This window comes from Podarcis pityusensis (assembly GCF_964106645.2).
Source record: "Podarcis pityusensis genome assembly, chromosome: 3".
Lineage (NCBI taxonomy): Eukaryota > Metazoa > Chordata > Lepidosauria > Squamata > Lacertidae > Podarcis > Podarcis pityusensis.
The window spans coordinates 36,803,497-37,697,601 of NC_138026.1; the positions used below are offsets into that span (position 1 = coordinate 36,803,497).

The 894,105-nt window shown below is 41.7% G+C and overlaps 7 protein-coding genes and 9 long non-coding RNA genes across 98 annotated transcripts; 5 read left to right on the forward strand and 11 right to left on the reverse strand.

Annotated features, from left to right (window-relative positions):
- Positions 1-5,212: 5,212 nt before the first annotated feature.
- COL9A1 (collagen type IX alpha 1 chain) lies at positions 5,213-100,426 on the reverse strand. 6 transcript variants are annotated; one of them, XM_080997998.1, is made up of 38 exons: positions 100,295-100,426; positions 67,759-67,832; positions 65,815-65,892; positions 65,352-65,484; positions 59,393-59,789; positions 53,213-53,296; positions 52,462-52,482; positions 50,166-50,240; positions 49,708-49,743; positions 49,542-49,604; positions 47,322-47,375; positions 46,962-46,997; positions 43,578-43,601; positions 43,325-43,378; positions 42,646-42,699; positions 41,461-41,493; positions 41,304-41,360; positions 40,915-40,968; positions 40,414-40,467; positions 39,905-39,958; positions 38,693-38,746; positions 36,638-36,691; positions 35,463-35,516; positions 35,286-35,339; positions 33,990-34,043; positions 32,918-32,962; positions 32,745-32,798; positions 32,589-32,642; positions 23,974-24,027; positions 23,121-23,192; positions 16,739-16,774; positions 16,589-16,633; positions 15,630-15,662; positions 13,424-13,570; positions 13,193-13,247; positions 10,860-11,048; positions 7,753-7,830; positions 5,213-6,158 (listed from the first exon to the last, which is right to left on the reverse strand). In XM_080997998.1, the coding sequence occupies exons 1-38, from the start codon at positions 100,390-100,392 to the stop codon at positions 5,977-5,979; spliced, it is 2,847 nt and encodes a 948-aa protein (XP_080854124.1). In that variant the 5' UTR covers positions 100,393-100,426; the 3' UTR covers positions 5,213-5,976. The 6 variants fall into 6 exon arrangements, with proteins under 6 accessions (XP_080854124.1, XP_080854119.1, XP_080854121.1 ...); XM_080997993.1 differs by lacking the exons at positions 65,815-65,892; positions 67,759-67,832; positions 100,295-100,426 and having other exon boundaries at positions 65,352-65,480; XM_080997995.1 differs by lacking the exons at positions 59,393-59,789; positions 65,352-65,484; positions 65,815-65,892; positions 67,759-67,832; positions 100,295-100,426 and adding an exon at positions 58,467-58,605.
- LOC308472851 lies at positions 50,920-58,630 on the forward strand. The gene is made up of 3 exons (XR_013983774.1): positions 50,920-51,515; positions 57,671-57,794; positions 58,525-58,630. It is a non-coding gene; the product is annotated as an uncharacterized lncRNA (long non-coding RNA).
- A 135-nt stretch (positions 100,427-100,561) lies between the features above and the next one.
- On the forward strand, positions 100,562-156,134 carry FAM135A (family with sequence similarity 135 member A). Of its 5 annotated transcripts, none has more exons than XM_080997954.1 (23): positions 100,562-100,699; positions 108,377-108,463; positions 110,145-110,269; positions 115,620-115,699; positions 116,731-116,870; positions 118,394-118,464; positions 119,151-119,324; positions 120,760-120,849; positions 122,559-122,685; positions 123,254-123,407; positions 126,726-126,803; positions 131,646-131,695; positions 132,694-132,849; positions 134,356-134,429; positions 140,512-140,666; positions 141,447-143,706; positions 145,194-145,354; positions 147,479-147,570; positions 148,382-148,479; positions 150,881-151,032; positions 152,126-152,236; positions 152,656-152,769; positions 153,915-156,134. In XM_080997954.1, the coding sequence occupies exons 3-23, from the start codon at positions 110,193-110,195 to the stop codon at positions 154,118-154,120; spliced, it is 4,620 nt and encodes a 1,539-aa protein (XP_080854080.1). In that variant the 5' UTR covers positions 100,562-100,699; positions 108,377-108,463; positions 110,145-110,192; the 3' UTR covers positions 154,121-156,134. The 5 variants fall into 5 exon arrangements, with proteins under 5 accessions (XP_080854080.1, XP_080854079.1, XP_080854081.1 ...); XM_080997953.1 differs by lacking the exon at positions 100,562-100,699 and adding an exon at positions 100,922-101,634; XM_080997955.1 differs by lacking the exons at positions 100,562-100,699; positions 126,726-126,803 and adding an exon at positions 100,922-101,634.
- On the reverse strand, positions 155,896-170,984 carry LOC308472873. The gene is made up of 2 exons (XR_013983796.1): positions 170,623-170,984; positions 155,896-157,254 (listed from the first exon to the last, which is right to left on the reverse strand). It is a non-coding gene; the product is annotated as an uncharacterized lncRNA (long non-coding RNA).
- Positions 162,840-169,686, reverse strand: LOC308472841. The gene is made up of 3 exons (XR_013983764.1): positions 164,111-169,686; positions 163,414-164,064; positions 162,840-163,169 (listed from the first exon to the last, which is right to left on the reverse strand). It is a non-coding gene; the product is annotated as an uncharacterized lncRNA (long non-coding RNA).
- Positions 170,985-171,135: 151 nt separating the features above from the next.
- On the forward strand, positions 171,136-239,270 carry SMAP1 (small ArfGAP 1). Of its 3 annotated transcripts, none has more exons than XM_080998020.1 (11): positions 171,136-171,275; positions 199,249-199,382; positions 201,156-201,241; positions 202,355-202,430; positions 206,947-207,024; positions 208,206-208,286; positions 223,946-224,030; positions 230,113-230,243; positions 234,400-234,565; positions 236,145-236,479; positions 238,302-239,270. In XM_080998020.1, exons 3-11 carry the CDS (start codon positions 201,159-201,161, stop codon positions 238,437-238,439), a joined length of 1,173 nt encoding a protein of 390 aa, XP_080854146.1. In that variant the 5' UTR covers positions 171,136-171,275; positions 199,249-199,382; positions 201,156-201,158; the 3' UTR covers positions 238,440-239,270. The 3 variants fall into 3 exon arrangements, with proteins under 3 accessions (XP_080854146.1, XP_080854144.1, XP_080854145.1); XM_080998018.1 differs by lacking the exon at positions 171,136-171,275 and adding an exon at positions 179,673-180,005; XM_080998019.1 differs by lacking the exons at positions 171,136-171,275; positions 206,947-207,024 and adding an exon at positions 179,674-180,005.
- Positions 239,144-287,197, reverse strand: B3GAT2 (beta-1,3-glucuronyltransferase 2). Of its 3 annotated transcripts, none has more exons than XM_080998053.1 (4): positions 287,084-287,197; positions 247,144-247,288; positions 239,848-239,996; positions 239,144-239,763 (listed from the first exon to the last, which is right to left on the reverse strand). In XM_080998053.1, the coding sequence occupies exons 2-4, from the start codon at positions 247,286-247,288 to the stop codon at positions 239,677-239,679; spliced, it is 381 nt and encodes a 126-aa protein (XP_080854179.1). In that variant the 5' UTR covers positions 287,084-287,197; the 3' UTR covers positions 239,144-239,676. The 3 variants fall into 3 exon arrangements, with proteins under 3 accessions (XP_080854179.1, XP_080854178.1, XP_080854180.1); XM_080998052.1 differs by lacking the exon at positions 287,084-287,197 and adding an exon at positions 261,469-262,415; XM_080998054.1 differs by lacking the exon at positions 287,084-287,197 and adding an exon at positions 261,211-261,229.
- Positions 254,070-464,865, reverse strand: LOC308472830. 14 transcript variants are annotated; one of them, XR_013983742.1, is made up of 6 exons: positions 463,467-464,377; positions 455,502-455,569; positions 434,618-434,686; positions 402,227-402,397; positions 400,804-400,864; positions 355,726-356,068 (listed from the first exon to the last, which is right to left on the reverse strand). It is a non-coding gene; the product is annotated as an uncharacterized lncRNA (long non-coding RNA). The 14 variants fall into 14 exon arrangements; XR_013983741.1 differs by lacking the exons at positions 355,726-356,068; positions 434,618-434,686; positions 463,467-464,377 and adding exons at positions 254,070-254,084; positions 464,633-464,860; XR_013983743.1 differs by having other exon boundaries at positions 355,964-356,068; positions 400,804-402,397; positions 463,467-464,372.
- On the forward strand, positions 388,823-404,032 carry OGFRL1 (opioid growth factor receptor like 1). Its single transcript, XM_080998011.1, is given in 9 exon segments — positions 388,823-389,558; positions 389,879-390,001; positions 390,004-390,042; positions 394,108-394,194; positions 395,955-396,036; positions 397,454-397,532; positions 397,634-397,700; positions 397,813-397,958; positions 399,216-404,032. Coding segments are annotated over 9 exon segments (1,767 nt in total). The 5' UTR covers positions 388,823-389,171; the 3' UTR covers positions 399,973-404,032.
- On the reverse strand, positions 418,740-423,346 carry LOC308472862. Its single transcript, XR_013983786.1, has 2 exons — positions 423,178-423,346; positions 418,740-421,889 (listed from the first exon to the last, which is right to left on the reverse strand). It is a non-coding gene; the product is annotated as an uncharacterized lncRNA (long non-coding RNA).
- On the reverse strand, positions 431,948-433,677 carry LOC308472861. Its single transcript, XR_013983785.1, has 2 exons — positions 433,486-433,677; positions 431,948-432,405 (listed from the first exon to the last, which is right to left on the reverse strand). It is a non-coding gene; the product is annotated as an uncharacterized lncRNA (long non-coding RNA).
- LOC308473937 lies at positions 449,177-454,368 on the reverse strand. Its single transcript, XR_013984422.1, has 2 exons — positions 452,180-454,368; positions 449,177-451,935 (listed from the first exon to the last, which is right to left on the reverse strand). It is a non-coding gene; the product is annotated as an uncharacterized lncRNA (long non-coding RNA).
- A 2,344-nt stretch (positions 464,866-467,209) lies between the features above and the next one.
- LOC308472844 lies at positions 467,210-470,978 on the reverse strand. The gene is made up of 3 exons (XR_013983768.1): positions 470,250-470,978; positions 469,444-469,554; positions 467,210-467,459 (listed from the first exon to the last, which is right to left on the reverse strand). It is a non-coding gene; the product is annotated as an uncharacterized lncRNA (long non-coding RNA).
- A 5,290-nt stretch (positions 470,979-476,268) lies between these two features.
- ASRGL1 (asparaginase and isoaspartyl peptidase 1) lies at positions 476,269-551,673 on the reverse strand. 8 transcript variants are annotated; one of them, XM_080998041.1, is made up of 8 exons: positions 551,565-551,673; positions 541,446-541,585; positions 498,307-498,501; positions 494,368-494,510; positions 487,460-487,614; positions 486,126-486,244; positions 481,668-481,778; positions 476,269-478,188 (listed from the first exon to the last, which is right to left on the reverse strand). In XM_080998041.1, the coding sequence occupies exons 2-8, from the start codon at positions 541,546-541,548 to the stop codon at positions 477,959-477,961; spliced, it is 1,056 nt and encodes a 351-aa protein (XP_080854167.1). In that variant the 5' UTR covers positions 541,549-541,585; positions 551,565-551,673; the 3' UTR covers positions 476,269-477,958. The 8 variants fall into 8 exon arrangements, with proteins under 8 accessions (XP_080854167.1, XP_080854169.1, XP_080854172.1 ...); XM_080998043.1 differs by lacking the exons at positions 541,446-541,585; positions 551,565-551,673 and adding exons at positions 502,358-502,452; positions 517,114-517,123; XM_080998048.1 differs by lacking the exon at positions 476,269-478,188 and adding an exon at positions 480,654-480,738.
- Positions 551,674-551,812: 139 nt separating this feature from the next.
- Positions 551,813-793,178, forward strand: RIMS1 (regulating synaptic membrane exocytosis 1). 50 transcript variants are annotated; one of them, XM_080997895.1, is made up of 37 exons: positions 551,815-552,479; positions 637,279-637,492; positions 638,474-638,485; positions 665,511-665,851; positions 671,863-672,740; positions 680,495-680,551; positions 684,242-684,309; positions 684,764-684,874; positions 685,952-686,051; positions 688,202-688,325; positions 691,615-691,661; positions 693,164-693,276; positions 694,783-694,913; positions 696,030-696,201; positions 696,310-696,466; positions 698,546-698,617; positions 701,270-701,426; positions 703,743-703,868; positions 706,972-707,034; positions 708,739-708,816; positions 709,251-709,364; positions 709,892-709,981; positions 716,314-716,397; positions 718,452-718,529; positions 720,710-720,781; positions 727,212-727,394; positions 728,964-729,076; positions 733,941-733,970; positions 745,252-745,364; positions 749,593-749,759; positions 754,905-755,048; positions 764,639-764,874; positions 783,272-783,413; positions 783,999-784,111; positions 786,725-786,826; positions 789,508-789,647; positions 790,832-793,178. In XM_080997895.1, the coding sequence occupies exons 1-37, from the start codon at positions 552,307-552,309 to the stop codon at positions 791,048-791,050; spliced, it is 5,334 nt and encodes a 1,777-aa protein (XP_080854021.1). In that variant the 5' UTR covers positions 551,815-552,306; the 3' UTR covers positions 791,051-793,178. The 50 variants fall into 50 exon arrangements, with proteins under 50 accessions (XP_080854056.1, XP_080854055.1, XP_080854059.1 ...); XM_080997928.1 differs by lacking the exon at positions 709,251-709,364; XM_080997917.1 differs by lacking the exon at positions 680,495-680,551.
- Positions 767,376-794,070, reverse strand: LOC308472853. Its single transcript, XR_013983777.1, has 2 exons — positions 793,998-794,070; positions 767,376-767,462 (listed from the first exon to the last, which is right to left on the reverse strand). It is a non-coding gene; the product is annotated as an uncharacterized lncRNA (long non-coding RNA).
- Positions 794,071-894,105: the final 100,035 nt, after the last annotated feature.

An 894,105-nucleotide genomic window follows, 5' to 3' on the forward strand; every position in this document is an offset into this window, starting at 1 on the left:
AAAGCACATGCAAGCTGTGGCCAGGACTGGGGCGCTTTATAGGCAGTGCCAAGCCTAATGGTGGCCAGGTACTAGAAGCAAAATTAGGTGGGCTCACTTTTCTCTATTGGCCACCCCCTTTCTCTCCACGCCTCATGCCAAAACCTCCCCCCTTCTGTTTTACAAGAAATTATACTGATGATTTGGTGAAATTAGACACCACGTGCGGCTCTAAGCCCTGCTCTTTGGTTGTGAAGACTTTCTCCTCTCCCTCTGCCCCTCCCCACCGCCAATGTCCTGCCATTGGCTGGATACAAGCACTGGACAGTGGGTCCACCCAGTACCTGCCATTGAAGGTCACCCATATGGGCCACTCTCTTGTGTAGATCCAGTCAGCTTGCTGCCTTCCAGGGCTGTAAATGCAATCTACTCCTCTCACATGACCCTGAAGAAAAATGGTGTGCGATGGAAGGATGGATTGGCTCCCAAGTTTTTACATATATATTTTCTGCCCCACCCCCTTTTATTTAAAAAAATAGAGATTAAGACAGCTGAAGTGTGGAAGATGTGCTCAAAATTATTAAATTCCCTGGAATTAAAATTTGGTCTAAACTGAGCTTCAGCAAGCCTGCTTTAAAAGAATGCAGTCACATCAACACTATTTTGATAGGGGGAACTGGGTTTATCCTGTTTGTTTTCAGTATGGTTGCATGTACTGCAGGACAGATATATTGTTTGGCAGGGGCATTTTTCATATTCGGGTTGTCACTCCTGTCTTCTATGAACTTCTCCAGCGATTCCAAACTTTGCTGAAAAAGTCTCAGTATTTTGAATTTAGAATTTCTTTTAGACTTTGCTTTAAAAAATAACGAAAATATCGAGTTGTATTTAATTAGATTAAGTAGAAAGGTTCCGATTTGGAAAAATAATCAGAGCAGCTCAGTTGATATATTGTTTGGTGCTGTGTGTATATTTTGGGTTTTAGCTAGTTGAACTAAAATTTTGATAAGGTACCTGGCAGTATTATTTAAAGGTTACTTTACTTGAATTTGTCAGGAACATTTATATATTTTGGGGGAAAATACTGTAAATTCACATTGTTTATAGTTTTGTTTGTGTCTAAGTACTTGGAAAAAGCTTTCCAACATGTTAATGATTTTAATAGTTAATTTGGATCATTCAGATCACTTTGAATCATTTTTCTTTTCTTTAATGCTTTCCTTTTTTGAAAAGCATTAACAAAACTTTTTTTGGTATATGAAATAGTGTATTTTGTTCTTCTAGTGTCTTCACTCAGTTTTTAAGATGTGGAGCATATTCTGTATTTATAGCTAAATGCAACAAATCAGGAATAACTCTGTAGCTGTTCTGTTTTAATCGAGGCCGCATGGTGTCTTGAAATGAGCACTCCGTGGTTTTTTCCTGTTTTATCTTGTGTGTGCCAGAAACCAAACATTTGCAACTTCTGTTTGTCATTTTAAGTTAAACTCTTATTTCCGTATTCCTGTTCTAATATTTTCTCTAACAATTTTATATATGAATATCAGCAAACTTAAACAGCAGATACAACATACAAACACACAAACAAACCAATCAAATAACACAGTAAGAAAATTATCTTGCTCCTGGAACTATTGAATACAATGAGTAACCAAAAGAGAATGGAACACTGTCAGCCAAATCCCGCAAATGGAATCCATGTTCAGCAACAAGTTTATGCTTGCAAGTCCTTCCCTATTGGTTATGAAAGTGGTTTTTAAAACTGAGAAACACTTTGCACAGTACTCCCACTCCATGCAAACACTAGCTAATAAAAATCAGCCTGGTCATCCACTCTGATGGAGCTGAACATCACAGCACTGTCAGACGTTGTACTGTAGAGCGGGAGACTGCATTCAGTGTCCCCTTTTCTTCCCCCACCTCTAACATCTAATCATCTGTTTACTATTTACACAAGAATATCTCTGGAGAAGGAATGCTATGTGCAGACCTGAAGGCTACTGCATGTATTATTTCAATGGTGCGTGTTCCCATCATGGTGCCTTGCACAATCCTATTATCTATCTGTAAGAGAAGATCCTTTGCTCATGCAAAACTTCTTTCTGGCTACCAGTACTGTCCGATGAAGGAGAAGCAAGCAAGCAAGTAAGCAAGCAACAATTGAGTCAACCCAATTGTGCCTTATTGGATCAGGTGTATAGTTGCAATCTAGTGATTTAAAATGGATTACCTGGGGATGAGGGTTCTAGGCGTTCCATAATATTTTGCCTTTCTTCTGAGCCCATTGATGAACGTGGCCAAAACGTTTTGCGCAAAGCCCATAATGATTTGCCTCCCACCTGTATCTTTGTTCCTGCTTTACGTTAAACTGTTGGTCATGACCCAGGTTTGGTGGCATAGCTTAGTGCATAGCCTTGCACAATTTTTCTGAACAGTTACACGGTCTTGTCTCTAGAAAAAGCTCTCAAAATGGTAGGAATGTTAGAGAAGCTACAATAAAGTATTTTGGTTTAGTGGTATAAGTAATATGTAGAATACAATGAGATGTGTTTTTATTCCTCGCATCAGATTATTTTAAAAGTTCCACTGACGCAAAATTAATTAGGATTGCTTCCAAATTCTCTTTAACAAATGCTGTGTTTAGAAGTATTTGAGTTTGTAAAGCTACTGTAGGTTAGTTAATGTTAAAATTTTGCAGAGTTCTTCAGGGTCTGTGCTATACCTCTAAAGTCCACTTGGTGGCATGAAGTACATTTTTGTTTGTGCATTTCACTTAAATAAGGATTGAATTCTACAAATGTATATAAGGCAGGAAATGGTGAAAAGTTTATTTCTATATAGTGCACTAAGTTTCCATTTTTGTGTCCTTAAGTTTAATAGATTTCTTTTTCTTTATTGGTCTTAAAAAATATATTTTATTTTATTTGATGAATACAGGGAACAATTCAGGCAAAGTTTCCCCACCCACCACCACCACCACTTTGAAGTCCCACTGTTTTTCAGCATTGGAATTCATGGGGCTTGACTGTGCTTAACTTTGGCTGGATAATTCTCAGTTGCATTGCTTCTTCTTCCACCAAAGACTGTGACATAATCACAATTTATGATTCAACTTCTTTATAATGTAGCTTGTAGGTAATGAAACCACAGGTAGCCCATATCAGGCCCGCAACTTGGTGCAAGCTGGAGGGGATCCTCGCAGGGATCGTGCTGAACTGCTCTTCTTCCCTCCCACACTGTGTCACATGTCATTAGGGAAGAAGTAAGTCTCTTTCCTTTTTGCAGAAATAAACATGCTTTGTAAATTATGTGGAAGGTGTAGCCTATTTATCTTTGATATTAACATTTTAATATCAGTATTTTTGTATAAAAAGTGTATTTGGTTTCAGGGATTAATAAGAGGACATTTTATTCCCTTCTCCCTTTGTCCTAAATCTTCCTTTTATTTAAGGTATGCAAATGTTTTCTAGATAGTCAAAGCTAGTTTTCAGCACATCTGATCGCCATTAACAGAACTTCAAGTCATTATGATAATGGTGCAGATTTCCAGATTAGCTGAAAAGCCTTGCAAGGAAAGATGTTATATATAAATAGACCAAATCCATGTACACAATCTAGGAGAACGAACATGAACGCCACATTCTAACAGAGTTAAGTATACCCAAAAAAATATTTTAGTGGGCGTAAGCCCACTTCTGTCGTAGAATGTAAGCTCTGTTCGTTGTCAGATTTATCTAATGAAAAGCAAATGCATTTAAATGGTTTTCTGAATTTTTCTTTGTCAATACTTTTTTTCAACTATTTCAATTGTGGAAGTTTATGTTTTATTGTTCATTTCTGAATAACTAAGCACTAGTCTTCAAAACCTGTCTATAAGGTTCTGTTGGCATCTTGCCCACAAATGGAAAGTACAGCTGTTTGCACATGCTAAGCAGATTATTTTATCTACTTGGTCCCTTCAGTCTTAAATGAATTTTGAATTGAAGTGAGCCTGATACTATCAGGTATGTTTCTTGTGTATCTATAATTGTAAACAGGTAGTTACGTTTTTATTTAAAACCACATTATAAACGTGTGGATTTCCTCTTCCCAGAATTTTAACCAAATTCTGTTTTATGCATTTTTGATGGACTTTGCATTTTCCTCCTTGTAAATTTGTTTTATGTTACTGGATTTGTAAAAACAGTTTTATTTCTCTTGTCAGATAATTTCATTGTTTATTTCTGCGCTATTGCTATGGTTAAAATAAAACTTAATTGATCTAAGCATGACGTTAGGGTTGCTTTTCTTCCTATTTTCATCTTGAACCTGACATGCCATCAAAATGGAAATAAAGTAAATTGGTCTGAATAGCACTTGGAAGTAACAATGCATAGGAATACAGTCTAAGCATTCTCTCCCATGGACTATTGCTGCCAAATTTAATTTATGCTTCTTTACATGTAAGTAGCAACTTGATGATGAAAGGAAGCAACAGTCTTTCATGTGAACAGCTTTCAAATCATTGTCTGTCTTGAAGCAACACTTCATCTTTTTCCTTTTTTTAAAAGTGCTCTTTTGTGCAAATCTGGTAGATCGAAAATTGTAATTTTAACTTGTGTTGAAATTTTAACTTGAAAAGCTGCACACATGCAGTAATAAACAAATACTGTGCCTGCGTGCACAGCTACAACGGTCCTCAGGTTTCTGGTACTACTTGTGGGTAGGAAAGTACTAACTGAAGGGAGGTGACAACACCACACAGTGTGAATACATCCCACCAAACACTGCCCACTAGTGCGGATGGAAAACACAGTGAAAACATAAATGCGCACATGGAAATAGTGACCCACATGGACATTAATGTCCTAGTGTGGATATAGCCACCATTTCCTAAGACGGGAGAAATGGATTAAAAATGGGATTGGAAGAACAGTATGTTTCTGGCGGCAACTGCATTAAACCTGGTTCCCTGAAAAGAAGTTCTCCTTTTCTGAAAAATTCTAAGTGCAAAATAGAGAAGGGGAAGTAATGAAGATTAAAATAAGGGCACTTTTATTTTTGTCTTTCAAGATGACAGATCAAAGAATATATATATAAATTGTAAAACGAATTTACACAGTAGACTGATTCATACAATGCACTTTGTTTCCTTGAGAAATGAAATGTTATCCAAACATATAATGGGACTTTTCTAAGAAAGCTTACCTTTTATTTGTGTTTACCATTCATACAAAAAAAAAATGCAAAGGGGTTAAAAAACATTATTTATTTCAACTTTTATACAACCAGAGATGTGACTTCAGATCATTTAAAATAAATAAATTTGGCTATGAATCTTCGCTGTTTCCAAAGATTTAGATTCCTTTACCAGTGACTTTTTGGCCTCTTTGTTTAATTTCAGACACGTGCTGGAGTTGGCAACAGTGTTGCTTTGAACAGAATTCAATACATGTTGGAACAGAAAATTAAAATTTCTATATGTAGCAGTTTCTTCACATGATATATTATGGGTAACGTGGCATTCACCCCCTTACAGAAGCTTCTCAGTGTGCAAAAGCATTTCACATGTTTTTGCATGGCGGCCATGTCTGTGTATTTGAAATTAGAGGAAGCTACTAGAGGAATGCAAACAACCACAATTTTACAGTTGCCTTGGATAAAGTCAACTGAATTACATCATTCTCTCTGATGCTGTAATACAGTACAATACAAAGAGGAGAAAGAAATAACAATAGTATTTGGGGAAGGTGTCTTAAAAAAGACACAGCGGCCTTTCACCATGATAAAAAAGAAAAGCCATCAGGTATCACTTTAAAAAAATAGTTGCCATGTACCTGTTTGTACAGGTTGAAGAGGGGACAACCAGTGCATGCAAAGTCTTGTCAAGCCTTGGATAGAGGAATTCTCTTACGTTTTTACTGTATGCATCTCTTCTGCTGTTTTCTCTCTGTTGTCAAATATACGTGCAGATAGTACATTGTTGCCAAACACTCACGTTGCAAACTTTTGCACTTTTCACGGCCCTTTCACATTGTCCGCTCGTAGTCCTGCTTGCACAGTGCAGGCTGATGGCTCACAGTAACCAGGAGGACCAGGGGGCCCCGGAGGCCCAGGTATGCCCGGTAGGCCACCTGCTCCAGGTGGGCCTCTGTCGCCATCTCGCCCATCGGTTCCATAGCTGGGTTTGCCTGGTTCTCCTGCGGAGGGAGATGCCACACATGGATCAGGGGAGTTCAGTGTGCATGTCTATATTCACCAGCCTGAACCACGTGTCTCATGGAATATTGGCTTCCAATACAGTACAAAACAGAAACTCCTCATCCAAAGGAGAAGACCCTAATCTGGCATTCAAGTTTCCCCTTCTTTGGTTCACAAAAGGATAAAACAATAGAATTATTCATTAAAAGCAAACGAAACAACTATTAGAAACGTTAAAAAATAAAAATAAACCAGCAATATACTGAAAACACATTGGCATTAGATATCTGAGGTAAGTTTGTCAGAACAAACATAAGGAACTGCTTTATGCTGACAGTGACTTTTTTCTTGGGAAGAGATTTTTCCTAGTTCTAGTAATGCTGGGGATTTGAATGGGGAACTTATGTGTTCAAGGCATGTTCAAGGGGGGGGGGCTATGGCCCCTGAATAAAAAAATTGTTTCCAAAATTGCCTTCAAGTAAACTAGGTCATCTACTTCAACCATGTTCAATCTGATGGGCAGAGATTGCGTTTGCAAAAATCACAGGGTCTTGCCCTTCCTTGGCAGAGCATTAAGGCCGAATTTCCCTCGAGCTGCCTGCTTTTGAGACTGCATAGTATTATTGGAAAGAAATCTTGTTCATGGAAAACGTAATATTGTGGAAGAGGGATGAGATTGTTAAGAAATCAAGGCAACTTGAAAAGTTTTGCGTATCACGAATAGAAATAGTTTGAATGTATTTATAGAAGTATGGCAAATTATTTGTGTCATAGTTACCTCTAGTTACCACTAGAGGGCACTTGTGTTGCATTTATAAGCAAGGGTTTCTCATTCTGCAGTGCTTCATATTGGTACAGTAATACAGCAAGCTACATTTTAAAGAGTCCTGCAACCAAAATCAGATCGAAAGGATTTGCAAATCCTTAAGCATGCCATATATTCTGGAAGCCAACTTGCTATTTTTAACTTAATCATTGTGTTCTCAATCCCGACCTTGTACTATTTTACCACACCCTGCAATGTTGGCAGTATTAGGCCTATGGAACTTGATTCTAAAATTTTATTCTGTGGCTTTCTGAGTTGCAGGCTGGCTTTTATTAATGAGTCAATTGAGAGCTTTCCATACAGTTTTGAAGATGTAACAAACAGTGGCACAGAAGACCATTTGAGAAGAGCTACCAGCCATAATTTGGAAGCTGAGCTGCTAGTTTCAAGGGGATGCACTGCCTGCCTTGATCATGGAGATCACAGCATTACCAAAAAAGAAGGGTGAAAGGAATTGAGACATGGGGGGGGGGGGGACAGTTGTATGCATATCCTAGTAATTAAGCATTCACTCCCTTGCAGACAGACACCCACATTTCCAGGGTTGTTAAATATAGCATTTCATGCACAGCTGCACAAACACTTCTTGAATTTCCTAGAGCACAGGTGGGGGTGGGGAATCTGTAGCTGCTGGGTGTCACTGGGCTCCAACTCCCCTCATACTTGACCGCTGGCTGGGGCTGACAGGAGATGGAGTCCAACAGTATCTGGGGAGGGGGGGCTGTTGGTTCCCCACCCCTATCCTAGAAGCAAAATTCAGTATTTACCTGGGAGTCCTGTTGTGCCTGGTAAGCCTTTGGGTCCTCGACCTGGGAATCCTCTCTCCCCCTTTTCACCTGTTTCACCTAAAACGTATTAATGGAACATTATGTGCAATCTGCATGAAGAAACGTTCTGCACACACAGAGACACTTAAAATCAGTGGACAGGACAAATGATCCGCAGCTCAAGCAATAACAGAGATTTAGAGCAGAGCAGATTCAGTTAAACTAAATACGTATGTCCTTAAGGGTAGCTTCCCACTACTAAATCCCCCCCACAGTTAGAACTGACTGCTATCTCTATAACCACACATTACAGATCCAATTTCCAAGCAGGGACTTTGCCTTTCTATAGCTGTTTTTTCGTTCCCACTAATCTTGCCCCACCCCCACCCCCTTCTTCCCTTTCTGCATCACATCACTACACAAGAGTGGATCACATGGCTGGATGTAAAATTTGGGTTGTTAAGCATTTAAAAAAACAAACAGGAATAGTTACACTGTAAACAGTAGGCTTCTTCTGAAATGACTAACTTGAAAGATCACCTGCACTATGCAATGCTGGCAACCAGAGACCAGTTTGCCACCCTAGGGAGTTTTCTGTCTGGCGTGTTCACCTTGGTGGCAAATAAAGTGGAGGCCTCTTTGCTGTGCACCTTCTCTGAGGTCATCACAATTTATTTCTACCTCAGGTTTTCCCCTTTTCATGGCCCGATTCTGGGGAACTGCCCAGAGTTTGACATTTTGTAATAGCTATTGGCAGTAATGTTGATGGGACACCATTGTATCATATTTTGTTATAGGCATCACAACTTGCTGCATCCTAATGTGTGCTGGCTCTGGAAACCAGATTGCGGGGAAGCTTTGCCTTCTCCCCCTTTTATGCAGCATAATTAGCAGCTTTTAGCATTCCGTTCTTATTCATTCTGCAGAGTCATCCCCTGTTCCACCACATTTAGATGTATGGGGGTTCTTCCAGGTGCTGATTACTGTGTCCCAAAGTAATTATTAGGTTGCCAGAGATCAAGTTATTTTCATCTAAGCTTTGTTAATTTCACTTCCTTTGTCCTCTTTCAGCCACCTCTGCTCTTGGAATGCAAAGACCAAGGCACACGGTTACTGTGCTCAAACAGATCTTTGTTCCTGTTGAGCCAGCAGCCTGAATTGTTATTTCCAGGTACAGTTATCCACAATCTGGCATTCCAGTGCTCTAATCACTTTAGAAAAGTTCACAGTGGCAGGCCAAATTGAACTCGGTGCTGGTTCTAGACCGTTGGCTACCCATGAGCACAGTCTTATCAGCACTCAATAAACTATGGCTCATCGTTCTACAAAGGCACTGCTGCACACCTAAAACTGGTTCTGTAGCGGTTTATTTGTCATGTCTTTCCTGAAAGGTGAGTTGCTCTGTTCAAAACCCCTAGCCTACCTCACAAAACTACAGTAGCCAGGTTTGCCTATGGAGCAGTTTACTGTCTATAACTGGATAAAAGCACGCAAAAAGCAGTTGAGGGTGGGGGGGGGTGCTTTCAAGACAAGATGCTTTCAGTCAAAGAAGAACAAAGATGAAACATTAAATTAGCAGATCTCCAGTTTAACTACAGTATTGAAAAGTGTGGTTTTCTTCCATAGTGGTCCCTCTGCAATTTGTGATTCTGAGCGAAGTTCAATATAGGGAACTAAGCCAAAGGGCTTCTCAAAACACATTTTTAAAAGAGCTCTCCCAACACCTTTTGCTCTATTCAGAGGTTTGCAAATGTGCCCTTTAGTGACAAAAGCCCTAGGGCTAATGGCATCACTAGAGTAGGTGATGTTCCCAGACACCTTAGATCCATGGTAACAATATGCTTAAGTGTCAACTTAGCAGTGGGCCAGAGAATGCATGCAAACCTTGCTAAAATGCCACACTGGTGTAATCCCAACCCTGTCTAGCCTGATGTCATATTGAGGCTTAGCAAGAAGTTTCAGATGAGAAACTTTACATTCAAAGGATGAATGTGCTCTATGTTTTTAATGGGAAACGAGCACAAACAGCCGGGCCTGGGAAGAGAAGCGAAATAAAATTCTGCATAAAGGGACTGGAGAGTGTTCTGAATGCAACAATGAAAGGTGAGGGGGAGATCTGTTTCTATCGCCAAGGCTGCAAAGCCTGTGCACACTTAATGGAATAAATGCCAATGAACTCAGCATTGCTCTCTTCCAGGTGAATGTGCAGAGGATTATGGTGCATATAGCCTATGTGATCTCAGTTCTTTCTTTGCCACTGTGGAAAAAAAAGTAGTAAATATATATCTCCCTAGTCAGGTTATTCATCTCAGAAACAGGAAGCTAAAACGATCATGGCTGCAGCTAGTTACACAACTGTACGGCCCATTTATTTTAATGGGAATTGATGTAAGCGAGCATCGTGTGTCGCAAGACCTGAGGCAACGATTGCCCTGATCTGGTTCCAGCAGAAATCTGCCACAACTTCCACCTGCCTCACACAATATCCAACTTTGCCTCTCTTGCATGATGCTCCAGCAGGCCCAGGTACCCTTCTGCAGCAGGACTCTGGCATAGATAGAGGCAATACCTTCTGCCTATTTCAGTTACTCATGGGACTCTCAACTGGTTCATAAGAGATAGTAAGTAGTACAAGGGCATCTGGTAGAATTGGACTGACCAAGAAAAAGAAGAGCAGAGAATGAAATCTCAAGAAGGAGAGTGTGCAGACAAAAGTCACAGAGGAAACACAGAAATTAAGAACACAGTGTGTTAGGGGTGCTTGCTGTGTTACATACTGAGGTCAATAATGGGAAAGAGAAGAAGAAATTTGCTTGTACTCTTTCCTGGAACAAAAATGAGAAAGGAACAACAATTTCTGGCATCAAAGCCAAGAACATGAACAAAGCTGAATCGATATGTATCAGTTGTATGTGACGGATCCATTATGGTAGACAAACTTCCATTAAACTGCATGCAGTGATGATCACACCACAGCAAATAGCTTCGGTGTGTTTTATATGAAATCCTAGCACTGAGCAGCCCTCTCTTATACATGTTTCCTTGTGGCTGAGTCCTGTTGACTTCAAGGAGTGATGCTCCCAGGTAAGCATGCATTGGTCTCTTACCTTTGGGGCCTTTCAGCCCAATGTCTCCAGGAGGACCCTTAAGGCCAGGCAGTCCCCGAAGCCCAAGCTGCCCTGGGAAGCCATTGTCTCCAGGTGGTCCAGGGGAACCCGGTGGCCCAGGGCGGCCTGGGAGGCCTGGAGCACCGAACTCCGGCCTCCGAAGACTGGCAGCCAGTTGAGCCAGTTGCTCTGTTAAGTGGGGGAGAAATGAAGATAAATTACAAACTAAGTTTAATCATTTGTAGTATTCAACTGCAAAGATATTAATCTGGATTTCTTGGTGGTTGATTTTTTTTTTTACTCATCACCCTTTTAATAAAAAGCAACATTTTCAAACCCATGCAACCATGAGGACTAGATGCCTATTGGCTTTTTTATGAATAAATAAAGAGTTGGTTCTTACAATTCTGATGAGACCCAATAGACTTCAAATAAGTTTCTGGTACAGTAGTACCTCGGGTTAAGAACTTAATTCGTTCTGGAGGTCCGTTCTTAACCTGAAACTGTTCTTAACCTGAGGTACCACTTTAGTTAATGGGCCTCCCGCTGCCACCACTGTGCGATTTCTGTTCTCATCCTGAAGCAAAGTTCTTAACCCGAGGTACTACTTCCGGGTTAGCAGAGTCTGTAACCTGAAGCGTCTGTAACCTGAAGCGTCTGTAACCTGAGGTACCACTGTATTAGGTTTTATATTAGATGTGGCAATTCCTTGGTTTAAATACTTCCTAAAAACTGGGAGTAGAAGATTTCCATGACAAGGAGATGGAAGGGGGGCATTTACCATGCATCTGCCACAAATATGCAGGTAGAAAGGTTATGAGTGGTGAGCAGAAAGGAAACTGAATCCCTTGCATGATAATTTGTTTTAATTCCCCATCTGAAAAGTTCTGTGATAACGTATCGGCCACACACTGACACTGTGAAAGATGAATTTTTTAATTTATTTTTTGCTTGGGATATGGCATGATGTTTCCAGTAGTTCCCCCCTTTTGCTGCAAATGCAACACTTCAACTGCTGGTGCCATTCAAATCCACCACAATTGGCCTCACATAACCTAATGTTCACAGAACAGGGAAAGCTGCCTATACCAAGTCAGAGCATTATTTCGCCTAGCTTAGCATTGTCTACACTACACTGACCGACAGCTGCTCAAATCTTTCCAGCCCTACTGGAAATGCCAGGGATTGAATCTTCTTCATGCAAGACATGTGTTCTTACCACTAAGCTGCAGCCCTTTCCTATAGGGACATTCTAAACTTGATAAAAGGAGATGGGAACATTTATCTTCATAGCGAAGCTAAATCTGAAGTGGAAACTAATAATATACCCTGTTGGGCAGTTTTAAAAAATAGCAGTTGTGCTGAGAAGGCCTCAAATTAAATCACAGAGTGCAATAATGCCTCTTAAACTGCTGAAATACAGCACTGAAACATCCCAGAGGACCTCGGCAGCAGCCACTGTCGGCAGGGCACAGATTTCCTCCGCCCCGACACAGACGCAATAAATTCAAAGCTACAAATATAGCAAATTATAAAACAAGAATAAAATCAATGCTATTGCAATGTTTACACGCACAGATGACTGACAGAACACAGTTCTCATTAGCTGCCCATACTTTAGCATGTTTTATCCTATGACAAAGTTTGCAATTCGGGAGCTGAGTTCTACCGCAGTCTATTTGACACATCATACTTCGGACACTTACAACCTTATTTTAAGGCTTTACAAAAGCAACTTCTTGAGCACCACAAAATGCAACCATATGATCTTGCTTAAACTGCTGATGATCCATGTTAATTATAGCAATAGCACTGAAATGGCAGCTGCAGTAGCAGGGGCTGGTAGGAGTTATCATCTGGAGGGCTTTGGGTTGGCAAAGGCTGCCTTTGATGGCTTTGCTTGTGGCCGAAACAGCCTTCGTGTTAAAGGAGAAAATTGTCGTGGAGAATGCAGGAGCTTCTCCCCCCCCCCCGGCCTCTTTTTGACTGGGTGCTGTGCCTTCCTGTCCTGCTGCCCAGAATCATGCCAACAGCTACATCTAAACGTTTATTCCCTATAAAAAGTTGGCGCCGATCCATTGACTTGGAACACTGTTCTTTATGAATGGGAATCTTCAATAAGAACAAAAACCACCACCACCACCACACTAGACAACCCGCCACCCAAAAACTTCCAATGTCAGTTGTTTTCCACCCCAAATCAGCAGAGGTTCCAGCCAGCCAGCCACCAAAGAATGTGCTGCTAGGAGAAAAGCAGGTGACACACACAGTAAATGCAAGCTCTTGGAAAAACTCATATTCAGAGTTCACAAACAGAAACGTGGTTTATTTACCTTGCAGAACTCTCATGCAAACCTGCTTAATGTGTGCATCAGTTGGCTCTCTGCCCTGAAACAAATAAGAATTCTGTAAACAGTGGGCAGAATTGCGTCCAGCAAAAAATTTAGATGGTCCCAACAGATTGCAGGGATCTGCAATAGATTGCCACCTGCAATTTTGATTGCAAGCCCGTTCATAATTCTTGCAGTGACAGAAATAGCCATGCAAAAGGATATCTTACTTACAGCTGGGCCCTGGCTGCCAGGCAGGCCTGTTGCACCTTGTTGGCCTTGCAAACCACGAGGTCCGGGGGGCCCACGTAATCCTTCAATCCCGGGCAAACCGCGGCTTCCTTCAGGCCCACGTGACCCAGGTTCACCAGGATTCCCAACCTAAAGATGGCAGGAAGTGAACAGATTTCTTTCTTTCTTTTTTTGCAGAGTGAGCTACTCTTCCACATTGTTCCAGGTATTTCAATACAGCAGTAAACTGCTGCATGTACTTCCTCAGGCTCCCACAACATTCATAGTGGAAAAGTAGGAGTTGACGTTTGCAGATTTGTACTTTGTGGAATGATGGCACAGTGCTTGGGAAGGCTGCTCAGTAAAATGAAGATGGTTATAGATCTTTCTTTTCTTTTGTTTTTTAACATGGCTGCCATGGCACCCTGACATTCTGAACAAGGTCCCCTGCTAGATTTGGCAATTTCAACTGAAGAGGAAAGACTTGACAAGCCTTATGTGGGACCGTGGTTTTGAGTTTGCCTTTATTTTTGGTGGCAGAGCCTGATCTCTTTTAGAGGAGGACCGTTTTTATGCAGTGCAGTAAATAAACACATAGGGAAGAGTCTGCTGCATAGCAAGTGGCATTTGCTTTCTCTTTTCCCCACAGGCACCTCCACTGTGATACATTACTTAAGCAATATGAATCCCTGAAGCAATTCTAAACTTTTGCCTTTGCACAAATCCTATGAATATATTAAATATTTAAAAAACAGCTTAACTACCAAGGAGGCCATAAACTACAAGTGCTTTTAAGATGTCTCCCCCCCCCCATTTTTGTATTCTATAAATATAACTGCAGAGCAAATAAATATTAGATAAGCTAGAAATTGGTAACACAAGTGTTTGCAAACGGCTGCCTCTAAACCACTGCAGGGGAAAACTAATCGCAACTACTTCTCTTCTCAGACAAACAGAAAACTATGGCGCCAATGTTACTAGTTGCAGAACTTTTTATCCCTGGGATGATAACAAAAGTGGTAAGGATCTTGCAATGATCTATTGGGTGGATATGGAAACTGAAGAAGTTGGGGATGAACTTTAATTTGCAAGATTTCAGTGCACCCTATATATTCTTCAATCAATGCATTCCAAACTTTACATAAGACCCCCATTAGCATAGTGTGGGCTGGCAGACTCCTTGTTATAGTATTCTGTATTACTTCATTGAGGAATCACTGAGACAGTGGGATAATCACGCAATCATTTTGAAATAAAACCTATTTAAAAGTAAGCACGTTTATGTTCATGTCCAAGGTCCGCACAGCCCACCAATAGCCAAAGCTGCATCTTTTCAGATAGCAACAGAGATTCTGGGCAAGCTGCCCTGTGACCATAGGTGCATCGTTAACTGACATCACCCAGGTGCTTCACTCCTCCCTTTGGGGAGGTAAGCAAGTCAGGATGTCTCCAGTTCAGTACTGTTTACGATTTAAGTCTGAACCAGAAAATGGCTTCCAAACAAGGCAGGTTATTGGGACATCATTAAGATATCCCTGGCTTGTCTGGAAGACATTAAATAGGATTTCTCAGTTCAGATGTAACACTATGGTTAACTGAAGACTTCCTTGTTTTGCAGCTTATGTGGAAGGAGAAGCAAAGTGGCTACATTAAGTGCACAGGGTTCACCTTTGTGGCATGGCTTAGGAAACCAAGATAGGATTGTTCGAACATGGCCTCTGCCAATCTTTGTCTCAGCATGGACGAAAGCTATGGAATTACTTCTGGTAAAAGGAGGGGGGATTTAGATACTAAGCTGCCAAATTCTACATCCAGACTGAATGTCTTTTTTCTGTGTGAGATGCATAGAAGATATTGAACTCTGGATTATGACCTGTATAAAAATTTAAGTTCACAAGGATTGCTCTACTCAACCACTGGGAAGTTCCGCACTGACTCATTCATTTGCCCCTCTTTGCAGAAACACACAAACTCCTCCATCTCCACACACTGAGAGGTGAAATTTGTCACTCTAAGAAACCCTCTAGTAATCCACAGCATTAGAATAAAAACGATGAGTGATGGATCACATTTGCCTTAACTTCCTTGCTTGGGGAACTAAATATTGAAGCTCCATTTGCGAAGCTAAATAACCACCCCCTTGTTTGAAATATTCTGCTGATTTATTAAGGTTTTGATTTTCTGTAACAATGCAGTTCATCATACTTACAGATCCTTTAGGGCCTGGCAAACCCATGTCGCCCTAACAAAACAAGATGAATTGTGTCAGGATGGCATACGCGCAAGCCGTTTTAAATAAAATGAATATGGTACTATTTTCTAAATATTTTAAGAAATGATATCACTCTAAAAGGGAATGGAAACCTCATGGTGTACTTAAAACGTAGACTTACAGAAGCAGTGTAAAAGGCTGAAAAGGGTTTTTTGTTGTTTTTTTTAAAAGGCTTCTTTTAAAAAATGAGGGGTTTTGTTCATGAAAGTGGTACTATCTGTAGTTGAACATTTTGATGCCTCATTCAAGATTCAGTATGTTCTGGAGTGGAGATGGCGAACCTGTTACCCTCCAAATGTTGTTGGATCACAACTCCCATCATCCCTGACAAAAGGCCATCCTGGCTGGGTCTGCTAGGAGCTGGAGTCCAGCAACATCTGCAGGGCCACACATTGTGCTACTCTAAAACTGCCTCTGAACTGTAACTACATCGCTAATGACTGTGCCCTGCCTCTGATATGGCACAACAATGTCAAGTTGCATGGGGGTAGGAAGAGCTGAGAACACAAGTGGGTAATGTTCTCAGAGGCTTATCTGCCTCACTAGACTGATCCAAAGTAGTCAGATGTGGCGGCATTTGCTCTGTGAATGTCCAATGTTGAACAATAGGCAAAGCAATCAGATCACATTTTGTATTCCTCTAATGTGCAATCCTATGAGTTTCTACTCAGGAATAAGCCCTGTTGAGTTCAGTGGAACTTAATTTCCTAGAGAGTGTATATAGGAATGCAATAATATTACCCAAATGTCTATAGAGCTATTTTTTTTCGTTCATGTGGAATGTGCAGCTTCTTCAACAGCAAGTTGCATGACCCATTTGTCTGTGTTATATATGAAACAACACCTGCCAGTTTTAAAGCTGAGTGTGTGGAATGAATGAGGTGAAAAGATCTTACAAGATCGCCTCTTTGTCCAGGCTCCCCTTCTCCACCAGCAGCTCCCTATATTATAACAAGAAGCATATTATTTATAAATAAGGATAAGGCATTTTCCATAATTTCAACCTTGCTGGAAGCATACGAGACAATGTGAATTTGTGTACTCACTTGATCTCCTTTAGGTCCTGGCTCACCAACCAAACCCTATACGCAAAATAAAAATAACATGATTTTAAAAAGCAAACTTAAAATTAGCTACTGTAGACACAGTTTAAAAATGCCCTAAAGAGTGAGGCATTGATTTGCGTTTAACAAACAAGCTGTCCATGATTTGATAATTTTATTTTATAAAATATATATATATAAATGTACTCATGGGAATAAGTAAGTTTAAAATTCCCTTGCCTAGATCCAGGGATTCATATGTCTATGTTCTGCTGCACATAAAGAGCTCCCTTTGGAAGGAAATTCCCCATTTGATTAAATGGATGAGGCAATATGGGTCTCTTTATGCATCTGGAGCTATCCTCTCTACTGAAGTGAAATGGGAAGCCTTTATGATAGGGGCAGAAAGGTAAGATGCATTTTGGAACTCCTGCATCTTGCTGAACTTCCAAAGCTTAGGGGAGGAACTTTTCAGCAGCCATTTTAAGTGTGTGTTTTTTCTGATCTTATGGTTAACTTTAACTGGTTTTATGATGTACGATATATCCTTATTGTACACCACATAGAAACTACAGTATTAAATAGTATCTAAATTATTAAATTAAGTACAGTGGAAGCTCGGTTTTCAAGCGTCTCGGAAGCCGAATGTTTTGGAACCCGAATGCCAAAAACCCGCAAGTGAATGCTTCCATTTTCAAACGCGCCTCGAAATTCAAACAGCTTTTGAGGCACATTTCTCCATTTTCTCAATGGAATTTGCCAGCCGCCCATTGCACCTTGGTTGTCGAACATTTCAGAAGTCAAACAGTCTTCCGGGACGGATTACGTTCGACAACTGAAGTACCGCTGTACATAATGGCAACATCATAATCTATTTGATTCATGTGTTCTTTGAGCTAGCTGCAATATGACTGCACTGCAAGTGGTTTACTCCATATATGTATAACAGTTTATTCCATGAATATTTTCCAAAATATTCTAAAAAAACAATTTTTTTAACATGAAGGAAAGAAAACCAAAACAGCAATAAAAATTACAGCAATGGAGCAATGTCTGAGGCTTGAGGAAATCCAGTGTTTCGGTCAGGGTTGGTAGTGAGACAGACTTTAAATAACACTATTCCTGCTTTCCTTTTTTTCTGATAACACTAGTTAATAACCAGACAATTTCAACTCTTCCTCTTTGCAGTCAGCATGACAAACAGAGTTCAATTTAAGTGTGGGCCTAAGTGGCGTTATGGGGACAGCCAAGGTGGGTGATTAATGCTCTCAGAAATCTCTTGTGGCCATTCCTTCTTCTCCCGTAGTTGACAAGTGAACCACATGGCTTGCGCCTGGGAATTCAGGGCTCAGGAAAATTGTGCTAAATGGGGTCTGGGCAACAGGTTCACAGCCTTGGCTGGTCATCTACTTGGTATATCATGGTTCATGCACTTGATGGAAATTGCTTTACAAAACATGGCACCAAACAAGGCTAATGCCAAACCGTGTTTGACCTGAAATAATAATAAAAAGAGTCATTTCCTCTTTTTCCCCTGCAAGGGGTGGTTTCCCCAGTTTTAGGAAGTTGGAAACCCCTAACTCCAAGGCATTTGGGGGTATTTAGACCTTTGAAAAACCTAACTGATAGGTTGCATCACTGTCGGGGCAGTTAATTATTCCACATTGAATGATATGATCTTGTGTACTGATGAGTTTTCCTGCCCCTTCAATGCAAATTTTAACTCTCACTCTCAATTCCATCTTTTACATTTTTCATTTGCACATCAAGGCTGCCTCTCCTTCCCTCCCTCTTCCTCTCATATTCAGAATTCCTTGCCAGGAGACATGTTCATTGACTTATTTACTTAACAAACCACTTCTCAAGCTATCGCTAATGAAACTTGGTATTGTTGATTGCCACCTTTCTTCTTCTAGGGGCCCCAGTACATTAAATAGCTGCACAGTGGACAGTATTTTAATATATTTTTTGGAAGCTGCCCAGAGTGGCTGGGGAAGCCCAGCCAGATGGGCGGGGTATAAATAAATAAATAAATAAATAATAATAATAATAATAATAATAATAATAATAATAATAATAAATTCAGCTGGTGAAGATGCTCCATCTTTACTGTGGGACAAGCTTCTCTTGTTGAATTTCTGCCAAGCCTTTCTTCCTGCACAATACCTATTTCCGGAAGACAGATCAGGATGTTCTTGATTTCTTATTTTTTTTAGAAAAACAGCTTTCATTTTAAAAACACCTAGGGACTTCCATTAAACCCAACAATAGATAGAATATTAAATTAGAATTTTAATTGAGACTGCTCTTCTAAGCAGACTTTCATCCAAGATTGTAAATATGATGGAAACAGCATAACTTAATTCCGAACAAATGTTTTGCAAATCCTTTGCTCCTTTGAAACATAGAGATGTTTCTTTATGGGAAGGCTTAATATATGAGACAGAGTTTGCCCCCTCACAATCTGGTACTACTGCTGCCGAGTATGTGGGGTGTGTGTTTGAATTCACCAAAGATTTTGGAGATATTTATATGGAACACACACACAATACTCTTTCATCTACACTTCTTATTTCTCTTGGCTTTCATACATTGCATCATGCCTGCTGAGCAGCATGAAGGCACAAAGATGAGAGGAAAAGAAGAACAGAAGCAAACTAGATACAGTGGTGCCCCGCAAGACGAATGCCTCGCAAGACAGAAAACCCGCTAGACGAAAGGGTTTTCCGTTTCTGAGTTGCTTCGCAGGACGAATTTCCCTATGGGCTTGCTTCGCAAGATGAAAATGTCTTGCGAGTCTTGAGATTTTTTTTCGCTCCCCCCCCCTTTTCTAAGCCGCTAAGCCGCTAATAGCCTTTTAGCAGCTAAGCCGCTAAGCTGCTAAGCCTTTAATAGCCGCTAAACTGCTAATAGCGCTAATCCGCTAAGCCGCTAATAGGGTTGCTTCGCAAGACGAAAAAACCGCTAGACGAAGAGACTCGCGGAACGGATTAATTTCGTCTTGCGAGGCACCACTGTACAAATATTCAGCACTCCCTCCTACAGAATGTATACAAGGTACATTTGTATTATTGCAATTTAAGAATAAAATAATAGTGGCAGTGCTTTTATACAACACCGCTGTGCATAACCAAAAGAATAAGTATGTGGCAAGAATGTGGACATGAGTACCATTGCAACAGTAGGCTACCCTGAGACTTCCAAGTCAGAATACCTGGCCAGGCACTGTTCCCGGCTCTGCATGCCGGGATATCACAACATCCTGCAGTGCTAGGAGGGAAACAGTGTGTTGTGCCTGTTTTTGCCCATTTCAGGATGCAGCAGAAATACACCCCCCAGATATGGCTACCATTCAGTGGTGTAGCATGGGTTGCCAGTATCCGGGGCCGCACAGAGGAGGGGGGAGGGAGAGAGAGAAATAGACAGAGTACACATGCACATTCAGTGTCTGAGTCACCCAGGAGATTGTGGAAATAAGAGTCATTTCTTTGTTTTGAGAGGTCACTTCCTGGTTTGTACGGAGAAGCCATTTTCAATGGAGCCCAGCAAAAGAAGCATGCAACTGTATTGAGGCAGCACCAGACATTGAAATTTTGCACCCCTAACAATTCTGCGCCTGAGGAAACCTCCCCTGTGCCACCACCCCGCTATGCCACTGCTACCATCTACCCTCTGTGTAACTAATATTCTATCAGTCACATCCAGTATGTTTCCTATTGCATGTAGTTACACCCACCCCACACATTTACAGCAGTGCCAATCACCTGACCTCCCTCACTCCGAATTGTTGCTGTATACCAGAACAGAGGTGGCAGCAGCCAGCTCAGTGCAGTGCAAATACACTGGCAGAGCCAATCTGGCTCTCCTGCTCCTGGGTTTGAATTGTGCCAACTTACCACCTCCATGCCCCCTCATAGAAAATATCATTCTACAACAAAAGCAAAAATAAAAAAAATTGAACTAGATGGAACGTTGCCCTAGCTTAGTATAACACCGCTTCTTGTATTCCTTCAAGTTTCACTTCTGTCTGCCCTAATAGTTTGGACCCGTTTTCATGAATAACTGAATATATTACCATGACAGATGGAGCCATCTGAGTTGATGACAAGGTATAAGCCTCACGTCAAACATCTGCATTTTTGGCCATCTTCATGTGAGAACGTGAGTACCTGTGCCTACTTGTGTGTTTAAAGGATGGATTCCGACAGTACCATCAAACACTGCTTCCTTGTGGTCACTAATCCATGCATGAGTGTTTGTATCCCCTTCCTAGGTGGTTCTGGCAAACCACACAACAAGCACCCACTCTGGAATTCCTCTTGGATCCAAGTGGGAAGTAGATTCAGAAATCCCCACAGCAGCATGCATGGATCCTTGGGTCACATGGACAGGGCAGCAACTGTACAACCGAGGGAAAGTTGGAAGGTTGAGAAGGCATGTTTGAAACAGACCTTAGTGGGGAAAGGACACTATATTCACCTCTCATGGAGACAGACACCTGCAGGATGCCCCAAAGGTGTCTATTAGAACTTCACCCTCCCCACTAAGCCACCTCTGGGCATGCATGCCACTACCATGGTGAATGACCTTGGGCACGCTGCAGAAATACACTCAACCATTCACAATGTATGGAGGACCTAAGGTGCCACATTCTTCTTCCACCCACTAGTGTACAGACTACCACTACTAATAGGACTGGAAGTAACCAATGTCCTGAGGGCTTAGAAAAGAGCAGGCTATTGGACTCCCCAAGGTGAAGTGCATGGGGTGATGATGGCCTTGGAACAGTATTTACTCCAATGGCCTGAGGTGTGGTGCTCTCTGTGAGTGAAAGGGATTGTGTCCTTCATTTTATCCGGGAACATATTTTCATTCAGTGCAATAAGCACTGCAGCTAAGGGATACTCGGAAAAACTCTAAGGCTGATGTTGAGTTCTAGAATGCAGCAGGAATGGTTTTTGTTAATGGTAGCTATTAGTGTTTTGGACCACCAAATAATCCACCAGTAGACACTTCAAGGACTGGAGCAAAAATTATATATATATATATATTCCATTTTAAATACAGAGAAGATCACATGAGGTCTGGGGAAGGCTACAGTGAAGAGCTCTAGGCATCAGTAGCAACTGGTAAAGACTACCTATAATTAGACTTCCCTTGAGAATAAACCCTTTCCGAGTTAATTCCTCGGAACTGATGGCTCTGGAATTCTATAGCACTCTGCCAACTAAGCTAATGCCATAATGATGAATGCTCATTGACAGAACATCAAATATCCCCTAGCACAGGCAAGGCAAAGAATTTCAAGAAAGCAGCAGCTGAAGTTAAGAAGCCTTTTCCCACAGAGAGAGAGAGAGAGAGAGAGAGAGAATGATCTTCTTCACAATCAAGTCAGAGCTAAGATTTTTCCTTAATTTGCTAACTAAGCAACCAGCGACTTTGAATGTGAAAGCTAAAATTACCCAGGGGTGCAAAAGGAAAAGACTGGAGGCTTGAGTGGGAAAGGGCAGGGGAGAGACCTCTAATGAGCAGAAGAAAAACACAACCTCAGAAATAATCTGGAAAACCCTTAGCAACAATCAAAGGGGTACAGAGGCACCGAGTTCCACCCAAAATTGCAGTGGCCATCTTGTGCATCGAGCGCTGCACTTCAGGAGGAGGCCTAGTGAGGCCTGCCGCTGCCCGAGAGGACCAGCGAGGACCACTGCCACCCAAGCAAGGCCCAGCAAGACCTGCCCCTACCCAAGCGAGGACCAGTGCTGCAAGGTTGGGGAGGGGGCTCAGTCCTGTCCCCACAGACTTGGGGGACGGGGCAGGCTGAAGACACCTCAGCCCTATAGAATTGGCACCTATGAAGCAGCAGCAGCATAGGGTGGAACTGGGGTTCTAATAAGGTGAACAGTTTCCCTTCTTAGGCTCAATTTTACGTCGGTCATAGCATGACTGGAAGTGGGGGCCTTAATTAAAGTAAGGATTTCAATTAAGATAGTTGCAGTAATATCAGGAGGAATTTTTAGTGGACATCAGCAAAGGTGGGGTGAAGGGTAAAAAAAACACACCAAGGTGTGTGTGCTGGTAGTGGTGAGGAACTTGTTGGCTACACACCACAACAGTTTTCACAGGCCTGAGGGCAGAAACCTATACATAACAATTCAGGGCAGGGATACCTTTGGCCCTCTAGATTTTGGACAACAACCTGTCATCCCTGACCGTGAGCCATGTTGGATGGGTTTGAGTTAAGAGTCCAACAACATCGAGAAGGCTCCCAGATTCCCCACCCCTGCAATATTGGTAGTTCTTAATTCCTCCCCTCTTTAAGTGGCTTCAGAAAATAATTAGACCAAGAGTAGCTGCAGCAATTCCTTATGGCAAATCGTATGCTTACCCTGTCACCTTTAGCACCAGGCAATCCTGGAGGCCCAGGTAAACCTGGGAGGCCTATGTCACCTTCGCCACCCTGTGGAAACAAAGATGGCAGATTCTTAGGTTAATTTTTAGACTAAACAAAAGACCCATTGATAAAGAGACCCAGCCTCTGAGAAGCACATTACACTTTCCCTATGGAGAGTAATAAGAACAGCCGGCTGTGTGCTTTCTTTCTGAACCATAGACTCTGCTAAATTGTTGCTGACAGTTTGCTATAATCTACTGCAGCCAGAAAACATCAGTTCCTAGACTTTTAATACATCTGCTAAAATATTTGTGCCTTTATGGAGGAGGATGCTGTAATTCCTCAACCCTTCCTCTCTAACAGGGAGCTCTTTCAGTTCCCAAATAGCCAGGCTGCCCTTCGAGCAGAAACCATGCAAATGAAGATTGAGTCATTTCAAAGAAGGCATTCACGCTCAGTAGTCATTAATGCCAGATAGCTGCTAGCAGGAAAGGAAAAAGAAAAAACTGGCCTTTCATTATTCCTGCTCCTTTTTAAATTAATAACACAAGCGACAGCTAACTTCACCATCTTAAGGCAATACACAAAGAGAGATATCCACTTTTCTTCCTCACAGTACTGCATTAAAAATGATGTGTTCCCAGTAGAATTTTACAGAATTCAAATAAGAAAATGTGGGTCTTAGTAGAGTCACAAGCTGGGAAGAGGGAAAGCAACAATGATTGTATTCATGTTTCATCTTCAGCTTCTTGCATAAACTGCTAGGTTGCTACGGATCCTAAGGGGAAACCATAAGCTCTTGGAAAAATAAAAATGAATTTGATGGGAGTAGACACTGGCTGCTTACCATTTTACCTGGCGGACCTGGAGGGCCAGCAGGACCCAGCTCACCTCTGCTACCCTTTGAGAAAACAAGGAGGCATTGTTAAAGCATTTTCTGGCAGCAAAATGAAGAATCGTTTCATTAATGCTTACTTAATATATATATATTTTTTATAGTCAGCTAAAAAGCAAAATATCGACTTAGAAGAAGGTAGCTTCTAATACTACCATTTCATTCTGCATCATAAACACACATGTATCTCCTCTGGAAGGACAAGCACACACTCATATGTTCATGTGTGATTCTTCAGGTATGAGCAGCCTAATATCTCTTCATAGAGGATACTCGGTTCCCATGGTTAAATACCAGTTGCTGGAAACTGTGGGTGGTAAGAGTGCTTTTCTGCCCATGTTCTGCTTGCAAGTTTCCTTGAGGAATCGCCTTGGCCACTGTGAGAACAGGATGCTGGACGAGATGGCCCACTGACTTGATCCAGCAGGCTCTTATTACTTTCTTACTGTATCACTTTTAAAGATAAGTTTATCAACCAGTTAGATGAGTGTGTGCATAATCTGACAACAGTGATACATCATCGGAACTGACTTAACATGAAACACTGTGGGTAGGTGTAATTCTAGCTTTCATGTTAATATTCTGGTAAGGAAACTGTAACACAACAGGTTGCGGAGCAATTAAAAGATGAAGCTACATATGAAATACATGTTATGCCACATCTCAAAATTGCATGAAATGGCTTTTCAAGCAAAGCAAAGCAGGGAAACTTACTGGAAAATAATTAAGTATCCTGGAGGGATCAAAAGAACTCAGAACTGGGTAAGTTTCCAGTCACTGCTTCTATAAAATTCTTATGGCATTAACATGAGAAGCTTTTAGAAAGGCTTGGAAAAAACCTTCAGGTGACCCAGAAAGTTAATTAATCTTCTCCACAAATTTAGCTCCATTTAGTTACTTTTGTAACATGATTATTGAACATGCCTCTAGATGCAGATTCACGTGAACATAATTAAAATTAGAACAAATTGAAAACCACTTCTTCTGTTTATCACCATAAGATATGCAATTGAAAAAACTAATATTTTTGGTAGGGAAAATTAGGGTGCTCAGGCTAGCAGTTACAGTTTAATGTGCTTTTTAAAAAAATCTATTATATGCTCACATCTTTTCGTGTTTCAGTTAGGAAAATCTCATTTTGTAATGCTGCACATCGTGTGAACTTGTTTCAGGTTGACAATTCACATGAATGTGAACCCGTGGTGTGAGGGTCTAAGTACAGTTGGCTACTAGAAGCCTTGGGCTTCTATGCTCTCTCCTTCAATTTAATACAAACCAGAGAGATCACCGTGCTCAAGATGAGGAGAGATCATATGAGTGTGTTCCATGTTCATTCGCATAGCACCAAACCATGTTGTGGCATCAAATCTGAACATCTGTTCTTCAGGTGTCAAAAGTCTACACCTAGCTGCCCTACTGAAGAGGGCCAGGTTCTTTTTCTTGCACAACCAATAAGGAGGTAATGCACATCTAGATATGCATCTGCATCACAATGCTTGTCTTGGGATCTTTAGGGAAAGGTTTGAAAACAAAACTGCCATTTTCGTAACGGCATTGTAGACATCTATGGTGCAACCCTAATTCTGGTCACCTCACTTCAGGAATGGTTACAACATTTGGAGCTTTTCAGTTTAGAGGGAAGGTGCTCTGAGAACATCCCAGGAAGGATGAACATGCAGGATAGCAAGCATGCATGTAGAAGAGTTTGGATTTGATATCCTGCCTTTCACTCCCCTTCAGGAGTCTCAAAGTGGCTGACATTCTCCTTTCCCTTCCTCCCCCACAACAAACACTCTGTGAGGTGAGTGGGGCTGAGAGACTTCAAAGAAGTGTGACTGGCCCAAGGTCACCCAGCAGCTGCATGTGGAGGAGCGGAGACGCGAACCCAGTTCCCCAGATTACGAGTCCACCGCTCTTAACCACTATACCACATGTAGTCTTTCCAGTTATTGTTTACAGGTGGGAAAGGAATACTGAGCATAACTTTTAGGCCACTGGACTCTTGACTGCAAAGTAGCAGCTTCTTGCCACATTTGTCCCTGGCATATCGTGGGCTATATATGTTTATCTCCCTCTCCTCAGCCCCCATTTTCTGGGCACAATTTGATGTGCCTTTTGTTTTTTAAATACATTTTTTAAATTGAAGCAAGAGCACTCAGTCCATCACTGTGGTACCTTCCAACTGTGAGAGGGTACTCAGAGAGGTGCTCTTGGTAGCTGTCCCACTATGGTGATGCCCCGTTCCTGTGAAGCCTCATCAAAGTCCAAACTGAAGTACTGTATTGTCTAAAAGCCCCTTCATCGCCTTGTCGTGGTGAAGGGGCTTGAATAACTCCAAGAAGCTATGAGCTATGCCGTGCAGGGCCACCCAAGATGGACAGGTCATAACTGAGAGTTTAGACTAAATGTGATCCACCTGGAGAAGGAACTGGCAAACAACTCCAGTATTTTGCCAAGAAAACTCCATGGACATAAAAAAGGAGAAGCTTTTTCATGCTCTGTTTCATGGGGTCACGGAGAGTTGAACACGACTAAGACAACTAAACAACAACATCATTGTCCATAAGAACTGTAAAATATCTCCATTTTAACAGCATAGCCATCTTGCTTTTGGGGGAAGGTGCACATCTGATCCATATATAGCATCTCTGCTAAATAACAGAGTGGAAACAATGGAGGAAAAGAACTGGCAAAGACTAGCAGAGTGAGGCCAAGAATGGGCCATTGTGCCCAACTGAGCACAAATAATCTGCTTATACCACTACTGCTGCTGATTCTTTTTTTTTTTTCCTTTTTTTTTAAAGCATTATCACTGATTATGTCTGACACTTTAAAGTTTAAAAACTGATACTCTGGAGCAATTTAGCATAAAAGGAAAGCTTTCAAAGATTTTAACCAGAAATGAAGTGTGATAATCATATAGACCAATTTCCATAATGTGTGTGCGAAGCAAAGCTTCAAGTCAACTGGTAAAAGGAACAATGAAATACATGTTTTATTAATACGTTTTGATCTATAGCATTAAGATATAGGAAGTTTGGCTCTAAGATTGCAGTACCCTGATTTGTGCCATTACAGTGATTCAAAGGCTTGATCTTATCCGTGTTCTTTTCCCCTTGTGCAGCAGATCATAACAATTGGGAAGATAGTTCTAATGCTCCGAAGGAAGCTATATCAAATTAAGTGAAAGTATAGTGGTTCAAGCGGTTGGCCAATCATGTTACCATGAACCAGGTACCAATCAAGTACTTGGTAAAAGTTGATTGTTCTGTTGATCAGGTTGTTGAGGAGATGCACGCAGACTAGGAGTCAAACTGCACTTTTTATAAGAATTTTGGGTTCAGAGGTACCAAGAGAACAAAGGAAATTATTTTTGTATGCTACCACAGCAGCTAGAATGATACAGTGGTACAGTGGTGCCTCGCAAGACGAAAAGAATCCGTTCCGCGAGTCTCTTCGTCTTGCGGATTTTTTCGTCTTGCGAAGCAAGCCCATTAGCGGTTTAGCGGATTAGCGCTACAGTATTAGCGGGCTTAGCGGATCAGCTGATAAGCGGCTTAGCGATCAGCTGTTAAGCGGCTTAAAGATCAGCTGATAAGCGGCTTAACGATCAGCTGATAAGCGGCTTAGCGATCAGCTGATAAGCGGCTTAGCGATCAGCTGTTAAGCGGCTTAGCCATCAGCTGATAAGCGGTTTAGCGGCTTGGGGAAAAGGGGGGGGGAAGGAAAAAAACCCCGCAGGAACTCGCAAGACATTTTCGTCTTGCGAAGCAAGCACATAGGAAATTCGTTTTGCGAAGCACCTCCAAAACGGAAAACCCTTTCGTCTAGCGGGTTTTCCGTCTTGCGCGGCATTCGTCTTGCGGGGCACCACTGTACCTTGGGCTACAAACACCTCGGGTTACAGACTCCACTAACCCGGAAGTAGTACCTTGGGTTAAGAACTTTACCTCAGGATGAGAACAGAAATTGCGCGGTGGCGGTGCGGCAGCAGCAGAAGGCCCCCATTAGCTAAAGTGGTACCTCAGGTTAAGAATGGTTTCAAGTTAAGAATGGACCTCTGGAACGAATTAAGTTCATAACCAGAGGTACCACTGTATATGCCCAGGGATGGGATGGAAAGAAGCAGCAATTCCAACTAAAGAAGATTGGCAACTAAAATTAATGAAAAAGGCAGAAATGGTGAAACTTACTGGAAGAATAAGAAATCAAGAAGGACGATTTTTTAACATAGAATGTGAACTTTTTACTAAACTTTGTAACTACACTGAGTTTGGAGATGCTGGGAAAAGAAACACCTACCTTCCCTGCATGCTACACTTTTGAGAACTACTGGGGGGGGGGGTTGCAGCTGCAATTAATTTAAGAAAAGCAAGAGGAAATAACAGCCTGTCATGCATTAAGCATGATGTGCAGTTTGACCCTAAGGCTGCAATCCTAGGCGCTCTTCTCTGGGAGTAAGAAGCTCCATTGACCATAATGGGACTTGCTTCTAAGTTAACCATACTAGGCTGAATGGCTGTAAACTTATAGTAGTTTAGTTACTTGTGAGTGGGCCCCATTGAAATGAAGTCTAGCTTCCAAGTAAGTACAGTGGTACCTTGGGTTAAGAACTTAATTCGTTCCGGAGGTCCGTTCTTAACCTGAAACTGTTCTTAACCTGAGGTACCACTTTAGCTAATGGGGCCTCCCACTGCCGCCATGCCACCGGAGCATGATTTCTGTTCTCATCCTGAAGCAAAGTCCTTAACCCGAGGTACTATTTCGGGTTAGGGGAGTCTGTAACCTGAAGCATCTGTAACCTGAGGTAGCACTGTATGGTTAAGAATGATTTGTAAATTTATAGATATAACGAAACAATCGGTGTAAATTAATGTGTAAAGCAGTGTTTCCCCCACGTTTCTCATTGAAAGCATGATTTATAGAATGTTTTGCACATCTATCAGCTTATGCAAACCATTATTAGTTTACAGAAATCTAGCAGATGTCATGCTGGTCACTAGAACTAGAACTTTCAGAGTCTAATCTGAACTGCTTCCAGAGCTTGCAGTGGGGATGGTTAATAATTAACACAGTATGATAGCTCCGGTTTCTACGCACTGCTGATTTTATAAACCCTTAGTTGCATTTTACAGGATTAAAAACATAGTTTAGAAGATTATCTTGCATTATCCGGTTAAGGAACTACCCTGTTCTTTATTAACCAAGAGCTGTCCAAAAACATTCAGACCGGCATCAGTTTAGAGAAAGGAATTTGGGAAATAGCCAAGTACCGTAATTTTCGCTCCAAAACACGCACTTTTTTGCTCCTAGAAAGTAAGGGGAAATGCCTGTGCACTCGACCGGAGCCATGGCTGCCATCAGTCAAGCAAAGCGGGAGCCGCTTGCAGGGCTTCTGTCCCGCTTTGCGTGGCTCTAGCTTTGCTTGCTTTACAGCCAGGAGAAGGGGGAGGAGCCGGGGAGGAGGGAGGGAAGGAGAGCCATGGCAGCAAAGTGGGCAGCAACCGCTTACACGGAAGGAGGGACAGACGGGAGCCATAGCGAGCCGGGAAAAGCGCCGCGTAGCCAGCAACAGCTGCTGCAGCCTCAGCCAGCAAAGGTCCGTGCGCTCTCTTAATGGAGCAATGAGGCTGCAGAGGGACGGCAGGGCACAGGAGGGCTCTGAGCCACGAGCGCAGTGAAAACCAGTAAAAAAGTTTTTTAAAAGGCTGCTGGGGACAGGAGGGCACGGGATGAGGGAGAGGGGGAAATTACAATTCTCCCAGCGTCTCAGCTGATCCGCTGAGCAGGTCTTGGGTTGCAGGGAATTCGCCATTAGCTGCGTAAAGCAGCAAAGAGGGAGAGAAGGAGCAAAGCGGGAGAGGAAAGGAGCTGCTTACACTGCTGTAAGTGGCTGCTGTCCGGTTGGCTCCTTTAAAGCAACAGTGCTCTTTCCCTCCCCCCTCCCCGGAAAAGCTCCTTTTCCACACACCCCATGCATGTTCCTTCTCCCCATAGACCCCTCGCCTGCATTATTAGCCGCATCCTTCTCCACACACCCCACGCGTGTTCCTTCTCCCCTTAAACCCCTCTCCTGCATCATTAGCAGCATCCTTCTCTACACACCCCATGCGTGTTCCTTCTCCCCTTAAACCCCCCTTCTGCATTATTAGCAGCATCCTTCTCTACACAGCCCATGCATGTTCCTTAAACCCCTCACCTGCATTATTAGCAGCATCCTTCTCCACACACCCCACGTGTGTTCCTTCTCCCCTTAAACCCCTCTTCTGCATTATTAGCAGCATCCTTCTCTACACAGCCCATGCGTGTTCCTTCTCCCCTTAAACCCCTCGCCTGCATTATTAGCAGCATCCTTCTCCACACACCCCACGCGTGTTCCTTCTTCCCTTAAACCCCTCTCCTGCATTATTAGCAGCATCCTTCTCCACACCCCCCATGCGTGCTCCTTGTCCCTTGAGTGCTTTTCCTTCCCTCCCCACTTAAAACGTGGTTACAAAGCACGGATCCACATGGATCCTCAGGATCTTTGCACTGGGTCACCCCAAGTTCACCATCAGATCACATAGCATATCCATGGCTACAGCCTGCACCAAAAAACACACACGCACCCACTGTTTCATGGGGCTGCAATGGCGCAAAAACGTGGTTACAAAGCATGGATCCACATGGATCCTCAGGATTTTTGCATTGGGCTACCCCAAACTCACCGTCAGATCACGTCTGTGGCCACAGCATGAACCACAAAAATCATTCACCCACTGTTTCGTTTAGAATATTTTTTTCTTGTTTTCCTCCTCTAAAAACTATGTGCATGTTATGGTCAGGTGCGTGTTATAGAGCGAAAAATATCTAAACAAGTTCTGCTCAAAGTCACCAAGAGTTTGCAATTTTTGCAAATAAAGTGTTTTTCGGGGGGGGGGGGGGATATGAAGTTATTGTGTCACTAGCCAGAGCTGAAAGATAAAGCAAAGGAATAATCCCTTGACTTTGGTAGTTATTACTCTATGCAACTCAGTTTTGCATGGAGCACAACGGTTTTCAGAAAGATGGCAAGCAGTATTCCCCAAATCCATTGCCACATTTTCAGTGTTCTGTGTTCAGGAATAGTGCACTGTCTCCTTATGTATACTTCACTTTTGATCCCCCATCGCCTTTCTTCATTTGGGTAAGAAGAATCCCTGCTGCAAGCATGTATTAACAGTCCCAGCAGGGAGGATTATATAACACCATTTAGTGAACCTGTGATGTTACTAGCACGTATTCCAGAAAGTGGGTTTCATTAGAACAACACTTGCATACTAGGTTTGAAAATGTGCCTGTGTATTGGTCTATGTGGATTCCAAAGAAATGTATCTCACCCTTTGTGTTTAGTGTAGATCAAGTATCTTCAACCTTTTCAGGCCCAGAACCCACTTTTAACCCAAACATGCATTTGAGGACCCATTTCTTAATCTTGTACCATACATTTGCATGGTAGAGGTGCTCCTGTTTTGACCTACCTTGGATCAAGCCATGGCCCACAAGTATGGACGTGATACTAGAGGGGGAGGGCCTTATATACAGGGGCTGATGATTCTCGTGTGATATGCTAGATTGATAAATAACCAGGTGTAAAATGCACTTCCACGTTGATGAGAGATATTTCAGGTAATGTCTGAATGTAAGATTATGGATGGTATTGATTAATGGATATTCATGAGTGTTTACAATAATGCATGAGATAGACATAACGTTCTTAAATTAGATAAATGAGCTAATAATGCATATTTAATAGTCGTATGGTATATAATATTATGTACAATAAACAGTTATGTATTATGTAAAATTATAGGTACTAGTATATTCAAGGATATTCATGGGGTAAACGATTAATGTATAATTAAACATATATTTATTATGTCCAATATATAGGATAATGTCTATATTATTATTCCATGAGGTAATAAAATATAAAAGGGGCACCCTACTTCTCTGTCTAACACAGTAGGTGGCAGCACCAAACATTTTGAATGAAGTCTGGACACAGTGGTGTAGCTGAGAGGTTGACTCTTAGTTGACTCTTAGGTTGACCCAGGGACAGGTTCTTGAGAGGGTTCCAAGAAATGTCAGGCTTCCATTATGTCATAAACAATGGCTAAGACCTCATGCAGTGCAGCTGAAATTCATCCTCAGTTCACAACAGAAGAACCAAAAAGAACCCCACGACTTGTGGCATAGTGTGCAAGGGTCTTCAGTCCCTCTAGGGACCATGAAAGCTCTGCATGATGTGGATCTGTAGACTAGTGTTCAGCTTATCATATATAATTCTACTTACATGTTTCATGGTTTTGGCTGGAGTGTTTAACTCACTAAGGAATATCGAGCTGAGTTTATTTGTATTATGACTTGGCAAATGTGAGGCAAATGTGCACAACTAATTTGGGACTGGAAGAAATTGATGTGAGAGCTAAAAGAGTTTACGTCACAGGCAAATAACACAAGCAGCTTTTGTGCAGACCTTGTCTCCTGCATCATTGGCCTATAACTGAAATCTCAGAACCTGAAGATAGAGCAGAACAAGTACTTACCGATGGGCCTCTGGGTCCGATGGGCCCCTTTTCTCCCTGTGGCCCCTGTTCTCCCTGTTGAACACAAGAATAGAACATGCTTTAAAACTGATTCTGCACATAATGCGCAAGTGTTAGTAAAAAATAAAATGAAACTGGAGAAAGAAAGGAGCTTACAGGTTTACCCGAATTCCCCATCAAGCCAGGTATCCCGGGAGGACCTGCATTACCCTGTTGGGAGACAAGGAGAATTAGCCACGTCACAATAGGTGCCACTATCTTGGAGAAAGAGTGGAATAATAATTAAAAATACACCTGGAGTCTTTCCCAGATTGTCTAGAATACTTTACCTGTGGTCCAGCAACACCTTTCGCTCCGGGAGACCCTGGTAAACCCTAAAACAAAACAAAGAAAACACATTGCCTTAAAATGTTTGTAATGTTCTATGTACTTAAAAGGTGCAACTATTCCTTGCTCCCTTGGGCAATTATAGTCTGTATTGGAGGAGTGTCTCCCGTAGTGTTGGGAACTGTTTCTTTTTGCCAAGCTATGTCACCAAGTGAATTATATTGGACTTTTTACAAGCATGTCTCAACAGAGCCAAAATCCATTTAAAAAAACACCCCAAACTAGTGCCAACATAATTAACCTTCTCCCTCTAAAGGACATGGGATACTCTTTAAGCACATGCTTAAGTTGGTTCCTAAAAGCATGCTATGAAAACACATTGATTTTCATACCAGAACCCAGTTTTCAGCAACAGCGACTATCTGATTTGATTGATCTATTGGTTTTCTTATGGTTTCATCCCACCTTAGGAATATAGTGAGGCACAAGGAATTGGAATGAGAGCGAGAGATTGTGGTAAAGTGGTCTTCTGAATAAGGAAAATAATAAATTTTGATAGTAGTACATGCAACTAATCTATGAATCTATGCTATACATTACAAAAGATGTAGGAAAACTTCAGGAGCCAAACAGTCTTTGACATACACTTCAGCACAGCCATAATATGCTTACAAGAATGATGTCATCATGTTGCATAGATGCACTAGAATTAGTTGTCTCTGGGTGGAGCAGTGGGAGACAGCATGGCGGGGCTGCACCTTGGTGAAATGCTGAGGAAGTGGGCGTGTTCTATTCTCTTAAAGAGAGACATCAACATTTTTATCTAGCTTCCTAGTTTGGGTGCCCTCTAAAGCTTCCATGACAATCCTGGAACTTACACTTTCCGTATGCAAGTAACACAAACAGGATCATCCCAGTAAAATTGAATCACCCTAATTTTTAAAGGCTCCACTCCTCATGGTTTCCCCCAGACTCTCACTATTCCTGTCATTACAGAAAATGAAGGCTTAATAAGCTTCAGTCTGGCTTGGAAATTTAACTATGTTTTACATTTAAAGTGCACAGAATACTTACTGGCAGTCCCTGAACTCCTATATCACCTGGAGGGCCTGGTTTTCCTGGTTCACCCTGGAAGGAAATGTTTGCATCAATCAAATGAAAACCGTTGTAGTACAAACTGTCTGCTTGTTTGCTATTCAGAAAAAAGCCCAAACGAACAAGTTAGTATCCTTTTCCAAACTGCTAACTTATGGGAATGTAATATCACTGTTGTTCACAACTTGATAGTACTTGGGAGTTAACCAAAAGACTCAGCCGGCCAGTATGGGTGCACAAAAGGGGCAAATAAGGTTTGCTCTCTGCTTACACCCACAGACAATGCTAGGTGCAACTTGAGTGAATGTCGTGTTCTTCATGAAGATGCAGTAGGAGCAGAAGCAGACTGGCTCACCATTGACAAAAGTGGCTCATTCATATCATTTAACTAGTACACTTCTGCTTTCTGCATGTCCCACCTCTTTAAGTGGAGATCTGACTGGTTTGGCATCTTGCACAGCATCAACATCTGGGGCTCACTAAGGACATGGCTCCCCATGAGGCAGCCCTGCGTGCAAACCCCAAAGACTGGAGAGCTGCCATGTCCAATCAAGGGGAGAAAATTGGGCATTTCAATATGAAGGGAAATGAATGTTAGCAATGAATTACCTTAATTAAATGGGAAATAAATGGGGGGGGGGTTTAATTGGTGGAGGCATATATGTGAAGGATTCCTTTCATGAATGTGTGACACAAGTGGTAATTTGGCATTTGACTGCTCCATTAGAACATAAGGAGGTAGCTGCTGGTTAGACCAAAGTGCCAGAACAAAGGACACTCCCTTAAACTTGGTGGTCCTAGCTGAGCACAGTCTGCAGTACAGCTCTCATCTTCCCTGGCCAATGGCTATGTCTGCTAGGTCTGATGGGAGTTAGCAGTTCACCAACAATGGTAGGGCCAAAGGTTCGTCACACCTCTCACAGAAGTTCCACTTAGCTATCATCATGGCGCCCACTGGCATGGGAGGAGGGGCTTCCATTGGCAGAGCTGGTATAGGGAAGGTGGGAGGAGTTGTGGGCGGGATCAAGAGACACCGTATTAGGAGCAACTTGATGGGGCAGACTCTTATTCTTTGGAGACACCAGTCACCGTTATTGCCTCTGAATATGCAGGATCCATAGAGATAATATCGCTAATCATAACTAATAGTTCTGTTCTCTATCAGTTCAGCTAATCTGCACTGATTCTCTGTGATTTTCACTCCTAATCCACACAATATGGAAGTGAGCAGTTCGTTTCAAAAATATAAATTAAACAGCACGATGAATTAAGTACCTTTGCACCTGGCATGGCAGGGATCCCTTCACGGCCATCAACTCCCGGTAAGCCCTTGAGAAAGAAGTAACATCTTCTGTAACACGTTGCCATTATGTAAATCACACTTGTTTCATAATACATGATAGCAATGTAAATTACAAACACTACGATTAATAATAATCACACTATACGTACACTTTCTCCTTTAGGCCCAGGAAGACCACTAATTCCTCTAACACCTTCAGGACCCTAAGAAAAAGGAAGAAAATTAAAGCATATTGAACATTATAGTCATATTAAGGGACACACACTTGAATGAAGCACACACTTGAACGAATGCCTCATCTCGAATAACTTAAGTCAAGTGTATTAGTATTAAACTACCTTATTCCCATTTTATTTTGATGTTCGTGCACACAATGGGGCAATTCACATGTAATGCTACGTTGTCAAGGGCACCCCTTCCTCTCTCCACTTGGAAGAGGAATACATTTGTGCTTGGAGATAGCTCAGTCAGTAGAGCACAAGAGTCTTTATCCCAGAGTCATGGGTTCAAGCCCAACATTGGGCAAATGATTCCAGCATTGCAGGCAATTGGAACAGATGATCCTTCTGGTCCCTTCCAACTCTACAATTTTATTGTTCCCTTTCCATGATTCCAAGCTTGTTGCTACATATAAAACAGAAACGGTGGTTGAAAATAAATTCTACTTTATTAAAACAAACTCATTTCTTAACCCATGGCTTGAAGCTGAGTTGTTTTGCAACCGAGTTCATTTTACACCACAATTTCTGCTTCACATCTAACAAGCCAGAAATCATAAAAGTGAAACTGAATCGCAGTTTATACCTCTTTCCAGTGGCATGGGAGGAGGGGAGAATGGGAAGTGTTCGAGCCAAAGGCCCAAGGTCAGGCTCGCATTGTATGGAAACAAGGCCCTTAGTTATCTAGTCATCACCCGCTTGGACTACTGCAATGCACTCTATGTGGGGCTACCTTTGAAGGTGACCCGGAAACTGCAATTAATCCAGAATGCGGCAGCTAAGACTGGTGACTGGGAGTGGCTGCCAAGACCATATAACACAGGTCCTGAAAAATCTACATTGTCTCACAGTATGTTTCCGAGCACAATTCAAAGTGTTGGTGCTGACCTTTACATCCCTAAAAAGCCTCAGCCCAGTATATCTGAAGGAGCATCTCCACCCCCATCCTTCAGCCTGGACACTGAGGTCCAGCTCTGATGGCCTTCTGGCAGTTCCCTCACTGCAAGAAGTGAGGTTACAGGGAACCAGGCAGAGGGCCTGGTAGTTTTGTGGTATCAATGGTACATTATTACTTAGTCATCCACTGGAACTCAATAAGAACTCACTCTTTCGCCTTTGGGGCCTGCCTCTCCCAATGAACCTCTTTGTCCTTGATCGCCCTGCAAAGAAATGTTAAGCACATTAACTGGCAATTCCTTGTCATAATTAAATAAAAGTTATGTGAACGATGATGGCTAAAGGCAAGGTAAATTCCCATGTTTCTAAAGAGTTACTGTAACTGCATATTATGATGTAAGCCTCAAGATAACAGGTCAAGAAGGGCAATTTCTTAGACAAGGGTGAATTGATTGTGTGTCATTGTCCCTCATTCTTGGACGACGGGGAAATATCAAAGCCAAGCCAATCTTTAGCTTACTGTAAATCCCAAAAGCTTATAAATGCATACGGGGGAAGCACATCTATATATATAAAAGACTTCCTCAGGGAAACTTGCCAGCCACTAACCTTTTGTTCTTTGGGAGCCAAACAAATATGTTTTCCTTTTTATTTGAGTAGCTATTTCAGCATGTTTGATAACTGTTTCTGGTTTTATGGCACTCTACTAGATTTTATTAGTTTTTATGGCTGTAGTTTCTGTGCTTATATATTTGTTTTGTACACTATTTTACTGTTACTTTTTAAATTATTGATTGCATACCGCCGTGGGAGTTTTACACTGAAAGACAGCCTAGAAATCATTCAGACAGACAGAAAGTAGGGCTTTGGAATTCTGGTCTTCTTTAGCTATGTGTCAATTGCTTCAGGAGTTTTACTGCACCCTCAGTAAGGATTTCCTAGGTGAAATAGGGCTCATAATTTAAAACACAACTGAAACAATAAGCCGGTCATGAAATGGTTACGTTTACATGTGAAGACATAAAAGACAATGTTATCTTATTTTATACAAAATATCCATCATCATTTTATACTTATGCATCACAAACATAAACACCTCATTTAAGGTACTCCTAATGTCTCATACTACTGAAAACTCATTCTTGCTATCTTCTTGAAGAACAGAGAAAATTGAATTTGATGTTTCCACATGGACTGTATGAAAATCCCAGGTGGGAATAACTAACTTTATAAAAGATGGCCCCAATTTAAGATCATGAGGGGCTCTGGCTGACCTCACTTCTCCCACTCTGTTTCTGTGTGAGACACTATTCTGAGAGTACCTCTGGACTGGAAGGAGGTGAGACAAGTATAATGACATGCAGAGGTACAGCAGGCGATCCTCCTCTGGGAGTGGGAAATTCTGTTTTATCTCTGCATCAACCCAGGAATGTAGGCAGCTTCCTTATACAGTGGTACCTCTGTTTTCGAATGCAATCCATTCCGGAAAACCGTTTTGAGTTCTGGAACGTTCAAAAACCGAAAACCCAAAAGCCGACAGCTAGGCCTCAGGATCTTGCACTAAGTGGAAGCCGTGAGGCATTTTCAACTTCTGAGGCGCATTCAAAAACCGAAGCATTTACTTCTGGGTTTACGGTGTTTGAAAACCCGAAATGTCTGTCAAAGGAGACGTTCGGAAATGAGGTACCACTGTACTGAGTCGGACAATTGGTCCATCCAGCTCACCACTGCGACAGTGATGAGGAGCAACTCTCCTCATCACTCAGGCAGTGAGTCGACCCAAGCCCTACCTGGAAATGCCAGGGTTTGAACCTGGAACTCCCTGCATACAAAGCATGTGATCTACCAATGTGCCACAATCCCTCCCATCAGGAATAACTGAATGATCCAGTTAGCTATACTGAACAGTCAGCACAACAACAGCTCATTCCCAGCAGAGGCTGGTAGCAAAGAGGAAAAGAAAAAAGCAATGAATCGTGCAGCGACAGAGTATGCAGCCACATCTGTGGGCGAGTAATACTTTGGTATCCTGACAATCTTTACATTATTTAATATATTTATTATTACAGGCCAGCCAATTCCCCCACACACGCCAAACTCATGTGCCTGAGAACAAGAGATTGAGATTTACTGTATGTAGGTTTTTTTAAAAGAATGAAAACTGAGATAGGCACTCCTGAAATGTGAATGCCAGAGTAGCCGCCCTAATGTGCTTAATTGTGAATCCTCCTTTGAGGTCTTGCTGATAAGACAAAGAAACTTACTGGGGGCCCAGGAAGACCCCGGGGACCAGGATCACCATCAAGACCCCGAGCACCCTACAGTAAAAACAAACAAACAAAGGATTATTAAGATATAAAAGCTTTTAAAATATTCTGCACACACATGTATTTTCTATTGAGGCTAAGGGGGCAGACAGCAGCTTCACACTTGCCATTATTTCGTTCCAACCCTCAATTCTTTACACCTGAGGTCAAGAGCTGGAATGACCACCAAGGATTTGTTATGCAGTTGTTACTGTGGAACTATACTCCACTGGTCTTTATAAAGAGGTTCCACAACATATGGGTCTTCCTTCATGCTGTGATCCATCGCATGAAAGCTTGTTATGATGCCAGCGATCTACCTCCATCAGATCTAGCAACATATGTGATTTCAAAATTCAGAGATTACCAATGCAACCTGGGAGTTAACCACGGAAAAGTGGTAATCATGCTGCAAAATAAAGTCGGCATCAAAATCACACTGAACCTTTGTGCCTCTGTTGGATCATGCTGGGCAGCAATTGATCCGTTCCTCTGAATATATTCCACTGCAGGTCATTTCGCTCTTCAACTATTTCTCAATGCCCTGCACGTAACATATGAGTGTGCTATTCTACAGAATTATAGTGAATTGAACCAAAATAGGTTGTCCTTTATGGAACTGCTGCAAGAATGCTTTACAGATGAGACAATTGCAAGCAAAAAGAAACAGCAATAGTAGAAGAGAATATGTAATGTAATCAAGAAGCGGTACCTTGGAAAAAGCCTTTATATACACATTTAATCTGATGTAGCAACATGAGTAAATGGGAAGGGTAATAGTAAATAGCAATTCTGGTGAGTCAATAAAATAAGTACGCTGGCTATAATAATAGTGTTTCATTCTTGGTCAATAAAAGATTCAAAGTATTCAAGGTGAGCCTTGATGAACACCTCTGAAAATCAGAAAGGTAAATATGGTTTTCTGAAAATGAGATCCACGTGTGCCAGAGAGTTGACAGGCTAAAGAGGAGCACCACATATGGACAATAAGCTATTCTGCTTTCCATTTCTAAAGATAGATTCTTGGTCCACCTAGTTTACTGGGGGTTGACAGGAGTCTTCTCCCACAGTACCAGGCAGTAGCAGACAGAGTTGTGGGGTAGCACCCCTGTGCTTTAAAATGATAAAGTTATCGTTTAAAATGATAAAGGTATCGTTGCTATTACTTACCTTGTCACCTTTGGGTCCCATTATGCCAGTTATACCTCTTAACCCTTGAGGTCCCTGAAATGCAAAATTTATTATAAGTATGCAGTTTTGCGCAGCTGAGTTATCCTGCATATGCAAATTTTCATACCATATTTCCTTGGATAATATACTTCTTCTTTTTTTAAAAGACCTTTTCAGATCTTGATTATAAGAAGTGCTTCTCATTTTAGGCACGTAGATTTTAAAGATAGTTTACTTTTAATAAAATCAAGAATTAAAAAGCGCTAGCTACTGAACATTACGTAACAAAAACAGACGGGAAAGATCTAAACATATAATTTTTAAAAAAGGACAACATAGCTGTGATTTGCGTCATCTCAGTGTGTCAGTTCACACCTGGTTTGAACAGCTGGAAATGAATCTTTTGCAGGTGGATTAAAGGAATAAATAGTACAATTTCTCACACCTGTACATAGCCATTAGAGATAACAGAATGTGAATAAAAAGCTAATTAAAAGGAAATACTTTACTGGTGGGCCTTGAGTGCCAACATCACCTACTCCTCCTTGTTCACCTTCCTCACCCTAAATAAGTACAAATAATAACAAATTAGTTTATAGAACATTCTAACACCTAATCATGTACTCAGATGTAAGTCGAACTGAATTCAATTGGGCTTACTCCCATGTAAATGAGGTCAGGATTGTGGCCTCAGCCTGTAAGAGAGGGTGTGCACTATTTATTAACGTTATTGATCAATGTGTTCTTGCAACTCATATGGCCTACGTGCAGTACACAAAACATATTTTACACAGAAGGGAAGTCCATGCAGAAACTGCCTTATTGGAGAAGACATCAAAGCTGTTAGGGATTAAAACAGAAAAAAGTGCTGTGGCAATAGTGGGTAAATAAATCTAAGAGGAAAGCTACTGTTCTTTTCGTTTGTTAAAAGCATAACAAAATTAAACATGATTCCTCTTTCAACCATTGGCTTTCCAAATCATTTTAACCTAGTATTCTATTTCATTTACCTTATGGCCTTGTTTTCCTGGTTCACCAGCCTCTCCTTTTACTCCTTTGTGACCCTAAAGCATAAGAGCAAAGCCCTGTTTAAATAGTAGGTTTAAACAATCACTATCTTTTAAAATTCTGATATGTACCAGGCTCCCACAAGATCCCTTCTCCTGACTTTGGGTGATTTCCTCTTCCCGCTACAGCCCCATGTATAGCAAAGCCTATGGTGGTCAGCAGGTCCCCCCCAATCTTCTGAAGGTCTTTTCAGGGGGTACATGGGGGGCTTCAGAATGAGAGGAGGGGGAAAGAAAGATGGCTTCTGTGTGCTGCCTTCCATTTCTGCAACTCAATGTATTCAATATGCATCCACAATTACAACATATTCAATTACAACATATTCTCTTACCTTCATGCCCATTAGCCCAGCATATCCTGACCGGCCAGGTGGACAAGAATTGGGACACTGGGAGTGGGGGAGAGAAAACCCAAAAGCTGAGTTAAGGATGAGAAACTATGACAGAAAAGCATTTTTTTAATCCAAAAAGGTAAAATAAATATCTTACCAGTGGATCTCCATCACGAAGTCCAACTGTTCCCTGAAGGAGATTTAATAGAACAGTTTTTGTTTTTTTGTTTTTTGTTTTTAAAGGCATAGCATAACAGGAAAATGAACAAAAGGCAGATTCAACACAGTCCCCAACTTTCTGATTTCAGCAATCCACATTGTTCCCCGCCCCCAAAAGCCATCTGTATTTTCTGCTAAAGATGTGAAGAAGAGTAATAGATGGGTGGGTGGGTGGGTGGGTGGCTAGGTAGACAGACATTTGTACACATTCATACACAATCTCTCTTTTTAAAAGCAATGGGTTGTATGCCAAAATGCACCATATTTCAGCAAGGTGGGTCCTCACTGGGTGTTTAATTCGTGCATTTGTTAAGGGACATTCTGCAACCTCTTTCTCAAAGGAGAATATGCACTTGGAATGCAACCTTGTAAAAGAGCTCAACCTATCTATTTAGCTATTTACTTTGCCTTGCCGTGTAGATGGGTAACCAAACATAAAGGTGAACTGATTAAAAGGAATGGATTTCATATGGACTGTTACCTGACTGAGATTGCAAGCAGACCTGTCAATCTACCCTGTTACCTGTACAAAGAGCATAGTACAGGCAACGTCAGATTTACGCACGTTCAACTGATGTGCAACCATGTATCACAGTGACCTGGAATTGGCTGGGAAAGGGACAGAGCGGGACGGAACGAGCTTATGCATGCTCCGCTGATGTGCGGGGTGGGGGTGGGGAGATCAGGAACATAACCCCCGCACAAATAGGCTGTTATCTGTATATCCTCCAACACTGCTAGAGAACAAATCACAACTTAGAAGGGGGCCGGGTGGATGTTGAGACCTCCCTAAAATCTTGTGAAATGGCTCATCAAACTCTAAGGGTGTATTCTCTGGTGAAGCAGGGCATCTTCTGTACCAGAAACAGTGCATGATCCCAGACCTCGCCACCTGCTTCCACCAGCATAAATAGAAACACATATGAAAAGAAGTCTCTTGTACTCCTTTACTCAGAAGGCTTTGAAATTCAGTACCGTACCAGGTCAACTGTGGCCACTGGAGGGAATGTCACAACAAAGTAATGCTACTTCTAACCCACAGAATCATCCCTCTACACTTCGAAAGAGTTGGGGAAACAGACATTTTAATAAATCTATAATAAAATGAGTATCTCGAACTTACCATGGGGCCGGGGGGGCCTGGCACTCCAGGAGGGCCTCTCTTTCCAGGATCACCCTAAATAGTTTGAAGGTGGCACAAGTGTATATCAGTGAGCTGCATAACTGATATTTGTTCTGGCCTTATTTGTAAATAAGGCTGTAGAATCGCAGAGGAGACCATTTACACTGTTGTTAAGTTCAGAGTTCTAGAACACTCGTAGGTGCACAGAATATAAAAGTAGTTTTACATGACAGGAGGAACAGAGGCTACAGTAATCTATATCCCTTGTTTCGTCCATAAAAGAAATACATCGCAAAGATATGGGATTGTAATTTCTATTACTGAAGTGCTCAGAGATGATAGCAGCTATTAAATAACTAAAGATGCCTCATGCTCCATTCACCATCACTAAAGCCCCTATTACATACAAAACCACTCAGAATCTTGAAAAGTAACCACCATGCAGTTAAACCTCTGCATGGAAATCCATTTGCATGCCCAGTCGCATACACCATCTGGGACGTTTTTCACCATGCTATCCAGCCCTTATTTCAAGGTAAACGTGGTTAGCCTTCATGTGCTAGACATTGTTGGGAAACATCGTTCCTAAACATGCATAATTAGTATGGGGAATTTAATTAGTTAACATGAAAATTTAGACCAGTGATTTTAAAAAAAATATGCAGTGATATATACTCACAGGTGGCCCAACTCTGCCCACTTCACCAGGAAGTCCTGCAATACCGGGAGGACCCTACATTTGAAAAAACATTGATTTGATTAAACTTTATAAACAGCCACCCTTATCTAAGGGATAAATGGCTTTCTAAACAGAAGTACCAACTCAACCTTAAGAGGTTATTTTTAAAAAAATATTACCAATAGACCTATTGCACTGAAGATAAAATGTATTATTTTATTATGCTACTGATAGTTGGTGAATATCTACTTACTAGAGATCCAGGAATACCTTTACCCTGAAAGGGAAAAAATATAGCACATTTTAGTTTTTTAGTATATTCAGACTTCATAGCACTCCAACAATAAAATGAGAGAACAAATAACAAGATGGATTCCCCCCCCCCCAAAAAAAACTGTTGAATAATGAAAGCATTATTTTTAGCTCTCTGGGTATTTGGGATGGATAGCAATTTCATGAAGTTTTACGCTTACTACTTTTGTGGTAGGTGCTCCCTGTAATAGGTCAATCATTATTTAGAGAACCTTTTTTATTAAAAGAGCAACTCAAGCCATTTTCTTTATAGATTAATCTAGGCTTAAAGGTACAACTTAACATTTCTAAAGCTCAATGCCGCTGCCATAACGATGCCAGGAAACAGAAGTGCACATGTTTTTCAAAGGGGCAAGTAATGTTCTGTTCAAGTTTGCGGACATGCATGGTTTCAAGAAGCTGGGTGAGGGAACCTATAGCACCTTTCTGCCGGCAGCAGGGAAGTGGCCCGGGGAAAGGAGCCCTGTGGTTGGCCTCGCCTCAAAGCACAAAGACGGGTGGTAGCAGGGCAACAGCCATGACAGGCAATGGTAGGGAGGTGGCAGTGCTGGAAACAACACAGCTCCAGTCACCCAGTACTCATTCAGCCTGGAGCTAGGAAGAGAAGCACTAGGTGAGGCAGCTGCAATTGTCACTGCCTTCATTATCTTCTGGGGACTCGGGGCCCTGTCCTGATGCTGGGGAGGATACATAGTGTTGGGTTGCATAGGCACTGGAGATAATTAAGTTGGTGTCCGTGGAAGTCATCAGGCCCTAACTGAGTGCCAGTGTACATCAGAACATTTTAAATGAGAAATCTCTCCTTTGGGTGACTGACAGTGAGGCCTACCTGGTGGAAGTGCAGGATATGCTAACATCACCCCCAAAGATCCCTAGGCTTGGATCTTTCCTAAAATGTCTCAGTGTTATATTGCATTTCCACTGGTTTCTCTTTTTGTTATTCTGATTCCCCAAGTAATGAAATGCAGGATGACTTTCTTCTATTCAGTCTGCTTAAATTAGCAGCTATCACAAGCTATTCCGTGCAATCATTCGCCACATGCTCTGCTAAATCGTTCCACTAGGAAACCGGCATCTGTAGGAACCTTCTCATCAGCCACCTTTAATTTTGCCTTCTATCAAACAACAGTAATTTGCTTTCATTATGAACAAACAGTATTGCACTCATGTTACTGCTGTCGGTAACATTTCTCTCACAGCAGTAGCATGCTTTCCTATTTATCCACAGCTCCATGTATCATTTATTTTGTTTAAAACAAACAAACAAACAAACAAAGGCTTGTAAGGAATGCAGCAACGCCACCCTGAACACTTTTGAGCAAGTGTTCTTAGTGAATGTTCTCCTAACACTCACTAAGGTTATTTCGGTCCCTTTACCTTCTTTAAATACATACAATTCCCTTGTTTCATTCTATTGTTTTAATATTTGTTGGAAGCCACAGTGATTTTTTAGGCATATATATTTTAATTAGGGAGTAATCTGTTATGTAAATGGTATTAAATAGAACAGGGGGGGAAAGTGGTGGAGGAAGGGGCGGGGCGCACTGCAGGGCCTCCAGAGTCTGCCTGCCTCCTCCCACTGTAGTCACCCTACAGCTGGGGGGGAGGCAGGGGGTGGACCGTGTGGGCAGAGCGGAGCCTGCGCGTGCCCAAACCCCCATGTCTCTCCTTGGAGAGACACAGTGGCTTGGGCACGCTACAGGCCCTGCAGTGAGTGCCGCCTGGCATTTTGTCACCCCCCTCAGAGGTGACACCGGGGGTGGCCCACAGCCACCGCACCCCCCTTCCTCCACCCCTGGAAAGAAACAGAAGTCATAAGAAGTTACAGGGTTCTGGATTCAATTTTTGCAGTTTCTGAAGGCCAAAATAAACATGATGTTTCAGTGTGTTATTGTTAATGCAGTGTCTGCACCTATTGTTATGCAAATAGTTGCTGCATGGGACCCCAAGCAGGATCAGTACTGTGCCACGTAGGGAAGTTGACTTTAACCTTTCCTTTGCCGCAATTCCAAAGAAAGACGAACATATTTGAAATGGGAGGAACACTCCCATTGGTTTGCACAATATAGGAAGGCCTTTTTATTGGTGGCTCTTCAGTTCTGCAGTTTAAGAAGTGTTGTTTACACAGGAGTTCACATCCTATAAATGTTTTGATTGATCTTTTATTAGTTTTCATATATTGTAAACTAGTGCTTGATGTACACTTAATTTGTTTCTGTATATTTTGTTACCCGTTCCTAGCCCTCCTGAATATGCTAGTCTATGACTTGAAAATGGGTGGGGCAGGGGAATATAAAGGGTGAGTTGTTTTTTAACTCTGCACCAAGGCCATTTTTGTTCAGCTCCTTTCTCCTTGTGCACAGAAACACTTTCCACTCACACAAAGAACTGTTTGGATTCCTGTCTCTCTAATATGTGTGTGTACAGTTCAAATATAAAGGCAAGGTAAAGCCCACATGAGCACCCATGTGGCGCAGTTAAGGAGTTGGATTAGGAGATGGAAGGCCCTAGTTCAACTCCTCACTCAGCCATTAGTTCACTGGGTGATATTTGGCTTGCCACATTCTCTCAGACTTGCCTACCTCACAGGGTTGTGGTGAATACAGAATTGAAGGAAGGAGTTTAACACTGAGCTCCTTGGTGAAGACTATGACAGAAGTATAACATCCTGCCCAGAGTGGCTGGGGCAACCCTATCAGTTGGGCATGGTATAAATAAAATAATAAAAATAAAAAACCTCATCATGATAAGGCCAATCTGTAAATAGGACCTGACAATAGCTTAATAGCTCCTGTTTCTATGAGCAGAATGGCTGCCAGTTTTCCTTTCCAAGCACAGCTTTTCATGCTGATAATACTTCTTTTCTGGGGGAGTCCATACCAACTTCCAATGATCAGGGTCTTTTTTAATAGTCTGAGGGGCAGAAGTAGGAAGGGGCTTTTAAAAAGCCCCATCCCAGAACTCTGGACGAGGTCCTTCAGATCCTCATCAGAAAATCCCCTGATCTTGTCAGCACAAGCAATTTCGACCATCAAATACTACAGAGGTTGTTTTTAAAGGCCAGTTTCTGAAGGCTGGCATATAAAGGCTAAGGAGGCGAAGAAATTAAATCTGCTCTCTACTGATTTCAAGATAGAAGTTCTACTTTCTATGCTCTTGTGTTATTTTAGTCTGACTGGAAACTCCCTCAGGGATTATGAGAGGGTTGGTTCTCCCCTCCCCCACTCTGCTTTCCTCTTGCCTTTGTTTTACTATTCTAAAGCTGAAAAGAAATTCATAGTATTGATTTTTTAAAATAGATACTATATAAAAATCTATTACGTACAGGCAGTCCACGGCCTCCAGGCAACCCGGGTTCACCCTGCAAAAAATAAAATGTATATTATCTGGGAGGGTCTAAAACCAGTTATATAGTGAGCAGAATAATAAGTTTTCATGTTGGAGGTAGGGGGACATAGTGGGGAACTTTCCATAATATTCCATAATATTAAAATCACTAATCAACAGCTAGTAAGTATCTTTAGATATTTGTGACTGTGTTGTTGAGTTGTTGTTGTTTATATACCGCCCTATACCAGGAGGTCTCAGGGCAGTTCACAGAACAAAATCAAAATACAAAAGTCCTGTTAAAAAGTCCTGAGGCCAAAAAACTGAAAGAAAACTTAATAATGGATTTTAAACTTACCTTTTGTCCTTTTGGACCAGCACGGCCTGGGGATCCATCAGGGCCTGTCAGTCCCTTGTGGAACGAAGCATATACTTTTATTACAGTAACAATTACCTTTCAGTTCACAAGAAGGAACTGTTTATAAAATGTGCCAAGTTCCAAACAAGATAATCAGCTCAGTATAACATGTATGTGTGTACATGTATTCATGTGTCTGCACGTGAGTGTTGCAGCTGGATCCAAAAGTTGCCTTCCTCTAGTAGTGGTAGGATTCATTTCCCATCAGAGGAAGGAAGCTTTTTGGAAACAACCCCAAGAGAAAGCAGTGTGAAAACAGTCCCAGAAAAAGTTCCAAAATATGATGCTATCCAGATTCAAACTGGCCTGAGCCTGAGGCTGCAATTGTAAACACACTGACCTAGGAAGGAAGCCCCATTGAAGATGGTGGGACTTACTTCTTAGTAAATAGACACAGGATTGTGCTTGCGGGGAACTTGGCAGTTTGCCCAAGGTCTGTATTTGGGCAAACTGCCAAAATACAGTTTGTGTCTTTTCACCACAGACTAGGCTACAACCCAACAACTAAAATATGCTGAAACCCACTGAAACAAATGGACTTAAGCACACCCAACTTGTGTTGTACTGCAGCCTCCTCAGTCATTATTTAGAATTAACAACAATTAATGAAAAGGCTTTAAAAGGTTCTGGATATCTTGCCAAACACCTATACTACAGCAGTCCTATATATTTCATTTTGATTACTCTGGAGAAAGAGGTTTGAAGATGGTGGCCCAAAAGAAATAACCTCTGCTGAACAACCTTGCATGCACTTGAGGGCATTTCTGCATGCTTACAAAGCGCTGTATGCAGAACATCAGAGAAATGCAGAGTTGGAAGGGACCACAAGAGTCATCTAGTCCAAACTCCTGGAAATGCAGGATCTTTTGTCCAAAGTGGGGCTCAAGACCACAACCCTGAGAGAGTCTCATTCATGCTCTTCCGACTCAGCTATCCTCCCATGTAACTTGGAGTCTTTATACGGGCATAGTTCCAGAGCCGTCTTTCCCATAGGGTTTAGTGGTGCGTCACGCCAGGGCGCCGGCTTCTCAGGGGCACCCCAGCAAGTGGGGGAGCTGCGCAGCTTTGCCGGTGGCCTCCCCTTTCCCTGCACGCCCGCCAGCTGCGCCCCGCCAACCATAAGGCTGGCAGGCGTGCAGCTTCCCTCCCAAGCCTCTGCGGGGATCACTCTCCCGCAGCGACATGGAGGAGAGTTGCGCCCCCAATGGCTGGCAGTGCGCAGCTACGGCCACCCCAACACTATCTGTGGTAATTTGGGGGTGCTGGGCAGATATTTGCACCCTGGTGCCGTATCTGCTAAAGACGACCCTGCATAGTTCACAAGCATGTCCTACAAATTGCCATTAAAAGAAAAAAATCATGTGTAGAATATGACCTGTGCCACATAGGTTTCTACACAGTAGAGGGAGGGAGGGCACCACATATGACAAGCTCAAAGCTCACTCTCATGAGCTCACAATAACCAGGTGTACAATTAATTAATCAGACCTGTATCTCTGCCATTGTTTTGGAAGAAATTATTCATCTGCTAATGTTCCTTCCAAAAAAATCAGAAACCCCATTTGAAATGTGGGAATGTAAAATGGGGAACAAACCTCAGGAATATTATCTTGCTTTCTCAGACAAAATATTATGAGGTATAGGAACATACAAAACCTGGCTTTGGGGCCTTGTTAGGTGCAATACATCTCCTAATTTATCCATAGTCCTAGCACCTCTCAGAAATCTGTCCTAACAAGTTGCAAAACTGTCATTGGGCAGGGGAAAGATGGATCAGAGCCAGGTGCTGATTCAACCCAAGCAACCTCTGGATCCCTGCCTTGCATTCCCTTTCCTACTGCTATGCCCTGCCCTAAGCAAGGAGGGCCGCTGCAGCACGTAGTACTTTTCCTGTTTGAATTCAAAGGAATTCTGGGAGGAATGAATCCTCTCCCAGAAGCTTAGTGCATCAGCTGCTTTGCCTATTCCCCCGCCACTCCCCTAGAAACGCCCAGCCCCTGTATGCCTCTGCTCCAGAAGGGACCGTCTCTCAACTTGGAAATATCCCGCTCAGGATAAATGCCCTGGCTTGCTATTACAACCAGAGGCCTTTCAGGTTGGTAGCAACATCTCACAGAAAGAGGTTCTGCCTAGCCCCAAAGAAGAAGAAAATCTACTCACATCAGCCCCAGGTATTCCTGGCAATCCAGGGACACCTGGTCTACCTGGTTCACCATCTGGGCCCTGCAGGAATGCATTGGAGATGGAGGAAAATTAAGGCATTAGAAGAGAGGAGATACCTATGAATTCTTTGATAAAAGCATGGCAAGAGCTATCAGCCACTTACCGCAGGGCCCACGGGCCCATTAGGACCTCTGTCCCCCTAGAGGAATAGAAGAGGAAAACGGCAAAGTAAGGATACTTTTTAAACCTGTCACATTTCCATATGCAAAAGCTTTATTCAGATATTCTTAGAAGAAATCCCTGATGGCTAGGACTGCAGAATCGCTGTTATAAATACTAATCGAACACAGCCCCTAATGCAATTTAAAAGAAACACATTATATATGCCAATTTACTTCAAGCCACTAGCACACCCCTCGTGAAATGAGTCTTGGAATGCACATTTAGATTCTTGGCACAAAATCCCAGGAACTAATTCCTTCCGCCGGCTAGCAGTGGGTTACAGAGAGTTGACGTACTCAAGTGTCACATGCTCAATACTGTATACTCAGAGGGACAGCTACAGGGAGGAATTCCTCGAGCAGGGATGACAGTCCAGCTTTATGCACAAAATAAACTTACGTCGATGCCGTCGATGCCAGGAACTCCTGGGGGGCCTGGCGGGCCAGGGGGGCCTTGTGGACCTGGGGGGCCTCTCTGGAAAGAAATAAAAGAGCACTTAAGACAGTGGAGCAGGGAGGCATAGAAATCATACCAGAAATAGGGGGAAGGAGTAGAAGTTGAGAGCCAGCAGTTAAGGGCCACCACAGATTCATAGAATCATAGAGTTGGAAGGGACCCCGAGGGTCATCTAGTCCAACCCCCTGCAATGCAGGAGTCTCAGGATCCGTGACCAGAGTTCAGCTTCCCTGTCCCGGTGCCCAGATAACTTTAACTGTGCCACTGAATTGTGTTCCGTTTTTCATTAGGACTCTTTAAATCCCAACACTTTGACCACACTCTCCTATGTTAATCTACAATTCAAGACGGATGCAGTCACATGCTGTAAATCTGGGACTTAGAGATTAAAATGTATCATTCTGCCCATCACTGTGTTTAGTGGTTTTGTGTGGGGTTTTTTCCAGAGATCCCTAGGAGGTATGTGTGCAAATAGCATACTTTGCTTTTCTTTCCCCCATACATTCTGAAGAGAAAAGTTGACTTCCCAACCATGACTACACCAGTGATAAAATGTAATAAAACAGTGCTCTTTGGATCAGATGTCCAACAATTTCCTTCCTTTGTAAATAATAATAATAATAATAATAATAATATATTAAAAAAATTGAGAGGAAATAAACTGATCTCTGCAAGTAACCCCCAGGATACACTATGCTTTATCTTACCAAGAGAGATCACCATTATTCCTAAAGATCCATATTCATATTCTAAAAGGCATGTATAATGAAGGTTTCAAAAACCTCCCATCGTGGTCCTGTGTATAACATGTTTTCTTCTTTAAGAGTTTTCTTCTAAAAATAGAACCTACCTCCCCCACTTTTAAAAAAACAAACACAAAAAACCTTCCTAAATCCCTTTCAGATATGCTGCTTTCTATGTGAAACTTCAGTGTGCGCCTCATATTCCCCCAAAATAGTTTTGGGGAGGGCCCTCAGGTTCTACAACATACTCCACGGTTTCCTTTTTATGACTAAATTCCAACTGCCAGGCAACGTTAATTTCACAATAGGTGCTTTGTGAAGCAAACCTTTAAGCAGGCCCCTTTCGCTCCCCTCACACCTCTTGCAGAGAAGGTGAACTACTGACACTAAAAGCAGGGGCACCGATTTGCCAGGCAGTTTCAGGCTGTGAGAATGCCAGTTCTAGACATAATTCTTATGTTTCCTGCCTTCTCAGACGGCATTTTAAAAAAAGGCTGCTTTTCCTCAGAAAGACTGCCGAAAAGTAGCTTATCCTTGCTATGCTAAACCAGTGAGTTTCTTGGGCACCAATGACCCTTTTCATTTTCTCTGCAAAGGTGTTCATAAATAATAGATAAAACATGGCTAAGATCTGTAAAACCATAATCTTTAAAATGTTGTACCACTTTATGTAGAATCATCCAAAATAACTACCACCTCTGCTTGGTTCCATACTCACAATGGCTGACACAGATTGGAATCCCTACTTCATATATATAACACAGATAAAAGATCCTACATTTGCCACTCTTTTAATGATGCTGATTCTTGTTTTAAAGAAGATTGCTTAAAGACGGGGAAACGTATCCATATTAATTCCTCATGGGCATCCATAATCACCTATTGAGTTGGATCCAGAACAGGTTTGATGAACTTGGGTCACAATGAAATCTACGGGATTAAATGGTGACTAACTTGTTCCACTGATTTCCATGGAACCTCCTTTCACATACCTTATTCCTGACCTGACCCACTGCACTGAATTAAAACTATTCGACTGAGCTAAAAATTATATTCAAGGGGCAAGGGTGCCAGATTTCAACATGGAATGAGGGGTGGACTGTTCAATCACTGCACAGGCCAAAGGAAGAGGTACTACTGAAGCCAGAACTTACAGAAATTGTGTTCTGCTTAAATGGTACCTCTGCAAAGCAGTCTGATCTAGGGTAAAGGAAATAAGTACTGCCTTGTAGAACCAAACCTTCATCTATTCAAGCATCATGTTTCTTAAAAGCGGCCAGCCAAATAAATGATGCAGGGAAGTTCACCAGCAGGTCACAACAATTTCTGCATATTTTCCAACATAATAGCATAATTACAGAAATGAATATTAGCAGTTCGTTTGATTGCCAAAGAGGGAAGGGGGGGTGAAGCAGAGTGCTGATAGATCAGAACAGGGAGCATATAGAAGCACTTTATCCTCTGCACTGGGCAAGCATCCTGCCTTTAAAACTTACCTTGACGGCTGTCTGGCTTATCTGAAAAGAACAAGAAAAAGTCAGGCAAAACTTACTTGAGAAAGGCAAAGGCAAATGACTCGCAGGAAAACCCCAAGGAGGCAGGAAAACCTCTTGCCTGGAACACTGAGAGCCATGGACTTGTCTCTGATTGCCTCAGATGGATTTTAGGATGTTAAAAAATCACCCCCAGAAGGACCCCTCCAGAACACCTAAAAAGGCACAGTCTGCAATACGCACAGTTATTCTGCTAATGAATGGCTGTGGAGGAGGGTAACAGAGATTGGAGGAAACCTGATGGCTAGAAAGGAGGGATTGAATGACACTGGCTTTTTAACCCTTTGCCCTGCAGCCAGCAGCCTGCATCTTCCAGCAACTTTTGGCTTGATCTATGCTTTGAGCAGGATAAGGCAAATATTATTGCCATTATTTCCCCCAGCCTGTTATAATATATCGCTAGAAAGGAAATGCATGAAGGCACTTTGAATCCCCCAATCTTCTAAAACTAAGGCTGTGTACAAACTCCCATTTACTCTGCAATCAGTGCACACCCACTTGTTTGGGAAGCAGTGTACACGTGAAATACACAGTCTATAATCTAGCCTGTCGTTTTTTTTGTGAAACACTGTGTTCTTATGCATTTCCCCCCCAAACCAGCTCTGATCCAAGTTGAGAAAAAGAATGACCTAGCTGCATTTTAAGATGCTGGTGTGTACACAGCCCAAGCACAGACCTTACACTACAATCTTACCGAACTCCGAGCTGTAAGTTCACCGCAAGTTTCTCTCTGGGGTCGTTGAGGGTCACAATGAATCATCATCCACTGGATCTCAAACTAGGACAGAAACAGGGAAGGTGGTTTACCTTTTCATAGTGGTTTAGCAACAGCACCATTCTAACTCACTAACCTTTAACATCCTTTTAAGTGTTGGATGATTATTTCATTGATTTCCAAGCCTTCCCTTTCCTGAAGGCTGGATACAGATAGCAGCATTGCCTCATCCCTTTGATCCTCTCAAACTTGTGAGGTAGGTAGTAATTGCCTCCATTCTGTGGGTGGAAATGGAGGCTGGCAGAGCGATTACTCAAAGACAGCTTGATGGATAAGCAAACTGTCCCCAGATATTTGAAGGCAAAAAGTCTCTGCATCACACCAGTTTAGAGCCGTGGATTACCATGCTAAAAAAAGAATGACGCCAAAATGTGACCAGAATGCATTCCTTCCAAATGGCCACAGGAATGTGCAAAACTTCTGAATGGCCTCTAGAATGCATTAAACCAAGGGTTTATTTATGCAGTTGTCTTTAGGGACCCGATCAAAATGGCCAAACAAAAAAGTACTGCATATAGAAGTTACTCTTACTGGATGTATTAGCATATGAATAAACAGATGGGCAAAAGGGTACTAGCAAAGTATATTTATATCCTGTGAAGACATCCCAAGAGAACCCTGCTGTGTGTGAACTGCATTCATATAACTAATTCTGATGAATTAAATCCTTAAATTGCTTTCTCATACCTGTGTTTCTTAGTATGTTTAATAGAGGAACAAATTACAGATATAGTCTTTTCTATAAGGAATGCATCATTTAACTAATCTGTGTCCGTTAGTATGTTTAATGAAGGGATAAAACAGAAATGTATAGTCCTTTATGAAAGGAAATTTGTAACTTTACCATTCTACATCTGTTCAAGAGGTAAAAGGCTTTTGTGTGCGTCAGGTGACTGGAACAACATGTCTATTCTGAATAGACCCCTCCAAAATGTTTTACATTACTTTTCTTGGACAGAAAGGATTTGAACTCAGATCTTTATAAAGAGACCCTCATTGGTTCTCAGTCAAATTCCAGTTGTGCTGCTCAGATTAAGAAAAAGGTAATATTTGGTTTTGCTTTTAAATTAACATTTGTTGGTTCTTTTTCTTCCAAAAGTTTGAATTTAAGGGGGGTGGTCCTAGTGAGGTAAAAGAACAGACTGCAAAGGAATACAGAATCAGGTAGACTTGACTCCTGTGTACACTACAATGCTCTTAAAACATTTTTTTTGCAATGTTCCTATGAAATGGCCAAGATATCAAACACTTCTCTCTGTGAGGTTTACAAATGGTACATTTGAATGTTTGCATATTAGTGGGGGGAAATATTTACAGAATGAAAAACAGAGTCAACCGCTGAACCAAAGCCCAGAGGGGTCATTTCCACCTATTAACAGGTTCACCTATTAATGTAATTTTCTGCATGGTACATCAGTTATATGGTGCTATCTACTCAGAAGAATATTCCAATGCAAACTCAAGGAAAGGGCCTTTCTGTTGCTAAATCACCCTTTTTCTGATTCTACAAGATCTTTTGAAAATATTGTGTTAGATTAGGTCACAACACTAGGAAAGGCTGAGAATCACAGACCTATTTTTCTTGAATGCTTTGGGGACAAAGTATAAGCCTGCAGCACCCATGATTTCCTTGTTTTGACCCGTGTTTTTCCAATATAGATCATTTTGTTGCTATTATCTATGTTCCTAAAATCTTTCTATGCACAGCCTTCCATAACTTCTTGACTTCCTCTTCTGTACATCATGTCATCTCATTTCCTATATTCAAACCTGCCTGTTGCTGAGCTAATGCCCTTACCCATTTAAGAATCATAGTATTTTGCCATATTCTCTAACTAGTACAAACTTATTTCTGCATTATTCATACAATCAATGAGACTTTTAAGTCTGAACTCCTCTAAGATAATATGCAAAATCACCTTTATTCCCAAATATGCTTTTGCATTTCTCTGGGGCATTTCACAAATTATCTCCTGCCTCTTATAATCATTATAAGTGATTATGGTTTCATTTTCTCTCCCTCTTCTGGAGTTTCTAGGTTTCCAGCATTTAGAGTACATTTGCTTTCCTAGTGTTATCATCTCTCTTACATCCTTACTGCACATTTCAAATGCATAACTGATTGCAAATTACTTGGACCTGCCACTGAAGTGAACAGAAACTTCCAAGTGTGTTTCAGATCAGGGTTTTAGTTTACATCTAGCTGTTACTTTTATATCATTAAATCTACCAAGAAACTCTCTTTGTTCTCAGAAATCACCAGACAGGCAAACAATCAAGGGAATGTGTGCCCTGACTTTCCATGCTGGTATTATAAGATTATAACGATGTGATACAAGCAATTTAGCATGAATTTATTAATGATCCCTAGGATCTGCTTAATTCCATTATTTTTATAATCATCTGCAAACCAAGCTACCTTTAACTACTATTTTTAATTACTCTTGACACCTATGCTTTTGATAAGCTGGTTTGCATAATATGGTGGGCCAGTGTATAAAGAATACAACCCATCTCTTAACTATGGTGGAAGGTTCAAGTACAGGGTGCGAAACTGTGTGCTCCTTCTCCCCAGCCCCTCCCCTCTCAGGCATGAATCTTCTGTTTGATTCAGCAATGTCAACAACACTAACCAGGGTTTACACCCTTAACCAACGTCTGCAAACCAACGTTTCTAACCTAGTTAGAAACAGCAAGTCTTGATTAGCATTAATCGTAGCTAAGTGTCAATGTAAATCTTAACAGAAGTTAATAGAATTGTGGGAATTAATGCCAGCAAGCCCAGGTACTGGGTGAAGGATATATGAAGTTCATCAGCTAAGTAACGTGTATTTAAAAAATGCACATGATATGGCAATGTGTGTATACAAATGCAGATATATTACTGAAATACATTACAGAAAAGACCACAATGTACAGAAATACTGATTTGCACCTCCCCCACCCCACCCCATCCCTAATGCTTAGAACCTGAAAATTAAACTTTTTCAACCATCATTTGAATTCCCTATGCAGGTAATCAACTTGTAGGCATCACTGGTTATATTGCCATCTAGTGGGTGGTTTGGCTGAATCCAAGGGTGTCCACAGTTCTTATGCTACTGTCAATAAGCAAAAGATGCAGCCACCTGGTAGTTTCCTTTATGAAAATAAGACTTGTGGTCAGTGTAATGGAGGTCAGTGTTTTCAAGTGGAGTAGTCGGTGCATTTCATGAAACAGGATGTGATGTCTGCAGCTCTCAACCTATTTATCCTGGAGTGAATATCCCCTTGTTACAAACCTCAAAGAATGAATAAGGACAGCTATACAGAGACGAATGCTTCCAAAAAGGCAGAGGGGATATAACAAAAGGCTGTCAGCCAGCAGTGAGCAAAGCCTTTGGAAGCATGTGGGAAGAATAATTGCTGCAGCCAACAAATCATTTAAGCCAAAGTCCTCGGCTACGTGCCAGTTTAGGCCCATTATGGTCAATTCATGTAGGAGTCTAATCAAAATGCAATAACACAAGAGCAATTTCCTTCATCTGCAGACAGGTAATAAGAATATTAATGGAGCAAATAAGTTTAGACAGGATGGGCAGCCCAATTCTAAGTGGGTGCTGTAAGCTACAGCAGCAGAACTGTGCCCTAGTACATCTAAAATGGAATTCAATTGAGACAGAACCATGTGGCTCTGTTTTGCCTTGTGATTTTTCAACAGCTAAAAGAGGCCTTCAGCAGCAGATACTGTACTCCTCAGCATTCTGACACGACACTCTGAAAGCTCTTTGGATCACTTCGTGCTCCCCGCCCCCAATCTCACCTCTCAGCACAGTTTAGCTGAGTCATGGGCAAACACCACAAAACAGGCAGTTCAACACATACAGTGGTACCTCAGGTTACAAACACCTTGGGTTACAGACTCCACTAACCCGGAAGTAGTACCTCAGGTTAAGAACTTTACCTCAGGATGAGAACAGAAATCGTGCAACAGCGGCATGACGGCAGCAGGAGGCCCCATTAGCTAAAGTGGTACCTCAGGTTAAGAACAGTTTCAGGTTAAGAACGGACCCCCGGAACTAATTAAGTTCGCAACCAGAGGTACCACTGGATAGCTAAAAATTACCTGATTGCTTCTGCTTGGTGAACAGCTCTGCCTCAGCTACAGTATCAAACAGAGATTAGCCCTGTTGCATCTAAAGTGGAATTCAATTGAGACCAGTGAAGTAAAATGCCTGGCTGTTGTTTCATTAACGTGACGTTAGTGAAATAAAGGACCATTGCTTTGCCTATTCATTGATCAACATAACCACAGTCATCTGCATTAAACTTGATATTGATATTTGTTTGTTCTTAAACAATTTATTCAAATGTGGGCCAACTTCCACTTCCTTTCAGACATGAACACAGTGGACCATTTTAAGATTTTATTTTGCTCCTTCAAGGGAACAGAAAATTACTACCACTTGTAGTGCCACCGCAAGTTATTTGTTGACTACCTACGGACGTGATCAGACCAAAGGTAGGAAGTTGAGCAGTCTTTCCTCTGTTTGCTCTTCTTGCTTCCCATTAAAAACAGCAACAACAGTGGGATAGAGGGGAAAGAACAATTGCACAATTGCATGTTCATGCACAGTTGATCCCTGATGAATCCACCTAGCTCCTAGTAAGGCATTGTTGTACATAGGATGTGACCCAACTGCAATTACAGTGGTACCTCTGGTTACGTACTTAATTCGTTCCGGAGGTCCGTTCTTAACCTGAAACTGTTCTTAACCTGAAGCACCACTTTAGCTAATGGGGCCTCCTGCTGCTGCCGCGCTGCCGGAGCACGATTTCTGTTCTCATCCTGAAGCAAAGTTCTTAACCCAAGGTACTATTTCTGCGTTAGCGGAGTCTGTAACCTGAAGCAAATGTAACCTGAAGCGTATGTAACCTGAGGTACCACTGTACTAGAAACAAGATAGAAAATATCATTAATCCAAATTTAGTAAAATAGGGGTGAATTAGTAAATAAAAAAGGCCTTACATGTGTGCATTCTTTTAATGCCTCTATTTGCTTTCTATGGAACAAAACACCTTTTTTAAAAAAATAAAAGTGCAGCATGACTCATTATCCAAAAGAAGTATTTCCACATCTTCATGGTACAAATTATTTTCTATCTGTCAAAGACGGTAGGTACTTCACACTTACATACATACTTCACACCAATCGCAATTCCTCTCTGAAAATAAATATGCTCATTAAACAGTGTCACAGCTGAGCTTCCTGAATACCAACTTTCTTGGCAGAGGAACAGAGAAGAAAGGACTTCAAAAATTACTATGATCAGAATAATTTAGTAACAGTTTTCTCATGCAAAGCAATTATTGCTTCTGCATTGTGATGTCACAAGCAAGGAGGTCTGACTACGTCTGAAGATTCCGAACCTCTGGCCCTACTGCGGTTACAGGATTTCAAAACCAAGTAGTGATTTTATTCCATGAAATGTTATCTTGTGAGATTGTGGGTGGGTGGGTGGTCATGTTCCGTGGTGACCATTGCAGAAAGAAGGCCAAGATAATGTCATTTCTATCCTGAGTTTTTGAAATTAACAGGACTATAGCTCAAATATATATAATCAATTGAACTTTTAATGTCACCGAGAACACAATTAATTCTTATAAGCTGCTTAATCATAATAAAGTTTAAAGATGGTCACGTTCACTGCAAATGTGTAAAGGTTTGGTAGCTTTTAATTATGTTTTGTAATGAGCTGAGGTAAGTCTTGTACTTAATTCTTTGGCAGAACATTAAATCCACAATCCATTATAATCTGGTTTATTAAATTATCTATTTTTTTCAGAATTCCCCCCCCCCTCCTTCCCCAGTATCTACAGGGTTCTTAAAGGATCAGTACAAGCAACTTTCCAGATATATAAGGTTTTCTAATTTAAAGCTTGTTAAAAGATAATGCTTCCCTATATCATCAAAATCACAGAGCCATATCTTCCTGCTCCATTTGAAAAATATACATTGTGATGCCAACCTACATCTATCCCCCCACCCTGCCACATGAAAAAGTCAAAGGAAAGCTAAAGGAAGTGCTTTTTTTGTAAATGTAAATGTTTAAAACTTACCGGAACTGAAATTTGAGGATTATCTTTCAGTTTTCCCAGTGTGGTAAAGCCATCAACGTTGATCTTCCCTCTTGGTTTTATGGCTAAAGTCTGGATCTGAGTACAGTCAACATAAAGAGTGACAGCACTCCTTTCTATGCCAACCATAACCTTATGCCACTGGGAATCAAAGAGATACGGCAAATCCAGAAACGTTGCTGTTTGGAGATTTCCATCAATCCCTTTATATGAGTACTCAAGAGACTTGGCTTGCCCATTAAACTTCAATCCAACTTGCTCTCTTCCAGAAGAGTCTAGAACCTGCCAAACGCTCCAATACTTCTGAAGAGTAGTTCCAGCCATTCGAAAAGTCGTTAGAATGGAATATTCATTAGGTAATCCATTAGGATACAAAGACCTGTATAGGATCAAAGTAAAGCAGGCTTGTTGTTGTTTATTTGCTCATCTGATTTAGCACTTGGGATGAACTGTCAAAATGGAAAGATGACTCATTCAGTAGAGCATGAGACCCGTAATCTCAGGGTTCGAGCCCCACATTGGACAACAAATTCCTGCATTGCAAAGGGTTGGATGAGATGACCCTCATGGTACCTTCCAACTCTACAATTCTATGATTTTATAAGAGTTGACCACCTCAGGGCAGCATCCTCCCACTAGTAGTTTTGTCCCAGTCTGAGTCATCGGCTCTTTACTGCTGGTCAAAGGAATTGTGACTCAAAAATATTAGCTCTTCCTATGTCACAAACAACTCAAGACAAGGCATCATGCTTACGACCTTTTAGCCAGTAACAGTGAGGTGACCTAAACCAAATCAATCCAGATCAACAGCAAGCCTATTTAGGCAACGGTGACCACATTTAAAACTTTCTATGCATTTGCTGCCAGTAAAGTTACGTTACTGAATTCATGGACACATGATTAAAGCCATAATAATAATAATAATAATAATAATAATAATAATAATTTATTTATACCCCACCCATCTGGCTGGGTTTCCCCAGCCACTCTGGGCGGGTTCCAACAAAACACTAAAATACAATAACCTATTAAACATTAAAAGCTTCCCTAAACAGGGCTGCCTTCAGATGTCTTCTAAAAGTTTGGTAGTTATTTTTCTCTTTGACATCTGGTGGGAGGGCGTTCCACAGGGCAGGTGCCACTACCGAGAAGTGTTCCTGCCTGACTATATTTGAGACCTGCTCCTGCAGTCTTAGCTTTGCTGGGTGGATCTGCACGCAGGCTCCACTCGCTGTTTGAATATTTGACCATAATGTGTTATGTCAGCAGGCAACAAATGGTGCCTACTATAGTTGCATAAACAGCATATATTTAAAGCGTTGTTTTCCCCACCTCAAACTATCCTGGGAATTGCATGTTGTTAAGGGTGCTGGGAACTGTGGGGCTGTGAGGGGTAAATTACAGTTGCCAGGATTCTTGGGGTGTGTGTGTATTCTGAATGTGCTTTAAATATACAGAGCCTATGGCAGAGCTGTCAAGTGAAGAACTGACTGTTTTCTCATATTGTTCTTCCTTCCTCACCTTTAAAAACTGATTGAAGCCTATTATTATTATTATTATTATTATTTATAGTAAAAAAAAACTCCAGATGCTTTTACAGCTTTCCCTACTGGTTCCTTTTCTGTTCATTTCCACTTCCTGTTCCCTTCTTACCTGTTTTAATTAATTTAATTTAATTTAATTATATGTGTTTATGCTATTACTCAAAGGACGGACATAAGCTAAATGATGGTGATGCTAAACAACAGCAATTATTTTTATTTACAACCATGATGATAGACCTATTAAATCCACCATAAATATTCCCCAGTTTCAAAGCAACAATTAAGGCCAGTTTATTACATGGTTGAAATGTTATCTGAGTGTGCTTGGGTCAAGTGCCATCAATGCTGAAAGGATCATGTGACTGACTTGTCATAAATTGTATACGTTTGCTGCCTATAAAGTCTCCAGAACCATTATCAATGGCTTTAAAGCCTCAAAAAAATTGAATCCTCAATCTACCTGTACAATGCTGGCTCTCAGATCACTTTAATTAGCATTGTGGTAGTGTGGCAAATGTGAGCTGATAAACTCTGGTACAACACTGTTACATTTACAACCCATCTTCCTTGCAAGAGTAGTGCACATTATCCCACTACTCTATTCCTCACAATTATCCTGTGATATAGGTAGCTTAGTGTCTGGCCTAAACCTACATAGGGAACTTAACAACAGAGGAAGGATATGAACTGAGGTCTCTTGAGCAGTAGCTATTATAACACAGTGCCCAAAATGAAGCAATCCAACAATGAAACAGGACAATCAGCTTACGCTCCTTGGGGAGGGGAGGGTTAAATAAATAATAAACATAGGATAAATAATAATAAAATATTGATGGTAAATAATTGCAATTCAAAGTGAACATTGAATTGCTGGGGGAAAAGAGAAACAGTGATAAAGAATTCACTTTGCGCCATTCACTGAGAAGAGGAAAAATTGCTGAAACAAAACTGATAATCCTTTCGTTTTTATTCTTACATTAGTTTCCAAGGTTTCCTTGGAGATATGCAAATAGGAACCACTGAAATTTCCTTCGTCCCTTAAAGGAGCCTTGCCAAACAATATAGAATTTGCATGCTCGGGGTGGAGGAAATAGCTTAGCTGGTGCTGCAGTCGCAGACACATTTTTAAAATATTTGCTAGAATATTTCTAATATTCCATCTAAATGATATACATAAGAGGGGATATTTAATTCATTAACCATGGAGGCACATGAGGGGTATGATCTACTTTTATGAACAACACCCCCCCCCAAAAAATAAGGTCCACTTTGACACATTGAATCCTTTTGTCCTATTTTTGTTTTTTTATCCATCTCCACTAAAGTCACACTTGGGGTGGGGGAACCTAACATGCTCAGTAATCCTAATATGGTAGAGGCTGCTGGATCTGTTATAGAGGTGGTAGAGAAGTGAGGTGGCATTTCAACAGTTTTAAATATGCATCTTGAAAATCCAGACCCAGTGATGCCTCAGCAGTTTTCCGAAGTCTGGAAACAGGTGTTTCTTGAACTTATGTGTTCTTAAATTGTTAATTGCTTGCAATAATGCCATGAGGCAGCAAAAAGACATGCTGACAGAGGAACCAGCGGATGCATCCCTATTGCTGTTGCACAATCAGCTATTCAACATCTGGCACTGCCTTTCCACCCTGGGAGGAAATATCTACCGACAGCCAAGACCTCAAGTACTAAATAATTTGAGCAACATCACTCTGCTCTTGCTGTCTGTACATTCAGAGGATAAGCAGAGCTCCTTTAGCTTTTCCTTTTATACTTAAAAACTCATAGCATAAAACCCAAACCAAGATAGTATTGTTATATATGGCTCTCTGGGTTTGAGAGATGCAGCCTCTTCATTGCACAGCAGGGAATATATTACTATATGCTTACACAGCCCAGTCCTACAAATCATCACCCAGTGATTTCAGTCTTTACTACCAGGTTAAGTATGCATAGGATTTCAGCCTTAATGCTTTTTATCTTTGTATCTAATGCAATGTTCCTTATTGTGAACATGATTACAAAGAAAGGATCTCAGCCACTGACTCAAAAAAGATGAAAAGCATCCAAATTTGTTATGAGTATTTGGTGTTGATTTTAGCAATAAATGAAAAGTAACACCAGGGTTGACAACATGGTGTCCTCCCAGCTACTGCTGAGCTACATGTGCTTCTCTGAACTCATTAAATACACACACACACACACACACACACACACACACACTTCGGTCTTCCTCCTAGCAAAAGAAGAGGAAGTGATGTCAAGGGGAAATGATGTCACTGGGCTTGAATAGATGCATAGTTCAACCACTCTGACCTCCACTGCACTGACAGCACCCGCGGTCCTCTTTTAACTCAGCAGATCACCTCCAATCCTGCTTTACCTGTTGAGAGACTATGGCAAATCTAAAAAATGGGGTGGGGTGTAGATGGAAATCCCATACACCCATCACAGATATAAAACAAAAGGACTTACGTATTAATGCAGGGTTGCCAACCAGTAAAATAGAAGGTACTTATAGAAACAAAATATGTCATAGCTTCTTAGGTAGGTATAGCTTCATAAAGTGATCCTTTTATGACAAAACACTTGTAAATAGTCTAGTACTCCATCTGATATGTTTGAGGCAAAGCTGTCACACCTGCTTTGCTCTGTGGCACCCTTGAGTTTAGACTTTTAGTTCATGATATCCAATTCCCAATGTAATACCAACAATGAGTTTGAACTTTTTTGGGGGAGTGGGTGGGTAGGACTAACAGCACTGAAGGACTGTGACCCCTGCCCATAACAACAAAGCTAAGAATGGATAGCATATATAGAGGAATGCACTGCAAAACCAATGTGCTTCATCCTATACGCAAATCTGTAACAGAAGAATAACCCTGAGTGGCTCTTTCAGCACCGGTTTTGGTGAACAGCACCGCTGCAACTGCTCGAAGCCACCAGGTGGCACGCGATTCAATCCCTGCTTTAAACTGCTGCATTCTTTAAGGAAAGACAGTGAGTCCTTTCAACCATACCCAGACAAATTACAGGAAAGCTAGCCCATTTCCTGCATAATAGCTGGCTGCTGTTGTGCTCCAGACTAATATTAAAAATAATTACATGCTTCATATATGAATAAACGATAGTGTAGGGCGTTGAGGTGTAACGGCTTTATTAGCAGGATTCTGGAACGGCTGTATTACTCACAGTCAGGCTAGGCAAGTTGCGTAAAATATGCTACAGCCTCATCTAAGGTGGCCTCTGCAATTCGCTCACAGATTAAACACCCACTATTAATTTGGGAACCTGGAATTGATGCCTGTAAATATAATCTTCTGTACTGCACCTTGGTAAGCCACCATGCCACATTCTTTTCCCTAGCTCACAAAAGATTCTAATTGTGGCAGAAATGTTTTAAGATTCTAACATGTTCCACATTGTAAGGTGGGAATATATCTTGCCCTAATAAATTGTTTTATATGCTAACATATCATTTCTCTTTAATTGTTAAAAATTTTTTTTAATGCTGGAAAAACAAGGACAAATGTAGCCGGTTGAGAGTTTGCCAACGTCAGGCTTACTGAAGTCTGTGCAAAACAGTGTTGGGTCTCTTGTTAATTTGTGAATATCGCCGATTTCAACTGACCGGTTCACACAATCACGTGTGTTGGGTACTTGAGAAGCAGTTGCAAATCTGTGCAATATCAATGGTGGGGCTGGAGTGAATTTAGTTTAAGTGCGTAAGTGAAAATGCATATTCAGTAGTCTCTTTTCTTTTGCTGTTTTAATAGCGGTGGAGAAGCTGCAGGGCAATGTAGCTTGGGTGACCCTGTCGGATGTCTGTACAAAAAAAAGTGTAAGATATTCCCCATAAAAGTTAGTACCTTTCTTATGAAATAGTAAGGTACTGTACTCAACATCTCATCACTCAGAGAATTACCACTCAGTTACTTGCAGCTGAATGTGTGAAGCCTCCTTGACTGGGAATTATTGTGCTAGAGGCAGCATGGGGCGATATGACCCTGTCTGTCTGGCCACGAGGGCTATTTCACACATGGAAGTTGGGACTTGATACTGTGGGCTTCAGTTGATGAATATTCATATATGAACTAACTCTCGGTAATCTCTGGAAACAACAGAAAGGCTCAACTGGGAAAGAACGCAGCATGTAGAGTAGCTGCACAAGCACTTCACTCTGAATTCAGATGCTATTTGCATGCATCACAACGCAAACAGCTGGTGTACACAATAAATTTGGGTAGCTTCACCCAGAAGCAAAAGAGGGAATTAATTTGTGGGATGGAGGGCACAATTTATATCTTGCAAGGTACTTTGCCCCACTAAGTAAAGGGAGAGTTGTGCATTTAAACATAGATTTAAAAACAAATAATGAAAGCAACAGTATAGATTACCTAGTTGGGATCCTGAAGTCTACATTTGTGCTTAACTTGTAAGCCACTTGTAAAGCTGTGGAGCCCACCACACGCTGGATGATGCCTCTGGAAGCAGCTTTATCAAGTTGGAACTGTGAAATCAGGTCATATCCTAAAGGAACAAATATGCACATTTAAAAAAATCTTCCATTGAGCAATCATGTAGCTTGAAAACCTAGCCTGAGTTTTCCCTTTGGTCTCTCTTTTGATATGCACTCCCCTGCTGTTTTAACTCATTCTTTAAAAAAAACCTGTTTCAAATTAAATTAAAATGTTTGGTTTTTATGTAGCTTGTTTTTAATAATGTGGTGAGAAATCTTGGACATAACAATTGACACAAGGAAGCAAGATAATAGACAGATAGCTACGTCTGCAAGGATGCAGTTTTCAAAAAGAAGGTCTGAAACAATTTATTTGGAAGACATCATTAGTGTATACTTGCCTGGTAGGTCATCTTGGCGAAACCTAGTTGGTGGGCAGAGGTCAGTCTTTGTGTTGGAATTGAATGTAAGTGGAAATCCTGCAAGAAACACCAGACACGGGCATCTATGTCCATTATTTAATTTATCAGTTTATCAGCCTAACCTTCCTGTGATGGTCCCACTGCAGGTTACATTCCAAAACAACAATTAAAACCCATTAGCTTACAAAACCCAAAACCAACCTTCATGCTGTTGAATAGCCTTGGACATTGAGTCATATCCTTGGATTTTAACTTCATAGAAATTAATAGTATTTACTTCCAAACTTATTTCATTTAGGGTTGGGGTGCAAAAGGCTCCAGAGGAAACATAATTAATGAAAAGTCACAGGAGGAAAAAAGGGCCAAACTGGAGCAATTGAAGCTAATGGTGAGACTGTCTGAGACTGTCATCACATCCACAATGGCCAGATTATGGTAGATAATTGTGTTAGATTTCTTGGGAAATGTATACACCAGAGAGCAGTAGAGGACACCCCTTCCCTTCCCTGCCATTTCTGAAGAGCCTCTGCCTTCTCTGACATGGGTTTGTAATATAAAGAGTTCTACAGTGCAGAGCTATTTGTGGTTTGGACAACCATGAAAAAGTTGTAGCTAGCTAGTTAGCTAAGTCAACACCTATATATAATTCAAAGAAGGCCAGTGCCAACTCTGCTCCAGCAAAACCAGCAGTTGGGAATCCAAGCTCTTGGCTTCCTTCCCTTCCTCTTTGATATTTCAGATGTTCCCACTCTTTCCTCTCCCATGTTTGATCACACAACAAGCCCTGTAAGGTGAGAGCAAGAGCTGGGAGGGAGTTCTGAAGAAGAACTTTAAAAAAAAGCCTCTTGCATGAACAAGTAGCCATTTCACTGTTTGAAACACCCCCTCTCTGTGAGCACACATCCCAGCCCATTCATGCAACACCCTAAACCCCTCCCTAAAGAACCAAAAAGGAAACTTAAACATTGGTTTAAGGTAGCTTTAGGGATTCTACCTATGCAATATTTCAGCCAAGATGGAAAATGTCACTGGAGGCTGGAAGAAAAGCTTACACAGTTTGAAAAGAGACACCTTTCCAGAATACAGAGGGCGTCTGGTCTATTTCAAGAACTGACACTTAGATGTAGATTTCCATTTTCCAAGCCTATAAAATGGAACATGCAAAATCTGTTGCCTCTTCTTCCCCAAAAGCTGAGCTTGCTATTCTTTTAGGGATTTCATTTTGCTAATTAGTATTTATTGTCCATGTCCAACATGTCTTCTTAATGGACAGCTGGAGATATGTTGGTCCCAAGGAATGAAATTTACAAAGGGAAATGTTTGTTAGCCATAATAAAATTTGTTAATCTTTGAGGAGTCACAAGATTCTTTGTCATTATTAACAGGCTTAAGTGTACCTGTTTTATTGAGGTTGCATTTTTTATTGACTCTGCATTGTATGAGTGCTCCTGCTTTTGGGCTATACAGAACTCTTCCTCAAGTTGTTCTGTACAACGCAATCCAATTCACATTCAGAAAATGTGGTTCCAATAAAATTCACCACCATGCTAATTTAGAAATGTGTAATTTTAAGAATATAATAATGTTCACTCTATTTCCTTTACGTTGCATTTTTTAAAATGCTAAATGTAAGAGATAGGTTTAAATGCCAGATATCAAAAGGCACTGTTTTCCAAAAATTCAAGCTGCCTTTCTTTCTCATTTACATACCCACATTTATCACGCACACATAAGAATCTAACCCCGTTCCTAAATTTGTTACAGTGCAATCCTATACATGTCTACTCAAAAGTAATCCCCACTGAATTCAGCGGTACTTGCTTTTGTATAAATAGGTATAGGATTGCAGGAGAAGGCTCTGAGTACGGTAGAACTATTTTCACTGCCAACATCTTTACTACATGTAATAAAATAGACCCTTACTTGTCTGCTGTTGAGCAGTAGCAGATGCCAGAAACCCAAGAAAACAGCACAAATAACAGAAAAGTTGGTATTGCCTGTAAGGAAAGAAAGACAGCTTAAACATGAACATACACGGCCTAATAATGTCACCCACTTTCATCTCACAGTCGTGCATATAAAATGCATAAAAGCACAACTTAAATCTTTGCTAGCACAGATGGCAAGCAAAGCTCCAAAATTTCAGGTTTGTGTCTTTTCCCCCAACAGTACAACAAAACGTTGCCTTAGCATTTGTCTCAGATACTTGTTCTTATACATATAACTGTCAGAAGAAAAAAGGAAGACACAGAGGGCAGCAAAGCTTATTTTAAATGCAATTAATTGTTCTTTCCTCCTCTATCAATGACACCCCTCAGTTAGATATGCAGTACATCACTTACCGGTTGTGCTGCATTTCCCCACCCGGTTTTTGTGCTTAGGCACCTAAGCAGCTGAATTTTCTGCCTATGGTCCCATCAAATTAAGGGTGAGAGGGTCCCAGAGTCAGTGCTCTCTGTCCTCCTGCAAGGGCGTCTGTGTGTGTGAAGAAACACCAACGGTTGGTGCCGTTTTAATAATCTGGATGAGAAGTGGAGGTGGGCACTAAGAAGGCCTACGTGTTCCCGAGGGGACATGCGGGAGGAATTTAGCTGGGATATAAAAAGGGGGGGGAGCAGGAGCGAGGGGTGTGGATATAAGTTGGAATTCCTCAGTTAAACAATGCTGCCCAGTGAGTGAGTTACATGGCAGGAAAGGAAGGGAGGGGAGTAGCTGATGGGAAAGAAACATGAGGTTAGACCCTGGAGGTGACCCAGCAAAGATTATGTATACTTTGGCAATTCCACTAATCAGGGTAAGTTCAAATGCTGCCATGGGTGGGGGGAGGAACTTCTCATTTCTCACTGACTTCCTAATGAGGCAGTCTCTCAGCTCCCAGTCCTCCAGTAGAGGAATTTTGCTGAAACAGAAGCAAGCCATTTATGTAGGGTTCACTGCTTAAGTACAGATCTTGCCAAAGAATACAGATTACCTAGTTATATATTGTGACCCGGCAGGTTAATCAGTCTCTAACCAGTCACTTTAGTTTGGATATATTTTCAAGCACAGAAAACCACACAGGTAGATCTGTCTATGTGGATGGACAGAGGGCAAGAAACCCAGTGGATCATCAGTTCATGATAGTCTGGCGCAGGGGCCGCGGGAGAGGGAGATTGCTTTAATTCCTAGAAGACTTTCAGTAAAAGCTACAAGAGATTATAAGTCAGCACAAACCAAAGAGCTTTAGAAAGGCCTCACTGTAAAAAGCTCCCGAAGTACACAAAGGAGAAGGGCTTCTCTGTTAACGTCCAGACAGAATACAATAAAACATGGTTGGAGCAAACTATTTCCTGACTTGCACGCTCTGTTTCAAAGGGAAAATATCAGGTACTGTAACTTAGAAAAGACAGCATTGTGAAAAACATGGTGCAGATCAGTGAAGGCCAGTGGGTCAAAGATAGTAAGATCTATATTCCATTTCCAACAATACTTGGAGAGAACTGCATGGGCCACCACTGGCGTAAATTGACTATTATTATTTAGAGTAGTGTGAGTGTCTGAGAAAAGGAAAATAGAGCTCTTGACTAAGGCCAGAATCACATTTTTAATAAGTCTGGCTTTGCCTCTCTGTGGTACATCTTGGGGCACATAATTGGAATTGTTTGAACTGAGTTGCAGTTAACTGTACCGCTTTCTGCTACTTTGCATGTATGTGACCATAAGGACAGCCATTATGAAAGACAGCAACTGTTCTGAAGTCTCCCAACAGAAGTCAATGTAAACATTATTACAGAGGAAGCCAGCAAGGTAAGTCAACACAAGGTGCATTCTCTGATCTTCCAGGCTTGTGATTTTCAGCTGTATCACACATAGCACAGCGTTCCCACCCAAAATACTGTTGTTCTTGAAGCATCTAAGTACAAAGCTACTGAAGTGGAAACACAACAGGAACAGGTTTGCAGATGTCAGTCAATATGAACTCAGTGTCAGTCAATATGAACTCAATTCTCAAGTCAAATTGCACAGGCATGTGATGGACAATAAAGTGACATCCTAATTGGATAATCAAATCATTATGGTTGACTCAATATAAATTGCATCTGCAAAAGATGTATGAGTAAATATGTGTCAGACAGGCCCAATCCTACTTCCTGGGAAACCAGTGAGCTATTCATAGTCACTATCAGGTCCACGATGTGTCATATACTTCATGTCTCCTCTTTCTAGTCTACTGAATTGCCCAACAGCTGCCTTGCAACCTCTTGTATTGGCTTTGTCATTCCCAAGTAACCATGTGCTCCTCAGGACCCTTTGGTTTCAATGAGAAAACTGCAAATATTTACTGCACAGACAAATTCTACGTCCTCTGAACAAGTGTTTTCTGGCTCTGGGGGCTTGCGTATTCTGACATTGCAGAAAAACAGATTTTCTGAAGTGTGCATTCTACCCTGCCATACAATGGAAAGTTGCCTAAGAGTATAGAATACACCCCAAAAACCATGAGTGTGATTTTTTTTTTAATTGTCAATTGGATGAATGTTAAGGTGCCCTAGAGTTTTAACCGCAGATGATAAGCAGGGAAGCCACAGCTGGCTATGGCTGTTGTGCAGGTGTTTCTAGTGGAGAAGGAGATTGTGATGGCTCTGAACACATGAATATCTTTTTATGGTGCAGAAAGCTGGGTGAGTGGTAGCAGGGTCTCAAAGATGCCTTCTCTGTTCCCTAAGCCCCTATCAGTCCAATCCAATAAATCCCTTGCAGGAATGAAAGATTCAATGCACATACAGTGCTCCCCCATCCACAAGGACTTTCCTGTTGATTTTAGTGCAGCAGACAGCTCACTGATGGGTGCCAATGCAAGTTTCACCTCACAGCAGATCAGAAAGTATATTATCTGTGCTATTATAGGTGCCAGTAACTGGCAGCTTGCAGACTGAATATAGCTTCCTCAAGGCTGCCATCTGGCTTTCCAGTTGCTCCCCCCACCCCCACCCCGTCCTCTCCTGCAGATTTCCTGGAACAGCTCAGAGGAAGGAAGAAATGGTGCAAAAGGAAGAGGGAAAATTCTCTCCCTGCTTCATTCTGGAGGTGTTACGGCTGAACCATTGCTGTCCAAATCACACACATTCGTTTTGCTGTTGTTCTGTTTCATTATGGTCTCTGCAGGTTTTGCAAGTTTACAAAACAATCTGCAGAATCTGTTTGGCTGGAATGACTAGAGATGATAAAAGGGTAGAAGAAAATAATGGCCCAGTCTTGTTTGGTATCCCTTTGAAAGAAAGAGAAGGGACAGGTGGGAAAGAACATGGTATGTGGAATGGCAGGTGGAAGAGAAAATGCAATCACCAGTTCCTGTTATTATTTCTAAGCAGATGTTGAAGATGCAAAGGGGGGGGGGGACAGAACATAAAGCTATAGTAATGTAAGAATATAATGTTCAGTTAAGAGCTGAAAATGTTTTCTGTGGCTATCTAATCCCATTGAAAGTAATGCTGGCTTTGATGTGATTTCGCTCTTGCTTCTGCTTCCTTATATTCCCATGCAAGCTGTCTCCTCCTTCATTTCTTTGCCTTCCCCTCTGCCCTTGCCTACATTCCTGTATTTCACATGTGGCTGTGTGAAAGAAAACATAAGCAAGATGTTGAGATCTCCCTCTATTTCCCAACATACGGCATTCCTTTTGATGTCACTACATGCTGTGAAGTAATTAAGTTTTGAGTAACACAGATATTAACTGGGAGCTGGATACATTTCCTTCTCTGATTGATGGATACATTGCTTGAATAAATGCTTTGTTGTTTTGTTTTGTTTTGTTTTGGCTTGCTATGCCCTTCCCAGCCCCACCTGCAACATATATTTAAACCCGAGAGAGTTTACTCAGCTATATAACCTTATAATGCATTCCAAATAAATTTGTAGGTCTCCATACAAAAAAATCTGGGTCTAAGTGTTACAACTTACTCTGCCTTACACCTTCAGGGTTGGTGTGTGTGTACGCATACACACACACACACACACACACACACACACACACAATAAAATCTTTTTAAAAAAACATTATTTCAAATGTATCACCGAAATCACCCTTAGCCACAATCTTTAGATTACTGCCAAACAAAAACGGCATTTGAGCACCTTGAAAAGGTGTTCAAACTAAAGCTATGGTGCATGTAGGAAGAAGACAGTTGAGCCTCCAGCTGTTTTTGGACTACAATTCCCATCATCCCTGATTACTGGTATTGCTAGCTAGGGATGATGGGGGTTGTAGTCCAAAATTAGCTGGAAAACCAACTTTAGGAAACACTGACCTAGAACACAGAGGCATGTTTGAACCAGCGTGAAATGCACTCCAATTTGGAATTGGGCTGCTTAAAAAAAAAAAAATGGGGGGAGGAGAGAATGTCTACTGGATAATTTAAAATGATTATTTTTGGCTAAGCCCTATTCAAAATTGGGTTTCTGTCGCATTCCTGCTGCTGATGTCACCAGCAGGCACATGACCCAGGTAGAGGTCTCCGTGCCACCAACCCCACCTTTTCCTCAGGCTGCCCCCTTTCCCCACAAGTACGGTAACTCAGCTGGAAACACTAAAAAGGAAGGGTTGACACAGACCTTTAATATCTTGATGCTGCTAGAGCACGTGGAACATAACCTAGGCAAGCCAGGAAGCATAACAAATATATTTATCTATGACATTTTAATCCCATCATTCCAAGGAGCTGAGGGCAGGGAATGTTGTTCGACCTCACTGCGTCCTTACAACAAGCCTGTGATGTAGGTTAGACTTGTGACCTTCACAGCTTAATGTGGATTGGAGCTTGGGCTTCTCTGCTACTAGTCCAACATTCTAACCTCTATACCACACCCTATGTGCACCAACACATTGGGTACCAACTGAAGTCTCTAAGCAGTTGTCAAGGGCCATCTCAGGTATTATCACTTCTGATCTTAGGGTTAAAGGACCGTCTGAATTAAGGTCCTAAATCATCTGGTAAGAAAGCAGCAGCTAAATACTGAAGTATGTGTGCAAAGTTCAGTACAACAGCTCAGTGTTTAAATTACAATGAAAGAAGAAACAAGAGGAAAAGAAGTGCCCCCCCACACCCTATAATGCAAAATAAATAACATATCCAAATCTGCTATTGTATTCAACACAAATAGTTTAATGTACTATATATAATATCCCTGATACAGTTTACTGGAATATAGCTAAATCATATAGTGTTGTCCAGCTCTTCCCTTGTTGTAAAGATCAGCATACAAATATGGAAATGCAAGACTGTATCCCCACACGGCGGCAGATTCGTTCTTTCATCTACATCCCCTTTACTGAGTACAAAAGCTATTATTGCTCTTTGTGGAAGTATTCTGCATGCTAGGACCCTGGACAGGAATGGGCTACTCCATAGCCTATATTGAACTGGGAAGCTCCTTCTGCCCAACACTGAAGAAAATGGTCAGGCATATGTGTTTGAAACAAAATACACCCATTGCTGAGATCCATTCTCACATACATTATTCTGTGTACTGCTTACATTGAAGCGAGTGCCATTGTGCCCACTAAATTAAGCAATCTCATTAAATCAAGCCAAGTTAAATGTTGTAGCCAATAGTTCTTAATGATCACATCCTTCTAGTCATATACTCAATCTGTTTTTGAAAAAGAAAATATATAAAAATGCCCCATTTTACCTTTAAAAAAATGTAACTAATGATCAACCTCACTGTGATTTCAAACTATTTTTGTGTTCATAGTGGGGTCGCACTGTGTATGTTCGCATTATTTATTTATATCAAAAAATAAAACTCTTTTTTTCAATTTTAAAATTCTCATAAAAGTGGAGTTTAGTAAAACAAAATGCAAACAATAAATAAATCCTAATGAGAGATAAACAAAAAATGAATGGCATGAACTGCAATTCTGGCACCTTCATTCTGTACGGCATGAGATTCTTAATCTCAGGGTTGTGGGTTTGAGCCCCAAGTTGGGCATAAGATTCCTGCACTTCAGGGGGTTGGACTAGAAGACCCTCGTGGTCCCTTCCAACTTCATGATTCCATGAAAGCCTGTCTGAAATAAGCATGCCGAATTGACCCATTCACTTTGATGTGTCATGTCTCTGGACCATCGCTAATAAAAGAAGCAGCTCTGTTGGCTGCTGAAGACATATTGATATGCAACAGAGGCGGCACCCAAAGCAAAATCTCATTACCAAAATCTCATTACCAAAATCAATGAATGGCAAGGAGCATGGAGGAAGTTGCTCTCTCAGGTTGCATAGTGATGTAAAGGTAAGAGGTGAGCAGCATCTAGCTCTAGCAGTAGTTGTCTTATATGCTCCTGCTGCACTCAGCTCCAGCAGAAGTTTCCAAGTTGTCTTCAGTCCTACATATTTCACATTACAGAAGTCTAGTTAAAAAAGTAAAGAGGCCAACAGTCATGGCCAAATTATTGTTGTTGTAAGAAGGAGCACAGCTGGTGTTGAGCCAAAGCTTGCCAAACATGCTTTGGGATACAGAATCGGCCGGAAAATCCAGGAGACCCAGAACCAGGAGCGCCCACAAACTGCAGTCCTGCTATTTCAGGAGGAGGAATGTGAACCATCCAGAACTGGCATTTCTGCTTTTGCGTGTTGTTCTAGGACCAGCCACTGTGAGGAACTCTGTCTTGCCTTAATTATGTCAGGTTATTCACTTCCATTACCATACTTAGGTAATCATTCAAATACAGAACTGCCAAGACTGTTTCAGGAGAGATGAAGGAGAGATGGCAAGAAGAAAACAGAGATGAAAGGTCTGATGACAACCCACTCCAAAACTCTGGACAACATCTCCCGGCTGTTTTATACAGATACTTAAAAATAAATAAATGCCATGTATGTTGAAAAGCTTGAAGGACAGAATAGACCTGTGTGGCACTCCAGAATAGAGATGACTAGTCTATAATTTAAGCCTTTGATAGTTCTCACTGGATGTTCCCTTAAACTTTGTATAATCTCATTGGCCAATTGTCAGAAATAGAAATGTATGCCAGGAATCGTTTTAGCAATGCAGTGAAAGATGGCAGAAGTGCATCTCACAGCCCAAAGATTACATACTGTTGATACTGTGGAAAATAAAATGGTCGAGAAAGTTGTCATTCAAAAATCATGCATTTGTCATGTTTTTAAGAATAATAAAAGGGTTTGAATCAGGGAACTTCCATTAAAAGTAGATGACTCTACTTTTATTTATGTAGGCCACTGCTAGCAAGAAAACAATCCTATTAAATTAGTGGCATGGCTATTTTAGAGTTGGATACATCACTCTTGACTAAACTGGAATAATGCAATGGTGTTGAGCATTCTGAAAGATAGATTTGTCAGAATATAATTCCTGTAAGGATGGGCATGGTGCTGTCCTACATTGGAAAAATGAGGGCATCTAGTAGGTGGTGAATGAGCAAGAGCGTGTATTGGAAGTTTGCCCCAGGTCTAGTTGCTCTTAATTAAAATAAAATGGAAAGTCCAATTAAGATGCAGCTGCTAATTACAGTATGGTTTATTCCTTCTCCCTAAAATCTGAAATAAAGAAATAAGCACTACGCCAACACATCAAACAAAACAAAACGCAGACCAGGAGTCTGGCCCACTTATATTTCAGCGCTTAAATTGAGTACCTCCTGCATGTGAATAAGTAAGTCTTAATCAGAGTGTTTCTTTAAAAAATTCAGCCCATGATACAAATGTTACTGTCATCAAGATGACCTTCCAAGTCACACATATAAAGAAAGGGCGGTCACCTAACTCTGTAAACATTCTGTACTGCCAGTTTTCAATCAAAGACTTGGGAATGGCAATCAGGGAGCTGCCTTCCACTCCTTGGAAGGCCAGGGAAGGGAGCTGCAGCTTTTGAGACCAAACCAGAACTGCTGATACAGTTACGATCAATTCCACCACCACCACCCAGCCTAGTTGCTGATCTCAAAGTAGACAAACTTCATCTTTCTTGATAGTTTATTGCCAGGGGTCTTCATCAGAGATGACAATTTATGATCATTAGATCAAGAACAGGCATGACTCAAAATAGGCATTTAACAGCACAATCATAAAAATGTCTTTGTTGTTGTTTAGTCATTTAGTTGTGTCCGACTCTTCGCGACCCCATGGACCAGAGCACGCCAGGCACTCCTGTCTTCTACTGCCTCCCGCAGTTTGGTCAAACTCATGCTGGTAGCTTCGAGAACACTGTCCAACCATCTCGTCCTCTGTCGTTCCTTTCTCCTTGTGCCCTCAATCTTTCCCAACATCAGGGTCTTTTCCAGGGAGTCTTCTCTTCTCATGAGGTGGCCAAAGTATTGGAGCCTCAGCTTCAGGATCTGTCCTTCCAGTGAGCACTCAGGGCTGATTTCCTTCAGAATGGAGAGGTTTGATCTTCTTGCAGTCCATGGGGCTCTCAAGAGTCTCCTCCAGCACCATAATTCAAAAGCATCAATTCTTCGCCGATCAGCCTTCTTTATGCTCCAGCTCTCACTTCCATACATCACTACCAGGAAAACCATAGCTTTAACTATACGGACCTTTAGAATCATAGAATCATAGAATCATAGAGTTGGAAGAGACCACAAGGGCCATCGAGTCCAACCCCCTGCCAAGCAGGAAACACCATCAGAGCACTCCTGACATATGGTTGTCAAGCCTCTGCTTAAAGACCTCCAAAGAAGGAGACTCCACCACACTCCTTGGCAGCAAATTCCACTGTCGAACAGCTCTCACTGTCAGGAAGTTCTTCCTAATGTTTAGGTGGAATCTTCTTTCTTGTAGTTTGGATCCATTGCTCTGTGTCCGCTTCTCTGGAGAAGCAGAAAACAACCTTTCTCCCTCCTCTATGTGACATCCTTTTATATATTTGAACATGGCTATCATATCACCCCTTAACCTCCTCTTCTCCAGGCTAAACATGCCCAGCTCCCTTAGCCGTTCCTCATAAGGCATCGTTTCCAGGCCTTTGACCATTTTGGTTGCCCTCCTCTGGACACGTTCCAGTTTGTCAGTGTCCTTCATGAACTGTGGTGCCCAGAACTGGACACAGTACTCAGGTGAAGTCTGACCAGAGCAGAATACAGTGGCACTATTACTTCCCTTGATCTAGATGCTATACTCCTATTGATGCAGCCCAGAATTGCATTGGCTTTTTTAGCTGCCGCGTCACACTGTTGGCTCATGTCAAGTTTGTGGTCAACCAAGACTCCTAGATCCTTTTCACATGTACTGCTCTCAAGCCAGGTGTCACCCATATTGTATTTGTGCCTCTCATTTTTTTTGCCCAAGTGCAATACTTTACATTTCTCCCTGTTAAAATTCATCTTGTTTGTTTTGGCCCAGTTCTCTAATCTGTCAAGGTCGTTTTGAAGTGTGATCCTGTCCTCTGGGGTGTTAGCCACCCCTCCCAATTTGGTGTCATCTGCAAATTTGATCAGGATGCCCTTGAGTCCGTCATCCAAGTCGTTGATAAAGATGTTGAATAAGACCGGGCCCAAGACAGAACCCTGTGGCACCCCACTAGTCACTCTTCTCCAGGATGAAGAGGAACCATTGATGAGCACCCTTTGGGTTCGGTCAATCAGCCAGTTACAAATCCACTGAGTGGTAGCATAGTCAAGACCACATTTTACCAGCTTCTTTACAAGAATATCATGAGGCACCTTGTCAAATGCCTTGCTGAAATCAAGGTAGGCTACATCCACTGCGTTCCCTTCATCTACCAGGCTTGTAATTCTGTCAAAAAACGAGATCAGGTTAGTCTGACATGACTTATTTTTCAGAAATCCATGCTGACTATTGGTGATCACAGCATTCCTTTCTAGGTGCTCACAGACTGTTTGCTTAATGATATGCTCCAGAATCTTCCCTGGTATTGATGTCAGACTGACTGGGCGGTAATTATTTGGGTCCTCTCTTTTCCCCTTTTTGAAAATAGGGACAACATTTGCCCTCCTCCAGTCTGCCGGGACTTCGCCTGTTCTCCAGGAATTCTCAAAGATGACTGCCAGTGGTTCTGAGATCACATCTGCCAGTTCTTTTAATACTCTTGGATGCAGTTCATCTGGCCCTGGAGACTTGAATACATCTAAACTAGCCAAGTATTCTTGTACTATCTCCTTAGTTATTCTGGGCTGTGTTTCCTCTACTGAATCATTTGCTCCAAATTCTTCAGGTCGGGCATAAGACTGAGGCAAAGAAGGCATTGAGGAGTTCAGCCCTTTCTGTGTCCCCTGTTTGCATTTCACCATCTTCTCCTCTGAGTGACCCCACTGTTTCTTTGTTCTTCCTTTTGCTACGAACATACCCATAAAAGCCTTTTTTGTTGCTTTTAACCTCTCTAGCAAGCCTGAGTTCATTCTGTGCTTTAGCTTTTCTGACTTTGTGTCTACACGTGCTGGCTATTTGTTTGAATTCCTCTTTGGTGGTTTCCCCCCTTTTCCATTTTTTGTACACATCCTTTTTTAATCTTAACTCAGTTAAAAGTTCTTTAGATAGCCACCCTGGCTTCTTTAGGCACCTTCCATGTTTCCATCTCATTGGTATTGCCTGACGTTGTGCTTTTACTATCTCCCTCTTAACAAACTCCCAGCCATCATGAACTCCCTTTCCTTTTAGTATTACTGTCCATGGGATCTCACCCAGCACTTCCCTAAGTTTTATGAAGTCAGCTTTCTTAAAGTCAAGAAATTGAGTCCTAGTATGCTTGGCTGCTCCTTTCCGCTGTATAGTAAACTTCAGAAGAGCATGATCACTCGCGCCTAATGATCCTTCCACTTCTACCCCACTAACCAGGTCATCAACATTGGTTAGGACCAGATCTAAAATGGCTGTTCCTCTTGTTGCTTCTCCCACTTTCTGGACAATGAAGTTGTCTGCAAGGCCAGTGAGGAATCTGTTTGACAAGGTGATGTCTCTGCTTTACTCAAAAGTGATTCCCACTAAGTTCAATTGAGCTTACTAACAGGAAAGTGGGTACACAGGACTGCAAGCCTAAATCCAGATGCAGGAACTTCTGACAATACCTCACTTGCCTTTATGTTACTTCCGACAAGGCACCAGCAGAAAAGCACTAACTTGGAGGTTGTGCCCCTCTGCACACTTTACTGGGCTGTAAGCCCTGCTTAAGTCAATGGCTGTTGCTCTTTGGGGTGAACTCACACTGTAAATTGGTCAAGGCAGGAAGGAAACCAGGGCAAAGCAACTCAGCTATGCTGAACTAAGAGCCTTGCCTGATGCTTCTCAATCATCAGATGGAAGGCTGCACTCCCTTGTGGCAAGCAGGGGGAACAGAGGGCAGGGAGCAGCGGCTGCACTAGGCAGAGGGCCAAGCTGTTGTGTCCTCACAGGGAGCCCTGTTGTGCTAACCACCAGTGCTGCCAAGTGACTGGGAAGGGGGCTCCATGGGAATGCTGCAACAGCCCATGCCTGGAGGCACACATTTTGCAAGAGTGAGGAGCTACCCTGCATTGTTGGCAGGGGCCAACCTAGCTGAAATATACTCAGAGTCGCAAAGTGATTTCATGCTCTGTGTGTGGCAGTCAGCTCAGCAGGATCCCATCCTCGTCGCCAGTGAAATATACTCAGAGTCGCAAAGTGATTTCATGCTCTTTATTCAGCTCATAGTGGTGAGGCGGAATGAATGAATGTCCCCTCAAAGTATCTGCTTTATATACATTATTTACACAATGGGCTGCACATGATTGGCTAACTCCGGAATTCTACTGTAAGCCAATCAGGTTGTGGATTCACTTCTATCTGGAGCATGATTGGGTGGTTCCTGCCAACCAATCATACTGCTGCATTATTCTAGGACCAATCAGACTGCTGCATTCTGAATCCTATTGTTCTAGGACCAATCAGGCTGCTGCAGTTTGGATCCTATTCAACTCAGTACATAACACTAGCTAACCCCTAGGTAGGTAAAGGTAAAGGGACCACTGACCGTTAGGTCCAGTCGTGACCGACTCTGGGGTTGCTGTGCTCATCTTGCTTTATTGGCCGAGGGAGCCGGCGTACAGCTTCCAGGTCATGTGGCCAGCATGACTAAGCCGTGCATGGAAACGCCGTTTACCTTCCCGCCGGAGCAGTACCTATTTATCTACTTGCACTTTGACGTGCTTTTGAACTGCTAGGTTGGCAGGAGCAGGGACCGAGCAATGGGAGCTCACCCTGTTGCGGGGATTCGAACCGCTGACCTTCTGATCGGCAAGTCCTAGGCTCTGTGGTTTAACCCACAGCGCCACCCACGTCTCTAACCCCTTGGTATGCCCCTGCAATTAGTTCATCCTCCTGTTTGTTCCTATTCAATCATCTTTCCATCCCTTTCTCACTCTGGAAGCCTTCTTGCCAAACAATTCTGATCTTCCCCTCTCCCAGTTATATTTCCCTTGCCACTTTAATATTCTTTCTGTGATGTTCTTTTTCTTTTTTCCTTGCTGCCCTAAAAAATAAACTCACCCTTGACTTTCTGCTTACTATCTTCATAAGTCAATACACTTACTTACAACACTGAGGACCAATCTAGAAAAGATCGCTGCTGGGATCTGCCACCATCTTACCTCATTTTTGACCCTAGATATCCAATTGGTTCCACATGGAGCTGCCAAGATTTCTGCTACATGTTTACATAAACCTGCCTTCCTTTATCTTACATGAAAGAGAAGCCTGACTTAGTGCACAGCTGGGCCATATCACGTGTGATTAGCTTTAGTATTCATTCATACATATTTCATCTTTAGTTAGCATTCCTTTTAATCAACATGTGCATCATTTTTCTTTTCTTTACAAACCATAGTTTGCCAAGCTCACATACTGACTCTTCTTTAAAATAAAGGCTGCATTTTCTTAATTGCTCTTATAACACAGAGAATTCAGCCCACAATTCAGCGCTCTACTTTTACAATACTGTATGCCACAGCAAACAGCAGCAGAGACACTGTTTGGCATAGAAAACAGACTGTTCTAACTAAAATCCTCTAAGGAAGAATTTGGACAGCACTGAATGGCTATTTTCTGATCTAAGGGCACAGAGTGTGCATAGCTTCTATGACAGTGGTCAAGTTTGTTTCTTTCAACAATTACAGCCAATAAATGATTAGAAATTTGGAATGGTTATACAAGAGTTCTGGAAAGGGAACATAAGCCTTCCTCTTTTAAATTCATTAGTCGACTGGGCAGTTTTCAAAGGCATCAACTCTATCATAATTGGAGCAATCTCTATGGCACACGTAATTACTGTTCAGTTTGATGCTGCCCTAGCTGCAAATAGAAGGGCTGATTTTTTATTTATTTTACTTTTCACACAGAACAGTGCGTTTTTATATGCAGAACTATGCTTTATTTGTATTGTATTGATAGTAAAATTCTGTATTGCCTATTCACTGGCTTTACACCAATGCCTTACATTGATTTAATGCCCATTGTGCCACTTACTGAATAACCCTTTCAAACAGGTATGGAAAGATTTCCTTAAATACTTCCTGTTAGCTGTTCATCATTTCCTAGGTAGCCAGTATGACTCGGGTCTCATATCAGCATGATGACTAAGCTTAAATGTAACTGTTATGTGCCAACTGACTGCCAAAAGGTCGCTCTTCATACCTGAGAATTCTCCTATAAATGAAGGCTTTCTTTTGAGGTAGTGCCACCATGGAAGACTGGTGGGGTATGGGCACAAGGTAAACACACTTTAAATGGCTTTTTTTCTCTACCTGAAAAAACAAATGTCTGCCTGGAATGAAATATAAACTCTGCAAAACAATCTAAAAATCAGTCATGTAAGCTTCAATAACTCAAGTAGGTCAATGTAGTCATTAGCACACTATCTTTGAATTTGTTACATTATATGTTTGATTGCATCTCCTCTTCTGTTTTCTCTTAATGAACCTTTTACCCTGCTTTGGAATAGTCATGGTACTTGCTTTGGGTGATTCAGAATTTCCAGACAAACCCATATGTCTTAACCCACGTAAGGATACAGTTGTAAAGGCCCTATTCATGTCACGCCTGACTGTTGAGGAGAGTTGTTTCCACATAAGCCAATTCCATGATGCCCTAATAATGTCAGAAATCACATAGGCCAGACAACTGATTTGCTCACTGCATATGCTGGTCTCCCCCCCAGGCAAAACATCACCTGCTACTGATAAAACCAAAGAGGTTTATTCTTTAGTCCTTTTGCTTTGACCTGCCTTGGAAACTGTGCAGTTAGAGGCCTTGAAAGACTTTTGAGCAATATAAATCTGCCCTTCTGCAAGGAGGCAAATTTGCTTGCTGATCTTGGATTGTGAATCTTTTTGCAAAAGATATGAACCATAAATGATATATGATATAAATCATTGAATACCAACTCAGGGCTACACTTCGGTGGTTTCTGTCTTCATTACCCTATAGCTCTACATCCCCTCTGTAGCATAATCAATAAATCTAGCAGGCTTGTTTACCCTGTCCCTCCTCCCCCCCCAAAAATTATGTTCTTGCATAATCTCCTGGAGTGCTCTCTGTAGTAAAAAAGGAGTGTGGCCATTGGTACTTGAAAGGGTAGAATTATAGACCCCCATATCAATGCCAGCGCCAAAATGCTCAAGGTTTGTGGGTTTTCATAGCCTTGTCACTCTATGAGAAATAAATAATTTAGCAGGTTACTCCATTTCCTGCATTAAATGACCCAAAGGATAGGTGGCATGGAGTCATACTGTTTTTATGAGGCATTTAGTGCATGGGAAAATGTAAAATATGGTAGATCTCATACCTGGACTCTAGCTGCATGTAAGTGTTGAATAACAATTAGCGGTAAACTAAAAAGGGGCTGACAGATGTGTTTGTTTCCCCTCATAAATTGTACTCTTGTTGCTGATAATCTGAATGAAAAGTTGAAGAAAACTTCTTGTTCTTCTCTGCTGAACAGAACTTGCCTCCTCAGCTAAAGGTAGGAGCAGTTTTATTGTAAAACCAAGGCAAACTAGGTTTATTTAAAATGTATCAACTTTATATATATGTGAAATATATATATAAAAAATATAGAATCTTATATATCATAATATCTAATATATAATAAAAATTAAACCAAAAGCACAGTTGGCTTCTTGTTTTGCAATAATATGTGGTTCAAATATATGAAACCAAGGTTCATATGCAGCTTAGCTGGAGGTCATTTGTCATCGTAATACCCAATTCCATTTGTGTTCAATGGGAGTAATGATTACCTACTTTAGTGTTGTATCATAAATATTCAGTGAGATGCACTGTTCATAGCAAGAGAGCTGTCAAATGTATAAATAATACTAATAGTAATCATCAGTGACTCACATATGAATATGGCCCCATCTACACTTTACATTTGAAGCAGTATCATACCAATTTAAACTGCTGTGGCTTCCCCTCAACAATCCTGGGGTCTGTGGTTTCTTAAGGATGCTGAGAGTCATTAGAATGAACCCCTCAATTCCCACACAGAGCTAAGAACAGAATTTGGGGGGGGGGGTTAAGGGCAATTGCCATGAAAAAAATAACACATATGGTAACTGGGAAAAAAAAGAATTTTCTTGCAGTCAACCACTGGAAATAAGATACTAAATACTGACATCATATATTCTTATGAAGTAAGTTTAAAACTATGTGTGATAAATCAAAATCGTATATAATTACAGGTTGAATCCTCCTGCAGATATTGCCTCATACTTTTACCTACCCATCAATTACGCAGTATCTGGAAAGACAAGTTCAGACACAAAGAGGAAAAGTTCCAGAATTCCTGCATAGCTGCCTTGTGGAACTATAGCTTACAGTGCAATCCTGTTCCTACATACTCAGAAGTAAGTCCACAGAGTTCAGTGAAGACTTAGGCTGAGATCCCATACACCAGTGGGAGGGCACCTTTTTCAACCCAAGGTCTGCAAACCTTCCAGGAGTCGTGTAACAGTGGTGAGCAGGACCAGAGGCAAAAGAGGATGGAGAAACCAATGTAAACATCACCTTTGTACAGCAGGCTGGTTTCTACACACACTTGCATACGCCTCTCCATCCTCCATACAGGCAAGGAAAAAGAACGACCAGAGTTCAAGGACAAATTCCTGCCAGGCAAAAACACTCAAGGAAGACCAGCAAGAGGGCGTGGGCTGGATAAAAGTGATGTGCTCTGGAGGGGGTGTGGCCTGGCAGGTGTCAGAGACCAGGCAGAGGACTACTGCTCTGATAAGGAATGGTGGGAGCCTCCCTCTTTCCTTGCTCCTGACCAAGATCCTGAAGCTGCCCAGGAGCAGTGGAGCAGTATAGATTTGGAACAGTGGTTTGCAGAGGGGCATAGTTCTGAAGACAAAAGTTGGGAAGAACTAGGAGGTGAACAGCAAGGTGAAGAGGAACTGGAAGAGAGAGAGCTAACAGACTCTCTCTCTAACTGTAAAGTGTCCATCCTATCAGTCTAAGGTCAAATAGAGCAGATAAGGTGGCTACACAAAAAGCATGGTGGTTGCGAGAGCAGGTTCCAAGATGCGGAAGTGACGGGAGTGACTGAGGGGAAGGGCATGGCAACCTTAATTGGGAGCACCTTCACTCCAAGATGGACTCTTTGTTCTTTTGCTGTGATCATTAAGATCTCTTTAAAAGGTAAGAGACTATTTTTGCTTTGTTCTGCTTATCCATGGCCAAAGGGAGGGAGGAAGCTACTTTCCTAAAGCCTGACAGCAGGGAGACCTAAGAACAAGATGGAGAGACCTAGAGGGGCCCTTAGGCCTGAGGTTCTCCATCCCTGTTATACAAATTTAATTGGGAGTAAGCCATGCATGGGATTGTAGGCGTCTTGGCCCTCAACCAGGGTCTGTGCTCCTTTGGAGACATGACAGAGGCTGTTGTAGCTTTAAGGAATATAATTTATTCACATAATTATGCCTGAATTTAGATGGAGAGAGCCCAGATCTTACAGCATGGTCATCTCAAGAGGGGCTTTGTTCTCCACAACAGTGCAGTAATGGAGTCCAAGGCATCTCTCCCTGCCTGCCTTTCGCTGGCTTGCCAAGATAGTTCTGCCCTTTTCTCAACTATTCCAAGCATCCTGCCAAAGGCCCCAAACTCTTCCTGTGACATCACACCCAGTTACCTTGACAACCTTTCAAATACCCTGTCTCTGTTCACACCTCAGGGTAGCGGGGAAGGACAGTTCTCTTGCATTGCCAATGGCCCTTAGGCTAGCCTAGGAATTCCTCTTGCAGCTTGTATTTTTTCTTCATATCCCAAATAATCAAAATCCTACCATTTATTAATTTCTAGGGTGGGTCAAGCTTTTTTTTTTTAACTGCCAAGGGGTACGATACTGTTAATGAAATCTTGTCTATTTACAGTGTGGTACTGAAATATTTTTCTATGTTGCTATGTTTATTTCAGCAAAAATTACAAATGGGTAAAAGATGTGTGCTTAGGAACACAGGTTCCATAATAAAAAAGGGTGAATTTGAGATCATACTTTATACTCTGAAAGGCCAACAATCCACCTCATGTGTGACTTGTCTTGCTTAGTTCAGAAATGCTGGCTTCTCTTAAGAGTCAAAGCCACCCTGAGGTACAATTTTATGAGGTAACACCTTTCTGGCTAATGTACAGATTATCTGAACCATTCTGGGATACATTTCATGTGTACCACTTGAAACCCAGTTTGCAACCTTTCCAGGTGAGATAATAATAATAATAATAATAATAATAATAATAATAATAATAATTTTATTTGTATCCCACCCTCCCTGGCTGAGGCTGGGCTCAGAGCAGCCAACATCATAAAAACAACACAATATGCATAAAAACAGACACCAATTAATTAAAATTAATTCAGACAAGTTAAAATCTGGGCAGGTGGCAATTATCAGGTTGGAATTGAGAGTGGTTAATACTTGCCAGGACCAACTGTTTCCACTGATCATACAAGGACCTGTGAGCGGGTTGAGGGCCTCCTTCGGGCTTGTCTTATACAAAGGAAGTCAAACTGCACCCTGCCCAAAGGCCTGGCAGAACAGCTCCATCTTGCAGGCCCTGCGGAAAGATGTCAAATCCCACAGGGCCCTGGTCTCTTGTGGGAGAGCATTCCACCAGGCCAGGGCCACAGCCGAAAAGGCCCTGGCTCTAGTTTGTTATCTTAGGGGGATTTTTTTTTTTAATGAGAGAAAATATATATGTTATCTTCTTAATGAGAGGCCCTCGGTGGTCTTTTATACCAGTGGTTCTCTACCTGTCTAACTGCTGTTACCAGTACCTTGAAAGCAATTTACACAAAGGCCTGGTAATGTCACTTTGCTTGGTTAGGCAGCAAAATGTTTAAGAATTTATAGACCAAACTTATAGATCATAGTTCAAAATTTATATCCATTTAATATTTAATAGTCTTACTGAATACATACAAAATGTTACTTTTGTCTTTTTTCTGGCACTGGAATGAAGAAGTGCCAGACTCCATGAGGCTGAATAACAGTGTTTTATGTAGCATCTTGGGTGCCATTTCAGAGGCCCTACCTGAATTGCACTGATACAACAGACTGCCTAGGAATGTTTTAGAATAGGCAGCTTTCATGGAAATTTAATGGCAAGAGCAAAAAAACTGGCTTCAGGGTGTATTTATGTCAACGAAACAAAGGCAAACCCTGATTATCAGGCTGCCAGGTTGCAATCCTGCACAGGTACACGTGCAGAAGTCTTGTAAGTTTGCACAACGTAAGTAAAGTTTTCATTGCTAAAGAGATCTGACGGACTTGTCAGGCAAAATGATGCAATTCTTTGGTGGGGTGATGTGTATCATTAGCTTTATTTTTATCTTAATTGTTGGGAGAGTGATTAAATGTAACTCTTAACAGATAACTCTTACTGTGACTAAGTGTCTGTAACTAGATTAGTTGGAATACCCGCCTCAGTTGGTTTAAAAGTTATTGTTTATATTTTGGAGGGTGGGGAACCAACACCACCAAAAAACCCTCCCCCAACTTTTGCATGAAAGTGTGTTAAATTGCATCTAGTAGTGTAATGGAATGGTATAAATGGTATAATGCCATTATCAAGTAGCTAAAAGAATCCTGTTTTCCCATTGGAACATTTACTGACCTATTTCTGCTGTGTTCTCTTGAGCAAACTGATGGAAAAATTGTGCAGTGTCAGTAACATGGCGAGAGTTTTTTTAAAAAACAAACCCATAGTGATTACATCTAAGCCGAGCAAAAACAGATGCAACTCAGAGGTGATAAATAAAAAAAGCTTGGAGGTATGGGGAAACTTCCCTATGAAGAAAAACTGTTAAGAAAGAGGGTGGGTGTGCAATTAAAGAACTTCCACTTTTCTTCTTCTGATATTCCCCCCGCCCCTTTTAAATGTATGTCTTTCTACAATTTCAGACTGGGTATCTTCACTTACCCAGGACTGGTCTACTGTGCTGCCCCCTCCCTTTTCTGCACCTGCATCATCTTACCACCTCAGGATTTAACAGCTTCCTTGTGCTGCATATGCAGATTAGGCAAGCAGCTTTAATATAAAGGGAGAACTGGGGTTAATGCTTTGTATATATTTAATGGATATTGAAAGTGATGGTTCTGCAGATGCAACATCAAAATGCAGGGAAGGATCTGAGAGGTTTTTTTTTTATTGCTTCTGCTTCTCAAAGAAAGAGAAGCGACCATAACATCGGACAGGTGTGTGTCTGTTTATAACGGTATGTGTTTATATATTATATACTGCAAGGTATCCCACATGATATCTATCCTCCGGATGTTTTGGACTACAACTCCCATCATCCATGGTTGGGACAGATGGAAATTGTAGTCCCAAGCCTTTAGGAGGGTGTGACATTGGCTAGCCCTGCTTTACAGCTAAAGATGTTTCGTGTCAGTCTTTTGTTTCACCGATCCTAGGGTGCCACTGTTTTGGAGCAGCTGCTGTTGGAAGCTCAAGACCATGAAAAGCAAACCAAGTATTTATTCAGAATCTCCCCAGAGCATCCTTCACAAAACATGGAAGCTAGGCCTCAGAGAGTCCATGAGTTGTGGACCATGGCCACTTCTTGACGGGCTTCGCCTTCTCAGCATTCCCACTAGGCCTCTGGCATGTCTGTCACAACCTCATTTACAGCAAATTCCCTTGACTGAAATCTCAAGAGAGTCACATCCAGTTTTTGTATAACTGTACTGATTTTCTTTTTTTACAAAAGGTTTATACTGCAATGAAAATGATCCTTCTTTCTCTGCAAGTAGTTTTTTTTTGGGGGGGGCAGTGATTTTGTTTATGGCAGCAGCCTGATTTGAGAGAAGTTATCAAGTTTGGAGAAACTTGCTGTCACATTATTTTTGGCATAAGGAGAAGAGCTAAACTTATTCTAGATAGGTAATTATGTTTGCCTAGAAATAGCAGAAATTCCAGGAATCAGTGTTTTTGCTGGCCCTGTTCATACACACTATACTCTATGGAGTGAAATACTGGAAAAGAGAATTGCATGAACTTCTGAGAAGAAGAGTAACAGCAGAAAACAATTTCACTACAAACCATTCTCAGGAGTACGGAGTTTGGTTTTAACTGATACAAAATATTACCAATGAGATTTTACTATTCATCTGGGGAAATTATTTAGCACATAATAATCCCTAGATAGCCATAGATATAGATATAGATATAAAACAGTGTTTTATTCTTCCTGCTACATGTGAAAAATACTATAATATACGTTTCAACCAAATCATAGGGGGTTTGTTTTAATAAAAAAGTTACTATATAGATTTGTGCATATGCAATATCTTTCCAGCTGAACGAAAATTGCACTCTTAACTTTCGATAGCGCCATGTAACTGAGAGTGTGCTCCTATACACAAACTATGCTGAGAGGCAGAACAGCCACTGTTTCCTACACCAATTCAGCCTAGAAGGGGAGGGTAAAGCACACTATTGGAACATCCAAAGACAATATTAAAAGAGCAGGCATGCAACAGAGTATGGAAACACTTCCAAAGCCCAGAAATCAGGGGCTGCAACAGAAATGAACAGTGGGGGGCGTTGTTCCTTCCTTTCATGATTCCTAACAGAAAGACCACAGACCTACTTGCTACACTCATATGCAAAACATATACACAACCAAGCGATTAAAAGAATCCATAGTAATTGTAAAACACCAACAAAGATCTACAACCGTTCAAATAGAAGCAAAACTAATAAGCAGATATGACATCACATTATAGAGATAAAATACATTCTTAAAGAATAACCAGACAAGTTTTAACTTGATGAAACTGATATTCTGCTGATGAGTTATACTGACAAGGAGACAGGGATACTCTGGAACCTAAAAACAAATAAAATGCAAGAAAGATATCATTAGGTGCAAGGCACAGAGGAGATTCAGATTTAATTGGAGTAGGCATCTTTCCTACCCGCTGTGGCTTTAGGGCAAAGGATACACCAAACTGAGCAACAAGTTACAAGGCAATGTTTTATACAATATTGTTTCAAGCAGATAATTTACATTCAACTTTTGAGAGCAAAATAAATGTTTTTTTAAAAAGAATATTTTCCTCAGTCTATTTTTAAGATAAATAACACAACTGCATTAAGCAATAGGAAGGAAGCCTTGTCAAATATTGATATTCTTTTTCAGCTAATGAAGTATAATATTTCTGAAACTAGATTTCAGTGTGAAAAAAATGTTCATTTATGTTAAATAGATGGTGTTATAAAAAGCTCAATAAAGGTCCAATTAAACATGAAACCAATTAGTAACAAATGTTCAGCTTAAAGAAAACAAATATTTGAGTCCACATCAAACCTGGAAACTAGGTTGGTTTCCGTCAGTATCAGAACTAAGCCTGCAATTCTATCCATGTCTACCCAGAAGTAAATCCTCCTGAATTCAGCGAGTGGCGCTGTGGGTTAAACCACAGACCCTAGGGCTTGCCGATGGCGGTTCGAATCCCCGCCGATGGGGTCAGCTCCCGTTGCTTCCCGGACCCAGCTCCTGCCAACCTAGCAGTTCGAAAGCATGTCAAAGTGCAAGTAGATAAATAGGTATCGCTCCGGCGGTAAGGTAAACGGCGTTTCCGTGCGCTGCTCTGGTTCACCAGAAAGCAGCTTAGTCATGCTGGCCACATAACCCAGAAGCTGTATGCTGGCTCCCTCAGCCAGTAAAGTGAGATGAGCGCCGCAACCCTAGTCGTCCTCAATTGGACCAACGGTCAGGGGTCCCTTTACCTTTACCTTTACCTGCAGGTAGCTGGCGTTAGGACTGCAGCCTAACTGTCCAATCCTACAATCCACTGTACTAGCAAGTTGGTATTTAGGACTAGGACAAATTGCTGCTCCACCAATACAGTGGTACCTTGGTTCTTGAACGGCTTAATTGATGAACAAATCGGCTCCCAAACGCTGAAAACCCGGAAGTAAGTGTTCTGGTTTTGGAACGTTTTTCGGAAGCTGAATGTCCGACGCAGCTTCCGTTTGAGTGCAGGAAGTTCTTGCAGCCAATCAGAAGCTGCACCTTGGTTTTCAAACGGTTTCGGGGGTCAAATGGACTTCCGGAACGGATTAAGAACCAAGGTTCCACTGTGTACTATTCTTCTTTTGTTACTCTGTTTATTATTTTGCTACTTTTGAAGCTTTTCAGGACCATTGCCTACTGCAGTTGTAAAATTCCAGCAGTGCTGGCAACTTGGTCAACACTGCAGAACTGCATATCCTCACCTGCGTATAGTTTTTAACAAGTGACTCTCCTCTCCACTCCCTAATAATGAGTAACCAAGCAGAACTCTGCATAGCCTGGCCATGGGCACAAGAAGAAAACATACTCTGTTGAGGATTTTGTTGATTTCTTAAATTGACGTTAACTGTACAAAACAAAGGGTAGGAACTGTGTACTGAAATGTACGAAAGTGGTAGAAAGGATATAGACACAAACAGTAGTGGCTGCAGTCAGTGCTGGTCTTGAATGTGCCACAGCCGCCCACTTCAAACCATGAACCTCACTGAGTCACCATCTCGGTCTAAATTCCCTCACACAGCTGGTGTGATACTTACCTGTGTCATTTTACACCTGCCTGCTCAGAAGCAAACCCCATCAAATTAAATGATATTTGTTCCCAGGTAAATGTGTATGGAATCGCAGTCTAAATCAGTGCTCTGAGGTTTGTGGAGGGAAGGTAGCACACAGCTAAAATAAATACATGCATGTTGCATCTAATTGACATGCTAGCCTGACTTCTATGTGTGCTAATTAGATTTGGAATGAATTAGGCTGAGCAGTAAGATGTTTTTCATCTGAAAAAATAATCTGTGAAAATAAGGAGGAAATATGTGGCCAACCTCATGTTCTCCAAGTGTCTTCTAGTTACTGAAAAGAGTGGTTTTATCATTACTGATGCCACCACCATGGTTTCAGTGTTTTGATTGGAATAGATTTAGCAGCCTTAGTACGTGTTTTTGTGGCAACCATTAGACTATCTTAAATCTCTTCTGGTTGATGCAGATAACGTGGAATTTATTGGATTACATCACAAAGTCTGTGTACATTTCTTCTTACAGAAGTGTAAGATTCTCTGCCTCTCAGTGAAAGGCAGGGATACTTTTTAAAAGTAAATATATATTACAAACACCATTCTTAAATGAGTAAATAAATCTGAGGCAGTTATTTCAGAGAAGACCACTTTTAGCATCCTTTATAATAATAAAAAGGTGGCCTGTACACAGAATGTGCACAAATTGGGAATAGTGGATGAGTGGATGGCAGGACACACTGATTCTCTACATCTGAAGCAGAAGGAAAGATGTGTATGCATGACCACTCTAGTGGCACCGATTTTGACCAATGCAATATGGTATCAAAAACTGAGACACATAAGCACACTTGGGAGAAGTGTACAAGAAGTCCATTTGCAGAAATATGGTAGTTACGTTCCTTCATTTTGTGGGATCTCAACCAAAGTGCTATGGTGTTTTCCTATTCCCTTAACAGGAAAGCTTCAAAGATACAGCCAGCAAGGGCCTTTTTAGACTGGAAGTCTGTGAGCCCTTATCACCAATATCTGTAAATCATGGTGAGAGCCATTTTCAGCTGAAGACATGGGCAGCAATGCTAAATCATTTAAAAATCAGGGGTGGCTAACCTGTGGATCTCCCAATATTGTTAAGTCTCCTTAGATATTCTATTAACGATAAAAAAGAAACTCTGAACAGAGGAGTCAGTATGAAATTAGTGTGTCTTGCTTGCTTTGTGCCCAGAAGGTCATCAGACTCTGGCTCTGGTGGTCTGCCAAGGATATTTAACTCCAGATTAAGGGAATGAGGTGTTAGCAGAGAACTCCCTGACAAGCAATGCTCTGCATGACCGTTAGCAGGACTTTCCAGTTGATTCTCAAAATAGGTGAGGAAGTGCTTTCTTTTAGGAACAAATGTGGCCTTTTCTCACATAAAATCTATCTGCTTTTTTAAAGGGGTGTGCACAACTAGTTAAACTGCTCTTTGGATCTAGGCTCATTAGCATATAGATTATTCAAAATCCTACACCACCCTATCTATAGAATTTGTATAAAAGCTGAAGACTAAAAAAAACCCAGTAACATAAAACGGAACAGCAGGAATCCCAAGGCACAAAGCACCCCACATCTACTGGTCGTTTTCTTCAGTTTTGTTAGATATTCCCTTGTTCTAGTATTATAAGGGATGAAAACTTTTCTCTTCTTCTTTCACACAATTTTAATTTTATATCATGTCCCACCTTTACTCGTGGTTCTTCTTTAGTAAAGAACTGCAAATATTGTAACTATTCCTCATAAGGGAGTTGCTCTAGCCTTTTGACCATTTTGGTGTTCTGAACCTTTTCCATTTTCTACAAGATCTTTTCTGAGGTAGCATGCACAGTATTCCAACTCAAACTGCACACTAGTTACAATGGATTATACAAGAATATTTCTTACTTATTAGTGCTCATTTGTGTAAGTATTCAAGCTCACCGAATACATGAACACACATTATAGCCTATTATAGTCCCAATTAATAGCCATTTCAGTACAAAATTAAGTACACCCATGTTCATTGAAATAAAGGTGCTTGGATTTGCCTAACTGCATAAGCGCAGCTGTAAACTGCGTTGAATGTGCCATTCAAAGGCACATTGTATTTACTAATGTGATTTCATTCAAGTCAGTAAAATAGATTTATAGTACAATCCACTCACTTACTTCCAGGTAAACTATGTAATTGGCTGCAGCCATAGTCTGAAATCCTGAATAAACTTACTAGGGAGTAAGCCCCATTGAACACAGCACAACTTACATTCAAGAGAGCAGGATTGCACGGTTGGATTTTAATTCCTGGGTTCTTGCAGTCCCTTTCCTAAAACTGACAAATAGCGTGCAACTTAACTGGCACACCACCTGAATGACCCATTTTAAAAGAAGCTCCGATAGGTCTTTAAATAAACTAGCATAGATTTAAATTATGCCCGAATTGTCTCTGCTAGAGTAAGTCGGTACACCATCTCCCCTGGAAGGAAAATAAAAGCAAGAAGGCAAGGCAGATTTTATTGTAGCATGGGAGAAAATAGTTCACACAATAACTTGACCTACTTCACATTCTCTTTATCAGCTGTTCTTTGTATTGCAATACTGGAGGCTAGAAAACATACTACCCATTTCCCTTCCACTATCCTAATTTTGTTTTACTGCTAAATGCAGAAAGTGCTCTGCCAGGATAGAATCATGAAAGACAGATGAGAAAGGACTCTTGTGGCGAAAAGGCATTGTAGGTTTTTTAGCTGCATGATTCCCAACAGTGAAGTTTGAAAAATTTAAACACAGAAAAATGGAACAACTACAACTCACATCAAAGCTCCCACACAAAATTCACTTTCTTGTTTAGATAAAAAAAACAACTTTATATACAGTATAGACTTTAGAATGATTATCCAATATTGTGATATTTTGTCTAATAGTTCTGATGTTGTAATAGGGAGGAGAAGAGCTATCCAGTAGATTTAAGTGGTATTAACCACGACCAAGCTGAATGAAATCTACTTCTAATAATTCACATTTTCATTTTTTTGACAACTTTATCATTATTTATTGTATTTAATTTATACACAATCATGTCTCAAAGCAACTTACCATGAAATAAAAAAATTCAAATCAAATATAAAAATAGAAATAAGTTAAGACCTAAAGTTCTCCTCCAAAAATATATATAAGTGGAACAAATCCTACCCATCCAGTTGAAAGGATAAACACACACTCACAAAAGGCCACAGACATAATTCATAACCCTCCCAATTAAGTAACAAAATGTTTTTCTATAACCAGGGAGCCACCACTGAAAAGATCTAGTCTTGCGTCTTCATACTCCACACCTCCCTCAAAGCGGGCATATGGGGAAGGGTCTTAGATGATTAACACTGTCTGGGTTGGTTCATGTGGGGAGAGGTGATCGTTGAGGTTCTGGGGTCCTGAGTCGCATCAGGCTTTACAGGTCAAAACCAGCATTGGAATTGAGCCCAGAAACTAACTGTTAGCCAGCGCTGCTCTGCCATGATTGATGTTATATGCCCAGGTCCTGGATGCTGAATTGCACAGCAGGTTGTTCTGGATGCTGAATTGCACAGCAGCTGCAGTTTCCAAACCATTTTCAAAGACAGCCCCGCATATAACACATTGGTAACCATCAGGATAGATTAATGCAAAGTGTAAGCAACAGAAAATATCTTATCCTTGCCCAGAGAGGGGTGCAGCTGTGCAACTGGCTGGAGCTGCTGGAAGGCAGGTCATGCCAGCGAGGCCATTTTTGCCTTAAATGACAATAATGGATCCCCAAGATGTGCTACTTCAGATGCACTGTAACCTCATCCAGAGCAGCCAAACCCCACTCATCTAGTCCAAGGAACCATTCACTAACAGCCCATTAGTCTTATATGAATTAAGCTTCAGTTTAAATTGCTCACCATGCATTACTATTAAGCTATTATTACGGCTGCACCTGCAAATACAAGTGCTTTGTTATCACTAGCACATGGCTGACAATGTGCTTCAAAGCTCCATGTGACCCCACTCAGTAGTTTTATGCAAATGCTGAACAATATCTACCCTAACAACATAGTGGATAAAATTGAGCTCTGTGACATCCCACACTCCACAAGACTAAACGCCCCCCCCCCCAACACCATCATCTGGAGATGCCATCCAAGTAGGACTGGGACCACTACAAAGTGGTACTGCCACTCCTAACCCAGACGGTCACTGCATTGAAGTTAACCTGAAAGCCACTGCTACATTGAAGTTTCTAATAGTAAATACTGTTAGAATATGACATCTGAAGCAGGCTGTGTTGTATTCAGATACAGTAACTACTTTGCTCCTCCTATGGCAAGTGGGGCTAACTCCTAGGATCATAGCCTCACGGTAAAATGATAAAACCAACTTTTAAAAATCAACAGGTTACAGTGGTACCTCGGGTTACATACGCTTCAGGTTACATACGCTTCAGGTTACAGACTCCTCTAACCCAGAAATAGTACCTCAGGTTAAGAACTTTGCTTCAGGATGAGAACAGAAATCATGCTCCAGCGGCGCGGCGGCAGCAGGAGGCCACATTAGCTAAAGTGGTGCTTCAGGTTAAGAACAGTTTCAGGTTAAGAACGGACCTCCGGAACGAATTAAGTACTCAACCCGAGGTACCACTGTATTTAACATTAGGTAAGGTTTTTTTAAATGTGAATAATATATTGAATAGTTTTCCTCTGACTTTTATCCTGGAACAATGTGCGCACACACACAAAGCACAAAGCACTGGCCTCTTGTAAACAAATAGGAAGGAAAAAATAGAGAAGGGAGAGACGTCAATTACAACTGTGCAGGGCCACTATATACGTCACAATTATGAAAAACAGCTCTCCAAATACTGTAGATAGCACGTGCAACGTGCATTAAACACACCATGATGTGAAGTGCAAAAAAATATATAGCCAGTGTTACAAACTGAATATAAATACAATAAGCACACAACTTCTGTGCATTTAACTTGCCTGCCTTCGGCTTTATGCACGTGGCCAAAAAATAAAAATAAATTAAAAAGCACAGAAAGGAGGCATGATTCCTGGAAAAATGACTTTAGCAATCCGCCATTGAACCCAATGTGTTTTGACTATATGCTATCAGTACACATAACTGATCGCTGTTTCATTGCTAAAAAACATTACAGAACATTAACCTACACTGGGTGATATCTAACTTTCACCAATTCCCTCTTTGCACATTTGCCCCTTGGGCCCACCCCCAATCTGTTACAGTATGTTAGGGGGCACTTCAAAACAGCATGGCTTTTGTGTTTATTTGGTAGCTGACAACTGGAGCTAAAGGAACTTACATTTGCAGCTCCCTGTGCTGTAGTGAGTAGAAAGGAGCAGCTACTTTTTAAAAACTTTATTTAAGTATTCAACCATGCTGTGTTGTTGTTTTTTACAGGAGTGAACAAACAAATCAAACCAGAGCAAAATAGCATTACAAGGAATCTACAGTGGTACCTTGGGTTACATACGCTTCAGGTTACATACGCTTCAGGTTATACACTCCGCTAACACAGAAATAGTACCTCGGGTTAAGAACTTTGCTTCAGGATGAGAACAGAAATCGTGCTCCGGCGGCACGGCAGCAGCAGGAGGCCCCATTAGCTAAAGTGATGCTTCAAGTTAAGAACAGTTTCAGGTTAAGAATGGACCTCCAGAACAAATTAAGTACTTAACCCAAGGTACCACTGTACTAAAATATATATATTTCCAATAAATTTAAAAATTGGAGCAACTAAATTTTGATTTGCGAAAGCTTCTTTGGTTTGTATATTAATCTAGATGACACTCACAAATTATTTAATTGATACACACAATTGATGGGCATAATGACTCAGTGGTGTTTCTTCATATTTGAAAACTGGATATGACTTCACAACAGATTGATAGTTTATGATGAGGATTTAATTGAAACACATTTTGCTGCCTATCCATCCTCATATTTAATTATGCATCTTCCTTTTCACTGATGGCATAATTAACAATATGAATCTACAGTTATTCTAAAGCACTTTTTAACCAATGAATCTACTATATCAATTATGAATGTGTATATTCAATTTTAAAACTGGCAATTTGTTTATGTTTTACATCATTCTGCGTTAAATGTTGCATGTACTGTCTATTTTAGGGGCTGAGAACATAAAAGAGTCCTGCTGGATCAGGCCAAAGGTTCATCTAGTCTAGCACTCCATTTTCACAGCAGCCAACCAGATTAATTTGTAACCGTCATTTCTATTATTTATTTATTTTATTTATATCATAAAATGTATACACCGCTTGATTGTAAAAAACCCAAAACTCATGGCAGTTTTCAAAAGGCAAAACAATTTATATTTATTTATTTAGAAAAGTTATAGTTTTATTTGCTTCTTCTGAATTTTTTGGTTTATTGTAACAGATTAAAATATTTTTTTGCACAGAGAATGGTTGTTATTGGACAACTGAAGAATGAAGTGAATGACTAAATTAAAATTATATACTGCTCTGCACAATTCCCAAGGCTGGGAATCAAGTAGGCAGCCTGTTTTAAATGAGATTGCACTCCCTTGGGTACGTACTCCTAAACTCCACATTGTTACTGGAAACCCAGGGGTAAGTCCAGCTGATGTAAATCATGCTCTAGTAATCTCCTGTATAAAACTATTGCAATGTGCTCTGAAGATGGTTCAGAGGTTGCAGGTAGTACAAAAGGCAGTACCTCGGAATCTTGTTGGGTTTTATGCCTAGAGACCAGATAATATTTGGTCCTCAAAGATTGGCACAGTCTTATTATCATTAGCTTTATTATTCCCCACCTTTTCCCCTGAAGGGTACCTCAAAGCGGCTTGCAGATAAAATAGGAACAGCTATTTACTACTGACCTAATTTTGGTTTGGACATACTGTATAAAATCCTAAATGGCTTGGGATATGATTGCCAGAGGGAGCCCCTCTCTCCATACTTGTGCCTTTAGGTCTGCTGGGGAGTTCCAGTGCAAAATGAAGTCTAAGGGCTGATGACCTGTTGAAGGAATGTCTCAGCCCAGTGCACTGGTTGTGGAACACACTTTCTCCAGAGGTTTGGCTGGCAACAACATTGTTTAGCTCTAGGCTCCAGTTGAACAATCACCTCCTTGTTCAGCCCCTTTAAAGGTGAGGTTCAGGCTTGTGTATTAGGAAACTGACAGATTGCTGATGATCTTACTGTGCTTTATGTTCATTGTTTTGGGTTTTTGTTGCTGCCCTAGGGTCTTATGTCAAAGAGCAGCATAGAAATTACAGTGGTACCTCTGGTTGCGAACGGGATCCGTTCGGGAGCCCCGTTCACATCATGAGCAGAACGCAACCCACATCTGCATGTGTCGCGATTCGCCGCTTCTGCATATGCACGTGACCACATTCTGAGCGTCTGCGCATGCGGTGAAACCCAGAAGTAACCCGTTCCATTACTTCCGGGTCGCCGCAGGATGCTACCTGAAAAGACTTAACCTGAACCAAACGTAACAAGAGGTATGACTGTATAGTCTATATACAGTAATTGACCTTTTTATTTATTTATTTATTTATCCTGGAACATCAAGAGTGTCTATTCTATAGTTGCAATATTAAAGGGAGAAATCAAGTGACAGCAACGACTAAACAAACAGCACAGCTATCTTTAAAAACTTTTTAAAGTGGGAACCAAGTCAATTCTTGAACCTTCATGAAATACTTGACTGTCTTCAAATAAAATGTCGTCAAATGACCAGCACTCACACTCAGCTCTGGTTGTTTGCAATAGTTGTGCATCATTCCATGTGAGGGAGGAGGAATGTCCCGCACAGGAAACGGTATGCCAGAAAGCAAACCAATGTATATGTACTGTAATATATACAGCGGAGGATTGCTTCCAACAGCAAGTGAGTGACTCAGCTGTAATACTATGGCTTTGATCCAGAGATGTCTTAGGCGGATGATCAAGCACTTCCACAAGACAGCATCCTGAATTCCTCCCATTCTCTCATCCTGCTGGAGCCCATTGTGCCCCATCCCCCACAGTTCCAGACGGTCCAGCGACCTTCAGGAGCGGCTCTGGGAGGAGGTAGTTGTGGGGGAGGTAGGGATAAAGGAGCCAGGAAAGCCCCACCACATGAGTGGCGTTCCATTCTTTTATAATCTGGATTCAAACCACTAGCATACCTGAGGGGGGCATACTGAACGGCAATTTACTGCAGGGGCAGCACTTACCACAGTGCCTGCAGCGCACCTGAGCCATGTGTCTTACTGTTTGAAAGTGCAATAATGTATTTCACATCACTTCTAGCCCCCCCCCCCGCCATATTAGCTACAACACTATATATACCTAGGCACGATATGCACATATATTTTAGAAAGGAAGAAGCAATTGTCACCACAGTATTCACATGAAACCCAAAGATCAAACACAGCTGGATTGAAAGACAGGGGAAGCTACTGTATTAATATGACAAAACCACAAAATAATCAAAACAATGAGAATCATTCAAAGGCATTCCAAAGTGAATCACTACCATCAAGTCCATAACTTTTACCATCTTTTTTCCCCCAAAATCAACAAAAGACATCCTGTTAAGCTGCTCCCATCCATATTGTTCAGCGTTATTTTTGTTATGTTACTCCAAAAAAATCTATTTATAGTTGAGAATATCTAGCTTTATTTCATACTGGCCATCACAAATATTTTCAACAAAAGGCCTACATGCCACCATAGCTTTTCACACATATTATTTCAGTCTGAGAACAATCCAACTTGGGTTGCTCTTTTTATTCAACCTATTCTTCACAACTCACTCATGCCACAATTCACTAGGGGGTCTCAGACAAACCACTAGCTCTTAGCTTTCATTTTTCCATCTGTAAATACTAAGGGATAATATACAGCTACTTTACACAGTGGGTTCCAGAATTGCTGGAATAGTATACAGTATGTGATATGGTTTGAATACAGTACTCTAAAGTGCAATGTAGCTACCCATATTCTCTATTGTAACTAGTTATATGACTTCTCTTGCATCAGATAAGAATGGGTCTGTACAACAAAACCACCCATGAAGGAAAATTCTGTATTTACAAGCCACCTGTAGGGCTAAGAATATGTATGCTAGAACTTGTTTCTGACAAGGCAGCGCTTAAGCATTCTCATTTGCAAAAATTCTTATGGCGAAACCCTTATCAGCTTCTCAAGTTTTTGCTTGTTTTTTCTGGTGCTACATCTTGATTAGAAGGGAAAGGTAGATTGTTGGTTGCGTGTGGTTTGTTGGGAGAGAACATTCCTAAATCCTTAAAAAAACATCTTACTGGAGAGAACCCTTTCAAGTGTGACTTGGACTCTTGCTCCCGAGATTACTTTCTTGCAGTATCTAATCTGCCTGACTCTTTTGAACATTTAGAGAATATTTTTTAGAATTTACCTTCTCCTTCCTATATCGCGCCTGTGACTCACGCGGTGATCTTGCTGCTTTGCACTGCCCTCCCTTTTTTTTTTTTTTTGCTTTCTGGGAATGTTCATGCCTTGTGCAATTAAAAGTACCGTATCTGCTGAGAAGGCATTTTGCAGAGAGACTTTTCGAGGGCCGGCTTGCGCTGCAAAAGAAGCCAGTAGGTGGTGTGACTTGGCCTAACTGCGCTGCGGCTGCTTGCAAGAACTCTTGAAGCCCTTGCACAGGTTCACTGGTCCTTCCAAGGAAAATTTGCATGCAGGGAAGACCTCCGATGAGAAAAACCCGGGGGCCAGGCAGGTGAAGGGAGGAGGAGGAGAAGAAGGAGGAAGAAGAAGAGGTGATCATCTTTCCGCTTTCTGTTTGGCCGGAGACAAAGCAAGGGAGAACGACAAGGCGACGAGTAGCAGTCGCGGCAATCCCCAAATATGTCTCTCGAGGGCAGCTTGCAATTGCTCTTGTTGTTGTTGTTTTCTCCACCCTCCCACTTCTTTGCTTTTTGTTTGTTTGTTTGTTTGTTTGTTTGCCTGCCGGTGGGGGTGGGGGTGGTGGAGCAGCAGAACAGCAGCAGCCCGCCGATCCACACTGTGTGTAGCCCAGCCGGTGCCTCGCACACAGCAGCAGCAGGGGGAGCTCGAGCTGGGAAGGGAGCAGCCAGCAAGCAAGCAAGCAAGCTAGCAAGCAAGCAGCGGCAGGCGCAGCAGCAGGAGGAGGATCTTAGAGCTAAGATCTCCAGGAAAGCGGGAGCGGCTGTAGGGAATCTCGGAGATCAAGCGCCTCCACAGTCAGAGGGGAGCCCTCTAGGAGGATGCCGCAGTCGCCCTTCCTCCCTGCCTAACTCGGGCGCTCCCTGCCAGCCCTCGCCAGCGGCGGCCGCCTCCTCCTCTCATTGCCCGCGCTGCCTAGCTTGCTTGCGAGTAGGAAGCAGCGGCGGCGGTCGGTCGGGCGGTCGCGGTGTTGGTGTTGGCCGCCGGCGGAATCTACTTGCTCCTAGCCGCTTTTCCCAGGCGAGAGCAATAGCAGCGGCAGGAGGAAGAGGAGGAGGGCGCGCGCGGTCGGAACGCGGGCCGCCCTGCCGGCCGAGTGGGGCGCCGGCGTCGGATGCCTGCGTTACGCCACTCCGGGGCTTCTGTTGAGGCCTGGGCTCCTCTAGAAGCGGCGGCAGCGGATAGGAGCGTCGAGTCGGGAGGAGGAGGTGGTGGTGGTGGTGGCGGCGGCGGCGGCAGTGAGAGGACCGACAGGTAGTCGCCTCTCCCTGGGGGAGGCCGGTGTCCGGTGCTGCTGCTGCTGCTGCTGCTGCTCCTTTCCCTCAGGTGAGTCGGCGGGGCTTGTGAATTAGATGTCTGTGTGGAGAGAAAACCTGCGACGGAGCAGGGCGTCGTTGGAGCTGAGGTGGATGTTTCCTGCGCCTCTTAGAAGGTGAACAGGAAGGGGAGCAGCTGAGAAAGATGTGTGGAGCGTTTAGAAGCCTCATTAAAAATAAATAAATGTAAAAAGCACTTCCTTTTTACTCCAAGCAGAAGTGAGCGTCTCTGTGTGAAAGAGTGAGTGTGTGTGTGTTTTCGTTTTCTCTCCGGAGTCAGTCCGGCCCAATCCAGTCTTATCCCACTCCAATCGAATCCTCTTTAGTTTGGTTGAAAGCCTCAGCTAGAAGGGAGCCAGTAAACCTGGCAATTCGTGTGTTTCGTTTTCCCTTTCTCTTTTTCTGTTTGTGCTCTATTTTTAAACCTCGCGAGAAACCAGGAAACTTGTCCTATTTCTCTAACCGGTTCCCCACGCATGCTGCGTGAATTCTAGGGTACCAAGGTGTTCCTTGGGTGTGTGTGTTTTTTATTGGGGGGGGGGGAGAGAGAGTTGTCCTATTTTAAATAACTTACACATTGTTGTTGTTTAGTAGTTTAGTCGTGTCCGACTCAACTTACACATACCTCTCTATAATTCAGCAGGGCAACCATGACTGAGAACCATTTGTGTCGTTTTATATTAAAAAGCAAACCTTAGTCTTGTTTTTGTTCTGTGATATTACCAAGGCATTTTGACCTTGGATGTACATTTCTTTATTAGTTCATTAATCTAAAGGAGTAGGAGAGGTATGGCCGCTTCATTCATTGTACTGTAGCCAAGTACAACTTTACTAAGTGTTACCGGTGATTATAACACTTCATGCTGTTCTACCACTTTTTCCTCCCTCCAGGGCCCTCAAGTATGTCTTTCTATCAATGCAAATTCCTAACATTCCTAATGTAATATGGTGTCCTCGGTTTAACTCTCGAAGCTACCCGATACCTCATAAAAATAAGTCGAGCTTTTTGCTGGTATATAAAGCTTTTTCGGGGCTGTACATAAGGTCGTACCAAGTCCATATGGACTACATTAGTTAATGGACTGCAAAACCTTCACCTGGGTGTACTTAATAATATTAAGTTGGCCCCCTTGTTTTAACTACTAAAGCATATTCTAGTTTAGAACATGAAGTACATAATGGAATAATCCCATACACAAGAAGCTGTCATAAAGGAAGACGGTGTAAGTTTAAGCCAGTGTAAAGTTACACCAGATCCAAACTCCATTTAGCAATGGAGCTACTGCTAGCTAAGCCAGCCTAAGACTGGCAGAGGGAAAATAAGCCTTGGAAATAGTGTTTGACCTATACTACGTTGCCAGATCTTGCACCAAGCTGAACAGGAATAGGATCCAGCCTCAGTCCTCCTACTTTGGACCCATGCCTGGAAAACCCCTTCTTCTAGGGCTTATGCAGGCTTAAGATATGCCAAGCTTGCCTTGGCTCAGTCACCTGGTTCCTGGCTGAGCCAGGATAAGGGGGATACTCTGGCATAAATATTGCTGAGCAAAGGATGGGGGAGTTGATTTAGTGGGTTAGGATCTAGCGGATCTCTGGCTGAAGTAGGAAGTTCTCAAAGGGCTATGATGATTTGAGAACTTCCTACTTCAGCCAGAGATCTGCTAGATCCTAACCCACTCATCCTGGTAGATCTTGCTTTAGAATTTCTATGTACTGTAGGCAGCTGCTTTGTACTGAGTCAGACCTTTGGTCCTTCCAGGCTGCTTCCAGGCTGTCACTAATTTCAAGTGAGATTCAATTGCATACCAGCAAATCCAGGTTGTACCATTAAAATCCATTTGACACACTTGCTCAACAGACTCACCCCGTCCATTGGTAAGTGGTGGGGAAATGCCCTGGGAAGTGTGGAACAACAATTGCTTGAAGCACTCATATAACCTCCCTGCAAACAAATCAGAATGAATACTCAATAAACAGATCATCTGGAAGCAACCCTAGTTCAGTATTAGCTGTGCTGCCTGGTAGCAGCTCTCCAGGGTTTCAGACAAACATCTTTCCTGGCCCTACCTAGAGATGCTAGGAATTAAACAGGGATCTCCTACATGCAATGTATGTGCTCTACCACTGATCTACTACTGACCCTTTCTCTTTCTTTTTATACATTACCTGTTTTCCTAAAGAGTACACATGTGCCAATTGGATAAGCAATAGTAGCTGTATGTTAATCAAAATCCAACTGTATTTTGGAGTTTTTTATGGCTACCTTTTTTTTATTATTATTGTTTCTTAACCATTGATATATCCGCCCTAGCACATAAGCTGCACAAAATGAATGCTTGTGCAAAGCATTATTTATTTTGTGTGGCCTATGTTAAGGTTACCAGATTGTTTTCAATGAATCCGGGGACACTTTTCAACTTCAATGGATTTTATATGGGGACTGATTTGTAAATCCGGGGACTGTCCCCGGGAAATGGGGACGTCTGGTAACCTTAGCCTATGTGCCATATATAGCACATGGATAAACAAAGATGGGAAGTGCTCAGAGGCTAAGGCTGTAAGCAGGTGACATTTTATTCTAGAACTAGTCCATAAGAACAGAAATCCAGAATCCACTGTTGGACCATAAATTCATTATAACCCACCAAAATGTTATGAAACTGTCAAATTTTTAAGTTCTCTGCATCTCTTCCTCAGGCAAGATATTATGCAAATTGGAGTAGCGAATTGAGGAAAGAAAGAAAAAAGTACAAAAAGTAGTCTGGATGTTGTAGCCATGGGGCCACCTTGTAAACTCAGTTCCCAGATGGAATTGCGGTCTGAAATAAAACCTATAGAGGTGCTACAGATATCAGATCACACACATAGTATTCTGGGATAAAGGAACAATGGCCGTCCAATATTTCTTAGAAGTTAAAGTCTGGTTTGAATTCAGATTGTCCAAAGCATTAAATGAAACACACAAGTTTATGGGTAGGCAGAGTGTGGAAAAATTTTAATTTAGTAAAGGTGGGTATTACTGTATTTTTCACCCCATAGGGTGCACCGGCCCATAGGGCGCACCTAGTTTTTTGGGGGGGGGAATGCTTCGGGATGCAGGCAGCTCTCCGCAAGCCGTGGGAGCCCGGCAGGAACTCCCACGGGCTCCCAAGGCTTGCAGATAGCTTCCTGAAGCCTGGAGAGCGAGAGGGGTCAGTGCGCACCGACCCCTCTCACTCTCCAGGCTTCAGCGAAAGCCTGCATTCGCCCCATACAACGCACACACATTTCCCCTTCGTTTTTGGAGGGGGAAAAGTGCGTCCTATAGGGCGAAAAATACGGTACTTCCGGTTAGTTTGCTTAAGTATATGAAGTGTCTCATGTGTCTCTTGAAAAATAGAATGTGGTTTAAAAGGAAAGTGGAACTCAGTGCAAGCAAACCAAATGCCCATATTTACAAAGATGGTCTGGGAATAAAGCCAAGCTATATTTTTTATGTCTGAACTTGCTGTTTGGTGCACCTGATTTGCAAATTGCCACCAGATTAGTACCTGAAATCATGGCTGATTTGCAAACCATAGTTTGAGCATAGTAAAGTTTGGTGTATTCAAATTTATGTAGTATACTTTAGGGTGTTCTGCTGTCAGAGTTTACTGTTTGGGATAGCATCTGGAATTATTGGGGGAGGAAAGAGGGAAATGACACAAACCATGTTTTGGCTTTGGTCATAATTTACTTTTAAGAGAATATATTTTGATTTAAACCCATAAGTCAAACACGAGTTTCAAAGGCTCCTTTTCTAGGTAAAAGATAAAACTATGGCGATTCTTTTCTTTTTTACATCTATGGTTAAGTATTGTAAATAAAAAAATAAGCTATATATTATAAATGTTTTAGGAATGTATATTTCTCCTTTAACAATTGTATGATTCCATATCAATCATGTACTTGTCTATTTTGATTTTTGAATTTGTTGGTAGTTTTAAAATTGTTTATAGAGATTTTTAACGATCAAGTAATATATATACTTTGATGATGATTAAAAAAAAAGAATTCTTTTGAGTGAGGTGGGACTTGATCTGTACACAACTCCCAACTTGAATATTACTGTAGTATGTACTTAAAGCTTTTTCTGTCCATTTCTAAAAAGTTTTTAAATATAATGTTAAGCTTTAGTTTAGTTGATTTAAGCAATTGGTTTCCAGTTTGTGATTTATGGAATCCTGGGCATTCCATATCAGGGATTCTCCTACAAAACAAAACAAACAAAATCAGCAGTAGACAAGCTGCTCTGCAAAACAATGTGTCCTCCTTTTCCAATATTCCCATTGCAAGGTATAGCTTCTGAAGAGAGCTGGATGTGTTCTGAATTGTGTACTCAGTTTGTGAAGGGGAATGGCAAAACACAATAGGCAGAAACTGAATGTGCTCCCTAAAACATAACACAAAATCCTATTGAGTGCTTTTTAACAATTTATTCATAAGAACATAAGAAAAAGCCCTGCTGGAGGAAGGCCATCTACCCCAGCATCCTGCTTCCTACAGTGACTAACCAGACTCCTATGAGAAACCTGTAAGCAATACATGAGTGCAGTACCCCACTGTTTAATGACAGGTGTGCTTCTATTTTAATAGGTCAGTTTAATCAGCTTCACTGTGCTTCCTATTTAACAAGTCAATTGATATGTGCTTGTATAGGTAGGAAACAGAATCAGTTGGTAGTGACACAACTTGTTTTAGTCTAATTTATTGAGATTTTTAACCTTCACTTTGTTTTTAAAATACAGTTATAAATTTTTAGTGATAATCTTACTGCTTTATCTTTTTTGTAACCCCCTTTGAGGTTTTTTCTACCCTCTCTCTCTCTCTCTCTCTCTCTCTCTAACTAAATAAATGAGGATTTTGAGGGTGTGTGGCTCCCTGCCCCATGTACTATTAGGTCAGAACTGTGTGTTACAGGCAACATGGGAAAACTTTAGCTAACTATGGTCACTTTATCTGCAGATGTCATTTGATGGGGGATAAAGTTGCTTTTATATCCTTTTATATTCCTTCTTTAACTTCTTTGCCTGTTTCGTTAAACCACAACAGAATCTTTGAATGGTCATCGTGCAGAGTCACATTATTTTGTGCAAGAGCTTAATTAAGATAGCCAAGAAGGTTGGAGCTATTTGTGCCATTTCAATGAAACTGAGGATAAATCTGCTTAAACAGCTTTCTTTTCAGATGGTTATTGGAGCATTGTGCAGTCCTCCTGCCTCCTTTATCTTTTATTAATTTGGTCACTTTTAGTGACTAATACTATAGAAAATACCGATTTCCCAATTAGGGTTGATTTTTCAGTACATAGACCTTTATAATCTTAAACAGGCATTATGCTGCAGTCTGAAGAAAGAATGGGCAATATAGTCTGCCTATTTCCCAGAGCCAAGTATTGATATGGAATTTGGAGCCAACATAATCCACTTGGATCAGAAATGCCATCTAAATGCCATTTCAAGATTTTTAAATTACATTTTATTTTCTGCTGAGCTGTATGCTTTCCATGGGACACAGGAAAGGGGATGGAATTATACCTTAGAATAATATGCTGTTTGTAACAAAGCATTTATCAGAGGTCTTGTAGCCATAGCTATAGCTGGAGCTAATAATCCTGTGCCTTCAGGCCAGTTCAGATCCCAAATCTACAGTTAAATAATAGTTTAGCTTGCCAAATTAAGCTGTATTTCCTATATGAGGCCACTGGGAAACACCAGTAAAAACTGCTTGCCACTTTGCAGCAAGTGAAGGTGAGGAGGTAGGAGAACTATATCTGGTTTGTTCAGTGCAGTGTAATACTGCACTGTGATACAGTGTGAGTGTAATACAATTAATAGAAACCGTTAATTTCAAACCAACTTTAAGCCATAGTTTGAAATCTTGGTTTGTGGCTAATCCATAACACATGGTATAGGTATTCAGATAAAAAGCTAACTACAACTAATGAATACATTTAGCTTAAACATGGCATATTATGCATTACAGTATTTGCTGACAAGTAACATATTTGCAACTTTGATGCACACCTTACAAGTGGGGGGTATCCTGTGAAAAGTTAATGGGGAATAGGACACCCCCACCCCTTATCCTTTCAGCAGTAAAAAAAAAAAAAAGCCTTTAATCTCCTGTATATTGGGTGTGCTAGATGCATGTAAACATTGCAGAACCTGAACATTTGTTGTGTATATAATTGCAGTGAATTAACTGGTTGTTTTTTCAAACCATTCCAAAGACATATCAGCTGCTTTCCATATACAGTACAACCCTTTTTATGCTTCCTTTAACTTAGTGAACTTCGTTACCTCAGTGGAACTTCACATTAAACCATAGCTTAAAGCAAACTACAGGTCAACACGAATGAGCAGCATGTTAGTCGCACTTCTCAAAGTTCCAGAGGCTCTCCTTCCCTGCTTCTGCTGTGGAAAAAACAAGCTTGTCATTTTCCTCCAAGCAACCCATGGTTACAATTTCTGGTTTATTTGGGAAAAACAAACCATGAGCCTGGGTTTGAGCAACACAGGCATCTGCACAAGCAGGGAAGCAATGCTTTGGGAACTTTTGAGCAGCGCACATTAACATGCTGCTCATTCATATTAAAACATAGTTTGCTTTAAACTATAGTTTAATGAGATTAGTGAACTGGGTGACTGGGAATTAAAGAAAATAAGAGCACCAATTTCTGTGTAGATGGCTTGCATTCAGGTGTACAATCATCTGATTTCTTTTTCTTGCAGAGCAAGCAGTATGCACTTGACTGCAGAAATTAGGAACTGGAAGACTGCATATTAGCTTTAATCAAAATGGATTATTTATTACTAGAGGTAAAAAAGAATCTTGTGTTTTTTAAAAAATAGTTTAGTGTCCAGTTCTGTAACATGCCTGTATGACTCCCATTACATCTTTAGTATGACATTACAGTATATCAATGAGGAGAGAATATGCCACTTTAAATTTTAAGTTTTCCCTACTGAAATGGCAAACCTATTCAGGAGAAATAATGTTCAGTCTAATGTTAGAAATTTAGGGCTGTATCCAGTGCTGCAACTCAACTGGCACAACAGCCTTCTGTGTCCAGTGGAACTTCCTCTCCGTAGTGGATTTTGAGGTGTATGTGGGGAGGGGAGAGGGAAAGAAAGCTCCATGGCACCAGCAAAGCTAATTTTTATGTTACTTGTGGTGAATGAAATGTAGATGATTGCAATAGAAACTGATAACATGCACTTGATATGTGGGTTATGCAACAGTATGTTGCAATGTATGCCCCTTTCCTATCACCCAGCTTTTCCTAATCTTCTTTTGTTGCTAAGCATTCTGTGGTAACTGAAGGTGACTGAGCACGTTCACTACTCATTGAGCTGGTTGGGGCAGCTGTACCCTTGAGTTGTTGTTTTTTTAAAAAAATATTCTGCATGTATGTTACTTTTAAAAATACAACAACCAACAGACTGCATGTATGGTTGGTTGGTTGGAATTCTTTGACCTAACCTGAATTCCCTGGAGCTTGGATTCAGTGAGGAACTCTGATTAGTTTAAAAATAGAAGCAAATGTTTCCAAACTTCTCACTGCCATTCCAGAGGAAGAAAGGGAGCCCACAGCTCTTTGATGCTCATGCATATCATACTAAACTAGGGGTCAGCAACCTAAGGCCCATGGGCCACAAGTGGCCCACAGGGCTCGTTTAACCAGCCCATGAGCTGCCCCCGAACCAAGCTGCCCACTTGGCGCGTCCCCGTTTGCTGCACTAAACCGGTGTGGTGCAGGGACTCGCTTCCGCGGTGCCGAAAATCGCATCTGCACAGATGCCAGAAATTGCATCTGTGCAGACGCTGGAAATTGCAGGCACGCGCACTCATGCGCATGCACAATCCAGCCCATGGAGGGATCTCCGCTGGAGTGAACCGGCTCAGGCGAGGTAAACCTTGCTGACCCCTGTACTAAACCATAGTTTATTGTTGCTTTTCAAAATGAGCATCTTTTGTTGCTCCATAGTTAAGACACAAAATTAAGGTTTGTGTATTTTTCCACCGATACAAATTGAGGCAGTTTTATTTATCCCTTCCTTACCCAAATATGTATAAGGGGTGCTTTACGGCTCTAAGAGAAATTGAAGAATGAAAATTTGCTTTGCAGCCCAATCCTAAACATATTTTAGTTGGAGGCACTCCCATTGAATTTGATGGGACTTACTTCCTATCAGGTGTGCTTAGGATTTCCACCTTAGGTAAACAAATTTATTTATTTCATTTCCCTTGTATTGTATACAACTAGTTCTGCATTGGAAATGTATTGTTGGTTTTGAAGGTGGAGGTCAAGCTGGAGCATCTGTTTCTGTTGCTATTGTATGGGGAAGCAGATAAGCAAAACAGAAAGGATTATGTAACATTTATTCATTAAGGACATACGTATGAAGCAGGAAACTTGTTCATAGTTCATTCCAGGGTTAGGTCATGGAGAAATCAGCTGTAAGTACATCTCACATATCTTGTGTTCCATCTCTGCAGTAAATAAGGTGCCGACAACAGTTCTTGGACTTCTGCATCTACATAAAAATGAGTGAAGTACAGGCAATGGTAGAATTCTCCGTGGAGCTCCACAAGTTTTATAACGTGGATTTGTTTCAAAGAGGGTAGGTAACATACAACAAATATTACATGTTCTGATGGTGTTAATTCCTGAGACATTTGTATGGAAGATTAATGAATGCCTGCAAATCCTGAGAAAAGGTGTATGTAGCTCTTTGTAACTGGATATATATATATTTTACTTTAAATCGGGTCTTAGAGACGGTCAGGAATCAAAATTCACTAATCTATGTAGCATCAATCATGAATAAAATTATAAGACAACTTAAGCTTGGTTTACATGTTCTCTCGTATGCATGGATAAAAGTTCTCTATTTTCAGGTGGCGTCGGTGGGAGCATTCAGAATACTGAGCTGGGGCAGGATAAGCCTTTTTGTTTATCTATGAAAAATAGGGTGCTCTAGGGGGTGTAAGCAGCTGTGTATTTTTATGAAAATGATTGGTAATCGCCTAAAGATCCTTGCTCGCACGTCTACTTACTCATTTTGTGCTGTGGTCCATTGCCAACTGGAAGATGGAGTGACTGCAATGTAATTACTGTATTTTTCGCCCCATAGGGCGCACCGGCCCATAGGGCACACCTAGTTTTTTTGGGGGGGGGGGAATAAAGAAAAAAAAAATTTCCCCCCCAGACCGAGCTTCCCCCGACTCCAGCCCTCAGAACAGGCTGCTATCCGCAAGCCTAGGGAGCCCGCGGGAAGTCGCGCCGGTCTCCCCAGGCGTGCGGATATCTGCCCAAAGGCTTCGGGATTGTAATGGTTCTAGGGGTTGCTCGTGCGTAAGCCGGTGCTTATCTCCCCGGCTGGGTTGCCTAAGTGAACCTTTTCTGTCCGGACAGCCACTCACCCGTGGCTGACTCAATCGCTGGCAGAATCCGTCAGTGGGGTTTCTTAAACTTCTTCCAGCAAAGAAGCTCTTTGACGCCTAGTCTCCTCCTACTCTCTCTGTGCGAAAGCCTTCTGTGCAAGGAGGGCGTGGGCACCGGAGAACCCCTACTCTCCCCGCTGGTCCCAGGCAAGGAGTCATGGGACCGCCTCGCCACTTCCCCCATCTGCCCCCCTTCTCCACTGGTGCTACGCTGATTCTCTTCCCCAGAAGATGGGCTGCTCCTCCCGATCCCTGGACGCTCTCTAGAATCCCTCTGGCTTTGCTCTCTCCCTCCGGCACTGATGGCAGTTCCCTGACTGGGATGCAGGCATCTCTCTTCGGGATGCAGGCAACTCCGCAAACCAGGTCGGGGAACAGCGGGATGGCGGCGCCTCCCCGCTGTCCCCCGAGCTTGTGGGGCTTCCCGATATTTGCAGGAAGCCTGGGGTGTGCTGTGCAGCGCGCCCCAGGCTTCGGGATGCAGGCTGCTATCCGCAAGCCTTGGGAGCCCAATAGGAACTCCCGCGGAGCTCCCAAGGCTTGCGGATAGCTTCCTGAAGCTGGAGAGCGAGAGGGGTCCGTGCGCACCGACCCCTCTCGCTCTCCAGGCTTCAGCGAAAGCCTGCATTCGCCCCATAGGACACACACACATTTCCCCTTCGTTTTTGGAGGGGGGAAAGTGCGTCCTATAGGGCGAAAAATACGGTACACCCTGATTGTGTTTGTGGTGCTTGAATGGTAACCTTATTTTTATTGGTTGCCACGTATTGAAGACGTATCCAGTGGGCAGTAGTTTGTGTTCAGGTTTGTGTTCAGATGATTGACATGTGCACAGGCCCGCACACCTGTTACATTTAGTCATCTAGGGGTTGGGAGATAAAGATCAGACATGCAAGCCAGAAAAGGTTTCCCAGCCCTGGCCTACTGTGATGTGCAAATGCAGTCATTGTATGACTTAAATTGAGTCAGAAGTGTTTTGCAGCACAATCCTATGCATTATTCAGAAGTAAGTCTCATTGAGGAAAGTAGGGCTAATTGCTGAGTAAGTGTGCATAGAACTGCATTCTATACCTACTCAGAAATTAAAGTATACGTGTGTATAGAATTACAGTCTTAACTACTAGATTCCATCCTTTCAGTATTGTAGAATATTGAGTTAAATAAAATGTCCATATTTGATATTTGTAAAATGACAGCATGTTAATATTGAAGGTGGCCACAATTCATTCAGATAAAATTCTGGTTCCATTGTTTATAATGCAGTTGTCTTCTGTAATCAATATATTGTTTGCTTCCAAATCTGATTCAGATATTTTTCTTTCTACAACAGTCACCCTTTTGGGGTTATGCCCTGGGTATTGGGCTTTCTTTGGGATCATACTTTCTATTCCTTTTTTTTTAAAAAAAAAAGAGGACAGAATTAGACATATGTGCAAATCCCCATTTACACATGATCTATTTGTACATGTCCTCGCACACGCAAAGTGCAAGGAACCCGGAAATGGGAAGTACCCTGGAGAGACCTCCTGGCTTGTGAAAAGAGCCTGTCCCCAGAGCATGAAGAGGACATTCTGTTTCGGCTCCAGGGAGGGTCACCTCATGAGCCGGAGGGACAGTGGGGCTTTCTTGAGGTTTCTCAGCCTCCCTGTCTATCACTGATGCCTGCGGAGGTCTGGAATGTAACCACCACATAAATGGGGAGTTGTCTGTATTTATCATATCTTTCTGTCTTGTTGATTTATTTCCTTGAATTAATTGCATACAAACTATGCATGTCATGTTCTGAATATAAAATGTTTGTTAGATGTTTCAGTTCTGAAAAGCACTGACATTTGCCCATCTATTATGAAAGAGCAGAACATTCTATATCTGCCTTGTTTTTGGTATTTGCCAACTGGTGTCCTCAGCTGCCTTGGCAGTTTCTTTGCTGCTTCAGACAGCTGAGAGATACCCTCTGGCTATTCCTGCAAGCCACCATATGGAATGTTGATATAATAGTATTAAGAGAGCTATCTGGAACTAGTAAGAGCAAATGAAATGCTACCTCTGGAAGGTAGTATAATTTGAGCTGAAAAATTTCCAGCTGAGTGCAAATTCAATATTGCGTTGATAAGTTCTGCAAAGTTTTGCATTGCATGCATAGTAATTGAGGGTGGTATAACAAGTAAATTATTTTAATTGAGGGTTGGAAATACAACACATTAATTTACCTAGTAAAAGATGATTAGGTTAGGCCAGGGGGTGGCCTACTTACCCAAACTGACAGCAAATATTCAAAAAGTGGTTCTAGAGGCAGTTGACTTCAGTATTTCAAAAACAACAGCTATACCCTTCATTGGGGGATATACTATACAATATTCTGCTTGTTGCTTGGTTAAGTCAGGGGAAACTGATGTGGTATACTCCAGATGTTGTAGGCTACAAGTCGTCAGCCTTTTTTTCAGGGGGTACTCAAGGGAACGCACTACCAACACCTCTTTTTGTTGTTAAAAAGTGTGGCACTTACTGTAACAACAGGCACAGGCAAACTCGGCCCTCCAGATGTTTTGAGACTACAATTCCCACCATCCCTGACCACTGGTCCTGTTAGCTAGGGATGATGGGAGTTGTAGTCCCGAAACATCTGGAGGGCCAAGTTTGCCTATCCCTTCTGTAACAGCTTCACAGTGAGTACCGACACCTATTTTTCTAGAAAGAAAGAAAAAGCACTGCTGGCAGGTGCTGATGGGAGTTGTAGTCCACATGTGGAAGGTGTGACATAGGCTATTCGTGCTGTAAACCTTCTGTTGAGAACACATGGTCCCCTGTTTTCTTTCAAACCGCCTCTGAACCCCACTTTGTGAATTTAAGTGTTTAGATACTTTATGGGACTATGAAAGGAAGGGCATAGTGTGTCTGATCGGGAAGAACTCATTTCTTCAACAAATCTACCATTTATTGTTTGAAGAAAGGTCGCTTCTAATGTCTTACAAGTCTTGAATATTTCCTGTTACAGCATATATATATTTTTTTAAAAAAGCAGAATGACTTCAGATGTAGGAGGCCTTAAATCCCATCTGTATCATGATTTGAAAAGTGTTCTTCACAGTGGGCCTCAGTTGAACATTAATTGTCCTAGTTGCTGATTTTTTATCTTGCTAGGAGGAAACTTAATATCTTTAGCCTGAAATCAAAATACCTGCTATCTTTTGGGCAGAAACCAGGAGGGTCTTTTTTAAACTTTAATTTTGACCGAAGTATTAGGGAGCTGGAATATGTGTGCCTCCAGTGTAGTCTCTATTCATTTAAGTACTTCAGTTAAATCAGTCTTATTATGGGATTAAAGCATCAGTTGATTTAACAATTATTTTAATTAATCAATTATATTGATGTTAAAATCCGCATCCCTATCTAAAGCTGTTCTCTTAAAATATTGAAGCATAGTTTAATATACTTTATAACTTGTAGTTAGGCTATTATTGCAGAGGTCAGGATTTGAATTTTGGAGGTCAGGAATTGAATTTTAACCTGTTGGCATACTTTGCCTGAGTTGACCCTGGTGAGATTAACATATTTGGATTAGCAAGTAAATATTTGTTATTGGAAACTATTTTCTATCATAAAGTAGAATCTTCATTGTGTCTGAAGCCACCTGTTTTTGTATTGCTCATGTAGTAAAATGTGGATTATGTTGATCATGTGAGATTTAAGTTTTTTTCCAGAGCTAGGGATTTGTAGTGAAAGAAAAACTGAAAAATAAATGAAGCATTTTCACAACCTAACTTCAGATGCTCACATGCAAACCCACTTAATTAAGTTGTAATAAGAAAAACATTTGTTTGGCTGCATACTAAAGAACCCATTAAGTAAGCAAAATAGATTGGAAATCTGATCAGTAACATCATTGATCAAATACTTCAGCTTGATTTATTGTAATAAGTAGTAATAAACATTTTATGAAAATTTTGTGGTAATAGCATAGAATAACATCATAGAATAGCATATGTTGTCATATGATAACATATGATATATCATAGAATAACATAACAGCATATATAATAATTGTTCCTATTTATAATGGAACCAATAAAAACAAAAACAAAAATTAGTTCTCAATGAGATAATGAAGTGTGACAGAAATCAGAAGTCCTTGTGTGCGATCTCAACATAGAGATTTTCAGAAAAAACCCTGGCCCCAAATTGGATCAGTGGCTTCTCTGCACATCTGAGTAGGAATGTAAGCTGTATAAGAAGCCTACTGTAATTAAGAAATGCAAACCTGGCTAGTGGAGTTATGGTAATATGTTTAACTGGTTTTTACTTTGACCTTATGCTTCTCTTTCTCCTCTGGCTAATTGGTATTGAATTATTTTAATTACGATTAACAGTAGTGTATAAAATGCTTTTGTAACTGATTTCATTAAGTGTTTTTTATGGCCCTCTTGAAGACCACGCTTGATGGGGAAATAGGGTAGAAATATTTAAAATATATACATATCAGGTTATGTTAAAACAGTATTAGTTTGAAAATAATTTTGTTTACTGTAGCTTTTACCAGATTCGTGTATCAATGAAGATTCCTCCAAGAATTCCACACAAAATTGAAGCAAGCCTGTTACGTGCAACCAGTAAGTAAACATCTTTTCATTACTATTTGAATGAATAATTAATTACTATTTAATAAAGGAGAACTCCAAAATTATTAAAGATGTGTTAGTTAATTAATCATATACTTTTTGATTACTTGATTAATTAAGCTTGATAGGTGAAAACACTTGGTTTTAAAGATCTTGGAGAAATGTAAAAGGTCTGTATCTAGTTGTGTCCTTCCCATGATGGAAGACTCTTTGTTCCAGCAAACACTAGGTTAACCGAGGAAGAATACAATTTTTGCTTATTTCACCTTACCTCTGTGGCTCCCATCTGCTCTAGAATATGCTTGGTGGTGGAGAGCTGTCTGCAGGAGAAAAGATGAATTTGCAGGACCACATCCTCTCCCTTTCGCAAAGGGCTGTCCATCAGATAAGCAAAAATTACCAGTTTGCGTCACGTGAATACTTCTGACAGTGGTTGTGAACTTTAGGGCCATTTGTGCATATATTGTTGCCTGTTGGAGGGCTGCTTAAAATGAGTACTTGGGTCTTGACAAAAAACATTACCCTTTGAGAAATCTTAAGAGCCTTCTTTCTCAAACTGGAAATGCTAACAGTGCTGTATTTAACAAAATAATTAAGTGGTTATTGACAATTTAGTGGATCGTTTGAAAAGGGGGAAAAAAAGTTGAAGTGTAAAAGTAGTTTTATACTGTGTTCTAGGTTCTCTTAGATTTACTTTTCATTAACCTGCAGCTTATTCATTACTTCCATCACTGCTTTTATACCTTGCCTGTAAATTTACACTGGCGCTGGGAACTGGTTTGTAAATGTTACTGTTATCTATTAAAGAAACTATGAATGCCCTTCCTTACTTGCTGTCAAACCAGCTTTCAAGTGTTTGAATGGACAGTCTTTTTAGAATATGCTATATGAATGACAAAACTAATTATTACAAATAACCATTTCTTAAAATGAAGCCAAAACATAGTACAGTTGTCATTCTGTAAGTAGACGTAGAATCAGGATATTTTGAGCCTTGATTGCCTCTTATCCATATTCTTTAGGTGCTGATCTTGCCTTTCCAGCTTCAGTCCATGACAATGTAGTCTGCAGTAAAACCTTTCAAATTCTTTATAAAAATGAGGAAGTGTCTGTGGATGATGTTATGATCTTCAAAATTAAAATGCTGTTGGATGAAAGAAAGGTAATAGCATATATTTAACTGTTAAAATAGCTTGATGAATTATCACACAATCAATCCTGTGTGCACTAGGAACGACAACAGTAGATGTAGACATACTCCCGCAGCATCCCTGGGTGCTACAGCATTGCACACCAATATTGCCCATTCAGGGAAGGCAGCCGGTAAACATGCAGCAGCAGAATAATGCCATGACATTCTCCTGCCCATTACAAACACACTCCTTCAACAAGACACAAGAAAACTCCCAGGAATAAATGACAGTACAGTCTCCTATAGCCCCATTGAGTTGGAAGCATGTAGAGCTCTTCATTGATTTCAGTTGGTAGTGCATTAACTTAGCACTTTTAGCACGTTATGCCATTGTTGAAGGTTGGATTGACCCTGAGTCAGGTCAGAATTCTGACTAACTTCCACTTTTCTTTCAGTATGCCCCCAATATGCCCAGTTTTTCCCTTTATCATGGTTCGTCCACTGCAGATTCTTGTTGCCATTCAAAAGGTTATGACAACATGAATTCCCTATTCCAATGTGGTTTTGCCCTCAACCAATACAAGAAGATTTAGCAGTGATTCCCTCTCTGCCTTGCAGACATGGGAGCATAGCATTAAAATAGGACCATTCTACATGATCAGTATCCAGGACAAGATCTAGGATTCTCTTAGTCATCCAGGTGTTTTAAAACTTGATTAGTGTTCACAAATAATAATAATTGCAGTTAACTGTTCTATCTGCTGTTCTTTTGTAAGATCTTTTATTACTATAGTTATACTTATTACGCACCACTCTGGAATTGATGAGAAATTAAGGGTGGTATCTTAATACTTTTTAGTAAATTTTAGTGAATTTGGAATGCATGGCACTGTGTGTGTTTGTTTGTTTGTTTGTTTGTTTACACACACAACTTTATTGCAGTTCATAGACCCAAAATACACAGTACATTTTTATTTATTTACATTGTCGCTGTTGATTTCATTTCATTTTTTGATTATGCCCCTATATTCATGCATGTATATTTGTAGTTACCTTCACACTGATTTGAAGCCACTTTGTGTCCTTCCTAAAAGAGGCTCCTGGGATGCTGGAGGGACATTGCTAGAACAACTCTTGTGTTGGGGCAACTAGCTAAAATGTTTTAAAATATTTTAAATGGTTCTAATTTTGGTTCCTCTCTTCTGTTTTTGTCGGGATGATGTTGGTCAAATGTTTAGTTAGGGTTGGTGGTTATTTTAATTTGGTTATAACAGTAAACCGTTTATTATTGCTATTGTTGTTATCGGTTTCTATTGATTTATTGGATTGTTTGTTGCTCGTATAGGATATTTGGTTTTTTAATGTTTGATGCTTTGTTGTGTTTTTATATATGTTGTAAGCCGCCCAGAGTGACTGGGGAAACCCAGCAAGATGGGTAGGATATAATTAAAAAAAAAAAAAAAGTTACAAAGTCTGGATAGGATTGTATAGTAAAACTATAGTTTGTATTAATAACAATAATATATGATTCTTCTTCTGAAATGCCTGTCTAGATTGAAGAGTCTCTGAATGAAATGAATTTCCTGCTCTCTTTAGATCTACACTTTACAGATACAGATTATTCGTAAGTTTAAAACTAAACATTCATATTCTTGCTATTCCTACTTTTAGAGAAATCGTTTTTGCTCAAAGTTCTTTGTGCATCAAGGAATTCTTTGTTTCAATGTTGGTGGAAACTGAACCACATTTTCATGTAGCGTTCCCCCTAATGTTAAAGTAATGGGAAACTGGGATTGTGAAGTCCATGGATGTACTGAAATTCCTGCAAGCAAAACAGCCCTTGAATTAGGCATGCACTTTCTATAAATTATTGAAGTTGTGGGTGGGTGGGGGACTAATTCTTTGAGAGGTTTTCCAGAGATAGATGCCTCTACTTTATTTATTATATATTATATTTTGTTTCCATCTTAACAGATTTTTCCATCAGATATTTATATTAAAAGTGATAGTCAAATTTGTGCAGTTACACATATGTAGATTATATTGACTTCATTGTGATTTAATCATGGGTAGTTATGTGCAAAATCCTCTGTATACAAAAATATTGAGATGCATAAGGGAGACTTCAGTTATTTCACTGGACAGAGCACCACTATTTCATTGCAGGTCCTGCATATATAAAAAAAAAAGTTAGATCTTGATGGATTTGTTTTATAGTAACTATGGTACAGGAGATTTGAAGCATTGATTTGCATTATTGTAGTATTAAATTTCAAAATGTTGGTTATGATTATACTCTTTTTCTTTTAGGCCAGATGACCTGAGCACATTGCAGCTAATTAGCAGCAGAACACTAAAGTTGCACTTTACCTTAAACCGAGGCCTTCATCACTATGTCAATGTTATGTTTGATTACTTTCACCTTTCTGTCATCTCTGTTATAGTTCATGCCTCTTTAGTAGCGCTTCACCAACCATTAATAAGGTAATTTAATATTGATTTTATACTTGTTTAAATTAATCATTTAATAAAATGAAATAATTAATTGCTTGTTGGTTTGGTCATTAAAGTGATAGTAATTTAGTTGGAGTGGTGATTATTTGAAATGTGTATTATACATACCAGTGACTAGTTCTATGTAAACCCTGAGTATTATAAATATCAGTTCAATTTAATTGAAATTTCTGATTCAGTTTTTTGTTGGAATAGAAAGGAGATGGGAAGCCCAGGAGCTACTGAATGATAAACCACACAACCATAACTGCTAGAAAAACCTCTGCCCTAGTTTTAATCAAGTAATGAAGTGATGCAGTTCATGATTATTTTAATGGAATTTAGATTGGCTGTTTACTTTGGTGGCCTAGGCTATGATAATCTTGCTTTTAGTGCTTTTAGTACAGGAATTGTGGCAGTGTTCTGGTTTATCTCTTTCTCTGGGAAATTCTGTTAGGGGCAGAGTGCTTAGCCACCTTTCTGCCATTCTGTGGGGTGATGTTGGGTTGAATGGAGACATCTCTTTGCCCAGCCATACTTGCCTCCCACCAAACCTGAGAGTAGGTGGAAATGCCACTAGTGGGATCTTTACTGGTAGCAGCATGTAAAAAGCCCCAGAACTGGATGAACTGGCCTCTGCCTCTCTTTCCTTCCCTCCCTTCTCTGATGCCCTCTCACGTTTCTGCCTCCCAAAGGCTCCCAAAGGTTTGTTGCAGCAGCCCTGGCTACAAGCTCCCCAGGCGAATGGTATCTCTGGGCTCGCCAGGAGTTGCTTCCCAGGCCCCTGTGCAGCAGTGTGAGGAAGAACCTCTCTTTGGGGGCGGTGGGGGTGGAGCTACAGCTGCCCAGAGGACTCCCAAGGAGAGGGGAGATGAGAGGAGACTGAGGGAACACTCCACAAGGGAGGCTTCGAAAAGGGGCGAGGGACTGCCAGCTCTGCAGGGAAGGGGTGACATAACTGGGCTCTTGAACCCCACAGGGGTGCCACAGAAAGAATGTGGTTGGTTAAGGTAGCCATGGACCCAAAAAGGTTGAAAACCTCTGCTCTAGGGGGTTAATGTGGGGTGGGGGGTTGGCAAGCAGAGTAAGCAAGGGCATAACCCCTAGTTTAAAACATACATGCTATAACATGCTTCATGTTTAGCGTAATAAAACACCAGCAGTGAAAGAGGCAAAATGAAAATTACTGTAAACACCTTAGCTCAGCCTTCAGCAACCTGACACCCTCCCCAGATGTTTTGGACTATCAACTCTTTATCAGTCTCATCCAGTACAGCACTGGCTGTGGCTGATGGGCATTGTCCAAAATGATTGGAGGGTGACAGCTCAGAGAAGGCTGCGTTAACTCTTCACAAAGGATTTCCCCCTGCCCTTTTAGAATACAGTTTGTGTGTTTCCTTTTGTAACACAGCCATTTGTGCCACAGATTAGTAGGAGAAAGGCATGGTGGATTGCTGGAAGGAGATGAATCTTCTTATCCAGAATTGGAAGCTAGAAGGATTAGCTGTTGGCTATGGTTAGTGGCAAATGGAGATGATGAGTTGCCTTTCCTGGACGGTGTTAGTGCTTTTGCTGTCTATTTCCATTTCTATTCTTGGCAAAGGTCTGTCCATCTGTTGAGGTTCTTCTGTTATGGTGGCAATAATGTCTTCCTCTGATTTTATGGTTTCTTTGGAAGTCGTCCTAACTCAGTTAAAATGTTCTGCTTGCTAAAGGTGGTGGAAGGGAAACAAATAATAGTGATGGTATTCTTCCCTGATCATTCTTCACATATACAGTGCACTTCTCTTACACTGAATGTGTTGATCGAGCATCCCATGAAAGATCTTGCAGTAGAAGGAGTGTGAATTTGGAGTCTAGCAAAGTCACAATCCCACACAGGCAACAAAATGTGTGGCTACTCCTGGGTTAGACTAGTAATGTATGAGTGTAATGGACAAACAGGGAGATGGTGCAGAGAAGTTGATTGGGCTGTATTTGCTGCTACAGCTTGCACATTCTCACTCCACAACTTTCCCTTCAGATCCTAAGCTGGGGGTAAAAGTTTCTTTCACTGACTGTGTGGGAACCTAATGTCCATAGCTGTGCTTGCTTATTGCTACTCTAGCCCATTATGTTAATTTAACTTAGCATATATGGTATAATTGGAGTGCACTGTTGTACCCTTACTGCATTTCTGGTTATCTTCCAATTGTCTTGAAATTGCTTAAGTTCTTGTTTTTGTCTTAACAAAATACAACCAGAAATGGTTGGAACGGTTTGATCTACAAGCAAAAGGAAGGATAAGTGATACTTAATTTCTCTGCAAGTCCTGGATGACACTATATGAGATTCTTTCTGCACAGTGCTTTATTTAGAAACTGTAAATTTTAGACAGTATATGTAAATAAGACTCTGCATCTTCTCACATGTGATGTATTTTTTTAACTAAATCTAAAATTAGACATATATATTTGAGTGTGATTTTTTTTCTTATATGTCTTCCAACAGCCCCTCTCCCCCCAGCAGATGGCTGCTTACCAGGCTCTGGGAAGGTTTCACAAGGGCCCTAGGAAGATGCTGTCTTGCTTACTGGGCTTTGGAAAGGAAGTGTAGGGTTCTGGGAGCATCCCAGGACCTCCCACAACCTTCCCAGAGGCCAATAAACAAGGAAAACCAGCTGGATACATGGGTTATGAGGAAATAAATAAATGGAGAGTAGAGAACAGTGGGTTTTCCCCACTCTTTATTTATTTATTCCTGCCCCCATAAGCGGTTGCGCTCATGTATGTAAAGTGAGCATAAGTTGCAGACCCACTGCTTATATACACATACACCCCTTGCCATATCAAGAACTGCTTTTGAAAGCCACATTAATTTCAAAAGTGGTTTACCTTGTGGTATGGGTGCTGCTGTAACCCCAAGTGATCATCGGTAACCGATATCACTTACATAGGTTTTTAGATTCCAGCCAGTGTTTTCCGTTCGTTCACCTGCCAAATTATACTTGCAAACTTTCTACATTTCTTATCAGAATCTGCCTTCTAGATTCTAGGAGGTACACTGGCACGTACCTCCAGTTGCAGCAGACACCTAAAAGAATATGTTGGGTTATGGCTTAAAATGATGCTGTGTGTTCTTCGCCCATGTGTCTCTAATTCACCTTGCATTTCTATTCTGAATTTTGTTTTCTCTTCTGCCCCTCTCTCAGACATTTTTCTTTCTTTCTTCCCCTTTTTTTTTTAGCTTTCCACGTCCTGTCAAAAATACTTGGCTAAACAGAAATGCACCCGCACAGAACAGGGATTCTGTGATTCCTTCTCTTGAAAGTGTTGTTTTTGGCAGCAATTACACCAAACAATTATCAGCTGATGTAAGATTGTAATCGTTGTTTTTATTTTTATTTTTTAATTGCTGGAAGAAATGATAAATATTTAACAACATTATTTTTAACACACAAAGCATTTGTATCAGTTGCACAAAATGTGTTAGTCAAGAATTGGGCATTTTAGAACATTTCTTGAAGTGTTGACTACTTTTCGGTGATACTGCATAATAAAGACGGTTTTACAGTGTCACAGTATTGTTTTCTTAAATACACTGAGGTTTTTCCTTTAAGTATTTACTCAAAAGTCCTATTGAAAAAGTAGTATGGTACAGGATTGCAGCCTTCAGCCCTGAATGTCCTGTATGTGCATGGAAATGTCATTAGTTTTCTTATTCTTTGTCCAATAACAGTTCCTCATAGCTGCTGCTCTGGAGGTGAAAATGCCCCAGTCTTAGGGAAGCTTCTTGTAGGCGGGCATGGAGGGCTACCACCAGACATGGGGAGCTAAATGCTGTGTTTGGACACACCTTTTTGTGACCTGACCTTAATCTTTAAATGTAATTTTGCTGTAACTGTTAGTGCTGAATTGATAACTTTACAAATCTATTTTTAGGGCTGCAGTTTTATAATAGCAGAGACTTTCTTGAATCATGCTTACAATCTCCACCGTACACTTTGTGCCAGTTTGCTGATTGCATTCAAAGGATTACATAGCTATTTTACCACTTTATCAAAAGAGCTGCCTTCCTGTCTGAAATTAGACGCAGGTATGTGGAACAAATACTTTATTTGCTTCTATATGTATCAGCAAGCACTTTTTATAGTACTAGATGTCTGCAGCATATCTGGTATTAGTTCAGCAGATAGTATAAACATGAACTCTGTTTTCTGCCCTCAGATTTAATATATTGCACAGGTTGTCTTTTATTTTGTTCTTCTTGACTTAAGATTTGCCCTGTTTCTTTTACTTTTAAGAACAAATTACCTAAAGTGCAATGTGCTATAATAAAAGGTTAAAACAGTTGTGTTGAATGGTAGATCTATAGCTGTACTTAGTGGTCTGGTTTGCACATAACACTAAGCCGTGGTTTGTCTGAACATCTGAACTTTGCCCTGCAGACTAACCATTGTTTTCTAGGAACAAACTGTTATGTAAAGCCATGGTTTCTTGTTGATTTGCAAACTGTGGTTTGTTTTAACTATGGTTTGGAGTGATGTAAAAATGCAGCAGCCTTTCTTAACCATGGTTTATTTTGATATTCCACCCTAGATGCTTGTCAGGCTGCAGAAGCACAAGGCAAAAGCAGCTGGAAAACAAGCTTACGTTTTGGAGAAACAATTCATGGTTTGTTGCCTTATCTCTTGAGATGGCTCATGATTTGCTGAAAAAAATCATGATTAAAAGAAACCATGGCTTAGCGTTATGTGTAAACACAACCATTATCTATAATTAATATTAGCTATGCTCACTTATAAAGCACTGTGCTGTCGATACTGGTTTGAGACCACAAGGGTGAATCTTTAGTTGAGAATTACAAGACAAAAAAGAAAAAAACATGCTGGCTGTTCTGTACATATTTATCAAAAATTATGAGTGGTGGAAGTTAAGGCTTTAATACAAACTAAAAGTGGAATTCAACATTGGGCTATGATGAATGTTCTGTCTGTGCAAGCATTGCAGCTTGCCAGATGGAAAAATCCCTCCTCTCTTCCCACCACATGCTGTTCTGAGGGTTCTCCCAAGCCCCCCACCCTGGCCACTGTTGGTGGATTCAGGAGGAAGAGAGGGGTGTAAGCCCTGTTGAGCAAGTGGAAGTCCTTACTCAGGGCTCTGCCAAAGATTCATAAATTTAAAAAGAAGTATGGGTTTTTTTTATACATTGGTTTAAGTCTAAATACTCTCAACTAAAGTATTTATTGGCTAGACCAGTGTTTTTCAAGCTATCTGATATGATGGACTGGCATCTCCCCCCCCCCTTCCTCCTGCAAGTGTCAGGGACTGGTACCATATTTAGTACCTGATGCATCCCACCCAACCAGGGCTGTGATGGAGTTACTGGGACCAATGGCCAAACAGGTCTGTGGATCCGCATTTTGGGTAGCACTGGAATAGATATGACATATGAGAAGCCCAATTTATTTTTGCAGTTTCTTAACACAATAGCTTGTACAACTGTCATTTTGAAAATGGGTTTTGAGAGGACTTGAGGTAAGCCAAGAAGAACATTGCTCCAAAAGTTAACATCTAAACTTTGACCATAAAACATTATTGTATTGCACAAGAATTCCTTCCCCTTTCTCTGCTTTTAGCCACCGCCTACCCTTACCAAACAAGACAAATAGGCTCTGCTTTAAACTTTCAGAAGATGAAAACGTGTCTTGTGGTTCAGTTTGAAAAAAGAGAAACTCATAGGTGTTCTTATAATATTACTTACCTGCACAGAAGTGATGGCTTTATATTGGGTCCTCCTGGTTCTTCAACAACTCAAAATAATTGTAGCTATATCACACACATATCCAGTATGAGCTCAAATACTTTTGGCTTTAATTAAAATAATAATCAAAAGTTTAGTCATTCTTTATCAATATGCTGAAACCTACAAAGTTACATTATAGTCCATGGGAGTTTAATTCCACCATCAAAAGGACATACAGATGCTTCTAAGCCTTATCACTTGATTGAACATACAGCTTCACCCAAGGAATTGATTAAAATAATAATGCAAAATTTAAAAAGACTTTGACTCGAGGGGTGACAAAAGAAATTACAAGATTTTATTGATTATTATATTCCCCACTATTCTTTTAATACATCATCCCTGTTTACACCTGTGCAAACTACGCAGACTGGCCTAATTTCAGGCCAGCTGCTCTAGCGCTGCTGCACATCTCAGAATGCAGTGTTTAGTATGCAAACCAGGATGTCACTTTCTGTGGGGTAATGACCCCTGTTATTCATGTGATACCATATTGGTCTCTGGCTTGTTGCATAGTATGCCAAGTTTCTGTACCTCTTGCACAATAGTGGTTTACATGCCCTGATTGTGCTTGTGAATTGTATCTATATTAGGATTTAGTCTATATTAGACTAAAAAGTGTTTTTCACCAGCAGCAGATATACAAAAAACTATTCAAACAATGCATCTCTGTAAGAATTTAATCAAACCCACATGTTGCATTAGCAAATTGCTCAACTGTTTTGAAAAAGGGAACTTCAAAGTAGAAAGGGAGTAGCTTTCAATGTATGCTTCTATTGCTGACAGTTTCTGTTTTTAAAATTCTATTTGTGAATTTCTGAAATTTTTGTTATTGAATATTTTAATTTGGCCTATGTATTTTACAAAAGTGTTTAATGCCTTAGTTACATGTGCTAATACTACTAATATGATTCAAAGCAAATATGTTTTTAAAGCTATGAAATTGCATCCAGTAATGTTGCATCTGTGTAAGTCTGAATGAAGTCATTGGGGCATACTCACATGCAACTGCACAGCTTTGTAGTCACTAAAAATAATCTTATGAATGACTTTTGCAAGATGATCTAACTATTGCATTTATTAGTTATAAGCTATATAGAATCTTCTCTTGGAAAAAATAGCTTTCAAAATAATGAGATTCAAATGGGATTCTTGGAGCAAATAATCCAGAAAATCTGAAATCCTATTTAAATTTCAGGAAAAAACCTTGCTTTTCTTTTCTTTTGACTTGCCTTATATTCTCTGTCTTTCCTTTTGCCTTCCATTTACTTATTTGATGTACATTTTTATTTCAAAATTGACTTTTTAAATAATTTTTAAATAAAATATGCCTCACACATAACAGAAATTGTTAGCATTTGGGCAATCATGATTTAACAAACGAAAACTCAAACAGGTGATAAGAATCCAATAAATTCATAATGTACATCATCCAGAACTCCTTATCTAGAACTTTCCTAAAGTCTCTTCTTTAATTTTTCTTATCTAATTGCACTAATTACTAGGTGAGTGATAAAACTTTCTTACTAACTTTAAGGATAATAATAATAAAACAGAGATGGAAAAAGGAGTGTAGTAACTAGTCGTGTGTACAATCCTTATAACTAGCCAAGCCCAGCATGCAGGTCCTTTATGAACGCCTCCTCAGAAGAAAATATCTACGAATCCAGGGAGACGCCTATATAGGTATGTTGTTTTATTAAGCGGCTTAACCAATTAGGATTTGTTATAATAAAACATCATAGCTTTTTGTTTGTAAATAATTCCTTATAATTCATGTTTAAACAGGATCAAAGAACCTAAAGATGCCATCCACACCTTGTGTAAAAGGACTCTTAACTTTAATCAAATTAAGGTTGTGTACAGTTCTGTCTGGCCTTTGAGGTGATGATGAAATGAGCTCATTTCACTGGTAGTTTAGTTAGCCTCTTGTTAATAAACCAAAAATGATTGCATAGTGTGATATATTCAGTTGTGTAGTAACATAATAGCATAGATTTAAGTTCTAAGAGCTAATATTTAATACCTGGTTTCTGTTTTGGAAGAAAAATATATTGGGCCTCATATTCTCGCTCCCCCTATCTCTCAGGTAGCCTTTGATGAAAGCTTGTATTTTGCTACCATCTTTATAATTGAACATCATCATGCCTATAAACGCCTTAATTAGCTAGAAGATGTGGTAGCTGCTGTTGATTAGTTAAATCACAAAAAGAAACATATTTTTAGAATTATTTATCGTGGTTTTACAACCTGTGAATATAGTTGTGTTTTAGAGTAATATCTCTCTTCATATGAGTAGAGGCAGGCCCATGTAGGGCAAGGGTAGCCAGGCTTTGGAGGGCTAAACTGGCCAGGGAACCCCACCAGGAACTGGCTGCTTTTTTAGTTTGAGTTTATAACTTTATTCTAACAGGACTCCTGCCCCAGGCCTAAGACAAGCTCTGCAGGGGCCTGAGCAGAGGGATTGTCATGGGGTCTAACAGAATATTCTGTATGTGTTGGCCTTTATCCAGAATGAGAGCCTAGTGTGTGTTCTATTCCCTCTGCCCCCAGTCCTCTCTCTCAATCTAGCAGTGGTCAGGTGTTTAAATGAGTTCAGACCAAATTCTTGGCCAGACCTGAATGAGCAAATGGAAAGCAAACTACCTGACCAATGGAAAGCAAACAGAGCAACCTTTCTGGGTAGTGGATGATGCAATGTGTAAACATAATTTACAAGGACAAGGAGGGCGGTATTGGCCCTTATTGGCAATCCCTCTGCATGGAGCTCCACTCATGCAAACCCAGTTGGTGCCCATGGTGTCTTCTTTGTTTAAATAATAATAATCAAAAGATTCTGCTCAAAGGAACTACCACCAGATGAATTCTATAGCTATGTGGATAGGTAATTGATTTTTTGTTATGATGGGAACTGATCTACCTCAGGAGTATCATGTTTTTATTGTATATTTTTTGAAGAATAATTTTTTTAGCTGGAGGGTGAAATCACTTGCCCATATACTTTGATGTAAAGTATGTCAGGTATAAACATGGAGTGGCTCTAATTGTTTTCTTAATTAACTGAATTTGTATGGCTGGATATGTGCATTTTTTCATTTAGATAAACTACAAAATTCTTTCATAGGTTATATGTACATGGGATTATATTTTAGAAAATATGATTTATTACAAAATCTATACAAATATTTAAAAGCCATGTGTTGTTTTTAAATGAATCAATGCCATGTTAGTAGTATACAGAAGGACCAGATTCTTCATGAACAGTGTTGGGTGGCTTGGATGGCAGTGTTGGGTGGGACCAAAGGCAAAAACTGGTGGAACAGCAGATATAGCTCTTATCTTTGTTTGGAAGGCTAAATTTCTGCCAAGCAAAAGTCAGAGATACCTACATACGCACACAAACACACACTTCTATCCTCCATGCAGGCAAGCAAGAGGCATTGACATTGTTCAAGTCAGGCAAAAGCAGTTGAGAATGGCATGGTGCAGCAGTGGTGAGGAGTGTGACTTACAGAAAGTTCCAAGGGCCAAACAGAGAGATTTGGCCCCCAGACCTGAGGTTCCCCACTTCTGGCCTAAAGGAATGTGTGTGTGCACATAGAAGGGAGTGTACCTGTAGAAGACATAACATCCTTCATGAAAAACCACACATTTGTTTAAGAATATTTAAATTCTGTCTTACTAGTTGAAAACCACCCATAAAGGAAAAAACAACTTTTAAATGCTAAGGAGACTTTGATATGAAATGCTGGTTAGTGCTCTAGAAGAAAAATGGTGCAATTGGGTTGGATCTAAAGGTTCCATTTTGATTGAAGAAGTTTTCCAGTGGAGGGTGGGAGCTTTGGATCCATCCCACTGGGCAGATGCAAGCTCCTAGTTACGCCTAAATTGCTCCTTGTATAATAATAATTATTATTATTTATTAAATTTGTATACCACCCTAGGCCCACACGTCTCAGGCCAGAAGAGCTAAATGTGGCACTTAGGGAAACTGTAGTGTGTGTTTACATTCTGCAGTCCAGACTAGAATCTCACATCAGTCTCATAATGAGAAACTGAGGCCTTTCTCCAGGTTCCCTCCTAAGAGAGGTTAGGTGGGTGGTAACAAGAGAGAGGGTCTTCAGTTGTGGGTCCATATTTATGGAATGCGCTTCCCAGTAAATGTTCCTTTGTTAACATCTTTTTGACACCAGATAAGGGCTTGCCTTTTGATATTGACCAATGTGAAACTTTCTTTGAAATTCTTTTCAGAATATAAGTGTTTCTTATTAAACATTTGTATCCAAAATAGCTTTAGCTAACAGTTACTTTAGCTAAGATTTATTTTTCAGGAGTTTATTTCTAGGTGGAAAAATACTCAGGAAAGAATACTCAGATAGGGAAAGTGGAACAAAAATGATACAATCAATATTGGAATACAAAAATTGAGTGAAAAGCTAAGCTGTCTTTTTTTTTTACTCTCCAACAAAAGAGTAACATTTGACTAGACAGATACGTTTCTCAAAGGATGGTCAGTGTTGTTTGTTCAGTTTTTAAAAATAAATTGAATGGGAGAAATTTGGGCCAGAAGATGGGTGGTGATTTGAAGCTATAGTAAATTAATTTTTAAACAAATAGTACTTAATGCTGTAACTAATCTGCAAAGCTCCTTTTTCATATTTAATTTAACACAGACCACGTTCTTTATTTCATGCCTTTTCATTAATTTAGGGAAAAACCTAGGAAATTCATATTGACTGTGTGCACAGACACTCTGCTATTATTGTGATTATACTGCACTTAAAATCAGAATTATTATTATTGTTTTAAAAATCAGCTTAAATGTAATGTTGTGAATCCTGACTTGCCCTACTGCAAATGGAAGGGACTGATTCAGCAGAAACTCATGTGAGCAGAAGTGGGAGAAGCTGTTTTCACTAATTCCCACTACCTTCCACATTGTTTGAGAAGGTTCCCTAACCTTCTTTGTTCAAGAAGGTTAGGGGACCTTCTCAAACAGTGTGGAAGATTAGTGGGAATTAGTGAAAATTGTTGGTAGGAAGGAAAAATCAGTGTCTCCTCCTTCCCTCCCCCTAGTGGGAGTGTCATGAAAATTGTTCTACTCTTAGGAACGTACAATCCAATCCAAAGTGTAATAATAATGCCTCCACTTGACTTTTCCTAATCACCCTAATCCCAATATTTCAGTATATTTAAATGTAAACCCTTTTTTATTTTAAATGCAATATCTAAATTTTCCAGATCACCCAGTAAATGTAGCTGTATTGATTCAAAAGGAAAAATACAAAAATCAGGGAACCTTTATTGGGTCACCCAAAATGCTACAAAATAGTAAACAACCTTTGGTGTTCTACAGAACTCTTCATCATGTTAGATGTTTTAAAAAAGAGGTGCATGGAGGAAAGAAGGAGGGAGGTTTGGCTGAATTGTTGTTTGGTTCTTTTTCCATCCTTAGATGAAACACCCAGGTTTCTTCTTAGGTAGAAAACAGTCTTAAAGAAACCAGGTAGTCCTTTACATTAATAGGGATATAGATTTATCTCAGCTGGTGTGTGAGATAAAAAGATGGTCAACAGAACAATAGATTTACCAATCTGTTTGAGGGAATGTTTCCTCAGAGAATAAAGCCTTACATTCAGGTATATAAGATCCTCTTCCTCTAGTTTTTGTATGTTTAAATTTGGTGTTTCCCATTTCACACAAAAGGTTTTAGCAGTATTGGCCATTAAGAAAAAATCCATATCATGGCCGTACCTTTATTGTTATAAAATTGGCTGCTTTATTTTCAGAGATGGGGACTCTGCTGTTAGTATTTTTCCTTCCAAGGAAGCTGCAGTGCAATATGATACCTTCATGGCATCTAAAAAGGACCTCATCTGAATGTCTGCTTCCTCTCACACTCCACCTTAAGATTCTTACCAGATGTACTTGAATGGATTGAATACCAACCAGGAAACAATATATTTCTTTCCCTTTTGCCTTGCTTTTTTTTTTACCATTTAACTTGATGAAGGATTCTATAAAACTCAAAATCTTGCATTCTGTATTCTATTTTGTGACTTTTGGGTAGGCCTAATAGAGGTATTGCCCTAATATAGATTATTGGAATTTTTTCAAGTTTGCTTTCTCCAGCAAGATTTTCATGGTAAATTGGAACTGGTCTAAATTTTGTTTGTGCGTTCAGTTTCATTGTGTTGCTTTTTGGAAGTCTTTCTAAAATACACAATCAAAAGAGGTGCAAGTTCATGTACCTTATGCTATGGTCTGGTAACATTTAAAATAGTGTTTGAATAAATGTGGTTATGAGAACTTGCTTGCAAAACCAGAATGATTTTGTTCTTAGCTGAACTCTCAGTTGAGAAATTTACTGGATTTCACATTGGCTATAGTATTTAAGGAACTTCAAGACAACCAAAAAGCTTTGTTTTAAAAATTGAATTGATTTAAATGGGGTCTCCCTCTGCAATTTATAAAATGTAGCTTAAAAATTTAGGAATATTCATTTTCCATACACTCTAATCTTTTCAGAGAATATAGATGTAGAAGCACGCCTGTCAGAACTCTGTGAAGAAATAAAGGTATTTTTTCTCTGATCCATGTAAATCTTAAATCACAGCTTGCTTGCTTGCTTGCTTGCTTGCTTGCTTGCTTGCTTTCATTTCAGGGTTTTTTCAGATGTTAGATACTGTTTTAAATAGCTAACTGTGGTTCTAAAGAATTAATTTTTATTTGCATTATTTCATAGATATGTGGATATGAGTACTCTGGTTGACATACTTTGCCTAATGAGCTTTTGACAGAGTATTTCTACAAAGGCTCCTATGCAAGCTCAGCAGTCATGGGATAAGAAAAGAGGTCTTCTTACAAACAGAACTAGTTAAAAAGGCTAAGAGTAGGAACAAGTAGTTCTTATGGTGGAAGGAAATAAGCACTGTTTGGGGCTTATAGTACTGTGTGTTAGACATGTAAATACTGTAATTCATAAATGATATGGAAGTATGAGGAGTGAGACAGATGACACCAAATTCTGTAGGATAGTGAAAAATCCAAATTGCTACAAAATGCCATGTGAGTAAGCCAGTACAGTATAAACTGATGCACTTTGGGGCAAAAGCTACCTTATGTACGTATATGTACAGTGATAAGATTGAACCTGTGGTGGCTATCCAGGAGACCAAGGGGTAGATTGTAAGCAACTCAATGCAGAAATCAATAGCAGCTATGGAAAAGGCAAATCACATTCTAAGGATTATAAAGAAAATAACTGAAAATAAAAGGGCCAGTATAAACACATTTATATACCAGAGGCTTTGAAGTTCTAAAGTTTGAATACAGACTGTAGTGCCATTTTTAAGCTTAAGGTTGATTACCAATTATTAAACAGTCAATGCCATTACTCAAAGGAAGGCAAACGGATAGATGACTTTGAATCCCTTTCCATTTTTAAAAATTTAAAATGCTTTTAATCTTTAAAGATGCTTTTAAGAAGGAGAAGAATTTTTTTTATGACTTTCTCAAAGTACTAGAGTTTCTACTTCTAAGAATACAAGCTTGTTTGTTTTCTCTGTTGGTGCAGAAAATGGAGAATCCTGATGAACTGGCAGAACTTATAAACATGCATCTTGCACAGCTCTGTTCACTTCTGATGGCTTTATGGGGACAATTTCTCGAAGCCGTTAACTTCCAAGAGGATATCACTGCATTGCTAGCACGAGAGCATCATACAATGCGTGTATGTATTCATTCTGTCGTGATACAACTTTTAAGCACAGGAGTGTGTCATCCACGAAACTAATTTCTAAAACAATGTGGCTGGTTTAGCTCTTAAAACTAGGGGTCTTTCTGTCCAAAAAACAGCTATAGTGTGTGAGATGGAGGGCCGCTGTGCTCCCCTCCCAGCTGTGCTGCTGCTGCTTGCTGGGGCAGGCATCCAATGCCCGCCTCAGCACCTCCTTACTGTGGCCTTTCATGGCAACCAGCTGTGCCACCAGTACTGGGAGGGTGGTGCAGCAGTGGTGCCCCACCTCATGCACCAAACAACCCTGAAGGTTATAACAGTGCAGCTCAGTACATGTCTACTCTGAAGTAAGTCCCACTGAGTTCAGTGAAGCAATAAGTAATTCCTGGGAAGGCAACATTCACGTAGGAAGGAGCAACACCACTGGTCCTGAGAATGTGAGTCTTTCATATTCGTAGATAATAGGTAAACCCTTCATATTTGTATTACCAGAGTGACATGGGAAGAAAGCGCAGGGAGGCACTTGCATGCTGCTTCCAGTAAACGTGAATTGGCTCAGATTTGTAGTACCCAGACAACACTTTCAAGGGTATTATAGGGATGTCTCACTAATTGCTGTGGAAAACTGATTCCTTGGCTTGGAGGACATCCTATTGAGGAAGTAGGAAGCAATCCTTTGGAAAAGAATTGGGTAACGAATGGGATATCCATTAAGTGTGTGGAAGGGCCATCTGAGCATTAGAGACCTAGATACATGAGTTTGTGATAGGTATGACATGTCTGCAACCTTATTCCTCAATATTAGTCCTCTAAATGGGCTGTTAGAATGGGCATAGTGTACACCAATGACACGAGAAAACGTAGTTGAACATTCATGGAAGCCAAATTCATATTAGTAGGTGGAAAGAGTGTGTCATTCAGTTGGACAAGTCTGAGAACCTTTTGAGTTGTTGAAACACTTTGAATGTTCCCTTTTTACTTGTTTCTACATGGGCATAACCTGAGACACAGTGCACAGCATACATTTAAGCACATTATTCCTCCAATAATCCTAGAGACTGTATCTTAAGGGTGCTGAGAATTGTAGCTCTGTGAGAGAGAAACTACAATTCCTAGGATTCTTTGGAGGAAGTAAAGTGCTTTAAATGTATGGTGTGTATGCAACCACAATGTAATTCTGCTTAACTTACTAAATGTTTTCTATAAAAAAAAACCAGATTGCAACATATTTCTCATTAAAATATACAACCACTTAAATGGATTAAAAAATGAGTTATTATTTTGAAAGGTTTGCTGCAATACTTGACCCAGCTTAATTTGCTATTTCATGCCAATGTTTTTTTGTGAATGTGCGTGTTTTAAAGTTTATGGAACATGCACTTTTACTGTGACTTAATAGTATAGATGTGTTATGTGTGTGTGGTTTTTTATAAGAAAAGAGAGTGATGAAAGTTTTATTTCAGTGTGAACTTTTCGTTTTATTACTTTGAAACATTTTAGGTACGTAGGTTTTCTGAAGCTTTTTTTTGCCTTGAACATCCAAGGGAAGCAGCGCTTGCATACCAAGAGCTACAGTAAGTACCTTTAAATTGAAAATATTAAGCCATAGCTCACTAAGCTTATTTTGTTACAAAGTTAATTAAAACTTAATATTGGATATTGTGGGTTGTAGTCAACTAGCTTTCACTCAGAGTAGACCCTCTGAAATTAATGCAACTAAGCTGACCATTAATTTCAGTGCATGTACTGTTGAGTAAAAGCTAGTTGACTACAACCCACAATATCCTACATTAAGTTTATTTCAGTGGAAGTTTTTATGAGCAGAGCAGGCAATTTTTCACCAGTTCATTCTTTCTCCTGTAGCCCCCCTACTCCCCAAAAAGATCCTATTCCAAAGGGTTGTGGGACCTCCAGAATAGTGTAGCAGGTAGTATGCTGGGCTACAGGTGCAAGGAGGAATTGGCAAACAGTTTCTTAGCCCCCCCCCCTTTCATTCAGAGAAATCTTTTCTGGATAAGAGAAGCCTCTATAAATGAAAGAATAGCATTTAGATTGGGAGAAAAGGAAATAACTATTAACCTGCAGTGGAAGAAGAGATCCTCAGGTGTGCTGAGCCTCTTATCAGCTTCCCAGGCCATGGATATACATAACAGAAATCGCATGCCTGCTGGTGAGACAGAGTCTCCCTTCCCTAGTTCCAATCCTACCCAGATCCTATTTACAGGGCATTGGCAGAGCTGTACCAATTTTAGGATTTGGCAACGTCTGCTCTGTTTCCTTTCCTTTTTGTCTGTCTCTGGCTGGAATGGATTTTTTTTTAAGAAAAAAGAAAAAAATCAGTAGGAAGAGAGTGAGATCAGAAGCATCTAGAAGGTTGCTCCTGTAATGTTTCCCAGCAGCAACAGAGAGTCCAGCCTTGCACTCTTCACTGACTCACTGGAGAATTCATTGGAGAAGTCTTCAACCTGGGCTTGGTTAGTAGAGCAAACACTGCCTGTGGCAGTGGCTCTGTCTCTTTGTCAGCACTTGGCCCAGCTTCTGGGCAAGGCCCTGAGTTTAGTGGGAGAGATCCCATCAACCGGGCCATCGCAGAATCTGGCAAGGACAAGTCTGGTGAATATGGGACATAGGACTGCTTGCCACGGGTTGCCTCCTTTTTGCTCATCCCCTTCCCCATCATGGATCCAGTTTTGGCACTGGATTTTTTATTATCTCTTAGTATGCATGAGTTGGTGTTAAGAAGCCCACTAGAAGCAGAAGCTAAAAACAAGGGTAGAGAAGAAAGGGATTAATAATCCAATGTGTTTTGCAAGAATCCAAACCAATGGTGGGAAACTATTTGAGAATGTTGATAGCAGCTCAGCCTTCTGTTCAAACCCTAGACCTGGGGAGGAGAAAAGCTGGGAATCTTCCTGCTTTTCCCTCCCCATGCATGAATCTTGCTCCCATTCTGGCTTCTGAAAAATGATGTTTCAAGCACCAGCAGTCTTGCATGCAATGCAGGGTGCAGAGATCTTCAGGAGATGTTCTATTTTTGTTTGTTTTTATGTTGTACATCGTGTGGATTTTTAAAAAAAGCATTAAGCTATTTATATTTTAAATAATACATTCTTATGGCTGTATGTATTAAAAAAAACTTGCATCTGACACTTTCCCCAAACATGTGAGGTGTGAGATGGCCTTTCATATACATTAGCATGGGGAATCAGTCACCATCAAGATGTTGCCAGACTGAAGCTCCCATTATCCCTAACCATTGACCATACTGGCACTAATGCCCAGGAGGACTCTCCTGTGTGAGTGTCTGAGGGCCCTGCTCCTTCCTGCCACTCACCATCTGGCCCGGGGCGGGGCCTGAGGCCTCATAAGGACTGCTGCATTCTGCTGCCCAGGAGGACTCTCCTGTGTGGGTGTCTGAGGGCCCTGCTCCTTCCTGCCACTCACCATCTGGCCCGGGGCGGGGCCTGAAGGACTCACAGGGACTGCTGCATTTTGCTGCCCAGGAGGACTCTCCTGTGTGGGTGTCTGAGGGCCCTGCTCCTTCCTGCCACTCACCATCTGGCCCAGGGCAGGGCCTGACAGGCCTCACAGGGACGGTTGTTGTCACTGCTGCTGCAGCTTAGGGGGATCCGGAGGGGCGCAGAGTTCTTTTTAAAATGTTTTAAAATGTTCCTTTTCCTTTTCTTTTTATTTTTTGTATATGCGGGGACGGGGATGGGGGTGGGATGGATGTTTAGTTGGGAATTTGTTTGATTTTAATGGATTTGTAATTTTTATAGTTTTTCATTTGTATTGTTTTTTGTTTTCTGGGGTTTTTTATTGTTTTAAGGTCTTATTTTGTTCTTAAGGGGAAGGGTCAGGGCTGCCGGGGAGTGGGTCCCAGCCAACAAAATGGCTGGGGTATGTTCCACAGAGGGGGATGCGCTGGGACAACCGATCTCAGTGATCACGGGTAGGAGGAGGAGTTACGCTAAGACCAGACCATGTCATTACAGAGGAGGCAGGTTTAGTCGTTGTCTGAGGACTATCCCTGCCTCCGGGTCTGGTCCTGTCCGGACGGATACTAGAATTAGCAAGGGATACCCACATAGCCTGAAGGTGCTGCTGTGCAATGCCAGGTCAATGATTCATAAGACCACTGCCATCCATGACTTGATCATGGATGGAGGATTTGACCTGGCTTGTGTAACAGAGACTTGGTTGGGTGAAGCAGATGGGCCTGTTCTTGCCGCTGCTTGTCCACCAGGTTTCTCTTACGCACAGCAACCCAGGCCTTGTGGGCGGGGAGGGGGGGTTGCAGTGATTTTTAGGAAGTCATTAGTTTGCACCAGGCGTCCTATTGGGAAGACCCAGTTCTCTGAGTGCATGTTCTGGAAGTTGGGCAATAGGGGCAGTACAGGATTCCTTTTGGTGTACCGACCTCCCCGCTGCACCAAGGATTCCCTGCCCGAGCTGCTTCAGGTCGTGGCGGATGTTCTCCTGGAGACACCTAGTTTGGTTGTCCTAGGGGATTTTAATATCCATGCTGACACGACCTTACAAGGGGCCGCTCGGGACTTCGTGGAAAGCATGGCCTCCATGGGGCTGTCCCTGAATAAGTTTGGCCCAACCCATAGCCGCGGACATGCCTTGGACCTGGTGTTTACCTCCATGGATGTTGGTGTTCTGACACTAAGTAAAAGCGAAACAAAAGAAGTGCCATGGTCAGACCACTTCCTGGTGCAACTTGACTTCTCCGCGACCCTTCCCCTCTGCAGGGAGGTGGGACCGATTCGGATGGTCCGCCCCCGCCACTTAATGGATCCAAATGGTTTCCAGAGAGTGGTAGGGGATGCTTTATCCCATGTTGATGGCCTTTCAGCTGATTCCCTGGTGGCCCGCTGGAATGTGGAGTTAACCAGGGCTATTGACTGTTTGGCTCCGAAGCGCCCTCTCCGATTGCATGGAGCCCGGACAGCCCCGTGGTTTTCCACGGATCTGAGGGCAATGAAACAATCGTTGAGACGGCTAGAGCGCCGGTGGCGGATGACCCATTCTGAAGCTGACCGGACACAGGTTAGAGCTCAGTGTCGAGCCTACCAAGTGGCGGTAGCGACGGCGAAGAAGGCTTTCTTCGCCGCCTCTATTGCATCTGCAGAAAACAGCAGCAGGAGACTTTTTCAGGTGGTCCGCAATTTAGCGGAACCACCTGCTACATCGGGGCCCAGTACGGGCCACATGATCTCCTGCAATGATTTTGCAAAGTTTTTTGCAGATAAAGTCGCTCAGATTCGGGAAGAGGTAGACGCCACTGTGGGAGCAGGGCCGGGGCGGGAGAGTGCTAGAGTCCTGTCTAGTCAAACTGCGTGGGATCAATTCCAATCTGTTACCTCCGAGGATGTGGACAGGCTGCTTGGACGAGTGAAACCAACCACCTGTCTCCTTGATCCTTGCCCATCCTGGCTTATAAAAGCTAGCCGGGAAGGGCTGGGCGATGGGCTTCGTGGGGTGGTGAATGCTTCCCTCCGTGAGGGAGCCTTCCCAGACCCGCTGAAAGAGGCGGTTATTAAACCGCTTCTTAAAAAACCATCTTTAGATGCGGCCACGATGGCCAACTATCGCCCAGTCTCAAATCTTCCATTCTTGGGCAAGGTGATTGAGCGAGTGGTTGCTGAACAACTCCAGGCACGCCTGGAAGAAGCGGACCATTTGGATCCCTTCCAATCGGGATTCAGGCCTCATCACGGGACTGAAACTGCCTTGGTCGCACTGGTTGATGATCTCCGGCGGGCTAGGGACAAAGGTGAGAGCTGTTTCCTAGTTCTGCTGGATCTCTCAGCGGCGTTTGATACCATCGACCATAACATCCTTCTGGACCGTCTTGAGGGGCTGGGAGCTGGGGGCACTGTCATACAGTGGTTCCGCTCCTTCCTCCTGGGCCGTGTTCAGAAAGTGGTGGTGGGGGATGAGTGTTCAGACCCCTGGGCTCTCACTTGTGGGGTGCCTCAGGGTTCTGTCCTCTCCCCCATGCTTTTCAACATCTACATGCAGCCGCTGGGAGAGATCATCAGGGGGTTTGGGCTGGGTGTTCATCAGTATGCGGATGATACCCAACTCTACCTCTCTTTCAAATCAGAACCAGTGAAGGCGGTGACGGTCCTGTGTGAGTGTCTGGAGGCGGTTGGAGGATGGATGGCGGCAAACAGATTGAGATTGAATCCTGACAAGACAGAAGTACTGTTTCTGGGGGACAGGAGGCGGGCAGGTGTGGGGGATTCCCTGGTCCTGAATGGGGTAACCGTGCCCCTGAAGGACCAGGTGCGCAGCCTGGGAGTCATTTTGGACTCACAGCTGTCCATGGAGGCACAGGTTAAATCCGTGTCCAGGGCAGCTGTGTACCAGCTCCATCTGGTACGTAGGCTGAGACCCTATCTGCCCGCGGACTGCCTTGCCAGAGTGGTGCATGCTCTGGTTATCTCCCGCTTGGACTACTGCAATGCGCTCTACGTGGGGCTACCTTTGAAGGTGACCCGGAAACTACAACTAATCCAGAATGCAGCAGCCAGACTGGTGACTGGGAACGGCCGCCGAGACCATATAACACCGGTCTTGAAAGACCTACATTGGCTCCCAGTACGTTTCCGAGCACAATTCAAAGTGTTGGTGCTGACCTTTAAAGCCCTAAACGGCCTCGGTCCAGTATACCTGAAGGAGCGTCTCCACCTCCATCGTTCTACCCGGACACTGAGGTCCAGCACCGAGGGCCTTCTGGCAGTTCCCTCACTACGAGAAGCCAAGTTACAGGGAACCAGGCAGAGGGCCTTCTCGGTAGTGGCGCCCTCCCTGTGGAACGCCCTCCCACCAGATGTCAAAGAGAACAACAACTACCAGACTTTTAGAAGACATCTGAAGGCAGCCCTGTTTAGGGAAGCTTTTAATGTTTGATGTATCATTGTATTTTAATATTCTTTTGGAAGCCGCCCAGAGTGGCTGGGGAAACCCAGCCAGATGGGCGGGGTATAAATAATAAATTATTATTATTATTATTATTATTATGGGAATTGGAGTCCAAACACTTTCTGGAGTGGGACAGGTTCTTCATTGATATAGGCCAGTTGAATCTTAATGTTGGCCAGTTCTGCCAGTGGAACTATATTCAGACTGTAGCACTGAATGGCTGAGAGGATTTTATTGATTCAGCCTCTAGCACAAAAAAAAAGCCTAAGAATTTGAACTGTTTCCAGATGTAAGAGTGGTCGTTCTTCAGACATGAACAGTTTTCATTGACCAATGTAAAACACTTTTATCCACAAATGTTCTCCTTTTATTATTCCATGGATCCTAGCCCTTTTTACCTACTGTCATGTAACTTCCTATATATCCAATATATCCTTCATTTTTACTACACATTTATAGCCCTGCTTTGCAATTAGAACAGTGCCTGGATGGCACTGGTCCAAACTGCTATCACTTCTGCTGGTAAATACATAAAGGTTTTTCTTTAATCAAATCTAATTTAGGTGTACTGAATGTAATTTGCATTATTAAGACTTGACCTTCCATTAGTGTTCATGTTTTAATTGTACCTTATTAAAATGCAGTTGTATTTTCAGTTACAGCTTATTGTCGATGTTTACTTTTTTTACAAATATTTTAACATAAGATTGTATCTTGCAGTGCTCAAAGTTACCTTCAGATGTGTACTGCCATAAAAAGCACCTCCTTCTGTAGTTCTCTGCCGCCTCTCCCTACTGAATGCAGTGAATTAGATGGTGATCTGAACTCCTTGCCTATAATCTTTGAAGATCGGTATCTAGATTCTGTTACTGAAGGTAAATCATTGGGTTTTGTCTGGAGGGGGGATTGAAATAAAAGTTTAGAAATTTTCTGTCCTGAAAAAAATATGAGCATGTTGCCCTCCAGATGTTGTGTAATTCCAGCTCCCATCAGCCAGCCGGCATGGCCAATGGGCAAGGATGATAGTCCAACAACATATTGATGGCGTCATGTTGGCTACCCTTGCTTTTACACATTGAAACATACTATAGCCAGAATCTTAAGGGTGTGTGCACTGAAGCTTTTGTGGCTTCCATTTCTCGCTGCCAGTCCTTTTGCTGCATTGGGGGCCTAACCTGATATTTGAGAGAATCTTCTTAGGTCGTATATGGTACTACATGGTACGACAGTTACAAGGGAAGTCTCAAAAAAACCTATTGCAAATGTGAAAAGTTCACCACCTTCCCCTAGAACTCAGCATATTTAAATACTAATTAATATTTAAAAATGCATAAATCGTCTGCTTTATTTATTGGTTGATGAGAGTCTGGAGAGTGGCCATAGCTTAGTAGTATAGCACATGTTTTATATGCAAAAGTTCCCAGGGTCAGTCCCTGGTACCTGCAGGTAGAGCTGGGAAATCCCTGCACTACCAGTCAGTGTAGACAATAATGGTCTGATTCAATATAATGTGGTTTCCTATTTATCTAGAGATAAATGAATGCTCTTGAAACACATTCTTCACTTACTCATATTTTAAATCTATAAACTGCAAATTAGTAAAAGTTTCAGGTGTATAATAAGTTACATTGTCTTGCTTTTTTATTTTAAATAAGAGATGGATGTACCCTGGCTGACAGCTCATCAGAAGTCTGACTCCAAGAAGCCAGATAAACCAGATTCTGAAGAAAGTTTTATGGCTAGCCCGGATTTGAAAAACAGACCTTCAGTTGCCTCCCATGCTTGGCACTCAGAAAGTGAAAAACAGTTCACAAAGTCTGCAAAAGTGCAATGTCAAGAGGCAAACAAATCCAAAGTTAAGGTTACTAAATTGATGAAAACAATGAAACCTGAAAATCCCAAAAAATTAGTAAAACAAAACTCTAAGGACTCTGTAGTCCTCGTAGGCTACAAATGCTTGAAAAGTGCAGTACCTGAGGACATCTCAAAGTGCTTTGAAGGTATGCCTTCATTGGACCAGAAAGAAGGGCTGGATTCTGCAGTTGGTGGCCATGCTTCCGATGCGAAGAACTTAATGAGGCAAATCAGCCAGAAAGAGTTTAGAAGTTTACCATGTAGAACTGAACAAAGAACTGCCAAACTGGAAGGGAATGAGGAAAGCCACCCCAGTTCTATCATCTCTCATTGTGCAAATTCAATTCTTTTGGGTAAATCTGATACCCTCCAAGCAGGCATTGGGGGTACTCATGGGGGCAGCAGCTTGACCCCCAGAAGTACTGTTGAAGACTCTTTTGGTTCACCGGGTGTTACAAAAATAGAAGTAAAACCATATTGTAGGAATATTTGTGGAGGAGATAAAGTTTTTGTTCGTATTGGATTACAGACAGAAGGCTCACGTAGAGAGAATTTGCAGGAGCCCACCTTTGAAAGTTCAGAATGCGAAAGAAAACCTAAATCAGAAGAACCACAGCTTGAAAAGGAAGTTGCACAAGAAACAAACTTCCAGCATACTGAGGATTCCTTCACAAGGGTTGGCACCAACCTGCCCATTCAATCTACAAAAGAAACTTCTGTTGCCGTTTTAGGTGGAGACGTACTTAAGTTGCCTGATGTTAGTATTACCTATGCATCATCTAGGTTTTCGGATTCTGGTGTAGAAAGTGAACCTAGTTCTTTTGCAATGCACCCAAGTACGGATGTGGCTCTTGAAACTCCTCAAGGGCAAAGTGCATGCAACAATGAAAGAATATTTCCTCAACTATTGCTTAAACCAGATAATAATATTAAAAACCCAGTAGAGAGTCATTGCACTGAAAGTACGAGTGCTGTTAGTGAAATACAGTCCTCCCTGACATCAATAAACTCTCTGCCTTCTGATGATGATCTGTCCCCTGATGAAAACTCAAAGATATCCGATGTACCTGAATGCCAGTTAAGTGATAGCAAAACTGTTTTAGACCTGGGAGCAGTTGAGTTGACAACATGTGATGACAGTGAAGAAACAAAGGTTTTGCCACAGCAGTATGTAGGGTATTCAGGCAACGAAGCGACATTTCTGCCTTCCTCATCCTCAGATAAAAAATGTCCACTACAACTTGATGAAAGTACATCTGAGGATGTGAACTCTCACAACCTGCAACTGAATATTGGTGCAATTTGTAATGATTCTCAAAGACTTGATAAAAACTTGCACAGTGTGGAAAAAACAAGTGAAATTCCTTCAGGAGTTGTTTATCTGGGCAAGTCCTGTGTTGTTTCAGGTTCAGTGTCTAGTTATCCAGAGGGCAGCGTGAAGCAACCAAGTGAAAGAAAATGTAGTGATTCTTTGGAGCAAAAACAACTGTCTGATCAGTTGTCAGCTGCAAAAGATGAAAATCTCACAAGCACGAACATCGTATCCTCAGAAGGAGGTAATGATATGCTGAAGCAAGGACTTGTGGAAAACTACTTTGGCAATCAAAGCAGTACAGATATTTCCAAAATACATTCTGCTGACAATAGCAGTACAGTTAGCCCTCAAAGGGGAACAATCTGTTCCAATTCAACAGAAGAGGAGGAGGAAGAGGAGGAGCAAGATCAAGACATGGTTGAAAATGGTTATTTTGAGGAAGCAGATGATAGTAATTTGTATGGAGCCACAAATGATGCTGAGGAGGATCTTGACCTAGCATTTGTGGGACCTTTTATAACAGAAATATTGAATAGTGATTTTTTTGAGGAGGCAACAGACGTGGCTCCACTGTGTGCTCCAGGTAGTTTGGCTGCTCCCACTGCATTGAAAGGCTATCCGTGTGGTGTGTTATGGTCTTCGAAAGACAAATCGAATGCCGTTCTCAATCAACCCTGCAGCATGTCCTGCAGTACAGCTGCTTCTGTCTCCTGGTATGAGTATTCTCCCAAGCCACAAAAGCTAGCGTAAGTGCTATGGTTTAAAACAATTGTTTTTAAAACCCAGTTTAAAAGGAAAATATACAAACTTCATTTGCATTTTATTTTTTGGGTTTGGTTGTTGTTTGCTAGTTTTCTTCATTTTGCTACACCTAGAATTCCAGGTTATTTCCACATTAAAATATATGAAAGTTTTGACGTATGTGCATAATGACCAGGACTGTGATCCACCTGTGAAGGGTGAGGAAGATTATTTTGAACAGAGTTGAATTGAGCGGACTTGCTGCTAGAATGAAAGTATAATCCACCTTAGATATGTTCTTGACCTTTGTTTCATCACGAAATTTTAAAAAGAGCTCTTAGAAGACATCTGAAGGCAGCCCTTTTTAGGGAAGCTTTTAATGTTTAATAGGTTTAGTAGGTTGTTGTATTTTAGTGTTTTGTTGGAAGCCGCCCAGAGTGGCTGGGGAAACCCAGCCAGATGGGTGGAGTATAAATAATAAATTATTATTATTATTATTATTATTATTATTATTGCAGCACACTACAGATACACACCGCAGCTTGCAACTTCGTATGGGAGGAAGATCCCCACTAATACCAATAGCAAGTGCAGGGGGTGGTCCAATTCTGGTTGGGACCATTGTAGGGGCAAAAGGTTAAAGTCCCCATCTTGCCATGACACAGATGCAATCCAGCTTCCCTGGTGCTGGCTGTTTTTTTTTTTCTTGCTAAAACCCAACTGTGCAGTGCCAAACCATGTTATAACCTTCAGAACTAGTTTGGCCCCCAGCTTCAGCGTTTTCAGTATGGGGTCCATTTCTGCAGAGATGGTTTGCTGGGTGTTGCTTTTGGTCATGAATTGCATCCTGATTGCTAAATAAGACATGAAGTGGAGCATCAGGAATGACTTTTGAATTCTAAGCAGCTTATTACAGTCTCAATCTCCTGGGTTATTTTGCAAGTGAAATAGTTGTCACAGCATAGCACAATGCCAATACAACATGGTCACATGAAACGCTGCAAACCAAGATGGTTATGCAAAGGTCTGCAGCCTTGTGTAGATATTGATCTTTGCTGAATGTGACAGAGATCTTGCCTGTGCTGCTTCTGGAATAGAAACGGCAGCTAGAGGATTCAAATTGAAGGTGGTATGGAGATTATCACCTTTTTAAAGCATTTTTGCCACGAGGAATTATCTGTCACTAATGCTGTGAACTGCTGCGAGTGGTATGGTGTTGTAACTAATTGATTTTTCAGCATAGCAAATGGGATTGCAGTACCTTGCAAAGGGCTAGGCTGTAGCTATATTGCAAAAGCCATATTTTGGGTGGGGAATGTGTTGGCCTTAAGTAATTTGGTGAGCACATACTCTCAAGGCTTTCTGATCAGAGATACTGGATTTGCAGTGGGCTATAATTTTAAATATAGATGAACGGCAAGTTAAACAAATCAAATGAATGTAATGTACTTGCATTTACCAAACTGAGTTAAATAAAATCTGCTTGTTTTAGATTCCTTCATGCTAAAGAGGAACTGAAACTGCTTCAGCTCCCTGGATTTATGTATAGTGATGTTCCCAGACTGGCATCTTCAGTACCTTATTTCAGCACAGAAGAGGAGGAAAGTTCAGATGATGGCATTCATCTCATAGTTTGTGTGCATGGCCTAGATGGTATGTTCTAGCAGCTGATAATGGATTAGAAAATACTTTAGGTTTCCGATAAAGTTTTGGTTTAGATTGAGAATTTGCACTAAACCAGAAGTAGCCAATGTGATGCCAGCTGTTTTGGGCTACAGCTCGCATCATCCTATATAACCAATGGTCAGGGATGATGGGAGTTGTAGTCCACCACATCTGGAGGGGTACCACATTGGCTACCCCTGCTTTAAATAATACTGAAGAAAAGCAGGTTTATTTAAGCATAGGTATACTACCTGTATCTCCTGGCCTCAGCAGGTAGTATTTATAGCTTTGTAGGCCCGGTGTCAAGAGAACTATGTTCTTAACAAATCTTTGTGAAGGCCACTGTTGCAAGATACCATTAAACCTAGGTGATTTGTACATTTAGGAATAATGAAAACATGCTTTTAAAAGTTATTTTTTAAAAATCCCCTTTATGCCACAGGCTATCAGTGGCAGTCTTTGGGCTCTCACGTTTCAGTGGTGCCCTATGTAATGCTAAAATTTGCTTTCCCACATCTCCCACACACCATTCTACAACATTATTGTAGCTCCCCCTGCACTCAGTGCGACCGCATGGAAAGCATTTAGCACAGCATGTTAAAACTAAAAGATTTTTTCTTAATTGAATTTGATAACATTTTGAGAAGGCTTTTCCTACAACTCTCTGATCAGGCATAATTGAAAATGAGAAATGCAATGGGAAAAAGGAAGGAATGCACTTATTAATAAGAAATCACACAAGAATGATTTCACATGCAATTTAATATGCCTATTAAGTGACTTAATATTTTAAATGGAATAAGTTTAGAACCAGGCTCTGGTGCCTAATGGAGTTGTCAACTTTTCTGGCTTTTGCTGCTTCTCTACCTGTAACAAATGGTTAGTTAACATAAGCAGGGGTCATCTTGTTTCTCAGGCCCCACAATCACACCATCTGATTTCTGCACATGGTATGCTTGTTAAAGGTGAGGGTTTTAAGTGAATTGGCAAGCTTAACCTTTAAAAGTTACAATGGGGCGGGGGAGGAAGGAAATTTAGCAAATAAAGCATAGTCTCACAGTTGCTCCTAAATGTCCCTCCTTTTTCCTGAAAGCTGTCCTGTGCCTTCAAAAGCTGCCCATCAGAAATCCAGCTGCTGTGCACCTTAAAGATATCACCATGACCCAAAAATGCTTTTCAAACAGTTTTGACTTATCTCCTGTCATTCCTTCTTTCAATCTCATTTACACCTAACTTCTAACGTCGTGACATATTTGAAATGTAAACACTGGTCTGTGAGGATCTTGTCTAGTAACAAGAAGGTTCTAAACTCCCAGGGGCTAAGACTGGTCAGAAACTGTTGACTTTTTTTATATAAAAACTAAAAGTATATTGCACAACTCAAGGGTAAAAGCACATACAGTGGTACCTTGGTTTAAGAACAGCTTAGTTTATGAACAACTTGGATTAAGAATGCGGCAAACCTGGAAGTAGGTGTTTTGGTTTGTGAACTTTGCCTTGGAAGCAGAACATGTTCCACTTCTTGTTGAGTGTAAATTGAGTCCCCCGCTGCTATGGGAAAGCACGCCTTGGTTTAAGAATGCTTTGGTTTAAGAAGGGACGTCCGGAACAGATTAAGTTTGTAAACCAAGGTACAACTGTACTAGGCATTCCTGTTAACCTAAAACAAGCAGCAGATTTCCTGAAACATTCAGTACAAATGGCAGAATCTTTCTGGAAAAACAACCCAGTACAGTCAATGGAAGAAAAATGCACAGAACTTGTTAACATGGTGGAATCTCTCCACTTTTAACTTTTAACTCATTCAAAACAATCCATTTCTTACCCTTTTTAACCCAAATTTGGCATGGACCATCCTCACACTGCCAAGATTGAAAGTAATCAGTTGAGCCATTATTCTAATATAACCCATGAAACCTGCTTCCCACTATATTCTATATTTGGAAGCAAAAACAATGTTTATATTGCAGTTAGCAGATCTTTGATTTTAGTGCAGGTCTCAAACCAGAAGAATACAATTGGCACTTGTACAATGTTACGCATAAGCATTTTAACTTAACATTTTTTGAAAGTAGGCATTTCAAACACCTGATCTTCACTTCTTTATTTTAGGTAATAGTGCAGACTTAAGACTAGTAAAGACTTACATTGAACTTGGCCTTCCTGGAAGCCGTATAGATTTTCTGATGTCTGAAAGAAATCAGGTATTTGCAAGTGCTGAAAAGATTTATTGTTATTATTTCTAATTCAACACTCTATGGTTAGTTCATATAGACTGATTTATCTCTAATTACTAATCTCTTCGTAGGTTGCAAAGTTAACCTTGCAGCTGCCGCTACAATCCTGTACCTTTGAGTCCATCTCAATTAACTCAGTGGGACTTACTTATGAGTAGGCATGCATAAGATTGTACCATAGAAATAACTCTGTTTTTACTCTTCACAGAAGAGTGGTGATCTGCTAGAGTTCTCTCACTGTATGCTAATAAATGAAAATTTCATTGTGCTTTAGTGGTTTTGCTGTTAAAAGCTGTAGAACAGGCTTCCTCAACCTCGACCCTCCAGATGTTTTGAGACTACAGTTCCCATCATCCCTGACCACTGGTCCTGCTAGCTAGGGATCATGGGAGTAGTAGGCCAAAAACAAGGTTGAGGAAGCCTGCTGTAGAATTTGGAATTTTATTTTATAATGCTTTCTTTTTCTGTTGCACATAGTCATACTTCTAAGATATTTTGCCTTAGTCTTGAAAACAAAGCCTCTTAAGGAAATAGTATAGTATAGTTTTGCCTTTGTATATAAAACGTGGCTGTTTTGAGACATTTAAAGCAAACTATCCTCTGTGAGAAAACTATCCTTTGTACAAAAAGTAGCTCCCCTCCAAAAAAAAATATTTCTTTCATGGGATTACTCTTTATTATCTTTGATAGTTCTTATCTGTGATGTCAGAGCAAATGACTAAGAATTTGTTTTATCGCGAAATGACTTCATTTAGAACACTGAACTTTCCCCCCACAGAATGACACATTTGCTGATTTTGATTCAATGACAGATCGCCTTCTGGATGAAATAATACAATACATTCAAATTTACAGCCTAACAATTTCAAAAATCAGGTAACTGATCCATTTTGTGTTTTATTAGTTTTTCCGGAAGAGCCAACTGCAACTTGTAGCCATGATCTTGGGTTTTAAGGGAAGCACACATTTTGAAGAAACTACTAAGCTATATCTCCTCACACTTGATTCACGTATTACAGTTTTTTGTACATAAATTTAAGAATCAGAACGTATACTGTTACATTCATGCACATATCTCTTTTATAAATTGGAAAGCTGTGATTGCTCGTTTCCATGAGCAGAACTCTAACTGAAAAAATCTGCTCCAGTGCAGAAAGGCAACTCAGGATCTGAGCCATTGTTTTAAAATGCACCAAAAGCAGGAAACTAGCTGCAGCAGCTCTGGGAGATTTAGATGGCAACGTCCTAAAATAAGTACTGAAGTGAGTCAGTGAAACCCGGGCCATATAATACCATAATGCCATTATATAAATTTATGGTGATGGCATACTGAGAGAGTTCTAGTCACATGTCAAAAAGGATAATACTGCTGAAAAAGGGGCAACTAAAATAAATAGAAGTATTGGAGCACCTATCCTTCAAAGAAAAAGCTTATTGTACTTCAATCTTTGTCAAGGGGTTTAGGATTAAGTGAGATATGTAGTAGAGTTCTGTTGTTACAAGAGGTGATGGAAATTTGAGGGAAATGTCCTGGTCCTTCGACCAATGGAGTCACTTAAGGAAGTTTGTGATAGTGGGTTCAGGAGACAGAATTGCACCTCAAAATACTGAAATTCACTATTGCATGAAATAGGCGTCTAATCTTTTTTAAAAAAAAAGAATTGAGAGAAATTCATTGAAAATAGGTCTCTCACTCTCTTTAATATCAAATTCAAGTTTTGAGTCCTGACAGAAATGGAGCCAAAATGGGGCCACTGAGAAATAAAAGAGAGGTATCAACATGCTTGAGGGAATCAAGAGGTTTGCAGAAGTGCAAAATATTTTTAAAAAAAAATTAAGAGGAGGAAAAACAACAACAAAATGAGAACACGCTCAGCCATCATCATGTAATATTAAGTATCAGAAAATAAACCAAAAACTCAGGTCTGGGCATGGAATGGAAATCATGAGCAATGGTATGGCTGGGACCCTAAACAAGAGCACCCTTGCTTAAAATGTGAGGGTACATGTCAAAATCATTGTTTTATGTCCCATCTGCAAGTGGCTATTAGCCCTGATAGCTAATAATAGTACAGTACAGGCGTTTACTTCTTAGATCGATAGAGGCAAATTACATTATTTCCTAACCTCACTGTATTAACTCTCAAGTTTTCAGGGGAGAAATCACAACAAGGGAAAGCTGAAAAGGGTTCTGAGTACTTTGAAATCTGGGTACAAATTTATGAGGGAATGGGTAACAATAATAGATGAAATTCTGAACAAGAATAAGGAAAACATTTTGCTTAGGAACCAACACAGTCTGTTTGTGTTAACATCCAAGGAAATCATTACAAACTGCTATATCAATGGTATATGACTCCACACGGAATGAGTAAAAATTTCAGTGACCAAAAGTGTTTGAGACACAAACGCTTAAAGGCAGATACGGAACATATCTGGTGGACCTGTTGAATAATTAAAATCTTCTGGAGAGAGGTTATAAAGATAGTATCATTAATAACATTTTACGCTTTGTCATTGGACCCCCTAATAATTTTGTTAAGGTATTTAGATCCACAAATAAACCACAAAGAGTTAAGATAGTAATAGTAGCCTGCTCGAATGGTTGTCGCACAGAAATTGAAAAATAGGTGACACTACCAGCAGTGAAAAAATTGTTTACAAAAACTGGGAAGGTAGCCACAATGAACAAGCTAGTGGAATTGATCAGATTGAGAGAAGGAAGACAAGAAAGATAAATTCAGGATAAATTGAATCCTCTTACTGAATTTATGACAAATAAGTATAGCATAAATGTGGATGAATATAATAGTTTTTCTATGCGGTAAAATATTAAGTATAGCAATTATAATGCAAGTATTTATTATATGTATGTGTTTTTGCTGTCTTATGTTATTAGTGTGTGTGTGTGTGTGTGTATTTATATATTCATGAGATATAATAAAGTTATGGCGACCCATCTTAACTGTTCATCTTAAGATTCCTCTGTATTGCAGCTACAAAGGAATGCGGCCAGATTTCAATGCTGTTTGCATCTGTAATTTTACCTGCCTTCACATGCTGGCTTAGCCAAAATGGCCTTGAGAACCCAAAGGGGAGATGGGCTTAATAAGGCCTGCAGGCTGGATTCTCCTTACCACCGATTTAGAGGCATCTGCAGGAAATGTGTATTATTTGTTGCTGTTTATAGGTCATTGTTTGCACCAGTTTTCATTTGCAAACTTAAAAAATAAATAAATCACCCTCTCCCCCCCCCCCCACTTCCTGTCTTCTACAGTTTTATTGGGCATTCGTTGGGTAACCTAATAATCCGTTCAGTGCTCACAAGACCTAGGTTTAGATTTTACCTCAGCAAACTTTACACCTTCCTGTCTCTGTCTGGACCACATCTTGGTACACTCTACAACAGCAGTGCTCTTGTTAATACAGGTAAAATAGTAAATTTGTTTCATGTTGAAAGTTCAATGGATGTTTGTGTGAATACATATGTTATGCTTGCCTCTCTCTCTCTCTCTCTCTCTCTCTCTCTCTCTCGGAAATGAATGGGGAAGACAGAGTGAAATGCATCTTCTACAAACACCTGGATGTTTGGGATTTTAAAAAAGAGCTTGGCAGATAATTTTCAAAGAAGTTTTAAATTTAAGCTCTTGGTATAAATTTAGCAGTTGGCGTTCAATAGTGATCTACAGGGTATAAGACCAAGAATCTTACTAGATAAGCAGGCATTGTTAATTTCAGAAATTAAATTTCTTAACTGGAGTTCTTTAGCCCAGAGAACTATTTCAGTCCAAAAATGAAATGTTAATAAATTAGTGTTCTGATATGCCAATCAAAATTTCCTTTCTGTAATTGAAATGCCAACTCTACATAAGCAAGACTGTTCAGCGTATATGGGTAGAGAATCTGTATCTAGATACAGCAGCCAGGATTAAACAATGATAGATGGCCTTCCCTTCTTTATATTGATGGAAAGGGTAGATATAAGGCTCCTTGCTTTCTTTTCTTAAAACAGGTCTTCTCATGAATATGAGAAGGGTTGTGCATATATATACACACACACTCCTTTCTCTAAATGATCAGAAGTGTGAATATTTGCATTTTCCATTTTAAACCCTGCATAGTAAATTCTCCTATAGATATGCCTCACATTATAAATATTCTAAAATATTTTTAGAAGTGTTGAACAATAAACAACCCTAAGGTCAACGAACTGAATATTTTGAGATATATAAGGGAACCAAAATAATCCTGCAGGTCCAATGCAGGAATTTTTGTATGTATGTTTCTGTTTATGAAATTCCTTTAACACCTGTCAGCTAATTCTTCCAGTGGACTGCTGTGTACACTGATAACACATTAAAAGGATGTGAATTGTGAAATGCATAGAACATCCTTGTGATGATGTATGGAATGAACATAAATTGGGGGCTAGGTTACCAGTAACATATCACATTAAGTATTTGAGTAAATATTGTTATGATTCTGCTGTATATACTCACATGTACTGTATATAAATATACAGGTCTCTGGTTCATGCAGAAGTGGAAAAAGTCAGGGTCTTTATTGCAGTTGACCTGTCGAGATCATTCAGACCCCCGGCAAACTTTCTTGTACAAACTTAGTAAAAAGGCAGGTAAGCAATATCAAAACCTTTAAGAATATTTTGTTGCTTTTAATTAGTAATGTACTTTGAATTATACATTAGTGTGATAACTTGAAACAACTTGGATAGTCATGACCATAAAAATGCTTTTTTCTTGTACCTATGCAATCACTGATTTTCAATTAAAGCAGGTGTTCTAAAGTTTGCCTATGTCTTCTAATAATGAGGTGTGATACCAGTCCTTTTAATGCAGTAATTTATGGCACTGATAGAAAGCTTGGAATCTCAAGTAGAAGAAAGTTCATTTACATGCAACACCTGTTTTATGTTGTACCCCCCAGGAAGCTCAGTGCTACTTTACATACATTTTGGAATGAAAACTGTATGTGTTAGTTATACTGTATATTGCTTTAGATTTACCTTTTCTTTTCTTTTTTGTCTTCCCCCAGGTCTGCAGTATTTCAAAAACATAGTATTAGTAGGATCTCTACAAGATCGTTATGTCCCTTATCATTCTGCTCGTATTGAGATGTGTAAAACAGCTTTGAAGGATAAACAGACAGGTAATGGCCAGTACATAGACATCTGTGAAGCAATTTGGCGTTTATTCCTTAGACAATATTGAAGAGAATATTCCTCCATGACTCAGTTTGTGTGGTTTGTTCAGCTTAAAAGCCCTGCTGCTTGTCTTTCCATTATACAGTGGTACCTCGGGTTAAGAACTTAATTTGTTCTGGAGGTCTGTTCTTAACCTGAAACTGTTCTTAACCTGAAACACCACTTTAGCTAATGGGGCCTCCCGCTGCTGCCGCGCCATTGCTGCATGATTTCTGTTCTCATCCTGAAGCAAAGTTCTTAACCCGAGGTACTATTTCTGGGTTAGCGGAGTCTGTAACCTGAAGTGTCTGTAACCCGAGGTACCACTGTATAAGCCATTGTGGCGTAATGGTTAGAGTGTTGGACTAGGACCTGGGAGAACAGGGTTTGAATCCCCATTCAGCCATGAAATTTACTGGGTGACCTTGGGCCAGTCACCATCTCTTAGTCTACCCTACCTCACAGGATTGTTGTGTGGATGAAACGGGGGGGGGGGGGGGAGAGAGAACCATGTATACCACCTTGAGATCTTCGGAAGATAGAAGTGGTGTAGAAATGTAATACTGAAGTATGTCAGGTGTAGGCACATGACTTTTTTTAACTGTGGCATCCTTTCCCAGCTGGTCCCTGCCAAATGTTTTGGACGCAAGTCCCATCATCATCAGCCAGCTTGACCAGTGTCCAGGGATGATGGGAAGTCCAAAAACATCTGCAGGAGACTGGATTCGAGTAAAGGCTGCTCTGTGGAATGCCCTCCCTAAAGGGCCAGTTGGCCCATCTGTTGCTCACAATTGTGTAAGATAGCCAAAACTTGGCTTTTTAATCAGGCCTTTGGGCTAAACTCACTGGATTTTTTTTTTGTTCATTTGTTGCATGCATATACTGGCTTTTACAAGGCAGACAAGGTGGTTTAACTAAAATAACACCTGTTGATATGCTGGGAGGAGGGTTTGCTCTGGGTGGCTGAGGTTTTGTGTTCATGGATTGTTTTACGCTGAAGTTTTTTAATTACTGCTGTTAGACATTCTGAGGGTTGTTTGATAGGAAGCAAGAATATGAAGGTTTCAGCAGAATAAATCAATAATGCAACTTTTTATTTTTAAATATACAGGACCAATATATGCTGAAATGATCCAGAATCTGCTTCTGCCTGTTCTTCAAAACAAGGAATGCAATTTGGTTCGTTATAATGTGCATTGTGCATTGCCAAACACAGCCGATTCCCTCATTGGAAGAGCTGCACACATTGCTGTTCTGGACTCGGACATATTTTTAGAAAAGTTTTTTCTTGTTGCTGCCCTAAAATATTTCCAGTAGGAATAAACACATTGTCACAGACTTGGCTATTACCTCATTAACAGATGAATCAAATAATGTGTGATATTAAACTGTAGCTGCTGCTGCATTTTAAGAGATATTTATACTTTTTTATATGGAAGGTAATTTATATCGTCCATGTGAGGAGCTTTTTTAACATCAACTTTACTTTCTAGGTAATGTGGCTGTGCAATATTTTTTTTTAATGTTCATTTCTACTTTTTTCTATTTTTCTTATTTTGGGTACCTAATTATTTCAGAACTGAGATTTAAGCACAGTATGTAAAGTTGGTGGATTTACAGGTTCTTAGACTGCAAAAGGTCAATGTTTTTAGGAGTCTTTGGATGCCAAACAAAGTCCAAATTTTAACAAGTCTAAGAAGGTATTAAATTTGGTTGTCCTGTTTGGGATTGGAGAAAGCTGAACTGGAAAAAGCAATTGTTGGCTGCTAAAATAGCTACAATAACTGTAGGTCTGTTCAAGACCACTCTTGAGTCGCCTGTTTGTTATATCACTACATTCTAACTGTTTTCTACAGAATCATTACTGAACATGCTATGCCTGTAGAAACTACATTTTCTACTGATCTCAATAGCATGATGGTTTACATTTTCACCTTTACTACTGGAACTTTAGTTTTCATAAGCAAGCAGCAATTAAGGATTTTTGAATGTTGAAATGTGAGCTGCCTTCAAATGGAGTTTTGCAAAGTTTAATAAAATTGTTCTTCTGTCGGTTCAGTTCTTCGGTGAACCTTTTACACGGGACTTCCTTGTATGTACATTTTTAAAAAGCAAAGGTTATAAATTTCTGCAATACTTTTGTGAATATAGATTTTTAAATATTAAGTTTTATTGATAACAAACTGCTGTAAACAGAAATCAGTTGCATCTTGAAACAGAACAAGGACTGATAAACTTTAGTGATACTGTTTTTAATATACAGGAATGTTAAAGGTCTATTGAATTTTTATTGGTGCTGAACAGCATTGAGATCAATATTCTTCATTCTTTTTTACCTGTTTCCCATGGTAATGCACTTAAAGGTGAAGAAAAGGGGTGAAATTCAGTAGCGCTGTGCTGCTCACCTAGATCCAGTGGAAGCATCCATTGATGCAATAGGAGGAGGGATAATCCCCCTCCCTGTTGCAGCCCACCACCACCTTCCATGCTGTTCTGTGCAGCGTCTCAACCCTCTGAAACATTTTTCTTGGGGGAGGGGGCATACAGGAGGGTGCAGCAGGAAAGGGAATCCCCGCCCCTTCTTACATCGGCAGATGCCTCCTGTGGATCAAAAGTGATTTCATGAGTAAAATGGCAGCACTGGATTTTACCCAAGGTCTTATGTATTCGCTAACTGTAAGGAACAGATTTTCTGAAATTATAAATTTGTTGTATATCTAGTGCATGTTTATTTTTTAGCATTGTGGTATTGCATCTGGTGTTAATAAATTGAGCAAACTTCTAATAGATGCAGAGAGAAAGCAATGTTTTGCTTTTTTCAAAGTGCTGAGGAATATATATAGTTTCTAGTAAGCAAGGTCACAGTTTGTTGCTTATACTTAACATTGCAAACACTCCACTCAGCTTTTATATACCTTCAACTCTGTTGTTTTTGAATGGCTCTGTTGAAACTTGTTTTTCTGCGTCGTTCAAACATTTGCAAAATGTCCCGCAGTGAATTGTTCCATAGGTGGTATTTGTTTCTAATTTTGTGGACTAATCTACAATTGTTAGCTGCACTTTTTATTTTATTTTTTATTTTTACAAGAGATGTCTTTTTAATAGACATTGCTGCTTGTTCATTTTACCTGTTGCACTAATAACCCAATCTCATGCATATTTCCTCAGAAGTAAATCCCACTGAGTTCAGAAGGAGTTACTCTTGAATTAGTGTGCATAGGAATGCACCATTATCTATTACCAGGTGTGATGGCTATGCGTACTTATGCATATTGATTCACAAAAATATATGGCTCCTTGTATGTGCATTAAATGAATGGTTCTAAGAGTGCATTTTTTCCATTGTTCGCTTCTTGGGAAGTAATGCACCACAATTCTCATGCTAAGTGTAGGCAACTTAGACTTAAGCCTAAGATGATACTTAAGGGTGGGGGATGTCTGCTAGAAGCAGCAGGCTGTACATGAACGTGCTTGTGGATTCTCCATTCCCCTCTTCCACTTTTAGGTTTAATTTCTGCGACTTAATTTTTTCATACTGCTGTGTTCTGCACACGAGAAATCTCTTGAACCTCTGAGGTTGTGTTCAACTAAGACATAATCAGAAGTAGACATCATTGGACTCCGGTTAGTCACAGCTAACTATTAAGTTCATTGATTTCAGTGGATCAGCTCTGAGTATGACCTAGATAGATACAACCCATTATTGGCTGATGCTCAACAACTTAGTACTGCACTGTGAACATTGTTTGTAGCAGCAGCTGCTGACAGGGAACCTGGCCTCCCAGCAGCAGCATTGTGGCTGTATGCCAGAGCAGGATGGTAGCAAGGGCAGTGCAGTGTAGGTGTACCTGTGGGAATGCCAGATTGACTTTGCTGGTGAACCTCATCACTGTCCCAGTATGTGGCAGAAATGCTGCTGCTGAGAGGCTGGGTCTGCATTGGTGCTGCTCCTGGTCTGTGATTGCAAATAGTACATTTACTAGTGCAGTGTGTGCAGCTGTAGTAGAAGATAGGATTCATTGCATGTTTGATCTTTTCAGTCTCTTTGTGATCTCTGTGGTTCGGAGTATTAGCAGGCATACAGCCACAATTTAATGTACAGTGGTACCCCGGGTTACATATGCTTCAGGTTACATACGCTTCAGGTTACAGACTCCGCTAACCCAGAAATAGTGCTTCAGGATAAGAACAGAAATCGGGCTCCGGCAGCGCGGCGGCAGCAGGAGGCCCCATTAGCTAAAGTGGTGCTTCAGGTTAAGAACGGACCTCCGGAACGAATTAAGTACTTAATCCGAGGTACCACTGTATTTGAAAGTAATATGGTGGTACTACTTCAAACGTTTGCATCCACATATATACACTTTTTACTTACCTTCACAACTCTGTAGTTCACTCTTATTCTCATTCTGTATATGGACGACTAAGGCAGAGATTCAACAGCAGGCCTTGGGCTGTGGTAGAAGATACAAGCCCCAACATTTGTTCAGATTGGCCCTGATCAAACTCTAATTGTACATCGTTGTAAACAGATACAATCGGCAGTTTACTGGGGGCTTGATAACATTGTGATCCGAGTATACATTAGTCCTTTGCCTGGATATTTCCCACTGGCTTGAGGCAGCTGCTTTTATTACAGAAGACAGAGTAACATGATCCCATTTTAATACCTTTGCTGAGTTTTAACAATATTGCTTTCTAGGATGCTCAAGCTGAAATTTTCTCCTATAAGAACACCATGCTTGTAAAATTTAGTCTTTTTTTCTTCCTAAAAGCAGTAAATAATAAATAAGCTATCTCCATCACCATTTTGCTACTGATAGCAAAGTTGTTTACTGATACAAGAATACTTGTTTACTGATACTGTTAATTCTGCTTTAGGCTCCTGTTTCCTTTTTCAGTTCATTTAAGAGTACAAAAGATACTACTAATGCATCTGCTGAGAAGGGTAGATTTACTTGACTATAAGGATCACTATCACATAGTTGCATTGTGGTCACAATTTCTGTACGTGTTTAATTGTTCCATCTGTACCTTATCTAGCCCCAGTGTTATAGCTTGTTCTGCAATTCTTCCACTAGAGGTTTGCAGCCTAGCTATTTCCTTTCCAGGTAGTATTATGCAACTGTGTATAGCTAGAACTGGACCAAGGCCAGCAGGAAATAATGAGTTCATTGATTAAGAGTTTTCTGGCTTCTCATTTCACTTAAAAGGCTTGTGTTTCATTCTTTTTTGGCTGTAGCCATTCAAATGATGTACTGGCACCGTAATAACTGTCATTTAGTCTACTTTCTCTTTGGTGCCATTCACTCAAGAGAGAAAGAGCCACTCCTTGCAGTTATTTTCCTAGGACGTTTTTATCTCATTGCCATCCCTTCCATCAATTCCATAATTAATTTCATTCTAATAGTAGGCAAAGTCCTCACTTCTGAGCACTGGTGTTGTTCCACGGTTCTAAGATCACAGTTTGTTGTTATAGTTATCCTTAAATGTGCAAGGGAAATGTTCACCACTTTTACCCTTCCTGAGGATGGCGGTGTGTCTTAAAAAGCAACTGCTTCATGTTGAAGTGGTTTTGAGTATTCCTCAATATTCACAGTATACAGATCCAAAATATTGATTGTAGAGACCAATAAAAGCAAACCTGTGTGCAACTCCACCTTTATACATGTACTCAGACCTACTATTGCAGAAACCTCCTCCTTTCAGCTGTGAGAATGATAGTATGATAGAATGATAGTATTCTTGCTAAATTATTGTCCCCACTATGTATAATTTTATTCCTCTGTTTTATTATGCTATTTCTGTCCCTTGTATGCTCCCTAGTCTGAGGATGATCAGGAATCCCATCTATATTACTACCAAGATAAACAAGGAACATTACCATCTTAAAGTTGCCAACTGAACTGGGGCCAAAGAGAAAGGTCCCTGGCGCTAGGTATGCCTACCTGAGGGGAGCTTTCCACAACCAGTAATCATGATTGAATGCTGAACTTGTAACTGTTACCATAAAGCACCAATGCTGCAGCAAGCAAAGGCTTTAGCAGCTCAGCCAGCTGCTTGTGGCTGGAAAGCCAGACAGGATGTTTGTGACTGTTGCCATGGGAACAAAGGGGCAGTCCATTCTGTACTGAGCACCGGATGTTAGCTCAGTGTGTGTGTGTCATATGACCCGTACTGGATGTACTTGGGAGGAGTTTTCTCCTTGCTGTTGTTGAGTGCAGACATGATTCTCTGTACTGATGTAAGAGGCAGAAATAAATGATGTAAATAGTTTTCTGTCTGCTTCTTTCCCCTCCCTGGGGACACCAAAGGGGAGAGAGGTAGAACGGTGTGTTCCTCTCATACATCTGAGAAGAATCGCCGGACCTCGCCTGCTTATCAGCAGAGGTTGGGAGACGCGGGGAGGTCGACAGGAATATCTGCCGGTGCCTACGCTTGTGGCACATTCCTCTGACCCAGGCAGAATTCCAACAGTGGCAGCCTTCGGATGGTTGCGATTCATCGAACATCTGCATGAGAGGCTGATGGATTGTCCTCCTCTGCTCCAAGGAGGAAGGAAAGCGTCTGAAAGAAGCCAGAGGCTCCACAGACAGCTGATGGAAAGAAGAGGTGTTTTCCAGAGCAACAAAGTTCAAGGTATGCTGCATTTCGGGCTAAAAGTGTGAACGCAGGAAGATTAATTCCCTGGTTCACGGAGCTGCGTTTCAAAGAAAACAAAAGCTCCGGGAGAAGAAGCCTGCATTCCACAAATTTTTGTGGTAGATAAGAAGTCCTATTGAAATGCATTGTTGCTAGGCAACGGAAAGTTGGAAAGTTACTGGCAAAGGGGCTGGACTGTAAGCCTGGGAAAGCGAAACAAAACAAGAGAATGTTTTGGCTACAAGGTTTACGAGCTCTTGGAAGGGACTTTTCAATAGCAGCCTGAGTTTAGCTGCCAGGTGCAAAAAGCACAAACAATTTGCAGTTTGCTGCGTGAGAAAGGAAAAAACGACTGTTGGATTTTACAGTTTGTTTGACATTGTGAGCTGGAGGCTTGGCTTCAAGATGGATGCCAAGAAAGGAGGTTTGCCTTGCCCTCCTTCCTTGACCAATGACAATTATTCATCTTGGTCTGTAAAGATGAAGGCCCTGCTGCAGAATCAGAGGCTTTTTGATGTAATTGAAAACCCCATCCCTGCAGCACCAACCAGAGGTTGGGAGTCACGGAATGTAAGGGCCAGGACTGCTATAATTCTGTGTGTCTCAGATGATCAGTTGGTGCATGTTCAGCATTTAGAAAATGCGAAAGAGGTATGGGACACGCTGCGTACAACGCATCAGAGAGATGCTGGTTCTTCAGCGTTGCTGTATTTTGAGAAATTGACCAATCTGAGACTTGCGCCTGATGGAGATGTTCAAGCGCACCTGACAGAAATGAAGTTTCTGCGTCAACAGATGGTGGAACGCAATTTCCGTCTTCAGGAGGAAGTGTTTTGCTTCATGATGATAAACAGCCTTAGTCGCACCTACAAGGTTGTTGCCAGTCAGCTTGGTTCCCTACCGGCCGCGCAGCTGACCGCGGAGAGAGTTTGTGCTGTGGTCCTGAATGAACACGACAGACTTGCTGCACTGGAAGAAAAAGACAGGGGGAGGGAAGAACAGAGTTCTAATTCCCCCACTGCTGATGCTACTGGAGAGCATGGAGTAGCATTGAGTGCTGTCCGATGCTACAATTGTGGACAGACTGGGCATCTACAGCGAAACTGTAAGAAGCCGCGCCAGTCAAGAGGAGCAAAGAGCAGCTCTACGAAGCCTCAGGCGTCAGGCAAAAGCCGTACCAAGTGCCAGGTGAAACCTGCAAAGGCTATGATGGCGAAAGGAGCCACGCCAGATGTTGGGAACTCGTTCATAATTGACACGGGCGCAACGGTTCATATGTGCCCGCACAGAGGACTGTTTTCGACGTTGAAGAAGCAAAGCTTCACTGTGAAACAGGCCAACGGTCAGGAGTTGGAAGCGACTGGAATTGGGACTGTGTATCTTGAGAGTCTGAACTTGACTATAAGCGATGTTTACCTGGTTCCAGAACTGAGATTTAATCTGCTGAGCGTGTCGCAGATTGCAAAGAAAGGACTGAAACTGTCCTATGATGCTAAAAGCTGCAAGATCTACAAAGATGGAGAACTGTTTCTTACTGCCAAAGAGAAAGATGGACTGTATTTGTTGACTTTTGATCAAAGTGATTACATGAAATGTAATTCTTCTGTTTCTAACGAAATCTCTCTTGCAGGGGTGACCAAGACCAGTGTGAGCACCAGGAAGGTGACTAAGACCAGGAAGGTCGACAGAGCATTTCAGCGGGTGTATGCTGATGTGATTGGTCCTCTAGAACCATCTAGAGGCGGTGCAAAGTATTACCTTTTGTGTGTGGATTGTTTCACTAATTATTCTTGGGTTTATATGATGGAGAAACCGCAAGAAACTTTAGAAAAGTTTCAGGAGTTTTGTGACAAGGTTAAAAATATGCATGATGCTAACATTGATTGTCTTTTCACAGATGAGAAGCCAATTTTTCTGTTACAGAAGTTTCAGAAGTTCCTGGATGGAGAAGGGATAGACCACAAAGTGGCTGTTTCGACCGAAGCATGGAAGAAATGTGTCTGTGTAAAAGTGAACAAAGAATTGCAAAAGGGGATGAATGCGCAATTGCTGAGTTCACATTTACCACATGAATATTGGGCCGAATCGCTAGCGTCCTATCTTCATGTGTGGTTGAGAAAAGTCTCAACAGAGTTGGGATGTTCTCCTTTTGAGAAGCTGTTCAATAGAAAACCTTCTGTTGCCTATTTTAAGGTTTTCGGGTCTCATGTGAGAACAGAAGCTCCAGGTGGTGTAAAGAATGCCAGAGGCATTTTTGTGGGTTATGAAAAGGGTCTCTACAGAGTAATTTTGTCTGAATCTGGTCAGGTGATTCTCACAAAGTTCCTAGAGAGTGCTCCAGAGCGGGAGCGGGTTGTAGAACAAACTTTTCCCACAGGACACGATTCAGATGATGATGATGAGTTTGATCTTATTGAGTTCAGTAGTACTGATGATGACAGCGATAGCTCAGACAGCTCAGTTGTCACAGTCATTGAGAGGAAATCTCACACAATGGATAGACCTTCACAGGTGAAGGAAGAACCACTGATTGCTACTGGTTCTCAACAGAGTCCAAAGGTTGAACCAGTGAGCACAGAGGATCAGAACCTCATACGCAGGTCTGAGAGAGCAACGAAGGGTGTACCACCCAAGAAGTATTCAAAGGAGTTTGCTAACCTTGCATATGTTGCTATTGTAAACGACCAAGGACAGATTGAAGCTGTGTCTGAGTCAGAGACAAAGGCACAACAGAGAGTTGTTAACCGAGGTAATGAGAAGTCACACAACCAGAGAGGTACATTGGTTAAACCAGTGGCGGGTAGTTCCAAGGGTGGAACTGAAACAACAGGGGAATGTTATAAATATAACAACTGTTTGTTTTCTTCTCTGGATGACGCTTTGCTCGCAGCACACATTGATACTTTAGGGGGAGTATGTTACCATAAAGCACCAATGCTGCAGCAAGCAAAGGCTTTAGCAGCTCAGCCAGCTGCTTGTGGCTGGAAAGCCAGACAGGATGTTTGTGACTGTTGCCATGGGAACAAAGGGGCAGTCCATTCTGTACTGAGCACCGGATGTTAGCTCAGTGTGTGTGTGTCATATGACCCGTACTGGATGTACTTGGGAGGAGTTTTCTCCTTGCTGTTGTTGAGTGCAGACATGATTCTCTGTACTGATGTAAGAGGCAGAAATAAATGATGTAAATAGTTTTCTGTCTGCTTCTTTCCCCTCCCTGGGGACACCAAAGGGGAGAGAGGAAGAACGGTGTGTTCCTCTCATACATCTGAGAAGAATCGCCGGACCTCGCCTGCTTATCAGCAGAGGTTGGGAGACGCGGGGAGGTCGACAGGAATATCTGCCGGTGCCTACGCTTGTGGCACATTCCTCTGACCCAGGCAGAATTCCAACAGTAACTGCTCATGTCTTGGTCCCACTCTGTGGTTCTCAGGTGTTCTAGAGGTGGCAAAAGTCACCGCTTTTCTAGTGACCCTGGGGTTCTGCTCGTTCACAAGCTGTAGAGTCGACGGAAGTAAACCGGTAATGTGACTTCTTACTGTGAATGTGAAATGAAAACCTGCAATAGTTTTTAAGTTTCTGACACTTAGGATGTTAAAAAAGGGGTGAGATGTGGTGAGCTTAGGTCAAAATGCTACAGTTTGTTTTTGACGGTCTTGCAAACGTCCAAAGTCACTCCAAAAAAGAAATTCAGAACAGCTGCCACTCTTAGCAGTGTGACTTCTCAGTTCTCAGTACAGTGGTACCTCAGGTTACATACACTTCAGGTTACATACGCTTCAGGTTACACACTCTGCTAACCCAGAAATAGTGCTTCAGGTTAAGAACTTTGCTTCAGGATAAGAACAGAAATCGGGCTCCAGCAGCGCAGTTGCAGCAGGAGGCCCCATTAGCTAAAGTGGTGCTTCAGGTTAAGAACAGTTTCAGATTAAGAACGGAACTCCGGAACGAATTAAGTACTTAACCCGAGGTACCACTGTATCAGATTTGACTGGGTTGTGTTTTTTTAATGATGTAAAGTTTGGTTGTGCAAGTGTTTTCTCCCCAGTTAATATCTGTTGTATCAGGTGATGTAGATAATTACGTGTTGCCCATTCACTTGTACTTAAACCCAACTCTTCTGTGGGCTCATGGAGGAAGCAGAAAGCATTAAGTCAAGAGTCCCGGTCAAACAGGGAGTATAAAAGACCTTGGACAGCTCCAGAGGACCCTGCTAAGGCAGCTACCTGAGATGTTGTCTTTTCAGGGAGCTAGAGCCAACTGAAGCCTATGTAGTCTGATTTGACCTACGATGTCTTAGCTCAGAAGGAGAAGAAACTACCTTGCAAGGTAAGAAGAACTTTAAATCCCTTTGTTTTTACTCCCCATTACAGCACTGAGGTCAGAGGAATGCCTTATTCCCTAGTACCACTGAGGGGAACAGAAATGCCAGAAACAAGACACATACACACACAGCCGGTTTTGTCTGACTGCCTGAGTGTGATCTGCTGAGTGTATTTGTGTCTGTCTTTGTGTATCAGTGTGTGCGGTCTGTGTATACGTGATGTGCCAGTATGCCTACTTTAGGCACGCAGCACTTGGAGGAGTGGCTGTCTGATAGGAGTGAGCCAGCAGTAAATCACACCCTGCACATTAGAGTTAACTCCTTATGAGCAAGAACAGAATCTGCACAGACCTGGCAGAGTGTCAGGCCTAATGAGCACAGGTACCATAGCTGTCAACTTTTCCCTTTTCTTGCGAGGAATCCTATCCAGAATAAGGGAATTTCCCTTTAAAAAAGGGAAATGTTGACAGCTATGACAGGTACTAATCCCCAATAGGTCTTCCCCATGGATCAGTTGTCAAGACTAAAGGACCCCACCTCCCCACAGCCGTCTTATGTCTCCTCTCCAGAATTTCCCCCCAAGCAATTGGAGACTGTCTGCATGCCTGTCTTTGCTCCTCCTGTTTCATGCTTCTTCTGGTTCTGGGAAACCAGTGGGGAGTGGAGCTTGTCGCAGGAGGAGGGGGAGACACCGTTGACTCTTCACCAGCCTGACTCATCTCTGCCTCTTGGCCTCCCTCCCATTCACCTGCTTTAGCTTCTGCCTCTGATTCTGGACCTCTCTCTGTCACAGACTCTCCCAGCTCACTAAGCCCTGTTATACCTTCAGCTTCCAACACCTCTTCCCAGTCTTCTCCTTGTTGACCACTCCTTGTTGTCCCACCACCACTCCCCAGGCTCTAAGCCTTCTTCCCTTGGTTGATTCCCAGCTGGTTCCTCCCACCATTCTTCTGTTTCCAAACAGTCCATGACACTCCTTTATTGTGGCCTTTGGGCTGACAAAAAGCCATTCCAGTACTCCCCCTTTAAATCATTCTATGGACATTTTTCTGACTAATTAAGCTACTATATATTTTGGAAAGTGACTTATCCATCTTTATCTGTTCTGTGTAAGTTTGGATGCCTCTCAGGATAACCATTGCCAAACTTGGCACAAAGGTGGCCAACATTTTCAGTCAAGATGGTATACTGAAATGTGACTTTGGTATGACTGTGCCCTAATTTGGGCATGACTGATCCAAACTACTCCAATTTGGATGCCACTGAAGATACTGTCTCTTTATTTGGCAGGGCATTGCCAAATTTGACGTGATGGGCCCAAGCTGTTTTAGATTTCCCCTATGATTTCCTGTTGTGCCAAGTTTCATTTTTACAGTTTATGAAAAAATTGGGCACATAACTGCAAATAGTCATTAATCTGAACCAAGTAGCTATTGATTTGATGTAATATATTTTTTCTTTTGAAAAAGTTTATGTATTTTTCACAGACTAATAAACTGAAACAAACTAATGGCCCCCTACTCCCTTCTCTGTCTGGAAAATACTCATTAGGTAAGAAGATGGAGAAGTGGGTTCTTGTCTATGCTGTGGTGATGAAGAGCGGAGTGAAGTGCAATAACACTAAGCAAGCCATTTTGTACTTCAGTAACCGTAATTTCTGCAGCTGTTACAAACACTTAAGTATATATGCCATTGAACAAGGAATGAATTTTTGGCCATTAAGTGCTGTCTTTTGCAATGCCAGTGGGATTCCTTTCTATCCTGAACAGCAAACCCCAGTAAATAATGCTTATGACTCAACATATTATATATAGCATCACAGATTGTTCTAGTTTGCCTTTGCTATGGCAATACATTTTATGGCACTAAAAAGCTCCAACGCTTAAGTTTAAGTTAATGAAGCTCATCTGTGTTAAAACTCTATATTCACACTTAACTTGGTGCCAACTGGAGCTTAGGTTGAAAAATCTGAAATTTATTGTTTTAGCTAGTAATAAAAGTTGCTCATTTAAGTGCTGCCGGTCTAACAAACCAAAGAACTGAAAGTTTCTTCAGAAGTGGAATATTTCAGAAAGAAATATATTTGAAATTAGCAGGAGACCTTGAGCTAGTTTCTAATAGTATGTGGCTAGCTCACTCCACTAAAACTGCCTTATTTATTGGCAGTACAAGATTTAATTGCTTACAGAAACAACAGAGGTCAAAGACTGGAGTTATTTGGAAGTCAAACATGAGATAAGGCTCCCTTCTATTTTGAAGAACTAGGAAGGTGAGGTTGTGTCTCTTCAGCTCTCTTATTTGTGGATGAAAGTTTCTATTACGTTATTTTAATGTAACTATGGAAATGAGCATATAATAAAAGCACAAATGAAAATCCATTTGGATCTCTGATTTGTAACTGACAGCCTGCTCCGCAGGAAGATAACACCGTGGCTGTTTAAACGGGGTAATATGTTTGACACGTCGGCTAAATCTGAGTGTTTGGATTTAAGGTTCAGTGGAGTTAGAGAATGTGCAGTATAAATAAGGGGACAAGTGATGGCAACCAGCCAGTAGTCTCCAGGCAACCAAGAGAAATGACTGGTGAAAAGTTGAGGGGAAGGCAGTGTTTTGGTGTGACTGAGGTAACAAGACTGACGAGGAGAGAGGAGGGGCCCTGTGTAAAAGAATGAGGCAAAAGAGAAATGTGTCTGTGTGGGTGGCTGCCAAGAAGGTCCAGGTTTCAAAGAAACAAGCTTTCTTGATATATATTTTTAATATGGATTATTGCTTTTAATTGCTAGTTGCTCTTGAGAGTTCTTTGAGAATGAGGAGGGGAGTATAAATATTTCTTTATTTATTTATTTAACTAACTAACTAACTAACTAACTAACTAACTAACACAAGTGATAAGCATCTTGATAAATTCTGAGGAATCCTTGAGTGCTCTGAGAAAAGAAAATCCCTCCAGGGGTCAGGAGGGAAGGACTGATGGAAGAAGGATTCTGGTTGACCCAAAATAACCCCTCTTGTGGAGGAGCTCTAGAGTGTGTTTGTATAGAGAGAATGTGTCTGTATTAGTGAGCTGTATGAGACTGCAGCCGAGTGGTTTTAAGATTTTAATTTGTAAATTATGATATGAGGGGGATTGGTTTAAACCTTGCTAAGTGTGGGGTTGTTGCTCTTTCCACTCTCTCCCCTGCTGTTCTCTGTGTATTTTTAGTATACTCCGGTTTTTAATTTTGTCTGTATACATCAAGGTTATAGTGAGATTAATATAAGCTCAGAACTACCGCAGAATCATGTTATTCTTGCCAGAATGGGCTGGTTGCATGGGATAAAGGAGCACTATAAAAACTGAACTGTTTCTCAATTTCTTTCACCAAGTGCTAATTATTCACACTTCAGATGTGTAGGGAAGCTCAACATTTTAGGTTGTGCATTGTGTGACCTTTGCAATCCCAAACTGGTGAAAAGAAGAGGGAGAAAGCTAAAAGTAGAACACCACTGAAAGGAAAATATATCAGTATTGTATATTTTTTAAATGTAATTTGAAGATTACAAATCTTTTTTTGCAATTTAGTTGCAAAAGGGAGTTAAAATTAGATGAGCTATTAGATTAAGATATGTAAATCACTGGAAATTATGAACAAAGTACAACATTTTAGTTCAAAACTACAGTCTCTCTTTTTGGGGACTGTATGTTTCTCTCCCCTCCCCCATAAAATACACATTGATGCTTGTTTTGCAGAAGTCAGAATCTTTCCTCAGTGTAGTACGTCCATTGTTGAGACACTCCGTCATTCAACTCTATCCCAAAGTGCAATATCAAAATACTAACTTAAGGAAGTTCACAGAAAGCTTTCTGTCTCTCCCACTGCAATCACCTGTGCCTCTACAAAGGGTCAGGGGACCTCCTGAACAGTGTGGGACAAGATACAAAAGGCTACTGGAAGAAGAGTTGCTCCAAATTGGGTGGAATTTCACCCTATTTGGGGCAACTCATCCCTCCATCAACAGTGCCCCATTAAAATACTAAATCAGATCATTTGAAAACAGGCTTTTTAGTGGGTAGGTGCATGTGGTTGCAGAAGGAAAGCATACAGGAAATGTTCATTTCATTTAAGTTTCTCTGGAAACCAAATCACTGCTTACAATGCGTTTAAAACCTCTGGAATGCAGTTGTGCTATTGGCTCTTCTATCTTGCGGGGATGATCAGTGACATTGGGGAAATTTGCTACCATGGCTAAGCATCTTTTTTTTTAATGGCACACCCTGGCCCACAATTCAGTACATGTGTCTTATTGGTTGCTGTTCCTACTTTTAATTGGAACAATAGCTAACGGTGTGGACATTACAATATGGAAGCACACAACCATTGCTCCTATTAACACCGTGTGTTGTGTGGAAGGAGATTAGAGAAAATTAAGGAAAAGCTGCAGGAGATATACCTAAACACTAAAGTCAACCATGAGTTAGCAAAGGAGATAGCCATGGCGACAACTACAATCAAGTGCCATTGCAAAGTCCATGCAGTGAGATTATTGACTATAAAAGACTCAGGTGTGTCCTCTAGCAGAAACCACTTGTTTTAATAAGTAGGCAGTAAGCAGATCACTGAGCTGCTTTCTGTTTGTGTGTTGTGCTTTTGCATATGATTGAACCAACATTTGTGCAAGATTTGGTGTAAAGGAAATCAGAAGGAATTCTCCTTGTATATCCTCCCTGTTCAAATCAGAATGAAGGCTCAGTAAAGACCCAGCATAATCTAAGATCTGCATAAACTTTGTGCAAGCAAATTAGGGTGAATGCTCAAGGAGAAGGTTAGTGAAATCCTAGGACTGCAAAACAAGGAATGTGTCAGACCATAATACATGGCTGATAAACTGCATTTGATCATTTTCTGCAGGTTGTGTTGAATACTGCACCTACGATCAAACATCTTTAATTCATTTGGGAAATGTACACCACTCTGGTGAAAGGATTATAGATACATACTGTATGTAGTCTAAGAGTTAAAGTTAGAGAAAGAGGGGGGAAATGTTTGTCTGCATTCTGACTTCTAAGATCCTTAGCAGGCATTAGAGCTTTGTTGGTAAAATACATCTCTGATGGCAGCACAAGAGTAAATGAGAGAGAAATTGCTGAGTTTTAGTTATGCCATTTAGATTAATGGTTTTGCAACTCTTGTTGTGACATGACCTGCTAAGTTTATAGCATTTTGTTGCAGTTACTCATTTTAGCAAGCAAATAACAATGCCCTGGTTAATACCGGGCTATTATTAGGAGTGCTGCATTAACAATAAAATGAAAACAGGGCTTCTAATCTAAATGATGGTGACATTTGAAGCATTTTTGTGTCAGCCCGGGAAAGAAAATGCCTTGACAAAACGTTTGTTTCAACACTTTCTGCTTCAGTAGTGTTTTATCTCTGTAAAATATAATCCTGCCATACTGCCTGTCAATTATATTCTCACCACAAAAAGCTTAGTAAATATATAATGCACACAGAATAGCTATAGGCAACTGTATCAGGCAGTAACTTACAGGGGCAAACAAGACAACCCTGTACAGAGTAATCCTATACACGAGAAGCTGGTGTAAAGCAAACTGGTGTAAAGTTACACCACATCCATCTTCTAAGTGTGGAAGAGGGGAAAACAAGCCTTTAAAATAGTGTTTTGAGTTACACCGCCTTTTTTGTGACTTAATTTACAGTGAGTTGCCACGTCACATGACGGAGCTGAATAGGCTTCAGATAGGGTCTACACTAGCTAAAGATCCACCAGGGTCAGATTAGCCAGCTGGGTCATGTCTGAGGTGGGATGGGGAGATAAGCCAGCATATCTCTGGCTAAGCAGAGGATGAAGGAGTTACTGTATTTTTCCATGTATAAGACAATATTTCCTCCCAAATTTTTAAAGTCTAAAATTGGGGGTCGTCTTATACGCAGAATGTTGCAATTAAATATATAAATAAATACATGCCGCCATCCATATTCTCTCCCCCCAGCCTCCCCTCACTACATGTCAAACCCTGGTCTGGTACTCCTCCCTCCCAGCAGCCCCCACTCTGGGCATTGTCCCTTCCACCTGGTTCCCACAGCCGCCCCCTGGCTACCCAAGACCCCCCCACCCCCCCAGCACACTCACTCAGGAAGCTCTGGCAGTCGCAGCTCCTTGATCAGCGTCCACATCTGCCGGCGCTCATGGAGTAAATACGGTACATACCGTAAATACTGAGACGAAAGCGCACCACCCAGGCGGGAGAGCTGGAGCTTGCAGCTACAGTGAAGTTACACTGAGCTGGCAGGAGCAGCTGCCATTACACAGCTTGCCTCGCTGTTTGATGTTTAAATATACGGTACTAAATATACCAGTGTTTTGAATATTTAATAAAATATCAAAGTTGTTTTGCTTGGTGTTTAAAATGTTTATTTCTTAATTTTGAGCTCAAAAAATAGCGGGCGTCTTATATGTGGGGGTGTCTTATACATGGAAAAATACAGTGAACAGGTATTGCCCAGCTCAGCTAGGAACCTCCTGACTCAGCTGGAAATCTGCTGAATCCTAACCTGTTCATCCTGGTGGAGTTTGCTACAGGATCGATCCCAAAGTGAACGGACTTGTTTAATCATGCCTGAACCCTTCTCATCTCAATGAAAACGTTCCCTGGATACCAGGGAAGCGAAGGCACAGTAAAACTCTCACCATGGAGGTGGATGCAACAGATGACCAGCTCCCCATGTAATCGTACACTCAACAAGTTACAAACTTGATAAATTGTTCTGTATACACCCATACTATATGTATATACTATATTATATGTAGCAGGTTATAAAAACTGCTGCAAACTAGCATAGCACACCTAAATAGTTACCTCTGTCATTTTTCACTAGAACTTCTCAATCTGGGGGCCTCTGTTACGCCATCTATGCATTTAAGCAGGATTGGAATTTAAAGGAAAGAGGCATTCTTGGTGACTGCCAGCATCGTAACTTTGGAACCAAATACCTTCACCAAAGCCTGTGCATTTTCTGGAAATAGTGTAAGACCATTCAGATTGCTTTATGGTGGCCAGACATACGAATAAAGATGGTTAGGGCTAAATAATTAGCACATTGCTACTCATCCTGAGCCACTGATATGGATAAATGTATAATTTAATTTTGATTGTGACCCATCCCAGCTTTGCACAGTGCATTTGCTGCTACATATGTCTGATTACTATAGTAGTGACCTCTACTTCTTTGCCACTATGATGTCATCTGCTTGGTCATAATGATTGTGCATCATAATTTAGATTCATTACACTGCCCTTGTTCAAGTAAATATGTAATTTCTTGATCTGCTTTGCCAGCACAGCAGTTTGTAGGATCTGATTGTAGGACAAACATATTTTGTTACCAGAAGTACACACAACTTTACACACTTATTATCTAGCGAGCAAGCAGGCAGAATGCTGGTGTTGGTTATCTAATGCAGGTTGATAACAGACTGAAGTTCCTGTTAGCTCCCAGGGAAGAAGTACAGGTAAGCAGATAAGTGGTGCACAGAATTTTATTCATTTTTAAGTTTATATTGATACCTTGTCTAGCAGAAAGGAGAAAAGGAAAAAAATAAGTACAAAAGGTTGTGTCGGAGCAGTACAGTACATAATTTTTAAACTGAGTGGTATCTAGAAGCAACATACTGCAATCTGGAACCTCTAATTTCAGCTATGTGTACCTATGTGTTACCTAATTGTGAGTCAAAGGGCACTTTTATTTATACATTTTTCAGAGATGTAGAATGATACTGAAAAGATTCCAGGTTGGAGCCTCAATAACCTTGGCTCGGGGTAATATCATGAATATGCATATTTTGCATAGAATAGAGACTCAGATTGCTAAAATGGATCATCTGCTGACACTAATAGCACTGTCCATTACTGTGCAACCTAGCTCAAAAGAAACAAGTCCAATAAATCATGGAAATCGTTAAAATATGGTAAAGATTGTGAGGACCAGGGAATTTTCAGTGCTTAGCTATCAGGGTTGCTAAACATGAGACAAAACATAGGTTTTTACAGCATAGATTTAGCAAAATACCACAGGCAGACTGTTGATGGGAACAGACTGCTGCCGACACATATTTCCAATGCTTAAAAGTTTGCACAGGCTGCCCATACGCTACTGGACCAGATTCATGTTTTTTGTATTTAAAAGGTCGTTAGCAGTTTGGGTCTAGGATAATTTAAAGGATGCCTAATTTCTTATATTCCAGCCTGATCATTCAAGTCTTTGGGGAAGTTAGTGGTTCCCCCGTGGCTTTGGTGCACAGCTCATATCCACCGGGAGCCATGAGTTTAGTACTGTGGGCCAGTTTTATGGAACTTCCATCCATTTGAGATCAGACCATCTCCCGCCTGAATGTATGGCACCTATGGAAGACTTTTTATTCCAGCAGGCATTTTAATTCAAGTTTGATTTCATAGTTTTAACTGACTTCTACTATTTTTGTATTGTGTCCTTGTGAACTGCTTAGAGAAGACCATGGTTAAGTGGTATACAATTTTTGAAATAATAACTAGCTAAATAAATAAATAAATAAATAAATAACAGTTGCAAGTACTTCCTGTTGTGTTAACAGACAGATATTTATTTTTAGCTACAACATGCAAGGATAACTAATGGTGTATTTGGTCAATAGCCTTGTTCTGGTTCCATAAAAACATTCCCACAAGGAAGAATATAGCTCCTGGAAGCAGCTAGATATAACAACCAGCACTTAGACTCTTCCCTACACAAAAAAGACAGACAGATATAGATATACATATATACAGAGTCCCGTGTTCTATATCTGTTTTTCCAGCACTATGCTAATTTAATTGGCCATTGGGGTTGTACATGCAACTTTGTGTAAGATATTATGAATCTGGACATTTTAGGACTTGGAGGCAAATCTCCTGAGGTTCAGGGGTTTTGAATGAATTGCCACTGACCTGGCATACTGCAGTGCAATTCCTGTGCCTCCTTCCTTTCAATATCACCTGCCCTGCCAGGTGCTATCGGGGATGTACTTCATCTTGGATTAAATTTGCTGGTCTTATTTCTACTGTACCATACCATGAAATTTCTGTCTGTACCATACCATAAAATAACAAGGGGGGCACTGAATTTAATTGAACACTGGTTCTGGCAGAGAGGGCTTTAACTCTCTATTGGTAGAGTTGCAGTTTGCCCCCTGGAGAAGAAACGCAGGCACCTGTGTTTCCCACCATAGAGCTAACAGCAGATGCAGGGGGTACTTTAGATCACGAACTTTGAGACCAGAAACAGAACACTCCCTCTCTGGCCTCACTTGCTCAACTAGAATTCCCTGTAGCTGTTTTAAAGTAAATCAGAGCTACCATATAACTTGCAGTTCAGCTCTCTGTGCTCATCTCTACCACCATAATTTTTATATTGCCAAAATCATGCCTGTGTCATCTTGTGAATTGCAAATAAAAGTTTCCATGGTGGTGGCTATGGTAACGCTGACAATTATGACAACAGTGTTAAGAAAGCAATGACCACCCATACAGTGGGAGCAGGGACAACAGATAGGTAGTATATTTTGCAAGCGGGAGAAGAAAAAGATGAGTGAATTGCTAACACAGAATCCATTGCTTCACTGAGAAATTCTAGGTGCTCATTGTTTTGAAAGATAAAGCTGAGTATAAAATGTCAAAAGCAAGCCTTTGAAATATCTACACACCTCTCCATCCATCTGCTCATACTATAGATATCTCGGGGATAACAGCAGAAAATAGGTGCTCAGTCAAGATTTATTTCTAGGCTGCAGTGTTCTCGACAGAATTCAATTGCACTGTTCAATCATTATTGGGCTAAGTTCTAGGAACATTTGAAGCTGTAGGGGCTCTTTTGGTCAGCCAGTCCCAGATGTGGCCCCAAGACATGTGGAGGGGAAAATAATATTGTGGAAAATCCTTGCATATCAGCAGAAGAGACAGGCAGGCAGAGTGCAGAGGGGGAGAAGCTGAGTCATTGAGGCAGGGGAGAGTAGCAAGAAAGACCAATGGGGGATAGAAGCTGTGAAACTAAGATGATGTATAGACTATACTTTTAAAGGACATTCAAAACACAGTCTTCCCCATAAAGAATTCTGGACACTGTAGTTTACTCACAGAGTTACAATTACCAGCAATCCTCAATGAGCCACAATGCACAAAATAATTTGAGGGAAAGAATATGCTTTGAATGTACATTGTGTACACAGCCTTAGGCAAGAGTTACAAAATGGAAATGGCAAGAATGGAGAATAGAAGCAGGAAAGAAACTTTGAAGGAAGAAGACATGGTCATGTGTCTTAGAGGGCAGTAGCAAAAGGGGTAAAGAAAATCAGAACCAATGGGTTATTATAAGAAAGATAACCAATGGGTTATTATAAATCTTGTGGCTAAAGGCAAAATACTGTTGTTGTTTTTTTTAGAAAAGCAAATATTATCTAGAGAAATGTCAGGTCTAAATAAATAAAAAACTGTCACTTTTGGAGTTTGAAAATGCTGAGGGGCTGATGAGATTTTCCAGAGCATTGAATATAAGATGGATTGTGCCCATTTGACAGTGGATAATTAAATCTGGGGGGGGGGGGGGGGGAATGGCACACTTTTCTCCAGACAGCTTATTTTCACAGAGAGCAGAATGACAGGGTTACAATGGAGAACTGGGTGCAAAATTCTTGTTCAGGTGCTCATTTGCTGGCATACAGGAAGTTTTGTTTTGTTTTTGCACTCCCAGTTCCCAACTTCTAGGAGCGGTTAATAAACTAGGAATAGATGCAAATACATTTCATTGAGCTTCAAAGACTGAGTGTGCTAACAGCCTAAATAAAGAAGGGCTGAAGAGATACAGAAACTTATTGCCACCGACTCTTTGCCTTTTGAGCAAGTTCAAAAGCACAAGAACAAATGAAGAGAGCAGGAAATCCATGAGAGTTTGGAGGAGAGAGCAGGTGTCCCACTGGAGCACTGAGCTTCTGTTTTCTTGCTGATTCACCATGCCATATGAAAGGTGGGAGGCTTCAAGAAATCCAGCTTTGGGAAAGCAACTTACACCACCCCCATGCACTGCTGAATAACTTAACAGTGCCTTCCTGGATATCTGCTTACAAATGTAATTGCTAGCTATTCTCTTTCATTTACCTGAAGGGATGGGTTATTATTAATGCCTTGCTGTGGATTTGGTTTCTTCTTTGTGCATATGCAACAGAACTAGGAAGTACCGAGCAACCTGATTGTTTCACACAGTGGCATGGTGAAGTAGTCAGTACTTCCTGTATTGCATACAAGCAGACATGAGAAACCTCAGGTCTAGGGTCTCTCTGGGAATCTTCCCCACTTGATCTTAGCCAAAAGGCCGAGAAGCGATTCTCTGGGAATCTTCCCAGGCCACACACACCCTCACTGGCTCTGCTCCATGCCCCCCACTGGCTGCATTTGGCTGGAATGTGCAAAGCAGGATCACATACTTTGCTCCACCCTGCCCATTTTTGCCTCTGGTCTGAAAAAGGCTGCCCACAAGGGAATGCAGTTTTCAGGCAGATAAAGGGCCCCTACCCATAATATGAAGGGACGTGGATGATCAGACTTGCCGATCAGAAGGTTGCCGATCAGAAGGTTGGCGGTTCGAATCCCCGCAACGGGGTGAGCTCCCGTTGCTCAGTCCCTGCTCCTGCCAACCTAGCAGTTCAAAAGCACGTCAAAGTGCAAGTATATAAATAGGTACCCCTTCGGTGGGAAGGTAAACGACGTTTCCATGCACTGCTCTGGTTCGCCAGAAGCGGCTTAGTCATGCTTGCCACATGACCCGGAAGCTGTACGCCGGCTCCCTTGGGCAATCAAGCGAGATGAGCGCTGCAACCCCAGAGTCGGCCACAACTGGATCTAATGGTCAGGGGTCCCTTTACCTTTACCTTACCCATAATATGAGCTGGGTAGGCAATGATTATGTCATCATTTATTGAAGCTGGTTTTCTTCATCAAGTGCTAGAGCTTGTAAGATCTAGCACTGCAGTCATTAGTGCCCCAAAGATCTTGGCTTTGTTTTACTTCCATTGTTGGAGGCAGTATGTCTCTGAAAGCCAGTTGTCAGGAATCACAAGTGGGGAGAGTGATGTTAGGTCCTGCTTTCAGGCCTCCCATGGGTATCTGGTTGTCTACTGTGAGAACAGGGCGCTGAACTAGATGGTCCATTGGGCTGACCCAGCAGAGCCCTTCTCAGTGATACATTTTTGCCTTCTTTGAACGTAAGCCAACTTAAACAGTAGCTGAATCAAAGCATCCTAGGGCACATTAAATGATAATAGATTTATTACACATTACGGTTTTGGGGACTGAAAGCTGACTTCATCAACTGCATGAAATGAACTTGCATCTGTCAAGTATATATACCAACAAGAGTGTAAAGGAGAAAAATGTAAGGTGGAAGCTGAATGGCAATGAGATGCAAAAAAAAGTGTAGAATAAGCACAGTAATCCTTAATGCAATACATTGTTAGTAATTTACTTAGCATTGCTAAGAAGAATGGAAAAGGCGTTAACGCAACCGTCTTAGCAATGCTGAGATGATTCATCTCCCACCTTATGTGTTTCTCTTCTACACCCCTGTGTGCGTGCATAGCATATACGCTGACTGCAATTTCACTTTAGGCAACTGATGACGTGAGCTTTAATCCACAGAAACATGCGCCATAATGAATTTCTTAGCTTTTAAAGTGCTACATGACTCTTGATTTTGTCTATACGTGGGAAAATAAAAATGGTTTTGTTTTACTAATAGGTGTTTTCTATGAGAAAGGCGAGTGTTTATACAAGCTGTGACTTTTGAGATTGTGTTCTAACTTTAAAAAAAAAATGTTTTCAGCATGATTTATTAATTGCTGTCCTATTTTTTGGTAGAAAAGCCTGAGGAAGACCTGTTTGGGCTGAAACATGTTGGGCGTTAACAAAAGTGCATTACTCTTCAGCATATATGGGTTGTATCCAATGAAGTCATCTGGTTTGTGCACGGACTTCTGCTTACACAATGGAATTTCACCTCTCTTTCCTCCCCCTGCCCCACATCTATTCTGGGTCCCCCCCCCAACCCTCTGGAGCAGATTTTGGGAAGGGGACAGGAGAGGAAGGGGAAGTTCCATTGTGCAAGCAAATGTCCTTGTGCAAGCAGGTTTGTTGGATGCAACCCTGTAAGTTTAACTAGTTAAGATAATTTATGATTTATTATTCTTTATGTTAGTCTTCAGCCTACATGCTTGACAATCTTAGGGTTCTTTTCATATGTTTTATATGAAATCTGGTAAAACCATTGTCATTCTTTCTAAATTTACAGTATAAATGAAGTTTTACACTCTACTGGCGGGGGAACTTGTGTATTAAAGCTTACAGGTTTTTAGCAACTTTTTAATAATAAATACAAGTAAAATAAAACATGCAAAATTCAACTACCGGTACTCTATGGGATATCAAAACATGAAAACTGAAAACTTTCCAATGCCCCATTATCTCACCCAATATGACCCTAGCTTGGGTTAAGATTTCCCCCATGTCATAATTGTCCAGAAAGCTCTATCACTGCTCCCCTCACAGAAAAGAACAGGAAGCTGGAGCGCACACAAAGTTTGGATTATTTCTATTGTTTTTTGAAATTGTTATTTTCATTTTCAATACTGTGGATCTATTATGACCTTGTAATCAGTGGGACTGAGATCTTGGCAAACAGATACTTTACTTCCCCCACAAAGCTTGGGCCACACCTCAATGGAGGGGAATTCCTCAGGTTGGGTACAGAAATCTTTCATCTCCTAACTATAGATACCGATAAGCTAGCAGTGAGAGAGGGGGGCACCATTATTGTTGCATGCCACCCCAATCTCAGAGCAGTGTGAGATTTCAGGGTTTCCAGGTGCTTACCCAGAATTCCACTTCCTCGGAATAAGGGACAGTAGAGAAACACTTGTGTCTTTAGGATATATGGTTTATTTACACATATATGCAACCTGATCTTATGGTGGAGGGGCTCACAGCATTAACACCCAATGTGGTCTTGCCTTTCCCATCGCCACAGCCTTGGATCCCAGTACAGTGGTGCCCCGCAAGACGAATGCCTCGCAAGACGGAAAACCCGCTAGACGAAAGGGTTTTCCGTTTTTGAGTTGCTTCGCAGGACGAATTTCCCTATGGGCTTGCTTCGCAAGACGAAAATGTCTTGCAAGTCTTGAGATTTTTTTTTCGCTTTTCGCCCCCTTTATCTAACCTGCTAAGCCTTTAATAGCCTTTAATAGCCTTTTAGCAGCTAATCCGCTAAGCCTTTAAGCCTTTAATAGCCGCTAAACCGCTAATAGCGCTAATCCGTTAAGCCGCTAATAGGGTTGCTTCGCAAGACGAAAAAACCGCTAGACGAAGACTCTCGCGGAACGGATTAATTTCGTCTTGCGAGGCACCACTGTACATCCCAGGCATGGCTATATATCTCAGCTGCCCAGCCTACTTCTAGCTTCCAGCTCTCTCTCACACAACTCTGGCTTTTGCCTTTCTAACTAAGAGATAGTTGAAGGAAGGGGGCCCACCCATTTGATCTCTGGCACAGAGCCACTTCCTTTGTTCCCTTAACTACCCATACTTTTTTGGGGGGGGGGAGCATTATGACTCTTGCATGGCTAATTCAGCAATTGGATCCTTGTTGGATTTCGGGAATTATGAGGAACTCAGGCATACAGCCTACTAGCTCCCCCCAAAAAGAAAAAAAACACCTTTATCCTTCAGCCTCTAAATGTGGATAAGAGGAACACTTCCCTCAGGTTATACAGAACAACATAGAGAAAGGCTGACAAAGGGTGGGGATTCTAGTTAAGGAAGGAAAACACACAATCACTCCTCCAGCCCGCTGGCCCTTTGAAATAGGAAAATCAAATATAGACATTACACTATGGCTCCACTAGTTACTTCTAGAAACCGATAGTCCTGTGAGCACCCGCAAGTGTCCCAGAAGCAGTTCTGAGAGGTACTGTAATCCTGGAATGTAATCCAGGATGTTATCTTAACGCGTGGTAGGTAAGGTCCACAAACCACAGACTTAATTTTAGAGTGGACACGCACAGGATTGCGCGCCAAGCAAATAAAACCCCAGAGCGCGTGCTCGCTTTTGCAGCTCCCCAAGCAGTTCTCTTTCGGACTTCTTTCCTTTCCAGCCAACACGCAACCTTCCCTTCCTTATCCCAAGTGCGGGAAATCAGTGGCGCGCAAAACCAGAGGAAAGTCCCCGTACAGAAACTTCCCTGGAAAAGGGAAAACAAAAAGCATCCACTGCTGTGTTTGCCTTACTGGCACAGCTGCACAGCGTGGGCGGCTCTGCCTAGGACACGGGGCAGAAGCAATTAAGGACAGGCAGGGCAAAGGCTGCTCCTGACCGCGCCTCTCCCTTCCCGCTCCCCTTTGCAAGGCGGAGGGATTTTTATTTTATTTTCTGAAAGAATTTTCCCGTGGAATGTGACGAGTCACCACTCACGTCAAGCCACGCCGCGGGGGAGGGCTATTTTTACCGCTTAGAACGGGCTGCCAGAAGAAAAGCCCCGCCCCTTGCTCCAAAGTTGAGCCAGGGGGGCTCCCTTTCTAATAGGAAGAAGTGGGGGGAACCCCACCTATTGCCTATCTATAACCCTATCCGTTCTCCCCGCCGCCGCGCCCCCTAACGTGGTACATCCTAGGAACTACTTTGTTCTGAGGAGGTAGAAAGAAAAAAAAGCGAAATAGGAAGGCAGTCGACGACGCGTCACGCGCTTGGAGGGAGGCGGCGCAAGCGTACGAGGGCCGTTTGTAGTTCCGGTTGAGGAAGCCGCCGCCGCTCGTGCGCCTCCGGAGGCTGCTGATTGGCTGATCCGGCGCTCGTCCCTCTTCGCTGTCGGCGTGACGGCAGGCGGAGGAGGAGGAGGAAGAATAGGAAGCTCCTCCGCCGCCGCCGCTGTTGGTTTGCCGGCTTCGGCTGGAGAGTCCTCCTTTCTTTGGTTCCTGAGGCGGTGCGCCCTCCCGCCTCTCTTTTCGCTCCCCTCACGCTCTCCTCGGCCTCCCCTTCCTTCCTTCCTCCCCCTTTGCCCTCCTTGCCTTCGCCATGGCCACCCGCTCGTGCCGGGAGAAGGCGCAGAAGCAGAACGAGCAGCACCAGGCCATCCTGGCCAAGCTCCTGAGGGAGGAGGACAACAAGTACTGCGCCGACTGCGAGGCCAAGGGTACGTCGGCGGGGGGCGGGGAAAAGGACCGGACGTTGGGGTGGGTCGGCGGGGGTCTGAGGCGGCGGCCTTCGCGGTGAGAGGGACAGGTGAACAGCCAGGGGTGGGAATGGTCCTTTGTGCCTCTGTGGGATATCCCTCCCCCCTTTTTTTAACATTTCCTAGGTGGGTGGGGGGCCGAGGGTGCGAAATGGGAAAGTGGTTGTGGGGTGGCGGCAGCAGCAGCTGCAGAAGACCGAACAGCCCTGGCTGTTCTTTTATAATAAATTATAAATATATAATATATTTTATAATATATTATAAAAAAGGCACCTCTGTGGTTTGCTGGCAGGCTTTTTCCTATCACTCGCTGTTGTATCAGCGGTATCGCTGCGGCCACTGCTTCCTGGAACCGGCTTCCTTCCTTTCCTATTATGTCTCTTTCTCTCTCTACTTCTAACAGGACTGACAGTTACTTGTAAGGGTTTTTTTGTGGTTGCTGGGGTGTGGGGGAAATAAAAGGTTTTGTATATGAGATGCACACACACACACACTGGGCAAGAGTTCCTGCATTGCAGGGGGGTTGGGCTCGATGACCTTTGTGGTTCCTTCTGACTCCACAGTTCTGTGATCTCCCGCCCTTCTAAAAGCAGGGTTTGATTTGAGCAGTGCTCTCCTCTGAGGATTTAGCAGGCACAGAGATACACCCTCTTCTAACACTTAGGAGTAGGAGGACTCCCGTCCTGAGTCAGGGATGACGAGGATAAGGGCTAAGTTCCAGAGAGGCTTTTCAGGTTTGTTTGAGAGTTTGGGCATGCCTAGTAGGATTCTTGACATTTTTTTTTTCCTTTCCCAACAGCAAGCTGTAATGCCATACAGCAATTTGGCTTTGGAAGTGTTCCTTAGTTTTGAAAAGAGGCTGCGTGGCATGGAAAGGCTACCTGTTAAAGATGAGCATGCCTGAGGCCCTGTTGGTTCATGGAACCATATTCTTGGGTTTTTTGCCATTATTTGGAATGATACATAGAAGTGAATATTGTATCATTTTAGAAGTTCCCTGATGGAGAGTCTGGTTCAATGTGTTGAGGTTGTAAGGATTTGCACACGCTGTAGGCTCTTCACCACAGTTGCTGGAGTTAAGTAAGTGTTGTTGACATTGACACTGACACATGGAAGTAAGTTCCACAGACCTCAGTAGGATTTATAGAGCTGGTGTTCAAGGGTATGTTGCAAAGGCAGCAGAGTAAAAGAAAAATACCCTTGGTGGCTCAGGATTTTGCATTTTAGAATTGGTTTTGACTCGAGTACAATCTAACTTTTTTTTAGTTATGATAAAATGTGACAACATTGGGCTTTTCAAGACCTATTCAAATGGGAAACAGTATCTGTCTGGAAACTTCTTTGTCATAGCAGATGTGCGCAGGTGATTTTGTTCCTATATTGATGGCTAGTTTCAGGTGGTGGTGATGGGAGACCTTATAGCCCATGTGTTAGTGTTCTGCAAGGCCTATTTTGTTTCCCAAGCTGTTGTAACATCTAAATGACCTCCTGGGTGAGAATATCCAGAGGTCTTGAGTTAGGTGCCATCAGCATGCTAATACCACCCAGCTCTACTTCTCCTGTTCATCAGAATCAGGTGGTGTGATAGGGAGATTGAATCAGTTTCTGGAATCAGTAGTGGACTGTAAGATTGCCAGAAAAACCCTGAAAAGAAGATCAAAGTTAAGATCAAGGTACTGAGAGTAAGACGTTGCTTTATTATTGTTGTTGTTGTTGTTGTTGAGGTGGTGGGCAACTTGTTATGGTTGGGTTGCAGATTGAGGGTGTGTGTTGATTCAACCTGTATTTGGAAGCCAAGGTAGAATCTATGGCAAGAGGTACATTCCACCTCCCAATGCAAGCACCAGCTGTTTCCTCACAGAAAGACCCTGGTCAATTTGAGCACTGTTACAGTAACATCCAGTTTATACTAGGACCAGGTGTTGTACATAGGGCTGCCTTTGAAGATGTTGGAAACTGCTGGTGGTCCAAAAACACAATTTCTAGATTATTCATAAAATTGGCTAGTTATTAACTTGATTGGCCACTGATCTGTTTCCCAACACAGTTCAGAAGTGCTTCTGCTTACCTAGGTTTCAAGTCATACACAGTGGTACCTCGGGTTAAGAATTTAATTCGTTCTTGAGGTCTGTTCTTAACCTGAAGCACCACTTTAGCTAATGGGGCCTGCCGTTGCGCCACCGCTGCACGATTTCTGTTCTCATCCTGAAACAAAGTTCTTAACCCGAGGTAATATTTCTGGGTTAGCGGAGTCTTTAACCTGAAGCGTATGTAATCCGAGGTACCACTGTATAGGCCTTTAGGGTATTTGAAGGAGTGCCTAAACCCATGTGAGTCTTCTCATATGTTAAGGGTATCTTCTTCGGTCCTTTTTGGGTGTCCCTGCCTTCAGAGACGTTGAGTGGAAAAAGGACCTTATCAATTGTGGCTTCCTGTGTGTAGAAAACCAGGAAAGTTTGCCTTGTGCTGGATTTCAAGTCTTCCAGGGTTAGATTAAGATCTCTCTATTTACCTGTGCCTTTTAACTGCATTGTTAGATTGGTTTTTTTCCTGCTGCTTTGTTCTGCTGCACTGTTGTTTTAATTGTATTTTGATTTTCTTGTGTGTGGTTAAATATTTATTCTAAGCCTCCATATTGATATGGAAGTTATCCTATTGAAGGGTGAGGTATTAAATATTTTAAATTAATACCTAGAGCAGCAATTCAGTTCTTACCAAGTATGACGACATTCCTTCCTTAATCTTAACTTCTTTTTCTAAACATACTCCAGAAATAGAAGGTCAGAGCTGAACATTTATTGCAGCAGTTGTCAGGGAGGAGTGGTTTACAGACTTTTAACTATAAGTCTGCCCACAGTCCCTTGAATGAATTAGATCATTGCATTATTTCAAAGTCAGGGAAACAGACTGTGTGGTTTTATGCAATGTTTGACCTAGAATTTCCTTGATGTTTCATTGTGTTGCCCTACCATAATGAGGAAGAGAAGTGAGTCATACCAGTGGGCTAATGCTTGCTTTGCCTGAGCACACATCAGGAACTTGTCTCCCTAACAAATGCTGAATTGCCTATGCTGAATGTTGAAACACAAGATAAAAGAGGGAATCCTAATTTCAAAAGTAAGAATAATTTAATAGGCTGAGGCCTAGAATTGCTGCATGTTACAAGGATTCACTTGGTTAGCAGAACAGCTTTCATTACTTTGTTTTCCAAATTCAGTCAGTTTCCCTGAAGTCATTTTTTCAGATGTTTCAAAGCTTCACATACAAGAAACAAAGTTATCTGTGATCAGCAGTCTGTAAAGTCAAACTTGGGAAAAGTACAGTTGCTTACTGAGTAAAGAGTAGCATTAATACTTAGAATGCTGGGTAGCAAAGTAGCAAAATGAGTAGGGAAATAATCTTGACCAGCAACCTCTCTTTCTCCCCCAAATGAGATCCACCTTTACTGTAGATCTGATGTGGGAACCTCTTTGTAATTCTCCATCTTCCCTTCCTCCCACCTTCTTTTCTACATCCCATCGCCCTCCATATTGTGTGTGTGGGGGGGAAACCCTACCACTCACACCCCTCAAAAATGTTAGTAGCATTATTTCTGTAATAATATCAAGGTAGTAAAATGCTGTGGTACGCTGTCTGGAGAGGGTACTGTGAGGCTAATTATATCTGGTCTTGTATGGCATGGTTTTGTGGGGGTTTTTTGCTGCTGTTATTGCTGTCATTGTGTGCTGAGGTTTGTGCATCAAATAAATAAAACTCCTTTGGGTTGTAATGACCTAGTTTAATTTAATTCAGGATATCTGCCATCTCCACTCCCATACCTGCAGTTGTTGGCACCTTTGAAATTAAAAAACATACAGCACCTAGCATAGTGCATTACAATTGCTACAGCAGGCAGAAAACTCATTAAATGGTCTACTAAGACCCTACCAAGCCCTTCGACAATGTTCAATTGGTCCATGGGAAAAATGGCTTGGGAACCACTACTTTAAACCTAAAGGGGAATTAGTGGTGGGGAATCTCTGGGCAGTGGGCACAATTTATATCTCAGTTTCTGACTTCTTAATACTGCCTTTCCTGCAGAGGGAGGATGTACATGAATCCAGTACCCATGGTAGAACTTTCCTTCATCCCACTAAATATGATACTGTGTTGCATGTGAGCATGGCTAATGAGTGCACTGCAGTAGAAACAAATGGAAACAATCATGTACCAGAACTCCGCCCCATTTACGCATGGTTTATGTCCCAAGGCACTGTACGTATAAGTGAAATCGCTTATATTTGAAACACAACTGAAAAGGCCTGTGAACATCCAATTCCGTCCCTTTTTTGTGATGTTTTTGGGTCACTTCTGGGTTTGGGCGATGCACACATATTGAATGCACCTAAAACAGTCGCTGCCTGTATGCAGGGTGTTGGGGGGGGTGTTAGTTGAAGAAGCAATAAAGATACAGTGGTTATTCAAAATTTATGCAGTATTGTTGTTGGTTTTTGTTTTTTTTAAGTAAAGGGGTCGGAGAGCCTAGCTGGGCTTGTCCGCAGGGGCAGAGAGTCCCGCATACCTCCCTGCAGCAGCGGAGGGTGCGCTGCACTTCCCTGCAGTGGCTGGGGGCTTACCACACCTTCTCCGGGAATTTACAAAGGGGAGGCATATAGTAATAGTAGAGATGAAAAGATATAATGTGTACTTAAACATTTAAACAATAACCTGGATTATTATCTAAGTGCATCAGCGCTAGAATACTGCTGTGGTATGATATGGGGACAATCAACCTAACTGACTAGTCAAGTGTCTAAAAAGAGTCCAGGTTTTTATAGTGAAATAGTTAATTCTATCTACAATTTTATACTTGAGGAAGAAAAAAACAACTCATTTGCTAGGAGATCCAGACGATTGCACCCATGGGACTTCCCTTTTGGAGGAAGAGGGAAGGCAGTTTTCATTTATTTCTCCCTGCAGTCCCGACCATGCTTCCCAAAGAATGTTCTAGACTAGAGGGTTACGGGACCATTTAGAACAATGTGGGTGGCATTGGGGGCAAGATGAGAAATTGCCTCTTTTTCCATCTTCCTCCAACAGGGGCTTCTGCTGGACCTCAGTTCCTTCTGCAGTAGTAGGAGCCTTTCAGTTTGTTTGAGGACAACTGGATACAACCACAGCAGAAAACATCAAAGTGCCTTTGAAAATGTACTGAAAGAAGTTCCCTTAAAAGGAATTTGCTTTAAATGTGGTGTTCCACTAGAATTCCCAGGTCTTGGGAGTGAAATCCATTAAAAAAAAACGCTGCCCCACATCACTGATTGCAGCACAGTTCATTTGAAAGTCATAATTGAGCAACAACAAACCTTCAAAGGACAACTTGAATTTTAAAAATTGCTGATTTATCATCAAGTTATTTGTTATTTGTTTAGTACTAAGTCAAAATGTAAAACTTTTCTCCTGTTGCAAGTGTTAATTTTTAACATAGAAAAGCGAGGCAGAAAGTGTGATTGCTGATTACTGCTATTGTGAAAGATCACCGTCCTTGTCTTGTACACATTTGTCCTTCGTATAGAAATGTCACACACTGTACCTCTTGAATTTCATGGTATTTTGGCCCCCATTGTTTACAGTTTCTTTAAGTATTTGTCAACAGAGAATTGTACTTAATTCATCTGAAGTGCCTGCTAGTCCATGAAGACTTAAGTCACAATAAATCTGTTGGTCTTTAAGGTGCCACTTTACTCTTATTGTTCATTTCAGTTGTATAACTAAGTAGCCTTTTGTTATGACTCCCTGTTACTTGCTGCTTATAAGCCGACATGCTGTTAATAGGATCAGAAAATAAAAGGCAATTTGGAACTATGGCATTACAGTAAGAGGTAATAATTATACTTTATGGAAGTGGGAATAAAACAAGCCATTGTATATTACAAAATAAAGGTCATCCTTTAAAATACAAAATATTGGAAACCCATATGGTAGCTCAGTACTTGTATGTAAGCTGTAGTTTATTACTTTCAGTCATAAATACTGTCACAAGTCAGACCCTCACTCTTAACACCAGCAGGCAGCAGATTTGAGTTTTCCACTCCTTTGCTGTATAGTTTTGTTGTACTATATGACTACTGTGAAGTACTCATTAGCTCATTGCTTGAATCTTACGGAGGATTTCTTTCCTTTTTTTGTCAGTTTTCTATTTGAGCATACAGTGGTACCTCGCAAGACGAATGCCTCGCAAGACAAAAAACTCGCTAGACGAAAGGGTTTTTTGTTTTTTGAGCTGCTTTGCAAGACGATTTTCCCTATGGGCTTGCTTCGCAAGACGGAAACATCTTGCAAGTTTGTTTCCTTTTTCTTAACACCGTTAATACAGTTGCGACTTGACTTCGAGGAGCAACTCATAGAACGCGGTGTGGTAGCCTTTTTTGAGGTTTTTAAAGACTTTGGTGATTTTTGAAGCTTTTCCAAAACTTTCCCGACACTGTGCTTCGCAAGACGAAAAAAATCGCAAGACGACAAAACTCGCGGAACGAATTAATTTCGTCTTGCGAGGCACCACTGTACCAGGACTTAAGATACAGGAGAAATTTTCTGGCTAGTAGTATTAAAATGCACAACAAGTTGAATATATGTTGATTCACTTTAAATTTATAGCAAATTAACTGAATTACTTAAAGTATGCATGCTGTGATTAATTCTCCAAATTTTGTGTAATTGGTTTGTAGACTACAAACACAATAAACATTGATTTAGTGCAGATTTAAAATTTTGTTATTATAGAGTGCATATTCTTGGCTCATTTGAAGAGCATGCCAAGTGTGGTGGCAGTCAAACTTTACATGATTTTTAAAATTGCATTTAAATTGGCTTGTATTTTATCTTGTTTATATGTGGGGTGCTTTGAGGATCCTTTTTATTGACTGAAATATGTCATATAAATTTTACATATTTCTTGAAAGTATTTCTATACCACCATATCAAAATAACAGAGTGGTATACAATGTTAAAACAAAAAACATAATCAAAACAATACAGACCAATCATTAAAATGTCTGACTAATCAAAAAATTAAAAATTAAACAGCTGCAAATGCCTTTGACATAAAAAAGAGACACCTAAAACTTAAAAGCAAGGGTGACTACTGAAACTTCTTCGAAATCTTCCACAGCGTGAGACTAACAACATGAAACTCCTGATTTCTCATTGAGGACAGTTGAGTCTCTGTAACATGGGAGACAACTAGTAGCACTCCTGGTTGATCTCATTTTCTGAATAAATATACATTAAAAACCACGTAGGAGGGGTAAGGATTTGGGCATCTGAAGGAGGTGAAGAAGATAAGAGTCATGTGATCCTGTAGTCAACTCACAACTGAAGCCGAGCATGAATTTGCTTATGAATTGAGGAACAACTGGCTGAACATGTCTGTTACGGTTTAACTTGTGAACCACCCTGAGATCTTTGGATGAAGGGCAGTATATAAATGTAATAAATAATAACAATAATAAAGGGTGGGGAATCACCATCCCACGGGCCTAATTAGTCCCACCCAGTCATTTTGCCCAAGCTTTTCATGTTTTAATAAGACATTCTGTTTTCTGCTGGTTTTAGTATTGCTTTATTCCCCCCCCCCCCCGGTATCTCTTCTGTATTTTAGTGTTACTATATTAATCCTTTGTTACACTTCTTTGATACGTATGGGTCACAAAGAACTGGAAATAAAAATAAATACTTGCATCAATTATTTTTGATGGGATATGCACTCAAATATTGCTCCAGTCCAAGTCCATGCTTCTGTTCTAGCAATTCATGCATGTACTAGTGCTGTGTGTGGCTCTCCTTAGCTGAATCCTGAATCAGGAGAGGAAACATGGGTAGGGAGGAAGGATTAAAAGAGAAAAGCATGAGATCGCTACCCATACAATCCAAGAAATCCATTTCTTTTATTGAAAGGAAGGGCTAACAAAATGATAATGACACTCACCCCTGAACTTCCAGTAGATGTAGAATTGCCAGGGGCTATAATTTATCATATCAAGGATGTGATTATAGGTGAAATAAAAAAATTCCTACCTGTAGCACCTTAAAGACCAACTAAGTTAGTTCTTGGTATAAGCTTTCGTGTGCATGCACACTTCTTCAGATACACTGAAACAGAAGTTACCAGATCCTTCTATATATTGGGAAGGTGGGGAGGGGTATTACTTAGAAGGGTGGTGGGAATCGGAGATTGGCAGATAGCTGAGATGAGCCTGTTGACGACTCTTAACGACTGTAATAGGTCTTACAGGAAAAGGCAAGGGGTGAGAAGGTGAGAAATGGCTTAGTCATGTATAATGAGATAAGAATCCGATGTCTCTGTTCAGACCAGGTTTCTCCATTGTTTTAAGTTTGGTAATGAGTTGTAATTCAGCAGCTTCTCTTTCCAGTCTATTTCTGAAATTCCTTTGTAGTAAAACAGCTACTTTGAGATCTTGTATAGAATGTCCTGGGAGATTGAAGTGTTCTCCTACTGGTTTCTCTGTTTTGTGATTCTTGATGTCAGATTTATGTCCGTTTATTCTTTGGCGTAAAAATAAACGGACATAAATCTGACATCAAGAATCACAAAACAGAGAAACCAGTAGGAGAACACTTCAATCTCCCAGGACATTCTATACAAGATCTCAAAGTAGCTGTTTTACTACAAAGGAATTTCAGAAATAGACTGGAAAGAGAAGCTGCTGAATTACAACTCATTACCAAACTTAAAACAATGGAGAAACCTGGTCTGAACAGAGACATCGGATTCTTATCTCATTGTACATGACTAAGCCATTTCTCACCTTCTCACCCCTTGCCTTTTCCTGTAAGACCTATTACAGTCGTTAAGAGTCGTCAACAGGCTCATCTCAGCTATCTGCCAATCTCCGATTCCCACCACCCTTCTAAGTAATACCCCTCCCCACCTTCCCAATATATAGAAGGATCTGGTAACTTCTGTTTCAGTGTATCTGAAGAAGTGTGCATGCACACGAAAGCTTATACCAAGAACTTAACTTAGTTGGTCTTTAAGGTGCTACAGGTAGGAATTTTTTTATTTCAACTATGGCAGACCAACACGGCTACCCATCTGTAACTGTGATTATAGGTGCTTTAAGTGAAATGCTTCCCTCAGTGGTTTAGGCAGCTACCCCTGGAAAGATACCCCAAAGGGAAGGGATCTTCCTTATCAATAGGTTCTCAAATTGAGCTCACAGAGATAAGGAAAGTTAGAAGGGAGAATATAAGTTTTAAGACAAGTGGTCCTGTTGGGCAGTTGTATCAGAACTGGAAGAAACGCATCCCTGCAGTAGGGACCATCATACAGATGCAGAGCCTCTACTTTAAACAAAGTTCAGTTTGGCTAATCTGCCTGTACCTAATCCATAATGATGTTTCTTGGTGACTGGATTTTAAAAGTAGCTTTAAAAAGTAGCTTTCACAGTGATGCTCATTTAAGCATCATTGTGTTAAAGAAAATGAAATGGCACTTCTCTTATGCCCTCCTCTGGCAAAAAGATCTTCTACATGGAGGAAGAAATTTTCCATCCACATGCCCACAATTGATCCTTTAAAATTAAATAGAAGTGTGTATTTCAACTACATTCAGTTTTGTTTTACAAGTGGCAAGAGAACCGTGGCATAAAATCTAGCACTTCAGTTTCTGTAGACTGTCCCACATGATTTTGTTTCTATACTTTGTGGCTCAGACGAGGATTTATCAGCTGGTCTGTAACTGTCACAGTATAAATCATCTTACTTGGTTTACAAATTGAAAATATTTCTAATTTTGTGCAACATTAAATTCAACATCATTAATATGAAGACATTGGTTGCAAGGCCATTATTTCATTATCATGCCCTGTAAACGCTTGCATCATTCTTCTGCATTCACCCTTTTCAAACGGAAGGTGATCTCAATCAATAGATTTTATTGCATTAGCCGTGTGGCCATAGCATGATATACATTAAAATAACAACATGAAATGGGGGTGGGGAGGTAAAGGTAGATATCTTCCTGGGCGAATACTTAAAAAAAAGAGGGGGGGGAAGGGGGGTTACTAAAGCGACAGGGGATTTAAAACATTGAGCGACAGATAGTACAGAAACAAACAAACAAAAAAAAACTGCTGAAGCTGGAGGAGGACCGTTAAAGGGTCCTTCAGCTCCTCAGATTTATCCTAACTCCATTGTCCTTGTACTATGGAACTTCGTTCGATTGTGCGGCGTATCGACTGCAGCTGTGGTGTTAAGGAAGAAGTTAGTGCCGCTTTCCTCTTCATCACACTAAGCAGGAAGTTAGCTGTCATCTCGGTAATCCAACAATCAGAATCCTGCAAAAGGAGGGACACTATCCAAGGCTGGATTGGGAGATGAAGCTTATTCACGAGGGGAGTTAAAAACCGAGATCTTTCATCTGTCCAGTTGGGACAGAAGAGCATTACATGTTCCATAGTCTCCAGGGCCGTGTCGTTACAGGTGCATGTTCTATTTGCGATGGGAACTCTGGAATAACGACCCGACAGAACTGCTGTAGGAAAACAGTTGAGACGGGCACAGGTAAAGGCCCTTCGCTTAGCCTCCGAAGAAATTGTGAAGCAGTATAGAGGGATCCCTTCAGGGGGTGGAATAGCTAGGGCTAGGCCTGAACACGGCCCTCTTGCATAGGAAGCTGTGTTAGAGAAGTCAAGTTGCTGTAGTTTCTTTTTAATTGGAGGTAGGGCCGCCGGGCTGATACACTCTAAGTTAAGAACAGTTTTACAATTCAAATTGAGAAGAGAGCGGAATTTGAGGTTAATTGTAGTTTTCCAAGGGGAATTATGAATATCTCTTAGGATCAGATTGGAAAAACCACCTCTAATTCGAGCATCCGAAGGAAGGTGATCTCTTTATCTCTTCCTGTTGAATGTTTAATCTGATCTAGCAAGGTAATCTCTGTACAGCTAATCTAGGGTGAGAGGAATAATCTATGGAGTTAGAATAACAGGACTACAGTGGTACCTCGGGTTACAAACACTTCAGGTTATAGACTCCGCTAACCCAGAAGTAGTACCTTGGGTTAAGAACTTTACCTCAGGATGAGAACAGAAATTGCACACCGGCAGCAGCTGGAGGCCCCATTAGCTAAAGTGGTACCTCAGGTGAAGAACGGTTTCAGGTTAAGAATGGACCTCCAGAATGAATTAAGTTCGTAACCAGAGGTAACCCTGTATGCACAGTGGTCATCAAAACTGAGAATAGGATCTTACTTGGAGCTGCCATATGTCCAAAATTTCCTGGACATAGCTGCAATTTGTCCTCCGAAAATAGCGTCCAGGCGCAATTTTTGAAAAGCAGCAAAAATGTCTGGGAAAACCTGGGCATATGGCAGCCCATATTGGAAGTGTTGATTTTTTGGCGACATTCCTAAAAAATAGGTAAGAATTTCATATATATTTTTTGGAGATTTTGCAGGAAAAAAGCTCAACAACTTTGCCCCCCCTCCCAAAAAAGCTCTATTCCAGGACAAGTGTCATAGGTCTTGTCATCCAGGCTTCCCTTAACTCTAAACTTCAGTTACTGATAAGTGTATACTCAAACCCTTGCTCTCAGTTACTGGAATACTGGAGTATAAAAAATTTTCTGGGAGATGACTTGTAGATTATGTGAACAGTCAGCTGATTCTTGCTACAACTGAACAGATGGATTGATGTCAGTTGACTTTTTTTTTCCGTAGGAACAGGTCCCTTTAATTAGAAGAGTTTCCAAAACTGGTCTGTGAGCTTCATTTAGGTGGTCTGTGGATTTTTGGTGGAATACAGTGGTACCTTGGTTCTTGAACTTAATCCGTTCCAGGAGTCCATTTGACTCCCGAAACCATTCGAAAACCAAGGTGCGGCTTCCAGTTGGCTGCAGGAGCTTCCTATACTCAAGCGGAACCTGCGTCGGACGTTTGTTTCCGAAAAACATTTGCGAACTGGAACACTTTCAGGTTTGTGGTGTTCGGGAGCCGATTTGTTCGACAACTAAGCCATTCGAGAACCAAGGTACCACTGTACAAGGAGACGACGTGTCCATTATATTAAATATTAGCTCAGTTGGGGAGCGTGGTGCTTATAACACCAAGGTCACAGGTTTGATCCCTGTATGGGTGCATATTTCTGCACTGCAGGGGGTTGGAGTATATGATCCATGGGGTCCTCTCCAAATCTGATTCTATTCATATTGATTTTTAATTGTATTTTATTGCTTCCTTTATTGCTTTTATTTCTTGTGTTGTATTTTATTACATTAAAATTTTAATTCTGTGGAGAAATAGAAGAAGCAATAAAATACAAGTAAAACCATACAGTATCTAGCACAGATGAGGTATGAGAGAGACTGTTGGCAAGTAGGTAATGGCTTTTCCCACCTGCCTTGCCCCATCCTCCAGCCCAAGGAAACTTCAGAAGGGAGTTCCTCCCACAGGCAGTATGTGTATGCGTATTTTAATGAGCTAAATAGAGAGATTATGAGTCATAAACTTAAACTTAATAGTGCTTAGTTTATTTTTTGGTTGCTATTTTGTTAATGTTAGTATTTTATAAATTGTAAATACTGTATTGATTTGTTAATCATATAATATGACTTTGCTTTTTTAGCTTATTTTTAATTGTTGATTTCTTAACAATGTTTTATAGATTTCAATTGTTTCACTGATCAATTTTTTAATTATTCTATAAGATTTATGCTGTACTTGTGATGTTCTTTTATGTTCTATCTTATTATTATTTATTGTTTGCAAGCTACTTTGGGATTTACTTGGAATGAAAAGTGGCATAGAAATATAATCAATCAAATCAATCAATCAATCAATCAAAACTGTGTTGCATTGCAGTTGCTAAAACAGACATAAGAAACCTTTAACAGTCTGCCAAGACAATCAGCATTTTTCAAGTGGTGCATGAGAAAAAGAGTTTGGAAGCTACTGTATTAGAAGAGCACCTCAGGTTTTGAAAAATTGTGTTGCTTAAGATACTGAGTGCTAGATTAATTTAAGCATTTTACTTTCACTGTTCACCTAATTTGTGTATACATATAGTTGATTCAGGTGTTGAAGAAACTTGCAGCACAACTGGATATAACATTTAGAGATCCATGATCAGAACTCTTACTTTTAAAAATAGTTTAATAACAGCCACAGGGAGAAAAATATTTAACCTTTCATTCCGTGCCATTTTCTTAGTGAAAACTTTTTACCTTCAGCTTCTTTTTAGCCTGTGGGGGGTGGGAATCCCACAGCTATGTGTACATTTCCCCCCATGAGGCAAATAGTTTTGAGTACATAATTTTCATTTGGAAAACAAGAGGGTGAAGAAAAGAATACACCCCTTTTCCCCAGTGACATAGTACTGATGGGATTGCCTTCCTCCTCCACTGTTAATAGTTTAACGAAACGAAAGGAGATATGCTCTCAGACCTCCTGATCTTGCAACTTACTTGACCCTCAACCTGTTTGTCAGTTACTTTGCTCCAATATTAGATCAAGAACTGTGTGTCTGTGTGCACGCATGCAAGTACATGCCTAGTTTTCTGAATAATTTGTTGCCTTTAAATTTTACTTTAGTTCCCTGATTTAATTTTGCAGTTTTCATTTATGCCTGCAGCTATATTAGATTAGCATCAGCAAGTGTATTCTGCCAGGGCTATATCCTCTTTGTTTAAGTAGCAAATATCTCCAGTTTTTGTCATAGTTGTGATTCCTGCCATGTAGAATTCCATAGATGCTCTATCATTACTTCTAGTGTATAATCTGATTTAGCGTATATTTTCATTTGTATCACTGTAGAAAATTATTGTCTTACCTATTGAGCAAGGCAAGAAAATTAAGAAAGGCTCCCGGCAAGAATACATGTAATGGATGTTATACACACATCCCTTCTCTCTATAGAAATGGGTCACACAAGTTATTATGAATGCAAATTGAAGGGGTACCTTTGATATTGTTTAAATCATGTCTGACAATATAATTATTTGTGTGTGTGAATCTGGTTTATTGCTAGACTTACTCATTCGGCAGGTAAATAACCAGGTCTTCATAAAGACAGCAGCTTTTGGAAAATGGTTATAAGAGACCTCATTGTATCCTGCTCCTTTACCCCTGAAAATCAAAATATATCAAAATTGATGCATTTTTTAGCTCTACAAGATTAACATGCAAATGACTAATGGAATTGTTCCATAGGAACTTGATTATTTTGTGCATCTAAAACTGGGCCATTATGTTTAGTCTTTTTCACCAAGAAAGTAAACTGATTATAGGTTTTCCAAGAATTAAGGGCAGGTTTGCTTGTTCTCTGCATGGATAAATTAACAGTGCCACTAGGTGGAGCTGTTAATCCAAACAAGTGAAAATTGTCATTAAGCATTTAGTTTGCTTCCTGTTGAACAGTACTGTATTTTGGAATTATTAGAATACCAGATAAAACTGGCTGTAATGAAGAGCATAAGAGCTATAGGACTCCTGGGATAGGCAAATGCTAAGAAATCTTCTTAACCTGTATCCTTTATTGGGAGAGATATAGTAAGTAGTGACAGAGCATCCATAGCTTATTGGTAGAACACCTGCTTTTTGCATCCCAGATCTGAATACTGGCCTTTCCAGGTAGGACTGGGCATGTCCCCTATCTGAAATGCTGGAGAATTGATGCTCGTCAGTGTAGACAGTACTGATCAATGGCCTGAATTGGTATAAGGCAGCTTTCTATGTTCTTAAGTAGCATACAAAGAAAGATGCATACTGTTACGGATTTCATCTAATGAATAAAACAACCTATTGAAATGTTCCAGCTGAAATAACCCCTCAGTGTTGGAAGGGTGAAGTTTACAACAATAATCAAATAGAAATTTGGTACCGATGTTTATGAAAAAAATCAGGAAGTGTATCAGTTTATATATGTTGGGAGAATCTGAAAAATGAACTTTGTAGACTCTGATTTTCAGCCATACTATAGAAAGTGGACTTGCTGCTTTAAAATAAGGTCAGTATTGTGAAAAATGAGGTTCAAGACATAGAAGCTGTCCTTAATATGTGAAAAACTCAAATATGGCAGAGAGCAGGATTGCCATTTTTTAAGGAAGTGAGTATATCTTATGTTGCATTATTCTCCAGCTGTGTGTCTTTAGAAACATTGACAGATGGTTGGCTGTGGCTTTGTATCAAAATAAGACTAAGCTTTTCCTCTGCCTTCTTAGTTGATGTGCTCCCCATAATTGCATAGATGATTACTGCAAAAAAAGACAAACAGATGTTTGAAGTACTGCTTGTTATGCTGAAGTTGTGAGGAAAGGTAAAAAGTGAGACCCATGGGAGATAGCTGTAGCATCCACTCTTGAAGAGAGGATATTTTCAAAATAGATTAGCATATGTAGACTGGAGCAATGATATCTAAACTCTCAATAGTTTTGATCATATATGCACATACTGAGGAATGGCTGGAATAAATGTCAAAGCCATCTTTGACTTAGTTGTCAAAGATGTTGGGCTGTGCAGTGAAAGCATATTGTTTGTTCTGATGTTATTTCTCCATTAAATAGCTCACTGTAGAAACCACAATGACTTTTGAGAAGTATGATTATAATACCCTCATGCAAATCAGAGTATAATTATTCCTGGGCAACCATATCATGACCCAGAATCCCTTCTCTGAAGCTTTTTTTCAGTATGTCTGATACTTTATGATATAATGATTGAGCTGGTACTTTCTCTTTCATCCAATATGTATAAAACAGATGACCTGGGAAAGTGGCTTCTGTGGCTACCTCTCCCACTTAATAATTATTTCCCCCCTCTCATTAAGCCCATGAACATGCAATTTTGCCACAGATGTGCTCACTATGAGTTTCAGACCTTTTGGTAGGCTTCAGAGGTACTCTAACAGTGCAAATGCAAGTCATTTTATGACAGTCAATGACCAGTATCAGGACAAAAACACCAATTACAAAATTTAAAAGTTGCAAACGATAAAATGATATAAAATTGCATCTTTCTGCCAGTCTCTTGACAAGCAATATTGGTGAACAAAGCTCAAGCTAATCTTAAGCTATTATAAATTGATTCCAACTCATAGCAGAAAAAACAGCTAAAAAAAATCCAACCAGAAACAGAGCAAAATATAGCAGCAGGCAATCCATCAGACTACAACAAAGGGTGAGATGGGAAGCAGGGCCACTTCGTTGTCTTTGATCCAAGACCAGCTATGGCCTGGTTTGCACATTATGGTTTGCAACCATGGCTTAGCATGAATGTGCAGCCTTCTGGAGAGAGATTGCAGCTTCTTTGTTCCTCCCTGGTCATTCTGCTGCTACACTGAGTTAAACCATAGTTTGTCTTAGAATGTCTTCAAACCTAGAGCTCTCCTAGACAAACTACAAGCTGTAAACTGTAGCACAAACCTTGGATACATCTTATGGTTAGTTTGGAGAAAGATAATCACACTCAGCCGAACTTTTTTTCAATCACTGTAAGTGTTTGTTTTTGCTTTTCCTTTCACCGTCGCCATCCCTGTTTTTTTCTTTTGAGTCTTTCAGATTGTGAGCCTGCTGGCAGGAACTATCTCATTGGTTATTGACCGTTTTTAAACTGTTCTGGAAGCATATTAGCTGAAAGCTCGCAGGGAAAACGCTTTAAATCAGTGTACTGGCAGATGTTGCCAACTCTCAACAGTATGACCAGTGGCCAGTGATATTGGGAGTTGCTGTATACACCACATTGGCCACCCCTACTTTAAATAAATGTATAAACTTAAGAGTTCTAAAAACTCCCAAAGTGCATTGGCAGAAATTTTTTTTTTGGGGGGGGAGATTCCATTATGAGTGTTCTATTGCTGTACCAGCACAACAAAAAAGAATATGGCCATTACTTAGGATCTTTTCTAGCCCAAAGGCTGAGACTAAATAAAAGAGAGTGGCCCACCAGCTGTGACAGTCTTTCAAATAAATCACGACTTCTCTGGAAGTAGCTGTGACACAGCAGGCTATAAGTCCTTATGGGGTATAACAAATTTGCTGGGACTTTTCTCCTTCATCTTCCTCTCTCCCCTGCAGTAGCATTTGCACCCTTGGAAAGGAGGAAGCTGGATACTATATCTATCTATGTATACATCCATCCATCTATCTTAGTTTACAAAAATACGTGCATTGTCTCTTTTTTCAAGTTGTGTTTTCTACAGATCAGTTTCATTTGTTGTGAGACATTAGTGTTGCATGTAGTATTAGGTTGGGAAGAAAAGAGGGGGAGGAGGAATGGTGAGTGGGGTGGGCTCAGGTGGTTCTGCTTCTATTCTTCTATTCTTCTACTTAGTGTATGTGTGGGGTTTTGTGTCAGCGTCACTTGTATGGGTTCTCTTACTATTCGCTTGTTGTATTTCCTTGGTGGTGAGAGGGGTTGGGGGGTGGCCTAGGGTGTGGTTGGTTGTGTTTGGTTTGCTGTAGTGAGATTTGTTTTTGTGTGTGTGTGGATTTTTGCATCAGGTTAGCCAGATTGATACATATGCTGTCAACGGATTCTTGTTGTTGACTTGTTGGGCTTTGTATGTGATAAAGGGGAACCATACCGGGCGGTGAAGGCATCTTCTATTTGTGCCCATGTCAGTTTCAGTTTATTGGTTAGTTTTTCTAAAAAGGCTGTTTCCCATACTATTTGATACCATTAGTTCATGCTTACTCCTAACAGGTCTCTCCAATGTTTGGCTATGATGCTAGCTGGATACTTGTAAAGGCATAAGTCACCCTTAAATTTGTTCTTGCCATTTGGGCATTTTCACATGTGGTGCCGATAACATATTTTATCATTGAGTGCATTAGTTGTAAATGTTAAATGAGTTAGAAGGATGTTCTTGTTTTTAAATGAAATGTGTAGTCTAATACACAGGCTTATATTCAAAACATACAGATGGGCAATATAAATAATGATAAAATGCCATGTGAAAACAGTTGGTGTGTGTTATTCTGTCATGAAGTAGCACTGAAAATTTCACTGATCAAGTAAATAAGATCTACCATTTGAATGTGCCTTTTACCTGAGGCAGTTCTACCCAACAAATCTGTTGTTTGGGTTATCATTCCTTTAATTTTCAAAAACATACAAAAATCTTTTGTTAATAAGAGTTCAACTTAACTTTGTTGAGACCATTATGGAATTTAAATCTGTGACGTAACAAAAGGGCCATATGTGCTTGTGTTTTATCATGTGAATCAGTTTCCTATGGCACCCCACAATCATGTCATCTTGGGTCAGTGTAGGTGCAACCATGGGACTATTCCTTATGTTTTGCAGATTGCCTGTTTTCCCTTCTAGCACTAAAATAATTTGGTCAAGCAACCATTCCCATAATTTCCACCTACACATCCTACCACACAGCCATAGGGTACTGTACCACTCACATTTCACACAATTCTCAATACTCCAAGGACCACCTCTTCCCATATGAACCAACCTGGACCCTGCAATCATAATTTGAGCCCTTCGCATGCCCCCTCCGCAAGAGGCCTGGAGGGCAACAACACGAGAACAGGCTTTTTCTGTGGTGGCTCCCCACTTGTGGAATGCTCTTCCCAGGGATGCTCGTCTGGCGCCTTCATTACATATTTTTAGGCAACAGGCCTTTGGCTAATTAAACAATCTATGGCCTTTTAAACTGGGGGCAGGGGGGATTATTGTTTGTGTTTGTTATTATGGTATGTGTTTTTGTGCTTTTATATTGTATATTGTAAACTGCCCTGTGATCCTCCAGTGAAGGGTGGTATAGAAAATGAATGAATGAATGAATGGAACTGCCTATTTTGTCCCAATATCTATCTTTCTAAGAGGGCTAGAGATTTTAAAAAATGAAAGCTCAGAGTCTGGGACACCTGCCAACAAGCACCACTGGAAGCCTTCACAGGTGCCATGGCAACCAAGGGTGCTGGATTGGCAACCACTGAACTATAACTGTAGAAGACTTTGATCCAATGGACTGCTGGATATTATTATCTTCCTAGAGTTGGAAAAGCAATTTGTGATGCTATGCAAATGGGCCACTGCCTGGGAAGTAAAAGCAAAGGCCTACATGCAGTAATATGTGCAAATGGACTGTCTGAATGATAGTCTTAAACTGACAGTTGCATTTATATGCCCGAAATAAAACTTACTTTAAAACATAGCCAGATCTTGCAATATTTTCATATCAGTTATTTCCCATAGGTCCAAGATGGGCTTCCTGGAACACAGGTGTCTTTATTTGTATCAGATGCGCTGGAATTCATCGAAATCTGGGGGTTCATATATCAAGGGTCAAGTCTGTCAACTTGGACCAATGGACACCAGAACAAATACAGGTAAAGAAAACTAAAATTGTAGTGGGGGCGGCAGAAATCTTCTGGAAAGTTTATTTCACAAGCTTAATTGGTAAAATGGATTATTCTTGCCCACCTTTAAAAAAAAAAAAGGACCAACAACTGTTATTTAGTTAGAGGCATTTTCGTTAGGAGGACACTATGTAGCAGCCACTATGTTTGCTTCCCTTGCGGATTTCAGTATTCATATCTACTTAAAATATCAAGACTACATATTGAAGGCTGTTTGAAACTGCTTCCACATGACAGCTGCCATTTTCTGTGTGAAAAGAGTAATGAAATGGATTGACATTCCATGCTAATAATAGCTTGTCTTTCTGCTGCCAAACTTGTATTGTGGCAACTTGCATAGTCTAACAGTATTAAAAGCTTTCTAGCCAATGAAGTGAATGATGCCCTGAAACTTTTGGCCCTCTATTTTGTTCACTTGTTCATAGCCTGATCCATTTTGGCATAGTTTCTCCCATTTTTCTTAGGGCTCTTTCCATATTCAGAACATGATCCCAATCAATCAAGTTGTATATTGCAATTTTTTTTAAAAAAAAAAAGTGGTGATTTTTACTGAAGGCAGAGAGAACCTTCATATTGCCCTCATTAATAATCAGGGTGGTAATAGTATCAGTTTCAGTTTTTCAGGCTGAAGAAAGGGGGAGCATCGTCCCAGTTGTTTTGATAATCAAGATGCACCCTGGCAATTCTCCAAAAGAGAGACCTGCTTTTTGGAGGGTGTCACAAACATGTTTGATAAATCAGTCCTGTTTTGCCTTATCTCAAAATAGCCACTATTTTTTCAATGTTTCTGACGACAGTCTTTAAGGATTTTCAGTTTACAGGAGCATTTCACTTGTGTTACATTATCCAGCTTTTCAACAAAAACATAACTTCACTTAGCCTGATGACCTGTTCCTGTCAACTATCATTTTGTCCATTAATACACTTAAAGTAGAATTCTATAAATTTTTAGAAATGTGACATTTAATTATCAAAAGGCAGTTTAAGCACAATTGTAAAAAAATACAGTACTTGCAACATCAAAAATATAGAAGCAATTTATGTTATGGTATAAAAGCAGTGTGCAGTATATTTTATGGTAGCGGAAACATTTTCAACAGGGATATTACCATTTCCTCAACACTAAAAGTGCCTGATAATATCTCCCTACCAAAAACTTACAATAGAATTTAGCATTACTTAGGCAGTACTATGCAACCTTATCCCAACAAGACAAAACTTGTACAATGCACATGTTATTTATGCTTAAAATAGTTACCTGCTGTCAAAGGAAAAAAGGGGGGAACTGACAAAATGAGCATTCTTTTGCCTGATTTTTTAAAAAAATTCGATTTAGTAATCTTGACTGCTCCTTGTAACAGTGCAGAACTCTGAAATACTTCCACAAGGTTTTGCTACGCGTAGCAAGATATCAGTCAAGAATAATACCTTAAGCTTTTCGTTGTGTTTGAAAGTTTTACCTTGCAGAAAGCATACAAGGCACGTCAGCACTGTTGCTTTTGCAGAATATAATTCCGTGAGAAGATTTCATGAAAAGGCCTAAAGCCAGAATATTATGATACTTGCGAAAAATGACTACAAAAGTAGTTGCTTGAATAGTCGCACATTTACAGGCCACTTCTAACTATAAATACTCAAAAGTCCCATTGATCTTGATAGTAATGACTTTCACGTACAAATGGTTATGACGTTTGCAATAAGAATTAAAATGGTCCATCTTTTTTCTTTTGCTATTGCTTTTAGTGCATGCAGGAGATGGGAAATACCAAGGCAAGGCTACTCTACGAAGCTAATCTACCAGAGAACTTTCGAAGACCACAAACAGATCAGTATCCTTTGTGCACTGCCATACTGGGAGAAGACAATAGTAATTTGAGTATTATTACAATGTACATGATTATATTGTACCGTGCATAGAGTGATTAAATTGAAAAGGAGTAAAAACAAGAAAAAATACTGGATGATTGGTTTTCAGTGAATTGTGAGACAGTTTTTAGTTTATTCCAAATAATAATATATTCAGAGATAACATTTGGTTAAATACTGCTAAATATGTAGAAATATTACGATAAAGAGCTTGGTCTAGTAGACCACTTTTAGTAGTGCAAAAAAAAATTAAAAATCACAAATAAGCATAACCCAGGTGACCTCTACCCCTGTCTTTGGTTGGAAAATCTCTGAGGCATCTCCCATCCCTATGTACCACTTCTGTACTGTGCTAGTGCATGTGAACTAGTGATGGTAACACATTTTGGAAACAGTGTTTGGAAGGTAGTCCACTCAGTTCAGAGCCAGCACTAGCACCCATCCATTCTGACATGATGTAAAATGGCTTTGTGGCACACCTCTAACAGTGTCTTTCCCCGACCTGTCTCCAAGTGTTACCAGAGTTGTGGAGGGGAAGGGAAAATGTCAGACAACAGGACTAGCTAAAACTCAGGGCTTTTAGTTCTAACTTACTGTAATGAAGACTTCTGAACATGCTTGGAACTATAAAAACTGTTTTTGTTTTTTTAAATTACCCCTAGCCCATTGATAGCCAGCAGGGAAGCATTAACTGAACTGTGCATAGCATAGGTGTGACTACATTAGTCAAGAAAGTGCACCTCCCTAACTTTTTCGAGTCTGAACTAGAAAAGTTGGGGGAAATTTAAAGAGCTCTTTTTTTTCTTCTTACTAATGCTGATCATATAGTCACTCCTCACATGCATTTTGAGATGTAGTTCAAAAGATTTTATGCTAGAAGGCTCGATGTATTAAGGTGTGCTTATATGAAATCAAGTATTGAATGAGACCTTGCTAAAATACTAATTAAAATTGAATGTGTGTGCTTCTAGCTTTAAAGATCTTATCTAGGATATAACTGGGAATTAAATGTTTTGTACTGTAAACCCTCTTTAGTTTGGTCTGTGTTCTGTCTTCCTTAAGTTATCTGATCTCAGAGCTGTGGAATTTTTCATCAGGGATAAATACGAGAAGAAGAAATACTATGACAAAAATGCTGTTAATATCAGCAGTGTAAGTAAACGATCGATTTCTTCTGAATTTTGGTTTAACATGTGCATGTTGTAATATAGTTAAATTATGCATACTATGACATATTTTAAGTGATTGCTCCCCACCTCCACAGCCCACTGTGATCCGCCTAACAAAGCTGCTCCTGGCAGTTGATGGATCCCTCTCGCAAGGCATGGGATAGGGCATGGGGCAGCTGTAGCAGGATGGGAAATCAGAGGCATTTTGGGCTACCCTGTGCAAGCCAGGAAGAACTTTCTGACAGTAAGAGCTGTTCAACAGTGGAACAGACTACCTCAGGAGGTGGTGGGCTCTCCTTGCTTGGAATTTTTAAAGTAGAGGTTGGACAACTAGCTGTCATGTATGCTTTAACTGAGATTTCTGCATGGCAGGGAGTTGGACCAGATGACCCCCAGGGTTCCTTCCAACTCTACAATTCTATGATTCTGTGATTCCTCCCCTTCCTGTCACTTCTGCAGTCACTGCAATCCATCACTGTGCATGGATTTTAACAAGTGAACCGGACACTTGCTTACGAATTATGTGGTATCACAACACCATGTGATTTACATGCTGTGCTTGTTCCACCCACCTGTCAAAATTGACCACTAAGGGCAAAAAAAGTTCCCCTGCTGACATATTATAAAAGACCAACCTTGTCAGTACAGAGACAGGAAAAATTATCATTAATCATAAAATTGGTGTTAATGACTTGCATGAAAAATAAAGTACTGTACCATGCCCACAAGCTGAGGAGCTCTTAGGGAGAATGAAGAGGAATGTGATTGAAACCTGCTGTCAAGTATTTGTGACTCTAAACTGATGGGTGGGGTACTGATAGATGTTCCTTCAAGGCTCACGAGAACCTTTGCTACTGAAAAGAACTTGGGCATGTAAACTCATTAACTGTAAAATGGAAATTGCTTTGCTGAATCAGAACAGGGATTCCTCTAGCCAAGCATTGTATCCCCTGACAGTGGCCACCAATTTGCATGGCTGAGCTGGCAATCCTTTGTTATGATCAGAGATATACAGTTTTAACATTCAGCTCTGCTGTTATGGCTAAGTACCATACTTCCAGGAATCCTTCTAGACCTTCTGAGAAGTCATTTGACCTAGTGAGCACTTGCTATTCTCATGGCAATGAACTCCATAAGTTGGTTATGTGTTGCCTTGTTGATCACCTTCATTCACACCAAGCTCCTTTTGGGAGGGGGGTAACTTGAAATGCAAATAACATATATTTTTGCTACCTGTCTGCTTGAAGGTAGGCAGTGTGGCTCTACTTACAGAAGGCATCCCTATATTCTTCTGCCTGAAATCAGTATTGGAATTTTGCTGTGCAGTGATCTATATCAGCCCATTGATCATATTACTACAACTTTTACTTGGCGGACTGACCTTGACCTTTTAAAAATCCTAATACACCATTTTAAAAGATAATATTAATTTGCTTTTGGGATCCAACAGATTCATTATAATCCTAGCTGAAAATAAAGTTGCCTATTCAAAATGACTTTAGTTTAACATTTTTTTTAAAAAAAATCTTACTATTTTCACATTCCAAAAAAAATAGCCCCAATTTGCTTGTAATGCTAAGCCAAGTTATTACTTAGTGAGAACAAGCAAGTGACCTTGAGGAGCAAAGTCACCATGATTCTTGTTCCGGGTACCAACTTGCTTGCTCATTCTTGCTAAGCCATTGTTTGACTTACCCTGTGGCCTTATTCTCGCGTAATGCTAAACCAAAAGCTGTTTGGGTACATTGGACCTCACAGTGTTAATTTAAATGCATCTTAGGTCTAACAAAATGCCTTGGGGGATAAAATGGAATTGTTCATAGGTGAAATGCTGGACTCGGAAGAGAAACCAAAGAAACCAGTGTTGCAAATTTGCCATACGATAAAAACTGCTCCTGGGCTGGGGTCCAGCATAGCCCAGCAGTGTTTTGTAATTTTTTATACATATATACTCACAGGGTTGTGGACATTTAAAAAAAAAATCATTTAGTGCTCTTGAAGTGGAATAATCACAGCAAAATAGAATTTTTCATATAGACAAACTGCTAAGTTATGTTCCTACCCACAACAAATGGTTTGTGAGAGTTAAATATTAAAAATAGTTTGTAGTAATCAAAGAATAGAAAATACAGAGTAACAATTTGAGAGTAGAAATGAAATGAATTTGTTAAAGCATTGTGGTTCCAAGTGTTACAATGAGATGCTGCCAGCAGAATTTTTAACATCACGTGTGGCTTATGGGGCCTCTTAGTAATGTCAAGAGTTGGCCGTTGTTTATTTAGAGAGGCGGTTGCTCAGTGGTGGAGAACATGCTTTGCATGCAGAAAGTCCCAGCTGTGGCGCTGTCTTGCCTGCCTAGTTTCTGGAGATAACTGAAAAGCTTGGGCTGATGGATTTGGCATTTCAAGGCTCCTACACCTCTACTTTGCAGGAGCTCAGAAGTTTATTACTAACAGGTAACAATGGGCTTTCTTAGGCCTTCTGATTGCGACTGCTCTTTGGGAGTTTATGGAAATTTCTGAAAATACTGCAGTAAATTTCAAGGTATAATTGCATCTGCTCATAAACAAGCTGAATAATACTTTGTTGAATGCTGAAAATACCCTGCTGATTACAGGTGTATGTAGAAATTCTCAAAAGACTATACAAACTGCATTATAATACACCCGGCAGTTTATGGTTAGAAGGCTGTTCCTTATTAACGAAGATTTTTTCCTTTACTGTTTTGAAATGGAGTGCTTTATTTGAAAGTTATACATTTAGAGTTCTGAGTTATTTTGCTTCAATCTTTAAATAAATAATTCTGTTAGAATGAGCAAGAACAAAGACGCCTTTGCCTCCTTCCCCTTCCCCATGGGACAGTGTTCATTTTCAGTTTCAGGACATTAATATTTCAACAGTCACACTGGATAAAACTGAACAATGGATGAAATGTAATTATTTTCCCTCGTGCTTGTGATGTGATCTTATCCAAGTTCATTTCTTATTTTATATTCTGGTGAATTCATCCATAAAGCATTCACTATTGATTTTTTTAAAAAAATGCCTTTTGAAAAAGCTGTAGTAAAATTTTACAAAAGATGAAGAGGTAACTGCATGTAATTTGCATGTAATGCTAAGCCCAAACCACGGCTTAGTGCGAAGAAGTGAATGTGGAGGTGCCAGTAGAGGAGATGGCAGCAGCTTTGCTCCTCCTTGGTTGTTTTTCTGCTGTGCCATCCTGAGCTGCAGTTTGACTTAGTGCCATCTGAACCTGGACTCCCTCCAGACAGCGGCAGAGCATATGCCCGTGCCGCCCAGGGCAGGCGCGCTCCCGAGGGGGGCGTGGCGCAGAGGGTGCCCGCCCAGGTGTGGGATAGCTGCTTGGGTGCCCTGCAGCTGGGGGCGGAGTGAGCCGCCCATGGTGGACATTCAGTGTGCCGCCTGCCCGCAGCTCCCAAGCCTCCCTCAATCTGTCAAAATGAAGGTGGAAGGGGGGAATGCCACTGGCAAAGCAGCGCAGCTCCCCCCTCTTACCCCGGTGGCTCGGGGTAGGCTTGGCAGTCATAGGCGGGCGGCACACCAAATGTCACCACCCTCAGTAAGGGCACCTGGGGTGGTCCACCCCACCCCCCTTCTATGCCCCTGCCTCCAGAAAAACCATGAGCTGTAAATCATAGGACAGCTTATGGCCTTTTTTGAGAGAGCTAAACCATGAACCTGTGTTTGGATGATATATTAAACCAAAACATTCCCTAGCTGAGTGCAGCAACAAAATGACGAGGGAGCAAAGCAGCTGCATTCTCTTTTCTAGGAGCTTATTTTGCACTAAGACACTGGTGGCGCTTTGGTCTAAACCACAGAGCCCAGGGCTTGCCGATCAGAAGGTCAGCGGTTTGAATCCCCGCAACGGGGTGAGCTCCCGTTGCTCTGTCCCTGCTCTTGCCAACCTAGCAGTTCAAAAGCATGTCAAAGTGCAAGTAGATAAATAGGTACTGCTCCAGCGGGAAGGTAAACGGCGTTTCCGTATTTTGCTCTGGTTCGCCAGAAGCAGCTTGGTCATGCTGGCCACATGACCCGGAAGCTGTATGCCGGCTCCCTCAGCCAGAAAAGCGAGATGAGCACCACAACCCCAGAGTCATCCGCGATTGGACCTAACGGTCAGGGGTCCCTTCACCTTTACCTGTGCTTTGCAAACCAAGCCAGCATGTACTCTTCTGCACAATTGTTAAATTTTGTGTGCTTTAGTTAAACAGCTAGGTTGGTCTGAGGAAGTATTCTGAATTCTCATTGGTCTTCCTTGAAATGCTTAATGTTTTCAGTAGCGAAGTTAACCAAAACATGTAGTCCTCAACATGCATACGTTTTGTGTCGCTGATTTCATCTCTGTTCTGCCTTGTCTGTATTTCATCTGTATCTTCTGATAAATGAGAAAGAGCAGAGTAAACTGATGGTTATTCTGTAGTCTTAGTGAAATCTGCCTTGGCTCCTTTTTCTCATCTTTCATCTGCTTTGTACAGATGTCTTCCTCTGATGCTTCTCAACCTCTGGCATCTTCTCCTTCTCTGCAAGCTGCTTCTGAGAAAAACAAAATAGAGGTATCTCCTCTTCCTTGTGTGCTTGTTGCATGCAGATGCTTTCTACATTGAATTTGAATAATGTTGAAAAGTATTCTCTAGGCCAATCCCATGATTTGTCTGTAAACATTTTAATTTAAACCACAAGTGTTATTGTACCCCTCCTTTAAGGTAAACTGAAGAGATCCATTCAGCTAAACTTAACTTGCATGTTTGAGAGTTGAGGTGGTGGTTGTGGCAATATCCCACGTGTTTCCTGTTCTTTTACAATAGTATATGGAGTTTGCTCTCGTTGTTTGGTCCCAGCTCCTGCCAACCTAGCAGTTCGAAAGCATGTCAAAGTGCAAGTAGATAAATAGGTACCGCTCCGGCGGGAAGGCAAATGGTGTTTCAGTGCGCTGCTCTGGTTCGCCAGAAGCGACTTAGTCATGCTGGCCACATGACCCGGAAGCTGTACACCGGCTCCCTTGGCCAATAAAGCGAGATGAGCGCCGCAACCCCAGAGTCGGTCATGACTGGACCTAATGGTCAGAGGTCCCTTTACCCTTTACCTTTGTGGAGTTTTGATACCTTTCCACAGTTAGTGCAGGTGTAATGCTACACTGTTTTGAGGCTTGACAAGACAGGGGGTGGTACTGAAACCCAATTTCATTGTCCTCCTAGGGTACTTTAAATTACCCGGGTAAGACCGCTACCATTTATCAGGAATTTGAATTGCTGTGAGACACAGTCAGATTATGACATTGAACTATTACATCTGAAGAAAATATTTGAGAGCTTAGTGTGATCCTGCAATCCTCAGTGAGTGTCTTTTTGAAATCTATGCATTTGTCTCAAGAGCCAGACGTTGTGAAAGACATAAGCAGCAACAAGCAAGTAAAACAAGTCTTGGCCTAAGAGCAACCAATATCTGCCTCTTCAACAGTCAGTTCCAGGCCAGGCAATTCAGCTGCTAAGTGGCCACTGGAACATCAAAGAACAAGGGAGACCACTTAAGTACACTTTTACCCTGTTACAGTAACTATTGTATTATTTATTTTATTGTATTTGCAATACATTTTCCGCCAGTTTCGGAGCTTCAGCTAAAAGGCAAGGTATAAATATGCCTAAGTAAATTAACATTATCTTGGATGAAACTATGGCTGTCAGTGTTTTAAATGATTATCGTATCTAAAACTGATAACAGAACATCTTTCCCACAGAAGGAAAAGGAAAAAAGGAAGGAAGAGAAAAAGAAAGAGAGAGAGCCAGAAAAACCTTTGAAATGCTTAGGAGTTGAAAAAGTAAGCTAATTTTTTCTCTTACTAAAATATATTTTTTGTGTATATTGCTATTTGTAATGTGTGTTTAAAATGCATGAAATAGAAGTCGTTTGAATAATTTTGAAAGCTTAAATATGACACTGCTACCTAGCAGCATGAATTGCATGGAAATCTCAGCTGGAAATACTAATGAGACAAAAAAAGCTCATGACAGCTTCCATCAAATGTCTCCACAAGAGGAAAGAAACTTCCATTCTCTCATTCTCGGATGGCCTTGGGTCTCTTCTTCAGCTGCCTTTTCGTGCTAATAATAGCTGGCACAGGTTATCTGGAAAAAGAGAGTGATTTGCTGTGCCTTTTAATAAGAGGGAGCTTGGCTTGCATAAGATGACAGTATAGCAGGGTTCCAAATCTGTTTTAAATCATCCTGTACAGCCAACTGTTGCCAATTGCTCTTTTAGTTTTCTAAAGCATTGTGAATTCTTCAGGGACAGTTATTGTTTTAACCTTGTACAGAGAAATGTACTAGAAATTAATGGAGGCATGGAAGCTACCCTATTCTTTGATCTGTACATGGGTACTAATTTGATCAAAGCAGTGTGTTTCGTTCAACTTATGGGAATGCAGTGAGTTCTAAGATGCTGTTGTTTTATTGTGAAGCACCCCCTTTTCGCTCCTATTGATGCTATTAATAAATAAAAGGATTATTTTTGTCCAGAAGAAAACCAGAGGAATGAAGAGTGCGGATATTTTTTGTCAAAAGAATTGCTCTTTAAGTTTTGAAATAGAACATGTTTTACTACTGGAAGCGATAGTCTATAGATTCCTGAAGGAGTGATGGCTGATCTTTTATTTTGAGCCTTTGTATCCAAGACCAGACCTCTTTTGATAGCACAGTGGTACCTCATTTAAGAACAGTCCGGTTTAAGAACGATTTGGTTTACAAACTTTGCAAAACTGGAAATAGTGTCTTGGTTTGAGAACTTTTCCTCGGTCTAAGAACAGAATCCGAACAGTGGAAGGCCACCAGCGGCGAGAGGCCTCATTAGGGAAAGCACGCCTTGATTTAAGAATGGTTTTGGTTTAAGAATGGACTTCCAAAACAGATTAAGTTTGTAAACCAAGGTACCACTGTATTGGGAACTTCCTGCCAAACTAGGCAAATAATCTTAACACAGTATTTACAGTTAACCCATGTCACTCCTACTGTAGCTAGGGTTTTGTTTCCTATCTCTCAGTTAACCTACAGTATACAGTCATACCTCGGGTTAAGTACTTAATTCGTTCCGGAAGTCCGTTCTTAACCTGAAACTGTTCTTAACCTGAAGCACCACTTTAGCTAATGGGGCCTCCGGCTTCTGCCGCACCGCCGGAGCACGATTTCTGTTCTCATCCTGAAGCAAAGTTCTTAACCCTAGATACTATTTCTGGGTTGGCGGAGTCTGTAACCTGAAGCGTATGTAACCTGAGGTACCACTGTACAGCCATTTTTTCAACACCCTGTATAAGATTTTTAGCTCAGCTTGTCCTCCTCTCCCATAGATGCTGCAGTCACTAAGCAGTGCTTGATGATACACTGAAGCAGGGCAAGCAACTGCATGAACGACTTGTGTATCTGCTCTTTGTTCTTCTTATGCAGGCCTAAGAACATAGGAAGTTGTCTTATACTGAGTCAGACCATCTATATCAGTGTTGTTTTCTACACTGACTGGCAACAGCTCTCCAGAGTTTCAGACAGAAATCTTTTCCAGACATCTTTACCTACCTGGAGGTGCCAGGGAATTCATGTTCTTTACCACTGAGCTGCAGCCCTTCCACAAATCTTGATTGGGGTCTGTGTACATGTGTCTTTCGTGTTTGCAGCCTCTTGAAGGAATTACACATATTTGCTGTCCATGACCCTTTCCCATATCTTGTTGGGAAAATCATAGGCACTCCCAACCCCATCAGAAAGTGGGAGTAGACTTGGGATACCAAACCCAGTGATACGTGGAACAGTGCAGATGGAGCAGTGTCTGCATTGGAACTCCTTTCCCTAAATTCAGAACTGTGTGCTGGAATGGTCCCAGTTCAGCCATCCATGCTACAGGTTTCTCTTTCCCTTGTTTCCCTTTCACTAGGGTGAATTGCTAGGATAGTGAAGGACTTATATTGTGCTCCTGCTGAACCAAGGAGGCATAAAGTGAGAGAGAGGTGAGATAGAGACAGAAATGGAGCAAACACACATATTTTTTAATGAAAGAAGGAAAGGGTGTGTGAGAGAGTAGGATGAAGAAAGAAAAATGGAAGTAAACAGCAGCTTCAGACTTCAGGTTTGTGAAGATTAGAATGTGGTTAAGATTAGATATGGTAAGACGTCTGGGATGAAGAAAGAGGTGATAGCTGAGAGATGGTGCAGACAAAGATGATTGTGCCTGGGGAGGGGGGGAAAGGGTAGCCTCTATGATCTGGAAAAAGAAAGTGCCGCTAGGAAATGGGGCTGCAAATGTTTCAGTATTAGAAACAGAAAAGGGGAGCGATACAGATGGACATGCAGACTGTGATGGTACAGAAGGAAAAGGCATCCTATTGAGTAAGCAGAGCATGCCAAGAAGTGAAGATGGGAATAAAGAGGCTTAAGAGAAAGATTTCATGGTATGGGTTACAAGGAGGCTGGATTAAACACGAAATTAAAATGACAACAGAAATGCTTTCCAGTGATTATTCAGTTAACATAGAAGTTGCATTCAGAGTGATTAGACTTTCTGCATCCCTTTTCTATAGCTAACAATTGTTTTCTCCTCACAGTGGGATGCAGACAGCATATGCATCTCACTGCAGGGAAGATTGTGGCATGCATGCCCTTCCAATGTTTCACCAGGGATTAAAATCATATGTGCAAGATCACTCATACATTGCCTTTCCCTCCTTCAGCAAAACTTCAAAGCCATTCCTCATTATGTTGAAATTAGCTGTAACAATGTTTGGTGTTTATATATTTTGTTTTATTACAACAAATACATTCGGGTTTTTCTTTTTCTTTTTAAAATTATTGTGTATACATTTTCCATTTTTCTACGTACACACATTTTACCATCATACATAAATTTTGTTCTGATTTCCCAACCTTACCTTCAATGTTATTCTTAACAAACTAGGCTGGAGTAACAAACAGATATGCAGCAAAAGATGTATTTGGGTTTTTCATAGGGAAAAATCCCCCCCCCCCATCTCACCTTTGTAGTGAGGGAGGGCTAAAAAAACATTCATTATCATGATAAAATTTGTGTTCTCTGAATCTTGGTTTGAGTGGCAGTTCTTGTTCACGCAGCAATTATGGATACTAAAAGATTAAGTGACAGCTTAAAGGCAAATAAAATTAATTTATGTGGCCAGTAATCATAGCATCGTAGATTGGCTTCTGGCAGTGAGGGTCAGAACAAGTTACAAGCTTTTTAATAATATGAACTGCAAATCTGCATTCTGATGGAGTGAAACAATTGCTGGTAATTATCATAGTTGAATACATTTACAGAGAACAACAACAGTATATATAGCTTATATAAGGAGATGGGAGAGGGCTGGATTTTTTTTATCACTAAACATGCATGTTCAGTATTCATTCTCTATTCTCCAAAAGAATGTGTAACCAATGAAGGCAAGACAAAAGAATTTCCATGTTTACCAGAGCAGAGGCCCATAAAATATGCTGTCCAGGCTGCTTAATAGTCCATAAAATGTTTTGAACAGCCAGTGTAATCCTAAGAAATCCATGCTTCTAGCCCTTATAGTTTGACAGTGTCTTGGCTGGTGGGGTGGGGAGGGAGAAAGTTCTAATATTTAATCTATATATCAGCCTATACACAAGTCCCCATCTCCACCATTCAAAATATGCAACTGGGTAAATCTCCAGGACCAGACGGCTTGACCTCTAGATACTACAGATCTTTAAAAGAATGGTTAATTCAACCTTTGAAAGAGGTCTGCAATGAAATTATGGAGGGGAAGAGGGCACCAGAGTCGTGGAAAGAAGCATATATTACACTTGTACCAAAAACAGAGACTGAAAAGACACAACTTAAGAACTACCGCCCTATATCATTACTTAATGTGGATTACAAAATTTTTGCAGATATTTTGGCGAAGAGATTTAAAAAAGTGTTGTTGGAAGAGATTCATAAAGACCAAGCGGGCTTTCTCCCAGGAAGACATTTATCTGATAATTTGAGGAATATATTTGATATTTTGGAAAAACTAGAAGTGAATATAAACACTAAAGCAGTGTTGATATTTGTAGACGCGGAGAAAGCCTTTGACAATATTTCTTGGAATTTTATGAAGAAGAATCTTCAGGGTATGGGGGTAGGCCAAGGCTTTGAGAATGGTATAAGTGCAATTTATTCAGAACAAAAGGCTAAACTAATTGTAAATAATGTTGTGACGGAAGAACTTAAAATTGAAAAAGGGACACGACAAGGTTGCCCAATCTCCCCACTTCTTTTTATTTCGGTCCTGGAGGTGTTGCTGAATATGATTAGAAGGGACCAGATGGTTAAAGGTATACAGGTCGGAACTAAACACTATAAATTGAGAGCATTTGCAGATGACTTAGTATTGACGTTACAGGAGCCAGAATCTAGTACAAAAAGGGTTTTAGAACTGATTCAAGAATTTGGTCAAGTGGCAGGATTTAAACTGAACAAGTCAAAAACCAAGGTTTTAGAGAAAAATTTAACATCGTTTGAAAGAGAGAGGTTTCAGAATGAGACAGGTTTAACAGTGGTTAAGAAAGTTAAATACCTGGGGATTAACATGACAGCAAAAAATGGGAATTTATTTAAAGATAACTATGAAAAATGTTGGTCAGAAGTGAAAAAAGATTTAGAAATTTGGTCAAATTTGAAGCTTTCACTGCTAGGCCGTATCGCTGCGATAAAGATGAATGTATTGCCTAGAATGTTGTTTTTGTTTCAAACTTTGCAGATCGTGGACAAAATGGATTGTTTCAAGAGGTGGCAGAAAGATATTTCTAAATTTGTCTGGCAGGGCAAGAAGCCCAGAATAAAATTTAAAATACTAACGGATGCAAAGGAAAGAGGTGGATTTGCCCTGCCAGACCTTAAACTGTACTATGAATCAGCAGCCTTTTGCTGGTTGAAAGAATGGCTACTTCTTGAAAACACTGACATTTTGGATCTAGAAGGTTTTAATAATGTATTTGGATGGCATGCATATTTATGGTATGATAAGGTCAAGGCACATAAAGCATTTAAAAACCACATTGTCAGGAAAGCGCTGTTTAATGTTTGGATAAGATATAAGGATTTGCTAGAAAATAAAACCCCAAGGTGGCTGTCACCAATGGAAGCGAAAGCCTTGAAAAAGGTCAATATGGAGGTCAAATGGCCGAAATATTGGGAAATTTTGGAACAAGACGGAGATAGACTGAAATTGCAGAGTTTTGGAAAATTAAAAAACAAAGTGCGAGACTGGCTTCATTATTATCAAATAATGGAGGTATTTAAATTGGACAGGAAAATTGGCTTCCAGGTGGAAAGATCCAAATTAGAAACAGAATTGTTAGAACCCAATACTAAGAACTTGTCAAGAATGTATAACTTGCTGCTGAAATGGAATACTCAAGATGAAACGGTAAAATCGGCTATGATTAAATGGGCACAGGACGTTGGCCATAACATTATGTTTGCTGACTGGGAACAGTTATGGACCACAGGTATGAAATTTACGGCATGTAATGCCTTAAGAGAGAATATTATGAAAATGATATACAGGTGGTACATAACCCCAGTCAAGCTGGCGAAAATTTATCACTTGCCCGATAACAAATGTTGGAAATGTAAAGAAACTGAAGGTACATTTTTTCACCTTTGGTGGACGTGCCCAAAGATTAAGGCTTTCTGGGAAATGATATATAATGAATTAAAAAAGGTATTTAAGTATACCTTCCCTAAGAAACCAGAGGCCTTTCTCCTGGGCATAGTGGGCCAAATGGTGTTAAAAAAGGATAGAACTTTCTTTATGTATGCAACAACAGCAGCAAGAATACTTATCGCAAAGTATTGGAAGACACAAGAACTTCCCACGCTGGAGGAATGGCAGATGAAACTTATGGACTATATGGAATTGGCGGAAATGACTGGTAGAATCCGTGACCAGGGAGAAGAGTCGATGGAGGAAGACTGGAAGAAATTCAAAGACTATCTTCAGAAACACTGCAAAATTAAGGAATGTTAGAGTGATGTTGGACTGAAAACAAGTGGTTTCCAGCTGTACAGGTTAAAGTTAAGGATAGATTAAGATTAAAGATCAAGATTAAAGATGCTTAAAGAAATGGAAATTTGATAATAAAAGGGAAAAATTTAAAGTTGTATGACATTAAGATCAAGGATTAGGCTTAAAAAAGTTGAAGTTATATATCTTAACGTTTTATTAAATTAAAGATTGGGATTAAAAAAGTGGAAAAGAAACTGCTGGACAAACAATGTAGATTGGAATACAAAAGAGGGAGGTTTGAGGAAGTCCAGAAAATAAGTAATTTAAAATTGGAAATGGAAAAGAGAGTTTGTTTTTAATTGTTATGTTTTGTGTTTTTATTGTTAAGTTTTGTATTGTGTGTGTTGTTTTTCTTTTTTTGTTTGTTTAAAAATTTAATAAAAAATTATTGGGAAAAAAATAAATACACAAGTCCCCATCTCCAAAAGAATCTTTAGTCATCTATCAACAGAAAATTGCCTACCACTCTGGTATGGGGCCAAAGTGCTCTAAGAAAGCCACACAAATACCTGCTGGAACTTTTAAGCATGACATCATTTTCAAGTGGGAAAAAAGTTAAGTTGTCCTCTCATATTTTTTTTGCAGTTCCTCTGCAGCATACGTTGTCTCAATTTCTAGAATAATATGCAGTGTGGAGGGATGAGAGTTGTATGGCTTTATAGACTAATACCTAAAGACCTTCAGCTGCCAATAAGCAGCCTGTCCATCCTTTATTCCTCCAGAAGCTGTGGCTTTTCCAGCAGTGGTGATTTATATGGCTTTCAACTTACCACTGAGACAAGGATCTTGAAAAATTAAGTTAAAGTATTCCTTCATTTTCTCCACTGAGGTTGAAAAATACTTCTTTTTTGTAACCATCTTTTCAGCTTTTATGGAAGTAAATTATGTATTAATTCTACATAATACCATCAAAGGTAGTCCAACTAGAAAGATTTCCTTGCTTATTGATTCTCTTTTTGGTTCTCTGTAGAGTTATTACAGTTTAACTGCATCCATTAGAATATATTTGAAAAGTGTTCATAGTGAAATTCATAGGCTGCATTGCCTAGCTGTTCTGGTGTGTTATTAATACAGTCCAATGAATGCATGACATTTTTCTAACACTTTGCTCCTTAATGTCTGTGGGTCAGAGAAGGCTCTGAAAATGACTTTTGTTATCCAGGATGTGTTGTGAAATCATTAATTCCCATGTTGGACACTGCAAAACAAATAACTGCTCAAGCCTGCTTGGCACATCTTATATTGATCAATTGCCTGCTTTTGTGCTAGCCTAGAAAGAAACAAGGAAAGAAAACTGAATGCTGCTATTTCCTCCTTCTTTTTGATGATTTATAAATAAAATAATGACAGCATAACCATTTATGGATGGAATTAAATGAGCAAGAGGTGATGAAACAACAAAAATGGATTGAGGAATGTTAAGCCTGTAGTTAGGAAAAGTATATGGGTTTACCTTTAAAATCATGCAGACCCAGCTGTGTGGATTTATTTAGATATTTTAAAACATTATTTTAAGCTCTTCACTTAATGGTCTTAATATGGTGGTATTTCCAGAAGTGCATGGATATATTGTGGTTTTGTGGCATATTGCTGTAACTGCATCAGTAATTGAGTCTGTGGGAAAGAATATCAAGAAGGCCAAGACGCTGGTCATTGGAACATAGGTAGAGTTCTATCCCAGCATAGTTCATACAGGTTGCTGGACTGGATGAGATGACAACCATTTAATACATTTTCATTAACTCAAGGGCCACACTGGTTTACATTAACTACCCAGCAGCATCTCCTAGATGGTAGCCCTTCTAGGAGAAGGAAAACTGATCCTAAACCTCTGCTGCTTTGTGGGATATCTTCAGTAGAAGAAAAAAGCAAAGGTGTAAATCCTATACAAATCTGGAGTGGAGCCCCTAAGATGGTTGGATGGTGCATTGTACGCCTCCTTCTACTGCAGCCAAGCTGGTGCCAAACATACTGCTCTGCTTTCCTTTGGATCACATCAGTGGGGTCTTCTCGTCTGGGCATCCAGGGAGATCCATACTCACTGGCTAGGCTTGCATTCTGGGGCGGTCACTTTGATGCTGCTAACACAGCGGTTTGACTTCACCCCGGAGGCACAGTTCATTGTCTCTTAAGACAGACGGATGCCAACATTCTGATATGATGCTTTGAAGATAAATCTGATCATGTGCCCCAGAATTAGTAGATGCTTGCATTGATGGACACTAATGTGTATGTAGCAGATTTATGATTAGATTAATTAATTAATTAAATTGCTAGGCTGAGTCTTTTGCAGGATTCTACTAAAAGATGAGAAAACTCAAATGGTTTTATAAGGGACTGACTTATGTCTTAACATAGATGCATAAATAAGAATGTATGGTGCATAATGTAAGATGAATGTGTTTCCTACTCAAAACAACAGCTTTGGTCACCTAGGGCAAATAGCTATTAGTTTTATTCCAGTGGGTTTTTAAATTCTGCATTTATACTTTTAAGTTATTTTTAGTCTTATTGTATCTCCTGTATACCACTTAGAGATGACTGATTAAGCAGTATACAAATCATCGAAATAAAAAACAAAATAGTTTGTCCCATATGTAAAGACTTCCATTGTAAGTGGACATATGTGATGCCAGTATATTTTAAGATATACCTGAGTTTATATATTGCTGTAATTTGGATATGGGCAAATCACTGGGGTTGTTCATACACAAGTTAGTTTACGTACTTTAACTTTCAGCTCAAGTTTTCATTAAATAGTAGTGTTCTCTGCCTATTTCAATGTATTCTTAATCTGTACAGATAAGAAGCAATAAACTAAGTAAATCAAGGCAAGAAACATGTAAGTGAACAATAGCTAAGTAGAATTTGGAACAAGGAATGTAGCTAATGAAAACTTGGAGAATAGGTGGGTTCAATTCTATAAGGAAAATGTTCCTTTTAAAACACTTTAGCATCCAGTAAATACAGTGGTACCTTGGGTTAAGAACTTCATTCGTTCTAGAGGTCCATTCTTAACCTGAAACTGTTCTTAACCTGAAGCACCACTTTAGCTAATGGGGCCTCCCGCTGCCGCTGCGCTGCCGGAGCACAATTTCTGTTCTCATCCAGAAGCAAAGTTCTTAACCCAAGGTACTATTTCTGGGTTAGCGGAGTCTGTAACCTGAAGCTTATGTAACCCGAGGAACCACTGTCCTTTCCCAAACCTTGGTCAAGGATGGCTTCCTTGAAGAAGAGGAAAATATTTTTCTTCCACAGTGGAGTGGATATTTTCCTCTTTCCTGGTAGGCAGTTTTATATATCACTCGAGAAAACATAGGCTTGTACATAATGCCAAACAAATTATTTTCTTTTTATTGCTAGTTATGTAGAATCTGGGGTAAAACCTCAGCGCCTAGGACTTGCCGATCACATGGTCGGCGGTTCGAATCCCCACGGCGGGGTGAGCTCCCGTCATTCGGTCCCAGCTCCTGCCCACCTAGCAGTTCAAAAGCACCCTTAAGTGCAAGTAGATAAATAGGTACCGCTTTATAGCGGGAAGGTAAACGGCGTTTCCGTGTGCTGCTCTGGTGCCGGTTCGCCAGAGCAGCTTCGTCATGCTGGCCACGTGACCCGGAAGTGTCTGCGGACAGCGCTGGCTCCCGGCCTCTAGAGTGAGATGAGCGCACAACCCTAGAGTCTGTCAAGACTGGCCTGTACAGGCAGGGGTACCTTTACCTATGTAGAACCTAGTCGAGAACCTAGAGCACAAGTTAGATAATGGTTCATGTTTATTGACAGCTGATGCAGTCATTTGTATTTAGGGCTGTTTCTAAAAAGGAACCCAAAGGATTTGTATTGCTTCTTTAAGCAGCATTTATATTCATGAAGGTCACTCACCCAAACACATAATTAGCAATAAAAAGAAGTGCCTGCTCCTTTAGAGAAGAACCCCATCCAGCCACAGCAGGCAATTGGCCAGGTCATGGGAGTGACCTACCCACAAAATCTCAAATCTTCCCAGGATATAATCTCAGTTGATTGGTTCTCGTTTACTCCACCACTGCATTCAAGAACTGCTTCAGTGCTTGCATTGCCTCTCCTGATTCAGATATTATGGAGAAATAAAGAAATGTTAACTGACAAGGTTGCACTAGTACTATACATTTATATATTTTGTTAACAAAAAGGGCTGAAAGGTGTGTTGAACAGCTTTTTCAGATGAGAAGCTTCAGCATGAGTAATAGCTTTTTTTAAATGCATGCTTATTGAAGTAAGTGGTATGAAAAGGGCATATGAGCTGTCAGAGAAAAATATCTGCAGGCCCACTGAAGATTTATAGAAAATTGCTAACATTACTTTCTTGCCTTAAGGGAGTTCTCAAATGTTTAGGCAATCATTTATAAACGTTATTGCCATCAGTGCAATAAAGGGGGAATGAATCCAGTTACTTTTCTATATAAACACAGTTTGTTCTTAATGAGAGTAGAAGAAGCTTTTGTTCAATAATTTGGGAAGCCTTAAATTAGTTCCAAACTTAGTAGAAATCAACCTTAAATATTTTAAAGAAAGCTTTTTGCAGTACCACATTAGAAGACGAACTTATTAGAAGAGTTCTTATTAGAGGCAAAATGTTTAAAGCAAATTAGACATCGAATGAGCATCTAAATTTTGACTTTGAATTTGGTAAACTACATTCTGTCACTTCCTGGCTGTTTCTAAAGTGACTATTATTATTTCTTAAATGCCAGTGAAAAATAATCATAACTTTAAAGGTAAAGGGACCCCTGACCGTTAGGTCCAGTTGTGGACGACTCTGGGGGTGCGGCGCTCATTTCGCTTTACTGGCCGAGGGAGCTGGTGTACAACTTCCGGGTCATGTGGCCAGCATGACTAAGCTGCTTCTGGCAAACCAGAGCAGTGCACTGAAACGCCATTTACCTTCTCACCGGAGCAGTACCTATTTATCTACTTGCACTTTGTGCTTTCAAACTGCTAGGTTTGCAGGAGCTGGGACTGAGCAACGGGAGCTCACTCCGTCGCTGGGATTCAAACCACCAACCTTCTGATCGGCAAGCCCTAGGCTCTGTGGTTTAGACCACAGTGCCACCCGTGTCCTTACTAATCGTAACTTTAGAGAATACTTAATTTGTACTTGGATATGAGAACTTTCAGTACTGGAATGAAGCTTAATCCAGGCAAGGCAAAGGTACTAATGATCAGTAGAAATGCTGCCTTGGCATTGGAAGTAAAACTTGTTCTGGACAGGGTTGTGTCCCAGTGGAGTTTAGACTGGTCTCTTTTGTTTTTTAGGAGTGAGGTTAAGACATGTTCATTTCACCAAACTTTTAGTCTTAATACCTATGGAGTTTTTTGCTTTCTTTTGTTTTAATGGTCTTAGGCTCTTAATGCTCTCCATTTTAAAATATATTGAGATTTTACTGTTAGTAAAAGAGAGTAGGGAACAGTATAATCATATAAGCGGCTTACAGTTACTGAAGCATACCATTTTATGTTACTCAGCCCAGCACTCAAATTGGTTGAAAATCACTGCGATTTCAGCTCAAATTTAGCACCATTTCACCAAGTGAAACCAGCCATTTTATTTGTAGCTCTTTGTAGCACTCCTCCCCCTCCCTCTTTCTCTCGCTGAATATTTAGCGTTAGGTTAGTCTGGAAAATTTTATAAAAGTTTTTTTTTTAATGGCCAGTTTTACTGTTTTGCTTCCACAACAGACTTCTGCTTGCACATTAGAATTTCCCCCTCTCCTCTCCCCAAAGCTTCCCATGTACCATCCACAAGGTTGAGGAACCCTCTGGATAAGTTTTTGGGGCCATGCAGGGAGAGGAGAGGAAGGGTAAATCCAATTGCATGAGCAGAAAGCCACTTGTGCTGTATTGGATACAACCCTTGAGTTCCACACACATTTTTGGGGCTGCCACTGCTGAATAACGCACAGTCGCTCTACCTGCTCTGTACTGTTGTTGATACCAAAGCTAATAAAAGAAAGGTTCTGATAGCCTGAACTTTACTAGAGTTAAAACATTGTAAAATTGATTTTCTGCAGAGGTTTGGGATATAGACTGCCCTATGTGATAGAAGGCCCGGTGGATTACATTCAAGTTGTCTAAAGGTTCATTTGAAATAATCTGGACATTATCTGGTCTTAAGTATAATATTTTTACACCTTAAATCTTACTTTTTCACTGTGAAGGCTGTATTGGATCAATGAACTCTTGCGAGCAGCTTTAAATATCTCCTGTGGTGCTGGCAGCAAGGACATGTTGAACTTAGAAGAGCAATTATCATAGGGAGCAGTATGTGGCTTGACTACATTATGTTGTTCTACTGACGATCGGTATTTTTCGATTCTCTGGAAGAATTGTAATGGCAAGTTCTATAATGCTTTTGTTCTCCAGCTGCCATGATCAGTTCCATATTGTGTGATAATCATATCCTAGTAAATTAATCCTTGGAGTTGTATAAACCCAGCCAAGTATATACAACTATATTAATTGGCAATATTATTATTCTAGGTTTATTAAGGTTCAAACTAAGCAGGGCTCCCTGCCCCCATTTAATTAACATGTTATTATAGTAGGACTTTTTCTTGTTGCAGTAAAATATAATAATAATGTGTGGCATGGCATATATTTTTTTTAAAAAAATACTAAATTTGTAAGCATACCATTTAACAGATTTGCTTTAGACTTTTCATCAAACTAGGTTTTGCACCCTTCTTCCTCTCAACTTGGTTCATTGAATGGGTGCAATGGTTGATCTGTTCAAGCTCCAAATCGATAATTTCATTTACTTAATATAATTTCTTAATTGTCATATTGATGCTTCAGTTGAAGGAGCACTGTGTTTGAGGTGGTTTGAATATTTTCTCTATGATGTTAGATATGTAATGTCCATTCACACATGTAACAACATAGTGCTTGTGATAAATAAAGCCACTTGTCTGTAAGAATATGAAAATTGTCCCAAGCTTCTTTTCAGTATTTTTATCCATTTCCTGTAATCTGACTGGAATGCACTGTAATATCATCAAGTTTAAAATCTTCCTTGGAGGCCCTGTTTCACATGCCCTTTTTCACTGAAGTATGGTTGGTGGTGATATGGTAATGCCTTCTTAAGAGTGCTGCCAAATTTATCAAACCCTTCCCTGTCACTTACGGCAGTTACCCAAGGTGGTGGCATTCGTTTGCTCTTCAAAGTACTATGACTGGCTTAATTTTGCTCCTGCTGTTGATGTTTCAGATGTCTGGAGGTGTTGCTGCCAGTTTTAATTATACTGCCTGGACTGTTGCTTTTAATGTATTATTTTAGCGATTGTTGGGTGCCTTGTAGATTTTTAAATAAAAAGGCAGCACATAAGCATTTTAATAATAGCAGTTGCTTCATCTACAGACACCCCATGCTTCCTAAAGGGTTTGCTTTACAACTGCAGTGTTCAGGCTTTCAGTTTAATATAATGTAGATATGGATTATGGTAAATATTAATTTTCAAAAATATAAATTCTCAAAAATACATAATTTTCTCTGCCCTTTGCAGGAAGTTGTATATCTGTTTTCGACTTCTTGAAACTGATCTCCACTGATTGGTTTAGCTGAATTTACTCTGATTCTAACTTTATTTTTTTTTTAAAAGATGGATTTTTAATTTTTGTTGTAAGTTTTATTGGTTTTATATTGTATACCACCATGTGACATTTGGATGAAGGACACTTTAGAAATAAAGTAATTATAATTAATAATAATATGCTGAAGATGAAGCAAAACTGTCATCATCCACGACCACCCTGGAATTTTTTTAACTGCAGTTTTATGTGCGGTGTTTGAACTACGGTGGCTATGGTGAAGTATCTCTTAATGTTGCAGTCAGCACAAAATGGCAGTGCATATGTGAACCCATAGTAGTTACCTGTTCAATAGGATAGCAGTTGACACATGCAACTTAACAAGGTGGTTTCATTTGCCTTGTACTATATACTTCAGGGCAAGATAGGCAAAGCAATCCCCACCATGTGCTGTCGGACTACAATTCCCATCTGCCCCAGCCAGTATGACTCATAGTTAGGGATGATAGTAGTTCAACAACATCTGGAGAGCAACACATTAGCCAATCCTTTTGTTCTGCCCTGGCTGTGTTGGCGCTTAACCATGTGGTTTCCACAATATAGCATTGTACAAGATAAAACTTATTTAGAGCATTAATCCTCCCCCGCTCAAATCCCTAGATGAATAATAATATGTAAATGAATCTAATATTTTGAAATAGAAACTTAATATAGTTTATAGTAAAATATATTGCTAAGCTATTCAGTTCAAGTTCACATGGGGAACCTTCTTTATATAAAAAGGTCCTGCATAATTCACACAAGGTGCTTTAGCTCTAGACCTCTGGGGAAAGGATATGTTAATTCATTAGGAAACACCGTGAAATGTATTATTTTATGAATTTACACCTCACCTTTCATTGTAAAATCGTTTCCTGGGCAGGTTACAAAAACCACACTATAAAAACAATAAAATCAACAGATAATTTTAACATTATAATAAATAAAGAGAATAATAAAAGGATTAAAACAATTCCATCCAGCTGGAAAGATTTTTAAAATTAAATGGCTGGGGAAATAAACCAAAGTGTCTTTTCCTTGTGCCACAATAAGTAGAATGTTCAATAATAACCATCATTTGTGGTGTTCATCCTGCCTGAGATAACGCATCAGTATGATTTTTCTGTAGATTAATGTGTTATTTATTATTATTACTTTTATATCCCAGTCCTCCTCCAAGTAATTCAGAGCAGTGTTTGTGGTTTCTGTCCCCACATTTTATCTTCACTACAACTTTTTAGCAAAGGCTAGGCTGAGGAATGATAACTATCCCAGGGATAGCTGGTGAGCTTAATGGCAGAGCTGAGTGGGGATTTTAGTCTTTGTCCTTTTTGTCCTAGTTTGACAGTTTAATCTTTACTTCTTTGTTGTATGTGTACAAGTGTAACACGTGACAATAGTTGTTTAGTGGTGAAGTGTGTGAGCTGTGGGCCAGGAGGTCCCCAGTTCAAGTTATGTTTCAGCTGTGAATGTGCTAGGTAGCTTTAGGCAAACAACTCTTCTCAACTCTCCATCTGCATTAGGAGGAGAATAATAGGAAGGCTGTTATAAGGATTGTTGCAATAATGTATGTGTAGTATTTTGATTACTTGGACATGTGCCATTATAACACTAGCTCAAACACTGCAACGAAACATTATATTTTGTCATACGTTTCGCCAAACCACCTCCTGTACATGCTAGTGACACTAATTTTAAAAATAAGAGGTTCAAATGAAATGTGAGACTGGATGAGGTCAGTTATTCATTATATTTTGGTTTCTATAAGAATCTTAATTATCTTTTCCTTTTCTTACAAAATAAAGCTTCCAAAGAAAGAGGATCAACAACTGGAACTTAAAGCAAGTCCTAAGAAAGTTCCAGAATCCACTGTCGATCTCTTGGGACTTGGTAAGTAGTTAATTCTTTGTTTTGCATTGCAGAAAAATGGCAAGACCTATGCTGCAATAATTAAAGGGGTTTCACCCCCACATGCTGGAAAACATTGTTGGTTAATCTGTAAATGGTGTTGTAGTCTGCTAATATACTTAGAGAGAAAAACTGAAGCAGATCTGTGCCGTCTACTAAACTATAAGTAATGAGCTCCTTAGGGAGTGAGACGCTATCAAAGTGATCTTCAAAGGACTGTGAGCTCAAGCTTTTTTTAAAAAAATCTGTTGTTTAAAAATAGTCTTGTTTTATTGAAGTACAAACCTTTCTAATATCCAAGTGAACCTTGTACAAGTTCTGCTGTATGTCCCCATCCTAAATATCCATGCAACTAATTTTGCCTGCCCTTTGTAATTAGATTTTTTAAATGGCAGCTCCCTCCCAATTACGGTGGTACCTCGGGTTACAGATGTTTCAGGTTACAGACACTTCAGGTTACAGACTCCGCTAACCCAGAAATAGTACCTCTGGTTAAGAACTTTGCTTCAGGATGAGAACAGAAATCGTGCGGTGGCGGTGCAGCAGCAGTGGGAGGCCCCATTAGCTAAAGTGGTATCTCAGGTTAAAAACATTTTCAGGTTAAGAACAGACCTCTGGAACGAATTAAGTTCTTAACCCAAGGTACCACTGTATTTTTGAAATTATTGAATTTAAGTAGCTAGTTGTGAAGTGAGATGGCATGTGCTTTTCAGAAAATAATAAAAACAGAATCCCTTGGCAAAATCATGCTTCTAGGAACTTGTGCAAGGTGACAATTTTCTTCTTATGGGATGTCCAGAGTTTCTCCTATCTTACCATATTCAAAACATTTTATAATTAATTCCTTCATGGTAAACTGCTCAAAGTCCCAGGCGTTGGCCAACATTTTCAGAAGTCTAGCTGTAACCTAAATCATACCATTCCCAAGCCAGCTCTTCAGTGTGGAGCCTAATCAGAAACAATTCTGCCTGAGTACTTACTTAATCCAAACCTGTTTACATATTCTTCCTTCACTTTTATTTTGTTTGAATGGTACTCCAGTGCTGCTGTGTATTCAGTCATTTCTGTGCAGGTTTACTGTTGAATTAGGGATTATCCCCTTCTTTCACTACATTTGGGCTTTACTTAAATTTTTACCTTGGAAAAGCAACTGTTTACATGTCAAATGCTTGCTTTTGTTCAAACTAGTCTAGCATTCATGGGATATTATTTTTTAGAGTAGATCAGACCAAGTTTAACCAATCTGAATAACCTCTGTTAGCTTGCCATATCTTAATTGTGTAACTAATGCCTCTTCTAGTGTAGGAGCTTAGAGTCTTGAGTCCTGTGATAGACTGAAGTATGAAATACCACAGGAGAAAGCAAGTGACAATAAATGTGGCTAAGATTGCATATTTTTATTGAGCCAGCACATTGATGGAAATGTACAAAACAAGTTTCAAACATTTCTGGCTGGGCTGCACCAAGAGGATAGGTTAGCCTGTTTCATTTCAACAAGTCTGATGCATTTTAAGTACAGTACAGTCTTACCTTGATTGTCGAACGGAATCCGTTCCGGAAGTCCGTTCGACTTCTGAAAACTTTAGAAAGCCAAGACGCAGCTTCTGATTGGCTGCAGGAGCTTCCTGCACTTAATCGAAAGCCGCAGAACCCGCGTCAAACGTTCAGCTTCCAAAGAACATTCGCAAACTGGAACACTCACTTCTGGGGGGTGTGGCATTCAGGAGCCAAAACAAACGAGTACGACTGTAGTTTGACTCAAGAATCCTGTTCCTCTAAAACACTTGCTGTAAATAAACTTTCAGTTGAACTAATAATATAACATGATTGAATGGCTTCTGCAAACATACAAAGAAATCTTAATAAGTTTATATAATATAGCAGTTTTGGAGGAGAAGTTAGTATCTCAGAAATGTGGCTCTTCTGTCCAAATCCAGTTGATCCAACAGCTTAGGCCCCATCTTTACTACACAATGAAAGCACTATCATACCACTTTAAACAGTCAAGCTTCCATCCAAGGAATCCTAAGAACTGGTGTTTGTTAAGGGGGCTAATTCGCCTCCCAGAGCTTCAGTTTGCAGTTGAGGATTGATCATGGCAGTTATGGAATTTAAACAGCTCCTAATCCCTTAGCAGTTCAGGGAAGCAGTCCTCGCTTGTTGGTTAGGCTTTTCTGCCGTATTCTGAAGAGCAGCAACTTATTCCCCTTGTGCCTGTGCACAGCAAGGGCATCACTTACCTGTTACTGGGACTCTTTGCCATCCTTGCCTGTCTGCATTTCCTCTTCTGCTATAGATCATTACGAGAAATGCATTCATGCATTACAAATATAAAGGTACTCTAGAAGCTGCTGCATTGTTAGAATTTTGGCCTTGTTGCATCAGTATATAAATATCACCCCAGTGGCCGAAGAACCCAGGGGAGTTCTGCTTTATTGCACGGGTGTGAATAGATGGACCATAAACCCCAGGTACAGGTAAATCACATTCTCTTGAGTACTAACGGTCTTACATTCTAAGAGGATAGTTATAAATATAGAATGTTAATCAATGTGTTTCATAGTTAGGTGCTTTGCCAGAATGATTGTGGTGGTCTCTCTGTGCAGAACTACACACCTTGCCAACTGCTAAGTTATGCACCTCAGTGAACGGTGCATTTTGGTTCTTTTCCATCTCAGCATCCTTTTTAAAATATAACTACAGACAAATAATTGTTATTTCATTATGAGTATATAAAAATAAGTGAAATGATAGATCTGTAGTGGTGACCCTCGGGGTCCCTTTCAACTCTACAATTCTATGATTCGAAGAATAGCAGACCTGGGTTTTCCAATTTGCAGATAACTCCATTTCTTTTACTTTCTAAAAATGGCACACCTTATATTGTGAGATGTTTTGCAATGCTGCAGAATGTTTAAGTATTAGCTTTTCCATCATGTTGAAAGGTTGAATTTGCAAAAGAAGCAAAACTCGTTTGCCATTTGATGCATCATTTACCAGTTAGATGTACTACACAAAAAACAAGAGATGAGTATGGATGGTTGCACATGTTGAAGTAACCATCACAGTGTATTAGCATTAAAATGGATAGTCCCAACCTTTCTGTGGGGGCATAAGTAAATTACTATGCTCTTTCACTTCAAATTTATCATAAGAATGATGGAAGATAAGGAAGATGCTTATTGAAAACAAGTGAAATATGTAACCTTATTAACCTTCAATTACAAGAAGAGCAGAAAGCAGTTCAATAGATATTAGAATATGACTGCTAATCAAATAAGCTAGCCAGCCATTTCAGAGGATGCCTATCATGCTTAGTGTCATTTACCCACCTCAGAAACAATACCTTGCCTGGAAGCTTTCTGGATAAGCAATATATCCCTTGAGATTTTTTGGTTCAGCTTATTCTCCTCTGCAATTCTGGGAATGCAGCATTAATAATAAAGAAGTTCTCTGGGCAGTTTACATAGACAGTAAAATACAGAAGACAATTTACAATAAAACCCTTTAAAACTGAATAATAAATCGCAAAGCCCAGGTTTTTTTTAAAAAAAAAAAAAATCAGACAGCTAAAATCAGCATAAAACACAGCAGCTAGAGCTGTATGTAGCAAGGGAAAGTTTGGTGCAAAAACCAAAGCAGCTGCTAGGTTATCTCCAATACCCTGTACTCATAAGGTATAAGTAGGTTCAGGTATCTGTAGATGTGTCGTCCCTGACTTTGTCTCTTGAAACCTTTTTAGGTTTTTCCCCCTCAAACATCTGCCATTACTCATATTGTAGTGAACTGCAAGGTAAAGCCTAGATTACTTTCTCCCTGTAGTAAAATAAAGTGAGGAACAAGTAGTAGATTGTGTATGTCTGTGTGTGTACCCAAGACACACTTGCCGGATTGAGATTTTGACTTCGTATGTAACTTCTGAACGGGCTTCTTGTCAGGTGTACATTTTATAAATTTATAGATTTGCAGCTGTTCAGCAAAAACATGTTTCCCGAATGGCTTACAGAAATTAAAATGGAAAGGGGAAAAAAAACCTTCTACCCGTGTTTACTCATACTCATAGTTGCCCGAACTTGTTTTGAAAACCAGGTTTTGGTTTAGCTTTAATTTTGCCATCTTTAAGTTATTTTCCTAGCTAGAACTAGAAAAGGTTAGGGGTAAGATGAATAGGTATGCTTCTGTATTGTAATGACTATATAAAAATTCATTGCATGATCTTACTATCTTATCTCTTTATCCTTAGCTTTGGCAACTCCAAAATATATAGCATTCTGAGAAATAAATGTGTTTTCATTAAGGATCACCAGTTAGAAATGGATGGTCAAAATGATGATGATGATGATTCTGCTCCAGAACATAAGAAATGGGAAACCAAAAATATATTCAGAGATTATTCTGGAGCTGGCTAGATGCTTGATTTCTACCTTGAGTATCCCTTCGCTAAATATGATTAGCAGCACCTGTGGTCACTTCTTATGCCACTATTCACAGAATGTGACAAAAGGAAGCTGTCAGATCTTGTGCCAACCCAAAAGCTTTATTATCCTCAGAGGAAGCGCTGGGAAGGTAGCTTGTTAGTACTTGATAAAGAATTGCTGTTATTGTGGAGGCTATGCTTGAAATATAAAAAAATACCAGTGTTTAGGAAATTGTTGTGGTTTGTACAGCTGTGATACATTTACCTCCTCCCCTCAAATTCCATGTTATCAGTAGGTGTTAATCTTTATGGGTTAATAAGTATATAAATTGTGGCACATTTACAGTTGCTATGGGAACCAGAACTGATTGCCTGACTTCAGTGTAGAATCCCTAGTGTACAGTTGCAATAGTGCTTTTGCATTTACTTTCATAACAAGAGAAGAATGAAGTGAGCAAAAATACCCCAGTGACTGCTGAAATGTGCTGTTCATTTGCCACTGAAGGGCTTGTTCATTGAGAACGAAAATATATTATAAAGGCTCTACTCTTTATATGTTGAAATACTTGACTCAAATCATGTGGAGATACAAAATAGAATGTGTATAGTATCCTTCTAGGCCACCTATCTAGAAACTGTAGACTTTGTCCTCTATTCTCCATTGTAGACTAGGCATCTGTTAAGCAGTATGTACTTGTGGTTCTTTGGGCACCCTGGATACTATTTTTGGACTTCAGAATAATGGTGTTAATAAAGAGCTGTAATATGTCATATTGCAGCTACACAAATGTAAAAAATTAAGTGCACACACAATGGAAGATACTTTTATCGATTCAGGTGGAGGGCAGGGAAGCCTTTATGGTAGGTCATAAACCTGAGTTAATCAAGAAAAATAGTTTCAGAATGTATCAGACAGTGCTGGTCTGATTTGAAGGAAGATGTTGATAATGTGAAGAAGTTTAAACTTTGTAGTTCTTTTCCCTTTTCAATAAGTATAGCCTTTCCTTTGAAGATACTGGGAATAATGTCGCAAGGAAGAAAGAGATCTTTCTTCCATTGTCGTTAATGAGAGGGAGGCGTGCAAGGAGGTTCTTTGGCTGTAAGAATAGCTAAGCAGTTGAACAATGGCTGAGAGAGACTGCAGGGTCTTTTATCTGTTGCTGCAATGTATTTGTTGGCTTGATTTATAAGCTATGAATCCTGACTCAAGAACTTACAACCTATGTATTTAGTAGTGATCTTTTCCAGACTTAAAATTTATATAGCCAATTATTGCAGTGCTTACGTCCAAAGGGTTTGGTTACTTATGAGAAGGATTTCTATTTTAAAAGTTACAGTGCTGGTAACCAACAGTGCTTTAGGCAGCTTGTAGAAATGTGTAATTCTGTTAAACCAGCTTAGATGCCATTAGGTTGGCCTCAGGCTGTGTTTTAATGCGTTCAAATTTTGCTAATTACGTTGGCATGTTGTAGCTTTTAAATTACGACGAGCTGGCAGAATACTAGAGGAGCCTGGATTCAGTGCTATGAATGCTTGGGTATTTCTACCAACACAGGATACCTTTAAGCAACGGCTTGCTTTGTACATACTTTGCAATTATCAAAAAATTGGTTTAACGTTTTTCCTTTTAAAACACTGTCATTTAAGATGGCCCTGCCGATTCCTCCGTTACAAATGGAAGCATCACAACTCCTGCTGCTGTATTGAATGATGACCTGGATATATTTGGCCCAATGATCTCTAACCCATTGCCAGCCACTTCTATACCTCCTGCTCAGGTAAGCAGCAAAATTTAGCATGCCTAGCCCTTTTTAAAATTTCTTGTTGATTGAGATGTTTACATTAGAAATGACAAGCCTGCCTAAAAATATAAAGATGACTTGTATCAGCTGTCCTGTTAAAATGACTTTCATCTTCTTACTAGAGAGATTGGCAGGCAGTGAAGCTTGCGTTAGTTATAGACACACAATTTATAAGCCCACGCCAGGTGTTAGCATAAGAAAGAAGTTCTTCACATTTGAAACAGCAGTGGGAAAAGAAACTGGCCATAGGAAAGCCAGTGTTATGTAGCCCCTCAATTTAAGAAGAGAGCTCAATTTTACTCATGCATTCCATATTTTATTGCACTTCAGCAGCTGGCCTCATCAATAGCATGCTATTAATATGAGTACCAATACCTTGCGTAATTTCTTTCCAAACATTATAGTATGAGGCATCTTGTAGCTCACTAAGTGCTATAATATCTCTGTGGAGAGGGAAGCTAATATTTAGTCTTAGGGTGTTTTTTTTAAAAAAGGGTTAGATACATTTTCTAGATGTTCGGTCTGTCTGGGCTGTTCAACCATTACAGCTATCATTCATCTTTTATGTTTAGAGATATTATGCTTCAGATTTCCATAGCTCTGGGATGAGCATCATCGATATAAATAACCAACCTTTCATGTTTATGAACATCCCTGGGGGATTTAACAAGGCTTTGCCTGGAGCACAATGCTGAGTGGAGTCCAGTGACCTGATTAGTAATATGCATAATAGTATAAAGGCACAATATATCATCTGTTAAGACTTGGTGTTAACTCTCTCAGTAGCTTCCAGACTAGTGATAACTAGATGGTTTCAACAGAGGCTCACTATTATGAGGCTCATTAAGGTTTAGTGGCACATTTTGGCAATGAAAATTCTTTCCCTTTAAAGTGTGCAGAGGCCTAGTTAGTCCAGCTGATCTCTTAATGATTTATTGATCTATGACTCTGGCATGGTTCTAATGTGCATTTTTAATTGTTTGTGATTAGTGAACTGAAAAGTGGGAGTGGTCAGGTGTGCTGCCCATGTCTCCTTTTTGTTATTTGATTAAGGGTGTTTATTTTCCTTTTGTGATATTATCACATCTTTAGCCCACATTTCCTCCCAAGCATCTCATACATGGTTCTCACACTTCCTATTTTATTCTCACAAGAGCCTTGTGAAGTAGAGATGAGTAGTTTGAGAGACAGTGGCTGGCCCAGGGTCACCCAGGGAGCTGCAAAGATGAGTGGGGATTTGAACCCAGGCCCTAGTCTAGGGGTGCCCAAACTTGGTTCAAAGAGGGCCAGATTTGATGAAGTGAACATGCGTGAGAGCCAACCAAAGTTGTGGAGCTTTTTTTTTTAGGATTTCACCCCAGGACATATACGGCCAAGGGCGCCGGATTAAATCGACTGGCGGGCCAGATTAGGTCCCTAAAACAGACTTTGGACATCCCTGCCCTAGTCCAACACACTAACCATGCATTACTGTTGTTCTGTCTTCTTGATGTTGTCTCATTAAAAACTGAAAGCTCTTCAGGGTAACAGCTTAATTCCTTTTTCCGTGATATTCATGGTCTTCCTGTTCACTGCTTGCTCTTTCTTATGCTAACTCATTTTGTGCATGTAATGCTTTCTGTTACTGTGCTCTGAGGCTTAAGCTCCTTACCTTATCTTTACAAAGAACAGAACAAAACACTTTGAGTGGAATACAGCAAAGTACTAAGATTTTTCCATCAGGCAAGGAGAAATGCTCTTGCTGATGGAACTACCTCCCATCTCCTTGCCCTAGACACTGAGGTTTCTCCTGACCCTCCAAAGTTGAATTTAGGGAGGCAGGGCAAAGGGGGGGGGGAGCCCCATTGCATTAACAGGAGTCCTTCCACTAGCAGAACAAGTTAGTTAAATCCAGCCCCATGACATTTTTTTAAAGTAATTTTTTCCATCAACTACTTTCCATTTTTAGGAAGGTGAAGTGCTATCTAAGTGATATACGACCTTGGCTTGTTCTCTTCTCCTTTTCTGTTCTTCCTGTGCCCCGTTCTCTTGCAGATGGGTAGATTGTAGCCCTTCAAGCATGGACTTCTCTTTCTCCTTTTGCTGTGTAGTGCTCTGGTTATTTTAGATACTCTTACATTTGACAAGTGAAAAATTTGAACTTGTTCCAGTACTAGAGCAGACTCTTGTGGCACATGAAAGGTTAACAACTTTTATTATGGCATAAACTTTTGTGGACTGTAGACTGCTTCCTCAAATATTAATATATACATTATACTAGTCCTGAGTCCACCCATAGCAATAGTCTTTTCCCCTTCCAATGAAACTGGATATGAATAGCTCTTTTCTGTATGAGGGCCCAAATTGGGTAGAGGGTGAGCATTCATCCCACCACCTGTTACCCATGCATGCCACCCATGGCTGTTGTTCCAGGCTTTCTATGTGCTGAGCCCTAGGGGGAAAGCATTTTGGAACTCCATCCCCTCTGTGATATGGTGGGCACCTACTTTTTTAAAGAAAGTGGTAGTTGCCAGCTGATGACCTTGTTATTCGTCCAAACTTTTATTGGAATCTGATCCCAGTATTGAATTTTCAGTTGGCTGGTTCTGACCTGCATACCTTGATTTTAGCAAGTGTATTGTGAATTTGGAACTTACTTAAGCTACAGCTCTGAAATCACTGTATAATGAAAAGTCAGTAAGAAATGTCCAAAAATAAATAGATAAATGAGCAAAGTAGCATACACGATTTCCCCACAGGCTTGGGATAGCAGCTGGGCCAACATCACTAGGAGATTTGAACCTGGGTCTCCTGGGTCCTAGGTTGACACGCTACCTCCTGTTTCTGGTTGATTAGTTACTTGCATTTCTTTTCAGAGGTGCCATTCTTACAGACATACTAAGATTTATGCTTCACTGAGATCATAAAAAATGTGAGAATTTCTAGTTTCTAAAGGTGCAGTTCTTCCTTACAAAGACTACTGAACCATTCAAGCTGTGACCTTTATGCACTGTGCGGAACACGGGGCAATACAAAATTTATCCTTTTGTGGTTCTGCTTTTAAAACACAGTTGAAGCCTTTAAGAATCTAAGCTTCACAAACCACCTGAGATCTTTTTCAAAAATCTTGTTCTTAAGCAGTGACCCTAAAATTAAAACTGGCAGCTTCCAAAACTTACCTTATGCAGTTCTCGTAACCTTGCCTTGAATTAGTTGAAAGTAATAGATCTATGACAGTAGTTCTGCTCAGTATTTCTTATCATATGAAATTACTTCATCTGATCACTACTTTCTTTAGATTACTTGAGAAAAATTATAAGCAAACCAAAATGAAGTTTATCTGATGGTGTTTTCTCCTGGAAAAGTGTTTGCATGTAATGCAGCCAAGCGAATACCTTACTTGCACTTTGTACAATCTTACATGGAAGCAACTAAGAAGTAAAGGAGAATAAACCCACCAAGAATCTGGGACTAGAATAGAGATGATGAACAGTTGTAATGGGTGTATACGTATGCATCACAAGTAGAACAAATTCTGCAAGAGACAATCTTTGTGCTATTTTTTTGTAAGCTTTTTATTTAAAAACAGATGGACAGATAATGAAATCTTCAATACTGTGTTTATGTTGGCATATTTGCTATATATACAGTGGTGCTGCACCGCATAAACTATGAAACAGAAGCATGTATGTGCATCTTCAAACAACTGTGTGTACACATCTGATGATCCTGGGCCAGTCAAGGTTCCCAGATGTGCATATATGCATGTGGAAGACATAAATTTTACATGCTATTCGTAGGTAATAAATTTGCTGTTTAAAAACGTGTAGCTGTTGTACTTTTGTTCATATTGCGTAAACTTCTGGATTATTTGTCATAATATATGTCATTGTAACTTGCACAAAGGAAACATTGGTAAATAATTAGTATTGTGTTATACATATGCAAGCATTTGTTTGTTAGTGGGGTTTTTTGCAACGTTAGGACATTTTCCTTTACAGTACTTACAAATTTTGGAGACGCCTGTAATTGGAAAGTTTGGTTACTAATACAATTAACTAAATGTTTGCATTCTGTTTGAAAACACATGGCCCTTTAGCTAATGTATTTGGTGATAATGGTTTTCAGTAATCTCATTTGACTTTCTTCCCAGACTGCTTCCACTAACACTGCAGCTGCCACCTTATCTGCTGCATCTGGAGATCTTGATCTGTTCACTGAACAAACAAAATCAGAAGAGTCAGCAAAGAAACTGCTCTCCAAAGACTCCATCCTGTCGTTGTATGGCACAGGTACTATTCCGCAGCAAAATGCTCCAGGTAATTGGTTTTCAAATTTATTTCTAAATGTCTTAATTAAAAGTTGGGCCTAGAACACATGGTTGGGGCTCTTGCACTCTCTCCCTGCAGCAAAAAGTGTGTATTAGTGATAAGTGGGATTTATTTCCCCCTTTTTATCATTAAAAAACTAACATCAAGCAGGAGGCCTAAAGAAGGAAATTATTCAAAACCGAGCATTGTAATTTGAAGGCTACAGCTATTCACAGAAAAGGTTAGGAGTCCATTTTGAGAAGAGGAGGCTTCTATTCAGAGGAGGGATCTTCTTGGCGCTGTTCTTCTCGCTGCTTCCTTTGTACTTCTTTGCCCCTGAGTAGCTACTCCTCATGATCTTCAGTATGCTCACAATCATTAATGGTTTTATCAGGGTTACTATTCTTGTTATTACTGTTATAGAAACATATCTGCCAGAGCTGGTTTCTGCTATTGAAAAGGCTCTGGGGCTGCATTCCAGGAAGCTTTAACTGCAATTTAAGGTCTCCTTCCCTGAAATGCTGTTGGAAACGGGGGGGGCGGGGGGGAGGGATGAGTATAAGAAGTAAATAGCTTGAGTAGGAAAGTAAAAGACTGTGGAGGGGTGTGTAAAGTTGGATTTGAGGGCAAAAATAAGAAGGAAAGGTGGAAGAGAAAATGACCCTCTAAACCCAGAGGTGGGGAACCTGATCTGGCCAGGGAGCCAAATTCTTATCCCCCCTTACCCTTGTGGACAGAGCCACCCTCTTGTCCAAGTGATCAGCAGGCTTGGTCACCACCTATTTGTTGATGGGCAGTAACTTCACGCCTGCTTTCTGCACAAGTCAGCCTGCAGACTGGAGTTTCCTCACTCCTGCTGTAATCCTAAATCAGAAACCATAACAAATCCCATAATCCACTTTAGGCTCTTTCCCACGTCTCAGGAGAGTGGCAGTCATCAGATTCTGTCATTGCCCAGTTCTTGGTTTCTCTTTAGGAGCTGCTGTTCATGCGGTAAAGCCACGCAGGTGGAGCGGGAGCAAAGGAGTAGCTTGCCAGTGCCTTGCCTCTGCAGGTAGCCCAGAGTGTTGTGGGGTGAGGGAGCTATCCTAGCTTGTAAGGGAACAGAGAAGGAGCAAACGGTGGCAGCAGCTTCAGGGGAAGCCTGCTTCCTATCTCCTTCAGCGACACAGCCACAAGATCACCAGGCCTAACTTTAGGTACTACTGACAACTAGGTGCTTGGATTTTTGCACCCATGCTTCTTGTTATAAACCCCAGCCACCTTAAATGTCTGACTGTGGGTTTGTCATTAAATAGATTCCTTGCCAACATTCATTGAGCCACATGTAGATCTTAACACTATTTGTACACTGTCTTGAAGGGATAATTGAGCCCTCAAAGGTAGTCTACAAATCAGGAAATGAAATTAAGAATGATTTGAGTAAAGCAGCTACTTCCCACTCCTCTAGATATCAGTTTTGTTTTTTGCCTGATGTAACAGAAGTTTGGTTGGCAAATTTAGCAAAAGCAGGTTTTGTTTTTAGAACTTAAAACTTTGCTGACATAATGGAATTTACTCCTTTCCTCTTCCATTTTGCCTAATACAGGTGTATTCATGGGACCACAACCTATTCCCTTTACTGCACAACCACCAGCTCATTTTCAAGGTTTTCCAGCCATGGGAGTGCCTGTACCTGTATCTGTACCTGCAGCCCCTGCAATGATGGGAACCATGATGGGGCAATCGGTGCCTGTCATAGGACAGAACACAGGCGTGATGGTGGGCATGGGAATACCTAATGGTTTTTCTGTCACTACACAAACTGCTGGTTTGGGACTTCCTCAAAACGTTGGACCCCAAGGACCAATGGTGGGGCACATAGCCCCACCACAGAAATATGGTATACAGCAAAATCAGCAAGCCCAGTGGAACCTTTCTCAGGTGAGAATGAATATACATTTTCTCCTTGTGGGGTGGGGGAGGGTGCTACAGAGGAGCAACTTCTTAGGATTGAAACCTGATTATGCATATAATGTCAATAGAATTTAAAATAATAATAATAGTAAAACCAGTTATGCAGGAGGTGCCGTGATGTTGATTGCTAGGAAGCTATTGCTGCAGTTAGGAGGAATTAATACACCAGCAGGACTGTAAATCCTGCCATATTGTATTTGTTTTCAAGATTGCTTTTTGGTATGATCATCCACTTTAAACTATTTGTTAGAAGGGTGCTAGTACAAGAATGGCTTGGTAATTTTGGTGCATTACTCCTTAATTCAGTATACTAGACACTAGACAACTTTGCGTATCGTGTTCAGCAAAACTATGGGTGTGTTGTGGCTGAGCATGATGGTGCCAATGTGCAGGCTCCCAGGGAGCAGCTCTTGGCTGCTTTGCTCTTGGCTCCACCCTGCTGTTTTTTATTCCCGTTGGATAACTGAACTATCCAAGCTGTAGCTTAGCACAGGCGTGGGGAAATTCTGTGGCCCAACAGGCTAAATCTTTATACCCCATCAGGCCAACTTTGGCAGGTGGGAAGTCTCCCTGCCTGTCAACATTCAAAAGGTACTGTGTTTCCCAACCAGGTGGTGGTTGGGAAATTTGGAAGTACCGGACAAAGGGCTTTTGCAAGCCCTATGCTTACAATTTGAGAAGCGCAACACTTTCCCAATGCCCTGAAAGCTGCAGGCATAGCAGGTCGTCCAGCCCCTGGCTTAGTGCATCATTTGAACCTGCTCTAGCCAAGGTTTCACTGGCGTGTATGAATGAGCCCCTGGTGTCACTGTACTTTGTATGTGTGCATGAATGGTACAATATATTAGCTAACGTTTTAAAAGTACTGTTCTTTCTAAATATCCTGTCAATGACGCAGTATAACCATCTAACCTTTATTCAGGTGTTGGAAATCCTGGGGAAATAAACATGCAGTGAGGAAGGGTGACTAGCTGTCCCCACCTCAGTCTCTTGTCAACTTCCAACTTGAAGAAAGCAACTGTGGGGTCAGAGCTTCCACAGATGCAAAAGGCTTCCCGCTGAAGACAGTAGCCTTCACAAGGTGGAAGAGGGCTGGACAGGGTGGAGCCGTTTCCGGATGCTTCTAATCTCTAAAATTGGAATGTAGATTTGTTGTGAGAATGGTGTGAGAGCAGCTTCTACTCTGGGTAGGGTTGTTTTTCATGCCCATTGCTGCTGTCAGCATGGAAAGTTGCCATGTTAAACTATCCAACCACAGTGCTGCTTTTTGTTTTACTGGACTAACAATGCATCAGGTCAAATAGAAGCAGCTTTCACACCATTCTGGTAACCACTGCAATTGATCTTTATTCTCCTTGATAAGACTTCCTTGTAGAAAATGCACCCTTTAAAATTCTCTACAGCGCTATAACTACTGATTTGCAAATATGCTTCATGTATATTATCTAAAAGTCGGAAACGGTATACTATTTATTTATTTGCCATATCTCTACATTACCGTTCATCCACCAGGCTACCTGGGTGGTTTACAGTATTCATGTTAAAACAGCAATAAGACCAGTCATAGGACAGTGATAAAATAAAACTAAACTTACTGTTGAAAAGGACATATTGAAAGATACCTGTTTATGTAACAGAGGTGCAGGTATACAAATGACCCTCCCTGAGACAAGGTGGTGTCTGCGTTTTCAAATAAAGCTTGAGTCTGAACTTTCAGCATGAAATTTGAGCAAACAAACAGTATCTGAACCCCTGTATACTAACTTAGAACCATGTTTGCATTTCACAGATGAATCAGCAAATGGCTGGAATGAATCTGTCTAGCTCCAGCAATGTGATGGGCTTTGCTGGCCAGCCCCCAAATACAGTGGCAGGATGGACTGGAACTTCCTCAGGCCAGACTCTCAGCACACAACTCTGGAAATGAACACTGCAATAGAAGTTTCATCTAGATCAGAGACTTGACATTCCATGCTCAAATACATCTAGTTTTCTTGGTCTGCCCACATACATTGCCCACCCTCACCCCCTTCAATCGCACAGTTCTTCATATTAAGACATAATCTTAACCAACCGTGTTGTGGTCTGTATTGACTTAAATTTTGATGTAGTGAAAAGCAGGTTGGGAACACCTCTCATTAGCAGCTTTTTCATTCCACAGTACATTTGATTTCATGAATGATAGATTTTCAAAAGAGCTTCGTGACCAACTACATACTCAAATTATTTTATCAGTTCTAGAACCAATGTTTGCATATAAGGGAAATAGATATCATGTAAGTACTATCTCTAATATGTAAACCCCACTCCACAAATTGCCCAGTAATCCTGTAGAAGGTACTGTATGAACAAATGTTAAATCATATAAATAAGTGTACATGTATCACTGAAACTTTTTTCCTTGTGTAAAATTGATTTTGTCCCATTATTCATGCCACTGTGATATTTTACTGCGACGTGCTGAACAGATAAGATGGTTAGTGAAAGAGAGATAAACCTGGATGTCACTGTCGCCTCATCAGTTTTCTTAAGAGTTGCCTGTGACAAAATGAGTAAATTTGGCTTAAAACGTATGTACAGAGGGCTAATCTAAAGTATATTGCACAGCATATATACAGGGTAACTCACTCCTCAATTGTACATTTACTTTTATTTTCTACAGCTGTATCCAGGTTTATGCCAGTAACTGTGTTTACATTTTATGGTGCCTCGTATCAATAAGCTGTTGCTTCCCTCTATTAAAGAAATACATAAACAACATGTGATTTTTTTTCATTCTATAAAGACCTCTTTTATCTACTGTTCTTCAAAAGCAAAGCTGTTTAATTCAGGAACAATAAACTTTGAACATAATAATCTGGAAGCTATTTATAAATGAATTGGAAATTTTGCATTTGTTTAGATCAGTCACTCTTTTAGTGTTCCGCTGCATTTCATTGAACGTCTTGTGTAAGAACAATCTAAGATCTGGATAAAGTACTAAAACAGATTTAAAAAAATCCAAACACATGCAAAACAAGTGAAGACAAATCACAGCCATCTGATGAGTCTTAACTGATACCGGTAAAGTAAGTTGTTGCACAAAAGCAAACTGCTGTTTGAATGTTTAGCTGTTTCAAGGATGCAACCATTAATTTTGTTATGTCCCATTTTATGCTTACGTATCATACTTCAATTTTGACACTGTCCAGGTGATACTTTGGCTCATTAGATAGATTTACCTTTTCAGTTCTCGTGTGCCATACAAGAACCTGAAAAAAAGTTCAGGATCAACAATTAGTTCTGGATAATCCCCTATAGGACAGGTTCCTGTATTAAAACAGCAAAACTAATACCTTTGTGCAGTTGTTGGCTTTTGGTTCCAGCTCTTCCACTGTGGTGATCTGTCTGAGAAAATCAGATTCCTGCATTCCTGGTTGGGATCCATGGCGTCTGAATATCGCTTTAGGGTTGGATAAGATCACCTGAAGGCTCACAGCAAACCCTTCATAAATCAAGATATTGTTAAATCATTAAAACCAAAGTTATAAACATTTCATACCTCTTTCATTTACCTTTAAAAAATATTTTTTCCCTTTTTCTTCTTGCTAACCTGTATTTTGTAAACAACCTAAGGGTGTTACACCGCATCATGTGGCAGGATATAATTTCACTCCTGTGGTTGCATCACAATTTATGCAGCATATATCTCAGGCTATAAGCTGCTTTTTCTCATTTGGAAAAGTAGCTCTGCTTCTCTGTATCTGTTTATACTTTTTCTCTGAATGTGAACAGTGACCTTTAATGCAAGTTATTGGAATTTACAAGTGATGAAAAGCCTGCCTGGTGTGAAAAATGAGATTTAAAAGCAACAGACAGCACATTTGTAACTAGTTGAAAATTAAATTCTGAAGTGAATGTAGTTGTTAACGAGAAGGCAAAATAAAATTGGCTTAGTGAATTTCACATGCAAATTAGTATGTCATTGATACACTCATCATGAATGGATATCACTTCTGGTAGTAACACCTATACTAATGCAGCCATAATCACCATTTTAAAAAAATGATCTGAAGAGAAAGTGGTAGAAAAACAAATCCTTACGTAGTACACTATTTAGCGAACCCTTACTGTGGAGGTGTGGATGTCAAAGGACTGCTATTACTGGTGACATAATTTCTAGCATATAGCAAGACTTCCTAAAACTAGAATACTTGCTGCTGCTTGTATCATTCATTTCTCTCATATATATGAAATTAGGCCAATTGTCACAATTGAGCCCACTGAATGCAGAAACTGGGTGATTCAATTTTCAGTTTAGCTTTTAATTTGCGATACGAAATGGCTATTGCATACGTCTAAATATACTAGTAGGCCTCCTGTGCACTCAACAATTGATTTAAACAGGGTAGCATGGTAATGTACTACCCTTCAGACATTTTCTCCCTATTCCCTCCTCAGAGTACCAAAAATCTGTCAAGAGACTTTAACTGCTACTTATGATCTTAGGAAGTCGTAAAGGCAGCTAGTGTGCCTTCCTGAGTCTTTTGTACACGTGCAGTTCTCATTTTAAAGGGTTAGCCCAGAAGTGCTCTTCCAGAAGTCGAAGATCTTTCCATGTTTGAAAGGGCTTATTCCGGCAGCAAAAAAAAGATCCTTGCACAAGAAAAAGATTCATGAGGGTTTTGCAAATCTGTTGTACAACAAGACGCTTGCCAACATTTTTTTCTGTAAGTTCAATTTGGAATCCACTGCTTTCGTTTAAAGAAGTATTTGATCTACATCATTCCACGGTGCGCAATCAAGATTGGGACAAAAGGCCTTTAGCGGCATTTTTACCCTGAGGCAGGACTTTACAACCTTCTACAGCTCAGCTGTGGGATGCAGGAAGCAACTGCCAAGCAAAGAGTATGTTCAGAGGCCGTTTTCCTTTGCCCCTCTCCTGCATATCTGAAAGTAAGGATTTGGGGAGGAGACCTATCTTCTGCAAAAGCCCTGAGATTTGAATGCCAGGTGCCCCATTGTCTAAAAGGTATTCTGGAACCAAATCAGTTAACTTGCTTAACTCTATCCTAAAGATTTTGAATCAAGCAGTTAGGAATTCAGACCCAAAAATGCAGGGGTAAAGAAGCTGTGGCCCTACATATATTAAGATTCCCATCAGCTCAGCCCATCAGGAATGATGGGAGTTGTAGTCCAACAACATCAGAAGGGCCATAACGTCCTCACTACTGCAGTGAAGAGTAATGTTTTCCATTAGGCCCCCAACAGTGTTCAACTGCCTGTATGATGTATTGGATGGTCTCTTAATAAAACTCTGCAGTGCTGAAAGAAGCACATTTGTGGTTGCTTAATGACCAGGTTTGGTAGCAGAGCCTTTGCAATGCATATTAATAAAACACTTATTTTAACTATACTTCAAAATAACAAGCTGCAGTGAGTAGACTACAGCACTTTGCAATTTTTGTTAGGAGATATAATTCACTCAGCTCAAAGCCAATATATTTTGGAAGATTACATATGTAGGATGCTGCCACAAATACATACTCTGCAAGCTGTTTTAGACTTCCAGACATTTTACTGTGCGGTAAACATTCCCCAGGATTAATATTTTCTAATCAACTGAATATAAAGTTATTATTCTGTAAAAGCTTCTTAAGGAAGGACAGCTGTGATAACAGAGGTGGTGAGAGAAAGCAACTAAGGCTGTCTGCTATTAAGACAAATATCATTTGTAAGGAAAGACAACTGTTAACTGACCCTAGAACAGACATGTCCATGGTGGATCAGGAAATGCTTAAGGAGAAATTAGTATAGCTTCCTGGTATAGGAGAAGTGGGCTGAAGTGGAATGGAGATGGGGGAAAGGGGAAACTAATTTTAGGGGCAGCATTTATAATATTCTGTTGCATCCATCTGATAAATCTTCAAAGTAATGCAGGTCTTATTCTGATCAAGTCAGAGGATGCTACTCAACCTGTTACAATGGGTTACAGCTAAGGTCCAGAGAGGCCAATATTCTTGTGTCTAGCTGAGATCTTAATTTAGATAAAGTAGATGTAATACTGCACTAAATGTCCACATAATGGCAGTTAGCGGGAAATCCACGTTATAACTCAAGCTGTGAGTTGCCACACACCTAATGCACACACACTTCCCTCTTTAGCTACCAAGTCCATTTATTCCTTACTCTCATGGAGATTAAATTACTGTTGACATTCTGAATACAGACAAAGTCACTGTCCCTTTTCCCAGCACACAAGTGGGTGGAATGAAGTCCCAACAAAACATCTTTGGGCTGCCATCAAATCCAGTCTAGTATAACAGATGAGAATTAGTAATTAGGGCTGAGCAGAACAAGGCAATATTCCAGAGGGCAAGTAACTCTGGTTTAATCTTATATCATTGGAGCCTATAGATCAGTTTCCTAATCGGTGTTGCCTGCAGAATCAAGCAAGAGTCAAACTCCTGCCTTATAGATAGGGGGAGCAGCTATAAGCCTTTAAAGTGGTTTCCAAAGGATTCTGCCCAATAGGGTGCCAAAATGCCTAAAGCCATCCATGAGATTGTACAAGACCTCCCAACCATCTTTCCCCTACACTCTTGGTATGGGCAGTCAGGCACGGAACCGTTTGAAGGCTAGTATTTCTTTTTTTTGCAAGGCTGTAAAAGTTTCTCCATTTGGCATTAAGTTTCTTTGAATTCCAGCTATATTCTTCTTTAAAAAGCTGCATCCCTTTTCAAAGTAAAACAATTTGCATACTGGATTAGGCCAACTGCCTATCAAAAAAGGGAGGAAAGGGTGGATTTTTTTAATAGTTGTTGCAAATTCTGAAAACATGGTCAGTAAAAACTTTCCAGTCAGAGCATCTTCCCTATGGATCAAATTCTAGAGTTAAGTAATCTACTAGTGATCATGGCTTGGATCCAAAGTTCACAGTTTGTGCTTGAGGAAGATGATTTTTGATCATTCACCCTACAGCCCCAGCACCACCTGAAAATATGCTGTGGGGGGCAGGGAACCCTCCAGAATAACATGAGGAACAGCACAGAAGGAGACAGAGGGACTCTCCAAAAATTGCCTTCACAAACACACATCCCAACCATTCATCTGGTAGAGAGTTTCTGCTGGATCTCATTCCCTTGCATAAATGGAAGGAGTCCTTCCATTCACAGAATAGATATTCTGGATTCAACTTATTACTTCCACAGTATCTTGTGAAGATATATTTGCCTGCAGAGCATAAAAGAAAACAGCAGAAGGTTCTCTGCATGCAGTGTTTGATTGCACTTATTATTATCTGTGCTTTTGATCCTGGAAATAAACATTAGAATTAGAATGGCAGAATCAGCTAAATAGGCATTGCTGAGCCAATGGGAGTGAAAAGAATACAGATGCCCACCGAAGGCTCTTCTATGAGCTGCTGCCTTGCCGCAGGAATAGTGGACAAGGTTGCCATTGGTGCCACTAAGTCCAAATCCCTGCAATGGTGCAGAATGTTCCTCTTGCTATGTTTGCAGCTGTATTATTTGCAGCTCTGAAAGGGGCCAGCAGAGGAGAGAGCACCTCTGCTAAGTCAGTGCAAGCAGTGAGTTAGATAGACCATTGGTCTGCCTGTGTATAAGGCAACCTCCTACATCCCTAGCTGGGAGTTCAATGGACAGATGTGGAATTTAACCAACATCCTCGACTGAAGTCAACTATCTGTTATAAAAAAACAATGGGAGATGTTCTAAAAATGGACTAATTTAGATTGTTGGCCTTGCTAATTAAAGCTAAAGGTTGCATTGTTTCAGCCCAATGGTGATGATCTTTTGTTAAAGCTCAATGTGCTTTACAAGTTGAAATTACAGAGGAAGAAGACTCCGTGGCCGATCAGCAGTGGTCTCCAACTAAAGTCCAACATATTAACCAGTACACCACCCCTTTGCCTGCTCACTATATACAGTGACCATCTACTGATCCTAATAGCTCAGATATCGCTACATACTCCTGCTCTTTAGTGTGTGTGTGTGTGTGTGTGTGTGTGTGCATGCACACACGCACATGGACACATACACCTGGATCAAAACAGATGCCTATGTGTACTTCAAAATATACTGCTATGCTACTGCTCCTCACCGCCACCCCACTCCCTGTGTTCTCTGAAATACAGAAACTCATGGCTGACAGGAATACAGCTGCCACTATATCAAAAGCAATTCAGCCAGCGCTTGAGATGCATCTAGAATACACCAAAGACTGACCAAGCATGTAGAGCTATGCCGCTAGACAGTGCTATGCAGTCACAAGCTGTACAGTGAAAGATTGATGAGATTAATTTTTGAACCTTCTCTGCCTTCGTGGTTGTTTTGTTGATTTCTCCCTTAAGCAGGGCACTTCAAACTGTATCTACCTATAAGCTATCAAGAGTCCTCACTTTCCGGCGGTTTGTGCGAAATGACTAATTTCATGATGAAGCAGTGCTTTTCACACTTGAACTATCTGATGGGGCTTGTTTTCCTATGCACATGGCAATGTTCATGTAATGAAAGATACTAGCTGCCTGCAGTAATTAATGAAGGCGCAGAGAAGAAATTCAGTGAAGCATTCAAACAGAAATACCATATAAAATTCAAATAAATGAGAAGAGTGTTTTCCTATTATTAAAAAGTAAATTAAATTAGGATACAGCAGCAGGGCTTATAAGAGGGTTAATGATGAGAAGACATGTTATGCAAAAAGTTCTATTAGTTTCACACTTTGCTCTTTTTCAACAATATTCCTAATTACAAATACTGCATGCATTCTAATGGCAGCCATGAATACAATATGAATTTTTAACATGCTCAGTGTGAAGTTTAACAGGGCATGCTTGCCAGGTGTCCTATCAGACAAAATTCCTCACTTTACCACCCTCTGGAGAGAAGTTCTGAATACTATCTTATAGGTGCTTTCATAGTCAACAGCAATAATATACAATATAAATCTAAATTTAAAAAACCCTCAGATCTATCCATAACTTGATAGTGAAGTATCTGAATCCAGTGGCAGTATGTCCTATTACTAGACACTGAATAAAAATGATAAGAAAGTGCTATCTGCATCATGCTTGTTCTGGCTGCCAACATCTTAGGATCTCTGGCTGGCAAGTTGCTCAGACACAGTGCTGAACAAGATGGACTACTGATTAGAGCCATGAAAACAATGATTATGTTCCAAATACCAACTGCAGGTGGAGCAGCACCACATCAGCCAACAAACCCACCCTATGATAGTTTCCTGCTACATCAAGAGTAACCAATATGGTACCATCCAGATTTGTTGGGCTACAACTCCAATCAGCCCTAGCCAAGGGGTGATGGGAGCTGTAGCTTACCATGTCCTGAGAACACCAGGTTGACTAACCCTGTGCTACAACATCAGAACCATGCTATGCTACAACCCTGGGCAAAACCTCTGAAATCAGCAGCTTTAAATGCATTATGCACCTTTCGCTAATGCACTGAAGATTCTCAAGAGCCCATTAAAAGCAGAGATTTGAATGCCAATACGGAGCTGGAAAATTGTAATGTGTAAGAAGCATCACCGAATGAGCCCCATTCCCAACTACTACAACTGGTCTTTGTAGCGAAGGGAAAATAATCCAGAAGGGGGAAGGAGATAGGTATGTACATGCAAAACCTAATATTGGTGCATATTTCTTCCAGACCCTAGGCTCAGTCACGACTTACTCTCAGAGGCATTCCAGTGACCGCGGGATTTAACCAGAATATACTCTCCAAGAAATGCTGGTGCTATTAAAATGGCAGGTTCATCTTCATGCCGAAACCTTCCTATCCAGCACAGGGTAGCCAAGGAGGAAGATTCTGAGTGTTATTATCAAGAGTGCTCCTGATGGTCATATGTAGCCAGAATGATAGCATTAAGCACGCACCACACACACACACACACACACACACACACACATACATACAAAAACCCCCAACTTCATTAATTTCTACAAATTTCTGTCTGAAACTCTTGAGCACCATGAAGTTGTACAGACGACTCAGAACTTGCACAGAACATAGGTCCTGCGGATTGCACACAAAGCCAGAATTGTGTAAAGACGAAGAAACCCAGAAGCACCACCTCATGTCCATCCCTACCGTTTTGGAGTTGGTGCGACAAGCCTTGACCCCATGCAAGGGCTTACCAGGTTCTGGAGGCCTTCATGAGATTTCAGGCGGCTCCACAAGATCTCACTATACCTTCCCAGAGCCCTGTAAGCAGACCTGACAGCTTAAAAGTTCTTTCACACCAGAATAAAATCTGCTGTGAAAAGAGCTTTTAAGTTCTCCACTTTCCACGCTTTTAATTTGCGGGATCGCAGCTGGCCAGCCGCCAAGCACATAAAACTGTGATCACACAAGTTAAATCCGCACAAGTTGAGAGTCAACTGCATTTAAAGAAAAAAAGGAAAGACTGAGATTCTCAGGAGGTGAAGGAACCTAGTAACATTGTTTCTGTGCACCAGAACAAGGCAGAAGACTGGGTTTTTGTATGCCTGCCTACAGCATTCATGCAATATCTAGAACTAGATTGTTTGCAAGTGCAAGTGGGTGATACAATGTCTGCATGCAGGTTCACATGAATATAATCTGTATCTGAGATTCTGTAACTATACTCACCGGCCATATCAATGGGAAAAGGTCTACCTGCCCGCCAGCCAGTGTACCATCCAACAACCTTGCCCTTTTCCACAACTGGGCGCTCATAGCGTCGTCCGCCCGCCAGACCCACAGGCCATACAGACACTTTGTGGGTTGTGCGCATCTGTAAGAAAGGAAGCATAAAATCACTTTCAAACTCGTTTCTTCACCGACTTGCATTGTGCTGTGACTGAGATGCTCAGAAAGTAGTTGGTGTCTCCAGAACTGATCCAAGACACTTTGGCATCTGGGGCAAACCACAAAATGGTGCCCCCAACCATAGAAGAAAAAGGGGAGCAAAAATCTACATCAGGAACAAGAGGGGAAATACAGATCTACATCAGGAACGTGGGTGGGGAGAGTATCAGATCAAACTCACCCAGTGGTTGAAGTGGGAGTCAAACTCCGTTACAGAGGGGAAAGGGCCTCACTCTGAATCACACAGGGGGTTGCAAAGCCTGGGAGACACCAGAGGGCAGCCCCCACCATTTCCTCCCTAGGGGTGGGAGGAGACCAGCAGTGCCTCCTATTTGTCAAGAGGTCCCTGTAGAGGCAGAATTGTGGGGGCTACTGGGGAGGCAGCAGATTTGGCCTCCAAGGAGGGCACAGTGGTGGCAGTGGGCAATGCATTCCTCGGAAGCTGGATCTGCAGCCCCCATGGATTCTGCTGTCCAAGGCAGTCACCTTACTTTGCCTCATGGGTGGGCTGCCCCTGAGTGTCTCTGTCCTTGATCTATGGCCAGATTAAGGCACTCTGAGGCCTTAATCTATGTCAAGTTTAAGATGCCTCGCAGTGTTTAATAAAAGTGCATTAGCCTAACAGAAAGGGCAATAATAACGTTTTATATTCACTCATACATTGGTACACAGGCAAGGATGCAACTAAAAATTACCAAAACCACTAAAACATATTATCCTCTGCTATTTTCTTTAAATTGGTTTCAAGCCCATCCGTCAAAAGAATAAAGGATTCTCTTGGAGAATGGCTTTCATCAGCATCGGGTGCATCAGTATCACTGACTTTTTCTTTATTCACACACTTGCAGTCTACACCAGGCAGGTATTATTTTGCTTTTGAGTTCAATCTCATCAAAACTTTATTAAGTTTCTTTTAAGAAGTGGAGGAGCGATGTGTAAAGCTCTGCACATCTGTACTGAGGGCTATCTTTGAATCCTGTGGGGCCTTGCTAGTTTTGCGGAACTGATCTAATAAATGATTCCAAAAGCTTGAGCCTGAACACAAACACTAAATCCTCCATTTCCCCCGAAGAATAGCATCTTCTCTCCCCGTATCACCTTTTTCATTGTCACTAGTATGAACACAAGCAAGGGCATCAATAATTGAATCGTAACTCTCAGCTATGGCTGAAATAGCCCTTGCATGTGCTAGCATGCTGAGAGATATTTCGGTACTGTGGAATCAGGACCCAAGAATGATCTGAGTACTGCCCAGTGTTTTATACAGTCGGAGTTAGAAACTCAGATATGTAAGCTGGGTGCCAAATGGCGCCTTAAATCTAGGTTAGGTTCGCCAAAACAGAATCTCTATTCACCCGGGGATTGATCCTTGGGATCCCTTCCAATGCTACAATTCCACAATTCTATGATCTCAACTACTTTGCTTGACTAAAGCTTGCTCTTACAACAATTCACTTGTCCCAGTATGCAAGGAGGAGAAACACACACAGTGGAAATTGAAACAGTATGAACTATGGTCTAAGGCAGAGATTTTAAAACTGTGATTGCTAGCCTGGCACCTAAAAATCCCCACGTAGTTGCAATTGGATCCATGTCAGTAGCAAACCAAGCCTAGCACCTAGCTAATTTCTAACACTGATTGGAAAATGTATACTGTAAAAAAAAATGGTTTCAAGGCATCAGCTGGACCCAGACCCATTTAGCTTTGGCAAGTTGGTGACCTCATGTGCCTACAGACCGACAGGTGGAGCACAGAGGTCTTAGGTCAAAGGCTATACGTGGGATGGGGCTTTCAGGGCATAGAGTCAAAGTTTGCCCCCTTACGATTTCAGTCATTGAGAATCCTCCCTATACGACTATACTTACTGCAATTATTTTAGAACAAGAGGCAAACTGCTTTTGATTTCATTCTTGCTGCCATGCTTGTGAAGGAGTGGAGAGCCTATGATCCGAAGGTTGCCCTGGCATGTTCCCACAGTGCTAAACTATGGTTTAGCATTACATCTGAGCACAGCCACTATAGCAGGAATAAATGTTGGTGGTGACTTTTATATAGCTATAGATACCTACAGCAAAGGCCAACGGGGGTAAAATCTGCAACACTTTGCTTCCTGCCTATATATCTAGTATGCTGTAGATAGATTCTCAATTATATGTAGATGAATTTCAACTGAAGCTTTCATCAAAACATATTGAATGTGGGAAGGCAACAGTAACTTCTCATGTTTTTCCCCCCTGCAACAATGACTGTCACGAGATGGTTATCCCATAAATGTTAATTTAGGTGTGTTAAAGATGAACAAATTTTGGCACTGGGTATGCCTTTCCCCTTTATGTTAGGTAATAAAAATAGAATTCCATTTGTGTTGAAATTTGAATTGTAGGCACTGTACACTGTAGAACTATTGTTGCCATGAGGGGCATCATAAAAGATTACAGCATCCTTCACTCTACCTCTTGCACTCAATAAAATGCCAGAATTCAAGCATTCATGCAAACCTCTCTCATATATTATTTAGCTTTCCTCTTAAACTAATCTAGTGCAGTTGCCCTGATATAGCCTGAGAAAACAAAGCCAAAAATTTAGAATACTGAGATAGCTGAAGAACTACCCAAGAGCTGGCATGCCTTGCAAGTCCCCCCCCGCCCCCAAGATCTCTTCAAACAGCAGGCTGTCCTGCCCCATTACAAACAGCTTCTGAAACTACAACCCCCCCCCACACCAATCTTAAAGTGAGTGTGCCATGTGGCATGAAGGTCTGGCGTTTGACAGAAGCTAACCAAAAGCGCTCTTGAGCACATGAAACTATCTGCACAGTTCTTTGGATCCTGGTCTGTAACATTCTAAATAGTCTAGATACATAGAAAAATAATCACATGTGAAACCAACACTGGGCATCATCTCTCCAAAAGGCATACATTTCAATACTGCAAGGGGCAAAAGAAAATTGCCTGTGTCTATAATGCTACCTTTCCCCTTTCCTCTTCATTCTAAGGCAGACAACTCTATCCAGTTGTTTGGCATTACAGCCTTACCATGATTCATAAATACACTGATGCACATGGACTCATTCAGAGAAGAAACAATATAGTATGATATCAACCATGCCTTAATGCAGCTGTGAGGGACCTTTGGCCCTCCAGATGTTGTTGAATTACAAATCCCATCATCTCTGGCCATGCCTGCTGCAGCTGATGCAGGTTGCAGTTCTGCAACATCTAGGCAGTGTTTCCCAAACTTAGGTCTCCAGCTGTATTTTTGGACTCCAACTCCCATCACCCCTAGCTAGCAAGACCAGTGGTCAGGGATGATGGGAATTGTAGTCCGAAAGAAGCTGGAGACCCAAGTTTGGGAAACACTGCTCTAGGGGACTAAAGGTTTCCTGCACCTACATTAATGGGTCTTTATTTGTACTATTGTTATATTTAGAGCCTGCCCTTCATTAGAAGCAGGTTACAACTATATAAAGCACAGCATTTAAAAACAGTTTAAAACAAATGACAACCACAGCCAGAGCTGGTCCTAAAATATATACTGCAAGTATGAAAGGCTAGCGTCAAGAGGTACATTTCCTGCATGTTATAAAAGCAGTACAGTGAACATGCCAGACACGGCTCTGTAGATAAGGTGTGCCACAGAGAATGCCCACTCCTGGGTCACCACTTCCCCAACCTCTGAGGGTGGTGGAACTACAAGAGGGGCCCCCTCTGCTGAGCTGAACCCCCAAGAAAATCTGTTCTGCCACATCATCAGCTCTCTACAGCAAAACTGTGGCCCTCCAGAGGATATTGGAGTCCAACTCTTACCAGGTCCAGCCAGCATGGTCAATGATAATAGCACTTGTAGGCCAACAATATCTGGAGGACCACAGTTCCTCACTTCTGAAGTGTTGCGTGTATGCATGCACACACAGGGTGACACAAAACCTTGAACCAAAAAGCTATCCATCCTTGGCAGCATGCCTTCGCTTAGCAGATCAGTGGACAATGCACCTTCACTGGTCCTTCTGCTGAATCCCTACAACATTCCAAATGGCAGTGTTAGAAGCAACAAAGGTGCATAACATTATATGTTGCCATTTTCTTTTCACCACATTGTCATTAAATAAAGACCTACATCATTAGACCTGAATTCAATGCAGGCCTTCCTCTGCATTGAGTTGTACAGCTTCATCTGCAATGCCATCTGAATCAGGAGAGGCTGTGCTGCTTAGGTGAAGTCATGGACTGGATGAGGGCAAATAAACTGTGAGTGAATCCTCACAAGATTGAGATCCCGTGGATGAATGGTTCCTCATTGCAAGAATAGGTTGTGTACCAACTCTGGATGGGTTGCATACCCTCAGAGTCAGCAAGTGCAAATTTTGGGGCTACTTTTTGATCCATTGCTGTCAGGAGTGGCCCAGATGACTTCATTGACTCAGAGCAACTCTTACCAACTTCAGTTGGAGAGCTAACTACAATAATTCTATGGCCATTCCTGGCCAGGGACAGCCATGCCACAGGCATCCACACACCAATAATCACACAGTTGTCGTAGTCTCGTTACTGAGCAACAATGTGAAGCTCAGTTGGGGGGGGGGGAGCCAGTCAACCAGAAGAGTCTCTGAGGTGTACTTGCCTGGAGGCAGAGTCAGCATCTGAAGTCAGTTTCAGTCCTAGGGTCAGCCAAACAGTAATCCGCATGGTCAGATGGTCCAGGGGTCAGGGAATCCAATGATCATGGGGTTAAGGGTCAAAATGAGCAGGAAGCAGCAAGGCAGACCCAGAAACTACAAGCATTACCAGCATCTGACCGCTGCTGGAAGCTCTGCTTAAGAAGGCTGAAGCCAGCTGGTTCTCATTAGTGCCTTCTCCTCTGTGTACTAGAAAGCTGATCAGCTGCAGGTGGGCTCACTCCACCTTCTCCCTCTTCAGGCTGCTGTTCAGCAGGTGAAGCTGATTCCTGGCCCATGACAGCAGTTAACTAGTGTTATGTGCTCTATGCAGGATGAGTCTCATACCTGGCTGCAGCTAGTGCAGAGTGCAGCTGCTGGGGTGTTTGACAAGACACTCAGTTTTGCACATATTACACAAGAACTGAAATCTTGGCCTATTGTTTATTTGTTTTTGTTTTTTTAACATTTAGATCCCACCTATCCTCCAAGGTGCTCAATGTGGCAGATGAGGTTCTCCCACTCCACATTTTATCCTCACAACAACCCTGCGAGGTAGCTACCTAGGCAAGTTCAGGGTTTTGTTGTAAACAACTCAGGTCCAGGATACCTAGTAAACTACTCTTCCCAAGCTTGTCTGGGTACATGCAAAATCTTCCACCCACATGGCTCATTAGGATGACGCCCTATTTACACACGAAACAGGGATGCTTTGGGAAGTCTGTTATTTCATGGTACATAAACATTAAGCCATGCAGGTAGAGGTCTTTAGATATAGCCAAACTGCCAGGCAAGCAACTGAGGAGGCAATGGTACCCACATGATCAAAGGTACACATGCAGGGGTGGAGATAAGAGGGGCAGAGTATCTTTCCCTCTCTGCCATGCAAGGTTTATGTAGTGCAAGCATGCATACAAATCCACCTGGTATCTTTGCGTGAGCATATATGTTTTATAAAGCCTACTTTTTCCACGTTGGCATTAGCTTCCCAATATTGTAGCGGTCCACACACAGTGACACACACAAATATAAACGACTTCAAAGGACACAAAAGTCTACAGGAAATCCTGAGCCTTCGCAAAACATTTCCCTCCAGATTTCACTAAAAAGCTCTGGAATAGTATTTGGTAATCTGCTGTGCTGTTCACACTCCCATCTGCAGATTGCTTGCAAGGCCTTGTCACTCCAGCCCTGTGGGAGCTGATATTATACACTCTGGCACTGATTCAGAAAAGCACAAGTGCAGCAGAAGGCTTCGTGCCTTCTGCTAGGCTGCTCCAGTTTCCAGCAGAGTTACTGGGGCTGGAGAGCAGAAGGGCCTCTTGATCTTAATCAGCTATCCAGTGGGGCAGGGCAGGGGAGCATTCAAAGCAGGGGAAGGGGAGGCATTCAACCACACACATTTTCTTTTCCGTGTTCCAATGTGATCAACTGATCAACGATGTCACAAAATAGCAGCAGAGAAAGGGCAAAGTCAGACACCCGGTGGTAGCCCAAGGGGCAGAGCTTGCCATCCACTGACGCCCATAAACTCTTTTCAGGGATGACCTTCATATATATGTGCCAATCTACACCTGAGTTAAAAAGATCACCAGAGGTTCTAAGAGCCTGTTTTGAAAGAAGAAAGGAAAAGTCATTTGCTTTTGCTATCAAACTGCTTGGGAGTTTAATGAAATAACCTATTAATGATATACTACAAGTCATCCAAAAGGGACGCGGGTGGGGCTGTGGGTTAAACCACAGAGCCTAGGACTTGCCGATCAGAAGGTCGGCGGTTCGAATCCCCGTGATGGGGTGAGCTCCCGTTGCTCGGTCCCAGCTCCTGCCAACCTAGCAGTTCCAAAGCACATCAAAGTGCATGTAGATAAATAGGTACCGCTCTGGCGGGAAGATAAACGGCGTTTCCGTGTGCTGCTCTGGTTCGCCAGAAGCAGCTTGGTCATGCTGGCCACATGACCCGGAAGCTGTCTGCGGACAAACGACGGCTCCCTTGGCCAATAAAGCAAGATGAGCGCCGCAACCCCAGAGTCGGTCACGGCTGGACCTAATGGTCAGGGGTCCCTTTACCTTTACCTTACAAGTCATCCAATGATCCACCAGGCAATCCAAATCTTCCTATGTCTGAAGCAAACAAAAATATGGACTGAATCCTGCCCCCATCCTCTCTTGCACCACTGCTCCAAGCTCGGGAAGTTTCCTTTCGGTAGTGCGGGGCAGCTGTGCCCCACTGATGTAGATGGAGTCCAACTCTCATTAGTCCCACCTAGCATGGCTAATGGTCTGGGACAATGGAGCATGGAGTGCAAAAACATTGGGAGGGCCACAGGTTCTTCACCCCTGCCTGTGAAGAAGGGGCATAGCTCAGTTGTAGAGCATATCCTTTGTACACAAGAGATCCTAAGCGCAAACCCAGGCATCTTCAGGTAGAGCTGGAAAGAGCCAACCCAAAACCAGAGACCCACTGCTTCTCAGTGTAGACCATGGGTAAGAAACCTAAGGCCCGCCAGATGTTCCTGGACTACAACCCCCATCATTCCTGGCCAGGCTGGCTCGGGCTGATAGGAGCTGGAGCCAAACAGAGTCTGGAGGGCAACAGGTTAGGTACCCTTGGTGTTGACAATACTATTAGCCATCTTCCTGTTAGCAGAGAGCTGCGCCCATGGGACAACAGGACACACCTGCAGGTTCCTGTAACAGCTAACCAGATCAGGCCCCTTCACACCTAAGTTATTTGAGACTCCAGTATTTTAGGTTGTGTAGAATTACTTTTATGTGACATTCTACATAGAGATGGAATTAAAAAGGCATTGCCTTCACTGTTACAAGTTTTCCATTAGGAATTATACAATTGGCAGTCAAAAGGAGTTGTCGACAGCCTCAATATAGCTATCTCCCACTCCAAGCAAAGGGTGAAGAAAATCCAATAGCATGAATGACCTCTTGTTGCACGAAGTAATAAAACAGCCTACAGTAAAAACGAAGGAGAGGTTATAATAGCTCCGTACAGAAACCTCAGTAATGATGATCAAATAAAGAGGGCAGCCTTTGATTCTTCCACTAGTTTGTTCTGAAAATTAACATTTTCTTAAGAAAGTTAACTGATGCTTAAAGGCTGAAGGAAGCGGGAATAATGAAATGGGCATTGCTGGCCTTTACAAAAGCATCAGCAGTTCAATGGTCCATATATGGGAAGAAGAAAAATGGCTAGTTCTTATCTGTATAGCTTAAGAAATGTACATAAATTACACTTTAGTGCTTGATTTAGAAAATAAAAACTGAGAATAAGTTAATAAATATTACCTATCAATTCCAAAAGCTATGAATTGTTGCATGTATTCTGCTGGAATGTTGCTGGAACGTTGCTTTCTAACCTACCTTTAACAATCACTGCCCCGTATGAGAAAAGATTTATCCTGTAGAAACCAAGGGGTTTTTACAGGCTTCCTGGGGGTTCTGTAGTTGCAAACTGCATTTTCCTGGTCCAAATATGTTTTCCCTCATGGGAGTAAAAAGTAGCTGGGGGGATTTTGAGTAGGGAAGTCTTGACGTGAAAGGGTTAAGCAGCCCCCCACTCAGCACTGAAGCATTCCAGTTTGTTTGCTTTTTAAGTTGTGCTAAAGTGAGGACCAACAGCACTTAATATGTAAGTTTTCCCCTTACTGTCTCGTAAAAGATTCTAACTGGAAAACCACCATTTACTACAAAATGGGTGGGTAACAATACACTTTGCTCAACGTCTGAAGTAATAAACCTAAATATAATCCCCATCAATGGACATCTGTGGTTTTGAATTAGAAATAACAGGTTGCCAGTATTTATTTCCAACAACTGGTTCTTTTCTTCTTTTTTTAAAATTAAAACATTATAGTATAATTGCGTAACAATTTGCCATTCCTCTTCTCAAAAAGGCAAATTCAACTTATGCAAGATTATTTACAGATGGAAAGGCAGAGACAGAAAACTCAAACTGGCACTAACCATTACCATGGCAACCATTCAACAGTGGTCCAGAAACTGATTATTAGTATAGCAACCTACAGGGGGTGGAGAGGAGGGAGAATGTGACAAGCAACAGTATTGATTTTGGAGGGATCAGGTATACCCATCTTTGGAACAGCTCTAATAACCACTTTCTCTTTAACCTACACAATATATTTCTATCAACTATATAAGGCATGAGCACATTTGAAAAGCACAAGCTGATAAATCCTACAAACTGGCCTCATAACTTTTTTTTTTAAAGTATAATCATACCACTAGCCCATAGAATTCCATTTCATAACACCTCTACCACAAAGGGGTCTAGGTTTGCTAAACATATATAATATTGTTGTACGAAGGACAGATGATCATCATTGCTAGCAGTTGCTTCAGAGGGTGAGGATTCAGATCATGAAAACTGTGGGGTAAGAGTTTTAACACCTCCTCCCTCCCTGCATGGCCTGAGCAAATTTGTAGCACCTTCCACCCCTCACCTGTATTTGCATTCCCCTCCCCCCCCCCCCAAAATAGCAGATTTGATTTTAGCTCTTTTTAACAGTAGACACTTTAGCCAAAGTTGTTCTGGTGGGAATAAATCAAGGGGACAGGGCCCTCTTTTCATGAGCCCAATTTTTCCTCAGGCTTGAGCTTCCTACTTCCATTTCACCAGCATTTAACAGCTTGCATGTTGCTTCAGGAATAATATGACGATCTGACCAGGATCATAATCTGTTTACATTCAGGAATGTATTCTGACAAACAACACTGTTGCGTGTCAATTGTAACACATCTCCATTGCCCATTTTAATTCACGTAGATTATTAAAGATATTGGACGAATCTCACATAAAATTTAGGGCTATTGGTTCATGTGGAAGGAGATATACCTTAAACTGAACAGCAGGTGTGAGATACTCAGTTATGGGAGCAAACTCTGCTCCCGGCTAGCTTTGATTCTTAACTAAGATACATACAGCCTGCCCACACACTTCAATAAGCTTGGCCCCTTTATTATTGGCTCCCACCACCACCACCACCATCAGGTGTCCAGCATTTTTATCTACTGTAACATTTGTTTGCCACTTTGTCTTCTTTATTCAAGTCTTTAAATTAATATTGAAATCAAAATGGATAGAAAACAAAAGGTGGCTTCCAAATTTATTTATGTCTGTCTTCACCCATTGCTTGCTGTCCAGCATGCAACCTGAACCCTGCCCTGAAGAGAACTTGGCTTTCTGAATATTGCTGTTATCAACCACACACAAAGTTTCCAGCACTCATGATTGCAGACAAAATTTTGAAAATGAGGACTTGGGACACATGGAAGAAATTATACAATATACTAAAATATACAAAACTGTACATGTTAAGGAACGCATTGTGTAAATGGAAGTGGACTGTGCAAAGGTATCGATTTGCACAAGATTCCAGTGCACGAAACTTGTAGCTCTGCATTAAACTTATGAAAATGTGGGCGGCAGCACTGTAAATACACTGGATTCAAAGCGTGTAATAAGACTCTACCTGGGAAAAACAAACTTGCAACGCGCAATACTCTAAATCTAGTTAGTTTTACACAAAATTTAGTGTACAAAGCAGGTTTGCTTGGCAAGAAGTTAATCTTATTCAGTTTGACAACTGTAGCATTTTCCATGCACGGCTACAAAGAAAGGGCAGGACTGGGGTGTTGCAATTTCTTTTAGACATCTCCGACTGGTGTTATAGCCACAAAACCTCCACTTTTGAAATGGTTCTTAAATCAGAGCTCCTTTTGGCTCAGAGAATCAGCAGCCAGATTTGCTAATGGGAGGCGGCCGGAGGGAGGGGCGCAGGACACATTAGGCATCAATTTCCTCTCATCTGCCATTAATCCAGTTCCATGAAAGAAAGTATGTCTGAATTTCTCCTACATATCACAAGCTTGGACTTTTCACACCAAAGGGAAAACCAGTACTGTACAGCTTTTGTAAACTGATCAAGATCTGGCAGAAAGAGAGAAAGGGGTGAATGGAACACTGAAAAGGAAATCATTTTCTGTAGCCAATACAAATTCTGATCAATGGTTGATGTGAAAACAAAAGGCTATCTCTCAACTTCCTCCTACCAGGGATGCAAAATGTGCTTCACCTTCTCAAAGAAATCTACATATTTTTTAAAAAAATTGAAAGATATAAGAACAACATAAGAAAAGATTATCTGTTTGCCTACACCTAACAATATGACAAATTCATTCCATTCTCAGAAAGGGATTATCTCTATCAGTGATAGAGGAGAGATGAATAGTAGTCTCACAAACATTCTCTCTGTCTCCTTCCTTGTAATGTGACTATGCTGAGCTCTTCAGTGCATGCATTTTAAGTGAATAGGAGCCTGTTCAGAGCAAACCTCTCCCTTGTTGCACTGAAGATGTGTGTGTGCTTGTGTGCCCACACACATAAAGAATTTAGCCATCTTGTCAGAAGAGAAGCATCTCAACATCAATTGGCTTATTTTATCTTCTCGCATTTAGCCTTGCAATTTAACTGACAAGCAGCATTGCTGGAGAGGATCTCATTAGTACCTTGATTTTAATAAAAGCCAGTTAAATTGGGGGAGGTAGAGGGAGATGACTAACAAGTAAAATACTAAATGCAGTGTGGGCGCATCTCTTCACCAGAGGGTTACACAGCAGCGACCTCAACTGGAACATTGTGACTCTGTGCCGGTTCTTGCTACAGTCAATTCCTCCCTCTCCTGCGTAATTAGTGCTTTCATTTACAAGAGCCATTTAGGCTTTAAAGAGAACGGAGGTCTGTCTCTCAATAGCCTTTTTTTGCCTCAGCACCGCTTCAGGCAACGGGACAGGATTTCAGACAACACCGCCCCCCAAAGTAAAAAAAGCTCCATGAGCTTTCAGTTCAAAGGGAAAGCACAGTTGAAATAATTACACGCCAAGAAGACGAAAGCCCGAACTTTCTCAGCATTAAAGAGCTATGCGAGGTCCCCCACAATTTAGTGGGAAATAAACCAAAGCAACAGAACTAAAAAATAATAATAATCTCCCTTTTAGACACTTTCAATAAAGGATTTCAATGCAACTAAAGGCCTCCACATAAGGAAAGGAAGCACAGCTCTTCTACTGAATGGGAAGTGCTGGTGGGGAACAGGCGGAACACCTGCCAGCAGTATATTGAAAGAGACCCAAACACATTTGGAAATCTAAACACACGTCAGCAGGGTTGAGCAGCCTTTCTGAAACGGTTCTCTCTTCAGGGACTCGATGTGCTCTGCATCTTTCCGCAGTGCCTTGGCTTTAATCTATTGATTCCTAATGCACCTAGCCTACTTGCAAAGAGAGAGGAATCACCAGTACATTGCAACACACAAGCATGTTTGGCCCCCATCTTGGGTCAGCAAAGGGCTGCAGCGGGGGTGGGGGACGTCAATGGCATTGAGTTCTGTGGAACGGCCCTGGGCATTCTTAGGTGTGGGGGGGGTTATATTCTATTGAGCTTTTATTGAGTGCCTTGTAATACACACACAGCAGCTGGCAAGGCTTCCCATTCTGAATGAGTTATGGTAATTTATATCCCCTCTGCATACTTAGCCCCTCCCTTTTCCCTTGCCAAAATTACACTCTTATTCATCACTATCCTACTTGCACTCCCCCTGATGTCTCCCCCTTAAAAACCTGCCCCTGTTATCTCCCAGCCCTTTTGCAAACACTTGCCAGCAGCCACCACTTAAAAAGAGAGAGAGAGGAAAGCTTGCCTTCAACCAAGACCTCAGAATGAAGTGCAGGAATTACTCATAGACCAGTGACATGTTACAGTGCGTTTAGTCACTATATAAATGAGCTTTTCACTTTTGAAAGAAAGAAACAAGGAGACTCTAAAGACTGAACAATTATGGGAGAATGGATAGATTATTCCGGACGAATTTGCAGCAAGGGAATTGGCAAGGGATTGTGGTGTGTGACGAAGGTTCCTCAGCAAGGCAGGAAAAGAATCAGCTTAGGAATCAAAGACAGCAGAGCTCTCTTAGACCCTTATTAAGGCTGCACTTTGCAGGGAGTAATCTTACCAGAACTCTATGGAGTAGGCATGCACAGGACTGCACTGCAACAAGAGTTGTTAATGTGATTTTATTGCGAGGACTTTCTGGAAGCTACTTTGGGGCTCTAAGGCAAGATACGGTAGTTTGTTTTGAAAACACCCAAATTGTGGTGTTACAGCCAAAGTTGCAGGGGGTACCTTGCAGGAATTACCTTTGACCTGCAAAAAGTTTGCTGGAGTTGTGAGTGGACAGAATAACAGGTCTTGTCACTGAGTAGGTATTTTTGGATAAAATCTAGGGAAGGTTTTACACATAGCTTTTGGTCTTAATGAAGGCATACAGCTAGCCAGAAAGTAAAAACGTAACTGGAAGTCAGACCTTTTATCCAGAAACTCTTCCTCCCAATCCTAAGTAACTGAGAGGTTAGTCACCATTACCTGAGAGTTACTCTGCAACTGTTCAAATACATTCCCTTAATATACCTTATTAATTTATCAACTCCATTTCTATGTGTCTTAGTAATCAAAACATTCTCTGGGTGGTGTACACAAATAATGATTAGCAATAAAAAAAGTTTGAAGGAGGAAGTCCAGACCTAAAAAATTCACAGGCCCCAGTGCTGGCACTACAAACAAATGATTATAAGTTCTGGTTCAAATGAGATCCTGCTTAAAAACAGGAAAACATTTGGTTCACACACGGTGGCGAACCTACAGCAAAACTTGACGGACTCCAGGATACTGCAAGCCTGGGAAAGAGTCGAGGGTGGAGAAAGCCCTCGAAGCAAGTTATGTGAAGGGGGAGCAGGAGCCCCAAGGAGGCTCCCCTTCCAGGCCGGGCTCTTTTTCTTAAGCAAGGCAGGCGTGGAAGCTGAAGGGAAAACCAAACGGGGAAGGAGGTGAGTCGGGGGAGGAGCTATGGTGCCCGCTACCTGCAGGGCTTGGCCCGCCGCCTGGTCAGCGAGGCATGCTTAGCTGAACCTGCTAGGAATAACCCGAAGTCCATTGTTAGGGAAGGGAAACACTGGGCCGCCGGCGACGCTGCAGACTGGAGGGGGGAGAGAGACGCTCAAGAAGAGCCTTTATGGCGAGGCACGCTGACTTGCAAAGTTGCGCCTCGCCGGACAAAGCGGAGCTGATTTTGGAGCAAAACACGCGCGCGCATAGAAACGGGCCTACCTGAGGCTACAACCCTGTCCCTGTATACACTTGCAAAAGGGTTCGAGCCCCACAACTCCATGGGACGCAGAACTGAAGGAGGTCTGCTTTGTTCAAGAAGCACTTAAAAGAGAGAGAGAGCCCGCGGCTCTGTCGCGCGCCACTTTGGCTGGAAAACTCGGCGCCCAAGCGCGCGCGCGCGAAAGGAGGCCCGGCGTCTCCGCGCGTCTCCCTCCCTCCCTCCCCGCTCGGCTGGCCGGACTCCCGCGCGCCCACTACCTCCTGGAAGAGCTCCAGACTGTAGGTGTTGTCGTCGTCGGCGAAGAACACGACGCCCGGCTGCGGGGCAGACAGGCGCTGGTGCCTCTGACGGACCCAAGCCAGGCCGGCGTTGCGCTGCTCGGTGGCTCGGGGTTGCCCGGGCCGCTTGAACCTCCTGGGCGTGAGGGCGTGCAGGTGGGTGCAGGGCGGGCCCCCGCTGCGCAGGAGCCCCGCCACGAAGCGGCTGACCAGCTCGGTGCCCACGGCGGAGTCCTCCACCAGGACCCAGTGCAAGCGCGCCACCTGGCGGAACGTGTTGGCCAGGCGCGTCAGCTCGGCTTTCTGCACCGGGCGGCTGTAGGTCGGCGTGATGGTGTAGATGACGGGCAGCTCGGCCTCCCGGCGCCGCGGCGCCCCCGGATGCTGCGGCTGGGACAGGGGCTGCCGCGATGAGGCGGGTGGCGGACGGGGCGCCCGGTGGCTGCCGCCCGTGTCCAGCATGACGATCACCAGCAGCATCCAGGGCAGCAGCACCAAGAAGCGGCTCAGCAGTAGCGACTTCATGCTGGGGCCCCGGCCGCGGCCGCCCTCCGCCTCGCCGCCCGGGGAGCCCCCGCCGCCGCTGCAGCCCTCACAGCAGTGGCAGCGGCAGCGGGGCATCGCGGAGCCGCCGCCGAGGCTGCTCTTGCCGGCGCCTCCTCCTCCTCCTGCGGAGAGATTCAGCCTGCGCTTCCCTCGCCATGGAGCGGGCGGCAGGGCGCACGGAGGGACGCCGGGCTTCCTGGCACACGGGAGCTCGGCGCTGCGCACCTGGAGCGGAGGAGCCGACGGGACCGCCCGCCTTGGCGCCGACACCTTGGGGGAGATCGCAGGACGGTCGCCCGGCTGCCTCGGAGGCGGCGAGGCCCCGCTTCTTCCCGCCTGGCTCCTGCGCGGAGAGGAGGAGGAGGAGGAGAAGAGGCCACTGACCGGCGGCGGGATGCTGTGGGAGAGGCGCCCCCGGAGCGGGGACCAGCGACCTGCGCCAAACTCTCCGTTCTTTTTTCTGCGCTCCTTCTTCTGTCTCCGGAGAAGCGCTGCAGGGCGTGATGGGGTTGCCCCCCCTCCACAAAGCCGGCGATCCTTCTATTACTATTCTTGTTTATTTATGCCAAAGCTCCCAGTCTTTCTGCCGCTGCTTTCCTTCTTTCTTCCCTTTCAGCATCGCTTTCCTCCCGTCCGCCTCCGAAGCAGCAGCGGGACGACGGAGGGGGTGGTGGTGTTGGGGAAGGAAAGAAAGGGGTGCGCGGACGCGGGAGAGTCCCGAACTCTTCCAGTTTCCTTCTTCCCGAGCCGGGCGGCTTCTGGAAACACTCGGCTGTCCTGGCGGGCGGGCAGGCGCTGGGTGCGCGGCGGGATGTCTGGTGGGGGCGGTGGCGGAGAGAAGGATCCAGCCAGGAGCGAGTCTTCTCGGCGGCAGGCGGCTTCACTGGGCGCTTACGGTGGTGCTCGCGTGTCGGAGAAGAGGGGGAGGGATCCCCTCAGGGCTGATGCGGCGCAGGGGGGTGGGGTGGGAGCCGGTGAGTCTCCCTCTCTCCCTCCCTCCCTCTTTCCGAGTAGCTGCAAGGATTGCTGCCCTTGTTCTCGCTTTGCACTGCAGGGTCTCTCTTTCTCTCTCTGTGAAACATAAGGCAGTGAATAGGTTCACGTGCTGAAAACTCCAGAGACCTGGAAAGGGGGTGGGTTGCGCCGGGGGGGGGGAGAGGGAGAGGGGGCGGGGGCGGGGGCGGAATCGGGGTTGGAGTGGAGATTTAGTCACACCACCGCGAAGCAGAAGATGGGAAAAGGTTGCTGTTTGCAGCCAGCCCGCTAGCCAAACACAGCCGAAGGGAGAAGTTGCTGTGCAGCGGCTGGGTATTGTATTGGAAGAAGTCAGGCGCTGAGCCTTTGGCAGCAGCACCACCAAAGCGGGTGAGGGGAGAGAAGTAGAGGATATTCCTGCTGGCACTTCTTCCCCTTGGAATCTCTCTGAGGGCCACCCTGGTTTTTATTTTTAAAGGGTGGTGGTCGTGTGAAGATGGAAAGCTCAGAGCCGAGAGCATATGCTCCATACTCCGGGATCTTCCTCCTTTCATCAACGCCACCGGAGTCTAAAGAAGCCTTGTGTCAACTCTTACTGTTCCGCAACTGGAGGGGAGACACAAGGCGGGCCCTAAAGCAACGCGTTTTCGCTGTCTTGAAACGGGTGGGGGGTATTTATCGTATATATCGTCGTGGTTTTTATAGTCAGGCAGGGTGGTCCTTTGGGGACCAGAACTAGACACTTGGAAAATGCTAATTTTCTGCATCCATTTCAGCCTGAGTTTGGCAGCGGGATTGCCTTTTCCACCTTGTATGATGACCTTCCTTGGGAGAAAGGTGGGTGGGAGGGTGTGATCCTGTTGATTCACCTAGATCCCTCACCCTGAGCATCTTTTTATACAGTTGAGCATAGTATCCTTCTGGAGCGGCTCCCTCAGCTGGGTCTGGGAAGCAATGCTTTGCAATAGTTCCCAGTCTTATTTGCACAATTGACTCCAGAAAGTGGTGTTCAGGGAGCACCAAACAATGCAGTAGGATCTACAGGGTGGGACTTTGTAGGGTTCAATTTTATCACCACTAGTTAACATGAGACCACTGAGTGGTAATATCTTACGGTCTGGTAACCTTTTGGTTTGATTACCGAACCACAGAATTGTAGTGTTGGAAGGAACCCTGAGGGTCATCTAGTCCAACCCCCTGAAATGCAGGAATCTCAACTAGATCTTAATAGATTCATAGAATTGTAGAACTGCAACACATTGTGTATGTGGGACTGCTTTTGACAAGTGTTTGGAAACTCCTGCTAATGCAGAACTGAGCAGCAGATTCATCTGAGGGTGGTCCCCTCAATTATTATTTTGGGGGGGGGGGCTGAAGGGATCTTGGCCCCTAGGAGTTGGCTGTTATGATTTGCTCTCACAATGAGGAGTTAACAGTTCCTTAGACCCAGACATCTCATCCCTCTTTAATGGAATAGGCCAAGACAAGCAAGGCCCCAGCACACAACCGGTCAGCGAAACCTGTCCAAGCACCTTTGTCAAAATCATCAGGCCCCCAAAACTGATGTCCATTGATCAAATAGGACCCTATTGTCTGGACCCCCCCCCCACCGCTATAGGTACTGCACTAAATGTGGGTTCTTAGGTCAGGATAAGGTAAAGGGACCCCTGACCATTAGGTCCAGTTGCAGATGACTCTGGGTGTTGTGGCGCTCATCTCACTTTACTGGCCGAGGGAGCCGGCATACAGCTTCCGGGTCATGTGGCCAGCATGACTAAGCCACTTCTGGCAAACCAGAGCAGCACAAGGAGACGCCATTTACCTTCCCGCTGGAGTGGTACCTATTTATCTACTTGCACTTTGACGTGCTTTTGAACTGCTAGGTTGGCAGGAGCAGGGACTGAGCAACAGGAGCTCACCCCGTTGCGGGACTTCGAACCGCCGACCTTCTGATTGGCAGGTCCTAGGCTCTGTGGTTTAGACCACAGTGCCACCTGCGTCCGCTTAGGTCAGGCTAGATGCCATCAATTGTATCTTCAAAGCACCTTGTAGGTAATGTCACAGCATGTTACCAAAGGCTGGGTACTGCTGTGGCTAAAGAGTTTGTGTTGAACCTATCTCGCTACATCACTGCTGCTGGTGGTCCTACAGCCCCTCTTGCTGCTCTTTCTTGGAAAAGAATACAGGGGGAGGGCTCCCTGAAGCACATGCCCTGCCTGCTCTGCTTTTGCTCCTGGCATGTGATTCTGCAGAACTCATGTTTATTTTTTGACAGAGTAAGGGATAACGAGAAATGGAAAATGCTTTGGAACTTGGTATGATATGTTTTGGAAAGGCAGACACACTATTTTGGCTGCAGGGTTTTTGCAATGATAGACTTTGCCTTTGAGCAACATACAAAAAGCATGTGTCTTGGACACACAACCCTGTACCTCTGGATGAAAGGTGCCAAGGAAGACCAAACATTCGATAAACTCTGACTGCCTAATCTGCTCTATGTCTGGGTCTCTCTTCATAAGGAACACAGGCAATCAAGGTCCTATCAACAGAAGGTGACTGCCTAGTTAGAGCACAACCAAAGTCCAAGTGTTGGGTATTCAACACAGGGGCAGCCCATCCCATTTTGCCACCTGAGGTTAAAACTTAACCAATATGCAATGTGATACTAAGAATGCTCCCTGAAAAGGAGTCCTACTGAGTTCAGTGATGGTTACATTTCTTCTGATGTGCTTAGAATCACAACCTGACAGGTCAATATTAAAAAAGTAAATCTTTAATTGTGTTCAGCCGTGCTAACGCCCTAGTAAGCATGCTTAGGATTCAATCTTATGCATGCTTGCTTGCTTGAGAGATAGCACTGTGGAACTTAAGTGGCACTTGCTTTTGAGTAGACATGCATAGGCTTGGACTGCATATAGGCACTCGTCATATTGTAATATGTTAATCTGCATTTTGGAAGAGGACAAAGGGGATCCTTTAATTGCAAAATGGAAATATATAATCTTAAAAAGTAAAACCACACAAGTTAAACACAATTGGTTAGTTCAACATTTTATCATTCCTATTGCTGAATCAAAATGCTGGATCATCCCTTTAAATCCTTGTTTTTATTGTTACGGGGGCAGGGCATTGCATATATATACCATTAACTAGAGCAAGCATTATTCTAATTAATGGCATGTTTTGATCTTTGTAAAGCAAGCAACGTTTACTTCATGCTGCCCTTTTCAGGGTAATCACTCTTGCCAAAGCTTGAGATCCTGCATCCATTTAGGCAGCTTAGATCCCATTTGAGTCACTGAGATACAATCAGCACACGTCTGTGCAGAATTGCAACCAAAGGCAATAGATCTTTTCCAAACAGTCCCCATATGGACAAAGCCATCCATTTTATAGAGCCACCTATCTGGGCCACATATGTCTACTTGCTACCCAGAGGGGACATATTAACCCCTGAGGGCTCAGACGCAGAAAAGGCATTAGAGTGATATAATGCAAACTGAAATATATGTGGAAACCAGAGTGACAAATGGCTATGCAGCAAACATCTAAATGAGGAAACATCTGTGCAGTAGAGAGATAATTAGAGTTAGTGTGTTCTGTAGAGAAATGGAAGGCTTGTTATGTGATTAATGAAATAACACAGTAGGGATGCAGCAAATATAAATAGTTCAATACATCCAAATCAGAGCATCTCAGACATGAAATTACAGTGGCCCATTTTGTGCTGATGCAGTTTATCTAAAGGCCAATAACCAAAATAGCATCTCTCAAATAATGGTTGAGCAGCTCACAGTCGTCCCCGCCACATTTACTGTACAATGATTATGTATAAAAATAAGACTTGCATGGGTAATTCAGCATATGAATTAAATATGCAATCAGCAAAAGCTCAAAGCCCCTCACCCACTTGCAAAGGCAAGGGTCATGGAGATGAATTAATTCAACGATGATAACCTTCAAAATACATAAATAGGGGGGAACTAAAGATGCTAAGGTATAATGAATGGGATGGAGTGTGCAGTATTTAGGATTGCAAACTTATAAAGTGGCCCCTTTTCTGTGGTTTTGGCACAGCAACTTGACATCCAGAAAGGAAGAAGGGGACGGATTTCCTATTGTGACCAGGAGAGCATTACCTGCTTTTCTCTATGTTTCAGGCAGCTGTTAAAGCCGAGCAGCAGGATCAGTAAAACAAAAAACCTGCAACATTTCTGGATGCAGATGTGCACACGTTAATATATGATATTTTTAGCATCTACTGCATGCTGCTTTCAGAGGCCATTTGAGAGGCTGCTTTGGGGGCAGAAGAGCATCATATAGCTGTCCAGATAAAAAAGTCACTCAAACCCTTCTGAAATCTGGAAGCTTCAGCCCAAGCAAAACAGTTCCAAGGACAGAAATCAAGAGGTTAAAAGCTGAGGTAGCTGTGGACTTCTGGAAAGTTATTTAGTAGGAAGATACATTTGATGGTATGGAACACTTGGGGAACCTATGGCATTCCAGGTGTTGCTGGACTTCCAGCTCCCATCAGCCAAAGGTCAAGGGTGATGGGAGCTGTCATCCAGCAACATCTGGAGGACCACAAGTTCCCCACACCTGGTATAAAAACTAGTTCCCCCCTCAATTAGTAACAGTGACAACATATTGACACCTCTACTTGGCTTCTTGTTTCCTGTCCCCCACAATTGCAGCAGATAAATTTTATTGGTTAAACTGCTCAGATGACTTGCAATGGAATCTCTTTATCAATATGCTCTTGAGGTTTATACAACGGGCTCATGTACCATTTTACTATTATTCTTGTATATATATATTCCTAGCAAGGTTCCATATTGCCATTCTCCTGCGTGTACCGTTAACAGTGAAGTGCACTTCTTATTCACATGGGGTAATTGTCTTCCAGGCAATGTTTTGAAAGCTATGAAACACTCCTGTTTACCTCACAGGTGGACTACGTGTCAATGATAAAGCTTACATATCTTTTTAGTGTCTCACAGGCAACAGCCGCCACCTTATTCTCACTTCTAAATTTAGACTTGGGGAAAGTGTTAACAACTGGTTTGAAGTGCTTTGAGACTTCGGAGGCTGAGTGTGCAAGCACACTACAAAGAGGTTTGGGATCTTTTACAAGAGTTATAATGTGCTATTCAGAATATTTATGAATATGTGTTTATCCTTACCCTATGCCCACAAGAAGTTCCCACACAAAAGGAATAAAGTAAGCTTGGCTTGTTATGTGAAATTGTAGCGACACAACTCTACAATTCTAAGAGTATATAAATGCTGCTTCAGACAGCAGAACTGCAATGTATCTGGGCATCCCTGCTACACTTTGCCAGCAAACAGGCACATGTTAAAACCCAGCTGCAAGAACAGTCTTCATGTGAGTTTTCACCATGGGGTGCCTTCCCAGAAGCCACCCCTTAGTGACGAGACAGTGATATGGATTGGTAACACTTTCCCTTTCCTCAAGTTTCTGAGTATTAGGATTCCTACTTTCTCACCAATCCTTGGCCTGATAGTATGTGTGTCTGAAATTGCAGTCATAGATAACAGCACTGGGGAGAAGCTATTAAAATTGATTGTCGATGTGAGAAAACTATTTCAGTCTTTCAGGAAACAGAAGCAGCTGGAGAAACATATAAACGTGCCATCATTTTTACTGGTGGATAGAACAGTGAAGAAAATCTAGTGTCTGTTTCAGGTGGCTGTAATTGAATATATTAAGCAACAAATATTAGCTTCAGATTTGCCTGTTGGTTCTTACCATCAGCAGCCCTTCACATTAAAAGGTTGTAAGTGGGGAGGGGGAACTGGTGCATAACACAGTTTAAAGGAGGCAATGCTGATTCACACAACCATTTAATGTCTGCTCCCACAGGTCCAGTGTATCCTAGAGTTCCATAGTTTAACAATGCACTTTGTGAAGAAATATTTTCTTTTGTCTGCATGCCAGTCCACAGACTTTCAAATACAGGCTGCCCTCTATTCTTGGCATACTGAACTAGTCACAAGAGTGAGATAACATGTCCAGGGCTGGCTTAATACATTTTGCTCCCTGATGTGAAACGTAGGGTGACACATCTCTCATTGCTGGTCCAAAAGCTGACCAAACAGACAGTTGAATCCTACTTCTGCATTGGTGAAGGAACAGTATCTTCCTTTACACCCGAGTGCGGCAGGCTAGCTTAGGGGGTGCAGGTCCACTTCCCACCTCTCAGCATCTGCCTACTGAGGCAACCTCCTCACTCGGCCTCATGATAGGGCTGGCCCTGGTCTAATCCATGTTGTCTGAAAAAGTTTAATTCGCGCTGAAAACACTCGATCGGTGTGTGAATCAGCAGCTCTGGGAATATAAAAGAGGGCTCACAGGAAATTCCCAGCAGTAGGGCAAGACAAGCACCAGGTGTGTGCAAACAGCCTATGTATTTTTGCAGGTTCTATGGAATAGTCCACATTTTCCACTTGCTCGCCATCTTAATTTATCTCCCCTGCTTCCCCACCCCCACCCCAAGTCTCTCTCTGCCCTCTCATTAACTTGATTCTTGGAACCCCACCACTAAAATGCCAAATTGGTGTTGCAGCTCCAAAGAGTACCTAGAATTTATATTCTAGACACATGTTTCTCCCCACTTCCTTACTACTGGGCACAAAAATGTCCAGTTATGGCTGCTGCTCCTGCTCATTGCTGCTGAACTCTTGAGTCAGCTCCTCCACCCCTGTGACCTCAGGACCAAGGCCCTCTTGCCCCGTCCTCTCACACAAGCTGCAAGGCAGCATGCTAAGTATACATAACAAGGCAGTGCCCTCCTCTTTGAAGGAGACTGACCTCAGAGAGGCTGCCATGAATCTATTGCTGCTGCTCAGAGAAGCGGGAGTGAAACAAAAGCTTCCTTAGTTCATACTGCTTGCTTTCCCCCCCTTTAAGATCTAGCTGCCTTTTATTACCTAACGTGGACTCTTCGTTCAGTGAAACCATTGAGCTATGTGAAATGCGCTTATGATCTTCGCCTTGTAAACCCGCAAAAATGAAAACTACAGCTGACGTGCCAGTTTAACACAGAGGCACTTAGTATTCTTTGGTGCTGTTTTCCTTTCTCACTTTGTGCCGGCAATCCCCACAGTGAGCCAACTGGTTCGCACACTTCTTAACATTCACCACGTGGGCCCCAAGCAAATAATCTTCCTTGGCATCATCTCTCCTCCTGACTCCTGTGTAACTTTGCCATTGTCCTGAAAGAGAGTGTAACATCTAGGCAACTTAGCATTCATGATCGATGCTCTCAAGCCTGGAGCGCCCCGAACAAGGTTAAGCGGTGGCAAAATCCCATCACAAAATTCAATCATCTGTACTGAAGAGAAATATTTTATGGGGGAGGGGGTAAGATAAAGTTGCAAGGTGATGAATATTTCCTGGGGAAAAGGGTTAAATGTTCTTTGTTTGCCACTAACTTTATGGGCAGATAAGGGCACAAGAAGAGCCCTGCTGGAACAGACCGAAAGCTCATTTAGCCTAGCTTTCAGCATCCCAAATGCCTCTGGGAAACCCAAAAGCAAGACATGTGGGACTTGTGCACACTAGGAATCCTCAACTAGTGTCCCCTGGTGGCAAAAGGTATCCCAGAGGCTGAGACCAAGTAAGGCTATTTCTTCTAAAGTGTTAGCCTGCCCATAGTTACCTATGTGTTGGTAACCTCAAGGCACGATTATGCTCTCCATGGGTTTGTCCAATGAGGCTTATTCCCACGCAAGTAGGTATAGGATTGCAGCTTTAATGTAATAACTGGGAGCACAATTCGGCCACATGTAAAGAGTCATACACCTTTAGCTCCCATTGATTTTGATTAAACACATATTTAAACCTCTCCTTTTAAATTCATGGGACTTGAAAACACTTGCTGAATCATGCCCCTGGTTTGTTACTGAGTGTTTTGTTCTGGTCTCTTCCCCCTGCCCCGCCAAAAAAACTCAGGGCCATATATCTTTTTATCCCCATCACCCTGTGTTAGGTCATCTCAATTTTTTTAAATTGTCTTTGTCCACCTCTGTGAAGCCATTTGGATAGATTAATTTGCACATGCCCCCCCCCCCGAATTCCTGCCCTCTAAATGGAAATTCCAATGAATAACAGCAGAAAGCTCTTCTAAAAAAAGTTCCTGCCCTTTCGGAGCATGATGGCTGGCATTTTAAAGTCCCAGGGTTGTGGACTCTGCTGTATAAATAAAATCAATGCACTCCATATATTTGATCAGTCATGACACTGGAATAGGACACACTGTGCTGCCTTTGGGAGAAAGGAAGGGAAGCAGTTACACCTGTCACAACTTTTCATAAGGAATGCACTGTTGTGTAATTCTTCAGCTCAGGCAATTTAACATAGTTTTAGCTGCTTGTCATAACTTTCCCCCCTAAGTATGAATGAAATGCTACACTATTCTCAAATGGTCTAATTTAACATGCTGTGTTATGGCAGGTCTGTATTAATCTCTGATTAGGTGTTTGTTGGTGGTGCTTTATTTATACAGCACCAGACAATATATAAGATATATTGCACAGGAGTACAGATGGAAATATTTCACTAAACGCATGCCTGTGGCGTCTCCTGTACCTCCCAACTTGATTCAGGTTTGCTCTGGTCACTTCTGAGGATGACGAATGTTGTGGATTGTTCCATGCTGATAGGAAATGAACGTTAAGACTCCAGCCTCTATTCAGACAGTGAACAATGCTTTGAGAATGTGGTGCACAATTTAAAAAGCTTTTTCAGAATCCCAGTGGCTGAACTTTCAGTGCATCTAAGACGAAAAAGAAAGCAGATCCCACTCTTCCAAATAACTCATGCATGTTATTTTGAAGATAGAAAACTGCCTAGGATCAGATCAGGCTCCTTAATGATCTAGCCTAGGGATCAAGAACCCACGGGACTCCAAATATTGCTGGACTTCTGCGGCTGTCATGCCTGACCATGGAATATCATGGCTGAGGCTGATGGGAGCTGGAGTCCAAGATTACCTGGAGGGCAGCAGGTTCCCCACTGCTGACCTAACTGAATGATGCCTACTGTGGAAACGGTTTTCTAGGGTCTCATCAGGCAGGGACACTGTCACTTACTGCCTGGCCATTTAAAGGGAGATGCCAGGTACTGAAACCTGCCTATAAGCCCTTATTTATTAGTCAGCTGTAGCTCCTCCCAATTGATGTATAACTGCTGTTACGTAAAGAGAACATTCAGTGAGGAGAGATGAAGTTATAATGGAGTGATTGAGCACCACTGGATTTGTAATCATTTATCTATTTTATGGTTTCCTAATGGCTATATGCTTCTCAATGTGGGTAGGGCACACATCTAATAATCACCTGGCATCATATGATATCAAGTTCAAACCTCTAGGAGAAGGAACAAGCTTATCTCCTGCAGCCCCACAGTGATAAGTCTAGAGATAAGCTTCTCCCTGTCCTTTAAAAGGTAGCAGCTAGCAGGCCAAGGCTTATCACTGATCTTAGCACTGTGAGACCACAGTGTTAAGATCATAAACCTCTTCTGCTCTCTTTTACCATTAAAAAGCAAGCAGCCACACATAGTGCTCAGATCAGGTGACTGGCAGGTGTGTCTGGTGTGTCGAAAATGGCATCACAGGTGAAATTCAGTAGCCTGGCAGGTTTAAATAGGCATATAGGACAGATGTTCCCATTACTGTGTTAGATGAAAATGATAAATAAATAGAACTGTGTGCTATCAGCAGATTTACAGCCACACACTCTAAATCCAAGGATGATCTTTTCCAGTGGTTGTATTAGATGTTAAATAAAAAGAACACTGATTTGCATAAAATGAAAGTGTGCAAATTGATATGTATAGATGCAAATTTAGGAATAGTAACAGTTAATTTAAACAGAAATACAATCCATCCGGGAAAACTGTGCCCAGGTGATCTGTTCAGTCTGCTAACCAGATGCTGTTGATAGGTAAATTCAAGCCTCCTCTTTCTATCCCTTCTTATGGTCCTTTAAACCAGATTTGGAGCACAAAGCCCTTCAAATAGAGAACTGTTCTTTGTAAAATAGGGCACTTGACTGAAATGAATATCTCAGGAAGCAGTCCTCTAATAAACAGTAATCTAATACCCAATTTTCTGTCTTTGAGTGCCTGAAAGGATACAGCATTTGCAGGTAACAACAGGTCTCTGCATAAATCCATCACTTCCATCTTCTTCCCTATATCTCCACTTCCTTGGGCTGCAAGATAAGCCGTCAGGCAGTATTTCTGAAGCAATTTATAGTTAAGTAATTTAAATTTCACAGCTTTGGAAGCCATAAAGTGAGACTTTTCGCTCATTGCAGCTGCCCCAGTGGGATGGTGAAGTGCTCTAGCAGTTTCAAGGGAAGATTCAGATTTGATCTCAAGATTTGTCTCCAAAACTCCAGGAGAATCCCTCTCAGCATTTTCCATTAGTCCTAGGAATATCTATTAAAACTCCTTTTTACTGTTTTCAGGGGTTTCTATTTCTTAGCAAAGGACTAGATTGCCCTTCATTCAAATTCCCCTTTGAGCCTTTGAGCTATCAAGCTGGGCTTTTTAAGGTACTGATTCTTTCATTGTACTGATTCAGGGGCCTTTTTCCCCCTCTCAAATGTTTTCCATTTTCCCTTCAAGCTTAACTCCCAGTGGGGAAAGTTTCTGTTCTAATGGCATACAGAGTAGAGTTGAAAGGCACCTCTCCTTCTGCAGCATCCAGTCTTCAATATCCTCTTGGATTATCTTTAGAGTTTGCCACCTTGCTCCTATAGAAGCCATTGTTTGCGGGGGGGGGGGGTAAGCAAGCCCTTCCCAAGCCATGCTAACTTCCCTCTGTGTCTATCTCATTCTTTACACAAGAAGATATGGTGCGATAAGAAGCATATTCATGGATTTAAGATTCCTCCTCTGGGCTTATCTTCAAAGTGATATTAAACTACGTTTACAAGGCTGGATCAGATTATACATCTCCTAGATTGGGTCAATAACTCAGCCCCACCACCAGTGTCCCAGATGTACACACAGACATGTAACATTCAGATATGACCCATGAGTGTAAAATCTAAGGTACTTAGGCCCTGGTCATCCAGTTAAAGTGCTGGCGTTTCTACCTAGGGGTAGGGTGGAGGAAAGGATGGAATACTGAGGCAGTCCTGCAGCTAGGCCCAGTGTGAGGAATCCTTGGCTCTCCTAATGTTGCTATTTTGAACTACAACTCCCATCACCCCTGGTTATTGGCCGTGCTTGCTTGGGGTGATGGGAAGTGAACCAACCAGAACCTTGCAATCATCATCTGAGGCCCTTCTTTGTGTGCCTTCTCTACGAAAGGTCCAGAGGGTGGCAACACGAGACTGGGCCTTTTCTTTGGTGGCTCCCCGTTTGTGGAATGCTCTCCCCAGGGAGGCTCGCCTGACATCTTCATTCAATATCTTCAGTCACCCGGCAAAACCATTCCTCTTCTCCCAGGCCTTCAGCCAATTAAAAAAATCCATGGCTGTTTAAACTGTGTTTGTGGCAGGAGGGGGCGGTATTGTTTTTGTTTGTTACTATGTATTTTTGTGTTTTTATATTGCTAATTGCCCTGTGATCCTCGGATGTAAGGGGGTGTAAATAAAGTTAAATAATAATAAAAAAATAGACCTGCAACATCTGTAGAGCCAAAGATTCCCAACATTTGAGCTACACTGTAGAATGGACATGGAAAAAGATTGACCAATTAATGGCGCCTGATTTTTGCATCACCATTGGTTGCCCCCCCCCCAGGGCTTGTCTGTCTGCGCTGACACTCGCCAAGTGTAGTTCAACCGAATTGTGGCTCTTACACTAAACATACTTATTTGTTTAGTTCATTTGTGCATCTCTGCTTTCCCAGTGAGTTCTCCCCCAATTCATCATCAACAGAACTCAGTGAAGTCGGGTCTGTCTGGTGGGTTGTGAGTGACCCAAGTTCACTACAGTGAAATTCATTGAGGAGTAAGGGTTGTCTCCGCTATCCACTGCACTCACTCTGGCTCTGTAATTGGCCAGTCACTGCCAGAATTTTGTGATCAATGTTTACAGAGAACCTTTCAAACATGTTGATCCCTAGGAATTTCGTGGTGGCCTGTGCATTCCCCAAGGAACATGCCTAACCTTGCAATAAAAAGGGTAAGGGAAACCCCAGTGTAGGATCTAGAATAGAGAGACACATTAAGCAAACTATTAAAAATACCTCAAGGGAGTGTTGTTCTGCAATAAGCTGTGATTGCATGATGCTAACCTGAGAGGCGTATAAGCCAATTAATGCATTTATAATAAACCTTTGCAGAGGTTTGTTTGCTTCTTCTTCATTACTCAGCAGCCCTCCTGAAGGATGCGAAGGGTTGTGTTTTTCTGCTGAGATTCAGCCTCCTCCCTACCTCTGTTATCAGATGCAGCCCACATTCTCCTCTCCAGAACAAAAAGGAAATTGTATCCTTTTGTTTTAATGAGCTTCCCCACCCCACCCCCACCCCAAGTGGCTGGCACTCTAATTTGCCTTCAACACTTCACGCCTTCCTGCAACAATGGAAAGTGTTTTCTTTCCTAATTAACAACTTGAGCTTATTATTAATCTGACTACTCCATTTTCCAGAGGTGCCTGGCGTTCTCTGGTCCATGGGGTCACAAAGAGTCGGATACGACTAAACGACTAAACAACAACAACTCCATTTTCAGTGTTATTCTATCGTGTTTGCATCTCAGTCATACCTGAGTTCACCTTGTTCCCTGGTAAAGGGGCATTTCCTGACCAGCAGGGCGGTGATCCATTGATGTTGCTGCCACAAGGGGACCCTGTTCAAATGCTACTTAACTAGCAAGGAGGCACCATTTCACTTCCTGGCAGCTTCTCCTTTGGGTGAACTATCTGGAGGATTCTTCAGAGATTCCATTCCACATACTTGTTCATAAATTGGACTGAGCCTTTTGGTGTATCATCCAGAAACTTAAATCATTGTTTTGCTTCCTGCTTAATCTTCCTGGCTTTTGAAGTCTCCCCCCACCCCCTGCTTCTATGCAGTTTCAAAATTGGAAGAAGCATTATTTTATCTGATACAAAATAAATTGCAGTGGTTGTTGTTGTTGTTGTTGTTGTTGTTGTTGTTGTTGTAAACGTTTTCCTGATTGGGGAAAACACTCTGTCCCAGCTGCTTGAGAACAAATCTATAGTCGTCGTCTTCTTCTTCTTCTTCTTCTTCTTCTTCTTCTTCTTCTTCTTCTTCTCCTTCCTTCCTTCCTTCCTTCCTTCCTTCCTTCCTCTCTCCCTCTCTCCCTCTCTCTCTCTCTCTCTCTGTGTGTGTGTGTCACACTAAAGTCAGAAAGGAAATACTTTCACTTGCTTTCCAGGAAAGTAGCTGCATTAGTCTGATTCTCCAAAAATCAACCAGCAGTTCCCTCTATATTTATTTATATATTCACTGTATTTATATGCCACAGTTCAGCCATGGCACCTAAAGAACTTTACAATTTTTTAAAAACCAAAAACAAATAAATGGCATAACATGCAGAGTCAACAGAGTCCTCATAAGTCCCCTGGGTGCATCCTGGGCTGGGCTTCCTTCCTTCTCTGCAAAATACATTTATTCATGTGTGTATCTCACCTGCAGCATGGACTCTTACCCACTTGCTCATTCCTACAGCTCCCATGACTACACATACTTATATGTTAGTGGAAGCAGTAGCAGTCTCTCTAGCCATCTCGTGGCTTCCATCCTCATGACTCTGCATGAACTCACCCCTCAACTAATGTTAAGGTCTTTGCCTGGCATTTCTGTAGCCCTTCTGCAGGTTTTGTTTGGTCTTTGGGGTGCCTCTCCTTTGGATTATGTGTCCTGGACCCTGACTGCAGCCAGAGTCACGATAACAAGTAACTTTAAATAAAACAGTGCTTTGGTCAGGCTTAAGCATTCAAGTGCATTTACTGCTTTTTCAAACCCTACAGTATTTGGTTTTTATACTCCCCGGTAGACCATAAGCAAGGCACAGAGAAATCCCTGGTGCGTATCACGGAATGTCTCAGCCAAGTAGCTAATCCTAAATCTTAAAGATGTCACACCTAAATGTCTTAATTCTCCCATATTTAAACTGACATGAATGTCTGATATCCACTGAAATGGATAACATCCAAATCTGAAAGCAGTGAGTACGTCAGTCAAGAGGAAAGCCGGGCCCAGCATCCCTGCTTCAACACAAAGGAAAGTCTCCCCATGGGAAGTGAACTTCTGCCCTCACTAAATAAAATAAAAAGACAGAAATAAATCCTTTCGGTAAAGCACAAGAAATGAGGACAGTTTCCTCAACGGGCTCTGGGAGCAAGGGAGCTTTTCATGGTGGCTGAGGAAATGCAGGCGGACTTGACCCGAGAGGCTGAGGGAGCATAGCACATTACGACATGTTTTTCCAGCATGAAATTTGTGTGCACAAAGAGTGTTGTGTGCGAAGTGGCATCTGTTGCAAAGGAAGTACAGTGGTACCTCTGGTTACGTACTTAATTCGTTCCGGAGGTCCGTTCTTAACCTGAAACTGTTCTTAACCTGAAGCACCACTTTAGCTAATGGGGCCTCTCGCTGCTGCCACGCGATTTCTGTTCTCATCCTGAAGCAAAGTTCTTAACCTGAGGTAGTATTTCTGGGTTAGCGGAGTCTCTAACCTGAAGCGTATGTAACCCGAGGTACCACCGTAGAAGGAAGAATTCTTATTTACAGAGATAACATGTGAGAAGAATTTTGGCTGGTGCTAGTGCTAGCTTGCCCTGGCCCTCCCAGCAGCTTTTTCCTCAACCTCTCTTAGCAAGCAGGCACATGGGCAAGAAAAACCTGTTGCATGGTGCTGCCTTTACATACATAAGCTACATGCTCTTGAGACACAGTTGCAGTGGGAAATGCTTCCCAGTGTTTCCAGCGGAAAGACAGGAAAAACTGTTTATCCATTTTTCAGTGCTGTTTTTCATGTCCACTCAAATGTAAGTACCACTCAGTTTAGCCCAGGTAAGCAAGTATAGGATTACAGTCTGTCTGTCCAGTAGAGGCTCAGCGGCATCTGCTTTGCTCACATAAAGTCACAGGTTTAGACCTCAGGATCTCCTGCCTGAAACTCTGAAGAGCTGCTGGCAGCCAGAGTGGGCAATACTAGATGCACCAGTGGTCTGACTCTGTATAAGGCAGCTTCCTATGCTCTTACGTTTTAACACATTACATAAGGGAAGGGCTGGCCAATAGCTACACCCTAGAATGCACACCAACTTTCCCCTTCAATGCAAGTCTATGGATTCATACTCAGAGGAGTCCTATTGAGCCTTACTCCCAGATAAGTGTGTGTAGGATTGCAGTACAAAAAATCAGTCTAACCCTCTGCACAGTGCATTTAATCAGATGGCATAGTCAATAAACCTCCTAAGGGGGGGAAAAACCCACCCCGTGTTTTAAAGCTAATAAAGTCACCTGCTGAGACCATAAATTTTTTAAGCGGCAGGTATAAAGAATTTCTTTCTGCCAAGAAGATTAATTGTTACTTCCTGAATAAATACCTGCATTTAGCTTTTCAACAGAAACAACAGGGGGCTTTGATCCTGTAAACGCAAATGTATGTGTCCTTTACAGCTGGGTGTGCCATAAATGCTTACTGTAATCTTCCGCTAATTTAAACTGATGTTTGGACAAACTGCTACCTGGATGGGTAGAACTGGGAGGGTTAGCAGTGTAATTGCTAATCAGAATATCATCACAGTTGCAGTGCAGCCAGCTCCTTGGTGCTTTCTTGGCTGTTTTTTCTTCTTTCCCCTCCATCCTTGTGCTGAAGGCCTAGAGCACCATCTAGTGAGAAGGAGAGAGCGGATTGCAAAGCAGCCAACTCTGAGATTTTGCAGAAGAGCATACAGAATGGAGGGTTTTTGTTTTTCTATGGAAACTGCTGGCACTTCATTTTCAGCCTGGAAACTTAAGACTATGGGGAACAAAGGAGACTGTGCAGGAGAGTCATTTTTTTGCCTTGTGTTACATTTGAGCCTGTTTACAGCAGGGCTGACACCTCACCCACAACAAATCGACGTGGGCATTTTAGTTGGGTGGAAAATCAGATACTCATCAGCAGATATATATCGATTCTCCTACATAGTGATAACTACAGTACGGTGGTAGCACTCACTGAGCTGGAAAGCCGCCTGCCCTTAGCTATGCCTCCAACTCTAAGGAGCAGATCGAAATATGTCTATATATATATATGGATGAGACATGTTAAGTCATTCAGAGTCAAGTCCTAAATATAAAAACAGCAAACAGCTTCCAGAAGGCATGTATCAAACTAAATGGAGCTATTGCATAAGAACAGAAATGAAGGACATCGGGCAGGGTGGCTAGGTACAAGAACAGGGCGCCTGCTCCTTTGATAGTTGTGGAGGAGAGGGAATATAATCAGCAGAGGGAATCAGTTCACATTCGTCTGACTATTAAACGTGCAGAAGCCCTCTCTTATCCCCCCCCCCCGCTACCACTGCCTTTGCATGGGATCTGTATAGATGGGATTGCAGCTGTGGTGCAAAACACTCAAGTCCCCTGCAACGAAAGGTTGCAGGATTTTGTAGCTTAGAGAGAAGGTGAGCAAGAGGGCACATGGTAGAGGTGCATGAAATCATGCATGGCATAGAGGAAGTGGACAGAGAGATGCTTTTTCTCCCTTTCTCGTTAACGCTAGAACTCATGGACATCCAATGAAGCAGATTGTTGGAGGATTGCAGGGAGATAAAAGAAAGTACTGTATTTTTCGCTCCATAAGACACACCAGACCATAAGACGCACCTAGTTTTTGAAGGAGGAAAACAAGAAAAAAAATATTCTGAATCTCAGAAGCCAGAACAACAAGAGGGATCGCTGTGCAGCCTACATTCACTCCATAAGACGCACACACATTTCCCCTTACTTTTTAGGAGGGAAAAAGTGAGTCTTATAGAGCAAAAAATATGGCACTTCTTCACACAGTGCATACCTAAACTATGGAACTTGCTCCCACAAAAGGCAGTGATGGCCACCCCCCGTGGATGGCTTTAAAATAGAGTCAGATAAATTCATTGAATTAGGGGGAGAACAGGGGAAGACACTCATCACCTGAAAAAAACCATGGTATGCTTACAGGATAATAGTATGGGTTTACCTCTGTAAAAGAAGGAACCACACAAGAGAAATCATATTAACTAGAAGAGTTTGTGAAGTTATATGCATGTTAATTGTTTTGTGCATGATCTTGTGCATGCATTATTTTAATAGCAATTGACTTCAATAAAGTGAATTTTAATAACTAGGCCCCTGACAACCTTCAAAAACCTCCTCCTAACAACCAAGGGAAACGGTAAAGGGACGGTATCCGCAATATACAAAATACTACTCCAAAATCCCACAAACCCCCTAGATGCAATCAAAAAACAATGGGAGAATGACATAGGCTATGAGATTAACCCCACTCAATGGACCAGAATGTGGTCTAAACCCCCCTTTAAATCCATATCAACGAAAAGAAAAGAACTCACACTGAAACTCACCTACAGGTGGTACCTAACACCAAGGAAACTAGCGCTAATACGCCCAGGAACGTCACCAAAATGCTGGAGAGGGTGCACCTCCACAGGCACATACCTCCACATGTGGTGGGAGTGTCCCAAAATCCAACTATTCTGGACAACAGGCATACGAGAAATATGTAAAATAACTAAGCAAGTATTAGATATCACCCCAGAATTGGCCCTACTAAACATCTTCCAAGACAACAATGCCCATTTACACCACAAAGAACTCATAACCCACCTACTTTCAGCAGCCAGAAACACCATAACCAGACACTGGAGAGACCTGTCAGGAGTAAGCATGGACCAATGGTACCAAATAGTATGGGAAACAGCCCTACTAGAAAAATTAACTAATAAACTGAAACTGACACGGGGACAAACAGAAGAAGACGCCTTCACCCCGGTATGGCTCCCCTTTATCACATACACAGCCCAACAAGACAATGACAATAATCCACCAACAGCATACAAATCAATATGGCTAACCTGATCCAAAACACCCACCCACCTCACTCACACACGAAAACAAAGATCACCACAGCCAATCACACCCTAGGCCAACCCCAACCTCTCTCACCACCAAAGGAACACAAGTAACGCTGACACCAAACTCTACATACATTAAGCATAACAGAAACATCGCCACCCGACCCCACCCCCACCCATCTTCCCTCCCCCCACTCCCCCTTTCTTTTTCCTTTCTTTCTTTCTTTTTTTTCTTTCTTCTCCCCCTAATGCCTCAACAAATGAAATGGATTTGTAAAAATGTTACATGGGGGGGAAAAATACGAGGCATTACACTTACTTCTGTAAAACAAGAAAATCCTTAATAAAAAAATAAAAAAAGAAAGTAAAGTGAATTTTAATAGGCTTTTAAGAGCTGTACACCTACTTTTCTACATTCTGCTATTGTGTGGTTTGGTTTTTGAAAAAATACTTTCGGTGATAACTGGCCTTGTTTGGCCTATATAACAAAGAAATAAAACATCACCGAAACAATGAGGCTGTTGAAGTCTTTCTATAGAAAGAGCAGGCTTAAGTAATAGCCTCCCTGTGGTCATAGCTGGATGCCCTCGCTGTTTCTGATTTAGTATGTGGGGAGTCACTAGCTCTCAAACACTATCAGGCCTTTGCTGGCCAATGGGGAAAAGCACACTGAGAAATGGAAGCTTGAGGGATGCGGTGGCGATGGGGGTGGGTGGGATTGAAACCAGCTCAGTCTCCTGAATGTCATGCATACCCTACAATTTTGCTTTGAGGGCAAGTAATAGAGACTTGGGTCTCGGTGTTTTGTTTCTGTACGTTGCTCAACCTTTGTGTGTGTGTGTGTGTGTGTGTGTGTGTGTGTGTGTGTGTTACATCAACAGACTTCGTTCCACCCATTTGTTTGAACTGTTCATACTGTAAGAAAAACACCGGGGCCTCATTTGACCAGTAGACTGTTTGGCGTCTGGTGGGCGGGGCTTGTGTGTTCGGCTCTGGAATCAGCCCCTCCCTTCAATGTGTTCTGTTAAGTTTCAGTTAAGAGGGACCAACTGCCTCTTCTTGTTTTCTCGCCTCAGACTTGCCTCCAGTTTTTTTGTATTTAGTTTCTCTCACTGTGTTATTTTGTTATGGTTTTCTTTATTATTAAAGCTTAGTTTCTGTTTACGGGAGCCACTTATTTTTCTCAAAGAAAAAGAAACTTTGCTGGGGAAAGGTGTAGAACAGGCTTCCTCAACCTCGGCCCTCCAGATGTTTTTGGCCTACAACTCCCATGATCCTTAGCTAGCAGGACCAGTGGTCAAGGATGATGGGAATTGTAGCCTCAAAACATCTGGAGGGCTGAGGTTGAGGAAGGTGTAGAATGTCCTAAACCGCTTGAGGGGATATTCCCAGTTTGCCAGGAGGATTGATTTTGTTAATCATTCCCCTCCCTACCTCCACAACATTTACACCATTCTAAATCTTAAGCATGCTTAGCCAAATTTGATGAGACAAGGGAGGTCTGTTTATTGTCTTAAAAAAAACAACTCAGCAAGGGGCTTGAATTGGGGCCACTATGCTGGCAGAGAGGTGTTGGTAACCCCCTTGCCCCCCCTGCACCATTCTTTTTTTCTGATCTAGATTCGTCCCATCCAATCTGCTATTTGCCCCACTAAGGAAAACTCAATTCCTTTTAAAAAATAAAAAAGGAACAGGATTTACAAAAAAAAACACCCCTATTATATGAGTTGGAAACAGAACAAATATGGATAGGAGAGGTCTTTAACAATGTAATTAATGACAAAATGGATGGCTCAGGCCCAGTAACCACCTGTAGAAAGCAGGGGAGACATTCACTCTACTTTTTAGGAGTATTGGAGGATTTGCAATTAAAGGATTGTTGGAGAAATTATTATCAAAAAAGGAGGGATCGCATACTCTTGATTTTGCCCTTTTCTGGCAGCACCAGAAATTATCAAGAATGTTGCTGTTGTTATTTCTATTTATATACCTCTGAAGTTGAACAGAATCCGTTCCAGAAGTTGGTTCAACTTCCGAAACATTCAACTTCCAACGAATGGCTTCTGATTGGCTGCGGGAAGCCAATCGTTCGATCGTTCAGGAGCTGGAACGTTCGACTCCCAAGGCATTTGGGAGCCGAGGTATGACTCTACTGCCCTTTTTCAAAAGATCTCAAGGTGGTGTATGAAAAAATGTTAGATACTAATCAGAATGGTAGCTGACCAAGGCTAGTAGTACACATGGTTGAGAGAGGATATAAATTTATGGGATGGATCAGTGAATGAATAAACAGTGGTACCTCGAGTTAAGTACTTAATTCATTCCGGAGGTCCGTTCTTAACCTGAAACTGTTCTTAACATGAAGCACCAATTTAGCTAATGGGGCTTCCAGCTGCTGCCGCGCCGTCGGAGCACGATTTCTGTTCTCATCTTAAAGCAAAGTTCTTAACCTGAAGCACTATTTCTGGGTTAGCGGAGTCTGTAACCAGAAGAGTCTGTAAGCCGAGGTACCACTGTATAATTAATAGGCTTTAGGAGGAAATAAAGCATTTTCCCCCCTAATAAAAATTACCCCAGAAAACATTATAGTTTCCAAGACTTTTAAGGCTTATATGAGGGGGTTATTAATGACAGAAATTATTTAGTGAAAAAAGGAAGTAAGATTACTGGGGGAGGGGGAGAAGTGAGATAAGGGGAGAATAGAGAGCTATAAAATTAAGAATCAGCAAGCAAAGGATTAACCAACTCAGAAAGGAGGACTGAAAGAAAATCATATTAGTTATTTGTTAAGTCCATATCCTGCTCTCCCTCCCAACATTGCCTAGGACAGCAAACACATCAGCCTTAAAACAACATAATAAAAATGAAATAAAAGCAATCACATACTCTCACAGCAAATAATTTCAAGGATGCCAGGAACAGAAACTTTCAGCCATCAAATGCTTGGGAAAATAGGAATGTTTTTAAGTTCCTCGTGAAAGTTAATAAAGAGGGAGACAGGGAAGGTTAGAGGCAAAATAAATTAAAATACAGTGGTACCTCGGGTTCAGTATTTAATTCGTTCCGGAGGTCCGTTCTTAACCTGAAACTGTTCTTAACGTGAGGTACCACTTTAGCCAATGGGGCCTCCTGCTGCCGCCGCGCCACCAGAGCACAATTTCTGTTCTCATCCTGAAGCAAAGTTCTTAACCCGAGGTACTATTTCTGGGTTAGCGGAGTCTGTAACCTGAAGCGTCTGTAACCTGAAACGTATGTAACCCAAGGTAACACTGTAATGGTATTATGTGGAAGTTACAATGTTAACAACTTTGGATCCAATAAACTAATTGAAACAAATTAAGAGAGTTATTCGGGAAACAGGATGTAGAATGGAGTTTTGGGGAGGGTTGTCTCAAAATTCAGAAGACATTTGGAAGTCAATGGAAAGCAACACCTTATAACACATAATTTCAAATAATTTTGGGCCACTCATGAAAACAATTCAGAAGAAGTTTGAGATTGAGGAAAAGTTGAATATACCTTAGTTTGGAAGAATTAGGTGAGTGAAGATGTGTATGTTGTTGAAGTTTATTTAGCTCTTCCAAAACCTTGCTCTTTAAATGTCAGTGGCAAAGAACTATACAAAAAAACAAGGAAAGAGGAAATGGAAACTCAGATAAAATGAAAGAAAAAAGAGGGCTTAGGATTCTCCAATATATTAGAAACACAGCTGCAGGGAATGCTTGAATGGCTTGATCCAGAATGGGCCCTAACAAAATATGAACAAAAGTAATTTAAAATACCTCTACTGTGTATGTTATGGAAAAGTAGTGAGAAGAGTAGATGGCAGAAAGTGTTAATGCCAGTAATGAGATTTACATTTGAGGTATGGGATAAAATGAAACAAATTGAATTCTTCAGTGTCCCCGTGAGAGTCATTTTGTACAGAAGTACTGTATTGGCAATGAATTTTGGAAAAGATTGGCAGCAAGGAAGGTTGGTAAGATTAAAGCAATTGATTAAGGAGTATGATATTTGTACCTATCAATAATTGAGAGAAGGGGTAATAAGAAATTTATATTGATATTTCTAATTAAGAAACTTAATTCAAAGTAAATTGAGAGAGAAGGAAATTGCATTTGAAGAATTACTGGTACAAGGAAAACAGAAAGTGACATTGTATGATATATAATATATTGGCAGTTATGGATGATAGGAAGAAGAAATACTAGGTCCACAGATTTAAGTAAAAATACTCAAGAGAAGATATGGGAATCTAGATCTGAACAAAGCAGGGATTGTGCCCAAGTGTACGTTTAGGAGAATTTCCCCGCAAAATAATAGCAAGATTACTTCAGAGAGGGGAAACCTGATGCTTTTAAAGTTTGCATTTTTTTGGCATTTCTTGGGAAATCCAATTGCTTTGGGTCAACTCCTGCCATTGCTGCCAAAATATCCTGTGACATGAAGGAGTGAAGAACATTTAACGAAGCATTCACCTTACAAAGTTGTTGTGAAAGGCCATGTCCAATAATATTAAAAATCTTATGCTGCAGGAAATTATTAAGGCTGTTGTTAAGAAATCCTAAAGTAAACTTGGGCAAAAGTGCAAACTAACCTATGTGTTCCCCCCCCAAATGCAACCCTCCCACCAGTCCCTCCCCCTACCTACCACTCACTCACTCACTCACTCACTCACAAAGCTATCCATTCCAGCTTTTCTCTCACTTGCTGTTTACACTGGGTTGTCACATCAGAATGTAAAGAATCATGGGGGATGCTACAATATTTTAACACTAACAAGTCATAAACTGGAAGGAGAGTATAGGCTGGAGGAGTGTAGGGCTGGATCTAGACATGTCAAAGAAGCAATTCAGTTAAGCACGTTGTAAACTGATACAGGGAAATCCAGTAGGGAAAGAGGGACTGTGCAGCTCCATCTGGTGTCACAGTGTTATATTGTACAGTGGTACCTCAGGTTAAGTACTTAATTCGTTCCAGAGGTCTGTTCTTAAACTGAAACTGTTCTTACCCTGAAGCACCACTTTAGCTAATGGGGCCTCCTGCTGCTGCTGCCGCACCGCAGGAGCATGTTTTCCGTTCTCATCCTGAAGCAAAGTTCTTAACCTGAAGCACTATTTCTGGGTTAGCGGAGTCTGTAACCTGAAGCGTATGTAACCTGAAGCGGATGTAACCCAAGGTACCACTGTATATACAACACATATGAAACACTTTTTCTTTACCATACTAGCTGAGTCATAGGTTTGTGTCCTCACTGTTTATTCCCCTTTTAAAGTTTGCTGAGTACCACTAATCTCTGGTAAAGAATTTAGGTTCCTGCACAGTAAATAAGAATGTTACCGAAGACCTTTAAATTTCATGCAAGTGTGATTTGGGAGTTGTGGTGGAATGTACATTACTTTTAACTTCATTGTGTCTACTGGGAAAAGATACCCTATTAAAAACTTTTGCCAGCCATTTCCCTGTGTTAGTATAATGAGGATTTCCCCCTTGGTGCTTTCTATGCCTTTTTCATGAAAGAAAGAAAGAAAGAAAGAAAGAAAGAAAGAAAGAAAGAAAGAAGCAGTATGTATGTCTCACTTTTCTTTTTTGGAAAGCTTAATAATCTTTCATGCAAAGTTCCCTAGGAAGCAAGCAGTCCCCCCACTTTTCACAGCAAGGCCTACTTAATTAAGGATGTTTTGTTCTGCATAAAATATATGAGGCTGCTGGGACGGTGCCTGACAAATTGGTGAACATCCAGTGCCTATATTTAGCAGTTTCTTCAGGCCTTTAAAGCTGCGGCATGATAAACAAGAGTTGTTGACAAAAAAAATCTCAAGCTACGGGTTACCAGAATGCCCACATTATTACAACTGAACTAGTGGCACGTGAGCCATTGATTCAAAAGCAATGGTTTCATATGGAATAAAATGGCTTTGTCAAAAATCAATAGTGTAACTGCAATTACCACAAGCATTACTTCAAAGATATTAAGAGTCATAAATCAAACGCACCAGCTGGGGAATAATGATGGCAGTATGTACAAACAAGAAGCAGCATTGTTGTTGTCTTCGAGAAAGCAGGTGTCAGTGGTTATTTCCTAATAAAAGACTGCGCTTCCTCCCTCCAGCACAGACATTTTTCACACTGCAAAGAAAACAGGGCAGAGTTTCTATGAGCAGCATGTGAGATCCTTAGCCTCAATCCTCTTCGGAGTTAGGTTGCTTAAATCCCATGGAGGTAAATGGAGCTCTGGTAACTTAGCTGTCCACAGCCCAGCAGCCCTTCTCTCCAGTTATTCATATGCGTGCGTGCCTCTCACAAAGACAGATCATTAGTCCATGTAGCTCAATATTGTCCACATTGACTTGGCAACAGCTCTCCAGAATTTCAACACATCTCTCCCAACTCCACCTGGAGATGCAGGGGATTGAACCTGCAACCTTCTGTATGCTGTGCAGGTGCTCTACCACTGAGTTATGACCAGAACTCTGTAGTTACACACAGGATGGCTACCAGATGCATGTAAAATTCAATGTCCAGGGTCAGTTTGCTTGTGTGACTCAAACACCACTGTCACCCAAAGCTGCCTCAAACCTAGCACTATGTTGATCGTTTCACAATGGCAACCATATCAGCTTGCCAAGCAAAACAAGATCCCCTCTGCTCCGCTCATGGGCAGTTCCAGGGACTCTCCTAACCACCCCGCTGAGCCAATTCTGGGGGCATGTGGGGTAGGAGAGGGAGAAGTATTGTTGCACAAGCGAAAATCCTTTTGCATGGCTTCTGCTGATGATACCGATTGGTTGAATCCCCCTCTGTGGCATTTTTCAATAGAGTTGGTTCACACATTCAGCTGCTGCACATGTGTGGCTGCATGTGTGACTCAGCCATGTATATTAAATAGTATTTCAATTTATTTCAAATAAAAGTTTTGAGGTGGTCACACGGCTTCAGTTCCAATCAGTGCTTTCCCCATAACTTCCTGCTGAAATCTCATGGCTTATTATACCTCAAATGTTCTGGCTTATTTTCCCCCCCTTGCTTTTGTTGTGTCATATCCCCTCCAGACAGCAATAATATGCAGTGGTGGAGCTTCATGCTCTGGCACCGGGGGGGGGGGGGTGGACAGCAGGCGGGGGCAGGGCTGGCGCGCGTCCTGGTGCGTGGCGCGCCGCCTGCAGGGGCGTGGCACCCAGCATGGGGGGGGCAGCCGCAATGGCACCCTACTGGGATTGTGCTGCCGGGGGCGGTGCGCTCCCCCCGCACTCCTCTTCCTCCACCAGTGATAATATGGTAGCATTGGGGAAGCATTGTGTAACAAACTAAAGGAGAATAAAACCATTACTAATGGTCAAGAAGCTGGTGCAGGATACAGCCACAGAAAAGTACCAGAGGGCCTGAGTGAGCTTGGGACAATGGGAGGTGGCAATGTGAGGAAGACCATGGCATTTCTTGGCTACTTATTTGCTCTCTCCCTCACAGAGCCCAGAGGCAGAATGCAAACAAGTGGATGATGACAGCACAGGGGGAGCCAGAAGTTGTTGTTTTTTCACCCTCCCTCCCTCCCTCTATACTGGTTGATGGTTAGCCATAGAGATATAGCTCCTCCTCGAATTTTGCCTAATGCCCTCTTAAAGATGACCTAAGCCAGAGACCACCTCAATGACTTGTGCCAGTGAATTCCACACATTTAATTATTCAGTGTGTGAGGTACCTTCTTTACACAATGAATAATTTAATCTATGGAATTTACTGCCGTAACACAGGCTTCTCCTTCTCCTTGTTATTTAGATTTGCAGGCTGTTATGCACTGAAGCCCATCACACTAAAATATTAAAAAAACAACCACCATTGCTACTCCTTATCATGCACTAAACGTTTCTCCAGCATCACAAGAGAGTTGACAACTGGCATCTGCAGAGCCTGTAATGTTGTTATTACCCAAGTATGGTTCACTTCTTTTCCCTTGCCTCAGCAACTTCACTGGTACTGTATTGTTGTTACCCAAAGCCAAGAAGGGCTAACATTCTGAATCGGTTTGAATGCAAAGCACATCTTAGCTACAGACTTACTGGGTGATCTCGGACAACTTGCTATCTCTCAGCATCTGTTCTTTGTTTGTAAAAATTAAAAATAGGGATGTAAATAACCAGCCTCACAGTGTCGTTGTGAGAGCACAAACAAAATGAAAACTGTAAAACAGCTTGCACATTCAAAGAGAAATTATTAGTGATTGTTCAGATAGCTCTCTCCAAGCTGGGCAATGGGCCAACAGAAGAGCAAAATTATATGCAATTGTGCAACAAAGAAGTAAATATAAACAAAAAAATTAAAATGTACGTACATCTAAGGGGGGCTTTTACCCCAAGGAAAAAGATCTCATGGGAAATTCACCAAAGATAGCAACTGAATGTGTGTGCAAGAGCAGTGAGAAAGAATAATTCAAGCTGAAATCTATGCACACTTAACCTTGGAGGACAGCCCATTGAACTTATGAGAAGCTATGCATAAAATGGTGTTGCAAATTGCTAAGAAAGGGATTGACTGTACAGTGCAATCCTAATCATGCCTACTCAGAAATAAGTCCTGTTGACTTCAATGGGACTCACTTCCACATAAGTGTAGTTAGGACTGCAACCTCAGACAGTTAATACATTTCTGTGATGGAAACCTGTTGTTCCCACTGTGCAGACTACTCTCTGATTGTGGTGCATCAGAAAAGTTGCCACAGGGTAGCAGAGGAAAGCACAGGAAACGGAATATTTTTCTTCAGGGAGTCTAAACAATTGGAGCCTTCTTGCTTAGGAAAACGGAGTGAGAAGAGACAGATTAGAAGTATCATAATTTGCTGTACAGTGGTACCTCGGGTTACATACGCTTCAGGTTACAGACGCTTCAGGTTACAGACTCTGCTAACCCAGAAATAGTACCTCGGGTTAAGAACTTTGCTTCAGGCTGAGAACAGAAATCGCGCGGTGGCAGCGGGAGGCCCCATTAGCTAAAGTGGTACCTCAGGTTAAGAACAGCTTCAGGTTAAGAACGGACCTCTAGAACGAATTAGGTTCTTAACCCGAGGTACCACTGTACTTTTGAGGTGCTCCTTCCTACATCTCTGTAAACAGTAGCACCGACCAGGACAAGCAAAATGAAATGGATCTTCAGGTAGTACACTTTGTCAGTCAGCGTGCTGCAGTGGTTGGAATATTGGGATTAGACCTGGCAGACCAGAGTGAAAATCCTCACTTGGCCCTGAAACTCATGGGTTGGATCTACATCGATCTTTTAAACATTATTAAATATAACGTTCTATAATGTTTAATGTAGTTTCCCGTTGCCAGTGGCTCGCTGCTCTGCAGCGCCCTCTGGTGTCACATTTTAATAACACATTTTTAACATTATAAATCATGAATGTAGATCTGCCCTGGGTGACATTGGGTCAGTCAATGCTTTTCATCTTAACCCAATATTCCCAATATTCACAGGTTTGTTATGGGGATTAAATAAAGAGTGGGAGAACCACATATGTCAGCTTGAGCTGCCTGGAGGCAAAAAAGGCTATAAATGCTGTAAATAAATAAAAAAATAATAATGAAAGAGAGGGCTGGGCTTCTGTACCTGTAGAGGGAATTTCAGCTATTACAGGTACAGAAGCCCTGCTCTCTTTTGCAACTGGACTAGATGGGCACAGTACATATATTGTATTGTCTAATTCCTTCAAAAGGATAGGACAAGCTAATGGAGGATACCAGTGATAGGTTCACCTACCAGATACTGGCAGAAAATAACTGCCATTGCTAGTCTCCATCATGCTGTTTCCAAGTTTTTCTGATGCATGAGGTTAAATGGTCCTCTGGTCTCACCCAGAACAGCAATTAGTATGTTCTTATTTTCCAGAAATGGAGAGGAAGGCAGGGAGGGAGACATTTCACCAGAGGTTATTTAATTCCATCTCACAGCCAGAACACCTCAGTCTTTTTTGTAGGCTTTCCAAATATTGGTAATCTCTCTCTCTCTCCCTCCAAGTCCCGCAGTGCTCACTTTATCCTGTTACATAAAAGCCCAGCATTGCTCAGGAAATAAAGTTGCTGGGTTTGTCTGTGAACTCGTTTGACTTTCTCTATAGGCGCATAAGCAAATGCCCACACACTTAACGTCGATTGTACTTCCTGAATAGGATCTTGGCTGCCCAAGTGCTCGGTGCTCAACTGTAGTGATTCGAAAATACAGTATGCTATAAAATGACGCACATGGAATAGCTGGCTGCTATGTGCCCTTGAGCTGAGATGGTGCTTCTTGCATCTTGCTAGGTTGGAGGGATGGATGAGAGGTATGGGAGTACAGGAAACACTGACTTTTGTGTGGCTGGAATCTAGCCTATTGTACAAATGTAACAGTCACATTCATGGCTCAGTCCTCTTTTAGCTCTGGCCCCCACTCAATACTGGCGTGTGACTTCTGAAGAATGCAACCCTCAAAAGACTCTCTACCTGTACATTAAACAGCCCATGTGTCCAATTAGGTAGCCAAGTCTCTGGTCATTGAACTAATGAGAAAAGGATCAAAGGGTTCAAACAGAGTGTGCAGAGGATTGCAATGTAGGGCTAAACTAGATTATACGTCCAATGTTTTTACTAAGTCTGCCTTTTGTTTTTCGAAATAACAGCTAAGGGGGGGTCAGGATTAGGACTGTGGTGCACGGGAAGTGGGTTGAACCATTTCCACCCATGCTGTAATTCCACATGAAAACTGTACCCCTCTCAAGAAGCTGCAGTCCGTCCCTGGGAGGGAATCATGCCAATGGCAACTTCACCATCTCTGTGTGTGTCAAGAGTGTGGCACCAAGAGAAGGATTAAAATTCCACTCCCTGCATGCCATGGTCCAAATCCTGATTGCACCACAGCTGCTATTTTTAACTAAAAAACATTCACACCCTTGACACATCATTTCGGCCCTTAACAGTTGAAATGTTTTTAGCTGTATAAAAACTGCTGTCCTCTAAAAGCTTCCCAGTATGTTCCTGTTAAGGCTTACCCAGAGCCAAGCAGATTCGAGTTGCTATTTTCTGCGCCTCGGATGCAGCATTTCTGCTAATGCATTCATTCCGAGGTGGCACTTGCCTTTTTGTTTTGTTGGCAATGGCTTTACTTTGCTGACTCAAGCTTGCTCCCTGATTGATTCATTCAAGGTTGCTGACTCTGGTTCCTTCCTGGCAGTGCTACTGCCTAGTGAGTTATCCCCAATTACCCAGCTGTTGTGCTACTGTGATGCTGATGTCAAGATCTCATGCACCACAGTGAGAATTTTTGTAGTACAAGCTCTGAATATGGGCTTGCCATGCTCTTGGCTCTAATCTTTAATATTGTTCACAGTTCCCTTGTACCCAGATAACTCACTTTGGAAAGAGAGAACTTGAGCAACGAAGAAAGCTTTAGAGTATATAATAAACATATCAAGCTGCCTCTTACTCTGTCAGATTGTTGGTTCATGTGGTCCAGAACTGTTTATCCCAATTGGCAGGAAAGGCCACAGCTCAGTGGCAGGGCATCTGCCTTGAATGCATAAGGTCCCAGGTTCAGTCCCCAGCATCTCCAGGTAGGGCTAAGAACACCCCCTCTCTGAAGACCTTGGGAGGTTCTCCAAGTCAGTATAAACAATATTGCCTGATGTAGTGTAAGGCAGGGTATTTGTTCCCTGGTTCTTAGATGAGGCAGGATCAGTCTCAAGACACTTTGGTCTCTTTCATAAGAAATCCAAAACATATTTTTAGATTCTCCTGCTGGGTTTTGCTTGTTTGTTTATTACTGAAGTTATTCGCCACCATTCCCAGGGTGGTGGGCTCAAGTTAAAAAAGCCATTAAATAAAACATCAAGAAAAATGTCAATTAAAAGCCATAATCAAAATATTTAAATTAACATAAAATACAATACAGCAAAAGGTGGGGAGCACACAGTCGATTTATATTCTATATATTGCTCAACTATGATGAAGCCTCAAAGTTTGAGTTCCTGCTCCATCCTGAACTTATGAAAGATAAGTATGGGAGATCATTCTTTCTTTCTTTTTCTCTCTCCATAGTTTCTATAAATACTACTGTTTCATAAAATTAAATGATGGATGTGAATTATCCCCCAATAATGCTGAAATGTGATCTCTGCTGAATGCCAGATGCATCTGAAGCAATGTTGCCCCTTCCATTTTATGGATAGACACAATGCGGCCAAGACACAGAACCCTACCAAAAACCAGTAACCTAGGAAGTGATTACACAGGCCATGAAGCTTCTACATGGAATTCTTTGCAAACAGCTCTTTGGCACCACTCCCACCAATATTCTGAAACTTACTTCCGCATACCTTGCTCCTTTTACATTGGCCCTGCAGCTTTCCCCTGAAAAACCAGTTGTTTACTGCTGAATTGGAACAAACAGCAATATGTGGAAAACCTGATTGCCATTTGGTCCGATTCAGGATTAAACCTCTGGTTTCCCCGGGGGGAAAGCAGGAGAACAAATGGAGGTATGGATGAGCCCTTAGTGCGTTTAATTGGATTTACTCCCAGATGAAGGGTATACAGAATGGCAGTCCTTGGCTGCCAAACAATCTTTACTGGAAGTACAACTGAACGCAGCAGTATTCAATTCTGAGTAGGCATAGGACTGCCCTGTTGTTACGGCTTCTTCTTTATTACTAGAATAGCTTTTATATTAGGATTGTTAATCTGTTACAAGCAAGAGAGTCTCTAGGGAAGGAAGGGGAAATAGGGCTTCATTTGTATTGTTTTTAAAGCCACATATCTATCTTATCTATCTATCTACTTTCATATTTCCAAGGTGGGGAACAATATAATCATCAAGATAACAATACATCAATACAACAATTAAATAAAGAAGAAAGTTAATCAAATAACAATTTCATATTCCTGGGGTGGGGAACAATGCAATAATTAAAGTAACCACCATGCATCAATAAAAGGAATATAATCAAATTAGATTCTCAAACAGGAGTGGCAAGCAGTAATTGCAGTTCTTGCTGGCGTATTCAACAGCCAAAAGCTAATCTGAACAAAAAATAAATACATTTAAAGGTCTGTTTGAACTGACTGAGCTAATGGATCTGGTGAATTTCTTGTGAGATGTGGCTCCATAGTCTTGGGGATATAACAGAAAAAGCCCTTTTGGCCATTACTGATTTTGCAGTACTGGGTATCAGGTGCTACCATTTTTCATTGTGGGCTCGTTTCCATGTCACTTTAAACCACAGTTAGGCTTCACTGTGCACAGGGCTAAAATTGCAGCTGCTTCACTCTTTCCTCATTTCTCCTGCTGCCAGCAGCTAAGCTATGGTTTAGTTTAGCATTATGCCCAAGCCTGACTTCATGGAGTACTGTGAACTCATGGAGTACTGTGTCCAGTTCTGGGCACCACAATTCAAGAAGGACACTGACAAACTGGAACGTGTCCAGAGGAGGGCAACCAAAATGGTCAAAGGCCTGGAAACGATGCCTTATGAGGAACGGCTAAGGGAGCTGGGCATGTTTAGCCTGGAGAAGAGGAGGTTAAGGGGTGATATGATAGCCATGTTCAAATATATAAAGGATGTCACATAGAGGAGGGAGAAAGGTTGTTTTCTGCTGCTCCAGAGAAGCGGACACGGAGCAATGGATCCAAACTACAAGAAAGAAGATTCCACCTAAACATTAGGAAGAACTTCCTGACAGTAAGAGCTGTTCGACAGTGGAATTTGCTGCCAAGGAGTGTGGTGGAGTCTCCTTCTTTGGAGGTCTTTAAGCAGAGGCTTGACAACCATATGTCAGGAGTGCTCTGATGGTGTTTCCTGCTTGGCAGTGGGTTGGACTCGATGGCCCTTGTGGTCTCTTCCAACTCTATGATTCTATGATTCTATGGTTTGTTTTCCTCAAACAAACTACACACAATAAGTCAAGAACAAATCTTGGTTGGAGCTTGTCAGGGAACTGACATTGGAGCCAGAGGCGGAGGCTAGGCTCTCAAGTGATGCTGGAGAAGGGCCCAGCAGGGGGAGAGGCGGCTCACCAGCTGGGGAAGGAAATCGGCGCAACACCAGGGATAAAGGGGGGCAGATGGGGGAATCGGCGAAGGGGCTCCAGGACTCCTCGCCGGAGACCAGCGAGGAGAGCACGGGTCCTCCACTACCCACACCCTCCCTGCGCAGAAGACTTCCACGCAGGAAGAGTAGGAGGACACTTGGGGTCAAACAGCTTTTATGCTGGAAAAGGTTTAAGAAACGCCCACTGACGGATTCTGCTAGCGACTGAACAGCCACAAAGTGAAGGGCTGTCCAGACAGAAAAGGTTTAACAAGGCAACCTAGCCAGGAGTGGCACCAACTTACGCACGAGCAACCCCTACATTTATTACAGAGCTCATGGTTTATCTGGAAAGAGACACAATGCTAACCCAAACCACATTTTAGCTCCGAGCTAAATAATGGGGTTGGCATAAATCACCCATTATTTTAGCCAATGTGCACCAGCACCTTTAAACCATAGTTAAGCTTAATTGTGGTTTGAAGTGGCATACAAAGCAGGCCTATGTGTGTTTGTGGGAATGTCACACACTGGAGAAGAAGACTCTCTGTTATTTATCCCAGTCTAGGGACACACAGCCTATAAAAGGCTTTAAAAATAAGTACCAGCACTTTGAATTCAAACTAGCAACCAATGAAGCCCACAGAACATTGATGTTATATGTCTGATTTTGTCAAGCTCCATATGTTTTGGACTGCAACTCTCATCAACCACAGCCAACATAGCCAGTGGTTAGGGATGGGAATTGTAGTTCAACAACACTTAGAGAGCACCAGGTTTGGGAAAAATGAAATAGGAGTTTTAAGGCATGTGGAATCCAGACCTGGGCATCAGTATTACCAGTGACTGTTTAGTGAATCAAGTATGGCTTTATGAGGTATTGACAACAGATCATACAACATCACAATAGGTCATAATACCTGACTGACTATGATATCTCATATTTAACAAGCTGAAAAGGCAAAGATATGTTCTGAAATATTTGGTGTCATTTGCTTTTTCTTCTGCATCGTTTTTGATGACGTAGTAGTGATAAGTAGTAATTCTAGCAGTTATTATGTGTTCACTGTATATAAGTTAGCCAGTCCATCTGCATTAAAGTGATTTTTCCAATATCTTCCCATCCCCTGGAATCATTGTGACAGTTCATTGTAACCAAAAGCCCACATTTTAACATCCCACATTTTTTTAAAAAATGCTGTTTCCAAAAAAGAAATTAGGAGAGTAGATGGATGATCGAGGAGACTTTTCTTTTCAGTTGCTCTCTATAATATGTGGTACATTATCATGAAGGAATAATGGATAAGATAAGAGCATGAGGATGGAATGGCTCATTCATAAATAAATACCTTGTAATAGCAAGTATGTTACACATAGATAATCAGCGTATATGGTCATAATGGACTCTTTTATTCCTGCAGTGTTGGCCATTGTCAGAACAGTGTGCTCAGGCTATTATATGCCATTGAACAGAAAATGAGAGGAGAAAGTAGCCTTAGCTATAAAGTGGGATGTTTGTGTATGTTGCTGCTATTAAATGTGTATTGGCTTATCAATAAAGGTTTCGAAACATGGAAACAGATTTATGAATGTGGCATCCTTCTCTCAATATAAAACAGTTCTATGATGTAAACACTCGATAAACTTGGATCGTCTTCATCCCATCTCATTTCACTCCATTCACCCTCTCTTGCCTATTGGGCAGACATGGCATAATGCACTTTATGAGTCATACTGTAAATAGATGTGCTATAGGGCCTTTGAGTTACACAGGAGAGGGGAAGGTCCCTGAGAGTGATCTCAGAGAGTAATAATCACATCCAAAGGCGAGCACATCCATCCCAGAGCCACATCTACCAACAACATGTGTCAGTGTGGAACTAAACTGATATTCCCAGAATAGGTAAAGGTAACCCCTGGACGGTTAAGTCCAGTCAAAGGTGACTATGGTGTGTGGAGCAAATCTTGCTTTCACGCCAAGGAAGCGGGCATTTGTCCACAGATAGCTTTCCGGGTCATGTGGCCAGCATGACTAAACCGCTTCTGGAGCAACAGAACACCGTGACGGAAACCAGAGCGCACGGAAACGCCATTTACCTTCTCGCTGGAGTGGTACCTATTTATCTGCTTGCACTGGCATGCTTTCATATTGCTAGGTTGACATAAGCTGGGACAGAGTAATAGGAGCTCACCCCGTCACGGGGATTCCCAGAATATCAATCAGGAAGACAGAGGGAGTGCAGAGCTTTCACAACCAAGATAATAAGCTCTTTTCTTTTATGTTCATTTGGTACTGCAAGATGACAAACTCTTTGCCAATTTCACAACAGCAAGCCTATATTTTATGTTAGCAACACCAATGTTTTATGTTAGAAACAAGAGATACCACCCCTTCTTCTTCCTGTCTCTCTCTCTCTCTCTCTCTCTCTCCATTCTCTTCTTTGACCTGTAATGAATTCACATATTGCTGGCTTGCTCCATCTCAGGCACAAGCCTGATGCTGGTTATATTTACCTGCATCGTTTTACTGCTGCATTTGCTGTGACCCTTGTGATCCAAGTTTTTGTCTGATTCTTTATTGTGAGGTAATAAGGGGAAACTAGCTTATTTTATAAGCTGGAATTGTTCAAAAGGGAAGGCTTTGCAGCCAATTTCCTAGGCATTTATACATTTTGCTGTCAGGTATGAGATTTAAAAACTCTATTTAGAGGGATATTTGGAGGGATAATATATTCTTCTCCTACATTCTAAAACCCATTCCAAATAAAGGTGTCCTTTGAAATATATATATTTTTTCAGTTTGGGATCACCCATGGTCAACAAGGACAAGCACACATTGGATTAAGTCCTTGAAATTTACTTGGTGTGCACACCATCTGTCCATGTACATCCCCAAAGCGTTCATCTGTGGCCTTTGCTGGAAATGTATTGTGCTGCTGGACATGTGGCAAAGCACACCCAACCATTACTTTGTAGATCCAGCCATTCTACCCATCTCCAGAGCTGAGAGGATCGGGTCGATTGCATTTTTATTACTCATCGAGAGTTACAGAAGTGTTCGTTCCTGCATCTTCAATTAATTCACAACGTTCAACCGCCATCACTGAAACATGTTGAAATTAGTATTGTCATTCCATAAGATGGTATCTCGGGTAATTTTGAATGAATCACGAGGCAAAGGTTATCCAGTGATGATAACCATTTGTAAAAATAAATGCGATAAAGGAACAGTTGGCTGCATTATGCCCCTCAGTGGACTTCCTAACAACTCAATTGATTCCTTGGGGGATTCGGAATGATTCAAAAAGCTACTGGCCTGAGTGCTCTTAATTGATCAAAAAGTGAAGCTAATCATTCCATTTCTTTCTTCATGGCAGACACACTTTAATAAATTATTACTTCAACCAACACAACATTGCTAATTATTGACTCCAGGTACATTAGTGAGAGAGAACAGGGATGACCTTCCATCAGGAACCATTTAGAATCCTTATTTATTTATTTATCTTTTTACAAGGCCCACCCAAGGAGGATGTTAGTTAGAAAAATATGTATGTCTATGGCATTTAGTGAGTTGCTGAAGTGCTTTTAAGTACTATATTCATTTGGAGTCTTTGTCCACCCATGTGAAGAAAAGAACATGAAAACACAGGTCTCTACATACAAAGAAGAATATTTTTTTCAAAGCAATGGCCCTTGGTTTGATATTATTCGCTACTATTGTGCTATATTTTGTTTGCACAGTCCTGGATTTCCTGCCAATCATTCTCTAAAAACAACAACCCAAGACAGATTACTACTAATAAAGCTAATTAAAACAACAATAAAAAATGGCAAAGCTATATCAAAACTGAGATTACAGGCTACACATTTTAAATACCCCAGCCCAGTGGATGAAAACTGGAGCATCTCACACCAGAGTCCTGGAAGTTCCCCCCCAAAGAACCACTTCTGTACAGGCTTTTCAGAAGAAAAAAAATGTGTAAGACTCTTCTTTCTAGAAAAGTTTTGATGACCTGCTATAAAGGATACCTTATTATTACTTGGAATACACTGTTTTAAACTGTTATTATGGGATTTATTTTTTATTATAAGGCTGTATTTTAGAATTAGTTCTTGGCACTTTGGTGCCATTTGAAGAAAGGCAGGTGATAAATAAACTGGGGATCCTTTTGAAAGATCATGCCTTTTGAATTATATGTCTGTTCACCCAGGCATAACTCTTCCCTATAACAGATTGATAACTATGCAGCCTTGCTACTTTTTCTTCCACCACTTCAAATGCAGCAGGGTGGGAGGAAGGGGGAAATAGGTTGTTTGCAATGCCTTTCATTCTACCAGGGAAGGAGATCTATTTTAAAACTGAAAGGGCTCTGTGCAACTTAGCCGATGCTTTTTATCCCTCAATATTGGTGTCAATTTGGGTTTTAATCAATACCGGTCTTGAAGGTTTTCTCCCTTGGTTACATTCTCATTACTGCTATTGTAACATAGTTTAGCTGTACATCAATGTTCTATTTACAGGCATATAAGTAGAGCATAAGTGGATGCAAGCACTAGGCACTCTTGCAAGGCAGCGGCTCTGCAACCTCACATTAGGTCCCAAGAGGCAGGCTATGGACCACAAATGCTTTCAGCCTCCAGTCAAATCACAGCTCTCTTCCTCCCCACTTACTCAACTTCATCTCTCCAGTGGCAGACCTACATTTTGGGGGTCCCTTCACAGCCAGCAACGAGGTCTGGGTAACCACTGTTATCTTCTTCAGTGGGGTTGTTTCACAACAGACCACCACATTTTAAAAAACAACAACAAACAACTACTACATCTCAGATTTTGAATAAAATTGCTGTACTGGATTATCTCACATGCCGAGGCACTGATGTGAATAGAAATTTCCTATGCCTTATAATTTTTGAGTTATGGAGGGGATGAAAATAATAATTAATAATAATAATAATAATTGAAACAAATGCATGCATGATGCATCATAGAATGATGAAATAAAACATAGAAAACCACAGTCAATATAATCTTTTATTTTAGACAGCTATACGACATGAAGCACATTTTACAAAATACGATTTTTACTAGTTTTTTCTAGCAACATATTCACATATGGTTTTATCATCTGAGAGCTTCCTTGCAATGTCATTTTCAAGAGACCATATGTATGAAGAACGTAACGGCTCTTCGGTCATAGTAGGCCAAAATGTAGGATAGCTTTGAAAAATTCGTTTCTGCTTCACAGCACGTGATAGGCATTGTCAAGTACAGCTTAAGCACAGTAGTAATATTGAGGAACACTTCAATTAGGTGTTGCTCAAAAATAAGCTGAAGAGCTTCTGCACAATGCATTTTGCACAGTGTGTTTTCTTCTGTGTTCTGGGATTTTCTAAGGTGCAAATATTCTTTGAACTGATCACTTACTGCAACACACCATCTTTGCACTATCTGTGCTACCAAACTTTGAGATAGCCAATATATATATGCAACAAAAAATTAACCAATTTGAGTCATGTGACTCAAATTGGGTCTACTAGACCCCCAAAATTTAAGCAATGTCGACTAAAGTTGCTTTTGAGGACCTGAAGCTTAAGTTTCACAGTAGATCTACCCCTGTCTCGCCCGTGATAGGCATCTGCCACACATGCATTTGCCTTTCCCCCCCTTAGCTAGAGGGTATGTTGAGGATTGGGGAAAATGTGGAAGAATATATTGAGAGCATTCATATCTATCACAATGCTGAAAAACTAAACAAATGTATTTTTTTAACGGAATTTAGCAGAATTTTATAGATTTTGGAGATTTGTTTTTCTTTATTTCCTATTAGGACTCTTTTGATTTCTGAGCATTTTTCTTTATCTTCTTTGAATATCTCATTCACTTGATGATATTGGGACCAGTCCTTAATCCAATGTATTTTTTAAAAAACATTGCTTTCCCTTCTTTAAATTCTATTACTTCTCTATACATTCCCAATTTTTTCCATGTTTATCTCCTTCACTGATACTGCTTCAATAACCAGCATGGAGTCTTTCTTTCTAGAAGGTCCTTATGCCTCGTCTGAACAGAGTGACAGACTCCTCCTTCTTATCACGTAATTTAAAAACCCTCCGTGTTCTTTGACTTTGTCATAACAGAGATAAGGGTTCCAACCGTACCACAGATCAAACCTCTTCAAATCTAGTAGACTGGTATTTTTAGCTCCATCCAATCTTTCAACCAGCATAAGCATGCTGCCTCGTAATAGAGTTTAAGAAATAGTTATATATAATCTACAGTTCAGTGCTAGGTTCTATGTACTGTCCTTATATTATAATAACAGGAAGCTAGAGAGGTGCCCCTCCATGCACAGTAAGAACAGAACGGAATAGCTCAGTCCTTCAAATCTGAGCTGAACGGAAGCGGTAGCTCATAGGATTTCAGAGGGAACAAAACAAATTGGCTACACTCAGCCAAACCTTTGATCCATTTAGCTCAAGATTGTTACACAGCCCTCTAGTACCCAAGCAGCAAGAGATTCCAGGGTTTCCAAGCATTTTACCCAGGGTTCCATTTCAGCTGGAATGAAGGTCAGTGTAAACTGTGTGTCTTTAGGATATAGGGTTTTATTTACACATATATACAACCTACGCTCACAGCATTAACATTCACATATATCATGCTTCCCCTTCAGGTTTCCAGGGGAGCCCCTGGCTGGTAGCACCTCTCCGAGGTCTTTCCCAACCATACACAGAGAAGCCAGGCGTTTAACCTGGGACTTTTCACATTGTTCTGTGACACTGAGCTACATCCCTTCTCCTAAGAAGTGTATGAGTGGGTGTCTGCAAGGTGCTTTAATGCTGGGGCTTGCAGGCAGTGCAGCAGTCATATATGTTGCCAGTGCCACCTAGGTGAAGTCTGATCCCTCCCAGCTGATGACCAGCCTATGTAAACAGCAGGTAGTGATGTTTCTTCACTGTATGAGCACAGACTGCAGGTGCGTTGCCACAGGGACATGCCTCCCCATGAAAGCAAAAACATTTTCACATAGAAAAAGAGGCATCAGGAAGAACAGTTTCAGCCTAGCCTTCTCCTGATTTCCAAGTTTTCTGTGGGCAGGATTATTTATTTATTTTAATATAAGGGAGCATTCAATCATTGTCACATCTGTTGAATGAAGCCGTCTAGCCCAGGAACTGTTTTACCATACAATGTGCTGTTTGTGTAGATTAGCTCTGAGAGTCTGTGATTCTGTATTAGGGTGTGGGAAATGACAGCTATTTATCTTACTTTACCACATCCATAAGGCTGCTTTCTCATAATGTAGCAGTTGTTTCATTTCTTCCATTATAGCTTTCTTTTTTTTTTTAAGGGGGCTTATACATACACATGCAGCTACTTAGCATCAGGCCAGGAATTCTTATTACATAGCTCACTGAGAATGCATTTCTCCATTAAGGTTCTGTTTTCAGTGTCTGCCATAATGGCTACAATGCCAGGATCTGCATGAACTTTGCATACTAACATTTAGGCGATGCGCGAGCCTTTATTGGGGCCGCAGAAGATTTTGAATTTCCATTTTCTCATTATTTCTGCGAAATAACGTTTGACTGTAACAACGAGCGGGATGGATTGCTCGGCGTAATAACTTTGCGGGAAAGGAAACCCTGCCAGCGTGGCAAGGGGTTCACAAATGCGAATGATTAATAAAAGATTTTGCTACTTGTAGAGCTATCATTATCGCTTGGCAGCCCAAGCAAAAGTCAGAATCTTGTCACCTGCTCTTTACGCTGGCTGCCAAAGGGAATTACATTTTTACCCATCCATTCTTAAATTAAAAGCGCAGTGCCGTGGTGCACAAATCACTTCATCACAGCCCAATCCCACACATAGGCAGAGCAGCAAAATGGCACACTGATCGCCTTGCAGAAGAAGCTACATCTGTATCTTGCGCTTGGCTAGCAGGGCAAGAGCTTTTTGACTCTCAGTTTTCTCCTGTGACGAAAGGCTGTTACCCTGAACCTGTCACTGCAGCTGGCTCCAATGCACCTGAAAGGTTTTCTTCATGCTACTTGAAAGAATTTGTTTCCTATAGTTTTACCCTGCCGTTCCTCAAAGGAGTTTGGGAGCAAGCTGTGAGCCAGTGTAATGTGGTGGTTAGAGCAGAGAGTTCCAAGTTCAAATCTCCAACACTTAGCTACAGAGATCATTGGATCAACCAACATCTCAAACTAACCTATGTCACAAGGTTGTTGTGAGGGAAACAATGGGATTGTAAAGAACTACAGTACTTTTCTGTGTATAACATGCCCTGATGTATAAGACACCCCCTATTTTAGGGGACTGAAAATTAAGAAAATTGGGGGAGATTGCCCAGAGTTATTGGGCTTTTTTTTTTTTTTTTTTTTGCAGAGGATTGTGCAGAGTTGTTGGTTTTTTTTGGGGGGGGGGTTGCCAAAAACCACTCACCCACATGGCCAACGCTAACACCCGCACGTGTCACAACAGCCTCCTAACATTTGTCCCCTCACTGGCAGAAACAGCTTATTGCCTGCCCAGTTGACACAGCAACACCCAATCAACACCACCCCTTGCTGCAGACAATCTCCAGCTTGCGGCATCAACCAATCCCATGTCTTCCTTGGGCACTACCCATGTATAAGACAACCCCCTATTTTAAACATAATTTTTCAGTAAACAAAACTTGTCCAGTACATGGAAAAGTATGGTATGTACTCTGTCCTGGACTCCTTGAAGGAAATGCAGGATAAAATGCAATAAATGAAATAAAAATAAGCTGGGTTGAAAGAGATAGCTGTGCAAGGCCACCTAGAGAGCTTTGTGACTTAACCCAGGCTTCTCAATTTCAACCCAAATCTTCCAGCTGCTATTATACCATATATTGCCTCCAGCTCAGTCCGCCCAATTCTGTGTCATCTCTGTCCTTCATATTGTGATCAGGTGCAACAAATTTTGATGGCCATATGGCTATAGCACAGTAGCATCAACACCTGCTGCCATGCCAGTGTAACCTTCTGCATCAACTCTCTACATCACCCCAACGCCACATGGCATTTTCTAGGGAAAGCAGTTCAATATTTGTTTGCTCATTAGCTGGCTTTTGTGGTTGGTGGATGATACTAAAAATGTGCAAGGTTGTCTTTTCTCCCATTAACAGTTCTAACCAGGCTGTAGGAAAGAAACAATATTTGTTTGCTTATTAGCTGGCTTTTGTGGTTGGTGGATGACACTAAAAATGTGCAAGGTTGTCTTTTCTCCCATTAACGGTTCTAATCAGGCTGTAGGAAAGAAACATAGTCACTTTATTGTTTATACTCTGATTAGGAAAGCAAGACCTTTTTTGGGGTGTTGATGCTCTGAACCCATCCATCGCAAGCTCAGGTTGTATATATGTGTGTGTAACTGAACCATATATCATAAAGACACCACACTCTCCACTGTGTCTCATTCCCAAAGGGAAACATGAACCCTAGGTATGTGCCTGGAACCCCTGGAATCTTGTACTGTACAGAGATTGGGATGGCGTGCAACAACACAAAATACCTGCAATTAATCTATCCTAACTATGTAGTTGAAGATGCAGCAGTACAAATATCTTCTTGCCTTCATTCTGCTCTCATTAGGGCAGCAGGACTCTGGGCTCTGTGTAGCAGAGCTAGAGCATGACAGTGCCAAAGCAAGCTGCTGTCTTTGGGCAGGTTCCAGGCTGTATGTTGGTCGTCTGGCATGAGGCGTCCAGTACTAGGACCCTTATGCCAGATTCAGTGCAGTGGCTTATCTGATTTTGGGCTGTTGTTCAAGATTAAATTAAATGAGGGACAATAGTTTTTTGCAAATCAATTCATGCAGGATTTTATAAAGCTGTGCCAAGGAACACAGTTTAGAGGAGTCTTATTAGCGACTTCAGAAGAGTGCTTTATTTCCTTCTCTTTGTACACAGCCACACCATATGTTTAAAGCCTTCTTATAGCAATTTAATCGTCATGGCTTTCCTCAAAGAATACTGGGAATTGTAGTTATGAATCTCCTAGCAACTCTCAGCATCCTTAACTACAGTTCCCATGATCCCTTTTTTTGGGGGGGGGTGGGGGACGGGACCCATGACTGTTGAAGTGCTTTAAATGTATGGTGTGGGTGTGACTGTCTCTGGGTGTGTGGGGTTTTTTGGGGGAAGGTGTACCTCTCTTCATCCTATTGATGAGTTTGTTTTGTCTGCAAAATTTGTCCTAGTTAGACAATCAAGGATACAGATTGGGAAGGGGGTAGGGATCCCAGAAGAAAGAGTTATTTTGCCAAAAGTTGTGAATGTGTAAGCTTTAGGCCAAGAACAAAAAACTTTCCTGCCCCAAAGAATCCACACATATTGTAATAGAGTACTGCCCCCTTCGTTAAAGTGAACAGGGCAGTCTGCACAGGCAGGAGGTTCTTGTGTTCAGCAGAGATATATTCCTGATTTATTGTGTGTCAAAGGTGGCACTCCTCCAAGAACTTGCTCAGGAGTAAGCCCACCAGAGGTATCAACAGAGCAATCCTAGGTAATTTTTCACTATGCCAACTGGATTCAAAGCCTTTGGTAACTTGCCCTACCCCATAACACCCCATTTCAGGGCTTTGCAGTTGCTACCACTGGTGGGGAAACTACCACTTTCATCTGGATGAAGCTGGGGTCTGTTTGGCAGAGCCACCACCACCTGGCGGTGCCCATCTCTGCTAATGGAGGTCAGCAGAGGCAAATAAGCGTCATCCAAAATGGTCCCCAGCATCAACATGTGTGTGTGTGTGTGTGTTAGGATTGCGCTCTTATTGGCCACATGAAAATTAGGTGCAGTAAAAACAAAGCCAATGCCTTGCCTGCTAATTAAACCATAATATGTGCTGGAAGAAATTCCTGTTCTGTATAGTGGCTAACCACCAACAATTCTTTTGTACATTCTTTCCATTAAGAAACAATAGTGGGATTTCTTTTTAAAGTGGATGAAACTTTATTAAAACAAAACAACAACAACAACATTGCTTGCTGTGCAAAACAGATCAAACATATCTTAGCATCCTATCGGAGGCTCAAGGAAATGCTTTACTATGGCTCCATCACTCTTGACTAGTCTAAACCCTTGGGAGGCTTTTCGTGTGCCAAAATAGTTATTTATCTCACAGACAGGGAAAAGCAGACCGACAGCCTCAGCTGGAGATCCTTAACAAATACCAAAGATCCTCTGAATTATCAGCCAAAGTTAAATGGTGGGTGAAATTTATAGCAGTCCCGATATTAAAATGCCCAGACAAGAAAGACAGGGTTTAGCTCAAAGTACCCTCCTCAAAGCATCGTTGAGCTTCCAAATTAGTTTTGCTGCTCGGGATGATGCCAGCATAAGCAAAGCTTGTGTCAGAAATAATATTTTGTGCAGAAGCTCTTAAATATTTTATCACTGACTGCTCAGGAAACTAGTCACATGGCAAGAGAAGAGGACCTGACACAAGCCAAATTGGGAGTCTTCAAGAATGTTGGAGACATGACACAGGAATCATCTTTGGTTAATAAACAGCATTAAATAAATTTCTGATGGGTATAAAACTATATCAAACCTCAGATGACTCTGCCCTTTGTCTTTTGCTGCCCATTGTGCCTCTCAGGAGGACATGCATGTGTGGTGTCATCTGTCTTCCTTCAGATCTTTCAGTGATGCCTTGGGCTTAACCCCTTAGGCCTCATGCCTTACAGTCACCAAGTGTTTCATGTCAGCTAGAAATCTTATAAGAAATACAAGATTGGTAAAAAGTAGTTTAAGTGCTAGATATTACTAGAATGCCCAACTTACGTTTCCCACCACAGCTCCAATATTGGAAACAAGCCTAGACTGATGGATGGGGAGATGTTCTAATCTAGAAGGAGAAGCTGTGGTGAAAAGTAATGAGCTGTCTCCTTCCTTGTCATAGATTCACCCCTTGGAAATGCTTGTTCCTTATATTACTTGTATTACCATTTCCAGTGGCCAGGTAAACATGAGCTTAGGGACAAGCTTCTGCAACAGTAATCTAAGGTGTTGGCTCCAGCCATGGCCTTTGGCTAGAACAATAAACTTATGAACTGAACTGAAAACTGACTCCAGTAATGGGTATAAATTGGCAAAGAATGGCTCCAAGTCAGATTATATATTCAGACTCTGGTGGGACACAAACACAAAAAAACCCATAACAGATTAATCTTTTAAAGGAAAAAAACTAAAGAGCAAACCCCCCAGCCAAACAATAATTTAGACAACTGGCAGGAATCCTAGAATACAGCATTTTTTTGCTGCAACATTCAGTCTTCTCTCTGTTTCCCTGCCAGAGTTCATTGTTTTTATTTGTGGTATCCCATATCAGGATCAACCAAATGTTTTGCACTGAAGTTCTATCCTAGGCATTGAATTAGCATCTAAAAATAGACTTTAAGAAGGGACTATGTCTTGGTTTGCTTGTCAAAGGACTTTGCTCACTTTGGATGGTGCACATGATCAATAAACAGTATTAATCATTCATGCAAAATGAGGCCTTCCTGATTTAGCAGAGGATGCTGTGATGCATCTGTCTAAGCAGCTGTGTTCATACTTCATTATTAAAGACTTTGAGAGGCATTTAGTCATGAGCATTTGAGTTTCTCCATTTGTCGGGTGAAATAAGAGTGTTTTTTTGGCTGGGTTTGCATTCTGGATGTAGCATATCAGTCTGCTAAGATCTGACTTCTTGATTAGAAACTGGGAGCCCACAACATTTAACTGGGTTAAGGACTCTCTTCTTCTACATCCCCACTTGCCCAAGTGTTGACAAGTTCTAGGGTGGTGCTATCAGACTGAGTTTCCTCTGGAGCTGAGAGCCCTGGAGATTTACAGTGTCTTTGTGATATTTATTGTAAGACTTACATCCAGAATGTGTGGTGGAGTGGTTGGAGGGTGGAATAGGACCTGGGAGACCAGGGTTCTAATCCCCACTCCACCATGAACTCACTAGGTGACCAGTCATGGTCACATGAGCCAACGAGCTTCACAGGGTTGCTGCGATGATAAAATGGAGCGGGAGAGAATCATGTGCACCACCTTGACCTCCTTGAAGGAATGGTGAGTTATAAATGTTGTTGTTTACTAGAAGTAAGGCTTGGAAGTGGGCAGCCACTCCTACAAGGCAGCCCTCCAAAGAGTAATATCTTGAAAACCATGCCCCCAGTTCTAGCTAGCCCCATCAAAAGCATCCTTGACTAGTTCTCTGGGGGCTCCATGCCACTGGTGGGACTGGCCACCCACCCACACATTGAGGAACATAGCCCTCCTCATTTGATCAGTGCAGATGAGATGAAGAGCACTGTTATTGCCCCCTCGCCACTCATCCAATGATCATCCTGATTATTAGGGTCTCTTGGGGAGCGGAGGGAAAGAGAAAGTTTCAGTGGAGGTAGGGGAGATATGGTCCCCAAACTGGGGTTTAGCTGCTGCTTCTGTGTACAGTACAGTAAGCTTACTTGGTCTTACCAAACTTGTCAGGCTTCTTTGAACATTTAAAGTTGCCTTATACTGATCCAGGCAATTATTTCACCTAGTCCAGTACTGTGTACACCAGGGGTCGCCAACATGGTGCTCTCCATATATTTTTGGCTTACAACTCCCATCAGTCCTAGCCAGCATGGCCAATGGTCATGGCTGATGGGGGTTGTAATCCACAAAAACCATCTGGAGGGTACCATGTTGATTACTCTTTGCCTACACCATATTGACCAAGATGTGTTGGGAGGGGGAGGTTATTGGGTTGTTTTGGTTTTTATTTTGATTATGTATTTTGTGGTTTTATAGTCTGATTTTATCCTGTTAACCACCTTGAGACCTGTGGGTATAGGGTGGTATATAAATTTAATAATAATAATAATAATAATAATAATAATAATAATACACTGATTGACAGTAACTCTCTAGGATTTCAGACTGAAGTCTTTCCAGCCCTTTCTACCAGTGACTTAGGACTTAGAATCAAGCTGCTAGAGAACGGACATTATTTTGTAAACCTCCTGGAGTAAACCCCATGAGGTTTCCTTGTCGTGCTTCCAACATTGCTCCTATATACAGGCTGTTGTAGTTCCTCAGTTTGGACTGATAACCAGTTAGTGAAGAGCTTTCTGCTTTAGCAAAGGAGGAAAAATGGAGTGCTCCTATTGCCAGAGGTCTTAATTTAATACATCCCTTTCAACAATGTCCTATAATGATTAAATGAGATGAAAAGGGAAACGATGGATTTGCTAGCAATAGGGAAGAATGGGAATATACCTACAGACATAATATGTCTTTTGTTATTTAAAACTATGCTGCTTTAAGCAATGTATCTGAAAAATAAATATATCCCAGATCACACTCTGGCCAAAAAAGGTGATATTTCTATAAATCTGGAGCAGATAGAACATCAGGGGAAGAATAATGATATAGTGGTCTTGAAACCTCTACAAGTATTTTTCTTTCACATAAAATGTGTGCATTGATAAATTTGTATAAAGGATTGCCACTCTTTATCTATATAATATTGTGTGTAGGAAAGAAAGTAAGCTCAATTAAAGGCTGGGATGTAATTATATCTAGAGAGATATATTTAAAATGCATAGATGAACAGGTCATACACCATATAGACTGTCAGGATTAGTGAGAAGAAAGCAGTTTAATAAAATGATTGCCCTATGGTTTATGGTGTAAGTAGACTAATAAGTTTGCACAAAGTGTAAGACTTGTAGCCTTGCTGGCAATTAAATCTTTGAAATGGATGTTTGGCTAAGCCAACTGCAGTATTAATGTACAGAGTCTGGAAATACCAGGGTTTGGAAAACATATAAACATACAGCAAGTTGACTAATATGACCAATGGTTCTGTCATAGGCACATCTATATCACAAATCTGAAACCATGTGATTAGGACTTCTTCATGAGCACCATGTAAAAGTCTAAGTTATAGAATTTCTCTCCCTCAAGAAATGTGAGTAAGAATGACTCAAACAGGGCTGCAACACAAGTGACCATTCCTGCTTCACCCTGGAGGCTATCTATGTGACAGAAGTCCCATGGTGTCTTCAAATAGTAATGAAGCGTATTACAAGAGAACAGAAGCCAAAAAAACAAACACCAAAACTGGCTTGCTTTGAATTAAGTCCTTTGCAGAGCAATCATATTGAAATTAATAAACCTAAGTTAGTCTATTAACTTCAATGTGTCTACTCTGAGTAGAACTAGCATTGATTCTGGATCCACACATCCTTCCACAGTGGGGACATTGGTTTGCAGACGGGAATTGATCACAGTGTGGATTTGCCAAGAGTGCCTTCCTCTCAGCACGTTTCTCCCTTGCATCCTGAGTTCGAGTGTCTTCAAAGCTGATGGCACCTTTGGTAAAGGCTGTTCTCCAACTGGAGCGCTCGCAGGCAAGTGTTTCCCAATTGTTGGTGTTTATACTACATTTTTAAAAATTTGCCTTGAGACAGTCTTTAAACCTCTTTTGTCGATCACCAGCATTACGCTTTCCATTTTCAAGTTCGGAATAGAGTAGTTGCTTTGGAAGACAATAATCAGGCATCCGTACAACATGACCATTCCAACAAAGTTGATATTAAAGAATCATTGCTTCAACCCTGGTGATCTTTGCTTCTTCCAGTACACTGGTATTAGTTTGCCTGTCTTCCCAAGTGATGTGTAAAATTTTTCGGAGACACCTTTGATGGAATCTTTCGAGGAGTTGGAGATGGCGTTTATAAGTGGTCCATGTTTCAGAAGCATACAGTAAGGTTGGCAGTACAATAGCTTTGTAAACAAGCATTTTGGCTTCCCTGCGAATGTCCCAGTCCTCAAACACTCTGCACTTCAATTGGGAGAAAGCTGCACTCACAGAGCTCAGGTGATGCTGGATTTCGGCTTCAATGTTGGCGCTTGTGGAAAGATAACTGCCCAGGTAGGAGAAGTGATTGACATTTTCCAACGTCACTTAAGGACTCATTGTTAAAAACGTGTTTATGGAAGACAATCTTACTCGGCTACGAGGGATCGCCAAAGAAGAAAGAAGAAGACCACCCTTTGATTGCAATTATACTGGAGCAATCAAACTTTCAAGTTCCCATTCTCTTGAATGGAAGCTCTGCACCAGAGTTAGGATTGTGTAGATTTAGTCCCACCCCCTAAGTGCCATGTTAAAACTCTTTAATCACATGATCGCCTAGGCTGTATTTCTGTAGACCTGGGAGTAAGCCCCATCAAGCACAGTTTGACTGACTTCCAAGAAAACATTCATACGGTTTTACTGCAAGAACATATATTTTAAACCAGATTTGTATAATCTCTGAATCTGGAGAACAAAGCACATGGTTTTAAAAATTCTGCTACAGTCAAAAGTGTGGTAAATACTTGACAAAATGACGAAGCTGGAGCCTAAAGTCAAGTTGTGGAAAATAGGGCTATTCGCTATTTGCCTGGTAGGAAATGAAAGTCTAATGGGGTGTGCTATTGTCTGTGGGCAATATGAAAACAATAATGAGTACACGGCTGTTTCATCTGATATGATCATTTCCTTGCTCTGAAGGTTTTGAGTGGGGACCTGGTCCCATTCCAGCTGATGACAAGCACAACTTTGGATTGGAGATGGAATTTAGCTGAGCATCAGTGGGTGGCATAAGCAGAGTCAGAAGCACCCCAGTGTGGCATCCGCTGCACATGCAAACAAACCTTTACAATTCTGCTCTGTCTTTGCATTCTCATTATTAGCAAATAAAGCTGAAGGCTTTAAAGAAGGTCTTTCACTCACTCATTCAACAGAATAAAAAACAACAGGTGAACGACAAAACAGAGATGTACTGAAGGCTATTTAGCTAAACTGCTTTCCTCAATAATACAGCTGGGATTTCAACTGAACACGAAGACACACACACACATGCAAGGAAGAAAATGATTCACTGTAAATTATCCACAAGAGGCTTTTCTTATTCTTCATGGGGAATTGGGCATATAACATATATCTCTAGCAGCAGGGGCTTTGCAGTCAGCATTGTCAAACACTTTGTCGGAGTCCTACAAATACAAACTTTAAATAAAGAGCCAGCAAAGGAGCTATTGTCTAGTCATTTATATTTATAGATGTATGAATATATTGGAAGCTTCTGGTCTTCACCTACAAAATCCTACTGGCAAAGGGTTGGCGACTTACAATATTTGGTGCTGTTCTGAATGGGTGATTAGATAGGGGGAAAGGAGGGACCCACAATCCGTTTTGAAATAGCACCAAAAAGGGAATTTCCAATAATTCTAATTGTTTAAACTTACCACTCCAGTGGGTCCCCTGAAATGATGCCAAAGGGTTATTTGTGCCCCCTCCAATTTTTCATATAGATATATATTCCGTATTTTTTGCTCTACATGACTCACTTTTTCCCTCCTAAAAAGTAAGGGGAAATGTGTGTGCGTCTTATGGAGCGAATGCAGGCTGCGCAGCTATCCCAGAAGCCAGAACAGCAAGAGGGATTGCTGCTTTCACTGCACAGCGATCCCTCTTGCTGTTCTGGCTTCTGAGATTCAGAATATTTTTTTTCTTGTTTTCCTCTTCCAAAAACTAGGTGCGTCTTGTGGTCTGGTGCGTCTTACAGAGTGAAAAATACGTATATACAAACAAACAAACAAACACACTTCACCAGGAGATGGACTATGGACTGAACGTCTTTGCTGGGGAATGAGGTCATATGTCATTCTTTATATATAGAAACTGATGATGAGCTATGTTTTCTGCCCTATTTAATATTTATTTGCCTATGAACTTGCTGTCGAGCATCTCAACAAGATCAGCATATTTCCTACCATGCTGGATTTGGTTTTTACTTGCATATTTTACACACAATGATTCTAGGCTCATTCATTTTTTAACACCCATTCATATGTGCTTGGCTTAAGGGAAACAAGGAATGATATCAAAGAGATATTTCTATATTGTTTGGCAACTAACTCGGCGAAACTTTTCCCCTCCCTGTCCCACCATCAATTTCAGAGAGGTTTACCCTCAATTTGTTTTCTTCTGCTCTGAGGGGGGGTAGGACTTCAACCAATGGCTTCAAGTTACAAGAAAGGAGATTCCGACTAAACATCAGGAAGAACTGTCTGACAGTAAGAGCTGTTCAGCAGTGAAACAGACTCCCTCAGGAGGTAGTGGACTCTCCTTCCTTGGAGCTTTTTAAGCAGAGGTTGGATGGCAATCTACCACGGATTCTTTAGCTGCGATTCTCCATTGCAGGGGGTTGGACTAGATGACCCTTGGGGTCATTTCCAACTCTACGATTTTATGATTTATATGGGCCTGCTATTGTGCTTCTATCATAATAATAATTTATTATTTATACCCCACCCATCTGGCTGGGTTTCCCCAGCCACTCTGGGCGGCTTCCAACAGAATATTAAAATACAATAGTCTATTAAACATTAAAAGCTTCAGATGCCTTCTAAAAGTCTGGTAGTTGTTTTCCTCTTTGACATCTGGTGGGAGGGCATTCCACAGGGTGGGTGCCACTACCGAGAAGGCCCTCTGCCTGGTTCCCTGCAACCTCACTTCTCCCAGCAGCAGAAGACCCTTGCAGCTGGACCTCAGTGTCCGGGCTGAACGATGGGGATGGAGATGCTCCTTCAGGTATACTGGACCAAGGCCGTTTAGGGCTTTAAAGGTCAGCACTAACACTTTGCATTGTGCTCGGAAACGTACTGGGAGCCAGTGTAGGTCTTTCAAGACCACTGTTATGTGGTTATGTGGTAGTTACTGTTTGTGCTTGTTCTCTTCAGCAAAGTGCTTAGGGCCCCTCATCAACCATCAATTTGAGAGCAAGGGACCTCTGCAGATAATGCATTATCAGATTATAAAGCTGGAGGCAGAGGATAGTTTTCAGAGAGTTTAAAATGGTGTGAGGGTGGCTTCAATTATTGTGGAATACACACTTGAGAGTGATTCAGTCAGGGTTCAAATGGACATGGTCCCACTGAAGCTAATAAGGCTTTAGCCAAAAGAGATTGGGCCACCAGATATATAGTGGTACCTCAGGTTAAGAACTTAATTCGTCCTGAAGGTCTGTTCTTAACCTGAAGCACTACTTTAGCTAATGGGGCCTCCTGCTGTTGCTGCACCACCGCTGCTCGATTTCTGTTCTCATCCTGAAGCAAAGTTCTTAACCTGAGGTACTATTTCTGGGTTAGCGGAGTCTGTAACCTGAAGCATCTGTAACCTGAAGTGTCTGTAACCCGGGGTACCACTGTATTGTTTGTGCGCCTCTCTTTCCCAAGCAGTCCCCAGATTTAGTACTCCAAGGTTTAGTTTCCTTTGTGTGTATGTGTTTGCACGTTAGTAACACAAGCAGAGCATACTGGAAGCAAAGAGGCACTCATATTGCAGGCAGCAAAAACTGCTATACCAGCAAGAAGCAAGCCACAAGGTACTTCTCCTTTAACTACCTCCTAACTCTCTGTCAAGCTCAAACTACATATTCCACAGAGTTATGTGTTTCTTTTCTCTGTGTTTTTCTTCTTCTTCTAAATCAAAACCAGCCTGGGTAGGCTGCATTCGGGACTGGAAGAAGGGTAGGTAAAGAGAGTCATTAATGCTTCCTCTCCAGCTCATCACCACTCATCTCCCCATATCTTTCTTTATATAAATGAAGAAGCAGCTTGGGAAGGGTGTTTCTGAGCTGAAAAGCAACTGGAGGAAAATGATCAAGCAACTTCTTTCCGCACTCAACTTACAGCCTATTCAAGCTGATTTTGGTTATTCCACAGAAGGGAAGAAAATAACAGCACACATGGAGTTTGAACCTTTCAGCACAATCTTATGCATGTTTACTCAGATGTGCTCATTTACTCCCAGGCAAGTATGCTCTGTAGCATTTACATCATTCTCTGTAGTGTTTCATAAAAGTCCCACGGATTCAGTGAGACCTATTCCTATGTAAGTGTGTCTAGATTTACAGCCTTAGTCTCTAGTTTCTCTTTGGTCAAAACTGCAGAATTGTTTCCCCGGCCCTTACTCTTCCAAATTATGCTGGGTATTATATTCCAAAAGCTGAAGAGAGATTTGAAACCATTCAGAAATCATCTCCTACCATTAATGTTCATCGATGAATGTGGGAGAAACTCCCTTTGGGGGTTCAACAGGGAGGCTCACACCGGATTCCTAATTAGTCAGACTTTATTCAGTAATGCATTACCGGACAGAGTCCAAAAGAGTCTGTGAGAGCACATCCATTAGCACACACCCAATATCGGAAAAATACATCATCCTGGCTGTTTCATATTCTCCCCAACCGTCTTCTGCCACTTCATCAGCCCACCATCTCTCATCCAACCACAGTCTTTGGAAGCACCAAGGCTTTTTTGTTTCTTTTTTGCTGCATGTGCCAAGTATTCCTTGCATCTTCTCTGTTGTTTTTCACTCTAACATTCAGGTTAGATTACTCCTAAACTGGTTCCTACCATTTTCAGTTCTTAAAATGGTTCTTAACAGTTCTGTGGTCAGGCCACACCCCCACATAAGTGCACTGGTCTCACTGATATTTTGCACAATTCTTACATCTTGATCATCCTGGGTTATTAAATCACCTGGGCTCTGGTTACTTATGAGATACTCTTCTCTGACATGGACATCCTAGTACAATAAGATAGTCCGAGGAAGCCGTAGGCTCAATCCCATCTTTACTGATGGGGACAAGGAACAGGGTATTCTCAGCCATTGCCCCTACACTTTGGCCATACTGTCCTGCAGTATTTTGCAGTGCCAGCTGTATTGCTAGTTTTGGGGAAAGTGTAAATTCAACTTATTTCAGCAATCGTGTAGGTTTTAGATGCAGGTTTTATGGGTATAATCATGGCTGCTTTCAGGTGAGGTGTACCCTTTTTGTCATTTTAAAGGGTGGGTTTTCTGTTTTAATTGAATTTGGTGAGGAATCTCATTTATCATCGTGTAAGCATCCAGTGTGAGGTATAAATTATCTAAGAAACAGTTAATTTCATTGTACACAGATTGTACATTAACAATAAAGGTATTTATTTATTTATTTTTTATATTATTATTATTATTATTATTATTATTATTATTATTATACTAACAAGTCATTGGGGTAACCAAAGCATCTATTATACCAATGTGATAATCACATTCACTAAAAATGATGAATTCTGAGGCAAATTTTCAGTTTAATCTTTGGTTGGTTGGGATTGGTTCTGGGTGACTTGGTTCAAATACTTGTTCGGCCATGTGCTCATTAAGTGGAAGTGAGCAAATTGCCCTTAGCCTCACTATCTGTTTCAGTAAAAAAAAACCAATATGAATAACCTTATCTGTCAGAATTGTTATGCCTATGCATGGCATGAAGCGGGTAGAGAATTTTGCTATACCAACAGGGCTGCCTTACATCCAAGTTTTCCTGGATACATCCTGGAATTGGACTGTCAAAATGGTGTCTGGGCAGTTTTTTGCTGAATCGGCAAAATGTCCATTAACTAGGGCAATTCTTTAAGAAAATAACTTTGTCCGGATTTTCACTTTTGGGAATATGGCAACCCTATACACCAAGGACTGGGTTACTTTAAAAATTACATTCTTCACTAAAGCTTCTGAAAAGCACTTTTCTGTGTTACTGCTCCTTGTAGTGGTCATAAATAATAATAGTAATAACATTGACAATAAACATGGAGGTGTACCACCTACCATGCTGCCTAGATGTAACACATGGGGTCTTAAGTGTGGTACTGAAAACCTCTGAGCTGCTAGTACTGGGGGATTTCAATATCCATGTTGAGACTACCAGATCCAGAGCAGCTCTGGACTTCATTGCCACCATGACAAGCCTAATGTGTGCTCATGATCAAGCCTTCTCAGTGGCAGTGAAGGCTGTGGATATTTTCTCTCTCTTTTTGCTGCATCCATTGCATTACCTATATGCTGTCCTACAGAGATTTCTGTATGGTTTGTGGCCTTTTGCATGCTGGCCCAAATGAGCCTGTGCAACCCTCAGGATCAGCTTCAGTTGGTATGGCTCAAGGACATGGATCGGGTATTTGTACTAGTGCGGGTATCTTGCTCTTTGTGGTTGGTAAAATCTAGCAAGGAGGGGATAACCAATTTTGCCAGGGAGGTGATCAATGTCTCCTTGTGAGAGAGGGTAGTTCCAGGTCACCTGAAAGAGGTGGTAGGAAGACCACTCCTTAAGAAACCTTCCATGGACCTGGAAGATTTGAATAATTATAGACCAAGACCTTCCCGGTCAAGGTTCTTGAAAGTGTGGTTGCTGACCAAATCCAGGCACTATTGGATGAGACCGATTTTCTGAATCAGTTTCAGTCAGGGTTCAGATTTGGTTTTGGCATACAAACCACATTGGTCACCTTTGTCAGGAGAGATACGCTCTTTAATCTCAGGGTTGTGGGTTTGAGCTCCATGCTGGGCAAAAGATTCCTACATTACAGGGGGTTGGATCAGATGATCCTCATGGTCCCCTTCCAACTCTACAATTCCCTGATTCTCTCCCTGCCATGGTGATTCCCTTTGATCTTCCGGTGACCTTAAATACCATCATTTGTGGTATTCTTCTGGAGTGGCTGTCAGAGGTGGGAGTGGGCACTCCAAGAGTGGTTTGAGTCCTGTTTGGATAGCTGGCTCCAGAAGGAGATATTGTTTACCCACATTAACCAACTCTGCTTCTTTTGTGCCCTCCACAACGCAACATCAATGTTTTCCAGCAATGGCACAGTAAGGATGGGGAAAATCAGTGCTACAACAGCACCTATAGCTCCTGGTAAACTGATGATGGAATTCATATCGGATCTTATTCCAAGCCTGCTACTGAAATGCCACAGTGATGTCTAATTGCAAGCACGTCTTTCTAATCAACAATATCTATGCTCATTTTGAAAAAGCTATCTTTTGTCTTGCTTTGTGTGCCTCATCTTTGGATGACAGGCTCTTTGGGAAAAGGAATGTGCCTTATCTGTGCTGGGTGGGGAGGACTTTAGTTTTGCTAAAACTGATAATACTAAATGCAGAAATAGCATGGACATCACAAGCTGTGCAGGTCTTATCTAGCCTCAGCCATTTCCAACACAATAATGATAACAAGAAATATGTCATATCCCCATCAACAATGTCTTTGCAGGTTGTTGGTAACATGGTATCTCAGTATCTGTTTTTAACAGATTTGTGCGCACATCACACACTTTAAATTATTTTACAGAATTCTGAATAAGCAATTAAAAGAGAAACAGAGATTCTGCTGCCTATGTCACTTGACTGTTTCTTGGAATGTCTGATGCTAACTTGATATAATTGCACTTTGCATCTCCCTACTCCTCCTTACGTCATTGGATAGCAGTGGAGGGAGGAGCACAGTGCAATAATGTCATGCATTGTTTGTATTAGATGCTATAAGAAAGAGAACGAAGACATACAGAGCAGTGGCAATTCTGTGTCTCTTGTAACATCTGTCTGGGCCCTGAGGAGTTAAATAAAATAAGAGCTGAAATCTTTGGCAGTACCCTAGCAAGAAATTAGTGAGAAGGTAGAGATGAATACAAGAGCAGAATGCAAAGCCTTATCAGTTTACAACAATGTCGTTTACATAAGTCAGCAGTATACAATACGGTACATCAGGGGGTAGAAATGGTATCTAATCTAGAATCCACAGGAAACTGTATGCTGGAGAAATGTACCTCCTGGCAAATCTTGTTGGGGTGGTGATTAGGAAAGGACAAAGAGATAGGAGAGAGAGAAAGGAAAGTGAAATATGAAATATCTATTACAGACCATATGACTAGAAGCAGACACAATAAGAGTGATGAATTTGCTAAGACATCTAGTGCATTAGCCCTGTTTCTGAGTAATGGGCTAAACCCAGGAAATGATGGGAGAACTGAAAATATAAAGCAGCCACGTTTACAGCTACAATAGTTGAGTTAAAGTAGAAGCTGGATGGTGGGAGGTGGCATTTAGCTTCATGAAACTCTTTCTTCCAGAGGTGGAATAAGAGCTTTTGATTGATGCAGCAGATTCTCTTTGCTTGAAGTGGTAAGCAGACTTTTGTTTCATTGCTTATATGGGGCTGTCTGTAAATGCAAAGGTAAATGTAAAGGACCCCTGGATGGTTAAGTCCAGTCAAAGGTGACTATGGGGTTGTAGCGCTCATCTTGCTTTCAGGCCAAGGGAGCTGGTGTTTGTCCACAGACAGCTTTCCGGGTCATGTGGCCAGCATGACTAAACTGCTTCTGGTGCATGGAGGACCGTGACAAGTGCCAGAGCGTGCAGAAATGCTGTTTACCTTCCCGCTGCAGCACTGGCATGCTTTTGAACTGCTAGGTTGGCAGGAGATGGGACAGAGCAACGGGAGCTCACCCCGTCGTGGAGATTCGAACCGCCAACCTTCTGATCAGCAAGCCCAAGAGGCTCAGTGGTTTAGACCACAGTGCCACCCGCATCCCTAGGGTCTGTCTGTATGTTATATTTTGCCCTCAGCCATCCTCTTTTTCAGATCAAAGTATCACAACATATCAGAACTCTTTGGGGAGAAGAGATCAAAGAGATATTAGTATGCCTTCCACATTTTGAAATGCAGCAATATGGAGGCCCTTGTTTTGCTTTCCAAGTGGCACCTGTGATCTTCATGTGGGTGCAAGCATGGGTGACCGTGGAACTGGATAATCCAGAAGAATCCATAAACCAATGGTTTATGACAAAAGTGGTTAGGCAGTTTGCAAAAGGAGGTAACCTGTGCACAAGCTGGAACTACTAGTTCTTTATAGTCCATCCGCCTGCTCTCACAGTGACCATCCGGATGCCTAGTATAGGAAACAAGCAAGGAGGACAAAAACCCAAGAGTAGTCTCTCCTCCTGTAGTTTCCAGCAACTGGTATTCAGAAGCATTGTTGCCTCCAGCTGTGGAGGCAGCCATCCAGGCTAGTAGGCATTGATAGTCTTATCCTCTATGAAATTGTTCAACCATCATCTAAAGGCACCTAGGTTGGTGGCTATGAGGGCACATTAACTATGCACTTCATGGGGATTAAAATTCTTTCTTTCTTTGTCCTGAATCTTTCAACTCTCAGCTTGGATGTCCATGAGTTCTAGTATTATGAGAGGAGAAAAACTTTTAAATAATTGGCACAGCCAAGTTTCTATACTCAGCCAAGAGTTAAACGGGCCTGGATTCCACTACATGCTTTTAGCACAACAGCAAGCTGGTTTGCACATAATGGTAAGCCAAATCATGCCTTACCACGAACAGACAAGTCTGATAGTTCCAGGAGATTGCAGCTGCTATGCTCCTCTCCTGGTCCTTCTGCTGTGAGCTAAGCCATAGATTCATTTGGCTTAACATGGCATCCAAAATCCTAGTTTGTCTTGCTCCCGATAAACCATGAACGGCAAACCTTGGTTACAGATGGGATATAAATATCAATTTATTTATTTATCTAATGGCACAAACTGTTCCAATAGTTATAATAATAACTGTGTGCATAAGATATTCCCAGAGATGAAACACTGTGAGCAACTGTGTGTCTACATTGCATTTATTGCAAGCAAGTTAACTGAATGCTGAAACAGTCTAATTTGTTGGCAAACCAACCTTTGAGGAAAAGACATTTCTCTAAAATGGATACCAAGTCATTTCACCAATATAAAAAATTAACCAGAATTAGAATAAGGAAAGGGGAAGTATTGACAGTGTGTGGAAATCTAAGTAATCAATGTCTTAAAACACACACACAAAAACACACTATTGGCAAGTCACTTCTGTGCATTTCAGTCCTGTTTTTTTTTAATCAGGTGCAGAGGAATCTGAAGAGACAAGATATCTGTAAACTCAGGATTAAGTTTAAGCCTGCCATATGACAGATTCTCTTTCCATGCATGATTTTTTAGCTTAATATAATCCTGGCTGTTTACCAAGTTGAATAAAAAAAAGCCTGTCTCCTTTCCTTCACTTATTATTATTCTACCAGTGGGACATATGGCTCTTGCAGCCTTATTACAGGAAACAAAATTGTTTCATCTTCAGGAATCCAAGCATTTCAATGCAAGCAACAGGGAGCCTGTATGAAGCTGTAATTTGCAATCTGAATCTAATTTCAAACTTCATCTCACCATAAATGAAAATTAATGTAAGAGGGGACTCCCTGTATCACAAGTACTTTCCTCCCAAAATGTATTTTCCTCTGAGTTCACCCCTGTAATTTAATTTTTTGAACAAATAAAAATTTGAAATTGATGGATGTTTTAACGTCTATTGCATAATTTCATTGTGTACCACACTTTAGCAAATTGCATTTGGTTTAAGATGAAAGTCGTTTCGTGTATTATGTGAAGCAAGATTGCCAGATCAGTGATAGAACTAGATGTTTCTAACATCACTTTCATTCAGAAGAAAACTATTAATAGAACATATGTGTCAGAATGTATAGAAGCACTGGGATAAGAAACATAAATTAAAAATCTGCACGGAATCCTATGTATGGTTAAAGTTAGGTACCTATTGCTCCTCGCTACTTATGGAGCTTGCAGTGTTTTAATGTCTTCTTTTCATCAGGCCTTAATCACAAATGGAGAGGGAGGTCACTTTAACTCCTCTTTGAAAAGTTCCAGTCTGTTTCTTTCCAAACCAGTCCCATAGCCTACTTTTTCTCTCATTAAATACAAACATGGCTACTGCAAGATAGTGCCATTCGTTTTGCACTAGTATCTTCTTGATCTGGATACTAACCAGAAAATTAGATTCTTCCAGCAAGCAGTGAGCTGGGGTGATTTTCTTTCTAAATACAGTGGTACCTCGGGTTACATATGCTTCAGGTTACATACGCTTCAGGTTACAGACTCCGCTAACCCAGAAATAGTACCTCGGGTTAAGAACTTTGCTTCAGGATGAGAACAGAAATCATGCTCCGGCAGCGCGGCAACAGCAGGAGGCCCCATTAACTAAAGTGGTGCTTCAGGTTAAGAACAGTTTCAGGTTAAGAACAGACCTCCGGAACAAATTAACCCGAGGTACCACTGTAAGGCTAGGGGGCTTGATTCGCAATAAAAAGGTGTCACAGTGCTGTGATACTTTCTGCCAACTATGTTCTGGATAGAGACCTGCTTCTTTGAAAGACAACCACACCATAATGGGCTGGTTCAAACCATTGTTTGGCACTACATCAACAAGCCTCACACATGTTGATTACATATTTTAATGATTAGGTTATCAGCAAGCCATAGTTTGCAGTTACATATGAATGAGGTAGACTACAGTGTGTAGAAACCAGTTAGCATGCTAACCAGGATTGCAACCAATGGCTTGAACTGAGTATATAATCCCAATTTGTCTGCAAATTATGGTTTGTGCAAACCATAGTTTGCCCTTTGTCTGGTTCAGTAGTAAATTGGAAGTGAGGGAGATACCTGAGGATGTGTTGGGAGAAGGAAAAGAGAGATGTAAGAAGGGAGCAAATGAGCTCATATAGCATTAAATTATGCTGTGATGTTTATAGCTCCTCTGTGCACAGGGGCATCATGCGACAATAGGGATCCTTCCTCATGTGGAGGAGATCTATGGGTCTACACCTATATGTGGATAGGGTCCCTTCATGCAGCCACTATGCACATAGTGGGGGGTCATTGCCAGTGTTCACTGGCAGTGGGCTGAGCTATATAGTATGACCCCCTCACATGTTCTTTCCATGTATGAGGGAATATGAGGGAACTCCAATACGTCAGGAGCACCTGTGACCTACATGTAGTGAATCGCTAATGACCAATCAATGCATCCCTTATTCTACTTGGAACAGATTAAAAACAAACAAACACAGGTTTCATTCTTTTATTCCTGGCCCAGTTTGGGTGGAGAAAGTGAAGTAGGTAGGGACAAACCCCCAATATATACTAAATATAATCAGACTATTTATTTGACCAATCATGGCTATAGGTTTCCCATACAAGGACTATTACATCTCTGTGGCAGGGACAAAGACAGAGTCCTCTTCAATCACCACATGTGGTATCCCATGAAAGCTGGTGAATAGGTAAAGGGACCCCTGACCTTACGTCCAGTCACGGACGACTCTGGGGTTGCGGCGCTCATCTCGCTTTATTGGCCAAGGGAGCTGGCATACAGCTTCCAGGTCATGTGGCCAGCATGACTAAGCCACTTCTGGCAAACCAGAGCAGCGCACGGAAACGCCGTTTACCTTCCCGCCGGAGCGGTACCTATTTATCTACTTGCACTACTTGCACAACGTGCTTTTGAACTGCTAGGTGGGCAGGAGCTGGGACCGAACAGTGGGAGCTCACCCCATCGCGGGGATTCGAACTGCTGACCTTCTGATCGGCAAGCCCTAGGCTCTGTGGTTTAGACCACAGCGCCAACCGCGTTCCTAAGCTGGTGCATAGATGCCACTAAATAGACACATTTACAAATACACAGCACCACAGACCCAGATCCTGACCCCAAGTACATAATCTTATAATTCTGCAACTTTCTGGATGTCCAAAGCACTTTAAGATGGCGACTGTCCAAATTATTTGGTTTGAATTGGTTGCAGTTGCACCAATCTGAACCTGGAGCAAGCTAGCACATGACATTATTGTCATAGAAAGGAAGGGAGTCAGAGAGAAAGGAAAGAAAAGAGCAACTGTCTTGGATTCAGATCCCTGAGACGACATGGGCAAGTTAACATCTCACAGGGTTGTTATGGAATAAAATGGGATAACCCCTTGCATGCTGCCTTGTGTTCCTTTGTGGAAGGTTAGGATGCAAATATGGCAAATACAAACATGCAGCTGTGAAATGGTAACTGCTGAAACAAAAGGCATTTTGCATCCCAGGCTTCCAGAGCGTTGTTTCTAACTTTCAGTTGTCCTTTGGAGAAAGAGTGTTAGCAAAGCAGATCTGATGTGCAGCTGAACTTTTGAATAGTATCACAACTGTGTTGTAGATCAGCCTCATGTATTTTAATGAACAACCTTTCCTTCCCCTAAGCTGGGCAGTATTTGTTCATCAGCAAGGGAAAAGGGCAACGATGACAACCATTGCATCCCTTTTTGTTTAGGCACATATATTACTGCTCAAATGAATGCTCATTAGCAGCAAAGAGCCCTTTTGATGATTCTTGACATCAGCATAGCTGTTTCTGTAAACATGTAAATTTCTCTATACATATGTATTATGCTATTCCAAGGTTTGCTTTGTCAAGGCAGACAGATTAGTTAATAAACGTGCATATCACCATATGAAGTCAGAGTAACACAAACCTTCCATGCTAACTTTCAAGCTTTCTTTCAATGCAATTTAATAGCAACATATTAAAAAAACACACACACCTCAGACAATATCCCTGAACAACTGAGTTTGCTTAACGATGAAGCTCAGTACATACGGCTGAATCAGAGACTTCTGCTTGATACTGATATAGGTCACACAGAGACCATGGCTACATGTTATTTCTTGCCCCTGGGGGGCAGCAGACTATTACTGTTAAGGGGAGCTTCATGCTGATAAAGAAGGGGGTGGAACCAAAGAGCTTTTTAGAATTTCTGTTCTATGCGTACACATAATTTGCCTGCTATATGTTCAGTACTCCTATAAATAATCAGGAAAGTCACCAGGGGCTAGCAAAAATTCCTCTCCAAAATGTATGTCAACATTAGTAGGATCAACCTTCTTAACAGGATTTGTTTTCTTGATGGTCTATGTGTAAATGTCCAGGTTACTGTAAAACAAATGTCCAGATTACTGTAAAACAAATGTCCAAACCCTGGTTATTCCTCATATGGTAGTAAGGAGGGAAGTATGCCCTTAAATAGAGATCCAGTCTACAGCTTATGAGCTCGCAATACCCCTTTCATTCTGCAATTACAGCCAGTGTGATGTAGTGGATGACAAACAACAAAATGGCATAATTTGCAGCCCTGTGTGATATAGATGTGGCTGGAATATACCATTCTAAAATGCAAATGGGGAATGAAATGTTTGAGCTTAAAGGATTCCCTATTTATAGGAGTCTAGTATGCAAGAGGAGGGTGTTTGTTTTTTTTTAATTTTGTGGGATACCATTTAGATATTTAGTCCCACTGTGCAACAGGGATATTTGTCTATTGCTTTATCCAATAGCTGTTGGATCTAAACATTCTGGGTGTAAGACTCACCTCTTTCTCGGAGGCCTTGGGCAACTCATTCAGTTTCAGCCTCAGCAACCCATCTGTAAAATGGAAACAACAAGCTTTCAGGTAACTACATCCTTTAAATTTGGTCAGACCCAGATTATCTATGAACCTGACACTGGCCACCTCTGCAATTTTTCCTCCTGTATCTTTCCAAGTTTATGCTATTTTTTATTTTATTTTTTTAAAAACTGTATTTCACACCAAACATTTTTCACACCAAATGCTCTAAAATGCATCTATGTTAAAACAGAATCCTCCCACTTACCAGTTCTGTGTCTGTCTGGAGTCCCATATGTTAGATGTAATGCAAAACATGTTTGCCAATTTTGTAGTAATAGCTGCATCTATCTATTTATCTTGCACTCCACGTAGTAAGACACTAGCACTTGAACTGGCATGTTTCTTTGCCAAATGATTTTCAGTTTTGATAGGAGGACATTACTGGTGCTGTAGTGGAACAGGAATGCAGGTGGCGGTGCAGCTCTGAGGCTTTTCTTCTTCTTCTTCAGAGCAGGAGTGATGATGTAATCTGCTGCTGGAGTAACTGTGGGCTCCCCTTGCTCTGGCAGGTGAATGAGGTGATAATGAGGCTTTCAAGTTTCAGTGTTGTTTGTGACAAATTAGCATGGAAGAAGCCATTGAATGACAAAAATATCTAACAGACTTCTTTCATGGAGTTCCTGTTTCATACTATCAGTTTAAAGGGTAACATCCCTTTGCAAATTTGTCTGCATTTCTAATTACAAGCTAAAGGTTGGATTTCAGCTGGCTCAAGATCTGTGCAAGAAGTCAACATTTCTAATTAACACCTTTCTGCAAGATGTCTATATTTCTAATCAAAAGCTAAATGTTGCATTTCAGCCCACTGAATTTCTTTTTATAAAGCTCAAGGTATTTTATAAATAGAACCTATGCAATCAGCAGCAGCATTGAGTGCAGTAGAGCTTACTCCCAGGTAATACATAGAATTACAGTCATGATACATGGTTGTTTAGGGATGTGAAGCCAAAGTCTCCCCAGGATTCCACTATACCACTCTTTGCATGCTCATTATTCTATTATTGTCAGCTAAACCTAATAAACTGGATGTTATGTTATATACTGCTGCTCTTTGGTGTGTATATATATATGTATCAAAACAGATGTCTACATTTTGGGGGTTGACTTGTTGTGCAAGGCTATGGGGGCTACCATGATGAGCTCCTGCACTTTAATATTTGACACAACACCAGAGGAAATTGTCATATCACAAAAGGAGGCTCACTGTTGTTCCAGTGATGTGGATCAACATCTTTAAGAGGCACCAACAGATTTGGAATGAAAATTCATTGATGAAAGGAAGTGGCAGGGTAGAGTCCTGAGCTGCGGCAAGACGGCAAAGGCAGCTAGGGGCAAAGGAAGTGCTCTGGGAAATAGGAGCAACTTATGCTGGCATTCACAGAATCATAGATTTGTAGAGTTGGAAGGGATCTTGAGGGTCATCTAGTCCAACCCCCTGAAATGCAGGAATCTTTTCCCCAATGTTGGGCTCAAACCCACAACCCTGAGATTAAGTCTCATGTTCTCCCAACTGAGCTATCCCAGGTTCAGCTAAGTTTTACTCAGCAGAGACCCACTAAAACTAACAAGTGTGACAAAGTTAGGTATATTTATTTCTGTGGGTCTACTCTGCACAAAACTCAGTTGAATATCACCCTTCATATAGAGGCCCACTAGGCAGGCTTGCTTTGAACATCACAAATCTTTGTTCTAGCAAGGACACTCTAGCAACTGTCTTCACTGATGAATGCAAGAACATCACAAGTTGGTCATAACGTTGCATCTGACCATGAGAATCAAGATATCTAATGGAGCATTTCATTTGGGTCTGTTTGTTCTGTAAACTGGCAAACACACAACTCATTGACGTTAATGGGAGATCATAGAAGGAAAAGAAGCATTTACAAATTAACATTTGTGGTGCAGATCTGAAAGGACAATTTTGCCCCAAGCTTGAATAAAAATGAACTTTAGGGGAGGGTGCATGACTTTGCACCTTAGATGCTACTGATGAAAATATCAAGTTGTGTGAATCACCGCCTGTCAACCATTTGGTTATTCTCTTAATGCCCCCAGTTCAAGATCTCAGAGAAGACAGAAGCAAGTCTACAAATCTGGTAATGCCTAATATTTGGAATTTGAGCAATTGGTATTTAATAGTTGGTAGTCTAAAGAAGCAGAAAGGGAAGCTTGGGTGCTTGTTGGCATGCAGGCCAGGAGAGGTCTATGTGATTGCTCACATCAATCTCCAGCCTGGAGAGTAAACAGTGATAGGAATCTTCCCCAAGGTACAACTGGAAAACAAGGAGATCATTCAAAAATACAAATTGCTGTTCAGTTTACATGTGACAGCCTTCCGGTTAGGAAGATTTCATGACTAATTTAGGAGAAGAGGAAGGAACAAAGCAGAAAGGTTGTGCATTCCTCCCAAAAAAAGGAGCAAAGTTTGTTGTTAAAGCAAAAACCACATGTGTCCAGATGAAGTATGCTCTATCATGCAAAAACTCATGCCACAGATGCAGTTAAATGCTAATTTGCCTGGTTCCCACACCACACTAAGCCAAGGTCTGGTTTTGCACCAAAGTGCAGACTCTCAAACAGGAACTAACATCCACATTCTTCCTTTCTTCCTGGTTTTTTCTGCTGCTGCACCATCTTTCACTAAACCAAAGGTTGACCTTAGTGTTTTCCCAAACCCAGGCTTATAGTATGTCCTCCCTAGACAAACCAAAAGCTTGTCACAATTTATGGTTAGTCTCAAGAGAGCTTACTCTTGAGTCTGGGTTTGGATGGCACACTAAGTCAAATTTGGCTCAGTAAAGCATGGCAGCAAAAGAGGACCAGGGAGGAACAAAGCAGCTGTGAGTTCATCTCTTAGAACTCAGATTTCTCCTAAGCTAAGGCTTAGTGCAACATGTAAGGCAGGCCACAGCTTTTGTTACCAGAGCCTAATGGAAATCCTCTTCTAGAATTCTTCTGTAGAGATTTGCTGCTAAGGAAAACACATTTCAAGTAGTGCTGCTACAAAACTACACATTCTCTTCCTTCCGCTACCTATTTTTGTTACGTCACTTGAAACTTCGTATTATTACATTTATATCCTGCCTGTCCTCCAAGGAACACAAGGTTCTCCCCCATTTTATCATCCTGTGCTAAACTGAGAAACTGAAAATGCTAATTCCTATATTCCAGAAATCTGTGCATTGAGTTATTTATTTATCACATAAACTGTGTTCTTTTACTATTTATACATGTAATGCATTGGCACCTTCCTCTTCCTCTGGGGAGCTCTGAGAAACTTGGGTGGCGCTCCCAGGCACTGTTCAGAAGAAGAACTCCTTAGCTTTATGAGGTGGCAACCCTGAGGTGGTATCCAACTAATGCATCCCATCAGTGCAAGGATGCATCAGTGCGCAACAGGGCTTTCCCCCTCTCCTCTCCTCAAATCTGCTCCAGAGAGTTAAGGGAATCCCTAGAATGGATGGGGGGGAGGAGGAGGAAAGTGGGAGTGCCCCTTGGACTGATGGGAGACATTACTCAGGACTACTTTGGATATAACCATAAGCTTTGAATATTAAGGACTAACCGTTCCAGAACAGGAATGTGGCAGAATCAATGAGTCATGCCTACCAAAAATGGCTTGAAATCCATCGTGTTTTTGCAAATGACATGCAAATCATTTTTCAAATTAGCTCATTAGCTTCCCTCAGTGCTGATAAGGTTGTTCACCATGCTAGATTTCCATAAAATCCAGTTTTAGAGTTGCTTCTGTTCTGCGCCCCAGGGAAAGGTAAATTGATGTTGGAAAGGTATATACCTAATCCAAACCAGGTACTGACTCTCCAGTCTCACTCCATTTCTTTTCCTTTAGTCTCTTTTGCATACACACACACACACACACACACACACACACACAGGTATGTGTAGTATCAGGTGTCAGTAGCCTGTTCTTATAACGGCTGCAAGCCACTCCTTACCTGGCAATATATAGGCTTAATTCCTTTACCTTTCCAAGTGTGTCCTTATGAGTCTAGGTTATCCTACTCTTTTCTGAAATCTTTCTGGCAATCTGGTGCTGTGAGCTGAATTCAGCCTTCCAGGTGCAGTCAGAACAGATTTACAGCATGCAATTGTCACCACCTTGCTTTTCAATGTGATACTTTCACAGCTTCTTTCATTGCATTTCCCCTCCTCTCCCTTGGCATACATTCTTGCCAATGCACTGCTAAGATGAACAATTTTACCTTCTGAATTTTTAATCATTGCCGCTTTCCATCTTTAGTTGTCTGGTTAACTATGGTGTGTTTTAATGTGTATGGGTATTACTGAAGCGAACAGCAGAGAGGGACACGAGCCTCCCCCAGACCAGGGGCTAATGTATCTTAGTCCAGTTAATGTCCCTGATTTAGGGCTAAGTAAAATGTTAGAAATTTCCTATATAGAAAACACCTTGAAGTACCAAGAAGTGGAGGGGGGAGTGCAAGGTGCACATAGATCATCACACAAACTTGTGTTTTTGTGTTCCCATGCAGGCAAGCTATAGCCAATCGTAATGAAATAGGTGCATATGTAGAATTCAGAATTAGTTTAAGCTGGAATTGATGTAAGCCTGGATGCTTGGCTCATGAAAGGAAGAAAGGAAGGAAGGTAGGTTTTATTAAGTGAGATCATTTCTCCACCAGATTTTGTTTCTAAAAAGGAATCTGGGTCTTGAGAAGTCAGAGTTGACAAAGCTACAGCTCCTTTTATCTTGGACTGCTTTTCTGCTCTTGCTAAACGCCACACCATTTAGTCACATCATGTTAATTAACTACCTACCTCAGACTAGATTACCAAATGTTAGCATACTGAAAAGCAGTAGAATAAGTGTATTTGCACACATGCACGCACGCACACAAAACACTAAAGGAAGGAAATCACATTAGAAGTACCTCACTTTTGAGTTAACAATGTAGAAAAAGTATTAAAACAACAAGGCTGTGCTGGTCAACGTTTTGGGCAGCTGGCAGCAAAGATCCAATTGAATGAAATAATATTATTAAATGGTAGAAGATATTTACAAGAGATGAGTGAAGATGTAATTAAGAGATGAGGAACATGTATTTGACCCCAGTTGCCTTTATGGTTTGAACATTGGGAAGATGGAATGGTCTCCACATGTAAACCAGGGCAAAGTGGATACTAACGACAGGAAGATAAAAGATCAAGTGAAATACCAAATATAAGATATAAAACAGAGGTCAGCAAACTATTTCAGCAGGGGGGTGGTCCACTGTCCCTCAGACCTTGTGGGGGGTTAGACTATATTTTGGGGAGGGGGGAACGAACGAATTCCTATGCCCCACAAATAACCCAAAGATGCATTTTAAATAAAAGGACACATTCTACTCATGTAAAAACACGCTGATTCCTGGACCATTTGTGGACCGGATTTAGAAGGCGATTTGGCCGGATTTGGCCACCAGGCCTTAGTTTGCCTACCCATGGTATAAAACTTAGATTTAAAATGCAAGTTGTGGAATGATTAACTTGCACAAGGATGGAGAAGTGGTGATTAAGACCACAGGAAAAGCTGATACTTGCAACCCAGGTTATAAAGTCCTGAAGAAAAGTGGGTGCTTTATATGAGCAGCTTCCTTTATGTTTTCAGGTAGGATTGTGATATCGTTTAGAATGATGAATGCAATTCTAAGGTGTTTCAGTTAAGGTACATGCTTAATTTCATTAAATAAGAAGGAAATTTGTTAGAAAAATTACATTCCTGTGGTTTGATGTGCATTAAAATTCTGTATTTGCCAGTCTTCCTTTCTAGATGCCAATATCAATGCTCACTGAAAAAGAAGATTATAAAACCTGCCTGCTTTATAGTATATGCGATTCTAGATTACGGTACTTCCTTCAGCAAAATGTTCAGAATGAAACATCATAGCTGGGCGGGGAGGTAAAGAAAACCCAATAGTCATATTGATTTAAAGTAAACAAAAAATGTTTAATAGGAAATGCATGAAAAAAGACTGGGGGAAAGGATTATAAATACACATAGCGGAATGGGTGAGATAAAAATATGGGTAAGTGTGCTGGAAGTTGTCTAAATATATATATATATATTCTTCCTATTTCACATAAGGATGATTGGGGAAAATATGTAGGCTCCATTTTAAAATATGGCTATCCTTTCAGGCTTTTGTTAATGTTTACTGCTGATCAAAATCTGTAGTTTAAGAAAGGAATAAACAAAAAGGCTGGTTAAAGCCATGTAGCTGGCTGGAGCAACCAGCTCAGAGCTCTTCATATACTGAATTCACCTGGAGAAGAGAGAATAACAAAGGCTTGGTTACCTATGTCATCCCAAGGTGAGGGGGAGTGACATAGGCAAAGCCTTGCAGGACAGCTTACTCTGTGGTTTTAACCCCTTTATGCATTAATTAGATTCAAACATGCTGGCTATATGAGGCGGGTTACCCTACAGTGTACATATACATCTCTGGAACAAGAGAGAAAGCCAAGGAAAAGCAGCTCTTACACTGCTGGTATCTTACACTGGTATCATGTGATGGGACCCCTTGCTGCTTACAATGTTGAGGGTAAGATCTACTTGGGGGCTCTGAATGCAGGCTCGTTGGGTAGCAAAAGCATCTGACTTAAAGTTAATGGAGTTTTGGAGGTCAAAGTCTTGAGCATGTTCTCAACAGACAAAAGAATCAGTGTTCTTTTTAAACCCTCATTTCAATTGCCAGCAAAGGATGAGATTTGTACTCTTTAACAGTTTGAGTGCTAAATAAATGTTATCCATTTTATGGAAGACATAAAGAGTAGGAGGCTGTGAAGTTCATTAATTATTTTAATCACAGGACCCATTTAACTGGCAACGATGTAAGATACAGGATGATGCATACTCAAGGACATTTTGTTGTAGCGTATGTAGAATTATATTAGCTCAGCCGACCAAGGTTTTAAAAGCTTAAATTATATTGATTCCCCAGTTCTAAGAATATTCATCAACAATATAAACTACAACCAGGAAACTGAGAGCTCTATAAGACGATAGAAATCCGTGGAAGAAATGATGATTTCCTATGAGGATGTATTTGTGTCCTTGCACCCTGACACAGGTTTTCCCTGGCATCGTTTATTGAAGAAAATGGCTCCCAAGTTAGGGCGCCTGTGATGGAGAGTTTTTTGTGTCTTATACAGTCAGATCTGGCTCTGCCATGTGGCTGGGGAAAGGGATGTTGTTGTTTTTTCCAAATAGCGCTATAAGGTGGGAAGAGATGAAGGCAGGAACTGTTATTTAAATACTTGGCCCTATTGGGTGGTGGCATTGGGGCTGGGCTTCAGGTGGCCAAATATGTTAGTCCAGCACTGCCTATAATTCCCTGCGTATACTTTGTGAACTCAGAACTGGAAGAGATCAATAGGACATCTCTAGGGCCACTTCTGAGATTAACCCATTCACAAATGAATCTACACAATTTGGACCATGCTGTGCCACATACAGAGAGGATGTGCAGCGTAAAGGTGGGTGCACAGTTCTCAGAGGGCAAATAGCTTGAGCATCACTAAGGCAAACCATCACTAAGGCAAACTTACATGGGCCCAGAGGCATGCTTGGAAAAATGAAGATGGAGTGCTTCGCAGCATGTGTGGGTGCCCAATATACATGTTTCTTACATAGATTTGAGTCCCATTGTAGCACTCTAACCACTGCATCACTCAGGACTGATTCCATGGCACTTGACCATAGGGCTATAGATGGCCTAATTTCTTCTTGTTTCGGAAGAGCCTCTTACACAGCACTTCTGAGTGCCATGCAATTTTTTTGTAAGGGTTTTTTTTGCCAGCATTTTGATTCCTGCTATCCAATGGGTTTGACTGATGAATGTTGCCACAGGGAGCAAGTAGGTAGATCAAGCCAATGCTATTTTAGAAATTGCCTATTCAGCTGCAGCCACCCAGGGGAATAAGAGCAAGCAGAACATTAAATGTTTCTTTTGAATGGAATATTTCACAGCACTGAAAGCTTCACTTTTGCCGGCCACTTGTTCAGACCAAGTTGAAAAAAGAAGAAGAATGGAAGGTCCATTTGACGATATTATAATGACCCAAGTGACCCACAAACTGGCTGCATTCCTCAGATGGCTTACTCTGGAGTAATGCCATTTTTCAGAGGGCTATTCTAGAATAATTGCTTTCAGGATGCTCTGAATTCTTTCTGCTATCCCTGTTCTTCACTTGCCAGGGTTCTCTTGCACTGCTTAAGGTTTTATTTCATATTATGCCTTATATAGTTTTGCAGCATCTTTAACTGCACACATTAGTCTCCTCTCTGAAAATACATTGAATAATCCTGGTCCTCAGATAAGCACGTGGTGTTAATCTCGATTTGCCACAAAAATTAGCAGATTAGTCGTATTCTCTTTCTGATTAATTGCACAAAAGAATATCCCTTCCAAATGTTGAATACAGATGCTTAGGAGCTTGCATGGCATTCCATTTCCTTCTGCTGCACGAATTCCTTTTTCACATCCCTTACTGTCAGTTGCATTTCTTTTGCCAAAAATTATGTTTCTTTTTGTTCACATTTGGGCAAGATGTCCATTTTTTTGGAGGGAGCCTTCTTGTCTTTGCTAACTTCCTATATAAAAGGCAAGAATATTTGTTTCTGTTGGCATTTTCCCCTTAGAAGATAATTTGGAATGAATGAAGCCTATATATGATTTTTTTAAAAATTGCCTCTCTAATATGCCCAGCCATCTGTTAAAAACAAAAATGCAGGCACTGGGAATAATTTGGGAACAAATGGATTTGTTTGAATCCTTGCAAACTAAAAAAATACAGGACCACCATGAGTAGGATTTTATTCAGTTGCACAATTATCAGTAGATAGAAAAATATGATTTGGGTAAATTGAGTCTATCTTAGAGGCAAGTAATTTTAGAAAGTATTGTACCACACTGCATTTGAAATAAAATGGTAATCACTGGAATCAACTGTGCCTGGCAGGCTGGCATAAAATTCCCCATGAGTCCGGGGTTGAAACAAGTTGCTGGCAAAACCTAACCACTTTTTTTTTGCACAGCTTTAATTTATATAATGCTTTTTTCATTACATAACCATGAACAGTTGTTTCCCCTCCCCCTTAAATTCCAATGTTGATGACCCTGGCTCTGCAAAATCTACCCAACTCCCAGTCCATTTAATCAGAGGTGTACATGCATTTTCACTGGCAGGCCCTAACATTATTTCCCTCTCTAAAACTATGTTATATCTGTCAAGGCGTCATCAAAATGCCAAGAAAAAGCAAGTGGATCATGCATGAAAACCAGGGCGATTGACTTGCTGCTGGAATTTCGTGAGCTGCGAGTTTGAATTAGTGTGTTATGCCATCGCTGTGCTGCAAGCTTGGAGGGGGAAAATGATAGGCAAAGGCTTTCACCTGATAATACGTATTGTGAAACAGAGTGGATCTTGTGCTTGTTATGATCAAACCATATATAGAATAAGAATCTGTGCAGCCTTCTCTCTCCATCTTTCTCTCTTTCTCGCGCACACAGTGTTCCATAAGGTTAAGAGCCCAGTATTCCCCATTTTGCTTCTCAGTGAAGCAGTGCATTCTTGAGTGCTGATGCCAAGCATTCTTCTCTCTCCATGCTGAGAAATGAATCATTTGACATTTCAGCATGCTGATGTGAGAGGCATGGATACATTTTCCCTGTGGTTCTGCATCAAATGTTGGAAGCTGGATTGAACCTGTTGAGAGACGTAGGCAACCTGATTCCTAAGGTGTAGAGAGAAAAGAGCCTCCGGGGAGCTCGATCGTCTTGACTGCACATGTTTTGCTTTGTGACCTTTTCATAAATGGGGGAAAAGCAGCAGCTTATGCAGGCAGTACAGGGTGCCATCTTTTCCCCCTGGTGCCTCTGCCTCCACCCATCATCCTTGGTGCACAACACCTGCTCCATCAAAAAGGTTTTAGGTGACCTTCACTTCAGATGGTATTTGGGCATGATAGGCTGGGGATTGTTCACAATTATCCCTGTTGCCTGTATAAATGTTCATGAGCCTCTCGGGAAGATCAATAATAAGTGAAAGCAGAAATGATTCTTTACTTAATGTACCTCCTTCTCCAGATTCCTCACTGTTACAATACAGCAGCATACACTGTAGCTGAGAACGAAGGAACATTAACACATCTCATGTCCTAATCTTGATCTATATACGGTTGTCCTTTCAAGTGATTTTTAAGAACCCATTTAACTTAAGTTGCCAACAGCTTTGTGTGAAGGCCCTCGTATATATTTTACAAACACGCAGGAAGGTTCCTCCACATAGTAACTCTTCTTCTCTCCTACTTCTACATTGTCCCCCTCTGTACTTTTCAGTCCATCTCCTATGAATTATAGCCAGAGAAAATGTAATGCGTGTACACACTATAGATTGTAATGGGAATTAAACATGCATAACTCTACGTCACAAGATTGCATCTTGGTACTTTGCAAGCTTAGCAGAGAGTCAGTGACCCAGCCACAGCTCTAAAGGCAATGTGTTTTTCTTTTTAAAAAGCAACATCAAATTCGTGTCCAAGAATGCCAGTTGAATCTGGTTCCTCCTTTTCCAGTCCCCAGTCCCTAGAATTAAAAGGCATTCATACTCGCTCTCATTCTGAGTCAAATGAAACTTCTGACATCTATACACTGGTGTTGCAGAATATGCTAATTTGCTTCCACTCCATGGTTCATGCCAATCTGTGCTGTTTGCTACCAATTAAACCTCCCTTGCCCCAAACAGCTTTCACCTTTAACATGTTGGTTTTACTTAGCTTACAAGTCTAGAGGCTTTCCTCAAATATAAGGCTTTGGCCCTGTGTTTTTGTATTTATGCTGCAGGGAGGGAAATCAAAGGAGATTCGCTTGTATGCAAATGAGCATTGCGGCCAATGCAGATTTCACATTCACAATTCAAAAGTGAATAAAGCAACAGCTGCCATTTAGAGTGCTTTCATGTGGGAGTTTATTGTGGAATCAGTGCTGCTCACCGCCAAAACTTTTTCACAGCATCCACACAACATTGTTCTCATCAAAATGCCTCTTTCTTTCTTTCTTTCTTTTTGCATTTTAAGTACTCAATAAAAAAATCTTCTTACCTCCAAAAATCCAATATAAGTAAAAGATAACCCACTATGCACCCATAGACACCACTAGTGTGGAAGCACAGTACATTTTTGTGTGCATGTGAGAGAGATGTTCATCATGTTCATGGCAACATTTGGAGTTGGAAAGCGTATTATCATCATGGAGCTAACTGGTAAAAAGACCCCAATGTCACTACTGCCATTGTTCCAGTTCCTTCAGACATTGCAGGGTTTAATCATTTTGATGCTGGAGCCACACGTCTGTCCTGTTAATTGTCTGCAGGCAGTAAGAAAGAGCCAGTGGTCACTGTTGCCATTAGTGTCAAGCTGAGTAGCAACTCAGCTGGCCTCCATGGGGCAGTTGGGCATGATGACCAATTGGGGGGGGGGTAGGTGGCAGGAAGTCCATTCTACAACCCGGCCAGGTCCAAAATATTCAATCCCCTTTTCATGTAAGGCAGGCCTATTGCCAAGACATAGGCTTGCCAGCTTTGAGAGCCCAATAGCTTGAGGCAAGCATTCCTGCACAGGCCAGCCCACGTTTCACTCAATAAACAGGGGGGCTCTAGCATCTGAGACCATAAGTTTTCCTGACACACACATACAGTGTGGCAATCTACAAAGTGGTGGACATTGAAAAATAGGATATAGATTAGCACCTTGCAGAATCCATTAGGCGGAATGAATGATTGCCCCTCTTTTAACTTCCTTTCTTTGCTATGATGCTCAAGCTTTTATCTTAGTTAATTGCTGCTTGTATTTTAATGAGCAAGAAACAAGGGACAAAGTAAGTCCCTTCAACGAACTCCTCTGGTGTTCAAAGAAAATGTCCTTTTCCTTGATAGTTGATCTCTGCTTGCATTTTGTAGGCAGCGGAAGGATTGTGAAGTGGTATGTGACAGAATAAGGTTGCTTAATTAAATAGAGCAAATCTAATGTTTTAATGCTCGGTGGGATGAATGGTGCTATTTTACTAAACCCTCTTGCCATTTAGAAAATCCCCCTGGATTTTTCTCCCTTTTGAAGATATAGATTATAACATCACAGTACAATGCCTGGCTGTAATCTATCTTGTTAAACTCTAAAGGCAGGTTTGTTCCAATCTTTTTGGAAAGAAGAATTAAGCTGATTAAACTGGTGCCTGAAAGAGAGAGAGAGAGAGAGAGAGAGAGGAGAGCAACACCACACAAGAAAGCAAAAAAGAGACAAGAGGTAAAGTCTCAAACTGGTACTGAAATATGCTATTATCTATTCCGCCAGGCATAGCACATATCACTAATGCTAGGTTATCCACATTCAGACATGGCAGAGCTGGACAATCAGTGCAAGCTGCTGAAAGCTATACTGCACCACCAAGACCATGCATGACTCTAGTGATACTAGCATATTCATGAATACTCCTAAGTTCAGAACCTGAGCAAACCCCTCCATAAATGGTTGAACACCATTGGTCTGAGCCAAGTCACCATCCACTAACAGCACTAGTCTGAATTGAACTTCAGCTTAATAACTCTCGTCCAGTCCATTACTGCAATCAGACACCCACTATCACACCTGATGAAGATGAAAAGGAAAAATAAAGTTGTGTGTCATCTGCGCATTGTTGATAAGATGCTCTAGAACTGCAGATGGCCCCACTCAGTGGTTTCATGTACTGTACATATTAAATAGTATGGGGATGATGACTACCAAACCCGTAACATACATTCCATGAGATCAAATCTACTAGCACCGTCTTCTGAGATGACCATCCAAGTAGGAGTGGAATCACTACAAAGCAGTGCTCCCCACTCCCATCTCAGAAGGATATCATGGTCAATGGTGTCAAAGGCCACTGGGAAGTCCAAGAGAACACAAGAAAGCCACACGCCCCATCTCCCTTCCAACATAGGTAATCTCGCACGGAGACCAAGATGGTTTAAGTACCAAAACCAGGCTGAAACCTAAATTGAAATGGATCCAGAACATCAGTTTAATCCATAGGAGCCAACTCATAGGAGCCGAGGGGGCTTCACCCCCAATAAAAAAATTTGAGGGGGTACCCCCACAAAATTCATGGGCATTGCCATTCAAATGGTGTGCGTGAACCACATCATGTGATCAATTATGCAGAGCATGGCTTCTGCCCCCCCCCCCCATTTTATTCATTTTGGCACCCCTGGTTTAATCTAAGAGGTATAAATCTATAGATATATACTGTAGACATAGATATAAATATAGTGCATCTGTATATAATAAACCAGTATATGAGTGGTTTCCCTCTTTTTCCATGTTTTTGGTGTTGCCAAAAGTAGTCACTACGGGTGGCCCTGACTCAAGACATCATTCTGCACAGCACCTCACAATCAGCACTAGGCAAATGTTTGAGAATTATATTATTATAAATGTACCGGTAATACTCCATGTGCTTATTGAAACTATGCTCGCTATTTGCCTCCCAAAGGTGTTTAACAACCTATTTGGCATACCACGTTGTACATTTATTTAAAAATTAATAGCCCCTACAAAATTGTGATAGGAATATAATTTCTAGGCTATTCACTGCTTTCCTCTTCTAGTGAAATAGTTTAGTAACAAGTGGAAGGAGAAGGGTGAAAATGTGTTTAATTTGCATCAACTTGCAAGCTAAATACTCAGGCAGAAACTACTGGAGCGTTTTCCTCCCTCTGAGTTAATTTCTTTGAAAGGATACTGAGGACCTTATCCTAAAATATCATTTCTAGTTACCCTATGCAATTCCATGCTGAGCCATTTGCTGAGCAAAAACATTATTTTCAATCGCATGGCTAATGAAATGTGCTTTAACATGACAGCAAATTGCCTTAGGATTTGAAAATTACATTGTCTACATATTTCATTTGTGAGAAAAGGTCAAACATTACTAAACTCATAGGAATATATCAACAACTGCTAGCATAATTGTTTCCACACTATGAATAAATCTGAACAAAAAATTGAGTAAAATGGGGAAAAGGTTTAGATTTAATTCTCTTTTAAATCCTTTCCTAATTACACATATTTTGTTCTGTATTCTGTTAAATTGACCCAGAATGTGTTATTCTTTCAGTGCTCCCTAACCAACAATAAGCAAGAAATGTCCTTTATTTTACTGCCAGTTCTTCAGGAGGAATTACTTTAAAATAAGAGTTGGGGTGCTGGTTTTTATTATAGCACTCCACTCAAATTCAAACTGAGTCTAATAACTATATTCTCACTTATGCTTGCTCTATAATGAACAGGGTGGACAGGGTCAATTTGAGGGCAGAAGTGAACATTCCAACATTAGACTGTAGGATCCTGTAGGATCTGTGACTTTGGAGAAGTTAGGCTGGAGATAAGTGAAAGAGGCCAACTTCAAAATGCAGAAGGAGCAGTGGCAGACCTTGGGGTCTTAAATTTCAGGGGCACCCTGGACATAAATAAGTACGTCGCAAGAAAAGGCTTTCTCAAACCTATTTTAAGCTGCAGTCCTAAACACCCTCACTAGAAAGTAACTCCCAGTGAACTCAGTGGGACTTCTGTTGGAGTCAATATGCTTTGGATTGCACTATTAACAAAACGAAAGCTAAGCTCTGAACTCAAGTCTGTGTATTAGAGCAGCAGCATAATCATAAACCTTCAGTGCCAATGATTTGGGAAGAGGGGTTGTCCTGTGAGGCAGAGGCGTGTCACACTGTTAAGTTGTGAGTAAACATATCAGACGACGCAGCGATTCTTCAAACAGCTCTTGTTTATTCACAGACCCAGAACAGAACTGAACTGAAGGGTTCAGCCAGACTGCTTATATAGAGCTCCACTACAACGCAACAGTAACAACTTTCTGTGACTATCCAATCACTGAATGTCACTTTCAATGCCTTATTTGCATATGTGGACCTGAGTGAAAACTATCTACAGTATCCCCCTGCTGGCCCAGGGTGACAACTTCAGTACATCACACACACACAAGAAACTTTAGAGGGAGAAGGGAGGCAGTAGAAAGGAGGCAAATTCTATGGCATGGTCATCCACAGCTCCTAACTCTGCTTCCGTAACAGTCATGGGTAGCTGAGCTTCTCTCAACCATGCATATTTGCAAAAACCCCAAGGAAGTGAAATTTCAAGAAACAAAATCACCCCAGCCCACCCTACCTGCTTTGCGTTCTTAAAAGATTAAGGGCTTGCCTGCCATGCTGCATCTAAAACACTGAACAGGCTTATAGTGTCAATGTTTGTTTGCTTTTGCATGTGAAGGAAGTAATATTACTTTAAAGGATTGCAGGTGCGTTCTGAAGAAAAGATGCCTCACCAGGAGGAGCCTAGGGATATTATGTGGATGTGCTAGGTGAGCATCTATACTTTCTTGCTGCTTAGCAACATCAGTGGAAAGCTGGTCATTGTATGCCTCTGACCAGATAGAATCATAGAATCATAGAATCATAGAATCATAGAGCTGGAAGAGACCACAAGGGCCATCGAGTCCAACCCCCTGCCAAGCAGGAAACACCATCAGAGCACTCCTGACATATGGTTGTCAAGCCTCTGCTTAAAGACCTCCAAAGAAGGAGACTCCACCACACTCCTTGGCAGCAAATTCCACTGTCGAACAGCTCTTACTGTCAGGAAGTTCTTCCTAATGTTTAGGTGGAATCTTCTTTCTTGTAGTTTGGATCCATTGCTCCGTGTCCGCTTCTCTGGAGCAGCAGAAAACAACCTTTCTCCCTCCTCTATGTGACATCCTTTTATATATTTGAACATGGCTATCATATCACCCCTTAACCTCCTCTTCTCCAGGCTAAACATGCCCAGCTCCCTTAGCCGTTCCTCATAAGGCATCGTTTCCAGGCCTTTGACCATTTTGGTTGCCCTCCTCTGGACACGTTCCAGTTTGTCAGTGTCCTTCTTGAACTGTGGTGCCCAGAACTGGACACAGTACTCCAGGTGAGGTCTGACCAGGGCAGAATACAGTGGCACTATTACTTCCCTTGATCTAGATGCTATACTCCTATTGATGCAGCCCAGAATTGCATTGGCTTTTTTAGCTGCCGCGTCACACTGTTGGCTCATGTCAAGTTTGTGGTCAACCAAGACTCCTAGATCCTTTTCACATGTACTGCTCTCAAGCCAGGTGTCACCCATCTTGTATTTGTGCCTCTCATTTTTTTTGCCCAAGTGCAATACTTTACATTTCTCCCTGTTAAAATTCATCTTGTTTGTTTTGGCCCAGTTCTCTAATCTGTCAAGGTCGTTTTGAAGTGTGATCCTGTCCTCTGGGGTGTTAGCCACCCCTCCCAGTTTGGTGTCATCTGCAAATTTGATCAGGATGCCCTTGAGTCCGTCATCCAAGTCGTTGATAAAGATGTTGAATAAGACCGGGCCCAAGACAGAACCCTGTGGCACCCCACTAGTCACCCCACTAGCCAAGGCCCTGAGCTTATGAACCACATGCAAAATCCAATAAAAGCTCCCTCTGCTTCCCAGAAGCTAGTGACTGGTTTATTATTATAGCATAATGCTAACATTGTTTTGCCTTTGTAGCTGGCAAAGAAAAAGCAGGCACCAATTTGGGGAGATAAATATGGTCACAATTTTTATTGACTATTTGCAATCAATAGTTGTTCATCTGAGATCAGGGAATATGGATAGGGGCAAGTTTACCCTATCTTTACTTTCGTCTGCCTGTCTGTCCATGCCGCTAATGTCCCCAATGTACCCTACTCACCTTGGGTGTGAGGTTTCTGCCTATGCTGAAGCTCTGTGTGTGGACCTACAATTAGCTAAAGAGTCATTGGTGTCTCGAGCACTTGCCCATAATCGGCTGGATGTATCCTATCCTACCACACCACACCACACCACAGACTATGGGTGCCTCCCCCAGGTACTTCTGGGGAAGACCCCTTGTTGTGTTAGTGCCTATCCTCACCAGCAAGGGGCCTTATCCTCCCTCCCTCCCCTTCCACCTTCTATGTCATGGTAATTATTTTTTGCATCAACCATGAGCCATTTACATACCTATAAGGCAATATGCCTATTTTTTATTTTTGCTTGTACATATCACACTAAATTGTGGTTTTGTAGGCAGTGCTACCATGACCATGACATGAATGCAAATTTCTCCATCTACGTTACCAATTTCCGCTGGATCATCTGAAAATACTTAAGTATTCTTAACCCTACTAAAAGAGTGGTGTAATTCCCAACCATGAGCGTGTTTTTTGACCATATATAATAGACGTCAAGGAGGATGGTAAAGATGAAGAAGCGGCAGAAAAGCAGCAGGTTGCCTGTCATTCAAAAATGCACTCATATTATTCTCTTTTCTTTTGAAATATATTTCCTGATTTATTGTAGAGCAGTAAAAATGTTACAAGCTGTTTTCAGTGCTATCTGGGATTTTCAATTGGTAGTAAAAAGGAATATTGAGAACAATCTTATAGAGCTGTATAAATACGTACAGGGCAGTCCATTTGAAAACAGATATGCAGGATAGCATAAATGCTACTGTTGTCTCATGCTAGCTTCATTTTACAATGTACTTGCAGTTTATAGACTGTATACAAACTGAATAATGCTAGTATTTCACTGATATATTCTGCATCTCTATCTGTTTCGCTTTCATGATCATCCACAGGGAGCTCTCTGTGGACTCTTTATTAATATAATCACTAATAATAATAATAACAGAAGAAGAAGCATTTATACATGATCCAATAGCAAGGCTCTCTGCGCTGCTTACAAAAACAACAGAATATCAAAATATAAATCAAAACCTTATATCAGAACATAAAATCCAGCATAAAAACCAAACAGTAGAGAATAACATCGATACAGAAAAACCTTCAATACAACAAGGTTCACAACAGCATAAAATATTTTAAACAGATATTTAAAACTTCAGAAAGTATTTTCTTTTTTAAAAAAAAGCTTTAAATTATTTTTAAAAGCTTGAGAAAATAAGGACTTCACTTACATCTGTTGTTAAAAAGACAACAAAATAAGCATAAAATGAGCCTCTCTAGGAAGGACATTCGACTACTAGGCTCTATCACCATTGAAAGGGTCCTTTCTCCAGTAACCACTCACTGCATTTCCTTTGGGGTAAGCATATAGAGAAGAGCTGCAATGTTGAGGTGCAGGTAGATTACATGTGGGCGGTGGCAATTCAGCCTCAGCAGAGGATGATTTAGGGCAGTGTGAGCGGTTCCACCTCACAGGGAGCTGAGCCTAGAGCGTGCTGCAGGGCACCATAATTATGACATAGTGAATTGAACAGAATGGAAGACTAGAGGCAGAGGCACGTGCCACATTTTGGCCTCACACAGGGCACTACTGAAATTTAAAAATCCACCCCTTGCCCCGGGCCGTTTAGGACGTTAACACGAACAGTTTGAATTAAGCCTGGAAATAAACTAGAAGCCTGTGTGGATAATGAAGTACTGGTGTCTATTCACAGTTGTTGTTGTTGTTGTTGTTTAGTCGTTTAGTTGTGTCCGACTCTTCATGACCCCATGGACCAGAGCACGCCAGGCACTTCTGTCTTCCACTGCCTCCTGCAGTTTCGTCAAACTCATGCTGGTAGCTTCGAGAACACTGTCCAACCATCTCGTCGTCCTCTGTCGTCCCCTTCTCCCTGTGCCCTCCATCTTTCCCAACATCAGGGTCTTTTCCAGGGAGTCTTCTCTTCTCATGAAGTGTCCAAAGTATTGGAGCCTCAGCTTCAGGATCTGTCCTTCCAGTGAGCACTCAGGGTTGATTTCCTTCAGAATGGATAGGTTTGATCTTCTTGCAGTCCATGGGACTCTCAAGAGTCTCCTCCAGCACCATAATTCAAAAGCATCAATTCTTTGGCGATCAGCCTTCTTTATGGTCCAGCTCTCACTTCCATACATCACTACTGGCAAAACCATAGCTATACTGACCTTTGTTGGCAAAGTGATGTCTCTGCTTTTTAAGATGCTGTCTAGGTTTGTCATTGCTTTTCTCCCAAGAAGCAGGCGTCTTTTAATTACGTGACTGCTGTCACCATCTGCAGTGATCATGGAGCCCAAGAAAGTAAAATCTCTTACTGCCTCCATTTCTTCCCCTTCTATTTGCCAGGAGGTGATGGGACCAGAGGCCATGATATTGGTTTTTTTGATGACCATATTTTGCGCTCTCCTCTTTTACTCTCATTAAAAGGTTCTTTAATTCCTCCTCTCTTTCTGCCGTTCACAGTAGGGATGGGCAAATCTGTCAATTTTGGTTCTCATTTTTGCTGTCTTAAGTCCAGTTCTCCACATTTTCATATTAGGCATTTAACTTGGATGGTTTATAATTCCAGCTGAAATTATTTTTAGTTGCTGCTTTTAACTGTTTTTTGTTTGTTTGTTTATGTTCTATTGTTCCTGGATATGTAATAAGCCAGACTTGGAATTTATTTTCATGGAAACCTTTTAAACAATAAATAAACACATTGACAGGAACAAAATGGAAACTGCGCATTCAGATAATTTACACTTACGTAGCTACATTTCTAGGAACCATTGGTCAAATTTTAAAACTATCTGTAACTTTAAAAAACAAACACATGTCACCCCTCATGTTAGGAGGAACAATGTATTCTAACTATTCCCTGCAGCATGGAAAGAGCAGCTTCTTGCTAAAAAGTGAGGAAAAAAGTCACCCTTGACAGCTTGACTCCGCATTCTAACCATATACGTTCTGAAATTTAAGTGGAAACAATTCAGTGGAGACTGGAAGCATGTCTTTTTCAGAATGCTGTTCAAAGTGCTGGACATCATACTAGAAGACATATTTCAAGGTTAAAAAAAATAATACTCAGGGCAGCCTTTGCAATAAATACGCAAATTTAATAGCGCTGACAACAGTTGTATTTTAAAATACTTACCAATGTGAGGCATACATCTAATGTTTGAAATATGAAAAATTAAAAACCTGTCCAAGCTGCACAGGAAAAGGAGAAAGAGTGAGGAGAATTGTGACACCTGTCATGTCTATTTGCAGCTCCTTTTTCTTCCTCTCTAAGTCAAACTGACAAGGTTTTGGATCTGGAAAACTGAAAACTCTCAGACGGAAATGCACAGCCAGAGAAAACGAAACACTGTGAAATCTCCTTTTGCACATTCTCACCATCCAAGGGTTATAAAATTAAATTAGTCTAAGGGCTGGAAAGTGTTGATTGGTCTCAGTTCTTAAGCCTGTGTCTCTGGGGCAGGTGGGCCAGCTATGATTAATTGAGCATGTCTGAACAACTTGTCTTTCAGGGAGCCCAAGGGAGGTGTCTGGCTCCAGTTCTTGAGTAGTGTGGTTTAGGAATACCAGTTAACTGTCCAAAGGGAGAAGGGTGAAAGGCAGATGGTGAAGAGCAGAGAAAAGTTAACTGTGCACACTGAGAACAACCTAGCACCTCCCTTCTGCTCCCAGACCCCGGGTCAAAGACAGTGGTCAATGCATCCACCTGACTGGGCCCTGTGCAAATAAAATCCAAGCTAGTAAGAGCAGCTAGTGAGGGCGGATGCCACACCACACAGGGTCTCCTGCTAATGGAGTCACACTTACTAGGAGGGAGAAAGGAAGAAGCATGGCAATCTAGCACTCCTACCAATGTGCCCACACAGTACCAACCTCCCTACTCCCTTCCTCGCCCTGCCAGTAAGCTGCACCACAGCTTCCCCATTGACTGCTCCTGCAAGACAGTAGTCCTAGCTCATCTTTACTGACTCTCTTAATGGTCTAAGTGCCAGCAGTGTTATTATGTAGGCCTGTTCACACATCATGCAGGCCTGCCCAATGGACACATGAAAGGGGAGCAGGATGATGATGGTTGTTTATTGGATTTCTTACCCACCATTCACTATAATGTCCCAGGGTGGGTTACGACAACATAAAAATACAAAATAAGTTTAAGAAACTACAATCAGAAAAATAAAGTGGGCTTTAAAATAAAGATACAGTGGTACCTCAGGTTAAGAATTTAATTAGTTCCGGAGATCTGTTCTTAACCTGAAACTGTTCTTAACCTGAGGTACCACTTTAGTTAATGGGGCCTCCTGCTGCTGCAGCCACGCTGCCGCTAAGCGATTTCTGTTCTCATCCTGAAGCAAAGTTCTTAACCCGAGGTACTATTTCTGGGTTAGCGGAGTCTGTAACCTGAAGCGTCTGTAACCCGAGGTACCACTGTAACTCAGGTGTCAAAGACCAGGGTGCTAAGCCATACCTCATCAGATTAACATGAGCTCTGTGCATATGATCTATGCCTCAAATAAATGACTTATTTGATGGTCAGTCAGAGACACAAAATGACTACTGTTTTGCACAATTCTTGTTCACACACATTTTCTAACGCTAATTTGTGTATCTATCTATCGATCTAATCTATCTATCTGTGGATATGAACAGCAGTACCTACTATGGTTTTCTGAATATTCCTTTTCCATACAAAGATAAAATCTGGCCTATGTGAAACAAATATTTACAATAACCATTAGTATTATTTTGTGTTGCAGCTTAATAATTTGTTCCAGTGATATATAAAGACGACAAGTGTCTCCTCATGGTGACTTTGAATATTAGGTAATATAGCTAGAGATGGCAGCAATCCAAACAAAGGAAGCAAGGGAGGATTTTAAAACACAATTAACATTGTCATCTAACAGTCATTTCCTACAGTCATTAAAAAGATTTCTTCCCAGTTCATAATTCAAACGTGGGCTGGGGGTGGAGGAGGCCAGCCACCCCATTTTTTCTCTCTCACAAATTGCCCAAGGCAAACCTGTAACCTTGTAACATGCATCATTCTCTACCAGATTATTTTGGGATAGATTCGCAACAATAGCTCAGGACTTGCTGAAATCCTGGTCATTTGAAATGCCATTTGTTCATCAGCACCGAAAGAAGCTTAAACAACTTCAATAGAATGCCGCTTTAAAGTGTGTGGCATCTAGACAGACACATTTCAGTCCAAACTGATTTGAAATGGCAGCTTTAAAACCATGACAAAGTGAAGTCTATGTGAGGACGAGAATGCTAATTGACTCTGAATTGAAGTTTCCTTACCATCTTTCACTTTTTTTTATATAACTCCCAAGATTAATATAAGATTGCTATAGATATGCCTTCTTTCAGAAAGGCAAAGTTCATTCTAAGATTCCTAATTCACAACTTTCTACATCTTGAAGTGTTATTTCAGTGGTGCTAAGGATCTCTTTTATCTTTATCAAGCACATCCAACAATAGGGTTGCCATAGTTCAAAAAGAGAGGTTTTTGAGCTGGTTTTAAGGAAAATCAGCAAAACAACACTGCTGACATGGGTTGCCATACGTCTAGCTTTTCCTGGACATTTTGCCAATTTCCAGACACTGCTTCTGACGGCAGTATTCCGGTTACATCCAGGAAATTCTGGACCTATGGCAACCCTAGAAAAGTATCCATCTCTCATTCCCATACATTCATTTTCAACTGCTACTGGGGATGTAGTACTGGAGATTAGAGATTAAATATTCCATGCTCTGCATTAATCTATCAATCAAATGAAATGTATTGCTTGAAGTCATAGGTCCATGGGCAATGTTCATTCATTCATCCCATGTCTGGAATGGAAATCAATCCAGCAAATACGATTAGTATTAATTGTTGTTGTTGCTTTCAATCTGCAAACAATACATATTGATGATATCCCTCCCCCCCCATCTGCATTGCATTTCTTTTGCACTGAATGGGGTGTAACAACATAATGGCAACATAATTAACTTACATGTAATTAATTATGATAAATTACATAATTTCATCACAGTGGACAGTGATAAAAATAATGTAGTTTTTGGTGGAAGGCAAGCTGCAGCAGAATGGAAACAGTGTTGCATGCGACAAATACAGGAGAGGAAATGACGCTTTCTTACATCCTTATCTCAGGCAAGTGGTATAAGGATTGAAGTCTATTTTCAAACTCTTTGGTTTTCCAGTGAACTGGCTGACACTAGCACCTGATAAAGCAGCAGTCATGAGCTTCGGCAGAGGGAGGTGGAAAGCAGGAAGGGAAAAAATTGGTACCCCAGGTGTTAGGATTGAAAAAAACTTGATTAGTTTTTGTTTCTAGAGGAAGACAGATGGTCTGAAACAGGTTTTGCAGTGAGGCAGGCATAGACAGAAGTTGTAGTTTTAAAGAAAGTACTGTTTTTATTCCAATATCGCTGCCTTTATTATTCATTTTCAGAGAGGGGGGATGGATCCTTCCTTCCTTCCTTCCTTCTTTCTTTCCTTCCTTTTTTTTTAAAAAAAAACCCAAAATTGTCCTATCTTAACTCACAGAAGAGCAAAGCTGTCAAAAGAAAACTACAGAATCTTGACTGGCATTTGAGGAGCAACGGATGAAACTAAAATACCGTAAGTTGTTGTTCTTGGCAGGCAGATAATATAGTTCTGTACAGAGTTCCTGGTGTATGGTTCTAGGAAGCTTGCCTTTTCTATATGAAGAATCATAACTGCAATATGGAATTTTGAAATAATGTAGAGCCAGAGATCTGGAGAGATAAATCATAGGTTCTACACACCATATACTCTGTGCCATGAAACACAATTATGCTATCCTATGCTTACTTTTGGGACTTATGGGCTACAGTTGTTCATGACATCTGCCACAAGATTCCCCTGTGGGGTGTGATGTTCACTCAATTATCCTGGGCTTATGGGCTTCCCTATTCTTCTCATTCAGTAATGTGGACCACATCCCCATATTATTTATTACGTCTTCATTATTTCAATTGATATTATGTGTTTCTGTGTATAGTCTGAAAGGTGACCAATGACAGTACCAACAATAAAACAAATTGGAAAAGTCAATAAGAGCATTTCAATTGTCAATTATTTTTTTAAAAAAGAGATACCAAGGACATCAGCTTATGATGGTGATGGTGGGGTGTTATCTATGGTAGGACACTTTCATTACAATGCATTGAGCTGAAGACCTGGTGCTACAAACTCTCCAGTCTCCATTACCCTGTCTTTCTTTCTTTCTTTCTTTCTTTCTTTCTTTCTTTCTTTCTCTCTCTCTCTCTCTCTCTCTCTCTCTCTCTCTCTCTCTCTGCCCCCCCCCACCACATTCCCCTTCTTATAACCTTCACTTAACCTATTCTGGCTGGCAACAAAAGGAAAAATAAATGAGTTCCAAATTAATAACGAAGAAATAATGAATGACGATATGACATTCAGAACTCGTACTGCTCTGTCATCGGTTTCTTTAATATTAATGAATTTAATTAATGAACCACATTCAATTCAATTTTTCATTAGTTACAAAACAAATACACATCCTTACTGGAGATGACCTCACTCGGCTATGCAGGTCAGCCATTGGAAGAGCCAAACCCAGAAGACGGCCCTGGTGGGGCTGTATCCAGGGAGAGCAGAGGCAGCAGGAGAGTCAGGAGAACATCCCCAATGGTAAAGAGATAAAGGAGGCCACAGGCAGCTTGGGGCACCAACTTGCCCTCGCTCAGGAAGACCCAGTACGGGCTGGGCAACTGGAAGGGCCAGGGGCGGGGTCACCTAAAGCTGTAGCTACACAAGAAGGATGTGCTACTAGAAATCTAGAATAGGCAGCCCACTCGTCAGGTAATAAGGTGTGAGGACTGAAAGGAGGGCGCAGAGGAGCATTTATTGAGAAGCACCATGGGACCCATCCTTCAAGTCTTGTGTGGAATTGTACTGTGCATGACTGTCATGAAGCAGCAAACCTTGGAATACTGTTCTTTTTAATGATGGAGTTACTTCAATCTCCAGCAGCTCTTCATCTTGGTACTGACAGCAAGGTCCCACAGTCAACATGCAGGAAGTTTAGGGAAGATGCTCTTGGTTCCACTTAGGAAACAGGGACATTTCCCCAGAAATGGAAATATCCTTCCACTTGTCTTTTCAGAATCCCTAAGCATCGAAGCACCACTGCATGGTGATGATGTCACTGGCACAGGTCAGCAATTATTTATTACATTTCTATCTCACCTTTCCCCCCTTCTGCCTTTATCCCCACAACCACCCTGTAAGGTTTAGAGACTGTGACTGGCCCAAGATCACCCAGGGAGCTTAGTCAGGGATTTGAACTCTGGCCTCCAAGGTTCTGGTCTAACACTCTAACTGTTACTCCACACTGGCTGTATTCTTGTGATGATCAAGACATCCCTGTATGAACATACTAGCTCTCTAGCCTTCACTTCCACCACCTTCAGAAGGATCTAGGAAGGCAACTGGGTAAGTTTATCCCATCTATGGAGGGTTCTGGGTAGGCCACGGGTCACACTTTGAGGTGAATCCAGAACTGTGAATCAGAAGCCACAATACTAAGTCAGTGGTTCCAGACCTATGCAAAAAGTTAAGTCCAGCTTTCAGAAATTTTGAAGCAGCAGCTACTTGAAAGATCCCAGCTGTTTCCTTTAATCCTAACATTTTAAGAACTTAAGCAAAAAAATAATAATACCAAAAGCTGTTGTTGCTGATATTGTGTGTTACATACAGATAATTTGGACTGGGTCAGCATGGCAATCCCTTTCAAGATGAGTTCTGAGGACTTCTGTTAATCTGGTTCTATCCCATCAGTAAGAATGGTTCTATCCCATCAGTAAGAATGATCACATCTATTATCAGTCCAGTTAAAGCCTCTGTTGGAGTAAGGAAATCTGATGAAGGGAAGTGCTGCTTTCTTTTTGAAGTTGCAGGGATTCACAGACAGCTTCAATTCACATCAGATAATGTTTTGTGGAAATATTCATTATTATTATTTTTAAAAGATGCTGCTGAGATTCCTTCTCCAGGATTTTAGAATCAGTTTTCTCCTTGCTGGAAAGATTATCCATCGTTCAGATAAACCATTTTAGCTGAAGTAACCAAAAGGTCAGAACTGTATTTGACTTCTGCTTAAAAAGAAATGGAAAAAAGCTTTATAAGGTAGACATGTTGCAGAAGCTTTACCCCAATGCATGGAACACTTATTTTGAAAGGAAATGTATGGGCCTAGTGTTAATTGCTAATCGGAAAGCTAAGTAAGGAATAAGGCTCACATTGTAAATTATCAGTTTTCAAATGGCTCCTATGTATGTATAATGTATAATTATGCACTTTTAGAAATACCCTGGTAAATGTCAACATTTACCATGAAAGCTATTGCCGAGCCAAGTAAAATAGTACAGGGCTAGGCAGAACAATGCAAAAAGCCCCTTTGCTGGATGGGGTGGATTGGGACATCCATGCCCAATCCCCACTAGCCTCCTACTAGCCACCACTTACGGAGCTCCTCTTCCATCTCCTGAATGGGTGGTTGGAAGTATTGTTAACCAGATGCTTGCCAGTGGATTTATGGAAGTGGGCAGCAGTGTGGCTGAGCTGGCCCAGGACAACTGGATCTTGGCATTGTGTGATGGTATTAGGTCTGATCACTATGCAAGCAAGTTCCAGGCTGTTGCCACAACCTGCCCTTACATTGCAGCCCAGCTGCCATGCACAGCAAAGCTCTGAGCTGTTCCACTGTGGAACAGACTACCTCAGAAGGTGGTGGACTCGCCTTTACTGGAGATTTTTAAACAGAGGTTGGATGGCCATCTGCCAGGCCATTCTTCAGATATGATTGAACTAGATGATCCTCAGGATCCCTTCCAACTCAACAGTTCTACATTTGTATGATCCTGCCGCTCTGTAAAGTCCCATCAGCCAGGGTGGTGGCGGGAGGAATTAGGATTACAGCCTAATTCTCTTATCTTACTTTGATGCAGTCTCTTTATATGTCCACAGTAACCTCAGAAGCATGCCCAATAATATAAACTTTTCTGGAAAAAAAAAAAAATTTCTCTGCAATTCTGGATATCATAGCAAATACCTATGTTTGTCCTAAATGAGATCACATTTTTGAAATCACTTGTTGGGCCTCATGATGTCTCATGTTTTGTTTACTTAAAACATTTTATGCTACCTGTCCAACCATACAAGGAGGCTTTAACATAAAAGCCAAAATAAAATCAGAAAACTAAAACATCCAAAATAGGCAGGCCAAAAACACAATGCATCAACAGCAGTAAAGTATAATTTTATTATGTTAATGTAATGCTATTAAATAATATGCTATTAAAATTCCACAAGCATGATGTCAGGGAACTGACATCGGAGCCAGAGGCGGAGGCTAGGCTCCCAAGTGATGCTGGAGAAGGGCCCAGCAGGGAGAGAGGCGGCTCATCAGCTGGGGAAGGAAATCAGCATAACACCAGGGATAAAGGGGGGCAGATGGGGGAATCGGCGAGGGGGCTCCAGGACTCCTCGCCGGAGACTAGCGGGGAGAGCACGGGTCCTCCACTACCCACACCCTCCCTGTCCCTGCGCAGAAGACTTCCGTGCAGGGAGAGTAGGAGGAGACTTGGCGTCAAACAGCTTTTATGCTGGAAAAGGTTTAAGAGACACCCACTGACGGATTCTGCTAGCGACTGAGACAGCCATGAAGTGAAGGGCTGTCCGGACAGGAAAGGTTTAACCAGGCAACCTAGCAAGGAGTGGCGGCAACTTACGCATGAGCAACCCCTATTCTTATTACACATGTTGTAAAAACTGACCCATAAAGAGCTTCCTGAATGTATTGAGGAGGACATACATTAATCTGCTTCTCTGGCACCCCATTCCAGACCTTTAGGGTGACTGCAGTAAAGGTCCTGCCCCTTTCCACTTAAGACTGGGAAAATGAGAGAAACCGAAATGGACTGTTTCGTTCATGCTTAGTCACTGGCATTCTATGCAACGCACAAGAATACTTTCCATGAGGGAGCATTCCATCACGTGATCTCTCATCTGCAGTCTGAAGTGATACAGCCAAGAAACCTCAATTACCATCTCACCTGCTGGGAACTAGGCCATATACATTGTACAAGCGACAAATTTCAAAGAAGTTGGATCATCTGAAATACTTGTTACACGGAGGTGAATAATGCTGCTAGTTTGTTCTCTCTCTCTCTCTCTGGATTTGACTTCTTACAGTGTGTTCCTTTGTGTCTTTTTTCCCTGCTTCCTGCTGTAAGAGTTAAATACCAACTTTCACTGTGATTTTTCACACTGAGAAACAGGAGGATTAGAATAAAGAAAACCAGGGAGGCTGAATGAGCCAAAATTCTGTCAGTCTTTCATGCTGAGTACAAGTCACCCTGCACAGATACCCCCTTGGAGCGTTTTACAAAAGATTTGAAGCCCATTTAAAAGTAAATGGGATTCATTTAGTGGGGAAAATGGAGGGAATTTTCTGACAGGCTGGGTTCTAATGAAATAAGGAATTACCGCTGTATCATTTACATTAATCCGAGGCAGAAGAGCTTGCTGACATCTTACAGGGAAAATTCCATGGCTACTCAGATTGCTGTAGACTCACTGAAGCAAATTCAACCTACACAAGTGTAAGCAGTGGTTGAGCAGACCACTCTCAATTGTTTTAGTCAGTGCTACAGTATGCAAGTGCTGTTCTAGCCTCTCTTCCTCCTGTTAATAAAAAGACTGATTTCTAAATGTGCTGTGGGAAGCACAAAAAAGACCACAGCCTGATTGTTCTTTCTCTTTCTGTGAGTACATGTCTATGGCCATATTCACACCATGCATTTAAAGCACTATGATACCACGTTAAGCAGTTACGGCTTCCTCCACAGAATTCTTGAGACCTGTAGCTTGTTAAGGGTACTTAAGAGTTGTTAGGAGACACCCCCACCCCCATTTCTCTCACAGAGCTACAGTTTCTAGAGTTCCCCATGAAGGATTGATTGTTAAATCACCATTGGAATTGTAGCTCTGTGAGGGAAACAACGTTCAGCATCCTTCGTTAACTACAGCTCCTAAAATTATTGGGGGGAAGCCATGACTGTTTCAAGTAGTCTCATAGAGTTTTAAATGTATTGTGTGAATGTGGCCTTCACCTTTTTATATTTAAGTCGGCACTAGACATGTAACTTTCCTCAGTGGGAATAATTTTCCTTCCGTGATTGTTTAACATGAGAGGTAGTTGTAGGGAGGAGTAGCTGTATAAACAATGCCAATGTTTATAGCACAAATGCAGTAAATTTATGGTGGCAGAGTACTATGACTTTGGCAATTGTACTCCCATCCTACTCCTCAAAGGTTCATTACTTCATCTCTTAGTCACTTGATTTCCCCCACTGTTTTGTGATTTGGTGCTTTTGAGGTTTCTGAAGGACAGACACAACCTTCCAAGTTTTGGTTGTGGGTGTTTTCTATTATCTCTCTTCTCCTGCGCCTTTTGTTTGCCACATTCTGCTCATTTGCCGAGCAAAGCTTCATGTCTGCGCCTGATTAAACTCTCATGCTGATTTCCTAAGTCATGTGGCTATTAGAATATGCTAATCAAGTTGATGCGTTGTTGTTTTTACACTGTGAGCCCAAGTGCCATCACACACAGCATGACTTTCTATATACAAGTGAGCAGGCTCACTTCCTCCGAGATCTAATGGAAGCCATGCATCAAGGCATCAACAGATTGAAGAGCCTGACCTTTCCCTGTGGGACTACTGAAACATTATTAGCAAAACAACATGACAAATAATACTTGGAGGAAGAAAATGGTTGAAGGAGACAACTCAAGGACCTGATTACATGCAATGCTGGCTAATTGCTTTCCCTCTTGCTCAGGTGATTCTTTTGATGTTTGAATCCAGCCTGAGAGACCTAGGAACTGGCAGATGGCTTGGGATGCTCCAAAAATAGCATGGAGTCTCTCCATTCAAGCAAGAACATTCAGGAAACCACATCCTTCACTGTTTTTCAGAACATCCAATCCATGTCTGGAGTATTTATTTTCAGCAACTCCATGATGGATCATGATCAATCTTTTGCCTCTTTTCTCATCAAATGTACCTCCTGGCTGTGTCTGATGGTTGCTTATTGTAATCAGTTTGCACTGATGTTTAAATCATCTGTCCTTCAAGCACCTAGTGCCAATAATGCCAAAATGAGGAAGATATGCTAGTGGAAGCACGTCATGGGATTTAGTAGACTAAGATGATGGAAATGGCCCTTTACTCATATTTATTTAATAGATTTGTATCCCACCCTTCCTCCAAGGAGGGAAAACACTGTGAGATAGTCAAGATTGTGAGTGACAGGAGTTTAGCCAGCAGTTTTCATAGCTGACTAGAGATTTAAACCCAGGCTCTCCTAGTCCATCAACTATAGCCACTGGTGGCAATTTTTAGCTAACCATTATGTTATGCCAGGGATGCGGGTGGCGCTGTGGGTTAAACCACAGAGCCTAGGGCTTGCCGATCAGAAGGTCAGCAGTTCGAATCCCCGCAACGGGGTGAGCTCCCGTTGCTCGGTCCCTGCTCCTGCCAACCTAGCAGTTCGAAAGCACGTCAAAAGTGCAAGTAGATAAATAGGTACCACTCCGGCAGGAAGGTAAATGGTGTTTCCGTGCACTGCTCTGGTTTGCCAGAAGCGGCTTAGTCATGCTGGCCACATGACCCGGAAGCTGTACGCCGGCTCCCTCGGCCAATAAAGCGAGATGAGTGCCGCAACCCGAGAGTTGGTCACAACTGGACCTAATGGTCAGGAGGCCCTTTACCTTATGTTATGCTAACTGTACAGTTCAGGGAACTATTAGTAGTGCAGGTATGGGTCCTGCATTGAAGCAAGGGAATTGATATGGGAAAGCAAATAAGAAATTTTCTAGTTATATAAAAAGTCCAGAAAAATGTATGCCTGAGCATCCTTACTGATAATAGCTCAGCCTTTCCTTGAGAATCTTCAAGAAAGCTATACAGATAAGAGCCATTTTTAGTTGTCCTTGCCGCTCCCTGGGTAGTCTTCCTTTAACACAAGAACTGTGAAATGGGAAGACATTTTAAGAAGTGAAACATTCTGTATCACTTCACATTCATGTTTGGGAAAGCTTTGCCTGTTGAATGTTTTGCCAGTCACACTGCTGTTAAATGTACAGGAACACGGCCAGGAAAATGAAGCAGGCAACCCTGTCCCCAGGTAGCCAGATAAAAAGGATATTGGTACAGATCAGGCATAATTAAAATACTTAACGGTCCTTTTGAAGTCTCCAGTGTCACAAACCTGGAGGGTAGTAGAAGATCTGTGAGCCCCTTTTCGTAACTCAGAAAACATTGCCTGGCCCAGATGCAAAAGAGGACAGAAAAGCTCCAGTTCCTTGTGTAGAAAAGGGAACTGAAAAAGGAATTTGCTTGCCATTGTATTGCATACTGATGTACACGTTAAAATTCCTTCTGTGAACTGGTAAAGCCACAGGAGCAGCCTTGTCATCCATTGCCTGCAATCACACTGGCTCATATTGAGTCACCACTTCATGTCCTGCTGAGATGAACTTCCAATAGGCATCTGGATGGCCACTGATGAAAAGAAAATGCTGAATTAAGGGGGCCTTGGCCTCATCCGGCAGGGTTCTTCTTAGGCCAGTCTTCTCCAACCTAGTACTCTCCAGATGTTGTTGGACTACAACTTCCATCAGCCCCAGGCAGCATGGTCAAGGATGATGGGACATCTGGAGGGCAGCAGGTTGAGGAATGCTTTCTTGGGTCCATATAAAAGAGTTCATTTCACATAGCAACAACAAAATTGGGCTCTGGTTAGGATTCTTTGTTAGGTGTATTGTTCTTTCCCCTCTCATTATATTGGAACAAGTGTTTGCAGCTGGCGCCTTAGATCCCCACAGGCTCAAGGATTCTGAAAAGTGCTTCCAATTTCTGTTGCAATGGATTAGATAACAGAATTTTCTTTTGTCTGAAAAAGATTCTCCCACCTCCCAGCTTAGAGCCATTTCTGAAAAAGTCCTGTGGGGCTGCATAATAGTATGTCCAACTGTAACAGAATTGTGGCAAGAGGCAGATAACTCTATAGTATTGTATCGTGATGAGTTAAAATTGCTTGGGCCATATGCACCGCTAGTTCTCTGATTGATTGGTACGTGTTTGTGCATGCATCAACTTTTGATAAAAAACCAAATAATTTTGACTGATTGAAAAAATCCTTCCCCTTCCATGTGTGAAAGATGTCAGAACACACACCAGTGAGAACAGAGCACATCCCACATAGAAACATCTAGCATTCCATTTATTGTTCCCATTTTCATCTCCGAAAATGACTACTGCCTGGGAGCAGGTATGTAAAGCTCAGAGGCTAAACAGAAGTTAAACAAACAAAGCAAAACACCCTTTTCACTGCTTGTTTAGAGTTGAATTGTGAAGGTTAAAATGGTGTCATATGTGAGTTAGTTCCTGGAGGGCATGGAGTTGAGGCTTTAGTGTTTGCAAGGGAGATACAAAAGCAAAATGAGATTGATTGATGGTTACAGTGTGTACACATATTATCAACAACAGCCTGTATGCTGTTCTGTGTGATATGTTTCCTAAGGCTGTGTTTACTACTTCTGGAAGTGTTCTCCTTACTGTTAAAGAGTGTTTACATTCCAGTATAAGCAGCTTAGCTTTTAAATCTCATTTTATATTTAGCTACTGGTGACAGATCTGAACAGAAAAGCTAGTCCTGCCATATCACAAGATGTTAAGGGTACAAAACTAAGCAGGGGATTTTCACCTCATAATTTGAAACAAATCATGCCTTAATTATTTTGCTGCTGCAGAGTTGACTGGGCAATACTTTCAAGGTTGCCAGACTGCATGGGCTGAAGGAAGAAAGTAAACCATGAGGGTTGGCACCGGCCAGCACACCCTTGAACAAAGATGTTCTGTTTACGCTGGTATTGCCCCAGACAATGACAGCTCTTATTTTGACACTCTTTAAAAGATGAGGTATTTCAGCCTGTTTCCAGCATTCAGCCATAGAGAGGGGAGGACAAGCCAAAGCAAACACTGTAAGAAGATGTGGCTTCTCACTTGCATTTTGCTGAGAAAGGCTGAGATTTACATAAATGGTTTCAACTCTCCCTTTAATGGCTGCATTGTTTGAATGGGATTGTTCTATAGTATCTTTTAAGTCTGGGTGTTTGTATTTTAATGTCTGTGAAACTGGTTTTATACTTTCTAGACCACTTAATGCCCATTTTGCCATTAAGAAGTACACACACAAACAGGTATTTGAAGGATTGTCAGAGGACTGTCCTTTGTTTGATAAAGAAGCATAAGAAAGGAGAGCAGGTTCTTTGACTTTGCCTATTAGCAGTTAGCAAGGGACGCTGGTGGTGCTGTGAGTTAAACCACAGAGCCTAGAACTTGCCGATCAGAAGGTCGGCGGTTCGAATCCCCGCGATGGGGTGAGCTCCCGTTGTTCAGTCCCTGCTCCTGCCAACCTAGCAGTTTGAAAGCACGTCAAAGTGCAAGTAGATAAATAGGTACCGCTCTGGTGGGAAGGTAAACAGCGTTTCCGTAAGTTGCTCTGGTTCGCCAGAAGCAGCTTAGTCATGCTGGCCACATGACTGGCTCCCTCGGCCAATAAAGCAAGATGAGCACCGCAACCCCAGAGCCAGCCACGACTGGACCTAACGGTCAGGGGTCCCTTTACCTTTTATTAGCAGTTAGCAGCACATGGTCAGCAGACTGACTATTTCTATTTTAAATTATAGTAATTGTTTCTAAACTTGTGTCTATAGATGCAAATCTGTGCTACCTTTTGCCCTCTTTTTTGTTGACGGTCACCCTACTAGAGTACATTTTTATATGCAGCATTGCCATTGTGAAATCTGTACTGGGAATCGAATTCCCCAATACTAGATTTAACTACTGACACAGTCCTCCTATCTGCTAAAGCCAGCAATTTAAAATTTACAGCAATATTTTCCCACTAGTGCATTTTATTCTTCCCTTTGGCATGAAGTGAGTCAATTAATCTCTGCACTATATTTGAAAGAGTTGTCAGATGGGAACCAATGGACTTCTTTATTTATTTCACACTTTTGTCAAACATGGATGGCGAATCATCTTATCTCTGAGCTTTAGATTAGATCAGGTCAGAGAGACAGCAAGTAAGCTCGCACCAGAAGTCAAGCAATTTAAATATAATTGGTTTTTATTGCCTTTACAAGTGCAGCAATGCCCACCAGCTGGTTAGAAATGAACAAAGGGGACAGCAAAACTGAGAATACAGTGCAAAATGCAAGGGCAGGCAAATGGAACTGGCATCAAGGTCAAAAGTATATATTGAATAGCAGGTAACAATATAAGATGTGTCCAGGCATTTGCCTAACATTCAAACCATAGATGGGAGCAGGGTTTGTGCATGCAATGTGTCCAGGCACTTCTCCTTGATTTTTGCATGTTTTATATGAAGCTCTAAAGCAGATATCTCAGCTCATTCTACTGAATGTGCTTAGAAACCTCTCCATAAGCACTTTTCTTCCCCTGGCAGCTGAAAATTGTTCCTTTCCTCCCTGTTATCGAGTAACTGAGATTTGGTTCTCCCTGTATCCTTTTGTGGCAGAAACTTCTTTTTTGGTTAATATTTCATTAATAATTTGAACCTGAGCATTTCAGTTTTAAAATTATTGGGAATATATAGCTGTAATAATGTTAATTTGAAAACATTAAAAAAATAAAAACAATAATTAAAAACTTCTGCACAGCCATGATTTCATGCTCCCAAAACTTTTCTTTGTTACCCTGCCTTCACATTCCTCAGGCAATCATGTGTAGCAAAGTAATAACCTCTTTGATATGTAGATTTACCCTTGGAAGGATTTCCTTCCAAGATGTCTGATACACTTGTAATGACTGCTTCCAATTCCGGGTATGACTGATAACCTGTCTGCTTGTTAGCTTCCACCCAATCAAATTCCTGCTGGCTGCTCTTTCTGTTTTGGGTTATACTGAGAAATCTTTACAGTTGCGTGTGTGATATCTACACACTTGAAAATTGCAAAAGTATCTGCACTAACTACAGGATTGTATCAAACCAAGTTGTTCCTTTCATGCAAGGACTTCCATTTCCAAACTTAGGTTGTATTTTCTTGTTTGTTTCCCCAGATTCCCTGCAGATTTGTGTCTGATGCTAGTAACATCTTGTTCCAATTCATCTCTTCAACATCCTACCAATGACTGTCAAGAATGTAAAATCACATCCAAAGTGGGAGATTGCCATGTCTAGTTCTGCAAAAAGAAGGAAGGGGACTCCTACCATATTTTGTTGGAAATGCCCAAGAGCAGAAAGTATCTGGAATACAGGGCTGGAAGTGATAAATTATGCTTTTTAGTTCCAAGTAAAAATGAACTTATAAACATTTTTATTAAATTGTGTGAAGGATATAGTATCCCAGAAAACTGTCAGGCGCAAGTACTCTGTAAACTCATGACAGCACAGGACAAACATTGGAAAGACAACAGAAAACCAACCAAAATAGAACTGATCAGCAAGAAAGAGACAGAGAGAGAGAGCATGCAGTTGGAGATAATAAAGCTAACAAGGATGAAAATGCAGAAGGAATTTCTTAAACAATCCAGCAGTAAAATCAGCAGCCACTAGGCCCTTGACCACCTTTGAAAACAGTCTCCTGACAGCAGAGGAACACGGCAAAGGGATGGTATTCGCAATAAACAAAATACTGCTCCAAAATCCCACAACCCCGCTTGACGCAATCAAAGAACAATGGGAGGATGACATAGGCTATGAAATTAACCCCACCCAATGGACTAGAATGTGGTCTAGACCTCCCTTTATGTCCATGTCAGACAAAAGAAGGGAAGTCACCCTGAAACTCACCTACAGGTGGTACTTAATACCTCAGAAACTGGAGCTGAAATGCCCAGGAACCTCACCAAGATGTTGGAGAGACTGCATCTCCACATGTGGTGGAAATGCCCTAAAATCCAACCCTTCTGGCAAGCAATCCTACAAGAGTTATGCAAAATAACTAAACAGGTATTAGAACTCACCCCAGAACTAGCTCTACTGAACATCTTCCAAGATCATAATGACTACTCACATTACAAAGAGCTTATAACCCCCCTACTCTCAGCAGCCAGAAGCCTCATAGCCAGTCACTGGAGAGACCTGTCAGGAGTAAACATGGACCAATGGTATCAAATTGTACGGGAAATGGCTTACTAGAAAAGCTAACCAATAAACTGAAACTGACAAAGGGACAAATAGAAGAGGACACCTTCACCCCAGTATGACTCCCCTTTATCGCATACACAGCCCAACAAGACAGCAACAAGAATCCACCAACAGCATACGAATCAATCTGGCTTACGTGATCCAACAAGCCCCCCCCCCCATGCAAACAAACCTCACTGCAGACAACCACAGACAACCAACCACACCCTGCCTCCCAACACCTCTCACTACCAAGGAAATATAATAAACGAATAGAAACGAATAGAAAGAGAACCTACCCAGCTGACACTGATACAAAACCCCACACGTACACTATACAAAATAATATAAGCCTCACCACACCACCCCTCCTCTCCCCACTCTTCTTCCCCAACCTTATACTGTACTCAACACTAATGTACTCAACAAATGTAACTGATTTGTAAGAAAGACAGTACAGTCATACCTCGGGTTAAAGTCGCTTCAGGTTGAGTGTTTTCAGGTTACGCTCCGCGGCAACCCAGACGTAACGGAATGCATTACTTCCGGGCTTTGCCGCTCGCGCATGTGTAGAAGCTCAAAATGACGCCACACACATGCGCAGAAGTGGCAAGTCGCGACCTGCGCACACGCACAGACGCGGGTTGCATTCTGCTCAGGATGCAAACAGGGCTCTGGAACGGATCCCGTTCGCATCCAGAGGTACCACTGTACAACATGAAAAAAGAAGGCACGTACTTTTGTAAACCAAGGAAATCTTTAATAAAAATGCAGAAGGAAATTAAAGAAGCACTGACTGACTGAGAGTCATTAGTTAATTATATTAAACAACAGTTAGGAATTTCAGGAAAGGCGATTGATTACGTGCTCCTGTAAAAATATTATAAGGTAACATGGGAGACCATTAAAACTGAAGTGCCTATGTTGTAATACTTTTTATCTATCATTCAGTCTTTTAATGAAACATGCTCAATTCTTTGAACCCCCCCCCCTTTCCCTGTGTTATTCTTTTGAATATCTCCTATGGTCTCTTTATAATTTTGGGGCATCTATTATACACTTTTTATTTCTTTTGTAACTTTTGCATCTCCTGAAGTGGGGGGGGGGGGGGAAGGTTCTTGATACATGGGTGGTATCAAATGAATATTGTATCATCTACATTAAAAAAGGTTATATTCTAGGTGTGAGGTCATCCAATCTTTTGGTCATAAAAATGGGCCAGGGGTTTATAGTCTGTTTCAGGTGGGAAAAGTAGTTCAATAATAACATCTTGGAACCATTCAGGTGCCCATGTGATTGCTGGCGCATCCTTTTCAATCTAAACATTAATTCCACCGCTGACAATATCCTTGAAACAAAAGCTGTTGGACAAACTGGGCATTGTCTTGACACTGTTGTAATACTCCTCCCAGTTCATAAGATGAGGCAGCTAGTGAAATGATTTGTCTCAGTGCTTGAAATTCTGCCAGAATAGGTGCTGTGGTCAGAGCCTTTCTGATATACTGAAAGGTTTATTTCTGATTTGGACACCAGGCAAACTCCTTGCTAAATCGCAACAGTTCATTGAGTGGGTTTGTAAGATCTGATAGATGACAGACAAGGTAGGAAGTACACCAAAACATCTACCACTCCAGAAATAGGCAGACCTTACACAATGTGTTTTGAGGCTTGAAATTTACCAGCCGCCTTTACTTTCTCAGGGTCAGGGTATACTCTCTTAAACAGTGTTGTGCATAGCAGGGGGTTGGACTAGATGACTTTGAGGGTCCCTTCCAACTCTACGATTCTATGATTCTATGACGCATTCCATAAAGTGTATTCCATTAGTGTACAGTGGTACCTTGGGTTACAAACACCTCTGGTTACAGACTCCACTAAGCCGGAAGTAGTACCTCGGGTTAAGAACTTTACCTCAGGATGAGAACAGAAATCGTGCCACAGCAGCACAGTGGCAGCTGGAGGCCCCATTAGCTAAAGTGGTACCTCAGGTTTCAGAACAGTTTCAGGTTAAGAACGGACCTCGGGAACGAATTAAGTTCTTAACCCGAGGTACCACTGTACACTCCAAATTCACATTTGTGCTTGATGAGTGTGACCTTCAACTCTGTGATTATAGCAGTGTTTATATTGCACACCATCACCTCAATATCCCAAAGTAAATAGCTCATCCTTTTTTTGGAAGTGCTTGGGAGCCGAGGTATTCCCAAAGGGTCGCCTTTTACAACAGTAGCACCCCAAAGGAGTAATGAACATTGCTAGCTTCATTGAGCTTCCTGTCAATGGAATTTGCCATTTTTGGCATCCAATTTAGAGAACACTTTGGGCTCTTTCTAGCTGCCCAAGGGTGTGCTCCACAAGTGGCATGGGATGCAATTCTCTTTCAACATTTTTATCCAGTTGGTTAATGGAGTTCAGTGATCTCCATTTCAATGTTTTATTCCAGCTTTTTCTTCACTCTGTTGAGGAGTAGAATTAGTAGTCACCTGAGAACACTGATGGAGAAAATTTTGATCCTGATCATTTCATCTGGAAGGGTTCAATACAGTGGTACCTTGGGTTACATACACTTCAGGTTACATATGCTTCAGGTTACAGACTCTGCTAACCCAGAAATAGTGCTTCAGGTTAAGAACTTTGCTTCAGGATGAGAACAGAAATCGTGCTCCAGCGGCGCAGCGGCAGCAGGAGGCCCCATTAGCTAAAGTGGTGCTTCAGGTTAAGAACAGTTTCAGGTTAAGTACGGACCTCCAGAACGAATTAAGTACTTAACCCGAGGTACCACTGTATTCAAAATGTTCAGCTAGGGAATACAGGGAGGTGTTCAAGCAAATAGTTACACATAAGGATTAATGTTAGTGCCGTGGGATTTCCTCCCTCTACTCTCCCCCCTTGTGATTCCCATGCCATCCACAAATTTGCTTTGGGGTTTTTTTGGGAAAGCATAGGGCAAGAATAGGGGTAAAATGTTCTGTTGCACAAGGAGAAAATCTTGCACTGATAGAACACTTTGATTAGCGCTAAGCAGAAGACAACCCATAGAGAGATAATAAAATCCACAGGTTCATTTTCCATTTGCACATGTGAGCTAAACTTTGCCTGCTAATCACATTTCACATAAAAATGAAGATTTTTAAAATAATAATAGTAATAATAATAATAATAATAATAATAATAATAATAATATCCATCACTTTATTGCATTTCCTTAACTCTTCCTTCCCTCATCCTGAATGATAGCAGGTTATCATGTGCCTGATCCTGCATTAGATAAGTCAGTGTGTTCCGTGTGTTAATCTGCTTCTCTTCAAGTTTGCTGATTAACCCTGAAGCTATCTAGAGCCTCTCAAATCTGTGCCCCTATTTGGGCCACACACTAAGGGCAGATATGCATGGGTTGGAACGGTGGTGGTGGGTAGACACTAAAAGAGACTGCTGCAATCTTCTCCCTGCCCAACATGTAGAACTCATTTCAACTTTGCTGTTCTTTGAAGCCCAATGTGTCTCTCTTTTAGTATTTTTCAGCCAGGTTGTGGGTGTCATTGGCACCATGTGCAATTAGTTGCCCCTGATTAAGAGATTCCATAACTTATCAAGGCAAATTACTCTTTATTAACTATACTACACTCTCAGCTCTTCCTCAGTCTCCTTCCAAACTTCACCCCCACTAGACCAGGGACCACCTGGGGTGAGTTTGGACTCCACTTTCCCTTTCCTCCTCCTTTGCATGCGAGAGGGGCGGAGTGAAAGCATAAACTTTTCATTAGAAGAAACTTGGGGAAATAGGATTTGTTCTAACAAAGCTCTGGAGCCATTTTGTTCCTAGTTTGTTTAAACTAAATTTGCTTAGAGCAAACCATGATTTCTTGAGTTTGAATGTAACACAGAATTGTAGCTTGTTTTAAAATGACAGTGGGGGGTGGGGTGGGAGAGTACATGAGCTCAAGGCTTGCCGCAGCTCATTCCTGATCATGTAAATCAAAGCAAACTTTTCTGCTGTCCCCCTCAACACCCACCAAATTGGTGGCAGTGGCAAAGAGGGCAGGCGAATTCTGGAGTAGGCAGATTGGTTGAAAGCTCTCCACTCAACCCAGCACCCTGATGAGGATGCAAATTGCCTCCTCCCCTATGGCCATTGGATGAATCTACCGGAGACAAAGTGGTAGTGATTCCTGTGTGTGCGGAAGAGCATGTGGTGATCATACCCACCATTGGCACACAGTACACTAAGGGATGACGAAGGATGAACGTGATTCTTGGGCCATAAAAAGGCTAGCCACTTGTGGCATATGGTTTATGTAATCATCTGAACTGGGCCTGTGGCTTGCTTATAATGGAGCTTCACTCGCATTGTAATTTGTTCAGAATCCAAAACATTTTGCCAGTGATGTTGAAAAGAGCTCTAGCTGCAACAACTGTAACCTTTATTGCATCTTGGCAGCGGCTGCTTTTTACAGCACTTCATTGCCAAAGCAAACTGAGTCAGTGCCAGAGACAGAAGCTAAATTAACTTGGTAAAGTTTTAGCAAAATGACAAGGCTTGTTGCAGTTGAATCCCAATTGCTGATCCCATAGGTTTTTATATGCACTTAATAGCTCCGCGGCAGGATGCATTTAGGCAAGTAGAGCTTTTCCTTTCACTAGAACCTCTGCAAAAGTTTCACATCTCTCAAAAGGAAGAGGTACCATGTGCTGAATAGATTTTGGAAACCCTATCTGCTTATATATAGGAACTGTTATCATGTACTGGCATTGGGCTCGGTCCTTTTCCTTCGATGAAAGAGCACTGGGTATTTATGGTGTCTTTGCAAAGATGCAAGGTGCTGCGCCCCCAGGCACTTCAGTTTCAGCCAACTTGCAGCTTTCCTATCTTGCGTTCCTAATGGAAACTGCAAAAGTGCTCATTCTTTCCATCCCCACAGGTAAATTGCCCTTTCAAGGAAACACCTGTAGTTGTTGAAGTAATGTGATGTTCTTTTGTGAAACCTCAGATTCCCAGCAAGTGTCACTTTAGGCAAAACTCTGCTGATAGTAATCAAGATGACCAAACTCCACACAGCACGCTTTTTTCAAAATAACAAGTTTTAGTCACCATAACAGCTTTCCTTGACTGAAGTGCTAACAGCTATTCTGCCAGGTTGCCCAGAACAATGAAGTGACCACTCTGCATTGCATTTGGACAGCTGGTCTGCTGGCACTTATGCCAAACCCCTGCCAAGGTTCCTCAAACAAAGGCTTTTCGCTTCTGAAAAGTGAATGGATTTCCACTCTCAGCCAACTTTCTTCCAATGTTCCTCAGTGAGTTTAGAGGCAATGGATATAGAATCACATAGTTCCAGATGATGCCTGCTGTGGCTGCCAAACCCTTTTATAGTTTTGTCCTGGTTCCTTTCCTCCACTTCTACTCTTATAAGTTACAGTTACTTCTGTTAAAGTAAGTAGCTATTGCTATTTCTTTAAGAGACATTCCCTGCTTGCTATGCCTGTGACACAGTTGCCAGATGTCTGGGAGTTATATGTTCAAAACTCTGTATGGCATACAAGACATTATCTGAATAGCTCAGTTCAGCATTGATTCCTGTAGTTTACAGGGATTAGATTCACTGAACCAGACGCAACACATAAGGCTTATCCACAGTTACCTTTCCTCTGCTCTTTTCAGGCATGGTCCGTGCAGGGCCGGATTTAGGTTTGATAAGGCCCCAAGTTACTGAAGGTAATGGGGCCCTTTATATGTCCAGCTGTTCTTTGTCAACAACAAATTGTCGCTTTTTGTTGTTGTTGAATATATGCTATATGGTAATTTATGGACCTAATAGGTCTCTAAAGCCATTTGCACAAAACAAAATATGTATTTTATCAAAGTAATTGAACTGAAATACAATTAAGAAAAAGTATATTAATACTGAAATAATTATTAAGCTCTAACTGTATGTAGGTTTTATTTTATTTGTTTTTTATCTTATATTTTGGAAATGTGCATCCACTTTTTTCCTTTAATTTTTTAGGGGGGGCCCAAGAGAGTGGGGCCCTAAGCAATAGTTTATTTAGCTTATACGTAAATCCAGCACTAGGTCCATGATTTAAAGTTCTGTGTCTGAGCCCCCTTTTTTCTTCTTCTCCAGAGCTTTCCTCACAAAAACACACTCTTTAGTGCACAATCGGAGCCAACATCAATCCATAGGACACCTGTATTGTTTGTTCCAACTGAATGCTAAAAAGTGGTGGGTGACACTTGTTCTGAAAAGCATGGTCAAAATTAAAGAGTTCAGGAACTCAGACCAGACCAAATTTCATAAAATCATACACAGACAAAACCCTACAAGAGAGAAAAACTCCAAATAATTACACAGATTAAAATAGCTCAGAAGGTAAGAAAACAACAAACACAAGCTTATCCAGCTAATTAACAAACACGCTTACACTTAAATCTCAGTAGGCTGAGCAATGGAACAAGATGCTGTCAAAAGCCCAAATAGATGCTGACCTCAGCTTGGCAGGCTGGCTACTGAGAGCTCCCACCAATCCAGGGAACTTAGACCAAGGGTGTTCACCTCTTCCACCCAATTACCTTGGGACACCAGCCTTGAAGCCTTAAGGGAGACAGCTGTATGTAAGCTCATTATTTCTGAGGTTCTAACCCATTCCCATGAACCAGTCTTAAAGGGGTGATATCACCACAGGCTTTCATGGGGAAAACTCTGGGGTGAAAAACCTTACACATACTCAAGACACTGAGCTTTTATGTGCAGATCTGTGCCTGGAAAGGGCAGGGCAGAAGAATGTGGGTAAGCCCTTAGATGCACGCACCCTGGATCAACTGTAAATAGTTCCTGCCTATATGATATGCACTATTGAAAGGTGCAAAAACAGTTTCATTTTTCAAAGTGTTATCTTTGGTCACAGTTAAAGAGAACAATTCTGTTGCAGTATGGCTCCTCTCACAACAATATCCGAACTGCCGCCAAGTAGGCTGTTCAACCTCATCATTTTGCATCAATACCATGCAAGTCTCGTTTATTTATTACCATCTATACAATATCACTGATGTGCATTGCACATTACTCATTAGCACATTACTCATCCTTTATGTGCCTTGTATCAACACAACAATGTTCCTGTGGTCCTAGAGTGACTTTATGAGATCACAGGCAGCTGCCTACTGAAGCATGAGGTGGGTAACAAGAAGAGGAGTCACTGGACTGTAATACTTATAAAGTGCAAGTCAAATTGTGAAACAAGCAGGGAGAGAACAATTTCATGTCTCTGTCTCAAGGAATGATCTTGTTCTGATATTATAATAAGGCTAAGAGGTGACCTTGCTGTTACAGCGATGCTGAATATCTAATTTTAATATACGAGTGAATACTTAATAGCTGGAATTGGTATCCTTCCAAAGCCAAATTAGAAACAAATAATGGAGGAAGCATGTAAAGAATGATACAGCCACGTTTTACAAAGCATGCATCTGGATGTTAGTGATAAAACCCAATGCTAATTTATCACTATATAATTAAATACCATTTAGCCAATCATGTTTTGATACTAAATTGGCAACGGTCACTGAGCTTTGTGGAAAGGGAGAACCTGTAGGTAGCAAATCTAATTTTTAGCACAGAATTCCATTGCACTTTACTGCCCTTTTTACATCATTTCAGCATGGGAAAGTGTTTTCCCCTACACAATAACGAATTAATTCAGTTAATTCAATTCTTGTTTCTATTAAGTGTATTCTTCTAATGACTAACGCTGCTGCATAAAAAGCTTGTTTCCTAACATTATTGCAAACTGATGGAATAAAAGTCCAATCACATGATCATCAGGCTGGTGGTGGCTGAAAGTCGATATTATGAGATGGCTGCATGCGGTGGCTTCCTGCCAGCAGTCGTCCGTACGCACAGACATCATTACACTCATATTTTCATTTTTTATATACCATGCCAGGCAGGGTTAGTAGTAGCCTGCTTAAAAAACAAGCCTTCATGTTCTCGCATTTAATACTACATTTAATACAATATGTGGAGATGGCTCGGTTAGAGCATGGTGCTGATAATGCCAAGGTCACAGGTTTGATCCTCGCACGAGACAGCGGCATATTCCTGCATTGCAGGGGGTTGAACTAGATGACTCTCAGGGTCCCTTCCAACTCTGCAGTTCTATTATTATTCTGTGATTTACAAGAGTGGTGAACCATGCGCTTCAGGCGACATGCAAAAGCTAGAGGGTCTCTAGCTGTCGTTGCATTGTAATTTGCTTGTGTGAAAGCAGTCTAATACAGTTTTGGTTGCCCCCTCATATTTCCTGGGGTGTACCTTGCCTTTGATACACAAGAATATGGCCTCCTCCAGCCAGGGCTGTCAGTGGTATTGCTAGGTGATTTTAGAGTCTGGACTTTAAAGGACTCTTTCCTTTACCTGGCCATGTGCATTACCTCACCTGCTCACAATTTGGCAAACCAACACTGCTGCGTTTGGGGGAATCTTCTGCTCATTCTGCTTAATGGAGAACTGGAAGTCTGCCCCCAAGTGCTGCCCTGGTGGACACCATTGTCCGTTGCTTCAATGAGAGGGCCATAATGACACAGTTAGATGCAATCAGATGATGGCTTCCCAGCAGATTCATTGTAAGGAAATGGTAATTTAGCATAAATTGGCTTAAGACCCCCTTCTGACATTACTCTTCTTAGCACAGGTGGTGATGCTACAATGCAGTTCCTCCCCATGTTGTGTGATAATGCTAGAAGTCATACAGGAACAGCTCACACCTTCAGATCCTTCTCAACCCCACATTGCTCTGGGTTCCTATGGGGAGTGACGCTAGCACAGGAACTTGTTCATCCAATGTTACTCAATGCTTTAGGTATGAACCATACTGCACCAGATCTCATGCTGCCAAAGGTCATTTCAAAAAGTAGCCAGGGTCAATGGAGTTGAAAATGTAGCTTAGGAGCAAAGGGGCTGGACCACGTACTTCTTCTCTGATGGCAGACAAAAATATGTTGCCTTATGATTTAAAATATTGGACCTGTATCTGAATGTGCTTTCAAATCTCACCTCATTTACTGGCTCTCTGCCCTCTGAGGCAATTCACACCAATTAATTAATTTGTTTCATCTCACACCTGCACATGCACACCATAGAGTAGTTGTGAGGATGTTGTGAGCATGAGCAAGGTAACAGTGGAAAGCATTCATGGCACAACAGCGGAATGGAGCTTCCGGTGGATTAGCGAAGGGGAGCAAGTCACATTCAGGGAAAGGGAGCTGCCTGTGAAGCGTTTCCTATGGCACATAGATCTGCTACATAAGTGACGATGGCTAAGATTTAGCTGTGGACTAAATATCTTATTGGTGCCTGGGTGGCACTGTGGGTTAAACTACAGAGCCTAGGACCTGCTGATCAGAAGGTCAGCGGTTCAAATCCCCGCGACAGGGTGAGCTCCAGTTGCTTGGTCCCTGCTCCTGCCAACCTAGCAGTTCGAAAGCATGCCAAAGAGCAAGTAGATAAATAGATACCGCTCCTGCGGGAAGGTAAACGGCGTTTCCGTGCGCTGCTCTGGTTCGCCAGAAGTGGCTTAGTCATGATGGCCACATGACCCGGAAGCTGTACACCGGCTCCCTCGGCCAATAAAGCGAGATGAGCGCCGCAACCCCAGAGTCGTCTGCGATTGGACCTTTACCAAATATCTTATTAAAGCAATTCAGAGACACAGTAATAAAGGGGGATGGGGTTCTACTGATCTACTGATCAATCCAGCTTGCCCAGGACAAGCTGAAACTCTTTGAAGAAATAGTAGGACAGCAAGAAGGAGAACATAAGAAGAGTCTTTCCAGGAAGGACGCATCCTGTTCAGCATCCTGTTCTCACTGTGGCCAACCAGATGCCTATGGGAAGCCCACAAGCAAGACCCAAACTGAAAAGCACTCTCCCATTCATGCTCTCTAGCACCTGGTATTCAGAGGTGTACTTCTTCCAACACTGGAACAATGCTTGTTATTTCTTTATTTAGAATAATTTATATGCCTCTTTTTCCAAGCCTGTGTGATCCTTTACAGAGGGAATAAGAGAGGCTAACACCTGCAACACAGCTCAATACAGAGCAATGCACAAAGTGTGCGGGTTTAACCCACTGTAATTTAATAAACTGACACTTAAAACAACAACAAAACTCTTTTGTGCTTTCCCCCCCAGCTTTCTGGTTGATGGAATCAATGGAACTGATAGTCCTGATGATAAGATTGACTTCATGTGACAAATACAATTATTTTTGTCATTTGGATTTGCAATACTCCTGGCTAAAAAACAAATGCATACCCGTTTCCATGGAAACTTTACAAGTATGCAATTATTGTTACAAATAACAAACAAAAAAACCACCCTTAAAAAGAGCTTTAATCAAAACAGAATGTTTGCGAAAATAAACTCAAAAAGCCCAGTGTGTCTGTCAGTTGTTTCTATAAATCTTCACATACAGATGGGCTTCTTTCTTCTCATTATTCTCACCCATGCAGTGAGGCTGAGAAGTGTCATGAAGACAAGTGCTTCCTGGATATACCACAAACATCATCTACAAATGTGCAAAGGGGCAGGTGTTTACTGCCATGAAAGCAGATATATTCATGGTTCAGTAACAACTATATTTGTTCATTGCAGCTGGCATAGGCTGCTACTGCACCCACGGTAGCATGGGCAGACAATAATGCATATTATCCTCTGCCATCCTCAGTGTTTTACATGCAGCCAAGGCAGGGGTACCTTCTAGATCTTGCTGTTGGACTCCAACTTCCATCATCCCCGACCATTGGCCATGACCGAAGTGGTAGGAGTTGAAACCAATAACATTTTGAGGCCATCCCATTGACTACTCCATAGCCTATTAACCAGGGGTCTAAATATGTGGTGTTTGTTACCATCTGGCGTAAATATACAAGGTAGCCTTTTCATGATAGCCAATGACATTAGTCAGATTGGCCATCAATAACGAGTAGCGTTTAATGAAGGAAAAAAGACCCTGAATTACTTTTTTTAAAAAAAATGTAATATCCAGTTTGGGAATATAGATTTCACACCTTTTGCTCAATTTGGGTCCAAGAGGGCTCAAATTGACTGGAAAAGATCAATAATGTATTGAAATGATTTTGGGGAGCTTCACTAAAAAAATGCTTAACAAAAATCTTATTTTTTAGATTTCCCTGACAGATAAAATTCCTGCATGTTATATACTACGATTTACCTTATTTATCTGACACTGAACTGTGATTGATCATATCTGTTGGGTAACAGGCTCCATGAGGGAGGGAGGGGAGCCATGGAACTTGTCTTGCCCAAGGGCCTCTTAAAACCCAGAGCTGGGACCAGCTGTTGTTGTTGTTCTGAACTTTCTGTCTTTGAAGACTGGTGGCTGATCTTTACATTCAGCTAAATCACATGGTACAGCATTTACGGGGACCATGATATTTCAGACTGCAGGCAAGGGAAGTAAAGAAGTTTAAATGCTATTCCCACCTGCTCACAGGAACACAGAAACCTGCCTTATATGGAGTCAGACCATTGGTCCATTAGTTCAGTTTTGTTCATGCTGCCTGGCAAGATTTCAGAAAGCAGTCTCTCCCAGCCCCACCTAGAGATGCCAGGGGTTGTATCTGGGGTGTTCTACATGCAAAGTAGATGACCACCACTCCCAACCACTTGTGGAGGAAGAGGAGTGTGGGGGGAACGCACCGCTCCCGGCAGCACAATCCCGGTGGGGTGCCATCATGGCTGCCTCCCCGCCTGCGCTGGGCGCCATGCCCCACAGGCGGTGTGCCATACCCCCAGGACATGCGCCACACCCCTGCAGGTGGCAGGACTCTCACCATGCCCGCCCCCGCCTGCTCTCCGCCCCCCCCCCCCGGTGCCGGAGCATGAAACTCCGCCACTGCTGGGAACATTCTAGTCAAAAATTTATTAGCAGATCCTGAAGTCTCAGGGGGCTTTTAAAGCAGAGGAAGGTTTGATAACACAATACAAACTGCTAAGTCACTCTGCAATTTAAATTACGTATGTTTTATGCTATTTCTTCTGCATATATTTACAGACCCCAAATCCTTACAGTTTCCTTACTCATATGTACTTGTCCCCGCCTCCCCATTAATGCCTCTTTTCCAACCTGTTGTCTAAAATGGCACAGCAGGGGCTATCGATGTTTTTTTGGGGCCTGGGGGCCCAACTGGAGGAACTGTTGTAGGCACTCCACACACCCTGTAACCACACACAGGCTGCAACCTAGTCCATTGGCTACAACGGTATCCTACTTTCAAGCCTAATTTCCGTGGAAGGGGAAGGGACCTTAGGGGCACCAATGGAGGGGTCTGCAGATCCTCATGTGCTCATGGGCACCACATCGGTGATCCCTGTATACAGTCCCAATAACTCTATGGCCATGCATTTTATTTGCACGTGTAGATTGGCTCTAAGTTTGGTGAGCCTTGGCCCAAATTTTACTTGGCTTTCTAGTCTTCTTATTTCCTTTCCTGATTGAACTGTTCATAATGTATACACTCAGTTTGTAGCACGTGGTTTGATCATTCTGATGCAGCCCTTCAAGTGTGTGATACAGGAATTTTAATGGCTCTTGAAGTCTCCTTTTGGCACAGCTATGGTTCCTTGTTTGTTACCATAGATACTGTACTTTTTGTTTGCATTACCTTACACCTAAGAGATTCCCACAGTTAGAATTATTTGATATAATTATTCACAAATACAAAAATTTATAAAACGAATCTGACATTTTATTTGTTTAAGATAGTTTCTGCCCTTTTTCCTTCTTGAACGGTGAATGCCAACTTCTGTCTTTTCTCCCTTTGTGTAACTGTTATTGATCTGCCTCTATAAATTTAAAATTGCTGAGAATTCTAGTTACATGTTTTGCTCATTGAAAAGGAAGAACTGGTTTATCTGAATCTCACCAACCATATGAAATAAATAGAACACAGTTCACTTCAAAACAAAGCTCTGGGAACACACAAGAACCCACCCTACAAAAGGCACAGGAAACACTTTTTAAAAAATTAAAAGGACTCTGTCAAGAGGTGGCCAGTTCTGTTCTGCAATCCATCAGCTATGATATAGTATGGTGACCTACTTGCTTCTCCAGTCTTTATCATGTTTGCCCCCAAACCACACATGAGATGTAGGTCATCATTATATTATTCCTGTCTAGATGGAGAACTGAAGGTGAGGGAAAGCAACCAGCCCAGGGGCAAATAGTAAGTCTGTGGCAGGGAACCATTAGTTCTATGATGGTGCATCACTATAAATTCCCATCTAAAGACAGGGAAATGAGCCTGAGATAATTGCTACGGATAGCAGAGAAGCAGAAGAAAGGATTTAGAGATTGGGGAAGTAAAGGTGGGGCGGGGGGGGACGAGGGTTGCATGAGAGATGATGGATAAGCTAGAGTATATGGATACCTAATGGTTATTTCAATAGTAGTAATGAGCAGCAAAGTACACAGTTTAAACTATTTTCCAAATTGAATAGGCTAATTCCTCAAAAAGCTATAGTTTCAGGCTCTTCATCTGCCAAAAAAATAGAGAAAGAAAACCCCTTTTGAATCTCTGAGTGTTTTCCCGAGATTCTCCTACATTAAAGAGTCTATTTCCATGTTACTGCAATTATACCCTCAAAGGAGACATACATCACACTTGTGGAAAGTACTCTACTAAGTGGGCCCCCTACTAAGGTGTGCTTTTCACCTGGACCAGAGACATGAAGGTATATCTGTAAAACGTCTTGAAAAGTTAGGAAGTCCGTAATGGCTTTGAACCAGTGCAGGTCCGTTACAGTAGCTCAGCTCCTGAGTCATCTGTCTTTGAATGGAAGGTTCACAGAAGGAATCCCAATGTGACAAAAACTCCTGTGTGTTGTGTGTGTTGTTAGCCGAATTCCTCCTGCAGCCTCCCTGTACAACTTCCCATGTTGTTCTCCACAGCCCTCTAGATGGGATTTTGAGCAAGGGGTGGAGTGGGATAAATGAGCAGGGTGAAACCAGCAAATACCACCTCTCTCCCTTCTGCGAGGGGGAGTATCTCTTGAGGGTTCCTGCTCATGGGAAAGCTGGGAACCAAGTCTATACGACCAAACACTTTCTCCTTTCTTTAACTCTCTATGGGCTGTTTTACATGGTGACCTCCTGCCGGAAAAGAAGTCTCCAACTGACAGTAGCAGTTATCAGCTCTGGTGATGGGGTGGGGTGCAGCCAAAATGGAAGTCCCTGTTTTAGCCTGTTTCTCAGCAGCACTGCTACCCTTTTTCAACTACTGAGCTAGGACTGTCTTGTTTAGGTGAACAGCTGTAATTGGGGTGGGTGGGTTCGCTGCTTCCCCTTCAACAATACTTTCTCAGTCTTCCTCTTTGCAGCCTAAAGAAGACAGGTGCTGCCAGTGAGACCAAGTAGGCAACTGACTGCAGCAGCAGTGGCAATGACAGGGCTGAAACAGGGCTATCTAGTTGGCTGAATGATACAGCTTAGCAAAGGCTTATCTATAAACAGGGGTTGGATTGCAGGCTCCACAGTGAACTGGCCCTAGCCTCACAGTATATATTACTGCAAGAAAATGACAAAGAGGTCCAATGCTGTCATGTGTGGGTTGAATAAGGACAATGTTTTAATGGTGATGATGATGATAATAAATCACACAGTAGGTATTAATTGGCTTACCAATAACAGGATGCCTATGATGTTGTTGTTGCTGCTGCTGTTTTAAGTAACAAATTTAATTTCAAACACATCATTCACCTCTTCATTTAGCATTCTCTGAATCCTTTGACCTCCCTCTGCCCTTCCATGGTTACCATTATCAATCTCCCCCCCCCCCACTGCTTATCTTATGTTCTCTAATTTGTTAAAAGAATAATAATCTATTTTTCCATAGTTTCTCGTACATTACAAGCATTACTCTCATCCTGACAAAGTTTTTAGTTGTTTACAGTGTTCTCTTAAGGAATGGGGAAAAATTATAATGTAATCCAGGATGCCTATGTTAACAACTGTTTCATGAAGAAACACTAGGCATTAAACAATTGTAACTGTCTGTGTATTTTATACATTTCATTGGCTTCTGGCCTGTTTATGCACACACACACACACACACACACACACACACACACAAATACTGCATGCATCTGACAAAGCCCACGAAGGCTTGTGCCATGATAAATTTGTTTAAGGTAACACAAGACTGCTACAGTCATACCTCGGGTTGAATGTGCTTCGGGATGAGTGCGTTTGAGTTGCACTCTGCAGCAACCCGGAAGCAACGGAGCTTCACCGCTTGCGCATGCGCAGGCGCTCAAAATGACGTCACGCGCATGCGCATGCGCAGAAGTGCCAAAACGTGACCTGCGCACGCGCAGACGCGTGGGCACGGGTTATGTTTGCTTCTAGATGCGAACAGGGCTCTGGAACGGATCCTGTTCGCATCTAGAGGTACCACTGTATTTGCTACAGCAGAGCGCTACCCCCTCTGAAAATTGTAAGAAAATGGATAATCTTGTTCTGTGTCCCTAGTTTGTTCAACAATATATGGCCATTCCCTTAACGCTCAGCAGTGATGCAACAGGCTCATTGACTCTCACTGTGCACTTCATGTACAAAAGCAATACCCACTGCTTTCTGCCACTACACACTATTGCTTGCATTATTTTACACAATATGTCACTTCAATGTGCATCTCTTGCATTCTTTGCTGAACAAATGTTCCCCTGGCTGTGATAGCAACTGTAGCTACTACACAGCATCTGCTCTTTTAACTATCTGTTACTCTCTGCCACTTATTGGAACATTTTCCATTCCTTTCTCTGTCTCTCTTTTTTTTCTTAGGTGACCCAGCAAATCACCCATGTCTCCTAAGCCGTATTTTTCTTCTTAATGAGCTCTGACTGACAATGCTATATGGACATCTTTCCATATCAGTATTTTTTACCCTGCCTGTGAATCTTATTGGCAGATTGTAACGACATTACTAGTTACAAACACACTGCTAATGGGTTCTTCCCACCGCCAGTGTCTACCAGTTCTGAATAGCCTGGGTTTGCTTTTTAATTGTGTAGAATCTTTTATCTTTCTTGAACAGCTTAAGGTGCAGGCTGAATTCTGTATTTTCAGAGGCCACTCAATTAAAAGTGCTGACTTTTAAACCCTTAAATCTTAAGCCCTTTGAAGCCCTTAAATCTTTTCACAGAATCATAGAATGGTAGAGTTGGAAGGGACTGCAAGGGTCATCTAGTCCAACCTCCTGCAATGCAGGAATCTTTTGCCGAATATGAGGCTCGAACCCACAAACCTGAGGTTAAGAGTCTCATGCTCTACTGACTGAGCTATTCTGAAGATTTAACCCCATTCCCATGCCTCCTACTACCTCTCTTTTCTCAAACCCCTTTGCACCCCCATCCCTTCCTTGTTGCACACAGACCACCCCCCCATTTCCATGCCTCATCTTTATCCTATCCTGCAGCCCCCTTTGAGCACCCACCCCATGCTCACATATGTTAAACATGAATATAATCTTAAGAGCAAGCCTGGCAGTTAACTTGTTCAACTAAATATTAAGTTCAGACGACAAATGCTGTACATATGTTACTGTCTGCTTTGTAATAAAATATATCTTCTAAGCAACTACAGTGGTACCTTGGTTTATGAACTTAATCTATTCTGGAAGTCCGTTCTTAAACCAAAACCGTTCTTAAACCAAGACGCGCTTTCCCTAATGAGGCCTCCTGCCGCCAGTGCCCTTCCACCGTTCTGTTCTCAGACTGAGGTAAAGTTCTCAAACCAAGACACTATTTCCAGTTTTGTGGAGTTTGTAAACCAAATTGTTCTTAAACTGGACTGTTCTTAAACCGAGGTACCACTGTACACTGAATGCTGAAGACAGCACATGGTAGTAGGAGTGAAACACATTGTGTGAAGGTTCTATGGAATGCTCCTCATCCTTTAACTCTTTTATCTGAGGTGTTGCAGAAAATAATAATTTCATAAAACTGTATTTTGATTATTCCATCTTCTTTTAAGCCTATGGCCTAGCTAAACTGAAAAGGCCTGTCCCTGCCTATCTTTTAGGGTACGGAATTAGCTGCTTTTAGGTACTGTACGTAGCGAATGTCCGTTCCAGAACACTGAAAAGCCACCCAAGGGCCATTTGTTTTTCTGCAGAGCTGGGCCTTGCCATCTTGCTCCCTGAGGCAAAGGACAGGGTGATGCTCCCTACTCATTCCAGATGCTACAAGCTGATCCACAGTGGGACCACAAGCTCCTTTGGTTGGCAGTAGGTTCACCTTCATTACAGGCTTGATGGCCCCCTCTTAGGTTTCCTGTATCAGCAGGGGATCAGACTAGATTTCCTTGAGGTCCCAACCCAGCTTTAGGATTCTAGGAAATGACTGTTCCCCACAACGTAATTTCTGCTGTAGGATCAGGACTATGTCTTTTGACATGTGAACTTTTCTGTTCTTTTATTCCTTGCTAGACGATGGAACCAAATTAAGTTACTGCAGCCTTCGCACATTTTTCGCCCCTGTTGCATTTGAGAGTTTTATCAAGCATGTATTAGTTCTGCATTTGCACATTTTAGTATCTTGTGTGAAGTAATTTACATGATCTTGATTAAATCTCACTCTATAAAGACTCTTCATATATTGAATTTCTTCAATTTGTTCAGAACGTATCGTATTCTGTCCATACCCTCAATGAGATCTGTAACCCTTGCCAGCTTTTTATCACTTTAATATTGGATTAGTGTGATTCTCTGCCTCACCTACCAAAATTGTTAATGAATCAGTGATCCCTGGTATTCCTTTCAGAAGCCCATTTGACATCTCCTCTCAAATAGTCATTGCACAATGCATAATTACACTGTTTAATTTTAATCCCATTTTGTATCCATTTGACAGCAGTTCCATCAAATATGCATTTCATTAGCTTTCCCAAGAGAAATGCTACATCCAGTATTAAGTACACTGCATGTCCTTTATGCTATATAGACTGAACAAAGAACAAAATATTGAGCCTAGCATAATTAATCATTGGCAAAGCCATTCCACCAATTATCCATATTTCTATAGGTAATTGTGAAGTGACAGCTCATTAATAGGACTATAAGTAAACCATATATCTTAAATCAAGACCATTGACTTAGAACAGTTATGATGCAATTCTAATAAAACATTAACAATTGTTTTAATATTCTCCAAGTTCCTCAATATTGTCTCTGTTCAACTGTTATCATTCTAGGATACCAATAATTTTCACCAAAAAAATCAGTTGTTGATTATCATATTACTTCCAACAATTTCTCTCTTTTTCCAATATATATTCTAAGATTTACACTTAAGGGAGAGCTTGGCTAGTTTGAATATTCTGAAATTTATTCTTAAAAACCATGATGGGTGGTCAGCCCTGTATTAAAACTACCATTCTGGCAACAAGAGTAGTATTTTCCACTGCACAAAACAGAAGTATTTTAAGAACCCTTTTGCTCCCCTCGTGCCCTCAGAGATGCAGAATCGCGAAAGTGGCACATACTACGAGTGTTTAATAAACAAGTGAGGTGTAATGAATGTAATTAAAGTGAATAAAATGGTGGCATTTCCAAAACTATTTGATGAATAGGCTAACAGTTGTGGCCCGAAACAGCTACATGCATCCTTAGAGGTTGCAAAATTCTAACGCAAGTGCTTGAAATCTGCAGCTGCCACTTCAGAATCTCAAGTCTTCACACGGCTGTGAGCTGGACTAGTGCCTAACCCCTAATGGGGGCTCCTCCCAAGCCTACAAAATGTTTTTCCCCCAGCCCTGTTCCTGTACTATTTTGAATAGTAATTTGCAAACCTGCTGTTTACACTACCCTCTCTCCTCTTTATATTGTTACGAGTTGAGGGGGTTTTTTTTTGGGTGTCAGTCTTGATCATGGGTCAGCAAACTAAGGGCTGTGGGCCAGATCAGGCCCAACTGCCTTCTGGATCCGGCCCGCGGACGGTCTGGGAATCGCCGCGTGGATTGCCAGCGCATGCGTTCTTTCCCTCTCCCTCCCTCTGCAGGAGCGCAGCCTCCACCTCCTCCCTCCCTCCTCCTGGCTTCTCCCTGCCCTGCCTAGAGGAGGAACGGGGCTGGACTTTGTTGGTGCAAGCAGCAGCAGTGCTCGAGTGGCTGCCATTTTAAGCAGCCCTTTCACACGCTGCTCATCGTCCCTCCACTGCTGCCAGTCGCAAGACACTGGTAAGCAGCCCCTGGGGCTCATGGTGCTCTTGCATCACTCCCCCCCCCAAAAAAAATAGTCCAGCCCCCCACAAGGTCTGAGGGACAGTGGACCGGCCCCCGGCTGAAAAAGTTTGCTGACCCCTGGTCTTGATGATGCCCTGAGTCCCTTCCAGTTCTTGGGATCCTGTATCAGTAGGGTAGAATGAGAAAGAGCAAGCTTGCCAAACTAGTTCCTTTGTCTATGTAATGGCATTAGCTGATTTGTTATGGTTTTGCCATGATAAGCATAACCAAAGCAGTTGCTCTGTGCCGCAGAACTAAAGGGTGGGCCTTCCTCCACCCACTCACCAAAAAGTGTGTTAGGTAGAAGAACAATAGTCAGTGTAGTGTGTGAGAGTTGAGCTGGAAGCTGGAGGCACAGATACATGCTTGCTCTGTGCTGGATCCAAAGCTGCAACTAATTAGGCAGCAAGACTTTTTGGGTGTTAATGCTGCGTGCACCTCCATCCTATGCTCGGATTGTATATATGTGTAAGTAAAACCATATATTCTAAAGGCACTTGTCTTTGCTGACACTCATTCCAAGGAAACTGAGCTCTGGGTGGTACATAGAGGATGCTCCCTAGTTCCCGAATTCTTTTTCACCAAAAGGTCACCAAAGTTATACAGCAAGCAATGCTTTGTTCCTAAATGCTGCCTTTTACATATCTAGCCCTTGGCTGTCAGATAAAGTAGCAACCCTAGTTTTCCCAGTGGTAAATGCCACATAAAAGTATGCACATTTCTCCTAGGTATAGAACTTCAGAAACCACGAAGAAGCTACTGAGAGACGCAAGCCAACTAAAACAACTTCTTTTACTAGTAAGGATAACAGGTAGGTTGCAATGTTGGTCTGCCATAGTCGAAACAAAATAATAATAAAAAATTCCTTCCAGTAGCACCTTAGAGACCAACTAAGTTTCTAATTGGTATGAGATGCCAATAACAAACTTAGTTGGTCTCTAAGGTGCTACTGGAAGGATTTTTTTTTAATTTAGTAAGAATAACGTTACACAATAAAGAACAGATGAGATTGGCTTGCAGTATGCAAAGCCATAGCAAGCAAACAAAGAAAGACATTGTATATAGGATTTTATGCATAGCTGAGGGCAAATCCCCCTGTAAGAACGCACACAAAAAGAGCAAGGAGCATCTCTGTAAATGAGAGTGGCTGGATGGTTCCAAAACACGGGGTTTTGCATGCTTTGAAGCTTTTACAGGAATATCTAATTTATGAGCTAAGTCTAAAACTGCACATTTTAAAAGCACAATTAAAAGATGGATGGAAGCTTTCTAAATCAAAGCAAGATTTGATTTAGATACCCATGGGATATCTGGATACATAAAAACAATACAATAAATTACTGCTATAAGATAAGACACATAGTTGTACACCATGCATCTCTTTGAACATGCTCCTTTCTAACTAGCTTCATGGTTATATTGCTTTATTGTTTTATGGCCACTTAATTGCAGGAATTTTACCTTCCTGCCTTTGTATTTTAAGATGGGAAGCCCAAAGGTTGGTATGTACCATATTTTTCGCTCTATAAGACGCACCAGACCACAAGACGCACCTAGTTTTTGGAGGAGGAAAACAAGGAAGAAAAAAAAATTCTCAGAAGCCAGAACAGCAAGAGGGATCGCTATGCAGTGAAAGCAGCAATCCCTCTTGCTGTTCTGGCTTCTGTGATAGGTGCACAGCCTGCATTCGCTCCATAAGACGCACACACATTTCCCCTTACTTTTTAGGAGGGAAAAAGTGAGTCTTATAGAGCAAAGAATACGGTAAGTCTCTCATGGCTTATCTCTTTGGCAGAGAGCTCCAGTGTAATATTTACTGTATAAATGGGCAGAATTAAGCTGATTGAAATTGTTAATAGGAATATTTTTCATGGGGTTCAGTACATTACTAATTTTGATGCTTTGGACTAGAACTCCCTGCATACCTGACCACTGGCCATGCTGGTTGAGGGAGCTGATAGAAGCTGTAATCCACAGCTTATCTAGAATTTACCCATACAATTGTAAATTCCAAGAAAATACAGGCTTCTGCAGGAAAGCCAGGGCTGCATTTATTTTACCATTGAGGGTGAGATGGCAAGTGGACATACAAAAATAAAATAAAAAACCTGTAACAACGAATGCAGATTGTGTTCTCCTTGTTAATGACAGGCACTTGGGGTGGCCAATGGCCTGCTGATTCAAAGGACTGTCTCAACACGAAAAATGAACATGCAGCCCCCCTAACTTACAACCTCCCTTCTCTATTATTTATAATAATGCTTTGACAAAGTATAACATTTTATCCAATTATAGATACAGATGAGTCACTGGCTTCACTGCTTGTCAAGACTGGATTATTTTATGGCCTCAGGATTTATTTTTTTATTTAAAAAAAACCATTTGCTTCTCATGTAAAAATTAGAAACTGAATTTTTCAACATATCTAGGAGATCTTCTCAACTATATTGTTGACTTGAGTTCTGGCTGTTCTCCTAAGCATACAGATACTAGGAAACCATACATGTTTACTCAGAAGTTCAATTCACACTTCTACTGATCTTCCAAATAAGAGTGCAATTTTTTTTTAGCCTTGAATGAAAGTTCTGCAATTAAAAATACATAACTTGGAAGCAAGGCTGTAATGCAAGTTGCTGAAACTTGTTATCTTAGTTACACCAGTTTGGTTCTAAAGATTTAAATGGTTTAAGGCTCAAGTACTGTGCAGCTTCATTTCATTAAAAAATTGCACAATCCAATCTTCTTCTTCTTCTTGAAAATCAGATGATTGCAGTGATGCAAGAATTATTTGTGTAGGATATAATTATGCATGCTATTATATTGAATTTGGATACTCAACGGGGTTTTGGTGATATCAATTTAATATATTTGTGAATCACACTTTGAAGGTGACAAGAGTGGGAAATGAACCCTGAAGAGCCCAAGGCGTCTTTCTGCCATAGACTTTGTGAGGGGCAGGTAGTGATGAAGGCAGGGGAAGTTGCATTGGGCAGCTTGCCAACAATTCTGGCCTTCTTGAAACTAAACAGATATGTTTCTTTCTCCTTTAGAAACAAAGGAGATGAGGAGATGAGAAGTTCTGCAGGTGTGGTCTTCCCTTGTATTAATAAGGAAAAGGTACGTCTGTTACATCTACTAACTTGTGACTCTTAAACTCACAGAAATGGGATATTATCCAACTATTTAGCTTACACTGGCTCCTCTATGGAGTAAACCAACCTTACGGATAGTAACAGGCGATCCTTACCATGAATCCTCAAAAATAAGTTACATTGAATTCAATGTGTCTTACTCCCAGGTAAGTGGGGTTAGGACTGTGGCCTAAGGTTATCTTCTTTTTTTTGCAGAGGGGAGAATGTTTGGTATCCAAGAATGCAAAGAAACGAAGAGTCAAGGGTGATGGGAGCTGTAGTTCAACAACTTGTGGAGGGCCAAAGGTTCTCCACCCCGGTCTACACAATGAATGATAGCACCATCCCAGTGCATGATAGCTTACCAGTATGAAAAGATAGGTCCCTGCCCCACAGAACTCACAACTGAACATTCAACACAAGTGAGATCTCACAGAGGAAGGGGAAGGAATCAAGCCAGAAGTAGGTAGTCATTCAGTTGCACACACTTAGGTGGCATTGCAATAGAGCATGGTGATTATGGAGTTGTGCAAAAAGTGGATTTTTAGGAAGGAAGGAAGGAAGGAAGGAAGGAAGGTAGGTTGACAGCAATTGCATTAATATGCTGAAATATTTCTCCATTGTGGCACCAACTGTATGGAATGCTTTCCCCATTGAGATCAACAACTGTGGGTTGTTTTTACCAACTGAAGAAATGCCTGCTCCCCTTGACCCTTAATACTATTGATTAGTAGTGATTAGTAATTATTATTAGTTTTGTTATTTTTATTGCATTTTTAAATTATGTGAACTGCTTTGGTATTTCTTTCCATCGATGCAAGGCAGTAGAGAAAACTTGTAATAAAATAAATCTTGTTACGTTTCAGGGCCCATGACTATACGTATTAATTTTTTTAAAAGTGTTCTTGGCAAGTTTTTTTTTTTTTAAAGATGCCCCAGCATCAAGGCTGCATTGTGCAACGCTTATAGAGAAGCAAAGCTGCATTTCCAGGGTGATCTAGAATTGCTATTTGTAATTTATCCTTCAGATTTTTAAACAGCACCATACATTTAGCATTCAGACTAATAGTACAGCTCTGCCTCCCATGACAAAATACATTGTGAAAAATGTACACGGCGCTTAAATTCCCGCGATGCACCATTTTTGTCAGTGTTCTGGATGGCATTGCTCTAACTGCTCTTGTTCATGAGATCATCGATAATGACCAGCAAAATTTTACTAGGAGGGAACTAAATCATCGTCCTTGAGGGGAGATGGTAAGCCTTTGACAAAACAGATAAATGGAAATATAGCTAGCAATTTTTATGCAGTGGCTGTCAACAACTGTAGTACCAGGCAATGTTTTCGAGCATAACAGACAGCACCAGTTCTGCATGCTGCAGTACATTTTTAGAAAAGTAGCTTTTCCTTCAGCTGCTGGGGCCTATGAGAATGACTGAGAAAGGATGGTGCCAGAATTTCTACTTTTCAGCTGTCCCTTACACTGCCATATGTAACTCTGAGGGATTTCACCCATGCAATCTCCTTATCTTCATTCCCCAATAATACACAGAGGGGACAAGTAACAAATCAGATTGGTTAATTTACATATACATTATATTTTTCACAATAGGGCATGGAAAAAATGTAGGTTCTGTGTGAAATCAGTTTTTTTTTTTAATTGGCTTTTTGTCAATTGGTTTTAAGTATGGGACTACACACACACACACACACACACACACACTAAGGAAGGCTGTGGAGTTGGTTACAAAAATTCAAAAACGTGCAGATGCTCAGTTTGAGATATTTCAGCAAAAATCCTAGAATACACATCGTGTACATTCCCCCCCTCCACATAATGTTTTTCACATTGAATTTATATATTCTTTTCCCCAGTGCATGCAAGCAGGGCCAGCCCACTCATGAGACAAGGTGAGGTGACCGCCTCAGGTGGCAGCTGATATGGCCTCCAAGGAATGAATTGCCCACCACGGCTGCCGCAGTGGCAGCAACAACTGCGGAGCACTCCTTAGATGCCAGGTCTGCTGCCATTTCAGCAGGCACCCCCCAATACCATGTCTACAGCCCCCTCTTGGGGAATAGGAGGCACTGCAGGTCTCCTCTAGCACTTGTTCCCAATGTAGATTTTCGCTCTACCTTTCTTCCCTGAGGCGTACTATTTTGTGGTTCGCCCGACACCAAAATGTATTGAGCCAGCCCTGCAAGCAAGAATGCACCCCCCCACACGCAACAAAACTTCACTGTGAGTGTATTCTTACCATGAGCGCACCGACAATCATATCAATCTTTCTACGTTTTTTCACTGGTGTGGCATTGTCTTCTTTCTTGATCTCCAAGGGCAAGGTTTTATTCAACTTGAAATGTGGTCCAGTTCAAAATCCCACAATCCAGGACACAGGCGACTGCCATGCGTAGAATATTTTGCCTGAAAAAATAAATTCAAACCTCTGAGTTGTATGGTATGGACTGTATGATACGCTTGCCCCATAAAAACAAGCTGAGGCATGTGAAGCACATTTCATTAGGGCAGGGCGGTCAAACTTTTCCTGCCAACTGGGCCGTACTAGTACATCGACATGGAACCCACGGACTGCACACTGCCTTGTTGTATGGAGGAGGGGAGAGTGAGTTCAAAAACTGATGCCCCCACCAAGTACTCATGCCACCTTTCCAAAGCCAGATAAGTAAGGTGCTAGATTTAGAGGAGGCCTGAGGGCTCTGACAGGGTCCTAGAGCAGGGGTCAGGTCCACTGTCCCTCAGACTTTGTGGGGGGCTGGACTATATTTTGAAGAAGAAGAAGAAAGAATGAATTCCTATGCCCCACAAATAACCCAGAGGTGCATTTTAAACAAAAGGACACATTCTACTCATGTGAAAACTTGCTGATTCCCGGACCATCCGCGGGCCGGATTTAGAAGGCGATTGGGCCGGATCCGGCCCCCGGGCCTTAGTTTGCCTACCCATGTCCTAGAGCCTTTACATCTCCTTCCCAAAGCCAGGAAAGCATTAACTAAGCTTTGGGAAGGAGACAGGAGGACTCTAGGACCCTGTCAGAGCCAAAGCTCAGCATACCTGGGTAAGGGCTGGGTGTTTGTGTGTGTGTCAAATGTTGCCAAGGACTGCCAAAAAGGGCCTCGAGGGCCATGTGTTGGACCACCTGCATTAGAATGTGCACCCAGTGGTTTTTATTTATTTTTTCATTTCAAAGGAGGAAGGGAAAAGATAGAAATACCTTAAAACAAAATTTGTCATTATATATGTGTGTGTGTGTGTGTGTGTGTGTGTGTGTATATAATACAAACTTTATATAAAATGATATAAGATTTATATCAAAAGGTAAGACCTCTGATAAAAGACATGGAGACTTATGGTGAAAAGGGATTCCCTGTCAACCTGTCGGGTTGATAAATAGTAGTCCTCTCCTCCTTCTGTTGCAGGATAAAAGTAGGATTGCAGGGCTGAGAGAGACCCCTACCTAAAATTCTGCACAGCCTCTTCAGAGTCAGTGTTGACAGTACTGAGCTTGCTGGTTTGAAGATATTCTCAAGGCAAATCTAAAAAAATAATAGTAGTAGTATAAACACTGACAACTGGGAAACACTGGCCTGAGAGAGCTTCATTTGGAGAACAGTGTCTACCAAAGGCATCATGGACTTCGAAGAAGCACAAACTCAGGACGCAAAGGAGAGCTTAGAGGAAGGCACGTTTGGCAAACCCTCACTGTGATCAACTCCCACCTGGAAACTATGTCCCCACTGCGGAAGGATGTGCGGATCCAGAATTGGCCTCCACAGTCACCTACAGACACAGAGTTAAGGCCATATTCATGGAAGGCAATCTTACTCAACTACAAGCGATTGCCAAAGAAAGCTGGGCCAATTGTCAGACTTTGTACAGTTATAACTCGGGTTAAATATGCTTCAGGTTGAGCGTTTTCAGGTTATGCTCCGTGGTGACCCGGAAGTAACGGAACGCGTTACTTCTGGGTTTCGCAGCTCACGCCGCTCAAAATGACGTCACACACATGCGCAGAAGTGGTGAATTGCGACACGCACAGACATGGGTTGCGTTCTACTCTGGATGCGAACAGGGCTCCGGAATGGATCCCTTTCACATCCAGAGGTACCACTGTATAAGGTAGATTCCAATGAAGTGTAGAAAGAAGACCACTTTCTTGTGATTTCATAGCTACACAGCAAGACATCCAACAGGCCAATGATCTCTTTGTTGCATGGATGCACCTGTTCAGTTTCTACTTGAGACGGAAGGTGCAGGTGTTCTGCTAAGCAGAAATGGGCAAACATTAGCCCCCTCCCCCCCCCCCAATCTCCATGTTCTTGCGCGTCTCTCCGCCAAAGCTGAGCTCCCCACATAGGGCCGGGTGCAATCCCTTGCATCTCCAAGTGAGGTGCGGGGTCTGGGCCTGGGGAGCTGCTGCCAGCCAGAACAGACACTAGTGAGGTAAATGGACTCGACATAAGGAAGCTCCCTGTACACTTCTCAGTGTGGCAGAGGTAGGTGCCCATTGCCGCCCGCAAGTCACCTGTACCTAGAGCGGAGGTAACAAAGCCACCACCGTCCGCAAGGGGACTCCTGGGTCCCGGGGCACCGTCTCCCTCGCGCGGTTTTCCTCGCGCCTTGGAATGCTCCCGGATAAAACTAAGCGCGCGCCCGCGCGCGTCTCTATAGGAAGTTCTGGTTGCGTAAGGCGCCCCTTCCCCGCCACGGAGAAGCGCTCCGTCCGCTCCAGGTTCCTCTTTTGCGCGGCAGCTGCGCTCTGCTACTGCCGCCGCCGCCGCTCAGGGGGCGCTGGGCGGGCTCAACTATTTCCTGTGGAAATCCCAAACGCTCGGCTCCTCCTCCCCACGGCGCGTGTTTGTGGGCTGGGGGTGGGTGGGTGGGTGAGAGAGAGAGAGAGACTGGCTGGCTGAGGAGGAGCAGAGCATCGCCTGCTGCCGCTTCAGCCGCTTGCGCCTGCCTCCGTCTTCCTCGTCGTCGTCTTTTTCGCCAGCCTCCTTCGCGTTGCCTGCGGCCTCCCGGCGCTGCCAACCATGCCCCAGCCGCAGCAGCAGCAGCAGAGGTGGTGGCGGCGGCGGCAGCGGCATTCCTAGCCTGCTCGCGGAACCTACCTACGGACCGACCGACCTTCCCCTCTTTCCCCTGGGCGCGCGCTCCCTCCCCCGTCCTCCCCGGGCGGGAGAGAGAGGCTCCTGCGTTGCCTCTCCCAATGGGCAGTTTGCTGAGCGGGGTCAGCTTCAAGGAGCCCACCACGGTGGAGGACTGCGACTCTACCTGGGAGACGGACTCCGAGCCCGAGCTCCAGGACTCCGGAGGGGAAGAAGGGACGCCGCTCGAGGGGCTGGGGGGCGGAGAAGAAGGAGGCGGCGGCGGCGACCCAGCTGAGGACGAGCAGCAGCAGCAGCAGCAGCAGGGGGAACCGCTCCCTGCGGCAAGCTGCCGGCCGGAAGACGCCGAGCCCAGAGAAGGGGTTGCTGAGGAGCCTGAAGAAGAGGAGCTCGAGGAAGACGAGGACGACGAGGAAGAGGAAGAGGAGGAAGGCGAGGATCAAGAGGGAGGGAGGCACGACGAAGCGGAGGCCGCCAGCATCGAGCAGGTAACTCGGGACGCTGCAAACTTCTCCAGGGGGCTATTTGGGGGGCGGTGTCTGGAGCCCTCCCCCCTCAGCGCCATTGCCTCTGCCCCCCTGCCAGTGCTGGTGCCTCTCCAAGGTTGTCCCTCTGTTCAGAGGCAGGTGTGCGCCAGAGTCTCGGAATGCAGCAGCAGGGGACTTTTGGACACCATGGTTGCAAACGCTTGGGGTGCGTGTGCGCGCGCGCGCGCGCGCGTGTGTGAGAGAGACAGAGATAAATATACATTTCTACTTTCAGCTTTCTCCATTTCCCCTTTTTTCCTCCCCCCCCCCCCCGCATGCAGTGTGACTCAGGAGCCAAGCTGTGGCTGCATCATCCTTGTTGTTGTTATTATCATCATCATAATATTCTTAGTAGGGTTAAACAAGAAGAAGCTAAATATGGATTTGAGGTGTGTGGCAATCAAAGGAAAGACGACCAAGGAAGCGAAGCACTCTGGCCTGGCAGGTTTGCTGTATTTTGTTACCAGCTTGCTGATCCAGCCTGATTTTTGTTTTCCTTCCTGTGACATGCGTAGCAAGGAGGAACGGTGGGGTGGGGGATTTATTCATTTTCCCTCAGACAAGCTGTTGAGCAGAGCTTTATATCTTCTCTTTTAGAAAAAGATTCTGGTGGCTTTAAAATGTAGAAGGTCAAAGTAGTTCTAATCTTCTCTGTTTCCTTGGTATAATCACATGCCTGCCTGTTCAGGGGATAGAAATTACAGTAGCACATGTGGTGACAAAATGCAGTTTCAGAACAGGGCTTATTTGACATTCTGGCTGAGTGTAACTACAGCTATGATTGCACGTATTAGACAACACATCACTGTGCAGGACCAAAAGAACTCATAAACCCAAGAAATAAGGAGATTATTCAAAGAAAAGAGAGTTACTTGCCTCCTCCTTATTCAACTCTAGGCTAGATCATATTCTCAGCTTTTTACTTTTTTAAAAAAATACTCTTACCCTGAATGCAACGTGGACTCTATTTTCAATCATTACCTCCATGGAATTATTTTCTGTCTCTTAACAAACATTAAACTGAAGACCACTGTCCTTATGTTTCCACCTCATGCTTTCATCTCTGTAGAGAATTATTATTATTGAAACTGTACCTCCACATATTAGCCTGGCTCATGTGATAAGTGGGGCACTTTTTAGGCAGTTTTGCCATTCAGTATTCCCATATGTATATTTGCACAGTACAAAAGGTATGGATCTGTGTTTTATTTTCTGACTGCATTCCAACAGGGATCTTACATCACAGTCCTATGCACATCTACTCAAAAGTAAATCCTACTGAAATCAGTGGTACAAACAGTGCTTTATTTCCCTAGAAAAATAGGTGCCGGTACTCACCATGAAGTTGTTACAGTAAGTGCTACACTTTTTAACAGCATAAAAAAGGTGCTGGTACTATGTACCCTTGACTACCCCCTGGAAAAAAAAGCACTGGGTAAAGGGACTCCTGACCATTAGGTCCAGTCGTAGCCGACTCTGGGGTTGCAGCGCTCATCTCGCTTTATTGGCCGAGGGAGCCGGCGTACAGCTTTCAGGTCATGTGGCCAGCATGACTAAGCCCCTTCTGGCGAACCAGAGCAGTGCACGGAAACGCCATTTACCTTCCCGCCGGAGCAGTACCTATTTATCTACTTGCACTTTGACGTGCTTTCAAACTGCTAGGTTGGCAGGAGCAGGGACTGAGCAACAGGAGCTCACCCCCTCACGGGGATTCGAACAGCCGACCTTCTGATTGGGAAGCCCAAGAGGCTCAGTGGTTTAATCCACAGTGCCAAAGTACAAACCCCCAAGTAAGCATTAGTATGTTTCTTTAATAAACGTGGAAATGTTGGAAGCAGTATACAGTCTTCAAAATATAATGTAGAGTCTGCATTTGTTTTTGTGGCTTTTGCCAAGAAAAGAAGAGTGGTTTTTTTTTTTTGCTGCTTTGATGTGCGTGAAGTAAAGTCCCCATGCACTGCTGTTGCCATTTGCCTCTTTTCAGTTGCATATTCCCCTTTACCAACACCAGTCCCATTAGAGGTAATGCACCTCCCCACCCCAGCATTATGATAAAGGCTTTGAGTTTGAATAGTCCATCACTGGACACCTGTAAAATGAAAAGTAATGGAAACTATCTAGGATAATTAAGGCTCTGTGGGACTTTGTATTCCACTGTTCCTCAGAGTAAACCCACTGAAATGAATGAACCTAACTTAGTATTAGTAATTAATTTCAATAGGTTTACTCTGAGTAAAAGTTAGTTGAATACAACCCGTTTGGCTCATTCAGTCAAAAGTTACTTCTGACAAATTTGCCACTCCTTCTCTCCCCCCCCCCACCCTGTTCCAGTAAATGTCCTTTATCCATTCATAAAGTAGTGGAATTATGTTGCTTGGATCCATAAGCAGTTCTTAAACATGCAGCACATTGACTAGATGGGATGGGGTCGGTGCAAGTTGTCATTAGTCAGAGATCCTAAGTCAAGAAAAGTTATTAACTCCAGAGAGGCTGTCTCTTACACATAAGAAGAGGGGATAATCCTGTAACTTGAGTTCCAGGTTTTATCCAAATATTAAAAATGAACCATGGAGCAAGTAAAAACATTAGCCCATATCAAATTCTGGTTGGTAACAATGTGAAGATGTATTGTTCTCTTTTTTAAAAGTGTTTTGAAAGATAGAAAAGAACACTAGTAGAAAGCAAATAATGGGTCATTCTAGTGGCTGGGCAGATACAACAATGTTTCTGTTTTTCCTTGGTTATAGGTTTGGCTACAAATCCCCTAAATCTATGGAAAAATATATTTATTATTTGAGTGGAGTTTGTTAAATTATATCTTATGTTAAGATTTAACATATAACAAAACTGTGACCAATGGAATTATCAATGGTTGACACACTGAGGGTGCCTATTATTCTTTAATGTGCAATTTTAAGCCAAACACCAGCTAGAGTGCAAGTCTTATTATTCAGTATAGGAAATAACCATAGATTCTGAAAGTGGTGTACATTTGCATACTCTTTCTTAACCTTTCATAAATGGTTATTTTGGCAATTTGAAATCTTAATGCAAGGTTATTTAATATTTTAAAAATACTCACTCAGAATGTTTTATGGTCTGCAGTACTGAGCTCAGAGCACTTACAAACTAGACAGACTTGTACTTATGCAGATCTTGGTTCAGCAGTCCCTTGAAGTTTTCTGAAAGCTTGAATAATTTATACTTGTAGGCAAAAAATAAAATAAAAATGTCACCATTGCTCCATAGTGTGTATCAAGCCCTCCCTCCAAGATTCTCTGTCTGAAAGGTGGGCAAAATTATGGCCATTGTCACTGGTACCTTCCTTTATCACATTCTGGAATCAGAAGTTCAGATTTCTGAGGAAAGCCCTAATCTGTTTAAGTCCTAATGGTACCCTATTTCTTTCGGGGGTCACTTCCAGCTGGCTAGCCACATGTGCCAGACAACTTTTAGCAAGAAGAGTCAGTCTCTCAAGGTCGTGAGAAAATAAACCTATTTCTTTCTTCTTCTTTATTTTAAACAGCAGGAACCATTCAGTAGAATGCATGAAGGACAATATTCAGCAACCAGAAACCGATCATAAAAAAAACCACTGAGTGTAACCCTAATAGTACCAATAAATTGCTTTGGAATAGGAAATCACATGCATATGTATGTTTGATGTATATTTGTGTGTGCACACATGTGCATGCGTGCAAATGTTTAAACAGTTGAGGTAGTTTGAAATTTCTGTATTTTGTTTTCCAGTCCTTTGTCATGTTGGCTTCTCCGCATTAATCTTTCAGAGTGAGGTTAAGAAACTGTTGAAGGTCACCCAGTGAGCTTCATAGTTGAGTGACACGAATTGGAAATAGACTGATCCATCCATAACTACAGCTTAACACATAGCTGTTTCATTTTCTATAGGAAAAAGTTTTAAGAAGTAGCAGCACCAAAATTAAAGACATGGCAGTTGCATGTATAGCATAGCTTAAACAAATAATCCTTGAAAATGAGAGCAGCCCAGTTACAAGTCAGATACTAACTTTGAATGTCCCCAAAGCAATAGAAATGAGGTCACTATGCTGTGTGAATAGGCCCTTGACTTGCTGCCAGACCTGTGAACAAGCTCCACAGGAAAACAATGTGCTGCTGGCTGTGATGAGAAAGCTTCCATATTGTCTATCTGTACTGCTCAACTTATTCACTTGTGGCAGGCGTGCCTGGATACCGGTCATCAAGCAATGAGCATGCATGTGTGAACTAATACGCAGTGTCATTCCCCTTCCAGCTGCAGCTCGGGGGGGGGGGCCTCCACCAAACTTCAGGAACAGCTTTTTGGGAAGGAATGCAAGGAAATGTGGGAGGGAGGGAATTGAAAAGCATCAGTGTGCACACAAAACAACATGTGTGGCCCTTTGGAATGAATACAGCCCTTTTTTATTTTTTTTAAATGGAATGCCACACTACCAAATATACAGTCAAGTCTAAAAAGATTATGCTCATGGAATATGTCTGCTCTTTGCAGGGGGATGATGCAATTGAAGTGGCAGCTAAACCAAAGAGAAGCTTTTACGCTGCAAGAGATCTGTACAAATATCGGCACCAATATCCAGTAAGAGCATTTTGCAGTATTCAGATCTTCACCAAGATAGAGGCATGGCAAATTTTTTAAGTCCCTAAAGTAATTTTACAGTTCCAGCGGAGTGTTTCAAATCTACAGAACTCCATCACATAAGTCTATGAAAATATATGCAGGTGGGTGGGTGACTAATCCTAGAAACCCCATGGCTGCCACTGTTGGCTGGTTCTACTAGAAGACAAGTATGTTTGATTTCATATACTGTACCTACTGGTAACAGAGACTTTTGCTAGACTAGGCATAGGCAGACTCGGCCCTCCAGCTGTTTTGGGACTACAACTCTCATCATCCCTGACCACTGGTCCTGTTAACTAGGGATGATGGGAGTTGTAGTCCCAAAACATTTGGGACACAATTTCCTAGGTTTTGTACCAGAAAATATTGTCTTGATAGCACATATATCTGCCTTTGCAAATTATTGCCACAAACACTCTCCTATCAGGGCATTCAAGAGAGAGCATAACAAGCGCGGTTCTATACATGTCTACTCAGAAGTATGTCCCACTGTGTTCAATGGAACCTGCTCCCAAGAAAAGATGGAAGCCAAAGGCCATTCTGTAGGCAAAAACTTACCAAGAAATGAACAGAAATTCTCATACATCGATAGAATAAACTTTAGCACCAATTACATGAGATGTGGGACCCTGAGAAGCTGAGCTAGAAAAATGACAGGAAAACAATGGGGAAAATATAAAGTCAGATTGTAAAGCATGTTATAGCATGTTTCGTGAATTAACCCCTCTAATGTGACAATCCTAAATACACTAACTTGAGAGTGTCATTTAACTTGCTGGGATGTACTTCTGCAAAAACTAACAGTGTACTCCTGTACATGTCTACTCGGAAGTAAGTCAAACTGAGTTCAGAGGGGCTTACTCTCAGGTAGGTGGGTATAGAATTGCCACCCAAGTTGCTCACTATATAATTGCCACACTACCCTTCCTTTAGACAGTATTACCGTAGATATTTTAACTGTGTTATATTGTAGTTCAATTTTTGTTGATTAGCAAAGACTTGAAAGCTTATATTTCTATATGGAATAGTTTTACTCTGTCATATATGCTATTATATAATCAATTCATGAACCTGAATTATTAGTGTCTCTCATCCACCTCCTCTTGACCTGCTGATTTCTCTTGACTAAGGTGTTACCTGCCCTTAGCTTAAGGGAAAGATTACACATTACATGTAATTCCAGGGCTGGTTTCCTACAAGTTTTTAAGGAAAGCGGCACGGGTGACTTCAAGTTGCACAGTGGATGGGGCAGGAAGAGTTGCTGGGGACAGATCTTTAACAGACAGATGGCTGGCAAAGAAGGGATTAAACTAGAGTTAACCAATGTGGTGCCCTATAGATGTTGTTGGACTACAACTCACATCATTCCTGACAAGTACCCAAGCTGGCTGCAGCTGATGGAACTTGTAGTCCAAAACATCTGAAGGGCGCCACATTGGATACCCCTGAACAGCTAACCAATCCTTCTCCCCACCCCCACAGGCCATCCATCCCCTTTGCCCAAGCTGAAACCACTTATGGCTACTCTGCATTGAATAAAAAACTGTTTTCCCAATAATAGAATATAGGGACATTTGCCCCGCCACCAAGATCTGGCTTGACTTTCATTTGGTCAGATTCTTATCTGTCCTACTGATGACGGCTTATCTTCAGCCTATTTCCTATAGATATATTTGGCTGATCATGCTTTGTGGTTTTTCCCCTATCTCTCTGCTCAGCAGAACTTTAAAGATCTGCGGTATCAGAATGATTTGTGCAACCTCCGTTTTTACAAGAATAAAATTCCCTTTAAACCTGATGGTAAGTAATCCATGGGCATTGTCACAGTGTTTGTTTCATTCTTTTATATCCAAGGCCTTTGTAAATCAAAAGATCAAAACCAATTCAGTGTCAGGTTTGGCTTCAGCAGTTTTGTAGCCCTATCCTATGCATGTTTACTTGGAAATAAGGCATAATGAGATCAGTGAGGCATTTCCCCAGGAAAGTGTGCATGTGATGGCATTTTAAGGCATGGGATTTCATTTTGGTCAATTAACAGAAGCTCATCTTTGTGAAGTTCAAATATACTACCTCTAACCTGTTTGTGAGCTGCAGCAGCCTGATTTTGGTTTTCGGCTCCAACCTCAAATGGTGCAAAATTTCCACTACGTTTGGTTTACTCCAAGAAAAGCAGATCTCTTGTGGGTTTCCTATTAATCTGGATCACGATGCCTTGAAATTTCCAATTTATTAAGCATAACTTGAAAAGCTCTGGATAAATTATTAGAGGCATCACCATTGTGCTCTTCAAGTGAAACAAACCCCCCAGGTTATGTTATATATGTTGGTGCCAGATTAATAAAACCAGTATTTCTTTGGTGCATTTGAACTTTGGTGTTGTTGTGTTGCACTATTGTGAACAGACTATGTATTTTTTAGGAACCTTGGCTACTGGGTTAAGTGGATCATGTCCATAGCAGTGTGCATTGGTTTTACTTAAGAGTTAGCAATTTATAGAATATTGCCATTCCCCACCACCACCACATTTGTTTGGGGAAGTAGTTTTAAGTCAAGTCACAAGGTTGGTGGGGAGTGGGCTGAGCCACACTACTTATAGCATGGCTGGCTGTTGTGATGGGGAGAGCAAATTGCTCTTGGCAGGCAGATAATTTGTATTAATAACATTGCGGCACTGAGCATAGGTCAAAAAACATAGGCTGGCCTTAGCAGCTAGCCCAAACAGTTCCTTGCCATGGCATTTACCAACTTCCTCTGAGGGAATGGGCAGGATGTTCTAACATTATGCTGAACTTGAAATAAAGAACTGCAGAGGTGAGCGCCTCTCTTTTTCCAGAGTTGAGGAGGTCAGACATTCATTCCCATTGTGCTAAACCTCAGCATCAAGGACAGCTCCGACCTTTCTCATTACAGAGCCCTCACACTCCTCCAGCAAAGGAAGGAAGAGCAAAGGGTTGCCTTGTTGATGTGCTCATGTCAAAGCAAAATATGTACTCCCCAGTAACAAGCTGGCAAGTGCATTTGTAGATCCTTGGCTCTATATAGTGCCTGGTGTCTTCTCTGGGGTTAGAAGGACAATGTTAATATTTTCAAATAGAGACAATATATTTGTCTACAAAATACATTTTTGTGTTCTATGCCACAGCATTTTTAGATGCATGATACATATACAGATTGTTAAATTTGATGTTTGCATTTGCTCATGCATTTGTATTTATAGGTGTTTATATTGAAGAAGTCCTAAATAAGTGGAAAGGAGATTATGAAAAGTTGGAACACAATCACACTTACATACAGTGGTTGGTAATTGTTTTCTTTTCATTGCTTTTATAATACATTTATATAAATTTGTCTAAACTTGCTTAATCCGCAACAAATCTGTGTGTCTTTAATAATATAGGCTTTTTCCATTAAGAGAGCAAGGACTGAATTTCTATGCAAAGGAATTAACAACATATGAAATTGAGGTAAAGCTAATAATTCACAATATAACTTTGCTGCTTGATGATTAAGGGTAAAATTATTCTATATCTCTAATTTTGTTGTTGTTTGTACCTTCTTTTTGAAAATGTGTTGCAGGAATTCAAAAAAACAAAAGAAGCAATTAGAAGATTCCTGTTGGCTTACAAAATGATGCTGGAGTTTTTTGGAATAAAATTAATTGATAAAACTGGAAATGTTGCACGAGCATCTAATTGGCAAGAACGATTCCAGCACTTAAATGAGTAAGTAATGTCTTGCAATAGAGAAAATCCTCTATTTGCGCTACTCCCCACTTTATTTATTTGCAACATTTTATATCCTGCTCTTTGTTGCCAAGCTGTTCCAGGGTGGGTTGCAGCAATAAAAAATACATCATAAATGCACCATAAAGTCTTAACATCATTCAGTCTTCTAACAAGAATGACAATATACAATTCCCATCTCTTTGCAAGAGAAACCAGGTGGTTCTGAATTACATCCACCTCCACCGCAAAAGGCTGGGAGAAAGAGGAAGGCACATGTGGCAATCAAGATTCTCCAACCCCCAGATGTCAATATAAGGGCATAACATTTGAACAGCACTTGCATTAAAGTGCGGTTGATTTCCAGGTTGTAAGTGCACATATGCGGTGCATTGAGATTTTACGTGATCTCAAAGGCAGAACAGGCTCAGCTGGTCGGAAGGAGGTATATGGTTTTCTCCACCATACATAGGGATGAGATTCGGTTCCATGCTGCCTTTGTTCCTGAGAGAAGCATGAATTCTTTGTCAAGAGTTTTTGCATCTGTGTGTCTATCAGCAACTGTTTCTGTTTGCGTATGTCTTTAGCTGTGTCAGTGAATACTGATTTCATTTATTTACTTATTTCATAAATTTTATACACCACTTAATTGTAAAAAAAACCAAACCCACCTCATAGCTGTAGTCATCAGGTGGCGCCCAAGTAGTATCTCTACTCTCATGTTGTTGTTTAGTCGTGTCCGACTCTTCGTGACCCCATGGACCAGAGCACGCCAGGCACTCCTGTCTTCCACTGCCTCCCGCAGTTGGTCAAACTCATGCTGGTAGCTTCAAGAACAATGTCCAACCATCTCATCCTCTGTCGTCCCCTTCTCCTTGTGCCCTCAATCTTTCCCAACATCAGAATACTAGTTGCTGGAAATTGCAGATGAGCAGAATGCTGTTGTGCTTGCAGGCTTCCCATGGTCCACTGGCCTGATCTAGCATATTTATCTTCCTTTTTATGTTCTTATGTAGTATGAAAAGGCAATTCTAGTTTAGCTGGCATTGAAAGACCTTTCACTTGGTAGTTGCCATTCCATCTGAATTGTCTCTGAAAGATCCACATTGGATTGGTAATCCTTTTTGTCAAGGTGTCAGGTGCTGATTATTTTTCCTATCCTCTTCCCCCCGTGCCCCATCCCGCGGCAAAGAAAAATAATGCCCCACTTTGCTTCCTGTCATTTTGAATTCAGATGATTTTTCCCCCTTTTCACAGGTCCCAGCATAACTACTTGAGGATCACCCGTATTCTGAAGAGTCTTGGCGAACTTGGGTACGAGAGTTTCAAACCTCCTCTTGTAAAATTCATTCTTCACGAAGCTCTCGTGGAAGACACCATCTCCAACATTAAGCAAAGCGCTTTGGAATATTTTGTATATACTATTAGAGACCGGAGAGAGAGGAGGAAACTCCTGCGGTTTGCCCAGCAGCACTACACACCCTCTGACCACTTCATATGGGGGCCGCCGAGGAAGCAGAAGTTGGAAGGAAGCAAGCCGAGTAAAAAGCTGGCATCGCCGGTTTCTCTCCGCAGCGGTTATGTTTCTAAACACAAAAGTGGGAGAGAATGCAAGAATGTGCCCGTGGTTTGTAACTCAAGTGGCAAAGCAACCAATGAAAAAAGGGCAGAACATGCTAAAAAGGATGACGATTGTGACCAGAACAGGAAACACGCCAGCCCTGAGGTTGTTAAGCAAAGCATTGGTGAAAAGAATAACAATGCTGATTGTCAGAACTCCATACTGGAAGAAATTGCTAATCCTTCGAACCAGAAGGAGAACGTTTGCCATCTTAAAAAACATAAAGGCAAAAATGATGAAAACCTTAATCAAGACTGCAGAAATGCAGAACTGGTAGAAAAAGATTGTCGTGACTGTAAAAGCGATTCAACTAATATATCAACAGATCTGCAAGACAGTGTAGTTAAGGATAAAAACCCAGGAGGATCGAACAAAGAGGAGACTCGAGCATAGACTAAAGTGTCTCAGTTAACTTGTATGAAATTGGACAAGGAAAATAAGATCTTGATGCTGGGCCCAGTGCTTTGGCCACCAAGGGGTTATGCTCTCTTTCATTTGACTCTTGTTAACTGTTTGCACTTTTCAGAACTGTGTATTAAGCTTAAAAACAACTGCAGAATCCTCAAGCCTAAGAACTCCTATGCTAAGCATTGCTCTCTTTGTGGAAACTATTGATTTCAGTTATCCTCCCCCCCCCCAATCTTATTCTAATATACATTTTTTAATCTTAGTTATTTGGCAGCTAGGGTTCCAAGGACGTCCAAGGAATGTTTTCTTAATGATAATCACTTGGTATGCTGAACTTTGCAATGTTTGCCATTGCTTGAACAACAAAAGCAGGTTCATTTAGGCTGTATATTCAGCATCACCACCATCTGGACATAGAAACTAAACCTCAGAGATCCAGGTTCAAGTCCTACATCTCCCATGACTCTCACATTGACAGCAACCATGTGCCGCTGTGGGTTAAACCACAGAGCCTAGGGCTTGCCGATCAGAAGGTTGGTGGCTCGAATCCCTGTGACGGGGTGAGCTCCCGTTGCTCGGTCCCTACTCTTGCCAACCTAGCAGTTCAAAAGCACGTCAAAGTGCAAGTAGATAAATAGGTACCGCTGCAGCAGGAAGGTAAACGGCGTTTCTGTGCGCTGCTCTGGTTCGCCAGAAGCAGCTTAGTCATGCTGGCCACATGACCCGGAAGCTGTGCGCCAGCTCCCTCGGCCAATAAAGCGAAATGAGCGCTGCAACCTCAGAGTCGTCTGTGACTGGACCTAATGGTCCCTTTACCTTTACCTATGTTCTCTCGGCCTGAGTTCCGCCACTGAGGGTGTATACTTCTCAAGTGTTACTTGCTGAGAAGACGAAAAAAGCTAGCAAATCACCTTTTACATTAAAAACAACTATTAGTAAGATTTGCACACCAGCACCCCTTGTTCCAAAATACTCATATATAGTTTATGAAGGCATCTTCCCTTGGTGCCTCCTCTCTCCCTTCCTTCCTCCCATGTAGCTGCACAAGTCTAAAAATCAGGACACAGCATTTTGCCAATGTTTATTTTGCCTGAGAGACCCACTTCTGCTGATAAAGGAGTATAAGGTCAGAAAAGGCTTAAGCACTGCCGAGACAAAGTTGATGACTGCCCACTCAGCTTCTAAAGCAGAAGCAATATTTTGAGATTGACCTTTTCTTCCTTGAAATTCTGGTGGGATTTGAAAGTCCTCTGTGCAAAAGGGGAGATAGCAGCATTCTTTTCTTTGTTCTTCCCCAAGTTTCCAAAAAATTCATGCCTACATCCTCACTTCTAGCTACTAGGGGTATGCAGGGAACATCCAGGGAAGAAAAAATTCTTTATCGTGCACCTGATCCAGGTAACTCTTTACCTGCTTCTATGCACATGCTTGCTTATTCTCCTCTCCCCAGAAAACTTAAGATTTCTTCCATGGGAAGTGAGGGAGAACTTTGAAGCAGGATGGATTAAGAAGACACTGCCAGAACCAAGGAATATGCTTCTTCAACACACACAGCCTGTTGTAGTAAGGGTTAGTCCATACAAAAGACCAAACTTCTCTTTCACCCCAGATAGCTTGGACATCTTTTACCAAATAGTAAAGAGTATTTTATAGAATGATGGTTGAAGGTGTGTGCTAAAATTGTTGTCTGCGCAGCTTCTCGACCTCCTCAGTGGGTACCAAAAGCCTGTTTTGAAGGAGGGGCTCATAATAGTAAGGGCTTCATTTCCTCCTTTGTTATCCTAAACCAGAGCCTTGATGAATCCAGAGTGAAAAGTGCGCTCACAAATAGCTTTCCAGTGCATTTAAGGCAAACCTTTCCGCGTCTCAGTCCAGTTGGAAAGACATTGACGACAGAGGGCTTTTGTTTTTTAGATTTATATTCTACCCTTCAAATGCCTTTTCAGTTGTTCTAACCAGGTAAGAAGTAGCTTCTTCAGAGCTTTCATGCCTCTGTGCTGGGAGACACTGGCACAGCCTTCCCCATACTGGTTCCTTCCAGATGTTTGGGACAGCTACTATTAGCATCAGCACAGCTTGCTGACTAGGACTGATGGGAGTTGTAGTTCAAAACATCTGAAGGGCACCAGCTTGGGGAAGGCTGCACTAGCATATCTTTGCAGGCCTCCCCCCTCCAAATGTGTGTTTATACAGAAACAAAATATGAGCAGTACCTTTTGGTTTTAGACCTCCCTCTTACCTGTATTAATCTTACAAATGTTTCAGTGACGGCTGTTCAGTGGTACTACTGCAGACTTGGAAATGGGGATAGGACTTGTACTGGAGTGTTGGTGCCGATGCCAGATTTTCTTTCAAAGCCGGTAGCTTCCCATCCACAAAGAGTATAGCTATGAGTTTATTACGGTTTAGCCTGTAAAAAGTGTGTATACAATTCCAGTTTTGTCCTTGGATTTACTGTTCAGCAGATGCCTCCTGGCATACGGAATGAGGGTGAAACTGGCACCAATTCTGTGATGTTGGAGACTGTTATTTGAGGAGGTATTCATGAAATGTGTACCACACCAAGCAACCCCCTTTGAAATTAAAAACAACAACACCCTCTTATTTAAATGTTCTTAGTGTTCCTTCCTGATGCAGGATTCTCTATGTATAAAATAGCATCCCTGACACATCTTATCCACCCTTCAGGTTAATCCTGTGTGAGGTAGTGACTCGCAAAAGAACAAGTGAGCCCATGCTAGAGATACCAGTGCACAGAAGATATTATTCAATAAAGCAGATATATAAGGTTTAGCCAGGAAGTGATGCAATCCTATATTCAACCTGTGCCAAGACCATTTCATCCGGTTGCTTGTTTGTTTCCAGACTTTACCTATTTGTTTCCAATATTTTTCTTAAATCTTTCAAGTTCTATGTGGCCATATACTTGTTACCTTCTCCTGTTTTGTACACACACACCAGGCAAGATTAGATGAGTGCAACTGGCACTGCTCATGGTTCTAGCACTGCAACAGATGGGATCGGGCCCTTTTATAATAATAGGTGTAAACTTTCGGACCTCTTCTCTGAGTATGTTAGGAAATCGCCATCTTTCATTGGGTGTGGTTTTTTTCTCTTCAAAACGAAACAGGGTAAATCCATTTTTCACCAGTGAGCGTTTGGATGGTTTTATTTTATTGGCTAGGTCTGGAGGTTGGGGTGGGGGTTGGGAGTGCAAACTGTTTCCGATTGATATTTAAGTGGCTTTATTATTCTGTTGCTTGTTTGCTGTAAACTGCTTTGATATTATAGAGAAGCAATCTACAAATGTTTTAAATGAAACATGCAAGAGAACCGTGTTTTGTTTATATCAAATTTGCATTAATTGGCTTGAGAGCAAAGAATTCTACACACCAAGATGTGTAGCAGTACAACAGGGGGGCTGGTTCTCCTGTTGTTGCAGTGCCAACAGCAAGATCCAGCTGTGCTGTATAAAAACAGGAAGTGCTTCTGCGTGTCCATTATGTGGAGCAGCCCTTGCACCTCATGAGGTCCCACTCTGATGGGCCATTGGACCCTTGTGGGAGGAGTCAGATATCAGGAAACTCAGCAAAGAATAGTACTCTACAAGGTGCAAGGGCTGCTGCATACCTAGCCACAAAAAAGAACTAAAGAGTCTACAAATGAGATTCAAAGAGCCTTGTGGACCCTCCCCGACCCCGCCATGATGCACTGGGGCTTTTCAATTTCTCCCTGGTGACTATGTGCACACCCAAGTTTCAGTTATTTATTTTTTTGTCTGATGCTTCAGTATATAAATCCTCCCCTGGACCCTTCAGTATGTAATGAATTACCTTAGGACAAAGTGTGTTTATCTTCATACCTTTTCTTTAAAAAACAAAACCTTATGGTATTTGTAAGCATTATATGCTGCTGTTTTAGTGGGAAATGTGTTCTGTTCACATGGTAGAAGTAGGTGGAATGTTTTATTTATTTTTAGTCCAAGAAGTGCTTTAATTTGTAATTCTCATATTGTGTGTGTAAATAAAACTGTTTCACAACTTTAGGAATGCTGCTGCTGCTTCTTCTTCTATAGATTTTTTTTACTCCTGCATCACAGAGCACACCAAAATCGGCAAACATACTCAATACATTTGCAACATTTTGGGCAGTGTTCCTAATCATATAAGAGAGCAAGCCCCATTGAACACAGGGGTAGCAGTGTAAATTGGAGTACAGATACAAATGAGACTGCTGTTAATAGTAAGGAATGCAGGCTATAGGAAGTAACGCATGTACCATCCTTAGGTAGCTCAAAGACTCTTAATTTTGCAAACTAGTAAAATCCAATGTTGTTCATGTTGAACATAATTTAAAACGGCTATGTAATTAATATTCTGCTTGTTTTTCTAATTGAATTTTTACTTTTCTGTACTTTGATTTGTTGGGCTAGTAGTGTGTTAATAACTTATGCAGTACATTCTTTTCTCTTGCGTTCTTACTTACGTATTGATGAACTTGACCTTCCCAATTTAAAAGTGTAATATAATATTGTGTAATAATACATGGCATGATGTTAATGTGACCAGGCCTTCTTTCTGTTTGTATAAACAAAGTGACACCAGAGTTAATTAAGGGGGGTTTTTTTTGCACATTGAGGATAGAGAAGTTGATCGCATCTGATATTTTGCATAGCTTCCTTACACTCCGAATCATTATTCCAAATGCATTTATAAGGGGTTTTATTACACAGCTTTCCAGACTTTGGTTTGATGTCAGTTCCACAGGAGGGTGGTTGAAACTGCACAAAGCATGAAGATACCTTTCTGTACATGCACATTCTAGTGCTGTATTCAACACTGCATCTCTGATTTTCAAAGGATAGAGAAACTGCAGTAAAATTTGCAGAGACAGACTTCCTTCCCTGATCTTGAATTCAACAGTGGGTCAGTATGCAAAGAAGAAAAGTTTGGATTTGATATCCCGCCTTTCACTCCCTTTAAGGAGTCTCAAAGCGGCTAACATTCTCCTTTCCCTTCCTCCCCCACAACAAACACTCTGTGAGGTGAGTGGGGCTGAGAGACTTCAAAGAAGTGTGACTGGCCCAAGGTCACCCAGCAGCTGCATGTGGAGGAGCGGAGACTCAAACCCGGTTCCCCAGATTACAAGACTACCGCTCTTAACCACTACACCACACTGGCTCTCAACTTTTTTTAAGAAGTTCACAACTTCTTAAAAAACCAACACATTTTGCATAATTAGATGCACGTATACCCAGTATAGCATTTAACAAGGCAGCTTGCAATATCTAATTACCCGAGAGAGGAATCTGTATCTGCAGTTTGCAGAAATTTATATACAGACACTTACCGGACTTGGGATTTCATTTTCATGACTGCTGTGATGGAAGTGTCTATAACCTTAAGGGTTCCAGCTATCGGGTATTCCAGCCTTCATGCACTGGGCAGGCTTCTCTTCCACAGACATGACACATACCATGGATAGCCTTGTTCTCTCCATGCAGTGCTAATTGAATGGAGTAATGATGACTGACTGCAGCAGGTAACTTCATGTCTGACAACCAACCTTCATACTACTCATCTTCAGGACATCTCATATTATCACCTACTTAACAACCCATATATATCCAGGGCAAAATAAACACCAATGCCAGTGTTATCTGTGTTAGGTGGCAGTCCCTAAAGTTGAGGAAGCAATTCTTTTTTAAAAAAATGAACAACAACAACAAACATAATGTGTCCCATTACTACAAATTACACTTGTGAAGAAACCTGTGCTTGGAAAATATTTTGAAGAAGATCTAGTAATACATTAGACCTATTTATTAGACACTCATACACTGGCTGTGTTTGCATGTCACAGTAAACTATGGTTTAACATGGTATACATGAGCTGGGCAAACTATGCTTAGTTTTAAATAAACTATCTTCAAATTGGTTTCAGAAGCTTCTGAACATCTCCATCCAACCATGCTCATTCCTGTTCATGTACAACACACTAAATATATATTTTAGTGTGAGAATATATATTTTAGTGTAAGAATTTGATTATAGTGTTTTATAACTCTAAATGTAGTCTGCTTTAAATAATTCTGTCATTTATTACTCTATACTTAGTTACATAGAATCAGAGTTAACATTTTAAGAGTTCCTTCTTAATTGTAAAACATGATCCAGTAAGGTAAGTGTAATAAAGATAAATGGAAAATGGGAACTGTTGAGTAAATGGACAAGTTTTATTTTATTCTTTTGAGTCTGACACTGGTGTTGGTTTGATAAGGAGAAGAAAATAGCCCTGAGTTAGCATTTCTACATTAACATTTAGAATACGTTTGCTTTGTCTATTAATGACAAGTTCTATATTCAGATCTTTGTGATAAAATTGTATGATTTACCCATTTTATAAAAATCACTTTATTTTGTACAAAGTGAAAGCACATCTAATTCTTACTCAGTTTGAAAATATCCAGTAAATTATCTTTCCCCAGATAGAAACTGATAATCTATGTCTTAGAAAGTACCAAAAATGACATTATATAAAGGAAACTACTTCTATTCTATTCTGTTCTGTTCTACTTCTAATGTATCTAAATTAATAATAAAGATTATCACTAAAACGCAAATGTACAAATTAAGGAAGCTGAGCAGAGAACAAAGGTGGTTTCCATCTCAAAACCCCAGTATAGAATTAGTAGTCAGGTGGGTGCAAAACTTGTTTATTTTTCTACTTTAGGGAGAGGAGATTTTAAAGTTAAGAATGTGTTCAGAGCAAAGAGTTAACCTCCATGTACTGTCACTCTGATCCCAAAGAACAAAATTAAATTGAGAATTCCAGTTATAAAACTCCCAGTGCAGAATGGCCCAAAATAGCCTTGTGAATTTTAAAATTAATTTTCTGCAGAATATTTATAAACCACTCTAAAGCAATATCCCCAGAGCAGCTTACAATGACAAGTTTAAAAATACAGGAAAAAGACAGGAAAACATCCATGCAATAAATTAAGTGCTAGTTATGAAACCTCGTCCAACACTTAAAACAGCATAGCAAATGAGGAAGGCCTTTATTTGTCTCACCTTTTATAAGAGAGAATACTAAAATGGAGCCCTTGAGCATTAAAAAAAACTCCTATCCTTTTACCTCTTCCCATAGGATAGTGAGACCTAGAGAAAGGATTTCAAAATAAGTCTTTGGCATTGTCTTCAGAAATACACCAGCTTTTAAGAAGTGGCAAGAAGATATTGTGGCTTTGCATGATAAAAATGGCAAGGCATTTCATCCTGAAAATTGATCGTTTTCTAGTGATTTTCAGCACACTGTAACTAAACTGTGAACTAAGTCTGTGGGGATGTTTTCATAAAACTTTTATCCCAGCAAGTTTCAAGTGGGAAACTACCTGGCAGCAACTTTGGCCTCAAATTGTTCATTCTCCACTCACATCTTGAAACCGCCTTGGCTGTGTTCAGAATGTGTAGAGGGGAGCAGGTATGCCTGAGCCGTTTTGAAGTTTGTGGGCAATACGAGAAGCACCAGTGTGGTACAGCAGCTAGACTAGAGTGTCTGAGTATGGCAACCCAGACTCAAATCCCTACTCAGCCATGAAGCTTAGTGGGCCAGTCACTGTCTCTCAGCCCGACTCACAGACTTGTGCAGATAAAATAGTGAACCCGAAAGAAAGATCCATGCACACAACCTTGAGTGCAGTATATATAAATAAAATATACTGCATTCCTGCTGAATTTGTTTTTACATTTTTATACACTTTAAAGTGCACTGGGTTTACTAAGGGACACATCACTTGTGCAAGCAACACAGTTCACACATTACCGAAGTTTCACTCAAGCCGATGGTACAGGACTGAATCCCACGCCACTTTTGGTAACCTTTGCAAAGAGGAAAAGTTCACAGGAAGGTTCATGACATGGCTCCTTCCCATTCTAAAGTTAGCATTCCCTCCAGTTCCTTTGCTTCCTCCTTGCCCAGTATTTTCCTTTCCTGCCTTTGTGCAATAAATCTCTGTCAGGGTTTGTTTTCTACTCCTGGCAGATTTGTTCCCAATGGTGGGTCACTGTTTCTCCTATATACCTGTCTGGTAAACTTGCATAATGTAAATTGGCGCCGTATTACCTAATCAGTCAATTTGACATGTCATTGCATACTTGCTGAAGCACACAAAAGGTGCAGCCGTGCTGCTGCCAGTATCTTGCTCAACACAGCCCTTTAGCATAAACTGCATTATTTCTGTAAGGCTCTATTTCCCTGAATGAATGAATATGTATGTATGTATGTATACTGTGCAGTAAGATAAATCTATGTCAAGTATGTATGTGTGTTTCTGTATGTATCTTTGAAAAAAAATGAAGAAGTAATCTTAATGCTCTGGGAACTAAATTATTTCTGAACAGTTTTGAATAAGCATAGTAGAAACCATTATTTTGTGTTTCATAACTGAGAGCGCATCTAAAGAAAAATAAATACAAGAAAGCACTAGGAAATTAATTTTAATTACATGGAAGACAGCGGCCCTGCTCTTGCACAGCAGCAAACTGTGCATGTGCTGATTGTGGATGAGGATCACTCTTCCCCTGCCAAACAAATGATTGGCAGCTATCAGAACTGGTGGCACCAATACACACTTCCATTTGTGCCATACCTAGAAAGCATGGCTCCACGGGGTCTTCTGCTTGAGCCACGATTTCTAGGTATGGGTCTGAGTGTTTTTCACCTTGCCCTGCTCCTTTCCAAGGAGAAATCCGCTCTTTAGAGGCAGATCAGAACAAATGGCAGATGAGGGGGAAATGAATTTCTATCTTCTCCAGTTGAACGCTAAAGAGTGTTTTCCCTGAAAGCAGCAGTACAAGAGGAAGTGTGGATAAGCCCTGAGTAGAGAAGCACATGGGTAGGCAGCTTGCATCATGTACAAACCATTAGATAGTCTATTTGGTAGTATGCATGTGGTGCAGGTTTGTTGCACATGTTCTGTCTATTGGATTAAGAGATACCACCACCACCTGGGAACTTGCAGCAGCCTCCTGCATATGTGTGGTGGGCAGACGTAGACAAAGAAATCTGTTCCTGCACACTAATCATTGAGAAACATTTAACCACAAGCAAGTATTTCTATAGTCGCATTTTAGCATCATGTACACTGAGTGTGGTAAAAGGGCAGTGGGACAGTCAAGAGTTTTGTACCACACAAGGCCTCCATGCGTAGAAAAGCACCCCAACAAACCCTTTCACACAAGGAATACTCAAAGAGGGCAGGTATTCTGAAACTTCAGCAACAGATGGGTAGATAAGCCTTGGAAAGAACTAAAGTGTGTTTTTCTTAATCCAATTTTTCTTTAAACATATTTAGTGTAGGGGGACGTTATTTGCAATTTGAAAACATCAGTGTCATGTCAGATGGGTGGGCTGTGCTGAACTTGGTGTTCTTTTGCAATACGAAATGGAAGGATTCTGGGCACGCTTGTTAGAACCATTTACCATATGTACGTGGTGAAAGTTGTAACCAGTTTCTGGATTTGAAAGGTATTGTAAAAGATACGTTTCTATGATTTGCTCTCTGCTGAACGGTGTGAAATTAAACTCAGTTGGAGAATGTGGGTGATCTAAGCTTGAATGAGTTATTTCCTCTTAGTAGGCAATGAAAGACATATATGCCTGGGTGCTTGGTTCAGCACCTAACCTATCAGCTCATGTCAAAGTCCTTCAGCCTGCGACAGTTCTGTAAGTTAAAGAGAGAGCTTGCTCAGTACAGTGGTACCTCAGTACAGTGGTACTTAATTCGTTCCGGAGGTCTGTTCTTAACCTGAAGCACCACTTTAGCTAATGGGGCCTCCTGCTGCTGCTGCGCCGCCAGAGCATGATTTCTGTTCTCAACCTGAAGCAAAGTTCTTAACCCGAGGTACCATTTCTGTAACCTGAAGCGTATTTAACCTGAAAGGTATGTAACCTGAGGTACTACTGTACCGAGAGAGTAAAGGGTGACAGGTAATTGTCTCCTTTTTTCTTTTTCTGCATAAGGAAAAAACCTTTATGCCAAAAAATCTTAATATCTGCTAGTTTTAGAAACCATCAGTAACAGGATACCTGTCAGGGATCAGGCTGGGGAGTACTACTTTGATGAGGAGTGGTGGGCGCCCCCCTCTCCCTCTGCTCAGAACCTGAATCCTGGGGCTCCACAGGAGCAGGAGAGTAGTATTGACCTGGAATGATGGTTTGCTGAGGGACACAGTTCGGAGGACAGGAGTTTGGCAGAACTGGGAGGCGAACAACAAGAAGAGGCAGAACGGGAGTAGAGAGAGTTAACCGAATCTCCCTCACTGGAAGGTATCTTAGGCCCAGGGCTAGGAGATTAGATAAGGTAACTTCACAGAAGGCTAATTGGTTGATAGATCGGGTAAATAGGAGACGGAAAGACGGAAGTAACTAGAGGGAAGTGGGAGAAACTTACCGTATTTTTTGCTCTATAAGACTCACTTTTTCTCTCCTGAAAAGTAAGGGGAAATGTGTGTGCGTCTTATGGAGCAAATGCAGACTGCGCAGCTATCCCAGAAGCCAAAACAGCAAGAGGGATCACTGCTTTCTCTGCGCAGCGATCCCTCTTCTTGTTCTGGCTTCTGAGATTCAGAATATTTTTTTTCTTGTTTTCCTCCTCCAAAAACTAGGTTTGTCTTATGGTCTGGTGCGTCTTATAGAGTGAAAAATACAGTAATTGGGAGCACCTGCACTGTGAGAATGGTGTTTTGTTCTTTTGCTGCGTTCATTAAACATTTCTGTTGCTGGTAAGAGACTGCTTTATCTTGCATTGCTTATCTACGGTCAAAGTGAGAAGGAAGCCGGCCCTGAAGCCTGACGATACCTCTTCGAAAAGGCTGTTTAGCTGTTTATAACATTCTAACTTTGCAGCTGATGCTAACATGAAACATGCAATTTATCTATTGAGTAGATACACTTAGAAGAAATGTTTCCCTTGTAGCCTCTGCCTCACCTCGTAAATATCTACTATTTTAGTGCCATTAATAACATCCTAGAACACAAGAGGGACCCACCAGATGAAGTACAGAAGCTACAAAAGCTCAAGACACAGCAAATCTGATATTAAAAATGTTTTCGTAGAAGGAAGTCCCATTTAGACCTAAAGAGCTTGCTTCCATGTTAAGTTTGCTCAGAATTGCAGCTTTGCTTGTCCTTACACCCAATATATAAGTCCTGTGGCTCAGTGAGCGAGCAACTGCTTTGCACGCACAAGTTCCTGAGTTCAGTTCCCCAGCACATCCAGAGCAGGGATGGGAATGTACCCTATCTGAAACCTTGGAGAGCCATAGCCAGTCAATATAGCCATGACTGAGCCAGGCAGACCAATGTCTGATTTAGTGTAAGGGAGCTTTCCACACAGGATGAGCAGAGCTGAAAGGTTATTAACACACCTTATCTGCAGTGAGATGTGGGCACCACATTCTTTTTCATGGCTGCAACATCACCATCCTACAAACTACTCATGAGGATGCTTAGCCTGAGATCTGCCATTGCCTGCCTCATTTCTCACAGCCAACCTTTTCAAGTAGTTGAGAGAGCTACAAGCTATTGTATAGATCTCAAACTGCCCAACCTTTATATAAGGCTTCTTCTGTGCTTATATATACAGCGCGCGTGCACACACCTCTCAACTGGTTTATAGCTAAAACCACAACATTACAAATATACAATAAAACAATTAATGCAACAGCAAAAATGCAATAAAGCATTGTTAATAAGATAATATGCCCTAGAGAGGTTGACTTCGTTCTCTTGGAATGGCAAGCCTCAAAGGCGAGTCTGTCTGTTGCTCCTCCACATACAATGGTGTTGCAGGGTGATTGCTAATTTCCTCATATTACTTTCTTCCCCATCCACCCACAAAGCAAGGCCCATTGAATGTCGTGAGATATATACTCAAACCTAAGAATACTTGCTCAAAATATCATTACTGCCTCTCCTCTACCCTCAATGTGTGGAAAAATGTCCTTATACTGATGTATACCATCCCACTTCATTCAGGAACTCTTTTCAAGTGTGCTTACTAGGTAGAATCACACACACAGCACTTTTGGGTTGTTTCATTCTTTTAAAGCTAAAATGCTCAATCTGTTGTCTTTGATGACTGCCAGGTTTTAGTAAATATTTTCCTCTACTTAGCATTTGCCAAGTTTACTTGGGAACATTCTAAATATATTTGAAGTCCGGCACAACTTCTGTTTGTTAAAATGATTAAAAGCTGCAGACAAATGTAGGAATGGCTCCTATCAGCACTTCCAGAACAATTCTGCCCACTTCAAAACAGACGGTGGAGATGAATGTTTTAATCAGCAGAATTTCACTCAAAACACAATATAATTAGGGAAAGCAGGTTTTGGCCGACATATTGCAAGGTGTCCAATCAACACATCAGTGAGAGAGTGCTCTCTTCCCACCCCAGTTTCCATGTTTCTCTTTCCCACCTGATCCTAACCCTCACACACTGTTTACCTTTTTCCGCCTTCCTGAGCTTCCACTTCCTTCTACTGGACCTTATCCCAAACATTGTTTCCTTCTCCTTTATACTGTCTTCCACAGGAACACAGGACACTGCCTTATCAGTGTGTCAGACCATTGATCCATCTAACTCTTCAGGCTGGCAGTGGATCTTCAGGGTTTCAGAAAGAAGCCCTTCTCAAAGCCCTACCTGGAGATGCCAGAGATTGAATCTGGAACCTTCTGCATGCAGAGCAAATAGCATGCCACTGAGCTGCAGTCTTTTTCCAATGTCGCAGGGGCAAGGTTTCCGGCCACAAGCATAATACAGCATCAGATGGACTATTTATCTATACATGATAAGCTATTTTTAGCCATCTCACCCCTTGCTTTTTCCCGTTAAGACCAACTGCAGTCGTTAACAGTTGTCAACAGGTTTACCACATCTATCAGCCAATCACCCATTCCCACCACCCTTCTGAGTAATAACCCTCCCCACCCTCTCACTATATATAAGGGTCTGCTGACTTCTGCTTCAGTCTACAGTGGTACCTCGGGTTACAGGTGCTTCAGGTTACAGATGCTTTGGGTTACAGACTCCGCTAACCCAGAAATAGTACCTCGGGTTAAGAACTTTGCTTCAGGATGAGAACAGAAATTGCATGGTGGCAGTGCAGTGGCAGCGGGAGGCCCTGTTAGCTAAAGTGGTACCTCAGGTTAAGAACAGTTTCAGCTTAAGAATGGACCTCCAGAAAGAATTAAGTTCTTAACCCAAAGTGCCACTGTATCTGAAGAAGTGTGCATGCACACGAAAGCTCATACCAATAACAAACTTAGTTGGTCTCTAAGGTGCTACTGGAAGGGATTATTTTATTGTTTCGACTACGGCAGACCAACACAGCTACCTACCTGTAACTAGTTATCTATAAAAGTACATACCACCCTCTCATAATATGTCAGAGCTGTGGACAACAATTTGAGCTCTGGAGGAGAGATGGGATATAAGCATAAATACTCACACGTATTGTCTACAACAGCATAGGATATCAATGAAGCAGGCCTGCAAGGTTAACTCAAGGACATGTAACTTGGCCCTGAGCTGTGTTCAAAGCAGATGCAAAGTGAACATAAAGGACCTCCAGGAAACCAGAAGGAACAGAAGGCATTTCTAACTACTCAACAGCTGGAGGTGCAAGGAAGCATGGATCGGTCACACAGTGCTATGTCTCCTCCGGTGTGCAGGTTTGGTTATTAGGGTTTTCCTCCTGCCCATGCTGTCTTTGGAGTATACAGCTAATGGCACGTGAACATCAAATGGTTAAGCTTTCTATTTTCCATTGTTGTGCACAACACTGTGCCTATTTCCTCTACACTGTCACTCTGTATTTTGGAAAGCCTGTGCGGTTTTATTGGATCACAGGACCATGCCACAGATACCGACAAGCTGCTGGGGTGGAACAGACAACAACTTCAGTTCTAAATTGCAAATATAGGCTTGGGATATAAGCCTCCCCTTTCAAACGTTACGCAATATGCTATCTTATGGAGCAGACGCACTCGGAGGCTACTTGCTCTAGTGCCCAAACATGTCACTTCACAGACAGCTGAGTTGCACAGTCTGTGAAGCTTCCATTAGGAAGACAAAATTTGCTCTGCATTTCAGCTCCTCAGTGTTGCCCACCTCACAGAGAGGTAGCAAAGCAGACCTACCTTAGGCACACTGTGGAATTGGAATAAAATTGCCACCTTAAGTATTATGTATATAATTCAATTAATAATTTGCTGATGGTTTTATTAATACTTTGTCGTAATATAATAATAATTGAATACCATTACTACTACCTTTTATCCATGAACACACACAAAAATCACATTCAGTTGCATTTCTATCACATTTACTACTACCCCCCCAAAAAAGCTTGCTTATGCTTATGAAAATGTTTAGCAGCCAATGCTAAGCAAGAGGGAGTTGAGTAGTATGCTTTTAAACTGCCTGTGTATTTAAATTATATCCTTGATGTGGTTTTCCTGCTAGCATTTGATTTTTTAAGCAATGCCTTGAGCATTAGTTTATAAAGCATATTTTATATTTCTAACAATCAAGAAAATATGAAACTTCAGTTAAATGGCATTGCAGTTCTTTCATGTAATGATGCTTTTTCCCTTTAGACACCAGTTCCCAAGTAAGAGCTCCCATCATTTTCTAAATTAAATTGATTTGGAATCGTCGGAATACCATTACTTGCTGTTTTACAAAGAGTTACTTCAGCAAACAATAACATTTCAACAATTTAGGGAGGAATCCAAACCTAAGATCTGCCAGGATGAGCAGACATTGGAACAGGCAGAGCTCCAGCCTGGGTTCAGGTGGGACTATGTCGACTGAAGTCTGTCATCCCAGCTCAGCTAGAGATACCCTGGCATAAATCCTAGCTCAGATGGGTTAAGTTCCTTTTCAAAAGGAGTATTGTGAGGGAGCGGTGAGGTGGCACAGGGCAGGGGCAGACTTCTCTCTATGTTATGCCAGCATAATGTACCTTGGCGTAAATTATGCTGGCTACACAGTTCTGTTTGCTATGCTTTAATGAGTTGCATTTTAAGGCTCTACATGAAAGTCAGATGTCTACCTCCATGTATTTATTAAATCCACTTTTAAAGCCACCTACGTCAGTGGACAATGCCACATCTGTAACAACACAAGGGCAAGAATGCTGCTATGCTATTTATTGGAGTCATTGCAGTTTTATTCATCCTACCTCCAAGGAGCTCTAGACAGCATATGAGGTTCTTTTCTCTACCCCCGGTTGAGCTCATAATAAACTCTGTGAGGTAGGATTAGGCTGACAGTGGATGGCTCAAGGTGAAATACATTGAGCTTCATAGCTGAAAAAGCATCTTTCAGTTTTTGTCAAACAACTACTATTTCGTCGCCCAACTACTATTTCTCACTAACTAACATGTATTTTTTTGCAGAACACACATACACGCTAATTGTGAATTCCACAGCAGAGGGGGGATGCGACGTGTGACCTTCCAGATGTTAATTGGGACAACTGGGACTAATGTGAGCTGTGGTTCAACAACATCTGGAGAAAACTGGTTTCCCACCCCTGACCTACAAGAGGTTATGTACATTACTGTGAGTTCATGACTAAGGCTGCAGCCATTACTTCTCAAGTGCTTTCTTCCTGACTGCTATATTTATTTGTGACACAGGCTCTGCATACTACAGTGGAACCTCGGGTTGCGGACGTAATCCGTGACAGAGGCACGTCCACAACCCGCAGCATTCGTAACCTGCAGCACCGTGTCTGCACACGCACGTGACGCGATTTAGCGCTTCTGCACATGTGCAAGCGGCGAAACCCAGAAGTAACCCTTTCTGGTACTTCTGGGTTTCCCACAATCCGCAACCTGAAAACGCGTAACCTGAAGCGTCTGTAACCTGAGGTACCACTGTACTTCTATACAGAGGTACCCAGTGCAAAACACTTTTGAGAGCGAGTTTTTGAAAGAAAGTCAGTCTTCCGCAAATAAAATCTACATTTGATAGCCCAACAACTTTCTAGACATTTCTTTGGGGGGGAAAGAGAGAGAGGCCATTTTAAACATCTTGAGCATGGTGGTTGGGGGAGTGTTGTGTAACTCAGAAAACACTATGTGGAAATACTGAGATAGATTTTTCACTATGTGTTCTCAGCTTCCCCTGCACAACAACCTGACTAAATTAATTTTTTTCCTCACTGTGCAACAATAGTATGGGATGAGAGAGGGAAATGAAATAAGAGCTAGAAAAGAAATATTGGGAAAAGAAAATTGAAATGTGTCCTAGCAAAAATATTAAAGTCTTGAGAATTATTATTTTTTAAAGTTCTTATTCCTCCAGCTGAGTATGCTTTATTGGCTATGCTTTATTATGCTAACTAACAATTCAGTAAGAATCCTAAAAGTCTGCATTTCATTTTATATTAGTTCTAATTTATCCTTCCTATAGTTTGAAATATGTATCTTGCCCCATCCCTAGGACTCAGCATGAGTTAAACTGCCAACACAAATGAAAAATGAAAAATCAAAAGGAATGTATTTTAGAATTCTGCTTTTTACTTGGCGGCTTAAATCCAACCTCAGATAAGAGTGCTACTAAAGTGATCATGCAATGCATCTAGTACAACAAACAAACCAAAAAAATAAGCTTGAGTGTGTTTTGAAGGAAAGGATGCTACTTTAGCTGCAGAGGATTCACAAACAATTCCTCTCTGCGTATCCCTGCTCTCTGGGCTTGTCAAAGAGTTGAGATGTTTTCAGCAAATCTAAGAGAATACGACGGGAGAGAGGCAACAGTCGCACACCACATTAAAACCACAGTGAAAATTAAATTATGATTTAAACTGAGCACATAGCAAGCTTAGTATATACGCCGCAACAAGAGAAACCACAGAGCTCTCCACCCAACTCCTCCCTTTGCACTGCAGGAGAAAACAAACAAGGTAGCCTGCAAACTAGCCTATTGTTTGTTTCCTCCTCTGCAGCATAGGAAGAAGCAGGGAGGGAGTGTGTTGGGGACTTCTGATGAGTTCTGGCTAAGCCATAATTTAATTTTAAACAATGGTTTAGCGTTTTGTGCAAATCAGGCCGCTGTGGAGACTGTGCAGATGCTGAAGAACCAATTTAATGTGAGTCACCCCTTTCCAGGGGATTGTTCCTACAGTGCCAGGCGAGTCTTTAAATGTGTCAAGAGCAGTCAATTCAAGCACATAGCAATCTGCTGCACATTTCAGGATGTGTGATGGCTTTATTTCTAGGTCTAGAAGAGAAACAAAAGGTGGGTGTTGGGGGAAAGCACTCGGGGCTATCTCCGCAACCTGCTGTTCCAAGCACAACAGGACTGCATAATCAGTAAAGGCTTAATTTGGTCAATGTTAGCACAAGGACCTGCCAATCATCCTTACATTGGCCTTGTCTACATCCAGGTCCTAAAGTCACATTGTGACTGTGACCAGCAAATGACCTTCATCACTTTCTGTGATCTTCCCGCTAGCAATGATGCAAGAGTAATGCTCACTCTTTACATTGGTGAGCAATATAGACTGAAATTGATCTAAATAGGCAGGAGGAAGTTTAGCCTCTTATACTCCCGTGCTGTGCTGATGAACTAGAACTGACTACAAGTGATTTCTCTCCACAAAAGCAGTTGGCAAATTCATCCCAGCAGGCAGACGACAACTTAACCACACAGGGGAGACAATATTCATTTGACAGTTCAGCTTTCCTGAATGTCACTTTACAGATGTAATGGAAGCTTAGAAAGACAATTGTTTTCTGTTGAAATAAAGCAGTAGAGAATGATGTTTGGGAGCAACTATGGCAATAGCTGTGGCCAGCTTCCTTAGTGTTCCTTGATGAATACTGCCTGTTGTGTCTTTGACTGGTGATTTGCATATGCATTGTATGGATTTGAGCATTAAAGCTTTTGAAAATCATCAGCATCTGAGTTTATGTGTCTCATCCCAGGGAGCCAGGACACCACGCTTCTTTCTGGAGGGACTTTGGAAAATGCCCAACAGTGCGTTTTTAACGTCTGTAACCCAGTGTCTGCCTTAACTGTGTAAACTCCACCCTCTTTCTGTTCATGCGTGTAACTGTTTCTTGTTCTCAAGTTATTATTAAGTGTTATGAGGGGTTTTGTGGGTGGTAGGCTGAATGCCTGGATCTCCCTTCTAATTCCTGGATTCAGCACAGATTCTATTGAATTGCCTGGGAGACGAGCCATTAAGAAAGGGAAGGTAATGACCCCTTAAGAAGGCAACATCTTTGCCAGACAGCAAGTGGGTGGAACCTCTCCCTCTGCTCTGAGTTAATTAGAAGAACAAAAGTCAGTATTCAGAGTTTGGAGTTGGCTGGAATGTGGCTGGGAGGGAAAAGGTGGCAGTCCATTAAAGGCGGCAAGCTGAGGAGAGGGTCAGAGCCATGGCTGATGCAGGTTTGAATCCAGAGCTGTACCTATGGGAGAAGCAAGACCCTACTGGAGTGTTGTTGCTGTGATGCCCTCCATTGCAGGCCAGGTTATATGCATGTCTGTAAAGAAACCATATATCCTAAAGATACCACAGTCTCTGCTGTGCCTCATTTCCAAAAGGAAACATGGATCCTGGGTAAGCATGTCTGGAACACTTGGAATCTTCCACCGCTTGGAGATTGGGATGGCACGCAACATATGTAAAGTGACTACAGATGCATTTTTATTTTGTTTTTTTTAAAAAAACCTAAGCAAAACTTGCTTTTGGTGTACTTGGGATTAGCATCTCCAAGACACTTTGATGTTTTTCTTCACAGGCCTTCCTTCACTCTCAGCGCAGGTTTCGAAGCATAGCATACCCCCCCTCCCAGCTCCCTTCACTTCTGCACAGTTTCTACAAAAACAGATACTCTAACAAGTTGAATCTATTTTGCCACAGACATTGGCATTGATTTGAGCCACCAGCAAACTTTGTCAAGTCTCCGCATGCTTCTATCGCTATTTCTAAAGATGAACGATTAAATCTATCAAAATGTAACAAGTGAGGGACTTGATTTCTCCGTGTACACAAGGTTGCCTGGAGCTAAGTCTCTTCCCCTACTAAGCAAACATTATTTCATTTGTGTGCAGTTATAGGAGCACATGCATTGAACTGAAGCAATTTAGCAGTTTTGATTCTCTGAAAAGTAGTTATTTTCTGAAGAAGAGTACCACCTCCCTAAACTTTGTTTTAATTCAACACCCCCTTAACTTTGCTTTATTAGATACATATGTACTTAAGATCATACTTGTACCATGTATTTCAGGTAAGATTGGCTCCCAGAGTAGCTTACGTACAATAAGTAAAACCCTTCACAAAAATGCAAAAAATGATAGTGCTGCAGGCGTTCTGGGATGGCACCAGTTACCTGTTTCCACACGCAAGACTCCAAGTCACTTTTGAGATACTATTATTGTTAACCTCTGCTCAAGAGAAAAGCTGAGGAGTGGGCATTTGTAATGCAAATGAGCATTCTGGCCAATGCAGATTTACAGCTACTGGAGGAGAGGAAGCAACAGAAAATTTATCACTTGTATGCGAAGATACCCTTACATCACAATCTTCTCATGCATGCTTCCTCAACAGTGACTCCTCCCCACCCCACATGGTGCTCAATCATGAATGAGTGGTCTTACTGTGCACTAGCCTGGTATTTTAATAGCAGAAACATCAGACTTGAAGACAAGATGCCACCTGAAGAGATGGCTGCAAACATCTATGCCTTCTTTCTTATGAATAATCCATATGAAAAGGTTCTGTAGAAAGCTCAGCAATCTTGTGATAGTTATACTGGGGTACAGACTCCAGACAATTTGTTAAAAATCTGGATTAAATAGCCCACAAACAGTTGTGTGTGTATTTAAAATAATATGCTATATTATTTTTTATTATTATTTTTTGCCATGTTAAAATATAAAGGTTGTTGGCAAAGAGGACCAATCTGATGGGTTAGTCCAGAACTCAGCCTAATTTGATAAGAGCCAGCACAAACTTATATCTGCAACACATGCAAACAGAAGCTGAGTGAACAAAATGGGGGAGGGGGAAATAAGTGCCTCATTCTCAGATTTGCATGGGGAAAGTAAATACATTTTCATTTTAGAGTGCTTCAGAATAGCTTGCCATTGAAAGGCTTAAAGGAACATAGCAGGTGGCATTTTGAAAACTTCCCTCATTGAATAAGCAGCGTCACAAATTATTTGGTATTGAAACTTAAGATGGCAACTGCATGTGGCCTATTAATCAGAGCTGAAGCTCTTATACTAAGAATACATAAAATGAGTCTGCCGAATCAATTTAACAAATGTCTCCTCTCCACTCAGGGTAATACATCCCAGCTGTACGTATAAAATAGATAATCCAGTAGTAAAAGTGATCCAATGCCTTCATTAGGATAATTTCATTATGGCAGTAACTGTGTATGCTTACAGGCCACCTTGAAAGAAACAATACCTCCAATCAGTCACCACATTTACACTGCCCTACTCTAAATCAGTACTAATTCCGTCCTACTTTAGCACTGAAGTCTGCACGAATTATGAGAGCCCTTCTGTAGCTGCCTTCCCAGTTGCTACCGCTACCCATAATTCCTCATGCCTTGCTGCTTCACCTTCCCCTCAAAGGCCTAAGGGTCCATGTTGTGTAAGAGTAGACCTCTGAGTGATTCCAGCCTATCACTGGAAGTCTTTTGCAGCCTTTTATTTCTCAAAACACTTGACCAGTGACCAAAAAAACAACAACCAAGCAGTTGAAAGAAGCTTCCTCCCAATGATGCAGCCCACCAAGGTGGCCTGGGCACACTTGCGGGTGGGTGGCAGCGCAGACCAAGGCGGTCTAGGCATGTTTGCAGGCAGGGGGCTGGCAGTGGCGTCAGGCCACAGCACATGCACATTGTTTGGGAGGAAGCTGAGTGCACAGCCCAGCACGGTGCAGCTTCAATGGCTAGGCAGCTCCTTCTCTCTCGCAATCAGCCTCCTCTGACCCCTCAAGATTGGCGCAGGGGCTCGGCCCCCCCGCCAACAAACATTCGACTCAGAGAAGACCCATTAAAATTAATGGACTCATGTTGGTCAACTTTGAGGAGAACTTAAGATACAACCCATAGCTAGCTCCCTCCCAAAACATAAATAGCAAAGATTAAAAATTAATAGACACGGCAGTCAAATACATCTAAGCAGTCAGGTTTTTGCCAAGCTGTGAAAGGTGATTAAGTGGGCCCAGTGAGCTTCTGTATAGGAAGCGTTTCACAAGGAGGGCTCCCATTGCTGAGGGGGAAATATATCAGGGCCCATGGGTAGAGGAAGCATTAATGTCTGGGAATTTGTCTGGAACAGGGAACTCTCATTTATTTTTCCTTAAGAATATTGAAATAAATTACAATTTTATTGAATAGTTCACAAGCTGATGTTTGACCTACTGGCCATATTTTATATTATTATACATGTTCTTAATATTGGGGAATAGAAACCAAATCCCTGCAGTTACCATTACTTAAAAGTATTGCTCAACGCAAGGTGAGAAGAATCAATCTCATTTGACTCAAGGGAGCAAACATTGAGGAAAAGGTATGGTACCTTCATGAATGAAATTGAAGGCTGTATGTGTGTGTGTATTAAAAAAAACTTCAGCAAGATACAAGTATAGTAACGTTTTAAAGCAGTATTTTACTTTGGGATTAACACTAACCCAGACCTTTGGGGAAGAAATTACACCCCAGGTGCATTTTTCATGGCAAAATTTACAGGGAAGTAGACCTATAATGTAGTCGTTCTAGGACATTGTCCTCTGCAAAATAGTAAGTAGGGTCCTCACACTTCAGCCATTTACAATTTTCTTTCGGTAAACAAAAAGCACCTGGATAATACATAGAGAGAGAGAGCACATCCATTTCAGCTCCACTGGGTGGGTAGGTATGGCTACTTAATATGCATTTGAACACCTATGCCTTTTTTCCTCCCTGCACATGTCCCTAGTGAATGAAGGACATTGCGGTTGTGATCTTGGTATATGCCCATCCATGTCATTGAGCAGGTGTGAATACATCTGCCTACATCTGTTTTCATTTGCTTTCTAATGTACACTCTGTAGGGTAACGCAGAATCAATTTGCAATGAGTTTTTATTTTTGGAACGAAACCAGTTTCTCAAGAAGCACTTTTCAGGGGAAAAATAAAAATAAAATAAAATATTAAATGCAATAGATTTAGACTGAGTGTGGACTACACGGGGGGGGGGGGGGACCAAAATACTCAATTTCCATTTATTGTAGAATAATACAGCAAATTATAAGTTTGGCCTTAAATTAAGGCAAGGACAGGTTAATACTAATCTGTATTCTACCTCTAAACCCATCTAATGAAATCAAGGCTGATTGAAAAGGCCTTCACTTGATCACAGCATGTTTGTTTATTCTCGTTTGCTGCATATTAGGCAACCAAATTAAGTCCAGAACTGTTGTGCCCCATCCATAAGGTTTCAACATTGGACCAGTTTTTAAATGGAATTATTCAGTCCAATGAATATAACTCATGTGTAAATAGAGTCACAATACAAACCTATATTGTGAGTCAACCACACTAACTGGAAGGATTGTACATGGTAATTCTTCCCCACATCACAGCGATGTTGGCATGTTAAGAGCAGGGGAAAGTGCTTAGGAATGCAGTTAAGAGATGTAGGGACATTTTGCCTTAAGATTTTCACTACTTCAGGTAATGAATAAATTAGGGGTGATACTTTAAAACCATCTACATAGTCAATGGCTGGGGTGTGCTCTGAGGGAAGGGATCAGCAGGCATTGCCAGCTGTTCCCAAGGAGAGTGTTGGTGTCAGCAGAATGTGTATGGCCTATGCTCAGAAAGTTGGTGTCAGCAGCTATGAACGCCAGCCTGTCAGCATTTCTATCCAATTTTGTACACACACACAAAATGTATATTTCTTAACAATTATGCCGAAAGCAAGGAAGGATCTCATTATACCTCAACCTAAAAATACCACTTTCTTCTAGAAGTGATTCCTGTCAGGCATGGCAGAAACAAGAGCCTCATGAGCAGAACAAAATCTTCCTTCGAAATGCAATTATGCCTCATGGTTACTGCACAAGCGTCTTTCTTTCAAAGACGAGGGGCACACTTGCCTCATACCAGGGATTGTGGCTGAAGGCTCCTCCCGCCACGACAGATTGCTGAAAACTCCTGTTCTTCTGGCTGAACTTGCTTGTCCTACAATCATTTGCCCTCTGTTGGTTTTAAAACTGAAGAAGTTTAGTTCTTTGAGCTCAAATGGCGTTCTACAATAGGCTTATTAATAGCTCAAAACATACCTCAGCAGTTGCTCAAGGCAAGGGTCTTTGCTGAGAAGAGGATGTCTCTCTGTTGATGGAACCTCTCCTCTTGGGCAGCTGTTTTGGGACTACAACTCCCATCATCCCTCGCTAGCAGGACCAGTGGTCAGGGGTGATGGGAATTGTAGAGCTAGAGACACAAGTTTGGGAAACCCTGATCTAGGACAACAGTGGGCCTTTTCGTTGTTCAGCAGTACATTTGGCCTTGTTTGGTTGGTAACTGTTGCTAAGGGTAATTGATTTGGGCTGTCTCTTATTTGCAGCATTCTTAATATGAACTGAATGGATGACTTAGGGTGCATATAATGTGGATGCTGTTGGTATTGGGCATTGTTAACTGACCTACTGCCATGCTTTATACCGGAGTACCCAACATAGTGGCCCACCCCACCCCACAGATATTGTTTTACTACAATTCCCATCATTCCTGATTATTGGCCATGCTGGCTGGGGCTGATGGATGCTATAGTCTAATTCTGGAGGATACCTACTTTGTTATCTACCCGTTTTATACTCATTTAACCATTTTTTGTAATTTGAAATGAATTGGTGTTGAACAGTCAAACATTACACTGTAGAGGTAAAATTATGTATTATGCCTACTGATGTACTTGAATTTTCTAAATTATGTGAAGCACTTCAAGCACAATTTGTGGGAAATGTGGCATGTAAATAAACTTACTTATGCCTGTGTGGGAAATGCCAGGCTGCACATTACATGGTATCTTACCGCACATGTAAATGAATGAATTATTACTATAGGCATTTTACTCAGTTCTTCGCCCACAAAGGCTCCCAGCTTACATTCAGTCAAATAAAATAAGAATGTCCCTGGTCACTTACAATCTAAGTAGTTACAGATGGGTAGCCGTGTTGGTCTGCCATAGTCGAAGTAAAAAATTCTTTCCTGTAGCACCTTAAAGACCAACTAAGTTAGTTCTTGGTATAAGCTTTCGTGTGCATGCACACTTCTTCAGATACACCTGAAGAAGTGTGCATGCACACGAAAGCTTATACCAAGAACTAACTTAGTTGGTCTTTAAGGTGCTACAGGAAAGAATTTTTTACTTCAATCTAAGTAGTTGTGTCACAAGGAAGGAAGGTAGGGTGTAAAAACAAACACAGGCACAAATTATGTTAAATAATTATTCTTATAATTAACAGCTGTTATGGAAACAGTTCGCAAACAAGAAGAGACTAATTCAGTAGATCTGCCGAAGTCAACTACAGTGGTACCTCGAGTTACAAACGCTTCAGGTTACAGACTCCGCTAACCCAGAAATAGTGCTTCAGGTTAAGAACTTTGCTTCAGGATGAGAACAGAAATTGTGCTCCAGCGGCACAGCAGCAGCGGGAGGCCCCATTAACTAAAGTGGTGCTTCAGGTTAAGAACATTTTCAGGTTAAGAACGGACCTCCGGAACGAATTAAGTACGTAACCAGAGGTACCACTGTAATGTGAAATATCTATTGAAATGACATCAAATATTTGCACATCAAGAATATATTCATCTTCATAGTTTGCAGAAAAGAACTTAGGACTGTTCCTGTTCCAGCCTCAAAAAGTGTCAGAAAATTAGACACATGAGAACTAAGGAAGGGGCGGGGCGGGGCAACCTGACCTTTTGTGGCCAACCTTTTTCCGACCTAAAACGTTAGTAAATCAGGAACCAAGGATAAAAACCACAGATGGAATCTACTTTATAAAGCATGACAGCAGAGGAGGGAGTTCATTTTCATGCTATTTACAAATACAAAAAAATGCCTTTTTCTTGCACAATAGGTTCCTCTGTCCTCTTAAGAAGGACTGGCATTAGAGATAACATCCCACCCCACTGCCATTGGCTCTTTTTAGTATTATGGGTTCTCCACTATGGTACTTCAAAGAATGGTATCTTAAGAGAGTTTTCATTTCTAACATTAAAAATAGAGCTGCCAAAGAACTGAAAGTGTTGCTTAGGAGGGGGGTTTTTTGGTTTCTTGCCATTGTGTGGAATCTGTTTCTGGGATTGCTTGTTGGTTGCCGAGGAAACTGCGGATAAGTAAGAACTGAACAGGCGGTGCTGCTGCAGTGTTCAGATTGCTTGGAAGAAGTCAATGCAGTTGATGGGCACAGGTGACGCAAATAATATGAAGATTGACAGTGTCTATTATTTTTCTAAATACAACCCCCCCCCCAAAGTCTGAGCAGTCAAGTGTTCCACATGCATCATCACTTAGAAGAACCAGTTTTACATTTGCTTAATTTATCATACATTTAGCTGCACATGTACCCGATTTGTCAATTTAGGTGTAGGCAAAAAGCGAAGCAGGTTGCAATAATGTGGAATAGGCATACCTTTTCTCCTGCCAAACAGATCAATGTCTTACCCAGGTGTCAAGACAGAGAGATTCCACACCAGTGTCAGGTAGATCCAAATCAAGAGGGGAAAAGGTATTGAAACTTAAGATATGGTTATCACCAAAGCACAGATGAGATGGTAAACTTGTGACCAGGCTGCACTCATTTTTAGAGTGCAAGCAGTTCACAAAAGGCAAGGCTGAGGAACCTGCAGCCTCTCAGCTGTTTCTGGACTCCTATCATGAATGACGGAAGGTCAGGGATAATGGGAGGTATAGTCTTAAACATCTGGAGGGCTACAGGCTCCCTGCATCTTGATTATTTAATTTCTATACCGCTTACTATAATCAAAATATCTCTTGAGCAGCGTACAGAAAACTGAAGCAACAACTTAAGCAAAGCTTTACAAAAATAGTTACAGAAACACATACATGAGAGAGAGATGAAATGCTTTTGCATGGAAACAAAAAAAGGGGTGCGTTTCTGTGTGCAAGGATTATTTATGAATACTATTCTATACAGAGGAGTATTTAAATCCCTCGCCAAAAAACAAAAACAAAAAAATTGCATTGCTTCTCTTTTGGCAGGTTTTAGTTGCATAAGCTTGGGAACAAAACATTTACATATTGTTAATGCTGTTCTAGTATGGTGCAATGCTTTGCTGTGTCAAGTACTAGCACAGCCTTCTCTGGGTCAGTGGTTCAAATATGCACGATAAGCCACTCCAGTCCTGTGGGACTGAAGACATTACGCAAATGATCAGCCACAAGGGAGAAGCAACAACAGAGCAACCATGAAATTTCCCAGATATTCCTGGGAAAAGAACTGCCTTCAGCCTGTGGCAAGATTATCAACCAGTATTTCTAAAACAAGCCATGATATAATTTAAATGAAATATCAACTAGGTTGATAATGCACTATAAAGCAGTTTAGCCCTCCAGATGTTTGTGGATTACAACTTTCATCACCCCTACAACTTCCATCACCCCTAACCATGTGTCATGCTGGTTGGGGCTGATGGGAATTGGAGTCTAACGCGGGTGGCACTGTGGGTTAAACCACAGAGCCTAGGACTTGCCGATCAGAAGGTCGACGGTTCGAATCCCCGCGACGGGGTGAGCTCCCGTTGCTCGGTCCCTGCTCCTGCCAACCTAGCAGTTTGAAAGCACCTCAAAGTGCAAGTAGATAAATAGGTACCGCTCCGGCAGGAAGGTAAACGGCGTTTCTGTGTGCTGCTCTGGTTCGCCAGAAGTGGCTTAGTCATGCTGGCCACATGACCCGGAAGCTGTATGCTGACTTCCTCGGCCAATAAAGCAAGATGAGCGCCGCAACCCCAGAGTCGGTCACGACTGGACCTAATGGTCAGAGGTCCCTTTACCTTTACCTGGAGGACCACAGGTTAGCCACCCCCGTGTGACTTATTTTAAAATAAAAGTGAGTAGCTCTTTAAAATTCTTACATAAATTTTCGGCTTGTGGCCAAGATGACGATCTGCCCATTCAGACTTGAGGGCTGAACATAGATCTGAGGCTGTAGGGTTATTGCTGTGTTTACACAATACACTGGCCTTGATGCTGAGTATCCCCCACTGTCTATCAAGGAAAGTGACATTGTGTACTTCAAGTTTTCCTTTCCCGAAGTCACCTATATGAAGCTCTAGGCCTTACATCCATTTTTAATGCCTGGCTCCTTACCTACGTCTGCGAAATTCCAAGTTCAGCATATAGTTCAAAACTTCACACTTCCATGGGCAAGTCAGATTTGTGTTATCAACTCACGGAATCTTAAACAAGAGACCTTTTTAAGTTTGTGAAAGAACTGCATTGCCCTCTGGTGGCATCCATAAAGCATGCATGAAGCAACCATCTGCAATCATGCAATTGCAAATGCGGGGCCTCTTACCTTAAATTTTCCATTGCTTTTTAACAGACTGGTCATAGAGCAACCAATGATCCCAAACAGTAAACAAGGTTTTCTAAAGAACAAGGTTTTCTAAAGAACGCTGTCAGGCCTCAGATCTTTTTGGCAATGCAATGAGTTTGAAGCACGAGGTCAAAAGCTCTGAACATTGCTCATGCACATATTGAAAATAAATGGACTTATGTGCACCCAATTCTGCATAGGATTGAGACGAATGCGGCTACAAAGACTCCCCACCCCCCGCCACATGTTACATGCTTTGGAGAAATATGCACAGCCACAAAGATCTGAGGCATTCAGAGGGTAAACTATTCCCTTTGGGATATATTAGATTAGAAGATAAAAGAGGCTTCTCAGAAGTGACACATTCCATGGCACTTCTTCCTCACTGGAATTGGCTCTACTTCATCCATGATGGCTTCTTGGCACCAGGGCAAAGAGTAGTTTTATTCCAGAAAGTTTTCAGGTGTATTGGAAGTTTACTGCTGCTTAACTAACTATGGTTGCTGTATTTTTAGCTCCTTAATGTTTCTACAGTTTTACAATAATTGTTTCCCTGTGTTTGTTTTTTTTTAATTTTACATTGGTATCTCAGGTTAAGTACTTAATTCGTTCCGGAGGTCCATACTTAACCTGAAACTGTTCTTAACCTGAAGCACCACTTTTAGCTAATGGGGCCTCCTGCTGCTGCCGCACCGCCGGAGCCCGATTTCTTTTCTTATCCTGAAGCAAAGTTCTTAACCTGAAGCACTATTTCTGGGTTAGCAGTGTGTGTAACCTGAAGCGTATGTAACCTGAAGCGTATGTAACCTGAATACCACTGTATTTTTTCAGACATATCAAAAGGCATAATAGAAAGATTTTGATGAACAAAACGTATGTAACCATTGTTTTCATTTAGAAGGAAGCTTTGTAGCCTGCAGAGTTAAACAAGTTCCGTCCTCGAAAAATCCATAAGATGGATATTATTCCTTCTTTTAGAAGAATGTTTTTTTTTTCCTTTTTACCCAAAGTATGTTCTTATTTCAATTACCCCTTCTCATCTTAATATATGAATCATTATCAAGGTTATGAAATTGTGTGTGACAGATACAAGCTGCATTTAATTATCTGCAAAGCTGAGGTGCATCGTGCTTAGGTTGAAAATACCTGCACAATACACTGGCGGACACTGTGCATGGGAGCAAGGCCTGGAACAACCCAGTTCTGGTGTGCTTGGGAGGCTCGAAAGCAAAAACAAAACTGAAATATGGACAGTGTTCAGGTGGCATCCCTACTCTTTCATAATAACCCTTATTCAAGACAAATTCTGGGCTTTTGATCAGTAACACCATTATACGGAGGAGCACGTTGAGTTGCTGTTAAAGACAGCCTGACAGACCAGACCAGGGAGGTAATGAATGACTTAAGACAAACTTAGGTCTTTTAAAAATAAAATCCCTGTGAGAACAGAGAGTGGGATTAAACATTGCACTCTTCCAATCGTTCTGTCTGCATAACTACTGCAAGCATGTGACTGCACCAGCTCCATTATCAGGGGCAGTATACTTCTGAACACCAGTTGCAGATAATCACAGATAGGAGAGGGGCTGTTATGTTTATGACTTGCTTGCGGGCTGCCCATAGGCATCTGGTTGGCCACTGTGCAAACAGAAAGCCCGAACAGATGGGCCTTTGGCTTGATCCAGCGAAGAGTTTCTTACATTGTTAAAAGAGAAATGAATATACTGACCACCTCTTAACTTGCTATAGTTATGATGCTCAGCATACAAATTACCGCACGTGGTGTGTGCGCCTGTAACTTCAGGTCAATCCCAACCACGTGTTTCTTTACAGAGTAAACATAAGAATGGTGAAAAAGTGACAGACAATGAGGGCGGCACCAAGAAACGAAAACTACACTAAAATTTATTTAGCTGCTGGCAAGTCTGTAAAAGGTCTCTCAACACTAAACACCTGAAAACGTAAGATGGCAGTATAGCGTATCATAAGAATACACACAATGATCCTTCGAGAGGAGGGAATCCAGTGAGACCTGATCTCCTTTCAGTCGTCCCGATTGCTTGGGGAGCAGTCATGTTATTTGGCCTGAGCCCCTCCCCTATCCCCACAACTCTGGACGCAATTACAAATTGTTATGTGTAAAGAGCTGGCTTGGGTTTGGCTTTGAACCATGTCACCAGCTGCTTCAAACAGATCAAAACAATGTCGTGATCAAGCATAGCAAATGCTTCCGAAAGCTCTTATAGAAGCTAGCAAAGAATGGGGTCCGTGTGTGCATGCCCATTCCCTCGATGCCAAGAGGACTGCTTTGCATAAAATGTAACCCAGTTCAACAAAGCTGCATGTGCAACGTTTTAGATTTAAGTACAGCGTTTTGTCAAGGTGGGCCACACACACAGCTGATAAGACATCTGATCACTTTAATTTATTTATATCCCGTATCTCATCCAATGGAGGAAAATATTAATTCCTGCACATGGGAAAATACCTCCACAATTATTATTATTTTAAAAAAACATTACTGTCTTTACAATTAAGGCAATGCATACGCACGAGACACACGCATACTGCTTTTATCCCACCCTTTTGTTCCTCACTGTACTTTTTATCCAGCTAGGAATAGCTCTTTTCAAAGGATTCACAGTCAAAATCCTGTCCTGTGAACTGGACCATTTTCTTCAGCTGCCAAGATTCCTCAGGAACGGAATAATTACTAGTAAGCCAGGAACGAAACTGGACACAAGGATGCAAATCCTTGCTGTTCTCCATTCAGCTTCTTTTTTAAAAAAATTCTTTGTGGGCTTCAACTGAAAAACATTTCATTCAGTCTGTTCAGGAAACTCCAGAGACTGACAAGTCAAGCATCAACTTCAATTTGTCTTTAACATTATTCACTTTTAATCCTCTCTCTTCTCAACCACTTGAAAGGATTTGGCACTTCAAAAAGAAAAGAAAAAATCCTGCCAGATATCCCCCCCCCAACCCCACCCCTAGTGCAGCACAGGGTTATTTTTTAAAAGCAACTTTCCATTTCCTTTCTAACAGAGATGAAGTTATAACAAAGACTCCAGGAAATGTGAGCCCAGGAACCTCCAAGTGACCGTCATCTCAAAACAAAACATTTAGACTGTTTTCCTTCACATGCGTAGAATAATGAGGCATATTAAATACACAGCTCATTGGTCTACAGCTGGGGGCAGGGGAGGTTTGATACCAGAAAGCAATAGGAAATGTTTTTGAATTTGCTCCAGTCTCCCAGTTTCATAAAACATCCAGTTTACCAGATAACAAAAATGAATGTATACACCAGAGGCCAATTTCTCTTGGATGCTTCCTGATTCTACTTCCAATCTAGAATCTGTACCATATGGAAAGTTCTGAGGCAGTTTCAAGTAACCTAAAAAAATGTTAGTTACACATAGCTACAGCATGCAGAGAACGCCTCAAAATCACCATAAAGACTCACACTTAGGACTGTAGGTTATTGGGAATAGTGCTTGCACACAAAATTTGTGAAGCTACTAAATTCACACTGAGGCAGTAGAGAGATTTCGTCTTGAATGGTATACACTACAGACATTGCTGTATCTTCAGAAGACATTATGGTCAACAAGATTGCTATTAGACTTTGCCATGAATTTTCCCATAATGAAAAATGGAACCTCTGTTTTCAAAGGTAGCATATCTACACCTAAGAGATACTGAAGGAAATCATGCTGGGTTAGCCAAAGATAGATAAATGAATCATGTGCTCTAAAGTCAAAAAGATAGGCTGAGGTAATTGCTTCTGCATGTCCTACACACCTACACACACACACACACACACACACACACACACACACACTGCTTTGATGGGTTGTTTTCTTTACAATCAAGTGGTGCATTGATTTTATTAAATAAAAATAAATAAATTTTCATAAGGTCTTGATCCCATCCCTTCATGAATGCAAGTGGGTATGAGCAAACCTTTCATAATCAATCTGGCTGAAGACCTTCAACTTGTAACAAACCAAGAGCAAACTACCTGCTGCACACAAATCCAGCAGCAGCCTGGTAACCCCCCAACACCACTCCCCCCCCCCAAAGAGCAGTTGTTGCAGGCAAGAGAGATGGAGAGCAATGCACTGGAGCAGGGAATTTCATGCTTTCCTGCCTGACTTGATCCAAACCCCATGCAAAGCAGCCCATTCTCCTGTTCCAAAGTCATTTTAAAAAAGGTAAACACGCCATTTAAAACCCTACAGGGGGAAAAGCCATTGGTAAGGCGAATTTGGAGCAGAAACAAAAATGAAAACATTGCCCTCCAAAACAGATTACCATGAAAATTTATTTCCCAACTTTCTGCAATTGAATAAAAATATAAAGTACCAGCTTTTAATCCAACATAGCGCTGCTGAGCAATCATTGCACGTTTGAAGGTAATGTCTAGTTTGGCCCTGTTTTAGACTGAAGGATGACCCACACTTTAGAAGTCTAGTGCCTCAAACTCTTGGAGCTTGTTACTCTATAAATATGGGAACTGCCTGTCTCTGTACGAAAGCCAATCCTGGATTCACAAACCCAGCTCCAGCCCAGTACTACATCTGTAAATTGTTAATAGGAAGGTTGTAACTAACATATAGCTTCTTCCATTAAGGCATGCTCCAGAGATGCCAGAGCTATTTTTTTCCTTTGTAGTGTGTGTGCATGCGCGCCTTGAATCTGCGATAGTAGATGTTCCAATTTTCAAAGCTTCCAATTCATTGATGTTTCAAACCAAAGGGTGCTCATCAATGGTTCCTCTTCATCCTGGAGAAGAGTGACTAGTGGGGTGCCACAGGGTTCTGTCTTGGGCCCGGTCTTATTCAACATCTTTATCAACGACTTGGATGATGGACTCAAGGGCATCCTGATCAAATTTGCAGATGACACCAAACTGGGAGGGGTGGCTAACACCCCAGAGGACAGGATCACACTTCAAAACGACCTTGACAGATTAGAGAACTGGGCCAAAACAAACAAGATGAATTTTAACAGGGAGAAATGTAAAGTATTGCACTTGGGCAAAAAAAATGAGAGGCACAAATACAAGATGGGGGACACCTGGCTTGAGAGCAGTACATGTGAAAAGGATCTAGGAGTCTTGGTTGACCACAAACTTGACATGAGCCAACAGTGTGACGCGGCAGCTAAAAAAGCCAATGCAATTCTGGGCTGCATCAATAGGAGTATAGCATCTAGATCAAGGGAAGTAATAGTGCCACTGTATTCTGCTCTGGTCAGACCTCACCTGAAGTACTGTGTCCAGTTCTGGGCACCACAGTTCAAGGACACTGACAAACTGGAACGTGTCCAGAGGAGGGCAACCAAAATGGTCAAAGGCCTGGAAACAATGCCTTATGAGGAACGGCTAAGGGAGCTGGGCATGTTTAGCCTGGAGAAGAGGAGGTTAAGGGGTGATATGATAGCCATGTTCAAATATATAAAAGGATGTCACATAGAGGAGGGAGAAAGGTTGTTTTCTGCTGCTCCAGAGAAGCGGACACAGAGCAATGGATCCAAACTACAAGAAAGAAGATTCCACCTAAACATTAGGAAGAACTTCCTGACAGTAAGAGCTGTTCGACAGTGGAATTTGCTGCCAAGGAGTGTGGTGGAGTCTCCTTCTTTGGAGGTATTTAAGCAGAGGCTTGACAACCATATGTCAGGAGTGCTCTGATGGTGTTTCCTGCTTGGCAGGGGGTTGGACTCGATGGCCCTTGTGGTCTCTTCCAACTCTATGATTCTATGCGCGCCTTGAATCAGCGATAGTAGATGTTCCAATTTTCAAAGCTTCCAATTCATTGATGTTTCCTTCCAACTATACAATGCTGATCTATCAGAAATGTTGCTGTTCCACACCACAGTCTTAAGTGTGAAGAGAAGAATCAAAATCTCCTGCACATCAACAAGGATCACATGTGATAAAAATACAATTGTACTACACATCACTTCTGCTTAAAAAGTAAGCGCATTGTCAATATAAAAGTAATGGCATCCTTAGTTTTTCGAAACTGTATCCAACATTCTCCATCCCATTCTCCAATATACATATACATTGTCCATCCCATTTTTTCAAACTTCAAGTTTATTGACGATTCAAAAACATTAGGCCCCAGTTTTTTCTTGTCAGATGCACAGGCAATGGTATCCAAACAAAACCAATCTGCCTGGACTATTAAGAACTGCCCCCCTCTCATTTATATCTCTTTAGTGATGTTTAAGTCAATTCTAGTTTATTCCATTTCAGTATGAAAGCTGGCATTTATCCATTACACATTACTTATGGTGATACTATGTTTATTAAGAGAGATATGACCATGGATCGCTAGTGGGAAAGAGTGCTAAGGCCCTCACAACTTGCTTGTGGGCTGTTGTGAGAACACAGTGCTGAACTAGATGGTTCTTCCCATATTATGGAGGTACGTTTTGGGTAGCTTTTCCTCCTTAGTGCCTAATTACACCCCACAATGCTGAAAGTAATTTTAAAAACAAGCATTATACGCTAATTAACTTCTATTTTTAAAATCCTCACCAGGGCTTGTTCAACTTGGCGTCAAAACATACACATGCAAACTGCTACACAGCAAGCTCGAAACAGGGCTTAGGAAAAAAAAAAAACTTGCAAGATCTCCATGTTTTCCTCCTTCAGCTGCTTTCCAAGGCAGAGAGAGTAAACAGCCTTCTCCCAGCTTTCTTCTTTTCCACACAGCTGAGAGTGTAGGATGTTTACACTACCTGTCACTTGGAACTCTCCTGGATCAAATGCAAACCAAGCACTGAAGTTCATAAGCAGATGTAAGGTGGGGGCCCTGGAGAGATCCACTGCATTAGGGAGAGATTAGTTTCTTAGAAATCCAGTGTTTTCTTTGCAGGCAGAAAGTGTGGCGATACAGCTTGGAGGAAATTCTCTCGCAAAAAGTTTCCAACATCTCCATTAACACGTTCAGTATGCTTACGCTAGATCAGTGTCATCAGGATTCAGCCCATTTCAGGTCAAGGTATTCCCGAGTCTCATGATGATGTTCCTATGAATGAAGAAAAATGAGCATTGTAAACCAAAATATTTTTATATTACAAGTAGTATTCATCCCTTCCTCCCCACCCATAACCCCTGGATTGAATCATAGAATCATAGAGTTGGAAGAGACCACAAGGGCCATCGAGTCCAACCCCCTGCCAAGCAGGAAACACCATCAGAGCACTCCTGACATATGGTTGTCAAGCCTCTGCTTAAAGACCTCCAAAGAAGGAGACTCCACCACACTCCTTGGCAGCAAATTCCACTGTCGAACAGCTCTTACTGTCAGGAAGTTCTTCCTAATGTTTAGGTGGAATCTTTTCTTGTAGTTTGGATCCATTGCTCCATGTCCGCTTCTCTGGAGCAGCAGAAAACAACCTTTCTCCCTCCTCTATGCGACATCCTTTTATATTTGAACATGGCTATCATATCACCCCTTAACCTCCTCTTCTCCAGGCTAAACATGCCCAGCTCCCTTAGCCGTTCCTCATAAGGCATCATTTCCAGGCCTTTGACCATTTTGGTTGCCCTCCTCTGGACACGTTCCAGTTTGTCAGTGTCCTTCTTGAATTGTGGTGCCCAGAACTGGACACAGTACTCCAGGTGAGGTCTGACCAGAGCAGAATACAGTGGCACTATTACTTCCCTTGATCTAGATGCTATACTCCTATTGATGCAGCCCAGAATTGCATTGGCTTTTTTAGCTGCCGCGTCACACTGTTGGCTCATGTCAAGTTTGTGGTCAACCAAGACTCCTAGATCCTTTTCACATGTACTGCTCTCAAGCCAGGTGTCCCCCATCTTGTATTTGTGCCTCTCATTTTTTTTGCCCAAGTGCAATACTTTACATTTCTCCCTGTTAAAATTCATCTTGTTTGTTTTGGCCCAGTTCTCTAATCTGTCAAGGTCATTTTGAAGTGTGATCCTGTCCTCTGGGGTGTTAGCCACCCCTCTCAATTTGGTGTCATCTGCAAATTTGATCAGGATGCCCTTGAGTCCATCATGCAAGTCGTTGATAAAGATGTTGAATAAGACCGGGCCCAAGACAGAACCCTGTGGCACCCCACTAGTCACTCTTCTCCAGGATGAAGAGGAACCATTGATGAGCACCCTTTGGGTTCGGTCAGTCAGCCAGTTACAAATCCACTGAGTGGTAGCATAGTCAAGACCGCATTTTACCAGCTTCTTTACAAGAATATCATGGGGCACCTTGTCAAATGCCTTGCTGAAATCAAGGTAGGCTACATCCACTGCGTTCCCTTCATCTACCAGGCTTGTAATTCTGTCAAAAAATGAGATCAGGTTAGTCTGACATGACTTATTTTTCAGAAATCCATGCTGACTATTGGTGATCACAGCATTCCTTTCTAGGTGCTCACAGACTGTTTGCTTAATGATCTGCTCCAGAATCTTCCCTGGTATTGATGTCAGACTGACTGGGCGGTAATTATTTGGGTCCTCTCTTTTCCCCTTTTTGAAAATAGGGACAACATTTGCCCTCCTCCAGTCTGCCGGGACTTCGCCTGTTCTCCAGGAATTCTCAAAGATGACTGCCAGTGGTTCTGAGATCGCATCTGCCAGTTCTTTTAATACTCTTGGATGCAGTTCATCTGGCCCTGGAGACTTGAATACATCTAAACTAGCCAAGTATTCTTGTACTATCTCCTTAGTTATTCTGGGCTGTGCTTCCTTTGATGAATCATTTGCTCCAAATTCTTCAGGTCGGGCATTGTTTTCTTTATCGGAGAAGACTGAGGCAAAGAAGGCATTGAGGAGTTCAGCCCTTTCTGTGTCCCCTGTTTGCATCTCACCATCTTCTCCTCTGAGTGACCCCACTGTTTCTTTGTTCTTCCTTTTGCTACGAACATACCCATAAAAGCCTTTTTTGTTGCTTTTAACCTCTCTAGCAAGCCTGAGTTCATTCTGTGCTTTAGCTTTTCTGACTTTGTGTCTACACGTGCTGGCTATTTGTTTGAATTCCTCTTTGGTGGTTTCCCCCCTTTTCCATTTTTTGTACACATCCTTTTTTAATCTTAACTCAGTTAAAAGTTCTTTAGATAGCCACCCTGGCTTCTTTAGGCACCTTCCATGTTTCCCTCTCATTGGTATTGCCTGACGTTGTGCTTTTACTATCTCCCTCTTAACAAACTCCCAGCCATCATGAACTCCCTTTCCTTTTAGTATTACTGTCCATGGGATCTCACCCAGCACTTACCTAAGTTTTATGAAGTCGGCTTTCTTAAAGTCAAGAAATTGACTTTGTCCTAGTATGCTTGGCTGCTCCTTTCCACTGTATAGTAAACTTCAGAAGAGCATGATCACTCGCGCCTAATGATCCTTCCACTTCTACCCCACTAACCAGGTCATCAACATTGGTTAGGACCAGATCTAAAATGGCTGTTCCTCTTGTTGCTTCTCCCACTTTCTGGACAATGAAGTTGTCTGCAAGGCCAGTGAGGAATCTGTTTGACCTTATGCTCTTGGCTGAGTTTGACATCCAACAAATATCCGGGTAATTGAAGTCCCCCATTACTATTATCTCCCTTCTTTTTGCATGCTTGGCCATCTGTTCCAGGAAGGCATCATCTATGTCCTCCGTTTGGCTTGGGGATCTATAGTAAACTCCCACAATGAGGTCACTGTTATTCTTCTCTCCCTTAATTTTGACCCAAATGCTCTCACTTTGGCTTTGAGGTTCTAAATCTTGGATCTCTTCACAGGTATACACATCCCTGACATATAACGCCAGTCCTCCTCCTTTCTTGTCTGGTCTGTTTCTCTGAAATAGATTGTATCCCCCCATTATTACATTCCAATCGTGGGACTTATCCCACCAGGTTTCAGTGATGCCTATTATGTCATATTTAGTTTGCTGAACCAAGAGCTCAAGCTCATCTTGTTTATTTCCCATGCTTTGCGCATTAGTGTATAGACATTGAAGTCCATTAATCATTCCCCCGTGTCTCTTATTTAAGGATTTTTTCCTCCCACCACTAGGTCTGCGTGCTGTTTGCTCCATTTGGTCTATGACATTTGGATGATCATCTTCATCAATTGATAGACTCCTACCTTCAGGAGCACTGTCTCCCTCCCCCACATTAGTCAGTTTAAAGCCCTCCTGATGAGGTTTCTGAGATTTTTGGCAAAAACATTTCTCCCAACCGTTGTGAGGTGCAGCCCATCGCTTGCCAGAAGTCCATCTTCAAGAAACTGCAGTCTGTGATCTAAGAATCCAAACCATTCCTGTTTACACCATTTGCGAAGCCAGCTGTTCACTTCCACTATTTTCCCCTCTCTCCCTGGGCCACGTCGTTCAACTGGGAGGACAGATGAGATGACAATTTGTGCATTTAATTGCTTCAATTTCCTGCCCAGAGCCTCGTAGTCTCTTTTGATCTTCTGGAGGCTTTTGCTTGCAGTGTCATTGGTTCCCACATGAACCAAGAGGAAGGGGTATTTGTCAGTGGGTTTTATGATTCCTTGCAGTCGTTCAGTTACATCTTGGATCTTAGCCCCGGGGAGACAGCACACTTCCCGAGACATCTTGTCAGGCCCACAGATCACTGCTTCTGTTCCCCTCAGTAGGGAATCCCCTATCACCACTACACGCCTCCTCTTAGGTTTGGTCGGGGTTCTTCCGTGAACTGTCCGTTCCAAGGTCGCCTGCACATTCCCTGAGGACTGACTTTGCTGCTTGTCTTCATATACCTGATCGACTGTAATGAGGGAGAGATCCTCAAATGGAGTCTGCTCTTCGTCTTCCATGCTAGGGGAGAGGACCTCAAAGCGATTGTGTATTTCTAAACAATCAGAGCGAACCCTGGGCCTCCTACTTCTTTGAGTCACGTTTCTCCATATATCTGGCTCCTGTGTTGGTGAACTAGCCTCCTTCTCAGGGGAGTCCCCTGTCTCCTCCTTGGTGGAGACGGTGTGCTCTGTTGCTTCCAAGAAGAGCTCCAGCTCTCTAATTCTTTGGAGCGTAGCTACACGTTCCTCCAGTTGCTGGACTTTGTCTTTTAAGAGGGCAATCAACATGCAATTGCTGCAGGTAAAGCTGCCTGCAACCTTTGGCAAGATGGCAAACATTGCGCAGGAACCGCAGGCGACTGCAGCTGTTCCCTCCCCCTCCATCTTGAGAACGTGTCGTTGGGGGTGGCTACAGCGGTCCTCCATCATAAAAAGCGTGAAGACAGGACAAATAACTCCCCCCACAAAAAAACCTAGGTCTCCCCCAACAAACGTTTGAGACTAGCTCCCCTAAATCTAAAAGATGGATCAAACTGCGCGCCGCCACAAAGAAACACACACACACAAGAAAACCCTTTTTGCTCCTTCTTCAACTGCTGCCCTGCAAGCTCTGATAAGCTCCTCCCACAGCTAATCACCTGCCTCAACATAAACCCTGCCCCCTCTGACCTTTGCACAGGGAGAGCAGCTAATCAGCCACAAAGAAACACACACACAAGAAAACCCTTTTTGCTCCTTCTTCAACTGCTGCCCTGCAAGCTCAGGGTTCTGTACCTCTGTCACAAACTATCTGCAGATTAAGAAGGAAGAGATTAAGAAGTTTATTAAATGTTTTTACACTCTTGGATTTTGTTTATCCTTCCTTTTTTCCTCTGGCAAACAGTCACCAGATTTAGTCTCCATTCTCAGTGATGTTCTGGAGTTTCGTGTTTTCCTTGCTCTGAACTGCATAAATCCTGTCTGAGGCGAGCCAGCTTCTATCATAATGCATTTTAAGACAAGATGCTAAAGGAGAGACAACAAATAGGGAGGCAATGCAATATAAAGCACTAGGTTCGAACCAAATAGTTTGAGTTTTTTATAAAATTAGTTGCAGAGAATGAATTGGTATTATCCTGTACTTGGAAAGCCCTGTAGAAAGAAGGTGCCTATACCTATAGGGTATGCCGCTTGTTTAAACCACAAATTCTCAAATCTCTGTTAATGTAGGAGGTTTTTATTGCATAGTTTTATGTATGACTGTCAACTGCTAATATTTTTATGAATAGCGGTATATAAATGTTTTTTTCTAAATAAACTAGACGCATGAAGGGAGGGCATCCTGCCTGACCATATTAATTAAGAGCATCAACTACAGAAAAAGAAGGCAAAAGTTCTGTTTCAATACAATGGATTTTAGCCATCATGGAAGCAAAAACCAAGGACAGGTTGCTAGAAATTATTTATCAACAAGACAACAAATGAGTGCCCTGAATTTATTACATTTGGAATCATCTTATCTGTCAAACCCATTTAACAGTGTTTTGAACCTTTTGTGTTTTGAAGTATCTCAAAGACTGGCTTTTCTACTGCTGGTAAGACATAGCACAAATAGCCTGGTATCACCAGGTTTAAGGATATTCTGTATGAACATAGTCTCTGCAAGCATACAAAACTGTTGTGTGCCTTTATTTTAAAGACACTTGTTCCACTGTGAATATCCACTAGAAGTGGAAGCGGCATAACCTGTGCCATTCGTAGCCAGATTTTAGCTAGAGAAGCATGTCTGAACATAGTTTCACAAATGGTTGCCTCAGGAGAGATATGGTTTTACGACAAATACTTTTTGTTCACTCACTCATTAACCAAGAACCCTCTGTCCTAGTTCAAAAGGCGTTAAGAATTCAAACGAGATTTGCCAGTAATACTGTACTGATAGCCTAAGGGAAGCCATTCAGTTCCTTAATGTTGCTCAAAACAGATGCTGCAACAATCCACATTGTTATTTTAAAAGTAAAAAGTTCACACAAAAAATGCTAGCATCATTGCTGCATTTTGCAGGAGCAAAACCGTTTAGAAAGAGAAAAATCAGCAGGCCTCCTCCATGCTTTCTGTTCAACTCAATAGCTCTGGTTCAGTGGATTTCACATGCTTACTACTCCTGTTAGGGCATGGGTAGGCAAACTAAGGCCCGGGGGCCGCATCCGGCCCAATCACCTTCTAAATCTGGCCCGTGGACGGTCCGGGGATCAGCATGTTTTTACATGAGTAGAATGTGTGCTTTTGTTTAAAATGCATCTCTGGGTTATTTGTGGGGCTTGCCTGGTGTTTTTACATGAGTAGAATGTGTGCTTTTATTTAAAATGCATCTCTGGGTTATTTGTGGGGCATAGGAATTCGTTCATTTCCCCCCCTTCAAAATATAGTCTGGCCCCCCACAAGGTCTGTGGGACAGTGGACTGGCCCCCTGCTGAAAAAGTTTGCTGACCCCTGTGTTAGGGACTGTGTGGCATTGTTTTGGCATTGTAATCTGGCCAAACCAAAATGGTTGAAACTTAGTAGGCCACATTTCTCAGTGCCTCTGCCCACTTCCAAGTCAATCTTCTATGTCACGGAATGGCATAAATCCTCAGTTTGCAGACTCGAAAGTTGGGTTCTCTCTCTCTTTCTAATGAAAGGGGTGCTCTTGAACTAAATTTACTTTCTCTTAACAAGTTCTGCTTACAAGTTCTTTAACTGTCTGGTAAATTTCCACTATGCTCAGTAGAACAATGACCACCTCACCAGACAGACAAATCTAACTGAAAAGGGAGGGAGTCCTGAATGCACCAGGGTGGGATAGCACCCAGGGAGCCGGAGGCAAATCTGGTTTGAATCTCTTACAAGCCGGAAGTATGCCTTTGGTGAAAATGGGCAAGTCACCACTGTACAGTGGTACCTTGGTTGTCAAACGCCTTGGCTCCTGAACAAATCGGCTCCCGAACACCGCAAACCTGAAAGTGAGTGTTCCGGTTTGCGAATATTTTTCAGAAGTCGAACGTCCGATTCGGCTTCCGATTGAGTGCAGGAGTTCCTGCAGCCAATCGGAAGCCGCACCTTGGTTTTCAAACGGTTCCAGGAGTCGAACACAATCTCAGAATGGATTAAGTTCGATAACCAAGGTACCCACTGTATTTAGTCTCTCAGGACTTTTGCGAGGTATAAAATGAGACAGCTGAGTGCATGCCGCCCTGAATTCCTTCGAAGAATAGAAAAGCAAACAATATATGTGCGGTACTCAGATGAGGTCTAGGAGTCTATTGGACCTTTCTTCTCAAACTAATGCAGGTCATGTTGGTCTTGTCTATGAATTCTCCAGTTGTTTGAACACATCAAAAGGCTATTAAAGAGGTGCTTCTGCACAACATTACTACTCACCTTTCCCAGAACTACTGGCTACAAAAACAGATCACTAGCTTTCCCCAGCTTGGAAGCTCACACCTTATTTTCTGCTGCTGATATATTTATTAATCTGATGTAGTCTTAGCTGTCCAAACAATCAAAACCTTCCAGGGTGGGGGACACTATGTTGTTTTTAGCAAATAATTTCAGCAAGTGAAAAACCTAGCATTCTTCCTACAGCTTGGTTCTGATAGCTCTTGTAAGCCAAAGACAGTACACCTGAAAATGCAACAACCACTAAGAAATCATACCTAACTTCTGAAATCTTTTCACAGAAAAGTTGCTAATCATGTGTCAACATTTATAGCTATTAGGGAATACAGCGTTTTAAATATTGCACCATAAATTTGTGTATCGCTAGTAAAGGTAAAGGGATCCCTGATCATTAGGTCCAGTCACGGACGACTCTGGGGTTGCGGCACGCATTTCGCTTTACTGGCAGAGGAAGCCAGCGTACAGCTTCCAGGTCATGTGGCCAGCATGACTAAGCCGGTTCTGGCGAACCAGAGCAGCGCATGGAAATGCCGTTTACCTTCCCACCGGAGCGGTACCTATTTATCTACTTGCACTTTGACATGCTTTCGAACTGCTAGGTTGGCAGGAGCAGGGACCAAACAACGGGAGCTCACCCTGTTGTGGGGATTCGAACCGCCGACCTTCTGATCGGAAAGTCCTAGGCTCAGTGGTTTAAGACACAGTGCCAGCAGTATCCCATATTGCTAGTAGAAAACTATTAATAGAGCTTTTTCACCCCCTATGGAATGTCTCTGCTGAAACTACAGCAGGCAGTTCTTGCTGAAGAAAGAAGTTGTAAAAACTTTTAACTGTTAACAGTTTTATGGGTGTATGACCAAATAAATCCAGTTCTTCTAAGAGCTCCCTAGCATAAACTATCCAGAGACTGACTAAAGACATGCAATCCTGCATGATCTTTCTTACTTAATATCAGTAATAAGGTGGAAAGGTTAGATCTGGCAGCAGATAGGTCATATTACACAATCAGAGGTGGATAACCTCTAGGCCTTAGACCCCATTTAGCCTGCCAGGCCATTTTGGCCAAGTCACACTTACCTGTCAATCACCTGTCACTATATATGACATCAGGTGTGGAAAGGTAAAAAGATGGATGGACAAAAAGGAGCTTCTGAAGTGCTAATAAGCTGACCAGTGGCATTTTAAAAGCCTTGTGCAGAGTACTTCTGAAGTCCGGGTGATCAGTTGATCTTCGACACTTAAAAGTCCAGCAGAGCCCGCTGCCGTATCGCCTGATGTCACTGTGACATCAGCTGACTGACACATTGGCAGCCCCACCCATCCGTCAAATTTGGTCCACAGGGTAAGGGGGTAATGGAGATAATGTTCTGGACTGCTGGCTGGAGAAGCAGTAAATATGCATGATCAAAATGTATGGGGAGGGGGAGAACACCCACACCAAGATATTGCTCTTAACTCAGGGATAGCCAAAATGGGGCACTTCAGATGTTACTGAATGACAACTCTCATCACCCCCGACAATTGATCATGCTTGCTGGGACTGACAGAAGTTGCAGCCCAACATCATCTTGGAAGGAACTACGGTGACTACCGCTGACCCCGCTGATCCTACACTAGGAAAAGCACATAGCAAAATTTACTCTGCATGGTCACCTTTGACACTGGCAGCTTCCGACATCAGCTGCAGGATAAGAGGATCAGTACAGGGACTCTACGGATATTTGTTGTGTTTTGTGTTCAGGTAGCGTTGAGCGACCGATTGCTAAGCCCAGCCAAATTGGAAGGCAGACACTTACTTCAGAGAAGGGAGCTCCTTTAGGAAACTGGGGTAGGCTTTCCCTAGTTGGGTACTTTTTAGGAATGGGAATAACAGGAACTCTCCACCCGTACATGAAGGAGCAATCAACATGACAGGCTGGGAGGGCAGAGCCGCAACACGGCATTTACATGCCATAAGATGCAAGTCAGATTCTGTTCTTTTAGTTCATACTCTCTTCATGTTAGCTAGCTGCTTATGGATAAAACAGGCAAGCAGCATGTGGCTTCTGCCATTTGCTCAAAACACAATGGGTACGATGTGGCTGGAGTCCAAGTCCTTTGCATGGCAGGAATCCAAGTTCTTTTCCCCTTGCAAAGGATACAGCTTCTCTGGATATGCACAATCTTGTGTCAAGTTCGAATTCATCAATCCATTTCCTCTGCTGGAAGGGAGTTGCTCAGCCAGTTCTCTGAGCAAACAATTAAAGGAGCCAACCACCCATATATTGTTTACAGAGACAGCAATCTCTCCCATGTGACAGCTTCAGAGAAGTGATACTTGAAAGTTAAGTGAGCCATACCAAGAAAAGCAACCATGCCATGCAAAATCAAGGTATTTTGAATGCTATGTAATCAAGCACTTTATCAATTTATTCAGTGCACACACACAAAGATCTCTTTTATGCAATGTTAGAAAAAAGGCAACGCCCCTTTTAGAGGAAGGCTGTTAAAAAATTAATTTTCGTTCCTCATGCATGGGAGAAACTACGCACCTTTGCATTACTGAGCAAGGAAGCCTGTTTCACATTTATGGAGCTTCCAAACAGTTACTAGCATGAGCATTTCACAAGGTTACTAACAGAGTATTTTACAAGGAATTGTTCAGATGAGTTTTTATTCAAGCGGTCTTTCATTTTACTACTGCTGTCAACGATATGGTGTACAGTGTATGGTACAGGAGGTACGAACTGTATATTACAACACTGCCTAAGTCTGGGGGTTGGAGGAGAGAAGAAATTTGCACTGTTTCAAAAGTTAATCAATCAATCAATCAATCAATCAATCAATCAATCACTAAAGGGTGGGACGGAGTGGGGAATAAGATATCAGAAAATAAGGTTTATACCACAGGAGTAGAACAACTATATGACAACAACAAGAGTGAAACTAGTTTCTGGGCACACTGGTTCCAGTGAGCCAAGAGCTGTTCCTCTGTTTGAGAGCAACTCTGAAAATAGTTTCCCTTTACTCCTTGCACATCTCAACCTGCTGAATTGATTAATCCAAGTAAAAGCATCCCAGATCAAGACAAGTCTATCAAGTTGTTTGGAAAGTTTGTAGGCATTTTAATTTGTTTTAGCCTTATTTTACTGTGGTTTCAACCTTCTGTATGTTTTAAATATAGGTTGTTGTTGTTATAGATAATCTTATTGTTTTATCTTTTTTTGTAAATCACTTCGAGGTTTTCCTACAATCAAGCATCTCATTCTCATACACACACACAGTGGTACCTCAGGTTACATACGCTTCAGGTTACAGACTCCGCTAACCCAGAAATAGTACCTCAGGTTAAGAACTTTGCTTCAGGATAAGAACAGAAATTGTGCTCCGGCGGCGCGGCAGCAGCGGGAGGCCCCATTAGCTAAAGTGGTGCTTCAGGTTAAGAACAGTTTCAGGTTAAGAACGGACCTCCGGAACGAATTAAGTACTTAACCCGAGGTACCACTGTCAAGAAGTAGTTATGAAGAATGTAACGCCCACCACTATAGAGTGATCTTTTCCAGAGCTAACAAGAAAATAAAAGTCAAGTTCATATTGCACATAAATAATACGTGTTGCTTTATTAAAAAACCAGGTGCTTTTTGGAAGGATGGATATGTTAGTTCTATACCTAAGCCGGTAGCAAGGCTTATTCTGCAGAAATAGGAAGACTTATGTTCAACAGAGGCTAAGTTGTGTTAGCATAAGTTGTATAATGAAACTTTATTTTTTTGCGGGGGGGGGGGCTCCTACTGATGGGAACTGAGGTTTTGCATACTTCTGTAGAAACTGCACATTTGGGCGTAGCTGGAGGATGTGAAATTGCTTCTTATCAGTGATAGAGAAAGAGGGTTGGATCCACAAAAATGCAGATCCTAAGACTCCTAAGCAGTTTTGCTACATAATACCAAATACGAGCTACCTTTAAACAGCATTTTTGGTAAATTACTGCAATCTGAAATGGGTGGGGAGCATTTTCCAGGATATGATGCATATCATAATTTTTGATACTGGCTCATGTTGCACAACAACTCACAGGACTGGCAATTTTGACAGGCGTGCACTCCAGCGCTGACACACCTTGCAAGTAACTGGAAACTGTTAAGTGCAGCAGTTTCAAAGAAGAGGTAAGTCTGCCTATCTCTCAAGAGGGAAATAGTGACCCTGCTCATTTAAGAACTATTATTGCACCGAACTATATAATCCCATTAACAGCTGGTGAGTCTTAAGGGCAGTAGAAGTAAAGATACTTTACAAAGAGACAGATAACAATCTATTTATGGATTCAAACTAGAAAGTTTGCCTGTTTTACAGCTTTTGGTTTCGGTCAGGGCCGTAGTTAGGGGGTGGCAAAGTGGGCCCCCGCCAGGGGTGGGCGCAAAATTGGTTAAAAATATGTACATAAATATGTCTATAAATAAAAATATCGATTACTGCCTCATAAGAAAAGGTTTTAATTAGAGGGTGAACTGAATGGGTGGAGGGGGGGTTGGAGGAGAGGCGGAAAGAAGAGCTAATTTGTCCATGGCTAGGGGGCGCAATCTGGACAGTTCTGCCAGGGGCGCAAGATCACCTAGCTCTGGTTGGGGTGGTGATGGGGGAGATCACACCTACGCCCAATAACTGTACCCTCGATTCAACGTATTGAACAAGCAATCTACTTTAGAAAAAACAAAGCATCCTTGCCTTTAAGTGTAGAATTTAGTGCAAAAAGACTAAAGTGTCCATAAGTGTGGTAAAGAGAGGAATTTAGTCTTGCAAGTTTCTAAAAACTTCCAGGAGATATATATATATATATATACACACACACACACACACACACACACACACATATATATATATATATATATATATAAGCTTCATCACTTAGTAAACTGTACAGGAATTCAATTGAAGTCACAGATGCTTGGCACTTCAGAGCCTTGCTGCTTGCAGTTCGAAATGGATTCTTTGAAAGATATTGTTAAAAATAGCTGCCTCCAAATTGCTTGCATTCAAACAGCACCAAAAAGAACCCTAAAGGAATTTAGCAGGCAAATCACAGAATTGATAGGGATTCATGGAGAACCAATGTGGCCTGTGAATACCAAGGAACAGATATAGTACCTCCCCTGTAAAATGAGACGAGGAATATGGATGGAGCTTGTGTCAACCACCTTTATTATTATTTTTCATTACGTGGCACATATTTTTTTTTTAATAAATAAAAGGTTGTAGTGTTAAGTTCTTGTATTCTCTTCCTGCCCCATCCTTTAAAAGTCACTCAGAGTTCTGTAGCTACTGAGCATGCTCAACCTCACTGGGCTGTTTCCTCCTTGGATAGATAGATAGATAGATAGATAGATATATTCCCCATTTCTGCAAACCTCGGAGTTCTCCCAAGCCTGCTGGTCCCTGTCTCTTCTGCATAGCTGGCACCGTATTGGCTGCATAAGGACAGGCATTCACATTTAGATATGAAGCGAATGATTTCCACCCCAATGTGAGTGTTGCTGACACGTAAGGAAGGATCATATGTGGTAGAATAACTGTTTTAGTAGGCATGTTAGTATAACTTAAAAGGTTACAATGAACAACAAAGCAAAAAGCCTCAAGGGACCAAAACATGCTTATCTTTCAAGCTAGAAGGGGCAGAGACATTCCACAAATATTTAAACAACGAAAGGAAGAAGGATCACAACTGTTCGTTACGGCTATGGAGTCCGTCTTGATGAACTCCTGCATTAAAAAATTTAATACTACACTGCTGGTCAGGGATTATAGGAGCTGTAATCGAGCAGAATCTGAGGTTCCCCACATGTTCTATAAGCCATGCCTTGTGCACGGAATACCTTGTTTTAACATCAATTGATATGCTGGAGCAGATCAAAGTTATTTTACTCCCATGGTCTGCTTCCCCAGCAATATCCAGACAGAGGAGCTTGGCGTTCACAACTGGAGCCTTTCTCAGCCTTTCCTCATTGATAAGAGAAAATACTCAACATCATCCTCATTTTAATTGATTCCTCGCCGCTGCCCCCCTCCCCCCGTCACTGTACCTCTTCCAGTTCTGCAGAACTGTATACTTTTTGAGATGAGCCAACCAGAACTGTCCTGGATAGTCTCTTCCAACTACAATTCTGTTGCTCAAACAGAGGCTAGAAAATATGGTAGGTCGTTGCAAGCACAATGCTGGACAGGTAACCTTATGAGAACTACAGATAAGTATTTGGTGACACTAGTTAGAATTAGATTAATGTAGGACTAGATAAACTGGTCTAGGTGGGAAAGCAATGGTTCAACTAGTCACAGATGCCTAAAATGGATTTAAAACTTCTGGTTTCTGAACAGCAGATCCCCCCAGCCACACTGCAAACTGACCTGGAAACAGAGGTGTTTCTAAAGCAAAACATAGGACATGACATTCTCCTAATTGTTTCTCCGTTTTAATTAATTTTCGCCGTAGAAAAACAGTGTCCAAAACTCAAGATCGCAAGAAGCACTGTCAGTTGTCAGACTAGATGAACTCTTTTTGGACATTAGGGGTAAACGCAGAAAACAGTAAAAATAGATGCCTGTTCTGCCAGAAATTACATCATGCTTTCCTTCTAGGAATTTACATACAAAACACAATAGCCTCTTTTCACTACGGTTCCCATGTCATATAGCGGGAATAATTTTGTTGTTTTTTAAAAAATAAACGGAAAACGCACACATGCTTTAGCTTTTCAGGATGACAAAGGAACCGATGACATGACAAGACTTTAGGGTGCACAGAGCACTTCACAATGTTAATAATTTATTAACGTGGAACGCATGTCTTGCAGAGCAATCTAAGTCAAGATCCAGGCCGCACTGAGGATGAAAAGGGCAAGGCCGAACTACATGACGGCTAGAGAAAGAATGCAGGTCTCTCAGAGGGGTTTTAACTATGGTACTCACTCACTTTGCTGGACATTTTGTAAAAACTAACTGTGATTCAACACACACACTGCCTTCTTTCTTCTAACCGTTTTAAGACAACCAAGGAACTAGGTAGCAGGGCAGATAGCAGCACACAGGATTCATTTTAGGTTTAACAAGCATGGGCTAAACAAAATGTCACGATGTGTCCTCACCACTCACAGCAGGATTGCTTCCGTTCAGGATTCTAGCTAGGCAACAATGACCTCCTTCAGGATACTGTAAGCTGTAAAGCACTCAAGTGAGGCATTCTACACTGGTCCCCCCCCCAACCCCTCCATCTTTTATTTCCCTACTGACACACACAATTTTGTGGCTACTAAGCACACTGAATCCCCATTAAGCGGTTTTTAGGGGTTCCTTTCTTAAAATTAAAAAATGGCAAAACCCTGGGATTCCCCACCGGTTAAAAAACCTGTGATTTCTCAGTGGCCCCATTTTGATTCCATTTCCATCAGCACACACAACGCACAAGTTCTCTATTAGAGGAAGTGTTTCTGAACCTTCTTCCCAATAAAGCAATAAAGCGCTGCATTACTTATTAAAGCCAATCGCACCAATTAAAGAGTATTTCCCCTATTAAACATCGCACTCATTTACACTGGTGCATTAGAGACCAGGTCATCACGTATCTGAAATTGTAAGACATCTTCAGCGCGATGACTACTTAATCAGATATCTTTATTATGCAGATGTTTCTGCTACTGTGGGGAGAGGGGAGGGAAACTTGCCTAGGCATCATAGACAGAGCAGCAAGGCAAGTTTGTCTACTGTATGTTTAATCTGTAAACTAAGTGGAATTAAGGGGGGTGTATATATTACTGCACTTTAAAAACAAACTAACAGGGCACACCTTGCAAGAACAGTGGTAGGAGAAGGGATGCCTGAGGAATTTGATATTTGCAAATTCCTATACGAACTGGCCTGATCAGCACTTCCTGGACTACAGCGAACGGTTGTGTTTATTCTTTTAAAATTCTTAACTGCCTTGGCAGAAAGGCAGCATATAAATGCAATTAACAAACAACACAGACCTCTCCAAATGTTTGAGTTTTGGCTCGAAAATGCATTAAAAAGGCAAGCATTTTAAAGAGAACACGTATCTAGAAATAACATATTTAAATACGTGGGAATTTGTGGGAATATTTTTGTGCAAAAGAAGGCACATTTAATGCAAAAATGGGGTGGCATTGACTTATGAGTGGCACGGCCTAGAAATAGAATGATCTAGACATCCGTAGGCAGGCATGCCCCAGCTCAATGAAGTGAGCTGGTATTGCAGCACTGGCTACCCAAAAGAGGTGGCCACTGGCCATCATGCCCTTGTGATGACCTGTGAACTGTAGTTTGGTTGTTATGGCAGGTGGGATGCAGTCCCTGAACTGGGAAGACTATAGCCCCATCTGCAATATTCCAAATAAAGCAGCTTTATGCTACTTTAAACAGTCATGGCTTCCTCCAATGAATCCTGGGAACAGCTGCTTGTTAAGGATGTTGAGAGCTGTTAGGAGACACCCATAGCCCTCACATAGCTACTATTTGTTTGTTTGTTTGTTTGTTTGTTTGTTTGTTGTTGTTGATGTTGTTGTTTTGTACCCCACTCATCTGACTGGGTTGCCCCAGCCACTCTGGACAGCTTCCAACATATATAAAAACATAATAAAACATTAAACATTAAACAACTTCTCTATAAAGAGCTGCCTTCAGATGTCCTCTAAAGGTTATACAGTATAGTTACTCATCTCCTTGACATCTGATGGGAGGACGTTCCACAGGGTGGGTGCCACTGCTGCAAAGGCCCTCTGCCTGGTTCCCTGTAGCCTCACTTCTCTCAATGAGGGAACAGCCAAAATGCTCTCGGCGCTAGAGCACAGTGTCCGGGCTGAACCATGGGGGTGGAGATGCTCCTTCAAGTATACAGGGCCATGGCAATTTAGGGCTTTAAAGGTCAGAACCAACACCTTGAATTGTGCTCGGAAACATACTGGGAGCCGGTATAGAGCCTTTAGGACCGGTGTTAGGTGATCCCAACGGCTGCTCCCAGTCACCAGTCTAGCTGCCACATTCTGGATTAGTTCTGGTTTCCGAGCCACCTTCAAAGGTAGCCCTATGTACAGCGCACTGCAGTAGTCCAAGCAGAATTCCCCAAGTTCCCTGGGAAGGATTGTTAATCCACTCTGAGAATTGTAGTTCTGTGAGAGGAATAGGGGTCTCCCAAAAACACTCTGCTCCCTTAAGGCACAGTTCCCCTAAAGATACAGTTCCCAGGATTCCTTTAGGGAAGCCATGACTGTTTAAAGTGATAAAGAACTGCTTTGAATACATAGTGCAGCTGGGGCCAGAGATGTCTTGTGAACAGCGAGGGAGGTGCCTTGATCCAAGGTCTTGCAAAGGCTTTGAGGAAGATGCACACACATTATCAAGCGGTGTATAGAGGGGGAAAGTTCCCATTTGAAAACTGCAGCACTAATATAAATCTAAATTAGTATCCATTCATTATGCCATACAAATAAAATTAGGCGGCTGTAATAAAACTGTTATGACCTTTAGGTGACAAATTCTAGGATGCATGCATATATAATAAATATAAAAGTACAGCTAAGATGAGTTTGGTCGCAATTCTCGGTCCTCTCACTGTCTCCCTTTAAATTTGAACAGTCTAAGAGAAGGTGTTATCAAGTCTTACAATATTTATAAGTATTCCAAAAAACATATTTTCAAAGGTTTACTTAGAAATTATTCGGCTATAACATTTAAACCACATGGTTGCTTTCATAAATTTTCCTCAATTTTAATATTTCAAAATAGGGTGAAGCAGAATCAATAAAGCACACTTTGTGGTTTGAAGCAAGGCAGTAGTCAAGTGTTCCACTGTGTGATTGGGGTCAACAAAAAGGAGGGGGAGGTTAAAAAGCCCTCTTTAGCAACCCCCCCCCCCATGGTAAAACTGTTTCAGAAAAAACTACGGTCCCTAAAACAGCTGCTCCCCCTTTTTGCCACCTGCAAATAGGATGTTCATTTCAAACCACACCTATATTTAATGCAAAAAAATGCACAATTTTCCAAAAAAAATTCCAATTCAAAATTTTCTGCAAAGGCCACATCACTGCCAGTCACTTACTTATACAGTGGTACCTCGGGTTAAGTACCTAATTCGTTCCGGAGGTCCGTTCTTAACCTGAAACTGTTCTTAACCTGAAGCACCACTTTAGCTAATGGGGCCTCCTGCTGCTGCTGCGCCGCTGGAGCACAATTTCTGTTCTCATCCTGAAGCAAAGTTCTTAACCTGAAGCACTATTTCTGGGTTAGCGGAGTCTGTAAGCTGAAGCGTATGTAACATGAAGTGTATGTAACCCGAGGTACCACTGTATTCCATTACCATGACAAGTTATTTACTCTACTCCCCACAATGCATTGTTCTTTGTCAAGTTGCTTTTATAAGGTCTAGAACTTAAGGTAACCTAGAACTTTCTCTTTCTTTTTACAACACGCTAAAAGATTTCTGAATGTTTGACGCCTGTGGCAGCTGGCAGCTGCAAACATCCGACTGAAAGCCCCATCTGCAGCTTCACAGCTTCCAGTCGAGGATGTTTACAGTCGCTCACTGTCAACAGCAATATACATTCCTTAGTTGTTTTGCTTTATCATTAACCTACAACTAGATCCAGGCAAGTTGACTAAGGTGACTGTTCCCAACTCTCCTCCTCCTGCAGGAAGACTGCTGCAAGAGACTGCAAAGCTTTTCTTTTCTATTTTATGAAGATCTGGTAGTAATCAAAGGTTATGTAACAGGCAGGTGCACCCAAATACCTTAGGAGTTATAGATTTAGGGAAGAATTCAATGGCACATTGAACAGCTTGCTAGGCAGAACAACTGTCCCTCTCCTCCCGCTGCGTCATTCTGTGGTTTTCTTGATCCCCCAAGCCTATTTTTTGGGAGGTGGGGGCACACAGAGGGAGGACGGAAACCCCATTGGGCAACTTCTTCCACACAGCTTCCATTAACAGGACTCATTTGGTAAACCCTGCCCTTAATGGTTACTACATGCAGGCAGTTTTCACATTTGTAACCAGCACAAAAGAAGAAGAAAGGCAATATTTGGGCTAATACTGTTTATAGACTGACCTGTAAATCTGTTGCTTCCAACAGAATTAAAAGTTGTAAGAAGAAAAACATTAACGCTGGTCGGAATGATTTTACAGTTACTGCTGCATCACCTCCTGTGGTTTCCTAAGGGCATCTATATGTTTGGTTTTATATAATGCTAGTCCTGAGTGTTCAATGTTCACTCATTAACTTTAGAAGAGGCCTGTGCAATAGGCCTGTGCTCTCTTCATATTACAGACCAAAAGTCAAAAAGTGATCTGTGTAAGGCTACATAACAAGTTCCTAACCAAGGAGACATTTGAACCAGAGATTTCCCAGTTCACATTCTTAACCACCACATCAAGGCAGCCACTGCTATAGCACAAGGGGGCTGGTGACAGCTGTGGTCCAACAACATCTGGAGCTCAGCCATGTCGGTTACCCCTGCTTTAAAACCAAGTGAGTAAAGTCACATTACTCAAGATGACCTGTGTGCTTTTTATTCAACCCTGTTGTTTGCTTTGTCAGAGAAAAGGGAGTTTATAGCATGCTTCATGGAAAGACCTGACCACAAGTCACAGAGGGGAAATATTACAGGATTAAGTTTATCTTAATAAAACTAGTTTCTCAACTCACCTAATCTGCTTTGTTTGCAAAGAAGAATAGAAAACACAGGTGCTGCATGCTACCCGCTTCCAAGCCATGCGAATTCCAGAGTTAATGATGAAGGATTTACTTGCTTTTGCATGACAAAATAGTGGAGACTTATGCATTGTGTTTGGGTGCAATGCTCAGATATGGATTATGTGTATGTCAGATTATCTGCATGGATTATCTGAATGTCCACAGTCAACTAACTCTTCTTTTTTTCTGTAGCCAACAAAGCACAATCTGAAACCATGATTTGTGGATCTCATCTTGCATTAACCATGGTTTCTTGTAACATCTTAACAAATTATCCTACCTTAATCCTAGCTTTTTATAACCGTAAACTCCACTCAGCTGCCCACCTGGCTACAAGGACACAAGGCAAGAACAGTTAGAAAAGAAAACTACTCACACAGCGAAGTGATATTCACTGGTGTTTTTCCAGGCAATTATTGTAAATCAGTTGGTTAAAATGAAGACAGGTCAGTGACCCATACCTAAAATATTCCCAATGAGACTTAAAAGAAACCTGGCTTGTGAGAGCATTATGGTTATTTGGAATGCAGGAACTTGCAGTATTATAACTGATAAATGTGAAGAACTCACACAAATCATTCTTTCAAAAGTACAAGGTTGGGTTATTCCACACGAAGGTTAAGAAAATTCATTTTTCAGACAGCAGGTGAAAACAAGCTAAGATCATATAGGAGTTGGTTCCTTTTATTCACTACTAAAGTTTAAGCTATTAAAACCTCCTAGGGAACCACATTTTCTCAATGGGTCAAGTCACTAAGGGAACAAAGCAAACTTTCAGTGCTGTGCATTCCAGGAATTCTTAGCAGTTGGCATCCCTATACCACTCCAGACAAGGATCAACTTTCCCTCACTCTATCTAGCTTAGAAAAGATTTCAAACATAGCTTTGAATTCATGCCGTAGTGCCCAGTTCAGTGCGCTACAAACAGAATATTTGTGGGCCTACACACTGCAGACAGGTACAAACGTGGCATTCCTACATTAGGTAGTGCTCAAAGAGTAGAAGGGATCAGGTGCAAATACTGAAGTTTCACAAAGCACAAAGAGACAGTGAATATACACACCACATGCTTTGACACTCTGCCCAGGTCAGTCATTGTAGAGGCAAGTTATTTTAGTTTAATTATGCTTTGTCACAAAGTAAAGATTAGCTTCTCATTCTGCAGGTATATTATCTCTCTAATTTGTTGAAAGAATACAAGTTCTTGGTTGTTTGAATTCATTAGATGAAGGACATTGTGTCAACAATACAGCATTTCACTTTCCATATGTATAGCCCCCTCTCAGACATCAAATAGATTGTATCTGTATCAAAGTCAAAGCAAGGTCATATCTAAACTGCTTAGTTTTCACAGTATAATTAGGGGCCCCGTTAATGCAGGACAATGGTATTACAGTGTTCACTATTCTCCTGCATTGCTGTGTGTTTCAAGTTCTTTTTGAATTTGCTAGCTACTAAAATATTTCCTGTTTAGAGAAGTTTTTAATGTTTGATGTTTTATCGCTTTTTATTATTATTATTATTATTATTATTATTATTATTATTATTCTGTTGGAAGCAACTCAGAGTGGCTGGGGAAACCCAGCCAGATAGGCGGGGGTATAAATAATAATAATAATAATAATCACCCTAACCCACTCCCCAAATTAAGTTAATTTCACTATTCAACAGCACTCTTGAAGAGTAATTTTAGGAAATACTGAGTTCAAATATTAACTGATCGGCAGTGCGACCAAGCTATCAAGAATATGGCTGGGGCATCAGTGAATAGTATTGCCTTATCATGGTAACCCAAATGCTTGCAAACTTTGCTCCCGAGAAAGGTACACATGGATTACATTTATCAAAATCCATTCTTTATTATGTGAGCAAAATTAGTTAATCTATTTGAGAAATACTTGGATGCTAGAGGAATAAAAGCTTTACTTACCAGAACCCACGCTTTTCATTTGAATTGCTATCACATGACCACATATCTTTGGAATGCTGCACTTGCTCCTAGAAATTAAGAAAAAGAACAGCAAAATTTTCATTACATATTCAACATTTAATTGAAGACGATCCTGTGACTGGAAGATTTTTTTTTTCTATACCACTGTTGAATCGAGTTTGATAAATGGCAGGAAAGCTCACAAAACTCAGTTAAGCTCTGGTTAAGAAGAGTATTCTAAGCTTAAGATTATATTGCATGACCCACTTCCAATTCTGTCAAGCTGTCAGTCATCTAATACTTCACTTCAGCTCATGGTGGCTAATGCATGCACTATCCAAGACTGCATGTTATATGTAATTATAGGTGATTCAAACAAATTTACAGAAGTACCATTAACACCAAGAAGCAGAGTTAATGGATATTATGCACTTATTATATGACACTTTATTTTGCAACTTTTATTATCAAATAATTAAGCCATAATCAGACCCCTGAGCATCTTGAAACAAGTCTTTACTGCATTTTAAAGCTGTTTAATTTGGATTAGTTTTTAAAATCATATTTCTCTACATTAATCTTTGCAATTATAATGGTCTGCAGTTATAATGTTCAGAATTCTGCACCCCTTAACCCGGCTTTGGTCTTGCATTTCTCGAAGAGCGATCACCACCTCATACAGAAACTTGCTTTTGAAACTCCAGAGAGCCATAAAAGCAGTTTGTGAAATCATGTGCATGTCTGCTGCTCAAAGGAAAAAAACCCAACTTTTATTATGTATATAGTGGCGTTCTATAACCAAGTGAGTGTGTGGACATACCAGCTGTAATCTGCCTTTGAATAAAATTAGTAAACCATGGTTAATATCACCAATGAAAGGAAAGGAAGAAAGACAAGAGAGGCTGGGTCCTTATTTGCAAACCATAGTTCACAAAAAACTCATATTTCATTTGTTCCTGACTTATTTACTGAAATGGGAACCAGAATGCTGCCTCTTTCTGCATAAAACACATTTTCTGAAATTACCAAAGAAACTCCAGAAAAGCACCAATAAACGCCTGCATTAAATAGAACTCCCTTGCAATAAATGTGTTGCACCTGTTCAGCATCAATTCAAATCCTGCATTTAACACTTTTATACCAAATTATCAAATGGGACATGTGTAGATTGCACTTCAGGTTTCTTTGGTGTTTAGCATTATAAAATAGGAGCTCTCTAACTAAGTATGGAAAAATTTAATGGACCACAGCAGTTGCTAGTTTTCTTAAGAGTTCAATCCTGTTCACACTTTGTTGGGAGTAAACCCCATCAAACAGAATGGAACTTACTTCTGAGTAAACTTGAACAGATTTAGGCTATTAAGTCCATTTGAAAGTAATGAATGTTCTGGTGCTCAAGGTTCTTCAGAGTAGATTTCCAATACAAACAAATGCAACAGCTATATAATTTTGACAATATAATAAATCTTCACTGTGGATCACATAACATTTTGTCTGGCAGCAAATCATCAGCTCTTAACATACTGTGCTGACAACTAACTCCTTGGGGATAACTTACTTCAACTGAAGTCCCCAAAATTTAAGAGTTTATTTATTTATTGTACAATGCAATTTAAGGCCCCACATGAGATGTAAGAAAGTTCTTCCCACTTAAAGTATTATATTATAGGATTTTTTTTTTGTTTTTAGAAAACTCAGTAAACTTAAGAGTGTTTCTCTTAACAGGTATAACTCAGTATATTACATGGGATAAGCTATGAGAGGAGCAACAACCTATGGCCAACAAACCTGGACATTCTCATGGTTAATTAACCAAAAATGTGACCTACCAACTGGAACACTGACATTATTATATTCTCAAGGTCATGTACTTCAAGTTCTGTTAATATTATACCTTTTCCTCAGTGCAATTCAGAATTAACTCTTGCTGTATGTTAAATGGAAAAGCATGTTTTAGCCATGCTTAAATATCAACATGCAAAAAACCCCCACAGATGTCCAGCCATAAACATATTTTTGAGTTAAAAAAATGTGTTAGCTGTTGAAATGCATCTACTGCCCAGCAGGATGAATTCCAATATTCTTACACTGTGAAGGAGAAAAGGTTTATCTACCCACTTTTTCTACAGAAGGTATATTAGGCTGCAATCTGATATACATTTACCCAGGAGCAAGTCCCCTTGAACTAAATAAGGCTTATTTCTTAATAGCTGTGTAGGACTGCACTTTTGGAACGCATCCATTGCCACCTCCAGAAACGCAGGACAAGCAAAAGCAGATGGGTTGGCTTGCAATGCCCATTCCTCTATTATACTCCGAGGCAGCAATATAAAAGCTAAAGCAAGATCAGGCAAACAGGGAGGAATGCTAGAAAATGAATACTACCATCCAGGGTTTTTTTGGGGGGGGGGCAGGGGTGCAAGTGTCCGAACATGAACACATCTGATGAAATGGGCTCTTGTCCATGATTGCTTATGCCATAATAAATTCATTAGTCACAAGCCTCTGTGCGTGTTGCAATTACTGGTCTAGAGCATCCCATCTACTATCAGCACAAGAAACTAGGCACAGCTTCTAACAATGTACTGTATTTTTCGCTCCATAAGACACACTTTTTCCCTCTTAAAAACTAAGGGGAAATGTCTGTGCGTCTTATGGAGCGAATATGTGGTCCCTGGGGCTGGGGGGGACGACCCAGGCTTCCCCCGCCAGCCCTGCAAGCTCCGGGAGCGGAGGCAAGGCTGCGCGCAACCTTGCTGCTGCTCCCCGACCTGTTTTGGGGGCTGGGGTCGGGGGAAGCTCGGGCTTCCCCCGCCCCCAGCCCCGCAGCTAAAAAGGAAGCCAAGACAGCGAGCAGGATCCATCCTGCTTGCTAACTTGGCTTCTGCCAAACCCGCACTCAGCCTCTCCCGGCTGGAGAGGTTGCGCACGGCTAAAAACGAAGCCAAGACAGCGAGCAGGATCCATCCTGCTCACTGTCTTGGCTTCTTTGCTCTTTGGGGCTGGGGGGGGGGACCCCGGGCTTCCCCTGACAGCCCCAGAAGCTCTGGGAGAAGCTACTCTTTGGGGCTGGGGGAGAAATAAGATTTCTTTTCTTGATTTCCCCCCCTAAAAACTAGGTGCGCCTTATGGTCCGGTGCGCCTTATGGAGCGAAAAATACGGTGCTCTTATCAATACCCGCATGAGGTTCATGTACCTCTCCATGGAATTATCCATGCCTCCTTAGGAGAGCCAGCCTCACAGCTCAGTATTTGCTGATCTAGATGAACATTGCTTTATAAAAATGTTCCAGCAGGGACTGCAGGTATTACTACAACACAAACTTTCACCAGTTAATTACCCACCCACCCATCCATCCAGGCACAACAGACATTCCTTTGTAACACATCAAAGCACAGAATGATGTGTTTTCACAGTACTCATGTCCCTTGATTTGAATGGAACATGGGAAGATCTAAAGTGGCCACATATGATACATACCCAGATCCAAAGAGAAATAACTGTTAGCTTAAGGCAGATTAAAATTTCAAACTATTTAGTTAAGTAAGCTCTATGTCTCCAGAACTTTACTTGGGCTGAAGAACCTTGTCTGATCTGCGGGTGAGTAGTCTACATGCCACGTTTGACAGCTGGGAGGGACAACCTACCAGTCAACCACCCAACATCCTATGACATCAGATGGCCCAGCCAAAGCAATGCAGCCTGCATTCGGGACCGAATGTAAACAGCACCAACTGAAAACCATGCTAGCAAAATGACAGGACTCCTAATTCTTCTGTTGCAAGCACGGCTTGCATTCAGAGTCATTTGTAATTTGGTGCCATATGCAAGCTGTGCCGTCAGGTTGGCTCCTTTAGGAAGCTCCCATGTGTGACCACTCCAGGCCAAACATCTTGCATTCAGCATCAACTTCAACTTTAAAGGTAAAGGTAAAGGGACCCCGACCATTAGGTCCAGTCGCAGATGACTCTGGGGTTGCGGCGCTCATCTCGCTTTACCGGCCGAGGGAGCCGGCGTACAGCTTCCGGGTCATGTGGCCAGCATGACTAAGACGCTTCTGGCGAACCAGAGCAGCACACGGAAACGCAATTTACCTTCCCACCAGAGTGGTACCTATTTATCTACTTGCACTCTGGTGTGCTTTCGAACTGCTAGGTTGGCAGGAGCAAGGACCAAGCAACGGGAGCTCACCCCGTCGCATGGATTCGAACCGCCAACCTTCTGATCGGCAAGCTCTAGGCTCTGTGGTTTAACCCACAGTGCCACCCACATCCCTAATTACTTCAAGTTTAAGTGGCACCAAATTTAAAGTGTGCCAAATTCAAGCCACATTTGAAAAGAAGCAATAGGGAGAGCATTCTCAAGGCTCCCAACTGTTCCTTAGCAGCTGCAGCTTTACCTATGTCATACCTGATGTCAGATGAGTAGACATGACTTGAGAAAATTGGTTTCATAGGCCATATTAGGAATCCTGGCGTGCCAAATGTGGCCCACGCTATATACAATATAACAAATGAACAGATGATATTTCAAATATATAAAACTCTTGAAAGCTTATTTTTATAGACTTTGAATAATCCAACAGATTTCTTTTCCTGTATTAATGGTAAACCTGCTCCTCAAGTTACAGACAGGAGAAAGCACGTTTTAATGAAAAAAAGGACTGGGCAAGTTCCCTTAGTTAATTATGTATGCTGTACACTATCATCCTGTTCAGCTTACTATTACTCTAACCAGGGAACCTATGACCAATTTTATATTACACCTCAAATCTGGTATTATCTAGCATCCCTAATGCTCAAAACCTCATTGCAGCGATAGCTCCACATCCATGCTGAAGTGGCTGTCAATTGGCATAAGCCCATCCTCATGGATGCAACAATAACTAAACATGGCCGAAACACAATGGTCTTGAAGGAGACAGAATACAAGTATCTGAACAAAAATCCAGGCAAGTACTATTAAAGAATGAGAAGCTGGCCAAGTGGGGGAACTCAATCTCCATTGCAGTGGCAGAACCTACACTTCTAACTGCTGGCGCTGCATGGCTCAGTCAGAGATTGTCCCTCAAACAGGATGTGGAAATCCCTATTTTATGGCTTAAAGTTAGTGCCTTTGAAGCACTGTATGATGTCTGAGGTTGTTATGCATACTTCACTTAAACTACTGATATGAGAGCAAGTTCCGTGCCAACATTAGCAGCCCAGCTAATACTGAAAGGCCCACAAATGTGGACTTCCATAACTGAGACCTAGACCCTTAACCTTCTTGATTACACTAATGACCATCCTATGCATTTATGTGTTGGTGCTTTAAGTTATATGATCAGATGGTAAAGGTATTTCAAAGACATCTATCACCTTGGTACCATAAGCCTGTAACTCTGTATGTACATGTTGACACTAAATTATTACCCTGGGGCCTGGGTAGAGTGCCAGCAACGCCAAACAAATCTACAGTTTGGGAACTGTCTCCAAGCTCGTCTCCACCCTCTATATTTGTGGGTTTGGTTTGTATGAGCAAAATTACTAAGAAATCCAACCTCTCCTTCCCTAAGGTGTTATTAATCTATTCATACAAAACCAGCCTCTTCTGTTTTCAGCTGCACTGGCAAATTAACAAGGAATCATATCTACAAGCGTTATGTCGCTTAATAAACTAGCCACTGACTGGCTAGTATTTTTTTTTTTATAAGATAAATAAAAAGCACACAAAACAGACACATACAGAAAACAAGCTCCATTCTCAAATGAGAAACACACAAACTCCAAAGCAAAGGCTGGCACTTCAGACAAAAGTTCTGCCTCGCTAATACAACTAATGCCAAGTTAACTGCTCAGTAACTGCCCTGCACACAAAAATGATCTATGATTATTAATATGGTTTTTGGCAATTCTTGAGAAAAAGTTGAAGATGCATGTGCTCGGTATGTATTAGTTCTTTAAATATATTTATAGTTTGAACATTTAACATAAACATTCCCCCCCCACCGCATTGTTTTTACTTAGGATGTTAACCTGCTTCAAAAATGTAATACTAAGTGTCCCAGGAAAATAAAATCTGAGAGATTACAGATCATGGGTCATTTTTAGAACACATGCTTCAATTTATGCAAGACAGAGGACATTCAAGTTTTCAAGGTTATCCATCTACCCATTTGCAAACTGCTTCAGGAAGCATAAAAAAGCAGTTTAAGCAGGCAAGAATTTCCATTGCTTTCCTAACTAGAAGCCACACCCTCCAAGTAATGACAGGAAAGCAGTTTGGCATCAGAACTCTACAAGTGCCCTGCCTGAGGCAAAGCAAGCCTCTCTCATTTTCAGAAAAGAAAAGAAACTCTTGCTCAATAAGTAGCAATTATGCTGCAGAATTTATATGCTGAACACGGCTAAATGGAAGAACACCAGATCAGTGGACCATAGCTTTAGTGCTTTGAGTATGATTAACAGAATGAGCCTTCAAAGGTCAATTAAATGTCAACACTTCTGAGGGGGAGGGAAAGTCTTCTGAAGTTTGGTCAGTGTGTAATGGCATCCTCAAACTCTATAATGGTCGTATTACATTAAAGTTCTATGAGCACCAAGTCTGTGTATGCACATGCAGAATAGATAACCACTGTTTTCTGCAAAAGAGTAATTAGTATTTATAAGAATGGCTAGAATGCTGCTAAGCTTTCTTATTAACTGTGCTTAATCAAGTAGACCAAGGCACCCCTTTCTGCTTTGCACCAAGATCACTGGGCATTTGGGGAAACAGTATGTTGATGTGAAGAGGTTTCGACTGCGCAACTTCTGAAGTGTGCCCAACTACATTACCATGTAAAACAATACAACTTATCAGAACTTAAAAACAAACAAACCCTGCTGCCATAAACATATTTTGGTCTCAGTCAAGGTTCTTAGGAAGCACTCAAGTTACTGGAGACTTTTCTAGGAAAAACCATGCATTTCACTGGCCAAAAGTGAAGCACCTTGTTGGTGCAGTAACCAATGGAGCGTGCTCCCCAAATACAAACAATATCTTCATGCTGCTGAATCAAGCAGTGGGTGACAGAGTTGTATCTGTATACCGCAAAAGCCTTCATTAAATAATCTTTAACATAGATGGACTGGAAAAAAGAAATGAGAGTACATTATTTGCTAGAAGATTGTTCTTAGTATTTCCCCCTTTAATGTAGTTTGTGGGCGGGGTGAGCTGTTCTACCATGTCAAGATGGGCAAATGGTTCAAAAGCATATTTCTATGCTTTCCCAAGGGCAGACTGTAAACCCTCTATGTGAATAATGAATTTGAGTGGCCTCTGAGGGCTGAAAACCCATTAGAACTGGCTTCCAAGGTCAACAATGACATGAAGTGGTATTAAAGTTCTCCTTAACGCTAAGAGGGTGTTTTTTTAAAAAGAAAAAGATTCGCCTTGATCTCTGAGGGACTGGGGAGCACAAAACAGCTTAAGCTGCATTTTGAACTTCAGAAACATTTACTCCTCTTTACAAGCATAGCACAGACGCTACACCAAACAACCAAACAACTGCAGCAGTACAATTAAAGTCAAAGGTAATGCTAGAGAGATTTTCCACACACTTCAGCCAACAAGATGGCTTCTTTTTAATACCCTAAAATACAGAATTGCTTGCTTACATACAAAAGAGGCATTTCATATGCACTTGTAGCAGCCCTGTCAGCTCCTCATGCTGCACATAAGCCCACCTGCTGCATTAGCAAACAACCTCTGCTTAGAAAAACTACTGACTTCCCACCACAAGAGTTCAGAAGTTAGTCTCCCACTCAAATTCTCCGTGCACTTATTTTTGGAGTAAACTCTATAGCTAATTCAGTGGGGCATCCCAGTAAACACATAGGATTGGGCTGTAAGCAACTACCAAGCACAGCTGATTAACGTGATTCCGCTCCTATGAACCCCTTTCAAAAAGAGAAAGGTAGCAATTCTCTCCTTTCCCCCAATACCTGTCGCTGCACCTGCACAGCTCACTCCCGTTATGCCACCACTTCCAGAACTTGTAAGTAAGAGCCTGCCATTTCCACCGCTGTAACAACAACAAAACAAACTTGAGGTTAGTCATTTCGAGCCTTCCCGCTTGATCTACTACAGCATTCAGGAAGGGGACATGATGTGTTTCATCCCTTTGCCAATACCTCTCCCTGTTTGCGATCCACAGTTGCTATTTGGGTCCTAAGTTAAGAGCAGTCAGAGAGAAGGGAGGGAAAGCGATGATGTTTCGTCTTCTCTCCAGATCAACCAGAAGTTACAGTTTTCGAAAGAGGAGAGCACCCGAGCTCCGTCTCCCGCCACCCCTCGCAGCCACACAAGCTCCCGGGAAATCTTGTCCCTCACAAAAATGCAGCTCGGGAACGTTGCTCCTTCGCCTTCTGCTCGTAGCAAGGCGCGCGCTGTTCGCCACCCGCGAGCAAGGAAAAAGGCGACCTTCCCCTATTTTTCCAGCCCCTACGGCTTGCAACGCCACGCAGCGAAGCAACAGAAGTCAGGCGACCGGCGACCGGCCTCTTTCCTCCAAAAGCATCTTCCCGGACGGCACAGAGAGGCCTCCCTCGAGGGGAGAAAGGCGGCAGCGGCGGCGGCGGCAGCCTCCCTTCCACCTGCGGCGTAGTTCTTCGCGCTCAACCCCGCTGGTCCCGGCGGGGTAGAAGAGGCGGGGCAGCCCGACGCCGCCACCCGCTCCGCCCCGCCCGACTTTAGGCTCCCGAAGCTCCGGCAGAGTCCCCTTGGCGTGCCAGGTCCACTCCGCCCGCCCGCTCGCCCCACAGCGCTCTTCTTCCCCCACAGCCAGCAGGAGGAGGACGGCTGCAACAAGCCTCTCTTCTCCACAAGGGACGGATCCTGGCGCGCTCCCTCCCACTCTTACTTGCAGTTGTTGCACTTAAGGGGAAATGAAACAAATCGCGCAACTTGAGCGCCAAACGCGTCACGTGTAGCCCCCTCCTCCTCCCGAAACTGCCACAAATAAAACTCGCCCCTGCCCGCTTTTCCTCATCCGGGAGCCCCGCCGGCTTGCCACGGTCCTCCCCTCCGACTGTCCTTCCCTTCTTCTTCTCCCCCCGCCCCGCCGCCCGCCTGCTTCCCAAGGGGCGGGAAGAAACTCGGTTCCCGTCACCTCAGACTCCACCTCTTCTTCGCTTTGCTTGTAATGCCTCGCCATGTTCTTTGTTTCTCTTGCTTCAACTACAGGAGCCCCTCCACCTCCCCTTGACAGCTGCAAACTCCCTCAGTTTCAGCCGCGAATCCCCTTCAGAGGGAGCCCTGCGTAGCAATGCAAGGAAAATGCGGCGCGCTCTCTCCAAACACCCGCGCCCTCCCGGGTGTGCACAGTTGCCTTCACGCAGGCACAGTCCGTCTGTGTGCGCGCGCGCGCCCTGTTAAAAGTCAATCCCAATCCATACATATACATACCCATATATATATACATAACAGACACATATGTATGTGTGTGTGTGTTAGAGGATATGCATATATGTGTATGTGTATATATGTGTTTGTTGCAGGTGACCAGCAGGGCGGGTCAGTTTCTGCTTTGCACCCCGAGCCCTCCACACATACACATATGCACGCCTCGTACCCGGGATTCCATCCTCTCCACGCTCAAGCTCCACCAATTAGCTCCAGGGTGGGGAGAAGAGGAACGTGTTAGCCAATGAAACGTCGGGAGCCCGGAGAGTCCTGCCGCCACGGACCAGTAGGAAAGGGAATAGAATGCTCCCTCTTCCCCTCTCGTTCCATTCGGAACTCTTCCAGCCGCGGTGGTCTAATAGGGTCGAACAGCTGTGGAAGAGGCTGAGAGAAAGGCGGCCGCCGCCGTACTAGTTGCTGGTTGTGGCGGTATTTCTTTGGAAGTGCTTTCGGTGGGCAGAGCGGGTGGGTGCGCGCGCGGGCGAATAAAGGACACGGCTGGAATGTAATACGGCACATGATGGTGAGGAGCTGCAAGAACGTCTGGCTTCAGGCAGAACGTGTGCCTACTGAAACCCGTTTGTGTTGTTACGCGGGTCTTTGATCTTATTATCTTCTTAAGGGTAGAGGAAAGGGTGTTGAATAAGGGTCGAGGAAGAAAGTTAAGAGACGTGCTTAGTTGTGCAAGACAGAAATTAGCCGCTTCCCCTAAATCTGGACTTTGTGTAGTAGGTTGATTAAAGCTGTCCTGAACAGTTGGGAATTTTGTGGCAAATGGAGAATGAGGAATGCATAATAATTCGCTGGGGCCAATTGACAAAATCTGAGTGAGTGTGGGTTTAATTTATTTTTTTTACTTGTGTAATTCAACTTATCTCCTTCCCCACTCCCACCCCTTGAAATTCTAATAAATATTTTTATATTGGGGGATATTGGGTATGCTGTTTTGCAGAATCTGAGTAAACTGCCTTTGTGGCACTGAGTGGTTCACTAAACAATTTAACTAAATATACAGTGGGTATACTTACTAAATCATTCTTTAAAACAAAAAAAAAAACAACCAGATGTTTTCACTGGGCTCTTCACTGTATAGGTAAAACGTGTTGCTTGTTTTTTAAGGGGAGGGCATAACAAATGGCATAATATGGAGTTGTGGGAAGGAGAACGTAGTTGGTATGAACCTTCATATGGTTGTTAAAGGCACCAAGCTTCCGTGCATAAACATTTGACAACATTAGTCTGTACAAATTGCTACTGAATATGGTTCCAAGCATACTGGAGTAGATAGCTAAGACAGATTGAGCCCCTCCTCATGCACCTGGCTGCATAAAACATGCTAACCCATTGACATGGATTGCACATATTGTTAGCAAACCACGGTTTGCACCTCCAAAGCTTGGTTTGCTTTCCAACTACTGTACTCTTGCCTTATGCTTTTGTACCTTGGAAAGCATCTGTGGCTGGCCGGCCAAACAAATAGTTAACAAAGTGTGCCAAAATCACACATAATACCAACCCATAGTTAAACCAACGTTCACAAGCCAGCAGTAAACCATAGCTTCAGGTTGTGGTTGGTTGGCATTAAACATTAAAGAGTTCAGGCAAACCATGGTTTGATAAACCATTGTTTAATAAACATGGTTTGGTGTCTTGTGCAAATCAGGTCATTGTGGTTCTCTCTGTGGCTGTAGTATGTGTGTAGATCCAGCAAATGTGGGCAGTCCAGATCATGTGGGTATTACCCACTGTCCTGATAGGATGTTAATTCGGTGTGGAAAAACCGACATGATTGCAACAGTGATAAACATATCTCAGTTACATGAGAGGGCACTATGGGAAAGTGGCACCCATATGGTTGGAGTTGTGAGTGAAGAGGGTGTTAGTAGTACCTTAATACGTCAAACCAGCAGAGGAAAGTGGAACAATGGTTCATATGGCCAAACTGTCAAACATTTTGAAACCTCTGTTGCCTGAATACACATTATTTGATCTTGACTTCTGTCTTCCAAAGCTATAGGATTTGTTTCCATGATAATAAACCTCAACAACTTGACAGAATCCATGCAAATTTTTGTTCACAGAACCAACAGGTAAAAGCTTGTGTACAACACAAGCTTTTTAAGGTAAAAGCTTGTGTACAACATTCTAAGTACAAGTTAGTATTGAATGTGTTGTTTCCAAAGCTTGTAACCACCATTTCTTATTACAGTTATGTTGCAGAAATTAGAATGATAGAATATTCAGTGGAGTGACCTGTCCTTTAATAAGTCAGACAGCAAGGAACTTTCCATGTCAAAGACGCTTTATTCTTTCCTTAATTAACATGAGTTGTTACTTAATAAAATCTGCTGCCATAAGCTACTTATTTTCTTTGCAGCAATGAGATGAAGAAGTGATTATACATTTGCCACCAAAAGTCACCATGCAAATACAAAGTAGGCAGTAGACTTGAGCTCACATGCATATATACATGATTTGTGAATAGAATTCATCCTCCACTAAGTGTTTCACAGCGATGGTGCAGTGAGGAAAAACTGGAACAAAAGGAAAAGAAGTGGTTAAACAAGACTTTTGAAAAACTAGGCATACAAGTTGCATCAGAGTTACTGCGTAGGAGGCCAGGAAAGGAAATACACTCTTTTTCTGATTCAGTACGCAAGCTTGAATAGATTTAATTAAGACTGCATACATTACACTGCTAATGAGCAAAAGACACTGAATGGTATTTGAAAAGTATCAGTTTCTTCAGTTTTACAGGTTGATCTCCAGAGCACTTGCACTCCCACAATTACCAGCCTCCGCCCCCCCCCCCAATAAATGTTTGCAGAACTGGTGACTACCGGATTATGGTTATTTCCACATTAGAATACCTTAACAAAAACATTATATGTCTGCATCCCTGGATAAATCTGTATGCATTGTTGGAACTCCAAACACTCTTGGGGGTGTGCTTGTATCTATTATGTGTTCATTTGAAGAGGACTAAGTCACACCTGCTTACAGTACACGCTGAAAGTTCTCCAGTAGATATTTGGAATATCTGGCAATATCTGGTATATTGCCAGACAAAATAACTAAGAGGAAACAATGGTCACTGTTTAAAAGAGTGGCTACATAATTAAAATGAAAGCAGAGAGGAAAAATAGTCCACATGGACCCCATTTGGGATAAAACAAGGTTCATAAAGGTGACCTTGGGACTAAGTTCAAAAACATTGCTTGCATATTGTCACTGGTAGTCTTTAACACAAAGCAGTCTCTTTCCTGTCATGTTGGTACTGTTTTGCAAAGTATGTTTGCATATAAATATTAATCAGCAAAGTCACATGCTATATATAGTCTCCCACTTTTCATGGGACTAAAACAGTTGATGCAAGATTTCTGTTTACACAAATACTAACTTTCAGACTTTTGGAAATGAAGCTGTTTTTGTTATGGCTATGAGTTGGACAAGCATAGTTCTGTATTCAAGAAAGCAGCAAAGCAGAGATCTTATGGTCAGGAAAAAATGACTGGACTCCTGCCAGAGATTATACTTCTTGTCAAAATTTTAACAAAACACAAGCATTGTACGTATCAGTACTATGTGCCATTAAAAGGGATAAGTACTACACACAAACATATTTAGTATGTTGACATCATACCAAAGATGACCACTGTTGCATGCCACCCCAATCTCTGAGCAATGTGAGGGTTCAGGGATTCCAGGCATGCTTTCTCAGGGTCCATGTTTCCTTATAGCACAGATGTCCAAACAGGTTGATTGGGATCGACTGGTCGATCCCTGGCAGGTTGCAGTTGATCACTGGCTCATTTTCCTTTGCTTTTGCCTAAGAGCACCTGGCCCCGCCCTCTCTCCCCTGCCTGGTTTTTCTCTTGATCTCGGAAGACGGAGTTATTGCTGTGAGGCAAAATGCTTCCACGACTTTGACCTGAACCCCTAAAAAACAAGGGTAGATCACTGCCAGATTTTGATTTTGAAAGTAGATCGCAGTCTCTCAGGAGTTGGCCACCCCTGCCTTATGGGAATGAGGCACAGCGGAGTTTGTGGTGTCTTCAGGATATATGGTTTCCTTACACATATATACAACCTGAGCCTATGATAGAGGGGTTCACAGCATTAACACCCCAAGCAGCTCTGCTTCCTCCCATAACTTCAGCCTTGGATCCAAACAGACACCAGACATGGATCTGACTCTCTGCAGCTTGCTGACTTTTACAGACTGCTACATTTTCCCTTCAGCTCACATCAAGACCAATACTGAAAAACACTGCTCCACATCAAACCCTGGTCTTTGTCTTTCTAACTAACTCAGATCTGGAAGCCCCTCCTAAAAGGCATCTGGCACAGGGTCTATGATTTGCCAAAGGACCATTATAAAGCATTACCTACATTAATGGTTCTCCATGTTTCCTGCTGGGAAACTGGCCAGCCTTATATTTTAACACTCACTAAACCCTGTGTCTGGCAACCCACTTAAGACCCCAAGTATTGATTAAATTCTAACCCCTACCGTACCAAGGACTTTTGGTGAGTCTAGCACCTCCAAACTCGTAACACCAACTTCTTTCAACAAGCTTTTTCAACTGACAGCTTTCCCCATCTGCATCTGTACTGGAATGGTATTTCCTGTGGGAGGAAGGGTGGGATACAAATTTAATAAATAAAAATAAATAAATTTGCACAATTTTGTCTATTCTGTGTCATCCAAAAGCATAATATGTCTACTGTTGTGCCTTCCTAAATGTATATATTTACCTTTGCAAATCATTGTGAAATATGAAAACTGCATTTAAGAAAACTGAATATCCCTGGTCAACTGCTCCACAAGTGACCCTATATATATATATATATATATATCAGACACTTTAGGAGAGGTGCAAGATATAAAGAGTGCCCCTAAATGCATTCAGTACATTGGACACATTGATATTCAAAGTGGCAATTTGACCTTCAAAGGACCTGTTGTTAAATTAATTACAGTGTTCTGTACATAACACAACAATCAAAGCACTCCAGAATGAAGCACTTTAACAATAGCTCTTTTAAAAGAAACATGACAGGGAAAGAGGCTGCTTTGTGTGAGCTGTTTCTTTAGGTACTAGTAATACAGACTCAGAAGACCGGAGGGTTGCAGGTTTCTCCATTAATAACACAAGTCACATGTTATTAAATTCTACCAGACAATTGATAGATAGATGTGTCATTCTGCACTATCAGCACAAAACCCCCCAACACATTAATGTCATCCTTCACACATACAAGCACGTTCTCAACAACTTTTGTGTCTGGATTTTCACTTTTTGGAATATGACAACCCTTACCTCAGCAGGGTCTTCCTCTGACTCCATCCCACTCTCCGATGCTTCTGTATATCCTAAAGCCTAACCTGAGCCTGGTAGGCTGCCCGCGACAGAGCTCGAACCCAAGCCCAGGCTACTCGCACCAGAGTCTGAATCTGAGCCCCTGTGCATTCACCATCCGTGTATAAGACGACCCCCAATTTTTGACTTTGTTGGGAGGCAAAGAACACTATCTTATACACGGAAAAATACGGTACCTTTTTAAAGTGTAGCACACCTTGCATGTAAAGCAAACAGCTCAGGAGGTGATTACTCCGCTCCTTATTTCATACGCCATTCTCCAGCACAGCTTACTAAATATTACAAAGCCTAGTGGCCTGGGTCTCAACAGCCTTAATGCACCACAGGTCCCAGAATTCTCTGGGGGAAGCCATGCCCATTTAAAGTGGTAGGATACTGCTTTAGATTTCTAGTGCAGTGGGGCCTGAGCTCAAAATATCTATCTAGCAGGGATCTCCAATAAAAGCTTCAAACTACACCCCCACCCCTGTATTTTGTTTCTGTTAATCTGTGAACTGGAGTTGCCTTTTCAAGCAAAGAAGTTAAATTTAAATCGAAGAAGTGCAGTGCAGTGTCCTACCATGAAACCCTTTAACTATTAATGCTATTGTAGGAGGAGAAACGCTGTCCTGAAAGTAGTTATTGTTATTTCTTCAGCAACCAACCGCCTCTTCCCTGTGGAGTATATAAGGTCTGTTACTTACAAGCACAGGGGTCAAAGCGACTGCAGCACCAGCTGTGCTCTATCCACTTCGCAAGGCATGACAAAACAGATTCCACCAGCAGCTTAGTCCTATGTTGACTTTGAATGTTGCGCAGGAGAGGATGGAACACATGCCAAGTGATTGATAAGAAATAGCAGAGGCGCAATCCAGCTAGCAGTTTGGCACTTTTAGGCCCCACGTGCTTGGACATTTCCCACACATATATTTGCATGCTTGGTGCTATTTGATTTCAAAAGAAAATGCGCTTGTGGACCGTGTTAAGAGTCTGGAAGGGTGTAGGAGAGAGAATAAAACTCTAATTTCACAGTAATGAAGGCAGAAATGCTTGGACTACTTGACAAAGCATTGTTTATCAATTCATGAACGCCGTGGGTGCTTGGAATTCATTGCTATTGAACTGGTTGGGGAAAAGGTCACATGAGGAGGAAAGGAAGCTTTGACTTTCACATGCCTGTAATTGCTAAGGAAACTTCTTTTCGGGTGGTCACAAATTCAGTACGCCTTTGGCTCTCAGACAAACAAACGTAGAGCTACTGCATGTAGCAGGGTTTTTGTTTCAGTTTTTTTTAAAATAAAAACAACCAACCACACACACACACTACTGTTTGATCTGTTCATGAAGCAAATGAACAGTCACCATTTTTTACTTTATTTTACACATTGTTCCAATTGAAGCTAGCAAGAAGATGGTCTCAAGCTGTTAAATAAATGGAAATCATAGCTGTTTTGTGACTATTCTTAATTAACAGATGATTACAATGCAATAGCTTCTTCAACAGTTCTGCCACTGTCTATCTTAGTTTGAAATGTAGATGTTTCCAGAGGCTCCTTTTACAAATCCTTTTTTACAAATGCTAATTCAGCATTTATGCATATATTTCATGCAGTCAAATGTCATTCTGAAGGCCCAAGGGAGGAATTTACAAACACACACACTTGAAAATTAGGGCAATGGCAACCATTCCTCTCCCTTTCCCATTGTTTTCTAGTTTGGAGAGACACTGAGAAATAAAAGTTAAAGTTCCTCATTCAAAAGACACATTCTATGTTCCCCATACTATTGAAACAGGTTATTTTGAAGTCAGTATTGTTCACTCAAGGCGAATACATACTGCCATACAGCTTCATCAACTATGAACCTTGAAATCTGGGATCCTCTCCAAACCAACGCCAAAGTTTTGCAGTCCTTTTGCAGTGTTTTGCAGCGCGATCCCCACATTTTGCAGCACCTACCCAAACAGAGTAATTGGTACATTAAACCAGTTAACACCCAGAAATCCAACATTCTCCGATTCACTCCAAACCAGTACCAAAGTTTTGAAATTGTTTTGCAGCGTTTTCATTACTTATCCATTTCATAAACAGAACAAAAGGCAAAATGGCTGCCTGTGTTCCCTATGATTTGTGGACACAATAAAGTTTTGCCCAACCACCCAATATTTCTCATGTTTATTTTGCCCTCAAGACACCTTCATAACATGGCTCAACTTTTCCAGGATGACCATTTGCCATACCTGTCCCTACCATTTGTCTAAATAAATTTATTCTAGTGCTTTTCAGGCCAGGGTTTTCACTACACGTGCTGCCATTAAAAAGTGGCCCATTCAATTCTTTGCAGTTTAGGTCTGCATTAGCCACATCAATGTCAATAACGCTAAGTGGGGTAATATACCTATGGACTGCTTGGGTAATGGTTTCCATTTCTTGAGAACATCGCAACCCAAAATGTTTGCACCTTTTGATAACTCCACCGCATCTCGGCCCAAATCTCGGCAGCCCTTCCAACAGGTTGCTACAGATGTTTTAAAAATGAGTGAGACTCTTCTGAGAGTTAAATACCACTACTATACAAGTGCGAGCATTTGTCTTCTAGTTTGAGTTGATATAGTCCTAAAGGGAGGCTTCGCCCTTTTATTGTCTCAGTCCTGTCATCTATCTGAACCAGCCAATTCCTTCCTATGAAGGTGCTGTGGGATCCAATATGCTCAGAACATCAATATTTGTGGAATCAATCTCAATTTTAAACCTAAATCAATATTACCTATAGATTCTAAAGCAACTTTCCATTGATTGAGTTAAAGGGAACACTGTAACTTCATTAGTTTCTGAGATTCTGAACATTCAGTTTCTACATGTTTGTTGAAAGGTTGCAAGCTACTGTAATGACTTTAGCTTTCTGCAAAGATCCAATTGTTTCCTCTAGCAACATAGGAGATGCTGAGGTACAGATTTGATTTTCATTATTGATTGACTGATTGATTTTATTAGATTTTATTTTTTACCTGCCCTTTACCATAGGGTCCCATGAGAGCAGGCATAGGCAAACTCAGCCCTCCAGATGTTTTGGGACTACAACTCTCACCATCCCTAGCTAACAGGACCAGTGGTCAGCGATTATGGGAGTTGTAGTCCCAAAACATCTGGAGGGCCGAGTTTGCCTATGCCTGCATGAGAGGTTATAACAATAAAACATACAATTATAAAAACAAAAATTACATCTATGAAACAAAACAAAAAATTAAAAACAATTCCGTATATAAAAAGTTTAAAATAGTTCCAATGTAGATGTGGACTGGAATAAATATATCCACTTAAAAGGCATGATGGTAGAGAAAGGTCTATTACGTAACAAGGGAATTCTGACGAGTACATTCTACCACACTAAGGGCAAGATTCCTAGCTGATTTAGCCCAGTAGCTAATTGGCAGCTGGTGGAAATCTGTAGTAGGGGTGGAACACATGGGAGCAATACAGCCTGCCCCAGTGCGCTAGCTACAGCTTCCAGACCAACATCAAGGGCCGCCCCACAGGCAGCACATTGCAGTAATCCAATCTGGAGGTTACCAGTGCATGATTGTCGGTAATCAGGTTATCCCAGTCAAAAAATGGCCGCAGCTGTTTTACCAGTGGAAGCTCATAGCCATTGAGGTCACCTGGGCCTCTAGCAACAGAGTTGGATCTAGGAGCACCCCTAGACTATAAGCCTGATCCTTCAGTGGAAGTATGACCTTGTCCAAAGCAGGCAATTGACCAATGATCCGGACTTGGGAGCCACCCACCCTCAGAGCCTCCATCTTGCCCAGATTCAGACTCACATTTGCTGGCCCTAATCCAGCCCACCACCGAAAATATTAAAACGGCAATAAAATCTGCTGTATACTTTGGGCCATAACCAGATGATGTCATGAATGCACAACAAACACAAAGGCTAAATGATCTATTGCCACCAAGTAATGGAGGATGACCACTGGCTGTGCTTTAGTTCATACACCACACCATAACTATTCCAATTAAACTGGAATTATGCAAAATATACAGCAAGGTCCTCCACACTGGAACAACGGGTTCTGTTGAGGGTCGGTGTTGCTAAGCAGATAGCTTGCTATGTTGCCAGGCATGCATAATGGGCAATGCTCTTTATGTCTGAGTGCACCCAAGTACTTAATGAGCTGCATGCTACAATGCATTACATGGTTTAAACTCTAAGTGAAGCCCTAGAGATAAAGGGTCAGAAGCGTGAGCTCGAGAACTGATGCACACATTTTATTTACAACACAGCAAGGCGCTGATAATTCATTGGTAAGTGCAAAAAAAAATGGGACCTTTGAAGAGAGTGAGTGAAAGAGGGATTTGCAATGCAATCAAATACAGTTTGAATCCAGAAAGTTCAGCAGAAAGGGTAATCCTAGGATGCTTATTGAGTCAAGTCTGTTCCTAATCCTCCTGCCAATAGATTTAGGAACTACAGAACACCAGGGAACTCATTAGGTATGTCCAAAAACACGTATAGGATTTCCCCTCCTCTCCTCTTTTCCTTACCTTTGTACCTGTTGTGATGTTGCGTGAACAGCAGTGCAATCTGAGTCACACCAGGAATTATTTATTAATTAACCACCCACTGAAATTTATGTCATATAAATCAAACAAAAATGAAGTATCTTGCGAATTCACTCATGAACAGGGTTACCAAGTCTTCGATCCCAAAGCCTGAGACTCCAAAGCAAATCATGGTGATATCCTAAGTCTCTTAAGTCTTAAAAGGCAAAAATCTGACAGTAGTACAGAATCCAGCAGCAAAGAGGCAGAGCCAAGACATGTGAAAACTGGGGAGGAAAGGGTGTGTGAGCAGGGCAGAGGGAATCAGAAATACATTTTTCTCCCCTTAATTATTTTGTGAAGATTTCCCTCCATCTATATATTGGCTAGTGGGAAATTTAAGGGAAAAAATCAACCTCTTATGCAATGTTTTATTTTCTAAACCATGAGTGAAATGGCATTCTGCCATGGAACATCGACTAAAGAATGCAGCAAGACACAGCAATATGGAACTCACCCGCCCACACCAGCATGCCAGATCAGAAACTGCTTTTGCAATATTTCCAAGGTTTAAAAGCAAGTTGCTGGGGAAAGGGAGGGAAGGGGAGGGGGCAGATAAAGAAGGAAACAAGGGCAAGAAAAGGCAAGTGTCCCAAGGGAGGGGGCATGCAGATATTTTGTGTACTGTAGTCTGAACTATGTGGATAGACAGGAAGCTGAACTTTTGCAGGGAGGGAATGCATCCCCCCCCCCCCCCGCCCCGGATCAGCAAGTCAAGCCAAGAAGTCACAACAGCAACCATGCTGGATGACTGCCAAGTTAAATGAATGTAAGGAATGGCCTGTCCTAGGAATTCATTAGGCATTGTCACTAGGGAGGATGTGACTGTTTGGGAGATGTGACGCAAGTCTGACAGGGCTGGTTCTTGAAAGGCAGAGGCACATCCCCAATTAGAGGTATCATGTTTATTTGTTCTAGTGAAATTTAGAAGCAGCCCTCCAACTCATATTATGTTAAAATGGTGCCTCTCAAAGCTGAACAAATCCAAAGGCAAGGAAAGGTATGTTCTCCCATTATGAGGATATCTTGTTAAAAGTATGAACTGTTACACCACAGATTCTACAATTAAAATAATTGCCTTAATTTTAAAAATGAATATTTTAATAGAGTGGGAAGGGGGAATTTGCTCCTTAAAGAAATGGCTGTTGATATTTCACAGATAAAAGGAGTACTCCAGCCATGTGCTGTAAATATTCAATTTTTTAAAATCACAGTATTATTTTTGCTTCCGTGAAAGGCTTATCAACAGTAAACTTGAATCTATTCTTGTTGTTCTGCAAGAAAATGCGTGTGTGTGTGTGTGTGTGTGTGTGTGTCATTTAATGGAAATTTGATTAGCTAAAAAATACACTTGAGCCATAAAGCATGCATGAGTAGTCTACTTTTAAAATACACTGTACTAGATTTTATTGGCATTTATTTTCATAAGAACATGTTGTGCATCAACATAGCACTGATTATTTCCCAGATGGAAAACGTGGTATGGGATCAAGGCAATATCTAAATAAGACTTAAATTACTGAATTACATTAGTATGAAAAGAATAAAAGGAAAAGCAAGGGATAAATTACAAATACCTTGTCTAAAAATGAAGCATCTTCCTTGTAAGTATTATCATGAGAAAATACATTTCACTCTGTAAATTTCTATTTCGGTTCTACAAGTACCTCAAAAAACATATTACCATATAAACACTAGTGCAACTTTATGCACAGCAGCTTATTCTTGCAATTAATATACTACTTCAAGAAAGACACCTATCATATTATTTGACTTGGCCTTTGACTTGTCATACAATCAAATGAAAGTCTGCTATCTCAAAACAAAACTTTGAATTCTTTTGCATGTTTCCCTAAACATGAGAATTATTATGTCCCTGCTTTCTTTTCTGTACTGATTATAAGTAGGAAAAAAATGTAAGCAAATTTCTTAATATTTCAGTTACAGCATTTGGGAGTAACCTATGGTTATGATCATCCCAGTTCTTCTCAAAGTTTACATAACAAATGCTCCTGAAATGAACAGAGTGTGGAACTAGATGATCCTCAAGGTCCCTTCCAACTCTAAGATTCTAAGATTTTCCCTCCAGTATATAAAACCATATGGTTGTTATTATGCTGCAGTTTACTTCACCACAGACAGGTGGCACTACAAGCAGCAGGGTGGACAGCCAAGGCAAAGCGAGTAGAAGGGATCCAGAGGATGGAGATGCAGGTCTAGGCGAGGGAATTGGAAGATGGGCAGGATAATGACCTAGGCAAGTGGCCCAGGAAAGGTGGGTAGGAGTAGGAGAGAAGACAACGACTTTGGATTTGACATCTCGCTTTATCACTACCCTAAGGAGTCTCAAAGCGGCTAACAATCTCCTTTCCCTTCCTCCCCCACAACAAACACTCTGTGAGGTGAGTGAGGCTGAGAGACTTCAGAGAAATGTGACAAGCCTAACGTCACCCAGCAGCTGAATGTGGAGGAGCAGGTACGCGAACCCGGTTCACCAGATTATGAGTCTACTGCTCTTAACCACTACACCACACTGGCTCAGGGGAGATCCAGAGGACAGAGACAGAGGCAGGCGAGGTGTGAGTGGGCCCAGGTGAGCAGTTCAAGGGAGGCGTGATGGAGGGATACAGAGGACTGTGACATGGGCACATAAGATAAAAGCAAAAGTGTGATCTGGGACACCAGACTACGTTTGGTCTATCATGGACACTGGTTTCCAAGCATAATCACATTATAGGAGAAGCTGCCTTCAATATAATGGCCATTGTGAAGACTGCATATCTCATCAAATACACCCCACTGAGGATGTGCATAGTGACTTTCTGCAATTAGGTTGTGTGATTAAGAAAGCAAACCTTTGGATAGCTTATATATGCTCACAAAAGCCATCCTTAAGCCCACTATGTCTCCTTCTAGATTTTAGCTTGGCTGCAAAAAGACCAGCACTGTGAATATCTGAACTGAAATTTGGTGAGAAGGTCCTTTCAGAAAGGGGACAACAGATTCAGTTTCCGACAAAGGTCTATAATCTTGATTGTGCTGCGTTACTTCCACTTCCTTCACTTCTGCTTAGCATCCCCGGGAGCCAATAGCTTCTTCGGCAGGTTGTGTGTGCCACTCCCCAGCATGAATGCCATAGTGCAGTTGGTCATCCTTGACTGTAGCCCAGGACATCTCCTGGGTGGAGCATCGTGCAGCCCAGTCTCCTGAATTGCTGATCACAATGACACCACCCAATCCCCCGACTCTAGTTTTCATGCAATCTAGGGCAGAGTCAGCAGCATCTCCTGGTGATTTTCCTGGGGGGGAAAGTTCAAAAACACGTCAGAAATTAAATAATTTTGAGCAAAACCAATTCAGGCTGAAAGGGTAGCCTTGAATCTTTCCAGATTAGCCAATAACAGGCTTTTGCAGCAGCTACAATTCATCCATATAATATCTCTTAAACATGGTGGGCATGATCCCAAAAGTACGTGAGTAGCTCCATGAGTATAAGAGGTCATTAGGTTTGTGGCCTACCAACCTTCTTTTGAAACAAGTGTTTCAAACACAGGTTAAAACTGGGTTGTTGTTTTTTGGTGGTGGTGGTGGGGAATTCTACAGAGATAACCAAATCCCCTTGTGTAAATCTAAGAAACCTTTTAGATCCCAACAGTCAATAAAGAAGTATCAGAGAATTCCTGACCCCTCTCCAACAAGACATTGCAAAACTCTCTTTGCGAATAGTACACCAACTTACCGAATCAAAGCCAGATGGTTTATGGCCCCCTAGTCCAAATTCTAACTATGTTCACTATACCTTGCTATTCGTGAGAGTCATTCCTCCAGCTCTTATTAAATACCTTAAAATGAAGGAGATTCCACAGCCTTTCTACAACTGAGTTCCATTAGTCAGCTGTTCTAATGATAGACAAAATACCATAAATGACTTTCTATTTCTTTCCTTTGCTAAAAAGAAAGGGAAATAAAAGGTGATAAATACAACTGATGGGCCTAATTGTATCATGGAGCACAACAACATAGAAACCATTCTGTGCTTTGTCTGGCCCTCAAATGTGCTCTCTCCTATATATGGATTTGTTTTAAAGGTAAAGGGACCCCTGACCATTAGGTCCAGTCATGGACGACTCTGAGGTTGCGGCGCTCATCTCGCTTTACTGGCCGAGGGAGCCGGCGTACAGCTTCCGGGTCATGTGGCTAGCATGACTAAGCCGCTTCTGGCGAACCAGAGCAGCGCACGGAAACACCATTTACCTTCCTGCCGGATTTGTTTTAGTTGTTGGTAAATTGGCAAGAAAAAAATTCAAAGGACATTGATAATCTTTATCACCAGGATTTATGATATAATTGAATCCGAATACAAACCAAAGTATCATTGTGGGATTATTTTGTCACTGTTGTTTTATATATATCCATATATGTTTTTGGTAGATCCGCAAATCGAGACCTTCAGACATTGTTTAGTTCAAGTGTACAATGTAAGCATGTCATCAGAGACAGCAGCAACATTTAATCAGTTTTAACGATGACATGATGCCCTGTAAACAAAACCCGTTTTGTGTGTATGTGCATAGCAAACAAGCCAAATAAAATTCATGTCGTTATCCACAATTTATTATCTCAGATCCACCAGTGCATTGTATATTATTCGGTCTTAAGTATTACAAATGCATCAGGTGTCATATTGTAACTCAGACAAGCATAACAACTGCTTTAAGATCTTGCCCTTCCTTCTCATAAAAACAAAACCCAGATACCCCAGAATGGAAACTATTCTCATGCTTAGAAACCAAAGCCCAGCCTTTATAAACACTAACAGGAAGGATTATTTTCATCCAGGCAACAGCTGCCATAATAACGCTTAGACATTCCAACTATTGCAAAAAGGATCATTCAGTTTCTACCCTTCAATGGAGCACCTGCTCTTCACTTGTAGTACTGTGCAGCCTGAATTATGTAGCATGGTTAGGAGGGGCTGAAAGCTACTGTGCACATTTCCAAAATCAAGCAAGAGTGCAAGGATGTAATCAACTGTAGATTCCCCTTTCTTCAGTGCCTTCAAGAAAGAGATCATTCTTTATTTTAATAAGACTAAAGGTGGTATGGACAAGTGTGACCTCCATCTACATTTCCAAACGCCAAGGGTACTTTTTCGGTTTTCAAATGTAGCAGACACTGCCTGCTTTGATGCCTATATTTAAAAGCTAAACAACCCACAATGGAGTGAACACTCCAAAAAGTCTCCTCCTTACAGTTCTAGCCTGGAGTTGATCAAATTCAGTGACATAACCAATTTGCCTATGTTATGAAAGAACTGGTGGAGCCAACCACTGCTTTCTTTCCTGCTGAAAAGAGGGCAGGAATCATCTCTGTGGTCAACACACTAAAAATATGCTTCATGTAACTGTTTTGTCTGGCCTGCTCATGCAGTTGTGAAATGTGGCGATTGTGTATAGGCTGCCTAATTAGCAAGTACTGTGGTTGCAAGTTCTGTACGATTTGTTGTTGCAAGTAATTCACAACTCATGATTATTCCCGTTACACTTGTAATGGAGCAATATATTGTTTTATGTTTTTAAACAACTGTGAAGCAATCGGATCCCACATACGATTTTTGTAGATGCTTGTCCTTTATATTATTGGATATTGTTGGCCCTGGTGATTTCTTTGCAACTAGTGTTCAGCTGGAAAAGTGAAGTATCTCAATAAAGACACGATTCCTTACTTGAAAATGGTGTTGGCTTAATGTCTTAATGTCTTGGGGTGCATTTGACCCCAAAACCAGATTCATACAGTAACTCTTTCTATCAGTAGATTAAGTCAGACTGACAAGCCATTTGTTAAGGATGCTGAAATAGAGGTGAAAGATCCCTATGCCATGACATTTACACACCTGAGATTTGCAGATAACCTCCCTGGAACTTATTTTATACAATGCTAATGGAATTTCCACCTTTTCCATTTAAGAGTTCCTCTGCATATATGACTCTAAAATTCTTTGAAGTTTTGTGTCAGAAGTTAAATGACGATCCTAACAATCTGCAGTCTGCAACTACAGCTTAGAATAAAGAAGGTGGTCTGGTCACGCTGGCAACTGTAAGTGTATTCAGGAGAAGTAGGTCAGCTGATTATGTTTACCGGCTGTAATATAAATCGAGAGTTTGGATAACATAGAAGGCATAGCTCTCTAGAGTCATCCATAGCCTGATTATATTACAGCCCCATGAACACCTTGTTGCCAGCTATTTACCATAGTCACACTTTTACTTAATATACACAAATCAATACATAGACCAGCCTACTTATTTTCATTCACATGCCTTCCTTTTTAACATAGAAGTTAGAGAAACTGGTGGTGCTTTAAAGGGTTTTATAAGATTAATCAGCAACAACCCACTCCCTTCAACAGTTAAAAGCCTATTGTTTTTGGTATGCAACCGCTAAGATGCCATAGTTTTTTTGTACTTGAGCTTTTCAAAGCAATCAACACTTTGTTGCAGGCAACTATGAAATAATTTTTGTTTGTTATTCATTGCCCACCAGCACAATATTGCTCCAGTGCCACTGAATCAGGAGTAGCACAAATTGAGCCTTCAGAAGGTTCATTGTTTAAATTATCTGGACACAACCCCCCACCGATCACAACATTTGACTACTATTCAAATAACTTTCTCGGTATGCATCCTCAACTTTTAACTAATGGACCACAACCTACTCCCACCAACGTCTGTCAGGAATACAGTAGCAGTTCTGTGCTCTTTGCAACCTTTGTCGTTACCTTTTTCCATGTGATACAAGATAAGTCTTGCCAAAACCACTTTCATAATGCTCTCTCCGTGGCCTGTAGTAGAAGCGGCACCAACATTGTTATCTGCATAACCTCCACTTCCTGATCAAAGAGCAAAAAGTAAAAAGTCAAGGACTTGCATTTACAGTACTCAACATCTCAAATCAACTACAACGATATATCCAATTGCACATAAGCCTGTTACAAAAGCAACCCCTCTTATGTGAACCAGAAGAACCCAAGTGGCGTACACTTTGTGTCTACAATACATCAGGGGTGGCCAACTCCCAAGAGACTGTGATCTACTCACAGAATTAAAAACTTGCAGGGATCTACCCCTTTTTAAAAAAAGGAAAGCCTAAGCTCAAGGGACAAAGGGGAACAGCCACTCAACAACAGATTGCTGCAGAAACAAACAGCCTCACTAAGTAAACTCCATCTTCCGTTCTGCAAATCGTGCAACAATGGAGGCCAGGGCGAGGGAGCAGGGCTGGAATCTATTTTACCAACGCTAAGTAAAGGGACCCAGCAATCAACTGCGATCTACCAAAACCTCATGGGGATCTACCAGTAGATCGTGATCAACCTGTTGGACATCCCTGGTCTACATCAATGGAATTAATACGGTAATAATATGGAGCAAGGGTTCATTTGCACTCCAATAATACAATGTTATTTTTTTTTTAAATAATCTTTATTAAAATTTCAAAAGGTTACAAAAAACAAAACAGAAAAACAAAAGAAAACACAAAAAACAACAAAAAAGATTCCACCTTTTAGATCTCACTTTCAGTAGCTTCTTTTCATGACTTCCCCACGTCTCCCCTTATTGTATTCCAACTCCAGTTGTTTGTTCAAGCAAGTTTTTATCCTTAATGTCCTAATCATAAATTATTAATTTGCTTAACACTGATTTGTTAATATGATTCTGTAATAAATTTATGCCTTGTCATTATTATCCTTATCCTTAGCTTAGCTTAGCTTATTCAACCATTTTAAAAATATATACCTTAATCATATATGAAGGAAAAAATAAAAAATATAGAAACAAGAAAAAAGATATCTTTCCTAAGGTTGCCCTTAATTCCCATCCACGGATTCCCAATTCTTATCATAATAAAGAACATATAATTTTTACACTGCAAGATGAGAATCAGGCCGCCTTTGGACTTCTAAACCCCACCCTTCTCTCCCCGGTTTCAATCCCAAACCAAAGTCCAGTTAGTCCATCTTTTTAGCCTGGTGACCTTATGTCCGAGGCTTTCAAATCTCTCTCAGTTCCTTTCAGCCGGCTTCTTCGAAAGTCTCTCATGCGAAACATCCAGGGTCAGAAAGGTACCTTCTCAGTATTGACCATGCTTCTTCCAGCCATGCCTACTTGTTTAAAGATGGAGCTCCAACTCTGCTTCTTGAATTTGTATGTCCCAAATGGTCCAACTTTCACCTTAGTCGAATTAGAGTTCATCTTAGCAGGTCTCCGGCTCTGTTTTATCTTCTGTGGCATTTCAGCCACCCCTTCTTTCTGCTCCTCCTGTTCAGCAGGTGTCTTTTCCTCTTCTTCAATTTTTAGTTTCTTTTCTTGTCCAGCTGCCTGTGTTTTGAGCATCAAGTCCCTTTCCAACTCAGTAGGTGTATTTTCTGTTAGCTTCGGTTTTGTGGGGCTTGTAGACAAAACATGGCCTCGCTCACTCGTCTCTCGCAGCTTTCCCACGAGAAAAATAAGCTCTTGCAAATCAGCTCGTATTTCCCGACCTAGTTCCATTCTTGTAATGTCCAAGAATCCCCTCTAGAGGGAATCTGGTTACTTTGTATTTTTTTTCCCCTTCCGATCCAAAAGTCAAATTTATTTGTATCAGCCTTTCCTTACTTTCAATATTTTGTAACAATATAGCCGGTTAAAATTTAAGCTTTCAGTTTTTCCCAACTTTGACAGCTAGTTTGACAGCTGTCAAAAGTTTTCTATAAATCCTCAGCAGGCTCTTTTCACGGGTTACTCCCGGGCTTGAGAAAGGTGGTACTCAAGCAAATAAACTCTTGTCCTCCAGCACACTAAACTTAGTCCTTTAAATCCGTGGAATTTATATTTTTTTATCCAATCACAACAATTCTTCTCGCAACCTTAGATGACAAATCCTTGCTTTAAGCTGTTTACAATAGGAGGGGAGACGGACTTCCTTTTTTTTCACCTCCCCCGCTCGTGCCAAATCCAAAACCGAATTATTTGTAATCCAATTTCCAAATTACTCACGGGTTGTTGCTCTTGATTTTAAGTCCAAATTTTGACAGGAAGAAGTCAGCGCTCTCCGACAAACGGCATGTGGCTACGCTCGGCAGGGGAAGCAGAAGACTCACAGCACCACGCCACTCCCCGGCACCCGTTCCGTAGCCTTTAAAAAGGCTCCTTCACGAGTCGGGAGGACGCTAACGGTGCAAGCCGAGTCACCATGTCCACGGGCTCCGTGCCCGTGGTTTTTTAGGGTCCCCGTGTCGCCGGCACGGCAAGACCCAGCCCCTGTCGAGCCGATTCCCTCCGGAGCTCGGAGGGAATCCGCCATTAGTCGATCGCGCTAACCCGGAAGTCCCCAATAATACAATGTTAATTGGTAAGGATTAAGTGTCAATTACTCCTGAAGTCAAATTACTGCTGGGTAACTTGACCACCAAAAAATCTCTTCCAGATGGTCAAGGTACCACCATAGTTCCACTAGTGTTCAGATGAACTTTCTCTGAGGGCTGAGGGGATAGTGTGGTAAGTACACGTCATCAGTGTGGTACCACCCTGTGGCTAGCAGCACTGGTAAGGTTACTTGCTACACTGATGAGTTAGTTCATGAAAGTAAGCCACAACAGGCATCACTGCAGCCAACTGGAACCTCAACTAAGCAGAACTCATTTTCTCTTTTAACTAAATATCATTTCAGATATAACCACGCTGGAATTGTTGGAACTGGCACACTGATTTGCTGGCCAAGTAGTAGACCTAGTGATGACAAGGCAGAAAAATATGAATAAACTCTTAAGATGTTTCTTGTGGATGGATATCTAGAGAATTGTTTCCTCTCTTGCAATAGCTAATGGAGCTATTAAACATTTGGGGGAATCTTCAAAACATATCAAGAAGGGATGGTGTTTGAAAGATGTTACACCACTCTGTTGAGGGTTGCCTACTTACACTGAACTACCAAGCAAAATCTTCTAACAGGAGAATGCTAATGACTGAACAATGTTAACATGGTGCTCCTAATATCTCAGGAGTGCTGCACTCTGGACAACCATCTGCTTTTTAAATTGTCCTTTCTCCAGACCCAACATATATGCCTCCTTGTTTAAACAAAACGCAGTCTAAACAAAATGAATGAAAATTTACTAAAGTTAAGCAAAGACCTGTTATTTGGTGGTATTGGGGAGAAGTATTTTACACACACATTATTGACTTTCAGCTTGCAAATTGCAAAACTAAAGTTTAGATCAGCTGCATAGTAAACAGATGATATATTTGCTAATAAGCCATCGTTGAAACTGCATGCTAAGTTTACACTGGTTCTGAATCTACAAGTAATTATTGCTGGTGGCCTGAATGTCAGTAGAATTTAAAACAAAAGCAATGTTTTTCCCCCTTCAAAGTCTATGAATTGATAAATAGATTTCTTCCTGGAATTTCAAGTGGAGGCAGGAAGTGAAGGTTCTCAGTGCAAATTTCCTTACGTGTCTATAAATACAGTGGTGCCTCAGGTTAAGAACTTAATTCATTCCAGAGGTCTGTTCTTAACCTGAAACTGTTCTTAACCTGAGGTACCACTTTAGCTAATGGGGCCTCCCACTGCCACCACACAATTTCTGTTCTCATCCTGAAGTAAAGTTCTTAACCCGAGGTACTATTTCTGGGTTAGCGGAGTCTGTAACCTGAAGCGTCTGTAACCCGAGGTACCACTGTATACTCTGGGCTCCTTTTAACACCCCTTGCTGCTTCCTCACCCAAGAACTACTGTAAGCCTGTTTCTACAAGAGAAACACAGTGTATTCAACCAAGCAATCTCCAAATCCTGCTCTTTCCACTTCCTACCCATCTTATATACTGTATAAGTATATTGCACAGGATGTAAAAGTTACACAGTCATCATCTCAGGAAAACATACTGTTCACTAAAGTCGGGTTTGTATGTGCATGCAAGTGTTGAGTGTCACTGCAAGCCCGATACTTTGCTTGCTGTTTCTGCACCAGCACTTCCCACTTTCACTGTTCCTTTTTTAAAAAGTGGCTTGCCTCTTTGGCAGCAGGAATTGCTGCCATAGGAACAGCAAGCCGTCATACTGGTTCTTTAGAACCTTGGTTATCATGCATTTGATAGCCTTGGCTATCATGCATTTGACTGATATCATACATATTATATGAGAAAGAGAGGGAGGGAAGGAAGGGCTGGCTCTTCTTCCATTTATCACACTCCCCTACCTATACACGCTGTATCACCAACGCGGCCGACGCGTTTGTTCGTGAGTCCCCCTGTTGATGTTGCACAAGCAACGTTTCCTGCACTGTCGATAGCAACGGCTCCAACTGTTCCAAGGTCTCTGCCAAAAATAGCATTTCAAACAATTAGCTGAAGACTGGAGAGCATTTGCCAAAAGAACATAGTGTCTCACAGGTAGCATTTCCCCAAGTATTAAGAAAAATCAACGGAAATCTTCAGTCCAAAGAATTCATAAAAATAAAAAACTGTATTGGGAGTTAATGCACTTCTGAGTTTGCACTTAATCTGCTGAAAGACCAGTCTTTTTCAAGTATAAAAGAAAGTGGAGACCATTCAATTGAACAATTGATGTGACCGAATAACCTAAAGCACTTCTGTGCAATTGAAAGAATCCCCCACCCTCAATTAATCAGTAGATCAGGGCTTCAGATGCAGCGCTGCCTCCCCTGCTCCCAGCAAAAAATTAGGACTGCAGGTTGAGTTCAATGAGGCTTTTACTACCAGGTAAGTACGCATAGGATTGTGGCCTACGGGAATACGGGCTGGGCGCAGCAAATCCAGAGAGGCAGTGAACAGCTGGTGGGCATGCATCCTTGGGAAGGCCAAATTTCACAAGCTGCATGTCTACAGGTAAAATCATAATGGATGTTTTGCAGAGGTTTGACCAGCATAGGGGGGTATATTATGAGAACTTTAAGCAGTACTGCTGGATTTGACCAACCCCTTTTCTAGTCCAGTCAGAAGTTTCTGGAAAACTCACGAGCAGGAAATGAGTCCAGTCCCCACGACTGCTCCCCAGCAGCTGGTATCCAGAAGTATCCTGCCTCGGAATCTGAAGATTGCATATTGCCATCTTGAGTACAGACCCTCCAAATGTCTCTATTTTCCAGGGACGTCCCTGATTTACAGAAGCCATCCTGGTTTCTGATTTGATCCTGGAATGTCCCACTTTTCCTTAGGGTGTCCCTATTTTCATTGGAGAAATGTTGGAGGGTATGGTAGGATGTCTCTATTTTCACTGGGAAAATGTAGGAAGGTGTGCAGTTATCTGACACCCAAGCCGTCTGAAGGCAATCCAGTATAGAGAAGGGTTTTTTTAAAAAATGCTTAATGTTTTATTATGTTTTTATATATGTTAGAAGCCGCCCAGTGTGGCTGGGATGAGGTATAAACAGTAAAATTATCATTATGGAATGGGGTGTCCCTATTTTCATTGGAGAAATGTTGGAGGAGAAACGTGAGAAGCCTCATGTTTTAATTTCATTTGTTCATGTGGTCAGGATTTTGCCCCCAACACCCAACATTTTATACTTGCTTTTGAAACTGTTGAGGGTTCGAATCAGCCTCAAGGTTTTTCTTCCATCTCTCCAGTGACCTTTCTGTGATCAGTTTCTCTCCAGGAACCTCAGGAACTCCCATGCCTCTAGCAAAGGCAGAGGCGCCCTGGTCCGTCAACAACATGTGGTCTGTCTGAAGGAGATAAGATATAATAAGAAGCTACTCAACAAAATAGCTGGACAAGCATGTTGCTGCTGTGGACATTTGATGAAATGAGTAGAAGACTATGAGTCATGGGGATGGGGAAAGCATGTGTGTGAATTCGACAGTGCTTAATTTGCTTTGGTTGTTTGTTAATGTTGTTAATGTTGCTTTGTGGATTATGAGTGCTGTAATGCTTTGTGAATTTTATAACGACTTTTTTTGTGGTTGTGCTGTTTACCATATTTTTTAAGTTGTTCTGTTTTATAGTGTTTTACAGAAGGTGGTTGTTTTACTGATGATTTGTTAATTATTTTATATGATTTATGTTGCAATTGTGATGTTCAGTGGTATTATTTATTGTATGAAAGCCACTTTGTGACTCATGCAAGTGAAGAGTGACATAGAAATATAATAAATGAAATGAAATGAAATAACCTCCCCCCCACACACATTGGCTTTTAAATGACTAGAGAAGGTTTGAATGAAGTAAAAGAACAAAGCCAAGGATAAATCTTATGTAATCTTAGCAGTACAGATATATTTTTAGAATATGTATATTGTGTTTTTCAAAGTGTACACTGCCAAGAGGCTAAGGACATAATGAAATGTACATTTTAATAAAGAAACCTACATCCACTGCTCATTTCAGAATAACTATCTTTGCAATTGTGCAAGGCTTCGCATATAGAAGAGACCAGGATCTGACCCCTGAAAGATACTGTCCTTGATGTATTAACAGGGCCAACCCAATCCATTTTTCTGCCTGAGGCAAAGGAGAGGGTGACACCACCACCATTCCACATGCAAGGGCCAACTGAATTGGCGCTTGAATTTTACTTCAGTACTGGCAGGGAGACAACACATTTGACGGCAGTAGGTTTACACAGGGTAGGCTGAGTAACCTAAAAAGCTTTGTCCTCCTGCCGCACATAACCCTTCTCCGCCCCTAAGCATTTGCTACCTGAGGTGGTCACTTCATTCTGCCTAACAATAGGGCTGGAACTGTGTAGCAAAATGATTCTGTCTTCCTTCTTCAGTTCTAGTGGGGGAGGGATGCAAAGGCACAAAAGGGGCAAAGTGTGTTTCTGTGTGATTGTGAGGAAGGAAGAAAAGGAGGTGGAGGGGCCAAGCTAATTGTCAGAGGAAGCTGCCCCCTGGTATCAAGCTACGGTCAATTTCAGGGCATATGCAAGAAGCCACACTTGGATATGAAATAAAACAGCTATTTTTTAGGCACGCAGAAGTGCTGCCTTTCATTTGCTCGGCTTCTGTCACATGGTGTTATATTAATGTGCACCCATGCGCTCCACATGATCCCCTGATGGCAATTTCATAAGGAGATCGCATCAATTGCTACAGGTTGCACCCTAGTTCCTGGTTTTGTTGCGACTAGTGAACCTCTTGACAAAGTAGGCAGGTTGGAGATTTACATACAGAGAACAGTACCATGGAGCCAGCTACATATGTGGATGCATTACTCTGGTACTATAGTTTCCCACATGATGACCAATTCTCTGGTGTCAAATGAGCAAAAGTATCTCCTTATTTCTGAGACAAGAAACACTCAGGAGAATTTTCCTCTCTCGGAAGTATGAACAAGGAAGAGTTTCCAGTCTCCAACAAAGGACAATACAAATAGTCAGGCGATGCATACCTGTGCTTGGATCATATATTATCATTTGCAAAGCAGGACAATGGTGTCAGTTTACTCTTACATGACTGAAATGTTCCAGCTCTTTTCTTTCTTTCTTTTTTTGTTTTGAACATTTGCTTTGTGTAATACTGCCCTCTTCTGCTTTCGTAAAACAAAAAAAAGTACCAACAGTATCTGTAGCTTTTGCATATTTACTCAAAAGTAAACCACACTACGTTCAACAGGACTTACTGTTGAACTCAGGTTAGCGTAAATAGGGTTGCAGTCTTAGATGCAATACATAAAATACCACCACGAAACAGTATCAATAGAGGAGACAATAGATATTATAAACAGGAATATGGCTCTGTGAATGCACTTTGCTACTTATTCTTTAAAAAAAATCATACAAATTCACACACTTTACCTTTTGTGCTAGAATCATGACAATTCTTTTTAAAATCATTTATTTTATTAGTGAAAGTAATTTCGAGAAAATCTAGTCCTATATCTTATTATGCGTACCTAAATCACACTGACTTTAGGTTATATCAGTTTCCCCTTTCCCAAATTTACCACACACACACACACACACCTACCTGAAACTCAACACTAGAAACTTCATAGAGTGGAGATATTTAGCACACAAACAAACCACTGAAAGTGTATTGACAGGAAATGACACATACAGTGGTACCTCGGGTTACAGACGCTTCAGATTACAGATGCTTCAGGTTACAGACTCCGCTAACTCAGAAATAGTACCTCGTGCTAAGAACTTTGCTTCAGGATGAGAACAGAAATTGCGCAGCAGCAGTGCGGCGGCAGTGGGAGGCCCCATTAGCTAAAGTAGTACCTCAGGTTAAGAACAGTTTCAGGTTAAGAATGGACCTTCAGAACGAATTAAGTTCTTAACCTGAGGTACCACTGTAATCTTAGCTCAGAGGGCCAATTCCATAGCTAGAACATAGGAAGATGCCTTACAATGAGTTAGACCATTTGTCCATTTTCTCCAGTATTGTCTGCTCTAGAAATAAGGGAGGTTGTGGGCTTCCAACTCCCATCAGTCCCAGCCAGTGTTCTACGCTAGCAGTGGTTCTCCAGTGTTTCAAACGGGAATATTTCCTGGAGAGAAGATATCAGAATTTGAACATGGAACCATTTAATTGCAACACATGTGCTTTGCCACTGAACTACAGCCCTCTCTCTTCATTCCTGGCTAATATCACAAATGATCTAAAGGTAACCGGTAGTACTATAAAAATAGATATTAAGGGACAATGCTATTTCTTTATGTGTGAATGTTCAGGGTGGCAGGAGAGGATATATTGTTTATTAATATCCTTCCTAACTTGCGCTAGCAAGTTCCTTTACTTAGCAGAGTTTACATTCCCCTTTAACGCAGAAAACTAGCTGCAAACTCGTGTGAGTTTCTTAAGACAATATGCAATTCCATCTGGCTTGTCCAGATTGAAATGTGTTCTAATATTTTCCTGGTAAGACCCCTTGAATCCCTCCTAAAAGAATAAAGACACCACAGTCTTATTCATAAGCAATAAAAAGGAAGTTTACTCACGATCAGGCAGAGCAAAGTGTGATCCCTGAAGGCAGGCTTTAGGTTTAAAGTTACAAGCTTATACTAACAGGTTTATCCCATAAGGGAGATGACCCGGGGGACTGCTTGGCTGGCAGCCAGCAGTTCATTCCAGGAAGTTCAAAGGAAGAAAAGAAGATGGAAAAGAGAGAGTGGCAGCATGCATTGGCCTTTCACCAGGTCTGGAAAGGAAGGTCACGCCCATCCCACTAGTCACATGCAAGGAAGGAGGCTACAGGCCAGGAAGAACAGGAAGTTTCGACTGGCTGGAGGACCAAACATTCCCTTGCATGTCCACTCTAGCAAAACAAGGAATGTTGTATTTGACTGCTCCCAGTGGATTGCACCCCACACTTTAGAGATTTATATCTGGCACTTTTTCAAATGCCTGGAATTGGCTTTTAGAGTAGATAGTGTGAATGTGCCGCTGGAAATCCCTTTTATTTGCTTACCAAACATTCATCCGTAACCACAGTTCATGCTAATTACAGTTCCCGTCGACTTTCAAATGGATACATTACGACCCTCATCTGAAGAAATCATGCATCAACCCATTAAAATTAATGGTACCTAAGTTAATCTTAAGCACCAACTTGTTATATTCATTTCAGTGCAGCCCGAGTACAACAAACCTGTTCTAGATTGGAGCCTTCTAAGAAATTTGCCAAAAAGCTAGAATATCATCTGATGTTCATTGGGGAAGCAATAACTAATTTATTTAGTATAAGGACTAGCAGGCAGCTCAAGACAGGATTGCTTGTTTACCATTCAGATGTCACACACAACTGAATCATATTTTTCCATGGTATTTTCAGTGTTCCATCAATCAATCAATCAAACAAACAAACAAACAAACATTTTTTGTCACTACACCGCCTGTGTGCAGTGAAATTAAACGAGCCCCCTCCCCATACATTCAAGTCTTATTCGTGCTCTGAGGGCTTGTCGGAAGTCAATTGCACTACTATTTTTTTCCATTTAGCAGCCCAACAGCCCACAGATAAAATCTATAAAAATCATAGTCTGTTCTATTTTTTTTAGTTCTCACCTTGTTAATACAGGGCGTAAACTTGTACTGGGAGCTTTTCCTGCATAAACAGCCAATGAAATGGATGTGACCTTAATTTTCAGCCTATACATTCAAAAACTCATTCTTGAATCTGGTAAAAGTGCAATTCTAGGCTTGCCCTGCCTCCGGCGGGAAGTTAAACGGTATTTCCGTGCGCTGCTCCAGTTCACCAGAAGCGGCTTAGTCATGCTGGCCACATGACCCGGAAGCTGTACGCCGGCTCCCTCGGCCAGTGAAGCGAGATGAGTGTTGCAACCCTAGAGTCGTCCATGACTAGACCTAAGGCTCAGGGGTTCCCTTTCCCTTTACCTTATGCTTGCCCTGCCTTTTCAGAAGCAAATTCCAATGTATTCAGTGGGGCTAAATCAAAGATTATCCCAACTGGTTATTGATCAGAATAAATAAATCTACACCAAATATTATGCATATACAGGACTTTGCTGCCCAAATGAACTATTGTTGGTGAAAGCTCATACCTGATAATCTAGCTAGTCTCCAAGATGCCAAAGTGCACTGACTTTTTGTTGCTAAAAGAACTAATCCAGCTACTCTCCTGGGACATATTCTCAAGTAATTATTTCCTCTCCTGCCGCAAATAAGAAAAGTACACCACAAATTTTGGTAAAGCTCCAAAAGCAATCATTTAAGAGATCTGTACTTCTGAGGAATTATTCACTTGTGAAAGGAAATAGTCTGCCCAGCCTAATGAAATGTATCTCAATAGACTATTTAATAGGCTAAGCTCATGGGTGTTGCTAGACAAAATCCAAAGAAACACGCTTTGGCCACCAGATGGAGCCAATATTGTGCCACGGAAAGATAACCAAGTATTTATTTTGCTTGTTCAGAATGGTAAATTTCAAAAGGGCCAAAGAGGACCTGAAACAAAACATTTCCTAACCTGATATTCTTTGATTATATATTTGCATTTAAATTTCTGATTAGTTTCAAGGCTTAAGGAAGTTTCCCTAAGTTTATAAAGAAATGGTCACGCATGGGGAAAATGCATTTTGCCTTACCAGGCTGCATGAAAAGAAATAGCATAATATGTATTCACAATGGGGGTTTGCAACAAAATATTGAAGTTTGGAGTGTTCCTGGCGGGGTGTAAAGTATCTTGTTTTTTTTACCCAGTTCAAACATAAAACAGACCTCCACCACCACCACCAAAACTATAATTATGAGAGGAAGACTTACCTATTCACTTATTCCATACCATGAATAATTTTGTACATTACTATCATGTTGCCTCTTACTTGCCTCTTCATGTGCACCATGGCAAGAAAGATCAGCACTGGCTAATGATGTGTCAGTGATCAAGATACATATCACAGAGAAAGGCAGATTCCCATTTTCTAGTCACAGGTGAGAAACACAACTTCAGCAAAGGAAAGTGTTCTGGCTTCTGAACAAGCAAGGATACAAACCATGGTTTCATAGCCTGGAATTAACCATAGTTTCCTGATGCAGACATAACAGGAAACGTGGGCTCCTGATTTGTTTCCCTGCTCACACACGAAGGGGTGGGTAAAGTGGCTGTGTGCAGGTGCAAAAAGCTCTTTCACATCTGAGCTTCTTAAAGACAGCTTGTGATGAACTGCTGAATGTGGCCAGGACCTTAGATCCCTCAAAATAAATATGAGGGTCATTCAAAATGAGCCTTGGTATGTCAGTCTCTGGGTTTCAATGGTGCTTGCTAAATGCCTGCCTAATCAGTGCCTTTTCAGCTTCTTTCTTCCCTTCCCTGCCACAGAGTAGATCTGCCTCTTCTGCAGCTGTTGACCAACTGGCTCTCTAAAGTGAGGACTAGAAAGCCAAGGATGCAAAAATTAGGAAAATTCTAAAAACGTCCAGCCATGACTATAATCAGAAAACAGGTAAATAAGACCATGAAGTGTTGGGGGGGGGGTTGTTGTCAAAATAGAACATAGTTCGAACTGGGGGATCTCAAGGATTCGAAATTCCCCTGAGAGAACCCTGCAAACACTGTCTTTTTTCTTTTTCACAAAGTGAAACCTTGGTGCAACTTGTCCCTTCTGACATTTTAAAATCAGTAATGCAGTGATATCATTGAACAATGAAGTACTGGAATTAAAACATAAACTGTAGAATGATGTAGCGAATAGGCATGGTGGGTTTAAAAAGGCTTGGTCCACAATTGCTGTTTTTGAGGAGGGAGAAAGGTTGGCAACAGAACACACATTATGGTCTGTCAGAACCTCTTCTCCAAAAAGAAAAAGATTGAAAGGTGATCACACAGTCTGAAGGAGTGTCTGTCGAACCCAGATATTTTCCTATATTAAAAACAAACACACACCACTTTCAATCATTCTTGATGATTGGTCATGCCAGCTGGGGCAGGTGGGAATCCAAAATCCTTTGGAAGGCCTCTGGTTTTCCATCCCTATCATATTTTTCTTTTGTTCAAGTGCACATTCAGCCTACCTTTTCCATGACAAGGCGAGCGAGCTTTATTGGATTGGCTATACATTTCACTGCAGATACTGCTCCGGAGGCTAGATTTTTCCCATCCATGATAATGGCATCCATTTCCACTTCACCCTTCTCATTTAACACAGAGCCACGACCTAACAATCAAACGGGGGGGGGGGGGGAATACATTAAGTATTACTACTATATGAGGGAAACAACTATAAGTGCGTAAGTAGATGGGGAATAATGGAGCACTGTATTGAGTGATAGTTTCTCATGTTCTTACTTTGAGAGCCTCCTCACAGAGATGAATCTGGCACCTTCATTTTGCAGTTTTCATCATAAACTGAAGATGAACCTCTTTACCCTGAGCTTTGACAACTCATATATATTTTAAGACTCACCCAATTCTCTTGACTGTCACTTTATTCTCAACACTAGTTTTTTTTAAAAGGTTGTTGTAACCCACCCTGGGACATCATGGTGAAGGGTGTGTGAGAAATCGAATAACAACAACAATAATTTGGAATCTTTAAATATACAGTCCACAAATTTCTAGCATAGCCTGAACAGTCCTGAAGGTTCAGAACTTCAGTCAAATGAAACGAAGGTGAACAATTGCGGATTCTTAAAACACACTAAAAATGTGGGTTACAATAAAGCAGATTTTTGTTGCCACCTACCTACCAACCATGAATTCTCTCCTACAAGGTGCTAAAATAAATAATGTCACTACATGGTATACATACAGCTATAGCAAAGCCTCACAAATGCAAAACCTTTCCATTTTTGCTTTCTTTAAATCAAGCCATCAGCCTGAGTTCCTAAATTGCAGTGCTAAGTTAGAGTGTGTTTAGTTGCTCAGTAAGCTATATCTCAAATGCAGTAGATGACCCTTAGGGTCCCTTCCAACTCTATGATGCTGTGGTTTAGGATGATTTGGTGCAATGGTGCTGCCCAAGGAAGAAATTCCAAATGATACCCTGTGCCTGCATTTTAAGAAAAGAGGGGTACTTGCTGCCCTTTAATGGCACCTAAAAATCTCCACCTGATGCCAGCGCCCCCCTTTATTTATTTATTTATTTATTTATTTATTTATTTTATTTGCATACTGCCCTTCATCCGTAGATCTTGGGACAATTGACAGCATAAAAATAAAAGATAAAAACACAAAATACATAATAAATAATAAATAAGCAAGACTGGCTCTGTCTTATTGTTTCCTAATTGCCCTGTTTGCAAGTGGGATGAAGAGTGTTTTCTAGAACACTGTGGCTCACTTCCAGGTTTCTAAGGGTAATCAGAAAGGATAACACCCTTTTGGCACATTTTCCAAGAGCAATGGACAAAGTAGCCATTCCTCAACCCCTCCATGCTCTACTAATGTTGTCAATGTGCTCCTGCAACATCACATTCACCCAACATGACAGTAGGGCTGCTTTGCCCTTTATGAAGATAACAGCTGCATGGTATGTTTCAACTCCCATCTTTTTTGCACAGCTCATTTTCTCCATATATTTTATGAGCCTTAATACATGTAGATATGAGTGACTACAGAACTAAATACCTTGTACATCGGGGGTAGCCAAAATTTAATGACCTGGTTGCTTGGCTATCACAACTACAGGCCAACATACTAGCTATTTCCCCCGCAAAAGCACCAGTGGAAATACGAAGTACTTTTACTAACAAGGTACCAAAATACTGAATTTTTCTGAATAAAGAGGAAGTATTCTCAAACAAAAGCTTTGCTAATTTTAGAATGGAAGGATCTTGCAAAAAAATAGAGAGAGAGTCTTACACAAACGCTACATTTTTATAAGCTTGCTAAATGTCAAAGTTGTCATCGACTGATGATAACTCAGATTATCTCAGAAAGGTTATCAGGGATTTGTGATGGCTTAATAGCAGCTCTTCATAGTCAACATCATCCATCCCCCTCTCCTTCAAAAATTGGGGAGAGGGGTTGCTTTTGACTTATGTGCAATAATGACTGCAATCCTAAACCACATAAGTAATTCATCTAGTTCTGGTTCTCAAAGAATAAAGCAGTCTCACTTCAAAATGGCACAATTCGTTCACAAAGTTGAATACATTGGTCTGGACTCTCCCAGCCTTCTTTTTTTACTTCTGTCTTAAGTAACCGAATTGCTCTGGGAAACAGGCCACAGTACAAGTGCCACAGAGCTGGAGGCCGCGCAGACAGTTGAGTGGTCGGTTGTGGTGTCACTCAGCTCTTCCATACCTCCAGCTCTGTGGCACTTGTACTGTGGCCTGGCACTGATCTCTTGTCTGTTGTTGTTGTTTAGTCGTTTAGTTGTGTCCGACTCTTCATGACCCCATGGACCAGAGCACGCCAGGCACTCCTGTCCTCCACTGCCTCCCACAGTTTGGTCAAACTCATGCTGGTAGCTTCAAGAACACTGTCCAACCATCTCATCCTCTGTCGTCCCCTTCTCCTTGTGCCCTCAATCTTTCCCAACATCAGGGTCTTTTCCAGGGAGTCTTCTCTTCTCATGAGGTGGCCAAATTATTGGAGCCTCAGCTTCACAATCTGTCCTTCCAGTGAGCACTCAGGGCTGATTTCCTGAAGAATGGATAGGTTTGATCTTCTTGCAGTCCATAGGACTCTCAAGAGTCACCTCCAGCACCATAATTCAAAAGCATCAATTCTTCGGTGATCAGCCCTCTCTTGTCTGTAACTTTGGTTAATAGGCAGCAGAGAGTGGAAAGGGATACCGACAACAAAAACCCCTTCCCCACAATGAATGAGGCTCTCTAAGCCATGTTTTGAGAATCACTGGCACATAAATACCTTTTCCTCTCATAAAAAGCAAAGGGAGCCACACTGATCCATAAAGAAAATTCCAGTTAGGCTGTTTAATACCATGCTGATGGTTTACCAAGTCAAGCCAGTGGAATTGTCAATGTAAAAATGAGAAGAATCCATAGAGAGGAGTTATCCTGCCAAAATTGTATCTGTTTTATCATGCTGGAGACATTGAATTTAAAATATTTCCTGCTGTTTACCAAACTTCATTCAGGCAGAAAGTAAGAAACGGTATTCTCAACTTGAAATGTGGAACAAGTACAATACATTTCCCTTTAGACCTGATGCTTATTAATTTATTCATTTCCTAAAGCTATTGCATCTTATTGTTATTATTTAATTTATTAATCTCCTTTTACATGTGTCTCAAGGTGATTTGCAACCATACCATGAAAACAGATAAAAATAGTTTTAAAACAGTACCAAAAATTGAAGATGGGTTTAAGTAAGAATACAAAATGTACACCTACGGCAGGGACCTTTTCATCCAGATGAAAAAGATTGTTGAAACAAAAACGTCTTGTTTGCAGAAAGTACACATAGTGAGCAACCTGCTGCACCTCCACAGTGATACTGCCCTTCATGCAAACATATCCCCAAATGGTTCACACTGAGAAATTACAATAAAATACAATTTCATAATTAATCCCCAAGCATACCCTCACAATTAAAATAAAAAAGCACTTTCCAAATTCTCTTCAAAACCAGCCAAATGTGTGACTCACTTCCAGTGTTTAAAATATAACTCCCTCTTCCATCAGATCTAAAAATGTCGTTTTATTTAAAAAGCCAGGGAGAATAAAAATGTCTGGAACTGGCTCCTAAAAGGCAACAATTCCCAGGAGAGGGAATTCCATAACTGATGATAAAGCCCTGCTCCATCACACACAGGCACAACTTCTGTTATTTATATTTAAGACAACCGTTTGCTGCCCTGAGGTGCATGAAGTATAAAATCTGAAACAGATAAACAGCAGAGAAAGGGGAGGCAGTGGAGAAAAGAGAAGCAGTACATGGTTGTTTCAGTTATCTGTGCTAGGGCTTAGTTAGAAGCTGAGTTCCATTGGGATATGGGAACTAGGCCAAAGGCTGTGGGGGCACAGAAAGTTCACAAAAATTACCTGCATTAAAATGTGGATCCTCTTCCATTACTACCACAGCTTCTTCCACTGCATCTAATGCACTCCCTCCATGTTTAAGGATACCGTAACCTTTCAGCGCTGCTCTGGTGACACCAGAACGACATCCGTCTTCTCTATCTTTAAAGATGCGACCAGCTCCACCATGAACCACGATTACTGGCTTCATGTTGTTTCCTGGATAGAAATGCAGAATTGTTACTCGGTCAGAAGAACTAACATTCCTTACAAAACAAAATCAATGCATACTGCCTGCAAGCTTCCTTTAATTTCACGTCTCAACTGTGGAAATGGGATGAGCTATTGCCTAGATCTCATTCACGAAGCGACCACATAGTTCACAGGACATCTCCTGACCCTGAAAATCCTGTCAAGAGTTGTACAATGCTGACATTTTCAGCATGTGAGGAATTCTTTATCTGGAATCTTCCTACCAGCTGAGTGTTCAAAGTGCAGTCTTACTCCTGTTAAGTTTAAATGGACTTTTATTACTGATTAAAAGAGGAAGGGAAACACACAATATTTCATGAGGAGAGAGCATTACACAGGCTTAGCCAACACAGCATGTTTTCCAAGTAAACAAATCACTTCATATGCTGCCTCAATAATTCTAGCTCACATTGTTTTCTTTAAAAGGTCGTCACCTGATTAGAGAAATCTTACAGTGCAAGCCTAACCAAGTCTGCTCAGAGCGAAGTCCTACTGAGGGCAAAAGGGTTTACTCTCAGGTAAGTGAATACAGAATTGCAGTTTTAATATATTAGTTGTGTGCAGTGCTGTTATTTTAGAAAGAGAGGTGCCAGAACTCACCATGAATGCCTCCCTTGTTCTCTTAGAATGGCAATGACACCTACCTGAGAGGTGCCGGAACTGAGTTCCGGTTAGTTTCAGCTGAAAAGAAGCCCTGGCTGTATGAATTTTAACTGATTACATCTGCATATATTTGCATGTACATAAAATATTTATTTTGCAGAGATAAGAAAGCACTCTCTCTTTGTTTTCAGATACCACATAAATCTGTTGTAGCAGACACCATCTTGTTAGAAGCATCTTTTAAAGGAAGGGAACAGACTCATCTATAATGATGCCTGCCATGTGCAGTTATTAAAAAGGAACATTTAATAATTAACATTAAGGGAGAGGAAACATCTGTGTCCTGGTTAGGTGGGCTACATTTTAGTCAATCAAAAGGCCTTTAATCAATAAATCTGATTGATTAATTAATTAATCAGTATCCTAATTATTATTCTCATGGAAAGTATGAGGGAGATGCGTGTGCTCCCAAAACATTCGGGAACATCACGGGGAGTGATGCTCTACCACTGCTGTTTTGCAAATGTCAGCAGTATGACTGGTGACTGGCACCTCTCCTTCACACTAATTTATCATATCAAAGACCCACGGTGAATTAGTATATCTGCAGGCTGCTGTGTGAAGCTCAGAGCAGCTTGTCTATGGATGGGTAAGCTTTCATAACCCTGTGTCTTCATTCTGCAATGTCTGTGCCTATCAAACTCGCATGGCATGAGCAGTTTAGCTCTGCAGAATTACAATACTTGGTGAAAAGAATGGAGACATGTATGTTTCCAGGGTGTAAACCAGGACACATATCATATTATTCTAAATCAGAAGGCTACTTTCAACGGTATGATTTTCATCAGTGCAATTGATGCTGTAACTCTAGTGCTGAAAACTGAAGCTGAATATTTTTACAAAAACATCTACTGAATATCTGGGCATGGGCACAAAAGGGGATGGAGTGCTTTGGTATACCATTGTCTGCCTCAGAAAAAGCTCTTCCTGTGTGAATTTATGTTACAGGAATGAGATACAGGCACACAACCTTGAGGGAAAATCCATAATGAAGTAAGCAGAGTTAAACCAATCCTTTCTTTGGAAGTTGGGGGCGGTATGTGTACTCAAAAAAAAATTATTTAGGCAAATAAGTAAATCTGCATCCATTAAATATTTCCCATCAATTCATATTTAAAATGTTATATTTGATCCTTCAGGGGTATTTTCTTGGCATGGCTGGCTACTGTATATTCCATACCAAGAGAAACAGATCTTATTTCTGAGAAAAGATATTATTTATTTAGACTTTGAAGGGGACTCTGCCACCAGTGCCAATACAAGTCGATTTTAGAATTATGGCCAACATCAGTTTATTTGTAATCTTTGGGAACTTGTCAAAAAATGTGTCACATACAAAATATGTACAGTTGTTTGTTTTTAATGACATGGAATGCATAGGCACATATGACAGGTGTGGATGACCAGGGCTGCCTCCAGATTATCAGTGTTTTGTGTGAGGGAGTCAGTAACATACTGTAAAGCTGAGTTTGTGCAATTGAAGTGGAGCAAAGTGCTCTATTGTTGCAACAACAATACTTTTTGCTGTTAGGAAAGAGATGGGGAAATGCACTAAATGCTGTTGGATAAACAACTGGTTAATGCAAATACGTCAAACCACTGCACAAGCAAATCAGGATGAATGCTCATAGCTCTATAGCCTCCCCACAAGCACACAGTAAAGACTGGTCATAGTATGACATCTGTGTAAGCTTTCTGCCAGCAAATCAGGGTGGATTCTCAATAAACAGATCACATTGAAGAACCCTACACAGCCACAGAACTCATCAGGGAAATGGGCAGTGTAGCAAGCCTTGCTGAAAGCCTTTAAACAACAGGCAATGTAGACCTAAACAGGCCTTTTTAAAAGTGCCCAATGAGTCTTACTCCCTAGTAAGAATGGGATTACAACCAAAGGGTTGAAAAGGTTGTAAGGCCTGCTCACAGCAGACCCACTGACAGGGCTGGCCCAAGACATTTTGGCACCTGACACTAACAACACAATCCTTCACCACATACACACACACACCAGTTGAAATGAGAGGGGAGAGTATAAATCAGCTTTAGGGTGAGAGGGAAAGGTGAAGATTTTATGGGGGAAGTGAAGATTAGCAATGGAATGAGTGGAGGAGGCTGTGGAGGAAGAGGAGGAAGGAACAACAGAGGCCAGCCCTGCCCACTGAAATTAATGAACCTAAATTAATTATGTCTATGAGTGTCAATGGGCCTACTCTGAGTAGAGCTAGCATTGGAAACCACTCATAATAATGGTGTATTTCCCTGTGGAGTCATCACACAGAGGAAAGCGGATATTGCAAGATGTGCATTATTTCCTCCTTAAGCTGCAAGCACAACATGATGCCAAAATCAGAACACCTGAGAAATTTAGGTCAGGCCGGGGCTAGGAAAGAAGCAAAAAAAAAGCTAATACTATTCTAGGCTACATCAACTGAAGTATGGTGCCCTGAACAAGGGAAGTAATAATCCCACTCTATTCTGTGTGCCCTACAATTTAAGAAGGATGTTGACAAGCTAGAACATGCGTAGAGGAGGGTGACCAAGATGATCAGGGGTCTGGAAAACAAGCCTTATGAGGAACAGTTGAGGGAGCGGGGTATTTTAGCCTGGCAGAGGAGATATGATAGCCACCTTCAAATATCTGAAGGGCTGTCAAGTGGAAGATGGAGCAAGCTTCTTTTCTCCTGCTCCAGAAGCGAGGATCTAAACCAATGGCTTCAAGTTACAAGAAAGGAGATTCTGACTAAACACCTGGAAGAACTTTCTGACAGTAAGAGCTGTTCGACAATAGAATGGTCTCCTTTGGGAGGTGGTGCACTCTCCTTCCTTGGAGGTTTTTAAAGCATAGGTCAGACAGCCAGTCTGTCATGGATGATCTAGTTGAAATTCCTGCATTGCAGGGGGTTGGACTGGATGACCCTTGAGGTCCCTTCCAACTCTGCAATTCCTTCAAAGCCCTCCCATTGGCGAAGGGTTTTTGCTAGGCCACCTGTGACGTCTCCCTTATTCACACTTACTGTCTGACTCTGGGAACGTGTGGATTCCCCCGAGTAGCTAGCAAGCTGGAGGGAAGCCAGCAAAGGGAGGAAAGCTCCCACCCATACACTCATTCATCCATTCTCCCGGCCTGTTGCAAGCCGTCCTCTCCCAGAGGTTTACTCACGGGTGGTTGCTTTTCCCGACTGCCCTTCAAAACCATCACCCTAGCATTTAAAATCGTTAAAAGCAGAGCACGGAGGAAGCCAAGAGCGGCTGCAAATAATATTAATCTTACAGTTAAATGTATTTCCAGAGCTCCACGGAGGGTGGGTGGGTAGGTAGGAGGGGTGATCACATGGCGAGGACAACTCCCCTTTCGCACCCTTGCCCTTAGAAAAGAGAGCCGCCTCGTTTTGCCTCCGTTTCAATGGGTTTGAAGCAAGGCTGCCCTCAACTGGAATGGCCGCTGCTGCCTTCAGGTCCGCCCCTCGCGAAAATGGCCGACCCATCCCATCCGATTCAACGTAACTGAAGCAAAATGACCGCCAGCTGTAAAGATGGTCGGTGCGCATCTCTCTATCTCTCTCTGTGCACAGAAGGGAGGTGTTCGCTTTTATCTCGCACTTTGGTTTCTCCCTCCTCCTCCTCCCCTTCCTCCTCCTCTCCACAAAGTGAGAATGCTGAAGCAGCAGGAGGCAGAGGTGGTTAGTTCAAAGCTGACTGCATCTCACTGAACGGGATTTTGGCAGCCCAGGACAGCAAGAAAGAAAACCCAATAGATCCTAGCAGAAATATTCGCAGATCATAGGGAGGATTTTAACATGCAGGCAGCCTGCTTTTGCTCACATAACCAATTTCTGGAGATATTCATGCTCTACCCTATTCACCGCCCCCTATCATATACAGTGGGATGCGGGTGGCGCTGTGGGTTAAACCACAGAGCCTTGGATTTGCTGATCAGAAGGTCGTCGGTTCGAATCCCCGCAACGGGGTGAGTGCCCGTTGCTCGGTCCCAGCTTCTGCCAACCTAGCAGTTCAAAAGCACAAAGTGCAAGTAGATAAATAGGTACCGCTCCGGCGGGAAGGTAAACGGCGTTTCCGTGTGCTGCTCTGGTTTGCCAGAAGCGGCTTAGTCATGCTGGCCACATGACCTGGAAGCTGTACGCCGGCTCCCTCGGCCAATAAAGCGAGATAAGCGCCACAACCCCAGAGTTGGTCACGACTGGACCTAGCGGTCAGGGGTCCCTTTACCTATCATATACAGTATTTTAAAGTGTCGTTACTGTTAGTTACTTTATTTCTTTTTCTGTAGCTATACTACTGTTTCAGGGCTATTTTCAACCCTTAATTTGAAGTAGCAGTTTGACTGCCCAGTTTTAGCCTTTGAACACCTAAGGAATAATTAAGGTGTGTCACTGACCCATGAGGATGTGCACAATGCCTATTCTAAAAATTACCAGCCTAGCCCAGCCCTACCCCACACAGTTGTGAATTTGGCCATGGGTTTCTTTGTGAGAGCAAACTTGGGCATTAATAAATTCCAGATATAATCATGAGATTAGCATGCAATGAATTTACAAGATAACATTTTATTTTATGAGGTTTCAAATGCCAGTGGCATACTGAATCAGCCATCAGTCCTATACTTGCTTATTTGGCAGCAAGTCCCATTGAATTATTCAGGATTTACATCTAAGCAAACACGGGGTGGGGGGTGGGGGGTGGAGGAAGTAAATATTACAAATAACTGAACAAATAGTGAGTAGACTTGGAGTCTGAAGACCTTGTATTCCAGATCTACCACACTGTGCATCTATGGATGAAACCTGTATCCAGGCAGTGTCTTTCCACTCACTGCTTAAACCGGGGGTAGGGAAATTGGATCATAAGAAGAACCTGTTGGATCAGAAGAATAGCCTTTGTAGTCCTATAGCCCCCTGTTCTCACAGTGGCCAGCTAAGTGCTTGCAAAATGCTCCTCACCCCCGAAAACAGGAAGAAAGGTGTGTTTTGGAACTTCAGGATGCATTTGCATTGGGATAAAGGAATGGAGGAGATTTCCTGCAACTCTACCTTTGTTGTAAAATAATAATAATAATAATAATAATAATAATAATAATAATAATTTATTATTTATACCCTGCCCATCCGGCTGGGTTTCCCCAGCCACTCTGGGTGGCTTCCAACAAACCACTAAAATACAATAACCTATTAAACATTAAAAGCTTCCCTAAACAGGCCTGCCTTCAGATGTCTTCTAAAAGTTTGGTAGTTATTTTTCTCTTTGACATCTGGAGGGAGGGCGTTCCACAGGGCAGGTGCCACTACTGAGAAGGCCCTCTGCCTGGTTCCCTGTAACTTGGCTTCTCGCAGCGAAGGAACCGCCAGAAGGCCCTTGGCGCTGGACCTCAGTGTCCGGGCAACTTTCTCCCCCTTACACAATGGGGAAGGAAGAAAAAAATGAGTCTTGCAAGCAAGTGCACCACTCGGGAGAAGTCTCCTTTGTTGCCTTTGCTTGCAAAACGCTCCTTTCTTCCTCCCGTCCATGTCACGGTGTCAATTCCCATGAAAGGATTTTAATAAGTGAGTGGGATACCCATTTGTCAATCATGTGACATCGTAATGAAACCAAGTGATTGAAAGTTGGGTTGACCTGCCTGTCTGCCAAAGTTGTCCCATGAGAAGGGAGAGAAAGTTTCCCACTCCTTTAAAAGGCAGTCCTTGACATCATGCTTTTTGGGAGGTGGAGAAGAAATTGGAGATTAATAGTGCTGTCCTATGCATGTCTAATTAGAAGTAAGCCCCATGTATTCAATGGGACTTTCTCCCAAGTAGACATGCTAAAGAATCAGTGAATTTGTAGAAATAAAGTTTTAATGGGGCAATTTCACAAACCATATCTCCTTGAATTATAGGGTCTGTTCTATAAATTATCGGTTGAATCACTGTTTCTCTCCAGTGATAGTTATAACCATAGGAAGCCCAAGTCTTTTCCATCTGGGAAGTGCAGACACAGTTGCAAAGTTTGGAAGCCTGTCCTTTGCTATCTGGATGGACAGAAGTGTCACACTTTGTCAAAGTTTAATATAATCTAAAAAAAGAGATGTCTTGCCCTCAAAATTTTACAAAAGGAACAGGAAAATAAAGTACAGTGAAGAAGGTGCCCTGAAGATTCCCACCACTCTCCTTACACAAAATGCACCACTACTTGGTGGACCTTTAAAAAAAAGGTCAGAAGAAACACAATACTAAGTGGCACTGACATGTTAGATCCAGGCTGAATGACATGACCCTTTTTCAGAATAAAATGAAACTCTGAATTACAGAACTTTACCAGGAAGGTAACAAAGTCATCATTTTAGAATGACCTAGAAATGTAGACAACGATACAAAAGTAAAAGAGCACGAGAGAGAACCTCAGCTTTATTAGAGTAGATGTAAAAATTTCCCCCTTATTTGAAATAAAAATGTAGCTTTGCTGGGCATCTGTACCATAGTATTTTTAAATGTGCCAATTTGTTGAGAAACATGATTTGCCACTGAGAAAGTTTAAAATGCTATATGAGATATATACAGTCTTTAATGAACTATTTAATGAGTGAAACCTACTTCTTGTATAAGCTCCACCAATTAAGTCCTAAACAAAAGTAGCAAACAGCAAGTAAAAAGCCTATCCAGCAAAACCATCCTAATCTACCCGCATCTCAATGCATGTGCCCCGGAACTAAACAAGAGTTACAAGCCAGAAATGCTATGTGGTATGAGCCATTTTCACCAGTGTTACCACAGAGGAATAACTGTGACTGCCATGGTGGATAATATCAGAGAGGAATGCCCTATTTTAGGAGAGGCTGTTCTGTAGCTGCAACACCTCCCATTTCAGAGTGGGGGGGCACTGTCCTTAGTTGGTACATTGAGGTCACCCTGCCTGCCCCACTGCTGGCCCATGAGGCCACTGTGGTAACTGCCAGTTCCAGAGTCTGGTCTGAGCTTTTGGGTGAGGTGTCTCCTCCTCAAATTTACCATCCCAGGCAACTGCCCAGTTTGCCTTCCTGTAACTACATTGCTGGGTGTGGTAGAGGCATAGCAGCAGGGAGCGTCAGATTGCTTTAGCTGCTCCCCTCTCCCTCTCAGTAACCAGCAGCAACATGCAGTGCTGTTGAGAAGCCAGGTAAGCAACACACTGCTGCCTCATCAACCGCTACTGAAATTTAATCCTTGGAAAGCACAGAGAGGGAAGGAAAGAAGGGGAAGGATTCCTAGGACAATTGCTTGAATAGTGCATTTAATTCCCATGGCTGTAGCTCAATGGAAATCACACACTATGCATGCTTGCCCACCATGGCAACTTTTTTCTTTACAGTACCCCTTGGGCCTTGGGCTTCTGTAGAATACCATACAACAAACACTGGTGTATACTATACAGGGCAGAATGACGTGACTGCCTCAGGCAGAAGATGGGTGAAGAATGGTGGCGAGGTGTGGATGGACAAAGCCATTTCTGACACTTAAGCCTGATGTCTTCAGGTGTCCTGATGCCATTGCTGAAGTAAAATTCAATTTTTATTTTATTTTTTGCATGAGGCAGCAAAATGTTTTGGGCCTGGCTGGTGTCCACAGAAACTGCGCTAATTTAGGCCTCTTGTCATTTTTGTCTTTTTAGTCATGGAGTACAATAGAAATCATATTTATGGGGAATGTTTTTGTTAACTTCCAAAAACTTTTTCATTACCAAAAAAACCCCTCAACCCCCCCCTCACTCAACAACCCTAAAACATTCTGTGTTCCTGAAAATAAAATGATGATACTCAGGACAAAGCAACCGCAGTGAAGCTTGAAAGCTTGGACTACAGGGTCTGTGCGCCTGCTTTCTTAACAGAATATGAGATCAATCTTGTTTTAACAATGAGTAACTTTCTTACCCATTAAAAATAGATCACAGTGTTGTGAGCTCAGGGGAAGAATCTGCTAAAGATTTTGTGTGTGGTGCTGTGCGACTTGCCGCTGTCTTGTTACAATATGTGCCCAAAATTGAATAAGAAATCAGAATTGCATTGCTCCACATAGTCTTTTGAGTTAGAATTTGATTTGCACAATACTCCACTGACCTCTTCAGCATTTTATAATATAAATGAGCTTATCTATTTTCTGTCTCTGGTTTATGAGAAGGGCAAAAAAAATCAGATTGACAGCCACCCCAGATAATAGCACAGCACCCTTTTGTATTTCATACTGCTGCAATATTCTAATTCAGTTTAAGCTCCTTGTTTCTTCTGGAAATAACTTGATTTTGACATGGAAAATAGTGCAAACTCAGCTTGTATTCATTAGGGACAGGCCATTCTATATTCAGTCAGCAAGTTTGGGGGGATTCACAGGCTGCTGATAGACTTGCCTTGTTATAAGAAGAATGTGTAATTAGCACCTTTTGGTCACTGGGCTGAAAGTTAGTAGTGGAAGTTAGTTTATAATCCGGGAATTCAGCTGTGATCAGGTTTGGCACTGCGATAATCAGTGGGGGCAACATAACAGTGTGTGTAATAACACAGCAGCCTTGTAATTATTTTTCAGAGCACCTGATCCATTTTTAAAATTCAATTAAGAAAAAGAAATCACATTGAAGGCAATTGACATTATCTTTCCCACAAGCTCTTTATACCAACTCCTTTTAAGCTATTCATCTTGAAAATATATTCCCACTTGCCTACACATATGATTATCTGAGTAATCTGGATTTCCTTCTTACTCCAAACCATTGGGGGAAGGGAGGCTATGCTGGGTTTTCCCCTTTAAATTGATACTTAAAGGATATAGGTTTGAATTTATGTAGTCAGGGTTCTGCTTAGATATCCAGAGACTTCAAGTAACCCACAATAAAATATTATTTTATGGTATGTGAAATCTTAAGGTGTAAATCACATACTTCATCCACCTCTCTCTTTAAAAGATATTAAATGGAGGCAAAGTTCATAATACTTGAGGTACACCTCAAATATTATGAACTTGGCCTGCATTTAATATTTTTTAGTGTTTCACTCATTTATTTCCCTATAACTGTTATAAGTGGGGCTGTTTGAATCATGGCGGCCCTCACACATATGGATCAGAGGCCTTCTTGTAAAGGTAAGCACTGCATAGTTATGGAATCTTCAGCAAAAAGACACTTCACAAGCCTTCCTACGCAAATACTCATGGGAAGGTGTTAAGGAGGACATAACGTATTTAAGAATAGAACTTGCTGAGCGTGTCTTCATTCTGAACGAAGAATGGGTGGTTCAATTAATTCAGGGTTATGTCTAAAATCAGAATAATTAATGTTATTCTTGGTTTCATAATAACAGTGAATCCTGTATAATATAAACAGTTAACCTGATTCTCAATATGTCCTTGGCTTATTTCACTTTGATATTCATAGTGATGGCTGAGTTTAAGGCACTCCTTCCTAGTCATTCACCTAGAGCAGGGATGGGGAAACCCGTGGGTCTCCAGATGTCATTGAACTGCAACTCCCAGTTGGCCTGCACAATGGTCAGGGGTTTTGGAAGCTGTAGTTCAGCAGCAGAGGAGGGCCACAGGTTTCCCATTTCTGATTCATAGCTTTGTGTGGTCGTATGATATGACTCAATATCATTACCTGCATCAACTTCAGTGTCCTCTCCCCACACTGCTGCTTTATCATTGTCAAGGACCAGGAGTCTGATGCCTCTTCATCAGGTGGTGAAGATAAGGACCTTAAACCTGAAGGGGAAGGCCATGTAGGGCCAAGTGCCAGGGGTGCTTCCCGCCCCTGCCCATCGGCCCGAGGATGTGCCCAAGAATGTGCAGGCATAGGCAAACTTGCCCTCCAGATGTTTTGAGACTACAATTCCCATCATCCCTTACCACTGGTCCTGTTAGCTAGGAATGATGTGAGTTGTATGTCAGCATTTCACTCCTCCGTTGCTGGATGTGTGATTGCTATATCACATGTCTGTGTTTACTTTCCAGGCTTGGAAAGTGTGAGAACGGAAGCCAGTCTTATCTCTTCCGCTTGTACTGTACTTTTGTACTTCTTTACTCTCTCTCTCTTGGAGAAGATGTGAGAGGATGCCATGGTTACTTTGTCCTGTGTATATTGCTTAATAAATCACTTAGAACGCTACACTCAGGCTCCACGATCGTTTCTGCTATACTCTGCTGATAGAGTATGCACATATCTTTTGATATGTGTTGCTACAGCACACCAGGACTGAAGATTGGAGAATGTCCCGGGGCTGCGCTTCATCAGGAAGATGCCCGGAGAGGTCTGTCTCATTCCGGGGGCTGCGTGTGCCCCCCAGGCATGCTCCGACATTGTAGTCCCAAAACATCTGGAGGGCCAAGTTTGCCTATGCCTGCTCTGAGGACTCCACTGTATACAACCCTGGAAGACTCAAACTTCCCCCTGCTCCACTGCAGTGGAAATTACTGGAGAGGGCAGGGCCCCTTTGAGTTAACCAGCATCTTGCAGCACTGCTGGTGCTAACCATCAGGCTGACCTGCTGTTATTACTATATAAAGGCTCGCTTTCAGCTTGGAGCAGTTTCAGAGCTCTGTATTTCTCATAAAACAGCCTTTTTCCTTTCACTTTTGACTCTTGCATTGAGAAGGCTTTTCCACATATATGTTTTGCACATACAGTTTGGAGAGAGCAAAAGTTGTGAGAATGGCAGGATTGTCATCATTTTTCCTGGAAGGGCTCCTGCTCCTTGAAAAGGTTGCATCACAACCTAATCTTCTACAGCTAAACATCCTTCCTGGTATAAAGGTAAAGCACTGGCAGCTGAATCTTTTGTTAGGATATTTCCGTTCCACCTTAAAAGGGAGCAGGCCTTGTGAGTCAGAGTCTGCGTATTTCCTGTTTCCACAGGATGTTTCTGTTGTGTCTTTTGTTTTCGCTCTCTCTGTGTCAGAGACATTGAAGCAGGCAGTCATGTTTTTCTTTGTTCTGATCAACGCTGAATAAAACTTGTAAATAATGCTCTCCTGAGTGCGACTTTGGCTGTGCATTATCTGCTAACAGAGTGTGCATCGGCTCTAGAATGTGGTAGGCTATTTCTGGAGCTCATGTCGCTAATTGCTGATACTGCGTGCCTACGGGAGATCGATGGATCGTCCGGACACGGCTTGGGGCCATGATGGACTTTATGTCCCTGGCAGTATCCCAACATCTTTGCCTGGTCGAGAGATCTCATCTTCAGTGAGACTGGATGGTCATACCCACTTCAGTGGCATACTAAGAGCTTCATCATAAGCACCACAAGGTGTAGGATGTGAAACACAAGAGCAGTCAAGTACAACATCCCTAGAGTGAACATAAAAGGGGATGTCTGGACCAGCCAGTCGGACCTTTCTGTTTCTCCTGTGTGCTGGACCCGGGGGGGGGGGCACGTTACCAAGAGGCGTGGTCAGAGTCCGGTCCTGGGTCGACGGTCTGGAGACTGTCCACCAAGGGCGAAGCAGGGTCCAAAGCAAGAAGCCGGGCATGGTCAGGAACTCCGGAAGAACAGGCCTTGGTGCTGGAAGAACAGGTTTCCAACGACGATGTTGCTCCCGCAACCTGGGACTGTGCTGACTGGCCTTTATCTCCTCTGGGGCCAGGGGCGGTCCCGGCCCACAGGTGACCCGCCTCTCCTGGCCTTAAGGCGAGCACTCCTCCTGAGAGAACTTAGTTCCCTCCGCCTTTCTGCCCCGAGCCTCTGCAGCTCAGGAGAGGCTGGAGGGTTACTGGACCCAGGGGCAGCTTCACCTTCCCCTGACAGGGCTGGGAGAGGCGCACCTGCAGGCAATGGGTCCTCAATCACCTCCGGAGCCAGACTGGATACATCTGGTGTCTGCTCCTGAGGACACGGCACAGGTGCAGGCCCTTCAGATTCAAGCCCCTGCCCCGGCTCAGCCGGCCCTGGAGGCCGGGACTCCTGTGCAGGCTGGGACTCCTCAGATTCAGCTTCTGAATCAGATTCCCAGGCCATCATATCCTGTCTGGGACAGACTTCCTCTACATGTGACCAGAGGTGGACATGGCCTCACCTGTGCAGGTAATGACAAAAGCACAGGACTGGTTGCCATCTCTCTCTCTGACTATATTCGTCGAAGAAGCAACATCTGCTTAGCCAAAGATGCTTCCAGCCAAGAGAGGACAAAGGGACTGTCTCCTTATGAGATAGTTTCCAGGTGTATGTTACTTTTCTAAGCTAAGTTTGCCTTCTGGGATCCAATTGTGAACAGAATGTGTGTGAGTAAACTCTTTTTATACTTTTATAGAGGACTGTGTCGTGTCTTATCTTTTATGAGGGAATAAGGGGAAAATATCAGGACAGTTATTATAGAGGCTTTAGCGAGCCTCAGCAAACCCATCCGCTGTGAGTTTAAAAAGAGGAATGTTACTCTGCTAAAATTGTGGAACTTGTTAACACAAGTTGGAAAGGATATAATCACACAATATATCCTCTCCTGCATCCCTGAACATTCCCACACAAGGTTCCTTCCTACGCTCTGTTGTCCCATTTCACTACATGCAAACATTTCCAGATAAAATTTATTTAGGATTTGGCAGAGACGGTATTTATTCAACGCAATCAAATGTTTTTCGGCATCCTTCTAAGTGGCACAAAGGGGAAGTTTTAAATAAGTAGCTTTGTGAAGAGATTTCAACAGTCTGGTAATTTTAAAAATATGTCAAGAAAGCAACTGCCTTCTCTAAAATGTACTTGATTTCTTTCTCCCCTTTCTTTCTTTTTCTAAAAAAAAATACCTTAATTTTGCTGAACTGAATCCCAAAGGGGCTGCTTAAAAGTGCTGGCAATGATATTGCCTTTTTTAAAAAAACAAACAAACCAACCACAACCCTCTTTGTTGGCTTTCAACTAGCACAGTTCATCTGACTCCACCCCCCAGCCCATCTATTTTAAGGATTGCAGAAATGGCTTTGTTTGCCTAGCAATAGCCATTTAAACTCGGTTTTAGAAACAGTAAATATTAAAATGAAAGGAGCGGGAAATGGCATTCAGCTATGTTTATAAAATGCTATTGGGAAACTGCCATCTGGGAAAGTTATCAATGTAAAGGAATGTTCTATAATTTCCTGTGAATGCATGATAAAAGAAATACCTAAGACATTTTTCTCATTTGGTACATGTGACAGATCGCTCATTTCTCATCAATTTCCTCTTAAGAAGGTCTAACTTTGTAGTCTTATATAATTCTGAAACTCGGTGATTTATCTTCCACTCAACAGTTGATTCTCTGAAACACGTTGGCTGAACAAATGTACATTTCTCGTATTGGCAGCCTGATCTTCCTGAGCCAGGATCACCCCATCAGTGAATCCTGCTGCTGGAGAATTCACAACACACTTTAAGGTTGTGAACTGCCTTGTGATCTTCGGATGAATGATACAAATTTAATAATAAATAAATAAAAATAAACCTGAAATGTTCTGTTTGCTTTCACTGGCTTTTTCATTGAAAGAATAATATGCAATCATCCTACAGAAAGATCTAAGGTACAACATATTTGGTATAGCAGCCTCCATGACAACCAGCTGCACAATGTGTGAGCAAAACAGAACAAGAGTTTTACAGGGCTGTGGATATATTTAAAAAATGAAGAGACAAAGCTTTTGGCAAACTAGTGTTTAGGAAGCAGCCCTGCAACCCTGAAATCCCTTATGTGGTCCCATCAATTAGACAGGAAAAAGAGCAAGGCTAATGGAGAAATAATCTGGAAGTCTACAGCAATTCCCAAATACAGACAGAATATGGTCCTCACTGGATGCCATTGTCAACAAGCGCTATGCTCCTGGAAATGAAATATGGTGCTGAAAATTTCCAGCACTGAATGATCCATGCCTCTTATGAGAAATATTGGCCTTCATTTGTATTTTTCTAAATGATTAATGGAGGGCAGCTTTAATAATAACCGCGAAGTAGCTGACACAACTCTGCATGGCCCTCACATGTTGGTAGAGCACCTGGGTATTCGTGTCTCTCTCTTGTCTCAACACATACCCTCTAACATTTCTCTGATGAAAATAGGGATGTCATATTCCATTATTATTATTATTATTACCACCACCCATCCTTCTGATTGGGTTGTTCCAGCCACTCTGAACGGCTTCCAACATATATAAAAACATAATAAAACATTAAACATTAAAAAAACTTCCCCATAAAGGGCTGCCTTCAGAGGTCTTCAAAAGGTTGTATAGTTACTTATCTCCTTGGCTTGCGGGTCATATAACTCAATACTCTCCAACATTTCTCCAATGAAAATAGGGATGTCCTAAGGAAAAGTGTGATATTCCAGAATCAAATCAGAAACTGACAGCTTCTGTATTTCCAGGACTGATCCTGGAAAATAGGGACAGTAGGAGGGTCTGCAACCAGGGATGCTTCAAAAGTATGCTCGTGTGTGCTAAACTTTTTTTATGGCTGGAAATAAAGAATAGTTTTTTAGGAGCATTGAGAGAGAAATCACTTCCCTTATGGCACACACATTGCCTCTCCTGCCTCTGGCCGAATAGGTTTTTGGAACAATACAAGCCCCACTAAAATCTGTTTGACTAGAGGTGGCACTAGGATGACTGCACATGCCACAAACAGCAATCCCTCTTTCCAAATGCCTTCAGCTAGCTGCAGGGAAACAAACCAAAACCTATTATCTGTAGTCTAATAGAATATTGTGTCCTCCTGTCTCTTTAAGATCGTTCAATCGTGCCTGGGAAGTGATTCCTCTGGCCAAAGGAAGAGCCCAACTTAGGGAATCAGTAATTGTTTCTTGGCTCTCAAAAAAGAAGGTCAAATACCACACTTTCTCCATTCCAACAATCAGATCAGCTGCAAATAAACTGCTCAGAAGAACAATGTAATAAAGGATCAGAGAAGTCCCAAGATATTTGTTTCTTTCCTTTCATGTATTGGCAGAATGAGAGCTTGTGAGAAAAAACAATTGTTATTCATGGTACAAGTTGTTGTGTAGTTGAGCAATTGTGCATGCAATGCACAATAATGATCCAGACCGGCACCAAATGGGGCACAATGTGTAATTAACCCAGATCTCTGCTTTTAAATGGGGAACAATGAGCAATTAAGCAAGATCTCCGTGCCTTTGAATGAGAAATGGTGTGCAATTTTTGCTAGACCTGTGCATTAAACTGGGGCATCATGTAATTTAACCAACTGCATATGTGATGCTGTGTAACAAGGATGCAAAAGATAAACTTGCTATTGCAAGTATCCCAGATCTGCTTTTGCAGATACGCCTTGAACATACGATGCCCATCTTGGGAAGCACAGAAAGATCCACAGAAATAAATAAGATTTTGAATACAAACTACAAGGAAAGGCAAAATACCAATTCACATGTGCCTTTTATATTGTTACAAGTTATAGGGTAGGCTGTATGTCTGAGCCCTCCTTCAATTCCTGGATCCAGCCCAGATTCAATTGCTGGAATAGCCAGGCCAGCCTGGTAATACCCCATTCAGTATGGGTCGTTAAGGGAACAAAGGAAGTGGCTCTGTGACAAAGGACAAATTGGTGGGTCTCCCTTCCAAAAGGGAAAATCTGGACTGAGTTGCGAGCTTTTTTAGGGGGGAAGGGTGGACCAAGCCCTGCCCTGCCTGATTTTGAGAAGGTGGCGTAAGGGCTCCTGCAGCCCTGGCACTGCTTCTCCTCCATTGGGTCTTGCTCCTGCCAGTATCCAGTTGGGTGCCAGTGCTGCCCTGCTTTTGAACAGCTTTTGAGCCACTAAAACACACACACACACACACACACACACACACACACACACTTTTTTCAGTTTTTGAGACATTTTCAGCAAGGAATCGCCCCCGTTGCCATACGTCTGGGTTTCCCCGGACATTTAGCTGATTTCTGGAAATTCCCCCCCGGGCGCCATTTTCATCGTTTGAATTCTGGACTTGTCCAGGAAAATCTGGACATATGGCAACCCTGCTCTCCCTCAGCTGTCTTATTGGTTAGAAAGACAAAAGGCCTGAGTTGAGTTTGTGAGCCAGAAGCTGGAAGAAAAGCTGCAAACAGGAAAGGGAGGGGGAGAGGCATGTTTGATTTCTCTTTGAGTCCAAGGCTACAGCAATGGAAAAAGCAATGCCCTTTTGAGGCTTTAATACTGTGAACCCCCCATCATAGACTTGGGTTATATATCTGTGTAAATAAACCATATTTCATGAAGACACCACAGTCTCTACTGTGCCTCATTTCCAAACGGAAACACAGACCCTGGGTAAGCTCCTGGAACCCCTGGGATCTCAGACTGCTATGTGATTAGGTTGGTGTACAACAATATATATTACTTTTTAAAAATTTGAGTTTATTTATTCAGTTTTGTGACAAAAGGTGCCAGGTGGCTGTAAATCATGTGCTAATTAGTGTTGACAGAAACAAAAATAGTTGTTCTCTTTTTCTTTTCAACACAATACGTTAACATATACAGTGATTCTATTTTAAGTTGGTATCAGGACAGGAGTCAATTCCAGCAGTTCTGTTGTACACAGAGTAATGAGGCTATGCTGCGTATATGTTAGAGACCACAGAGCCCTCAAGTTGGAATCTAACCTTTATCTCCAGGTGAGCTGCACCTTTCTGCTGGGAAACCCCAACAGATTGCATTAATTGCTAGAGAGTTATCATTTGCGCTAAGACTGTTTCCCGGGGACAGTCCCCAGATTTACAAATCAGTCCCCTGACAAAACCCTATCATTCCTACGGAAGTTGAAAAGTGTCCCCGGATTCATTGAAAAAAATCTGGTAACCTTATGGCCTAAGGACCTAGCTTACCCATTTCGCCCAGTTTTATTGCCCGTTACATGAGAATACTTCCTTAAAGCAAACATAAAGGTTATGATAGTGCAATCCAACCCATTCTCTATTGCCCCAGCAATAACCATTGCTGCTAAGAGGTGACGTTCCAGCAACACACATAGGATGCTTCTAGACAGTCTGTGGTGTGGACTTCAATCCCATCCAGCAAATTCAAGCTGCACAGCTAAAGCTGATCTGGGACTATGGCTAAAGAAGCCCACTTCCCACAAAAGATCAGAGTTTTTGTGATGAGGAAAGGGATGAGAAAAGTGTGGGGCAACACATGCTTTGATGCAACATAATCTAATCTCCTTACAAACAAATCGAGACGAATGTTCATTAAACATGTTATCTGGAAGCCATCCAAGACATATCGTTGCCTAGAAGTTCTACTGAAGGTACCCCTCCCCCCCCCCATTGGCTTATTACTTATTTTAATTGCTTATTGGCTGCTGTATTAAGCTGTGGATTTGAGTGATCCCTCAGTCTTCGAGAGTGATTTGCTCAAAGCCATGGTTATGCCGCCTTCCCCTGCTTTGCACTTTTATTTTCTTTCCATCTATTTTATCAAGGTATCGGTTACGCTTCTGTAATTCATTATTTATGCTTTTTTTGTTTTACTTCTTATGCATTTGACTGACACCTGGATCTCTGCTTCTGACATGGGTTACTTTTGCTGCGTTAACTTCCCATTGGTTCTCCTTTTCATTGTCTTTCTTAGGGTGTGTGTGTGTGCGTCTTCTTTCTCCAAGATACTATTTTTCTTCTATTCCTTCCCCCGCCCTCCCCATGTTTGAATCCCATGCTGCATGACTATTTTCCCCAGCAAGCGTTACTCTCGCTCTTATGTACCACCCTCCTGGTTCAATGTCTACTTTTTTGTGTGTGGGGGAGCTGATCTTGAAGTCTGGCTTTAATCTTTTCTGCCGTTTTTGTCTCCTGTTTTACTAGGTGGTGATGTGCACATTGATCAAACAGCTGATTCAGAATCCTTCAGAATCCCCCCCTCTTTATTACTTTGATCTTTCCCTGTTTCCTTCCTCTGCTGCTCACAAGTCTTGATTTAGTCATCACTTCCTCATGCTCACCTGTTGATTTTTCTAATATTCCACATTCCCTTTATGATTATCATTTGATTTTATTTGCTGTGGTATTCAGTTCTGCTGCTTCGCCAAGAGATCATAATTCCGTTCCTGCGACCTGATACTTTCCACATTCAACTAACTCAAATCTGTTTCCTATTTCTGCACCATCTACCACTAGTGCTGGTGTTTTGTAAGTCTGTGGTAGCATCCATTCTTCATTCGTGTGATCCTCATAAGTTTTCATCTTCATCATTCTTGCTCTGCTCAGCCTTGGCTCATTCCTGAATTGTGCTGCCTCCTGCTTGTACATTTGTACTGCTGAACATTCATGGTTCAAATTCCATCTGTTGTCTGATTTTCTCCATTTATAAATTTGTGCTCTTTCCCCCCCCTCCTATTTATTTTGTGAGGTGGTTTTTTGTTTTGCTTTAAAAGTCTTATTTTTCTCACTACTGTTTGCCTCCTGTTTGTATGTAATCCTCTTTGTCACTCTCTTTTATCTCCTAAAGCTTTCTTAGTCAAAGTCACTTCCACTGTTTGTCCCAACCTCTGCCTTCTGTTTTCTTTGAGAGCCACTCCATACCCTCAGACATTTCTACTGTTACAAATCTTATAGTGTGGTGCTCAATCTATCTATATCTAATTTTTGTTTTCGTTTTCATCTCATCTTCCACAGTGCTAACGTTGGTCTTGTTTAGCTTTTTCATCTCATCAAGATTCTTTCTCTTCTTTCTGTTGATAACTGCTTGTTCATTAGTTTGTTCTTTTTACAATTATTTGCTTTTTGGTTGGACTCATCTTAGGCCTCTTGCTCTGGACTTTAGGGGTTGTTTTTGCTCAGCTCTGTCTCTCTGTGTGTATTTGAACATGTAATTCCTTGCTTCTCTTTCTCACCTTATATCCCTTCTGGCGGCAAGAGAGGAAGAGGGCATGCAGAGTTTTCTCCTGCTATCTCTGGGTTCAAGGTTTCGTTCTTAACTTTTCAGTACATGCATTGTCTGTGCCTTTTCATAGTTTACTGGACTTTTCTTGTTTGCTTTCCATTTTTCTTCTACCCCACTGCCCCTGTCCAAGTGGTTTGGGGTTTTTTTGTTACCTTTTCTCTGGCGTGCTTTACTTGTTGAGAGATGCACCCCATTCAATGTAGCCCAGCCTTTAAGAAACATCTTAAAATGCATTTATTTCAGCAGCTTATTTTTTATTTTATATACAAAATTATATGTATGCCAACCCAAGGTGGTTGAATTAATTTCTGCTTGATCCTATTGTCAGGTCTCCTCCTGTTACATCTCTCCCCCCCCCCCCCCCCGACCTTATGTTGTATCATTTAGTAAATTGTAAGGCAAGACCATGATTTATTTTTTAAAAAATGGTAAAGTGTCAAGTTGTCATAAGTTGCCATGTACTGCTGCTGCTGTTACTACCTGCTTCTTAACTGCCACAGTGATGAGCTGGGCAGTTGTTACTCTTTAAAATAAAAATAAAAACGCAAGCAATATTGTGTAATTAGTGGAATGCCCACCAGATGGCAGCTATGAGTGTTGTGATAGCCCGAACCTTGAACAGCAACTAAGGCTTTGACAGGGAGGAGGAACCATCTAGATAAGGAAAACCGGTGGTGTCATCAGTTGTTACCAGAAGCCAAGGATTGGGAGTGGCTCTGAAAGGCAAGAGGACAGCTGAGCCTGGACTGGAGACCATCAGCAGAGAGCTCCTTTGAGCCAGTTTCCCAAACTGGGACCCTCAGAGAGAGCATCACCCCTTGAGACAGATTGCCCTGAGGAAACCAGTCCTCTTTGTGGCAGGGGTCACATGCTCCTTACGACCTCAGTGCTGGCAACATCCAAGGCAGAAGTGGCCTGGAGAATTAGAAGCTGCCTTGAGTGCTGGGCTCCAGGCTAGAGAAGTCCCTCGCCAGGAATTTCGCTTTTCCAGAAGGAGTCAGACCTTGGACTGTTCTGCATGACAGTCTGTGATCCTTTCCACTGTGGTGTGTGTTTAATGGTTAGAACACATATAGGTCTGAAAAGACATGCCATAATGGCTGCTGATTTCACAGAGCAAGGAGAACCAGTGGTTCCTTCCCCGGGCCACTGCTGTTCTTGTGGGGAAGAGACATCGGCAGGTCAGTCTTCCAGGTGGAAAGTTGCAAGTTCTTCACACACCATCCATTACCTCCCCCTACCCCACCACCTCAGTTTGTAGACAGCGTCTTTCCTTTCCTGACTGGAAAAAACAGTTTAGGAGGAGGGGATGAGCAGACAGCTGATAGACTCACAGTGCTGTTGCCATCATTACATAAGATGCTCCAACTACTGAAAGTACAAGTAATTAATAGACGTAAGCTAAATAAATTAAGCTATTGATGTTGGATCTACAAACTTCTTGCAAACTGAAGAGGCACACACCCAGATGCTTATGCTGACTTATTACGGGGTGCAAATATTGTGTTCCAATAATGGAAGTTACATAATTCACCATACGCTTGAAAACAACTCTATTTCAATTAAAACAGTAGAACTGATAACATTCCTTTTTTCTTTTTTTTTTTAGTTTTGGGGAAAGATCCCCAGCTTGTAATTGCATTAATTACAAACACGCGCACAGTTGAAAAAAGTCATTCAGATGTAAATGCCCTTAAATGAGAAGAAAGCAATTGGCAGTATAATTTTTGGTTGTTGCAGTTAATGAAACTATTTGATTTTGTTTTAATTGGACTTTTAATACCACAAAGCACTCTCCCAGTGATGAGATTTCTTCAGGAAGTTACCATCCAGCAGTAACTTCAAGACTTGCAGAGGAAACTCATGCTGTGTGTGTGTGCTTTCATGGCATGCCCCTCAGCAGACTTTGGCGTCTCTCAGATTTTACATTTGCCACTAGATGAAGCAGTGCAGAGAGCGGTGAGGTGTTCACCACAGATTTTAAAAACTCACTTTTCGCTTAACTGTTTATTCCCACTAACACGTATCTAAGCAGGTGTCAGTGGCCTGTGATCCTGTCTTCTCATACAAATCAAGCAGACTTATTGCTGGATCTGGGGTTGAGCATTGCTGTGTGGGAGAGGATAGCTGTACAGTGGTACCTCAGGTTACATATGCTTCAGGTTACATACGCTTCAGGTTACAGACTCCGTTAACCCAGAAATAGTGCTTCAGGTTAAGAACTTTGCTTCAGGATGAGAACCTGAAGTGCTCCAGCGGTGCGGCGGCAGCAGGAGGCCCCATTAGCTAAAGTGGTGCTTCAGGTTAAGAACAGTTTCAGGTTAAGTACGAACCTCCGGAAGGAATTAAATACTTAACCTGAGGTACCACTGTATATCTTGCTTTTAGAAAATACAGACAAATCTCTTTGAAAAGCCTTGGGGGGGGGGAGGATAGTTTTGCAATGGTTGTCACTTTTTAATATTTTTGTTCAAGAGCTAGGCAAGCATTCTGTCACTAGAGCAGAAATGGGGAGCCTCAGGCCAGGGGGGTGAATGTGGCCCTCCATACACCTTTATTGTGCCCTCTAGACACTCCCCAGCCTCGTTCTTTTCTCCTCATGCCATACTCACACCAGCTCTGCTTTGCAAGCTCCTGGAGTGCTATCTCTGGCAAGGTTGTGTCCTTGAACCCTGATAATGCTACTTGCTTATATGGATGGAGGACAGAGACTGAGGTGGAGGATCGGGTAACAATCCAGCATGTGGACCAGATCCTTTCTTCCCTCACCACCATCATCCAGGTCAGTTTTGATAGGTGGGTGGAGCCATTTGAACCTGTGCTCAATGAAGACTGGTACCCAGCTGATTAATGCGGAGAGGCTAGCTTTCAGACAGGATGGGTCTTGGCATCACAAACTGCTTGCTGATAGGCTTCAGAGTGATGGCTCTCAGCACACACCAGCTGTTGGGCACTGAGAGCCATTTTGTTTTGCTTGGGTTTTTTTTTTTTTACATTATTGTAATCTATTTGGGTATGTTATTGTTAGCTGCTTTAGGCTTCCTTTTTGGACAGAAAAGCAGGGTACAAATATATTAAAAAAATGAAAATGAAGTTTCATAACACAAGATGTTTGGAAGACGGGCAGTTTCTCCAGGACAGAGAATCATGGTTCTTTCATGAACACTACTAACAATCCTAAGGGACAGGTACTAATTCGAGCTGGTCCTAATGGAAAGCACTTATATGATCGTATATAAAATAAGATAGAAGGTTATGAGAGAAATTGAATAGAGGCAAAGTCTTTTGTCGAGACAGAGATAGCCCTCACATTGATCTCAAAATGATCGCCCCCATCAACGCCAAAGGAAATTAGGAATGTTAAGTGCAATGTGATCTTTCCTGCAAATTCAAGGGTTAGTCAGCTAAAGCCAACAGGAGCAAGATTCAAATCCCTGTGCATTTAATATACCATTTAGGAAGTATTGATCATCTTCTTTTTTTAAAAAAAAGATGCCTTTTTGGCTACAGTTCAGTGCCAGATATTTGGCACAAAATAAGTAGCCAGTGGTTTGGAAAACAGAGCACAGATAGAAGGATTGTTCAGTTTCTTTCTCAGATATGGTTGGAACCCAGAAATTCTTCCCGCTGAGGAAATGAATCCTTTGAAATACACTTCAGAATGGCACCCCTCCTCCCTTTTAGGCCTGCCACACAGCCTGGGTGTCAACAGGGAAAGAAAACCTTTATGGCCTCTTGGAGATGTCCTCAGCTTCAAATTTAGAGTGAGATGTTTTGAGTGAAATATGGGGTCTTAGACCATGATTTCCTTAGTAGTGCTAGTCTGCAGATGTGGGTGCTTACAAGGGAGAAATCTGTGGGCAGGAGAAAGATGCTTCGCCATTCCCAGCTTAACAATTCTCTTTTGCAGGTACCCCCTTTCTGCTTCAGCAGTTTTACATCACTGACCACAGATCCTGCCCCCACAAACATCTGCAGCCCCTTCATTTTAACCTTCATCTTAAGAGATGGTGGTGGTGAAGATGGTATTGATGACAATGAACCCCAGGACAGTAAAGAACAAAACAATACATTAAAAAGAAAATAAATTTAAACCATTTAAAGCACCTGAAAACATTTCCAAGCAGTCACACATGCTCCCAGCTGCTAAGTTCAAGATTGCCAGGAGCAGGTTGTTCCAGCCATCAAATGCCTTGTTGAACATGAATGTTTTTAAAGATTGCAAGGATGACTTCTAGACAACCTGTTTAATGAGCATTCAGCCTGATTTGTTTGAAGAGAGATTAGACTACGAAGGCTATTTAGTAAACACTGATGCTGATTTGTTTGTGGGGAGATTAGACATTGTTGCGTCAAGCAACACTTTCCCTCACACGCATTTTCCCGCCACTTTTGTTACCTCAGAAAGCCTGGACTTTTGGGAGAAGCTGGTTTGTTTTGCAGGAGCTCCAGGTCAGCTTTACGGTAATTGCTCAGCCTGAATTTGCCAGGATGTGACTGAATCCCACAAGAAATGAGTGACAGTCTGGAAGTTCCCAGGGATGGCTTTCAAATGCCAGGCTTATGCAACACTGCAGGTCTGTGGCTCTGAGGCCTTTACTAAATGCTTTCGTAAACTTCTAAAAATTTATTTTGAGTGAAAATGCCTCAGATAGAAGCAGCTTGCCATTTCTTTCTATGACTGACATGGTAAGCAGCTGTACAACTAGGAATGAGTAGAAAGGCCCTTTTCCTCTTCCACTACTATTCTACTTCTCCTGTATTACATTTATATAATTCTCCAGCTCCTGTTTCTGGATCAAGATTCTTGTTAAGACAAGGATGAGGGGAATGTTGCTCCTGTTAACTGCCATCTTTCTTACTTGGCACAGTAATGTCCAGAGAATGTCATAGGACTTACTTCCAAGTAAACATGCATTGGATCAGGTTGTTACAAAATAAAGCAATATATCTATAGAGGAGAAATAACCTGTATTTTTTTTTTTTAAAAAACTAGTTAAGAGAGAATATTATTAATAGGAACAAAGAACAAGGAAAGATTGTAAGATATGTTAATGAAGCAGATCAGAAGGAGAAGGCCCGAATGAATATTCTGTGGGAACCAGAAATGACAGAAAGGAAAAACTTAAAAGAGCATATATAGTCTTCCCTCATGTTACTTTACCATCCTGTGTGAGAACGGTTCAAAATCCTCATCAGTGTGAGAGGAGAACAGCCTTCCTTTGCCACTTGAAGTACTAGGCCAAAGGGTGTAAGTAGTTCTGAAATGTATACCTTTCTTCTGAAGGGTTTTTCTTACAAGATTAAAGGCAGCAAGGTTTCTTTTAAGTCTGAGAGAACCTTTGACAAAATAGTTTTGTCTTATATGTGGATGAGGAGTATGCTCCTTTGGAGAGAGTGGAGGTTGACTTGTAGTTGAGAAGAAGGAACCAAGGCAAGCACAACTTCTCATTAGTTTTGGGTCATGGAGGTACATGCAGGGAGGCCTCTCGATTCTCTGACCCTCCCATTTCTGAGAAATGGAAAAGCTACTCCAAAGAAAAGATTCAGAAGCTCTCTTTTTTGAGAAAGTATCAGAAGGATGGGCCTGGATTTTTGTCTTCTTATATGGCAGCAAAAGAAACACTCTTCAAATGTATATGGGACCAGATTGTTAAAAAATAAAGTAATAGATGGATGAGGCGATGAATAATTTGTATAACAGTAACTAGTTGGGAACAAATATTATTTAAAATAGGAACAAATAGACTGCAGAGGATCATCATTAATTTGCAGGTTAACTCTACATACGGGGGGGGGGGGGGAGAGATTCCCTGGAATCTCCTCAGGTTTGTTTATTCTGCCTGGGCAGACACATCTAGCCCTTATTGAACCTTTTTTATGATTTCAAAACTAGGTGCAGAGTCCTGGATCCACATCATGGCAGCTTCTAAGTTCTTAGGCATACCTTCTGACCTAGCAAATATCCATGGTTGGCTGTTTGAGCCCAAGTAGCAGTATAGTACAGAAATTAAGATTCACTTCCAGTGAGCTATTTGGAATTGTATCTGCATTTTAGTTGGCCTTCCACCACCACCCCAGTGTGTTTACAGTGATGGAGTAGACAGTGAGAGATAACCAAAGTACTAATGTTACTGCCACTGAGAAACAAATAAGGCAATTAAAACTTCAACTTGCGCAAGCACACACACACCCTGACTGAGAATTTCTGTGCTGTTTGCTGATTAGCCTGGCTTCTATAATTTTTAACTACTCTACCCTCTAGAACTGCAACTACCACTGCCCTATAGAATTCAAAATCTGATTGTCGCACTGTCAGATAAATTTACTTACCAAATAAAGAGAGAGGGTATTACTTTTTCTTATATACTTACTTATTTACTTAATTAATGTTTAACTTTGAAAACTTGTCTTCCATCATTGTTTAATTCCTTCCCTAACAAGACACATTTTTGTAGACTTACTTTTGGCTGGGGGACCGCATTGCAAAACGAAGAGGAGTGCAAATTTCAAACAATAACAGCATTTAGATTTACTTGCTGGTTCAGGAAGTCCAGGCTAAGTAGGCTCACATAAAAATTCAAACTGAAATTCTACCTCATTCTTACTTGTGTCCATTGTCGCCAGTCTTTTCCTCCACTACTAGCAATATGAAATGGACAAACATGCTTCATTATGTTTGCGGGAAGACACACAACAATAAGAGGCTGGAGCAGTAGCACCCTGCCTGTCCTGGTGCCCTCCCTAAGCCTGTGTGCACGCTGTTAAATAACTGACTTTTCATTTATATCATGAAAACATGCTCAATTATTCCATTATTTTTTTTTAAAAAAAGAAATGCTAAGCAATATTACTCTTATTTCAGTAACATTCATTTTTGTAATGAATTTAATTATTCTGTTATTGTACTTAATTATTATGTTGCTGTGTCTGTTGTTAACCCACTGAGTATGCAGTAGTAGCAGAAATGGGGATCTATAAATAAACTTAACTTGACTGACAGCATATTAGCAAGATATGCAATGCACATTTTCTCCTGGCTGCACCTTAAACAGCTGTTGACTTTTTTTCTTAGGGTTTATTCTCTTAGCCTATAGGAAGATGTAAGTCTATGCTGTCTTCATATTACTAATCGCTCATTCATGCAACTGAATTATTAGTACTAATTCATATTACTAACAGCTAATTCATGGTGCATGAAGCCGACTGATAGATTATTTTTTTTGAGGGAGGGGACAAATAGATCTTGGCTAATGGTTCATCAGCCAGCTGAGCTGTTTATTACATGTGCCGATTACTTGTTTGCATGCAGATGCAAAGCTCTCCAAAGTGGTTTAAGCAGCTGGCAGGTTGAATTGTGATCTCCGCTTGTGATGAAAGGTTCACATGATTGGTTTGTTCAAAGCAGATTCCAATTCAGTGATTAAAAAAATTCTCATGTTGGCTCAAGCTCCACAAAGCCAGGAAGCTAAGGCTGATAACTTGACACACCCTGTGATCAGTAATGATGTTGGCTATGGCACCATGTGTGCTTATTTACAACTTACCCTCCATGCCTCCCAACTTTTCCTCAGTCTTTCAGGCCCATATGCAGATGGGGAAGGGGGAATGCCTGGAACCAGCAAAGACATAATCCTGCTTCTGTTTAGCCTTACTGTACTGTATTGCGAGGGAAATCCTCCTGGGCATAGACTCATGTCTCTTTGTTGTTTACATCAGTCTCTGGCAGGCTGGGTTAAACAGTGAGAGATGGGGGTCTCCTGTGATGCAGTAGGTCTGAGAGTGGCACATATATTTCCTAGCACAATTTTGATTGATGATGATGCCAGTAACAATAAATGTCAAAGCAAGTTTTGAAAATAGCTCACCTGTTTTTCATAGATTGCAAAGATGCATAAGGTGGAGGTGGTTCATGTACTGACTTTGAGCAGGACTGGGTTGCTTAATTATTGATATTTCAGTGCATTTTTAGGCCAGCACCTTTTCTTCTCTAAAAGGTTCTCACAGGAATTTACACAGAATATCCTGTTAGGCAATTGAACTCACAAGTCTAAGCCCACATGCCTTTTTTGTTGTGAAGTGGCTTAAGGAGTGTGGGATATGAAGGACTAATAATAATAATAATAATATGTGCTGGAAGAGGTTGCTTAACCTTTCTACTTTTCAGCTGTAGCACCAAACCACCTGTTTTATCCCCACCAAGTATATTAAGATCCAAAGCAAGTCCAGGCACTTATGGAGATAACCAGCCATAAGAGAGCCGCAAGCCATGAAGTCAAAACCAGCATTTTGACCTGAGCCTGGGAAGGGACAAAGCAGCTGCACTGTCTCCAGTTGTAGGTTCATAATGCATTCCCACTTAGCAGCTTCAAAGGCAATCCCATGCGTAACACAAAAGGGGTTCCCTCAGATATAGAATCATAGAATTGTAGAGTTGCAATGCAGGAATCTTTTGCCCAACATGGGGTTCAAATACATGACCCTGAGATTAAGAGTCTCATGTTACACTATGTTGGACCAAAGCCCACGAAACACACCAGGTTGCTAGTGCTTTGATCTGGGGATCGGTGAGGTTTCAAGTCATGATTGTAGTGTGGACTGAACTGGTTTATGTTCCATTTCAAAGTCTATATGGTCCTTCTAATCTCTTCATATCTGGAGAGGATGCCTTATGCTATGCACCATCTTTAAGTGAGATAACATATATTTGATTTAGCAGCAGGCTTGTTCTGTACTGGTCCTTGAGTCCGAGCAGAGATCTAACTGGCTGTTCAGTTTTTATCAGCAGATGGAAATTTTTCTAACCAAAACACCTTCCCTGGATAACGTTAAGGGGCTTCAAAATGTTCCAAGAGTCACTTGGAATTTTGAGTGCAATGGGTACCAGTCACAAAATGGCAGCTGTGGGGGAGTAGTGTAACACAAAATGGTTGCTGTGGGGCATGGCAAAATGGTTGTCCCATCTAAAAGCATAAAAGGAGACAAGACCACAAAATGGTGCAGGCATGTTGCCCACATCAGTAGCGCTATCATGGGTGGAAAAGCACCTTCATTAGCCACCACAGCACTCCCTCACAGAAGGAAGTTCTTTGCATCTCTCCTCTTGTTCAGAGCAGGAGAGAGGAGTGCAATGCAAGAGTGACTGAGTCAGTGCAAACAAGAACTGGGCAGAAAGCGCAGTCTCTTGTGCTTTGTGAATTTTTGAGACATTTACTGACCTCTAGTGTATAGCCACACAAGACATGTGGGGTGAGACTGGCTATTCCTAGAATCCACCTAAACAAGAACACCTTCATTTATTTAAGAACATTAAATATAATTTCTATATAGGAAATAGCCACGCAAGAACAAATGGCAACTTGATAAAGAATAACAAAATTTTACTACTGTAACCTGGCATACCCGTCTCCCAATTTTAAACAGCTGCCTTTTTTTATCTGTTCCTTCTCCCTCCTCATTCCTCCTCCCCTCATCTCCTCTGGCTTTCCCTTCAACTGTCATTCTCCACAGATGCTCAGCTCCTGTCATTCACACCCAGAGTTCCACCAGACCCCCCTGCTGTCAGTCATTTTTCTACTCACTCTTCTGTCACAGGCTTCTATATGGATTTGGGGCTGTATCCAATATTGGCATTCTGGTAGCAGAAAGCACTTCCAATTTTGTGGATCCCCATGCCCCCTTATGCAGGATATAGTGTGGGTGTCTGTAGCAGGAAAGGTGGAAATCAGCTAACACTTCTTACAGACACAAGTGCTAAGCAGGAAACAGGCAAACAAGCAAGCAAGCAAGCAGTTGCTAGCACGAAACCACCAGGAGATACAACCTGGTGTATCTACAATTTCCCAGCAGGTGTTTGTCATGAGCTCCTCAGGTCTGTCAGGACTGGATTTGGATTGGCAGAATCTGATGCAGGAGGAGGAAGAATTGGGGTGGGGGGGCTGAATGGTGAGAACTTGGGTTGGAGGAGGGGGAAGATCTTTTTCTGCTCCAGCTTCAGTCACTCTGGAATAGGGAGGAGGGATGCCAGCTATCCCCACCCCCTCCTCGATCTTCCCGTACAGCAGAGAACCTCAGTGGAGGCTGGGGAGAACCTCAGCAAGGGGGGAGAATGAACAGGAGGCAGCTGGGACTGAAGAGGAGCCTGAATAGACAGGTGCAATCTTGTTACCTAGAACCAGGTGCCACCTTTGGAGATAGGAGCATAGCCACCCATCCCAACAGAGCATGTGTTTGGAATCTGAGTGAGTCTTCAGAAGGAGTATGCCATGTCTGGTCTTTGAAAGCTTGCTGAGCAGGTTGTGGAAACTCTCTGGGCTGTTTTCTGCATCTGTCTAGTTCTGAACCTCCCTGATACTGAACTGTGTCTCCTGAGCCCTTTTGTCAGCTGCTGAGCCAGTACAGTTACTTGCCTCAATAAGTAATTTTATTACTTACAAGTAAGAGCTCCTGCTTGCATGTTTTGGGGCAGAGGACAGAACAGTTTTGATATTTAATTTTGGGCTGTGGTTTCGAGTGGCTGTTTTATTTTTATCATATTCTGATTTGCAATTTCTTTTTTGACTTTTGCCGGCTGCTTTGAATACATTCAGTAGAAAAATATTAAGGAAATAAATATCCGAAGAGAATTTAAAGAAGTAAATCAAACATTTTGTAGATTTACTGACTGACTGAACTGCTTGTTCACAGCTTGTAATCTCCAGTACCAACCCTGCCCCCTACAAAAAGCCAAAGAAAGATTATTCATTTCACCCATTCTGGCATTGTTTTCAACCCAAGTGCTGATGTGTCATCCTGCAGTTAGGCAAAATATATTAAGAGTTTCACTCAACTGGTCCAAATGGATGAATGAACTGCCATATATTTCAGAGGCAGCTGCATCATAATCCAATTGTACAAATCCCACAGAAGAGAAATAGATACATGATTCGTGTAATGTTTTAGAGCCTGTGTTCCTAATTATTCCCATGGTATTTTCAGTCAGAAAAAAGCCTAACAAATCCAGTCCTTACTCATTTTCACAACCTTACTAGCTTGTACTGCTCTCAATAAGGTTCACAGATTGAGAGATGCGTTTGAAATATTGGTGGGTATTTTTCTGGTCCTCCAGTAGGTGTTGGACCACACCTCCCATCATCCCTGATCATTGGCTATGCTGGCTAGAGCTGATGGGAGCTGGAGTCCAGGGACATTTGGAGATCCCTCCCCCCACAATCCCCGGACTAAGCCCAACTAATGCTTATACAGTTGAGCAGATTTTTGAACTCTGGGTTTATAGTAGATGTTTCATTTTATACTAAAACAGGCAAATCCAGAAAGATTAAAGTGTGTATTTGATGCATCTTGCCATTCTGAACAATGGTGATGGCGTGGTTGCCCACCATTTATCGAAAGATACATGTTATTCCAAAGTGTGAATAACAATTGCAAAAAGTTGGAGTACAATTTAAAACCAATAGATAAGCACAGCAAAACACAGCAAGACAAAAACAAACAAACAAACAAACAAACAAACAAACAAAACCCCTCAGAGGATGGAACAGTTATAAGAATAATCTCTGGTCTGAAACACCTGAGCATATCAGAATGTGTCTGCCTGGCAGCAAAAAACTTGTAGTGCCAGGAAAACCTCCTTATGGGGGGCATTTCAAAGTAGGAGAGGCTGGTGCACTGCAGTTCAATGGAGCCACCACCCTGACACCAGCAATGCTGCGATTTACTGGGGTGGTGCCATGGCAAGGCACCAGTAAGGCTGGCAGTGATAGGAGTGCCAGACTAGTTGCATCAGCTATTCCTGTTCCAAAGTCCAGGCACCCCCACAGAAGAGGTCATCTCCTCTGTTGAAGCCGAGCAAAGATATTAAGGTGTGTATGGGTATACAAGAATTAATGAGAAGATGTTATTAAAGTGTCAACATACAAAGAGAAAACAATATGACTTCAATTTTACTGTTTGATTCTTCTTCTTCTTCTTCTGTTTCCTTTTCATTTTTCACAAACCACTTTTGAGATGAAGTGGAATTTCAGAATCATGTATAAAGCCCCCTCTCTCTCCGGGCTCATGTCATTAGTTCCTGTACTGTCCCGGCCAGGAAGAGGCTTCAAACTTAAGTGGGGTCATTTGCTAAGGTCAGAGTCCAAGGATACCAATTTACATTCACAGTTTAGGCTCTGGGGAGCAAAGTCAGATCAAGTATGGGTCATTTTCCAGCAAAGCAAGGCCTGATGAAGCAAAGCACAGGTTCAAATATATAAGGTGAGGCAAACCAGAAGTTAAGACATGGAAGGCAAACTAACAAGGTGGCTAGCACCCTGGACAGCTCCAAGCAGAGCCAAGGCATTCTTGACTGTTGCTCCAACCAGAAACTCCAGACTAAAGCTCTGTACACACCATATACGTACTTAAACCATATACCGCCTCCCCAAAAGGAATCGTGGTAACTGTAGTTTACTCCTAACAGAGCTGCAGCTCTCAGGATTCTTTGGAGGAGATGTCCTTTCAATGTATGGCATATATGCAGTCTAATACTTAAATAGGACCACAGCTCACCCTGGCCTCTTAGAAGCTGTGTTTGTGGGAGAGGGGGTTATTGGTTTGTTTTTGTTTTTATTATGTATTTTGTGTTCTCATCGTGTATTTTAATGTTGTGAACCACCCTGTGATCTTTCAGTGAAGGGTGGTATGCAAATTTAATAAATAATAATAATAATAACAACACGTTTATTTTAACAAAATTTATATCATTCATTTAATTTAATTGCATTAGCATACAGCCATAGCAAAATAAGACAATACAAAAATGTTGGAGACAAGCAACCAAGCAAAATTCAAAGCGATATTGCTGGCGTAATGACATTTAAAATACCCTAAGACAATAATACAGAGATTTAGTTGCCAGCGCCAAAAAAACTAGTATGCGAATATAAATAAAGCATAAAATGGCCCCAAAATAGGCTAAGCACATTGAGTTAAAAAAGGTAATAAAAGAATTAAAACAGGTCCAGGACTAGGACACACTACCCTGTCAGAGTAGCCCTGAGTTTCAGAGCCTGCACTATGAAGATTGCCACCCCACGTGAAATTTGGGGATTTGCGTCCACAAGAAGTGCTTTCAAACAGTCTTCCTTAGATGAAATGGAGGACGGGATCAAGAGGAGGAGCTTAGGTCTTATTGGGTCATAAATAGGGCAGTAGAAAAAGAAATGTATGAAGTCCTCTACTTCATTCATTGTGCATGGACATAGACGCTGAGTAATAGGGGTCTTAGAGTAGATCCCCTGCAGGAAGGCCGTGGGTATAGAATGGAAACGGGCCATTGTAAACGCTCTTCTCAAATTGGGCTCCGTCAGGTCTATCAAGTAGTTGGCAAGTGATCTTACCACTTTCACTTTAGGGAGCCACATGGAGAGGCGAGCTGAGGTGGACTGTGCCCGGTCCATGGCCTCATCTCTTGTAAGAATCCAGGCCCGGATTTTATGTTGGTCCCAAGATGACAGCGTGTCGAGATCTGGGAGGGAGTAGCGTGCAGTAATAGTCTCCATGACCTTGGACCATTTGTTGGAATGAGAACAAGTTAAAAAGGCTTGCCTGGCTAGTAGGGAACCTGGGGCATTGATTAATTTGCAATAAAAACTAATAATTCTAATGTGGGCTCTCGCAACAATGGAGGGGAGGCCCAGTTCTGTTCTTAACTGTGCAGCAACCGAGCCCTTGGGGAGACCCAATATCTTTCGTGCAAAAGAGTTTTGTAGAATCTCCAGCCGTTGTAGTGTTTTTAAATTCCACCCCCAGATTTCAACCCCATACAGTAACATCGGGAGGACTTTGCTGATAAATGCTTTTCTGATTGGTGGAACCAACTGGCCGCCTTTTGCATAGAAGAATTTCTCCAAGGCTTTGATGGTTCTACGGGCAGCCAGGATGGTCATATTTAGGTGAGCTGACCAGCTAAGCCCATGCTGAAAAGTGATTCCCAAATACTTGAATGCTGAGCAATATTCAATAGAGTGGCCCTCAAAATTCCAGAATGACTTCCGAGTTTTCGTGCCAAAAGTAAGAATTTTGGTTTTGGCGAAATTGATTTTGAGGGAATTGGTATCACAATATGTCATGAGCCCTCTGAGCATGTTGTTTAAGCCCTGCTTGGTTAAAGACAGTATCACCATGTCGTCCGCATAGAGTAATATGGGGATCTTGAGCTGTTGTAAAGAGGGGGCAGATTGATTTAGGGCCTGCATAGTTGTAACGATGTCGTTGATATAGAAATTGAATAGAAAAGGGGCCAAGAGGCAGCCCTGTTTGACCCCTTTATTCAGAGGGAAAGAATCAGAAAGAGCTCCCAGAGGGCCGAATTTTACTCTGGCCGATATGTCATTATGAATTTCCATAAGAAGGAGGAGGAGTCTCTTATCTATGTTGGTGTAACTAAGCTTCTGCCATAGCCTATCTCTGGGAATGGAGTCAAAAGCGGAGGTCAGGTCCACAAAAGCCGCGTGTAGTTTGCAGTTGAACCTGTTTAGGTATTTATCAATCAGGGTAAATAGAACAAGACATTGGCCAGATGTGCTGTGACCTTTACGGAAGCCAGCCTGTTCCGGGTGGAATAGCTTTGTTTCTTCTGCCCACTCGATTAATTTCTCTAGCAAGAATCTAGAGTAAACCTTGTATGATATGTCTAGCAGGCTGATAGGTCGATAGTTACGCGGATCTTGTGGGTCCCCCTTTTTATGTATTGGGATGACTATGCTCTGTTTCCAATTAGGCGGGATCTTAAGAGTAGCATTAATAGTGGTAAAGAGAGATGCAAAAATAGGGGCCCACCACGTCTGGTTCAATAAGAATACCTCGGGTGGAATCATATCCTCCCCCGGGGATTTATCCCCTGATAGCATGCTAATTAGTTGTACACATCTCTCTGGGGAGACTGGCTCCCAGGTGGGCAAGGCAGATGCAGGAAGAGTGGAAACTGCGTTTACGTCGGAATCTGGGGCGGAATACAGCTGAGCAAAGTGAGAGTGCCAACTGGCTGCTGTGATGTTATTAACGATGAATGAGGGGGGTCTTAAACCTGCATTAATTAAATTCCAGAATTTCTTGTCGTCACGGGTTTTAATGGCCACTGACAATGCCGTCCAGCGTTCTTTCGCAAAGAGCAATTTCTTATGTTGGAGCAACTTCTTGTAGTAAGAACGGAATTGGGCTAACTCCCTGATTTTGCTCTGGGTGCTGTCTGATTTCATATCAGACTGAAGAAATCTAAGCCTACTTCTGCACTGTTTGCATTCTTGGTCGAACCAAGTTTGATTCTTCCAGGTTAGAATCGCATGGGAGGGTTTCGTAAGTGTTGGGAGCAAGTAGGCTAGAATTTGTTGGAAACTTGAGAAATGATTCACATTCATTGTTACCAGCTGAGCTTTCAGGGCTAGGATCTCAGGGGAATTTAGGAGGACTTTTATGTCTTGCTCCAGATAGATATCCCACTTCTTACGACCGGGGGCTAAGGTCAGTGAATCCTGGAGGTGGGGTGAGCTGGGAAGCCCCAGCTGTGTGTGGTGGAAGGAGATGGCAATAGGAAGGTGGTCACTTTCGGTTCTGTTGAACACATTGAAACAATATGCCTTATCATTAAGTGCCGAGGAGGACCAGATATAATCTATAACGCTTGCCCCTCTAGATCCTAGAAAAGTATAGCATCCCCCGGACCAGTCTTTGGGTGTACCATGCAAGCTGTGCAGCCCGCAGTTAATGGTAAACTCCAGCAGTATGATGCCAGCCCTATTAATGGTCTTGTCATGTGAATTCCACGTAGGAAACCACTCCTCTTCTATGAATAGTTGCGACTTATCGGTGAATGAGCTTATATCTGCTCCGATTCTGGCATTAAAGTCCCCCATTATGAGGATCTCTGACTTTGGGAATTCAGCCACAGATTTATCAAGGATAAATCTTAAATCCTCCCAAAACTGATTTGTATGGGAAGAGGAGTAGGTAGATGGATTGTACAAGTTAACACATATGAAGTCCCCAACCGGGCTGTTAGTGATGTGCAAAGTTTGAATACAATTACTCTCTAACCAAAAGAGAGGAGAGATATTAAGTTGAAGCTCCTGCGAAACAAATGTTACCAGGCCTCCACTAGGGCGCCCATACAAATGTGTTTTGGTCGCAGGAATCACAAAGGCGTCATAGCCCAGTAGGGAAGGGGGGGGTGACGATTCTAAGCACCAGGTCTCTTGTATACCCATAATCTGGAATTTCGCTAAAAACTCTATCATATCCCCGCCATCCTGTTTGGACGTCCATCCCGCCACATTCCAGGATAGCACATTGAAGCAGTTTGAGGAGGGACTATGTGCTAGTCAGTTACTCTGGTTGCTGGTGGAAGAAGCATTGCCAAGGGTCTGAGACAGCGCCAGGCGTGATACAGCCGAAGGTATCGAAGGGGTGGTAATTTGATTGATGTGGCCAGCAGAGTCTTCAATAAAGCCTGAGCTGTCTCTTTGCGCAGTGGCTTCCTTAACGTTTATATATTGGCTTGAAGAGGTTACGGATACATGAGGTTCTACCAAAAGAGGTTGACTGGCAAAGGACGAGGATATACAGTCATCTGCCTGGACCGCACTGGATGAGGACTCCAGGTCAGGCATAGAAGAATAGGACATTGACAGATTACCAGGATGAGGGGTGTTTGGCGTATTGCTCTTTAAGGCGGAGGACGAGGTAGTTGATTGCAGATCTATTAGTAGAGGTGAAGGGGGTCTGCGTTGCGACGGTGTATGAGGAGCTTCCGCCAGGCAGACTGCCATATCATCCGTTATTGGAGTCCCAGTGATTGGCAGGGGTTTCTGGGGTGTTAGCCCCTTCATGACTGCGTTCCTTTGATTTAATAGGTTGCTATGACCAGGTTTTGAGGAGATTTTCTCTTGAAGTACATGTGTAAGTTGCTGCTTGAGTGTATCAAGCCTGTTTATAACTTCCTGCTGTTCTACTAATGGCAACTCGCCATAGGATGAAATAAGGTCCCTCTCCTCTGAGGCAGCCAGATGACTGGGCCCGCTTTGGTCATGCTTCTCTGTTGCTGGGGTAGATAAACCAGGAAGCTTGGGCTGAGATGGAGGGTGAGGTTCCTGGGTGGACAGCTTGAGTTTCAAGACTATGTCGCGCCTGTCTGGCGAGCGGATACCTTTTTGTACGATGCTACGGAAAAGAGGTTTAATCCTGGTGTCATTAAAGACTCTCGTTGGGAAGATGCCCCAGGTGGCCAAAAACGCTTTACGCCTAACCAGTATGGAGGGAATTTTTGGTGACTGGAAGGAGAGCAGTACTTTTTGGAACCGATGGTGGTAGTATAAAAGTTTCACTGTACTGAGATCTATTAGCGGAGGCCAAATCTGAAGGAGTTGCCTTAGATGATCTTTGACCTCTCTCGGATTATTCCACCTTGGGGACCTGGGGTCACTGCTGCGTATAGTTAGACATATTTTGTTTGGTTGTAAGATCAGAGATTGAAAGTCCAGTTGAGTTTTTAAGAGGTGAACACCAGTACCACTTTCATGTCTAACAGGGGAGGTACACCACTGTCCCTTTAAATCCCTCGGAGGCAGAGTGAGGTTGTGCTGCAGCTCCAGCAAATGGGCCTCAAGCTTTTGGTGGAGATTATTCACCTGCATGGAGATCCCATTTATGCTCTTAAAGATGCAGCGCAGGGTCCTGGTTATTAATTGGAAATGATCGAATCCCAAACCATCGCCCAGGGCCAACTCGGACTCCCCCTTCGAGGTGACTCTCACTTCTTTGTCATTATCATTAGCATTATTCGTTGCCTTCGAGTTCACCCCCTCCACTTCTATATCGGGTGCGAGGTCGATTAAAGGATTAAAACGATTGTGAGTTTCAACCGTGTAGCTGTCTTCCTCGTTATTTCTGCTACAGTTAAGAAAGAAAGAATCAATCTTAGACTGTTTGGGCCTCGGGGGAGGCATTGCCTCATCCAGGTCCCTTGGCCGCTTGCCATTGCCCATAGTCGAGATTAGGAGAAATATCCGCAATAATTGGAATTATCTTAATGCACCTTAGAGAGTATTGCAGGAGGCAGGGGAGTGGTGAGCGAAGAAAAAATAAGGTAAAGTTCGTTGCTTACTTACAATTCTCAGTCAATTGTCCGAGTGTCCCCCAGAAGAGAAAATCATTTAGCAATAAGAAACCTTAAACAGGGGAGTTTCTCTTCGTGCCGGCGGTGAAGGTCTGAAGGATCGTTGTTCTATGAAGCACACAAGTTTGGCACCACCCAGATCAATCCAAAGCAATCCTCCTTCGTCAAACTTAATTAAAATCTGGCATCACACCAGTGGAGAGTCCAGCAATTACTTGTCTAGCAAAAGGCAAAACTAAAGTAAATAGCTTACTCCAGCGGTTGTAAAATCCAAGTCAGGAGAAGAGGTCGGAGAGAACTGGAAGGAGGAAACTTACACGGTGGCCATCTTGGATCCAATCCAAAATTTATATACAACATAGCTGTGGTGTAGGCCTTGTCCCACCTGGTCTGGGAGGGCAAGGCCCTGACTGACTCCAGCAACAAAAGCTGAGGCTGCTGAACAAACTCTTTGACTGGGGTATTTTTTTTAGCAGTGTTGTTGTTGGGGGAGGGTTGTTGCTGTTATTGATATTAACTTTTTGTATCTCTGTTATTAGCTCTTATTTTGATTTATATGGAAATTGTTCAATTTGACTGTGCACATTTTGATGTGTTTTATTTATCGTTTAAATTTGTAATTATGGTGTTGTTTTTCATGCTGTAAGCTGCCTTGAGCATGGTTTTAACTATGGAAAGGCAGCAGACGAATGAAATGATGTATGTATATATGTTGATTGTAACAAAACATCTAAAGCAGTTTACAAGAAATATTAAGATTATCAGTAAACACATTTAAAAGCAAGTAATTAAAACATTTTTAAAACGGTTGAAATCAGCAGTAAACTAAAAAGAGATTAAAGTACATCAACTTCTACTTGTCTGGACAGACTTGCCTAAACAAAAAGGTGTTAAGCAGTCACCCAAAAAATACAGTGAAGGAGCCTCCCTGGTATCAATAGGCAGGGAGTTCCAAAGTGTAGGTGCTGCCACACAATAAGATTGATTTCTGACAACTGCAGAACAAGTATTATGTGGTATCTGTAACAGTGCCAGTTCTGCAGATTGAAGTGGGCACATATGGGGTATCATGATCCCACAAATAAACTGGTCCCAAGCTGTTAAGAGCTTTATACACCAATGGTATATATATTTAAATGGAGGGATATTTATATATGCAATTAAATAAAGAATATTTATTTATACTTCTCAAATCTGAATTTTGTAGAGGAGGTTTTTCCTTTAAAGGGTGATGAAGCGTTGTAAGCCAATATAAAACAACAACAGCCCTAATTTCCATATCTAAACAAAAACACTAGAGTGTAGTGATTCTAAACCTATACTTAAAAATTACAATACTGTAAATAACCATTAAGACTACTTGGCCTATATTCAAGTCAATCGTTAATTGCACTTTGTATTTAAAGCTTCTTCTGCCTCTTGTTGTTGCTTTGGTAAATCAAAATATAGTCTTCTGGCCTACTTTCCTGGCTGAAAACTAGGATACAGGAACACACATATAATAGGGATAACATTCAAGGAAATATAATAAGCATCAATTTTTTAAAAAAACAACAACACTATAACAAATATCATAACATTTCAACTCTATGCATACTTACCTCAACTCAATAGGCATATATAGGATTGTATTTCAATTGTCTCAAGGTTTAGAATGTGTGGGGAATTTGTGGCTCATCAGATGTTCCTGGATTACAACTCCCATCACCTTTGGCCATTGGCCATGGTCTGGCTGGGCGGATGGATACTGTAGTCTAGCAACATCAGGACAGCCACAGGTTCCCCACTCATAATTTAAAAGAAAATGAGAGGTCTAGCAGGCTTTCTATATATTTACCCATCCAGGAAACTGCCTTGCTCACTCTTTGCTTCCTGTAACTGGCAGAAGTACATGTCAGGGTGCAGTTCTCAGCTGTGGTACTGGTTGGAATTAAGGGTTCCCCTCCCCCACCAATCTGCTGATGAAACTAATTGATTATTTCTGCCTTAGTTCCAGAGAGCAAGATAGCTTCCTTCAGGTACTGCCAGGATTCAGGCAGAAGGTACCAAAGTGGTGTATCAGCAAAGCAGCTACATCATCTTCATGAACTGCCTAGTGCTTCAGATAAGGGGAGATTTGTGAAGCGTAGATAGATTTGATGCAATGTGGAGAAAAAGTGGAGGGGAAAAGTCTCAGCAGCTAAGCTAGGAGCCTGCTTTTGTCGAACTAAAATTCCAGGAACTGTCACCTCAGCTGCAGCTGCAGGTTGATATTCTCATTGACAAAAATCTCCAGGGTCTCCTGCCTAAAGAGATGAGGTGGCCCCCAGGAAGCGGGCCTTTTCACTGGTGGCACCCTGAGTTTGGATTGCTTTCCCAGTGAGGCATCTACCTTCAGATCTTCAGACCAGTGGGAGATTTTTTTATTCTCCCAGGCTCTTCAGAACACCCATGGAATTATTTTTAGCTGGGTTCTAACTGTTACTGTAGAATGGTTCTGTGCTTCCTGTGCTGTTTCCTCCCCCCCCCCCGCTGCCTTTTTAATGCAGATAATTGTATTGATTTTAGTGTTTTAACTTCTTTATTGTTATATAATTTATTGCCCTCAATTTTGTGTGAACTGCCCAGAGGATGTTTTTGATGGGTGGTCAATAAATGTCAGAATGTGAAAAATAATAACTGTAGAGCACTACCATAATATAGGCTCACAATGTGTAGAAAGAAAATGTAGGACATTTAGATTGTAAAGTTCAAATAAAATAGAGGAGGGGAAGCAGTTTAAGATTCCTTCCTCTGGCTTTAGTGTACTGACATAATAGCCTTCTTTCTAGGCTGAGCTATTCTAGAGGCCATAATATGCTATTTTCTTTTCTTTGTATACCAGGGTTGGGGAAGCCTTTTCAGCCCAACAGTCACATCCCCATGTGAAAAGTGGGAGGACCCCACTCCCCCACAACACATGACACACTCATACATGTCCACACACCAAATCATGCATATACATGCACATACATCCATTCTCACACAGAACACAGGGAACACCAAGTTTTTAATATTACCACTCTTCAATTAAAATCCAGGTACGAGATCAGGCCAGCTGGTGATACGACTAGATTTTCCCCCTCCTTCTGAAATATTTAAACATTTGGAACAAATATAATACATCTATTGCTCTGGCACAAGAAGCTGAAGTTTCTGGAGATTTGCACGTGTAGGTGCTAACAGAGAAGATTTTTTAAAAACCTAGGCAGAACTCTTGTTGCGATGAAGAATCCTCCATCATAATTACATTAATACCTAGAATTGTTTTGGAAAATAACACATGCAAGTTAAAGAAAAATATTATACTTTTTTCCTTTAACATGATTAAACTCCTTTAAAAATGTTTATATTTATATTTGTGTGCTTCAGTAGGAAAATGTAGATGTACCTTAATATTTTGCAAAATTAGATATAAATACCTACATAAAAGCAAAGTTATAAGTGAGACGTAAATGAAGAAACCGAAGGGCATTTGGAGAAAAGGAAGCCAGTTTGTCATCAATACAGTTCGTTCGCTCCTAGGGAATTTAGCCAACACATATGGTTGTCTAACAGGGGGTCTTAGAACAGCGAGTGATCATAAGAACCATATGTGCTAGTGTACCAATGAACAACTTGGCTCAGTGTGTATAACATTTCCTGTATTTTTCAGAACCACCTTGCATTTAAATAGATACACTGTCAACACATTGCTGGCTTGATGCTATATTCATCTACTTGTGTCAGCAGCACCAAAAGCTAGAATACATTTATCACTTGGGGTGTTTTAAAGACTTAAGCAGCCTTGATGTGGACTGAAAATTATTGACCTATAAACAATCTTAACAACCTTGTTTCACAGGGTTTAGCAAGCTGCGTTACTGTATTGAGTCTCACAGATAGGGCTCCAAGGCTGCACAACGTTGGACACAGTGGGGCTTACTTCTGAGTACACACATAAGATTGCACTCTAAAGACGACAGGTTGGTGCAACAGCACCCCATACAAACTTCACTACTTACTGCACCAGTTTTGCACATTGCCATATAGACCAGTGGTTGTGTTGAGTACTCATCCCATGTTCATATCTTAACCTACTTCCCTTCAATCAACATGAGAAAAGGGGAACTGTATGTCACCAAGGATCAAAATGGCTCCAAGGAGAGAGATACAGCATGAGAGCCATAGGTTTAAAAAGCTGGCCTGCAAGCTTTAGATTCATCAACAGAAGCCTTAGTTAAGTTCCCTCACCCCCCAAATTTAAACCACATATTTTGCCTTTCTACCAGTATTGGCTTACAACAAAGCTTAATCAGAGAGAGATGGTTTTAAATTACCGTAATTAACAATATATTAATTTAAAAATTATCTAAGGCCTTCAAATGGGAAAGCTCAGCCGGTAGAGCATGAGACTCTTAATCTTGGGGTCGTGGGTTCAGGCCCCACATTGGGCAAAAGATTCCTGCTTTGCAGGGGGTTGGACTAGATGACACTCATGGTCCCTTCTATGATTCTATGAAAAATCTATATCTTGTGTTTTTGTCACAAATGGGACCCCCAGGACAAGTAACAACCAACATGATGATCTTTCTTTCCAACAATAAGTGGAAGGTTTTGCTTATTATACAGTAAGTTGTGTCACACATCTTTCACTATTCCTAAAAAAGGCATCAACATGGAGGTTTGGGAACTATCCAGATTTATTTACACTCTCTCTATAGATGCACACACACAGTGCTTTTTTCTAAAAAAAAAAAATGTTTAGGAGTACAGTACTCTCATTTTCCTACTCATATTGAAATACTGCCCCTCAATAAGGCTAAAGTTTGATTCACAAAATGTTTAGGAGTATGCGTACCCCTGCACCCCCTCCAGAAAAAAGCACTCTCTCTCTCTGTGTATAATTTTGAAATATTATTTTTTACAATAATAATTCACTCCATGATTAAATACAACATATGGAGCAAAACACACACTCCATATTACAATCCTGTAACACATGTTTAAGATTGCAAATCCCATAACACATGCATGAAATGGAAATGCAAGGATGTAAACACCCAGAGCCTTTAAGTGAAATGAGCAACTGGGAATATTGAAAGAATGACAGCAGACTCAGAACTAGCTGAAATTTGAATGGGCAGATTGATTTTCTGTGCAAATCCATTGCTTGACTCTGGGAAAATACTATTAAAAAGGCAGTTCCATCTGTGGCTTTCCTATAGTCTGAGACATATACTGCTCGAAAAGCTTACTGAGAACAGTGGTCCAGATTTGAAACTGCAGTAGAAGTTCACTGCTCAGAAGCAGTAGTGATGTCGGGTCAGGAGGACTTGGCAGAAGTCCAGTCCACCCCATCAGTGGAAAGACCGGGAAGGTCCTCAAATACACCAGGCTGCAAGTGAGCAAGGTAATACACATTACTCTCTGGTAAGAGCATCCCCATCTAAAACAAACCAATTCCACTACTGCTCAGAAAATATTACCTTTTTTTGGTTACATGTTGTTTCAAGCACTTTGTAATAAAAATTAATACTTAATATAAAAATTAATACGTAAGGCAGGCCAGCCAGCTATATATATTTGTTGTAGCTCATGACTGCTGCCTATAAGCCATACCCCACTTTAAAAAAAACAAAAATCCCTCCTTTGCACAATCCTCAGTGATGCCCTGAAATAGTGTGTGCAGTGTGTGTTTAAAGATTATGCAGAAACTGGGTTTGCAGTGACTGAGTCCTAGGTGCAGAGGCAAGCCTTTCACATCTCATACCCTGCATAGGAACAATTTGGACACCTGTTTCCTCCTTGCTTTCATTTTCCTCCCTGCTGCTGGTATAGCTGCTCTATCTTGGGAATCAGGGGCTTGCTGCCAATTAGGCTTGCTATAACAGAGCTGGATTTTTTTTATTATTTTTGGGGGGAGGAATGTTGACAAGGCTAATTGCTGGCCTATTGGCAGCAGGTTTAGTGCTTTGAGCTGCATGGAAAAGGATTTTAAACCTCAGCTTGCCAGGTGCCATGTTAATGCACTCTATCGCAAGATATAGCACCTATATATGACTTTGCCAGCAAACATCATTTAAAACATTTGATACCTTCCTGCAAGGCAGGAAGCGTTACACTCTGTAAGCATTCCCTGGGACTTTCTTTCTTTCTTTTACTACAGAGCCACACATTCTCTACAAATTGGAGAATTAAGCTGCTGGCGCTATTTCCAAGGAATCCAGCAAGGTTTCCAGTATTTTGAGACTTCACACATATAAAAAAAGAATCTTTGCGCTCTGCAATGGGAGGAAAGACAAAATAAAAATTCAAATGTAGTGAGTGACTACTTCTAAAGTTCTGGAAACAGGAGGGGTTCTAGAGTGGTATCTCTGTGGACATTGTATCCAGCTGTTTCTGAATGAAGAATGGGGACTATTGTTGGAAGAGGAACGCATTTCATTTTCAAAATGAAACCATAGGCTCAGTGTCAATGGTTTTTAAAAATCAAGGTGCAGGGGATCAGCTGTGTATCATAGCCTCTATTTCTGAGGACCATCCCTTGCTACTGAATTTCTGCATGAGGTCAGGAAGACAGGAGAACATTTGTGTAGAGAGGGTGGTTAATAGGAACTGGGCCATACACACAGTGAACCAGCAGCCTGAAACGTGAGCCACAATAACAGAGATTGCTTTGAAGAGGATTTAAACTACACTGCTGCTCTTGGGATGTGTAACAAGATGAGAAGGAGGTGCCACTTCCATTTGAAGAGGTGGACTGATGCTTTTCTGGCATCAGACTGATCACAGGGAAGAAGGATTTTTTTAACCTCTGACAGTTGTCCCAAAGGGAGAGGAGGGCTAGCTCTACCACTAGGCAGAGTAAGGTGTCTGCCTCAAGCAGCTGATTCTGAGTGTCATGAAAAGGCAGCAATTGACAATTATTTGACTTATTGTTGTGGGAAGTTAATTGGACTCGATGCTGCCTATGCATGCTAGGGTGTTTTTTTTTCAACCTCCACATGATGCTGTCCTTATCAAAATGCTGTCCCTTATTATTTTCCCATTTAATCTGAATTTGCCATGTAAAAACAAAAACAATGGAAATGGTAAATATGGATTAAATGGAGGAGGGGGATGGAATGGTATTTAAATGGTATGGGGTTAAATAGGTAGGAATGGCACGCATACAATAAAGTGAAAGTACATATGGGTTTTTAAAAATCATATATTTTGAAAATCTCTATATAGAGTTTGGGACAGATATAAAAACTTACTGCTGCCAAAGACACCTTGGTGGCTGTCACCTTTAGAGGCTTTCTCAGTGAAGAGAAAGAATATGGAATCAAATTGGGCAACTTATAAAGAAATTTTAAAGGAAGAACATAACCAACTCAATTTTTTAAAAAAATTGAAAAAATCAGATATTGGTGGATTGGTTATAATATCATCAATTAAATGAAGTGTTTAAAATAGACAGGAAAATTGGGTTTGAGAAAGAAACATCAAAATTAGAAAAAGAATTACTACAAAACAAAAAGAAAACATTATAAAAAACCTATTGACTCCTGCAGGATTGGGAGGTCAAGGATGAAGAGATCAAATATGTGGTGGTCAATTGGGGAAAAGGTTTTGGGTACTCCATACAGATGGAGGATTGGGAAGGACTATGGCAAAAAGATTTAAAATTCATGGCCTGTTACACAATAAAAGAAAAAATTATGAAAATGCTGTATAGGTGGTACATGACCCCAAGCAAATTGGCCAAAATACAGTATATAAATCAAAGTCAAATCTATGCTGGAGGTGTAATCAAGGGGAAGGAACAATGTACCACATGTGGTGGGATTGTGACAAAATTAAAAAATTCTGGAACACTGTCTACAAGAATTTTTTTTTAAAAAATCATACAAACTTTTGAGAAGAAACCTGAAGCCTTTCTTCTAGGCATTATGACAATTGATAATACAAATGACAAAAAATGGTGTTCCTATATGCTACAACAGCAGCAAGAATGTTAATCACTAGAAATTGGAAGGGGGAGAGGACACCAACAAAGGAAGAATGGCAAACTAAATTGTATGAGTATTTGGAATTAGAAAGAATGACAGAGGCAATTAAGAACCAACCAAACCGAAAACTCAAATAGGAGTGGGAATGTGTAAAAGATTATCTGGGAGAACATTGTTCTCAAATAAAACCCTTGATATGTTTCGACTAAATTTTGCAAAGTAAAGATCAGATAGGGAAGATATATTATGTATTAGAAAGGCAAAAAGGAAAAACAACACAGTTAAAAAGAGAAAGAAGACAGAAGAAGCCGCACTGAGGTGGTGGGAAGTCACTTGTGTAGAAATATTGTTATTGTTTGGTTTTTATATGCGTACAATATATGGTAAGGGACGCGGGTGGCGCTGTGGGTTAAACCACAGAGCCTAGGACTTGCTGATCAGAAGGTTGGCGGTTCGAATCCCTGCGACGGGGTGCGCTCCAGTTGCTCAGTCCCTGCTCCTGCCAACCTAGCAGTTCGAAAGCACGTCAAAGTGCAAGTAGATAAATAGGTACTGCTCCGGCGGGAAGGTAAACGGTGTTTCCGTGCGCTGCTCTGGTTCACCAGAAGCGGCTTAGTCATGCTGGCCACATGACCCGGAAGCTGTCTGCGGACAAAGGCCGGCTCCCTCGGCCCATAGAGTGAGATGAGTGCTGCAACCCCAGAGTCGGTCACGACTGGACCTAATGGTCAGGGATACCTTTACCTTTACTTTTTACAATATATGCTAAAGAGTGAATGGAATACGTATATGCTAAAGAGTGAATGGAATATGTATATGAACAACCAATTTAAAACTCAATAAAAAGCGATTAAAAATAGGTAGGAATGGGATGACACCTTAATAATAATAATAATAATAATAATAATAATAATATTTATACCCTGCCCATCTGGCTGGGTTTCCCCAGCCACTCTGGGCAGTTTCCAACAAAATATTAAAATACAATAGTCTTTCAGATATTAAAAGCTTCTCTAAACAGGGCTGCCTTCAGATGTCTTCTAAAAGTCTGGTAGTTGTTTTTGCCTTTGACATCTGCTGGGAGGGTGTTCCACTGGGTGGGCACCACTACCGAGAAGGCTCTCTGTCTGGTTCCCTGTAACTTCATTTCTCGCAGTGAGGGAACCGCCAGAAGGCCCTCACCGCTGGACCTCAGTGTCTGGGCTGAACGATGGGAGTGGAGACGCTCCTTCAGGTATACTGGGCCGAGGTTGATGTTCTGTAGATGCTGTCAAAAACTTTGAATTCATGAGCAGCACTGAGTCCATATCAAGCTACTGGGCGTGGAAGCACCTAAAGGCATTTGTAGTATTGGCTGCCTCAGATGCCAGAATAACTTGGCCAGCCAAAGGTACTATGAATCCTGATGTAGGGAGGGTGGTGCTGTTTGCTGTTTTGCCTGTGGCAGCAAAATATTATGAGCTGGTTTTGGGGAAGAGAAGTGGTGAATGAAGTTCCAGTCCTTTAGAAAGATGAATACTAACAACATCAGTGAAATACCAAGGAGGGAAAGCTATAGCAAGAACCAAAGTAAACTCAAATACAATGTTAGTAGTACAGTTACAAGTTGCTCTCATATCTTAGGGTTAGTCCTGAAAATACTGATTCTTTGGCATGGTTCATATGTTGTATGAAGATAAACCATGGTTTAATGTAAACATGCAGGCTCCTGCCTGGGGAGAAGATTGCAGCTACCCCATTGCACTCCCACTGCTGGTGTTTGAAGCCATGCATGCATGACATCAGACACAATCTGTATCTACCCTGCAGTTTCTTGAGCAATACTACGGTTTGATGCATTTCCCTTCAAACCAGCTTCCATCCAGTTTGAAAACGTAAGCCACATTCACTTCACCATTAAACGGAGGTGTGTACATTTGAGAGAGCTGTTGCACATGTGCAGATGACAGCTTCAGGAATAGGAGTTTGGAAGGGTTCCAGGTGCAGGAGAACCAAACAGGTAATGAACATTGGGTAAAGACAGCCCCACAGCCACATCTCTGATGTGTAAAGCAACATGCAAGCGTGACTTGAAATGCAGTGCGGGAGATAAGCACCAATTTGCATTTTAAGCCACTAATGTGGATATAGCCAGAGTGTCTCATGGGAATCCAGGTTACTTGTTTAGCTTTCTTTGGATTAACCATGAGCTATGCATAACCAAAGTTTGATCTTGGTTTATGGCTCTAAGTTTGTCTGGAAGAGCTAATCCATGAGCTCAGGTTCAGAAGACACACTAAATTATGGCTTAGCTCAGCTCGGTGCTGCAGCAAAATGACTGGGGGAGGAGTGAAATGGCTGCAATCTCCTCTCCTGGAAGCTAGATGCTCACTCAAGCCATTCTAAGCCATGGTTTGGCACAGCGTGACATGGGAGACAAACTTCTGACTCTAACAGGATATTTTCATGTCATTTTTATACCAAAGCACCCCTGATCTTCACAATCCCTGTTTCCAAGGAAGAGCCTCACTTAAATGCTGTTTTTGTTTCTAATTCATGTGTACTGTGGAGATCACACTGGGGATCTGCATTATACAGGATAGGAGGATCAGAGGCAGCATCTGAATATTCCGCCTCAGACAGCAAAATGTTTTGGGCTAGCCTTGCTGAGGTGGTAGAATTCTGGATTGTACCACTTCACACTGCAGACATAGGGGTGTGAAGTGTTTCTGAATGCTCCCCTCTCCCAGGATAGAAATGCTAAAATAAAATTTATCCCATGCAGCAAACTACACAGCTTAGATAAATATATAGTACAGGTCTCTCCTTGATGTGCTAGTTGGATGTACAGGATTTTAAAGGAGGCATCATTAAAAATAGCTTCCCCTCCATCTGCAGTGGTGCAGTCCAGAATTCTATAACTTCAGTGTATGTTGTGTGATGGGTCACCACTGTAGAACTAGCATCAGTGCTACCTCTTTCCTCCTTGCATGGGGAATGACTTCCAGGTGAGAGGATGTTGCTTCTGTGAAGGCTTGAAAGGCCTTCTAAGAGATGCTACTGTAACTGACCAGAACAACTTGTGACCCACCCAGCCAAATGCAACCCCTGCCCAACACTGTAAAAGCAAGACAAGGGGTTGTCAAGAACAAACAAACAAACACCAACAAAACCGTGGGCCACAGTACATGAACACTGGAATGTGTTTGGCTTGGTGAATCACATTTTGTCCAAGCTGGCTACTTTGCACCCAAGCACATTGTGAGGCGAAAAATAAGTAGGCTTGCCAGGTGAATGGTAGCTAAATATGTGTTGAATCCATAAAAAGGGTAAGGAGATGATGACTGTGTGATGTCTGAAAAATTACAGATATCAGCATCTCATACTATGTTCTACTCAGGAGGAGACAGCTTAGCCATGCTTGATGGTATGAGATGTCACAGTGCCATACTACATGTATATCTGCTCAGGTGTAAGTAAATGAGTATTTACTCCTAGATAAATAGGTACAGGAATACAGTTCTTGTAAACCATACAGGGCACTCAGTAGTGTCTTGTTATACGACCTCAGCAAGAAAAGCATGACTTCACTCACCCACCCATTCCCCCCACCCCCTAATCACCCCACTTTCAATTTTCTGGGGGGAAACAAACAATTGTATATCTTTTAACCCATCTCTACCTGTGACTTCCCATAAAAACTGGTTCCTCCATTGCACTGAGACTTGAAAAGGCCTACTAACAGCAGTGCCGGGAGAGGAAGGGTGAGTAGGGGGTATCACAGCCTAAATAAGGAGGCCTCAGTGGCTGCATCCTGCCACTGGGCTAGCAGTTTCTAATCCTTGCCCTAGCTCAGGGTTTTCCAAACTTGGGTCTCCAGCTGTTTTTGGACTACAGTTCCCATCATCTCTGACCACTGATCCTGCTAGCTAGGGATGGTGGATAACTGGAGACCCAGGCTGGAGACCCAAGTCTGAGAAATGCCATCCTAGCAGCTAACTACAAATTGAATGTAGGGCTTATTCATTTTGTTGTTTAATGTGGATAGTAAGCTTCCTATACCTCTATTCATTCTCCATTGCCCATATGACATTCTGCTCTAAATCACTACCCTCCCACACTTTTCCCTCCCTCAATCCAATCTTTTTTCATACCTTCTCCTTGGTATGAGAAAATATGAATTGAGGAAGGGGAAAGCATGGGAAGGCAGTAATTTGGAAGAGAACATCATGTGAACAGCAGAGAATTACTGCATTTTTTGCTCTATAAGATTCACTTTTTCCCTCCTAAAAAGTAAGGGGAAATGTGTGTGTCTTATGGAGCGAATGCAGGCTGCACAGCTATCCCAGAAGCCAGAACAGCAAGAGGGATTGCTGCTTTCACTGCGTAGCGACCCCTCTTGCTGTTCTGGCTTCTGAGATTCAGAATATTTTTCTTCTTGTTTTCCTCCTCCAAAAACTAGGTGTGTCTTGTGGTCTGGTGCGTCTTATAGAGCGAAAAATGCGGTAATGGAGGTATAGGGTAGATGAGCCCTTATTTATCGCAACCTTGTACACCCATGCTTGTAGTCTTACGGAAACTCTAAGGCAGCTTCCAAAAACATAATGAATTAATAAATAAAACTCATTCAAAATACTGCAGTATAATCAGCTTAAATAAAAAACTGAGAAAACTTCACAGCAAGACACTAAGCTACAAAGCAATTCTTGAAGATCCAAGTTTTCACTGGTCTCCAGAGGACAAGCAACACATGAGCCAGATTGGTCTCCTTTGATAGTTGTGGTGCCTAAAAAGGCTCTGTCTTTTTTTGCCCACCCATTTGAAATAGCAGGGTCTCAGATGCTGACCAGAACACACAAAGTGGGCGAGGTTGCTTTTAAGAAGCCTGGCCCCAGATCATTTATGGCAGCCTTCACCAACTTGGTGCCCTCTAGAGGTGGACTACAATTCCCATCGGCGCCATTCAGCATAGCCATTCTGCCTGGAGTTCATGGGAGTTGTGGTCCAAAATATCTAGAGGGCTGATTTAGGGTCTTAATGGTAAGCACTGGCACCTCAAATTGAGCCTGGAAACAACTGGTAGCCAACAGCATTGAAACAATTTTTGAGTTCTATGCAATACGCGGCAAATTTCTGTTGAGAGTCTGGCTAGGGCATTTTGAGTCTACTGAAGCTTCTAAGCCATCTTCAAGGGTCGCATTAGTGCCACACAGAGTACACTGCTGTAGTTCTACATTTGTGTTTGTTTTCAAGAAAAGAAGCGTTGGGAGAGGGAATTCAGAGTAACCAAGCGGTAGGAAGTAGGGCTGCTTAGCCCTTCTTCTGCTTGCAACATCTCCATTCTATATCAGACACACAGCAGAACAGCTTCACCTCTTTGGGATTCAAAGCTTACTAAACCATATGGAGTGGGGAAGTAGCCGGCGGTGAAAAGGCTAAGCAAACTTTATACCCGTTGCTTCCCTCTTCCCAAAGCTGCTTTTATATAATAATGAAGTGATGTGAACAGGTAGGCCCCACATGAAAAGCACTCCCAGGTCATGATTGATGGCAGCAGCGCCAACTTTGGCTCCAGCCTGTGGGTGCCCAGTGCACGTGCCCCATGCCGTGACATTATGGTGTCACATTGTGATGTCATGGTGGCGCAGTGCAGGGAGTGTGCTCTGGAGCAGTGGTGACAACTGGGCCGGGGCTTGCGCCTCTGCCATGGGGCCTCAGTTGGGGTCTGCTGTGGCTGCGAATGCACCCCAGAAGCACGTCTGCAGCCACTGTGGGCCCCAACAGAGGCCCCACGGCAGTGACTGAGCTGGGGCCTGAGCGCTCCACTGGAGTGCCAGAGGTAAGGCGATGGTTGGCAGTGACAGGGGGCAGAGGCTGGGCAAAAATTTTGTGGGGGCCCAGGCTCCCTGGAGTGGGTGCCACTGTTTGATGGTCTATGCACCAGAAAGCCCTTGTTGACTATGCCTTCTAGATGCTGTGCAAGTGTAATATACAGTATAATGAAGTAAATTCACGTGTCATGTGTATCCATACATCAAAGTGTTTTTCATGGAAGAAATGTATAAGCCTCACTTAAGTATAAAATACAAAAAGGGATTTAATATTGATACAGGGCTACAGGTGGGGATGGTTTTTTTTAAAGAAACTGGAGATATCTTGGGCAAAGAGTACATTCTAAAAGTGAATGAAATGGGGCAAGTTATCCAAATATAAAGTTGCTTGGGGGAGAAAGCTAATTTATATTCTCCCCATTTGAATCCCCCTTGCAATTCGAGTTCTGTAATTTTGCTGAATGTTTACAAAATGTAATGTGTAATGTTTTTCATGACTGAGTTGCGTGGCCCCAGAACAAAGGAGACCCATTTTCTCTGTCCACACATGGTTGTAATAGTGACAACAAATGTACAGATGAGCATATGAGGATGATAATTGTCCAAGGCAAACAAGTCAAAGGCTAACCTAGGATTTGAACAGAAGGTGTTTTCCTCCTTCCAGATAGGATGCTTTAGGCTCCAAGCCTAACCCCACTTATCTGGGAGTAAGCACCATAGAATTCAACAGGAATTTCTTCTGAATAGACTGGGTTAATATTCTAGCTGCAACCAGCTTTTGTATTCTCCCGGTCAGCAATGCGAATGCAAGTTATACACAGTGGCTCTCATTTCCAGAGGGGGATCCATCTTAGTTGATTGCAGCAAAAACAACACAGAGTTTAACACATTTATGATGTGTTAATGCTCTCTCCAAATCATCTGCAGATAATTTCATCACATCTGATGAAATGCACTCTGTTCCCTGAACGTTTATGCCATAATAATTGTGTTCGTTTTTAAGGTGCTACAAGGCTCTTTGTTGCTATCCTTGGCTAGCATGCACATTTGATTTAAAACCGTCTCTTCATTTTTTGGCCCCACATAATCTTCACAGGCACACTGTACATAAAGGTGGTGTGCTACAGAGGTGGGGGGGGGGGGGAGAGAAACAACGCAAAACCCAAGGTTTGATCCCAGGAAGCAATTGTTCTAGATTCCAGTGGGGCCTATCCCATGTTAAGTATGCTTAGGATTGCAGCCTGAGCCCTACACACTTTACATCTGCACCTGAATTCAGTGGGGCTCGCTACCAAGAAAGTGTGCAACCTGATCCTAAGCGTGATCCTTCAAGCCACTCATTTCGCCGGGGGGGGGGGTGATGGGGATGTCGAATCAAGCATGCTTTAGGATTTAGACTTGCTGCCTACTCCTAGTCCTGTTTTTAATCAGAAGAAGAGGGGCTGTTGGATTTCAGCAGGCGGGGGGAGGGGACCGCTTGCTCGCAGGTAAATACATCCGAGTTGGAGAATCGCAGCCTCCAAGAGCGAACAACAACAACAACAAGAACAACAACAACAAAATAGACCACCTTTGCTCCTTTAGATCTAAGTCCAATGCTCCACCGCCTCGGTTGCAAGAAAGGTGCCCAGGAGGGGGGTGCACGCCCTGGAACGAAACGCTGCCCGTATTGTCTGTAAGAGACAGCCCTCAGCATCCCCCAGGAGTGGAGCAGTTTGGACTCCGCCTAACTGACACCGAACTCCCCTCCCTCCCACTCCGCTCCCGTGCTAGCAGCAGCAGCAGCAGCAGCAGTGGAGCATTTTAGCAGAGCAGCAGCAGCAGCAGCAGCATCCGCCCTTCCCCTCCAGCCCTGACAGTGCACAGAGCCTGGGAGCTGTAATCCTGAGCTGGCTGGCTGGCTGGCTTTGCTGCACGGTCCTGCCTGCCTGCTCCTCGCCGTCGGAGAGGATGGGCTGCCCAGGGCTGCGGAGCACCTTCCCCAGCGCTTCCTAGGAAGGGACCAAAACAAAGGCAGCCCCTCCGTGACTAGCCAGCCCGGGCTGGGGTGGATGCGAGCGACCATGAAAGGCTGGGTCTCCTCCTCCTCCTCTCGCTCTCCTGCCGTGGCTGCCTCTGCTGCTGCTTCTCCTGCCGCCGCTTCCCGAGAGCTGCTGGCTGCTGCTGATGATCAGAGGACTCCCGTGTAAAAGGAGGAGGAGGAGGAAGAAGAGGAAGAAGAGGCGGCGGCGGCGGCGGAGGAGGAGGAGGCGAGGCGTGCTCGGGCTGCCGCTGCCCAAAGGTGTCAAGGTGCTGGCGAGGCGAGGGGGGACATGGCTTCTTCTCCGGCTTCGCTGGGTCCCCGCGGCCCTCGCCCACCCACCGTGCCGCCTCCCATGCAGGAGCTGCCCGACCTGAGCCACCTGACGGAAGAGGAGAGGAACATTATTATGGCTGTGATGGACCGGCAGAAGGAAGAGGAAGAGAAGGAAGAGGCCATGCTCAAGTAAGCCAGAGGCCGGGCTGGCAGGCAGTCCTCCACTCCCTCCCTCGCGCACTCCATTCATGCACTCCCTCCTTCGCCGCGGGAGGGAGAGAGGGAGGGAAGGTGGGGGAGCTGGTGCTCCCGACAGGGCGAGGAAGGAGAGGCGCTGAAGCAGAGGCAGACTTTTTTATGAATGGCGCAAGGAGGGAGGGATGGAGAGGGGTGCTTTCATGCTTGCTTGTGGGTCACACTCAGGGTACCTTTCCCTCACTCCTCATAGAACTTCCTATGCTCTTCCCTTGGAAACTCTTCATGCACCTTCTTCCATGGCCTCTCCTAAATAACTGACGTGGAGCGGAGGGGGGGGGGGGAGGCGATGCGTAAACCGGAAGGCAAAGGAAGGCGAGGTCTGTGAATGAATGGGGGGCCAAGCCATGTGTGTGTGCTTCTGAAAGATAGGCTGGACGACAGGCATTCCCATTCAACCTTTGGGAAGAATTCCTCTGCGAATAATAATAATAATAACAACAACTCTGGCTATTTTGGGAGGGTCCGATGGGGTGGGGTTTCCCTAGGCAGAGTCTTTAAAAGTCCGTGCTGCCCCCACCTGGTTGAAACGGAGCCCAGCCCAGCTGCCGTGGGACTTTGTGGTGTGTGTGTGTGCCTTGTTGTTAACATCAACCACCTGCAGGAATTCTCCATTTGGGGTGGGTCTTTCTCTTCCCTCCTGCCTCCCTCCCTTTAAAACAATGGCAGCAACAACATTTTTCACTGGGGTGTGTTGTACCGAAACGGGGAGGAAGAGATGGCCAAGTATGTATTCGAGATACCAAGAGGCATTTTAACGTGATAAATGCAAAGAATTGCATGTCTCGCCACCTCACAAAAACGGTTGTGCATATATATACCTGTTGGTGGAACTGGACAATTGACAGGCTCCATGCCCTAGATCACAAGCTGCAAAAGGGTGTGTGTCTGTGTGTGCTTGTGTGTAAATCAGAGTGTTGGTAGATGCCATATTTGGGTGTTCTCCAGTCCATCCCTTCTCCTTTCCTCAGCCTCGTTTTTTACCCCCATCTGGTGCCTTACATGACTATATTTTCTATTCCTCCTGCAAATAAGTGTATTCGAGTCTAATGTGATCTCCAAATTGATATCTCCTATATAAAAATAGATTTGTAGTTGGGCCTGTAAAGGGGATCAGGCTTTTTCTTTATGCTCGAGGCCTGCTTGCTTTATGGATGGAAAGGGCAGTCTAGATTGCAGAACACAACCCTTCTAGCTCATATTTAAGCCCCCCGTTGGTGTTCAAAACATTCCTTTTCCTCCCAGTGGATTTTCTGCTTCCATGTGTTTATTTGGAAAATGAGGTTTAGTGACTTTCACGAAAGGTGTGTAAGCATATGGGGAAGCTCTTCTCTTTGGGTGGAATCCCAAACAATGACTTCTGAGGTGCAAGTTCTGGTGTTTGTTCCTCTCCTCTCCCCCCTGCTAGCAGTGTCATCTATAATAGATGGGAAATATGGAATCCCTGCAGGCTCTCAACTTCTATGCTGTCTACTGCGAGCGATGGAGCCCGGGGGGGGGGGGGGGGCGACAGCGTCAGTCTCTCATTGTGGTGTTGCCTCTTCCTCCTCTGATCTGCACTGGGGTTTGAATTTCTGCAGTAGTGGTGGCAGTTGCCACCATTAATTGTACAAATGTACACTATGGCCCAGTGATTGGGAACGAAATGGCTCGACTTTGCTGCTGTTTAAGGGTTATGGTGCCGTGAGAACAGAAGGCAGCTGTTTGCAACCCTTGGGGTGTGGTTGATAATCTTGGGAGAGGAGAGGAATAAGAATAGCAGAGTGCATGTCAATGTAACAGTGAAAGTATGTCTTTATAAATAAAGATATGGAAAGATAACGGGAGAGCTGAAATGTTACAGACGTTTGGTCCATTCCCTTAACCCCTGCCTACTATTCACCTATAACTATTTAAACTTTCTGCTGCACCCTTTAACACAGCACCCTACATCAACAGCCCAGCCCTAAACAGTGGCTTTGCTTCCTCGTGGCATGCTTAAGGTGGCATTGTATTGAATAGATTTCTAAAGGAACTCTGCTAGTTTGTATTCTGCCTCCATTGACAAAAAAGGTGTTATTTGTGAGCCTCATGACAGCCTTGCAATATAGGTGAGGCTGGCAGAGGGTGTGAGGCCCAAGGCCATTTAAATAAAATTCTGCACCATGCTCCTGCTGGGAGCACTGGGGCAGGCAACCTGTGCCACACCTGCCGCAAGCAGCATAGCCAGTGGGTTTGGTGGCACACCTGGGCCAAAGCAGGTGTGAGCCTGCCTAGAGCAGAGAGATAGAACTGCCCTCTTGCCTGCTTCTCTGCTGCTGCACTGCTTTCTGGCCAGGTATACTAAAGATACATCCTCACTGAGGCATCATGGAAGAGCTTCTCAGGTCCTGGAGAAGGGCTTTCCCAAGCTCCAGACTTGACTTGTGGCTTGCTTGCTTGAAAAGAAAAGAAAAGAGAAAATTTTGGCCACGGTTGCTCTCTGCTCTGCCATTTTGGCCCTCAGTATTTAAAATCTATTCCAGGAGGTTGTAGTGGGAGCCTTCCAAGCTTTCGTTGAAGGAATTTGTGGACGCCTCTGGAAAGTTAACATCTGAACACAGCTCTTTGAGGATTGCACTTTAAAGCTAGATGAGTTTACGTTGCTCGATCAAGTGTTCAAAAGGGCTGTGGTACCGAAAGGAACTTCTTTCCGTTAGGCTTGTGCGGCCACACATTTTGTTCAAAGGCACCTGAGTAATAATAAAGGTGCTACTGCATCAGGTAGGGGAAAGTGGGCTTTCGGTTGGGCGTTTCCCTTCTGGAATCAAGAGCAATTCAGGAGAAGCTTGGCGCATGGCAAAGGGGATAATGTGCTTTGTGCAGTAGGAAAGAGGGAGAACTTAGAATAGTATGCAAATAGGGCTGACAGCTTCTTACTAGCCCTGTTCCTTTAGCTTCAGGTTGATAAAAGTCCACCTACAAGGTGGTTTTTGTGTGGCATGGCCTGCCCCAAACGTGATGTTATGGTAGGGATGAGGAACCTGGCATGCTGTGGATGCTGTTGGATTCCAACTCCCACCAGCCTCAGCTAGCCAGGGAGATGATGGGAGCCATAGTTCAACAATATCTGGAGGGCCACAAAGTTCTTCTTGGAGAAGTACTACATTATATTATGTTATATTGTAGGAAGCATTGCCTTGTGGTCCTTCAAGGAATAATGGTCCTTAGAGAACACTGAGTCTGGGGGAAAGAATGTTTTACTTGAGCTTTCATGGGCAGTCCCTGTTTTTGTGGAAAAGAGGCTTGGGGAAATGACTATTCTTCTTGGCAGTGTTGGAAAATAGCCAGGTGCCAGGTGCGTTTTGCGACTGCTGTGGGTCCAATTGTGACCACGCGAAGGTTTCTGGTTGCCAGGTTGGCAACTGGGGAAAGCAAAATGTCACTTAGAGAAGGATCTGAAATATTTTCCTTGAAGCTTGAATTTGCTTTATTCTGGATTGTTTTATTTGACAATTTCATGTGTTGTAAACCGCTTTGAGATTTGTTCTTTAAAATATAAAGCTGTATAGAAATGTTGATGATGATAATAATGATAAATCTCATTGGGGTGGGGGGAAAACAGTTTAAAGTGCCATTTGGCGATTAGATTATACATCTGAGTTTCTAATGCTGCTTTTTGTCGCTGAGGTCAATGCTTCATCAAGAAGCAAGTGAAACAATAAACGTAGCTGTCTCGGCCCATAAGAAACTGTTTGAATGGTTTTTATATATGAAATTTGTTTTATGTATCTTGTTGACGTTTTTAATGGTTAAAACACTTCAAGTTGTTTTGTAGGAAGTGGTTCATGAATGGAATGCAAATAAATAAATATATAAATAAAGCAGCACAAATGAGGGGTACAGGCTTTGGAGTTATCCAGAATTCTTCATCAGGCCAAGGGAAGCAAAGTAGGAGGGGAGAGACCATGGCTGGCTGTAGCACCATGAGTCTACATTTGGTAAGATTCTGAAGGCAAAATGTGGAGACATTCAAATGGGGCTTTTCTGCAGAGCACTGAGACCTGCGGGTATAGGGCGGTATATAAATTCAATAAATAATAATAATAATAATAATAATAATAATAATAATAATAAATGAATGTATGCTACTGCTTCCTGCATTGTGCTTTAAGACTCTTACCAGATGTACTCATGGTGCTACCACCAACCAGTTTTTCTCTTTCTCTCCCCCTGTACCTGCCCCTCTTGGTTTGCATGCAATCTATCCTGATGAAGAGCTCTGGGAAACTTGAAAGATTTCACACCAATTTGTGATAACAAAACTAAAACAGGTCGCCAGGCTAAAGATGAAAAGCCACTGATTGAGGCTGCAACCCTATGCCCAGTTTTTGGGAGCAAGTCCCATTGAACTTAGTGGAACTTAAGTTTTGAGTGGAGACATGGTGCTGCGAGCCAGTCTTCCAGTGAGTCAAAAGCCAGTAACAATGCACTCTTGCATTCACTTGTTGGCACCTCTTAGGATGCCCGAAGCTGTTTTCAGTTGCTGCTGCTGTTCTGGATTACAAAAATAAAAATATGTTTAATGTAATCCTGCATGATGCCACATTTGTCCTCATAGCTAGCTAAATTGGAAGTGTTGGTCTGGTTTACTCATGCTGACTTAGGTGGTTTCCCTGGCCTTTGTGATGCTCTCCGGCCATATATCCTACTTGGCCTTTCCACAGAGTCACCCAAATCATATATTTTAGCGAAGGTGTGATTCTCTTACAAGTAACTGTGTCAGTGGCGTAATGCAATATCCCGCCTGCCTGCCCTTAATAGAGAAGGAGTGGCTACGCTTTTGTCTCCCTTAACAATTGTCTAGATATTTATTTCTGTGCAGGTGGCTATACTGCTCCTAAAGAATTAAACAAAACTAAATGAAACTGAAATAGCACAGGCATGGGAGTGTTGTGTCACTCACCAGTAATTTAGGCTGCAATGCTAATTCCATTTATCTAGGAGTAAGCCCCCATTGAATTCAGCAGGTCTTAACTTCTGCACGGACTTGGTTAAGGTTGTGCTGCTAGTCATAGAGAATACTGGATCAAGTTGTTACCAGAGACACCTAGGCAACCACATCTAGTGCATCAGTGCCAAGAGCAATAAAAGCACCTTTGGGGGGAAAACATTATAGTATTTTGTACCTGGGAAAAATGAACTTCAAAATGCGTTGGCCCTCCAATTAAAATGGCACCTTAAGAGGAGGTAGCAGGTTGTGTGCCGCAAATAAGGATAGAAATGCAGTAGGAGAAACAAATGAAATAAACTGGAAAATGTAGAGAGCTGTGCTGGCTTATTGTTAGCAGAGAAAAATCCAAACAGGGTAGCAACTTATTACATATTAATTAATATGCACCAATGTGCATTAATTATTATTAATTTAATAACAATTTATATACCAATTACAACTGTCGCAAAGCAGTGAACTCAATAAATACAATAGAGATACTTTTTTTAAAAAAAAGTCTCCAGTAGGCACTGGAAGTTCAATATTTATTTATTTCATAAAACTTATACACTGCTTGATTGTTTTTTGGGGGCCTATCTGATCTGAGCTGCAAGAAAGTTCTACCACGTTGGCTTGGCTCCTGATGGATGCATGTGTACATAATATATACATAATTTTATTTGTATGCTGTCTTTCCACAATTCAAACCACGCTCAAGGTGGCTTACGACATGAAAAAAATACTTAATGTGCTTTGTAGATTGACCATATATTCAAACCTTCCCCTACTTGTGGACCTCCAGAGGTCTTTGACTTTGGCTTCCAGTGGTCAGGGATGATGGGAGTGGTTGTCCAAAATGCCTGGAGGCCACCAGGAGAAGGTTGATCTAATTATTCTATATTGCATGTTGGCCCTCTTCCCTCCAAGAGAAACCAAAACCTCAGGGGGAAAACAGAAAAGTTTGTGTGTGTGTATATGTATATATATATCTTCAAAGATTTCCAGTGTTTTTCCAGCCAATGGGCACATTTGGATTTTTGAGTGTTGTGGGCAGACACCACCTGATCCCCTCAAGAGATAGAAAGGAAGAGAGAGTGCTTGCACACACATCAATTCCACAAGAGATCTGGGTAGAATTAAGATATTAACCTGAGTCTTGAAAATAATGTAAGAGCCGAAAGGGAAAGTGGGTTAAAGCATCACTCTTCCAACTTCCTCTTTCACCTCTTTCAAAAGAGAAAAAGGTAACAACTCAGCAGCTACAAAGAACTTGGTGCTCTGGCCATTGTCTCAACACGAGTCCCTACTCAGAAGCAGAAAGGAAGGAAGGAATTCCAGATGACAACTACTGCTGGTGTAGCAAAGCAAGCAGCCCCATCCTTGTATTGTGGTGTCTTCTTGTGCCATAGCATCAAAAAACGGGCTAGTAAAAGCTGCATTTTCCTTTGGTGCTGGTTGTCGTCTTAGCAAGGGGATCTCAAATGATGCTGCCGATCTCCACTGAGATATCTGACCTCACAATATGGCTTAAAGATATTCAGAGGCAGTGGGTATATTTATTTTCTGCTGTTAAGTACAAAGCCTACACCAGGAAAATCTGTAAACGCGGCTGTTTTCAGTAGTGTTCAGCGCTTCCTTCAGCTCCTTCCAAGTGAAGTCAGTTGGCGTTTTTACCAAAGGCTGCACTGGGAGCAAAGTTAGGTCAATGCTAAGTGCTCTGGAAAACCCCATCCATTACATTTGGGGACGGTGACTCTAAGGCACTTTTATAACTTGTGATGTTAATTCTTAGTGACTGTAGACGAAGCAATCCTGCATACAAGGGATAAGGGCAAAAATGGTTGATGTATTATGTTTTGAAGATACCCCCTGAATCTTTTGAAATTATTTGCCAAGGTAAATACAGATTAGGATTATAACTATATAAAAAGTTGTTTATATTGTATACCGCTAGAGATTTTAAAATATTAAGTGGGATATAAATGTTAAATAAATAAATGGAAAGGAAAACATGCACGCACACACGATATAGAAGCCAAATGCAAAGAGTAAAGCACAGATAAAATAAAAAAAATCCTTCCAGTAGCACCTTTAAGACCAACTAAGTTAGTTCTTGGTATGAGCTTTCGTGTGCAAGCACACTTCTTCAGATACCCCAGCTTGTCCCAGTGTGTCCCAATCCCTGCTATACCCCTCGCTGGGATCATCTTCCTCCCCCTCCCCATAGTCCTGCCAGTTCATGACACTCCATCATGTTGCCTCTTACATGCATTGTTTTCTAAAGAGCCTCAAATTTTGCAACCTTTCCTCATAGGGGAGTTGCTGCAAACCTTTGTCATTTGGGTTGCCCTTTTCTAAACCTTTGCCAAACTCTGCAATATCCTTTTTGAGGTGAGGCAATCAGAATTGTACAGTTTTCCAAGTGCAGTCGTACCATAGATTTATATGGCATTATGAAATTGACAAGTTTATTTTCAATCCCTGATGATTTATTTTCAATCCCTGATGATTCCTAACATGGAATTCACCCTTTTCACAGTCACTGCACACTGATTTCCCAACCAGTTACTAATTGATGGCAGGACCTCGCCTTTTCTTCCATAACTGCTAAGCTCACTCAGGAGTCTTTGCTGAGAGACTTTGTCAAAAGCTTTTTGAAAGTCAAAATACTCAGTGTCTATTGGATAAGCACCAGTAGTGTTTGCACTTGCAGGCAGGCATCATGAAAAGGACAAGAGAAAATGGCTTAAAGAGAATTGCATTTTTAAAAAAGACTATTTAAGCTGAAAAGCAGCTTGCCTTTTCAGCAGTGGAAACCAAGGGAAGAGAATAAAGTTTCAGAGTGGGACACATGTGACTGAAGAAGTTATTGCTCCTTCTACCAGTTGGAGCCTCATATTTTCTCCTTTGACAGGGTTTGGATTTCCCAATTCCAGGTGGTGGTCTTTCCCAGCCCTGCTATGAATTCTTTTTCATGGCAGATGATGTTCTGGACTTGAAGTGTGTTCTCTGCCATTGCATCACGGTCTATTTCCAGTCTTTGAGTGAGGGGCCAGAAAGTTTCCTGCTGAATGTTTGCAGGACCAGCCTCACCCTGCAGTTTAAAGGTTTATAGCAGTCAGGATCCGAGCACCCAAAAACCCAACCTATCTTAGTGGACCATGATGGCTGTAGGGTTGTTGTTTTTTGTCTTTTTAAAAGACAATATGAACAACACACAGGTATGACACAATGACCTGAACCTCCAGGAGCCCTGTGCTATGCACACAAGGACTTTGCAGATGAATGGGTCCTTTGGAAGCAGCTGCAGTTTGAGGTCCACATAGGTCTGATCAGTGAGGAGAATGAAACTCTTATTTTTGTCTTCTTCGAGACAGCCCGCTCTCGGTCAGTGAGCGCAATGAGCTGAAGACGCTACCCGCAGTAGACCGGAAGCCAAAGACCTCTGTGTCAACTATTTCAATTCTGATGACAACTTCAGAGGCCTGCAGTTCCCTAAAGTGCCATGAAACAGTGGAACTAAATAAATTCTATACAAGGCATTGGCTACAAAGACTCTCCTCCTGGAAGAGAGGGGAGTGGTTGTGGGCGGGAACCCGAGCCCCGCCTCTAGCAGGGGGCGTTAGCCCCCTGCCTCCCACTCACCTGGCTGGCGCCCACGCCCATCGGCAGGCACCCAACCAGGTGCCTCCGAGGGGGCGTGTTCAGCAGCCTAAATGCTGCGGCGCCAGCCCCTCCTCTGCCTCACTCTTCGCCGTCCCGTCGTGATTCACCCACCCTCCACTCCCTTTGAGCTCAGGGTCTTAGTTTTCCTTGGCCTTGCTATGGACCTTAGGTTGGTCGCCCTGGTTGTCCGGGGGGCCTGGTAGGAATTTTTCCATTTGGCATTAGGCTTTTTGGTTTTTACGCCTACCTCGTAGCAATCGTCACAACTTTCGTGGTATTGGTGGGTAGGTTAGGCATTGGAATAATGTGTTGTGGTGTCGAAGGGCTAGGTGTGGCCATCGCCTATGCCTTCAGTTTTTGGGTATTCCGTTAAAGGAATCTGGCGGTCGTGTATTCTGTCCGATGCCTGCTTGGCGGGAGGCCATGGCACGACCCTCGGTGACATCAGGGGAGAGCCTATAGTTGGATTAGCATCAACAGGCTCCACCTACTGGTGAATAAACCCCCTTCGTTTTAGACTCACCCCTCTCTGAGTAATCCAATGCCTAAGCCAATACCTTTTCACTTGCTGTAATCAATAAAGTTGTGTCCTTTTCTTGCCCATTAACCTTATATCACGTGTCCTTGTGTATTAATTCCTCTTTGGGGGGATCGGGTCCTCGAACCACAATATATATTACCACAGTGGTTCCAAATTCTGACGAGGACCCCCTTTTTCACACCAAATAATTTCATGGACACACCCACCCACCCATGCTTATTGTTGTAATTTTAGGCTCCATTAATTGAGAAAATGCATACCAACAACAAACTATTATGAACCTAGTAATGGTTTTAAATGGCTTTGCTTTTTATCAGTCGTAACAACCACCTACATATGTTTGAAAAACAGTACAGTACATATACATCCGATTGAAAAAAAGTTGTGCATATATGTTTGAGACATAATTTATTTTAGTCAGCCTTCAGTGAAAAGATATTGTCCCATCGCATGTGGTTAGAATAATATTCAACTGTCAGTATGTAGTTGGAGTTGGTGCAGCCTAAGGTAGCAAAATGTCTTTCTGGAAGTAGAGTTTTATGGAAAATTACTGTGCTCAGACTTCTTTAATTCTGTGTATTTTGCATCTACCTGGCTCTGGTTGGTAAATCCTGGGGCTCTAGTAAAAAGTAGTATATTTGACAAATCTAAGGTCATCACTTAACCCTTGCACAGCTTATTTTAGAAATTAAACTTGTATGAGGTAATGAGGAAAGACAGGAGCTCTGTATGCCTTTTGCATGAGTATTTCCATAGTACTGTATATGTCCGTCCGTTCCCCGCCCCCCCCCCCCCAGCTATGACTCTTTCGTTCCTAGGGGGCTGCATTGTGCAAAATGTGCATCTTGGTAGATAAGAGAGGTGACCTGGAGTTTGTGTGTGTGTGAAATTTGTGCATAGGGTTAGCTCATAACTCCAGAAAGTGTCAATCTCTATTGATTGTGCTTGTTGCTGGGGAGGAACAGGGTCAAATGACAGAATGTGAACCACTGAGGTTTCACTAAGGGCTCATTCTTTCCCCTTTTTAAAAGCATGTTCTCTCCCACCTTGGCTTCATACAGTTACAATGACTAAGCCTTCGTGCAAGATTTGATGAAACTGAATGCTCTGATCCTAAGCCTTGCTGCAACAGCACAGCACACTTAGGAGGGGATATATTTAGAAGTGTGCTTGCACAATGTCACAAGCTGTGATGTTATTTCGCAAGCAGAGATGCCAACACAAATAACAGAGCATATTAGGTCATTCTTGATTGTAGATTTATTTGTTCCTTTAAAAATACCCTGATTACAGAAATATTCATACTTGAAACCTGCATGGCATTTCAGCATCCGTGATTAGTAGTCAGATGCCTCACCCACTGGAAGGTTCTCTTTTGAATATTGGCTATTCAAATCATCATCGTCGTCGTCATCTCGTTTATATGGCATGTTTGTACATTTCATTGCTTTGTCTTGTGTGGGAAATAAGGCAGCTGAGGTTGGCCTTGTTCAAAACAGAGGATTCTGGAGAGCTCGGCCATATTGTGTCATGGACTGGTTGGACGCAGAGGCATAGTGGGAGGAACCAGCTGCGGAACAGCCAAGGGAAGAAGGCTCAGAGCTGAGGAAGTGGTGGTAGGACAATGATGAGTAGTCAGAGGGAGAAGACTGGGAAGAGGTAACAGGGCTTAGTGAGCTGGGCGAGTCAATGGCAGAGAGAGGTCCAGAAACAGGCAGAAGCTGAAGCAGGCCAGTGGGAAGAGGGAGGCCAAGAGGCAGAGGTGAGTCAGGCAGGTGAAGAGTCATAGGTGTCTCCTCCTGCTGCTCCCCCCCCCCAAGTGACACGCAGAACCAGAAGAGGCTGAAACAGGCAGAACAGTGACAGGCTGCATGCAGGCACAGTCTCTGATTGCTTGGGAAAATCCCTAAAGAAGAGGGGATTTAGACGATCATGGGGAGGTGGGGACTTTCAGTCTCGGCAACTGATTCATGGGGCCAGACCTAGAATCATAGAATAGACTTGGAAGAGACCACAAGGGCCATCGAGTCCAACCCCCTGCCAAGCAGGAAACACCATCAGAGCACTCCTGACATATGGTTGTCAAGCCTCTGCTTAAAGACCTCCAAAGAAGGAGACTCCACCACACTCCTTGGCAGCAAATTCCACTGTCGAACAGCTCTTACTGTCAGGAAGTTCTTCCTAATGTTTAGGTGGAATCTTCTTTCTTGTAGTTTGGATCCATTGCTCCGTGTCCGCTTCTCTGGAGCAGCAGAAAACAACCTTTCTCCCTCCTCTATGTGACATCCTTTTATATATTTGAACATGGCTATCATATCACCCCTTAACCTCCTCTTCTCCAGGCTAAACATGCCCAGCTCCCTTAGCCGTTCCTCATAAGGCATCGTTTCCAGGCCTTTGACCATTTTGGTTGCCCTCCTCTGGACACGTTCCAGTTTGTCAGTGTCCTTCTTGAACTGTGGTGCCCAGAACTGGACACAGTACTCCAGGTGAGGTCTGACCAGAGCAGAATACAGTGGCACTATTACTTCCCTTGATCTAGATGCTATACTCCTATTGATGCAGCCCAGAATTGCATTGGCTTTTTTAGCTGCCGTGTCACACTGTTGGCTCATGTCAAGTTTGTGGTCAACCAAGACTCCTAGATCCTTTTCACATGTACTGCTCTCAAGCCAGGTGTCACCCATCTTGTATTTGTGCCTCTCATTTTTTTTGCCCAAGTGCAATACTTTGACATTTCTCCCTGTTAAAATTCATCTTGTTTGTTTTGGCCCAGTTCTCTAATCTATCAAGGTCGTTTTGAAGTGTGATCCTGTCCTCTGGGGTGTTAGCCACCCCTCCCAGTTTGGTGTCATCTGCAAATTTGATCAGGATGTCCTTGAGTCCATCATGCAAGTCGTTGATAAAGATGTTGAATAAGACCGGGCCCAAGACAGAACCCTGTGGCACCCCACTAGTCACTCTTCTCCAGGATGAAGAGGAACCATTGATGAGCACCCTTTGGGTTCGGTCAGTCAGCCAGTTACAAATCCACTGAGTGGTAGCATATTCAAGACCGCATTTTACCAGCTTCTTTACAAGAATATCATGGGGCACCTTGTCAAATGCCTTGCTGAAATCAAGGTAGGCTACCTCCACTGCATTCCCTTCATCTACCAGGCTTGTAATTCTGTCAAAAAACGAGATCAGGTTAGTCTGACATGACTTATTTTTCAGAAATCCATGCTGACTATTGGTGATCACAGCATTCCTTTCTAGGTGCTCACAGACTGTTTGCTTAATGATCTGCTCCAGAATCTTCCCTGGTATTGATGTCAGACTGACTGGGCGGTAATTATTTGGGTCCTCTCTTTCCCCCTTTTTGAAAATAGGGACAACATTTGCCCTCCTCCAGTCTGCCGGGACTTCGCCTGTTCTCCAGGAATTCTCAAAGATGACTGCCAGTGGTTCTGAGATCACATCTGCCAGTTCTTTTAATACTCTTGGATGCAGTTCATCTGGCCCTGGAGACTTGAATACATCTAAACTAGCCAAGTATTCTTGTACTATCTCCTTAGTTATTCTGGGCTGTGTTTCCTTTGCTGAATCATTTGCTTCAAATTCTTCAGGTCGGGCATTGTTTTCTTTATCGGAGAAGACTGAGGCAAAGAAGGCATTGAGGAGTTCAGCCCTTTCTGTGTCCCCTGTTTGCATTTCACCATCTTCTCCTCTGAGTGACCCCACTGTTTCTTTGTTCTTCCTTTTGCTATGAACATACCCATAAAAGCCTTTTTTGTTGCTTTTAACCTCTCTAGCAAGCCTGAGTTCATTCTGTGCTTTAGAATTTCTGACTTTGTGTCTACACGTGCTGGCTATTTGTTTGAATTCCTCTTTGGTGGTTTCCCCCCTTTTCCATTTTTTGTACACATCCTTTTTTAATCTTAACTCAGTTAAAAGTTCTTTAGATAGCCACCCTGGCTTCTTTAGGCACCTTCCATGTTTCTGTCTCATTGGTATTGCCTGACGTTGTGCTTTTAGTATCTCCCGCTTAACAAACTCCCAGCCATCATGAACTCCCTTTCCTTTTAGTATTACTGTCCATGGGATCTCACCCAGCACTTCCCTAAGTTTTATGAAGTCGGCTTTCTTAAAGTCAAGAAATTGACAAAATAAAAAAATCCTTCCAGTAGCACCTTTAAGACCAACTAAGTTAGTTCTTGGTATGAGCTTTCGTGTGCAAGCACACTTCTTCAGATACACTGAAACAGAAGTTGCCAGTAGAAGTTCCTTCTATTGCCAGATCCTTCTATAGAAGGATCTGGCAACTTCTGTTTTGACTATGGCAGACCAACACGGCTACCTATCTGTATCAAGAAATTGAGTCCTAGTATGCTTGGCTGCTCCTTTCCGCTGTATAGTAAACTTCAGAAGAGCATGATCACTCGCGCCTAATGATCCTTCCACTTCTACCCCACTAACCAGGTCATCAACATTGGTTAGGACCAGATCTAAAATGGCTGTTCCTCTTGTTGCTTCTCCCACTTTCTGGACAATGAAGTTGTCTGCAAGGCCAGTGAGGAGTCTGTTTGACCTTATGCTCTTGGCTGAGTTTCACATGCAACAAATATCCGGGCAATTGAAGTCCCCCATTACTACTATCTCCCTTCCTTTTGCATGCTTGGCCATCTGTTCCAGGAAGGCATCATCTATGTCCTCCGTTTGGCTTGGGGATCTATAGTAAACTCCCACAATGAGGTCACTGTTATTCTTCTCTCCCTTAATTTTGACCCAAATGCTCTTACTTTGGCTTTGAGGTTCTAAATCTTGGATCTCTTCACAGGTATACACATCCCTGACATATAACGCCAGTCCTCCTCCTTTCTTGTCTGGTCTGTTTCTCTGAAATAGATTGTATCCCCCCATTATTACATTCCAATCATGGGACTTATCCCACCAGGTTTCAGTGATGCCTATTATGTCATATTTAGTTTGCTGTACCAAGAGCTCAAGCTCATCTTGTTTATTTCCCATGCTTTGCGCATTAGTGTACAGACATTGAAGTCCATTAATCATTCCCCCGTGTCTCTTATTTAAGGATGTTTTCCTCCCACCACTAGGTCTGTGTGCTGTTTGCTCCATTTGGTCTATGTCATTTGGATGATCATCTTCATCAATTGATAGACTCCTACCTTCAGGAGCACTGTCTCCCTCCCCCACATTAGTCAGTTTAAAGCCCTCCTGATGAGGTTTCTGAGATTTTTGGCAAAAACATTTCTCCCAACCGTTGTGAGGTGCAGCCCATCGCTTGCCAGAAGTCCATCTTCAAGAAACTGCAGTCCGTGATCTAAGAATCCAAACCGTTCCTGTTTACACCATTTGCGAAGCCAGCTGTTCACTTCCACTATTTTTCCCTCTCTCCCTGGGCCACGTCGTTCAACTGGGAGGACAGATGAGATGACAATTTGTGCATTTAATTGCTTCAATTTCCTGCCCAGAGCCTCGTAGTCTCTTTTGATCTTCTGGAGGCTATTGCTTGCAGTGTCATTGGTTCCCACATGAACCAAGAGGAAGGGGTATTTGTCAGTGGGTTTTATGATTCCTTGCAGTCGTTCAGTTACATCTTGGATCTTAGCCCCGGGGAGACAGCACACTTCCCGAGACATCTTGTCAGGCCCACAGATCACTGCTTCTGTTCCCCTCAGTAGGGAATCCCCTATCACCACTACACGCCTCCTCTTAGGTTTGGTCGGGGTTTTTCCGTGAGCTGTCCGTTCCAAGGTCGCCTGCACATTCCCTGAGGACTGACTTTGCTGCTTGTCTTCATATACCTGATCGACTGTAATGAGGGAGAGATCCTCAAATGGAGTCTGCTCTTCGTCTTCCATGCTAGGGGAGAGGACCTCAAAGCGATTGTGTATTTCTAAACAATCAGAGCGAACCCTGGGCCTCCTACTTCTTTGAGTCACGTTTCTCCATATATCTGGCTCCTGTGTTGATGAACTAGCCTCCTTCTCAGAGGAGTCCCCTGTCTCCTCCTTGGTGGAGACGGTGTGCTCTGTTGCTTCCAAGAAGAGCTCCAGCTCTCTAATTCTTTGGAGCGTAGCTACACGTTCCTCCAGTTGCTGGACTTTGTCTTTTAAGAGGGCAATCAACATGCAATTGCTGCAGGTAAAGCTGCCTGCAACCTTTGGCAAGATGGCAAACATTGCGCAGAACCGCAGGCGACTGCAGCTGTTCCCTCCCCCTCCATCTTGAGAACGTGTCGTTGGGGGTGGCTACAGTGGTCCTCCATCATAAAAAGCGTGAAGACAGGACAAATAACTCCCCCCACAAAAAAAACCTAGGTCTCCCCCAACAAACGTTTGAGACTAGCTCCCCTAAATCTAAAAGATGGATCAAACTGCACACAAGAAAACCCTTTTTGCTCCTTCTTCAACTGCTGCCCTGCAAGATGAGCTGCTGTGCTCATTAGCCAAGTCTGTGAAGATGGTGTTTCTGCTAATAAAGAGTTAACTCCAGCTTTAGTGTGATTTACTTCCGGCCAACTCTTTGTCATATTAATACTCTAATGATTTCAGTGGAACTACAATGATATGAAATAAGAAATAACCAGGGAGCTACGTGGCACTGAGTTGAAAGCAGTCCTTTAGAGTGAGAGAAATCTCAGAAAAAAGCAAGGGGCAGCAAATAATTCTAACCCAAACCACGCTGGGGAGATGTTATGAGTGCTGCCCCTTTCTCAGGAGCAAAGTGGGTGTTCAGCGCCACTCTTTCTCTTTGAATGCTTCAGTTCACTTTGATAATGATTTAGTTGCTGACATAATATGGGGCGGGAAGCCTGCATGGGACATGCAGGTGACCCTAGTTGATGTAAGCCCAGCCATTCACCCTATAAAAAGGAATCTGCAGAATTCCGGCTGCTGCTTCTTTTTTTGAGATGCTGTAGGTCTTTCTGCTCTATTTCTCATAGTCTTGCTAAATGTGGAGAAAATATTCCTGGTATCCAAATTAAAAATGCATAGTTTGGGGGCTATGGGGAGTTGTTTATAGTCCCTATTTGGTTATTTAATTCTAAACCACTAACCTTGCCTTTCTGTAATTTACCCAGCATCAGTGAAAATGCTTGCTACAGCTTTCAGGAATACATTGAAAGTGTTAGTTTTCTGTCCTTTTGAAGTCCAGAGCAACTCTGAGAGTAATTTCTGGCTATTTATATGGGCTGCAGGTGCACCTGTGATATGTTGCTAATAATTTAAGACTTGAGTGCCATGAAAAGTTCCAGTTTCGGCTTGTGTTCCTGATTTATTGGAACCTTAGAGGTTGTATTAACTCATTTTTCATTTGAAAACAGCTGTTTTATCAGCAATCGGCACTTAGGAAGGAGGAAGTATTACTTGATCAACAGCATTCCATGATTTATGTTGAATCTATTCGTTTTTCATTTGTCCAGAGAAAGGTCATCGTTGTACTACTAAAGTTTCCCTTTGAGGAAAGGGTGCTGTGCATCATCTCCATTTACATAATTTGAAATGTCCACTTTTTCATTCCAAGATGCACCCTTCCTATTTAATTACGATATAAACAATCTCATCCTTGATATGGCATCCCCATCCTTTTTTGCCCCCCACCCTTGGGAATCGTAAAGTGCCAATTCTGCTCTATGCCAATGATTTAGTTTTGTTATCTCAGAATAAAATCAGACTTTATCTCAGAATAAAATCAGAAGGATGCTGGTTAATTTGGACAGCTGTGTAAAAAAGAGCACCTAAAATTAACTACAATAAAACCAAGGTCATTGTATTTGGCAAGAGGACTATCAAGTCCAGGTGGACTCTAGACGGTCACACCCCTGATCAAGTGCTCAGTTTTAAATATCTAGGATTATTTATCGATGGGAAATCATCATGGAAACCCCATCTGGAAGCAATTAAGCTAATATCTGGCCATTCTACTGGGCAGCTATATAGGTTCTTCCACTCAAAGGGCGGGCAGTTAGTCAGCTATTAAGATATTTGTCTCTAAAATCATCACCCATATGCTCTACAGGGCTGAGTTATGGGGAACTGGTATCAAAACTGAAATAGAGGTCCTGCAAAATAAATTTATGAGGCAGATTTTGGGGCTTCCCTGTGGGACACCGGCAGCCCACCTCAGAGCTGAGTTTGGCCTCCCCTCACTAGCAGCCTGAATTGATCTAGCCTATCTGAGATACTGGCACAGGCTAAATGCCTTTGAGGATCATACTCTTACTAAGATCTGCTGGTTAGAGCAACTAAGGACAGTGGCCAAGATAAGTTTAGGACTTATAATCTTCAAATGGAGAATTATTTAGTTCTTAGGCCGCATGACTTTAGAAATTGGATTTTTGATCAGGATGCCAACCAAGACAGAGCATCCATCATTGCTGCCCGTTACTCTATTTGGTACCCCCAAATTAAGATGGATTACTCAAGGCCCCGTTACGTTGAGACTCTGACCTTCCCACAACTATGCAGGGCCTCTGCAGAACTAAGATTTCAACAGATGCCCTCAGCATATTTAGAGGGGAGATATTGGGGAATTCCCCATATGAATCACATATGTATATATGGATGAAATCAGGTAGAGGATATCACACCATCTGCTGATTTGCCCCCTGTATACAACGCCCAGAGGAAAATTTATATTGCCAGTTCTTAATTGGCTTCCAGTTCGATCCACACAGGAAGTGACAGTTGAACTCCTAGCAGATAACTATCTATATATTACACACCAGGTAGCCAAATTTGCACTGGCAGCCAAGAAGCTCCGTTCCAGCTATGTGAATGCACGCCAATCTTAAGTTTTAATGTTGTAAATTTCTTTTTATGTTGCAAACTGCTACAGGTTGTATGATTTTGGATGAAAGTTTCCTTTCATTCTCTGTCGTCCATGGTAAAGGCCTTTGGCTATATGCAATAAAATTGATTGATTGACATTCCAACTGAAGTGCCTGTACGATCCCCACAGTGAATCTGCCTGTTCCTTTTGTCGTTGCTCTTCTTTAGCAACTGCAACTGTGTTCTAGAACACTTGCTTTAAGGTTGTAGTCCTGTTCCCACTTACCTGGGAGTAAGTTCCATTAAGCTCACTAGGAGTTACTTCTGAGTAGACATGTTTAGGATTTCATTGTCAAGCACACAAGTCATGTGAGTTCACACCTCAGGGGATTTCTGATGGGTTGCCTGCAGATCCCTGCAGTGTGTACTTGAATGGGAAGGCATATACATTTTTTCCTGACAGGATGTGTGAAATGGCCCACCACAGTTGGATAGTCTTTGCCAATTTGCAAGAGTGTCTGCCTTGGCTCTGCTTCTATGCACTTTCTTCAAATGATTGGATTTTGGTGTGACATTTATTGATCGGAAGGTCTTCTGTGCTTGCTTACACAAGGTAAATGTAGAGCTTGGGATATATACTCCTTTAAAGAAATATGTTCCTTATAACTACTCACCTATCATGTCCTGCTCATGATCTGTGCAAATAGTAAGAACACAGAACCCCCTTTCGCATCAGCCACCCCTTCCTAACCCTGTCTCTTATTCTTACTTGTTATCCCCCCCCCTTTCTGTACCTGTCCTTCCTTTGCTGGTTAATGCCAATGAGAGGTAAGCAGTGAATTTTGGCATAATGGTATGCCCTCACTTTTGTTCTACAAAGAGCACACAACATAGCGGGGGAGGGGGGAGGAAGCACTTACCTGACCTCCCAGCAAGTAAGTGGTTGCTACTTAACAGGAGGGGGAAGGGGAGAATTGAGAGGGCGGGGGGGCACAGTGCAAACCCGTGGAGGAAATGCTGTGCTCCTGCCAGTGCTTTCTTCCTCCCTCCACCTCCTTCAACTAAGCAGCTGTGACCCACCTGCTCGGAGGTTAGATAAGCACCTCCATTCATCTACAACTGGAGCATAGCTGTCAACCGTCCCTTATTTAGTGGGAAAGTCCCTTATCCCAGCGCCGTGTCCCGCTGCTGTCCCTTATTGATGATGTCCCTTAAATTTCCCGGGTTTCAAAGGAAGCAGCTCCTCTCCCTCCCTCCCTGCCGGCCAGGGAGGAGGGAGGCTCCAACTGTGTTGCTTGGCTGCGTTACTCACCCAATAAGGAGTCTAAGAACAACTGGGGGGTGGAGCTGCCTTGCATGCCTTGTGCTGATCAAATTGGCCACGTTGCCTGGGGACTCGCCTTTGCTCAGCGCTTCCCAGCGGAGAGGTGATGTGGTTTTCCTTGCTGCATCCCCTTTGCTGGGTTGCTGCGCTGTGGGAACCACCGCTTGAGGCTTCGTTTGGCTGCTGGCTGGGCTTTCTGCCTTTGGTTCGGAGGGGCTCAGAAGTCGAACATACCTGTGCTCTGAAAATCCCTTATTTTGGCTCCTGATCCCTTATTTCCGAGGCTGCTGGTCCCTTATTTTCAAATCTGTAAGTTGACAGCTATGAACTGGAGATGTTCTCTCTCTATATATAGAGAGAGACAGAATAGCTCTGTATAAGAGAGAGTGTGGAAACCACCACAACCCACAAGCAATGCCACAATGACATGTTGCTTGTGAGCATAAAGAGCCATTAAGGATCACCACATTGTCTATGAACCTACCCGTACTTTCAATACCTTCTTTGGAGGCTCTGTGCTTAAACGTATTGCCATTTTAAATGCAGTGTTTGTGTGTGTAGGAGAGGGGTGTAACTAGGAAGAGGACCTTCTCAACGGTGTCACCTTCACTGCTCCAGCACACACATATGCGGGCCCACAAACAAACCTTAGCCACTGATGCTGGTATGGATACTACCCACATGGTTATCATCAACATGTTTCCAGGGACTCATGGCATCCAGCCATGGGAAGCAGCTAGTGGGCTGCTCTGGGAAAGTTTGGATTGAGTAGAAACATCCAGTCTTTTAGCTGTTGGTGCTTATGTCATAAATACTCAGACTGGGATTAGTCCTTCTGAGTATAAAACTGCTCTAAAGCAAAAGAATGCTTTGAGATTGAAGGGGCATTTTGTCATAAAAATGTACTAAGCCGACTAGGTGTTGGGTAAATGCCCCTGAACTTTAGCTCTTTTATCTTCCTTTGAATTTTGAAGCCTGTTTATGCATTGTTAAACCATCATAATGTCAACCAGATTTCTCTCTCCCCTCCCCACATTTTATTTAAATCCTTGAGAACATGTTGTAATAACTAAAAATAATTCAAAGCCGCGTTAGAGGACAGCCTGTTTACAGCAGGGCTTTAAACAAATTTCCACTGCTCGGCTGGTGTATTTCTGGCAAATGCGCTGCCATAGAGGTGGCACTATTCAGCTGAAATTGTGCAGGCACAGGACTGTCCTCCACCAGCATTTTATCACAGTACAGTGGTACCTCGGGTTAAGTACTTAATTCGTTCTGGAGGTCCGTTCTTAACCTGAAACTGTTCTTAACCTGAAGCACCACTTTAGCTAATGGGGCCTCCTGCTGCCGCCGCACCACCGGAGCATGATTTCTGTTCTCATCCTGAAGCAAAGTTCTTAACCTGAAGCACTATTTCTGGGTTAGCGGAGTCTGTAACCTGAAGCGTATGTAACCTGAGGTACCACTGTACTTACTACCTGGCATCCTGAACCTAAGAATATTTGATGGGGAGGAGCCCCATTGACTCACTTCATTCCCCAGTAGCGTGATCCTATAATTCTTATTTATTAATCAAATTCATAGCCTGCTTCTCCTCCAAGGAGCTCCGGTCAGATCGCGTGCCCCATTTTGTCCTAACAGTGGCCCTATGAGGTAAATTAGGCTGAGAGATAGTGACTGAGTGGCCGAGTAGAGATTTGAATGCTGGCCTCTGTAATCCTAACCTGAAACTCGAATCCAGAGGTCATATATGTGGTGCTCTGCACCGCCAACATTGCTGGCCATTGGGTATCTTGGCTGGGGCTGATGGGAATTGTAGTCTGAAACATTTGAAGCGGAACCATGTTAGCCTTCCCTGTGCTATTTGCTACTCTGCAATAAAGGAACTTGATTTTAAAAGCGGCAACATGAACAGCAAAATGGCGTTCTAGGCTTGGCCAGTGGCCTGTTCAGCTTTGTCCCATTTGCTAGAGAGAAGGCTCTAGAATAGTCTTCCCCAACCTGCTTCTGGAATACAATGCCCATCACCCCCACTATTCACCATGAATGAAATCTGCAACATCTGGAGGACACCTGGGCTTCTAACCTAATCCATTTACGTTGTAAAAGTCTAGGTACAGATTGAAACAAACATTTACATTTTTATGACTTACAATACATCAGTCAAGTGTATTGTACGTAGCCAAATACCTTTATGATGTGTATAAAATATAAAGCTTCCAAAGCGATGCATGAATTAAAAGAGAAACTTGTTATGAAAACTTATAATATGAACTTAAGCAAAATATCTTATGTGATACCCCAAATACTACTAAGGATGGGGGACAATTTTGATTCAGTTTGCATTTAAAGCCAAATCTATCAAATGTGCATTTTCCTAGACAATATGAGGCCTGAAACACAGCAATCCTTCAAAGTTTGCGCTAATCTGAGTTTTACAAGGAAGTTCCCTAAGCAAACAGTGTTCATGAAAATGCCAATATTAGTGCAAAGTGTACATTAAAATTTATATATTAGTGAAAATAACAAACAAATACACATTATATTAGAATAAATTACCAGCAGCAGTGTATAGTCAAAACTGCATACAAAATATGTTTTTTAGAACAAATTCATAGAAGAATGCTGAATAGTTGTTCTGAGGATTTTTTCTTCCATCGCTAACGGCTACAGAAATGTGTAGAACCCCATTCAATACTGGAAAAATTGGTAACAGAGAGAACATGAGTTGACAGATCCTTTCATCCCTAGATACCAAATACTCTGCTCTTTGATCTGCCTCTCCCTCTAAATATTTTTGAGCTCCGGTGGAGTGATAGGTCTTATATGGAATGCAGAAATTACTCACACCATGCTAAGAATTACCTCTTGTCCTCAATCTTTATGTTTATAAAGGTTTGTGCACCTCTTAATTAGGGATGCATCCTATACGCACATATCTGGGTACCATTGCACTCAGTAGGGCTTACTTCTGAACAGACGTGTATAAGATGGTGCTGTGTGTCATTGGTATTTTATCAGAACCAAAAACAAATTACACTGTTTCCTTAGCTTTGGTAATTGCCAGCCATCCCACTCAGTCTGTTTTTATAAGCGATTTGGCTTGGATGCGTTATGCAAGATTGGGGAGCATGTGTCTCTCTGTGCATTTCATAATTCAAGATCCACATTATTCCTGTTGGGAAAGTGCACACGACAGGGCCGGTCCACACATGAGGCAAGGTGAGGCAGTCGCCTCAGGCGGCCGGATCCACAAGGGCAGCAGATCCCAATGCAGATTTTTATTTCCCTTGTCGGGATGTAGATTTTCACTCCTGCTTTCCTGGCATGGAGGAGGGCACCATTTTGTGGTTTGCCTCAGGTGCCAAAATGTATTGGGCTGGCCCAGGCATAGGAGGAACACCAGAAACTGCAAGACTTAAAGAGAGGTAACAGCATTACCACGAAAAGGCTGTCTTAATGTAGTGTTTAAATGTTGTTCTTAACAAGCTGTATTCTGTCTCAGTTACTGTATAACTTTAAAACTGTAAATCAAATTGAGATGTAGACAATAACTAATATTTTTACTCCCAGGGAGAGGTGCTTATGGGATTCTCTTCTGTAGGTGCCAAAAGAATGTGGCCAGTTTTGTTAACTCAGCTCCTTGACTTATAGGGCAACTGGGGGGGGGGGGGCTCATTTGCTTTTCTATCTCATCCAGCAAAACACCTTGGACCATCCCTGCCCGCATTACATACCGTATTTTTCCGTGTATAATATGCCCCCGTGTATAAGACGCCCCCTAATTTTGGGGACTCAAAATTTAGAAAATGCAGGGAGATTGCCCAAAGTTGTTGAGCTTTTTTTGGATGGGGATTGCTGAAAATCACTCACCACTCATCTCACCCGATGGAACAATGCTTCCTACTATTGCACGCGACACAGAAGACACCTAACGCACACTAACACCACAGACACCCAACGCACTACCCGTGTATAAGATGAGGCCAATTTTTAAACATAACTTTAACGTAAAAAACAAAACCTAGTCTTATACACGGAAAAGTATGGTACTTAGGCTGGTAATACACACTCTGAAATATTCCCATTATGACTTGGAACAGTACAGAAAAGTTGCTATGGGTTTGATCTTGAGGCTACTTCTCTGTGGTATGGAATGTCTGAAAAGTATCTGGTCTTAACTGTCGACTGAACTAGCTGTTTTGCTATCTAAGATGCATTGGGTGTGCAGAATTTTTGCTTTTCCCTTTTCATTTTTGAAACATGTTTTCTTTGTCAAAAATGTTGCTGCCAACCCTCTAGTAGAGAGAACCTAGAATGTGGGAGTAAAGTGTGAAGACAAAGTGTAGAATTATTCAAGGCAGGGGGAAAAAAACCATTTTGTTAACAACTATTTGCATGCATTAACTTGACCTTGAGCCTGCCTTCTACAATTCTATGAAATTACAGGGGAAGGATCACTTAAGTTTAAGCTGATGATCCAAGTGACTTGGAAAAGCTGTGGCTCATGATGTAAAATTGAGATGAGTTCTCTCTTGCAGGACTAGCAGTTTCCCGAGGAACTAGTTTTGCAATCCAGCAAATATGTAGCTGCTGTATTTAATAAATATGATGACCTTAGAGGGCATAAAAACACCATACTCTGTGCTGGGCTGTGGTGGTAGAATGGTATTTATTATTTTTGAACTTTGGTGTGATTTTGATTAATTGAATTAAAACAACCCCAAACAAATCAGAGTATCAACCCACAGACATTGAAATGGTTTACCCTTTACCATGAAACTGAAAGTATTACTGGAATTGCTCTTACGGTCTGAGCTTTATATGCATGCTTGTTTGGAAGTAGGTCCCATTGAGTTAAATGGAAGTTGTGTCTAAGTGAAGTGTGCTTAAGATCACATATTTTCTTTGCTCAGTGATTCAAGCTCTTATAACACCACTTTGGCCAAAAGTCGGGGTCTGAATCGCTCATCCGTGTGGGACATAATGCCCTTTTCACTGTACAGCTGCCCCCTTCTGGTTTCGGTCTTTGCCATGGATCTCTCTCTCAGCACCTTCATGACATTGCTCCCACTACCCTATTGCTCATGTTCATCACCTTTGGCCCTTTCCTTACTGGTGGCACTTTGTATTGATTACTCTGCTATCCTGTGGCATCTTTAATGATGAGCAGATTTATTGTGGCATGAGCTTTTTCATAGGCTAAAGCACATTTCACCCAATTCTGCATTGTGGGCTAGAGCCGAGTTTATGAAAAGCATCTGAGAAAGTGGCCTGTAGGCTACTAATTGCACAACACAACACATTTGTTGCTATCGTGCATTGTTGTGGTTGTTTGCTATAGCTACCCCCTTCAGAATCTGTTCCTTTCTTCTCCGTATTACATGGCATGGGAGTAAGTGGTGCGGTCTTATGCCTTCTATCTTGACATTAATTCTCCATTCCACGGCTGTGATACCACTGGCCGTTGTGACGTTGGGTGTGGCGATAGGCTGGTACAGTAGTGTCTCACCCAAGCAAGGGACTACTTACACCAGCAAAGTGCCACTTCTGCAGAGTGTCTGGCCACTGGTTACTTGTTAAATTTGCACTGGAGGAGATGTTTTTGTACTGCAGGGAGGGTTGATGTTTTTCTGTGTTGCTGAGCGAATTGCTCATAGCTGCCTGATCACGAGTGCATTGCGTTTGTTTAAATGCACGGAGTTCAGCGTTCAGGGTCCCATACTGTGTTTATGTGGCACCTCTTGTTTCTAAGTGCTTGTTTGCGTTCGACAATGTGGGAACAGGCTCTGTCTGCTGCCTCACTCTCCTTTGGCCATGTGTCTTGTCTGGATCTCTTGTAGAGTAGATCAGGGGTGCCTCTCTATGGAGTGGAACATGAAGTCCTGATAGCATGATGCATGATGCTGTCTGGTTGCCAGAAATTAACTTGGCTAATATAACTACACAGTAGCTACAGGGGAATTATGGGAATCTGAGCTTCCCTTTATATGATGCGCTAGGACCAAAGCATATTTTTAAAGCGTTTTTCAGAGAGGAAGAATGAGAATTCTTCTGGCAAAATCATTTCTCAGACCAGCACAATATGTTCCTTTCTTACCCATGCCATTCTTTTATAATACCTTGTGAATAATGCCGTTATCATTGGCATGCTGTCCAAATTGCATCTATACCTTTGCTAAATTCACCTGACTTTATTTATTTATTTTTTGGTGAAGACTCTTATGACCCATGCCAGCTTTTCAACCGAACGTATCAATATTCTTTGTCTGCTTCCATTAAGCTTGCATTATTTATACAATTTTGTAAGTGGGTAGTTAGAAGAGACGATGGTTTGATATACAACCTCAATAACCCAAAGAAGTGACAATTGTTTGTTATACAGCTTCAAGACCTTGTAAAATATTTCATATTTTCAGATGTTAAATGATCAGAGCTTTCTAATAATCTACCTCCTTTATAACACCTTGTTTGGACACCCAGTTGTGCCTCACTTGCTATAGAAAGATCCTTGTAGACTGGAGTACATTGATTCTTGAAAGAAGTGTCCTAGAGGCTGTGGCATCATGCTGTCTAAAGCATTTTTTTGGGAGGGGGGATCAAGCCATGAGCAGAGAGTCATCCTGGCTTTATCAGCACTAAAATAGATTACCTGACTTGCAGTTTCCTTAAAGAGGGAGGGAGAGAAACAGAGGAGCGGGACTTAACCTCAGCAGTTTCAGAATTCAACACAGCAAAATCTGAAAACAATAAAGGAGAGTATTCTAAACATGCACAGAGTGCCCTCTCCTATTCTCAGTGCTTTGATTTCAGCCTCCACACATGCTCTCCAGTAGCAGGGCAGAGCAGGGCAGTCTCAGCACCGCTGGCTTCTCAGTGCCTGGGTCACTGCCAGTTATCAGGAAGAGGAGGAAGTGTGGCTATGAGGAGGCAAATGCGGTGATGGAGCCAATCTGATGCTCCCGTTGATGCAGCGATAGAGCCAATCCGTTGCTACCATCCCTTTGCCTCTCCCACCATTTCTTAGTAACTGCCAGTGATGGCAGTGTTGGGAAGCCAGGTAAGCGGTCAGGCCCAAAGTCTTGTGGAAAGTCTATGGCTGCTGTTTCTAAAAACCTTTTTAAAGGGCTGGAGAGAGGAACACAAAATATGCACAAGCAGGTGGCGCTGTGGGTTAAACCACAGAGCCTAGGACTTGCTGATCAGAAGGTTGGCAGTTCGAATCCCCACAACAGGATGAGCTCCCGTTGCTTGGTCCCTGCTCCTGCCAACCTAGCAGTTTGAAAGCACGTCAAAGTGCAAGTAGATAAATAGGTACCACTCCAGCGGGAAGGTAAATGGCGTTTCTGTGTGCTGCTCTGGTTCGCCAGAAGCGGCTTAGTCATCTGGCGACATGATCCGGAAGCTGTATGCCGGCTCCCTCCTTCAATAAAGTGAGATGAGCGCCGCAACCCCAGAGTCGGCCACGACTGGACCTAATGGTTAGGGGTCCCTTTACTTTTACCTTTAATTCCTTGTCAAGATGCATGGCATATTAATTATATATTAAGACCATGTTAGTGGGTCCAGTGATACAATCATGACGAGGCTTTGGGGCAGGGAGCAGAATGAGATTCGTGGGGGGGGGGGCAACTGCAGCAGGACTGACTCAGGACAGGATTGGGGGAGATGTCCAGCCCACCCACCCCCAGCAGAATGTCCAGAACACACCAGGTTGGGCATACCACATTTTGAAGTAAGTGAAGTAACTCACGTTAGCATCTAAACAGCACCTCCTCCCCCAATTAAGTACAGAGTCTAAAATTAGCCAAGTGCACTATTGGGTTTGTCACCCCTTCCTTAGTTTTGAGCATGGATTTATAAGTGTGCTCCAACATTGTGGAAAAGGGGGTTGAAATTCAGGGTTTATTCGGTTAAACAACGTTTCGAAAATTCGGGTTTGTGTTGGGTTTTGCTGTTATTAATGCAAAAATACTTGTGTGCTCAGTCCCAAATCTTGTTACTGTTCTACATTTTATTCTTGTTTTATTGCTGTTGACTTGGAATGAAATTAATCAGTTACAGCATTTACTCAGATTTCCTTGCTTTGTGACTTGCTTGGAAGACACGTTCAAGTTTTGTGGCACGAAGCACAACTTAAACCTATAGTTTATACCTTGGTTGAAAGGTATGCAAATTTACTTTATTTATTTAAAATATTTATATGCCCATTTTATATTTTAAAAATCTCTAAAATAATGTGTACAACATAAAAAGGTAAAACACAACAAAGACAAAAGATCAGTATAAAACTGTAAAACAGAAATACATATAGAGTACAATCCAGTCTGATGGTTGGATTGGCAGCATCTAATAAAACTGTGCTTCTAGTTCTCTCTGCCCCCCCCCCATCTCCACCAATGTAATGCTTCTATTTTGGCGGATTATGTGTTTTGAAGGGCAATGTCACGCACACGCTCCTTTTCTAGTTGAAAAACATATGGATTGGACAGCGCACCAAGCTGTCCCTGGTGGGTTTAATTACCATGATGTTGGTACAGAGCTACATGCCTGTGGTGAAGTCCTGGAATGGAAATCAAATTGGCTGAAGGAAACTATGCAGTGCAGTGTTGCCAGATACAGTGTGAACACTCGCATCACTTGATAAACATTGGTTTCCAATATGGTAGAGGACTGTTGACAATAGCTTTTCCATGCCCTGTGAATGCTAAGAGTGCTCATTGTTAGAGAGAGCAGAGGATAAATAACTCTTTGATTTCCAGCCATTATTTGTAAATGGGTGAGGTAAAAACATTATGAGATGATTTGCCATAAATTGAAATGATTAGCAATGGATCTTTCTGTTCTCTTCAATCACGTTTGATTTTAGTTGTTGTTTTTTTAAGCAAACCTTATCTCTGAAGGTCAGGGTGGATAAAAATGAAATATAGGAACATAGGGTTGATTTTAAAAAATAAATCAGTGGGGGATTAAAAAAAAAACTTCTTACCTGCTTGAGCTTCAGATACAATAGAAATTGGCATTATAAGATTTGTGTATGTTTTACCTAAACTTCAATATATTATCCTTCTTGGATGCAACATTGTGCAACCCAGTTTGTCGTAGATCAATGCACAATCAGTGTACTGACTATATGGAATATAAAAGGTTGAGCCCATAAGGAGAGCTCACAAGTTCCAACCACTGACTCAAATTTTGGCCTAGTCACGTCCATGCTGACTGCTTCTTCCGTTTTGAACCTTCTGTTCTGTCACAGAGCAGGACACAATTGTATCAAAGGGTAAGACATAAAGGGTAAGACATAAAATGGAAAAAAAAGAATTGAAAGTTAAATGGCATGCCATTGATAATTTTGTTCCATTTCACATAGGTGCTTATCAATTTTTAATCAATCACAAACATTAATGCTGTATATCACTGCTATTAAAAGAACCATTATGCTCATTCCCAAAAACTAAATGGTTGTTTGGAAGAAAAAATGGCAGCGATGCCAAGTAATACTCTGGGACAGATTTTGTTGGACCTCTAAAAGAAGGATGTCTCAAACCTGGACAGCAGCTACCAAGAATGTGTCTTCATTGAATGTGTGTCTTCACTGTACTAACTTAATATAGCCTTCATTGTAATAGTGGTGGTGGAAGAGAGAAATTAGGTGAGCACAATCCTCTTGTTACCATGTCAAATTACAATAAAACGGGGTGGGGAAATGGCAGTAGGCACCCATGTTCCCATCTCTTCTACCCACCTGTTTCCCCCTCTAATTTATGCCTCCCTCTGACCTTAAACCGACCAGGAAACAAATAGCTGGGGGGAAAGGTTTCCGCCATAGGTGGGGAAAAAGAGTTAGCAGCCCTTCTCTTCCCTTGACTCTTAGGCGTTTGGCAGATCTGTCACCTTCTCATCAAGTTGCCCCTGAGGACCCCATCCAAAGGGCATTTGTGGCATAATGTAAAGCGGGGGTGGCCATTGTGGTGCCTTCCAAATGTTGTTGCCCTCCTATCAGCCCTTATGGTCAGGGGTGGTGAGAATGACAGTTCAGCAACATCTGAATGACACCACCAAGATCGCAAAGAGAAATAGAAGAGGTGGCCCTGGAGGTTCAAGCTGGTTGGTTAAAAATAAAGAACCCAGGGGTTGTTCTTGCTGCAACAAACTAGTTGTCTTTCTTCACAACAAGCACACCACAGCTGTTGCAACAGAGAAGATAAGACTGTGGTATGGGACCCTGAGGGGTGTGTGTCTGGGAAAGTAAGCCGGTCATTGTGGGGCAAAGCTGAAGACCACCTGTGTCCTGTGTAGCAGCGGCGGCAGCAGCTATTTTTATTTATTTGTTTGTTTGCCACCCGTCTAACCAGGTTGCCCCAGCCACTCTGGGTGGCTTTCCACAAATTATAAAACCACAGCAAAGCATCCCTGTGCAGGACTGCCTTCTAAAAGCCAGATAGTGGTTTATTTCCTTGACATCTGATAGGAGGGCATTTCATAGGGCAGGCCCTCTGTCTGTAACCTCACTTTTGTGAGCGCCCACTTCCCCCCGGCAGCTCAAGAGAATTCAAATGATAAGCATTACAAGACTTTTGAACATGATACTGATGCGTTTTGTTCAGATAGCTGAGTGTGTTCCGTCTTTAATCCTTCTCTGGATGGCAATAATGGCAATTAACAATATTAATTTTAGGACAATTTCGCAATAAATACTTCTGAAACACTCCAGTTTATTCAGTCACAGCATGTCTTAACTGTAGAACATTTGGTCAATTGAAAAGAATGTAAATGTTATTCATTAGCAGTGTAATTAGTATTGATTGGTTATATTATGCAGTTCACTGAATTAAAACCCTGTATGTTACTGGGAGATTTCTAATCACTGTAACAAATTTGAAATTGGTAGCTCATATTTTTTTTTGTTTCTTCCTCGCCCTCTGTCACTGGCCAGAATTTGGTTTCAAAGTGCGTGCCCTTTCCCATCATGATGAAATGCAAAAATAAAGATACAGACTTGCTCAACCTGATGACAGATCTGCAGGATTTCATCTAAACATAATGGGAGTTTGGGGTGGAAACTTCAGCTCAGTCAATTCAATTGGAAACCTCCCACTGGTTTTACTAAAAAATCTCTCAAGCATATCCATGGAGTTTTGCAGATCCGGCAGAGCTTTTGCCTTTTTTTCAGCCATAAAGTATGTTGCAAGCTGGGGGTGGGGGGATGTTTTTAAAAGTGCCTAACTTAGACAATAATAGTCATGGGGGCCTTTGCCTTCATTCCAATGCACAAGTATGTGAAGGGCAAGTCAGGTCCTGCTCCAAGTGTTTGCACTGTACAAAGTGAAGTCACTGGCACAGAGTTGTTAGCCTTTTTGCAGAGCAATCCAAACCTCTTTTTGTGGGACTGTTCAGGGATGCAGGAGAGGATATATTGTTTGATTATATCCTTTCCAACTTGTATTAACAAGTTCTATAATTTGGCAGAGTAACATTCCCCTTTTTAAACTTGCATAGCGGATGCGTTTGCTCAGGCTCACTAAAGCCTCTATAATAAGTTTTAAAAATAATTCCCCATTTAGTCCCTCATGGAAAGATAAGAAAGATAAGACATGACACAGTCTTCTATAAAAGTATAAAAAGAGTTTACTCACACATTCTGTTCACAATTGGATCCCAGAAGGCAGACTTTAAGTTACAAAAGTAATATACCTGGAAACTATCCCATAAGGAGACAGCCCCTTTGTCGTCTCTTGGCTGGAAGCTGGAAGCCGGAAGCCAAGAGAGCATCTTAGGCTAAGCAGATGTTGCTCCTTCAACGAATGTGGTCAGAGAGAGATGGCTGACTAGTCCTGCTCTTTTGTTACCTGGGCAGGTGAGGTCACGCCCACCTCTAGTTACATGCAGAGGAAGTCTGTCCCAGCGTAGGAGAAACAGGAAGTTTCAACTGGCTGGTTCAGACATCCCCTCTTATGTCCACTCTAGGGATGTTGTACTTGACTGCTCTTGTGTTTCACATCCCACACTTTTATGCTTGGTTCGGAATTTGGATTGAACAGAAATCTCCCTCTGCCCAGTTCTACCAGCCAGCCTCCCACTGCCTGCTTGGCAGAGTGACACAGGGCTGACATCCCCGTCCATCCATTGGTTATGCATGCAGAAGGCATGGTGGCAGGTTTCTGGCCAGCACAAGGTGTGTCTGGAGGGCAGGACAGGTTCTGAGTCAGCCTGGGGTCTGCTGTGTCCCAAACAGGTCTTACTTATACAGTCAGGGGACAACATCAGTCAGGTGACAACATCAGACCTGATCCGGACCCAGTTGCCATGCCAGCGTGGAGGTTTGGTTCAGGGTTGGATTGCATCCCCAGATTTCCTGAGAAGAGGTGAAACCTGCCTGTTCCAAAAACCTTCTGGCCACAGGATTCTCAGGGTGTTTGAGCTGCTGTTATTGCTATATATTTTAAAGTCCTTGTTTTGTGTGTGGAGTGTCTTTCATGCGGAGTTTCATTGTTCTGCAGGTAGGTATATGTTTGATTTTAAATCTTTGCCAGATGCCATTTTGGGGGAGAGGAATATAAATGTTTTTTTTAAAGTAACAGATATGCTTGAGAAGATGCAAATGTGTTTGAAATGTAACAATGAAATTCATGTTGAGGCTTTTTTCCATTTAGATTGCAATCCCATGGCTCCCTGGGAGGGCATCGGTTGGATCTCTAATATCAGATCCTACTTCCCCATCATATCCTCAGTTGGGCTGGACAAGTGTTTTCCAGTGCTGGTAGGCACTGGAGTGATCCAAGGTGGCCATAGTAGCCCTGGATGCATTGAGGGGCATTGAATAAAAATAAGGAGGTTGTGGAAGCGTAAAGAAATGAGAGAATTTTGAAAAACCTGTTTCATCTGTTGTGTCATGATGTTTACCACCAAGTTGGGTGCCACTGAGGGACGGTGACATTGCCTCCTCTGGATCCAGTGGTTGTGATGGAGGTGAGGGGTTTTCCCAGGCTTGGGTGCAGTGGCAGAGCTTCATGCTCCCACACCAGGGGGTGGAGAGCGTGGCGCGTGTCCTGGGGGGCGTGGCGCCTAGCACTAGCGGGGGGGCACCCCACCGGGATCGCGCTGCCGGGGACGGTGCGCTCCCCCCCACTCCTCTTCCTCCGCCAGTGCTTGAGTGAGCCTTTTTAGGCTTCACCCAGGCCCAGGAAGTGGATCACAGCTTGCCTGCGTATTCAGCCAATGGCAAATGTACTGTTTTGTAGGACGTGCGTAGAAATATAGACACAGACAAGAATGCTAATTTGTCACTGCCTCTTTCTGTTTGTTCACTTAAAGAAGGTAGATTTCCAAGGGGGCTTTGAGTAATTTTTTTCTGAAAAGGGGGACCAATAAGTTTGGGAACCCCTGGGCCAGACCTTTGGATGTTGGATCATCGACATCAGTAGGGCCCTAAAGGGGGAGGTTTGGGGGTGGCCAGAAGAGGACCTGTAAATGCTTTGGTTCCAAAGGATCCAAAGCTGTCCCATTCCCCTGACCCCCATTCAGGGGTGACAAGACCTAAACTTTCTTAGCTTTAGCAAGGTGGTGGCCTCAGATGTTCTCAGATCATACAGGTCCAGATCATATAGGTCCAGCCACCTTTGGCTCTCCCTTCCCTTTCCCCTAGATGCAATTCTGGTGCCAATTACTTGGGAGTAAGTCCCATTGGCTTAAGTAGATGTTGTGATTGCTCTGCTAGTCCATTAAATGGCTACAAGATTGCAGTCTTTTAGCAAACTCAGTGAAACCTATTTATCACACACTTTCAGCAAATTCAAATGCATAAAGAACATTTAAATTAAGCCTACTTTTTTGAATTTTTGATAAGAATTGAGAGCAGCACAAATTTAAGATGGAGACCCATATCAACACTATTCAGCTATGGGAAATAGCTATATTAAAGAGCATGCTACATTTCTGTATTCTTTTTTGGGGTTGAATGTAGTTATTCATGCATAATTAATACAAGTAAGCTGAAGCAGTTGGAAAGTATTTCATTAATAGATTTTAAAGGAGTAAATTAAAAGATTAGTCTATGTATCCTTTTGCTGTTTCCTCACCTTTAATGGCAGAAAGAACATTGTAAAGGACAGTATATTTGCCAGAATTGTAATGCAAATTAATGAATTCAGATACTGTCAAGATACTGTTCAGATTAATTGGACCTATTTAAATGTACTGTAGTTACTGCTAAAATATTAATGACTTTTATATCTTTCTAAAAGGAAATAAGATTTTACCTACTACTGAGTTTGAAATAATTAGGTTTCAAACGCAGCTGAGAAATGTAATGTTGGTACTTACAGTAATATGCAGACACTAAATGTGGCATGTGCCACTATAGTATTGATAGTATTAAAAAAAAATATCTCTCATGGGTGGGATCTTCTGAAAGGGTAGGCTAACCTTTTATATTACCAACCAATAAAATGCTCTGGTTGAATGCACTCTTTGCATGGTCACTATACCAAATACAAGCTTTTATATGTCCACCCATGGCTCCTTTGATTCCTGTTTGCAGAGCCTCACATCGCCCTGCTGTCTTCTCTGCCCTTTCTAATAATGCCTTACATTTTAAACCCTAATCTGTAATCAGTTTCTTCCTATTTCTCTGGTCATCTGCTGCCCCACTTCATATTTTCCAATAGTTCTGTTTTCAGTATTTATTTGTTTTTTCATTAAAATATATATTTAAAAATATGTATCTCAGGGTGGCTTGCAGTCCCAAAACAGAACAGATCATGGAATTAAGGCCCATAAAACTGAAATCACAATAAAAGTCAGATCTCATCACAAATTAAACACACACACACACATACACCGTTAACCTGTGAGAATGAAATGATTTACTCATCTTCAAGAAGGCCAATGGGTAATACGTATCCTCTCCTTGAGAGTCCTAACAGACACCCTGTGATCCAGAGAGTCAGTCTGGACACATGGCCAGCAGCTGAGTTTTTCATATAGCGGAAGGGATGGATGCATATTCCTTCCCTTCCAACATGCACCTGCATTAAGATAATGTCTGAACCAAGGCGCTGATCATCTATGTCAAGGTTGAGGAGCATTCTGTAGGTCACATGTCAGTGGGCCAGAGACGAAGTGGGCGCGGTAATGGTTGTGATTCTTATTGTTGTACAATAGATTGCCTTCCACCCACCCAAAACTCAGAGGGTTCTGTACGCTCAGACATGGGCACATTCACATCCATTCAAGCATTCAAGGGGTATGGCCTGGGGAGAGGAAATGTGGTCTTGGGGAGAGTCCTGAAGGCTGTATAGAGGGGCCACATTTCAACTCCAGGCTTGAGGTTCCTCCTCTGTGATCTATGCACTCAGGTGGTGTTGATTTTCTGGATTTCCCCCAGGAATAACTTTACAGGTGTCCATAGTTAAAAATAAGCTTTGCAGGTTATGGCATGTCGCAGCATATTCATGTGATTTGTGATTGTAAAAAATGGGTGTACCCTTTCGGAATGAGCACCTAGTTCCTTGCAACCAAATGCAGTTATAGCATAGTTTCTAGCATACCAGTGGCATCAGTATTACTTGTTTTTTGGAGGGGGGGAGGGGACTGCTTGTGTGCACTCACTGCGCGATATTTTTACCCATTTTATTTTCATTGACAGGAATGAGAAGGAAATAGGAGTAACACTCTGGTGGCTTTGCACAGGCACTGACAATGCAAATCGGCTGTAAACTGTAGCCTGCAACTTCCATTTAATAAGGTCTTCTTATTTTTTTGTGCTGCTTTGCCCCTAAGGGTTGCAACCTGAAACTGGGTCATCAAAATGCGTGAAGTGGTTGAAAAGACAAAAATGTTTTCTTCAGTAAAGGTTCCGAGTGGCAGGGAGCCATCAAAGTTTATTGATATCCCTTTAGCTCAGGGAAAAAAGGCTGAGAAGCTCTGGCACTTAAACTTCCAGAGTGTATCAGAATATGTGGCCTTAAGCAAGTCTGGTGTGCTTCAGTGCCACTATTGTGTTTCATGTGTTCATAAATAGTTGGCATATGCTTTGAAGCTCTGAGCACCAAAGAATAAGGATTTAATTGCTGGCAAAAATACACAGCTTCTTTACAAATCTATTATTTCCTATAACTTCTACTAGACTACTGTATTAAGGCGCTCCCGTAACCTGCTTTGTCTGTCCTGCCAATTAATTGTTAGCAAGGGCAGTTTATGAAGGGCTAATAATATGATTTGGAGCATCAGTACAGCACAGAAATAAAACCAGAATTGGGTGCATGATATTTTTGAAGATACAATAAATAATTAAAGGTGATAATGAAATATTCATTTTAGGCTTTTTAAAAGCCAGTTTTCTGAATTCAGACTACCAGGACAAATGAACAATCAATAACTTTTTTAGTTTTTGTACCAAACAGGGACATAATTTCGGTAATAATAGTACACCCAGCATTTTCACTAAGGCTAGCAGTTATCCTACTCTGGAATACAGTAGCAGTCATACAAAGCAATCCAGATTATGCAAACCATGGTTGTATTTGTTTAAGTTTTGGTTTAGTGAACCTATTGAAGTTGTTGAATTTCCAAAATGCTTATTCTTTCCAATATTGTTTGCAAACCAACATATGCTGAAGCCAAGAAAGCAAAATACAGGCATTTTTGTTTGATAGCTGTTCCTGCATCGCAGTTGATGCAAAATCCTCAGGACAGTGGAAGTATAGAGCAAATCATCATGGATGCTTGTATGAACAGCTTTGTACATAATAGACTTTGGGTGGTTATAAAGTATCTGGGTCAGAACTACTCGACGTGTCTCTTGCAATGATGATTATATTAGAACCTGGGCCCATCGAATGAAACTGCATGACTGAGTGAGGACAGACAACAGGAAGTGGTAATTCATGCTGCACACAGTTAGACATCGGGATTTGCTTCCACAAGATGTGGTGGCCACATGTGAGAGCCAGTGTGGTGTAGTGGTTAAGAGCGGTGGATTCGTAATCTGGGGAACCGGGTTCGCTTCCCGGCTCCTCCACATGCAGCTGCTGGGTGACCTTGGGCTAGTCACACTTCTCTGAAGTCTCTCAGCCCCACTCACCTCACAGAGTGTTTGTTGTGGGGGAGGAAGGGAAATGAGAATGTTAGCCGCTTTGAGACTCCTTTGGGTAGTGATAAAGCGGGATATCAAATCCAAACTCTTCTTCTTCTTTTAGAGGAGATTAGACAAACTGATGAAGGAGAAGGCTGTCTGTTTCTGCTGGTCATGATGGCTATGACTAGATCCACTGTTGGAGCCAGTATGCCTCTTGTGTACCAGTTGCTGGTGCTACCAGTCCACAAGCTGGGAGAGTGCTGCTGCTTGTGGACTTTCCACAGATACCTAGTAGGTCCCTGTGAGAACATGATGTCAGCTTAGGTGGGCCAGAAGAGCTGCTCTTAGCTTCTTAGGATCCTGGCCATCTTTGTAGTGCCTCAGGATCCAGGGTATGAAAAGAAATGCATTGGAGGTTCCATTGGTTCTTGTGGCTTTAATAGCGTAGGCCACCCTGGAAATATTTACAGTGGTACCTCAGGTTAAGAACTTAATTCGTTCTGGGGGTCCATTCTTAACCTGAAACTGTTCTTAACCTGAAACACCACTTTAGCTAATGGGGCCTCCTGCTGCCGCCACGTCGCCGCTGCACGATTTCTGTTCTCATCCTGAAGCAAGGTTCTTAACCTGAGGTACTATTTCTGGGTTAGCGGAGTCTGTAACCTGAAGCATCTGTAACGTGAAGCGTCTGTAACCCAAGGTACCACTGTATATTGAAAGGTAGGATGTAAATCAGTTAAATAAACATTTGCAAGTTAACTCAGGAGCAGCTGAGAGAGTGCAATCATGGTTGCTGGGCAACCTCTGAGTAGTGTTTACATGCACTTGGCCTACAATTCGTACAGCATCTTGAAGGAAAGGAGGAACCCAGAAATGAGAGCTAGATATGCCCCTACAAAGGAAGGGCTGGCTCAGCCCAGTCACTAAGCTATCTAAGCTACAACTTGGGACAGTGCAGTTCATGGAAGAAAGGAAGGTAGAGGGATTCCACATCCCTACAACTACTGGTTTGTTTTTCAGGTTTCACTGTACCTCCCTCACAAGGCAATTCCTTTTTTTCTCTCTTTTGTCTTAACCTCCTTTCATCCCAGCAACAAAGAATTTCTCATCATCGGAAAAGGCAAGTGGAAGGAAGGATCGTCCATTTGTTGGAAATCTTTTTTCTATGGTGAGGCAGGATACGCCACTGTTGGCTTTCAATTTGCAGCCGCCTTTTTCCTGCAAGAGCGAGGACACTGTGGGTGTGAGCCACACAAAGTAGAGATTGTTTCGCCGGTCAGAGAAGTTGCAAGAAGAGAATCAGTAGGTAAAAGGCTGCAGAGTTTTTAAAAAGAGGCTGCCACACCCACACTCAGCCAATCAATCAGAGGGCGGTGGAGGTGTGGAGGCATTAATAATATAAACTCAAGTCTGCATTGTAAATCACAGAGGCTCTCTAGATTATATTCAGCTGTTACCCATTTGCTGCATAGAATCCAGGAATCCTCCACCGAAGAGAAATTTGAGCACATAAAAGAAGTGTGCTGTAGCTTAAAGTCTTTCTTTTCATTGTTCTCACAACACCAGCCCATTTAACTGATGGTGAATTGCCCAAGGCATGGCTTATGTGGGATTTGAACAGAGGGGGGGTTCAATACCTAGCCCCTGGATCACAATAGTTAGCCTGCATTTGCCATTTAGTGTATCAAACTCCACAGCATACCCGGCACCACCAAATAGTCAAAAATAATTTGGCTGCACCCCAAATAAAAAAGGGGGAGTTAATAACCTTATGCCATTCCTTATCTGTGCTGTCAATCAAATCCCTGTTAGCCAGGAAAGGTTTTTATCTTCTTTCTTTTAAAAATATGTTACAAGCTACATTTAGTAAGTACTAAGTTAAATGAAATGTCGGGTTATTTAATTAAAATGTACAAAGCAGCACCTTATCCAATTACAGGGGAGAAGTGTGTGATCAGGAAGAATGTTGCAAGAAGCATAAGTTAAATGTTTTAAGTAACGCTTTTTAGTGGTCATAGGTTGTTAACTGTTCACTGTTCTTTCATTTTAGGAATGTATGTTTATATATAAAAATTCAATAAACATATGGGGCGGGGAAAGCCAATCACACTTACCCTATCCAAAAATAAGTATGTGTGTGGCTAGTGCCATTATATAGTTTAGTCACTTGGTGGAACTTTGCTTCATTGCATCTGGGGGACAGGAGGAGTTCCCAGTAGTTGTTCTGGTCTGGTCTGAAAGAAACACCATGGGTGGATCTACACACGGGGGGGGGGGGGGAGCTATAAATAAGTCAGAAATTAAACCGTTATAACAAAAGGAAAACAAACGATGGAAAATCACATAGATATTTTTTTTGTGTGGGCTAGTGAATCTCTTCTTCTCCACCCTTTTAAATTAAATTTGTAGACTGTTATTTTAGCATACAAACAGTCCACAGCAGCGGTGGCACATCTTGGTTTGCCGCTTTGGGCGAAACGGTTAAGTGCTGCCTTGCCTTGCCAGCACCATGTGATCTGCTGCACCAATCGCTGACTGAGAAGCTCCACCATGATCGTGCTGATATTGGGTGAGAGTCCCCCACCCCGCCGTGGATGTAATCTCACCCAAAAGTGGTGCTGATGCTGATGTTTCTTACCTGCTGCGGGTACGAAGTCGCCTTTGGGGGCTTCCGCTGCCTTAGGCAGCAGCCTCACTCCATCTAATGGCTAAGCAGTCACGGCATAGATCTTCAGCTTACCTTCATCATATCCTCTCCTTCTGGATTCCTGCAAATGCTCTCAAGGATTTAATAAATAATTTGTATATGTGATTTGGATACAGAATTAGGGCACTGTGAATGATAGCATGCATACTCACACCCAGATTTTTGTAGTACTCTGGCTGATAGTAGGCTATCCTGTTCGGAAATATTGACTGGATTATTTTGCTTATTTTACCCCAACTGGAAATTGTGCTTCTAGAGAGACACACTATTTGGCAGTCATCAGGTAAAAACATTCCGCAGAGTAAGTTTCTCCCGTTGAAGTTTAAATGCAGCTCTGAGTGAATTCTTACTGGACAGAATAGACGTAATTAAGGGTAACTGAACTAACAGTATTTTGTACAGTGCAAACTAATGTGATTTGTTATGTTGAACATGAGCATTGTACGCTGTGCAATATATTTTAACAGTTATGACTCAAACTAAATTAGCATCATCCGTGGAAATAGAATACCTATGATTTAAAATGTCTCTCTGAATGTGAAGGCGAGAAGGATAGCCCAAAAGATGTTGAGGAACACATAAGGAATAATGAGTCTATCGTTAGCTGAAGTCCTACAAATGAATCCTCCCTCAAGCTGAGACATTTTGGATTCTTCTTCTTCTTCTTTGTTCTTTTTCAATCTGCTGATCTTTGAGATCCTGAGGTGTTGTTATTTTTTTTTTTTGTCTTTGGAATGTTAATGCCTCAGTCAGACATGCTTCCAGACATTTACAAAAAGGAAGGGGGGGGGGGAGAGAATGCTTTCTCAGCCTAATCATCCCAGCGTCAGAACATTGACAAATGATAGGTCAAAAGAACTGGAATTACTGACATTTTTACATAATGAATAGAGCTAAGATGAAAAACACAAAGCAATCATTTTGACTATGTTCAAGGAAACAAAAATTATATAAATGTAGAAAATCACGGACACAATCAGCCGTGTGATAGACAGAGCAAAGATGTAAGAAACTTCCTTCTTTCACTACCCTTCCCTCTCCCCCAATGATTAAAAAACTAAAAACCCTCCCCTTAGGGAGTAGATGGCAGGTTGAGGAGGGCTCCAGGGAAGACGGAAGAAGCCAACCTAGCCATACCTCTGGAAGACTGGTGGAAAGTTCTGTTCTGAACATCATTTACTACAAGGGGTGATGGGTTCAGCCCCATATTATCTCCTTGAGGAAAGATGCTTAGGGAGTGCTGTTTTCTGCATAAGGCGAGGCCAGATGGTTCCTTTGGATCATATCTGGAGTTCTCTGCCTGCTATGATTCTCTTGGAGGATTTATTTTCCTTGGAGGGGGAGGGTTGCAAGACAGAGGAGCAGTGGAGGAGGGTTTGGTGGTGGGGTTGAATCAACATGTGCAAGGGGCCCTCTGACTAGCAAATGCTAGAACAGGGTAGGGAACTTCCTTCAGCCTATGGTGCATGAAGCACTGTAGCGGTCGTATTTAAATAGCAAAAATAAATATGAAATAAGGAAAATAATACTTGTAAAAGCAAGAGCTTAACATAGATAATCCTGGGTAAATAAAACAAACATTCTGTTGACACGTTTAAATATAATTTGCCTAACACTGAATATTGGAAAAAGCGTAGTGATGTTAAGTCTATATTTGGATTAGCCAGCAGGACATTGAATTCCTTTCGTTGGTGTTATTGGACATCCTTTCGTTGCAAAATGTACTGAAATCTCATCTGTAGTCATAGTGCAGCATCTTTTTTTGGTAGTATGTGTGCGCAAGGAAAAACTGAGAAGGGGTTGAATGGGCAGTTGGCAGCCATTCATTGTCAATGATTGCTCTTCATTCATAAAAACGGTAGAACAGAGAGGTGGAGCCAGAAGAAGCAGCTTCTGAAAATGAAATGGAAGATCTGTGCTTATTTGCATAATCAGAAGTGGTTTTAGAAGCTGTTCAAATACTGCATGATGATTATAATGAGATGTATGATAAATATGTGAGAATAAATGAAATCTAGCTTGATTCTTCATTCTTCACCCATCCCAATTTTGTGCACAAAACCATTTGCTTAACTTTTGTTTCTCTCTGTCTGATTACAGCTTAAATCAGTACGTAGATTATTTTCTACTTCCAAGAATATAAAGAAAATAACATTCCCATTTTAGTTGTTGAGAAACTGCACTAGAAACTATAATATGGCAAATGGACCATTTTTTAAAAAGCTAGCTTCACTTCTTGGCTCTATTCCAGTTTCCAAGCTCAGTTTCTCTTGTTCTTGCAGCTAATCTTCTTTGCTGTTCTGTTTTTATCAATTCTCTTTTGATTATATCAATCCATTATTCTCTTGCAGACATTGATCATTTTTCAGCCTTCCGATGTGGCACACATCCATTTCTCAACTTCCTTTACTGGGGCGGGGGAGGGGGGGGCAACTTCAGGGTATCAAAGCTAATCTTTTCCCTTTCTTGGTAACCTCAGCACCCACCATTGGGCTTGGATTGCAGTTGCAGCTGATTAGGAACGTGTACTGTGTAGTGTTTCAGGTCAATATGATGGCAAGAGAGTTTGATAATGTATCCTTTCAACGATAGCATCCCACATCTTAAAAGAATCTTTATTGGAAGACACATATAATTGAAACATTGCTGTTGGGGTGTGGTCTGAAGGAACTTAATGCAGACACTCTGCTTAAGCTCAGGTGGTCTGAATTTGGTCAGTAACTGGATGGGAGACTGCTTGGGGACCTCTGACAGGGGTGTCAACTTGAATAAATTGTTGGGAAGGGCAGGTAAGCCCTGTCCTGCATAATTGATCGCAAGAGGCGGTGCATGCACACCGTTTGAATGGCAATGCACATCCACTGGGGGGGGGCAGTCCCTCAAATATTTTATTGGGGGGTGGTGGCTGAAGGGACCTTGGCTCCTATGGGACTGCATGCATGCCACGCCACCCTAGGTTACAAAGCTGGGTTGAGCTTTGTAACATTTCATTTCATTTTTCATTTATTAGACTTATTAGTTGCTTGTTACCCAAAGGTCTCCAAGTGACATACAGCAAAAAAAGAGATATATACAATACATATGGGAGAAAAGTGTGTGTGTGGATTATATAATGCATTAATATTTCATATAACATCTAAAAAAATACCCAAATAATAAACAATGCGATACTCTGACCCACTAATGAACAAATAAGCAAAACCTCAACCTTCTCCTAGTCCAGAAACCATTCACATCGAATCAACCATTTCCCCCCTTTAACCTCCCCATCCCACTCTGAGGTGTGGTCTCAAGGTCAGCTGTTGCAAATCAGTGGTGGGTGGATCCAGTGTCCTCCAGGGATGGTCCGGCAGCATCTCTCCTTTCCCTTCAGGGGGGAAGCAGTAGCACAGCAAAGCAGGACAATGATAACAGAAGTTTTGTCTGCTTTGCAATTGACCTGGCTACTGCTCCTCTCCTGATCAGCACTGGAACTTTCTGACTCAGCTTCTGCTTTTACCCCAGCTGCCACATTCGGTGCTGCCTGCAGACATCCAGCAACATCTAGAGGGCTGTCTGCAGGATCCCAACCCCTACCCCTACCCCTTCCTCTATTATGTTGCCTCATGTTACAGTAGCTTTTCTGCCACTGATTTAAATGCCAGGACGGCACAATTGCTCTTTCGATTAAAGAAATACTAGAAAATATGTTGGCGTCCTACAGTATGTCCTCATTTTAAAGTACACTTTTGTGAGTGACATAGCGGACTGCATATTATTAATTTATTTCATATATTTATGCTCCGCCTTTTAGGGTATAAGATTCACAAGGCAACTTGCGAGAGCTGAGAAATAGATTAAACAGTAAACATGAAAGCATGGCAGTAAATCGGCAACTACAACAGCAGCGGCAAAAAATGTGAAGCCAGTCTTAAGACTACAAATAAATAAAAAATCTGCGTCCTGCCATTATGTCATAATCAAAAGTTTGAGTACAGCCTTATTATTGGGGTGGGTGGGATATGTACACTGTGTAAAAGTGCCCAGATTTGGATGTTCAATGGGTAGAGCTGCCTCATTGGTGGTATATCTACTTCAGGAGTCTCCATAACACTCTTACCCAGCCACACTTCATCTCCCTCACACACATGTTCCTCCTTTCTTTCTGTCCCTCAGCTCTGGCAGCTCCAATGCCCTCTCCGCTATCATAAAATTGTAGAGTTGGAAGGGACCTTGAGGGTCAGCTAGTCCAACCCCTAGCAATACAGGAATCTTTTGCCCAGTGTAGGGCTTGAACCCACGACTCTGAGATTAAGAGTCTCATGCTCTACCAACTGCCCACCATAAAGATTACCAGGGAGTAGTGACAGAAGGCTCCCCTTCCTTCCTTCCTTAAGCACCAAGGCATTCCTTAGTTACTCTACAGGTGAGGTTCCAGAAAGCACCCACCTTCATTTCCTAGAATGCCTCTGGGGAAAGAAAGATGGTGGGTGACCGGAGACAGCTTTAAGGCACCCGACTGTCTCCCATTATAGATAAATAAATGAATGAATGAATGGTGGGAGCAGGGCACCACATTGCAGAAGGTGGGTCTACCGCTTCATGTTTACAAGCACTTAGTAATATACTCTTTTATAATTTATGGGAACATAATAGTAAGCCACGTCTAAAAGCATTAATAAATTCAAGCTACGGTACATACCCATATCTCTTAAACAAACTACCTTGACAAGAAAGACCCTGGGTTGGGTTGGTTTAACTTTTTCTCCTCCCTTACAAACCAGTTGCTTTGTGAACTTTTAGGGAATGAAAGGAGAAAAGAGTGGGAAACTTGGTGGTGGCTTTTTAAATCCATGACGGAAGTGAAATAAGGGTGATGCTTAAGATCACCCAGGAATATTTCCCACTAAGAAAGAGGCAGTGTACCATATGGATGAGCTCAGTTTCACTCAAGAATCCATCTGATATCAGAGGGAGTTTTCTCAGTGAAGATTTTCAACTTAACTTCAATGAATAAATCATTAAGTAGTACATTCCTACCTCCTTGAAGTTTTTTTTAAAGGTCAACAGTTCTTAAAGAAAAATGCATGCACTACGCAGAAGCGCGATTGCATTTGTGACTGCCAATCCCATCTGTTCAAATTTTATGGGTCAGTCCTTCTTTATCAAGGAAAACAAACGTGTTGAATTAAGAAGCACAGAATTTGAAGTGAATGCAGTGTGGCGGTCGTGATTCTTGCACATGTGTTAATTTTTGTCTCATTGCAATGTCAAGGTCATATTTTCACATTTTAGAAAACGACACCTGACAGCCACATATTTCCCAACATGAATTGATTAACTTTGGGTTTCCTAGTTAAGCGGAGGCGATGCTTAATTGTCTTAAGTACTGAAAGTGCACTTAATTCCGGCTGCAGTGCAAGGGCAAGGGCTGTGTAATTAGGTCTGACAGAGAATCGGATGCACTTTTTACCTGTGGGAAGCCACCGGCACAAACCGTGTTTTAGCGCCTTGCCTGCCCCACTTCCTTTCACTTTTCTCAAGTGCCACTAAAGTCACCCAAGAGAAGAAGATGACCACCCAGCACTCTACAGTCAGAGGGAACCATGGCAAGCTGACCTTCTTCAGCATTTAGCAGTCTGCCTCCCAGTGACCCAGTTTACCTTAGTGCATTTTTGTGTCATTACTGTTGTGTTCAGTGTTGCAATAATAACATCAAGAAAAGAAGAGTGTCTTTTTTTAAAAAAAAAAAAAGGCTTGCCTATTCCTTTAATAAAATGTGTGCATGCACTCTGATAAAAGCTTTTCTGATCAGTGAAAAGCATATTGAAGTCAGTGTCAGTTTCTATTTTTAACTTCATATGGTTCCTTCCTTCCCCATCCCACACCCCACCACCAAAAAAAAATCCAATATTGCTGCAACAGGTCAAGCTGTTTGCAGCACAGTGGCCTCTAGTGCTTCATGGAGGAAAGTGCAGGCAGTTTAAGGGGGAATTATTTTTCTCCTCAGTGTGTGAGAGCAATACACGGAACCTGATATTGGCTGCAAAAATACTAGCACCTGGAAACCTCACTATGCGATGATCTGTCTAGCTTCTGAAATTTCATTTCTCTTACAATTTCATGCAAAACCTGATATCTTCCCCACTCCCTGATGGCTTAATTTAAGTCACCCAAAAACCACAGTGAAAAAAGTGGGTTCTGGGTCCTCATTACACAGGGTAAGGATAGTCAAATGAGAGTTGTAGAGCCCAGCTGATAATTTACAGGAAGTACAAGTCTATTTATTTTATTTTAGAATTCCTTTTCATTCTTTATTGCAAAGATCTGCATCACATTCACCAATCCATCACTGGAAATATAATGGTCGCTAATGCAATGAAGGAAGAACCATAAAATTCGTTCTGGAGGGGAGATCTTCCAAGCAATTGAGACAAGCAGCACGAAGTAGGGAGAGGGCTTTGTGGTATGATGTGATTGCTATTTGTTTGGTTACAGCAATGAATATGCTTAGTAATTGCCTAGCACTCTTTCCTGCAGCTGAGAATAAATATGTCGGACGTTTGTCTGCAAAAATAAACATTTTGGGGAGGAAAATGTCCATCATGAAGCCAGGCTTGTAAATAAGCCCATAACATATTAGCCTGATTTTTTTCTCCTTTATTTTAAAAAAGAAGAACTAGCTTTCTATGTTCTTGCAGAGATGGAAAAGATCTCCTCTGCAGCAGCCTGCTGCATTTTTTGTGTGTTGCATGCAGAAGAGGGGACTTCCCTCCCCTGGCACTGCTTGATTCTGTGCTGAAGACAGAGTGCTCCTCCAGGAGTCCAGAAAGGCTCCGCACTGCCCAGACCTGACTTTGATGGCTGAGCTGTCCTAACATCCTCCATAATGGGCCCACAGGTGGCTGTTTTAATGATGGGTAAAGGTATAGGGACCCCTGACCATTAGGTCCAGTCGTGGCCGACTCTGGGGTTGCGGCGCTCATCTCGCTTTATTGGCTGAGGGAGCCGGTGTACAGCTGTCATGTGGCCAGCATGACTAAGCTGCTTCTGGCGAACCAGAGCAGCGCACAGAAACGCCATTTACCTTCCCACCGGAGTAGTACCTATTTATCTACTTGCACTTTGATGTCCTTTCAAACTGCTAGGTTGGCAGGAGCAGGGACCGGGCAACGGGAGCTCACCCCGTCGCGGGGATTCAAACCACCAACCTACTGATCGGCAAGTCCTAGGCTCTGTGGTTAAACCCACAGCGCCACCCACGTCCCTAATGATGGGTTGTGGTTTTTTTTTTAGGGGATGGGATTCAATTCACTTTGCATGTAAAGGGACACCCCCCCCTCAGTTTGCACTTTTCAAAACAATATTCAAACTGGAAAAACAGCTATCCATTGAAATTCACACTTCTCTGAATTTTGCAATGCAGTTATCCATTCAAGTAATGGATACAAACATGCATACAGCAGGGTAAAGTGTGTACAGGCAACCCCCTCCCCATTTACGTGAGGGTTACATTCCAAGGCACCGCATGTATATGTGAAATCGTGCATATTTGAAACACCACTGGAAAAACCTGCAAGCACCCTCAAAGCCTCTGGAAACACTTGAAAAACCCAGTTTAAAAAAACCCAGCAGCACTTACCAGACTCCAAACTCCACCACAATTGCTCTTTCCAAACCACCTCCCCCAAATTCCAACCCTACATAGGCCTCAACGGTCGGTGCAAGGGCTCATGGGATTGCACTTGCAAAGGCTCATGGGATTGTTAGGCACTGTTTTCGCACCTTTTCTGGGCTCTTTTAGGGCCGTTTTTGCCATTTTTGTAGTCACTTCCGGTTCAATGTGATGTGCGTATGCATGGCCATGGACGTATTGAATGCCTGTAAATGGAGGCGGGGTTGCCTGTATATAAAGGCATATGTTGGTAAAAATAACCTACAAAGTTGCATTGTATTAGGGAACACCACGTGTGTGAGTCAAAATTTCATGCAAAAATGTGCATGTGACTAATTTTCACGAGGACTTAAAAAAATATCAAACTGATGTGCATATATATGGAGAACTGGACTTCCGAGTGAAAAATGGAGGAACTGAGACAAACCGAAATTGACAGATTTGCACATCTCTTGGGATGGGCAAGTGTTGATGGTGCTGCTTTTGAACAGGATCCAAGGATTGCTTTGTGCCGATCAGCTATAGCATATATTGAATCTGTGTATCTCCTGATATATCCTCCTCTCCTTAGATTGATGATGCTGTCCCTGCCCACATATCGGGACAGCGGAGATTTGGAAGGCCTGAGGGGGAGCTGGAGGCTGACACATCCAAAATGGTCACTTAATTTTTCAAGGCGTACTCGTGTTTTGAAGCACAACAGTTTAGGAACCATTGATTAGCTTCCCTTTTGGCATGAAAAGCTGTGAAGAAGCAGCATGAGCAGGAAAAGGCAGTGGGAACCTCTCCTCATAATTGTATAGCTCTTTCTGGCTCGGCTGTAGGGGAACGTTTACTGCTGGCGGAGGTTCTCCATGGAATGGAAGACCCTGGAAGATGTGGGTCCTTCGTTGTACAGGGAGCTATGTAAAAAAAGAAAAAGAAAAGAGTTTCCCTGCTGCAGATAGGGACACAGGAAAACCAGAAGATGCTGTGTGATGGGGGGAGCGCTAAATGTGTGACACCCACCCTTTGCAACTCTCCTTCACAGCCTTAACTCCTGAGGAGGACTATTGCTTTCTGTGTTGGTTGAGGGAAAGTGATGTGCAATCTGGGGATTTCACCATTTACTGTTTTTTTGTGTTTTTTTAAAGAACTTGGGTGACAAACACTGTGGTCATAGTCACAGTTACTTTAGATAACACTTCAAAAAGGAAGGGGGGAAACACATGGTAAGGTGAAGAAATGAGAGGGACAGCCAGTACTTGGAGATAAAGATCTATTAATATAAGAAGTGTGATGTTTTCAAGCTCTCTGTAAAAAGATCGCATGACTCAGGCTGCTGACTTGGGGTGCCTTGATGCAGTACAAGGACAGTTACTGGAAACTGGTCAAATGCCGGCATAATTTTTTTTAAGTGTCTAAATGGACCTTCGCAGCATGCAAATATTGCAAGTGTGCATGCATGTATGTCTATAAAGGTTTGACACGCTTTTCTATGTAAGCTGCTTACAAATTCTGAACAGTGTGAAATATAGCCCTTAAGATGGATCCATTCAAACAAAACAGTGGCATCAGATGAATACCAGCAGATCAAGTTCTGCACAAACCCACCATTGAGTGTCAGTGCAAAATATAGGCAGTGGTGGAGCCAGATGCCCTCCCTCCTGGGACAATGTCTTAATGTTGAGAGTGGCACTGTGGAAAAGGGCTGTTTCTCGAGTCTGATGGCAACAGAAGGCATAGCAGAGCTTCGGAAACGACTTCTTCATAGTTTTGTGATTATCAGTAGATGTACAGTGGTACCTTGGGTTAAGTACTTAATTCGTTCTGGAGGTCCTTACTTAACCTGAAACTGTTCTTAACCTGAGGTACCACTTTAGCTTAACCTGAAACTGTTCTTAACCTGAGGTATTACTTTAGCTAATGGGGCCGCCACGCGATTTCTGTTCTCATCCTGAAGCAAAGTTCTTAACCCGAGGTACTATTTCTGGGTTAGTGGAGTCTGTAACCTGAAGCGTATGTAACCCGAGGTACCACTGTATTTATTTTTTAATGAAGTCATTGTTCATATATTATTTTTGTCTCAAATCGTATGTGTTCTATTATGGCAAGCTGGTTCGTGAAGGGATTTCTCTTTAGTGCAGGGGTGGGCTAACCTTTTTCAACCACTCAAGGTGGGCCAACGCTTTGGAGGCCTCATCCTGGTGGTTGTGGCCACCAACCACAGTCACTCTTTTTGCTTGCACATACACAGATTACAAAAGCACGGCAACTACAATACACACAGACATACTGCACATAGAGCACAAGCAAGTCAGACACCTGTCTCTATCACATAACTTCCGTGCACTTCTGCAGGCACATATCGTTCTCTCTTACACACACATGTACCTGCAGGTACACACCATTACGTCTTCCTGTTTCTCTCTCTTCCTCACACACACAGGCACACACACCACGGAAGACAGCAGTGGAGTGGATGGTCTGATTCCTTCCCATCTCTCTGCTGGGTGCAGAGGAGACGTTCTCCTACCTCCAAGCCCAATGCTGTCATCGGAAAGAAGATACACTGGCCCTCTGCCCACCTTGGGAAAAGTGCCTCTTCTTCTGCTTGTGTGTTACTGTCGCTTGCAGGTCAGGCTGCTCAGGAAACAAGAAGGACCTCCTATTTCCAGAGCTCTCCAACCTGCTAGCATTGACAGTGTGCAAGTGGAATGAGAGACACCTTTCCAAGGTAAGGCCAGGGCGCTGGAGGACTACTGACAATAGCTTGGCATATCTGATCCAGTTGGTGGACCTCAAGTTTGCTAACCTGTGTGTGTGTGTGTGTGTGTGTGTGTGTCTGTCTGTCTGTCTGTCTGCCTGCCTGTCTGTTTGAGACACTTGGGATGGTATCCCCTGAAGCTTTGCAAGAGTGGAGGGCAGCTGGCTAGGGCCATCTGCCTTTCAAGTACAGTGGTACCTCGGGATGCGAACGGGATCCATTCTGGAGCCCCATTTGCATCCAGAAGCAAACGTAACTAGCGACAGCATGGCTGCACATGCGCGTGTCGCTTTTCGCCGCTTCTGTGCATGCGCGTGATGTCATTTTGAGCCTTTGCGCGAGCGGCGAAACCCGGAAGTAACACGCTCCATTACTTCCGGGTTGCCGTGGAGCGCAACTCAAACACGCTCAACATGAAGCATATTCAACCCGAGGTATGACTGTATGGTATATAGAGGCTATCCCCCCCCCCGAAGGTGTTTCTCACTCAAAGAAAAAGTACCCCATATAATAAAACAATAGTAGCATTCTGTTGACAGCTACACTTAAAATGCATTTCTTCTGGTTGAGCAGTCTTTTGGTTGTTCTGGCCTATCTTAAAAATGGATAAATACGTTTCCATATATAACAAACAGCACCTATATGTTTTATACTTCATGGTCTAGTGGGAAATGAATGGATGCCTTTGAAAAAAATCAATGCTCACAAAAGAAGGTGGAAGGGATGCATTTAAAACTTAAGTGCTTTTTTCCCATTTTCAATTATAGATCATGCCCCCTCCCCAGGCATTGTAGGGTTGTAGTATAGACTAAGAATAGCCACTAGCAGATGAAATGCAAAATGTGGACTGAAGAGGCCTGGGTTCCAATCCCTGCTTAGTCATAACACTCACTGTGCTGCCTTGGACAAATCAATACCCTCCAGTCTTACAAACAAGGTAGTTGTTCAGATCAAATAGGGTATTATGCTGTATGCTGTCCCTTGAGATCCTTGGCAGATTGGCAGGGTACAAATGTACTAAATTTAAAATAAATGACCAATCAGCAGGAGAACAGCTGCTTGACCCCTGATTCTTTCTTCACAACCGATGGCAATTTGTTAGCAGAAAGAGAAACAGGAATATTATTTACCAAAGCCACAAGCACTTACCATTCCCAAACAAAGCATGAACTCACTCACTCGTGAGGAAATATTTAGTGCATTGTGAATCTTCACAGGTTCAAAGGGGGGGCGGGAGAGATTCCATTAATCCACATTATTAGAGGAAAACATACTTATGGTTGCCTTTTGACTAGGGTTCAAAGAATCGAAGATGGAAGGTCTTCAAATATATACCAAGTTAGACGATTGCATAGATAATGCATGTTTATTTTTAGCAAGCTTGCTTGTGCAGAAACTGTATTGGATGTTTAGTCATTGTTTGTGTTTAATGGATCTATTTCTAATTGTGAAAAATGCTCACTCAGGCTGCGCTCCTGTACACTTCACTGGGAGAAACCAGTGGGACTTACTTCTGAGTAGACATGGGTGGAATTGCACTCTGCCTGAGTGCCCTAACACCCTACAATAATCCTCAAATTACAGGTAATTTGCTAATGTAAAATGAAAGGGAGAGTGTTCTAATGAAGTCAACACAACTTCACAGCTCATTTTCTAGACTCTCTGGAAATATATCTGGGTATAGTATTTCAAGATTTTACTGTAAAATTTCCTGCCTTCCTTCCACTAGGAGACTCAAGGCAGCAAATGCCGCAGAAATATAATCAAGACATCTTCCTATGCAATTTTAAATAGAGCATGTCCTGTATCTTCCAGTCACTTTGAGTCTCCGAACTCTTAACACTTCAGTGAAACTACTAAATACATTGTATTTATAAATGTGTTAATTGGTGTTTTGTCAGAATGGGTAAGTGACTTATCATTTGCCATGAATATACAGCCTGTGCATTGACATAGTGAATGCAAACAGTTACATATGTTTTTGTTTCACTGTAATTTTTCATCAAACTATCTGAACAAATATTTGTCAATTAGAAATTTGTTTATTTGTAGGGTGGGGCATATTTTAGCTAGGATGAAAAAATGAATGGACTAGGGTTTGGCAAATAACTTTTTTTGGTGTATCATTCAACTCATAAGCATTTAGGGTGATATACAACGAAGTCATACTTTGAGTGGGTTACTTATATCCATTGATTTCAGCAGGTCTACTCTGAGTATAACTGTTGGAAGCGCAACTGCAGAGATCATTCATTTTGATTTTGTTATGTACGTCTACTGTGAATGAAGCCCCATAGAGTTTAGTGAGGCTTTCGCCCTGCCTGAATAAATTGTTTAAAGAAATCATTTCTGCTTTCCACGAAACCATAGTTTCGCGAAACAAACATTGCCCTTCAAAGTTCAAGAGGCTTCTAATGTAACTGTCGTTGTTGTGATGGAAATTTTTAGGGAACCAAAATGATCATTGGGGCAGTTGTATTCTAAGGTACTGGGAATAGGAGACCCAGTTCATGTATTAGCTCAGCTGGCTCTCTCTCATGCCCTTATTAGCACACCATTCACACCTCCAGGACTAATGTGTGGATCAGAATGTAATTATCTGTTGGATTTCACACATCTTTGAATTTTGCAATGTTCTTCTCAACTCCAAGAAATGTTGCAAAATACGATTTAAAATGTGTGTTTCAGAAATGCATACACGCATCAGGATAAATATGTATTTAAAATGTGATTTTATGTTGTGAACCGTCCTGAGATCTATGGGTATAGGGCAGTATGCAGATTTAATAAATAATAAATAGTAATAAAATATATAAATTTGGGGGAAACTGAGGTTGTTCTAAAACTGGAATACCTCATCAAAACCTTTTTCTACTTTAGGAACAAGAGCTATATTTTTAAATTGCATTTGCATTGATTTTCAGGATAGCAACAACAATAAGAGGAGAAACAAATTTGTAAAAACCCTGGAAACATACAGAGGGAATAATAAAATAACAAAGGCAACAGTGAGAGTGCAAGTACAACAATTGCGCTTCTGAACCAAATACCTGCCTTGTTCTGTATTCCTGCAACAATGGAAAGTTACTTTCACAACACTGAGTCCTGAGCGTGTTTGCTTATGACTTCATCAAACACAATAGTGTTGCTACCCTCACTAACGTCGGGGGTAGCTGGCAGAAGCTGGTATTGTTGGGCACCTGACGAGGCCCATATCTTGGCAGAGGTCCACTGCAAACCTCCAGGGGGCCCTGGCATTGCTGCCTAAGCAAGCAATCAGTGATAGAAGCAAGGAGAAAAAGTAGCATCTACACCGACTTCGCTGCCTTCTCTCTCCGGATGGATTGGACTCAGAAGGAAGAGGAGAAGTGAATGGGCAGCAGTGGCAGCAAGAAAAAGCTTACAAGGATCTGCACAGGGTATCTGGCTCAAGCCCCCCCCCCAAAAAAAAATATTGGAGCTGGCACTAACTAATATTGCTAGCACTGCATCTGTGAGTGAATACATTTTTTTCCAGCTGCATGAAGTTGCTGCAAATATATTCCTTTTTAAGCAAAGTGTGAAGGAAGTAACTCACTCAGCATTCAGACAAACACACACACACACACACAGAGAGAGAGAGAGAGAGAGAGAGAGAGAGAGAGAGAGAAATATCATTCCACCTCCTGCAGCATTTCCCAGTTTTACCAATTCAGGGTTTATATTAGGAAGGAGGGCAGAAAGTCATATGACGGTGTTTCCTCCCTTTCTTTTAAATTGTTGTTGTTACAATGGTTGTTATTTCTGAGATTCTGCATCTCTAGTATGGATTTCCATTTCTCGAGAACTGGATACCAGAGGAAACTAAAGGCCTGAATTATTATTTGACAAAGGCAAATGGAAGCTAGATCCTGTCAGACAGGAAGCTTCATTTACCAGCACACGTTCAAAAATGAAATGTTCTGTAAATGCATTTAATGAGCTATAAAACAGACTTCTGTGCTTTAAAAATTGCTTCCTCCCAACACGATGTTCTGAATCTGTAAATACAATACAATTGTACAAATTTAGAACAATTACCAAAGCAAATTAGCAGATTGGGCAGTGAAGTGATGTGAAGGAGGTGTTGCTGCGTGAGAACTGCAAATACAGAAATAAATGTGTTTTTTAACATGTTGCAGAAATTCAAGGTTTCCCCCTCATGCTCAGGCCCTCCTACATTCCACTCCTCCTCTCTCAAGAGCAAGTTGTTGTTGTTGTTGTTTGCCAGCATACAAAAGATGAGGTAGAACATGACTTGCTGAACTTTCACCTGTTTCAAAGGTTAACAGCCTTGTGTTCAGAAGTAAAATGGTGATGTTATGGGTACTTTGGCTCTCCCAGTCTTCCAGGCATAGCTTTTTGATAGTGTCTGAAGCAGAGAAGAGATATAAAGAAGAAAGAAAAGTGGATGAGCCGCTTACAGAGAAGGTGACATTAAAAAAAAGAAAAAAGAGTATTGGCAAAATTAATACATGGCAAATAAAGTTCGGCTTTCACATGTTCTGAACAGGTTCATTTTACATTGTGTACCACTGAAATGATAAAACAGAATTTTTGTAATGCAGCTTTCAGTAACCTGGTTCTTTTCAGATGTTTTGGGCAGTGGACTACAACTCCCATGAGCACTAGTACTTGCTGGAACTGATAGGAGATGCTGTCAAAAGAATCCAGAGGGCAGTAGGTTACTGAAGGCTGCTATAATGTGTATGTAGGGGGAATTATAATATGTCGAAAGGATCCTTCTTAGAGTTGGGGGGGGGGGAGAATATCACAGTAGTGTGAAAAGATGATTGGACAAAGGCCAGACTCTGAAACGTTTCCCCAGATCATACAGGGAGGCCCATCTCTGAGAACATGGCTTCCTGGAAGATTTTGGCCTTAGTATCTCTCTATAGAACTGGATTGGGGGCTAACTATCTTTCTTCTGGATTGTTATTACCCTTTAGGTTCATCACCTTTAAAAAACTTGCCTCTTGTATTTATTTATTTTTAATCATCTGAATGCTACCATTTTTTTTTTTGCAATAAATCTACTTGAGTACCGAATTGAAACTTGTTGAAAGAAATAATGGAGACATGCAGCTGAAACTGGTGAGACATTTGACTTCCTCCGGAACAAAGGGGACCTTTCACATGGAAGTTAACCTTATCTTCAAATAGTTGGGACATTCGTTTCGTAAGCATGGTAGAAAGACTGGTAATAGTTTGCAGCACATACAACATTTTACAGCAATAAGTCGTTTGTAGTTTGTTAGATTTTTACATGTAGCCAGTTTATCCACCTGACTTTGTATTCAAAAGTAGCTGGTCCTTCTAGGGATGCAAAGGTGTACCTGAAATGGAGACAGATGTAGCTAATGTTCTATCTGGCCAGGTTGTTATGGAAACCTTTCAGACTGTGCAGCCTGAGGACATAGAGGGACTGCTTGAGGATTGAGAAACGTCGTCTGTACCCTTGACCTTTGCCCTCCCAGCTAATTACATCTGTCAGATCTGTCCTGCATATTTTGGGTTTCAGAGGTGTGGATGTATGCAACTTATTTGAATGGGGTTGCGCTTGTATTTAACTGAGTACAGTGGTACCTCGGGTTAAGAACTTATTTCGTTCTGGAGGTCTGTTTTTAACCTGAAACTGGTCATAACTTGAGATACCACTTTAGCTAATGGGGCCCCCTGCTGCTGCCACGCCGCTGCTGGGCGATTTCTGTTCTCATCCTGAAGCAAAGTTCTTAACCCAAGGTACTATTTCTGGGTTAGCGGAGTCTGTAACCTGAAGCGTCTGTAATCCGAGGTGCCACTGTACATCTTTGACGCACGTCATCTTGTGCATCTGAAAAGTTTTCCATTGGTCTTGTTCTTGTACAAATCTAGAAAATTCTGAGCCTTGGTTGTGTCCAAGGATATGGAAGAACTGCAGCAGAGCTCTGAAGTAGTGCTTTGTAGACTAGATTTTGGTCATGAGAAGCAAATGATGTCACTTCTATGGTATGGGTCATATCCTCGAAGCATAAAACACTATTTTAATTGCTGCATTTGCAAGCTGCTGATTATCAAGTTGCTAATACATCCAAAATCAAATGTTAATTTCACTTGGAGCAAATTTAATTTTAATGAGATTTTGTGTATATGATGTTGGGTAGAATTTCTTATTAATGGTTGGTGGTAATAAATTTGAGGGTCAGTAGTCTGAACAGCGGGGACGCGGGTGGCGCTGTGGGTAAAAGCCTCAGCGCCTAGGGCTTACCGATCGAAAGGTCGGTGGTTCGAATCCCCGCGGCGGGGTGCGCTCCCGTTGCTCGGTCCCAGCGCCTGCCAACCTAGCAGTTCGAAAGCACCCCCGGGTGCAAGTAGATAAATAGGGACCGCTTACTGGCGGGAAGGTAAACGGCGTTCCGTGTGCTGCGCTGGCTCGCCAGATGCAGCTTTGTCACGCTGGCCACGTGACCCGGAAGTGTCTCCGGACAGCGCTGGCCCCCGGCCTCTTAAGTGAGATGGGAACACAACCCTAGAGTCTGTCAAGACTGGCCCGTACGGGCAGGGGTACCTTTACCTTTTAGTCTGAACAGAATACAAAAGAGATGCGAAGAAAACAGCCAAAAATGTATTTCATATGGCAGAACTATTTGCTCCAATCCAAGTTAGCAACTTGTTCCTTAAAAATACACACAGTTGTTCAATTCACATTCTCCTCTAAACCAGTGTTGCCCAGACTTAGAATAATCACATAGCTCAGTTGGTAGAGCATGAGACTCTTAATCCCAGGGTTGTAGGTTTGAGCCCTACATTGGATGAAAGATTCCTGCACTGCAGGGGGTTGGGCTAGATGAACCTAGTGGCCCCTTCCAACTCTACAGTTCTATGATTTTATGACTAATTGAGAGTTTAGTCTTACCGGTGTCCCCCTTCCTTTGGTCAGCTGCCGCTTGAGCCTAATCTTACCATGGCTGTCTTTCGAAGTCGGGGGGAGGGGGCCCTTTTAGTATGTTCTTATATACTGTCTTCTCTCTACTGAGTGTCCCAAGAGCTAGAGCAGGGTTCGTTCAGAATACTCTAATAGACCCTGCCAGCCTTTTCTTTGCATTCCTGTACTCAGCATCAAGTGGGATGCAGGTGGCGCTGTGGGTTAAACCACAGAGCCTATAACTTGCCGATCAGAAGATCAGCGGTTCAGATCCCTGCGATGGGATGGGGTGAGCTCTCGTTGCTCGGTCCCTGCTCCTGCCAACCTAGCAGTTTGAAAGCACATCAAAGTGCAAGTAGATAAATAGGTACCGCTTTGGCAGGAAGGTAAATGGCATTTCTGTGCGCTGCTCTGGTTCGCCAGAAGCGGCTTAGCCATGCTGGCCACATGACCCGGAAGCTGTACGCCGGCTCCCTCGGCCAATAAAGCGAGATGAGTGCCGCAACCCCAGAGTCGGCCATGACTAGACCTAATGGTCAGGGGTCCCTTTACCTTTACTCAGCATCAAACCAGTGTCACTGTTCTACCAGAGATTTTTTTTTTTTGGTTCTTTGGTGTTAATCAAGTAGGGTTTGATGCTTTTATTTGTTGGTAAATCTCCACCTGGTTGGACGAGTTGCTTTCAAAGGATTTGCGCAGACACTTGCGCAGACATTTGCACAGACATTTGCACAGACGCTAGGATGTTGCCACTTAGTCTCAATGACCATTTTAGTCTTTTTGCACCTACAAGCTCTCCAGAAGCAGTCATTGGCCCTGGCAAGGGGAGACATTCCAAAAAGGAATTGTTACTAATAAAGGAAAATGATATGTACCCCTTATCAGGTGAAGATAATTTGGGAAGTAGTTTTAATAATACTATTTTTATCTTTGAATTGTTTTCTACAGCTAAAAAAGATGCAATAAAGTAATATAAAAAATTCTGCCGAATACCCTTTGAAACTCTTTCATCGTGCTTTAGGAAACACTGCTCTAAACCATTGGTCTTCAGCTGATGAACCACTAGTGGATCACAGCCTGATCTAAGATGAGTCACAACAGCAGTTCGTTCACCAAACAGATATATGGTTTTAAAAAAAGGAAAATAAATGACTCACCAAATGCATGCCTGGGTTAAAGAGGAATCCTGGGTCTGAAAATGTTGAAGGCTACTGCTTTAAACTATGGTGCACTTTCCTCCTCCCCCCTCTCACAACATGCAGGCTATTTTATCAGTTTCTGAGTTGTTGCAACCATAGTTGCCTGAATCACACAACTAAAGTTAGCAGTAACCTCCAAATCCTGAATGGCAAACTCACTTCAAGCCATAGCTTCAAACAATGTTTGCAGGTTAGTGCAGATAGCTTGCCTGTTTAGGCATCATGGTGACCTATAGCTACAGGAAAGGGAGAAGGGACTTAGTTTATGAGAGGGAAGGAAGATGTTTCTCACATGTGTATTTGGTGAAGAGCAGGTGCTGAGGGCAGAGGGAGCATAACAATTTGTTTCCATTATACTGGCTCACTGCAACAGAGCTTTGTAGAGAAGGCATTATTTGAAAGGATAACTCAGGGACTAGGAACCTGTAGCACTCCAGATGTTGTTGGACTCCAATCTCCAGAATCATTGACCATGGTGGCCAAAGCTGTTGAAGTCTCAACAACATCTGGAAGGCTGCTTTCCAGGGATATCTGAAAAATCAAAGCCCTGCAAATTGATAATAATTGGGGGAGGGGACATAAGACTATCTTGGTGATTGCTGGAAGAAGTCCATGCCACTACTTGACATGTACTGAGGTCATTTTATGCGTGTAATTTTATGCTTCAACTGAGGGTTTTTGCTATTTTAGACATTGTTCTAATATGGATGAACAGATGGAACAAGTGGAGGTGGAGGCATCTTGGGGGAAAAGAGATTACGAAATGATAAGCCTCCATGCTTCTGGAAGAAGGAAAGAGCAGCATTTTTTTTTTTAAATAAAAAAACAGATTTTTAGAATAGTGGACTACAATAATCTACAGTTATAATTAGCAGAGAGAGAGGAACTGAAACAACAAAAAAAGGAGTTCAAGAGGGCTACCAGTTGCTAGAAGCATAATTATAAACCATTCCCATACAAAAGAAAATGGGAAGCCCCATTGCAGAGCTCTGGCACGGCTTCAAAGAAATCTTTGCACTGATCTCAAAAACCAAAAGGGAACTCTATCAGAAATGGAAGGAAGGTGAAGTCTCCAGTTAATTAGTATAGCACAGGCATACATGAGTAAAATCGGAAAAGCAAGGCATAAAATGAGTTGCGGCAGCCAAGGGACAAATGGAGCTCTGTAGAACAAAATGTGACTGTGTGTGTAGCGCTAAATTTCACCAGTGAAGGTGTTTGGGGGTGGGGAGATGGTGTAATTGGCTTCGGAGGAAGAAGAGCCTGCAAGGCCAATCCATGCACATCTGTAATCTGTTCAAATGCGAAGGAGAGTCTCCTCCCTGATGGTGGTAGTGGAGCTTGGACAGGGTGATGTCCTCTAAGCCCAATTCTGTCCCCTCTTTAGACTCCAGGTTGAAGGATAATCAAGCATGCTCCCCTTCAAGTTTGCCTCCCAGCTGCAACAGCTGCCCAAAGCCTTGTGCCCAAATATTCATCAGCTGTATGCCATAATCATCACAATTATAACAAATAAAGGCTTGACATATCTCGCTTTGCATGTCATGAGTCTATCTCATATATTAGTTTCAGCTTTTAAGTTGAATTACTGAAATAAATGAACTTTTCCACGATACTCTAATTTTTCGAGTTTCACCTGTAGATATGTAATGTCTGGGAACTTCCAGACTGCCCAGAGGGATTGAAGTGCCTACTGGGAAATTAAAATTTACACAGTTAAAGTGGATTAAACTGCTCTGCAAAAAATAATTCCACTTTTGAAAAAAGTGCACTTTTGCAGCTGGGAAAGTGATGGGCCGACCCACTCATTAGGCAGGCAGAAGCAGCCGCCTTGGGTGGTGAAATCCTGTGGGGTGGTGCCCCACCCACCCCTGCTACCACCGGGGTTACGCAGCTGCAGTGGCTTCCTGTGAGATCTCTCTGGAAGCCACCGCACAACCTTGGGATAAGTGAAACTTCAGAAGGGTGCAGTGGTGGCACCTTCCTGTTTTGCCTCAGGTGGCAAAATAGGATGGGCTGCTCCTGGTGATGGGGAATTGCCTTGAAAAGTGTGGAACAAACTGATGATTAATTGGAAGATGTACAAACACCCTGCCAGCAAATGCAGGAAGAATGCAGAATGCTCAATAAACACACTGGCTGTAGTCTAACCTCTGTGCAAACTTGGTGCTAACAAGTCTGGATGAATGCTCAATAAATTGGCTGTTTGAAAGAGCCCTCAATGGAAGCATAATCTGGGAAGTTCTTTGAAATATGAATTGTTCCCTGGGCAAAACAAAGCCTGGAATATAAGAAAAAAATGCATTTTTTTAAAAATCGCCTGTTCTCTTGTACACTTACAGAAAAGAATTGCATTAGTGTGAACAGAACTGTTTGTCAAATGGCTAGCCTGACTAAGAGAAGCTGCAGAATTAGTAAATTGTACACATAATGGGAGAAGTGCTGGATGATGCTAGATAATGCCAGAGCTAAGCAACAAAACCATCCCTGTTTAGCCAACAAGCGCATGGCACAATGAGGGCATCTCCTGATGCGCCGTGTTTTATAGGATCCTCATGGGAATGGAGTGTAGGCAGCTGTGATGTGGGCCATGCTGGGATTTCTCAAAAATGACTATAATGAGGTGTTTTCCCATTAGCTTAAAGCTTGCTCGGCTACTGGCTGTTCTCCTGCATCAATTACTCCTCTGTTATTGTTCTCCATGTGCAAAGATTTTCGTTTTGTGACTCATAAGTGGTTTCCAGAAGACATGACTACTTTGTGAGATATTTAAAATAGATTTTAAAGGAAATACAAGTCTATCTATCAGATGATCTGTATTACAAAAAAAAGTGAGCAGGCTTTTAGTATTCTCTCCACAGTTTGGTGTGTGAAACCATCCTAAGTTTTGTTCAGCATTTTCTGGGGGGGAAAAGAGAGGAAAACCTGTACATATGAGCTGAATAGCATTCCAGTTGCAGGGCTGCACAGTTCTTGTCGGGACTAAAAACTATTGAAGTAACCATGGGTTGTATCCAACTAAGTTATACTCGGAGAAGACCCACTGAAATTAATGGACATGAACTAACTTCAGTTCACTAATTTAAGTGTGTTTTGCTCCAGTAGTGTAGCAATTTCAGAAGTACAGTGCCCCTTCATGATAGTCTGTACCACATACCATCACAGGCACCCTCCTCATTTGCACGCCCATCCAGTGCAACCTCACCTCTCTCACTGCCCTAAATCCGCCCTCTCTGGAATTGCCCTCTCTGGAAGTCTTGAAGTAGAGGTTGCCTGGAGCTCTATGGGTTGGTTGCTCTAGCTCTGGAATTCTTGCACTCAGCAAGGCTGCTGGGTTGAATTAGGTGGCCTCTCTAGGACCCTTCCAGCTCTATGGTTCAAGGAACCAGGCTTAACACTGACTTGCCAAACTGGATGGTAGGAGTAATTATACATGCAACCCAATCCTCTTCCCTCTGAAGTACTTCCAACATTGTTTAGTGGAACTCGGTTCTTGGCAACTGTTCATGGGATTGCATTCTTTATTCCCCCTTTCAATGCTACTTCGTCCACCTGTCATTCTGCTCACTAATACGCACCCTGTGGTGTTCATTTGCTTACGACTGCAGCTTAGAGATGATTTGAATATAGTCAACATACGCCTGCTACTTAACCGGAACTTTGTTTCTTTCAAACAACCTTGGTGATGCTCAAGGATTTTAAATTGAAACAGGAATTGTGCCTTTGTGTCTGGCAGTGTCCGGGGAAATATTGCAGTGGGGAGGGATAAAAAAACCCTGTATCGTTGAAGTGATTCCGCAAACCATTCCTGCATTAGGAAATCCCCAAACTGTACTTTGTATTAAAATGTTTTAATAAGCTGATTTAGCCAGTGCATTAATCTATCAAACAAATGCATGGGAATGCACCAAGAATCCCAAGGTAGTGGATGAGGGAAAGCATTGCATAGCTGAGATTCTGCCTATGTTAGGATGTAGGTGGGACATTCATCATAGAAGGCCTTGCCAAACTTTTTAGGCCCCTGGGGAACATTTTCAAACCAGAGAACATGTTGTGTGCTCCCCAGCCAAGCACACTCAAATGCTTATTTTAAGCTGAACAGTGGGAGAGGGGCACACTGGATTCCAAGGAAGGCCTCTGTGGGTCCCGACCTATACAGTCTCTGAGATTTTCCATTCTCAAGTGGCAGTGTCAAAATTTAAGAGCCAAACTAGAAGTGATGCAATCCCCGCTTGTCCACCACTGTAATGATAGCTTATAATTTTTTTTAGAGATGTACTGTTATTTGGAATGCCTGCCACCCATTTCTTATAAACTGCTTGCAGGACCATGTATTGGACTTCCCATCCCTGACCCATATAATGAGAGACCAAAGAGACTGGGTTTGGGTCAAAACAGGCCACAACTTTATTGAATACAGATGAAAGAGGTTTGGCTTGGGCATGGGGCAATCAAAATTTGCCCCATAGTCAATCCAGGTGGGGGTTCCTAAGACTTACATCTAATAGGGTGACCCCCACAGGGACGGAAGTCTGGGGGAGTGCCTTTGGCCCTTGCCCTACTAGGGCACATGGACATGGCCATTCCCCCCGAATCCCTTTAACTGGATACCCAGCCTTTGGAGGGGCACGCAGAGACTACAACCTCCCCTCCATTCAAAACAAAGGATTGCCCCAATGCCCAACCGCCAATCGAGCAAATGCTTGCCGCCAAACGACTCACATCTGTACCCATGCCTGTTGTTGCAATGGAGGAAGGCTGGACTTCCTTCTCTGACCATGGGCTTCCCTCTCCAACTATGGGCAGGCTGTTCTGCAACATCCTGTGGCTCCTTAGGTACCTTCCCTGTGAGTTTAGGATTGCTCCCTTAGTTGGAAACATATATCAAGCTCAACTGCATATTAAGCAAGGGTATTTTGAATTAGGAAATAATAACTCTCCTAGAGTGATGGTATGAAGATATCTGAAAAAGCAACAAAAACATAATTACATTTTAAGTCCTAGGGGAGATAAATACTCATAATTGATATGTCCAGGAGCCATTACAAAATTCTTTTCAGAATAAGATAAAAAAAGAACAACAATAATCCCATCTAAAGAGAGTCTTCTTTGTTATTTAAAATAAATAATGACGACCAAATTATCACAAGGGCATAGACTGGAAGAATCCAGTACTTTTGGAGAAGTTACACAAAAGTTATTAAAAACATTAAGAATGGAGCACCTTGGGAATGTAATTTGCTATCGCCCTGATTAATTTTTTAAAAAATTGAGAAACAGATAAAAATCAGTTTTGAAAGGAGGAAAACTTTCTGATTTATAAAAATGGCTTGCATAATTGCATTTGTAAAAGACGATAAAGATGCCATTCAATTAAAATCCTATCAGCCAATATTATTGTTAACTTCTTTAACTAGTAGAATAGCTCAGTTCATTGGGGTAGATCAAGCAAGACTTCTTCCAGATAAATATATTGTGGACAATGTAAGGGAAATACTGAATCTGATGTTTAAAAGTCAAAATAAAAATATCGCACCATTGGCCCTATTTGTTGACATGGCCTTTGGCAGATTAAAGCCACTATCTTTGGGAGGGAAAATACTGTTCTATAAGAGGCAAGTGGGTAAGGAAATGGATTTCTTGTGAATTTGCTTTGTTATTACATTGAATGGAATCCATGCAACTAGTTTTGTGTACTCAAATGGGCTTGGTATGTCTTGTATCAACATTCTTTAATGCATGGCAATACCCATCTGAAATGGGTGTTTCACCAGCAATTTGTCATGACATGAGGGTCTGCTATTTAAAAGAGGAAAGTTATAAAAATCCAAGCGAGTGTGCCCAAGCTGTTGGGGACACAAAAGTAAATATTTGGATCCCAGCATTTATTATATATTTTTAAAAAAACACACAAATTTTCAGGGAATTAGGGTGTGGGGGAGAGAGAAACAAGGCTCCAATGCATAAAACACATTTCTATGAAGTCCTATTAGACACAATGAAATTTGCCCCTGAGAAAGTATGCACAGGGGTTTTGTACCCAAACAGGATATTTATTTATTTTCAACTGACCTTTAATTTATATTTGAAGGGGGACTACTTGTGCCTTTCTAAAATAAAGAAGTTCAGAGATAACGGTATGTGTCAGAAATTTGAGCCAATGTAAGATGAGAGGGAAGCAGTAAGGAAAGTCAAAAGAAAACAAGATGGGGAGAGAACGGTTTGAACACAGGGGTCATGCAAGGGTATAAAGCAGTCATGTGAAAATGACAATGACACAAAACCAATAACCAAGGAAAAGAGAGAGAGAGAGGGAGGGAGGCAAAGCTACATTTATATTTCAGAGTATCTGAGCTCCGAGACAAGCAGAGAGAAATGGATAAATAAATAAATAATAAATTCCTGCTCTACAAAGGTGTCCCGAGGAATTGCCTGTATTCTAAAGGAGACTATTTCATACTAGCACAGGAGGATTTATCAAGGCCACTAAATGGTCTGTGCTAAAAAAAGGTGCTGTTAATTTATTTAGGTTGATCCAACGCAGAAACATGCAGTATTTGTGCGACCCACCAAGCTTAACACAGCCAAGCAGCCATGTACTGTGCCCAGTGCGATTTTTCTAGAAAAAAGAGGTGCTGGAACTCACCATGAACGCCTCCCTTGTTCTCTTATAATGACAATGACACTCACCTGAGAGGTGCCAGAACTGGGTTCCGGCAAGTTCCGGCTGGGAAAAAAAAGCCCTGATCATGTCCTATCAGGGCCTAGAACCCCTGTGAGGAATGGTTACAACATCTGAGGCTTTTTATTTTAGAAAAAAGAGAAGTCCCCCCCCTCACATGAAACTAAAATTGGGGGCCATCCAGGGAAGCCAAATGTTGTAAGATTAAAAGGTAAAGGGACCCCTGACCGTTAGGTCCAGTTGTGGACGACTCTGGGGTTGAGGCGCTCATCTTGCTTTACTGGCCGAGGGAGCCGGCATTTGTCATGTGGCCAGCATGACAAACCCACTTCTGGCGAACCAGAGCAGCGCACGGAAATGCCGTTTACCTTCCCACTGGAGTGGTACCTATTTATCTACTTGCACTTTGACGTGCTTTTGAACTGCTAAGTTGGCAGGAGCTGGGACTGAGCAACGGGAGCTCACCCCGTCGCGGGGATTCGAACCGCCGACCTTCTGATCGGCAAGTCCTAGATAGTCAAAAAGCTATTCTTCACATAGAGCATAGTTAAACTATGGAATTTTCTCCCATAAGATGGGTCGTTAAACTGTGGAAGTTATTGGTAGTTAACTATGGAATTTGCTCCCACGTGATTGCACAAGATATTGTGATGGCCACCAACTTGGAAAGCTTTAAAGGAGAATTAGATTCATTTTAGGAGAAGATTGTCTGTGGTCTCTAGCTACAATGGCTGTGTTCTTTCCCCTCTGTTGGAGGCAGCATCCCTCTGCATACCAGTTGCTAGCAATCACAAGTTGCGAGAGCACTGTTACATCCAGATCTCATTTGCCAACTTTCCATAGGCATCTGGTTGGCTATTGTGAGGACAGAACACAAGGCTAAATGGTCCTTCAGCCTGATCAAGCAGAGCTCTTCTTGTGGTTTTGTGATATAACCTGTGTTTTTGCTTTCTGCCTTGGACTGCAAAAATGTGGATCTGATCAGTGGCTGTATTTGGTTTGGTGGGTGGGCTGTTACAATCCAAGAAAACATTTAGGGTGCAAATTCAGATAATGATGGGCACATTTTAAATCATCGGGAGAAGTAGCTTGTTCAGCAACATATTTTTTCAGTGGAATGCATGTTCAGAATTGAAATCGGAAGTCCACAATTCAGAGTTAAAATCCTATTAATTCCAGTAATACTTTCTTTATCTGCACTTAGCTTCATCACATCTTTCCTCTCTCCTGTTCCCTGACCCATGTTATTCTAACTCACTGCAAATTTTCTGACTATTCCTCTTCCATAACTTGATTTATGTGACACCCACATGATAAGAAGTTGAAAACCCTCTTACAGATTAATTTAATTTGTTACAAATAATGGTGCATTGTCGAGAAAGTTCAGGTCCTATTGATTTCTTTGGGTTTAATTTTTCATGTGTTCTTAAATGAATGCACACCCCAATCAGGAATTTAGAATAAAGCATAAAGTTTCCTGTTTTCTTCTAAGTCTAACTCTATGGTGTCAGGTGTTGGCTGTTGTTGGGATGCAGAATATGGGACCAGATGGCCCATTGGTCTGACCTACAGATTATAGTTGCAGTAGCATAGTCCTTTGAAATCTCTAATTCTTCTAGATATTTTCCATCTATTTGCTTTTATTACCTGTAAAATGTTCTGCCCCCCCCATGCCTAGGTTCTTGTCATTCTGGCATGGTATGACTCTCTATTGGCTTAATGCAAATCATATCCTTACCAGAACTAGACACTTATCGTGTTGAAATCAGAACAAATACTTGAAGGTTAAAACTGTGATTTATGGGGTAAGCAGAGGGAGATATGTGTCTGTGTGGGAATTTAACTGAAGGAACCACTGCATTTTCAGCCGTTGGGAGTTTGAACAAAAACATATGCCAAAATTTCAGCTCCCCAAAAGTCTTCTCTTAATTAGAGTTGAGTTTACACAGAACAACAATTACATTGATCCAATTACCATCTGCAACATGCTTCAATGTGAGGCACAAGGCTGAAGGAGAACTGAAGTCTATTTGCATCTAAAGTACAATTGTCATAAATCTATCCTACATTCTGCTTTTAAAGGAAGAAAAGTGAATATGAGGATGCTGCGGAATGATGTGTGACATCATTCACAATAACAAGTACTCTATTTGTGTCAAGAATTCTAAAGCCTTTTCATGTTCCTAATTAAAGAACCCTCTTTTTTTGACAGTGGGAGATGCTAATTGGCAGTTTTTTTAAAAAGGGGGGAAATGATGCTCTGTAGAAATTTGGTGTTGCAAACAGCTTGCTTTACTAACCTGCCAGCATCTGAAATGTATAAATAAGAAGCACAATCCTGAAAACATGTTATCTGGTCTGTTTGTAGTTTTCCCAAAACAGATTTGTAGATTATTGCATGTGGATATCAGGGTACTACGTTGCTTTACTAAATTCTGTAAGGAATTTCCTGTTGGCTGTGGTGAGGGGGAAAGGTGAGATTAATCTCAAAGCCTTGTTAAGATACGTTGGATGTGAAAATTAGATTAAGAGATTGCGAAGGGTGTGGATTTATACTGGAAGCCTGTCATTGGTTGTCATTTTATGTTTTTGGTTCATAAGAGTCATTTGAAGTTCACATACTGCAGTGGACATTTTGTAGGCTGATTTCAGCAAGCAAATAACTCATGCATTTGATTTCTGGGCAATGGCAGCTGGTGTAAACAGTAAATGCCTGCTTCTGCTGAGTAGTAATTGACAGGTAAGGAAGCCAGGTGCTTTTACTGGTGACTGCCTGGTTGGAGGCAAGGAGGAGCCTTCACAGCACTGTGGAGGTGTGTTGTTGAATGAACAGAGTGTCCCGTGCAGGTGTGGGATAATGACACTCGTGATTCACCATCAGTGTCCCTGTCTCTGCACCACTTCTTCTCTGCCTCCACTGTCTCCAGTCAGATGTTTGCCAGCAATAGACTGTATCTCAGTGCTTATAGAACTACTTTGTATACGGAAGGACTCAGCTTCCATCCCTGGTGTCTCCAACTAGGGCTGAGGCAGACACCCTGTCTTAAACCCTGGAGAACCCCTGCCAGCCAATATAAAACAATATTGAACTAGAATCAGGGATGAGGAACCTGTTGCCCTCCAGGTGTTGCTGGGGACTGCAACTCCCATTATTCCTGACCATTGTCCATTGGGGCTGGTGCCGATGGGGGTTTTGAGCCGAACAACGTATAGGGGGCCATATTTTCCCCAGTGCTGAGCTAGCTCAGGGTTTCCCAAACCTGGGTATTCAGCTGTTTTTGGATTATAGTTCCCATCATCTCTGACCACTGGTCCTGCTAGCTAGGAAGGATGGGAGTTGTATTTCAACAGCAACTTGGAGAAACCCTGAGCTAGATGGATCAATGGTCTGGGAGCAACATAATGGGAAGGTTGTTTCTAGCTCCCTAGCCCTCTTACCCTTGGAAGTCATATAAGAAGCTGCTGCAGGAGTGAGTCTGTGAGCAACAGCATGGGAGAGGTATTTCTAGGACTAAGGTGAAACTCTGAAACTCTACTGTTATTTCTGCTGTTAGGTGTTGCCTGCTGTTTATGGAATCTTGTTATATTTATAGTTTTGAAATGTGCTTTTTATGCTATTATGTTACTGTTTTGCTGTGTTATTTTTTTAACTGTTTATTTGAAATGCACCCCTGTTCTCTTTGAGTATTTTTGTGTGTGTGGAAAAGCGGCATACAAATAAAAGGAATGAATGAATGAATGGCAGAGGAAAAGCTGCATACAAATAAAAGGAATGAATGAATGAATGAATGAATGAATGGCAGAGGGCAGCCTCTTCAGTTCTCTCTTGGTCGCTGCTCAGCATTCAGTGATCTGCTGTGTCGTAGCCTCTTTTCAACAACCAAGAAAGTGAAGCCATTGTTCTGGAAGGGACTTGTTCCTGCTCTTATTTTTGTTTGTTTGTAGGATATCAAATGGCAGTTGTTACAAGCAGCAGTTTCTTTGAGTCCCATTGTCCTTTGCGTCACCAAACAGCCTCAGTGTCAAAATGGATGAACTAACTGAAAAGTAACCATTAAGCCCAGGATGGGTCAAAAAGGAGTGAAGCCAAAAATATTTTTAATAGTAATGTCAGCAGCTAGCCAGCCGAGACAGTAGCAGCTTTAAGACTGGGTGGGACATGATATGACCCCTCAGGCTGCAGAGACTATTTTACATGCCTGAATACAGCCCTAGAACAAATGCAATAAGCATTTGATGAAAGGGATCCCGGTAAATATCTTATTGTGCTTCCCTTTTCTAGTCCAAATGCAAAATATCTTCAGGATGTAGCATAGTGTAAATTTACCCATTACCTTAAAGGGGAAAAACCCCCTGTAATTACCACTAATGCATGTGGGACCAACACCCAGAACTCAATGGATTTTGTTTCTTCCATTCCTTTCTTTCAAGATGGCTGTGCTCTGCCTCCTTGGCAGTAATGCTTCTGAATACTAGTTGCTGGAAACCACAGGAGGGGAGAGGGGTCTTGGGTTCGGGTCCCACTTGCAAGTTTCCCACAGGTTTTTGGTGAGAATAGGATGCTGAAGTAGATGGACTCTGCTCAGACCCTCCAACTGTCCCTATTTTCCAGGATTTTCCAGGATTTACAGAAGCCCAGTCTCTGATTTGATCCCAGAATGTCTTTTTTCCCCTTAGGACATCCCTATTTTCATTGGAGAAATGTTGGTGGGTATGGAGTTATCTGCTCCCTGAGCCATCTGAAGGCAGCCCTGTATAGGGAAGTTTTAAAATGTTTAATGTTTTATTATGTTTTTATATATGTTGGAATCTGCCCAGAGTGGCTTGAGCCACTCAGTTAGATGGGCAGGCTATAAGTAGAATAATAATAATAATAATAATAATAATAATAATAGTAGTAGTAGTAGTAGTAGTAGCAGTAGCGGTAGTAGTAGTAAAGATGATGATGGAATAGGACATCCCTATTTTCATTTGAGAAATGTTGGAAAGTATGTCTTAGGTTCTTTTCCTCTTTTTTATCATGTTGAATACCACTAAAGGGGAGAGCTGCTCGTCAGTGGTGGACCTCATGAAAGGTCTCAGGTTCAATTCCTGACCTCTTCTGGTAGGGCTGAGAAGGACCCTACTCTGAAACCATGAGGCTTCATTGTCAGTTGATGTAGATCAGGGATAGGGAGGTTTTTCCCCCTCTGAGGACTGGACTGTAGTCCCTTCTGGTCAACCTTTCAGTGGAAACATACCACTAGTGGGCAGCACCAGAGGCAAAAGCGAGTGGAGTGACGAATGTAAATTTTACCTTTGTGCTGTAGGCTAGCTTCTACACAAACTTACGCAGTTCTTTCTATCCTCCAGGCAGCCAAGAGGCATTATTAGAGATCAGTGGCACATTCCAGCCAACATTTAAGGGGAGGGGTAGGTGTGACCAGGTGAGAGGCTACATTTGACCTCCTGGTTCTCCACCTGATGTTCTCCACCTCTTATGTAGACAGTACTCAGCTAGGAGGACTGCTGTCCTGCCCATTTGTATGAGGCAGATTGCTGTGACCTGAGAGCACCTTTCATTCTGCAGCGTAGTCTTCTGCCTTCGGAGTGCTAGAGTACTCCACACGGGCCTCCAAAGAATACAGCGACTGCTGTTTCAAGTCCGCATTTAGAGCGAAGAAAGTAAATGCTCTTGGCTTGCAATGTGCTAAACAGATGATGGGTATCAGATGGTAAGACAAGGTGAGCAGCAAAGATATGGCAAAGCACAGTGGCCTGTAAAGCAGAGCAAAGCTACAGAAATTGTAACAACCATATGGTGGTTATAATCAGGACATGTGCAAAGCAGGAAAAGATTTCGCACCAGGAGGTGTGATGGGGCCAGGAAGAGACAGAGTCAAAAAGAGCAAAGAGGTATGCCTTGGTGCTGCAGGTAAAACAAACAGCATTAGCGTTTTATGTTTCTAGTCACAAAGACCTGGTGTTTACCATATGCCTTGTGCCAAAAATGTAGATTTACACAGGCTGGGTGGAAGCGCTTTGAATTTATCACCTAGTTTCACCTTCTTTTCATTTAATCTTTGTCAGTGCCAAGTGTGTGTGTGTGTGTGTGTGTGTGTGTGTGTGTGTGTTTAACCAGAATGAAAAGACTCTTTTTTATTTCAGAAAACACAAAGAGCATGGATGTGAGATAGTGTTTCATCTCACTTTCATATGTGGCTCTCCAGGCACTTGGATGCCAAGTAAAAACTGAGGAGTGAAAATATAGAGCATTATAATGGACAGGAAGAAATAATGTTGACTGCATGCTCTCTTTGACAAAGGATTTACAAGATGTTTGAGTTGATTCTCTGTATGCTATCTGCACCTTGGTTTCTACAGAGAGATCACCTTTTGCCCTCTGTTCCATTACCAACTGGAGTTGTGATATACTGACATTAGTGATTTTTTGGACCTTATTGAACCCATGTGCAAAATTTCACCAGTATACCTTTGAATGCCAGTTGTTGGGGATTATGATTGGGAGAGGGCTATTGTGCTCAGAACCTGCTTTTGGGCTTCCCATAGGCATCTGGTTGGCCACTGTGAGAACACAATGCTGGATAAGATGTGCCTTTGATCTGATCTAGAAGGGCTCTTCTTAACATTCCTAAGGTGGATGTTACTGTAAATGTGTGGTTGCCATCAGATAAAGCAGGAACACATCTTGTAACTAGTTCCTTCCTTCCACCACGTAGCATCTCTGGTCCATTTAGGGAGGCAGCTGCAGAACTCCCTCCAGTGTTTTGATTAAGCCCAATCTCAAGTATCTTCTGTCAGTGATGCAACACCTTATTTGCAAGTATTCAGTAGTCGGGGGTAAGCTTGTGGGGTGTGTGTGTTTGTGTTTCCTTTAAAATCACAGCTGCTTCATTATTTGGAAGCCGATTCTCCTCACATTAATAGAGTTTTACATTTTTATTGTGGATGCGATAAAGCATTAAAGAAAATCCCACTATTTGCACATCTGCAGATCTGAAAAATGTAGTGTAACCCATGACTATGAGATAATGTCGGTATCAGAGTGGCTAGAAATAATTGTTTTTGCCACAGTTAAAAGCTACCAAGCTGGGACTGAGGGCAGCAAGGCCTGACTCTAGACGTGAAGGGTACCTTCTGTAGAATTCGTCCTGAGCACAGTGGCTTTAGCTGGAAGATGCAGAGTTCAGCAAGCACAAGGGATTGCCCTGTTAGTCATGTAAAGGCAGGAGTCTTAGTGCTTCTAGCAAGGGGAAGTTTTTTCATCATTTTTGTTGGGTGGAGCCAAAGGCAAATAGGCAGAGCAACAAATGTGAATGTTGCTTTTGTACAGCAGGCTAGTCTTTTTACACTCACGCCTCTATCCTCTGTGTAGAAAATATGGAGGCCTGGAAGCCTACATTTAGCCCTCAAGCAGAAGCTTTTCATCCCTGATCTAGAGGTTCAGATTGTGTATCCACTTTCACTAGATTCATCCTACTTTTTCAATTCAAGATCCACAGAGTTCCCAACTCGTATTATTATGATACGAGTTTTCTTCTGTCATAACACTGAAACTGTATACTTGAATAAAAGTGTTGTGGATACGGTTACAGATTGGGGATAGAGCACACACGTTATAGAGATGGGTTTTTAAATATTAGTTTTAATAAATCTGTGTGGCATGTGGCTAGAGTATTGACGAATCTGCTGAGGAGGCCAAATCAATAGCTATAAAGGGGACATGAATCACTGTTTCATTCAGTAAGTCAGCTAGTGGATTTTTTTAAAGAGTGATTATTTGTACAGGTACTTGGATAAAAAATTGGAGAAACTTGGAGCCCTGAAATATGACCGGGTAGCTTTTGTTATCTGTATCACCCTGATGAGTGCTAAGGACTTTGCCACATGTCAGATGCAGAGATGTGGTCGAATGCGTGTTAAAACAGTTGCCTGTATGGCTTCTGTTTCTATTAAACTTTACATTTACTAAGTTATTACAGGTATGGCATAATTCCCTTTATCCCCAGGGTTCAGAGGGTACAAGGGAGAGGTATCTCCAAAGATCTGCAGAAATAAAACAAACAAACAAAAACTTTAGGGGGGGAACCCTAATGCAGAGGAGGGAACACTCCCAAAACATCCCCAGTGTTCAGTGCTCATAGAATTTTGACTTACTGTTGGGAGAAGGATGGAAAACTAGCAAGAGGGATGGGAATGGAGTGTTTGTTAGAAGGGTATGGCTGATTCAACAGAACACTGAGCAAGAGTACTACAACATTTTGTTGTACTTCTGTTAATGATCCATTTACATGGAACTCAAGGTAGCATAAAGAGATTCCACAGGTGGTTTCCTGTCCAAATACTGATCAGACCCAAACTTGTTTATCTTGGCAAAGCCGCAATACTATGTGCCTTCAATCCATAGGCTTAGGGGACTTACAGCAACTATGAAATATTTGGAGCATTGTGTCTGGAATTGTGTCAGCAGAGTTGCATGTTACACAGAGGTTGCACTCTGAATCCAGCGGGTAAGGTGAAAATCGCCTATAGTTGAAATTGCCGCACATCGCCCATAAAGTACAGTATGCTTCCAAGAGGCCTGTAGTTGGGCTCTCACTCTCCTGTTTCTGTCTGGTGCTGCTGCTTGATTGTGTGGTGGCTGTGCCACACGCTTTTCTTGCCTCGGTCTCAGTGCCTTCCTGAGGCCAGAAAGCAGGAGCTGGATGAAACAGTGGAGAAGGAGGAGGAGGAGGAGGAGGAGGAGGAGGAGGAGGAGGACGACAACAACAACAACAACAACAACAACAACAGAGAAGGCTTTCCCACGGACAGTGGGGCCATGGTAAGCACTGCCTGGCAAGTGGCCATCCTCATCTCTCCACTGCATGTGTGAGCCTGGAGGGCTCCACCCCAACTGGTGGAAAGCGCTTTCCCCCAAGGGGGAAGAATCTAGAAAAGGGTAGAAAACAAGGGAGGAGGCAGGCAAAGGTGGGAAAATCCTGGCGAGGCAGCGGGAAATATCTGGAATGGATCCCGAAACTGGCGGGTGGGATCTTAGTAGAAGGAAGGAACTTTTGCAGAAGCTGCAGTGGCAGATGTCCTGTGGTGGAGTGCTTTCGGAAGGGGGGAGTGTGGCTGGGGACGCCCAGCCACATGGCTGGGATAAAAGTAATAATAATAATAATAATAATAATAATAATAATAATTAGTGTGTTTAGTTGAATTCATGTATGCTAGATGCACTCATGATGTGACTGCACTGTACACACAACCACATCCCAAAGGTATGTTTATGTCAGCTTAGAGACTTTGCAAACCACAGTGAGCCTTGACAGAGGCAAAAGCACTAGGTATGTGATGAGAGACACCCTTAGAGGAGGGGGAAAGCAGCCACCGATGTGTTAATAATGGCAAATTCCTTCACTGGTTATGGCAGCAGAGTGCAAAGTCCCATTCATAATTATTTTGCAAGGGAAAGAAACAAAAATATCAAAAACGAGCCGGGGGGGGGGGAGAGGAGGTTATCTGGGATCAAGTGGTTCGATTGCTATGACTATTTTTAAATGAAGCCCACGCTGCTGGTGTTTATGTTCATTCTTTCCACACTTGTTTGCAGCTGTTAGTTGACTATGGCTCGGTACCAGCAACAAAATGTTCACTGAGTGGTTTTGTACTCATTCTCTATATTACAAATCACTGCCTCCTCGCAAGCTAATCAGTGCTCTTGATTCCCAAACATTCTGAAGCACTCTTATTTTGCTAACACTGTTGTCTCATATTGCATGGGGGTGGGGGGTGAGGGAAGACTGAGAATTCAACATTGATTGGCTGGTGGAGACAATAATGTTTTTCCTTCTAAATCCTGATAAATCTTCTGTGAAGGAAATTTCCAACAGATGTTTTCCCCCCCCTTTCTTTTAGACGGGTTTTATGGACAGTGCTTGTTGCAAAAAAAGGAAATTAGCGGCCTATATTTGGCTGTGGCTGTTTTAATTTTAAATTGTTCATAGCTGCTTTTCTACATCTAAATGAACGCTAACTCCCAGCTCAATGATATTTTAACATAAAATGATAAGTCAGTAATGCACCTCCTCAAAATTCTAATTTAGATGTGCATCTGTAAAAAAAATAAAAAAAATAAAAAATCTATTGGCTGGTTTGAGTTCCAATACAATCAGGTTTCTGCATGCCAATAAATGGGGGAGGGGGCATCAGAGATTGCATGCAGAAGAGTTTCTGCAGCCAAACAATTGAATTAGGTCAACTGGTTTTCAAATAATGGTGAATTGGTGTATGATGCATACCTGAATTCTTCCACAGACACAGATTTAAGTTATATTATTTGATAACAAAACATACACGCATTTTAAAATATATTTATTTTACTTCATTGTCACATTCTGTTTACATTTCTTCCCATATTGTAATATATTTCCCTGATCCGTTAATATATGTTGATATACCTGGATGCGGGTTCCCCTTTTTTCCCCCTTTAGGTGCTGCCATGCCCAAAACTGTAATCCATTTTACCTGCTTACCAAACACTTGCCTGAGAAATAGGTTTCATATTACTTTGGCATTTCTTGCTAACCACCACTGTCTCGTCGTTTCCTTCATGTTTCCAGTTATGTTTGGAAGTTGTAATATTCTCCAGGAAAAGAATCATGGGTCATACTTGTGGTTATTTGTTATGAAATGAATTGGTTCTGAATGGGCATATCTCCCGCTCTCTCTCTCTCTCTCTCTCTCTCTCACACACACACACACACACACACACACATTTTTTAAAGTTTTAATGGAGTGTCTGTGAATCTGTCCCCCTGTTCATACGTTCCCCCCTTACTGGGGGATTCTTTCACAGAGTCAGGCTGTTGGTCCATCTAGCACAGTATTGCACACTCTGGCTGGCAGCAGCTCTCTGGAGTCTTCCTCAGCCCTGTCTGCAGATACCAGAGACTGAATGGGAGACCCTTTCCATGAGGAGTATATGCTCTGCCCCTGAGCTTATAGCCCCTCTCAAGTAACAGCTTTACATAAGCTTTAGCTGTTACTGTGACTGGGAAGGGGGAAAGGAGTTTCAGACAAGGGCTAATCAAACAAGCTCAACATATTCATTTATTGTGCAGGAGCTCTCTGGAACACCGGAAACCAACCAAAATATTTTCTAAGGGCAGTTAACTTGGGCCATTATGCAGTCTATTAAATTGTCCTCAGCAGGTAGGATAATAAAAGCATTAAACAGATGCAAATTTCAAGATGCATAATAAAAAGTCTTATAACCCCTCTTGGACTTTAAATTAGCTATTGCGTTGCTGTTGCTTGAAGTGCTAATAGCTTATTATTTATGTCCATTAATATGACCCAACCTTCCTCTTTTTCCCATTCAAGCATTAGCTTTTAAACTGAGATGAATCCAGTTATCAAGAGTATTGCCTGTTTTATTCTGATGGTTCAATGTAGAGTTTTTGGGGAGAATGGTCAGGAGTTGCTTGGTTAGCATTGGAGCCTAACTTCAGCCAAGTTGAAACAAACAATTAAGTATCTCCTTCTGGAGGGGCATAGCAGGTGGCCTTTTGCCTCTGCAGTCCATTTCCAATGGCAATATTTGGAATTTAGGATGGTTTGACGCTCTGATATGATGATAATGGGTAGATCACATGCTAAAGGTTTAAATCCTAGACGTCATTTAAAAGGCTCAAGTAGCAGGTGACGTGAAAGACCTCTGCCTGAAACCTTGGAAAGATGTTACTGCCAGTGCCCATGAAAGTAAACAATATTGAGTTAGATGGGCAAATACTCCGATCTGGTACAGTGGTACTTCAGGTTACATACGCTTCAGGTTACATACGCTTCAGGTTACAGACTCCGCTAACCCAGAAATAGTGCTTCAGGTTAAGAACTTTGCTTCAGGATGAGAACAGAAATTGTGCTCCGGCGGCGCAGCAGCAGCAGGAGGCCCCATTAGCTAAAGTGGTGCTTCAGGTTAAGAACAGTTTCAGGTTAAGTACGGACCTCCGGAACGAAATAAGTACCGTATTTTTCATTGTATAAGACGCACCAGACCACAAGACGCACCTAGTTTTTGGAGGAGGAAAACAAGAAAAAGAATATTATGAATCTCAGAAGCCAGAACAGCAAGAGGGATCGCTGTGCAGTGAAAGCAGTGATCCCTCTTGCTGTTCTGGCTTCTGGGATAGCTGCACAGCCTGCATTCGCTCCATAAGACGCACACACATTTCCCCTTAATTTTTACGAGGGAAACAGTGAGTCTTATAGAGCAAAAAATACGGTACTTAACCCAAGGTACCACTGTATAAGGATATTGCTGCATTCACATCACTGCTGCACACAGTACCTAGGTGGGGGGAGGTGGAGGGGGTACATTGGGTTTGAAGGTGTCCCACCACAGCAGTGGGACCTGCTTGGGATGCAGCCCTGCCCCTAGAAGGCCTGGCAGACGGTGGGGAGTCCTACCAGTAGCACTTCTTCCCACTTTGTACATTCAGTGGACAGAAGAGGAATGGGAAGACCAATGGAGGGACACACAAACACACCATCGGGGTGCAAATGAGGGTTGGAATAATAAAATCTTAGAGTTGGAAGGGATGCAAGGGTCATCTAGTCCAATCCCCTGCAATGCAGGAATCTCAGCTAAAGCATCCATGACAGATGGCCATCCAGCCTCTCCAAGGAAGGAGAGTCCACCTGGAGTCCTCTGCCAGTCCTGTGTGCTTAGCGCTGGGTCCCTCTGCTCTCAGCAAATGCTTCAGCACGCAGCTAAAAACCTAGAAAGCGGGACCAGGAAAGTGGTGGGCAGCCTGTAGACCACTGAGTACCTCCTAATGACCCCAAAACCAACTATTCTGTGCAGAAACTGACCTGTCCTTCAACCCTAGTAGGTTGATGGTTTGTTCTCTGTGGGTTGTCAGGATTATATGGTCCTAATTTATCAAGACTCTAGAAGATTTTCTAAAGGCTGATACGGATTCACGTAGGAAGTAAGTTCCACGGAGCGCAGTGAGAGGTTCGCTTTTGACCAAATGTGCATAAGATGGTTAGGTTAGTGGGGGTTTTTATATGACTGCTGACTTCTTCAGACTTCTAAAAAATATTAATCGGAATCATTATTTTAAGCACAGACTAGAAACTTGGATATATACCAGCAGGGACTAGAAGGCTATCCAGGCTCTTGCTGTGACTGGTAAACAATTCCATTTTTATCCTACAGTACAGAAAATTATTGCTTATTTCTCTCATAAAACTTGTTCTCGTATTTTGCTAGGAATCAAGTCTCCCCGAATGGAATAATAACTCCAAAGGCTTTGTATGATTTAGACCAGGGTGGTCCAATGTGGGGCCCTTGGGCTACATTTCATGTCATGTCCCTTTGCTACCTTCCCAAAGCCATGTAAGCGAGGGGCTGGGCTTTGGGAAGGAGGTGGGAAGACTCTGACAGCGTCCTAGAGTCCTTCTGCCTTCTTCCCAAAGTCCAGTTAGTGCTCACCCAGCTTTAAAAAGGAGGTGGGAGGGTTTAGGATCCTGCCAGAGCCTTGTGCCTCCTTCCCAAAGCCCAATGCCTCACTTAGCTGGCTTTGGGAAGGCAGAATGAAGGTGTGGGGTGTGTTTGTCAAATTTTGGCCTTGCTCTCCCCCCTCCAAGTGACAAGGTAGTGTGCAGCCTGCAGGTTCCACATCAAAGTCCTCTTGCGGCCAGAGCTTTCCAAACTGTGTGTTGTGACACGTTAGTGTGTTGGCCGCAGTGTGTAGGTGTGTCGTGTGAATGCTCCCTGTGCTCCTCCTGGGGCTGGAAAGGGGTTAGTTTAGCCTCCAGTTTGCTAGTAAAACTGAATTACTGTGTTGAGAAATGATGCACGTCTAAAAAGTGCGTCACCAACATGAATAGTTTGGAAAGCTCTGCTTGCGGCCCACTTGGTGTGAAAAGTTGAGCTGCCCTGATGTGTGACTTTAACTCCCCTTTCTCCTTGATTACTTGTTCAAAACCTGGCAACTATGTGATGGGAAATGAGCAATATAGAAATAGTTGCTCGTTGGCTCAATCTTTTTCTCCCCCAGGGCAGGTGAATGGAATAGAGTGTCCTGGAAAACAGGTGTGGTTGGCTGGCTAGAACCCTTAACAAGAGCACTCTGAATTGCAACATCACCTATCAGGTCTCCCTTCCTAAGAGCTACAAAACATTTCTGGTTCCCCACACTAGATGCTGGCAGTCAGCTGCAGTATGGGATAGCAATGAGCTGAGTGTAGATGCTGAAGCAGGTCCTTCTAATGGTCTTGCACAACCAAGGAGGTTCTCTATGCACAGACAACCCAGTTTCAAGCCTCTTAGGTTCTTGTAGAGTTGCCGTTTCCCCTGTGGCAATGTCTTTCCTCTGCCAGCTATTTTTAATCAAATTCTGATTCTTTATGTAAGGAAGAAATCCCATTGAACTCGGAAGTTGAGACTTCTAAGGAGTGAGTGGCTGGAATCAATAGTGAAATGTGGGCAGTCTCTGGGCCTGGGAAAAAGAAACCACATGCAATGGAACTTTCAGAAATGTTTCATCAGCTTTGAGATATAAAAGCTTCAAGCTGAACAAGAATGGCTGTAATAGTTCCTGCTGGCTTGGTCAGAGAGAAGCTTCCTGGTTGAACAGCTGCATGCGATCATTTCGGGAATAATAGTGGGAAGCTTGCATATTTAGCTTGCTTTATTTTAGCTATCATAAATCACTGACTCATAATCGTCCAGTTGTGCCTCTTGAGTCACCAGGGTTTTGAAGCGCCTTTTTCTTTCAATAGGTATGTTCGCTTGCAGCTTTTGAGATGATGTACAAAAATGAAATTCAACAGTAACCCACTTTGCTGTAAACCTGTTGTGTACCTCCTATGGCTGATCCTTTCCATATCTTGTTAAATAATTGTGAGAAGTGGACCTTTTGGAATTATGCCAAGTCCCTCTCACAATGCCATAGCAGGGCCAGCAGCAGTGTAGTTGCAGTGAACAGGTGCCACCATTTTGCTCTTGAGATGAATACAATTCAAGCTCAACCAATAGCTGCAGTCCCTAAGCACATTTGGAAATATTGTTATTGTTCTTCTTTCCTTCTTTAGCCCTTTCAGAGCACTTTAAGAGTGTCATCTTTCTCTTAGCAATGTAAGGCAGGTAAGGCAGAGAGAGAGAGAGAGAGAGAGAGAGAGAGAGAGAGAGAGACTTCTACAAGGCCTCCTAGGGACCTTTATAGTTTCCTCGCATCATATCAGTTGTTAAATTGTGGGTGAACATATCAGACAACACAGCGATTCTTCAAACAGCTCTTGTTTATTCACAGGCCAGAACAGAACTGAACTGAAGGGTTCAGTCAGCCTGCTTATATAGAGCTCCAGTACAATGTAACTGTAACAATTTTCTAAAACTATCCAATCACTGAACGTCACTTTCGATCCCTTATTTGCATAACTATCTACAGTATCCCCCTGCTGGCCCAGGGTGAGAACTTCAGTACATAACATCAGTTGTCCTGAATGCACTGGAAATTAATGGGACTAAAACCATCTTCAGGTGTTCTGGTGCCCTGCTTAATAAAACATGTGAGAGAGGGCCATTCACCATTCTTATTATTTTATTTATTAATTTATATACCAACCTTATCTTCCAGTGATCTCAGAGTGGTGCACATGGTTCTCCTCCTCCGCATTGCATCTGCACAACAAACCTGTGAGGTAGGTCAGGCTAAGAGATGATGGCCGGCCCAAGGTAACCCAGTGAGCATCGTGGCTGAATGGGGATTCAAACCCTGTTCTCCCAGGTCCTAGTCCAACACTCTAACCATTACACCACATTGGTTCTCTTGCTGCCCTCCCTAAGCCAGAGTGCAATGTGTTAAGAGAACACCTGAAGAGGGCTTTTATTTTCAAGCAAAACATGTTTTAGGAGCAAGGTGCCCTTAAGGGTGCTTTGTCATTCCAGCTGAATAGTCACCAGCAGGGCTCAAAATCTTTCCATGGACGGACAGGGAAATTGACTTGGTGGCTTCTGCAACAGTTAGTGTCAAATGCATATATATTCATCCCATCTTACTCCAAGGAAGTGCTGAGGGAATGTAGATGGTTCTCTCTGCTCCCCCCCCCCACAACAACCCTGTGAGGTAGGTTAGCCTGGGAGATGGTGACTGGCTCAGTGGCAATTTGAACCTGAGTCTCATCAGTTCAGTTGGCTCTAACCATTACACCAAACTAGGTATTTTTAAGCATTTGCAGATCTGTCAGCCTTTGTGTGTGGACTGTTTACTCACTATGTAAACAAGTCCCACAAAACATCAGTGGGCTTAATATGAACTATTGTTATATGCAAAGAGACTCACAAAAAATTGTAGAAGTTGTGCTCTTCATCTGCTCCCTGTGTTTCGTTCTGCTCAAGAACTATAAAAATACTTTCCCCACAAAAACCGGGTATCTCATTCAGTCTTTCTTCCTCCTATAGAAACTCTTACACCAGGCTGGACTTATATTGAAAAGCTGGTTTTGACGTAAAATTAGAAATGGAAAACAAATGCTAGGGATGGTTCCTTCTGTGTACACCAGTGGAATGCACCAGATACTAGATCTTAGGGCCTGGTTGTGGCTATCTGATTTCCTTGTGAATATCCAAACATGATGGTGGTTACCTGACTGATTCGTTGTGAACAGAAGCTGTCGTTTTGCACACTCCTGTCACAAGCTGAGCGGACAAATGAACAGGCAAATACTCATTTCATGCACACAAATATTCTTACATTTATAAAGAGAGATTTTTAACAGAAGATAAGGCCGTTGTTACCACAAAATTAAAGGCACTTGCTTCTAGGAAACCTCAGTTCTTTAAAACTGAACAGATGATGGCTATGTGAAATTGCAATCTCTGGTGCCATCTGCTGGGCGACTGTTTTAATCAAAAAGAAAGCCTCTCAAAAATAAGGCAGGCACTTCTGCATACATACACGGGGGATGCCCTACCTAGGTGTACAGAAGTGCAAAAGTTTGTGAATTAAAGGAAGTGACTTAAAAAAACAAAACCTGCCTGATAGATGATGACAACAGGGCAAATGGATTGAGAGAGAAGATGTAAATAAAGCGGAGGGATAGCTTTCCCATCTTCAGAATATTATTTATAACAGGCAGAGGCAAACGCGGCCCTCCAGATGTTTTGGTACTACAACTCCCATCATCCCTAGCTAACAGAACCAGTGGTCAGGGATGATGGGAGTTGTAGTACCAAAGCATCTGGAGGGCTGAGTTTGCCTATGCCTGATTTATAATTTCAAATTGCCGAGATTTGGTTCTATCAATCCTGTATAACTGTGCAGCACAACAAGGAAAGCCTGGGGTAGGGAAAAAAGGTGCCCTTTATACCTTCCCCATTCTTGAAACTCACCACCACTCACCACCCTGAGATCTGAACCACACTGCAAGGCTCTTGTAGGCTGGCTGGAGCTGTGAGAAGGGCAGAGACACACTGCATCGCTTTGTTGTTTTTTTTAAAATAATATTTATTACTTTTATAGATTACAAAAAGAGAAAGAAAACAAGAAAGAAAAAACAGGGAAAAAAAAGAGAAAAGCAAAAAGAAAAAAACAATACAATACAATATATAGACAATACAAAACACACCCTAAACTCAAAACTAAACACATTAAACTAACCTGAACAAACCCCACTCCCTAGCCTTAACCCTAAATGAAACAAAACAAAAACAATTTAAAAACATACATCATCTCTTTTCCATACTCTATCTTTCATTCTCTTGTTTCCTCGACCTCCTCTCACCTCCCTTTTTGTATTCCACTTCTATTAATTGTTTCAGCAAATCCTTTCCATCTTTCTCCATTTTCTGTAATATTGTAAATAACGTATTTTTTAACCTTGTTTTCCATTAAAACTAAAATACTTATATATGCTTAACTCCTTATAACATTTCTACTAAGCCCATAAAAAATAAAAAATACAAAAAATCATTCCACCATTTTTCTATCACTCATTAGTTTTACCATAAGTCTATATATAAACTTTAAATTTTCCAATCTCCTTCCACCATCTCCCAGGTTTCGGATTCTGCCAGTCCTTTCCGTCAGCTCCATAAAGTCCATCAACCTGGTGATCTTATGTCCGAGGCTCTTAACTCTTTTCCAAGTCCCTTCTGCAGGTCTTCTTCATTTTCTTTAATGCTAAAGAGCAAATCTTGGGGAAACTCCAACCTGTCAATCCTTTTCTTCCTTCTGAACAGATCAGCTAAATTTCCATAGTTAAAGCTACAGTCCATAAAGTATTTCAGGGCATATTTCAGGATTCCTCCAAGTCCAAAGGCCCCCAAAACTTCAATCTCCTCCAGGCCCGAGTCCATGTCCCAAAAGTCAGTTAATCCCTGCATAGAGGGCTCTTTCCAACTTTCCTTCTTTAATCCAAACCAGGATCCATTCCTCAGAGTCTGACTTTTCCTAGATTCAATCATAAAAGGCCTCAACTTATAGTCCTCAATTTGCTTCTGTAAAGCCACAGATCTCACTTGTATTATTTTATGTTCAACAACAGCAGCATTCTCCTTCTCCTCCTTCTCCTCCACCATTTGTCCTGCCAAAATGGATTCCTGTACCAAGTCCTGAATTATTTCTGTTTTGGTGTTCGCTTTTTGACTCAAATTGGTCACTTTCTGTTCCAAATTATCAACTTTAAAAGTCATGTCATCCATCTTCTTGTGAAGTTGTCCCAGCGAACAGCTTATCTTACATAAAACAGTCACAATGGCCTCTCCTGTCAACATTTTTAAATGGTCCAAGGTCGCTCTCTGGTTCTCAGAATCCTTATCTGCAGCTGGGAATCCCCCAGTTACGCTCCTGTTACAGTTTCAAAAGCTCCCTCTAGAGGGAAACAGTCTCCACTTGTATCAGTTCTTTCAGGCACAACTCAAGCATTAAAGATAAATTTTAAGTTACTTTTCCTCTTTTTTAAGCGCAGAAAAGGACAATGGAAACAGTATCTTACTCTTATTTAGCTAGCTGTCAAATCCGTTCTGTCAAATGCACTCTCTCCAAACGTCATCTGGCAGCCCGTTCCCAGGTTCAGAGCAGTGGTAATTTGATTTTTCACTCTCTCCTGCAGGCTCACTAGTTCCAAAATTTCCCCCTCTTCTCCTGCTTCCAAGGGGGGTTTTGTATTTTAAACCGGTGGAAATTTAATCCTTTGCCAAAAGCTTTCAAAGGCTTTAACTTGTAGCGTCTTTGCTTCAGTCTATTTACAAAAACAGGAGGCGGACTTCCTGTTTACAACCTTCCCGTTCAATGCCAAATTAAAGTATTTAAAAATCCAATTTTCCGTTTTACTCCCGCGTAGTTGTTTAAAATCCAATTGTCCACAGGAAAAAGTCAGCGCTCTCCGGCAACAGCAATGCGGCTTCACTCCGTGAAAGAAGCAGTCGATTCAAAGCACCGCGCCACTCACCCCACGTTGCTCCGGACCCCCAAAACAGGGTTTCCCCGCGAGTAGGGAAGGCGCAAAAGTTGCCAGCCGAATCCCAGGTTCACAAGCTTCTCCCGCTTGTGATTTCAATGGGTCTCCACCTTCGCCGTGGCGGTCAGACCCTGTTTTTCACGGAGCAAGTTCCTCCCGAACGGAGGAGCTCCGCCATTGCCGGAGGCGCCAACCCGGAAGTCCTGCATCGCTTTGTTTTAAGAGCCACTTGTACTTAAATATTTTCACCGACAGTTGCACATATGATAGTGCTTCTTCCAGAACTTTTGGACAGCTTGCAATTTGCAGCTTATGATTGGTTTCAGCCATAACAGCAGTTAATGGGTTAAATCGAAAAGTGTATTATTCTGCTATACATTTTTAAAATTTTGTTTGACATAGTGGCGAGTGAGACTGGTGGTGCGTGTGACAGCTTTCACTTTGAAAATGTTATGGATGAAATGATAACAGAGCGCTTATGAAAATCTTTAAGGAGAGAGAACCTACGTTTTATTAAATTGAAAGTAATAATCAGTTTGGACAATGACTTCAGGTAAATTTACCTAAGAAGAGGAAGGGTTTTTCTTTGTATGGCATTTGCTATTATCAAATAACTTTTTTGAGGTTTCTACGTCCTGGCAAAAACACAGACATCTGTGTTGGTCGTACACAGTATTGGGACTCTTCTGAAATCTATAAGTGACCTTTATTTGTTTTGGAAATAGGAGATTTTATTGGTAATTGTTTGCATTAAAAGCAGCTTGCTTGGCTTATGTTAAAGAAACCAATATGAGCAGTTAAAAGTTGCTTTAAATTGCTGGTGCCTCAGGGTGAAGTGTGCATAATAAATAGATAAATAATCCCGCTGTTTGTTTTTCCTTTCAAATAATCAAGAGTGGCACTTGTATTCATGCTTCTGTTTAGCAAACATAGTGAAGACACACATAGTGTGGATTAGTGCTAGGCACTTGATGGGTGAGCTTGTCTTGGTGCTTTTGCTATATAAAAAACCCCTTCTTTTCCTTACAGAAGATTGCACCAACAATTTGAAAGTTACAAAGAGCAAGTCCGAAAAATAGGTGAGGAATCCCGCCGTTACCACGGAGAGCACAAGGATGATGCACCAACATGTGGAATCTGTCACAAAACTAAGTTTGCCGATGGTTGTGGCCATTTATGCTCCTACTGCCGGACAAAGTTTTGTGCCAGATGTGGAGGACGTGTTTCTCTGCGATCAAACAATGTAAGTTTTCTACTGCATGCAAAACAAAGCAATGTTGATTTCCATCGCTAGAACATCCTACCTGTGCAGATTTTTTTTTTTTTTTGGCATTGGTTTCCTTTTCTTATTTCCACACCCCAACTCCTTGAACTTCATTGTTTTGCTCACTCTATATATTTGTTTTCAGAATTCCTCGCTCCATGTTTTGTTTGTGCAAAATCAATTTCAGAAATAAATAAAAGAGGGGACCTATTTTTTTTCCTCACTTGAAAATGATTGTGACAGACACAGTGACAAGCTATAATAATGCTTTTCTCATGGAATTCTGCATTAGTATTGTAGAAAAGCTACTTTGATTTATATACCCTGAAAATTGTATATGCTCTTGTGCAGTTGCCAATGACATTTATAGAAAGTAGTGTCACATGCTTATATACACAACTAAGTAGTATTTTGAGCAGACCTTTTGGAATTAATGGACCTAAGTTGGTGGTGTTCATTCATTTCAATGGATGTACACTGAGTAGGACGACACTGGAGACCACCCACTGTACTTTACACGTTGCAGAGTCCAAAGGGGGAGCCATACTGCTTCTAGTAGGGACGAAACAATCCAAATTTCTTATGTGTGAGGCGAAAGTGCATCCATTTCTGCCCTGTGGATTTCCAATTTCTCCTACCAGTAGTACATGGTCTCTTGCTCACAGCCTTTTGGATCTCAGCTATTCCATCAAAACTGGAGTATTGAATCCTGATGCATCCATTTCACTATTATTTATTTTATTTTCTGCTAAAATCCTTCAGGTATCTGCCCGTATGTGTGTGGTGCTATAGATATTTTTATTTAAACGTGCTGTGTTTCATTTTTGGTAAATCTTATGCTTACAGGAACACAAGAATTGCCTTGTTTATATCTGCCTATTAATGTTTTCCTCCTTTTTCTTTTCTCTCTTTCTTTTATATTTTTCTCCTTTTTCTGCTTCCCTGGATGCTTTCCCAAAGGAGGACAAAGTGGTTAGAATCCATATTTCTTCATATATTATTACAGTGTTCTTTATGTGAAACCAATTAATGCAAATTATTTTGACTAAATGTTCGGTTGTAAAATCCAGATACTAAACTGAGGATATATATATATATATATATATATATATATATATTTGCAAAATTTTAAGCACAGTAGCTAAACAGCTTTTCCTATTATAAATTTGTATTTTTCATAGCAGTAGAACATGCAGGTAATGCTTTGGGAGGAAGAAATATTATTTATTACAACCTCTTTTTACATTACATAGGAAATCAATATATCAAATTCATAATTTGACAGGGAATAGTAGTAAAGTTATTTCTTTGTGAAATTGAAAGGTATCTAATTCTGGTTTTTAACTTTGTTGCTGTAAATGACTTTAATTGTCAAATCACATATATAGATATTCAAACCATTACACTGTGAACGTTATTTTTTTAAGGTAGATTTTCTGGGAAATCTAACCAATAATATTTTATTATTATTTTTTTAAAAAGAAAAGTCCAATATGTACTTCTAAACATCTACTCTCTCTGCAAATCATATGGCATGTAATATGAATGTTTAAAAATCACCTTTCTTATTTCCTCAATATGCCTGTTGGTGTGGGGAAAATAAAATTTAAAAGGTTAATGAAGATGCCTCATGAAAATTGAGTGCACACTGTAGAACCAAGATGGAGAATCTGCAAATCTCTAAGTGTTTTTGAACTAAAACTCCCATCAGCCCCATCCCCATTCTAGCCACTACGGCAGGCAACTCGTCTTTTGAGAGCTCCTGGGAAGCTTCTAAAGAATTCAGGTTCTATTGACGCAATGTGAATAGCAGTTTGTGCGGGAGGACTAATATCCCCTTTTAAGGTTCAGGGAGTGGTTGGACTTTCAGAAGATGGGCATTTCATTTTAGTCAGTTTATTCATTCTAAATTAGTAGCCAAATTTCTTAGCTATATGTGTTGGCCAAACGCAGAAAATGGTTACCATGGAAGACCATTGCTGTGTAACATGGCATCTTGGAAGTTGAAAATATACACTGTTTAGGGATTAACCAGGAGCAGATTAATTCCCCCCTCTTAAATTTGGGACATAAAAAAGTACGAATGTATATACCTTGAGCTATAAACCTAAGTATACTTCTCAGAAAGCAATACCTGTTGAGCTTTGTGGAACTTAATCCTTGAAGAAAACATATTTAGGATTGGGCTGCCAGTTTAACTGAAATGAACTGAGATCTCTGAGATCACAGCCGAATAACTAGAATGAGGACCCACTGAAACACTGGTGCATCTGGGCCTTTCTTTATGCAAGTACGCATAAGACAACACCAAAACTTGAGGCAGCTTCAGATGCTCTCTTCAACACACATATTGTTGGCAGTCGTGGCGGATGGAACAGGATCACTTAGCATACACGTGAAAGGCACTGAAGGGGTTCTTTGGATCCCAACCTACATACGTTGATCTTTGCAAGGAGTTAATAACTACTGGTATTAAAATAATTTGGATATATACTGCGCATTAAATCACCTTCACTTTGGACAAGTGCTTGGAGCTGTTTCTGCTAACCAGAATCTGCCTAGACACCTTTTTTTTTAGATCTCCACCAGTTTCCTTCGTTTACATGTAGCAATCCTACATCTTCAGTACATATGCGGACATCATTGCCTTAAGACAGGGGTTGTTAACCTGGTCCCTACCGCCCACTAGTGGGCATTTCAAGATTCTAGGTGGGCTATGGGGGGGGGCGTTTCTATGGCACAAGCTGAATCCTCCGTCCATCAAGCCCTGGTGGGTGGTAAGGAAATTTTACCATCAAGAAAGATGCATTAGTGGGCGGTAGGTATAAAAAGGTTGACTACCCCTGCCTTAAGACATCCTCTTGTCAAGCCAGACCTGTTCAGCTGAACGTATTAATTGATGCTATTCAGTAAAGCGCATCTGAAAATGTTCTGCTTTGTTTTGCTGTCTTAAGCAGAGTGGTTTACAATTAATAATTTGTAGGCCACAGTATTCTGAGATGCTAACATAGTCACTGTATTTACAAAAGTGTCCCGAGAGAGGAAAAGGCACAAATCCAAATGCCATCATCTAATCAGTGCCCAGATGGTCAAGGCTTTAGTCTCAAAACCAGCGGCAAATCTTGGCTATTGATCCATTCGTGGCTCTAGAAATGTGAACTCTGGTGGTGAGAAGCCTCACTTTAAAAGGGAGCTTGCACATGGATCACCTCTTGGGGTTTGATAAGTATCGCCCAGGTTTCCAAACGTGTTTAGCTTTCAAGGATAATACAATGTACAATGTGGTCAATTGTGACACCAGGCTGGGGACCCAACCATGCTGTTTAAGGGGCATGAAACAAACAATTGAGTTGGACTACTTATTTGAAGCATCGTGACTTCTGTTTGCTCACTACTAGGGCATGTATGCAATCATTGCTGGCCAAAGGGCAGCCTCCTTTTTTGGTTAATGTGAAAGTCTGGGCTTCATAATTAGAAGTTAGCAAGAAGTGCTAAGGATCATCAGTTTGATCAGTAGTGAAATGGCTGTACTTTGTGCAGATAGCAATGCTGTAGCAAGATGAGATCAAAGACATTCTGTGTTGGATATGGCTAGCAAATATCATTTTATTTCTTCTGTCTGTGGAGTAGGAGCACCACTTTAATCATCTGGAGAGAAAAAAACGTGGCCACTTCTAATTTACATGAATGTGCATTTTCTCATGTCATTTGCCATTATAAGATTACAGTGACTGTAATCCTATGCATGTTTACTCAGAAGTAAATCCCATTAGCTTCAATGGGGCTTAATCCCAGGCCACTGTAAACAGCCATACTTACCTGGGAATAAGCCCCACTGAATTGAATTGGATGTATATTTGAGTAGACATGGCTATGATTCCACTGCTAGTTTGATAAATGAGTAGACTTTTCAATATTCACTACTGGCTAAATTTATTTGCAGTTTTTGTATATTAAGGAGAACCTGTATAATACTGTAGCAGAATAATTTCCTGAAAACAACATGATTATTAGAGATGGATGTAATCTGTTCTTTCTCTCTCTTTTTTGTTATAAAGAACTTTAATCCTCATCTAGGATTAAAACTGTGTATTTTTAGTACTGCTGTGTCCTAGATAAAATATATTTCCCCTGTATGTGTTATACATGCCTTATAGTATTTGGAAAATACTTGCTTTGTGCAGTATTTTTCTGCTGATCCATATATTAGTGTTGCATTCAACTAAACCATATTATTATTATTATTATTATTATTATTATTATTATTATTATTTCCAGCTTCTACAGATAGTCAAACAAATGCTAAGAGAGGCTATAGGGATAGTGTTGCTGCTTTCAAAGTTTTGCATTTTTTAAATGTGTTGAATTCAGAGATAGACTTTGGAAATTGTGGGTTGTATGCAACAATTTGATTAGTTCAAAGACTTGTGCTTGTGAAATAGAACTTTCCTCTTCTCCTCCCCTGTGTGCCCCTGCCAAGTTTGTATTTGTTTTCCACTGAATCCTCTGGAGCAGATTTTGGGGAAGTGCAAGGAGAGGGAGGGCCGGTGCAGTCATTAGGTGGGGTGAGGCAGCTGCCTCGGGCATCAGAAGCCCCTGAGGTGTCGCCTGCCCATTTCCACCAGGATCTTTCCAAAATCACATGAGATATTGTGGAGGGTGCAAGATCTTATTTGAAATAGACGTGATCATTTCATGTGCATCCTTTTGTAGTGAATTTCCCACTTAACTTTGATTGTTTCTATCAACTAGGAGGTCCTAACAAACTCAGCTCTTTTGTTTTGAATGATAGAAACCCATGGCAATAACAGTATTACCTTATATAACATTTTGGGGAAGTAGTAAACCAGAAATGGGAAACTGTCACGCTAGGTGGGTTGAGCTGTATCCAGGTTGAGTCAGGAGTTTCTTGTACCTGTTCCTCTATAAGTTCTTGTCTCACTTCCTGGGTAGTGTGCCCTAAACTCCCCATAACAAATGATTGAATGTGGCGATTTCAAACATAGGGGGTACATTGTCAGCCAGCTTTGCAAGTGCTGCTCCTCTTGTTGGATCTTAGCAGTAAATTTAGTCTTCTGTCCAGTTAGCTTTTTGTCCCGCCTTCTTCTCTTAAATAACCTGTCAGAAATGACACTGCAAATAGTCTGTGAGAACTACTATCTCTTTTGGTTATCTAGGGGTTACTTAGACTTAGTGAGCTATCAGTTATTTAGATTACGTAGCAATGACTTATGCTGATGTGACAAACTCCAAAGGAATAGAGTTTGTTCAAAAATAATAGCCATGTGTCCTACTTTACCGAAGAGGGTCCTCTATTAAACTAGTCCAACTATGGGTTATTGATAAATAACTTTCAGAACGCAGAGCAGACACCTTGAACAATTAACTTGAACAGTAGACTGAGCAGGCATGCAAATAATCTCATTAGCCTACTGCACTATGCTGAGAAATATTGTGTTTCTATTTATAGTAATCGTTATTTCTAAATTTGATTTTTTAACCTATAATTTAGCGTATGATAAATGTTTGTGAACCTGTGCCCTCTTTTGTCCTCTCCCTTGGTAATATGTGGCTATCCTAGCTAAAAAATTTTATTGTGGCATACGTTTTTGTGGTTTCATAAGATTATACAGTGGTACCTTGGTTCTCGAACTTAATCTGTTCAGGAGTCCGTTCGACTCCTGAAATGGTTCAAAAACCAAGGCACAGCTTCCGATTGGCTACAGGAGCTTCCTGTACTGAATCAGAAGCCGCGGAAACCACGTCGGATGTTCAGCTTCTGAAAAACGTTTGCAAACTGGAACACTCAAACTTCCGCGTTTGCGCTGTTCGGGAGCCAAAACGTCTGAGTACCAAGGTGTTCGAGAACCAAGGTACGACTGTATAGGGTAAAAACTCACCACCCTCCCTGGTTTTACAGTGATGCCAAAAGATAGAGCAATAGTTCCCAACTCTTCCCCACTACAGACCACCTTAAAGATTACTCAGGGTTTTGGCACATTACTTAAATATTTATCTGCCTGCTATAGCAATTGTAATGTGCTGTGCTAGATGTTGTATACTTTTTAATGGTATTTTCTTTCTTTCTTCTTTGATTTCTTGTGTTTTATTTTATCACCATTTGAATTCCATAGAATTTAAACCACAATACAATAAAACACAATGTAAAAAATAAAAGAAGCAATAGATAAAAATCCAAATGCATATTTAATATGGACATGCCACAGACCAGCTGAATAAACCTCATGGACCACTGGTGGTCCGTAGACCGCAGTTCGGAAATCCCTGGACTAGAGCAACAATTGTAATAACTGAATCCAAGATACATAATTTTAATCAAGATGCAAGTAGAGTGGGTTTTACTCATCCTCATCTCTTGGTCACTTGTATTAATTTAGCATAGTAGGGAAGAAAGTTAGTATAGATGCCTGAAGTGGGAAAACTACTTTCAATATTGAGAGAACCATTCCCAATGCTTGCTGAGCCCAAGTTTTTCAATATCAAATGAGGAACAGTACTACTTTAACTGCTTCACATCAGAGCATCCTATTGGAAACTTGCATTGCAACTCTAAGGACAGTAACAGAAAGTCGTGAGAGATTTAAAGACTACTGATTTCAAAACAAATGCACCTTTAGATAGATAGATAGATAATACTTTATTCGGCTATAAGCCCACAAGGTAAAACAAATCAATAGATAAAAATCAATAGATAAAATCAACAGCATTTTACAATCTAAAATATCAACTAAAATATTTCAACGCATAATCTCTAAATGTACCGTGTTATGGCCTTGAAGATAAAGATGGTGCATAGAGTTTACTGAATTTTTAATAGTCATGCAGCATTCCATGAAGTCTTTTATATGACAGAACTGAGATCAGGAATCTAGCAACCTGTAAAGTTCTATAAGAGTCAATGTCCTGGAGTAGATAAGCTAGATGTAATTCAGGTGGTTTAGCAGCAATTTCCAGAATGATTGAACTCAGGATCCTTGATCGGGGAACATTGTATAAGGGGCAATTAAACAAGATATGATAAAGGGATTCTATCGATTTGTTGTCACATGTGCACAAAACAGAGATTTTACCGTTAGAAAATCTATTGCTCAGCACATTTGAGGGGAACACATTAAATCTGGCTCTAACAAATGCGAATCTATGCGACGCAGCCGATAAAGTAGACAGATATCGAGGTATCTGGGACATAGATGTAATGCCCTGATATATCGGGGAACATGTACCTCCACCTGTGGTAAGATTTTGTTGTAAATCTACCTCCTCCAGTCTTTGTTTGATGACCTTTTTAGCTGTAATTAGATCTAAATTAAGTATATCGGAAGGAGAGATTCCATAAGACAACAGTTTGGAATGGATTTTTGTTGCCCATGGGCTGGTGAATTCATCTCTCCAAAGGCACTGAATAAGATGGTAGTTTGGCAATTTATGCCAAAGGGACAGCCAATAATTAAAGGCATGTCTCCACATCAGAATCTCAAGGGAGGGGGTCTTAAGTTCTAAGCGAATGGCAGAGTTGCTTACACAGGAGGGTAGTTTCAAAAGGCGTCTTAGAAAAAGATTTTGCAATGTCACCAGAGGCAAGAGGTTTACAAAGGCGCCCCATAAAGGGACCGCATAGGCCATAGTTGCAACCACTTTTGCACTATAAACTTTTAAGGCGGATGGAACATGCATAGCCCCCTCAGTAAAGAAGAAGCGTAGTAGAGCGTAGATAAGGGCTTTCATCTTGTTTTGTAAATATGTGATATGCGCTTTCCATCCCATATTATACTGGAAGTAAATTCCTAGATATTGAAATTTGTAAACTTGTTCAATTGGCTTCCCCTCAAGTTCCCATCTATACAGTTTACGACTCCTGGAAAAAATTAGGACTTTAGATTTGGAATGGTTAATAGTAAGTAAATTTGTTTGGCAATATGATGCAAAAATCTTAAGGGCCCTCCTCAAACCGATTCGAGAATAAGAGAGGATCACCGCATCGTCAGCGTACAATAATAAGGGGCAGCGATAGTCTGCAAGCCTGGGTGCATGAATGGAGGTTTGGGCCTCAGCTAGGGGCGTCCTCATGTCACTAATATAAAGGTTAAAAAGATAGGGGGCAAGGATACACCCTTGTCGTACCCCCTTGTTTATTGGAACTGAGTTTGTGAGATCGCCCTCAGGTGTTAACCTCACCCTAGCGGCCGTCCCTTCATGTAATTTAATCAATAGCCACAACAGCCTTTTTTCTATGCCCCACTTTGCCAGTTTTTCCCATAACAGCTCTCTAGAGATACTGTCAAAAGCCGCCTTCAGGTCTATAAAAGCGGCACATAGAAGACCATGAGTAGGGGAAGAATACTTCCGCGCCAAATGATATAGAATTATAGCATGGTCAATAGAAGCGCGATTTGGTCTAAACCCGACCTGTTCATGGCCTATCAGATTGGAATCTTCGGCCCATTGGGTTAGTCTGGTTAGCAAGAAGCGAGTGTAGATTTTTCCGATGATTGATAATAAACTGATATTACGATAGTTTCCTGGGTCCTCTGGTGGTCCTTTTTTATATATAGGAATTTTGATGGACTCCTTCCATGATGTAGGTATCTGGCCCGTGGCATTGATTGCATCAAAGATTTTTGCAAGAATTTTAGCCCACCATATTGGGTGTTGTTTAATAGCTTCCGCCGGGATCAGATCGGGCCCTGGGGCTTTATCAGTTTTCAGTTTAGCAATTAAATCTACTATTTCCTCCGGGTCAGTATCTGGCCATATGGGCAAGTGACTTGAGAGAGTATCAGATTGGATGTTAGAGATGTCTGTCTGGGAGAAATATTTTCTTAGAAATTGTTCCCATGTCGGGGCTGGGATAACCGTCAATGGGTATTTCCTCGATCTTTTGTTGATTAAATTCCAAAAACCGCGAGAGCTGCGAAGCTTAGAGGCAGCAATCAGCGCTTGCCAACGTCTTAGCTGCCACTCGTGCTTGGCTGACTTCTGTGCCTGTTTGTAAGCAATTTTGGCCTGCAAGTACTCTGGGGGGAGAGTTTCAGCTCCAGAGGCTTTATATCTGTTGTAGATACAACAGAGAGAGAGTCTAGCTTGCTTACATTTGGCATCAAACCAAGGTGCACCGAACCTGGGTTGATCTCGGTTAGCCAGGTGAGCCGGCATCGTAAAGAAGCTAGTTAAATCTGCAGAGAAGTGGAAGAACCACTCCAGTATCCTATTTGGTTCAGACAGCTCCGCCAATGAAACAATAAGGGATTCGGAGCTATTCCTCTGGAAGAATTCTGCATATTTTTGGGCCTGTTTCATGGACCATTTAATGCCTCTTACTTGAGCTGTGGCATTTAAACCTACATGAATTGGGTGTGTTCCGCTAACCGGGTGCCAGTCAAGCGTTAGCTTGGCCGCTAGAGGTAGGTGATCACTGGATTGTACATTATCTACTTTGAGATAAAAGAAGTTTGAAAATAGGTCTTCTGAGACTAGAAGATAATCTAGGACACTATTTGATGTTGTGCCCAAATGAGTGAATTCACCTGGCACGTCCGGAGGGCAGTTGCCATTTAGAATGTTCAAATTCATACGAATGGCCAATTGATAAAGAAGGACTCCCGCCTCATTCACTCTGTTGTCCTTAGATCTTCTTGATTAAATCAGATTTTGGGTAGGGGGGAGATACCCACCACTTGGCCTTAATTATCCCATTCCAGTTGGCAGCTGTACGTGCATTGAAGTCACCACCCATTATCGATGGAATATTAGGGTACTTAACATAGCATGCCAATAAATGATCTTCCAGAGAATCCCATCTATAATGAAGGTCTGATATCAGACCACCTGGAGGAAGATAAACATTGGTGATTAATAGTGCGAATTTTTCACTTGAAATCAGACCAGTAAAAGCAAAAGGAGGAAAGGTATGAACTAGCGAGAGTTTAGCTCTCATTTTAAGCGATATGGCGATTGCAAGACCGCCTCTGGACCGGCCACCTTTCTGGGAGGGGATAGCTGGAAGTGATATCAGTTCAAAGCCATTTATATCTATTTTATCTTCTTCCCATGTTTCTTGCAAAAGGATTATGTGGAAAGAGTTTATATAGGACAGAAATTCGGGATCTAATCTTTTCCTTTTCCAGCCAGCAATGTTCCAACTTAGGACTGCTAGCTGGGGACTTCTATGTTGTTCTTTTAACAGTCAAAACGGAGGGGGGGCAGACTCTCTGTTAAAGACAGAAGATGTAACAAAAAAGTCAGTTATTTTACTTTGGGAAGATGGTAACTGTGAGGCGCCCTGCAAATTAAAGTTTTTAACAATTTGGTTCGACTGTTGGCACACCGTGGATGATCCACTGAAAGTAGATCTCTGAACAGGAAGTCTCTTCATTTCGAAATTCTTGGTACAACTTGACAGAGAAATACCCAGGTAGGGGGAAATTGAGTCCGTCGGGGTAAACCCTCTCGCAGATTTATCATCCGACATTCGGATTATTTTATTGATGCGTCCCAACGGGTCTTCAATCGTTTCTGACGGCGGGTCCCGAGGTGTAACATTCGCAGTTTCCTTTGAAGGAGGTAATTGAGGGGGCATCACGGGGGTGGAAATTGCGGAAGACTCTCTCAGGGGCATCACTTGTGGACTACTTCTATATCTGGACGAAACTGGCGAAGATTCTAGCTCTGGCATAGATGAGTGAGTTAAAGAGGGATTTGAGTCAAGCAGGGAAATCAGAATTTCGTCCTTAGGTATGTTGGTTGATGAATATAGATGAAGGTTCAGTGAGGATGGCAGAGCCTGGTCGTCTCGTGATGTAGCGCACGCTGCAGAAGCAACTTGAAGATTTGAGTCTTGTCGGATGGTTTTTGAATTCAGAGTGGGGCTGAGCTGAAGAAGGTCAACCACTTCTGTCCGGTGAGCCCAAGTGGGATTATTTGAGACATCGTTAGTATCTTCCCCTCTATGTTGGACTTGCAAAAGCTGAGATTTAAGCGTGTCAAATCTTTGCATCATCACCGACTGTTCTTTCGGAGGGAGGGCTCTGAATGAATCAATAAGTTCCCTTTCGTCGAGGGCAGTCTGCAGATTATCATCCTCATATATAGCAGTTTGAGAGGGTATCGAGTTTGGTCGCGGATGGCACGCTGCAGAGTCATCGCGGTTGGGCCTGACAGTATTTTGAAGTAAGGCAGAGTCTCTTGTCCTAATGTCCTCACCGCCAGGGCACCTATTTAGAAGGGGTATGATCTTGCTGTCTGTAAAAACCCTCGTTGCTACAATGTCGGCCATGGACAAAAGCGTTTTCCTCCTAACAATAATAGATGGTATCTTTTCAGAGTGGAACGCAAGTATCACCTTCAATAAGTTGGTCTGCCGGGGAAGGGGCATCACAGCATATAGGTCAATCTGATGTTTCTTAATTTTTAAAAGTTTGCTTAAGCAGTCTTTAGCTCCTTCTAGCGTTGACCATCTTCCTATTTCCGACCTGACAGAAAGGCAACTTTTCTTGGGTTGCAAAGTTAATATCTGATTGTTCAATTGGGAATTTAAGACATATTTAGTTTTAGTCTCCAGTATTTTATCTGAATGGGGGTGAGGCAATAAGTTTTTGACCTCACAAACTGAAGATTGTGTTGTTGATTCAAGTTTTCCGATTTTCAGCAGGATATTGGATAATTGTGAAGATACCTCGTCCAGCCTTTTAAAAATACAGTGAAGGGTCTTAATTACTAAGTGTAACTGCTCACAACTGGGGAACTCCCCCATAACAGATGCCAAACCATCTTCCTGCGATGAGAGTTTTTCTTTCGTATTCTCCTTTACAGGCTTTACATTTGAAACATTTTGAGTCATCGGAATCGGAGTAGCTTCTAAATCAATTAGAGGTTGGAAGCGATTTTGGGTTTCCACTGCAAAGCATTGCTCGGCATGGTCACTCCCTCCTCCATTCCGGTGTGGCACCAACCTTGATAGTTTTGGTTTAGGGGATGACAGGGGCTCGTCAAAGTCTCTCAAGCGTTTTTTCTGACCCATGCTTTCCTCAGGCCAGAGATTATACGATTCTTAAAATAACATAACACTTGACACGCAATTAAGATAATGGCGTTCTCAACTCCTTTAGCAGCTAAAGCCAGCCTGCTGATACGAGAGAAACAAAGAGCAGCTTGCAGCAGTCTGGAGCAGGGCCAAATCTCTCAAAGAGTTTCCATAGTATGCGGCTGCAGCAATTATAAAATACTTCAAAAACTGACTGAGTCAGTTGAGATAAAAGTATAAAAGATTAAAAGAAGATTAAAAGAAGTCCGAAGAGCACCGGTAAGCGCGTCTTACCTCGGCGCCATGTTGGCTCCTCCCACCCAAATGCACCTTTGAAGGATATGATTACGCTTTTGCTTCTCTGTTTTCTGATCAGTAGCAGCTTGTTACCGTTAGGAGTCTTTTTAAAAGCGCGCACACACACATTTCAGTCTACTTTTACTACTTCAGATTATTATTATTGTCTAGTGATTTACATAAATGCCACTCTAGCTCTTACTTCAAAGTATTTTTGTAATTCATCCTTGTCTGCATCACCCACATTTACTCCTTCCAACTCTCTTCATTTGTTCTTTTCCCCAGTTGTGTACGTTAGATTATAATCTATCTATCATCTTTGTTTATGAGACACTACTTGATTCCATGTAAATCAGTGATGCTTTATAATTTATATATAGGCATCTTAAGAATTTAGGGTGACATAGTTTGGGATTCCTCTATGCCATCTTTACAACTGTATGGTATAGATTAAACTGAAAGGGAGTGGTTGGCCAAGGTGACAATTATCCTTTATGGCTGATCTGAAATTTTCAGGCTGGCTACAGATAGGGACACGGGTGGTGCTGTGGACTAAACCACTGAACCTAAGGCTTGCTGATTGGAAGGTCGGTAGTTCGAATCCCCACAACGGGGTGAGCTCCCGTTGCTTGGTCCCTGCTCCTGCCAACCTAGCAGTTCGAAAGCATGTCAAAGTGCAAGTAAATAAATAGGTACCACTCTGGCAGGAAGGTAAACGGTGTTTCCATTCGCTGCTCTGGTTCGCCAGAAGCGGCTTAGTCATGCTGGCCACGTGACCCGGAAAAACTGTCTGTGGACAAACGTCAGCTCCCTCGGCCAGTAAAGCGAGATGAGCGCCATAACGCCAGAGTCAGTCATGACTGGACTTAACTGTCAAGGGGTCCTTTACCTTTACCTTTTTTTACAGATCCATTGTTTTAGAGACTTGAATTCAGTAATGACAGAGTTGGTGATACATACTTGTTCGCTTTTTTTCTGGCCAACTTTGGTCACTGGTTAAAAATAATGCATATATTTTAGTAGAGCTTCAATAACCTGCAAAACTTATTTATAGTATTTCCTGCTTATTCAAGTGACCAGCAATTCTTCCTTTCCCTTCTCTCTCACACTAGAGCTGATGCAGTCTCTCCTTTCTTCATAATGTGGAACTTTCCAGATCTTGGCTGTCCTGGGTGTGATTGGCTCTTCAGTCAGATTATTTGTATGCAGTACTGCTCTGAAGTCTAGAGAAGGAAAAGCAAAGGAATAAACTTAATCTTGCATGCAGTTATCAGCTATCACCAAACATAGTTATCAGCTATGGCAGGGATGGGGAACCAGGGACCTTCCAGGTGTTTTTGGGTGCCAGCTCCCACCAGCCCCAGCTTGCGTGATCAGAGATGATGGGAGTTGTTGTCCAGCAACATCTCAAGGGGGAATGTTCTCTACCTCTGCTTTATTCTAATGGTGAAGTCAAAACCAACTTTGAATGAGCTGCTGGCTCTTCTCAAGCTGCTATAGGGATATGAGCGAGTTGTCAAATGAAAGCACATCTTTCTGAAATTGGGTGGTGCTAAATTTGACAACCTTTGTGAAAGCACCACAGGAACTTGGATAATGAAAAGGTAGAAGAAGGCTATGACCTTTGAGATGTCCCAGCCATTGCATGAGCCGCTGGGTCACAGACACCCCAGAGGTCAGAGAAATGAGAACCTACAGCTATTGGTTTAGCTGTTGTGGTGCCATGAATATTAAGATATTAAACTACCAGCACTAGGGGAATAAGGAGTCATGATCTTTTAGCAGAAAGGAGTATGAGGAAGTGAAGAGACAGTACTGATGCACTTGTGTTCAGTTAAGCTGAGTATGTGAAAGGGGTGCATGAGTGATTCTGTATATGAATAGGGTGAACAGCAGGTGTATGAATGCAGTGAATGAGAGTGCAAGATCTGAATGAGGTAAATGGTGAATGTAAGTGTAGCATGGGCAATGACATAGAAGTACAAACAATATATATCTATCAGTGAATTTTCACGGCTCTACTGGTTGAAATGTAATTAGAAAACAAATCCCATACATGAGAATAAGACAGGTTATATGTAAAAAGTAAGGGCTAACTAAATTTAAGGTTTCTTGGAGGGTTCCTGCTTTACCTTGCTTTTTGTTATTAAGTACAAATCAGTTGTTTTTAGATCAACAATGGCTGCAATGCACATTTAGATGACTGGGTGATGCTTGGGGAACATTGGAGATGCAAAAAATTTTCCAGAAAATGGAAAGCAGGGAAATAAAAGCAAAGCAAACTTTCCTTAAATCTTCACACTTCCGGTTGATCTCCCACATATTTCCCAAGTTCTGTTACTTTTTCTGAAAAAAGCGTGAATATTATCTCTTGTTCTCATTTAAGCCTCTGCTGTGGGATCAGGCCTTCCCCCTCTCATCTTCTGCTAGAGCTGTGCACTAAAACACTTTGAAACCTGGAGTAACTGTCTTCTGATCTCCACAAGAATTAGTTGTGCCATTTTGTCTTCTTGTACTTTTGTGAGAAAGTGTCCAGGTTCCCCCAATATAGACAGTCCTAATTTTCCCTTTGTCAGAAAGTCCTCAGATGTGCTTCTCTTTGGTCTCTGCTCTTAGCTATTGTGGGCTGTTACTTTTCATATCTCAGTGCTTAGATTTCTTATTCCCAGTCAGCCAATTGTTTAATTCAGCCTATGGAACGGATTTGACAAACCTTGCTGTTGCAAGTATTTATTATTAAATGTGAATCAAAGGTTTTTAACGAATGATGATCATCGTGTACGGTTTTGCTGAATTGCATTGTTTAAGATGGCTGGCTGATTGGCAGGCTTTTACTGAGCTTTGCAAACTCATAAGCCACAAGTACCTTATTTCTAGTAGGTCTTTTGCTATTCCTCTTTTCCTTCAACGATTTCTTTATATCAACATGGAAATTAATCTCTACTAGGGATTGATATTCCCTTGTGTTCCTAAGCGTTGCCATGCATCGGCTTTCTTAAATGATTTAATCTTTCACTACTGTGTGACACCACTGCCATTTTTAACAAAGTCATTTTTATCCAGAGAATGCCTGCCTTCTCTAGGCCTTTTCCATGAAATGTGGATCTCTAGCCTCTGAACATAGGGTTACCTTTTACCCCTAAATTGAGGCACCTGCAAATCCCGACCTCCTGGAGAGAGCATTCTATATCCACTTGGTGTCAACAAGACTCCATGAACAAAATCTTGATTATCATATTTGAAAATGGTGGTGACGTTTTTAGTGATATGGAGTGATCACTCACGTCTTCCCTCCAGCCTAGAACATACATTCATGTTTTGGATGGCAGCTCATTATATGCCTCCCATTGTGTGAGTTTTGTGCTTGTTTTTGGTAATGCCCAGCCACATTAATACAGGTAAGTGCCAGAGATCTGAATGGATTGCTAATACTTAAAGCAAAATTCTAATCTCACTTAAACTTAGTATCATAGAAATAGCTATTTTGAACCATAGACTCTCATTACCATCTAACTTTTCCAGATCTCATTCTTCTGCACTTCTTTTCCTTTCCTTTCCCCCCTTGCCTAACCAGAAGTCCTTTCCTTCTTCCATGTTTGACCTGCCAGTGTAATAACTTAAGATCACGGTTTCTCTTAAATTGTTGCAAACGACAATTTACAGACTGGTTGTCAAAGGTATTTTTTGATGCATCATAAAATATTTTTGATATCCCTATACTGGCGCAAAACACACCACAGCATTTTCCTGTCCTGATCTCCTTCTTTCTCAACGTCCAAGTTTTCCATGTTAATCTCACGATGCTCTACCCTTTTCCTAGCCCTCCCCAACAAATTTAACTAACCAAAACCCTTACATCCCCTTTTCTTCCCCAAAGTACATTGCTTCTCCTCCAGCTTTCTTTTTTGAAATCGTAAGATATCCACTCAGATTTATTGTAGAGCACTGATACTTTCTCTCCCCCTTCCTCAAATCTTCCACCCCAGATTTACTGAGTTGCCCTTGTGCTCGGTAGCACAGATAGCACAGACTTAATCAACTTAGCCTCAGACCTTTGCATCTGGAACAAGAGGTGGGAGAGAATTATGAAAAGACCATGGACACCCCAGAAGGTAGGAGCAACAAAGGTGAAAGTTGGGGAGGGGGGAGCCCTTTGTTGTCCCTTTGCAGTAATGTTTGTTAACAGATTAATGCAGCATTCACATATCAGTCCAGTTTTCCTGCCTTGATTTATTTTTAAACCCTCCCCCCACCCCCCACCCCAGAATTTCAATTGCTGTTCTGAATATTGGTTTTCAAATGCAGGAGCTACATTTATACAAGGGTCTTACATCTTAAGACCCTTAGCAGTAGCAGAGCTGACAGTGAAGCCCAGAATGCAGATTGCTTCACATCTTCCTATAACCATATTCAGCTCTCTCAGAAATGCTTTCAGATGCAGGTGGCTGTAACGTCTGTAAATGACTCACCATTGCTCAATAAACAGGTCCTATCCTGCCCAAATTAATCCAGGTGAGGCAGCAGGTCAGGGTGGATAATTTCATCTCACCAGCAGGCAAGGTCCTTTCCTCTTCCACTCCATGGACTGCCCATTTGTTTGTCACCTGATGGCAGGTGACCACTTCAAAGCTGTGGAGTAAATATCACCCCCAGGCTAGACTGACTTGAACAGGCTTAAATAGTGTAGGTTTGGTAAATCTAAAATGTACATCTCTCGTGTGACGGTTGTTTTCCATTGATGGCTCTAAAGGGAAGGAAGATTCTCCTTGGCTGGCAAAATGTTTCCAGAGGTGCCAATGTATTCTGTATGTTTACTGCCTTTTGCTCTGTGAGGGCTTGTTTTAGATCATGAATTTTCATGTAGGACCTTCTCCAGTCCAGCATCTTTTTCTACTCGGTGCTTGCACACCTTTTGTTTACAAAATAGTATTTCTTTGCATGTGTGACTAGTTATAATGGATTTGATTAAAAAAGAAGCATGAGTGGAAGGGAAATCACTATTAGCACTGTTTTGCATATACTTGTCCAAGTTCAAGCACTGAATTTAAATAGTGCTGAAAGTAGGTGCTGAAGCAGTTTGCATGCTTCTGCTGGATTTAGATGCATCGTTCTCATGTAAAACTTGAGATGGGAATAAGACACTTCGAATCTTGTGATATTTACTTCCAAATAAATGTGAATAGGTTTGTACTGCTAGAATTTTAAAAATTATGCAGTCGCTTAATAATTTCACATAAAAAAGAGAAGCTTTCCCCTTTAACATTATGATAAACACAGATGTTTTAAAAATAAAAGGAAGCTTCGCATGATATTCTAGTGTTTGCATATCTGCAATGGATGGTAGTCTTTCTGTTCTGTTTAGTACACCTGACTTTATGTAGCATTATTGATGTGCTGTTCACTGCAAAGGGGGGGGGGGACCTAATATAACCTCTGGGGATAACTGGCCATGGTTTGAACTGCTATTAACCAGGAAAAATGATTATCTTATGTAAGATTTTCCCCCCTCTTCTACAAAGCAAATTCTGTTGGCAGTGACATAAGATTAAATTTTGAAGTAATAAATGCAGCTTTAGTGAATAACAAGGGAATGAAGAGAGAAAAAGCAATCATGCTCCTCTTCTTCTCCTGCAATCTCTCCCTACCCACCTGCGCGTAGTAAGTCCCCCAAAGCATTATAAGGCTCTTGTTTTAAGCTGGCTTGTCTCCTGAACCTGTTAGTGACTGGGGATATACTTCAACACTTTGCTGCAGGTTCCCACTTGTTCCTTCTGAGGACAAACCTTCTAATGTTCTGTACCTATTAGTTTGGCTGCAAAATGGGATTACTCACAGACAAGGTAGAGGTTTGTGTATAGTTACAGGACTTGCCACCCATGTAGGAAAACAAAGTATAATAAACCCCAGAACATGGCCTCCAGGAGGCAGAAACTTTTGCAGCAACTACAAGGGAGGAGGAGGAACAGGGTGGTAAAAATGACTGCATTGAACCATGGCTAGCGTCTTATAGTATCCTGGGGGAGGATTAGGGTTTAGGGAAAGTGTGTTGTGTGATGTTCATTTCCCAATACTCACTTCCCTCCCCTAAAATCCTGGGGGGATACTACACGTTTAAAGGGCTGTAGGATTCAACAGTATCTGTCCCTTATTGTACTGCTTGGGTCATGGGCTAGATGAGTTGCTTCTTACTCACTTATTCTCAAACATCAGCAGTTATTATTATAGACCAAGTGCACTATTGGACTAGCCTGAGCGCTCAGGCACCTTGTGCTATTGTACTACGGGAGGAGGGATATCCCAGTTGTACACACACACACACACACACACACACACACACACACACAAAATTCATTACATGTCTCTGACTTGTCTATTTTTCAGCCCATGTATATGAAAATGCCAGTATCCAACTACATACTATACTTAATGCTTGTTTTTATTTCATTATAGCCATTGAACCCCATATTGCTTTGGGGATCACAGTGCATAAGTTACCCCTTCTCTTCCCAACTGTATCAGCCCTGAAAATCACCTCCTCCCTCTAGGATGGCTAAGAACCTCACTTTAAATTGACACTATAGCACCTTCTTTCTAATTCTTATAGCCATGCTGAGCAGGATTTTGCAGAAGGGATTGCAACTTGGAAGGGAAGGGATAAATCTATCCTTCCTGCATACAGTGATCCTGATAACAATTGTGTGTCCCCACCCCTGGCTACTGTAATTAATTTAAGAAAAACAGATATAGCTGTATGCTACCACATGAAACACGATGTGCAGTTTGACCCTGAGAATTTATGAGAGGAATATGATAGCTCAGATAGACCAGTGATGAAAATGAAATAAGAGCCCGAATAGAATGGAAACATAAAAATTGAGTGCCACATAAAACTGGCATGTGAATTAGGTTGCATATCACTGTATGTGCAAGATGCTAGAGAGGGAAAACATCTTAATAGTTTATGAATCTAACCGAGCTCTATATCTTCTGTATTATTATTTTTTTCAAGCAAATGAGGGCAGTGCTTTGCAGGCACATCTGTAAACCGCAGAAGTTAGAGTACTTGAGTTTAAGCCAGCTTTACTCTCATTGATTTCACTGAGCCTAGATTGGCTCACATTCAGATTTTCTGATTTTACTAATTTGTTGATCAGACTAACCTGCCATAGGCAGGAGCCTGAACCAGAGTGAAGCTGTGCCAGAGTTTAGCACCATAATTATGTGAAGCATACATCAGTGGCAGGCGAAGCATTCTTTGTTTCATGTGCATTAAAAAAAAAAAGTAATGAAGGGAAGGGAAATTGCTGTTTTGGCTAGACTTTATGTAAACAGGGCAGAATCTATCCTCGTCCATATGTCTGATATTAAGGCGTACCTGTTTTTGTGGCCTCAGGTTCAATAAATAGTATTGCAGCTTATACTTTGATCACCTTTTTCCCCCCTGTTCTGAAATTGTGTCAGCTATATAAATTAAGCAGTCAAGGCAAAAACCCTAGTTTTTTTATCTCCACGAGCCTAAAGTAGGCAGGTAAAAATAAGTAGGGATGAAATTTGAGCCATACAGGCCTACAATCACAGATTTCTAATGGAAGAGACACCAAAGCAGTATCTTCATCCCCTGAAGAATTTTAAAATCAATTGAAAATTCCTTGTATATTTGTTAGTCAAGCAATATTTAGAGAAGAATGGACATTTGAATAAATTTGACTGGGTTCCACTCTTTGTTTATTTAGTTTATTGTATGCTATCCTTCATTCATCAATCTCAGGGTTGTTCACAGCACTCTTCCCTATTTAGGGAAGATAACAGAACATTAGCAACCAGATCTGGACCATGTTCCAAAAACAAAGGCTTTAATACTAATATGAAAGAGTCTCGGGGTGAAGAATCTTTGCTGTGTGCATCTGTATGCTCGCCCCACTGGCCTACTGAGAGATGTGCCATGAGGCTTGATGCAACTGATTATATTTAGATTACTGCCTGTTGTAAATTATAATAGTTGACATTTTGATGTTAGTGGGGGAAATGGTTTAATCTAATTAGTAGACAGAATACATTCCCCTATGCTGTTTTTGTTTTTAGGAACACCGTCCTCCTGAACAAATATAACCAATAATGTTGTCATCAAAACATAATGTTCTAACAGAATCTGCTTGGTGTGCCTGACAGCATGATACGTCCTGCAATTCTTAGCTACGTTGTCAACATCTTGAGCCTCGCCAGAGTGCTGGAGAGGCTATGGAAAGCCGTGTAAATCTGTCCCTTTTCCAAATCCTATATGGAAAGGCAGACTATATAAACTACTTAAAATGAAGACAAGCACTTCTTTGATGTGGATGATACGTTTTTATTTGTTCTTATCCGTAGTGATGATTTATTTGTTTTGGTCACTGGCTGCGGTGAAGGGAAACTAAGGCAAAGTAAAAGCTAAAAGCAGTGAAGGAAACAAAAACCAGAGCAGCCTCAAAATGCACATAGCATAAAGCTACTTTGAATCAATAGCCAACATTCAAATTCAAACTCCATAAAACGTGACTTAAAGTAGATTTGCTATTGCTTTGCAGAGCTATAGTGGTAAGTTCAGTGCTTAACGGTGTTATATAACACCTGGTCTTAAATGTAGCTGTAGATGCTGGATGAACTTGCACACTCTCTGGCCAAAGATTGTGTGCTGAGGGAACCATAACATTTAGAACATGTTGATTTTTATGTTCCTGACGGTAGGCTGTGTGAACCAGCCTTTTCTGTTCCACAATAATAGAAAATTGCTTAAGAGATAATGCATTTTTACTCCATGTTTGCGCAGGGAGCAGTTAAAAATTCGAAAATGTAAGTGCCAAGTTATGCAATGTGTGGTGCGTTTGCAATTTCATTGCAAGGATTTTCATGTTTTGCTTTCATGTTGTGTTAGTACAGGAATAATGTCTCTGCTGGCCACAGACTGCAGTGGGAAGGGCCAGAGACAGTAAGTGTGAGGCTTATATGTGGTTATGAATAAAACACTCCAGACTGTTCACATGAACACAAGCATGCAGTCCTTTTACTTCTCTGAAGCATGTTTCCACCACAGTGATGTTTTCACATGGATCTGTGTGTGAATCCTGGACTCATCATTTTGAGATTAATCCTGTGTGTGCTTGACTCTTTATTATTATTGGCATAAGTGTTGCCACACAAGGGGGTCAGTGAGACTTACATGTGATAAGGTAACACATGGGAAGATTTCCACATAGTATGAAAATGAATACTTTCACCAGATCCACACATAAAGATATGCTAGAATTTCTGGTTTATCGTGGCTTCCCAGGAGCAAATCATATTGCCTAATTGCTCCTGCTTCATTCCTCCCCTGGCATGACCATGATAAACAAACATAAAGCCCTTGCCTTCCTGTTAAGTCCAAACCAGGGATAATTGTTGTTGTTTTTTGCCACATAATAAGCCACAATCTAAAAGCCAGGAACAAATGCTGAAGACATGCCTTATGGTTCCTTGGTCGTTGATATTTAAGGTTTTTGTTGAATCTATATTTTTCTGTCCCATTTGGAAGAGTTTTCTGTGTTCTGAAACAGTAATTATGTTTTTTATGACTGTACATTTTATTGTTGTAACCTACCATGAAATCTTACGGTGGAGAGTGGTTAAGAAATCTTATAATGAATTAAACGATGGCTCCAGGCTGGCTAGTGAAACCTGGGTTGTAATGGAATTGCAAGCCATTATCCTGGGGTCAGATGAAATGGAAGCCAAGACTTCTTGGTTGGTTTATCCCACTCACACCTGAGGAGGAGTGAAGCAGAGTGCTCTGGCAGCGTTGCTGCTTCAGCATGCTCCTCAGCGCTGATAAATCACGATAAGCCAGAAACCCAGGCTCAGTATTCCGTGCAAATGCAGAATGTCGAACACAGACTGGTCCATTTTTAACAGTGGCAGCAGTTTGCCTCTCAAAGCTTCACACATGCAAACATGCATGTGCTTTATGTAGGTACACAGTAACCGCATTGATGATTTGCCGAAATGCTGCATCAGGACGCACCCAAGAACAAGAAATGAACTGCAAATTTATTTCTTAGCAATCTATTCCAATTCCACGTTAGAAGCAGTTAGAAATACATGCAGATTCTAACTCTCTCTAACACAGAATCCTCCTTAGAGTTCCTGGTGCATTGCATGGAGGTCCAGAAGCCACATTAAAGGACTGTAATCCTTCATCAGTGTGTTTGTTTGGTTGCCTAACATCTGTGGATTGTTAAGATAAGTTATTACACAGACCTGCTTTAGTTTAGATTAGTTTGGACCATGGCCCAGTATTTTCAATCAGGATATAATTCCTGCATGCTGCTAGATTGCTTGCTCCACATACTTCCCTACACAATATTTTTTCACTAAGCGGCTTTCTCACTGAAACTGTTATATCACCTCAAGTTTGTCCCCCTCCCTCTTTGGAAGAAGGACTTTTGTCTCTACCCGCCCCCCCCCTCTGGACCTACTGTAGCTCAAGGCCAGCGGCCAAATTGCATGTATTAACTAAGCTCTGGAGCGACTGCTAAACAGAGATGGTAGTGTAGTCTCTATGTGAGTATAATACAGATTTTGTTCATGTGTAATTTGTGGCGTGTGTTGTTGTATGTGTGTATGACAAAATGTTTCAGTTTTTAACTCTAAATGATTGGTGTGTGTGTGTATGACAAAATGTTTCAATTTTTAAGTGGTTGGTTGTTGTAGGCACAGCATTTTCACATATATAGGTGTTGTTGTTTTTTTAAAAAGTTTGTGTTTCTGTGTGTGGATAGGTGGTTGGGGTGGATACACATGTATATTTGTGCCATGGCTAGTTAGTTATTTAGGACACATAGTTTCATCCAAAATAAATAATCACAGTATGAAGCTGTGCAAGTGCATCAGTATAAATTGATATTCAGGAATGTTTCTTTTGGAGAAGTGTGTGTTTCACATATGTTGCATTAGTATCCAGAAACATCTGTCAGTGTTATATGGAAAATTTATGTTATGGATGCATTGCAGAGGGATAAAGACTACAGCCCTATGCACATTGAACCCAATGGTGCCTACTTCTGAGTAGACATGTGTGGGATTTTTGTGATCAATCTTATTACATATCGATAGTTTATAATTATACTGTGTTGGGTTTTGGCTTAGACAACTTTTTGAGGGCCCCCCCTCAATACAGCACATGGGCTCTATAAATAGCTCCACTAATGAACATTTGTTTCAATTTGCTAGTTTTGATCGGAAACACAACAGGGTGCATGTTTCGGTAGTAGTGAACTTGGGGACTTTTGAACATCTGTATCTAGGCTATGGAGTTCAACCCACAGAAGTCACTGGCAAAGCTCCCAGCTATTTTAACAGAGCTGAATGATGCCCTTATTTTTCCATCTTTCCATGAGCATCAGATGTGTTATGTTTAATTAAAATATTGGATTTTTGCTCAGATCTATTTTGACACATGCTATGCACACACAAGAAGAATCTTACGACTGCTTGCTAACAGGCAAGTGTAGTAGTGTTAACTGGTATTTTCATTTGTTTCTTTTGCAAATGTTCACTTTATCTGGATTTGGAAGTGTTTTTTCTTCTTCCTGTTTATTGTTGAAGTTGCCTCTATTATTTCACTGCAGCTATATTTTTGTTTGTTTTTGTTAAACCAAAACTGATTGGTCTACTGCAGGTTTTAAGTTTTTGATGAGATTTTAAAAAATATTTTAACACATGAATGTTTTTTTCTTATAAAACCATTTTCTCTTGTGTGAAAAGGGAATGTGCTTTGTAATAAACACTTTTCATTTTTATTCCTTATACCCACAACTTAAATATTTAAACTACAAAAGTTTAACTTTAGTAAGGTCCAATCCAGCATTTAACCAAAAAATACACAATGAATCTTGGGATTATGTTAATAATACTTAGATATTATATGAACTCAGATATTTCATTTGCTTATTTTCTTTGCAGTATCTAAAGATAATTTGATATTTGCATGCATGCCAAATGTTTCTTCATTCCTTGACAAAGGAAGAACTCTTTTTGGCTTCTTGCAATTACTATTGCAAGATTATTCATTTCCATTGTTACTGAAACATTTTGAAATTTTGGGGGATGGTGGTGGTACTGGTAGGCACCTTATTACGATTGGATATCAATCGCTTAGATAGTGTTCATTTTCTTTTTGCATTTCCTCCTTATTTGATTTATTACTCAATATGCAGTGTACTTCAGTTTTGTGCTTTGCATTGATGCACAGCTATACAATGTTGTTTCTTTTCTAATGTTATGAAACATTTCTGTAAAATATTTAATTTAGAATTCTTTCTTAGAAAACTCCGTTGGTTGGTTGGATCCATACGTAGTCATGCTTAGAGTAGACCCAGTGAATCAATGGGCCCTGAAAGTATTAACAAAATAATTCTATCCATGTCTATTAAAAAAACAAACCCATTGAGTTCAGTGGGTCTACTCTAGGTATGACTAACGCTGCATAATAACCCCCCTTCCTGAGAGTAAATTCCATTAAATTCAATGACACTAACATCTGAGTAGACATGGTTAGGATTGCAGCCAATTCCTGGATCCAACTCCTAATATTTCTGTTCATTTCCATGTTATTTTTCTAACAACCTGATCCTAATTACATTTAGGGGGAGGGGCAAGTGCCCATTATTATTAATATTAATTGGACTTACTTCCAACTAAGTGTGCATAGATTTGCTATTTGACTCTTCCCATCCCCCTCCTCCCCCCCCCCCTTTTGCTCTTTTATCGTGTACAGTGCATGACTGCCTTGATCCCTGCATAATCCTTAGAGCCAGCATCTGGCCTTAATGTGCTGCTGTTCTTGACAAAAATATAAATTTAAAAATCTAGCGGTAGTGGCCCAGAAATAGAATGTGTGCTTGATTTCATACCTTCCTGGGAGAGGATAGAACCTTTCTTGTGCTATGAATAATATTTTATCTTCTTAAACATTTGTCTCTTAAGGCAAGGCTTTTGTTTCTTTTCCTCAAAATGAAATTTCAAGAGTAATCATTTCACTATTATATTTGGACCATTGTGTCATGAGAGAGCTTAGCCCTAGGGTAAGGGTACCAGATTTTTTTCAATGAATCCAGGGACACTTTCCAACCTCAATGGATTTTGTACGGGGACTGATTTGTAAATCCGGGGACTGTCCCGGGAAATGGGGACGTCTGGTAACCTTACCCTAGGGAGCATTTGAGAGTGATGAAACCATACTCAAGAGTAATGATTGATTGATTTTTGGATATGTGTCATTGGATGTTTGATTGGAAGGATAACAAAACATTCAGCAGCATTTGCTTACTTCTTCGTTAAGGAGAGGGGGTTAGGGTATATCTGGTGGCCAAAATACTGTAACTCACCTCATATGTGAAGTGAACTTGGTTTGTGGAGACCCAATGTGGTGTAGTGGTTAAGAGCGGTGGATTCGTAATCTGGGGAACCGGGTTCGTGTCTCTGCTCCTCCACATGCAGCTGCTGGTTGACCTTGGGCTAGTCACACTTCTCTGAAGTCTCTCAGCCCCACTCACCTCACAGAGTGTTTGTTGTGGGGGAGGAAGGGAAAGGAGAATGTTAGCTGCTTTGAGACTCCTTCGGGTAGTGATAAAGCGGGATATCAAATCCAAACTCCTCTTCTTCTTATTAAGAACGGTTCAAAAACACAAATAGTCCCTTATGCTCAAGGAAGGAATTGGGATCCACTGGAAGCTCCCACTGGAATACGGTGTGTGTGTGTGTGTGATTTTTGCTATTCCTCATGCAGCCACCTCTCATGCTGTTCTGGAGGCTCCCCTAAACTTCAAGAGCAAATTTTTGACAGACAAAGAGGTAGAGGGGGGGAGATCGGTGAAAAATGCCTCCCTTCCTCTCGTGGGGTGTATCAGTAGGGACAGGGAATATTTGATTCAGCATTTAAAGCCGATTCTACCCGATTCACGCTTTATAAAAATGCATACATTAGGGCAGGCTTCCTCAACCTCGGCCCTCCAGATGTTTTGAGACTACAATTCTCATCATCCCTGACCACTGGTCCTGCTAGCTAGGGATCATGGGAGTTGTAGGCCAAAAACATCCGGAGAGCTGAGGTTGAGGAAGCCTGCATTAGGGAGTGGAATGTGAAATGAAATGATTATATTCATGAGAATAACATACAAAAATGCATTATGTTAGGGGGAAATGCTTGCAAAAACGTGCACATTATCAAAACAACTGCATACAAGGTTGTGTTTACTGGGGAGAAGACTGCACTGAAAATGCTGGCAAATTTTCACGAGGGTTAAAGAAGTAAATCCACATATTGTTGCAGAAGTGTGAAGAATGGAATTTGAAATGAGGAACTAAGGGAACCCAAACTGATGGGTCCTTACATCTCTACCCATTAGTGGAACTTCATGAATAGGAGACTCCCACCAGTTTTATTTTATGTGCTACAATTTTTTATGCTGACCTTCTTCTAAGGCACTTAGGGAAACCTAGGAAGATGCTTTATACCAGGTCAGATAATTTGCCCATCTAGCCCAGCATTTTCTGCTCTGATCTGCAGCAGCTCTCCTGGGTTTCTTCATTTTCCATTACCTGCTAGCCGATGCTTTAAACTGGAGATGGCAGGGATGGAACCTGGGACATCCTTCATTCAAAGATGTGCTCTAACACTGAGTTTTGGTCCCTGCTCTCCTGCCCACCTCATCTTCACAACAAGCCTGTGGAAAAGGCTGGGCTGAGAAACTGTGCCCTGCCCGGTGCCCTTCGTTTCTTAGTGTGTGGGGATTTGATACTGGGCCTCCTAGTTTGTAGTCTAGTCACTACACCATACTGACTCTTCGAGTCCTATTTGTATGTTCAACACATGCAATAATCATCATCACCACCATCATCACAATAATTTTTTTTTTATTTTTATCCCGCCCATCTGACTGGGTTGCCCCAGCCACGCTGGGTGGCTTCCAGCATATACAAAAACATAACAAAACATTAAACATTAAAAACTTCCACATGTGGGGCTACCTTCAGATGTCTTCTAAAGCTTGGATAGCTCCTTGACATGTGCTGGGAGGGTGTTCCACAGGGTGGGACCAGGAAGGCCTTCTGCCTAGGCCTTCATTTGAGGCAGGGGAGCAGGTCCATGCTTGCTCGCTCCATTACCCATGCCCCATTGCGGCCCTTCCCTAATGCTGACCGCGTGTTTAAGAGCATGCTTGCAGTGAGGCAGCGTGCCAGTGTGTGTATAGGCTGTTGTCTTAGTTCCACCTCATGGGGATAGCCTGCTTGTATTGCAGACATCCTCCAAAATGCCCGACAGCATTGGGGAGGGGCCAGTGCAGGTTGTGCGAGTGTGGTCCTGCTCTCCTGCCTCCCGTGATTATCATCACATGCTTTGAACACCCAGACGGTGCTTCAGAGTACTGATGGAACATAAATGTTTGGTGCAGCCCAAGCGAAACACGCAATTGCAATATGTTTGGCTGCAGCTAATCAAGAGTGGTCCACTCCACAAGCATGTCCTGAGCATGAGCAACAGCACAAACGTCACGGGAGGGAGGTTTTATTCTTCTTGAATGTTTAGACAACCGAGCCTTTCAGCAACTGAAGAGTACTTAGACTGTTATTTTTCTTTGTAACTAGGTTATGTGGGTATGCAACTTATGCCGAAAGCAACAAGAGATCCTAACAAAATCTGGAGCGTGGTTTTTTGGAAGTGGTCCTCAACAGCCACCCAGTCAGGACGGAGCACTGAGTGATACAGCTACTGGTGGCAGTTCAGATGCACCTAGAGAAAAGAAAGCGAGGCTTCAAGAACGGTCAAGATCTCAAACACCCCTAAGCACAGCAGTCACCTCCTCACAAGAAATACCTTCTAGTGTGCAAACTGACAGGAGGAAAGGCACAGAGGTATCCCAGCAAGCTATGGGCCTGGAACAGAAGCAGACTTCATCAAGGTCTAGAAGTGAACCCCCGAGAGAGAGGTAACACTGATGCCAATGGGCCTTGCCCATATGGGAAGAATTGCAGCTATAATGTTAAGCAGTGGAGAGTGGCATTATAAATATATAAAATCTCAGTGCACTCTGGCCACACTTTAGTGGTGTGCAGAGGGGCACGTTGTCAATGGCTTTGCATATACGCAATATGGGAAACCTTCCCCAAAATTTGCCCACCCCATACAGTGTCAACAGGACCAGTACTGAGAGGGATACACTAGGTTAATTGGAGTATCTACACGTCCTACAAAGTTGTATTGAAGGACAGAAAGGAAAACAGAGGAAGAGGAAGTCAATTGCAAGAGTAGGAGTTTCACAAAATACACATATTCACCAAACTGACATTAATTTGGAATATAGAATTACATGCATGTATGTTGGACTTTTTAAAGGCACAGATCCCAGCTTCTGTATATGTGCACAATTAAAGTTAGTATTAGAAAACAAATTGTCCTAAACTGAAAATAATTTGATAATATTAATCTGTAAATGACACAAGATGAACGAAAACAACACTACATGAGTATGCCAAATATACCTCTTCCGCTGAGGTAGGTTTTTTTTTTGGGGGGGGGGGACGGGACACGGCGGTGGTCTGTCACCTGAATATTGTTGAGCTGAGTTGACTTGATTCATTGATGAAATAATTGTGAAATAGCTTGTGAAAGATGCAAACCTATGCACGATTATGTGGGAGTAAATGTCATTGGATGCAATAGGGCTTCAGCATACATTTGCACGTGAGACTACAGTTCTAAAGGAGGGAAGAGTATTCTTTGTGTATGGCTTACCTTATTTGTATGCTACTTGTCCATGGTGGACAATGTTCAAAGAAGCTCTCTCTCTTTTTTTTTAAATGATATTTATTGAAAATTTTTAGAATTACAAAAAAGAACAAAGCAGAAAAAGAGAAAGAAAAAACAAAGAAAAAACAAACCACATCAAACAATACAAATTCAAAAAACACAAATACAAACACTCAAAAACAAATCCATCATTCTCAAATCCTCAACTGTCATTACCTTCTTTCTTTGACCTCCTCCTCCTCCCTTTTTTGTATCCTAGTTGTTAATTGTCGCAGCAAATCCTTTCCATATTTCATAATATTCTGTCATTACATTACCTTAGTCTATTTTAATCTTATCTTACTATAAAGAACCTTAAAGCTTAAAACTTAAATCTTATTTTTACCAACTTCTCATAACCATAATATTCTTACATAATTCTTTAAACATTTTTGCTAAAGCCAAGTAATTTCGTTCCAACATTTTTCTAACATTCATCAATTTTATAAAACAATACTAGTAGTAAAAAAAAGAAATAAAAACATCCAATCTTCATCCAGCGTCCCTTCCTCCTGGTCCCGGGTTTTGTCAGTCCTTATTATCCCATCGATCTAGCGCATTAACCTGGTAACCTTGTATCCGAGGCCCTTAGGTCTCTTCCATGTCCCTTCCGCAGCTCTTCTTCATATTTATAACTGTATTTTCCTTTGTCTCCTGCTCCTTTCACTCATGGGAACTCCAGCTTAACAATGTTTTTGACCCTTCTCAACAAATCATCCCCTTTTCCATAGTCCACACTAAACTCCATGTGGTATTTAAGAACATGTTTCAAAATCCCTCCAAAATTAAGAGCCCCCACAACCCCAAACATCTCACGGCCCATTGCCAGACTTGAAAGGTCCAAACATCCCTGCATAGGGGGGGTCTATCCAACCCCCCATTTCCAAACCAAACCAAACTTTATCTTTCCAAATCTGGCTTTTTCCAAGTTCATTTGTCAAGTCCAAAAGCTCATGTTCCTGCTGGGCCACAGCTCCCTTCATCTCTGGCGCCCAAGATTCAGTAACATCCTCTTCCCTCATCTGTTCTGTCAGGGCACACTCCTGATTTAATTCCTGGGTGGGCTCCATATAATTTCCCACTGCCTGTTCAAAATTTCTGATCGCATCAGTCATCAAATCCGTCTTCTCATGTAGCTGTTCCAGTAGGGCATTTGTTTTACAGAAAGCACGCAACAGAGCTTCTGAATACATTGTCCTGCAAGGTCAGAAGTCTATTCCCATGATTATAATCTGTAACAGCTGCAAGCTCCCGGAGTTGGTTACAGTTTCACAGTCTCCCTCTACGGGGAAAACTTCTATTTGTTCTTTATTTTAAAGACAAGTCTAACAACAAAGTTTCCTTTTTCAGATATTTTGTCAATATTTGTTCCTTTAAAATGCAAAGGGGAACAATGGAATCAATGTTTCTCTTCTTATAGCTATCTGTCAAAAATGTTTGTCTCTGGTCAATGAGCTTCAAAAAACGTCGGTCCTGACACCCCGCTCCAGGATCAGGACGGTGGAAAGTTACTTTACTTTACACTCACTTCTGCAGGTTTAAACAGTCCAAAAAAATCCCCCCTCTTCTCCTGCTTCCGAAGGGGGGGTTCAACAATTTTAAATGATGAAAGTTAATCTTTTACAAGCGATTTTCTGAGCTCTAGTTTGCCATGTCTTTGCTTTAATCTATCTACAAAGAAACGGAAGGCTGACTTCCTGTTTAGACCTTCCCGTTTCAGTGCCAAATTGAGGTAAACTTTTAAGTCCAATTTTCCTTTCTGCTCGCAAGTCCTTATTTAAAGTCCAGTTGTCCGAAATTTAAGTACTCACGGGTGATTATTTTAGAAGCCAAATTGTCCCAGGAAAAAGGCAGCGCTCTCCGGCAACGGCTGTGCGGCTTCGCTCCACAGAAGAAGCAGTTGACTCTCAGCACCGCGCTACTTCCCCCTCTTCGCTCCGGAGCCCGTTAGTGGGTTCTTTTGCGGGTTGGGGGGGCGCTAAAGGTGCCCGCCAGGTCCCATGGTCACAGGCTTCATCCGCCTGTGATTTTTGAAAGGGTCCCCGCTTCGCCATAGCGGAAAAGACCCGTTTCGCGTGGAGCTAGTCCCTCCAGATCAGAGGGAGTCCGCCATTGCCGATGGCGCCACCCCGGAAGCTCTCAACAAATTTCATCAGATTCTCAATACAGCATCAAATTTAAATAGGACAGAGCCAACTTAAAGTTCAACATTACAACAAAATTAACATTTGCACTTAGTTAAAATGTACTAAAAACAGAACTAGGTGGGGGGTGGGAAACCCCAAAACTAAATAACTGACTCTACACACACTGCTAGTGCTGGCCTACTCTGAGGTGTAACGGCAGCCATTTTTAAATAGTTTGGGATCTTGAGGGCAGGGTTTTCTCCTGAAGCTGGCTGGTTCCAGCTGGCTTCTTTGTCTCTTCAAGGCTGATGCACATGTGTACCACAGGTATCCTTAGAACGGAAGTATCCCCCTTTTATTTCGCACTGGAGGGGAATTGCACCTGCAATTTTAATGGGTACTTTTATTTTAAAAGATTTTTAAAAAACCAATTAAAATCTGCTTATCAGGTTCATCTTTTTAGTTTTATCAAGGCATTTTAAAATAGAGTACACAAACCAGCTAATCATCTGATCATTGCAGCCCTACTTTACACACCCTCACCCACCCACCCTCTGGCTTGGATCCCAAGAAGGGCCATGCATACTGGATGACCATGCATGTGTTGGGAATACTCTGTTCTCCCTTTTTGCCCAAAAAGCTTCTTTTTGAAATGACAGCAGTTTCTCTAGGCACATTTAGTTGGATTCAACCAAAGGCCCATCTAGTCCAGCATTCTGTTCTCACAGTGACCACCCAGATGCCTGTGGGAAGCCCACAAGCAGTGTAATTGCCCTATTCCACTTGCAATCTCTAGTATTCAGTGACATAACTGCCTCTGCTACTGGAGACAGCATACAGCCTTATCTTCCATTAATTTGTCTAATCCCCTATTAAAGTTAACCAGGTTGGTGGTGGCAAACTCCATTACCTATGCACCGTGTGAAGCAGGGGTGCCAACTTGAATTAAATGCTTGGCTGGGGGCAGATAAACCCTGCCCCACATAACTGATCACATGCCGTGGTGCGCACACACACTATTTGAATGACAGTGCCCATTGACTTGGGGGGAAGCCCCCTCAAATATTTTATTGAGAGGGCTGAAGGGACCTCAGCCCCTAGGAGCTGGCTCCCGTGTTGTGAAGTAATGGAAACTGTATGGGTGACAGCAGAAACAAAGGTTTGGCTGAATGGACTGTTAGTGTCTAGCATGCTCGCATGGCTTCTTTGGAAGGTGGTACTGGGTGGCACTATGGGTTAAACCACTGAGCCTAGGACTTGCTGATCAGAAGGTCAGTGGTTCGAATCCCCACAATGGGGTGAGCTCCCGTTGCTCGGTCCCTGCTCCTGCCAACCTAGCAGTTCAAAAGCACGTCAAAGTGCAAGTAGATAAATAGGTACCGCTCCGGCGGGAAGGTAAACGGCGTTTCCGTGCGCTGCTCTAGTTCTCCAGAAACGACTTAGTCATGCTGGCCACATGACCCGGAAGCTGTACACCGGCTCCCTCGACCAACAAAGCGAGATGAGCGCCGCAACCCCAGAGTCGGCCACGACTGGACCTAATGGTCAGGGGTCCCTTTACCTTTACCTTGCTGTAAAATAGGCAGGAACTTGATGCTCCATACTTGCAGGGAAGTTAATGGAATGCTTTGAATACTCTGTTATTGGTCAACAGGATTGGGAAAAATAACAGCAGCAACAACAACTATTATTATTTATCACCTGCCCTTCACCAGCAGGTCCAGGGTGGATGAAACAATTTCAAATTTAGAATTAAAAACAAAGCAAATTACAGTCACAGGACTAAGGTGGGTCCTGAGAACACAAATCTCATGTGCCATAGACTAAAGAGGTGCATCTTCAGCAATCACTGAAAACTTCATAGTGAAGAAGCCAGGTGCACCTTTTAATTCCGCAATTCATGGATTAAGGTGAAGTTTTTAGATCCATTCTCTTGCTTTATGGGTAATTACACTTAGTGATACTGGTTTCTGATCAACTTTGGGCTTTCTTGCTCCAGGCTTTCAAAATAACACATACTAGCTGCAAGCAAATAAAAACTTTCAGAAGGGCTCTATGACTTCTTTCAACACATGCTTTCAGATTTGAGTCTGAATTTCATTTGTCCAGATCCATATTCATGCAATTAAGATGCAAGCATTTTGAAATGTGAGAGTCACTGTATAAATACTTTTTTTTGCTCTGCTGAGTGTTGCTGGGAGAGGATTCAGGGATTCCTTTGCTTACATGGAGAGACACTTACTGGCACAAATATTTAGACTCATGATGCCTTGGTCCTAAATGGAGGTTTTTTTTAAAATGACTTTTATACATTCTTCTTTACCTATTCCCAAATGGAAATTATTTTTTAAAAAAACAACTTGGGGATTACTGAAAATAGATTTCATTATTTTTCTTTTAGCACCTGCCTTTCTGACATGACAATAATGATGCAGGCGATAATTAAGTTCAAAGGCTTTGTATAATCTTCTCTTTAATTAATGGGGAAGAGCCGTACCTCACATGCTTTGCATGCAAAAGTTCTGAGGGCCAATTCCTGGCACCTCAAGGCCAGGTTGGGAAAAACTCCAGTCTTAAACGCTGACAGTCAATGTAGATTATACTTAAGGAAGTGGACCATTGGTCTGGCACGATGTAATGAAGCTTTTTTAAATTTTTACTTATTGCAATGTAGCTTGCACAAAATTGTGCTCGGGCACATGCCATTGGTTTGTGTGTGATTTGTCCCCTTCGTTCTCCTCCAGTGAGAAAGAAGAGAGCCAGTGTGGTGTAGTGGTTAAGAGTGGTAGACTCGTAATCTGGGGAACCGGGTTCGCGTCCCCGCTCCTCCACATGCAGCTGCTGGGTGACCTTGGGCTAGTCACACTTCTCTGAAGTCTCTCAGCCTCACTCACCTCACAGAGTGTTTGTTGTGGGGGAGGAAGGGAAAGGAGATTGTTAGCCGCTTTGAGACTCCTTAGGGTAGTGATAAAGCGGGATATCAAATCCAAACTCTTCTTCTTCTTCTTCCACCCCTTCCCATCAGGAAGAAGACACCTGCAGGGTCTGAACAGAATGGGAAAGGAGGTGTAAAAGGTGAGCGCAAACGAGTGCCAAAATCCTCACTCCAGCAGGGTGAAGGACAAAGAGATGAGAGGGAATTTAAAGAAAGACGTGATGGTAGAAGATTAGAGAAAGGGAGGTCTCAGGACTATTCAGACTTCCCACACGATTTTGAGGAAGGCAAAGCTATAGATGGAGAGAAGCAAAGGAAAGAAGATGACTATCACACTCGATACAGGAGTGATCCAAACCTGGCAAGGTATCCCGTAAAGCCGCATCCCGACGAGGAGCAGATGCGCATGCATGCAAAAGTTTCAAAAGCACGGCATGAAAGAAGACACAGTGACGTTGCCTTGCCACACACAGAAGTTGAGGAGCCCGAGGTACCTGAGAATAAACTAGGAAAGCACTCACAGTTGCAAGGAACTCAGGACATAAAGTCTCGCCCGGATACTCAGAGGGCGTATGCAATAGAAAGAACAGGTGATGTAAGGATTTCTGTTTCTAAACAATTAGCTAACCATAGCCCACCAACTCCCAGGCATAGCGTGGTTCCTACAGAGCACTTAGAATCCAAAAATCACGACCCCTTTAAAACACAGAGTCGCCTAGATCCTAGCTCTGCTATTCTCAGTCGGAAAGCAAAGCGGGAGAAAATGGAGACCATGCTAAGGAATGATTCCCTTAGTTCTGACCAGTCAGAATCAGTGCGGCCGTCTCCACCAAAGCCCCATAGATCGAAACGGGGTGGAAAGAAAAGACAAATGTCAGTCAGCAGCTCTGAGGAAGAAGGAGCATCAACACCTGAATATACCAGTTGTGATGACGTGGAAATAGAAAGTGAAAGTGTCAGTGAAAAAGGTAAGATAAAGATTTAAATATATATTATGTGTGTGGGGGAAGTTGATCTAAACGTGCCTTTCCTGTCATAATTTACTGAAATTTTGTAAAAACAAAGGAGGTCGCGTTCTCATTATAGCTTTTCCTATCATATGGTTTCCAACCATAGTGCTTTACTCTGAGTTGTAACTAAAGAACAAAATATGCCCTCTGCTACAGAAAGCATCCTCTTCCCTGCCCTGATGAGTTTCTTCTGTGGGTTTCTGTGGTTCCTCAAAAGGGCTCTGCTATGTAGATAGAATGCTTCAGAATGAAAACAACAGCTAGAGACTAGCAACCCATAGTGATGTTTGCGCCCCATCTAATATAAATCACATTCTACAGCTATTCAAAGGAGAGCTTGTTAGATATTAAGCAGACTGCAATAAACTGAGTATCTGAAATGTGGACATACAGTACCAGAATGGTCTTATCTACACACATTCCTTAGATGTCCCCACTGATTTCCCCACAATAGCCATGATCCAGCAACAAGAAAAAGAAGAACATGTGCCCAGATAGGGGATATAAGCATTTCTGCTTTGTTTATTTGGAATGGGGTTAGTTTAAGATATGTGTTTTTCCGACAGAACCAAAGGTCCTGTTAGGCAAGGTGAGGTGGCCTCCGCAAGCAGAAAAAAATTCAGCATTTTATGTTTTGTGCATTGGCATGTCTTGGTGCATCTTTGCTCTCAAATTCAAATTCTGGTTTGACTATTTTAGAGTAGTCAACCTTTTCTCTATCATATGGTAAACTGCAGCTGCAATCTCATACATACTTACTAGGAAGTAATATCTATTTAATAATGGGATTTGCTTCTTAGTAACTATGCGTAAATGCACTGTGTGTTTTACCCAGTGCTATGGATTGCTTTTCTTATGGTGTGAATAGTGATGGCAAGCCCATGGCATTGAAATAGAACTTCCCTTTAGGAAATTTCTAAAAATGGTTGGATGAGTTGATGTGATGTCATGGAATGTTCACAACAGTTCCATCTGACAAGGGAATTAAGTTGTTCTGATGTCCACAGTCCAGCATCTGTGAGAGAAGGGAAGGTGTCAGTTTGCCAAGGATTGAAAACTCACACAAGGTATGTAGATTAGCCTTGTAGGGCCAGTTGAGGACTGGACAGAGACCTAAGAGGTGGGGAAGCTAAGCTGAAGGGAATAGGGAGAGTAGCAGGGATGAAATGCCATGGTAGGGACCATTAGGAAAATGTTGCCCTTATACAAATCTTTAGTGTGATGATGGCTGGAGTGCCGGTAGAGTTCTGGTTGCCACACTTCAAAAATGATTTCCTAGAAATGGAAAAGGTTCAGAAAAGGGCCAAACCAAAATGATCAAGGGGTTGAAGCAACTCCGCTGGTAAAGGAAAGTTTACACTATCTGGAACTTTCTAGTTTAGAAATAAGTAAAGGAGGACATGAGAGAGGTGCGTAAGATTATGCATGTTGTAGACACAGAGTTATATTTTTTACTCCTCTCATCATACTGGAACCCAAGGCCATCCACTGAAGCCAAATGTTGGAAGGTTCAAGGCACTGGGTGGGGGGCACGTCACATAGCGTACGGTTAAACTGTAGAACTTGCTAGAGATGTCCACTAACGTTGCAGTGTCCACCGACCTGGATGACTATGAAAGATTAGACAGTTTTGCAGGGGATTTTTTTTTTGTCAGTGGCTATAAGCCATGATAGTTATGTTCTACCTCCACTGTTGGAGGCAGTGTCTCTGTGGCTGGGAATCCCAGATGGGGAGAGTACTGGTGCACTTGGATCCTGTTTGCATGCTTCTCATGGGTTGGCCACAGTGAGAACAGAATGTTGGGCTCGATGGTCCTTCAGCCTCATCCAGTGGGAATGTTCTTAACCTGAAGGCTAGTAGAGAATGCAGAAGCTGTGTAGAAGGGAGAGGGGGAGAACCACGTTGCTCTCCTGGGAGAAAAGGTGGAATATAAACATAATAATAACAGGAGTGGTTGGTGAGGAGGGGCATTCCAGAATGTGGCAGGATATTTTTAGAGTTAGTTTTTCAGGTATAAAACATCTCCAGGTGATAGGTGTTTTATGCATGCTTGTTTCTTTACATTTTTTTCTTGCCCTTGTAAACCAGGGTCATGTATTATATCAAACATAGCATACAGGGGTAGGATAGGCAAAATTAGGCAAGAAGCGTTGCCCCATCATGTGAGGTGAACCTGAAGCTTCTCATTTTTAGCCATTTCTGGACCCGTTTTCTTCGTTTCAATAAGCACTTGAAATAACTAGTTAGTAAAAGCACATTAATTGTCTGATTTCTCCCAAATCATTGCTGCGTCATTGCCTTTTGTGAAAAACTTCCCACCCTCTGGTTTGCTGTAGGAGGGACTAGAAAAATGTCTTCACCCGTGTGATTGGAGCATGCCATGGTTCATTATGAGGAAAAGCCAATCAGAACCTTGATAAGTTATCAGTAATTCTTGAACTGAAGAAAGTAGAAAATCAGAATGTTGTGAAATGTTTTTCATGCTTAGAATGATTTAATAAGCTATAAAAAGAGGTATATTTTTTTCCTGCAGCTCAGGAATTGTTTTCTTTTAATTGCATCAGTACTACATAGAATTGTGGAGCTGGAATATGTAGGAATGCAAACAGAATCAGGGCAAAGACCAGATTTTATTGGATATTTTTTATGTGATATATGAAGTCCTTTTTGGAGTTGGTGTTAGAAATAAGTAAATTAATATAAGTATGTAATTTTACAAGCACAATAGGAATGAATTGGTTCAAATTAATCCTCTAGTTTTGCTAAACCTTATGCTAAATTGGCCACTAGATGGAGTCTGTGCAATTTAAGTTTCATCTGTCATTTCCCATAAATATTTTCTTAAGTTAGCTACTGAATATTTTATCTACAGTTCCAGAAACATCTGCTAATTCATTGCCAAATTTCATAAAAGCTTTATCGTACCAGAGACGTTTCTGATATGCAATTTCCAACAGCAGTTTTAAAGTCTTCTGACTCTGTACTTATATGGAAATAGAGTGTAGTTTTATTCACCAGTATGAATTTGAAAAATTCGCTGTAAGGGAGTCATATAGGGAGAATACCTCAACTCTCTTATCATTCATGCTATTAAGAAAGGGCTTGTTTTATATATCTCGTGGATGATAAAGCTTTGTGAGTTAAATGTTTTTCCTGAACCAAGAACTCTGGCTGGAATATGCATTTGCAATGTTTCACAAAGTTGGCCTAATTTTAGAGTAGTATTCATGGCATGTGGGGGGTTATAACCCGTTTTTGGCCCCTGGGCATATTTGACAACCAGAAAAAAAGAATAGGGACCCTGCAGCTTTCTCCTCCCCAGCTGCAATCTACCTTAAATTCACCCCTCACTACAATTAGGCTTGAAAAAACCTCCTCTGTTAGCTAAAGGAGGTTTCTTTCCACTAAGGGAGTGTGGAGGTATGGTGTCCCATTGGCAACCAATGTGTTAGCTGATATTCCAATGCTTTGAGTAGCTGTATCAGGAACTGTGTATAGTAATAGTTGCAGGTAAGTAGCTGTGTTGGTCTGCCGTACTCGAAACAAAATAAAAAAAAATTTCCTTCCAGTAGCACCTTAGAAGCCAATTAAGTTTGTTATTGGTATGAGCTTTCCTGTGCATGCACACTACTTCAGAGACACTGAAACAGAAGTCAGCAGACCCTTATATATAGTGAGAGGGTGGGGAGGGGTATTACTCAGAAGGGTGGTGGGAATGGGTGATTGGCTGATAGGTGTGGTAAACCTGTTGACGACTGTTAACGACTGCAATTGGTCTTACAGGAAAAAACAAGGGGTGAGATGGCTAAAGATAGCTTTATCATGTATAATGAGATAAGAATCCAATGTCTCTATTCAGACCAGGTCTCTCAATGGTTTTAAGTTTGGTAATAAGTTGCAATTCAGCAACTTCTGCTTTGTCACTATGATGCCACAATTTAGGTTTCGCTCACAGACCTGAAATGGGGCACCAGTGAAGCAATGTGTTGTCAAATCTACCGCACCAACAGTACCGAAATCATATTGAAATACCCTTGACAGACTGGAACAGAACTGTAGCCATATCTCTATGAGTTCTTACTGACAGCCAGTGCTAGACCTTTGTTCTTGAACTTTGCTGGATAATACTTAAAGAGAAACAAAAACCTTAATCAAGCACATTTTAAAAGTTACGCTAGTGATGGCTTGCTTTGTTATCAACTTCTGCCCTTTGTCACACATTTATCCTTGAGCAGCCAATAGGAAGCATTGGTTGAGATAGGAAAAGAGATACCTCTGAGACCCACCTTGTGCCTTCCCAGTACCACCGTGTAATCCCTATATTCCTAGACCTGGGAAAAGGAAGTTGTGCCTAGTCCTTCCAAAGCTCAGCACAGTACAGGATGTATCCTCTAAAACCAATGAGGGCCGTAAGGTGGCGGTGAGAGACAGGATGTTAGGGAAGCAGCGGTTTAGACCTGCGAACACAAACTTATTTGCATTTAGGTGCTTGGGGGAACTGTCACAAAGCAGAAACTGTTGATGGAGCCATATTTTTGCAGTGAAACACAATGTGCCTTTTATTAATCGCCTCAGCCTTAGAACCACAGACTTGGAAGGAACCCCACTACTGTGGCAATCCCAAATGGGTGGAATTCCAGCTTCAGCTTAAAAACTTCCAACAAAGGAGGGTCCACCACCACCCGGGGCAATCCGTTCCACCGTCAAACAGTTTGCACCATCCAGGAGTGTTTCCTGATGTTTACTCTTTTATTGTTTAGTCGTTTAGTCGTGTCCGACTCTAAATATTGTTTATTCTACTTAGAACCCATTGGGTGAGGTTGAACCTTCCAGAGCAGGCGTGGCCAAGGGGGTGTCCTGCAGATGTTACTGATGGGAACTCCCATTATCCCTGGTTACTGGCTGTGCTGGTTAGACTGACTGAAATTGTAGTCTGTAACATCTGGGGGGCACCATGTCAGCTACTTCCTGCTCTGGAGCAACAGAAAATTAATGTGGTCCATCACCTCTCTCAAAACTATGTAACCACACTTCCAGTAATGAGGATATGGGTGGTATGTTCAGAACCTTTGCTCTGCTTGCTTTATGAGAAGAAATGAAAACATTAACCCGTATTGTCCAGATTTCCTTTATCTGTGTCATCACAATCCTAATCGTAGCTTGGCCTAGAAAATTGTGATGAGGATTAGGATGTGTTGCTTGTGGCAACATTAGAGAAGTATTAAATATTATATAAAATCTGCCATTTGTCTTCTATAGGGGCAAATCAGGTCAAAAGAAGAATAAAAGCACTTCTGTGGAATGAAATTTGACCTAGTGCAGTCAGCTTACTCTCTGCCCTTCTCCTGTCTCTATGACCCCCCAGGTCAGAGTGTGAATCATTTGGAGTTAGGTAAAATACATAGAAAAATACAAACTACTACTACTACTACTAATAATAATATTAATAATAATAATACCCTTGATTATATTTTTCAGGGTATCTGGTTTATTAAATTTTCTTTTTAATTAACATTAATACTACAATGTTCCTAACAGACATGCAGAACCCAAAATATATTATGTTCCATGTCCACCCTGATTGCAGTATTTTCATTCAGGCATCAATTAAACTGCTTTAGCCATTCAGTTGTTAGGAGTTTACGATGGGCTGATTTGAGGGTGTTGATAATGATTTGTGTTTCAAATGCTCCATGGTTTCTGGTAGATTTTGTAGCAATTTCACTGTGCTGCTGGCTCAGATGTCTACCCGTAAGTCAGTGGAAGTCATGGCCTTGGGCTGGGGCTCTCCATATAGTTTTGCAGCCCCTTCCTGTACCTGGTCCTGCTTTGCACAAGTAGTACATTAAAATATTTGTAGTGTCAACTAACCGCTACCATTGTGTTAGTACAGTGCTGACCTATAGTACAGTATATCACTGAGAAATCTGTAAGATGTTATAAAAGGTAAAAGTAAAGGACCCCTGACAGTTAAGTCCAGTCGCAAACAGCTCTGGGGTTGCGTGGTCATCTCACTTTCCTGGCCGAGGGAGCCAACGTTTGTCCGCAGACAGTTTTTCCGGGTCATGTGGCCAGCATGACTAAGCCGCTTCTGGCGAACCAGAGCAGCGCACGGAAACGCCGCTTACCTTCCCACCGGAGTGGTACCCATTTATCTACTTGCACTTTGACGTGCTTTCGAACTGCTACATTCAACTGCTTTATTCAACTACAAATATTATTTTGTCTCTCCCTGCCCCATCTGCATGGGAGACAAAACTGCTGCAAAGGGAAGAGACCTGTGCCAGCGCTAAGAAAATCTCCATCTGCCTCTTTCGACTCACTTTCTCTCTGCCCATGGAAATGCCCCCAGTTTCCGGAAGAAGTGGTCCATGTTCTGTGAGTGCGCCTTGGCAGTTGCCCAAGGCTTGTCTCGGTCAGCAGGTGAGAGCAGCATCCAGTGAACATATGCCTTCTGGCCCAGCTTTAGCTGCTTTTGCCTTTGGATCAGGCAACCTGAAGAACAACTTCGCCAGGTGGTGGGCTTCTCTTCTTTCTAACCCAACTCACACATTTCTGTGGTGGCCTCCTATCTGTGAATTAAGGGTGGGTGGGTCGGGTTTAATTTGTGTTGTGCCCGTGTTTAAATTGCACAGCAAAAACTCAGTCTAAACGTACTAAAGAGGAAGAACGGCTGCCGCATTGTTACTGATTGCATTGATACTTGTGCTTCGAATAGCATTTGTCTGTGTCAAGTACTGGCAGATAAAACATTTATTTTCCCACCTCTGTGGGCAGGGAGCAGTGTTTTGTTTGGGGGGTTTCCCCTCACTCCCCCCCCCCCCCGTCAGACTGTCTCGTGGAGTCTCCTAAAATCATTAAGGATTCTCCGTAGCCAGAGAGGCTCTTTAGCATTGCACTGAGCATGTATAGATTAATGCAGTAATCAATGCTCTCTCCACACTGCAGAGATTTGTATTGATGGCTGTGGCTCTTGTGGCCTTGTTTGGTGTCACTGTTGTAGAGTGTTTGACATTGCAGAATAATTTGGCATTGGCTCAGGAGACAAGGACTACAGGGACTTGTCTTATAGACCTGGCTTTGTACTGATTTGTTTTTTGGAGGGGGGTTTCCTCTCTCCCCCCCCCTCCACCCGTTGCGGTTACGGCTTTGCTACAGTCGCAGGCTGGAATTCAGCAACCTGCTTGAAGTCGGTTCTGCTTGTTTAGGTGCTCTGAGCTGAAGCTGCTATGTTTGCTGGTTTCCTTCAGTTTCTTCTCCATACGGTGTATTCGGGGACAGGTAATCTAATAGTACTGTCAGAATGGGAGGCTGTAGATGACTGTAAAATATTATTGCCAATCAGTCTGAGTTTTGAAAAGGTTTCTTCTGGTGGTGAAGTACAAGCATAAGGGTGGGGGGGGGGAGAGATAAAAAGAGCCATTTTTCTTGCTCTTTCGGGGGCGGGCGGGTTCCTTTATCTTTCATAATACCCATTCCTGATTTTTAAGTATATAACTGTGTTTTTAAAATATAAGCTGACTTTTTCAACCATAAATATGTGTTTAGATTTTTTAAAATTTTATTTTAAAATAACCTGTCTGTAAATGTAATTCTGGACAGGGTAAATCTCATTTAGCCATAAACAATATTGCACGTTTGAGAAAGTAATCAGATTTCAGAGGTTTTGATGGTCAGGGAACATATAATCATTCAGATATATTATTTTTAGCTAATCTGTTTGGCAGAAGAGAGTTGGTGTGCCCTGCGTCTCCTGAGTCGTGTTGTGGTTAGTAAATTTCATAGCCTTCAAATTGCAATAATGCAGCCTGTGTATTATCATATAGTATGCTTTTGGATTTATTTATTTTTAAATTCAATGTTCCCAGTTGAAAGCATTGCATTTCAGTTTTAGGTATTCATGACTCTAATCTTGAATGTACCGTATTCATTTTTTGGCACTTTATATAGCAAACTGAACACAGGGAAGCTAAGGAGAGAAAGCAATCAACAAATTCTAGCCCAACCAACTTTGGTTAGCAATATCATGTTTGCCATAAAAATAATGTTGTGAAAGATAAAGCGTCTGAGCATGTTTGTGAGAGAGAAATTGTATAATAGAGTACACATTCTTGAATGCTGCTGTTAAAGTATCATTGTCATTAAGAATTAGGGACTCCATTTAATATGTCTGAAGTGAAATGGCACAAATAACAATGAGAGAAGGTATATTGTTTGCTCTTCAGAGGGAGAAATCTGTGCCTGAATGTGAATTTGTGCCAGTGCTCCTTCTTGTATGTTGCTTCCTGTCAGTTGCAACCATACTCTTGCTCCCTATATATTCAGGCTTCATCCTTTGAGGCAAGGTTGACAACATATTTGAGTGGGCTGTCAGCTGATGCCTCTCCCTCATTGGCAACATGGAGGCGCTAACTGGTGATGCCTACAGTTGGGGGGAATGCAGGGCAGGATTCATGTGGTGAGCTCTACCACAACATGTGCCCAAGTATGCCAGTTTATGGCACCAGATTTGCTTTGATGAGTATGCTGGCTTTGCACAACTACATACTTGCACACACCTCCTTCCATATTCACATGCCCTTGCACTAAGTTCAGAGGGGGAGGACCTGCCCATTATCCCACTGTTAGCCGAAGTTTGTAGGGTGGGGTGCATGAGACGGCCTTCTCTGTGGTGGCTCCCTACTTCTAGAATCCTTTGAGGTGTGTCTGGTACTGATACTACACTAACATTTTCATGACAAGTGAAAATGCAGCTCTTTGCACAGCCCTTTGGGAGGGGATGAGAAGTGTGATGAGTCACTTGGCCATGATAGTATCTAGCTTGTTTCAGTATTTTTTTTCTGATTCTTTTAATTATAATTTTAAAAGTAATTGTATATATAATATGGTTTGTTGTTTTTTAATTTTATTTACTGTACTTCGTTTGAATGAAGGTGTGGTTTTGTTCTGCCCTGGGACTATCTGGTGAAGAACAGATGATAAATGTTAAAACTAAATAAATATGCATAGCCTTAATTTGATCTAGCATGTCAAAAAGGGGAGGAACTTTAGGAAAGATTCTGCAAGTTCAGCAACAACCCTAGCAAGAAAGCTCCCTAAACTATGGCTAATGTTAACTGTGGTTTGATTAAGAACATAAGAAGAGCTTGCAGCATGATGCCAATGGCCCATCTGGACCAGCATCTTGTTCTCAGCTGGCAACTGGATGCCTTGGATTATTAGTTTCATAATGCATTGTTTGGAGTTGGCTTGTTTCAAGCAAACCATAGTTAAAATTAAAATGGCCAATCTATGATGACATAGGAAACCGTGGTTAATCTAAAAATTAAAGCAGGTGCATCCAAAGCAGATTGGGGAAGGGTAGGCTTACTCTTGTAATATTAAACTTTGGTTTAACATAAGGGTTGGCTATGTACTTGTACTGAGCTTTTGATATCAACCATGATATATATATATATATATATATATATAGCCCAATGACAAATAAATGGGCCATTGATGCTGATGCTGCTGGTTGTTGTTGTTATTATCCTCTTCATCATCTGTATTACAGCTCCGTAAAGTAGTTTGACATTATTAGCCCCCTATTACAGGTTTGGGTGGGGCTGGGGATAAGAGATAATGAATGAGCTGCTTTACACTAACTAATGAATTCATGGCAGAGGTAAAGCAGAGTCTGCACAGTTTGTATTAGTTGATAATCAACAATAGCAGAGTGGCTAACAGTGCAATCCTGTGCATGTTTACTCAGAAGTAAGTTCTGCTAATTTCAATTAGACTTATTAGGTAAGTGTGCAGAGAATTGTGCTCCAGCTTGTCTTTACAAGGAAGCATCTTCTTGTACAGAATCCTGATCGGTATTCTAAACTGCAATCTCTGCGAATTGATTATTATAATCCATTTGTTGGTCATCATTGCATAACACAGAAGCTTATACACCTCTCTCCATCACTTCACATCATGTAATTCATTCATCTTTTCTGTCTACCCCTTTTACTTGTGTGTCATCTCAAGTACATTTCCAGTTTTGCCTCCATTATTCAAATTAATATTGTGTATATATACTACTACATACCACACAAAATTATTTTAACTACTATCAATTGCTTACTAGCACAGCTATGTGTATGTCACTTGTTGTAGCTTTGGTTGCTTCTGTCTCCCCCAAATAGTGAGATGTTGAGAGCAGTTTTACTGGAAATTGATTATGATGGTGTGATATTTCTGAGTTGGATCCAGCTGAAGTTAGCTGAACACGAGTTCCATTGAAATCAGTAACACAAGTTAGCCATCATTTAAGTGCTATTGATTTAAATAGGAACTATCTGCAGCTAACTTTAGCCTGAAGTACAGTCCTATGTATTTGCAAATGTACACAAGTAGGCCATATGGGAACCTGGAGCAAGCAAGCAGCTGCTCAAAATTTACTGCAGTTGGAAATTGTGGGGTTGACACAATCAAGCTTGTGTTTATAGCATGCAAATAGAGTGTGTTGTTTTATATGTAGAGGGGTCCAAGGTTCAACCCTAGGAACCTCCATTGAAATCATCTCAGGTTACAGGAAATATGGTACCTGAAATCCAGAAGAAATACTATCAGAATGGAGCTAGATAGGCCAGAATAAATAGCCCAGTTCTGCTTGATGAAATGAGTTATATTGGGTCATGGGCTCATCTTTCTCTTTCTCTGATATGACTATGAGGAAGATTTTGGTTTCACTTAACTGTAGCTTAAACCCAACAAACTGGTTAATCGTAAGCATGGATTGTTTGAAACAAGCCAGCTTCAAAGCATGGATTATGAAGCTGGCTTGTTTTATCAAACCACAGTTAACATTAATCATAGTTTAGGATTTGGATGACCCACTAAACTCTGGTTAATCTGAAAGTGTAGCAGAAGCTTCTGATTTCCTCCTTGTGCCTGTGCTGAAGGAGAGAATGAGAGCATCCACCCCTGGGTAGGAAGACTTGACTCAGTCTGGTATTGCTAAACTATGATTTAGCACACGTATGGGGAAGCTATAGTCTTCTATATGTTGTTGAGCTACAACTCCCATTGTTCCTGACCATGGGCCATGCCAGCTGGGTCTGATGAGAGTGATGAGAGAAGTCCAACAACACCTAGAGAGCCATAGGTTCCTCGGACTTGATTTAGGATGTCATCTGAATGTGGCCAATCTGAAGTATCTCCTTGTATTTTTATATGCTAGCAACATCAGCATCTTGAAACACTGTAATATAGAAACAGTCTTAACAAATTATAAATTCAGCCAAAAGATAAACTCAATCATCATGCAAGATCTGCAGTTGAATAGGGAATTGTATATTATTATTATTATTATTATTATTATTATTATTATTTCTAAATTCAAACACTAAATTCAGTTCAACTCATAATACAGTTAATGCATTTCCTTCAGAATACATATTTCATTTCTTTCCTTTCCTATATATTCCAGGTGATTTGGATTATTACTGGCTTGATCCTGCCACGTGGCACAGTAGGGAGACATCTCCTATTAGCTCGGTAAGAAATATGCCAAATTGGTCTATTGGATTAAATTAAAATAAACGATTATTTTTTTTATTATCATTATGGTGTTGGTTGGTTCTTAACATGATGATATGAAAAAAGACTGTGAGTTGTTTTTATGAATAATCACAAAACATCTTTAATAGGTAGGATATTTTTGTAGAAAATCTACTCCTTCATCCAATGAATAAACTTAATAGAAAAATGGTATGTTAAACCATAAGTTGTGTACTTTGTCTTGGATCATAAGTGTGCCTACCATTCTAAGTACTATGCTGGAGACAGCAAACAGTTTAAATAACCAGCATAGGCAACATGCGGTCCATTGATAACTATAAAAATAGATGCCCAACACCTTTATTACATCGGGGGAAAGAGTGTGGCTTACAGACTTGATTTGTATGCATAAACAGGAATTTGCTTCTCCTTGTTTGCTTATTTTTAATAGCATCCTGTAACCTGGCAACCATCTAAAGAAGGAGATCGCCTAATTGGTCGTGTTATTCTCAACAAGAGAACAACTATGCCAAAAGAGTCAGGTGCATTGCTGGGACTCAAAGTAAGTACTGTGGAGGTTAGGCTGTAAATTCATTCCAATATATTTTAAAGGTTGGCTGTGGCCTCAGCGAGAGAACTAAGTGATGGGTGGTGTCTCCTCCTCAGGGTCCTAATCTTATCTTTGGTTTTTGGACCTTGTGGTAGGAAAAGAGGAAAAGGATGCTGTGAGCCAGTCCGCACCTTCCCAAGTATGAAAATAGAATCATGTGCCATAGAAATATATTTGGCATTTCTGCTCCTTTAATGTCTGAGGCAGGGGCCTGACATAGATATAATTTGCAGATAAGCATACATTAGCTCAGCAGCCTTTTCTGACCTTTCTCTTCCTCCCTGTGAATTCCTAATATAGACAGATGAATTCCAAACTCCTTTCCAAATAGGGGAACATCTCCCTTCATTAAGAACAGTGAATGCATATTAGGTTGCCAGTTCAAATAGCCATGGACTGAGCAGGTTCAAGCTGGCCATAACCTTTAATTAGAGTTTAATGGGAAGTGGAAAATAATAATCATAAGATTATCATCCTACTAGATCAGACGGAAGGGCACATTAGTCCTGCATTCTGTTCCCACAGGGGCCCAATCAGGAACGTATGTGATTCCCACAAGCAGGACACAGTTGGAAGTAGCAATGTTTCTGAATACCAGTTGCTGGAAACCACAGGAGGGGAGAAGGTTCCTGTGCTCGAATCCTGCTTGCTGTTTTCTCACAGGCATCTGTTTGGCCACTGTGAGAACAGGATGGTGGACTAGCATGAGCCATTGGCCTGGTCCAGCAGGCTTTCCTAACATTCATAATCCGTGTTTTGACCTAGAATCTGTTTAAGTATTAATATGAATATGAGAACTTATAGAAATATAGTTTTGCATGTATAAGGCCTCTGAACATTACATAAAATATCACTTCAGCAAGGACTGTTTTAACTTTGAACTTGTGTGGCCTGTGTGTAAACATTCTGGTCAGCAAGTCATGATAGGTAACTTGCAGCTGTCTATTGGATTAAATAGTTTTTCATTGCATTCCTTCAAATGTAATCCACTGTATTCTGAAAACTGACACTTTCCCCCCACTCACTCAGGTTGTAGGAGGAAAAATGACTGATTTAGGACGACTTGGTGCCTTCATTACCAAAGTAAAGAAAGGTAGCTTGGCTGATGTGGTGGGACATCTAAGAGCAGGTAACTCAAGCCACTGAATTATTTTTTTTGATGTTGAGAAAACAGCACTACTGTTGTGTTTTGTTCTGCATTTACAGCAGGAACGCAGAACTTTTTCAGGACCACATTTCCCCATAAACCTTCTGGGGGCCAGAGCTGGGTGGGGGCAGAGGCCAAAGCAGGCAGAGCATCAGATTTGACCCTTACATACTATGTACAGTGGGCTACCTTCCAGTCATGCAAAAGTCAGAGGTTCTTACATCTACAGACAACACACACCACTCCCCAACCTTCATCTAGGCATTATGATAGTTAGAGGACATGTTTCAGCCAAGCAGCAGCTCTCATGGGGAGTGTGGAGTGGGCATGGTGTGAGGACAGGGCTTGAGTCCTGGGGAGGGAGCAGGGCATAGGGAGAGTCCCAAGGCCCAGACGGAGAGGCCTAGAGTGCTGCATTTCATCTCCAGACATGAGGTTCCCTATCCCAATTTAAAGTTTGCAATAAAACATTTCAGAATAATGTGATGGTAGCAATATATTGACAATCACTATCTTTACTGTCTGTAATAGTGTGCAGGTTGCCCTTAGAAGCAGCTATTTATATATGGTGAAAATTAAAAAAGCATTATATTTATATAAAGAATTGGAAGGACTTCCTTATGTATGCATTAAACATTTAATAGCATGTTTAATTTTTAAAATAGCATTTAAATATTAAGTGTTGACATTATTATCAAATTGCTTACGTGAGCAAAAATGGGCCCTAAATGAATCCACCCAGTTGAGTGCACTGATCCCCATGAGAAGAAGCACCTTTAGATTGCATGCTTGACGCCCTCTGCTTAAGTGAACATGGAAGTCTGAAAATAAATGGATACATGCAGTGCTTCTGCAGAACTGCTTGGGGGCCAGAGCTGTGCCAGTGCCTGGACTCCCCATTCTGTGTTAGGCGGACAGAAACTTCGCAATACAGAAGGAAATCATCTTCGGTGCAGTAAAGGACTCCTTATAGAAAATGACGGGAAGTGATGAAAATTGGGGGCTTTGCAAATTTTTTGGATCTGTGGATTTTATTTTCATATAGATAGCTCAGTTGGTAGCAGATGAGACTCTTAATCTCAGGGTTCGAGCCCCAGGTTGGGTGAAAGATTCCTGCACTGCAAGAAGTTGGACTAGGTGATCCTCAAGGTCCCTTCCAACTCTACATTTCTGTGTTTCTGCGATTGTGTTTGTATTCAAGGTGTTAGCAGAGTACACTGTATACAAAATGAACTGAACTAAGCTTTGACGTGAGGATCGTCAAACAGCAGTCTGCTTGGCATGAAAAAGAGCCAGGACTCTTTGAGCAGCCTCTTTGAACATTGAAACCCCTGAAGAAAGTGTTGGTGTTTGATTGGCCACTTGGAGGAGCTTACTTCTGTCTACATGCATTGGCCAGGAGGGTGCTTCTCATAGAATCATGGAATTGTAGAGTCAGAAAAAACCCCAAAGGTCATTTAATCCAACCCCCTGCAATGCAGGAATCTCCTGTCTGGCCGGCATACAAAGAGGTCACTAGCATACACAGAAGATGGATTCTGTCACAAATTTAGTTTTGCACAATACAAATGGATTAAAGTGCTCTGGCACAACAAACGCACTTAATAAAGAGCCAGGCATTTTATGATAGGGAAAGTGATGAGAAAATGCACTAGAAAAAATGAGATAATGTTCAATTGATGGGAAGTCATATAATCTTATTGCAACTAAACAGGATGAATGCTCAATAAATAGTGGGTGTTGATTAATAATAATAATAATAATAATAATAATAATAATAATATATTATTTATACCCCTTCCATCTGGCTGGGTTTCCCCAGCCACTCTGGGCAGCTTCCAACAAAAGATTAAAAATACATTAAAACATCAGTCATTAAAAACTTCCCTAAACAGGGCTGCCTTCATATGTATAGACTGTGGATAAACAAACCAGAATGGATGCTAAATAAAGAGCAGGCACTGTATAACTTCTACACAAGCTTTCTGCAAATTTATCAGGATGAATATTCAATAAACTGGCCATCTGTAAGCCTGGAAAAGAAAGCTATCTCTTTTTTTTGTAATGGTGTGTGTTTGTGCAAAGTGATATGAAAGGCAGGAGAGGAAACCTCCCTTGTGTTTACATTCAAGGTGATGAAGTTCTAGAATGGAATGGCAAACCGCTTCCCGGAGCTACAAACGAAGAAGTTTACAACATTATTTTAGAATCAAAATCAGAACCTCAAGTTGAAATTATTGTTTCAAGGCCTATTTGGTAAGGTTCAAATCACTCATTTTGTAAATACACAATGTTACATGTGGAATCTTGCCTCCGCCACACACACCCCGGTCATAACTATGTAAGCATTTCTCTGTGTGACTCAGTCTATGCACACACACACATACATTCCCCCTCTCAATCCTCTCTCTCTCTCTCTCTCTCTCTCTCTCACACACACACACACTTTTCAGACATTTCTCAGTAGAAAGTAAAGGAGATGGGTTAACTTGGAGGGCTCCCCCAACCCAGGGGTGAAGAAAGGCGTTGTGACACCACGATGCATGCGCCGTACGTAGCGAGGTCACACATGCGCTGTGTAGCGGTTTGCAGCTGGTGCCGCTCAACCACCGTACAGATGGTGCCGGGATCCCTCCGTCGCCGCTGCAGCCATCCGGCAAACCGCTACGTACAGCACATGCATGTGACGTCACACATGCGCTGTACTTAGTGGTTTGCCACCGGCGCCAGGATCCTATGCTTGTGGCTACAGCCGCGAACAGAGGATTCTCCACATGCGGCTGCAGCGGCACGATGGCTGCTCGCACTGCCGAGAGCCCCCGCGGGGTGACTTCTTGTCACCCCCGCAGACATGGAACATGGGGTGTACCACCCCCACCCCCGCTGCGACGCCACTGCCCCAAACCATGTCACCATTTCAATCTCCTTTTAGTTTGTGGAAGGCAAATGTTTGCTAGAGGAGCCTTTTGTATTCATGAACTCCCATCCCCCAACACTCATTTTAGAATCCTGATTTTCATGAATGCATAAGGCTTCATTTTGCAGCTTGTCTGCTTTCACGAGCTGGAAGGTGATGAGATTAGTGACGGAAGAGGGGCACAGCTTGCATGCTTATCCTCACCGGATGTCTACTTTCCTCTACATTAGGAATGCCGGAAGAGGGCTATTGTTGCCATAATATATGCACATAGTTATTTTAAGAATAAATAAAATGGAAAAGGACTGAAGGGGTGCAACCACTGTTAAGTGGATTGACCTCTTGAGAAAACCACATTGCTCTGTATAGAGGTTGGGCAGGGATGTGCGTCGTTTTAGGAGTTGTAGCTAAAACTATAAATATAAGGGGGAGGGATAGGGTTTGGGATTTTTAATAATTATTGGACACAGCTTCCACAGGTGTCACAGCATTTTCCTTCAGATTTTGCTAAATCCGTGTAATCACACAAATATTGCAGCCACAAGGTCAGTCATGGCAAAAAAAAATTACCGTTTCCCACACTACTTTGGATTAATTTCTTCTTACATGTTACATTTATTTATGTGTCATGTTTATTTATATAAAAGTGGAGGGTTGGGTTTCTGTGGCATTACTGTGGCACAGACAACAGTTCCCTGGATTCTGTGCAACCCACAATGCTTCTTTGTTTCTGTGTGAGAATAATCAAGGCAGAAAGTGGCTTGCCCATATCATGCAGCTTAAAGCTATTGAACAAGTCTCTATGCACCATATCTCGATATCATCCACACATGCTATGCCTAAGACCCCTGGCAAGGACTAGCAAAATCTCATGCTGCCAGGGGCTTTATAGATTCTGGTGAATCCCCAGCATAAAATTATGGTAAATCCCCACCCAAATGTAAAACTAAAATTTGTGGATGAAGGTAAACATTCTTGTGATATACAATCAAAACTGCTCAAGGGCAAACAAAATCTCTTTGGACTGAGAGCCACTAATAGGAAGCATGTTTTGCTGTTTCAGTGGCTAATGTATAAGAACTGCATGTAAATCTGTAACATGATGCTATACATCAGATGTGGGAAACCTTTGGCCCTCCAGATACTGCTGAACTACAGCTCCCATCATCGCTTACCATTGGTTAGGCTTCCTGAGGCAGATAGGAGTTGTAGTTCAGCAACATCTAGAGGGCTAAATGTTCTCCACATCTGCTGTACAATGCCCATTCAAAAGTAAATCCTACTGAGTTCAAGGGTGTTCAGAATTGCAGCCCTATTTAGGGATATATCAGTTTTCATGTGTATTGTATTTCCATGTGTTATTATTCCATGTATTATTATTCCATGTATTATTTTTACCTTTATTATTATTTTTTACCTTTTCCATATTTTCTTGGTTTTTTTTCTTTGTTATTGTAAGTTTTTTTCATAGGCTTCATTCAGCAAACTCCTTGAGACGCGTGTATAAAAACTTCTAGTGAGTTACACAATTTGTGTCATTTTCAAAAAGGGGGGAGTCAGAATCACTAGCTGTAGATAGCTGTCACCCTTCTGTTCTCCAACATGTTTCCCTTTGTTGTGTGATTTTACAAATATTGTGGAACATCCAACTGCAATAGTAACCTGATAGTGTGTTCATATTGAAGTTGTTGCCTGTGTTGTAATCATTGTCAAAACCAAATGTACATTAGTGCTGTGTCCCTTAGGATCATCAAGTTCTATTGTAAATCCCAGCTTTACTAATGGGAAAAAAGGAATCGCGTTTGGAAATTAGGAAGGAGGAGGGAAAAGTTTCATGAATGGGGTGCGGGATTTTGTTATACTTACCTTACTTTTGAGGTGGCCAAAGTTTTCTGTGAATGTCCTTTCATTCTACAAATCATCTCTCTGGTGCTGGAATTTTCAGCCTTCCTAGGTGTCTGTAACGTAAGAAAATCTCAGCTGGGTTTTCCTGCAAGAGACTGCATACATTGCTCCTGATATATTGTTGTTTTTGTTGTTAAATGTGATCTTTTCACTTTTAAATATATTAGTGCAGGGAGGTTGTTGTTTTTAATGGATTTTTTTGCTGAAACAAAATCAGCAAGTGCTCCAATCCCAGGGATTTCCCACTCTTCAGCTAAAGCCTAGATGATGGTGTCATAAAGTATCACTCCATGTAGGGCTTTCTCAGATCAGGAAATACAGGCACCCAGGGAGGCTGCAGGCTACTAGAGAAATGTGTAATGGAAAGAAACACACACAGTGCCCTCATCTCTCTCAGCCCTGTGCCATCAAATTCTAAAGAAAATTAAAAGACATTCTAAAGCTTCCTGGAAATGAAGAAGGAAGATAAAGCCTCTTTTGCAAAAAAGCAGAGGATAGGTTTCGGCATAGCACTATGAGAGAAAAATTAAAGTAAAAACAACAATATATCTAACAAAGATGTATCAAAGACCTGTAAGTGGGGGATTTTTCAGGGCCATGAGTGAAAATCTGGGGGTAATTATTGTTGAAAATTAAGTAATTACCTCCCTCTAAAATTAGTCCATGTATTTGTTTTGTAGAGAAGTTGTTCAGGTTTTTCTAATTTTTCTATACCTCTTTTAGTGACATTCCAAGGATTCCCGAGACTTCTCATCCTCCACTAGAATCTAGTGAGTATTTCCTTTGTTCTTGCTTATGCTTCGAATGAAATAAAATAATTTAGAAGAATATATGCAGCATTATGCAGTCTGTAAGCACAATCTTTGTCTAAAACTACTTTTGATACCACTGGGTTCAGTCCACAAAACGTTGGTGCTGATATGCCTACACTTTCAATGGTGAGAACTCTCAAATGTCACCACCTGAACGGATGGTTTGAATTCACTTCCAGTTTAGACAAGAAACTAGCTAGATCATTTCTTCTGTGGTGTGGTAAAATTCCACATAAAAATGAAGCTTTGACAAAAAAAAAGTTTTTCCGTGAGAAAACGTAACTTAGGGTCTTCCTGCGCCATCATTTCCCTGAACTGCAAATGTGTATTAACTTTCCCTCTAGGTTGTGGTTCAGTTGCAAAAACTGAAGAACATTCAGCATCTGTTGTGTGGTATATAGTTGCACAATCATATTGCACATGAATATTTGTGAAATTTAGGGTGATATCCAATGTTAGTTCTCATCCCATCAAGTTCAGTAAGTTTGCTCAGAGTACAACTTAGCTGAATATCACTCTTATTGATATTATTCTTTGAACACCTTTAGCATTCCACTGCCAACTTTATTTCTGATTAACAAATGGTGACAACAGTACTCCCTCCCACATCTTATTTATTTATAAAATTATTTATGAGGCAAATTTTGGCCGAAAAAAATGACCCCCAAGGCAACTTACATTTTGAAAACCTTTTATTTTAAAATTTATTTTAAAATGAATTTAAATTTATTTTAAAATGAATTTAAATTTATTTTAAAATGAATTTAAATTTATTTTAAAATGAATTTAAATTTATTTTAAAATCTGACGCCTATATTACTCTCCAAGTTTTAGCAAAGAATGTCTTGCCCATTCTTACTCTTTTTTTATTACTATACTGTACCGAGTATATTCTCCCCTGTAGCGAGATTATCTGTCCCCTTGATATTGGATGGAATATTGACATTGAAAATAGCCTCATTATTATTACTTGACTGATCAAGTGGAAAGGTTATCAGTTTTCTTATTTTGTTTTTGCATCTACTCAAAATCAAATGTTTTGTTGAAAGTCCATCATTCAATGACATTTATCAGAATTTTCATTTTCCCCCCCTTCCCTTTCCTGCTCCTCAATTTTTCTATCATTTTCCTTTCTATAAAGATTTGAAAATAAATAAATGTGCAGCTATGGAAAATGGGCTACAAAGGGAAGGTACTTTGTTTCTTTTACCATCACCATCATTGCTGTTGTTATTTTGGCGAAGACCCTTTTGTCACCCTCCCCTCATTTATTTTGAAAGAGAATCTTCTTTCTCATGTAGAATAGTCAACCCATTGGTTTCGGCATCTCAGAGTAGTTGGTTCAGTGTGTGCAATGCTACATGTTAAAAGCAGCAGCAGTAATGAAATAGTTTTTGGTGTATCTTACATTAAACTGTTGTCTCTTTCCCCTCACATTCTCCCCCCCACAATCCTTACAGGTTCTAGTTCATTTGAATCTCAAAAAATGGAACGGCCGTCAATTTCTGTTATTTCCCCTACTAGTCCTGGAGCCCTAAAAGATGCTCCACAGGTCCTGCCTGGGCAGCTCTCTGTAAGTACAAAATGGTGTTCACCGGCAGCACATTTCGTTTGCTGTTTTTGTTCAGGTATAGGTTACAAAACTGAGCAGATTAGGAGGAAAATGTCAGTGAAAATTTTAGCCTTTCCTTTTTGTTTTTTATTTGATGTCTGTGCAGCCTAAAATGTATGCAGAAAATGTTTTTATTGACATTTTGGAAGCAATACTTTTGTATGAACGTTCATCACTAGATCATCCAGTGATGACTTAGATGTATGCATAAGCTATCCCAGATATAACACCACACATACAACTTCCACATTACCTCCTGTCCTCCTGATTTCTCCACACTTGATTGCTGCGCAGTCAGATGTGTGAACTGACTCAATGAAAACACCTCCATGTATAGCAGGGCTGGTTCTACAATGCAGCAAGTTGTAGAAGGGTAGATGAAGGTGAGAACTGGTGTGGCAAGACTTTGGCCCTAGTAGTAGGTGGGGGAATCATTTTGGGCAGCAAAATGTACTAATCTGGGGTAGCTTATTTACACATGCAAGTCATCCCTTGATATAACAGTCATCAAGTGATAAACATGCATTAATAAGAACATAATAAGAGTTCTCCAGGATCAAACGAAAGGTCCGCTTAAGTTTGACATCCTGTTTCCCACATTGGTCAAGCAGATGCCTTTGGACAGCTGGCAAGTAGAGGCTGAAGACAACCGCCCTCTCCTGTTGTTGCTCCTCAGCAGCTACTGGTCAGTCGCTTCCAGGTTACCTGAAAGATCTCCTCGTTTTATCCTCTTTAGAGGTCTTGTGCTTCAATCAACCACTTAGGCTGGCAGAATTTGCATTACAACAGATGCCACATAATACCCATTCTGCTTTTGTAAGAATTGAAACTCCCTTCCTATTGATATCAAGCAGGCCCTTTCAATGTGCTCTATTTCACGCTGAGTAAAAACATTGTTGTATAGACAAGCCTACCCAGATGTTTAGAAAGTTCACACATGCTTTTCAATTGTATTTTAAATCTGCAAACTCTCTATACTGTTACAAGGGGTGGGGAATTGCTGTCTGTTTTAGCTTTTCATTGATCTTAATTACTGTGTTTTATATCATACCTGCCCTGTAAACTGTCCAGGGAAATTCACCATTAACTATTCACCATTAACAGGCTCATCCTCCATGTGTAACCCTCTTTAAGGCATCTGAGCTTGTGACCATCACTAGTTTCCTTTGGTATTGAATTCCATAAATTAATTAAATGCAATGGAAAGAAATACTTTTGTCTGTCCTGAATCTACTGCCCATCAGTTTCAGTGGATCATGCCCAAGATCTTATCAATTAATCAAGTATATTGTGGTTAGGCTTAAGGAAGGAGTGGATATTTAAATTTACAATACTGTATTTTACTTTTGCCATTTTAAAATGAGCATATATTTACCCCAGCTCAAGTCTCAAGGATCTGATTGGATATGAATCCAAATGAATGCATTTTCTGGACTGATAACTTACAATTATTTTATAACATTTTAGGTAAAGCTTTGGTATGATAAAGTTGGGCATCAGTTAATAGTGAATGTTCTTCAAGCAACAGACCTGCCACCCAGAATAGATGGACGCCCGAGAAATCCTTATGTAAAAATGTATTTCCTTCCGGACAGAAGGTAGCTCTTTAAATTAAAAACATGCTGAAAAAATAGTTTGAAAGAATATACTGTATTGCTATATGTTTATATGCTTCTCTAAAATAGCCATGAAAAATCAATCTATGGATGGCTCTATATTTAGAGTAATTTACTCCAGTCTCCTCATGGAGATTCCTCATGTTCTAAGGGCCATCTTTGAATAAGGGTTAATACCGTGAACTGTATATTTTATTGGGGGAGCAGTTAGAATCCTTTTTGATGGAAGGGATTTCCATTTCCACAATGGAAAGTTATCCTGGCCCAAGAAAAGAATATTCACCACACCACATCTTCCCTTCCAATGTTATCCCCCCTTCCCCTCTTCAACCTTATGGGTGGAGCTGATTTTTCCATTTATCTGTCCCTTTCCCATTAAATGTGTGTGTGTGTGTGTGTGTGTGTGTGTGTGTTGATAGATAGATAGATAGATAGATAGGTGATAGGTAGGTAGGTAGGTAGGTAGGTAGATAGATAGAAAATACAGTAAAAGTATTTTTGTCCAATCCTTGGTCTTTTATTTTGAGTGCAACTTTTGTATCAAACACTCAACCCCTGGCTTGTGTTACTGATAATTCATTCACTAAATGGACTTGGGGTGATGGATAACTCTCATAATGGCTTGGTTCATTTGCCTGCCCCTTATTCCTTCCACTCACTTAGGGGCTGAAACTCAGTGGTACAGCATCTACTTTGATTACAGAAGGCCCCAGATCCAATCCTTGGTATTTCCAGGTAGGATTAGGGGAGAACCCTGCCTGATGATCTGCAGAGAAGCTGCCAGTCAATGTATACAAGGCTGAGGTAAACGGAACAGTGGTCTGACTCAGTTTAAGGCAGCTTCCTATGTTATAGTTTCTGGACAGCCTGAATGTCCCCTTTCAGCCCTTTTGACTGCTGAGTGTTCTTGGCCTGGCAGCACTGCTCTGTGGCTGAGAAACAAGGCCACCAGTCAGCTGAGTAGTGCTCCCTTACCTCACTTTGCAGCTACCAGGGGTAGCCCAGCAGAATAAGTATGGTAGTAGTAGGGGGTGAGTCAGAGGCCTTGCTTCCTGCATTGTGATTTACAACGTTTTGTTTTTTGTTTGTTTGTTTCAGTGATAAGAGTAAGAGGAGGACCAAAACGGTAAAGAAAAGCTTAGAACCAAAATGGAACCAAACTTTTCTCTATTCGCACGTGCACCGTAGAGATTTTAGAGAACGGATGTTGGAGATCACGGTTTGGGATCAGCCCAGAGTGCAAGAAGAAGAAAGTGACTTTCTTGGGGAGGTGAATGCACATACGTTGGCACTGCAAACTAGTTCTGTTTTAGACATGTGACAGGATCTCCAGAGCGTTTTGTTTTCTGTTGATGAAGCTTGCTCCCTTCCCCCACAGATCCTTATAGAGCTGGAGACAGCACTTTTAGATGATGAACCACATTGGTATACGCTGCAGACGCATGATGAATCCTCACTACCTCTGCCTCAGCCATCACCTTTCATGCCAAGGAGACATGCCCATGGTGGAGAAAGCTCTAGCAAAAAATTACAAAGTAGGTCCATGACTCCTTTTTCTTTTGGGCTAGTTTGTTATGATAACAAAGGTGTACTAACACGTGTTAGAACATGTAAGCAGCTGCCTTCTTTAAAAGGTTCCGGAGTTTTACTTGAATAAGAATGGGTGTGAAAATTTCAGCTTGGATCCTAAGATAAGTTTAGGACGTTCACAGAAGAAAGGTTTTCTCACCGCTGCAGCCCTCTGCATCTAGGGGTGGGGAAGAAATTGAGTTCGGTTCACATTTAAAGACTAATCTACGTTTATTACCACTTTCTGAAACAATATGCTTTAGCTAAGATTCCAGCATTGCAGGGGGTTGGACTAGATGACCTTTGGGATGCCTTCAAACTCTACCATTCTATGATTCTGTGATTCTATGCAAACCGAAACATCACTGTGCTTTGAAATTTGCTCTTCTCTGAATTCTGCAGTAAAGTTCTCCAGCCAAGAAACGTGTACAAAAATGCATCTGCAGGCGATGACCATTTTAAGTGCGTCCAACTGAAACACGGTCGCCGACTCGTGATCACAAGTCCTTATCTTAGCTTAAGAATGAAAAAGCAAGAAACTGAGAGAAACCAATTGACAGATTCACTGATCCCGTTTTGCGACCTACCAAAAGCCTCTCCTGAACTATGTGGGATGTATACAGGGAGCTGCTGGAGGAGACCCTCTAGAGCAGCCTTTTCAACCTTGTGTCTCCAGATGTTGTTGAACTACAACTCCCATCATCCCTGACCCCTGGTTCTGTTAGCTAGGGATGATGGGAGTTGTAGTCCAACAACCCCTGGAGACACAAGGCAGAAAAGGGCTTCTCTGGAGTGTCTTTTTGGATGTTCACAGGTGGCTACACAGTGAGGGGAAGAAACTCCCCACCCCCAGCAAAAGTTCTCTTAACTTAGGATCCAAGCATTGATAAGCAACAGCGCTGAGCAGCATACACTCCCTCAGTGACCTTTACTGTTTCCATATTAATTCACTTAGCTTATGCCAACTTCGTTGTTGCTAACACAATGTGGCTGTCATCTTCAGTCCAATTTATTTCTAAAGCAATTTCACTGTATTCAGCAAGTGGGGTCCTGTAAATGTCACTGGAAGATTATGACATTTGATTCTTGGCTGTTGGCACTAATATTCAATGTATAGCTCTGGCTACTGCATTTGCGGCAATGTATTTGAAACTCTGTACTAAGTTTCAAAGTCCAACGAAAGGTCCAAGTTCCTTTGACTTTTAAACAACTTTCAGGACCATGACTGTTCTCTAGCCCAGAAAATGTGTACATTTAATGGGAGTGGGGAACTCAGCAGAGTCCAAGAAAAGAAGTCCATGTACAGCTGAACTTTCAAGCCCTACATGGTTCTTTAGCAGCTAGAAACACTGGATTTCAGGCATGGAATGTAACTTTAGGCTAGGTTGGGTATGGGTTATGAGAGGCCCCTACCAGTCACATGGGCCAGGGGAAGGCGGGCTTACATACAAGTTTCTGGAAACTACAAGAGCAGAGTGCTTCTTGTGATTGGTTCCTGCTTGCAGGCTCCTTGTAGGCATCTGATTGGCCACTGTGAGAAAGGGATGCTCGACTAGATGGGCCTGATCCAGCATGCTGTTCTTACATTATTAACAGCCTCTGACACAATATGGTGATTGATGCTGGATAATATGAACCCACAACCTTATGGATCATTTTAGTAAGACAATGTTGCACTGGTATGTGAGGCAGAGCAGTCAAGTTCTGCCCCTCATGGCAGGCATTTAATTTCACTTTTCCACAGCTATGCAAGTTACTGTTTGCACTGCTGTAGATAATTTCAGCCAGGCTGGCACAATTTTTTTTATTTCAACAGAACTTGCAGTAAGTATACTTGGGACTGGTGCCATTACCCAGGTACTATGTCTCCTTTCTGCACCATTTTACAATAGTTTTTTTAAATATATATATATAATCTTGTTTTTAAATATGAATGCATCCCATATTTGACTCTCCGTAATGACAAGAATCTTTACTTAAACTTATTTCTGCCCTTTACAAAAGAACCAAGTATACAGGTATCTATTTGCCTTACTGTTGCACAGGATCTCAGCGAATCAGTGATAGTGACATCTCAGATTATGATGTTGATGATGGTATTGGAGTAGTTCCTTCAGGTGCGTGGGTGAAGAGCATGGTCCTACATCCTTTACTTTTGCTTCCCCCTTCCCCCTTCCAGTTTGGTTTTCTAGAGTTTTCAAAGATGATGAATTGGGAGATTATGTTTTCTAGAAAGTAGTTTGGTTCTTTATTCCATGGTGAACCTTTTTAAAAAATCTGTATTGTGTGTTAATTGCATTTATGTATTATGCATTAATAAGAAATGTTTATAGCTTGCCTTTCTACTGCATCAGGGTTCCTTACAGCAGTTTAAAACACAATAAAATCTAACAAAAATCAATCGGACAAACAATAATAAAAAGCAACAGCAACAGTGGCATGGCAATCTTGATATTTCTGTTTATACAGCTAATAAAATTGTGGATATTCCAAGGGTAGAGGCTGCTTTTCGAAGCTATTTTTCTGTGCATAAGAAAAAATGCAAATAAATAAAGAAATGTAATTAAAATGTCTAACTGAAACATATTGTCCATTTGATGCATTTGCTCTTGCTTATATCTTAGACAGGTTCACCATGGAATATATTGAAAATGCATGACTGTATATTAAGTGCATGAAGCATGGCTATATCTTTTATAATTCTCATAAGCACTCACAAGTTATCATTATCCAAAATGTGTACATAGAGGGAGACTCTCAGTTGTTACACATAGACAAAGATAAAAATTGCTCAACAGTGCTGCAGGTTCTGAGAATATTTCTTCTGCTGCCAATCACCTGCCTGAACAAGAAAAGCAGCTTGAATTGTTAAAATATTTTGGTGATCAGCTGCAGAACTAATTTTCAAAAGCCTTCCATCTTTACTATGGTTGTCTAGGATTGTGGCCAATTTAATCTTGACTAGTATATATATATATATACTTCTTTGAACATGACATGTCTAGTATGATGTAGTTTGTCTATGTCTACAAACTCATTTTAATATTACTTAGAAGAGTTGCTAATCACATTAAAGATGGCAGTGAAGTTCTCTTTAACTAGAGATTCAAGAAGGATGGCAAAAATAGTAACTTAGGCCATTTTTGACATTTTTTCTGGAACAGTACTTGAGCACAACTGCATAAATTACCCCATTAGCTTCAACAGCGGGACCTGAAAAATTTGAACGTTGTTTTATATTTTACTGACTAACTGAGTACCAATGCCCCTAGGGAGTTTAATAGTGACTTTTAATGAAAGAAACATACAGTTTCCTTTTTCTGTACTTAGGTTTTCTATGTATGTGTGTGAATCCCTGGTTTTCTCCAAGATAAGAATGCGGTTCAATTAACGTCAGAGTAATTGAAACTGTGGGAGGGTACCCCTCCCGTCCTGGTCATTCTCAGCAAGTTTTCTACACACAACGCACTGCATCTTCCATTCCACATAGCTGTCACACAAAAATTACAAGAGAGGTGCATGCCATATGCTTTGAATGTATACATCTTCAGAACGGTTCCCTGTAATCTCCCTTGTTTCCTGCCTCAAATCCGAAGTCCCCTACGGATCCTTCATGTAGCTTTTCTTCTAACTAAAGGGGGCTAATTTAAAGAGCTTGAGCTGCTGCTTTCTTGCCATGCTATCAACTTGGTCTGAGGGACTTCATTTAATACAGGGGTAATCCATGTGCCCCCCCCCCCAGATACTGCTAACCTCTAACACCCATCATCACTGCCTTTTGGTCAAGCTGTGAGGGGCTGATGGGAGCCATAGTTAAATAACCTCTGGAGGGCACCACATTGCTAATCCCTGATTTAAAATAACTGGCCTTTTTTCTCTTGGGGAAGTTTGACTATTGAATGGGGGCCTTTTCATCTTCTGGAAGAAGAGGGTTTTCTGTGCAGTTCAGTGGTGTGTATCCCCCAACCCCCCACCCCACTACAGAAAGACAAAATGTTACTTCCAATATTAAACTATGGGTGGGTTTTACTACCTAAATAGAAAGCATAATCTGTGTTTGCCTTCGGCTCTTAGCTAATAAAATAGTATTTTAACTTGATGGCATATGGGTACCTTTCTCTTAGACTTGGTTCTTTTTGCCTATCCAGCTTTGTTCTGTGGTGTTAGGCCTCTGGCTAACAATAATTAATAGTGACATCTTTATGTTTCCTTGAATGTAAAGCAAGTTCTGTGGATCATTTTATATGAAGCAACGTTGGGTCAAATGACTTGTGTACCATACTCATGTCAGCAGATAATTTAAATGAAACTGAAACAGAGGCTTCAATTCTAAAACAATTTACTCATAAGCAATTCCATAGACTGGATGAATTGAATAAATTAGTTTGTTTCAGTATTGCAGCCACAGATGCATAGATTTCATTTAAAAAGACTGAAGAGCTGAAAAAGTGACGCTTGTGGCAAATAATACCTAACCCAGTAGGTATTATTTCTGCTCCTATTCACTTTCTCACCTTTGGGAATTTTGCAGTCTTGCACGTAAATTCTCCTGTATGTATGTCTGTACCTTTCCCCCCATATTCGCATTACATTTAACTATAATGCTAATTGTTAGCCCTGATTGCATGACATTTCAGGATTTTCACAAGTTGCACAACTCTGAAAATCTTGTAATCAATAAAGAGATGTTTTCCTGAAAAGACTAGTCCAGATATGAACACTTGCCATTTCTGACCTGAACTAACTTCATTTTGTTGCACTTCTACCAGTAGGCTATAGGTCTAGCACTAGAGAAAGTAAATCTACAACGTTAACTGTGCCAGAACAGCAAAGAACAACCCATCATCGTTCACGATCTGTATCTCCTCACCGTGGTGACGATCAGGGCAGGACCCGTTCTCGTTTACCAAATGTGCCATTACAGAGGTAGGCTTCAAAATATAGCTGCTTTCATCATCAACACACATTGGGCAGACTCCAGCCAAAGCCGAGCACTTTTTAGTTCCATTTATTACAGTTGGGAGAGTTGTTAACATATGTGCTTAAGACTCCCCCGCTCAAATCGAGAGAACTTTGAAAAGGGCTTAACTTTGGCCAGATTGTCTCCATTGTGATTAAAGAAATGTGAAGGTGATGTTTTCCTTGGGCAGCTGCACATGAAACCCCTGCATGGTCACTGCCACACTATGACAACTGCCTCTAGGATGAGCCATGTGCCAAGAGGCTCCTTGCTTAATTGTGCAGCTGTCTTAAGGAAATACTAAATGTTGAGTTTTCCTTAGTGAGTTTGTGGAGAATGTGAAAGCATAACAGAAAGAAAAGCAGCTCTTCAGTCTAAAAAGATGATTATATTAAGAGATAAATGGGCATTTCACTTTAAGCTACCAATGATATTTTCCCCATTTTCATGGAACAAAGGAGATCTCTAGGGTAGCCAGACAAAGAAGATCCTGTGCTCTGCCCTGTAGTTTTGAAAAGAAAATGGATAAGGAAGAATGGAAAGAAGTGAGCTGCTGAGGAGGGGAGATGTTTAGGTATGTTTTCATACCCTGGTGAAAATGAGAGGGAATAGTTTGGTACAGATGGCAGAGGGAGCCAACCTCTAGATGTTGGTGCCCTCTAGATGTTGGACTATAACTCTTACAAACTATAGTTGGCATGGCCATTGGTCAGGGATTATGGAAGTTATAGTCCAACAACATTTGAAAGACACAATGTTGACTATCCCTTGTACAGAAGAGGAGGGAGAGATCATGTCACAACAAAAGGAAGTAGGAAATAACTTAGCAAAATTCCAGTGAAGTTGGATATTATGTAAGACAAATACTTAAAGGAAAAGGGTGTGGGTGACAGAAGAGAACTGGACTCTGATATTTACCAGCATATTGGGGAGCTAAGGAGAGAAACTGATAGACCGGACAACAATAGATTATAAATCAGATAAATAAGTTATCAGAAAGTTCTGCTGCCTATCAGTTTCTTTTAGGGCAAAAGCTATTTAGTATTGTAGATTACTCTCTTTTTTTAGAATATAATTCAGTGTGAGCTTCTATAGTCTTCTAGCAACTAAAAGAAAAATCCACAAAACCATCACATTTAGCTGGATTTGTGTTGTAGCGTACCTAATACTAGGTTTCCAAACACAACAGGTTTCTCCAGACAGCTCACCACCGTGAAGCAATCCTGTATTGCACAAATCAAAGAAACGACTGCACAAGGGGATGTTTTGTACAGCTCACTATGCTCTGTATTAATATTAACTGTGAATTACTACTAATTACTCTTAAGTGACAGCTTAGTATTTGCAAGATATAGGCTTAATTTTTCCCCTCTCACCTTTCCTAAAAACATCTTTAAGAAGTCAGTTGTCACAACTTCCATCCTTTCTCCTCCTTGTCTCCCACCTTGTTTACTCATAAGTCACAAACATTGCAGACAGATAGTCTGTGTCACTATGAAAAGCAAGGGCATACACCAGCCACCATGTACATGGTGTATGGGTGTTGATGTTTTTATGCATGCATCCACGGAGGCCAGTTTGGTGTAGTGGATAGTGTGTTGGACTTAGACTGAGAATTCCCTCTTAGCTGTCAAAGCTCTTTGGATGGCCTTGCATCATTCCCTGTCTGTCAGCCTAACCTGTGCCACAGGATTGTGGAAAGTAAACTGGGCAACTTAGTGGGGCAGGAAGAATAAATACCTCCTCAACTCTTGGGGGGAAGCACAGAATAAAAAGGAAATAAATATATTCTAACGGGCTGGTTCTCACAGGAACAGGAACAAATACATTGTTATTGCCTGTAATACCTGGCATATAAGGCTAACCATAGCATAAAATGAGGCTTTGTATAGTTCTTTTGGTATAGTAACTGAAAGGGATTTATAGTTTCTTGATACAGATGATTAGGCTGTCCAGAAACAGCAGCTCAGTTATTTTCTTAACGGCATAGAACACAGTAGATAATAAAAATTGATAACCAGAAAGGAATATAATTTCCTGCTCATGGTTCTTTCTATCCTCAAAAGCAGGCAGAGCTATAATTTCCCTCTCACAGTTCTTTCTGGCAATGTGGATTTTTTGCATCGCTTTTTGGGTATTCCTCCATTGGTGTTGGGGTGAGGAGGACTTGCTTCCAATTCATCAGCCTTGACCATTCCTGTTAAATGTCTGGGAAACCTTGATTAAACAGTGATAAGAAAAAACATGGTCAAACACATGTGTGCTTCTATGAACATTTCCAGGAGTTTAGATGAAATTCATCAAATGAGAAGATCACGTTCTCCAACTAGACACCATGATGCCTCCCGAAGCCCAGTTGACCGCAGGTCCAGAGATATGGATAGTCAGTATTTGTCAGATCAAGAAAGGTATGTTTGCCACTTTAAGAGTGTGAATCTGTAGTAATATATATATATCTGTGCATTTTAAAATATATATTTTTGCTGGTGTTGAAATGTGCTTTATACTGTCTAGAACTATGAGCTTTATATTGTGTGGACTACGAGGTGGGAAATAGTCTGACAGTAATCAAATAAGAAGCGAAGCATTATTCTAATCAGTAGTGGAGTTTCATAAAAAATAATTGATTTTATGTTCACAGTGCAAATATGGTGAGTAGCATTTTTTTTAAAAAGACAAAACTGGAATCTTGCTTCATTTAGTAAGAGCTTTGTTCTTGTGACTTTGCACTTGCAAAAGTAAATTTTGATTCTGTGGTGGTTAATGTTGTTGAACCATTTTAATTCTGTGAGGACAAAGATGTTATTGCAGATATAGAAAGATCACACTTTTCTATAATGCAATAAGTTGCTTCTATTTGAGGTGCTGGGCCTTCCTATGCCAACCATATCTACTAGTCAAATAGCGTACTGTATGTCCCAATTATTCCTTTCATTCTTCAGTGATACAGAGCATAGCGTAGCTATACATTCTGCTCTGACCATTCAGAACTAGAAGCTGTCAACTTTGAGGATTTAGACAGCTGTGTTAATTGTCTCCCACCCGTGGTGGAATTTGGGATGGGGAAGATGCCTCGCTTACCTAGTTATTTTAAAGCAAGGGCAGTATCTACCCATTTACTTGTGCTAGATTGCCAGAATTTAACTTTTCACTTGTGTTAACAAATAAGTATTTTGAAAATTATCTTGCAGGTTTTTTAAACTTTATTTTAATCAAAAGATTACATGGACACAGACCCACACCCTGGCTATAGTAGACCTCAGAATGATCCAGTTTAGAAGTGGGAACAGAGGGCTGAATGTTGACTTGCGAGGAATTCGACACAATGTGTTGGGTGCCTCGTATCATTCGTGGCGGCCAACACTCGTCTTGAGTTAGAATTTAACCCTTGGCTATCACTGAAATTAGACAAATGCTTTCATTCTGTTTCCACTCATCCAAATTTGGATCTTGGTTCTTCTTCAGTATAGCTTGCTTCTCCTTTATTGCTGGTAATTCTGTAGAATGTTTTCTATTGTCTCCACCCTCTCTTATTTGTATGTTAGGGTGGTCCAGATTTATAGTTCTGTGGACATAGTGTGGTATATGCTGGCACATTTGTAGTTAATCAGGCAGGACACGGAGGCTCAGTCCGTCATAAAGACTACCAGACACTTCAAACACACCTCAGCTTCCTACTCTCACATTCACAGTTGTTCCCTCACTATCTCACTCTTCCTTTCATGTTTCCTATGAAAACATACAGCACCCATGATATCCACGTACAGTCCTAACTTTCCCTTCTAAACCGGAGACAGTGCTTTCTCATTCACCTCTCCTGGGTGAGATGACAAATGCTGCTGCAGCATAAAAAAAAAAGTCATTCAGATCAAAGTCCTACTGGCAGCATAAGATTCTTCAAAGGAGGGGGTTCAGGAAGTGTGAGCCCCTGACATCTTCACATTCATGGGTGAAGCAAATTAATAACACTGGTGAATAATCTCTAATTTCTAAGAAGCTTTCTTGAGCTAGTACCATTGAATTCAATGGTTCATTAGTTTACAAAGTATTCCATTATTCTTTAACCTGCCCTGTTGAATTCCAGTTTTGCATGTGGGATGTTAGGCCTCTTTTGTGTGTGGTATGTTGCACCAGAATCCTATAATGTTAGTAGGACTCTGTTAGGCAACATTCCACCAGATAGTTAAGGCTTATTAATACTGGATTATTTCTTATGACGTTACTGATCAATCCCCAATGAAATGTATGCTATTGTGACAATAGGACAACACATGGCTCACACATTGACCAGTTTGGATCCTGCTTTTTTCTGGGGGACGCAGGAGTCACATACCCCTAAACATTTTGTGAATCTAAGTATGGCCTCCTTGAGGGGCAGTATTTCAATATGAGTAGGAAAATGAGTACCACTAAACATTTTTTAAGGGAAAAAAAGCACTGGTTTAAACCATAGTATTTCATATGACTATTTGGTTCTTTTGAAATGGTACACCTTCCTGAGCAGCAAATATACTTTACTCTGGTGAACCTTGGAAATTTATCTCAGTGATTTGTGTTTGGGCAGAATGCAAGTACACAGTGATATGGTTCATTAGTTTTACTTAATCGACTTAATGGTCTTACAGACATCCCCCTCATCACTTCAAAACATGACATGCCAACCTTGCTTCATTTGGGGGTCCTCCTGGTCTCTCTCCTGGGTGGCGCTGTTGACTTCTGCCTGAAAGTCCTGTCCTAGTGGTCCCACAGCATGTACACGTCTTGTTAAAACTCGTGCTACTTGCTGCGCCTTTCTCTTTGCAGTTGTTTCACTGTTGCCTGTAATGTATAGCTCCTTACAGTGGAGAGCCACAGGTCTGAATTAGAATGCTATAATGTACATTGAGGACATATTCAGGATGTGTGGTGACAAAATAATAATAACAACAATAATGATAATAAGTATTTGTGTTTTAAAAACAAATGTGCAAAGGCATCATGACGCCTATGAATAGATTAGAGGAAGCTTGTAGTGTTGCTATGGCTTGAGCTTCCACAGTTTTTTTATTTGGAAGATAAAACTCGTTTTCTTCAATATTTCCTTACTATAAGCATATTGCCTTACGTTCATGAACAGTTTATTTTAGTTGCTTGTATTTAGAAATGCAGAATAACAGGGAAGCTGGTCAGCTGTGAATTAAGAAACGTTCCAGATATTAAAAGACTGCAGAGTTAAACTGCTTTAAAATCTGTTGCAGTGAATACATGTTAATCAGCCAAACTAAAGGATTGTAGCCTTTATTTTAGAATACTGGCCCAGACAGTCATATATATATATATATATATATATATATATATATATATATATATATGGAGTGTGCTAATATGTCTTTAACTTCTGTTAAGGTAACTATCTCAGTTCAAGCTTTCTGGTTTATTTTATGTTTTCATTTGCATACCATGGCATAATTCATGCCATTTAATGCTTCATATTTATATCTGTTTCATTCATCATCCATCCTGTCTGTGCAGTGAGCTTCTAATGCTGCCCAGGGCAAAACGAGGAAGAAGTGCAGAGTGCCTACATACCACCAGGTAAATACAGGCATTTGGTAACCAAATTTGGATAGTTCTGGTGTGTGTGTGTTTTCTTTTCTTTTACAAGTCACTTTTGTTTCTGTCAGTCCTCTGCTGTAATATTCCTGTATTAGCAATACTGTATTGAAGTAAAAGGCTATGGTCTAGCAGCTTGATTATTTTTAAACATTTGTTGATATATGTTTATCCTATCTTTCAGTGGATAGGATTATAGTGAGCCCAATGTACCCAGACCTGTGGCTTTTTATACATATTTTATATATTCATATGCCCTGCAGTGTCTGGATCATAGAGATTAAGTTACTGAGAAGTTTAATGTTTAGAAGTTGAACATTCATACACACCAACTGGTGTCCCTCTGCTGATGAAGACAGAAAAGGGAGGGTGGGAATGCATTCTGGATTTTGTGGGGTGCAGAGAGGTGGAGGAATCACCAAAAATTGCATCTATCCTCATTACACTGATGTAGGCCTTCCATCAGTGATGGGACATCAGTTGGATACCATCCATTGAATGGAATTATTCAAGAAATGTTGCAAAAGGTCTTCCAGTGTATGGCAGTGGTATTATGTTTATTAATTTTTCCTTTCTAAACATTTGTGTTTTCATAATTGGTTTTGTGTCTTTCGCATACTGATCACATTAAGTACTTATAATTAAACACCCTCACTTGCTAAGAGTCTTTGAGGGCATGGCAATACATATACAGAACTCCTTCAAGGGCCTCCCCTCTCATTTTAGCAAAGGGAACAAGCAAATATACATGACACTTCTCTGTCTGTGAAAGTGGTCTGGGGAGGCTGCTATTGCAGAAACTCAGTATGAGTCCACACAGGGCTGTAGATTAGAGCACCTAGCTTCCAACACACTTTAAGCTGTGATGAAATCTGTTAAACGTTAAAGCACCGTCCATAAGATAATTCCATTATTAGCCAGCACATACTTCCAAAAGTAGTTTGTGATATAGCATAGGACTCTGCTTTTCAAAGAAAAGAAAGTTAAAAATCTCCCTTTGCTAGCCATGCTTAAAGTGGCTCCTTAAATCCTTACCAAAGTGCTGTCTGAGAGGGACCACAAGTTACCTTCCCCGCCTCCTCAGAAGTAAAGGAGCAAGCATAGTACCGAAGGCTGTTCCAGTTATTTTGGCACCAGACACATAAAATCCCGCAAGCACTTCTCCCTGGGAGTAAAAATACAATGCTAAATTCCTTAACAATTTGCTACCCTTTCGCGACGTACAAAATCAGCTGCCTGAGCTGCCTCATTCTGCCTAATGGTACGACCAGCACTAGATCGTTCACAAAATAGGTGATACTAGCTTTAGTGTTATACTAGTACAAGAATGTTCTGGTAATGAGAGAGAGAGAGAGAGAGAGAGACAGAGAGAGAGAGAAAAGACCCTCCTGAAGAAGTTGTAGAGTTCGGTTGTCTGTAGACTGCTGCTTTACAACCTCTTGTTTCAGCACACCTTACATAGATTCTTAACATTATAACATTACTAAAATTATCCTTAATAGTAGTGGCAATTGTTAACCACACAGCAAATACTGCATAAGAATTGTTACTATTTTTACCATTCATTAAGTACTACTTCATCTGTATTTGCATTTATTTATTTATTTATTTGTTTGTTTGTTTGTTTGTTTGTTTTGTTTTGTTTCTTGCATGGATACTCTCCATTTCTTTTCTTTCACACTCAAGAAATTCTGTTAGGCATTATAAAACACTACCTCCCAAGATGCCTTTATTAGAGAATGGCACTTACTGGAATATTTACAGGTAAGAAATCTGTTAAAAGTTCCCATTAAAGTTCTCACATACATTTCTGAAAATATGCATTCAAGAAAAATATTGGAGCTGCTTCTTACTAAGCATATACTGTATTATACAATAAACCTCTCCCAACCAAAACACCGAAAATGCAGCTTGATTGCATTATCATCATAATATCTGGTGCAAAGCAAATGTTCCCAATTTATCTAAGAAATGAAAGGAGGCTAAAGTTGCAGACCTAAACATGTTCACACCCCCACTGAACACAATAGTTGCTACAGCCTTATCTCCCGAATCCCTGCTCCTTAAACCCCACTTAAAAAATCAGTATTTTTATTTAAATTCACTACATATTTTATTTCTTTTTTAAACGTGTGGTTTGCATCCTGTGTGAAACTTACTTTTTTTTCTTTTTTATGAATTATGTTTACTTTGTGAAGCTCAACCCTGCCTGCATGTGTTAAGGCCAAATCAGTGCTTAGTCAGGATATTTCACTTCTTCGTAATTGCCTTAACTCACGAATACCAAGATTTACTGATGGTCTATTGGTTAGGTAAGGTCTCAGTCAAAGTATCCTTTCCTATTCCTGTTAGTTTAGTCCAGTAGATCAACCTCATTGTGAAGTTCGAGACAACTGTGCTCCATCATTTTGTGTTATAGAACTTTTAAGATGAAATAAGTTACAGAGATAATTTTTCAGTGTTTCCTTACCATTTTTCCCATTGGTTGATATTTGGCAAGTCTCATTTTTCCACTGCTGAGGTGCAGTCTTGCCTATTTAATCCATCTTGACTTGACTTCATGGAATCTCTTAATGGCCACCTTTGATTCCTTTGTTCTTTTATGCAACCAAATTCAGGCATTATCTTTTTAATTTTATTTTAAAGCAAATCTTGGCTCTCGCTCTCTCTCTTTTTCATCCAGCCAGTTCCATTGTATCTTTATTGGACCATTGTTAGTTGACATCTTATGTAAATAGAACATTACTTTATGATTTGATATCTAACATTGTATTCCTTTCTTTGTTTTCTTTTTGTTTTTCTCCTCCTCCTTCCATTGGATGCAATGCACTGGCACTAGTGAACTGCAGCCCTCGCTTGACAGGGCTAGGAGTGCTAGTACCAACTGCTTGAGGCCTGATACTAGTTTGCATTCACCAGAACAAGAAAGGTATAAAATAAAGACTTCTCAATTTCTTGTCATTTGTGCTGGTGGTCCTTATCAGTTTGTTATTTTCCCCCATATCAGTTTTCTATTCATATCCACCTGTTATTATTCATATCTGCTTTGATATTTGTAGACACTTTTGCTCCAATATCCATGCTTATTGTAGGTTGATGTTGCTTATAGCAGCTTTTGGCTTCTTTGGTTCTCTGTCTGTCTCTCTGTCTCTGTCTCACTTTAAAGTCCAAGCTAATGCCATTGTTTGCAGAAGTCCTCAGTATGCTGATAACAACATTTCAGTGTTAATTGAGATACGTAGTTTAACTGAGCACCACTTTTATTGTTTCTTCATCTGAACATGTGGGCTCTATCACATGGGAGCTTTTGTCACAATAAATTTGTTCATCTTCAAGGAGCTGCAAGACTCTGTTGTTTTCACTTGGTTATCAACATCCATGAACCATACCAGATGTAATATTTCACTTGCAATTCCTTCTTATTCAGCAAATTTTCCCTTTAAAGGAGGCTGGAATCTTGCTGATTCAGGAGGGTGAGTGTGGTTAGCAGAGCGTGGGTTGGCACGCTTTTCGTTTCCTTTCTACCCATGTGCCACTCCAGTTGCTGGGTTCAAACACTGTGGGATTGGATTCATTGTGTTTCACGTTGTTTTTCCTTAAAAAAAAAAATAGAACTGAGTTTGAAATGTTTGAAAACATTCCCCACCCCCAAAAACAGTTTAAAGATACTTTTTGTAATCAAACACTATTGGTCAGAATCATTGTCAGATGTGATTGTGGCTCTGTATGGAAGTGTTTGAATTCAACAGTATTTCTTCATAACTAGATATAGATATAGATATAGATAGTGTGCCTTGTGTTATTTGTCCTACAAACACTGAGTGTAGAAGAAAGCAGGTGTTGTCATGGAATTCTCAATAGGCCAACACGCATGTGATTAAAGAATGGTCTGAAGGCACCTGAAGTGGTTCCTGTCTAGATGAGATACTTCCTGGGAACCATCTGTAAGCCGCTCTTGGGTTCATTAGAGGAAGAGTTTGAATATGAATGCAATCTTTTCTTTTTCCTAGCCATAGAATAAGGACACCAGTAAAATTAAAAACCCCATCACCTAGATTTATTGAGCACAAGCAAAGATGCTGTTTTTCCTTGCCAGGGGTATGCTGAAACTGGGAAGGCAGTAAGATGCTTGTGCAAGTGAATAATGAAGAGTGGCATTCAGCCAGCCTTTGCTCTTTGAAGATCTGTTTTTTTGCAGTGTCAGCATCTACCAGAGCCACTGGCAAGAATTCAATAGGTGCTTAAAAACAAGAGCAACAAGAGAGCACTGATGATCAAACACTGGCAAGCCACCCACATTTATGCCAAGACCTGGAAAATACCATTTTATTTCATGTGTGTGCACACTCGCAAAAAGCATTTTTGAAGATTCAGTTGTACTAAACTTCTCATGCTGATTTGTGTCCATGGATGAGAGCTAGTGTGCTGTAGTGGTTTGGAGCAGGGGTGATCTGACCTAACTAATTTTTGCTTCCTGCCATTCTGGTCCCAGATCTCACTGCTTTTTATGACAGCAGCAGGGGGGGAAAGAAAGCTACACTCCTGGTTTGGGGGTATAAGTTGCAAACATTATCCCACTTGAACTGATTCACATTTCAGCTACAAAGCCACTGCATAAGGATCCCCTCGCACAACACCCATTTTTTTCCTGGTGACCAATGTAAGAACTAAACTCAGGAAAAGGGAGAACCTATAAAACTTGCCCTGATTGTTCATCTCATACCAATTTTTTGAAGGCAACAAAGGATCCCCCTGATAAGTTTGGTATTAGGTTTTCCTTCTACTCTTGTTCTGCTTTGGGTGCCTCTTCATTTCACACACTGAAAAAGGAGAAAGAGAATTCTTGATATATAGCGGTAGCCTGCACTGGTGACATGTGGAAGAGTAGACTCAGTATGTACCTCAACTGGCAAATGTGAGAAAACATGCCCTTACTCAAAATAAGGCTACAATACCTGAATGCCCTGTTCCCGGCATTGGAAGTCTTTGGAGGGAACAAAGGCAGGGTATAGTGGGCAGGATTTAACAAAGTCCTGTCAGCAGAAGCCAAACATATTGAGGGCAACATGTTGGTTACTGCATCCCTAATGGGTATATCCTCACTATTTAGGTTTTTGAATGTGACTGTAAAATTATGGAATTCCTGATTTGGATTCCCACCTGATTCCTAGGTCCAGTTCAGACACGTATCATAAGTGTGGCAGTTTGGTGAAGAAGCTGTCACACAACATTCCCATCCATTCATTCATTCTTCTAGCCATCCCATCATATGTTGGAGCAAATGGTGCAAGCTGAACAGGCTATTATAATAGATCAAAGACATTCTGCAGTGTTAGCCGAGTTGCTTTATCCTGGCTGCAAAGCATTGTATCAGTTTTATACATAATATAAACCAAACCTTGCAGTTTCACTAGTTTGTATGTAGCACGATAACTGCACAGCTTAAATTTAGCAAAGCTGTGTTCTTATATGCTCACATGGATTGGTGACACTGGCAGTCAGGCTCCTGTGTTTATTAAAGGCAGCACTATAGACCTCTGCCTATTACCCTATATGGCAATGGGTCAATGCAGATGGCAGTCAGCACTTGGCTGAACATACTGAATTGACGTCTTTACTACAAAGAAAGAGCAAATGGATGTATTGCTGTTGTTGTAGGAGTAGGCATGGAAATCCAGATGGTGTTGTATTCATTCCATGTGATAGTAAAACTTGGACATGAAGATTTGCAGCACGATGGTTATATGGGGAGCAAGATGAATGTGTTTCCAAAAACAATATAGGAAGCCAAGACAGATGCTGAAGATGTACTTACTCTCAGCTTCTTCCCACCCTGCCAGAAGGAAAGCCACCACATCCTGAACCAGTGGTGGGCGAGCCACATTTGAAATGGGGTCAGCAAGAGCAAGGATTATTGGAGAATGCTGGATTGATTTTAAGAGTACTCTGTTGATTTGTAATGTTTGCCTTATCATTATTAGCTGCCCCTCAAAATGTTATCTAGATTTTTGTTCTAGTGCTGGATACTAATCACAGTTCAGACAGAGCTAAGTAAACATTGTTAAGACTTACAGGATTGTGGGAAACCACAGGGAAACCAAGCTTTAAGAGTGGGGCATGAGCTGTGTCATCCCCAATACATGTCTGACCAATCGTCAGGAAATCCCCGCATCCCAAGTGAACTATGCTTTGTGCAAAAGCATGCTTTGGTGTGCCTCCCCCCAGTCTCTATTTTCTTGGAGTGGTGTTTAGCTAAGTTTTACTTACAGTAGAGCCATCGACTATATTATGTCTCTTAATTTCAATGGGTTTACACTGTGTAAAACTTGGTCAAATAACACCTATTATCTTTTGAGTTTATAAGGAAGCCAAAAGCTTTCCTCCCTGATCCTCAGTGTTCAGTGCAAATTAGATGTCTTTGCCATCTAATTTTGTTTTACTGTGGTTGATGTTTTAATTTGTTGGAAGCCGCCCAGAGTGGCTGGGGAAACCTAGGCATATAAATAATATTAATGGGAGTTACTGGAAGTTGCTTCCTGCTCAAACTTTTTAGAGCTCTTCAACAAAACCAGAACTTAGTTTCCAATTCTGACAATACTGCATGGTATGTTGGATACTCTGTGAATGTATTGGATGCAGTTTCCTTAGAGTATAGCAGGTGCATCTACTAGTTGCACACTCTGCTATGATTTCTTATGTTTTGACCATTCTTTTCAACTCTCAAAAACTATTGCTGCATGCTATTCCACATTAGTGTGTACAGTACGTTTCACATCATTAAAACACATTGTGTGAAATTTTTTTCCAAATTTCGTAATGCATGTTTGCAGTTGATTACATTTCTATTTCTATTATTTTAAATGTTACTATAGAATATCAGCATATTAAGGGCTTTGAGTGCACTGGTACCTTTATATTTTTTCCTTTAGCACTTGGCATAGAGGGGGGAAAGCTGCTGCGTACTAACAGCCTTCTAAACATCTAAATACCTAAAAGACTGTACTAATCTGCAATGCTAAATCCCCCTGAAGTCCTTGTAGTTTACTTGCTCCCAATGTTTAATGAACAGAAAAGGACCTCAAAAAGTACAACTGAAACTGGTGCTTTAAATGTTACACTGCTAACAGAACATGCATTTTGCCTTTTTAATAATGATTCTATATCTCGTTGAAAATCAGGATTGCTAGCGTCTCTCTACGCATCCTCTTCTAAATGGAAAATTAGCTTTCATGAAATTTCTAATACACTTCATAAACACACTCCTGTGTATTTATCAATACGTCTATATGAAGAAATATAATAATAATAACAAATATAAATAAATAAATAAGCAGGAATAATGAGGTAGGGAGCAGAGCATTGGGCTTGAATGAAGGACGTGCACAGTGCTATTATGAGCATGTTTACTTAGAAGCAAATCCCACAGTGCTCAGTGGGGCTTGCTCCCTAGTAAATGTGTTTTGGATTGGAGTCCCTAAATATGTCCTTGCTGAGAGGCCTTGGAACAAGCTGCTGTCTCAGCAAAGCCCGCAACACAGAGTTGTTGAAAGAGTACATGGCATTCGTTCATGAACATTTCACTGAATTGCATACAATGAAAAAAACTGAATGAATAAGTGAAAGCTATTGTCCTGGGAGAAAGATTAAGTCATAGCTGGGGACCAATATGGAAGTTTGCAATATTTGCCAGGAATCTGTTGAAAATGCTGCATGCTTTGGGAAATGATTCAGGGTCCAGTCCACCCAGACTGCTGGTTGCTTTGCATGACACTGACCGGCAATATGTGCAAAATGAAGTACTGGATTGGGATAGATGGGTGACTCACACAACCACCAAGTTCCTGACATTTGGGCTTTGTTGTTATCCCCAGCCCATGGCAGCTTCTTACGTATGGTGCACGGGTGATGTGATTCATTCTGCATGAACGTAAGCTGGCCATTGGAGCACCACTACCAACCCACAAATGCTGGCCCACCATGAACCTGATTATCATAGGAACTAGAGGAGAGGAGCAGAAGTTCAGCCATCTCCACAGTGGGAAGAATTCAGTTTCTGCACCCAACACCATGCTTTCTCCAGGCAACCTATGTGTGTGGAGGAGGCACTCAGTACATTGCTGTATCAGTTTGTGCAGTTGCTACATCAGCCTTTTTAATTCTTAGAACAACTGTACTTATCGATAAGGTGGAGAGAGTTCCCAGTTCCCTATTGCCAGTTCCAGAGACACTCTGATTAATGTAATTTATGTATATCAGCTTCTTTTAAAAGGCAATCCTATGCATGCCTACAAACAAACAAAAAAATTAAGCTCCACTGAATTGAGTGGGACTTACTCCCTGGTAAGTGTGTATAGGATTGAAGCCTAGATCCCTTGTTTTCTTTTTTGTGAAAAGTAATAAACTAAGAAAAATAAACCTGTAATTATAGATGCCAGAAGTAGGAAAGCAGGTTCTGTGGCTAAAACAACACAAGGATTACAGAGCATGGTAATATAGATATATCTATGGAGGGGGGAAAGGGGGGTGTTGTGCTGGGACTGACTCTGCTGCCAGTCACAGTAGATGAGACTTTCTAGATCATGGATACCCAATGTGGTGCCTTTTAGGTGTTGGACTACAACTCCCATCAACCCCAGCCAGCATGGCCAGTGCTCAGGGATGATGGGAGTTGGAGTCTAACAGCAACTGGAGTGCACCACAGAGGTTCCCCTGGTCTAGAGGAACGCATATTTTTGTACACCATGGGCTGTGGTGGAAATAGACAATTTCAAAGACATATTTTGTATCTAGCAGTGTAACATGGTGCTTAAATTCCATCCATGCTCAGAGGTCATTCAATATTTTTCATTTGATTGAATAAACAAAAAACCCTTATTTCGCATTTAATCTGGTACCAGTTAAAACTTCATTAAGAATGCATACTGGGTCTTAAAAGGCACTGATATATGAAATACATAAGATACAATTCCTGCCATCAGTTACCTCTATGATATCATTATTTTACTGATTTTTTTTAAAAAAAAGTCATAGTACTGCAGTACTGTGTAAAGCACAATAGTACAGCTATGCAAATGTGTCTGAAATGGGGCTCTAAATTCAAGCTAAATAACGATGGCGCTTTTTCTTACTCGAAATAAATAAAAAGTAAACGCTGACTTTTTGGGGTACTTTTCAGTTTCCTTGCCACAAAAAAGCTTTTTAAAAAAAATATTATACACTAAATGTTCTGTTTTCTCCCTATTTTGTTGGATGAACAAACAGAGGTAGATGGTCCCCCTCACTAGATAGGAGCCGACCCACTAGTCCCCGGATTCAAATCCAACATGCATCTCCGGAGGATGACAGGTACTAGCCAGCCCCTCTTAAGTGAAAAGTGACTTGATGAATCTTGCCAAGAAGTTTCTAAAGGCATATATTTTTTTTTAAAAAAATTACATTTTCCAGGAATCTAGGATAGGACACTAGAAAGCATTTCATACCTGAATTCTACTCACGTTATTACAAAGCACCTCTGATGTCCTTGCAGTCAAATGCTGAAAAATGTGCTGCCTAGTTGACAAATTAGCCTTGCCCAGTGTGGTGGGCTGCCTATGGAGTCGGGGATTGGAAGAGGATATCCATGATTCATACAGGTGCCCCTCCTCTGTGTCATCAGGACACAGAGATCCAAAACCATGAAGCCTTCTGTTTCAAGCCAGCCTATTTTGGAATCCCAGATACAGGGTTTCCAGCAAGAAGGTGAAGTACATATATGAGGGAAGGAACCAGAATTGTTCTGGTGATAATAAGCAGCAATAAATCTTACAGTACCCCAGTAGATACTGGAGTTGAGATGAGTTGTTTAGGTTTTCATGCTGTGTAACAAATCATCACTTCTTTCTCTTTAGCCCCTGGTAGTCTCAATAGCAGAGAACCTTCCACACAGTGTCTCTCATCTCTCAACAGCAAGTGGGCAGCCATATTTTGAATTTTAAATTGGTGCTTTATAACCCTCTTGAGCTGCAGTCCTTAACACAGCTTACTAGGGAGTAAGCCCCACTGAACAACAATGGGACTTGCCAACTGAGCAAACTTCCACAGGATTGCACTGCCATGTATTGAATTCAGCAGGCAGTGAGAGGGGTTCAGAGTGCCTCAAGGCCACAATCCGATACGGTTAGGCAACCTTCGGCTCATTTAAATCAGTGATCTTGTCTGCTTAACAGCCCGTTAAACTGTGGCCTATGGGCAGCTTTTGAAAAGGCACAGGCGGTTCAGTTCACGACAGTATAACTTACTTTGTGCAATTGGTGTATTTAATCATCTCGTAACTAAAAATCCCAAGGGCAGGCTTTCTCTACAAGATAGCAATCATCAAACAATTTCAGTGCTTGTGGATTTCTCTTTATATGCTGATTGGCCAAATGTGATATATATTTGGTGGTGGTGGTTGTTTTTGTTATGGTTTTCTTATTTGAATGTTAGTGTCATGTTGTTCTTAGATTATAAGCATTTTCTCTTTCATTGCTTGTAACAGGTCCTCTGTATATGTGCATGTATTAAGTTACTGAACCATAATTTAAAATAGCTAGGTTTTCTACACACTCCTCCTCCATGCTGTGTGCCATATCTTGACAGCATTCCCATTCATTTTAATCCAAAAATTATTAGTACTGGTAACTGCACATGAAATAATTTTATCAAAGAAATGATAAATATGTATGTGGAGGCAAAATGGAGGCAAAAGCTAGAGATTCACGTTTTTAAAATTGTGATCCACTGATTTACAGTTGCCTAAGGCTGTTTTCTTTAACAGACAGGGAAATAGTTAATAAAGCTGGCATCAGAATAATTTTGCTATATACCCAGTATAATAAATTGGTTCTTAAGCTAAAAGCACAGGATCTGCAGTAGATAACTGGAATTCTTTCTCTCTCGAAGTACTGCAGTTACTGAAAACAAGAATCAATAATATCTATATATGGCATTCTTAGGTAATTTTGACCAATATTTATTTCTACAAATCCAAACACTAACCTTGCAAACATTCACCTCAAGGGGACAAATTTGGTTGTGTTATCAGCAGGAGTAATGAAAATAGTAAAGCCAAACTTTACTTTATTCACTGCAGATGAAATATTGTTTGTTATTTCTGTCTTTATCCTTTATTAATGTTTTCTGTTACAATTGTTGCAATGTCACATTTTTAAAAACAACAACAACAACACTCCTATTTCTGAAACACTGAAAAGGAGAGATCAGAAATGTTGCTTGGATGTACTACAACAGGAATGTTCTTGGTTCATAGAAATATCTTGATGCATGTCTCCATCTTCACTGCATGTGACCATCTCTCTGTTTCTATCTGTTTCTGTCCATTCTGTTCAACTTTCACTTCCATGTTTCCAAATCTTGTGAAGAACAACAGCGCTGGAGTCTTGCATTCCAAAACAAGACAGCTTAAACCTCCTAAGTGCTAATCCGGAAGAAACACAGAGGTATCTTGCTAAGTTGTCTTGAAACTCGCTGTGCATAAAATACCAAGTAGTGTTTGATAAGCCATACCTTCGTAGCTCTGTGTCACACCAGTCTTATTTGGCATTATTTCTCATTCCCTTGAATAATATTAAATTGTGGGGGGTGGGGGTTAGTGTATAATAATAGATTTAGTTCAAGGAAGCAGGAATATATATATATATATATATATATATGATGTGAAAAGTCATTATATATGAACTGCAGTCTTAAAAACTGTATGTGGCACACGAAGTCATGTAAACACTGCCAAAAGAACCTATTTCTGGGAGATGGGAAAATACGTAGAGGGCAGTGTAAGTGACAGACATCATCAGACCTTTTGAAGAAGTCTCCATGAATGTAAAGTAATTGGGGTGTAGAACAAAGTTCAATAAACAAAAGGTTCCAGGAGTCATTTCAGACCCAATACGAGGGAACTAGGCTAGGACAATGTACAACAAAATGGACCTGAGATGGAGGACAAGGAACCATCACTAACTAGTCAAGCACGTTATATGATGGGAAGCCGGCACGTTATATGATGGATATCATCCTAAGGGATAAGGCAACCTAACAAGCATGTAGCTACTCCAAAGCTGAACCCCAGGAAATGCAAGATCTTGGACTATAGCGAGTCTGAGGCACCAACCTAAGGCATGACAGGACTAGTTATTAAAGAGTTTGGTCTTTTTAAGTCTCTTGAGGCACAATGGGTTAAAGTCAGTGTTTGCTCAGTAAAGATGTTACCATAGCTTAGGCCTCTATTTTGATTTTCATAGTCAGTCTGAATTAGTTAGACATAAAATAAGCAGGGCCTGTGTCTTTGGCCCAAATCATTGTTTAAAAGTGTTCCAAACTTCCAAACCCTGCGTTTTTTCTTCTTTTCCATGTCATACTGATGGCAGACTTGATTGCTCTGGTTTGAGAATAAAGGAGACGGGAATGTTTTGCCAATTGTCCCCTTGGCATAAATCAGGCCTTGAATTCTACAAGCCAGAATTCATTCATGTCAATTTTTCAAAACTTTCACAGAGAGATTTACCAAGAGCTCTTCAATACCTCCTCTTTTCCTAAGCCATTAGGTGCTTTTAGAATTCATGACTTTGGGCTTGTCTTGATAATGCCCATGAAACTGAGACATTGTTTCTGATCCCATGCCTGGACAAGAATACCAAGAAGCCTTTTAAAATGCTGTGGTAAAACATTATTGAATTGATTAATTTGTGGTCCTAAAGCTTGGTACACTGAAAATAGCTTCTTGGCAGATGGTTGTGTGACTATGAAAACACAAAAGGTATCTCAGATGAGAAAAGCAACAGAGAACAATTGGTTTATACCGACATGGACTATTGGTCCATCTAGCTCAGCATTGTCAACACTGATTGGCAGAGGTGCTCCAGGATTTCAGTTAGGGGACTTTCCCAGTCCTACCTGAGGATGCTAGGTATTGAATCTGTGACCTTTTGCTTGCAAAGCATTGCACCATACCATTGAGCTACAATCTGACAGCTAGTTAATTTGTATGTTGTGGTAAGAGTATTCTAGAACATATGAATCTAGAACACCATAATGGCCAACCTAGAGAAAAAACTAAAAAAAGCTTGATTCAAACACTCATTAATTTTATATTGGTTTAGCAATTGAAATATCAATGAATTTATAGTCTGATGCCTTTATCTTATCACGTTATTTAAAACAGGGGAGATTTTTCACATTCTTAAGCTCAGATTAATTAAAATAGAGTTTTATTGTCATGGAGTATTTAATCGACTGCATTGTTTGCCATCTGTGTTACTTGAAAGTGTGATGCAAAAGCAGCCTGTCACATTTTAACCTAGAGATAATGTCATTTCCTACCACATTTAACATTACTTTGGGGTGAATTCTAAAATTTCACAGCATTCAGGAGCAAGTGGGTGTGAAAGTGCTGCAAATAGTGATATCAAATAGGTTAAATCTTGTTGTTTCTGTCCTTGGTGAAGCCTTCATAGTCATACATTTGTTGAGTGTTGTTGCTGGCAGTTCTCTTATTCAAATTCCATATTTACTAGCCATTCATAAAACCTTCCATCTGCTTGAATTTCTGTGATATATTTCCTGGATCACATGCTTTCCTTCCTTTTTTCATATATATATATATTTCTGACATCTCATTTCACAGGCATCCCAGAAAGGTGGAAAGATATAGCACCCAAAAACAGACTAGGAAAGGCTCTGCGTCTGAAACAGAAAGGTAGGACTGATGGGCTACTGGAATTGTTCACATGCCGTGACTTCGTATGCTGAGAATCTGACAAAAAACCACAAGTAAATATTCTGCTGCAGATAAGTTGAAAAACCTATTGGGTTGTTTCCAGTATTTGTACTAGAGGGCTAGATCCTGAAGGACAACTGGCAAAGGACATCTCTATGGCAGCAGGTAGCTCAGTTTGCTAGAGCATGATGCTGAGAATGCCAGGGTTGCAGGTTCAATACCCATAAGGGACAGCTGGATATTCCTGCATTGCAGGCGATTGGACTAAATTGATCCTCCAGGTACCTTTCAACCTGTGATTCTACACTGTGATTCTATACTATCATTGTATGGCCAGCCAATGAGGCTCTGAGCTTCTGAGCCTTAGTCCCTGGAGAACCTTCACTCTTGATGCAGAGGGTGAGAAGTCAAAATAAAAACCCTCCCCATCACCCAGATATTTTGCACCTATAACATTTTATATACTACTTTCAGAAAGTAGCAATAAATAGATGAGAAAAATGGGTGAAGGAAACAGTAGGAAGCTTAACAAGGAGCATCAAATTATAATAGTGTATTGCATCCAATGTGTTGTTTTATGCGAGTGTACAACACTTTTCTTAGATCCCTTGTGTGTCTTAGTGACTATCCCACCCCTACCCCAACCACCCAAACCTTCTCCCTATGGTTGGAGAACCCTCCATAACAGTTTAGCATATGGTGAGGGCAAACAGCAAAAATTGGATATTCCTTGACATGTGGACACATGTACTTTCTGCTTCTGCAAAGTAGCCACAATGAAATATAATGTGCAAAATAATTTTTGCAACAGGGTTTGTATATGCTCCTTTCATACCCTGTGTGCTTAGCAGGCCAGTAAATATATGAGCTATTGACATAACACGAAGTACAAATGTTAATAAATGTTCCTTTAAAAAAAATTTAAATTTCTGTTTCATTGTCCACTAACTGTACTGCTGCATGGCTTCTGTTTCTTCCTTGCCCTTTGTTTAAAAGAACATATAAAAACTCTTCTATATATATATATATATGGATCCATGCTCAATTCAGTTGAAGGTGCCAGCCAATTTTTTAAAAGCGATTTTTTAAAAGCAATGCATTGCAGTTACAATGCATGGGGAAGGCATTCTGACTCCATACACATGTCAGAGTTCTTGCATCACAGGCCAGAGCTTTACTTTCTGAAGTGTGAAGTTCATTCAGATAGGAATTAATTGAGAGTATATCATTCGGGGTATGGATTTGTTCAAAGACTTGATTGACTAGTACATTAAGAGGAGATCTACTGTAGTTGTTTCTGTTGTTACTCTTTTTAAAAGCTAAACATTACTGTCAATGCATCTGAAGTCCAGCTATAATTCAAGTGGCCGAGCACACACAACAGGGCCAGAAAGGGCTTTTTGGGAAGGGAGGGAAGCTCGGGAAGATGTGTGTGTAAGAGAGGAAAGCCAGAAGAAACTTGGGCTGAGTGGCTTAACTTTTCTTCACAACGAACTGAGTTTCTGCCTCCTCCCTCCCCAAAGGGATCATTTCTACTCTCCTCGTCTGATCTGAGATGCTGGGGCTTGGCTTGCTATCACCGAAATGCTGCTAACTGAGGCATCTTCTGGTGCCTAATTTTTGCAGAGACATTGGTGAGAGGTGGAGCACTGGAGGGGGGAGGGGCTATTAGGTAGGTTGGGGGAGGAGGAAGAGGACTTGGTGGCACGGGAAAAGTCAAGTTGGTGGCGTCTAGCAAACCACCCCTTCCTCCTGATTTTGGCACCAGTAAATTAGAGCAGTGCCAACAACTCCCCCTCCCTGGTGACCAGCTCACCAAGCGCCTGAGCAAGCAGCCCAAGTAGTGGCGGGGGATGCGGGGGGCTGTGCTGGGTGCCCGGCGTGCTCTGGCGGCTGCACACCTTGCACATGGGGCTCAGTAATTATGATTGTGAATAATGCATGGGGACAAGTGCATATGTAAATGAGGGAGGGCACTCAGCAACTAGCTGCTTCAGTCCCAAACCCGGACATTTTGCCAAATTTTAAAAATCCTCCCCGACAGAAATTTTAACCCTGAAAAAGAGGACATCTCCAGGAAAATCTGGACATATGGCAACCCTACCTTACTCCAGACACTCACTCTTGGAAGTACTTTTTCAGAATGAATGTTTTTAGCCCAGAGGCAGGGAACAGGTCCCAGCTGGCAAACGACATTGGTTGTCGTTGCTTGTGCAGGTGGAAATCAAACAGTGGAGACAAAGGGGCAGGGCTTTTCTTGAACCAGCGATCATCCAGCACTCACAAAGTATTGCACCTTTCCCAAGCGGCCTTAGGGAGATTTCTGTTCTGCTCACTTGCTGTGTAAGGGAAGATGAAAGATGGCTGTCCTCTTAGACTCTTGCCTGTCAAGCTTATTCTCATATGCCCTTTTCTATCTCTTCCTCCTTTCCTTTCCTCTTTTGTTCTTGCCTCTTTCTCTCCTCATGTCAGCAATGAGAAATGAGTATAGCAGGCAGAAGATCTGAGTGAGGTCCATTTGCAGTAATAATTCAATTTAAATTGCTAGATTAAGGAGGTTTAAACATGTCAGGTTTAGTTTAATATGCAGTAAACTGCTTTGAGATTTTTCTTAAAAATACAAAGCGGTATGGTAAAATAAATAAATAAATAAATAAATAAATAAATAAATAAATAGGTTCCTGTATTATTTGCATTCATTGGTGATGCCCTTCACAGTACAGTTTCTGACTACAGTGGTACCTCTGGTTATGAACTTAATTTGTTCCGGAGGTCTGTTCTTAACCCGAAACCGTTCTTAATCTGAGGTACCACTTTAGCTAATGGGGCCTCCTGCTGCCGCCATGCTGCCGGTGCACAGTTTCTGTTCTCTTTTTTTTTTAAGAATATTTTTTTATTAACCGACCAATCACATCAAATCAAACCAAATTACATAAATTCCAAATTACACAGCCGAATTTTAATTTTTTGTTGGGGGTACCCATATTTCAAGTTCCGAAGGGATCCAATCAACCTCTTGCTTCTTACTGCTGTTTTAATGTCCACAAATCTAACCTTATGATGTTCACAGTACTATCCAGTCCTTTCTTACTATTTTTCCACATCTCTTGTTGTTATTTTCATATATTTTTCCTTTCTCTTTGTCTTTGTGACCTCTGATAGTCTCCGCAAGCTGGTTAGAACAGTTTGTAATCCTGCGTGGATATTATTTTTTTTATCCAGTAGCCATATACAGACGTTTTCCATATAACATCACTTCCATACATCAAAACAGTCTTAGCGTCATTAATCTTCACCAATCTGCCTCCTTTCTCAAAACCTCTGAGGAGGTTCACTAGGAATGCAGTCTGAAAACAAATCCGTTCTTCCTCCCGGCTGTAAATCCTTTGGCAAGATGGCGACTCTGAATTAATTGTTGCGCCATTCCCAAAAGCTCTTATTGCTTCTCGGTCTACTTTTGGTTAAAGTTTATTTCCACACAGACCTTAATCATCCTGCTTGGGTCAGTTCAACTGACGGTACTAATGAGGAGGGGTTCTTGTAAATCACATCTCATCCTGAGGTAAAGTTTTTAACCTGAGGTACTACTTCCGGGTTAGTGGAGTCTGTAACCCGAAGTGTTTGTAACCCGAGGTACCACTGTATAGGCTTGAGGCCAATTAAGCTGGGACTAACCTGAGCCAACTCAGGTTTGCCTGTGGAGGTTAAAGAGGGATTGTTTTGAAGCATTTATATGACCATACGTGATAAGGTTTGGTGGGAGGGGTTCCTCCACCCCACATGCATCAAAGTGCTCCAGTTACATCTGGTAGGGTCAGTAAGGTTGGCCACTGTGAGAACAGGATGCGGGCCTTGATGGGCCATTGGCCTGACCCAGCAGGCTCTTTTTATATTCTTAGTATCAGCTTATCTTCCCACCTTGGACTTCTCCAAGTGACCTACCAGTTAGTCTTTTTTATTTATTTATATTCACATTTACAACACAATTTACGACAGGGAGTTATTCACAGAAAAACCTATTGATTTCCAAAATCTCAGGTGCATTCAGCTCTTGTTTATTTTTAAAGTGTATTTGCAAGACGGTGCTATAAGAACACTTTGCTTGCTTGCTTGCTTGCTTGCTTGCTTATTTATTTATTTGCCTTATTAAAACCTTTTAAGATTTCCGGTAATAAAATCTGTAAATGGCAACAACAGGAGTGTCGTATCTTGTCAATATAAATACGTTGTTTCACTTCCTGTTACATAAATGCCAGTTCTAAAATTCCCAAACATTTAAGGCTTGAATCTAAAAAGTTCAGCAGGGTTGTCAACAAATGTCCTTTCTTCCCGCCCTGTCAGAGAGTGTTTGACGCTTCAGGCTTTTCAAGTCACTGTAGGTCACGAGCCTTCATCTTGGATAAGGAATTGCAAGTTTTACAAATACCCACAGCATAAACTGGCCATATGGGGAGGGGTTTTTTATGAGAGCCATCTCTGTATGTGTGAATGTACTGTGCTTCATGAAAAGTGCTGTCAGGGCAGATATAAATACAACAAACTCTGACTCTTACCCTCATGAACAGCAATCATAGAACCCGCCCGCCCCCAATCAACCGATTGCCAAGCAATTGGCAATTTAGCCTAACCATCACTTAGCATTGGCTATAATTTTGCCTAGAATATATGAGCCACCTGCTGGAAGTAAAGCATTAGTGCAGGGAACATCATGAAATCTGTAATGTTTGTTACTCGTATTATATATTTTACCGCTGGCCTTACAAAGCACCCCATTGGGTTTAGACAGAAGACTTGAACCTCCCCACATAGGTCTCACTGCTTTCATGTACTCTTTTGTAGGCTTATTGCCAGAATCATGCAACTGGGTGGCTTTGCTGTAATAAAGCTATTTCACAGAGCTGGCTAACAAGTAACCTAGTAAAATAATAAGGTATAGTGCTATACATTCCATTGGGAGAGTTTCTCCCATCACTGTTACGTTGTAATGGGGGGAAAGTCATCTCCCAAATGTTAGAATTCTTTGAGCATTGGATGCTTGGTCTCTCACACAATAAGGATATGGCTATGGGTGAAAATAGACAGCTACTTCCCACACAGTTGACACTTAATAACTATGCCACAGCTTACTTCTAATTACATGAAGACTGAACATAATAAAGAAAGAAAAAGGAGGGTGGGGGAGAGACCCAAACAGATTCACCTGTATGCTCTAACCATGCCATGAAATGTTACCATATGTTTTGCTTCTCCACGGTTGTAGAAGCATGGTAACTCTCTTGGTCCATGGTGTTGCTATCTCTGCAAATGAGTAAGAGCAGTGCTTTTTTTCAGGGGTTACTCAAGGGTATGCAGTAATGGCACCTCTTTTTTGTTGTTAAAAAGTGTGACACTTACTGTAACTACTTAATGGTGAGTACCGGCACCTATTTTTCTAGGAAAAAAAGCACTAAGTGTAAATGCATGGGGAGCTTTTAAGTGGCAACCTTCTTCTTCTTCTTCTTCTTCTTCTTCTTCTTCTTCTTCTTCTTCTTCTTCTTCAGTGATCACTCGTAGCCGAGTAAGATGGTCTTCTATAAACATGGTTTTAACAATGAGTGAGTCCGTAACTGACTGTGGAGGCCAATTCTGGAACCACACGTCCTTCCACAGTGGGGACATTGGTTTCCAGGCAGGAGTTGATTACCGTGTGGATTTCCCAAGCATGCACATTTCTCCTTCTTAGCATGTTTCTCCCTTGCATCCTGAGTTTGGGTGTCTTCAAAGCCCATGACACCTTTGGTGAAGGCTGTTCTTCAGCATACAGCAAGTGGCTGCCTGTTCCCACTCTATATTTTGGCAGTAGATAGCCACATTCTGGATTGGGATGTCAGTTGGAAAAGCATGGTGACATTTTGCAGGAGCTGTTTCCTCATCACGGCACCACTGTGGTGGGAAGAGCTGCAGTTCTGGAACTTCTGTATTTTTCAGAGATCCAAGCAACAGAAGACCTCATTCAGAGAAAATAAGTCATGGCAACCCCCAGTAGAGTCCAGTAGAGACCAGCATCCACTAGAGGCCAATATTGTAAAATGGATAGGTCTGTCAATATTTCAGATTATACACTTTTTGAGATGTGAAATAGATTTTTTAAAAAAACTGGGAAGAAGTTTGGTCTTAGAACTGCAAGTAACTATCTCATCATTTTTTCAGATTCGTAGCTCCAGACTGTGTATTACTGTGTAGTGAGGGATAAACTTGCTGTTTGATCATTTACTAACCAGATTTATGAAGATAACGAATAATGAATGTTACTGAAAATCATGGATTTGCAGCTACAGATACTGGTGGTGATTTGGTGTGTCTCTCTGTGTGTGTTAACCTTATATGCAGCTAATGACTGAATCCAATTTTTTTGGCCCTAATGTTTTAGGGTTCTACTGCCATGTTCTAGAAGGGGACTGCCACCCCCAAGAATCAGTGATCAGCCAGTCATTACTAGGGGAAAGCATCACACTCGCTCAAGGTCGAGTGAGCATTCTAGTATCAGACCCTTATGTTCTGTACATCACCTAGTTCCTGGAGGGTCTGCACCACCTTCTCCACTTCTGACAAGGTTGCTATTAAATGTACAGCACAGCATTTTGTTTCCTGCCTCCCAGATGTAACTGTGGTGGTGTACTTTCTGGAGTACATGCAGTGCATCCACTCATTCTGGCACTCCAGTGCAATCTGTTTCCCCCGCCATAATATCTACACTTTTCTCATATTCTCCGCTCAAGTCCTATCTCCCCTATCTGGATTGTTTACAGTCATACCAACAAGCTTTATCACAATGGTAAAAATCAGCCTCTGTTTTGTCTTCCCATTGTTTTGTTGTGTTATGCATCCATACGAAAGCTTTCAGAATATTTTTCATTTTTCAGAAATGTGCTACATAATGCAAAAGCCTATTCATATAACAAAGGGTGTGTTCTCACATCACACATTTTCTTCATACTAGGTATGGAGAGGGAAATTGGGCTTTGTTATTATCATATGGGTATTGTGCACACTGTACATTGTATAGAGAGGCTAAATAGACAGGAAATAAGTCCCAGCAAACCCAGAGAAGTGATTATGAACAGATTGGGTCCTGAATTTAGAACTGGTATGATGAAAGTATTGTATAGAGAAAACAGTGAATGGAAAATTCCCCACCCCAAGCTTACGAGAAGCAAATAATAGTTATTGTTGACTTGTTCCAGCTTCAGTGATGCTTCATAAATTTATCTTAAATCATTTCTCATCCAGTGATATAATCTGTTATCCTTCAAGCCCTTCATGGTATTTGTAAAGTTTCCTGGAAGCACTGCACCAGGAAGAACAATACCAATTTGATCAGCTAGCCACAGTGTCAAATGAGGATACAGAGAAATGAGAGAGAAGATACATACAAAACAAAAAGAAAATCCTAAACTCATATTCATAGGGATTGCATAGCTGATGATGTGTGAACATACTCTGACTCTTGATTTGCAACTGTCCCCTTTCCTGTATAATAATCCTCTACTTCTGTGAAATTGCTTTAGTACGTAGCTTTATACTGGTAATGTATCTGGAAAAAGAATGCAGGCTGGATAGAAGATTAAATTCTTTTGGAAGTACTTTACGACATCTTTACTACCAGATGTACACTGTCAATTGTATTATTCAGTAGTTGTGCTTTAAAGAATGAAAACTATGGAAAGCATGTAGATGTAAAATATATATAGCTAACCTGTGTGTGTGTGTGTGTGTGTGTGTGTGTGTGTGTGTACTCATGATTTTTCCCTCAACCATTGTTATCCATAGCTTTCCAAATGGAGTAGCCTACAGTATTTGAATCCAAATTCAAAATGGGGTTGGTGATTTCACCAGTTCCAGATTGGTGATTAATTGCCTCTGTAGCTAAGTAACTTTCTTCTAGTCTGCCACATCAAAGTGAGCTAATTGAAAAGGCCTTTTGAGTTTTACACACACTTAAGCAGGCTAAAAATGAATGTTTTCTGAATTGAACAGATACTAATAGCTTATGGCATCAATGCAAAGTAAGGTACTTCCTCTCCATCATTTTTAACAAAAGTATTTAGCCTTGGTGCTTGTAATATCTCTTTGGTTCAGATGTTTGTTACACCATCCCATTTAATCTTAATTTTGCCTGCAGAATGCACCAACCAGGAAGTCCCATGCAGTCGTCTCCAGCAGACACACCCTTCAGCAGCCGTAGGGGGAGACAGCTTCCACAAGTTCCTATCAGAAGCGGCAGTATAGAGCAAGGTATCAAATAACAAGCTTACAGTTTAAAATCTTGGGTTTGTTTTCCTTCCTCTTCCTGTGCTGCAAAACCATCTTGCTTTTTCTTTTTGTGAATAGAGTCTTCAATGCTTTATTGCTTTCTGCTGATTAACAAGTACATTCTTATAAAAGTGGATTGCAAACTAGGGGTGTGCAATTGATTATTGCATTGTTTCAAAAAGTCTGTTTCATGTTTTCTAGCGATGTATGTACTTTTAAAGCTGGGTTCTTGGCAAGGGGGCAGATTAAGGTGGCGGAGAATAACCCACTCTGTTTATTCATGTTTCATTAATTTTGCTGTCTTCCTAATGCTAATTTATTGCAATTTGCTGACAGAAATGTGAACAATGCAAACAATATCCCTTTCTGAGCATGTCAAAAGTTAAAAGCAAAAGTTGGGGGAAATTAATGTCCTACTTAGGAAAACACAAATGAAGCCATCAGCAACACATTTAGAGAAAATCTGAGACAGATGGCTGAGAGATATTGCAGCATCTGCTATCTAGCTTGTACTAATAGCTTTGTTTCTTCATCATATTTACAACAGTTTAATTACTGGATTACTGGGCTGTGGTGGGGATGGAATCACCTGCTTACATTTCTGAAATCACAGATATCTAGGTTTACATTAGAGATCATGTGAAACTTGTTTAGCGTTTTCGTATTTTAATTACATGGTGCAGTTCAGAACTGAAAGGGCAAAACATTGAAGGTTTTCTTTCTCTATAGCAAATTGATGTCATGCATCCTTGTAGATATGAATATGTATTGAGAATGAGATGGTTCAAATGTTCATTCTTTGCCAATACATGCATCATATAGATGTGAGTTTCCTAATGAATGACAGCCATCATTGAAGAGTAGAGAGTATGTCAAAGTGGTTTCCCATTCCATACATTCATTTTCACTTGGATATTTGCTCCTTTTTGCACGTGGTTTTGATGTGTAATGTATCTGCTGTTCTATATCATGTCACCATGAATTAAGGTCTCATTGGTTCAACAACTTGCTACAAAACTACATTGCAGTTCAACAGGTTGCATGATCTCAAACTGTCAATTATAGGACGGTTGTACAAAGAGGAGAGAGTTTTGTGGATATTTGCATATTATTTCTTTGTTGGCACGTAATAAGAAAACAGATGAGGTATAATGTTTGTGTGTTTTCCCCCTGAGTGTAAAGAATTTCTTATTACTGGAAAATGTACTATACTATTTCAGTTCAAATGATGCTTATAGGATTTTGTAATCTGATCAACCGGTCTCCGTTTCAAACCACAAGAGTGGAAAACTAGAATGGCTACAGCAATGTCGAAAACAAAACAAAAAGCAATGCCGTGGGCGTTTCCTTAAATAGGTGCTCTTACACTTGTACTTTATATCACTTCTTGTATATGCTTTATGTTGTTAAAAAAATTAACATGATGACTCTGGGTGAAGATTTTCTGGCTGGAACTTTTAATCTGTTGCTGTTAAAGGGACACACTTGTTTTGATAAAAGGTGCCATTCCTTTGGAAGTTCCTTCACAGCTGGCCATAACCAAGGGTGGGTCTGTGCATCTGTCTTGTGCATTTCCAATTTGCCCTCTTTGCCCACTAGGCATACAGGGTTTTGACTAGGAAAACACTGAGGGTTATTTCTGCAGGGATAGAATAAATTGTTAAAGTATGAAAGTCTTGCTATTTTCATTGTTACCTTGAACAGCCTTTTTTTTTTTTTTAAGTGTTTCATATGTTCAGCCAAATCCTGCCATTTGTTGTTCTTTTCAATCTGTCATTAACTCAACTGGAAATGTAAAAACTGGCATAGGAGGAGTTTTGTCCAAACGTTAAATCCCTCTGCAGAGCAATTCTCTGACTTGGCAGCAGTGATGAGATCCCAAAGAAGAACTGATCTCAATGTAAAAATACAGGAAGTCCAGATTTTATTTCCTGTGGATAAAGGATAATGTCTACACAATCACCTTAATGGGAAATGGACATCAAACATCTGGCCAGCTTCTGATCTTATCTGTTAGAAATAAAGATACACATGCATAGTGGAAGTATAGATAAATGGGTGTCTCCACTTAAGTCACACTCAGAGCAGAGCCATTGAAATTAATGAACAAGTGCCAGTTTAAGTAAAAAGATTTCAATGGGTTTACTCTCGATATGGCTTGTTGGATATAACCCATCGAGAAATATCGGAAATGACTCTAGGGGTTTCAGGAAAGCCTAAGGTGTATATTTAGCATTATGAGGGCTGATGCATGCTGAAGTCAAGGAGAAGTTTTAATTGAATTAATTAGGCCTTAACCCCATGGCAACTTCATTTCCTAACCAAATTAGCCTAATATGCAAGGGCTCGTTGAGAAATATATCTTTAGGTGATTACAGAATGATACATCAGTCTTACAGTATAATTGAAAATGAACAAACTCTGGTGAAATGCTTCTATTGCATAAAGTTTTCCATGTGCCTAAGATACAGGATAAAAAAGACAAGCAAAGACAAAATACTCAGCTAAAAACTGTAGCAAGTGTCAGTATTCTAGAATTGGCTCTCTTAATCGTTTTCATGGAAAAGGAATGCTGCCAGTGAAATGATGACTGTATCTTAATTTTATTTACCGGTAGTAAACAAAACAAAACAAAAGTATAATTGTTCCGTATAACATTTGTGCCTGCTTGCCAGTTTGTAGCATATTACGGTATCTCTAACAGTCTTTTGAGAAATGAGTATATTAGTGCAAGTGAGTGGCCAAAAGAGAGGATGTGAAAGGACACGTCTGAAAGAGGGAGGTGGGGGAAAGATGGCAGATAAAATGTGCTTTCAAATGTCAGAATATAGATAGAGTTCAGAGTTCTAAAACAAAGCAACAGATTGTGTGTGTGTGTGTGTGTGTGTGTGTGTGTCTGTCTGTCTGTCTGTCTACTTGGCCTGAGCCCACTGATGCACTGGGACTAGATTACTACCATCTATAATAATAGGAGTGCCTTTAGTCCTTAACACATTTCTATGGATTTAAATTGCATTGCTTTTGCTGGAATTAGCCAGGCAGAATTATTTTAAGGTTGAAAATCAAATAGGTGCATTACCACTGTCTTTCAAACACCCTACTATCCTCTACAACAATATTGTGTATATAAAAAATAAAGCTGTATCATGAAGGTCTTTACCTAGCTTGCTACAACAGTTTTTAACTAAAAAATTATAAACCTCTTGAGTTTTCAGCACAGCCATGCCACCTTTACAACAACATGCTATAACGGTTTAAAAACAGAGTAAAAAATGGCTCCTTGTTCTTAGTATGAAGCTTTATATTTAATGCCTATAGCTGTGCTTGTTGCACTACTACTACTACTACTACTACTAATAATAATAATAATAATGTGCCAGTGATACTTAGGGAAAAACATTTGCCAGCAATTGAGCTATGTTTGAACTAGCATTGCAGTTCACTGAGGTCACTTGACCACTTCCTGTGCGCATGGTTCCCTACATATCCAAGTGCAAGGTCATTATATATGAACACCATGCTTATGAGAATATTTCAGTTTTCAGACTTTCCTTTGTTCTGCTCTTGTTTGATTCAACAAAGCATGCTATCCAACAGACTTCAGGTGAATAGAGATTTCTAGAAGAGATGCTCGATGGATTTGCTTTCACAAACACCAGTGGTTATAGATTGCTAGGTGAACGGAAAATGCTGCTCTGGTCATTTGCACTTAAAAAAATATTTGAACCTGGTTCAGTGACAATAAATCACACAAATCACAACTCCACCTGGAAGTAAGGCGATGTTCAATTCTGCAGTATTTTGCACTGTTTCATGAGCCATTTGATCTGAGCATTCTGCAGTTTAGTTTCAGATAGTAAACCTCCGTTTATTGAAAGACTTCCTATTCATTTCTTTATTTCCTATTACATTGTTTAAAACACCTCTTGAATTATTTTAAGGTTGCCAGTGCTTATTGTTGGATTACATGGGACATCCAGGAAAGAAGAGGGGAGGGGGGTGGTACCCTACAGCCACTGCATTTTATAAAAGTGGGTATTTTCAAAGGAAAAGTAGGTGTTCAGTAATATTTAATAAAGCAAGCTACTTTTAATGGTCACCGTTGTGAAAATGATATGACAATTGCTCATTGAAAAGTCATGCAGTAGCTATTCATTCATTCAATCTTTTGTTAACATACTCCCATAGGTGCTTCACTCTTTGTGTGTGTGATCCTGCTCTTCCGTTGTTTGCAATTCAAGCTTTGCTTTAGTTGTTGTTGGACTGAGCTGGAGAGTGCTTTCTGGTACAATCGTGTATTTTTTAATACCGGTCAGATTAAGTGCAGTATGTAAGTACTCTAATCGGGAATGGATAAAAAGAAAATACTTTCTCCAATGTACGTTTTAGGCTCCACCCAGCACAATTATTATTTTTTTAGTGTGAATCTTTTTTAATGAAAGATGTGAAAAACTAACAGTTGAAGAGATGTCTCCTCACATGAGTAACCCTTTTCCTACTGCTTGTTTTCTTAAGTGCTCATTGTGTACAACAGAGATGTAGCTTTTTATTTTTCTAATATTAAAGTTTATATTAAAAAAAGAACAGGCCACAACCCAACATATTGTTAAGTGGGCTTAAGGCAATTTATTCCAATTGACTTGACCATACTTAGCTCTCTATTGGCCTCAGACTTTATAATTTGTCATGGTCTTGTCATCCAAGTTCCCCACATTAATTTTATGCATGCTGCAACAGAGCCTATAGTGTTTGTCATTCTCATGTATAACACCTTTTTTTGTCTAACTTTAAATTTGCTGATTTCTTTCTTTTGTTCCCATCATTCCGTGCATTTTATTCATTGAAGAACAAGAGAATTATAGCTCATCATCAAAAGGTAAATATTCATGTCAATTTTACTAACACTCGTCATGTTATTTTTACCTTTCTTCTGCACTAATTTCATGTCAATCCATTTTTTGTAGGTTACATTCAGTTAAGAATGTAAATCTGTGGAAAAGGTTACTTCTCAAGTATCTAAACGTCATCCAGTCCATTAGAGTCGTAAAATAGTTTTACTAACCTCAAATCTATTTTAATGAAATATTATCTCAACCTCTGACCAGGTGCAAACTTGGTTGTCATCGTCTGGGAATGTTTACTTCTATCTCACAGATAATGAGAATATGCCCAGCAGTTCTGGACCCAGTATAAAGGACTGGAGCATCCACAAAACAAAACCCTTACCTTTTGTAGATCTTCTGAAAGCTCTGTTTAATCATGGGGATCAATATGGGCCACTTTAAAAAGACACTTGAGCCTAGTTTTGACAATTGTTCCATGTTTCATATACCATGGCTTTGTAAACTGGAAATGAATGCTGGATTTTAGCATTCCTTCCCTCATCTCTACTTCAGTGTGATCCTGACTTATTTTCCTAGTCTGAGTTCCCTGGTTTGGACATAATGGGGGGCAAATGAGGTGCCAAAGCAGTAAGAAGTAAAGCCAAAGGAAGTCTCCGGAAGGGAACATCACAGTAGCAGTCAGGGAGAACATAATCCATTAGCAAATACTCACCATCACAAACAGGTAACTGCAAGAATCAGGAAGTGTAACATAAATCCAGCTGGAAGGAGACACTGGGGATATCTACATCTGATGCTGGCCAAGCTGTTTATGAAGTCCAGCAGTGTGAAGAAGGGGGCAGTCTAGGTACCTGGACCTTTATAATGGGCAAAGCGTTTCTGCCATTAGTTGATCAACACACTACACTACTATCTCTTATGCTGACCTACCACTGGAGTGCTTCAGTGGAAGAGAACTGGAACGCATTCTTAGGAAGTGTCCTGGTGCAATGTTGGTCAACAGCTTTATGATACCAGGACTGTCATAATAATAATAATAATAATAATAATAATAATAATAATAATAATAATTTATTTGTACCCCACCCATCTGGCTGGGTTTTCCCAACCACTCTGGGCAGCTTCCAACAAAGGTTTAAAATACATTAAAATGTCGCACATTAAAAACTTCCCTAAAGAAGAGAAGCAGGAGCCAACAAGTTTAAAAGGGTGCTGGGGACGTTACTTCAGCAATAGAGGCACCTTATTTGAACCCTCTAGCAGTAGGCCATGTGGAGTACAGGCAGACAGCAAGTGGCCTCAGCAGGGCCCCAATTGTTCTCCTCACTATCAGGAGCTGGGACCAAACACAATGAGTGCATAAGTAAGCACTGCTGTGCCATTGGTTCCCATCAAGCTGCCTGGAAACTGTGCCTGCCTCTCCTTTGTTCAGGCAGTTGTGGTGGGGGGTTGGCCACTGAGATCTAAATGGGTAAAGATAAACAGACAGCAGCTGATCAGCACAACTTTACTTTTGTAAGCAGGGGGCCTGCTCAAGAATGCTCTACACTTTTTTTTTGTGGGTTTGATCTTAGTTTTCGCTAATGTATAACCAAAAACTACTTCCATGCAATTGCCCTTGTTCTGTAATTGTCTGTGGCAATTAAGACATGTTGTTGTCGATCAACACACAATCTTAATTGCTGTAGAACGAACAGTAACTTGTTCCTTTAATATTTCCTTGTATACTTGATTCTAAATCTTTTCTCAACTTCACTGCTTTTTTTAAAAAAAGGAAAAAATCTGTCATGATTATCAACATCTGCATCTCCATTTCAAATGCTTCATTGTGTTTTGTCACAATATGGCCTCACCAGCACCTCTGTGCACTAAAACACCAACAACCTGGCATATCTACCATTGAACTTACTTATTGTGTTGAGACAAATCTGTCACCCAAGAAGAATCTTGATAAAGGCCATAAACCAACTGTTTTATCTTGTGTCATGACTCGTTTATGCAGCAAAAACTAAAAATCCCAAACTGAGGGCAAGTTTATGCTGCCGGTGACACATTAACTGCCTTTTTGAATACTTCGTTTTGTTTTGGGGGGGGGGTCCACCACAGGAAATTAACATTCCAGAAAGAAGTAACGGGTAGAGCAACTTAAAGGAAAGTCTATGGCTGCTGTTCAGAACTTGCCTGGGAGTAATTCCCATTAAACTCAGTTTTGCATGTGCAGAGCGCATGTACACACAGAGAGAGCTGAAGCCTGAAATGGTACTACAACTATGAAAAGTTTTCCCATTTGCTTCAGCAGCCTTAGAAATCCTCAGAAAGAACTCTGAATTTTCCCTGTAAATATTTCCTTTTATTGTTTTTAATCACAAGCCCTTGTCATGTGTGCCCCATGTGTACAATAATGCATGGGATGGGACCAGGCCCCACTGGGCCCCACCCTGACATTATCACTCCACCTCACCCTAATGTCCATGCAGACATGTTAGACGTGTGAAAGGGAGTTGTAGAGACCTACAACTGTATCAGCATAGGTGTTTCCTATCCCCACCCCCAAAGGCTATCAGAACATTGGGAATGGACGGCATGAGTGCATTGACACTGGAAGGCCTGTCTCCTCAACACATTTATTGTAAATTTTGCACATGAGTGAAGAGAGCTATAGTTAGCAGATAAGGAGTATAACTATCTCTGTCTCCAAATGCATCAGTTACCTCTGGTATTGTTTTGAATGAAATCTGTTATAACCATGCATATGCCAATGTTTTATTTCCTCTTGTCACTGAGGATGGTGTACAAATTCTTGCTATTGAGAACCCCTCAATCTCACCCTGTGGAGCTGGAGATGGCTCTCATGCTGTTTTCTGCTACAGGACTAGATTTTAAAAAGCTGAGAGATGTGTGGTGATTGTGCCATGATTTATAAATGGCTCTGTAGCAGGACTCCATGTTATATCTACATCAAATTAAGTCACCCTTAAAAGTGATAGTGGCTGAAGTGCTATCCTTACCTGGGAGTAAATCCTATTAAACCCAGTGGGGCTTTTTTCTAGGGTAGTATACAAGAGACAAGTATTACTCAAAATATAAATACAATGAAAAGTACAAATACAAAATATAAATAATTAGAAATGCATACATATGTCTCTGGATGCTTTTTAAGAAGTTTACTGTTAAGACAGGAAACCTAATGACTGCTGATGCATACTGTAAAAAATAAGTGTGGCATTGGCTTAGGTTTATCTCTACCTTTGAATGTTCTTCTGGGGGTTTGGATAAGGTGATGGGTTTTGATATACTGGAGTCCTCCAGAACCAGCTCACAATAATTTTAAGAGTGCACAACTTGTGTCCCCACAAATAACTCACTGACTGAGATTGAGCTGCCTGACTGAGACTGAAAAAACAGGGGGGGGGGTTCTAAATACCTGGGAGACAATAAAACATGGCTGTTCGGCTGGGTCAAGTTGTTCAGTCTGCTTGTCAGTCTGGAATGAGTACTATTTTTCTTCCATTGGTAAACAAGAACACTATGTGTACCACCATAACATGCTGAATGGGAAGGACTAGCATGTGGATCCAAAATAAAGGATTTGGTCTTCTATAGGGAAACCTTGAGAGAAACAAACAGAAAAACAAATGTCTGCTCTTCCCCTCAGGTAATTTCTAGAATACATAAGAGGCTCAGAGGAGAAATGCTGAAAGAACATCAAAATTGTGTGCATCCCAAACCAATGACCAATGGGGTTATAGAAGATAATGTAAAAGTGCTATAGCTTCCTTTGAGCCTTAGCTGCACCTTGAATTTAGTGTTGGGTGGTGGGAATTGATGAATACAGTTGGAGACAGATAAGGAGGACTCTGATGAGCCAATGAGGAAGTATTCATGGGACCTTGGAAGGTGTGCTTGTGGTTCCTCAATGTAGACGAACACAAGAGTTTGCAAATGGAGAGTGCATCCATGGACTAGAGAAGTGACTGGAGCATGGAATGTGAGACTATGTACCCCTCCCCAAGATTCAGGAATAATAAGCTAGAAATGAACTAATGTTTGCGATTATTTCTGAATATTTATTAGAAATCCATTCAAGTTTTGCAACAAAGACGTTTTGGAGATTCCAGGAAATTTTCTAACATTTTGGGAACGTTCCATACTCGTTACAAATTTCAAGAGTCAAGAGGATCATGAATTTACAATTTATCATTGCATCAAATCTATAGAGGGTTTTTGCAACATGTATACAGGTAACTCGCATCTTATGCAAAGGTTCAGTTCCGGGAATCCACATGTAAACACAAACATGTGTAGATCCAGAAACCCACAGAACCGCTGCCCCCTGCAAGGTATAGGGCTGTTTACCTGGCGTTGAGAAGGTGGCTGGAGGGCCTTTGAGCCTTCTTCTCAAAACCTGGAGTCTCACCCAGCTTTGTGAAGGCTGTGCAAGGGCTCTGGGATACTGCCAGAGCCCCCATGCCACTTTCCCAAAGCCAGGTAAGCCTGGACTGTGGGTAGAAGTGGGTAAATAAATAGAGAGTGGGTTTCACAATTCTCCATTTATTTATTGATTTTCCCCACACACCTACACAAAGCTATAATTGTGTAAGTAAAATAAGCATAAGATACTTGTTACCTGTACTAGAAATGGTTTGTATACAGAGAACTTGAAACCTGAACTGCCCTGGCTTAACAAGCCAAGCTGCTGAGGCAGAAGGCAACTGTTTCTGTCATAGGTGCCTCTTCCTGGAGACTTGTCAGGGATGTTGTTTGGGCTAGTAGAGCACAGTTACCAAGGAAAGCCATCAGGTAAGCAGCTCCTCCTCCAGGTCAGCCTTAGCCCCTAGAAATGCTAGGCTGAGATGGTCTGCATAGTCTCCCAACCACCATTTTGATCTAATGGAGAGGTGCGTTCTTGTCGGCTTGCCTGACATCATACCATAAGCCAGAGTGGCAGGACGAAAAAAGGTAGTCAGGAAGGCCTCTGCCTTTCATCTGTTGTCTGCTGCCTTTGCACCATGGACCCAAGAAGGGAAGAAAAGAGAAGAAAATTCTATAGCACAACCAACTGTCTACTTGTGAGTAAGTGTACCCAAGCACCAGCTCATCGGTTTTTCCAGTCCCTTTTTTTTAGGATGACTGAGCAGAAAAGCTAATTGCCACAGCAGCCTCCCAGCTTCCCAGCTTCCCACCTAAAGTGGCTAGAAACAAAGTTTGTAATTTCTTTTTAGTCACCTGGAGTGGACTTGTGACTCTTCTCTCAGGCACCACAAGCATTTCCTTTGTCCTTCTAACAAACCTTATAGCCCACAATGCATTTTGCCAGTCTAGCTACTAAAACAATGACCAATTGAATTGGTGCATAGCAAACCCACACATACATCTCTGCAAGAAATATGGCTGATACATGTGTGCCCAAGGGCCAGTATGTGGCTAACCAAGGTTGCCTTGGAATGGATACAGCCCTTCAGAAACAGCTGCAACCCCAGCACTGAAACCAAGGTGGTACTCAAGGGGCTGGTTTGTAGTTTGCCCCATTCCAGGAAATCTGACAAAGTAAAGGGTGGTAAAAGGGATAATCCAACAGTTGCTGCACACACAGTTGTGGAACAGAGGTCAAACATTCAGCATGGCGCTCACACCTATTCAATAGATGGGAGAGCAAGACACATTGTAAGCAAAAACTGCCTAAACAAATTCATCAGACCCTGATACATTGAGATGGAGAACCTTTGGCAGGTGGCTCCCAGTATTCTATGAGTTAGTTTGACAGCACCTGTAGATCCTAAAAATGTGTGTGTTCTCATTCCAGTAAGAACCGATGACTGGAAATTTTATCACTTCTGCTTCATCATCCATTACTATCAGTATGATGCCTTGTCCTTTGATAACTCTCCCTCACCCATAATATTGACTAAGATTCTGGTTTGGGTTGTGGTTTGAGACAACAGAGTTTTCATGTATACCCTTATCAAGATGACAAGAGCACGCTGTCTGTAAAAGGATCAAACAAATGTGACTATGACAGTGAATCTCCTCATACAAGTCAACTGGACCTAGAAGTCATCCAAGACACTGGCTGTTCTGCAGGCAGCTGTAGTTCAACAACACCTGGAAAGATACAGGTTCCAGACGAACCTGTGCTACGAAAGCAAGCAAAGAAGAAATGTGCATCGTAGACTCCAGAAGGAAGGAAGCCTACTCTTTTCTGCAGTATTTGTCCATCTAACTTTGACCATAAGCAATCATATCCTCACTTGTGTTCAACTGGAGGAGGGATTAAGCACTGAAATTTGCACTGTTAAAAGTGGTACTAACTATGATCCAATTTAGCTCTATTAAGTCATTCAGATTTTTCCAACTGTTTATGTTAATCCTATTGAGCGTGCGCACACACCCATTCATATCTTCACAACAGAGAACTATTTTCAGCTTCATTACATACACACTTTGAATGCGCCTGCCTGTTTTATAGCAGACATATTTTCAGAGTTGCTTTCTTTTCTTTTTGGCTGCCGTACACCTAAAAAAAGTTAGTTTCGTCTACATGGTGGGGCAGCAGAGGTAGATGCCCCTCTCATCCACCAAGCACCTGCTATATTATGTGAAGCTATGTGGAAATTTGTACATGCAAACATGATTTGTATGATCTTCACCTCTTTTGTAAAAACAGCATGCAAATCGGAGCATCAACCTCATTTGTGGAGGGCATGCCTGTTTCTCTAATGCATGAAGAGTATTGCAAGCCTGCTAAGTGTAGGAACTGGGCTGTAGATTTCTGATAACTTCCTGCTACTAAATTATGAGAAAGAAAGAGAAAGCATACATCTAATTCTACCACCCACAGTCTGTTAATAGGCAAGGGTAATAAAGTGTTTCTCACAATATGGCTGCCATGTAGAGGCTGCTTGAAACTTCCTTCTCATGGCAGCTGGTCTACAGGGCCAGCAGTTTCATGCACTTCATGTCATCCTATGGACTGGTCCCCACAGTGCGATTTCTATCTATGCTGCAGCTTAATTTTTTTCAAAACAATTCATGTCATTCTTATTGCTAATCATCATCATCATAATTTTAATTGCTAATACCATGCCTATTCTTCATCATCATCATTTTGATTACTCATACCACACCCGTCACTGTGCTAGGCACCATGCATAAATTACTGTTTCTAATTATAGCTTGCTGGAGTATGGAAAGAAGCCATGTGGTAGGGCCAGATCTGGGAAGTGTGAGCTGGTGCGCATGAAATTGCTTGCAGTGTACACGAAAGACCACACAGAAGTGATTTCAGGTGGCTTCCCCCATGGCAGCCAGATCATATGAGGTGGTCCTCTAGAGCAGTGTTTCCCAGCCTTGAGACTCCAGCTGTTTTCGGACCACACTTCCCATCATCCCTGACCACTGGTCCTGCTAGGTAGGGATTATGGGAGTTGTAGTCCGAAAACAGCTGGAGCCCCAAGGTTGGGAAACACTGCTCTAGAGTCAATGTTTCAGTTTCATTCAGTATTCATTCAGATAGTGACTAAACTCCTGAAAGCCAGGTAATAGGTTTCTCTCCCCATTTTTCATAGTATCCCCCATATATTCATCAGGCCTTGAGTGTCTTCTAGCTGTGTCCTGACTGTATTTCTCTAAAGTTAGATATTTATAACTCAAGACCTGCACTTTGACAAGCAGTGTGACTTCTTTCTTCTCCTTGTTGCTGTTGACTTTATTTTTCTTGCACTCACATAGTCCCAAACCAGTGATGGGCAGCATGGCAGGGTGGCACTGCTCACCTGACTTCCAGTAAGTTGTGTCACTCCTGCTTACTAAGACCTAGAAGGAAGGAAAAAGGTGGCAGTGAGATTAGTGTGGTGCAAACACACTAGCAGGAGCACTGGTTTGGCTTCGTCAGCCCATTAGCACCATGCTGACCTTACTCCTCTACATCCTGGTCAGCAACAGTAATGCAGCTGAGCACTGCTGTCCCACCACATCTGATACTGACCTCCTCCTCCTTTCCAGTTCACCTATCCAACTCTACAGCCAGTTTTGTTTTGTGCTTGCTATGGCATGCCTGCAATGATTCCATTACGAATCATCTAACAGGCACTGGCGGAGGAGCAGGGGTGCGGGGGGAGCGCACTGCCCTGGCGGCACGATCCCGGTGGGGTGCTATCGCAGTCCCCCTCCCCTGTGCTGGGAGCCATGCCCCTGGGAGTGCATTAGCCATGCCCTCGCCTGCTCTCCACCCCCCTGCCAGAGCTTGAAACTCCGCCACTGCTAACAGGCTACTCTTGCTCGCCACACCAAGATGGATTTCTGACAGTTGGCCATGTAACTGGGACTATTTGAACTGGTTGGGGAACACACTAAATCATTTATTTGAACGACAGATAAGTTATTTTTCATGTTCAAATGAGCATGGTTACTCTCTAGCAGGGATAGGCAACCTTGTTTTTTCTATCAAAGCCCCCATATCTTCAAGGGTAATTGGTTGGAGGCCACATGCCATTGGTGGACATAGCAAGAGACAAATGTGTATTGAATTAATTAATAAAGATTAAATTCATAAAGAATAAAGATCACTCTTACTCAGTTTTAACCAGCTCCTACCCCTGTGGAGCTCTACACAGAAGTAAGCCCAACTGGGTTGATGAAATTACTTTCATATAAGCATACATATGTTTTCTTCAAGTCCATTAGGCCAATGAATCTTTTTTTCCATCTAAAAAGCAAGTGGAAGTAGATTTAATGTGCTACACGCACACATATACAAGGCAGAACAACCCTAAATTGTTCTCAATGATTTGGGGGACAATGACTTATTTTTGCAAAGTCATACAACCAGGGAAATGTTAGTTAAAACCCATCAGTATATTTTTCTTAAATGTAACACCACCTCTTCCAAATTTTCTGCAATTGTGCAGAAAGAGGAAAGCACTTCTTAAAACCAGGAACATTAAGGAGGATGTGAACAGTTAGAAAGGGGCTCCATTCCACTGGGATAGAAGAGTAGAGCAACTCCGGAAAGTTCTGGGGGGGCATATAAAATGAGGTTGGGGACTGCACCATTGGCTGCAGGTTGTTCACCTTTGCTCTCTATAGAAAAGATATCTTGTTGATCAGGCTTCCTGAAAGGGAATTTGAAAGACAAGAGTTTCTAATACACAATCTACAATTCAGTTAATAAACTCACATTATTTTCATATAAATACATTCATATTGGAACCTGCTATCTGCAGTTTGAGGATCATTGCATTTGTAGGTAATAAAGAAGCATATGGAATAGCCTACAATTCTTTAATTTATTTCAACCACATGCTGTTTTCCAACGTGATTGAACAGTGCAGTGTGCAGAAAAGTAATATTAGCAGCTCAACATAACAATAACAGAGACAGAAAATGTTTTTTTTTTTAAAACAACAACACCATAACATGCTGCACATGTAATAAACACTTCAGTGTTTTAGATCTGGTACAGACGGCACCATGTAGTTTCATTGAGACTTCAGCACAAGTAACTATATAGCAAGCAATCTAAATATGTTTCTTGGGGCATTTTCCAGATAAAGTTGGGTTTGTATGAGAGAGGGGACATGAATCTGAAAAAGTAGATTAATATTTTGAGGCACTGTTTCTTTTTGTTCTGTTTACTAAATGGAGTTTTACAACTAAAAACATGGTTTTGTGACTAAGAATGTGGAAAATTAGGCAGTATTAAATTTAAAGCTAAATATGTGCTGTTCTTTAATATTGCTCATTGATTTATTGTTGCATGCTGTAGTTTAAATGACTTTATATACTTTACCAAATTAAAACATTATTGAAGAGAGAGAGAGAAATCTAACTATTAAGGTTAGATTTTGCCACATTTGCATTGTGTATCTCCTTAATAAAACATCTTTTTGTATATCATTGTAACAGAAAATAATGTGATTTACTCAGTGTTTTGATAATACTCTTGTTGTGTAAAATCAGTTATCACAAATTGGGTGAATCTGTAACCTCTGAAATCAAAATACACAATTGTAGGCAACCTTTATGAGAAAAAAAAATCCAGACAGACTCTATGAAAATTGGACCTTGTGTATTTTTACATGTCTGCTTCCTGAAACAACTGGAAACACCTTGACCATTTGAGGGATATACTTTGAGCCCCCTATTTTCTGAGAGTGGTACGCTAACGTCCACGTCAGGCTCTTTGAGTAATCAGAGTACCTTGCCTGTATATGGTACATGAGTGGTTTGAACATTTTGGGGTATACATTGAGTCACCAGTTTTGTGAGGAGATGTAGATTGCATCAGGCTGCGTGTGCACCTGATTTCAAGATTGTAGCTGTTTGAGAAGTAACCTATCAATTTTGATAGCCTTGTAAGTGAGTGAGTGAGTGAGTCTGTCACTCAGGCCCAATTAGTGAGTGATATAATGTGATATAATAACTGTAAATCAAATACTCAAATCAAAGTCTGAAGAGGCTACGTACAGGATGGTATTCAACTGTTATTCAGAGGTGACACTTAAATTAATTAAACATGCCTAAGTTAGATCCATTAATTTCAACTTAGCTGAATACAAGCCACAGCTTGGCTTTCTTTCTGAAATGCCAGCTTCTCTTACGAAGGGTTTAAGTGTGAGGTGTAAAAATGCTCCTTTTCCAGACTTTAGCATAGACTAAGACTGGGGCCTTAGCCAGTTAGTTGTATAGAAGCCAGTGCAATGATTGTCTGAACCCACATCTATCACACTTGCAAGCATTGCATAGTGTTATTTTGAATAGGATAACGAAGTATAGTTATATTTATGTTAAGATGATTGAATGCTACAATTCTACAGATACAGTAGACTCGCAACCTACACACATTTAACTTGTGCACATTCAGCTTTACAAGCTTGGCAAATAAATAAATAGAAAGCGGGTGGGCATCTGGGGGGGGAATTTTGGCAATCCCACCCGCCATTGCACCCAATGTGATTTGATTATACACGATTTTGGCTTTATGCTCTGTCCCCATAATGTATCCCCTGCATAATTTGTGGGTCAACTGTACTGCCAAGATTTATCAGCTTTAAACAAGCAAATGTTCTTTTCCTGGTTTAGAATCTATTGTACCACCTATAATTATGTAGCAATTTTAGAATCATACAAATATTTGCAAGCAAATCATTATATTAACGTTAGCATGCCTATGTCTTGTGTACACACATTGCTTCTTTTTGTTGTTTGAATACTTCTTGTTCAAGTTGAAATAAGGTCTAAGTTGCATGTAAACCATTTGTTTCTTTAAAAGTTTTTCGTCTCTTTTTAATAGGCTTCCATTATGTGTTTTTACAGCAAATTTAGTAGTGGAGGAACGAACGAGACAGATGAAAATGAAAATGCACCGTTATAACCAGACAACAGAGTCTGGTTCTAGTCAAGAACTTGAACGTGAGCAATATACTAAGGTAAAGTTAGTGTTAAAATATAATACTTTATTTGGAAAGGGGAAGGAGAAACCTTGATTTAAAATACCATCTAACGCAAAAGTTTCTAGGAAGACTTGAAGTCACTACAAATGCTAACTTTATTTTGGGGGCATAATTTGATCCATTCAGTTTTTAAAGCGCATCAGAAGCATCAGAAGCTCCTGAAACAGTTGTCTTGCTACAGTTGTCTTTATTCCTATGTAATGGGAGCTGTAGAATCACCCCAGAGGGGCTTTCTGACTTCACAAGAAAGTGGCAAGAGTTATTTGCCTATTTGTGTTTGATGTTTTTCTCTTAGGTAGATATTTGGTATATTGTATTTTTCGCCCTATAGGATGCACTTTTTCCCCTCCAAAAATGAAGGGGAAATGTGTGTGCGTCCTATGGGGCGAATGCAGGCTTTCGCTGAAGCCTGGAGAGCGAGAGGGGTTGGTGCGCACCGACCCCTCTCACTCTCCAGGCTTCACGCAGCTCTCTGCAAGCCGTGGGAGCCTGGGACCGGGCTCCCACGGCTTGCGGAGAGTTGCCTGTTCTGGGGGCTGGGGTCGGGGGAAGCTTGGGCTTCCCCCGCCCCAGCTCCGCGCCTGGGGGGGAATAATTTTTTCCCCTTTATTTCCCCCCCAAAAAACTAGGTGCGCCTTATGGGATGGTGCGTCCTATAGGGCGAAAAATACAGTAATTGGAATAACTGGAATAAGTGTCTTGCCTCTTGGAGATACAGAGCAAGGCTTGGAATGGTTGATTTGATTTATAAGTGTTTACTAGATTATTAAATTTAAGATTTCAGTGTTCATGGGGGTTTTTCTTTCATTTTTTTAAAGAAAAACAAGCCTACCAATGAAACGTGACAATTCATTAATCAGAACAGGGAAAATGAGCAAGATGAGAGGGTGGAATATTTGAGAGACATTGCCCCAGTATGCTTACTACCGTTTCTGCAGCTGCTCCCTGTACTAGATTAGGTTGTATGCAAAACTACATCTAACATGGACTGTAGTTTGCCTTGATGCTGGGCTTGCATTTCAGGCAGGAACCTTCAGTCCTTCTTCTGTAGAACAGAATGAATATATATATATATATATCCCCAACAATAATCATGGAGTATGGAAGATAACATCAAGACACTACATAGCCAATCAAATTTTGCTTGCAATATCATTACTGAGGGCAAGCAAAACAACAGTTACCTTACTGGGAGGAATTCAGTATATCCCTGCATTGCCAAAGCAAATGTTTCCTCTTCTCCTGCACTCTGAGGATACTTTAATTGCCTCTTGTACTCTGAGGATACTTGAATTGCCTCTCACAGTATAATGTCACAAAATGGAGCAACATCTAGTTGCCTTGATAATGCTGGAGCACGTGTCTTTCCACCTGCTCCTGTATAATGTATAAAGTTCTCCCTGTGTGCATATTTACTCCAAAAAGTTTGCCAAAGGAGAGTCCCTTTTCACAGGGGCTTGGATACTTTATGAAAAGATGTTCCCCATTTTAGTTTAGGCTTAGATTGGAGACGTTAAACAGTGGAACCCTGGGTTCATTCTGAAATCTGTCGGGCACATAATGAGGCTGATCTTAATTATATCTGCATAATGGTTCTTGCACTCCATTATAAGCTGGAGATTTTGGGAGAAGCAACATTTTTAAATATACGCCAGGGTGGAGAAATTTTTGTACTATGCTTTCTCACTGCTCAGATATATCTGTATTTTAGTGGGCTGGGTATTATTTATGTTATTACTGCTGTATTTAATATTTGTGATGCTTTCTATGCACATATGTACATTGTCCCGGAATCTCTTGGCTACAACAGCTGGGCTAGTGAGGAGAGAGGTCAACCACAAGCCCAGGCTTGGATGTTATGCTAAGCCAAACCTTGATTTACCGGTAGTTCAGCACAGTACAGCGGTTTAAAAAGACCACGAAGGAACAATGTGCGAGCTCGTCTTTGGGAGCCCCCACCTTTGTTTAACTTACCATAGCCATTGTTAAGATTTTTGTTGCATAGCTTATGAGATAAGTTCAACAAAAGGGGGGGGGGCTGATATACAAAATAGCAAAAGACATCTATGAGCATATGAAAGCTTAGTACATCTAAATATTTCCAGTACATTTCAACTCAAGAGAATACTCTTTGAACAGGTTGCTTCAGTTTTCAAATGTAGCTGGCTATTATAATTTTAGGACTAAAATCCCTATGATGTGCAATAGATGCTATCAGCTTTACTTCATACCTTAACATTATACTTAAAAATCTGTGCATCTTTCCCAAGGTACAGTACCAAGTATTAGCTGTAGTCTATTTTGTAGGTATGTGTGTTCATGTCTTACTGAAATCCATGCAGTTCCCACTGGTTTCAGTACATGAATGTGCACAGCTAGGTGTTAATAGCCGCCATTGTTAACAATGCTGACTGCCATTATGCTTATTTATTTAATTAGGTTATTTACCTAATTAAATAACTTTACGTTACCGTAAAGTTCCGGGGTGGGTTACAACAATAAAATATACAATTATAAAATAAAGCAAAAGCAACCATAAAGCAAGAAAAGCATGAAAACAGTTAAGAACAGTTCCACATATAAATCATTTAAAAATAATTCCATATATAAAAACAATAGAAACATTTTTTAAAAAAACAATAAGAATAAAAAACACCCAGTAAGTTAAAAATACTTCCAATACAGATGTGGACTGGGATAAAGGGCTCTACTTAAAAGTCTTGTTGAAAGAGTATATGGTCTTTGGGGAACAGTGAAAGGACAGTAGAGATGGCACCTCTCTAATATGTAGCAGGAGGGAATTCATAGAATGAATCATAGAATTAGAGAGCTGGAAGGGACCCTGAGAATCATCTAGTCCAACCCCTTGCCATGCAGGACTATGCAGCTGTCCCATATGGGATTGAACCTGTAACCTTGGTGTTATCCGCACCACACTCTAACCAACTGAGAATTCCAATGGGTAGGTGCTACTGTGTTAAAGGCCTGATTCCGACATAATATGGAATGGACCTCCTGATAAGATGGCATCTGCAGGAGACCCTCTCCTGCCAAGTGCAGGGGTCAATTGGATATTTAAGGGCTGAAATGCTCTTTCAGCTGAATTGGACTTTGTACACATTCTGAACATTTGTGCTAGTAAGTAGTAACTGCCAGTACTGGTGTAGTACACTGTTTTCTGACAGTATAAGCAGGAATAGACATTTGTATTCCCCATAACGAGCCATTCTGTATGGGCTCATCAAATGTTAGGAACAGCACAGGGACCAGCAAAGCTCCTCCTAGGGTTGTGGGTATCCAGGCATGCTAAATGTCTGCCTAGAAGCTTCTTTATGGGGTATAAACATAAAGCAGATGTCATCATCACTTATCAACCCCTCAGTTTTATATCTTCAATTAATACAGCCCTTGAAGGTTGTCAACATGCTAAAATGCTACTATTGTCAACAGAAATTTAAAAAAATAAATAAATGCCACCAGGCCAATGCTGAAAATGAGAATGCTAATATCATCTTATGAGACTCCTTGGCACAATGCTACCCAGTAGTTGGTTTCTTGTTTATTCATAGCAACTTTAGAGAGCCTTCACCAAGCTGGGGCCCTCCAGGTGATTTGGACTACAACTGAGCTAGCATAGCCATGATGGGGCTGATGGGAATTGTAGTCCAAAGAAGCTGGAGCACATCAGGTTTGGGAAGGCTGGTATAGAACTACTTAGAACTGAAATCATTTATAAGCGAGGCCATTTATTATTATTATTATTGAGGAAAACTGGCCCCTGAGCCATTTGTTATATTCTGAGAACTATTCCCTGTCAGTGGTGGAGCTTCATGCTCTGGCACCGGGGGGCGGAGAGCAGGCGGGGGCAGGGCTGACGTGTGTCCTGGGGACGTGGTGCGCATCCTGGGGGCATGGCATGCCGCCCACAGGGGCGTGGCGTCCAGCGCAGGCGGTGGAGCAGCCGCAATGGCACCCCACCGGGATCGCGCTGCCGGGGGTGGTACGCTCCCCCCGCACTCCTCTTCCTCTGCCAGGGTTCCCTGTACTGGTCTGGCAAAATAAAACGTTATTTTGGGGGTTTCTTTCAATAATAATAATGATGATGATGATAGAAATTTTCTGGAGTTTACCAGTGTCACCATGAAGCTTTTCCCTCCCTCACACTGTGTCAAGAGAACTCAAACTTTCTCTTTTAACTCTTTAGTATAACATACAAGCAGATCAGTACAGAAGTTGTGATAACGTCTCTGCCAAATCATCAGATAGTGATGTCAGTGATGTGTCAGCCATTTCCCGTGCCAGCAGTGCCTCACGTCTCAGCAGCACAAGCTTTATGTCAGAGCAATCAGAGCGCCCGAGGGGCAGAATCAGGTGAGTTTGCAATGTAGACATATATAGATATTTCAAATAGTCGATTCTTTACGCGCATATACAAACAGCAATTGCTAGTTGCAAGGGGGGGCAGAGGAAAAAAGGAAACTCAAACTTTGGATTATGACTGCTGAAGCAGCAAAACAAAATCTGAGCAGCTATCAATAGTGGGTCAGCTTAAAAACCAGAACTTTAACAGAATCATTTATTGCAAAGCCATAGTCATACAATCATTTATTATGAAGAGGAAATTAAATACTGTTGGGTACAGGAGCTTGCAGTCTCAAAGGCTTTATGAAACCAAGGCTACAAGCCAAAACCACACTTTACCGGGGAGTAAGCCCCAATGAATTCAATGGACTTCACCTCTGAACTGATATGGAAATCAAAGTTTCAGGAATGCTTTTGAAATACCAACATTTTCTTTGAAAGGCGTTCCATATATTTCATTAAAATTTCAAGCCATTCGTCTTAACATAATCAATGGGGCCCTATAGTCCCACAAGGGAAGCTTTTTCTTTCTTTGTTTGTTTTTTGTATTGCAGCCAGTTAACCCTATGGAATGTTTGTGCACATGCAGTACGAACTTCTTAGATAGTGTCCTTTTCTTGATGTGTCTTTGTAGACCTTTAAATCTAACCATGGTTGCATGGGACCCACTTTCCTGTGAGTGGCTGCCATGTGGTTGAAGTAGTGCTTAAATGATGCAACCACACTAGCAGAGAGTCGGTGGGGTGGGTCTTCTCCTCACCTCCTCCCAGCAGGGGACTGCACACTTGAATTCTCTATGTGAGGCTGGTTCTTTCAAACATCATCCCATCTGCACAGGAGCCAGACATGGAAAAAAGAATGTCCTATGTGACCAGGGTAACATTTAAAGGTGTCCTAAGCTGTCTTCCATAGTACAGTGGTGCCCCGCAGGACGAATGCCTCGCAAGACGAAAAACCCGCTAGACGAAAGGGTTTTCCATTTTTCGATGCGCTTCGCAGGACGAATTTCCCTATGGGCTTGCTTTGCAAGACGAAAATGTCTTGCGAGTCTTGAGATTTTTTTCGCTCCCCCCCCCCCTTTTTCTAAGCCGCTAATAGCCTTTTAGCCGCTAAGCCGCTAAGCCTTTAATAGCCGTTAAACCGCTAATAGCGCTAATCCGCTAAGCCGCTAATAGGGTTGCTTCGCAAGACGAAAAAACCACTAGACGAAGAGACTCGCGGAACGGATTAATTTTGTCTTGCGAGGCACCACTGTAGTGATTGAAAAGGTTGGATTGAACAGAAGCAATGTATTCAGTTGCCTGAGATCCTGCAACAGTCATATTTGTAGAATAATAGTTGCAACAAGTATACATTTTGTTCTGCATGCCATATGTTTGCCACTGCTTTGTGTTTTTTTCTACAATCGAGTGGTATATAAATTTTTATGAAATAAATAAATAAAATATTGTAGGGTCAAAATCCTTTTGCTTTGTTACTGCCTAGTTCCTCTGTCATTTTAGGAGCATCATAAATTCAGGTTAATATGTTTTGTTTTGCTTTTAACATGAAGCTAAAAGTTTTGTTGTTATTACAAAATATATTGTCAACACTCCAACATTTATTCAACATTAATTAAGATTGTGGCCTTCTATCTCCTAGCTTTACCAGCTTTTCAGAGATTTTCCAGGTAGCAGCTATTGCAAATCATTAACTCAGAACATATTGAAAGCATTCAAAAAAAATCCCACCCTCTGGCTCTTTTTAATGAAAAAATGGTATTTGGTTTTTCTTTTGGGGGGGATCGGGTGGGAGTAGAGAATCATAGAATCATAGAGTTGGAAGAGACCACAAGGGCCATCGAGTCCAACCCCCTGCCAAGCAGGAAACACCATCAGAGCACTCCTGACATATGGTTGTCAAGCCTCTGCTTAAAGACCTCCAAAGAAGGATACTCCACCACACTCCTTGGCAGCAAATTCCACTGTCGAACAGCTCTTACTGTCAGGAAGTTCTTCCTAATGTTTAGGTGGAATCTTCTTTCTTGTAGTTTGGATTCATTGCTCTGTGTCCGCTTCTCTGGAGCAGCAGAAAACAACCTTTCTCCCTCCTCTATGTGACATCCTTTTATATATTTGAACATGGCTATCATATCACCCCTTAACCTCCTCTTCTCCAGGCAAAACATGCCCAGCTCCCTTAGCCGTTCCTCATAAGGCATCGTTTCCAGGCCTTTGACCATTTTGGTTGCCCTCCTCTGGACACGTTCCAGTTTGTCAGTGTCCTTCTTGAACTGTGGTGCCCAGAAGAGACTGAATGTTACCTGAGAACTTGAGCAATCTGATGGGATAGGCTGGAATCCCATCTCTGCATTATAGCACAGCTATAAGTTAGTATTAATTAATAACATAATGTCCAACACCAAACAACCTCGGCGTGATGGGGACTACAACTCCCATCATCCCTAACCATTGGCCATTCTGGCTGAGGCTGATTAAAGTCATAGTCCAAAACATCCAGAGCGTACCATGTTGGGAAGGGCTATCCTATGCCTTTGAGCTAACAGCTCCTGCAGTATCACTGCCATGGAGTGAGTGATGGGAGGCAATATCAGTTTACTGAAAGCTTGCATTCCCCCCCCCCTTTGTGAGCTGTCCCAAAACTCATTTTAGAGGGCAGGTATATAAATAATAGAAGGGACACGGGTGGCGCTGTGGGTTAAACCACAGAGCCTAGGACTTGCTGATCGAAAGGTCGGAGGTTCGAATCCCCGCGGCGGGTTTAGCTCCCGTCGTTCGGTCCCAGCTCCTGCCCACCTAGCAGTTCGAAAGCACCCCTAAGTGCAAGTAGATAAATAGGGACCGCTTTCTAGCGGGAAGGTAAACGGCGTTTCCGTGTGCGGCGCTGGTGCTGGCTCGCCAGATGCAGCTTTGTCACGCTGGCCACGTGACCCGGAAGTGTCTTCGGACAGCGCCAGCTCCCGGCCTCTTGAGCGAGATGAGCACGCAACCCTAGAGTCGGTCACGACTGGCCCTGACAGGCAGGGGTACCTTTACCTTTACCTTTATATAAATATGGGATGCGGGTGGCACTGTGGGTTAAACCACAGAGCCTAGGACTTGCCAATCAGAATGTTGGCAGTTCAAATCCCCATGACGGGGTGAACTCCGTTGCCCAGTCCCTGCTCCTGCCAACCTGGCAGTTCGAAAGCACGTCAAAGTGCAAGTAGATAAATAGGTACCACTCCGGCGGGAAGGTAAACGGCGTTTCCGTGCACTGCTCTGGTTTGCCAGAAGCGGCTTAGTCATGCTAGCCACATGACCTGGAAGCTGTACGCCGGCTCCCTCGGCCAATAAAGCGAGATGAGCCCCAGAGTTGGCCACAACTGGACCTAATGGTCAGGGGTCCCTTTACCTTTACATAAATATGGAAAAAATAAATAAATCTGATGACCTCTAGGTTTCAGCAACATTAGAGAAGCTCAGCAAGTAGGTAGAGAAAACATGCAAATTTTGGTAACTGCAAGGTACAGGGAGGTCTTGGGTCTCCAGCAAGTGGCAGTGGCTATAGGTAACCTGTCTTTGTGTGTTCCACTGGGGAAGGGAAGCAAAGAGACTATTTTCCTTCCACAACTACCTTCTGCCTCAAATTTGGGGAGGGAGACTCTTGATAGAGCTGAACCGAATTTTCATGAGTTTAGATTTTCCTGTTAAAATGTATCTGCCTGGTGACAGAGCTCAAACAGCTGAGAAAATGGCATTGAGTTATATAGCAGCACATTAGCGTACATATTGTAACTGATATGACTTCAGCGAGTACTAGATAGATAAGGCCAACCATCTCCCAGCCTGTCTCTTCCTTATAGCAGCGATCCATCCATTCGGTTGCAGCAGCCTGTAGATTTAGGATGGTCCATAAACCTGTTCAATACAGTGGTGCTATGCGGCCAAGCAAGTTCCTCAGGAGTTGCACCCCATCAGTTTTTATAAATGTCACAGCCAATGATAGCCTATTTCCCTGAAGTCTGCATCTCGCTTACTTCAGAGCACAGAAGCATAGGATGCTGCCTTATATGGAAGCAGACAAGTGGTCCTCATTATTGTGTATACTGATTGACAATCACTCCAGGTTTTCAGCCAGCAGCCTAACCTGAATATTCTGGGGGTTGAACCTGAAACCTTCTGTATTCCAGGCAGATGTTCTGCCATTGAGCTAAGGTCCTTCCCTCACACACTAAGATTTCATATGCATCAATCATGTGAAAGTGGAGTGTAATTCATAGCCTGGGACTGCTTAAGTGATTATAAGATCAAAGGGTATATTTCGTTCCTTTTTAGAAACCTAATAAAAGTGTTAAAGAGTTTCCTTGCAGTTTTCTTCTTCAGGATAGGAAAGAGGTTGAGTAAGTCTTGAATATAAGTTGTAATACAGAATGGACATTTCATTTTCCCCTGCTTTATTTTTTTTTTAAAAAATAGAACATTTTGCATATTTAATTACTTCTCAAGGTTTTTACATTTTATTCAAGAAATATGTGACTCAAATAAAATCATTTTAAAACAATAGTCCTGCAAAGATCAGGCATTCATTATTGTTACTGAGTTATAATTTTAAAATTGTTTTAGTTAATGAATTCCTAGCAGACACATCTAACTTTGCAATCTCAAAAGTTCATATCTCTAAGGACAGCAAAGTTAACACAGCTGATAGTGAGCTGTTAACTTAAAAAAGAGAGAAAAAAACACATACAAAGCAATCAGTAGCTTTAGATTTGTGATTCTTGGTCTGCTTATGAGAAATGAAAGCGCTTTTGAATTGTCCCTGTTCAACAGGACAGGTTGAATGGCTTAATTGAAAGGTTCTTGTTCAGTTAATTGTTAAAGGTGAAGAACATTGCACGGCAATAATAGATCAGTTCTCATAGAATGAAACCCTGAAACAGAAAATAATTGCCTTCTTAGAATTAGCCAGCTGGGGTCTATGTTATTGTTTAAGTTGCATTTGGGTTTGTTTGTTTTTTAAAATCCAAAGTTGGTTGTTTCTTTTTTTCTTGCTTGCTTTGTAGTGCTCTAAAATAATGTGTGAATGTAGAGCTAGTGCCTGTAGTTCCTTATTTTTATTTTGAGTTATTTACATTTTAATTTTGCATGCCTGCATGTTTTGACTATGGAAAAGGTCAAAGTCCTTAGAGAGCTGCAAAAGTGATGGCAAAAAAGAAAGAAGGATATCATGGGAATTAGATGGCGAGACGGGGCACAGAGAAAAAAAAATGAATATGGAAGAAAAGAAAAGGAGAAGGCATACTGTTGCTGATGTGAGGTAAAAGTTAGCTTCCTTCCCTTGTATATTTATTCCTTCATTCTTCGTCCTTGCTATTTTAATTATAGGAGTATTTAATACTTTAGGGCTATCTAGGTGTATTTAATACTTTAGGAGTATTTAATACTTTAGATGTCCTAGCCTATGACGTGCTTGGTTATTATCTCAAATAAGAGCAAGGAGAAGAGATCTTCATTGTGTGATGTGTCCTGGTTTTCCTCCTGGTCAACAATTTTGAATTCATAGTGGTCACTTTCAGTTACAATTACATCTAGGTATCCTAAAATTCAGGAGAAAATTCTACAAGGTCATATGAGACAAAAACGTAAGTCTTATCCACACAGAAAGGTTAGCTGCCCTTTCACTATTCCATCTATATTGTTTTGCAAGTGTCATTCCCACACTTTTGCTTAATAAAAAGTATAATCTGAACTACTTTGGAAAGTAAAGCTATGTTAACATAGGCTTTTGTAGCGATTGAAATGAATGTTCATTTTTCTTGAGCCCAAATAGTAGGAGCTAGTCATTTTGCCCTTATCCTTCCTGTGGCCCACTGAGTGCATTCAAATGAACCTTTTGCTCCCCTCATGGTTTGCCTTTGGGAGTTATAGTGCAATTAATTTCTGCAGAACTGTATTATTTATTTTTTGAAAAGGTCCATTCTCTTTCCTTCAAATACCATCTTATAATGGAAAAATTCAGAAGTAACTGATTCCAGGCCAGTGAAGCAAGCCCCACACAGTGGAGATTGCAATCCTATGATACAACAAGGCTGGTATTGGTGTCACTTGGGTTAAGAGGGACAGAAGAAAGTTCATTGCATGAGGCAAATTAAAAGTAAAACATATTCAGCTGCCATCTTTTGATTTGGCAAGTTCTGTGAGCCCAATACCCTGATGCGCCTGGCATCTAGTGTACAATCTTCCTCTCACTTGTTCTCTCTCTCCCTCCCCCTTTTCCTAGAATGGTGGTGGGTTGTTGTTTTTTTTATTCATTATTGTTATATAAACAGGGCCTGTAAAAAACAACAACACCCAGTGCATTAATGGACAGTGACAGTGTTTGCATTCAGTTTAGTGATGTATTGGCTACTTTAAAGTCAGCACACAGCAGCAGCAGCCTTAGTACTTGAGGCTGTAATCCTGCACCCAGTTTCCTGGAGTAAGACCTACTGAACTTACTTCTGAGTAGACAAGTCTAGGACTGCACTGTAAGATGCTGCTTCTCTGTCTTTTCACCAGGTGACTGATTTTAGAGACTAGATCTTATTGCAAGGATACAGATGAGCTGGTTCATATGTTTTGTGAATGATCCCAGGATATTTCCTTGCATGTACACACATAATTTGCAACATGGCTGGTTGGGATTAATGACCAGCATCAGATGCTGTGATTGTAACTAGGAAAAATGCTAGAATTCCATTGCATTCTAAAAAAAATAATACTAGAAAATTATGAGTGTAGACTTGTGAGGCCCTGGCACAGTTTGCAGGAGAGAGAAGACGGGGATGTAATCTGGTAACCACCCTCTTAGAAAGGGGTCACTTCGGGCCCTTGGCTGGAGGAAACCTAGGACTCAGCTATGCAGCTACAAATAAAACATTTTAAGTGTGTTGTAAAGTGCATTATGTGACCCTGGATAGCAATGGTGAGTTATGACAAATCCAATATATTTTTCAAAACATTTTTTTAAAAATGCATTTTCACAACTTTTTAAATATGTGACTAGATTCCACCCTAGTAGCAAATCTCTGGCTTTTTTTCAGCCTAACTGCCAGCCCCAGTAGCAGGGGGCTCTCACCTGTACACCCATTGTGACTTCCCACCCCTTTTAAGCCAAGCACAATTTTTCTGCACACTTTGCGGGTCCCGGATGATCCTTTCCCCCATTTCTATGCCCAGTGCATTTACATGCAGGATAACTTATTCGGAAACTTGAGTACTTGGTGCTCCTTATCCTGTTTGGAAACTGAAGACATGAAAACAGCTCAGAAATGCAGCATCCTTCTACAGGCATTTTGCTGCTGCCCAAGTTTTGTTCTCCTAAAACTAAACAAAGGAATGCTTAGGGTAATTTACTTTTGGGTTCACCTTCTGTTTAAGGTCAGCAAGAGGATTTGCAGTGGTTGTCGCCTAGATGTTCAGGCTTGCTTTTGAGACATAAAAGGATGACTTAGCTCTGGTTATCACAAAGCATGTGTCTGGCAGGCTGCAGATTTTTCCATGGCTCATCATCAAATTCTGCCTTTGCATCTCATTAGAGACGTGCATAAATTGGGATTTTACTATGCACTCTTTCTTACTAACAAGGAACTGTTAACGTTTCCCATATTACAGACGTTTCTTTTGCCTCATATTCATACAAATGGATTTTCCCCACCGTTAATAAAACGGAAAGTGCGTTTCTAAAAGCACTACAATGTGTAGTTTAAATAGTACTCACTATCTAGAGATGATTGCAGAAGCAGTTTACGGAGGGGAGAGGGGAGGCACTATTTTAGCTTTCCAGCAGGTGGGTCACTGTTGCTTAATGGGATGGAGAGAGGCGAGGCAAGGCGATGAGGAGGCTGGCACAGTGCAAAGGCAACAGTGGAGCCAATCTGGTACACCTGTTGATACGTACAACCAAAACCCATAATAACAATAATAACACAAATTAACAACACAAATTTATATACAGTAATATCCCTATGCCTACTCCTTGTTTATCACCACTCTCTCCCCCCTCTATTTCCCACTGTTATCCTCCTTGTCACTTAGATATTCATTCCAAATTTCTTCGTATTTATCCATTCTTATTTTGCGTTGACAAGCAATTCTTTCATATGTAGCTAACCTGTCCATATTATCAATCCATACGCTCTGTGGAATCTTTTTGCCCAAAGATAAGTTCTGAGAAGTGGGTAGTTTGCAGGGTCATGGAGGACTGTTCTGCCCATAGCAAACTTTGCATGGGGCTCCTTGTCTGTGTTGAGTGCCTCTGCTCAGACACTTACGATACCATTAACTATCAGTCAACAATACATTGCAGGAGATTGCATCTAGTCAGATGACCCTTGAGATCCCTTTTAACTCTACAAATTATATGATTCCACATGTGAAGCCAACAATTTCATCATCATCATCATCATCATCATCATCATCATCATATTGTCTTATGAGCAGCAGGTTGCTTATCATCAATTGGCATCTGCCATGTTCATTATCGTAAATGTAGGTCACCAGCTCAGAATATGCCATACGTATTTGGTACACTGGTCCATGGTGCTGATCTCAAGTTGTTCACTACGTCCCTAGACCAACAAAACTGAGCACCTACTAATGAGAAGATTTTATTATTAGACACCCAACACTTGAATCGTTAGAGTTGTACACACGAATGCAATGGCAAGTGTCGGAATCGACAGACGGCAAGCTTTTGTGAATCATATCACATTTAGTCTACTGAAGCATTCAGTTTGGTTTTACATCATAGTTACATTCTAAGACAATGCATGTTTACTCAGAAATAGCTTCTGCTGACTTGAATGGGGCTTATCACCAAGCATATTTGCAGAGAACCGCAACCTTGCCTAGCTGATTATTTGTCCTAGCTCCAGAGTTTTTGTACTGCTGACAGAATGGCCAACTGTAGATGATCTGAGGTCCCACTTCAGTGTGGCACACTTTGAATAACAGTGGGTAGTTTATTTTTAGAAATATTATGTTCCTCATTAAAGGGAAGTGATTATCTTTTCCTTTAGTCCAGGAATGCTACATGCTCTCAAGTTATTAGCATTCATGAGCAATCTCCTTGTAAAGAACTCCATAGGGGCTCAGAATTAGTATGTGATTCTGTATTTGTCAGAGAAGGCAGAAGCATTCCAACTAGCTCTGTCACAAGTCAGTGTGAGTCTGTCTAAGGACTAGAGTCATTAAACGCTATATATTGACAGCAAGGAAGATCCTGGATTATTAAGATGCTGTTGATTCCTTACTATTTGGAATCAGAGCTGGCCTGCTACTGAACAAAGATTTCTCTTGCTAAAAGATGAACACTCCTGAAAAAGCGCATTAAAATTTACTATTTCAGAGGCGATTGTGACTACCTTGATTACGGAGTAAGATGTATTTTCATAGAGTACATAGGTGAGTTTCTGTAGAAAGTAGCTGATAAGTATCTATGAAATTGCTTAATTACATTTACATTCAGTTTTGTGATCATTTTACGTACAACTCCACAGAGTCAAAAAAAATGGTTACAAACTATGACATTAATTAAATCAAATTAATGCAATCATCAATATGATTATGCTTGTGTGTGTGTGTATGATTGACCTTCATTTTTAAATGTGACCTTGATAATTTCAAAGTGATTTAATTATATTGTTTTTGCATGTTGCCTAATTTTAATACCATTTAATGATTAGAGAATGCCCTTTTAATTTCTTCCAGCTAATTGGGTTCACACTACTGAAGTGAAGCATTAAGAAAATGGTAGTGAAGTTTAACTTGAAAATCAGTGCTTTCATATAAAATTTTGGCATCTAGGATCCAAAGCACCGTGGGGTGGGGATTTCATCTTTTCTGTCTAACGGCAGCCCCTCTGCACTCCCTGAAAAGCCTCCAGGGAATTTTTGAGACCTTGGATTATTAAATCATTAGTCCAGGGAACTGTGGATTAGAAAAGGGAATATAAAAGTTTTTCCTTGTGTGAAAACTCACTTGCGGAAAGTACCACCGGATTTGGGAATGTGTCTTTTGCTGAGAAGGACATGGCCTGCAAGCAGGACAAAAATCCATGCGACAGAATTCGAAGATCTATTTTAGACTGTTTCAAGGGCTTGGGCCTTCCCAGTGGGAGTTTTTATCTTTCATTTTTGAACTTCAGGTGCCCATATTTCACAAACAATTTTCAAGAGTCTTCTGATTTTCAGTCATTTGCAGTGTGGCATGAGAGGCTGCTTTAGAAAGTTTCAGGAAACAAAAACCCAATTCTAAAGCAGAGAGCTAGTTTAAGTAGGCACAAGGGATTATATATAACCAACAGAACTGTCATCTCTTTTTCTTGGAATGGCAGATTCCTATGACATATCAAAAACTTTATTTTAAAAATCCATCTTTTCAAAAATGGCTCCTGGGATCCTGGGAAATGTAGTTTCCCAGGGCACCTTACTATGATCATTGTAACATTGGTGTGCTACATGTGTCAGGAGTCCTTGTGCTTATATGTCATCCCTCCCAAAACAATAACACCTCTATGGGGCTGTGATGTATACCCGTGTTCTTTGTGGGCAACCTCTTCATGTTCCCCTTGAATGAGGATTTTTTTCTGTTAATTGTCATCTCAGTGGTTTTCGTTTCAAAATAAATCACTACAGTTGAAATTATACTGGAATAAAACAGCATGAAGTAAGATTATTTCTTCAGAATCATCTAATTTTACCTGCAGTCCATCAATAATGACAGCTCTGCATCCCTATTTATTTCAAGATTTCACAGCATGTCCATATAAGCCAATTTTGCCTGATACACATATTTTTTGGAAGCAATTTCCCCTATTACAATTATTTTATATGTTGTTACATTTATATATGGCACTGATATATGCAACACAAAACTGGGAGGAGAGTAAATGATCAAAGAACGCCTGTTTTTCAATTCAAATATTGTTTTGGAAAATGTGGATAAGATAGGTTAGCATTAAAGTGGAAACAGAATGAACCCCCCCCCATCCCCTAGTTGTATATAGACACTTTGAATTGAGCAGAATTTATAACTGGCAAGATGCAGGTCCTCCCGTTCCATTTACTTACAAAATTAAGGTTGCAGTCCTATACAAGTGTAGGATTAAGCCATACTGATCTTAGTAGGGCCTTCTTATGGGCTACGAATGTGGTACGAATGGCTATAGATGTTGGAGGTTCTGATCCTTTATAATTTCATCTAGTAGAATTATCCCTTTGGCAATGTGGGACAGTTCCTTGGGGTGTTCAGATTTATGTATGCAAGATGAAATAAGATGTTCTCAGTGAAACTGTCCTTGGTTTCAAACAGTCATTTCATTAGAGAAATAAAATGACATTGTCATTGCCATTGGTAGTGGTTGCATACTAATTTTGTTTACTTACTGAAAAATCTAGGAGAGATATGGGGGGGGGGTTAAGGCTAGATAATATTTCAGAGCTGTACATTTGTTTTCAGGAAGTGTCGTTCACATACCAGTTAAATGAAGGAATCTGGACATTAAACTGATGATATCATCCCCTCCAAGCTAATTCTGCTTATCCCAGCAATACTTCTCAAGATAAGTGTGCTTCGAATAGCACCCTGTATTTTGGCTTAAGCAAGAGGCGCAGCTGTGTGATCAGCATACAGATGTTTGTTGTCTTTGTGTGACCTCACACTGCAGCCCTATCATACACACTTTAAATGGGTTGGATGAAGAAGCTGGTTTCCTGAGGTCCACTGCAGTTGAGACCCAAGGAAACACTGAACAAGTAAGCAGACTTTTCCATCTTCCTGCCAAGAATACGTGAAACAACTCAGTAGCAGTTTCATGAATGCTCGAGTCCCGCAGAAATGACACCACAGTGTCAAAAACATAATTCAGCATTTAATTCAACAGTCTGTGGGTCTTGATCTGCCTGCCATTCTCATTCAACCCAAGCCCTGCAATCACAGTGCTTAACCACTAACTCACCTTGGTGAGATACGAGATGTTGGGAAGCTCATTGATGCTGAACCCAGACAAGATAGCTGTGGTGATAATTGGCAGCTACTGTGACATCAAAGGGATAGAGACATCCATAAGAGGGGATACTTCAGCCCTCCCTGATGCTTCAGGTGTGCAGCCTCAAACTACTTTTTGATTCATTGCTGTACCTGGAAGCTGTTTCCTATGGTTAATAGTCTCACTTTTCACTAGCTGTCTGGTGAAAAGGCTGCAATCGTTTTTGTTTCAGCCAGACTTAGTACCCATCATTCATGTGTCTTTCTAACCTCAAGGCCAGATTATTGTAACACATTTTATGTGGCAACTCTTCCTCTAGATGGAGATGAGTCTCTAGGACACTGACTGTACCATCTGATTGGCCTGGTATGTTTCTACTATAAAGCGAGACATATTCATAGTGACTGCCCCACAGCTCTTAGGCTTCCTGCTCTTGGAAAATGCTTGCCAGAGCTTAAACACGAACATGTTCTCTGAGTGCTGTAAGCCATGTTAATTGTGGGTTAGCATTTAATAGGCAGAGTTATGCAGATGGGGCATAGCGAATCCTGACCCTGTATCTGAGTGTTTTAAAAAGCAATTTTCTAATACTAATGCCAGTTCGGGTCTCCTCATGCTCAGACTTGTATAGCTAAAATTACACGATCCATGCACAAGGGAGAGATATCAGCAAAAATATCTGCAGGAGAAATCTTATCAGCCGAGAGGAGTGATGGTTGATTGAACAGCTTCATAATAACTCAGTGGAATGGAATGTTGAAAGGCTAAGAAGGAACAACTTGGGCGGAGGAATAGAAAGGGTACAGAGGAAATGTCTGGAAGGGTCACTTCTTGATTCAACCAATTTTAAAATGTCCCAAGGGGTAGAAGTGGGAGCTACCCATAGAAATCAATGGAGAAATGCAGGAGTTTAATGTTACTGGGATTGGGCACCAGTGTGTCAATTCCGCCCCCTAAGAAAATCAAAAGGTAGTGGCAAAGAGAAGAATTCATGCTCTTTCTAATTCAGTTATTTTGTGTGAATCATATGCACACACAAACCCAATGCTAATTCCAAAGTAGCTGCACTTCACTGTCCTGATACTGAAGGTTGGAAGAGGCTGTGACTAAAAGAGAGTAACTGAAGGCAGCCTTGCAGTGTAGTTCACACAGAATACTGCAGGTCAGTCTCTGTTTGGTAAACCAGAGCCCTGCAATGTGGTCCAGAGGTCTTGCCATGCCCTATTGCAGGCTGAAGGTTATGTTGAGGTTGAGATAGAAGCTTATAACAATCCTCTGCTGGCATCCATTGCTTTTGTTCCCACATTGTGTGTTGGGCTCAGAGAATAGTAATTACTAACCTCACGGTGTAGTTAACTATCTCACTCCATTCTAAATCATAGTTGCAGCGTCCACGACAGCATCCCTGAGGCTCAGTACCCAGTGTGACCAAACCAGTTGCACTCTCCTAAATTTGCCTCTGGTTAGAGGCCTGTGCTGAAAGAGTTGCTTTCTCTCTGCAGCCCTGCTGTTATAGTTCAGACCAGAGTGAGACTACTTAGATTACCCTCTCAGAGTTCCTCCCAGGCCAAACCATTGTTGGCATCCATCTGTTTCAAGAGACAGTGGAGTACGCTTCTGGGGGTCAAACCACTGGCAAATCACAACACCTGCTGTGGCTGCAGAGACCGGAAACTCATAACTGCTGCCTCCAGCATTGCTTTTGCTGCATTAGCCGCACCAAAATAACGTCCCTGGGACACAAGCTTGGGCAGTGCAGTCAATTTCATGCAGAAGTCATGTGCCATTGGACTTGCATACAGATTGCAGTTGCAAATGTTCAAAAACTTCTAAAAAGCTACCAAAAAAAAAGCAGATGAAAGAATACCCAAGTAAGAGCAGGAATTCTGGTCTTTAATGCTCACTTCTATTTTGCATATCACTTAGCCACAGGCTCAAGTAGCATGTTTCTCAGGGATACATTTTATTGCAGGGCTCCACTTGTTTTATTAAATTTTGCTTTTGGTGTTATTGCCAGTTTCAAGCTGTAAAGGTGGAATGAATGAGAAATCCAAATAAAATTATCTATACACACGCACATACACTTTGCTTTTGGCATGAGAAATTCTACAGGAAATAAGAATGTATTAATTGTACTCCTGCTGCTTCCCACCAGCCCAGCTATCTTCGGCAAGCTATGAAGCACAGAAGCTTTTCTGGGGGGAAAGGAACAACACATAATTTATATATTTAATGATGATTTAATGCAGGTTACTTTTTGTGGTTTTTGTTTTGAAAATCATAAATAGATCAACTAAACTTTTGTAAATAGATCACCATGTGCTGTGAAACCTCAGTTTTTCACCAGAACCATTTACATCAATGAGGAATACTTACCCTGTTGCATTACATTTTATAGCAAGTCTTGTTTCGATCAGAATATATATCGAGTGGGTACATGTCTTTGTTCTTTTATTTTCTATGACCATAAGTATATTTTTGTGTAAATCCTAGGAAAGTGATTATTACTTAGACTGCGTTCCAGTATCCTTCATTTTGAATGGGTGAAATTCCATCGATTCTTAAAGCACTAGCAAGTACACTAGCATTCAAATTCTGTGACCAAACACAGAACAGAGTTAAAATGAGAAGTTGGAAGTCAAACTTCAATTTCAGTTAGGAACAGGGGGGGGGGTGAAACCTGTGAGCTTCAGGAATTTGAATACAGTCATGTACTTGGGTATCAAATAATTCGAAAGTATACTTAGCAATATTTTATATTGGGGAAGGAGTCAGTTTTACTATGATGTGTTGGGGGTTGTTTGTTTTTTTTTAAAGATCTTGTTATAAACACAAACATAATTCAAATGTACATGTATGTTTTTACTTTGTAAATATAGTACGTTTACTCCTAAAATGCAAGGCAGACGGATGGGGACTTCAGGGAGAATCATCACAAAGAGCACAAGTGTGAGTGGAGAGGTGTATAAGCTGGAACATAACGATGGGAGTCAATCAGACACTGCAGTTGGTACGGTTGGAACAGGTGGGAAGAAAAGACGGTCCAGCCTTAGTGCCAAAGTGGTTGCCATGGTATCTCGAAGAAGCAGAAGCACATCCCAGCTTAGCCAAACAGGTGAGTGGAGTATGACAGTAAGAACGTGGCTCTGTGTACATGTGAAACGAGATTAGTGTTTAGATGTCAGGAAAAAACTGTTTCCAGGTGTGGAAGGCTTTTTGTGTGTGCTATCAGAGAAACACAATAGCAGGGACAGCCAAGGTGGTGCCCTCCAAGATGTTATTGGACTACACCTGGCCAGCAACACCTGGAGTGCACCATATTGGCTTCTCCTGTGTTATGGGATAAATCTCACTAGGTTCTGTCACCTGCAATCTATAATCATGATCTGAAAGAAGCCAGTCACAACACCTACACAATTTTAAATGCATCATATTGTAATGGGTTAAAGCAGAAAAAGAAAGGTATTGATTTTGAGATTAACTAATGCTGACTCCTTTCTTTATTCTCCCCCTTTAAAACCCTGAAAAATAGGCTTAGTGAAGTGAGTTAATTAGAGTGTAGCATGATGTTACATTACATGCTTTTAATGGCCCTGTTCTTTCTTGTTGCTTTAGAAATCTTAAAAGCCTAATCTCTATAGCCTAAAGCAGAGCTACTAAAGAGGGAATGAAGAGAGATATTGGCTCACAAGTTCTGTTAAAATCAGTGAGAGGGCTTACCCTTTATTCTGACAAGAGCAGGCATCCTTAGATGGCTTTACAAATAGTTGATGTAAGAGTAGATCTCAGTTAGACTTACAACAGTGGTTCAATCTCTTGATCAAGATACTCACAATCTGCAGGTATGTCAGATGTTTCTGATTTATGTCATCATTTTTTTTGTTTTCCCCATTTCATTTTTAAGCTCTAGTCCACCCACTCCATCACCCTTTCCTGGCACCAGTAGGATTAAATGAAATTAAGCTGTTTAATGCTATGCAGTGCCTTATGCACCTGTGATTTTCAAATAAACCTGCCAGATAAATTCTGTGTTTTACCAATCAATAGATTTCATAAGAAACTTCTGAGTTAGTGTTTTGGTATACCAAGAATCATTTTATTTGGAGCACTTAGTGATACTGCAGAATGATACTGTCCCTAGATGATTTGGGACACTGGTTACGTCTTGAAATGTCTTCTTAACTGTGGCGATAGAGGTTAGTAGGAATGTTTCTGTGGCCTGTCCAAAAATTAAGCATTTCCAGACACGATCATATCTGAACCTGCAAGCAAAGTAAACCACATTTCTGCTGTTCTGAATTAAGGACTGAGATGAAAGGCACTGAATTCATGTTCCCAAATATTTGTAGTGGCAGAGCCAGGCTTCATCTTGCAAAATGGCTGTTATGTTGAGCTTGCAAAAGGAGGAAGTCTCACATTAAAGTGCCATCAAGGAATATTTGTATGCTCAAATACTACTACTAATGAGGAAATTGGAGACTCACCTTAGACGATGTAGTACCCTTGCATATCTCTTATTACCCTAATCCAAAACCTATGCACTTGGATCTCTAGCAACCCCATATATATTTACACACACACACATATGCTTGCAGCCTAGTTTCTGAAGCAAACGTTTCCATTTCCATTGCTCTTTCTACTTTCCCTCACCATTCTAGGCTGGCATATGAAGAATAAAGACATAGCGCTGTTTTAACCTGGACACTTATGTGTATAAGAATGCATGTTCAACCAAAGTTTTAAACTATGTACAGTATCATTTTATAATTATTATAATGATAGAGGTTGTAGTGTGCATAAAAAATCCATTGTATGATACTGGAAACAGGATAATATGTGTCAAGAAAATTCATGCATCTTTAACTGATTTTGGTACACGTTTCAATTTATTGTTGCATTAATAACAATGAAAAACTGCAGTGGTACACATGCTTGGAAGCAAGTTCTGTTGAAACCCACTGGGCTCGCCTGTAAGTGAGTTGGAAATAAGACGGGCAAATGAGCAAAGCACCATCCAGTTTTCCTTCTAAGAAGTCATACTGTTAGCTTTATTATAAATAATGTGTTTGTGCTATTTCCTATGGAAAGATCATTTACCCAGGTAATGTTTCATACAGTTTCTCCAGTGAAATAAGAGACTGGTTCCCAGTGAAGCTGTACAACTCTTATTTTGCCCTTTGTACATAATGAGGGGTGTGTGTGTGTGTGTGTGTTTGTAGCCCTCAAGTGATTTCAGAGGGAAGGTTCCTTTCCAGTACAGCTTTAGACTAGATTGACTGTTTTCTTGGATCTTTGTGTCTAGGGTGGGGGGGGGGATTCTCATCACAAAACAGAATCTTAGTGCAAAGTGATAACAGTTCCCTTCCACTCAAGGGGAGAAATGAACTGTTTCCTTCAGAGACTATATTAGGAAGACAACACTAAACACAAACCTGTGAAGCTTGTTCGGGAACAGCAAGCAGATCGTAGCATCATTTGGTGCAACGCTGCTGAGCATTTGAGGACAAGAGGCTACAAATGGCAGAAATGCTTTTAAATTCTTCACAGGGCTTTCCAATGGCAGATCCCAAACACAGGTTCAATTCTGTTGGTGGGTCTCTCTGTTTTTTCCCCCCAAAAAAGAAGAAATTGTGGATACAGTTTGCTGTTGGTATTACAAGGCTGGAGAACTATCCCTGGAGATCACCGTTTCCATCCATTTTCCTATGGTTTATGTAAAAGAAAGAAAAAAAGGAGAGCACATAAAACAGGAACCAGAAACAAGTAACTTTGTGCTTACAGAGCCTTACCACATTGTTCGGATTTTTCTGCCCTTGCCCAGTCTACATTTGAGCCACCTAAAGAAATAGATTTATGAATTGCCTGTGCAAGTCAGCCCTATTTCAGAATTCTTCTTGAGGAAGAGATTGCTTCTCTCATACATGTGGTTTTCTTGCCTTCCAACCAATGAATTTAGAATGTGACATGGAAGCTTTCAATACAGTGTTTGGTTTGAATGTAATTCATGTGTATATTCTGTGGGCTTAGGAATTTGCAGCTAAGTGACTTGCATGCCAAGTCACTCAGGGGTTTTAGAATGGTGAATTAATATTAAATAATGGGGCCAGTCCTGTTTTATTCTAATACCACTCAGATAATACTGGAAGGAATTTGAAAATAATTAGCTTTTTTCAGTTACCTGGATGTCACGGAATGCTTGTAATCCTTTTAACAGGACTAATTATGTGGCCAGGGATTATTTAGAGCAAAAGATTAGGGGATTTTAAGGATTTACTTCAGTAACTGAAAGGGCTTGATCTAAAACACATCTCAAGTATATTTATGAATCCCTGTAACATTAATTGGATTTTGCTACAAGTAAGGTTGCAGTCCTGTATGTTGCTGTGGAATTGCTTAAATCCTATTTACTTCAATGGGATTTAAACAGACTGTCTGCAGGGTTTTAAAGAATCTGTCTCAAGCTGTATTTTTGAAGGTTTCTTCTATTCCAAATTATTTTAAACTTGGTTTGCATTTTTGCATACATGTTGAAAGAACAGACCGTCTTTTCTGTATGCGTGGAAACCCCCTTCATGTTATAAATAACTGACAGAGTTTGAGTGCTAACTGAAATTTAAAATACTGCTGCCTTGACTCTCTCTCAGAAAATATAGGCATCTGGCATGAATAGTTATTAATCCAGAAGAAGAATGGGGCACTCAGTCCACTGAAGCAAGTCTTCTACTGGCATTCCCAGACCATATTGCCTTTCTTTGATCAGGACAGTAAGTGTGAGAAGTGGCTTGCATACACCCAAAAGGACTTCTCATATTTCTTTTCCCCAACAGCGGCTCCTCACACTTCATTCAATGAATTTGATAAACATTGTCCTGAGTTTTGGGATTGGCTTATGCAAGCAGCTGTTGCTTAAAGAATGGGACTTGGGGGTTTCCAATGTATTCACATGACTGCTGAATTCTTTGTATCCTGGCCAATGTCTGGATCTTCAAATGTTGTCAAACTGATGAGCTGACTTTTCTGAGACCACAAGTACAACAATGCCAAAATACAACCCTTGAATGTAATCAAATCCAACATATAAGCACAGGGGGCCCCACTGATTTCTCTTGGAACTCCTGACACTCATTCAGACTCTTCCTTTTCACCACACAAGACTTGAAAACATTCTAACCAGGTGTAGTCAGTGCTGGAAGCTGCTTACGAATACCTTTCTCAGTCAACTATTCTTTGAAAAGGAAGGAACGCTGGTTTCAGGCTGGTATTTTTAGAGTGACAGCTAGGATCTTGGGAATTACATAAAGTGTGCATGCATGAGGAAGTAAACCCATATGCTGTTAAAAATATTCCTAAAAGATCATTGCAGGTGTCTGTTGGTTGCAAAGATGTGGAGCAATTCCCCCCCCCCCATGCCTATTTAATGCAGGAGTCTAGAAATATTTATAGCAAGAGACAGGGAGCAGAGGAAAAATTAATAACACTGAACAAGGAGGGAGCTGGATAACTGGCAGTGTTTTTGAGTGGGGGATAAATTTGGTTACTTTGACTTCAATCAATAACTTGACTATGACCCCTCAGGCCCTAATGCAAGTATGCTGTTTATGTGAAGCAGCAGCATTAAATAATTGAATTTATTGCAACAGGTTCATAAATAAATTACGTCAGGTGAGCCTTAAATTTTCAGGCATCAACTCAGTTGCTTTGGGACACAGGGCCACTGCTATGTTGAAATGTGCCCGTTCTTGGTGTAATGGCACACATATGGTACAATTTTAACAACTTGCCAATTTTTAAAATACTGCATAATGTGTGTGTGTGTGTGTGTGTGTGTGTACGTACGTGGATTTATGGTGTGGTGAGAGGGTAAGGCAGAAAAAGCAAACAGCTTATCCTTAGCTCTCTGTATTCTCCCCTTCTCTGCCACTCCCCTTGCCCTCCAGTGGGTGCCTTGTCTTTGGTTGGAAAACCATTCTGGAGGTAGCGTGCTTTACTTTTGGGGGACTGCAAGTAACTTGTACTTTTTGAGGACCGTCAGCCAGGTACAAGTTGTTGATGAAGCACCTTCAGGTGGAAGAGTGACTCTTAATGAGAAAGCACACCCCCATCTCAGCATGCCAGGCAGATCTGTGCAGGAGGGAAGGGACCTCAGGGCAGGGTTCTCGGGTGTTAGTTGTATTGGCAGTTGAGTGATGTTCATGTGGTAGGAAACCCATCCTCTTGGTTCTTTCATCCTTCCTGTACCGGAGTAGCATGGGGATATGCCACAGCTAGGAAGCTCCCACAGGCCAAAGTAAGTCTTATCCCAGCAAACATATGGTGAGAGGGGAGGGGACTTTGGTCCTGCCGCAGTCCTCAGGTTTCCCCTGCAAATGTTCCCCTCTACCCTTAGCCACTTTCTTCCTGCTAGGTGCATTTCTGGTTTCAGAGTCTGGCTGGGGAGAAAACATTGGAAACTGCCCAAGAGGACATTTGAAGGGAGAAACACACTCCCTCCCATTGGCCAGTGCCCCCCCCCAGCTCCTGCTTCGGCAGTAAAAGGAAAGAAAAAACAGGGATGGGGCCCCATATTTCTGACATCCCTCTTGTCCCTGAATTAATCCAAGCATATGAGGCTGAAATGCACAACAGGCCCCTAAAAACGTTCTTTTTATTGTGCCTTCCTAGTAACTTGTGCTCATCAACGCAGCGGTGTTGCTAGCCGCACCCATCCAGCAGCCAGGGGTTGGGCGAGCCATTCATGGGGGCGGGGCATGCTGCGTACAGCCTCTCCGCTGCCTCCCCCTCAGCTGTAGGGTGGCTGAGGGAGAGGCGGAGGGCAGGCGCAAGTCCCATGCTGCCGTTTCAGGCAGCGTGGAGTCTGCAGGCATTCAAGTCACCACATCACTTCCAAGACAGATGCATGACTTGGGCATGCTACAGGCCCCGTGGTAAGTGCCTGACCCTGCGGTGTGGTGCCCAGTGCCAGCCGTGTTTCATTACATTTCTTGACTGAACTAAAAAGTTACGTGAGCCCATTTTTAAAAAAAAACCCTCATATTTTTGTCATTTTGTCATCCCCCTCCCTCAGTGATGACCCCCGGGGTGGCCTGCACCACTCTCCCTCTGCCACTGCATCAGTGTATTGGGGCAGTGACACGTGATTCTGCTTCCAATACTGCTTGCACCTCTAAATGTTTCAGAGCAGTCCTACTGCTTTGAGTCCAATCGATGCCGGTCTTAACGTCCTGCAATAGTTCGGTGGCTTTTTATATCACAAATGTTTTGGATTGTTTTTTTGTCCCGGTTTTGCTACGTGCTATAGTGCAATAGTGTTCCTCCAGATGGCAATAGTGCAAGGACAGCGGGGGAAACATTGCAGAGCAACCGATAAAGCAGAATGATGTGTGGATAACGCATTGTAAATCCACCGCTAATGTGCTATTATTATTGTGTCAATGATACGTTGCAGAACACACCCACAAAGAAACTCCCAGTTTGGACGGGCGCAAAGCCTTTTAGAGAAAGGATGGTTTCCATATGTACACATTATCCAAACAAATGGAAATACCTTTAAATCCTGCTCATCGCAGTGGAGGAAAGTTAAGCACCTGTTTTGTTTTGTTTTGTTTTGTTTTGTTTTGTTTTGTTTTGTTTTGTTTTGTTTTGTTAAGTGCTTAGCTTTGGCTCTCTCTCTGTTTTCTCCCAGCCTTGCTATTTTTTACTTGTTGAGCAGCTGGGGTTATGTAACAGCTATAAAACGACACTTGGTCTAAAGAGGTTACCGAGAGCAAGAGCCACTTGGGACTGCAAAGCCATAAGCAGCCCTCCAGGGTTAGCATCATTATGCAATTCTCTTGGGCTGCGGGAGGAGGTGGAGGCTGAGAGGCACTTTAAAAATAGTACTGCAAGACTCTACTCCATTGCGTTTTCAGTCAACTGCTACAGAAAAAAAAATCCTCTAAAAGATCACGTGTATTCCCCACTGCCCAATGAACGCTCTCTTATTTAATTCCTCTGGAGCACCATCCCTTTATCCTTGTTTCAGAAATAGGATGGGTAGAGATTACTGTTTACTGTGGCTCCCGTGGGCTCCCACTGCTGGTTTTCGAATCTGTGGTCACTTGACATTACCGGTGTTCAAGAGGTAGTTTCTCGTTGAATACTGCAGTTTCATTTATTTCACCCCAAGCCAGCTTTGATAAATAATCAGCATACTGCTAGTAGAGGCAGTTCTGTGCCTTGCTCCCATTCTATGGGGAGGGGGCAATTTAAAGTGCTGTCTACTACCTTTAAATCCCTGAGTGGTTTGGAACGAGGCAACCTGAAAGACTGCCTTCTCGCTTATGTACCTACTCAAGACCCTACCACTGAGTGCAACCACTGAGTGCAGCCACTGAATGAAGTGAAGTTGGTGGACAACCTCCAGGGAGAGGCAGCCTTTTCGGTAGTGGCACCTCATTTATGGAATAGCCTTCCCAGGGAGGCTTGCCTGGTGTCATTTTCAGTGGCAGGTGAGAACCTTTCTGGTGACCCAAACCCTTTAAATAGGAAATCTGGGCCTCCATTTTTTAAAAAAATAAAAAAATGGTATAGAGTTTGTTGTATTTATGTAGTACACACACATTTTTAATTTTGTATTTCAGGTTTTTTATTTTTAAAAAATTATCATAAACCACCCAGAGAAGTTTTATCTTAGGTGGTGGCATACAGATGCCATCTATATAGAATATGAATTTATAAAAGTGATATAAGCATATACAGAATGCAGTAAATATTATGAGTGTAACAAATAAACATAGAAATCAAAAAATAAATAGAGATATGAGAACTGTGACTTCATGGAGCTGTAGTGATGGCTTCCACTTTGTAGAACATTGCCAATTGAAGCTGGTCTGGCTATGTGGTTTTTCAGAAAGCATTTCTAATTGGCTAATGATGTTGGGAATGATATAGGAAGAATATTTTAAAGCCTGACCTCTCACCAGTTTCTACCAACACCGGCACCTAGAAAAGGGCCTTTGATCTTTATGCATGGGCAGTTCTTTGTGGTGCCTTCAGGTGTTCAAGTCTCGAGCCATTTGGGGCTTTAAAGGTAAGCAACAGCACTTTGAATTGTGCTTTGAAATGGACTGTGAAGCAGTTTCAAGGCAGGCAAGATGTGTTTCCTAGGGACTGTCCCAGCTAGCTGTAGCCCAGCATCTGATAATCTAGATTAGCAGTAGTTTCTAGTATACTTTGAAAGGCAGCCACTCACATAATTCAGAGGTAGTAATTAATCTGGAGTGTACGAGGTCATGGATAATTGGTCCCCACAATCTCTAACGAGGAAGGCTAACCTTGGATGTACTAGCCTTGAATAGTGGAATAAGCTTCATGCCTCAGAGGCTACTTGGGCCAGTGAGAAATCAGCACTCCCAGGTTGTGAACCTGATCCTTTAGCGAGGAGTGCAATACTATCCAGAACAGCTGGAACACCACTGTCTCAGTCAGACAATTAATCTTCTGTCAGGATTAATCTTCTGTTTATTAGCCCTCAACCATTTTGTTAGACACCAATTTGGCAATTGCATGGAGGGTAGTTATCCTGTTCTCATTCTTCCCAAAGCATTCTGCAGACAGGATGACTATCAAGGTTTTTGTCAAGTTGGGACAAAATATTTTATCCCTAATCCTCAAGTGTCTCTCCCCACCCCCCTTTTAAGTTAGAACTATAATTACCTGCTAAAAGAAACAAGCATCCCGAATTGTAGCCTGAAATTGAATGGTAATACATTTCAAAATATTGGATATTATGAATTATTACATGGATATTATTGTGAAAATGCAGAATTGGAAACGAAAGGCACAATGAAATTTCAGCTGGTCAGCTCCCAGCACTGAGTGAACTTGGGGAAATAGCTGTCATCTGATATATGGCCTATTGTTAGGTCAAGAGTTCCAGTAAAACTGAACTTTCCACCTGGATGTAAGATAAGATATCCATGACTGCTTTTAGAGCACAGGATTATATGCAGATGCTTGATACAATTAGACCATTGGCCCATCATTATTGTTTAAACTGACAGGAATCAACTCTTTAGGGCTTCAGAGGGTTATGTTTTCCAGAACTACCTGGAGATGCCAGGGCTTGAGACCTTTAACGTTGATGCTGCCCATCAGGGTGAGTGGCAGCTACCAGTGGTTAGAGGCCACTTTCACATGGAATAATTGAGATGATCAGCAGCAGAAAGTCAAATGGGTAGAGAAGACCATGTACTCATTGTTAATCTGCACATCACTCATATCTGTCCTGGAGCTATTTGATAGTGAACGTTTTCACAGTCTTGGGAATAGTGTGCCAAAGTTAATGTTTGCTGCTTTTCTTGACTCTATGGATGAAAAAATATATATTTAAAAAATGATGGGCAATGAATCCTGGGACCAAAGTCTTGATGAAAAAAGTATAAGGATTTCAGGGTTTTGTGTGTGTTTGGGTTTCCATAGTTTTTTCTGATGTTTCTAAACTCCTCTGCAACATTCTACAAAATGGAGAATTAGTTTGGGGTTTTTTTTTCCTTCCAATGCCCCTAATAGTGTGTGTGTGTGTGTGTGTGTGTGTGTGTGTTTGTGTGTGTGTGTAAAGACTTGCGTCTTTACGCAGGATCATTCCATCCTGACAGTTTTTCATGCCAAGTGTTCTTTTCTGTTTAAGCAAAAGACTATGCAGGAAGTCCAGACATTATTTACCACTCAGTTGCTTAAACAAAAGCTCATGTTTTAATTCCTGCTGAGGGCTTCCTAATATAGCTAGGATTTAACTTTGCTTATGCCTAAGAGGTAAGTCTGTATTCATTCATTTTGCTTTGGAATATTTCAAAAGTTATGTTATATACAACCCTGCCGCTTCTCAAACGTATGGTAAGTGCAAACAGGATTGGTGTGCTGTGTTGATCTCAAGCCACAGACATGGTAAACTAACGGAGTTAGTAAAGTCATTGAATCTTGTGACAGGGGATCAGCTAAACTAAAATAGATCAAAGTTAGAATCACATAGAAAGGTATGATAACTGATGAAACAAATTTTTGGATGGCTGATACACATAGATGGCGATTGTATATGTTGCATTTCCTGCTTTGCAAAAAATGAACGCAAGTTTTTCAGAGGCATTAAAACAATACTTAGGCTATAACTGCATCTCTGTTTCATCGGTTTCTTCTCCACGCTTGATGTCATTATTCTTTACCATGTATGTGAAGAAACCTTGAGTGAAAGATATGGTACAATTTCTTTGTAAGCATGTCTTTAGTCTATGTTCCAAATTCTGAACTGCTCTTTCCCAAAAAATTGAAACATGCCTGTCTGGACAACCAATAATACCATTGCATCTTTGTGCAAGAGCTTACGTTCAGTAGTCATTTGTTTTTGACCCACTTCATACATCGGTATGGTAAAGGAAAAAGTTACTATTGAGATACCATAGATTTACTGCAGGGGGCAGGGAGTGTGTAGTGTATGGCCTTTTGATGTATATGAAGCAGCAGAATATAAGCTATTTCGATTTAGTTTACTTATTGCTCTCTCTAACAAAAAAGCCATGCATTGATTTATTTCTATGCTGTTCTAGTACCATAGTTCCCTATAATACTCACTGGCAACTATAGTTGGCGCATTTCCAATTTCATAATATTAACATGTGCTAGTTTCGTTCTGGAAATTATCTGGAAAAAGGCATCGTAACAGTTTATAGCCAGACAGTCTTTACATCTCTGCATAAAAGTCATTCGCTCTTTAGCTTTCCTTCTGTTCCCTTTTCTCTTAAGGGGTGGCAGGGAGAGAGAGAGAGAGAAAAGAAATGCCTGCAGAATATTTACACCTCTCTTTTACAACAGCTTAGGGGTGCCATCTTAATTACCTCTGTTTAAATTGACCAGATATATTTTTCAAGCCTTCAGAAAAGTGAAATGCTTGCTGTTGTTCAATGGCCACAATCGCAGAGGTCCACAGGCACAACTCCATAGAGTGAAGAATCCTGCTGTATTTTGCTTCAAAGAAAAATCAGGGGGGTGGCATCAGTTAACCCCTCTTTCCTGCCCATAACCTCTGCTCGGGTGTTCAGACATTCCGGTATGTTTTCCTCTTCCATTACAGCTGCTGATTCCAGCTTCTACAAAATGGAGAATTGGGCTACCAATTCATAAAGTTCCCTTTATTTACATTTCTCTACAGATCATGCTATTTGGCACCTACACGTTCCCTCCTGAAACATGTCTGTTGCATTTCTCTGCTGCTCACCCCCACTTCCCCAGGTCTTGCTCATTTCCATACCACACACCTGTCTGCATTCCTCTTCCACACCGTGTTACTTTGCTTCCCACTTAAGGAGGACAGCAGTTCAAAAGGATTGCAGTAATGAAAAGGCGCCTTTCACATTTCCAGTCCCCTCGTGTGCTGAAAAATAAGGACGATGCCTTAGAAAACAAATGTGTCATGGCAGTCTGACGGGGATGAAACTTTTTTTTTAAAAAAAAGTTTCTCTGGGACCTTAAAACGGGGCCAACTGTAGTAGAGTTAGAAGCAGTTGTGGCCTATGAAGTGCAGTGGAAAGCAGGAAATGACCACCAGCACCGAACTTGCAATCAAGAGGAAGGAGAGAGCATGCTCAGGGGGTGACTCACAAAGCACTGTGCAGTTATGCTGCTGGTTAGGAGAACCAGGAGTCATTCTCTCCACACTGTCAAGAACTGGAACAGTTTTTGAAGCTTAATTTACCTGGGGTCATTGGACACACAAGATGGCTTTTTTGTTGCAGCAAACCTAACAATGCAATTCCATTCATGTTTGCTCAGAAAAAAAGACCCGTTAACTGCAGAGGGTCTGGGGAAATGGGCATTGGATTGTAGCCTAAGGGAGGAAACCTAACTCGGCTGTAAAGATGGCTGTGTACCTTAAGAACATGAGAACAACTCAGGGGCCACCAGGGGGCGCATTGGAAGATGGCCGACAATAAAATCTCTCCGACCCACACGAGGTAATTAAGAGGCTGCTATGGGAAGTATGCAGCCTTCCCGGCCCCCCCCCCAAGGGGATGGGGGGGATTGCCTCGCCAGCGGTGTCCATAATTCACCCCCAGATTCGAAAGAAGGGGGTGCGGACACTTGGCACAAGCCCTCGTGTGAAGTCAGCTCTTCCTGACGCTGTCTTCAATCAGCGCACTGGTTCGCTTTAGCTCGAAATATATAATTGGAAATATATAATTGGAAAGAAGCTAAAGCACATACATCAAGCGAAGATCGGGAGCAAAGACTGCTGATTAATGGATCTCTGTGAGCGGAGCGACGGGCGGGACAAATAAATCAAGTGATGAATCACCATTAAAAATATGTTTGGAGTGAAACGGAAAGGGGGTGGAGGAAAAAAACTTTTCTTTTTTTGCCTTATGTGAGTATTAATAACCCTCCACCCCAGAGAGAAGAATCGTTGCAATTTATTAATCACAAGCAGGAATTCAAGAACTGTGTGGAGTGAATTATTGATCAAAGAGAGGATTGGTAAACATTGGAGAATGGAGGAAAGTTTTATGACGCAGTTTCAAATGGCGTCTCGCCAAGACAGGCTTGCCTAAGAAGGACGGGGTGAGGAGGACCAGGGTCATCGGAATGTGAATGGTTATCGGAATGTGAATGGTTATCGGAATGTGATCTAGACCTGGCAGAGCCCTCTGAGATATGCTTGGCAAGCCTGGGAAAATCAATGGACAGACTGAGGGAAAGTTCTTTACGGAGGTGTGGAAATGGCGTCTGTCCTTATGTGATATGATTTTTGGAGTGTAAAACCCACACAGAGGATGTTTGTTTTCAACCTGCTTGTGAAGATTATCAGAGATCGCAAAGAAAGGAATATATGATAACAACAAGAAGATGAGGAAAGTAACAAAGAGACTATCTGGACAGAACTGGATAGAACTGTCTAATTAAAGCAGCAATATAAGTGATGTTTGGACCCCTTTTCGGAGCTTGAAGTATGGGTACCCCCAACAAAAATTTAAAAATCTGGCTGCATAATTTGGAACTAATGTGATTTGGAAATAATGTGATTTGATTGGCCTGTTAATAAAAATTATATTAAAAAAAAAAAGAACATGAGAACAACTCTGGGAGACAAAGACAAAGGTCCATCTAGCCCGGCATCCTGTTCTCACAGTGATCAACTCAGTGCCCATGGAAACAAGAGGGGCCTGAGTGCAGCAGCAGCAAACTTGCTGCTTGTGAGTCCAAGCAACTGGTATTTACTAGCATTGGCAGTGGGGTAGAACATCTACACCAGCAGAGATGGAGGTATGCTAGTGAGGTGGTGCTTACCCCATCAGAAATGCCTCGGCATACCAGTGGAAAGCATAGATGTACCAGCAGTGACTCAGAGGGAAACAGGGTGTGTAGGGACAGGTATGGATAAAGCCAAACCTAAAGCCTCTTCACTTCCCCAACACACCCACAGAAACAGAACAGCTCTGTGCCAGCCTTGGGACTGGTGTAGTTAACTCCTTCCCATTGATGTAAATGGAAGGGAAGAAGAAAAGACTGAACTCCACACTTCCCACCTCATCCACAGATGCACAGCAGAGCAATGGATGTTCTGCAAGCAGATCTGCAAGCTACACACACACACACACACACACACACACGGCATTTTAAGTTTTGAGTTCTGTGTTTATTGACGGAATTGATCTGCAATGTGTGTTTTAATGTACAAATGTAGCAAGGACTTGGGTACCTCTCTCAAAGTATGTTTTTAATGTGAAGACGAAATCGTTAAGCAGCTCAAGGTTCTGAAAACTTCCTATGAAATGCTCACATTCCGTGCTGAATTAGCCACAGCCTGATCATAGGCAATTTCACTCTTGTTTTTAGTTGTAAATGTTCAGTTGATTGAAGAGCGTAACATATTAAATGGCTACATGTGTCATTCTAAGTGGTATAATATTCAGTATATCATTTTGAAAATTAGGTGAACAACGTGTATCTTTGTATATGAAACAGCAACATGCAATATGTAAAAAAGAGAACATTTTCAGCTTCTTTAAAACAAATTCTGCTCTATGAATCAACCTTCAGAATCATGATGGCAACTTTTTGTTCTATAATTACTGGTCATTTATTTCACAGTGTTTTTATTATGCTTTACATAAGTATTGACCCACAAATACTGGCATCTGTTTCACTTTGAAATTACTTTAAAACAAACATTTTGGGAACAAAGAGATTATCGCTAAGCTTGACTTTTTAAAAGGTGGTGTTTCACTCGGAGGTTGGTTTCTACATCAGTTTGCACTGCTCAAGAGAGTAATGTTCAGTCTGTCTTGCATGATAATTTTTCTACTAAAAGGCATGATTGTATAGCCAAAAAATGCTCACACAACCCTATTGTTAAACTTAGTATATATGTGGACCACCAACCTATACATATTGCAGCGGGGTGATTTTAATTTAGACAGAAAGGTCTCTGCTTTTTGCAATACTTCCTGAACATACGCAGATGGCACCATTCATCTGAAATCATCTCTTATGCAACTGTTAATTGTAACGTTTCTAACATCTGAGTACCATGAAAAATTGCCATGGGAGAATGTGCATGGGAGCCATTTCATCCTTTTCTTTTAGAGATGCATACTTTTCAAATTTCTTCATCAATGTTTCTTCCATGTTCATTGCTTTTATTTGCATCCATGAAAGTTCTTTGGCATCAGTGATCCTCATTGTTTATTAAAGGGACCTAACCCTTAATTAAGACTCAATGACCAGTTCCAATTCTGGAGACCGACTAGTAGGACCTGACTGGCTGTGCAGTGTGTGTATGCATGCTGATCCCAGGAATATTTTTAAGATGCCGGGGGCAGAGGAGGGAGCTCAAGATGCCCAGGACATGATTAGTGTCCCTGCTTTCCAGGTGTGTTTTTACATTTGCTAATTTAATAGTCATATAATAATGTAACAACTTTCACATTCAATATTGTTGAAATGAGATTATCACAATTATACATAGATTTGGTTTTTTTAGAAGAAGTAATAATTGACCAGAGTAAAAAATATATGATACTTCTAGAATATTAATCAGTCTTGACAACTGTGCCACTTTAGAACATCAAAAGAACCCACCTATCTAGTCCAGCATCCTGTTCTCACAGTGGCCAGCCAGATGCCAATGGAAAGGAAGCAGAATCAGATTGCACTGGCACTCTCCCCACCTGTGATTCTTAGTGTTTTTTGCCTGATCATCCATGTATGTATGTCAGCCTTTCCCCCATCTATGCCATTGTGTGTGTACACTGAAATAATTCATAGGCAGATGATTCATTTTATAGCCCATACACCGTATAATCCAGTGATTAACCATTTACAGGAAACTGAAGGGCTTAAGTTTATTTAAATGAAATAATGCTGCTTCAAAAAACTAGAATAACATTGTAAACATCATGTAGTTCATTGGTGAAATACTGGTAAAATTAGAGGCTTAGGAGAAAAAAAAGTATTTAGCCATAATCTCATTTAAGTTCTGAATTCTATATATCGTATTTTTCGCTCTATAGGATGCACCCAACCATAGGATGCACCTTGTTTTAGAGGGGGAGAACAAGGGGGAAGAAATCTCCCCCTCTCTGCGCAGAGCCCCTTCAGTGAAGTAGCAGGAGAAATGGAGCCCCTTCCATTTCTCCTCCCACTTAGCTGAAGGGACGCTGCGCCTTAGCTGAAGGGGCACCTACCCTTCAGCGAAAGGAACCCGAAGCCTCCGGAGCACAGTCTCCGGAGGTTTCAGACGGCTATCTTTGAAGCCTGGAGAGCGAGAGGCTTCGGTGCGCACCAACCCCTCTCGCTCTCCAGGCTTCAGCAAAAGCAACGCGAAGCCTCCGGAGTGCGGTGGGAGCATTCCCACTATGCTTCGGAGGCTTCGCATTGCTATCGCTGAAGCCAAGGAGCCTGCATTCGCTCCATAAGACACCGACACATTTCCCCTTAATTTTTGGAGGGGAAAATGTGTGTCTTACAGAGCGAAAAATACTGTACATAGATGGATTAGATCTGCAAATTCTATCTATCATCTATCTATCTTTCTCTGTGTGTATATAAAATTTATGGATATAGGTGTAGTTTCTTTTAGACTCCTGTATTTAGAATTTTATTGGCATACAGAAGTACTGAGATGAAAAGCACAGCTCAAGTTGCTTTCAGCTCTTTGAAGCAGTTATAGCATTTCACAACAATAATATGGTCACCACAAAGACATTGGGGCACAGCATTGCATTCATAGAGACAGTGGATTGTGATGTGCTGGGTAATATTTTTGTATAGAGATATGAGAAGATAATGAGACATGCATTAGAGTGCTGGAAACAGAACTGAATAAACATTTGCAAACATTATTGGGATTTACTCCAGCACCTGTTGGACTGGCCCTCAATTAAAGCAAGGATATCTGTTTTTATTGTTTAGATTCCATAAATGAATGTACAAGATGTCAAATATGTGGCCAGTAAAAAAAGGTATACTTGTCTTCAAGTCATATGGAAAATTGTGATGGTATGATTCATAACCCTTTACAAGTATATAATTTGCCCAAAGTATTTTGGGACTGCCTAGATAAAAAGCTAAGATACAGGCTTTCTGGAGGTCAAGTGGGAGGTGATATGACATTGCTACAACAGTCAAGCATTTCCTGCTGGTGTTGCCCTTTTAAAATGACCACCAGAGACCCAAATATCTTGAAGGCTTGCAATTCCTTCCTTCGCTGAAGAACACCTACAGACTATGCCATCTACCATGTTATATGGCAGATTTAAATGGGTTCCTGTATCCCAAAAAACTCCGTAATCCGAATCAAACAGAGAATATAATTATGTTCTGAAACATTCCTTGTTTGACAGGCCAAGGAGAAAACTCTTGCTTAAATCACCGACCAGTTCTAACCCAGAGATTATGTGTTTCTTACTGGAAGACCCTATCCCTTTTGTAACTTACAGAACAGCCTTGTTTGCTTTAAGGAAACTAGGGGAAACAAATGGGGGGGGGCCTTCTTGACATAATAACTGATTTTTTTATTTCTGTTAGGATTTTATTGTACTGGTAAAATAATTATTTTATTCAGAATTTTTAAGCTCAGCAAATTATGTATAATAGATGGCCTTCTAACTTTTGTAACAGGGATTTTATCTTAAAACTGTCAAGGTCAATAGCTAGTATTGATGGAGGAATATTTGCAGCCAGAGTTCATGAAGAGGATTAACCTTCTTATACTTGGCAGATGCTTTTCAACAAATTGTGACAAACCTACCATACAGCTAGATTTGTAACTTGACACATTAAAGTTCTGTTTGAAAGCCAATGGAACCCAAATGAACAGAGTGAATATTTGCTGCAGGTATACATAAAATTACATCTACATTGCCAGTGACATGCTCAGATGGGGAGACATTTTATCACGTATTCTGGAATGCCCTTTTCACATGCCTGTCATCAAAAGAAAAAAAAATTGATTTGCAAAAAAAGAGAATAATCTATTTACCTGTTGTTATACCTTCATTTGTGGAAATGCATATTAAGCACATACGTTTTCTGGTGTTTATATTTGCTTTTTGTTGTTAAGTTTTCAACTGAAAGAAGAAAAACACCTGTTTAGGTGTTCAGCTAACCTGTGGTCTCGTCTTGTGTTCTGCTGCTGATCAGATTCAAGGGAATCATTACCTGTACAGAGGAAGATCTCTTTCCCTTCTCCCATGCTGAGACGGCAACACCCATCACCAAAAACCCATGCAGGGCATAACCCTTGCTGGGAGTAGGGAACAAACAGAGAGGGATGCAGAGCAGACAGGTGGATGTATGCTGGATGCTGAACATCTCCTGTGCCTGCTGCCTTGCAGTGGACTCCAGTGGAGGCTCCTCCTTCATGTAGCAATGATTCGTGGTAGAATATGATAGCCTACCAGCAAGCTTGCCACTGAGCAACATAGATAGCCAATGGGGGTGGGGGTAGAATATGAATGTTTAATTTCAGCCAATGGTTTTCAAGCTTTCTATCTTCTAGAAATATTACGTGCATCATGATTTCCACTATAGCTTATGCAACTCCTGTGCATTGCCAAAATTCTGGGATATGCACATATTATTCATGCTGGGCACTGACTGCCTGTTGGGCATCACAGTTGTACCGCAAAATAGAGAGAGAGTATCTTTTACCATACACAACACCATGGTCATGCTTTTTAGGTCAAGATTTGTACTGGTGGGCAAGCAATTTTTTAAGGGAAGCTTGCTGACCACTACTGAACTGAGGGATTGAGGGATCTCAGATAGACTTCCAAGGAGCCCCAGAGTTCAGTGGGACACAGATTGAAAAGGTCTAGGTTATTGACTTAAATAAGTTATATTCAATTCAGTGGAACTTATTCCCAGGTAAGTGCATAGAATTTCAGCTTCAGTCCAGCCACAGTGATGTGAATGATCACAACATTTTCCTACTTTCAACTTGTTGCTACTGCTGCTACTACTGTTGTCCTGTTTTCTTTTAGAGACGGGCAGCAAGAAGCTAAAAAGCACGATACAGAGAAGCACAGAAACTGGTATGGCAGCAGAAATGAGAAGCCGTATGGTCCGGCAGCCAAGTCGGGAATCGACTGACGGCAGCATCAACAGTTACAGCTCAGAAGGAAAGTAAGTGGATGCTTGCTACAACCAGGACCATTCCTGCCACCCATTGGGCAAATATCTTTGCTGGCGGCAGGTCTCCGCCAGAGGGTACCAAATGGTCAGTCATTGAGCAGGCCTTCTACTGTTGAGGTTGCAACCAAGAGGTTGAGGCAGGGATAGGCAAGTTGTTGAAAAGGTAATGGGGGGGGGGGAGAGGAAAGGAAAGTAGAGCTAGCAGCAGTAATGCTCAGATAGATCAGAAGGGAACAAAATGGTGGCAACACTTATTTATTTCTAGTAAGAGACTCTCTATTTTTTACAGTTGTGTAGACCCAGAATACACTGAATCCAGCTAAACATTTTAGCTTCAGCTGGAAAGGAATGTGCTGGTACTCCTTGCCGCTAAGTTCCGTACCAATATCATGACATTCTTCTGAGGATCTGCTAAAATTAATAAGTTCAAGGTTCAAGAATATTGCATGTGTGTGACTTTGTTTCTCATTTAATTTGCCAGTTACATATTCTTCTGGGCTGTGTGTTTGGTAAAGCAGGACTGTGTCAAAATAATAAGTCACAAAAATCTGTTCTGCTATGCTTGTCTTGCCACAGCCTAATATTTCCTGGAGTCCGACTCGGTGCTGACAGTCAATTCAGTGATTTCCTTGATGGACTTGGACCTGCGCAGCTAGTAGGTCGACAAACTTTAGCCACTCCTGCCATGGGTAAGATCAGCTTTGTTTTTGTTCATAAGAATATACACCACTTAGCAAGCTCTTTGATTAAATGGTTTATAAAGCTTTCTGAATAAATAAAAATAAGGTGTAAACACACATCCATCAGGTGGATTCAGTACATACCAAGTGTGCATAATTTCACAACATCCACATGGAATCATAGAATTGTAGAGTTGGAAGGGAGCCCATCAGCCCTGACCACTGGCCATACTAGCAGGGACTAATGGGAAAGATAAAATAACAAAGATACTGTTAAGGGGAAAGAGTTTGCATGTAAATATTTTTATTATATCCAAATCTAGTGAAACAGTTTAAAAACCTGCCCCAGTTTCACCTCTTCATTATCTGCTAAATGACTGCCATCATACTGTGAGGGAGCAATGATACCTATTTCCTAAAGAATGCCAAACATTACAAATGTTCTGGGTATTAGCATCTGAGAAACCTGGGGTCGGCTGACTTTACCTCAGTATGTTACTGTGTGCTTTGTCATCTGCGTTAAGCAGAGTGGGTTATATTCTTGAAGTTTTGACCCTGGAATACCACCTAATTACATAGAATGGAACACATCAATACTTTATTCAAACTGATACGACTGTTTTGAGTTCCTTTTATCACTCTGTCACAGATTGCTTGTCTAACTTGTTCAGCCATTCTAGGTTTCACTTTCTCCTTCATTTCTTTTTATATCTAATCCATTTCATCCTTCAGCAAGTTTTCAAGCTGGTGAATGCAAAAAACACTTTCTTCTTCTTCTTCTTAACATGGCTTGGATCCAGAGTGGCACTTCCACAAACAGAAGGGCGTTTGATCCTGTGATTTTTGCTAATAAAAGGTGGACATTTTGCCAGTTCCCTCTTTCCCTCATCCACCATCCCCCACAACCTCCCATGCAGAGGATCCTCCAGCCCTCTGGAGGAGATTTTTAGGGAACACAAGGGGCTCCTTTCTTAGGGAGTCAGAGGGAAAGGGAAATTGGCAAAAATCACCTTCACTCCTTACCCATTTCCATCAGTGGAACGCCACTCAAGGAATCTCTGGGTCCACCCCTTTCACCTTAAAATTGTGATTAAGCAGGGAAACAGAAATAAACCAACTTACATACAGGAATAAAACAGAATGGCAGAAACTAATTCCAACATCCACTAAAAGAGAATAAAATGGTGGTCACCTGGTGCTTAAAGCCCATCAAAGTAGGTGTCAGCCAGTTTCCCAGGCAGAGTATTCTACAATGAGAATATCACCACTCAAAAGTCCCCATCTCTAGCAATCCCCTGCTTTTCATTCAAATGTAGGGGCACCCAGAGCAGGGGCTCCCTCTGACGGGAGTCTTACTAAATAGACTACCTCATATGAGTTCTTTTAAAACTCAGCAGGTCTCTCTCATTCATTCAGATAGATACACAATTGTACCTTGGTTTTTGAACAGTTCTCGAACGCCGCAAACCCAGAAGTGACAGTTCAGGTTTGCAAACTATTTTTGGAAGACGAATGTCCGAAGAGGCTTCCGCGGCTTCCAGTTGGCTGCAGGAGCTTCCTGCAGCCAAGCAGAAGCCACACTTTGGTTTCCGAATGTTTTGGAAGTCAAACAGACTTCTGGAATGGATTCCGTTCTGCTTCCAAGGTACGACTGTACTCCAATCAAAATAATAATAATAGATATACTCTGATCAACCAGCTAAATAAAGTGTGTTATAGAAGTCTATTTGGCTGCTTATAGATTCTTATAAACCAAATATAAGATCACATATGAGATCACATTTAACCTACTGATTTTCAGCCAATGCTTAGGCAGGGAAACAAATCAAGGGACTTCCTTGGGTGATGTCTTATTTCCACCCATTGATGCCTTTATTCACTGAAGTTTCTAACCTAGAAAACCAACACAGACATTTCCCCCTTTAAAGAGAAACATTTTAGAAGGCTTCTATTATACCTGAGATACATCTGAGATATTACCTCTTATCTAGATGGGAAAGGTCTATACAGTAACACCCTCTGCTGATGCCTGGTAGGCACCAAAGACTGGATCTGAAGAAATACCATGTGTACTACTTTCTGGGATGTGGTTGCAGAATCATTCCTAAGAACTGATTTTACCTATTTTTTCCTGAAGCAGGCTATTAATAGGAGAGGATCATAAAAAAAAGTCCAGCTGATACTGTAGATGTTTTAACTAGCAAGCACAAGACCTGGGAAAACTGGACTACTAGGGGATGGGGGGCAGTGTTACCCAAGGCACTTAAATATATACATCCAGAGAGAAAATCCTTGTTAAAGTTTCCTAAACAAAACAGTATGTAACTTGAGCAGCAAGAAACAGAGGGTTGTTTTTTTTATTCTAAATGGTGTCCCACACATCATCCACTGATGTTATTCCACTGGGTTATTTAGTTTAAAATGCAATGGAAAAAAATCTAAAATGAAGCATTAGCAATAAACTGGTAAATTATAGGAAGACCAGGATGAAAATTTTAATATAGGAACAAACAGTGAAAATTCAGGAGGGAGCGTAAGGCTTATTTACCCTTCTGTGAGTCATTAGAAGATTATTGTTTCGCTGGTTAATACGACACTCTCACACACCTGATTCTCTTTTAGGTGATATTCAGATTGGAATGGTGGATAAGAAAGGCCAGTTGGAAGTAGAAGTTATTAGAGCCCGAGGCCTGACACAAAAGCCTGGCTCTAAATCTACCCCAGGTACGAAAAGTTGTGCATGGCGATGGACAAGAGATGTGAAAGTGTGCAGTAATTTGGCTTGTTCGGATGACGTAAGGGTTTTTATATGCTGAAATGCATGTACTTTTAACCTTGTGTTATATTTCCTCATCAGCCACAGGCATTTCTTGAAAGTAAAAGCAGCTACAATATGGCACAGAGACCTTGTACTGCTGCAGGTCTCACCTTATGTTCTGGGAACAAGAGCTAAACTGGGATGGGTGGATAGGCTTAAGGGTTCAAATCCGTTGTTTAGATATCACAAATGGGTTGTTGCCATAATAATAATAATAATTTATTAGTCTCTCCACAGAGAGGGTAAATCTGGATTCAGTGGAGGGAAATTTGGTTTGGCATTTAGATGCCAGCAATGTCATATGGATGCTGCAAAAAACCTGCATACATGAGCACTAATCCCATAATAAACAACCATCTTGGAGCTAGCCCAGCTTGCCCCAGAGTACATGTGGTTGGGAAGGGTCAGGTGAATCCTGTATAACCAGCTCCCTAAAAAAAAGATCCATGTGGTATATATTTGTGACATCCAAGAAAAAAATGGAGGCAGCGACAACAAGGCGTTTATGGGAATCATTATACTACTGATACCCAGTTCTATTTCTCTGTAACATCTAATTGGGAAAGGGCATGCAAGACCTGGACTTGGTGGTGGGCTGAATGAAGGGCCACAAACTGACTCTGTATCTTAGCAAGATGGAGACACTGTGGGTGGCAGCTCCCGAGTCCAGATGGTCCATTGCCTGCTTTGGATGGGGTTGACCTCCCCCTGAAAGAGCAGGTTCATAGTCTAGTGCAGAGCTTTCCAAACTGTGTGTTGCGAGATGTTAGTGTGTTGGCGTGTCGCACAAATGCTCGCCGCTCTCCTCCCAAGGCTGGAAAGGGGTTAGTTTAACCTCTGGTTTACTTGTAAAATTGAATTCCTGTGTCGTGAGATGATGCATGTCTAAATCATGTGTCACCAACATGAAAAGTTTGGAAAGCTGTGGTCTAGTGGGTGGCCCTTTTGTCACTTAGGGGCCTTCTACCAGCTTTGACTGCTAAGACCTGACTGTCATCTATGCACTCGTAACCTTCAGATTTAATTGGTACAGTATGTTCTATGTGGGACCGCCCTTGAGGTTGACCAGGAAGTTTCAGCGAATGCAAAATACAGTAGCTGAACTGCTCGCTGTGTTAGAATATTGCCATCACCACTGCTGAAAGAATTACTCTGGCTGCGTATTAGCTACTGGGATAAATTCAGGGTGCCGGTACTGGTTTATAAAGTTGTTTACTGCTTGGGGCCTGAATATCTACAAGAGTATCTCATTCCTTATATGACCAGCTTTTCAGGAGAGGGCATCCCACAGATACCAACATTTCAGGAGGTGCATTCCATACAATGCCAGAATCAGGCCTTTACTGTACCCTTTTAAATTCCTTCCCATTGCATACCAGACAGGCACCACTTCGCTTGTCTTTTTAGCTCCTGTTGTAGACATTCCACTTTCAACAAACCTTCTATTTGCAGGTTTTCATCCCTGGGTGGAGGAAGGGGGGTGCAGTGGGTGTGGTCTGCCCTGGGTGTCACCACTGAGGGGGGTGACAAAATGCTAGGTGGCACTCACCACGGGGCCTGCAGTGCGCCTGAGCCACACGTCTCTCCTGGGAGAGATGCAATGGTTTGGGCGCGTGCAGGCTCTGCACTGCCCAAATGGTCTGCCCACTGCCTCCCCCCCAGCTGTAGGGCGGCTGAGTGGGAGGCGGCAGGCAGACTCCGGAGGCCCCGGGGTGCTCCCCGCCCCTATGGGCAGCTCACTCTACCCCTGGGCGCGCCGCCCCAGGAAACCCAAGCGGCTTCCTTCGCCACTGTTTCATCCAGTTGGTATCTGTATTAGATTTGAAATCAATTGTACACCTGACATTTTAAAACTCTCTTATGTATGCAATTAGATAGATAGATAGATAGATAGATAGTGATTTTAGGTTTTTAAGCAGGAGTTTCAGCTGAAACTGAAAGCAGGAGCAGATTACAAAGAATTCACATTGCATTGTGATTACAGTAAAGTCTTTGGACTCTGCATCACTAAGAAGTTTGAAGGACTAAAAGAAAGCAAACAAAAAAAGAGTTTCTTAGTTGGTACAGCGGTACTTTAGACAAGTCAATAAGATGTAATTTTCCTAGCTTGGAGCACAAAAACTCTAACAGAACCACTGGGATAATGAAAACTACTATTTTCAGCCACCTCTCTGGGGAAAACATTTCATTTTTTCAGCTCAGTTCTTCTGTGCTAATGCAATAAACACCCATAAGACGACCTTCACCTACATATTCCTTCTTCTATAAATAGCTGCAATTTTTTATTGTGGTGTTGTTGTTTTAAGTACTGTGCATTTCAAACAAATAAGGAATGGGCAACTTCTACCAAGACAGTTTCTGTAGTCATTCCTGGGTTATGGCCCACAGAAGGGTTCCAGTGCATTTATAAATCAGAAAAAGAAGGGGGGAAATGGCTTTCTGCTCCCCACCACCAAAAAAGATGTCCCTCTCTTCATTTCCCTCACCCTTCTGTTTGCTATTAAAAGAAAAACCAGTAATGTTTCTTTCAGGGGTTTTTTCTTATTAGTTTAAATGATTAAAACCCAATATTACTTGTACTTCATAGCTCCCTATGTCAAAGTTTATCTGTTGGAAAATGGGGCTTGTGTAGCCAAGAAGAAGACAAGGATTGCAAGGAAAACCCTTGATCCTTTATACCAACAGACACTGGTTTTTGAGGAAAGTCCACATGGCAAAGTCCTTCAGGTCAGTAATTATTTCAGCTCATTTCAGCCTCTGATTAACATCCATAGTATGAAAGCAACTGAAATTCAAATGTTCTAACACAGCCAGGATTTTGTTCAATTTACCGTCTCTTGCAATAATATTACCAATTGCCTCCTGTTTCCCCTCTGAAAAATATCCCCTTTCCACAAGTGTTTTCATGAGAATATTGTTAAGCTGCTGAAAGGCCATCCTTCGTTATGTAAATACCCTGAGATGATCAGCTGAAGTTTCATTAGTGACATGAGATTTTTCTCTTGAATGCTGCCGATCTCTCTCCAGCTTTTGGAATGTGAAACCCATTGGAACTTGGGGGACACACCTCCAGCTAAGGAGAGCAGAAACAAAGAGGCAAATGGTGCGGTGCCAGTGTGGTGTAGTGGTTAAGAGCAGTGGACTCATAATCTGGTGAACTGGGTTTGCTTCCCTGCTCCTCCACATGCAGCTGCTGGGTGACCTTGGGCTAGTCACACTTCTCTGAAGTCTCTCAGCCTCACTCACCTCACAGAGTGTTTGTTGTGGGGGAGGAAGGGTAAAGTGATTGTTAGCTGCTTTGAGACTCCTTAGGGTAGTGATAAAGTGAGATATCAAATCCAAACTCTTCTTCTATTATGAGTTGGCTGAAGCTGTGGCATCGCTGAAGGTTTGTTTGGGGACGAGATGCAGGATTAGCAACAATGCCTTCAGTTTAAAGGAGTGCAGTTGCTCTTACTGTGGACTGCCTGTATATGTGTAAATACAGTGGTGCCTCACAAGACGAAATTAATCCGTTCCGCGAGTCTCTTCGTCTTGCGGTTTTTTCGTCTTGCGAAGCACGGCTGTTAGCGGCTTAGCGGCTATTAGCGGCTTTAAGGAAAAGGAAACAAACTCACAAGAACTCGCAAGACGTTTCGTCTTGCGAAGCAAGCCCATAGGGAAATTCGTCTTGCGGAACGACTCAAAAAACGCAAAACCCTTTCGTCTAGCGAGTTTTTCGTCTTGCGAGGCATTCGTCTTGCGGGGCACCACTGTACAGAAACCATCACAATGATAATGTGAGTCCCTAACGCTCACCAATCCAAGTGAAACCGAACGTGGTTGTGCTGCCCTTGGAATTTCTCACTACCTGGAACTGGAGTGCATTTATTTGGGTGTACATTGATTTTGTTTGTTGTCCTTACTTGCAGGTGATAGTCTGGGGAGACTACGGCCGAATGGATCACAAATGTTTCATGGGAGTAGCACAGATCCTGCTGGAAGAACTTGATTTGTCCAGTGTGGTAATAGGCTGGTATAAATTATTTCCACCTTCCTCTTTGGTGGACCCAACGTTGACTCCTCTGACTCGCAGGGCTTCCCAGTCGTCTCTGGAAAGCTCAACTGGGCCTCCCTGCATTCGATCTTAGTGGACGCAACAGCAGGTGCTCTCCAACAAAGTCATTATTGCCCAGGATCACCAGTGGGGGGAAACAAAGCTATTTACAACAATGAGGAGCATTTATTTACTTTTTTGAAAAGAGACAATCATCACTTCAGTTTTGCCTGTAGTAGTTTATCCAAAAAAAATATGTCTGTTTGTTATGAGGTTGGCTTCAATTTACCGAACAAATCAATGTATGAAAATACAGTTGATCCATCTAGCAAAATGTCCCTGAGGTTTATGATAATTATAATGAAGAGGGACCTTTAAGACTGAACTGGAACCGCTCGTTCTTTCCACAGTTCCCATTCCCACCCCCACCCCAAAACCACAAACAGTGTTAACTCCTTGCTCTCTTTCTGTATATGTTATTTCCACTTGGTTTTGCTGTGTTATTTATCCTGCCAGTTTTGTAAAAGTCTTCATGATGCTAACAGAGACCCTTCCTTTCTTTTTCTAAACCAAACCAAAAAGGGCTGAAGCACATCTCTGTAAGCATCTCTAAAAGTGTTCACCTTCCAGAGTTATTGTACGATGCCAACAAAAACCCCACTATCCTTTCATACTGGTTGTCCACCATCTTAACACGTGTGGAGAACCAGAGTAAAACCAACCAACTTTTAGTTCAGTTTTGCTTTATTATTGTTATTGTTATTAAGGAGTTTATCATAATTTTTCATTGTGAGGGGTGGTGGGGAAGTGAATATATTTGCATTATACATCATGGTTTTTGTATGTTTCATTAATACTTTGCATGAAGGAAATTTGCATTTGCAACTATTGCTGAAGACTTGATTAAAAAAAAAGCAGCTGTGCTTTTTTCATTTTGACATTGACAATTATGTTTGTAAAGCGGTCGTCTTACTGGACCCAATGAGGAAAGTCTTTCTGTTCTAGTGTGTAACTTCCCAAACGTCAACCAGGAATTGAGCTGAGCATCTGACACTTTTCAGCTGTATCCAGGCTTCTCTGATACATGTGTCACTTTTGATACACTTGTCTGCCCTGGTTAGAGCATGGTCTGAGTTGTTAGTTTTCCCACTGGAAATTCCAGTTGAGATACTCTGCACTTAACTAATGTTTTTATTGAATTTAAGTTTACATTTCTTTGAGACTGATGCAAGCACAATGCTTGACTTTTTTAAACAAAGATATCTTACTTTTGGGGGTTTGCAGGGGGGGAGGTACAGTTAAAAAACAACAACGTTCATTTGGGTTTTATCTTGGTCTTGAAACCCCCCACCTTGTGTTTTTTTCTGTAAAATGTGCTAAAAAGCTGCGGGGTATGCAGGTGCATTGAGAAGTTCTCTCCTTTTATGGGCCATTGATTTTGTGATCTCACAAAATAGAGCAGCATGATTTGGAACTGTTCAAAGCTGCATGCACGTTTTTTGGGGTTTTTTTTGTAAAAAAAGAAAAGAAAAACAGAAAAAAAGGAAAAGAAAAAAGAGAGAGAAAAAAAGAAACAATCAAAAAGAGATTATTTAATAATGTATGTTAGTTCCACATAGGCCAGGTTGTGTGTTGCATGTACTTGTACAGTTTGCTCGTAATTACTCTAATGAAGTAACCAAGAAATCTAAGCCATCCATTTTTTCTTATAGACATTTTGCAGGTTTTAGCCAGGCTGCCTGTCAGTCTGGTGCTAAATGTCTATAGATGGACTTTATTTTTTACCCTATGGAAAACGTGACGTAGTACGGACCAAATTCCTTCTAATAAATATTTTGGTGTAGATTCCTACTGTGGGGCTGTAACACATGTAGAAACTGTGTACACAATTAGGTTTTCCTTCATAGACATAACTGCCTGCACCAAGTGAACTATTTATTATGATGATGATTATTTAAACATTGCCAGAACTATTCTGCCCATGTTTCCATGGAGCATAGATTGGTTACTGCTCGACCTGCTGAGCAGGAAGAACTGAAGCACTGGTGCACTACTAGATTCTGTTCTGTCTTTTAGTGGCCAAATAAATAAACAAACTTAATTATAATTCGGTAGTACCTTTCTAGTTTGACCACTTGTCTTAACATTCCCCTGTGCTTTTAAAATGAACTTCCAACTCATGTTATGTAGACATGTTTAATAAAATTTCCTTTACATGTTCAGTGTAGTGGCTGTTTTGTGTTCAGTTATATGTGAAAGTTGCCTGTGCTGAAGGGGGGATGGCCTGTGCCCTTCTTCACAGGCGACCGTTCTGTGCTAAAATAAAGAACCGTGAGAAGGGTGGGGTCTTGAAATTGCTCATCAGCGTTCAGCACTTGGACAGCAGAATGCGCAGGCACACAGCTCACTGAGTCACAGTTGTCTCCACAATGTTTAAATTATAAATTCGCATAGTCTATTAATGTAAATTAGCACACACAAATTTAAATGTGTCTCCTCTTTCTTGGTAATTAGGGCTGCCATATGTCCAGAATTTCCCGGGCATATCTGGGATTCATCAGTCAGAAATGGCGTCCGGGCGGAATTTCCAAAAATTGGTAGAAATGTCTGGGGAAACCCAGGCATAGGGCAACCCATGTCGGAAAATTTGATTTTTTGGGTGAATTTCCTAAAAAAAATAGCTCAACTTTTGTGTCCAGATTTTCACTTTTTGAAACTCTATTAGTAACGCATTTCCTCTTGGGGGTATAGGAGTCACCCTATGTAGAACTCAATCCCATATCCTCCAACATTTCTCCAGTGAAAATAGGGGCATCCTATTCTATTATTATTATTATTATTATTATTATTATTATCATTATCATCATCAACAACAACAACAACAACAACAACAACAACAACATTGATACCACACCTATCTGACTGAGTTGCCCCAGCCACTCTGGGCGGCTTCCAACATATATAAAAACATAGTAAAACATTTTTTAAAGCTTCCCTATACAGGGCTGCATGCAGATGTCATCTCAAGATTGTATACTTACTTATCTCCTTAGCTCAGGGGGTCACATAAATCCATACCCTCCAACACTTCTCTGATGAAAATCAGGATGTCCTAAGGAAAAGAGACATTCTGATATCAAATAAGGAACTGGGAGAGCTTCTGAAAATCTGTGACTGTCCCTGGAAAAGAGAGACACTTGGAGGGTCTGGAATCCTGATACACAAAGTTGTCCTTCCATGGCCATATCAAGCCTTGCTCCTGCCCACATACCCAGCCTGGGACTCCATTCCAAGGGAGAAGAGTGCAGAAAAGTGAGGCGGTGCCTCAAGACCCATATGCTAGCCAAGCCACCTGTGCAAGATGACCATACTACAAGGCTTCCTACAGATATAATACACAGGAAACCAGGCTTCCACACATTGCAGTCTTTGCATCTATAGGCAAAGTAGTTCCATTAGCTCAAGGCTGCACAACGGAACTTTCCCTCCCTGTCCTCTTCCCCTCAAAATCTGTTCTGGAAGTTCACCCAACCATCTGGAACAAACTTCGGGAGGGCGTGGGGGTGCACAGGAAGTATAGAGGAAAGAGCAGCTCCTTTGTGCAAATGAAAATCCTTACACTGTCAGAAGTACTTGGCAAATTCCCTATGCCACCTTTTTTCTGACTGTGCCCCCCCTCTCTCTGTCTGCCCTTCCCCCCAAGTGTTTGCCACTCCTCTCCCACTCGCATAATGAGGAGAGGCTGGAGGGGCTCACAGGCTGCTTGCTGAGATTTCTCTGCAATTGCAAGACATTAGCAAGACATGGGTGTGCACATACACAAACACATTTGTTCTGGTCTGGGAAAATGGCTGAGGCTGCAGTCTGAAGAAATAAATGTGTATCAGTAGAAGCAAGAGAAAGCAAAGTGAGACCATGGATTTCAGGCAGCTTATACTAAAGCAGGGAGATAAGCAACAGAGATGATTCCTCAGCTTAAGAAACATTTGCAGGAGAAACGGGACCCTCGGAACTGGGTTATTACCGTATTTTTTGCTCTATAAGACTCACTTTTTCCCTCCTAAAAAGTAAGGGGAAATGTGTGTGCGTCTTATGGAGCGAACGCAGGCTGCACAGCTATCCCAGAAGCCAGAATAGCAAGAAGGATTGCTGCTTTCACTGCGCAGCGATCCCTCTTGCTGTTCTGGCTTCTGAGATTCAGAATATTTTTTTTCTTGTTTTCCTCCTGCAAAAACTAGGTGCGTCTTGTGGTCTGGTGCGTCTTATAGAGCGAAAAATACGGTAACTGGGAAGCTTGTCCTTTTTTTCCTGCACTGGGCTGGCTGATAAGAGGACAGAATAATCTTGCAAAGCGAATATGTTTACAGTGGTACCTCAGGTTACATACGCTTCAGGTTACATACGCTTCAGGTTACAGACTCCGCTAACCCAGAAATAGTGCTTCAGGCTAAGAACTTTGCTTCAGGATGAGAACAGAAATCGTGCTCTGGTGGCACAGCGGCAGCAGGAGGCCCCATTAGCTAAAGTGGTGCTTCAGGTTAAGAACAGTTTCAGGTTAAGTACGGACCTCCGGAACGAATTAAGTACTTAACCTGAGGTACCACTGTAGTTAGGCCAACACACCTATTCCTCTGAACAGCCCTCCTGGAGCAGGCACCAGCAACTTGGTCTTTCAGGCCTTCTGACTTATTTAAATCTATCTTTTGCATTTCTTTCAAAAAGCCCCCCCCCCAACTCCTCAATAGAGAACTGGTGCAAAGGTCACAGCTGTTGGTCTACCTGTGGAATGAATGGCTCTGTGTAACTGGGGAAAGGGGGCTTGCAGGAGCTTTCCTCTGGAAAGCCTGCATTCAACTCTTGCCTTACTTTCCTTATGTGTCATTGTAATAATTAATCAGATAAGGTACAAGTATTATTGTTAAGAATACAGGGATCTATTGGTCCATCTAGCATGAGACTTTATCTTGGTTCTGACTGGCAGCAGTTTTCAAGGAGCTTGGGGAAAAAGCTATTTCATTTTATGTACCCCTCATCCTTTGAGTTGGATGTGATGAGTTCTGAACTCGGTGCCTTTTGCATGCACTGAGCTATGGCTACTCCCTCCCCTTTTTAAGTGCGTTTGTGTGGGCATGTAACATTGGACCCCTGCCTTCGTTACTGCCAGTTGCATCATTCATAATGGTTTGCGTCTTTCCGTGGTGCAACATGCTAATGCTGGGATTTACTGTTCCGTCAGAGAAGTGTTACCCCTAATAACAGTCTGGTTCTCATGACAGGGCCTGATAAGATGTCTGGATTTGCAACATCCACTGCACAAACTGTAGCAGGATCCTGACAGCCCGTTTCCTCCTCTTATCCCCTCCTCAACTCTGTCCTTTCTGTGCCCTCTTGCTCATCAGCCTCATATCATTTATTATCCACTGCTACTTGTGCAACTGATGGATAATATTGCAGAACAAAAACCTTTTTAAACATACACACACAAACCCCTCTCTAGCTGAGTGTTTGAACGGTCTTTTCCTGTTGGCCCTGTCTGATCTGAATTCTCTGCTTCTAAAACAAGAGGTTCTGGGACTAATAATTGCCATGCATTCTACCCCCATTCTTAGAAGTGAGGTCTTGCTTCGTGGCTCTGTGCCAGAGACATCCCCTCTCTATGGTTGCTATAGTACGCAATATTCCATTCTAAATATCACAAATATTGGTGTAAGGGACTATTGCTCAGTGCTAGAGCATATCCTTTACACATGGATTCAGTCCCTGGCTTTTCTTTTTTTCTTTTCTTAAATTATATTAGGATTTATAAAGAGAAATACAAAGCTTAATATCATGTATCTTTTTTTGTCCATAACTAAAAAAACATTGATCTAAATTCCTGGCATTTCCAGGTAGAGTCAGATGTGTTTCCTGCCTGAAACTCTGCATGTGGCAGAGTTTATAAACTATGTGATGCAAAGGACTTTTGAGTCTAGCATCCATGCTCAACAGCTGGAAACCACTGGATTGAGCTAGATCAGAATCATGCTCAAAATGCCCATTTGCACATTTTGTTTTGTTTTTATATTCTTAACTGCCCTTCAGCAAAAGATTCCATGGTGGTGTACAAAAATGTGAATAAAATTTAAATCTCATCCCAGCTATGATCTCTCTCTCTCTCTCTCTCTCTCTCTCTCTCTCTCTCACACACACACACACACACACACACACACACACGTATGAGTCCAAGTGGAATTGGGGCAATTTAGTATAAATCAGGCTTCCCGATGTTTTTGGCCTACAACTCCCAAGATCCCTAGCTAGCAGGACCAGTGCTCAGGGATGATGGGAATTGTAGTCTCAAAACATCTGGAGGGCCAAAGTTGAGGAAGCCTGGTATAAATCTATCCAGTCAATATATCCAGTTATTTACTGTTGTTATTTACTGCTGCAGCTGCTCCATCAATTTCAGCATTTATCCCTGAGACTATACATATACATCTTCTGGTCCAAAGCCATGGGGAGGTTGGCAGGGCCACATATTTCAGCTCTGCCAGGCCTCTTGAAGGACTGTTACTCTTGTCAATTGACTTAAGCAGTGAATCTACCAAGTGCCACCGTGTTAAAAGGGAGACAGAAGGGAGAAGGGAAACTCGGAATAGAAAGCTGTAGATGTGCAAATCCGATCAAGGAGAACCTAGTGGAGCTTCTCTTTAAAACAGAAGGAGGGAGAGAGCAGTACCAGGCGAACAAACACTCTTGTGCCTCAGCTAGCTGTTGAAGCTGAGGTGATTTCAGAGGGTACACCTTTGGGGGGGGCATCTGACAAGCAGCACCTTGTGATAACTGCCTCTGTTACACAGCTGGTCAAGGGGCCTTGGGGCCTTTGTATCTGGTGACCCGGCCCCATCCTCGAGTGAAAAAGAGAAAAATGGACGTACGCAGAAAATACTGGGTATTTTCCTTGTTGCATGTTGGGATGAACAGTGGGCCCTGGGTCTGTTAAAGCTCAAGATGTCTGATGTAGACAGTTGTGATAGTAAGAGCAGCTGTGCTGTGCATTCAGTTGGTCTTAACATATGCAAGGCACAGTTAATGGGACTCCACAATGTAATTATAAAGAAGTCCTAAATGGCCCTTTCTAGCAATTTACTTGGCGGTTGTTAAAAAAAAAAAAAAAAGGTAACAGGATTTTGAAGAGAATGAGAGAGAGAGGAATTGTTGAAGGGTTCTGATTCCGCCCCCCCCCCCCCCGGAAAAATAACTGGAAAAAAGATAACCAAAGAAGATAAACTAGTGTTTGGAAACACATTTTAGCAGCACAAGCTGGATTCAGCAATGTTAGCATGACCAAAAGCTACACTGCTTGTTGCAATGAGAAGAACATGGTATGTGATCTGCCTGGATAAGATACACTAGAAGGAAGATGCTGGACGGATACATACGAGAAGAGAAAGGGATGGAAATGACATATCATTCAAAGTAGCCAGGAGGGTTCGAGTCACAGAACTGTAGAGTTGGAAGGGACCCTGGGGATCATCTAGTCCAACCCCCTGCAGTACAGGAATATGCAAGTGTCCCATATGGGGATCAAACCTGAAACCTTGATACTATCAGCATCACACGCTAACCAACTGGGCTACGTAGTAGCACCTGTGTAACATATCTGAAATGGTGTTTCATGCACTCTGAATTCCTTATTACTAAGCAGTGATATACGGGGGAAATTCTCTGACAAGTCCAGCTGAACCAAGTATTCACATTAAACTTTAGCTTGCCAGTTCTAATGCATGGAGATTTCACGGAGGTTCAGTTAAGGCAGATCGATAGATATTGCAGGGGGGGAGAGAGAGAACTGTAAGATATAGAAGCAGGCAGGCAGGAAAATTGTGTTGGCTCTGGCCCATGGGATCACGAAGAGTCGGACACGACTAAACAACAACAAGGTGGGTCCCTGATCTTGTCTGACAGGGTTCTGTTTATGTTCACTGTACAGACAAACTCTCCCACAGTGAGAACACTCTGTAGTCAGTGCCAAATTTGCACGGTCTTTCTCCCACAATACCCTTTCTTCATGTCTTTCTCTTTCCTAGGCTCACGTACTTGAGAAGCAAATCCTGCTGGTCTCAATAGCGCTCACCTCCAAATCAAGTAAGTGCAGCTAGAACTGAGTCGTAAATTATCTGAAGAGCTGGACTCTGCTCTTGTGCCATAAGGCCTATTGCTGAACAAGTATTTCAGGAGGCAGTGGAAAAACAAATCAGTCAGAACTACCAATATTGGCAAGCTTATAATAAAAGCAATCCAAGGCAGCATTTCTCAAACGCTACCACAAGGTGGCATGGGAGACTTATTTTTCAGGTGGGTGAGAGCAAGGGTGATTTCCCAAGAGATTTGCCAGTCTCATTACAACAACAACAACCACCAACACCACCACAATAAGAGAGCAGAGGCTTATTGCAGGTGCACAAATACCACATTAAGCCGTTTTCCTTTTCTGCGAATGAAGAGACTTATGACATTCTCTTGATGTTATTAGTAGGTGAAAACTCCCAAGGCTGAACTCCTACAACCATTCAGGTGGGAGCCCTATTGTCATTCACAAATAAAAATGGCTGACATGGTTAAACATTATCAATCGATATTTTTTTGGGGGGGGGGGGAGGCAAACAATTCTGTGACATTTGAGAAAGCCAAATATATACAACCAGGAAAAAAGATAATGATTCTGCCGCTTCAGATGAACTATAAACTAATCATTGTTTTACAGAGGCAAAGGTTCTAGTCTTGTGTGTGTGTGTATAAACGGATGAAGGATTAGAACAGTATTTCTCAGACTTCTGAAAGTTGCAGGACGCTGCTTTTCTGAACACCAGATGAAGCCACGTTTCATGCTTACAGCCGATACGGCTTGTTTTTAGCGTGAAAGAGTAAGAATTGACTCCGTGCCTCGTGCAATTTTAGAGCCGGGAGTTCCTGCATCTCATGGGGGACCCTTGTTTTGGTGGCAATGTGAATTACTTCACTTACTCTCCTGAGTGGCACCCTGTAGTTCTGCTCCAAAGTCCTGCCCTGGTGGCATGGCTGGTGTTGCTTGTTCTCAGAGTAATCCCACCCACCTACATTTCTGTATGAGTCATTGCCCTTGACTGGATGGAATCCAGCCCAGAACAGTGACTCAGACAGGAGCACGGTGGCATCTTCCTCCCGAGGCAAGCAGTTTTTGTGTCGAGAGTGAATAAATGATCCAATCACATTGGATGCAGAGATGCACCAAAATTGCTCTCAGCCTGGGAAGGTCAGAGGCTTTCTACTTGGATGCACTTTGGGAATTACCAGATTAGAACAAAATTAAGACTATGATTGATTCATTTAATATATGCCACAAAATGTGCCTGATTTTAGTTAGAAGGTGTGCCCAAGACAGTATTAAAAGGAGGGGTGTACCTTCAACATTGCACCTGTGACCCTAACAGAAATTGAATGCTCAGAGACCAGTCACAGAAGTTGCTCCAGTGAAATCAGTGGCAGCAGCAATCTGCTTCAGCACCAAAGGCCACTGTGTGTGAGAGGCAGAGGTCTGAAGCCATTTCACATATTGTTCCTTTAGACATAACGAAATATATTAGCAGGCATCTTGCAGGTGCCAAGCTACATCTAATAAACAAAGTCCTTTGGTCTGCCATATTTTTGCTGTGGAAGATTTAGTACAAAACGTGGTGATGAAACCACGCCAGAAAAATGACATGTTTTAAAATGAAGAACGGAAATGTATATGGACATAAAAGCCATAAAAACTGCTTTGCATCTGGCCACCACCCTATGGGCAGCCTTTGGGGAAGGGTTGTAGTAGAAGAGTATCTATGCTTTGCATGTAGAGCTGCAAAACAAAAAAAACACACCATCAGAAATCCTGGAGAGCTACTACCAGTCAGGACATAGACAATCCTGAGCTAGATGGACCAGTCTGGTCAATAAGAATCAATTAGGAAACTTTTCTTGGAGTCTGCTTCATTGAACTCAATGGGGCTTACTTCTGAGTAGACATGTATAGAGTTAAACTATTGGTATACAGCCTGGATGTGATTAAAGGCTTACAAACCCAAATAAATGTGTTAATTTGTTTTTCTGACTTTTTTTTAAAAAAATGTTCTGCATAGATGACTTCTATTTGATATAAAATGAAGTTACTTACAGTGCAAGCCCATGTATGCTTACTCAGAAGCAAGTCCCATTAATCTCTACAAAATTTACAGAACTGTAGCCTTAGCCAAACATTTTTCTCAAACAAAAATGGCCTACCACAATGGTGATGCACAAAACACACAGGGCCGGCTCTGCCGTTAGGTAGAGTGAGGCAGCATGTGCTGGTGATGAGAAGGAGTTGGAGGACAGGGCTGTGTGCACTGTGTGTGTCCTAGCCTGCTGTGCTGTCACCAGTTCCAAAATGAGGATCAGCTGCCTGTTCTGGTTGGTCTTTGTTTCAGGAAGCAAAATGGATAGGGATGTCCCTGAATGGACAGATTCTCAGACATGTCAGTTGAGATGTGCCTGGTCAGAGTGACACGAAAGAATCTAACTCCAGTGTGATTTGGAAGAAGTTAAGAGCAATCAAGGTCTCAGAATCGGAAACATTCTATGCTGCCAAAAACCTGAGCATCTGTGCTATAATCACAGTCTGATCACACCGAAGAAAGCTATCCTTGTTCTCATTTCTGGGGCTGAAACTGTCTGTGCATGTGGTAGTTTCAATTTCTCCAGGTGCAGAAAATGTCACACACACCTGTTCAGGAATTACTGCAAAATGAGCAGCACCAGCAGTCTTACTTACGTTTCTAGAGTTGCACAAGTTTCACACATGCATACACGCCAACACACACATGAAAGAGGGAGGGGGAAATTGCAAAGAGGTGTTTTGGTTTATATGCTGTTTACAGACTTCTTTGTGCCAAAGTGCCGGTTGCCTGGGAAACTGCTGAAAGCTGGAATTTGGATAGATGCATTGTCAACAACACTTGAGAATTCTAAGTGGATTTCAGACCCAGTGGGAAGGGGAGAAACATAATGCCTTAAGGAAACAAATACCTTTGGGGGTGGGTGGGGAATGTTGATTCCTTGGGGGGGGGGTGTTATCTGTGCCAAACTACAGCTCAGATAATCAGCCTGGGTTTCTAAAGTTTTTGATGCATTTGAGTCTGAATTAGGATGCAATAGTGTATGCAGGGGGGAAGCAAATATGCCTGAGCAATTTGGAGGCGCTTGGGAAAGAGAATATCATTAAAGAAATGGTAAGGAGGAGGAAACCTGCTAGGGATGAGTGGGGAATTCAATTCAGTTCACATTTGAAGGTGAATCTATCATATTTGGACTTTCTGAAACAATATGCAGACTGAAACGTCCTTCAGAATTTGTATCTATCTGAAATGCATCAGGGGAAAAGGTATAAAACTGAATATATTGGTGAAAAAAAGCAATCAAATGCATTATATTAGGTGAAATCACTTGCAAAAATGTGTACATTTGTCAAAACTGCATCCCAAAAGGTGTTTATTCGGAGAATTTTGCACCAGAATGCTGGTGCATTTTCATTACTTAAAAAACACACACAAAAAACCCCACAAATTGCTGCAGACATGTAGATAACTGGATTTAAGATTGGAAAGATGGGAAACTGAGGACAGAAAGTGATAGATCCTTCCATCCCTAATCTGGGTGCAAACTTACTTTTGCTTTCTTAAAAACAAAACCTAGCAGCATATCTACGTACACAAAAGTGTCTTCACAAACGAACCACAGTCGAATGCATTTTGTTTCGCAGTCAAGGATCTGTGCCAGTGGCAGACAAATTCTTTCTCCATTCCTGCCTCTTCAATGCCAGGAAAACCTGTACCTGTTTAATTTCTGCATGTTAAAGGCACGCAGTTACCAAAAGCCCTGTTTAATGTCGTTTCAGAGAAATTGACTCACCGCTTGAAAACCTGAAGAGATCAAGCGGAGCCAGAGAACTTCATGGCAGTTGTTTTACACGTGACTAGACAACCATTCCAGATCTGGATTCCATCTAAATAGGAGTTCATTTGGCAAAATTGGTAACCCTATGCTCTTAGTTATATAATTAAGGATGGTAAAAATTCTGCCACTCTAATGGTTCTCCATATGATGACATAGAATAGAAGGATGTGTTTGGATTACTGTTTCTTATGGTTTATCTTATTTTTGTTTCCACCTAATGTACTTTCATACTTGGTTTCAATAACTTAAAATTGGGGGCGACAGGAGCAAGGCGGGGCACATAGCCAGTGTCACTTAAAAGCAGCAACCAAGTCTTCACTCTATTTTTGTCCTTAAGATTATAAAGAGTGAACAGGGAGCTTTCAGGGAATCTGAAGGTGTTCCACCCCTGCTCAGATCTATTTTTCATGGCCGTCTCTACAACTATTCTGTTCCTTGTTTCTGCTGCTTCTCTCCCACCCTTTCTCTCTTCCCACATAATGTTATCTCAACAAATCAGGGATCACATACCGAGCAAGATGACATCATGGTGCTATATAACCAATCAGATTTGATGACAGAGCTTCACTGTAGAAGCAATGGGACAACATTCCTTGCCTTTGCATGGAACATCACTAGACTCCAAGGGCATTTTCATGAAACATTATAACACGAGGTGGGAAGACGAGTAGTGAGTATTTAACCTTCCTGCACTGCACTGTGAACAGCCCTCTTTTGGTTAGATGACCATGCCTTCTCTCACCACAAGGGCTATAGTCATTCCCTCACAGAACAGCAGGAAGCTTCTACCCAGATCTCCAAACAACAAAATCTGCATGTGGTGCTTTTTATAGAGATACAAAAGTAGAAATAATTACTATAATTTAAACAGGGGAAAAAACACATCTCACCTTAGTGGAGAAGACTTTGACTAGACCTGTGTACCAATTCACCCTGCTGTCCTAGTGTCTGCAGCTCCAGACCCATGTTCTTTCTTTATATTTGGGCCAGACAGGTGTGTAGAGTAGAGCACATGACTACCAGCCTGCCCCACCCCACCATTTTCTCATGATTTTCTCGTTGTGGTTGTTCTTCTAAAATCCAAATGAATGCAGGAGGCTGTCATCTGCTGAGCACAAGCACCTGGTTTTATGCCAGTGCTGCCAGACGATCTATTTGGAAACCTTGTCATGGGCTGCTCAGAATTCTCAGCATTTATTCAGAAGTGGAGGTGGAAGGAAGAGACATGCTGCACACTTAGTCCCCTTCCTGTACTCTCCTCTGTCTCTTAATTCAGGAAATAGCTTCAGAGCGGCATGTCTTCCAGGGCCTTGAGTGATCTCCTCCTATTTGCCCCCAGGCATGATTCTAAGGTTGCTAGCTTTTGAACTAACTCCTCTAACTCTCCTTTTAACTGCTGTCTGAGGCAGGTGATATTATTTAGCTGTGTTACCTGAAAGGCATCGCTTGCTGATTTCTGCTATGTTAACAAACAACAGGAGGCTTGCTCACCTCAGGCATTATCAGCAACCCCCAGGCATTATCAACTGCCTCTTATGCCTAACATACCAGTAATTGGTACACTGTAGGTACACTGCAGAGTTTCACCTGCTTTTCTATTCGCTTTCTTCCCTCTCATATGCTCTCTTGCAAAAGAAAGAAAGAAAGAAAAGAAAGAACTCCTCAGTCCTCTCCACAATATGCCATTTCTATAGAAAAGAAAAGCTCCACAGCTTACGTAGACCAATGTTAGAGAACCTGTAACCTTCCAGTTGTTGCTGAACTACAACTCCCATCATCCCATACTGACTGACTATGCTGTCTGGGGCTAATGGGATTTGGAATCCAACAACATGAGGGGGACACAGTTCCCCCATCCCTGATCTACACAAGCTGAGGAAGAGGAGAAAGGAGAGGAAGTTCTTGTCTCTACATTCTGCTGGTGGTGATATAGGTATGGATGCTGCAGTGGGGTGGGGTTATGTAACCAGGGACTCATCTACACAGCAGCAAATGAAACATTTTAAATGTGTTGTAAAATGTGACACTTGATGGTGACAGTGAGCTATGCAAAATTCAGTGTATTTTTCAAAACGTTTTTTTTTAAAAAGCGTTTTCACAGCATTTTTTAATATGTGTGTAGATTCCACCCAGGACTGTCCTCTGTGCAACTCCTCAACTGGGAGAATGATCTCAATAGAGCCAACAGAATCAGTCCCCTCTCCCTGCATCTAGCACATTGCCTATTCACAGTCTTGCTTGAGACTTGTTGGCTAAAAACATAAAAAGAGCTCTACTGGATCAAGCTAAAGGCAGTAGCAGTTAGTGAGGCAGTGTCTGTGGTGCCCTTCCCAGCTACCCTTTTCTCCAGGACCTATAATGACTTTTACCACCACCATCATCCAACTCCCCAGCCAACTAGACAGAATTACTATGTGTCTATAGTCCTATGCTCTCAACATGGCCTTCTCAGTTTGTAGTCAGAGAGGGGAAATGCCCTCCCCATCAGAGCCTCCTGAGGGAGCAATGCCCTTTGGTATTTGCCGCTTTTGTATCAACCTGCTGCCTGGTGATATCTCTTTAAGAGGCTTGCTACGCTTTGGGGGGAAATCCTGAGGGAGGTTTATGTAGGAGTGTGGAGTCTCAGCAGACCGTAGGCGAGAGCAGCTAGCACCGAAAAGGCACATCTTAAATAATAAAACCACCCTCTGATTGTAAAATAAACGAAACAACATTATATGGAGGAAAGCAGCCTTTACTGATGCATCTCAGGTAAAAGTGCACATGCACACTGCATGCACACACAGGAAGCAGACACTCTAGGGAGTAGATGGCTATCTCAGTGGCAGTGAGCTCTCTCTCCCTGGCCTACTAGGCTCCCTGGGCTGTCAGCTCCCATACACTATGCTCAGCTATGTTCTTCCAAGCAGCAACAGGAAGAAACCGGAGTTTGGTAGCAGCAATTTCTCACTATTAATCATTGCTCTTCATCAAGAGGCTGCTTCTACTGACTGCATCCTCCTGACCTCACAAGCATCTCTGCTCTTCTCTTTCCACCCCTGACTCCTTGTTTATGGTTACACAGCATATCATTGCCCTGAGTTTCTCATGTTCCTTCCGGTATGCTTGGCAGTGTTATGTGACAAATGCCTAAGTGGCACACTGCTGCAGGCAGCTGGATATTTCTGGCTATGGTTTGGTCTCTTGTGCCACATTAACTAAGCGTTGTTGTCCCTCTGGAGTCCACTTGTTCTGACTGTGAGTCCAGTGCAGAGAAGGGTTCATAGAGATTGGGCACAAAAGGAGCCTGCCTTTGTGATTTGGCTTTCCCCCAAATCACCAAACTTTCTCAAAGGAAAATCCATCCCTAGCTGTTGCAACTTTGCAGCAACAAAGGAACATGCCTAATACTGAGTCTGGCCACTGATACATCTAGCTTAGCAGAGGAGACTTCAAAGGTCCATTGAGAGCAAATGCACTCACCCAATATGTTTTCGTATTCAGGAGCAACCAGTTTGGTTCATTCAGTAAGGAATATGAAAAAGCCTCATGGAGCACACTAGTTATCTCTTGTTAAAATTTCTCCTCCTCACAAAAATGTATGGGAATGTTTCAGGAGGAGGGAAAGAGAGCACTCCTGTTCCATTTCCATTCTCCAGAAACATCCCCACCATATAGCAAAGCATCATTCAGGTACAGAGTTGACAGCCCTATATTTTTTAAGTGGGGGAAGATTTCAAAAGGGTGAGAAAGAAAGGGGGGAAATTGTTTTTTCTTTTCTGAAACTAGGGGTGGGGGGAGGGGATGTGATTCAGTTTGCAGTTAAAGGCAGGTTTACCTAATCTGCACTTTCTAAAACAAACAGAAAGGCATCGTTTGACATTTGCATTTTTCCCATTTTTGTAGTGCGGTTTCTCAGCCAAGTAATGTGTATATTAGGAGAAGTATTCATATAGTGAAAATACATAAATACATACATAAATGCATTATATTAGGGGGGAAAGGATTGTAAAATGTGTATATTTCTCAAAACTCCATACAAAGCTACATTTATTAGGAGAAATGTGCATTATAACATTGACAAATTTTCCTGAGGATTCTTTAAAATTCAAATTCATGCAGACTCACAACACTATTTTAGAATAATATCAGCACTGTGCAGTGAGGCTTGGTGACATGTTTTTTTATTGCTTTGCTTTTTTTGAGTAACATTTTGGGATCTAAGCCTGTCTGGATACCTCACTTAGTAACTCCCCAGCTTCCTCAAACCTGAAAGATTTTTTTTGTAATCTCATACACAAGAGAGGCTGATCATGATTATTCACTGGTGCGATATACTCAGTATACAAGCCAATATTATTTCTTCATGTTTTCAGGTCCGAGCCATGCAATACAAATGAAACAATCATTTTTGTCTATTGGTTGGAATACTTTGTTCTTTCAATTTAGAGGAAAATGTGTTTTGGATACTGAAAAGTTAAATTGATTTTTTGGGGGGACACAAACTTTGAGCAATTAGAAGCTAGTGTTCCTCACATTTTTAAAAGTTTTTGTGTGTTTAATTTTTTTGGCAATTAATGTGTTGTTGTAAACCATATGTGAATTCAAATTATATCATGTGCTACCACTTATTCCTAAATAAGAGGTATGGAGTCTATCTTGTCTGAAAAATCATACTTGGACCCTTTTTATGTGGAAGAAATACACAGAGACACAGAAGATTAACTGATTTTTTTTAAAGTAAGGAGACATGCCAATTCTGCACATGTAAAATGGGATGGTTTCTTACATAAGGTAAAGTCTCAGGGCTGTGACAACCATGGCAAAAATTGCGCACTGATTCTTTAAACAATCAGTTTAGGTCATAGACATAGAAAATCTTTTTCTGCATTACCCTAAGAGTGCTTGGTTACATCAGCTAATAATTTCTAACTGGTAAAGGAAGGCCCAAGCTCTACCAGAAGGTAAAAAAATGCTTAAGCCCCTTATTATCCACTCAGTGGAAAGGAAGCTTGCTAGGAATATCTCTTTTGATAATTTAATTGATAACTTTGCCAAGATGAAAGCAAGGAAGAAGTTATTAAAGTAGTATGTTTGTTTAGAGGATTGATTCAGCATTTTCACAAAGGACTTTATGTAAATGATTGATAATGGATACTATCATGATTCATAATTTCCTGAGACTGTAAGATACTCATTTTGTGTTCATTAAGGTAGGTTAGATAAAGCAGATAAATTATTTGCTCACTATGAATGCCAAATCCAACAGATAGGCAAACTGCTTATCTAACTAATGAATCAGCATTAATAGTTACATACTTAAATACTATTTATTTACTAAATATCCTGTCCTTGCTCCCGAAGGAGCTCAGGATGGCAAATACTATATTACACACATATAATATATTTGTTTTTGTCAGCATTCCATGTACTAGAACTAGAAAGAACAAAATAAGGGCCAGGTCATAGGTAAGGGATAGGCAACACGATGCTCTCCAGATGCTGCTGGACTACAACTCCCAGCATCCCTGGCCGTTGGCCAGCTTGGCTGATGCTGATGGAAGTCGGAGAGGCAGGACTGTTCCATTGCTTCTGCTGAGAGAACACTTGGCTTTGATTCCCAGTCTGGGGAAAAGACAGGATATAAATATTGTTGTTGTTGCTGCTGCTGTTGTTTAGTCGTGTCCGACTCTTTGTGACCCCATGGACCAGAGCACGCCAGGCACTCCTGTCTTCCACTGTCTCCCGCAGTTTCGTCAAACTCATGCTGGTAGCTTTGAGAACACTGTCCAACCATCTCATCCTCTGTCGTCCCCTTCTCCTTGTGCCCTCCATCTTTCCCAACATCCGGGTCTTTTCCTGGGAGTCTTCTCTTCTCATGAGGTGGCCAAAGTATTGGAGCCTCAGCTTCACGATCTGTCCTTCCAGTGAGCACTCAGGGCTGATTTCCTTAAGAATGGATAGGTTTGATCTTCTTGCAGTCCATGGGACTCTCAAGAGTCTCCTCCAGACCATAATTCAAAAGCATCAATTCTTCGGCAATCAGCCTTCTTTATGGTCCAGCTCTCACTTCCATACATCATACTAATACAACTAACACTAATACTAATAAGCAGTGTTATTTTTCTAAAATGCCTCCCTTGTTCTCTTATAATGGCAATGGCTTGCACCTGAGAGGTGCCAGAACTGAGTTATGGCAAGTTTCAGCTGAAAAAAGCCCTGCTAATAATAATAATTTGATGGCCCTCCCATACCTGTCATCTTGACAGGCTTTCCACCAGGTTACCTCAGCCTTCCACAACCAGATCTCATCTAGATGTTTGGGACTGCAATCCCCATCAGATCCAGCCAGGGGAGCCAATGGTCAAGAATGATGGAGCTGTAGACCAGAACATCTGGAGACACCTAAAATGTTATCACCCCAACTGTTTTTTTAATGAGAACTGTAAAGAGTGTAGTAAAAATGCTTTTAATAAATAATCACATGTTATGGACAAATGCACATTATGCAGACTGTGTTCTTTTTTAAGAGAAACAATCTGAAAGGGTGATTTGGAATGGAGTAGCAGTGGGGTGGGATAATTTTTTAACTCCCCCCCTGCCTATTTCTCCAGTTCATCTTGCTCCTTTAAGGGATTCTCTCCCCATAAGCATACATTTTGAACCCTGTGGGTGGAAGAACCTGAAGGGATGGTACACAGCTGATGGTACATCAGCTAAGAACCTCCTACCATTAATCTGCTCAAATATGCCCCCTTTGGAAGTCCCATAATTTAGAAAAGAGAGAAGGATGCCACGGAAATGAAATATGCATTTCTTTCATTTGCATTTTGAGTAATATGTAGAAAGCCCTATGGTGCCAATTCCATGGCGGTCCCATAATACATTTATTGTGTATTCATGGGTAAGATCCCACTTCATGAAGCAGCCCATGAAAATACAATGAATCACAAGTCATCTCAAATGCATTAACTTGCCAACGTTGTTTGTTTTCCAGCAGTACAATGTGCGTAATATTCCCACCGCTCTCCACATTCAGTATATTTTAAAATATACCGAAGCAATTTGAATGCATTTAAGCATCTCCTTAGGATGAATTAAAAAAGGTCATTTTTCTTTTCGGGATTAATTGTGAACCGGGGTGGGGGGGTGGGGTGGGGGTTTGACTGGGAGCTAAAATGGCTGGGTCTTTTGTGTGCCATTAACATAATGTATGTTTTAGAGACCTAGAGTTGAATCTAACTGCGCATCAGGAGAAAAACATGCCTGGTAATCAAAGCAGATTTATAATGACTCCCAATTTAGCCATTATGAAACATTCCATCATTTTTATTCCGTATTTGGTTCTTCATTCAGAACAGGCTGTAATGTTCAGCCTGTTTTATTGCTGTCCCAATAATGAGCCATCCATTCACCGTTCTAAAGGACTATTTGTGCAGATGACAAGGTGGGCCTCACCGTGATGAACTCACTGCAACAGCACATATTTCTGTCTTGATCGCTTGTATTTCTTAACACTCCTAAATTGGCACATTCAATTTTAACACATTAAAAAAAAAAAGTGGAGTGGGGGGCGCTTCTAGGATTTAAACAAGTGGTGATCCTTAAGCTAGTACTAAATGGGAATATTTATTCCTGAAGGGTAGAAATATTAAAATATTCAAAGGTTTATTAGAACCTTCATTGGGGGTGGAGGAGAAATTTGACTGCCTAATTTTCACCTTCCGAAACAAGGTGCAAACTGAAAACACAGCAGTTTGCAGTTCTCCAGCCAAGTCTAACTGGTTTGGTGTTGCATTTTTTATTTTAATGATATTTTTACTGTTTTTATATTGTGCACCAAAGTAGATGATTTAAAAAAAATATTAAGCTATATTTATAAATGATTTTAAATAAAATGCATGAATAAAAACTCACATATGATTGATCCTGAAGCAGAGGCACCAGGTTGCTCCCAAGATCACATCACTGCACGGTTGGTCTTGACTGCATTCAAAACCTCCTAATCACACACAAGCATACACCAGCCAACATCTATGAAGATCACCAACAAACATATCTTTCACCCTTCATTCGTTCACATCCGTACCCCAGCTTCCACCCACAAATATTCACTGGCTTCTGTTGACCAGCTTCTGAAGGTGAATTTCAACCAGCTTACACCCACAAGCATCAGTCTGCTTCAACCTTAAGACACCCACTGGCTTCCGAATGCAAACTCCACTCACCAATATCTGCCAGCTTCTCCTAGGTTCAACACTAAACATTAAGCAGCTTCCAGCCATGAATATTAGCTGCCTTCAAGCTGTGATCCCACTCACCAGGTGAACCAAGTGTTCCATAGCATCCCACCGCCAGAAAATTGACCTCCATCCATCTGCTAATTCCTCCAACTGGGGGGAAACTGGGCAATGCTGAATGCCACAGCTGCCACACACACTGTGTTCTGTTGCTGAAGAGGAAAAGACCCACCTTTATATCCGCTCAGCATCCATGTACGTTTGTGATGTTGCAAGCGGACAGTGGCCAATGGCAACAGCCTCATCATAATCTCTTCAGCCTCACAACTGTGAGTACATTTCAACAGTGATTTATTTCTGTGCTTGTTTATTATTAAAAATATGTATTCGAGGAAGGGGTGCACCACAAAACTGAGCGGCAGTCTGAGCATGCTCAAAGTTGGTATCTTGAAAGCCACATGCAAAGAGGAGTTGGTGGTGCTAATAGTTAAATCCCTTAGACTGCATCACTGGATTTGCCAAGGACCTGTATGTAAAGTCCAGTGTTTGTAAGCCTGTATATCCTGGTTGTGCCCCAGATTCTTTTTCTCTGATTTCAAGGTTAGACTTTTTTCATGATTCCAACCATGGCCCGACCCACAATTCAAAACTGGGAATGGGCAGACTGGAGAGTGTCTGTTTATTTTGATTACTGCTTATTTATCAGTATTACGTTTATATCCACTCCACCTTTCCTCCAATGAGTTCAAGGTGGCATTCATGTGTCTCCTTTTCCCCATGTTATCCTCACAACAATCCTGTGAGGTCAAGGTCACACACTGAGCTTTATGACTGATTTTAACACTGGTCTCCCAGGTCCTAGTGCACTTAATGTTCCTCCACCATATTCTACATTCCATAAATATGATACTGAAGTGAATAAACTGTGGGAGAGCCCAGTGTAAATAGACCTGTGTGACACCTTTAAAATTAATCAGTTCATGATACAACCCTGTAAATACATACCAGGAAGCAAGCCACATGGATTTCCTTGGGGCTTACTACTGAGTATGGTACAGTTTCTTTGGGATGAACCCATGCTAGTAATTGTGATGGCATGGACCCCTTTTAACCAAGGTAAGGCACTTAAACTGCAGTGTTTAAATGTTCACCACTTCACTGTAAAAGGAAGAAGGTGAAGAGAGAACCAGAAAAACTTGGCCACACCCCTGTGGCTTCTCATTCATCCTGCCCAATTACCCCATAGCAGTTTCACCTGTTCTAGTAGACGCCAGCCATCACAGCTTTCAGCACCGGGGAATAGATGAACTCAGTCACCATGAAAAACTAAAACCACTGGAAAATAAGCAGTTTCATAGGACATATTGACCAATGCTACTGCTCAGAACTGGCTGTACCAAGCAATTATTCCCCAGCCAGCCTTCCTGGACAACACTGGTTTCCAGAGTTTTTGAGGTTTGATAAAGGCCTGTGTCAGGGGTTCAGGAGCAGAGGCACAGGAAAGGGAGGAAATAGAGAGCGAGGGGGAGGAGTCCGAAGGAAATGTTAGCGATGACAGCGGTCCGAGGTCTCTGAGTCTTTCCAGCGAATCGGAAGATTCACAGAAAGGGGCTCCCATGGTCAGAGCAAGGGGGGTGCCGAGGGGGACACCCCAGGAAGAAGGGGCCAGAGGGGACTCAGAGAGCAGCAGTTGGAAATCAGGACCAGCGTCCACACCAGAGTGCAGTAGGGGGGAGGAGTCCCAGGCATCGGGATCAGGCGGCGCACTGCCAGTGGGAGGACATGAGTCAGGATTGGCCACGCCTCCATCGGGGAGCGAGGAAACGGTCGAGAGGAAGGTTGAAGGCTGGGCGCGCGCGCCAAGTTCAAATGTACAGGAGGGCGGCGCAGTTGGCAGCCCGGATAGGGAGCCAGGTCCCAAAGCCCGCCGAAAAGAGGGGGAGGAGTCAGGGGGGTCAACGTCAGCGTCAGAAGAATCCAGGAAGGAAGGGACCCCGGGGGGTAGCAGGACCCAGAGGAGAAAGGAGAGACGTAAGAGGTGGAGTAAGGCTAGAATCTTAAACTGGTGTACAGGGGGCGGAGACTCAGATGGAGCTTCGCCGATCTAACCCCTAGACGTAGAGTTGGGGCGCTGCGGCTTGAAAATGGAAACTGTACTTCAATAAAGACTTTTGTACATTACTGCCGGCTAGCGTTGGTCCTCTGTGAGCTGGGACCTGGAGCCAGCTCTGACAGCCTGTATCTGGAGAAAAGACTAGAACTGCAAGAATTTCTTGGGTGCTCAAAGAAAGAACTCCCTTTTTTGACAGCAGTGATCAGGGCTGAATGTAACTAAAATCGTGATATTAAGGTAAAACATTTTATTCCGTAATGTCAGCTATAGACACCACAGGAGTGCAAATTGAACTAAATTACAGAGCAGCACATGAATGGAAAGTATAATCATCAAACAGAATTGGCTTAACATTGTTGCTCTTACCTTTCATGCAAATGCTCCTTGCCATGTATATTCAGAACCCGTAGGATGTAATCTTTGCAAAACAGCTGGTACAATTTAAATCAATAACTTTTCATATCCCTGGGGTCTTTAAGTGTGTTCTGGTGTCCTATCCTTTCTATCATTATAGTTAATGGGTTTTGCAGAAAATGCTGATGTTATGCGTACTTAGTTTTTACAGTACTGTAATCTTAAGAAGCCCACCATGATAGAAGCAGAATCTGTTGGTGCATTAACTAAAATTATTTAAGATTTTAGGTGTGACTGATAATGGGAACTTGAAGTGCCAGTAGGGTAAACCTACCAAAGTGATAGAGAATTTGTATATACCCCTCCTAACACAACTGAGGTCGGTTGGGTTTTACTTCTGTAAAGGTGATATAAAGAGTTCAGAGCCTGTTCCTGCAATGCATGCCAATTTTGGGCTTCCATCTCCTTGTCACAAGTATGGTCAGGAGTTGGGAGAGGTTATGATTACACAGAGACACACTGATTCCCACTTCCTCACTAGTGTCCTGATGTGCACATATGCCTTGAGAAAGCCTTCTTGTCATCACGTGTATAATTGCCTCAAGATCCCTTTCGTTCTGTGTTTTAGTGATGTTGACATGTGCTCCTGGAGCACTGGTAAGCCTCACACAGAAACAATCATTATACAGCTGTATATGTGTAAATCTCATCAACATTACTGTGTTGTAGTGTTTTACAAAGGTGTGCATGTGGGTTGGGAAGATACAAATGAACTGTGCAGAGCGCACAATTTTTTTAAATGAAAAAAACATACCATGGAACTTGCAGCTCTGGTGAAAAATTTGGATGAGATTGTCAGAAACATCCCTTGTCCTACAATAGAAGAGAAGGAGGTATATTTCATAATACCTTTTCTAAGAACTTTTGGGTTCCTCTTAAGATAGACAAAATGTGTCCTGAAATTATCAAACCAGTGTGATGTGGAACCAGTGCGGTGTAGTAGTTTGAATGTTGGACTAGGGTGTGGATGACCAGAGTTCAGATCCCTGCTCTACTGTGTAACTCACCTGCTCACCTTGGGCCAGTCATAGTCTCTCAGCCTAATCTCACAGGGTTGTTGTGAGAATAAAATAAGGAGGAAGAGAACCAATGTATGCCGCCTTGTGTTCCTTGGAGGAGAAGGTGGATTATGAATGCAATAAACAGATAAATAAAATAATAGCACAATTCTAACCATGTCTGCTCAGAAATAAACCTAACTTAATTCAGTGGGGTTTGCTCACCAGGTTAGTGGGGTTAGGACTGTATCCTTAGCTGATTTGTATTTTGTGCACTTTTGCCGTCTACTACTGCTGTTGTGCAGTTAGTATTGACTACTTCCTCTTCATTTTTAATTTAGATGCCCTCAATTCAGTTGTTTCCTTAAATAAATACTTCTCATTCTGTATTAGAAAGAATAATTAATTGTGCATATTCATCTACATCATCATCATCTATGAATATTAACGCCCTGTCGAGAGAAGAGCCCACTTCTTCCAAAAGCATAGCAACCACTTTTGCAACTGTCTAGAGAAATGGTTTTTGGAAATTGCTAAAGGCTAGTTTGAATTGAGGAGATTTTTAACAGCTGCATGTAAAATCAAAACGTATTCCTGCTGCCGATTAAATACTTCCACATGCACATAAGCAATTACCAAAACAGGCAACTCTCCCCCTGCTACCCCTAGGAAACTCCCATCTTTCTCTTCTGACCCCACATGATTTGCAACTTTACTTGCCCCTGATGCACATGCACTGTAGAGGGCGATTTCCAGCTTGCTCTCCTCCATTTTGAACAACACATCATCAGAGCAGCCTCATCCTACTGTTTATAATTTGTTTTATGAAGGCTAGGGAAGTTGAGATGTCGCACAGCTTCATCCAGTCTCCTAGGTGAACAGTAAACACTACACACCCAACCATCAAAGATATGTAGTTTGTTTTGTTGCTGGGGAAGTTTTCAGAGAAAAGCCAAATAGGTGAGAGAGCTCATGGTAATGAAGAGCTACAATGACATAACACATGCATTGGAGTGGCACGACTGTATAAACAGGAGCAAGGAGCCCACATAATCCACCACAGATGAATTGGGTTCTGGAGTATTTATTTATTTATCTTTGATTTTTGCAAATGCTGTTGCTAATGCTACTCGGGATGTCTTTCTAGAAGGATCCAGGATGGGTGGGTGTGGCGGAGATGCGTCTATTTTTCTTTATACCTGAAGCATGTGTTCCACCTGTCTAGTAAAAACAAAACATCTCAAACAAAACAATTATAATACAACTAACCAAAACGCTATTTCATGCTCAAAGCAGTCTTGATCACCTTCTGTTGTAATAATTTATTGGGGTGGGGTGGAATATTGCCAAAATAAAATTGTAATATTAAAAACACACACACACACACACACACACACACACAACAGCATCCAAATGGGTAGTCACAGCAATTTTGGTGAACTCTAAGACGTCTAGGCTGAAATGGTCTATGGGAGGGGCAACATTTTTATTGTTGAAGGCCACATTCCCTAGGGGATGATATATGATGGTGGGGTCCCTGCAGGACAGCACTGTTGCTACTGCTGGCGTGCATGCTGTGTGTTTTATCTTTCATTATTGACCAGTTTAAGTTAACTTGAAGCAAGTTAGGAGTAACTTCAAAATATAACTGGAGCCAACAGAGACTTCTGAGCCTTGACTTCTCCTTGGAACATCAGCTTTGTCGGTAGCTGTCAGGAGACCTGTTCTTTCCACTGAGCTTGCTGGAGAGATTAATGTTGGAGAGATTAATGTAAGCAATAACTCACACAGGAAATGGAGCCAATATCAAGTCTTTTGATTCAAAAAGGGGAGAAAATATGAAAAGTGCAAACAAATAGCACATTTTCTGCTATTGCAATATGCTGCACGATGGAAGGATGCTCTAACTTCATTACAAAAACAATATACAACTATAAATCATATCTAGGACAAACAGGCTTCTCATGAAGTGACAGCTTATGCAGTATGAAGAAGACCAGAAAACATTGATAGCTGCCGTTTACTTGAAGCTTTATATTTGTACTATGTCACAACTGAGCCTCTGTCAAGAGCTTTAGCTTATTTTCTACAGCTGTGATGGTGTAAGTCAGCACCCCTCATTTATTTCCCTTTGGCATCCTGTGGTATGAGTCCCATTTGTGGCCAGTAGGGCACAGTAGAGGTTGCCCAGTACAGGGTAGGAATCTACATGGAAGAGTGAGGCTTTCAAAGCCTTTAAACTCCATCTAGAAAGCCTGGGATGATATTATCATCAACATTAAACACCTGGTGCCAAAAAGAGTGCAAAGTAGGTACCAATGTGATTCTCCCTGGATAGGGCATTCCACATCTGGGGATGATGCCATTGAGAAATGCCTTTCCCCACCCCGCAAAAAAAATAAAAAAATATAAATATACATGTGCATACACATTATTAAAAACCTTGTAACAGACAGCACTATAAATACTCATTTTCCACTAAAGTAAATAGAACCATATCAGACAGTGAACATGAAGTTTTTGTGAAAAAGCCTGCCTATATTACGATTTTATTTTTTATTATTGATGAACTTATATACCCACTTAATGCCAAAATAGGCTCCGAAACGGTTTACAAAGTGTGTTTGTTCCATCTACTCTTGTGTCCTCAAAGCAGTCTTGATGTCCCCTCAACCTGCCCTGCTCTGAGGAAGAAACGACAGTATTGATTGATATGATGAAGAGCCCAATGAGGAGTGTTCCACCCCTCCGAAGTCATAAAGTAATCAAGGGCAGAACAGACAGACTATGGATATGGTGCAAGCTTTAAGCCTCCCTCCACTGTGACATGGAATAGTACCTCAGTGGAGCAATAACTGGCTTTTAAGGCATTCAAAGAAAGGAAGAGTAAGTCTGGAGGAGTAACAATTACTACTCTCTTCTCTGTTTTGCTTAATGGTCCTTTACCCAAATAATGGGTGGGTTATTGACCATGCTTGTGGAACTGACTTTGGTCTCAGAAGAAAGATAAGCATGGCTGGGCTAAACAACCTTCTCAGCCTCCCAAAAGTAATGCATCCAGAAGAGTTTAATTGGGATCTGGATTTTAAGATTCCTACGAACCAGAAAGTGGACATTGCAAACAGGAAAATTGACTTAAATACAGAAACATTAGGCAATTTGGAGAAAAAAGTAAACAGCAATACGGAATCTATTCAGAGACTACTGCAAGACTCAAAGTCTATACAGGAAAAGACTGCTGCTGTAGAATTTAAATTGGGGCAATTGGAAACTGAAAAGGTACCAGACTTGCAGAAAGAGATTGCAGAACATAAGTTAACGTTGTCTATGATTGACCTTAAAGACAAACAAACGAATCTTAGAATTAGAGCTGTTCCTGAGTTGGAGAAAGGTACCCTGATAGACTTTTTGACACAAGAATTTTTGGACTTTTGGAAATCGGAATTGAAACAAGAGGACTTTAAGATTGTGAGGGCTTTTCGACTGGGGAAAGGGGGAAGAAAGATTAAAATAAGGGACTGTTTGATTACCCTCCGATCCAAAGAAGAAAGGGACAAAATTTTGGGCTTGCATTACGAAAAACCTTTGACAATTATACAATCAAAAGTGGAAATCTTCAAAGATATACCAAAACATCTTCTTGACTTAAGAAAGGGCTTTGGAGATTTGGTGGACTTGTTGAGAAAAAATAAAATTCTTTTCAGGTGGGAATTTCCCCAAGGTCTATCCTTTAGTTTCAAAGGAAGAAAGACCAAGATTAGATCAGTGGAGGAAAAGAACAAGTTTCTGAGTGCATACGAAGAAGATCTACAGAAAGGATTGGGAAAAGACATTGCGATATCGGATAAGAGTCTGCAAAAAAAAGTGAAACCAACGCCACCGACAGACATAGACAATCTTCTTGGGGCTGTTGGAGGAGAAGGAGAGTAACTACAAAATGACACTACAAATTTTAAGCTGGAATACTAACGGTCTAAATTCGTCGGCAAAAAGGGGGAGAGTATTCCATACATTGAAAAAAGAACATTTGGACTTGATTTGCCTACAAGAGACTCATGTGACAAGGCTACATCGGAAAATTTTGATAAATAAAAGATTGGGAGAAGAATTTATTTCATCGGACAATGTAAAAAAAAGAGGGGTAGTACTTTATGCGAAGGAAAGCCTGTCACCAAAATTTATATTTAAAGATGATCAAGGAAGATATATAGCAATTGAAATTCAGTTCCAAGGACAGAAATTTTTGATAATAGGTGTATATGCACCAAATGAGGGAAAATCAGAATTTTTTAAGAAACTGCATGAAACTCTCCTGGATTATTTGGATTACAACATTATTTTGATGGGAGATATGAATGGAGTAGTGTCTACAAATATGGATAAAGCCCAAAGACAAACAGTGACAAAAGATGGAAGACTACCAAGGACATTTTTTGAAATGACTGACAATATGGATCTTGTGGATATTTGGCGAATAAAGAACCCCTTGGAAAGAGAAGGAACCTTCTTCTCTGAAGCAAATATGACATGGACAAGAATAGACCAAATCTGGATAACTAGAGGACTGGCCCCTAAAATTAAAAAAGCGGTGATTTGCCCGAAAATTTGCTCTGATCACAATCCAGTAAAGATTGAAATGATATCAACGCCAATTGGAGCTTTTAGATGGAGGATGAATGACTCCTTATTTAGGAATGAGGAAATTATTAAAAAGGCTCAGAAGAATTTGAGAGACTATTTTGAGATAAATTTGAATACTACGACAGAAAAAAGAGTGATTTGGGATGCCAGCAAAGCGGTGATGAGAGGATTTTTGATACAACAAAATGCAATTAGGAAAAGATATCAAAATGAGAAGAGAGAGAAAATTTTGGAGAAAATTAAGGATGGAGAAAAAAGACTGAGGGCGAAACCGAACTCACAGGAGATTTTAAAAGAGATAAAGCTATACCAAGTACAATATATGAAATTGATGAACCAGGAGATAGAATGGAAGATCAAACAGATGAAACAAAAGACTTTCGAATCGGCAAATAAATGTGGGAAATTACTGGCCTGGCAAATGAAAAAAAGACAAAAGCTGAATACGATTACGAACTTGGTAGTAGAAGGGAAGAACATACAGAATCCTGGAGAGATTCGGAAGTGCTTTCAGAATTATTTTAAACAGTTATATACGCAGGAGACTCAGAAAGAATTAGACATTGACCGATTTTTGAAAAATAATGGATTACAAAAAGTATCTCAAGAGAGTAAATCAATATTAAACTCTACAATATCTGATCAAGAGGTGGAAGGAGCCATTCAGAATATGAAATTGGGCAAATCTCCAGGGCCGGATGGACTAACTGCAAAGTACTACAAAACTTTGAAAGAATGGTTATTGCAACCGTTGAAAGAACTTTGTAATGAAATACTACGGGGAGGAAAAGCACCCGAGTCGTGGAAAGAAGCATACATTACACTTATACCAAAAACCGAAGTGGAGAAGACACAGTTGAAGAACTACCGTCCCATATCCCTACTAAATGTGGATTACAAAATTTTTGCGGAAATTATGGCTAAAAGATTAAAAAATGTATTGGTAAAAGAGATTCATAAAGACCAGGTGGGCTTTCTCCCTGGGAGACATTTGTCAGATAATACTAGGAACATTATTAATATTTTGGAAAAATTGCAAGTTAATATCAATACTAAAGCTGTTTTAATATTTGTAGATGCAGAGAAAGCGTTTGACAATATTTCTTGGAGTTTTATGAAGAAAAATTTGCAGGGGATGGGGGTAGGCCAAAGTTTTGAAAATGGTATAGGTGCAATTTATTCGGAACAAAAAGCCAAGCTTATTGTGAACAATGTAGTTACAGAAGAATTTAAGATAGAGAAAGGAACAAGACAGGGTTGCCCAATCTCCCCATTGCTTTTTATATCGGTTCTGGAGGTTTTGCTCAATATGATTAGAAAAGACCAATTGGTTAAAGGTATACAACTCGGAGCTAAACAGTACAAACTGAAAGCTTTTGCTGATGACTTAGTTTTGACATTACAGGAGCCAGAAGCTAGCACAAAAAGAGTATTACAATCAATCCAAGAATTTGGTCAAGTAGCAGGTTTTAAATTAAACAAGACGAAAACTAAGGTATTAGAGAAAAACCTTACAGAGATTGAGAAGGAGAGGTTTCAGAAAGAGACAGGATTAACAATTGTTAATAAAGTGAAATATCTAGGGGTGAATATGACTGCCAAAAATGTGAATCTGTTTAAAGATAATTATGAAAAATGTTGGTCAGAGGTGAAGAAGGATTTAGAAATATGGTCAGAATTGAAGTTATCATTGTTGGGCCGAATTGCAGCGATAAAGATGAATGTATTGCCAAGAATGTTGTTTTTGTTTCAAACATTACAAATTGTGGACAAAATGGACTGTTTCAAGAGGTGGCAAAGAGATATTTCCAAATTTATCTGGCAGGGCAAAAAGCCTAGAATAAAATTTAAGATACTAACAGATGCAAAGGAAAGAGGGGGATTTGCCCTGCCAGATCTTAAACTTTACTATGAATCAGCCGCTTTTTGTTGGCTGAAAGATTGGCTACTTCTTGAAAATGTGGACATTTTAGATCTAGAAGGTTTTGATAATGTGTTTGGATGGCATGCATATTTATGGTATGACAAAGTCAAAGCGCATAAGGCCTTCAAGAATCATATTGTCAGGAAAGCATTGTTTAATGTTTGGGTGAGATATAAGGATTTGTTGGAAAGTAAAACACCAAGGTGGCTGTCACCAATGGAGGCAAAGGCATTGAAAAAAACAAATATGGAGACAAACTGGCCAAAATATTGTGAAATTTTAGAACAAGTTGGAGATAAATTAAAATTGCAGAGCTTTGATAAATTAAAAACTAAAGTTCGAGATTGGCTTCACTACTATCAAATAAGGGAGGTTTTTAACCTAGATAAAAAGATTGGTTTCCAGGAGGAAAAATCTAAACTGGAAACGGAATTGTTAGAACCTAAAACTAAAAATCTGTCAAGAATGTATAATCTGCTGTTGAAATGGAATACACAGGATGAAATGGTTAAATCTGCTATGATTAAATGGGCGCAAGATGTTGGGCATAATATCATGTTTGCTGACTGGGAACGGTTATGGACCACAGGTATGAAATTTACGGCTTGTAACGCCTTAAGAGAAAACATAATGAAAATGATTTATAGGTGGTACTTAACCCCAGTCAAGCTAGCAAAAATCTATCATCTGCCTGATAATAAATGTTGGAAATGTAAAGAAAATGAAGGTACGTTTTTTCACCTTTGGTGGACGTGCCCAAAGATCAAGGCCTTCTGGGAAATGATATATAATGAATTAAAAAAGGTATTGAAATATACTTTCTTGAAGAAACCAGAGGCCTTCCTCTTGGGCATGGTCGGCCAATTGGTGCGAAGGGAAGACAGGAATTTTTTTATGTATGCGACAGCAGCGGCAAGAATACTTATTGGGAAATATTGGAAGACACAAGAATTGCCTACCCGAGAAGAATGGCAGAGGAAAGTGATAGACTATATGGAACTGGCTGAGATGACCGGCAGAATTCGAGATCAGGAAGAAGGGTCGATGGAAGAAGACTGGAAAAAATTTAAAATATATCTTCAGAAACACTGTAATATAAAAGAATGTTAGAAAAGGTTGGAGAAGAATATTAGACCGTATTGGCAGACAGGGTATAATGGAATAAGTAAATATGAAGTGTAAAATAAAGATAGAGATGAATTAAATACTTTCGAATGTTAAAATAAGTAAATGAAAAGAAGGTTAGAAGGATTTGCTGGAGATACGATCCAAATTAGAATACAAAGCAGGGAGGTGAGAGGAAGTCATGGAAACAAGTAAATGGGAAGACGGTTGTAATGATATAATTTGATTTTTGTTATTTTTTATTGTGATTTTTTGTCTTTTGTATTTTTCTTTTTACTGTCTGTTTTTTGTAAGATGTATGTGATTTGTTTTTTTTTTGTTTTTTTACTTTTTTTTTCTTTTTCTGTAATTTTAAAATTAGAATAACTATTTTTTTTAAAAAAATGGATTTTAAGATTCCTCATTTAGCAACATCATAGTATATGCTGCAGAAACCACAATGAGATTTTTTTTTTTTTTGCCTGCCATTTTGATTGAGCAAATATGTATGTGGTTAGCTTAGTGAGGGAGAGAGAGCACTAGGTCAAGAAAGACTGAAATGTTCCTGATTCCAATAGTATGTCACTCTTAATTGCTGAACCTGGGTTGGAATCAGTTCAGAGTAAAAAATCTGTCAATGCAAAATATACATATAGGAAGGAGAATTCCTAGATGCCAAAATCCTAGTTTGGGGGAAGTAGACTTTGGCGAGAGAACCCCAGCAGAGATTTAAAATCACAAAATATTCAACAAAGTAAGCACAAATCACAAAAATCACAAAATATTCAACAAAGTAAGCATGGAAATATAGGCTGCTAGACCTTTAAAATATTCCCTTTTGAGTTCCATAACTTCCCTCTTCCCCCACCATAGGAAAAGAACACACATCCAGTAAGTTAAAAATTGGTTTACTTACCAATGTCTTGTTCATGTGTTTTTCCATGCATGAATCAGAAAAGCTTCACAGACAGTAAAACTTGATTTAGTTACAGCAGTGAAAGTTCCTAGATTATTTGTACTGACTGATGAGAACCTTGCTTCACATAGCAAGGTTCACATGTTGACTGGGGATGGAACAAAGACTTGACTACCTAGTTCCTCCCAAGGTGAAGGGAAGTGGACATAGCTAAGCCTGGCAGGACAGCGTACTCTATGGTCTTAACCCCTTCATTCATTCATTCATTCATTCATTCATTAGACTTAAGCATATTGGTTATATGAAAGCTTGCCCATTAAGGACCAAAGCTGCTGCAGAGGCCACCGGAGAAAATCTTTCTAATTTTGTCCTCTCCCCTTTGAAGCCCTTGCACCCAGTTCTCAGAGCTTAACATTAACCTTAGAACTTAGACCTTACATACCCAACTACTGCTATTTCCTCCTCTAACCATAATTATGTTTAAGAGTTTGCACATCCTGTTGCCAGTAAGTATTTTTTCTGTGTGCGAACATGAGAAAGTACCATCAGTCCCTAAGGAAATATGACAAATAAAGCTGTTGTTTCTGTAAAAAGAAGAAACAAGATGTATTGAGTAAAAAAAAACAATGTACTGCATAATACATATAAGTGGCTTGACTAAAATGATTATAACACAGCAGGGGGGTTGCAGGGTTGCAGAACTGAATGACCCTGCTGCCATATTCTATTGGCAAAGTCTCAGTGGGAAGTTACAGGAATAAGCATCCTGGAGGGATGGTGGCGACAGACAGGATAGAATAGCACCTTTCCTTTCAAGAGGAACTACCAAGGCAGTTCACAGACAACAACTAAGCAAAATAACAAGAATAAGACCGATTCTAAAAACACAGCTTTCTGTAATTAATATATTTAGTGAAACAGCAACATTAAAATACCCACAATTGAAAGTCCTCAAACAACAATTAGACCAGGAGATTAAAGTCTGGAGATCAGGGAAATGCTTGTCTTCACAGGCATGTTAGATAAAAAAACGAATGATGGAACAGAAATCTATGGTGAAAGTTGGAGTCAAATATATACAGTATAATGCCAGAACCATGTTAGAAAGATGGCAGAGTATGAACTACAGGAACCACAATGTTGGCAAATATGTGTTGGGGCCTCACAGCCTCTGAGCTTGGCAGAGGAAACCTGACATAATGTAGGAACCTGCAATGTGCCTTGGTCCAACATATCTGAAATTTGCATTAGTATCTGAGGACTCCTCATGACTACCCCGCTGCAAAGCTAAGGCAGTAGGAAGCAAGCTTATAATTTTCTGAGTTTTATTTTTTCCTTGCCAGAAGCCAAATTTATTTTAGATCAGTTTATTACCCTTCTTATTACTTCCAAATGAATAATTAAGGGAATAATTGTAAAACACTCTGTTATTCAATTTAAAGAGCCCGGCATCGATCACAAAGTACATCATAAACTTCATTTATCTGAAAACATCTGTAGCCATATATATTACTCCAGATAATCCAATTACCTCTTCCCATGATTTACAGTTAGATTTTTTTTGTCATTAGGCTTAAGCATTTTCATAAGAGTGATAGAGATGTCACATTGAAAAGTTGCATGCAATACTTTGCAAGACAAGAATAATGGCTTAAACCTGACTTGCTTAACATTCTGATGAGGAAATTTATAGCATAATTGTTAGATGAGTTGGAGCAATGCTCAGATGTCTTCAACTATGACTTCTGGACACATTGTGGGTTTTCTTGCTGACTATACCTATTGGCAGAAGACCTGAATAAACAGGACACTATTAACCCTAGTAGGGACGTGGGTGGCGCTGTGGGTTAAACCACAGAGCCTAGGGCTTGCTGATCAGAAGGTTGGCAGTTCGAATCCCCGTGACTGGGTGAGCTCGTGTTGCTCCTGCCAACCTAGCAGTTCAAAAGCACATCAAAGTGCAAGTAGATAAATAGGTACTGCTCCGGCGGGAAGGTAAACGGCATTTCCGTGCTCTGCTTTGGTTCACCAGAAGCAGCTTAGTCATGCTGGCCACATGACCCGGAAGCTGTACGCCGGCTCCCTCGGCCAATAAAGCAAGGTGAGCGCTGCAAGCCCAGAGTCAGTCATGACTGGACCTAATGGTGAGGGGACCCTTTACCTTTACCTTTACCTTTTTATTAACCCTAGTATAACACTAGGCCAGATTCACACCACACATCTAATGTACTACAAAGACTCTCCTCCTGCAAGAGAGGGGAGTGGTTGTGGGCGGGAGCCGGACTCCGCCCCAAGCAGGGGGCGTTTGCCCCCTGCCTCCCACTCACCTGGCTGGCGCCCACGCCCACGGCCAGGCACCCAACCAGGTGCCTTCAAGGGGGCGTGTACAGCAGCCTAAATTGCTGCGGCCCCAGCCTCCCAGCCTCACTTTTCGTCGTCCTGTCGTGAGTCACCCACCCTCCACTCTCTTAGAGCAGGGTGTCAGTTTTCTTTTGGCCTTGCTATGGACCTTAGGTTGGTCGCCCTGGTTGTCCGGGGGGCCTGGTAGGAATTTTTCCATTTGGCATTAGGCTTTTTGGTTTTTTGGCCTACCTCGTAGCAATCGTCACAACTTTCGTGGTATTGGTGGGTAGGTTAGGCATTGGAATAATGTGTTGTGGTGTGTCGAAGGGCTAGGTGTGGCCATCGCCTATGCCTTCAATTTTTGGGTATTCCGTTAAAGGAATCCGGCGGTTGTGTATTCTGTCCGATGGCGGGAGGCCATGGCATGACCCTCGGTGACATCAGGGGAGAGCCTATAGTTGGTGTTGGTACTAAAGGGTTAAGAGGTAACAAGTCGCTCTAATCACTGAGCAGCTGGAAGTCATTAAGCATCCAGGAATGTGAGTTAGTTTGTATAAATAGTCAGTTCACCCGTGTGTTCTCTCTCTCCCCCCCCCCGACCTGACTCGCAGACTCAGTTTGTGGCCATGGGCGTGTTTGCTAATATGAGTTAAGTTTAGAGTAAAGTTTTCTTTATGCCGGAGATAAAAGCATGTGTGCTTTATCGCCAGGGTTTTTCTTTTGTAAATAAAGTTTTTTTCCTGAGTTCCAAAGTGCTTGCTCCAGGATTCTTCATTGAAAGGTACTGACTCTCCTGCCTTCTTCAACCGCTGCACGAAATTCTCTGCTGAGATAAGATTTATGGCGTTGGAAGTGCACTGGACGTTTACTTAACATTAAACTAATTAAAGTTTAATGGACAGTTGGATTAGCATCAACAGGCTCCACCTACTGGTGAATAAACCCCCCTGTTTTAGACTCACCCCTCTCCGAGTGGGTGGAGTCAGCTGACGTAATCCAGTACCTAAGGCAATACCTTTTCACTTGCTGTAATCAATAAAGTTGTGGCCTTATCTTGCCCATTAACCTTATATCACGTGTCCTTGTCTTTTCATTCCACTATGCGGGGATCGGGTCCTCAAACCACAACTCCAGTTTGAAGAGTCATGGCACTGCTCTGGTTCTTCTGGCTGGGGCACTTTCAGTCAGCTACACCTCTAGGTCATAAAAGGCCTCCCCCTTGTCTGCTTTCCCCACCTTAGTCTACAGAGGCTCCTGCACCCACACACCTAAAACCATATATAGCTTTAACTCACTTGATTTTCTTTATAGAAGGAGACTTCCACCTGCAACATTGCTATGGGCATCAGTCACTCGATGGTTCTCAGGGAGAACCTACAGGTAGATAGGGTTTGGTCCTGCAGGGCTTTATCCTACCTCACAGCATTGGCAGAGCAAATTAGAGTGTTCTCATTATTTTCATTCTTGTCACAACTTGTGACAACTTGTGGAGGCGGGAGAGGCATTGGGTTGGATCTTTAGAAGGGATGAGCAGGGGAAGGGCACATGGATTTTTGGGGGGCAGGCCTTTGTTAGGGGGGGTAGAACCTCAGATTTGTATTGATTTATATTGACTGATTGATTGATTGATTGGGGGCAGCTGCCCCTCTGCCCCCCCTTGGCTATGCCCATGGTACCCTGCTTTCTCCTAATGGGAGATCCCCAGTGCACTTTGGAGGACAGCACTTTCTCCCAGAAGACCATCTCAAGGACCCTCTAATAGGTTGCCTGAAGGGGCCCACTTGAAGCAGTTCATATGGTGATGGACCCCAACATAAGGCAGCCCCCACAGTGGACTTGTAGCTTATTGACCAGCAGTTGGGCTGCTCAGTCAGTGGGTCCATGTCTCATGCTTATGCCGAACCTATGGCCCTTGTGGTCTCTTCCAACTCTATGCTTCTATTCTTCTGCAACCAATAAAGTTGTGGCCTAATTTTATCCCTATAGCAGGCTCTTCGGTGTTTCTTTCCATCTCCCCCTTCCTTCTTCACTGTGTGTGGGATTTATCGCTCCTTTTGGACAGATGGGAAGCTGAGGCTAAGAGGGAGCGTAAGACAGCCAAGGGAGAACAGAGCAAAGCAGGGATTCAAACGCATAAATTCTTGCCCCAGTTCTTAACACATTTCTCCACACACACTGGCTCTGTAATACCTTTACTTGGCTGTAGTGGGGAGCCGACATTTCGGACAAAAATTTATTATTGCTGTAAAATATTCCCTTTTCCGACTTTAAAGATTGGGTTTATTTTGTAATTCAGACGCAGTGCTAAGAGAGGATCCCTTAGAGTCCTTTTTTTCAATTAGCCAGAGCAGAGTTAATAACACTCCAGCTTCCCAACCCAATGAGCAAATATTATCACCCACTCATTTCTGCGTATGCTGGCAATACATTATTATCGATGGCATTAGAATCTTATTTTATCATAGATCAGTGGTTAATTAATTCATGCACAATAAAATGCATGGCTATCCACTATCCCTGACAATAAGTAATAAGTGCTCTTTTCTACAGAGTAAGCTTTCCCATTAAGAGTCTGCTCCCATTATGATCAGCATTATGCGTTTTGCAGCTCCCTCCTGCATCCCTTTCCCGTTTGCTGCCTTGTATCATCCTAGTGGCAGCTCCCACAATTGTTTGTATGGGAGGAGGGGAGTGCTTTGACGTACGTGGAGCTTCTTGTAATGAGATTTTAGCCGGTGGATAGAGAGAAAGAAGGGTGTTTGAAGAGCCATATGGCTAGCTCACTCTCCTAGGAACTGCCATGATTACTCTATGGACCCCCATTGATGTATGGATCACTACTGGAGAGCTACTCAGCTAAATGGCTCTTTTCTTACCAAGTTAGATTAGTTCTATGGAATGTTTCCACTGAGAGATTTAGAAATTCTGCTTTCCGTCTTGCATTAAGTGAGGGATAATATACACTATGGGCTTTTTATGCTCTGTTCAGCTATACACATCTAGTGGCTTCTCCTTGAGACATATGTCTGACTCGCTTTTCATTACGGAGGATTTTGTCACTGCGAAGTGCAAAAGGAAATGGATTTTGCAAAATCTGGGTTAAGGATAATAGAGAGCCTGCTGGCCAAAGCTAATAGAGAACTCCCTGTAGATCAATGACACAGCTCTTGCTTTTATAACTGAAGATCCTGGATTTGAGTGCCAGTAGCAACCTTTCTTGCTAATTAATTCTACAAGTACTGCAGTCCGTAGGGGTGTTTGAAGGCTCCAGCGCACTGGTAACTGTTGATAAGCCAGGAGAAGTTACAAAGTCAGTTACTTATTTTAACTATCTTGGGAGGTAGGGGGACGGGGAGAGGAAAAATAACACTTTTTAAAATTTTATGCTGCGCTCCTGCTGCCTTTCAAATCACCTGTTTTAAATCAGGGCCGCAAGTGTTGATTTACAGCAGTGTTTACTCAAAAGTAAGCCTCACTAAATTCTTACACTTCCTAGTAAGTGTGTTTTGGATTTCTGTTTTGACTCAAATAAAGATTTGACTGCAGATTAAAATTCCCGGATATCGTGAGCTGAAAGAATGTGCTACACTGCCAGCCATAAAGACACGCCAGGTCTCTTTCTCTCGTGAAAGTTTGTTTTTCTTTCTAGCTTGTTTCCAAAACTGGGAGGTATTTTGCATTTCAGGATGAATCCATGCTGACATTCCCTCTAGCACCACACAGGAACACAGGAAGCTGTCTCATGCGAGTCAGTCCAGCAGCCTATTTAGCTCACTATTGTATGACTGGCATGGGCTCTCCAAGATTTCAAGCAAGGAATCTTTCGCAGCCCTACCTGAAAAATGCTGGGGATTGAGCCTGGGACCTCCTGCATTGCAAACCAACTTGCTCTACCATGGAGCTATGGCCCTTCCCCAAGAGCTGCATCTGAAGTAGATTCTTGATAGGTGAAATAAATGTAAGCATGTCTTTTAAATCTGAAATTCCAGCAATTTCCTGATGGGATTTGAACTTGAATATATGTGACACGTGCCTTCATAACTCCCAACATTTCATTGGGTGGAAATAAGGATATACTTGTGTACTTGTAGCACCTGCATTCTCACACTACAGATCATGGCCTCGCCCTGATGGCACATTCTTCTCTGCATCGTGCATTACTGTTCGTATCATGTGGCCTTCCAGATGTTGTTGGACTCACTCCCAACCAGCATGGCCCATGGTCAGGGATGACGAGAGCATACAACACCATCTGCAGCGCCACAAGTTCCCCCACTCTGTTCTAGAATAAACAAGCATAACCCCCACACTGAGCTGTTTGACGTCCCATTTGGCCAGGGACCCTGAAGAATGGCAAGTGATAACTCAAGTGCCCATACACACAGACAAAAAAGAATGCGGGGGGAGAAGTATCCCAAAACCACTCCCCCCAAAGTTAATATTGAAACAATGATTTGTCAGAGACAGGTGTCTGAAAAGGACTATTTCTGATAAATAGGGGCAACTGAAGCATACATAGCTTGTGGTTTGTCTTTCAATAAGACTGTTGTTGTTCTGATTGCGTATTGTTCTCTTGATATTGTATACCTGGTACATCTTTGGTAATGAAATCTTTTGAAACTCGCAGCAATGTTGTTTAGGTTTCCCATGAACCACCTCTTTTTTTAGTCATGGGATTTGAATCTGATGTTATTACTGTGACAGGGAATAGCCTAGACTGCCAAACCAAAAAAGAGAATGTACAGTCGTACCTTGGAAGTTGAACGCCTTGCGAGTCGAACATTTTGGCTCCTGAACACCGCAAACCCAGAAGTGTGTGTTCCAGTTTGCAAATGTTCTTTAGAAGCTGAATGTCTTCTGCGGCTTCCGATTGCATGCAGGAAGCTCCCACAGCCAATCGGAAGCTGTGCCTTGGTTATCAAACATTTTGGAAGTCGAACAGAACGGAACAGATTCTGTTCAGCTTCCAAGGTACGACTGTATTGTTCTTTTCTGGGAGGAAAGGTAACCTTAGGACAGGACATTAGAACTATCTCCTCTACTAGCCTTACCTACGTACGTTAGGAATCAAGGTTTCACAGGGCATGGCATAACATAACCTCACTCCTTAAAATTCTTGGTACTCATTTACATTTGACTCCGTCTAGAATTGATTTGATCCAATTAATGTCTCTTCCTTCATGCCCAGGTTCTAAAGAGATTTTTTTTTTATGTTTAACCCTCCTTAGCTTTCTTCCTTTGTATTGAGATCTAAGAAGTGATTAGCTGCAGCTGGGGTTTTCCCTAAACAAGTGTTTAGGCCATCTCTCCCTTATTTTGTAACCATACCACTCCCTCCTTAATGAACCCCCAAACTGCCAACTATGTTCATCATGGTTCTGCTTTAAAGCATGAACCCTCGCAGATGACAGGGAAGAGTGATAAGCTGCCATCATGCTCAGAGGTAGGGATGAACAAGCCCTGGGATCTCTTTGCTCTACTGTTTCTGAGGTGTCAAGAGCATGTTGAGGAGAATCTATTGAGTTCCTTTGTAAATCCACCTAATGAAAAGCAGGAAGCTATTTGGGGTAAGCTTGAAATCTTACAGCGTAAATTACTCCCTGCAAAGGAATTACATTCTAAAAGCAATGCTTTGCAGCTAGAGCCACCCTTATTAACATTTTCTTGAGCTAGCAATGCCAAGCAAGCTGCTCATTCTTCCTTGTGTGTTTTATCTCTGGAGGGCTTTCTTCACCATCTGCCCCACAGCCAAAATCCCAACCAATTAGATTGCTTGAGCAACCCTTCATTGAACTCTCATTCAACTAGGATAGATTGGGTTAGGAAACCTTTGAATTCACCAACTTCTAGAAACTGGACGGTTAAGCATTAAATTGAACTGAATGAATTTGGGTCATCCAGTTCAGGTGCTGCTGCTAATACAGCAATGACAGCCTTAGAAACTGTGAAGGTGCTGAAGGATAATGGCTGCATTTTTCTATACTCATATGGGTTTCCCGATGGCACACACACACAAACACAATTGTTTAACACCATTGACTCCCTTTTCATATTTTCTCTGCATTAGGCTGTTGCAGCAAACACCATCAAGAGTCTTGTGGCTAACCATTTTGTCATGGCACAAGCTTTCTTGGACTGGAGACCGCTGCATCAGATACATGAAATTATCCTACATTGGATGGTCTGTAGATGTACTGTATTTTTCCATGTATAAGACGACCCCTATTTTGAACTTAAAACATTTTTCAAAAAGCATCATCTTAAATGCAAAAAAAAAAAAAAAAGGTTGATTCACACACATTGATGTAGAGGGAGAAAATGTAAGCTGAGTGATGCAAAAAGCACAGGCTATGATAATTATATTAGAGCGTAAATGTTTGTAAAGTAATTAGAGTTGGCCATTCACAATGCAATTATGTTAAAGCTTCTATGTAGCTGCAGTATGGTCTGTAGGCAGATAGAAGCCCAGTATATATGGCAAGAAGAGTGAGTTGTCCAAATTTCCTTCCCTATATTCTCAGGATGTTGTTCTGAAATCATTGGTAGGGCTGAAGGGATAATTCAGTCTTAATGAAATATATGGTGGTTTATTTCTCTCACTACGAAACTTGGCCTTTACTCTCAAATGCTTGGCAATTTATTTCAACTCTCCATACAAAAATTGACTGGAAAAAGAAGATTTGGCCTGCTATACAAATAATAAGAAGACTTGTCATTTTAAGAAAGCCCTTTCAGTTCCACTACAGGGCATTTGGCAGAGTGTTAAATTAGAAATATATAATCAGAAATTAGATGCTCAGCAAAATTTAATCTGAACATTCAGTTAAATTCTTCCCACAGGCATTAAGTATCATTTGGGAATAGGCAATAAGAAGTTACTCCTCCACTGTTTAACTTACTATTAAGAAATCACTTACTATTAATATTGCAGTTATGTTGGATTGGTTATTCATTGTGCAGCTGACTGCGATGGAGGGGGAAGGGGGCTGGATCTTTTAAAAGTTGACCCTATTTTGGGGGCCCTAAAACATCTAGGAAAGAAACAGAAGCATCTGATTGATTGATTGATTGATTGGTCAGTTGGTCTGTCTGTCATAGCCAGTTTCCAGGATTTTCTCTTTTTGTCCTCTCCCAACATTCCATGATGATCTAGTGCAGGCATCCCCAACCTTCGGCCCTCCAGATGTTTTGGACTACAATTCCCATTGGCCCTGACCACTGGTCCTGTTAGCTAGGGCTCATGGGAGTTGTAGACCAAAACATCTGGAGGGCCGCAAGTTGGGGATGCCTGATTTACATGTCTGAGAAACAGAACTCAGGGGGAAGTTATGCAGATAGGGGTTGGCTCAGTTCTCAGTGGTTCCTTTTGACTTCTATAGGAGAAAGTAGATGGATTTCACTATGGGACACAGCTGAAGAAGTGCAGAAGGGGAGATTGGCAATTGGCCAGTAATTACTAAGATTTTCCAAAATCTAGGAAGCGTTTCTTGAAGAGTGGTTTTACCGCTTCTTCCTTCAAGCAGGCAGGGACCACCCCCTATCACAAGGAGGTATTAATCACCTTCCTGGCCCAGCTATCTGCCCCTTTCCTTCTAGTTTTTATCACCCAAGAGGGGCAAGGGTCCAGAGCATAAGTGGTCACCCTGACCAATCTAAGCACCTTGCCCATATCCCCAAGCCTTACTAACTGAAACTCATCCAACATAACAGGACTAGACAGTAATCTGGACACCTTGAGATTCATCTGCATCAACAGTGAAGTCAAGGTCTTGGCAGTTGCAAGCAATTTTATCCTAAAAAATGCTTTGCAAGTCAAAATGAGCTACCGTCGGTTCTGTCACCTCCTTTGCACCACCTAGAAAAGCTCTGCTGGATGGCACAATAAGGATGCAGTGAACACAGCAAACTATACCTTCGTTGCTACCTTCACTGCCACTAGGTAGGCTCAATGATGAGCCTTCACCAATGTTCAATTGCATTCAACCAGAGTTTTCCTCCACTTGTGTGCAAGCCATCTCCCAGCTTCTTTCCTCATCCTAAGATCTGGAATATACCAGAGAGCCAAGCAGGCTCCACGAAGGGGGAGAGGGCCCTCAGCGACAATTGTGTCACTGGCCCAAGCCATTTGGATGTTCCAGAGGTCAGCCAGACATTTGACAGGTGCACCAGTTATATCAGTTAGAAAATCCCCCAGAGCCATCTGGAAACCTATTAGATCCATTAGCCTCTGAGGGATACCATACTCATAAGTTCCCTGCCTCTGCAGAGGGGAAAGGGTGCTGAAAGTCTAAATCTCAACAGGAAGTGATCTAGTTACAGGTTGGTAGCCGTGTTGGTCTGCCATAGTCGAAACAAAATAAAAAAATTCCTTCCAGTAGCACCTTAGAGACCAACTAAGTTTGTTATTGGTATGAGCTTTCGTGTGCATTCACACTTCTTCAGATCTGACCATGACAAGGGACTGATGTCAACATCCCCCACTTTCAGAGCACCCTCTTCCTGCCCAGTTGAGAAAACAAGGTCCAGAATATGGCCCGTCATATGCATTGGGCCAGTGACATGTTGGAATAACCCTATGGTCATCATGGCTGCCACAAAGTCCTGAGCCACCCCAGACCCACTCTTTGGATGTTGAAATCCCCCAAAACCAGCTGTCTGGGAGTCCTCAATACTGCCTCTGAGACCAGCTCAGGCAGGGAGACTGCTGGGCAGTGAGGCATGTAGGAAACCAGCAGAATCCCTAAAATCAGTCCCAGTTTCACAGGAACAGACATATACTTGATGCCACTTGTTCTGGCAACCCAAAAGGTTTGCAGCTATTAAACAAAAAACAAAAAGCTCCACATAGAAAGCTGTGTTATACAGAGCCAGACCGCTGGTTCAGCTAGTTCAATATCGTCCGCAATGATTGCCAGTTGTTCTCTAGGGTTTCATACAGGGAGTGTTTTCTAGCCCTACCTGAAGACACCAGCGATTGAACCTGGAACACTGTGCATGCAAAGCAGATGCTGTACCACTGAGCCGCAGCCCTGGTTTACAAAATGAAAAAAGATGGCCTTAAATAAGATAAAATACTGTAACACAAGCCACCACAATTAGAAATAGAACAACTGAAAGGGATACAGGAGAAACTGCAAGGGTAATAACACTTCAGGTAAAAGGATAGATGAAAGAAATAGGTATTACAACCTCTCCAAAAACCTATTCTTCTAACCCTTTAAGGAAGGCTCCATCATTCTGAAGCCATAATTGAAAGGGCTTGACACTTACCAGCCATTATTCTGCTGCCCTCCTGTAAGGATGAAACGGACAACAAGACTTATTGACTTGCCTTTATTGCAAGCAGTAAATTTTATTTGCTCGCCTAGTTGCCAACTGCTGTGAGTGGCATTTGAGCCTTTTATGAAGGACCTAAAAGTATGTGATGATAGCTGCAATGCACACAATAGTCAAGAGATTATTACGGCAACACTGTTCTGTCCAGTCCACCTAGCAAGCGAAAATCGTTTTGTATTCTGCTACATCGATGCATCTCAGAAGCCCAGAATAAAGTCTTCATGCATCATCAGGTATGGATGTTAAGGCTGAACTTTTGGTTGGTTCCAGAATAGTTTTCTTTCATGCTGGTGTTTGTTGTCTCTGGAGGGCAGCACATTGCAGGGGCAACATGTATTGCTGATATCACTAAAACATCATGTTTTTATGCTCAGATTGGTAGTCTGATTTCAGAACTGTGCTAGAAGATGTGTTCAAAAGAGAACAGTACTATTTTTGACAGCTTTGATCAAAAATGAGGGATGGGCAGATATCTCATTCCCTCCCCCTGATTCCTCTGTTGTTCTTCCAGTCTCTCATTTGTATCCTTTCCACCCCTCTGTGCTACCTATGTGCATGTGTTAATTGAGTTAATTTGGATGAGGGAGAATTTCAGAGCTATCCCTAATAAAAATGGATAAATCTGTGGCTCACAGGCAGCCTCCCCTTTGATTTCTCTGCAGACATGCCATCATCTGTCTGCATTTGGTTCCTAAGCCTGAAAGATTGTGCCCTTTTCTGAAAGATGTTTTTCTTCAGGTGAAAATGTTATTTGAATTAGGTTGGTGGTTGTGTTGTTTTTAACCAGCTACACAATGAGAGAGGGAATCATTTGTTCTAGCTCTTACTTGCATTTATTTCTCCATTCAGTGCAGCTGAAGAAGTTACACGAACAAAGATATTCTTCGGGAACAAAAGGCCACTTCACACAATCAGTGGTTGGAAATCCTGTAAATGCTGGAGGGTTGGTCCATAATATGTAACACAAGACATACATACATACATATGTTTATCTGTATGCATGTATGCTTCGTCCACAGTGAGGATGAGGAATGCTTTAGGTCACATATTATTACCATGTTTGTGTGCATAATAGTCAGCAGCAGTTGGGGGGGTGTCATTGGGTTAATGTTTTTATTTTGATCTTATATATTGTGATATTTTCTGTGAACCACCCTGAGACCTCCGGGTAGAGGGTGGTATATAATTTCAATAAATGAATAAAATAAAAGAAGGTAGGGTGGTGTTGCACACCTGGCTTCCTGATGGTGAGCACCAGTGCTGCTTACAAAGAGGGAGAGGGGTGAGGAAGAAGGAGCACAGTGCAGTGGGAGTGCAACTGCAGAGCCAGGCCAGTGCTCCTGCTGCTGTGCCAGCACTGCACTGAGTTCCCAGCACATTGCACCTCCCCTTCTCGGTAAGCAGAAACAATTAGGGAAGTCAAGTGCATGGCATTGCCCTGCCTTCACTGCCCCACGGACTCCTGCTGGTAGTGGGTGTATTTCAGGTTCGTTGTCGGCATCCATCTGTCTTGAGAGACAATGGAGTGCACCTCCAGGGGTGAAGTCAAAGTGCTGTGTTAGCAGCAGCACTGAAGTGACCTCTGCAGGACGCAAGCCTGGGCAATGTGCATGGAGGTCCTGGGCTGGCCAGACGACAGGACCACCCTACACATGGCTTCGCTGGTGTGGTCCAAAGGAAAGCAGAGCAATGCATTTTGCACCACCTTGGACTCCATTCTAGATTTGTGTGGGGTTTACTCTTTAGATTTTTCTTCTCCCAAAGATATCCCACAAGGCAGTGGAGGTTTAGGATCAGAGTTTTCCTTCACCTAGAAGGGGTCTACCTTCCCAGGTAGATTAGCCCCATCTGCTCCTCGCTTCCCTCTGCAGCACTACAGACACTACCTTCTTGGCAGTTGGGTCCACAATTGGTCTCATCTGCTCAATCCACCAGAGTCTGTCTTCACATGCAAGGGGAAGTCCCTAACTCACTGAGGGTTTGAGACCCAACAGCTACCCACACCTGGTTTAGCCAGGCATTTGAAGCCATTTCCTGGGGTGTGGCCATTGTCGCATGTTGACACAGGCACACACATACACACACACTGCAAGCAAATGGAGATTAATGTTCACTGCCATATGCCCACCCTGTAAACAAATCAGAACAAATGTTCAGTGAAGTACAAACATAGTCTAACCACAGTGTAAGGTAATCAGGATAAATCCTGAATAAACATGTTGTCTGGAAGAGCTTTAACATTCTTCTTTCTGCCTGCTGTATCATACTGAGACTGGGAGACAGAAGTTCATCTCTTGGATTGGGACATGGTCCTTTTATACTCACTCAAGCATCTTGTGCAGTTTTGCTGTAGCTTCTTAGCTGTAAGCACTCTACTGAGTGCTACAGGGGTTGGGGTGATGCTCATGGATGAAGCTGAGGGTAGAACTGTCTAGTGATTGGTCGCTGTAAGAGTTAAAAAGGTAAAGGTACCCCTGACCATTAGGTCCAATCGTGATCGACTCTAGGGTTGCGGCGCTCATCTCGCTTTATTGGCCAAGGGAGCCGGCGTACAGCTTCCGGGTCATGTGGCCGGCATGACTAAGCCGCTTCTGGAGAAACCAGAGCAGTGCACAGAAACGCCGTTTATTTTCCCACCGGAGCGGTACCTATGTATCTACTTGCACTTTGACGTACTTTCGAACTGCTAGGTTGGCAGGAGCAGGGACCGAGCAACGGGAGCTCACCCCATCGCGGGGATTCGAACCGCCGACCTTCTGATCGGCAAGTCCTAGGCTCTGTGGTTTAGCCCATAGCACCACCTGTGTCCCCTGTAAGAGTTAAGAGCCATCATTTCCTGTTCTGACAGTGGTGGGAGGTCTTGAAATGGCAGCACAATCCAAAAACCATTTTATCACACATGAAATGATTAAATCATAAGAAAAACCAAAGCAATTAGAACATGCCACCGGCTTCTCTTTTTTAAAAGAAGACAAAGAACAAACTTAGAGGATGATGTGGTTAGATGCCGGGGGGAAATACTTCTGGATAAAATGGGAGGGAGAAATTGGTGGATAAATCACACCCACTCTCATTTGGAGTACACCCTTTGTGTATGCATGTTTGTAGTTAAAAATATAGCTAACATTTCCAGGCTTCAAGTGCTCAGCTTGGCTGAAAAACTGCAACAAACAGTTTAACGATATGAGGGGAAAATTTCTGTGTAAGCAATTTAAAAGAAGAGGGGGAAAGCTTAAGTGTAGGTGGAACCTTCTGCAGTCTAGGTAGGAGGGAGGGAAGAAACTGCATTTCTGTTAGTCATTCCTAATGAAATTGAACTATTTATAGTGTGGTGGCAATGGATTGTCGCTAGTAGTTAAAGAAGCACCTTTAAACATAATTAATACAGTTAATAAAAAGATTTAAAGACAGGGGTGAAAGGCCTGGTTTGCAGAGGCAAAAGGAAAAGGTTTATTAATTTACACAGGAAACACTCATATGGTTGGTATAAAATTGATTTTACAGTGTATTAGGTTTAGCGGGTCAAAGGCTTCGTTATAAATCAGAGCTATAGCAAAAGTAAGGGTGTTATGGACATGGGCAAGTATGTGGTCATGATTGTGTGCCAAAGGAGCAGAGGGGGGAAATGCTTCCAACGTCAAATCAAGAGGTCTTTTCAGTACAGATTGTTGAGTTCTGTCCCCACCCCATCCCACCCGGACCCTGTTTCTGGGTACATCTCCAACATCGGATTAATTAATTAATTAATTTTGTCTAGCTGTAGCCATTACAAAAGCTAAAATGCATAAAACAGAACAAAATGCATTACACAGTTAAAATAATTACGGAAATTAGACATTTTGTCAGACAAGAGTTCGCTCCCCTGAAGAATTTAACTTATCGTCCCCAGAAACTTTTCGCCACTCAAAGCAGACCACGTTTTCAGACCAGCCTCAGATGGGATGACATCCCTCATGCCGTCATATGTTAGCCCCCAGAACCCTCTTGCTCCTGATGCTTACTTGCTGAGCACATAACTTCATCCTCTCATCCAGGGCTGGCCAGAGACGTTTTGCTGCTATAGGCCCCTGCCCTAACGCTGCTGCCCCTGCAGATCTGGGTCCCCTCTGCCTCCCTGCATGGTACTGCCAGTTCCATCACCACAACTGTATCCTCACCTGTGGCAGCACCTATAGTGCTGCCACGACACAATGGCAGCGGTGAGGGCACAGTGGGCACAGAAATGAGGGCAACAGTGTTGTGTCAGCAGTGCAGGAAGCCCCAGGCAGCAGCACAGTGGCAGGGCCGGGGAGGGGACAGGAGTCAAATCTGCCACCTGAGGCAAATGGCTTCACCTTGCCTCATGTACAGGCTGCTCCTGTTTCCAGCATGAAATCCATCCACCCAGCCCAAGGCAAATTGATATGTGTGTCAGAGCATCCAAACTGCATGTCTCTGAAATCTCAGGTGGTTAGATAGATTAACCTGGCAGTTCACTTCCCTTTTATAATGCTAACAGAACAATATTTGTGTAAACTCAACTAGTCACCCACAACATCTGGTGTTGGCAGAGATTTCTTTTTTGTCTTTGTAATCTTCATTATTTCAGCCTTTTTCTATCTGAAAATGAGAGGGGGAATTCGAAGTACATCTAATAAGCATGGGGGGAAAGATTGAGTAACATAGTTTGAGGACAGAGCGGGAGAAAAATTCAGAGGGACCTGGAAGAAAAACAATTGGGGTAAAATCTTGAAAGTGAACTGGAAAGAAGATCTGGAGAGATGGGGAAGAACAACACTATAATGTAACACTCTGCTCATGACTTCTCAAGTGACTTCATTCACTCTCCTATCATGTCAAATGTCCTCTCTACAGCCCTTTCATAAATTCCATTTATATTTCACAGCCAGCCATTATCACATAGAACACTCAGTACCCCAACTACATTGAAGTTTCCGAAAGTCCATGGAAGTGATAAACCAGAGGCTGCTTTGCTAAGAGATGTGAGACCCATTTATAAAATGGTTGCTGGCATGCCGATCAGATTGGAGTCCTTTGAGACACAAGTCCCTGGAAAGTTGTCCTTTAAAGTCTCCACGTCCTGTCGAGCTGTAAAATCCTAGCATTTGATTTTGTTCTCATGAAATGTATCAAGTCAGAATGGAGAGATCAGAGAACCTCAGCAAAAGCAAGCATCATTCTGGCACTTTTTCCAAAGCAGTTTACTCCCAGGAAGTACTCAACTAACCAGTTGGGCATATATAATAAACAGACTGATTCAAGAGATCGCTGGGACTGATTCAATTCGATTAAGTTGATATATAATATGATAGGTCTTGTGAAAACTTCCCTGGCCATGATAGAGTTTTGACACCTCAGGAATCTAAGAACATAAGAACATTAAAAGAGGGATCAGGCCACAGACCCATTTATTTCAGCATCCTTTTCCTACAGTGGCCAACCAGAAGCCCATGGGAAGCCCATGTGTATATGTAAGCCTGTCTTTCTCAGGGCATAAGTTGTGACTGCATTAAGCCACCCAGTGCACTGAGTCACACCATTTGTAAAGATTTTATTGTTATCATTAATGGCCTGCACACTAAATGGAAGAGAAAATACTCACCTGATAGGAGCAAGCCAACAGTAAATCACACCAAGCAAGCTGGAGTTAACTCTGGGGAAACCCAGCCAGATGATGATGATGATGATGATGATGAAAAACAGGATCTGCACAAGAGTGTCAGGCCTTATGAGCACAATATTCATCTCCAGTAGGTCTTGGCCCCATGAAGCTGTTGCTGAGACTGAAGGTCCCTGCCTCCCCATAGCTGCCTGAGTAAGTCTTCTTTTCTCCAGGTTTCTTCCCCAAGCCTGTGAAAAGCTAACTTCCCTTCCTCCCTCTTCTGGTTCTGGGAGACCAAGGGGAGGGGAGTTTGCCGCAGCAGGAGAGGGCCTCCCTCCTCTCCTGCTTCAGCTTCTGCCACAGACTCCCCACACCCACTAAGCCCTGTTACCCTTTCAGTTTCCAACACCTTGTTCCAGTCTCCCCCCTCTGACCGCTCATCATCATCCTGCCACCCAATCCTCTGGCTCTGAGCCTTCCTGTCTCAGGGGTTCCCCAGGTGGTTCCTCCCACCATTCCTCTGCATCCAGCCAGTCTGTGACAGCATCAGTATTTTGTTGGTTAGACTGGGTTTTGTTTTTAGCTAACTAAATTTGCAGGTCTCAACCCTGCAGCCTGTGAAATCTTTTAAAATTTCAGACTTGATGTACTTATGGTGGTGACCTGCCCAGTAATCGCTTGGCGATAAACTGAGGGATTTAAGTTTTATGGGTGTGTAAGTGGAAAGAATGTGCTTGTGCTCATGTGCTTGCATTCATTGCATAGCACATCTGGTTGGCCACTGTGAGAACAAAATGCTGGACTAGAAGGGCATTTGGTCAGATTCTGCAGGGCTTTTCTCACGTTTTTTAAATAAAAGGATTTTTAATGTTACTATTCCCCAGCCTCTCGCCATAATCTTCTGTTCTCTAGACTAACATTTTACATCTTCTTCAAAATTTATTTATATATGCTTTTTAGCCCAGACATATTCCTTTCCTTTGTCTTTACCGCCCTTTGAACACTCTCCAATTGTCAGCATTGTTCTTTAAGATCTTAAAAACCAGATGTGGTTGTTTGAATGAGGCACCTCCCGTGCAGAATGGATTTGCAACTATTATGCTCCCAATCTTGGACACTTCCACTAATGTTACTGCTTTTGCAGAAGCATTTTACTCCTATTCAGATGTTCCTCCAGCAACAGCCAATTTATGTTACTAGTGTTAGGTCTACTCACTTATCCCTGCCCACCCCCCGCTTTCTCATTTGTGTATGGTATTGGTAGGCTGGGAATATATATGCAGAGTGATTTTTTAAAAAAATCCATATGTCCTTGCAATATGTGAAGGATTGCCTTTGTATGCTCTGTGTGAAACACTTCTATAAGGAATATGTGAAGAATTATTTGTATATGAAAAACATTTGTTGGGATGTTTCAATAGGGAGGGAAACACAGCCACCCTTCAAAATTTGCACTTGTCCAAATTTTGCAATGTAGTTCTCCAGCCAGGTAATGCATAAAAAATTGCATACAATAGGGTTAAAGTGTGCATATATTCATGAAAATAATGAAAATGAGTTATGTTCAGGGGAACTGATTTGCAAAAATGTGTATAATTACACAAAATTGCATACAAAATGTGTACTGGGGAAATTTGCATTAAAATGCTGGTGATGTTTCATTTAACAACAACAACAACACAAACTGGCATAGACAAACGGAGAACTGAATTTAAGGTTGGAAAAAACAAGAAACTCTGAGATATCAGAATTGACACGTTTTCCTATCCCTACTTCTAAGGAAGGCCATCTTGCAAAGGGCCCGTGTGGTAGGAGGACACATTCTCCCCATCTGTTCTTCCTTCTCCCCATCTTCCGCCCCACAATGGTCCATGCCACAACTGCTGCTGTTCAGTCCTGAGTATCATGTGTTAAATGGCAGTGATGTTAGTGGATCCTTCTTCATAACACTGCAGCACCCAGCAGGTGCCATTGCTGCCATAACTGTGCAAACAGGCTGAGCTCCACGTCCTTCAGATACCTCCTATCTTTGTAATTCTCTTACTCTGGTTTTCATTTTAGTGATGTTCAGCTGGGTGCATTTGTCCTAGGTAGAAGGCCTAATGTAAGCAAGCCCAGTGAAAGTTTCCATTCTTAGCAGTCCAGGAAATGATTAACTTGGCAAGGAGAATAATGGAGAGCCAGAAGATAATGGAATTGACCAGGCTTCAGGGTCAGACTATAGAATGCTTCACTGGTTGCTCTGTGTAATGAACTCTTTGAACCTTGTAGGCTCTTTTTCAGGTTAAATCCGTTTTGGGAGGGGTGAGATGGATTGATCACAACATTCTGCAGCCTCCAATTACACTGCTTACAAATGCCAAGCAAGCTATGGAAAGGTTTGAGTAGATTGATTTGCAGCAACTTTCCTGGTTTAATGGTGAAGAGGGGGAAAGAAAGGATTTTGAAAATGCAAGGGATGGGATACAGTGGTGAGCTAAATAAGCCTGGGGCACAATAAGCTTGAGGCATTAACTGCAAAGTGTTGTTAGTCCCTTAGATTTACTTGCAATATGTTTCTGATCACTGCATATATGTATGCATTCAAAAGTTCTAGCAAGATGTTATATAAAACGCCATGGTAAAAACATACACCGTAACATAGATAACAAATACTGATATCTGGCCTGTCCACCAGATGGAAGGTACACTTGTCCTGAACAACAGATTCACAGAGAGAGAAGGGGAAACAGGATCTTGTGAGAAGAAAAGGTGGGGATCAGAAGGCATGATTTGCAGGAAAATAAGTATGATGGCATGGCAGCTGAAGAGAAAACAGATCTAGAAAACAGATCCCACCACCAATAACCTAGCTGTCCGGTTGCAGTGGTGCTGCAAAAGTGAGGCACTCAAAACAAGCACCAATAGATAAGTGGTCAGCAATGACCCTAAATTAGATGCAAGAGAAGAAGGAAGCCAGAAAGGGAGATAGATTGGCCATGCGCTTGTCACTTGAAGTGAGATTAAGTCAGAAACCTGACCCATTATGCAGCTCTGCAAAAAAAAAAAGCATAGTTGCAACATTAAAATAACAGTAGCTATCTGAATGATGAAAGCAAGGAAAGGATAGTGAAAGCTCTCTAATAATGGTGTAGCAATCTGAATGTAGGTAAGATTCCACAGAGCATTAGTGCAGCTTTTTCAATGAAAAGGGATTGAATCTGTTGCCTCTTCAGTTGTTGCTGAGGGTATAATTTTGACACACACAATAAAGGGGGTGTATGGGTGTTTTACAGTAGAAGCCTTCAGCAGAGATGAGATTATAATCTGGGGTTTTCTTCCACCATGGACATGGAGGGGACTACAAAGTTAGTTGCAGAACACATGCTTTGAATACAGAAGGTCTCATCCTCTCCAATTTAAAAATAGTCAGGTAGTGGGTGACATGAAATACATCTGCCTGAAATGCCGAAGAGCAACTACCAGACCCAGTAGATGTCCCTGGGACAGATGGACAAATTGCTTGACCAAATTGCCTGACGAAGGCAGTGGAACATTTAGTATTCCCACAAGTCAGTCTAATATGAAGAACTGGATCTTCCCGTCCGTATGAGAAAGGCACAGCAAATAAAGCCAAGCAGAGCTAAATCTATGGGTTACTTTGCTTCGAATGTCAGCCTGCTTCTTTGGGGTAGAGTGAGATGGCACGTAGTTGCAGTAATGCTATTGGCACAATTTAGAGTTCTGCCTTGATGCAGAAGTAGGAAAGCTCATCAACTGAGCAGACTTTACAGTTAGTCTTTTCGCAGAACAGATGAACACTAGGCTAAGCGTATATCAACCACAACTGGTGCATCAGGAAAGATTCGATATTAAGATCTTAAAATATCTCTCTCTCCTGGCAACTTCCTTCTGGCAAGAGAAGCGGCTTAAACTGCCTTCTGAGATAATACGGATGCCTCTCCATGGGTTGCAGTTATGGTGTGCCATCTCAGCAGCTGGCTCCTTTCCCATATCCCAGGATCTATCAAGCATTAGAAAAATCACATAACTGCCTGTCCCCAAATTCAATTCTCACTGATCACAGCCGCAACCTTCTGAGCCAGTACTAATGTAAGTTAGCTCTAGCTCTTAGAAGTGTGAGGTTTTCTTATTGCTTGATGAGGATATGCATATATTTGAAGATACATGGATTTGACTGGTTAGGCCTTTTAGCAGAGAAGCATTTGATGCAGCTGTTCCCATTGTGTATTGGCACTTTTTCTCAGTGTGAGGGGCTAACCTATGAGCTTACATACAAATGCATATACTGCAACCTGAACAGCATTTATTGCACAGAGTGATGACTTCAGAAATGGTGGTGTGCTTAACCTCTTTCTAATCAATCGTGTCTCTGCCCAGAAGCAACCATAGCTTCCCCTTCCTGCTTCCTGCCTACATTTGTAATCCAGGGAAAGCTGCTGGTGGGGGAGCAATTTGGGCTGGAGAAATGACAGCCAGGAAAAGATATTAGAAGTCCTCTTCCCCATCACTTTTCAGCTCAAAATCCCACCCCACTGCTTTTCTGTTCAGCTTTATGCCAGCGAATGGCCTCTACTACCAGTATTTGCATGCACTATGCAATTCACCTGAGTGCCAATTGCTTGACTGCACCATATTTATACCCCACTTACTCCTAATAATGCAGTATATCCTCCAGGTGTATCTTTCCTAGTTGCTAAAATATTTCCTGCTCTGGTGTAATTTTGAGAAGTATTGCTTATATATACAAGGTTACGAAATGCCTATGGCACATGCAGGGCTGCTGCCAGACTTCTTTTTTGGGAGGAGGACCGCTTGGCACATTCCCCAACTAGGTTAGAACGCGGCCCTGTTTGTAGTGACCACTGCAACAAATGCCATACTCTGTTTTCTTTGCCAGTCTTCACCAAGCCCTCAGACACACTTCAGCAGATGGTAATGCTTTGGAACAGAAACTAGCCTTGCCTCTCCTTTGTGAATGCCACCCACCCACCTTCTTACCTGCTATCAATGGATTTCATAGATCTGTGGGATTGGTGGGGGGTTGACATTTTTGGTGAATTCATATGGAGGCAGCCAGCATCAATGAAAACTTAACTTAGCACCTGCTCCAAAGTAGCACTACTGCTTGAAAAAATCTGGGGGCCCAGCAAGGAGGAGCATGGCTGGGTCAGGGCAGTAAAGGACCCTTCCAAATCCTTGGGACCATTGACTAGTGCCTGGCATGGCCAACAGCTGATGCCATGTCTGGGCACATAGAATATATGGACATTTGTCCCATCTAAGTGAAAGCAGGTGTTCTATTAATGGAAGGGCAAGCTATATTTCCAAAATTTGGACCCCATGGGATCAGCCTGCTTATGAATCTCATTACTTTGCTAACATAATTGTTTTCATCTGACAAATTTTGGAAAGAAAGTATTAGCAGGAAACATGACGTGAGGCCAGGAAATGACAGCAGCTAAACTGTGGGAGTATTTTTACCTGCCAAAATCTATCTCGTGATCCTGCCAGTTCAACTCCAGAGATCCCGTTTTAATTCTTAAAGAGTCTCTTCATTATGGGCCAGCAATTTTATTTATTAAAGTAGTTGTATACTGCCCATCATATAAATATATCTCAGAGTGGTTCACAATAAGAAATTGCAATACAAGACAATAACATAATTAAAATACTACAACAAGCTCACACATTATTATTTTTTAAAGCACTCTCCAAATTCACTGCAACTTCAAAACCAGTTCAGAAAGAATGGGTGACTCATAGCTTCCTTTTTCATCTTGTCTAAAACATTCATTTTATTTAAAATGTCTGAGAGAATAAATATGTTTTAGTATGGTACCTAAAGTCACAGGCACCAGCCAAAGGCCCTTCAGAAGGGTATTCCGTAACACTGATATGGCCCCCACTTCTCAAAACTGAACATGGCAATTACTCCGTGTTTACTTTGGATTGGATTGGAGAATGATGACTGGGGAGTGAGTGGGATACAAGCCAGAAAGAAAGAATCAAGGATATGCACTGGAAGGATGGGCAGAAATGAAAGCCAACATGGTGTAGTGGTTGGAGTGTTGGACTAGGATCTGGAAGACCAAGGTTCAAAAATCCACTCAGCCATGAATCTCACTGGGAGACCTGAGGCCTGTCACTGTCCCTCAGCCTAACCTGCCTCAAAGAGTTGTTCTGAGGAGCAAGAGGAGAACTAGCGCTGGATTTATCAGTACGCAGAGAATTAGGGCCTCCTGCAGTTATTTGTACACACTGTAAACTGAGATGATACCTTTGGAACATGACTACAAACAATGAATTGCCATTTTTTGAATTCTAGTATTTTAGGTGCTGTGTTTCCACTCTTCTTTTCTCATAACTCCCTGGTTAGAGTCAGTGGAGGATGGTCCATTAGCCTGTGAAGACTTCCAGTGGTGAAGATTTTCATGGAATGACATTTTGAAAGGTGGGAACTAAAAAATCCTGTGCTCATTTGCCTCCTCTTTGCTTTGCTGCCTGTTGACTTCATAAAGCAAACAGTGGATAGGTGCCTTGGCCATGGAGGCCATGGAGTTTGGGAAAGTTTGTGTGTGGAGGAGGAAGTGCAGGATCCACCCATTTGCTGCTCTGTTTGTTGTTGTTGTGTTGCTGCCAGCCAGGCATGTGGAACAGCAGACAGGCAGTTACTAAAAAAAGAAAAGAAAAGTGTGTGTTTGCATGGGAGGGAGTACAGGAAGTGCCTATCACTTATTTTGCTGCCCACCAGCCCATGTGGCAAGGAGCTGCTTGAGGGACTTTTTGAACATGGGGGGAGAGTTGTTGGAAGATGAAATGTGGGAATTGTCCTGTTGTTGCTGCTGTGCTTGTTTTGCTATCTGCTGGCACCAAAAAGGGCTTCCCCAAAGAGATACGCACAGGCCTCCACAGGCCAGAAATCTGTCACTGAAGAGAACCATTTATGTCACCTTGAGCTACTTGGAAGAAATGCAGGCTAGAAACGTAATAATAAATGAAGTATTGAAGTTTACATTCACATGTAAATAAAAAAAAAAGTCACAGCGAGCATCACATAAAAACAATTTTGGAGTTTTCTGCTTCTGTAGTTACCATTATATGCATTACCTTCTATGCTCACCAGATGGATGAGCCCCCCCCCCCCCCCCGGTTCCTTTTCATTCAGTTTCATTCAGGGCACCTCCAGATGGGCCTTTCACTGCAGGTGTATACAGCAACAACCCACTCAGACAATTAAAGTGTGTTCATAGTAACTGCCATAGTAACTGGATTTGAAGTAATTGTCTGCACCACTAACCCCTTCCTAAATTGATCTGTGATACTCCTGCATTACTGCCTGTGCAGTAGCATTGCACCTTATAAGTCATGCCTGGAGGTGCCCCGGGTTCCTTTTCAGATCATTTGTACCCCACTTTCCCATCCAAAAACAACTCCAATAATTTCAGAGGACAGTAAGACAAATGATCTGACAATTAAAAATAGCTCAATAAATCTTCAGTTCAGTTATTTTTTATTGGTTTTCCAATTCATTAGTAAAAAATAAAATAAATCAATTCCGTACACAGGAAAACATCAATTCAATTAATAAACAATACATACAAAATTCATAAACAACACATTGGTAAACAACACAGATGTTATATATGCAGGTTTTTAAATGTTATCATCAAGCTTGTCAAATTACCTGCCCATTTGAAAACTGTAAATATTCATAACTGAAAAGGAAGGGTTTCTTTAAATGCTAAGGAAACAAATGGATGTCTTGCCACAGTTCTTGAAGATTTTAAAGGGGTGCTTTTGTTAGGCTGAAAAATACAACTCGGAATGTAGGATGCAAAATGTCAGTGAGATAAAATGGATGCAGCTAACAGGCTCCTTTGCATTTTTAAAGAGTAATTTCATACGCTGAAGGCAATTTAATCCGGAAACATTGCAAGAACAGGACAAATGGGGATTTACATGAAAATGACCTGCTAGGTTGTACAAGTAGTCCCGTCCCCCCCCCCCCCCACACTTCCAAAATTAACTACAGTTTTTTGGACAAATTGCAATTTTTTTACTGCCTGGTAAACCAGAGTGGCAAGTCAAAATTTTATTCAGTCTCTAAAACCCAAATAGAAAAGGGAGCCTTGCTGAGATGCCAGATGTTCTTAAAAATAGATTTCTAAATATGTATTCAGTTAGGGAATGAGATCGTTCCATTGGCTCTATGAATTTACTTGTGTACTTCGAACCTTACGGTTGTACTCCTAAGCAGGCAAGCAGTGATCAGTGGGACACAGAAGCATGGTCAAAAGCCAGGCGAGGGCCAAGATCCAAGGCAGCAATCCTGGGTTGGATGCGTCAGAAGCAGCTGAAAGGTCAAAGTCTGGAAGAGATCACAGCTTGTCAGGCAAAGGGAACAGGAGCTACACACAATTCTCCCACTTGAGACAACTTACTCAGACCCAGGAACAAGGTCTGAGACCCATCAGGGTTAGCTGACGTTGCCTGATCCAGCAGGCTGTTCTTATGCTCTTACTTTGGAATCAGATGTGCAATCCTACAGCAAATGACAACTCAATGCGTGAAGAGGGAACCACTCCATTTTTCACCTTTGTTGGCAGTTTGTTGTTATGAAACTCACTGTAGCCCTAACATAGTCCTGGAATGGAGGGTGTTGTTTGGTTACACTTTTTCCTGTGTCCAGACACTGAGCAACTTGGAAATTGACTGGAAAGATCAGTCCGTAAGCTAGACAAGTATTGAGACAAGTGGAAGCCTCATTGCAGATAAGATTCATATCCTAAAATCGGTAAGACTTCTTACTAGAGATGAAATCTTCAGAGAACTCATTAAAACTAGCTTAGTGCTGGTAGCTCGGCTAATAAAAGCACCTCCTTGACACAACAAAGCGAACTGGACTCCTTGGTTGGTTTTGAATAAACATTCACAAACTTTTTATTGATAATTATTACTGAAATAGTTTGAGGATCTATACAATTGTGTAACATGCAGAAAACAGCATTTTTAGAGAAATCAAAGACTGGAACTGAGGGAAGTCGGGGTGGGGGTGGGTGGGTTCTGTGGGGGGGAGGGGGAGGAAAAAAGGGGGGAAATAAGGATGATATGTTTCTGGATAATATGTTTTGTTTTAATTTTGAATTAAAAAGTAATTTTAAAAAAAGCACCTCCTTAAGCCACTTAAGCTGCTCTCTGACCATCTGAATGTGATATATCCAACCATTACTGTTTGTAGGAATAGTTCATATGCACACTCCTGCATTGTAGTATGTTTTGCTTATTTGTACTGGTAGGTGTGTAAATTACCAGTCTGGAATGAAAATGAATATACTGATGTGCTAGGAATGAAAGCAAACTAAAATAATGTATGGCTGGAATTCCATAGCTTTATTTGGGGGGGGGGGGGATTAGAAATTCAATCTACAGATAACGCATCCTGGTTCGTTGTTCTTTTAAATGGCACTGGTGGAACAAGCAAATATAGTTCAATAGTAGAATATACAGATGACTGTAGCAGCCTGCTTGTGGTTAACGCTTAGCTGGAATGAAATATTCAACGCAGCAATAGAGAAATTAAAATAATAATTTATTTGTCAGACAAATAAATGAGAGGCACAGTGGTATATGGTTACCAAGCTCTGGCCTGGTCTCCTGCCATTATGGCCAGCACTTATATTCCCTCAGCCCAGCCCCCCTTGCTCCTCCTTTGGCTGCCTCTGTCCAATCAGCCTGGTTGAATTTCCTATTGGCTGATTGCTATAACCAATCCTAAAAGATACACCCATTTCCTATTGCCTTTTATGGGATACAAAAAGCTATATATTCTTCTATCTATAAATGACAAATACCGTATTTTTCGCTCTATAACACGCACCAGACCATAACACGCACGTAGTTTTTAGAGGAGGAAAACAAGAAAAAAAATATTCTAAATGAAACAGTGGGTGTATGATTTTTGTGGTTCATGCTGTGGCCGCAGACATGTGATCTGACAGTGAGTTTGGAGTAGCCCAATGCAAAAATCCTGAGGATCCATGTGGATCCATGCTTTGTAACCACGTTTTTGCACCATTGCAGCCCCAGGCAACAGTGGGTGCGTGATTTTTTTGGTACAGACTGTAGCCATGGACATGTAATGTGATCTGATGGTGAATTTGGGGTGACCCAATGCAAAAATCCTGAGGATCCATGTGGATCCGTGCTTTGTCACCACGTTTTAAATGGGGAGGGAAGGAAAGCAAAAGCCCCCACCCCACCCACCCACCCAAGCCAGACAGGATATACGAAGTATGATTTCTTTTTTATTTACGGTATTTCTTTTTTGGCCACCTCTGTCACTGCAACCTTTGCTCTGTGCTTGCACACTTTTGGGCAATAGGGCATGTAACACACTTTTTTTCATCTGCCAAGATGTAGAAAATCAATTTTAATGTCCCTATATAAAATGCCTAGTGAAGCAGAAGGGTATTACATCAGCCACTGTATTAAGGCTAAACGTCTGAAGAACAGCTCTCTATGGGGGGGGGGGGGAGACTAAATTCCATTTTCAATCAATTGTTATTGTGGCAGCAATTATCAGTGTATAGCGCACAATGAGGAAAAGAACTTTAAAAAATATATATAAAAAACATTCTCACGTTATACTTCTTCAAAGAAGAGTATTAGGCTTTTAATGAAGGGGAGAGGAGAGATGCTGTAATCCTCCTGGCTCAGGAGATTCTGATTTACCAGCCGCGTGTAGAAAGTATAGATTAAGATATTTGATATACAGCATATAAATCCAGAGATTTCCATGTCTCACTCTGCAATCCAGCCTGCTGTTACTTACGAGCAGGGAAGCAGGGTTTCTCTTCCAAACAAGCATACTGTCTCCCTCCAGCAGTACATTGCTTGGAGAAGCTGTAATTTGGAGGGGGCCTGGGGGCAGGGCTCTCTGCTTTTGGAAAAGAAATGAGAAACCTACCATTGTAAAGCAAAAGTTCCCCCCCCCCACCCACCCAAGCCAGCCCTCTCTCTGTCTCTCTCTCCCACCTGCATGCTTTTGCTTTTCGGCTGCCTGCGAGTCCCTAGAGCACGGAGAGGAGGAAGTGGTGGGCTGGAGCCTGCACGCAGTGTGACTAGGAAAGAATTAGAAGGGAGGACTCGATCCTTTCCTTAACCCTCTGCTTGCCAGGAGGGCAGGGGATTCCCTGCTCTTTGTTGAGTTTGAGCAAACGCAGCAACAGAAGCCGGTGGGCAGTAAGACCCTGAGGCAGAATGCAGGAAAGCTTCCGCCTTCCCCCTTCCCTCCGCCCGCCCGATCTTATTTTTGCTTGATTTTTGCCTATTTTGCCCCTGCGCTCCGGCAAGTGAGCTCCAGGGACCACACATTCGCTCAATAACACGCACAGACATTTCACCTTACTTTTTAGGAGAAAAAATCTGCGTGTTATAGAGCGAAATTTACGGTAAGTAGTCATATATCTTACATTTGTCTCAACAAGGAACCTTAATTACCAGCTCACCTCTTGCCCTCCTTGCCCTATTGCCCTCCAAAACAGATGGTTAATAGTTTTAAATTTTTATCTTAAACAGATGTCAGAGATCTTGGGTTCACATTCTCATGCATCATCAATGAAAGATCTTCTTTTTGGAGGTCTTTAAAACAAAGGCCTGACAACCATATATCAGGAGTGCTCGATGGCGTCTCCTGTCTGGCAGGGAGCTGGGCTCGTTTGCCCCTCTGGTCTCCTACAGCAATATGACTCTATGAAATAAGAATTTAACATTTCTTTCTTTCTAGATCCTTTGCATAATTACATTTAAGCCAGTATATTTCATACATTATCATAGATAGCTTTTTAGAAGAATAAACCTTCTCTAAGTAACAGGAAGGAATCCGTTTACAGCCTTAAAATAAAATAGGAAAAAGCCTCTTCTTCTGTTTACACTCCCCTTCTCCAGCCAGTTGTTTTCTTTTCCATTTGCTCTTGGCCTTTAACCTTAGAAAGATATGGCTCAAGTTTAATGGTTTTACTATTTACCAACTCTTAATTATGTAGGGTGGTGTAACCTTGCTCTCAGCCTGTAATTCCCTTTTACGACTTTGAGAATTGTTTTCTGCTATAAATCAGGGGGCCCCCTTGTCCAGGAGCATAAACATCTTGCCAAAGTACTTAGGCAGCTGGTCTTCTGCCTGGCATAAAACATTTGAAAATCTTTAAGCTCATTTTAAAATACAGACCCTAATCAAACTATAAGCCTTGATAAAAATGCAGGCTATGATTAGATGCCTCATTCCCCCCTTTCAAGCTCAAGGACCTTCATCCCAAGTGTCCTTGATAGCTTGACCTTCATCATATTCCTGAGGTAAAGCTCTATATAGGGCCATGATATGAGGTAGAGTTTCATTCGAAATCATCTTACTAATTGTACTTCTAAAACATGAAATGATACATGGCACCATACATAAAACCATTATTACTACCGTCAAGAAAAACAAGCAAGACAATAGTATCCCTTTGAGTCCCGCAACATTAGGTAACCAGTTGGTGAGCCATCCCATATCCCATCCTTCCCATGTTTGTACTGGGACATGTGCTATACTCTCCATCTTTGTGGCCATCACACGGATTGCCTCACCATTATCAGAAATGTTAAAGCAACAGGCATTCCCTGTCAAGTTCAAGACTCCACATAGGCCTCCCTGCCTGGCAAGTACATAATCCATTCCCATTTTCAGCTGCAAAATGGCGGCTCTACTTTCATCCAGCTGTTGTGCAATAAGTCTCAAACTCTGGGCCGTTGCATTGGTTACAAGTTCCACTACTGCTTGCAATCGAATTATTCTGTTTAGATTATAAATAGGATCCCGTGCCCCTTGTATGAGCTCACCAGGATTCCAGGAGGCAGGCTCATAATAGGCTATAATGCGCTCTGGTGGCCAATCATCAGTATCGCTCCAACTTTGGGTACTTCCTCCTGCTATATGAGAAATATCAGCGTTTCTTCGTGTACGCTTGGCCGAACTAGTGGGCATAATCCACATTGGTGGTAATACCCATCCCAGGAAACAAGTCCCACTCCATTTGGAAGGGAGCTTCTTGTATGCCCATTCTCCACATATCCACCACAACCATCGGGTCTGAGGTTTTTGGTACGTGGAGTGCAGAAGGCAAAATATCAAAAGGGGTACAGAGTTCACAGTGCAGTATGTTAGATTGCCTTTTTCTGTCACAGTTATGTTCCATACCACTTTCCATGCATGAATAAAAGGAGGTGCACAGGGCAAGGTATTCCGAGTTCGATAGGTAGTACCGTTTACCCAGGTTTGACTATTCTTAATATAATCCCAAGTATAGTGGCAATGAGAAGAGCCTATCATGGTAGGATCAGCTGCATCTGATGATTTATGTACACAGAATTCCCCTTGCACAGGTATAACTCGTATTGGTTTAGTTGAGTTCCATCCGGGGAAATTCTGTACTTCTGTTTGGTGTGGCATTTCGCTTACCATACCAATGGCATTTAATGGTATCGGTAATAAGGGCATACCTCCCTCTGAATCATCTGGCCCAAGAGAGCAAACAAGGCAATTGGTCCTATTTGCAACATTGGCTACCATCTCAGCTAAGCCTACCCACATATTGTGGTCATGGCGGAATCCATATTTAGTAAATTTGGTCAGATTCAAGGACCCTTCCCCTTCCCAAGGGATCAGGATTAATAATAAAATCATGTTGATGTGTAGTATATGCATTCCTTCCACAAAAGATTACCTTATTGTGATAGCATAAAAATATTAGCCCCAATATAATTCCCCCAGTGACAGAAATGGGGAACCACTAAGACCAAAACATATATCCCAAGGATCCCCAATGAGTAATATCTCTGATAATTGTTCCACAAGGGGGGGGCAGTCAATTAATTGTATTAGAGAATCTTCCCGTTCACAATCGCTGGTTTAGACGCTCCTCAAGCTTCAGGCGTGCGCAGGTCAGCCAGCTTCCAGGTTGTGGCTGCAGCAGGCCGGTCGTCTAATGTTGCCCGTGACCTAGCCCGTTCCCCGTAGGGCTAGATACAGGGGTTTTTGGAGAGAGTCAGTTTTAAAGGATTAGAGGGGTCACCTTTGCACGTCCAACTGCCTTCGGACTTCTTCAAACGGGAGTGATGAATCCAGGGGGTCACCTCAGCTACCTTCACCGCTGTTGGAGTAGAGAGCAAGACGGTGTAAGGTCCACGCCACTTAGGTGCAAGTGGATCTCGTTTCCACTCTTTCACCCATACGCTATCGCCAGCCTGGAACTGATGAATCGGCTCGGCAATGCTGCACGGCGTGCGCTCGAGGGCCCACCTGTTAAGAGAAACAAAAACACGGGAGAGAGATTGCACTTGTTCCTGTGTCACATGGTCTCCTATTTGTTTGAGGTCAGCTGGAATATCCTGAACAAAGGAGGGCGGCCTCCCATACAGGAGCTCAAAAGGTGACAACTTAAGTCTTTTTGTGGGTGCACACCGAACACGAAACAGTGTTATGGGTAACACATCCACCCATCCCAATCCCGTTTCCTGGGTTAATTTTGCCAATTGGGTTTTCAGAGTCCGATTCATTCTTTCAGTTTTCCCTGAACTTTGAGGCCTATATGCTGCATGCAGTCTCCATTTCACTTGTAGGACTCGACATACTTCTTGTACTACTTGATCAATGAACGCTGGCCCATTATCACTTCCAATGCATCTAGGTAACCCAAACCTCGGGATCAATTCAGTGAGGAGTCTCTTAGTTACCTCTCGTGCCTTTTCAGTTCGGGTGGGAAAAGCTTCAACCCATCCGGTAAGAGTATCTACAAACACAAGGAGATACTTGAATCCCTTAGAAGGGACCAGCTCTGTGAAGTCCACAATTAGGCTTTCCATGGGGACATATCCCACATGTTGGATTCCAGGCGGTTGTACCGGTCCCTGCCTGGGATTGTTTTTAGCACAAAGAACACATTTCTGTGAAATGCAAGTTGCTAATTGTGATAGGTTAATAATATACAACTTCCGACTGAGACTCTCTCTGGTTGCAGTACCGCCAAGGTGAGTAGATTCATGATAATTTCTTACAATTGTGCCTGCTAGGTGATGAGGTACATAAATCCTATTGTCCGGCAGGATCATCCAACCGTCCTTCACAACCGCTCCTTCCTGTTCAGCCCACTTCCTCTCTTCTGGGGTATAGTGAGGTTTAACTTCTTCTGGAACTACCTCTGGTATGAGGGCTGCTATAAATCCTCCCACAGGCTTTTGGGCTGCCTCTCGGGCTGCTTTGTCAGCAGCATGATTTCCTCTGGTTATTGGATCCCTTCCTCGTCCATGACCTTTGCAGTGCATTACAGCAATCTGTTCTGGAGCCCATACTGCTTCCAACAGGATTTCTACTTCAGGTCCATATTTCAAGGCCTTCCCGTGGGCTCCTGGAAGCCTAACTTTATGGAGTCGGTCGTTCCTAGTCTTGGGTAATATTCTCCTCTGCCAGTCCAATGAAATTGTCCCTACTCCGTCCTTGTCCAGGTCTCTGATATCTTCCATCTCGAATCATTCCCCGTCCCCGTCCCTGGTTTCTTGGGCCGGAGCCTGGGCCTGGGCCTGGGCGTACTTCTTCCAACCTCAGGGGTTCAGGACACTCCCGCTTCCAATGACCCTCCTTCTTGCAATTCGCACATTGATTCCTTCCCAGTGGTGGATTCCTTCCCCGCCCTCTCCCTCCATTTAAGGGGCGGTAGTCTTGCTTCACTGCTGTGGCTAACATCACCATCTTTTCCTTCTGCCACTTCTTCTTCTCTTGCTTCTCAGCCTCATCCCTATTCCGATAAACTCGGCGTGCAATGGCCATAATTTGGCTCATCAGCATCCCTTCGATGTGGAGCATAGGGTGGAGGTGGAAGCACCTCTTCTTCTGGTCCCTCAAAAATGGGTTTGAGTTTATTTGGCAATATTCCTTTCCTAGCTTCGGCTTTTACAGCCAATAATTTGCATCGTTTGACTTTGCATTCCCTTATCCATGGAGGATTTTTATTTAATGTGCTCAGCCAAGAATCTATATATGAAAATTGTTCTGGGCACCCTCCAGTTTCTTTGGCGATGTTAGACCAAAGTTTGCTTACTAAATTTATATCAAAGGTTCCCTGAGATGGCCATTCAGTATTTTGTTTCGGCCACTCTAATTCACATAACGTTCTCAGGCGCTCTGGCGTCATTTTGACTCCATATGCCCCTGAGAAGGCTTTCTTAAAATTATTTAACATACATTCAAGAGGTGTATTTTCCCCCTTTGAACCCCCAACTCCCATTGTATGGCCCTGTGAAGTATCCACTCAGTCACTCACACACTCGTTTTCACACTCAGGTCAGCTGCAAATTGTACTTTCTCACACATACAATGCGCTGGATACTTCACCATACTCTACCTCCCAACCTTTCCTTTCCCTACACCAGATCACCATCTGATGTACCCAACCACCTAGCGTACTCAGTTCCCCTTTACTGAGACCCAGAAGTTTGATCAAGACTTCTCTTCCTCCCAATTAATTGGAGGGCCAAAAACCCCTTAGTGCACTTACCCTTAGTTGGTTGCCTGTTTATTTCTCTGGTTCCCCCCGGTCCGTCGCCGTCGGTGGGCAGGGTATCAGACAGACGAGACTTCTGCGTTCCCCTGGAAAAAAACTTTCCAGTGCGCGCTGGGTAAGCAGTGAGTGGTCCTCTCTCTTGTACCCTGCCCAGTAAGGCGAAGGGGCTGCGTTCCAGCAGACCACTTATCCGAGTCGCAGGCACCATAAAATGTAGCAGCCTGCTTGTGGTTAACGCTTAGCTGGAATGAAATATTCAACGCAGCAATAGAGAAATTAAAATAATAATTTATTTGTCAGACAAATAAATGAGAGGCACAGTGGTATATGGTTACCAAGCTCTGGCCTGGTCTCCTGCCATTATGGCCAGCACTTATATTCCCTCAGCCCAGCCCCCCTTGCTCCTCCTTTGGCTGCCTCTGTCCAATCAGCCTGGTTGAATTTCCTATTGGCTGATTGCTATAACCAATCCTAAAAGATACACCCATTTCCTATTGCCTTTTATGGGATACAAAAAGCTATATATTCTTCTATCTATAAATGACAAATAAGTAGTCATATATCTTACATTTGTCTCAACAAGGAACCTTAATTACCAGCTCACCTCTTGCCCTCCTTGCCCTATTGCCCTCCAAAACAGATGGTTAATAGTTTTAAATTTTTATCTTAAACAGATGTCAGAGATCTTGGGTTCACATTCTCATGCATCATCAATGAAAGATCTTCTTTTTGGAGGTCTTTAAAACAAAGGCCTGACAACCATATATCAGGAGTGCTCGATGGCGTCTCCTGTCTGGCAGGGAGCTGGGCTCGTTTGCCCCTCTGGTCTCCTACAGCAATATGACTCTATGAAATAAGAATTTAACATTTCTTTCTTTCTAGATCCTTTGCATAATTACATTTAAGCCAGTATATTTCATACATTATCATAGATAGCTTTTTAGAAGAATAAACCTTCTCAAAGTAACAGGAAGGAATCAGTTTACAGCCTTAAAATAAAATAGGAAAAAGCCTCTTCTTCTGTTTACACTCCCCTTCTCCAGCCAGTTGTTTTCTTTTCCATTTGCTCTTGGCCTTTAACCTTAGAAAGATATGGCTCAAGTTTAATGGTTTTACTATTTACCAACTCTTAATTATGTAGGGTGGTGTAACCTTGCTCTCAGCCTGTAATTCCCTTTTATGACTTTGAGAATTGTTTTCTGCTATAAATCAGGGGGCCCCCTTGTCCAGGAGGATAAACATCTTGCCAAAGTACTTAGGCAGCTGGTCTTCTGCCTGGCATAAAACATTTGAAAATCTTTAAGCTCATTTTAAAATACAGACCCTAATCAAACTATAAGCCTTGATAAAAATGCAGGCTATGATTAGATGCCTCATGACCTCTCTGGGACCACGATCCCCCTGTTCCCCCTGCAATTCCATAACAGGGAGTCACATCTGTAGAGGGGAGCACACTGCACAATTGGTGAGGAAGCTGAAAGGTGGAAATAAGTGAGGTTTAATAATAATGAAAACAAGCTAGTTTTAAAAATTAAAACAGAAGTGTTCGTTGCAATGGCAACAGTTCAGAGAGAGAGGGAGAGATGGATGAAGGAGTCTCTGCTTTCCCAGCTATCATATGAGCAACTGGTGAGAAGCATTTCAGTCTCATCAAGGAGACGTAATTTGGTCAGAGTCACATATTATAGCATTCTTGGCATAAAGGTTGATCCAGGCTCCCACGCTTTACTGCTCACAAAGTTACAGCTACTGCTAACATACGTGTTTTGCATGCCCTCCCATGGATGAAATTCCAACACTGAATTTCTTATAACTCAATTATATGTTTTCTTTAGAACTTTGTGTTCATAGCTTTGATGTGTTAAATCCGGAGCGTCTCCATACTTCACTTGTCCTAGATTCTTGCCTATGTCATTCTGGGAAACATGTGTACTCCAGAAACGCACCTAGACTGATGCGAAGTCTTCTGTGATATAATCACATCTGCTCCCATGATTCATTCATTGCTTCATCGTTTTGTTCTTCTGTTGCAAGAATTTGCATACTGCACAGTGTTAAGCTTTAGTGTTGCTTTAGCTTTCGTGTTTCATTTTCCTGACTGGGTCTGTCTTCTTCTTTGATGGTTGCAGTTCTGATATATATGGCCAAACAGATTTTGCTGAGGCTGGAATTTTACAGACGCTTGGCAATTGTCGGAGAATTTCTGGAGTGCATGCTGGCAGCTGCAGAAAACCAAGTACTCCTGATAGCTAGAAGGAGGAGGGGATGCAAAAAGACTCAGTGCCCACAGAGTGACCAGATGTAAAGAAGGACACGGCCCCTGAATCTTTAACAGTCTATGTAACTATTAAAGGAACAGAAGTCCTACCACCCTTTGCATCTGGTTCCCCTAAGTCAGCAGTGGGCAGCCTCCAGCCCATGGGCCCCATTAAGCCCACCAGCCTTCCCATTTGGTCCACTAGGCTGTTTTGATAAAGCCCTGCCCACCATCACTCTGTCATGCCATATGACAATTAGAGTGCACTCTTCGTTCTTTCTTGGATGCCATGAGTTGAAGTTTGAAACATCTGACATCCTACAATGTCAGACAATTGACAAATGGGGGTCTCCTGTCAAAGTGGCCCACAGCACATTGGGTACTTCTGGATCCGGCCCTCTGACCATATCCGGTTCCCCATTCCTGCCCTAAGTTGCTAGCTTCAACCCAAACTTTAGAGATGTTAAGACCTGAATGTGTGTCTAGGAACAAGAGAACAGTCATTTGCAAACAACATTTTCTTCCTACTTTCCCCAATGTCATTCCCTTCCCATTAGTGGTTCCTTGTTGGTTGCAATCTGATTTATACTTACTTAACTCTCTAGTTTGTGGCCTCGGTGTTGAAGCTCTTTCCCATGTTTTGCATTATGATTATGACTATTCAAACTCCTGGACTATAATTATAGTTAGGGGTGGGTAACAAAATGAGACAAGGACAAAACCAAGACTTCAGGCTCCCAACCCACTCTCCTTGTTTCATCAGGAGCAGCAATGTAACAATGGCTCCAGTTAAAGATCTATCTGTAGAGAGCTGAGGATCATGTTGGGGGGAGGGAGGGGGTCCAACCTTTGGGACCTACTTTCAAAGAGGCAGTACCAATATCCAACAGCCTTCCTTGACCTGGTGCCCTCCAAATGTTTTGTTTCACTAGCCCCTGACAACATGGTAAAGTCTGTACTACAGTAACATGGGGATCTTGCAGTATTATAAATCTGTGCTTTAATACTGCGGCTGGGCTACATGACTTTCAGGTTCCTTTCAGTTAGAGCTGGCCACTCAGATAATATTACGCCTATTATTCATTTCCAGACCCAATTTAAGGTGCTGGTTTGGGTCCTTGAAGCCCTAAGTGGTTTGGGACCATATTATCTGAAGGCAGAATGACCATGCATCCTACTTTACAGAGGACCGTCCTCTATTATGAAGGGCTATCAGAGGACAGTCTTCTGTGTGATGGGCTGACCAGTCCAAAGATAAAGAGCTCTAAGAAGGGAGATCAGGGGCTTTGAAGTTTCTCATTAGCACTTTGCACCTGGATATCAGGCTGAGCCTTCTCCACTGCGGTGCTGTGTATTGTTTTTCTGTTTAAATTATAATAATAGGTTTTTAAAATGTGCAGTTTTTGTGCAAATTTTATGCTGAACAGTGCCACCTTTTAAACACCCCCCAAACTTTGGTAATGCAACTACTCTTTTTGGCAATGTGTATATGGTCACACTATCTAAAGGACCATAAATATTTGTGTGAGCCTGCCTAGGCATTAAGATCAGGATCAGAGACCCTGCTTTTTGGGCCCACCAATGAAAGCTATTAGAATGGAGGAAACTAGGAAAAGGGCTTTTTAGTACTGAATTCACACCATTAGAACTCCCTTACCAGGGAGACATAAAAAGGCTCATGACTACCAGTTGAGTTTTTTGTTTTTAAGAAACTGTGAAGACACTCAATTCAAGTCTGTGTTTGGTTGAATTGCACTATAATTTTCAACTAGTGTTAAAGCTTCCTCCTCCCCCCCAAAGCCTTATTTATAAAACAGCAAACTTAAATAATGCAAGAAAAACAACGGTGTGTAAATATGAACAGAACATCATTCATATTCTTCCATACATTGATAAATAAGAAATGCCACAGTCAGCCACAGGCCAGCATAATATGGCAAGCTTCTGGCCTCTCTGCTTCTTTCCAGATCAGGTCTCCTGGGATCATGTAAGAAAAATCCCTCCAGGAAGTCCCCAAATGGCAGTCCCAAGGTATCTGTCAACCAGACTAGTCTTTGTATTTCTCAAGAAGCACAGTTCCATTGCAGGTGATGAAAGAACTCAATAAACCTAGGCCATGCATGTTTGTATACAACTCCTGTTTTGTAGGATTCTATAGACTCATAAGGGACACGGGTGGCGCTGTGCCAACCTAGCAGTTCGAAAGACGTCAAAGTGCAAGTAGATAAATAGGTACCGCTCCAGCGGGAAGGTAAGCAGCATTTCCATGAGCTGCTCTGGTTCGCCAGAAGTGGCTTTGTCATGCTGGCCACATGACCTGGAAGCTGTACGCCGGCTCCCTCGGCCAATAAAGCGAGATGAGCGCCGCAACCCCAGATTCGGTCACAACTGGACCTAATGGTCAGGGGCCCCTTTACCTTTACGTTATAGATGCATAGATTTCTATAAATTAAATAGGCTATTCTCTCTTGAAGCTATGTGAGGAAAAACTGGGTCTGATTTGCCCTCGGTTGTGTTTGACACAATTCAATTCTGTGCTTTCAGAACAGGCTGCACAAAAGCTTGCCACTAGGAAACTATGCCATTTGAAAAGGTGGTATTGGACTGTTCTTGGGTTATGAGGGGCTTAACCTACATTATTTTTAAAGAGATTCTGAACTCAGCAATAGGCAATGGGCTCCAGGGACTTTTTACAAGCCATACGGGACAATGAATTAGATATTGTAGGGTGGAGATGGAATCCACATCCCAATATAACTTTATCTGTTGCTGCTAGAGAGCTAACTTAAAAACTATTGCACAAATGGTACCTCACCCCACGAAAGTTGCCCCTTATGTGTCCTAAAATATCTCCTATATGTTGGAGAGGATGCCAGCTTGTTGGTACTTATGTACCCATGTGGTGGGAACACTCTTGTGTGCAAACGTTTTGGGTGAGAGTGTTTCAAGATCTTAGCTGCCTCACCGGGCAATGGGTTCAAGCCTCCTTGCAGTTAGCACTGCTGAACTTTTACATCATAGGTTTAGATTTAGAACTGAAACACAAATAATTGCTGAATCACCTACTGGGAGCAGCAAGAACTATTATACAGTAACTTGCAAATGGGAGGAGTTTAATTTGGTGACATTAAAGTAAAGGTAAAGGTACCCCTGCCCGTACGGGCCAGTCTTGACAGACTCTAGGGTTGTGCGCTCATCTCACTCTATAGGCCGGGAGCCAGCGCTGTCCGCAGACACTTCCGGGTCACGTGGCCAGCGTGACAAGCTGCATCTGGCGAGCCAGCGCAGCACACGGAACGCCGTTTACCTTCCCGCTGGTAAGCGGTCCCTATTTATCTACTTGCACCCGGGGGTGCTTTCGAACTGCTAGGTTGGCAGGCGCTGGGACCGAACGACGGGAGCGCACCCCGCCGCGGGGATTCGAACCGCCGACCACAGCGCCACCCGCGTCCCTATTTGGTAACATTAGATCTATGGTATCAGAGAGTGCAAAAATTGAGGGTGACCTATGAGCGGGGGTTGGGGGGACCACAATCAAATCAGTTTGGTTTTCCATTTATTAACTTTCCAAATGCCGTAAAACACAGTTGCTCACCTCCGTCAGCATATGCTCACCTTTGAGCATACTAAATGTTTTTTGCTCCTCCTTGATATCTTTATGCACCTAAGAGGAAGAAGAAGAGAAGTTGACTGCTTGTTTGTTTGTTTGTTTGTTTGTTTACTGCGCAATACTGCTGTGCTGAACTCTGAGACAATGTATTTCCACTTCTCTAGGCAGCTACTTTCTGTATACTGACAACTCACCTTATCTGCCCAGCTATGCAAAACTGTGGTGGCAGGGATGGGTGGAAGTGGTATGGGGTTTCACCCGTACTTCCATTTGGTTCATGAATTCTAGGCACGGATGAGAGAGGCTTATTTCCCACAGCTTTCCTCAGGAAAACCTACTGTTTACTGCCGAATCACAGCAAACATCAGTCAGGTTTTCTGCAGATTGGTGTTTGCTCTTATTCAGTAGAAAGCAGTGGGTTTTCCCTGGGAAAGCAGAGGAATAAAAGAAAAACCTCTTCAATCCATGCCTAGGTGATGTGTCACCCTTTCAGCCTCCACTATATTTCGCACATGGCAATAGCACAATTCGCAATCCAAACACTAAAGCATCTTCCACTTCTGTGCATTGCAGTTAACAAAACGGTTAGCAAAATTAATAATAATAATGTGTGTGAATATGAGAATTCTCATATGCAGATTCTCTCTCAATGACAGCAGGAAAACTACACCAGCTAAAACCCTATTTTCTACCCTTAATAGAATTTATTTAATTGTTATGAAATTACAGAACATTTCACAATATACGTATTATTACAGTAACCCGTACAACTGATCTGGAAAGCGATTCAGAATAATTTTCTCTGTGTTCAAGATGGAGGTTGAAGCTGGAGAATGGTGGCTTGCCAAACACAACATAATGAATTCATGACTGAGATGAGATTTGTCCCAGGGACATCCTGGGGCACATAGCTATAGTGAGTGTTAGCCCTAAGGTCCCTTGGTCAAATTTCCTCTCAGGCATAAATTCATTATGTAGTCCTAGACACACTACAGTAGCTCAATTTATTAAAACACATGCTATGACCTGAGCTATGACCCCCCTTTACATATCTATTAAAGTCGCAGAGATTCTGTTTCACACTGATTTTCAAAGACGTACATTCACCCCTACAGTTCTGTGTTTTGACCGAAAGTATCTCCACATCTCAAGTCAACAGTAAAACATTTGCTAGGTTCCATGCATGACCATCTTGATGAAGAAAAATAGACTGAGGTACGTTAAGCTCTTGCCTAATTTAGATTTTTGTCAGACTCCTTTTTGGCAGGTCTTTATCACTTTTTGTGTGTCCCCCCAGATACTTGCATGTAATGGAAACGTCGTGGGTTTCTGTCTTTGCAATATCTGTTCTGAACTTCAATAAAATATGTTTATGCTGCATTTGCTGTTATGGCAACAGCATCCGAGTCTTAAAAATGACACTACGGAAATAATGGGCCCTTATGTGTCAAGGTTGCTATGGAAACCCTTTTTCTAAAAGCAACCTGTTCAGGACAGCCAGTTAATAGTGTCACACATGCTTTAGGAAGTATCCATAGTATGGCCTAGTCCTGAATGACTGTAAACTGGTCTCAGGAGTGCAAAAGCCGGAGGCCCTTTCAGAGACATAGAAGATTACTGTGTTGACTGAGGAGCAAGAGCTGCTTTCCTATTGGCGGACCGTTGACCATTAACACAAGCAACCTGCAACAAGGCAAGACGGTCAAAAGACTAACATTTTATTATTTATTTAACTTATTAATTTTATCTCCCTCCCTTTCTCCCACAGTAGCAAACAGCTAATAGTTTCAAGGCTGCCTAGAACAGTTATCATTGAGCCATCAAACGCCTAGTTGGAGACACAAATGTTTTAAAATTCCTCCTGAATGTTAATCAAGAGGAAGAAATGTGCTACAGAGGGCATTCCACTAATACGGAACCACGACCGAACAGGTCCTGTCATAGGGCAGTGCTAGCTGGGCAGCTCCTAGCAGATAATACAGCTATTGTGTGTGCCACTTCAGGTTTCAGGATAGGGGAACAAAGGGCTTTCAGTGGTGGTGGTGGTGGTGGTAGGCAAACTTCTTGTCCTTTGATATATTTGGGATGCAACTGCCAAAAAGTAGTTGTTCCAGTCCAATGGAGCTTGCACTGAGCAGCCAAGACTGTGCACACAGAGCCTCCTGTGCTGCTGCTGGTGGTGGGGGTGTGTGTTTGAGACTGTGGCAGCAATTGCAACCTATAGTAGAGATATTTCTACTAATTTCTAGTGGATAGATAATACTGGTTGAATGAGCAAACAGCAACAGATTTCAGCATAAATATGGCCTCTACAGTGGAAACGCCATATCTCAACTATCAAGAGACTTTCACATCAAATATTAGAGGGTAGTGCTTTGAGTAGGCAGCATAGAATATTTCTCACACAGGCTTTCTGTGGTGATTAGACATGGTTCTTCAGTGCACCTGAACTGTGCTAACTGCATAAGCCTTGGACTGAGTCTATGTTGTCTCTGCCACCGCCACCAATCTGTCCTCATGGCAGAAGGGACAGCATAAGTGAAGCCAGCTCTAGCTGGGCTGTCTACACAACACAAGCTGCCACGTTGGCACAAGGGTCTTCCAAACCACATTGCATACTTAACTTCTTCTTCTTCTTCTTCTTCTTCTGGAAAACCTCCTGAACTTTTGGTGCGGTGCTGAAAGCTCAAACCACAAGCAGCAGATTCTCCCATTCATACTGATCATTTGTGTTTGTAAACAAACAGACCTCTCCTTTTAAACTGAGTTCAATAAATCAGCAAATCTCATCCAACTTAACTTTAAAATAATCATCAAAACCCACTAACTACTACCTATGAAGCTATCTCAAGGAGAAACTGTGGGAAAGGACAGCTTTCTGTTATGACCACTTCATGGGGCTGTGTGTGTGTGTGTGTGTGTGTGTGTGTGTGTTTGGCACAGTCTTAATTTAAAACAATGGGATTCTTCTTGCATGTACAGTACGCAGAGTTTATTCTCACTGCTTTTGTTTAGAATAAAGCTATCTCGTCCCTTCCGTTACATTACATACTGCTTTTAATTGTGAGAATGGCTGGTGGTTGTTGCCAATGTTCCCATTCAGATGGCTGGAGCCTAAAACCCTTTAACGATTAAAGGTACAGAAGCCATACTATCTTATAAACCAGGACTGAGGACCCCCTTTTCACCCCAAGGTCCACATTGCTTTATGGTCAACCTTCTGGGTACTGCCTGTCAGTGGAGACTAGGGCCAGAAAGGATGTGGCCTGGGGTGGAGGGAGAGACTTAAGGACCAGAAAAAGAGGTCCAGAGAGCCACATCGGTGACCAGGCCTGAGGGTTGCAATCCTATGTCAGTTCCATGTGAATATATCTATTGATTCCAGTGGGAGATGAACATGAATAGGGTCATGTTGCAGAAAGTTCTTTTTCAATTTGAGTCATGACTTGGATCACCTCGTGCATGCATGACAACATGTAGCAGGCAACAGCATGCAAGGGCTCTATTTTCCACATACCACCATCAAATGGGATCAGATCCTGAAAGGTGATGCCCACACATCGAAATTCTGGCTCCGTACATGAATCTCCCGTACAGGCCTTAGATTAATGTGTTTAAAACCAGGACATAATTTTTTGTACTTTTAGCAATTTGCAAATAACACATGAAAATAGAAGTGCTAATGAGCATGTGAAGGTTTTGGCCACTTAGAATAGTTACTGTTACATGGTATAAATTCATTTTGTCAAATCATCAAGCGGAGAAACAGACTCCTTTCTATGGTCTAGCTCTTGCAAAGAGGAAACCTGTGACTGGACTGGACTACTTTGGATTGCATTTTTCTATTTCCAGGAAAACCACCTCAGCAAGGACCGCGGAAGAAAAATGCACATGAGGATTCATCAAACATTTGCCTCACTCAAAATAAGTCATTGCTTATCCTTTCTACCCCCAATTCAGCATGGACCTTTCTCAGACTTACCTCTCCTACTCTGCCAAGTTTCAAAGCAGTCAGCGGAAACATTTTTGAACTTTAAGCTGCAGAATCTACTCACTCCCCACCTGATTTCTCATTATAATGGTGGTGTGAGATTCAGTAGACTTACCTGCAATTATTAACACAGAGCCATGTCTGTGGCCTTATAATTCGATGACTTTACTAAACGATGTGATCTCATGCCACTCTAAACCAGTCAATCTCCAGGATGCTGTAGCACCTTTTCTCTGCGCTAACAAGGCAAAAAGAGAACAAATGGTTTGCAGACACACATGGTGAGGCTGTCAAATAAGGCTAGCAAGTGAAAAACTCGTTATCTGTGTACTGACAAGGTTTCCAATTTGCTCTTTTCTATATATATATAAACAAATGGGAAGAGAATGTAAGTGCATGGAACATAATGGTGAAAAATTAAATGGTAAGTTCTACGGCAGCCGCAGAGAAAGAGAAGCTCTGAACCATTCCAAATTTGCTCAGGTCAGAGGTTTAAATCAAATCATTTTGGCACAGTGCTGCAAAATTCCTGCAGTAGGAGCAGACATGAACCCTCCAAAGTGGAGATGGGGAGTAGTGGTCAGCATGGACATTCTGGCATTGCTCAGCTGGCTTTGGAATGCCTCACATCACTGCTACTTATGGAGGCAGGGAGAAGCAAGGCAGTGAGGAATGCATTGCAGCATGGGCACAATGTCATGAGCATCAGATTGCCCCCATGCCCACACCATGCTGAGCTCCCCGCTGCCTTGCCCATCTCCCTCTTGGTAACTGGCAGCAACCTGCAGCATTGGGATATCAAGTGAGCAACTCTGCCCTACTGGATGCTACTGCCTCGAGATGTTAATGGACTACAACTCCCATCATCCAGGAACATTGACCGGCAACATCTGATGGGCCTTAGATTCCCCAGCCAGATTCTAAGCTGACTATTTTAGAGTATCAGGTGCACAAACAGGATACTGGAACCTATATTTTAAAAGACAGCAGCCTTCAAGTTGATGCTTAGATGTTCATCCTTCGCCATCTGGGTCAGGCTGCAAGGAGCTTTATTTCAGAATTTTTCAGCCTGAGAAATCTTTCAAATGGAAACCTGTTAAGTATTAGTGCTACTGGAAACATTATGCAGTGATATAGAGGCTTAAAAGTACAGTGGTGCCTCGCAAGACGAAATTAATTCGTTCCGCGAGTTTTTTCGTCTAGCGAATTTTTCGTTTTGCGAAGCACGAAATCCCATAGGAATGCATTGAAATTCAATTAATGTGTTCCTATGGTCAAAAAAAGTCCAAACAAAGCCAAATTTGGTACAACAAGAGTTTATTAAGTGCTCTTTAAAGTCACACATACTGTAAAGAGCATTTCAAAAATTGAAGGAACAATAAATTAAGTTTCTAAACATGACAGAAAAACATTTAAAAATCAACAAAGTGTACAGTACATTTTCTAAGACTCTGGGGGACAACTCGAAGAAGGTTCCTCTTCCACTCTTTGCTTCTTGCTGAAGAACCCCCTCCTCAACTGTTCCCCCAGCCACCCACCACACAGAAATTCAAATCCAGAATTTTTTTTAAAAAAACAGCAGAATGGCCCAATGGTCACAGAAAATCATAAAAATTCAGAAAAAAAACCACACAAGCTTCCAGATTCTTGCAAACCCCTCCTCAACTGTTCCCCCAGCCACCCACCACACAGAAATTCAAACCCAGATTTAAAAACAAAACAAAACAGCAGAGTGGCCCAATGGTCACAAAAAATCATAAAAATGCAGGAAAAAAACACACAAGCTTCCAGATTCTTGCAAACCCCTCCCCAACACCAAGTCCTTGAATTCCAAACACCCCAACCCAAAATCCAAAACCCCCCAAAAAAGTTTTAAAAGTTTAACTTACCAAACAGCTGCAAAAGAAGTTTTGGAAAAGCTTCAAAAATCACCAAAGTCTTCAAAAACCTCAAAAAAGGCTACCACACCGCGTGCTATGAGTTGCTCCTCGAAGTCAAGTCGCAACTGCACCTCTTCAAGCAATGCACCCTGTATTACTGTAACGGTTTTAAGAAAAAGGAAACAAACTTGCAAGACGTTTTCGTCTTGCGAAGCAAGCCCATAGGGAAATTCGTCTTGCGAAGCAGCTCAAAAAACGCAAAACCCTTTCGTCTAGCGAGTTTTTCGTCTTGCGAGGCATTCGTCTTGTGGGGCACCACTGTAAACCAAAATAAGATGCAGCTTAGGGTCAGTAGTGTTCCTTATTTTGACCACATACTGACTCTACTGAGAAGGTATCAAATGAGATGCAGACAGAACTGTAGTGATAAAGCAGTTGCAGAGCTAGAAAAGATCAGAGCTGGAAACAGTAAGTAGAAAGTTTAACCACCTAACCAGATTTTTTTTCTCAGGGTTAGCACAAGGTACCAACCACTGATGGTATTGCTCTGTGGCTCTAGAACTAGACCTATGACAAGGTTGCTACATGCAGACACAAATATCCAGCCAACCAGCCATCCAAGCAAGCATGTGGTGTTATTACAGTTCAATAACACAAGTGATCCAACCAAAAGCGTTCAAAGAAGGTGTGGAGAAGGACTGGTGTTGGGTATGTGGTTTGTGGGGCAGATCAAAATGGCCTGGGGAGCTGCATTTGTCTCCTGCCCTTGAGGTTCCCATTCCTTCCACAAGCTGTTTGAGAACATAATAAAGAAGGCTCCAAATAAGGCATCATCCAGACTTCAAAAAAATTATTTGTTCATCTTTAAAAAAAGGACCTGAAAACCATGTACAAACCAAGGAAAGAGCCTACACTGTCCAGAACTTTTCCACCTGGAAAGCAAGTTAAAGAGGTAGATCTGAAATAGCAGCCAGGATTTGTTGCTAATCAGTGAAGAAAAACTGGAGGAATTTTTTAAATTAAAAAACAGCTGGAGTAAATGAGACCGAAAAGAGATCAAGATGAAACATATGCAAGAGTTGCTTTAAGATGGTAAAAGGCGGCTGTCCCAAAGCCATATCTCAGTGCCATGGAAATATAAAGGCATCTAGAACAGCAAAGAAGAATTAAGAGCAGGAAAAGCCTGGTGTTCTTAGGGTAAAAGACTTGCACACTAAAACCACTGAGTCCAGGCAGGCATGTTTTGCAAAAATCCACACAGCACATTTGGGCACAATATTATACCAAAGGACATTTGGCATAGTATAGTGACCTGGTAGAAGTGCTCAGATAAAAAAATAAAATGTCCACCAAAAGTCAATGACATTTTGAGATGTCCTTAAAATGCCATGAGAACAAAGTTTGTTCACATGAGAAAAACCACCACTTGCTCATTGCAGACTTCCAGCTGGTATCTAGAGACACAGCAATCAGGTACCAGGAGGCAACATTACCAAGTCAGTTCTCGAAACAAGGCATGATACATGAGATGAATTTATATCTAACTATGCTCCTTTGCATTTGCCAGAAAGTGAGGCTTTCTAACAGACACGTTCACAGGCCCACACTTTCCACATTCAAATAGACGTGCTGAGAATTATGCACTGATGATGAAACATTATTAAAAGCAGTGCTGTTGAGATATGTACCTAAGCTTGTACAGCTACAGAAGGATGCCAGCTGCATCCCAGAAGGCAGCGCAGTCCACACGCACATTGCTCTTGCTACATCAAAGCACTATTTTTAGAGTTTATTATTATGCTTTGGGTAATTTGTATGCTTTTCCATTGAAATAATATGTTTAGAGCCTTCAGAACTGAGCAGGACAATAAGCCAAAATTACTTAAATAAATTCAATATTGCCAAGTACTATGCTGGAACTTGCCCAGGACGAAGCCTTACAATCTGATTTAACCCCCAAATGCAAAACAGAACTGAAAGGAAGAGGTAAAACAAGATATAGATGCCAAGGACAATACCTAGATTAATCTGTACAAAATCAGAACAAAACTACTCTGATATTCAGGAGGAAATTATTTTCAGAAGCTGCTGACCTAAATGTATAGGAAGGCCAAGCAGGATTATTTTTTGAGGAAAACACTAAAAATATGTCGGTTTTTCTATATATTTTAAAGGTCAAAAGTGCATGCACAAAACAAGATTAGGAGCGTGTTTCATTTTTTCCTAAACATAATCAGTGAAGTAAAGCAAACAGGGACCAAACTGAAAATGACGTCCATTGTGAGTCCACTATGCATTGTGATCCTATGTGTGTTATCTACAGAGCTAGGTCCACTATGTTCAGTAGGGCTCACTTCCAAAAAAAATTGTGCATAGGATTGCAGCCTGAGCTTCTTATTTGGAATGCATGCTGTATTGTGTCAGTGAAGATAAAGTCCATCCTAGGGTTGCTAGGAAATTTCTTCATCGGATCTGGGAAAACATTCACATTGCACACAACCAGGAAAAAGATAAAAGTTTCTAGAACTGTCCTTTGATAGGAATTATTTGCATTTTCCCTTACAAATGCATTTTATTAAAAGGATGCTGTTTACCTCTCATTTAGAGCACCACATTGTTTGAACTTGTTCTTAATCAGTAAATTAATAGATCCAGTCTCATGGAGCTTTCTGTTTTCTTGTTTTATGGCCAGCGCCTTTCCAGAGGGAAGAGCAATGACAGTTGCCAAGCAACAGAAAGATCCAGACTGACAAACAATCATTCTGACGTACAGGTCAGTTGTGTTTGTAAGCGCACCAAAAATATGCTGGAATTTTACATCTCATGAATTATGTATAGGCAAACATTAAGGATGATGTACTTTTATGAGGACAGCTTCATAAAATATGAATCAGCCTTTCAAAAATTTTCCTCTTAATTTAAAGAAGAGTGAAGTGCTTAAATATGAATCTGGGAGGTGACATGAGCAAAATTAAGATCACTCTGTTTTGACCACTGACTGCCTTTTAATGACACTCTAAAATCTGCCACCTGAGGTGAGCCACCTCCCACTGCTAAAGATAGGGTTGGCCCTGGATTCCATAGGAGCAACAATCTTCCAAAGGTTTTCTTAAGCCAGGATGCTGAAGGCTGCAAGACATGATGCTATGGATGCACAGTAACAATGACCATCAAAGCTAAAACAGCTGAGAGGCTACTCATGGCTAACTAACTAATGGAGACGCCTGGGACTTCCTGAAGCATCACCCTGTGGCAGGGCCATGCAGGCCTGTCTTGTTCCACTCCTCCACAGTTGCCATTGGCAGCTTCAGCAAGAGAGACCACCTATTTTATATATTTGAGGTATTATAGCCCACCTTTCACTTATGCACATACCAGGGTGGGGTACAGAATGTATGTCAAATAATAAAATACACAAAAATAAATTAAACATCCCATGCAAAAAAATAATAAATAGAGGTAGATAAAATAAATCAAGCAAGCGGAGCAAGCGAGGCACCTTTCATGATATCATAATGTGAGGTGAGGTGCTTAATAGCTTACAGCATCTCATACCGTGACTGTGAGGTGCTGCAAACTATTAGGCACCTCGGCTGAGCAGAAATTTCTTCACAGCAAATTGTTATGTGCTGAAACGTGTTGAAACTAGTACAAAGTCAAAATAAACGGGATATCTCTTGATAGACCAGACATACACCACAGACTGGCTTATATGAATAACCTCATGCCTCCCTGAATAAACCCAGTGAAACTTACATGACTGTCTAAAATTCATGCCCCCTCTCTCAAATTGCTGAAGCTTTTCCACAATTATCCTTATTCTGCTTTTTCTAAGCATGGTGCACGATTTAAAACTCTGTGTCCAAGAGCTGCTATTATTATTATTATTATTATTATTATTATCATCATCATCATCATCCAGAACTTTCTTTACAAAAACTTGCTCTTTGAAACTCAATTGGAGCAAACATCAATCCACAGAAAACCCAAATTGATGTTTTCTCTGATTCAGCTTTAAAGAGCAGGTTTTCACGGGTTAAGCTTGGGGGGAAAATAAACCCCACACACTTGGACACGGAGTGCTAAAGCCCAGACCTCTGCTTGGAAAGGGTGGGACAAAAGGTAAATGTGGATTTATTTATTTATTTCCTCCCCCTCCTCCTTCTTCTTTAAGTTCACAATCAATTCCTATTCAGCTGTTGTCCCTCACTTGGAATATGAGAAATGAAACTATTTCCCACTTGCAACTTGTATTGAATTTTACCTGAAAGAGTTGTTAAATTTAAGGCATGGTCAATAATACATATGACACAGATGAGAAATCAAGCACATTTTGATAGGTGTCATTGATTGTATGACCTGCGGAGCTCATGTATGTCATTGAGTGGTAGTTTTTATATCGCTCATGCTGAAATAACAGATGCACAACAGTCAAAGGATAGCATGAGCTCCCAGGGAAGACTAGCTCCTGAAACAGCAAAGACTCTGTAGTTGATTGAGGGTGTAGAAGGGTGAAGAGTGTGAAGCTACAATGGAGTAATCAAACTCATTCCAGTTTGCTTATGCAAACTGGAGAAATCAATTCAGGGCAAACACTGCATTATTAGCAGAATCTAACCATGGGTGAAAGTGCAGAGTTAACATTGCAGGCCCAAGCACAGTATGCATGCAGGCAGTGCTAGTGCAGAGCCAGGAAATGATGAACATTGGTATTGGGTGAAAATAGGCCCCAACTTCATTGATTACTGGTGTAATCAATGTAAGCTTCTAGACAGAAACACCCCCTCCTGGACCCCTTTAACTGGGTACCTAATAGGCTAAGGATCCAACTGAATGCCTAACCTGCTACCCAAGCCGGCCTCCCCAACAGCCGACTTAAATTACCTATAGGCAGACATGACTGAGAACTGCATCTGCCAGGCCTGCCACTGTGGCCACGCCTCCCCACCCAATCCCAACTGGCCACTTTAATGATAGCCTCCACCAGGCAACAGCCGTGCCGGACCGCAAGCCGCCTCTCCCCAGCACCAGACTGGTAAGCAGCTATGCCCAGCAGTTGTGCAATAGACAACCTGAATGAAATTTCACAGATTGAGTTTAGGCACCACCAGGATGAGTAAGGAAGACTTTATTACAGTGGTACCTTGGGTTACAGACGCTTCAGGTTACAGACATTTCAGGTTACAGCCTCCACTAACCCAGAAATAGTACTTCAGGTTAAGAACTTTACTTCCGGATGAGAACAGAAATAGGGCTCCGGCGGCACGGCGGCAGCAGGAGGCCCCATTAGCTAAAGTGGTGCTTCAGGTTAAGAACAGTTTCAGGTTAAGAACAGACCTCCAGAATGAATTAAGTTCTTAACCCAAGATACCATTGTACAGAAATTCTCCTTCCTGGTCAGGTTATATATATATGGGGTGCTTTGCAGAAACAGGGACCCAAGCTCTTTCCTTAGCACCTAGTCATACCCCTTACCTTAGGTCTGGGTGTCAGGGTGGGGAACATCTGGCCTGTGGGCCAAAGGTGGCCCTCCAGTTTCCTCTCCCTAGGTCACATTCCTCTTTAGTGCTTTCCCCTGCTTATCAGGTTGAAAGGAAGGTGGTCTACAAGGGGATGGAGCCATTGGGTTCATAAGGGTTCTCTCCACACTTCATGTCTTCTTGTGTCATTTTCCTTTTGCTAGAAACTTGTGAGCAAGAACTCTAGGTGTATGCACACTCAAGCATGCACATGCGCACACACTGCCCTACAAGGCGTATTAAAGTCTCTCTCTCCCCCCTCCCCCCCCCCCCGTTCTAAGCAACACTTTATTGCAAAGGCTTGAGGGATCAGAAAAGAAGAACTTGGTGTGAAATATGTATGGCTGAAGAACAAGGCTCTTCTTGATAGAGGCTATCCATTATATTAAATGTCTGGCATCTTGGAAATCTAGCACTGTAATAACTGCGTGGTAACAAGAGCAGAGACTCAAAACCAATTACTTTCTTGAAAATTGTGTGCCACCCAACTATCACTACTCAAAATTGAGTATGTCACATTGTGAGTTGAGGAAGGCTGAATGAAAAGTATGAAAATACCCTAACATCACCCATCGCACATCCAGTTATAATCTGATCCATCTTGTCGAAGAAAGATAATGTTTATACTCATAGCCATTTGCTCCATTGTTAAGACATTTAAGCTGCATTTCTTTGAGCTCTACCATGTCCTCTTAATCAGTCTAAAAATGCCCCTAAGCAACATTCTATTGTCTCTTTATATCTAAGCAACCTACAGTCATCTCTTTATATTTATACTATAAGCTATTTGACTCAAGAACCTTCCTTTGTTACGTTTTCCTGCGGTGGTAGCCACAAGATAATTACAATAAACATAGGTTTGGGTTTAACACTATTCTTCTGTTTTTGCTCAAACCTTTATCTGACAATAAATATATTGTAGTATAGTGAGATATCTTTTCTACGGAGCTCAGGCTGGTTACAGCATTCTCTCAGCCCCCTGAAGATAACAGGCTTAGAGTACAATCCTGTGGTTTTTTTCCTGGGGGGATGCAGGGGGACGCATACCCCTAAACATTTTGTGAATCTAAGTTTGGCCTCATTGAGGGGCAGTATTTCAGTATGAGTAGGAAAATGAGAGTACCCCCTAAACATTTTTTTGAAGAAGAAAAAAAGCACTGTACATATCTACTGATAAGAAGGTCCTATTGAGTCCAGGGGAATTTACTGCCAGGTAAGTGAGCATAGGATTGCAGTCTTAGTAACTTAATTCTAATCAGTAATAAATAAGTAAATTGATACAGTCAGCAGACTATGTGTTGCATTCAACAAACATTTGTTTCAAATAGATTCATTGAAATAAATGGTCCTGACTAAGTTACGTCCATTAATTTCAATGGGTCTACTCTGAGTAAAACATTGAACAGAATCTGGATTCCGGGGACATCCATACCGTTACATTCAAAGGACTCTTATACCCCTTTAACAGTCATGGCTTCCCGACTTCCGGGGGCGGCGCGAACGGCAATGGCGGTCCTCTTCTAACCGGGAGAGGAGGCTCTGCAGACACCGGGTCGTCCGCTACGGCGAAGCGGAGACCCACTCCGGAAAACCACAGGCGGCAAGAGCCTGTGGTCTTGAGGCTCGGTGGGCGCCTAAAGCGACCCTCCAAACGTCAAAGGAACCCCGTAAGGGGCTCCGGAGCGTGGAGGGGGGTTGCGGCGCTGAGAGCCGTTTCGCAATCTGCGGAGCGAAGCCGCGCTGCTGCTGCCGGTGAGCGCTGATCCCTTTTCCTGTGAAATTCGGATTCGGAACTAAAATCAACTTACTCGTGAGTAAAGACTGAATCACTTGAAATTAGAGACTTTAAATTAAAAGATTTGAACTTGGCTGAGAGCGGAGAGACGTGGAAACAGGAAGTCCGTCTTCCGCCGCCATTGAACTTGAAAAAGCAAAGAGCTGGAGGAGTGGAGGCTGAAAAAAGAACCTTTAAACTTTACGGATCTAAGCATCCACTGAACCTGCAATCTAAAGTAAAGACTTTAAGTTAATGATTTGGAATTATCATTTGTATTTGACCTTCCTCCTTTTATTGGATTACAATTAAAAGGTGAAACCCAGGGTCCGGAGCTGCCTGAGCTTTGAGAGACTGAGCTGTCAGTACTGCAGATTTGGATACTGTATATTGGAACTTGCAACAATCTGAGGGTATTTAGGCCTTCTAATTTGAAACATTTTTTTTGGAGACAAGTAAGCACTGCTGGTAACAAAGTGACTATTAATATCAACTCTGCTAAATATTTGTACTTGAAGGTTCTTGGATATTAAATTAGACTCTGAAAGACATTTTAAGCTCCCTCTAGAGGATTGGATTAACAGTGACTTTACATTTACTTTCGATTCCCTGGCCATTTGCTTTCTCTGGGCCTTTCTATTCCCATGGGAATAACTCAGTGTGACCTTGACTGATAGATAACGTTGGAATGAGTGGCACAAGAAGAAGAGGAAGAGTTAGACAAACAACTTTGACAACTCTAACCTCAGCCTCACAGACACGCAGATCATCTGTACCTACTTTGCCTTCAGAAGTAGAAGTAGAAGAAGTTGCCTCGTCACAGGCAAAAGAGGGAGAGGGAGAAATAGAGCAGTTACAATTGGAAGATATGGCCTCAGGAGCATCTGCTTCTATTTTAGACAAAATTTTTGAAAAATTGGAAGCTTTGGACAAGAAAGCAGATGAGCAAACAGCAAAGATTGATCAAAATACAGAATGCCTAAATAAATTAACTGTACAAGTGGCACAGAACACACAGGCAATTGGACAGTTAACGGAGGCTACAGCAGAAAATCGGAAATTGGCTGAGGACACCAGACAAAAATTAGAAAATTTAGAACAAGAGGTAAGACCACTCACCAAACAAGTTGGGGAACATCAGATTTATCTTTCTATGATAGAACTGCGAAATCGTGAGAATAATTTGAGGATTAGGTCGCTACAAGAGGCAGAAGAAGGAAATCTAGCTGAGTTTTTAACCAAAGAATTCTCCAAGTTCTGGAATTTGGAGGAAAAGGACTTTAAAATTGTGTCAGCTTTCAGACTTGGAAGATTTATAAAGAAGGAGAGGCCCAGAGATTGTTTGATAACATTGAGATCAAAGGAGGAAAGGGACAAGATTTTGGGCCTACACTACGGAAAGTCACTGGATGTTCTGGACAGAAGAATTGAAATTTACAAAGATATTCCAAGACAACTGTTGGACCTTAGAGCCGCCTATTCTGAACTTGCCAAACTACTAAGGAGCAACGCAATTCCATTTAGGTGGGAATTTCCCCAAGGAATATCCTTTACCTTTAGAGGGAGAAAGGTCAAAATTAGAACATCGGAAGAGAGAGAGAAATTTCTATCTACACACGGAGAGGACCTTCAAAAAGGAATTGAACTACCTTCTGGGCCTGGGGCAACGCCAGCACCAACACCAGCACCTGGGGAACCTGAAGATTCTGTGAACAAGATACCACCCCTGGAAAAATAACCAGATTAATTCAGGATGTCTCTGCAACTGTTGAGCTGGAATATTAATGGTTGTAACATTCCGGAAAAAAGGAAGAAAATATTTCATATATTAAAAAAAGAACAATTGGACATTATTTGCCTACAGGAAACACATGTGACAAGGCTCCACAGAAAAGTGTTGATAAATAAAAGATTGGGCCAGGAATTTATATCGTCGGACAAAGTTAAGAAGAGAGGTGTGGTGATATATGCGAAAGAGAGCCTGTCACCTAAATTCTTATTTAAAGATGAACATGGAAGAATTTTGGCAATTGAGATACAACATCAAGGAGAGAAATTGTTGATATTAGGAATCTATGCACCTAATGAAGGGAAATCGGAATTTTACAAGAAGCTGCAGGAGACAATGCTGGATTATCTGGACTACAACAACATCATAATGATGGGAGATATGAATGGGGTCGTATCAACTAACATGGACAAGTCACAAAGTCAAAATGTCACAAAAGACGGCAGACTACCTAAAACCTTTTTTGAAATGACAGACAATATGGATTTGATTGACATCTGGAGGACAAAGAACCCACTAGGAAGAGAGGGAACATTCTTTTCTGAAGCCCAACTGACCTGGACAAGAATCGACCAAATATGGATATCTAGAGGCCTGGCACCTAAGGTCAGAAAAGTGGAAATCTGCTCAAAGACCTGCTCCGACCATAATGCAGTAAAGATGGATATGACACTACTACCAACCGGATCCTTTAGATGGAAGATGAATGACAATTTGTTCAGAGATCAGGAAATTACCAAGAAGGCCCAAAAAGTTTTGAAGGATTACTTTGAGATAAATATGAATACTACGGTGGAAAAAAGAATCGTCTGGGACGCAAGTAAAGCTGTAATGAGGGGATTCTTGATACAACAGAATGCCGTAAAGAAAAGGACACAAAATGAGAAAAAAGACAAGATTTTGGATAAAATAAAAGAATTAGAGAAGAAGTTAAGATTGAATCCGAAGTCACAGCCAACTCTGAGAGAAATTAAACTTTATCAAACACAATATTCTAAATTGATAAATCAGGAAATCGAATGGAAGGTTAAATTAATGAAACAAAAAACGTTTGAGTCGGCGAATAAATGTGGAAAACTGCTAGCTTGGCAGTTGAAGAGAAGACAAAGATTAAATACGGTTATGTGATGGGACGATGAGCTGCTTGTGTGTAAAATCCTAGTCCCTCAGAGTTTGGTCAAGTTTGCAAACCTCTGTCTGTAACGGAGCCCCTTAAACATGGCTCCGTCAGTCGCTGGCAGATTCCGACAGTGGTTGCTTTCGGAATCGCTTCCAACATAAAAGCTCCTTAACGGAAACACGTCTTCTGGACTCTCTGCGTGACAGTTTCCGGCGAGGAGTGGGTGTCCCTACAGGAGGTCCTGAAACCTCCCCACTGTTTTCGCTGGAAGTGTCTCTGAGCCATCCCTCCAGCTCCCTTTCCCTCAGCTCAGCTCCTCTCCCCCTACTGGTTCCCTCTTCAGCTGCTGAGTCTCTCCCAACCTGTGTGAGCCCTTTCACTTCCCTTCCTTCCGATGGCAGTTCCCTGACATCCACCTCCCCTCCAGGGCCCCCTTCATCCCCTCTCGCCCCCTCCTCTACGGGCGGTGAGGAGGCAAAACCCCGGAATGAACTTCCTTCATCTTCCGATGTCCCGAACACTTCTCTCCACCTGTTGCGGTTCCTGGTCTCGAAGTACTCCTCCTCCTCAGAGTCCATCTCCCCTTCCCCTTCCGATTCCGAGAATCCTTCCAACTCCTCCTCCTCATCGGTGGTCCCAAAGTATTCCCTCCGGAACCTCTCCACAGGCTGAGGTTTCCTTGGGAACCTTTGATGGAACGTTTCTATCAATACCTCGTCATTGATATCTTCTGCCATTACCCAAGTGTTTTCTGACTCCGGTTCTCCTTCCCACGCTACCAAATACTCCACCTGATCCCCCTTCCATCTGGCGTCGAGGATTTCTGCCACATGGCTGCTGCATTCCCTTTCTTCTATGACCGGTCCCCGAGTGGCCATCCCTTCTCGTCCCCCCTCATACGGTGACAGTAACGACCTGTGAAATACTGGGTGCAGTTTCATGTGGTTGGGTAACCGGAGCCTGAAAGCCACTGGGTTGACCTGTTGAATGACCTCAAAGGGACCCAATCTCCTGGGTCTTAATTTCTTACAACCTCCTTTGAACGGCAACCCTTGGGTTGACAGCCACACCCTATCTCCCACCCTTATGGTTTCACCTTCCCTTCGGTTCTTGTCTGCCTGCCTCTTGTATTCTTCCTTCGCCCTTTCTAAGTTGAGTTGGAGCTGACGATGGATTGCTTCCATTTCTTCTACAAAATGCTCGGCTGCCGGGACACCCCATCTCTCCCCTTCTCCCCCTGGGAAACCCCTGGGATGACACCCATAATTAGCCAAGAAGGGGCTCATCCCTGTGGACACATTCTCGGCATTGTTGTAGGCAAATTCCGCCAGCGCCAACTTTTCTACCCAGTCATTCTCTCTGTCATTGACATAACACCTCAGGTATTGCTGGAGGACCCCGTTTGCTCTTTCCGCCTGCCCGTTGGTTTCAGGGTGCCGGGCAGTCGAAAAGTTGACCTCCACCTGCAGTAAGCTCATGAGCTTCCTCCAGAACCTGGAAGTAAATTGTTTTCCTCGGTCTGAGACCACCCTCAATGGCACCCCGTGCAACCTAAAAATGTGTTCTACAAATAACTTCGCTGTCTCTTCCGCCGTGACTGCATGCGAGCAGGCTACAAAGTGGCACATCTTTGTTAGTAGGTCTACCACCACCATGATGGCTGTTTTCCCCTTGGACTTCGGCAGATCAGTCATAAAATCTATCGACACTGCCTCCCAAGGTCGTTCTGGGGTTGGTAAGGGTTCTAATAGCCCCGCCGGTGCCCGCCTCTCCCCTTTGGCTCGCTGGCATTGCTCACACCCTCTTACATACTCCCGTACATCTTCCCTCACCTTAGGCCACCAAAATTCCCTGGTGACCAACCACATGGTTTTGTGTTGTCCAAAATGCCCCGCCGTGGGGCTGTCGTGCAACTGCTTGAGTACCCTCCCCCTTAAGTCTCCTTCAGGGATATACAGTGCCCCTTTGTAATACAAAGCTCCATTTCTTTCCTCGAAACCCCCTGGTTCCTCTCCCTCACCCCTAAGACCTCTGAGCTTATTCTGGGCGTATTCATCATTCTCTGTTTCCTCTACCAGTTCTCTTTGTCCCACCAATGCCGCCCCACACACCCAGCGGTCCTCTGGAATGACATGTCTCTCTTCGGGTGCTCCCTCCCCCTCCAAATATTCAGGTTTGCGTGAGAGAGCGTCCGCCCTAATGTTCTCTGGGCCTGGCACGTAACAAATCTCAAAGTTAAATTTGGAGAACTCCTGGGCCCATCTCACTTGCCGTTGGTTGAGCACTCGTGCCGTCCTCCAATACTCTAGGTTCTTGTGGTCAGTGCACACTTGCACCTTATGTTGTGCGCCAATTAGCAGGTGCCTCCATCTCCGGAACGCCTCATGAATGGCTAGTAGTTCTCGGTCATACACCGTGTAGTTCCTCTCGGATTTGTTCAGCTTTCGCGAAAAAAAGGCACACGGTCTCCACTCTGACTCCTCCTTCCCTGGCTGCAGAAGCACCGCCCCAATAGCTCTGTCTGATGCGTCAGTTTCCACTCTCATCGGTTTTTGTAAATCCACATGCAGGAGTTGTTGTTCCGAGGCGAAGGCCCTTTTTAGTTCCTCAAATGCTCGCTCCGCCTCCTCAGTCCAAACGAACTTCTTCTTACTGCTGAGACAGTCCGTAATGGGCGCCGTCAGGTGGGCAAAGTTTCGGATGAACTTACGATAGAAGTTCCCAAATCCTAGGAACCTCTGCACATCCTTCCTTGTTTTGGGTGTTTTCCATTCCAGCACCGCCTGGACCTTGCCGGGATCCATGGCCAATCCCTTGTCTGACAGGCGATACCCCAGGAATTCCACCTCCTTGGTATGAAACTGACACTTCTCCAGTTTCACCCACAGCTGGTTGGCTTGCAGCCTGCTCAACACTTCTCTGACGTCTCTCACATGCTGCTCCTCATTCTCAGAATACACCAACACGTCGTCTAAGAAGGCCACACAATTCTTGTAAAGCAAAGGCCCCAGGACGTGGTTCATAAACGATTGAAAGCACGCGGAGCCTCCTTGTAGGCCGAAGGGCATAACTAAATATTCAAATGCCCCCAAAGGGGTGAACATGGTGGTTTTCCATTCATCCCCCTTCCTTATTCGTATCAGGTTGTACGCCCCCCTTAGGTCCAGTTTAGTAAAAATCTTTCCCTTCCTGACCCTTGTCAAAATGTCGTCAATCCTGGGCATAGGGAAAGCCACTGGTTCTGACACTGCATTTAAGGCCCTGAAGTCACACACAAGCCTCGGCTTGTTCGTGTTTTTTTTATCCACAAAAAACACTGGGCTGCCCCCCACCGCCCTGGACTCTCTGATGAACCCTCTCTTCAGGTTCTTGTCAATGAACTCTCTTAGCTCCTGCATCTCTCTGTCTGACATGGCGTACAGCTTGCCTACAGGGAGCTGTGCCCCAGGGAGTAAATTGATTTGACAGTCAAAGGGTCTATGCGGGGGTAGTTGGTCAGCTTCCCTTTCGCTGAAGACGTCGCGGAGATCTGCGTATTGTCGTGGTACCTTCACGTTCTCCGTTACTTCAGTCCCTGCTAGGGTGGCTTGGGCCCCTGCCAAACCCTTTCCCTCTTTGCAGTGTTCTAAGCAATGTGCTGAACCAAAAGAAACCACTCTCTGATGCCAGCCCACCAGCGGATCATGTAACGCTAGCCAGCTCATCCCCAATATAATGGGAGCTCCTCCCAAGGTGGCCACATTAAACGCTATCAGTTCGGTGTGCCTTGCCACCTTCATTATCATTGGGACGGTCTGCAAGCTGACTTCTCCTCCCAACAGCTCCCTGCCATCGATCGTGGTCACCTGCAGGGGGTTGCTTAAAGGGATCGTCTGTATCTGGTGTTCAGCTGCAAACTCTTTGCTCATGAAATTGCAGGAGCTGCCTGAGTCCAACAGCGCCTTTATCTTTAGAGGGTGTCCGTTTGGCAGCTCTAGCGCCACTTCTATCACTAGGGCGGGTTTAGGAGGTTCTGGCGTGGGCACTTTCACTGCTCTTTGGCCTGGCTGCTGTGCCCCGACGGTGGCAGCCAGGCGTTGGCTTTTACTTGCTTCGGTATTTCTTCCTCTCTTCCCTCCACAGCTCCTACCATCCCTTGCCATTCCTTCCTCTGGGGGCAGACTCTGGCAAAGTGACCTGGCTGTTGGCAGAGATAGCATTTCCGGGCGCCTTTTCCCTCCTTCTTTCCCCCCTCACTGGGCTTTGAAACTGCGCGCGCGCGCGCTGTTCCGATTTCCATCGGCTCTGCCGGCGGGAAAGTTGGCTCTGGAATGTCTGGAATGCGGAACTCCTTCCAACGTTCCCCCTTCCCTTCCCGCCTCTCCAATGCTCTCGCCTCCTGGCGCGCTCCTATGGTCAGCGCTGATTTGGTCAGCTGGTCCATAGACTCCGCCCTGGGCGCCCGGGAAAGTTCGTCTTTCACAGCCGAAGAAAGCCCTTCTTCAAAGAGCATTTGAATGGGTTCCGCCGATAGATCCCACCCCAATTTATGGATCAACATGGTGAACTCAGTCCAGTACTCACGGACAGATCGGCTCCCCTGTTTGCAAGCCATTAACTGTCTGCGGACCACTCCCTGTTCAATATCGCTGGAAAACATCAGATCCATGGCGCGAAAGAACTTCATCGTGTCCTTTAGGACGTCACTATTCGCTGCCATCAGGGGTCTAACCCAGTCTCTCGCCCCCTTTTCAAGATGCCCAATCACGAAAGCCACTCGTGATTCCTCGTCAGGGAATTCATCAAACTGCAGATTGAGGGCATATTGCATCTCTGTCCGAAAGCCATGATAGTCTTTGGGCTCCCCCCCAAACTTCTGCACCAATCCTGGTACCTTTCTGACGAGCTGGGTGTCTTTCCCCTTTTTGTCTGCATCCTGAGCCCTCCTCTCCTCAAGCCTCGCCGTCTGCAGCGCTAGCTGGACCTCCAACACCCGGTACCTTTCTTCCAGGCTTGGACCCGCTCCAGCTCCTGCTTCTCCGGTTCCGGCTGGGTTGCTCATGATGCCTTCTCCTGCACAAGCTGCTCACGAAGACTGTCGGAATGCTGTGATGGGACGATGAGCTGCTTGTGTGTAAAATCCTAGTCCCTCAGAGTTTGGTCAAGTTTGCAAACCTCTGTCTGTAACGGAGCCCCTTAAACATGGCTCCGTCAGTCGCTGGCAGATTCCGACAGTGGTTGCTTTCGGAATCGCTTCCAACATAAAAGCTCCTTAACGGAAACACGTCTTCTGGACTCTCTGCGTGACAGTTTCCGGCGAGGAGTGGGTGTCCCTACAGGAGGTCCTGAAACCTCCCCACTGTTTTCGCTGGAAGTGTCTCTGAGCCATCCCTCCAGCTCCCTTTCCCTCAGCTCAGCTCCTCTCCCCCTACTGGTTCCCTCTTCAGCTGCTGAGTCTCTCCCAACCTGTGTGAGCCCTTTCACTTCCCTTCCTTCCGATGGCAGTTCCCTGACAGGTTACAAACTTAGAGGTTGAAGGAAAAAACATTCAGAATCCTGTGGACATTAGAAAGTGTTTCCAGAGATACTTCAAAAAACTATACACCCAAGGACCGCAAGACGAAGTTGAGATTAAACAATTTTTGGCAAAAAATGGACTATCCAAATTGTCACAAGAAAATAGGACAATCCTGAATTCTAAAATAACACGACAGGAGATTGAACAAGCCATTCAGAACACGCAACTGGGCAAATCTCCAGGGCCAGATGGGCTGACCTCCAAGTACTATAAGACATTAAAAGACTATTTGATACAACCTTTGATGGAGGTCAGCAATGAAATTATGGAGGGGAGGAGGGCACCGGAGTCGTGGAAGGAAGCGTTTATCACATTAATACCAAAGTCGGAAGCTGAGAAGACACAACTTAAGAACTACCGTCCCATCTCCCTTTTAAATGTGGATTACAAAATATTTGCAGACATTTTGGCAAGTAGATTTAAAAAAGTTTTAAATGAAGTAATCCATAAGGACCAGGCAGGCTTTCTCCCAGGTAGACATTTGTTTGCTAATACAAGGAACATTATTGACATTTTGGAACTTTTGCAAACAGATATAAACACAAAAGCAGTTTTAATCTTTATAGATGCGGAGAAGGCCTTTGACAACATCTCCTGGAAATTTATGATGGGAAATTTAAAAGAGATGGGAGTGGGACGGGGTTTTGAGAATGGGATTGAGGCGATATATTCAGAACAGAAAGCTAAACTGATAGTTAATAATGTGGTTACAGAAGAGTTTAAAATTGAAAAAGGAACACGACAAGGTTGCCCTATCTCCCCTTTGTTATTCATTTCGGTTCTGGAAGTGCTATTGAATATGATTAGAGGGGATCGGTTGGTGGAAGGAATTCAGGTCGGACAGAAACAATATAAATTAAAAGCTTTTGCAGATGACCTGGTTTTGACCCTGCAGAAGCCAGAGTCTAGTACGAAAAGAGTATTACAACTGATTAATGACTTTGGTCGGGTGGCTGGATTTAAAATAAACGGAAAACTAAGGTTTTGGGGGAAAATTTGACAGATACAGAGTCAGAACGGTTTCAGAAAGAGACAGAACTTAATGTGGTTAAAAAAGTAAAATACCTAGGGGTAAACATAACAGCAAAAAATCTAAGTCTATTTAAGGATAATTATGAAAAATGCTGGGTAGAAATTAAGAGAGACTTAGATAGTTGGTCAAAATTGAAACTTTCTTTGTTAGGCCGAATTGCTGCTATCAAGATGAATGTATTGCCAAGGATGTTGTTTTTATTTCAAACACTTCAGGTTTTGGACAAGACGGAGTGCTTTCAGAAGTGGCAGAGAGATATTTCTAAGTTTGTCTGGCAGGGCAAAAAGCCCAGAATTAAGTTTAAGATATTAACTGATGCGAAACAAAGAGGGGGCTTTGCCCTGCCAGATCTAAAGTTGTATTATGAAGCCGCAGCGTTCTGCTGGCTAAAAGACTGGCTACTTCTTGAAGACACTGATGTGTTGGATTTGGAAGGGTTTAACAATGCTTTTGGATGGCATGCATATCTATGGTATGACAAGGTTAAAGCAAATAAGGCCTTTAAGAACCATATTGTCAGAAAATCACTGTTTAATGTCTGGACAAAATATAAAGACTTGCTGGAAAATAAAACCCCAAGGTGGCTTTCACCTTTGGAAGCTAAGGCCCGAAAAAGACCCAATATGGAGGCCAAATGGCCAAAATATTGGGAAATTCTAGAAAAAGATGGAGACAATTGGAAACTGCAGAGTTTGGAGAAAATGAAGGATAAAGTGCGAGACTGGTTACATTACGCTCAGATTAAAGAAGTTTTTAAAAATGATAAGAAATTAGGGTTCCAGGTGGAGAAATCAAAACTAGAAACAGAATTGTTAGAACCTAAGAGTAAGGTACTTTCAAGGATGTATAACTTGCTGTTAAAATGGAACACACAAGATGAAATGGTTAAATCGGCTATGATAAGGTGGGCGCAGGACATTGGGCATAATATTATGTTTGAGGACTGGGAAAGGTTGTGGAGTACTGGACTGAAATTTACTGCATGTAACGCTTTGAAAGAAAATGTAATGAAAATGATATTTAGATGGTATATGACCCCAGTCAAACTTGCAAAAATTTACCACCTGACTGACAATAAGTGTTGGAAATGTAAAGAGTGTGAAGGAACATTCTTCCACCTCTGGTGGACTTGCCCTAAAGTGAAGGCGTTCTGGGAAATGATTTATAATGAACTGAAAAAGGTATTTAAATATACCTTCACTAAGAAACCAGAGGCCTTTCTTTTGGGTATTGTCGGCCAAGGGGTGGTAAAGAAGGACCAGACATTTTTTATGTATGCAACAACAGCAGCAAGGATACTACTCGCAAAGCATTGGAAAGCTCAAGATCTACCCACACTGGAAGAATGGCAGATGCAACTGATAGACTATATGGAACTGGCTGAGATGACCGGCAGAATTCGCGACCTGGGAGAAGAGAGGACTGAGGAGGATTGGAAGAAATTCAAGAATTATTTACAAAAACATTGCAACTTGAGTGAATGTTAAACAGGATGCTAGATCAAAATAACTGAGCACCACTAATTTAGATGATTCTAAGAAAATAAGTGAGATTGAGAAAATATAACTCTTTTTGAGAACTAGAGGACTACGAAATATAGAAGGGATATAAGAATGCAAATAAGATAATAAATTGCTGACAAAATGTTATAACGATGAAAGTGGGAGCGGGAGATGTGAGGAAGTCCAAAGAAAATGTGAAATTATGTTAAGATATATGTCACATTGTTTATTATGTTTATTTCAACTGTAAAACCCAATAAATATTTATTAAAAAAAAAAAAAACAGTCATGGCTTCCCCTCCCCCTCCCCAAAGAATCCTGGGAGCTGCAATTTGTGAAGGATCCTGACCTCATGGACCTATACCTAGAGACCTATTCTCAGCACCCTTAACAAAATCCCCAGGATTCTCCATAACTGTTAAAAGTGGTATAAGAGCATTTTAAACATACAGTGTGGATGAAATTGGGGCACACAAACAACAGAGAGCCAGACAGCACTACTTTTTGGTAAGATGCAGCATTGGGTAGTAAAAAAAGAAAAGAAAAAGAAACCTGAACTCATCAGGGGGCATGCAAAGTTTGTGCACTAAACTCAAAGGCAGTAATATGTGAGGTATAAAATGGCAAGCGGTGGTGAATATTACTATGGAAATGCATTCTCCTGTAAATTAAATGAAGGAGCTCTTTACGCTAGATCAAATGGCTGTTTAAGTGCCCAGTTTAACTGAAAATGAGACCATTTGCACAGAAGATATATAGTCAATCAGTAGAGCATGAGACTCTTCATCTCAGGGTCATAGGTTTCAGCCCCACATTGGGCAAAAGATTCCTGCATTGCAGGGGGTTGGACTAGATGACCTTTGTGGTCCCTTCCAACTTTACAATTCTAGGATTCCAAGACCATTGGGTCCATCAAGCTCAGTAACATTGAAAATAACCAGCAGTAGCTCTCCAGAGTGTCCGAGAAGAGCCTTTCCTAGCTCTACCTGGAGATAAAGGTAAAGGTAAAGGGACCCCTGACCATTAGGTCCAGTCGTGACCAACTCCGGGGTTGCGGTGCTCGTCTTGCTCTACCGGCCGAGGGAGCCGGTGTACAGCTTCCGGGTCATGTGGCCAGCATGACTAAGCCGCTTCTGGCGAACCAGAGCAGCGCACGGAAACACCATTTACCTTCCCGCCGGAGCAGTACCTATTTATCTACTTGCACTTTGACGTGCTTTTGAACTGCTAGGTTGGCAGGAGCAGGGACCAAGCAACGGGAGCTCACCCCATCGCAGGGATTCGAACCGCCGACCTTCTGATCAGCAAGTCCTAGGCTCTGTGGTTTAACGCACAGCGCCACCTGCGTCCCCTACCTGGAGATACCAAATAGCAAACCTGGAACCTTTCTCATGTAAAGCATCCGCTCTACTGCTAAGCTACAATCTGACATAACCACTGATAGGGCATTCTTTAGCTAATAATCAAGAAACGCCTTACACAAAAATTAACTATTTATTTACCTCGGGTTTGGTCAGAGAACGTCACATCAGTTAAGCTGTCAAAGCCCATGCTGATGTAGGCATTCGACGAACCAAAATTACTGCACATGTTCCTTCAAGGGGAAGGTTGCGGGAAAACCATTCCTTCCAAGTCACTAATCTTCGTAAAGTTCCGAAACACTTTCCCCAGAGCTAAGCACAATCACTTGATAAGATGCCAGAGGACACTTTATCACACAGGCAGCGAAGCAAGATGAAAAATACAGGATGCAAAAGTTGATATTGATGGCCAATGTGATCATATATAGCAAGAGTCGTATCTGGCTTTACTACTAAGGGTGTTTGGCTGACTCAGAAATTTACAGCTTGTTTTGGGTTTTTTTTAAAGCTGCTTAAATAATAGTTGTATAGTTTAAATGAATTTGTTTCAGTGGGTCTGATAAATGTACAACAGTGTGCAGGGCAAACCAATCAAAAATGCAGCCAAACTCTTTAGTTTTATATCAGCGTGCTTCATATTTTTGCAGTGCTGAATTGAGCCCATTTGGAGTGGCCATCCTGAGAGAAACTCCAGGTTTAATTTAATGTTGGCGTTCAAGGTAGTCAGAGTAGTAGTAATAGTAGTAGTAGTAGTGAACAACTTTACTGGCTGTGGTGTTGGAGGCGTTGGATGAGGTGCACAGATGTCCCTCTTCCCAGATCTCCTGGTTCAGCTGGCCTCCCATTGGCCACCACTGGAGTGATGCAAGCATCGCTTTGAGAGCTCAGACCTTTCCCTTCTGCCTCTTGAATTTTCAAGCGGGAATTCTCAAGAGTTTGTTTGTTTTTAAAAACAAGGAGTGATGAGCCCATGCTTATCTCTCTAGGAAGGAAGTTTCAAAAGTGTGGGGCCGCCGCTGAGAAAGCCCTGTCTTTAGTATTTGCAGCCTAACAGCTCTTGCTGGTAGGCCAAGTGAGTTGGGCTTCTGGCTCTGGTTTTAATACTTTGACATGTTCATACAGGTGCAGGCAGTCCACCAGATAAATGGGCCCGATACACTCATTCCCAGATAAGAGCATGCATAGTTGAAACTAACAACAACAATAAATCCTGAAAAAGCCATCTTTTTTCCTGGCTCAGGAAATATCGTCCATTTTAGCTTACCAAGAGTCAGCATAGTAACACAAGCCCCAAACTGCCCTGATATGGTTCCTCGTCTGAAATAGTAACTCCACTACTCTTAGACTATTAAAATGTTGTTGTTTTCATCATCCCCCTGGTCAATGATATTTCAGTGTTATTTTTAACTAAATGGAGACGGGCGTTTACTGACTAACAATAAGTAACTGGAGGTATACTTTCTCTCATTGAGTTGCAGCACTGCATAATTATATGTAGTCTCCTTCTGCCAGCCTGCTTTCTTCTTTTCCTTCTCTTTCTTCTTTTTCTCCTGTGAGAAACTCTGTAGTTGTGAAGTGCAAACCCAAAAGGGGGAAAGTCAGGCAAGCAAAGCAATATTGCCAAGGCTAGTAGAAAGTGTCTAGTTACAAGAAGAGTTGAGAGGCAGACAAATAACAGGATATGGCCGGCAGAATAAATAGAAAGAGGCTAGTCTTAAGGAGTTTCCATGACTCACTGCGGGGCCACACTCACTAAAGCGGCACACAGGAATGATTCAAAAGGATGCAAGGAAAATGGATGTGGAAGAAATAAAATAAAATTTTTAGAAAAGGGAGGAGGATAAAAGCTTTGTAGGGCTGAGGAGACAGGGAAATGGATGAGATGGAATGATGTCATGGAGAGATACCTTTCTTGGCTAGACATGTGGAAAATTGAGGCACACAGATTATAGCTCTGTTTATGATCCTCTGCCAGCAAGTACTTGTTTACAGCATAGAGGGTTAAGAAAAGATGACAGCTGATCCTTAATGTGACAGGAAACGTTATTTCACAGCGAGTCTGGATGGGCCTGGCAATGGGATCAGGTTTGATAGAAACAGAGGCATGAAAAGATTTTGTTTCGATGTAATAGGCAAGTAAAAAGAGCAGATTTATTTTCAGAGCAAGGAAACGATGGGGGAAGAAACTCTTCTCCAGTCTGAGTCGTAAGGACTGGTGAGCACAAAACACCCTCCATATGGAGGCCGCTTTAAAATTGCTGCCTGAGGCATTGTCTCAGCTGGCTTGCTACACAGATTTAGGATCAGAGTGCAGTTGCTTGCTGCACAGATAAGATTTTCTTAGTATGGCCACAAACTTCCCACCACACCCTGACACAGACACACACACACACACACACACACACACAGAGAGAGAGAGAGAGAGAGAGAGAGAGAGAGAGAGAGACTCAACAGGAGTGTGGGGAAGACTCCAACCCAAATGGAAAGCCATTGCATGCAAATAGCTCCTATGCAGAGACGGCTGCTGAAGGAACCAGTTTAAAATGGCCTCCAGATGGCGTCTCTTTCCTTTGCACTTCACTGAGGTGAACAGAGTGACTGCTAACACCATACAGAAATAATGTAGAGTTTTGTTTTGGGGTTTTTTGTTGTTGTTTTTTAAAAAAGAGAAATTAGTTTTCACTCTCTCCAGGAGCCGATGTCAGAACAATTCTTAGCCTTCAGTAGCTGCATAAGTGTTTGAAATTAAACAAGCAGATAGTTTTGATGGAACAGATGTCCCCATAGCAATACCTTGATATCTTGCTCACTAAGAAGTGAAGGGAATGAACAGATGAGAAAGATTCACAGTATTCCCTGACAGTACTCAAGGTACACTGTGTATCTTTAGAAGCAAGCTGTAAAGGGTACACATGGGTGGAGGAACAGTGTCACCATCGCAGGATTCGTAAGTAACGTGAGACAAGTTTGTTTTGAGAGTCAAATGAGGACAGCAATGGAAGGCAGGGTGAGGTGGGGAAAATCCCTCCTTGTTATTTTTAGTAGCAATGCTGTTTGGTATGGTTGATGCAGACAAGAAACATCATTTCAGAAATGGTCAGTTTTTAAAATCCAAAACCATCAATTTTCATGGCCTAGATTTCCATTAAATAGAATAAATCTCAAACCAGCAAGAGACCCACAGTGGACTTCTGTGTACATTGTTGATGTAGGCACACATCTAGGTGCAAAGCATCAGGAGCATCACAAGGCACATCTGTGTCACACTGAGATGGATGCTTTTTTAAAAATAAAGATTTTCCAAGTATTGTCACTGGAAAGTATGGTATGTTGTGACATAGTGGCACTCCCATTGAGGCATTCCATTCAAAGTGAAGAAGGAAAACTGCAAGGTGGCTCTTCTGTTGCCTGAAGCAGCAGCCGTGTTTTTGCTATGGAAGAAATAGAGGAACCATCTGTCACCTCATCAGGATGGTAAACCCATGCTCCATGGAAAGTATATGATTCTGGCAATTTTTGTGCAGCCACAAAACTGATGAAAATGTCTCAGCCAAATACTTCAGTCCTGCTTTAATGATGACATTGCTCCTGCTGTGTTGTTGTTGTTTTTAATGGGTAGCATCACAGATTCACAGGACTTGCATGTACCAAGAATTTATTCATTCCAGTATCTTGAACAAAGGCAAAATCATCCACACACCAGTGCCACACAGATGCAGAATCTATCCAGATTAACAGTTGTTCATATTTGCCTGCAACACATAGTAATACAGTGCTGCAGTGGGGAGGGAAGTCCATACTAGTGTCATGAACTAGCTGGATGTGGAGGAATGGTGGGAGGCACCAGCTGGGGAACCCCCCCCCAAGGGAAACCCCAAGGGAGGACAGCTCAGAGCCAAGGGATTGGTGGTGGGACAAGGATGAGTGGTCAGAAGGAGAAGAGGGAGCAGACTGGGAGGCGGAGTTGTTGGAATCTGAAGAGGTAACAGGGTCTAATAAGCAGGAAGAGTCTGTGACAGAGATCAGTCCAGAACCAGAGGCTGGAGAGGAATGGGGTCAAGAGGCAGAGATGAAGCAGCCTGCTGAAGAAGCACCTCCCCTGCTGTGACCAGCTCCTCCCCACCCCATCTTCCAGAACCAGAAGAGGTATGAACAGAGCAGAGCAAAGACAGACAAGGTGTTGGAGTCTCAGATTGCTTAGGAAGGACCCAGGGGAGGAGGAGGAGACTTAGGGAGCTGTGGGAAGGTCCTTAGTCCTCACAACTGCCTCATTGGGGTAATATCTACCAGGAAGAGTTGCCGTGCTCCTCAGCTGTTTTGTTTCTTTGAATAAAGAGAGTTAACTTCACTGACACCGTGTGAGTGATTGCTGACCTGTACCTAACACCTGCCCTGACATCTGGTTGATTTTCACTCTTCTTCCTATGATAGTTTTTTACCCCACCATGAGAGTTTTTAATGCAACCTAGACAGATGTCTCACCATCCTCTTTATTACAAGAACAGCAAGAACAACACCTGGTGTCAATATCTGAATACTTGTAAGGATGGACAAATCAGTCTATTTCCAGCTTGTGCCCCTTTTGCATCTGTTCATTCCTAAATTCATCCCATGCTGTTTCTGGAGTCATCTGCACAAGTAAAAAAAAACAAAACAAAACAACCACACCAAAACAATCACTTAAATCTTTATTTAAATATATTTCTAGACATATTTTACCTCAGATGGCATCTTTCTAAATATATTTCATATCCATTTCAAGACCTTAAAAAGAAAAAGAAGCTAAGAACTGCATTGCAACGTTCAGAAAAGTGTGGAATCCAACTGTTTATCCACATTCCAATCTGCTCATTAGTATGGGAAGCGTAGATCAGGTCAATTTGCATTAGAATTCATGGCAGTCAAATGCCTCAAGCACCCCTAGGTGCCCACACCACAGCAGAGGATTCATCTTCCCTTCACATCCAGGGGGAGAGGGCAAGCATGTGAAAGACTGGCAACTGCCTCTTTTCTTCTAGAGGATGGTTGCAGGTGGAAGCAACAGGGAGCAGCCTGTATTGTACTGACAGGCAATCAACAAGAAGGAATGGCTGGGTCTGGGCTGCCAGGATGAAAATGGCAGCATTGCTATAATGCAGGGGGGGGGGGAGAGCAGCATTCAGCATTGCTTCACTAAAGGATGAAGGTTCCCTCAAGGTTGTAGGGCCAGGTTAGACAGTGACTCATTATAAAACCTGGGTGGACTGGAGGCCATCAATGGTGGGCTTTAACTTTCAAATTTCAGTGGCACCCTGTGTGATGCTAAAATTCAGTGGTGTCTGTCCCCACTGCCCTGCCTCTTGCACTTCATTCTACAACATTGCTGTGGCACCTCCCTGCATCGCGGTGCCCAGTGCAAATCTACATTTTCTTTTAGATCTATGATTCCACCTAGTTCCTAGATGCTCTTGATTGGTCAAGCTACAGGGTGGGGCCAATTCGTATTTCCTTTTCTTCAATCTGTCTCCCATGTAGTGATGGCAGCCTTTAAGCTTTTCAGACAGGCCTCTACTGTTGCACATGC

Excerpts from the sequence above, each read along its gene's own strand:
- COL9A1 (XM_080997998.1), bottom strand. The coding sequence starts at position 100,392 with ATGAACATTCCCAGAAAGCAAAAAAAAAAAAAAAGGGAGGGCAGTGCA. Across the intron at positions 49,605-49,707 it reads ATGGGCCCGTGGGCCCTGCG|GGCCCAGATGGTGAACCAGG; the intron begins GTAAGTGGCTGA and ends GCATTCCTGCAG. Across the intron at positions 40,969-41,303 it reads CTGGGCTAATGGGCATGAAG|GGTCACAAAGGAGTAAAAGG; the intron begins GTAAGAGAATAT and ends CTTATGCTTTAG.
- FAM135A (XM_080997954.1), top strand. The coding sequence starts at position 110,193 with ATGAGTGAAGTACAGGCAATGGTAGAATTCTCCGTGGAGCTCCACAAG. Across the intron at positions 122,686-123,253 it reads CCAAACAATTATCAGCTGAT|GGCTGCAGTTTTATAATAGC; the intron begins GTAAGATTGTAA and ends ATCTATTTTTAG. Across the intron at positions 152,770-153,914 it reads TTTGAAGGATAAACAGACAG|GACCAATATATGCTGAAATG; the intron begins GTAATGGCCAGT and ends TTAAATATACAG.
- SMAP1 (XM_080998018.1), top strand. The coding sequence starts at position 179,888 with ATGGCCACCCGCTCGTGCCGGGAGAAGGCGCAGAAGCAGAACGAGCAG. Across the intron at positions 201,242-202,354 it reads CGAAGACCACAAACAGATCA|AGCTGTGGAATTTTTCATCA; the intron begins GTATCCTTTGTG and ends ATCTGATCTCAG. Across the intron at positions 202,431-206,946 it reads ATGCTGTTAATATCAGCAGT|ATGTCTTCCTCTGATGCTTC; the intron begins GTAAGTAAACGA and ends TGCTTTGTACAG.
- B3GAT2 (XM_080998052.1), bottom strand. The coding sequence starts at position 262,110 with ATGCCCCGCTGCCGCTGCCACTGCTGTGAGGGCTGCAGCGGCGGCGGG. Across the intron at positions 247,289-261,468 it reads GTCTGGAGCTCTTCCAGGAG|ATGCGCACAACCCACAAAGT; the intron begins GTAGTGGGCGCG and ends CCTTTCTTACAG. Across the intron at positions 239,997-247,143 it reads TTTTCCCATTGATATGGCCG|GGTTTGCTGTGAGCCTTCAG; the intron begins GTGAGTATAGTT and ends TGATTTATGAAG.
- ASRGL1 (XM_080998041.1), bottom strand. The coding sequence starts at position 541,548 with ATGGGGTGGACTGGACTTCTGCCAAGTCCTCCTGACCCGACATCACTA. Across the intron at positions 494,511-498,306 it reads GGATCCACATTTTAATGCAG|GTCGTGGCTCTGTGTTAAAT; the intron begins GTAATTTTTGTG and ends TTTGATTGTTAG. Across the intron at positions 486,245-487,459 it reads AACCCTCAACAGTTTCAAAA|AGACCTTGGAACAGTTGGAG; the intron begins GCAAGTATAAAA and ends TATTTTTGGCAG.
- RIMS1 (XM_080997895.1), top strand. The coding sequence starts at position 552,307 with ATGGCTTCTTCTCCGGCTTCGCTGGGTCCCCGCGGCCCTCGCCCACCC. Across the intron at positions 672,741-680,494 it reads TGAAAGTGTCAGTGAAAAAG|CTAATCTGTTTGGCAGAAGA; the intron begins GTAAGATAAAGA and ends TATTATTTTTAG. Across the intron at positions 745,365-749,592 it reads AACGTGAGCAATATACTAAG|TATAACATACAAGCAGATCA; the intron begins GTAAAGTTAGTG and ends TTAACTCTTTAG.